This window comes from Felis catus, chromosome A1 (assembly GCF_018350175.1).
Source record: "Felis catus isolate Fca126 chromosome A1, F.catus_Fca126_mat1.0, whole genome shotgun sequence".
Lineage (NCBI taxonomy): Eukaryota > Metazoa > Chordata > Mammalia > Carnivora > Felidae > Felis > Felis catus.
This window is the reverse complement of record NC_058368.1, coordinates 159,058,894-160,116,581: the sequence shown is the minus strand read 5'-3', so window position 1 is coordinate 160,116,581 and position 1,057,688 is coordinate 159,058,894. Positions and strand designations below refer to the sequence as shown.

General features: G+C 36.0%; 2 protein-coding genes, 4 long non-coding RNA genes and 1 pseudogene across 31 annotated transcripts; 3 read left to right on the top strand and 4 right to left on the bottom strand.

Moving 5' to 3' along the window:
- Positions 1–8,370: 8,370 nt before the first annotated feature.
- Positions 8,371–107,691, bottom strand: LOC109502465. Of its 6 annotated transcripts, none has more exons than XR_006583392.1 (7): positions 104,193–107,691; positions 101,535–101,692; positions 95,555–98,767; positions 36,039–36,141; positions 31,125–31,167; positions 30,666–30,729; positions 8,371–8,935 (listed from the first exon to the last, which is right to left on the bottom strand). It is a non-coding gene; the product is annotated as an uncharacterized LOC109502465 (long non-coding RNA). The 6 variants fall into 6 exon arrangements; XR_006583390.1 differs by lacking the exon at positions 104,193–107,691 and adding an exon at positions 72,926–73,021 and having other exon boundaries at positions 101,535–103,043; XR_006583391.1 differs by lacking the exon at positions 104,193–107,691 and having other exon boundaries at positions 95,555–96,219; positions 98,644–98,767; positions 101,535–103,043.
- Positions 107,692–117,547: 9,856 nt separating this feature from the next.
- Positions 117,548–194,207, top strand: CHD1 (chromodomain helicase DNA binding protein 1). Of its 4 annotated transcripts, none has more exons than XM_045034085.1 (38): positions 117,548–118,043; positions 120,141–120,336; positions 126,602–126,659; positions 142,500–142,701; positions 143,661–143,774; positions 144,820–144,884; positions 147,556–147,705; positions 147,835–148,106; positions 149,806–150,031; positions 150,484–150,584; positions 150,810–150,988; positions 151,960–152,087; positions 152,844–153,060; positions 153,752–153,841; positions 154,898–155,088; positions 155,807–155,995; positions 157,762–157,924; positions 158,997–159,149; positions 162,484–162,555; positions 163,007–163,156; positions 169,173–169,321; positions 169,707–169,803; positions 169,915–170,010; positions 171,937–172,113; positions 174,584–174,744; positions 176,041–176,082; positions 177,407–177,537; positions 178,245–178,383; positions 178,606–178,756; positions 179,743–179,865; positions 180,702–180,830; positions 181,283–181,546; positions 181,900–182,040; positions 187,175–187,353; positions 189,050–189,146; positions 190,135–190,186; positions 190,691–190,901; positions 192,668–194,207. In XM_045034085.1, the coding sequence occupies exons 2-38, from the start codon at positions 120,288–120,290 to the stop codon at positions 193,011–193,013; spliced, it is 5,454 nt and encodes a 1,817-aa protein (XP_044890020.1). In that variant the 5' UTR covers positions 117,548–118,043; positions 120,141–120,287; the 3' UTR covers positions 193,014–194,207. The 4 variants fall into 4 exon arrangements, with proteins under 4 accessions (XP_044890020.1, XP_044890025.1, XP_023114500.1 ...); XM_045034086.1 differs by lacking the exon at positions 117,548–118,043 and adding an exon at positions 118,514–118,789; XM_045034090.1 differs by lacking the exon at positions 126,602–126,659.
- A 32,039-nt stretch (positions 194,208–226,246) lies between these two features.
- On the top strand, positions 226,247–227,150 carry LOC101083826 (annotated as a pseudogene).
- A 19,558-nt stretch (positions 227,151–246,708) lies between these two features.
- RGMB (repulsive guidance molecule BMP co-receptor b) lies at positions 246,709–277,963 on the bottom strand. 5 transcript variants are annotated; one of them, XM_045033998.1, is made up of 6 exons: positions 277,927–277,941; positions 274,731–274,806; positions 272,485–274,154; positions 271,254–271,519; positions 265,453–265,961; positions 246,709–250,091 (listed from the first exon to the last, which is right to left on the bottom strand). In XM_045033998.1, exons 4-6 carry the CDS (start codon positions 271,399–271,401, stop codon positions 249,423–249,425), a joined length of 1,326 nt encoding a protein of 441 aa, XP_044889933.1. In that variant the 5' UTR covers positions 271,402–271,519; positions 272,485–274,154; positions 274,731–274,806; positions 277,927–277,941; the 3' UTR covers positions 246,709–249,422. The 5 variants fall into 5 exon arrangements, with proteins under 5 accessions (XP_044889933.1, XP_044889928.1, XP_003981232.4 ...); XM_045033993.1 differs by lacking the exon at positions 272,485–274,154 and having other exon boundaries at positions 277,927–277,963; XM_003981183.4 differs by lacking the exons at positions 272,485–274,154; positions 277,927–277,941 and adding an exon at positions 275,771–276,043.
- A 32,825-nt stretch (positions 277,964–310,788) lies between these two features.
- LOC109502461 lies at positions 310,789–617,644 on the bottom strand. 10 transcript variants are annotated; one of them, XR_006583358.1, is made up of 17 exons: positions 617,483–617,644; positions 523,237–523,306; positions 521,787–521,847; positions 505,256–505,464; positions 458,639–458,748; positions 454,348–454,511; positions 411,500–411,738; positions 409,760–409,881; positions 382,777–382,814; positions 379,552–379,661; positions 373,037–373,131; positions 344,803–344,977; positions 342,648–342,807; positions 340,751–340,814; positions 313,160–313,277; positions 312,843–312,972; positions 310,789–310,866 (listed from the first exon to the last, which is right to left on the bottom strand). It is a non-coding gene; the product is annotated as an uncharacterized LOC109502461 (long non-coding RNA). The 10 variants fall into 10 exon arrangements; XR_006583356.1 differs by lacking the exon at positions 312,843–312,972 and adding an exon at positions 600,825–600,931 and having other exon boundaries at positions 310,791–310,866; XR_006583355.1 differs by lacking the exon at positions 312,843–312,972 and adding an exon at positions 399,787–399,898 and having other exon boundaries at positions 310,791–310,866.
- Positions 460,501–487,951, top strand: LOC123379190. Its single transcript, XR_006583367.1, has 3 exons — positions 460,501–460,669; positions 461,057–461,164; positions 484,357–487,951. It is a non-coding gene; the product is annotated as an uncharacterized LOC123379190 (long non-coding RNA).
- A 13,148-nt stretch (positions 617,645–630,792) lies between the features above and the next one.
- On the bottom strand, positions 630,793–947,308 carry LOC123379189. Of its 5 annotated transcripts, XR_006583365.1 has the most exons (8): positions 944,661–947,308; positions 918,453–918,587; positions 895,637–895,708; positions 894,760–894,825; positions 857,157–857,272; positions 710,186–710,221; positions 702,322–702,479; positions 630,793–630,923 (listed from the first exon to the last, which is right to left on the bottom strand). It is a non-coding gene; the product is annotated as an uncharacterized LOC123379189 (long non-coding RNA). The 5 variants fall into 5 exon arrangements; XR_006583363.1 differs by lacking the exon at positions 710,186–710,221 and having other exon boundaries at positions 944,661–947,307; XR_006583362.1 differs by lacking the exons at positions 702,322–702,479; positions 710,186–710,221 and having other exon boundaries at positions 944,661–947,306.
- Between the last annotated feature and the right edge of the window lie 110,380 nt (positions 947,309–1,057,688).

Sequence of the window (1,057,688 nt, the reverse complement as noted above, 5' to 3'; positions counted from 1 at the left end):
AGACATAAATGTGCCTGGATCATAGCACTGTCCTATAGCAATCTAAATGAAGCTAAATCTAGAATCGTAAAGTTTCTAGCAGTCACATTTTGAAAAGTAAAAAGAAACAGGTGAAATAAACTTTCATATTTCCTTTAAGAAACATCAAAAATATTGTTTTGACATGTAATCAATATTTTTTTAATATCAAATAAACTAAACTCTTTTTATACTAAATCTTCAAAATCTTGGGACACCTGGGTGTTTCGGTGGGCTAAGCGTCCAATTCTTGATTTCAGCGCAGGTCCCTCTCTCTCTCTCTCTCCACCCCTCCCTTGCTCATGATCACGCATTCTCTCTCTGTCTCTCAAAATAAATAAATAAACATTAAAAAAATGTGGTGTGTATTTTTTTAATTGAGGTATAATTGACATGGAACATTAGTTTCAAGTGTACAACATGATTTGATCCATCACCACGCAGGGTTACAAAATTTTTTTCTTATAATGAGTACTGTTAGATCTACTCTCTTAGCAACTTTCAAATATTCAATACAGCATTATTAACTAGAGTCTCTGGTGCATATTTTATACTGACACCACATCTTAATTCAGATTAGCCACATTCCAAGTGATTAACAGCCACATGTGGCTACTGGCTACTTTTCCCATTGTGCTGGCCTAGATAAAACAGAGCAAAGTAGGTGGTGATGCAAATTCATACCCAGGACACTTTATGACCTTATTTCATGCTGTCCCCAGACACTCCTTTTCATAAAGTTCTTCAGGAAGCACAGCCCATCTGTCTTTCCCAGAATTTTATCTTCCTTTGAAAAAAAAATCTGATTTTTCAGGAGTCAAGCTTGGCATTTTATTTTAGTGAGACAATTTTCATTTAAATTTTTGTTCCCTCACTTTTACTAACAGCTTTGCTGAGGAATCATTGGCATTCGAAACTTCAGTAAGAAAATGTATGTTTTCTTTCAGTAAGAACAAAAGCTAATTACAGTTTTACTGCATAGCCTACACTGTCCTAGCTTTTATGAATCGTCTCAGCAAAGTCTTGCAGCCTATGAGGTAGGTACTAGCATTCCCTATGTCAGGAAATAGAGGCTTAGAGGAAATGCAGGCTTAAGTGGAAGCAAAGATTACTGCAAAGGCGAGTTGGCTAGAAAGCGAGGGCACCTACATTCAAAAGTAGGCAGGCTGCCTCCCCTCAACAACACTGCCTTCAAGTCTACCTAAGTGTAAATATCAGGGGGAGCTGGGTTTGTACTATTGTACCACAAAATGCTACTGGCAGAGATTAGGTGGTACTAGAACCAGTTTGATTTAATTACCTGGAAGAATAGAAGAAACAAAAAGTCTTTATGCAGATTTCTGGCTAGTCAGGCCAATCTCCCTTTAAAAATGCCTACTTAAAGAGGTTAGAGAGGGAGGGAGCCAAAACATAAGAGACTCTTAAATACTGAGAACAAACTGAGGGTTGATGAGGGGTGGGGGGGAGGGGAAAGTGGGTGATGGGTATTGAGGAGGGCACCTGTTGGGATGCACACTGGATGTTGTATGGAAACCAATTGGACAATAAATTTCATATTTAAAAAAAAATAAAAATAAATAAAAATGCCTACTTACATATCAAGGCATTTGACTACTGGGTTTCTTGTAACCTCAGTAACTGTAAACAAGAAGCTTTACAATAATCTGTATAATGTTTGCTGAATGCACTACAAGGTGGAAGTACTTTATAAAATAGAATAATATGAGAACGTCTCATTTTTAGTATCATGCTGTAATGATATGTTCGAGAACTTTTGAAACTATACGCAGTTTCTGAGATGTAGTCTCCCCTCAAGCACAACTGCTAGAATATTTTAGAAGCATGAACACTGCCAGTGCTTTCCATCTAAAGATGTTCCTTTTCTACAGCCTGGCACCACCATCCACTATCACTTTTGTCACCATTAATGAATATGCAGAGAACCCCACTGGAGCCTAAATTACATTCTTCCTAGACTCAGACATGTCTGAGCATTTCTGGCAAACAAATGAATCAGAGCCACAAAGAACCTGGGAATGGGGGAGCTTTTAGGCAAAGAAAGAAAGAGAAGTGAAACTCACTGTTTCTTCTAATAAAAATGTCCCGAGTAAAGAGTGGCAGGAGGACTAATAGGCAAATGTGCCTCACCTTGTCCCATGACTCCGCCCCCTCTTCCTCCCGAGGCCTCTGCCTTCACTTCCTCCAGGGCCAGGCATGAAGGGCGGGGCCTGTAACATAGATACAGGATAGCTGCCTGGCTCAGAGGTATGAGAAATACTGGGCACCCAAATCAGCACTGCTTTCGAACTTTGTGGAAGATGATAAAACAAAGGTAGGAATTTTACCTATTTGGAGATGAAGCCAGTACAAAGTACAGAGTGAAGCCTTGACATAAATAGATCTCTAGCACACCAGCAGTGTGCATGACATTTCCATCCACAGAGCAAAGCCCTAGTGACCTCAACTGGTCTCAACATAACAGAGGCGGAATCCTTATAGCCACACATCCTCCAGCATCTTACACCCACACTAATAGGCAACATCAGGCAGCTTGAACATCCCCAGGGTCTGGTGTGAAGAAAGAAAAATGCTTCACTGTATGGTGGCTAAGAAATTGAGTATGAGCACTTACGGAAACTTCCAGAAATAATTGGGATGGGGGTACCTGGATGCAGCTGGAGTTTCCACAGAGGCAGGTATAAACAGAATGAGAGAAATCATCCACATGCTTTGGACCTAATTTTATTCCTAGTTAGTGTGGTCTAGGTATGGGTTACCCAAGCACTGTGTTAGCTCACTACCACTACTCAGACTCCAGCTCCTGATAAGTGCTCAGTGCTCTGCCCTCAGGAAAGAACATTAACATGTTAGCAGAGGACAGACTGAAGGAGGCACACATGTGGAAGAGGCCAGGGAAGGAATGGGCACCAGGGATGAATTATGGGGTTGTGTCTGGTGAGCCATCCTGCAAGGACACAATTGCTGACAATACTGGTAGATCCTGGCCCCAGACTTGAGAGGATAAATGCTGAATGGCAGGCTCCCCATTAGCTAACTTAATCCATTGTATTTCAGAAATTAATTATTATCAATACAAGAGAGAATAAAAAGATCCCATCTAACAAATCAAAATGCAATTTAATGGCTTTATCAAGAATTTTTTTAATGTCTCATGTTTGCTTTAATAGAAATTTATCTCAGTTCCTCAATCCTATAACTGAGCAAGAAATGACTCACATTGTTTCAGTCATTAAAATCATGTTGCATAAATAAATGGAGAAATGATTCATCCTTTCAGATTCCCCTGAACAAACTACAACTGATGTGCCAATAAGACACACACCAGGAGCATTTCTCCACAAGAGGGCGCCAAAAGCTGGCATTCCTTAATAATCTAATCTCTGTAGAACTAGTGAAGATTTCTGAGTTTGATGACCAAGTTAAAAGAGGAAAAGAGTCAAATTTTTAAAAGCAATAGGCAGATGTATCTGGTTCACATGCTTGCTTTATGCAAATGTTTAAATAATATTGAAATCTCCATAGTGGTTCAGGATGTTAAATATGTAAATAGCAACATCTGACCAAGGGAGATAGTGTTATCATTCAACTTGAAATTGCTTTGCTGAATACAGTTGGATTTTTGTTCATGAATTAATTTTAATAGGCTTTTCTCTACTTAAAAAGGAACTCAGGATGGTGTTCATCTATTATAATCATTGGTACATATCCTTTTATGCAATGGCCAAATTGTTACATTAAACAATAAAAAGCGTAACAAGGTATCTACTACGGTGTAAGTCATTGTTAATTTGCTAAACAATGCCAATTTTAAGGATTTGGGCTTTGAAATAAAGCTGTAATGTAGAATACAAAGAGAGGGTTTTAGAATATTCTATTATCAAAAGAGGGCAACAGGGCTGTTTTTTAAAAGGGGGAGAGAGGCAGAAATATGATCCAATTTATAGTAGAAACTGATTTAAATAAATGTGTTTAAAAAGAGAAAAGAAAAGATCAATGGTACTAAGGCACTAATTGACCAGATACTTTCAGTGGGAAAATGTCGAGCAGATGATCTTATACCAGGTGTACACAGTATGGTTTTATTCAGATTATTCAGTCTCTCATGCCTGTATTACTCTTATACATAAACAGTAACAGTACAAACAAATTATATTGTTTCATTTTACCCTGTATTTCTCCCTTCAGCACTTAAAATTGTAACTTGAATACTGCACCCTGAATTATGGAAAGGTAGGACAGTCTAGTCTGTTGTCCTAAAGTCTTGATTTGAGCTAATCAAGCAGATGCTGAATTCAAAAGAACAAATAGCCCAGGTTAGAGCACAATGTTCAATTCCTATGGAATCCACAGGGCAGTGGAAATTTGGAGTGGATTCTATTTACATTTCTCTCAGTAGGTTAATTACCTACTTCCACATAATTAATTACCCAAGTACATAGCAGGCTAAGACAGCAGATTTATTACTCAGAGTTTCTTTAGGTCAAGAATTCAGAAGGTCAGCTGGTAGCTCTGTCTCCAGGTCTCATGAGAAGTTAAGATATCAGTCCAGGGGAGGGGCCAAGATGGCGGAATAGCATGGAAGATTTTTACGTCTCGCGTCCATGAAACACAGCCAGATCAACATTAAACCATCCTGCACACCTAGAAAACTGATATGAGGATTAACACAACAATATGAAAAACCTGAACCACAGAACTCAGCAGGTACATGGCACGGAGAGGTGAACTAGGGGAGAGAGAAGCCATGGAGGGCAGGGATTGGTTTTGCTTGTGGAGAGAGGACGGAGATCACAATACTATGAAACTTGAAATCAACCACAAGAAAAAATGTGGAAAGATAACAAATACTTGGAGACTAAAGAACATCCTACTAAAGAATTAATGGGCTAACCAAGAAGATAAAGAGGAAATTAAAAAGTACATGGAAACCAATGAAAATTATAACACCACAACCAAAAACTTCTGGGATGCAACAAAGGTGGTCATAAGAGGAAAGTATGTAGTAATCCAGGCCTTCCTAGAGAAAGAAGAAAGATCTCTGAAAAACAACCTAACCTTATACCTCAAAGAGCTGGAAAAAGAACAGCAAATAAAACCCCAAACCAGCAGAAGACAGGAAATAATAAAGATTAGAGCAGAAATCAATGCTATCAAAACCAAAAAAAACACTAGAACAGATCAATGAAACCAGAAGCTGGTTCTTTGAAAGAATTAACAAAATTGATAAACCACTAGCCAGTTTAATCACAAAGAAAAAGGAAAGGACCCAAATAAATAAAATAAGAATGAACAAGGAGAGATCACAACCAACACAGAAATACAAACAATAATAAGAGAATATTATGAGCAATTATACTAATAAAATGGGCGATCTGGAAGAAATATACAAATTCCTAGAAACATATAAACTACCAAAACTGAAACGGGAAGAAATAGAAAATTTCATCAGACCCACAAACAGTAAAGAAATTGAATTAGTAATCAAAAATTTGCCAAAAAAACAAGAGTCCAGGGCCAGATGGCTTTCCAGGGGAATTCTACCAAACATTTAAGGAAGAGTTAACACCTATTCTCTTGAAGCTGTTCCAAACAAAATAGAAATGAAAGGAAAACTTCCAAACCCTTTCTATGAAGCCAGCATTACTTTGATTACAAAACCAGACATAGACCCCACTAAAAAGAAGAACTACAGACCAATTTCCCTGATGAACATGGATGCAAAAATCCTCAACAAGAAATTAGCCAACCAGATCCAACAATACATTAAAAGAATTATTTACCATGACCAAGTGAGATTTATACCTGGGATGCAGGGATAGTTCAATACCTGCAACACAATTAATGTGATTCATCACATCAGTAAAAGAAAGAACAAGAACCACATGATCCTCTTAATATATGCAGAGAAAGCATTTGACAAACTACATCACCCTTTCCTGATTAAAAAAAAAAAAAAAGCCCTCAAGAAAGCAGGGATAGAAGGATCATACCTCAACATCATAAAAGCCATATATGAACTACCCAATGCTAATATCATCCTCAATGCGGAAAAACTGAGAGCTTTCTGCCTAAGGTCAGGAACGAGACAGTATGTCTACTCTTGCCACTGTTATTCAACATAGTATTGGAAGTCTTAACCTCAGCAATCAGACAACACAAAGAAATAAAAGGCACCCAAATCAGCCAGGAGGAAGTCAAACTTTCACTCTTTGCAGATGACATGATACTCTATATGGAAAACCCAAAAGATTCTACCAAAAAAACTGCTAGAACTGATCCATGAATTCAGGAAAGTTGAAGGATGTAAAAATCAATGCACAGAAATCGGTTGCATTCCCATACACCAATAATGAAGCACCAGAAAGAGAAATCAAGAAATTTATCCCATGTATAATTGCAACACAAACCATAAAATACCTAGGAATAAATCCGACCAAACAGGTGAAAAATCTATGCCCTGAAAACTATAGAAAGTTTATGAAAGAAATTGAAGAAGACACAAAAAATTGGAAAACATTTCCATGCTCCTGGATAGGAAAAACAATAATTGTTAAATTGTCAAAGCAATCTACATATTCAATGCAATCCCTGTCAAAATAACACCAGCATTCTTCACAGAGCTAGAATAAACAATCCTAAAATTTGTATGCAACCAGAAAAGACCCCAAATAGCCAAAGCAATCTTGAAAAAGAAAATCAAAGCTGGAGGCATCACAATCCCGGACTTCAAGTTGTATTACAAAGCTATAATCATCAAAACAGTATGGTGCTGGCACAAAAACAGATCAATGGAACAGAATAGAGAACCAGAAATGGACCCACAAATGAATGGCCAACTAATCTTTGATAAAGCAGGAAAGAATATCCAATGGAATAAAGACAGTCTTTTCAGCATGTGGTGTTGGGAAAACTGGAGAGCGATATGCAGAAAAATGAACCTGGACCACTTTCTTACACCATACACAAAAATAAACTCAAAACGGATGAAAAACCTAAATGTAAGACAAGAATTCATCCAAATCCTCGAAGAGAAATCAGGCAAAAACCTCTTTGACCTTGGCCGCAGCAACTTCTTACTCAACATGTCTCTGGAAGCAAGGGAAACAAAAGCAAAAATAGTTGCTTGGGACCTCATCAAAATAAGAAGCTTCTGCACAGTGAAGGAAACAATCAGCAAAACTAAAAGGAAACCAATGGAATGGGAAAAGATATTTGCAAATGATATACCAGATAGAGGGTTAGTATCCAAAATCTATAAAGAACTTATCAGACTCAACACCCAAAAAACAAATAATCCAGTGAAGAAATGGGCAAAAGACATGAACAGACACTTCTTCAAAGAAGACATCCAGATGGCCAAACGACACATGAAAAAATGCTCCACATCACTCATCATCAGGGAAATACAAATCAAAACCACAATGAGATAACATCTCACACCTGTCAGAATGGCTAATATCACCAACTCAGGCCAACAACAGATGCTGGCGAGGATGTGGAGAAAGAGGATCTCTTTTGCACTGCTGGTGGGAATACAAACTGGTGCAGTCACTCTGGGAAACAGTATGGAGATTCCTCAAAAAATTAAAATTAGAACTACCCCACGACTCAGCAATTGCACTACTAGGTATTTATCCAAGGGATACATGTATCCTGTTTCAAAGGGACACATGCACCCCAATGTTTATAGAAGCACTATCAATAATAGCCAAAATATGGAAAGAGCCCAAACATCCATTGATGGATGAATGGATAAAGAAGATGTGGTATATATATATATATATATATATATATATATATATATATGTATATGTATATATATATATGTATATGTATATATATATATATATATATATATATATATATATATATATATACACATACATACACAACGGAGTATTACTCAGCAATCAAAAAGAATGAAATCTTGCCATTTGCAACTATGTGGATGGAACTGGAGGGCATTTTGATCAGCGAAATTAGTCAGCCAGAGAAAGACAAATATCATATGACTTCACTCATATGAGAACTTTAAGATACAAAACAGATGAACATAAGGGATGGGAAACAAAAATAATATAATAACAGGGAGGGGGACAAAACATAAGAGACTCTTAAATATGGAGAACAAACAGAGGGTTACTGGAAGGGTTGTGGGAGGGCGGATAGACTAAATGGGTAAGGGGCATTAAGGAATTTACTCCTGAAATCATTGTTGCCCTATATGATAACTACCTTGAATGTAAATTTAAAAATAAATAAAAATAAATAAATAAATAAGTAAATAAATAAATAAATAATTTTTTAAAAAGGTAAAAAAAAAAAAAAAAGATATCAGTCCAGGTTGCTTCATCTAAAGGCTTGTCTGAGGCTAGAAAATCTACCTCCAGAATTGCTTACTCATGTCTACTGGATGGAGACCTCGGCTCCTCACCTATGGACCTCACCTATTATTGTGAATCCTCACAACACACCAGCTGGCTTTCCCAGATTGAGTGGTCCAAAAGAGCAGGCAGAAGCCACATATCCTTTCTAACTCAGTCTCAAAAGACATACTCAATCATTTCTACAGTATCCTGTTGGTTACCTAGGCCAGACTTTTCCAGTGTGGGGGGAGAACACATAAGGACATGAATGCCAGGGGGCTAAAAATCACTGAGAACACCCAGCTCCTCCAGTGTCCTAGATAGTCCTGGTATTCCCAGATAGCCTAGATGTAGGCAGAAAAATATCTCTGCCAAAGGCCTGTTCTATCTCCTTCCTCCCACAGCTTCTATGATCCTCTGTGTGATCTTTGCTCCTCACTCTCAGCTCCTTCAACTGTACTCACATAGTCTGCTGCTTCTTGTTTAGTTCCTTTATGCTCCATTGTTAAATTGTTCCAGAGATTTCATTGCTGAGGGCAAAAGAGAAGGGGGGAAAAATTCTTCACTGAGGTCAGTCTTAGATTCTCACTATAAAGTTTATTTATTTATTCTGAGGGAGAGGGAGAAAGTGAGTCAGGGAGCAGCAGAGGGAGAGGGAGAGAGAATCCCAAGCAGACTCTGCACCATCAGCATGGAGCCCAATGTGGGGCTCGAACTCATGAACCATGAGATCATGACCTGAGCTGAAGTTGGACACTTAGAACCAACTGAGCCACCCAGGCACCCCTAAATTCTCAGTATAAAGTCATTAGCTTCTTCATAGTATTAAGATTAACACCTTTAGGTATAGTTCTTTCCCTTTATTATGCTAAAGATATCTGGCTCTTTCTTGAGTCAAAAACCCTGTTTTCTTGTACTCCGTATGAAAGTATGAGTCAGGTTCCAGGTAGGACAGGGGAGAGAATGTAGGATGAGGAAAGGGATAGAAAACAAAAACCACATTACCATGCAATAATTGCAATCCATAAATTATTTTTAAATTATTCCTTTGGCATACATCTCATCTAATAAAGTATAAGTTTCCCAAATGCAGACAGTATGTACCTGTTCACTACTTTAATCCCAGTACCTGCCTCAGTGTGTGGCACATACAAGATACTCTAATAATCACTTAGTATAAAATAGGCAGCCACCTCAATATATTATTTAAGAGACTAAAATGTGTCTTCTCATGATAATCTAAGTAAAGATTCATAAATCTCTCTTAAAATAGAATTGCATGATCTGAGACAAAATATATTAAATAATGGTAATATACTGACCTCTTAATTAACCAGTGTATCTATGCATTTCTTGGTACGTATTTATAGTGCATCATAACTCAAGAGTAAATCCCAACCTTGTCATCCACAAAATCATTTATTGAGTGCCTATTCTATAAATGAAATCCTTCCATGGTTGGTCAATAAATAAATTTATACCTGTTGGCAGAATTTATTGCCAGATCACTGATGAATTTAAATATTTCTTATGTTAGGTATACCACAATGGAATGATTTGCCAAAGATGCTGCTTTGATTTAAACCTACGGCTCAATACAGAGACATCATCTGTGATGGATTCAAGGCCCCCAGTGTGCCAGGCATTTGGAACCCTGGAATCTACAGTGTCACATTCCAGTGTTATACAGTATCGGCCAGTGTTCAAGAATAGAGGCCTCTGTGCTGCTATTCTCAGGACACCTTTTGTGATGCTCCATCCAACCAGAAAGAGAGGAGATACACCACCAGAAATAGAACAGTTTGAGAGAGGGAGGGGATAGATCAGACTGGGCCCTAACCACAAATACCTGACACTCACCAGATAATTCAAAAAGGTTTTATTTTATTTCTTTAAGTTTATTTACTTATTTTGAGATAGAGAGAGAGAAAGAGCGAGAACAAGTGGGGGAGGGGCAGAGAGAGAGGGAGAGAGAATCCCAAGCAGGCTCCGAGCCTCAATGTGGGAATCAAACCCATGAACCATGAGATCCTGACTTGAGTCAAAATCAAGAGTCTGATGCTTAACTGACTGAGCCACCCAGGCAAGCAAGGAGGATTTACTTTAAAAGGAATGAGCTTTGAAGATATGGTGGGATGCAGACAAGCCTTACGAGAAAGCACAAGTCCCTAGGACTTGGACTGGCAGAGTGGCCTGCCAGCCTTAGAAGAGGGACAGCTTTCTGACATCCCACCGGAGAAACCTGATGACAGCCCCCTGGAAGGACCTACAACCTTTCACAACCAGTCTCATCCTTCCTGCTTCTACCAATCTCCTACCAGGAGACAGAGGGGAAGGTACCCCAAATACCCAAGACAGGATTTTATTCCTTTATGAATCCTTAATGTGGAACAGTACCTGCCAGAGATGAGTCCTTACGAAATGTTTTGTGTGACATGAGCCCATCGTCCCCTGGCCCCACTCCTCATGCTATGATGTCTGGCAGGTCACTTCAGCTCCTGGATGCTCAACCTCCCACCCCTAACATGAGAAGCATAATTATATGAGGGATTCTTTCCAGAGAAAAAAAAGGAGATAATATGCTGTGAACTATGCATCTCTACACAAATACAAGTCACAGGAGAGCTCTGAAGGAATGCTGTCTCCAAGTCAATAATACAAAAATGTTATCACCTTAGGATCATTTTAACAGTGAAGAGACAGTGCTGACCTCCTCCTCTAAATTATTCTATTCAATAAAATAGGTCATCTAAGGCAGATAAATCTATATTTATTTCTACATTACTCAGCAATTCTAATTTTATCTTTAAATTTATTTTTTAATGTTTATTTTTGAGAAAGAGACAGAATCTGAGCAGCGGAGGGGTAGAGACAGAGAGGGAGACACAGAATCCAAGGGAGACTCCAGGCTCTGAGCTGTTAGCACAGAGCCCAACATGGGGCTCAAACTCGGGAATGGTGAGATCATAACCTGAGCCGAAGTTGGATGCTTAACCGACCGAACCACCCAGGCGCCCCTAATTTTTTTCTTTAAAAGAAAAATATCAGTCTTACAAAAGGAAAATACAAGTTTTTTTTTAATTATTAGTTTGGGGGCACCTGGGGGGCTCAGTCGGTTAAGCATCCAACTCTTGATTTCAGCTCAGGTCATGATCTCACAGTTTGTGGGATTGAGTCCTGTGTGGAGCTCTGCACTGATAGTGCAAAACCTACTTGGGATTCTTTCTCTCTGCCCCTCGCGCATGTATCCTCCCTTTCTCAAAAAAAATAAATAAACTTTAAAAATAATTATTATTTTAGACTTTACCAAGTCTGTGTAAAGAGAGAAGTGACTTTTCCAGTACAGTAGCCAATAGTCACATGTGGCTATTTAAAGTTAAATTTTAATGAGCTAAAATGAAATATAATTAAAAATGCAGTTCCTCAGCCACACTCATCACGTTTCAAGTGCTCAACAGCGACAGGGCATCTTCACAAAAAGCTCTACTTGACACTGCTAAGCATAGATGGTTGACCTTTTGAGGTTCTTCCATAATTCTGAAACTCACATGACTGAAACTAAACATGACCATGCTTTGATTAGGTCCTTCTGACTGTGTTTGAGGTATGATCACAACATTAGACTCAAACTATTAATAATGGCTATCAACATGAAATATTCGGTTTTTTAGAAAGGAGGCTAGCATTGCTATAGAAGCTGCCATTTGGTGATATTCAACAAGAATGATGTAAAGTTTAACTACATGGAATTACAGAAAGCTACTCTGAGTTTGTGGTTTCTCTCTGCTCATACAGCAGAGGTTCTGTAATGAAAATAATGATATTTTTCAAAGTGAAATCACTTATCTGCATCTGTGTTAAAATAAACAATACAAGCAAACACAGTTCCAGGCATTCAGGGCACAAATATGTTGGAATTTAATTTGCTGCCTCATTCAGCCTTTGTTATAGCACAAGGTATGACCAAGATACTTACAGCGGCATGTGAAATACGATGTTCTTTGTTGACTAAATTTTGGCTACAGCCAAGAAAAACTGATAAATATCCTACAATCTAAAGAGGTCCTCAGGGCAGAGCCAAAGGGATCGCATAACCATCACACTCAGTGCCCAACTTAGGGAGAAAGTTGTAGACTCATTGGAGAGGAGTCTTTGAAATGAATTCAAGGAAGAGAGTGCTATGGTGTCCCCCTTAACCCTGCAGTGTGGGAGGAGGGAGTGGTGTGCTAGCCAGGAAAACAACTCACATAAAAGCAGCCCTGAGAGAATCATTCAAAGAGATTAAGTTTCTCTCCAGGAGATAGTTCACTGCTCAGGTAGAAGCTTGGTCAGTGGCAAAAATGTTGGGGAACTTTCATGAGAGTATTTGAGAAAGCACTAACATCTATCTCTAGGTGTTTGGAGGCATACATAAAGTTACAGACTGGGACCAGACCCTGGACCCTAAAGGAACCTATAGGCAGAAAGGGGCTAGGACAGCCCATGATGGCCAGGCAAAGAGGGAAACCAGCAGAAGGAATGGCCTGCACTTCCGACAATCAGCTGGGCCCGGATGCACAACTTTTCCCATGTTCAATCTTCCCAATGGTCACTCTTAGCTGCCTGCCCAGGCACAACACCCTCAGGAGTCTAGTGCTAGGGCAGGAGTCAGGCCAGGGATTGCAAAGTGTCAGCCAGCAAGTAGATTGAAAGCATCAGAAAAGTGCAGTGCAGAGATCTCTGTGGAGGGCAGGGAGGACAGAGAGCCTACCCAATCATCCGGAGGAGAACCTGCCTGCCAAGATAGAGAGTCCCAGAACACAGTCCCAGAAGGAAGACAGATACAAAGCACCAATAAACCCAGCAGGAATACCCGGGACAACTAACAATTACTGAGTAAATACTTTATATAAATTAACATATATAATCCTTACAACCACAAATCATTATTAAAATCAAGTTATTAAAGTAAAATCATTCATAGGTAAAGAAACTATAGAGTCATAACCAAGGTCACAAAACCAGTGGGTAGTAGAGGATCTAACCCCAGTATCGAACTCCACAGTCCATGTTCCTAACCACGGTACTTTATTGCCTCCTTTTTTTTACCCCTTAACTGCTCATCACATTCCCCCACATGGATGCTGGAAGAGCCAGGTGCAGAATAGTGAGGGGAGAAGAAGTGGAAGAGGATTTGAAGTAATTTGATTTAAAGAACAGCTAACAAGTCCCCCTCCCTACCCACATAACTGGTTCCTAAAACAGGGTCAGGGCTGAAACTAAAAGGGAAAAAACTTTACGCTGGAAGCAAGATTAAAATGTTGCTTTAGAACAGACTTTCTAATACCTGTTAGTGACTGAGAATCTACAAGATCTGTTTAAAATGCTATCAAATACTACAATAGGGAAAGCCTAAAAGTCAGGTGTGACACATGGCGATAGAAGAACAAAGCTATTACCTGATCATATACAACTAAATCCAGAGCAGTCAATAAATGTTTCATTTTTATAGCTATTTTTAATAGTGTGAAACTGACAACATCGTGCTGAGAGCCTTGCCATGCAGATCAATAGATAAACTCATTGGTGAGGCCAAGATTAATTTTAGTCATAAGTTTATCAAAATATAACTCTGAAAGGACATTGATAAGTCATCTATCTATTAGCCATTCAACAGACTGTGTTAAATCTAAACCAATAAATGAGAAACCATTGGGTGCACAGCATAAAAGAAATAGAAAGCAAAATTGACTAACTGCCATAGAAATGTTCAAAGAGTAATTGAAGATTAATGATGACTGAATAACACAAAAGAATAAACTAATAGAATATTTATTTGTGTGTTTTCTAAAAAATCCACAAGTTCAAAATTTGCAACTTCAAAAATTGTTTTTCCTCATCAATTAAGTCATCCTTTCACTTCAAAACTGGCAGTAAGATAAGAGACTTTAAAAAAGTCAAAGTAGGAGCGCCTCGGTGGCTCAGTCAGTTAAGCAGCTGATTCTTGATTTTGGCTCAGGTCATGATCCCAGGGTGATGAGCCTGAGCCCTAGCACAGAGCCTGCTTGGGATCCTCTCTCTCCTTCTCTCTCTCTGTCCCTCCCCTGCTCACACACAAGCTCGCTCTCTCTCTCAAAATAAATAAACTTAAAAAAAAAAAGTCAAACTAAATAAAGTTGTGAGATAAATGGGAACACATTCTAACTTCCAGAAAACCATACCAACTTAGAAGAGACTGAAATAAGTTGGACAAAGAACCTTTCCTTTTCTTTCACCTCCAGATATAGATCATTCTTGAAAATTAAACAGATTTCCCAAACAAGACTTCCATTCCAGCAAGTTATACATTTTAACTCTTTTAGCAGTTATTGAGGGGGAAAAAAAAGCCTGTGAAAAACATATGGATATTTTGGACCAAACTATTTTTACATGAAAACCTACTCATTATGGTGAGTCATGGGGAAAAAAAAAATCTTTTATCAGTGTTTTTGGTTGAGAAAATGACTTTCATAAAATATTTCACATATAAAAGTGGTCTTGAGGGGTGCCTGGGTAGCTGAGTCAGTTGAGCATCTAACTTCAGCTCAGGTCATGATCTCATGGTTCGTGAGTTCGAGCCCTGTGTTGGGCTCTGTGCTGACATCTCAGAGCCTGGAGCCTGCTTTGGATTCTGTGTCTCCTTCTCTCTCTGCCCCACTCCTGTTTGCACTCTCTCTCTCTGTCTCTGAAAAATGAATAAACGTTAAAAAATTTTTTTTAATAAAAAAATTTTAAAACAGTGGTCTTGAGAAAGAAACCTTGTTAGAAAACCTAAATTATCGAAAGAGTGTTTAAAGTTGACAAATTTTAGAGGAGGTAATCTCTAAATGAGGAAAAGAAGCATAAGTACCAGAAATACTTTCAAGGAGCTGAAACCCTAAACAGTGGCTTGCTCTGGGGTTTGTAATTGTGCTCACAGAAGGCACAATGTAATAGCTACCTCATTTGCTTCCTTCCTGGCCTATTGTAATTTTCAAATGTTATGCACTTTCCCAAAATTAATTTTATCACAAGCATCCCATTTTTAACTAAGGACAAAATTTAAAAGCAGCTAATTCTAGCTTTTTGACCTTACAGCCTTAAATGCATAAGCTATTCCTTTAGAAATTCTGATTTGTAATTGATCTTGGGTGAACCTTTGATACTACTATTTTTAAATACTCTCCCTTGGACGAGAACCACTGCTCTGGCCTATTTGTATATGCAGATGGGGCGCATCATTCCTTTACTAAAAACACTTTCAATCCAAACCAAAGAAATAGATAGATGTAATCCTCCAGTTAAATCTACAAGCAGAGTCAGCCTCATATGTTCAACATTCCTATAATTTGCAACTATCTGTGTCCTGCATTCACTGTAGTTCTCCCACCACAATCCATATCTTAATTGTGAATCGAAATTTTCATAGATAAATCTTAAATGGAACTTAAAAACTGTTTTGTAAATGATAAAATATATTTGGTGCCCAAACACTAGGCACTTACTGAGCCTTTGTTAAAACTAAAATTAGGACACTCTTTTTACTTCAAATGACAGTCATTACAAATGTATCCAGTATTCACTGGAGTGATGCTTTTTGTAACAACATTTGTATTCACATGAATTCATATCTATTTCCTTGGATATTCCATGTTACTTTGCCATTGGTTAAAAATTAGTTGATGACTCTTCAGTTGCCCTTTGAGACAGGAGACTTGTCCTCACCACTTTCAGAGGAACTCTGGTTGTATAAACCAGTGTCTCGTCTCATTGGCCAACTAAGCCAATCATTATTTCAATTGGGTTTTCACTTGATGAGAGAATCAGGAGAAAGCTCATTCTCCAATTATAATATGACATGTAAAACTGCATGATAATGGCTAAGAGAGAAATGGAAACTAAGTAGGAAAAATCATTTTCCATTTTTTAAATATAAGGGTGGCTTTCCAATCAGTAAGTCCATTCAGCCTTTTATTCAAGTGCTGATGTTAAAATTAAATATCAGTGTTGACCCTTTTTATTCAAAAAGAATAACACTTATTGTTTAACCAGCATTCACTTTACCACTGATGCATTTTTTTATTCCCATGGTAAATGTGTAAGGCAGAGCATCCCTCTTTTAGAGACCTTCACCTTTAAGGCTCAGAAATATTTAATTACTTTTTTCAGTGTCAAACAGCAAAATTATGGCAAGGCAAGTCTTTATTCTTAAATTCCCAACTCATGCTTCATCCCTAACATAAATGTCAATATAAATGAGTCAAATGCAGGATATTACTCTCAGTAATTGATCAAGCAACAAGTATTTGTTTGCCTAGTACTATATCACCAGGCCCCATAAGGATGCAAAAGAGTAATAAAGCATGACCTCATGGAATTTACAATTTGGTCAAGTCTAGCTAGATTAACTATCTAAGTTCCGTTAGTGTTAAATTTTAAAGTCTGAGTTTTTTCAAGTTAGCATTTTCAATAACACAACGTCAATGTAACCAGACAAACAAGACAATGTAACCAGACAAACAAGAATATGAGTATTATTACAGAACTAATGATCTTATTGCTTCAACAAATAAAAAGCATGAGAAAGAAAGAAAGAAAGAAAGAAAGAAAGAAAGAAAGAAAGAAAGAAAGAAAGAGAGAAAGAGAGAGAAAGAAAGAAAGAAAGGGAGAGAAGCCAATAGATTAAAGACTTAGGAAAAATGGCTACCCAATTTAACATATGGGTGTTGTTTAGATACTAATTTGAATAAACTTGCTGGAGGAATGTGAACACTGACTAGTTAATGACAGTGAGGAATCCTGCACTACTTTGTGGAGTTATAATGATATTCTAACTGCATGTTTAAAATGCTCTTCAACTTTTAGAAATAAAATTAAAAGGTTAGCAACCAGTTAACAATAGCTAGTATTTACTGGACATCTTGTATGTTCCAAGGACTATGCTCAGTATATTATATATATTATCTTGTTTAAAACTTATAACACTCAACATCGGGTCCCATTTTAAAGATGAAAACTGAGATTCAGATTCCTTAAGGGAAATATGCAAAATCATAGAACTAGCAAATGTCTGAGCTAATGTTTGAAGCCGGTATGATTATAAAACTCATGCTGTATATACTCTACCTGTAGTTAATTGTGGAGGTTTTGTTTGTTTGTTTCTCTGGTTTTTGTTGTTTTTTATCTACTGCAGCACTCTAAACTATGCTTTTAAAGGTAGACGAAATAAAGAAATTTCGTGACTTTTTTTCTGAAACCTGAACAATCAAGACTTTTACTGCTGCTGAGTACGTAAGAAATGTCTCACAAAGAGCAACCCAGATTTTCTTTTGATTGTCATGGTAAGGAATTTGAGGAATTTCTTAGGGGAGGCAGAAACATTGTTCCTCTCCCAAATTGGTTCTATAAATTCAGCAAGTGAGTGAACACATTCAAAAACAAGGGATATAGCAGAACCAGCATTTAAATCACTCCAGCTTCAAAATGCTTTGTGCTCTCTAAATCCTTTTGATCATTAAGCCAGCAATAAGTAGATGTCTGAGTTAGAACATTTTGAGGAATATTTTCCAGAAAGTTTGTAAGGAATACTGGAATAAATTTTCTCCAGTGATTTATTTTAAGGCAGAGGAGTCACTGTCCCAAGGAGATAGCCTATTGTCATTAGTATATTGACTCCTTTACAAGGTCTTAGAAAATAATTGGATGTGGTAAAACTTGAGGGGTAGAGAGATAGGATTGCAGAGATAATTCTTACAGATACAGAACCTGTAATGTCTCTCAAATGAACATATTTGCCCTAATATCACTACTATACTGGAGAGTGGTATGAATAGCACTAATGTATTTTTAAAATTTGGAAGGAAAAAAAGGATTAATGCCCGATCTCCCATCTGTCCTCTTCCAGACATTTGTAACAGAGCATATTACAAATTCAGCATATGCAATACTCTGTGTTTGCAAAATATGAGTAAGAAAAGGCTAAGTAATGAAAGAGCTAGCAGAAGTGCACTATAGTCACATGGTGGTCCCAGGTGCTAGCTCTTATGTCTCTAGCAAAAGGGAATCTGCAGATAAAAGAAAGTATTTCTCTTTGAATTTTCTCCAGTCATTTAAATTTTAGATCTGTTACCAAAGATTCACAGAAATTTAGAATGGGAGATGATTTTAGAAATCATATAGTTGAACTCTTATGTTCCATATAGAGAAAGTAAACCCAGAGATGGTCAAATAATTTGCCTAAGGTAACACAATAAAGTTGGTAAAGAAAAGAACTGGGACTAGAGATAACACTTCTTTAGCAATTTGGGAGCAAGTGACTGCCTGGGTATGCTGAGAAATTATACTTTAATCTTCAGAGTCACAGTGTACGTTTTAGCTAAATCTTGCTTTATGAAATAAACTATGTTCTATGGGATAAAGGAATTAAAAAATTTCTCTATGTCATGACAACAACCCACTTTTGGAAAATATTTTTCTTCATTTCAAAGTGAAAACATTAGTGACACTTATAGAAAATATTTAGAAACAACTATAAAGAAGTGATAGTTTCCTTAAAAAGTGACACACGTTAAACCATAGCCATCTTATAAAGAATGGCAAGCATTGGACAGTGTATGCGCTTTAAAGTATTGTTTCACCAGGAAAAATCTTTAAGGAAATCCTATAATTTAACATTTCTGAATAATACTGGATTGTTCCTCCGAATGTCTCTATGGTGTTTTGAATATTTTAATCTCTAGCTGGATTCAGAATTCCGAAGGTATGTTAAATTTCATATGATCTAATATAAAAATTCATAAATCATATCATGAGACAGTCAACACCAAAAGAGGGGTTGAGTATAATGTTGTAAGTAAAGTTACACCAAGAAGCAAAGGTCAATTAAGGTATATTTTTCCCATCTCCAACTTTAGTCTTTGAACTTAATAGAGAAAATTTTTATTAAAAAGATATAATTTATCAAGGCTTATAAAAATATCAAGCTATGTGTGTGTGTGTGTGTGTGTATACATATATACATATGTGTGTGTATATACATATATACGTGTGTGTGTATATATATATATATACATATATACATATATATTTGTATTAAAGACATTGAATAGATCAAGTAATATTTCACATTACTAAGGCATTCATATCAGTAGGAGATGCATGTGGCAGATAGCAAAACAGCAGCAAACCTGAAGGGGTTAAATATTCTGAAATCAAGAGGAATGAAAGTATAATAGATATGAATAAGGTCACTTCAAAAACATAAAGGAATAGTCAGGAGGGCCTCCTTCTGGCAAAATTTAAGACAATTTAAGATCAAAAAAATAATAGTGCTGATAGATTTTATGCACTGAAAAAAAAATTCATGATCCATAATATTAAAGAGAAGAAGAGAGAGAGAAATTGAGAAAAAGAGGAAATAAAGCTAGTTTCACAAACTATTAACAACTGATAAATCTAAGTATGAGATACGCAAGAATTTACTGTACTATTAACTTTACTATAATTTTGAAAATTTTCAAAACAAAATGCTGTGGAAAATACCATTTCCCCCTCTTCCTCCCTCCCCAATATACATAACAGGAGGAAATAAGTAAAGAATAAGATCAGACATCTTTGGGTAGAGAATGAAAATTCAAATAAAGTGGACTCATATAAAAACTCAGAGGTGATAGGATTAAATGATTAGGTTATGGTCGTAATTGGGAAGCTTAAACCCAATCAATTTTGGAGCATTCACCTTAAAAAAAGAAAAGAAAAGAAAAAGAAAAGAAAAGAAAAGAAAAGAAAAGAAAAGAAAAGAAAAGAAAAGAAGAAAAGAAAAGAAAAGAAAAGAAAAGAAAAGAAAAGAAAAGAAAAGAAAAGAAAAGAAAAGAAAAGAAAAGAAAAGAAAAGAAAAGAAAAGAAAAGAAAAGAAAAGAAAAGAAAAGAAAACTGGGCGCCTGGGTGGCTCAGTCGGTTAAGCAGCCAACTTCGGCTCAGGTCATGATCTCACATCTCGTGAGTTCGAGCCCCGCGTCCGGCTCTGTGGTGACAGCTCAGAGCCTGGAGCCTGCTTCAGATTCGTGTCTCCCTCTCTCTGTGCCTCCCCCACTCACACTGTGTGTCTTTCTATCTCAAAAATAAATAAACATTTAAAAAATTTTTTTAAAAAAGAACTTATCAATAAGAATGAAACAGTGTGCTTGTTAAATATAAAAGGGAAATTTGAAAGACATTTTAATTGGTTCTGGGTTTCTAGCACTCTGCAGGACAGAGAGGTCCGACAACCATAGAACTTAGTGTTAATTTGACAGTTAAACCACCATCATGTATCAAGTACCAGCCATAGCAACATAAGCTATTTAAATAATCTCATTTCCTGCTCATGAACACTTTGCTGTAGATTTTGGTTGGGGAAAAGGAAAGAAAGATCCACGTTGAGTAGTCAATAATGTCTGTTCTTTAGCAGATATATTTCTCCTTACATTCTGATTGACACATTAGTCTGATCCAGTTTTAGTGAGTGTACGTGATTAAATATATCTAAGTGATTAGGAGAAATTGTGTTTCTGAGTATTTAGATATGTGAACACGAAAAAGAGAACCTGAGGTAGATAAGGGAATATTTTCTTCAAGTAGTGCTTTTATTTTACTTGTGAAGTGAAGTTGAGTAATAATATCTGTAATGTTGGAGGGTGAGATACAGATCTTCTTTTAATGTTATAAACTCCTTTAGGAAAGGCAAAAGGACTTTGATATCCTTTCCTATAGAAGAAAATCTAGAATCTCAGTCAAGAGAAGAAATCTCAACAAGATGATTTTTGCAACCCTCATCTGTATCACTTCAGATTTTTATTTCCCACAGAAATGAATGAGTTGAAATTAATTCATTCAACAAATATTTGTTCAGTTTCTATTACATGAGAGGCTTCACTCTGGGGATTCAGCACTGAGACCTGCTCTCATAGAGGTTTTGTCATATTTTCTGTAATTTATTTTTTTTATTTTTTTAATGTTTTATTTATTTTTAAGACAGAGAGAGACAGAGCATGAGTGGGAATGGTGCAGAAAGAGAGGGAGACACAGAATCCAAAGCAGGCTCCAGGCTTTGAGCTATCCGCACAGAGCCCGACGTGGGGCTCGAACCCATGAACCATGAGATCATGACCTGAGCCAAAGTCAGACGCTTAACTGACTGAGCCACCTGGGTGCCCCATATTTTCTGTAATTAAAAAAAAAAAAAATCTTAAACATGGAAAGCAAGGTAATTTTCTTCCACAGAGGCCCTTATCTCTGAAACCACACAAAATTTCACATGTTACATTGGCCTAACTAGTGTAACATATTATTTCAGTGTTCGGTGCAACACCAGAAGACAAACTATTGGAATCTTATAATGAGAAATCTAGGTACTGTCAAATCTAAGTCAGTCTTACAATTAACTAAAATTTTCAAATGGTGATTTCCTGCCTGATGTGCTATCTTTGGTATTTATCCTTTAACAAATACTGGACGTATAAATTGTTTCTGACACTGCCTGCAAGAGAGTTCCATGATCTGCTCAGATACCCAAGAAGAGTATCAGTGATGGCAGAATGGAAGTAACAGGACATCAGCATTGGAACATGAGCAATTTGTGGAATCCACTCAGCACCAAATAAATGTTACAAATGAAATAACCAAAACACAAAATAAATCATGAAACACCATGGGAATACCTGGCAGGAAAAGATTACAGTAAACAAACCAATTAGATCCTTAAAAGGAAATATAATGAAGAGAATAAGAGCAGTGAATTACTATATTTTCAGATACTAAAGGAATTTTACATAAAAACAACAAATAAATAGAAAATGCAATATACCATAATAATTGTTCCCAGGTGGCCATTTTGGCACAAACCCAATGGGAATTATATATAATATATAAATTTAGCAGAATATGCATACATATATTAGCAGAATCTGCATTAGAAAGTGGCCATGTTGTACAGGGCTGATTAGAGTTCTGGAGCCAGATATCTGCTTAGTAAATTACCTCCAAATTTTAGAGGCAAAGGAAAAAAATCAACATTTATTCCACCTTTCCAGAAAGAATTGCCATCTACAATAATTAAGTAGCCCTACTTGAAGAGAGAAGGCCTACTTGTCAGAAGAAAGGTAGCAAATAACTGTGAAATAAATGATAGAATTATAAATGTAACTACTTAGCAAGCCCTAATGAGATCATTGATGCAGCCAAGACTTATCATTTGGTGTTAAAAGGATTAGGCAAATGGCTGTTGGTAACCTGGAACTTTACCTAGTTCCAGCCAAAAAAATTTGGTCACAAGCTGGGAAACAAAACAATAGAAGAATCAGACTTTTGGGGTGCCTCGATGGCTCAGTGGGTTCAGCGTCCAACTCTTGGTTTCGACCTAGGTCATGATCTCATGGTTCGTGGGTTTGAGCCCTGCTACTGGATTCTGCTAACAGCACAGAGCCTGCTTGGGACTCTCTCTCCGTCTGTCTGTCTGTCTGTCTGTCTCTCTCTCTCTCTCTCTCTCTCTCTGCCCCTCCCTGGCTCCTTTCTCTGTCTCTCTCAAAATAAATAAACTCAAAAAAAAAAGAAGAAAAAGAAGAAGGAGGAGGAGGAGGAGGAGGAGAATCAGACTTTCAAAACCCTTCATTTTAGTGCCAAATTTAGTATCACCTTTGGTGGAAGTACCAGACATTTGCAATTACCAGTGTGATACGATGGAAAATATTGATTTTATGATTTTAACTTTGACAAGAGTGTTTAACTTGAATTTTATAAAGCCTTTAGATTTAACTCCTAGATTACAGAGAGAACTGGTAAGGAGCAAGATACCACCACAAAAAAAAATGCATCAAACAATGTCAGACATTCTAAAGAACAACTAGTAAGACTTCAGCAAGTCAGAATGTCATCACAAAAGGTACTGTGGAAGAATGAAAGAGACTCAAGGGATTTAACAAGGTGGGTTTAGATCAGATCTTGATTCAGACAGACTACCTGCAAAAGGACAATAGATTTAAATATGGATTATTAGGTGATATTAATGAATTATTAATTGTATTAGTTGCCATAATGTCATTTTGGCTATGGAAGACTTTCACTTTTAAAGAAACATACTGAAATATTAGGATGGAATGTCATATCTATTTAACTTAAAATACAACATCACAGAATGTGTATGTACATACACATTCACTTTAATGTGGAAACTAAAAGCAGAATACGTACACCAAGGATACTGAGTTAGCATTTGGAAGACTGTTCATTCAAAAGCTCTTCAAAAGTAGCTGCTTCTGTCTTCAACTGTCTTTATCTCCAGTCACCAAAGTATTTATTAACAAACATAATGGTAGTTAGGACTTATTTTGCATTAGAGAAGTGACTGGTGTTCAGTGTACATGGGTTGTCTAGAAATATTTTATAAGCACACTGGCTGTGGATTCTATTACTATAATACTGTTAGATCTGCCTGGAGTAAACCTATGCACATTGCTTGACAGAGGACCCAAACAGAAAAGGAGATGGACTTCACTGTAAGTACAGACAGGTGGTGTGACCGAGTTGGTGTTAATCAATGCTAATCAGTGCTTGCTGAGTTCCAAAAGTCAGTCTGTGGCTTGCCTTAATTCTCACATTGTCATGTATCACTTCACACCTAGGGTGAAGGAAAAGAGACCTATACTCTTCACCTGGGGTCTAACTATTACCTAACTATTACAAGTCGTTAACCACCTACCAAAAGAACTGAATTCTGAAAGAGCAATGAATGTAGTGCTTATGTCAGTCTGAAATAGGTCTGATAGACTGCTGTCGAGAATAACTTCAGCTACCCAAGCGGGTTAACATTGTGTGGAGTGCAAAAACAATGATTGACTGGATGGAGAATTATTCTTAAAGATCTTAAGGTATGTAAAGACAAACCTCAAGACCGTGAAACTTCTGTTTTTGTCTAATTTAAATTAAGGGAAATTTCAAAAAATGATTGATTATTCTTTTATTTAGTTTTTCATATAAAATAACAACTGGATATCTATTTTCAATCCAAAGCTAAGGCTCCATTTAATCTCAACAGTCTCAAGGGATAGTTAAATTACAAATCCCTTGCCTTTTTCTTTTTACTACAAAGCACATCATACTCCCTAAGAGATTCCGATTACCTTTTTAACAGCACAAATGTATTTATGCTAGTTCTTTGAAGCTAATCATAAAACCATTTAAACCTATAATTCCCACCAAAGTGAAAAAAAAAAGGGATGTTTTATAGAATTTCTGGTCCCATTTAATTAATTGATCATAAATCATTGCTTGCCATTTGTATGCTAACTCTAAATAAGGCCAAGAAAAAAAAATCTCAGGTCTTTTGTTCAAAAAAGCATTCCTGGTACTGAATCTTGTCAAAATAATTCCCAGCTTTGTGGAAGCAGAGGAGAAAGAAGTTGCTTATCATTGGATCATTCAGGACTTGACACTCTTGCAGAGTAAGCAACATATTTTTAAAAATCAAAGGTCAAATGTCAAACCTTCCTGGTGACTTGTTTAAGATCCACTAGTCATTATTAGTTAGAGCGCTGTGGCTTTCAGTGTTTTCTATTATTAACCCTTTGTGCATGAAAGAATTTTTACTTCATATATTGTAATTTGAATTCAGTTACATGGTGTTTAAACATTTTTTTTTTTTTTTTGCCCCTTTTTATGTAATAGGCCTACTCCTGGCAAGTTGTCTGAACATCAAACACTTGTGGAGTATATATTTTAAACTTCACCAGGAGCCCTTACTTAAAATAATGGCATCTAAAACACACATTGAGGGGCGCCTGGGTGGCTCAGTCGGTCGAGCGTCCGACTTCGGCTCAGGTCAGAACCTCGCAGTTCGTGAGTTCGAGCCCCATGTCGGGCTCTGTGCTGACAGCTTAGAGCCTGGAGCCTGTTTCGGATTCTGTGTCTCTCTCTCTCTCTGCCCCTTCCCCGCTCATGCTCTGTCTCTCTCTGTCTCTCAAAAATGAATAAACATTAAACAAAATTTAAAAAAAATAAAAAAATAAATAAAACACAAATTGAAAAAAATAAAAAAAGATCTTATGTAGTAAGAAAAATCATTTACACTAAATTTATATTTGCTTTTAGGTATTAACTTTGTGTTTGAGTATATTTCAAGTGCACCTAGAATTCTAAATCAAGTAACACATAGCTTTTAATGAAACAAATGGAAATTTAAATTTATTAGTATTTCTTATATATGGACTTAAGAGTCAAATTTACAAGTGAACAATCGGTTGTTTCCTCTTATAACATCTGCAGAGTGAGGGTTGATTAGACCAACTGCAGAGAGGTTGATATACTTCCTTCAGGAAGGAGGTTGGCCGGGAGGTTGATATACTTCCTCCAGGCCAATACCACTACCATTCATGCTGCTTGTACCAGTGAAGGATGGTGCTTTGAGATATGACCATGTCCTTGACAGAGATAAGAAAAAGCAAAAGTGGCTCACAGCCCATCCTATTATTCTTATTTTTTTAAGTTTCTTTTCCCCACAGAGCAGACGCTAACATTTTCAGAAATATTTAAAGAAAATTAATAAACATGAAACACTACTTCAAGAAACACAAAAAAGTAGGTAAGAGTCTTCCGAGATCATCCACTTAAAGGTTGATAATAGACTTTGTTCAAGTCTATTGTTGAATCTTTTTTTAGACTATTCTTCCTTCCTATTTTAATCTACTTCCAGAAAACTGCTTCCTTTTGGCAGCTGATGATGTTAATTGTACTGTTGACTAAATTGCCCTAAGGATGAATATCATGTGTTTAACTGGCTTATAAACCTCCAGAACCTCGTCTCCACCCAGTATTTGCCATAAGAAAACAACTCCCCTTGGAGAGAGTTTCAGTCTTTCCTGAATCCTACCCAGTTATGAATCACAAAGAATTGTGTATTATGAATAAGCTTCCAAACATACCTGTCCCTTTTCTCTATTTAACAGACAATTATCTCTGATAGTTACATATTCATTGTATCCCTAAGCCTTCCTGATCAGTACAGGACTATATTTTTACCAAATAGTTTCTGGTTTTCTATAGAAAAGTCGAGTCTTAAAGGACCCAAACATTTCTTTTGTTTATTGTGTGTTTGTGTGTGTGTGTGTGTGTGCATGTGTGTGTGCACATGCACACTGTCTTCAAAGTTGATTGAAGAAGACAGTGCTTATTGGCTTTTTTAAATAATGTTTTTAATTATAAAATCACATGTTTCTGGTAGAAAGCATATAAAAATCACCTATTATTCCATGATCCAAAGATAACAGTAGTGAAATTGCCCTGTATATCTTTACAATATGTTATATATATATATTTATATATGTGTGTGTGTGTGTGTATGTATACATGTTTTACTCGATTTGCTTTTTTTAACAAAAAAGATTATATGACGCACGTATTTTCTTAGCCTATTTTTCCTCGAGCAATATATTATTGTATTTTCACATAGCAAAAAAATTTTCCTATAAATTGTTCTAATGTAATCACAGTAATAGGGTATTTTAAAGCAGCTAGACAGTGTTCATCTTATGCCTATTTTTAGAGGCGAAGCAACAGAAAAAAACCTATAACAACAAAAAATACATTGAGCTTTTTTATACATTTTTACATATCAAAGAAATTTTTGCCAAATGTCTACTATTTGCCTCTTATGTGCTAGGAAAACAAAGGTAAACAATGTATTCTTAGACCAGTTGTAATATGGCAAAGTCAGTCAAATATTGTTTTCTGTGTGGTAGGTACTATGACAGAGATAGGCCTAGAAGGTATATGAGCACAGAAAACGGACATCTAAATCACAATGAAGGTCTCTGGTTAAGTGACACTAACTAAATTCTGAAGGACAAGAGGGAAGGGTATTGGGGAGTGAAGAAACAACATAAGTAAATGGACTGTCTAGAAATATTCAGGTAATATTTCATAAACTTGCTCCATCAAAAAGAATCAGGATTCCTAAGCTCCATCCATGGAGATTCCAATTCACCAAATTTAGGGTCAGGCAAAGAATATTTAACAACACCTTCAAGAAACTCTTACTTTAAAGCAAAGTTTCAAAACAATTCTGGTCCCTCCAACTGGAAGCCTGGCTGTTTTAAGTAAAAAGGTAAGGAACCGGCAGCCATCAACAAGCCTTAGAAAGTGGCCAGAGATAGAATGTGTAGGGTAAGATTTGAGTTTATCCTGAGAGATAAAGGACAGAATCCAATCTTGCAGATCAGATTAGCATTTCAGAAAGATCATCCTGGAAAATGGAGTGTGGTGTGCAAGAAAAGCCGGTCTTGAGGCAGCTAATGTGGTAATCTAAGTAAGAAATTATGAAGACTTTAATCAAAAGAGTGGTTATAAGTAACAGAAAGAGAAGAACAAGAAATATTTAGGAAGTAAATGCCACAGGGTTTAGTGACTGATTGGTGACTGATTAGGGATTGTTGGGTGTGAGTGATCTAGGAAGACTCCCAGGGAAGTGAATTGGGAGACTGATAAGATATGGGCCATTCACCAAAACATAAGAAGAAAAAGGATGTTCTCATTTAGATAAACTGAGTTTTAGTAGATATTCAGGTATATAATTCAGTCTAAAACTCAAGTGAAAGTTTTGACATGAGGTATAGTTTGTGCTATAACTGTAGTGGAAGATGAAGCCATGCATCTGAGAAGAAAATAACCATAAAGCCATGGAGAAGCCAGTACATAATGTTTAAGCAGAAAAAAAGAAACCTACAATGGAGACTAAAAAGATCATCAACTTTTTTTTTTTTTCTTAATAAAAGGATGGTGTCACAGAAACTAAAGAGAAAGAAGAACTCGGGAAGGAGACAATATCTTTCCATGACATGTGCTACAAGGAAATCAGGAAGATAAGGGCAAGTGATGTCCACTGAACTGTGTCGTATGGAGGTCAGTGGTGAATGTATCAAGAATGTCTCCTTTAGACATGTTTCTCATGGGCGAGGCCAATCAAATGATTTCTTCCTAGGAGCTGAATCTTGAGTTTGACACACAGGAAGGGAAGGCAATTGAACCTGAGTTTGTAAGTGTATGTGACCATGATGGTCCACAGTTCCATTTTTTATGATCCTTAAACGTTCTGCCCTTGGGAGACTTGGTTATTTTGCATTTTCTTTTATGTTACACCAGTATCTTTCCAATGAATTCCACTTTTTTCCTGTAAGTTATTCTGAGTTGGTTTCTTTTGCTTATAGTTAAAACCCCAAACTCATAAAGTAGTCTTGTTTTTTGTTTTCATTTTTGATGAGATAAATAAAACATTGTTCTCTTTGTTTTCTGAGGTGAAGATGGTGGGGATGGGGGTGGAGGTGACTGATATAATGAACTCATTGAGTAGGCAAGATGGAATGGAGTCCAAGCCCCAGGTTGAAAAATGAGCCTTTAGTTGGGCACCTCTTCCATCACAAAGGGGAGGTAGAAATGTCAATTTGCTTATACATAAGAGGAAGAGGAAGATGCATTTCTCACTTCATACCTTTGGCATTTCTCAGATAAATGGCAGAACCATCATCTGCTGAGTCTGAGATAGGTTGATGGCAGAAAGGGGATCTGAGAGGAAAAGGAAGATTTAGAATAACCACTGTCAGTTTATCAGACACATGTTGACCATAACTGAGGCCCCAACCTTAGTTAGAAAGCAACAATATGTAGTTACCACAACTGTCACTATATATTTTTCTCCAGAAACTCTCAGCTGCTCAGTTCCAGTGCCAAAGAAACACAACGACTATATTAGAGTTGAAAGTAATATTGAAAGCATGATTTAAGTGGTGGACACCAGTGTCTGGGGTTGGACAGGAGAAAATGGGAAGACAGAGGAGGGTTGATTGATTAGGGGAAAATGAAGGATTCAAAGCTCATGGGGTCATGAGGTCAAAGAGCAAGCATAGTTCAAGTAAGGACAAGAAAGTTACCAGAAACAAATGGTGGAGAGAAGCAGATGCCTTGCTTACACATGAAGCCTAAATCTGGATCTCTCTACAGATGGAGGATTTGTGTCCATCCATCTTCTGTTCTATTTTTTTTTTCCTTAGAAGGATTCCTAATGTTTTTCTGTGACTTTCACCCACTGGGTGGATGACCACTTGGTGGGGCTCTTGCAGAGAAAATGTCAGCCTATCGGTTAAATTATGTAGTTTAGTTTGGCCTAGTACATTAAACAGGATTTATTGGGAAGCACTTTTTTGTTTTCATTTTTATGAGCTACCTATTCTCTATTGCTTCCAATGGAAAAATATCTGATCACTGGTACTCCCATCAACTAAGATTTGGAAAGGTTCTTTGATTTAACTCAACAATTACTGTTCTCTGTATTACCAGCCTAACCATAATCCTTTCTTTCTCTTTCTTCCCTGGCAGTAGAAATCACCTTTAAGAGAGAATCAAAAAAATGGACCATAATTAAGACATTACTCTTTTAGTCTTCCTCTATTAATAATATCTTTACTATCTTACCTCATAGGTTTAAAAAAATTCTCTTACTTAGTGCCACCCTTCTTTACCACTGACTATGAAACAATGATCTGTTGCATAAATTGCCACCTAGCTTTTAGTCCATAGCAGCCATGTATTAAAATTGTAAGGCCAGTAATTACCAGTAAGGAGAGTGGCGTTATCTGCTGTGACTTCCTGTTGAATTGTACTTTGAAAGTGTCTTAGCTGGTTAGCTTACTTGGATACTATGTGCCATAGACTACTTATTCTCCTTTCCCTGGCACAGTCCCTCCAAATGTGCCTTTATCTCTGCAAGGAGTGAATGTTGCTGAATTGCTGCATTTTCACCTCTATGACTGGCAGAAAAAAATCAACCACAAGGTTTTATTACTTGATGTTTATAGTTTCACCTTGGTTTATGACTGACAGCACATACTTTCTAATGTAGAGGGAGAAAAGCAAGTAAGTGCAATTAGACTGATAACTTTGCAACAAAATACTTATGTACTCCTCACAACTGACACCAGCAGTTGAAATTACTACACTGAGAAAAAGCCGTTTGTTAGGTATGCTGGGGAAAGACTTCCTACTGGCCAGAAGGTTGGATAAAGGATACTCTGTGGTGTCTTCCAGCTCAGAGAGATTATGTTCAAAATATCAACTTAATTGCAGGGCCTGTCAACAATTGGAGCGCAAAGGTTTGCTCCAGACCTACAACCCAGCCTTATTGGACTTAAGGGAGATATGACAGAATAGAACACAACCAGTGCGAAAAGAAATTAAGCCACATACCTGCATGATGATAGGGGCAGAGAAGAAATTGTTTACATGATATTGAGAGTGATTCTTGTATCATCTGAAAACATGTTGAAATCATATTATCTCATTATTTCTGATTTCTATTCAACTCTATGATGACTAAAGAAGATAGCTGCTATATTCTTTAATTGAAAAAGAAGGGAATTGATTGTGGAAGTTTTAAATTTTGACCTATGTAGTTGAATTGAATTGGAATTGAAACAATTGTCAGTCTTCCTAATGTCCAAGACAGGGAATTTACCAATTCTCAAAACTTTTCATTCCACAGACCTGTCAAGGGGACCTCCTTAATTTAATTAGCATCCCAAATTATTTTCTGGGTGCTTCATCATGGTGCTGCTTTCTTCTAGAAGACACACACATGCACGCCCAAACACATACACACAGAGTGGGATTTTTTTTGCTCCTATAGGAAATAGAAAATAGTCTCACCTTTTCTCAGTTTTATTTTCTTTCCACAAGAATGAGGAGTTGCCTATCAGAAAGAAATGAGCAAGAGCAAAATGAAAATAATTAGTGGAAAGAGAAAGCAAATTTGCAGGACAGGACCTTGAGAAGGAGGAGGAAAAGGTATGTGCAGTTGAGCTGAGCCATCATGTTCAATTTTCATTCTCTTGCAATGGCCTCAGGGATTAGCACTGGGAAGGCATTGCCCTAGTAGGGCAAGTGGGCAGGGGAGAAACATTGGACTGGATAAGAGGGTCAATGGCATAATCAGAACCTAAATAAAGAGGCATTAGTGTAGAAGAGAGTGTGTTTTGTTTTGGGGAAAAGAAGGGACAAGGATAGCATGTAAGAAAGATGTATAACTCTATTTGTATCATTCTTCAGTCCACTGACTCTAGTAACCTATAGGCATTATAATTTTAATCTCAGTCCCTTCAGAAAGAGAAGAGAGTATGAGACAATGACTTATATGCAAGAGATTATTTAAGAAATGATCTTAAGGATCAGCGATGGAGAGATTGAAGAGAATGAAACAGAATACAGGAAAATAGTACAGGGGATGTTCTGGAGTTGGACATGACCACAGGCAACCAGGGCATGATCCACTGGGACTTGCTACAGAGCCGTGTAGAATGAGCCTCAGAAGTGTGCATCCAAGGGATAGAAGAGAGTATCATTTACCCACTGGGGTCCTCCTTCATTGGTCAAGAGTTGCCCCAAACACATTAATTCTCTTGTATAACATGTGAGGCATCTCAGCTGCTGGGTAGAGAAGCTAGGACACAAGTGGAGGGTGAGAAGAATGATGTCAGTTTCCCCCTAGCTGAGGATGGTGCCTCGGTGATGGCTGGAGTGAGGCTATGAGTTGGTTGCCTATCCTACAATTAACCCTACCAGAGATTAAAAAATAAAAAGGTTCTGGGAATAAGAAGAAATGGAAAAATTGTAAGTTTATAAGGAAAAATTTATAGAGAAGGAAAACTGGCAGATATCACCAGTGATGGGACCAGATGATATCATATGCCTCCTGGTGTGATACACTGAGAAGGAAACATTGTTATTCTTATGTAGGATTCTGCCGAAGTGTGTAACCTGGATCTAATCATCAGGAAATATCAGACAAACTGAAATTACCGTGCATTTTACAAAATAAATGCTTTAAACTCTTAAAAAATATCAATATCATGAAATAGAGTGAGGAAGACAAAAATGATTTAAAAATTGCATGCAGTGTGTGATCCTGTTTAATCCTAAATGAGAAAAACAAGTTACAAAAGACATGATTAGAAAAATTTATAAAGTTTTAATAAGTCTGTTGATTAAAGTATTATGTCAATGTTAATTTCTTGATTTGGATTATTTTACTATAGTATGTAAGTGAATATCCTCATTCTTAAAAAAATATACACTGACATATTTGGGGGTAAAGGATAATGATGTTTGCAACTTTCAAATGGTTTAGAAAATTAGATAGATGATAGATGAAAGAGAGAGAGAAGTCAAATGTGGCTAAACAACAACAATGGGTGAATATAAGTGAAGTATACAATGTTCTTTGCACTATTCTTGCAACTTTTCCATATGTTTGAAACTATTATAGAAAATTTAAATGATTAAGCTCTAAATCAAATGGAATATACTGAGAGTTCAAAAGACCCTAGTTCTAGTCCAAGTCATTGATGCTTGTTAAGTTTGTTGAATTGTTGTAAGGACTAAATAAGGTAACATGCAAAAGAGGCTTGAAAAGTTTAAAATAACACAATTGTGTAGCCTTGTTAGAAATGGAAGCCTGACATTTGAAAGATGCCTTAATAGTTAGGGTGTCTGATCATGCATCATCTAAGTGGTGACAGATATATCCAGAGAAATGGAAGAATGTGTGGGATCAAATGAAAGAAGAAAGATTTCAGGTCATTTTCAGCTACTACTTCCCTTCCCCAAATTGGTTCCCTTCAACAGACATTTATTATCTAGGTACTAACTACCATGCATATTGCAAGAATGGCAAAGTTAAATGTCTTCTATCCTCAAGGAACTCAGAGTCTATCACAGGAGGATAAAACTACTGAAATAAAAATCTGTAATATGATGTGTTAAGAAATGTCTACAAAAACTCAAATAAGAAAAGCAATAAATCTGAGGTTTGGGGGCAGGTATAAGAGAGTTTCAGGCAGGAAGTAATTAATAGTTGAAGTGAGACTTGATGAATGAGGAGATTGCTTAGAGATAAGAAAAAACCCATTTCAGGCAAAGAGAAGGCTGAGGAAGGCACAAAAATACTTTACATGTTAGTCTCTTGGCATTCTTTGCCTCCTGTGTAACACCTCCCCACATAACCTCCTAACACACATGATGCCCTGATAATTCCCTCTGTTTTTATTTCTTTTCTATCAGTATCTTTGAAGTTGAAAGTATATTAAAATACTGAGTGGCCTACCACAGCCGTGAAGAATGAATGAAAGCTCCCAACAAAAGTTTGTTTGGGGGCTAATTCCCTTACATCTGGTCCTGGATGCCAAGGTTTTGGAATTGTGGAGGAAGAGGAGGAGGGGAAGGGGAGGGGGAGGGCAGGGGAGGGGGAGGAGAAGAAAACATCTGCATACCATGAAGTTTTCTTCTTTGCGTTGGGGTCTGGGTTATTTTACAGAGCATTTTGATCAATGGTGCAAATTATTTGAATTACCAATTCTGACCAAAGCTCTCAGAAATGATGTCAATGAATACACATGCTGTAGAAAGGAAAAGAAGCAAGACTTTTCATAAAGCCACAAAAAACTATTTTGGGATACCCAGAAGATGTCTGGGTTACTACGGAAAACGGTCAGCTATGTCCTGATTTAGGACTTAAGTGAAAGACACCTCTGTGGTTAATAATTTCACTTGTGACAAGGGAGCAGCAGCCCCTGGCGGGTATAGAGCACAGCGCTACACAGAGGTGCAAGTAGAGTTTCGGTTTCAATTTTGCTCTCCCTTTCTTTGAAATGATTGTAGCTTCTGCTTTTGAACAAACAGTAGCAGTTTCTGATCCCTGTTTTACTATACTGAAGACCAAAGTGAGAACTTGTTTTTGAGACAGGAAACGCTGGTGAAACTCCTAGCTCTATCAGCACTTTCTAAGCAAATTTAGGCACATTTCTTCCATTCTGGAGCTTTTAAGGTCTTCCTCTCCACAAGACATTCAGTGGAAGCTGGGAGCTAGAATAATTCTGACCCTGGGCATCAGAAGCCTAATCCTCTCATTTCATACCTGGAAAACTGAAATCGTAGCACTACTGACTTTTTTTTTAAGTGGTACAAAGACATACTAGGCAATGTCTTCAAAGTGTTCTAGTCATCTTGGAAAAAAATTATGTACTCTAAAATAGCAACTTGGAAGGCATTGTAAGAACCCTGCTCCAACTTTGCAATATATGGATCAAGTGTCATTTGCAGGACACAGTGATTTAAGATGGGTATTCTGGGCCTCTCATTTTGAAAAGTCACCGAAATGCAACCTGTTAGAACGGTTTTAGCTCTGTGGCCTTTAACTGCCAATTTATGCTAAAATAAGTCTTTTTTTTTTTTTATTCACATAAATTCTTCCCTCTCTTCTATTCTGTCCACCAACTCAATATATATAAGATCTCCTACTCAGTTTAGGCCATCTCTGGCTCTTCTGGAATATTCTATCCCTCTCAGGGCTGCCCTACACTTGCATTTTAAATGTAATTTACCTATAATGAAAATGATAGCAGTTTAAATATTCTCTACCTGTAATGAAAATGGTAGCAACTGGCAGGTAGGGGACATTTCTCAAACTCTGGGATTCTCAGATTCCATCCTCAGGATGGATTCTGAAATCCTCAGTGTGTTTCAGAAATTCTCTAGAGGTAGCTTTGTTAACATACAGCCACTTGTAGCCCATGTTGCTTTTTTCCTCCCTTGGGATGCATGGCCTTAATTAACAATATTTACCTTACAGAGTCCCACAGTGCCACAGCCTTATATGCCTTTTCCAGGTAAACCAGATGGAGCGAACTACTACTTCTGTTTCCAAACCCCTAGCCGAGCCTCTCTCCCACACAACAAACAAACTCTCTCTTTCAGTTAATACTTAAAAGCTACTCATCTGAGCTTTATTCTTTTGGCTTCATGGTTTAATTGCCGCTAAAATTAAAATGCTTTTTGCACTATTATTAATTATTTACACCTACTGCAGTGGAAGAATCTGAACAACAATTTTGATAGATGACTGCTTAAGACTTTGAGTGAATTAACTGTTATTGATCACTCTGGGAATGAATTAAGGGTCATTGTTCACTTGCTATGTTCTGAGCCCTTGACTGGACACTTTTTTAAAGGCACTTTTGGTATATTACTTTTTTAAAGTCTCACAATAATTCTGCCACGTTGGCATTCTTATTCCTAGTTTTCAGAAGGGAAAACAGGTTCAGAAAGTAGGAACGGTTTACTATAAGTGGTAGCCAGCATCTAAATTCATGCCTACGGGTCAGACACCTAAGCTGACAGACACTACAGTTTGGCACATGCACGTTCTTATCCTGGATGGTGGTAGGAAGAGCATGGATAAATAAGAACCAGAGATCTGAGGGGAGACTGGTTTGGGGTGCAGCAGAAGGAAACAAGAAAAACAGATAATGGTGAGGCACGTGGGTGGCTCAGTCAGTTAAGTGTCTGACTTTGGCTCAGGTCATGATCTCATGGCCCATGGGTTCAAGTCCTACATCAGGTTCTGTGCTGACAGCTCAGAACCTGGATCCTGCTTCAGATTCTGTGTCTTCCTCTCTCTCTGCCCCTCCCCTGTTAGTGCTGTCTCTGTTTCTCAAAAATAAATAAACTTTAGAAAAACAGATAAGGGAGCAAGAGAAGTGAAACATAAAGTGAAGAAGATCTACTCACCTTAGAATGTTTATTGAGTGATTACTTTAAATCTTGGTACAGGAAGGAAGAGACAAATGCCTCAAAGAGCTCAGGCAATAGCAGAAATGGCAAGCTTGGGGACCTGCGGGCCAAGGACAGGCTGCAAATGAGTGGTTCATTCAATGCTGGTCTACTCAAGAGTTTTTAAATTTTTTAATTAGCTGTCCATATTTTTCTGGGTTTTTTTCTTTTCTTTTTTTTCATATGAAATTTATTGTCAAATTGGTTTCCATAAAACATCCAGTGCTCATCCCAAAAGGTGCCCTCCTCAATACCCATCACCCACCCTCCCCTCCCTCCCACCCCCCATCAACCCTCAGTTTGTTCTCAGTTTCCAAGAGTCTCTTATGCTTTGGCTCTCTCCTACTCTAACCTCTTTTTTTTTTCCCTTCCCCTCCCCCATGGGTTTCTGTTAAGTTTCTCAGGATCCACCTAAGAGTGAAAACATATGGTATCTGTCTTTCTCTGTATGGCTTATTTCACTTAGCATAACACTCTCCATTTCCATCCACGTTGCTACAAAGGGCCATATTTCATTCTTTCTCATTGCCACGTAGTACTCCATTGTGTATATAAACCACAATTTCTTTATCCATTCATCAGTTGATGGACATTTACGCTCTTTGCATCATTTGGCTATTGTTGAGAGTGCTGCTATAAACATTGGGGTACAAGTGCCCCTATGCATCAACACTTCTGTACCCCTTGGGTAAATTACTACCAGTGCTATTGCTGGGTCATTGGGTAAATCTATATTTAATTTTTTGAGGAACCTCCATGCTGTTTTCCAGAGTGACTACACCAATTTGCATTCCCACCAACAGTGCAAGAGGGTTCCCGTTTCTCCACATCCTCGTCAGCATCTATAGACTCCTGATTTGTTCATTTTAGCCACTCTGACTGGCATGAGGTGGTAAGCATTTTTGTTTTTGTTTTTGTTTTCAAATAATTGGTACATGCACATGAAACAAACTTCAAAAAGTAATGAAGGATGTACAGTGAGAAGGAATTAATTTTTCCATCTTGGCTCCCAACCGCCCCCCATCCATCACAGAGACAAGCCTGTTTTCAATTTGTTTCATATCCTCCCACAGTTAATCTTTAAATATGTATAATATGTATGTATATATTATATATAATGTAAGCATATGTAGTATTTATTATATATATTCTTCAAGTTAAAGCATATACATGTTATTTTAAAAAACAAAAATGAAAATGGTAGCATTCAACATAAACTGTTTATTTTACATATTGCCTTTTTTTTAACAATATGTATTACGTCAGTATATATGGGCTGCCTTATGCACCCTAATGGCTACATAGCATTCCATGGCATTTAGGTACCATAAGTCATTTAACCAGATTCCTTTTGATGGGCATTTAAGACATTTCCAATATTTTACTATTAGAAAAGTGGTGCAGTGAGTGTCCTTACGCACATGTCATTTTGCATGTATGCAAGTATGTTCGTAGGGCAAATTTCTAAAAGTAGAATTGCTAAGTCAAAGATATGTACATTTATATATACTCAATTTTGACTGTCACTGCCAAAATGCTCCACATGGAGGTATTCTCAGCTCATGTTCCCACCAGCAATATATGAGAGCATCTATTTCCCTATACTACACTATTTGACTTTAGCCAATCTGTAGATGGAGTATTAAGTCTCTATGGTTTGTATTTGGATAGCCAACATTTTTATTTTTTTAATAATTCTTTAAAGTTTATTTTTATTTGAGAAAGGGATAGAGAGCAAGCAGAGGAGGGACAGAGAGAGGGAGACAGAACCCCAACCAGGCTCTGCACTACCAACACAGAGCCCGATATGGGGCTCGAACTCATGAACTGCAAAATCATGACCTGAGCTGAAGTCAAGAGTAGGACACTTAACTGACTGAGCCACCCAGGCGCTCTTGGATAGCCAACATTTTTAAATGCAGGGTATTTCATGAAAGAAAAAAAGATAGGGTTCCAATTCCCCTTTTTAAAAGTCTGAAATCTAGTAATTCTACACTCACATTCCCAGATGGTTAACAGCTGACTAATGACTAGTATCCAGAGATAAGGCATGTGTACTCAATATTGTGCCCTGCCCCCACACAAACATGCAACTCCATATTCTTCCCTAACCCCAAAGCCAGAAGCCACTTACCATTTATCATTTTTCAGTACAGCCTCATTTACCAATTTCTAGTACTTTTCTGGCTTTAGATACTTGACTTTTCAACTTGTCTAGAGAAAAACTAATAATAAAAGAGGGGCGCCTGGGTGGCGCAGTCGGTTAAGCGTCCAACTTCAGCCAGGTCACGATCTCGCGGTCTGTGAGTTCGAGCCCCGCGTCAGGCTCTGGGCTGATGGCTCAGAGCCTGGAGCCTGTTTCCGATTCTGTGTCTCCCTTTCTCTGCCCCTCCCCCGTTCATGCTCTGTCTCTCTCTGTCCCAAAAATAAGTAAACGTTGAAAAAAAAAAAAATTTAAAAAAAAAAAAAAAAAAAAAAAGTCTGAAATCTAGTAATTCTACACTCACATTCCCAGATGGTTAACAGCTGACTAATGACTAGTATCCAGAGATAAGGCATGTGTACTCAATATTGTGCCCTGCCCCCACACAAACATGCAACTCCATATTCTTCCCTAACCCCAAAGCCAGAAGCCACTTACCATTTATCATTTTTCAGTACAGCCTCATTTACCAATTTCTAGTACTTTTCTGGCTTTAGATACTTGACTTTTCAACTTGTCTAGAGAAAAACTAATAATAAAAGAGGGGTGCCTGGGTGGCTCAGTCGGTTAAGCGTCCCACTTCGGCTCAGGTCACGATCTCGCGCTCCATGAGTTCGAGCCCCCGTCAGGCTCTGGGCTGATGGCTCAGAGCCTGGAGCCTGCTTCCGATTCTGTGTCTCCCTCTCTCGTTGCCCCTCCCCCATTTATGCTCTGTCTCTCTCTGTCTCAAAAATAAATAAACGTTAAAAAAAATTTAAAAAAAATAATAAAAGAGAAAACGAATAAAGCAAAAAAATAAATACAGTAGATAAAAGAGACTGAATGGTAGGTGAATATAGAAGAAAGGTATGTTAACACAGTTCATGAACAACAAATTTCAGGCTCTTATGAATGATCAATCAGTCATCCCTCTAGAATTTTATTATCAGATTATTCACGCAAATTTAATCCAGCATTGAATTAATTTTGTGCCTCTGGCACAAACATCTCAGAGTAACTGAAAATTGGGGGGACAGCTCTGAATGTGAATCTAATCTTATAACAAACTTCTCTGGCTTTCTAGAAGGCAACTATCTTCTAAATACCCAGGTGCAGGAAGCATCACATTGCTTTATTTTCCTAAATCAGATTAAATTTGGAGTCACACCCATCCTCACACAGGAAAGAAAATCAGCAGGTGTTAGTTGTCATGGGGAGACAACTGAGGAAGTCCTCCCTGAGGTGGGTTGATGCTGCCCTGATAACTTGGAGAAGGACTCCAGTCTGCATTCTGTCATTGTCTAAAACCTGTGATGTCCCCTGAAGACCAGCAATCCACTCCCTTCATGGTAATTATGGACACAGGGAATTTTTGCCATGATTCACTTTACTTTCCCCCCCTGACAAAACAGAGGCAGGAGGAGACGTTCTAACTGAGGCCTTTAGAAATAAATTGCTGGCTACTCCTCTCTTGTTCGGGGAAAGGAAATGCCTTATTCTTCCTTTTTTAATTCACAGTGGGGAAAAAAACCACATCTCTTTGGCTTTGATTTTCTCAATAACTCAGGCTGCTGCCAAAGGAAGAAAGTTCTCTGTAAATTCTGCAATTTAAAAGAAGATTACGTCTTTTTTAGATTGGATCCATAAAATAGATCAGGTCCTAGATTAACCAGGCCAATCTAGAGAATATTTAAATTGCTCTATATGAACCTCACTGTCAAGAATCCTTGGCTGTGCATTGAGCCCTTTTTCTGTAGAACTATTTTTGGAAATACATCTAGCCTGGATCTGAGGGTCACTATCTTGAAATTTTTGCCACGTATTAATCTCTTCAATGCTTATCTGTCATTTAATCCATTCTCTTCATGACTGTAAAATGATCTGTTTGAAATAAAAGATAGTTACATTTACTATCCTCAAGCTTTCAGTTGAAGGGAGGAATGTGGAGGGGAGGGGAGGACAGTTAAATTCAGGTTCAATTAAAACTGGGAACCAGATATGAGTCAGAAAAATCATTACTCATACGGATTTTCCTTCTTTTCACTACAGACAGACTGCCAAATACATATGTATCCAAATAAGTCTTCCTTTCCTGAAATAAAGTTACTACAGAAAAATAAATCCCAGGGCAAAGAATAAGGATATACATGACAGTTTACCTATTTTTATAAGATCTCAGCAATTGACTACAATCGAATACTTTGTTCAATGCCCATTTACCCCAATATTTTGTGATATTTCTAATAAACAATCTGAAATTCTTGAGACCAATAGGAAAGAAGGTATTTTTTTCCAATAACTAAAATTTATCCAATATTACATTTAAACTAGTTTTAGTTATAAGATTAGTTGGTTCTCAAAAGTCCATTTTATTGTTTCTGCTTTAGAGATAAGTGTACAAAGTTGGAATCCTGTTTACATCTCATGTAGGAGAACAGTTAAGGCTATAAAAACTCAACCCTGTACCTTGCCCCCTCAAGTGTAAGCCTGCATCCAGAATTCCAGCTTTGAGAATGTTAAGTTGGATTTGCAGTGATTGGGTCTCCAACAAGGCATTTAATATTTTGATGAGAGACTTTTGCACTAATTTAATGCAAAATGGTTATAGATAAATAATTTTTACAGAAGAAGGTTTTCCAGAAATAAAGTTGTTTTTAAATCAGAATGATGTCATAGTAAAGCCGTATATCAAGAACAATTACTTAACATGTGGTCTGTGAAAATTAAACCCATTATAGATTTTCTGCGATGAGTCACCACAGTTATAGTCACTGAATAGTGTCAACAGTGCAAATTTCGAATAGAATTTCCAGTTCATAGAAATTTTGGCACCTTTTATACATAAAACATTTCAGATTTCTCCACGTCCCACATGTTTTGTTTTGTTTTGGTTTGCATGGATTCAACTTAGAGCTTCTCCAGAACTCTCTTAGGGAGAACAGCTTCCCTCCACCATCCCAGGCTGCTATTCCCTCTTTTTTCTTTATCCATCTGACATCATTTGCTTTCTACCTTCCACACATTCCACATATCTTACCTATTTAAGAGTGATGTTATGATTTCATTACCAAAACAAATAAAACCAAAAAAATAAATAAAACTTTCCTGTCATTTCAGTGGGAACTTGACAGGGAAGCATGGTCTTTCTTTTTGAACACTTTCAGTGCCTCTTTATCACCTATTTACAAAAATAATAATAATTTCCTCAGCCTAGTATTCCTGCCCTAGAAGATCTCTCCAAACTTCCTGTGTTACTTCCAAATCATTGTTCAATAAAACTGCTACCATGAGTTCAGTTGTGTCCCCTGAAAAGATATGTCAAAGTCTTAACCTACCGCAAAATGTGACCTTATTTGGAAACATGGTTTTTACAGAGGCAATCAACTTAAAATGAAGTCCTTATGATGGGCCTTAATCCAGTATGACTGGTGTCCTTTAAAAGGGTGAACTTTAGACAGAGACAGACATGAACAGAAGGAAGATGATGTGAAGACCCAGGGAGAACTCCATGTAATGATGGAAGACTGGCGTGATGCATCTGTAAGCAAAAGAACGCTGAAGATTTCTGGCAAACCACCAGAAGCGAGGAAGAGGCAAGGAAGAATTCCCCTAGAGGTTTCGCAGGGAGTATGGCCCTGCCAACAACTTGATTTCAGATTTCTAGCTTCCAAAATTGTGAGATAATAAATGTCTATTGTTTTAAGCCCCAGTTTTTAGTAGTTTGTTACAACAGCCCTGGGAAACTACTATAATGGTCAAGCAAATTTCAAGCTTCTCTTAATATTATTTATTTTGCTTCTATTTTTTTCTTCTTTAAAAAATGATATCCTTTTATAGAAACCCAACTATATCTTACTTCCTCTGTTGCCACTGTCCCTTGGAAAAAACAATCATTCCTTGGAATTGGAACTCTTATTGCATTTCCTGTGTTCTTAATACTGACAATTCATTATATCCCATAGGTATTTAGCTTGAATGCATATGTTCTTTTCCTTATACTAGACCTTGAACAGTGGCTGTGTTTTATCTTTTGATATTTCTTAGGTTAGCATTGATTTATGTAAAAGTACTGAATGAATATTTTTAGTGACATGATGTTGTCTCACAACTATATTTTAAATAATTCAGTGAAACATGGTAAACACAAATGACCATATCATTCAAATAATGTTTTTAAGTTTTTTTCATGTTTATTTATTTATTTTCAGAGAGAAGGGTTCGGGGGTGGGCATGCACAGGGGAGGGGCAGAGAGAGGAAGAATCCCAAGCAGGATCTGCACTGTCAGGGCAGAGACTGACATGGGGCTTGATACCAGGAACTGTGAGATCATGATTTGAACCAAAGTCAAGAATCGGACACTCAACCAACTGAACCAGCCAGGTGCCCCAAGAATTATTTTAATGTACTCTAATTCCACAAGTAATACACCCAACAGTACAAGCTTTTTCTTCCAATTAGTTTTATATGTTTGTGTAAAGATCAAACTTAGACTCATAGTATATATATATATATATATATATATATATATATATATATATATATATATATTCAGTTCTATATTCCACTTTAATCATTTACTATTCCTTTAATAATGATCATAAAATCTTTTTCTTCCATTTTTATATGCTTATGTGGTATTTAAAGACTAAACTTAGAATCATAATATGCACTCCGTTTTTTAATTCAACTTCATTTATTTAGCAATGTACTCTGAGAAATTCCCATAAATTTAAAAAATATTTAAAAGCATTATTTTTATTATCTGTTGTGGTGGTTAATTTTATGTGTCAACTTGACCAGACTAAGGTTATGTCCAGATAGCTGGTAAAATATTACTTCTCAGTGTGTCTGTAAGAGAGTTCCTGGAAGGGATTAACATTTGATTCAATAGAATGAGTAAAGAACATCAGCTCTCATCAATGTAGATGGGCATTATCCAATCTCTGGAGGGGGGCTACATTGAACAAAAAGGCTCAGGAAGAGCTAATTCTCTCTTCTTGAGTTGGGAATCCATCTTTTGGAAATCAGATATCAGAGCTCTAGGTCTTTGTCCTTCGGACTCTGGGACTCACACCAGGGGCTTCCTGGTTCTCACGCCATTGGTTTCACACTGAATTATAGCACCAGCTTTCTTTGTTCTCTAGCTTGCAGATAGCAGATTGTGGGACTTCTCCACCTCTATAACTGCATAAGCCAATGTCTATAATAAATTTGCATATTAATTTATTCATAATTTATAGTGAATTTATTATAATCATATATGTGAATTTATTATACAAATAGATGTATTTATATAGAAAGAAAGAGTATCGGGTATAAAGACTATGTGTGTATGTATACATATGGTATCATAGAATATATAATTTTCTCTGTTTCTCTGGAGAACACTGACTAATATAGCTATTTACTATTGCAATCATATGTTTATACCATGTTTTAACAATTCTCCTCTTTAAAACCAATATAACCCCAAGAGTAATTTTACTCTTATAATTTCATGAAGATTATTTTTGTTCTTTGGTAACATCTAAGATCACTTTCTTGAGTAGATTACTGGAAAAAGAATTCCTAGATCATTGGTATGGATATATCTGTGATTCTCAACACAAGTCATCAATTGCTCTTCATATCTGCTATTCTGGTGTAAAGTACCATGGGGGTGCCGGGGTGGCTGAATCTGTTGAGCATCTAACTCTTGATTCTGGCTCAAGTCATGATCTCAGGTTCGTGGGATCGAGCTCTTTGTCGGGCTACATGCTGAATGTGGAGCCTGCTTGAGATTTCTCTTTCCCTCCCTCTGCCCCTCTCCCCAACTTGCGCTTTCTCTCTCTCCCTCTTTAAATTAAAATAAAAATGTTTTAAATAATAATAAATAAATAAATAAAGTCCCACCAGGAGTGTATAAAAAGCACTATCACACCTTAACCTTGAAACATTTTGGTATTATAACTTTTAATGGTAATACAATGAGTAAAATTGTTATACTGGCCTAATTTTTTGATTACCTGGAATGGTAAATGTTTGTTAGTCATTTATATTGCTATGAATTTTCTTTTTAAGCTCTTTAGTTAGTTATTTTTCTATTGTGGTATTTGTATTTTTCTATAAGAATAGGATGTCTTCTATCTGTAGTCTAGGCTCAAGTTTAAAGCTGAGGCCCAGAGGCACAATGTATCCTCCATGATAAATAGCAACATCAAAATGCCACCAAAAATTGAGACCAGACAGTTCCTCTCTTGCCAAGGTTTATGAAGAGGCAGTAAAAACAACCCTATTTCTCCCAGCCTCTTCCCACTCACTGGTTGCCACTCCAGATAAAGCACAGGACTAGAGAGCACAGAATAAGTTTCAGAATTACTGTTTTTGAGTATTTGAATACTGGACAGTTTTTTTAGTGTTTCCTCAACCCCTACACCCATTCCCTGAAGTCGTTCCCACTGGCCAGAGACACAGCTTTTGGTGGTACTAAAGATGGGGATATGAGGTTATGGTTTTAAACTATTTAGCATCTGCTTAATAACAAAGCGACTAGAAGGTTTTGGAACCTGTCCAAGAAAGTGTTAAGGGATGAAAAAGAAAATTTGACACAGCACACTTTTAAACAACAATGTAACAAAAAAAGGAAGTCTTCATTTTTATACCTGAGCAAGTAGAAACAGCTCAATGATCTGTTATACTCATTAATGTAATGTACTTTTTACTTTGACAGTGTTAATATGTATTGAAAATAGTTTTCTCAATTTGTCCTTTGCCTTTTATTTAAATTTGTTATTTAATGTCCTCTGTTACATGAAAACTATTGGTCCTCCTTGCACTTTAAATGAATTTTTTACCATGCATGATTTGTAACTCCATGCTTTGATCATTTGAGAACTGTTGGTTCACTGAGTTACTCAGACCTTCCAAATAGTGACACATTTCATTACCCAATATCAAAAATAACATCACATTTATTAGTATCACCATAAAAAGCATTTTTAAAATCTTTATTTCAAAGCTTTTAAGCTCACAAGGGTGGATGTTTCCCAAAATTCTAACTTTTAATTGAAAGTTACAACTTCTTCATTGAAAACAAAATACTGTCATTTATTGTCCTTGAAGTAACAGGCTCACTTCATTCATTATTGAGAAAATATCTGCCAAATATGCAAATCTGAATAATCCTAATGTGTCTGTCAATAGCCCTTTCATGTAAAAATGGTACCCTTCCATGAGAAAAAGTATGTAGTTCAGCTTACAACTTACACAGTCACACAAAACAAACGTATTTTGGTATGTAACAAAAGTGCTATATGCAAGACTTCTCATTTGGCACATAGAATATTAAGACGACATGTGCTAAAGACTCAAGTTTTAATAAATTTAATCATTTTACTACCTCATCAGCATCTTCTGTGAACAATTTTTTTTTTTCTGTGAGTGCCTAGTAGTGAATTATTATTTGACTCTTAGTCCAATTTGGTGCCATTTCCTTGATGCACGCGAAAGGACTAAAGATATTACCCACTATTGGTTTTGCGCCATCAGTATAAGTGAACACTACGAAAATGACAAATGATATCTTAGTTCTATATGAATACAGTTTGATCTCACAGCCTTCCTTAAGGAGTCTTTGAGATTCCTAAGTTTCCATGGGCCACACATAGAGAAATACTATTGTACGGGATACTACAATAGTGAATATAATATTACTAGGTTCATTGATGGTAGTACTGATAGAGGTATTTCAGGAAGGGAAGGTACATTTTGAAAACTTATCCAAATGTATCCCAAATAAGAATGTATTTAAAGTAATCAACCTGCTACCAAATTACTGGCTGCTCTTTCAAGGGAATATCGCCATTTCAGAGATTTGGTGATGAACTATGCTATTGACCAGTCAAGCACTCAGCAACGGTGGTAGCCAGATGAGCTTTGATGAGAGTAAGTTTATGGTGTGGGGTCCCTGTATAATCCCCACTCCTGCTATCAAGCCACTTTGTAAGCTCTTAAGTAAGCCACTGAAAATAGTGGCTAAGTGTTATCCACATAATCAGTCATTATGTCTGGCTAACAATTGCCAGATTCCAGTTTGTGACTTTTGGTAGGAATTCACATGAAACAAATCTTCATATACTGTCCTCATTTCTAAGGGGTACATCTACATACGTCTTCCCCAGATGTCCTTGTCTCCAATCTTCCAGTATTATAATTTACAAGTCTCTGAATATCCAGCATCAACCACTAGCCCCTACTCATGTAATCCATACCTCTGGCCCTCTCTCCCTTCAGGCACAGTGGGCAAGCAGACATACTGCTTGAAGTTCTTCTCAGTGAAAGTATTTCATTTCCTTACTATCTGTCCAGACCACCCCTGAATTGGGCCATAATTATGCTGCAATTCACGTCTATCTGTGGCAGTATACCATGAAAAAGCATCTGTAAACTGGGCCTGAAGTTCCTCTTCCTCAGTCATCTGGTTAGAGGGAACTCCTCATGAGATCACTGATGTCAGGAAAAGTAGGAGAAGGTGTCATGAGAGTCTGAACCTCAAATGATACAAATTATATATTTAAAAACTCTTTGAGTTTGGTCTCACACCACTATTTCTTTATGATGGAGTACTGTTCATGTCCAACTTTAAAACTTTTTAATGTTTATTTATTTTTTAGAGAGAGACAGAGACAGAGCAAGCAGCGGAGGAGCAGAGAGAGAGGGAGGCACAAAATCTGAAGCAGACTCCAGGCTCTGAGCTGTCAGCACAGAGCCCGACATGGGGCTCGAACTCACAAACTGTGAGATCATGACCTGAACCGGTCAGGTGCTTAACCAACTGAACCACCCAGGCGCCCCTCCTGTCCAACTTTAGAGCTTTGTGGATCACATAATACCCAGCTCATGACAGTCATCTCCTATTGCCTGGTCACTTGGTGTTCCATGACTAGGTATTTAGTCCCAACCAGAACTAAATGATACTAGTAGCAAGAAAGGTGCCATTTCTCACAAGGAGAATGGATACTTGCGTGGTTTTGCTTTAAATTCTAGGTGCATGGATTTTCATTCTCTATAGGGATTTGCCAGAAACTTCATTGGACAGGCCAAAAAAGCCACAGACCTGCTGATTCTAACTGGTAGACAAGCTTGTATTGAATCCTGGACCAGCTTCAGAGCTTTCTTTTCCTCTGAGTGCCATTTGAAACTTACTAAACGTGCAAAGAAAATCACTCAAATGAGGCACATATTGGTTCCAGAACCCAAGGAGGCCTGCAAAGTATTATATCTCTTTCTTAATGCTAGTAGGTAGAAGATATATTAACTTAACTTTTACTGGGAAAGAAAGATCTCAATGTATTTCAACCCTCTAGAGCCCTAGAACCCCATCAAGTTTCCATGGGCTTATCTCCTACCTTCTGGCACAAATATTTGCTACTTCCTGCCCAATAGGTCTCTTAGCAAGATTTCATAGATTTTGTAGTCTGGATTATGCCAGAGAGCCTTAGAGCTAAAGGCAATAGTGAATATGTTTTGTTGATCTGACCATGTAGAAGCAAATTGCTTCTTGATTGATAAAGAGAGAATAAAGTATTTGCCAGTGCACTAGCTGCATATCACTTGTCAGAGATCATGTCGTTTTGTTCCAGTAAGGAGACCATGTCTATAAAAGCAGCAGCATTTAGGGTCATCACCTGATTAAGTTTATGAAAATCCTCTACCACTCAGGCCAAGTCAACACGTGAATCTCTCCAGACTTTCATGGTGACATTAATCTCCATAGACCCCCTCAGGGAAGTGGTATTGCCTTTGATTCACTATTTTGGCTGAGCAGGGCAATTCCAGTGGTTTCCATTCAGTCCATCCTATCATATAAGCCATTACTTCACAGGCCAAGGAGCCAATGTGCAGTCTGTTGGCTTGTAAATGTGTTCTATACCTTGGTAAATAATCTATGTCACTTTCAGGAAGGTAAAGAGGATATTATGAAGTATACACTAATGAAAGAAGGGAAGCATTCTTCCTCAAAGGAACCCTATTCACATCTCGATTTTGGATATCTATTTCTACACCGGTACCAAACTGTTTCTATTAATACAGCTTTATAATGTGTCTTGACAACTTGTAAGGCAATTCCCAATTTCTTCAGAGATTTTTTGGTGGTCTTACGCATTTGCTTGTCCTAATGAATTTTGGAATCCATTTGGCAAAATTCACACACAAAAAAATTCAATTAACATTTTTATCAAGACTGTTTGGATCTGTAAAATAATTCAGGAAACACTGTCTTTTTAAAATTTTTTTTTCAACGTTTATTTATTTTTGGGACAGAGAGAGACAGAGCATGAACGGGCGAGGGGCAGAGAGAGAGGGAGACACAGAATCGGAAACAGGCTCCAGGCTCTGAGCCATCAGCCCAGAGCCCGACGCGGGGCTCGAACTCCCGGACCGCGAGATCGTGACCTGGCTGAAGTCGGACGCTTAACCGACTGCGCCACCCAGGCGCCCCAACACTGTCTTTTTAAAAATAACATTAGGTTATCTCATCACTGAACATGATATAGCTACTTATTTGGATATTTTATATCTTTTATTAAATTATATAATTCTCTTATTAGTTTTACTGCTAATTGGTCTCACATAAAAAATGTAAAACTTTTATGAACACATATTCTCATCTAGCCACTCCCCTTCTCCCCTTTACAGGCAAACTTCTTGAATTACCCACACTACCTTTCATATTTACTCTCCTTACTTCTTCTTAAACTAATGTAATTTGGATTCAATGAGCCCCACTTTATCAAAACTGCTCAGTCACCAAAGACATATATAAGCTAAAAAAATCCAAAAGCCTTGTCTTGATGCTTATCTTTCTCGACTTTTAAAAATTTTACATGTTTTCACTTCCAATTTCCAGTTCTGCATGTAAGGAACTTGGAAGTTGCCACTCCATTTTAATGACAAGTAAAAAGCCAAACAAACTAAAAAATCAACAATTCTACAACTCTCCTTGGATCCACAGAAAAGAGAGGACATGGGGAAAATTGCTCCCCCAAGATTAGAGAGACAGATAAGTGAATATAGGGAGCAGCAGCTTACTAGGCCAGAGACTCAGGAGCAAAAATTGCCTGGGAACCACTGCCAGGATAGGAAAGCCCTAACTGTAATTGGCTGATGCTGGAGGCCAACAATGGACAAGACTGAGAGCTAAAAACTCCAAGGTGACCCAGTCATAGAAAGGTCCCCCAAATATTGTGAGATTTATCTCCAATAGCTGGACCAGTTTCCCACACTAAATATGTGATTAAAATTCCCTTGTGCTTCTGGCAGAAAGAGGGGGGAAGAACCATTTTTTAAAATGTTTATGAATTTATTTTGAGATAAAGAGAGAGAGAGAGAGAGAGAGAGAGAGAGAGAGAGAGAAAGAGAAAACATGAGCTGGGGAGGGGCAGAGAGAGAGGGAGAGAGAGAATCCCAAGCAGCTCCATGCTCTCAGAATGGGGCTCGATTCCATGGAGTATGAGATCATGACCTGACCTAAAATCAAGAGTTGTACTTTTGAATGACTGAGCCACCCAGGTACCGCAAAAAAGAACCATTTTTAAATACACCAGAGCATTCTGTTCTGTTCTGTTGCCTGTTGAAGGCAACAAAGCTTGCCTTCAGGGGAAATTATTTAACTAGAGCTTAATCTGTTGGAATATTACCAGAACCTAACTGACATAAGGGAAAGGAAATATCCAACTCTAGCCAACTCTTGCTGTCTTGTCCCACCTAAGGGTTCTGAAAAAAACTAAAATTCTAGTGAAGTTCATAGCCCAGACAGATAGGCTCACTAAAAGACTGAGTCCTAATCACTGGACTATAGGATGCTTCCCTTCTGCCCACATCTCAACACCACATCACTAAAGGCCTATTTATAGCAGTTCCTTTTATTCAGTAAATTATGTCCAAATATCAAGAAAAATTACCAGACATCCCAAAAGGCAAAAAACATAATTTGAAGGGACAGAGCAAGTATCAAAAACAGATATGGTAGAATGTTAGAATTATCAGATTGGGAATTTAAAACAATTATAATTTACATGCTAAGGGATCTAATGGATAAAGTAGATAGCATGCAAGAACAGATGGGTAATATAAGCAGATAGATGGAAAACATAAGAAAGAATCAAGAAGAAATTCTAGAGATAAAAATCACTGTAACAGAAATGAAGAATGTCTTTGATGGGCTTATTTGATGGGCATGGCTGAGGAAAGAATTTCTGACTCAGAGGATGTATCAATAGAATCCTTGAAGTGCAAAAAGAGCAAAGACTGAGGGAAAAAAAGGAACAGAGTATCCAAGGACTATGAGATGACTACAGAAGGTGTAACATACACGTAATAGGAATACCAGAAAGAGAAGAAAGAGAAGGAACAGAAGAAATATTAGAAAGCATAATGACTGAGAATTTCCCCAAATTGGTGTCAGACCCCAAGCCACAGGTCCAGAAAGCTCACAGAATGTCAAGCAAGATAAATACACACACACACACACACACACACACACACACACACACACACACATACACAGACACACACACACACACACAAACATAAAATCACTATACCTAGGTGTATCATAGTCAAATGATAGAAAATCAAAGATAAGTGAAAAATCCTGAAAAAAGCCAGAACATAAAAACACCTTACCTATAAGGAACAAAGATAAGAATTGCACCTTACTTCTTAGAAACCATGCAAACAAGAAGAGAATGGAATAAAATATTTATTAAGTGTTTAAAGGAAAAAAACCACCAACCTAGAATTCTATCCCCTATTAAATTATCCTTCAAAAATTAAATTATCCTTCAAATGTCAAAAATAGACTTTCTCGGGATAACAAAAAGTGAGAGAAAATGTTGCCAGTAGATCTGCTTTGCAAGAAATGTTAAAAGTTCTTTGGAGAGACGGAAAATAATATAGGTCAGAAACTCAGGTCCACATAAAGAAAGGAAAACTGCTGAAGAAGGAATAAGTGAAGGGAAAATAAAAACTGATTTTTCTTATTCTCAATTGATTGAACAGATAAGTTTGTTCAAAAGAATAATGGTAACAATGTATCTGATTATGTATGCATACCTGTGAATAATGTACATGCTTATATATGTGACATGAATGGCAGCAATGATAGGAGACTGGGAGGAAGAAACTAGGATTATTTTGTTATTATAAGATATTCACACTACCTATAAAGTAGTAAAATGTTATTTAAAAATGGCCTTGGATTAGTTGTAAATGTATATTGCAAACCCTAGGGCAACCACTAAAACAAGTTTTAAAAAGAAGTATAACTAATATGCTAAGAAATGAGAGAAAATGGAATCATATAAAAAGCTCCATTAAAACCACAAAAGGGAGAAAAAGAATGCAAGACAAAAATGGGAACAAAAAAGACAGCAGTAACAGGTATGGTAAATATTAATACAGCTATATAAAAATCACTTTGAATGTCAACGATCTAAATGCACCAATGGGTGGCTCAGTTGTTTGAACTTCCGACTTGGTCTCAGGTCATGATTTCACAGCTTGTGAGTTCAAGCCCCACATCGAGCTCGCTGCTGTCAGTGCAGAGCCTGCTTCAATCTTCTGTCCCCTTCCCTCTCTGCCACTTCCCCACTAGTGCTCTCTCTCTCAAAAATAAATTAATTAAAAAAAAAAAAAAAACAGAGACTGAGAGGGGATCAAAAACCATAACCCAACTATATGTTGTCTATGGAAACTTACTTTAAATACAAAGACACAGATAGATTAAAAGTAAATGGATAGAGAAAAACAGATGATACTAACACTAATCAAAAGAAAGCAAGAGTAGCTATATGAATCGCAGACAGAGCAGGCTTCAAAACAAGGGAAGTTATCAGGGATAAATAAGGGCATTACATAATGATAAAGGGGGTCAGTTCTCCAAGAAGACATAATTCTGCATGTGTATGTGCCTAACAACAGAGCATCACACTATATAAAGCAGAAACTGATGGAACTGGAAAGAGAAGTAAACAAATCGACTCTCATAGTTAGAGTCTTCCAGAATCCTTCCCAGAAATGGACAAATCCAGCAGGCAGAAAATCAGAATGAATGTGCTCGAACTCAACATCACCGTTAACCAACTGGATATAATTGACATCTATAGACTACTTCATTCAATGATAGCAGAATACATATGCTTCTCAAGCTCACATGGAACATTCACTAAGATGAACCACATTCTGGGCCATAAAATACAACTTAATAAATTTAAAAAAAATAGAAATCATGCAATGCCTGATTTCCAACCACAAGAAAATTAAACTAGAAATCAATAATAAAACTACATGTTTTAAAATCATATAATTTGCTCTTTGCAATGGGTTTTGACAAATGCGTAGAGCTGTATACACCATCACAGTCATAATCCAAAATGTTTCACCACTCACATTCCTGCTTGCTGTGTCTTTGTAATCAACTACCATCCCCACCCCCACACTCTTCTCCTGAAGACCACTGATTTGTCTTCCATCTCAATAATTTTGTCTTCTCCAGAATGTCATATAAGTGGAATTATACAATCTGATGTCATTTGGTTCTAGCTTCTTTCACTTTACAAAATTCATTCATGTTGCATGAATCCTTCATGGTTTCTTTCTCCTTTTTATTGTTAAGTAGTATCCAAATGCATAGACAAGCCACAGATTGTTCATTCATTCATTCTTTCACATTTGAGTTGTTTCCTATTCACATCCACAATCCATCCAATTCACAATTCCAATTGTCATCCAACTCACATTTGAGTTGTTGAAAATTACAAATAAAGCTGAAAGAAATATTTATACACAGATTTTTTGTGTGCATGTAAGTTTTTCATTTTCTTGGGTAAACATGTAAGTATATATTTAAATTTGTTTAAGTTAACAAAACTATCCAACTGTTTTTCAAAGTGGCCATACCATGCCACATTCTTACCAGCGAAGTATGACGATTCCAGTTGTTCCACATCTTTATCAACACCTGGTAGTGTCAGGATTTTTTTCTGTTCTAATAGATGTACAGTGGTATTTCATTGTGATTTTATTTGCATTTCCATTAGGAGCACTACTGTCTTCTCTATGCCTATTTACCATCAATATGCTCCCCCTTTTTTTTGAGAAAGAGAGAGAGGGCACAAGTGAGTGAGGGGCAGAGAGAGAGAGAATCCAAGGAGAGGTAGAGAGAGAGGGAGAGGGAGAGAGAGGGGGAGAGAGAGACAGATGGAGAGAGAGAGAGAAAGGAAGAAGTGGGGGCTCACCCAAAGCAGGGCTTATGTGCACCCAAAGTAGGGCTTGAGCTCACCTGATATGAGACTTGAACTCAGGAACCATGAGATCATGACCTGAACTGGACTCAGATGCTTAATGACTGAGCCACCCAGGCACCCCCATCAATACGCCTTTTTGAATAATGTATCTGTTCAAAACTTATGTTTATGTTTTTTGAGTTTCTAATTGTTGAATTTTGTGAATTCTTAATATGTGAATACTGAGGTATAATTGATATATAACATTATATCAGTTTCAGGTATACAATGTAATGATTCAATATTTGTATATATGGGAAACGATTACTTAAGTCTAGTAAATATCCATCATCATACAGTTAAAAAATTTTTCTTGTGACAAGAACTTCTTAGCAACTTTCAAATATGCAATACAGTATTATTAATCTAGTAACAATGCTGTACATTACATCCTCATGACTTATTTATTTTATAAGTGGAAATTTGTACCTTTTGATCCCTTCCACAAACTCTCACACCCGCCTCTGGCAACCATCAATCTATTCATTGTATCTATATGCTCTTTTTTTTTTTTAAGATTCCACATATAAATGAGATCATGTGGTATTTGTCTTTATCTGTCTGACTTATTTCACTTAGCCTGTAATGCCCGCAACGTCTATCCATGTTGTCACATAATAGCAAGATTTCATTATCTGTTATGGCTGAGTAATAATATATATGTATTCCATATACATATACCACATTTTCTTCATCAGTTCCTCCGTCAATGGACACTTAGGTTGTTTCCGTGTCTTGACTATTGTAAATAATGCTGCAATGAACATACAACAAATACAAGTCTTTTATTAGAAATGAGAGTTGTAAATCTTTCTCCCAGTCCATGAATTTGCCTTTTCAGCTCTTAAAAGTGACTGTTGTAGAACAAAAGATTTCAACGTTCATAATTGCTCACCTTTTAGCAGAATTTGATATTGACTTTCTCACCCTTGGGTCTCAGTTTTAGGAAGCCTAGCTGAATTGGGCTCCTCCAATCCCTCTCTCTCAATAAATTTCTATCATATTACCCTGTAATTATTTTATCCATTTTTATGTTTTTTAATGTTTTTATTTATTTTTAAGAGAAAGAGAGAGTAAACAGGGAGGGTCAGAGAGAGAGGGAGACACAGAATCTGAAGCAGGCTCCAGGCTCTGAGCTGTCAGCACAGAGCCTGACACGGGGCTCGAACCTACAAACCGTGAGATCATGACTTGAGTCGAAGTCAGACACTTAATGACTGAGCCACACAGGTGCCCCTCATTTTTATGTTTATTATCTGTATTCCTCACTATATTGTAAGCTCCATGAGAAATGGGAGCATGTCTGCTTTTTCACTAGCACTGTCAATGACTAATACAACGCCTGGCAAATAATTATGAAAGAGAAGGAAGGAAGGAAGAAAGGAAAGGAGGAAGGAAGGGAAAATCTTGAAGAATAGGTCAAAGATTATTCTGAGAATTCAAGTTCAAGAAACTGGCTAATTGTTATTTAAACGGAAATAGAAAATACAGGATTGAACAGCAATGCCCCACTTCCCCCTTTCCCACTATTCCCTGGAAAACAGCATTCTATTTTCTGTTTCTTTGAGTTTGATTACTTTACATACCTTATATGAGCAGAATCATGCAGTATTTGTCCTTCTATGACTGGGTTATTTCAGTTAGCATAACTTCTTCAAGGTTCACCCATATTGTGGCATATGATAGTATTTCCTTCTCTTTTAAAGCTGAAAAATATTTCTCTCTCTCTCTCTCTCTCTCTCTCTCTCTCTCCCCCCCCCACCGTGTGTGTGTGTGTGTGTGTGTGTGTGTGTGTGTGTGTGTATCACATTTTCTTTATCCATTCATTATTCAATGGACATTTAGGTTGTTTTCACCTCCTGGCTATTGTAAATAACTACAATGAACATGGGAATGAAAATATCACTTTGAGATCCTGTTTTCAATTCTTTTGAATAAATAAACCTAAGTGAGATTGCTGAACCATAATAGGCCATATTTTTAATTTTTTGAGGAACTCCATACTGTTTTCTATAGTGGCTGCACCATTTCACATTCCCAACAATAGTGCACAAATGTTCTAATTTTTCCACATCCTCATCAACACATGCTATCTTCTGGCTGTTTGTTTATTTGCTTGCTTGTTTTCATAATGGCCATCCTAGCAGATGTGAGGTGATATCTCATGGTTTTCATTTGCTTCTCTCTGATGATTAGTGACATTCAGCATTTTTTCATGTAACTATTGGCCATCTGTATATCTTCCGTGAAGAAATGTCTATTCAAGTTCTTAGCCAATTAAAAAAAATTCGAGTTTTATGAGTTTCCTATATATCTTAGATATTAATTCCTTATTAAATAAATGGTTTGCAAATATTTTCTCCCATTCTGTAGGTTGCCTTTTCATTCTGTTGATGGTTGTCTTTAAAACAGGAACTTTAAATCGATGCAGCCCCACTCACCTATTTTTGCTTTTGTTGCCTGTGCTTTTGGCATAAGAAAAAATCCTTTAGCAAGGTATTTCAGGTTTTCAAAATCTAACACCAATCTGCCTTTCTTCTTTCATCTTTTACCATCACACTCTTGCACACCACAGTCCAGGCCCTGGACCACTCTCAATCCCTGAAAATGTCATGTACATCATTGTGTCTTTGCACAATGTTCTTTCTCCTTGGGATACCTGTCCTCTCCTTTCTAGCCACAAGGTGATGGATTACAAAAGCCTCTAGAGGCTTTCTTGATACTATTCCTCTCAACGAAGAATTCATTGCATTTAGCTTTGTTTAGTCCCCCACTAAAGTATGCATTATATTTGTTTATTTAATTGTGTCCTATTCTATACTTTATCCCCAAATTAATATTTGCCAAAGATAGGGTACACAACTTTTTTAGCAAATTTTGGTCATTTTCTCTCAACTTACCTATAAAATAAGGGTACTTCTAAATTTGCCTGCCAATAATAAGCAGTTCAAAGGCATATTTGAAATATAGATTCTAGAGTCCCTCTCATAGATTATGATTTCAAAGGTCCAGGAAGTCATGTTTGAAATGACCTCATTAGGGGATTTTTATAATCAGGCACACTTAAAAGATACTAAGATTACTTCTAGGGCTCTATTCTGCTCTATATTTCCTGTTCTTTGTCTATAATTTCGTATGTCTAGAAGAGGATGAAAGTGTGGGACAAAGGTGAAGAACATGGTTTAAGATGACTAGCTGGAGTTTGGTAACTAATACTCATACTCTCTCCTTTAGCCTTCCTTTTCAAGAGCAATTTTGAGTTTATAAGCCTGGTAGGTAAGTAGGAATATCATTAGAGTATAGGGAAAGTAAGAGGAGAAACCGACTCAATGTATATACAAATTATAAAAATACTTTAGCCAACTTTCCATGAATAATCAAAACAACACCTTACACCTCTACAATGTTTACAACTTTCAAAATACTTTCCACTTCCTTTATCTGTTTTTATACTTTATGACAACCCTGTAAGTTCAGCAGGGAAAAACAGATGGGCAGACAACAATCATTATTCCCATTTTATACAAGTATTTTCTGAGTGACATTTGAGAAAAAAATAGAGCATTTAATATAGAAAAAAGCTATAATCTCCAATGCACTTGAAAGAAGTAAAGCTATCAAACTGTGTATGCACAGGCAAGGAATTATTGGACTAAGATGGAAAGATATCAAGATATTCCAAGGCCATCAAAATCTTCTTTTTTTCCCATCACCAATGGAGAGTTATTTAGAAAATTTCCACAAAAGACTTCTTGATTTTTAATTTACCCTTTAAAATAATTTCAGAATGACAGGAAAATTACAAATATAGTAGAGTTGCTTTATACCCTTCATCCAGCTTCCCCAGTGTTAACATTTTACATACCAGAGTATGGTCATCAAAACCAGGAAGTTAATATTGGTACACTACTAGGACTAAACTACAGACTTTAAACTGGTGACCATTTTTCTACTAAGGCCCATTTTCTGTTCCATATCTAATCCAGGATCCCACATTGCATTTAGTTGTCCTGTCTCCTTAATGTCCTTAAATCTGTGACAGTCCCTTGGTCTCTCCTTGTCTTCCATGACTTTGACACTCTGGAAGAGAGTCCTGGTGGACTTATTTTGCCACATATCCCTCAATTTGGGTTTGTCTGCTTTCTCCTGTTTAGATCAAAGTTTTGCATTTTTGGCAGGAACAGTCCAGAAATGGCATTGTGCCCTTGTCAGTGAGTGTCAGGAGACATAGTAGTATCTGCCAAGTTTCTCTACATAATCATTCTTTTTCCCTGGTCATTAATAAATGTCTTAGGGGAGATAATTTGAGGCCATGCTAATATCATGTTTCTCCAAACTTTGCCCACTAATTTTAGCATCTTTCAATATATTTGGCCTGTGATAATTATCACTATGGTGTTTGTCTAATAAAGATTTAGATTTACCTTATTCCCTCTACATATATTAATGGGGATTTTTCTCTAAGAGGAAGCCATCCCGGGGTGCCTAGGTAACTCAGTCGGTTGAGCATCCGACGACGTCAGCTCAGGTCATGATCTCACACTCCGTGAGTTCGAGCCCCGCGTCAGGATCTGTGCTGACAGCTCAGAGCCTGGAGCCCGCTTCAGATTCTGTGTCTACCCCTCTCTCTGCCCCTCCCTGCTCACGCTCTGTCTCTCTCTGCCTCAAAAATAAATAAAAACATTTTTTTTAATTAAAAAAAAAAGGAGAAGCCATCCCTTCTCTCTCAGTTATTTATTTATTTACCTGTGCCCTTAATTTTTGCTTGTGTGTCCTTCTGCTTCCCTTCCTTCCCAGGCCAGTAGGAATTTAGCAAAGCAAACGATAAAAGTGAATATCATTTGAAATGTTAATTCACAAAGAATTTTCAAATTTTTTACACTATGCTGTCAAACCAGAGGGCCTAGTCAAACAACAAAAATGTTAGATTAATGTCAGACACAAACACCATTGATCAAAGCAACAGGAATTCCTAAGAAATGAATTGACCACAAAAGACAAAAGATGTCCTTACAACTGCCAATGGTCTTTTGTGGCAATTTTCTAAACACTTTAACTCTTGAGAGCAAAAGTTAAGTCAATGCATTTTTTGATTTACGTCCATTTTGTTCCTTTCTCTTATACTGGGTAAACTTGTAAACAGAAGAAAAAACGAATTGTTTTATTTCAAAATGGATAGTAGCTTCTATTTTTTTTTTTAATTTTTTAATGTTTATTTACTTTTCAGGGACAGAGAGAGATGGAACACGAGTGGGGGAGGAGCAGAGAGCAAGGGAGACACAGGATCCAAAGCAGGCTCCAGGCTCCTAGCTGTCAGAACAGAGCCTGATGTGGAGCTTGAACTTAGGAGCCATGAGATCATGACCTGAGCCAAAGTCAGATGCTTAACCTACTGAGCCCCTTCAATGGTTTATTTTGGGTTGGAGCTTTTTCTCTCCAACCAAGACATCTATTATTTTTCAGAGAACAACCAGCAAATAAATTCTTGGTACTGGATTAGTATGCCTATTGATACCATCAAATGTTTTTACCTTAAAAAATATTATTTCTATACCTATATCAATGAAATGTTTTGCAAAATATATTGTTTTTGCAACAGACTGGCATATGATAAATTAAAAAAAATTGTTTGCATATGAGAAGAATAATTGTTGATTCTGGAAATTAGCTGCAATTTCTTGGATGGCCTAAGAACAAGTCACCAAACTTGCCTAGACCTGATTCTCCCATCTATGAAATGATCATAGTTTTAACTACCTAATTAAGAGATGTCAGGCATTAAGTAATGTTCATAATGGGTTTGAGATCTGTGATTAAAATCTGTTATCCTTGATGGAAAACAGAGCCATTCAATCATTAAGGATTAGTAAACAAATCAAAGATGTGTAGACAACTAGAAGAAATACTAGAGCGAAAATGTACTCTGGAATGATGAGTTGTGGCTGGGACAAGAATCTCTTTTGATGAATAAAGTACCTGTGCATTTTTTTTCTTCAAAGACTTAAGCAATACATATTTCCAATGTCTCAATAAAGAGACTTCTTCCTTATACTAAGGTCCTTAACTTTTTTGTGCCATTGACCTTTTTCACATTTTAGTATAACCATAGATTTCTTCTCATAATAGTTTTTAAATGAATTAAAAATATGTAAAATTAACAAAAATAAAATGGATGAAAGACCTAAATGTGAGACAGGAAACCATCAAAACCCTAGAGGAGAAAACAGGCAACAACTTCTTTGACCTCAGCGGCAGCAATTTCTTACTGCACACATCTCCAACAGCAAGGGAATTAAAAGCTAAAATGAACTATTAGGACCTCATCAAGATAAAAAGCTTCTGCATTGCAAAGGAAACAATCAAAAAAAACTAAAAGACAACCAATGGAATGGGAAAAGATATTTGCAAATGACCTATCAGACAAAGGGCTTGTATCCAAAATCTATAAAGAGCTCACCAAACTCCACACCCAAAAAACAAATAATCCAGTGAAGAAATGGGCAGAAAACATGAATAGACCCTTCTCTAAAGAAGACATCCAGATGGCCAACAGGCATATGAAAAGATGCTCAATGTCACTTATCATTAGGGAAATACAAATCAAAGCCACACTCAGATACCACCTCAGACCAGTCAGAGTGGCTAAAATGAACAAACCAGGAGACTATAGATGCTGGTGAGGATGTGAAGAAACGGGAACCCTCTTGAACTGTTGGTGGGAATGCAAACTGGTGCAGCCACTCTGGGAAACAGTGTGGATGTTCCTCAAAAAACTAAAAATAGAATTACCCTATGATCCAGCAATAGCACTACTAAGAATTTACCCAAGGGATACAGGAGTGATGAGGCATAAGGGCACATGTACCCCAATGTTTATAGCAGCGTTTTCAACAATAGCCAAATGATGCAAAGAGCCTAAATGTCCATCAACTGATGAATGGATAAAGAAGATGTGGTTAATATATACAATGGAATGCTACTTGGCAATGAGAAAGGGAAGGAAGAGGAAAAAAAAATTTACAAACAGAGAGAGAAGGAGGCACACCATAAGAGACTCTTAAATACAGAGAACAAATTGAGGGTTGATGGGGGGTGGGGGAGAGGGGAAAATGGGTGATGGGAATTGAAGAGGGCACTTGTTGGCATGAGCACTGGGTGTTGTATTTAAGCCAATTTGACAATAAATTATTTTTTTAAAAATATGTAAAATTATGAAAGAATCCAATTTTATTGAGGCATAGTTATCAAATATTTTTTTTAATTTTATTTTAGAGTAATGTATTCTTCTTTAACAAATGAGATCTAATGGCAGTCAACAACCACCATAATTTCATAGTAGTGATATTTGGAGACAACATTTCAAGATATTTGCAACAACTCTAATGTGATATGAAAATATCTTTTTTCTACTAATTATAAGGTTAGAGGAACTGCTCTTATTTCCATGGCTCATTTCCTACATTTATAATTTTTTAATGCTAAGGTTTAGTTGGAGGTTACTAAAATAAAGATGTATTTTTTTTTTTGCCCATCCAAGTTTGTGGACACTCTAAATTTTAACCAGGAGTTTCTTGGGGGTATTTGGATCTCAGATTAAGAAACTCTGTTTTATAACAATATCAAAACAGACAAGAAATAAAATGTTGGTGATAATGTAGAAGAAAACCCTTGTCCACTGTTGGTGGAGACGTAAATTGGTGCAGCCACTGTGGAAAACAATATGAAGATTCCTTTAAAAAATTATAAACAGAAATACCATATGACCCAGTAATTCCATTTCTGGGTATTTACCAAAAACAAACAAACAAACAAACAAACTAAAACCCCTCCAAAACCACTAGCTCAAAAAGATACATGCATTACTATGTTTATTGCATCATTATTTATTCACAATAGCCAAGATTAACAGCTGAATGAATAAAGAAAATGTGGTGTATATATACAATGGAATATTACACAGCCACAAAAAGGATGAGATCTTGCTATTTGCACCAACATGGATGCACTAAGGGGGTATTACACAAAGTGAAATAAATCAGGCAGAGAAAGACAAATACCATATGACTTCACTTATCTGTTGGATATATATATAAAAAAGACAACAATAACAAATGAACAAAGAAAAACATACCCTTAAATACAGGGAACAAACTGATGGTTTCCAGCAAGGTAGTGGGTGGGGGGATGGGCAAAATAGATAAAGATTAAGAGGTACAAACTTCCAGTTATAAAATAAATAAGTCACAGAGATAAAAAGTACAGCATAAGGAATGTAGTCAATAATACTATAACAATGCTGCATGGTATAGATGGTGACTATACTTAACTATGGTAAGTACTGAGTAATGTATAAAATTGTCAAAACAGTATGTTGAACACCAGAAAGTAATGTAACATTATATGTTAATTATACTTAAAAAAGAAAACAAAACAAAACAAAAGAAAAAATAAAGAAACTCTGTTCTATACCTATCTTGGGATCACTCAGATAGTTAAATACTTAATGTTATTTCTCCAAGTGGAGTCAGGTGATAACAGTTATGGAGTGTTTATTAAAAATTCAAATCTCAGGGCACCTGAGTGGCTCAGTCAGTTAAGCATCTGACTCTTAATTTCTGCTCAGGTCATGATCTCATCATTCATGGAATAGAGCCTCGTGTCAGGCTCCACACTGATAGCACAGATCCTGCTTGGGATTGTCTCTCTCCCTCTGCCCCTCCCCCCACCTCTCTCTCTCAAAATAAATAAATAAACTTTAAAAATGCAAATCTCTTGTCCTTTTCCTAGATGTGTTGAATCTGTATTCTTAACACTCATCCAGACAACTGATATATACACTAAACTTTGAGAATTGCTTCAAAGGTGGTTACATCAACAGTTACCTTTGGTGGAACCATAGTTATCAAGCCAGAGAGTCTTAAATATTAGTTTGAGGTATTATAATATGATAGATATGGAAGGCACCTAGAAATTTTAATTTTTTAACAAGCATTTCAAATATTGTGATGAATATGCTCTCAACTCCATTATGAGAAATATTCCTAAAGACACTAAAAGCCAAGTCAAATATCTGCATGGGAACAAGAGGAGCTAATGACTTTTGTATCAGAATCATCATAACAATATCCACCCCCTTTACCTTTTCTGTACTAGTTACACACCCTTCAACTTTCAACTACCGTCCTTTTTCTTCTGCCTTGCACATCTTTAGCCCTATCTTAGAACTCTGTAATTTGAGCTTTAGACCAGTATATCCAACTGCCTACTAGACTTTTGTCCCTGGATATCACAAAGAATTCAAACACTACAAGCCAAAACTGAACTCATCACATTCTTCCACATAATGGCTGTCTCTTTTATATTGTTTATCTTGGATATTGGTACCACCATCTAGAAAGATATTCAGAAATTGTCCTGAATGTCCCCCTACTTTTCATTAAGTTTTTCTTTCTTAGGGGACATTTTTGGAGTGATGACCAGTTTTAAATCTCCAGCAGTGGTCTGGTGCCCTTCGAGTCTGCACTTTTGGAGTGCCAACCTCTAATGTGGCCAATGTTCTAAGAGAGACATAGTGATTGGAAGAATCCTCATATGGCTCTCATTCCCCAGACAATTACAATATAACTTCAACCCTAAGAAAGTTTAGGAGAGTAGGTTTACCAACTCAAGTTTAGGCCTCTGAAAGAAATGTCTTTTGTTTCTATCATTCATTTTTTCTTGTATTCTTGTTTTGTTGCCCTTCAGTCCATTCAAGCAGTATAATTTGAGGATTCAGGTTTAGGGTGTAGGTCTTAGAAAATGGTCTCTCAGTCTGCCTCTAACCTACACAGGGAAATCTTTGGGAGTCACATGGTCCTGACTGAATCATGAGTAGACTACATTGGGGTAGGAGACCAAAGCCCAACCTAATAACCTGTACTTAGAGTTTGGAATTCTGATCACCAACATCTGGTGTAGTTAAGTCGACCAAAGTGATACATAGCTAAAGTTTGGGAGGTAAGATCACTCAAGAACCTCAAACTTCAAGGGCTGTTGCACTATTGACTGGTAAATTCCCACCAGAAGAGCACAGGTATTGCACCAGCACAGGACCAAATAAGTGGACCGTGGAGTTGATGAAGGCAAAGATTCAGTGCTAGAGTATCAAGGTAGCCTCAAGGCAAAGCCTCAGTATATAAACTTCTGACTGGACTGCCAATTACATTGCCGAACTGTACTGTGCTCTCCACTCCAAGATCTATTTTCCTTTTTATCCTATTATTCAGCCAGGGCAGAAGGAGTAATATGTAACTCCAGAGAAAATTGAGCAATTCCTTCTGGACCAGGAAAATGGGAAGCAGAAAAGAATGATTATATCACTACAAGGAGACTAATCGCATGGCTGTGTGATTTCAACGCTGATGAAAGAGATGTAGGGAATGAGACTTGGGCAATGAGACATGGCAGAAGGGCTTCTGGATGAGCTCCTGTGTATACAGTGCTAGGCAGAACTTAGAACGGTGGTACGAGCAAATGAAGCTGGGGTTCTGCTGGGACTAAGGCAGTTTATAGAGTGGGCTCTGTTATTGAGCACAAGCCACGCTCAATTCAGGATTCTGGGGCCATAACAGTAAGAACCTTTAGGGATAACAAAATATTTCAGAAAAAGGAAGAAGAGGAGGATCTCAGGAAAGCCCGTGTCATGGAGGTGCAAACCTTGCAGTCAGTAGACGTGGATTCCTGACTGACAGGAAATGATTGGTCTGTTTTGTTTTGCTTTTTAATTTATGCATTATTTTACTTATTTATTTTTAAATTTTATTTTAACATTTTATTTTTCTTCTGTCGATTCCCTTACTCCAGAAAATACCAAAGCTCTTTTGGCCTATGGCTGGTAACAGCAATGCGACTCTAGACCTGCTGTTTCCAATCTAGTGGGCAGTAACCACTTATGGCTACCAACCACTTGAAATGTGGCTGGTCTAAATTAAGAGTTTCCTTAGATATAAAAAGTCTACTGAATTTCAAAACTTAGAACAAGAAAAGAATTTGAAATGTCTCATTAATTTTATTTTAATCACATGTTGAACAATAGTATTTTGATAAAGTGGTTTAAATAAATACATTACTACAGTTACTTTCAGCTGTTTCTTTACACTTTTTAATGTAACTACCAGAAAATTCAAAATTACATGTGTGGCCTACATTACCTTTTTACTGGATAGTGCTCATCTAGACAGTGACATATATTGGTTCTGGGGCTATGGGTCTGTTGGTGCATATGTGCTAAACAGAAGGAAATTAGTACTTAACCAATGGTTCTAAGTTTAGTTTGTTTAAAAATCAGCTGGGAAACATAACAAAATGCCATTCTTGTTCCCACCCTCCCAGCAAGATTCCAACTATTATAAGGAGGCAAACAATGAATTTGTATTTTCATTCAGTCCCCTAGAAGATTCTGATGCAGGAAGTTCTCCGACCATACTTTGAGAAATACTGGCTTAAGTTGTGCCTGCTGCACTGATCACATTTAATTCTAGAATGCTGTTTTTCAAAATTTTGTAGGTGGGAGCAGCTGCTGTAATAATCTCATGTTCCTGTTGACCCTCTGGAATGAGGAGAGAGGGAAATAAAATAGGGAATAATGGAATCTGGAAGGAGTTGCCTTTTGCAAATTATACTGAGCAAGTCTAGCTGAATAATATTCAAATTCAGTATTTATCAAAATTGCTAGCCAAATATAAAAAAAATGTCTTTGAGTCAGATTACCCTAAACTCACAGTCAGCCACACATAGAGTTTACAGAATAGCCATGTGTCACCTCAGTTAAAGTAATGTCCCTTCCTATTTCAGATGTTTCTGAGGGAAACTCCAGGCACTGGAGAGGCTGAATGGCCCATGTCTGGGTGATGCAAAGGAACTGTGGTGAAGGATTATGTGCCCTTAAGGCATTTCCAGTACACTGCAATCTCCCTTGAAAGGAATAGCAACACCTCAATGCTTGAGTGTTAAGACCATTTGGGTCAACAGGAGGAGGATAAAACATGGGTTACTATTGGCCATATTCCTGATGGAACTCAAGGTGTTTCTTGCTTCACTTCACACCCAAAAGAGGACAAGATAAAAACAAAAGTAGGTAACAATGCTGGTGGCTGGAGTTTTTAATGTGACAAATGAAAAAACTAAAGCAGTACTTTCTCAACTGGTTTCAGTTTGTGTTACAGCCTGAGGCAACTGGCATGGGTTCCTGATTGTCCACCTTCCATCCCTCTAATCTGCCCCAAAGACATACTTCTGACCCTTTCCTTTGAGAAGCACTATTTATAATCCCATGGGGGCACCTGTGCCACTCAGTCAGTCAAGCGTCTGACTTCAGCTCAGGTCATGATCTCATGGTTCATGAGTTCAAGCCCCACTTCAGGCTCTCTGCTGTCAGCACAGAGCTGCTTAGGATCCTCGGTCCCCCTCTCTCTCTGCTCCTCCCCTGCTTCTGAGCACTCATGTGCACACACACTGTCTTTCTCTTTCTCAAAATTAAACATTTAAAAATAAAAAAAAATCCCATATACACAATGGTATTGTATATGGCTTTTCCTCACTTGGTTTTTCTCTAAGAAACTTGCCTCTGTTCTGGGTAAGTGACAGATGGCCCCAGGGCTCTTCCTAATTGGGAAGAGGGTTTCTCCTTTTATTTCTCTTCCTTTGCCTTTTTAAAGACTGTATGGGGAAAGAGGTCAAAGAGGTTATTTGAGTTGGCTATTCTTGGTCTTCAGGAAGAACATTGTTTTACTTGCAATATACTTTTGCTTGGGAGAGTTCTTCCTAACCTCTTCTTACCATCTGTGTGCCATCAAGAGGCCAGATTAGTAGGTGAGCATATGAGAAAGTGGTCAGGAGTGACAGATGGGCATTAGAAGAATGTGTAAAGATGTAGACACAGAGCAAAAGGAAAGCAAAGTTGCCTAAGCATAGTACAAAATTGAGAATCATAGTATTGATCTTTATCTACCAAGAGTTAGAATAACCTTGTTTAAGGTTAACCTTAGATTAAGATTAGTTGCTATCCATGTAAGATACTCAGAAGTATTAAGTATGGGAATGGAGGTGGTATATAAAACCTCAATAGTATTTCATAAAATCAGTCACAGCGGTACCTCTCTTGGTTGACACTCAATTATGTCCTCACCCCGTCTGGCTGAAGTCCATGGTTTGATGAATCTTGCACTGAGGCTCCCTTCTAGTGCCTCCTACTCTCCAATATGAGTTGTAAACTTTCTTTTTTTTTTTTAAATGTTTATTTATTTTTCAGAGACAGGCAGACAGACAGACAGAGTGTGAGTGGGGAGGGGAAGAGAGAGAGAGGGACACAGTCTAAAACAGGCTCCAAGCTCTGAGCTGTCAGCACAGAGCCCAATGTGGGGTTCCAATACCCGAACTGTGAGAGCATGATCTGAGCCAAAATGGGACACTTGACTGACTGAGCCACCCATCACCCTGAGTTGTAAGCTTTCTAAGAGCTATATATATGTCCCCCAACTGATTTAAGTGAGTTGTGCTTATCAATAATATTAATAAAATGTTTATTTTTATTAAATTATAAGTAACTACTAATACTTTAATAAAATATTCTTAAATTTAATACAATATTTTTATTATATTATAAATAAGTGCCAAAATATAACAGTAAAATTCAAAACAAAAGAAATATGAATGTACAAGACAGTTTTTATCTATAAAAACTAAATTTAATGCCTTATAAAGACTCAATAAAGGTGAGTCATTTTTAAAAGGTTGCTGGCAAATTAGAGTGTTCATGGCAACAGTAAAAATTGGGAGAAAGTCTTAAAAGTCAAAAGAGGCTGCACTCAAATTGCTTTATAAGTATCATTAATTCTTATTTCACTTTAAAGAAACAGAAACTACGAATCAGAAATGATGCAATTTGTGTATTCCATTATGACATCTTGAGTACTTTTTCATACCAGAAAGAAGACATAAGTAGACTTGCATTCAAAGAAAATTCATGAATTAATGGATATGCATATATTAAGTTAAGATAAAATATTTAAGGTAGGTTTGTGCCTTTTTTTTTATTTCCTAATCTTTATTGACTTTTGGTGTGAACCAAACAATTCTGGGTCATCGTTGGGTCCTACTATTAATGTTTTTGAAATTTGAAACTGAATGCATTTATGTAGTGCTTCATGGGACTATATTATTTTATTTCAAGGGGAAAAGAAATGGCATCATATTACCAGAGGATGTTCTGTTGTACCAGGGAATAATATATAGGGAGAGTGTGACAAATAGGTAAGTGATAACATAGTCTTCTCAGAATACAAATAAGCCATAACTTTAGAAACAGCCTTAAATAGCTAAATAGGATTTTTGGAGACTTTTTTGTTTTTTCACTTAACTTTTGTAATTTAATAATATTTTCATTCAATAAAATATCTCAACAATACTACACAACAATTTTATGTTGAACCCAAATTTTAGTGATAGTCTATAGGAATTAGTGAAAATAAAGTCATGTAATATAAACTGAAGTTTAAACATGATTTCTAGCACAAAATCACACTACTATTGAAGTTCATCAAGTTTTTATCAAGGATATAGTACTCAGTTCCATCCTTTCTTTCTATCCAAAATTATATCATTTAATTTTAAGCTTTTATTTTTCTAAATATTTTAATGTTTATTTATTTTTGAAAGAAAGAGAGAGAGAGAGAGAAGAGAGAGAGGGGAAGAGGCAGAGAGGCTCCTAAGCAGGCTCCAGGCCCTGAACTGTCAGCACAGAGCCCGACACAGGGCTCGAACCCACAGAATGGGAGATCATGACCTGAGCCAAAGTTGGATGCTTAACCAACTGTGCCACCCAGGCATCCCTAATTTAAGCTTTTATAAAATGCATAATGAATGTGCTAATCTGCAGGTGACTTTCAACAGACTAATTTTGCTGGGAAAACTGGGTACCTAAGAAGTAGTTACCCATTCATCTCTTTTTAGTGTGCTAACACACTTTAGAAAGCAAGAGATGAGGAGCAATATTAAATCCAGTGTTCAAAATTAAGAATTTTTACATAATGCTGTCAAATCACTTTTATTTATCCAATATTTATAAGCTTTATGCTTTTCATTGATTGGCTTTCTCATAGCAGGAGAACTTTTTAGTCACAATAACAAGTGACTAAAAGAAAAATTTTATGCCTAAGAGAAAATCTGAATTATTCTTACATTTAATTAAACATAAACAAACTTCTTAAAGTCCACATAAACTCCTCTCATAACTTGCCTGTGTCCCGTTAAAAAACATCTTCATTATCTCATTTAATTTATATTACTAGGAACAGTGATATGTTTAACATTACAGAACGACTGATTAAAGCTTTAAATAAAATTCCTTAACTCTTCTCATTAGAGCAGTTTTATGTGACACATTATGCCTCAAAAACTTATAATAAAACTCTTCTCTCTACTTAGGGATCCCAAAAGGATATAAAACACATTATGAAGTTCTACAATGATAATTAATTATGAAAATCTGCACTCTTAATGGCACATGTTTTTAAGTTGCCACCCCCTTTTTTTAAACAACCAAGGACATACACTTTTTAAATAATTGCATATCCCTCTTCACTTATAATGAATATGGAAATGAAATTATTTTGCTCTAACTAGATAGAAATCTTTATTTCTTCATTTAAAAATTATTTATCGAATGCTAAATATGCCTGGCACTATTCTAGATGCTGGAAATCTAGCAATAAACAAAATAACCCTTTTGGAGTTTATATTACAGTAGAAGGAGGTAGACAATAATAAAATAAATAAGTAATTGATGACTAAGTTTTTCAGCCAGTGACAAGGGCTCAAAATAAAGCAGGGAAGGCAGATAGAAAGCATAGGGGATATGGGGGAATACAGAAGGCAGTTTGAAATTTTAAATAGGATGATCAAAATAGGCCTCACAAAAAAAGCTATTGGTAGGGCTTGCAGACATTTGTAAAGACTTTAACTACTATATTAAGTGAAATGGAAAGCTTTTGGAAGTTTGGAAATAAGTGACACAATCTGACTCATCTTTTAAAAGGATCCCTAGCTGCTGAGTTTAGCATAGAATGGGAGGCAGTGCTAAGAGACTGCAGGAGTAAGGGAGAATGCAGAAGATAAATTAAGAGGCTACTGTAGTAATAGCCAAATTATGGCAACAGCCCAAGTGTTCATTGATAGATGAACGGGTAAAGAAGATGTGGTATATATTTACAATGGAATATTATTCAGCGACAAAAAGGAATGAAATCTTGCCAATTGCAACAATACAGATCGAGCTAGAGAGTATAATGCTAAACAAAATAAGTTAGTTGGAGAACAACTAGTACCATATGATTTCACTCATATGTGAAACTTAATAAAGCAAGTGAACAAAGGGGGGAGAAAAAGAGACAACACCCCCCCCCCAAACTTTTAACTATAGAGAAAAAACTGATGGTTACCAGAGGGAAGGTTGGTGTGGGGATAGATAAAATAGGTGGAGGAGATTAAGCATACACTTATCATGATTAATGCTAAGTAATGTATAGAATTGTAAAATCACCATAGTGTACACCCGAAACTAATATAACACTGTATTTTAACTACACTGTAATTTAAAAACTTAATAAATTTCCTTTATCTGGTAAAAAAAAAGGCTAAAAGACTAAGATGGTTTAAAAATCATGAAAAAACTTTGGAATTGGGATATCTTTTGAGGGAGAATTCTAACAGACTTGGTAATTGGATGTGAGCATATTAAAAAAAATCAAAGACTACTCCAAATTGTAAATTCCTTACTGTAAAACAGCACTCCAAAAAAATTAAATTAAGCCCTTGTTAAATAAGAGCATCTTTAAAAATAATAATAACAATAGCTGTATTACCAGAAAAGCCTAGATTAAGCAGCTATAAGGAAAGGAAAGGAAAGGAAAGGAAAGGAAAGGAAAGGAAAGGAAAGGAAAGGAAAGGAAAGGAAAGGAAAGGAAAAGAAAAGAAAAGAAAAGAAAAGAAAAGAAAAGAAAAGAAAAGAAAAGAAAAGAAAAGAAAAGAAAAGAAAAGAAAAAAGAAAGAGGGGAAAAAGGAAAAGTCTCAAAAGTTAATTTCTTCTTTTAATACAAAGTTCATTGCCGGTTCAGGAGTTGTTCTGGGGCAGCTGTGTTCCACAGACTTTCCAGTAATCCAGATTGCTTTCATGTGTTGCCTCTTTCATCTCACCCTGAGCCCTCCTTCATGATCAGCAGGGAAAGAAAGATGAAGAATTGCAAATGACCTTTTCACTACTCTGCCTTAAAGTGATATGCATCACTCTGTTCACATTTCATTAATCAAATTTAGAAGCACAACTTTATTAAATAGAGAGGGAGATGAGGACTAGCCTTCCATGTGTCAGGAAGGGGAGAAGAATGTATATTACTAAAAGCTAGCATTGTCTACTATATTGGCTGACATTATACAGCATTTTCTATGTGATAGGCTATGTGTGCTGTGACCCACAAATAAAGACTTCCGGTGATATGTTCTCAATGGTTACCACCTTGATTAGAGCAGCACTTAGTCATGTTGAGTCTGGGCTTATTGTCCTAGACCACAACAGATGAGACTTCAAATGCTTGGGAAACTACCATTGACTTGGATTTGCAAATGCTCTGAGAAAATTCAACTATTCCCAGATATGTACATGCAATAACAGGACAAGAATTATGTCTATCAGTTTCTACCTTAATTTGTGGGTCATAACATACCCCAGGGATGGTATTATGGTACCAACTAGAGGCATACCCACACAAATAAGCCACATGCTTAGCAGAATCCATGCTTGGGTATAAATGTTCATAAACTCTGTTCTTCCAGTGTTTGGATATCAGATTTTATGTTTTAGGAAGTTGATGCTGGGTCTGAAAAGATTAATGGAAGAAAGCCCTTCCCTGGGGCATCCTCCAACTTCATAAATGTTACTCCCTGACAACAAACAGTTAACTTTCACACCTCACAACATTGAAAGAAATCCAGGACATCAACATGGCACCATATAGGATGAAAATTCCTGAGCCAAGGACTGAATTTAGGCTCAGTGTTTCTGCTATGTTGTCATTTCCCTCAGGTCACTCATTGACCTAGAAGTCCAAGGGACTGTTAAAACCACTTTGACTCCCTCACATCTTTAAAAGGCATCCCACTACATTAATTGTCTCAGAGCCATTCTGCAATACCAAGTGGTGGTGGACAGGTTAATTATAATCAACAACTTATCTTTTATTCAAGGCCATACTCAGCCCCAGACATTACAATCTTTTGGTCCTCAATGGTACACCAAAACATATTCAGTTCAAGTTCAGTTTTTAGAAAATACAGACTCATTATAAAGGTGGAAAGATTTTTATTATCTTAAAAGCAAATGTAAAAATCCCTTTTATTGAAGAAGAGCTACTTTTACTTGGAAAATACTTAAAGTCAAGGGAAGGAGCTGGGGTCCTGAAAGTCTGGGTATTAGCTGGTATAAACACTTAAAAGGAAGGGAAAAGTAACTCTTCATAATAGAAACATAATAGAAGTTTGAGCTTCTGGGGAGTATTTGACAGGGGAAGAGAAGTGAGTTAAGTTAATGGATATATGAGCGAAGGGTCAGAGAGAATAAACCCCCACAGGCATGATTTCTAAGAAAGAACTTAAGAAATCAGTGATGTCCTACAAGAAAATGAACTGTGACATGAAACCATTCCTCCTTGTCCTCTACAGTAGCTCAAATGAAGCCCAGATTTATCACTAATATTTTAGTATGAGTCCATTTTTATACAGAATATCTGAGTTCTGCAACTTAGATGATATAAAGTAAAACAAATTGAGCATAAGGGGATGCAGTAGGCAAGGAAGAGGCAGTTCTTATTATTACCTTTGTTATATCTTAAGACCACCATACCCAGGTTCTCTCATGACTGTCTACCAGATGGATTGTGCGACACGTGTTCTAAAATAAATACTCTAATCTTATTACCAGCCAGTGGTTATGTAGAAATCAAAAGTACATTTAAGAGTCAACAGTAGAGACAAAGGGAAATTCTCTAGATCTTTTTTTGTGAAATTGTCTTACTTGATTAAGCCCATAACTCCATATTCTCTAAAATTGTTGCCTAACTCAAAAAGTATGGCAGATACTGTTCTAGATACCCCAAAATTCTTATCTTTGCCTAAGCACACAGATAGATGATATTTCCCAACCTCCGTTGCAATTAAATGTGTGATAAGATTGAGTTCGAGCCAATGAAATATGAGCATCAATGACATAAGCCACTTTCAGCTTGACGCATAAAAATAGATCTCCTACCTGATTGAAGAGATCTTAGAGGAACTAGAATAGGGCAGAGTCTGGGCCCCTGAAAAATACTTGGAAGCCCTCCCAATCAGGGCCACAAAAATCAGACTGCAAAAGAATAAGAAATAAATCACTACGTTAAGCCACTAAAATTTGGCATTTAACTATTACAGTAGCTAATATTACAACTTAATTAATACAAAGAATAAGTTTTCACTACAAGAAAAGACTCATGTTTTCCAATGCTTAAAAATCACAGAATTCTGGAGTTAAGCGTGAAATAAGAAATCATCCAGTCCAACATGTTCTGCATTTACCAAACCCCAAGATTGTCAATAATTCTTCATGAGCGCTCTTCTAAATGACATAATTAACTTCTGGTTCCATTTCTCACGGGCTCTCACTGTTTCCAGACTGGGTTTGCATATAGCTTCCCCAAGTATGATATATGATATCTTAATTATTCAGGAATGGTGCTTGCTTTTAGGTTACTCCCAAGTGGCAATGTAAAGTCATAAGCAAATTACACAATATTATAAATAACAAGTTTTCAAGGTGCTAATGTTGTTTTGGAAGAAATTATACTCCAAACATTTCTGTAAGCATATAAATAAGGTTCAATATTTTCCTTTCAGATTAGTAATATCTAGGAATTTAACACTTAGACTATCGTTCCTGTTAAATAGTTATTGTGATTTTCCATGATTTTACCTTAGGAATATGTTTATTTCTCCTGAATCTATCTTTCTCATTATGGTTACTCTGTTATTTCAAAACAAGCTCCCATATATCTGTCACTGATGAAAACTCTAGAATTACTTTTGATCTTTGGCAAGCCATGATTCTTCCAGAAGCATCTTTTCAATATGGATTTTTTATATATCCACACTTGTAAATATGTAATATATTTTTTGTATCACAAACATTTAGTCTCTATTTAAGAATCTTATTTCAGTGCTTAATAACATTAGCAACATCACTATATGATCTGCTTGATGAAATATTGTTTTGTGGTAAATCTTTCCAGACCACCTTAGGGCTTTCTGCTAACATGTTCTATTCCTTTTTTTACAAGCAGTTCACATTTAACCTTAAAGGAAGGACTCGGTTCACTTCTGTTGTACAAAAATGTCTTTATACCTCATATTCCTTTGCTACTATAAAAGTTTATATTATAGCAGGTAATATGCAACAAAATATACCTTAAGCAAATTGCATGTTAGATGGTTTATTTAAATGTCAAAGTAAAACTTTGTCTTTTGAACCAGCTCATAATAAGAGCAACAAATTTCAAGTTCTGTATATTTTCAAGATTTGTGTTCCATTACAGAGTCAGTAATCTCTTGAAAAGCCATGGAGCATCAAAATAGTTCTCTAATATTTGAAACATGTGTAGTCTTCCTGCTTTGTAGTAACAATTTCCATTGCATGTTTTCCAGCATATCTTATTTGCTTCCTTGCAAGATAGATCTCCTTTTTCTGACAAAACAGTAACAGAATTCCCATCATGTCTTAATAATTACAATCAAGATGTTTCATAAAACTTATGTTTAATGTTACTAACTAGAAAACCATTTGATGAATTTTAGTATTATTTTAGTGGGGGGTTGTTTGTTTGGTTTTGAATATTTGTGATTCTTTTCATCTAACCCAATGGAAACATATACAGTTATACTGATCAAATAGTGATGTTTTGTTTTCAGAATAAACAAATACCATTCCTAACTGTAAGGCTTCAAAATAGCTTCCCATTATATTATTTTTATGGACAATATCTATTAGAAAAAATAATATTTCTACTGTTACCTATCTTTTTTTTTAATATATGAAATTTATTGTCAAATTGGTTTCCATACAACACCCAGTGCTCATCCCAAAAGGTGCCCTCCTCAATACCCATCACACACCCTCCCCTCCCTCCCACCCCCCATCAACCCTCAGTTTGTTCTCAGTTTTTAACAGTCTCTTATGCTTTGGCTCTCTCCCACCCTAACCTCTTTTTTTTTTTTTCCCCCTTCCCCTCCCCCATGGGTTTCTGTTAAGTTTCTCAGGATCCACATAAGAGTGAAACCATATGGTATCTGTCTTTCTCTGTATGGCTTATTTCACTTAGCATCACACTCTCCAGTTCCATCCACGTTGCTACAAAAGGCCACATTTCATTTTTTCTCATTGCCATGTAGTATTCCATTGTATATATAAACCACAATTTCTTTATCCATTCATCAGTTGATGGACATTTAGGCTCTTTCCATAATTTGGCTATTGTTGAGAGTGCTGCTATAAACACTGGGGTACAAGTGCCCCTATGCATCAGTACTCCTGTATCCCTTGGATAAATTCCTAGCAGTGCTATTGCTGGGTCATAGGGTAGGTCTATTTTTAATTTTCTGAGGAACCTCCACACTGCTTTCCAGAGTGGCTGCACCAATTTGCATTCCCACCAACAGTGCAAGAGGGTTCCCCTTTCTTCACATCCTCTCCAGCATCTATAGTCTCCTGAATTCTTCATTTTGGCCACTCTGACTGGTGTGAGGTGATATCTGAGTGTGGTTTTGATTTGTATTTCCCTGATAAGGAGCGACGCTGAACATCTTTTCATGTGCCTGTTGGCCATCCGGATGTCTTCTTTAGAGAAGTGTCTTTTCATGTTTTCTGCCCATTTCTTCACTGGGTTATTTGTTTTTCGGGTGTGGAGTTTGGTGAGCTCTTTATAGATTTTGGATACTAGCCCTTTGTCCGATATGTCATTTGCAAATATCTTTTCCCATTCCGTTGGTTGCCTTTTAGTTTTGTTGGTTGTTTCCTTTGCTGTGCAGAAGCTTTTTATCTTCATAAGGTCCCAGTAATTCACTTTTGCTTTTAATTCCCTTGCCTTTGGGTATGTGTCGAGTAAGAGATTGCTACGGCTGAGGCCAGAGAGGTCTTTTCCTGCTATCTCCTCTAGGGTTTTGATGGTTTACTGTCTCACATTCAGGTCCTTTATCCATTTTGAGTTTATTTTTGTGAATGGTGTGAGAAAGTGGTCTAGTTTCAACCTTCTGCATGTTGCTGTCCAGTTCTCCCAATACCATTTGTTAAAGAGACTGTCTTTTTTCCATTGGATGTTCTTTCCTGCTTTGTCAAAGATGAGTTGGCCATACGTTTGTGGGTCTAGTTCTGGGGTTTCTATTCTATTCCATTGGTCTATGTGTCTGTTTTTGTGCCAATACCATGCTGTCTTGATGATGACAGCTTTGTAGTAGAGGCTAAAGTCTGGGATTGTGATGCCTCCTGCTTTGGGCTTCTTCAAAATTACTTTGGCTATTCGGGGCCTTTTGTGGTTCCATATGAATTTTAGGATTGCTTGTTCTAGTTTTGAGAAGAATGCTGGTGCAATTTTGATTGGGATTGCATTGAATGTGTAAACAGCTTTCGGTAGTATTGACATTTTGACAATATTTATTCTTCCAATCCATGAGCAGGGAATGTCTTTCCATTTCTTTAAATCTTCTTCAATTACCTTCATAAGGTTTCTATAGTTTTCAGCATACAGATCTTTTACATCTTTGGTTAGATTTATTCCTAGGTATTTTATGCTTCTTGGTGCAATTGTGAATGGGATCAGTTTCTTTATTTGTCTTTCTGTTGCTTCATTGTTAGTGTATAAGAATGCAACTGATTTCTGTACATTGATTTTATATCCTGCAACTTTGCTGAATTCATGTATCAGTTCTAGCAGACTTTTGGTGGAGTCTATCGGATTTTCCATGTATAATATCATGTCATCTGCAAAAAGCGAAAGCTTGACTTCATCTTTGCCAATTTGGATGCCTTTGATTTCCTTTTGTTGTCTGATTGCTGATGCTAGAACTTCCAGCACTATGTTAAACAACAGCGGTGAGAGTGGGCATCCCTATCGTGTTCCTGATCTCAGGGAAAAAGCTCTCAGTTTTTCCCCGTTGAGGATGATGTTAGCTGTGGGCTTTTCATAAATGGCTTTTATGATCTTTAAGTATGTTCCTTCTATCCTGACTTTCTCAAGGGTTTTTATTAAGAAAGGGTGCTGGATTCTGTCAAAGGCCTTTTCTGCATCGATTGACAGGATCATATGGTTCTTCTCTTTTTTTTTTGTTAATGTGATGTGTCACGTTGATTGATTTGCGAATGTTGAACCAGCCCTGCATCCCAGGAATGAATCCCACTTGGTCATGGTGAATAATGCTTTTTGTATGCCGTTGAATTCGATTTGCTAGTATCTTACTGAGAATTTTTGCATCCATATTCATCAGGGATATTGGCCTGTAGTTCTCTTTTTTTACTGGGTCTCTGTCTGGTTTAGGAATCAAAGTAATACTGGCTTCATAGAATGAGTCTGGAAGTTTTCCTTCCCCTTCTATTTCTTGGAATAGCTTGAGAAGGATAGGTATTATCTCTGCTTTAAACGTCTGGTAGAACTCCCCTGGGAAGCCATCTGGTCCTGGACTCTTATTTGTTGGGAGATTTTTGATAACCGATTCAATTTCTTCACTGGTTATGGGTCTGTTCAAGCTTTCTATTTCCTCCTGATTGAGTTTTGGAAGAGTGTAGGTGTTTAGGAATTTGTCCATTTCTTCCAGGTTGTCCAATTTGTTGGCATATAATTTTTCATAGTATTCCCTGATAATTGTTTGTATCTCTGAGGGATTGGTTGTAATAATTCCATTTTCATTCATGATTTTATCTATTTGGGTCATCTCCCTTTTCTTTTTGAGAAGCCTGGCTAGAGGTTTGTCAATTTTGTTTATTTTTTCAAAAAACCAACTCTTGGTTTCGTTGATCTGCTCTACAGTTGTTTTAGATTCTATATTGTTTATTTCTGCTCTGATCTTTATTATTTCTCTTCTTCTGCTGGGTTTAGGCTGCCTTTGCTGTTCCGCTTTTAGTTCCTTTAGGTGTGCTGTTAGATTTTGTATTTGGGATTTTTCTTGTTTCTTGAGATAGGCCTGGATTGCAATGTATTTTCCTCTCAGGACTGCCTTCGCTGCGTCCCAAAGCATTTGGATTGTTGTGTTTTCATTTTCGTTTGTTTCCATATATTTTTTAATTTCTTCTCGAATTGCCTGGTTGACACGTTCATTCTTTAGTAGGGTGTTCTTTAACCTCCATGCTTTTGGAAGTTTTCCAGACTTTTTCCTGTGGTTGATTTCAAGCTTCATAGTATTGTGGTCTGAAAGTATGCATGGTATGATTTCAATTCTTGTAAACTTATGAAGGGCTGTTTTGTGGCCCAGTATATGATCTATCTTGGAGAATGTTCCATGTGCACTCGAGAAGAAAGTATATTCTGTTGCTTTGGGATGTAGAGTTCTAAATATATCTGTCAAGTCCATCTGATCCAATGTATCATTCAGGGCCCTTGTTTCTTTATTGACCGTGTGTCTAGATGATCTATCCATTTCTGTAAGTGGGGTGTCAAAGTCCCCTGCAATTACCACATTCTTATCAATAAGGTTGCTTATGTTTATGAGTAATTGTTGTATATATCTGGGGGCTCCGGTATTCGGCGCATAGACATTTATAATTGTTAGCTCTTCCTGATGGATAGACCCTGTAACTATTATAAAATGTCCTTCTTCATCTCTTGTTACAGCCTTTAATTTAAAGTCTAGTTTGGCTGATATAAGTATGGCTACTCCAGCTTTCTTTTGGCTTCCAGTAGCATGATAAGTAGTTCTCCATCCCCTCACTCTCAATCTAAAGGTGCCCTCAGGTCTAAAATGAGTCCCTTGTAGACAGCAAATAGATGGTTGTTTTTTTTTTATCCATCCTGATACCCTATGTCTTTTGGTTGATGCATTTAATCCATTTACATTCAGTGTTATTATAGAAAGATACGGGTTTAGAGTCCTTGTGATGTCTGTATGTTTTATGCTTGTAGTGATGTCTCTGGGACTTTGTCTCACAGGATCCCCCTTAGGATCTCTTGTAGGGCTGGTTTAGTGGTGACAAATTCCTTCAGTTTTTGTTTGTTTGGGAAGACCTTTATCTCTCCTTCTATTCTAAACGACAGACTTGCTGGATAAAGGATTCTAGGCTGCATATTTTTTCTGTTTAGCACACTGAAGATCTCGTGCCAATTCTTTCTGGCCTGCCAAGTTTCAAAAGAGAGATCAGTCACGAGTCTTATAGGTCTCCCTTTATATGTGAGGGCACGTTTATCCCTTGCTGCTTTCAGAATTTTCTCTTTATCCTTGTATTTTGCCAGTTTCACTATGATATGTCGTGCAGAAGATCGATTCAAGTTACGTCTGAAGGGAGTTCTCTGTGCCTCTTGGATTTCAATGCCTTTTTCCTTCCCCAGTTCAGGGAAGTTCTCAGCTATAATTTCTTCAAGTACCCCTTCAGCACCTTTCCCTCTCTCTTCCTCCTCTGGGATACCAATTATGCGTATATTATTTCTTTTTAGTGTATCACTTAGTTCTCTAATTTTCCCCTCATACTCCTGGATTTTTTTTATCTCTCTTTCTCTCAGCTTCCTCTTTTTCCATAACTTTATCTTCTAGTTCACCTATTCTCTCCTCTGCCTCTTCAATCCGAGCTGTCATCGTTTCCATTTTGTTTTGCATTTCGTTTAAAGCACTTTTCAGCTCCTCGTGACTGTTCCTTAGTCCCTTGATCTCTGTAGCAAGAGATTCTCTGCTGTCCTCTATACTGTTTTCAAGCCCAGCGATTAATTTTATGACTATTATTCTAAATTCACTTTCTGTGATATTATTTAAATCCTTTTTGATCAGTTCATTAGCTGTTGTTATTTCCTGGAGATTCTTCTGAGGGGAATTCTTCCGCTTGGTCATTTTGGATAGTCCCTGGAGTGGTGAGGACCTGCAGGGCACTTCCCCTGTGCTGTGGTGTATAACTGGAGTTGGTGGGCGGGGCCGCAGTCCGACCTGATGTCTGCCCCCAGCCCACCGCTGGGGCCACAGTCAGACTGGTGTGTGCCTTCTCTTCCCCTCTCCTAGGGGCGGGATTCACTGTGGGGTGGCACGGCCCGTCTGGGCTACTTGCACACTGCCAGGCTTGTGATGCTGGGGATCTGGCGTATTAGCTGGGGTGGGTAGGCAAGGTGCACGGGGGCAGGAGGGGCAGGCTTAGCTCGCTTCTCCTTAGGTGATCCACTTCAGGAGGGGCCCTGTGGCAGCGGGAGGGAGTCAGATCTGCTGCCGGAGGTTTGGCTCCACAGAAGGGCAGAGTTGGGTGTATGCGCAGAGCGAGCAAGTTCCCTGGCAGGAACTGGTTCTCTTTGGGATTTTGGCTGGGGGATGGGTGGGGGAGATGGCGCTGGCGAACACCTTTGTTCCCCACCAAACTGAGCTCTGTCGTCCGGGGGCTCAGCAGCTCTCCCTCCCTTTGTCCTCCAGCCTTCCCGCTTTCTGAGCAGAGCTGTTAACTTATGACCTCCCAGACGCTAAGTCGCGCTTGCTGTCGGAACACAGTCAGTCAGGCCCCTCTGCTTTTGCAAGCCAGACTCGGGGGCTCTGCTTGGCCGGCGAGCCGCCCCTCTGCCCCGGCTCCCTCCTGGTAGTCTGTGGAGCACGCACCGTCTCGCCGCCCTTCCTACCCTGGTCCTCTCGTCTGCGCTTGGCTCCAGAGACTCCGTTCTGCTAATCCTCTGGCGGTTTTCTGGGTTATTTAGGCAGGTGTAGGTGGAATCTAGTGATCAGCAGGACGCGCGGAGAGCCCAGCGTCCTCCTACGCCGCCATCTTCCCTCTCTCCACAATCCTGTTACCTATCTTTCTTATTAATATGAAGGGTTTATTTGTTATATGCATAGCAAATGTCTTTTCCTATCTTAGCTTGCTTTATCACTCTCTTGATGGTAGCTCTTGATGAAAAAAAGTTCCTAATTTTAATATTATCCACTACTTCAATATTTGCCGATCTTTTCCTTTATGGTTAATGTACTTTATAATGATGGTCAAGAAATCTTTGCCTATAGAAATGGAATGATAAATAAGAAGTGTTTCTACGAGTCAGGAGTCAGTTAAGAACAAGATCAAAACAGATACAGAAAAAGAGCAAATGAACAAGGTCAAGTCTTGTATCTTTAGGTTCATGGTATGTGGATGTGTTTGGATTACTTAAGACTACAGAGTTGAAATGGACACTACATCCGACTGAGATCCCCTCTGCTAAACAGGGCTCAGTCTAAGTTTCTTTGGAATGACATAAGAAAAAGGTGGTATATATTCAAAGCTAATCTTGGTAGGAGGTTAATTGCAGCATACTAGGTTACCAGTGTACTACTGTTACTATGTACTCAGATTCTGAAGCTATCTGAAGCTATCCCATCTGAAGCTATAGGTCCTAGATGTAGAGCAGTTTGTCTGTCAGCCAGGTTTGGCATGAAGAAATAAAAGATAGCATAAATGAGCAGGGGTAAATATAGGGGGGGATACTAAAGGGTTGGTTCACTCAGCAAATTATTTTAAAGAACCTTATGAATTATCCTTATAGAAATGCAAGTGTAAATGCCTATAAGGTAGAGAAAGCCATCCAGTGTTTCCCATTGGTCTGTCTGCTTTGATGTTTGGTATAGGTTCTATACACTTTATATTGTTCCTTCCATATTGGACAGTATATTATTCAGGTTTTCCAGTTTTGAGATTCAAACTGACTTCTGGAGAAAAGATAGGAAGGGGAGATAAATCTCTGCTTTTTTAATTGAAAAAAATCAAGATGTTTATAATTTCAGGCATAACTAAATATTCAGGGACTCAAAGACAACTTGGTCTCTGTCACTCTCTCTCTCTCGCTCTCTTTTTTTCTGAAGTCTATGTTTTTGTAAGAGCTAATTACCAGTGCAACATACTGGTAATGAACACAAGTTCTAGATCCAGAATCTAGGTTCAAGTCTCAGCTTTACCACTAGCTGTGAAACTTTGGGCAAAACATTTAGCCTCATTTACCACATCTCTAGATTGGGGATGATAAATCTTTACCCTGCCTCTAAGGATTATTATAAGACTACAACAACTTGTAAGACTACAAGTTGTGTGGTTGACTGTCACATAGTAATTGCTCAATTAATATTATCTAGCCATATCTTGATTCTGTTTTCACCTGCATTAACTTCAATGTCAGATAGGTTCTCCTTAAGCAGGCTTTTCATACATGGTGGCAAAATTGTCACCAACAGCTCAAGTTGTTTATTTTCGGTTTAAATCTGTTATGAAGAGAGATATTTAGCTCCCCAGCAATTCCAAATATAGCTCAGAAATTATTTTCCTGTCTTCTGTTGCATAGTTATCCATGACCCAAGTACTATGGCTCGATTAACGTGATTCTCCAACTGGATCACATAATCAATCCTGGATCAAAGCCAGGAGAGGATCAGTCCCAACCTAATAAAGTGAATTAACAATGGAAGAGAGGTGATGCCCTAAAAAAAGCTGATGGCTTTGTCATAAGAAAAAATCACATGCTGGCCAAGTTAAAACATTAAATGTCTAAGAGAAGCAGGGACCGTACAGGTTTTCTTGAGCAGCTCATCCACATAACAGTCAGAGCCTTGTATTTGGAAGGACAGGAAATAGGGAAGTAAGGATGGAAGCTTTGATTGCATGAATGTTGTGATTAGCTGAATGGGTAGAGCAATACACTCTGAAAATTACACTGTAGTGGATTATGCCTTGGGCTTGTATAGTAAGTAGCAGTGGAAATAATCTTCTAAAACATGGTTGGTGTAGTAACTGGTCTAAGACGGTCAGTGATGGACAAATGGATCTGAAGATACAGAACCTTGAGCAGAGAGTGTTGGAAGTATTTAGAATATCAGGATTAGGTAGTTTTTCTTAATAAATCATATGACAACAATGACTAGGGGAACTGAAGTTTCAGTAAAGAGAATGAGGCCTGCCATTTTGGTGAATGCATCTACCAAGTTTCTGATGTGGTCTTTGAAAGATGTAAGTATTTTATCAATCTAGGGTGATGGTTTTGCAGACGGGCTAGGGGGATTGGAGTGAATAACGAAAGTCCTCCGGAATGTCCTAATCCCAAAGAAAGAGATAGCTGGGTTGTGCTATAGTATGGGGCATTATGTTTAAAGAGGGAGAACTGAAATTTCTAAGAGCAACATCAGCATAAGAGTACAATTAAGACTTATGTCTGTATTTCCTCATTTAAATGGTGGAGCATGGTGTTTTTGTCTAGTTTAGGACCTGATGGGAGCTGTGTCTGGCTTACTACCAGACACTAAAAGGCATAATCTCTACTTGTTGTTTCTGCCTAATTGTCTCAATTATTGTCAACTGTGGCCAACTAGTGGACTCACAGTCTGGGCCAGCTTCCCAGTCAGCTCTCTCTTGAGGTCCTCCTGATCTAAGTCATAAAGTGTGGGCCAATTTCAGGCCAGTTGCTGCTAGAAGAACTTAAATTCTACACTTACACTTTCCAATACAGATGTGCTAAATATTCTGTTAGGGTAGGCTGGACATTTCAAACATAGTCTAGAAGATGGCCAGAAACCCACACACAATTCACCAATGGGAAACTGCTAGGTTACCTAAATAAAATTATGCATTTTCCTATGGCTACTTAGCAAAAGACTAAAAATATTACTTTTTAGATTCCATTTCCATTCATTAGAAAGTATTTATTGAGCACTTATTATGTGCCAGGAAACTGTGTGTCTGTGTGTGTGTGTGTGTGTTTTAAGTTCTGGGAATGTTTCTGTGATTACAGCAAATAAAAATCGCTGCCTTCATCTAGCACATATTCTAGTAAGGTAGGACAGACATTTTAAACATAGTAAGTAAAATGTACAGTATGGAAGGAAATGCCAGAATGTCTGAGATTTGCTTTAAAATATATCAAAAGTAGTGGGGGTATAGGTTAAATAACATTAGTAAAATATTGATAATTATTGAAGCTTGGTGATGAGACATGGCAATTCATTATACTATTCATACACACACACAATTGTTCATTTGTGATAAATGCTATATAGAAAAGTAAAGCAGAATAGGAGAATAAATGGTAGCTGGGGAACTATTATAAACAGAATGGTCAGAGAAGGCCTGTAGGAAGGTAACATCTGAGCAAAGATCATAGGGATAGGGTCACACATTTACTTCCTACACTCAGATATACAATAACTGGGGTATTTTCATTTTCTGTAACCTATTTGATCTTCCTTATAAGCCCCCACTAGCTTTTGGGAAGCACATAAGAAAAAATAAATAAATAAATCTAAACTTAATCCTGTCCAGGAAAACCGCAGCCTAATCTACTTGTTGCTTCAAAGGTGCAGGATGGGACACACTAATGAGGCAATGCAGACACACAAACTTTTATTATCTCTATACTGAACACGACCTTCTCAGTTAAATATAACAGGGCTAAGGCATCCAAGTACTTTCTATGTATGCAGGTCTATACATATTTATGCCTCACCCGAGTTTATTACCATTTTTATGTTCTCATCTTTCTTCCACAATTTCTCTCCCTTACCCTCCAATTGCTACCTTGTTTTTCCACAAGGTAACAATAACTAGACCACAGGTTGCTCTACCGCTGTTTAACCATGACTTCGTTTTCTTATTTTCTCTTCTTATTAAAATATCATTATCATGAAGAGGGATTACATTGCTCAGGACATCAGGAGTGTGGCCTTCTACAGCGTAAGTCAGTTAGAGCCTCTCCTTTGGTCAAACTACAATTGTGGTCTTTAGCTCCTCCTATGCTTATCATCATAAGAATGTAAACATTCTGCAGTTGCCTCATCCTTATCTATTTTTCACAATGTTTTCCTGACCTTACACTTTCCCCTGAATTCAGTGACCTCATACATTTTGCTCTGGATAACCCACATTAATATAATTTCATCCTCTAATAGAAGATATTATATTTTCCTTCTGATCAATTCTACTCCACATCAAGGATTTGAATAGTCTAATCCTTCTGATTCTCTCCCTTAAGCTTTGCCTCAGCCCCTGCTCTCCCATCCAGAAACTGACTGAACCTCCTTCCTTTTTCTGTCTAATTGAATTCTCCCTTTTAAAAAACCACTAGGCTAGTTTTTTTTGTTTGTTTTTTACTCTGATCACAGTTCAGTGTGTTGTGAATAGTGTATTAAAAAGAAATGAAATTATAATGAATAAAGTATATCAAAATACATTGCAAACAATAAGAGTTTTTTATGTAACAGCTTCGTTTCAGCTATAACAGAGATAGATGATAGATAGAAAGATGGCAGATAGATAGATAGATAGATACTGAATATAATACATACAAGTGAACTCGGTCATAACACATTGTTTTCTATTGTGATTAGTGGTGCTTTGAAAGCCCAATAGCTATCAGGCCTAGCTTTTGATATGTTAAATGCAAGTAAGAGGAGTTTGGGAAAACCTTTTCACTCTCCAGGTTTGCAAGACAATTCTCTTCCTAGAGAGGTCAAGAAAGTCAGCTTTTGAGTCTAAAGCTCACCAATGCCCTTTTTGGTGCAGCTTCTTTTGTATAATAGTCTCTAGCTCTTTTATGTGTAAGAAGTCTCAAACCCTGGGGGAGAAAAGATGCAAAAAAAAAAGCACTAAATTGTATCAGTGTTATATTGTAAACTGTTACCCTATTAAACATGCCAATTATAAGTCTTGGGCTTCCATGTAGATTTGCAGTTGCTTAAGCAAGAAAGGCATTTTTTCTCATTGACCTCGAGACATGTTTGAGGAGATGAAGCAATGTCGACTTGCAGATCCCTGGGACAGCTGTGGGAGAAGATGCTGGTACCTGCAGGACAAGCAGTTTCTCTTCTTAACTAACTAGTTCAGCCAGGTGGGTAGGTATAAATATTATGGTCAGCATTCCCCTCCCTCATCTCTGGGCTTCAACAGATGTGCTTATCCCACTAGACTACAAGCATTTTCGTTGACTGCTGTATCATTAGCAATCAGAACTGCATCTAGCGTTAGTGTATACTCAAAAATTTTTTTTTGTTGAAAAAAACTGCTGATTTAAAGTGTATTTTCGCACCTATCTTTAGGAAATGTATGTTCCTAGAATCAACAGCCGCAAAACGCCCATTGTCCCCACACAGGGATTAAGTATTAGGCTGCCCTGGGCTACAGACCTTCAAGCATGGGAATGACCACGGTAACTACATTGACTGCAGAGGCCCAGAATAAAAAAAGGTAAGTCAGAATCTCAAAATTCAAGATTTAAGAGCCAGAACATACACACAAATGCCAAGTTTAGGAAGTAGAAGAGATGGAGTGAAGACTCAGTGTGTGTATAAGAAATGGACCAGAACCAGGGAAGTGGGGCCCAGAATGGGTTTTGCAACCACCACTGAGTAGTGTCTTTTATAGGCCTACAGTTAAGTGACCTATAGTGAATTAGACTAAGAGGTACAGGACTGAGAGAGAAAGCGGGGGGATGGTTAAAGGAGCAAAACTTGATATATAGATGGGCTTTTGGGCAAAAAAAGTAACAAAAGAGAGAGGGCCTGAAGAAAGTCAAGGAAAAAATAGATTTGGGACACATTTGTTTTATTGTAATCTTCAAGATTTGGTGACCAAGTGTTTGCAAACTCTTAAGAATAACCATGATTAAGGTAATCTACTTTGAGGAACTGAGAATATAGTGATTGTATTAAAAAGGAATGGAGACTATGGGGGAGCAGTTTTGTTCGTTTTATGAGTTTACTTCTGAACATGATGAAGTGTCTGTAAAACATTCAACTTGAGAAATCAAAAAGGCCTTTGGAAAATTTTATGTACATCTTAGAAAAGACATTAGAGCTGGAACTAAAGATTTAGGAATCCAGAGCACCTGGGTGGCTCAGTCAGTTGAGCATCTGACTCTTGATGCTGGCTCAGGTCATGATCTTGTGATTTATGGGTTCAAGCCCCCACATCAAGCTCCTCACTGACAGCTCAGATCCTGCTTGGGATTCTGTCTCTCCCTCTTCCTGCCCCCTCCCTGCTCGCTCTCTCTCGCTCTCTCTCTCTCTCTCTCTCTCTCCCTCTCAAAATAAAGAAATAAACTTTAAAAAAAGAAAGATTTAGGAATCCATTTGTAAGTGTTAAGGAATTTCATAGGAGTAATTTGAATGTAAAGATTGCTCATGGAATCGTATAGAGAAAAAAGAATGAAGCATGGAAGGATGAGGTAGTTTAACATTTAGGGATATATGGAAGAAGATCATCCAGTAAAAGGAATATAGATAAAATAGGGCCAGTGGTATTTAAGAAAATTAATTTGTTATTCAAGTCTTATTTTCTTATCCTTCCCCCATGATTATGCTACATGTGATAGCGAAAATTAATCACCTCATTCAGATTCTTCCTTTCTCTCCTCCATTTTCACATATATAAATATGTATATTATTGCAGATTGGGATCTCAGGAAACAGACTCTAAGATTCTAAGATCTGCATGTAGGGGTCCCATGGAGGAGGGAGATTCTCTTGTTAAAAAGATCTGTGAGAGGTAAGAGAAATAGGATGGGAAAGAGGGAGAATTTGCTTATTTTTAAAAATATTTATTTATTTATTTATTTATTTATTTATTTATTTACTTACTTATTTATTTATTTAGGCCAGAGCAGGGAGGGGGCAGAGAGAGAGAAAGGGCAAGAGAGAATCCTAAGCAGGCTTTGCATTGATGCGGGGGTGGGGGGGTGGTGAGAGGAGAGGGGGTCAATCTTGAGACTATGAGATCATGACTTGAGCAGAAATCAAGAATCAGACACTTAACCAACTGAGCCACCCAGGCACCTCGGAAAGAGGGAGAATTTGAACTGTGATGCAGTTATAACACAGGCCTCAGTTAACCCACTTGGAGCTCAGAAGCCCCTTGAGAGAAATTCCCGACATCAACAGAGGGGGTGTAAATTTGATGCAGGAGTTTTTTTTAGGTCAAGATGAATTTCCAGAGAATACAACTATGAACAGTCAGCAGCCAATACTCTAGGCAGATGCAAGCATGGGTGTCTCAGTCCTTAAAGGGTTGAAATCTGGGTGTAAAAGCACAGCATCCACTACAGACTCTCGCTTATATCTTCATAGGCGTGAGCTCGCTCGCATGCGTGTGTGTATTTAGTTATTCTCTGGTTTATCAGTCAGTATATAGTAAAAAAATGATTACTGATGACAAAAGCATTTTGGCGATTTAACAAATATGTTGGTACACTGACTGAACCTGCTGTTGTTGTGAAGCTACTAGTAAGAACAATTTTCCAACTCATATCCCAGAGGTGGAAACAGCATAAACCTGGGTGGGAAAACCAAGGTCGAGAAAGCTTATCTCTTCCCTAAAAGAAACAGTCAATTAAACTGTCTATTTTAGGGTGCCTGGGTGGCTCAGCTGTTTAAGTATCCAACTCTTTATTTCAGCTCAGGTCATATCTCATGGTTTGTGAGGCTGAGCATTGAGGCAGGCTCCACAGTGTGGAGCCTGCCTGGGATTCTCTCCCTCTCTCCCTGCCCCTCCCCCATTCTCTCTCTCTTACTCTCTCTCTCTCTTAAAATAAATAAATACATATTTTTTAATGTCTCTCTTATGCCCTGATCTTTACAGTTTGCTTATATTGTAGCATTAGAATGGGAACTGTATTATATTATTCAGAGCTACCTACATAATAACAAATGAGATGTTTGCCAGAAATTTTCACAGCCTATCATAGTGCTTACTAAGGATAATTTTTAACAGACATATAATGTATTGTAATGATTTTTTTTTTTTTTTTTGGAAGGGACTTACACTATTTCTGCTTGGGCTCATTTGGAGCTCTCAGAGGCACTTATATGACAGTGAGGGCCAGGCTCTTGCCAGGACTCTGGTGTCTGGAGGTTATGTGCACACAACATAACCAAAGTTTTAGCTTTTTGGTGGTAAGGAGGGGGAACCATAGTTCAGAGCAGGGAAAGCCCCCAGATGCACCATAAGCAGGGCAATGCAGAGTTCTTACTGACTGAATAATAAAAGAAGCATCTAGTCAAGCAAAGTAATACAGACCTGGGATTTCATATGCAATTATTTTTATAGATCATCCAAACTTAATACTGTAGTACAAAGCAAATCTAAGACTTCCACGCTTTATAAAAATATGTTTCTGGGTTGTCTCAAATCCTCTTTGTAAAGAATTCAGATGTATGTAAATACTAACATAGTAATAGAAATAGTAGTAGTCAGTGAAAACCAGGAATAGGATCGGGAAGAGGCATCAGATTTATTTGTGAATTCGGGTAATACAAATTAATAATTTTTGACTCATTTTTTTGAATTATTAAATAATTCTGAGGGGATAAACTTGACATTATTCAAGCCTAAATTTCTTTAGATCTCTTCTAAATCTACTGCAAAGTTCATAAGTAGTTTCCATTTCATGGACACATACTAAAAAAAAATGGTTTGTTGTGTGGGTGATATTAAGGGCAAAATCAAATTCTGCCATCAAGTGGTTACATAATTTTGCATATATCACATAAACTCTTTAGGCTTTCATTTTCTTACCTATAAAATGAGGGGTTACACAATTACTAAGGATCCTTCATGCTATAAGGGATACATTTGAGGTATAAATGATTCATTAGTAATGAATTTTAAGAGCTTAAAGAACATAAAACTGAAGGAAGCATCTTAAAAGCAAAATTATAGAATTTTGCCTCTGACATATATGCTAAGCTATAGAATTCTTGAAAGTAGTCTGTTACTGCCCTCTCCTGTTAATTATATGGTGAAGATAAGAAATAAACCATAAGAAATGTGAAAGGTACTAATAGGTACATGAAAATATACACAATATCACTAATCATTTGGGAAATGAAAATTACAATCACAATGAGATATCACCTCACATCTGGCCATCATCAAAAAAAAAACAAGAGACAAGAAATGCTGATGAGGATGTGTAAAAAAGGGAACCCTCGTGCAATGATGTTGGGAATGTAAACTGGGGCAGTCATGACAGAAAATAATATGGAGGATCCTCAACAAATTAAAAACAGAACTACGGCATGGTCCGGCAATTCCACTTCTGGGTATGCATCCAAAGGTAATGAAAACCAACTCGAAAACACATGTGCACCTCCATGTTCACAACAACATTATTTACAATAGCCAAGATATGGGACAATCTAAGTATCCATCAATGCATGAGTGGCAAAGCAGTCATTTACCCTCCTACCTATACACACAGTGGAATATTACTCAGCCATAAAAATCCTACCATTTGTTTTGTGACAACGTGGAGAAACTTTGAAGGCATTATGCTAAGCGAAATAAGACAGAGAAAGACACTCTATGACCTCACTTGTATGTGGAGTTTAAAATAAACCAAAACCAAAAACCAAAAACCAAAAAATCGAAACTCATAGAAAAAGAGATCAGACTTGTGGTTAACAGAGGCAGGAGGGTTGGGGGAGAGGGAATTGGAGGAAGGTGGTCAAAAGGTACAAACTTATAGCTATAAGATAAATATGTATTAGGGATGTAATGTATAACATGATGACTACAGCTAATACTGCTATATGATATATAGAAAAAAAGTTACAATAATTCCTAAGAGTTCATCGCAAGAAGAAAATTTTTTCATTTTTCTTTTCTTTTTATTGTATCTATAATGAGAAAATGGATGTTAGCTGAAGCTATTGTTGTAATCATTTCACAATATATATAAATCAAACCATCATTCTGTATGCCTTAGTGATGTATGTCAATTATTTTTCAATAAAACTGGAAAAAAGTAAACCAAATATGAAAGATTTTATTTTAAACTAACTTATTAGATTCCTAATACCTCTCCCAACAAATATTCATTTACTCAGAAAGGAGGAAAGATATTAAAATACTGCATTCATGTTGAGATTGATCAAACATTGTAAATTTTTATAGTTAATAAAAAAGCCCATGACTATCACTGCATTAAGAAATTGATCCAAGGAAATAATATGCAACATATGAGGCATCATGAATTCATGTTATTAAATTTAAGTGTAACACTTCCAAAGCAAAAAAAAAAAAAAAAAAAATTAAGTGTCATAAAGGATCACAGCTGATCTAATCACTATTTTGCCTTTGAAAAAAACAGCAAGGAAATTTCTTTTATATGCAGGCTTGCCAAAATCTCAAAGTTCAAGGATATATCTCAAATATCTTTAATGTCTCCTGACAACTAATGCTGCTATTAGGTATTTTATGTATATTTCCTGTTTTTATTTTGTTTTCTCTTGTCTTTCGTTATTGTTGTTTTATTCTGAGCATCAGAAATAAACATTTTACCTTACAACCCAGCAACTGCATTACTAGGCATTTATCCAAGGGATACAGGTGTGCTGTTTTGAAGGAACAGATGCACCCCCATGTTTATAGCAGCACTATCAACAATAGCCAAAGTATGGAAAGAGCCCAAATGTCCATCAATGGATGAATGGATAAAGAAAATGTGATACACACACACACACACACACACACACACACACACACAATGGAGTAGTACTCAGCAATCAAAAAGAATGAAATCTTGCCATTTGCAACTACATGGATGGAACTGGAGGATATTATGCTAAGTGAAATTAGTCAGTCAGAGAAAGACAAAAGTCATATGAGTTCACTCATATGAGGACTTTAAGAGAGAAAAATGATGAACATAAGGGGAAGGAAACAAAAATAATATAAAAACAGGGAGGGGACAAAACAAAAGAGACTCATAAATATGGAGAACAAACTGAGGGTTGCTGGAGGGGTTGTGGGAGGGGGGATGGGCTAAATTGGTAAGGGGCATTAAGGAATCTACTGAACTCATTGCTTCACTATATACTAACTAATTTGGATGTAAATTTTTAAAAAAATAAAAAATAAAGTTAAATCAAATAAAAAAACTGTACAGCATAGCACATTAACATTGAAATGTAAATTTTGAAATATAATTACTAATAACTGTATTACCAGGTCATTATTTATTAAATATTGATATGTACAATCTGTGCATTAATTTTAGAAATGCTAGCATCTTGTAATGGATACATACATTACCTATAAAAATAAAATTCAGAGGGAATAAGACAAAAAAAAGAAATAAACATTTTAAAATTGCTACATGAATTAACATCTACATTCAAAATGCAACATTTTATTCACTCAACAACTTTTTAAAATGTTTATTTAGGTTTTGAGAGAGAGACGGGGCGGGGGCGGGGGGAAGAGATTGTGAGTGGGAGAGGGGCAGAGAGAGAGGGAGACACAGAATCTGAAGCAGCCTCCAGTCTCCAAGCTGTCAGCACAGAGCCCGACGCTAGGCTCTAACTCACAAAACAGGAGATCATGACCTGAACTGAAGTCAGAAGCTTAGCCAACTAAGCCACCCAGGCATTCCAGCAACTTTTTAAAATTGACATGTAACTCACATACCATAAAATTCACAACTCTAATGTATACAGGGCAGTGATTTTTAGCTAAGTCACAAGGGACAACAACTATCGAATGCCTACCATGTTCCAGGTTTCTGGTCAATTTGATCTTCATGTACTAGCAGAGTTTTCAAATTACAACATGAAAATTCCTTATCTATACCACATAAATCAGGCAGTGTTGGAATAATTCTTAGTTCCTGACCAGAGATGAATTTAGCCAATACAAAAAATGAAATATCCTTCCAGAGTTAAAGACAATTCAGAGTACAATCAAGTTTTGTTTCCCCTTTGGCATAGTCTGCCTTGTTCATGAACCTAGATTAAATCTCTGTTATCACCTGGATAGATGTGGAATGGTTTATAAACAGGTAGAAGGAGATCATAGAATTTTAGGGCTGAGAAGTGCCTTAGAGATCACCTATATCCTATATCTCCACTGAGAAAATCAGGGAACCTAAGACCAGAGAAGGTTAATGACCAGCTCAAAATCACAAACTCAGAGCATAGCTTTCAAATTCTTACCTAGGGCTTATTTCTCTGTAACAGTTTCCCAGCTGCATTTCTTAGGGGCCCAGGATTCTTGAAGGAGCCAACAGGACTTCCAGGACGACAGACAGGTAGCTGAGTGGAAGAACCTCTGCAGCCCTCCCTTACCTTCAATTCTACCATCTTTACTTTTACTTCCTTGATTGCCTATGATTCTAAACAAGTTTTTGTTTAAAGATAGCTTGCCTGCTAAAAAATAAATACATTTAAAATTTTGGAAATGCTTAACCCAAAAAATAAATAATCTAATTTAAAAATGGGCACAAGACATTAATAACATTTTTCTTTTTTTAAAAAAATGTTTATTTGTTTATTGAGAAAGAGAGACAAAGAAAGAATGAGAGGGGGAGGGGGAGGGGCAGATATGGAGGGAGAGAGAATCCCAAGCAGGCTCCATGCTGTCAGTGCAGAGCCTGACATGGGGCTCAATCTCATAAACTGTGAGATCATGACCTGAGCCAAAATTAAGAATCAGAGGCTTAACCAACTGAGCCACCCAGGCGCCGCATGAATAACATTTTTCTAAGGAAGATGCACAGATGACCAACAGACACATGAAAAGAAGCTCAACATCACTCACCATCAGAGAAATGCAAATCAAAACTATCGTGAGATATTACCTCATACCTGTCAGAATCACTAAAATCAACAACATAAGAAACAACAGGCTTTTATGGCAAGGATGTGGAGAAAGGGGAACCTTCTTACACTGTTGGTGGGAATGCAAACTGGTGCAGCCACTGTGGAAAATAGAATGGAGGTTCCTGAAAAAGTTAAAAATAGAACTACCCTACGATCTAGGAATTGCACTAGTAGGTATTTACCCAAATAACACAAAAATACTAATTCAAAGGGATACATGCACCCCAATGTTTACAGCAGCATTATCTACAACAGGCAAACTATGGAAATAGCCCAGGTGTCCATCGACTGATGAATGTATACAGAAGATGCGGTATATATACACAATGGAAAATTACTCAACCATGAAAAAGAATAAAATCTTGCTATTTCCAACAACATGGTTGGAGCTGGGGAGTATTATACTAAGCCAAATGAGAAAGTCAAATACCATATGATTTCACTCATATGTGGAGTTGGAGAAACAAAACAAATCAGCAAAGGGAAAGAGAGAGGGAGAGAGAATGAAGGCAAACCAAGAAACAGATTCTTAACTATAGAGAACCGATGGTTACCAGAGGGGAGATGGATGGGGGGGATGGGTTAAATAGGTACAGGGATTAGGAATGCAATTGTGATAAGCACAAGGTGACGTATGGAAGTATTAAATTATTATATTGTATACCTGAAACTGATATAACACTATATGTTAATTAAGTGGAATTAAAATAAAAATTTTTAAAAATAAAATAAATTTTGGAAATGACTGAAGTACTCCATATTGTCCAGAGGAGGTATGCACCTTATTACTGCACACAGGGTAAATATTCTGCCTAGAAAACTGCTCAACACCACCTAAACACTTAAGAGGTTTCTTACTAAATGATATGTTTTACAAATTGCTCCTTTTTCATGCTAGCAGGGTTTTAAAAATATATTGTGCATATTTGAAAGTCTAAAAAGGAAAGCATTTTTTCATTTACTGACCTCATATTCAGGTACTGAAACTACAGAAAACAAATACACATGGGGAGATGATTGTATTTATTAACGGAATGTGAATATACATGAAAAAAAACCCAGATTCCTGACTATAGTTTCCATAGTATTAATTAATCCGAATTGAAAATAGATTAGCATCTTCCCAAGAACACTTGATTTTTAAAAGAATTTATAAAGGCTTTAAAGTCTAATTATGCCTAAAGGAGCAATATAGACACTTTGCCAATTAGTTTACTCAAATATATACTCAGTACTAGTATCGTACTTCTACTAATATAGTATTTATTTCCTAGGGGAACCAGTCTTCAAGGAGTACAAAAGGCTGATCTGACACTTAGCGTGACCAACTGAACTAGGGAGTAAAAAGAGTGGGGTGAACACAATAGATTACCAAAACTCTGAAAATCATGTCAATAAATTGTCTTCTGTACACTTTGATACTTTCTAGGTCACTTAGTATATTAGTTTTCCCCAAGAAAGTACCACAGATTGGGTTTCTCAGAAAACAGAAATTTATTTTCTGAGTTCTGTGATGCCAGAAGCTCAAGATCAAGGTGTCGGCAGGGTTGATTTCTTCTGGAGCCTCTCTCCTTGGCTTGTTGGCCATTTTCCCCCGAGTCCTCACACGGTCTTCCCTTCGTACCCATTTTCAAATTTCCTTTTTATGAAGACACCAGTCATATTGGATTAGCTTAATTCCCTCTTTTAAAACTTTATCCCCAAATGCAGTCGCATTCTGAGGTACGGGGAGTTGGGACTTCAACGTATGTATTTTGGGAAGGCACAATTTAGTTCACAATGCTTACCATGAAGCAATAAATGCTGCTTGTAAATGTTTAACAAGCAGCTCTCCAAAAAGGAAAGGTCCTGCATGGTAGCATTTGCTAGTTTCTATGATAAAAATTCTCCCACCACAGCCTGTTTCAAGCTACCAATGTGATTTCTCTGAATACAGATTTGGGAAGGGATATGCCACAACACACCATTTTTAAAATTATTTCTGCCATAGAAATATATAGACATAACTAACCTTAAGAGAGAAGGAGTCAACAAACGTTTCCGTATAGTGCTAGGTAGTAAATATTTTCGATTTGCTCACCTCTTGTGTTGTAGGAAGAAAGCAGCCATAGGCAATATATAAACAGAAGGTCATAGCTGTGTTCCAGTAGAACTCCACTTTCCCGTTGGCCTTTGCCTGGTGATACGGACTTGGAGAGATCTAGTGTTGTAATTGCTTCTTCAGTAGCTTTCAATCAGCCCTCCGTATTTCAGCGTTCCTTCCCATCCCCTGGATCAAGTTCTTTGGCTACTCGTTGCTGGCACACCTGAGCCTTCTCAGGCTAGATCAGTAGGGCAGACATGGAAGTGCACTACTTCGATCTCCCTTCAAGATAGAACTTGCAGTTCAGCTGCAATTAATGCCATTAAAGTAATTGCCTCTACCTGCAGCATTTTTGAGTTTTGATACAGCATTCCAGTGGAGACAACCTCTTCTCTGGTAGCCCTCAGCCACTGACTGAGCGTGGCAATCACACTAGGGCACAGCCATTTCTCCCGTTGTAGGATTTCCCCAACAGGCAATATTTGTTCCAGAGCTCCATGTCGTGTTGTGTGAGCTTTTGTCAGATTTGTACCATAATCTGAAAGCTTTGTTTCCCGATGCTGCTGTCTTTACCTTTCTTCCAATAGACTTCCTGTACAACTAACTTCATGTCATCTTTTTCTTGGAACACTCAAGGCGGCACAGTTGATAAAAGGTGTCGTCTGAGAAAGCAGTAGATGGGGTTTGGGAAACTAAATCAGAACTGTCCCACTGTCAATGAACCTCACCACACATGGTATCTGGGGCACGGAGAGGCCCTAGGAGAAATGTGGTGGCCCAGTTATGCTAGTTGGTGCTAAGGCAATTATTCTGAAGCAGAGGAATGCCATGGCTGGGGCAAAAATTTCAGGCAATTCAAAAGTGTGTGTACATGTAGGAACAATACATACAAGGTCTTATTAAGTTGCACAAAGGCCTACAAAAGGTTAATGAAAACCAGAGAGCAGTTAACCAAGTGAAAACTCATTACTTCACTAGTAGCTTCCAAAGTCACTCTTAAACCCTACCCTGGGAAAACAGAAAAAGCTTGAACAGCAAACTCAAAACTTAATTAATCAAGAAAGTTTTAAAACAATTGAAGCCAAGGATAGGTAACTTGTTGGACAACTTGGGACCCTGACACATGGGATATAGACAGCTGTGCGGATGCCCCCAAAGATTCTGGCTGCTGAGACTCATCTGAACACTCAGAGCCTACGTATGTTCCCCACTTTTCTGATTAAAAGTTAGCACTCCCTTCAGGCAGAAAGTTACTATAGTGAGTGGTTCTGAACAAAGCAAAAGGAGGCTCTCTCAGAAACTTACCTCACCTTCTCTCATGGCTGCCATACCAATAACTAGGGTTAAGTCATAGCATAATCCACATGGGAATAAGCTACCCCTGATTTATATCCCAAAGAAGAGCAAGAACTAGTCAGCATATACTGATAGCAAACAGAGGAGTATTTGGGACTGGATTTTCAGAGTGCTTCATCAAGAGAGCTAGAACATAAACTAGACAAGGCTGAGCTTATTGACTTGGAAGCGTTCTTGGAATATGGGATTTAACACCCTGGCAGGGTCCCAGGGGGTGGTGCAAACCTCCTGTTAGGATGGTTCCTAGAAGTCTGGACAAAGTACTGGTATGCTGAGAGATGTTGAAATACCTGAATTGCCATGGCAAGCAATGGAGGGCGAGATTTAAAAGATCAGAAAAGTAGATATATTATTGAGGCCAGGAGCCCACAGGGAAGATTATGTTCCATGAGAGAGGTCAGAGGATACACCATTCACCAAAACATTGGGCATGCCCTGGTAAGAGAGGCATTACCCTTACAAAGAAGTTCAGTGACAGCTTGCCTTTAAAGGCCAGAGTTCATAATAGGTGATATTATCATAGAACTTGGCTTATTAACAGCAACAGGAATGTTGGGACCCAAATGCACAATAGATCCAGAAGACAAAACTTAATGCTAGAAGTCAGGGTATTCACAATTATCCTAATAACTGTCAAAACCAGCATGATAGCCAAAGGAGTTAACCTGGAAAGAGTTGTAGAAATGTTTTCTAGAACTCAGTGTTCCTAGGGGGAGAAATTGATGGGCAGTCAACAAGGATACTGCCTAATATATGTAATCAAAGAAAGCAAGAGTGGATGAAGATACTTGGTCATAATAGAAAAAAAAAGTCATGATCCCTTGCCCAGTTCCCAGATCTGAGCTCATTTTCAGGCCCAGAACCTGTTGATTATAGAGGCAGCCAGGTCCTGGAGGAAAGGACTCCACAATACTATGGAAAATAGATATTATACTGATTCTTCTAGTTAGTCCTTCTCCCAAGGGAACCTCGGCTATTTTCTCAGGTGACTGAACATTAAGGAAAAGGAAATATCCAGACATTTCAGGGAAAATTGGACATAGGGTATGAGTTGACATTGATACTTGGAGACCAAGAGTATTATCCTGGTCTCCCCATTAAAAATAGGAACATATAAAGGCCAGGTAATAAATGTAGTCCGGGACAGATCTGGGCTCGCAATGACTACAGTGGGTCTGTGGAAACAGCTAGCGCTCTCATTTCTTCAGTCCCTAAAGGTTACGAGTATGATTGACATATTCAGCAGTTGGAGTAATCCCCACATTGGGTTTTAGCTCCTAAAGCAAGAGCTGTTACAGTGGGGAAGGCTAAATAGGAGTCTTGGAAACTAATACCCCGTTCACCTCTGACTAAACTACAACAAAACCAAAGCAATATATCATATTTTGGGTACAGATGGTAAAGATGAGTGCCACTCCTAAGGATCACAAGGATGCCTGGGTGGTAGTCTGTAACGGTTAATTTTATGTGTCAACTTGACTGGGCCACAAGGTGCCCAGATATTTGGTTAAACATTCTGGGTGTGTCTGTAAGAGTGCATCTGGATCCAAATTTACATTTGAATAGGTGGACTGACTAGATTGTCCTCCCCAATGTGAGTGGCTCTCATCTGGATTTATTGAAGACCGGAATAAAACAAAAAAGGCTGAATAATGGAGAATTTTCTCTGTCTGTCTTAGAGATGGGAATCAGTCTTCTGCCTTTGGACTCAGACTCAGACTTGAACTTACAACATCAACTCTCCTGGGTCTCAGGGCTTTGGACTAGGACCAGAACAATACCATCAGCTCTCCTGGGTCTCCAGCTTGCCAAATGCAGATCTTGGGAATTAGTCTCTAAAGCATGAGCCAATTCCTTAAAAAAAAAAAAAAAAAAAAAAAAAAAAAAAAATTTAAAGACATATATATTTATCTATCTCCTATTATTCCATTCCTCTGGAGAACCCTAATACATGGTCCCTATCATATCTCCATTTAATTCACTTGTCTGCCCCCTGCAAAAACTGGGTGAATCCTGGAGAATTATTATATACTACCATAAGCCCAAACAAGTAGTAGCCTTGACTGCAGCCCAGGCTTGGCCTGTCCCTTTAATAGAGCATATTAATATGGCTTCAGTTACAAAGTATATGGTAAAGCAAACTGAGCACAGAATCTTCTGGAAGTTTATGCTATTTTACTTTTTTTTTTTTTTTTTAATAGTTGCCTCACACACACACCTCATTTATCTGAATATTCTTGGCCAGTTGTCTTTCAGGTTTTCAAAATCATTCCTAAAATTTTTGTAGAAACTAGTTTCCCTTCTTAGTTCACCAGTTTATGTAATTTTTTTCAATGACTTAACTACAATAACAACTAGCATTAACAGGCTTCAAAGAACAAACACATAATTTAAAATATGCAATTCAACTTATAGGAGCAGAAATGTATATTGCACTCGAGTAGCTTACCACCTATAAGCACACCTTTAGAAGTTCGGTGTGCTGATGACAGCAGTCAGTGTGTTTTACAGAGGGAATGGAAAGGGTGGGTTCTTCATTCCAAGGAGGTGTAGTGGATTTAAGATTAAGTGGCCCTCAGTTGTGATTATGTTTATACTCAGAAAGGACATGATTCTCCTCTCCTTCCTAGAGCCATGTATGTGTATATGGTGGGGGCGCAGATGAAATGAAAGGCAGTGGTACAGAAATGTACTTTTGATCTTTCCAACCCTAAACAGATCTGATCTTATCCTTTGCCTGCCCCAGACCATTGCTAGTTCTCATTGCTCTCAAGACAAATAAAAACTCCTTCAAAGTGCTGTGTAAATCCGTTCACCAGCTTGGAGTCCCTGTGTTTTCAATCATATTTGTACCTTTTTCCACTTCCCCCACTGACCCTCCTGCCCTGCCAAAGCAGAAGGGATCATGCTTTTCCACTTGCTTATGACTTTGCCACTCAGTCTAGAATGAAATTTTCTTTCTTCTTCAGGGTGACTATATAATTTACTGTCCAAACTGGTCCATACTTGAGAGCAAAAGGGGACACGAACCAGGTGGGACAATGGGAGAAAATACAAAAACTGGGGTAGTCAATATTCATTATGGGCCCACTGATTTCCTCACTTCTGTGATCTCAGTGCCTAACACTCAGAGGATGCTCCAAAAATTTTGGTTGAAAATTGATTATATATTTTATGATCTTCTCCTACTGCTGTTTTTTATTTCCCTCTAACACATATAGAAACTGTGTGAATTATCGAATGTGCCCTTTCTTCATGGCAGCAAATTCCAGACTACATAGCAAGAGGACACAGGCTGGATTTCAGCCACTACTTTCCTCTCACGCGGGCATTTTTCTGTAGTGAAAAAAAAATTAAATGTGTCTCCAATTATTTATCCTATAAAAAATTAAGTGGTTGTGGGAGATACAGAAACACTCCACTAAAATATACGTTAGACAACATTTGAAATCTGGATGAGAAAAGATGCAAAGTGAATTTGTAGTAAGAGGAGGAAAGTATCAAATTATCCAACTAGAATTTTATGCAGAGTGAACAAGAGAGCACTGTGAAAATCTATAGGGGAACGATAAATTTGCTTCACATTGAAACAGGAAAATATTTTACAAGAGGAGCATGGGGCCATAATATTACTTAGAGAAAGCATACTGTCAGTATCAAACTAAAAAAAAAAAAAAGAAAAACATACTCTTATTGCTCAGAAACAGGTTATGACAACTGTATACATAAAATGCTCATTTTGTTCTAAGAAATCTTAACAAACAAGAAATATGGGTTGTTCAATACTTCTGCAGCATAGTACATACATTTAGAGATATTATCCACTGGGCACTTTAAAAACAGACAAATCTGCTAACTTTTTATCTTTTAAGAGCCTGCCTTTCTTTCTATGTGCACTCTCTATACCCCACTCTTCTATTACCATTCTCTACATCTAGGATGTCAGATACTTTGGTCAAAAAGTAATTAAAAAATCATTTTTTTAATGGACTCAGTTTAAAATTCTACACTTTAGGGTGCCTGGGTGGCTCAGTTGGTTGAATGTCCGACTCTTCAGCTCAGGTCATGATCCCAGGGTTGTGGGATCCAACCCCGAGTCAGGCTCTCTGCTGAGTATGGAGTCTGCTTGGGATTCTCTCACTCTCTTTCTCTCCCCCTACCCTCTACCCCTCTTCCCTGCTCATGTTGTCTAAAATAAAATAAAAAATTCTAAACTCCTTTGGTTCTTTTTGAAAAAGTCTAAAAAATTAAAGTACATGGTTAAAAAAATGAAGTAGTTTTGATGGACTAACAACTAAAAGAATAACCGATGCCTCCTTTCTCTTCTCTTCATCTCTGGGCCCTGAGGCAAACACTTTTCAGGTATTTAAAGCTGTTTCTTCTGTTAACAAGCCCCATTTCCTAAATAATATATATTAAAAGCTATTTTATTTCTTTATTTACATATTTTAGACAATGTCTCTTCACTTGTTAAGAGACTTATTAAGACAAACCTGATAGGGCAGAGGACACCTGCGTGGCTCAGTTGGTTAAGTGCCCAACTTTGGGTCAGGTCATGATCTCCAGTCCTGACAGGGTTTTGTCAGGTAGGATGCCTCAACTTCTAGTAATATCAACCCACCTCATTTAAGAAATAAGAACTGCACTGATTTCCACAATTGGAAGCCCAGAGTTTATTGTGAACCCGAGTCCACTTCCAGTGGCACTGGCTCCATTTCTCTGTGGTTCCCTCAGTTCTATTATCCTCGGTATGATGTCCCCATCCTTAGACTGCCTCTCCTGTGGAGGTAAATGGGTTGTAGGAATTCCTGGTTTCACATTAACACAGCTGACATCCAAAATAAGAAAGAGGTCATTCTCTGATTTTTAACATTAAAACAAAGAAATCTCTTTTTCTGAATACCTAGACAAACCCCCGATAGACCTCTACTACAAATTGGGTTATATGTTCATTCCTGAACCATTCCCTGTAATCTAGGGGATGCCATGAATTTATTGGCTTCAAACTGCCCATCCACAGATTTATTAGAGTAGCAAGGGGAATTGGATTACAATAATTGATTTCATCAGGATGAGCTCTAAAGGGACTACATGGCCACTATGCAATGGGGAAAGGGTGGAATGGATGTTGGATCAGCAATGCCAACTTCCACCATAGGCAGTTAGCACTCACTTACTACATTCACCCCCTACCACTCCAGGAGGATTACATTGCCGTATGTATTAAAATCCCTAATAGTGTCAACTTCATGATAGCCATGAAAAAGATGGCAAGAGGGTACTACAATTTTATTTCCTTTCTGTAGAATGTTTGTTTTACCTGTAATTTTTAATTGCTTTTAAAAATCCTACCAAAAAAAGTTACTTTTAACATATCCTCAAACTTTTCCAAATGTTTCATCGTATCAACTGATCAGGAAGATTATCTTGTAGTAGGGGAGAAAACAATAGGCCAGTAAGACAAGTAAAATGAGATAACTGTAAATCCTAATCACTATTTGTATGAGGAAAATAAAGAAGGGAACTAGCAAAAGTAACTGAGGAAAGCCTCTTTAGAGAATGCTGTTTAGAGGGCCTCTCTGAGGAAGTGACATCTGACCGGAGACCTACAGGATGACGGATAGCCTGCAGGAGAAGAGCTGAGAGAAGCATTCCAGGCCTAGAAAGGACAAGAGCAAAAGCCTGCAAGTGGAGAAGAATTTGGCAGGCTTGCGGATAGAAAGGAGGCCAAGTGGCTGGGACATAATGAGTAGGGGGGAGAATGATGGGGTAAGACTCTGCAGAGCTAGACTGAAGTGAGGTCATGCAGGCTCTTGGAAGACCATGGAAAAAGGTTGGATTTTTCTGAAAGGGTGTCAAACAGTGGAGCAATAGGATTTACTTTACGTTTTTAAAGACACTCTACGGATTCTTTGTTAAGAGTAGATTCAGAGGGGGGGTGGGATAAGAGCTGAAATGGGAAGTATGAGAATAGGCACGATACTGGCTGCCACTCCCTTCCTCATAGCAATTCTACAGACTGTACTCTTTATACTATGTTATTTATTTATTTATTTTTTGTTTATTTATTTTTGAGAGAGACAGAGCATGAGCAGGGGAGGCGCAGAGACAGAGGGAGACATAAAACTCAAAGCAGGCTCCAGGCTCTAAGCTGTCAGCACACAGCCCAACGTGGGGCTTGAACTCACGAACCGCAAAACCATGACCTGAGCCAAAGCTGACTGAGCCACCCAGGTGCCCCATCCTATGTTTTTTTTTTTAAAAAGTTTGAATAGTGTTGAAAATGTTTAATCAGCTTTATTTATTAGTGACTAGATGTTAATTTAACTATGAAGACAGAAAGAACATCAAATTTAAAGTACTGGTACTTGTTTGTCTTATTTATTTCAGATGAATCAGGTAGGCTCACCTACCATCTTCTCTGGAAGTTTTGCTAGTGACATAAATAAAAGGATAGTGTCATGTAATTTTTACTTACATTTCTCTAATGAAAGTGATCTTAACTAGTCAGAGTAAACAATAGGTGATCCACCATATTAAATAATATTAAGAAAGCATAAAATCAAATTGATTTTTAGTTTTTTTTTTTAAATAAAGCATTTATGCCTTAATATGCTATACCAAATCTCTAAATATTTCACATTTCAGGGTGAAAAATTAACAACTATGGAGAATTTAAAATGTGAAATGTGTGCCGGGATGGCTCAGTTGGTTGTGTCCAACTTTGGCCCAGGTCATGATCTCATGGTTTGTGGGTTCAAGCCCCACGTTGGGCTCTGGGCTGACAGCTCAGAGCCTGGAGCCTGTTTCAGAATCTCTCCCTCTCTCTCTTCCCCTCCTCTGCTCATACTCTGTCTCTCTCTCTCTCTCTCAAAAATAAATAAACTTAAACAAAAATTTTTTTTTAAATAAAATGTGAAAAGAGATAGAGAAGCTTCTGGCTAAATGAGCACGTCTCCTTCCTCAATGTTAATACAAAAATTAGTATAAACAAACAAATAATTTGAATGTGAGTGCTCACTCTACTGAACTCAAATTAGATTCCTTGTTTATTATTATGTACCCTCTGGCCTTATGGCTTTGTCCTCTCTCTTCCTTCTGCATGGAATGCCCCTGCCCCTGCCAAATATCTGCACGACTCTCTGCTTTACTTTATTCAGTTTTTGGCTCACATATCTATGACCTTATCAGAAAAGCTCTCTGTGACCTTGTTTAAAATACCATCTCCATCACCCTCCATCCCTCTGAAAATACGTATTTTTTTCTTCGCAGCGCTTACCACTACCAGATATAAGGTATGTTTAATTTCTGGCTCCCCACACATGAACACAAGTTCCAAAAAAATGCAGAGACTTGGATTTTTTGTTGATTGCTGTATGTCAAACACCTAAAACAAAAAGCACAATATGTATCTGTTTCACATATAGCTGTTGAATAGAATGTGTCCCTATCAAAATAGGACCTACATTCTTAGCATTAAATGAGTCTCTGCTGTATTAAATTAATAATGACTCAACTATATTCTTTTCAATGGAAGACTTTCTTTGCCCCTATATAGTGAATTCCAGGGACAGGCTCTGGGGCATGTCCTCCTTGTCTCCAAAAATACAAGGTCCTCTGAAGCTAATGTCACAGGTCTATCACTGGTCAGCCCTCCACAGCTGTCCACTTCTAGTCATTCTGTTATTTATTGACCGCTTTATTTCCTGGTTTATTATCCTATTTCCCCTTTCCAACACTATACGTAGTCATTCTCAGTGACTTTCAAGTATATTTAGATGATCCATCCAATGGCATAGTCTCTTAGTTCTTTTGTTACGTTTTTGTTTTTTAACCTCTATCATTCCTTTTTGTTTCTTTCTTAGGATTTCCAACTCTCTCCGTACATTGCCCATCTGCTCTTTTATGCTGCCTACTTTGTTCATTATTGTTCATTGTATATTAATCATAGTTGTTCTAAATTCCTCATCTGATAATTCCCAACAACTCTGCCATGTCTGGTTCTGATGCTTACACTGTCCAAGTTGTGTTTTTTTTTGCCTTTTGGTATACGTGGAAATTTTTTCTTCATAGTTGGACATAATGTACTGAATAAAAGGAATTGCAGTAAATAGACTTAGTGATACAGTGTTGAGGTGTTGGTGGAGGAGAAACATTCTACAATCAGGTGATTAGATCTTAGTCTTTTAGTGTCCCTAGGTCTCTGAACTGTGAACTGGGTTTCTCGGTTTTTTTCTGTCCTCCTGAGGTGAGACAGGATGACTAGAGTGGGTAGGAATTGGGTGTTTCCCTTCCCCTAGGTCAGTTAGGCTTTGATAATAGCCTAGCAAGTTAGGTAGGTGCTGGCTAACTAGTTTCTCCTGAGGGCAAGCCTGTTTTAAAAGAAGAGAATGATCTGAAGTATGTTCAAATGGTTCTTTCCCCCTCCCCCTGTAGAAAGCACAAGGGAATTCTTGTCAGATATTTGCTGTGGGAACCTAGTCAAGCTCTTGGAGGTAAATCTCACAATATTTGGGTAGGCCCCTCTATGACTGGGTCCCCTGATTTTGTAACTCTCAGAGTTGTCTACACAAAGCCTCCAGCAATTCATCAATTACAGTTCAGACTTTTCTAATCTGTGTATTTGTTTGTCTTGCCAATCTTGGTGGCAGAGGTTTGTCCTGTGTTGTCCCTTCTCTTCCTGATCCAAGAAGAGTTGCTGATTGTATAGTTTGCTAGCATAGAGTGGAGACTTCCAAGCTCCTTACACATGGAACCTTCGTCACTTCCAAAGACCATTGCCAACCTCAGTTTATATCCTGGACTAATCCTGGACTGTGTAAATACTGATAACTGTACTCTGTGAAATATCAATTTTGAACATCCTTTTTGGTCCACTACTTCCTATATGTCCAGCTCACTTTAGTTTGCTGTAAGTCTTTAGCTTCTTACAGACCTCCAGTTCATTGACATCCTCCTCCACTCCCACTGCTTTTTAATTATCTATATTCACTCTTACATTTACCCAGCTTGGATTTCATGTTTTCATCATACGACCATTCCTTTTGAAGTGAAATCAACTGCCTTGACTCCCATCTCTCTGTTGAGCTCATTTCACAAAATCTGAAATCTGCTTGATTTCAATTATTTGTTTCTTTGTACAGAGACCCAAGCAATTTCATAAAGAAATAATACAATCAGCTAACTCATTTCTCTTTAAACTCATAACCACAGACTGCAAACAAACATCCAAGATAATCTGGTAGTCCTACTATGCTTCCCTAGGAAATTCGTCTTTACATCCTATAAGGGGAAAATGCCATATATATATATTTTTTTCCTATCATGTCAGACTCCTTCACTTTTACTCATTTTCAGCTGATGATCTATTTCCATAAGTCATGGTGAATACAGAAACCATCAGACAGGATTTACTTCATTTTCATTATAACAAATATTCAAACCTCTCTGCATCTGCACTCACCTTCTCAGCCTTCTTTTCTGTTAAAATGGAAATAGTGTCATTTTCTCAATCATGGGTGACTGTAACTCTTGACACCTATATTTTCTCTTCTTCTCAGTGTTGCTTCTTCAGTTATTCTGTCTACAGCACATCATCAAACTTTCATTCTCTGCTTATTATTCATGCCAGTGTACCAACATATATCAGTATTTTCAACTAAAAAAATGCTTTGTTGACTTATACCATCCATTACCACACACCTTTTCACAACAAAGGTTTTATGTACACACACATACACACATACTTTTTTTAGTAAACAGTGATATTGAATGTTTATGGGAAAAAAATAGCATCTCCCTCTCCCAGTCGTCTCCACTCTGAAATACCTTCAACATTTCTAGTGCTTTGATATTCATCTCCACATTCCCCTCCAAAAATACTTGTTTGCTATTTACTGATATATTTAGATTCTACTGTATAGCAAATAAGGTCCTCAACTCAAATGTTACTCTTCTATCCCAAATTAATCTTGATTCCACCTTTTCTACATTTCAAAGATACTCTTCTAATCCTCACAGCTATTGTATACTAGAATAGCTTTATAAGTGAAGAGTTAGAGCCATTTTCACTTTTGCTACTATTATCCATTTTCTACATAGCAGCTACAATTTTGTAGAAAGTAAATCAGATTATGCTATTCTTTGGTGTAAAGCCTTTCAATAGCATCTTCTTGTGTTTGGAATTAAACCCAAATGCTTTCCAGAGACGACAAGGCTCTGGATCAAAGGAGGTTCCTTGAATGTCTTTTGAGTCCATTAGCAACTTAACTTCTCACACACTATGCTACAGCTATACTTGCCTCCTTTGGTTCTTCACATAGAAGAAACCCCTTCTTACCTTACGGTCTTTGCACCTGTTCTTCTTCCTGCTTTTCCCATGGTTCTTCATACAATAGGCACTACCTCATCCTCCCAGTAACAGCTCAAAGAAGCCTTCCCTGACCACTCTACTTCTCTTTCCATTTAAGTGTTTTTACTTTCTCTGGCGTTACCTCACCTTTCCCCTACAAAGCCCATCCCAGTTTGTAACTTCTTTCCTTAATGATCTCTCTTCTTTCCCTCCCCCAAAGTAGAATATAAACTCCAAGTGAGAAAAAAACCCATGTCCATCTTAACACTGCTTTCCATGTACCTACCACAAGGATAGGCATAGAAAGCGAACTTAAGAGGGGTGCCTGGGCGGTTCAGTCATTTAAGCCTCCGAGTTTGGCTCGGTCATGATCTCACGGTTCCTGAGTTTGAGCCCTGCGTCGGGCTCTGTGCTGACAGCTCAGAGCCTGGAGCCTGCTTCGGATTCTGTGTCTCCTTCTCTCTCTGCCCCTCTCTTGCTCACACTCTGTTTCTCTCTCTAATAAACATTAAAAAAATCAAAAAAAAAAAAAAAAGAGCACCTAAGAAATACTTGAATAGGGGCACCTGGAAGGCTGTTGGTTGGGCGTTCAACTTCGGCTTAGGTCATGATCTCATGGTTTGTGAGTTCCAGCCCCGTGTGGGGCTCTGGACTGACAGAGCCTGGAGCCTGCTTCGGATTCTGTGTCCCCTTCTCTCTCTGCCCCTTCCCCTGCTCACACTGTCTCAAAATAAAGTTAAAAAAATACTTGAATTCTGCAATATGGGGACTAAATGTAAATTCAACTAGTTCAACTAAATGATATATTATATCCAGCAGGAATGGGATAGTAAATAGGCCCTTGAAATCTTATCAGGCATGAGCTAATAGACCCACTTCCTAGTAAGTTATTAGGAAATCTGGCTGCACCCCATTTGTATTCTCATTTACAGAGTCTTCCAGGGCCACCCCTGACAAGGGACACTAAGGTTCTTCATTTGGGTCAAGGGTGCCCACTTCTGGCTGGTGCATTCTTTTGTGCTGGAGAATGAGAGGTGTTTGAGGTAGTCTGTGGTCTGAGTCTACTCTGGGGCTTATGGCATGCAACCGTTCCACTGTGAAGGACTGCCTGCCAATTTTCTTTCAGGGAGATTTGTTTTGTATTTAGCTAATGCTGAAGACCTTAGTGGGTCAGGTTTCTCCTAAAGTTGTCAATTCTTCTGGACTTCTGTTTCTTAGCAACAGCTGTGATTCTGCCCATCCTCATTGTTCTGAGTTAGCCTCAAAGCAAACAAGAGGAAACGTGTGCATGACAGCTTGCAGTTTGCCATTTAGTAACATTCCCAGACACATAGTGCATTCCAATCTTGGCAGCTACTGATAGACAATCTAAAGGATCATCACACTTTTGTGAGGCATGGAAGGGGATGGGCAGTGAAAAATGTTTTGAAGGAAACTGAAAAACTGGAGTTCCTTAACATCATTTGCTTCTTCTTGAGTGTTCCATTGCTATTAATAAAACTTCACTTTCTGGAATTCAATGTATAAACTTCAGTGTTAAGAACAAGGTGGCAAAAAAAAATGTTGCAATTCAATAAACCCCTTAATTTCTGGAGCTGTTTATACGCTTTCAGACCAAAGGCAAATTGGCTTCCAATAATTGTCCAACGTGCTAAATTTGGCATAAATAGCCAAATTTGGTGCAACTGACTTTCTTCAGAGAACTTTTAGAATTTCTTTTCTAATCAACTTTTAAAAACTCAAGTGCATATAGTAACCAATGCACTTGACTTTTTTTTTTTTAATGTAGCTACAAAATTCTCTAATGCCTTGCCTCAGTGTATATATACTTTGAGTTCTAAGAGACTATTGGAGAAAGCCTAGGTAAAAGATTCAGAATTGTGTAATACAAGCTAACAAGTCCGCATGTTAGGGAAGTATTGTCTACGATTCCACCTTGATTCAGTCAGTTTCAGTTTCTCTGAGCTTTGTTATTTTCAATCCCATTCACAGTCAAACTGGAGACTCTTCTAGTTGCAACTGGCAGAAATTCACTCAAGCTAGTTTAAGCAACGGCAAGAAATTTTATTATAAGGATAAATTATGATGAAAAATTCAGAGATAGGAAGCAAACTCAATCTTTTCAAGGCAATGAGATCAAGAAATGGAAACCTATCTGGAGCCAAGGCAACTCTTACAGCTGTGTCTGATCTGTCAGCATGGCTTCATGGAAAGCACAGATTCTGGAGTCAAACTGCCTGAGTTTTATTTTAGCTTCCTCTCATGTTTACTTTGGTCAAGATTCTGAATTTCCTCACCTGTAAGGTAGGGATAATAGTACCAACCTCACATAGTTAGAACACTGAATGACATTATAATCTGAGATCATTCTTAGTCTGCAACACAACTCAGATTGAGTTTGTACTGGAGAAAGAGAGGTGCTTGAGAGGTTGAGGTATCTGTGGTCTGATTTGCTGCTCCCAAGTAAGGTAGCCTTGACCTAACTTCCTTTCTCAGAACAGATCAACTGATAAACTTTCTCGACCCCAATTTTATTGTTTTTAATTTCTTGAGAAAGAGAGAGAGAGAGAGAGAGAGAGAGAGAGAGAGAGAGAGAGAATGAACAGGTGAGAAGGGCAGAAGGAGAGGGAGAGAGACTCCTAAGCAGGCTCCATGCTCAGCACAGAGTCCAACGCAGGGCTCCATCCCATGACCTGAACCAAAATTAAGAGACAGACACACTCAACTGACTGAGCCACCAGGTGCCCCTCTCAATCCCAATTTCAAATGCTCAAGAGAATCTGACTGGTCCAGATGGGATTCAGTTGTTCATCCTAGCTAAAGACGGAGGCATTAAGTTACTTAATACATATATATTTGCTGAAGCTCACCCCTGTATGTCTGTAAATATTTCTCAGTGGTGGAGGATAATGAAATAAGACTAAAATTAAAACAAAACAAATGGTGGATTTTTCTATACTTTTAACTCACGGTCTTCTGTTCTTCCATAGTCACAAAAAAGTCCCAATATCAGTGACTTGCCCAATGTCACATAGCTAATAATGAAGCTGTGGTTCAAAACTAGATATAACTCCAAATCTGAAATTTATTTTCACTAAAGCAATGCATTAGAGTTGCTTGCATTGTGAACCTATTAGATAATAACACTGTATTTAATCAAGCACTTGAGATACAAGACTTCAAATAGTTCAAAATTAGGTTTCCTAGTTTCCTTCCTCAATTTTTTTTTTTAAAAAAATAGTATTTATTTTGGGGGGAGGGCAGAGAGAGAGGGAGACAAAGGATCTGAAGCAGGTTTCAGGCTCTGAGCTGTTAGCACAGGGCCCAACAGCGGCAGGGCTCGAACCCGTGTACCATGAGATCATGACCTGAGCCAAAGGTAGATGCTTAACTGAGCCACCCAGGCACCCCTCTTTCCCAAATTTTTAAGAAATGGGGATATATTATATACACAGTAACAAAACTAAAATGTTCAGCTCAAACTTTTTCATGTTTACACTCATAGAATCAGCCAGATCAAGATATAGAAAGAACATTTCCATTATTTCATTTATACCTCTTCTAATATCCATGCCCTGAGAGGTTACTATCCTTTTATCATCATAGTTTTAATTTTGTATAAATAAAATTATATAGTATGAGTTCTTTTATATCTATTTCACTGAACACAATTCCTGTGAGATCCATCCTTGTTATTGTAGGTCTTCTTTTTGACTGCTGGGTAGTATTTCATTGCATAGATATACTTCACTTTGTTCCAGTTTGATGCCATAATCAATCAAACTGCCACGAACATTTGTATACAAAACTTTTAGCAGGCACCTACATTAATTTCTCTCGGCTATACACGGGATAGAAACTGCTGATATAGGGCAGGCGTAAGTTCAGCTATAATGGATACTGCCATCAATTTTCCAAAGTGGCTGTGACCAATTTACACTCCCACCAGCAATAAGAGTTTCAGGTATGCTGTATTTTCTTTTAAACAAGGAAAATAACAGTCTATTAATGCTAGTTACATTTCTTTGTTCCGCAAATGTATTTGCGGGTTGTTTTGTTGTTTACAAGCAAGGCTGAGTTTAGGCTGTCAGAGTAAATCCTCCTTCATTAGCACCCTTACCAAACCACAACTCCACTCGTTAACATTTCACTAAAAATACTACCTTGCTTGTCATCCTTTATAGGAGGGTTGCTCAACAATGGTACTATTGTCTTTTGGGGCGAGATGACTCCTTGTTATTGGGGCTGTCCAGTGAATTGTAGGATCTGTAGCAGTATATCTGGCCTCTACCCACTATATGTCAGCAGCACCTGCCATTCATCTTGACAACCAAAAATGTTTCCAGATATTGCTAAATGTCACCTGTGGGCCAAAATTTCTCCTTGCCCCATTAATAACCACTATTGTCAAAATAAGTATCCTGGCCTCTCCACAGTTTATCTAAACTATCATGAGTCAATGCAGTGTTAATACAATGATGTCCACAGTTTTCCAGTACTAACAGCACATTAGAATCATCTTTAAAAAAAGGTGAGCTTTTGGGGTGCCTGGGTGACTCAGTCAGTTAAGCGTCTGACTCTTGATTTCAGTTCAGGTCATGGTCTCACGGTTATGAGATGGATCCCTGCACTGGGCTCTATGCTGATAGCACGGATCCTGCTTGGGATTCTCTCTCTCTCTCCTCCTCTCTCTGCCCCTCCCCTGCTGGTGCTCCATCGCACAGATGCACTCTTAAATAAACGTTAAAAAAAAAAAAAAAAAGAGGTGAGCTTTTAAAGAATGCATACGCCAAGGCTTCACCTCAAAACAATGGGATGTAATCTCTTGAGGTAGGGCTTGAGCATTTTTCTTGCAAAGCCACCCAAAATTTCTTTTTGCACAGTTCAGAACTTACTTTATAGCATAGTACTCTTCCCAGCAATATATGCTTTAAAATAGATTTCTACCAACAATTTTTCAAACATTAGTAGAGTATGAGGCATACATATATTTGGGGACTAGAAGGCTGCCAGAAATTCTCAAATCACATTAACCACCTATAGCCCCTAAGTATAAACAGTGGTATCTTGTGTTTAGTTCCTGATTGAAAAAAAATATTTTTCTCAGATCAGACTTTTAATGTATTTCCTTTTTTGAATGATGAATATGTTAATCCTTCCAGCTAATTCTTACCCCTCTTTTCTAATCAGCCTCTCTCAAAAGGGCATTTCTCACTGTCTTTGAAACATGTTAAGTCTTTCACCTAAACTAATAAAAATCCACAGCCCTTCCCCTGTCATAAGCAAACAGAGCAGTTCATATTTCCTCCCAAGTCAAAGTCAAACCATCTGAAAGAGAATTTTAGACTCAATGATCCAATTTCTTCATTTATCACATTCCACTCCAGTCTGGCTTCTAGCTCTATTATTCCAACAAAATAGTTCTAAGGCAACAGATGCTTATCGTGTTAGTGAATTCAATGGATATTTTGACTTTATTTCATGATTCTCAATAGTACTATACACTATTTACCTACCACTCTTTCCTTGAAGTACTTGTCTTTGTTCTCCATTGCACAACACCCTTAACATCTGCAACTCCTTATCCAGCTCATCTTCCTCTACTGGCCAAAAATTAATTTAAGTTCTTGACTGCATACTCCTAGGCTGTCTTCCAAGTTAATTTCATGTATACTTAAGACTTTAACTTCTCTGCACACACTTAACAGCTTTTATTCAGTCCAGATCTCTCTTCTAAGTTCTGGACTTCTATCTCAAAGACTTAGATGGCTCAGAGGCATCAGAAAGTCAGTTAAATCCCAAATTTATGATCCCCACACCTACCCATCTCCAAACATTTTACAAGTGAAGTGAATGCCATTACCATTTTTTCCATTCCATTATGTGTACAGCTTCCCTCCTCCTCCTAACCCTGAATCTAGTTGCATCGGCAAATCCTGTGGACACTTACAAATCTGCTCTCTTCTACCATTAACACTATCAAGTTATTTTTTAGCCTAATTCACTTAAGAATGTTGTGTCTTCCTTGACATGCCACTAATCTTTTTTTAAGGCTAAACTTTCCAATTTGCAAAATAAACTCCACAGTTTAAACTCCTCCAAAAGTTTCCTTTTGTTCCAAGAACCCACTTCTTTACCTAGCTTTGGGCCCTGAATAGCCTGGCTCCTACACAGCTTCATCTCCCTCAGTACTGTCTGTTCTAGCAGTACCAGGTTCCAGACCAGTCCAAACCCAGAGCATTTCTAAAAGTGAAAAATGCCCATCCTCGGCAAACTGGGAGAGAAGTTGACCTCATTTATCTGGCCCCAGAATTTTTGCCCATGTTATTTCTTTTACCTGTAAAGCTCTTTACATTTCTTTTGCTTACCTACTTCATATTAATTCTTCAGTTCTCAGAATGTCACTCCTTTAGGGAGACTTTTCTGACCAGGATTCTCCATTATGAATTCTCTTATGATTGATTCTTCATACCATTTTTCTGTTATGATTTCACACTAGGATTGTTTCCTGTACTAGACTTTAACTCTTTAAAGTATCTGTTTTTACTCTATTATGATCCCCTCACAACTCTCCCCCTCCCCCCGCAGAATGGCTGGTATGCAATTTATTGAATAAATATCAACATAATGCACTGGGGACAGACAGCCTGTACTCAAGGAGCTCACGATGTAGTATGAAAACAAATGCTTTATTACAAAGACACGGCTGCACTTAGAATACACAATTTGATGACCTAAAAGGGAGGTGTCGCCTAAGGCGTCAGTACAACTGCATGAGGACACTCAACAATCCTTCATGACTTACTTAAACTTGTAAGAGGCTAATTCATAAGATAAACTATATCCATTTACAATGAAAGGTACCTTTAGGATGACCTGAAGAAATGTATGGCTAGTGTCATGTGCCTCTTAGGAATGACGGGAGGCAATGCTGGGGTCAGACTGTGAAAGACTACATAAAATATGTAGGCAGATTTGTGGTATATTTAAATATGTGGACTTAAATCAGGGGAGCAATTTCATTGGATTTCAAGTCTGAAAGGAAGCCTACAGGGTGAGCTAGAGGAAAAGAAGTAGAGAAATTGAGGCCTAAATAAACATAGTGAGGATTAAGAGAAAGGCTGAAGACAACATACATGAGGTAAAATGGACAATAAAGAATCTGCAGGTGAGGAATGATACAGCATCAATGTACCAATTTGATATTAGTAGCTAAACTTTTTGCCATGTGTACACTTAACTTTGAAATTAGAGGAGGTAGAATCTTCATATATACTCCAATGGTTAGACTTTATATATTGTTGCCCCTTAGTATCGCCTCTTAAAACTTTCATTTGAAATTTAACTTGTGATTCAAGAATTTATCAGTAAAAATAACCCAAATGCAATGGCCATAAACATGGCAAATGAGATGTTGGTGGATGTCAGAAAAAATTTCTAAACACTATCCAGAACCTAGAAATTTCTGTGCATCAGAGAAGGGAAGGGAGTGCCCAATATGTATCTTTAGGAAAAAAAACTTCCTGGGTACAGACTCCTGCCCCTTGTCCAACGCTGGGAACCACAGCTCCTGTTCTAGAATTTTAATGATTAAGAAAATAGAAAATGTAAATATTCACTATAAGGTGACTTAGAATTTCCTGGGTTCTATTTATAGAGGGCTCTGTAAATTTAAGTATCATATTTGGAAAGCTATTCCTCTGTTTGGCAAGGATCTGGGGGATGATGACATAGGTTTAGATTCTAAGCTATTTTAATACTATTCTGATTGTTTTAGCAGCTTCTCAAACACAAATTCTCTAGGCAACAAGAACATAATTATGGAATTAAAATTCTATCTTGGCATCCAAAACATTTATGAGAAAAACAAGAGTTACCATTGTCTTTATGTTGAACATCTTGCAATTCTGTATGTTTCTCAATCTACCTTCACCTACGGATACCCATCAGTAACTAGTCCCAGTAAAGCATATCAGAATCAAGGACCCACAAAGGGCTATCCTAGATTTTGTAAAAGTAATATGCTTTCCAAAGAATATGGAATTTCTCAAACAGGAAATAATAAAGACTTCCTGGTTGACATTAATTTTCAGGATTTTGCTAGTCATGTGCTGAGATTATCAACTGTCTTTTTAGTACCAATAAAGACAAAGTTTGTTCAAACAAAGTGAACCTAAAAATTTAACTGTACAGATAACAAATATCAAATATCAAAAAAATACACTTGCTTTATTTATCAAATAACTTAAAAAACTTAACTGGCAAGAGTGTTCCCATTTTCCACTTACCTTGTTATTTCTTCACATTCTCAACAGTCATTCTAAAATTCTGTGGAGTCATAAAGTATATTATGATTTTACCAGAAATATAAATCTCCAAGGTTCAATACTTTCTTATAAATTTATTTTTTTTGCAAAAAAATCCGAAGTGTCTAGTGTTTATATGTAGTCTATCACATCCGAATAGCAATCAATAGTTTAAAAACATTTGCTATATGCTTTCAAAAAAAAAAAAAGAGTAAGTTCATACAATTGTTTTTGTAAGATAATGACAAATTACAGTACAGTTATAACTGAAGACTTTATTATCTGAATCATACTTCTGATGATTCAGAATGGTTACTGCAATGGTTACTGTTTTTCTGGGCCTTTTTCTTTTTACTTACCACTCTAGTAATCCAAGAGAGATTAGAGGCACAAGAAGCCCCTATCAATAAGGCATCTTTATATTTTCAAAGCATAATATTAAAAACTAGCAGTTCCTACTTTTAGGGACTTCAGAAATGGATATTTGTTATGATTCTATCATTCTTCACAATCCAGCATTAGAACTATTTAACAACTAGGAAAAAAGAAAAATAGACTGAGGCATACATCATTTTGCAAATTATGGTAGTGTTACATTTTACCAGTCATTAATATTTTTGTGAGTAGACCATGTGCACCTGTTTGTCCTTCCCTACTCCCAAAGGGTGAATGAATACTCTTCCATATAACGAACAGGTATTTGGAGATACGTTTTGAGATCTTTTTGAAGGCTTTAAACCAAACTATTTCAACAGCTGGTAGACTAAAACATGAATATTTCCCACAGGAGAAAATCATTATTTTGGGGATGGAGCTACCACATTCAAACTCATTTGGCTTGGATGGGAGGCCTTTGCACCAAATCCAATCACTGGAGAATAGGATTAGAGAGTTTTATCATTAACCTCGATTGATTCAAGACTGATCAATGGACTGGAAATAAAGCATAAAACAATTTTGATTTTAAAAATGCTTTCAAACAGAGTGAAATGGGACACCACCAGGCTTGAAAAGTGTTTCCGTCGACATTTCTAAAGGTTTGTAACAGGCCCGCAGTTACAGTTATGAAAGAAACCGTCAACTAAATTGCGGCAGGTTAAACTGACACAGTTACCAACGTCCCTTGAGTTGTTTTTCTGTTGCGAGTTGGCACCGCAACCTCCACCCCGCCCTCCAGGGACTTAGAAAGGTAGTAAAAGCTTTTTCCTGAACCAGGCAAGGGATACCCACAAATGAAGAAGAGTTATAGGAGGTCAATAACCCCGTCTCTATTTTTCTCCGTCTCCTCAGGTGCCCCGCCCGTTCGGATCAACAGCCACCCCCCACCCCCCCACCCCGAGGGAGCCTGTGTCGCAGGTCGCCTAAGCGTAGTAGGCGGCGGGAGGTGACCACAGTTGCCCAACAGTTGGGTTCCCAGGCTGCCTGGTGTGACGCACAGCCCCTCCACACCCCTCCGGACAGGCGCTCTGTCTGGTCCGGGAGCCCGAGGGAGATGCGATTCGAGGCCTAGGCAACCGGACCCCACGCAAGACCCTGCTCCCTCCGCGTATCCACCTCGGCCCTCCCGCTGCACCCCCAGGCCCAATGTGGTTTTTAGCACTTCCCTAGCCCCCCTTCCCCCCGCCCGCTTCCCAGATAGCTTCTCAGTCTCTTCGCCGCGAGGTCCTTGCGCAACGTTCCAAGTGACAGCAGCGTCCATACCCGCACGGAGCGGGCCTGCAGCTCCCACTTCCCGGAATTCAATTCCGGGCCTCTAAGGGAGGGCGCCGGAGCAAGGATCAGCAGCCCACGGCCGTGTCCAGAGTCCTGCGGCCTCCGCGCGGCCGGCGTGCGCGCCCCCAACCGTGAGCGTGCGCGCCTCACTCTCCGCCCGCACAGCACCAATAGCTTTCCTTCTACACCCCACGGCTCCACAACGTAGCCCCTCCCACCGTCCGCGCGCCAGCCGGAGGTGTTCGGCGTGCGCGCGCCCGTTCGCCCGCCGGCCCGCCTCGCGCCGAGTGGGGAAGGGGAGTGAGCAGAGGCGCTTACGTCGCGCGGGAGGCGGAGGCGACGACGACCTCGGTGGTGGTGGCGGCGGAGGCGGCTACGACGGAGACGGTTGCGCTCGCTCTCTCGGCGTCATGGCGGCTGCCGGGAGCCGATAAGCGGCGGGAGCGGGAGCGCGCGCGTGGCCGCGGCGACGACGACGGCTCGTTACTTCTCGGTTTTGCTGCCTTCGCCGTTGGTGCTTCAATAATGAATTGATTGTTGGATCCGCTCCGCAGGGGATCGCGCGTTGGTGCCGCGGCCCGGGGCTTCCCCTTCCCCTCCGCGTCCTTCCCCTTCCCCCTCCCCCTCGCGGACTCCGGCTTACCCCGAGACGCCCGGAGCCCGAGGACTCACTCAGCGGCGGAGACCGCGGGCCCGGGCGCGGGGGAGGCCGCTGATCCGAGTGGGCTCTCTCCGCCCCGCGAAGCCTGCACGCCCGCCGGTAAGAAAGGGGGTGGCGGGCGGGTCAGGATGTGGCGGGGAGGACGGGAGCCGGCCAGGCGGAGGGCGGGGGCGGCGCGGTGCCCGGGCGGCGGCCCAGCGGCCGGGCGCCGGGCGAAGGCCGGGCCGCTCTGCGAGGGCCGGCGGTGGCTGACGGGTTCGGAGCACAGGGGGCGTGTGAGTGCTGAGCGCAGGCCGGCGCCGAGGAGCGCATCCTCGCGCAGGACGGGCGGGCAGCTGGGCAGTCGAGCCCGGGCCTCCTCGGCTTGGGGCTGGCCGGGCCGCGAGGGGAGAGCTGCAAGGCTCGAGCGGCAAGCACTTGCCCGGTGCGTTGGTCCCGCCGCGACCCGGGCTTCCAGCACGTGGGGAGCGGCGGGGAGGGGGAGGGGGCGGCGGCCCGGGCGAGCCCGGGAGGGCGCGGGGCGGGTCTGCGGGAAGTTTGAGGCGGGAAGAGAGACTCTGGGACCGGGATGAAGGCCGAGAGAAGGACGGGGCTGGAGTGGGGTCGTGTGCGTCTGGTTGGGAGGCTGCTTGAAGCGAAGCTGCGAAGTATAGATGAGGGAGGGGGGAGGTTTCCAACCTCCTTTCGAGTACCGCTTTGAAAACTTAGCAGGAGTGAAGCAACTGTGAAAAGACGGGGCGCAGAGAAGGAAGATTGAAGAGGTTTAGCCACTTAGGGAAGAGTCATTGTTAAGACGCGTGAAAGGCACCAGGGAGCTGCGTGCGCTTGGAGCTTCGAAACTTAAGGTTGTGAGAAGGGTCTCAGAAAGAGGACTTACTCCGACAGGGAAGATGGGGGGGGGGGGGGGGGGAAGGAAGTTACAATGTACGGAGAAAGCCATTTTGAGGGGCGAAAGGAAGGTGAAAAGGAAATAACGAAAAGATGAGTGAACTTTCTCGATGAAGAGAGACTTTCGAGAAAGAGAGGCGGTTTATTAAGTAGCTAGATTTTTAAGACCTAATTGTTTTATGGTGTAAAGCTCTTTGACTAGTTGGAATTAATATTTAGCGTTAAGAATAAATGTTGCGTGGAATGGTTACTTTTTGGATGACCAGTTCTTGCAAAGAGTCTACTGGACTGTAGTCTCTGGAGAATTACAATCCCAATGAAGATGCAGAGTTTGCTCTGATTGAGTTGGCAACAGCATATTTTCCCCCTCTTTTTTGTGGAGTGGAAATAATCGTAGGAGTAAATTCTCTTTGCTGAGGTCGGCGGACAGCTCTGCTTTCAGTCGCCTGTCTCGGTACTTTCTGGCTGGGGAAGGATCTGACGTCTCCTTCCCCCGCTTCTTCCTCTCCCTCCCCTGCCAGAGATCTCCTTTGTTTATTCGTGGATGGCTTGTAGGTGACTCTCCACTGTTGTGCTGAAATCTTGAAAGGTGGAAATGCTGTGTCTTGGCTCATGATTTCTACCCCAAGCCCCTTTTCTTAAATAATCCTAGTGTATATTACCTTTTTTGTTGTTGTTTTTGAATGGAACTCTGCAAGCCCAAACTGGATAAATATTATTTAAATTTTATCACTCCACTCTCGGTTTACCTGTGAAAGAACACAATTGTTTTGACCTATACATTTTTCGCTAAGATTAGGTGATATCCTTTTATTCTGTTCTTAACGTGAGCATTTTCAAAACTTTTTCTCACTCAAGTACAAGAAGTTCTTGGTAATAGGAATTAGTGCTTGATTAAGTTTTTCCCCCTTCATTTGTTTGACCAAGTATCCATTAAGACTTCATTTTCGGTTCTTGGGAAACATATACATGTATGTATAGGTTATGTACTACCACTTTGCTTTAGTTATCTGTTTATCTATAATGTGTATATATGTGTATTGGCACACAGTTTTAGTCTAAAAGTTTTGTCATTCCACAAATATTTTAATTTCGTCTGTCAAAAATAAGCAATAGTGTGCTAAATTCTAGTAAGTAGGCAGGAGTGTAGTTAGTAGAAGCCTAAGCATTTTGAGTGAAAGACTCCTACTCCTTCCTTATCATCTCTAATTTAATTGGCCTAGGTAGGTTTGTATAAGTTCTAAATAGATGGATTTATCTTTTTTTCTACAGGATATTTTCTTAACTTTCTTAATATTTTTTTTTTAGGTGAATCAAAAGGGCCCCAGGAAGCCTGTGAATGTTGGAAAGAATTCATCTGTGAATTTTTGATGTTTAAGGAGTTCATATTTGTATTCATCTTTTTAACTGGGAAGATTTGTGTTTTATTTTAAAACTTCTTGATATTTACAATGAATGGACACAGCGATGAAGAAAGTGTTAGAAACAGTAGTGGAGAATCAAGGTAAGCACTTTATTATCAAGTATGTATTATGAAGAGAATGTAAAACTTGTGTGACTCTTTAGTTTTCCTAATAGGTGGCAGAGTTTTCAGATCAAATTCTTCCTCTTAGTTATCCAAACAGTTAAAAGTGTCTCATACGCTTTGTCGATAATACAGGTTTTCATTTTTTTTTTTTCATTGAGATGTACAAAGAAGAATTTAAATACAGAAAGTTTAGGTGACTTAAATCTCTTTGGTGGTTTATATTGTTTGGGTCAATTAATGAACTAGAGCAAGTAAAAAGAAACATTTAAATTGATTTGCCTATTAGTGCACTCTCCAAATAAAGGCAGCAAGAAGTTCTTTACTTACTTTTTCCCAGGATTTTGTTTTCTATACCTGTCCTGTGCAGTATAGGAGCCACTAGCCACATATTGCTATTTAAATTTAAACTATTTAAAATTACAGAATATTCAAAATTCATTTACACAGTCATGCTCAACACAGTTCAAGTGCTTAAAGCCATATGTGGTTAATGGCTACCATGGTGTATTGTGCACATAGAAAACCTTTCCCTCACTGCAAAAGTTCTTTTGGGCAACACCGTTCTGGACATCTGTTAAAGTATTGTTGCAACCCTTTTTCTCCTCTATTTTCTTTTTAAATTTGAGTTTTAATTATATACGAATGAGTAACTTGGGCCATGTCTTTGCAAAGAAGATATAGTTAATGGGAATAAGCCATATTAAGCTGTTTGAATGTGTAAGAAACCTCTTAAATACAAAGACTCTTTAAATTCTTCCGTAGCCCCCTAATTTTGAGTTATCTGCACATTGATACAGCCCACATAGTTATGTGTACTTATCAGTAGAGATCAGGAATGTGAGCATTAGAGTCAGACTACCTGATTACTTTTCCCAGTTCTCCTTATTAGCAGTATCAGGGAAAATTATGTTACCTCTGAGGTTTTGGTTTTTCACTTACAGATGGGTATTACAATATTGTTTATTTTATTTAAAATTGAGAATAAGTGAGGTGTTCTATGTACAGGTCTTAAAATAGTTCCCGATATAATGAGCACTCAATATTTGCTTATTATAATTAGCATCATGTTTTATGTACCATAGGATACCACATAACTGGAACGTTAAATTACAGTAGTGGAGAAATGTGATGGACAAGAAACAGGAAAGTTTTGGCAGTTGGGAGGGTTTCAGAAAAAATGTTGGATAGAAAATGAGAAAATGAAGCAGTGGTATAAGTATTTGACTTGAAACTTGGTATTTTCTGGTCATGTTAGGTAGGGTTTATCAGCTTTCACAGGCAGACTATTTAGATAACAAGAACATCATAGAGAAAAAAGAGCAGTTATGGAAAGCAGCATTATTTAGTTGAATAGGTATGGTATCAACATTACAAAACCTGAGTTGACAACTCTGTGTTAACTTCTTTCTCAACTGTAAAAAAAAAAGACTTAAATGATTTTGAAGTTTCATCCTACCACTTAATTTACAAAGTATAATAACGTATCAGACAATGGAGTTCCAGAATCACCAGAGTTGAGAGGTTAAATTATAAGAGTTGTGAATCTCATCTTTGATTCATATCTCTATAGCTGTATTGACTGTATTAAGTGATTAGAAGAGTCACCTTGTCCACATTCTTCTATTCATCAGTGAGCAATGAAATGGTTAACAGAAATATCTAGAGAATACCCAGGAATTTAATAAACTACTCACAAAATAGGAAATAAGACTCGTGAGAGTAAATCTTATAGTTGAGTATTCAGATAGATCTTGTGCTTTTACGCTGTGAGCCCTTATTGCTCCAATCATGTTTTATGTATTTTGCTGCCATATCCAAAGCAAAAAAGGAGTAGTGGTAAGTCAGATTTGGTAGTATAAAGTGAAAAAAAAAAAAAAAAACCCTGTGAAATCAAATTCACTTAAAGCAATCTTTTATATGTATACTTATTTAAAATAATTGCAAATCATATTCTCTAATTATTCTGAGTCATTATTTCTAGTGTATAAGTTTTATGTGCTTCTGGGAAGCAAGTTATCTTGTTCTTGCAACTGCCTTGGTGTTTATCAGAAGGAGGGAGACCTGCTTCTAATTTGCTTTCATTTTCTTCCTTATTGGTGTTATGCTATCCTTTTCCTTTGCTCTAGTGTCATTGTTACCAACCCTCAGTCACCATCACCCCTCACCCCAGAAAAAAAGTTTTTATATTAAGGCAGTACAGAGAAGGGAGATTGTGCCTAGTTAAGAGTGAGGATATGAATTTATATGTAGGGGGATTTCTTGCAGAAACAAAATGTAACTATGAATATTAATATAGGGTTGAAAGAGGAGAAATATGCTGTGCTTTTAAAGTTGATATACATTGTAAATAGTTTTTAAGGTAAAATTTGATTTTTATTAGCTAGAAGTTTTAAATGTACTTGTGCTTTAGATTTTTTTTTTTTCTTTGTGGAGGTTCCATTTGTTTCATGAAATAAAATTAAGCAAGTAGCCATTTGACAATTTTGGTTGGTATAATTAGCTTTCTACTGAAAGTTTTTTTTATTCTTGTCATGTGGAAAGGTATCTATGACCATTGACTGAAAGGAGGAAGAATACACAGGAAGATGTCTCTTTGGCTATGCTATAACTGACAATTTTGAAACTATTTACTAAGAAATGTGGGTCAGGATGCACCTGCACATCAGTTTAAACTCAGCATAAAGTTTATTATATAACTGAAGTTAAGCTTTCTAAAGATGATATTGGAAGATTTCAAAGCATCAATTCCCAGCTGTGTGGATTTGAGAAAAAAACAAAAACAGTCCCTCCCCCCCCCCCCATGTTTTCCAAATCCTAGTTAGACTTTTTATTTTAAAGTTCTCTTGAATGATGATTTAATACAGAAATAGATTTGTGGATGAAGACCAGAAATATATAGTCACATTTTGCTAATTTTTAGATGATTACTACATGCTTAATCCTCAGAAGAATTTCTCTCCTTGGCCTGCAGATTAAATTTTTAATAATCTAGAATTGTTCATGTAAATTTGATTATGTATTTGAGTCACTTTGATTAGCAAACTATGCTCTTGAAAAATTTTTAGAGTGAGGGAAATTGTTGGTGATGTGCTACAGTGGTCTTAAGCATTTACACTTAATGTATGTCTGGCAGTTGAGCTTTATCAACCTTACTCTTAAAATTCTTTGGATTTCAACTTTTAAAGTGTTTTGTATAACTATTAAGTAGGAAATACTATCAATGAAAAGTTTGCAACTGAAAGTCTCCTTTTGTAGAAACTCACAGTTCTTAAAAGGCTTTTTAAAAGACTTTCAGAAGCCCTGTAGTCTAAAGGACCTGTTAATTTTTTTTTTGATGTTTATTTATTTTTGAAGAAGAGGGAGACAGAGCATGACAGGGGAGGGGCAGAGAAAGAGGGAGACGCAGAATCCTAAGCAGGCTCCAGGCTCTGAGCTATCAGCATGGAGCCTGCCCGGTGCGGGGCCAAACTCCAGAACCTGGAGATCATGACCTGAGCCAAAGTCAGAGGCTTAACCTACTGAGCCACCTAGGCACCCCTAGGACCTGTTAAATTTAAGGAACACCCAAGTTAAAGTTAACTTAGACACAGGCCATGTTGGTTTTTTTACCATATATTTATTTGTTAGTGTCGTGTTGAAAACTATTGTGGTATACCATTTTTGGAAACATTGCATTTATGTACACACATTCCAGAAAGTTTTCTTGCATCAAAACAGTTTTTTTCACTAAGTAAATTTGAATAATTTTTAAAGACAATACTAGTTAAAATGGTATTTTCTAAGTTTCTTTGCATTTATCTCCGTTTTAAAAAAAGAATTCATTCTTAATTTTTTTTTTAATGTTTATTTATTTTGGGACAGAAAGAGCAAGTGGAAGAGGGGCAGAGAGAGAGGGGGAGAGAGAGAGAGAGAAAGAGAAAGAATCCCAAGCAGGGTCTGTAGTGTCACTGCAGAGCCCCACATGGGGCTGGATCCCACTGACCTTGAGATCTTGACTTGAGCCGACATCACGAGGTGTGCACTTAACTGACTGAGCCACCTAGGAGCCCCTCAGTTCATTCATAAATTTCAAAAGGTTGTGCTAAGAAACATTTTCCCATGATGTCATTATTTGCAGGAAAGTATAGCTCTTTTATGCCATATTCTGTTAATCCCTGTTTTTCAGCTCTGTATATACTGTCTTCATCTTTTCCTGTTAGTTTTTTCTTTCCTCAAATATTCTGTATGTGCTACTTAATCTAAGATCATTTCTCACATTTTGAAAATTCAGTAAACCATTTTCCAGGAGCTTTAGCAATAGGTTACTCTCTTTCTAAGTAGAATGTATTGAATTAAAATTTTCATAGTGTTTCCTAGGATGGTTGTTAATCTAGATTACTATAAAGTGTTTACTTATAACTGGTAAGGATAAGACAACTGTATATGATTTGACTTTCAAATACATTACTTTTATCTGCATAGGCATGAGATAGTGTGGAGACAGACATTAATTTGTAATTGCCCCTTTTTATACTGTTTACATAGTTGTTTAAGGACTTGGTGACTGGTAGGTTATATCTGGTACAGTTCTGTATTTAAAAATAAAGAGTATTTCTTTGTGGTGAAGAGATAAAGAATAGATGGAAAAATTTTTCTTACCTTTTTTTACAGAAAATTAAAAAAAATACATAAATAGAAAAGTTAAAGCTCCAGTTGTGGTCCTTGGACCAGTAGCATCACCTGGGAGCTTGTTTGAAATGTACAACCTTGGACTTCCCCCATCTTCATTTTAACAAGATTCGCAAGTGATAACGTGTTCGTATTAAATTCATATGTATGTAGATGAAGCTTTTTGCCTGGAGTCATTCAGTGCCTTGCTATTTTTTTTTTGTTACTGAACTTGTTGTTATTACACATGCATTCTGCCCCCCCCCTCCCCCGGAACCCCCAAAAGATGGTGTCATGGCCCATGCCAGCAAGAGGTTGAATACATTTCATATCTCTTGAAACAATATTAATGGCATGCAGTAATTATTGAGCTCTTATTCTTACTGAGGCAGGCATGGTGCACATAGTGCACAGTGTATTACATGAATTTATCATAGTTCATTCTCATAAAATTCCTGTGATGTATGCAGTATTATGATTCCTACTCTCCAGAAGGGGAAACCAGATTTTTAGCCATTTTTAAAAATCTTTTTTAAAAAACTACTAACTAAATTCCACACTTTACTTGGATTTCATTGGTTTTTCCATCAATGCCACTTCTGTTCCAGGATTCAATCCAGGGTACCATGTTGCATTTAGTTGTCAACTGTCCCCAGTATCCTCTGGTCTGTGAGAGTTTGTGTCTTTCCTTGATATCCTTAACAGTCTTGATAAGTGCTGGCCAGGTATCCTGTAGAATATCCCCCAATTTAAATTTTTCTGATGTTTTATTAGGGTAAACTGGGGTTATCAGTTTTTAGAAAGAATATCACAGAGATGAAGTGCTCTTCTAGTCACATAGTATGGGAAGCATTAATAGCCACATGATATTACTGATGATGTTAACCTTCATCATTTAGCCAATGTAATATTTGCCATACTTCTCCAGTTAAAGTTACTGTTTTTTTCCTTCCATACTGTATTCTTTGGAAGCAAGGTACTATATGTCCAACCGTCTCTCACATGGCTGGGGGGAAGGTTGGAATTAAGTTCCATCTCCTGCAGGGAGGGACTATCTACATATATTAAATAGAATTCTTCTGTAAAGAACTCTTCTCTTCGATTTATTCAGTCATTCATTTATATGAGCCTGGACTTTCATTTTATACTTCGGATTATAATCCAGTAAATTACTTATTCTATTGCTCAGGTTATCCTAGCCTTGCCCATTGGGAACTGACTTTCAAGTTGGCCACTGTATCCTTGTTACATACTTCTATCCTTTTGCTCTAGAACCAGCCAGTTTTCCAAAGAGCTCTGGATCCTTTTGTTGGAGACAAGGGTATTAGAAACCAAGGTTTGGGTGCTAGGTATGCTCGTTACTGTGCAGTTATCACTGCTTCCAGGTCCTCTTAGTGGAAAAAGCAGACAGAGCTATGTAGTATATGTATGTATACTAAACTACCTATATCTGCCTATCTGTAGTTTCAGTGTCTATCAGTATGCATGTTAAGGTAAACATGAGTTCGTACTGATGTCTCCAACTCTAATTCTGTACTACAGGATTCATCCTAACCTTCCTTTCTTGCTCCTTTATAACTTCAATCTCCTTCAGAGAGAAAGCTGGCTCCTACCATCCACCATCCCATCATGCACTTCAAGCTCATATACAGGTAAAGCAGTTTCAGAATTTTTAGGCCATACTCCCAGAGGAAAAAAATTATCAGCTAGAATACAGTGTTTATGTATCGTATTTACACAGTTGGTAATATATTTAGCTTTACAGTTTCTAGTCAAAACACTGTTTTCTAAAGTTACTAAAGTTAGCTTCTTCCTCCCACCCCCTTCAGTGTGGTTGTCATAAATTTGTAATAAAGTTAGATTCATTTGGCACAGTTTACATTCCATTCTGTGTTCGTCAGTCACATGGGTTGATTTTTTTTTAATTTGCATATATTACATTTTCTCTGTGATGTACAGTTTTATGAGTTTTGACAAATGCACAGAATCATTTATCCTCCACCCCATTACTATACAGAATGATTTTTTCACCCTAAAAGTTCTCCTGTGTCCCAGATATACTGAATCAGAATTTTCATTTTAACAAGATTCCCAGAAGATTTGTATGCATATTAAGTTCATGTGCATATAGGAGAAGCTATTTATCTGGAATCATTCAGTATCTTGCCATATTTAAAAATTATAAATCAACTTGAAGAAAGATTATTATGATTTAGAGGTGATAATGGAATAGCTAGGTATTAACGCACAGTGAAGTGAATATACTCAAATTCATGGAACATATAGGTATACAAGTGAGGTGAAAGAAAATGGAATTACTGGAGTAAATAATAGGCTATAGGGAAAGTTTTCATGGAGCTCTTCAACTTTTGTAATCTTGATGATAAGAAATGATGTAGTTTGGAAAGAAAGGGAGAACAAATGGTATATATTCAGTAGTGGGATGGAGAGGAAAGTTTTTGCAGAGGTCATAGTCCCCCAATAAAGAAGTATAAGTTCCTAATAAAGAGGATGTGTTGGACCTGCTACCTTTGCAGTTCTTTACTCTGACGTTTGGTCCCAAATGAAGGAAGGAGAGAAAAGAAGTATAGCTGAATAAATGCAACGTGTATTTTTTTAAATGTTTATTTGAAGAGAGAGAGAGCACATGTGTGCATGCAAATAAGTGCCAGCGGGGGAGGGAGGGAGAGAAGGAGAGAGAGAGAGAGAGAGAGAGAGAGAGAGAGAGAGAGAGAGAGAGAGAATCCCAATCAGGCTCCACGCTCAACTGGAAGGCAGACATGGGCTTGGTCTCACAACTTTGAGATCATAACCTGAGCCGAAATCAAGAGTCAGATGCTTAACCAGCTGAGCCACACAAGAGCCCCAAATGCATCATGTACTGAGAGAAAATCGCTCATGTGAATAGACTGGTCAGAACCACTGGTTTAAGGAGATGGTCTAGAAATTTATTGTACCAGAATCAAGTTCTTAATGTATGAATGACTGAGAAAATTGCTGTTTATAATTAAGGATATATTATCTGTCACTGTGATAGGAGGTGATTACTTAGTCAACTTTAAGTAAATTGTAAACTGTATTTGAAAGTTCTTTGGTGTGGATGTATTGAGATCTAAGTTATCATTGAGATTAAAGTACAAAGACATGGAAAGTTTTGTCTAAACAGTACTGGTTTCTGGCATCCAATGTCTACAGTAACTCTCGGAGATGAGCCATAAGGCACAAAAATAGTGGGGAGCTCCTTCCCTCCCTCCCTCCCCCTCCCCCCTTCTTTCCCTCCCTCCATCCCTCCTTCCTTTCTCTCCCTCCCTCCTTCCTTTCTTTTTCTTTTTTCTTTTTTTCTTTCAAGAGGGAGAGAAAGAGAATTCCAAGCAGGCTCTGTGCTGCCAGTGTAGAGCCCACCACAAGGCTTGAACTCATGAACCGTGAGATCATGACCTAAGATGAAACCAAGAGTCGGATGCCTAACCGACTGAGCCACCCAGCCCCCTAAGTCAAGTATTGGCAGTGTCAGGTGGTTATAGTCAATACAAACAGAATGACAGCGTGCATCAATTTGAAGGTAGAAGACAGAGAAGTTTAATTGTAAGACAAATGGTTAGGTTCTACATCAAGCCCAATGTCAGAATGAAATTTTTTATTGTTGTTTTTTAAAGAGATCATGTAAAACCCTGGGGATCTTAGATTTTATGTGTTAAAAGTCTTGATAAAGGGGCTTTTATGATGGTGAGGTATATTGACAGGCTTAGGCAAAAAGCAAAGAGAAATTTTTATACCCAGGAAAATGATTGGTTAGATGGCAGTAAATACTGTGCTGGAGAGCTATTATGTAAAGAAATGGGGCCATTGGAGAAGAGTGGAGTTGCAGTCTAAATTCCTTCAAAGGAGACCATTATTTTTGTGCTTGAAGTAGATTATAATATGATTATTGCCATTTGATGCAAACTACTACAATATTCCCATTTATAAATGAGTAAATCCTGAAGTAATAAGTATATGAAAGGAAATTTTATAAGAATTACAATTAGTTGTACATGAGCACAAAAAATGTAAATTTCTTTATTACCGTTTTTGTATGTATTTTATAGCAAAGGATTGACTTAGGGTTTGGTAGTTTGTCTTAGTCATGTTATACTACTTTGGTGATTTTACTTAAAACATTTTTTTTAATTGAATGGTTCACAGTAAGTGGAGGTTTCTGTTGTGTGCAGTACACTCCCATGGGTATCTGCAGAGTGATGAAATACTATAAATAACTTTGTTAGTAAAGCATATAGTGCTGGGAACTTAGTTTTTGTAGTAGTATTCATTAAAGTAATAAAAAGTATATACAATACATGTTTCAAAAATCTTTGTTTTTTAATTTTTTTAATGGTTATTTTTGAGAGAGAGAGAGTGTGAGTGAGTGGGGGAGGGGAAGAGAGAGAGGGAGACAGAATCTGAAGTAAGCTCCAGGCTCTGAGGTGTCTGCTCAGAGCCAAGCTTGGGGCTTGAACTCATGACCATGAGATCATGACCTGAGCTGCAATCGGAGGCTCAACCGGCTGAGCCACCCAGGAGCCCCTCGAAAATCTTTTTTAAAACAAATTAATCAAATGGATAATCTCTTGAATGTTTATTTCTTTAATATTTGAGAGAGAGAGAGAGAGAGAGAGAGAGAGAGGGAGAGGGAGAGAGAGGGAGCAAGCAAGCGAGCTCACGCCAGTGAGGGAAAGGGGCAGAGGGAGAGAGAGAATCTGAAGCAGGCTTCATACATGTGGAGCCTGATGTGGGGCTGATCTCATGACCTGAGCTGAAATCAAGAGTCAGACGCTTAACTGACTGAGTCACCAAGGTGTTCCTAGATAATCTCTTTAAAATTAAACTTTTAAATATAGTCATTTTATTTTATTATTACTGTTAACTTAAAAGTTGAGGATAATCTTAAGCATATGCAAAAGTAGTGACCAGTAGTAAAATGAACCCTCATGTACACATCATCTAGCTTCAACACATTTCATCTCATGGGCAATCTAGTTTAATTTCTAAATTCTCCCACTCATTTATTTTGAAATGTCGTAATTTCTACATAGATTAGACTTATGGTAGGAAATACTTATGGGGAAAACATAAATGTCATCAGTTAAGCTTTATCTACTTGTTATAAATTACAGAATTAGATTTGTGTCATGTCATTAACAACAGATTTTATGTGTTTTATGAAACTACTGTTTAGTAACTTTCAAATATATATAGTAGCCTTTATTTCTCATCTGTCTCCCTGAATATTTATTAGAGAAACTCTTGAGTTTACTGTCTTTACCTGATATTCAACATGACTAAACCTAGTCATCTTTGCAATTAGTGATGCTAAATGTGACCCTTCCTAGCATCTGTTTCTAGCAGTTTTATTCTTATTTATGCAACTGGAAACTTTAAGGTGGTAGAAGCATACTGTATTGTGAGTTTATAGTAAAATTTTGACTTGATTTTGTAATTTAGAATGCTAAAAGGAACTGTTGGGTTGATGTTCAGTGTCTAACAAACAGTGACATTAGTTGGTTTTCAGAACCATACAGATGGATAGATACATTCCATATTTTCTCAAACCTTTAATATTTATCTGATGGCTTATAGTGAAAGATAAGCTGGATAACAGTTTCTAATACAATGTAATTTTAAAGAACTTAAAGGTAGTCTGATCTTAGTTATCTAGATGAACTCTTATCATTTAAAAATTTTTTTAAATATTTTTATTTATTTTTGAGACAGAAACAGAACATGAGCAGGGGAAGGGCAGAGAGAGAGGGAGACAGAGAATCCAGAGCAGGCTCCAGGCTCTGAGCTGTCAGCACAGAGCCTGACGCCAAACTCTTCTCATTTTTTAAATGATTGTTCTAGGGTAATATATTTTAAATAGTAAGTTGCAGCATGTTAGAGGATTATGAACAGTTCTTTTTTTAGTGAGAGAGGATAGTGTAAACTAGAATAGAAAATACAGTGTGCCTCTTGTACAGTAGTAGTTCGTCACACTTTTATGCCTATGTGTGCATGCGTGTGCATGTGTGCACTGCATCATGATATAAAATGTATAAGTCATAGTCCAGAAAGTTTGAGAGCCATTGCCTTTGGCCACCAATTCATTTTCTTAGTTTTAAGTATTTCCTCAATACCTACTAGTTTCCATATTGTTTGTCTAGTCCTGTTGAAGTAGATAACAGTCTATAAAAATAACAGAAATGAAGTCCCTGACTTAATGAATCCTAGGATGTAGAGATACATGCATAAAAATAATTGTAATATTGTGAAAGAATAATAACATGAGCAAAATATCATGAACACATATGTTGGTACAGTGATGTGCCTGAAGAAATTGGAGAAGGTTACATAAAGAATATATTTTTGAGTAACTTTAGAGTGGATTATCAGTTACTTCAGAGATGACTCATTCTCTAGAGGGAAAATTATGGGGAATACTACCAGTGAGTTCTAAGATGACTCTTTCCATAAAGCCGTGCCCTTGATTCCATTTCCCTTACCTCTAGTTCCTTAATCAGGAATCAATGCATCTTTATATCTTTGATTCTCATAAGTTTTACTTTTTACCATGGTATTTTGTCTCTTCTAAAAACTCCTGTTAATTGAAGAGATGAGCCAGTGAATTCACATTGTATATGTATAGAATTTATTCTTTCAAAAGCGTTTATTGCATAAACGTTATTATAGTATGTTAAGTAGAGAACCTGTTAAAGTGCTGTATATACTAGATACCTCAAAACACAGGGGCTCACATAGTCACTTCTTTTCCACTCTCAGGTAAGTGAGCTCTATTCCTTGAGGTTATTCAGTTACCGTGACTAGTGGGACAGTTTTGCTATCCTTAGTACATAGCTTCTTTTTGCTCTACTAGTTGCCGTTTTCAGACCACAGGAACAAAATAGGGTAGGGGCAGATTTAAGGCAAGCCACTTTATTAAGGCTATGACATAATAATCCCACATCACTTCTAGCCATATCCCGTTGGCTGGAACCTGTTCACATGGCCACATGTAGCTGAAAGATAGACTAGGAAATCTAATCTTTAGCTGGGTGGGTGTATAGCAATGAAAACTGGACAACAGTTATGCAATACTAAAGGGCAAACAAAATGGATACTGGGTGAGTATGGAGGAGCAAGTAGACAACGTACATAAGGCATAAATATAAAAAGTTACTTTAAAATAATCACTTATACTAAGAAATTAGTGGATTTTATTTTTCTGAATTTTCTTTCATTTCTTCACATGTGTTCATAATTTGTACACTTGTTACAGTACTGGTATTTGGTTTCTTCACTTATCTTTCTCTGAGCCTCAGTTTATTTATTATAAAAAAATGAAAGGATTAAATGAGAATCCAGGTTCTGGCACATGGCACCAATTAGTAATCACCCTGTTTATCCTTGTTAGTAATTTGTATTGAAAACTTGAGTACATCATAGGTGTTATTCATAGACACTTTATGTATTTATAATTATGACAGTCTGAAGAACAGCTTAAAGCAGAACTTGAAGTAATGATTCTGGTCTTGAACTCAGGAAAAAGACCAATTTTTTTTTTTTTTAATTTCTGATATCTACTAGTATTGAATTCTCACAATACATCAGACTATATGCTTTACATCTCTTAATCTTCATAGTAATCCTTAAGTATATTTATTATTTCCATGTGCAGAAACCTGAGGCTTGTCAAATGGGTGTACATATATAAATATAATTAACAATGAGAAGAAAGAGCTAGAAAGCTAGGAAAAAATAGGTTAGGGTTAAACTTCAGAGCATTCAATCAGGTTAGCCCTGAATTTCCCCCATAATTATTTGTCAAAAACTTTTTTCAAAACTTCCTCCAAAGAACTCCTTTTGAATGGTATTGATCTTAAAACAGTAATTAGGAGAGGGAACAAGCCTTGAAATGAGAATTTAGTGCAGTATGTTTGTTCTTTAGCATAGTAAATATAGTTGTTTGTTTATGTATTACTATGTCAGGCATTTAATCTTTTATTAATATTTCTGTGGAAAAGCAGTTTACCTTTTATCAGTGTATCCTATAGCATTCCTTCCCTATCTTTCCAGAGTCTAACCTACAGTTTCTTGACTTTGTCAGTCCATTCCTAGTCCTTTATCAGGGCCAGTTTCTTCTGTTGCCGATCTGATGGTAAGGGAAGCAGCTGCTCCTTGTTGCCATTTTCTTAGAAGATTATTTTATTCATTCTTCCTTTGTGTGCCATTGCAGACTTAGTTTCCAATTCCTGTGATAAAAAAGCAAAAAATACTTGACTTTTTTTTCTTGTAATACAGAAGAATCTTTGTTTATTCACTTGAGAATATATTCTTTTCATGTACCCATTATAGGTCTTGGTGGTTTTTTTTTTAGTTTAAAGGACTGATTTGAGTGGAGAGTTGAGTGCAGATAAAGGAGGTGTTGCTATGCTGTCATATGCTAGGTTAAGCTAAAAGATTCTCCTAAAGTATTTCCTACCCACAAACATGTGAAAATCTAAATAAAATAGTGCAAGTGGGCAAAAAATAGGCACACTGCTAAACTTCAAAGAAGACTTCATTGTGCCAGCAATAAAAAAGACCTCAAAGCCAGCATTAGGAGCAGTAAGCTCTGAGCAAACATGGCAGCCCAGGGGTATTTGTAGGGGCTATGGCGTCTCTGGACAGCAGGGTGAGATTGGAATTGAAAATAAGTGTTTGACAATGGAATTAAGTCTCCTTAAAGTTGGGACCCTGTGTTGTATGGATAAATTAGAGTATAGTGATGAAGATATTTTGAAATCTGTGAAGAGCTACTTTAAGTTTTGTCTAAACTAGAGTATAAATGAGAGAAAGGACCATAGGGTCCAAGCCGATAACATAAATGAATGAAGTTGTCTGAATATAAGACACTTGTTTGTGGGAGGTGACCAGTGAAGGTCATGCAGAAATTTGGTGATTATGTGCATCATTGGAAGGAACCAGTGCTACTTGGATATAGACAATTGTGACCATGTGGGAAATAGATTCAGTGTTCTAGATTTTCTGTTTCCTCAAAATTATTTCCCCCAAACAATTTTATTTTTATTTTTTTACATTTATTTACTTACTTATTTATTTATTTCTATTTGAGAAAGAGAGAGAGAGAGCATGTGAGAAGGGGAGAGGGGCAGAGAGTGAGAGAATCTAAGCAGGCATGGGGAACCTAACGCAGGGCTTGATCCCACGATCCTGGGATCATGACCTGAGCTTAAAATCAAGAGTTGGACGCTCAACTAACTTTACCACCCAGGCACCCCTCCTCCAAACAATTTTAAATTAGATCACTTAGAGAAAAAAAAATCTGGAAGAAGAAAAGTAGAGGCAGAGAAACCAGGAGGAAGGAACAAGACAACTTTGAAAGACTTAGGCTTATGATATTTTGAATAAAAAGCCAAGAGGTGGTAGTACTGTTTACTTACATATTTTTAGAGCCTGTTAGAGTCCTAGAAAGTAGGGGTAGAATTAAGTAAAATACCCAGGCAATACAACTATCTTAATCATGTACCACTGCCAGAAATCTTGCTAGGTGTCTTATGTAATCTGGGGGTGAAGATTTAGAATAACTTGATTGGAGAAGTGAGGGATGAGTAGAGTAGGAGCACTAAGGAATAGTGCAGAAAAGTTGCAAAAATAGTACCAAGAAATTCTTTATATACCCTTTGCTCAGATTTGCTACTTTAACTTTTTGCCTTTATATTTATACATGTGATGTATATGTAATACGTATTTATTTTTCCTGAATTGTTTAAGAGCACATTGGAAAAACCATGCCACGTTACACCTTAGAATATATGTATTCCAAGAATATAGGCATTCCCTTACATAAGGCATGTATAGTTATTAAGTTTACATTGATAGAATAATCTTCAGTCAGTAGTGAGTTTGGTCAATCCTAGTCATCTTTCCATGTAGAGTCCAGTCTGAGATCACATATTGTATTTGGCTGCCATGTCTCTTTAATCTCCTTTAATCTGGAACACTTCCTTTTTGTTTTTCATGGCATTAGTATTTTGAAGATGATAGGCTAGTTATTTTATAAAATATATTTCTTAATTTGGGCTTGTCTTTTATTCACTTCGGATTAGATCCAAGTAATGCATCCCATACCACATGCATCCCTGGCTGGAGTACTGTGTAAGTGGTGATATATCTTTCTCAGATATATCTCGAGGCTCATGTTGCCTGTTGGTCCCTATTCACTATGTTTGTTTCGATTACCAGGACAGGGTGGTTTCTGGTTTTTCATCTGGTTTCTCATTTATCAGTTACACCAGAAAACAATTTCTAAGAAGACACCTTGAGACTGTGCAGGTATCTTACTCATCAAACTCTATCCCTAGATTTAGTGTCTCTTGATGATTCTCGCCCAAACTAGTATTTCTATGGTGATTGAAAATGGTAATTTTCTAACACTGCTCTCCTGGCCATATTGACCAATTGGTGGTCAGAGCCCTATCAGAGCCCTCCACTGTCTTTCCTTCTGCCTGTCTGCCTACCTCCCTACTTATTATCAGCATGGACTTGAGGATTCCTGTTTTATTTACTGGGTAGTAACCTTTGATGGACTGTTTCTATGCTTAGGTGAGATTTGCCAATGAAAGCTTCTTCAAGTTGGCTCCTATGTCCTGTTTTGTTTGTTTGTTTGTTTGTTTGTTTGTTTGTTTTTTCCTGTTCTTTTGAAATGCCTCCATTTCTTTCTTTTTTCTTCTTTCTTCTCTTCTCTTCTCTTCTCTTCTCTTCTCTTCTCTTCTCTTCTCTTCTCTTCTCTTCTCTTTTCTTTTCTTTTCTTTTGCTTTTGGGTATAGCAGGATAGTTTAGGTTCATCTTGTACTTTCCCTGTCTCTAGAATCTGCCATTTTTCAAAGGACTCCCAGTTTATTTAAGTGTGGAATAGTACTTAGCTATCAGGATCTGGGTGCTAGGCGATTATAAAATTTGAAACTTTAAAGGGATATGTTTACATTGGTTGATAAGTAGCAAATCAAAACATATGCTGTCATAAATACAAAAAGATGTATGCAGTGGGCCATGTTTTTAGGCTTGGAAGCAAAGCATATTCATCTTTGAGGGACAAAGTGAAACTGTGATACATCTACAAAATGGAGTATGTGTAGTTGCATAAAGGGAGAGGAAACAAATCTGCTGTGGAATGATCTCCAGAATACAATGTATATATATCATTTAAGAGTGTAAATATGTTAATGATTTTTTATGAAAGAGGAGATATATACAAATATATCCTTATTCATAATTTGCTTATATTGAAGAAAAGGGAAAGTACATTTAGAACTTTAAGAAAGAACTATAGGGGGAGACGACATAGTGTAGAGGAGACAAAGATGGAAAGTAGATTTTGACTTTAACTTCTGTAGCCCTCACATTGGATCCAAGTAAATAACAAAGCAAAATTAAGTCAAAATGAGTAAAAAGCAGTATCTAAAATGAAGAAAGGCAAATGAGCCTAAGTAACCAAATTGGTGGCTCTACAGCAATAAATTATTTCAGTTGTTTTAAAGCAATAATTTGATTCTAGGATTATTCTTGGGACAAAAGAATTTTAAAGAGATTTTAACATTTAGTAATCATATTATTAATAAGGTATCATTTTGGAGCTATTATGTACATTCTAAGATAAGGAAATAAATAATTTTAATGTCATTTGGAACAAAGAAACTCAACCCAAGTGATACTATAAATATATAACCGAAAAAATAAAAACCTACAAATTTAAATTGGAAATGTTAGTATAAATTCTTAATGCATTGTTTTTAAAAATGTATGTTATTAGTTCATTCCATAAAAACAATCTTAAAAACAGTGACCAATCCCATAGTAATAGACTCACCTAGTACTCAGATTGCAATTTAAGTTCTAATCTAAACAAAAGCATTTTGATGAAATGGCTGAATTATATTCTGAAGCAGGAAATACACAAGATGAGCATGGTTCGTCTTGTCAGACAAGAAAGTAAGGAAGCTATCAAAGACTACTTGAGGTCTTGTCAAAAGGACTCTGGAACTAATAAAGTATTTCCTGTGGGCTAAAGATGGGACAATTTGGACGTCAAGAATGATATAGTGGATTAAAACTTATCAAAGAATTCAAAACCATGAGTTCATGAGACATAAAAACTATTGGTCAACTTTGAAAGGATGCTAGCAACTTAATTCACTTTCAAAACTAACAAATATAAGGAAAACAAATAAAAATGGCTTTCAGGTATGAACTGTACCTCAAGGTTAACAAACATGAGGGAAAGTTAATTAATGAATAAATGGTATAACAGGTAAGTGAAGAATGGTGTATTACCATTTTACTGCCTCTAAATAAATAGATGATAAAGCCATATGATCAGTGGCTGCTAAAAAATTAGGTGTAGAGGTTATAGGGAACTATGTAATGGATGGATAAGGCTGAAAACGTCACAGCTAAAATTTATCTTTACTTAAAAAGAGACAACCAAACTTCAGTTTCTTCTGAGTCCACAACAACTCTTTAAAAATATTTTGGCTAAAAGAAAAGCTGAAGTTGAATCTGAACCTCTTGTTCTAACAGTTTACAAGAAATACAGGGGCCAGAAAAACATGTTAATACCACAGAGTTACAGTAAGCAAAATCTGAAAAAGCAGAAAAAACGACCTAATTTTTTCCACAAAATAAATTGCAAGGGAATGCAAAAAGGAAGAGGGAACTGTCACATTAAGAAGACTTAAAGAGTTAGAGAAAAAAAAAAAAACAAAAAAAACCATGATTTTACTCATCTATGGAATTTAAGAAACAAAACAAATGAGCAAAGGGGGAAAAAAAGGCAAACCAAAAAACAGACTTTTAACATAGAAAACAAACTGATGGTTACCAGAAGAGGTCAGGTGGGAGGATGCGTGAAATAGGTGATGGAGATTAAGGAGTACCCTTGTGATGAGCACAGGTGATGTATGGAAGTGTTAAAGCACTCTGTTGTACACCTGAAACTAATACTACACTGTATGTTAACTAGAATTTAAATAAAAACTAAAAAAAAAAAAAGATGCAAGTGCAATGTGTGAACCTTTAATGTTCAGGAGTAACTCATGCTTTAAAGGTATAGTACTGTTTTTTTGGATATTTAAAAATAATGTTCATTTATAATACTTTAATACTTAAATATTTATGGATAAAATTTTAGAGTGCCTGAGATGTGTGTCTTTGGGAAGCTAGATTGTTTGAAACAAGATTGGTAAGAGTTGGTAATTGTGAAGCTGGTTTTTAGATATATGGTAATTCATTCTATTGCTCTCTTGTTTATATTTGAAGTTGAGTATGAAAATAAGCCCAAAAAAAGACTTTAATTTGAATTGCTCTTTTATTTTTTAAATGCTGTGTTTCTATTTAATTTACTTTAAGAAACAATATAATTTTATCAAAGTGCCTATAAACTTAACGGTGGATTTTCTTGTGTACATTGAGAAAGGTGAGGAAAAGAATTCAGTGTTTCTAGTAACTACTGCTTTATTGTTATTGTGCTAGTGAGATTTAATATAAATAATAAGGATAATTCTTAAGTGGCTTATGTTGTTTAAAAAGTTACTGGTATTGGTTATTACCTAAATAAATAAAATGTTAGAGCTCAGCAGTATTTCTTGTAGGCAGATATAATTGTGACTTTTATACAGGAATTCTAACCCATGTATCTTGGATTTATGTGTAAATCCATCTACCCATCATTTTTTAAAAAATGTTTATTTATTTATTTTGAGAGAAAAAGAACACATGTATGTGTGTGTTTGAGTGAGGGAGGGGCAGAGAAAGAGGAGAAAGAGAATCCCAAGCAGATACCACACTGTCCATGTGTGCAGAGCCCATTGCAGGGCTCCATCCCATGAAGTGTGAAATCAGGACCTGAGCCAAAATAAAGAGTTGGACACCTAACTGACTGAGCCCCCCAGGTGTCTCCCCCCTCCCTATTTTTTTTATTTTAGAGCATGAGTAGGGGAGATGGACAGAAGGAGAGAGAATCTTAAGCACACTCCACACTTAGTTTGGAGCCTGACGCAGGGCTGGATCCCATGACCCTGGGATCATGACCTCAGCTGAAATCAAGAGTTGGTTGCTTAATCAACTGAGCCACCCAGGCACTCCACCCATCAAACATATTGAGTTCTTTGTTTGGTGTAAAGGGCAACAAGTAAAAATCTCAACACTCTAGGAACATATGATATGATAGAATATTAAAGATGAGATACCAAAAATAAAAAAAGCCATGAAAGAAAGCAGAACTACAGTGATCATTGCATAGTGTACTCACAGCCAAGATAGTAGTATGTATACAATGTTTTGGGAGTGCTGAGGGAAGATACCTAATTTACAGTTGGTTTGGGAATACTCTGGAGTCAGGAGAGATTTGTTGGAGAAGTGCCTCGGAGATGAGGCTCAAGTAGGAATTATATAGTGAGGGAAAAAAGAGAAGTACTTGTACAAAAGCAGGAAGTGGAAAGAGAAACCGGCTCTCAGAATTACAAATAGTTTACCATTTGTAGAACTAAAGGTGTAAGTGGCTGGAAATAGGTTGGCAAAGACAGATTCCTGAAAGGCCTCATAGGTACTTGCACTTTATTATAGAAACACTGAAAACTTTAAAAAAAAAAAAAAGAAAAAAAAAAAGGAGGGCCATGCCCAGACTTTTATTCTGGAAAGAGCATCTTATAGCAGTGAGCTGAAACAGAATTACTTTATTAGGGAAACATTAGTCACCGATTTTAGCTCATAATTTTATGTCTCAATATAGATATTTTTTCCTAAACCTGTGTCAATTTTTCTTGAAATTTTTAGGATTTTCTTTTTAAAAAACTTAGTAAAACATATACATGGTTTGAATCTGATGATTCATTTCAGACCTTGTTCCCTCTACTCTTCTCTCTGTCCCGCCCTCTGTAGTTAACCATTTTTAACTTAATTGTTGGTTTATCTTGCCATTATTCCCTTTTTTAAAAATATAGGCAAATATGTATGTTTTTCCATTATACAAAGGAAGCATAGTATAAAACACTGTTTTGAATTTTGGATTTTTTTTTAATTAAAAAAAATTTTATTTTTAATCTTTACTTATTTTTGAGAGACAGAGTGTGAGTAGGGGAGGAGCAGAGAGAGAGGGAGACACAGAATCCGAAGCAGCTCCAGGCTCTGAGCTGTCAGCACAGAGCCCGACGTGGGGCCGGAACCCACGAACCGGGAGATCATGACCTGAGCCAAAGTCGGACGCTCAACCGACTGAGCCACCCAGGCTCATGTATTTTTTTTTTTTTTAATTTAACTATATCCTGGAGATTGTTCTGTGACAGTATGTAAGATATTTCTTACTTAATCTTTGTATGTATTCTTAATCCTACAAAAAGCAACTAAATAAAATAAATTCTTTGTGCTTCTAATGTGTAAGGTGAAGACATTCTATAATAAATCTGTGTCATTAGAGTAACCTAGATTCAGGCTGTTTGCTTTTATCTCCAGCCAGAACTACTTCTACCTGAAGAGTATGAAAGGAAATATTCCTACTTTCACTTAGAGTTTAGTTATATTAACAAGGAATTTTGACCAGCCATTCATCTGGAATGGCTAATCAAGACATAATGAAGAATATAGGCCCATGATAGTCCCCCAAATTCAGTCATTCTCATGTGTCTGCTTTTCAAGTATCTATTGAGCACCCTCATTGTGTAAGGTGCTATTGTTAGGTACTCTGGAAAAAATAAATGGTATCCTCAAGAAGCTTACAAGAAATCACAGAGATACCCCTCTGCTTAATACTCCTTTTCTATCAACTGCACTTTTTTCTCAGTGTTCCCCAATTACTTTTGTTAGACTTGGTTGTATCTTCAGTGCTCCCCATACGCCTGGATCTGTTATCTTAAAAATAGCACAGAACAGCATTTATTGGTGTATGTGACTGTCGTCCCTCCATACCAAGTTAGAGGTTCTTTTAATGGTAAAACTTAGTCTTTCCCAGTCTAATAACATACCTCTTAGTAAAATTTATTGAGTAAATGAGTTATCTCTTAGTGGGTTAATGAAGAAACAAAATTCTGTGTCAGGAAAAATATCTTCTTACTATTCTTGCTGAAATTTCTCAGAAGGGACCTGAGTAAAATATGAGTAAGTGGGGTTTGTTGTTTGCTTATTTATTAATTAAAATGCATTGTGTTGTTTTTGATCTCTGAGCCATGTGACCATTGGTTAGAAATTGTGGCAAAAGTGATCTTAGTATCATAGCCTTTAAAAGGCAAATTTTGCTTACTGTTTTCTGTGAAGAAAAACATTTATTCCTCTAGATTCCCAGATTTTAAAAATATGCATATGTTCACACTGAGCATTTTGATTTATATCTAACTTTTGGAATCAAAAGTCTTCTTTCATATTTTTATGTCTGTGTTTCCATGTGAATGCTAAACTCCTTGCTCTAGAAAAGGAGATATTACTTTTATAAATGAATTACTTTTAATATTGCACTCTATTTCCCTAGAGTAATACCTCCATCTGGTGGTATTTCTGAAAATTACAGCAGAGGACATGAAGTTGAATTTAGCTGTGTTGTGTATACACAAGCTATATTACCTGTCGTTTGTCATAAAGTCTGGTGAAATTATATCAAAAGCTGAGTCTACTGTGTGTGTAAAAAATTTAATGCCCTAGTTTTCAACAATTCATATGTAAATACTTTGTGAATAAACGGCCTTGGAAATAATAGTAATTTACACAATCACCTGTTTAGGCCAGACCATTTCTAGGTTACTTTGGACTGAAAATTAGTATTAGGAAAAAAGGTTTCTCAGTGAACTGTTAATTCTTTTCATAAGTGTATATACAGAGTTTAAGAAAGATTGTGAGAATTTACTATTATTTCATATTTACTGCTGTGGAACCATGACAGATTCAATGATTTCTTCAGAGAAGCAATTACTGATTCTATCTTTCAGTAAATTGTATTTGATCATAGCTTAATATCAATAAATTATTTTCCCCTGGAATGAAAGAACATAGATATAAATTTGAAAATAAGTAGAAGCTACAAATTTTTTTCTACCTGTGACTGTAAGAATTTTCAGGATCTGTATCCTTTTTTTTCACACAATTTCTACATTATATTTACTATGGTTAAATATTAAATAGCCTTTTAAGGATAAGGATTATGCCTTCAATTTCTTGTTTTCCCAAGTTCGTAGCCCAGAATTCTGTAATTTGATAGATTTTGCTCATTATCTTTGAGAAAGATTGTGGTCTGATTGCTTGTGTTTTTGCCAAAATTGTACTAAATTTATCAAGTATGTCAGTTACTATAGATTAACATTAATTCTTTTTTCTGTTTGTTTGGCTGTAGAAAGTTGAAATGTGAAATACAATTTAATGCTTTGGGGCTTTCTGCTGACTTAAGGAAAATTAAATTCCTAATAAATTTTGGTTGAAATCTGTTTATTTTCAAATTGTAGCCAGTCGGATGATGATTCTGGGTCAGCTTCAGGCTCTGGATCTGGTTCAAGTTCTGGAAGCAGTAGTGATGGAAGCAGTAGCCAAACAGGTAGCAGTGACTCTGAATCTGGATCTGAATCGGGCAGTCAGTCAGAGTCTGAGTCAGACACTTCCCGAGAAAACAAAGTCCAAGCAAAACCACCGAAAGTTGATGGAGCTGAGGTAATAAATACAATATCCTGAAAGGTAGATTTCTTGTACTACTTTGGGAAAATTTATAACATTGGTTTATAGCATTCTTAATCTAGCTTTTAGAAAACATTAATTTTCAACATTGAAATTACTTTCAGTGATTCTTAAACTTGTGGTTAAATATCTCAAAAATGGTTAATTGGCTTGGAAGAGAAGCTGTCAAGCAAGTACAAAATAAACACACAAATACAACTTTCTAAGGCATAAACTGAATTTCATAAATATTTATTGTTTCATGGATAAAAATTAAAGGCTTTGTGAGGTCTTTCTGTTAATCTCAGTGTGTCTGATCTCTACTTTCAAGATCTTCAAAGGAGATACTTTGTTGCTAATAGCAGGCGAATCTAATCGATTTGCTTCCTTGAAGATACTTGGTAGAGTAGGCTAAGGGTCCCTCTGAACAAAGCTTCTGTAAGATTTACTAAAACCTGTCTATACCTCATAATAGAATACAGAAGTGTTACTTAGAGTACCAGTCATGATAAGATGGTTGGGCCAGGATATACATTAACGCACTTCTTTTATGGAGGCAATCTTGCTATCTAATAAATAAAAAGTTCGTTGAACTGAAACTGCTTAGTGACATAGTTGATTTGCATTCTGACACAAGCTCTTCATCTTCACATCAATTAAAAAAACTAGGCACTTTTTGAGTAGCACTGGTGTCACATTGTCACATTGTTTTTTGAAAATAGTATTCCACACCAAAGAATATGTTGATTAATATTGTTTGTCTCAGCACACCATAAGTTTTTTTATATGCAACTAAGGTCAGAAGTTTAATTGCTATAATACCATATTACATATAATGTAAGGAAAATAGTCTGAATTTATTATTTGGAGGCAGTGAAAATTTTCAGTAATTTAACCTTGTTAAAATTTTTTTCAAAACTTCATCCTTCACTAGTTCATATTTCTTTTTATGATAGTTTTGGAAATCTAGCCCTAGTATTCTGGCTGTTCAGAGATCTGCAATGCTCAAGAAGCAGCAGCAGCAGCAGCAGCAGCAGCATCAAGCTTCATCTAATAGTGGATCAGAAGAGGTGAGTTTTCATTATGAAAGCTCTTATTTTAAAAGTAGATATAATGTGCCATCATTTAATTAGGTGTAGATATTTATGAAATTATTAGAAATAGTAAATGTTTTGAAAGGATAAGGAAATAACTATGTTTAAGTATATGTATCAAGAGCCTCGAAATATCAATATACTGTTATCCAATAATTCCAATTTTAGGAATTAATTCAAAATAACCAGTGAAAGTGTATGTGCATTTGTGCATCACAGCAAAACTGGAAATAAACTAAATGTGAATACTATGTGCACAGATATACACATTTGTTAAACCATATTTGTTACTCATATTGAATAACAGAATTCTCAATATGTTTTTAAAAATACAGGCTACAGCTTTAAACAGTATAGTTCCTATGCACACAAAAGCACACCTGCATATTTGCATGGAAACATTTAGGAAGAACTATATCAAAAGCTGTCTAGGGGCACCTAGGTGCCTCAGTCGGTTAAGCATCCGATTTTGGCTCAGGTCATGATCTTGTGCCTGGTGGGTTTGAGCCCTGCATCATGCTCTGTGCAGACAGCTCAGTGCCTGGAGCCTGCTTCAGATTCTGTCTGTCTTTCTGTCTGTCTCTCTCTCTCTCTCTCTCTCTCTCTCTCTCTCTCTGCCCCTCCTCGGCTCATGTTCCGTGTCTCTCTCTTTCTCTCAAAAATAAATAAATGTTAAAAAAAAAAATTAAAAGAAAAAAAAGCTAATGGGGAAGAAAAATACTGAATCAAAATTTGACATACCAACAATTAGAATTCCTTTTGAAGGCCATACTAAGCAACAATAATGGTCTCTAAAGATAGTAGATTATAATGTTTCTTAATTTCAGTGGCTGTTATAAATTTGTAATAAAGATGTTATTAATTACTTTATGTGCTAATGATATAAATATAACATGGGAAAAAAGCTTTACAGTTAGTGTTATTAGCAAAGTGAATGTTAAATAGTATGACAAGCAAAAATTTGATATGGTCAAATTCTAATCATTAATAACATTAACCCTGGTTTTTTTTTTCTCTGTAGGATTCTTCGAGCAGTGAAGATTCTGATGACTCATCAAATGAAGTCAAAAGGAAAAAACATAAAGAGTATGTTATTTTGTTCAACTGATCATTTTCATATCAGGAAGACCCTATTGATTTTGTGTTTCTTTTATGAAAAATTATTGCCAAAAGTAGACTTTTGTAAATTCTTGGCTCATGACATTTTATTAGGTTAATTTAAACCATTAATCCATAACATTTATCTTTCTGTGAGGACCTGAGATTTTTTTTGTGCCACTTGTTTATTGTCTGTGATCCCTCTCTCCAGAGGGGTGTTTTTAAACTCGAGAGATCCGGGGGCGCCTGGGTGGCTCAGTCGGTAAAGCGTCCGACTTCGGCTCAGGTCATGATCTCATGGTCCATGAGTTCGACCGCCATGTCGGGCTCTGTGCTGACCGCTCAGAGCCTGGAGCCTGCTTCAGATTCTGTGTCTCCCTCTCTGTCTGCCCCTCCCCTGTTCATGCCCCGTCTCTGTCTCAAAAATAAATAAACATTAAAAAAAAACAAAACTCGAGAGATCCACCTAGTCATAGTATCAGAAAATATTAATAACTTGGGAAACCTACATAGAAATGTAGGATCAGTGGATGATGAATAGTGGGTATTTCTGTTAAATTTATGTTAATAGCTATCTTACTTTTAATCTGCACATGAAATTTACTTTCCTGTAGAACTCATTTAGAGACTCACTATAATTTCCTCAAGATCTTGACCTGGAACGTGTTTGAGTACTTCAGATTTTCACTTATTTAGATGGTCTGGGTTTTTTTTGTTTTTTGTTTTTAAGTTTATTTATTTATTTTGAGAGAGTGTGTATGTACATGCATGAGAAGGTAAGGGGCAGAGAGGGAGAGAGAAGGAGAGAGAGAATCCAAGCAGGCTCCATTCTGTGAATGCAGAGCCTGATGTGGGGCTCAATCCCATGAACCATGAGATCATGACCTGAGCCAAAATCAAGAGTCAGACACTCAACTGACTAAACAATCCATGTGCTCTTGGTCTGAGTTGTTTTCTCCCTTGTTTTGTCAAAAATACTGTTCCATTGTCTGTGTCTTATTTTTCTACTTTCCTTGGCTGTCCTGCAGTTTTACTTTGGTATATCTACCTTTGGATTTGTTATTTATTTGTTCCACTTTATTCACTCCTGTTATACATCTTTAACATGAGGATTCCTATCTTTTATTAGTTTCTGAAAATCCAGTCATTGTATCCCTGGACATTTTCTCATTTTGTAAATATCCCTGGTACTACTTTAATATATATCTTTTTTACTGGATTGTGTCTGTGGTAGATATCTATTGGATCATCCATCTTCTGTGTAAATCTTACTGTATCATGTTTTTTATCCCTTTATTGCTGTGTTACATCCTGGCTAATTTCCTCAGATCTGTCTACTGGTTTACTAGAAGTTTACTAGTTTACCTTTTCAACTACTGTGTCTCATCAGCTCTATAACTCTTCCACTGAGTTAGTAATTTCTAAACTTGGCATAGGTGCAGGCAAGGACTATTTTTAAAACTAGTGATTTGGGATGATGGGTAGGTTTGGTTAGGTATAAAGGTCATAATGTGTATTATAAAAAATATGGAGACATTTTCATATATTTTACCTATCTGTTGCTATTTCTAGTGTGCATACTCTCAAAAGATCTCAAGATAAAAAAGGGATTACTTCCCTGTTATGGTTTTACCATGAACCAGATTTTATCATATGTGCTTGCTTATGGAACCCTTAGCATAGTCATAATTGATGCTTGAGGTACAGAGCAGTGGAGTAGAAGAGTAGCTGTGAGACTAGTTAGGGCATATATATAAGAATTTAATGTGTATCTTCCACTTGAAGTTGATATTATAGCAGAATATTAATGTGTACATCCATTAATTTTTCTCTACATGTTTACTAGAATTAAATAGACTGAGTATAGACTCAAATTAGCAATAAGGCTAAGATAATAATTGAATGTTGGTTAAAATGCACTAGTTTTTTTTCTTTATTAAGGAACCTGAGGAAGAGGAATTTGAAACAATAGAACGTTTTTCTGTACTGAGTGTATTTTAGGTTTCTTTATGAACATATATTTAAAAATAAGTTTCTGAGTGTATTTTTTTTTTAAGTTATTTATTTTGAGAGAGGGAAAGCGAGCATACGTGAGGAAGGGGCAGAGAGAGGGAATCCCAAGATTTCTCACTGTCAGCACAGAGCCCAATGTGGGGCTCAGACCCATGGACAATGAGATCGTGACCTGAGCTGAAGTCCGATGCTTAACCAACTAAGCCACCCAGGCGCCAAGAGTGTATATTTTTAAAAATCAGTCTCCAGAAAATTAAAATGAAAGAGATTAGAATCTTTTTTTTTTTTGAGAGAGCAAGTATAATTATACAGGATTTTCAAAATTAAACCCTGTGACTCTTTAAATTATCTTTCCATGTTTTCATTCGTAGTGGTAATCAGAATAACATTTACTTATTTGCCACTCATTGAGGTATAACTAAATGATTAACAAAACCCTGGAGTTATAGGAGAACTGTATGGAGAATATTTTCCAGCATTTTTTTTATTCTACACACATTTTAATATGTTAGTGTAAATGAAAGCAGCAATTTGTTTTATATTAACTAAAACATAATTTATTTGATTTTTTTGTACTTTTATAAGAGGTAAAATGTGCTATACAATATAAGGATAAATAAACATACTTTGTATATTCTGTATACAGTGAAGATTGGCAAATGTCTGGGTCAGGATCTCCATCTCAATCTGGCTCAGATTCAGAATCTGAAGAAGAAAGAGATAAAAGCAGTTGTGATGAAACAGAATCTGATTATGAGCCAAAAAACAAAGTTAAAAGCAGGAAACTTCAAAATAGGTAAGTATAGTTCTCAATTTCATGCTGGAAATTGTTGGTTACAGAGATACTCTTTTTGTATATAGTGTCGCATGTCTTGTTTTATGCCATTGTTTCTGTAAAACACCTCTATCTCTTGGTCTTCCTTAGATCTAAGGCAAAAAATGGAAAGAAAATTCTTGGACAAAAAAAGAGACAGCTTGATTCATCTGAGGAGGAGGATGATGAAGAAGATTATGATAATGATAAAAGAAGTTCTCGTCGCCAAGCAACTGTCAATGTTAGCTATAAAGAAGATGAAGAAATGAAAACAGATTCTGATGACCTACTGGAAGTCTGTGGAGAGGATGTTCCTCAACCTGAGGAAGAGGAATTTGAAACAATAGAACGTTTTATGGATTGTCGGATTGGGAGAAAAGGAGGTATTTTCTTAAAAAACCTATTTATTTGATTATTTCAGTGATATTTACTAGAGTAAATAAAGTATTTCTTGAAGTTATTTCAGTTTTGAAAGTCAAGAGGGTGGCTTTTCTTCTGTTTTACTTGTTATAAACTATACTTTTCTTAGCCTGAGTATTTTCTCCCCACAAAATGATCCATTTAACCTCACTTGACCTTACTTGATTTACTGCAGATAATTAGAAAAAATTTTAACCTGTGTATCAGAGTTTTTCTGTTATACCTAAATAATAGGTGTTATTTAGGTACTTTCAACTTTACAAATGGTTTGGTTATTTCAAAATGTTTTTATGTAGGTTATTTTTAGTTATCTTGACATGCATTCTTTTTTCTTTTCGGTTTTATTGAGATATGACGTAGAACATTGTATAAGTTTAAGGTGGACAGTATAATGACTTACATATGTTGCAAAATGATTACCGCATTAAGTTTAGTTTCTATTTATCCATCATTTCATATAGGTAGAATAAGAAAAAGAATTTTGTTATGATAATTTAGAATCTGTTCTCTGAGCAGCTTTTAAATATACCATACAGCAGTGTTAACTATGGTCATTATGTTGTATTTTATATCCCCAGTACTTACTTATTTGTCTTATAACTGGAAGTTTGTATGCATCTACATCATTATCCCCCCCCCCCCCCCGTTGCCCTCCCAGCCTACATCCACTCGCTGCCTCTATTAACTACAGTTCTGATCTCTTTTTCTATTAAATTAAATAGAAAATTTAAATTACATGTATAAGTGAGATTATACAGTGTTTGTCTTTGACATTTCACTTGGAGTAATGCCCTCAGTGGTGTTCTACATTGTTGCAAATGTCAGGATTTCCTTTTTTGTAGCTGAATAGTATTCTATCATATATATATATAGATAGATATATATCTATATCTATATATATATTTACGTATATCACATTTTCTTTATCTTTTTGCCTGTTGATGGATACTTAGGTTGTTTCTATGTCTTGGCTATTATAAATAAAGCTGCATTGAACATGAGGGCTGTAGATATCTCCAACATAATGACTTTGGACATGGCAGTTTTTAAAGATGATTTTTCATTATTTTATTTGTAGTTATCAGGCTTCCAGTCATAAGTTGTTATAAATTGCTGTATGATCTTAGGTGTGTCACTGACTTTTAACCGTTTTTTTTCTAATTTTAAAACTGAGATTAAAATATATATTTCTGTTCTAAAATGCAGAGTTTCTTTTATGTATGTATAATGCAATTTTACTTAAATTCTTGTACCCTGATATTTTGCCTATTTAAAAGAGAACTGGAGTGCCTGGGTGGTTCAGTCGGTTGGGCTACAGACCTCGGCACCAGATAATGGTGAGGCATGTGGGTGGCTCAGTCGGTTAAGTGTCCGACTTTGGCTCAGGTCATGATCTCACGGTTCATGGGTTTGAGCCCCACGTCGGGCTCTGTGCTGACAGCTCAGAGCCTGGAGCCTGCTTCATATTCTGTGTTTCTACCTCTCTGCCCCTCCCTTGCTTGTGCTGTGTCTCTCTCAAAAATTAACAAACATTAAAAGAAAAACGTTAACAAAATAAAATAAAAAAAAAGAATATATTTTTCTATTTATATTGAATTTTTGAGTTGAAGGAAATAAGCTTATAACTGAATTATATGGAATGTATTGTGCTTTCTTTTTCAGCTACTGGTGCTACTACAACCATCTATGCAGTTGAAGCAGATGGTGACCCAAATGCAGGATTTGAAAAAAACAAGGAACCAGGAGAGATCCAGTATTTAATTAAATGGAAAGGATGGTCCCATATCCACAATACTTGGGAGACAGAAGAAACCCTTAAGCAGCAGAATGTTAGAGGAATGAAAAAATTGGATAATTATAAGAAAAAAGATCAGGAGACAAAAAGATGGTAAGTGTTTTATATTACACTTAATTTTTTAGCAGTTCAAAGGTTATTACTAAAGTTTTGTTAATAAGGAATACATAGTCAAGAATCCAGTAATAACCTAAAATAATTATTTATAGACTTATTTTATTGCATCTCAAGGTAAAACGTTTTAGAAACAGCCATATCTAAATTTCTCCTTGGTGACGGTCATGTAGAATGTGTGTCATATATAATGTACATATATATGCATGTAATGTAAATATAATATATAATGTAAATATAGCTTACACATTTTTAAAATTAAAAATTAATGATGCTTCACTTTATTTCTATTTCAATTACTTCCTTATTCAACTGAGTCATATTTAGATGAGTGGCAAAATGGGAGATTTTGTGCTATAGAGAGTGTGGGGGGGAATGGGTTATTTAGAGGAGATTTTTAAGTCTAATTCTGGATTAAAATAATTTTTCAGGTTGAAAAATGCTTCTCCAGAAGATGTGGAATATTATAATTGCCAGCAAGAACTTACAGATGATCTACACAAACAGTATCAAATAGTGGAACGAATAATTGGTTAGTAATAAATGATTCTAATTAAACTTTTATCTTTCCATGCTTGAAATCAGAAAAAATAAATAAATTTACTATTTATACAGCAAATACAGTAGCTTAGTCTTACTGTAATAGGGTAGTATAAACCAGATGGCTAATTTTTGCTTGTGGTGGTGTTTTACCAAAAATTAGTCCTTGGATAAAATTCATTGTAAAAATAAATAAATAACCTGATTTTTCTCACAGCTCATTCCAATCAGAAGTCAGCAGCTGGTTATCCCGATTATTATTGCAAATGGCAGGGCCTTCCATACTCAGAGTGCAGCTGGGAGGATGGAGCCCTAATTTCCAAAAAGTTTCAAGCATGCATAGATGAGTATTTTAGCAGGAATCAATCAAAAACCACTCCTTTTAAAGATTGCAAAGTGAGTATTGTTTGAAATTTGTAATTGTTGAGAATAGTATTTATGCATCATAAAAATATTACAAGCTCAAATAAAGAATGGATCCTGCCTGATTTCAGATAGGCTAAGAGAGAGAGAACTGCTTGGTTGGTAGGTCTTATAGGAAATGGTGTTCCTGTAATTGATATGTGGTCTTAGATGTGGCACTGTCTTTTGGCCCTGGTGAGTGAAACTACGTCAGTAAGATGATAAATTGGTGGTGGTGTTGTGAGGAGTGGCTTGGGGAGACCAAATAGGAAAATTTCCTGAAAAATAGGTGTGGGTGTGTGTGTGTGTGTGTGTGTGTGTGTGTGTGTGTGTGTATGTATATATATATATATATATATATATATATATATATATACATACATACATACATACATACTTGGTTTAAAAGATCGGGAGTATTTTCTTTGAAGGTAGGAAAGAAAAAGAAGGATGTACCCATAGGAAAAAAGTTAGTACCTAAGATTACCTTGCTTTAATATAGGATGTTTATACTTAAAGTGATTATTAGCAATAGTTTTGAGGATCTATATGCTAGTAAAACTTGTTTTCTTATTACAAGATTGAATTAAGTTGATAATGGTAATTAAGAAATCAGAAATTTAAGCCAGTTGTATGGTTTATTTCTGGGTCAGGGCTGCAGCAGCAGTTAATTGAATGAATTTAACATAGGTTTTGTTTGTGAACTATGTGAGGCCCCAGGTATTTCAGCCAGAACTTACTTCTATCATTTTTTGTCCAAAAAGGGCAAAATATTTCACTATACTTTATTATAGTAATAGAAAACAGTCTTTCGATGAATCCTGAGATACATCTTGAGTCATGGAATTTCTGATTTTGATGATTTGAGATGAAATGTCAAAATTTATGGTAAAAGCTGAGATTTTCATGTTTTAAAATAATTTCCCACATTTAATGGTTCTTATTAACATTTATTTCTACTAAAGGTATTAAAACAAAGGCCAAGATTTGTAGCCCTAAAGAAGCAGCCATCCTACATTGGAGGACATGAGAGTTTAGAATTAAGAGATTATCAACTGAATGGTTTAAATTGGCTTGCTCATTCTTGGTGCAAGTAAGTATATTTTGAATTATCTGTTTAATTTGAGAGCATACGAATTTTACAAGTAGAGGATTTGGAAAAGATTTCCACCAACATGAAGGATAAAGACTGGTTTTTATATGCAGGTTTTCAAATTTCCTTAGTATATAAATAATACTTATTATATACTAAGAAGAAGATCCAGTGGAGTTTGAGGTTTAACCTGTTTGCTGCAGCACTCCATATTGAACTTAAAATCAGCATACATATATATATTTCTATCCTACAGTCCTGGACTCTTTCTCTTCTAGTTATTTCTAATATTTAGGCCTCTTCCCCTGCCCCCCCCCCCACCCCGGCCCCGCCCTGTGTTTCTTGTTCTATTCTTGGCAATATAGGTAACCCTAGGGTGCAGATTTTTTGTATTTAAATTTTACTGTAGCTATAGTTTATCCTGCTGTATATTTTCTTTCTGCTAATTTTTTTACTTATTTATATGTCTGGACTCTATCACTTGTAGATTGTGTTCTTGGCTGCATAACTGATTAAAAATAATACGTTAATCTTTAAGCTTCTTTTGTACTAAAATGGTAAACTTTGTCCACTTAAACTATTACAAAGGCCTTTATTTACATTTATTATTTATAGGTAATAAAAGTGGTGTATTGTTTGTATACCTGTCAGATTTATTTTAACTATTCATATAAATTTGTACATAGGTTATGTAAAAAAGTTTCTTTACAAATTTGAATCTTTATTGCATACGTAATTTTTGTTTTTCCTTTGTAGAGGAAATAGTTGCATACTTGCTGATGAAATGGGCCTTGGAAAAACAATACAGACGATCTCATTTCTGAACTATTTGTTTCATGAGCATCAATTATATGGACCTTTTCTGTTAGTAGTACCACTCTCCACTCTTACTTCCTGGCAAAGGGAAATTCAGACATGGGCTTCTCAGATGAATGCTGTGGTCTATTTAGGTGACATTAACAGCAGAAATATGGTAAGTTGTTTCTCCACAAATTTAGAAATCTAGATATACTTGTCTTTCAGGATAGGTATTGTATGTGTCTTTGTAGTCTTAATTTTTAGAGTAAAACTTGCCACAAGTAAGTGCTCAATACGTGTTTAATTGGCTGAATACTAAAAGTCAGTTTTCAGTTGAGTGTTACTTTATGAAATAATTTTTTCTCCTAATTTGTTGTGGAAAATTTCAGATACACATGAAAGCAGACAGAAGAGTATAATAAACCTCCATGTTACTCATCTCCAGCTTCACAGTTTTAATGCATTGCCAGTTTTGTTTCCTCCCAGATATTGTGAAGCAAACCTGAATATCATTTCATCCATAAATGCCATGTTATTAAATGAATTAATCACTTATGTTTTGTTAAATGAGAACTTCCTTTAGTGGAAAATGTGTAAGAAAAATATATCTGCTATTTTTTTGTACGTTTTGATATGCTGTGGCATTTACATTTTATTTATAAGTAAGATTAGTGCAGCTTGTTAGGCATTGTTAAGAATAAAATGATTTTTAATGAAAATTTAAATAAAATAATTAAAATGATTTTATTACATAAACATACACATTGTTTTTTGTGTATTTTGAGCAGATTTTATTTTAGATATTCAAGTACAAGTATACTTTTCATAATGATTATCTTAAAATTATCTTTAAAATTTCTTGATAGATAAGAACTCATGAATGGATGCATCCCCAGACCAAACGGTTAAAATTTAATATACTTTTAACAACTTATGAAATTTTATTGAAGGATAAGGTATGTATTACCTATGGTTTTCTGTTTGGTGTATATCCATTTTTCCTTTACCATGTGTTGTGGATAGGATGAGAAGATAATTTAAATCAGGGGTCAGCAGACTACATCCTGTGGGTCAGATCTGGTTTATTTTTTATGACCTTTGAATTAAGAATATTGTTTACATTTTTAGTGAGTGTAAAAACCAAAGAATATGCAGCACAGGTCACCACACATTTGTCTGCACAAGCTAAAATACTTCATGTGAGTCTTTACAGGAAAAGTTTGCCAACTGCTGACTTACATGCAACGAGTTTGGCATAGTGCTTTGATTTGTAAGGTCTTTGAAAGCGGAGGAGAATACCTAAAAGGATTAAGCTACCCATGGATGAAGCATTGTACTGAATGCTTGATAGATGTTGTCTTATTTAATTCTTTATAGTTAATATGTCAAGTAATTCTAATCTATTATGTAAGATCCTGCTGTCATCTCTACTTTATTGGAAAGAAAAATCATGTCTCAAAGTGGTTATTGAGCTTGTCTCTTGGATCATACAACCACTAAATAGTAGAATCTGGCCTGTCTCTGTTTTAAGTCAGAGACCGATATTTATATACACAGATCCACAGTGTTTAAAGGTCATACAGTGAATTATTCCTACACTTCGAGTAAAGACACTTCCAAATTTATATCTTACTTTCTCCAAATTGACACTAATAGAAGCTTCTGCTGCCCTTCGGCTAAAAATCTTTTGTAAAAATTTTTAAATGATAACTATTTTAAATGATAGTTATCATTTAAATTTTTTTATTTTTTTTCTCTCTCTTTTTTTTTTTTTTTTAGAATGTGTATGCTATTATGCTCTGTTTTCCATTGGGTGAATTAGTCATGGTGGGAACTTTATTTTGCATGTTGAGTTACTTGATTTGAAGATTCCAATAAATCTTGAAATAATACGTAGTTTTTATCTGAAAACAAGACAAAAGCATGTTCTCAATTTTAATTTGCCTCAGTTTAATAATTTGAATTTCACTTTTCTCTTAAAACATTAACTGTGTTCTTCTGTTCATTTTAAGGCATTCCTTGGAGGTCTGAATTGGGCGTTTATAGGTGTAGATGAAGCACATCGATTAAAGAATGATGACTCTCTTCTGTATAAAACTTTAATAGACTTTAAATCCAATCACCGTCTCCTTATTACTGGAACTCCTCTACAGAACTCCCTTAAAGAGCTGTGGTCTTTGCTACATTTCATTATGCCAGAAAAGTAAGATAAGTTAGGATATGCAATTTTAATGTTAGTTTTGAATGTTAAGCTTAGCAAGAAAATATTAGTATAGGTAGTAATAAGGTCTGTAAGAAGTATTAATTATCCTTGAACATTAGAGTACAGATTTTTAAGAAGGAAAAAAAAGGGGGGCGATGCAGCATTTCACATTTCTAATAATATTTTAACTTTTCAAATTTGTAAATAAATAAGCTTGAGTCATGTGTAATAAATTACACCAGTTGATTCTGCCCATGTTCAAAATATACTTTGCTTGAAAAACAAACAGTATCATTTTTAGTACTTAATATTAGCAATAACAACAGTAATAAGGTACTGGTAATCCCTTTTTCTAAATGGGGAAAACTAGACTAGATAAGGATAAATAACTTGTCCAAGATCACAAAATTGCTCTCTTTCGGTAGATTCAGAACTTTAATATATTCTTTGAGAAATATTTTAGTGACAATTCTGTACTTGAAAATATTTTATTTAATATCTTTAACTCCAGGAGAATCCTAATTTTCATAAAATAACCTATTTTTCACCTTTATGTAGATATAAGATGGGTTTCTTGGGAAGGATAGTCCTTAGAAGTGACTAATGTTAGCTAGTCTTTTCCTGAAAGTCTATATTTTGCTTATATGTGACTACCCTGAAAATTTTCATATGCAGTATGACTTTTTCAGTGATTTTTCCATTTTCTTAAATTTTTAAGGTTTTCTTCCTGGGAAGATTTTGAAGAAGAACATGGAAAAGGCAGAGAATATGGTTATGCAAGCCTCCACAAGGAGCTTGAACCATTTCTGTTACGCAGAGTTAAAAAAGATGTGGAAAAATCTCTTCCTGCCAAGGTTGAGCAGATTTTAAGAATGGAAATGAGTGCTTTACAGAAGCAGTATTACAAGTAAGCTGTAAACAGAGCACATGTTCTGGACCTTTAATTCTAAATAATCCCCCTATCCTTGTCTCATGGAGGTGCTGTCTCTCCTCCCAGTAGGGTCTTAGAGCAATAACAATTCTTGAATATTAAAATAGGTTTATATTATGACATATTGAAGCAAAGAGAGATCAACTTGTCCAAGATAACGGGTAACCTAAGATTAATTAAATCATCATTAATTGCATTTGTCTACTTTATGCTCTTTTAACATACATAGGGTTTCTGTTAAATATTAGTTAATACTGACTACTTAAGTGTTAGTGATACTAAGGCATTATTATATAATTATGATAGTTACATAATTGACAGAGGTAGAGGCCAGAAAAAGAAAGTTTTAGGACACACCCTCTCTTTTCCCCCATGTGGAAGAATATTAATTGCCCTTTAGATAAATTATATATGTCGGAGCACCTGGATGGCTCAGTTAAGCATCCGACTCTGGCTCAGGTCATGAACTCTCAGTTTGTGAGTTTGAGCCCCACGTCAGGCTTTGTGCTGACAGCTGGGAGCCTGGAGCCAGCTTTGGATTCTCTGCCCCTCCCCTTGCTCATGCTCTGTCTCTCGTTCTCAAAAATAAACATTAGAAAAAAATTATGTATGTCAGAATTATACATAATGTTTCAAAGAATCAGAAAGAGAATATCTATCCTAATATCTGTTTAAACATTTAATTGCATAAAATCCATGGCTACCTGCATTTGGATTTTCAGAAATTTATGGTAAAACTGTAAGTGCCATACATTAAAAAAAAAAAACATTCATTGCATGAATTTTAGGTTTGTATTATGGAAAATCTCAAGCATATACAAAAAGAGGATGACATAATAAACCCCCAACACTCAGCTTTGTTTTCAATTCAGATAGCCAGTCTTATTTTATCTCTAGACATTCCCATTTCCTATCGTTTTGAGGCGAATCAGAGATAAAGTATTCCAAGTTCCTTCAAAGACTAATCTTATAAAAATGAAGAAAATAAAAGGTGGTAGAAGACAAAGTACATCATAATGAGAGGAAATGTTCACATAGTTATATAAATAGTTTGGACTAATAAAATCTACCTATAATTTTTCTACAAGTTGTAATTGTATTGTGTTAACTGTAATTTAGAGAAGGCATTGTGGTTAAACCAGGTATGCTCATGAGGTTTTTTTATAAGTCTACATATTGATTGCCTAATATACTAAGATTTGTTGGAAGGTTAATATAGATAATAGTTAACCATTAAAAAAATTTTTCTTTAATGTTTATTTTTGAGAGAGAGAGAGAGAGGGGGACAGAGCGTGAGTGGGGGAAGGGCAAAGAGAGAAGGAGACAGTGTCAAACAGGCTCCAGACTCTGAGCTGTCAGTACAGAGCCCGATGCGGGGCTTGAACTCACAAACCATGAGGTCATGACCTGAGCTGAAGTCAGACGCTTCACTGAGCCACCCGGGTGCCCTGATAGTTAACCATTTTGAAGTAACTTTGGGGGGAAAAGGATTAATACACTATACTCACTGTGTTACATTAAGCCTTTACTGTATATTGATCAGATTCTTAGTCTTATGAACAAAGTTCACGAGTCTTCTGAACGATGTTTGGACCATAGTATATCCAGTTGTGAACTTCATAATGGTACAGTTTTGCTTTGGTGCTTGATTTTTTTTTTTTTTTTTTTATGGTTTTAGAATTCATCCTGGTAATTGTTCTGCTAACCATCATTTTCATGGTATTTTTTTTTTCTTTAAACAGATGGATATTAACTAGGAATTACAAAGCCCTCAGCAAAGGTTCCAAGGGCAGTACCTCAGGCTTTTTGAACATTATGATGGAGCTAAAGAAATGTTGTAACCATTGCTACCTCATTAAACCACCAGATAATAATGAATTCTATAATAAACAGGAGGCCTTACAAGTAAGGATTTTTACTTTGTAGTAAAGCAAAATTCTAGAAATGTTTATTTCAGTTATAACTGAAAATGGCATGATGCTTTAATATATTGGTTAGAAGTTTTCTTTGGTTATGGTATATTAAATAATGGTGTTAATTATTTTCTTTGTCTTTATTAAAAAAGCCTTCAGAATTATAATTCATACAATTATTTTGATCATTTTTCTAAAAATGGATTTGTATGGACTACCAAGAGTTATCCAGGAAAAATCCCTTAGTATATTCTTAAATGACAAAAATTCACATTATGATACTGAATTTGTGATATGGCAAATGATAGTTTTTTAATAAATATATATATATTTTAATGTTTATTTTTGAGTGAGAAAGACACCGCACGAGTGTAGGAGGGGCAGGGAAAGAGGGAGACATAGAATCTCAAGCAGGTTCCAGGCTCTGAGCTCTCGGCACAGAGCCTGACCTGGGGCTTGAACCCACGGACCACAAGATCATGACCCCAGCTGAAGTCGGATGCTTAACCTGTTGAACCACCCAGGCACCCCAAATGATAGTCTTAAGAAAGGCATCTTGAGCTTAGAGTTTACACTTCCTATTGCTTCTGGTAGACAGATGAGGTGTGAAGACGGCCACAATTGCCATTCAACCACAGTAGTGCTTTAAAAGAGCTAGGTTCAGTGGCTGATACATATAAATTAAAATCTGTTTTCTTTTAACCTTTAGCTGCTTAGTTGCTACTGCTTTCAATGTATTGTTTTTCAGCTGAGATTTTTGGAGAAGTAGTGTAATAACTAGCAAATATAGTGAAACACGCCCCCCCTTTCCCCAAAACACAATGAAAATCTAGGTGCTAAATGGCAAGGAAAATTTTAGCTTAAATCGTAGATAAAAATGATCCTAGAAAAGGTTCTAGAAAATTTTGGAAACTGAGATAAACTTTTTCAACATTATAAAAATACAAAATCTCAATTTTCAATAATTAAAGAAGCTAAAGTTTTAAGTGGGGCATTTTGTTTCATTTGGTTGATTCTTTGCACATGCTCACATGCTCTAACCATTGTAATTTATTGTTTCCTAGCACTTAATCCGTAGTAGCGGAAAATTGATTCTTCTTGACAAACTGTTAATTCGCCTAAGAGAACGAGGCAATAGAGTTCTTATTTTTTCTCAAATGGTGCGGATGTTAGACATACTTGCAGAATATTTGAAATACCGTCAATTCCCCTTTCAAGTAAGCATTTCATTTTTTCCTTTTTGTTGACAAATTTCATCGGATCTTTACAAAATTACCTGTGAAATTCTTGTGTAAATGAAGTATAGATTTTTTAATAAACTGTATTTTCAAGATAATATATCTGTTTTAAACATTTCTATTTGTCATTATTCCCTTTTTTCTTCTTGACCTTATATTTAGCAGCAAAGTAATTTTTCTATTCTCTAGTCTTTATTTTAATTTTGTATTTCTCTTTTTTTTTTTTTAATTTTTTTTTTTTTCCAACGTTTATTTATTTTTGGGACAGAGAGAGACAGAGCATGAATGGGGGAGGGGCAGAGAGAGAGGGAGACACAGACTCGGAAACAGGCTCCAGGCTCTGAGCCATCAGCCCAGAGCCTGACGCGGGGCACTAACCCATGGACCGCGAGATCGTGACCTGGCTGAAGTCGGACGCTTAACCGACTGCGCCACCCAGGCGCCCCTTGTATTTCTCTTCTATGCTCAAATGTAAATGGGCAGCCTTATGAGTTAGGCTTTATTTTGAGGAAGGGAGAGAGAGCAGCCTTTGTGAATGTTACCAGGACTGCTGCAGATTCTTTTGCGGTGAAGGGGAGGGTGTGCTTTTCCTGTGCTCACCCCCCCCCCCCGACCCCTGTCTCCCTCCTTTCTCTGCAAGCAAAAACAGCTCCCTGCCCTCTGCAGCTTCTCTCCCCCCCAGTTCACCTCTCCCTGCCGTGTACCTGCTGAGTTCTGTAGTTCAGGTTGTGCAGATTGTTGTGTTAATCCTTAAATCAGTTTTCTAGGTGTGCAGGATGGTTTAGTGTTGATCTGGGTGTATTTCATGGATGCGAGACGCAAAAAAAAAACCTATGCTGTTCCCTCAACGACTTTTTCTTCAGTGCCTGCTGTGTGTCAGCCAATATCAGGACTGTTACAGATTCTGAAGAATAATGTTCTATAATTATTCTAATGTATAGTTTACTGAATAAAACTTTTAGATGACTTTAGGGAAGGTATTAAAGACCAAAATGAGCTTATATTCCATCTATTCAGTGTTTATGTTGAAATCAATTCAGTGTAATTAAAGCTAGTATGAATGAGTGTTTAATGTTAGAGTCAGGTGCTAGTTTCAGTACTTTTCTAATAATTTATTTAATCCTTATTTAATCCTTTCTTGAACAGTGCCTAGAACATAGTGAACATTCACATAGCTAGTAAATGATGAATGTTAGTGCAGGCAATAAAATAGAAGTAAAATTATAATGATGAATCTCAACAGACATCATTTGAGGGACGGGTCTTTGGTGATATGAACGTGATTGAGAAATATATGGTCATTTAGGCTAGGGAAAAATATAGAAAAAGTACTATTGTTTGATTTTAACATCTTTATTGAGATGTGGTTTCCATTCCATGCAATTAATTCATCCATTTAAAGTGTACAATTCAGTGATTTTTAATATATTCACAGAGTTGGGCAGCCATCAACACAATAAATTTTAGAATGTTTTTATGACCTCAAAAAGAAACAGTACCCTATAACTATCACCCTGTTTCCATTCCACCCCTCTACCTTACCCCAATCCTGTGTTGGTTTGTTTTTAGACAAATTATTGTGTCTACATGGTCAAACAAAACAAATAGTAAACAAGTGCTGGTAATTAGTTCTCTGCCCCTACTCCCTTCTCATTCCAGTATTATTTCCCAGAGAAAATTATTTTTAACATTCTTTTAGTTTAGATCATGCCTTAATAAATGATATACACTGGGTTTTCTTTTTTTGTTCTGTTTGTTTTTTTAAATTTATTTATTTTGAAAGAGAGAGAGTGAGCAGCAGAGGGGCAGAGAGAGGGAGAGAATCCGAGGCAGGCTCCATGCTGTCAGCACAGAGCCTCATGTGGGACTCAAAGTCATTAATCATGAGATCATGACTTGAGCCTAAATGAAGGGTTGGATGCGTAACCGACCGAGCCACCCTCCCTGGTGCCCTGATATGCCACTGTTTTTAAGAAGTTTTTACTAATAGTAATTTTTAGTGAAAATGAAACCAGTAACACATTTAAATTTTTATTTATTTATTTATTTATTTATTTATTTATTTATTTATTTATTTATGAAACGTTTTTATTTATTTTTGAGACAGAAAGAGCATGAACGGGGGAGGGTCACAGAGAGAGGGAGACACAGAATCTGAAACAGGCTCCAGGCTCTGAGCTGTCAGCACAGAGCCCGACACGGGGCTCGAACTCACGGAGTGTGAGATCATGACCTGAGCTGAAGTCGGACACTCAACTGACCAAGCCACCCAGGCGCCCCATACATTTAAATTTTTAAAAAATGTTTATTTATTTATTTTGAGAGAGAGAGAGTGAGAACTGGGGAGGGACAAAGAGAAGGAGAGAGAATCCTAAGCAGACTCCACTCTACGTGGAGCCCATTCAGGGGATAGGGGCGGCTGGATCTCAGAACTGCAGGATTACTATCTGAGCCCAACTGAGCCCCCAGGCACCCTAAAAGTTTTTTTTTAATTTTGGACATCAGCTAATGTTTAGTAAGCACTCAATGTATATATGCCAGACACTGTGGTAAGTGTTTTACTTTGTTCTCTCACTGAATCCTCTGAATTTTATGAAGAAAGTACTATTATGTTCACTACCTAAGAAAGAAACTGACAAGATGAGAAGTCAGATCGCTTGCCCAAGGCACCCATGGATATTGAAGATACTCAGATGCGGGCTTTTTGACTCAAATCATTGACTTTGAAACTTTAATCAGGGGCTTTGCTGTACCTCTTTTCTCAGAGTTTCTGATTTCAGTAGATTCAGTAGATCTGGGATGGGGCTCAAAAATTTGCATTTCTGAGTTCTCAGGTGACAACGATGTTGTTGGTCCACTAACAACACTGGACTTCACCACTGTTTTTAAAACTGTGGACTGTAACCTGTTAATGGATCTGGGAATCAATTTAATGGGTTGTACCAACATTTTGAAAAAATGAAATTTTAATATATGAGGCCATATCATGATACATGTGTCATGTAACTTGTTTTGGATGTACAGTTGTGTACTCATTCACATGTAAAATATATTTCTTACAGTGAGACTCAGACACAATGATAGCCAATGCTATTTACTGTTATTATCTGGGAGAATAGTCCTAACGGTTAAGAGCACAGACTCTATAGACAGAATGCTTGGGCATTGTTTTCTTGACTAATAAGTACCTTCTACTCTTATAGTCTTAACGAAAGTAATGCCGCATTTTCATACTTAACTTCATAATTGATTTTAATACCTTTTTAAATATTTGATTCTGTTATGTGAAGTATTTTAATGTGTTTTATTTTAGAGATTAGATGGATCAATAAAAGGGGAGCTGAGAAAACAAGCACTAGATCATTTTAATGCTGAAGGATCAGAGGTATGAATGCTTTTAAAACTAAATAATTTTAGTCATAATTTTAGTAAATTATTTTTGTCATTATTGTTTTTTTAAAAAAAGTCTTATTAGCTAGTTTTACTTTCTAAATGAGGTTTTAAAATCAGTATTTTATGTTAATCTGGAGAATTTTGCCCTTATCAATACTGTTTCAGCATAGAACAGTTAATTTGCTTCTAAATAAATTATCCCATTTTCATTTAAAATTCATTGTAGATTTGGTGTTCATTATTTCCATGTATATTTGTATTTTGGAATCCTGTTGATTGATTTTGCTAGAGGTTTTTGTATTTTATTAGTATTTTTAAAACTTTCGGTTTTATTGGTAAAATACTTTTAAATTCAAAAAACCAGTTGTAAAATTCTCTTGCTGATTATTCATATTCACGGTTCAGAAGAATTTAAAGTTGAGCCTATTTATAATTTCTTACAGGATTTCTGCTTTTTGCTTTCCACAAGAGCTGGAGGTCTAGGAATTAATTTAGCCTCTGCTGATACTGTTGTTATATTTGATTCCGATTGGAATCCACAAAATGATCTTCAGGCACAGGCTAGAGCTCATCGAATTGGGCAGAAGAAACAGGTATTTTTTATTTTGTTTATTTTGCTTTTAGAATCTTTTTTTATGATTAGTGTTTGGAAGTGATTTTGGTTTATTCTCCTGGAAACCTCATTGGAACACAGTCATGTTGCTCTTTAACATGTAAAATACTAAGGAACTCAGATTTACCAAAATCACCTGTAAGGTTTGACAGAATTGAGGTAACTATGCCAAAATAGGATCATGCCCTCTCTTTTAGTCAGTGTTTACAACTGTAGAGTACAGTGTTTTTCGTTCAATACATAAACCTTAAAATGTATTTACTTAATTTTAACTATTGAAAGAGATTTTGCTTAGTATATTACTACCTTTTTGTTAGCCTGTATTTTATCCATTTGCCTATAAAATTCTTTATGCAAACAAGCCATTCTAAATTTGTAGTTTTTGTATTGCTCTCAGTAATAGGCCTTGAGAAAAACCATCTGTCATCATTCTGATGTGTTTGTTGTATTTTAATTGATTTACCACCATCTAGGGCAGTGCTTCTCAAACTTTTTTAATGCAGAAGATATGAACGAGTAGCACAGAAGGACTTTACACATTTATATTACCCTTTAAAAATTTCATATTTTCTATTTAAAAATGTATCCATCATTTTAAACTAAAATATTTTACCCAAATAATTCTCATAAAACTATTTCATTGGGAATATAGTACACTTCTTTCTGTAATGTTTTAATACTCTGGAACAATGTTGTGCACCCTTAAGTGAAATCTTGTATTTAGAGTAGTAGTCCTTAACATCATCGGATCCAGTGACCCCTCTTTACAACAACTCTTTTTAGCAGCCCCTCTTCCTTGAATTGGACACATTAATTTGGAAGGTAATTTTAATGCCCTAACACCAATTTAGGTTTAAAAAAAAAACAGAGTTCTTTTTAAATATATATATCTATATATTTTTTACACTTTTATTAATTTATTTTTTATTTATTTAATTTATTTTTAAAATTTATATCCAAGTTAGTTAGCTTACAGTGCAACAATGATTTCAGGAGCAGATTCCTTACTACCTGTTACCCTTTTAGCCTACCCCCCCCCCACACCCCTGCAGTAACCCTCTGTTTGTTCTCCGTATTTAAGAGTCTCTTATGTTTTGTACCCCTCCCTATTCTTATATATTTTTGCTTCCCTTCCCTTATGTTCATCTGTTTTGTATCTTAAAGTCCTCAGATGAAGTCATATATTTGTCTTTGACTCATTTTGCTTAGCATAATACCCTCTGGTTCCATCCATGTAGTTACAAATGGCAAGATTTCATTCTTTTTGATTGCCGAGTAACACCGCATTGTGTATATATACCACATCTTCTTTATCCATTCATCCATCAGTGGACATTTGGGCTCTTTCCCTACTTTGGCTATTGTTGATAGTGCTGCTATAAACATTGGGGTGCATGTGCCTCTTCAAAACAGCATACCTGTATCCCTTGGATAAATACCTAGTAGTGCAATTGGTGGGTCATGGTAGTTCTATTTTTAATTTTTTGAGGAACCTCCATATTGTTGTCCAGAGTGGCTGCACCAGTTTACATTCCCGCCAGCAGTGCAAAAGAGATCCTCTCTCCGCATCCTCGCCAGCATCTATTGTTGCCTGAGTTGTTAATGTTAGCCATTCTGACAGGTGTGAGATAGTATCTCATTGTGGTTTTGATTTGTATTTCCCTGATGATGAGTGATGTGGAGCATTTTTTCATGTGTCATTTGGCCATCTGGATGTTTTCTTTGAAGAAGTGTCTGTTCATGTCTTTTGCCCATTTCGTCACTGGATTATTTGTTTTTTGGGTGTTGAGTTTGATAAGTTCTTTATATAGATTTTGGATACCAACCCTTTATCTGGTATGTCGTTTGCAAATATCTTTTCCCTATTCCATTGGTTGCCTTTTAGTTTTGCTGATTGTTTCCTTTGCTGTGCAGAGCTTCTTATTTTGATGAGGTTCCAGTAGTTCATTTTTACTTTTGTTTCCCTTGCCCCTGGAGACGTGTTGAGTAAGAAGTTGCTGCGGCCAAGGTCAAAGGTTTTTGCCTGCTTTCTCCTCGAGGATATTCATGACTCCCTGTCTTACATTTAGGTCTTTCATCCATTTTGAGTTTATTTTTGTGTGTGGTGTAGGAAAGTGGTCCAGGTTCATTTTTCTGCATTTCGCTGTCCAGTTTTCCCAGTGCCACTTGTGAAGAGACCGTCTTTATTCCATTGGTTATTCTTTCTGCTTTGTCAAAGATTAGTTGGCCATACGTTTGTAGATCCATTTCTGGGTTCTCTATTCTGTCCTTTGATTGGAGTGTCTGTTTTTGTTATAGTACTGTACTGTCTTGATGATAACAGCTTTGTAATACAGCTTGAAGTCCAGGATTGTGATGCCTCCTGCTTTGGTTTTCTTTTTCAAGATTGCTTTGGCCATTCAGGGTCTTTTCTGGTTGCATACAAATTTTAGGATTGTTTTCTACCTCTGTGAAGAATGCTGGTGTTATTTTGATAGGGGTTGCATTGAATATGTAGATTGCCTTGGGTAGTATTGACATTTTAACAATATTTGTTCTTCCTACCCAGGAGCATGGAATATTTCTCCAGGTTTTTGTGTCTTCTTCAATTTCTTTCATAGGCTTTCTATAGTTTTCAGTATATAGATTTTTCACCTCTTTGGTTCGGTTTATTCCTAGGTATTTTATGGGTTTTGTTGGAATTGTAAATGGGATTAATTCCTTGATTTCTCTTTCTGGTGTTTCATTATTGGTGTATGGGAATGCAACCGATTTCTGTGCATTGATTTTTACATCCTTCAGCTCTCCTGAATTCATGGATCAGTTCTAGCAGTTTTTTTGGTGGAATCTTTTGAGGTTTCCATATAGAGTGTCATGTCATCTGCCAAGAGTGAAAGTTTGACCTCCTCCTGGACGATTCGGATGCCTTTTATTTCTTTGTGTTGTCTGATTGCTGAGGCTAAGACTTCCAGTACTATGCTGAATAACAGTGGTGAGAGTGGACATCCCTGTCTTGTTCTTGACCTTAGGGGGAAAGCTCTCAGTTTTTCCCTCTTGAGGATGATATTAGTGTTGGGTCTTTCATATATGCCTTTTATGATTTTGAGATAGGATCCTTCTATTGCTACTCTCTTGAGGGTTTTTATCAAGAAAGAGTGTTGTATTTTGTCAAATGCTTTCTCTCCATCTGTTGAGAGGATCATGTGGTTCTTGTTCTTTCTTCTATTGATGTGATGAATCACATTGATTGTTTTGTGGATATTGAACCAGCCCTGCATCCCAGGTATAAATCCCACTTGATTGTGGTGAATAATTTTTTTAATGTACTGTTAGATCCAGTTGGCCAATTTCTTGTTGAGGATTTTTGCATCCATGTTCATCAGGGAAATTGGTCTATATTTCTCCTTCTTAGTGGGGTCTTTGTGTGGTTTTAGAATCAGGGTAATGCTGGCTTCATAGAAAGATCTTGGAAGTTTTCCTTCCATTTCTATTTTTTGGAACAGCTTCAAGAGAGTAGGTGTTAACTCTTCCTTAAATGTTTGGTAGAATTCCCCTGGGAAGCCATCTGGCCCTGTACTCTTGTTTTTTGGGGGGAGTTTTTTGATTACTAATTGGATTTCTTTACTGGTTATGGGTCTGTTCAAATTTTCTATTTCTTCCCTTTTCAGTTTTGGTAGTTTTTATGTTTCTAGGAATTTGTCCATTTCATCCAGATTGTCCATTTTATTGGCGTATAATTGCTCATAATACTCTCTTATTGTTTGTATTTCTGCTGTGTTGGTTGTGATCTCTCTTTCCATTCTTGATTTTATTTATTTGGGTCCTTTCCTTTTTCTTTGTGATCATACTGGCTAGGGGTTTATCAATTTCGTTAATTCTTTCAAAGAACCAGCTTCTGGTTTCATTGGATCTGTTCTAATGTGTTTGTTTGTTTTTTGGTTTCGATAGCATTGATTTCTGCTCTAATCTTCATTATTTCCCATCTTCTGCTGGTTTTGGGTTTTATTGGCTGTTCTTTTTCCAGCTCTTTGAGGTGTAAGATTAGGTTGTGTATCTGAGACCTTTCTTCCTTCTTTAGGAAGGCCTGGATTCTACATACTAATAATTTATCTGCACGTTATAAAGAGAGGGAAACTTGAAGTAGGAATAACATGACAATATAAATTACAGATTGTCATAGAGGAGATGGTGAGAAAATAAGATAATTTCACAAGTGAGCTGGGCCTAATGTAGATGTGAATACTCAAAATAGACCTCTTTTATGAATGAGATGGGGAATAGTGATTAATTGCACTAAATAGCAGATACCTCCTATATCAAAATCCTCGACCATGGCTGAACTCGCATTCTGTTTATACTTCTCAAACAACCACTTAAAGACTATTTAAAGGCCACCATATTTTCTGATAGGTGATAGAAAATAGAGGGTATTAGAAGAACCAGTTAGGCAAGATACTGTAGAAAGTTGTGTGGTAGACCTCTGGGAAGAATATCTGAATAAGATGGCAAAATAATGGTGACATGTATTTCTAACCATTACGTTACAAAACTGCATAAAAACAAATGTGATATAAATATGAATGTTTTAAAATATGATTTAATACATTAATTATTGTACATTTGTTTAATACATTATTTAATAACATTTAAAATATAAATGAATATATAAATACATTTTTATTAATGATTTTGAGATGTTTTTAATTCTTTCTTTATTGATGCACTATGGTAAGATTCCTGTGCTTTTGTACCTGCTCTTTTTTGTTTTTATGTAAATTCCAATTAACATACATTGTATTATTAGTTTCAGGTGTATAATATAGTGTGCTTCACCACTTCCATACAGCACCCAGTGCTGATCACAAGTGCACTGCTTAGTACCCATCACCTATTTAACCCATCTCCCCACCCCTTTCCCCTCTGGTAATCATGACTTTATGCTCTGTAGTTAAGAGTCTGTTTGTTTGTTTCTCTCTTTTTTTCCTCAATGATCATTGTTTTGGTTTTTAAATTCCACATATGAGTGAAATCATATGCATGTACCTGCTCTTTTTTTTTTTTACTAGTATTTGGTTCTAAATCTGACACAGGTGTTTCATATTTCTTGTTAAGTATTTCCATGCAAGAACTACAAAATGAGTATAGATGAGCAATACAGGTGAGCTTTATTTGTGACACCAATACTATACACATTTGGAGATGATAACTTTGGCAGAGATCCAAATAAAACAGTATCTAGTTATCTGCTGATTCATGCAATAGTTGCAGTGCTGAAAAAAACTATAATGTTCATTTAAACTCTTATTTACATTAAAATAGAGGGTGAATTGAGACTCAAGATAATTTTAAAAGTTTCGAAAAATCATTTGAAAGAAAAGACTCAAGATAGTTTTTCTTTGTGTCTGAAGGTACAGTTTAGTGCAGAGGGTCTGGTGTCCCAGGTCACTGTGCTCTTAAGTACTCGTAAGCCCACCTAATCATTGCAAAAGCTACAATGTTCCTATAAATTTTGAAAATATCCCTTTGGGTGCTATTTGATATAGAACTGCTAACCTTGAGAAATAGGGCAAATTACTGCACATCAATTTTTGTGTATTTTGGAAGTCTTCGTTTTATGGCAGGATTTCATCATTAACCTGGGGTATGGTTCATAGAATTTTGAACTATGTGGAATATTGAAACATTAATTAGAATTAAGGAAACAGGTAGAAATTGTTATAAATTTACCACTTTTTTTCCTTCTCAGCTAAAAGATAAAAATTACTGTTATCCCTTTAAAAAAATGAAAAGCAAATAAAATCTGTTCAAAATGCAAGAAGTACACAACCATAAAATACTTTTTAAATTGAAGAAATTTAGCTTTTATATATATTGTTATATATTTTTTAATTTTTATTTTGACTAGTGAAAATTTCACATAGTATGAGCTTCACTTTATGTACAGTATTTGGGTATTTCGCATTAGCAAAACAAATACTTTTTGCTACATTGTATCTTCATTGTGTGTATCTTTACAGGTGAATATTTATCGTCTAGTTACTAAGGGATCAGTTGAAGAGGATATTCTTGAAAGGGCCAAAAAGAAGATGGTTTTAGATCATCTTGTGATTCAGAGAATGGACACAACTGGGAAGACAGTACTACATACAGGTTCTGCCCCGTCAAGGTAGTTACCTTAATATATTTTTAAAAAGTCATTTTATAATCGTACTGTACTCATTTTCCTGAAATATTACATGCTATAAGCAGATCTTTGAAGTACTATGTTTAGTATTGTGATTTTTTAAAGCATTGGAGTAATTTCTAGTCAAAGGCACACATTCATTACTGGTTTTTATCACTCAAATTTTGTTAAGTCTTGGGAGAAATTCCTTTAATTTCCAGGTTGCAAGTACTTTACTTTTAAAATAAGTAAACTAAAAATATTTCACCTAACTCTGTCGTATAACTTCCATAGAATTGACTGTGTCAATAATTAATAAAAGTGCAACATAAATGTTAAATTGTTAACTGTTAGTAGTATTAAGCTTTTTTGTTTTTCTTGGTTTTAGTTCTACTCCTTTCAATAAAGAAGAATTATCAGCTATCTTAAAGTTTGGTGCTGAGGAACTTTTTAAGGAACCTGAAGGAGAAGAACAAGAACCCCAGGTTAAAAAAACATATATATATATATGACATTTCTTTAAATTATAAGCATAAGGTGTATTTACTTTAAAATATATTAAAGTATACTTAATAAAGATTTCTTTCTAATTACAGGAAATGGATATAGATGAAATCTTGAAGAGGGCTGAAACTCATGAAAATGAACCAGGCCCTTTAACTGTAGGAGATGAATTGCTTTCTCAGTTCAAGGTAGATTTTCTTTCTTTTTTATTTTTCTTTGTAATTATTTCAGTTGATAGTGATTATTTTTTTGTCATTATGTGTTTTCTTAAAACCTCTTTAAGCACAATCAGCAAGATCATTTCTTAGCATTTTTGTTTTAAAATTTGGTATGGTGTATGAAAACTTTTCTCCCTTACACTGACAAAGCAGTAGCAGCTTGATGTGGAAAGGACCAAATTGTATATGAATAGATACATTTAGTGGAATGAGGAGGGCAGTTATTTCCTAATTAGCATGTAAAAAAATGCTTGGCAAATAGCATGTCTTCAAATATTTGGGCAAATGAGGGAACGGGGTATCTCTAAATTTAGATTTCTGTGACCAAAGGCTTTTAGCTACTGTTTGTTGGAGTAGTTCTGCAGTTTTTGACATTAGATTAAATTAAGGATTATCACAACTAAGAAAATCCAAGTTAATCAGTCCAAGTCAGCAATGAGCTCCTGTTAGTACTTATAAATACTCCTGGTAGTTCCTCCATAGCCATTTTCAACAAATTGAAGTTTTTCAAATGGGGAGGGTTTTTTTTGTTTTTTTGTTTGTTTGTTTGTTTTAATTTCTTTTGTGTGTGTGTGTGTTTATTTTTGAGAGAGAGAGCAGCAAGCAGGGCAGGGTCAGAGAGAGAGAGAGACAGAATCCGTAGCAGGCTCCAGGCTCTGAGCTGTCAGCACAGACCCTGATGTGAGGCTTGATCCCATGGACCATGAGATCATGACCTGAGCCAAAGTCAGACGCTCAACTGACTGAACCACACAGGCACCCCCACAAACTGGAGGTTTTAAGGAGCAGTCCAGTTTGTGTCATTTGTTCATTCACCAGTTATTTATTGAGCACCTGTAGTGTGCCATGCACCAGGGACGTAGCAATGCATAAAAACTTCTTTAATTTTAGTGAATCACTCTGGCTGCAGTGTGGAGGATATACTATAATGGAACAAGAATTAAAAGCAAGGTGATAAGTTAGAAGACTATTCTTTAATCTTGAGAAATAAACGTTTCTGGAACCAGTACTCATTCTGGTGTGATGAACTCTACATTAAGTTATACTATTTGGTTTTAATTTGACTAACTGGCAGTCTGAAAAAAATGTCACTGATAAGCTAACCAAAGTAAATACAGATTATTTTTACACCAGTGAGTTGATATACTGCTCGCTTTAGGATTTTCATCACACTTAAATAATAGACATGAGAAATGAACGCTATTTGTGCAGTGTTATTCCTTACACAGGGTGAGCATAGGTTCTTTCATCTAGCTTCTGTAAGTTTTAATGTTCCACTGTTGGCAGTTAGCTTTAATGAGTGCTTTCTGTGTACCAGTCTTCATAGTTCCTTAAATGTATTCTCTCATTTAATCTTCACAAAGTTTGTGAGCTCTTTTTATCCTTTTTTTTAAGAGATGAAGAAACTAGGAACCTAAGTAAGTTTATGGACTCAGAGCTCTTTTGTGTTTTGTTAGCTCTTTGTACTATTTATTATGATCCTAAAAATAAGAATATTGTATTGTCTACAGCACTTTGTAATTAATGCATTGGTGTGGTATTTTCTGCAGAAGATGATTAGCATGTTACTATACATTATTTTGTTATTGTTCTGTTAACTAATTTTGTTGAGCAGCAGGACAAAAGAGAATCATTCATGGAAGACATTTCTTACAAGTCTTTTGGTTTGATCTACTTCGACCTAATAAAGAAATCATAAGTAATAAAGAACTAATAAAGAACTTAGTTTAGCAGGCAATTTTGGTTCAGTCCATAGTCATATTCATTATCCTGAGGATATTTAAGTTTTATTGTCTTGTTTTGGCATGTCACTTCCTCTTCTCTGAAATGTAAAATGTAATTTAAGGATGAGTTCTTCTTTAATGCTTACTATTTCTTAAAATTCTGGAATTTAAGGTTGCCAACTTTTCAAATATGGATGAGGATGACATTGAGTTGGAACCAGAAAGAAATTCAAAGAATTGGGAGGAAATAATTCCTGAAGATCAACGAAGACGATTAGAAGAGGAAGAAAGACAAAAGGAACTTGAAGAAATTTATATGCTCCCAAGAATGAGAAACTGTGCAAAACAGGTGACATTTTAATCTAAAATATATGTCTGTTGATGTAAGAGTAGTCATACCTGGGCTGATCTGGTTTTGTTAATAAGGCATACTGGTCCATCCTTTTCTTCTTTTGTAAGTGTTTTCATCTGATTTGATAATTTTTGCCTTATAAAATGAGTTGGAAGGTATTCTCTCCTCTTCTGGTTTTGAGAAGAGTTTGTATAGCATTGGTATTCTTCACTAAATGTTTGGCACTATTTGTCAGGGAAACCATCTAGGCTTGGAGTTTTCTTTGTTAAAATTTTTAACTCTTAATTCCTTTTATAAACAACTATGCAGAATATTTCTTGAGTGAGTGAGTTTGGTAGTTTCTTTCAAAGAAATTGTCCATTTTATCTAAGTTGTTGAATTTCTAGGCATAAAATTACTCATAATATCTTCCAAAAAATCATCCCAGGTTTCATTGATCTTTCTGTTTTAAATTCATTTATTTCTGCTCTTTCATATTTCTTCCACTTTGCTTTAATTTGTTTTTTAGTGTCTTAAGATACACGCAACAATTGAATCAAGACCTCCCTTTTCTAGTATTACTAGCATTTAATGCTATAATTTTCCCACTCTTAACTACCTCTTCTGAATCTTGTAAATTTTTGATACCTGTTATGTTTTCATTTTCATTCATTTCAGAATATTTTCTAATTTGCTGTATAACTTCCTCTTTGGTGTTGTTTTTGTTGGTTTGTTTTGTGCTTTTTTGTTGTTATGAAGGGTGTTGTTTAATTTCCAAGTACTTGGGAGGTATTCTCAGTATCTTTGTTAATGAATTCTGTCATTGTCATAGAACATACCTTGATTTGATTTGTGTGTTTTGAATTTTTAAATATTTACTGTTTATGACCCAAGTGAAGACTGTAGATTTTTGAATAATGGTAAAAGTGATTCGCTAGGCTGTATCAGATCCTACAGGAAAAGGAAAAAGGTTTAATACTAAATTTTTTTCTTTGCATTAACTTTTGTTTTTTTGGATATCGTGTAACAAGATTATTATTGTTGATTACGGAATCTTTTGGTGCCTCCTTAAATTTTGAGTCTTAGGCATTGAGGGAATTGCCTAGTCATTATTCTGCTGTCTTTCCCCCGGGGATAGAGTTTTTTTTTTTTTCTTTTTTTCTTTTCCTTTTCCTTTTCCTTTTCCTTTTCCTTTTCCTTTTCCTTTTCCTTTTCCTTTTCCTTTTTCTTTTCCTGCAACTGTATTAGTTCTTCTGTGCCCTCAGTGCAGTAGATGACTAGCTCCCTTTCTCCAGGCCATCTTCAGGAAGGAAAGTTCTTTTCTGATCTCCTGTGCTCTGATTCCAGTCTTTCTTCTGAGCACCTGTTGGAAGTTTTGTGGAGGAGTGCCTGAGAGGGAGTACAGGTTCTGTTCTGTACAAAGCTTGAACAGCCGTCCAGTTTGGGTGGGTGGGAATCTTTTCTGTCATTCTTTTCAAATGGATGATACAGATGGAGATAAAAGGTGGAAAATTAAAAAAAACAAACAAGCAAACAAACAAAACCATGTCTTCGGTTTCCAGGAATCCTGTGCTGTCATGGTCACCCAAATGCGGCCTTTAGCCAATTTTAGCTAACTTCCCTTTACCTGCTTATATATTATTTGGTGTCTACGACTCGTGCTTTTCACAGGAAAGCCAGTGTTCAAGTATCATCTACTGTATTTCTGTATGTTTTAGACTACTAGATTCTCTTGTGGTTTTGATGCGTATAAAAGAAGTTAGGCTTTGGAGATGAGGTTTATTGTTAGGATGGGAGCATCCTATCAACTCTCTACATCCCAGGCAGAAATGGAGCCAAATAATGTGTGTTTGGTTTGAAAGTGCCCCTATACAGTTTGTTATTAGTGATTATTTCTGCCAACCCCAAAACGATCTCCTTTTATAGTACATGGGAAGCATAGCATTATATTACATCTTGTCAAAGTATGAAAGGAGGGTAGAATGAGTGAGAACTGTATACCAAGCTTGACTTTGAATTAGCTTCAACATATTAGGGGTTCAGAATATGCACTGTGACTGTGGAAAGACTCCAAAGACTTATAGAAAGTATGTTTTGATGTTTCTGTTAAATAATAGATGTTATAAATAAATAGTTACTTTAATTCTCATTTGAAAAAATTAGCAGTGAGGTTCTATAATTCTGTATTTATGTTATTTGATTAATTGCTTGTTGATAATTTTTCTCATATTTTTTCCAAAGGACAATCTTGTATTTTCCTGCTGATTTATGAGAATGTTTTAAAAAAATATTAGGGCTGTTACTAACCCTTTGCCATTAACCTGCCATGTTTTTCTCTGTTTTGTTTGCTTTTTAATATTATTTATAGGAAATTTTTGATATACAGACCACATTTGAATTTGTTCTGTTGATCTTTTGTAGTGTTTTCTTTGCTCTTACCATAGAAGCCGCCTTTAAGCTTCGGTAAATTTTTGTTTTCCAATTCCAGATTAGTTTTAATGGAAGTGAAGGGAGGCGCAGTAGAAGTAGGAGATATTCTGGATCTGATAGTGACTCGATCTCAGAAAGGAAAAGGCCAAAGAAACGTGGAAGACCACGGACTATCCCCCGGGAGACTATCAAAGGATTTAGTGATGCAGAAATTCGGCGGTAAGATGACATAAGACTATTTTACTTCAGCTTGATTTTTTTAGAAGGTGAAATAAAATATACAAATTCCATATTTTCAAAGATTAAGATGAAAGTTCTAGAGGAGGCAAATATATGATTGTGCAGGGATTAGATGGTTCTGGTTTTGGGTGTTCATTATAGCTATGAAAAATAAAGTTTGATTATCTAGTCTCTGCATGTTATTTATTGTTAGTCTATTTAGACTGCAACATTTTTTTGCTTTTACTAATCTGGTTCAGAATAGTGGCCCTATTGAATAATATATATTTTAGTACATTCAATTTGTTTATTAAAATTTCTCACTGCATTTATGATTCCCAGCGTTACTATTTTTATGTGAGAATACTTTAGTTCCATTTTTTTCTAGGTTTTTTAACACTGAGATTTGCTTTTTGAAAGTAACAATGTTAAAAGTATTTCTGATATGTCCAGGTAGGAATTGAGGTAAGATAGTCATCTAGGATAAATTGTAGTTCTCTTTCAAAATATGCGTTTCTTTATACACGTTTATTTAAGGGGAACGGGATAACAGCCAACTTTTGTTTATGTCAATTTTTGCTTATGAAATTTGTGAAAAGGTTGCTCATTGCTGTATTTTGGGAGTTTGTTGTTTCTTTCAAGTCATTGTAACTCTTTTCTTTTAAACCATAGACCTGACTGATAAAGTTCTTCCTCCTTCTTTCTGCCAGAAAACTAAATATATTGTTAGATTTTATTAAGAGTACTTTTATGACCACCTGATTTGCTGGACTTTCTGTCTTTAGTTGAAGAACATTTCAGCTTCTACTTTTCCTGGATATTTTCCCTCATCCATCAACCACTTGGGTAGCTTTGTTCCTAAGTAAAATTTTTATTTTCCATTGTTGGTATAATAACCATACATCTGAGTTAAAGGTATTATTCGGAAAACAGTACTTGGAATTTGAGGAGGTGTACTATGATTGATTGATAATTTGGGAGACACTTCCTGTGGTAGCCTTGAACTTGTGAAAATAATAAAGTAATTTCTAAAATAAAATTTAGCTTCTATTGTTTTATTTATATTGGTTTCTGAACATCATCCTGGGTGTTAAAATATGTCTTGTCTTACTTGGTATATCTTAATGTTTTAACATTTTTGTCTTTAGCATAGTTTATTCATTTCTGTTGGTAGTAAACAGTACCTTGAATTAATTTTTGAACTAACAAGTATTTTCTTATTTCTGTATATTTACAAATCTGTTTTTTAATGGATAGTGAAGCCCACATTTAAACCAAACAATTATTTTCTGTTAGGTTTATCAAGAGTTACAAGAAGTTCGGTGGCCCTCTGGAAAGGTAAACATGTTTGTCATTCTCATAGAATTACATGTGGGTTACATGCCGTCAACTTTATTTACTTATGCTAATACTCACTTTAGCTACTTTGTTAAATTTGCTTTAAAAGTCATTTACAAAGTCTGTAGAAAGCAAATTTCAAGTAGACTTTTAAAAAGATTTTTTATATTCTCAATTCCTTCTAGTCTCTAAAATTTTATCTACAAATGAAGTTTTTTTTAAAATACATAGATCTATAAAATACTTAGCATTTTTTTTAATACTCAGCGTTTTCATAATTGTACTTTGCATATGCTTTTATCCCTTTTTTTCCATCACAAACATGAAAAGCAGATTTATCCTTCCAGAAGGTGAGCTGCTAATTTCAGTCTTTTGACTTAAAGCCCAGTTCTGTTTCCCTACTAGGGAAATTTTCTTAAGTTTCCCTAATTAGAGTTCCTTCTTATACAAGCTATTAAAATTCAGATTATCAGGACAGGTTTTTTGTTTTGTTTTGTTTTGTTTTGTTTTTTAATTTTTTTTTTTAACGTTTATTTATTTTTGAGAAAGAGAGAGACAGAGCATAAACAGGGGAGGGTCAGAGAGAGAGGGAGACACAGAATCTGAAACAGGCTCCAGGCTCTGAGCTGTCAGCACAGAGCCCGATGCGGGGCTCGAACTCACGGACCGTGAGATCATGACCTGAGCCGAATTTGGCTGCTTAACCAACTGAGCCACCCAGGCGCCCCTGTTTTGTTTTTTTTAAGTTAATGGTTAATCTCAGTAATTGTTGGTGATTTGAATATTCTTTGACCTTTGGTTGTGGCTAACCCACTGTCTGAATATACAGTGGCAAAGACTCAAATTGGCTTAGTTCTATTTTTTCTCTCTTAACCTCCATTTTAAAAGTATTTGTTTTATTTTGAATATTTAGAGTACTGTATTTATCGAAAAAAATCCAGATAACTGGACCTGCCCAGTTCAAGCCTGTGTTGTTTAAAGTTCATCTGTATTACAGTGCTTAACTGCTTTTGAATTTAATATTTGGTTATTAAAAGCTTTTACAGAATTGTTACATAATCTTCAATTTGAAGCATACCATTCTGTAATGAATTGGTTAACTTTATTATTCTTGAATATATAAATGAATTGTTTCCCTGCCAAATATTTTCACATATAAATTTTTTTTTTTTTTTTATGTATCTTGTGCCAGTTATCTGAACCAGAATTTGTAGGGCATGGAAAGTGACTTGTAGAGCTTGAGATAAAGTGAAACTTAGTCTCCCTTAAATGGTGCCACTTTATTCTGCATATTTACCTGAGAATTATATTATTTCATTAACAGATTAGATGCAATTGCTCGGGATGCTGAATTAGTTGATAAGTCAGAGACCGACCTCAGACGACTAGGAGAATTGGTACATAACGGTTGCATTAAAGCTCTAAAGGATAATTCTTCAGGAACAGAACGAACAGGTAATATTAAAGTGAGAATGATTTAAAGGGAGGTAAATAGAAGTTTCAAATTATGCTTTTATTGAGTTTGGTATGTATTATATCTTAGCTACCTACTCATCACTCTTGAAAGATGCTTTAAAAAACAAAGCAGGACCATTCCTGGGTAATAGGAAATGGGTAATAGAATTGTATTACTGAAACCAATAGAGTTTGTCTTTCTGTCTGGTATATTCTAGCTGGTAGGTAGCATTAGGTGTTACTGTATTTTTTGTATATAAATGGCTAGGAAAAGATAGTGTACATGTATAATATGGTTTTTGGACATAATTACTTCATTATGCTTATTTTGTAATTTATCTACCTAAATGAAAATATTTAGATAAGATTTAGTAATAAAATGTACTGGAAAAAATCATGCTAGAACTCTTATTTAGAAGGTGACAGCATTAATAGACTGAGGTATCTTGTGCAATTGGTAAAACAATTAAGAAATGCTTTCTGTGAAATGCTTTCTGTGAATTCACATCTGCTATAATGTAAGTACTAGTATGTACTGAAAAATCTTGTAGTGAATTTAAAGTTTGCCAACAAGTGCCCCCTCCCAAATATATAAACAGGTAAAATGAATTGATTAGCTAAATAAGTAATGCTTATTAATATACATCATAGTGTATCTTGCTTAGAATTGTATACTTCATACTTTTTTATGTCTTATAAAAATTAAGGTGGTAGACTTGGAAAAGTGAAGGGTCCAACATTCCGAATATCAGGAGTACAGGTGAATGCCAAGCTCGTCATCTCCCATGAAGAAGAATTGATACCATTGCATAAATCCATTCCTTCAGATCCAGAAGAAAGAAAACAGTGAGTTATTTACTATACCCATTATAAAATATTTATTGTTACTCAATAATTCGCCTGTGTATGGATGTTCGAAATGTTTTTTTTATGTCACTGGCTAGCTTGAATGAAATGTTTTTAAAGATAAAATAAAGCATAGTATTTTGAAGTTCTAATCACATATGTTTTTCAAAATTTTAATATGGCAGTTATAAACTTGACAGTGGTTATTAACTTTGTTATTAGGTATACTATCCCATGCCATACAAAGGCAGCTCATTTTGATATAGACTGGGGCAAAGAAGATGATTCCAATTTGTTAATTGGTATCTACGAATATGGATATGGAAGCTGGGAAATGATTAAAATGGATCCTGACCTCAGTCTAACACACAAGGTACTTAAAATTTGTTTCTGTTGACCACTGATGTTAGATTTTTTCTTTTAAATTATGTTAGAAATTAATTAGACTGATGGGAAACCAAGGCCCTAACGAGCTGTATGACCTTGGCTTCTTGGTTTTCATGAAGGGATTGAATTTAAATGATGTGAGATTTTGCTTTACCTCTAAAATTATATACTTGTTACTAAGGCATAGGTATATTTTTCTTCATAGCATTAAGTTTAAAGTAAACCTCTAATTCCATCATTATCTTATTTTTAGCAAAAAAAATTCTGAAATATTTTATAATTTTTTGCTAAAATCAAACAATGCTTAGGGATTTTGGTGATTTGATACTACCCTGGTAGCTAAAATCATTTCTTTGCCTAAACTGGAAAACACTGGAAGCATTGCCTTACCTTTTTATCTTATTTAAATTATATTTTTATATTTTACTTTTTCATAGACAGAGGGGAACCTTTTGATATTGGTGCTGTGTCATTTGTTGCCTGTGAGGCCAAACTTAAAATAGTTTAAAATCCCGCTGTGGATATTTTCTCAAGGTGCATGCTTTGGGTCACCTTAAATAGATGATAACATTGTTCTAGGACTCTTTGTATACTGTACAGTTAAATGTACTGTTACTGAGAAAGGAAGGATATCTAAGAATACTGTAATGTTTAATAACACTGGATGCTAAATACACTTGTATATTGGAAAAGAAATTTTTAACCTCACACTTTGTATTATTATTTTGAATGTAGGCATTTTTTTTTTCATGTATTTATTTAGAACTTATTCGCAGGCAAATTAAATCTTTGCTGTGGGGTAGGTATATAAAAATGTATTTTGCACTCTTAGTTGTTTAATGCCCATAAATTTTAACAGTTGTAACCTGTCAGTAAATTGTATGTATTTCTTTCAATGAGTGAGAATTTTTTAGGCAGTAACATTTTCATGTAATTTATTAAGAACAACCTGAAAAAGTTAATTTCTTTCAGATTCTTCCAGATGATCCTGATAAAAAACCACAAGCAAAGCAGTTGCAGACACGTGCAGACTACCTCATCAAATTACTTAGTAAAGATCTTGCAAGAAAAGAAGCTCAGAGACTTTCTGGTGCAGTAAGTTAAAATTTAGTGCTTGAGAGCAATTTACTTTTCAGTAAATGTAGTTTAGTGATAGCCCTAGACATCTGAGTCTAATATGACCTTATAAATGTATTTTTCTATATTTTAGTAGCTTTAATTGTATATGGTGATATTTGCCTTCAGTTGTCTCTGTATTTCTTTTAAAACTGGTAAGTCTTTCAGAAGTAGGATCCTGGGTTGTGTGTATGTGTGTGTGTGTGTGTGTATGTGTGTGTTTCCTGGTGTTTGGATAGGTGGTGGGGGCAACTTGTTTAGAGAGGAGTAATTTTTGAGAGGTCGGGCCTCTATGACTATTTTATTTGGTGTTATTAGAGAGCTAAAGGTACAGCATTAAAGGTCACAGAGCTTATTTATGAGAGGGGTTCAGAAGAGTAGGAAAAATACACTGAAAGAGAGGTCATTAGAAACAGTCTTTACAATTTACATTATAATCACAATGTGATTATATAATTACATTGTGTAAAATAATTTTTATGTAAAATAATTTTAATGCTATCTCTGTTAGGATCAAATTTAGTTGAAGATAATTGTAAATTAGGAAGGTGAAAAACCTCCCATTTTTTTCAACTTCCACTTTGCTTTAATTCTTTTTTAAAGGAATAATTATAGTTAGTATCAGTTACTCATGATAATATATTCTTGACTCATTAAATTATGTCAGTTTTGTTGACTTTCTGAGATTGGTGTAACTTATTACCAATAGACCAAGGATTGGGTAGGAATATGTGTTAACTTTTAAGATTTACTACTTAAGGAATTTTTTAAAATTGAATCTCTGGAGTTGGTTAGAATAAAATAATTATTTTTAGGGAGGTTCAAAGAGGAGAAAAGCAAGAGCTAAGAAGAATAAAGCATTGAAGTCTATAAAAGTGAAAGAAGAAATAAAGAGTGATTCTTCACCCTTGCCCTCAGAGAAGTCTGATGAAGATGATGATAAGGTAAGAATGTGTTTTGGAAGAACAGCCTTTTTATATTAGAAAGGGAACATAACGTGTTTTAGTATACTTGCCATTTAAAAATTGAACTAAGACCTAAAATTTTACATTTAGGTACTGAAGTTCCTTTTGTGTAGTTTATTACATAGTCTCACATGCAGAACAGAATTCTACTTGTCCCATAGAATGTCACTAAGAGGGATAGAGCAAAGGTTCTTCCTTTTCAGAGGTTTGCTATTTAAATGAGGTTCTGTCTCCTTTGATTTTATTTTGAATGGGACTGGCTTGCTTTAGTTTTTATAGGAAGGTTGAACATTGCATGTATCATTATTAATGGGATTCTGGGTTATTTCTTTCCGAATCCACATACATGCAATCCATACTCATACAAAGAAAGAAATTAGTCTTTGTCAAGATTTGGTTAGTAATACATTGGCCATACTTGCACTTTTCAGGATGAGATCACTTCTGTGAAACATCCAAATAAAAAAATTAAAACAGAAAGAGACAGTGAAGAAAGACCTGAGCCAGATGTTTTTATAAAGAAGGAATCAGAAGAAAAGAGGGAAGCAAAAGAAAAAGAGAATAAAAGAGAACTTAAAAGGGAGATAAAAGAAAAAGAGGATAAGAAAGATTTAAAGGAAAAAGATTTTAAAGAGAAAAGAGAAAACAAAGTAAAAGAAGCTATACAGAAAGAAAAAGACATAAAGGAAGAAAAGGTATGCAAATCATAATGTAAAACTTAGAAAGTGACAAAATCAACATATTTACATTTTAGGAAAATAAACTGCCTATCAGTCCAAATTAGCCTGAATAAGTTCTTTAAAAATACATGTGGGTATCTAGAAGAGGAGAAAAATAGGTTTGGATCTGTTTTTTTAAATGCCTTACCTGTAGGGTAATGTTACATAGTAATTTATTTTTGGTTTCCCCAAATAAAATTGGGGAAAGATAAAGAGTATGGAATGTGAACAAGCAATTATAGAATAAAAAGAGACATTAATTGTTTTCTGAAAGTGTTAATCATTTCACCTTTGTTGTTGCTGGATTTTTTCCCCCTCTTTTTCTTTAGTTGAGTGAATCCAAGTCTGATAGCAAGGAAAGATCCAAGAAATCTTCAGTGTCAGATGCTCCAGTTCATATCACAGCAAGTGGTGAACCAGTTCCCATATCTGAAGAATCTGAAGAGCTAGATCAGAAGACATTCAGCATTGTAAGTAGTAGACTTACTGGTTATTAGTAAGAATTCATATAATATTTTATTTTAATTGGCAGTTTTATCTTTTGGAGCTTTTAATTTAGAAATGTATTTGAATTGGGTAGTATTGCAATTCAGATTGATAAAGGCAATAGATTTAAATTTTGGAAGTTATCATAAATGTACAATTAACTTGGAAAAACTTCTTATTAAAGACTTTAGGGAAAGTCATTTAAGGAACACTTAGAGTGAACTTTTTTCCCTTCAGCTTCAGAATTTTAAAGTTTTCAGTTCCTGAACCTTTTATCTATATAAAACAGTGCTTCTTATCTACAGTAAATGACTAGCTATTTTCCCCCCAGTATTTTATAGGCCAGTATTCTTAGAAAGTATAGTAAAAAAAAAAAAAAAAAAAAAAAAAAGTAAAAATAATTTCGTTAGAGAAGTGAAAGTAAGGGAAAAATACACAAAATGTAATAAGCCCACTGGGGCTTATGACAGACATAAAATTGCACTGTCAAACTGATATGAAGGTTTCTAAAATTTCTGTACCTGTCCCCCATTGTGGACTAGTACAAGTTCATAGACCTTGAGTAACACTGGTCTAAAAAATACTGGTTTTACATGGTACCATGCTTTTATGTTCATCAGAGTCAGAGAGGAACTATCTTGGCCTTTTTCCAGATGATTTATTTACTGAATATAATCAGGAAACCAAAATAGTCTCAACTGTGAAATTAACTGTGATACAAATTTTGAGGAAAACTTTATAGTGAGGTTGCAGTGTGGAAAAACAGTTCGGTATAGTAATTGAATATACTGGCTCTGGAGCCAGTTTGAAAAGTAAGTATAATGATTAACTGAGTTAATACATGGAAAGTTTTTCAGCTAGTGCCTTTATTTTAAGAAATTGTTGTAGTGGATATTGTTATTGAATATAGATATGCCATCAGATTGATAAAGGACTAAAAGAATCCAGATACAGAGCAAAATCAAGAAGGAGTAATACTGTTAGAAAAAAAAAGACTGCGTGATATGAGACCGGTACAAATTATCCTTGAATAAGAGACATGCTGTTATTGGTAGCACCCAAAGTGAAAATTTATAGTCTGATATATAAATGTATATCTCATTGGGGCGCCTGGGTGACTTGGTAAAGCGTCTGACTCTTGATCTCGAGGTTGTGAGTTCAAGCCCTACACTGGGTACATCCCCTAGGCATGGAGCCTCCTCAGAAAGAAAGAATCATATTTATATATAGTTACAGTATGCACAAATGCGTGTAAATATATATTCTTATAAGAAAGAGTATTTCCTCTTTAGGATCCCTAGAATCTGAATCTTTGGCACGACTAAGGTGTAATCTTAAGTTTATTGCTGGTATAAATTAAATGCTAGACTTGAAAGGTGGAAATTTTCACTTCTAAAATCACATTTTTGTTTTACCTACTGTACCATTCTAGATTCCCCGGGTTAACTTCTTGTCCTGTTTGCTTCTACTTTGTATCCTAACTAGAGAAGGTTGATCAGTGAACCCATTTATTCATTCCTGCTAATTCCATGGCATGCCCTAATAGGGCTTCAGATATTATTCATGCACTTTAAGTATAATAGTTCCTACCGTAGGTTTTTCTCCTCCTTATTTTTGGGTGTTCACATCCCTCCAATCCCTAATAATATTGGAGACATTCAGATAAGCTACTCTTGTTCCTATCTTCCATCTCACTTATTTGTACATATCTCTAGACTTTTCATTTCTGTGTCTTCAGGTTTACAGGCTGGCATTACTTAGCATCTTTTTAAGATTAATCTTTCTGTTTGTGACTTGGTTCTTCTTAACCTAGCCTATCCATTTTCTATTAATTTTTTATTTTAAACCCCTCTCTGTTGGGTAGAAATGGGAAGGTAGATGGCGATATGCTTTTGCTTTTCTGAGGTGAAAATGAACTCTTTGAACTGCTTCCTTTACCTGCTCATTACTGAGTTTGGTGAAATTGCACCTCTTGCCTCTTTTCTTTGCCCACATTTCCTCCTTGGCTTTCTGACTTGTTCATATAATTGCCTTAAAGGAAAATTTCCTGTTGTGCCCAATACATGAATTTCTTCTTCACTAACCTTCATAATTGATCTTAAAATCTCTTGTATTATGGAGATGAAGAATGGAATAATTTTAAACATAGACTCTGGAGCCAGAGCTTACATGATTAGGATTTTACTACTGTATAAATTTTATTTGGGAATAGCTGTAATTATAAATTTAATGGCCTTTTCTCAGTCTTCATTTTCCTTCACATCCTTGCCTAATTTAACACCTTATTTTGTGCCTTATTGATCTGTCTCCTAAATGTGAGTATAATTTAATAGTAAAGAATGAATACAGAGTTCCAGGTCAGACCTGGGTTTGCCAGATGTTATTTCAGTCTGAACTTCAGTTTTCTTCAATACAATAAATAGTATTTATTGCAAAGGCCTACTACTGGAATCAAAAGAGGTGCCTTTTACACAACACACAGCTTCTGATACATAGTAAGTACTTTATAAATATTTATTACCATTGCTCCATTTCCCATCTTCAGGCCCTGGCCTTAGCGCATGGATTTTTGTCATGAATTCCTCCTTTTTTCTTATCCCCTTTCCCCGCCCCCCAATCGGTCAATGAACAAATGATACTGGACTAAGCAAATGATATTGGCTCTGCCATACTGCTTCAAGCTACAGCCATCTCATCCCTGGATTCTTTCAATAGCTTCATAGCTGTTTTCACCATTCCCACTCTATCCCCTGCTATACCCTTTTTGTTCCTCAGTGCATACTCCCCACAGCAACCAGAGTGATAGTGACTGTCAGGGAGAATAAAGTCACCTCTCTTATTTTTTACCTAAAATCCTTGAGTGGCTTTCCCTCTCACTCAGGATTAAAAGATTCATAATTATAGGCCAAAAGATGCTGCATCTGATTTATTACTCCCATCATCTCTGCTACTTCCCTCACTTAGTAGGTCCCAGCCACACTGTCATTTATACTGTTCCTTTGAACATAAAAATTTTAGAACTTCCTCTGCTCACAATGGCTTACTCCTTCATTTTCTTTAGATGTCTGCTCAAACATCACTCTTCTCTGATACTGTATATGAAGTAGAAACCTCTCTACTTTTTCTTGCTTTCTTTTTCTTTATCACAGTTGTCACCATCCAACACATAGTCTATTTATTTATTGGCTGTTTTCTCCTACTAGAGTACAGGTTCCACAAAGGCAAGGTGTCTTTTTATTTACTGCTCTATTTCCTGAGTCTAGGACAATGCTGAGAACAGGGTATGCAGTCAAATGACATACACTGAATGAATCATTTTCTAGCAGAATATAAACTACCAAAATTGAACAAGAAGCAGGAAATGTAGAGAACAGATACAGGAGTAATGCTAAAATTAGAAAGAAAAAGATTTCTTTAAAAAAAAAAAAAATCAGGCCTGGCTGAGTTCTAATTTTAAGTAAAAAATATTTGATTCTAATGTTATTTAAGTTATTCCTGACAAAAGTTGGATAACTTCCAAATGATTTGGACAAATAGGTCAGTAAAACAGAATAAAATCCACAGAAACAATTCCACACATAATATAGACAGTTAATTTATAATAAGAGTGGCCCTTCCACAGCAACAATACAAGGATTTTTTTTTTTTAATGTTTATTTATTTCTGAGAAACAGCACGAGTGGGACAGGGGCAGAGAGAGGGGGAGACACAGAATCTGACGCTGGCTTTAGGCTCTGAGCTGTCAGCACCGAGCCCGACACGGGCTTGAACTCACTAAATATATTGTCTGTAATTGATCCATCCTTAACATTCCTGAACTAACCCAACTTTACTACTTGTAAATTATTATTACTAATCATTGTTCATTTTAAATTTGTTTTACATGTTAATATATATTAATATATGTTAATTATATAATTAGTTTGCTTTTTTAGTGATATTTTCATTCTACTTTTGGTGTAAGGTTATAGTTTGTTTTGTTTTGTTTTTTAAATCTTTTATTTATTTTTGAGAGAGAGAGAGCAAGAGCGAGCAGGGGAGGAACAGAGAGAGAGAGAGGGAGACACAGAATATGAAACACGTTCCAGGCTCTGAGCTGTCGGCACAGAGCCCAAAGTGGGGCTTGAACTCACAAACCTTGAGATTGTGACCTGAGCCAAAGTTGGATGCCCAACCAAATGAGTCACCCAGGCGCCCCTAAGGTTATAGTTTTTATTGCACAAATTGTATTTTAACTGAATCATCAATTTTTGTTATGTCTTCTTTTTATTAGCATGCTAGTGATACGTAGGGTAAGGAAAAAGGTTGGTTTCTATCAAGTATCCCCAACTCTTTGAGTAGCCAAAATATGGTAAGAGCAAAATTCATTAGTTACTTTGTTTTGTCCCAAAGGTTTAGAAGAATAGACAATTTATACTTATAGGTCAATTGATTTTAATAGTTTGACAGCATATTTTATTTTATAAAAGATCCTCATATTTTTACATTTTGTTCTACATTAGAGTGAGTCTAAGGTATTAAGTTATAGTCTGAAATATTTTATTTTTTAACATTCTGTGTTTTAAGACTGCTTGATGATGATTGGGGCGCCTGGGTGGCTCAGTCAGATAAGCACCCAAGTCTTGGATTCAGCTCAGGTCATGATCTCAACCTTGTACTGTCAGCATGGAACCTGCTTGGGATTCTCAGTCGGTCGGTCGGTCTGTCTGTCTGTCTGTCTCTCTCTCTCTCTCTCTCTCTCTCTCTCTCTCTCTCTCTCGGCCCCTCCCCCACACAAGTGCACATTCTCTGTCTCTTTCTCTCTCGAAATAAACTTAAAAAAAAAAAGACTGCTTCATGATGTGTTGCAGTGCAGAAAGTAACCATTTTTACAGAAGGTAAATTAATCCAAAGCTTTTACATGCACAAAGGTTGAATTTAAATGATAATGAAAAACCTTACTTTCTGAAGAAAATCTGAGGGAAAAAAAACCCTGATATTTAAGAGCTGTGAGGCGAGCTTTAATGCTTATTTTAACGTCAAACAGTGCTATATTTACTCATATAGATATCATTGAAAGAAGTAGATCTTTGTTGAATTCTTATTTTTAATACATGTTCTTATTTTCCCATTTTAAAGTGTAAAGAAAGAATGAGGCCTGTCAAAGCAGCTTTGAAACAACTTGATAGGCCTGAAAAAGGCCTTTCAGAAAGAGAACAACTGGAGCATACTAGACAGTGTTTAATAAAAATTGGAGACCATATCACAGAATGTCTGAAAGAGTATACAAATCCTGAACAAATCAAGCAGTGGAGAAAGTAAGTGATGTACTTTTCAGGAAATGTTAATTTCCTAAATTGTAATTATGTAACCATCTAATTGTCTCATATTTCAGTTTATTTTTCCTATTCTGAAGTTTAGATAACAAAATACTATTTAAAGAAGTAATCTGAAGGCGATTGTTTTCATTTTTTCCCTTTAAAGCTTTTTATTTATGAATGATTGCTTAATATTAATTCACATCATGATAAGGCACAGGTGGCACCTCTGTCATTAAGAAATAGTCAACATTGTTTCATTAAAATTCAGATTGCATTTTATTTTTAAAAATCTCTGCACTTCACCAAATTATTGTTAGTAATATCTTTAGTTTGCAGTTCCAAATAAACAAATTTGTTACATAAATTTAGCAACTCATCTTCCAGGTGTGAGTATATAGCCTTGTAAGAATTAATATTCTCAAACAGTGTAAAATGCACACTTTTATTTTCCCTTTTATTTTAGAAGCAGCAGCACGGTTGATCTTAAAATTTTAAGTCTGAGCTGCTGTATTATACAAATCACTTAATGATTACCAGATCAGATCAGTGTTAAGCCAAACTGCAAGACAAGTTAGGAATACTATAAAATGGCCATAAACCAGTCCTGTCAGTTTATTAGTCTGCTGATTTCTTGCTTTATGCAGTGCAGCTACATACCAAAGCAAAAAACTGTAATGACATATTTCTGAAGGAGTGATGATTAAAGTTAAAAAAGAAATTCTATCCTTGTCCCCTTTCTCCTTAATGCACATTATCTGATGGGTATCTTTACTCAGACTACTAACATAGCTTGTTTCTTTCATACCTAATGTAAATCATAATACGAGTCCCTTTTTGACTTGTAAATTTACATATTTTTGGTTTCAATAAGATGGATTACTGCTTTTTTGCTCTAAAAGGCTATAAAATTAAGGGATTTGGAAGAGAACTAAAACAATGTTTGGTTTTATTTGGAGTCTTACCCAAATGGGGACACCAGTTTGGCCCAGTGGGTGGAGCATGCGATTCTTGATCTCAGGGTCATGAGTTCAAGCCCCACGTTGGGTGTAGAGATTACTTAAAAAAAAAAAAAAAAAAAAAGGTTGGAGTCTTAGCCATATAAAGTTTTTATTTTATTTTTATGTATTTATTTTTGAGAGAGAAAGCACAAACAGGAAGGGGCAGAGAGAGGGAGACACAGAATCTGAAATAGGCTCCAGGTTCTGAGCTGTCAGCACAGAGCCCGATGAGGGGCCCGAATGCCCACACTGGAGATATGACCTGAGCCGAAGTCAAAGGTGTAAACAGCTGAGCCACCCAGGCACCTCCATATAAAGTTATTTGTTTATTTTTTTATTTTTTTTTTAATTATTGTCAAGTTAGCTAAACATACAGTGTATACAGTGTGCTCTTGGTTTCGGGGATATATTCCCATGATTCATCACTTCACATACAAAACGCATTGCTCATCCCAGTAAGTGCCCTCCTCAATGCCCATCACCCGTTTTCCCCTCTCCTCCGTACACCACCGCCCCCATCAACCCTCAGTTTGTTTTCTGTATTTAAGAGTCTCTTACAGTTTGTAGAAATAATCTCTTTAGACTTTGTTCTATGGAAGGCTAAGTATATGTGTATGTGTTTCTACCTAGGGGATAAGGATTCCATGAAAAAGCTAAATATTTTCTACCAAACTGATTACCTGTTCTTTTTCTAGAAACCTGTGGATTTTTGTATCTAAGTTTACGGAGTTCGATGCAAGAAAATTACATAAGTTATATAAGCATGCTATTAAAAAACGGCAGGAATCTCAGGTAAATTGATGCATCATATTTTTCCTTTAATTTATGTTATTAAAACTGAGACATTCTTTCTTGTAGAATAATTCAATTAATAAATGTAGGAGGAATAAAGGAAATACAGAATCACTGTCAGACCACAATAAAAGTTGCTGCAGGTAGAGGTTCTGAGGAAACTAAAATTAGTGGGTGAGAAAATAAGATATTGGCATTGTCTAAAAGTATCTCATCTAAGATGTTTATTAATTACAAAGAGAAAAATAATGACTTTATAGAAGAGAAATCTGCGTACACCATCTTAAATGGTGAAGGGTAACATCAGCTAAAATAAGACCTATCAACATCATGAACCATCAGTATAGTGCACTAATAAGAAAGGTATATCACTTCTGTGGAATTCTTGGCAAAAATGTATTACCTTAATTTGATCATGTGAAAATACCAGACAAACCCCAATTGAGAGAGGTATTCTACAAAATAACTGTCTTACATTTCCAAAGTGTCAAGGTCATTGAAGACAAAAAAATGTAAAAAGCTATTCATTAGATTAGAGGAAACTAAGAAGATAAGAAAACTAAATGTAATACGGAGTTCCAGATTGGATCCTGGAACAGGAAAGGGATCTTAGTGGAAAAATGTTAAAAATTTGAACACAGTTTCTAGTTCATTTCATAGTATTGTACCAGTGTTAACACTTAGTTTTGATTATCATACTGTGGTGTTATGTGAGATGTTAACATTAGGAAAAGCTGGGTAAACGGCATATGGGAACTTTACTGTTTTTGCAGCTTTTCTGTAACTCTAAAATTATTTCAAAGTCGAATTTTTTAAGAAAGACAGTCTATGTTTTAAAAAAAAAATCTGCAAGTGATGCATTTATACATGTGTATGAGAACTTCTTTCAGCATCAGGATTTCCGTTTTGGGGTCTTTTTTCTTTTTCCTATTTTGTAAAGGTATTTTAAGCCACTTAAAAGATTCTTACATATGTGCATTTATTTTAGCAAAATAATGACCAGAACAGCAGCCTGAATGCTCAAGTAATTAGAAATCCAGGTACGTGTTACTAATTGTTTTAGAAAGTAAATTTAAAAACTGTTTTCCTCTTTCAGGTTTGTTTTAGATAACACATACTCAGGTTTTAATATTGAGCCTTTTATCTTAAACAATAACTTTAGCTTATTAACCTTTCCATAAATCAACCTTTTTTGCCAGTTTCAAGAAATGATAGAATAATTGTTAAAATGAATGTATTTTTAAACAATATTTAGAATATAATGTATTCTGTCTGTGCAAGAATCACAAAAGTATAGTCTGAGAAGGAAATGGTCTCCAAATTGTTTCAGTTGTGGTTTTTCACACTTCAGAATACAGTAACCCTTTATAAGACTTAGCTCTGCCTTTATAGACCAGTTCTGAAGTCTTTAACAGTATTTGGCAACTGATTTTGTTTATCCGGATTTGAAATAAGAGTTCTTATAATCTAGCAGCAAAGTTACTTGCGTTTACCATGTGTTTTTTTTAAGTCATTAACAAAAGCTGTACTCCTTTATCTAACAGATGTGGAAAGATTAAAAGAGAATACAAATCACGATGATAGCAGCAGGGACAGTTATTCATCTGATAGACACTTATCTCAGTATCATGATCATCATAAAGACCGACATCAGGGAGATTCTTACAAAAAGAGTGACTCTAGGAAAAGACCCTATTCTTCCTTTAGTAATGGCAAAGATCATCGTGACTGGGATCATTACAAGCAAGAAAGCAGGTAAACTGGATGGTTTTGCGGTTTTGCTTATTTGTGTCCTTCTCTTTTTGACCTTTATGTACTCTATTTGACCTTACCAGCCAATTCATTATTCAGGTAATCAGAACAGATCTTATGTGAAATTAATTTGTTTACAAATTAAAAAAAAAAAAAAAAACTGATATAGAGTACTTTTTGTTAGTATTAAGAACCGAATTTCTCCAAAAATTTTTTTAGTTACAAAGTGTGCAGTAAGAGATGAAAGTATAGGGAGTTCTGTATAAGTCATAGGATTCATTTTTGTTGGTTTTAGAGGACATTGGCTCAAATACTCTTCAAAATACAATAACAGAGTAAAATTAAAGCTTGATGGAATATGACTGAAATTTGATGAGCAGAATTCTGTGTTCCATTCCACTAAAAAACTCCTAGGGGAAAAATTAATTTATGTGAAAACACCCTACTGAGGATAAACTTAATCATGGCAGTCCGGGGTAGTCCTGAAATCAGGAAGTTTTCTCTGTTTAGTATTGTTTTATTGTTTTTTGAAGCCTTTAAGTAGTTAAACAATCTGAATATAACAACAGAATACATTTTATTTCATAAAGGAGTATTTTCATCAGTTAGTTATAATTAAGAAAAGCAAAAGAAAAAACTGAGAAGAAAAAAAGATCAGAAATAGAGGAATTAGTAGATTTTCTTTGCATTTTAGTTGTGCTTACTTTAATCATTTCTTCTCTATGATAGAAGTGCTGTCACATAATAAGTATCAATTGTAGAATGGCTCTTATAATTAGAAAAGGGCACAAAATGCAAAGTCCTGTTTGTAGCAGTAAATATTTATAATTTCACAGACTTATAGAACATAATTCATATTTTTTTTGTAACAAGGACTTTTCCCCAACCAGTGAAAGTTCTCTTCTACAAATTAATTCATAGACTGAATTTTAGAGGTTTTTATTTTTTCTGCTTAGAGTTTCATAAAAGGCTCTGATTTCAAGGGTATTCTATATCGTTATCCTAACCCCCACTTGCAGGTAATTAAGATGCATTAATACAAATGTCCCATAGGATAAAAAGTAACAATCAGTTGAAAAATGGGCATGCGAGCTAATTGAAATAAGTTAGAGAAAGACAAATAGCATAAAATTTCACTTGTATCTGGAATAAAAAACAAAAACAGTGGACAAACAGAAAAGCAAAAAAGACTCATAAAGACAAGAGAACAAACTGGTGTTGCCAGGAGGGAGGGGATTGGAGTCAGGGAGATGGGTGAAATAGGTACAGGAGATTAAGAGGTACAGATTTTCAGTTATAAAATAAGTCATGGGGATATAAAGTACAGCTTAGTAATATTGTAATAACTTTGTATGGTGACAGATGGTAACTATACACTTACCATGGTGAGCATTTCATGATGTATATAATTTCATATCACTATGTTGTACACCTGAAACTAATATACTGCATGTCCATTATAGTTTAATTAAAAATAAAATTATATTAAGTAAATAATTAAAAATGGGCATGTAAAATTAGATGGTATCTGAGGTTCTCTGTATGGTTCACTTTAGTTTTGTGAATTGAATGATTTTTCCACAGAGGCATGCAGAGACAGGTCCAGTGACTTAAGCTCACTGAGGAGGTCTTGTTGTGAAACACAGAGCTTCTATACAGTTTAAAAGGATGCCTTAAAGTATTTTTCTGTTTTATTTTTTTAATACTTTTTCTATTTGGAAACATTTAATTTCCATCATTAATTTAATCCCTAATTTCTCTTCCATTAGGTATTATAGTGATAGAGAGAAACACAGAAAACTGGATGATCACAGGAGTAGAGATCACAGGTCAAATTTGGAAGGAAGTTTAAAGGACAGATCTCATTCTGATCATCGTTCTCATTCAGACCATCGGTTGCATTCAGACCATCGGGCAAGTTCTGAATATACACACCATAAATCTTCCAGGGATTATAGGTATCACTCAGATTGGCAGATGGACCACAGAGCTTCCAGTAGTGGCCCCAGATCACCACTAGATCAGAGGTCTCCTTATGGCTCCAGATCTCCATTTGAACACTCAGTTGAACACAAAAGTACACCTGAGCATACCTGGAGTAGTCGGAAAACATAACAAAAACTGATACTTTTTGTCTTTCTGGACTTTTCTTTTAGCCATATATCATAAACCAACACAGTAATTGCCTTACATGACTTGAAAGATATAAACAGATCTTCTATCAGTAGCAGTATTGTTACTTCTTTCCAGGATGCAAGGTCTATTATCCCAACAGAAGAGAAAATATTTTTATATTTAAGGATTATGCTGCACTGTACTACAAATACTGTAGTACTTTTTTTTTTTCTTTTTTAAAGAAATGGAAAATGTTTACTATTACAGGGACCTCAACACTGCCCTTCCATATAGGCTGGATAAAACTGTTTTTAAGTCAGTGATTTTAGACTGACCTCCATTTAAATTATGTTTGTATATGAACTTTACTCTGACCTGTGATCATGTTTCAGGAAGGAATGAAAGAGAGTTCTTTTCTTAATAAAGAAAAAACACTCAAGGACTTTGTTCACTTTCCAAAGCTACTTGTTTACATTGTACACTGCGACCACCTTGCCGCTTTTCATCACAAGCTTGAATATTTAAATTCTGTACTTATATCTGTAAAATAGCCAGGAATTTCCTGTTTGTGATCTGTTATTATGCCTTTTTACACATACACACACATGGCTGTAAATTATTGTAAATGGATTAAATGAGCTTTCCTTACTTCCTTTCCCTGCTCAGGCTTTTTTTGACTGTTCCTTTCCCTACCAACTCAGGCCTTCTTATCATTTAAAAAAAATTATCAGTGTAATAACACTTTTTAATGATTTGTCTTGATGGAATCATTGTTTAGAATGTAAAAAATGGGGAAAGGGGCCACTTAATTCCATTAGTCTCTTTTTATATTGACTATTTTATTAGATAAATGTTATTTCTTTCATTTTTTCTTTTTTAGTAAATATTGTGTTTGTAGTAACAAAATGGTGAGATAATATGTAAAATCTAAACTGCATGCTCTGGAAACATTTTTTTCAGATGCATTTGGTTTAAAAGGGTAGGTGTATGAACACTTTTCAGAATCCAAAATGGCCAAAAGTTATTGTAAAATCCATTTGTTTTCCCTTTTCATGTGGGCAATAATGTCAAATGTGCTATGCAGCCAGGTAACATTTTAGATAAACTTGATTGACTTTTAATATAAACTGTTACAATGCACACTGATTGTATATAAAAACCTTATATATGACAAATTAAATTTAAGAAAAAGGATATGTGGGCTCCTGTAATTTTCTGCTGCATTCTTACTCGCTCAAGCACTTAATTTTTTTTTTTTTTTTTTTTTTTTAAGTAGTAACGTTTAGCTACCAGGCAAAAGGTATTTTGGTAAGCAGTTGAATATTAAGTGTGTGGCACTACAAAACTAAGTCTATTTTAAAGACTATATGAATCTATGAAGTAAAATTAGATCATAGAAATCTTTGTTGGTTTCCTGCAGATTTTATTTCAGAATGCCTTATATTTATTCACAGATTTTTATTTTGTTATATTCAGTGGGGATTTTTGAACATGTGACACATTCTTGGATGTGCGCTATGATGTAACAAATTTGAATCTTAACTTTGACAAATATAAGTATATTGGTATATGCCTATAATAGTCTTTAAGTGTCCCATGTTGATTAACTGTGGGAATAATCTACAGAAATTTGTCCATAGATGGATGTATTTTTTTTAAACATTTTAATTTTCTCCATTAAAGTCTAAAATTTTATGTGAACAAAGCTTTCCTTTTTTTTTTTTTTTTTTTTGGTGATCCCTCTTTTAGTTACCTGAAGGACGATAATCTGTTTTTTCCTGGCATATCAGATAACATAGGAACACTAACTCAATTTTTAAATGTCAATTTATAATTAAATTTAAAAGTGATAAAACATAGTGCCGGTACACATTTTTAAGCTTTTCCACTTTTTCCACATTTAATGTAAATGATTATTCCACAAGATAGCATTTAACACAACAAGATAATGCTTAACGAAGTTATAATATTGACATAGTAAAAAGATCAGGGTTGCATTTTTAATTCATCACTTTGTAGCTGGGATATTTGCATTATATCCTATTATACAAAATATCATAGAAGAACAATATTACATTTTTTGAGGCAATGGAATGGGCTCTTTCTTAACAATGCCATATTTAGCTGAATAGATCAATCACCTAATTAGCTGAGTTGAATGGAAAACCTAAAACTGTATGTAACATTAATTGATGGAAAATATGTTCATTATTTGTAAAAAGTCAGCAATCATGTAGAAGAGGAACAAGCCATAAACTTACTAAGACACAATGGAGAAGAACATTGGTACATAGATATAACAGGGAACATTCTCTATAAAATATGCTTAAATTTTGTCTATTACATGCTCATTCTGCTTTGCTATTTATATCCATTTGTGTTTAAATTTTTAAGGGTGAGAGATTATGCATAGTACTGTACCAATTAACCCTCCACTTTAATAATATACAATAAATGATTTCTTATTAAAAGCAATGGCCTGTTTGCTTATAAAGAAAGTATTCTTTGTTCAGGGTATGTTAGAAAATAATTTTAGACTGGAAAGCTGTGGAAAACTGGAGTGTGAATGATTTGTTCACTAATTTCAGAGTGAGTGGCTTAATAAAACTGAAATTTTTATAGAAGTTGCATAAGACATGGTAGATTACAAATAACGATAATTTCTGTAATTCATTTTTGTAGTTAAATTGTGAAAGGGTTGTATAGATACACTGATTTCACTTTCTTGAGATTTATGAAGACTATACAGTGGTATAAATGGCATAATTCCTATCTTCGTTACTCTGTTTCTGACTAGACAATGATCTTTAAGCCATAAATAATAATGTAGGTTTATAGTTGTGATATTTATTGTCAAGGGCTGTGGTGATTTGAAAGGGAGGGGGTTGGAAAAGCAACTAGTTTTTAAATACGGGCTTCATTTAGACTTACCCTGCTTCGTCTGAAATTTTAATGTGAACTCGTAAATGTGGCTTAATTATTAAAACTTTGAGTAGTTCATTACTTAGCAAATAATGGAATAATATTTTTAAGTGTTTCTAAATTGATGTCTAACATATTAATATAAACAACTATCAAACCCATTGCTTAAGTTTAAGATTCGATTTAAAAGTACAGATAAAACTATTACATATGTTGCAGCACCTTATGCAAGATTTATGAGCATGTTTAAGGGGAGGCAACTAGGTAATAGTACAACAAAAATATCTTGACAATGTCAGAATTTCTGTGTTAAAATTCTCATCTTCTCATTTTAGACATTTAAAACAAACAATTCAATTGAAATTATATTTTCTCCTGACAATGACTGTAGTGAGTAATTTTATAGATTCTTTATGCTAATATTTTTCTTTTTTTTTTTTTTTTTTCTCCAAGAACCTAATAGACTGATTTTATTAGGAAATCTTGGGATTCTTTTATAAAGAAAGACCTAAGGATAGGAATATTAGCTATGTTAAAGAATGAAAGATAAGATTACTTGGTAAAGTAGGATTAAAAAATACTTTCCAGACTGTTTCCAAGTATCTATACAAATTCTTCAATGGATCTTTATGTGCCACATTTTCTATCTTAAAAGGCTATTGCCATCTTGGCCTTCAGTTAAAAAACAAAAACAAAACTGGGGGTGCCTGAGTGGCTCAGTCAGTCAAGCATCAGACTTTGGCTCAGGTCATGGTCTCATAGTTCTTGTGTTTGAGCCCCACATCAGCTTCTATGCTGTCAGCATGGAGCCTGCTTAGGATCCTCTGTCTGCCCTGTCTCTGCCCTTCCCCTGCTCCTGCATGTACTCTCGCTCCCCAAAACAAATAAACATTACAAAAACATAACCAACCTTTATTTGAGACAAGATTGGTAGTTCAAACTGAAAAATGAGTAAGATGCTTTTAATTCTATGTCCCAGTCTACATTTGAGTCTGGATCTAAATATTAAGTTGAAAAGGTATAAATAGCCTCAAAACAAAACCTGAGCTCATAATGCTTCTGTTAAATGAGCTAGGATGATTGCATTGATGCGTTGATTTACATTATCTGGCAGAAGTGGGAATTGCATTTTAATTTTATTACTGTAGGCTACTATTAGGTTTCCAGTCTGTAGATGAGCTGTGGAATTAACCTGGCACTCATTGTTTTTTCCTGTTACTACCTTTCAAAACTTTGCTTTGTCTCTGTTCTTCAATTTCACTCTGCTGAGTCTGGGTGTGGTTTTGTTTATTTATTTATTTTTGTTCAAGTCTTGTCCCTTGACCAGTTCTTTCTATTTTCTGGAAACCTGGTATCACTATCACAATATTTTTGATTTCTGTCCTCTGTCTTAACAACTTTACTATTTTTCCTTCTCTTTCCATTTCTCTGCTTGGTCTCTTCAGCTTCAGCCATTCTCCTGAACTCGTCTCCACTTAGATATCTAATAGGTATCTACTCTTTTTCTTTATTTTTACTCATTTTAGAGAGCAGGAGCAAGGGAGTGGGTCAGAGGGAAATAGAATCTTAAGCAGACTCCAGGCTAAGCCCTACTGGGGCTTGATCCCACACACCTGGGATCATGACCTGAGCCTAAATCAAGAGTCGGATGCTCAACCAACTGAGCCACGCAGATGCCCCTAATAGATATCTACCATTAAAATACAGAAAACCAGACTCTTCTCCACCAATGACATTAAAAAAAAAAAACTGGCAGGGTGCTTGGGTGGCTCAGTTGGTTGGGCGTCTGACTTTGATTAGGTCATGATCTCATGTCTTGTGAGTTTGAGCGCTGTGTCAGGCTTGGTGCTGACAGCTCAGAGCCTGGAGCCTGAGCCTGCTTCCAATTCTGTGTCTCCCTCTCTCTGCTCCTCTTATGCTTGTGCTCTCTCTAAAATAAACATTAAAAAAATTTTTTTTAAGAACTGCCAGTGTTCCATAATTTTTGATAAGGGAGTAAACTCAGCATTCACAACTTTTGTAATCTATGGCGCTTTATCCCTGTTTTTTTTTTTTCTATTTTTTCTGCCTCACTCACACTACCCTCTTAAAATGCACCAAAGAATACATATGGATCTTTGTTTCGCTGTTTCCTCTGTCAAGAAAGCCTTTATCCCTGATTTGTACAAAGCTTGTTCCCTCACTTGAATGAGTCCCATCAAGTCTCTAAACTGGTAAACATGCCCCTACCATTTTTGTATCCCTTCTCTTGCTTTTTCTTCTAGCACTCACTATTACTTGACTTCATTTTTTTTTTTTTTTTTTTTTGATTTGTCATTCCCTCCTTACTAACATGTAAGTTTCATTAGGGGAGGGACCTTATCTTGTTCACCACTGTATCCTCTAGCACTTTAAACAGTGTCTCAACATATCAATTGTATTTTTTTCCATTATTTTGGTTCTTTCCCAGAAATGCTATGTCCCATAAGTGGCCAGCATTATTAAACTTTTTGTCTTTCCATTGTTACCTGATCTGTTAATGTTTTTGGAGACATTTGTATCACTTATCATTATATAACTAGAGTCTTTTGCTATCTTGTTTTTTAACTCAACTAATAAAAATCACCTGAAACATAGAGAAACACCCAAGTCTCATGTCTAGAAATTAAAATAGGCAGAGAAAGGCCTCAAGTAATAGGATTGTAAGAATTTTAATATTTATTCTGTTGACTTGAATAATACAGAGGTTAATTCTCCTGTTATAATTAAAACACTTATGTGATGAAAAACTAGTTTTTGTAACTTATCGCTATTTAAGAAATATGATACTTTGTGGAGAGAGATTCAGAGATGTATGTTAGGAAAATATAAAACATTTTGATTTGTCTTTATCTTTTGATAGGACATGTTTCTAGGTGGCATGATAGATTGTCTTTTTCTACTCATAAGGAAAGAACACAACTTGTAAAGGCACCATAATACAAGAGAAATATGTTGCATTTCCAATGTTTTTAAAGTGAAATAGAAAAAACATCTCTCTGGTTTTTTATGTTTTTTTTTCCCATTAAAAAACTTTAGATCATGTTTATATAAGGTAAATTCATCCTTTTTAGGTGTGCATTGTAATAAGCTTTGACATATTGTTCAACCACCAACATATTTAAGATCTAAAACCTTTCCATCACCCCCAAAAAGTAATCACATGCTGATTTCCCCACATCTAGTCCCTGGCAACCACTGATTTGTCCCTATAGTGTTTACTTTTTCATGTTATTTAAAGGAATCATACAAAATATTGGCTTTGAGCCAGCCTTTCATTTAGTATAATGTTTTTGAGATTCATCTGTGTTTTTGCATTTATCAGTGGCTCGTTACTTTTCATTATGGAGTGATATTCTTTGTATTGAGTGTTTACAATTTGTTTATCCATTCACCAACTGGGTTTCCAGTTATTTGGCCATTTTGTTTAAAGATGTTGTAAACTTTCACATACAAGTCTCTGGGTACATATTCTAAATTTGGGGGGAAGTGCTTTGGAGTGGGATTTCTAGATTGTATGTTAAAGTATATGTTTTACTTTGTAAAAAACTGCCAAACTATTTTCCAAAGTGGATATACCATTTTATGTTCCCACCAGCTATAGATGAGAATTCTTGTTACTCTTCAACCATGTGAGAGCATTTTGTATTGTAGGGTTTAATTTTTCATGTAACCATTCTGATAGGTGGGTAGTGATAACACTTAATTTGTATTTCCCTAGTGACTACTGGTATTCAACATCTTTTAATGTGTTTACTTGCCATTCTTATTTCTAGTATTCAATTTTTTTTTTAATTTTACAGAGTAGATTTGTTGATAAAATTCATGTATCAGATAAACTATGATATGAGTTTAGATAAACTAGTCTATGGCTTATCTTTTTCTTAACAGTATCTTTTGAAATGGAGAATTTAAAAAATTTTGATAAAATCCCAGTGTTTCCATTTTATTTCTACTATGGATGGTTCCTTCTTTGTGTGTAGAAATCTTTGCCTAACTCAAGATCACAAAGATTTTTCTCCTATGTTTTATTAAAAATTTTTTTTTTAATATTTTGGAGAGAGAGAGAGAGAGAGCATGAGCAGGGGAAGGGCAGAGAGAGAGGAAGACAGAATCCGAAGCAGGCTCCAGGCTCTGAGCTGTCAGCACAGAGCCTAATATGGGGCTCGAGTTCACAACAAGAGATCATGAGCTGAGCTGAAGTCGGATGCTTAACTGACTGAACCACCCAGATGTCCCTCCTATGTTTTCCTTTAAAAGGATTATTATACCTTTAGGAATTGCATTAAGTCTATGAACCATTTCAAGTTGATTTTTGTATGTAGTGTGGGGTATGAACCAAGCGTTGGGGTGGGGGGGGGGTTGGTTTTTAGTTTTTGACTTTGTTTTTTGGATATGCATATCTAATTTTTCCAACACCATTTGTTGAAAAGACTATCACTTTCCACTGAATTTCTATGTTACCTTATTGAAAATCAATTGTTCGTATATGGCTGGGCCTCTTTCTGGGCTGCCTATTCTGTCTTAATTTATATTTGTTTATGCCAATAACACATCTTGATTACTGCACTTGAATTCGTAAATTATGAAATCAGGTAGTCTAAGTTCTAAATTTTATTATTTTTCACAATTGTATGGCCTTCCAAATTCCTTGGCTTTTCCACATACATTTTAGAATCAAATTGTAAATTTCTACCAAAAGCCTGCTGGATTTTGATTGAAATTATATTGAACCTATAATCAATTTGGGGAATATTGTCACTTTAACAAGATTGAGACAGCTGACTTTGGAACACAGTGTTTATCTCCATTATTTAGGTCTTTAATTTTGCTCAACATTGTGATTTTTCAGTGTATAAATCTTGCACATATGTTGTTATATTTACCCCCTTAAAATGCTTTTTTATTTCCATTTTTTAGTCTGTATTGATTTTTGGACTCAACCTTTTTCCTGTGGACTTTGCTACACTCAACAATTAGTTAAAATAGCTACTTCCAAGTGCTTTAAGATTTTCTACATCAGTCTTCTCTGAAAAGTTTTATTTGTATCTTCACAATCTTTTATACCTTTTGTTTTTGCCTTAATGTACTTCCTAGGACCTCTGTTATACTGTCTGTAAGAATAGGTATCTTATTATAAGAATTGCCTTATTCCCATCTGGGGTGAATTCATTTCTTTTCGCCAATGAGTATGGTATTAGCCATAGTTTTTTTGTATGTGACCTTTATCTTGTCAAGGAGATTCCCTTCTAATCTTAATTTTCTGAGTGTTAAAAGAAAAAAAAATGATATCTTTTGCATTGTTAATATAACCACAAGTACTTATTCTTGAAATATGTGCACCTGTTGTACAACTTCCTAAATCATGGAATCAGATTGGAATCTGCCACCTTCATTACCTATTCTACATTGATTTTCTCATAATACTTGATTCTTATGAAAGAAACCATCAAAAAACAACTTTGTAATGTAGTGGGATCTAATGATGAAACTGAACTATCTCAAGTGGATAGTTAATGTTGTTTTGGACAAATGGACATTATCAATATGTTTCCTTCAAAAATTTAAAATTTCCTGTAGTACCTCTGTTTTTTCTGTTTTTGCAAACCACAGCACTAGCCCACAATCAGCCTTTAAGAATCCATTAAAAATTAATGGATTGGGGGTGCTTGGGTGGCTCAGTTAATTAAGTATCTGACTCTTGATTTTGGCTCAGATCATGATCTCACAGTCATGAGACCAAGCCCCGTGTCGGGCTCTGCACTGTATTCTCTCCCTCTTTCTCTTTCTCTCTCTGTCCCTCCCTCATGTGTGTGCTCTCACACACACACTCTCTCTCTGTCAATAATAAACATTTAAAACATGAAGAAAAAAATAACTGATTTATTCTTTTAAGTTTATTTTTAAGTAGTCTCTACACCCAACATGGGACTCGAGCTCATGACCCAAAATCAAGAGTCACATGCTCTTCTGACTGAGCCAGTGAAATGCCTCTAACTTATCCTTAATTGCTTTATGCACGTCAATATACAGTTCATTTATATCAGCTCCCTTTGGAGAATCTTGTCACTTTTTAGAATTCAGCTCACTCTGTTGCCTGGTGACCTCTACTCTCTAATGGATTCAAGTAAAAACTGTGATTTTTAGATTAACTGTATTGTTTTCTTGTTAGGATAGGAGGAATGTTCTCTTATGACTATATCCTAAGAAGAAGCACTCCAAAATGTGTGTGTGTGTGTGTGTGTGTGTGTGTGTGTGTGTGTGTGTGTGTTTCTTTTTTTAGTCACCTTTATTGAGGCATAATATACCTACAACAAATTGCATAAATTGCATGTGCTGTACTTGTGCAGTTTGGTGAGGTTTGAGAAATGTATATATATATTTTTTTATTAAAAAAATTTTTTTTCAACTTTTTATTTATTTTTGGGACAGAGAGAGAGAGAGAGAGAGAGAGCATGAACGGGGGAGGGGCAGAGAGAGAGGGAGACACAGAATCGGAAACAGGCTCCAGGGTCTGAGCCATCAGCCCAGAGCCTGACGCGGGACTCGAACTCACAGACCGCGAGATCGTGACCTGGCTGAAGTCGGTCGCTTAACCGACTGCGCCACCCAGGCGCCCCGAGAAATGTATATATATTAACATAATCATGATACAGAATATTTCCATCACCCTAGAAGTGCTCATTGTCCCCTTCACTGTCAATCCCTACACTTAAAAGATAGCTCAGGAAAGCACTTACTGATTGGCCTTATATTACTTTATATTACTACAGATTACATTTGTCCAACTAGAGTTTAGTAAGTAAATTAATGAAATCACACACTCTTTTTTTGTCCGGATTCTTTTGCTCAATATAGTGTTTAAAAAAAATTTTTTTTTAACACATTTATTTTTGAGACAGAGAGAGATAGAGCATGAACAACGGAGGGGCAGACAGAGGGAGACACAGAATCTGAAGCAGGCTCCAGGCTCTGAGCTGTCAGCACACAGCCCCACGTGGGGCTTGAACTCAAGGACAGCGAGATCGTGACCTGAGTTGAAGTTGGACGCTTAACCGACTGAGCCACCCAGATGCCCCTCAATATAGTGTTTGTAAGATTAGTTAATGTTGCATGTATCTGTAGTTCCTTTTTATTGCTTTATAATACTCCACTGTGTAGCTATACTGTTCACCTAACGAATGGGTTTACAGCTTTTAACTAATATAAATAAAACTTCTATGAAAATTTCTTTACACATTGTTTTGTGCATATGTTTTCATTTCTTGGGTAAATATCTTAGAAAATAATTGGCAAATCATATGGTAAACACTTAATGAACTTTTAATGAGGCTGGCAAACTTGTACAATGTAGCTGTAGCATTTTATATGAAAGTTCCAGTTGTTTTGCATCCTTGCCAGCACTAGCTATAGTCTTCTTTTTTAAGCTATTATAATAGTTATGTAATGCAATGACATGGTTTTATTTTGCATGTTACTGGTGACTGATATTAATCTCTTTGTGTGCCTTTGGCTATTTATATGTCTTATGTGAAGTACCTATCAAAACTTCTGCCCATTTTGTAGTTGGATTGTTTGCTTTCTTGTTACAAGTTGTAAGCATTTTTTTCTGTCCCAGTTTTTTAATAGATTTTTAAAATTTTATTACAGAGAATGCACATGTGAGCGATGGAGAAGGGCTTAGGGAGACAGAGAGAGAGAATCTTAAGCAGGCTCCATGTTGAGTGTGGATCCCAACGCAGGGCTCAATCCCACGATCCTGGGATCATGACCTGAGTGGAAATCAAGAGTTGGATGCTCAGCTGACTGAACCACCCACGCATCACTAGATTTTATTTTTTAAAGCAGTTTTACATTCATAACAAAATGGAGCAGAAGGTAGAGATTTTGCATCGATCCCCTTCCCTCACACATGCACAGCCTCCTGCATTATCAACATCCTCTCTAAGCATTTTAAATAAATATTTTATGTAAATGTAAATAACATATTTTTAATACTAATCTTTTATCAAATATATGTATTGTAAATATTTTCTCCAAACCTAAAAGGTTTTTTTCTTAACAGTAATTTTTAAAGAGCAAAAGTTTTAAATTTTTATGATGTCCATTTTCTAACTTTTTCCTTAATATTTCATACATTTTGTATCACACCTATATAAGGAGATTTTGTCTACCCTAAAATCAAAAAATTTCTTGTGTTTTTCTTAGAAGAGTTATTTAGGTCATTGTTCCATTTTGACTTAATTTTTCTGTATGATGAGAGGAATAGTTGGGGTTCATTTTCCTCCATGTGGATATCCAGTTTCTCCAGTATCATTTACTGAAAAGAGTAATTTTCCTTATTGAGTTATTTGACTAGTTTATAAAAAAAAAAATCAGTTGACCACAAATGTGTGTCTATTTCTGAACATTCTATTCTATTGACTAAATATCCATGCCTATGCTAAAATAAAATAGTCTTGATTATGATAGCTTTATATTAAATTCTTGAAGTCATACAGTAAGAGTGTTTCAACTTTGTACATTTTTCATATTGTTTTGGCTACTAGAAGTCGTTTATGTTTGTTGGCCATCAAAAAGCCAGCTATTGAGTTTGTTGGGGAATAGCAGAGGAATTGGATTTCAGGACAAATAAACTATGGTGAACCAGAAGCAAGTCTGGAGAACAGAGATGGGCTTACTTTTACAGAAGAAAGGAGGAAGCTGAGAGGAGTGTTTCACTGAGTTCTCATTAGCTGGGCTGTTGCTGGACAAGGAGAAACTCTTCCTTCCCACTGCTGGAGTATGTAAAGTAAGTTTCCTCTTGGGAAATATCAGGTAGACTTCTTGCAGTGACTGACAGTACATGAAAGATCACCCTTTGGGGCTTCCTGATTCCATTTTAAATGAGGTTTTCTTTTATTTATTTTCACATTTCCCCCTTTTGATTAAGATCTTTCCTCAAAACACTACTGCTCAAGATCAGGATGTTTGTTTGTTTTTTTAATGTTTATTTATTTTTTGAAGAGAGAGCAAGAGAGAGAGAGAGAGAGGGAGACAGGGGATTCAAAGTGGGTTCTGCACTGACAGAGCTCAGTGTGGGGCTCAAACTCACGAACCATGACCTGAGCTGAAGTCAGATGCTTAACTGACTGAGCCACCCAGGTGCCCCAAGATCAGGTTTTTGATATTCAGTGGTTTTGTCCCTTGGTGCCAGAAAGGACATTTACAGGTTGTCCTGTTTCACGTCAGAGGGAAAGTGCACAGATTGCAAACCATTGAGGCCATATTTGACTAAAAGGAAGGGAATGAGGGCAAAAAAAAAATCTCAGGTATTTTCCAGCTGAGGTCTATATCTTATCAAGGTTGTAAGCATTGGATATCATCTCTAAGTGCTGAGCTAACACCACCCACCTGGGTGCATCACTTCTGTAGAGATTTGACCACACGCACAATGTTTAAAAATGATTATATAACAGGACAATGACTCCAGTTTGTATGTAGTTCTAAACCAGGAGCAACCAGGTTACTTCAACCTGGTTGAAGGCAACCAGCTAAAGAAGTATGGCTATGGTTAGAGAAAGGTTAAAACAGGCATGAGAACATCTGGCTCTAACAGCATAACTGAATAGGTCTTGCAGATATAATTTTGGGATACTTGCTTGCTGATAAGACCAAGGGATCCCTGGCATCATGAATAGACTGGAGTTTCTGATAATAGATCCAATAGTCAGAGAGTTTTCCTCTTTTTTGCAACAAATTGGGTCAAGAAAATAAAGAAGGAAACAAGGTAAGCAGCAACAGCAAGAAAAAGGCATACAAGCCTGGTTCTGTCATCCCTGGAAAACTATCTCCTTGAGCTGCTTCAGTTCCTGGAAATCTTTATTTTCAGGCCACCCGTTGGTGTCAGGTCCAGTCAGGGTTTGGTGCCTTCTTTAGATGCAACACATGGATCCAAGAGTCTACTCCTTGGAGTTTGGCTGCATAAGGGTTGGTCAGCAGTACCTGAGAGGGGCTTTTCCAACAGAGGTGCAGTCTTTCTGGAGATATCGCTTCCGATAGACAAAATCTCCAGGCTGCAAGGTGCGATGTTTAAGGTCTTCGCCCCCTGGGGTGTGCTGTGTAAAGATTGTTCTACTAAAGCGTGGTTAAACAGGACTTTACAATAACGTCAAAAGGGGTAGACCAGAGATTTAGAAGGATTAATGGCAGTGCCTTTGGCCAAGGTATCTGAAGGGTCTCTGCAAAGTTTGCTAATTGGGTCTTAATTATGCAGTTTTTGTGTTTGAGGACTGAGGGTGGTAAGCACAGTGGAAGTGTAAAACTGGCCAACCAAACAGCACAGACCTTTACGAGCATTTGCCCAGTGAAGTGAGTTCCCCCATCACTATGAAGTTCCAGGGCGGTTCCTCAGGTGGGGATAATCTTTTCTAGTAGATCAAGATCTTTTCTTGTTCTGAAATGAGGGGCCCCGAATATCAAACCTCCTTTAGGGAATGTAAAGTACCTGGGAGCAGTGTGGACAGGTTTTCTTGAATTGCATTTTGGCAGGTGGGGTAGGCAAGCAAAGTAGGCACTTTTTGCAGCCATATTAATATTTCGCCACCAGTGTTGGTCCATGAAGATTATCATTTTTTTCCCAGTATGCCAATGATTCAATGCATGGGTAGCAGTCAGTAATGGAAATTCAGAGTCTCTGGCAAGACTGGATTCTTATTTGGCCTAAGCCGGAGTTTTCTTTTTTTAACCAAAAAACAATTAGTAGATTTCCAATATTGGTTTTCCTTTTCTAGATCCAATTGTTGGGCATCTCTGCTCAACATTTCTAGATTATCATTTGGAGGAACATCTCTTGGGCCACGACAGGAGTTTGGTTATTGGCTCCTTTGAGAGCAGTGCTCTTTGTGGCGTTCTAAAGTCATGAGCTACTGCAAAGCATACCTATTGTCCTATAGGAATATGCAGTTTTGTTTTTGGCTAAAATACAGGCTGAAGTAAGACAGTTCAGACTGTTGGGCCGAGGTAACCAAGGGCAGATGACTTCAAAAGGAGTTGATATAGCATATCCAGGAGTTTCTGGTAAGACATCAGGCAGGGTCAGGGGGGTGATCTATTAAATAGTCCTGAGAGCACCATCCACAGAAGAGGGAGGGAGGGTAGCAGGGTGAAGATTAGTTATGTGGGGAGTGGGTAAGTGTGATGAGAGTTTAGGAGGGAGAGGAAAATAGGAAGTTGGCCATTGGGATGATCAAGAGCAGGGGATTTCTTTAAGCTTTCCTTTAGGGTTTTAAAGGATAAATCATCCTGATCTCCCCAAATGATAGGGTCATATGTGTTGTTTTTTTCATACAGTAGCCTGATTGTCTGAGAAAACCTTGTAAATGGCACTTAATTTTCGGTTTGGGCAAGTTGAAGATGCCATGGAAACTATTTGGATCTAAATGTAGCCCTTGTTCTGAAATTGGGTGCCCCAAATAGCAAAGTTTAGTGTAAGCAAATTGCAATTTCTCCATGAAGACTTTGTGTCCCCTTAAGGCTAAAAGTTGTAACAGGTGGATGCTATCTTCCTGTGAAGAGCCCTGAGAAGGAGAGCACAGAAAGCAAGTCGTCTGCAAATGGTCAGAAAACAGAGCCTTCAGGTAACTCTGTATCATCTAAAACTGCTTTTAAATTTGGGGAGAAGTAGAAAGGACTTTTGGTAAATCCTTGGGCATTACTGTGAAGTTGTAATGTTTTCTGTCCTAAATAAAGGCAAAGAGATATTGGCAGGTCTTATCCCCAGGGCAGAAGTAACGAGGCCCTGAACCTTCTTATAATATTTTGTTATAATCTTTTATTATTGGGGTGTGATGCTCTACAGAAGATACAGTAGGGAACAATTGTTAATATCTTTAAAATTAGGTCTAGTGTTTTCAGAGATGGAACAAAGATGATGAAGCGTTATTAGATTCATCTGATTGCCAATTTTGGTTGCTATCATATTCTAGAATTATCTCCCCCTTTCAGGAGAAAGAAATTCTAGCATGATATTTCTCTTAAGAAATCTCAGCCCAAAAAGAATAGAGGTGAAATAAGTAAGGAGAAAAGGATGAGTATCTCTTAGAGGGCTTAAATAAAAGGGCACTGGTTGAGAGACAGGAATACATTGAGTTTTATTAGAAATGGCTGGTATTTGAACCATTTGAATACTCTGAGGCAGGGGTTATTTAATAACAGTGGGACTGAGCTCCAGTGGTATAGCCTTGCTGTCAATAAACACAGAAAGAGCATCATTTCCAAACTTAAGCATGTACAATGAACTGTAAATATAAATAAGTTAGAGATTCTCTGATACTCATATATATAACACAGCTGGGGCCACTCTGTTCGTATCCTGTCTCCTACACCTGCTCTCCAGTAACAGAAGAGACTGCTGTGGTCAGGTTTGCTCTTTGTGACTGTATTAGTCAGGGTTTTCCAGAGAAACAATTTCTATCTCTATATCTACCTATCTACCTATCTGTATTTATAGACAGAGAAGGGAAGGGGTCAGAAGGGGAAGGGAGAGAGGGAAAGATTTAACTTTAAGGCCCTGGGCCATATGATTTTGGGGGCTACTGAGTCCCAAATCCTTATAACAAGTCCGAAGGCTGGAAGCTGAGAATTTCTATTCTGCAGACTTGAAACAAAAGTTCTTCTTTGAGAAAACTGTCTTTGCTCTCAAGGCTTATAACTGATTGGATGAGGCTCCCTCAAATTTAGGGGAGGGAGGAGGGAGTTAATCTGCATTACTCAAAGTCTACTGATTTAAATGTTCATCACATCTAAAAAAGCCTTTACAAAGCAGCATATCTACTGGTGTTTGACCAAACAACTGGGCAACATCGCATAGGCAAATTGATGTAAAAATTAACCATCACAGTGACCCTGCCACTCCTTGGCCATAGCTGATTGAGAAAAGATGCACAATTTAAGCTTAGACTAATCCGGTCTCTCTCATGGAAATTTATTGAGGGAGCCTAAGAGACTCTTGTGGGTCTTTATTGATCCCTTGACCTAAAAAGTTATATACTGGAAGTATTCAAAGGAGCAGAAGAACGAAGCAGACACGCAGAGACAAGGAGGAGCAAGAGACTAAGTGTACTCAGAGAGGCCCAGTGAATTCTCTTCTAGGGCTTGGCTGTATTTCCTGCCCTTAGATTTTGTGAGACAGTAGAGATTTTTGTTTTTCAGATGAATCTTTGTCTACTTAAGTTACTTTGGGTGAGTTTATATTCTTTACCATCAAATCATCCCTAAGATACCATTTGCATCCGCCATATTTTTTTGCTCATTTGAGCAGTCAACTGTCAGAAGTTGCCAAGGAATCTATTAAGATCAGAGAAGGGTTTATTGGATTTGGTGTCAGAATTAAATTTCTCACCCTGACAGGCCTCAGTCAAGGGGAAGGACATTATTCCATATGGAGTAGATTGAAGAAAGCATGTGATAGAAACTGTGAATATAGACAACACTTTCAAGATGTTTAATGATGAAGGGGAGCAGAGAAATCAATCATTATCTTCAGGGTTATGTGGAATACAAAGATTTTTTTTTTTTAGTGGGTACAAGTTGTTTGTTTTAAAGAGAAGCAGATATATGAGGATATTTTTCGTTAGAAAGGAAACAAGATGATGCAGAGGAGAATGGGTAATTGTGGTGGTCAAGCCTTCATGAAGGTGAGAGTGGTGGAGTGTCGGAACATGTGAGGAGAGCAGGTCCTCCCCATAGTGAAAGAAGTGAGCATGGCATAGCTGTCAGCGTGTGACTAAGGGCAGGCTGGTAATTGTGGAGGCTGCATCTAGTTTCCTGTTACAAACCAAGTTCAATCACCTGAGGAAGGGAGGAGAGTGAGCAAGTTTAATACAGATAGAAAAAAGGTGAAATATTTCTCTCAGAGGGTAGGAAGAAAAACACTAAGGAAGATATATGTGATGGCACTACTGTGACTGAATAACTCAAAATGACCAAGATACCTGGAGTGATTCCTTGTGACTATATTCTGTGTCCTCCAAATGGAAAGACCTGCTTATCTGTCATGAGTGTAAAATAGCAATAATTACATTTGGTTGCTATTTTTGAGCACCTTATCTATGTGTTTTTACAGTTGTACATGGCATCCGTGAGGTCGGTTATTTACTGCTGTAGAAACTGTCCAAGAGAATTCTATTAATTCTACCAAGATCACAGTTAGTGATGGGTTGGGTAAAAATTCAGACATTATTCTTTCCGATTTCATTATCCCCTGGTCTGTCTACTATGCCACACTCTTTTCATAATGGATATTGTAGTTGTTGACAGCACCAGAGCATGGGGGGCCCCCGGGGGTAGAGATAGGAGGGAAAGGGCAAGGAAGGAGGAAGTTGTTGCAGAAACTGGAAAGGAGGTAAACTCCACATTTGCACAGGGAACAACCCGAGAGTATGGGCTGATTTTGCATTCAGCTGATGGGGTGTCCACATCATGGGTCTAGACTCTTATGTACAGTCTAGATATCTCTGGAAAGCAAAAATCTTGTTACTTGGTCAATACCAAATCACAATTATTGAATGCAGACAAGCTGGGTTTTTTTGACCCATTTGGTTGTTATATACTAACTTTCAAATCCTTTTACTATATCTTCATTTCATAAAACTAGTACGAGTATGTGAGATGTAGTCATCTCTATGACCAGTTGCTATTTATTCAATGCAACAAGAAGGAAGTGCAATTCCTGTGTTTCCAAAATGCCACATGTCCAGGTTTGTACTTCATGTGTTCCACCAGTGAAACCACAAGAGGGCAGTGGAAATCCACCCATTAAAGTGGGCAGGGGTTCTGCAAAATTTTTGCTCTCAGACTTTTAAAAATAATTTTAAAAATTGTGAATCCCCTCAGAGAATTGATAACTAAATTTAAGATATTTAAAATTCAGCATCTTTATTTATGTTGGTATCTAAAAATTTTCAAGATGAAGGCATAATTTTTATGTTACAACATGTCATTTCTCATACATTTTTAAATACTGACATTTTGAAATAAAATGTATATAATATTTTCTATACATCCAAAGGAATATAAACACATGACAATTTGATAGATATCACCATCCATATAAAAGTTAAGATGGTGGGGTACAGAGGAGGGAGGTCCCAAGGAACTGTGCTTTCTATGGGTGGTGGTCCTCTACTCCTGCCCTGCCTGGACTCACCCTTGTATTTAACTAATTTAAAAACAAAAATAAACAAACTTTGTAATCCCTAAAAAATCATAAATTGAAAACAAACAACCTTTGCAATTCCTTAAAAAAATTATAAGGAAAATCTTCCTTTAAAAATTGGAAAATTTGTACTTTTCTACTTCTTATATATAAATTCCACTTCCATCACAACATATATACTTGTAGGGTTTTCTAGATTGCCCTTTCAACTTTTTCCTGCAACAAATAGAAAACTGAAAGAGTTTATATTAAAAAAAATCAAGTGACCATAATTATTAGTTATTACTAATATATAATTAATCATGACAGCATAAATATATTATGAAGGTTGATAATTATTGAACTTAAAAAGTAAAACTGTATTTGAAATGTAGATGTTGATGAGATGGATGAGGAGATGTTTATTTTAGAATGATACAGGATTCAGCATCAATTTTATTTCTTCTATTCTGACAAACTTGATCACATAAATATGTAGATAAAAATGGAAAGTGTTTTGTTGAGGTAATAACATGATTCCTTAAACTCTTCCCATGTCATATGCTGATAATCACAGTACTGAGCATCAGAAATGTTTTAATGGTCTAGTAGTTTAATGACTGGATTAGATACTCCTACTTGGTGGTAAGAAGAATTGAAAACTACTTGATTTGGAAAATGCTTGTTCCCCATTCATGAGAGTCATTCACTTGTGTAAGTAGTATTTTGACTTGTCCCAGGGCTTGATGCTCCAGAGGTTTTTCAAATCATGGCACTGTCTCATGGTAAAACGAGGGATGAGTGAAGGACATGCATTTCATTTTGTATATTGGGAGAAAGGCAGTTATGTAGATGGAATGGGCAAGAAAAACCAGCATTGTCTTCAACCCCAAGGATGTCTTCAGGCAGAACAATTTTAGGACATACTACAAAGGAAACAAGCAAATCTGGAAATCATGGGCACAGTGAAAAGTATTAATGTAAGCTAGTTGGAAGTTTGTTGTCTAACTAAAAACAAAATAGAAAGCTTTTATCACATCTAGACCTTTGAGATCAATTGAGTTGAGAACATGTGATGAACACTGAGAAGGATGCAAGCCCCATATTTCATTTGTATCTAAATAAACATCCTGTTTATTTCTTCAAGGAAGAAATTTCTTTCTCCAAATCAATATATTTATTAATTCGTACCTTCTTTTTTTTTAAGTTTATTTATTTATTTTGAGAGAGAGAGAGAGAGAGAGAGAGCGAGCGAGCATGCCCTCTGGACAGAGAGAGGGAAAGCATCTCAAGAAGGTTCTGCCCAACGTGGGGTTCAAACTATGAGATCATGACCTGAGCCAAAATGAAGAGTCAGAGGCTTAACCAACTGAGCCACCCAGGTGTCCCTATTAGTTCATACCTTCTTTTAATTCTTGTTCATATTACAATAGATATGATTTTGTATTCTGCATTTTAACTGTTTGAAATGTACTTTTTAATTTTTATGGAAATTAAAAATACACATATTATAAAGACATAGATACCTCCAGAAACGTATTATGAAAAAGAATAGTCCTCTGTCTGCCCCACTTAGCCCTCACATTATTTGCCTGCCTTTTTAGACTCTCCTGCCTGATCCAATGGCTGTAACTAACATATACCTAAATACAATGTGTGTAAGGCTACTTCTCAGTCTTACCATTTTAGGCATTCACTATTAACTTTTCATTTAGAAAGAAGAGGATTTAGTTCAATTTTATTCCATCTTAGTCCCACACAGAGTTGCCATGGTGATCTTTCCTGTATAGATAGAACCTTAATAGAAATAATATTCAGTTTTCATATTATGATGACCTAGTAAACACTGTCTGCTGCTGAGTCAAACAAACAGTACATTATGATTACTCTGTCTCATCTACACAATATTTTGTTTTCCTTGGAATTATGTCTTATTTATCATTTACATAGCTTTATGTACTCAACTCACTTCCAAATTCTCCCTCAATTGTACAAATCTTCAATTAATGTGTTCCAACACATTGAGTACTCTTCCAATTCCATCTTTAAGAAGCCTTTTCCAAGTCTACTGATTTTTCTCATTTGGGATGGGTGGGCCTCTAGCTTCTTGCACAGAGATAGTCTTAGGATCTTCCTTTACCTCGTTTTGGGATCCTGTTTGATTCCCTCCTGTGTTGGATGGTTCATGGATCACATACGTCCTTTCTTGGTTTATCCCCTTATTTTTGTGGAGCATATCCTCCAACAGCATTCTGAAAAAGGGTAAATAGGAATTAAGTTTCTGATAGCATATTTCTAAAAATGTGTTTTTTCAAGGGGCGCATGGGTGGCGCAGTCGGTTAAGCGTCCGACTTCAGCCAGGTCACGATCTCGCGGTCCGTGAGTTCGAGCCCCGCGTCAGGCTTTGGGCTGATGGCTCAGAGCCTGGAGCCTGTTTCCGATTCTGTGTCTCCCTCTCTCTCTGCCCCTCCCCCGTTCACGCTCTGTCTCTCTCTGTACCAAAAATAAATAAACGTTGAAAAAAAAAAATTAAAAAAAATGTGTTTTTTCAAACCTCCAACTTAATGGATAATAGGGAAGACATCAGAATTCTAGGTTGAAAATCCTTTTTGCTTTTTTTGTAATCAATGTGTTTAGTAGAACATGATACATTCCAATCTTTGTCCTTATTTATGGCACATTTCTCCTACTTCTTTTATCCATTATGCCAGAAACACAATCTTCCATATATTAACTTTTGCACTCCAGGGAACTGGTCTACTCACCACTCACAAATGTACGTAATGTTTCATACTTCTGTGCCTTTTGATTGTATAATTTTCTGGGCCTTGAAACATATCTATTAGCAAAGACTTTGAGTTCCTACTTGAGTTCCTATTTGCTTCATGCTATTATTACCATATACTTCTTAAAAAAACTTTATTTTTGAACATTTAATGCAAACTTCCAGTAGCTTTGGGCCACTTTATATGTAAAGCATAGCAACCAATATTTAGGGAGATAACAAAAAACAAGACTTCATCACAACTTTAAAAGGGGAACACTGCTTAAACCATGTATGATCTTTGTTTGAAATCGTAGAGAGGAATGACAGTGTATGGTCTTCATGAAATTAGCATAGTGAAATTCCATATCTGGGGGATTTGTTATCTTCAGCTCAATTTTATTTTAATTAAAAAATCACATTTGTGTATAACTGAGAATGGGAGCGACTGATAACAATTGGGTTTTCATGTTTGAATTGAACAGGAATCTCAAAGTTAAAAGAGATTGCTTACTTTCAGTCGCTTCGTTGCACACTATAAGTGGGCCGTCAAACTAAAAACAGCAATAGCAACAATTAACTTTTAAGGTTGGTTGCTTTGACATATACAGTTGAATTTGTAAGTTTCATTTAGATCTGGAGACATTTGGCCCCAAAATAAATTATTTATTACATTTTCCAAAGAATGAAAAAAAAAAAAAACCAAAACCAAGTGTTTGCAGAGTCAAACTCCACAATGCAATAATTCGAATTACAGTTTTGTCTTCCTGTAAACAGTTTTATGCTACTCGCAATACAAAATTGTGGGGATATGGGTTTTGAGCTGTTAGAAACCCATTCGCTGGCTATTCGCTGGAGTGATACAACATTAAAGTAAAAATGTTTTGCCTGCTGGTATTTCAAGTGTGTTCACGTCATCCCTCCTTTCAAAAACTCATGTAAGCAACTCTCCCTTCAAAGCCAGTTTACTGTCGAATGTAAAAGCAGAGAAACTTACTAACTCATATTTCTTCACATAGCTTATGGGAAGGAGTTACAGTCACAACCACAGTTTATAGTAATATTTTTCACAATTTCAATTAGTGCTGAATCATGACTGTCATATTCTCTACGTAACTAACTCTTCTCTGTGAATTAAGCAGTGTATAAATTGGTATTAATCTATAGATGATTTCCAATTATGTCTCTTCCTTCTGCATATCAGCTGGAGTGTTTTGAGATACACGTTTAGAGTCTACGGCAGGAGGGTTAGTAAACTTTTTCTCTAAAATGCTGCAGAGTTAATATTTCAGGTTTTACAGGCCCTACATTCTCTGTTGCAACTACTGTTTGTAGCATCAAAGTAGCAAGAAACACTGTATAAAGGAAAGTGCCTGTGTTAAAAACCGTTATGAATGTTGAAATTTTAATTTCACATAATTTTCACACATCAGGAAATTTAGTGTTAATTATTATGAGTATTGTTATTTTTTTTACCATTTGAAAGTATAAAAGCTGTTGTTAGCTAGGGGGCTCACAGGTGGTTGGTCAGATTTGGCCTGTGGGCCATAGTTTAATACCACCCCACCCCCATCTATATTATGGCTCAAAAACAAAAACAGAAAAACAAACAAAAACCAGTTACTGGGGGCACCTGGGTGGCTCAGTCGGTTGAGCATCCAACTTCAGCTCAGCTCATGTTCTAGTGGTTCGTGAGTTCAAGCCCACATCTGGCTCTCTGCTGTCAGCCGGAGCCTGCTTGGGATCCTCTGTCCCCCTCTCTCCCTGCCTCTCTCTCTCTCTCTCTCTCTCTCTCTCTCTCTCTCTCTCTCTCCCAGAAATAAACAAACATTTATAAACAAACAAACAAAAAACCAGTTACCAAATGAAAAGTCTATTCTCATATAGTCTGGGCTTTCAGTGATAAACAAAACAAGAATCTATCACCAAATATTTCTACCGTATATGTATTACATACATAATCTAAATCATCACCTTGATCACCAATGATAAACAATGAAGTAAATTATCTGCTAGCACACAGAAAAAAATGATTGCTCCTCCACACTGTATGTCCTTTCTATTGCATAACATCTAACCATGTCGTCTAAAAAGGGAATTTTACCAATGGTTTAATTTCTATTCATTGGCAGGCAGATAAGAATACTTAATGTTTGGTATTCCAGTTTGATAACAAATTTGTTCCATCCCAGCCCACATGCTTTGATTCTTCTGGTACAAATTATAGCCAAACACATCTTAGTTCAAGCTTAATATTTCCTTAAGAAAGGTGTGTGTTCACGAGAATTCACAAAGGGTGTGTTTAAATCTTGATTCACGTCTTTCATCCATTTTAAAAAGTATTTTGCCATTATCTCTTTGAGAATATCACTCTCCCACTCACTCTCACATTTCCTTCTGCAGCTCATACTTCACAAATGATGGAAATCACGTTCTACTTGCCACATTTCTGAAACATTCTTTAATGTTTTTTCTATCAACTATTTTAAGCATAGAGAAATTTTAGAAAACATTATAGCCCACACCAGTAAGTTAACTTTATCACACAATAGCATTTTGCTATACATGTGTAAGCACACATATTTGGGAGAAAGTCTATAGACATAATGGAATCTCCTGGGTATCTTCTCTGAATCTGTTTCCCTTTTGGCCTCTCCCAAGTCAATGATTCATTTTAAAAATATTTTCTGTATGTAAATGTGTTCTAAAATTTCATATCAAAGTTAAAGATTTCAAATTTATCAACCTTTTTCTTTACGTAGTTTGCTTTTTAAAAAATTTTGTTTACTAATTTTTATTGGAGTATAGTTGACATACAATATTATGAGTTTCAGATGCACAACATAGTGATACAACATTTATATACATTACATAGTGATCACCAGGAAAACTAGCTACCCTCTGTGCTATACAAAGTTGTTACATATTATTAACTATATTCCCTATGCTGTACATGTACCCTGTGTCTTATTTATTTTATAATTGGAGGTTTGTACCTTTCATTTTTATTTTTAAAATTTTTAACGTTTATTTTTTATTTTATTATTATTATTATTATTATTTTAATATGAAATTTATTGTCAAATTGGTTTCCATACAACACCCAGTGCTCATCCCAACAGACAGAGAGACAGAGCGTGAGCGGGGTAGGGGCAGAGAGAGAGGGAGACACAGATTCTGAAGCAGACTCCAGGCTCTAAGCTGTCAGCACAGTTTGTACCTTTTAATCTGCTTCACCTATTTTGCCTGTCTCCTCACCCTCTTCTCTGGCAATCACCAGATTGTTGTCTAAATCTAAGAATTTGTTTCTATTTTGTTTTAGTTTTTCTCTGCTCATTTGTTTTATTTTTTTAGATTGCACATATAAATGAAATCATACATACTTGTCTTTGTCTAATTTATTTCACTTAGCATGCTACCAACTCCTTCACGTCCTCACAAATAACAAGATTTGATTCTTTCTTTTATGGCTAAGTAATATTCCATTATGTATCTATACCACAGCATCTTGGGTCGCTTCCATATCTTGGCTATTGTAAATAACGCTGCATTAAGCATTGAGATGCATATATTTAAAAAAATGTTTATTTAACCTGAAGAGAGAGAGAGAGAGAGAGAGAGAGAGAGAGAGAGAGAGAGAGAGCGCGCACCAGCGGGGGAGAGGCACAGAAAGAAAGGGAGACCCAGGATCCAAAGCAGGCTCTAGGCTCTGAGTTGTCAGCACAGAGCCCAAAGCGGGCTCTAACTCATGAACTGGGAGATCATAATCTGAGCCCAAGTCAGACGCCCAGCTGACTGAGCTACCCAAGTGCCCTGGGATGCATATATATATTTTTAATTGGTGTGTTCATTGTCTTTGGGTAAATGCCCACATGTGAAATTGCTAGATCATGTGGTGGTTCTATTTTTAATTTTTTGAACACATTCCATACTGTTTTCCATAGTGGCTCTACCATTTTGCATTTTTACCAATAGTGCATGAGGTTCCCTTTCTCCATATCCTTATTAATGCTTGTTATTTCTTGTCTTATTGATCATAGCCATTCTAACAGATGTGAAATGATATCTCATTGTGGTTTTGATTTGCATTTTCCCAGTGATTAGTGATATGGAACACTTTTTTTTTTTTTTTTTGTCTGTTGGCCATCTGTATGTATTTTTTGGAGAAATGTCTATTCAGGTCTTCTGCACCCCCCCCCCCCCACCCTTTTATTTTAAATTGGATTGTTGGCATTTTTTTGATACTGAGTTGTGTGGATATTAACTCTTTCTTTATTGGTTATATCATTTACAAATAACTTGGTTACCTTTTCATTTTGTTAATGATTTTTATCAGTGTTGAAAAGTATTTTGTTTGATGTGGTGTCATTTATTTATTCTTGCTTTTGTTGTCCTTGCCTGAGGAGGCAGATCCACACACACGCACACACAAAACCATTCATCAGACTGATTATGTCAAGAGCTTAGTGCTTATGCTTTCTTCTAAGGGTTTAATGGTTTCTGATCTTACATGTAAGTCTTTAATCCATTCTGGGTTTGTTTTCATACACAGTGTAAGAAAGAGGTCCAGTTTCATTCTTCTCTATGTACCTGTCCAGTTTTCCCAGCACCATTTATTGAAGAGACTGACTTTTCCCCATTATATGTTATTGCATCCTATGTTGAAGATTAATTGAGTGTATAAGCATGGGTTTGTTTCTGGACTCTTTGTCCTGTTTCATTGATTGATATGTATGTGCCAGTACCACACTGTTTTGACTATTAAAGCTTTGTAGTACAGTTTGATATCAGGAAGTGGATTCCTCCAGCTTTGTTCTTTCTCAAGATTACTTTGGCTATTTTTGGATTATTTGTTCTAATTCTGTGAAAAATGTCATTAGTATTTTGATAGGAATGGTATTGAATCTGTAGAATGTTTTGGGTAGTATGGACATCTTAACAATATTAATTCTTCTAATCCATGAGCATTGTATATCTTTTCATTTGTATTGTTCTTCCAATTTCTTTCATCAGTGTCTTATAGATTTTAGAGTATTGGTCTTTCACCCCTTTGGTTAAATTTATTCCTTAGGTATTTTATTGTTTTGATGAAATTATGAATGATATTGTTTACTTAGTTTTTCTGATGGTTTATTATTAGTGTATAGAAATGAAACAGACTTATGCCTATTAATTTTGTATCCTGAAACTTTACTGAATTTATTTATTAGTTTTAGTAATTTTTTGGTGCTCTTCAGGGTTTTCTATGTACATAGTATCATATTATCTGCAAATAGTTTTATTCTTTTCAAATTTGGATGCCTTTTGTCTTATTTTATTTTTTAATTTATAAATTTTTTATTTTTTAAAATTGAATTCATTTTGTTTTGTTTTACTTTTCTTTATTTTCTTTATTTTATTTTTTGCCTAATTGATATGGCTAAAACTTCCAATACTATGTTGAATAAAAGTGGCAAGAAAGAGTAGGCATTCTTGTCTTGTTCTTTATCAGAGGAAAAGCTTTCAGGTTTTCACCATTGAGTATAATGTTAGCTGTGGGTTTTTTGTAAATGGTCTTTGTTATGTTGAGGATACGTTCACTCTATGTCTACTTTTTTGAGAGGTTTTTTTTTTTTTTTAATTGTAAATGGATGTCGAATGTTACCAAATTTTTTGTATGTATTGAGATGATCATAGAATTTTTATACTTCTTTTTGTTAATGTGGTGTATCATGTTGATTGATTTGTGGATATTGAACTATTCTTGCATTCTTAGAATACATACCACTTAATCATGGTGCGTGATCCTTTTAACGTATTGTTAAGTTCAGTTTGCTAATATTTCGTTAAGAATATTTACATCATGTTCATCAGGGATATTGGCTTGTAATTTTCTATTTTGTGGTATCTTTTTCTGGTTTGGGTATCAAGGTAATGCTGGTTTCAGAGAATGTGTTTGGAAACTTTCCTTCTCCCCCCCCCTTCCTTCTCCTCCTCCTCCCCCTCCCCCTCCCCCTCCCCCTCCTCCTCCTCCTCCCCCTCCTCCTCCTCCTCCTCCCCCTCCTCCTCCTCCTCCTCTTCTTCTTCTTCTTCTTCTTCTTCTTCTTCTTCTTCTTCTTCTTCTTCTCCTCCTCCTCCTCCTCCTCCTCCTCCTCCTCCTCCTCCTCCTCCTTCTCCTTCTCCTTCTCCTTCTCCTTCTCCTTCTCCTTCTCCTTCTCCTTCTCCTTCTCTTCTCCTTCTTTTGTTCCTTTGGAACAAAAGAGTTTGAGAAAATGTTTGGTAGAATTCATCTTTGAATCCGTTTGGTCTTGACTTTTGTTTGTTGGGAGTTTTTTGATTACTGATTCAATTTATTACTAGTAATCAGTCTGTTTAGATTTTGTATTTCTTCTTAATTCAGTGTTTAAATGTTGTATGTTTCTAGGAATTTATCCATTTCTTCTAGGCTGTCCCATTTGTTGGCAAAGGACTGTTTATAGAAGTCTTGTATGATCTTTTGTATGTCTATAGTATGGTCGAAATTTCTCTTTCACTTCTGATTTAATTATTAGAATCATTTCTCTTTTTTTCATGATTAGTCTGCCTGAAGGTTTATCAGTTGTATTTATCTTTTCAAAGGACCATTTTAGTTTCATTGATCTTTTCTATTGTTTTTAGTCTCTATTTCATTTATTTTTTCTGATCTTTATTATTTCATTCCTTCTACTATGTTCTTTTTCTAGTTCCTTTAGGTGCAAGTTTAAGATTGTTTGAGATTTTTCTTGTTTGTTTACTTGGGCCTATAGTGCTATAAACTTGCCCCTTACAACTAATTTGCTGAGTCCCACAGATTTTGGAAAGCTGTGTTTCCATTTTCATTTGTAAATAGGTATTTCTTCTTATTTCCTCTTCGATTTCTTCATTGACACATTCGTTGTTTAGTAGAATGCTTTTTAGCCTCACATGTTTGTGTTTTTCCAGTTTTCTTCTTGTAACTGATTTCTGGTTTCATACCCTTGTGGTTGAAAATTTCTTCTTTTTAAATTTATTGAGGGTTGTTTTGTGGCCTGACATGTGATCTGTCCTGGAGAATGCCCTGTGTGTACTGGAGAGAATGTGAATTCTGCTGGGTTTGGATGAATGTTCTGTATACATCTATTAAGTCCATCTTGTCTAATGTTGTCATTTAAGACCAATGTTTTCTTATTGACATTCTGTCTGGATAATCTATCCATTAATGTAAGTGGGATATTAAAATCTTCTACTCTTGTTTTACAGTCAGTTTTTCTGTTTATGTCTGTCAATACTTGCTATATGCATTTAGTTGCCCCTATGTTGGGTGCATAGATATTCATAAGTTGTATATCCCCTACTTAGATTATTACATATGCCCTTTTCTGTCTTTTGTTGCAGTCTTTATTTTAAAGTCTATTTTGGGGCCACTTGGGTGGTTCAGTCAGTTGGGGGTCTGACTTCGGTTCAGGTCATGATCTCACTACTCAAGAGTTCAAGCCCCGCATCAGGCTCTGTGCTAATAGCTCAGAGCCTGGAGCCTGCTTTGGATTCTGTCTCCATCTCTCTGGCCCTCCCCTGCTTGCTCTCTCTCTCTCTCTCAAATATAAAAAATAAAACATAAGAAATAATTTTAAAAAAAGAGTCTGTTTTGTCCTATGTAAGTATTGGTATCCTGCCTTATGTTTTTGTTTATATTTGAATGAGATAACTTTTCCATCCTTTCACTTTCACTTCACTTTGTGTGTGTTGTTAACTCTGAAATGAATCTCTTGTAGGCAACAGGTATGCGGGTCTGCTTTTTTAGCCATTCAGCCACCCTGTGTATTTTGATTGGAACATTTAGTCCATTTACATTTAAAGTAATTATTGAGGGGCGCCTGGGTGGCTCAGTCGGTTAAGTGTCCGACTTCAGCTCAGGTCATGATCTCACGGTCCGTGAGTTCGAGCCCCGCATCGGGCTCTGTGCTGACAGCTCAGAGCCTGGAGCCTGTTTCAGATTCTGTGTCTCCCTCTGTCTCTAACCATTCCCTGTTCATGCTCTCTCTCTCTGTCTCAAAAATAAATAAATGTCAAAAAAATAAAAATAAATTAAAAAATAATTATTGATAGATACATACTTATTGCCATTTTGTTGATTGCTTTCTTGTGGTTTGGTAGTTCTTCTCTGTTCTTTTATCCTTCTTTTGTTCTCTTTCCTTGTGATTTGGTGAGTTTCTTTAGTGTTATTCTTGGACTCCTTCCTCTTTATTTTTTGTGTATCAAAGGTATTTGGTTTGTGGTTAGCATGAGGTTCATATATAACATCTTATGTATATAGCAATCTAATTTGATGGTCACTTAAGTTCATGCATTGTAAAAGCACTACATTTCTGGGGGGCACCTGGGTAGCTCAGTCAGTTGAACATCTGACTTTGGCTCAGGTCATGATCTCACTGATTGTGAGTTCACGCCCCATGTCAGGCTCTGTGCTGACACCTCAGAGACTGGAGCCTGCTTTGGATTCTGTGTCTCTCTCTTTCTCTGCCCCTTCCCTGCTCTCTCTCTCTCTCAAATATAAAAATACATACATACATACAGTACATTTTTACTCTCCCTCACCATATTTTATGTTTTTGATGTATAATTTGCATCTTATTATTTTGCGTAGGCCTAATTACTTTAGGCCTAGATGATTTTACTATTTTATTCTTTTAATCTCCATACTAGTTATATAGGTGGTTGATCTATTACTTTTACTATATGTTTATCTTTGCCAGTGAGATATTTTTTCCTTCATAATTTTCTTCTTTCTAGTTAGGACCTTTTCTTTTTCATTTTAAGAAGTCCCTTGAACATTTCTTGTAAGGCCGGTTTGGTGTTGACAAACTTTAGCTTTTGTTTGTTGGAGAATCTCCTTATCCCTTCTTCAATTTTGTGTGATGACTTTGTCCCGTAGAATATTCTTGGTGGTATTTTTTTCCTTTCAGTACTTCTTTTTTGATGTTTATTTGAAGGAGAGAGAAACAGAGTGCCAGCGGGGGAGGGGCAGAGAGGAAGGGGGACACAGAATCCAAAGCAGGCTGCAGGCTCTGAGCTGTCAGCACGGAGCTTATGCGGGTCTCAAACTCACAAACCATGAGATCATGACCTGAGCCGAAGTTGGACATTTATCCGACTGAGCCACCCAGGTGTCCCCCTTTCAGTACTTTTTAAACTTTTTATTTTTTGAGAGAGAGAGGGCACACACAAGCAGGGGATGGGCAGAGGGAGAGGGACAGAGAGAATCCCAAGACTGATGTGAGGTTCAGTCTCATGACCATGAAATCATGACCTGATCCAAAATCAAGAGTTGGATGCTTAATTGAGCAACACATGTGCCCTCTTTTCAGCATTTTTAATATATTATGCCACTCCTTCTGGTCTATGAATTTTCTGCTGAAAAATCAGCTAATATTCTTCTGGAAGTTTCCTTATTAATAACTACTTGTTTTTCTCTTGGTACTTCTAAGATTCTCTCTTTATCTTTAACTGTTGATTCTTTGATTATAATGTGTCTTAGTGTGGGTCTCTTTGGGTTCATTTTATTTGGGACTGTTAGTGCTTTCTGGATTTGGATGTCTCTTTCTTTTTTCTTTTCCTTAAGATTTTATTTTTAAGTAATCTCTATACCCAACATAGGGTTCGAACTTACAACCCTAAGATTAAGAGTTGCTTCTTCCATGGACTGAGCCAGCCAGGTGCCCCTGGATATCTGTTTCTTTCACCAAATTAGGGAAGTTTTCATCCAATATTGCCTCATCTAGTTTTCCTCAGCCTTTTTCTCTCCCGTTTTCTGGGACCACTACTATGTGAATGTTATTATGCTAGATGTTCTCCCAGAGTTTCCTTAAGCTATCTTTTTTCCCCCTCTTCTTTTTCTTTTTGTTGTTTTGGCTGGGTGATTTTCATCATCCCATCTTTCAGATCACTGATTCATTCTTCTGTGTCATCGGATCTGCTATTGATTGCCTCTAGTGTATTTTTCATTTCAGTTTTTGTATTCTTCACCTCTGATTGGTTCTTTTTTGTAGTTCCTATCACTGTTATCACTGTGTTCATTAATTCTTTTGCTGAGTTCAGTGAATATCTTTATGATTATTACTTTGAATTCTTAGTGTGACAGATAGCTTTGTTTTAATTCTTTTTCTAAGGTGTTTTTCTTGCTCTTTTCTTGAGAACATATCCCTCTGTCTCCTCATTTCGCCTAACTTCCTGTTTCTTTGTGTTAGGTAGATCATTTATGTCTCCCCATCATAAAGGAGTGGCTTTGTGCAGAAGGAGTCCTATGGGTAACCTTGGTAACCTGAGCCAGCTGCCCTAGAAGTACCCCCTGTGTGGGCTGCATGTACCTTCCTTTTGTGGCTAGGTTGTGACTGGTGCAGACTCACTGTTTTGCAGGACTGTCCCCTGGTGCATCTGTCTGTGAGGTCTTGTTGTGACTGCTGTTGGCATACCAGTAATCAGGGCTGGCCCCTGGCATCTCTCACTGAGAGGCCTGGATATGACTGTTATGGGCCCACTGGGTGTGCTGTCAGTTCTTGGTATAGCTGGCTACAAGCTTGGCTGTGACAGTGATAGCATACCGATGGGCAAGATAGGCCTCCAGTGAGACTTGCTTTGAGGTCTGGCTGCAACTTTTGTAGATGTTTTAGTGTACTGGGCTGATCCCCTCAGACAGAGGTGCCCAGGAAGAATTCTGGTGCTGGCTGAGGCCACCTGTTGGGAGTGGTGGGGGTGGTGAGCCCCTTGAAAAGGGCTCTGGTGATGGCCATGGGGGCCTGTCAGGTGTGGCAGGGTGGTGAGCTGTTTGGAAGGGGTTCTGGGCCACGTGGGTGGCATGGGCCAGTGAGTCTGCAGGAAATGCTGGAGTGAGTAAGTAGACGGAGAGAGTATCAGAGCTCCATGAGAGCCAGGCCAGCTAGGTAGAAGGGAAGGGCCAAAAAAACGGTGCCTGCTAGTGCTTTCATCCTTGGAAAACTTTTCAACAGATCCTCATAATATATCAAGTTCCTATATACATAGGAAGTTGACTTAGGTCAACTTCTTACCTCTTTTCTGTTCACTGGCTTATTTTTCTCATTCTGAGGCAGTATCACATTGTTTTATTGTTATGATGTTATATAAATTATTGATACATGGTAAGACATGTTGTTTGAAGATGTTTTTCTTGAAACATATAACAAGAAAACAAGACGTTGTTTTTGATATAACAAGACGTTGACCTTTTTTGGTTTTTAAATCTTCACAGCTATAAAGGGTAGCAGGTGTATAAATACTAGTATGTAGTTTGGTCATTCATCTGCTCTCAGAAAAAAAAATTAAGCAACTGTATATTAAATAACATTATTTTGCATAGTTTTACAAAAATGTGATTAAGTTTACAAGAATAGTCACTATGCATAAGACCCTCTAGGGCTATATGCTACTGTAGACAAGTATTTTAACAGATAATGCACTAGGGCTGGAGGCAGTGGATCAATTTTCCAATAAAGTTCATTTATCTTATATTTTTCACTGTATATAATTTTCTTTATTGGTTGCTTGTGGAATATCATTACATGTTTAGATTTTCTTGCTTTCACTTACTCAGATTCACTTTCTATATTTATACTGATGTTTTGCACCCTATTTATTTTTCTGCTTTTATTATGAGTCACAGTATGTACATTACCATTTTCGTCACTCCTTTTAATCTTTAGTGAACCACTTTATACTATGGATATATTTTCTTTAAATTTGGATGATGAAAAATGCATATTTAACAAATTGAAATGACAGTATTCAGTTGACTTGAAAACACTGTGAACAGACAGTATTTTCATATAGTTGAATGTTATACAAGATTTTGTGATGAGTACAGTCCAAAAAGCACATGTACAACTCTAAAAGCTCAGACATTGTTAAGATCTAATGAGATCTTAGCAAAAATTAAAATTCACCTTAAATGTCAAATTTATGAAATAAATGGAAAAAAAAATGTAACATTAAAAAAAAAGGTTACAATTGCCAGACTGAGGATCCTTCGTAGACTATGAGGAACCATCCAGGGACTGAGGAAAACACTTTGAAACACACTGTCCTAAAGCATTTACTTCACAGTTTAAAAGCTCTATACTGTGTTCAGAAAAGCGAAACTCAAACAACCTAAAGACCTGTGAGTTGATAAGAGACTTGTACTAACAGCTTCAAATGCAGCCAGACCTATATTCTAGCAAGTATTACCTTAAATTTCATCTTGTTACCCAGGAAATCCTCTATGATAGATCATCATACTGTCCATACGCTTCCAGTGAACATAGTTATTTATCAAAGGATAGTCATTTTTGTGATCTGGAAAGTTTATGTAGATGTTGTCATTGTATTTTTAATTCTTTAGGGTAATCATGCCCCAGATTAAAAAATTTTTAACTATGAGGCCATCTGGGTGGCTCAGTCAGTTGAGTGTCCAACTCTTGACTTCGGCTTAGGTCTTGATATCACGGTTTTTCACGGGATCGAGCCGCATGTTGGGCTCTGCACTGACAGCGTGGAACCTGCTTGGGATTCTGTCTCTTCCCCTCTCTCTGCCCCTCCCATGCTTACATGCATTCTCTCTCTCTCTCAGAATAAAATTTAAAAAACTTAAGTATGAAAAGGCTTTAAAAAACCCCACACAGTATCCATGTCCCTCACCCCCAAATCCCACTCTTTAAAAGCAAGCACTTTAGACAGACGCTGATGCCCTGGAATCGCCCGCGCCGCTCAGCCATGGTCAACCCCACCGTGTTCTTTGACATAGCTGTGGACGGCGAGCCTTTGGGCCACGTCTCCTTCGACCTGTTTGAAGACAAAGTCCCCCAAACAGCAGAGAACTTTCGTGCTCTGAGCACTGGGGAGAAAGGATTTGGTTACAGAGTTCCTGCTTTCACAGGATCATCTCGGGATTTATGTGCCAAGGTGGTGACTTCACACGCCATAATGGTACCGGAGGCAAGTCCATCTACGGGGAGAAGTTTGATGATGAGAATCTCATCCTGAACCACACAGGTCCTGGCATCCTGTCCATGGCAAATGCTGGACCCAACACGAACGGTTCCTAGTTTTTCATCTGCACCACCAAGACCGAGTGTTTAGACGGCAAGCACGTGGTGTTTGGCAAGGTGAAGGAGGGCACAAACATTGTGGAAGTCGTGGAGCCCTTTGGGTCCTGGAATGGCAAGACCAGCAGGAAGATCACCAATGCTGACTGTGGACAAATCCAATAAATTTGACTCGTGTTTTATCTTAACTACCAGACCATTCCTTCTGTAGCTCGGGAGTGCGCCCCTCCGCCCCCATCTGCTCGAAATCTAGAGTCGCTATGCTCCCGCCGCAGTTCTATGGGTCCCGTGTCCTCCTTACTCTCCTCTAAGTTTAGCTGGATTGCAGAGTGAAGTTTATGATCATGAAATAAAGGCTAAACAACAACAACAACAACAAAGCAACCACTTTAAATTGTTAGATTTTGTCCTCTGTATTTACCTTTGTATCTCTATATATTTATTGCTTTCTCTTAATTCATCAATTCTAAGCATTTTCTGTGTTTATAGCAAATAATAATTTTTGCCCTCTTACATAGTTTGTCCACCTCTTTTTTTCAATATGGTACAACCACAACATAATTTTTTAGTTAAATTCATGTAGTATTTCCGTTAGTATATTCAAGTATTTTTCTTCAGTGGACCAAGTAGTGCCCCACTCCCCCACCAGGAGTTGTTTCATGGTTTCATTTGCTTGTCATTCTTCAATCCTCTTTGTCTTTTCCAAATGATTTTTTAGTTCAATCTTTCTGCAACTCCCAAGAGTCAATGTTCACATCCAGGTTTGATACTCAAAATAAAACCAAACCAAACAAACCTTTTCTCTCCTCTTGTTCATTACTTAGTTTTTCTGTCCTACCTTCTTAGAGATTTCCTAGACTTATTTTCCATGTCTCCTAGGGGTATCTTTAATTCTGCTGTAATATTTTTTGTCTTCCAGAATTCCTCACTTGTTCTCAAGATTAAAAAAAAATAGGATCCAATTCTTTGGTTGTGGTTGTGAAATCTTGTACATCTGAAAATCTCTTCTCTGCTGTTTGTTTTTTCCCTGCTTCTCCCCCTTCCCTGACACCTTTTAAGCTCACGGCAGGGCTGGGTGGGTTAGAGGTGAGGGTTTTTTCTCATTCAGGAAGGGGTGTCCCTTGACCTCTTGGTGACCCTAGGTTTCCCATTCATGTGTAGGCATGACAGAGGTTCACTGAAAACTCCCTGTGAGTAGTGGGTCTTACTGACCCACTTACTGACAAGCTTCACTGTAGGTCAGTAGTGTGTTCATTTGTCACTCTTTATTGGTCTCCTCCAGGAGTAGTTATCTACAGGTTGTTTCTCTGGACCAGTTTTTCAGGGGAGACCTGGATTCTTATTGCGTTCACTTGCTGGAATCACCCATACCTTTCTTGGTACCTGGTATCTCCTTTTCCTGAGGTTTTCAGAAATGATTCAGTGCAAATTGACTTGTTTTCCACTGGTATCTACCTTTACCTGCATTGGATGTTTCTTTGTCTGGTAAATGCATTCCCATTCCCCTATTCACTTCTGATTTAAACATGGTTTAGGGAATGTGGATTTATTTTAGGATCATCTAAAAGTGACTTTCTTTTATTCTCATTTTTGGGCTGATTTTAAAGTGAATAAGGGATCAAAAGGTATTTTCTTTGCCATTTTGTTCTTGGTAGTGGGATTAGTCTTGTCTGAACTGTTAATTCCTCCTTCAGCTGCTGAATTGTCCACAGGCAAAGTCAAGGGCATAATATCAACCCAGGAGGAGAAGAGCACTGTACTTTGGGAGTAAAAGACTCATTCAGATTTGCCCTGCTAATTAATCCAGATGTCCCATGATTCTTAATAATTCAAGAAAGTATTCACAGCATGTTGCGCTAAAATCCTCAAAAAGAATCCTTAAAATACTCACGGAAATCCTGTTCCCGAGTTCTCAGGAATTTTGAAGACGTGGAATACTTAGTTTCAGGCAGCTAACAGGACTTAATTGCTTAATTGCTTAATAAAGCAATAAGATGAATGACGGAGGCCATTCACTAGAGCACTTATAGATGCTATAGATTTCTAAATAAGGAAGTGGGAAACATATCTCTCAGAAGTCCAGGAAGAAGTATACTCTGAAACATCAAATCACTGATGTTACACTAATCTTTCAGAACCTCAGTTTTTAATCACCTCTAAGTGGATATAATAGTAGGTACTACTACATGGCATAATTATGAGAAATCATTGAGTTAATATTTGTAAAGTGCTTAGAACAGTGTCCAGCACATGGCAAATCCCATACAAGTTTTTAAAAATAAAACAACATAACAAAAAAAGACATAAAGTCAAAATAAGTGAGGAGGATGAGACATATGGAAAACAAAGGTTTGAAGACAAAATGCAGTACACAAAAACATGCCCATGAAATCCTTTACGTTAATAGGAAGGAGAATCACAGTCTTAGCTTTGAGCTTTCTGCTTCCAAGACAAAATAGAAAGGCAATCAGTTATATGATTCATAGAGCCCATAACTTACAAGCAAGAGCTAGTATTGTTCCTTATATGAAGAGCAGAGATAAATACATCCCTGGGTCCTAATATCTATTGTTTCCCCAAAGTTTCTCGCAGTTATTGAAGCAACAGGTTTTATTGGCCTATGTGTCATTATCCTTTTCAGTCACATCATAAATATACCATTGAGAGCAATCTGGGTCTGCAGCAAACTACAGAAGGTGGACCGCTGGGTTGGTTACAGACTATCTTTATGGCCTGGCTTAGTCTAGGACTGACTTGGAGAATGTCCTTAGGAAGGCAGCTTATCTTCCAGGACTCAGTTACCTAAAATTAAAAACAAAAGACAGGGTTGGGAGCGGAGCCTGGCACATGATAAACACTCAAAATCCACTTAATGAGTGATTTCAGCCATTTTATTGAAAAACATTATATAATAGGTGATACACATTTTGCCTTCTTATTTGGGTAAATTCAAAATATAACTTAACCTCTTTTGGATGACTCAGTTCCACCACAGTGAACATCACCAATGGCCTCAGGGGATGGTGAGATGCATAAGCTTGTCTGCTCCTGCACTCTGCTTCACAATGATGTGTCTTTTATTCTGATGTATGTTTTGAAGTTCTCACTTCTGCATCCAAGCAGTTGTCCGGTTTCTTTTTTATTACTGTGTGTGTGCCGCTTCTCTTAGCCTTCTCTTTTCCCTCTGTATATATGTTGTTTTCCTTCCGATGGTGAATAAGAAGTTGGCTGATTGGGATGTAAGAATTGTACCTAACATAGAAGTAAATAAGCCCCGAGCGATGACCAGAGGGTGGGTAAAATGCACAATTTTGTGTACATGCTCTGTAAGATTCCTTTTTTGGCTCACCTGACCTCTTGTCTTACTCTTTAATCATGGTTGTGTTCTGGATAGCAGAGTTTTGCAGATAACTGATCCTCAGACAAATGCAATATTAATCTACACAGGATACAGTATTATGCTGAGTAAGGGGTCGAAGGGAGAGCTTTCATGTAAAATATTGCATGAGGAGGAGGTTGTAGAAGTGTTTCTGGGAAAGTCCTCTTATTGTACATAATAGATTAGTTAAGCAAGAGCTCCAGGTGAGTGGGGACTAGATAAACCAGACTGTAGCATTGAGTCATCCAACGTAGGAGACAGAGGTGTTGAAGGCTCAGGGCTTGGAAAATGAATGTCCTAGATATCCATCTGTACCCATTTGAAACATCGCTTGCCTGTCCTTGGAGCAAGAGTTTGGGGTTAGTTATTGCCTCTCTTCATTGTTTTCATATTCTGTGGGTAGAGTAAAAAGAATGTTCCTTTATTCTCTGAATATTTTGCATATTATATCCAATTTTCATTAAGTGATTTAATTGTTTTACCAAAATTATTTTTAGTAACCCAGATATTTTTGAGAATGGCACAACAAAATGCATGGACAATATAACACAATATGACCTTAAGGAATTCATTTTTAGCATCATGAACAAGGATAACTGAGATCAGTTTAGTTTTATAAGTGGATCAGTGTAGTTCAGTACACTTGAGAAGTGAAGTAAGATTCTCCAGATAATAAGGGATATATAGTCTGTAATGAAGAAATAAATCCTTGAGATTTTTTTTTTTGGCCAAAAAAAGTGTTACCCAACATATTACTTGCACAGTCAGTGAAGAATTTATTAAGAGTATTTTAAAATGTTACAAAATTTAGACCACTCTTCCCACCTCTTTGGGCGTATTATTTTCCCATTTTAATAATTTACAATTGAGCTTGTTGATGCTCCTGCCAAGTTGATTAATGAAATGGAGTGTTTGGAACCCTGACCTATTTATTCCTCAGAAAACAAACCGTTTATGTTTGTTTCTGAAATTTTTCCCCACACTTCTACCATCTTGGTCCCTATCAAGTTCTATCCAAGAGATAAATGCATCGTTCTTGTAAAAAATGGGCTTCATAATGGGTGATTATTGCATTGTTAATGGGCTTGTTCAATTTACTTTGAGGTCATATAATCACTACATTATCCCAACTATAAATAAATTGCTTAAATTGAGGTCAAAGGTAGCCCAAGGAAGAAACCTTCTTCAGTGAGCCACCTGAGCCCTCTCCCAGAATTCATTGACTTGCATACCCAACACATGCTGGGTATCGATTCAACATGCCCTCCAGTGAATCAGCCACCTTCTACTTTTTTCTAACCTCATCATTCAGAGAGCTTGGAAGCTATCAGGACTGTCTTTACTGATAAATGACAGCAAGGCTTACACTGGGGATGAGAGCTAGGAAAGAGGACTGAATTTTTGCTCATGGAGAACATGAGGTGAAAGAAAGACTTCTCTCCTCTGTACCAAAAGGTGAGGGAGGAGGTGGTTCTTCTCAGAAAAACTGCAATATTTTAATAGACTTTTCTTTCTTCTGGCCATGGAAGAACCTATATATTTACCATCTGGGATTTTCTAAGTCTCCACTTAAGTAAGTTGTCTTTATAAGAAGACTAAAATATGTAGAGACCTAGGAAGACATTTTTAAGCAGGGGGATATTTTTGGGTTTTCCATGCCTATCTAATGACCCTATTCAAAAATGAAGACTTGATGGAAGTTTCACCAAATTTATGATTCACATTTCTATTTTATACAGAGCATTATAGGAAAAATTTTGAGACTTTTACAGTGATCTCATGTCTATTGATGAGCAAGAAGAGATGCTTGAAACTGTTTCAAAATTAATGCAGGTTAAGAGGCAGTTCACTCAATTCTGTATTTTGTGTAATTTTTTTTTGGTAGCCATTGGGGGTGGGGGGAAAGAGCCAAAAACCAAACACTCAGTAATAGACACATTAACCATTGTTAAGACTCTTCATGAAGGAGAGAGAGCATTTTTCTCCTCTTGGACATAGGTTGTAAATGCCAAGAAGACATGATTATATAGTCTAAAACATGTAACAGTATCATATACATGATTTCAATAGATTAATTTCAGTTTGAATTGATGAAGAGCTGAAAGGATACAACACTCTAAGATAAGCACTTAGATTCATTATCAGTGAAGGTTGTGTTTGGATTTATTATCTTGCCCTGCGTATTAAAGACTTGTTTTTGTTCTATGTGGGGGGTGTGTGTGTGATACACATGTTAGACACAAACTAGTATTATCTTACTATTTTTAGGGGGTTCTTTCCCTAAATGAGGCATTTCTTTCTTTCCCTCAGGAAAGTATAGATAGGATAATTTCATTTGCTAGATAGATAGTAATTTACTGCATACAAAGTTTTAATAGTAAGTTAAAATGATTTGAAATAAATCATTTGACAAAACAATGCTTTTGTATCTGTGTCAGATGGTATTTTCCAAAGATGTCTGAAGATAACTCTAATCCTACATTATCTTCTATACTATGATTTTTATACTTTCTTACCAAGAGATGGTTTATTTCTCTATTTTCTTATACAGTGTTTGAATAAGCCCTGTGATTGCTCTGACATATGGTATATAGTGGAAGTGACACTGTGCTAGTTCCTGGTATAGCCATTAACTCCATTTTATTTATCTTCTCTGCTTTTATACTGTCTCCCTCTTAGAGCTGCCATGCTATGTATGTAAGCCCAAGGCAAAGTCAACATAGAAAAGTCATGTGCAGGTACTCTAGTTAGCAGCCCCAGCTGATCCCCCAGTGAAGTCGCTATCAGCCATTTGAGTGTGCCATCTTGGATGTCCAGCCCAAGTGAGCATTTAGATCACAGTATCCTCAGTTGATCTCTAACTACCACTGAATGAGAGATCCCAAGGAAGAACCACCCCACTGAGCCCAGCTAATCCATAGAACCATGAGACAAGTTACTTTACTTAATTGAAACCGTGGATACACATTATAGAAATGTGTATCCTAGATTGTAAGTTTCTTTAGGTAAGGAAATAAGACTATTTAGCTTAAAAAAAAAAAAGACTATTTAGCTTTGAATCTCTAGCATTCAACAGTGTTTTGTATTTAGTAGGTATTCAACAAACATTTGTTAACTGAATAACTCTTCCCTTTAATATTACCCTCAATCCAATTCTTCTACGCATTAATATATGTCCTCAATTGCAGTGAGTTATTTTATATAGTGAATTTACAGTCCTATCCCATGATTGCCAAAGAATGTGATTCTGATGAGTTGACAAGTTCCAGCACATTTTTGTGAGGTGATTAGTATTGTTGATATTTATATAAGATTTTATTGATGTTATATACATGCACATGAGTTTATATCAGTATTTATATATAAAACAGTCTAAATATTTAAAATTTTTTGACCCTATTGATTCAAACAGGATGGTGAGGTTCATTTTTATAGTAACTAAATAAAGTATTTAACTAAGATTATGGGTGTGTGATTTATCTTCTTATGATAATATTCTCAAATATTTTAGATGCATTGTTAACTAACAAAATGATAATTTGTAGTATTTACTAATTCATAAAAAATGATTTTTAATAGACTGTCTTAGCATTTTCTTTCAGGTAGGTAACTATACTTTAAATCATATACAACAATAAAACATTATTGGACTGAGCATGGTTTCACATGGCAAGCATTGACTTGATAATCTCAGTGAGCCTGGATGCTAATGTAAACAAGCTCCACCCCTTACTGCTTGGTGATCACACCCTAATTAGTCAACCTCTCTGCTCATTTTCTTCAAATCTCATTGAGTTTGCAAAGTGCCTGCATTGACATGATAGATGATCAAAAAAATCCCTTTGCTTCCCTCTGTTGGTGTAGGATCAGTCCAGTTCTAGTATTTTTCCCTTTCACATAGCCTCCGTGTTGGTATTCTTAATAGGTTAGGGTCAAAAAAAAAGTGGCTACCACGAGCTTGGAGTCTTTACAATGATCTCAGTTACATCTGTCAACTTATTCTTGACTCTTTCCTTCTTTGTTTCTTCTAATTTCAGTCCTAGTTCTACTCTTGTGGCATTACTAAGTTGAATTATTCCTTCCTCCCTTCCTTCCTCTCAGAAACTGAATAAAGTGGGCAACACCAAAGTTGTAGAGCACCAAAGTGCCAAAATTTCATGAAGGTCTGTGGTGAGGTGAGGGAGAGGCTCACTGCCCATTTTGTGTTATGTTCACCTAACAAAGAGATTGCTCCGAAGAATGTAAACTCTCTGCAGGTAGTTGGAACCACAGTTGGCCACGTTCCAATAAGAGTTCCTGTGAAGTAGAGAAACCGGCTTGCAGAGTGAGAGAATAAAAAGTGCTTGTAGAATCAAAAGCAGAAATGAGACCCTAACAGCTTTCCAGGCAGTTTCCAGCCTTGTGGGTCTGGCTCCATTCCTGCCCTTGGGGTTGCATAAGATACTTCTGAAACCTTACAATAAATCCCTCGTGCTTTTGTGCTTGAGGTAGTTCAAATTGGATTGTGTTGAGGACATCATAGAGTCTTGATCAGTTATTACCCCTTCCAATGCCTAAGAGATGTATAATAAATTTTAAAAGCAAATATATGAAAGGAGGATGTGATTTTTAATTTCATATGTCAACTTTAGTGGACTAAAGATGTCCAGACTGTACAACATTACTTCTGGATATGTCTGTGTGAGTGTATCTGGAAGAAATTAGCATTGGATTCAGTAGAATGAGTAGAGATCTGTCTTCACCGATGTGTGTAGGCTTTATCTAATCTACTGGGGGGACCTGAATAGAATGAAAAGGTGGAGGAAGGGTGAATTCTCTCTCTCTTCAAGAGCTGAGACATCCATCTTCTCCTGCCCTTGCATATTGGGGCTGCTGCTTCTTAGGCCTTCAGAGTCTTGGACTTATACCAGCTGTTCCCCATTTCTCAGACCTTTGGACTCAGACTAAATTCCACCACTGGCTCTCCTAGTTTTCTAGCTTGCAGATGGCAGAATGTGGGCCTTTCAAACTCCATAACTGCATGAGTAAATTTCTATTACAAATTCCCTTCCCTCACCCCACATCCCTGACATTTGAACAACATGGGGCCTGGAGGTCCCAACTGCCAACACAGTAAAAAATCCACATATAACTTTGCCCCAAAACTTAACTACTAATAGCTTACTATTGACTGAAAGCTTTGCTAATAACATAGGCAGTTGTGAACACATATTTTGTATATGCATTATATTCCACTTTCTTAAAGTAAGCTAGAGAAAATATTAGGAAAATCCTAAGTAGACCCATATACTACTGTGTTCAAACCTGTGTTGTTTAAAGGTCAACTGTTGTGTTTTTACATATACATCTACATATATATGTGTGTATACACAGACACATGTATATACATACACATTTGGTTATATACACAGTTTATCTGTACCTATCTATATTTATATATGTACATGTTGTTATATATTATATATTCCATTGGTTCTATTTCAGGGAGAACCTTGACTGATACAGAGGATATGGGATTACTCTACGCCACTACTTTTCTTCGTAAATATCTCCAGCATTGCCCTGCATTTTTATAACTCCATTCTGTGTTTTTATTAGCTATGTACAATTTTTTTCACTTGTACCTCCTTCACTGTTTACTTCTTTGTCACTTTCTTCTTCCCAGTTCTGTTATTTTTATAGTCCTTTTCAACATCTTTTCATTAACTTTTGTCCATGTTGCTTTTTTATTGAGCGTCTGTGTGCAATTTCTCACATTTGTCTCCTCTCACTTATTACCTTTGAAAAAATTGTAAGATCAGAGAGTGGAAAGACTTGTTCAACCACCAGGCTAGGCTGCCTTCCTTTTGCCATTTTCTACTGCAAGCAGTTCTGAAGAGTTCAGAATGCTATCCCTGGCCTAGTCTGAACAATTGGAAGGGATCTGCAGACAAGAGCTAAGGTTACGTTATAAGCACTGCAGGGACCTGTCTCCAAACACTCTATGTGCAACCCAGTCAATGAAAACATTTTAGAGTGTCCTTTCCCAAAGCTGGATACTCTACTGGGACTCTTATTTGCTGAAGGGCATAATACATGACCAGAAATCTGCAATAATTTCTCTGGTAGCAGCTTTTCTTCAGAGTTCTTCCTGTCCCCAGGCCACTCTTCATCCCTAAGGTTCTGTCCAGGGCAAATAGTTGTTTGCAGGTCAGCATTACTCTGAGTTAGGGCCTTACAGAATTTATGCTGAGATTTCTGGGGCATTACCATGAGGAGACAAGCAGGAGTCATGTGGTATGCGCAACTTTTGCATTTGGTCTCACTCATTTTTCTAGAAGCCCTGGTACCAAGTTCATCCCCCTTATGGATAAGTCTAACTTAGGTGTCTTTGGAACTTTGACCCAGACCTAGATTCTGGAACATTCATAGGGGCATAAATGCAAATTTAGTTCTAGGAATAGCTCAAGGGTTTGCCACTTCCCCAAAATGAACATATCTTCCTTTCCTCCCAGCTCCCCAAATAAACTTTCACCTATTTCCCAACCTCCAAATGTCAACCAAATTTCCAATTTGACAGAAAACTCAGAATCTTATATTTTGTGCCATCCCAGTTATTTGACTACTCTTTCCTTTTTATTCCCAAGATGGAAGATGAACATTCATGGCTCAGAATCTATCCCTTGTACTTAGAATGAACAAATGAATAGATCTCTCCATAGTCCTTACTGCACAAATCACCAACAATGTATTAATGGCATTGTTATTGACAGCTCAGAAGAAGATCTTGCTAGAAAATAAATTTATTGTCCTCGGCAGTGGTTACTACCTTGCTGCTTCCTGTGTAAAGGCTTTGAAAGCCTTTTGTGCCATCAAGTAGCACTATTTCCCTTGGCATTGCCAAATTATTTTATTTTTTATTGATGTATAATTGACATATAATATTCTATTTGAGGTGTGCATGATAGCGATTCAATATTTTTACGTTATGAAATGATCCCCATAAGTCTAGTTACCATCTCTCACCGTATAAAGTTATTACAGTATTATTGACTGTATTCCCTATGCTGTATATTTCATCCCTATGACTCTTTTACTTTGTGACTCTCAATCTCCCTCACCTATTTTGCCTGCCCTCCCAGCCCCTTCCCCTTTCTGGTAACCAACAGTTAGTTTCCTGTATCTGTAAATCTGATTTTATTTTGTATTTTAGTTTCCATGTAAGAAATCATATGGTATTTGTCTTTCTCTACGTGACTTATTTCATTTAGCATAATAACCACTAGGTTCATACATGCTGTCACAAATCACAAGATTTCATTCTTTGTATGACTAAGTAATGCTCCCTTGTATGTATGTATATACCACATTCTACTTGATCTGCTCATTTATTGATGAGCACTTGGGTTGCTTCCACATCATTGCTATTGTAAATAATGGTGCACTGAACATAGGGGTGCATATATTTCTTTGAATTGGTGTTTTTGTTTTTGTTCAGATAAATAGAAGTGGAATTTCTGGATCTTGTGGTGGTTCTATTTTCAATTATTTTTTTTCATTTTATTTATTTTAGAGAAAGATAGATTTGGAGGAGAAGGGCAGAGAGAGAGAGAGAGAGAGAGAGAGAGAGAGAGAGAGAGAGGATCTTAAACAGGATCCATGCTCAATATGGCACCTGACGTGGGGCTCATCCTACTACTATGGGATTATGACCTGAGCCAAAACTAAGTGTCAGACACTTAACTGACTGAGCCACTCAGAAACCACTTTAATTTTTTGAGGAACTTCTATATTGTTTTCCATAGTGGCTGCACCAATTTATATTCCCACCACTAGTGTATAAAGGTTCCCTTTTCTGTACATCTTGGCCAACACTTTTTTTTTTTTTTTTTTTTTTTTTTTTGCAACAGCCAGTTTGATAGGTGCAATGCTGTATCTCGTGGTGGTTTTTATTTACATTTTTATGATGGTCAGTGATGTTGAGCACTTTTCATGTACCTCTTGGTCATCCATATGTCTTCTTTGAAAAAGTTTTCTGTTCATTTTTATTTTTTTTTAGGGGGTCCTGGGTGACTCGGTTGGGCATCAGACTCTTGGTTTCAGCTCAGGTCATGATTCCAAGGTTTGTGAGTTTAAGCCCCCGTATCTGGCTCTGCGCTGACAGTGTGGGGCTTTCTTGGGATTCTGTCTCTCTCTCCCTCTCTCTCTGCTCCTCTTCCACTCACTCTTTATCTCTCTCAAAAAAATAAACTTAAAACAATTAAAAAAATTAAATATTAAGATGAGTGAGTTATTTCTGTATTTTGGATATTAACTCTTTATCAGGTGTATTATTTGCAAAAGTCTTCTCTTATTTAGTGGGTTGCCTTTTTGTTTTATTCATGGTGTCTTTTGCTATGCAAAAATTTTTTAATTTGATGTACTTCCATTTCTTCATTTTAGCGTTGGTTGCCTTTGACTGAGGATACTTGTCCAAAAAAATACTGCTAAGACCGATGTCAAAGAGAAAGGGGGAACCTCTTACACTGTTAGTGGAATGCAAACTGGTGCAGCCACTCTGGAAAACATTATGGACATTCCTCAAAAAGTTAAAAATAGAGATACTCTAAGATCCAGCAATTGCACTATTAGGTATTTACCCAAAGGATACAAAAATACAGATTTGAAGGGGTACATGCACCTGATGTTTATAGCAGCATTATCAACAATAGCCAAACTATGGAAAGAGCCCAAATGTACATGAACTGATGAATGGATAGAGAAGATGTGGTGTGTATGTGTAATATACACACACATATGTACATATATATATATATATACACACATACACAATGGAATATTACTCAGTTATCAAAAAGAATGAAATCTTGCCATTTGCAATCATGTGGATGGAGCTAGAGGTGCTAAACCAAATAAGTCAGAGGACAAATACCATATGATTTCACTCATATGTAGAATTTAAAAAACAAAACAGATGAATATAAGGGAAGGGGGACAAAGAGAGAGGGAAGCAAACCATGAGACTCAACTGTAGAGAACAAACTGAGGGTTGATGGAAGGAGGTGGGTGGGAGATAGGCTAAATGGCTGAAGAGTATTAAGGAGGGCACTTACTATGATGAGCACTGGGTGTATATATAAGTGACGAATCACTAAATTCTACTCCTGAAACTAAAATAATATTATATGTTAACTAAATAGAATTTAAATAAAAATTTGGGAGAAAAAAAAAGGCTCTCCTCACAGAACTTACTGCCTAGGTTTTCTTCTAGGAGTGTTATGGCTTCAGTTGTTAAATTCGTAGTCTTTAATCTATTTTGGTATTATTTTTCTCTATGCTTTAAGATAGTGTCCTAATTCTTTTTTTTTTTTTTTTTTTTTTGCATGTAGGTGTTCAGTTTTCTCAACATCATTTATTGGAGAGACTCTTTCTCTCTCATTGTATATTTTTGCTTCACTTCTCATAGATTAATTGACCATACATGCATGGGTTTGTTTTGGGGCTCTCTAATTTGTTCCATTGATCCGTGGGTCTACTTTTATGCCAATAGCACACTGTTTTGATCACTATAGCTTTGTATTATAGTTTGAAATCAGGGATTGTGATACCTCCAGGTTTGTTCTTCTTCTCCAAGATTGCTTTGAATATTTGGGGTGTTGTGTGGTTCCGTACACGTTTTAAGATTATTTGTTCTAGTTTTGTGAAAATTGCCACTGATAAATTGCTTTAAAATGCATTGAATCTGTAGATTGCTTTGGTTAGGATGAATGTTTAACAATATTCTTTCCGTCCATGAACACAGAATATCTTTCCATTTATCTGTGTTGTCCTTCAACTGCTCTCATCAATGTCTTACAGTTTTTAGCATATAAGACTTTCAAGTTTGTGGTTTAATTTGTTACGAGGTTCATCTTTATTTTTTGGTAGCTCATGTTTTATTTTGTTTAAGTACAATTAACAGTTTTATATCAGTTTCATGTGTACAGCATAATGAATCAATAATTCTATACATTAGTTCTCACCACAATAAGGGTGTTGACATCTGTCACCATACAAAGTTATTACAATATTATTGACTATATTCTTGATGCTGTACTTTTCATCTCTGTGATTTCCTTATTTGATAACTGGAAGTTTGCATCTCTGAAACCTCTTTATTTCACCCATCCTGCCACCTATCTCCCCTCCTGTGACAACCATTTTTTTTCTTTTATTTAAGAGTCTGGTGTTTTTTATTTTGTTTTGTTTGCCTCTTTCTTCTTTGTTTTGTTTCATATATTCCATGTGTGAGTGAAGCCATATGGTATTTGTCTTTCTATGACTTATTTCATTTAGAATAATAGCTGCTAGGTTCATCCATGTTGTTGTGAAATGTGACGATCTCGTTCTTTTTTATAGCTGAGTAGTACTCTATTGTGTATATATACCACATATTCTTTATTCATCTATGGATGAACACTTGGGTCACTTCCATATTGTGGCTATTGTAAATAAATAATGCTGCAATAAACCTAGCAGTGCATCTATCTTTTTGAATTAGTGTTGTTTCTATCTTTAGGTAAATAGTAGTGGAATTATTGGATCATGTGGTATTTCCATTTTTAATTTTTTTTCCCATTTAAAATTTTTTGAGAAACCTCCATACTGTTTTCCATAGAGGCTGAATCAACTTTCATTCTTACCAGTGGTGCATGAGAGTTCCTTTTTCTTTACTACCTTACCAAAACTTACAATTTCTTGTCTTTTGAGTTTAGTCATTAAGATAGGTGTAACGTGATATCTCTGTGATTTTGATTTGCTTTTCTTTCATGGTTAGTGATGTTAAGCATCTTCTCATGCATCTGTTGGCCATCTGGGTGCCTTCTTTAGAAAAACATCTATTCAGGTCCTCTGCCTGTTTTCTTTTGCCCTAGAGCCTACTGTGGCTTAATCCTGTGGCAGCCACCAATATTATAAGATAAGTTGGTCCCCAGGTTTATTACTGAAACACCATGGCAATATCAGTAAATTGCCAGAGTGGATTTCCCTGCGGTCACACATTTATTTAGTCAAACAAATCGCGTTGGTTCCAGTAGGTAGCAGATGTTATCAGTTGTGGGATTTTTAATTGGATTATTTGTTTTTTTGTGTGTGTGTTGAGCTGTATTAGTTCTTTACATATTTTGGATATTAATCTCTAATTGAATATATCATCTGCACCTATCTTCTCCCATTTGGTAGGTTGCCTTTACATTTTTTTAATTGTTCACATTGTTATGCAAAACCTTTTTATTATGGTATAGTCCCAGTAGTTTATTTTTGCTTTTGTTTCCTTTGCCTGAGGAGGCATATCTAGAAAAATATTGTTATGGCCAATGTCAAAGAAGTGTTTTCTTCTAGGAGTTTTATAGTTCCCAGTTTCACATTTAGCTCTTTAGTCCATTTTGAATTTATTTTTGTGCATGGTGTAAGAAAGCGATCCAGTTTCATTCTTTTGCATGCAGCTCTACAGTTTTTCTGGCACCATTTGTTGAAGAGCCTTTGTCCTATTGTATATTGCTGCCTCCTTTGTTGTAGATTAATTGACCACATAAGTGTGGATTTCTTATTAAGGCTTTGTATTCTGTTCTTTGGTTCTGTGTGTCCATTAAAAAAATTTTTTTTAATGTTTATTTATATGAGAGAGAAAGAGAGAGAATGAGAGAGAGAGAGAGAGAGAGAGAGAGAGAGAGAGAGAAAGGCAGTGCGTGAGCAGGGGAGGGGGCAGAGAGACAGAGACAGAATCTGAAGCAGGCTCCAGGCTCTGAGCCATCAGCCCAGAGCCCCACACGGGGCTCATACTCAGGAGCCTTGAGATCATGATCTAAGCGGAAGCCAGACACTTAACAGCTGAGCCACCCAGGCGCCCCCTATGTGTCTCTTTTTGTGACAGTGCCATACAGTTTTGATTACTAGCTTTGCAGTATATCTTGAAATCAGGGATGGTGAGACCTCTAGATTTGTTTTTCTTCCTCAAGATTGCTTTGGCTATTCAGGATCTTTTGTGGTTTCATACACATTTCAGAATCATGTGTTCTAGTTCTGTGAAACGTGCTGTTGGTATTTTGATAGTGAGTGCATTGACTCCATAGATTGCTTTAGATAGCATGCACATTTTAACAATAGTCTTCCTATCCAGGAGCATGGAATATCTTTCCATTATTTTGTGTGTCATCTTCAATATCTTTCATTGTTGTTTTATAGTTTTCATATTACAGGTCTTTCACTTCCTTGGTTAACTTTATTCCTAGATTTTTTATTCTTTTTGGTGGAATTGTAAATGGGATTTTCTTAATTTTTTTTTCTGATAGCTCATTATTAGTGTATAGAAATGCAGCCAATTTCTGTTTGTCCATTTTTGTCCTGTGACTTTACTGAATTTTTTTTTCTAATAGTTTTTTTTTTTTGGTGGGGTCTTTAGTGTTTCCATATATATATATTATCATGTCATCTGTAAATAGAGTTACTTTTTCTTTTTCCTTGCCAATTTTCCTTTTATTTCTTTTTCTTGATTAATTGCTATGGCTAGAATGAAAGTTCCTGATCTTAGAGGAAAAGCTTTCAGCTTTTCATTATTTAGTATGATGTTAGCTATGGGTTTCTCATAAATGGCCTTCATTTTGTTGAGGTACATTACTTTTATAACAACTTTGTTGAGAGTATTTATCACAAATGAATGTTGAATTTTGAAACATTTTTTTCTGCATCTATTGAGATGGTCATAGAATTTTTATTCTTTTTGTTATTGTGGAGTATCATGTTGATTTGCAGATGTTGAACCATCCTTGCATCCCTGAGATAAATCCCACTTGATCATGGTATATGACTCTTTTAATGTATCGTTGAATTTGGTTTAGTAATATTTTGTTGGGGATTTTTACATCTATGTTCATCAGGAATATTGTCCTACAGTTTTCTACTTTGTGGTGTCTTTGCCTGGTTTTGGTATCAGGATAATGCTAGTCTTGCAAAATGAGTTTGGAAGCATTTTTCCCTATTCACTTTTTTTTGGGAATAATTTGAGAATGATAGGTACTAACACTTATTTAAATATTTGGTAGAATTCACCTGTGAAGCTGTCTTGTCCTAAAATGTTATTTTTTAGGAGTTTTATTTCTATTTTTTTTTTTTTAGAAGGAGAGAAAGCATGAGTGGAGGAGAGGGGCATGAGGTGGGAGGAAGAGAGAGAGATAGAGAGAGAGAGAGAGAGAGAGAGAGAGAGAGAATCCTAAGCAGGGTCATCCTGACATGCGGTTTGACCTCATGACCATGAGATTATGACCTAAGCTGAAATTAAGAGTCAGATTTCTCAACTGACTGAGCCATCCAGGTGCCCCAGAAGTTTTAAAAGTAGTGATTTAATTTCATTTCTTGCATGGGTTTATTCCTTTTTTTTTGTGATTCATTCTTGGAAGTTTTGTAGAAATGAACCATTTGTTTCTAGATTTTCCAGTTTGCTGGTATGTAATTAATAATTGTAGTAATCTTTCATGATCCTCTGTATCAGTTGTAACTTCTTTCATTTTTATTTTATTTATTTGGGCCCTCTCTTTTTCTCTTGATGAGTCTGGCTAGAGGTTTATCAATTTTGTTTATCTTTTCAATGAACGAGCTTTTAGTTTCATTGATATTTCTATTTTTTAAATCTATATTTTATTTATTTCCACTCTGATCTTTATGACTTCCTTCCTTTTTTTAAAGTTTTTTTTTAAAAAATTAATGTTTATTTATTTTGAGAGAGAGACAGCGAGCGAGTAGTGGAGGGACAGAGAGAGAGGGAGACACAGAATCCAAAGCAGGCTGTAGGCTCCACACTCTGACCTGTTAGCACAGAGCTCAACGTGGGGCTCAAACCCACAAACTGTGAGATCATGGCCTGAGCAGAAGTCGAACGCTTAACCGACTGAGCCACCCAGGCGCCCCTATGATTTCCTTCCTTTTACTAACTTTGAGCTTTACTCTTTTCCTAGTTCCTTTAGGTATAAAGTTAGATAATTTGAGATTTTTCTTGATTGTTGGGTGGGCCTGTATTACTATGAACTTAGAATTGCTTTTACTACATTCCATAGATTTTGGTAAGTTGTTTCCATTTTCATTTATCTCAAGGTATCGATTTCCTCTTTGATTTCTTCACTGACACTTTGGTTGTTCAGTTACACGTTGTTTAGTATCCATGTATTTGTGTTTTTTGCCAGTTTCTATCTTGTAATTGATTTCTGGTTTCATACTGTTACGGTCAGAAAAGATTCTTGACACGATTTCAATCTTCTTGAATGCATTGAGACTTGTTTTGTGGCCTAACGTAATCTGTTCTGGAGCGTGTTCCATATGCACTTGAAAAGTACTGTCTATTCTGCAGTTTGGGATGCAATGTTCTATATGTATCAGTTAAATTCATCTGGTCAAATGTGTCATTTAAGTCCAGTATTTCCTTACTAATTTCCTGTCTGGGTGATTTATCCATTGATGTAAGTGGGGTATTAAAGTCCCCTAATATTACTATACTGTCAAGTTTCCATTGACATCTGTTAATATTTACTTTATATATTTAGGTGCAAGGGCTACATTAGTGATTGAGATAATCATGTTTTAAAAATTATGTCATTGATGGCAAGTGCAATTTCTACTTGGTTAATTTGTGTATGGTTTGGTCCTGTGTATTCCATTTGGTAGCAGTACTTACTTTTTTTTCTTTTTCTGTAGTTGGACTTTTCATTACTGTAATAATAATAATAATAAGTGTCATATAACTGTCATCCATGATGAGCTGTCAGTTAGAAAACTTGGCCCTGTTGCTTTCTTCTTGCTGGAGTTTGGTATACCGACTGTAATATATTTTAGCTGACCAGCCTGGTGGGTTCACTTGGTTTGAACATCATTGTAACCAGGCAGGGTGCACATTCCATCTGTGTTGGATCTGTTAGTATATTTCCTAGGCTGTGGCTGCCCCACTCTGTTTATAAATATACACACTGCTCACAAGAGAGAGGAAACACAAACTTCTGCACTCCCAGCACATACTTCATATTTTGGGTACAAAGGACTAAATATTTATTTAGTTGATACTATTTAGTTGATGTTATTTAGTTGATAGTCTCAAACATTTGTTTATTTGGTGAAGGTAGAGTAATAAGTTCAGAGACAAATATTCTTGAAATAATAATATCATGATATGGCTTATCCATTTGGAAGACAGAAAGGGAATGGAAGGAGAAAAATATGGTGAGCTTAGGCAGTCAAATAATAAGGAACTGTGAACTGCTTCCTCTTTTTTTTTAATGTCTTAGATTCTCTGAGGCAGGGAGATAGTCCTTAGGACACATACAAAGAAACTGCTAAATTTTTTCTTGCTGTTCCCCTAAAGTATATTTACTCAGAAAGGACCGCAGCAATCCAAGACTCTGGTATTCCAGCTGATCTCAGGCAATAGAATACTAAATGTGGCTACAAAAACAAACAAACCCCCAAAAGACAACAAAATTCCAGTAACTAACAGGATGCTTAATGTTTGTTAAAGTCACGGTTTCCTGTGTAAAACAATAAAGACCTCCTTGTTAGGTTTTTGGACAGTTCCTTAAATTTCAATTCCTGAAAAGCTGGGGGTCTGGATTTAAAGTATACAGAAAGAGAAATTTTGACTTGTAAGTATAGACGTCATTGTGATGTGGTTTATTTCTTAGTGTTCATTTAGTGTAGGCTTATGTATTAGGTTCTCAGTGGCTGTATCACGGTCATCTTATTTTGTGTTTCAGAGGATTTTTGTTGTTCTGAACTACACTTAAACACTACGTATAAAGATTGAGTCTTCTATTTAAGAAATGATTATGTAGGTTTCCCTGAGTTGGAATTTGTCCCATTTAGTATTTGACTTAGTAATTGATTTCCTTTGCTTTCAGTTTGGGTTTAATTTCTTTTTCAAGTTTTTCTACCCTTCGGCATGTTTCTTGAACAAAGAACAAGTTGAGATCTTGTGATCTCTTTTTAGAACATCCAAGAAATAGGGATTTACAAGTTCCCAAAGCCAAAAAATCCTGCCCCCAAGTCCTTCCCACCAGAAGTTCCCATCCATGCTATCTTAAAAGCACCACAGGGCAGGTCCCATGTCTGCCAAGGGACCAAAACTATTACTAAAGACAGACCTTTAGGATCATACCAGTGGACTAGTTTTACAGATTCTTACTTGAAATTGCTTAAAATTGAAAAATGAAAAGCTACAGTAAAGATGTAGTTTAGAAAACACGCAAGTTTGTGGACAGTTTTGGATTGTCAGTAATCAGAGGATTTTGCACAAACACCCCCTCACTCCCTTTCTTCCCCTCCTGTGTCCTGCAGCTCTTCCAGCAGGTGTCACTATAATCACAGAACAAACATTCCACAGCATGGTATGTAACTTTATTTTTCTAGCATAATAATTTAAAGTATTTACACACTGCACACTCACTGTTTTACACAGATACTTATCCATATACCTATGAACCACATCTAAAGGTTTCTTTGCAAAGACTCGACACACTGTGGGAATTTCCAAGCATTAACAATGGGAAGAAAAGGACAAAAAAAATGTTTTGAGTCTTTTAAAGACAGCCATGTGGAGCATCTGTGAAAACCAGTGTTTTCCCTCAAGTTTTAACCTCCCCCAGGAGACCTTTGAATAGCTACATCTTATCCATGTGGTGGGATCACCTGAAACTCTTGGTTAAGGAAGATTGCAAGAACCAAAATGTACAAGTACTATTTTCTCTAAAAGTCCTAGAAAAGAAATGGAAAATAAGCTGGCCCTTCTCTAGAGAAGCATCTGTATTTCTTAGTCATCTGTGGGGACTGTAAATGTTGTAGGAGGACACTGATTATAAAGGGAGAATAGCCAAACACACTGGCACAAATGCTAGTGGAACAGAATGCTTAGAGGCATCCTTCCCAGCTAGGATATGGCAGAGCAACCTGTTTCTTTCCCCAACTATTAGTAGAGGTGGTGATTTTGCTTTCCCTAAAGAGGACAAAGGTAATATGAACCATATACACTCTAAAGCCAGACACTGTAGAAACTCCTATTGCTTTTACTTCACTTTTATACTGTTCACACAAGAATAGTGGTTATACTCTAAATATTTTTCCTCCTTTGTTCTACTCAATTACCTAACAAAATTACTAGCTAACTATAGCTTCTGAACTGGCACATGTTCTGTAGGTGAACAGAAATAGCCACAGTTCAGAGCTCATGGTAGGTAGGCCCCTGCGTCTTTATAGAAGGGTAACAAGTTCAGTTTCACTTCTCTGGTATTGTGTCTTTTTATCAAGTAAGAAGTAGGGTGCCTTTGTGATTTTCCCAGACTTCCCAAGACTATCCTCTCCTAGATCAGAAAAAGGGCAGTTTCCCACCTCTAGATGAACCCACAGCTCCATGCTGTAATTGGATCATCAGTTCACTAAGAAACAGAATTTCACGAACCAAAATCCTCTTCTCCTGCCAGTTTGGGCCTCTGGCCGTGACCCTAATCAATGGGGCATGGCAAAAGGCAGGCCCCAGGTTTAGATACCTGGCTATCTAAAATTCAGCACAAGTTGGATCCTAATTGCTGTGGTATATAAAATTAACTTTCTTCTTGCACTTATGTAAATCTGAGTAAGGTAAGGTACAAATTCTTTCGTTTCTCCTTGGAACCAAACATTTACATAGATACAATAGAAATCCACCTGCCCTAGGTAGAACTCACTTCCTCATTGTTCTTGCATTTTGTGGGTGGTGCTTTCCTTTTGCAAGGGCGTGCCAACAGGTGAAATGGAAGGAGGTATTTTACTTTATAGGAATTTTACCAAGTTACATGAGCACTCACTAGTATATTATCACTATAGATGTTACAAAGGAGCATATCTAATTAAAGAAAGAGAGACCACCTGGGAAGCAACGTTGCTCAGTGAGAAGGTCTGGGTTCACCAGAGCCCATTTTGCCACTTACTGGCTCAGGCCCTCAAAGTTTTCCTGTCATTTAACACCCTATCCTTTCCCTCATGCACGCAGACACGTCAGCGCCAGCGACTGTGAAGGCCACGGTGTGTTCGGCAAGGAAGAGTGGCACACCTTGTGATGGGATCTGGGCCTCGACACGAAGAGAGAATCTAACAAGGCCTAGTCTCTGGGTTCATCAGGTGAGGTTGAGGAGGGTTTACGGGGGGTGGAGACAGGGAGCAGTGTGTCTCTGGGCATAAACAGCCAAGGAAAGAAAGCTTAGAACTTGGGCTTGCACAAATGATACAGAGAAGAGCAAGGCGTGATATGGTTTAAACAGGAACACGGGAGGAGGACATGTCTGAGAGCTCCTGGCGTCTAGTAAAATGCCTGGTATTTATCTATGAAATTGCCATCACCAGCCCCTTCTGACCTAATAGAAACAGCAGTTTCATATGGCTCAACCTCACATTCCCTAAGTGCTCAGAACAATCCTAATTAATGAAAACTGTAGTAATACACTCCCTGCCCTTTGAAAAAGTGACAGTTGTGAAGGAGGGCGAGGGTTGCTTAGAGATGCGTGTTTCACAAGAGCCAAAGTGCCTGTCGTGGAGTTAGCTGTCCTTCCACACAGAGTGAGAGTAAGGACCTCCTCGCTCAAGGGATGCAGCTCCGCCAGCAGGAGGCCAGTGAAAGCTGCGCACCCAATGTGGCAGATCAGTAGCAAAGGGAGAAGGCAGGGACGGACAGCCAGGGACAGCCACGAGCACCGTCACTGGTCCTCTTCAGCGGGAACGCTGCGATGGCGTCTGTGTATATGTACTATACGTACTAAACAGGTACACACATAAATATTTAATATATAAAAAATAAAGTGCTTTCTAACAGGTCCCCCGGCAGGGACATTATAAAATATTTCACAAAACTGCAAAACAAAATCAATACAGTCGAAGAACACTACATCCAACATACTTGGAACAGTCACGCACATTATGTACAGTCTGGTGGGTGCCCCAGGACAAACATCCTGTCATATACATGGTATATACATATATACTCTGTTACTCAATATATTATGACAATATATATTTTAAAATTCTGTTATAGACAAAAAATAAAAAAAACAAAAGACAATCCCTACAAAAACACAATAAAGATCAAGCATGTGAGTCCCAGACTGACAGACAAATGGCCGCCTCCACGGGGTGTCCCGTGGCTACTGCTCGGGAAGATGTGCCAGCGTTCCTTCCTCGGGTGCAGCGCCTCCACGTCCTCCAAGGCACTGTGAGCAGCGGCAGTGAAGTTGGCATCCCCAGTGGTGAGCAGGTCGAAGACACAGGACTGGAAGTAGATGTCCTTCACTGGCATCTTCTCGTGGCACTGAGCATTGGCAGCCTCCAGTGTGTAGCCAGGCCAGGCCTGCGCCAATGAGGTGCGAGGCACGCTGTGCCCCAGGATGGCAGACACCTGGCCCTGCCCGTCATCAATGCGCTCGCTCAGGGGGCAGCCATTCACACACAGCTGCAGGTCCTGGCTTTCCTCATAGGACATGGCCAGGTCTTCAGGCATGCGGATGGCGAGGGTCAGGTAGCGACCCAGCTGCCGCACAAATACCGTGGTCCCTATGTAGCGGGCGTGCATTTCCACGTAGCGGCCGCTCTCCCTCTCCACGATAAGCAGGCTCTTGGTGTCGCCATCCCCACCGCTGGTGCTGCCATCCACAAAGGCGGCCGGCAGGTCATCTGTCACAGCTTGGTACACTTTCTGATCTGTGCACTCACGGTGAGCTTTGAAGATGATGGTTATCTGTGGGGAGGAACGCATACAAATTTAAACAGGGTGGAAGGGAAACAGAAGTGTTCTCTTCTAGGCTGGAGGTGAATGGCTGGAGACAGGATCTCCAGACTCAGGCCCAAGTGCTCCTGCCTCACAAATGAAAGGTGCCACTATTAAGGGGGAGAAAAAGTCCTCTAGGCTTAAGTATAAAAATTTAACGCAAATCCAGGAAATGTGCATCAAGAAAAACTTTACTTTCCTCAGACAGAACCATGTTGCTGTTCGGATACAGGTAATTTTTTCTGATAACTTGGTATCTTCTTCCCCAAACAGCTGACTGGTGGTATAGCTCTGAGAAAAAAAAGACTCCTTTCTAAGTTATGTAGAAACTTATGGGGCTTAATTAATAATATACCCACCAGAACTTTGATTTCTAAAAAGATTCCTCACTGGATCATAAATCCAGCCCCCATGGCTCATCATTACAAACATTCTTACAAACACTCAAGAGACAAAGCAGAGTTGAGGATGGGGCTATCCTGCCAATAGCCACCAATCGTGCCTCAGCTAAGATTTCTTTAAGTCTCTTAATCAAATGTTTCACATGACTGGCTAATCCCTGGGACTGGGAAATCACTTGGCAAACACAGGTCCCGGGCACTGGCAGAGAATAAATACCCTCAACCTAGTTACAGCAAATGTTTTCCCCAAACAGCACAATGGCCCTTGAACTTCTCAGAAATTTTTTCTGGAGCCAAGTCTAAATTCTCCAAATTAAGCAGACAAAATGGATAATACAAAAGCTTTCCTTTAGTAAACCCATTTTCCTTCCTTATTTAGAACAATTACAAGAACCTTCACCTCCAACACACTCAGCATGTCTGGTACATGTGGTGTAAGAAGAGGACTATCAAGAGAGACAGGGCCTTCTGGGTCACACAAGGTAGGAAAAGCGTCCTGAAGAAAAGGAAAGACAAGAGCCTGCCATTTCTGTTGTTGTCAGGACCTGAAGTAATGGCATATTTTTCTTTCTTCTTCTTGAAGAAAACACAAACAAAAACAGGTGACCTCAGTCCCGGAGGAAGGTAGACCAGCCACACTACAAACTTCTCTGGAGAGAGGAAAACTCCCCTCTCCTGCAAGGGAGCTAATGCAAACAACAGACCCTTGTTACAAGGGCCAGAAAATGCCCTGCTTGCCCCCTCCCCACCTCTCTTCTACACATCCTCACCACCACCCTCTAGTTTGTCTGAAGTTTTTTTCCTCAACCTGGCCAGCATTTACTCACACTATTTAATTCCACATGTTCCCACTGGTGTTACTTGACTGGAATTTTCCAGCCATTTCATTTTACTTCAGCCAGTTAGTTATAAAGCCAGATCTGAACCAGCTGCACTGTAGCAACTGGTTAAACTCATATCCGTTGTTTGCAGCTGCAACTAAAAGCCAGACAATGTACTATGAAAATGCTTGGTGTTCTCCCTTCCTAATTACCCTGACCCACAATTTAATTTCACTACCGGCCTTCTCACATTTCAACACCTTCTTAACAACCCAAAGGAGGTGTACCAGAGATGACTGCAGGAAATTTGTTGTGCATCCAACCATAGGACCTTCCAGAGTGAATGGGATTCTGAGCTAGATATCTAATGGGACTATAAAATAGATTTATTTGGTGGCTCTAAAGACAGTTTGACAAGTGCCTTTTTTAACACAAGCCAGGATCCTTTGGAGGTGAAAAGATTAATTCAAGTAAATTCTGCACCTCACAGAGTTGAAAGCTAATACAGATGGCTCCAATAAGGGTGAGTAAAACTTTTCATATAATCACTGTCCTCATTTTTACCCGGAGCATTCACACACTCAAGGACTAAACCAATGATTCTACAACAGCTAAGTAATTTGTCTTTCTAGACTAACCAACCTCAAATTTAAGTGAACATTATTTGCAAGAATCAAGTACCATTTTGTTCATCTTAGGAAAAACAAAGAGGAATTAGTTTTGTTGAGACAATCAGAGACCCAATTCCAGTCAAGTTCCTAAACGGGCAAGCAAGGGTCAACATTAAGAGGAGTGGAATAGTTCCACATGTCTTACCAAGCCTAGTGTTTTCTTTAAGCACACCAATTCCAACTCAGGAGTCATTTCAAACACCTCATGCAGTATTGTCCTCTGCTATGCCTGCTCCACTAACAGTAACTCCCATAACCCTAGATCAAATAACACTCAAGCTTGACTTCTGCACTAAGATCTACATTTACCAAATATCCCAGTCTTTCTAACAGATTTTTGTCCAATTTTCTAGGAGTCATTTTCTCTATGAGACAGCAAAGCTGATATTTCTTTTTTGGGCAAAATAATTCTCACAGCGCAAATGTACAGAATTAGCCCTTGAATCAAAATCTTGGGACTCCTGGGTGGCTCGGTCAGTTGAACATCTGACTTTTGATTTCGGCTCAGGTCATGATCCTAGGGTTGTGGGATTGAAACCCATAATCAGTGTGGGCCCTGCTGAAGATTCATTCTCTTTCTCCTTCTGCCCCTCTCCCCACCTCACATTCTCTCGCTCTCTAGAGGGGTTTCCTGAGTGGTTCCCTGTAGTTTGAGTATGTACTGAAGAGGTACCTAGAGATATAATCAACATGAGTGAAGAAAACACCAGGCAACAGTTGTACGTGACTTATATTTTGTAATGTAACTTCATTCCTTATACAATTACAACTCAAGCTCTTAAAAAAGGCACTCAGCTGTGAGGAGCCAGAAATTAATTTTCAGATTCTATCTTGTTTTTAGAAAAACAAAATTTGTTTATTCTTATTTTTTAAAAATATTTGTAATGTTTATTTTTGAGAGAGACAGAGTGTGGGCAGGGAAGTGTCAGAGAGAGAGACAGGGAGACACAGGATTTGGAGCAGGCTCCAGGCTCTGAGCTATGAGCACAGAGCCCGACATGGGGCTCGAACTCATGGACTGCAAGATCATGACTTGAGCCCAAGTCGGACACTAAACTGACTGAGCCACCCAGGCGCCCCAATTCTTATTCTAAAAAAAAAAAAAAAAAAAAAAAAAAAAACCTCAATTTTTGGACATTCCAAACATTTTCAACTGCCAACTAGCAGCTATTAGAGGGTGAAAACAGGATATTCCAAACTGTATTCTAAAGCTCTCAAACAGATAATTTAAAAACACCAGCTATAGTGCTTACTTTTCCCCATCCATGAACTGATCCATATGCTGTAATAACTCAATTTGGCACATCTATTCTACGCCACACCATTTATTATTGATGGATGGCATTTCTGTGCATTTAAAACATCAATGCCTTTTGTTAAACCTTTCCCACCAAGTCCCTCTCAACCCCTACCTCAGACAAACTACTCCGGTACTCCTCATTCATTTTTAATGTTGCACTCCCTAAGATCTTTACCACCCACAAGGTCTATTAGGAAGACAGAGATAGCAGCTACAAATCAACCTTTCTACATGTGATATACGGATTTAAGGTTTGCTGTGAAAAATCGAACTTTAAGGGCACCTGCCTCTCTTTTCCACCACGAAAAGAAAATGCATTAAAAGAAAATGAGGTAACCAACAAAGGAAAACCCAGGCCCAGCTTTGCCAAGATCGAGAAAGAGCTCCACCAGGCTCAACAGCTTTGCAAAGTGCTGTGCATAGGTTTTCAAACAGCAGAATTCCCTTAAGGCTGTACACTTAACTAGTGCTTATTGTATTTTGGAAGAAATAACCATCAGCGTTTAGTCAGGCTATTCAGCACTGTAAGTGCAGAACCTTACCAGAATCCTCAAATTCCAGAACTGGACTCTCAGATCAAGGGACTCCTATCTCTTGGATTAAGATGGGCCAACCAACGAAACTGAAATAGTCCCAGAAATTAGGAAAGAACACAGAGAAACACAATTTTGATAAGTACCTGGTTAAAATTCTGTTTGTGTTAAAGGAAGCTAAGATTAATTCTATTTCGCATCATCAGCTGATATGTCTGCTTCATTAGATCCTCTGGGTGCAATTATAGGTTGGAAAAAAAAGGCACCTATAAAGGAGGATAAGAGAACCACTGCTCACATCCCCTTTTACCCTTACTTAGATAAATTGGCACACAGCCTCTACATTAAGTCCTCTGGTGTGAGCAAAAATAAACCACTCCAATAAGGGTACATGCTTCAAAGGAAAACATTCACAAGCTCTATCTCTAGGGCCAAAATATCTACTCTTTATTTCTCAGGGTCAATTTCCTCTCAGATCAGGAATAAAATAAGGATGTCCACTCTTGCCACAGCAATCAGACAAGAAAGATAAGTCATTCTTAATTCGTAAGGAGGAAGTAAAACTGTCACTATTTGCAGATGACAATGATACTATGCATAGAAAACCCTAAGGATTTAACAAAAAACCTATTAGAAAAATTAAATCCAATAAAGTTGCAGGATACAAAATTAATATACAGAGATCGTTGCCTTTGTATATACTACTAAGAAGCTCTCAAAATGAGAAATTAAGAAAACTATCCCATTTGTAATTGCATCAAAATTAATACCTAGGAATAAATTTTTTTTTTCAACGTTTATTTATTTTTTTTGGGACAGAGAGAGACAGAGCATGAACGTGGGAGGAGCAGAGAGAGAGGACGACACAGAATCAGAAACAGGCTCCAGGCTCTGAGCCATCAGCCCAGAGCCTGACGCGGGGCTCGAACTCACGGACCGCGAGATCGTGACCTGGCTGAAGTCGGAGGCTTAACCGACTGCGCCACCCAGGCGCCCCAACCTAGGAATAAATTTAACCGAGTGACACACCTCTACTCTGAAAACTATGAAACAATGATGAAAGAAATTGAAGACAAAAAGTAAATACACTGTAAGATATACTATGCTCATGGAGAAGAATACTGTTAACATGTCTATACTACCCAAAGCAATCTACAGATTAAATGGAATCTCTACCAAAATACCAACAGCATTTTACACGGAATTAGGATTAAAATCTGTATGAAATCACAAAAGACCCTGGGTAGCTAAAGCAGTCTTGAAAAAGAACAAAGTTGGAGGCATCACAATCCCTGATTTCAAACTGTAATACAGAGCTGTAGTAATCAAAACAGTATGGCACTGGCACAAAAACAGACACGCAAATAAACGGAACAGAAAAAAAGTTCAGAAAGAAACCCATGCTTATATGGATAATTAATGTATAACAAAGTGGCACGAGAACATACAATGGAAAAACCAGTCTCTCAATAAATGGTGTTGGGAAGAGCGGACCACTTTTTACACCATAAAAATAAAATCAAAATAGATTGAAGACTTACATGTGAGCCTGGAAACCATTAAAGCTCCTAGAAGAAAACATAGACCACAGTCTCTTGAATGTTGGCCTTAGCAACATTTTTCTCCGTAGGTCTTCTTGGGCAAGGGAAACAAAACCAAAATAAACTATTGGGACTCCATCAAACTAAAAAGGTTTTCCACAGTGAAGGAAACCAACAAAATGAAAAGGCAATCTACTGTAAGGGAAAAGATATTTGCAAACGGTGTATCTAGTAAGAAAATAATTTTCAAAAACATATAAAGAACTTATAGCTATGAGTCAATACCAAAAACAAAATCCTATTAAAAAATGGGCAGATGACCTGAATATGCATTTTTCCAAAGACGACGTACAGATGGCCAACTGACACATAACAAGATGCTCAACATCACTAATCATCAGGCAAATGCAAATGAAAACCACAATCAGAGATTACCTTACACCAGGTAGAATGGCTAGTATCACCAAGACAGAGCTAACAAGTATTAGTGAGTAGGAGAGAAAAGGGTGGGAATGTAAACTGGTGGAGCCAGGTGCCACAGCCACTGTGGAAAAACGGTATAAACGTTCCTCAAAAAATTAAAAATAAAAGATTATACCATCTGGTAATTCCACTGCTGGGTATTTACTCCAGAAAAATGGAAACTAATTTAAAGAGATACATGCACCCCTATGTTTACTGCAGCATTATTTACAATAAACAAGATTTGGAAGTGACCTAAGTGTCTACTGAAAGTAGAATGGATAAAGAGGGTGTTATCCTAAGTAAGATAAGTCAGAGAAAGAAACACGGTATAACTTCACTTATACCTGTAATACAAGAAACAAACAGACTCAAAATACAAAGAACAAACTGGTGGTTGCTGGGGGCGGGGTGGTGGTAGCAGTGGAAGGATGGGTGAAATATAAAGGAGATTAAGAGGTATATACTTCCAGTTATAAAATAAGTAACTCATGGAGATGAAAAGTACAACAGAGATTACAGTCAATAAGGATGTAATAACGTCGTACAGTTACAGATAGTGACTATACTTATCGTGGTGAGCACTGTATAACGTATAGAGTTGTCAAATCACTACGTTGTATACCTGAAAGCAATATGACATTGTGTGTGAAGTATACTTGAATTAAAAAAGACACAGGAGAATATTATATACAGTATTTAGGGGAAAATGTTGAGATGGTCAGTAACTGATATGTAATTCTAAAATGACGACTTAACCTATACATCAGGTATCTACATACAAGAAAGCTGAACCTAAGACCTACAAAAGTGTATTTTTTTAGGTACTAGCAGAAAGACAGTATACATGTGTAAGAGGAGGGTGGCGGACTCCTCTTTTAGGGCTGGAATGAGGCCTCTTACCTTCAAAAGAGGTATCAAAATAGGTTTCTCTACCCTCGGAATCTCTTTCCACAGAGCTCTGTTCTAGGCGCACTTCCAGGATTCCAGAGAAATGGAATGGATCAGACTTATTTATTCTTCAGTGTTGCCCCAGGTAATACATGCAGGAACAAGGGCTGCCTTGGCTGCTGGAGGGGTTCTTGGCAGCGGATGGAGAAAGAAGAAACCAAACCAGAGGCGAAGGACACCCACAGCTGAGGCTGCTAGGGTGGTCCAGGGGAGAAGCATTAATCTCAGTGGCTGGAAAGAATATGCAAGAGTGAAAGGGAAGCAGGCCCAGGGATGACACATAAAAGAGACAGGCACAAAAATATAGACTTCCAAAGAGTAACTTCTGTGTACTTAAAACAAGGAAGGCTCTAAGTATAAATAGGCTCCGAGACAGTGAAATAGGCCAGCTTCCTTGTACAGAGCAGAGCAAGGCTAGGCTGGGCATGAGGAGGGAGGGCATCTAGTCCTCAAGTCTTAGCCACTCAGAGGACTCAACATGGCACTTGTTGGTTGCTGTATTCAGATTTTGCATTATGATGAGGCCACCAAGTGTAAGAAGTCAAGTCATGTTTCTAGATGTGAAGTTAAGCATGTGTGGACAGTGTTACAGGCCTCCACTGCCACTGTGCTTCAGACCAGAGGCCAGAAGTATTCTGAAAGGTGAGAGCCAGGGCTGGAGGCATAACTCTAGGGGCAGGAATCTGCCCTAGCAGGTCTTGCCTTTGCAGATTGCCCTCCAAAGAGGGGGAGGGGGCAGTGCCATAGATCCTGAGACCCTAGAGCAGAACCTCTGGCCAATGCCCTAGGCCTTGGTTCAGCAGAGTTATTGCCCAAACCTATGGGGATTAGGAAATCACAGCTTCCGATCATTTTTCAGTTTTGAGAAATGATTTGAAAACTAAAAGGGTCTGAAGGTCTTTACAATACACTCACTCTCTACCACTTCTAGGTTCAATTTCAAGTTCCCAGGGCTATTAAAAAAAAAAAAAAAAGCCCATTCACGAAAGAGGTGGCTGGAGGTGATGACCATGTATTTCAAGAAGTCAGTTAACTGAAATGCTACAAGCAATAGCCTTGGTCTTCATGTGCGTGAGGCTAGAGAGAGGAAGTCAGCAACACCACCGAGTGCAAACTTGGACACGCGGGCACACTTGAACATACCTTTAGGTATAAAGATTAAACCCTGACCCCTCATTTCAGGAGAAAATGCAGAGCTGAGGGGCATTTAGTGTTTTGTTTTGTTTTTTTTAATTTATTTTTTTTTTCAACGTTTATTTATTTTTGGGACAGAGAGAGACAGAGCATGAACGGGGGAGGGGCAGAGAGAGAGGGAGACACAGAATCGGAAGCAGGCTCCAGGCTCCGAGCCATCAGCCCAGAGCCTGACGCGGGGCTCGAACTCCCGGACCGCGAGATCGTGACCTGGCTGAAGTCAGACGCTTAACCGACTGCGCCACCCAGGCGCCCCGCATTTAGTGTTTAAATGCCATCATTATCAATCTACCGTAGCACACATGCAATGTTCTGACACTCACAGAACCCCACCAGAATTAGCCAAACATTCTTTTAGCTTCAACTCTTAAAATAACCGGCTCACTAGGACACAAAGAATTCGTCTTGCCAGAGACCCAGTTTCACCAAAAGCTCTTTCTACAATTAACAGCACTGTGTTTTCACCGGAAGCCTGTCCAGTTCAGTTCTGTACCTCAGATGTGTGCTGCTATGCTTGTTAGTTATCGCTTAAGTTGAGCATTTTACAGAGTCCTGAAGTTACCCCACCCACGAGAACACAAAATTCAAAACAGTGGAAGAGCAAGTTCTACTGCAGTCAAAACAAATAAAGACAAGATGGGTAAGGTAGATTTTTCATTGTTCGGCACTGTAGGGTAACTCTTTTTATGTGCCACATTCCACATAGGCAGAAACTGTTTGGGTAGCATTAATTGAAGCCAACATAAAAAAGTACCAACCATCCGGTGTTTCCTTCTCACCCCTTCCTCTCAAAATGTTGACCCAAAGAAAATTTAACAGGGCAGCTAGAAATGTGACAGTGAAAGAAGTTCTGTCAGTTGTGTATCAGACTTGGCCTCTGGTTTAAGCTGTGGAGGATCGTGGATCTGTTTGAAAGGAGCAGAGGCCCATAAGCAGTGCAGGGAGTCCTGCCCAGCTAGCACAGGACTTGTGTTCATTTCATTTACAAATGGAGGATATTTTGAAGGTCTCCTCCTCCTAAACCACAGCTGGGACAGAGGGAGGGGCATAGAGAAGGAGGACTCAAAATACAGGGCTTAAAAGATATGCAGGTACAAACTTTATACAATTTTAGATGGTTTCTACTAACTCTTCTAAGTCTCTTCATTCTACAGAACAGAGATGGTAAAAGACTAGGACCCAGAGGATTTTAATGCACATAACAATAGGATGATGTAGCTTGTATGGCAAGAATGGCATAAAGAACCACCAAGGCAGGCCCATTCATCTTACAGAATGATCTTTTACACTAAAAGATAAACCACACAGCTAATAATTTCTTCTCCTTCTTTTCCCCCTTACATATATTTAGAACTCCGTTTCCCTCCAAGAAATTTGCTGAACCCGTATGAAGCAAAGTTGAGTAGCTCCTGGGCCTAAGACCTTATAATCCAGTACAAACAGGAACTAGGCAGGAAACAGAAAAGGACAAAGGAAGAACACAACCACCTGGAATTATAGCTGACTTCTCTTCTAAAAACTATTTACTGTTTTCATCTTCTTAAAAAAAAAGTTTATTTTGGGATGGAGAGCAAGACAGGGGCAGAGAGAAAGACAGAGAGAAAGAGAGAGAGGGAGAGAGGGAGGGACGGAGGGAGGGGATCCCAAGCAGGCTCCACACTGTCAGCGCAGAGCCCGATGCAGGGCTTGAATTCATGAACTGTGAGATCATGACCTGAGCCCAAATCAAGAATCAGACACCTAACTGACAGCCAGGCACCCTGTTTACTGTTTCAATCTTGTTTCTACAAGTAGTAAATAAAGTCAGGGAGGAGAAGGTTATCTAAGATATGCTTTCATGGGTTTCATGAGATGGGACCCAGAAAAATAAATTTAAGAATTGGTGACTCTGATGTCAAATTCTGGAAAGTTATTAAAAAAACTCTGGAACGTTATTTTGGTTTTTAAAGACCAACAACCTTCAAAAGTGGCAGCCAGGGTTCTAGATCCTTCTAGGGTATAAGGGAATAAGGAAATGCAGGTTCGAGAGAGGGGCCACGTTGTCAATAGTGGGTGGAAAGGGAGACTGTGCCAAATACCAGGAGTAGAACCGGTGACCTGTGACAGTGACCAGGGGAAGGGGTATGCCCTGGGTACAGCGAGCAGCCCACCTCTCTGGCCCTTGTTGACACCTGTGACAACTTGCTAAGTAGGAACATCTGCAACCAGCTTATGAATGTGGGCCACTGATGTTCTAGAAAGAAACCCTGAGTGGCTAGTTCTACACACAAGCCCCACAATTCTCCACCAACGGCTGATGTGCTATGTGCTTACACCCAGACAGAGACTGATACCACTTCTGCATCTCCCTCACCACCCCATGGTAGGCCCTGTAAAGCTCGGTGGTTCAAATGCAGCGCTAAGTTAATCATACACTTTAGGAGAGAAATGATTACACTGAGCAGGGAGCTACAACTGCACACTTCTTTCCCATCTGTTCCCCAATATGCTTCAATCACTCTTACTTTCCCCCCCCCACAGCATTTCTGCAAATGCTAGGACAAGGAGCAATCTTAAAGAGATGGCAAGAATTACCTGCATAAAAGATAATCACAACAAAATAAAGAGAAATTTCAGCCTTTAAAAGTTAGTCACCTGCAAGGAAGTTTCTGATCTCTGGAAGCAAAGGCTTCTATATTCACAAAGCAAATGCCACTGTCCCCTCTAATAATGCAGCCAGCATGCAAGAACAGTGTCCATATATTCAAAATACAATCCTGCCTATGGGAGTATGAGGCATCTTCCTTAGTCAATAAAAATAAGAATGATCATTATTGTTTAGCTCAGACTATCTCTGTAAAGATACTAAAAACATAATGGGGTGGGGTCGGGGGCAAAAACTTGGCTACAAAGATGTACTAGGCCTGGGTTCAAAAGAGGACAGTCTTCCTGACCTTGATCCGGAGATATGTTTAACATGACAGTTGAGAGCCTTTGAAATGCAGGCACATCTTGCTTTGATTTTGTAACCAACAGAAAATGATCCAAAACACTGGTTTACGTGCCCACGTACTGCTGTGAAACAACAGCTACATGTGAATGGGCGTCAGAGAGGAGGAGAGGACCCAAACCATGCTCTAGGGCCCCACAAGCAAGTATGTTTTACCTCAGTGATGCACTTCGGATTATAGTTTGAAGGAGACAGAAAGCAAGAATGAACCCAACAATCTAAGTCTTCCTATATCTCTAGTATCATCAACCAGTGGAAGTTTTTAGGAATTTCCCAGAAAGTAGCTGGAATTTGAGAATTAGGGATAATTATGGACTTTAATAAATAAGTAACTAGCTGCTGGGCATGGCCTCTTCCTCCCATGCTTTGGATAGGCGCTAAGTACTACTGCCAACAGGATTACCAGGAGCTGGAAGCCCACGGAACATACAAGGCACCTCAGGGTGCTCAGCCACCTGGCCAACAGTCACCTGGCTTGGCCAAGACGAAGAACATACCTCTTTCCCAAATGCAAACACCTTAAGGTAAACCGCCTTCTCTCACTAAAGGAGGAAGCATGGAAAATTCTGTAGCAATCTATAAAGGCACTTGCCGTCATCTCCAATCTCCCCTCCTACTTACAATTTTGTTTTATTGAGACTGAAGGACAGGATGACAAAGCCAGAGTGATGCACAAAGACAAGATTACATTAAAATAAATTGAAAAATAGAGCTAAGGTATCCAAAGTACTTGTAAGAAATCATTTTAAAAAGTATTCCCATTGTTTAGGCTACTAGGAATACATTTGTGAAGTAAAGAATCTTTTCATCAAATTTACTCCAAAATTGCCTTCTGCAACCATGGCACAAAGCCTAAGTCCACTTAAACAGAGATACACAGATATACAGAGTGAAGTGAACAGGAGATGAAGGAGCTGGCAAAGAGAATGGGCAAGAGATGGTACTGAACAGAATTCTCTCCAGATGATCTGGCGTATTTGTCTGAGGCCCAGGAGAGCTATGCACATGTGTCCTTTTTGGAGCCTAAATAGTGCGGCCGCCTCTTCCCCCAAAACAAAAACTGCTTTTTTTTTTTTTTTTTTCCCCTCCCTATTTAGCCAATTCTGCCAGTTCTAAGCCTGTCCCTCTCATTCCTCTTCTCCAGGGCCTGCAGGCCTGAAGCCGCTGCTCACAGCCAAAGGTGGGGAAGACAGCTCTGAGCTGGTGTGGATCTCAGCCAAGGCATGCAGCTGTGCCAGAAACCCCTCAAGCCCCTGGGTGGGGATAAAAAGCTAGCCCTGGCCTCCGCATTAGCGACACACACACCTTCCTGGCAAGGTAGCGACCGCACAAGACTCCTCTGAAGAGAGGGAGACGGGCTGGTGGAGGGCCTAACAAGAGTAGCCTAGAGGAGGCATATCTGTGCCCATCATGATCAACTGGAAAACCACCCTAAGTTTCCCAGGGAAGGAGGACAGAAAGTAGATGACAGTGGATGAGGCCACATTGTTGAGTACTGCAAGTCTAGCTGCCCTAAACTCAATGCTTGCTATGTGGACAAAGAAAAAGCCTTAGCTAATAAATGATCCCTTGAATAGAGATGACTTCACTTTCATTGCGTTTAGATTTTTTCCCCCTACATTTTTTCTTTCTGTGAGGATGGAAAGGTACTAAGGGGCAGGTAGAGATCACAAAGATGACTACAAGATGGCTTGCTCAAGAAGCCAGGTTCTCAGGACTGAGGAAATTATCTCTAGGCTCTCACTGAGCTTAACACTGGGGTCAGTGCTTCAGTTCATAGCTGAAGACAGTGAAATGAATAAGTGCTTACATACAACAATTTCAGCAGCACAGTTGGCTAGCCTCTACCATAGCATTGGTCAGCTGTTAAATCTAGTGACACTGAGCACATACGTCATTAAAAATGGTTGACCCCAAGGATGATACAGTAACTCCAATGTGCAGTGCTAAGTTATTAAGGAGCTGGTCTATGTACCTCTTTGAGGTCTCAGTAAAGCTGAGACTCATGCAAAAAAATCTTCTGAAAGATTTTTTAAGAAAGTATTACAGTAGACATCAGGAAAAAAAAACCAATCAGATCTTTTTTGGAACTTATTTCCTACGTTCTTTTTGCTTCAGAGCATTTTTATTTTTATTACCATCATTTTTTCATTGCTTAAAAATTTTTAAAGGTTTTATTTTGGCCCTGGGTAGGTAAAAGGAAATTGTGCTGCAAAATTTCAGGCCCTTAGTTGTGTTTCACCAGCACAGATCATATCAGCATTGAGACAGATCTTTGGCAGTAACCTTCCAGATATTTTGGGGGGCTTTGCAGAGAGTTGAAAAAAGTAGAAGGGAAACAAAACAAAACAACACAACTACCAGAGGTCGCAAAGCCATGGAGTCAACTGCTGCTGAAAAGCATGGTCACCAGATGTGGAGAACTACTTTCCAGCAGTGCACTTAAAGACCATGCGTTCTCATTGTCTGCTTGAATTTAAGTCAGAGGACGGTTTTTCTCCCACATCCTTTTTGGAATGGGTGAAACTTCTGATCATTACAAAACTGAGGGAGAAAGCAAAGTTGTACTTTTTATTTATTTGCTAAAAACTATGACAAATTCAATCACAACTGAAATGGAATGACCTAAAATACTTCAGTGTCAATTGTTCCATTTATGTAATATTAATACTCATAACAAAATTCATTGTCCCCAAATATTTCACCACAATCAGTAAAAAGTATAGAATTTTGAAAGGCTAAGTAACAAGTAGACGTGACACGTGATTGGATGGAAGGCATGGAAAATTAAATTTAGGGCTTGTGAAAAGAACCAATATTTTCTTGTGCACAAAGCACTTACTAATCTCAAAGGTATTGTGAAGGCCCTCTAAACCCTCAATTATCTACACGATCAATGATGACTCTCTCCATTCCCAGTGGAACTGCCTTCTTGAATCTTTAGTCTCATATTTTCCCAAAGACTATCCCCAGGTTTTATGCACTATGACTCTGCAGCAATGATGGATTTTTGGCCATGATTTGTGTTATAAGTTCATAATTGTGTACCTGTCTACCATAACTTACAGCTGATACTTATTTTAATATATAGACAAGAAAAATTATTTGCATGCTTATAAAAACCAGAGGAGGAGGTAAAGTTTACTTGAGATGCAGGATTTGGAAAGGCAAGCCTGGGCTTTTATTGGGAGTTAAAGCATAAACATTTTTGAGTCCACCTAAAATGTCTGGACTAATGTAACAGACTTCTTTGTTCAGAGCAGTGACTTCTAATCTTAGATTTGTGACACCCCTGGGTGTCTCCAGCTATCTCTGGAGGGGTTGTAAAATTACCTCCACAAAATGCCAAGTAAAATCATTTAAATTCACTTAAAAATATGCCACACGTGTTTAGAGGCAAGGGAGGGTGTCCTGGAATCAAAAGAGCCGTCATAACTATTACAAAAGCTTGATCCTTGTCAATTATCTTTCAGACCAAACCAACTGATGAACAGATAAAGGAAAATGAACAAGATGAGATAGCCTGTATGTGTGATTTTGTAGTTGGGAGAGACAGGGAAGGAGCTGGTTATTTGGGACAGTCTTTTTTTCTGGAAAACCTTTTTTGACCTCTGTATTTACTTACTAATGCCTGAATTAGCACTGACTGCCAACTGGGAATCCAGTTCATAGCCCTTCACCTAGTTGCACTGTGGTGCCTTAAAGTTGGTTCAAATGATCTCTATTTGGCATTAGCTTCTTTAACGCAAGTACACACACACACACACACACACACACACACACACACACACAAATGCAGACAAGGGCAGCTACGCAGGGTAAGCTTAACTTAATTTTGTCAGTTTTCCCCCCAGCTTAATTAAAATGTTATCCTGAGATTACAACAGGGATTATACATCACTGCTCCACAATAGCCAATTCTAAAATTCCTTGGTCACGGCAACATTAATAACTAAAACACAATTGTGGCTTTGCCACTGGGAAGCTGGCTTATAGCCATTACATTTTACTATAGCTTCCAAATTTCCAATAAAATATGTTTCCCGATGGGTTATTGCCCCAGGTTTGATAGCTTTCTTTACTTGGAACACCCACTTTGGTCATCTGATAAATAGGAACATGGATTTCTTCAGCAAGAGACACAGTCAAAAGACTTCACAGAAAAAAAAAAAAAAGTATACATTTTCCCATCAAACAGGCCTGCCTTTTCCATAGAGAACTCAACTTCGGTGTTTTTTGTTTTTTGCATATCACTGCTTAGTTGTACTAAGACCCACATTTTACATAAGCCTAGAATTCCAGAGAAATTCTTTACTAAATGATTTTCATTTAATCTTTCATTCACCCTGTTAATTGCATGCCAAGAACAAGAAAAAGTTCCTTTTAAACTGTCTTTTGTATCATACTTCAAAAATTGTCTGAAGAATCAAACATCTGCAAGTTATAAGAAAGAAAAAAGTATACTTGCCTTATTTGTAGCAGTAGCACTGGATCCAGGGACCACGGGCACATTCGTCACTTGAACTGAAAGATAATTATTATCTATGAGTGGCCAGGCTCCTTCCACTTTGCATGTCTGAAAGTGATCCTTGAAAGTTCTAAGGTGAGGATCTCCGAACAAGCCACAAAAAAGGTAACTGGGAGGGCTCAGGTCCCCTCCCCTGTGTTCTCTGGCTCCTGCATGGCTGTGATAGTTACAAGGGTCATGGGTCACTTCGGGGTTGGTAGAGGATGTGGGTCCATCCTTAGAACAGTTCCTCTGGCTCATGAGGTCACTGATACCCAACACAGCAGAATGGTACACCAGGTTACCACGGCAGGCTTTTGAAGTTCGCTGGGTGCAGCCAGCATAGGCACGCAGGGCCTTGCAAAACTCAGAGTCAAAGCCATCAATGGCAGAGTTCAGGTGTGAAGTGAGGGACACAAAGTCCGTGGTACATTTCTGGATTCGACATTGGGCCGGCTGTTGGCAGTCACCTATGAGAAAAAAGATAACACCAAACGTTTTTTAAACGCTTCATAACTTCCTGAGCTACATGAGAAAATGACACTGTCCTTTGGGAACAGTTTGTTCTATTCCATACACTCCTATTTTAAGAAAGCCTTCAGAACTAGGGTTGCATTGTGCTTCTTTTTCCCTCACAAATTAAGCCACTGGGAGAAAAACTGCACGCAATCAGTTACCTTAAAACTTTAAATCGTGAACCTCTATGAGGGAACATGAGTCTGAGCCCAGTATTCTCATGTTAAAATTAAACGGAGTATTTGATCACTTTGCTATTGTTTATAGATTTTGAGCAAGATTCCTCTGCTCTAAGGCCAAGTTAAAGATGTGAACTTTGTTTTGATTTTGCTAAGTGTATAACTCATTCGCTTTGGAAAGCACAAAACCATGATTAAGGTTCCACACCTTACGTAGGGATCCCTAAATTTATAGCATTAGTTAAAACACCTTTACTTGATTCTAGTACAGCTATAGGATAAGAATATCAAGAGAAAATCCAGGTACTAAGTTATTCTGCATTTCCTTAAGGATGTTTATTGACAAACTGTATATAAACCTACAATCTCCTGGATGCTACAAAGTGTAAATGTTCTCTTAAAAAAATAAAGTCAAGGGGCACCAGAGTGACTCAGTCAGTTGAGCATTCGACTTTGGCTCAGGTCATGATCTCACGGTCAGGGAGTTCTAGCCCCTGAGTTTGAGCCCTGCATCGGGCTCTGTGCTGACAGCTCAGAGCCTGGAGCCTGCTTTGGATTCTGTGTCTCCCTTTCTTCTCTGCTCCTCCCCCACTCGTGCTGTCTCTCTCTCTCAAAAATGAATAAATGTTAAAATAAATAAACAAATAAAGTTGATCGTTTAACCAAGCTGCAGATTTACTTCTCCCTTAACACCCGTCACCATTGGATCCCAGATCCCAAGCAGCTCATCAGGAAGGGTACACTGAATCAAAAAGGACACCACACTGAAATCATGCTGCACAGGCAGATGACTGCACCAACTGTGTTTTATCAGAACCAAGGAAACATAGCACACAGAATTCTTAGAACATATATAAATGACTTTTTTCCTTAGGTCGACAGTTCCAATATACCTAATGATTTAAGCAAAGTTAAAATGAAGTAATGAAAAACCACCTACTACTGCCCTACTATTTCACAGTTTTCAAATGATGTTTTGCCACTAGCTTCTCATATAAAAAAATAAAAACCTCTCAAAGCATAAAAATATGTAAGAATTGCCAATACTAGGTCAGTTGTATGTGCCAAACAGTTTAATATTCTGGTCCTTAAAGTGGGAACTCTACAATTACTGAAAAGGAAAGTACTTTTCTTAATCATCCACCTCAAGTTTTATAGAAACTAACTAAGACATATTTTGTGTTACTTCCACATTCTTTTTAGGTCGTTGCACTGGAGGAAGTTTCAATCCTTTCAAGTCTTAGGTACCTCAGCTGAGAAATGAGGAGACTGTTCTAAAAAGAACTTCGTGATCTTTTACAGGCATAAAATATTTTACAATTCCTATTCTAGATGTGGGGGGGGGGGGGAAAGAGTATCATTAAGTATATAATTATTTTAAGACGTGGACACAAACTTCAGGATACTATCAAGATTTAGGACTTCATCTGATGAAGACTTAAAACTAACCCTAGTAACATTCCAGAAAGATACTTTAATCTTTTCAGTATTAAAGTACTTTTAAGCCTGAATGAAACAGCCTGTAATCTGTTTCTAGCTTGAATTCAGCAGAAAATACTGCAAGATGACAACCTCTCAAGCCACCTCCCCACCGTTTTTAAATTTCAAAGACCAAGAAGAGAAAAATGTAGTCTAGATAGGGCATTTACTTTAACCTGAATTAAAAAAAAAAAAAACAAAAAAAACCCAGTATTTTAATACTTTGGAGCTATGGACTTACAGCTATCACTAAATCACACTCAAAAAAAAAAAAAAAATCACAAGCACACCTTCATGTGTTTGGCATATTTCATGTTTACTCATTCCAGAGTTGATAAAAAGCTCCTGTATTTATACATTTCCTCTCTCCAAAATAGATGAAGTCAAGTCATTTTCAACTGTTTTTACTCAAAAAAACCCAATCAACCCCAAAAGCATTAAAGCCATTTTACAGTTAGGAAATTCAGGACAAAGGGAAACTACAGGCCTTGTCCTGGCTGGATCACAAATGGGTAGAGCAAAGCCCAGGGCGCAATGCCTTTCCTCAAATCCCGTTTTCCTTCCTCATATCACATCTCCTCCACATTCCTGAGTCTCACACAACAGTAGCTGATGGCTTAAAGACTTAAGCAACTACTGTATCAATTATGTTTTTCTTTTTAAATCAGAGTCATAGCAAGCAGAAAGCAAGGCAATGAAAGCTGGACCAAGATCACTCAATAATGAAGAGCTCCTGGACTACAATGTAAATGACAGCACAAGAACTTTCCGCTAAACTTCCAGTGCCTATTTGTTCTTTTTATGGCCTATAAAATCTATCCGAGCATACATTTACTTATAATTATTTCAAATAGTCATAAAATATTCCAAAGTAAGAGCATGAAATGCAAATGCAACTGTTCAGAAAAGAATTTAGATTCCCACCTCCTTCTTCCTTCCTCCCGCAGGCCGCCCTCCCCCCCTTCCCTTTTTTATAGCAGGCAGGTGCTGATTCTTTTGAGAAATGACACATAAAACAGAACTCCTTGGGTTCTTTTGTTTGGGATGAGGTTTCTAACAGCCTTTCAAATAGAGATGATGGGAAAGAGGAGGGCTAACTAGAGAGTGCATCTGGGTCAGCAGTTTCAGCCCCACTGCAGGCTCCCATATAATGACTAATTTGCAGCATACACCCAGAAATATCCAGGCTTCATGAATTTATAATGACAGTGCACACTTTGCCTGTTATAGGAGGTAAAGTAAGCTTCCTGTCAAAATGCCAAGAAAATGCAGAGCAGAAACAATCTCAAGGATGTAGCCAACAAGGCCATGAAGTGTATGAGTAAGCAAGTAACTCCCATATTGGATCTCCATTCAGGAATTGTAGAGATTTGCTAAAAGTGGGGGATGGGGGGGGAGGTAGGGAGCAAAGTATAAAAGTTCTTTTTTCATTTCCTAAGGGCAGAAATCAAAACCTGCAGTTACAGATCTCTTCATTTTTGGAGTCAGGTCATCTATGATTGGTGTGGTACTATTTTCATTCCAGTTAATGAAAGTGCTAAAGGATTTGTGGGTCTACAGCTCTGGTTAATGATTCAAAGACTTCACCATTCAAGACCCATTTCCTTGATGCCAGGACTGCACGTGTGAACTTGCCACACAATCACCAGTTTATAATAAAAGAAATAAGATATGTTGAAGCTGAATTGAGTAAAATGCAGGGACATATGGGGTGCTGTGGCAAATTATATGGATCCAGGCATAAAACATATGGTAGCCCATCTGCAAAGAGCACTCGGCTAGGCTCCCTTCTCTGAGAAACAATCCTTGTATGATCAAGAGAAAAATGCTTCAAAGCTATGTCTCAAAAGGAGCCCTTTCTTCGATAACCAAATTAATCACCCAACCCCAACAAGTTGTCCAGAGATATCACTCACCACAGAAACTCTAGGTAGAATATAACAGTGACTTCAAGTGAGGGCACATTAAGATACTGAGAGGAGTTTCACATTCCAAGTTTTTGAAATAAGGCACCTTAATTTTCAAAAACATTAAAACAACTTCTTAGGGCTTTCATTATTGGCCAGAAAAATCTTCAAGGACCACATTCCAGTTCTGTAATAGAACTCTCTGGCAACTAAGGGAAACAATATTCCAAGCAGTCAAGAGGGACACACAGTCCTACCCAGTACTTCAATTTCCATTTCAAGAAACCTACACTTTGACATTATGAACATATATTCTTCACACAAAACACTTATGAATGTAACTTTTGACACATCATGAAAATTTTCTTGGAACCATAAGCAGATTGACATTATTTTCTAAGGTTCTAAAGTCAGTCATTTAAAGCCTTAATCATTGTAAAACTTACTATTACACTCTATGTTTCCCCAAGTGAGTGTTAAAATGCAGCTGTTCCATCACAATGCAAAGTTACCAAAAGTAAATTAAGTCTCCTCAAATGCCACATTTTTTTTTTCCATTACTTAAAAGACCTCCCAGATTTTTAGAAAGGCTGGTATGACTTAATAAATAAATACTACTCCACACAGTTGGGTGGCATTACAGTTCACGATTCTCCAGATCACAGCGTTGAGACTGCTGTCATAAAATACAGGACAAAAAGATCTCAAAGGAAAACTCATCTAATGCTCTAGTTCTCCAATTAAGAGAATTTAGCATCAATTTGGCACTAAAGAAATTTTTTAGATAAACTCCTAGACGTAGCACTTATTTATAAAGAGCATCCTAGATACCCCCTCCCTTGAGATACAAACGACATAACACTGTATTAGTGAAACTTATTTCACAACAAAAATAACTATCACCTGCTAGAAGGCTCATCTGTAGGTCTACCTGGCTAAGGACAGAGAACTCACTCCGCTTCCACAGGGGAAGCGCCGACCTCCAGAAAGCAGGGAGATGTGTCAACCCCTCCGGGAACCCGAAAACACGCGGCTTAACCACAAAGCACCAGTTTTTCCACAGAGGTTGAAAGCTGAACTAAAAGCAGTTTTGGCAAATACGAAGAAATCCCTGTTTAAAGACGTTTAAGTTACTTCGAGATTAACCCCCCAGGTTTTCAAATTCCGGTGAAAATCTTTACATCTGGTGCGATTTCTTCCCCTCGTCGCCACCCCCAACTCCAGAGAAGCAGCACAAGGCTCCTTGTCTCGCTTCGAAGGGGGCGGCGGCGGTGGAAACCTGATCCCAGCCTGACTTTCAGTAAACACCAATGCAGCGAGCAATAAAGCATCCGGAACGTTTGTCTCGGGGGCGCAGCCCCCACCGCCCCCGCCCGCTAAATCTTCGATAAACGACTGTTGGGAAGATTTATCAACGGTCCGAGCCGAAGGCGGGGAAACGCGAGAGGGAGGGGGAGGAGGCCTCTCCTCTGCGCCCTGGGCGCGCCGCACGACCTGCGGGTGCGTTCCTGCCGCTGCGCCGTGAGCCCGGCAGAGGTGCAGGGCTGGAGCCCATGAGGCCTCTACCGTCTCACCACGCCACGCCGCCCTTCTGCCCCAACGTGTGCCTTCGGGAGCCGGAGTGTTTGGGAACAAAGCACTTGGACCTGCAGCTGGTTACCCTCGCGCGCGCGCCTCATACCTGCGTGGAGCAGCCCGAGGCTGAGCAGCAGCAGCAGCAGCAACGCCAGGGGCGGCGGGCAGAGCTGGGGGCGGTGGCGCTGCTCAGCCCCGGCGGCAGCGGCGGAGGCGGCGGCGGCGGCGCAGGAAGGTGCTGCTCTCAAGCCCATGCCCGTCCATGCAGGTCTCGTGGGCTCCGGCGAGGGCGGCGGCACGGGCGCCGTGGCGGGTTCGGGGCCGTGGCTGCGGCATGGACCGGGGGACGTGCCTCGCTTTCTCTTCTTCCTCCTTCAGGCCCGCGTCGGATACGGGCCGCCGCCACCGCCGCAGCGAAAAGCGCGCCGCGGGCGGAGCGAGGCGGCGGCGGCGGCGGCAACGGGGCGCAGCGGCATCGCGGCGGCAGGCGGGGCAGAGGGGGCGGGAGAAAAGACACAAAGACGGTGAGCTTAGTGCCGAGCCCGGCCCCCAAAGCGCGGGCGCCCTGGTCCCGGCCAGCGTGGGTTCAGCGGGCGTGGACCCACTGGAGGCGCGCCCAGCCCTAGCGAGCAGCCGCCTGCAGCCCGGATATCTCTGTGCCGCGACCCCGCGGTCAATCAATCTCAGCCTTGCACTGCCGCCCCGCCCTCCTCACGCACGCCAATCCGCGTCGTCTCCACCCCCGACCTAGCCCCTCCCTCTCGCCCCATTGGCTGCAAGCGCTGGTCCACTGGGCTCAGCTGGCCACTCGCAGGGGACAAAGCGCCCGCCCCTGCTCCTGCTCCCACCCTCAGATTGCTCATTGTAATTTGAGTTCCGCGTCCGCCTGTTGAGAGTCCTGTCCGTCGCGCCCGGGCCCAACCTCCTTCGCGCTCCCTCCTCTTCTATTCCCTTCACCCCTTTCCGCGATTTACTGTTTCCTCCTGTCCTACAGAAATTGGCAACGGCTACTCCCTCTTGCCGGCGTTACAAAGGAAGCGGCCTTTGACTTCCCTTTTAATTAATGTGATTGGGTTCGGCTTCCCTTTAAGGTGTTGTGTGCGTATGTGTTTTAAGTCACCCCCACTCTGTCACTCCCGCTCCAGCTCCTGCTCCTGAGAGGAAGTGGGCGCTTTTACCAGGCGCCTGGCGGCAGGTCTCTTCGCAGCCAATCACCTCTGCGGAACCGTGTTCCGAGCCCTTTCCGGACGTTTGGTAAAACTAGCACCCCACCGCGTTGGAAATCCGATTGTAACTTGCGGTCCGGAACAGATCGGATGGGCTGGGAAGGTACCCACCAGCTCCCGGTGGAATTCGCTAGCAGCTGTTCGAGGCTCTGGCGTTATTGTTCCTCTGACATTTCCCTTCCTGAAAGCAGCGGGGAGGAGTCTGAGAGTGGGCGAACTTCAACGTGTTCTGTTACAGTGTAATTAGATTAATGAGGATAGTGAGTTTTTAATGCAGTGTAGAGTAATTATGCCATCATTTCTTGTTGCTCGGTGGCTTTTCCACAAATTTTCGTGGTCTTAGTATATTAATTTAATGGCAGATCGGTTTCTACTTTTGCCACTTGGATGGATCCAAAAATGAGGAAGAAACCCCAACTGTGTGCCACAAAAGAGGTTGGCAAGTGGAGACACAGGAAAGCATGTTGTGAGGTTGATGATAGGTTCCAATCTGTTATCAGTAGGTGTGAAGTGGTATCTAATCTAAAAGATGGCTTCAAAGGCTCGGAGTTACTTCGACTGCCCTTGCCTTTGCCTTTCCTCCAAAGGGCTCAGGGCTGCCATTTTAAATTCACTTATAGTCAAATTGTAGCTTGCAATTCTACCCGCTCGCTACTCATAATCTCTAATTGGTAATTTCGTATCAACCACGGACACGTTAATATTCCACATGTTACAATGTGCTAATCAATGGACTAGGATAATTGAGGGCAAACCTTATATCACTCCGGCTTACTCATTAGACACATTATGAACTGTACAAACCACTAGGTCCCTAAAGAAGAATGCCTATCTATTTTTACTGTAACTTTTCATTACTTACTTATTACATACTATGATGACTCAAGTGGTAAACACACCTTTCACTGCCCAAGATATAATCCAAGCCTTGTGTATATCCATAATATGCTTAATAATAGCTTCAGAGTGGCCTGGAGAAATGACTTTTTTTGCAGGAGGAGTTATCTGATACGATTTTTAGATAATATTATGGAGTAAATACTATGGGACTAAAAATTTACTCCCTTGCAATTACTACATAAATCAAAGAACTAAAGTTAATGAAATACTGGTCAACATCTTTTTTTTTTTTAAAGTAATCAAATGTGAACAGCTTTGCAAAGTATGTTGCCAACAAAGACTACTAACAGTAAGATGGTTCTTTTCCCTTAACCCAAGATTTAATTTGACCTTTATGAAAAAAGCATGGCAATTTATTCACCATACTTCAGAACACATAACCAAAATTTAGGGATCAAATTAAGTTTAGTTGGGGTCTTTTCGCTGTCATTACTTGCTATGATTCCACCCTGCCCCCAGCCTCCCCTTTCCCCACCTCCATATCCTGTTCCTTAGACACACACTGCTCTAAACTATCTTATCAACAGAGGGCGTCCTCGAGTCACCACAAATTCGGCATCGGAATGGAACTGTTCTTTAGAGGGAAAACTTCATTTTTTCTAAGGTGCTTTATTGCTCATCTGTTGTAAAATTTGACAAGCTCAAGATTTATACGCCTAACAATTCATTTTTTATTACCACATAAGTGTTCAGCCGGCTAGAGTAAAATGTTAATTTTCACAATTAAACCGCAAGATGGTTCCTGTTTTCAAGACTTAAGGTCAGTTGACACACTCGCAGGGTTAATTAGGACTCTGGTTAGCAAGATCCCCCGAATTGCTTGGAAAGTAAGAGCGTGGTGAATGGTCGCTTATAGCGCATCCACTCCTCCAGCTCGAATGCTGCAAGTTAGGAGAATTTTAAGATTACACAAAGAAAAATCTGGTTATCCCCCCCCCCCCGTAAAATCAATGACTTATAAAAGTTTTACATTTTAATCAGGAAAAAAAAATCGTGAAGTGACAGCTCGCACAACTCACAAACGCACCCTATTCCTTGCCATCTCTAGTCTTTCTCCCTTCATCTTTTTCAGGAAGAAAAGATGAGACCAGAACAGCACAATTAGGGGTCACAGCAAAACATCCCATGGTATGAACGTGCGAATGGACAGAATTAAAACACATGCCAGCAACATTAATGGGTTCTAAATAAGCATTACAGGTTTATTTTCCTGAACCCATACATGATGTCTTAACTATTCCCATTAATATATCTCCATTTCCATAAATCTAACATGAGGGTCTCTCTGCTTAACAGATCACCTAGGACAGAGGAGCTACCAGGGTAGCGATTTGTTCAACCCATTCTAGAGTAAAGGCCCCCTCGCTGCTCCCCAGTCCGGGGTGGACGCAAAGCCGGGGCTAAAATAGCCCTGAGTCCCACAGCCCAGCAGAAAGCAGCTAGTGGATTGTACTTACATCATTCTTAACCCTTCCGCTCCTGGAGGGGGCTTGGCGGGATCAGGGGGCCCCTGAGCTCCTGAGCACGCAGGACCTGGGTGTGAGAGAAGACCCCAGAGCCTGGCGTGAGCGCTGCGCCCCCGGAAGGAGAGGGCCCGGGGCCTGAGTGGGGCTCATCACCCGAGCGTACACAACCGGCCCCCACGATCCCTGCGGGCTCTGCAGCGGATCGCACCGCTCAAAGCGGCAGGTGCAAAAAGCATTTGGTAGCCGCTTGCCAGCGCGCGGAGGTAATGCGCTTCCTGTCCATTTATCTCAGGAAACCAGCGCAGCCTTCCCTTCCAAACAAAATTAACCTCTCATTAGCCAGCCACTCACTCCGGAGAAGGCCTTAAAAGCTTTACCAGCTCGCTAATGTATTTAGGCTTTTCTTCCAGGCAAACGCAGCCGCGGTGGTGACTGTCATCATCAGCCCTGGGGGATTCCTCTGGGCTCCCCTGGGAGCCAAGCGCTTACCGACCCCCAGCCTCAAGTCTGGGAAACTCTGGCCAACCTGGATCTGTTTGCGGTACTAGTAGACCCGACACGCCTGAACGGACTTCGTGCCATAAGTAGCCCAAACAAGTTCCCACTAGTTTGAAGAGCGCCCCTCCTATCAAACAGCTCTCCTATCCTCAAGAAATGGGGAAGGGTACCCGGGAAGAACTTCTACGGCCAGCTGTCCCTGGGCCATGGGCGCTGACCGTCCTTTACAGCGCAAGCCCTGTCCGCAGCGGGTACGTGAAGCAGTGATTAGAGGTATGGGGCGTAGTGTAAGCTAGGATCTAGCCGATTCCAGGAGTGGAAAATCAAATGTAGTTCTGGGTCTGCAAGTGGCAAAAAGAGGCCTTTTGGAGCCCTGGGGTTTTCTCACCCTGGCCCCCTGCCGCCCTGAGGCTGGCAGATTTATACCACACAGGTGGAGCAAGACCTAAACAAAATAGTCCCGGCTGCTGCCTGCCGCTCGCCCCCCACGTCCCCCTGGCCCACCGCAAACTTCGACAAAATAAACAACTCACCACAGGCATTCCCTTGTCTGCAGCGCGACGCTTGCCAGCTGGGAAAATAAGCCGCAAGCCACGCGGCGGGGGCGCAGAGGGAGGGCAGCGCGGCGCTCGCCTCTCCCCCCCCAGGTGGGGGCAGCGATACCCGGGGGCAGGAGGGAGGCTCCGCCTCGGGGGCCGCTCTCTCGCCTCCTAGACTGCGGAGTGAGCGCCCGGAGAGGGGCAGCGCCCGGAGAGGGGCTGCACCCTCCCAGCCAGCGCGATCTCTCCGCCACCTAGGGGAGGGGGCGGGGAGACAAATCTCTCAATTCCGTCCCGCTTTCTCCAAGCGTCTCTCTCTCCCCTCAGGTCTCAAAGAAGACCAAACCCGGGGGCCCTCACCTCACCCCCTCCGGCGTCACATCGCCCCCTGCCGGCACTACCCGGATCTTTCCAGCGCGGCTGAGGAGTGGCGGGTGGCGGCGTCCCCGAGCCCCAGCCTCCAGGTCCGGGCTCAGCTCTCGCCATTCTCACCGCCTCCTCACCCCAAGTCCCGCACAAAGACGCCTTTCATGCCGCCAGCGCCACCCTCCGCGCCGCCCTCCACCGGGTCGTGTTGCCTTTGCCCACCCTCGGCACCAACCGATTCCCGGTTGGCGATCGTGCCAGCCGTCTCGGGGCCGGGCGGCAGCGGACACGTGCAGGCTGTTCCCGCTCCGCGCCTCGGCACAGGCACGGATGCGGTCCCGCGCCCGCCTTTCCAGGATTTTCGGTAACTGTGCACCAGCAGCCACAAAAATGCACCCCTTCTTCTCCATAAATGATCTCTGAGGGTCTTCCTAGCGTGTATAAATAGTGGGTATGTGTGGGGGCGGGGGCGGGGGCGGGGGTTGGTGTAAGGCGTTGGGGTAGTGGCAGGAACGGCCCTCTGGACTTTCGCTGAAATAAGGAATCTAGAGATCTTTCCTGTCCACCTGAGGTGCCAAAGTGGCAAAGTTTACAGCTTACGAATGCCCAGGATAATGATTTGCGAATTGTGAGGGGACGGAGAATTTAAAGAGGCACCTAAGACACAGGTGAGGACGTGTGTTATAGAGAACAAGCCCACAAAGATGTTTGAGGAAGGACAGTTACTTGAATCCCAGTAGAAGGTGTGGAGGGCAAGAGGGAAGCGATTAGCTTTCTTTCCCTAGGCTGATCTTCCAATGTTGAAAATGAGCATCAGAGGTATTCAGCGCTAGCTATTGCTCTGTGCGTTCACTGCCTGGCACGAGCAGGCTGCCTCTTCTTGTCCAGGCAAAAGTTCAAGCATCTTGACTTAGGTAAATCACTTAAGTACCTTTGACCCTCTCCAGCTTTCTTCTATTCTCCTGTCCTCAATATCCCTTAAAGTTTCCTGATCTAACGCTAGAGGCAGCATAGGGCAGTATAAAGAGGACAGAGTGAAAATCCAAGGAGGAGGGTCCTGTCATGACTTTCTGAGTGGGAGTCTTGGGCGACTGATCTAATGTCTTTGAACCTTGGGGTCACTATCAAGAAACTGTGTTAGGGGCAATGGTCCCTCTGGTTCTTAAATCACGTGACAAGGGAAGCCTCCTCACACTCTGTTTAGGTTCCCTTTTAAAGAGTTTTCTCACCTTGCTTTTTCCTGTCAAAGTGCCAATCAAATTGAAAAACAAATATTAGGGATATTTTAAGGTAAATGTAAGATACATTGAAAAATCCTCGCTACTTAGAATAATAATAATAATAATAATAATAATAATAAAACCCAAACCAAAAAACTAAAAAGCATCTCAGCTCCTGGTCCATAGAAACAAGGAATTTTAATGTCCCCCACTCGCTTTGCCTTTGAAAAGCCACACCAACAATCAGCAGCATAGAGCTTTGATTTAGAACCTAAAGGCCAGTCTTATGTTTTTCTTTTTCCTTTTCCTTCCACCAACACAAAGACAAGCTGACACATAGTGGTGAAAAAGAGTTCAAAGCAAGCCTCACGAACCCAGAGAATGTTTCCTAATGCAGACCCAGTCCTTGCTCACTCCCTTGCTAAGGTTGTTTTGGACATTACAGAAATAGTAGGCACAAGCTGCCAGAATCCCCTTCTCCCCACTCCTTCCCATAAATATTGGGCAGTGAACCTGGATGCTAACTTGTCAATCATCATGTACATGCGTTCATTAAATCAATACCTTTTCTCTAGCTTCATGATACTTTCCAGGATTTTCGATTCACTACCCACTTTGGAACACGGAGCCTTAGTTCTCCCTCTGGGCAACCTTAGCTGTTTGTTTTCTGTGGAATCTTTTCTGAAACCAAAACAAAAGAGGGTGAAATTTCATAATGAAGTATTAATTCTTGACCTAAAAATCTCTTGCTTCTTCAATTTCATAAAAATTTCAGAATTACTTAGCTTTCATAGCAATGCACACTTTAAAAAATCATCCACTAAAGAAAACTCTTTAGTATACCTTCACTGGGGGAAAAAAGTTCTTTAAACAATAGTGGTGGAAAAATATTTTGAACTTATCTAATTTGGTTGCTTTCATTTGTATTAGTCACCCCTGCCCATGGTCCCATTCATACAAGCTAAAACTGATTATATTTCTGATTGGACCTTGGATGTTCCATTAGTAAAAGGACATGGCTTTTTTTCTCCCAAAATTCTATCTTGTTCAATGCTCCACGACTTTTTTTTCTCTTACCTCACTTTAATCTTCCTTTTTTTTTCTCATACCAACCAAAATAAACCAAAGATGGGAATAGAAAAGGCACAAGAAATCACTTTTTAGTAAAATCGACTTACCATTTCTGTGCTGTTAAAAGACCTTCTGATGATGCAATGTGTATTTGCACCACCTTCTGATTTTCCACTTAAATGTGATGGAACTTCAGCTTTTAAAATGTTCAGCTAATGTATACATCCAACTCTCCAGTTGTTAAGGTCATAGCTTGTTTACTTTTGATATTTCTCATTTTTTCCTTTTGCAAATTGGGGGAGTCATCTCAAATATCAAGTAGCATATGAATCTGTTTCCTAGTATTTCTTGTTTTGGTTTTCTTGCATATTTAGTTGAAATTCTTCTCTAGTTTTGGACTGATTCTCAATTTGATAATTCCTTTATGTACTCATCATGTTTGAGAATTATTATTATTGCTAATAAATTACACTATTTTAAATATTAATAGTAATTATAATAATATTGGTAAGAAACGGAATATTTATAAAATAATGCTAGGAGAAATGCTACTTTCTACATGTGGTTAATAAAAATAGCTTCTGTAGTTAAATATTATTGAAGTCCCTCAAGATCTCTTTTTTATTTTGGAGGATCATTGTTTAAATTGAGTAATAACATAAAGGATCCAAGACCTACTTTTACTTTTAAAAGGGTGAGAATTTGCTATGCCTTTTTTCCCTCTATATAAAGATGTAAGACAGCTGTCTTGAACCATCAGCACATATGATGGTTAAGGTAAAGAATTCAGGTAAATTGTAAATTTTAAAAATGGAACCTCTGGACACATAGCTGTTGAATAAATAAAAGAATATCAGAATGTGAAAAGTATTTTGTTCTTTCAGCAATGTAAGCCTAACTTTCTAGAAAAATCCTGCAGTTCTAAAATACTCCTACATATGTGCATAATAAAACAGGTAAATGAATGCATATTAAATTCATAAAGTCAATATTCATGAAAAAAATATGTGATAAATAGACCATAATCTCCTTGAAGTGCCAGGAGAAAAGCCATATTTTTTGGTCGGCTTGGCATTAGAAAATCTTTTGTCATGAACCATTTAGCCATTCAACACAGTGTAAAACAGTAGACATGAAGCTACAGGGACTGGCCTTTTTCCTATTGTATTTGTTGATGATTTCAATTGCAGTCATTATACACACATGCTATCTTTTCTGGATCTTGTAATATGAGTTTTAAGAGGCTAAATATATATACCCCCCAAATATTCACTCTTTTTCATTACATTTGCTCTATAAAAAAATAAACTTCCAGCAGTTGGAAAATAATCTTTTTAGAAAGGTAAACAAATGCAAAGTTATTCTTCTGTGAACTGGTTTAGATCTATGGTGGCAATTCATAGTTTCTTTCATTGGCAAAATCTCTGTTCAGACACTCACCTGTATACACAGTGGCAAGAAGGTTATGAAAACATTACAGAGTGGAATATACTACAATCCTTCAAATTCCATGAAATCTAAGATATATGGGAAATTGGATACCATGTATTCTAATAGTCAATACTACCAATTAAGAATTTTAAGTGCTGTGTTCTAATATAATAGATGATATATGCTTATACTTTACCAATATTAGAGAAAATTCCCCAAGCATACATTTTAATTCAATTTAGTAGATTGGAACAATAATGGGACCAAAGGAATCTGTTCAAATAATCACAAGTACAAAAATAGTAAGTATTCTTTTCCTTCTTCTCATATTTCATCATCCCATCATTTCAAATTGTCCAAGCCACATAAAGAGGCTCAGGTCGTGTTTGCGCCAGAAACAAGGCTAGACTCAAGCCTGAGAATGAACCCAGGGATGAAAACTGCATGTTTGTCAGAAGCTTGAGTGAAATAAATCTGGCTGAATTCAGGAGTGGGGTTTGTTTCAAAAGAAGAGGATCCTTTAGGAGTAGGAAAGGATTCTCAGAGGTCAGTCTCTTGCTGCTGAGTTGTTAATATGCTCTTCAGATGTCCCAGTTGGGACTGTCCATCAACAAAGAATGTGAGGAATGTATGAGTGATACAGGCATCTATGCGAAATAGATGAAGTTCCCTTTCCCCTGCCTCTCGGGGAGGGTTCCATGGGGGAGATGGGAATGCAAGCCCCAGCCCCCTGGTAAGCAATCAGCACCCAGGATACTTGCTCCTCCTTAAAGAAAGGATACTAACTAAATACAAATCCTTTTAATTCTTCCGTTAAGCAGCTGATTTTTGAGCACTCACTAATGAGCTTGGCAATCTTCTAAGTCCTCTGGATACTGCTATAAACAATTCAGACAAGGCTCTTTAGAAAGTACATTCTGGTGGTGGAGGGAGAATAAAGGGTTAAATAAGTTAATAAACAAAATAGCTTTAATAATGCTATAGAGTTTGAGGAACAGGATGCTATGATAGAGAGTAATAAATGTGGGAAGGAGCCACCATTGAGGGAAGGGACTTTCTAAGATATCACACCTGTAATGAAGGCCTGTAATGAAATGGGGCAAAGGATTCCAGGCAGAGGTCAAAGTTTCAAAGTATGATCAATGTTGGAGTGTTCAAGGAACAGGAAAACCTATGGCAGAAAGTACCTTAACCTGGGAGAATTTTAGAAATTTAAACAGAGTTCTTTAATTCCCAATTGGCATTTGAATGAGGGGAGATTTCTTGGTTCTAAACCTCGGGAAGAGAAAAAAACAAAAACAAAAACAAAAAAAACAACAACAAAAAAGCCCCGGAGATAGTGTTTATTTAATTACTAGTATGAGCGACATCTAGTATTTGGAGCTCTAACTGCACTGTCACAACCTCTGTCTGAAGCACAGATCATTGTTCTCATTTTCTAGATGAGGAACTATGTTAAAAGATTTAAAAGCGTGGCCAAAGATACATAATGAGTGATTGGTACATGATTTGAACTGAATCTTTCTGATTCTAAAAGCCAGTTGTTTCCATTGGACTTCATTGTTCTATATTATTTACTGGACAGTCTTCAGAGATTGATCCTAAAGTTTTGGAGCCACTGACAAAATGAGTATAGTTAATAGGCGAATTGAAAATGAACTGGCTGGGAAAAAAAACCTTAAGAATTATTTTTAAAAAATTTTAAATAAAACCTGTGGTCCTCTTCCAGCCCAATCAAGAATCTCTCCTTCTCTCCTCAAATAGAGAAGAGAGCTGGAGTCTCTTTTTCCCCACCTCACATCCTGCCACTCTGTACAGCTCTTATCAAGACTTGAATGAACATTCTTGGCTTGATTAAATGCCCAGTAGCCTATGGTTTTATCTTGGAAGTACAGGTTTTGATACACATTGCATTAATGGGAGGTCTGTATGTTTCTTTCTATGTTTTTAATGTTTATTTATTTATTTTTGATGGGGGGAGGGGGAGTGTCAGAGAGAGAGAGGGAGAGAGAGAATCCCAAGCAGACTCCAGGCTCCGCCCAGAGCCCCACTCAGGGCTTGATCTCACAAACTATGAGATCATGACCTGAGCCCAAATCAAGAGTCAGACCCTTAACTGACTGAGCCACCCAGGTGCCCCAAGGTCTCTAAGTTTCTAGTGAATTCACAAACAGAATTATCTTATGAGCATACTCTTGCCTGATTCACAACTTAGCTTACGCCATTTCCTTATTATTTAGGACTGTGTGGCTATGGTAATGCATAAGTAGTGTCCATGTTGCCTGATACACAGTAATACTAGTGTTTCTTACCACATTCAGAACCTGGAAAGAGAACTAGGGGTAATGATGTGGAAAACTTAAAACAGAATCATAATGAAAATAATCCAGGTCATCAGTGCACAGCTTCATCACTGCACTCATTATTACTCTAGACAGATAGCCAGTATTGTTATGTCCACTTATTCATTCAATCAGTCAAGTTAATTACCTGGCCAATCAATCTTTCAACAAATACTTATTGAACTGCCTACTATGTGCCAATGCTTTTCTAGGTATTAGGAATATATCAATGAAAAAGAAAATAGGTAGGGACTAAGAAGTACATCAATGAATAAAACAAAAATGTTTCTCCTTCCGAGAGAGAGAGAGAGAGAGAGAATAAACATAGGTGTGAAGATATTCTAGAGTGTATTAAGAGAAGTAAAGTGCTCTGGGAAAAACAGAACATGGTAGTGAGATGTGGAAAGCTGGTTTGCATGCAAAACTTAAAAAAAAAATGTTTATTTTTGAGACAGAGTGAGTAGGGGAGGAGCAGAGAGAGAGGGAGGCAGAGAATCCCAAGCAGGCTCCACACCATCAGCACAGAGCCCTACACAAGGCTCAAACCCACAAACCATGGGATCACAACCTGAGGCAAAATCAAGAGTCGGAAGCTTAACCAACTAAGCCGACCAGGCGCCCCTGTTTGCACAATTTTTAAAGGGTGGTTAAGGTGGGCTTCACTGAGAAAGTGACATTTGCACAAACATTTGGAGGAGCCTACTGAATGGCTTATGTAGCTACCTGAAGGAAGGGAGCTCAAGGCAGATGCAATGGCCAATGCAAAGATTCTGAGGCAGGAGCATGCTTGGCTTATTCAAGAAAGAGAAAAGAGGCCGGTTTTGTCAGAATAGAGTGAGCAGGGGAGATTGGTCAGAGATATTACGGGGGCCTGGTTCGCAGAGAACTTGTAGGCCACTGTAAGGATTCTGACTGAATATAAGAAACTTTGGAGAACGTTTGAGCATGACTTGATCTAAATTTCAGGAATTCACTCATGTTGTTTGGTTGAGAATATACAATAGCCAGGCAAAGGTGGAAGCTGAAAGTCCAGTGGGATGGTTATTTTAATAATCTATGTAAGAGATGCTGGTGGCTCAGATCAATGATAGTGAAGAAATTACTCAGAAGTGACTAGATTCTGGATATGTTTTGATGTTTAAATCAAAAGGATTTCTTGATAAATCAGACAGGGATCTTTGAGAGAAAGAGAGGAGTCAGGGATGACTCTAAGACTTGTAGCCTGAGCCACCATCAGGATGGATTACTATCAACTGAGCCAAGATTTGGAACTGGTTTTTGGTGTGTGAAAGAGAAAATGCACCAGACGATTACGGAGAGATTTTATTCAGTCTGTTGCAATATGGAGAAAGATTATTAATGAGGACCATCTCAAAGAAAAGAGAGGGGCTTTGAAGGAGAGGCAGGTAAGGCAAGGGAATCATCAGGTTGTCTTATGGGAGTCATGAGCAAAGATGGAGAAGACTGCTACCTGAGTCCTTGAGGAAGGGTGGAGGTGATTATCTTGGAATATTTTTTATTTTATTTTATTAAAAACATTTTTTAATGTTTTCATTTATTTTTGACAGAGAGAGAGAGAGAGAGAGAGAGAGAGAGAGAGAGAACGAGTGGGGGAGGGGCTGAGAGAGAGGGAGACAGAATCTGAAGCAGGATCCAGGCTCTGAGCTGTCAGCACAAAGCCCGATGCAGGGCTAGAACTCATGAACCATGAGATCATGACCTGAGCTGAAGTCTGACACTTTACCGACTGGGCCACTCAGGCACCCCTAATTATCTTGGAATATTTGAGTGCAGGGTGGTTACCCATTTTTTTTTGAATGCAAAAGGGTGGAAGCAGAGGGCTCAGGTAAAGTTAAATTTTGTCTGGGGGATTTAGTTTTGGATTTATTAGCTTCGAGATTTTTGTTAGACTTCCTAGTGAAAATCTCTTCAATATTTTCATGCCTGACATCAAGATATTTGCTGTATATAACCCTGAATTCTCAAGTCACATGTAAAAATATGTGTTTGAATAATCAATTTTATTTCAGAATGCAGGTGAGGTCTCTGAACTGTTTTTTCTTATGTAAGCATTTTCATAACAGCTTCCATATTACTAAATGATCTATTTTAATGAAATTGGAGCCAGGTTTTTCTTCATCTGACACCTTAGATATTCTAGGTCTCAGTGACAGGATTCGTGAATCATGAAAGACTTCTGAGTGCTCATCAGAATTGATTTCATATTCACTGCCCCCCGCCAAATGTATCATATGTTCTCTCCCCTGTGGGCACTTAGGTGTCCAGTGAATTAGAAAAACCATGCCTTTCTTTAGTAAAATCTCCTAAAGATACGTGAAAACCTTTCTGATAACTATATACAATAAAATACATGAAATGGTTAATTTTTTTTATAGTGTTAGAAATTATTCATTTAGATTTTCACCAAATGTCCTACCCCTCATAGAGTGCCTCACATTTCCTATGAAATTCAACATTTGATCGATGTGGTTAGGGAAGTGACAAGAAATGTAGGCCTTTTGGGAAAGACACTGGAAATAGTAGACTTCAAATTATATGTATGAAGAATGAGAAAAGAGTGAGGATATAAAGGTTTTAGGTAGGAAATAACACATTAAGTTTAGAAAGCTTAGAAGTTAAGTTTAAGGCACAAAAGATAAAAAGAAAGCAAACTATAGCCCCAAGGACAAAAGGTGCTTGTGAAATACAATAAAATATTTTAAACAAGCTTTGTTTGCAAGTTTGGGAATCTGATTTAGATCATTCCCTTTATTTTTGGGAAAAAATGACTTGGTTTTAAAATAACCCACAGTTGGGATGTAGTCTAGTATTTCCTGTTTTTCACTTTAGAAAAGCATTACTGTAGGGGCACCTGGATGGCTCAGTCAGTTAAATGTCTGACTCTTGATTTCAGCTCAGGTCATAATCTCACGGTTCATAGCAATAGAACCCCACACTGGGCTCTGCACTGACAGTGCAGAGCCTGCTTGGGATGCTCTCTCTCTTCATACTCTCTGCCCCTCCCCTGCTCATGTGGGCTCTCTCTCAAAATAAATAAATAAACTTAAAAAAATAGAAAAACATTACTGTAACTAAATTATCTTAATTAACAACAAAAAAATGAGACTCAGAAACCAATGTAAACTCTCCAGTAATATATTATTTCACTTATTCTTATAAGAACCCTACAAACCTAGATATTATTATTTTCTACATTCTACAGATCGGGAAATTTAGAGGGTGAGGTAACTTACTAAGTCATGTTCTCTTTTCTGCGGATAGTAGGGTTGAAGAGGTAGGATTCAAGTCCATGTCTCTGCCTATAAAGTCTCTTAACCATCACAACTAGTACAATTTTCCATTTATATATTATTCAATACTTTTTTTCATTTTCACTTTGTCTTCTTTTTCTGGACTAACAAATTCCTGTAATCTTCGTATTGAAGGTACTTCTTTCTTAACCTACGAATTCTTCTATTCTCTTCGAAATGATATAATCTGTGTCTCTTTTATTACATGATATTTCTAGAATGAATTTCACTTGGTACCAAACCAGAGCAATGCAAATAGAATTCGCTCAATTGTGTTAAATACTGTATTTAATGAAGGGTAAAATGTATCATAGAATTTTTGTGTTAGTGACACATTATTGACATTTTTCATTTTTCTCATGCTCTTTGGTGTTCTGTTCTCATTAATGTTTTGTAGGACTCTGTTGTCTGTGTGAACCACTTCATTTTTCTCTTTTATCAAATGAACTATTGTTATTTTTAACCTGTTTCTCCAACTTCTCAGGTTCATATTCTATTTTAATCCTAATTTTCAAAACAAAAGTAATTCTTCTAATCATTTGTAAGTTTGATTATTATTAACATTTTCATCTGAGCTTTTAATGAAAGCATTAAATAATACTAGCGTCTAAAAGACTTGTGTGAAACTCTAGGTAGTGTTTTCTCCCAATCAGGATATCTTATATTTATAATTACTTTCTGGGCTTTTTTCTGAAATGGCTCCTTTTTTTTTTTTTTAAAGCAATGTTATCTCCCCAGTAGTTTAATTTTAGTTTCTCCCATCTCCTGTCACAGAAGAAATTACACATATTGGCTTGAATAATAATTCATAGGTAGAGCTATTTTAGCTATAGGGGCTTTCGGTCATTTCGCCTTCCCCACTGCCAAAATGCTAATTGCATTCAGAGGTTTCCACACAGGGCTAACTCACTTAAGAAACATATCAGGCTGTGTATACCTGCAATACTCATAACGTGGTGACTTCAACAATGCAGTTCCAGCCATGCAACTAGAGCTAGTCAACACTGGGTAATCCACTAAGTGACTCAATAATGAAATCATGAAGCTGGTTGCATGCTATAGCTCAAATTTATGAGAAAGAGATAATTCAAAATTTAGCATGTCATTGAATTCACGCCTGAAATTTACCTTTTTTTTTTTTTTTTTTTTTGGGACAGAGAGAGACAGAGCATGAACGGGGGAGGGGCAGAGAGAGAGGGAGACACAGAATCGGAAACAGGCTCCAGGCTCCGAGCCATCAGCCCAGAGCCTGATGTGGGGCTCGAACTCACGGACCGCGAGATCGTGACCTGGCTGAAGTCGGACGCTTAACCGTGACCTGGCTGAAGTCGGACGCTTAACCGACTGCGCCACCCAGGCGCCCCTGAAATTTACCTTTCTAACATGTCTTACAAGGAATCTGAGTCTTGGTATATTCTTTGGTTTTTCTATACTTCTTTGCAAGGCACTCCATGTTAACTCACTGATTTTCTTTAACTGTTAAGACTGAGGGCAAGCAAAATGTCAATCAAATGCCATATTCTAACTTGAAACTTCTAGTTTCTGTTTGGGTTTCTGCCAGAATAGATTTATTATGAGTAAGTTCTCAAGTCAATCTTTCTCTTCTCTTTTCTTAAAAATAAAACACAATTTGAAGAGAGTGTTCTTTCTTTTTCTTTCTTCTTTCTTTCTTTCTTTCTTTCTTTCTTTCTTTCTTTCTTTTCTTTTCTTCAGAGATTGTTTCTAATCAGAAGGGTTGAAAATAATTGGACATTTTAAATCCAGTGGGAGAAGGATCTCCAATAGGTACCTTTTATTACTGTGTTTTAAGAATGTCAGGTAATTGGTAGAACACTTAGAGATATCTAATTATCCACCTCCCATATCTGCCTGGTTTGACAATATGCACTTTGAATCTTCATACTATAATTTACAGCTATAAGAATCCATGCTCTTTTGAGGTGAATTGTACCATAATTGTTTTAGGGTTTTTTAAAGACTTTGATATCATAACATACATTTATTTATTTATTTATTTATTTATTTATTTATTTATTTTTAGAGACAGCAGGGAAAAAGGATGGGGGGTGGAGAGAGAGAAAGGGAGAGCGAGAGAGGGACAGAGAGAGAATCTTTTTTTTTTTTAAATATGAAATTTATTGTCAAATTGGTTTCCATACAACACCCAGTGCTCATCCCAAAAGGTGCCCTCCTCAATACCCATCACCCACCCTCCCCTCCCTCCCACCCCCCATCAACCCTCAGTTTGTTCTCAGTTTTTAACAGTCTCTTATGTTTTGGCTTTCTCCCACTCTAACCTCTTTTTTTTTTTTTCCTTACCTTCCCCCATGGGTTTCTGTTAAGTTTCTTAGGATCCACATAAGAGTGAAACCATATGGTATCTGTCTTTCTCTGTATGGCTTATTTCACTTAGCATCACACTCTCCAGTTCCATCCACGTTGCTACAAAGGGCCATATTTCATTCTTTCTCATTGCCACGTAGTATTCCATTGTGTATATAAACCACAATTTCTTCATTCGTCAGTTGATGGACATTTAGGCTCTTTCCATAATTTGGCTATTGTTGAGAGTGCTGCTATAAACATTGGGGTACAAGTGCCCCTATGCATCAGTACTCCGTATCCCTTGGATAAATTCCTAGCAGTGCTATTGCTGGGTCATAGGGTAGGTCTATTTTTAATTTTCTGAGGAACCTCCACACTGCTTTCCAGAGCGGCTGCACCAATTTGCATTCCCACCAACAGTGCAAGAGGGTTCCCATTTCTCCACATCCTCTCCAGCATCTCTAGTCTCCTGATTTCTTCATTTTGGCCACTCTGACTGTCGTGAGATGATATCTGAGTGTGGTTTTGATTTGTATTTCCCTGATAAGGAGCGACGTTGAACATCTTTTCATGTGCCTATTGGCCATCCGGATGTCTTCTTTAGAGAAGTGTCTTTTCATGTTTTCTGACCATTTCTTCACTGGGTTATTTGTTTTTCGGGTGTGGAGTTTGGTGAGCTCTTTATAGATTTTGGATACTAGCCCTTTTTCTGATATGTCATTTGCAAATATCTTTTCCTATTCCGTTGGTTGCCTTTTAGTTTTGTTGGTTGTTTCCTTTGCTGTGCAGAAGCTTTTGATCTTCATAAGGTCCCAGTAATTCACTTTTGCTTTTAATTCCCTTGCCTTTGGGGATGTGTCGAGTAAGAGATTGCTACGGCTGAGGTCAGAGAGGTCTTTTCCTGCTTTCTCCTCTAAGGTTTTGATGGTTTCCTGTCTCACATTCAGGTCCTTTATCCATTTTGAGGTTTTTTTTGTGAATGGTGTGAGAAAGTGGTCTAGTTTCAACCTTCTGCATGTTGCTGTCCAGTTCTCCCAGCACCATTTGTTAAAGAGACTGTCTTTTTTCCATTGGATGTTCTTTCCTGCTTTGTCAAAGATGAGTTGGCCATATGTTTGGGGGTCTAGTTCTGGGGTTTCTATTCTATTCCATTGGTCTATGTGTCTGTTTTTGTGCCAATACCATGCTGTCTTGATGATGACAGCTTTGTAGTAGAGGCTAAAGTCTGGGATTGTGATGCCTCCTGCTTTGGTCTTCTTCTTCAAAATTACTTTGGCTATTCGGGGCCTTTGGTGGTTCCATAGGAATTTTAGGATTGCTTGTTCTAGTTTCAAGAAGAATGCTGGTGAAATTTTGATTGGGAATGCATTGAATGTGTTGATAGCTTTGGGTAGTATTGACATTTTGACAATATTTATTCTTCCAATCCATGAGCAGGGAATGTCTTTCCATTTCTTTATACCTTCTTCAATTACCTTCATAAGCTTTCTATAGTTTTCAGCATACAGATCTTTTACATCTTTGGTTAGATTTATTCCTAGGTATTTTATGCTTCTTGGTGCAATTGTGAACGGGATCAGTTTCTTAATTGTCTTTCTGTTGCTTCATTGTTAGTGTATAAGAATGCAACTGATTTCTGTACATTGATTTTGTATCCTGCAACTTTGCTGAATTCATGTATCAGTTCTAGCAGACTTTTGGTGGAGTCTATCAGATTTTCCATGTATAATATCATGTCATCTGCAAAAAGCAAAAGCTTGACTTCATCTTTGCCAATTTGGATGCCTTTGATTTCCTTTTGTTGTCTGATTGCTGATGCTAGAACTTCCAACACTATGTTAAACAACAGCGGTGAGAGTGGGCATCCCTGTCGTGTTCCTGATCTCAGGGAAAAAGCTCTCAGTTTTTCCCCATTGAGGATGATGTTAGCTGTGGGCTTTTCATAAATGGCCTTCATGATCTTTAAGTATGTTCCTTCTATCCTGACTTTCTCAAGGGCTTTTATTAAGAAAGGGTGCTGGATTTTGTCAAAGGCCTTTTCTGCATCGATTGACAGGATCATATGGTTCTTCTCTTTTTTTTTGTTAATGTGATGTATCACGTTGATTGATTTGCGAATGTTGAACCAGCCCTGCATCCCAGGAATGAATCCCACTTGATCATGGTGAATAATTCTTTTTGTATGCCGTTGAATTCGATTTGCTAGTATCTTATTGAGAATTTTTGCATCCATATTCATCAGGGATATTGGCCTGTAGTTCTCGTTTTTTACTGGGTCTCTGTCTGGTTTAGGAATCAAAGTAATACTGGCTTCATAGAATGAGTCTGGAAGTTTTCCTTCCCCTTCTATTTCTTGGAATAGCTTGAGAAGGATAGGTATTATCTCTGCTTTAAACGTCTGGTAGAACTCCCCTGGGAAGCCATCTGGTCCTGGACTCTTATTTGTTGGGAGATTTTTGATAACCGATTCAATTTCTTCACTGGTTATGGGTCTGTTCAAGCTTTCTATTTCCTCCTGATTGAGTTTTGGAAGAGTGTGGGTGTTTAGGAATTTGTCCATTTCTTCCAGGTTGTCCAATTTGTTGGCATATAATTTTTCATAGTATTCCCTGATAATTGTTTGTATCTCTGAGGGATTGGTTGTAATCATTCCATTTTCATTCATGATTTTATCTATTTGGGTCATCTCCCTTTTCTTTTTGAGAAGCCTGGCTAGAGGTTTGTCAATTTTGTTTATTTTTTCAAAAAACCAACTCTTGGTTTTGTTGATCTGCTCTACAGTTGTTTTAGATTCTATATTGTTTATTTCTGCTCTGATCTTTATTATTTCTCTTCTTCTGCTGGGTTTAGGCTGCCTTTGCTGTTCTGCTTCTAGTTCCTTTAGGTGTGCTGTTAGATTTTGTATTTGGGATTTTTCTTGTTTCTTGAGATAGGCCTGGATTGCAATGTATTTTCCTCTCAGGACTGCCTTCGCTGCGTCCCAAAGCATTTGGATTGTTGTGTTTTCATTTTCGTTTGTTTCCATATATTTTTTAATTTCTTCTCGAATTGCCTGGTTGACACGTTCATTCATTAGTAGGGTGTTCTTTAACCTCCATGCTTTTGGAGGTTTTCCAGACTTTTTCCTGTGGTTGATTTCAAGCTTCATAGCATTGTGGTCTGAAAGTATGCATGGTATAATTTCAATTCTCGTAAACTTATGAAGGGCTGTTTTGTGACCCAGTATATGATCTATCTTGGAGAATGTTCCATGTGCACTTGAGAAGAAAGTATATTCTGTTGCCTTGGGATGCAGAGTTCTAAATATATCTGTCAAGTCCATCTGATCCAATGTATCATTCAGGGCCCTTGTTTCTTTATTGACCGTGTGTCTAGATGATCTGTCCATTTCTGTAAGTGGGGTGTCAAAGTCCCCTGCAATTACCACATTCTTATCAATAAGGTTGCTTATGTTTATGAGTAATTGTTTTATATATTTGGGGGCTCTGGTATTCGGCGCATAGACATTTATAATTGTTAGCTCTTCCTGATGGATAGACCCTGTAATTATTATATAATGCCTTTCTTCATCTCTTGTTATAGTCTTTAAAGTCTAGTTTGTCTGATATAAGTATGGCTACTCCAGCTTTCTTTTGGCTTCCAGTAGCATGATAAATAGTTCTCCATCCCCTCACTCAATCTAAAGGTGTCCTCAGATCTAAAATGAGTCTCTTGTAGACAGCAAATAGGTGGGTCTTGTTTTTTTATCCATTCTGATACCCTATGTCTTTTGGTTGGTGCATTTAATCCATTTACATTCAGTGTTATTATAGAAAGATACGGGTTTAGAGTCATTGTGATGTCTGTATGTTTTATGCTTGTAGTGATGTCTCTGGTACTTTGTCTCACAGGATCCCCCTTAGGATCTCTTGTAGGGCTGGTTTAGTGGTGACAAATTCCTTCAGTTTTTGTTTGTTTGGGAAGACCTTTATCTCTCCTTCTATTCTAAATGACAGACTTGCTGGATAAAGGATTCTCGGCTGCATATTTTTCCTGTTTAGCACACTGAAAATATCGTGCCAATCCTTTCTGGCCTGCCAAGTTTCAAAAGAGAGATCAGTCACGAGTCTTATAGGTCTCCCTTTATATGTGAGGGCACGTTTACCCCTTGCTGCTTTCAGAATTTTCTCTTTATCCTTGTATTTTGCCAGTTTCACTATGATATGTCGTGCAGAAGATCGATTCAAGTTATGTCTGAAGGGAGTTCTCTGTGCCTCTTGGATTTCAATGCCTTTTTCCTTCCCCAGTTCAGGGAAGTTCTCAGCCATAATTTCTTCAAGTACTCCTTCAGCACCTTTCCCTCTCTCTTCCTCCTCTGGGATACCAATTATGCGTATATTATTTCTTTTTAGTGTATCACTTAGTTCTCTAATTTTCCCCTCATACTCCTGGATTTTTTTTATCTTTCTCTCAGCTTCCTCTTTTTCCATAACTTTATCTTCTAGTTCACCTATTCTCTCCTCTGCTTCTTCAATCCGAGCTGTCGTCATTTCCATTTTGTTTTGCATTTCGTTTAAAGCGCTTTTCAGCTCCTGGTGACTGTTCCTTAGTCCCTTGATCTCTGTAGCAAGAGATTCTCTGCTGTCCTCTATACTGTTTTCAAGCCCAGCGATTAATTTTATGACTATTATTCTAAATTCACTTTCTGTTATATTATTTAAATCCTTTTTGTTCAGTTCATTAGCTGTTGTTATTTCCTGGAGATTCTTCTGAGGGGAATTCTTCTGCTTGGTCATTTTGGATAGTCCCTGGAGGGGTGAGGACCTGCAGGGCACTTCCCCTGTGCTGTGGTGTATAACTGGAGTTGGTGGGCGGGGCCGCAGTCAGTCCTGATGTCTGCCCCCAGCCCACCGCTGGGGCCACAGTCAGACTGGTGTGTGCCTTCTCTTCCCCTCTCCTAGGGGTGGGATTCACTGTGGGGTGGCATGGCCCGTCTGGGCTACTTGCACACTGCCAGGCTTGTGGTGCTGGGGATCTGGCGTATTAGCTGGGGTGGGTAGGCAAGGTGCATGGGGCAGGAGGGGCAGGCTTAGCTCGCTTCTCCTTAGGTGATCCACTTCAGGAGCGGCCCTGTGGCAGCAGGAGGGAGTCAGATCTGGTGCCGGAGGTTTGGCTCCGCAGAAGCACAGAGTTGGGTGTTTGCGCGGAGCGAGCAAGTTCCCTGGCAGGAACTGGTTCCCTTTGGGATTTTGGCTGGGGGATGGGCGGGGGAGATGGCGCTGGCGAGCGCCTTTGTTCCCCACCAAACTGAGCTCTGTCATCCTGGGGGCTCAGCAGCTCTCCCTCCCTTTGTCCTCCAGCCTTCCCGCTTTCTGAGCAGAGCTGTTAACTTATGACCTCCCAGACACTAAGTCGTGCTTGCTCTCGGAACACACTCCGACCGTCAGGCCCCTCCGCTTTTGCAAGCCAGACTCGGGGTCTCTGCTTGGCCGGCAAGCCGCCCCTCCACCCCGGCTCCCTCCCGCCAGTCCGTGGAGCGTGCCCCACCTCGCCGCCCTTCCTACCCTCTTCCATGGGCCTCTCGTCTGCGTTTGGCTCCGGCGACTCCGTTCTGCTAATCCTCTGGCGTTTTTCTGGGTTATTTAGGCAGGTGTAGGTGGAATCTGAGTGATCAGCAGGATGCGCGGTGAGCCCAGCATCCTCCTACGCCGCCATCTTCTTCTAGCCCCCGAGAGAGAATCTTAAGTAGGCTCCACACTCAGGGCAGAGCCTGATGCAGGGCTCGATCCCATGATCCTGGGATCAGGACCTAAGCCAAAATCAAGAGTCAGATGCTCAACCCACTATACCACTCAGGTGCCCTTGAATTTTTAACTGATTCAAGAAGAGTGCTAAGCTTGGTAGTTTTTATATCTACATTATAGACAGTTAATCATTATTTTGTAGTTCCTGGACATCAATGAACATTTTATTTATTGACTAAATAATTATTTATATCAGGAAAATACAAACTTTCTGGTTTGTTAAACACAGTTTATTAATAAAATTCTTTAAATAATAACTCCTAGGATGATAAACAGCAAAAGGAAATGAATGGTGTCATATCAGAAATATATAAGTATATATATACATATATATATGACAGATGAAGTGTGATATATCTATCAATGTTTTGATTTGCAGATGAGCCTGAAGGAAATATATTACTCAGAAACATGTTTACTGAGAAACACTTGGTGCTGGGAGAACAATTCACTTTATTTTCTATTTATGATACTGAATTCCCTACTCTTTGGCATATATTTTTATTAGTTTGTATTATGCAGCATGTTCACAGGAAAGAGACACGAAGACTCACTGAAACAAAGGAAACAAGAAAGTGAATAGGCAGATACACAGTGAAAACAAAAGAATTCAGAATATTCAAGATCTTATTAAGTAGAGAAACTGGTTACATGCTATAGCTAAAATCTATGAGAAGGAGACAATTCAAAATTTAACATAAGCTTTTCTTATGAAACATATCAGGCTGGCTTCAATGTTCCTGATTAATTTCCCTCTTACCAAAGCACATTTGCTGGCTTGTCATTGTTAAAATTTTTCTTCCTGAAATAAATTGACTTTTAGCTAGCATTTTCCTGTTGAGACTATACATAACTATGTGCCCAAATGGAATTCAGGGGAGAATGAAAAAAGATGAAAAGTTTTCTGTGTAATGAAAATCAAAATTATCAATTCTGTGCTCTGAATATCAGAGCCTACAGTTTATGTGTTTCCTTCTCACTGGAGAGCCCAGTAGATCTCAAAATGTTGTCCCTGAACCAGCAGCATCAACATCAATAGGGAACTTGTTAAAAATATGGATTCTCAGGCCTTACCCTACCAACTCAGAATCCCTGAGGATTAGGGTCCAGGAACCTGTGTCTTAACAAACTCTCCAAATGATTCTTGCGCATGGTATGAGAATTTTGGGATTAAACTCTTGCTACTCACAGTGTGGTTCTTAAGCCAGCAGCAAAAGTATATTGGCAGCTATTAAAAAATACAGACCTCAGACCCATGAAATCAGAACATACATTTTAACTAGATCTTCAGATGATTCCTCTGTTCCTTAAAGTTTAGGAAGCACAAGGCTAGCCATTCTGTCCTGATGTTCAGCCTTGGATGTACAATGAAACCACCTGGGGATATTTAAAAGACTACCTTCAGACATTCTGATTTAATTGATCTGGGATAGTGTCTGGACACCAGGGATTTTTTTTCAAAGCTTCCCAGGTAATTCTAGTGGGCAGGCAAGGTTAAGAACCACTGCTCTGAGCCCTCAAGCAGAGTTTACTTTTTTTTTTTTTTCCTAATAAGCTTCCTTATACGATTTCCAATCTTGTAGGAAAACAATCTTCGGCTAAATTAATAGAAGATCCCAGAATATTTCACCTTATTCTGAATGATAGATCACTCTCAAAGCACTGCCTTCCCCTCTGGGTTCCCTTCTAGAGAAGAATGTAGAAAAACTAGAGCTTGTTTAGAGGGGTGGGACCAAGAGAAGCAATGCAAATCATTCCTGTGAGAAATGGTTACAGGAATTTGTGAAGTTTAGGCAGCCAGAATGTTCTTTTAATCACAAATCAGATGTTATCACTTCCATGCCTGTCACGTGCCACTGCATTTGGAAAGAAATCTAAACCTCTTACCAAGTCCCTACTTGATCTGTGCTTCTTACCTCTTCCACCTATCTCATATTCCCTGCTCCACCCATTTCTCACTCTCTCCAGTCACGGTTGCCTCCACTGTGTTCCTTATGATTTTGAAAGTTTTCTTACTTAAGAGTGAATTCACATTCTGTTCCTTTTGCCTAAAATGCTTTTCCCTTGACTTTTGCAATGGGTAGAGCTTCAACTTCCATATCTACTCAGATTCATTGCCTTCTCTATGTACTCAGACCCTCTCAGTACCTTTTCTTAAACAGAAAAGGTAAATAATGGTGGTAAATAATGGTATATTGACTGAATGAAAAATGAAGGAAAAGAGAAGACTGTGGGTACTATGATAGTCATTTTTAAAGATTTCAAGAATTGTGACTGGAAAGGTGTTTATATTTGAATGACTTTAAGGACTATCCCTAAAACCAAAATGTTAACATTGTAAGGGAACTAACAGAAACTCGCATAATTGAAAGGAATAGACAGACGAGGCAGAAGTTGTCATAAGTGTATGGGTACAAGTTTCAGCTGAATGGCATTTGACAGAGGTGTCAATGGGGTGACTTGAGCATTGAGAAGGTGATTGGTTTCAATGATCACTGACATCTTACTCTCATGACTCTAAGAGAATGAAAACGGAATGGGGTTGCTATGGAAAGATGTACTGTCAATATTGAGAAGACAGAGCACATAGCTGTACTGCCATGGAGAAAGGCAAAACATTTCAAAACTCAAGGACAAGACCTGAAAAGGATTATAATAGAGCCTGATTTTGTGTGTGTTAGAGCAAACAGCTCTATGCTCATCTGTGGGGTTTTAAGGTCACCACTGTGTCATTGCACAATATTGTGATTCATATTTTCATAGTAACCTTTATATTTTCCTTTTTTAAAATAGCATGACATGTTTCTTATAATTTTTATTTTGTAAAAATTATGTAAATGTTGCATATTTTATCATTTACCTATACTATTTTGACGGTGTTTGAGAATACATCCTGTAAATAATTATGTGTGAAACCAACCTTATATCAATATCCTTGTAGTAAAATGTTGGGCACCTTTAAGACTGACTATGCTACAAAGTCCTAGTAATGAAAATATTAATTTAAAGGGTATTTAAATACCTAAGACTTTAGGGGCACCTGGGTGGTTCAGTTGGTTAAGTGCCTGACTCTTGATTTCTGCTCAGTTCATGATCTTAAGGTTGCGAGATCCAGCCCCACGATGGGCTCCAGCTCTGCATAGGGCTCTGGGCTCCCATTGGGCGTGGAGCCTGCTTAAGATTCTCTCTCCTGTACTATTGCCCCTCTTCTGCTTGTGCTCTCTCTTACTCTCTCTCTCTCAAAAAAAAAAAAGAGACTTTAATAATTGTTGGGGCTCCTGGATGGTTCAGTCAGTTAAACATTCGACTTGGTTTTGGCTCAGGTTATAATCTCACAGTTCATGAGTTCAGGCCCTGCGTTGGGTGCTGTGCTGACAGTGCAGAGCCTGCTTGGAATTCCCTCTCTCTTCCTCTCTCTCCACCCTTTATCCACTCTCTGTCTCAAAATATATACAAATAAACTAAAAAAAAAAACAAAAAAACACTTTAGTGATTGTTATTTATAATGATAAACTTGAGTCATTAATATTCTTTGTATAAGGAGTCAGGCAAATAAGCAATTTATTTTGTAAAGAATCCCACCCAAATAGTTAAATAAAAGAGTTTGGATATATAAAATTAAGAAATCAACTTTCAAAAAAAAGAATTCACTAAGGGTCCCATAGCCAAGATACTATGGGACACTCTTTGTCCTATATGGGACACTCTTTGTCTAAATTTGTGTACATAGATTTGTGTTACTTGAATAGACATGGTTAATACTAGAGATAATCCACATATAATGTCATTGGCCTTATTGGCACTGTCCAGTCTGTCAGCAAAAATGCATTATCATACTTAAGCTTTGCTCTTTTCTAGTAATGAAAAAGAGATTCGTGGGCTGATATTTCACTATTGATGTGTATAGTATCTATGTGTCAAATATATGTTTCAACCTCCACTTCATTCTGATAGTTAGATCTGCCATTTCCAGTCAGCAAATTTCATCAGAAAGGTTCAGTGGAAATTCCATAGAAAGGCCTGAAACTTTAATTAGTGAGAGAAGGGTACTAAGTATTAAGGAAATTTCTATAAGGTAGCTCTACCCCATTTTGGATATTCAGCTGTTTCTTTTTTGCTGTTGCCATATGCTTTGTTATCATTAAATTGTTTATCAATGAGCTCAATGCTTACAACTAATTTGGGCAATTAATTACTGGAATGGCTGATGGAGGCCCTAACAGAGAACTGGAGTCTGACTAATTAACGTGTTCACAGCACTTGAGTTATAGTTTACCATTGCTACTGCCAGTTACATTACTAGAGCTCTGGAGGAGGATTTCTTTCTTAACCAGCTGATAACATGCTCTGTGCTTTTTTTCTGCACCATAATGAATCATCAGTGGTCCCTCTGAGCCCCCAAATCTTCTAGGTTACATTTAATTATCTGTGTTCTTCATTCTATTTAGTCCTTTGCCCAAATTTGTTGATTTTACTTTAGCTCCTAAGTTTGGTCTTCTTTTTCCCTGTAACTATAGTCCTCGGTTACATTCTCATTATTGCTTGCTTGAATTATCAAGTTTATTGGAAGTGGAATTAAAAAACCAGCAATTATTGAGGACTTTCTGTAAGCTAGGCATCATAGAAACATGTTTCAAACATTGTTTACTTTTCATAACAATCATGAACGTTATATTATTATTCCTATTTTATATACAGGGGAAACTGAGATGCCACGATATTCTGTACTGTAGTTAAGTAGCCAGTTGGGAGCTAGTTGGGCTTGCTTTACAGCTCTCTCTGCAGCACCACACATACTATGTCTACAATTACTCTGAGTACCTACCATGTTCCAGAAATTAAATTATGTAGGCACTACGAATATGAAATGAATAAGACATAACCCCTTACCTGGGAGAGCTCATACTTCAGAAAGGAAACAGGCCTACACACAAATAAGTCAATTCTGGAACACAAGCACAAGTATTTGGAAAAAGGTAGAATGAGGAAACTCACAGAAAATAAAGAGGATGGTTGTGAGGACCAGGAATCATGTACGGACAAGGGAAGAAAAGACGAAGAGGTATATCAATAAGAACTGACAAGAGCATAGAAAATTAAAGATTGTGTGATATGGGGGGCAATACTATGGCTCCCTTTGCTGAAAGCTGTGTTTCAAAATAACCCTGTGAGGCAGACACACATGGTGCAGCTGGATTCAGGGGCTCAATCTGGAGCTGGGATTTCTCTCATCTCCGCATTGTTTTGGTTGACTTTGACCCTGCGAGGGCTCTCCCCTCATGATCAGCAGCAGCTGTTAATCCGTAGTGGTGTGGTCTTCAAATCTCAAATGCAAAATTGTGATTCTGTCCCCTGATTCTTTTTTTTTTTTTCATTTTTAAAAATATTTATTTATTTTTGAGAGAGAGAGACAAAGAGACAGAGACACAGAGACAGAGTGTGAGCAGGGGAGGGGAAGACAGAGAGGGAGACACAGAATCCAAAGCAGGCTCCAGGCTCTGAGTGTCAGCATGGAGCCTGATGCGGGGCCATGGTCAAGAACTTTGAGATCATGACCTGAGCCGAAGTCCGATGCTTAATCGACTGAGCCACCCAGGCACCCCTACCCTGATTCTTAGAAGTATCTTTGTCTCTAATTGTGTCAGGCGCCCATCACTGAACTAACTGATGCTGCCCAGGGTAATGTGCTATGCTTACTGGCTTCGGTTTTTATCACATGCTATCCCTAAGCTATCTTTGGGGGCTCACTTGGAACCTATGTGCTAAGAGGGAGAGGAACTACCTCAGGGCACTGTTACCAACAGAAACACAAATGGGCACTGGGTGGTAAAAACAGCCATTTACTGACGTCATTGTTCTCCACACATATTCGCTTTTCTTGGGTTCCCTTTTCATTTCAGATCCAGGTAAATGCACCAATGCCTTCTTAATTTAAGTCCATTCAACAATTAATCACTGAATGCCTGTTTGATGCCTGGCCTTCTGTTGGTCCCTGGAGAAACAGTTGAAAAAGACATGGATCCTACTTTCAAGAAGCCCATAGGCAAGAAATAATCTGTCTTATCTTTAAATAACTAAACTTTTTTTTTTGCATTTTGTTGACATAATTTAATCTTCTGACCTTATCAGTATTGTCTTCCTTAGATACTAGGCTTTTTGGAACCTGCTCTTTTTAGCTTGTTTTGTACTAGTTCTCAGTTTTTCAGACAACTGCTTTTCTTTGAAGAGTATGTCAATAGAAATTACTTTCCCAAGGGAGAAGAGAACATTGGGAATTTAGTAAGTTTATCCATTTAGCGTTAAGTACTGTCACACACATTGGTGAGAGATCAAAGTAATGAGAAGGATTCAACAACCTTCATTATGAACTGCATTACTATTTAACTACTTTGTTCTTAAAGCACAAAAGTACCTAATTTTTAAAGAAAATCTGTCATATTAATTGTCAGATTTTACATATTTTTGTATTGCAGCTCATTTTATCTTAAAAATTAAAAAAATCTTCCATCAGAGCAAATACCTCCTGATGCAATCCAACTACCTTTATTTATTTTTTTTTTTAAAGATGCTTCAGGAGACACTTTAGAGCCAATGGTTTTGTCTGTTTTAATGTTGATAACCTATTCACTTATGAAATAGTCAAGAATTTAACTTATTTTCTATTTGACTTAAATAATGCAAGGTCCCAAAGGAAATGTATTTTTTATTTATTTTAATTATTATGTGTAACTCCCTGGTTCTAGATCTTTGTAATTAGTTCTTTCTTTCTTTTTAATGTCCATCATGACTTTCACGGTTTATCCTCTGTCGTCATTTATCCATTTCCTTTTGTAGAGGCATTTGTACCTGATGATACCTGAATTTTTGCGGTGGATCTTTTGTTTTTCTTCTTTTTCTCATCTTGTGTCTGTTAATACTCATATGTATACATATACACATGCATACTTACATACACATATATATGTATATGTATACATATGTACATATATATGTACACATGTACATCAGTATATATTTGTTTAGTTAAAAACACTGAGTTTAGTAAGATGAGCATGAACACCACCATTTTACAAAAAGGGAGCAGAGTATAACTGATTGATTTGAAGTCTTTTACTTAGTTCCCTGGGAAGTAGTAGAAAAAAGTTCTTATTGTATGTTCCTAATAAAGGTAATTAAAAGTTTTTGCTCTTTATGTTTATACCTATACTATTAGATGCATACAAATTCATGAATATATTTCCTCTTGGTGGATTGTTTATTATTATATAGATTTCTTCATCTTGGCTAATGACTTTTGACCTTATTTTGCCTGATGTTAATGTTGTTACTCAAGCTTTTTACAAGAATAGTATTTTTGACAATATCTCTGCTTCTTTCCCTTTATTTTCAATTTTAAGTTTGGCTTTTTCTTTTAGTTAGGTTTTTTGAAAGCAGTGTTTAAGTTGGAATTAAAGAAAAAATCAACTGATAATTGCTGTAATTAGAACTATTGTAGTTTTTATTTGTGGCAATTCATGTATTGGGTTTATTTCTTCTATTTTAACTTTGTGTTTTGTGGTTATTGTTCTCTTTTTTACCTTCCTTGATTTCTTTACATTGATGAAATTTCTTTTGTTTCTCTTATTCAAAAGCTATAACTTCTGTTTTTATTATTTTAGTGTTACTCTTAAAATATAAAGATACATTTTTGATTATAACTTTTCCTTAACAGTGCTCCCATTATTCAGTATTTCCATCTTTTTCCTAAACATAAAAAGGTATTAATATGTTTTAAGTGTGCATTGGGAATCTTTCTGTAATATTATTATTATTTAGATTTTTATTTTTACCAGTCTAACTCTACAGATTTGGCATTTTTATTTTATTATTACTATTAAAATAGCTGACGTATTATCAACTTCTGTGGTTTGTATTTCTTTAACAGTTCTTTTATTGCACGTGCATGGATGGTAAGCTCTCATAGTCTTTGAATGTCTGAAAAGTTTTTTTTTTTTTACTTTCACTGCTAAATATTCATTTCAACTATTTAAAAAATTCTAAATTGATACTTAGTTTTTTTGTCTAATTGGTATATCAATTACTAAGAGAGGTATTAAAATCTCCAACTAAGACGGTGCACTTTTCTATTTCTCTTTTCCATTCTGTCAATTTTTGCTTTATATATTTTGAAGGACTGTTATTGTGTCTTTATGATGAATTCAACCTTTTATCATCATGAAATTTACTTTCCTCTTTAGCTCTTGTAGGAGTCTTTTTCTTGTTTTTTCTTTTATCTGATAATATAAACCCTTCAGCTTTCTTGGGTGTACTGTTTGCATGGTACATCCTTTTCCATTCATTTACTTTCATTTTACGTGTTTACATCTTACTTTTCATCTTCATTTTTTTTTTTAATTTTTTTTTCAACGTTTATTTATTTTTGGGACAGAGAGAGACAGAGCATGAACGGGGGAAGGGCAGAGAGAGAGGGAGACACAGAATCAGAAACAGGCTCCAGGCTCTGAGCCATCAGCCCAGAGCCCGACCCAGGGCTGAACTCACAGACCGCAAGATCGTGACCTGGCTGAAGTCGGACGCTTAACCGACTGTGCCACCCAGGCGCCCCTCATCTTCATTTTTTAGCATAACATACATCTCTTTAGATTGCATATTGTTTTTTAATCCATTCTAAAAATCTCTGCCTTTTAATTGGAGGGTTTAATATATTAATAATTAATGAAAGTATTGTTATGGTAGATGTAGGTGTACCATTTTATTATTTTTTTGTTGGTTCCTTCTGCTTTTTTGTTTGTTTCTGTCCCTCCTTTATCACCTTATATGGGATCATTTGAATATTTTAGAATTCCATCTTAATTGATCTATTTTTTACATTTATAACTTTGCATTGCTTCTTTTTTTTTTGAGAGAGAGAGAGAGAAAGAGATTAAGTATGTGAGTGAAGGACAAAGAGAGAGAAAGAGAATCTCATGAGGGGCAGAGAGAGAGGGAGAGAAGGAGAGAGAGAGAGAGAAGCAGGGCTCACTCCGGGGTCATGTTTTACCCGAAGCAGGGCTCATGCTCACTGGATGAGGGACTTGGACTCAGGAACTGTGAGATCATGACCTGAGCTGAACTCAGATGCTTAAATGACTGAGCCACCCACACATCTGCACTGCTTCTTTTAATAGGTGCTCTATTATTACATTCTTAATTTTTCAGTTTCCTCAGAGTTAATATTATACCACTTCGCATGAAATAAAGAAAGCTTTCAATGCTATAGGCCTATTTACCCCTGTTGTTTATGCTACAGTTGTCATATATATTTCATTATACTTTTCAAACCCACAAGACTATGCTGTAATTTTGGCTTTACATAACCCTGTGTTTTAAAGAAATTAAAAAGAAATACTTATCTTATATTTACCCAGATATTTACCATTTCTTGTATTCTTCATTCTTACCTGAAGATTTACGTTTCTATCTGCTATCATTTCTCTTCGGTCTGAGGAACTTCTTTTAGTACTTCTTGTAGTACAGGCCTGCTGGCAATATATATTTTTTGTTTTCGTTTCTTTTATGTAAAAATGTCCTTATTTTGCTTCATATATGGGGATATTTTCACTGGATGTGGTATACTGAGTTGAGAGTTATGTTTTCTCCCCAGCTTTTTAAAGATGTTCCACTCTTTCCGGCTGCCAGAAGCCTTAATAAGGTAACGGTAGCTCTAAATGTTGTTGCCCTATGCATATGTATCATTTTTCTCTAGCTGCTTTCAAGATTTACCTGTCGTCTTTGGTTTTCTGTGGTTTGACTATCATGTACTCATATATACTTTTCTTCATAGTAGCCCTGCTTGGGGATCTTTGAGATTTCTGAATCTTTAATGTGAAATTTTTATCAAACTTGGGAAATTTTCAGTAATTTTTATTCAAATATTTTTTTCTGTTTCCTTTTGTTGTGTGTTTCTGTGACTCCCCTTCTGTGTATGTCTGTTAGGCCTTTTCGTATTGTCTAAAAGGTCCCTCAAGTTCTTTTTTTTTTTTTTTCGATTTTGTATTTTCTGTTCTTCAGGTTGAATTATTTCTGTTGACCTAACTTAAAGTTCATTAACTTGCTTCTGCCATCTTCCTTCTGCTATTAAATCCATCCAAATATATTTTTAATAATTTTAGATATTATATTTTTCAGTTCTAGAATTTCCATCATCTTTTAATACATTTCTCTTCCGAAATTTATTTATTTATTTTTATTTATTTTTGTTTTGAGAGATAGAGAGAGGACACAAGTGAGCAAGGGGCAGAGAGAGAGAGAGAATCCCTGGAGGGGCAGAGAGAGAGAGAGAGAGGGGGAGAGAGAGAGAGAGAGAGAGAGAGAAGCAGGGCTTACCCAAAGCGGGGCTCGTATTTCCCAGAAGCAGGGCTCAAACTCACCCAATATGGGTCTCAAACTCGGGAACCATGAGATCTCGACCTGAGCTGAAGTCAGATGCTTAATGATGGAGCCACCCAGATGCTCTCTGCTGAAATTTATTTATTGTGTACATATTTTCCTTTATGTACTTGAGCATAGTTATAATAGGTGCTTTAAAGTCCTGCCTGCTACTTCCAATTTATGATCGCCAAGGATTGGTCACTGCTTATTATAGTTTTCTCTTGAAAATGGATCATATTTCCTGGTAATTTTGGATTTTATCCTAGATATTGTGAAATGTTACGTTGTGGAAACTCTGTTATATTCCTCCAAAGAGTGTTGTCTTTTGTATTTTAGCAGACATTACTTTGGTTGGATTCAAAATACAAACTGAGCATTGGCAAACAGCTCAAATCTTATTTGGGTTCTTTAATCTTTAGTGGAGTCTGTGCATTGCATGCATGTTTAGGGAATTAGAAATTTGTACAGAGTCTATATCAAAATTTGGGGATTTCCTTGTCTGTGGTTTTGTTTTATTTTGTTTTGTTTTGTTTTTCCCAAAGAATTATCCTTCTCCCGACTTTCCATTGTTTGTGATTCATTTGAACTCTGTACTCTGGTTCTTCAGGTGAAAAAGATTGTGGTTTTTCCTACTGGAATCTTAACCACATTGTATAGCATCAACTTTTACTTGCTTTCAGGCTAAAAGCTGTAAAAAATGGGATCTCAAACCTTGCTTTGGTTCTCTCTTTGGTGCCTTCAGGTTGTTGCTTTTTGTATTTTGTTCAGAGTTTATAGTTGTTATCTGCAAGAGAGTAAGGTGTGGTAGGAGCTTACACACCTACATTATCATTTTAATATCAACTTGTTCTTATATCCTTTCTGCCTATATTGGTTTCACGATGTCATATTATTTCTCAATGGATATTGTACCTACATTTCTTTTTGAAATCTTCCATACATTATTTCAAGCTAATTTTTATGCTCTATAAAATAAATTCCACCTCCAGGTTAATCTTTTCCTCAAAAGGTTTTTTTTTTTTTCAGCTTCTCTCTCTCTCTCTCTCTTTAGAATTTGCAGGCTTATTTTGAATGCTTTTGTTTGTTTTTTGTTTTCTCTATCTCCCTGTACTATTGACCATGTGAGAGAACTCACGTAAGGCCCAGATTTTCAGCAGTGACGCTACTGTTCCTGTCTTGCATGAAACACTTGCAGCATCCCTTCCTCCCCAGGAGTCAAAATCCCACTGGTCAATGGCTCCCTACTGACCTAGGTGGCGGCACACTTGACACTTTGGCCCCTACCTACTCTTTGGACAGTATGGATATTATCTTTTATACGAATCTGAGTGCATCTTATTTGGTTTCTCTTAGTATTCCACCCACTTGCTTGTTTTGAGTAGATGGTGTGCATAAAGCATGCTCCCACTATGCAAGTTGTCCATGAAGACAAGTTTTTCTATCCTGTCTACTACATACAGCAATGCCTCTCTATATTCTTTTGCTCGCTCCTTTCTGTGTCTATCAGAAAATACATTAAATTTTCCTTTCCATTGTTTTGTGTAATCTAGATGATGCAGTCTTACTTGTATGTAGCCAGGCCTCCTGATTTTAGAATTAAGGCGAAGAAGATGGAATTAGTGAGTATTTATATGTAAGGTAGGATACTAAGGGGAGGAAGGGATAGTATTTGTGAAGAGAACACATTATAATTTGGGGGTTAAGATAACAGACCGTGAAGTCTAAGTGTGTGGCCTACAATCCTGGCTCCACTGTGTACTAGCTCTGTGGTATTGAAAAGTCTCATATTCAACAAGCTGGCAATAGACTTCCTATTAGGGAGAAACCTTTTAATTTTGATTCAGAAAAAAGACTTTGATAGGCAATTGGTACAGATGATGAAACTCTTAAGGTATAACTAATCATATTGCTCCAGGACAAAATAATAGGGCAGTAAACTTCTCTTTAGGAAAAAATAAAATTCATTTTTTTGCTCCTGAAAGGAAATGGGTATGGAATATGGTGTTGTGACACTGAGGCCTGATGGAGGAGGACTAAGCACTGAAAGTCCTTCAATGGTGGTGTGGCTAAAGGACATCTCAAGAAAAGAATGCATATTGCTTACTGTAAAGTTGCTTGTTTTCCTGAACTATGATCCTGTCCTATTTCACAGCCCCCAAATTTCAGGTGGTATCACTAACCTCATCAATGGCTTATATGAGATATTTTTTTCAATTTTTATTTTTAGAAAGAGAGAGAGCACATGAGTGAGGGAGAGGGGCAGAAGGAAAGAGAGAGAAGGAGAATATATATATACATACACATATATGTGTGTGTGTGTGTGTGTGTGTGTGTGTGTGTATATTCCCCCCCCCCCCCCCCCCCCCCCCGCCGAGAGTGTAGGTAAGGTACAGGAGAGAAGGAAAGAGAATCCTAAGCAGGCACCACAGTATCAGCATGGAGCCGTATGTGGGGCTCCATGCCATGACCCTGGGTTCATGACCTAAGCTGAAATCAAGAGTCAGATGCTTAGTGGACTGAGCCACCCAGGTGCCCAAGATTTTTATGTGTTTATAATTTTTAATGGAAATCTGCTGAGGCAGTCCATAGACTGAATGAAATCTTCAGAACCAGTGGAATGAGCCCCAGAAGTGAACAAGAATTTATATTTATTTAAATCTATGTTTCGGTATTTATAGAATCCCAAGAAGGGTTTCAGATTTTAATTAGGAGATCCCAAGTTAACAAGTGATCACAAAAATGAGGAATGGTTGGAAGGCAAAGCGAGCAGAAGAACTCTTGGTTGAGTGGGGGAGGTTAAAGATCAACTGAAGGCATCTCATACCCATCATCTGATCATTCCTACACTAATTCTGACCATAAGTACGTATAGAAGATTCTCATTTATGATAGAGGTGTTCTCTAAAGTTGCCACAAACACTGAATTAATGAATACTGAACTTAGGGAAAACAGAGTTGATCAATGTTATGACTGATCAATACATAACCTTCGTTTAGGTGTGTTTCCATTTACAGACACCTTATTTAACATAGACTTGACACATTAACATTGAATTCATGGCCACCAGCTCCCTAAGGGACTCCTGAAAGAAGTTTCTCTCACACATAGACTTTTTGTGTGAAGCACATCAAGCTTTCCTGTGCTTAGGAACACTAGACAGAACTGTATTACTTTGCTTGGGGGCTATTTTAAACAGCGGAATGACCAACAGAAAGCACAGCAATGTGAGAAACACGTGACACTAAAACAGACCACAGAAAGAACACTTGTTTATAGGACAGAACCTGAAACAAGAAGGCAGAGGGTCATCTTGTTCAACTTCAGCTAGGAATGTGGCCATTGGATGACTCTTTTTTTTTTTTCTGCTCTGTACATGTCTGTGAGTGACCTCAACAGCACAGCAAGTATTGATTTTGGGGTTACAAATAACTTTTGGTGAGTACTCAAATTACCAAGTACAGAGTCCCTAAATAATGAAGATTGCCTGCATTTTTATTTTGACAGGTGTCAATATGTGCTTAGGACTTGGCAGCCACAGGAAAATCTTCAGTTCTGTTTCTCATATTCCAAATGAACAGAAAAAAATAGAACATGATCTTTAATTATGTACTCCTATTTAAAACCCGGTTAGAGAAAATAGGACGAGTTCAGCAACTCTGCTTCTTTTAGAGGTTCTGCTTTCATATAACATGTGCATTTCCTCCAGAAAATTAATGAAATAAATTCCTAAAAATTTAAAACCCAAAAGTTTACAGACTTAGGAGTTCTTTCTAACTGAGTAAAAACTGTAGAAAAATTTGAAGGTAATTTGATACATTAAAATTAGTTTTATTCTATATTTCCAAAGTCCTAATGGCTTTTTAAATTTGAACACTTAGAAACATTTATGAAACCACAGCCATTACTAACAGAATGTATAAAAATTTGCAATTATTAAAGATTCCTCTCTGACATCCTCAATGTCAAAGTAAGTCAAACAGGTATTTAACTCCACAATTCAAACCACATTGACTAAATCAAAAATATAACATTCAGATAAAAACAAAAAACAAAAACAACTTACTGAGCCTCCTGGGTGGCTCAGTCCGTTAAGACTCCAACTCTTGATTTAGGATCAGGTCACGAGTTCGAGCCTAGCATAAGGCTCTGCACTAAGAGCTTACAGCATGGAGGAGACTTGCTTGGGATTCTCTGTCTCTGTCTCTCTGTCTCTGTCTCTGTCTCTGTCTCTGTCTCTGTCTCTCTCTCTCTCTGACCCTTCTCTGTGCACGTGCACTCTCTCACTCAAAAATAAATAAACATTAAAAAAAACATTTTAAAGACATTAGTGATAAAAAATATAGTATTGGGTATCTGACCTCAGAGAAAGAATCCTATTTTTAAACTTTGGCAACCAGGGTCTATCAACCATTCTGGTACTTCTTTCTCTTCTTCCCGTTTGTTACTCTTGGGCAGCCAAGATTCATCCAATATGAAAATTATTTACAGCAACAGGAAATACTTTATTAAAACTATTTATATGTGGTGTTCATGAGGGTAAGCTGTAAGGAAGGATATAATAAAGCCTCTGTTTAAATGGTGTCATCATAAGAGTAAGACAAGTGAATAGGGTTAGAAATGAAACTCCTAGATCCTGCTACATGTACCACTATCAGAATGTGGCAGTTAGTCAAAAAAATTTTAATCTGAATAAAAGCTTTACAAAGCTCAGACTTATAGGTACCTAATTAGTGATCAGAATTTCTCTATCAGATGTGTGCAGGGGGAAAACTTGATGGTATGGTAGTCAGTAGATGATTTGTGTCTTTCCCTAAAGGGGTACTAGCTCACCTTTTGTAGGTTCATGCCTTCATTCTTTCGTCTAATGGAGCCATAATATCTTCCTTGGTTTTCCTGTTCTGCAAGAAAAGGATAACTTTAATTTTGTAGTGCCAGGGTTCGGTAAATACTCTGTGCCCAGATAATAGATTTATATTAAATGGATCATTTGAAGCTTGATTTTACAAATGCGGTCCCACCAGCACCATGCTTAACCTGAATAAACTAAATGTGGCACCTAATATTTTTGTCTGCACATGGTAAGAAATGTAAGCAATAAGTGTTTGTTGATATTGCCTGAACTAAAATGGACACAATATATAGATTTAAAAAAAACCCAAACCTTATTTGTCTTTTTATTTATTTACCACTATTTGGATTACTAGATACCAGAATAGGTGACCAATGAACGGCATTAGCTATGTGAAGAGGTTAGATACTAATTGCTTTAGGATTTTTCTGCCTGTTGGGAGACAGGATCCCACAGTAATATGGCGGTATGATCCCATTTTACAGATGGAGGTAAATATATATATATATATATATATATATATGTATTTATATATTTATATATATATATATATTTATAAATATTTATATATATATATTTGGAGACTCTAGGTGACATATCTATGAGAAATGAGCTTAGTCAGAAATAGAAATTGATATAAAATATACACAGCAACAATGATTAATTCCTTTACTTTATTATTTGCCTAACTCCTTTGTTTCTAGTTCAGGAAGTGAGGTTTTGTTTATTTTTAAGGATTCCGGTTGGAGCCTATCAAAACTAACTGGACCAAGGGCTCTAGGGTCTGTTAACAAATAGTAAAAATACACGCTCTGACTTGGTTAGAAATTGCTTAAAACATTAATCACACTCATATCATTTAACTAAGTTGTCTACCTCCCTGTTTTATTTAAATCTCCATTCAGTCGTCAATGAACAGAAAGCATCCTGTGGTACAGTTTCTTTTCTACTTGCCTGACTTCTTTTAATGCTTTGTTTTGTCTTTGAAAGATAAATGCAGAAATTTGCAATGATTTAAAGGAATAGAGAAACTTTCAGGCCAGATTCTATACTTTCCTGTGTGACCTAGAAAGAAGGCAAACCCATTAATGCAGGATTTGATTTTCTAGGAGAAGCACTGGCCTTATCAAAGCAGATGTTTGTAAGCAGTCTATTTACTCATATAATAGGTAACTCTCCTCCCTCTGGACCCTCACACACAAATGGCAAGAATAGTTTAACTTTCTTACTTACAGTCAGATATGATCTATATTTCCTGATCATGCTCAGCATGGACTCATGGTTTCATCTGTCTACAGAGATGAAGATCATAGAAAGGGACAGACCCAACATACTATATTGAGTATTTACCATGTGACAGGTCGTATATTAGAACATTCTAAGCACATTATCATATCTTATCCTCCCAACAACCTATAGAAGTAAATACTATTCACATATTATGGTGAGAGCTTGAAACATAAACAAGTTAATGATATGGTTAGTAAGTGGAGATGGTTGCTAAATTTGGGCACAAAACAAAATTAGAAGCTTGGTGTAAGGAGGGCCCAGGAAGAAAGCAAAGGATACACATAACACCTGTGAGGAATAAAATCTGCTTCGAGTACTTTTGGGGAGTTCAGGCACTCCTTTTGCTACTCAGATGAGTACTCAGATGAGTAGCACAGTTATCTATGTCCTTGTTCTTTTTACTAAATTCATCCCCCTCTCACAACAGGGGAAGTTTTTGTTCATTTAGAGTGCATGTTTTTAAAGCTATTGACCTAGAGTTGTCATCACACTCTTCCTACTTCAAATAGTCTGAGTATTAAGATAAATATATTCTCCATCACTTTACTGCTAACCAAACAGACCCTTCAAGCATAGGGGAAGAGCTAACTCATGAAAAATAATGTATAATACTTGCCTCCTCTCTAAAATATACATGGATTGGAATATCACCACTCTGGAATAGAAGTAGACCATATAAGAAGGCAGGCATCTAGAAACATATATAAAAAAAGTAAAGAAGTACATTAAACACAATGGATAAGTAGAAAAAAGGCATAATAAGGCAGCTGGGTTCGGGAGAGGGAGAACAGTGGAAAATCCCCCTTAGACATTTTTTTCAACACATGCTAGAAGAAAAGAAACTCAGCAGAAAGGGCTTCTCTAAATGTGGAGCTATTTCTCCATCCCAAGGCTGGTCTTCCTATTTCATGTTTCTCAGTGGTCAAGTTTCATGCTCTAATTCCTTAGCACTTCTAGGTTGTGTGGTCTGGCCTGCAGTGACTGTTTAGCAAGCCAGCCTCTGCAGATTCAGTGTGGTGTTTCATGCAGAAGTGGAGAGGGTGACAGCAATAAGGGGCATGACTGGGCCACAGGGCCCTGCAGGCACGAAGATTCACCCAGAGCTCCAGCTAGCTTGAAGAACTTATCCATGGCACCAGTATAAGGCAGCTGCAGAGTGGTCCAGCCAGTGACTGTTATCTTTGGAAAGAATGAGATAATCAGACATTCTGAGAAGGCACAAAGGTTTGTGTCCAATAAGCAGGGCTGTCATAGTCTCCCTGAGGGTCATCTCCTTTCTAGCCAGCCAGAAGAGAGAACATAGAGGTGTGTATCTGGGACCTTTTCATGGGATAAAACCTTCAAGGCACACATCACTTCTGTTCACATTTTATTGATTACAACTCAGCCACATGGCCACATTTAATTGTAAGGGAAGCTAGGAAATGTAGTTCAGTTGTGCACCTAGAAAGAAGAGGGAAACATGGGTTTTGAGGGGCATCAACTGTATATTTTAAAAAGTGTAGCCTAGTGAAATTGAGTGCCTTGCCAAAAGTCACACAACTTAGAATCCAAGTTCTCCCTACAATGATACGCTTCTTACTTTTTGCCTCCAAAGCTATCTGCAAGTCTGTGGATATGAGCATCCATACTGTGTTCCAGACAGAAGGGTAGACACTTTGGTTTTGAAAGAAAACCACAGCATTTAGAAGATACATTTAATAGGCCTAACCATATCTCACCTCTTTTGATATTTTAAAAGAAAATCTGAAATTATGGGGAAATATCTAATTTCATGACATTAAAATTAAAGTTTAGCAAAAATTGGTTGTTTTAACTAATAAAAAAATTTCTTGTTTGACATTTCTGTGAATCATTGAACCAAAAGAATCAAATCATGGCCCCTCTGTGAGACTAAAATGTAGGTAGATCATTTTTTTCCAATCTTTGAAGAACAACAAGGCATTCTGGTTTAGTAAATGTTAGACTAAGCCAAAATATGGGGCCACAAACAAATGTTATAAACAAAATATTTCAAGTACCATGTAACATAAAGTAAATAGGATAGTAAAGTAAATAGTTCAGAACATTGGCTAAATCTCAAAGTTGAGGCCATTGGATGATAAGTACTTCATCTGAATCGATGGACTAGATATATCTTTGCAGCACACACTTAATATGCGATCATATAGATCTGTGAACATCACTCAACTCTAGTCTATATTAAAAAGGGCTAGGGGAGAAGTTGGGTGGTTCAGTCGGTTAAGCATCTGACTATTGATTTTGGCTCAGGTCCTGATCTCATGGTTCATGAGTTTGGTCTGTGAGATTAAGCCCTGTGGCAGGCTCTGCACTATCAGTGGGATTCTCTTCTCTCCCTCTCTCTCTGCCCCTCCCCCACTCTCATGAGTGTGAGTTCTCTTTCTTCTCTCTCTCTCTTCTCTCTCTCTCAAAATAAATAGAAGTAAACTTAAAAAAAAGGCTAGAAATGTATCAGCTGAGTTCTTTAAAGAGAATTTTTAGGAGTGGGGAGTACTGTGGCATTTTTTTCCCTCTCACTCATGGGAAGGAAAAGGATAGGAGAGGGTAGTTCATTCCCACTTCCTCAAGGCAAGTGGGGGGAGGCGGACACAAAAGAACCATCCATTAAATCAAAGCTGTTTGCAACATGAGGAGACTTGTGCTCACCTCCTGTTCAGAAAATACTGAAGGCAGGAGTCAGGCTGGTGTGTTTCCTCCGCTGGTGAGGCAAGGATTGAGGGGCCAGCAGTTAGCTGTGCTCCGTAATTTGGTGAGAGTCAAACATCAAAGAGCCTTCCTAAAGGGCAAATGGGCACATGAAGAAGATAGCCAGGCTTAAGTTTTCTCAGGACCCAGTCCAATGGGGCTGAATGTTGGGGCAAGAGAAACACAGCAGAGGGTCCTGAGTCAGGGGAGTGTACTGGGCTATGGGAACTTCCCAGTGTACCTCATAGAGGTCATTGTTATCAGATCTTTATCCCTACCTCTTGGAAAACGTCCTTGGATTTCACATTCTGTTCTGCTAAGCTCTCATTTCCGGCAGCTCTCATCCATCTCTCTCTTTCCAGTTGCCTCTCTGCCTTGCTTCCACTGTCTGTGGAGCTGAAAGTAAAGGTAAAAATGTAAGAAGTCTTCCAGGTAATTCTGGTGCTATTTAATTGCAAAAAGCAGGTGATCTTCACACAGGCTTTCTAATTTTCTTTTACCAAGTTGATCAACCTTTTAGTGTGTTCTTGATTTTCCCCTTTTAAGATTCAGTTTTGCTAAGCATTTGCAGTGGGTTCAATTATTTTTGGTAAGTCACTACATGAGTCTTTCCTGCTTAATTTTAAGTGAGAGAAAACCAAATTGTAATTTAGGGAGTACTTTTGGCTTCTGGTGTGTTATGATCTATTGTGGGGAAAAGGGTTTCAAATCTAGAAGGACATTGTATATCCTCTGTGTTGTCACACTTTCTCCTCGCTAGACCACATCCTTCAGATTGGGGGGGAGGGTATTGGTGAGATTTTTAAAAATATATTTGGGACTTTTTTCTTCTCAGTGTTGCTTGGGGGAATAGGAGAAGGACATACATCATTCCCAAGGGCCTTCACTTTTTAAATATAATAGGGGACAATCATAAAGATTGACATTTTAATTAATTAATTTATTTTTATTTTTTTATTAAAATTTTTTTTAATGTTTATTTATTTCTGAGACAGAGAGAGACAGAGCATGAGTGGGGGAGGGGCAGAGAGAGAGGGAGACACAGAATCTGAAGCAGGCTCCAGGCTCTGAGATGTCAGCACAGAGCCCGACGCGGGGCTCGAACTCACGGACCATGAGATCATGACCTGAGCCGAAGTCGGACGCTTAACCGACTGAGCCACCCAGGCGCCCCAAGATTGACATTTTTAGATTTACAACAGCACTTGTAAACAATTGTTCCACATTTAATGATTGGGAAAAAGGCAAACTAAATCCAATAAAAATTCAATCATTTTCTTGTCTTTTTAAGAGTAGTAGATGTAAATAGAACAATTTAAGTCTAAAATTATTTAACTTGATGAATTAATAACATAGTGAAGACTATGTGCAGATTTAAAATGTTCTTTTCAGAAAATACAATTTAAACAATTACAACATTAAAATAAAGAATATTCTTGTGGCACCTGAGTGGCTCAGTCGGTTAAGTATCCGATTTCGGCTCAGGTCATGATCTCACAATTTGTGAGTTCGAGCCCTGCCTCAGGCTCTGTGCTGACAGCTCAGAGCCTGGAGCCTGCTTCAGATTCTCTGTCTCCCTCTGTCTGTCTTTCCATCACTTGCACTCTGTCTCTTGCATTGTCTCAAAAATAAATAAACATTAAAAAAATTAAAAAAAAAGAATATTCTTGTTGAATTCTGGTGAATATACCAGCTGAAAAACAAAACTAAACACCTTTCTTTCTTTTTGAAATGTTCTCTTTGGTAAAGAAAATCAGATATTTAAGATTTTCTCCCTCTTTAGTTCTTTTAATAATGTATCATGAAAGAATATGGAAATCATATTGTACAGATATTCTCTGTATACCTTGAAAATAAAAGAGAGATTTACATAAGTTTTTAGGAAGAATGCTAGGAAGATGTCTGAGAAGAACGAACAGGTTTTATCTGATTGTTAAACTCTCTATACTGTAATAGGCCACAGGATAGAGCCACTGAATTTTACAACTTTTGGAGGCACCAGTGACATCATAGTCCATATCAATGTCATCCCATGGAGTTGCATGGTATTGTGTGGTATGCAGTCTAAGCCACATGGCTGTAGGTGGAGGCCCTGCCTCTTTTTTATATTACCTTTAGAATAATAACAACAACAATAAAAACTTCTTCTAATGTCTAGTAAATTTTAGCTTATTCCCACTGAAGTATACTGAAGTCAAGTTAGGTAGGAAATCTCAAAAGACTGCATCTCAGATACAGCAGGGAGAGCTGTCCGGAGGGCTGGTTGGCTTGGAAAAATAACTGGGGGAAGCAAATGAGATGTGTGTGCCTGGCAGGAGAAGAAACAATACTGCCTGCGCCAACACAATGACAGCTGGCATTCCATGGGCTTTTGCTATGGATGAGGGTGCTCAAAATTGGGCAACTTCAATATTTTCAATTACGGGTGGCAGCTTTAATGGTCAGCTGCTGGTCATCTTGACCAGATCCTCAACAGGTATACATTGTTCACTATTATGTTTTAGATGCACTCTTTCCCCTCTCCCCTCTCTCTCCACAGTCCTGACAGTTCATTTTGAAATATGGACAAGAATACATTAAGTTACCTACAGTTGGCCAGATCGGTTTTTCCTATTCAGCTTTCATGTTGGTATGAGGATGAGGGAAGAAAAGTTTAAACAGACTTGCTTTGATGTTATGAAATGGTGGTGGTGTAAATTCAAATGTAAAGTATCAACCTTAGATAAATAACTTAAGATTTAATATAATGTTTTCCATTTGCAAAATGTCCAAGACAAGCAGAATTTGGTTTATAAAAATTTTATTTGTCTTATTTTTCTTCTGTGGCTCAGATTGAGTCTCCCTGCTTATGGTTTAGTTTTTAACAGTTTTTGCTACTGGAGTCTCTTCAGCAATGTCAATCCTCATGGTGTCTCTCTCCTCATACAGTGTTCTCTCAAAGATCTCTGAGGAAGGTGAGTTGGGAATATAGGAATAATCTTCCGCTTCATGGGTTCATATTATTGCCAGTCTTAGCCATATTTCTTCACAGGAAGTTTGTATCCTAGAAAAGCCTGTTTATTTTGCTTGATGATATATGCAAGATGGGGTTTTGGTTGTGATAGATTTAAACAATATAAACAAGTATGTCTTTTGAGCTACTTTCCCAGGGGAGATGATGCATTTTTTTTTTAAACAGATTACATTTATTCTCAGTTGCATTTCTCTGTTACCAGTAGAATGTGTCTGTTAGATAGCTGGGTCCATGAGAGTCTACTAGAATTCTTGGCATTATTCTCAGTGTCACTGCTTTTGATAGGTGACCTTGATTCTCTTTGGTTTTACTACTTTCAGGATTTTGGATTTCATCTGACTGCCATTGTAGCTCAATGGTTCCTCCACTTAGAACTTAAGAACTCTGTAATACTTGGCTATTTGGATTCTTAGTGGAAATATCTATCACAGTCTGTCTCACGGTTATAGAGTGTTCTGTGTCATTTTTTTTCCTGTTCTTAGTCCCAATCCTAGCCTGTGCCTAGATCTCTCTTACGGAGTATAAGATTTCCTATAAAGGGAAGTAACTGTACCCTCCTTAATTGGGACTTCCCTGCTGCTTGACATAAATGTTATAATGATGCAGACCACACCCCTTGCCCCCACTCCTCATCCCCCTACTTCTTTTTTGTGTTTTCTAGATAGGGAATGATATACAATATCCTATAAGAGATGACCAAAAAATCATTAGAAGTGGTCATTTAGAAAACAAATCAGCAGGAACAGCTGGGCAACAGGGACTCAAAATGTAGGAGAAACATTTTAGTCCACAAGAAAATGAAATAATGGTAACTATAGATAATTTGGAATATTTTCTTTTTCTTTGATGTTTTTGCTAAGAGAAGTTCAAAATAATTTACAGGCATATATTAATAAGTAGTTCTCTACGCACCCCCATTTTTCAATGCCTATATCAAGGCAGATGGCTAATGATTGATTTATTCAAAGCACTCAGCATGTCAGTGGTTGAATTTTGTTGAGATCCCTTTCACTGTAGACCACACCACTTCTAATGACCTATGTATAATTCATCTCAGCTCCATCCGAATTAGGAGCTGACATTTTTTGGTAACACAAATCATAGCTTCTTGTCAGTAAAAGAACCCCAGTGTGGGAAACTCAGACAGCTAGGGAGCTCAGTATGCTGCTAACTTTGTTGTTTTTGTACAGATTTGAGAGAATCTAATAGTTTGCCACCTTTATGTTGGCACATGCATACATATGTTTATTGATGAAGTTGACTTTTCTTCAACCCAAGTATTTCCTGGGCAAGCAGAAATGGAGATCATTCTGAGGATTTTCTACCAGGTGGTTCAACATGAATTAACAATAAAAATACATTAAATATGCTTTTGGTGCAATAATTTTTCAGTAATGATTTTAGAATGATAATTAGTAGCCTCAAAAACAGAATCACGTGGTTTTATTTCATGTTTTCAACATATATTTGGAATTTTCAAAAAGCTTTTCCTTCTGCAGCTGTATGACCTTCTTCTCTTTTAGTTTCTCCCTGTTGTGAGTGTGAATACTTGTGATCAAAGGCCCAAATTTGCTTCCTTAGTGTTAAGAAGTCCTTGATTTCAAGACCATTTGAGATCAGCTGATCCATGCACATATAAGGGGAAGAGAGCAAGATCCAGAAAAGACCAAGTGATCCTGGAAGATGTATTTGAATTTTGATTCTAAATGTTAACCAGAGATTTTCCCTTATCTTTCTATGGCATATGAAATAAATTTACTTATTACATCTTGACATGGATAAAATAGAAATACTCTATTTGAAGGCTTTGGCTGATTTGTTAACATTTTTTTAATAGAATAATTTTTTATTTAATAGCATGAGAAATAGCCTTGGTTAAATTCCATTTAAGTTTAGGAGTCTTTATAGATACTGTCTAATTAATTATAGTTGTTTTACTTATTACAAAACTAGAAGTAAATGAAACTAACACAGTGCAGGTTTATTCATATGCAGTTTCTTTTAAGAAGACATTGGTTTTATCTAGCCAGAATTCTTAATGAATGGGAGTTTAAAAGTATAACTGTCTTTTCTGGCAAAGAATCAAGTCAACAAAGCTGATGTCAGAAAGCTAAATTAAAAAGTCACCCTAGAATGTCTGCCTTACTCAGGACGTGTCCAGTACTTCTATAAGATCAGCACATGTCTACATCTTATATATCTGTCATCCTCTATAAAATCATTGATGTTGACAGAGATAACCTAGATGGCCTAAAACATGCAAAATCAAAAGAAAGATCATATGATATTTATTACATTCTATTGACTATTACATTCTATTAACATTAATGTTAACACATTTTCTAAAGATTTTAAACAATAATGGTTGAAATAAGAAAAAGGGGAAGGGGGCCTAGGTTAAGACTAAAATAATTAGAAAATCATCTATTACCTTAAGAGTAAGAAAAAATGAATATTGGTGCTTGCCAGAAATTTTTATTATCTTTTAGGTCTCTAACTTAATATACATGAAGTTATGACAAATCAATAAGACAGGCTTATCTATTTCTCCTGGAGTCATATAAATGGCCTCCAAAATGGTCCCAGCCAACAGTAAGAAAAAGAAATTAATGAATTCAGTCAGGATCATCTGGTATATTACTTACAGAATGGGAATTAGCATTCAAAATCTATGTTCCTTAATAGAACTTTTTCTTTTTTTTTTTTAAATTTTTTTTCAACGTTTTTTATTTATTTTTGGGACAGAGAGAAACAGAGCATGAACGGGGGAGGGGCAGAGAGAGAGAGGGAGACACAGAATCGGAATTTAGAACTTTTTCCAAGAGATGTTGGGAATGCTACCATTTTGATATCTAAATATACATTAGAAGTTATAAACCAATATTTAGGAATCAAAATCAAATGCCAGCACCTTCTATGAAACTGTACAAATTATTTATTGCACTGGAATTTTACTATTGCTTGAAATAAGATGGCTGGAGCTTAAAATATTTGTCAATAGTGCAGAGGTTATTGTTGAACTCACTAAGGGATCTAATAATTATAAATAGATATTTAATGCCTCAGATATTTTCAAAGATGAATGATATATACATATACATATCTAGATATATAAATATACATATATATCTATATGTATATACATATGTATATACATATATACATATATACATATATATGTATATATGCATATATATACACATATATATATATCTAGATATGTATATGTATACATATATCTAGATATATATGTAATCTATCCAACCATGCACATTTTATCTATCTGCCCAGTACTTTAATATCAATACACATATTTTAATACCAAAAGGATTATAAATGCTGAGGTAAGCATTCAACATAATTCTACCAATTATATTTTATGTTTACTCTGTGCTACGCACTGGGCTTAGTTAGAATTAGGTATATCATAATAAGCACAAAAAACCCAGACAATTTCAAGGCAAAAAACTTCAAATTCATTTCATGTAGAAACAGGGAACTGATGCAAGAGATTCGTTACTGATGTCCATGACATGAATAATTAATCCAAAGATCTGTATGATTTTTCTATTGGTTAAATAAAAAGATAAATTGTTCCATTTTATGCAGCTGAAGAGAAGTCCTCAAAACAACCTCATGATTTATGTATTGGGTTTGTGGCCCTAATTTAGCCAAGTAATTTTTGTAGTTGAATAGATACATAGGAAATTCTGCATAAATTGGCTGTCTCCATAATTTTATTAAACCTTCTATGGAGAAACAGGGATGAGCGTAGTTGACAGAGAGGACAGTATAAATTACATCTCAAAATGCTTAACAAAGCAGCATTTTTGCAAGATAATATTTGATGACTGTCTTTTCCCAGATGTTTTACATTTCTAAAATATAACTTAATTATTAACATTGATTTAAAATTTTTTAATGTTTATTTAGTTTTAACATTGATTTTAAATTACACAAGACAATCAAAAGGAAAGTGCTGGCAATTATTTTTGTAGGTCTTCTTTATACTCATAATTAAAGATTTGTGAGTGATAATTAAAGTAAAATATAAAATGGTTTACTGGTAGGTCTGGTTGTCATTGCCTTTTGTATTTCACCACAAAAAGTATATTGATCATTTCATAAAATATTTAGAAGTGGAAAGCTTCAAATAATTTTTCTTTTGCAGCATGAACAAACATGATATCAACCATGAAGATATAACGATTGCTGCAAGTTAAACAGGCAAATCAAATTAATATATATTTATCACAGACCTTCTACATATGAAAGAATCTATATATACTGGGTACAAGTCAGTCCTGATTTTTTTATGTTGGCAAAGGGTTTTCAAGTGACCATGGATCTAAGGTAAATAGCACATGCAAAACCAGTATTAAACCAATGTATAATGTAGTGGAAAGAATAATAGGCTCACTTGAACTTTGTACCAAATTATTTTTGGGATGATGAAACTTGCCATTTCTCAGTTTCTCCAATTATAAAAGAAGGAGTTTATAACACCCAATGTCTCTTTGATCAACATTTTACAAGTATGGCCTAAAGTCAGAAATAAGCTATAATATCATAAGGTCTATCAAATTTTCCTTCATTTGGCCTTAACCCATAAAAGATGGATATTATACTTCTTGTCCAATATTCTCTGCATACACTTAAAAAATTTTTTTTATTAAAATTTTTTTTTAATGTTTATTTATTTTTGAGAGTCAGAGAGAGACAGAGCTTAAGCAGGGGAGGAGCAGAGAGAGAGGGAGACACAGAATGTAAAGCAGGCCCCAGGCTCTGAGCTGTCAGCACAGAGCCCGGTGCCAGGCTTGAACCCACAAACCATAAGATCATGATCTGAGCTGAAGTCGGATGCTTAACCGGCTGAACCACCCAGGTGCCCCTCTGCATAGACTTTTATAGAAACTCGGGAAAAATGGATCATCTTATATTTCACTAGGAAATACAAACATTGCTTAAAAGTGACTGGATGTGCATAGAGCATCTGTAGTCAATCTTAGTATTTCACAGATAAAAATTATACCTGATATTCCACAATTTCATTTAAATACTTGGTGATCATTGTAGTGAATACAATTATGATTAAGTGGTAGCAGCATAAAATAGCAAGTAGAAAGGAAAATTGTGCCATTTATGATTAGCCCTGGTGCTACTTTATCTTTTTTTTATGGATTTTTTTTGACAGAGAGAGAGAGAATGAGAGAACAAGTGGGGGAGGGGCAGAGAGAGAGAGAGGGAGAGAGAATCTTATGTAGGCTCTATGCCCATCATGGAGCTGATGTAGGGCTCCATCTCATGACCTGAGCCAAAATCAAGAGTCAGATGCTTAACTGACCAGGCGCCCCATGGTGCTACTTATCTTAATTGTTTTTCATCAAAATGAGTAATGCATGGGATGGGTGTATCTAAAACCTAATCTATACGAAGTTATCAAAGATTTTGAGGAGTGTTTGTTTTTATTTCCATGAAGATTTGAAATCTTCTCTCAAGGGAATAAGAAGAGAGGTGCTAAATAGTTGGGCAGTTGGGAAAGTAGGTAGTGAAATTCTTAAGTAGAATGGTATAAAAGGTGCCTGAGTGGGTTCTTTCTCTGTCTACTGTCAAATGACACCAAGAATGGTACCTGGCTGGAGATCAACAAGGTAAGTCTTCAAGATTTATCTTCAGAATCTGATTTACTTGTTGGACATTTTTGTCCCATGCTATGGTATATCGTCTTTTTAGCAATATTTTATTTCTAACACAATATCTATGCATGAGAAGTATGTTGAGCACATTTTATTAAATTCATATTAAAGTCACCTTTCCTTCCTTTCCTTCCTTCCTTCCTTCTTCCTTCCTTCCTTCCTTCCTTCCTTCCTTCCTTCCTTCCTTCCTTCCTTCCTCCTTTTCTTCCTTCCTTCCTTCCACTGTCATTTATTGGGAATCTATTTTGTTCAGGAAGCACTGAACTCCAAGGCATTCAGAAGATCTAAAGGACATTGTTCATGTCCTATGGGGAAATGCCTATGCAAATAACTGTGGCACAGTGTGCTGGCATTATTTTCACTTCATTAGCATAAAACTCCACAAGGATTCAGAGGTTAGAGGGATCCTTTCTAGCTGTAGTGATCAGGAATCAGGCATTTCTCCAAGGAATCTGTATTTGTTTTAGTGCATCATGGTATTATGTATAAACTCATCTAATGTGGATGTTGCTACTTGTTGTTAGTACCTCTCAGTGGATGGAGTTAGGGAATCTATGTATAAATATAAATATAAAATGTGCACTAAGCACATTTTTTATCTCTTCTTTAGTATCTATATGCATATGTTTAAAATCATAAGTTTATATTGATATCTCCAATTCCAGTTCAAACTCAAGGCTTCTTTCTAGATTTCTCACTTTTCTTATTATAACTTCCTTCCCTAACACTGAGAAACTTGGCTCTCATTGTCATTAATATTATTAGATCGGTGTCCTCTGTATATATAATCAGTCTTGCTTTGTATAATGTGTCTCAATAGCACATGTGTATAGTTATCATACAGCAGCATATTGTCACCAGAAAGCAGCTTCCTGTACTGCTAACAATTCTAGGCTTTGTTTCTCCATTAAAATCACTTTCTGTTAGTGTCAAACTCCAGTTTAGTTACTTCATTCCAGACAACAGAGAATGAAGTATGCAAATACATTTTGGATGATGAGGTTTGAAAAGGCCCAGGATCAATCAAGAGGAAGAAACAGAATTTTCTGTTGACATTTTAAACTGACTCGTTTAATAATTTAATTCTCCCTGGCTTGTAGAAAAACAAACAAAAAGCCCTCCCAAACCCACACCAAACATATGAGGTGTTTGAAGACACAATGTAAAAGAATGCAAAGGGTATGGAGAGGAGAGTAAAGAGATTTTTTAAAAAAGCTTTGGTTAGTTCATGGTATTTCCTAGCCATACCTTCATATCGATATGGAAAGAGAAAAAAGTGAGAAAGAATTTATTCTTAATTAATTTTGTAGAGTTTAAATTAGGCAAAAGTGCTGTGCTATGGAAAAAATAGTAGGAAATTAAAATGTATTTAAACATTTTTATATTGTATTTTTTTAAACTAAATTATGATATAGGAAAGATAGCCTAACATAGGTTGCAATCATATACTAATAACAATTAATCACCATCTGTAAACCACAGCAATATGGATCAGCGTATGTTACTAGTGAAATGTCAATGACTTGGTAATGTCCAGTAGACTGATGTCAATTCATTGTGAGCAAAGGAGTCTATGATTGTTGATCTTTCATGGGTTTCCCCATAAGCCTGTTCCTTGCGCTGGAAGACTCAGTTTGCTTGAAGTATCATTATTAGTAGCACCTTTTTTTAATTCTGGAAAATATTCAGCTTGGGTGATAAATTATATGGTCATCATAACTTTAGATAGAACTTAGAGAAAGCTGAGGGATCTCTCAGCTCTTCTTGTCATTTGACCCACAGGAAACAGGCCTAAGTAAAGCCACGTAGGCCTAGTTGCACTCTGGACTAAATATGAATGCAAATTGGACCAATCAGCTGCATTTTACACCAGCTGTAGCTTCTGGGTGGTCTTCAAAGAAAACCCCATTTAGAGCGTATTTCAGTGATGCAAAGGAAATTTCACAGACTGCTAAAATGAGGGTGGGAGGTATGTAGTTGAAAGAGAGGTTTTCAATCACTATATTATGGAGAGCGGAGAAAAGCTTTTTAGCTACAGATGTCCCCTGAAACTTCAGCCACGAGTTACTCACTAATATATATTGTTCATAGCATTCTACTATTTCCCCATAATATTGAGATGAATTCTGAGCACCATGTTATTCAAGGTGATGTCATGGATTAAAAATGTAATTTAGCACTTTTTGTCCACAGTATTCAATGTTGACAAAATACGCTGTCAATGCTGTCTTTTGTGTAATGAAGGGAAAACAAGTTTTAATAGGATTTCATACTTCAGTTGTGTGATTCGATACTAATATAGTATGTTCAGGTGCAAAACTATTAGTAATATAATACTTTCACCTTGACTATTAAGATAGGAATGAGATTTTTGTCTGTCAAGATTAACTGAAAAATTCAAGACTTGATTGTGAAATATAGTATAAAGTCTTAAAGCCCACCTTGTTTGATCAAGTCTACTGAAAGACAATTCTATGTACACAAATAAGAAATATTTGATGCAAAAATCCTTGATTATTAATATGCTATGAAAGCTTTAATCCATTTTGGGTGAAGTGAGGAAAACATGTGATGATGAGGTGGTGTCAAAATGTGAAGAATGAAAAAATAAGTTCAAAAGAGGAGAGGAAGAAAAAGCAAGGAAGAAAGAAAATAGGAGTCTCCAAGGATGAAATAAAAAAGGAAACCAGCAAAAAATTTGAATCAACACCACCCTTACATTTAAAAAATACAGATTCTCAATGGTCACGGACTTCTCTTATCCTAGGCATCCAACCTGTAACTTGCTTGATAAAAAGCAAATGATCAATGAGCTGTGGAAGATTCTATACAGTCATTCCCCACTTCCAAAACAATAATTCGAAAGGAATGTCCAGTCTTGGGCCAGTGGTATTATCCTCACAAACAAAAGGACAGCTCATTAATCATTAATTATGCTGCTGTGAAAGCTGCAGAGTGGTTTTCAAAGAATACACTATTCTTCCTCCTTGATCCTTGATCATATTATTCTCGCATTAGAAGTTGCTCTGACCTCATTTCTGGGCATCAGTTAGCTCAGATATAGTAGCCAGGACAGGAAGGGTAGAGTGAAAGATAAGGATATAAGAGGTGTTGAGTTTTAAGAAATAGGATACTGCATTGTCTTTCCTTTTGAACCTTCCCTCAGTAACATTAACTCGTCTACAAAGAAGGAATCATGAGCAAAGAAGTCTTAGCTCCAAGTGTTGTACTTCTGAGTCTACCTATCCCAAGGAAGAATTTTTCCATTTTGAATCCATTTTAAAATGTTGACGGTACGGATTGGAACAGAAGGTCTGAAGAACAGGTCAAGGACCCTGGAATTTCTAAAAGCCCTTGTGTGATGGAGTAGGATCAATGGATTATCATGGTGAAGCGGGGGAGAGTGGGGAGGAAGGACAAGAAAAGGGTAGGAAGTAGCAGAAGACAGGGGGAGTCCTGATGGTAGAATTCAGGAACGTTATGCTTGGAATGAAAGTAAAGATTTTAGTGTTCATACCAGGTGTTACACAAATAGGATAAGAAATTTAAAAATCAGAATTTAAATGCAGGCAGGGCTGTATGGTTGAGATTGGATTATGATTCTCAAGAGTTAGTTTGAACATAACCAGGCAAGACCACTATCTTCCCTTCTATAGAAGATATGATATGTTTTCTGATTTCTTTTTGTTTCTCAAAATTTGTTTGGATGTTGGTTAATTCAATTCTTTTTCCTGAACTTAATTTTAATCAATATTATATTTTTAAAATGACAACAAAGATCATCTCTTATCTCATAAATGATGGACAAATTTGCATAAAATTGTTTTTCACAAGTCCTTTAAAATTTGTAGTAGGTCTTGCCTTTCAACTTCTGTGGATTAAAATATGTCATGAATGCATAAGGTCCCCCAACACAACAACTTATAATCAAAGCCTGTCATCACATCTTTTGCCTATTCTAGGATCTTAATTCTATTTACCACATACACTTTAAGCACTAATAAAATAATTTCATTTCATTTTAGAATAAAATCTAAATCATTAAATAAAATAGAGATTAGGTAATATACAGGCTAAAGTGTATAATACATATAATATATAATCAAGAAATTAAAAACTGCAATGTTAAATAAGCAATAGTATCTTTTAGGAAAGTGTCATCTCTATTGATTTTACTCTCTACAAGACAGGAAAAGACCCATGTTCTCTTTGTCCCATTCATTCATTCATTCATTCAGTTTTGGTTGAGGGTCTGCATTGTGCAAACTATGTGCCAAGTGCTTAAAAAAGGTGCCAGGAGAAATTGCAAATGTTTTGGCAAAACCACTATTAAATCACGCTTTGGCACATTATTAAAGTTTGGTAAATATTATTTGAATGAATAATGAATTTTCAAGATTTTCTTCATATAAACTTCCTCTTACAACTTAATTTATCCTCCCACTTATTTTTCCTCCCAAGTATCTGAGAAAGAACCAGATAGAAACAAAATACAATGATTAGTCTAACATATTATATTTTACTTGTATTGGTCTATGCTCTGGATAAATCATAAAAGATACTGATTTTTTTTTTCTAAACATAAAGGATTTTGCATTCTTCTAAGACCAGTTTTGCTTTAACACTAATCAGACTTACCAGCCAACACAGTAACACGAAAATATGTTTAAAACTCAGTTGCCCTAAATTTTCACTTTGTTCTGTTTCTTTAAACAGACAATAAACTGTAGAATCAACACTCTTCCCCTTTTTTGCTGGGCATAAATTGGCCCTTAGTCTGCTTATTGGTAAGTTGTTTTAGGTGCAGAGATAAATAATTGTAATTACACAACAACCTGCTATAATAATAATAATAATAATAATAATAATAATAATAATAGATTTCCCAATAATATATTACATATAAACTGGTTTAAGTTTGGCTTTCATATATTCTCGAGACTTTTTTGGGGAAAGAAAATATCGGGAAATTAAATCTTGTAACAGTGTTTCAACAATTCATTAAACAGATTTTAACACTAAGATGCAAAGGCCTTTGTTCAAGTATCCTCTAGATTTCATAGCAATTTGAAAAATCTATTGTCTTAAGTCATCTTACAAGGCAACCTTTCCATTAAGTATATGAGAATTCTCTTAAAGATCACAATAGTGATGACTTTTCTTCCCAAATAATGACTGATTTAAGAATAGATTGTAAAAATCGGCATTGCTGTTAGTAATGGATTTCAGTTGGTATTTCTCATTGCTAATGAGTCAGATTGGGCCATTACTGATTCTGGAGTTCTGACCTCTCTGCTGTTGTCTTTTTAATTGCCGACTCCTCATAGAATCCAGAGGGATTACACACATTTCTCCAACCATAGTTGTGCTTGGAAAGAGTAAAGCCTCCCTAATTTCAAGGTATGGAGACTTTTTAGTTGAGAAAACTTCAATTGTAAGTTGTTTTGAATTTACTTGGCACCTTGTAGGTCTTATTGCAGTTTACTCTTTTGTTTTTCCATTTTCAAAATAACTGAACTAAAGGAGTACAATTTAGGGAGAGTTCAAGCCATGAAAGTAAAAGGAAAATTTGTCTTAAGTTCTCCAAAGACATCTTGTTCAGGAAAATGGGAAATCTTGTACCTTGGGGTGCAACTAATTGATGCCTCCTAGGGGACTACAAAACAAGAGAAGGGAAAGTGTACTTAATGGGAATTGACTCAAGGGTCTTGCATTTTCATCCACTATGTGCAATCCACAGTTCTTTTCTTCAGGGGTTCCTTTTGGCATGCTCTCAGGAAGTGCTTTGAGACTTCTCTCAGGAGATCTTTTCACATTCTTTCATTTCCATGCTGAGTCTGCAGTGTTCCCACACAGAAACCTATACAAACCCTTCAATGAATGATTGCTCAGCTTTATCAGCCTTGTGGGTCTCTCCAGGATGTGAGCAAACAACATTGAGGAAAGACATTTCACACCTTCCAGTTCCTAAGCCTCTATCTTTATACAAAGCCAACTTATTGTGTATGCTTCAAGCTTTTGCATGAACAATGCAAGTAGCCTGGCACCACCATATCAGCATTTTCTTAAATCCTTGTCTAGGGAAACAGTTATCCGTTATCACAGGAACAAGAGTAAATTTATTTTTGCTGCTGAAAAGAAAAAAAATGTTCAACTTAAAGGATTAACAGATATTAAAATAATATTTGTGTAAGGTTAAGCCCACAGACTGGCAAACAGTGAGCTCTCTTGAACATTAATAATCTGGAGATAATACCTGTTATACTTCAAAGACTTTAAAGGGAGCCTCTCAGTAGCATGGGAATTAATATGGATGATCAAGAATTCATGGTACAGTCCCATTTTTTAGCTGAATGATCAGAGGCCAATGTTCAATCATTATGTTTCATAGCTATTTGAAAATCTGTAATCAAGAAACATCCTTTAAAGGAAAACTCCTATTTAAGTTGCTCAGCTTGAATGGAGAACATCTCATATTAAATTTCACAAAATTTGTCATCCAAAATAAAGAACTCTTTGGGTCATGTTTGATGTGTTACTGGAAGGTATGAGGCTCAAGTTTATTATATAACCATTACAAATCACACACTGCATTATACTACATTTCAAAGTATCTACAAGCAATATTTCAGATAGTAATGCACAGAATTGGCAAAAATAATAAATAAAGGGTAGGAAAGGGATTAGAGGAAACGTAGGGTCTGAGCCTGAGTCATTAGAAAGCAGAGCTGGAGATAAGAGCTTGTTTATTTGGGGAGGTGATCTAGGGAGATAGGAGGGTAGGACAGGGGGAATAAAACAGGGGAAAGAGAGAGAGTCAAAGCCAATTCCAAATGGTGTGTTCTCTAGTTGATCAATACTATGGTCAACTCTGCTTGATCCTCTAGGGATGTTCTGAGGAGCTATATGGATTACATCACAGAACTTATCCCTTGCTCTACCAGGGACAGAAAATAGCAGATGTCACTGACAATCTCTCTCCCCTCATTGGAAAAGAGTTGTCCTATGGAGTATCAATTTCTTTGCATACATATTGTACATATATGATTACTAGTGGTCCTGTATCATAGATCTACATTATAGAGTTAGAGAATCAGTTGGTGATTCAGTGGATAAACTGTATTTTGAAGAATATGCCCCAATTCTGAAGGGTGTTGGTCCCAATCCAATCTCTTACCTGAGCTTGTACCAGCCCATTCCATTGCTGTTTCAAGAGTGGCATGGTATATGCTGGGGCAGGTGGATCCTGTGGTTACTTTCCCATTCTTGCACTTTTTTTTTGGTCCCAAAACGTTCTAAATTGCTTTGAGGCAATATTGTGTGAGATTCCACACAAACCAGTCAGGTATTCTCTAAGTCTCTGGAGGATGGTGTTGGTGGGAGTTTCTGGGAAGGTAAAGCCATGTGTGGAGTAGGTATCATTTCTGTTAAAGGTAAATTTCTCTCTTCTCCAGGATGGAAAAGTCTAAAGTAATCACCTGTCAGTTAGTAGGGCTTACTGCAGTTTCCCTTTATCACATCATCCTGTTTATTTCCTTCAAAATACTTTTTCCATTCTGAAATTATGTTGTTTTGTAATCCCAATAAGAATGAAAACTCCTTGAGGTTAGAAGTGCTGCCTCTTTTATATAGTATCATATACTCAGGAGTCCTGGAACATAGTATGGACTGGATAAATACTCCTCTTTTCACTTTGAATTAGTACTCAGTCTTTGGTAATTTATTTCCTTTGGGTGCTGGTCAGAAGGGAACATGCAATTTATTGAATTCTTTTTATATGCCGGACAACTTATGTACATTACATATGATGGGGGTGTTGCCATTTTCCCCATTTTATATTTGAAGAACCAGTTGATAGTCAACTTGATTAGAGTCATACAACTATCCAGATAGGCCTTGGGATCCTAATTCAGGTTTGTTTTGCTCTGAAACTACTGTATCAGGATACCCCATGGGATGACAATTTGGCACCAATTCCTTGTTATCTCTTTTTGTGGTGATGTGTCAGACTTCTAATGTTCCAGACACCACCAAAAACAATAGACCATCTTTCCCAATAGTTTATTTCCCACTGAGGTTAATGGCACCATTCATTAGGTCTAAGCAGATAAATAGAGGTGATTTCTAACTTCTCCCTCTTTCTCACCTCTCCCCAAATCTCTCTTTTAGTAGCTATATCTGTTAAACACAATGCCAGATGCAGCTACATTTTTGGGATTCGGCTTTTCCTATTTACACAATTTCTATTCCTGACAGAAAATTCAAATGCCATACCATCTTGTTCAAAACTGGTTACCCACAATCCTATGGGGCACTTGTCAAGTCCTATCAATTTGCTTGCTAAATATCTCCTAGATCTGTTCTTTTCTTTAACCAATAATTTCCCAAATGAATTCATGTCCTTGTCAGTATCCACCTAGCTGCTAAACCATAGTGGACATTTGTTATTTCTGTCTATACAAAATCTCTTCCCATTTTCTGCATATAGTACCCATCTTTCCTTTAGGTAACAGATCCTTACATATTACCTTTCTAGGTGTTTTTGGTTTGCCTATCATAGTCTTCTGCCCCCATGGCCATGGAGATGAGCACCCACACGTGGTCAATTAGAATGCTCCATCCTTGTAACCACAATGCTTCATGAAAAAGCACAAGACCCAGCCAGGCCATCTGCCTCCAGAATTTTCTGAATTGAAGGTAGAGTGGGACCTTCTTTTACTTATGTTTTCTGAGCTCAAAAGAAATGATCCTGAGAATGCCAAGTTCCTCAACACACAGAGAAGCCTGACAAGGTGAGTTCAACACATGGGCAGATGTAGAGGGGAAGGATTGAGTTCTGATGACATGCTTTGATGCTATTTGTTCAATCTTGAGTAAATCCAGTTTCATCCTTGCCTTTCCAGTATAACTGTCAATAAATTAGGTGTTTTTCTTCCAAGTTTAAAATGGGCTGATTTGAGTTAATCTAATTGCAAATTAAAACATCCAGTAATGAACTTGTTTTCTTGCCTAACCCTTGGCAAGGCCCACACACCCTGCTTTGGCATAGCTCTTCTCATGGTTTTACCCACTAATTCATTTTCCATCTTGCTTACAGAGTGGGCAGTCTAAAATGAAAACCTGTTGAAGTTACTCCTTGTTTAATCCTCCAGAAGTTTCCTTTAACTTTATGAGAGTAGACTTCAGTTCAAACTCCTCAATTTATCACATAAGACTAATCTTTCTACTTTCAAATCTCATCTCCTCCACTCTCTACTCTCCTTTTCTCTATCCACAGGCAATTTCTCAAATCCACCAAAGTACTCATACCTCTACAGCACTGTATATGTCGATACCACTGCCTGGAACACCAATTTCTCCTTTTCATCCAGTTGCTTGATACTTCAAGCACCATGGCACCCAGGATATCTTTCTTGAATCTCAGCAAAGACATATTGTTTTGTAATTATTGTTTTGTTTGTTTTTTCCAAGAGACTCAACTTTAGGAAGGCAGATGGGATGGGTTCTCTTTATATTTTCTGTGCCTGTAACAATACCTGGAATAAAACATGTGCCTAGTAAATGTTGGTAAATGAAGGAATGGAGTTACTCAGGTACAGGACCGTTGATGGTATGCCTTAATTATAGAGCAATTAAAACATATAGAACTTAATAACACTGGGACAAATTCTCAGACAATTTAGTTAAAGTAAGATATTAGCTTCCAAAAATAGAATTCAAAATGAAAATCATCATCAAACAAAGAATACTTTCCTTCTTTTCTCTTTCAAAAAATTGCTCCTTACTTTTTGAAAGACTAAGACATAACAGGGTCAAAGTCTGTCTATGTCATGAAATATTCATTCCTGAAATGAACTATTTGATTTTGAAGTATAAAAATTATTGTAATGATGATGACTCTATCTGTATATAATTAGGTCAGATGTTATACCAGACCTTTATTGACAAGAGGCATAGTTGCTAGAAAAGTTCTCATTCAGTTTTTCCACAAAGCTGACATGGTTTAGGAGAATGGAAAATTTGATGGGGAATGCAGAGGCAAAAGAAATGATGAAGAAACAATTTCTCTTTAGTTTTTTAGTTTCAAGTGATTAACTGTATTGAAGAGATGAATTTCTTCAAGAATACCTGATTCAAACAATATTAGTTTTTTTTCCCCACAAATGTTATTAACATTCTGCCCATGACACATTTGTTCTCTTTGATAAAAGTTGCATCTCAAAGTCTTTCACTAAAGAGAAGTGTCCAAAAATTATTTTGGTCACCATTTCCTGTGTTAAATTTTAGTGAAATTTCAATGTGTATTTGTGAGTGAGTCTGTGTGTGTGTGTGTGTGTGTGTGTGTGTAAGTGTGCATACATGCATGAGTACATGTGTGCTGAAGGAGAAGGACTTTCCAAAGAGAGAGAAATCTTCATGTTACATCTCTTTAAACTGACTAGCTTCCTCAGGACATATCTATTTCTTCCTAGGTCTCTAACTTGACCATCTTTCATTCCAGGTCACTATGGAACTTTCTTATATTATATCCTTCAGTAGTAAGAATCTTCTTTTTTCAAGGTATATTCAGCTTTATTTGCAATTTCTTTCCTAGGTATTAACTGAGTTCTGATCGGCCAAAGTTTCTGACATATATTACTCACATTGCCTCTTCTTTGTTTTTGAAATGCAGCATCTTACTATACTATCCCAGGTTGACTGCTCTCTTACTTCAATTCTTATTGTATTTTCCTTCAAATAGCTTTAAAATTGGATTAAACTATCCCCTAAAAGCTCCAAATTTTTTTCTGAACTTTGTTCTCCAGAACCCCTACCTTAATCTAGAATCATCTCTGCAAACTCTGTCCCCAACTCCACTTATCTTGCCAATCCTTCAACTCCTTATACACTCATTTCCCCATACCTTCATGTAACAGTCCTTTGTCATCCTTTAAGATAGCCATCTATGATTAACATCTCTACAACTTACGGTTCAATTTCTCTGTTCTAATGCAGACTGGGGAAGGCTTCCATATTTCTGGCTCTATTTATCTCAAAAGAATAAAACCTACTAACATTGTTTGACATTGAAAATATGGAGTCACTAACAGCTCTGTAAAAGAAGTTTTGAATGCATGTTTCTTTTATATTATGAAAGATAGTAGTCCATTATCCATGCCCTGTAACAATAATCTGTGTCTGGTATGTGGAAAGCAAAGAATGAGAGACACTTTCTTTTATCCCTGTGAATGTGTTCCCAGTGCTAATAAAGAAGTCTAGACTGATGTGCAGAATGAAGCCTTTACTCTGAGGCTTTGTTGGTTTCCAGAAGCAGGGCTTCTTCATCCGGCAGACAGTATCTATATTTCATTACGCAGAATCCTCTACTTAATTAGACTGGCTCTTTAAGCAAATTTCTTCTTAAATAGCATTCTCTCTTTGTATTTTCACATCATAGATCAGAACAACTCTGCTCTTAGTTCTTGTTGTTCAAAAGGGCGTTAGCAAGTTGTCGCTGGGGACTAGTTAGGATGGACAAAAACATCAACTTGAATCTATCAGAGCCCACACAAGATACTGAAAATTGTATGGCAAACTAACTTTTCTCATTGATGATAAAAATAAAAAAAATCAATAAAAATGAATTAAAGTTATTAAATAATAGATTCTTAGAAATTTCACAAGATGTTATTTGTTGGTGGGGGTTTTATGAAAGTATAGCATTCAAGAATTTTTTAGGGGGGAGGGAGAATGTTTAGGTTTGAGTTAAATTTAATTAGGAACATTTTCATAAAAACATTGTATTCCCCTGTTTTTATATGCTTAGAATAAAAAGTTAGCCATTAAAATTGGAAGAATGTCTGCAGTAATTTGTGAATATAAACATTATGTATATAAGGCCTATTTCCCTTCTTGTATTTACTAACAGATACTATTAATTTTTTTAATGTTTATTTATTTTTGAGAGAGAGAGAGGGAGAGAGAGAAAGAAAGAGAGAGAGAGAGAGAGAGAGAGAGACAGAATGTGAGCGGGAAAGGGGCAAAGAGAGAGGGAGACAGAATCTAAAGCAGGTTCCAGGCTCTGAGCTGTCAGCACAGAGCCTAATGTGGGGCTTGAACTCACAAACAATGAGATCATGGCCTGAGCTGAAGTTGAAAGCTAAACTGACTGAGCCACCCAGGCACCCCTACCAATAGACACTATTAAGAAAACTGCTTGGGGTGCGTGGGTGACTCAGTTGGTTAAGTGTCTGACTCTTGATTTTGGTTCAGGTCATGATCGTGGTTCATAAGTTTGAGCTCCGCGTCAGGCTCTGCACTGACAGTGCAGAGTCTGCTTGAGATTCTCTCTCTCCTTCTTTCTCTGCCCCTCTGCCTCCCACCCGCCCCCCCCCCCCCAATAAATAAATAAACTCAAGAAAAAAAAGAAAACTACTCATTAAGATAGCTACATATAAGATAATGATACAAAAATGGTTATCCTTATTATTTTAACCAATAGGTAGTTTGTCTGTCTATAGTAATTTGGTTTCCAAATTCAAAGATCATATCACTAATGGGGGAAAATAATTAAAGTAAAGGATATTTTTTCCAGTGTGAGTTCTCTTTATAATTTACAGTACTTGTTGGCACATAAATTTCAAGTAAATTTGCTCTGCCCAGATTTTCTTAGTAAATTTAGGCAACCGATCAATATTGCAGGCTTCTGTGCTGCTTGTCACAGGAAGCACCTGGATCTTTTATCTGTCCATACTATGGAGATTTCACAGGTAATTTCCAGCTTAAGTCTCTTTGGTTGCCTAGAGCCAGGTAAAACACATTGGATAGCTGGAGCAATAATTTTGACAATAAAAGTTACTACATAAGGAAAATGAAGTTTCTAATCGGGCCCAGGTGTTCCTGTTTGACGTTCCTTGTTTGGAGGCCATGAAGAGTGATGAGTTCACCTCAGCTTCATTCTGCCAGGTAAAACTGGGGACCTTAGGCTACAACTGCTTTAAAAAGAATTTCATCCATGGAGTTCTGTCTACAACCACCTTATTAATTTGCGTGGACTGTAATATTTAGGTGGGTTGCTTGAAAATGTTTACTTCATAATTGAAAATAAAACTATTTGATTTCATGGCCTGAAGGGTTAGCTCCTCTCAGAGGGACACCATATTTTGATGGTGTCCTACAGTGACTTCTCTACAATAATGGCAGCAGCTAGCAATCTTTCTGAAGATAGTGTCCAGGTATGAGGATGTGCTAATCATAGCAGACAAAGCTTGCAGGCCCAGGCTGAACTGGCAAGTCAGTTTCTGTTTCTAATTCTGTAAGAGCATCTTCAAAGCCACCTGCAGAAGGCAGGCTTTTCAGCTGTCTCTCAAATCAATCCATATTTCCTGAGCTTCTGTGTTCTGGAAACCATATCGCTCTCAGAGAAGGAGGAGACTTAGAGATCATTACTCAGAGCCCCTCCCCTCTCACCTCCTATTTTATAAATTGAATTGAGGTCTTGAAAGGGTAAATGAATCGTCCAGACTACACAGTTACCTGATGGCTTTGCTGAGACTAGAGCCCCATATTCTGCGTCCCAGTCACAGTTCAGTGCTATGCTGGTAAATTCTGTCTCTCTGCTCTGTTGTAATCACTATTTTCCATAGACTCTCTAGATCTGAAATGTTCTTTTCTATATGAATTTCATTTTGGCTCCCAATTCTGGTTCATTATCTTGATTCGTCAAACCATTGCTATACAAGGCCCATGCTAAAAGTTCGCATCCTGGTCCTCCCTTCACCAGAAACTTTTCTTCTCATTAGAAATCGCAAAGAGAGAAATATGCAGTTTTTCTTTCAAGACTGTGCTTTCTAGTTCCACTTCAAACATCAACTTTACCTTTTCTGACCCTCTGCTACAACTAAATGATAACTACCCTTCCACTAAAATGCTATGGAGATTTGTACCTTACTTGTGGAATAATTGCTCCTGTGTACTTATCTTAGGCTATTTATGAGTTATATGAGGACAGTGAGCATGTATATCGTCTTCAGATTTAAAGTGAAAGCTTATTGTAAGTCATCACAGTTGACATAGTATTAAAAATGCTATTTTAGGGGCGCCTGAGGGGCTCAGTCAGTTAAGCATCTGATTTTGGTTCAGGTCATGATCTCATGGTTCATGGGTTCAAGCCCCACCTCTGGCTCTCTGCTGTCAGTGTGGAGCCTACTTCGGATCCTCTGTCTCCCTTGCTTTCTGCCCCTCTCCCACTCTCTCAAAAAAATAAACATTAAAAAATAAAATAAAATAGTTTATAAAAATGCTATTTTGGGGATGTTATTATGAATGTAGTAATTTTTCAAGGAGTATATACTCTCTAGGAATATTTAATCCAGTATTAGCCCATTACCTTCTTTCTGCCCACTGTCAAAGTCAAGGTTCTTGTGTTTTTAGCTCTCCCGAGTAGTGAGATTTCTACCTTCACATGGGCCAGGTCATCCCCAACATAAAGATTCAGATAAAGAGAGCCCAGGATTTTGGATTGCTTGTGTACCCACTACCTCAGATGGATTCCTGTCTTGGATTCCTATCTCTCTCCTGTGCCTGAGGTGTCTCCCCACTAACCAAGAGGCATATCTGCATATGGGTCCTTCCCTTTATTGTCCGTATCATTTGGCTTCTCAGTCTGGCAAAGTTTCTCTTGCAGTGAATAACAGATTCTTCATTAAATATGACACTTGCATTCCTAACACGTTTTTATGTGATGATGCTGGTCCAGACACCACCACTCTTTGGGAATTGCTGGTCTAGAAAAACATTTTCTTTTGTTTTAAAAACTACTTCTATTTTTAAAAAGTGTTAGTCTTGAAATGATTTCAAATTTACTAAAGTTGTAGTAAAATGCACAGAGTTCCACTATACCGTTTACTCAGATTCCCAATTGTTTATATTTCTGAACCATTTGAGAATAACACTTCTATATCTAACCAATTCCTAGTTGTATCTGCCTAATATCAGAATGCTAACCTGTTACCAGCTCAGCTATTAACCTCTTTGTTTTCTTTTTTTAATCTACTATTTTATCTTTTGCTTTTAAAATTTGAGAAGTTATGAAAAAGGAATTTTCAGGGGCGCCTGGGTGGCGCAGTCGGTTAAGCGTCAGACTTCAGCCAGGTCACGATCTTGCGGTCCGTGAGTTCGAGCCCCGCGTCGGGCTCTGGGCAGATGGCTCAGAGCCTGGAGCCTGTTTCCGATTCTGTGTCTCCCTCTCTCTCTGCCCCTCGCCCGTTCATGCTCTGTCTCTCTCTGTCCCAAAAATAAATAAACGTTGAAAAAAAAAGTTTAAAAAAAAAAAGGAATTTTCAATTTTGAAAATCCCCTTAAAACCTCATTTTGAGGGAGAAGTTTACTACTTGTATCCAATTTTTGAATAACAGAGGGTCAAAGGTATACAGAATCTCTGGAAACCAGAACTGGTGAGTTGGAAACCACTGGTGGAGCACTCCTGCAATGTTGAGATGAACACTTGCATTTACGTGGTACTTCCTACAAGCAAATTGCTTGAGCTTTAGTTTTCTTAGTTATTTATTTCAACAACTGCATGAAATATATAGGAAGCTTGATCTGTTAATTGGATTTCCTTTATAGAAAATCTTTAGAAACAGTCTTTCTCCCATGTTGAGATGGATTTGACTTTCCAATCTTGAATTCAAGAACTATCTCTAAATATTGTTTTACAGGCAGATAGATTAAAGAAAAAAATTATTTGTCAAGAAACTTCATTGGGGCGCCTGGGTGGCTCAGTCGGTTAAGTGTCTGACTTTGGCTCAGGTCATGATTTCACAGTTCGTGAGTTCAAGCCCCATGTCGGGCTCTGTGCTGATAGCTCAGAGCCTGGGGCCTACTTTGGATTCTGTATCTCCCTCTCTCTCTGCCTGTCCCTGTTCATGTTCTGTCTCTCTCAAAAACAAATAAAACATTAAAAAAAAAGGAAATTTTATTAATCTACAAAATCGTCCACAGTCTTTTCTCTCAGTAGTGTCAGGGTCTGATTCCAGTGAATATCACAGGCTTTGAGAAGTCTACTACGGGGACCGAGGATAATAGTTTTAATTTTTATGAAACAATTTATCTTCCTGGGATGTGATTTATTTTAGGCATGCCCCAATTTCTTCCAAGCCTTAGGCCCAAGTGTCTGTGATAATTTGCAACACTTGGTGCAATAACCTGGTGTTCTCCACATTCAGTGTAGGATTACTGCTTCTAATTTTGCAGACAGAAAACCAAGGGACATAATAAAGTGAAAAATGGCACCAGAAGTCAGCAGAATAGCTAGATTAGACTTCAATTATTTAATTCACTATCAAGTTAGAAACTCTCTCACTTGTTAACTTCTTATTCAGTCTCATTTCCATCCCAATGCATGGGTCTCTTCATCTATTCCATGCATGAAGCTTCATTTACTTCAAAGGCTCTCCTATATAGAGGAGAAAGAATGAGTACCTGGCCTGATTGGTATTCTGCCTTGAGCTTTGTAAGGATGTTTGTTGAAGACTAATAGTTGATGTGGACTCCGTGAAGAAGACTCAAACCTTGACCTGTTGTTTAAAATGATATGTTACACAATACAAACCTGATGGTTAAAACTATTAGCCATCAGAATCCATCTATTGGCCTTTAAAGCCATGGGGGAGGGGAAGGAAAAAAAAAAAACAGGTTAGAGTGGGAGAGAGCCAAAGCATAAGAGACTGTTAAAAACTGAGAACAAACTGAGGGTTGATGGGGGGTGGGAGGGAGGAGAGGGTGGGTGATGGGTATTGAGGAGGGCACCTTTTGGGATGAGCACTGGGTGTTGTATGGAAACCAATTTGTCAATAAATTTCATATAAAAAAAAATAAAGCCAAATAATTTTGCATGATAATTTGCCCAATACCGACATGAGACTTTATGTTGAGGGGTATCTGCCATATGATTTTAATAACTCCTCTTATCCCTTAGTAGTCTTCTACTCCTCCTGATATGCTGATCAATTTGTCAGTATTCAGAGGCAAAAATCCATTTTAATGTTGATTCTGGTGACCTATCATCCAAAACATAAAACTACCACTCCTCCCTAATGCCTCCTCACACTATTTCAAATGATTTAAGTGAAATAAAAATGACATCTGTTTTTACTTTCAGAAACTTACTTCTATCCCTGCTGCCCTGTCATTGATGATCACCCCTAACTGGAAGCTGACTTTGGATTTCTCTGTATTCATGTTTTCCTTTTCCCTCTAGTGTGCTCTAAGTGAACTGTGCCCATTCAGTACCACTCCTGCGGCCCCTCCCCCCCATTATTATATTCATATAATAAGCATGAACGGATAAAGGAACAGCTGCTATAAAATTTTGCGCACATATTTATAAAGACAAAGATCAAAGATGCTGACTTTGAAGCAGATAAGGAAACAAAGGATAATATTCCCTTTCTTTATGTCCAGGGCCTCACGCTCACCACTCTGCTGGTGGGGAAGCCACTTAAACACCACTTAAGAAATAGAGCTTTAGGCAGGAAGAATTCTCATGGAAAACAGACACATTCAACTTCTACACAGTAAGAAGATCTCCATTTGGAATGACCTGTTATTCTCCCTTATTATCGCTCAGCATTCCAAAGCAATGTGGATGAACAATAATGCTGTGGTTGTTGGGACTCATAAAAGCATTGAGCGGTTGGGGCTTGCCCAATAAAATCCAATTTAGTGCTTAGTTGAAGGGAGACTTTTAGAGTAAAATGGCATATTGCACTTTAGGATCACCCTGTTAATTCTATCCGCTCTTCTACCGATTTGACTGCTGCTGCCCTGTTGTGTTGTTGCTCTAGGCTGTGTGAATAAAGAGCTTTAGAGGAAATCATAAATAGTTGATTTAATTAATACCATTACCAACACCACGTCTAGCCTCCTTTCTCCAAGTGCCAAGGTATGGATTACTTTTGAACAAAAGTGATGCCATAAATACGTAGGGACGAAATGCAGTTCCTGTTTTGTGGTTTGTAAAAAAGAGTGCATCACAACAAGATGCCCTGTAGCAATGAAAGATTTTCTGGTCAGCAGTTTCCTTTGGAGTAGAGGTTTCCAGGGCTAGAGGCTAGGGGGATACACAGTCAAACCTTTTCACATCAGTCAAAAAAGAAAAGGAAAAAAAAAAGCAGCTCTAGTTCAGCCATTTGATCCTATGCTGAGATATCCAGTGCTGTTATTTTAAAGCCACAAGCCACAGGGATTGTGCTATTTTCTGCTCCAGCTGGACAATTTTGACTTTCATGCAAATCTCTGCATTAATGTGAGGAACAATGTCAATCCTGTTCATCCACTGACCCTTGTATTTTGTTTGAAGAATTCATTATATTTATCCAGATGCTATTACTAATATTGATAATCATTGAATAGCGTGAATCAATTTTATCCACTCTGGATCTTTCCTGGGGTTAAATATATTCCTTCTTTTTAATTTTTTTTTTTTTATGGATAACTAGCTCATCCTGGTTTGCCTGGGGTTTTCCTGGTTTTAAAACTGAAATTTCTGCTCACTGAGACACTGCTTAGTCCAGTTGGTAACTGTTTCTTTTCTCTGTTTTCAGTTCTGCACTGTGCCTTGTAAATCACCATCAGAATGTTTTTTATATACTTTAAAGTCTTATGCCACAAGTTCTATGGCCTCAGCTAGCTCTAAAACAAAACAAATTTTGACTGGGATTGCATTGAATGTGTAGATGGTTTATATGCACAATGGAATACTATGTGGCAATGAGAAAGAATGAAATATGGCCTTTTGTAGCAACGTGGATAGAACTGGAGAGTGTGATGCTAAGTGAAATAAGTCATACAGAGAAAGACAGCTACAATATGTTTTCACTCTTATGTGGATCCTGAGAAACTTAACAGAAGACCATGGGGGAGGGGAAGGAAAAAAAAAGTTAGAGAGGGAGGGAGGCAAACCAAAAAAGACTCTTAAAAACTGAGAACAATCTGAGGGTTGATGGGGGGTGGGAGGGAAGTGGTGGGTGGGTGATGGGTATTGAGGAGGACACCTTTTGATGAGCACTGGGTGTTGTATGAAAACCAATTTGACAATAAATTTCATATTAAAAAATAAAACAAAACAAAAAACAAAACAAAAACAAAAAACAACCCATTGAAAATTAACAGTAGCATACCTTATCCTTGAGCACAAACGATTTCAAGAACTAAAGCTACTTCATTTTAGTTCTGCTCCTCACACTTCCATAGGAGAGAAAAGAAAAAAAAAAGCACAAGAAACACATTACCACATCTATTGGTAATCCTAATTATGGGTGACATTCAAATTCTACTATTTGATTCTTCCCTTTTGGAAATTTCCTTTTGTGAAAGAGGCTAAATGTAGCTAACTTTTACTGAGTGCCTTAATATATACCAAGTACTGTCTAAGTCCTTTAAATGAATTTGCTTTTTTTACTCCCCTCAAATTCCAGTGAAGAGAGTCTAATTATGGAGTTGCATAAGATGTGTGCTACACAACTCCAGGGGGCACCAATTACATAGATGAGGTAGTTGTGCTGAAAAAGTAGATATTATTATTACTCCATTTGTTAGATGAAAAAACAGCAGCACAGAGAGATCAAATAACGTGCCTATGACCAAACAGCTAATAAGTGGTAAATAGGTTTACATTGGCAGTCTTGTTTCAGTGCTCCCAATGGGGCCTATTTCTAGTAACACTTGCAATAGCAAATCCTTACTCATATTTGAAATGCGTACTTACATATCTGTTGTTTCTCTGCCTTTATTTACCCAAAGCTGTCCTGAAATTGTTCCATTCGTAGAGCCTAATCCAACTACATTGCTTAACTATGTCTTTTAAAATTTATTTATTGTTTTTCTATTTCCTCATAATTATTGTTGGGCAAAATGGAACCTAAAAATATGGGTACCTTTCCTGGTTCATTATGAAAATATAACTTAAAGAACAATACTGCCCAACAGAATTTTCTGTGATGATGGAAGTGTCATATATCTATGCTGTCCAATTTTAGGAAACACTAGCCATGTGTTGCTACTGAGTACTTGAAAAGTAGCTAGTGCTGCTGAAGAACTAAATTTTAAGTTTTATTTAATTTTAATTAATTTTATATTAAATTTAAATAGCTGCATGTGGCTGGGGGCTACCATATTGGGCAACATAGGTCTTAAGCCATTCACTTATTAAGGTCATCTTAATATTTATTATGAATATTATACTCATTGCTTCATTAGTTAGAAATATACCTGTCCACTGGCTCCTACATGACTATATTTAAAGGACAGGTAAGAATGGGGCAGGAAGGAGAGAGAAATCACACCAGGGGGATCCATACTTTCAATCTCCTGTGCTTGTTTTATTCAGCAATGTTTGTAAGGGTGCAAAGATAATCACAGAGTAGATAACTTGGGGGGCCATAAAACCCATATTTAGGCATTTTTACAGGCACTGGACACAGTAGGGTTTCGAGTCATCAAGATGAAGATAAACATAAGAATCATGGCTTTATAGGAAAATTATAAAAATTACCTCTGAACTATCAATTAGCCTTCGTTATCGCCTGTCTCCTTCCCCCATCTCTCTATATTCATCCACAATTTTATGTATCGCACGTGTGATAGGAATGCAGTTTGTTTTCTGCTATTTTAATACACTTTTAACACAAGATGTATCTGAGATTTGTGATAAAAGACTCTTGGGAAATTTCTTCAAAATAAAGTCAGCTTCAAGTCATAAACTTTGACTTTTTTGACTTTGTTCCTTTGAATGATTGGGTAGAACAGAGACCCCTAAAAAAAGAAGGGGTGATTATGAAAACAAGCTGGATGACTAGTTTCTCCATTTAAGGTCTTTTCCTGGCTTTGCTTGACTACTATAGTCGCACATCATTAGTCTTGAAAAGAATGTTCACAGGGAAACCACCTTACGGTGCAAACGCATTTGGAGCAGGTGCGCGTGCTTTATTACATGCCCATGAGCACCAGTGAGGCCTTTGTTGTTGGCCACCCCTCTCCCCAGGGCTTGGCCTCTCTCCAGAGTCTCCTTTCACTTACTTTGCCAGCCAAATCTCCCTTTGCTTGCAGGAAGAAAGTATCTGTAGCGGCACTATGTGCTACTTGACTTTTAGCTTGTAGTATCAGCTGCTGCTGTCAGTTCCTTCATCTGCAGTCTCACTTGTCCACTTAAAGTGACGTCGTCCAGTAGTAATGCCCGCTACAACACACAACGCTCAGTTACATTTGGATGTCAGATAAATAATGAGTACATTTTTAGTAGAAGTATGTTTCAAAATTTGTATGGAACATAATTTTTAAGTCTATCTCAAATTTTGCATGAGACATACTAAGAAATTATTTGTTGTTTATCTGAAATTCAAATTTAACTAAGCATCCTTTATTTTTATTTGCTAAACCTAGCAATCCTACATCAGGAGCATTCTCTTCATCATAACAGCAAGGAAAGAGCTGATGCAACTCAAACTTTGTGGGAAGGCATCGCAAGTCATTTGAACAGTGTGTTCGCCTTTCAGAAATACCAGATATGCTCTTCTTGGAGTGACTAACACTTTAATAATGGCAATAGTCACTGAATCTGAATCTTAGCTATGACAAAAGAGTGTTGAGAGGACTAATGACTTATTGACTGGCTCTGGCTGAGCACCTCATGGAGCTTCATTTGATCACCAGAATAGAACAGCAGTTTAAAGTACAGACGGTCAATGACTAATTCAGAGCTGGGAAATTTATATTTTATTTTATTTTATTTTATTTTATTTTATTTTATTTTATTTTATTTTATTTTATTTTATTTTATTTTATTTTATTTTATTTTATTTTATTTTATTTTATTTTATTTTATTTTTTGTGCTTTTTTGCTTTTCTCTCCTATGGAAGTGTGAAGAGCAGAACCAAATGAAATAGCTTTAGTTCTGGAAATCGTTTGTGCTCAAGGATAAGTCATGCTACTGTTAATTTTCAGTAGGTTGTTTTTGTTTGTTTTGTTTTGTTTTGTTTTACAGCTAGCTGAGGTGATAGAACTTGTGGCATTAGCCTTCAAAGTATAAAAACATTTTGATGGTGATTTACAATGCACAGTGAAACACTGAAAAAAAGAGCAGAGAATGTGCCATAATAAAATTTGTATTACATAAAATCAATGATACAGACATCAATGCCATTGTTCATCATCTTGCTAATGACGGGGGGACAGGGCCAAGAAGACAGCATGACTTTGCAGCCCACCTAGCAACTTCTGGCTCTATCAGAGGTAATCCTAAACTAGAGGCGAAGCCACCACGCTCAGTCCCAAACATAGCTCTTTTATAGCTGTCTGAATTTGTTTCATCTCCCCTTTATTCTTGGATTAGTGGCTTTAAAATGGAAATGCTGGATTCATTTCAGTTATTAGACTGATGTAAGCATTGTAATTCTCTCTCTTGAATTCTTAAATGTGTTGATTGTACTCTGGGAATTTTATGGTTCTTTTAAAAATACTGAAAGTGCTTTGCTCCATTTTTCTGATGTAATTGCTTGTACTATTTAATTCCCAACTCTATTATATTTGAACTTTTGCAGAGGAATCAAAGAAACACAAAAGACATTCTAAATGATAAATTTCCATTTCTTCTTTCAAAATACAAATAAAACTAGTTTGTCATAAATTGGAGGAAAAGAAAATTGCGTTAAGGTGGAACTTATTCAGAGTCAGAAGTCTTGTTTTTTTAAAGGAAATACTCTGGTGACCAAAACAAATGGTGGCGAGTTGGTGACACAATAATAATTGGCAGTCTCTGGTGTCCAAAGCCATTTGCTTGAATTATTTATGTCTCAAAACTGACAGGAATTTCATAAAAGCAAATAAGGCAAGTCCAGCGGGTGTCGTTTACATGATGCAATCACACATCTGATTGACTGCAGGTCTCATCTGCCAGAGCTGATGCCTTAAAAACCCAGGGGAGGAGTTTATTTCAAGACAGTCCCATACCCATCAAGGTTTGATTAGTTCTTCACCAGCTTGATTCCATTGATTGTCAAAAGCAGGTTGACAGAGAAGAACAATGCAGCTACTGTTTGCTTTAAAGCACCTCAGCCCACAGGAATTGCCACTGAATTGTACCCTTAGACTTTGAAATGATTGTTCAGTCCCCTAAAAAATACTTTCAAAAATTATCAGTAACCAACTGAATTATGATTTGTTGCTTTATAGTACCTGAGATGTGGCTGTTGCAGTCTGGCAACCTCCTTGGATGGTTTTTCAGCGTTGTCTCTGGGACTCAGCTGGTCCTTAATGTCTTCTCTCACTCCTCATTAACTTGGTTTTCTTCCACTGCAGTTTCCTTCTGGCAAGGTGGATTGAGATAGGGCCATGGTTCCATTGTACTGGCCTTTGGAGTTGGAATAGTAAGTGAGAAAAATGAAATTGCCCCAAGACAATTTACATAGTCTTCATTACAAACAGATGAGTGGCTCTTCCTACCCATTTTATTTTTATTTTTTTTTTTTTCTTCCTACCCATTTTAATGTGAACTTTGGAGTAATGCTCATGGAGTTTATGATCCTTAAAATTTAAGTTTATCTTATACATTTTAAGAAAGAGATTTTAATGTGCAAAGAGAGCAACGTATTTATGAAATTTTCACTTAAGTCTGTATTTACTTTTGCCTTGGACATTACAACAGACTTTGAGAATTAAATGAATGACTTATAATACTCTTCAGATTTTTTGTATCTATGGAATATTTTATATTCCATATTTTTAGATATTTTGAATATTTATTTCATCAAAACTGTGGAAATAAATTGTTCAGAATATTATGGTCATTGTTCATAATTGCTAAAGTCATTGCCATGTCAGTTGATGTCAGTGACAAGTCATTTCCTTTGAATACTGCCATTTGTGACAACATGGATGAAACTTGAGGGCATTGTACTAGGATAAGTCAGAGAAAGACAAATACTGTATGTTTTCACTTATACCTGGAATCTACAAAAACAAACTCAGAGAATCAAGGAGTAGAATGCTGGTTGCCAGCAGCGGGAGGGGTGGGGGAAATGAGGAGGTGTTGGTCACAGGCTACAAGCTTCCAGCTATAAGATGAATAAATTCTGAGGATCTAATGTACAATATGGTAACCATAGTTAACAATACCGTATTGTGTACTTGAAAGTTGTTAAGAGAGTAGATCTTAAGTGTTCTAACCACACACAAAAATGTTAATTATGTGACAGGATGGAGGATGTTAGGTAACACAATACATAAGTGTTGCATAGTATGTGTATGAAGTCAACACATTGGATGATTTGAACTTATACGATGTTAAATGGCAATTGTATCTCAATAAAGCTGGAAAAAAAAAGTTCTGGAGATGGATGGTAGTGATGGCTGCACAACAGTGTCAGTACACTTAATGCATTCAAACTGCCCACTTAAAAATGGTTAAAATGGGAAATTTTATGTTATGTATATTTCACCACAATAAAAAAAGAAATATAAAAAATTATTTTCTTTGGACATCCATGATGTAAAATGAATTAATGGTTGACAATTAATGGTTGAAAATGAGGATCTGCTGATAAAGGTCTCTGAAAAACAAACACTGCCCTATTCATAAGTAAAAGTTCTGGGGCAAGGCATTCAACATTTGCTCTTTGGTAGGGTTGGGGACAGTGGAGAACTCTGAAAGATGAAGGGGAGAGTTAACTCATCCAAGGGCCAGTTTTAAGAGGAAAGAATGGCTGACTTGTCCCTAGAAGAGAACGCATTTGTTTCAAAAATATTCCACTGGGGGGCCTCTGGGTGGTTCAGTCGGTTAAGCTTCTGACTTCGCTCAGGTCATGATCTCACGGTTCGGGATGTTGAGCCCCACATTGGGCTCTCTGCTGTCAGCATGGAGCCTGCTTCGGATCATCTGACCCCTCTCTCTCTGCCCCTCCCCAACTCGCGCGCCTGTGCGCTCTCTGTCTCTGTCTCTCTCTCTCTCTCTCAAAAATAAATAAACATTAAAAAAAAAATTCCACTAGAGGCAAAAAGGCCTATTTCATATCCTAACCCATTTCTCTGTTCCTTCTAATTACCTTTTCCCAAGTCAGTGGTATAGTGTTTCTTCTCTTTTATGCTGAATACAAATATAAAAGTTCTCATTGTTATACACCCAGGTGTCCAGGTGTTTAATTGCATCAGCAGGAAAAGAAAAGATTTCTTTTTCCAACGGGACCCTTAGAATAAAAGCTAGAGCTAGAAAAGCTTTTATTAAGCAGATTATCTTTTCAGTGGTACCTAGCTTTCCTGACCTTCCTAGAATGTCCCACACTCAAGTTCCAACTGGGTAGAGGAAACTGCTTCTCCTGCCACTTCATCTACTTTAAATGTTTGTGGTCCTGGTGTGAGAGGGGAACGTCTCCAGAAATCACGCTGGGATTTGTTCAGACTTTTCAGAGCTCCCCTGTTCCAGGCACATGTGAAAAGGTTTAAGTCATGCAAATATCACGAATAAATGAGTCGTATTCATCTCCAACTCGTGTTTACAAAGATGTGCTGGACACCTGGGAAAGCAGTCAAACCTCAGTCAACACTTGACATGAAGTTTAACCTCCTCCTAAGGAAATAAGCACTTAAAATTTGCTGAGTCATCCGACTCTCACACTTTTCATGGGAACCGTGGACTAGGAGGTTTCAGATATATCCTTCCACTGGGTGTGCTCACAGTTGGAAAATATCTATTATTTTTTTTACTGCTCAGCCTGGTGTTTTTGGAACATGGCTCCTTCTTGTAAACATATTAAGATACTTTAAATTCTAAGCTTTCCTTCTGTTAGCCAGTCTGCCCTTCTCATCCTCCTCCCAAGGTCTCTCAACTCCTCTGTCTTGTTCAGAGAACAGCAAGAGATGACACACTGGTCACATTCACATCAGCAAAGGCAGGCAGATGACAATTCTTAAAAAATAGGCAAGTATTATTTCTCCTTAAAGTGGCAGGATATTTTACATCATTAGGATACTTATTAAGGAGTACCTTTAATTGCTTTGTTTTTAGGCAATTAATGAGCATTGTCTCAGCACCCACAGATAATGAATGGGTTAGTGAATGAGGATCTAGGAGACTGGACATGGTCTCTGCTATCAACGAACATATAATAGATGATCATCATAATAAATACCAATAGAAATACGCGCAAGTGAAAAACCCTAACTACGAAGCAGGAAGAACACTTACTTTTGAAACAGAGTGTTGATGTTAGTAAGGAAAAGTTTCCAAACAGCTTTATTGCTACAGAGTGAATATGAATTCATTAAATGTGATGGGAGAAGGTTATGAATATTCAGAATTTATCCATTTCTGAGCTATATCCATCAAAGAACTGACAACTGTATAACTATCTCACATTTTGGTATGTGAGATACATTGGAGAAATTAATAATTTTTACTATGAGAAAATACCCATCTCCTCCAGACACGTTGTACTCTACCCTTCCCTAATTTGTTCTGTTTGCTTTGGCAGACTTAATAGTATCTTTGCATATTTTGCACGGGAGAGTGCCTGGGGAGAGGACAACCCCCCCCCCCTTTCCCTTCTTACTACTAGATAGCAGTTCATTCAAGAAATGTGAAAAAATGGTATAGCTGAATTGTAGACCGAGGTACCACTATACAGAGTCTAGCATAAATATATGTTAGCAGAGAGTAAAGAAAGTTGGTTGACAGAGAATGTTCCAATTGCTTTGGTGGAGGTATGAGGATTTTGCTAAGTAAAGACAATATTCTATTCCTCATTTTTTTTTTCTTTAGAGGATAAAGTGTAGTTAAATCAATATCAGAAGAATATAGTTGGAGATTACAGAGAGGAAAAAATCTGGATGCCCTAAAGATGTTACATTTCTTTAAGCTACTATGGGTTTGTGAACTGTAGTCACTTCTTGTGCCATATTTTATTGTGAAATGTTACAGGAGATATGATTGATTTAAACTTTGGTTGTATATTATTTCAAAATGTTAGATTAAATCACAAGCAACAAGTGACTAATAAGGATAATAATTTGCTTTCATTTGACCTGTGTTAAATTCCTGAGATTTAATTTGAATTTTTAAAAACAAGTAGTTATTTCTAAAACCAGCTTCTATGAACAAGTCATGGATAATGCTAAAACATAGTGGTGAAGCTGAGGGCTTGCTTCAACTGGTAAGTAAGATGGCATATTCAGTGCCCAATACTTAATGTAGTCCTACCTTAAGATCTGCTATAGATGGGATGCTTACATTCCCCCCAAATTCATATGTTGAAGTCCTAACCTTCATTGTGGTAGTTATGGGAGGTGAAGGTTTGGGGAGGTAAGTAGGTCCTAAGATAAGAGCCCTCATGAATGGTATTGGTACCTTTATCAAAGAGACCCCACAGAGTTCCCCGGTCCTCCTAACATGTGAGGTTATAGAGAGAAGATGGTTGTCTCAGAACCAGGAAGCAAGTTCTCAAACACTGAATGTGCCAGTGCTTTGATCTTGGACTATCCAGAATCCAGAGCTATGAGAAAAAATTCCGTTTTTTAGTTCTAAACTACCCAGTCTTTTCTCTCTCTCTGTCTCTCTCTGCCCATCTCCTGCATTTGCTCACACACATTCTGTCTCTCTCTCAAAATAAATGAACTTAAAAAACAAACTACCCAGTCTATGGTATTTTGTTATAGCAGCACAAACAGACTTAGTTTCTTTTTCTAGTTGGATTTCACATGGAGTAGCTACAAGTTGATATAAATGCTTTTGTGTCAATAAGCAGAAGGATTCTGAGGTTGAGGCAAGCAAACCTATTTTTCTGAGTAGCACATAGCCAATTCAGGTAGCATTGGTTTTGCTAATATTAGCCATGTAAATAAAAATAGGTAATAATATTTTCTTATAAGTATATAGACATTTCCAAAGTACCTCCTATCCAATTTTCACATAAGTTATTTCATCATGTACAGTATTCTTGGGAAGAAGGGATATCAATGTCACTATTTACTAAGTAGGAAAAGTTATGGGCTCTAAGAGTTCAATTCACTAAGAAAACAATTTTCCTAAAACCAATTTGCTGAGAGCTAATTTCCCAATAAGCCGAATCACTAAATGATAATTCAGTAACAAAAATTTGAATTTAATAATAAGAATAATATGTTCATGGCCATTAAATGAATTTTAAAAATGTTCCTTAAGACATATTTGGTAAACTAGTGAATTTTATGAATTTTTCATTTGGCAAATTGATTGTTTAGTACTTTGGCTTGCTTTCAAACTGACAAATTCATTCATTTAATACTAAAATAATGCATTTAATGAGCACATACTGTATGTCAGGGATTGGATGTTTCCTACTGAATGAGGTAGTAGTACATACATTATAGTTAGTGGAACAGAGAGTCGAGAACATTGTCACAGAACAGTGTGCTATAATAGTCATGTTATGGGAATACAGAGGAAGACCATAGGGGAGAAACAGCCATTCCATCTGGTCACAGGAGGGTTCTAAGAGGAGGTGATACTTGAGCTGAGATTTAGAGGCTGAAAGTGATTTACCTAGGGGATGAGCAAGTGATCAGAATGTAGGTCAAGGGATCAGAATATGCTTAAGGCAGTGTTTTTCAAACACTGGTGACAGTGTTCATGAAATAAATGTCAAATAAAAATAAAGTCAAGATTGACATTTTAGAAAGTAAAACAGAATGGAACGAGAAAATACCAGCAGGCACTGGATGGGATCAGGTAAGTATTATTTTGTGTAAATCTGTTTTAAATAGGTATATGTCATATGTATGTCATATTATCACAGTCAATAGATAAATAAGGCACATAAGATAGGGAGAATATGTTTATAAGGGTGCTATATGTAGACTGTTAAAGTGGGGAGAAAAAATTCAATGTGAGAGACTGTAGGCAGAAATGCCTGTACAAATAGACAGAGACCAGATTATGGAGAGTCTATAGGCATTCTATGAGGTTTGAACTTTATCCTGAAGATAAAAGGAGTCACTGAAATGATTCATGGCTTCAGTAAACCAATTTTCTTTTAGTCGAGGAGTTTGAAAATTCCAAATGGGATAGAAGAATGACTATAAGAAAGAAAATTTTGTTTTCTAATTCTACTACTTACCCCTCAACCCAAGCTTTTATTTCTTAGAAGCTACAGCTACTATTAGTTTCTGTTTTTGTAAAAGTGTACACAATAAATATTTCCTGATTTTTCTGCTTCAGATGAGATCATTTAATTTCTTACTGAAAAAGATGAAGAACCTACCGTAACCACACAGCCTACTACCTTCCCTTTCCCTTCTACCTTATGAATTGTGTTAGATGTTTTCTCTTTTTTTGGGTGGTTGCATTATAATTTGAACTACTATACTTAACTCTTGATATTTCAGATATATAGCATATTTATTGACTCTTTATTATGGAAATATGGAATTAATATTGTAAATGTTTGATAGAAAACTGTAGATTGAAACAATCTGTTAGTCCTAGAAATTTCCAATTTACTGGGTAGAGAAGATATTTCTCTCAATCTCTCTCTTGTCTGTCTACCAAGTATATCTTTATCTACGTATCTTTATATAATAACCCTACAATATCCCTTAGAAATCAAGAAGATGCCAAACATAAAACTGTGGGAAGAGAGAAAGCAAATGTAATCATTTTATAAAGCCCTCAAAATAGAGAATGAGTACTGGGCATTCTATAAATCATGACCTAATTCCTTCTTTAAATAGATGACTTTATTACACACGTTCCCTGTTGGTTTCTTTGGGACAAGAGATCTTTATCTTTTCCTTCTTTTCTTTACCTTCATTTTGAGTACTGAATGATTTTCACCTGAAAACATTAATAATTGCTTCTACAGCCATTAAAGTTGGCAACTACATGTTCTTGAATTGACAAAGCACTTCCACACGTTTCTAATTAAATCATGACAGCCTAGGGGCGCCTGGGTGGTTCAGTTGGTTAAGCGTCCGACTTCAGTCTGGGTCATGATCTCGCAGTCCGTGAGTTCGAGCCCCGCGTGGGGCTCTGGGCTAATGGCTCAGAGCCTGGAGCCTGCTTCTGATTCTGTGTCTCCCTCTTTCTCTGCCCTTCCCCCGTTCATGCTCTGTCTCTCTCTGTCTCAAAAATAAATAAACGTTAAAAAAAATCATGACAGCCTGAAAGATAGGTGTGCCAGACATTATTATTGTTCAAATTTCATATAGATAAGAACCAGAAATATTATGTTACTTGTCCAGAGTAATGTGGATGGCATGTGGTGGCCCAATAGTACTAATAATTGTAATGGTAATGAACATTATTTGGAAGCTTACTAAATTGCGAAGTTCCATTCTATTATTACAATGTTTGCAATTGCTAATATAATGCCTTGGGAAAATTCAACTTCTCCACGTTTCTTACCTATGAAATGGGAAGATCAGTAATGATCTACTTCATAGGCTATTCTGAAGGATAAGGTTGTCATGTAGGTAAAGTGCTTAGCACAATGCTTGGAATATGGATAGTTCTTAATAAATGTTAGCAATTATTATTGGCTGCATTTTACTACATCCACCACTTCCTAACTATGTAACCTCGAATATGTTACTTAACCTCTGTGGGCTTCAAAGCCTCCTTGTTAATCAAATGGAATAACTGGTGCTTAGGGAGTCTAAAGATTTCACTGAATATCACACAGCTAGGAGATGATATATTTAGGACTTGAACTCATCTCCTAGTACATGTATTTAACCATTAGATACCATCTAAAAGATGTCCCATGAAATTTGTTTATAGGATTCCTGTGTGGCCGTTAATGACAGTTAACTTAGAATGTAATTGATATTGCCATTTATTAGAAATTATGTTTCACAGTTATGACAAATCTGTGACAAATCTATACATATGACATAATTGAGAAGATTAATTTCAGTGAAGAGTAGAAGGTAAGTTCCAGTATAGATTCTTGGTGTTTCTCAATTTTCTTTGAGTGCTTTGTTTAAATAATCAAGCCAACGATCATCTCTTAGTTGCTCCCACAGTGGGTTATCTTTGAGTTCAAAATTCTGTTTGAGTTTTTGGAGGAACTATCTTTGTGTAAGATAGGTGATAGAAAAGTAGATTTGTTGTTGTTGTTTTTTAATGTTCATTTTTGAGAGAGAAAGACACAGACAGAGCACGAGCAGGGAAGGGGCAGAGAGAGGCGAAGACACAGAATCTGAAGCAGGCTCCAGGCTCCGAGCTGTCAGCCCAGAGCCGGATGCAGGGCTCGAACCCACAAGCTGTGAGATCCTGACCTGAGCTGAAGTCGGGCAGTTAACCAACTGAGCCCCTCAGGTGCCCCATGGTTTTGTTTTTGCTTTTAGAGTTCAGAAAATAAAACAATGTCATCCAGAATAAGGTATAAAGTATATGTGTCCTATATGAGCCACCCCTTTTATCTGGTATCATTAGGTGATAAAATCTACATATACGACTTTTTTCAGATATGTCCATCTTATTCCTGTAAATAACAGTAACAAAAAATCTCTTAGTTAGATTACTTTTAAAATGGATTAAGAACCATCTAACTTCACCATTCTAAAATCACACCACATTACTTTGTTTTCATGACTTAGAGAAGATGCTAATTAAGGTATGAACTTTGCTTTCTTTAATCTGTAAAATGAGGGGGAGTTTGTAACAATGATGTCTGTCCTACTTACTTCTCAGGGATCTTCTGAAGTGCTCTGCGATATTATAGTATAAGTATTATTATGATCCAGTCTCTTCAGTTTAAATATACAAACATAATCATCATAGCTAACCTTTTCATATTGCCTATAATGTGCTAGGCACTGTTCAAAGCATGTTACGTCTATTAAATCATAGACCTATTACAATAATCTTATGAAGTAGATATGGCACTTATGCCCCATTTTACATTTGAGAAAACTGAGACCTGAGGCACCAGAAGTCAAACCCAGGCCATGTATCTCAGAGTTTGTGCAATTAATGACAATGCTATACTGCATTCTAGGAGACCCCAGGATTTTTGTGTCTAGTATTCCCCCACCCCCAACCTCTAACTACATTAGACATCATTTAAATGCAATGAAAAGACCATAAGCTTTTGGAGTTTTTGAGAATTCTCATACCCTTCCCATATCAATCTGTGATGAGTCACTTTTCTCTGTTGTCCATGTGCCTGCTTCTGTGAATCTTTCTTCCTGTCCCCATTTTTGTTGCTTCTAATAATTACTGAGGGGTCCAAGGCTCAGTTTAGGTGGATACTAGTCTCTATTTCTTACACAAAACACTTCTGACACCAAATGTGTGGTTTTATTTTTTCCCCCACACTGGCCAGTTCTCCAACTCTTTAGGTACTAACTTGGTGTCTTACAAAAGCAGTTCTGACACTATTCAGGAGTCAGTGCAAACCCCACAGGTTACGGGCTCAGTCATGTAAGATTGCCTACTCTTCAGATACCAGTTGCAAGTCTGGGTCACTAGGATTTCTGAGCAACTAGCTATAAATGAATTATAACAAAAGGTGATCCTATTATTCCTACCATTCAGGAAATTAACAAGGGTTTTAGGAGACATAAGCCAGGAATAGGGGATAAGACCAAATATTTATTTCTTATTATATATCACTATATCACATTAGACTGTTGGGTCTAAAATAATTGAAGTGATCATGGAAGAAGCCTGAGGAATAATAATGAGTGAGTACTGGACTATTCTTACACAGACTTGGTGATATCCAGATTTATTTTGCTGTTTTTCTTTGACTTTGTTCTGTGTAGCCAGATTTAGTAGCTATGATGACCATAATGCCTGGATTTCAAGCAGTTGGTCTCATAGTTAGAAATAATGTCAGCCCACATTTTTCAATTTTGGCTAAAAGCTTTTGTCCCTATACAAATGAGGGACTTCCAGAGTAGAGAAACATTTACATCAACAAGAAAATAAGGGCTCTAGATATCAAATCATATAGGTTTTTCTGTAGTTACTAGTAGTTTTCAGCTTAATAATAATAAGAACACAGTTCCAGAAAGAATACAGGAATTGGAGAAGAAGAGGCCCATTTGGTTGGGTTTGGCCAGCCCCTTTCTGACTGTGCCAATGGCCCCCAGAGCCAGTTGCAGTCTGGTTTTAAATGAGTCAATCGGCAAAATTTCTTAGGCTTTCCTTTCGGGAGAGTCTACAGCCTAATGACTATCACATCCAGGAATGTTTTCCTGACTTTTAGCACAGACATCATTCTGGAAGACATTCATGGCTCTGGTAATGCTAACCCAGGATAGCAATAGTTCTTGGTTTTTATGGGTCCTCATACATCAGATGAAGTACTTGTTAATTATGTAAATACCTTGAATGGATTCCAGACTGAAAGTCTACAAAAAGCAAACAGATTAATCATACCCTAAAAGAAGGCACAGGACCCACTGTACTCTTTATTAGACAAACAGGCCATCCCTGAGCAATATCTTATTCTGAAAGAAATGCCCGAGCAGGAGAAAAATCAGTGAAGCTTGCAGGGAAGTCCAAAAGTTTCTGTTTTCTCCAGATTCTAGATGTTCCTCTTTCACCCTCTCCAAACTTCCTTCCCAAATTCAGTCAACCACAGATATCCGAGTAACAAATGTTCACCTACACACAAGTATACTTTAAGCATATGTTCACTCATACACACTGTACCTTTGCACTCGGTTCTTAAATATTCCCATGAGTCCCGTGCTCAAGGCTTTTGTCTATGTTCAAAGCATTTGTTGCTCTATAATTTATTTATGATATTTTGCAAACTGGGCTAAGAAAACTGTCCAGAAAGTGTCTTGAGTATTCTTGTGGATTTTTAGGTCCAGTAGGAGAGCCACTGGCTACAGCTCCTTTTGGATCTTTATTAAATATTTTTCTCCAGGAATACTCAAGGAGCCATAAGTCCTAAAGCCTGTTAAATTTGAATTATTCAAACACATAAGCAAATAAATAGACTTAAAATCTATGTAACACCAAGAAGAAGAAGAAACAAACAACAAATAACTGTTTCATCTTGAATAAAGATCTACGAAATGTATTGTTCTTAATTAGGTTATTAACTACTTCCTAAGATTTTTAATCTTTAGCTTTTCAGGGCCTGGTTGTAATGTTCAAGAGCTTTAAAATCCAGGTATATTTGTATGGTTCTGTGAGCATCTCTATCATATCTCCTGATTACTTAAGCTTGGAATCAAAGAAGTGTATCAAGATTATTCTCACATGCAGCATCTGTGTTCATGCTCTATTAGCGGGTTATCAAGAAGGTTTAGAGATGATACAATGTAAAATATAGAGCACTTTTTCTCCTGTTCTTAGTTAAATTCTGGTGGGAGAATCCCTGGCATTATTTTGCCTTTCTTAGCAAGTGACAAGAATCTAAAAATGCCAGAATAAGATCCACACATACTTTTCTTTGAAGGTAAAGACACTAGCACCCATAGGTTACCTGCCTCTGAAATGGAAAAAAAACCTCACAACTAAACAAAAGAATAATGTGGGTGGGGTTGGCAAAATGGACTGCAACTAACCAGGACACAGACTCCACGAATGCAGCTGAAACAGAAGAACCAACTTTCTGATGCCATTTTAGCTCAAGACCTCATTTTTGAAACTAAATAGAAAATTGTAAGGAGGCTCAATTAATATGCAAATCAGTACCATCATCAAAGAGAGATGGGAACCTATTCAGTTTCTCATTACATACAACAGACCTATTGATTAATCTTAGTCTTATCAATAATAATGATAAAAATAGCAAACATTAAATATTTATTATGTGCTAGTCATTATAATAAATGCATTAAGTGCATTATCTCACATATTACTCACAAAAACTCTGTGAAGTAGGTACTATTTATCCCAACTTTATGTTATTTATTTATTTCTAAAAATAAATTTTCATGAGGTATAATTTAGGTGCAATAAATTTAGTGAGTTTTGAGAGCTCTATATTCTTGTGAAACCACACCATAATCCTGATACTGAACAATTCTGTCACTTGTAAAAATGTCTGTGTCCCTTTGCTGTTCATTCTTCCTTCTTCCCTTAGTCCAAGACAACCACTGCTTTGCTTTCTGTTACTAGAGATTGGTTTCCATTTTCTAGAATTTTATATAAATTTTATATAAAAGGAATCATACTGTATGGGTCTGGCTTCTTTCAGTCAACATAATGATTTTGCGATTTATACATACAGTTGTGTGTAACAGGAGTTAATTAGTCAATCAATTAGTTATTGATGTGTACAAATGTTGTGTTTTGTTTATCCATTCACTTGTCGATGGCCATTTTCCCCCCCCACTGTTTGACTTTTGATCAGTTTTTATTGGGCCATCTGTCTTCTTACATAGAGTTATAGGTGTTCCTTATATGTTCTGGATATAAATCCTTTATCATGCAAATGTATTGTAAATATTTTCTTTCAGTCTCTGCCTTGAATTTTGGTTTAACAGTGATTTTCAGAGAGCAAAAATGTTTAATTTTGATGAAGTATAATTTATCAATTTTTTATCAATTATTTGTGTGGGGTATTTAGCACATCTTTGCATATTTTCAAGTTACAAAGACTTTTCTCTTTGGTTTCTTCTAGAAGTTTGATACTTTTTAGTTTGACATTGAAGTCCATGATTCTTTTATGGTTAATTTTTGGTAGGGTGTGATGTCTATTTTTTCCCACATAGATACCCAGTTGTTCCAGTACCAGTTTGTTGAAAGAGTTTCTTTGTTGTTGAATTACCCTGGTACCCTTGTCAAAATATTGATCATGAGTCTATTTCTGAGTCCTCTTCTGTTCCACTGATTTATAGGTCTACTCATTCACCAATACCACTGTGTCTTGATTATTGTAGTTTTATAGAAAGCACTGAAATCTGGTAAAATGAGTCTTCCAATGGAGTTGGAGTTATCCTTTGAGTTATCCTTTTTAAAAAAAATGACCAGCTGTTTTAGATTCTTTGTATTTCCGTATAAATTTTAAAAACAACTTGACCATTTCTACAAAGAGCCTCCTGGGATTTCTGATCGGGATGGCATAGAATCTATAGATCGGTTTAAGGGACAACTGATATCTTAACAATATCGAGTCTTTTAATCCATGAATTCATGTAATTTTAAATTTATTTAGGTTTTAATTTCTCCCAGAAATATTTTATACTTTTTAGTGTAGAGGTCTTGGGTTAGATTTATTAAACCACCATTTGTTAATTTTTTTACAATTTTTTATAATATTTATTCTTAACTATTTTTTTGATGTTGTAAATAGAAATATTTTAATCTTATATCTTAATTGTCTGCTGATATAATTGATTTTTGTATATTAACCTTATATCTTATGGCTTTGAAAAATTCACTTGCTAGTTCTATTAGTTGTTTTGCTGATTCCTTTGGATTTTTTATGGATAGCAATAAAAATCAGAAACTTACTACATGCTGGTTATTTACTTAAAATTTCAACTTTTCTCCAAAATCCCTAAAGCCTTCAAGTAGTTGTCTTCTGTATTTTTTTTCCAGTACCTATAGGTATTATCTGTATAGAAAGTATAATTCTTTATTATTATTATTGTTATTTTATAATGAGGAAATTGAGACCATGAGAAATTAATTGACTTGCCCAGTGTCACACCACAGCAAGTGGGAGCCATATTTTAATTCTAGGTCTTTCTTAATTTAAAGCTTTTACTATACATGCATCTATAAAATTTACCACAGTGCCAAATGAGTGCCCACTAAATATTAACTGATAAATTCAAAATGATGTTTTCCTATATACTGTTGAATTACTTGAATTTTGATATTTCAGTGAGAATGAGAAAGTACTATTTGATTGAATGTCATTTGTTTTTGTTCTGTTTGTTTTGTTTGTTGTTCATTTTGTCCTTCACCTGGTAGGAACATGGTCAAGAGATAGTAATTGGGTCTTTGCCCCACTTGTCAATATTCAGTGCCATTTGCTGAAATAGAGAAAAACATTTCACTTTACTAAGGGAAGAGAGAAAAATAATTTATCACTTAACCTTAAAACTCAAAAAATGGATTTTTTCCAGGAAACAATTTTCACAGATGTATTTAACATGAAGATGAAAGATAGGATTCCAAATAAGTGTTCAGGTATTTTTACTTTTTCAGGCTTAGGATATGACAAAAGCATAAGTAACATACACGTCTTTTCAATACCAGTATTCTTTTGAGCCTAGGTGGGTAATGGGGACAGGTATACCTTTGCTTCTTTTTCTAGGAGAGTGAATGTATTAAAAACATTGGAAATCCATTTAGTTCTTAGCTTTAATCATTAAATGAGCTTGATTAGACTTAATTACACTTGTCAGAAGTTTCTTTAGGTTATTGGTCTTTTCAAAGGGCTAGCTTTAGATTCCTGATTTTTGCTACTAATTTAAGACTATTTTGGTTATGTCTACACTTACGTTTTCTTTTTCATTAATTTTTGATTTGATCTTTATTAAATCTCTTTTTTGGCACTTTCTTTGGGTTTACTTGGTTGTTCCTTCTGTAGCTTTAAAAAAATTTTTTTTACATTTATTTACTTATTTTTGAGAGACAGAGAGAGACAGAGCACAGCAGGGGATGGACAGAGAGAGAAGGAGACACAGAATCTGAAGCAGGTTCCAGGCTCTGAGCTGCCAGCACAGAGCCCGACTTGGGGCTCAAACCCACAAACCGCGAGATCATGACCCCAGACGAAATCAGACGCTCAACTGACGGAGCCACCCAGGCGTCCCCCTTCTCTAGCTTTTTGAAATAAAAGCTTAATTTATTTTCATTCTCTATTGTTACCTCACATATGTACTTAAGGCTACAGATTTTCTTCTGAGTTCTTTTTTGTCCATCTCCTACCATTTTTGATATATAGTGTTCTTATTTATATTCATTTCTAAATAGATGCTAATTGCAGTTTTGATTTACATTTCAGTCTGGATTTCCTTGAAAGTGGTGCCTGAGACAAAATAGTTCGGGAATGTGACTGTAGGTATCAGGTGTGTGGGGCAGTGGGAATGAATAGGGAAGAAAGAAATGTCAAGATCAGGTTGCATCATCAAGACAGGCAAAAGGCTCAATCTCATGGGAACTTTGGAGGGGTATTTTGAAATACGTTTTAGAATTGCCCACCTGGAGATAAAATGGGGATATGCTCACCTATTAGCTCCCAATCTTCAATAGTCCAAGGGTAGTTCTATGGGTCTTAAGTCCCTTGCACTTCAAGAACGAACATACCCAAGTATAGAAGAGGTCCCCATGTGTGTCCTGTGCCAAAATATAGAGAAGTCCCAGGGCAGGAAGAGAAATGAATAGTTCATGACCCAAGGTCAGGGTGCTCCCAAGTGCTTATACATAACTATACTCAAAGCTTCTGTGACACAGATTATCACAGGTACAGCTGCAGTAAGAGAGGGTGCAGAGAGACTATGAAAGTACATAAGCTAATACAATTTCCTTTTTAACTAAAGAGCTTATTAGGGGCGTATTCTTTAAAAAATGTTCATAGATTTAGGTTGTACTCTACTTTGCTGTTAGTTTTACATTCTGCCCATCTGTTTTTTAGGGCAAATTCCATACATTCTGTGGATTGCATCTCTTCTAAAAACCTAACCACTCTTGACATGGAAGAGACGATTTTTTGAGGAGAAAGTCTTATTTACCAGAAGGAAATATAGAGTCAAGTTTACTTACTCTAAGACCTAATAGCTAATAATATCCATAAAATTTCTCAAAATCCTCCCTATCTTACCTAAACGAGTATTAATAGTACATTGTGACCACAGACCATTTCTCTGTGTACTACAGAGAAATGTACAAAGGACAATGGGAGGAGAGGAGAGTAAAAAAAAAGGAAACTAGATTGGGTTGTTTAGGAAGGAGTGAAAGATGATATGACTTTTGAATGTGGCCTTTATGAGTAGGTAAAATTTTCCTGGCATAAGGTATAGTATGTGCAGAGGCACAGATATTTGAATGAATTCTTCACAGAGAGTGTGTGGTGCCTACTTCAGTAAGAAACCAGCTTATCTTGTCTGTTCACTCTGGGCCCCAGAATTTTTCCCATAATTTCCATGTGAGGTCTACTTGTTCTAATCATCTACCTAAAACAATTACTAAAATGACTTTATTATACGTAATTTATGAATGCAACAGATTAATTAAAAGTAATTAAAAATATTGTGGAATGAGAAATATATGAAGTTTATTGTATAATCCAACTATATACAGTACATGTATGTATATAATACATGTGACATATATACACATATAGTACATATGAAGCTAGTATTAATTTTTAGTTTATTTTGCTAGAGAATTGGCAAAAGCTTAACCTAGGTATGATCAAGGAAAATGTCTCTCCTCTGCTCTAATTTTTTATACAGTTGGTTTTAAACACTGTGTTTTTTAGCTATTGTGAAGGTTCCAGGTTGGTGCTCTCTGAAATAACTGCTTATTTATATTGATGTCTTTTATAGAAGTTCTAGAACTTGAGATCACATAAATTTGATTTTGCTAAGAACAGTTTTATCAGCTATATTTCCAGGGTGTTACTAGCCCCCAACGTAATTTATAAATATCTGCCTCAAGTTTCTTATTACCCAGAAAAGAGCTTCCCTCTTTATGTCATAGTTCTATAGCTCTGTATGTCTGTCCATTCAATTAGAGCTCTCTACTGTTTCCATTCTTACTGTAGCAAGTCAGAGGAAAGGGGATTGATAACTATTTTTGCTTTTTCGAAAGTCAGAAAACTTCCAAACACAGCCCAAGTTAAGCCAGGATAGATAGGATGGGACATATTCAAGAGATATTTAAAACACACGTTGACCTGGACCTAAGGAACAGATTAGATTTGGAAGATGAGAGACACAGAGGAGACATATATTCTGGGGAAAATAACTCCAAGATTAAAAACATGAAGTTATTTTCTATTATTTGACAAAAGTTAATTTACCTGCAGAGGCTGTTTAATCATTTAAGTTACCAAATAAATTACTTCAGTTTTACACTTTAAAATGGCGAAAAAATCTCAGTGGTATGCATGACAAAGTACTAAATTTCAGAAACAGGATTCAGCAAATCAAAGGGTTTTGTATGCGCCTTATTACTGTATTTCTTTATTTTACAGGGGCTGAGGAGAGGTTATATGGAGAAAAATAGACTCAGAGCTAGCTCAAAGGTAGGAAACATTACAAGGAGACCACATCTCTGGCAGGACTGTAGTATGTGCTGAGAGAGATTATCCAGAACAATCAACTCTGTTTAGTGAAAAAACAAAAACAGAAACAAAAACACAACCAATTCCTGCTCATGCTTTAAAAATACTTAAAAGTGATTAACGAAAACTAGGTTTTCCAAAATCAGAAAAGATTTTTCTATTTGTCATGAATAAAAAAGAGTTGAGAAAACATCATTTGTTCCTTGGATCTTTTAGTGAAGGGCCACTGGGAAGTTATGAATTAATATAGCTTTCACTATTAAAGTTTAATTTGACTTCATGACAACGTTAGTGTCCACCATTGTTTTCATCCCCTATCCTTCTTTTTGCTCTCTTTCCCTGCATCATTTTCTCTTCGCCACAAATGTCCATAGGGACAAATTGGTCTAGGTTTGCTAATAAATGCTTCACAGACAAAAAAAATTGGGGTAAATTGTCCACAAAATATCTCCCGATCATCATGAAGATTCTTTTACTTATCCTAATATGGTGATGATATTTCCTTGGAAAAAGGCTTCATATACCATGAAATATTTTGTGTGTATGGGATCAGAGCCTGAGCCTGGTGGGAAGGACATGTATGCACGGGTGAGCTTCACACCGTGGTTGAGGCTGACCACAAGTAGGAGGATGTCTATATGAGGTGGCAGCTCAGAGTAGGTCGTGAAGCCCAAAAGGGGTGAGGAGAACTCCCATGCAAGGGAGGAGACCACAGTGGTGATGAGCAACTGGTTAATTGTGGGGCAATTGATCAAACGAATATGTATGTTAAGGTTAACACAAACCAAGTTTCTTGCTGCGAGAGGAGGGAGTTACAAATACAAAATGGGAAGAAACTAGAATGAACCTTATGGCGTTCGATTGGAATAGGTGTGAAAAAAAACATTTAATGCATGGCATTCAGTATGTAGACAGATATGGAAATAAACATCACTGTAAGTGAATGCACATTCATGCACGCATGCACGTATTCCCTAGATTTGTCCACAAAGTGGATTTGGGAGCAGCAAGTCCCTAATGGACAGTGGGCACATCTAATGTCCAGACCTTGATTTCTAAATACCAATTATTTCAAGGAATGACATGAAAGGTAGAAATCATTAATTTCAGGTCTTGAATGGGGTGGGGGGGAATAACAGATGATGTTGGGCATGGATGTTATGCCATAAACTAAGGACATGCTCAAAGAATGACGGGCATATCAGAGGATGGAGAATGCAGCTGAAAGAGGTTGACACTCACTAAATTTGGGATAAATTGAACATCAACACAGATAATAATTAGAATGCATAAATAAATAAATGAATACATTGAAAATATGATGAGAAATGTGATTTTCACATAGCTTAAAAGAAGTTTCTCACAAAATTAATTACTAATTTCAAAGGAAAAAGGAGTTACAGCCTCATTTTTGTGATATCCTGCCAAAGATGCATAATCTAATGTAATCATGAGGAGAAATCTTCAAAAATTTCCAGTTAAGGGACTTTTGGTAAAATAACTGGCCCATAATCTTCAAAGCCGTCAAGATCATGAAGCCCAAAGTGAGACTGAGGAATGGTTCCAGACTGAAAGACATTGAAATAACGTAAGTAAATATGATGTGTGATTTTTTTAATATATAAGATATTGAGACAATTGGAAAAACATGAATAGGTTATGAGGATGAGATGGCAGTGGTATATCCATGTAATTTCCCAAGTTTGGTGGTTATATTGTGATTATCTAGTGGAAAAATGTCTTTCCTAGTGGGCACTACCCACTGGAGTATCTTACTCTTCGATGGCTCTGGAAAAGTTCTTAGTGATTATTTGCAGCTTTTATGTAAGCTTGAGAATATTTCAAGATAAACATCTTGAAAAAAAAAGTAACTTGAATGACAATGTAGTTCATGGTTCATGACTGGGTATGCCCACCTATTTTAGGAGAAAATACAACAGCATTCTGAAGTTTACTTTTCTTTTCCCTTGAGCTTTGACTCAGCTTTTCAAATGTCATTTTATCCGATAAAACAAAGTCCTTAGGAAGCTTTTTTCCTCATAAACTTATTAGCAGTTAATATTGCCCAGATCAAAGTATTATCAACTAGCTAAAATACTTCCAAAAGCCTTGCAAAGGGTATATAGATATCTTACTCTCAGGTTTTTCCTGTTAAATTACAAAGGAAAGCTTTCTCGCAGGCCCTCTGTTCCATGTAATTTTAAGAAGTCCTTCCATGTCAAGCTTCACCTAATCCTTTGAGGCAATTTTTATATCTTAGAATTGTGAACTGCAGCTAATTACTGCCAGTCATCTATCTGGTGCTGAGCCTGAGCAACAACTTGTTAACACCTGTGCACTTTGGCCTGTTTGTTTTTCCCTGATATTTTAATTCACAGCAGTGATAAATTCTGAAACAAAACATAATTTTGAAAATCTCCCATGAGTGAAAGTCCCAAGAAAGGAGAGCACTGAAAACTGCAAAGACAAGTGTACTTAAATCAGTTTAGTTCCCTGGAAAGATGGTAACTTGAAGGGATTTTGGTAAGTTTTTCTCATTATACTTTCTGCACAGATCTATCGAAGTATGAAATGGCTCACCTTTTTTAGAGCGTACTATAGAAAATGCTGCTTCACTATATGTAGATAGACTTAGTTTATTTTATTTGTGTGTGTAAACTGTTTTTGTAACTTTGGTCAACATGGTACAGAATTATTGTTCTGAAAATTAACAAAGAATTTCAAAAAATATTTGCTGGAGTAAGCATGCCCATATACTCCAATTTGTGATGAATCACGTGTGGAACAAGTCCTACTGATTAGCAGAATAATTAGGAACATACATGTATATCTGGCTTACCTGAAAATATTTAGACTCTTAGTTTTATCTTGTAAAATGTTAAACCATTTCCTTATTTATTACATCATATTTACTGAATACTGATTATGTGCAAGAACTGTCTTGTATGACCAGACAGTATGTACTTCTAATACTTATTGGGGATATTTTATCTGGCTTATAGGCAAAAAAAATGCATGTTCATTTCACTTGTTCATTAAAAAGATAATTAAAATATAAATTAGTTGGGTGAAAAAACAAAATCTATGAAATTTTCATTATTCTCATAGACAAAGATCAATAATAATTAATGATTGAAAATTGTGAAGTGATAGTTGGGCATTAACTGTGTCTGATTTTCTTATTATATCCTAAAAGCTAGAGAAGTTAGAGGCTTTAGAAAGCAGTGGGGTCTTACTCATCCTCCTTAGTTGTTTTAGTGATGAGGGTGATAAGAGAATATTGATCCAGAAGAGGAGGGCTGTTTTTTTGACTAGAATGGGAATTTATATTTGTATATATTTTGTTATATCTTCCCCACTGTCTTCCATGTTTTGATAAGAACATTTATATTTCTTTTTTCTAATTCCTTTCCCACATCCCACATCATTAGTTTTAAAATACTAATCATGGTTGCATTAGCACAGGGTTCTTGGAGATTTTGAGACTGTTGATTTAGTACAGTCTATTCTCTCCACATCAGGGAAGACAAAAGGTCTAGAAATGTAGATAAAGGAAAGAAAGACTAGGCTACTGTGGAAATCGTAGGTACCATTTCTATGCCTCTATTGGACTTTGGTAGTCTAATAGCAAATGAAAAATCTGTCCTTATATCAAAACTGAGTACTGACAGTTGCCCAAGTTTTCAATATAATCCAAATTGCTGTTAACATTCTCATAGATGAAGTGAAGATTCATAAACTCTTTCATTTACTCCACACTGCCAGGCACTTTGCAGGGGAATGAGGATATAATTTGGCCCCAAATTAGCCAGGATTCCTGCCCTCATGGAGTTTATAGTCTCATAGTGGACACAAAGAGTAAATAAGTGAAAGCCAAGCAATCATTACATTGTGATCATGTTTTGAAAAATGACAGAAATAAAGGGGAAATATAGAGGTGGCTATTACCCAGAAGAAATAAGCAGAGAAAATAACTTTTCTAGATGGGCTGTGAGGGAATGGTATTGGGTGTAGTGAATGTTTCTTCAAGCATATGAATATATAGGGCCTCCAGACAGATAGGACCAGGTTCACTCTAAGGGAACAGGGGTTATAAATAAGAGAGCGAGAATGTGGCAGTGAGGATAGGCTTTGTCCTCCTTGTTTTTTGAAGGAAGAGATTAAGAGTTTTTTTTTTAACATTTATTTACTTGAGAGAGAGAGTGTGCAAACAGGGAACAGGTGGGTACAGAAGATCTGAAGCGGGCCTTGTACTGACGGTAGAGAGCCTGATGTAAGGCTCAAACTCACAAACCATGAGATCTTGACCTGAGCGCAAGTCAGACGCTTAACTAACTGAGCCACTCACGTGGCCTGGAGTACAAGAGTTTCTGAAGTTCATACTCTATCCCAACATTTAAAAATGGACAAATAGCTTCTGTTAAAAAAACTGTCCTATAATTCCCTACGACATTTGAATATGTTCCAACTTCCTTACCATGGCTTTCCAGGCTCTGAATCAGGCCCCCAACTATTTCTTCGATCTAGCTCCTCTCATGTCTGTCTCTTCCTCACTATACTTTGGAAACATTAGGCACTGTATACTTCTCTAAAGATGCCAAGCTCTTTCCTGCTGCAGGCTCTTTGCACACACTGTCTCCAGTCTGAAACCTCTGCCCCCTTTTCTGCACATGGCTGTCTTCTTATCATCTTTACATTTATTTTAAATAAAATATTTACATATTTATTTTAAATAAAATATTTTAAATATTTACATATTTATTTTAAATAAAATATTACATATTTATTTTAAATATCATGTGTTCTGGGAAGCCTTTCCAAATTGTATTTTGCAAAGCAGGACCTTCCTGCCTCTCACAGCTTCATTTCTATTGTAGCTTTTGTGTTTTTATTCCATAATACTTTATAATTTGAAATTATTTTCTTTATTTTTTTCTGTTTCCTATTTGTTTTTTCTTCATTCGTCTACTCCAGTAGAGGTTGGGAAGTCAGGGTCCTTCCAGTTCACCAGGCAGTGTTTGCCACATACACCACAATTAAACAACAGGATTAAGTGGTAAATGAATGAAAGGAGCCAAAGAACTCTTTGATCAGGGTTGCTGTTCCCATAACTAAAGCACACTGTGCTATCGTGCTGGTAAACTCTTTGACATAAAGTAAATCTCATGTACATAAACGCCTAGATGACCCAAGTGAAATGCATCGATTATTTTCTAGTAGAAAGAACTTCACAAGTCACATTTTGACAAGTTTCAGATAACTCATCAATATTTTCACCTGAGTGAGTTTATCAATATGATGCATTTGTTAGATTTGGTTTAAAAAAAAATCCCAAAGATTTGTTCATCGCTCTGGGGTCTTTCTATTTGCTTGGAAGAAGTGAATTTGATATTAGGAAAATCAATTATTGCAATTATTGGTGAGAGAAAGACGTATTCGGAGGGGCAGAAGTAGGCATGCTACCTGCAGGGGATTTTGGATACCTGAAATCCACAGGATGGGAGGGTGATCATAGTCAAACATCATTTATCCTCAACATCTCAGTATTTCCACAGTGAAATCCACCTAATACAGATTGTTTATGCCATTAGCTTTTTGCTCTCTGTGCATTGTCACTGAAAATGTTTCAGGTTACATTTTTCCCTTACGAATACATGGCATCCTTTATTAGATTCTCGCATAAGGTTAGCTCCCATAAAGGATTCTGCTGTTAATTTTGCCTTCTCTTTGAACTGCATCTGAAATAAAGCTCTTTGAAATATATTGATATTCTTGCTGGTTGGATTCTGAAGGAAAAATAGAAAATGTCTCTGTGTTGGGAGGGAATGTTTTTTTTTTTTAATTTTATTTTCAGTACAAAGAGAGCCAGATATTCAAAAATTATATTTTTGCTTCCAGACTTGGACTTGATAGTTAATTACTAAAAATAATTACCTTTTATTATACGTTAGTCACTCTATACAAGAATTCTATTCTATTTCCTTGTAATATAATCATCATTCTGTTTTCTATGTTCTTCTATTAACAATTTTTTAAATGCCATGCAATTCATGACTAATATATTTTAAATGTGGCCTCTTAAGACAACAATGCCAACATCATGTAAGACTTATTTATTTATGCCAATAGAAACTAAAAAGTAGGGTTATTTGGATGGGTGGAAGGAAAATTGTTGATAGGTTTATAACCTTCCTGAGGTTAATTGTCATGATTTCTGCTTTGAGTTTTCTCCAAATAAGAGATGTCTCTGGCAGAATTAAACAGTTGTATCACAGACTTCTTTGAATTCATGCCTTTAATATTTTCCTTATACTTAAATTATTACACCAAGCATGTATATATATGAATGAATGTGCATTCCCACATGGTGGTTTTTAAATTTTAGTATGGTGTGGTAGCTCTTTGTAAAATTGCAGACATTCAGTCCCCAACTTCAGAGTCAGATGGAGTAGTTGGAGGGTCAGGCTTCTAAAAATATGTACCCTGGGTGATGCTGAGGCCAGTGACTCATAGTCCATTTTGAGAAACCCTGCCGTAGGTGTTACTTTTGGAAGCAATAAAAAAAAAAAAAAAAAAAAAAAAAAAAGGAATCCTGACCTTTTGATGCTACTACATGGGGTCCCTGGGAATTGGACCCAGGAAGTTAGAAAACTGCTTTCAGAGAACTCTGTGCTCCCAAGTTTGACTTTGTTCCAGATACTCTCCCTCCCTAGAACTTGTCTCTGGGATTAATGCAAGACTGCAGCTTTCTATATACTGTCAAGACAATAGCTGCTAACTGGCTTTTGGGGAACTAATTGAAGAGCCTGACTTAGGGGCTTCAAAAAGATAGTTATATCCTTCCATATCTAATATAAAAGAGTTTATTTGTCCAGATGTCATGAAAAACTATGCATGCCGAAATTAAAATAGCCTCCAGAGATACTCTGATTGTGAGAATTAGAATTGTGAGTAGATTCATCAAGGCAGAAATGTTTGCTTTCTTTGTCTCTGTGTCCGGTGCCCCAGTGTTGCAGGAGCACTTAACGCCTGCTGACTCTGCCTAGAGATTTATCTAGCCCTTTCCTAACTGGACATCCCATTTGTTCTAAAGTTCTACCTATTCATTCAACAAGTGTAAAAGTTGTGGTGTAGGCATCAGTGTCACAGACCGCAACAGAGCAGGGGAAAGCCAGAATGTGTGGCCTGGAGAAGTGCTGGTCAATTCAGCGGGGGTGAAGTTTGGGATGGGAGCTGGATGAAGCCAGTTGGGGCCTCAAGCTCCTATTGAACACTTTTATCTGAGAGTAAAACAATGAAAGTGAAGAATAGGAATGCCTATTTTCTCTAATTCCTTTTTCTTTTCGTTTGAGAAACTTGAGTTTAATTTTTCAATATTAGAAAGCAATTGGGGGGGGGGTGCCTGGCCTGCTCAGTCAATACAGCATGGGACTCTTTTTTTTTTTTTTTAAGTTTATTTATTTATTTTCAGAGAGAGAGAAAGCAAGTGCATGAGCAGGGTAGGGGCAAAGAGGGAGAGGGAGAGAGAGAATCCTAAGCAGACTGTGCACTGCCAGCACAGAGCCTGACATGGGGCTCGAACTCACAAACCATGAGATCATGACCTGAGCCAAAACCACGAGTCTGACATTTAACCAATGGAGCCACCCAGGCACCCCAAGTGGGGGACTCTTGATCTTGGGGTTGTGAGTTCAAGCTTCACATTGGGTGTGGAGACTGCTTAAAAATAAAGTACTAAAAAAAAAAAAAGAAGAAAGCAAGCAACTGGGAGGCAAAAAGTAAAGATTAGAAGAATAAAAGGACCCCACAAAGTAATGTTTTCCTGACCTGTTGCAACCGTATCTGACAGCCTTCTGGAAAAAAGAGAAACCATAGCTCACTTCTCTTTTTGGATTCGGTTCACCATTTGTCTTATGTTTAAACTCTAAGAGGTACATTTTTGCTCTTTAAGTGCAAAAGTATATGTATTCACTATTCCTACAGGATTTTTGAAGGTAAGCAAAGTGTTAAATGAGGTGTTGAAACTATAAAGGAACATAGGCTTTTCAGTTGTCATTTAAAACCTACTCCATTGAAGTACAGACTCTTCTTTTCTACATTCACTACAACATAAAGGGCAGAGATGAACTATTTCAGTTGTCTGGCAATATTGGCAGGGAAGTTGGAGTTTTAAAGAAAAGGAAGTAATAGACTTTCAGCTGAATTTTTACTGCTAGAGGATGGCCCAGAAGAGTGTTTCCTCTCTTTTGAGCACAGAGAGCTAGGATTTAATTGCATTATAAACCATTTCATCAACATATCCTTGAAATAACAGGCATCCACACCCTTTGTTCTCTTCTTACCATAATATGTCAGAGAGTCAGTTAAAATTAAAGGGGAAAAAAAGGATTTTGAGACAAAGAGGCAACCAGCAAGTTAATTAATATTCCTAGAGAAATAGAAAGAGACAATCATAAATAGGATCAGAGCTTTCTCTCTTTTGTCCTTTTCTCATAGGGAGGAACTTGTTACAGAAATGAGATTGGGTCTTTTGTGGGATCTTCAACAGGCTCTAAAAGGATAAATAGAGTGAAGGGTACTAATGCCTCACTACCTCAAACTAAATCCAGTGTATTAGAGGAAAAATGGAAGAAAATCTTTTGGATGGACAGGAATTTGGAGTTGGGCTCTGGACTAAACACTTGGCTTAGAAGGGAGAAATTGAGGCCTGTGCTTTCTCATTCAACTCAAGAGCAATCTGCAACAAATGTACAACTCCCATTCCCCTCCTTCCTGACCCCTAAAAGGAAGTCTCTTTGGAGGAGTGTGTTCACTTATGTTGTTATCACAGCAGAAATAGATCTAGTTCTTCCTGCAGGCCTTTTACCCCTATCATGAAGGATGCTCCACGAGTACTGTCTTTTTAATATACAAAGTCTCATCTCCGTTCTTTGTGGATCTTCATTGTTTAGGTGGAAAAATATAGTGGTCAAAGCTCAGGTTGTTCAGCAAGAAAATTCAGTGGTCAGAGATCTTTGCAGATCATGCCACCTAGCAGCTGTGCACCCTACTTCTGTTAATGGCATCCTGGATTACTGTACCCTTGGCTCCAAGGCTTTAACCTTGCTTAGATGCCCGTGATTCCTTCAGGGGCAGGCTTTGACTGAATCACAATGAAAAGATTTCATGAGACTTTTCCTAGGACTGCTAGGCCAGAGACAGTAGTGATTTCCTGCCGGTCTTGGGTAAGCCTGGCTATGAGGCCAGATCTGTTGGAGGCATTCTGACAAAACAACAGGAGAGCATGTTTGAGGATGGAGCCAACACAGAGGCATCAGAATAAGGATGAAGACAGGGAAACTGAAGGCTGATGACATGGTGTGAGTTGCTCGTTACATTCCTTCTGGGCAGTTAGCCCCTGTCCAGCTATTGGACGTTTTAGTTATAGAAACTCATACATTCCCTTTTTCCTTAAACTATTTGTGTCTGGGTTTTCTGTCATTTGCCAAAGAATAAAGCCTAGCCAATACAAATGAGTTCTAATCCCAGCTCAGTCACTTTCTACTAGGTCACTTTGGACAAGTAACCCTTCTTCTCTCAGTATTACTCCTACTACTTGAAAAAAAAAAGCTGCACTAAAATCACCCACCTGATACTTTTTTTCTGAAGATTAAGTGAGGATATGCTTGTCAAGTGCCTGATTATAGTAAATGCTCAATAAATATTAAATATCGCTACCATGCAGAAAATAAAGTGTACCACAACCCTAATATCCAGGATAAAAAAATATCTCCAAAGACCTTTAAAATTCAAGTGTCCTCCTTTTGCCATTGTTACACAATTTCTTATAATGTTGAAGTGTCATTCTAGTTCGAATTTCATTCTTTCTCCCTCCTTATGTTTGATGGAAAGAGTTAAATTCCTTAGGCCCAATAACTGCTATTTCCTAACTTCCTAGCACACCCAATATGTGATGCTGACTTACCTGAAGTTTGTGATAACAGAGAAATGTGCTAATAGAGAGGATCTGGGGAAACAAGAGATTTTTCAAAATGATAGTATTAGAGGTTGACCAGTAAGAAAATGATGATAGCAAATATCCAAGGTCACTGATCAGAGTACATCCAGAAAAGGTAAATTTCAACCTTGGTTGTTCTCAACGGATGACCTAAACTAATGAAAGAAAATCAAGTGGTAGAGGTGTTCTCTACTCAGAGTTCTCTCTTCCACCATCTTGTATTTAACTATTCTTTCTCAGCTCTTACTTTTAGGCAGATGTACTTCTCTAGGCTTGACCCAGGTGTATTTCTACTTTAGGCAGATGTACTTCTCTAGGCTTGACCAATTTCTCAGCCCAGCATGTCACACCTTCAGTCTCTTCCAAGTCTCTGCTGGCTCTTTTCCACCTCTCTGTTGGAATCCCAGTGGCTCAGCCTCTTGACCCAAAATATAATCTTAGCTTGTACTTTTAAACAATTGCCAGTCTTGTAGAGTCTATCCCTTGTATCTGTTGCTTTCTTTCAATTCTCTATGTCAATGTCCTGGATTAGGTCCTCATTGCTTCTTGCCATAGATTTCTAACTACTTTCCTTATATCCTACCATGAGCTGTAGAATTTATTGCCTTCTGTCCTTCCTTTTTCTCTTTTCCCTTTCTTTTCTCTTTTAATGTTACTACTTCCACAATTATTGTTCTTAAAGAACAATTCTGATGACATTATCTCCCTTCCCAGGAGCCACATTACCTTTGGAAGTAGCCCCAAAATCTTGGATCACATGGACCAAGTAAAATAAAAATATATTAGGGATCCCAAAATAGTGTTGTCAGTTCTCATCTTGCCAAGTAAGACCATTAGAACCTCCTACCAAACTGCCATCTAGTCTTTTTTTTTTTTTTTTAATTTTTTTTTCAACATTTTTATTTATTTTTGGGACAGAGAGAGACAGAACATGAACGGGGGAGGGGCAGAGAGAGAGGGAGACAGAATCGGAAACAGGCTCCAGGCTCCGAGCCATCAGCCCAGAGCCTGATGCGGGGCTCGAACTCACAGACCGCGAGATCGTGACCTGGCTGCAGTTGGACGCCCAACCGACTGCGCCACCCAGGCGCCCCTGCCATCTAGTCTTATCATCATTTCATAAAGGCAATTGCATTTGATTCCAAATGTAGGAAAGATACAATCCAACAATAAAGGAAAGAGCTTTGAACAGAATGTATTTTGTTTCATTAAAAAAAAAAAAAAAACAACTTACACATTGTCTTTATTTTCTTCATTTCTCCCCAGTCTGGTGAAAACATAGACTTAAACCACCACTGGCCCATGACCGGTTTTTAGGAATCACTGGCCCTACAGGGTAAAGTAAGAATTCTGAGCATAGCATTTAAGACCCAATCCATCTGGCCTATAGGAGGCTTTAGCTTGTGTAGGCAAAATGTAATTCTTTATTATTTCACAATGCATTTTGAAAATTCCCTCTTCCCTGCCTTGCCCATTCTCTTTTGTCTAAATTGAAAGCTTCTTAATTTACTCCCCACTCCTTCCCCCTCAGTTCTCCAGGCATCCTTTTAAAGAACTAGCTCACATGCTGTTTTTCTCCCCATAGTGGTAATTCTCCTATTCATAATTAATCTCCCCTTTTGTTCTGTGCTCCATCACACTTGGACCTTTTTTACCTTTCAGAATCGACTTGCCATGTGTCACAGTGTTACTACTTATGCACAATTTCTCTATTAGTAGGAACTATGTCTTATATCCATTAATATGCTGCATAGTAAGAATCTGTGGAATCTGGGTAGAGTTTGGGAATCTTATTTTTATAGGAAATGTAGTTTTTAGGAGATAGAAAAATAGTATTATTCATAGTTTCAATGGTCTAGTGATGGAAAACATTCCTCTGCCAAAGGAGCAAGATACTATAGGACTGAGGAATCCCAAAGAGCCAACAGAAAGGGGTGGGGAGAGGGAGAGTGACCCATCCAAAGGAAGGGCAAGTTTAGAATCCTGTGGTTATTTCTGTCTGGTTGGCAGTGGATAATATGAGCTGATGGTTGGTGAGAAAGTCCTAGCAGGAAGGCAGGTGGCCAGGTTTACCTAAACTGACTTGCAGGCTGACATTCCTATGCAGTCCTGCTCACTGATTAGGAGAAATGCCAAGGTAAGTGTAGGAGGCCGACAGGAAGACAAACAAGAGTCAAGCCATGTGCAATGGAATTAAAACAGAACAAAGCACAACACCCTTTTCTGGCAATGCATTTGATTCCAACATATTTATTCCAAAGAGAAAAGTGCTTTGTCAGTCTGACTAGGAAAGAATTATCAGGGTGGAAGTGTGTGAATGATATTTCTCTAAATATGATATTTCTTGACTTTGATCTGGTTCACAGGTAACACTGTAGTGACGTACAGAAGTAGGGTGAAAGAAAAAAAAATGTGTGTATCCAAAAGGAAATAAATTCAGAGTCAAGCCAATTTTCCCTGTGACACATACACACGAAACACTAGGTTTCCAAGTGCCATTGAATTGGAAGTCTGGTAGATTAATAAGAAGGTCTATCTATCTATCTATCTATCACCTACCTTTCATCTATCTATTTAATCACATGCTTGGTAAATGATTTGCACTTTCAGCCAACTTGCTATCCCTCACCCTGAAATTCTATGAGATCAGGAAGCTGCCACTATATTCATCTGGACAAAATGTTTCTTGTGGAATACTCTTAATTTGGCACCTGCTAATAGATATTGTGGCTGCTAATAGACATTCTAGATTTGTTGCATAGATGCTTACAGGTGTATCTGCCTGACTGGCCTGCTACTGCATGAAGTAGAAAGAATACATTTAAGAAAATCCATAGCATTTATCTTGATTCACCATTGTGGGAACAGAAGGCTGTGTAACAGTAACGTTTACAGGCTATGGTTTCAAATACTGTGGTATGCTTCATTGTGCTGGTGAAAAATATCGACCGTGAACATAATGAGTTGAGTAGGATCTGAACCATGTCAGACAATTGAGATTCTAACAGAGCACATGTTTTTTACAGAGGCTGCAAAGCTTTGTGTCTAGATATCTTCCTTTTTATGAATCAACAAACTGTACATAATGCACATGTTTACTCTTAGACTTGTTTTTCCACATAAATCATGCAATGATTAGGCATAATTAAAAAAGAAATACAAACTACATTTCTAGAAAATGCCACTACTGATGATTTTTTACTCTGTTATTTGGAATTTGTATGCTAATCTCTAAGTGTATAAATATACGTGTGCCTAGATTACAGCATATGATTAGATTATGCATTTTTTTTTTCTATCATACTAAGTGAACGTAGGACATAGCCCAGGCAGAGTGAAGGTATCCACTAGGGGCTGATGAATTTATCCAGTCTGATCAAAGTTGTCTTCCCAAAGACACAGGCAGGGCTTCATTGTTTTGCTTAAATTTTTGCTTTAGTTCTTTGATACAATCCCCTCTCAGGGACCACCTATCATTCAACCAGTTAGCTAAGTCTGATGTGAACAATGAAGAATTTCACTTCTTTAATCTTCTGTCCGTATGAAGTCTACAGTGCGTGTGATATTGCAGGTTTTTTAAAGGGGAAATTTTAGAGTTGAGAGGTTCCTATTTGTTAGCATTTTAATGAACTTGGAATAATTTTCTTTTGGAAATACACTAAGTTACCTTTTATTAATGACTGAATGTGTCCTCCCCTGCCAAGTCATATGTTGAAGCTTTAACCTCCATTGTGACTGTATTTGGAGATGGGACCTCTAAGAAAGTAATTACAGTTAAATGAGGTCATCAGGGTGGGGTTCTTATCTGAGAGGTTTAGATAAAATCAGTGTCTTTATAAGAAGAGACATTGGAGCTCTCTTTCTTTCTTTTCTCTCTCTCTCTCTCTCTCCTCTCTCTCTCTCTCTCTCTCTGTAAATGTAGAATGAAGAGGTCATATGAGCACAGAGCAAAATGGCAACCACCTATAGACCAAGAGAAAAGGCTTCAGAAGAAAACCTACCTTGCTGGCACTTTGATCTTGGATTTCACAGCCTCCAAGACTGTGAGAAATAAATTTATGTTGTTTAAGCTACTCAGTCTATGATATTTTGTTATGGTACCCCAGGCAGACTAACATCCCTGTAAACTTGTACAAAATGTGAGAAAACACGAACATGAGGGACAAGGGTGGCTGTGCCACATTATCAGTGTGGCAATTAAGATCTCAGAAACTAGAGTCAGTCAGAACAGCTTTCCTGTTATCCTTGTTTGGTCACCTCACAAGACTTTAGTTTCCTCATTTGTATAATTGGAACAGTAATGGATTCTACTTAATGAGATAAATACAAAGATCATAGGAGTAAAAGAATCACAGCAGGCCTTAAGTGCTCAGTTAATATTAGTTATTATTACTATTATTATGACATGAAAATAGGCAAAACATTGTGTCAACTTCATGTACTGAAAATGAACAAATGTGTTTATTATCTTTTATAAACTAAAATCACAAACAGTATACTCATAAAAGATTTGGTACAATTCTGATTTAATAGTGCAAATGAAACCGAGTTTTTCTTTTTATTTTGGAAGTGTATTGGTGGTAGAACTATTTTATTTTTCTGAAAATTTTTAATGGTATACTAAAATGATTTTTTTTCAGGGTAGGTCAGATAGTGTGTTAAATACCTAATAACCTATTCCTTATTCTGAAGAATAATTACCTGTTTTATAGCCAGATATTCACAATCTCATTGAAAACAGCTTCTCAAAAGTGACACTGAAGTCACACAGCAAGTCTGTAAACACTGAGGCCTGTGGTGAATACCTGTGTTACAGTCAAAGCCATTGGAACACTGATGTCACATTAAAGAGAAATGGGACAGAACAGAAGAAAGGGCTCCTCCAGTCAGTCCAGCCCTGCTGGAAAAGAGAAGCCTGCAAAGGTTCAGAGTGTGGTACATAAACTAAATAGTGGCCAATCTCGAATTTTGAAGGAATGAGCCTAACAAAACTCCGGATGTCTGTCTACTTGGAAATTCAGTTTTTTACTTCACAACTTGGCAAAATTCTATTTACTGTTAATAGAATTAAGAAGTGCAAAGGCAGTAAAAGAGAAAGAACAGAAAGTGCATCTTTTCCAGGTTTGTGGAAGATTTGTGGTTAATGGTTAATCGAACCCCACAAAAAAGGTTTCTGATGTGGGGCAGTGGCAGGAGTTTTGCTTGAAATTGTGGCAATATTTCCACAAAAGTTTGTTACAGAATACCCTTTCCTAAGAAACAAATGAATTAAGGAAGAGCCAGGCAAATGATCCGCTAGCCTTTAGAATATTTAGAAGGGGAAATACTGCGGTGAATGGGGTTCCTTAAGTGAGGGTCTGGGCACAGCCCGAAGACTAATGAATTACTTAGTCTCTTTCACTCTGGAGACACTACTTTGATTAGTGTCTGGGGCTGTTGTGAAGGGACTCACAGTTTATGGCTTTGTCTCTTCCAGAGCTTTATAAGAGGTAAGACACATTGGTCAGTATTTCTCACCAACTGAGTATATCTCCTCCAATGATCACAACTACAATCGACACCAAGCAATTTAGAGGAGGAACTAATTTAACCTTCAAGCATTTCAAGGTGCTTTTTAAACTGCTTAATGTAGATCTCGATATCACAATGATTGACAAAGTATTATCAGTGTCACCATAGGAACCAGAAGTGTTTTACATAGTCCCAAAAGGACCTGACACATTTTTCAAAAGACAGACCCCACTGATACCACCTGCTGTTAAGAGGTTTCAGTTCTTTGGTGTCTCTTATCTCCAGCAGTCCTTGATCTTCATATTTTAAGATTTGTTTCACCAGTGAGAGGAAGAAAGACACTTTTCTATTATTCAATAGTTTCATTGTTTATCTCAGCCTTACAAATGACAGTTGAGGTGACTGCCGATTCCATTTGGTTTCTGGTATGGCTGTAGTTCATGACCCTTCTAACAGGCTAGCTAGAATGCTGCCTGTGAGCCCAGGATGCTTCGTGTAGATCAGGCACTGAAGGGCAGATTAGAATTGAAAGCCAGAGTCCTATTGTAAACACAGATGCTCCCTTTATGATGAACTCTGGGCAGTTGGGACCTGCACAACATTTTTCTTAAACCTTGAGAGCAGAATCTCCAGGATAGAAAGCAAAGGGCCTATGTTTCCTGGAGGCCATGATTTAGGATTCCAAAATGTATATTTGTTTTCCCCTGATATTCCCAACAATGAAATTTGCAGGATCAGCCATGCCCTCCTCTGAATCCTGGAGGCAGATATTTTTCTTAGGGTGAGTAAATAAACATAAAAAATCTGAGCAAGTATCGCTTCATAATTCCTTTGGTGCTAAATTCCATGTGCTTTGAAGCTCTTTCTTGGGTTTGGATAGAAAAGTTTACATTTTTGCCAGGCACTTTTTTTTAAGTGAATTAAGGCAAGAAAATGAGCTAGACTGAAGTTGGACGAAGCTATTGAGTCTACAGCCCTTCTACAGTGTGACTTAGGCATTCTTGCCTAATCAATGCTGTTAATTAGTCTCATTTGGTGACCAGTGTGGGCAAACATTCCCCTGATGTGGGAAGTGACTTTGAGGTCAGAATTATTCAGACTATGTTGTTCCCAACCTTTTGTTTTGAAAAATTGCAAGCCTGAAGAAATGTTGAAAGAATAACACAATGAACACCCACATACACATACACTCATATGTAAATACACATAAATAAATACATTCACTGATATTCACAAATGGTTAAATTTTATAACATTTGTGTGCTCTTTATTATCTATCTACCTTCTATCTATGTATCTATGTATCTATGTAAATATATATCCTTTCCAGTTTCTTTTTTTCCTTTTAGCCACTTGATTTAAAATTTTTTTTAATGTTTATTTATTTTTGAGAGAGAATGTGAGTGGGGGAGACACAGAATCTAAAGCAGGATCCAGGCTCTGAGCTTTCAGCACAGAGCCTGACACAGGACTCGAACTCACAAACCGTGATATCATCACCTGACCCAAAGTTGGACACTTAACCGACTCAGCCACCCAGAGCCACTTGAAAATAAAGTATAACATCATGTTACTTCTCCTCTAAATACCTCAGTATTTACCACCCAAGAATAAAGACATTTTCCTACGTTATCACAATGCCATTTTCACTCTCAAGAATTTAAAAAGTGGTATAATATACAATAATATCTAATAGCACATATTAAAAATTTTAATTGTTCTTTAAATATCCTTCATAGTTTTTTAAAAAATCCAATCAAGGTTCATGTTTTACATTTAGTTGTGATATATTTTCAGTCTTCCTTAATTTGGAAACAATTTTTGTCTTTTATGACAGAAACATGTTGAAGAGTGTAGTCCAGTTGTCTTTGAATGTCTCACAGTTTGGATTTTACTGGCTGTTTCCTCATGATTAGATTCTAGAAATGTTGACAATACTACATAGGTGGCATTGTATACTTCCCATTTCATCAGCTCTGGAGCCACAAACACTAATCACTTGGCTAAAGTAGTTTATGAAAGCTCTCTTTCACAAAGGCACTCTTTATCCTTTTAGAAATTAACTAACTTATGAGGTAATTCTTTGGTATCATATAAATAATAAGAATATTCTGTTTTCCAGCAAACTTTCACCAAATGATTTAGCATGAATGGCTTCATCAAGGATGGAGACACACACACACACACACACACACACACACACACACACGTAAATGCAAAACTCATTTTTCTACTTACAATGGGGGGGTGGTGAATAATGAAGACTTAAGAGAATACACTCTCTTACTTGCTTGCACTTGCAATTTCTACAGAATCACCTTCCATCCATTTCTCACTAGGCACCAACTCTGTAAAAATTACATAGATTAACCAAAGGGGCAATTTTATTAACATAAATTTATTTTGTAATTTCAAATGTATAGCATTTGCTTATTATTAATTCAGTTTGTGAGATGTATGAGCCTGTTTTAATGAATGTAATGACTTGATATTGGGGTCTCTGGATGGTATTTGCAGTCATGTAAGTTTCAACACCCAACTTCCAGTTGGATTCTGTTTGATTGTTCAGTAGAAAAAAATACCAATTTTGTAAAACATAGCAGCTTATTGTGAAGTCTCAAGATTTTTTTAATGTTTATTTATTTTTGAAAAAGAGAGAGAGAGAGAGAGAGAGAGAGAGGGAGGGAGAGAGAGAGAGAGAGAGAGAGAATGAGTAGGGGGAGGGGCAGAGAGAGAGGGGGACAGAATCTGAAGCAGGCTCCAGGCTCTGAGCTGTCGGCACAGAGCCCGACCCAGGACTTGAACTCAGGGACAGTGAGATCATGATCTGAGCTGAAGTAGGATGCTTAACTGACTGAGCCACCCAGGTGCCCCTCAAGATGTTTTTAATAACCTTCTCTGGAAGCCTGAGAGAATGTAAATGGAATTTTTTAAATTTTGAGTTGCATGGAACAACAATATTTAAAAATTGCTTGTATTCTTAATCAATAAGTAGAAGTCTGATTAGAAGTCATTTAAACCTAAAGTGATGGTTAGAGCTAATCACAATTTAACATTACCAATATGTTATGGATTTGCTTGTTGTTGGAAAAGTGACATAAACAGATGTACCTAAGTCTTGCCTGGCATGTAACTTAAATTTAACCACATTTGTTGTCATAAAAATGTATATAGTTTTTGTTCGAGTGGACTGGTACAGGCCTGATTTTGAACAAGATTAGGTTAGAAATAAAATATTCTTGTTCAGTACCATATTCCAATGTGCATGAAGAGAATACAAATGAGCTTCACATAAAAGTACTGGACCACATAGCACTGATCAAGGGTGTAAAGTTTTTCATTGTGTTAAAAGCCAGAGATCTGTGATGGCCTACAGGCCTCTGTTCCTCTGGCTTCTTCTCTTTCGATTTCCCTCCAATCTTAGGGCCTTCGCATCTGCTATCGTCTGGCTGCCTCTCCGCTCCCTTGAAGTCTTTATTAAACCACGTCTTCTCAGACAGATGTATTCTAATCTCCTGACTGATTCTGTAGCTCCTGCTTAATTTCCCTTTGTTACCCTTATACAATTTTAGTATGTTATATAATTTACCTTTTTTGTTTCTTTTTTATTTTTTTTTCTACCATGACTGGAATATAAATTTAATGGAGGGCAAGGATTTTTGACTGTTTCTGTTCATTCCTGAATTCTGAGACTTGAGGATTCTTCTGGACATATAATATGCACTCCATGAATATTTGTTAAATAAACAAACTGTAAAATAAAGATATACATGTTTGTATATAAAATATATAATGTTTACTTTGAAAAGTGAAATTCAGATCAAATGTTTGCAAGTTCTCTGAAGGGCTACATAGAATTCTAGGGTTTTCCAGGCCCAGTCTGAAATCAATTGCTAAATACTGTGTTCCTCCCCTTATTTCTAGAAACTGAAAGTTGTGTAGGAAGCCCAGGAGTGAGGAGGGAAAGCACACTCAAATGGTTTCTTTCAACAAAAGGTATCACAATGCATCACTGCTACTTTCCAACGTTCTCGCCTGTTTGATTCAGTTCTGAATATAAATAAAAATTTTATAACCACCTATTTCTCCCTCTAATACAACTTAAAGCTGCATCATTAAGAAATTACTAGACTAGTTTTCTCTTCCTAAGCTTACATAGACTGTTAGACCTGGAATGGCTTTTAGTCATCATCAAATACAAATGCCTCATTTCCAGGTGAGACATCAGGCCTCAAGAAGTTGCATCTTGCCCCAAATCATCTAGCTGATTCGTACAAACCAACAGAGATTAAAACCAGGTCTTCTGCTGCCCAGTTGAGTTCTCTCTTCAATGTGTGCATGAAATGACATGCTCTGTTTTTATACAATGTGGAGTCATTTAGAAATCGAACAATAACTCAATAGCTCATCCTTCATAAAAAGGGATGGCTTAGAGAGAGGACCACATTTAAAGGACATGCTCACTGTCCTCTTGCACTGAAAGGCCAGTCTTCTATCCAGTTGTTCAGATGAGGAGTCTAAGAACCCACTCAAATGCTATTTTCATCACCATTGCATTTAGGTTCACATAAGAACTTGGCATTCTTTAAAAGAAATTTTTTTTTTGCCAAGGAAGAGAGAAGTACACAAAACTTGTAATAAGAATTGAACTTAAAAAGGGGAATATCATGCAATTTTCTTTCTGTTGCACTAATGAAAGCAATACTGACAAAATAGAATTAACAGCATGTCAGCCGATAAGCTCTCCAATATCCTCCAATAAATTGTTTGTGCTGTGGTAGAGAGCTTCAAAGCAGGTAAAAATGTGGAGGAGATCTGAATATAATTATGTTTAAGTGTAGTTTTCAAGATTAAATACTCTCTGGTTTCCAGAGTCTCACTAGTTTCATTTTTCAAAATATGTAGGAAAAGAAATATAAATGTGGTTTTTTTAGGAGTGAAAAATCACTATGAAGTTTTAGTTGGGAAGAAAATCAGTTTTTTATTTTTTATATTTTTTATTTTTTAAGTTTATTTATTTAAGAGAAAGAGCATGCACACGTGCGTGCATGAGTGAGGGAGGGGCAGAGAGAAAGGGAGAGAGAGAATCCCAAGCAGGCTCTGTGCTGTCAGCCCAGAGCCTGATGTGGGGCTCAAACACATGAAACATGAGGTCATGACCTGAGCCAAAACCAAAAGTCATGTACTTAACCAACTGAGCCACCCAAGCACCCTGAAAATCAGTTAAAAAAAACCCAAATATTCAGATCCATATACTTACTTAATGTTCTAAAACCTGTATCTAAATATCCAAATAATTTGTAGAAAAGCTAAAATAAAAAACTTCAAATGAAGTGTAAGTTTGTGAAGATGTGTCCTCGTATCTTATCCTGACCCAAGTCTCTCTCTGGGGTGTGAAGGAAAGCCTCAGACTGGGAGGGCTGTGGGAGGATGCAATTATACCCGGATTTGTGGAGTACATACCTGCATTTGGTTTTCTTTTTGTGTCATCAGCCAAGATCCTGTCAAGTAAAGATAAAAATGCATTTTTGCTCATGTACACTTAAGTAATTTTAATGTTTTCAAGTTTGTTCATTTAAAGTCCTATTTTTTATTTTACCTTTCTATCTTTTTTCCCAATTTCTTTTCCTTGGAAATAAAAACAACACACAAGAATATATTAGAGATATAAAGAATGTAACAATATTGGAGAATATGGAGTGAACCAGATACCTCCTTCTGGATCCTGCTTTCTGTCCAACCCCACCCCTCTCCTCAAACCTCTCCATTCTCACTTTATGCTCAGAAGCAAATCTCTGTAATGGTTTTGTTTTTCTTCCAGGGGCTTAATTTTAAAATGGAAGGGAGAATGGAGAAATATTAAAACAGACTATTAAAAGTCTAAATACACATAGATGCTTAGTATCCCCACTGGAAATATTGCACTGCCATTAGAAGTACAAAATCATAAAACTACTTTGGAAAGCCATATAATATAATTTACTGAAGTTGACTTAGCCATACCCTATAAAACTTTTGGGATTAGAAATGAGACAAGAATTCTTGCACTCACCACTTCTATTCAACTTCATACTATAGTTCTTGCCAGAGCCATAAGGTTTAAAAAAGAAAGTATGATTGGAAAATAATAAATAAAATTGTCATTATTAGTAGGTGATACATTTCTTCATGTAGAAATCCCAGGAGTCTACAGATATGGTCAGTATAAAAACAACCAATTTTATTTCTAACTAACAAAGACTATAAAATTAAAAAAAAATTAAAAAACAATTTAAACGCCCTTTATAAATAGCATCAAAAGTTTCAAGTACTTAGGCAAATCCTCAAAAAAGAGAACTGGAAACATTATTGAGACAATCATAGACTTAAATAAATGGAGGGATGTTCACTGATGAAAAGTTTCAACATTTTAAAGATATCAGTTTTCCCTAAATGGATCTATAGATTCATTGCCTTTCCACTCGAAAGCTCAGTGTTTTATCTTTGTGGAAATTAAACAGCTGATTCTAAAATTTATATGGAGAATCAGAGGGCCCAAAAGAGCCAAGACAATTTTTAAGAATGACAAAGTTGAGAGATACAAACTACTGAATATCAAGCTTTAATATGAAGTTAGAACAATTAAGACACCGATATTGTACAAAGTATAAATGAAAACCCAGGAGGAAACTCCTACGTGGATGATCTGTGATACAGCCAGCACTGCAGAGCAGTGGGGAAAGAACAGTTCTTTCAATTAATGGTGCGGGTGTATTCAGTGTCTGCACTCAGTGGGGGCAGGAACTTGACAACCTCCCCTTTTCTCACCCTACTCAGCACACAAAGCAATTCCAGATGGATTGTCATTATAAATGTGAAAGGCAAGAAACAGGGCATTTACAAGATAACATATGGGAGTACCTTTTTGACCTCAGGATAATCAAAGATACCTTTTTTTTTTAATATTTATTTTACTTTATTTTAGACAGAGAGAGAGTGAACAGGAGAGAGGGGCAAAGGGAGAGAGGAGATAATCTCAAGCAGGCTCCAAGCTCAGCGTGGAGCCCCACATGGGGCTGGTTCTATCCCACGACCCTGAGATCATGACCTGAGCTGAAATCAAGAGTCTGACGTTCAACCCACTGACCTAACCAGGTGCCCCATAGATGAATCAAAGATTTCTTAAACACAACTGCAAAAATCACTAACTATAAAGGATAAGATTGAGAAATTAAAATATATTAAAAGTAGAAGCATCCATCAAAACATCTTTTTATCTTTTTTTTTTTTTTTTAGAGATAGAGACATGAGTGGGGGAGAGAGGCAGAGGATGAGAGAGACAGAGAGAGAAAGAGAGAGAATCTCAAGCAGATTCCATGGAGTCTGATGCGGGGCTCAATCCCAAGATCCTGAGATCATGACCTGAGTGGAAACCAGAGTCTGATGCTCAACTGACTGAGTCACCCAGGCACCCACAAAACATCCCTTGAATAGACTGAGCAGGTAAGCCATTGTCTATGGTTTTAAAAAACAAGAACTACGAATGTTTTTATTCCATCAACACCTATTTTGCTTATATTTTTAGCTAGGATCATCCCTGACATTTATTTTCAAAGGTTTATTAAGCTGATTTTTATTTTTTTTTAATTAAAAAAATTTTTTTAACGTTTATTTATTTTTGAGACAGAGAGAGACAGAACATGAACGGGGGAGGGTCAGAGAGAGAGGGAGACACAGAATCTGAAACAGGCTCCAGGCTCTGAGCTGTCAGCACAGAGTCTGACGCAGGGCTCGAACTCACGGACCGTGAAATCATGACCTGAGCTGAAGTCGGATGCTTAACCGACCAAGCCACTCAGGTGCCCCAAATTAAGCTGATTTTTAAATGTTTTCTATTTTTTTTCACAGATTATCATTTTTCGGTTTTCAGAGTTTCTTCCTTTCACTGTTTGGTTTTTGGAAATGTTATGATTATTGCTTGTTCATTTCACACTGGTATTTAAACTTCCTATTTTCCCATTTGTGTACGAAGTTTCTGATTAGAGCAACTTCCCTCCAGTTATCGTATAAGAGGGTTAGTTTGTGCCTCTAGGGTGCAAAGTGCAGGGAATATGTCTTCAGTTTGTGAGTTCCTCTTGCTCTTGGTAAATACCATGAACCTGGGGCTTTCCTCTGCCTCTGCAAACCATTTCCTGCATTCAATGCTTTAGTCCAGAAATAAATGTTTCTCTTATTTCTCAACTATTGCTCAGCATAAGCAGAAGTGGAAGAGGGTGCTGACCTACCATGTTGCTACATGTGTCTTCTCCAGCTCTCCTGGTGATCACCACCAAGTCCTATCCACTTTTTGGATCTATTTACTCTTCATTTGGAGCACCATTCCAACTCCATAGAATTCTTCTCCTTTCCATGTTTCAGCCTGTTTTCTCCAGTCTTCACAGCTGTTTTCAGGGGCATGTTATCTATGCAGTCCCCTAGGGCCTAGCACTTAGAAGAGCCCAATACTTGGTTTAATGTCGCCGTCTTGAAATTCTTAGTAATTTTTAAACAATGGTGCTGGATTTTTATTTTGCACTGGGCCTTCCCAATCATGAAGCTGAGCCTGTCTAATATGGCTTTCAATACAATCTGGATTCCTTAATTGCTTTTAGGGTTCCTTAAACATTTTATTATGCTATAATATTTTTTCCTATATCTAATGCAATTATACATTTTTATTTTTTATTTTGTAAGCTTTATTGAGGTATAAAAATCACTTATTGTAAGTGTACAGTACAAATGATTATTACTCAGTTTATAGAGTTATGTGACCATCACAACAATCAAGTTCTAAAATATTTCCATCACTCCAAACAGGTTTCATGTGCCCATTTCTAGTCATTCCCTGTTCTCATCACCAGCTCCAGCACTTTTTATATTTTAAAGGAAGTTTTAAAAAATATATAAATTCTTAGTGTGTGTGTGTGTGTGTGTGTGTGTGTGTGTATGCTAAATTTCTCCTCAAGGAAGATGAAGAACTTTGAAGGGAATGGTAATCTTCAAAAAGGGACCTGAGTAGCCAGTCAACTTTCTCCTCTTTTCCTCTCTAATAGGTAGTTAGTAAGAGACCATTTTGTGTGAATTCAAGTCTGATGACAAGATAGTGAATAGAATGTGTTTACAGTTAGGAACTTCTACTTAAAGAAAACCTATTTGTTCTTGTTTTCTTTTGGATTAAAAAAAATATTTGAAATAATATAAACATACTACTTAAAATCATAAACTGTTTCATTGGTAAACTCAATAAAACAATAATTAGAGAGAGATATATTATACCAAGCAGACATTTATATCATTCTTCTTTTGGTTTTAATATGTATAAAAATGTTTACTTTTTCTGATTATAAAACTCCTAAATGGTTATATTTATTGATATGCATAATATAGAGAAAAACAAAATATCCAATTATCCTATACTGTATCACATTTTTCCTAATATTTTTATTTGCATATATGTGTTTATCTAGTGGGTTTTTATTTTTGTTTCAATATGGGATCATAACTCATATACAATTTTCTCCTTGTTGTTTCCTATGTACATGATCATATATATATATCCATAACTATTTGTCAAAAACATAATTTATCTGTGAGTGACAGTTAACGTTGGCCAAAGAAAGAGCTGAGAGGCAGGGTGTTAAATACTGGACTGAATGTGAGAGTAATTTGGCACATATTTGTGATTCAGATCTTTCTAGACGGCTCTGTTGCAAGATGACTGACTCAAGGTGATAAAAATTCTTTTGTAGGCCACCCCATTATAGAACTCTAATAAAGGAGCAAGCTAAAAAAGGTAGAAGATGCTTTTAGCTAATTTACTCAGGCAATCCCCATTTCATAAATATGATTTCTTTCTACATATTTCTTTCCTTTCCGATCTCTCCTTTTTTAAATATGATTCCATTTATTTGAAATGTCCATAATAAGCAAATCCATAGAGACAGAAAGTAGATTAGTAGTTTCCAGAGGCAAGGGGATGGAGAATGATTGCTAATAGATAACAGTTTAATTTGGGGATGATGAAAATGTTCTAGAATTAGATGGTTGCACATTGTGAATATACTCAAAAATCACTGAGTTGTACATTTTTAAAAGATGAATTTTTGGAATATGAATTATATATATATTTTTAATATATTTACATTATAGTATTTATTTGTATGTTTCTGCTTCATTGTCATTCCTAAAGATTAGATCTATACTTAATGCAGTTCTTAACACATAGCAGGTGTTCAGTTAAAAGTTTACTGGTGAAACAATGAGGAAGAGATGAAAACAAAGTCCTGTTTTTGTTCTTAATCATGATTTAGGCCACTGAATAAGCTAATCTCCCTGGATGCAGAAAGCAGAAAGATATATAGTATAATTAGATAAGTCCTATAAAGACATATAACAGCACTTGGCAAGGTGCCTGGCACATAATGAGAATATCATTACTAATAAAAATAATCTGCTTCCCTAATAGTGGGAAGCCTGAGCACCCAACACTGGAGTCCAGGAACAAGTCATGGATGCAAATGGCTAGCAATTGTGACTCACACACCCAGGGGTGGGGACAGGCATAGGCCTTCTCTGCTTTGGTTTGTCCAATTGGAAACTTCCTTGGAGAACCCCTCGGGCCACCCTTCTTTTCATCTGCAGATATATTATTGAACATTGTAGCTCAGTCCTGTCAGTTGAAATTACATTAGAAGGATTAGGAGATGCTCTGTAAGGAGAAAACAGGATTTGACAATTTGATTTCAGGAAGACTTGAAAGGTCAGAGATGGAAGGCCAAGGTGGAAGAAAAAGGGCTTTGAGCTTTGGCAGTGAGAACCAACAATCAGCAAGAATATAGCAGTGACGGAAGTATAGGAGTAATGTCTTCTCTAAGAATCATCAACATGATAGAATTTTGTTTTTTTGAAAAGGTGGGAGATACACTGAATCATCTAAAAGAAATGGTTTTGGGTGATTTTGCTGTTGTCATATGATTTCTAATTAAAATAGTCTTTTTAGCTCATCAAAACAATTTTCCTTACTTAGTAAAACTAAAAAGTTATTTTATTGTCCCCTTAGTGTTTTTCATTACAGTTTTGTCAAATTGTATCCAAAGCTGCTTTTAAAAACAGTGCTAAAATTTTTATGCTTTAAATAAAATCTGTTGCCTTTTTATAAGCAATTGGCAATTATGTAAGAATTGAACCAAATAAATATACATACGTGGGGTTTTCTAGAATACAATTTTTACACCCAGTCACTTGTTTGTTTTACAACTAGTTATCATGTCATATTTTGTTGGTTGTTTGCAGAGGAAAAGTTTTTTTTTTAAAACCAAATATGGTTCTAAATAAACAGACACATAAGCCTGCAATAAAACCCTGTAATCTTGTTCATTAAGTGTTTATTATTATGTGTTTTGTGTCTGACCCTGGACGGGTTACCCAACATTCTGAGCTGTAATTTCCTATAAAATGTATAAAGTGAAAATAAGAGTATCCTGTTTTCAGAGGTCTTATGAGGATTAAATGAGAAAATGAACTTCAGTGTTAAGCATAGGACTTGGCGCATAGTAAATGCTCAATAAATAGTTTTTAGAAAATTACTTGAGTGTGTGAATGTGAGAAACAGTCCAGCAGGCATTGTTTTCCTGACAGATTGTGTTTATAGGACTGCACAGGAAGATTATAAACATCTGTGCCTTGGTTACCATTTTCCTGATTTATTTAACCATGTGGATTTTGTCATTTGCAACTAATCAGACACAGGCAGTGCCATCTACACTGTACAGATGGTTTCTTCAATCCATCAGCAATGCCTGGGTGTGGCAATGCCTGGGACAGGGCACATTAAAAGTTAGCAGCAAGAAAATTTGACCTTTTGAATTTTGAGACTCCTGGAATATTTTTAAACTCCTACATGCTTCACCTCTGATACTGGAAGAGTTGATCTTTCTATATATATATTACATATATATATATTATATATATATATACACACACACACATACATATATTTATTATATATACATATATGTAATATATATGCACACATATATTTATTATTTGTTATTATATATTTATTATTTATTATTATTATTATTTTTTACAGAGTTAGCATAATCAGGGCTGCCTGACTCATTAGGGAATGTTCTGAGTCTGTGATAGGAAGGAAGCAAGTAGGAAAGGTTGAGACAGTTAAAAAACACAATTTAATGTCTGCTTTACTGCTCATTTTAATTACTATAATATTAAGAAAATGTAGAAGTAAGAGCAGAATTTTTTTGAAATAGTCTACCTGCAAAAGTGTTATATTCTCGTTGTAGACAAATCAGAAAACACAGAGAACAGGAAAAAAAATTCTTATAATCCTTCCATCTAAAGATGACTACCCTTGACATTTTGATAATATCCTTCATTATGATTATTTATGTACATATATACACACATGAGCATGTATATGCATGCATACACATACATGTATATTTTGCAAAAAATGAAATCACGTCGGAAAGGATTTTGTCACTTGATTTTCCCACTTAATGAAATATTCCTAAAATTCTTTCACATGATTTTAATGTTCTTCTTCATGATTCTTTGAAATAGATGTTAATAATTCACTGCAGAAACAAAATGTTATTTCCTGAATGTCCTAATTTTTGAGAGTTAGTTTCCAATTTTATTGCTATTGTTAAACAATCACTATTAAACAGTTTTTAGCTAACAGAGAAAATTTTGAAAGGAATTGAGTGAGTAGCATATACAAGCTCTATATTCTAGCAAGATTATCCCCATAAAATTATTATATTTGAAATCACTTACCAGCATTAGAGAACAACACAGGGGAATAAAAACAAGCTTCTAAGACAAAATACATTTAAACAGAAGCTACAACCTCCATAGAATAGAGAGAGAAGGAAATATGGATTCATGCTGAGTTTCTCAGTACAGGTAATTCTCGCTTTGAACAGGAGTGCAGGACTGTGAAAACAGCCATGCTGATTGCAACCATACAAAGTAATACTCATAATGAATGAGAAAATGTAAGATTGTTCCATGACCTTTAAAAATTTCTACCAAAAATTGAAAATTCTCTATCTGTTATAAAGGTACTATTGGGGCACCTGAGTGGCTTAATCAGTTAAGCATCCACTTCAGCTCAGGTCATGATCTCACGGTTGGTGAGTTAGAGCCCCGCATTGGGCTCTGCGCTGACAATGAGGACCCTGCGTGGGATTCTCTCTCTCTCCTTCTTTCTTTATGCCCCTTCCCCACTTGCACTCTCTCAAAATAAATAAATAAACTTAAAACATATAAAAGTACTGTATAATGAAATGAAAAGAATAACAAAAGTAATGCTTATTCAGTACATTGTAATGTAACATATTACAGATATTGAGAATTCCATGTTTTATTTCCTTATAAAAAAGTCATCAGAAGTTGTTTGAACAATGCTTGCCTTCTTCTTGTAAATAACTTACGATGTATTCAAGGCATCTTTTCGTTGCCTTGGCAAATTTTGATCAGCTTCTAACATTTAATCATTGGCTCTTTCAATGTGCGGTATTATCGCTGAGAGTGCCTTTCACATGAAGGGTTTTGCCAACATCGGGCATTTCCTCTGGGACACCTGCATCCTGTTTGTCACCATTTTCCTCATTTATGTCCAGATGTTTGCCTTCCCTAAACTCCTCTGACTGCACACCTAGAGCATGTCCACCAGTGGTAGTATCAAGATTACCACCACTACCTATTTCTCCTATAACTCCATAATGTTAGATTTCACTTTCAGCAGTATTACTTTTCATTTCTTTGCTGTACTTTCGTCTTCATTGGTCAAGTCCTTCTCTTAATTATCCATTATTGTAAAATTTCACATGGATATATCACTGGGAGGCAAAGAGGCAAAACTATATGCTTTGCTGCCTGTGCATGAATTGAATAACATAGACAGTAACCAACCAATCACTGACAAATTTTGAAAGAAATGACATGATTGACCATTGATCAGGATATGCCTCTGTTATTCATGCAGTGATTTGTGGACTAAAAAATTAGCTGCAAAATTTGCACTTTATACAAATTACTCACAGTTAATGTACTGTGGTAATAGAAATGTGAGCCAGGTTGTCAGGGATCAGAGCAATTTAGCTATGCCATGGTAACTGAAAGGTGTATATTGGAAATGTGCAAAGAAAGGACTGCCTGTATGTATTTACAAATGATGAATGAAGGGGATGGCTTTCCAAATGGATTTTGATAGGCTGTGAAAGGCAGCCCCCTCTATCCCGAGCTATTTAGGGGGCAACAGTGGTTTTATGGGGCCTGAAGTATATGATGCACCTAGGTTTCTAACTATTGCAGCAGCTATAAAGGGGAGAATTGTGCTGATCAGGTGACTTGTTGCAATTTGTAGAAAGTGTACCTCTTCCTCCTCTGATGCCACAGCACAGCAGAGCTCAGTAAGGATTTCAGCTCAACATGGGGATCTGATTGTTTCCTATAATTCTCACACTCCCACACTGCCCACACACCCTTCATGGATGGTGACAAACAAACAAACAAACAAACAAACACACACCTCAAGTTCTAAAGGGCCAAGTCTCTGACAGTCCCAAGAGGATACATCTTTGAAGTCAAGGTCAGGTCAGTGGTGTTAAACATGGGGGAAAGGGCATGTGGGTGGAGGGACAAGGAACCAAGAAAGTTGAGGAATTTACAGGGAAGTCTGTAAACAAAGAAGATTGATGGTAGCTGAAGACAAAGGAAGGACTCACTGGAAAGAAGGTGAGATTCCCCACAGGGTCTTGATATGTCATCCCAATTATCTTTGCATCACAGTGTCTGTCATGTAAAAAGCCCTTAAATTGTTTGTTAAATGAAGCAAGAAGTATTGCTGGGACTTTGGAGAAATAATATTTTAATAAAACCTAAATTAAATTTGACTGCATAGGGAACACAAATAAAGTGGACTAAAGACTAAAGTTAAGATGGTTTGTGCTCCTGGGGGCGCCTGGATGGCTCAGTCAGTTGAGAGTCCGACTTTGGCTCATGTCATGATCTCACAGTTCATGGGTTCGAGCCAGGCGTCGGGCTCTGTGCTGACAACTCAGAGCCTGGAGCCTGCTCAGATTCTGTGTCTCCCTCTCTCTCTGCCTCTCCCTGGCTCATGTTCTGTCTCTCTGTCTCTCAAAAATAAATAAAACATTAAAAATAATAATAATAAAAAAAAGGTTTGTTCTCCTCTGCACTGTCCTCCAGGTATTCAGAGTGATCTGTTGGAAATGTAATTCATACTGTATAGTTTCTTGCTTAAAATTTTTCAGTGGCATCCAATGTACAAAGAATAAAATCTAAAGTGTTTATCAGGGCTCACAAAGCCTACATAATCTGATCTCTAACAAATTCTCAGATGTTACCTCTTACCACTCTCCTCCACCACTTTCCACTACCCTCCCATATTCTTTAGTTACATTGGCCTTTTTTTTCTCTTCTACAAATGTGGCAAGTTCATTGTGGTATTAGGATCTTTGCTCTTGCTGTTACCTCTGTATGACAAGCTCTATCTGTAGATTTTCACATGGAAAAATTTTAACACAGTTTTTTTTTTTTAGTAAAAGATGTGTGATAACGACACTCCCTATAGGAAAAATTATGGAAGATGTATCATTTGCATCAGTCAGGATAAATTGGTTATGGTGCAGTAGCAAACAACCCCTCAGATCTCAGTGGCTTAAAACAACGGGTATGTATTTTTTGCTCATGCTACATGGCCAGTGTGGATTGGCAAGAAGGTTCTACTCATTGTAGAGATGCTAATATTTTATGATAAAACCAACTCAACATGAGGTTTTGGGGTTTGCCATGTCAGAAGAAAAGATAGATAGTAGAGCATTGCCAATTAAATGATTTATCCCAGAAAGGACACAAATCATTGCTCAGATTTTATTGACTGTAAGTCTGGATCTGGATCTGCTGTACCATGTTTTTATTAGGCCTTGTTGACAGGCACAAAATGTTTTTATTGGGATTTTCAAAATAATTTGAAGTACTTTTTAACAATTTATATATTTGAGGTAGATAGAGATACAGATGCAAATTGATGTTAAGGACAAGGTAGATACTTTGAGAGCTGGTTAAATTATTTTTGGAAAAAAAAACGCAGAAAATATTGTTAACAGATATTACAAAACAAATTATTTTGGTCATTTTAGCATTATGCATTTTTTTTCAATATGTTTCTTTTTTTTCTTCAAATTTTTATTTAAATTCTAGTTTGTTAACCTATTGTGTAACATTGGTTTCAGGAGTAGAATTTAGTGATTCATCACTTATGTATAACAGCCAGGGCTCATCACAATAAATGCCCTCCTTAATATTCCTTACCCATTTAGCTCATCTCCTGCCTACCTGAAGTACTGTCAACATTTTAGATTCTTGGGTCCCACCCTTCAAGATCTGATTTAGTTAGTCTGGGCTGGGGAGTGGTCATCAGCTTGTCTGCATTACTTCCAGTAACTCAGTTGCAGGTGGTTTAGAGACACACCTCCAGAGTCTAGAACAATGGTTGGTCTATTGTGAGTGCTTAATAAATATTGTTTTGATTGTACAATTAGGGTTCCTTTATGAATAAGGGTTTAAAGGAATGGATCAGTGGTTTAAGTGAAAAGAATCTGTATAGGCCAAGTTACATTAGGAGGGAGAGAAAAGCCCAGTAGTCTATTCAAAATAACTTCCAACTTCTGAAGGAGGTAATGCTGGAACTTTCTTTCATTTTGTGCATGTCACTAGATTGACCCATACATTCCAGCTATGTAATATATCTTGTTCAGAAAGGCACAAGTCTAATTATATTTAAAAAAAAGAATGGATGAATTCTTTGACTCATTCGATTTGTAATGAACTATGGAGAAAGCAAATCCAATCTCATGTAATTAGAAGTTACTTTAATTGTGTGAAGTGCAGCCTACATTTCTTTGACAATGACAGATAATAATTTCCTTTTTATGTTGTATTCAAAATCTAATAGCCAATAACTTTACAACTCTAAGTCACTGGCAACTGAACTCTCTTGTCACTTATTCTGTATTATTTTCATACTCTGGTTGCAGAATAACAATGCTAGGAGTAAAGATCATAATGATGTTATATAAAGAGAACCATAAATGTATACTTTTCAAGTGAAGCTAATGTTCCATTATGATAGAGTACCCATCCCCTTGACAATCTCAACTGTTTAAAAGCTGGATCGCTAAATTTTCAATATTCAGACTATTTTCTGAAAGGAAGCTCCAGGCTAGAGGTCTCTATTGGTAAGTATTCATAAGGATTATGTTTTGGTAAAATAAAATCTGAAGGCTTCTAAAATATTAAACTTTCACGTAAAACATGTAGGAAAAAAAGACCAAAAAAAAGCTGATGCTTAAAATATCCATTAGTTGTTTTAAAAATTAATTTGCAGTAGGATTTTATTTTTACAATTGCTGTGAAGTCTTGCTTTAATAATATCACTATTTCCTCCTCCTCTGGACAAATTATTCATAATGTTAGACTATCTTAAAGGCCTTGGATGAATATGGGCACTCACACCTTGGACTGTGGGCTAAATTTTAAGATAACAAGAGAATATTTGTCTCGCTGCAAAAAACAGTATATTTCTTTAATATATATATTCTGACTAGTGAATCTAAATTTCTCGGCTGGGAAATAAATGCACTGTAATAGGTAATTTTGCTTTTGCCTGAATGTTGCTCAAGTTTAGCTGATACTTCTCTAATAGATGCTAGCAAACTAAAAGAGCTCAAAGAAATGCAAGAAAATCACATGGATTCAAAGACTTGCTTCTTTCTGTTTCTGCATGAAAGTGGCGCTTTTCCTGTATCACATCTGAGAATTCAGTGTGTATAGCAGAGGCATAGTCTCCTCTCCTACAAGTGACTCTGTAGTATTGTGATAAAGTGGCTTTGTGTATTTAAAACATACCATGAACAATGATAGTTATGAACATGCATAACAAGGAGATTGTTTGTGATGTGCTGGTTCACAGTCCTTATATCTTAATAAAGCACAGAATGGGATTAAAACTGGAAGCCAAAAGTTCCAAGCTGTCTATATTGCTTGGGACATTAGTGGGACACACACACACACACACACACACACACACACACACACACACACACACAGCTAATTGCATCCCTCATCTTACAGCTCATTATAATTAATATTCCTGGGGAAGCCTCTCCATCTCCTTATCTTGTTCCCATTTTCCATGCCTATTTCTTTCTTTCCTCCAAAAAATAACCTAATGTGTTTGTTATGTATCTTTGTATGTGCTCTTGTCAAATGTGTATTGTTTTGTGTCCTTGCATTTTTAATTTTCATAAGTGGGGCTATGTTATAAATCTCAATCAGTTTTTCTGTTTCACTCAGGTTCTATTTATGTTGCTGGGTGTTTTTCTACTTCTCTAGGCTGTTCACTGTTATATCACTTATTAGGATCAGTGTAGTATTCACACTTGCTTTTCAAAAGCATAATTTTGGTTGTCTTCCCTGATATTTGCCATTTAGTAACGTGTTCATTCTCTGTCTCCATATTTTTAATAATCAAAAAATGGTTTGTAAATGAAAATCTTAACATAGTAGCATGAGGGAAAACAGCAGCCTTTAATAACATTTTCCAGTGAAGCTCTGTAATGGCATAGGAACCTCACAGCTCTCTGACCAAAGAGAGGGCCTCCTTTATTAGATGAAGACATAATATACATGAAATACCCCATAGTACTCTTCCAGTCTCCCCATGCTTTAATCTAAATATAGACCAACTGATGTTATAGAGCTATCCTTTAGAACGCTTATTTACATTGAAACATAGAAGCTGCTTGTGCAGATGTGGGATCAGGGATACATGAAGAAATATATAAATTTAAAATAACATAAAGCCAGAAGGTGCTGGAATCAGACCTGCTTATGACATTGGCTTGCTCAGACACCATGCATGGTAATTAAGTGACTCTACCTTTTTTCTCTTCATAGATCTTAGTCAATAACTCAGAGTCTTGAGTTTCTTAAGGAAAAGAGATTATTACTATTAAGTAGAAACATTTCCTGTACTCTTTTTAAGATCTTTGGGTCCTAATGAGGAATGTGGGCCAGCCTGATGAGGACCTGGTCCTGAGAGCAGCAGGCTGTACCTCTATCCCCTGGAACTGTGCCAGGAGGCTGTGTGCCTAATCTGCTCAGAAATCGTTCCTTTCTGTCTGTCACTGAAGCCTGAACACACTCCAGGAATTAGGCACTAATTAATGTCAACACATTATAAATGAAGAAAGAAGGGAAATTGCTTGGACTCATTTCTGAGGAAATTTTCAGCAATTCGCTTCAGTTAAAGTTAATGTGTACCTCAGGGCAGCACTGAACCAAATCATAAAATGCTGCTCATGTGGATGAGTGACCTGGAGGTGACCCGTGTGAGCCTCTTGACCGATATTTGTTTCCATATCGTGTCTCTTTTGTTAGGATGCTGCTTATAGCATTTGATGACCTGGTTGGTAGCATCAGACAGGCTAGGAATCTTAACTATGGCCTCACGAGCAATAAATTCTAGGTTACGGACACAAAATTCTAGGAAATGACTTTCAAAATGGCACTTTCCTGATATTAATATATCGCTGCTTTATGGGCTTCAATGAAGAGTTTTTTGAAGAGTGGAACAAATGGATCATTACATGGATCTTAGGAAGTCTTCCTCATAACTGGAAGCCGATTCTAATGTGTTTTTATGTCTATAAAATTAGGAAATGGATACTAAAATCCAAATCATTGTTTTGGGTAATCAGGATAAAAAAATGTGTACCAGTATGTCACGTTTGATCTAAAGTTATGAGATTGAGTCCAGTATGTCTGTAGTCAGGAATGGGAGACTCATTTTGCAGAAAAAGCAGTTGATACTGCAGTACACCAAAAGGGGGTTCAATTTTGTGTTCATTGTTCTTCAGGCTTCCTGATTACATGTTTTTCCCCTTTAGGATGCCCTTGATGTGCACTTTACTGAATTTTGCCTGAGTAAGAATGCCTGAGCTTAGACAGGTAAGCACCTTGCTGGCTTTGCTTAGACCTCGAGCTCACTAGAGAAGACTCTAGGCCAGCCACTCCCTCCACCTCCAGTGCTCAGCACAACACATGGCACATAGGATGGGACAAGATAACTGAATAGGGGTGCCTGGGCAAAGGACTCCGTTGGCCAAGCATGCAGCTCTGGCTCATGCCATGATCTCATGGTTTGTGGGTTCAGGCCCTGCATTGGGCTCTATGCTGACAGTTTGGAGCCTGTAAGCCTGCTTCGGATTCTGTGTCTCTCTCTTTCTGTCCTTCCCTTGCTCTTGTCTCTCTCTTTCTCAAAAACAAATAAATAAACTTAAAAAAAGAGTAACTGACTGAAGAGTAATATAGGCATACCTATAATGTCAAACCAAGTTTTTGACCATAGTAATAAACCATTGGATAATCCATTTTAGTGCATAGATCTTAAGGTTAAAAAAAAAATAGATCCAGTCCTGAAAACTTGTATGGCCATGGGTAAGTACCCTTTAAGTCTCAATTTCCTCATCTGTTTATTAGGGTTAAATCTGTAAATAATGGATCTGTGGCAAAAAGGAAAGAGGTCTAGAGTGAAGATTTGTTTGACCACCACATCAACCCCAATGCTTTTACTAAAGATCTGGAAAATTTGATTCTTAATCAAAAATTGCTTTGATTGTATTCTAATATGTGTTTTCCTAAATCTTAACATGATAACATGAAGGGATTCAAGAGGAAGCATTTTTCTTTGTTTTCCCAAGCACTTAGCACAGATTACACATAAGTTTTAGTCTGTGTTCTTTCTACAAACCACAGGGTGTAGGGGATGGATATGGAAAAACATACAAATAAAAGTCAAGACAAATGTGGCTTATTAAGAAAAATCTGTTGGAAACTTCCTGATTCTATCCATGAGTTAGTATTCCTGAAAATAATGTGTGTGATTTTCATTGCGTTTTGGTAAATTGCTGGAAGAGAAACAGGAGGATAGGAGCAATGACCTGTGGGACTTGTTCTAGGAGAGTAACAGGCAGACCAGGACCAGACAGAAAAGTCACCCAGGGGGATTCATTCATTTCTAACAGTGCTGGTATTGGAGCAAGCGGCTTTTGTACAAAGGTGAGAACCCAAGATGTGCTTTGAAACATTTAAAAGCTGAAAGAAATAGATGTTTTGTCTCTTTTAAAATTTAATAGAATGATAGCACACACTTTCCAAATGTCTTGCAGAGCACCCATTCAAATGAAAGATATATATTAAGCACACTATTTGAGGGGCTTCATCCAGACCACTGGTGATCAAATCAAGTCTCTGCACCTGGGGTCCAACAGAAACCAACAACCATCACCCAAACAACAATGAACCTGAAACACGCAGTGTGAGTGTATAGGGTTCTTAGGGGAGCCCTTTTCAATTCATACACTGGGGAATGATGCTTCAGGCTATGAAGTGCCTAGGATTCCCAGGTACAGGTATGACTGAGTGAGTGAGTGAGTGAGTGAGTGAGTGAGTGAGTGTAGGTGTGTCTGTGTGTGCTTTCTTGAGACTGAATTTTCACAAAGACAAATAAAGCCTGAGAAAACTGCTGGCTTTTGAACACTTTGGCTTTCTTGAGTCAGGATATTCCCTGCCCAAACAAAACCTTTCCTTTCAATAGGAGCTCTCTTAACTTTCCCATGGTGTTGTATGTGGGGTGTGTGTGTGTGTGTGTACAGGCCTTTGGAGTTTGTAAATAACAACAGCACACCAATTCAAGATGCACTCACTGTAATGGTTAAAAGGGTTAAAATTGTGTCCCAGCCCAAATACCCAACAATAATGTGCGGCCCATTAAAAGGCAATTAGATAAACAGTTGCTACAAGCTTGAAAAATCTCCCTTCACTACCAGGGTGAATGGGTTGGAATCTATCCACAGTTAATAAAAAGGAAAGGATGCAGGAACTTGGCTGAAATGTAAGACAAAGGGAAATAAAATACTATTTTTCAAAAAGAAATGTGGAGGTGTGTCGATGCAGGTACTCAACTGGAAATATGGATCCTTAGCTTAAAAATCAGAAGACTTCATTTTTATAAATCTGTGTGTCTGTTACCTTCTGTCAAAGGGACAATAAGATCATGGTCATAAAATATCTCAGTTACTGCACTATATTTTCTGTGTTCTCTATTCTTGACCATTTAGTGACCTATCAGTTAATTTCATGTCTGATCAGGTTAAGGTAACTCCACAAACACTCATAGAGGCATGCCTATGTTGGTGAGCTCATACCCTCAGTCTTTCTGCATCACCTTATGACCAAGTTTCCCTTCTACTGTTCACTTACTGAGAGATTCAAAAGTTTAAAAAAAGAAGCATTATCCCCAAATGATTGTGCTAAAGACTGTGATCCATCCGAACTCACATGCAAAACAAAGCTGGGCCTCATCTGTGCATTTCTGGGCATCAGGCAACAGCTGCTTGTCATCTACCTTCACTGGAGTGTTTTCTCATTGATTGCATTCTTTCTTGTGACTCTTTCATCATAAAAGAGAGAGCAAGAAGAAGAAAGAAAGAGGGAGAGAGAAAGAGGGAAAGGGAGGGGGAGAGGGAGAAGGAGGGGAAGGGGGAAAGAGGGAGAAGGAGGGGAAGGGGGGGAGAGAGAGAGAGAGAGAGAGAGAGAGAGAGAGAGAGAGAGAGAGAGAGAGAGAGAAGGGGGTCATCATTAAAACCACAGCCACCTGGGGCGCCTGGGTGGCGCAGTCGGTTAAGCGTCTGACTTCAGCCAGGTCACGATCTCGCGGTCCATGGGTTCGAGCCCCGCGTCAGGCTCTGGGCTGATGGCTCAGAGCCTGGAGCCTGTTTCCGATTCTGTGTCTCCCTCTCTCTCTGCCCCTCGCCCGTTCATGCTCTGTCTCTCTCTGTCCCAAAAATAAATAAACGTTGAAAAAAAAATTTAAAAATAAAAAAGACCACAGCCACCTCACACCACTTATAGACTTGCATACATTCATGGCAGAGAAGGCACACCCCTGACCAAAGCCAAAACTCACCTGCCTGTTCACTTCTGTGTGTATATAACCAATGCCAACTGAGCATTGGTAGTTTTGTCAAAGTGTGTATTTTTGGCTCCATTCTACTGGCTCAGGTAGCTTAAAGAAGAGAGACATCTTTAGATGCAGCCTTTAGTGTAGGAAATGAGAAGTGACACAGCAGCAGTGAAAGCTTTACAAATCCAAGGGGACTTTGTGAGTGTGGAAAAGTCAGGATATTAAGGCAAAGAGTAAAATCATATCAACAAGGCTGAAATAGGTACATTCTTAAACTGTAACTTCCAGTTTGCCTTCATTCAGTATAAGAATAAAAGGCTAGGTCTAGATGTTGTTTTCATCATTCTGCTTATAATGCAGAACTAGACATAAGTGGTCAATTTCTTGAAAAAAGTGTTTTAGTAAAATATGAGCATAAAAGGTTTCATAAATAGTTATACTTAAATATTGAGCTAGAAATACAAATTGGTACAGGATAGACTTTCTGAAAGACCATATGACAACAGCTTTCAAAAACCTTTGAAATTGTCTTATCTCAAAGCAATCACTTGAACATCAGCCTTACCAACATTTTTCTGGATCTGTCTCTTTAGGCAAGAGAAACAAAAGCAAAATTAAACTATAGAGACTACAACAAACTAAGAAGCTTTTGCACAGTGATAGAAGCCATCAGCAAAACATACAGGTCACCTACCAAATTGGAGAAGATATTTGCAAATGATATATTTGATAAGGGGTTAATATCCAAAATATATAAAGAACGCTTACAACTCAACACCAGAAGAACCCCAAGTAATTTGATTAAAAATGAACAGAGGCTCTGCATAGACATTTTTTTCCAAAAAAAGACAATATAGATGGCCAAAAGACACATAAAAAGATGCTCAACATCACTCATCACCAGGGAAATGCAAATCAAAATCACAGTGACATACCACCTCAAATCAGTCAGGTAGCTAGTATCCAAACCACAAGAAGCAACAGGTGTTGGTGAGGATACGGAGAAAAAGGAACTGTTGGTGCACTTTTGGTGGGAATTTAAACTGGAGCAGCTACTATGGTAAACAGCATGGAGGCTCCTCAAAAAATTAAAAATAGAATTGTCATATGATTATCCAAAGAAAAGGAAAACACTAATTCAAAAAGACATTTGCACCACCCCTCCCCCCACCATGTTTATCACAGCATTATTTACAATAGCCAAGGTATGGAAGCAATCTAAGCATCCATTGATACATAAATGGATAAAGAAGATATGGTATATATATGTATATGTGCACATGTATATATATGTGTGTGTATATACATATATATATATACATATGTATATATACACAATGTTATGTTATATATACACACACACACACACACACACACACACATACATACATACATGGACACACACACACACACACACCAGAATATTACTCTACTATAAAAAAGAATGAAATCTTGCCATTTGTGACAACATGGATGGACTTGGAGGATACTATGCCAAGTGAAATAAGTCAGGCAGAGAAAAACAAATACCATATGATTTCATTTATATGTTAAATCTGAAAAATGAAAACAAATAAAAACAAAAACATATTCCCACTTACAGAGAACAGACTAGTGGTTGCCCAAGGGGAGGGAGGTCGGGGGGATGGGAAAAATAGATGACAGGGATTAAGAAGTATAAACTTCTAGTTTTAAAATAAATAAGTCACAGGGATGAAAAGTGCAGCACAGGGAATACAGTCAATAATATTGTAATAACTTCGTATGGTGACAGATGGTAACTGTACTCATTGTGGTAAGCATTGTGTATAGAATTATTGTACACCTGAAACTAATATAATATTGTATGTCAATTATACTTCAATAAAAAAGTTGCTTGCCAAAGAACCAGAAGTTTATTTCTAAAAAAAGTTATTCTAAAAAAATGAAAGTTTGTACAATGTAGACTTATTTATAATAGGACTTTTTTTTTAAGTCCAAAAATGGGAGAGTAAACAAATAATTTTGTATTCATATGATGAAATATGTACCTTTAAAGAACCATGTCATAAAAACATATTTATTCTTGGGAAAAAATGGTCATAAACTATTAACAACTGGAAGATGTAGCCTATAAGCTGTTTCCATAGTATGTCTATCATGTAAAATAGAAATGTGGAAGCATCCAGAAGGGTAGGAAGGACATTTAGCAAAATGTAAACATTATTTTTCTTTCCATGTTTTTTTTATATTTTCCAAGTTTTTTTTGAGTGTTTTCTCATGTGATTAGATATAATCCCATAATGATTACTAATAAAGACTCATTAATATTTAAAGGCCTTCTCAGAGTCCAGTAATTTACTTGAACTCAGAGGTTGTGTCACATGCGATAGATACACGGTGGGCACTAGGATAGGTGCATTCAACAGAAAGACCCTCACAACTGTCTCAGGCTTGCACCATTTGGCGATTGTCCGTGTAAAATGATAAATTAGAACATACTGCAATTCTAGGGAAGAATGGTTCTCCCCAGGTTTTCCATCTTGCTGTCACCCATAACCAGATGCTCATACTATAATAGAAACAGTAAGAAATTATGAGTTCATGAAATGAAAGGCACTATTATATCACTGATAGTGAGGAGAGGGGGTCCAAGTTTAAATTGCTTTGGCAATCCCAACCCTGTATTTCCTGATTCTGATGCAACTGAAACCTCAACTTTCTCATATTTCAATGGTTTATATAATATATTTATAGATACGCATAGAATTTTATGATAAAACAGTGTTTTATGGTTGGAGTAAGTAAGCAGCTGGATACCACTTTGTTTGATTTGTATAGAAGAGTGGAAGTTCAAACATAAAATGAAATGACTACCCCTTTGTTTAGCTATCATAGACTGTTTCTTTATCACAGTCACATGCAATCTATTGGAAAATGTAGAGGCAATAACAAACACAGTACCCAACACCCAGCTCCATTATAACAAGTACTGCTCCAGTGTATAATCCCTATATTGGTATCTCTGCACTCAAGGTAAGGGGAAAAGCTTCCTATGGTCCACTTTCTGTCTTCCTGCATAGGGATTGCGTAAGGCACATTTAAAATAAACACTCATAGAAACACTCACATACCAAAGCTTTCTACTTACCACCGTTCTGGCTATGATGATGAATAATCTCTGACAAATCTCTACTCCCCACACTTTACTAAGCAGCCCTGAAAACCAGGGTTTACTAACAGCATGCATCCTCTGTGTGTTGCCTTACATTTGACAAGAACAAATGACCAAAATTATAAAACAAATTTAAGTCTTGGATCCACATCACATTTCCTTTTGTAAAATGAAGTAAAAATGTGTTTTTACAAAACAATTTCTATCCTATTGATACTTGAGAGGAAACCTTTGCTACTGTTGATAAAACCTTTTCTACCTTTGTGAACATGGTCAGTCATGACAGAGTGCTTCCAATAAAGAGATTAAGAGAATCAAACAAGAACCTCAGTGAAACACCAGGAACTGTTGAGATTTCAGACTTTTTTCATCACATCTCTGATTTCACACAATAAAAAGCATGACTCTGCTCAAGTTAAATATCCTAGCATTGATTGCTAGATATCAGAGAATGGCTGTTAAGTGTTATCAGATTACCAAACACTTGCAATGTTTGCTTGATTGACAATTTTACAGCTGGCATACTGAAATACATTCTGCTTAGCAACTAATGTTAAGCAGAAGAAAACTTTCCGGCTATGTCATGGTTGTGAAAACAGGTGCAGGGTATCTGGAAAAAATTTTACTCTGAAAGGAAGACAAAAGTGGTCTTCAAATGAACAGCTTGAACCTGAAGTATGTTATTTCATCTAATAATAAAGGCAAAAGAATCTTTACATTTCTAAAAGTTACATGTATTCCAACAAAAATAAACAGCTTTTAGCTACCAGGGCAAACTCAATCAAACTAAGTGAATTAGAATAATTTTTTCTTCCAAGATTGTTTTTTAAGCCTAAGGACACTTTTTTTTTTATCATTACAGTAATCTGTGTTTTATTTTGATTCCTCCATACTAGTGGTGATAAACTGGTTTGTACAATCTTTTGAAATGTTACCCAAACATAAACTATAGGACAGAGTTAAGATAAATTGGAAGACATTTTTACCTTTCTTTTATTTTTCAGATTTTGATTTTTTTTTTGCATGTTAGACTCTTTAATTTTAGACCATTTAATGAACAACGTCAATAATGGTCATATCCTCAAAATAACTAGAAACAGGAGATTCTGGGATTTTTCATGATGATCTCTAATAGTTACTGGAAGCCTGAGTTAGGATAAGTGGCTGTGTAAGCTCCAGGCTTCAGATGGTATGGACCTTGTTAGTGGTGGTTCCTGTGATTAGGATTTTAGCTTATTCTTCTACTTTTAACCCAATGAAAATTATCATTTCTCACATCACATCTACTCTTTTATTGCTTCTGATTGATTCTGGAAGCAATGGACTTTAGTATAAAATAGGGTATTTTTGTTTTTTGTTTTTTAGCTAAAAAGAAAACACACTCTGGGGTAGCAATACAAAAACCTATCTTTTGTTAGTCTGGAAATATTGGAAAAATGTCTTTTTACCATTTACACAACCATAGAAGTCATCAAATGACTCTACTCTAAGCTAATCACCAATAAATAAAAATAAAATGCTATTTTTAAATTTGTTCTAAAAATTTTTTTTATTAGTTTTTTTTTTTTTTTTTTTTTTTTTTTTACTTTTTGAGAGGCAGAGAGAGACAGAGTGCATGTGGGGGAGGGGCAGAGAGAGAAGAAGACACAGAATCCAAAGCAGGCTCCAGGCTCTGAGTTGTCAGCACAGAGCCCGATGCGGGGCTCAAACTCACGAACCATGAGATCATGATCTGAGCCGAAGTCAGACGCTCAACCCACTGAGCCACCCAGGCCCCCAAAATAAAATGCTAGTTTGTTTTTTTCCCCTAGTATCTTCTAGCGAACATTTTTCAGATTCTTTTCCTCCTAAAGTTATTTAGTTTTGACTCAAATAGAGTTATCAGCCTGGTACAGCCACTCCCCAAGAATGATTCATTCATTTAGTGGCTTCTTGTCTTCTTCCAGGCAATCTGTGAGGAACAATCGTTTGGCCTCTTTTCTATGCTCTTCCTAACCTTCTCAGTTTAGTGTGAGAACACAAGGAGGAAGATGCGTCTGGGGTACATCTTCGCCCACTCAGAGGAGCACAGCTGGGAAGGAAGGCAGAAAAGTTGTGCTCACAGACCACACAAAGTACTCCCCACCAGGCTGCAGCTGTGACAACCCAGCAATTCTTCCCTCGACACCTACGGCACATATTTCATAGTCTAAGAATAGATGTGCTTACATTGATCAAGTGGGGGAGGCTGACAGAGTTAGCCTCATATGGCTAGGTCTCAGATGCATAAAGATGTCAAGAGATCTGGTTTTAATTGAAATGCAAGCATTTGCCACGTGGTATTCTACACACGGGTGATTTTGCCTTATATGGTCAGTAACACGTTTTGGCAATACAAAAATGAAAAGCAAAATAAAAACAAGTGAAGCATGAGTTGTAACAATAACTTATTACGGACCAGAGAAAAGAATTATATCCAGTGAACATTATGTAAAAACATGATATTTATATTTTTGATTGTTATACAGATTTAACATGCTAACTAAAAAAAAAAAATAATCCAGTTGATTGCTGTTTTATTCACTTGTAGAAGGTGATTTTCCTGCAGACAGATTTTCTGGTGGTTGATATGTTAACAACAGATAGAACACTTTGGTGTTTTTGATTACTCATTTGGCGTTAGGATCACTTCTTTGAGAAAGTCTGAATAGTAAAACAGAACTGCTGCAATATTTTTGTTATCATGATACTATAATGTAAACACTGAGAATTGACTCACCGTTCAACTGATGTAGAGAGATCAAAGGAGAGCCATATCATAATTTAACCTTAAGTGAAGGTTTGTGTGGAGATAAAAATTAGGGTGGCGGGTCAATCCTAAAATAAAATTTATTTAGTCTATTTCTCCCTTTCAAGATTTAAAACGTAAAGCCTATATTGGCCAATTGGTCCAGATGTCAACTTAGAATAAAAGCCAAGTTCCATTAGGAAATGATACTTGCTTTTCATTTCTAAGAGGTGTCTACCCTTTTCTCGTCAAAACGTGAGACCACCATACTTGTATATTCACTGTGGCATTCGGAACTGACTGAAACTTGGTAGTTGCCTAGAGCAAGGTAGAATGTAAATACATTTTTTGTAGAGTGAAAAACTTCTGGCTTCATTATTATTGGTAAAGAAATAGTTAGACCCTTAAATAAAGCACATTATGGCAATGCCCCAACAAGAGGTAGAATTTATAATTGAGGCAATGTCCTTTCTTACCTTGTACTGCTTAAATCTCACTGAACCTGTGGCCACCCACTTTGCTTAGACATAAAACAGCGTATATAAAGAGAGAAGGTGATAGATGCGCCAAATAACTATCCTAACTATCTGCATATTGTTGACTAATTTGTTGATTAATTAAAAGCTATGTACAGGGATCATTGTGATCCAAGTCTGGATGAACTTGATATTCAGCTTCTGGGAGGTTGTGAGAACATGTTCTAGATTGTTCTCACACCAGATGTCAGGTGCTTCCTGAGAAACTTTATTGTTGGCCCCGCAGAATTCAGGGCAGCTTCAGGAAGTGACGTCTCACCTGACACTTGTCAGATTGCCTCCTAGGACAGCAGAGAGTAGTATAGATCTATAGTTACTGCCCCCAAAGAATTATAAAATCTGAGTCTTTCTTAAGCTTTGTCACTGTGTGACTTAGTTATAGTCACCTTTGCCTCCTTTGTCCCAGGAAGAAGTGAAGACCCTAAGTGTCAGAACTTGCCATGGAGTAAAGCAAAAGGATCACCTGATAGAGGCCAGTAAAACCCAGCTCCAACCAAACCACCTTCCGTCATGGCTAATGCAGAGCTTTGGGACAGCACTTCTCACTCCAGTTATTCTCTGATGCCACAAAGGCCTCAATACTACCTAATTCTCTCCATCACCTTACTTTTAGGTACCTGGATTTTGTTTCTGGAATCTGGTCCCCTTCAATCACTGGATTCTTATCTTTAAAATTCACTCTTGAAGTCATTGACTCCCTGTCACCAACTCCCTTTTGACCAGACCACTTCACCTGAGAATCCTATCCCTGGATCCTTTTCTGGCTGCTTTCTTTCGAAAATTCCATTTCTCACTGACTATCACCTAATCTGGCACTACCAAACAAGAGTTAGAGCCTCCACAGGGAACTCTCATGCAGGCCAAGTCCTTGTTTGCACCTTTGGCTGGGTGTTGATAGGATGTCTCAAACCATGCACGGATCACTTTTATTGAAAAAAAGGAATGTGCGTGGACGAGTTGAGCCTCCAACAGCAGGCCACATCGGCCACATCGGGAAGGGGATGTTCTGAGGGTGTGTGACAGGGAAGACTATGTGTGTTGACTATGAATGTGTTTGCGTGTGAGAGTGAAAAAGTACGTGAATGGCTCTGAGCACATGTGAGTGCGTGTGAGCGTGTGTGTGTGCAAGTGGGAAATAAATACAAGAGGAAAGCCTTCACTGGTAGCAAGGTCTGAGAGATGTGGTATGCCAGAGGATCTCTTGGCTCAAATTGACCCAGGCTCTAGTTTGGCTTCTGTTACCAGCTCAGCTTGTGTGATCCTGAGAAGCCACTTTCTTGTCTCTTGGATCACAGTTTTTAAACTTGAAAGATGAGTATATGAAAAGTACTATAAATTCTGTGTACCACAAAAAGTACCACAAAATTGCTGTTATGATTCTCTTTCATCTGCCCTACTATACATCAGAAGGTGAATATACAGCCGGAAAAAGGAGGCTATGGTTAAGAAATGCAAAGGTAGGCTCAAGCCCCATCATCACACACTTTTTAGGTTATGGTTAAAATAGTACAGGGACAGAGACTGAAAGATGACTGGCCCCACCCTGGGGGAGAAGAGGACATCTCCAGTGTGATGCTAAGAGGAACACAAGCCCCTTATGTTCCTCTGCTGGTCTCTTAGACTGGAACATCTCCCTCTTAAATCCTTCTGAGACCCAGACATGGAAATAAACCCATCTGCCTTGCCTATTGATTTTAAAAGTGCCTCAATTCTTTAGTGCAAAGAAGTGGGTGAGCTGGAGATGTTGCATGCTATCTTAATTTGAGAGTAAATGTTACATGCCCCTGAGTGGCCTCCATTAATTATAACCAAGAAAACAACCTTGGCGTGCCTCACTTCTCTCATTGACTGTATTGATGGCTTTCCCAGACTTCTACATTGAAGGCAGGCCCAAAAAGCAACAAACATTAGGCAGTCCTCTCTTTTCCAGCTGCTAAAAATAAATAAGTTTATCTGCAGCACTGCCTAAGGAATGACTCAAGCCAAAACTAGAGATAAATGTAAGTGTCACTTCTTTTAATAAGAAAACATTGATAAATTCATACATACGTCTCCATTCTAACTCAGGCTGGATAATGGTATGATCAATTCATAAGCAACACACATGAAAGAGAGAAGCAGATTTATAAAGCAAATGTACTGGAAAGCCATAACCCAATATCCCTGTCAATTGAAACTGAGACCAGAAAAACAAGGAAGGATTCTAAACATGAACCAGAATAACTAACATGAAGATCTACAAGACTGAGGCCCAGAGAGGTAATGTGGCTGCCACAGGATTGCCAGCAGTTTAGGACTGAGTATCATTTTCTGTTTCCCAGATTGACACCTTTGCCACTACTAGCTGCTATTTGCTATGTCCTCATGCTTTAGAAAAGTCAAATACTTTTCCAAGGTTGAGTTTTGAAGTAGAAATTACTGTGGCACTTTCAGTGTTCCTTTTCAAAGTTCCCTCCTTGGGTTCGACATCTATTTTCCACCTGCCCTCTCCTCCTGACCACAGACTTGCACACTGACACAGCCCCCTACATCCTACCTTTCTCTTCCTCAGCCTTCTTCTTCCTGAACATCTTGCTTTGTTCTCTACCTTAGTGTCTGCTCGCTCCCTTTTCTCTCTCTTGTCACATGGTAGCATCTCTACTTCCTGAAATCTCCACAGCACATCTCAAACATTCTAACTTCCAGAGTAATCTACATCTGTGGTTTTCAAAGTGTGGTCCGCAAAACAGCAGCATCACATCACCTGGAAACTTGATAGAAATGCAGATTCTCAGGTCTCGGACTGGACTTCCTGTCCCAGAAATTCTGGTAGTCAGACCCAGCAATCTGTGTTTTAATGAGCCCTCCACATGACTTTGAGCTCTCCCCAAGTCTGAGAATCACCAACCTACCTTATCTTTTGGTAGCTTGAGTTCCAAAGCAAGAGTTCTGTGGAGTACTGTTTGTGTTCAGATTCAGCTTTCCGGCTGTATACTCAGGATAAATTACACCCTCTCTGCCTCATACTCCTCATCTGTGAAATGGAGATAGTAATAGATTTTGCCTTAGATATTTGCTGTTGGTCGATGAAATGATACAAGGTATGTACACCAAATGTACTTAGCACAGAGCAAAACCTAGGAAATGCTAAAAAAAAGTTAGCGTTATTCTGTCATAAGATAGTTCTATTCTACTTCACTTTTCTTTCCATATCATACTCTTACGAAACTTGTAAACAAATGTTAATCAATAGCGAAACCATGTTACTTAAGAATGTAAATTACATTCTGAATCAGGTCTTGATATTATCAATCTTTATGAAACCATTTTCATGTTTGTATTTAAAGTAGTTATATGAATATTTAGTTTCTGTATTTCAACAGTTAATAAAAATGATGACACAGTACCACTCAAAAGAATCAGTTTAGAGAAAGCTATTTCAAGCTATTTCACTGCCACATAGGAGTACACCCAGAAAAAGCTTTGCAAGTTTGTTCTTGCAGCAGCTGATATCCTTAAAGGAAAACACACATACGTTTGTTGCTAATAATAAGGCACCCTGGTCTTTCGGTCTAGGACAACTGTAAACTTGTCTGTGCAGAATGTCCCTCAGGCATAAAAGCAAGCTCAACAGATGGGACAGGACCCCACAAGCAACTCTTCAAATCTGAATCATGCATTTTTCTTGCATGTAAGTATCATTTCATATTAATTGGTATTACTAAACAGCACTTATAATTGCAGCAATTCTTGCAATTATCATAGAGAAATGAATTCATACTATTTCACATATAAAATGGCTCATATGTATGTATTTCAAACAATATAGCAAAAGTTGTGAAATCTCTTCACCCGGTGTGCTAAAGTGTAATTCATGTCTCTCCCATGCAAATCTCAAACCCTTTTTAAATATTGTATACTTGTAATTAAAAAAATCAAACTAATAGAAACATCATTGCTCTTACTCCAGTGAGTAGTGCCACCAATTAGCAAAGAGCTTTATAGGTGATGTCTACTTTTTAAATTAGCTATTACTTTCCGGTATAGCTACTTAGTTAATGGATATTACGATTGTAAAACTCGTGTTACTTGGAACATACGTACAGTGTATGATCCCAGTGAAATGGCTCACGCCAACAGCAAAAACAAAAAGCCTGCCCAGAAGGGACCTTTTGTAAGGCAGGCCAAAACTGTATGTGCATAGCATTTTCTGGCAAGTCACTGGCAAAGTCCTCAGCTGTGAATATCCTGGACGTAAGGTTGTGCAATTGTGGTTAGGGAAATATGGTGGTTGTTAGTTTAATTCCTAGCTGACCCAATTTCTATTCATATAAAATATGCTTTGGGGCAGTCATCAGGAGACCACTTGGACTTTGGTTTACATGGAATTTCCTTGCCTTTTATGACATTTCACATTTTCACTAAGAGATAGAAGAATTCTATAAAACGAATCGCTTAAGCCGGTAGAAAAATATGTACGTAGAAAAATGTGTAGGTAAAGCTTTTCAGCGTATCAACAAAGGTTCATACGCAGCAGTTAAGTACAAGGAATTCTAGGACAAGGAAATGAACTCAATGGAGTGGAGCCATAGAAAACTGGGTCTAAAAATCAGACATGAATGGGAGGTGCTCCATTTGGAGGCCACACTTACAAGCATAGTTTTCTGAGTTCTTTTTTGAGCATCACAATTTTGGCCCTGAAGCCATGTTGTTTAGTGCTAGGGAGGAGATCTGGAAATCAGAAATCCTCATTCCAGTCCCGAGGCGCTTATAAGATGTCCACAATTCTCTTTGGCCCAGTGTTCTTTCATGGGATTATTGATGGTTCATCTTCTTTATAACCATCTTGGAATAAGGAATCTGTATTTGAGTCGCCATTATGAAAGCAATCCTTTAAAAAAAAATAACAGAACCACTGTTAAGATTGAAACACTGAGGGGAGAATGGAATCAAAAAGCTAAAAGAGCTCTCCTATAGAAGAATAGGTTTACAAACACAAATAGTGCCAGAGAGTCTCGATAGCATTCTCAATAGAATTAAAAACAGTGAGCACAGTGAATGTACCTTAACACACATGTATTTATATTTTTGTAATGCATTGATACAGTATCTCAATAAATCTTATTTGCCAACCTAATTAGCATTGGCTTTGCTGTGTGCTCTGTCACATGGACTGAGAACTGGCTGGAGGACAAGTCCTAATGACTCAGGGCAACGTGTTGACTATAGGGTCACCGTGAGGTCTGGTTTTGTTTAATGTCTTTATTAACGATCTGGAAGAAAGAGCAAATAATTCTTGAATGAAATAATATCTGAGTGACAGGCACATGGGCTAACTGGAAAACATAATTAAGTAGAAGCGTGTAAGCGCCAGTCCTAGGCTTGCTACTGATTTGAAGGAGGCAGTCACTCGATCTTTCTGGGCCTGTTTCCCCTTGTGGAAAATGGAGATAATGGGTACTCCTGTGAGAAAACAGAGATAAGATTTTATGATTTCAAATACAAAGTATGATAATACTCCCTCTGATAATATTTAGTGCTTATCTACTGCTTAGAAGTCACTTTAACATGGCAGAACCGAGGGTAGGGCCTGTGTCAGGGAGGAACAAAATGACACTGTCAAAGGACAGGATGTTGGGAGGACTCATGGCTAAAACACCCTGCAAAAGGGGTTTGTTAATAGGTGGAGGAAGCTTAGAGAGAATAGGAAGTTGAAGAATACCAACAGACTCTTTAGTGGAAAACTGCATAGGAGGGTAAAGATAAAAGAAGGTAAATCTGTCTTGCTGTGTTTGAAGATGGGGCAGAGGGATGAGATGGAACCACAGGAAGACCTCCCACACGTCGTGCTTTTTTTTTTTTTTTTTTTTTTTTCTGGTCCATGGAGACTATGCACGGAGAAGATCTATTCACATCCAAGTACTCATTAATTGCTGTTCACTTTTTATATCAAAATTGAGCTGTTTAAATTCACAGGCAGAAGTCGGTAGATGATTTCAGGTAAAGCCTTCAATGTGATTATCTTGGCAGAGTCACTTCTATCTAGTCTGACATGGTGGAGTCCTAGGCACCGCTTTCTCAGTTTTCAAAGTGGGAAATTAGCTGTGGGGAGCAGGGGTAAGTGGGTGGATGGTGCTCATTTATACAAACAAAGCTAAAAATGACTTACCACGTTTTGGTTTTTTTCCCCATTGAGAAATACGATTTTCAAACTGATCAGAATTTTTGTGACAGCTGAGACGTGTCTAATTCTTTTTAGTAGTAAAGAGACTCAGGAACCGAATTAACATTAGTAAGGTTACTGGATCTTGTAATATAAAGCAGCGTTGCTCAAACTAACTTAATCCTAAGTATTTTCTAGGAATGCTTTTCAAAAATACAGATCTGGGGGCACCTGGGTGGCTCAGTCAGTTAAGCGTCTGACTCTTGATTTTGGCTTGGGTCATGATCTCACAGTTCATGAGATCAAGCCCCGCATCAGGCTCTGCACTGACAGTTGGAGTCTATTTGCTTTCTCTCTCTCAAAATAAATACACTTAAAAAAAATTTACAGATCTCAACGTTTCAGCCCAGACCCACCAAAGCAGAATCTCCAAAGAAGTCAAAGTAATTGTTATCATCAGGCGAGTGTGAACAATCCCAGGTTGAGTTAAAGGATTTATATTGTTCTAAAGAGTTGTCTAATCAACATACAATGGTCTGATGTACTCCTATCTACTAAAGCTGGAGTTCATTCCAAGCCAAGTCAGAATATTTGTGTTCTTTTATTTGGGCTTTTATTTTTTTCCTATATAAAATCAAAGATTACATAGAAGATAGACGAGCTCATTGCTTTTTCAGTTTTTCTTACCAATTAGCAAAGGGTATGTTAATACTTTAGAATGTCATTTTACAATTTCTAAGAGTGTGGCTTATTTCTCATGAGTTATTTGCTTTGAGTTCATTTATAATTTATAATCTACCCATTTCTAAAAAACAGTGAGGATTTTATTTCAAATTGTGTGTCTAGTGAAAGTTGAGAAAAAAACTTCAGAGTCCCTGATGTGACTGGAGGGGTCTCATTAGCAACATTCTTACAGAAATCAGACTAAAATTCACCCTATCCTCTTCCTTAAAGCAGTGTTCTTTATGCTAAGCCACAGATTTTTTATTTGGGAGACAGGTGAAGCAATGCAAAATAGGGTAAAAATTTGATAGAACATTTCCTATGTGCTCTGATTCAATTGTAAAATCAGTAGAATTTTAGAGGAAGACCAAACAGGCTCCCCAGCAAGAACATTAGGATCCTCGTTACATAGGAATCCCTTTCTGGTGGTATTGGGCTCATGGAAAGCAGAACTATCACTAATACAGTGCTCTTAGCCATTATCCATGCCATTTCTAGAATTAGATTTCAATATTATTTTGATGTTTATTAAGAAAACATAAGACACAACTTAAATTAATGTATGTGGGATGATAGGTTGGAGGAGAAGATCCCAGAAAAATATTCAGGAAAAAAAAACCCCAAAAACTCACTGAGGGAAAAAAAACCCCTGCGCTTTGGAATAACATGGAAAAGAACCAAGATTAAAAACAAACAAACAAACACACACTTTAGAGCCCACTAATAAATAAGTTACAAAATCATGAAAACATTCTTTGAAAAAGTAAATCTACCATAAGCGATCACTTGTGGCCTAATTTTACTTTGACTAAATATCATGGTTGTTTTAAAATATTTTTTTTAAGTTTACTTATTTAGTTTGAGAGAGATAGGGAACACGAACGAGTTGGGGAGGGGCAGACAGAGAGAAAGGAGAAAGAATCCCAAGCAGGCTCCTGTTGTCAGTGCAGAGCCTGATGGATGAGGTGCTGGATCTCACCAATGGTGAGGTTAAAATCTCACCAACCTGAGCTGAAATCTAGAGTCAGATGGTTAACTGGCTCATGACTGAGCCACCCAGGTGCCCCTGTTTTAAAATATTTTATGGGGCGCCTGGGTGGCTCAGGCAGTTGAGTAACCAACTTCGGCTTAGGTCATGATCTTGTCATTGCTGAGTTGGAGCCCTGCATTGGGCTCAGTCTCGCTGCTGTCAGCACAGAGCCAACTTCGGATCGTCTGTTGCCCTCTCTCTCTGCCCCTCCATGGCTTGTGCACTGTCTCTCAAAAATAAATAAACCTTTCAAAATATAAAATAAAATCTTTTTTGATGTGTATTTTTTGTCTGAGGTGATTTTGTCATTTCAATCTATTTTCTCTAAGGCTAGCTAACATTTTATTTTGCTCTCTTCCTTTCCTAATGGGCTATGGCTTGTGTGTCCTGATTAATCTGTCTTCCTCTTCATTTTTTAGATAATTTTTAAATTTTAAATAGCAAAAAAAAAATCCATCAAAGAGAGTTCAGTTGTGTTGCATATTGGTACTGGGTAAATTCTATCCCAGTGGCATGGGCAGGAACACAGTTTTCCCTTTCAGTCGGATTCAGGTTACATGTATTTGAGGCCACTAATCTGGTGTGATTCTGTAGCTCCCTCTCCACCTCTTCTTTCCTCCATGAATAATCTCACATTAATTGTGCACTCACACATCTTTACATCTGAGGGGAGCCTCAGAGGAGAGTAAGAATCTCTTTCTGACCAGGGCTTACCTCTTCACTAGGGAAGCTAAGAGCTTCTTTTTCTTCATTTCCTCTTCTACTGATGTATACATGTATGTGTGTATGAATTTATTGATTTATTTTATGATTTGGTTTTTACAGCAGAGGCGCACGTGAATGCAAGGCTGCATGAGTGGTAATAGCTTCCTCTTATCACAAGCGTTTGGAGGTAGCCTTTCTCCAGCCGCTGCTCTGCCTGTGTTTAACAGAGCTCTCAGCACGTTTAAGGAAGGAATCAGAATCTTGACACACTTAGGACAGCCCTGAATTAACTCTCCCTGTGACTAAATTTGCCTAAGGCATATGAAACACTTGTTTTTACAACAGCATACTCTCACGACGTTCATTAATTACGCTAGTATTTTTATTTTCTAGTGCTGTTTTTGCTATTGTTGATGACATTTCCCAGCAAAACCAGTAATTAAACACATATTTGGAGAAACAGTGCAACTGATTAATTTCTGTGTTACCATTTGTTTATTAAAAATTAAACAGCATATTATTCATTAATTTACCTGTCCAGCAAATGAAGTACTTGCCAAAGAGACAGTTCCTGCACCAGTGCACCTACCATAGCTGTGTAGCAGTACGCTGACCTCTTTGTAGCCACTAGCCATATTTGGTTAACTGAGCATTTGAAACATGGCTAGTGTGTTTGAGGAACTGAATATTCAATTTTATTTAATTTGAATTACTTTAAATTTTAATACGCAAGCAGTATAAAATAATTTATCGTTAAACACAACTTTTTTTATATGTATAATATCTCAGGAATAATTTTTATATTGTTGCATGTTAAAATAATATTTTAGATATATTAGGATAAATTAAATTAAAATATATTATTAAAATTTGGGGCACCTGGGCGGCTCAGTCAGTTAAGCCTCCGACTCATGATTTCAACACAGGTCACGATCGCATCGGTTTGTGAGTTTGAGCCCCACTTCGGGCTCTGTGCTGTCAGTGCGGAGCCTGCTTAAGATTCTCCCTCCCTGCCCCTCTCCCATGCTCCCTCTAGCTCAAAATAAATAAATAAACTTTAAACATATATACATTTTTAAAATTAAATTCACTTATTTCTTTTTACCTTGTTTTAGTGGGGCTACTGAGAAATGACATATGTGGTATGCATTTTATTTCAATTAGCTAACACTGGCACAGGCAACCCAACATCTATCAACTAGAAGAAAGTACAAAATAATATTGAAAAAACATGTGAAGAGTATGACTGGTTAGTCGAGATTTTAGGAATTTATTTTTAAAAGGTTAATCATGATTTAGAAAGAGTTAGAAGTGAATCACCTAAACACATGCATTCATGTAAGCTGACAGTTGAAGACAGTGTCTGTTGAGCAAGAGAAAAACAATGACCCAAAACCCAGGTGTGACAAAATGATTAATCCAGCTGAAAGGAATTAGCATGGAAAATTGATCTTATAAGATATTAGAGTTGGAAGGAGTTAAATATTCTTGTCTAAACTCTTGCCCTGTGCAGAAAACTCTTTATTCAGTAAATCTTCAAGAATTATTTATTGCATGCTGGTGATGTGTTAGGTATTGTTCTAATCTGGAGACACAACGGCAAGTAAGCCAGACAAATCCTTACTCTTGTCACATTCTAGTTGAGAAAGACAGATGATAGACAATTTATAAATCCATGGGCAAGAGAAAGGACAATTTCAGATTTTGATAGTGCTAGGAAGCAAATAAAATGATGATAGTTATGGAGAGATGGAGGGTAAAGGAAGGTACCTTCGGCTAATTTAGCTGGAGTGCTCAAGGATGGCCTCATGGAGGAAGTGACATGGGAGCTAGAAGGTGGAAAATAGGACAGTGTCCACCAAACCAAAGTCTGGGAGCAGAGCATTCAGCAGATGAACTGACAAATGGAAAAGCTTGAGGATGAGTGAGCTTGGTATGTTCGAGAAACAGAAACACTGCTCTGGCTAGGGCACATGAGGGAGAGAATAGAGGCAGAAGCCAGATCACATCTGACCTTAGAAGCTAACATGATAGCTCTGGGTTTATAATATGTGCAATGAAAACCTGTTGAAGAGTTTTGATCATAAATGTAATATGAACTGATTTTCTGCTGCTCTGTGGAGAATGGATTGTAGAGGAGAATACTCGTCCAATATCCACGAACTGAAAGTCATGCCTCCTTCCTTTGCATTCCTATACAAAATTATCTGTATGTCTCCTAGGGCACTTTTCCTTTCTTACCTTGTATTCTAATTATTCAGTTCAAGTCGTAGCTCCACTACTGGGGAAGAATTCAGTCTGATTCATCTTTGCCTTTCCTGTAGTCTCAGCACAGTGCCCTCAGCACAGCATAATAAGCCCTCCATGAATATTTATTAAATGAATGAATCATGGAATGGATGATAATTCAGACTCTGCTTGAATACTTTCAATGACAAGAAGGGCATTGCTTTATAAAGCAACCCTTTCCCTTGTTAGAAGGTTCTATATGGTTTTAAAATGCTTTAAAATTGTTAGAAAATGAATATTTTTTATTTTCATTTATTCAACTTTATTCTTTCATTTGTCTGTAGAAGAGCAGAGAGAAATAAATTTCTTCTGCCAAAAGATTATCTTTAACTATTGGTGATAGTGATTATTTTCACAAATGTTTCATTTTTTGCCATCTTCAATCTTTTCAATATTTTTAGTCACATTTTTACTTATTCTCCTTACCACTTTCCTCAGTTTATACTTTAGTTTTTCATAGTCTCCTTAAAATATAACGCCCCAAATTGAATATAATATACCACATCAATCTGAAGAGTCAGAAAATATTGAGTCTATTACTAACCTTTGTAGAGATTCATACAGGGATAAATGCTAAACATTTTTTTTTTTTGAGAGAGAGAGAGAGAGGGAGTGTGCAAGTGGGGAGAGGGGCAGAAAGAGAGAAGGACAGAAGATCAAAGCAGGCTCTGCATGGACAGCAAAGAGCCCAATGTGGGGATCGAACTCAGAAACTGTGAGATCATGACCTGAGCTGATGGCAGATGTTTAACCAACTGAGCCACCCAGGTGCCCCTATGACTAAACATTTTTAATACCTTCGTCAAAATAATGGATCATAGTGAAATATTTAATCGCATTTTTAAGATGTTTCAACTGGTTGGAAGTGATGAGTAGGTACTTATATAATCCATTGCACTGGGCTTGTCAGTAGCTCACTGAAGTAATTGAAATTGGTAGCGTAGAGTCAGGAAGCATCTCATTTGAATTAAAGTTAATAAATAACAGTGCTAAATTGGTAATGAGCTTTATCTTTCTAAATCAAAGGTATGCATTTAGCAGGGATCTTAATTCTCTTAATCTCCTGCTTCTCAATTTAGGTTTTATGAATCACTAAATAGTAGATGGCTTGCACAGTGTAGACCACGTCTGGGGAAAAGGAAATTTTGGAGTAGAAGAAAGCTATTTGGAACAGAAAGTCTTTCTTCGTACCACATTTCATAGATAGGTGATAATTGCACTTGCCTTCCGAGTTGCCTGCTTCACAGAATTGTAATGTTGGAAGTAATCATAAAGAGCACCTGCCAATCTATTGAGGAATCTCTTTTTTCAAACTGTAGGAAATTAACCATGAGCATTAGGTCTACTTCCATTCATTAATTCAATAATACCGTAAAGGATGAAGAGAAGAATAAATAAAACCTGTGTGTTTTTTGTCTGAATAAAGCATGATCCTTAGAGCCTGCATCACTTCCTCCTAGTTTTATCTAATTATCTGCCTTTTCTTCTTTGCCTTAATAGATTTTACTCTTTCAAAATGCACTTTTAGTCTCTATTAATGTAAGTTATCCAGAATCTTTTTTGGAATGAAGCATGATTATTTATAATAGGTCATGAGACTGAAGGATAACTTAAGATTTTACCTTTCTCTTGATAGAAAAAAAAATTCATGCAGTAGTGATCTGTCAACCTAGAAAATTCTAGCTGGCCTAGAATCATTCTATTTCTTTTGATTGTTCTGAAAGGAATATTTCATACTGCCGATTTAGAAATAATAATTATTAGCAGTTTGCCATTTTGTCTCAATTCTTGAGACAATGTTTACTAATGTTTCTGCTGATTTTTTTGATTTGCATGTTTTCATTATAAATTAATTATATCTCATTATGGTCTAATTGACTAGATTCTTGAATATAATGCTGTCAAAAATGCAACTACAAGTTGATCTTCAGCCACATTAAAAAATGTAGAACACGTAAAATTTTGACAGTAAAGTCAATACAATAAAACCTTGGATTGTGAGTAACTTGTTCTGCGAGTGTTCTGCAAGATGAAAAAACATTTCTAATAAATTTCAACTTAATAAATGAGTGATGTCTTGAAATATGAGTAGTACATGACACCAACTATCACATGATCACATCTGAGCCAACGGTTCTTCTCTCTCTCTCTCTCTCTTGCTACAAAGAAGGAGGAGAAAAAGGCGGAGGAATTCCTCACTTTAAATGAGATTACGAAGATTTGTAAAATGTGGGAAACAGCACAAATTTTGTAGAAAAGCACCACTCAAATAAGGCTGTAGCAGTGCAAGCAATGAATCTGTTTAACAACAATGCAATGTCATATTTCCACAAAAATCCTCAAAAGGAGGCAAAAGCAACTGTCAGTGGATGGGTTCCCTGTTTAAGTTGCATGAAAAGAAAAAGATTCTGTTGAGCCAATAGATAGCAGTGATTCTGTTAGTGATAGTGAAAGTTGTCCTACACAATAACCCTCCTCTCTCTTGTCTCCCTCACACCAGCCACAAAAGTTTTCAAAGGTAAGTGCAGGTTAATCTGTTTATTTTTCTTTATTATTTTGTATTGCATTACAGTATGGTAATCTTTTTATGTGAATATTTTTGGGTTGTGGAATGAATCATCTGAGTTTCTATAATTTCTTAAGGGGAAATTTGCTTTATATACAAGTGATTTGGATTACAAGCATGTTTCCAGAATGAATTATGCTTGCAAACCAAGGTTTTACTGTATTCTCAAATGTTTCTAACTCATTTGATATGTTCACAATTAAAAATAGACCTGTTAATTAAGAAAATATGTGAATGAAAAGGAAAACATTTTAAATAGAAACAGATCCTCTTGTGCCTACAAATAAACTGAATATTTACCTTTTTTTGTTTACAAAAATGTTAGGCAATGTTCTTTCAGTGAAAGTGGGGATGAAAAACTACTTAAATAACCAAACGTAAAATTAAAAGCTATTGGGTAGAATGGAATGGCTGTGGCCAACCAAGGCTAGGGTGAATGGATAAAATATAAAACAAAAACTAACTAAGTGAACAAATCAAATATAAATCAATCTATTAAAGGTGGCATCTAGGTCACTCAGTAAGTTGAGCATCCCACTTTGGCTCAGGTCATGATCTTGAGGTTCGTGGGTTTGAGCCCTGCATCAGCTCTGTGCTGACAGCTCGAGTTAGAACCTGTTTCAGATTCTGTCTCTCTCTCTCTGTCTCTCTCAAAAATAAAATAAAAACTTAAACAAATTCAAAAAATTAATCTATTAAAGGCATCTGAGGGGTGCTTGGGTGGCTCAGTCAGTTAAGTCTGACTTTGGCTCAGGTCATGATCTCACAGTTTGTGAGTTCAAGCCCCATGTTGGCCTCTGTGCTGACACCTTGGAGCCTGGAGCTTGCTTTCCTCTCTCTCTGTTCCTCCCCTGCTCACATTCTGTTTTTCTATCCCTCTCAAAAATAAATAAAGATTAAAAAATATTTTTTTAAAGGCATATGAGAACTGCTGAAGGAACAGGAACTAGAAGAGTTAATACTCAAAAAAAGGGAAAATAATGGAGAGAAAAGTCCGATATTCTGTATTCTATAGCTGTGTGCATATGATAATTCTTAGTGTAGGCACAAAGATGAATACACTGGTTATGCACAGACAGAAAATTGATGTCAGAAAAACCAGCAGAGCTTCTGGTAGACTGAAATATAGAGTGATAAAATTGGAGATTAGAGGAGCTTCAAATACAGAGCTGTTTCGATCTCAAGTTATTTACCAAATTCTGAAACTATGTAATTATTGAGGCTAAAAACACAAGCAAAGAACTCTAAAAAGTAGAGCAAAACTTGTGTTAGTCTCTACTGTCAAGCAGACAATGATTAATTAGAATTTTAGACTTTCCAGGGAGAGAGGTCACAGCAAATGCACCACACTATCAGATGATAGCCCTGCAGGACTATATCCTAAGAACAGAATTATATTAAATCTTTCCAAAGCTGAAAACCCAGCTCAACTCTCTCTGTTCAGTCAATGAGGACTTGAATGTTATGAATTAAAATCAAGAGAAAAAATGGAAAATAAAACAGACTCAAAATAACCCAGATATTGTAATTAGTAGATAAGGACTTTAGAGTAATGATGACTCATAGGTTCAAGAAACAGAAAGAGATAAAAAAGAAGAAAAGGTAAAAAACAAAACAAAACAATTTTATTAGAGAATTTGAATCTGCAAAATGAATCAACTGGAAATAGTCAAACTGAGAGGCACAATATGCAAACAAGAACTCAGTAGTGGGACTGGACATCTGGGGAAGATGGTGGAGTAGGAGGACCTTGTCCCATGGCTGCAACTAGGTAACACTCATATCAGTATAAATGCCCCAAGAAATGCTCAGAAAACTGGCAGAACAGACTCTCCACAGCCAAATGTACAGAAGAGACCATATTTAAGAGGGTAGGAAGGGCAGAGATGTAGTTGGTAGCTAAACAGACCCGTGGGACTATCCCCAAGAGGGAAATATGCCTCAGGTGTAAGAATACCTATAAAAATCAGTCAAAGGATTAAAAAAATAAAAGAATGTAAAGTATTACACCACATACCTAAAACTTGGGGGGACAGAGAGAGGAGTAAAGAATGGGTTCAAACTTAAGTGACCATAAATTTTAATATAGGCTGCTATAAGCATAAGATATTATATATACACCTAATGATAACCACAGATCAAAAATCAGTAATAGATAGGCAAAAAATAAAGAGAAAGGAATCCAAGTATCTCACTAAAGAAAGCCAGCAAACTATGAGAGAAGAGAGAAAAAGAACAAAGGAACAGAGAACTGCAAAAACAACCATAAAACAAGTAACAAAGGGACAATCAATACATCCCTATCAATTATTACTTGCAATGTAAATTGACTAAATTCTCCAAACAAAAGACATAGGGTGACTCAATGGATAAAAAAGCAAGAGTCATCTATATGCTGCTTACAAAAGACTCACTTCAGACCCAAAGACACACACAGATTGAAAGGGATGCAAAGCATTTACCATGCAAATGGAAGTAAAAAGAAAGCTGGGGTGGCAATACTTATATTGGACAAAGTAGATTTTAAAACAAAGATTGTAACCAGAGACACAGAAGAACACTATAATCATAATGGGAACAATCCAACAAGAAGATAAAACAATTGTACATATTTATGAACCCAACATGAAGGCACCCAAATACATAAAGCAGTTAACAACAAACATAAAGGAAGTAATTGATAGTGATACAATAATAGTAGGGAACATGGACACCCCATTTACATCAATGGATAGACCATCCAAATAGAACATCAACAAGGAAACAGTGACTTTGAATGACAAACTGGAGCATATGGACCTAAGATATATAGTACAAACATTCTATCCTAAAACAGCATAATACACATTCTTTTAAAGTGCACATCGGACATTCTCCAGAATAGATCACATATTAGACCACAAAATAAGCTCTCAACAAATTAAAAAAGATAGAAGTTATATCATGTATCTTTTCTAACTACAACACAATGAAACTTGAAGTCAACCACAAAAGCCTAGAAAGAACCCAAATAAATAGAGGTTAAATAACATGCCACAAAACAATGAATAGGTAAACCAAGAAATCAAACAAGAAATTAAAAAAATACATACAGACAAATGAAAATGAAAACACAACAGTCCAAAATGTTTGGGATACAGCAGAAGCTGTTCTAAGAGGCAAGTTTATAGCAATACCGGTCTACCTCACGAAGCAAGAAAAATCTCAAATAAATCAACTTACACTTACACCTAAAGGAGTTAGAAAAAGAACAAACAAAACCCCAAACCAGTAGAAAGAGGAAATAATAAATATTAGAGTGGAAATAAAACATAAACTAAAAAAAACAGTAGAACAGATCAATGAAACCAGGAGCTCGTTCTTTGAAAAGATAAAAAAAAATGATAATCTTTAGTCAGACTCATCAAAAAGAGTGGGGGACTCAAATAAATAAAATTATAAGTGAAAGCAGAAAAATAACAATTGACACCACAGAAATATAAAGGATTATAAGAAAATTTTATATGAATAAATTATGTGCCAACAAATTGGAGAACCCAGAAGATAGATAAATTCCTAGAAACACATAACTTTACAAAACTGACTCTGGAAGAAATAGAAAGTTTGAACAGACCAATTACCAGCAATGAAATTGAATCAGTAATCAAAAAACAAAAAACAAAAGTCCAGGACCAGATGGCTTCATGGGTGAATTCTACCAAACATTTAAAGAAGAGTTAATACCTATTCTTCTCAAACTATTCCAAAAAATAGAAGAGGAGAGAAAACTTCCAAATTCATTCTATGAGGCCAGCATTACCTTGATACCAAAACCAGATAAAGACACCACAAAAAAAGAGAACTACAGGTCAGTATCTCTGATAAACATAGATGCAAAAATCCTCAACAAAATATTAGAAAATTGAATCCAACAACACAATAAAAAAATCATTCACCACAATCAAATGGGGTTTATTCCCAGGATGCAAAGGTGGTTCAATATTTGCAAATCAATCAATATGATATAACATGTCAATAAGAAAAATGATAAAAACCATATGATCATTTCAATAATGCAGAAAAAATACTTGAGAAAGTACAACATCCATTCATGATAAAAAGCCTCAACAAAGTAGGTTTAGAGGGACATACCTCAACATAATAAGGAAAAACATATATGAAAATCTCACAGCAAACATGCTGAATGGGGAAAAACTGAGAGACAAGGATGCCTACTGTTATCACTTTTATTCCACATAATACTGGAAGTCCTAGCCATCTAGTCCTGGTCCAGCTATCAGAAAAGAAAAAGAAATAAAAGGCATCCAAATTGGTGAGGAAGAAGTAAAACTTTCACTACTTGCAGATGACATGATACTATATAGAAAACCCTAAAGACTCCATGAAAAAAATACTAACAATGATAAATGAATTCAGTAAGGATGCAGGATACAAAATCAGCATACAGAAATCTGTTGCATTTCTATACACAAATAATAAAATAGCAGAAAAAGAAATTAAAGAAAGAATTCCGGTTACAATTACACCAAAAAAATAAAATACCTAGAAATAACCTTAATCAAGGAGGTGGAAAAAGCTGCACTCTGAGAATTATAAAACACTGATGAAAGAAATTGAAAATGACAAACAAATGGAAAGATATTCCATGTTCATGGATTAGAAGAACAAATATTGTTAAAATGTTTATACTATCCAAAGCAGTCTACAGGTTTAATGCAATTCCTATCAAAATGCCATTAGCATTTTTCACAGAACTGGAACAAATAATCCTATAATTTACATGGAACTGCAAAAGACCCCAAATAGCCAAAGCAATCCTGAAAAAGAAGAACAACACTGGAAATACCATAACCCCAGATTTCAAGATATAGTACAATATTTACTTGCTGTAGTAATCAAAACATAATGGTACTGGCACAAATATAGACACATGAATCAATGGAATAGAATACAGAGCCCAAAAATAAACCCATGCTTGTATGGTCAATTAATCTTTGACAAAGGAAGAAAGAATATCCAGTGAGAAAAAGACAGTCTCTTAAACAAATAGTTCTAGGAAAGAAGGATAGAAACACAAAAAAACAAAACAAAACAAAACAAACCCCAAAAACTGGACCACTTTCTCACACCATGCACAAAAACAAGCTCAAAATGGAATAAGGACCTAAATGTGAGACATAAAACCATAAAAATCCTTGAAGAGAACATAGGAAGTAACTTCTTTGACATCTGCCATAGCAACTTCTTTATAGATGTGTCTCCTGAGGCAAGGGAAACAAAAACAAAAATAAACTAATTGGACTTCATCAAAATAAAAATTTTCTGCACAGCAAAGGAAACAATCAATAAAACTAAAAGGCAACCTATGGAATGGGAGATTATATTTGCAAATGACATATTTGATAAAGGGGTTAGTATTAAAAATGTATAAAGAACCTATCAAACTCAATACCCACAAAATAAATAATTAAATTAAAAAATGGACAGAAGACATGAACAGACCATCGGTGAAATGCAAATCAAAACTACAATGAGATATCATCTCACACATGTCAGAATGGCTAAAATCAACAAATAAGAAACAACAGGTATTGGGGAGGATATAGAGAAAAAGGAACCCTCTTGCATTGTTGGTGGGAATGCAAACTGATGTAGCCACTGTGGAAAACAGTATGGGGGGGTTCTCAAAAAGTTAAAAATAGAACTACCCTATGATCCAGTAATCACACTACTCTGTATTTACCCAAAGAATACAAAAACACTAATTTAAAGGGATACATGCACCCCTATGTTTATAGCAGCTTTACAATAGCCAAGATATGGAAGCAGCCCAAGTGTCTATTGATTAATGAATGGATAAAGAAGAGTGATATATATATATATATATATATATATATATATATATATATGACTAAGATTATCTATCTATCTATCTATCTATCTATCTATCTATCTATCTATCTATCTATTATTCAGCCATAACAAAGAATGAAAATCTTGCTTAGTTGGTTGAGTGTCTGACTTCGGCTCGGGTCATGTTCTCCCAGTTTGTGAGTTCAAGCCCTGTGTCGGGCTCTGTGCTGACAGCTCAGGGCCTGGAGCCTGCTTCTGATTCTGTGTCTCCTTCCCCCTCTTACCCTCCCATGCTCATGCTCTGTCTCTCTCTGTCTCTCAATAATACATAAACGTTAAGAAAAAAAAGATCAGATCTTCAAAAGAGCAAAAATAACAAGAGAAACAGGAGATACAGGAGTGACAGCTCTAAAGTGCTTAAAGAATAAATCAAACAAGCAAAATTTCCAACCCAGAATTCTATCCTAGGGAAAATATCTTCAAAAATAAAAATATTTTTTAGAAGTTAAGCTTGAGAAAATTAGTCATTAGCAGGCATGTCTTAAAAGAAATATCTGGGGTGCCTGGGTGGCTCAGCTGGCTGAGTGTCCATCTTCAGCTCAGGTCATTATCTCACGGTCCGTGAGTTCAAGCCCTGTGTCAGGCTCTGTGCTGTCAGCTCAGAGCCTGCAGACTGCTTCAGGTTCTGTGTCTCCCTCTGTCTCTGCCCCTCCCCCACTTATGCGCTCTCTCTCTCTCTCTCTCTCTCTCTCTCTCTCAAAAATAAATGAACATTAAAAAAAATTAAAAAAAAAGAAGTATAAACAGAAGTTCTTTATGCAGAAAGGAAATTATTTTAGACAGAAACATGGGAATGGAAGGTATAGGAGCCCAGGAAATAATGAATAGATGGATAAATATAATTGAATATTGATTGTTCAAAATGATAAGAATGTCTTTGGTATTTAAAAAATATGTACAATTAAAATGCATGAGAGTAACAACAAAATATGGGAGGAATAAATATAATTAAACTGTTGAAGATATTAGGATTATCAGGAAAGCCAAAAAAATTGTAATAACTTGAAAATCAGTCAATGGTACTGATGTATTTTGGCCTGTAATCACCCAAAGAATTTATAAATAATGCAAAATTGACTTAATATGGATAAAATGTATAATTTTTGATTAATCCAAATAGAGGCAATAACAGAGAGGAAGGTGATATATAAAAACACTCGAATTAAATGGAAAATGAGCAAGATATAAAGATAATCATGTGGCAATGTCATTACAGGTAAATGGACTCAATTCTCCAAGTAGAAGACTAAGTAAGATTATCAGACTAGTTAAACAAACAGAGGAACTTATCTATATGCTTTTTATAATAGATAAACCATAAATATAAGGACAGAATTGCTTAAAAATAAAACAAAGGAACTAGATGTACTTTGCAATCAATAACAAAAAAAATTGTGTACTAATATAAGACAAAGTAAGCATTAATAAAAATGCATTTGTAGAGATAAAGTGGGACATTTACAAGTGACAAAAGGGTAAAAGGAACGTACAAGATATACAGAAAGGTATAAGGCCCTAAATCTTTACTCATCCAATTTTATAGCTTCAACATACATAAAACACACATTTACAGAGCTAAAGAGAGACATAGAGAAATCCACAACCATCCTTGGGGACTAAAGCAACTCTCTAGATATGTAATAAAATAAATGAAAATAAAATCCATAAAGATTTAGATCTGAAAGCCGATGAACACAATGGATCTTTTTGACGTAGCGTAGAAGACTACCTAATAAGAACAGAATAAAAATACCTTCCAAGTGAAAATATAATATTTACAAAAATTGACCATGTGATAAGTCATGAAGCAAATTTCAAAAGATTGAAATAATTAGGAGTATGTATTTTTACCTCAGTGGAATTAACCTAGATATCAGTAATAAGAAATAAACTAGAAAATCACGAACTGCTTGAAATATAAGCCATATACTCATATACTTATAAATATAGCACAATGATAAAAAATAGGAAATATTTCAAAGTAAATCATCATGAAGATGCAACATTTCATAACAAATGATGATTCCATGAAAGAACACTGATGATTCTCATAAGCATTATGCTGAGCAAAAGAAGACAGACAGACACAAAAGAACACTGTGTGATTTCATTCACATAAACATAAAAGTTCATAAACAGGCTAAACTCATCACTAATGTTAGAATTTAGAATGGCTCTCTCCTGGGGTGGGGAGTGGGTGTTTACAGGGCATTACTAGGAAAGCTGTTGGGAAGCTGGTAATGTTCTATTTCTTGATTTAGATGCTGGATGTTTTCACTTTGTGAAAATTCAAGTTATACATTTAGAATGTGTGCACTTAAATTTTTTTTAATGTTTCTTTATCTTTGAGAGAAAGAGACAGAGCACAAATGGGGGAGGAGCAGAGAGAGAGGGAGACACAGAATCTGAAGCAAGCTGCAGGCTCTGAGCTGACAGCACAGAGCCTGACACAGGGCTCGAAGACACAGGGCTCAAAGACACAGGGCTCAAAGACACAGGGCTCGAACTCACCAACCGAGAGATCATGAACTGAGCGGATGTGGGACGCTTAACCGACTGAGCCACCCAGGCGCCCCTAGAACGCGTGCATTTTTAAAATGCATATTTTACTTCATTTAGAACCTTGTTTTTTTTTTTTTTTTAAAGCACAGTCAACTTCAAGGTGAATGTAGTCTCATTGAGTGCATTCTTGTATTTAAGAGTCATCAACACTTTCAGTTAAGTTGAAGGGAAGGAGCTACAAAATGCCACAGCCAGTAGAAACTGTGGCCCTGAAGTAAACGGGTAATTGTTTCAATTCTGTGCCTAAATGGAGACATGTAACTGTAAGACATCCCCCAGAAAGCAGTTATTCTGTCTTAGTAACTATCTATGTTTTATACAATCTCTAAAATAGTCCTTCATTGTCAAATGGGAGAACAGATGCATGTATACATATTGGATTACCATGGTTTTAACTGAGACACAAAGGTTGAGGAACGTTTTTCCTTCTCTTGCAAATATCTAAAATGTTTTGCTTTGAACTTAACCAAAGGAGGTTTAACAAATGATGGAAAAAGAAGTGTTATTATATCTGATCTAAGAATTACTGATAACATAATATTGACCATAAAGTAGAATATGTTGTTATACTTCCACTAAAATTTTAAAATTAACTCTTACTTAAGAATAACAGTATGTTTTTAAACAGGGCTGCTTAGGCTGAATAATCATGCCCATATCCATTTGGTGATACCAAATATTGACCTGGTCACTAATATAGATGGAATCAAGCTATCATTCTTTCTCTAGTGAAGATGGCTATTTTATTTGCCATATTTATCCTCTACCTGTGTTAAACAAATACATGTTTATTAATTAATTCCAATGCCTATTATGTACCTTGCCATGTTTGGTGCTGGAAATATAATAAAGAATAGGATAGGGGCACCTGGGTGGTTCAGTTGGTTGGGCATACAACTCTTTCTCAGTTTTGGCTCAGGTCATGAACTCACAGTTTGTGGGTTTGGCCCGGTGTCCAGCTGAACACTAATAGTACACAGCCTGCTTGGGATTCTCTCTCTCCCTGTCTCTGCCTTCCCCTGTTCTCTCGCTCTGTCTCTCTCTCAAAGTAAATAAATAAACTTAAATTGCAAAAAAATAGGATAGATACCGCTTTAATCCTCACAAAAGTTATAATCCAGTCTGACAGAGACACAAGAAATTTATCATATACATTGAAAAATAGGAAATTTTGTTTATCAAACAGATGTTATACTCAAACCCTCAGCTCTGTGTCCTCTCTTACAGGTGAGAGATGTTGTGTACTCTGCTGTTAAATATAAGATTTGTGAGTTCACAGTCAAAACTATGAAGTTCTTGGGCATCTGGGTGGCTCAGTTGGCTGAGCATCTGACTCTCGATTTCAGCTCAGGTCATGATCTCAGGATCATGGGATCAAGACCCGCATTGAGCTCTGTGCTGAGGGTAGAGCCTGCTTAAGATTCTCTCTCTGTCCCTCTGCCCTTCTCCCCTGTTCATGCACGTACTCTCTCTTTCTCTCTGAAAGAAAAAAAAAACTCTCCCCCACCAAAAAAAAAAACAAAACAAAACAAAAAAAAAAAACACCAACCCTAACCTATGAGGTCCTTTACTATGAAAAGAGTAGAAAGGGAGTACCTAGGTGGCTCAGTCAGTTAAGTGGCCGACTTTGACTCAGGTCATGATCTCACGGCTTCTGAGTTCGAGTGCTGCATCAGTTCTGTGCTGACAGTTCAGAGCCTGAAGCCTGGTTTGGATTCTGTGACTCTGTCTCTCTCTTCCCCTACCCCACTTGTGCTTTGTCTCTGTCTCTCTCTCTCAAAACTAAACATAAAATTTTTTTTAATTAAAAAAAAAAAAAGAAAAGAGTCGTAAGATATCTGGAGACTCCTAGTACATAGTGGACATGGGCCATTGACCATTAAGTATGTCTTAAAGAGTTAATTGCTTTTTTAAAAAATGTATTTTTATTTTATCATAGTTTTATATAAGCATAGTTTCAAGGTGAATAGTTCCATACAGTTTATTATAAAAAATATTCTCTCACCAGCTTTCTTCTCTCTCACTACATCTTTCCTGCTGCTTTTGGGCAATGATTTTAAATTCTTAAGCTCTTTATTGCTTTTTTCTTATTTAGTTATTATTTATTATTATTATTATTATTATTATTATTATTATATCTTTTTTTTTTAAATTTTTTTTTCAACGTTTATTTATTTTTGGGACAGAGAGAGACAGAGCATGAACGGGGGAGGGGCAGAGAGAGAGGGAGACACAGAATCGGAAAACAGGCTCCAGGCTCTGAGCCATCAGCCCAGAGCCCGACGCGGGGCTCGAACTCGCGGACCGCGAGATCGTGACCTGGCTGAAGTCGGACGCTTAACCGACTGCGCCACCCAGGCGCCCCATATATCTTGTATCTTTGTTTATAGGGTTAAAAATTGCAGATACATTTGAGGCTCTAGAATATTCCTTTCCAAACCCATTCTTCTCCCTATCTCCCCAGATTTAATTGCCACCATGTATTTTATGCTTACTGTTTTCTTGCAAATTTGTATGATTTTGCTCTATAACTATATATGCCATAAAGAATATATATTATAGTTTTATAAGAGTTTCATGTTATTTGCTGTAACACTACAATACTGTAATTTTTCCAGCTTTATCTAAGTACAGTTGACATGTAACGTTGTGTAAGTTTAAGGTATATATTGTGTTGATTTGATTTACTCATATATTGCAGAATGAATTACCACCATAGCCTTACCTAAAACTTCTATCATGTCACATAATTACCACTTCCTTTTTGTGCTGGAAACATTGAACATGACTCACTTGGCAACTTTCAAGTATATAGTATGGTATTTTAGCTATGATCATCATGTTGTACAATAGATCCCCAGAATATATTTCTCTTATACCTGAAAGTTTGTACCCTTTGACTAACATCTTTTACATTTCTTCACCCCCACCCCCCAACCCCAGCCCCTGGTAACCACCATTCTGCTCTCTGTTGCTAAGAGTTTGCCTTTTTTAGATTTCACTTATCATTGATTTCATACAGTATCTGTCTTTCTCTGTATGACTTATTTCACTTAGCATGACGCCTTCAAGTTTCATCCAAGTTGTTGCAAATGGTAGGATTTCCTTCTTTCTCATGTTTGGATAATATATATATATAGTATATATTATATATATATACTATATAGTATATACTATATATATACTATAAATACTATATATACTATATATATATATATACTATATATATATAGCATATATATAGCTGTATATGTATACACACACACACACACACACATGCCATATCTTCTTTATTGGTTCATCCACTGGTGGACACAGTTTATTTACATATCTTAGTTTTTGTGAATAATGCTGCAAAATGTGGCAGTACAGATGACTTTTTCAGATCTTGTTTTCATTTCTTTTGGATATATAATCAGAATTGAGATTGCTGGACATATGGTAGTTCTATTCTTAAATTTTTGAGGAAACTCCATACTCTTCTCTATAGTGGCCACATCAATCTACATCCCCACCAACAGTGCACAAGAGTTCCTTTTTTTCCACAACCTTGCCAACATGTATTACCTCTGACTTTTTGATATTAGCCATTCTAGCAGGTGGGAGGTGATATCTCATTGTGGTTTCAGTTTGCATTTCACTGATGATTAGTGACGTTGAACAGCCTTTCCTGTACCTGTTGGGCACTTGTATGTCTTCTTTGGAAACATGTTTATTGAGTTCCTCTGCCATTTTGAAATTAAATTGTTTGGTGTTTCGCTATTGAGTTGTAGGAGTTCTTTATATATATTGGATATTAAGCTCTTATCAGATACATGATTTGCAAATATTTTCTCCCATTCTGTAGTTTGCCTTTTTCTTTGTTGATAGTTTCTTTGCTGTGTAGAAACTTTTTGGTTTGATGTAGTCCCACTTGTTTGTTTTTGCTTTTGTTGCCTTTGCATTTGGTGTCATTAACTGTGTGAAAATAAATAAAAACCTGAATTTCAAATGCTTCTTTCATTACATTGCCTTTCTGGAAGAAAATTTCATTCTTTAAAAATGTTTATTTATTTATTTATTTATTTATTTAGAGAGAGTGAGCGGGGGAGGTGCAGAGAGAGGGAAAGAGAGAGAAAATCCCAAGCAGGCTCCGCGCCATCAGCACAGGCTCAATCCCATGAACCCTGAGATCATGACCTGAGCTGAAACCAAGAGCTGGACACCTAACTGACTGAGCCACCCAGGCGCTTCTCCTTTTTTTCCAAGTCAATTATTTGGATAAACTTAAATAAATCAATTTTTCCAATACAGTATCATAAATATTTGACTACTAATATTGCAACACCAATCATTGCTCAAAATGGTTATAATAATTTATGATTGCTTATGCTGCCAGACATGTTCCACTAAGATTCTAAAAAAGAAGAAGCCTGGAAACAATTTCAGAATAGATTATATATTGTGAATATCATTAACAATGGTAAGAATGCAAAACAAATTGTGTTGTGAAGACATGGTTCTTTCCTTTCATGGTCAACATGTAAAACTTTCTGGTGCTGCACCAGGTTAACATTAAGCCCACTATTGCACAATTAAAAATAAGAAATTTCTCCCTGCTAGCACATAAGCACCTGCAAGGGCACAGCCAAGGCTTTGTGTTGTTTATCAGCAGGAGACTCTCTCTTCACAGAACAGCTGCCTGACGTGCAATACAAACTGTGCCTCCCTTGTGCTTTGAAAAAGATGATGTCTGTGCTGCAAGGACAGCCACACAATGACGGGAGTTTGGGCTTGCGGTTGCTTTGGCCAATGACAGATCTTCACTGGTGAAAAATGGATATACCCAACCTGCTCTGTATCATAAATAAACTCAGAAAACTGTGTTTGAGATGCATAGGTTGACATTCTGCTTAGTTTTTATTTGCTTCAATGAAAATATGACACTCAATGCTGTTCTGTTTTTATTGACCAAATTGAGATTTTCCATCCTGCTATCCGTTTTCTCCTCCCTCTTCCCTCCCAAGGACAAATTTAGGCAAATTTCTCAGTGATTTATATTACTGCATGGTCTACAGTACTGCTCCATGGAAATATTTTTATATATGTGAAGGTTTTATTTGTTGTTGTTTACTTGTTTTCACTATCTCCAGAATGAGAAATTGACTGTCATGGAACTGAGAAGGTTTAATTTAATGTCCAGAAAGGTCTAGTCAAGTTGAGACAACTTCATGGGTAGGAGTTTGAAAATCTATCTTTTACTCTAGCACATTGAACTCATTTTTGAAGAAGCATTAAAGAAGTATAAAGCTTTACTGATCATACTAATTCTCTTCTTAGTTTCTGATTTCTATTTTTAAAATAGGGAGAAAGTGTCTTTTATTAAAATACATATGATGTAAGGTTTTGTTTGTTTCTGTTTTGTTTTAGGACAGACTCATAGACTTTTTTCCCAAATTTCTAATAACTGGTAGAATTCATAAACACCAGAAATACCAGTCTCCAAAGCTTAAATTACAAGCATTCTGACTCTAGGGTTGTTAGATAAAATACAGAGAATCCAGTAAAATTTGAATTTCAGATAAGTAATGAACATTTTTTAGTATAAGTACATTGCAAACATTACATTTTTTATCTGCGAAATCTGTCAACCCTACTCTGTGACGCTGTTTTTAACAAAAGATATCTTGGGTGTCAATGGCTCAAATACTATTAACTACAACTTTCAGAAGCACAAAAAATGCAGTTATTTATGTGTCTCAAAAGAAACTTTAAAACTTTGGTAAGGTCTTTCATTTTGTTTGTCTTGCACTTTACTGCTTCAAATCTACATTTTATTCAGCACGCCACACTAGTAGTTTATGGGGCCATCATAAAGAAAAATAGGCGGGTGTGCTGATAGGCAGTCTGGTGCAAGATTCAGTATGATTATAGCTGCATGGTTTATGAAATCAGCTCCTATTTAACATATGCCTTTTCTTTCACATGTTAATGATGAAGATTAACAATGATTAAGGAAAAACTGTTATTGTTAAGAAGATAATCTACTACACTGATATTGGAACCAATGGATCTGGGTTTTAATCCCAGCTCTAACGTATTTTAACTATATCGCTTTGGAGGAGTTACTTAACCTCCCCATGCCTCTGTTCCCACCTGTTAAATGAAGGCGAATGAAAATGGTGCCTGTCTCATATGTAACTACCTCATAGGATTTGATATGCTAATGTATACAAATGCTCATAGAACTATATGCAACATAGAGTTGATGCTATGCAAGTGTTTGTTGTTGATATTTTTTTTTGCTTTCTATGTGCAATTAATGTATCAAGGTTTTTATACAAATATTACCAAATTTAATCTTTAGAACAATCATCCAAAGTTAATTTTATTAACACATTTAATAACGTTGTATAATTTGCCTAGTTAATAAAGACAGGACTCAATCAGAATGTTATCCTATAATCTGTTGATCACACACACACACACACACACACACACACACACACACACTTCTCCCAGGATATGAGGGTCTCTTTGCAGGCCATGTTCTACTAGTGACTTAACTAAGTCTGTATAATGAATGCTATTTACTAAGTCATAGTATTGACTGATTCTACTGCCTTTTTCTTCCCTTTGTCAAAGCAAAATTTATGAAATCCCAAGATCCTGCAACCCACCTTTTCCTGGGCTACTGCTTTTGCTTGGTATATTTACCAAGTAATCACATTTGCAATTCTGTTACTTAGAAAGTGCTGAGACTTCTCTTAATAATGAATAATCCTTAATTAATACTTCCTGACATTTGACCGGGGCTACTTTTGGCTATATGCCAATTTACTTTATCATTCATGGATGCACATTCAGAAGCATGAATGCAAATGTGCACATGCATGTATATGTTAAATTTATTGTTCAATTTAGCAAGAAATTGCTTACAAGTTATCTGATGATATAGATTTCAAGAAAACAGCAAAAGAGAAATGTACACTCACATGTTGGATGGTGAAGTGATGACGAATATGGAGAAAACATTTGGGAGAATTCAGCGAGCAGAGATAGATAGGGGAGTTGCATATTAGTCAAATGAAAATAAAGGAAGTTATTGAAACTGCGCAAACACACTGAAGCACATTGAAGCCTAGTTTTAGAAGGATGAGAAACTCAATTTTTTTTAAAGATAGGTTTATTTTCAAATTGCCTGCTTTTGCAGTGTGCTTTGAGTTTCTCAAAACACTGTGAGGAAGACATGTGATCCTTAGTGATATTTCATGAAGATTCATTTCTTCTTATCTCCACTTACTTAATCTCTTATAGATGTTTCCATTGCTTCTCTCTACTTCAAAACAATAGCATTTACCACCTCCTTGCTCTGGATAAAAATACCCCTCCCAACCTTCTCCCTGTCCCTTTAAATCTCCTCTCTCTTTACTGCAGCCAGTATTCCTTTGTTAACACCCTCCCCACCCCCGACCCCGTCCCAGCCTCTAGTTTATGCATAACACTCAGTAATGTCCTATCATATCCAGTCCTCAGTGGACACAAGATGGGGGGAGAAACTGTACAGGCAAAATGAGGACCCTCTTGAAGAAAGGGAGGGAAGAAAGGCCAGGAACATTCAGATGCTAATTCTTCCTTTGCTTTGCTTTTCTGCTGCTACACTTGAAACACTTTGAAGACACGTTTAAGGCAAAATTATTTCAAGTATTATTGCAGAAATGAAGTAAATACAATTTATATTTTTATCCACTCTACTAATTGGCTGTATTTGTTATACTGAATCCACCCAAGTATCAGCTATTTATGACACTGATCCTTTTTCTTAGTCTCTCTTTCTCTGTCTCCTTTTCCCTCTTATTTCTCTCTTGCTCTCTCTCCTCCCACTCTCTCTCACAGACACACAGACACATAGACACACAAACAGATCACACACACACACACACACACACACACACACACACACACACACAGTTCTCTTCTGGTTTACATTTGAAGCTAACCAATGCACCCAATTTATTTTTCATTGTTCACAGACAAATGATCTCTCAACCAGTTTTAATCTTTCATTTGTAGGAAGGTTGCTGTCTGAAGAATAGTATCAAATCACCAACTATAATAGAGATATTGCAAGAGGGTCAAATATGGGATTTATAATGATGTATTTCTTATAGTTTAATATTTAGTGATGGCTTGAAATAAAAGATGTGCAATATAATAAAGAATTTATTTTTTATACTTTTATGGTAAACAACAGCTTGGCACTAGTAAATTAAAGATTTAATGTTTGTAATGTGGGATACAAGAAAAGTAAGTGGAGAAATTTTGATGGACAGAGAGGGTTATAAAATATAAATATTAATAATAACAATAATGGCCACTGTTTATTGAGTACTGGCTTTCTGCTGGAAACTGGGAAAAGCTTTAAGCATACATTATCTAATTTAACCTTAAATCAATACTGATAGAGGAATTTTTATCCCATTTATAGAGGGAGGATCTGAGGTTTATATGGATTAGCTGCCCATCATCTATCAAACAGTAAAATTGCAGAACTAGAATTCAAATTCATTTCTACCTAATCTATTATTGTGCTTTAAACTTTATGGTAAGTGTGCATGTGAGTGTGTGTGGGTGATAGATGTATACATACTTATGTATATGCAAAGACACATAGTAATTTCTCCCATAGGCAGTTTGTGATTTCAGATAAGATGTTTAGGAGGTGAGGACAGCTTTCTGCAAGGGTATGGGATAGATGGTCATAGCATAACTAGTCACAGAAATGTGTTTGGAGGCTGGAGGATTAAAGAGTAAAGGAAGGGCAACTTCACAGTGGATTCTCTCATGTGTAGCAGTTCATCGTTATCTTTGCTATCCTTTCCCTGATGCCTTCTCTTACGGTTTCATCTACTTATTTCCTGTGAGTATATTATTTTCATTTTCATTGATTCATACTTGAGTTCTCCTTTTTCCCTCTCTTCACATCTGCCTTCAATGTTGAGTGTCTTCATTAACTGCTATGTCTGCCCATCAATGGATTGTGGTAAAACAGAAGGATATGTGCAGGAAAGTAAACATCATTTCACAAGTGGTCTCACATTTGAAGGTCTGTGCAGAGTATCACAAAATTCCCAGACACTGAGGACTGGTGCCTGTGGTTTATGCACAGCCTAAGAGACCCTCGTTCCTGAAAGAATGAAATAGGGGAGCAGGCTGGTCATGCTTTAACACAAACCTTGTCTAACACTATTTAGTACTATGAATAGTGCCTGATTTTCATTAGTCTCGGACGCCTCTTATATGAACATCAAATAGCTGAATGTGTCCCTAAACTTCTGACATGAGGATGGGCCTATAATTCTATATTATACATTCTCTTGGAGGTATGTCCAGGGGCCAAAGCACTGCATGGAAAGTTAGGCACATTGGTTTAGGTTTCCAGCTTGGTGCACAAATGATGGGATTATAGAATCAGCATCAGCATGACATCCCACATATGCTGAGTACCCAGAAGTCATTACAGGATGCAGTGGGTTTTACAGCATTTAGACATGGTCACTAGTCTTCCAAATGTACTATTTAGTGGGGAGACAGGCCGACCACTGGAGAGGTGGAACACTATAAATGGGTATGCTAGGGGTTCCCATCAGTTGCAATCCTGAGAAGGGCTTGATGGCAGGGATAATTTACATTGTTGTCACAAACTTCATTCCATACAATGGGGCCTATTTTATCTTGCATAGAGAGCTTTCCTGCAGTCTGGAAAGCATCCTAATGATTACACAGAACATGTTTGTTATTTTCAATAATGTTCCAATATGTAGTGTTGTAAACATAATAGAATATCCAATATAACAAGTATTGTTTTCTCATTTTCTTATTTCATGGCCGAAGGTATCAATAGAGAAGAATCAAAACTATACATCAATTCTACAACTCTGGCTCTTCCTTTGTTTTATCTCCAGTGTGTAGGCCAACTTAGCCCTGACGAAGTGAATTACACAGGGAGAAACAGAAACTCTAGAATAAGGGCTGTTGAACCTCAGGGGGCATTACCATCGCTTGGAGGGCTTTATACACACAGTTCTCTATGCTCCACCCCAAGGATTTCTGTTCCCATAGACACAGAGTCAAAGCCCACAGTCTGTAATTCTAACAACTTCTTGGGAGATAGTGGTGTTGCTTTTCTGGGAACTATCCTTGAAGAACTATTGCCTTTAAATATATGAATAAAATGGAAAAGATGCTTTCGTGCTGGAATGTTCTGCCTTCTTTCCAAAAAAGTGAATAAAGAGGAAGGACCAAATGCCCAATTTAGAAAAGAATTCTTTGTTCTTTTAGGGCAATATTAACTATGATGGGAAATCAGAGTTCGGAATTATTTCCTTTGAAGATATCCTCTAGTGCTTATGTTTACTTATTCAGAAAGAAGTGTTTCATTTTTTCCTTTTCAACTAACTCATTTTTACTATACTGATGTATTTTAAGGAAAGTGATAGATATCATCACACATGTCACACATACTAAAGTAAATTACATATCTATAAATGTATAAGAACACTAAAATTATTATACCTGAGAAAGTTAACAATAATTACTTCTTATAATCTAATCTTTGTCCCAAATTCAAAATTTTTAATATTATCCCTAAAATGTCCTTTTCAGCTGGTTTGTCAATAGTAGGATCTAATCCAGGAAAACATACTTCATTTCAGAGTTGTGTCATTTAAATTTTTTTTAGTTTAAAAGAGTTTTCTTTTTCATGACGCTGACTTGCCAAAAATAAAGAATCATTTATCCTGTAGAATATGCTATTTTTCTGAATTTGTCTTGCATGTTTTTGGAAAGGCTTGGTTAAATCACAGTAAATAATTTGGTAGGAGTAAATACTAGCTTTTGTCATGTATCCCATACTGTATTACATCATGGGATACACATTTGGGTTTCTGGCCAATTACATTGCTTTGACTGTATATATTAGTGACTTCCTAGTCATTCATTATAATATTGCATTTCTCTTTGCTTCCAGAAAGTAATCTGTATGCTGGTAGTTTGGTGCTACAAGGATGTCTGATCCCTCCATACATTTTTGCCTTATGGTTTTAATACCACTTTGATAATTCTTGACAAAATCAACAATTTCATTAAAGCTTACAAAGTGATAATTTGTTAATTCTATCACTTCTTCTACATATATTAGCTGGAATTCTTTTTACAACTAGAGCTTTTGCTTACAACTGAGGCTTCTTGACCACCTTAAGATGTATGCTCCACTGGAAAGCTTAATATTTCTCATAATACACCAATTTTCAAAGCAAGTAACTGGTTTAATTAAATATCTTAAATATTGACAAGTCAGACATTCAAGCTTTCTCTGGAAAGCATCACTAAAAATGCATTGATTTTCACAGATTAAATGTGATTCAGTTGCCTACCATTATTTTGAAAATGTATTCACCTGACAGGAGTAAGCTGTCAAGAAGTAGTGAGCTGAAGACCAAAAGGACAATTTATTATGACAGGAAACAGGTGACCACTCTGCCAAGAAAACTCAAGGCCTCAGATTTTCTTGTTAGTGATTTCTGAGTAAAGCATTCAAGGAAGATGCACCCAACCAGTAAAGTGCTGACAAGCAAGAAGCCTTTGCTTTGAAAGGCATTCATTTCTACATGAATTAATAAAGCCAATCCAGATTGGGGAAGAGTAGTCAATAATTCTTATTAATAGAAATAGTAAAAAATAAAAAGTGTCAGGGAAATAAGAAAGTTTTAAAGAGGATATAATCTTTGCACTGTTTGAGCCTATTTTGGGATGGTGATGGTGGAAGAAATGCTGTTCTTTATTGTACTTATAACCATGCTGAGTTTGCGAAAGGAAAACAGACTAAAGTCGTTAGATGAATGTAGCAAGGCACTTAAATGTAAACACAAGGGGGAATGATTTATAGGGAAGTCTTCAGCATTTTATTCTATCCCACGGAATTTATTTTTAAAACACCCCAACAAACAAACAAACAAACAAACAAACAAAAAACTCAAAAACTGAAAAAACCCAGCACTGCAGAATTAGAAACCATTTCCTGTTACTTCACGTTAAAATAAAATTAAGTGTCACGTTATTTTGGTAAGGCCGCTGGTGATAGTCATAGTCATAGTTTTTAACTATGTAGGCCCAAGTAGTTGAACTTCTAGTAGATGTTTTAGAGTTGTCTCTCTTGGATGATGTCACCTCTTCTTTTTGTACAAGTCTTGGTCAAAGACATTTACATCTTTGTAAAGAGATTTCTGTGCCCTGATAGTCTGAAAATAGTTACCATGGGATGTGTCGATGTAAACATAGAGTCCTCCCTCTCCCTTTCTCCCTCTGCTGAAGAGCCACGTATTCCCTGGGAAGTCACACAGAACTCTGGACTGGATGAGGTTTTAATACAAAATGCCATTAGCTTGGATCATATGCATTCCTAGACCATTGGCCTTGAACTCCTCCTGCTATATTGCCCTTAAACCCAAGCCATGCTGATATCTTTCATTTCTTCTAATGTTCTCATGTCTGTTCTCTAGTTCTGAAGTGAGTACCATTTTTCCAGAAACATGTGCAAAATTAATACCCTCAGAATTTTCTAGGTTGAACTTCCTGAACACACAAGTTTTGTCAGTGTAGAGAGTTGACAGACAATGGTATCTTGCAGAAGAATAGTAAAGATAACATTATTTCCACAAATATTTACTCAATACTTACTATGCAGCATGAAACAATAATGCTTAAACAGTCAAATACGTTGTCTGTTCTCTACTACCTGTCTTATTCACAGATCATGACCATCTAAAGCAATTAAGTTGATAAAGATAGAAGAATGTTTTTGCTCTTGTAGGTGGGGTTTTCCATTTAACCTTTGTCACATTCAAAGAGTAAGATCTAAAATGTTTCCAAGTCTCAGCTTATTGTCAGTTATATAGGCCTTTTGAATCTTTGTATCGTTCACATTTTTATACTTATTTATAGCAAAGAACTTATGATATGGCATAATTTCATTATAAAAAGTCTAGTGATTCATGTTGTTCCTTGTTAAATTCACTTCCTTGGGTATGCTTTATCTTTCATTCAAGGTTCACATTTGCCTTTGAGACTATTATCTTTGGTTTGAAGACAAGAGAAAAAGAAAATAGGAGACACTTTGTGCCTTTGTGCAAAGGATTCTTTGAGTACAATAATAAATTGATAATTTCGAACCCTGCAGTTGTTTTAAGAACAATTTTTTTTCTCAGGTCTATAAAAATAAGAAAAAGAAGTGTTACCCCTGGTAAGATTTTGAAATCAATTAGTTGTATCTTACAGCCAATGATGTTTTTTGTTGGAGGTTTTGATGTGTGAGTTATGTCAACTTCAAAAGGAAACTTCTGTAGTGTGGGATGAAATATCATTTTAAGAATTTTAATTCTCTTTCAGTTCAGAACCAGAGGCAATTGTACTTAATATTCTCTGCATTGGCAAAGTCTTTGGTTTTAGACAGCCATGACTGTTAAAATTAAGAAAGTTTAAATGAGAGTTGGAATTGTATGGGGTTTTTTACACAGATTGTGATCTTCCTAAATTCTTGTTCCTTCATTAAAAAGGGGGAAAGTTTCAACATTTTCTAAACCTTAGGTAAAAAGCAATATACAGTTAAAAAGGAGTTAAGATGGCAGAGTAGTAGGAAAACCTTATTCCTCCTTCATCCCTCGAACACAGCTAGGTAATTATTAAATGATTCTGAACACCCAGGAAATCGATCTAAGGACTGAGAGAACACACTACACAACTAGAGGGAGAAAAGAGGCCATCTCACGGGAGTTATAGGGTACAAAGACATGATTTGGGGAAGAAAAGAATCATGGGTACTGTGGAAAGGAGAAAGCCTTGATCACAAAGACAGTAGAGAGATAGAGAAAGAAAGAGAGAGAAGGAAGGAGAGGAAGCAGTACACAGGGGATTGCACAAGAAAAACACTTTCCAAAACCATTGGCTGGGAAAATAAGAGGGGATGATTATTGCAAGTTTTTACAAGTAGTGGAGCTGAAAGTCTGAATATGTAGAACTCCGTGTCATTGCCTGGGTTGAGCCTGGCAGGCATAGTGGTACTCCTGTGTAGAAGGAGGGCAGAGGCTAAGGAGTGGACAGCATGCTCTGAGGATCCCCTGGTCTGTGCGGGGAGAGACAGTTCACCTTTTTGGAGTGCATTTGGTAGAGGTGGCACTGTCTCTCAGGGGACAAAAGAGCCAGCAGGCTACATTGGGCTGCCCTGTTCTTTAGCATATGAGCAGAGACACCTGCTGAGGGCAGGTAACCTGGATGCCACCTTTTTGTTAAACTTTACCATAAAATCCAAGCTCCTGTGCTGTCGTGAGATTTTTTTTCTGGTACAAATTAGTACTAGCCACAGCTAGTGAGACCCTCTCCCAGGGGTTCAGTGCATGTTTGTGCCACATCTCATCTCTAAAATTCGGAGTTTTGAAATCCAGCCATGTGTCTGATATAACACACAGGAGCACTGTGCTGCTAGGCCTGCAGACCACTCAGACACAGATAGGGTGAAGGCAGGGATCAACAGAAGCCTGGTCACAAGAGGGAAGATTGTTCCTTCTTCTGTGAGAGCTTCCTGAACAGTGCAGAGGTCCCCTTTCCAGGGAAGAGAGTAGGTTGATGCCATTTTTCACCCCTCCCATCAGCGTGGACAGACTTCAGCAAGCAGCATAGCACACACAGTGAAGGCTTGAGCACACACATGAAGCTCTGTCCCTCGGTGCTGTGCAAGTGCCTTTTTTACTAGGGCAAGTGAGATTGAGAGCCAGAGAAGCAGCAGACCCCTCCCCCAGAAGACCAGTGCAAACCCCCTGAATGCACCAGATCTACTCATCACAGAGTGCTTCAAGTCTTCAGCTTTACTGGAAATAGGGCCAGGCACATGGTTTCCTAACACACAAAAGACAAAGTTCCAGATAAAATGCCAACATGGAGGAATTCATCCCAAAAGAAAGAATAAGAAGAGATCATGGCCAGGGAGCATGCCAGAACCAGAAATTAAAACAACAATCATAAGGATATTAGCAGGCTTGAGAAAAGCTTAGAAGAAACCAGAGAGAATCCTACCGTAGAGATAAAAGTCCTATAAAACAGTCAGGCCAAAATAAAAAGGGCTATAATGAAGATGCAAACCTGACTGAATGTCATGACCACAAGGATGGACGAAACAGGAACAAATCAGTGGTTAAGAAGATAAAATTATGGAAAATAATGAAGATGAAAAGAACAGGGAATGAAAACTATTAGATCATGAATGTAGACTTAAAGAATTCAGTGATTCCATAAAGCATAACACTATATGTAACATAGGAGTCCAAGAAAAAGAGAGAGATAAAGGGGCAGAAGCCTTATTTGAGAAAATTATAGCTGAAAACTTCCCTAATCTGGAGAAAGAAATAGGCATTCAAATTCAGGAGGCACAGAGAACTCCTTTCAAAATCAATAAAAGTTGCCAATACCAAGACATAGCATAGTAAAATTTGCAAAATACAGAGATAAGTAAAGAATCTGAAAGCAACAAGGAAAAAGAAATCCCTAACACACAAAGGAAGACAAATCAGGTTAGCAGCAGATGTCTCCACAGACACCTGGCAGGCCAGAAGGAAATGGCATGATATATTAAACCCGTTGAATGGGAAAAATATGTAGCCAAGAATGCTTTATCCAGCAAGGCTGTTATCCAGAATAGAAGAAGAAATAAAGAGTTTCCTAGACAAACAAAAATGAAAGGAGTTCATAATCACTAAACACCCCTGCAAGAAATATTAAAGGGGACTCTCTGAGTGCGAAAGAAAGACCAAAAGCAACAAAAACTAGAAAGGAACTAGAAAGGATAAGAGAAAATCTTCAGAAACACTGACTTTAGAGGTAATACAATTCATACCTATCAATAATTACTCTAAATGTAGATGGACTAAATGTTCCAATCAAAAGACATAGGGTATCAGAATCGATTAAAAAAAAACAATACCCATCAATATGCTGTCTATAAAAGACTCATTTTAGACTTAAAGACACCTGCATATGGAAAGTGAGGGGATGGAGAACCATCTATAATGCTAATGGATGTCCAAAGAAAGCCAGAGGAGCCATACTTAATCAGACAAACTAGAGAGATAGAGACAGAGCACAAGTAGAGGAGGGGCAGAGAGAGAAAGAGACACAGAATCCAAAGCAGGCTCCAGGCTCAGAGTTGTCAGCACAGAGCCCAACATGGGGCTTGAACCCACAGTGAGATCATGATCTGAGCCAAAGTCAGATGCTCAACTGACTGAGCCACCCAGGTGACTCTCTTCCACACACTTAAATAAGAGTTAATACCTACTTTTCTCAAACTGTGCCAAAAAATAGAAATGGAAGGAAAACTTGCAAACTCATTCTATGAGGCCAGCATTACCTTGATTCCAAAACCAGACAAAGACCCCAATTGAGAAGAATTATAAGCCAATATCCTTGATGAATATGGAGGCAAAAATTCTCAACAAGATACTAGCAAATCTAATCCAACAGTACATTAAAAGAATTATTCACCACACTCAAGTGGGATTTATTCCTGCAGGGATGGTTCAATATTTGCAAATAAAGCAAGATGATACCTCACATTAATAAAAGAAAGGATAAGAACTATATGATCCTGTCAATAGGTGCAGAAGATTCCACCAAGAAAATTGCTAGAACTGGTACTCAAATTCCACAAAGTCACAGGATATAAAATTAACATATAGAAGTCAATTGCATTTCTATACATCAATAATGAAAAAGCAGAAAGAGAAATAAAAGGAATCAATTCCACTTACAGCTGCACCAAAAACCATAAGATACTTAGAGGAATAAACCTAACCAAAGAGGTAACAGATCTGTACTCTAAAAACTATAGAACTTGAAAGAAAGAAATTGAAAGATGAAAGAAATTGAAGATGACATAGAAATGGAAAAACATTCCATGCCCATGGGTTGGAAAAACAAATATTTGTTAAAATGCCCACATTACCCAAAGCAATCTGCATATTCAGTACAATCCTATCAAAATCCACCAGCATTTTTCACAGAGCTAGAATCAACAATCCTAAAATTTGTATGGAGTCACAAAATACCCCAAATAACTAAAGCAATTGTGGAAAAGAAAAACAAAGCTGGAGGCATCACAGTCCTGGATTTCAAGCTATATTACAAAGCTGTAGTCATCAGAACAGTATGGTACTGGCAAAAATGAAAAAAACAAAGACACATAGACCAACGGAACAACACAGAAAATGCAGAAATGGACCCACAACTATATGGTCAACTAATCTCTAACAAAGCAGGAAATAATATCCAATGGAAAAAAGTCTTTTCAACAAATGGCATTGGGAAAACTAGACAGCAACATGCAGATGAATGTAACTGAACCACTTCTAACATAATGCACAAAAATAAATTCAAAATGGACAAAAGGCCTAAATGTGAGATAGGAAATCATTAAATTTCTTTGATCTCAGCTGTAGCAACTTCTTACTAGACATGCCAGAGGCGGTAATAGCAAAATGAACAGCAAAAATGAACTATTGGGCCTTAATCAAGATAAAAATCTTCTACACAGCAAAGGAAACAATCAAGAAAACTAAAAGGCAACCTACAGAATGGGAGAAAATATTTGTAAATTAAATGACTGATAGAGGGTTAGTATCCAAAATCTATAAAGAACTTATTGAACTCAACACCCAAAAACAAATAATCCAGTGATGAAATGGGAAGACATGAATAGATATTTCCAATAGATATTTCCAAAGAAGACATCCAGATGGCTAACAGACTTATGAAAAGATGCTCAGCATCACTCATTGTCAGGGAAATATAAATCAAAATCATGAGCTACCACCTCACACCTGTCAGAATGGCTAAAATTAACAACATAGGAAATAACAGATGGTGGTGAGGAAGCAGAGAAAGGGAATCCCTCTTACACTATTGGTAGGAATGCAAACTGGTGTAGCCACTCTGGGAAACAGTATGGAAGTTGCTCAAAAAGTGAAAAATAGAACTACCCCATGACCCAGCAATTGTGCTACTAGGTATTTACCCAAATAATACAAAAATACTTATTTGAAGGGGTACATGTATCCTGATGTTTATGACAGCATTATGAATAACATCCAATTATAGAAAGAGCCCAAATGTCCATCGACTGATGAATGGAAAAAGAAGATGTGGTATGTATGTACAATGGATTATTACTCAGCCAGTAAAAAGGAATGAAATCTTGCCATTTGCAGCAACGTGGATGGAGCTAGAGGGTATTATGCTAAGCGAGATAAGTCAGTCAGAAAAAGACAAATACCATATGATTTTACTCATTTGTGGAATTTAAGAAACAAAATGTATGAACATGGAGGAAGGGGGAAAAAGAGAGAAAAGCAAACCATAAGAGACTCTTTAATTATTAAGAACAAACTGAAGGTTGCTGGAGGGGAGGTGGGAGTGGGGATGGGCTAAATGGGTGATGGGTAATAAGGAGGGCACCTGTGTTGAGCACTGTTGTGTTGTGTGTAAGTGATGGATCACTAAATTCTATTCCTGAAATCAATATTACACTACATGTTAACTACCTAAAATTTAAAAGAAGTTGAAAAAAAAAAGTAGACATTAGAATAGGAAAGGTTTGAACTGCGCTGGCCCACTTATAACACGGATTTTTTTTCTCAATAAATATAGTACAGAAATGTATATGTATTTTCTCTTCCTTGCAATTTTCTTGCATTTTCTTTTTTCCTGGTTTCCATTATTGTAAGAATATAGTATATATGGGGTGCCTGGGTGGCTCAGTTGGTTGTGTCCAACTTCGGCTGAGGTCATGATCTCACGGTTTGTGAGTTCCAGCCCCGCATTGGGCTTTCTGCTGTCAGCACAGATCCACTTTGGATCCTCTATCTCTCTGCCCCTCTTCTGCTCTCTCTCTCTCTCTCTCTCTCTCTCTAACTCTCAGAAATACACATTAAAAAAAGAATATAGCATATATAACATATAATGTGCAAAACTTATGTTAATCAACTATTTAGTGGTAAGGCTTCCAATCAACAGTATGTTATTGGTAGTTAAGTTTTTGGGGAGTCATAAATTATACACAGATTTTCACCTGTGTGGGGAATTGATGCTCCTAACCCCTACAATGTTCAATTGTCTACCGTATTGTAAATGAAAGAATCATTTTGCCTAATTTTATTGTATCTGTTCAGAAAATTTGAGATTGTTTGCAAGGTACTAAATATGGGGAGGAATGATCAGTCAAAAAGTCTTCCAGATACTTCCAGAGATTACATAGGCCCTTTAATGTCTCCTAGGAAGGAATTCTCACCATACTGCAGAGACAATAAAATGCAGTGATGTGAGCCACAAAAGGCAATCTCACTTTCCTGGCTGCCTTGCTTATGAACTTTCCCTAAAGACTCACTCTGGCTCCTGACTTACCTTGTTCCCTAGGATCTGGGGCACAATGGGGTATTTATTCATTCATTCTCTAACCTTTAGTCTGATGCTAGGGGAAAATGCACAGTGCCCCTCATAAACAGATACTATTGTGCCCTGTATCTGCTGGAGGGTAGCTCAGAGTGTCCAGGTGGAGAAGATATTATGGCTTCAGAACATGAGCCCAGACTAAGGTTGAACAAAGTTGAGAATCACAGAATTCCAGGCTTGGGAAGGTCTTTTAAGTTTAATAATTTATCCCTCCCCTTACCCACACTAATTTCTAATGTGTGGTTTATGTTCCAACCTGACTTCATATAGCTCTGCTACATTTTTGAATCCACTCTGAGAAAAATTTCTGCGTTTCCTTTAGTTTCCCCCCATTGGTCCTACTTGGAAAAATCAGATAATTATTTCAGCCTTGATAGTTTGTATTTCCATAATGCTGAGGGCCTTGACTTAGTGATGTCTGTCTTCAAGTGAGAGTGGTTCAGGGGGACCCCATGGTCATGGGACATAGTAACTTATTCAACATTTATGGAATGCCTAGTAGGTGCCAGAAAATTTTTTAGGTGCTAGACAGACAGAAGTAAACAGAAAAAAACCCTGCTCTCATAGAACTCACATTGTAGTAGGAGAAGAGAAGACAGATTAAAGGAAAAATTTAAAAAGTATGGCCTGTTAGGTGGCGATATGTACTACAGGAAAAGAAATAAAGCTCGGTAGGCAGATTGTAATTTAAAATTGAGTGGTCAGGAAAGCCTCACTGAAGATGGTGATTTTGAATATAACCTGAAGGAGGTAGAAGTGAGAAAAGCTCATCAGATATTTCAGAGAAGAGCATTTCAGGCAGATGATACAGCAAGTTCAAAGGCCCCAAGCCAGGGTTACTGAGGAGTGGCAAGGAGGCTGGACGTAAGAGCAGCCAGATTGGGTAGGGTCTTATATAGCCAACTGTAGTAATAAGGCTTTTATCCATATTGAGCTAGGATTTCACTGGATATCTTTCAAAAGAGGACTGATACACTTGAACTTACCTTTTCTGTATTAAAGGCAGACCAGCCAGGGCCATGAGCAGAAGCTGGGAAGGCAGTTTGGAGGAAAGTATCTAATAACACGGATAGGATGTGCAGGGCACTTAGAGAAAGCTGGCAATAGATAGAGGAGGTGGTGAGAATGACTCAGACTTCAAATATATTTTGAAAGAAGAGCAGATAGAGTCTGCTGAAAGCTTAGATACTGAGTGTGAGACAAAAAGAGGACTCAGAGGTGAATTCAAGTTTTTTGGCCTGAGCAAATGGAAAGGTGAAATTGTGGCCTATTGATGTGGAGAGAGACCTCTATTAATTAGAATTCCTATCAATTACTCAGAATGTGACTTTGAGAACACAGCTTAACCACTCTGTGCCCTCACCCCTTGTTTTCATGTATAAAATGGGCTAGCCTTATCTACTTTGAGGTGGATACAAGAATTGCAGATAATGTATTAAAAGCCCTTGCAGTGCCTGATACTGGTGGGTACTCAACAATAACTGGACCTCTTATTGATACTATTCCTTAGCAACAAAAGAACAAATCTTGGTTTCCCTGCATGATAGGCCTTCAGATATTTGGAGATAACATGTTCCTCTGAATCTTCTCAGAATGAATTCCATAGTCTTTGTGGGGGCTGGCTGGTTTCTAGGACTCTCTTTGGAACATGTGGGTTCAAACTACTCTCCTTGTTTAAAAAAGGAATGGAAAACAGAAAAGAACTTTACACATTTTTCAATGGTGGGCTAAATGATCAGAAATCCATGTGTTAGCAGACGTCGTTTTCCATCTTCCACCCTCCAATAATAATTGTGAATGGAGAAGCTCTATTTTGATGCAGTTGACACAAATATAAGTCAAGATAATTGGAGTCATTATTGACATGTATTTTCTTTTGTCCTTAATTCTTCATCATATCCCAATGCCACAATGCATAAATTTTAGTCCAAATAAACTTTAATACCTCCAAGTTACAAAATCCATTCCAGCCAGCCACAATTAGAAATAGCTGTGGTTCTAAGATATGCCAGTATGATCCTCCATGGCTGCCAGTTCTAAAAAGACTGGTGGCTTTTTTAGCCTCTCAGTCCTGTGAGCTGGCTACATAGCCCACAAATTCTAGAAAGGACAAGAACAGTACATGAGTTCTATTTGGCTGGGAACCATGCTGAAAGCAAAAAATGAATACATAAGGAAATATGGAAGACCATACAAAATCAATATGTCTTTGGTCCTCATTCTTTTTTTTTCAATTAAAAATTAGGGGGATGGATTAAACAGGTCTTAAAGTTGTGTCTAACACTAATACCTAATGTTCTATTTTCTTCCTTCTGGTGCCCTCTCAATTACAGTAAATCAATGTTAACATTCTGAAATCTTTTCATGGATCAGCCTCATTGGTTACACTGTACTCAGCAGATAGCATGGTCCAAATTTTAAGCTCTGTTGGCAAAGCAAAGCAAGGAATTAAGACTTCCTATGTAGAGAAGACAAATTAGAGATTTTCTTAGATATAGGCTGGATCCTCATAGTCAGCTACAAATGTCAATGTTCTTTATCCAGAAAAAAATACTTACTGATTTATTTAAATAATTTAACAAACTTTATGATGCTTCTAAATCACTTAGCACAATGTCTGGAATATAGTAGACATCTAACCAGTCACTCTGTAATAGTAATAATGTGGTATTTTAATTTCTTTTGTGTCTGTCCAGTGCAACACTACTCTATATTCATTGAGATTGGCCAGTCTATTAGACCCCTCAAAATGCACAGCAATACTGACTTAACTTGTTAATAAACTGGAACTTCACACCTGCTCCCACCAGTCCCCAAGAGGCCTTGTGAAGTAGAAACACAGCTGAAATGGCCCAGGGATTGCTGGCTGATTTTTAGATCCTCAGCATTTGTATTGGTCACACATATATTCTCACTGCCAAATGAAATATATCTTTGTGCAAGAGCAAAGAAGTTGAGTTAAGCTGGTAGCTTGGCTCAGAGATACTTTTATGCCTTTATGCTTTTCACCTTTGTCTCCCTTAATTGCTACTTAAATCCAGAGAGGTATTTGTGACTCTCCATATCCATATGGACATGGACTCTCCATATCAATATATCTATATCTATATCTATATCTATATCTATATCTATATCAGACCCAACAATTTCAAATGAGTCTGGTGTGGATTTGTAGCAAATGGTTGTCTTGGAGGCTGGGGAGCAGGCATGTGCACACATCCAGCGGTGTATACCCTGGGTACATGCTCTGTGCCTGTTTGCTGAATCACATGCTTTCTCTTGGTGCTGCTTTTCTGATGGGTGGATTGAGATTTATGTTCATCACTAGGAATTTCTCTCTTACTGATTGGTATTTAATTTTTTTTTAAGTAATGTCTACACCCAACATGGGGCTAGAACTCAAGACCCCAAGATCAAGAGTCACACACTTTTCTGACTTAGCCAGCCAGGTGCCCCTAAAAATTTTAATCTCAGTAAGAATGGATAAATTTTTAGTCCATATGAAAGTCTCTAAAGTAATACTCTAAAAACATTCTAGAAAAATCTAAAGCAAGTCCTCCGAATTAAAATAACAAAAAACAATTGTTCTAGCTATTGTAAATTTTTCATTTTATGTTTCCTGATTTTATGTGACTATAGAAATACATTAAAAAATTATATATATATATATATATATATATATATATATATATATATATATATATATATATAAATGCCCTTGTGTGTATTTGTACATAATCTTTATTCCCCAGGAAGTGGCTGAGACTCTTCATCAATTTTCATTTTGCTCTCTTAATATGATGACCAAGGGTCTCTTTTTTCCACCAAAATGTAAGATTCATGAGGAAGGAACTTGTCCATTTATTCTCTACTATATCTCCAATATCTATAAACGCATATATTAAATACCGTATCGAGTATAGAAGAAACTTAAAGAGTAGAAGTGGAGCAAACATGAGGTAAAGAATAACTGCTTTTAAAGGACAATAGAGACAATGTACATTGTTCTTAAATTTGAATGTGCATTAGAAGAAGAAGAACTAGGAGTGTGTCAAGAACTCAGATTCTTAGTAGGTCCTCAGAGATTTTGGTTGTCTATCTGGGGTACAGCCCAAGATTATGTCAAGCAGCACCCTGCCCCACTCTCTTTCCCACAAATGATTCTGAGAAAGGTGGTCTGTTGAACCATACTTTGAGAAACACTGCCTTAATATCTGCTTGTTATTTATATGTACTGAATAACTAATATTCTAAGCTTAATGACTTTGTTTCTTTACCCATTCTATGCTAACTTTCCTCACCAAAAGTACATTAATGGAAGGACTTTTAGTTTTTTTTTTTTTCACCTCTTTATTCCTTATATTAGAAACACAAGGGTTTGGCAAACAATCATAAAAAAGAGCTTGCCATGTATCAACAGAAGATTAAGAGGAGTTGGGGCTGACTGACATCAGGAAATGATACCAGGACACAATGTGACTGGCCAGGTTTGGGAGAGAAAGAGAACTAGAGAATCTGCTTAGAAACAGTAAAGAGAGAGGAAATGAGATTTGAATTAAGAGCAGAAGGGGACAGGAATTGGTGGAAATAGACCTGGGCTGTGTGCTAAGAGGCATTCAGGAGAGGGTCTGATGACAAAACAACAAAAGGAGAAGCCATCAGCTTAGGGGCTTCAGGTTGAGGCAAAGAAGTAAAGCTGTGCCTTGAGTTTAGGGCGTTGCACTTGGGATTTAGCCAGAAAGGATCTGGCATCCCCAAGGAATTGGAAATAAGGGAAATAGCTGGGCTAGCCTGAGTATGAAACAGGTTGGAACTAAAAAACAGGCTTGCACATTACCATTTGCCAAGTTGGACTCTGTGACTAAGCTGCATAGTTATAAGTGATCTGCCTGTGGGCTCATTGGGCTCTGAAATCTCTCACCCTCTAGAAGAGAACTGTTTGCATTTTATTTTGATTTATTTATTTTTACTTTAAAATGGCTGGCTGACAAGGAATAAAGTATACAGACCAAGAGTGTGGAGGCAAGATTGTTGGAAACAAGATTGTGATTGAAAGGCTGCCTTATAAAAAGAAGAAAAAAATTAATCTCCTTTGACCTTGGGAGTGAAACTGATAAGTACCGAACACACGGAAATTTTGTGTGTGTGCCTCAGGTACTTTAGCACACAGCTCTCAAGAGGTGCTAATTGAATGGCTGAATGGATAACTGGTAGTTTCAGGACACTCTTGCCTAGAACAGTGGGGGTGGGGGTACACAAGGTCACTTTTCAAAATGATAGACTTATATTTTCTGCCCATTCCAGTCACAACTGAAATAGTCTAGGTGATTCTGGTAACTAAGTGTGTGAAGTTGCATAAGAAACCTAACTTCTTAGCGTATCTTTTTCTTTTTTTCATTTTATAGAAAAGCATATAGCCTTTACACGGGGAGAAACTAATATTAATACCAAAATCACAAGAATACATTCTAGCTCAAAAGAATTCAATGTCTAAATAGATCGTAAATTTAAATGAAAGGCACTTGTAACAGAAACATTTATTTAGTCATACAAGACATGATGGCTAAGAGTTTGTGCCCTTGAGGGCTTAGAGTCAAGGAAAACAAGATAAATCCCAAACTTTGTTATAGCTCAAGAGTCTAGAACCAAGACTTAAAGTTATTCTGTGTAACATTTTAAAGAGAGGAAAGAGAAAATCTCTTGGACTAGATTCCTAAGTAAGGGACTGAAAAAACACATGAAATGGATGAACATGTTTCCACTGGACACACGTGTAGGATGGGAAAAGTAGGGAATAATAATTCAATTATAAAACAATCCTAAACAAGTGCACCTCTGTGTGGATTGAGCATTGAAAACAACTAGAGATAACTTACAGGAAGTTAATACATTTAGCATCTTCCTATTCCCCTTACAACGAGTTGTAAAATCTCTCTTCATTTATTGTGCAAATGATCACTGTTTTCTGCTATATGCTGTGCAAGTGAGAAAAGGAGGATAAATTAGATGGGATTCCTACCTTCAGAGAGTTGAAATGTAGAAAGTATGTTGTGAGGTAGAAAGCTTGAAGGTCCTTACAGAGATTCTGGTATGGTGGTGTGAGAGTTCACAGGGAGGCTATACCACATCCAGCTAGGCAGTCAGGAATGGCTTCCTGGAAGAGGTGGGGGATTTGAATTGGACCTGAGGATAGACAGAATTAGACAGAGTTTAGGGACCTGGCCTGAGTTCTAGATACAGAAATTCCAGTAGGATTGAAGACAGTGAAAATAGCAGGTCATATTTGGGACTGACCAATAAGTAATCTGGTTTGCTTGGGACAAATGGATCTAAGGAAAGGCACAGCTGGAGAGAGAAGTTGATGGAATATTTGAATAAGTAAACTCATGAACAATCTTTGTTTATTTACTTAGTCTAGAATCTTGACAAGCAGTACAATGAGGTGAGAGAGCATGCCGGAGAGGATTTTGTAAAAAGATTGCTGAGTTTTTCTCTGTGGAGTGGGAGTTGCAAACTAAACTGTCTCAGAGAGGCTAGCAAGTACTGTAGATGAGTGAACTGAGCCAGGGGTAGGAAAAATAGCAACTGAAGGGAGATGATCAATGTCAATAGATCCTTGGCCCACATGTCAGGAGGTGATTTGGACCGGGCTTAAATGTGGCTAAGTAGGTGGAACACATTATTTCTGAAGAAGACAGCTGCTATGCAACTCTGGGCACTTGCTCCCTTATGGTAATTGAGGGTCAGTATGACCAATTATTCAAGAGAAACCAGACGCTCATATTTTATGTTGGCAAGGAATTCAATTTTTTTTTTTTTTAAGAAAGTGGACCTTACCATTGTGTGGGCCAAATAAAATAGATCTGTAGGCAGCAAGTTTGAGACCTCTGATGATTAAAGGTGCCCTTAAAGAAAGGTGGAATAGGGAAAGGACTCACACGTTAAAAGCAATGAAAGCACAGCATTGCTAGGAATAGCAGGAATAGCAAAGAGCCATTTTGGAAAACCCACAGCTTGTTTGATTATTTGTTCAGTGTCTGTCTCAGCAGACTATAAACACCTTGAGAGTGGAGGCCCTCCCTGTTTAGCTCCCCAACACCTAGCAGAGTGCCTAACATAACATGGGCATGAAAATAAATGTTTATTGAATGGACATTATTCTTAGAAATGTATTCTTAAAGCTAATGAGAAGAGCTAGATTCTGATTTTGGTTTTTTGTTTGTTTTACTTTAAATGAGGGAGGAGTGTATTGATATGTGAATAATTATATTAATGACTTGTAATTTAATCACATCAATATGTTATTAAACACATCAATTTTGTTTTCAGCACAATTCTTTCATATACACTAATATAAAACCCTCAGAGTTTATAACCTATGTGGAATCTTTAAAATAACTGTGATCATTACCTTTCTCTAATCAAAATGCTTCTATGATTTCCTATCACCTACTGAATAAAGTCTAAACTCAACGTGATTGAAAAATTACTTCCATGATCTGGTTCTTGAATGTTTCCTCAGTTGTATCTTTTCCTTCTATTTCCCAATCTTGGGATAAGTGAGTAGGTAAGTGGCTCTTGGTTGCTGAGAACTACTTCAAAGAATTATTAGGGATACGTGTTCATATTTTATAGCTCTCACAGAGACGCACTGAACACCAGGGCATAGGATATAGTTACCAGTTGCCAAATATTCATGTGAAACGGGGAAGGACTTGTGAATGGGTTCAAGGCTACCATCTTCGCTACCTCTGTATCATTTGCATTCTAAAACTGAGTTTTGCTTAGTTGCCCTTTGTGCATATAAAACCTAAGTGATAGAGACAAAAAAATGTTACATGATTTGTTAATACCCAGAGTTTGCTTTATCAAACACTTCCCCCCGCCCCCCCCGGTTTTCCGGTTAAATATTCTGTTTGTCAAAGTTACGAGGAGTACTCACACAATGAGGAGGAAGGCTGCAAACTTTATAAAACTGCTTTCCTTCCCCTAGATGTTCCTTTACCCATTTTATTCTATGTGTTAGAGTAATGTTTCTCAAACTGCAGACTAAGGAACACTTAGGTTAGAACAACCTAGAATGTTTGTTGAAAAGAGAATTCTGGAACATACATCGGTATATGCTGAATATAAGTCTCTTGGGCAGGGGCGCAAGGTTCTGCATTTTTATAAAGCTGCTCAAGTGATCTTGGTGCATATGAAATTTAAGAACCACTCTTTGAGGGTATGTGGTCAACCAAGAAGTGGCACCATTTATTTAGTATCAGTGGGTGGTCTCCTTTTTTTTCTTCCCCTCTACTAGCGTGGAGCCAGCTCCACAAAAATGCTACCCCCTGGAAGTTTGGCTGGGGAGACTCAGTGCAAACACCTGCATACCAGATGGGCACATCTGTACAGCTTGTACTCATGATCCAACTTTGGCATGTGTCATGCACCACTTGCTGAATTCAGAATGAATCGAAAGGGAGATGCGGATTTCACACCGATGTCTTGAGCACATCAGTCATTTTCCTTTCTTTTTTGTCTTTTCTTTTTCCCTCCCTACTTCTCTTCATTTGCAGTCAATTTCTTTTTCATGAACAAGAATTGCAGGGATATTGAGTACCAAAAAGAAAATAACTCCTCTAGCTGAAGGCACTGCTTTTGTGAATGTAAGTCACTTTATACAGAAAGCCTCAAGAAAGTGGTGCTACTATCTGCAGAGATAGACTTGTTTGGGTTTTTTTTAATGGGTCCAGGTTTCTATTAAAACCACCTAACAATTTAAGGTTTATCAATTACTGAGTGTAAAAGTATGCACAGCTACACTAAAATAAGATCTGAAGACAAAAGGGTTGTAATTTTTTTCTTTTTTTCCCTAATGCAAGTGACCTATGCATCATAAATACATGGCTAATCTCAACTATCAAAATGAGAAACCAGGAGAAGTTCATAGCATGAGATACATGTAGCTTTCTTTTCAGTGTCTTTTTTTTTCCACCTGTGCTTTCCCCTCTTATATTCTTTTTTCCTGCTAGATATAGAGGAAAGAATACTGCATTGCAAGATACAAAGAAATAACAGTCTGTTGTTAGAGTCACAGGGAGCCAGGAAACACTCCATTAGAAATGGGTCAGAAGTCATAGTTCATGGGTAGAGGGAAGGGAACTTGTGGCATGTTGCTTAGCACTAAAGAAAAAGCTGACTACTGTTTCAATACAGGGGGAGACGAAGTTTCCACAAGGTTTTTAAAAAAGACCATCATAAAACTTCCTGATGAGAACAAATGATTACAATAACAGCATACACACACACACACACACACACACACACACACACACACACACACATATATATATATGTAGAGAGAGAGAGAGAGAGAGAGTGTTTAGAGCTTTTCCTATACTATTCAAGGCATTCTGTTAAGTGATATGACTGCATCAGGACATTGAACTGCATAAAAACCCTACAAGGCAGTTGGAGTTCCTGGGTGGCTCAGTCGGTTGAGTGTCCTACTTTGGCTCAGGTCATGATCTCACGGTCCTTGAGTTCGAGCCCCACATCAAGCTCTGTGCTGACAGCTCGGAGCCTGGAGCCTGCTTCGGATTCTGTGTCTCCCTTTCTCTCTGCCCCTCCCCTGCTCATGCTCTGTCTGTCTCTGTCTCAAAAATAAAAATAAATTAAAAAAAAAAAAGCCCTACAAGGCAGAATGCTTCCTAGTTTATAGATGAGTAAACTGATAGGTTAACTATCTCGCCCAAGATTACACAGTGGCAGAGCCATAATGTGAATTCAAGTAGTCTTGCTTCAGACTTCACAGACTTTATACACTCATCACCACTCACCACTCCCCTGTAACTTCTGGAAGATGCAGCATGGAGAAGCACTAGTTGTTAGGGGTTAGTGAATTCTGCTAAAGAAGAAAGACTTGGAAACATCCCAAAGAAAAAGCAGTTTAACTGCTAATCCAGATTGGCCAAATCTGGATTGGCATAAAAAAAAGAAAAAGAAAATCTCTGCATTATACTATCATTTGGTTAAATCTACCCTTTGCTAGAGGGTGTGGGGGGTGGGAAAAAGCAGAAACAGTCAAATGACTTGCATGATATCTATGCTGGTTTTGTCAAACAGTGTTACTTTACAGCTCAGTTGGCAGAAGAATGTGCTGAATAAAGCTGGATAAACCTGAAAGGTATCCACCAAGTCTGTCTGCCATTAAAACTCAGCAGAATATGGTTGCAGTTCATTCTCCCTTCCTTGGTAAACTGGGATGAATACGCTAAGCATTTATTTGCCAGTCACTTGGAAAATGCCTCTTAAAGCTGACTGACCTCTTGTCCCTTCCAGTGCACTGCTGTCCAAGTGCAGAACTCCGCCTATTTATTCTTCCACTCCCAGCATTATCACCCTCTACCGCGGCGAGGTCGTTGTGGCTTTGGAACTGTGGCAAAGGAGCAGAGGTATTAAGTGAGCAGTTAGCCATTCTTCAATGCTGTGTTGCTTAAGCTGATTTTGAAGTCTTTACAATAGACCCAGCTACAGAGCATCAGCAGGAATTTCCTGTTTGGAATCCTTTTATTCTTGTCACAGCAAAACCTCTCAGAAATCTGTCCCTGTGGCTGCCAGGTATGGTGAGATTAAATAATGCCAGGCTGACACTGTATTCCTTGAAGTTCCCATCAAAGCATTTTATTATCTCTCACCATTGATTGTGGAAACACATCTGCTCCTATCAGGCACACACGTAGTTTCGTCTGGTTCCTTCGCTAGGGACAGGAATGTCTTTTGGGAATATGCTTTAACAGTAGTTTTGAGGATGAGAAATAGCATCCTTCATTTTTCTTTCCCAGATTTTTCTGTTGACTCCTTTCCCAACAGTTTCTTGACCTCTTCCCCTTTCCTTTTCCACCCCGGCCCCCATTTCCTTCTCTTTGGATATCAGAGGTTTGGAACAACGGGAAAAAAAAAATCTATGGCATTGCACAGAAACCCAGGACTCATTCTCTGTGGAAAACATTTTTTAAGAATGAGAGTTGAGTTTTCGTTATTCAGTCATCAGAGTTGTATGTTGAGTTCATCCGTGTCAGGAAACCTTTAATAAAATAAATGGAATTGTTTCTGTGTCACCGGATGTTACAAGGAATAAATGGAATTGTGCATGGGAAAGCATAAACCTCAGTATTTAGCACAGAGGAGGTGTTCAAGAAATGTTACTTCCCTTTCTCTTTTTTGTGTCTTACAACTCCTGAAGGAATTATTCTGTTTTGATCCTTTATAAACAGTAAATTGAGAACAGAATGCTATGAAAAGAATTACACAGAGTTTATCAGAGTTGACATAAACATGAATATATAGAGCAGCTTACAAATAGAAATCTATAATTGCAGCTTGGTGCTGTGTTAACAGGCATACCTCCTTATCAGAGCCTTCGTGACCCTTAGGGCTAGGCGGTTGCTAAGGTTTTACATGTTGTTTGACCATAGAGCTAACCAGGGATTCATTTTCCGTCTTAGAAAAAGTCTCATGGATTCTGTAAAAGCCAAACCTGAATCCCTATGCTGGAGAAAGAGGTGATGGGAAGGCAAGGGAAACAGGAAGGGAAAAGAACCCTGGTTTTGCATCATCTTCCATATCTGCTTCTGGTGGTAGGAGCATGCTTTCATGGTTTTCAACACAAATGCCATTAGGACCTATAAGTCAATCATAGCTTCTTGGTTTGTCTTTTCTGCTATTATAGAAAGTTCTCATATTAACTCCTTGGAGGAGGTAAAGATCTTCATGGAGTCCAAACCAGAATCTAGAGGTCTGAACTATGTGTCATTCTTGAATGAAAATGAAAACTTAAACTGAAACTAGTTTGTTGAATTATTGGCTCATGTAACTTAAAGTAGGTAAAGCAGTCATACACAGTATATAAACAATTGGCTGTGGCTGTTGTTCTAATAAGCCTTTATTTACAAAGTCATTTGGCAAGTCAGCTTTGGCCCAGAGGCTGTGGTTTGGGACTCCTGCTCCAGCTCCAGTCACACGGCATGGAGAACAGTTACATTGGACTGTTGTCCTCTATCCAGTGTAGCACAAGTAGTTCTGTTGCATTTGCGATAGCCCAGTGACTCTATAAATGATCTAGCACAGAAATAGCAAATGAGCTTTATCTCATCTGTCACTTTTAAACACTGGTAGAGAATGCTTGTACAATTGTGCTCAGAAGGATTCTGAGACTATGCCTCTGCTACACAGAAAAATATGTCGTAATCAATTAGCAACGTTTAAAACAGTCACTGAGGAAGACGGAGTAGCATACCTCATGTTTTCATCATTTGTCTTATAACATACAGGACCAACATGGCCTGATCCTTCAGGTAGTGAAACTTTTTCACTCTAGTGCCTCCAAAGGTTTTTCTAGCTTGATTTTTTCAAGAGCCTAACAAAGATCCAAGTTTGGCTCAGGAGTCACCCAATGCAATTGCCCATTTTTTCAAAAATTTTGTTTAAGTTTAGTATAGAAATGATAAGATCATTTAACATATTTTATCAGATGGAATTAAGCAGGATTTCAGAGCCAACTCATTTTATGAAATACTCAGATGAGATACCTATTACTCTTTGGCGTTCTGGGAGAGGATGGCAATGTAGGATTACAGTTTTTAAAAGTCTTCCTTTAGCTCCCAGTTCTTCTGCACATATATTTACCTAGTTAGTGGTGTACTCTCATGAACCTTTCTAATTATTAGTTTCTCCCTTCCTAGAGAAGGCCAGAGCCATTTTGAAAGCCACCAGGAGAAGTGACGATACCAATAGCCGTTTGAGACACCTGCCCACGGATGATCAAGTACTACCCACAGCTGTGCAATAAAGTAAGTCATTGGGGGGCAGTAAGCAAATGTTAAAACTGGATCACCATTGCTCACAAGTCAGAGGGAAGGGGATTTTAGCCATTGGTTTCTCCAACTTAATACTTAATTACCCTCAGAAGCAAAGTAAGAAATTTCTTTTCAGAATTCCTTGCAAGTAAAGTTTCACAAAACAAGTTTATTACGGTTGTCTTATTTGCCTGAGCAGAGGGTGCAGAAGAAATAAATCCATAGTTCCTTTTGGTTGGAGTTTGGTTTTAACCAGCTCTAGAATCAGTTATTTCATTGACCCTTTTATTAAAAAGTAAATACATTTTAAAAAGGTATATATTTAAAAATATTTGTGAACACTTTCTTCTAAATTAGATTAGAATGTTCTTTCTTATCAAAGAATGAGGTGTGAAAGAACGAGAATCAGGATGGAGATGGAAAAAAGACAAAGAGAAAATGTTAAGACAGGGGTTCTTATCCTAGGCTGGCCTTACAGAGAATTTTGTAAATTACCTGACACTGTATGCAAAATTTTACATTTGTGTGTGTGTTTGTGTGTGCGTGCATACATACGTGCGAAGTTTATTTTGGGGGAAAATATTAGCACTTCAGTTGAAAATCACTGTTATATAGATTGAATCCTTATCCAAAGAGGGTATCCTGAGTAAGTTCAGGAATTGCTGAGTCTGGCCTGAGGTCTGAGAAAGGTAGGGGCCAAGGAAAAATGGATATTAATTAAGAAATATATTATGTACTTCCCTAGCTTGCCCAGGGGCGGCCCTGAACCTAGCTACACAATTATCCATCCCGGAAGCAAGGTGGAATTATGGCAGCAGCCAAGGCAGGCTTTTCTTGGGAATCAGTGACATATGACTGCTTCCCTCCTTCTCCGTTGTTAAGATAACAGCTGGTGCGCCCTGGAGAGGCCCTGACAGTGAACGATAGCCCAAGGACAAGGCACCAGCTGAAAGCCAGCTTGGCTGCAAATTAGACTATAATGGCAGAGTGGCTTCTGCTGAGAAGCGATTTGCATCAGAACCCACCAACAATGCACATTCTGTTGGGCGGGCATTTGTAAGAGAAGGAAACCAGAAATACTTTGTTTCTAAATAACTTGGGAGAAGATTCACCAAAGGAAGAGGGGCAGATAAGGAAACTGTAATATCTGTTTTTAGGTTATACTACATAGAACCTGTTTTTAGGTTATACTACATATACTACATAGATACTGTAATATCTGTTTTTATGTATACTACATATACTACATACTCATTTTGCTACTCAAAGGGGTAGATCTGTATCAAATTCATCCCCTATAGTTGCAGGTTGGCCTTCCTTCTGTTCTCCCATAGTACTTTGCTTATAACTCTATTATAAAACCATATAAAAACGGTGTTTAAACATGTATTTTACTAAATTGTGTGTTTATAACGCTTAGGTATATTTTCCCAAAGGTCAGCTTACTGTGGTTTTCATATCAATACTCCAGCTTTCTAAGACCCCTTTACATATATAAATACACATAATATACATATATATATGCACACACATACATATTTTTAATTATGTACATATATATACTTAGTTGTTTTAAGAAACAATGACTGAAACTTGGGGAAGAACCTTAATAATGTGAAACATCAGAGGAGAGATCCAATAAGAGCTAAATGAAATTGTCTGATAATGAAGACAAAATGCTGAAAAAAGGAAAGAGTTGGAGAGGGAAGAAAACAGGAACAGAATAGGATTCATGAAATACTAATCAACTAATAATCAGCAGGGAGGAACATGACATAGGAACATATGTTATAGCTATCAGCAAGATAATACGTTATATTGGGTATAAGATAAACATATCAAATGAACAGTCCTATTTTGTTAATGTAACTATGAAGATCTCCTAGAATGGCATACAAATACTTGCACATTTTGATGGTTGGTATACTCAGTTTGTCTCTTCCATCTGATGAGGAGTCTCATGGGAATAGAGTCTGTATCTTATGTGTTTTATAGTCTCCAGGGCTTAGTTCAACACTTAGCAGAGTGTGCTGGATAAATATTTGTTAAAAGAAAAAGGAAAAAGAAGTTGGTCTGGTACATAAGTCTGATCTTTTTGTAATCAGTCTGATCTTGTCCATAGTTCCTAACTTTACGTTTCTCCCTATTCATACTCTTGCCTTACTCCTCACTGCCTCATGAAGCCATGTTAGAATGCTTTCTCCTCTTTTCTTTGCCTTTCCCAATCTGCTTTATAGTCCCTTATGCTTCAGCACAGTTTACATCCCACACGGGGTCTCATCTGTCTGCTCTTTTTATATTGATTTCCTTCTCCTCTAAGTTAGAACTCATATGTTCATTTTCCATTGACTATTTCATGTGTTCAAAGCTCATTTCCTTGCCTAGACTACACACTCTTTGTCAGAAGGAACCATAATTCAAAGAAGGTAAATGTTGGTCTTTCCCATGTCACCAAGGACACATCAGACACTTTGAGATAGATACATGCTTGCCAAGTAGAGAGCATTTCTGGGAAGGAGAAGGAATCTAATGTCATGGGAGAAGTGATGCATAAAGGATCTGAGCATGGCAGGTGGGTGGGGATCTAGACTCCCAGGTTTTCCCAGACTTTGGGGTAGGTTCACCATTTGCAGTAGCTCACATCTCTGGAGATTTGGTAAAGCAGGAGGCTGGGCCCTTGGATCTAGTGTGCTTACTGGGGATCACACACTTGGCTAAGCTTTCCATTCATTTCCTATTTCAGCAACTGTAGTCTCAGAGTCTACATACTGAAATTAGATGGTTTTCTTTTATGTGGTTACAACCATTAGCTGTTCTTTCTCTCTAGGGTAGAAGTTAGTAGCAGGTAAGTAAATAGCGGCATAGAGATTTGGTCAGCTTTCTATCATTAGCAAACTCATCTTTTATTGTGTCTGTTTTTAGGTAGAGCTTAAAATAATAAAATTGTTCCTATATTTTCATCTGGCATTTGCTGATTTGACAGCATTTTTCAGTACATGAAATACAAAAATAACAACTCTGATCTATGTATTGTGCTAACTAACTTTTTAGGTTTTTTCTATGGTTTTTGAAAGTAATTCAGTTATACCAGTCAATAGATTAGTGTTCAGCAAAAAGAGAGAAAAATGCATTCTTATCTTTGCCAATTAAGAAAAAAAAAACAACTAAAACTGTGCTCTATAAATTCTAACCTTTCTGTCTTTGTGAACTCTCCTTGAGGAATAAGGAAGACTTTACTCTCCTGAAATTGTAGTGTATTTTTGTATAGCTAAGCAATGGTGTTGTGTTCTTTAACCTTGTTTTCCATAAAAACATCTAATAGCCTATTGGAAGAATAAAGAAAGGCAAGATTCAAGATCTATCTCAGTCTGATAGGATTGTTCTATGTGGTGGTGGCTTACTAATAGCTTTATTATTCAACCATGTAAGCAGAAGAAAGCACTGCAGCTTAGAGAGAACTCAGACAGATCTGCTTTCAGCATGTAACTAAACCAGTGTGTAGAAACAAGTAATTAAAAGGACACAAAGCCCGTAATCAATTGCGTACCGGTTATCTTTGATTGCTCTTGCAAAGGACAAATTACACACAAGGCTCTTGCAAGCCTGAAGAAAAAGAGGTTCTATTATCTTCTTTTTGAAATCATTTCTCTGGGAAGACAAGGGCGTCCCTATTCCAGATCTCTTGGTTTAATTAAAAGGACACAAACATCAGATGATGTTGCAGCATATCGAATGTTTCCCTGTCAGGGCAATGGAGTGAAAGGAGAGCAGGGGGTGGGGTGGGGGAGAAAAGGGAAGTGGGGAATGGGTGGGGGTGGGTTGGAAGAATTTCTTTTCCATAAAGACTGGCCTTTTTCCCTCTGACCATCTGTTTTCTCATGGTGAAAAGCCCCATTGCTGGTATCCTGGCATAGCTTTGCATGTCTTTGTGCTTGAGGGACATTCAATCTTGCATCTGATACACGATGATCTGTGACACTTCCTAACAAATGAGGCTTTGTTCAAACAAAGAGACTCCCTGATAGGAACTGTAAACTTGGAGCTTGATATCCTGTAGGAAAGGCAGGCTATGGCTGAGCTGGCACAGGAAATTCCCTCTGCAATGCAACAGAGCCGAGGGAGGTCACACCCCCGTGCACGCATATGCCCTTTCAGTTCTTCCCAGAAGTCCTCTCATCTCTGTCTTCTCTTCAGAGATGGCAGCTCTTGGAGCACAGCTGCATTTGGACCCGAGAATGGGCCCCCTCTCCATTATGGGCTGAAGCTCACCCTCAGTGATAATGGTACTTGTTTGGACAGCTTCTGCATTTTACAAAGCACTTTCATCATCATTAATGCATTTGATACAATAACCTCATAAGGCCCGGTCTTATGAGGCCCAGTCTTGGGTGATCACACCCAAGAGAACAATTTTGTAAATGTTAATGCCAGCTCTTCTTTGTTTCCCTTTTCTTCCTTCTCTAGCCTCTCTCGCTTTTCTTGTCTCCCTTCTTATTTCCCCAAATCATGACCTTGAATTTGAGGTTCCTAACTTTAAAACCACCTGTCTTTTCAGCCTCTGATGTTTCTGTGGTCCCTTACTACTTAGACTTAGGCTGTGCAAATTTGAAAATGTATAATGAGCTGCTGAATATGACTTTGATCTGGAGCACGTGGAGAAGGCCTCAGCTCAGGAAAACACTAGTTACTCTTTCCAGCCAAGACTTAGAATCTTGTTAGAATGTAATTAAATATGCTTAGAAAGCGCATCACCTTTTTTTTTTTTCCCCTTCCATGTGTTGTTTCCTCTCCTTGGCAAACTCCTACACACTCACTTAAGACCTAGGGAAGAGGGGGCTTCTACCACAGCCAGTGCTTCCTTTCTCTGGACCGTTAATTAGCATTTCCTTTGTGTTCTCTCACCCTCCTTTACTTCCAACCCAGCGGCAGTGTGTGACACATTGTAGCCTTAGCTGTTTGTTTATGTATCTATCTCCCCTCCTAAGCTGTGAACCACAGGACTGGGATAGTGTATTTATTATTCATCTTTGTATATTTCCAGTATTTTATGAAGTGCCCGACCCATAATAGACTCCCAGTAACAGTATGTTGAATAAATAAATTTGGTTGGTTAAACACTGATATAGCTGGGAGGAAAGAAACAGGAAAATAAGGCAAAACAGGGAAAACTGACTTCATTACACACATCCATAAATTTTTCTTTGGCCTGGACCCTGCATTTGGTGTTCTACTTCTTACCACTCCAACAATGTGAAGCAGTGTGTGATTTCAGGAATTATCTTAGACCTAGTTTCTCACTCTTCTGAATCAGTACTTTTTTTTTTTTTTTTTTTTTACAAAGATGCTTGGATTGCAGAGAACTTAAGTAACCTTTCAAAAATTCTGTCTTTGATTACTTAGTGGACCTATTACCAAATATAAAGATTTTGGCCCAGTAAATCCATGGAGTTAAAGGAAAGAAAACTCGTCCAGTGGAATATATTAACATGAAAATTTCTTAGGGAGGGCGGAGAGCATCAGAAGGGTGAGTGGCTACATGTTCCTTCAATCTCACTTTTCAACTGGCTTGTTCAGTCTCTTAGAAGTTCTTTAATGTTTCTGAACCATGATTTCTCTAGCTATGAAATGAGAATATTAACTCTAGCATGCCTCAATGGGATTTTATGAGGATTAGCTAAATGTGATTGTAAAACATTTTGGGGGTATAAAGTACTGGGTAAAATAATTGATATTCATAATTTTGAGACTGGATAGGGTTTCCAAAGGTAATGGTGGGAGGCAAGTCGCATTTGTATTACATTTTTAAAGGGGGTGGCTCAAATTCATTTTGTTCCTTTTCTAACCTCCTTTCCTTATATGCTGGTAAAAATATAACAGAAACCTGATTGGGGTATCTGTGTGGCTCAGTTGGTTGAGTGCTAGACTTCAGCTCAGGTCATGATCTCCTGGTTCATGGGTTCGAGCCGCACATTGGGCTCGCTGTTGTCTACATGGAGCCTGCATCAGATCTTCTGTTCCCTTCTCTCTCTGCCTATCCCCTGTTCACGTGCTGTCTCTCAAAAAATAAAATCAAATAAAAACTTAAAAAAAAATAACATAAACCTGCTTAGTTAAAGTTTGGTAGCATATTGGAATTCATTTGAAAATAACTTCTAAGAGTAATAGCAGTCAGTAGTCAAAGGGTAGAGTAAAGGTACTTGATTTGTCTTGCAACCAGTTTGAATGTTCCCCTGGAAAACACAGGAAAGGTTCACAAAGACAGTAGGGACAACTCCCTTGGCTGTTGGCATCTAGTTACTTATTCAGTCAAAGGTAACCAAGAGCTGAATCCATAAGTGATTATCAAAAATTTAGGTAGCTTTTGTTGCTGTTGTTATTTAAAATGAGATAGCAAATGGTAGTAACACTTGGCGTGAGTATAGCATTATATAGAGAGATGCTGAATCACTGTGTTGTATACCTGAAACTAATGAAATACAGTGGGTCAACTATACTCAATTTTTTTTTTTAATTTAAAAAAGGAAAAGAAAGTGAGGTAGCAAAGGAATCAACTCTGTTGGCAGAGCAATGGGTACAACATATGAACTTAGAATTTGGGGTTCAACTTATTGAAGTTCCAGAAACAACTTCCAAAGGTGTTTTTAAGGATTACACCGTGGATCACAAAATTATCCCAGGGGAGAGGGAATCTAAGTTTAACACAAAGCTAGTAAGCGGGATTCTTAAAGTAATGGCTCACATGAATAGAGTGCTGCCTTTTCATTTGAGTTCTTTATCCTGTATTACTGCATTTGATGCTCCTACACCCTCTATGAAGGAGATAGGAGAAGTTTTCCTCACTCTGGGGTTATTACTAAGCATCCTACCCTGGACGACTCTTTGCCTTGGTATCAATGCAGCTCTATGTTCTGATGAAGCTTGTCAAATTCTCCGCATGTGTTTATCCCGTGGAAGTTTTGGGCGTTTTTTTTTTGGGTTTTGTTGTTGTTGTTTTTTAATTTAATGAATGGGCTATGGAAGCAATTTTCCTAGTGTTTTCAAAAAGAAATGTTGATTTTCCTTTCAAACTATTTTTCAGATTCCTTTCCTCTTTTCCATTTTCACTGTCAGCCCTGAAGATCAAATCCTCATGACTTACTAGAGCAATAGTTCTCAGTCTTAGTGACACAATACAATCTCTCTGGAAATTTTAAAAATACTGACATCTGAATTGAAATCTCAGAGAATCCTGATGTGATTTATTTGGGATGTGCCCTCGGTGTCGTGATACTGAGAGTGCCCCAGGTGATTGATTCTACAGTGTGGCCAGGGAGTGGTACCAGTGACCAACGGCCATGAGCTCTCCTCTGTCCCGTCCATCCTGCAAACCACTCACTCAGATTTAACGTGATAACCACTACAATGACTGGTTCCTCCTGGGTCTTACTAAAAGTGCATCTCATCTCCGCTTCTCCTTTCCTTATTCCCTAATCCTCGTATAGATATTTCATCTTACATAGTTTAAAACTAGAAGTGGAATCAATGATAAATATAATAAAATCCCAGGGCTAGGTAATATTTCCCCAACAGTGCTTTAATCATTTTTCTTATTAAAGAATTCTAAAACTTCAACGTTGCTAAGTTCTAAAACTCTTTGACCTACCATTTAATATTCTTCCACATTTTTAAAGTTTTTATTTGAATTCCAGTTAGTTAATATACAGTGTTATATTAGTTTCAGGTGTATGATATAGTGATTCAACACTTCCATACATTGTCTGGTTATTCTTCATGTTACCTCTCCAGTTTCACCAGCTACTACTACTGTTCCTTAGCCCATACCTTACCAAACTGACTACTTGCTCATCCTACAACGTGCCTCATACCCTGCCATACACCTCTGCTCTTACTTTTCTTTCTACTCATAATGCCTTGAATCAGCTCCAATTCTTCCAATATAAACTATCCTCAATATGCCAGTCAATAGGCCACTTTAATAATAAGACTTTTCAGTTTTGATGAAAATGGATGTAATTCCTCCTTTTTTCAACTTCATAACACTTTTACTTTTCCATCTCATAGTTTGCTCTATGACTATTTATATATTTAATTTTATTTCCTTCCTTTCTTCCAGTATGTTGAAAGGCCCTCAAGGACCAAAGTAAAATATAAATAGAGCTGCTTTAGGACAGGACAGCCTATTCTAAATCCAGGTTCTACTTCTTACTAGACGTGTGACTTTTAAGCAAATTATTTTCCTCTGGGAGATACGATACCACCTTCTTAGAGGGTTGTGGGAAAAATTCAATGAATGAATCCCCATTAGAACAGTGCTCTGGACAAGGCGAGCACCCAGGAAATGTTAGCTATTGTCAATCACTTGCTTTATCTTGATAGAGACTGGGTCACCTTATTGCACATTTTAGACACTTAAAATATTTGTCAAATGTACTAAAATCTTTGGAGCTTGAAAAGATACCAAATACCCAAACTATGAATATTTGATAACTTATCATCTTTAAGTCATTTTTATAGCTACTTGAAGGAGCATGTGGGCCCAAGTAACCTGATATTTTGTTTGAAAAAAATGGAAAACATAATTTCTGACAGGTTTGGTACCTTGTGTTGAAACCCTCAGTCCCATAGTTAGTGCTAGAGAATCACCTCTGTGAAATGCCAAAACTGTCAATCATAGTGATTTATTGCATACCCAATTCCACAGACATTTAAAAAGAATAGTTGAATATCCAGAGCCATTGAAATTCTTTAGCTTAAAACAAGTATGTGCAAAGAAACTAAATAGGTAAATTATGTATTCTGAGAGCAAAACTTCTGAGTATAGATTCCATTTAATAATATACACTTCACAGGTCTTTGGAGATAAGACTATAAATATGAGTGTCAGACTTAACCAATAAATATTTTAACACCAGCCCACCCTAACCTCATATGCATTTATACCTCAGATGCCATAAAACAGAAATGACCTTTTGTTTTTCAAGACAGAAAAAAAAGAATAAATAAAATGATGAAGTCAATGTCAAGTGTGACTATACAACCAGTTATTGGGGCTTTCCCTCTCCTGTGCTGACTTTTGAAGTGTTTGAAGTAACTTTTTTTTTAAATTAATAATTAATCTTTCCGAGGTGTTTTTTTTTTTTTTTTTTCAGGCAGTGAGGGCAGTCAATGTTAAAGGAAAAAAAGATAAGAATAGAGGCCAAATCCTGCCTGACTGAGGCAAGGTGTTTCCAAGGGAGTAAGACACAGCCTGGAATGGACTGCTTAGGACTCACAGTACTCTTATATGTTAATGTGGCCTTCATCTTCAGCCACTTTCCAGGAAAATTTGTCAAAGAACTAACTCTGGGCATGATATCTATGCATGGGAAGCAGTGGTAAAGGTTTGAAGTAACAGTCTTTAGCTCCAAAGAGAGGGAGGGAAAGAGGAAGGGAAGGACTGGAGAAAGGGAGAGAGAAAGTGAGGTAATAGAGTCAAGAGAGTCATTTCAGAGCAGTGCTGAAGACAGTTTATCTTCCAGGAGCCACTTACTGAGGATGGTACTTGGGATTCTTTTGTTTTTGTTTTTGTCTTTGTTTTTTGTAACTAGAATTTCTGCCTATTGTCAAATGTTCAAGTTCTATTTGTTCAAAAACTTACGCGTGATACTACATTTAGATCGATGGAAGACCCGGCATTCATACTCCTAGATGGGACTGCATTTCTTTGTTAGCTCCTTATACAGAGCTCATTATCTACTAGGCACTGTGTTCTAAGTTTTGCATGTAATTACTAATTAATCCTCAGAAGGATCCTATAAGGTAGATACTCTTATTATCCCCATTATACACATGATGTGATTGAGGCCCAGAAAGATTTAAACACCTTGCCCAAAGGTCACAGAATAGGGCCAGGGACTGAACTCAGGCTGTCGGAGGGAGTGCAGGCTTGTAACTACTGATTCATGTTGCTTCAGAAGGAAACAGACATCACAACAGCAATCGGAGCATGTTGCCCCCACTGTGTCAGCATTTTGCTGTTGTTATGTAACGCAAAGCAGTACTCCCTTCTGAGGAGTACCGAGAGATAATGGTGGTGACCTGACAAAGGAAAGGAATTAATCCAAAAATGGACAAAAGAACACCAGGAATTTGAATGGACTGTAAAGTTAGTGCAGAAACCTCCAAGTGTTTTGGCCTGGAGCCTGCATTGATCTACTGGCCGAGCGAGATGCTGGTGGCTCAGGGAAAGGCAGACAGTGAGTGTTGAGGGGTAGTTTTATAAGAAAGTGGCAAAAGTACAGGCAGAAGAGACAGCACTAAAGGCCAGAAGGGTATGAATTCAGGAAGGCCACTCTGTCACATCAGACAACGGTTTCACAAATTCTAAATAGCATGCCTCCACTCTAGCCTTTTCCGAAGCAGGAAAATATTGTAAGGATATTTTGCAGAAGCCAGTGGTCTGGAAGTCTCAGGTTAAACCACCATTCCACAACTAACTGCCTTTAAGACTTTGGTCCACTGTTTATATTTTTCTTAATCACAGTTTCCCATTGGTGAGACAGGGTTAATACTAGTACCTGCCTCAGGGTTACTGTGAACCTTACATGAAATCATTTTTACGAAGTACTTAGTAATAGTTCCCAACACAGTGAGTACTTCATAATACTTTTTGTCTTTTTCTCTCCTCCATGACACTTGATGGGTAACAATTTTGAATTCCACAAATATTTATTCCGCTTCTATTGGCAGGGTGCTGGGATATACAAAAGTGAACAATATATAGTCCCTGTCCTGGGGAGCTTAAAAGATATTCATGAACCAGACCCAAAAGCCAATAAATGCACATATTTGTAATAATATATATTATATAAGCTTGTACCAATAAATAAGTGAATTACAAATATTGAAATAGTTTTGAATCAATTTTCCAGAGGAAAAAGAATAAAGTTTTGAAGATACATAAGAACATGATAAAATGCACTAACTGCTGTCTGCCAGTGTCTCTGGGACATTTCTGGCGGCTTGGTGGATATTGCCAGATGGAGGGTTCTGTGCCCATAGTGTGTGCGCTGAATGTCTTACAGGGTGGGCACTGGTGGAGTTTGTCCTTGAGACCAGCAAAGGTCTTTGTGCTTGGTTATGCCCAAAGGGATCAAAATCCATTTTTAAAGAGGAGGCATGCTGGTGAGAAAGGGTTTACACCTTTTCCTTAATTACAATAACATACGGTATCTAAAGTTTATAAGGCCTACATCATAATTTCTGGGTAACACATCACAAAGTTTCTTTGAACTGTACATTTTTCAAAAAACTCTCAGGTTGTGAGGCCAATATGCTATATGCTGCATAATAAGATATGAAAAATTAATTTTAGATATTTAATATGTACAGTAAAACCTTGGATCATGAGTCACTTGTTCTGCTAGTGTTCTGCAATACGAGCAAACATTTCTAATAATTTTTAACTTGATAAATGAACAATGTCTTGCATTACAGCAAGAACACGATGCTGAATGTCACATGATCACAACTGAGCCAATGGTTCTTTCTCTCTCTCTCTCTTTTGCTGTGGGATTGTGGATGATTTTCTCCCATGCCTGGATGCTTGGTCTCAGGCTGTGGTGTTTGGCAGAAATCAGTGATTTTTCAGAACCCACAACTGGCACTAGCATATTTATTGTCACTTCAAAGCACCTTTGCTTTTCCATACAAGAGTGAGCTTAGGAATGCTTTGCTTCTTCTAGGTCAGGCTGCCTGCAGATATACACCCTCTCCTCTGCTGCCTTATTGCCAGTTACATTAAATACAGTATTATGACACTAGTTCATTAATACTCTACTATAGTCAAAATCTGTATGAGCGTATACTATGGCCCCCATGCAGAAAAAGGTTGAAAAGAAAGCCGGTAAGAAGAAGGAGATGATTACGGTGGAAGTTAAGAAGGAAATCATGGAGAAGTATGAACGAGGTATGAGAGTAGCCGAAATTGCAAGATTTTATAAGAAGTCTATGTCTATATCTCATATGCAGAGGAGGAGGAGAAAAAGGCAGAGGAATCCCTCACTTCAAATGAGATTAGGAAGATGTATAAAATGTGGGAAACAACACAAAATTTTGTAGAAAAGCACCACCGGAATAAGGCTGTAGCAATGCGAGCGATGAATCTGTTTAATGACAATGCAACGTCACATTTCCTCAAAATCTTCAAAAGGAGGGAAAAGCAAGTACCATTGGATAGGTTCCTTGTTAAAGTTGCATGAAAAGAAAAAAAAATCCATTGAGCAAATAGATAGCAGTGATTCTATTAGTGATAGTGAAAGTCGTTCTACACAATAACCCTCCTCTGTCCTGTCTCCCTCACACTAGCCATGGTTTTCAAACCTAAGTTCAGGTTCATTTGTTTATTTTTCTTTATGTTTTGTACTTTCTTTATTATTTTGTATTGTCTTACAGTATTGAAGTAATTTTTATATGAATATTTTTGGGTTGTGGAACAAATCATCAGAGTTTCCATTATTTCTTATGGGTAAATTTGCTTGGATATACAGTTGCTTTGGATGACAAACACGTTTCCAAAACGAATTATACTTGCTAACCAAGGTGTTAGCGTATTACCAAATTTATCGTGTAGCATATACTTCTGTTGCCTCACGTCCCATCCTTCAGACCATCTCTGACTTTAGCCACAGCTGTAGGGCATACTGTTATGGGATCTTAGCTTCATGCTGACAACATCCTGCATCAAAGCTTTCCCATGTTTCTCCTCATTTTCTGTTGGGGACCCTCTCCAAAGCCACAGCTCATGCTCAGCCCATGGACAAAACCAGTTCAAGAATATACTGAGTGTTAATGCTCCAGGTGAGCTACTGGGTGTCCTCAGCCTCCTGTCCTTCTAAAGGAACAACAGCGGCACACATTCTGCATGCCTCTCAGACATCTGGCTAAATTGTACCCAATACATTTTTATGTTAATTCTTTTTCATCCTTCCCTGTTTTCATCCACCTCGCTCTCTCACTCCTGTTTTTGAAGTTACCCCTAAGTAAATAGCCTGCATCCAAGTCCTTGTCTTAAGTTTTGCATGGAGAGAATTCATACTGAGACACACAATCCCAACACCTACGTGAATTAATAGTCTCAGACCTGTTAAATAAACTGAGTAAAGGGAAATGGGTAGATTAGGAAATCTGAGTTTTTCACTTAGTAAGTGAGGCCACGAGATTGAGGCAATCAGTGGAACCTTCAGTCAGATCAGTTAACATCATAGCTCTGTGCACGGTAGCTCTCATAAGAAGACTGAATTCAGAGCATTACAACTAGGGAAAAAAAACCCTCTAAAAGAACTCATCATTCTGAGAGTTGTTCAGTGGCTGCATATTTCTGTAATAAGAACAGGAACACTACATTTTAAACACATGAAAGGAAAAATTAACACTCATATCTTTCTTCCAAAGAAACAGTTTTAAGTCATAACTGAAGTTGTGCTAAAAGGACTCAAAGACATATGGGCCACTTTCACTTAGTTTAAATCAATAAGAACAACATAATGGCCTCATTCTTCTTTGGCTGGTTTATGACAGCTGCTTGTGTTAGTATGTCAATGAAAGCCTGCGACAGCAATATAAAAGCTATCCTATTGATTGTGTCATAAGCTTTGAGCTGATTAGAAGAAAAGTACATGGTGCAAAGTATCGTTCTTATCATTTTATTATCATTATAAAAAGACCACAGTGATTATCACCAGCAAAGGTGTTTACATCATGGTGTGTGAAACTGACAAGTATATACCCCAAACTGATGCAAATAACAGAAATTAAACAAAGAGCAAATACACCTGCTCTGAATGAAGAGAGCAATAAAATGACAGGATCTTTTGGAAAAATGGCCTACATACTTTTCCATCCCAAAATTTGTGATTCTTAATGAACATGATTATAACTTCAGGTTTAAGTTACTATAGGTGAGCTGAAGAATTTCATTTTAGATCCATTTACTGGTTTTCTCTCTTTCAGCTGTAGTAATATATCAGTCCTGATACACATAAAACATTTAAAATTACCTATGACTCTAAGTAAGCCCCATGCCAACTTTTAGAAAAACAATCACCCTAGAAATGATAACCAGTCCTTTTGATATTCCAGGTTAATAGGAACATTATCAGAGCAAAGTTAAGGAGAGTCCAAATAATTTGACATCATGAAATTTCTCCTGGAATATAGTCAGAAACTGGGTTTGCCCCCCAAAAGCCACTGAAGCCTCTTGAAATAAATTAGCAGAAGAGATGTTCCTGGGCTCTTCTGGGGAAATCTGGTCAGTGTCATGAAGCTGTCATTCCCCTGAAAAGTTGCTGGAGAACTATGTTCTCCATATTTGGTAGCTATTCGAGAATTTATGTCAGTGTTGTTTATGAAATGGCAAGGTTTGAGGTAGTGAAGTTGACAGAAAATTGCTATGTGACAAATGATCTGAGAATTGTTAACTGTTGCAGTTCAGTTCACTTCAGATGTCTGCTGCAAACAAATGGTATTCTGTGGGGCATTGCTCTCAAATGAGCAAGTCAATTTGTCTTGTAGGGTATGATGGATATTACTCACTAATACTGCTTCAATCCTTCTGGAAGCATGGGGGGGAGTTGCATGTCTTTGCCCCATTAAAGTTAGACAAAAGTTAGACAGAAAAGCTTCCACATGATTCTCTTTGTTCTCTTCACCCTAATAAAACCTTAAGGCTCTTATGAAATAGCAGCTCACAGGAAGGCAGAAACTTTGTCCACCTGGGTCTCTGAGTGACCATCGTAAACCAAGATTGACCATATGGGTTATGTGCTATGTATGAGGGACAGACATTTGCTGTGTTAAGTCACAGAAAGGATGGTGTTTTTTGTTATAGTACATGAATTAGCCTGTCCTAACTAATACATAACATTTGCTGTAAAAGGTACTATTTATATGAATTGGCCATCTGGGATTGGAAATACCTGTAATATATAAAATACATATTTGCAATATTTGACCAACTGTAACTCTACCTTTATTAAGACTGCATGTGATCTCCATGCTTATGGTAAAATAATATTCCAGGAAAGAATAAAATGTACATTAGTGGCTCTTTCGGTGATAAGAACATAGGAGGTACTCAGAAAATATTCTTTCAATTGGATTAGGTTACATGAGAAAGTAAGTGTGCAAGGAAGGAGGTTTTTGTCCACATACCATCTTATAACACAGAAAAAGGAATGTGGGGGGACAGGGAAACAAAATCATGAGGAGATAAGGAAAGGCATCATAGACTGCAGAAGTTACACATACTAGTGATAATATGAGTAGGGTTAGACCAGAAAAATGGGAACACAATGATTTGGACCTAGCTCAAAGTTTGAGGGAAGATAAAGCTAGTTGTGCAGGTTTCAAAGGACTTTTAAGAACTGAAGCTGTGTCTACCTGATATCAAAAGTTTGATCAAGTTCCATATTGGTTTTACAGGCTTGATTTTTCTTGTATCAGCCTGACTAATTTGTGTTATGTAGATAGAGTGATACTACATTATATCTAACCACATGCCTTAACTCATGCAGGTTAGTGGTAATTCCTTTTATGCTTAAAAGACTTTCGTTTTCAATATCAACTCTTATAAAATCCAGAATAATATAAAACCTTTTAAACTTTTATATTTCCCTTTCCCCCTTGTAATTTTTTAATATTTGTATTCCCTAAAGGACTGACACTCCACGAGGGCAGGAAGGATACTAGCCTCTTCACTACAGAATCTCCCCCTAGCACAATGTTACTGCTATGTACTAAGATAGTAGATGCTAATTATCTTTGAATGAACGTATTAATACATATATCAAGCTTTTAAGCTCCCTTTGACATAGTGTGGCCTTATCTATTAGGTTTCATTCCCCTTAGACTCCTCCACATACTCCGTGCTTCACTCTGGCCAAACAGATCTGTGTGTAAGCTCCATCCCATCTTTGTTCTCTGACTTACTGTATTGTTTTCCTTAAAATGTCCCCATCTCTCTGCCTAATACTAACAGATAACGTTTATGGCTAAGCACTTTGCATATATCTTGCCATTATCCCAAACAAAATAAAACAAAACTGTGAGACAGGTGCTATTATTGTTAACACCATGATACAGATGAGGTATATAAGACTTGGAAAGTTAAGCTATCTTACTTCTCAGAGATCCATACCTCCCCACCACAGGGCTGCTAAGGTCAGCCTCCTTAGAGAAACATTAGTCCTAACCACCTTGCTGACTGCTAGCCCTTGTTCACCCCTCAAGCCTCAGTTCAAACACTGCTTCCTCCATAAAGCTTTCTTTTATTGCATTGATCTTTACCAATCTCTCTTTTTGTTCCAAACACCTGTTACTCTTAAACTCAGCGACCTGTGGTTCACCCTTACTCATTCAGTGTATATTTCATGCATATTCATTTTATCTCTCCCATGATACCTTGAAGTCTCAGATAGGAATTGATCACTACATACTTTGTATATTCCAGTATCTAGCATATTAGAAATGACCAAGAAAAGCTTGTCAATAGATTGATAAAGAATAAAATAGTGTTACATTTGCAATGTTTTTCCTAGAATTCCCATTCAGAAATTCCCCTCAAGGCTGAAGACTGACAAAGAACTAGCTTTTGCTTTTGACAACTTTTATTAAAAAAAAAAAAAAAAAGAAAGCTTAGTTCACTTCCTGCCACTCAGAAACTTAAAATTATATGTTCAGATTTGGAATTGTTAGAAAGTTTGGATGAAATAGGATGCTTTTTAAAGATGAGGCTAAAATTGTTATTTCCAGTCATTAAAAATGTTTAGGAACAAAGGAATCATCTGACAACTTGTGACTGGTGCAATCAGAGAAGCCGGAGATTGGGATGTTTATTTTTACACATTGGGAAGGAAGAAGCAAGGATCAGCCTCCAAGTTTGACACCTTGGATGAGCTCAGTGGCTTTGCATCATATCACATGAACATAATGCCTCTCTTCACACCCCCACAGAATTAGGCAGAGGCACACATGAAAGCCCCATGCCAGAGCAATGAACATAAACTAGATCTAAGCCTTGGTAACTGAATCTGACCATATAAACAACCCAGAACAAGTGAAGAAGTGTCCTTTGAGTTTCCTTGTAAGTTAAAAATAAACTGAAACAATTATGTATTCAGATTATGGAAAGGTAATGGAATTGAAGCTGATTTAGGTAAATGATTCATGTTTCCCTAACACCTACAACTACTACAAAATTACATTTAGCTGTGGAAAAGTAAAAAAAAAAAATAAATGGAGCCCTTGGTTAGAACTGATATCCTTTAAATTTATTTCCAAATATTTCACAATAAATCACCTTAAATCATAGATTCATCATCATATGATTTAAGTCACCTTAAATCATAGATTAAAATTTCAGGAGCAAACAACATTTATTACCTGAAGGCTCTTATATAAACCCAACTCACAATTTAAGTTCATTCCCAATGCAAAAATGTCCATTGCAACTGCTGGTGCTTTAAGCTGAGGACACAAATAATTTACAAATTGAGGGAGAGTATAAACCTCTTATGTATGGGCACCTTTTTAATGGGAAACAAAAAAATGTTTTCTTATTATAAATTGACTTCAAAATAGAGACTGACAAAGGACCATAGAGTTTGTGTTGTGCATATATAGCAAATGAAAATTGCTAAACCGAGCCAGAAGCCAGAAGATAGTTGGACAGAACTACCTAACAACACTTCTAAGATCATGCAATGGGAGAATTAGCATGGCTTTACTGTTAACAATTTTTTGCCATTCATTATCTTGCCAAAACATTTTGGGGATTGTTATACTTTTGTCACTACTATCTGCAATTTTTAAAATTTATGTTAAGTGCAACACCTGCCATTCTTACCACTTTTTTTGACTCCCTAGATACCAAGATAGGGATGCTTACTTGTGTTGAGGGTCTTCTCTATGAGATCCGTTCTAGTCTTATACCTCCCTCCTTCCTTCTGTCTTTTTCTTTATTCTTTCTTTCTGACCCACTGTTGAGATTCAGATAAACTAACAGCCAAGGCAGCTTGTATTAGAGAATTTATCACAGCAACTCTTGGGCTATACGGTCTTAATATCTTCCATTTTACTAATTTTGTAGTCTCTAAGACTCTTGTTCCTTCTAGCTCTTTCTTAGAGTAGACCTTCTCAAGTTATCTCTCTGTACAATTATTGAAATGGAATACTAGAGTGTAGCTGAGGTCCCCTGGAAAGCAGAGGCTCAGATAAAATTATATTTTTAAGAGAATGATTAGGGGAAATGCCAGTGAAGGACAAGAGGGGAGAGGAGCAGAATGAGTCAAAGAGTCCCTAAGACCTGATGGAGGTCTGACATCTGTGAAAGAAGATGCAGTGAGAGCAGCTTCTGAGATGCACTTGTTACCAAGCTGGGGAGAGGCCCCTCAGCATCTCCTGCAGGGGAGGAGGGCCATTTCTTAATGGCCAGGTGGTTGCATCTGCAACTACATAGTCGCAGAGCCTTGATATTTAGGGCCATCTACCCAGTTCTTCCCATCCCTTATCTCAGTGGCCTAAATCTTTTCAACCTGGCCCTGACCTTAGCATAACAGACTTTCCAGAGCTCATCTTTTAAATGATTCTGGGGCTTGGCAATCCTAAATCCTAGGGCCTGTGGCCCCTGGGCAGCTGTGTCTGCCTTTCCACCACGTACACGTGCACACACACGTGCGCACGCACGCGCACGCGCGTGCGCGCGCACACACACACACACACACACACATACATGATGAAGACCTCTTCAAAAAAAAAAGTGCCCTCTGGTTCTCATAGTTAGCATTTAATTATTTGTTAACTGACTTGATTTTCAAATTGTCCTTCTGCAGGGTATCAATACAATTTAGTATAACCAGCCAATTTCACTGTCTTTATTTGCATTTTTCTCACTATACATTTCAAATGCTTGAATCATTGCACCAGCAAAACTTTTCCCTTCTGCTGGGCCATTTTTCGGAGGACGAGTGGTGAAATTTTCAGCAGTTGGGCTCTCTGTTTGTACCAGAGACTATGTGTACCTCCTTCTAGGTGGGCAGTAATGGATATAATCCCCAGACCTCATCTTACCATGTTTTTTTGGATCACTTCTGGTACCAACTGTGTCAGCCTGGGAAGCAGATGCCAATATGGAAATAGATGTGTGAGAGTTTTATTTGGAGAATGGTCCACAGAAAATAAAGGGGAGAGGGACCAGATGAGGCTAGAGAACCATGACCAGGATTATGCAGGAGTGTGATGCACATTTGACATCTGTAAATGGATATAAGGAAACAGTAGGGTGGGATGGACAAAGCCTTACAATGTGATACACTTCTGAGAAGGCATTGGGAGGGTTGATAGGTAGCCCCAGAGAAAAGATAGCCTGTTAGAGGAGCCCCACTTGGGGCAGGAGTGGCATAGATCTAGAACAACCTCTGCGATCTGTCACTGGCCATGAACAATCTAGGAATAGCATGGCTATTATATGGATTATATGGTGCAACACCACAGGCTGTCCATAGAGTATACTCCTCCCAGGAGATTCTCGTTTGAAAGGAGATCTGCCAGCACACTTCAATGACTGCCACAGTTGAATTTCAGGTGTGGACACACCATAGTTTTAAATGAGGAAAATAATGATTTCTTGACTAAAATTGCTTAATTGCCCTTATCAATGTTTGGTTTATTTTTAAAAACCATGGCAACCTAATGCAAACAATTTCCACACATCCTAAGTCTTTTTTCTTGGTCATAACTATTAGGTCAGAAGTCTTTGTTTTGTACTTAAAGCTCGCATTATTTATGGCTAAATACATTACCTTACTTTTTCTCATATTGAGATTTATCTAACCACTTTTCTACCTACTGTTCTAACTTAAATCATCTTTTCACAGTGCCCCTACTGCTAGAATTTCTGTAATGGGGACTTCCCACCAATAATGGATATTTGCAAGTTTTGACAAATATTTCTTCAATTTCATGCCTAAGTATCTCTGGGGATTTATCTATTGATTCACTTCAGTTGCTTTTGAGATCCGTGAGCAGAATCTTCTGAGGACACTCCTTTTACACGGCAACAGGGGACCCATTCTCTGTGTCAGCCTTGCATCCCTGTACTGAGACTAATTGAGTACCCACAAGACTGAAGAGCCTACAAAGTACATGCCAACTCTCAAGGGTGGAATTTCCTGTATACAGGGTCATGGCTTAAGCAGCAAATTTTGCAGGTGAAAGCTGTCTTGCTACCCCAGGCACACTTAACTGTACCACAGATAAAAAGGCAACAATGCCAGGTTATCCATGTGGTTGATCAACTGCCTTTGGTGACTCTGCTAATATTCTAGATGAACATGGAGAGAGTTGGTCCCTTAAGTCCAGGCTTCTATTAAACAACTGCATTCTTTCTATATAATCTTTTATGAGTAGCATTACTACCCACCTCATGAGGTAGTTTCTCAACTTATTCCAGATTGTGTGGGTGCTAGCAGTATGATCTATAGCACTAACCTGTGTAGGTCTCTCTTTAATGCTAAGAAGTTTGACCAGCTTGATTAGTTTTGCTTGGCTTTATAATTTCTATTTGTATCTAGGCCACTATGCCTTTCCCATTCTCTCTCTGGACTGTGTTTACATATTTTTGAAAATTCCTCTTCTCTAACTCTTCTTTTCTACTTAGGGAGGAAACTTGTTCTGGTGCGTGCTTTTTCATCCTTCGGCCACATTTAGTTTCTGATTTTCTGATTCATTCAATAATTCGGATGCCCACCAATCCCTGCTTTTCCTCCAGGGTAGAATTACCACTGGAAGTAGCTGCTTCGTCAGAGACTATATTTCCCAGCTACCTTTGTGGCTAATTCTTGATAATGGAATGGAGCGGAAATGACATGTGCCACCCTCCTTTCTGCTGGCTGGATGCAAATCATGATAAAGCCCCCAGAGATAACATCCCAACATGGATGGTACACAGGTCTCTGACTTCCACACAAAGAAAAGCTGCTCATCAGGAGAAACTGGGTAGACCTAGGGAGAGATTCATTTCTATTGTATTACATAACTGAAATTTCAGGGTTTGTCATAGTTACTGGCATTAACCTAATGAATGCAAGACTTTTCGGGCAAGGAGAGATCCTTGGTGTATTTGTAGAAAATATCACCACATTTACCTTGAGCTTAGGAACATCTCTGAGCAGGTGTAGGCAGAGTTTGTAATGTTCTATGCAAGAGATAAAAAGAGATGAAAATTTTATATAAAAACAATGAAATAGGATTGGAATCTCTTTGTATAGAAATATCACTTTTATAAATAAAAATGGGTAAGAATATATTATAGGCCAACAAACCAAAATAGTGTGACTGAGGTTCCAATAACAACAATAAGGTATTTCGGTAAGTAGGAAAATCAGGTCAATTTATAAATTGGAAAGATTCATTTAACAGGAGATGGACTTGTAGAATGTTATATCAGCCCCAGGGTAAGGGAAGGATTTTGGAGAAGATGGAGGAATTGTGTCAAGAAAAGATGTTTAAGCAGGAACAAGTCCAGAAGGGGACAGTGGTCAACCAGCAAGAAATGGCAACCATAAATCAATAAATCAACGTCTTAAATATAGAAAGTAAGCACCACAGATAATGTCCATTTTTATCTACTACATGTCAGTGGAATATAGCTGCTAGAATCCAAGTCCATGACTCAAATAAAACTTTTTTTTTTTTTGGCTAACTTTTGTAGCTGCCTGTTGTAGGGAAAGGTGTGATGGACATGTAGGTCTCATACAAATGTGAAGAACCACCTACAAAACTCATGGGATGACTCAGGGCCATCCTAACATTTGCCTTGATGATGCCAAGATATTAGTGGACTCAATTTTTTATTTATGGAGCTCAGGACTACATTAGCATGGCATAAAAAAATAAGCATTGAGAGCTCTTTCTAACTGGATTTGCTGCATGTGCCAAAAGTCTTTGGTAACTGGCTTCCCAGCTTTTTGAATTAAAATAATTTGAAATAATGTCATTTGAAGGACAGTATAATAAGCCTTACTTTAAAAAACTAATGCTTTACAGTTTTAAAACATTTGTTCTATTTTTCCCCATTTATCCTACAAATTCATTATCTGTTTTGAAAGTATAGGGAGTGTAGAGGATGTGAATGTAGAATTTAGTCACTTTCCTCAAGGAGCTTTGAATTCACTGGAGGATCTAGACAAATGAATGGATATGACATTACCATGGAATCAAGTTCTGTGATGCATTTATTTCAGGGAAATATATGTGTTGACTCTAAAACCGTAATAAAAATAGTCAAACTCATGGGGAGTCATCCAAAGTTTTATGAGTAAGTCATTGCTGAATCATTCAGTTTTGGTGACAGGAAGCTAGACAAAAGCAGTTCGAATTCTGATTTTTCCCTCCAGTTTTCTGATAGCCACCTCTTTTGCCTTTGATTCTCTTTCCTCTCTTCTCCCCATGCAATCCATTCTTATTCTCCTTCCTCTATTTTTTAAGCTAATCTTGCACATCTGGTTGAACTGAACCTCACTTCCATGAGGCACAATGATAGTTTTAATATTACAGCCTTTGGAGTCAGGCTGTTGGGGCTCACATCTAGCCTTGACACTTAACTGCTTGTGTCCCTGTTTACTTACAATTTCTGTGTCTTACTCTTTTTGCCTAAACATTGGTGTTCATCCTATAAGGCTTTTTTTGTGAAGACTTAATGAGTTTATATACATAAAGTGCTTAGTGCCTGACACATGGTAAGTGCTCTATGGTTGAGTATTATTTTCCTATTGTGGCTGTAACAAATTACTACATATTTCATGATCTCAAAGAACACTCATTTATTATCTCTCAGTTCTATAGCTCAGAGTCTGGATAAATTCTACTGGGTTCTCTGCTGGGGGACTTACAAAGCTGAAAAAAAGGTGTTGGCTGGCCTAGGCTCTTAGCGGAGGCTATGAAGGAGAATCTAATTCCAGGTTTATTCAGCTGAGTGGCAAAATCAATTGTTTATTATTGCGGGACTGAGGTCCCTGTTTCTTTGACATTTGGGCCTCTCCACAGTAAGCCAGCAATGGTACATTGACTCTGTCTTGTGCTTTGAATCTCTTGTGCTTTGGAATCTTCTTCTAACACATCTCTCTATTTTGCCTTCCTCTTCTGCCTTTTAGGGACCGTGTGAGTACACTGTGTGTACCCAGATACTCCTGGATAATCTCCCTATTTTAAGGTCAGATGATTAGTAACTTTAATTACATCTGTAAAGTCTCTTTTGCCATGAAACACAATGTATTTACAGTCATACGTGAGGAGGTGTAGGTTATAGGAACCTAAATTGTGTCTACCACAGGTTATTACTATTATTATTGTTATTATTTAAATGAGTGAAGGACTAGCATGGGTAGGGAACAGAATGTTCTGGACAATAAAGTTTTCTAGTGCATTGGAAGTTATTTCATTTAGAGTTAAATTTTGGGGGATAAATAATTACAGCACTGATTAACCAACTGAAATTCAGAATTCTTATCTGTGTGCACATATATAATACCAATCTCCATATATTTTAAATGTAACACTCTGTTATCTCTAAACCTTAACACAAATCTGCCAATACACTTTCAAAAATATTTATGAAATTGCCATGTTAAAGCCACCTCTGATTTAAAAAAAAAAACTGAATAGTGAGAAAACTTTTTACAAAATTTAACTTGAGGGAAGTTTCAGAAATCTGAAAAACTATAGATCTTTCACATATATGTCTTGTTCTGAAAAATGATTAGGATTAATTCCTGATAATACAATAAAAATGAGACATTTATGAAATAATTAGGCTTCAACAAAAAATGAAAACATTTAAATTATAATTATCTCTAAATATTTCACTGCCAGAATAAACCTAAACTAGATCTGGCTAGAAATGAAAAACAGAAAGCTTCAAAAAGTCATGAAAAAGAAAATAAAAATAAAACAAAATATGGTGTTTAACATCTTTTGCATGCCCGTAATATAAAGCTGGATAACTGCCATTCACATGGGTAAACTGTAAAGCTTGTCTTTTCTTTTGGTTTATGGACTTGTGATAGGCAGCTGGTGAGTATAGATATTTGAATCTTCTGGGCATGCTAAGTTCTCTCTCGCATCTGTTCAAAACTAAGAATCTCACTGTGAGGCTAATTATTTGTATTTGGGGCTGCAAGTGGCCTAGTACAGAAGCCACTTCACATTTTGCTCTGGACAGTAGATCTAGGTACACATGCATGTGCATATACACATGGGCACGTGTTCTCACACTTATACACACACACATATTGATGTACGTGACCAATTAACGACTTGGGTTATTTTTCAAACATACTTTTTTTTTTTTTTTTACTTTAGTGTGTAATCTATATACTAGAGTCAGCGCAACATCAGCGATCTTTAAACAGAGACATGTCACTGGGAAAGAAGTGGACAGAGATAGGCAATGAGTATTTCTAGACCTTCTGAGTTATACCATAACTTGCAATGTTCTTTCTATTTTCCTCTCATTTCCTGTTCCTATTTTTTTCTCATCCATTTTTAGATCTAACTTGCCAAAGTCTCCTTCTAAGCCTGTTTACTCATGCAGTTACTGTTTTCTCTCACTTGCCTCACACTAACCAGATTTTGGCCCAGTACAGACTTAGAATAGGGTGATTTAGATCAAAATTCAACCTCCTGTTTCACATGAACAAGATGACATTTAAGTCTCTAAGGGTTTATTTATGCAAATATCAAATATAAGGAGGACTATGAGTCACTATGAAATTTCCTAAATCTCCTTTTAGCTATAGTTAATAATTTACAGGTTGAAGGATGCATGCTGGATTATAATCAAATCCTTCAGAAGAGAGGATGCTGGGACGATAGCCTTTCACTATTTAGCATCTATTTATATGATATCACTGAGACTTTTGGCATAGTTTTCATGCCCAAAATGTTTTTAACATCTGTGTGGCTGTTCTTTTTTTAAGACTGAGGATTCAGTATTCATTAATCTCTCAAACCCCAACTGGCCTTCAGAAGCAACTCAATGCTTTCTTTGAGGACTGCACAAAATATAATCTCAAAATAAATCACAAGAAGTGTAAGGTAATGGTTTTTAGTTCTAGGAAATTCAAGAGTTCCTGGTATGCTTAGGGAGTTAAGTTTAATGTGGTGAAATATTTTATGTGGCTTTGCATTATCTTTCACTTAAATCTGCCATGCGAAAAGCAAAGAAAGTTGAAAATCTCAGCAACAATAGAGGATTAGATTTAGGAGGGAATGAATTGATGCCCATTTTTATGATATATCAACCTAAAGCAGGTTTCCAGATTCTGTGCTATTCAGAAACCCATAATATTCACGATGGTGAATGTATTAAAATTGCTTTTGGAAAATGAGGATGACATTCGTTTGACACAGAGGGTGTTTAATCTCTGTAGGCAAATCAGATGGGGAAAAACAGTTTTTTTCATTTGAGTTGCATTCATTATCATTTCTGCACCTTTGATAAGATGGTCAAAATGAACAGATCAGTCAGGCTGTAGGCAGTCGGAAGGCTATGCTCATAGGCATGAAATGAACAGTTACTGACAGGGTTTTTGAGAGAAATGGAATATACGGAGGTGAACCTAACCAGAATGCTAATATGGAAACTGCCTACAGATGGTTTAGTAGGAGAAATTTTATTTTGGGTGAAACAGAAATGCAAAATATACAACTCCAGAATTTAACATTTAGATTATTGTTATTTGGGAAAACAATTATTTCTAAAATTTGATGGACACTGAATATCCTTAACATTTTTACAAACAAAATTATTCCAAACAGAATTTTTATGGCCTTTCAGAAAAGTGCATTTGAAATTAGTCTTATAGTGATGGGGAGACTGAAGGAAACATTTGGCCTCAAAGAAATGGCCAAGAAGTGTTATTTTCAAGTGCATTATTATCATCCCTATAGGATAATTTGGAAACTTTGTGAATAACTGCATGATTAGATAGGAAGATCCATCCTTGTTAGAAGACATGTGCTTGTATAATCAATTGTACATGATTACTTTTAAGTTCATGGTTTCCTTGGATGCAGCTTGCCAATAAATGTCTCTTTGATATAATATGAGAAAGAATTAATAAGAAGCAATAATGAAACTAACTTGAAAACAGTTGAAAATATAAATAGTGCCTTTGATTTTTAAAGAGAAGATTCTTGCCAGAGTAACACAGATCCAGATAATAGAGAACTCAGGAAGCAAAGTTCTGATAGTTTATAGTTCCTTGCTGGCATAGCTAAACCACTTTGAAAATATGCTTTAACTCTTAAATTTCTGAATAAGCTGGTGTGCTCCTTCCTGGCTGAATGTTGCTTTCTCTCATTTTAGCCCCATATTCTTTTTTATTTTTTTCAAAGTTATACACGTACATATACTAAAAAGTCAAAAAGTTGTATAAGGGTTGCAAGAAAAACAGCACTCCTTACCACGCTCCCTGAGGAAACCACTTTTAGCTGATGTTTTGGGACTTCTCTCCCTGTTGCTAGTAATGTACTTATAATGCTACATCTTGATTTTTCAGTGTCAGGTTAGAATCTATTGACTTCCCACTACTAAAATGTTTTTGTTCACATCACTGCTCCCTATACCTCTAGAAAAGTTATATAGATCAATAATCATTATTTATGTTATTTTGATTATGTAAACACTTATCACAGCTGCTCCATTTAGTAAACTGTATTACTTTTCCTTTCAGGCACAAGTTTAAATTTTTCTTCCCTGTGCTCTTTCCTATTTTTTATGCCTTTCTTTCTTTCCTGCTCCCCTCCCCTCCCTTCCCTTCAGTTCTCTCCTCTCCTTTTGTAAAGCATAGCCACCTAGGAGCTCCAAGAAAGGATGTGTGTGGTGGGGAAACTTATGAGGCTTTGTGTTGTGTGAAAGTGTCATTACTTTCATTCTATTTCACTGATAGTTGATCTTGATATAGAATTCTCTACCAACTTTCCATCAGAAATCGGAAGGTACTTCTCTTTGGCTTTCAATGTTCCCAGTTTCCAAAGTTGCTGCTGACAAAAATTTGGAGCCACTTTAATTCTTAATCCTTTTTTTTAGGTGAAGTCTTTTCTCTCTCTCTCACTCTCACCCCTCTAGAAGCTTCTTGTATTTTCTTTTTGTCCTCAGTATTCTGAAGTATGACAAAGATACGGTATGACACAGGTCTGTTTGCATCTGTTACATTAGGCATGCAATGGGCGTTTCAACCTGGAGACTTAATGTTCTTTGGGTTTTCGAATTTTTTGAAAATTTATTTTACTTTTCTTCTTTTTTTCCAGTTTCCCAATTCTGGAACACATTTTCTTTCTCTTTCTACTTCTTCTTCTTTTCCTTCTCCTTCTCCTCCTCTCCCCTCCGACTCTTCCTCCTCCCTTGTTTTTCTTCTCCTCTTTTTTCTCCTTCTCCTTCCCCTTCTCCTTTCCCTTCTGCTTCTTCCCATTCTTCTCCTTCTTCCTCCCCTTCTCCTTCTTCTTTTTTCTTTCTTCTTCTCCTCCTCCTCCCCTTCTTCCTCCTTCATCTCCCGCTTCTTTTTTTTTTCTCTTTCTTCTTTCTTCTCCTCCTTCTCTTCCTCCTTTCCCCCTCCTTTTTCTTTTGGGAATATACCTTCTGGACTGATTTTCTTTTTTTGTTGTTGTTATTTTTGTTTTCTTGAAATAAATTTATTTCTTGCTATTCTTGTTTCTGTTCTGCCATATGAAGTCAATGTTTTCTTTGTATTCTTGCCTTTGATAATTTCTTTTTATTTCTATTACTTGTTAGGTTTTAATTTGATATAACATTATTAGACCTATGTTTTTCAATTTACCACTTCAAATGCATCACCTCCTTCCAAGTCAAATGATCTGGAAATTCTTACCATCTACTTAGCACTTTGTTCTACTTTTTTTTGGTCATAGAGATTGTTTAACCTATGTTCTATCATACTTTGAATATGCTAGAGCTCTTTTAGTTCTCAGGATGTTTCTTTTATTATAACATCCTGTTGTTTTTTTCCCACAGTTGCAATATCTCCTTTTACATCTCTCTGGACATTAATAATACATTTGTCTTTAAAGCTCTCACCTCTTTGCACAGTCTGTTTCTTTCAAGTTGCTTCTTCTATTTTTTCTTACTTTTCATGTTGTAGGCTTTCCTCAAATATATGGTAATTCCAGGAGACCAAAAGAGTTTATTGGAAGTCCTGAGACATGAGTGGATCTTGTCATCGGTGAACATCGCAGTAGGGTGATGTAGCTGAGCGTTTTGTTTCATGCCCTTTAGACATGTTATTCTGAAGGAATCAGAATCCTAGAGAAAGTGTTTCCAGTACTCTGACTAGTGGGTGAGGGCCTAACTGCTAGTTACCAGGAAACCCACTAGGAAAGGAGAGCTGGAGGTCTCAGTCATCAGTGCTTGTACTTGACGCCCCTCTTTTTGTCATGTTACCTTTGTCTTCAACACTGAGAAGTATTTAACGTCCTCCCTGTTTCCTTCCTAGAAGAAAACATGCCTCCACTGTTGGGCAGAGCATTTGGAAGGTGCTGTCATTTGGCTCCCCAAACCTGGGAAGGGGAATCTAGAGATTTGACTCCTATTTAAAATCCTCCTTATTTTAGCTCTTTCCTCCTACTCACTTATAATGGTATCTGACGCTACAATATCCTTAGCCCTTGGGGAATTCTGGGTTAGAAATGTGATGAGTTTTAAGCTTTTCCCCTTCGCTAATTTAAGATTCAGTGTTCTGGGTTCTCTTAAGTCTTTTGCCAGTTGAACATCTGCTTTCCAGCTTCTAAAATTTTGTTGCTGTTGCTTCTTTTTTTTTTTTTTTTTCATTCTCCCTGTGCTGGTGGGTTTATGCCTTGGGTGGGAGTCAATTTATTATTGTTTGAGTGAAATTTTTGGAGGGAACAAAATTAGATGTATGTGTTCAATCTGTGGCAGATTGTGTTTTCTGAAGATGATCACAATATCTCCTATCCCTTATCTTCTTTCTTCAATGTGACTATGACATTTCTTTTAGGAGATTGGCCCTGTTTTCTCTTCTCTTGAATCTTGATGATTATGGTGGAAGTGGTGCTTTATGGCTTCTGAAACTAGGTCATAAAGGGATATAGAGCCTCTGCTGGTTCTCTAGGGAATCTAGCCACTATACTGTGTTCAGAACATAGTGAGAAATGTGGAAAGTAGTAAAAGCCATGGTGGAGGAGAGAGGGAGAGGCTTTGTTTTTACTGGACATGAGTCACAAAATCTGTTCTTCAATTCCAGCTCTTTCAGGTAACTATGTGACTTTAGAAGTGTCAATTTCTTCATCAACAAAAGGGATCTGACATAAGATGGATTTTAAGCTTCTAGTTCTAATGTCCTACAGTTTTATGGCATTCTAAATAACCTGGGACCAGAGTGCTGTTTAGCTCCAGAGGGTTTATTCAAACAGACTGCGGTAAGAATGATGTCCTCAAGTTGTTGAAGATGGCAGTTACAGCATTTTAGCTCTGGAACAGTATAATTAGATTTGCAAAGGATTCACTTGACTATAACCTTCCTCTGGGTGTCTTGTGATGGAAAGTTAAGACCATTTCTATGACACGGTCGTCTCTGCCTATTAGTTTATTAGGAAAAAAAAGCAGAAGCACACACTGATATTGAACAATAATATAGTCAAAAACAAATTTAAACCTATGAAAATGTCTCAGATTAATACATAATTAATTGTCAAATCACTTATTTACATTCTGCCCACTATTCTCTACTTCCTTCTTGCTACCTCACAGATAGTTACAAATCCCATGTTCTTTCCCATATCTTTGCTTTAGAACTTCTGAGCTCTTTGGAAATTCTGAGAACTTCTTAAAATAGTTTTACAAGTTTTCCAAGAGTCCTTGTTTATAGACGCATTAAAATCAACTTTTCTTTGCAAGAATTTTTATCCACATTCTCCCTCTATTGTAAACTGTTTGTATCCTTTCCCCATGGAATTCCTAAGTTTCTATATACATTATTATGCAAAACCAGGGCTCCTGAGGAAAAGGGAGATATCTTTTACACGTGGAAAAAACCCAAATGTCTGTTTTTGCTTTGGACAATCTTTAATGCTTGTGAGAGGAAGATGCACCATGTTGTGCTGGAGCTTGTCTTCATTCCTAAACTACTCCAGTCCTCTCATGGATCGTCTACCCTGAACATGGACAATTAAAAGAAAATTCCACACTCTCATTAACCTTTGGGAGGAAACATAGCAACAAGATCTTTTCCCCTCTACCCAGGAGATCTCTGAGAGTTTGGGGCAAGTCATGCAAACACTTGATTGACTGTTCAATTTGTTTCAAAATTCTACTTTACCCTTCCCTGCAGAATACTCCTCAGCCGTCCCTGAGAAGCTCACATATGTTTGGTTAGCAAAATAGGTAAGGAGAGGTAAAACTCTGAGTCATTGTTGTGATCAAAACCACCCTGAACAAACTCTTTATTAAGTAAGTTCAGGTTTTTAAAAAGGACAAAAACATACATGAACCACTGAAGTGCCCCAGCTAAAAATAATCTTTTAACCAATAAAATGTTCTTTAGGTGAGGATTTCTCTATTATTCTGGGGCAGTGGAACTCAAACCTTATGAGAGTGAGAATTATCTGAAGGGCTTGATAAAACACAGCTTGGTGGGCTCTACCTTCATATTTTCTGATTCAGTAGGTGTGGAGTGAAGCCTAAGAATTTACATTTCTGAAAATTTCCTAGGTAACACTGATGCTACTGGTCTAGGGAAACACCTTTTAAAAACCACTACAGTAGGGAGGCTGGATACTGAGGGTCCCTATTTAATGGATAATAAACATTTCTTTTTAAGATTCCACAATAAGTAAGATCATATTTATCTTTCTCTGACTGACTTACTTCACTTAGTCTAATACCCTCAATATCTATTCATGTTGAAAGTCATTAAGAAAGTAGATCTTAAAAGTTCTTTTCAAAGGAAAAAAACTGTAAATAAATGTGGTCAGGAATGTTAACTAGATTTACTGTGGAGATTATTTTGCAATATATATGTAAATTGAAACATGTTCTACACCGGAAACTAATATAATGTTATATGTCAATTATATCTTAATTTAAAAAAAAGACATTTTTGGAAGTTTTGATGCTTTCAATAGCAACAAACACTTCCTTACTTTGTGATTTAGTTCTGTTGTGGTTTTTGGTCCTTTGAATAAACAGCTGGAGTCTTGGCATCACCCAGCATTTTGTGGCTGAACGCATTACCATCTTACAAGAAGGAGGTTCCATGAGCCAAACAGTAATTTATATTATTGTAATGCATCATGATGATGCAGAAGGTGACATCCAGAAAGCACTCCAATGTTAGGATTCTGTTGTCAAATACAATACCTTATATCACTGGGTATTAGATTTGCTCTACAGTAGTTGACTATTTTCAAAAGTAAAACTGTGTTAAGTATGAATATTGGCCAATGTGTGTGAAATATCACTTTTCTTAATTTTATTTAAATATTCCAGGTCTGTGTCTGAGTCCTCCATTTTGAGGGGATGGCAGAAAATTTAGTGTCTCAGTATTAGGTCCTACCACCCTTCAGGCTCTGCAAGGGCTTCTGTTATCTTAACAACTCTCTGGACATTGGCCATTGGTAACCACCTAAAAGTCTTAGTGGGCTGCTCTGTAGGTTTGGTACACCAATTATCTTAGTAATTTTGTTCACTAGGCAAATATTTATTGAGTGCTTATTATGTGTTTTTTAAAATTAAATTTTAGCATATAATATTTGAGAACTGCAAAAGAAAACCACAACACATATGTGTATTATGAAAAATAAAAACAAAATGAATACCCATGAATAATTCCCCAGCAATAACTAGGACTTATCATTACTGTTTTATCTGTCTGTGTGTTCCCTTTTTTTTAATGCTTATTTATTTTGAGAGAGAGGGAGAGAGAGGGAGAAAGAGAGAAAGAGAGAGAGAGAGAGAGAGAGAGAGAGAGAGTCCACACAATCAGGGGAGGGGCTGAGAGAAAGAATCCCAAGCAGGCTGTGCTGTCAATGCAAAGTCTGAAGCAGTGCTTGATCTAACAATCCTAAGACCATGACCTGAGCTGAAGTCCAGAGTGAGACACTTAACTGACTGAGCCACCCAGGTGCCTCTGTGGGTTCCTTTTTTCTTTCAGTGTCCTTGCCTTCCCTGGCCACCCTAAATTTTGTGTTTACCATCCCCTTATTTCTTAAAAATAGTTTCATCATGTAATTATGTATCCTAACCTAGAATATTTAATTTTGCCAATATTCAAATCTTATAAAAATGGTTTTATACTATATGTAGTTTTCTGAAATGTGACTTTTTGGACTAAATGTTGTGTTTCTAAGATTCACCTGTGTTGCTGTGTGAGGTATTATTTATTTTGGTTTCATTGTTGAAGAGTTTCTCTGTGTGTGACTATGTTAAGACTATCATTCTCTTGTTGATGGACTTTTAGGTAGGGTTGTTATGAGTAAGGCTTTTATGTGCACAATTTTTTCTAGGATTTTTTTTTGTCTTGAGTGAGCAATACACTGATGCTATAGAAAAGAAGGTGATATTATAATACATGTTGAATATCTTCTATTTCCCTTAAACGTTAATGATTTTATCAAGTATGTTCTATGGAAAATTAAATATATTAACCACACTATTAAATTGTATCCCATGGTCAAATAATAGTGATTAAGTACTGTATTCTGTGCCCCTCCTTTGAATAGCCATGGTAACATTAGCATATCAATGGCTCTGAAAATTTCTGCAATAAAGGAAGTGTTTAATTTTATTGAACCCAGTGGTTCCCATGGGTTTTGATCACAGAATCCTTTTTGTTCATTATATCCATTAATATTTTATGGTACCAATATTCTAATGAACACATTTTGGAAATATTTATTGCACCAACACTATAGCACTACATAGAGTTTTTTATTGTGTCCTTTTGACACATAAAAAAATTATATATCATCTATATTCTAGAATAGGCAGGAAATCGATCATTAATTCTGTGGGTACCTGGGCGGCTAAGTCAATTAAGCATCCAACTCTAGATTTTGGATTAAGTCATCATCTTATGGTCCTGAGATCAAGCCCCACATCAACTTCCAAGCTAGGTGTGGAGCCTGCTTAAGACTCTCCCTCTCTCTCTCTCTCTCACTCTCCCTCTCTTCCTCTCCCCACTCATGTTCATGTTCTCTCTCTCTCTCTAAAACAAAACAAAACAAAAAAGAAGGCTCTGACTCTTATTTAAAAAAAAGATCAGGGGTGCCTGGGTGGCTTTGTCGGTTAAGCATCTGACTTCAGGTCATGATATCATAGCCTGTGGGTTTGAGTCTCTCATCGGGCTCTGGGCTGACAGCTTGGAGGCTGGAGCCTGCTTGGGATTCTGTGTCTCCCTGTATCTCTGCCCCTCTCCCTCTCACACCTCTCTCTCTCTCTCTCTCTCTCTCAAAAGTAAATAAACATTAAAAAAAAATAAAAAAAAAGAGATCATTAATTCTGTCTGAATATGTGATCATTGTGATTGATTGCCATTCACTGCCTTGTCCTGGTCTCAATTCCATTTTTCATAGCAGGATCATCAGCCCTAATCCTACACACAGTAGGAACTGTGAAAACAGTTTTGGGACAGCTCTTGTTCAATGTGGCATTTGGGTTTAAAAATAAATTCTGGCTTCTCTATGGTCAGGAGTGGAAATATTCCTTGAGCATGACCCTAGCATGTTTGAAGGGTTGGGATGCCTCCTGGATCCACTCATGGACAGTCAGGGCTATCTTCCTGGTTACATCAAGACTTCAGACATTCCAGAAAAATCCACAGTTGCTCTACTCTCACTGGAACAGAAAGTAACTTTTGCATTTTACCAGCCTCCACTCAAAACCTTTGCTTTGTATCTTTTTTATCTTTGGCTCAGTGTTTGAATTCTCCTTCTCTCCTTTAACTGATGAAATTGTTGGCTTATTTTGATGGTATGCCCAAAGTTTTGTTTTAACATTTCCTCAGAATTCAACTCTAGTATTTTCTTTTCAACTCTTTGCAAGCTAACACTTGGAAAGTAAAATCTTATCCCTGAGTCTCTTGGAACTAAAAATTCTAGAATGTTACAACTCAGGGTCAACTCTCAAGGTCCAATTAGCTAAAAAATTAGGTTCCAGGTATCAGAGTTTCTATGTCTTCTTTCTACCCAAATAGTCCCTAGAGTTTCAAGTATGAAACCCTGCTTTCAATCACATTGGCTAAAGCCTGCTTTCCTGCTTTATCCTATTTGCCAGATTCTGTATGTATTCTGATTTTCCTCTTTCTTAGATTTTGTGAGTTTTTTAGGATGCCCTTTTTATGACACATGTTATCTCTCTGCCCTGTGGCACACAGGCTGTAGTGAACCACAGCAGCTTTTAGTGTTTTTTTTTTAAGTTTATTTATTTTGAGGGGGAGAGAGAGAGAGAGAGCGAGCAAGCATGGGAGGGGCAGAGAGAGAGGGAAAGGTAGAGAATCCCAAGCAAGCTCTGCACTGTCAGCAGAGAGCCTGGTGTGGGGCTCAAATTCACAAACTGTGATCATGATCTGAGCCTAAACCAAGAGTCGACTGAGACACCCAGGCACCTCGAGTTTGTTTTTTTTTTTTTTTTCATATTCTACAAGGCCTCAATTTCATTGTCCTTTAATAATTATGAATGACTAAGCTAGGTGATGTAAATTACTTCCACAATTCTTAGTCTTTGAATGTATTTCTTGAAAGATACTTTCTTGAGTGAGCTCACCTCTCTGGGAAATCTGTAGGCTATACTACCAACTCTTCAAATACAACATGGATGTAGTTCTTTGGGCAGGACTAAGTGTGTCTGAAGTATACCACATGCTCTACAGAACATACCATAAATCTCTCTTCCTGAAAGTGTTGGCAGCATTACCACAGGCAGACATTTTGCATAGATGCAGCCAATATGGATGGGCTTTCACTGCCACAATCCATTCTTTATTTGACTCCAGTGAATTTCCTTTTCCTTACCACCTAATTATTCACTAATCAACTCGAATCTTTTATTTGACTCCATCCTAACCACTCTAGTTGGATAACTTTGTCTCTTCATTCATCATAAAATCTCATGATGAACCTTCAACCTCTTGCTGTTTCTATCTTCGACCTTATTCTTAGTCTGATAGGATGAGAAGGTCTTCTCCATTGAAACCCTGTTCATCCCTTCGGTCCCTATTCTTCTGCCTTGTTAGATATTTGCTTTGCTAATTACTACCCCTCTCTACTTCATTCTCTAGCCATTCATGTCACGGCTTAAATATAAATGCCTCAGAGGAGATTTTCCTTTTGTAAACCTAGAATAACCCAACTGGCAATCTCCATCTATTTTATTGTTTTTCATAGCAATTATTATCACCTAGTATTCCTTATTATGTGTTATTTGTAGACTTCTTTTTTTTTTACTTCCTTAAGAAAAAAGATTCACTCTTATTCATTCTCAGTGCCTAGAATAATGCTTGGAACATAGGAGGAGTTCAGTAAATATAGTTAAATAAAAGAGTAAATGTATCCTCCAATATCTTCATTTCTATATATTCTTTCCTTTCAGCCTATAAATATGTGCATTACTTTCCTATCTTAAAAATAACAAATGTAGGGTGCCTGGGTAGCTCAGTCAGTTAAGGGTCTGACTCTTGATTTCAGCTCAGGTCATGATCTCAATCTCACAGTTTGTGAGTTCGAACCCCACATTGGGCTTTCTGCTGTCAGTGTGGAGCCTGCTTCTAATCCTCTGTCTCCCTCTCTCTGCACCTCTGCACCTCCTCAGCTCATGTGTGGGCTCTCTCAATCTCTCTCTCTCTCTCTCTCTCTCTCAAAAATAAACATTAAAAAATAACAAACACAAATAAAAGAAAAAAAATTCAGAAATTGTCTAACCCAGGAATTGGCAAATTATAGTTCACCAGCAGACTGCCTGTTTTCATAAAGTTTTGTTGGGAAGAGCCATTGACATGCATTTATATACTGCCTATGGGTACTTTTTGCCCTACAATGGTATAGTTACATATCGGCCATAGAGACTGTGTGCCCATAAGATGAAAATATTACTATGTGGTCTTTTCAGAAAATGTTTACCAACCTCAGGATCCAACTGCTGTTTTTTACATCCAGCATTCTCCAAAGTAGTACTATTCCACAAATTTCTTGCGTTCTTTCAAATCTCATTTCCTCTTTATCTTCCTTAAGTCTGATTCCATCTTTAGGACTACACTATACTGCTTTCTCTATGGTTAAAAACGGTGCCCTAATTGTAAAACCCAGTACGTGTTTTTGAGTCTTTATATTTTGGGGATACTATTATCCATCTGACTCTCTTAAAGCTCTCTACTCCTTTGGTTTCCATGGCACTTTCCCTCCTCTTCCTTTTCATACCTTCCTGACTATCTTTTCTTAAAGGGCACTTCTTCAGCCTGCCCCTTTAGAATTTGTATATCCCAGGATTCTGTCCTCAGTCAAAATTTCTCAGTCTGTGTACTTTTTCCTACATAAAATAATTTAAACCTGACTGGTTTCAATCTCACGGATAAGTTCAGGACATATCATTTTTCTGGTTGACCTTTGCAGCAGCTTCCTGAGTGGCCTTCCTGCATCCAACCTTACTCCACCAAAACCACCTTCTGCCCAGTTGCCAGAATGTCAGTTTAAGGTAGTGGTTCCCACCTCTTGCACTGTTGGTGGGAATGCAAATTGGTGCAGCCGCTCTGGAAAGCAGTGTGGAGGTTCCTCAGAAAATTAAAAATAGACCTACCCTATGACCCAGCAATAGCACTGCTAGGAATTTATCCAAGGGATACAGAGTACTGATGCATAGGGGCACTTGTACCCCAATGTTTATAGCAGCACTCTCAACAATAGCCAAATTATGGAAAGAGCCTAAATGTCCATCAAGTGATGAATGGATAAAGAAATTGTGGTTTATATACACAATGGAATACTACGTGGCAATGAGAAAGAATGAAATATGGCCTTTTGTAGCAATGTGGATGGAACTGGAGAGTGCGATGCTAAGTGAAATAAGCCATACAGAGAAAGACAGATACCATATGGTTTCACTCTTATGTGGATCCTGAGAAACTTAACAGAAACCCATGGGGGAGGGGAAGGAAAAAAAATAAGAGGTTAGAGTGGGAGACAGCCAAAGCATAAGAGACTGTTAAAAACTGATAACAAACTGAGGGTTGATAGGGGGTGGGAGGGAGGGGGGGGTGGGTGATGGGTATTGAGGAGGGCACCTTTTGGGATGAGCACTGGGTGTTGTATGGAAACCAATTTGACAATAAATTTCATATATTAAAAAAAAAAAGGTAGTGGTTCCCAAACTTTATTGTTTATTGGGCATCAGACTCACTTGGAGTGCTGATTAAAATATAGATTGCTAGGTCTCATTCATGGAGTTGTTACCAAGTAAGTGTCCTGTGGGACCTGAGAACTTGCATTTCTGTGTTCCCAGGTGATGCTGATGCCACTGTTCTAGACTGCACATTGAAAAACACTGGTTTTAAAAAAGTTTGTATTGCATCTACCCCTTCCTTAAAACCACACAGTGGTTTCCCATAACCTGTAGGATTAGACCTAAGTTTCTTATTATGTCATATAACGTTGTCCAAATCTTATGATTCTTACTTCACCAGGATTCTCTCTTCCATTCTCTGACTCCCACTTGATTCTCCTATAAATGCAAACTGCATTATCTCACCACATGCCCTGCCATTTCAACCCTCTGTATTCTTGATCATGCCCATAATTTCCATTCCCTCTTCACACATCTTTCTTCTCCTCACTCTTTAAAGAGGTATTTCAAATGCTGTTCCCCTTCCTAAGCTTCCATAATGATCAGGACACGTTTCCTTCACCACCTAGTTCCTCTATGCACAACTGTTTTATTTATATTTGTGTTTATTTTGTCTTCCCTGAGATGCTAGCAGAGTGCTATGTTTTGTTTTTTTTCTCCCATTGCAAAATGAAGGTTCATTTTAATGTATCAACTTAATATATTTCCCACTAAGGGTGAAAGCAGAGGAAAATTAGTGCTCCCATACATTACTAATCACACTGTAAACTGACCCATCCTTTCCAAAAGTAAGTTGGCAGAATCCATGAAGACCCTGAAACAAAAACAAATAACAGAACAAAACAAAACAAAACAAAACAAAAAAACCAATAAACCTTCATATTCTTGGTCTTAAGTCATTCTACTCCAGGGAATCTGATCTAAGAAAATAATTCAAAATATGCCCAGAGATGGCTATCACCCATTGCCTATAAATAGCAAAACAAAGGAAAACACCGAGTATTCAACACTAGGGAGTAATTAAGTGCAATGCATCTAATTGATGAAATATCACATATTTAAATGATGATTTTGAAGTGCACGTGGCAAGCATATTTCTGTTGTAATGTTAAGTAAAGAATAAGAATACCAAATATTAATATAAATTGTGATTCCAATTATGCAACAATATTTTTGAAAAAAAAAGTCTGGAAGGAAAAGCACTTAAATTCTAAGTTAGGATGATAAGCTTATGACATGACTTTTTAATGTGATTGCATTTTAAGAAAATAAAAATACTTATTTCAACCACCTATGCCATTTCATATTTATGCAATTTTTCCTTTTAAAATTATAAGGATGGGTGGGCTTGGGTGGCTCAGTCAGTTAAGCATCTGATTTTGGCTCAGGTCATAATCTTGTGGTCCATGAGTTCGATCCCCATGTAGGGCTCTGTGCTGACAGCTGAGAGCCTGGAACCTGCTTCGGATTCTGTGTCTCCCTTTCTCTCCACCCCTCTTCTGCTCTCTCTCTCTCTCTCTCTCTCTCTCACTCTCTCTTAAAAATAAACATTAAAAAACAAAACAAAAAACCACCCCAAGTAACTTTGTGCAAGTTTTTAACTTCTTTAAGTATGCTTTCTCACCTATAAAATAAGGGTAGTGATATTTTCTTATGGTACTACTTGCTGCTGATTGCCTATCCATAGCTACCCTATTGTCCTCTCCAGCTTGCTTCCCTCCACACAGCACATGCCGCCTTTCTTTTTTATACACATGGAGTGTGAGGCAGGGCTCTATCTCATGACCCTGAGAAGAAATCAGGAGTTGGTCACTCAACCAATTGAACTACCAAGGCACCCCTACACACACATTTTCTATCAGAGTCTGTCTTTCCCTCTACAGTCTCCAAATATCAGATCATGTTCTAGGCCTCCTTTAGTCAGACTAGTCCTGGTCACTTGGACTTAGGGAAATACAAGAATATCTTCTGGGAAAGGTCATCTCCCCTCCAAAATATACTCATGGACAAAAATACTGGTCTTGTTTGCTTGGTATGGTCATTCCCAAGCGTGATGTCTGCAATTGCTTAGGTCATCTGACCATGAGGGGAGGGATCACTGACCCACAGAGTATGACAGAGCAGAAAGATGGACAGTCTGAACCTTTGATGACATCACCAACCTGGAAAATTTCTTTTATATGAGATCATATATATATATATATATATATATATATATATATATATATTGTTTAAATCAGTTTTAGTTGTCTAGTTGAGTACTTGCAGTTGAAACCACCACAATGTTTTATATTAAAAGAGATAATATGGCCTAGGTCAAGAGTACAGAAATTGGAGTCAGATGGAGTTTAAACTAGTGGTAGCCATGTAACCTTGAATAAACTGCTTAAACTCTCTCTGTCTCAATTTCCTCATTTGTGAAATGGAGATAATAGTACCTACCTCAAAGGGTTTGTGTAAGGAATAAATGAAATATGTAAGGAACCTATGAAAACAGCTGGTACCTATACAAATTCTTATATTAAAAACTAGATGTTAATAGTAGTATAATAAAAGTTCAATAAATGATAGTTACTGCTGTTACAGATTGGTCGTTAGTAAGTGACCTTAAATACCACCTAGTTATTTTATAAACAAGCTACTGTGACTGAGTTTAGAGTAAACAACCAAGTCACCTACTTTTTAATTCAGGGCACTTTTCCCTATACTATATTGTCATTATCTTTTTAGCAAAATTGAAACACTGTTTATCACTTTTAAAAACTTTTTACATGTTATTTATTTTTGAGAGACAGAGAGAGACAGAGTGTGAGCAGAGGAGGGGCAGAGAGAGAGGGAGACACAGAATCTGAAACAGGCTCCAGGCTCTGAGCTGTCTGCATAGAGCTTGATGTGGGGCTGGAACCCATGACCTGCGAGATGGTGACCTGAGCTGAAGTCGGATGCTTAACTGACTGAGCCACCCAGGCGACCCTTTCACTTTTTAATAAGCATTTTGATATTTTAATATGTGTTACAAAGGTAGATTTAATGGATAGACATAAAAATACCTCGGCATTTAATTTGGGTAAGTTGGACTCTTTACTTGGACACACTGTATTCCTGACATGTTTATGTAATTACTATTTTAAAAAATAAGGTTAAACTTCTCAAGCAAGCTGGACATGTAGTAGATTTTGGGTGACTTCTCTGAAGCTTTCTTTCTTTCGGAGTTAGTTCATATCCTGACCCTCTCATGCGTTATACATTCTGCAGAACCTACATTTTTAGAAAGTAAAAACACATATTTCATGTGGCAACTTCTGCTATTGTTAAACATGTGTTTAATGCTCAAAATGGAATGGAAGGTAATATTCATGGTTAACCCCTTTGATAGGAAAGGGAGAATCTATTGTGTGAATATTTGAGGACGTAAGAACAGAATTTTTGTTTCTTCTCCTCAGAGATAAGCACAACCTTATTTCCCTTGTGATTTATTTCAGTTCTGTCTTACAATAACTGATGTCATACTCAAAGCATGGTATTGGCTGAAGTTCTGGGGTATAGAAATGAAGGTTTTCCCTTAAGGAATTCACAGTCTAGCAAAAGAAGACAAGTAAATACATAAATATCTATAAAGTGAGTAAGTCTCTCTGGTACTTAAAATGAGTGCTCACTAATATCCAGTCATCTTCTCTCCTTTAGACCTATTTGCACTAGGTGGGATCACATGCATTGAGCACTTTTGGGTAGAGGCATGCAAAGTTCCTGCATAGTGTTCCAGTTTCTTCTTCCCTCTTGAAATGATTGAGGAAGCCTCATGTTGCCATGGCAGACACACAAGAAGCATGGTGACTGATGAAGTCATTTGATGTAGAACAGCTACTCTGCGAAGTTACCAGACTTACATTAGGTTTTTTAAAGAAAGAAACAAACTTTGCCGGGATAACTGCTAAGATTTCAGGCCCTATTGTTACCACATCATGACAAAGACTATCCTGTATTATCTGCTTTAAATGAAGTATATGAGAAGTATTCTGAGACACAGGAGAAAACAATAGCAACAACAACAACAAATTCTAACTGGTAAATTAAAGATGTTTCCACAGAAGAAGTAATATTTTAATTTTGTGTAAAAGATGAAGAATACTTCAATAGAAAGATTAGGGGATGAAGTTGAATAAGAATCAGTAGGGTGTCATAGGAAATATATCAACTTGATATAGCATTTTGTGCTATATGATTATAGCATGTATCGACTTGAATGATAGCATTTTGTGAAAGTAAAAAGAAAATACATTTGAAATACAGAAAATAAAGTCATGTGACTAAAATGTCTTGTTATTACTGGAAAAGTGGTAGGCAGGTATAAGGCCAATGTAGAGGTAAGTATGAAAAAATAGATTGGGGCCACTTACTTATTAAGGATTTTGATAAACCTATGTTCCTGGAACTTGATTTTGTATAATCTGAGAGAGTTATTAAAAGCTAGGAGACATTTTCTGGCAATCACTGAAGGACATGTATTGAACAGACTGTAACAACTATTATACAGTGTCTGCCCTGTGTTGCTTGCAAACTACCATCAGAGAGATTACACGGTTTTGACATCATTTGTGTAGGTCACTTGAAGTGTAGATTCCATGAGTGCAAATACTCAGTTTTAGCGATACTGAGGCAACCTCACAGTGGACGTCACATTTGCTCTGAGTCTTCAATGATCAACCAGGTAGTGAAGACATGCTGCAGGAGGTAAGAAGGGAGGAGGGGAAGGACTTACTATATGAAATGCGATCTGTGACTGCATGCAGGCTACACCTAGGAAGACAATTCAATAATTGTTCAGGAGAGATAATACAGGCTCAACTGAAAAGTAGTAGTAGGCATAACTTGGAGATGGATTGAATGGGTTGAGAGACCTTGCATGTGTCCAGGAAATTAGTGATGTGTATCATTAGTTGCGATTAGTGAGATAAGAGAAGTAGCATGTTTGAAACACCATAAAGGATTATCTGACCTGTTTCAGCCTGGGTCTGTAATATAGCCTTGGTCTGGTGGAGCCAGTGAACTTGAGTGAGAAAACAGCCTTACTTCTGATGATAATGCTTATGTTTATATTGAATTTTCTTCAGAAACATGAAAGATCTTAAGACAGGGGTGCCTGGGTGACTCAGTTGGTTAATGGCTGGCTCTTGGTTTTGGCTCTGGTTGTGATCACGTGGTGATCTTGCAGTTTGTGAGTTTGAGCTCCATATAGGGCTCCCCACTAGCAGTGTGGAGCCTGCTTGGAATTCTCTCTCTCTCCCTCTGTCTGCCCCTCCTCCACTTGCACTCTCTCTCTCAAAAAATAAACTCTTAAAAATATTAAAAGAGACAAAAATGAATTCTCTGAAAATAGTATTAGTGCTCTTGAGAATTGAAGGGGAAAAGTAAAATTAGGAGGTGGATATTTTATAATACTTGCAAATTCTTATGGGTATAAATCTTATTATTATGAAATAAATATTATCTTTTCAAGTGTATATAGATGTTGATGTTATACACAAAATATATATCATTACAAAATGATACTGGACCCTTGTAATGTTTCGCCATCATGGTAAGCCTTTAATAACCTGATAATAAAAATATAAGTATTATCATAAGCAGTTTGCAGTTTTTTTTTTATATTAAAAAGAAAATCCTATGGAAAGGTGAGAACCTCTGTTCTATTTCCTGGAGAACTACTTATATCACTGGTATATAGGAGCTATATGTCTGGGAGAATCTGAAAACAACAAAATAGAAATTCATTATTTGACTCTGAATGTAGAGTAAAAGGATTAGAGGTATAAATGATCTTGCTTTGAAATAATCGATAATATAAAATCCACACACCTAGAAAGGAAAACTGTTCCCAGGAGTCTTGAGGAAGCTCCCAGAACATCAGGTCTTGGGCAGAGATTTTAGTAATTTTTAAAGATTCCAATGCTTCATTTGCGTGTGTGTGTTAGGAGCGTGGGGTTAGTGGTAGGAGGCTTAGGAAGGCAGAAACACTGCAATGGCCTCCTCGGCATGTGCCTCTTGAGGAATCAGAAAGTTTGCCAGCTATTCACACTATTTTCAGTTACATTCTTCATCTGAAACCTGTGGACTCTATGCTTCATTTTGCTTATGGAAGCATCTGTTACAAAGCATATTGAAAATGGTTGGTTACTTTTTCCATATGTGAGGACTTTGATCCTTTGTGAGAAATTAGTTTATTGCAAATATAGAGTGACTTTGCTGAAAGCATTTTGTTCAACTTAAATACCAGAAGGTGATGCCTTTTATTGTTATTGCACTGAAAAGTCAAGGAGGGTTTAAGTAAATGTTTTCCTAGTAAATTGTAGAGGGAATCTGTAATTCTGCTCAGTGGAAAAATCTAAAATAAGCAATTAGCAAAGGCACTGTTTCAGAAAGACATTTCCCTGGAAGTCAGTTGTTAACTATCAGCGTGGAAGTGTGCCCACTGCTTGTGACCCTCTCTCTTGACTTGGAAATCCGTTAACACCAAGTAGCTGCTGATTTCATTTTGCAAAGTTTTCTTTGTTAATATCTCCAGATACTGTATAAGGCTTTCCATTGGCATCAACATTTAATTAAGTATAGTCAGCTTGTCTTTGCTTTGACTTTGATGATTTGAATTTCAACTGCCTTTAGGGAGAAAAATACGGAAGTATATTACTCACCATTTCACATCTGTTGCAGTTTAAAAGACTCAGTTGCCAAGAATTTTATGAAGCATCACTTAGTAATGATTCAGGAAATGATTAGTCAATGCATCTTATGCACAAAGTGGAGGGCACCCTCTGTTGTCCATCTTGCTATGATGCTTCTCTTCTGTGTCCTCTAAACATAGAAGCAGGCTATGAATTTGCAATTTCTTCTTCAGCGGACACTGATAATTGATAAATACATATAAGAAGATTGTTTAAGGTTTTAATCAGAGTGTGAAATCACAGAAATGGGGTGGTCTAAAAAGACCCTCATGCTAATAATTAAAAAAAAAAACTGGCTTCATTCTCAACTTGGATTTCCAACATCACTTGATACCTCTATATGTCAGCTTTCTCCTTTGGAAAATGAGAACATTAATAATTGCACAATGTACATTTGTAAAGGTTTTATTGTTGTGGTCATTTAAATTTAAAGTGCATATGAAGTTTCTGGCACTTTTTGTTTGGTTTTTGCAATTTTAAGATATAAGCCCATGGAACTGATGACTACATCTTGAATATTTAGGTCTTTGGCTGAAAACTGATACATCATGAAGTTTGCTTCTTTAAACTTTCTTCGTAAATGACCCCTGTGATCTTATTACTTCTCTTACTCCTCTGAAATTGCAATGGATCTTCTTTATTAGCATTTATCCATGTTTTGATTCTCCCCTTTAACATTCTGTTATGCTTATTTATTTATTTATATTGAAATAGTTAACATACAGCATTATATTAGTTTCTGGTGTACAATATAATGATTCCACATTTCTATATATTACTCAGTGCTCATCGCAATAACTGTACTCTTAATCCCCTTTATCTATTTCACATATCTCCCAACCACCTCCATGTTTGATTCTTGATTTCTAATGGTTCGTACCTTAGACCTGTGCTATTTCTCTTAACATACGTCTCATTAATTTCTGTTGTCTCAAGTACCACACCATAAAAATGACCCTCAAATATTTATTCTAGTTTTATAAAGCCTTCAGTATCATATTTTCATACAGTTACTATGCTCTTCTTCTTATGTAGCACACAGCATGTCAAAGACGAACTCAAAACATTTATTCCAAATCTACTCCAGGTTTGATTCTTTGGCGAGACTATAGATGGGTATTCTGTTTTTCCATCGGGGGGCATACAATATTTGGTTTGCTCACTGCAGGTGGGTAGATTATCGTTTCTAGAGCTTTTCAGTGGATGGAATTAATATAATCATTTTAGTGGACACAGCTAATACATTTTGTATATATTATATACATGTATGTATATGTATATTGCATATGTCATGTAAGTGCGTATTAAAGATAAAATATCTCATGAACTCATAGTAATGTTTGCTATAAAATTTTAGAATACAGCTTTTACTTATTTTGTTTTACATTTCATCTGTTTCTTCTTTCACATTCTTCTTGGAAACACTAGTTCTCAAGGATGCAGGGGATCTTAGAATTAGAGTATCCCATAATTTCTCATTTCTTTTATTCCATATCATCTGCATTATTGTCTTAAGATGACAATTCTAATTATGTTACTACCAACATTATTTATAAAAGCAATTATTGCTTTTTTTTCATTTGTTCTCCCCATTCTTTTATCCTTTTAAAATATAATTGTCCTGTATCTACATTTTCAAACATATACTATTATATACTATAATGTCTCCTTTTGGACCCTCATTTAGTATTCTATAAGTAATTATGCATTTAATGCTCACCACCAGGCCTGGCAAAAGAATATATACTATACTATATATATATATACACACACACACACACACACACATACACACATATATATCTATCTATATACTATATATATTATATATATACACACATTTATATATATTTAAATTTTTAGCTATATGATGTAACCTCCTCTACTTGTCAGTATACACATAAAACAAAGAGCTTCACTGATCAGGTATGTTCTTTATCTTCCTAAGGTAAGAACTGGTGACAGATTGTGTCAAATGGGCAGATCCAAGAAATTTTTTCCCTAATTTCTACAAATATGTCTCATCCCCTAGGGAAAATATTGAGTTATATATTGATCATAAATACAGAATGGATGAATCCATTCATAGAGATGAATCCTTAATCTATTTCCTATTCAAGTACTCCTGTTTTACTTTTATGAAGCAGTAAGACATTTAAAAAGCTACTTTAAGTATTTGTGAAGACAACAGATAATCAGGAGATTAAAGTGTTAGTATAAGTACAACGTATTAATTTGTTAAATCACTGATCCATATTAGTTAATTCTTATATATTATCCAAAGTAGACACCCATATAAATGTTTGTGAGAATTCAGGTTTATGAAGAATTATACATTTACCTTTCTTTACATAAGAATATTTTCAATTACTGGCATCAACTCCTATGTGTTCGACTGTTATTGAAAAGATCATTGGTGAATAATAAGGCACACCATATCAACTACTGTCCAAAAGTAGATATTGTATTAACATATCAATTTATTTGTACCACAGAAATGCTCAGACAAGTTTAGAGAGGTCAAACATTTCTGCATAAAGCTTATTAAGAATAGACTTTGCTAACTCATTTCTACCTGCAAAAACTGATACTAAAATCTTATTTTGAAAATACAACGTATTTTCCTCCAGCAATTCATTCTTCAGATTTAGTTCTAAAAAATATGTTTATAGAGCATCATTATGTAGAAAGTTATATAGTTTTACTACATAGATGTTAAAATAGGAATAGTCTTCTGTTACTCAGCATGTAAATATAAAAGAGAATTGAATTAGAGACCATTCAGCTGTTAAAAGATAAGTTGAGGAATATAAAATTTTTAAGAGTTTATTTGAGCAAAAATTGACTGGAATGAGGCATCACCAAACTGGAAGTGGTCCGGATCCCTCCACCTTCGGGAGTGAGGGATAAGATTTTCTACTGAAGAGGTGGAACAAAGCTTATTTGATATGGTTTAAAGTGACATTATTTGGAAAAGCTAAGTTGGCTGTTTGTGACTGGTTGTCCTTAGGTTTTGATTTTTTAAACTTGAGGCACTTATAGGCTTAGGTTTTAGGTTGTTTTCATAGGCTACTAAGGTATTAAAACCATCTTAGTCTACTGGCCACATTGTTTAATTAATTTATCAGAACTTATGTGGATGTTCCAATAAGTTAAATGAGTTGAATGTATATATTTGGTGCCAAAACACTTTTTTCTTTGTCACAGAAGTTCTATAGCCAATAGATAGGAAAATGAAAGAAATATTTCTGTTTCTTTTTGTTAGTTTACCTAACACACTATGATTTACCCATTCTTTCTAATTATTTTAATTGAAAAAAAAAGGGATTTAAAAAAAGAAAAAAAACCATCAATATCACTCAATAAAGACTGATTATTTTACATTATATAAGTCACATATATAGTATATTATATATATACAAATATATAAGTCATATATATTATATATATTATATAATACAAATATATAAGTCATATATAATACATTAATATGTATTAATCTTCACCACTTCCAGCCACTGTTTTTTGTGTCTCCTAATGTGCATTATGAACAACTGCATCTTTGGAGCAATGGTGACTACCTCAGTATTTTCATTCAGGTAACTTGAGTTACCATTGCAGGCAGCTGTGCTGGACTTTTTAAATGTGTTTCTAAACCATTATGATACATGAAAATAAGTACAACAAAATTAAAATAATTAAGAAAATAAAAATTTAGGATATAAGCTTTGCTATCAGATTTGAGTTCCAATAATGCAAAAAACAGATGCTGAATAATACTTGGTGAATGAATGAAATAATCATTCAGATATTCAATAAATCCTAGTTCTAATCCTTATAGAGTAACATTGGGCAGGTTATTTGGAAAACTGAAACACAGAAATGTTATTTATAAGACAGGGAATAGCTCACAGACTTGGAGTGAGGACAAATGACATATTGTATGCAAACATCTGAAAAAGTGTCTCGAGAATAATAATTGGTCAATAAATGTTCCTTTGTCTTTTATCTTTCCTGAAGACTTTTATGCTGTTTTTAGCAATATGCTGTCAAGAAGGCTGTCAACCTCTGTGTGACTTTAAATAAGGGTTTTTATTTATGCAGTACCATAGAACTGGGCTTCTAACCAGACAAAGGCGCTCACTCTATCCAAGGCTTAATCTGGAAAATAGCTTGAAGTTTATCAGACCATAAAGTTGCTTGGAGAATTTTAGCACTCTAAATGGATATCTAGGAAAGCATTTCTTGAACATCTTGAATGAAACATAACTTGGAATCTTTCAAGAGGACTGTTACCAGAAAATTCACAGGAATGAAGAAAACTCTTTTCATTAGATAGGTTTTCTCATATGAAAGGAACATATTGCTGAGCCAATTTAATTAATCTTCTTTTCTAGGTTTTAGCATTTTTACTTCTTGTGTTGGATGAAATCAGATCAGAGTAGGAGATTAGTAATGGCAGGTGAATTTTTTTAATAGAACGAGAACATGTTCTTTTGCAGCCTATTATTTTGTTTCTTAGCATATTGACTTCCCCTTTTGTTTCTCTGATTTCAACAATGATCACTTTTGGCTAAATGCAATTCTCAATTTCATTCTGTTTTCTCTCCTAGTAAACAGTAACATTAAAAAAGTAATCATATTTATGCCAAATCCAATGTCCTTTTCTTATTCTTTAAAGTTAAATTTTCTGCAGATATTACATCTGCTGTGTTTCTCTTCTTTCTTGAATCTTGGCTTTCAAAGAGTACCTGTATTCCAGTGATCTTACACTTCCAGAAACCCTTGCTCTATTTTCACCCTTCACGATCCAGTTCTATCAATACAGGCTTTCCTACAATATTTCATGTTCACCCATCCTGATAGATATGTGATGTGCCACCATGAACACCTTTAGAGTAAGAAGTAATTATAACTCCTGCTGGGTGTGCACTGCCAGAAGACAGACCCCCACTACTAGCACCTTTAAGGAGTTACCTCAGTTGAAGAGGGACACCTAGCCAAGGGTCATGCCTAGTTCCCTGGGCAGTCATTTCCAATGGCTGATTGGTACAGAGGTGTAAGGCCCAGCCTCTGCTCCATCTTGGGATGGAGAATAAAGGGTCATACCATCTTTGGAAAACCCTGGAGGATTAGCTGACGTTTCTGTTGTAACTTGATCCTACCTTGAATGCAAATTGTGTAGCCACTCTGGAGAACAGTATGGAGGGTCCTCAAAAAGTTAAAAATAGACCTACCTTATAATCCAGCAATGGCACTACTAGGTAGTACTTTTGTACTACTTTTGGATTTTTGCTACTCAAAGGATACAAAAATACATATTCGAAGGGGTACATACACCCAAATGTTTATAGCAGCATCATCAACAGCCAAGCTACAGAGAGAGAGCCCAAATGTCCATCCATTGACCGAAAAGATGTGAGATACACACACACACACACACACACACACACACACAATGGAATGTTGTTCAGTCATCAAAAAAGAATGAAATCTTGCCATTTGCAATGACATGGATAGAGCTAGAGTGTATCATGCTAAGCAAAATCAGTCAGGTAGAGAAAGACAAATACCATATGATTTCACTCATTTGTGGAATTTAAGACACAAAACAGATGGACATATGGGAGGGGGAAAAAGAGGGAAACAAATCACAGACTTTTAGAGAGAGAACTGAGGGTTGATGGAGGGAGGTTGGTGGGGGATAGTCTAGATGGGTGATGGGCATTAAGGAGGGCACTTGTTATTTTTTTTTAATGTTTTATTTATTTTTGACAGAGAGACACAGACAGCATGAGCGGGGGAGGGGTAGAGAAAGAGGGAGATACAGAATCTGAAGCAGGCTACAGGCTCTGAGCTGTCAGCACAGAGCCCGATGTGGGGCTTGAACTCACAGACTGAGAGATCATGACCTGAGCCAGAGTCAGACGCTCAACTGACTGAGCCACCCAGGTGCCCCAAGGAGGGCACTTGTTATGATGAGCATTTGTTTTATGTGTATTGTATGTAAGTGATGAATCACTGAATTCTACTCTTGAAACCAATGTTACACTGTATATTAACTAACTAGAATTTAAATAAAAATTTGAAAAGAAAAAAAAAAAAGGAAAGCATATCCCATCTTGACCTCTCCTTTTCCCCAATGTATTGATCCCAAACATACTCCCTAATAAACATCACACTGACTAATCTCCATCTCAGAGCCTGCTTCCTTGGGAACCCAACTTGTGAAAGTCATCTTTTTATTCTCATGCCATATACCCCTTTCTGATGTAATCTCAAGCTCTCTGTAACTCAACTAACGTCAGATGATATCCAACTCTTTCTCTTGCTCTGCGTTCTTTTCCAGACTTCAAATACTGATTTCATACCTAGTGTAGTACATCTTTATTAAGGTATCAGCTCAAACTCAATATGCTGTCAGATGTTGTCAATCTTTCACTCTCTCACCATCCACCATAACCACCTTCTCATCTTAGTTCCACATCTCAGTTAATGGCAACAAAAGTTACCCTCATAGTTCACCTTGAAACCTTGGAATCATTACTTTTTCCTATTTTTCCTTCACTTTCCCAATCAATTTCTTCTCAAATCACGTATGTGTTATTTAGGTAATGACTCTTAACTCTATCTCCATTGTCACTTAGTTACATTTTTTTTCATTCATTCACAAGGGTTTACTATGTCTCAGACCCAGGATGAAGCATTTATTGCCCCTAACATGTAAAATTGTCTTTATTGTAGTTGATTTTCCCTTTCTTCTCTTCCCAGCCCAACTTATCACAGCTAAAACCTAAACACAGCTAAACATACCTAAACATACCTAAAACACAGCTATGATCATGGAATAGTTATGTTCAAAACCCTTAAATGTTTCCTCCTTTTTCATTGAGTATAACCCATATTCTTCAGCTTGCCATTCTAGCTATTTTAAATCTATCCCTGAAACCATTTCTGAAACACTTCTCTCTCCCTATACTCTTCTCTTCAATCAGTCTTCACTCAGTCTTTTCCCAGTCATGACACCCATATGTTTTCAGATCTCCATGATAAGTATGTGTGCTCTGCTTAGAACACTGTTTTATTTTTTATGCAGGGTATTCTAAACTCATCTTTTAAATCTCAGCCCCAATTTTGTCTTTGGGTGGACTTCCCTGAACTTTAGGTAAAATTTATCCCTCTTTCCATGTTCTGTTACTGGTTTCTCTTATAGGAGTCTGACTTCCTCTATGCCAGGAGCCACATCTTCCTCATGATATATATTAATATCAAATATTTTAAAAGCTACCTTTTGTGGAAGCAAATGAGGTTCCTACTTATATTAATGAGTAACCAACCAAACAATATATATTTTTTCAGTTTATTGATTTGAGTACATGTTCTTTTACATTTTAGCAGTGTCATCTACATAATATTTGGCTTCAAAAAGTTGAATTGACTTTCTAATTAAAAAAACAAAAAAAAACATGAGTAACTGCACATTCTCTACTCCAACTTACCCAATAAAATATAGCTTCACAGTTGAGGCATTGATTAAGGTTTGCACACACACACACATACAGGAGGAAAGACTATAGACACATATATACATAAGAGTGTGTGTGTGTGTGTGTGTGTGTGTGTGTGTGTGTGTGTAGTGCTACTAAAGACTAATATGAGACTTTTGGTTCCATGAAGGCAGAAACATGTTTGTGCATCGCAGTATCACAGCTGCAGCTCTAGCATCAAGTAAAATGTTTGAAATTACTAGGACATGAGTATTTACTAATGAAAACATAATTTAAATCCCATCCTGAGTACTAAATTCTTGCTTTTTTCAATCCAAATCAGGAGCAGGCATTATTTTATCCTAAATCCTTAATTGATATTCCTTTTGGCAACAACTAGGTAAATTAGTCCTTGTGCTTTTTAGACTGTGGTTGAAATTTAAATGGCACATGGGGTTAATCTCATTTGTGTGTAATCTTGTAACCCAAAGGGTGTCTTGACGCTGAAACAATACATAAGCATCAGGTGCTTCTGGCATTGGTTGCCTCTTTGGTACTCCTCTAATGTAGCAGTTTTCAAGTCATTTCGACTCACCTGTGTCCCCAAAAGTCCCAGTTATACTCTAATTATTCTGACTTGATTGAAACCAACACTGCCTTTAAATTATGAGAGTATTTTAAGGGTACTTTTGTTAAGTCTATGGCATAAAATGGGTTATTTTCCTCCTCTAAATATTGCACAAAGGTGGAAAAATATATTGATATCAAGTAAGCTTTTATTTTTAAATAGAGCTTTGTGACAATAAAATTAAATTCTTCTGGCTTTGACATATTCCACTGCCTCATTCTACTAATGAATATTTTTCAAAACTTACTCCTGTTATATTTTAAGTCATTGCACTGCATATTTTGTCCCTCATTTAAAAGAGCTTCTTAACTGAGGCCTTAATAAAGAATAACTGCTTACTTAATTTTTTCTACTTTCTCATACCCAGTTTAGGCCTTTCACCAAACGTATGTGTGTGTGATTATCTGTATAAATTTTCCTTGTAACTTGACTATTACCTTATTCCAGAGAAGATTTAAGAAGATTGTTTATGGAGATTATACTTTGGGTATATACATGTGTTTAGATATACATCAATTTCATAACCATTTCACCTTTATTTCAATACTTATCATTGGTTAAATGTCCAAAATTGAGATTAAAATATCTGTCACATGTACCAAATTACATAAATGTGTATAATTTGTCTTCCTGTCATAACAGATAAAGGGCAACTAGTCAATGAGCCAAGACCCATTCCCATTGATTGGGATCAAAAAGTTAACAGGAGAGCATGTGGGTGGCTCAGTTGGTTGAGCATCTGACTTTGGCTCAGGTTATGATGTCAGGGTTCGTGAGTTCGAGCCCCTCATTGGGCTCTATGCTGACAGCTCAGAGCCTGGAGCCTGCTTCGGATTCTGTGTCTTCCTCTCTCTCTCTGCTCCTACCCTGCTCTCTGTCTGTCTCTTTCTCAAAAATAAATAAACATTAAAAAGTTTTCAAAAAAATTTAAACAGGAACCAAGGTGGGAGGGTGAACTGTTCTCTAATTAATGAAAGAATCATAAGAATATTATTAGTAAGTCTCCTGTTGTGTGAATAGCTTCTTGACACATCTATAAAATACTTCAGGGTTAAGACCAGCAGCATAATTAAGATTTATTTTTCCTTCTGCATCTTTTTTTTTTTTTAAGTAAACTCTAAGCCACAGATAAGGCCCGAACTCACAACCCCAAAATCAAGAGTTGCATGCTCTAGGGGTGGCTGGGTGGCTCAGTGAGTTAAGTTATGGACTCTTGGTTTTGGCTCAGATCATTATCTCACAGTTTCTGGGATTGAGCCCTGTGAAGGGCTCCACACTGACAGTGTAGAGCCTGCTTGGAATTCTCTCTTTCTGCCCCTCCCGTGTTCATGTGCTCTCTGTCTCTCTCAAAATAAATAAATTTTAAATCCAAAAAAAAAAAAAAAAGAGTTGCATGTTCTACTGACTAGGCTAACTAAGCACCCCACCCCTTCCATCTTATAAGTACTTTTTAAAAAATAATTGGCAAAGATGGACTTAGATAGTTACAGATAACTCGGAGGTAAGAAACAAACTTGGATCAAATAAATGGTGTCACAACTTGCACATGTAGTACCAAGTTAATGCTGAATATGATTTGACATATTTTCTTTAAAAATCTATTGTTAGAGTTGGTGAATATTTAGCTAGTCAAGAGTTCTCCATTTCCCCTGGTGGTAAAGATTTGATTTCATGTTTGGGATTTAACTAATCTCTGCAAGCAAAATTATAACCAAAAGATTTTGGGGGCTGAGCCTCTGGGTTATAATAATTATTTTTCTTATTTCAATAGAAGAGTCTCAACATCATGGCTGTGTTCAATTGCACAGAAAGAATTTAAAGAAGATAACTGGTAGGAAAGTGAAGGTACTAGGGAGCTCAGCCTAAAGCCACATTTGCTTAAAAAGACTGCGATTTCTGTTTGGATTGTTTGTTTACTTGATTTGGCTAGGGAGGAGACCCCCTAGAAATCATAGGGGATATTTTTCTATATCACTTTCCTACTGTCAAGCCACTCCTTGCCACTAATACTAGTTCTCAATTAATGTTGATTAATTGAGATTAACTGGTTGATTAAAGCCCAACCATTATTCAACATTTTTCTAGAAATCAAATGCAAATGTATTCTTATATTATCTTACATTTCCTCCATTATAGAACTATCATATACACTATGATAGTAGTGTACTATATCATATAGTAATGCCTGTTAATTTCTAGCTGTTCCCCCATCCCTAATTCTGACTGTAAGCTCAATGAGTCAGGAGTGACATTTCAATCCTTACTGCAGCCCCAGAGCTATCCAAGGGTCAGACACATAAAATAGATGTGCCCAATTGATGTTGAATGAAACAACCATGAGAAGATCATCTTATAAGTATTTTCTAAGGCTGTTAGACCCAGAATGAACTTCAAAAACTTACTTAACATTTCCCTAAGTAAAAGACAAATGTATCAACAGTGCATAGCATTTTCAGAACTGGAATTTCTCCTGGCAATAGTCATTTTTTTTTTTTAAATACTGAGATTTGAAAGAAAGCCTTGAAGCTACTCAGTCACTAATGGACTGCTTTCCCTACCATGTTTGGTGTTAAGCAAGGCAACTGGCAAATGAGCTTTTTTCTGTTTCATTTTTTGAAATGTGCATACAGGATTGTGAGGGGGCAATTTTTGAGTGTGGGCTTAGGGTGACCAACTTTCAGCTCGTAAACAGGTTAGGTATATCCAAAAAGCCATCGATGGAGTAAAATGTTGTATTTCATTCTTTGAGCTAGTTGTGATATTGTCCACATATTTGGATTGACATTTATTTGCAGTGGAATAAAGTACAGAAATACCTAGAAAACTTTTGTGTGTGAACAAAAAGGTGACCCTGGCCAAGGAAACTTCTAAATCTTCAGAATATTCATTTAACAATAACAAGAGCTTCTATTTACTAAAAGCTCATTATGTATCAGCCCTTTCATATGCATCAGTTTTTTTTTTTAATTTTTTTAAAGATTTATTTATTTTTTAGAGAGAGACAGACTGAGTATGAGAAGAGGAGGGGCAGAGAGAGAGAGGGAGACACAGAATCCGAAGCAGGCTCTGAGCTCTGAGCTGTCAGCACAGAACCTGCCTGGGGCTCAAACTCATGAATTGTGAGATCATGATCTGAGCTGAATTTGGACACTCGACCGACTGAGCCACCCAGTTACCCCCATCAGCTCTTTTTATATTACTTAATCCTCAGAAAAGCAAAATGAATTTAGAATTATTAATATGATCCCTTTAAAGATGATACAACTAAAACTGAGAGAGGTTAAGTAACATTCCCAAAGTGACACAATTTATAAAACATGAGTGAGATTTATTATTAATTTTTAAAACAGTTTTTCTTTTAATTTATTTTGAGAGGGAGGGAGAGAGAGAATATTATGCGGGCTCCTCACTGTCAACACAGAGCCTCATGCAGGGCTTGAACTCAGGAACAATGACACCATGACCTGAGCTGAAACCAAGATTTGGACACTTAACCAACTGAGCCACCCAGGAGCCCCTTGAGTGAGATTGAAACTCAAATCAGATCTCAGACTTGGGTTTTTAATCACTATGTTTATTATATTGTATTTAATTTCAGATGATGCTGAAGTGGGGCGTCTGGGTGGCTCAGCCGGTTAAATGCCTGACTCTTTGCACTCATAGCAGAGATTCTGTCTCTCCCTCTCTCTCTGCCCTTCCTCGGCTCATGCTTTCTGTCTCTCAAAATAAATAAATAAACATTTTTAAAAAATTAATAAAATAAGATGCTGAAGTAGAATATAATAAATGTGAATTTTTATACTATAATACCAAGAGCTAACTAACTTCAGTAGAATTACTGACATGCTATCGTGCTATGAAAGATTTCAAGAATTGTATGAGGTAAATAGATAATAAACATACTCATCTTTAGCACCAGTTTCACAGTTTCTTGTGGAAAATTAATTGCATGCCTTTTTTCTTCCCTACGGCATTTAACTTTTTTTTTTTTTTTTAAATCCATTTGCCAAGCTCTGGTTTGGAGCCTGGAATATTAAACTGTCATCTCCCAACCAAAAAAGGACAAGAGTGAAATGAAAATGGATCGCATCCCAAATAACTAAAAGTTTTTTTGGCATTGTTTAATATTTGGAGGGAAATAAGTGAACTGTAATATAACAGAGCAGAAAGCTCCTCGCTGTCATGGTTTGACTACTGCTTTTAACCTCAGAATTAAACAGAACAGAACAAAACACATTTCCTCAGCCCACAATATTCAGTCTCACAGCACCATTTTTGGAGTCAAGTACCCTATCTTTAAATCTACTCTTTTTCTTTTCTAAGCCTCTGAACAGGACACCTCGTATGGTTTTTTCACAGAGCTGTCGTTCTGTTATTTAAAGATTATTTCCTTTGTATTGGAGGGCTCTACGTCCCTGTTCCGTTACAATTATAAAGTGAAGATGTTCATAAGGTCTATTCCGTTTGGAGGAGTAATGTTTTAAAAGACAGAATCTAGAGTAACGTTTCAAAAGATGGAATTTAAACAGTTGTAGATGAACATTATCTACAGGGAACATACTGTGCAACCTACTGTATAGAGATGTTTTTGCCACCTGTTTTGCAGGGGTTGTTTTTTTGTTTTGTTGAGTTTAAAGATATTGCTTCCGAAGTCTCCTACCCTTCACGCTATGTTTCCTTCCCCGCCCCCCTCTTTAGTTTGCATTTCAAGACACATTTGCATGAAAAAAGTCCTGTCCTTTAGAAAGCTTTATCTGTTCTGACTTTGGGTGGATTGACCTCTTGGCCATAATTAGTGATGAGAGAGCTTCAAAAGGCTGCAATCCCCCATTCTTTATCTCAGGTTCCTTTCCCTTTATTTAATAAATTCCCTGCCCCCAATCTCAATGGCAGTCTTTCCTTTCACAAACCCTCTACCTTTCCTTTGACCTTTGGTCAGGAAACTCATTTTCCCACTGTATTTGTGAGATTTTTACTTAAAGTGCTAGCATCAGCATCACTGCCTGATGTTCCCACTTGTCACTGCCTCCATTTTACACCTCACTGCAAAAACATGCTTCCTGAGTAGTGGCAGTTCCAAGCTTCTGCTGCACGATGGCACCTACTAACTCCTAATCATCCTTGATCACTCACTTTGGACTCTCTTGACCCTCCTAATCTGGGGAGGTGTCCCTGCCTTGTACTACCATACCATTCTGTGCTTCCACTGGCATAACATCTATCATATTGTTGCAATTGTTTATTTATGTATCTATAAAGTCCATGGAAATGAGGACCACATTTATTTTGTCTATATCCTCTATCTCCTAACATAGCCTCTCACACTTAAAAGGTGCTCAGTAAACATATACGAATGAAAGAGTAAATGAATATTGTCCAGCTGCTCTTTGTGCAGTGCTTTGTTAAGCTTTGTTGGGAGGGGGTCCACTAAAGGCAGAGATGGGGGTATAACCTTTGGCAAGTGGTTATTGGCATTTCTGGAGTGTTCAGCCCTTGATACCCATCCACCAGGCTGCTCCACAAATAATTGAGCAGGTGAGGAGCTGGAGAGGTGGGGGCAGGTAACTCTGAAGAATAAACATCATGAACAAAGGCACAGAGGTGGGAAAATGACAAAGAACATATGAGAGGGTCTGAGGTGGCTTCCAGGCCACATCAGCCCTAAACCATTTCCATCTTCCCTGCCAGTCCCAGGCTTTGGAAGCTTCCAAGTTTTATTTCACATGCCACTTATTTCATAATGCTTTTCATGTTCCCAAGAAAGCTAGATCTTTTAAGTTCCTTTAGAGTCTTATAATTTTTTTAGTGGAAGGGACCTATTTTGAACTATAGTCATTTGTGTGCATGCCATCATATCTCACCTGCTCAAAGGCAAACTCTCTGAGGGGAAGGTCTGTTCCTTACTCATCTCCTCGTCTTCTGCCCAGCATAGAAATTGAGCAGATCATAGGCATTTCTATTATTATTATTATTATTATTATTATTATTACTATTATTATTTCACCCTTAGACTTTAGGGTGAATGTCTTTATCGGTGGTACATGATATGTAATAAATGAAGAAACCTATGTTCTTTGGGCTTTGTCTACCTAACAACCTGTTGTGAACCCATGTGGCTTTATGGACTACTAACATATCTGGCCACTGGTAAACTTACCCCTGGGCCATAAGTCTTGTGTATGAAGTTTATATATTGCAGAAGCAAGGTAATGTTTTCCATTACTTTTGAATTAACAACAAACTAGTTAAATTTTAACCTCTAAGCTAGTTGGGAAAACCATCATTTGAATCAGAAAAACTTTGACCATAGAAATAGATTTGTGTTCCTTCCTGTTTTGCTATTTCCGCCAACTGGAAAAGCAGAGGTAGTCATGAAGGAGACGTGACATATCTGGCAGCACAGTTTCTCATTAAAACAGTACATTTAGGCTATCTATGTGGCTATCTATGTCTATGGGTCCATGCTGGTAAGTGTCCTGCTCTGCTCTGTTTGATGAAACAGTTGAGAAGCTAAGTTTCTGTTTCTCAGAGCATAGATATATGACCTTGGATAAGCCTGTTAGTTTGCAGATCATAGTTCCATAATTTTTAAAACAATGCAGGTCAATCAGGTGATCTTGAAGGTCCCTTCTGGCTTCACATTTGTAGGATTTTCTGACATTTTAGGAAAAGCAAGGAGAGAAATGATTGACTTACAACTTTTCTTTCCATCTTACGCTTGAGGCTGTTCTTACTGCAGAGGGACCTATTATGGCTGAGCCTTCCATAATGTAAAATGCTAGAAAATGCATAGGCATTACTTCTCTTTCAGCTTCTACTTTATTCTACTGGGTAAAATTTTGCTAGGTTCTGTAGGTTGCATGCATTGCCCAGCAATGATATATATGCTAATAGAGGTAAGAGTCAATAGGCCCAGACAAGCTCTTCCTTCTTTCAAATGGCAATAGATTCTATTACAATTTTCAGCATATTTTAAAACAACTCAAACTCAATTCCTTAAGTTATTTAACTAAAAGTTATATCCTTTTTTTAATTGGAGGAGAATGTAATGGGTTTATAATTTGTTTGGATATATAACACCACTATTTAACTCTTCATTTCTTTTTTCTTTTTTTTTTTTAATGTTTTATTTATTTTTGAGACAGAGAGAGACAGAGCATGAACAGGGGAGGGTCAGAGAGAGAGGGAGACACAGAATCCAAAGCAGGCTCCAGGCTCTGAGCTGTCAGCACGGAGCCCAATGCGGGGCTCGAACTCACGGACCGTGAGATCATGACCTGAGCCAAAGTCGGCCGCTTAACCGACTGAGCCACCCAGGCGTCCCTTACCTCTTCATTTCTAAAGGTACTGAATGATATTAATTTATTTTAGGGAGTGGGGAGGTAATACAAAGTGTTTGGCCTCTGAAATTGTTAAGGTATCCTTTTTAGGGGAATTTTAAGACACCTGAGAAGCCTATGAAAAAAGAAATGAAAATCCACTATAAATCTTGTACATAGAAGAAAACATTTAAGCACTGAAAGGGGTGAACCAGCAGAGGCAGGCATATAAAGAAAAAGGGATGGTAGAAGGGAAAAATATGTTAGCTTTTTCATTTAAAAAAATTTGAAAATCAATGGATTGAATTTTCATTTTGCAAAGTAGTTGATTCCGTTTAGTTTTCAAAATATTGTTATCACATTTTGAATGATTTTAAACTTTACAGATCTTGGAAAATTTCAAATTTGAGTTCTGTTGAGTGGAATTGGATTTAAAATATGTACTTAATGCCATCTGCAATTGCTAAAACTGAAATAATGTTAACATTTTTATAACACCATACAATAAATAATTAATTCTCACTAATTTAAATTTATATTTATATCATTTTTCATAGAACTCTTAACAAATTCACTCCTCCATTTCTACCGTTAAAGAAAAAACACCACTTCTATCCAGTAACTTTTATCTATTGTTAATTTTTCTCTATTTGAGGTTATTTATATAACACCAATGGAAAAACAGTTCAGTCACCAATAAGGTTCTAGTAGCTAATTCTCCAAAGTTTAGTTCCATTTGTTTTTACATAACTACCTTGCTTTGTAAATATTTAATGTGAAATTAGTCACAGTGGTTATATAATTTGTTTGAAAAAATTACCGCTGTCAAGAGTGGCTTTTCCCTATAGCCCCTTGTTTTGTGACAATAAAATAAAATAGGTAAAAGAGATAAAAGAATGACTTTGGGCACTGATGAAGATTTTTGACTTTAACCTGCCAAGCAGCCAAAAGAATTTTAGGCTTCCACAATGATCTGTCTACATTTTATACTACATGAAGAGCACGCTGTGCTGAGCCTAGCCCCATAGACACTTTGATTTAAAGACTTAGTTAATCTTAACTCTTACCTGTGCATCCTGAAATGGCCCCAAGTCCCATCCTCAGATAGTACATTTCCTCTTGGGAAGCCTTGGGATAAAAGAGAACTTATGATACTCTAGTAAGAAGTTACATATGCAAGAAAGCAAGGTAAGATCAAGCAGAAAATGTAGACCAGGACTTGAGATGCTTTAAACTTGCTGAGAATGTCCTCTTGAGCAGAAATAGTTTTGGGGCAGAAGACTTCAAGGCCTGAAAGACACAGGCTTCAAGTCATTTCTGCCAGGTCAGAAGAGCTGATCACAGATGGGAAAAGACATTTTCATTTTCAACCACAAAATTGCTCTTTATTCCTCCAAAACAATGAGGAAAGTGAAACTGGAAGCAAAACAGCACTTTGCTAGTTTTCTTTTGGGTGAGAATTTGTTCACATAGCTCTAAGTTCAGAACATAATGTTATATTTTGGAAACATCATGGTATATTGTTAGGGGATGTAGTGTCACACTGAGGAATGTTTATTTCACAAAAGGGATTTTAGTGCTAAAATGCAACCAAATACTATGTGTGTGTACTACATACATACATACTGTATATGTAGTATAAAGTAGTATATGTAGTATATGTAATATATATGGCCTGAGTTTTGGATCTATTTTAAAGAGGGGAAGAGAAAAAAAAATATTGTTTTAAAAAAACCCCACCAAAATTAGAATGCTAAATACCTTCGTTTTTCTTTAGAGGCAGAATTTCTCTGATACTTGATTCACCTCTAGTGCAGAAGAGAAAGATTTAAATTATTCCCTGTGAATTTTTCCCCCTTCTATGACTATTCAGATTAATCATTAGGGTGGAATGTCTCTATATTTGCAACAAGGACTGCATTTCTGAGCTTAGAGTATGGCATAAATGGTTTTGTCAAAAGTGATTGAAACATGAGGCAGTCCCTGTTGCATGCTGGTTGCATCTATTCATGTTTCATTAATGCCTCCAAGTCCTACAGATAACAGTCTCCATAGCATACTCTCTTCTTTCAGAGAGTTGTAGGGTAGAGAAAGTGGGGACTGGGTGCAAAGAAGTGGTGCTTAACACCCTGACTTGAAATGAGTGCACTCCTTTGTAGCACCCTGATGCCACTTCATTCCTACTGGTTTGTTCTTTCCAGCTGAGTTGAAAATTATTCCTGAAATGAACAGGAATGTTTTTATGTTTTTTTATATTTTCTTGCTTTTTCAGAACATTGAGGTTCTCTCTGCCAGTAGCAGGCATTGAAGTATATTATTAATAATTAAGGGTATCATTTCACTGTTGAAACACTGTATATTGTGTGCTGATCATTGTGGAAGCCTGAAATTCTTTTGGCTGCTTGGCTGGCTCCTGCTAAGAAAGGCTCAGGGATTCTTGGGCCTGTGACCTGTATGTGGTTCTGGAAGAAACAGCTTGAGCCTATCGGTCTGAGCCCAGAGAGGGGGTGAACTTACCTTTGGACCACCAACTCCAGAACTCAGCTAGCCCTGGGCAATACCAAGTTACAATTTGGTCTTCTCAACCCTTAAAGAATAAGAAATACAGAATGAAATGGCATTTTCAGTTTGAAAGACATTGCTACAATACTTGATGGTGATGTTTCTTGGAGAAAGAATAAATCTTATTCCCATTTTGAAAGCAAAGGGGCTGCTGATTCATTTTTGACAACCGAGCACTTCTCCAGCTCTTGGCCTTTCCTTAGGCCAGTCTTTCCTCTGTGAAGCAATCTTTCTCTGACCTGGGTTAACAGAGGTTACAGATGTAGTATGGAGAGGGCACTTACCTGGTTTACAGGCTGAATGGAGAAGGGGAAAAAAAAGGAATCTAATTTCTACGTGGGAATGTGCAGGGGTCTTTGAAGATTATGTGTAGGTGACACTGAGGAAATACTCCCAACAGATCTTAGCAACAATACCTTTGACAGGCACAACACAAAGCAGTCATCTATTTTCTTTTTTTTTTTTTTTATCATTTATTAATTTATTTCGAGAGAGGGGTTGGGGGAGAGAAACACAGAACACGAACTGGTGGAGGGGCAGACAGAGGAGACAGACAATCCCAAGCAAGATACATACTGTCAGCGCAGAGCCCGACACAGGGCTGCATCTCATGAAGGTGAGATCATGACCTGAGCCGAAATCAAGAGTCAGATGCTTAATCGATTGAACCACCCAGGTCAGGTGCCCCTCATCTATTTTCTTTTCTTTTTTGTTTAAAAAAATTTTTTTAATGTTTATTTATTTTTGAGAGGGACAGAGACAAAATGCGAATGGGTTAGGGGCAGAGAGAGAGGGAGACACAGAATCCGAAGCAGGCTCCAGGCTCCGAGCTGTCAGCACAGAGCCCAAGGCGGAGCTGGAACTCACAAGCCATGAGATGGTGACCTGAGCTGAAGTCAGATGTTTAACTGACTGAGCAACCCAGGATCCCCTTTATAAGATTTTTTTTATGTTTATTTATTTTTGAGAGAGACAGAGACAGAATGCGAGTGGGTTAGGGGCAGAGAGAGAGGGAGACACAGAATCCAAAGCAGGCTCCAGGTTCTGAGCTGTCAGCACAGAGCCTGATGCAGGGCTCGAACTGACAAGCTGTGAGATCATGACCTGACCTGAAGTCGGACACTCAACTGCCTGAGCCACTCAGGCGCCCCTCCTCATCTATTTTCTTAATGTAAGTTCAGTACTTTTGTTCTGAGGTGATTAATAAATTCTGTCACTTCACAAACCCCTTTTGATATTTTCTTTATGTTTGTAATGTCACCAGTTTTCATTTTATTTTTATTTTATTATTTTTTTTAAATTTTTATTTATTTAAGTATACTCTGCACCCAGTGTGGGGCTCGAAACTACAACCCTGAGATCAAGAGTCACATGCTCTACCAACTGAACCAGCCAGGTGCCCCTGAATGTCACCAGTTTTTAGATTAAAATGTCATAAAACACTGACTTTGTAGTTCCTCACTTGCATATTTTGACCATCCATTCTTCTGGAATGTAACCTAAAAAATCCTGCAAAGCCTCATTCAGTTGAGTAGTATATTCAAAAGCTAATTAAAGAAGATAATGAATCAGCTGTTTTTATAAGGACACTTCATTGGTAGGTATAATCCATCGACCAACTAGGGGGAGTGCCTGTCTTCTACACAGCTGGCAGTGCTATTCTGCAAGACTTTAAAATCTCCCTTTTGGTATACATTAGTAGAGGCGAAAATCAAAGGAGTGTCATCTTTAGAAGGCATTGGGACTATAGTTTAGCTGATCAGTTTTGCTGATCTAGGATAAATTCTTAATGCAAATTAATCCACCATTACCTATTCCAGAAATTGACACCGGCCTTAATTTAAATGGGATTTCTTTTATACCTTGAGGCCAACGTAGTTTTGATGCAAAAGAGGCATCTGACAATGTTCAGGCCCTCACGCTGGGGGAATTCACTGGGGTTATTTGATGAAGAGTTATTTGATGGAGAGTGATGAAGGTGAAGGTTTGCAGAGTTCCTAGGGGAAATTCTGCATTGTGGCCTATACCATTGTTTCTCAAAATTTGATGTGCATCAGAATGACCTGGAGGGCTTATTAAAACACAGATTATTGGACCTCAATTCCAGAGTTTCGGTTTCAATAGGTGAGATATAAAGAATGTGTATTTCTAACAGTTCCTGGGTGATATTGCTGTCTTGGGACCGCAGCATGAGAACCACTGGCCTAGAATGTATCCTAACTCCACTAGCGATCCCGCTAGCCCCTTGACAGAGCGGGAAAAATTAAAGGAAAAGAGTAATGGAGTTAAACAGGATGGAGAGGAACAGAGAGGCTTGGGTTTGAGTGGTCAGGCCACACACAGAAATGAAGGAAACTATGAAATCTATAGACTTCTTTCAGTGCTACTGGGATTTATCTCTGCTTAGCTCCATAAGTGAAAGCAAAATTGACATTTATATGACGGCAAACTGTAAGGCACCCGCTGCCAGCACGAGCAGCTCTGACTACCCACTGTTATTTTTAAATGTTTCAGACACCCTGGGAGCAAGTGCAAAAAAACAGACTCATGATCTCAACAATCTGAGGAAAAGGATTCCAGATAGTACACTTCACACAAAGACATTCCTTTCTTCTAAAACAGGTTTGAAGACATGGTGTAATGCAGCAGCAATTATTTTAGGGAGAAAAAAATACATAAAGGGCCTTTTCATGACTATTTCCAGACCTAAATATCCTTACCACTATTTACCAATGCAGCTGAAAGGTGGGTTATTTCGTTTGGGAACATTTCTTACTCGCCAAGGAAAGGGAAAAAATGGCATGTACAATATGTGGATTTCATAATGAGTTATCTTTGTTCAAAACATGTAAACTATTTGTCCCCACTTTCACAGACCTTCAGCAACGACAGATGATCATCTTTGTGCCCCAGGTAAGATGCACATAAGAACATTTGGGTTGTGTTTTTTGGGCACCCTAAGTCCAAAAAGAGAACGCTGATTTACAGTCAACAGTTTCAGCAAGTGACCCTTGGCAGAAAGGGTCTGCTTTTTCAGCTGGCGCTGTTGTTGAAGTTCAGAGAAATAGCTCATCTGTCTCTATTTCAGGCGTCTGGCAAATGGAGAACTGTTTCAGTATTCTCCATCCCACTAAACGCTTACAGATGACTTCCATATTCTGGAGCATCTGCTGGTTATCTCATTTCTCTCATTTCGGGTTATTTTCCCTGTTGTGTTTTGGAAAGACTCTCGCTCTCTGGCCTTTATTTTGTAAGTGCACTCACTATTGTTGCTATCATCATTTTGGGAGAAATCACAGATGTGTCTGGTGTTACCCATGAGATAGGCCAAACCTGGGAATAATCTGAAAACAGAAATGGTGATTTTTTTAAAAAAGGAAACCAAAAAAATTAATAAATAAATCAGTTAAAAGCCCAGCTGAATCTCAATTGTAAAATATCTTCAGGAAATGATTCATGGACTGAAAGTAAACAGTCATCAATAATTTGGGGATCCTTTTTGGAAGGTTTTTATAAACAACACAGTACTCAGAGAAATTCTATACACATGCAGTTGTTATGTGTGATACCTATATGTAATATAAATGTTATTCATAACTTATTATAAATGAATGTAGTCATTCTTATCCTTACTGATGCTAAAACAGCCAAATATCTGGAATCTTCCTGAGGGGATTTTTGTTCATTTCCATAAAAGACAGACACATATAACTCATAATATATTTATTCCAGCTTCTTCATTTGCTTTTTAGAGCACATGAATGGTGTTCTGCATATATTAAGGCTTGTCTAACTTCCAGTTAATCAGATATATGGGGCACTTTCACATGAATTTGAATATTAATGTATTTATTTAAAAGCAGGGTGACTGGTGACATTAAAATTGTGATCTTGAATTGATTAATACCCAATGAAAATTTCTTTGATGCAAACTGCTAATTGGACAGCAAGGATGGGTGTTTTAATTGCAATCATCTCCTTCAAAAAGAGACAGCACAATGGGCATGTGATTAGCTAATAGTCCTGTTTTCTTAATTTTTTGAGATCTTAAGATACAGAAAAAGATGAAAGAACAACATTAAAAACATCCATCATGACATACAATATTAAAAACATACCACTAGTTATAGTTGCCCCATCATTTTTTAAAGAAACAAAACATTACAAATTTAGTTGGTCTCCTATGAAAACTCCCTGCTATTCCATTAGTTTCTCTCCTTTCCCAAAGACAACTTCTGTCATGAAGTGGATGAACACCCCAATCCATTTCTTATATCTTACATACATTTACTACAAATTAATCCAAGGCACTATTTTTCACCAGCATTACAAAAACAAAACAAAACACTTAAAAAAACACTAAACCCTGTATCTGCTATTTTACAAGGGATTAAACACACATTTTCTATTACTAGAGCCATGGAAAACCCAAACATTTCAGAAGACATAGTGCTCTATGGTCTGAAGGCTCATGTCTCTCCAAAATTCATATGTTGAAACCCTAACCCTCAAGGAGGGTGGGTGGAACCTTTGGGAGGGCATGAGGGTAGGGCCCTCATGAATGGAATCTCTTTTATAGAAATGACCAGAGAGAGATCCCTCATTCCTTCCACCATGAGAAGACACAAAGAAAAGTCTGGGACCTGAAAAAGATTCCTCACACTTTCATGCTGGCACCCTGATCTTTTGAATTCCCGCCTCCAAAACTGAGAAATGAATTTATGTTGTTTATAAGCCACCCGGTCTGTGATATTTTGTTATAGCAGCCCAAATAGACAAGGACATATAGCTTTTCTTATCTTTGCAATTTTTAATACAACACATGACAGTAATGACCTCAGGAACACCTGTGTCCACTTGCCTTGTGATTGCCCACTGGATGCAAAGATTAATTTGAGAGGTTGGTCTATTGCTTGGGCACAGATCAGAAGACAAAGGGTGAAAGCCTGTCACACGTGAGAGTGTTGTCAGGGAAACGAAACCATCATGTTCTTTGTTTGTGAAAATTAGGCAAAATGGATTTCAGCAGCTGCTTGAGGAAACACTTTTTGCCATCTTCAGAAGGAGGATTCAGATATTATATTGATATTGCTTCCTGCTCAGAAGATATTGATTTCTGTCCTTTGTTTCAGAAGATGCCACCATTATGGCAATCTCTATCTTTGTTTAATAATGAAATCGAAAGCACTAAAGTGAGGCCAACTGTCCTTGCCATATTTTGTCTTTTATGTTGTTGCCACATAGTGTCTACAGCTTCTATTTAGCCTAAATAAGAAAGATCTCTTACATATCTAATTGCACTGTGTATTATTCACTACTGTTGGTCCCTGAATATTTTCAAGGAATTGACACTTCTGGTAAATTAGATACATTATTTCATGTCACCTAATGGAACTCCTTATACAGAGGCTTACCTGGAGATTTCTGTGATAGAAACTGCTCGGCCAATGGACTTCCAGCCTCCCAATATCTCCTCTGGTAGTGATTAGGCCTACTATTAAGTATGCGTTGTGTGAGTGATGAAAAAAAATTGAGGGGTTTATAGCAATAGATGAGGAATAAAAACCAAATGCCTCAGTGGGGCCAACACCACAAACAATGATATGACCCAATAACAAACATACTTGTACAGTGACCTACCTTGTCATGTTTAGAAAACCGAAAAGGATGAAAAGTGCACATGTTTATTATCTCTTCTGTAAATAAAGCTTATAGTTAAAGGATTTCTTTTGACTACTCATGCATGGTAGCTGTAAAGAATATTCTTTAAATATTACCCATGCATGTTTATATAGCCCCATATTTTACTCTAACATCCCAAACTGCAAGAAAATAACTTGCCAACAAGCTATAGGTGCATCGCAAATTTAAGTTAGAAAAATGGCATTATGGGTGTTTGATGACAGTTCTAGGTTTATAAAAATGTTGTATATTCTGAAGATATATTTAGGTTTATTAATTAAACAGAACCATGTTTTTAATCCAAGGCAAGAAGCTTCAAAAACAGTAGTGAAGGGTGGTGGGGAGGTGAATGTAGGTATATTTAAAATCCCCCAGTGAAGAAACTTACCTATTCATTTATATGATTCTTTTTCTCCAACTGTGCTGAATCCAACTTACTTAGCATGCTTAAAAATATTACATGGAGGTGTGATGCTACTGAGAAAATATTTTTATAAGTCTGTAAAACTTTGGTCTCAGATTTTTTGGGTAATTCATGATTGAGGACTTCAATATAGTACATTTTGGTACTGAGGTTTTATTCATGTTAAGCCTCTCTTGGCTTGGCTCAATAAAAGATCACCTTGTGGCTGATTTGTATTCTTATCATAGCTGTGGAAATGGTAAATCTAATGTTCACAAATACCTGGAAGTTGAACTTCTTGCAAAACTCTTAAATAGAGATGCCCTTGTATTTTTATTTTATGTGTTTTGTTTATTAGTAAGGAAAACTGAGAACTCCAAATTGTAGAACTATAGCTCCTGATGGAATAGGCTGTCAATGTAGACTACTACCTTCTGGTATGATCTCTGTGAGATCGAGCCCTGTGTTGGGCTTTGTGCTGTCAGCAACGGAGCCTGCTTGGGACTCTCTCTCTCTCCTTCTCCCTCTACCCCTCCCATGCTCTCTCTCTCTCAAAATAAATAAATAAACTTTAATTAAAAAAAAAACCCTCTAGTGTTCCATTCTAGCCCAATTAAACCAGAATTGGCAGAAGGAGGGGGCTGTACACTTTACTTAAAGAAAAAAATTAAGTGATTCCAAAACGTCACTAAGTTTCAGAACTTCAGACTTAGTATTTTAGACTTCATTATATTATTTATACATCTTAATTACTATTCTACCTTACATATAAAATGAATTGAGAATATGTCTCTACTGCTATCGAAAAACGACCTTAGGGAGATTGACTACAGCTTATTTTATTTTGTATTTGCCCTTGTGATTGGGTCTTAGTACATGTTTGAATGAACAAAGGAATTATAATTCAGGCCATATTAGCCCATTTACAAAAGGATTTATATCAGATGATAATCTATAAATGCCGTTTGGATGAATTAATAGAAGCACAGATCTTCACTTTTAATAGCTTTTGGCACAGATCTCATAGACAGTATTATGAGCAAATATCAGGCAATATTTCCATTGTTTGTGAATGTACCTATTTATCTTTATAACATCTTCACCATTAAAATTTAAGTCTCTTTAAAAAAGCAAATGATTTTGATTATTTTGTTGAGTTTACTGCTTTTTATAATTTCTCAGAGTACTCAGCATATTATTAATACATATTATTGGTTGCTTGAATTGGTTAAAATAAGTAAACTTGAACTGCCTATACTTTAAAAACTTATTTTTTTGCTGTACCTTTCTTTTTACCTGCAATAATAGTCTTTCCTTCCCTCCACCAAAATAATCAATGAGGAAATCCCTCCGTTCTCATCACATGAGTAAAAAACGTTTTCTGTACTATTAAGGGCCTATCAAGACACCTATAAGTAATGTGGATGCAGTTATTTAGCACAATTCTTGTTCAGTAATTCAAACATTAATAATTATAATTCTCTAATGAATTTTATTTATCTATTTCATGTAGGTAGTAAGATCTTTGAAAGGAAGTTGAGTCTGCTTCACTCTGATATCACATGTAACTGGGATTCAAGTGACTATGCATTGAAAAATGAATGTTACACCTGAACTGAACAGAGCTTTACTCTTTGAGGAACTCAAAGAGCTTTAAAACATGATCTTGTTAATCTTCACAATATCCCTTCTAGGAAGTAACATGACATTTTAATGTACACAGGTACAGTGTAGAAAATGTCAACCTGTCTTACTGGAGGGAATTTGTAAAGATCTGAAATCTCTTTTAAGATTTTGTTTTATTTTGTTTTGTTTATATATTTCAGACTTTAGGCTTTTCAGTGCTGCATTTGGTGCCTGGTAAGCTTTAAGTGATCCAGATGGTGTTTCCAATCCAAAGGATACTTGTTTTTCTTTTAACAGAGACTTGGCTACACATGAAATTTTTAAAATTTTCGTATACAGATGGTTTGACTGTAGATGAAATGTAACCAACCTTTGGGGTTTTGACTAATTTCAGCTGCTTTAACAAAGAAGTGTCGTTCCAATGTGCGAAAATGAGTGTAAGTTGTGATGACAATGGAAATAAACATAACGGATAATTTTTCTGCACCCCAAACCATTTTCTTGGTTCAATAATTTCATTTTTCTCCTTGCCTTTACTTTAATCATACTACAGTACAATGACAACACTACTACTTACAAGCTTTTTTCAAAATGCTTGAATTCTTTCAAGGTGGCCTTATATGGCAGTCTGTCATGATAGAGATCCTCACCATTATCTGGCTTTACCTATCTCTTGCCACTTACACACCTACACCCAAATGCAACATTTACCTCAGATAGAGTCACTGTTACCTGAATGCATCATCATAATGGATTCTTCTATGCATTCTCATAAACTCTTCTCTCTCCCTATAATGTACTATATATTTTTCTTCATGTAGCTAGATTATACTCAGCTTTCAAGATTCAGATTAGAAATTACCTATACTATAATCAATTAATATACTGCAGTTGTTGGTTTAATTTTTTCTCACTCCAGTAGCCACTGGCTTCTTAAGGAAAGAAACAATACACTATTCATTTTGGAATCTCAATATCCAACATAGTAATGGATATAAAGTAGAGATGCTAAAAGATGCATCTATTTAATGAATAATTGTCTTCTTTCATATATATACATATATATGTATATATATATATATTAATTAGCCATCTAATTTTTATATTAACAAATTAATACTTGAATAAAATAACTGGTGGAAGATATTTAGACTTAGCCATTCTCTTCATGAGAATGAATTTTCATGATAGTAAAATGATAAAAGTTGATACTAAGAAATATAGAAGTGCTGAGCCTTTACCACATTATAGACCTTTCCCATTAAATTCAGCTGATACTCATTAAGATAAACCACATTTTAGATTCCTTATAATTAAAAGATATTGCCTCAGGCATCTATGACTCATTTAATTCTATGTAGATTTCATATTAAAATCTTGGTCCTTTTCACATATTTTCCTTTAGCCCAACTGTGTATGAAAGTGGGAGGTCTACCCTTCAAGTAGGGATCTTCTGTAATACCCTTCCTCACCATTTGGTGTAATATCAAACCAGGTTCATCTGTTCATCTCCCCTTACTTGGAAACATGAAACATCTTATGAGACATTTAAACATAAGAAATAATGCTTATTGAGTTCTGCTTAAAAGATCTGAAGCTGTCCAACCTTCATCTAGTTGCTATCTGGGAATCTAGCCATGCCACAGGGATGTGATGTGCACAATGTTGGCCCCTCATGAATTTGTTATCTGTCTTCTGGTATGATAACTTCAGTTTGCAATAAGAGGCATTATAGGAACTATTGTGTAGAACTTGGCTGTTGTCTTCATTGCCAAAGGATCTTTTGAGGACATCATGTATTTTATGAGGGAATTTCAAATGCAACAGCTCATGAGAATCACTTGGTGAGCTTGCTAAAATAAAAAGTCCTGTTCCTCTCTTCAGTCTACTGAACTGGAATCTCTGGGAATACTGTTTGAGAGGAGTATTTTTATTTTTAACTTTTTATTTTGAAATAATTTTAGACTCACATACAAGTTTCAGAAATAGTGTAGAGAGTTCCTGCATTCTAGTCTTTCAGCTTCACCCAATGAGAACATCTTAATTAATCCTAACATCTAAACAAGGATAAAAACCAGGAAATTAACAATAGTATAAAACTATTATTAACTACAGACCTTAGCTGTGATTTCAGCAGCTTTATCATGCATTTTTTTGTGTATTATTTTATGAAATTTTATCACCTTTTATAGATTTGTGTAACTTCCACCACAATCAAAATACAGAACTGTTCCATCAACCCCTGATACTCTCTCATGTTAGCCCTTATACCTACATTCTATCCTCTAATTCGTGGTGACCACTAATCTGTTCTTTATTTCTATAGTTTTGTCATTTCAAAAAAGTATTATAATTCAGTAAAGCCACAGTATACAAAATCAATGTACAGAAATCTGTTGCACTTCTATATACCAGTAATGAAGCAGCAGAAAGAGAAAGGAAGAAAACAATCTCATTTACAATTGCACCCAAAATAATAAGATACCTAGAAATAAACCTAACTAAAGAGGTGAAAGACCTATGTACTCTGAAAAATGTAAAACACTGATGAAAGAAATTGAAGACAACACAAAGAAATGGAAAGACACTCCATGCTTATGGACTGGAAGAACAAATATTGTTAAAACGTCTATACTACCCAAAGCAATCTACACTTTTAACGCAGTCCATATCAAAATACCAACAATATTTTTTACAGAAGTAGAAAAAATATCCTAAATTTTATATGGAACCACAAAAGACACCAAATAGCCAAAGCAATCTTGAAAAAGAAGAGTGAAGTCTGGAATTCGAAAGTTCGGAGTCTAGAATCTCCAGTTGGAGACATCACATTTCCAGACTTCAAGTTATGTTATAAAGGTGTAGGAATCAAAACAGTATGGTCGGGCACATAAATAGACACATAGATCAATGGAACAGAATAGAAAACCCAGACATGGACCAACAGCTATATGGTCAACTAATCTTCAACAAAGCAAGAAAGAATATCCAATGGGAAAAAAACAATCTCTTCAACAAATGGTGTTTGGAAAGCTGGACAACAACATGCAAAAGAATGAAACTAGACCACTTTCTTACAGCACACACAAAAATAAATTCAAAATGGATTAAAGACCTAAATGTGAGACCTGAAATGATTAAAATCCTAGAAGAGAACACAGGAAATAACTACTTTGACATTTGCCATAGCAAGTTCTTTATAGATGTGTCTCCTGAGGGAAGGGAAACAAAAGCAAAAATAAACTATTGGAACTTCATCAAAATAAAAAGCTTTTGCACTGCAAAGGAAATGATCAATAAAACTAAAAGCCAACCTATGGAACAGGAGAAGATATTTGCAAAGGATATATCTGATAAAGAGTTAGTATCCAAAATAAAGAACTTATAAAACTCAACACCCAAAACACAAATAATCTAATTAAAAATGGACAGAAGACATGAATAGACATTTCTCCAAAGACATCCAGATGGCCAACAGATACAGGGAAAGTGCTCATCATTACTTACCATCAGAGAAATACAAATTGAAACCACAATGAACTATCACCTCATACCTGTCAGAATGGCTAAAATCAACAATACAAAAAAACAACAGGTATTGACAAGGATGTGGAGAAAAAAAGGAACCTTCTTGCACTGTTGGTGGGAATGCAAACTGGTATAGTCACTCTGGAAAACAGTATAAAAATAGAACCCTAAAATCCAGCAGTCACACTACTGAGTATATACCAAAAGAATACAAAAATGCTAATTCAAAGAGATACATGCACCTCTATGTTTATAGCAGCATTATCAACAATAGCCAAATTATGGAAGCACTCCAAGTATCCATTGATTTCTGAATGGATAAAGAAGAGTGGTATATATATATACAATGGACTATTATTCAACCATAAAAAATAATGAAATCTTTCCATTTACAACAGCATGGCTAAAGCTAGAGAATAAATCCTAAGCAAAATAAGTCAGTCAAAGAAAGATAAATCCTATATGATTTCACTTTTATGTGGAATTTTAGGAAAAAACAAACAAGCAAACAAACAAGCCAAGGGAAAAAAAAATAAGAGAGAGAGAAATCAAGAAAAAGACTCTAAATTATAGAGAACAAACTGATGGTTACCAGAGGGGAAGCCAGTGGGGGGATGGGTTAAAAAAGTGATGGGGATTAAGGAGTACTCTGTGGTTATAAGCACTGGGTGATATATAGAACTGTTGAATCACTATACTGTACACTTGAAATTAACGTAACTCTGTATGTTAACTATCTGGAATTGAAATGAAAACTTAAAACTATAAAACAACATGGATTATTAGCTCTTCTTCCAATATTTTATTAATGTAATAGCCATTAGAGCTAATTTGAAAAGTGCAAAAAAAACCGTTTTATGAATGTAATTATAAATGATACAATCTTTTGGGATTGGCTTTTTCCCTCAGCATAAAGCCCTTGAGATCTATCCCAGTAGCTGTGTTTGTCAATACTTCGCTCTTTTTGTTGTTGAATAATATGCTATTTTATGGGTATACTACAGTTCATCTATTTACTTTTTATATCAGTGTGCTTTATTTATTTAAAAAAAAATTTTTTTTAAAGTATGCTCCATGCCCAACATGGGGCTCAAACTCATGACCCTGAGATCAAGAGTTGCGTGCTCTACTGACTGAGCCAGCCTGGTGCCCCTTATCTATTTACTTTTTAAAGCACATCTGGATTATTTTGAGTTTGGGGCTATCACAAATAAAGCATCTAGGAACATTAGTATACAAGTTTTCGCATGAACATAAATTTTCATTTGTCTTAGGTAAATACAGTTCATATTGCATTGTCAATGGACCCTATACTATTCTTTATAGCATTTTCCCCCTCACATTTTCCTTTTTGAACAATAATTTCTTTGGTCAGGAATTAATCACTGCCTCCTACCCCAAAGCGCTCTCTTTAGAGCCCTCTCTCCTTCTGTTTAAATCTGAAGTTTTGTTTTCAATATTCATTGTTTTCCTCATGATTGTGTGTTGGATATTCTTTTTTGTAATTGCATAGCTTTCCTTTTGGATTGTACCCTTTCTACAGTGTACTTCCTAGAAGGATTTTTAATTGTTAACAGTGTGAATATTTTACATGTCAGAAAATACCTTCATTCTATACTCTCCTGGATCTTTTGGTTAAATTCTAAGTTGAAAATAATTTTCCTTTTAATTTTAGAATACATTACTCCATTATCTTTTAACTTCAAGCTTTGTAGTTCAAATTCAGTGCCATTCTGATTTCTAAATCCTTTGTATGAGACTGCTGTGTGTGTATATGCTCTTAAATTCTTTTCCCAATTTTGGTGTCAAAATTTCATAGTGATATCTTTTAATTAGGAGGCTTTCTTAATTCACTGTGATAACACTCAGGGAGCCCTTTCAATCTGAAGTCTAATGTCTTTATGTTTTAGAAAATTTTCTTATCTGTGCTTATATTATGTTAGGGAAAATAAATTCTCCCATTTTCGTTTGTTTTCTATTTCAGCAATCTCATTGTTTGGATATTGAACCTCTTAAACTGGACCTCTTATTTGCTTATCCTTTCTTTCATTATTTTCACATATTTGAGTTCTTGTTTGACTTTTTCCAAAATGTCCTTGATTTCAGAAATCAATTTTTAAATTTTAGATACACTATAAAAAACTTTTAAAGCTCTTTCTTGTTCTCTGATGTTTTCATATTTTTAATAATTCCTGTTCTTTTTTTAACGGGCAGGATATCGTATATTATCTCAGGATATTGATTGTAAAGTTCTGACATTTTCCTTTGTTTCTTACATTGTCTTGGTCTTTTCTTGATTTTATTTTTACTTTTGTGTCGTCTCTTATTCTGTCTTATATGTGGAGGTTTTGGTCACATCTCTGGTAATTCATATCTCCCTATTCATATTTAAATGTGAGGAAATATATAGTTAGCTTTGAATGTGTGGATGGTGTTTATCAAAAGTGGGCAGCTTTTCTTTACTGAGGTATCCCCCAAATGAATGTATCTATGGTTTTCGTTTTTTTTTTTAATCTGGACCTGCTCAGTTTTTCCAGTAGTAATGCCACTAGTCTCTTGCATCAGAGCTGTGTCTAGCTGTGAGGATTCTGGTTCTGGTGCACAGGTAGGAAGGTGAGAGATTCCCACTGCTCAGTTACACCTTAATTATTCCCTCTTCTTGAAATCTCATTCCTGCCTCCCACCCTCTGCTGAAACTCTACACTTTGGGGAGAAAGATGGTAGTGCCGAGCATAAATAGTCCACTAGGGGTGGAGGAAAAAGTAGAAGTCCAAACATGTTTTATTCAGGTTTTTGATGGCTGTCTTCAGCCCCAACTCTTATCCATTCTCAGTGTATTTGAGACAATGGTTTAAACCAGTTTATTCTCAATGGTACTTCTGAAGATTTCTCACATTGGTGTCAGTTTCCTGACCTTCTCCTGTCCTTCAAAACTTTGTTGCAATTTCTTGTCCAGTATGTTTTCCATTGGTTTGTCCACTTTCTTTCTAAAATTTATTTACTGTCATTTTACAGTTGTTGGTGTGGGTGGTGGTGAAGATAAATATCTGTAGTCAATCTGCCATGTTAAACTTGATATATATCTATGTCACTGAGATTGTGATGCTTTACACTATGGTAATTATATCTACCTCTTGGTTCTATATCCAGGATAGTCAGAGGAACATTTTCCATTCATCTCTAAGTGCTTTGTTTGCATAATCCCAAAGATTCTTCAAAAATAATTAGCCAGCAAATAAGATAAAACTCGGCCCCTTTTACAATTTGCTGCCTTTTCCTATCTTTAGATAATTTTCTATCCTTCTTTGCACATTTCCTTTTTTTCCTTCTCTATTTTCTCCTATAATATTATATAATGTTTCTGTTAAAACATCTTATATCAAATTTGGAAAAAGATAAATGGAGAAACAATGGAAAATAAAGAAATGAAGATAGCTAGATAAATTTTTGGTAGTGTTTTAAAGTGACTTCAATTAAGACAAAGACAAATGTAGTTTTAACTTCCATCTTCGTTAAATTAATGAACATTTTTTCTCCTGCTCCTCCTTCTTTTAACAATTGACATTCTTAATTCTTAGGAAGCACGGTGGGGTTTACTTTTGAGGTTAGACCAAAAAGAGGGGTGAAACACATGGGTTTTTGTCCTCTGTACTTGTCCTATGATCTTGAGTAAGTTCTTTTATCGAAAGTAGTCTGAATCTCTTACATGGAAAATGGGAGCTCATTATACATTGGTTATAGTTTCGATATTGTCAAAATTTATAGACTATTATTACTTCTTCTAGTCATGTCTGAATGAATAAGTACTGTGTTAGGTCAAAAGTTATACCCTTATCTTCTAAAGATTTTGTTAGTATATTGTTTTTGGTAGTGCCAGTGAGTATCCAAAAATCTTCCCATGTTTAAGAACCCTCACAAAATATTCCTTTGCATTGGAAATATAATTTGTTTTATATTACTTTTCTGCTTAAAAACTCTTTAATGGCTTCTTGGGTTATCTAGAATAAAATTCAAACTATATAAAAGTCTCAAACCTATCTAAAAATATAAACACAATATAAAAGTCCTTCTTCTATGTCATTAGCTCCCATTTCCTTTGTATATATGCTCTCCAGCCATGCTAGCCTTTCCTTTCGTACTCAAACTGTCCAAGTTTGTTTCTGCTCTAGAGACCTTGCACCAGCTGCCCCTCGTCTTCTCCAGGGGATGCAGTCTCCTTGATGTCAGGTGGTTGCCTCAGTCTGTAACTTAAATGCTTCCTTCAGAGAGTCTGTCCATGGAACACATATTTAAAATTGCCTCTCTGTCCAGTGTCACTGTCTTACTTTGGGATTTTCCAGTGTTTGCAAAGCATCTGATATTTCTTAGGTGCCTATAAATATAAACACTACATTAAAGAAATAAGGAAAACTTAACACAGAGTAATTAGTCAATCTAGGTATAATTACTGGAGGAAATTACTAAAAGTGGAACCACTGAAACATTACTAGAATTAACAGATATTTTATGTCTTTAGGATGATAGGTAAGAGGAATCTAGGATTTTTAAAACATGGAATTAAATAACAGATCTTGTGCCTTTTATAACATGCTGAACACAATCATTCTGACAACTTATAGAGTGTTATGATCCTGGTTTCATGAGTAGGTGAAGTACAATAGATTTCGGATGATTACAACTCATTTCACGTCTTCACATGTGATTTGGCCCTTGCTTCTAGATTCAACACCATATAAAATAACTTAACCATTGCACACCTTGGAGATGAAGTTGATTGTATCTGTTTTACTGAGCTCAGAAAGATTCCGAGAACTATTCTCACAGTCCTGCAACATTGCACACAATTTTTACCAGTCATTGTGGAGGGACCATGTAAAGACTTATTTCACTAAAACATCATTACAGAAAACAAGAAATGCTATTTTGGAGGGAAAACAATGCTATTTTGGTTCAGAGACAATTTGAATGATGATAACCTGCAAGTCATTTAGAAACTGTAGTCATCATTTGGGAAAACATGTCTAGAGAACAGGAGTGAGCAATACTTTGGCAAGTTAATACAAAATAATTTGTATAAGAAATTTAAAAGTGTGTATTATATTAGTTATTTAGAGCTCTACATGTTTACTTAGTAGAGTTCAGCTATGCCTTACAGAATATTATTATTTAAAAGATAAGGTGGATAAGAATAAGACGTCACTCAGTTTCTGTATTCCATTGCCTCTTCATTCAGTCATTCCAACACACACTCTTGCATGATGATTCTAGCTGTGTAATCAAAACAGAACTTTAAAATATTGCTTATTTTTAAATGTTTCTATGAAGAAAGTAAACTGACTCTGGCAACAAAAAATATAGGCTAATTATTGAAATAAGAAACTCAAATGTCAGAATCTTAATTCAGTTGAGATTTGTTGCTTGCTCACATCACATAGTCCATTGCAGTCTGGCCTCTCTCTTCAAAGTGGTTATTCAGAGGCCCAGACTCTCCCTCCATCTTGTGGCTCTTCTTCAACACATAACTTCAAGTTTGCCTCAGAAATAGAGAGTGGAGAACTGCTTGGAAACTTAATGGCTTAGGCATAGAGAAAGTACACATTCTATCACGAGAGCTGAGTCACATACTCCACTCACTTCAGCGAGGTAGGATAATGTAGTGCCAGGGATAAGGAGGTAAAGTGGATTTGGTAGGAAAATAGCAGTATCCTATCCTCACTCTTTAATCAAGTCAAAGTATTAATATTCACCCTATGGCAGTCATGGAAGCAGGCTATTCACATCTCTTAAAGAACCCAATAAAGGGAGCAAGTTGGTTGACAGTCTCAGCTGTTATATCTTTGACTTAACCATCATAGGTAATGCTTTCCCCAAACTGCTATGAACCAATGACTGAGCTTGGTGGGGACATAGGAACCAGACTATCTATACACGATGTTAGGTTTCTTCAAGAAGAGTTTGTACTTTGGGTCTGCCCATTGGCCTGCCCAGGATTCTCTTAGAACTACACTGCATTCAGAGACTTGTCCATTCCTTTTCTCTTTTCACAAGTGTCAAACCTATACACTGGTCTGAATCTTCTTATTGTCCACTCCTATGCTCACTTTTATCCTTCAGAGACACCACAGTGAATCTCTTGAATGTCTAATCCTCTCTTGATGCTTGACTGGAAGGACATGAACTGATGAAAATAGTACATATTCAGGAGATCATGTGGCAAGATGACTTTCCTGAATTTCTCTGGTAGTTGGTAGAGAAAGGAATAAGATCCCAGGGAGACAGATATTGTAGAATGGATATTTTGTGTAAAGCCAGAAGACCACTCTGATGACTAAGTCCCATCACTAATGCCATGAGGAATGTGCTGGTGAGAAGGGTACCAGCATCACTGAAAAATCCAGGGGTGAATCTTCTCTTTAGGCCAGAACTTGTACTAGGAGAAGGGCTCACAGACCTGGGCATTTTAACATCCAAGTGGATTATAAGGCACCAAAGTAAAAGACACCAGGGGGCACTGCTTAAATCCAGAAACCAGGAGGTCACAATTACTGTAACAACCAGAAAGACTAGGGGGGCAGTCAAGAAGATTTGTAGACATGGTTGATAGAGGATGGTATCAATATAAGCAAAATATATGGGCAGCCAGCAAGAGTGCTGCTCAATATCTCTAACCAGAAGATGGTCAGAATGGAAAAACAGGGAGTTGAGGACAGTCTCTTCAATAAACAGTCATAATTCTTTGTTGGGTTTCTGGACCTGAGCTGATTTTCACATACAGAATCTATTAACAGAAGAAGAGGGACCTGCTACACCACAGCAAGTATATACTATAATGACACCCCCCGTTCATCTCCAAAAGGGCTCAAAGTCACTTACTTTATTGGAGAAAGGGGAATACCCAGACATTATAAGAACTCGTGCACACAGAATTTGAATTAATATCTATACTAGGAGACTCAAGGCTTTTTACATTTCCTTTGTGAAAGAAGGAAGTAGAAGAAGGCCAAGTAGTAGATGGAGTCCTGACTAAAGTCAAGCTTACAGTGGCTGTTGGGTCTATGGGTGGAACCATCTGGTTATTATTTTCCCAGTCTCTGAGAGTATAATAAGAATTGATATTCTTGGCAGTTAACACATACACTGAATTATTGATCAATAAGAGTTACCATAGCAAAGAAGGACAATGCTAAGTGGAAACCTCTGAAACTGTTCTGTCCTGCCCCCTGGGCAAGATATTAAATTTAAAAAGATTGCCACATACTGGTGGAGATTAGTGCTTCAGTTACGTATTTAAAGACTATAGGGATGGTGGTCTCTATTATATCACCATATAATTTTTCAGGACTCATCCATTTTCTGACAGCCAAATTAAATGGTGTTACTTAGTTCAGTTTTATAGACTACCACAAGCTCAACCAAGTATTTTTCACGTAAGTGGAATTATACAATATATTCATTGTGTACCTGGCTTCTTTGACTTAACAAAATATTTTCAAGGTTAATCCACGTTGTATAATGTGTAGGTACTTTATTTCTCTTCATTGCCAAATAACGTTCCACTCTATGGATATACCACAATTTTATCCATTGTTTTTGGTTATCCATTCATCAAATGATGGGCATTTGGGTTGTTTCCACATACTGGAATTTCTGGGTCACATGATAACTCTATGTTTAACTTTTTGAGGAATGTCAAATTGTTTTCCAAAGCAGGTGAACTATTTCACATTCCCATAAACAGTGTATAAGGGCCCTAATTTTGCCATTTCTTGTCAACACTAGCTATTATCTGCCTACATTATTATAGCCATCCTAGTATGTGTGAAGTAATATGTCATTGTGGTTTTGATTTGCATTTCTTTAATAGCTAATGATGTTGAGCATCTTTTCATGGCTTTATTGGTCATATGTATATCTTCCAAAAAAATGTCTATTTAAATTCTTTGCTCATTTAAAAAGTGGATTATTTGTTTTTTTATTGTTGAGTTTTAAGAGTTCTTTATATATCCTGTGTCCTAGACAATTATCAGATATATTATTTGCAAATATTTTCTCTCATTCTGTGGGTTGTCTTTCCATTTTCTTGATAAGTCCTTGAAACGCAAAAGATTTTTCTTTTTTAATTTTGATGAAGGCTAATTTATCTATTTTTTCTTTGCTTGTGCTATTCGTGTTTTATCTATTAAGTTATTGCCTAAGCCAAGGTCATAAAGATTTAGATATCTCTATTTTCTTCTAGTAGTTCTATAGCTTAAGCTCTTATAGTAAAAAGGTCTTTGTACTTTCATCTGGTAAACGGATAAACAAAAACAATGGATAAAATTATGGTATAGCCATAGAATGGAATATTATTTGGCAATGAAAAGAAATATACCTATACATTATGCAATATGGATGAACCTTGAAAACATTTTGTTAAGTCAAAGAAGCCAAATACACAATGCATATAGTGTATGATTCCAGTTACATGAAAATGTTGAATTATTTTTATGTATCTTGTGAGGAAGGGCTCCAACTTTATTCTTTTGCATGTGAATATTCAGTTACACAGCACCATTTGTTGAATAGGACTACCTTTTTTCCATTGAAAAATGGAACCCTTGTCAACTTGCTGTGATGATTACCGAGGAGAGTACTATGTTTAGATTTAATCCTGTTTTCTTCCTTGGTTATTGTTGGTCATGCTAGTAAGGTTTGTTTCACTTACTAAATTTTGCATTCTGTCAATAAAAATTGCTATGGTTTTTAGTCTTATAGTCTAATATTTAAGTAGATTCAAATCACCCACAAAAACTTTTGCTTTAGCTTCTCCAGTTCTGGAATCTTCTATTTTGCATCATACTTTGCTTAGCTGAATTTTTTCTCAAGTAGTGTCCCAGCATCTCCAGAAAGGGCACATGGCTTTAGTTTCCTTGGTAGATGTCCATTTCTTTTTATTTGAATGGCAACTTGACCTGGTATATATTATTGCAGGGGTCAGAAAACCTTCTGGAAAGAGCCAGATTAAAAATATTTTCAGTTTTTCAAGATTTTTGGTCTTAGTTGCGTCTGCTCAGCTCTGTGGTTGTAGTGCAAAAGCCACCATAGACAATTTGTAAACAAGTGAATATGGTTGTTTCAATGACATTTTATCTATCAAAATAGGCAGTGGCCAGATTTGTCCCATGGGTTTGTGTAAAACGACGCACATATTATTGTATTACAGTATCCCTCATAACTTTATGGACTTGTTTGTTCAGAAAACATTTATTGAGTATATACTATGTGCTAATTCTTCTAAATGCTCACATTGCTGGGCAAGGTAAAAAAATGCCTCTGCCCTAATAAAAAAATAAAACATATATACAAAAAAAGAGAAATAAACAAAGAAAAAAAGAAAGGAAAAAACAGGAAAGAGGAAAAAAGGAAATAAGAGGTGGGGGAAGTGATACAGAGAAATGAGAAAGTAGGACAGGCAACATTTGAAAGGGTGGACAGAAAATACTTTTCAGAGGTGATAATGAGAAGATGTCAACTATGTGAAGTTCAAGGGAGAATATTTCAGTAATGAGGCAAAGCAAGTTCAAAGTCCCTGTGGTGTGACTGAGAAGAGAGCTATGTAGCATTATTGAGCGAATTGCTTGAAGGGGAAAGTATTACGACTTAAGGTAGGAGAGGAAAGTGTAACAATTGTAAAGCATTTGGATTTCATTCTAAATGCAGTCAGAGGCCACTAGAAAGTTCTAAGTAGAGCAATTACATTATCTAATTTACTTTTTAAAAGATTATCCTGGTCTTATTTGAAGAGATTTTAGTGGGAAAAAGTATCAGAAGGTATTTCAAAGGTGATTGCTATGGTTCAGAAAAGAATTGATGGGGCTCAAATAAGGCAGATAATGACAGAGGCTTTGGTGAGAACTGTATTGATAAAAGATATACTAGGAAGTACAACCAGTAGGCCTTACAGACTGGATTCAATAGATAAAGGAGACAAGAATACATGACAAATGCTTTGTTTCTGGCTTGAAAAATTTGATGGTGCCCCTTGTTGAGACTTATTGAGATTGGAGGAATAACAGTCTTTTTTAGAGTCAGGGAATATATTTATATGTGCCAAGGGATAGGAAAAACATGAATACATGAAGAAGGCAGTGAAATATATAAATCTGGAATATGGGATGAAGTCAGAGATGAAGATAAAAATTTGGAGGTCATTAATTAATAAAGGTATGTAATCAGAAGACATAGAAAAGAGCTGAGGAATGACCATTGGACCATTCCAATATTTATGGCAAAGTAAGGTAAGGAGATGATAGTTGTGCTGGTAGAGATGCAAAGCCAATTAGTAGAAGGACTAACTGAAAAGAAAAAAAGAGAAGGTACTTTAGTGAGGTAGAAGGAAGACAAGAAGAGTATAGTGTCATAGAAGGTAAAAAAAAAAGAATTTCAAGGGGCGCTTAGATGGATCAGTCAGTTGAGTGCTGGACTATTGATTTTGGCTTGGGTCATGATTCCAGGGTTGTGGGACTGAGCCCCGTATTGGGCTCCATGCTGAGCATGGAGTCGGCTTAAGATTCCCTCTCTCTCTGCCCCTCTCCCTGCCTTGTGCACACTCTCTAAAATGAAAATACATACACACATATACAAATACATAAATAAATAAAGAATGCCAAGAAGGAGGTAAAAAGAAAGAACATGGTAATGGTTTCTTATCAACTCTTGAATGAAATTAACTACCAGGTCAAGGCTACATATGGAACCTTCTGCATATATATTTTTTCCCTAGCTAATAGAGGAAAAGGACTGGTCTGGCCAGTGAGATTACATAGAACTAGGGGAGGGAACAGACAATCTCTTATGTGAAATACAGGATATTAAAATCTGAGGAGCCAGCAGAGCTGAAACCAGTGCCAGAAGCTAGAGTCTAAGAAGTCAGAAAGTGGCATCTGGATGGTTACCAAAGAGAGGATGCCAGATTCAGATATCAAAGGTGGGTTATGGAGCCAGAAAGGCAAAAACTACAAAGACTAGAACAAGCATAAGCAAGCTGAGAATAGATGGGAGGTGTCTGGAACTTCCATATATATATATATATATATATATATATATATATATATATATATGATATATATATATGATATATATATAAGATATATAAGATATATATATAAGATATATATGAGATATATAAGATATATATAAGATATATATATATATATATATATATATATATATATATATATATATATATATATATATATATAAGATCTGCAGCCCAGGTGTAGTAGTGCTGGGTCAGGCTCAGATTCCAGTCTCATAATCTATAATCTCTCTTCTCCAGTTGAGGTAAGCTAAGGCTTCTCATGGATTGTTGAGTAGAAAGCCCTGACATATTCTGGTGACTCCTTAGTGAAAAGCAGTAATTTGGGAAGTAGAAAATGATTCCTCATAGTCAGAGCTGGCTTCATGTGTATGTGCAACCTACACAGCTGCACATAGGACTCCATGCTTAGAAGGCTCCATGTTTGCTTAATGCTGTGCTGCTACTCTTTTGAAATTATTAATATTTTATTCACAAGTGGCCCCACATTTTAATTTGCATTGGACTTTGCAATAATGTAGATAGCCCTGCTCATATATTTTCCCCCTGATTGTGGGGTCAGTTTGATTGGGTGTGCTTTCTATAACATGGTTGGGTTAATAAACACTATGTGTCTATATGTTTGTATTTAAAGGTTGGCAAACAGGAGAATATAAAAGCTGAAGAATCTGAACAATACTTTTCAGAATAAGTCTTAAACTAAGAGCCATAGTGTTAGCTCAGTTGTCTGTATGGCACATGGAAGGAGATTTCCTTGGTGAACAGTGTAGTGGTGGCTAGAACAGAAGACAACGTATAGGATGAAGGCAACATGTCAACAAGTGGTCCACCACCACCCAGATAATAGCAAGTCATGGAGGAAAGGGAAATCTCTGCCAGAGTTGGTTATGTTTATGTCCTGGGAACAAGCGGTAACAGCAAGAAGCTTTATTATCCCTTTTGCCTTCATGTCAGTCCTTGGCCAGGCTGGCAGGCAGCCATAGTATTTAGTAAATATTATATTGAGAAGATAGGGAATGTAGCACAATCTCTACTACTCTTTGTTTTTTTGCCTTTTGCAAAACTAAGCTTTTCCTAGGTGGTTATGCAGTCTGACCCATAAATTATTTAATTGTTGAAGCATTAAAAAAATATTTCCACCTTACCCAACAGAGACTCACTGTGTTTTCTTTTGCCTCAACAGTCAAAGCTGCAGTGATAAGATTGTTTATCATGTAATATCACCTGACCTCCATGTCTCCTATCTTTTTTAAAATTTCTTAAATATTTATTTATTTTTGAGAGAGAGAGAGAGAGAGAGAGAGAGAGAGAGAGAAAGAGAGAGAGAGAAGGGGAGGGGCACAGAGAGAGGGAGACACAGAGAGAGAGGCTTCAGGCTCTGAGCTGTCAGCATAAAACCCCAGGCAGGACTCAAACCCACGAACCACCAGATCATGACCTGAGCCAAACCCCCTGAGCTTCCCAGGTGCCCCCTGACTGCAATGTCTTTAATGACCAGAAACTCTTGCTTCCTCATGAGGCAGGTGTCCATGGCTGAGACCAAGATACTGAAGATGCAGGTGCGAAGTAGTGGTAGGATGGCCTCCACTCTGATGTTGGGGCAATTAGTTTTATCTTTGATGTTCTGGGTTGGATCAGAGCAGACTACAAATAAGGTGAAACAGACAGAGGTGACAAATGCTGGAATATTTTGCTTGGTTGTAAATATCTAATAAATCTTTTTTCCTTTTTAAAGACTCCTAGTGATATGGGAAATTGAGCACCTAAAGTGCTCACTTAAGAAAAACCCAGGAGCCACTGGACATCCTTGAGTATTTGGAGCTTTTAAATTCAGAATTACTTGTTTCTTTTCTGGGGATGGCATCCTTTAGGGTCTGTAGGCAGTGCTGCTGGCAATGCTCAGAGAAGAAGTACAGCTTGTGGGTCCCTCAGGTGATGACAATATCATGGATCTTTAGTAAAGGGACAATGAGGATCAGGGAAAATGTGCAAAACTCTGATGGATAGGCATCATATCCTGTGAGTCCAGTTTTGAGGGCAGTTGAAGGGGGACACAAGTCCTTCTGAAGCTAGGTGCTATCAGCAGTGGCCTGAATTTATCATGGTTTATCAAGAAGGTATTCTGTGGAGTTGCTGAGGGCTTCTTCTTACCCCCAAGGACTAAGGGATGGTGTGCTGTGAGACTCAGAACAAGGCTCTGTCAGATTCTGTTGAGCACTTAAATCACAGTAATTTTCTTCAGCTTACATAGTGGTGTTTATGCTGGGCACATACACTTGAAGTGCCTGCCCTGACCCAGAATAGGCACAACAATCCCTCCCCCCACCACCTCTGAGGTGTTGGCTAGAAGAAGGGGCAGATACATAAATCTCCATGTTAGGCTTCTAGGCTCTTTTTCACCCACTGAGCCCTCACTCTTTTCCTAAGTTTGGCCTGTCAGAACCAAGCCACTGAAACCCAGTTATAAACTGAAATGCCCTCTGTCTGCTAACCTCACTCCTTAACAGTTATCTTCACCCCCAAGGCTGCAACATACTTTAATTCTGGAAATTTTAGGAAGTGCCCTTGCAGACCTCTCTTTGTTTTGTAAGAAGGGGATCTATCCACCATTCATCTTCCATGATGAAGTTGATTCTTAAATGTCATACTAAAATGTATTTATCTCTAAATAAAACAATTTAGCCCACAGTAGCTAGGAATGTGTTTAAATTTCGTCTTACATATAGTTCTAATTCTTTGAGGTTGTATGAATTTTTGGGGGGAAGTACACATATTTTGTAAAATAAACACTTTCACATTTCAAGTTACTCTCTTTAATATAAATTCCAAGAACCTTGCTTGAAATTTCATTTCATGGTCAATTCAGTATATAATGAATAGCTTAGGGAGGTAATGGCGTGAATAACCTGGGCCATGAAAGACATGGATATGTTTTTTACTCCTTAATTTATACCTATTGTGGAGATGGCATGGGTGAATATAACCCTAATTATCTCCAGGGATAGAGTTCCTGTGTAATCTGCCAAAATCCATGGATTGCTATATATACAACAGTGACTATGCTCTTCAGTTTCTCACCCACTGGGGAGCCCAGAACGGGTTGCTGCAAGGGTCTCTCACATTTTGTCCCTTGATAAAGGATCTGTGTTATGGCTGACGCTTGGGCTTTCTGCAGGGTGCACCTCCATCTGAAAGAGGGACAAGTTGCTTTACAAGGAAGCTCTTCCCAGCCTAGGCCTTTAATCATTTAGAAGCAGTGTCCTTCTATGTATTTGGAGAACTGGGGTGCACATTTATTGACAAACCTTCCAGATGTTCAATCCATCATGAAACACTTGTTTCTTTCAGAACTCTATTTCTTCCAGAAATATATGTGTTTCCTATCACAGCTGTAATGAATTACTATAAATGTTGGAGGCCAGAAGTTCAAAATCAACTTCACTATACTAAGTCAAAGTATCAGCAGGACTGATTCCTTCTAGAAGTTCTATGGGAGAAGCCATTTTCTTGACTTTTCAAGCTTCTAGAAACTGCCTGAATTCTTTGGCTTGTGGCCACTTTTCTCTGTCCTCTAAGCCAGTGATATAGCATCTTCAAATCTCTTTCTAGAAGTTCCTTGTTTCTGTTTTGACATTACTGTCTGACTTACTCTGACAACTCCCAGGTCCCTCTTAAGCAAACCCTTATTATTATTACATTGGCCCCATTCAGATAATCCAGAATAATCTCCCCATCTCAAGACCCTTAATTTGGTCATATGTGCAAAATCCTTCATGCCATGTAACGTAACATTCACAGATTTCAGGGATTAGGAAGTGACATCTGTGGTGGTGGGTATTATTTAGGTTACCACAAGAAAGCATAAATGTTGAAGTATGAAGTTGATGACTTTCTTTGTGGCATGGCTTTATGCAAGGTCTTTCACAAATAATTTCAGTAAAAGTCCTTTTTTTGGTAGAAATATTTTTTAAAACCTTTTCAGTATAAAACTATCCTATTTTTCTATTGTTAAACCAACAAGCAGTTTATAGTTTAATCACAGACTGTTTTATAAATGTGATTTTAAACAGCCAATTATTTTGGATATATTTGATATTTTGCTCTTCAGTGTTATGGCAATAAATTAATTTAATATTCACCCAGTTGTCATGTGCCATTTCTTAAGAGTTCTACTTTAGCTCAGCACTCATTAGAATTTCCTAATAAACACTGCAAAATGACTCCATCCTGAAATATTGTCAAATTACTATGGAGAAGTTACTTACACACAAAGCTCATGTAATCAGGAATAGGAATTCTGAGCACTGATTTTTCTCTTTCTCTTTTTTTTTACCTGTCTGTCTCTGTCTGTCTGTCTCTCTGTTTCTTGGAAACTTCACTCTGTGGAAGGCCAGATGCAATGCTGTTACAAAACCTTATGGGGAGACCGTTTGGTAAGGAATGAATTCCTTCAGCTAAGAGTTAGCAAGGCCTGCCAACAATACCATGTGAGTGAGCTTGCAAGCGTGTTGTCCCCCATTTGACCCCCAAGATAAACGAAGCCCTAGAAACACCACAATTACAGCCTAAGGACTTACACAGCCTCACTACTCCTGGATTCCTGAGTCACAGAAACTGTGAGATAATAAACGTTTGTTGTTTTCAGTCATTAGTTTTGGGGGTAATTTATTTATTTATTATCTAATTAGTTTAGATAACTAATACACCAGCCTTGAGCATCTTATGCTTATATATATATACACACACACATAAGTATACATATAGAAACAGTATATATTATATATATAAACAGTATATATTTATATACATTATATACAATATATATAATATATATTATATATATAAACTGTTATATATATGTGTGTGTGTATATATATATATATATATATATATATATGCACTTTTGACTGTTGGATTTTGAGTACTCCATAGAAGTCAGTAAAGGCATAGCTGGGAAAAGGGGGTGATTTGAGCTTTCTTAAGATATAGCATAATGCAGGAAAGTTCTACTTATATGTTGTAGGAATAAAACATTTAACAGGCACAGGAGGTGAGATGGGAATCACTGAAAGCAAATGGTTGCCATAGTGAAATGTTCATGGTGGCTTAGATTGTAAGGGAAAAAACTTACAGCATCCTAGATTCCCATAATTACCACATACTAGATGAGAATAGGAAGCCAGTTTTAGCATTAAGATAAGCAAAATCCAAGGTGGAGGGGGGTAGAGCACAAATCATAAAATAGCTACCAAATAAGCCAGGATTTCAAGGTATCATATTAGAAATAACTTTGAGGGGGCACCTGGGTGGCTCATTTCGTTAAGTGTCCAACTTCAGCTCAGGTCATGATCTCTCGGTCTGTGAGTTCAAGCCCCATGTCAGGCTCTGTGCTGACAGCTCAGGGCCTGGAGCCTGCTTCAGATTCTGTATCTCCCTCTCTCTCTGACTCTCCCCCACTATGAGTGTGCTCTCTCTCTCTCTCTCTCAAGAATAAACATTAAAAAAATAAAAAAAAAATAAAAAGAAATACCTTTGAGGTCCATCCAAACTAGTGGCTGATCATCAACCCCTTCTCTAATGTCATGTGTAATAAATATATAGAACTGAGAATTGGAGCTACAAACCATTTTGTAACTGATTCATCCATACCATTTTCCCCTGTGGCACGTGAAAAAGGAAAAGCCAAATCATCTACCTGGTGAGCCATGTTAAATTGTTAAATTCAGCTTTTCTGGCCCTTTAAGGATAAGGCTTAGTTCATGATGTTTTGATTTCTTGGTTTTCCAGCTTTTTGTGTTGTGAGCTGGTACTACTCAAAGTTTATACACAAGCTCCCTGCATTTCAATCATGTTAAGAGAAAGTTGGAAAAAAATATATATTTACTCTTGTGTCCTACCACCTTGTATTCGGATTCAATAAGTTTGGAATGGGGCCAAGGAATCTAAATTTTAGCTAATATAGCTTCCTTCTCAAAGTAATGTAGGGATCATAGTTTGAGAAACACAATTCTACAGTCTTCTTGGCAAATGAATACTGACAAATGAATTCTGGGATGAAGGCAACCACCAGAAAAGGAAAATGCAGAGCAGAATGTTGCCAGGAACCGTAATATCCTGCTTTTGAAATTGATTCATAGGCAGAACTCTGTTGTTAATGTCCTAGAACCAATAATAAAGACAAAAGGTAAGTTGGGATTCACCCCTCCAATTATTTGCACCCTGAGGATCCTAAAGTGGAATTTGACTTTTGGGGACAAAAAGGTGGTAGCTGATGATGTGGCCTCAAGAATCAATTCAGAGCTAGATGTTGGTTTACTATGAGTCACCGGCTATGAAGGGGAATTTTCCAGAATGCCAAGAAGTTTTATTAAGGACCAGCATCTATAACTATTTTGAAGATAATGATAATGGCTAATGTTCTTAAGCACTTATTTGTAAAGCACAGACCTAAATATTCTTATGTAATTCTCACAATAACCATATAATATCAGATGAAGAAAATCAGATTTAGTAAATTAGTAAAGTCACCAATTTTATTTAACTACTATGTGGACAAATGGGCTTTAAATCTGTCTGACTTCAAAGCCTGTGGGCTATCTCATTAGTTACTCTGCCTCCCTAAATGGTACTGTGAGGGAATGGAGAAGGCTCTTCTAAAAGGAATTAACTTTCACAGGAGAGGTTGCTAAAGACAGACTGAATCAAAGTTGATTATGCTACTCCTGTGATCAGAACTTCTGGAAAGTTTTACACAGTTAGTTTCTGGCCATTTACGGTATGAGTTTCAGCATCTCTCAGAATCAAACATAGAAAGAGGCTCCATTTATTCCAATAAAATAATTGTCCATCTATGTGGATAGAGACCTTTAAGAAATGCTACTTGGAGGAGTATAACGGGAGTCCCAATTGGACCTAAATTGAATGCGCTTTAAAACTCTTGTTGTAGAGGTCTACCAAAGGCAGATTTTTATGAGAAAGAAAGCCTCCTGGGAAATAAATATTACAAGGAAGAAGGGAATCTGGCACATATTTGTGCCCAAAAATATCATCAGTACTGGAAAGAAAGAGTCATTATTAATATAGAATGGTGTCTGTTGCCCAGCCCTTCAACCCCAAATGACTCAGGTCAAGTGCTAGAAGGACCCAGGTAATATTTGACAGACAGAGCTCTTTTATCAAAAAGCCTGAAATCACTGGGAGCTCTGTCACCATGCAATGGAGTAAAATGCAGGGGCTGACTGAGGATTCTCTCCTATTTATGTAGAGAACGTATTGCACAGCATTGCTGTCACTCTGAAGGCATCCAGTGAAGAGGTGGCTTCCATGATGTCAGCAACATCAGGCACTACACCATGTTTGGCACAACAGAGAGGTTTTAGCCCAGGAGGGCCTTGCATAGTGCATATTAATTATCAGGATCTGTGCCAGAAAAAGGTCTTCATGATATTTTATAAGCCTTAAGCCTGAGGAGCAGACCTTAGCACTGAGAGCCAGGAATGGAACAAAAGAGGGGGGGAGAAAGGCAGTGATTGCATGGTATTTAAGAGAACTCTGTTTCAATCCATATGCGATTCTTTTAGAAATAATTAGGGGAGATTTTAAGAGATTCTAGAGATCCCAAATACTAGATAAAGGCAGAGCGCTAAAGAGGTTGTTTATTACAATTAATGTTGTTACCAAGTCTCCTAGATGCCTCCTAATACTCCTTGGTTCCTCATATTTATGTCCTTGTGTTGAAGCAAATACACAGTAAATCAGTGCTAACCCATGTCACCAATGGAATATTGTGGAAGTGATAGAGTGTGATTCTAAGGTAGCTTATAAAAGGCAATAAAGATTCCACCTTGGTTTTTTAGATTGTTCACTCTGGGAAAAGCCAGCCTCCATATCTTAAGGACATTCAAGTAGCCCTGTGGAGAGGCCCACAGAGAGGGTAACTGAGGCTTCCCATAAAAAATCTGCATTTGCCAGCCATGTGAGTAAAATACTTTGGAAGCAGATCTTCCAGCCTCACTGAAACCTTCAGATGATGATGGCCTGGCCAACATCTGACTGCAACCTCATGAGAGACTGAGACAGAACTGCTCACACAACCCTCTTCAAATACTTAATTCACAGAAACAGAGAGAAATAGTAATAATTGCTGTTAAATCACTGAACTATAGAGTAATATGCCATGCAAAAAAGATAGCTGGTGCAAATATTGTCTCCGTTTTTACTTTTAGGCTAAAAAGAGCATAAAGAGAAGCTTTGAATAAGGTGTGAATTGCTCCACAAGGGTAGGATGTGATCGGTGCTGAGACACTGGGAAACTTTTCTCAAAAGAAAGATGAAAAGGTAGGTCCATTTGTGTTCAAAGGACAGATTTGTCTACAACATCGAGTACACAAAGAGAACTAAGGAATTAGGTGGGATAGAATGGGTAGGTCTGAGTTAGGGGAGTCAATTTTAGAAACTCAGATATGAACCTTAGGACACTACAAATATGAGGCCAAAGAGTAATGGAATAAATAATTGGTCTTCCAGAAAAATATTTTATCTGATTGGGAGTGATTGAGAGTTGAATGAAAGGCACTGGAATGAAATAGTATGCCATGGAAAATGGAAATAGAGGCTATATAAGTAGCTACAAGAGATTGTTTCATATTACTGTAAGTTGTCCTATGATCTGTAGTTATATATAAAACAAAGGTTTATAATTCTACCTTTAGCTTCAAAATGATGTAATTATTAACCTTGGGCTAGCAATATCAAAACTCCCCATATAAGCCTCCTCATCTAAAAAAAATACAAGTAAAAGCAGTAAGTGTCTTTTCAAAATATTGTTGCATGATGTGACAGAAAAGGACTAGAATATTTGTGAATGTAAAATATTTAATATTGCTAAGTAGCATGCTTGCATTAAATTCCTGAGAAAGTTACTTTTATTTCTTAAGTATTTTTCTCTGCCAAGAAATTAATTGTATAGTTTTCCAATGCAGTCCAAAGCAAATTATATTTTATATGACACTAAGTCATTGAAAGCTGTGATCCAGGACAGTATCTGTGAAATGACAGTAATAATGAGGGAAAGAGCATCAAAAAGGCTTGTTAGAGTATTATTTTTGATCCTAGTATAATAAATTCCCCTTATGACTTGTTATTAACTTATATAAATAACTGCCTTCATAACCTTGCATATCCATATCTGGCTACATAGAAATTATTTGCTTTGAGGTCTGCACTCCATTTCATACTTGGAAAACCTCAGTTTCCTAGTTAGCCCACCCTTAGATGAATAGAAATTAGTAATAATATTGTTAAACTGTCAAATTATTGTAGAATACAAATTTAGAAATAGCAAATTGGCTTAGATTTAGAGCCACATAGATGTCATGGTGACTAACAAAAACCTGGAGTTTGAACGGTGGTTTACTAATTAACTCTTCAGTAACTTGGGTTTTCTTACATACTTACAAGCTATTTTTAAATTAAAAGTAATTCAATCCAATCCTGCAAATATTTGTGGATACCCACTTAAATGAAAAGTAATGTTACTTTGCTCTCATGGTTCCTGCCCTCAAGGTTTATAATCTAGAAAAAGAAATAAGCAGGCACATAATTCAGAAATCAAGATAGACTATGCCAAATGACTTAGAAGAGATCACCAACAAAGTACATTAGAAATGTGTATTCAAATGAAGGGGGAAGCTTGGGGTTTGATGGTAAGTAATAATGTATATCTTAGAGGGGTTACTGTCAGGATTAAATAAAATAATTTACATACAGCAATTGAAGCATACTAAGTCTCGATAAATATTGGCATCATTGTTTTCATTTCTATAGCTGCTATTTTATTTTTTCCAATAGAGTTTATTTATATAAGGATAATCACATTTGCTCACTTAGTCTGCATTTGTTATTTTGGTTGTCTTGACTTTATTGGATCAGAAAGTTGATCAAATCAAATATACTGACTGCCAGTCAATACATAAGAATGGCGTGGTAGAATTTGAATACCTCCAGTAGATTAATGGTAGCTGGTTATTGCTGTCACTACCCCTCCCTGCAGTCCACAATACTCTCTTTAGATAGGCTGGGATTTCCAAGAAGCAACTCATCTGGAAGTAAAAAGTAACTTCCTTGGTTCCCCTAGACATTTGGCTGTCCCCATCACCTTTCCTTTATTTCCAAGATTAGGAACTTCATTGTAAACTTCCCTAGCATGTAAATCCAGTGATCCCACAGTCTCTGTAAACAGCCATTGCTCAGGCACACAAAGGTTACACCATAGGTCATTAGAAGACTGCCTGCTTTGTCTATAATACTCAGCCTAAGTGACTCTGAAGATCACTCTTTGATTTTTTAAAAATTATTCCAACTATAGCTGAAATGTGCTTTTTCTCTTCAGTTTAAACGCTTTTTTTTTTTGCTGTTGTTCAGGGAAGGGGAACTTATCAGTTATTTACACATTTATATTTTTAAAGCTCAGTTGCCATTCTGCATGCAAGTTGTGGCTATGTAAAAGTCACAAAAGCTTCCTTTTGTGGGCTGTGGAATGTCAGTATGTGATTCATAGAAAAAAAAGCACTACTAGATTTCATCTTATGAAACTGTTAGACCTTTGAAGATGTCCACCTATTTCTCTCCCTATATACTATATATTGTCTAGCAAAGGTGATTCTCAATCAAGGTTTCTGAATGACTAGATGAAGTCAATGTGTATTCTTTTTCCTTTACTCTCCTGTTGTTGCACTCCCTTCAAATTCTACACAAGATAATAATTTTGCCTAATGAATCCTGGGTTGGATCAACTCAGGAAAAATCTCAAGAACTTTTTCTGTCTCTGTTATTTATTGTGATAATGCCAAAGGTTGTTGGTGTCTTTCAATGACTTTCTTTGTGCATATTCAACTTATACAATATCTTAGACAAATATTCATATTTTTTCATTTGAAGGCAAAAAGGACATGCTCTGCAGAGAAATAAGCAGATATAATACTAAGGTTTATGTGATTGTGTTTTCACCATGTAGTTAGATTGCTTGGATGGGAGGCAGTTTAGTATGGTGCAGAGAGAATTCTAGAACTCATATTGAGGCTGGTTCTGGAACTGCCACTCTTTAGTTGCATGACTTTAGAAAATTGTCTTAATCTCTTATAACTCCAGTATTCTCATCTGGGAAATAAAGAGCTGCATTCTATGAATCCCAAAGCTGCCTGTGAACTCTGCAATTCCACAAATCTAACATGCTGTGATCAGAAAAATAAACTGAAGAGTTGAATTTGATAATTCAGGTAAAAATATCTAGCATATATTAAATAAAAGACAAGATGGAGTACTTGATTTACTCACTTATCAAATGTATCTTGCACATTTACTATGTCTATGGCACTGGACTAAGTGGTATGTGTATGTGTATGTATTGAGTGTGATAGGAATCCTAAAATGAGGCTTAGAGTCTAGTTAAAGGAGATTGGGTGTGTACATGAGTAACACTCACTGACAAGGGCTCTCCATTTTAGGAAATTAACTAGACAATTGAGCTACAATTCATTTTATCTTTTAAGACAGCACTTGATGTTCTGAGATAAATGGCTCAATCTGAAGTTACTTCAGAGTGAAATAATTTTACCGCATATCAGAACATCACAATTTGTAGGCACAAAGCTTGCCAAGTCCATAAGGATATGTGGGTGTACTTGTTTAAAAAAAACGTGATTAGGTCAGAAAACTCTTCCCCAGGGTCTGCCTTAACTGAAGACAAATAAACCAATCCTAATCCTGACTGATAGTAATAATAATTTATAAAACAGGTGGTAGAGCTGAACAGAAAGATTAGAGAAAGGTGTTAATCAAATTCACAGTGGCATGCTTATACAAGAAAGCAGCAAGAAAATAGATGGTTGGTGTCTGGGACTGCTGGGTTCTGTTAGGTAATTTTTTAGCTTTGATTAATGATGCCACCAGACTACAGTGCCTAATCCTATATAGCATATTACAAATCCATATCTTTCTTCACACAGGCTCCTCCCATCCACATTGTAAACTGTCTGCAGCATCCTCATTTCTGACGCATAAACACATTTTCTTAGTTTAGGTTTAATTTTTCTTAAATGCTCAGTCATAGAGCAAAAGATGATTGCAAATATAGGTGGATATTTATAATTTATATACTAAGGTGGAGGGATATAGAAGGAGGTACATGAATACAGACTTCGTTATTTTAGGCATATGTAGGAACATTGAAGACTTTTTTTTTTTTTCCCCAGGAAGACAGGGAAGGTTTTAGAGTGGTAATCTGGGATGAAAAAGAATGGGAAAGTAACATTCAAATATGTTAATTTCAATATCCCAAGTGAATGACCATTAAGATTTGTGAAAGAGGGAATCAAGAAACTTAAAATTATTGTATTATTATCTAACCTACAATCTATACACATTTTTCCAATATTTCCAATAATGTCTTTTATAGCTTTTGTTTTGTTGGAAGGACATCCATATTGGGATTCTGGTATAGAGCTAGAGCATTAATTCATTGTTATAAATGTAGATTTGAGAGTCACTCGCTAGGATGGAAGTGAAGTTACTAAGGCAATAGTTAAGGTGAAATCACTATAGAAAGAGAGAATAAGAAATAAGGTTAATTAAGGACAGAATCATGAGGTAGTTTTATATTAACTTTTAAATTTTCAAAATTATTGTATAGTCAGTATTTTCCATATTTACTCAATCAAAATTATTTAATTAATATTCTTGTTTGTGACAAGTTATGAAGTTACTAAAGGGTGGAACTAACACTTGGTTTTCTGACTCCTAAGCATGTGGTCCTTCTACTATAACACAATTACAGCCCATGAATACATCGTTTGGGTTCTGGAAGACATTTCAGTGTGGCTTATTCAATTTTCCAAAGATAGTTGTAATAAGATTTCCTAAGACACATGTTCTTTTGCAATGTGACTTGGCATTCCCCCATCAAGGGGTAGGATCAGCAATCGGGTCATGCCATGGAGATATAAAAAGTATGCTTCCCTTTTTACTGGTGACATATAATGTAATCAGTATGAGTTAATAAATACATACTTGTTTATATCTTCATATTATTCTAAGAAAGATTTAAGGCAGCTCGAGATATTTTGTGGCATTACTGCTTGAAGTCCTCAGAATGTATAATTAGATCACTGAACCTATGTTTCTAACCAAGTGTATGGTTTTCTTTCCACATAATCTTTTCATATTGCTCCAGCTGTTCCCTTTCAGAAATGTCTTCTTTCAAAAGTTATGCTTTATTTTTATTTTTTCTATTTATTTACTTTTTTGTGTGTATGTGTATTAATTCCAGGATAATTAACACAGTGCTATATTAGATTCAAGTGTACAATATAGTGATTCAACAATTCTAAATATTACTCAGTGCTCATCAAGATAAGTGTTCTCTTAATCCCCTTCACCTATTTTATCCATCTCCCATTCACCTGGCCTCTGGCAACTACCAGCTTGTTTTCTATATTTATTACTGTTTTTTGTTTGTCTCTTAATTTTGTTTGTTTTGTTTCCTAACTTCCACACATGAGTGAAATTATATGGTATTTGTCTTTCTTTGACTGACTCATTTCACTTAGTATTATACCCTCGAGATCTATTCATATTGTTACAAATGGCAAGATTTCATTCTTTTTTATGGCTGAGTGATATTCCTTTCAAGAGTTATTATACCTACCCTTTTAGAGACAAATTATCTAGTACAATTAGTCTCATGAGTTGATGGAAATGCTCACATCAAACCATATGTCTAATAATGTCCCTACGTCCACTAGTCAGAGGCTTAGGCAAGGAGTGATAGGACATAAGCAGAAAATAATTACTTTTTGACTTGGAGCCTCTGAGAAAAAGTAAGTAGACCTCAGTGAGTGATGTAGGTAGAAAAGAAGAGGGTGAAAGAAACCACTATCTGTAACTCATTGACTAGCATCAGGTTTTGTGACTTACTGCTTACTTGATGTCAAACACTGTGCTCTGAACTAGAAGGCATAGTTACATTCAATTTCTAATGTAATTTCCTTTCATTTTATTTTGTTAGTTTGTGACTACTTACTGGTGTTCAAAAATCCTGGAAAAACTTGAAGAATTTTTTTTAAAAAGTGTCAGCAATGGGATTCTACTACCTTATGAGCCACACCAGCTCTTTATTTCCATTTTTTTATTTTTAGAAGATTATCTAGTGAGAAATTTAAATATTGCCATGGGAGCACATCAACACAATGCCCACTTCTCATCTCTAGTCCTTTAGTTTCCTCTCCAAAGTCAACCTGTTTTCTAATTTTTGTGTATATACAATCTGGGATACTCTAGATTTGTCAAGTATGTACATACATATCTATGCTGCTTTTTTTTCGTCCATTTAGTAGCATATGATTTTTGCTTCTTGTTTTTGTTTTTTACAGTTAGTTTTTAAAACAAAGTTTGGTCCACATCAGTATAAGTACATAATAGAAGTCACATTTGTATAGTATTCCATCATATACCTGCACTGTGATCCACTTAATTGTTTTTTTATTGATAGATACCTTACAGTGCATATCAACTGATAAAAAGTGCTTTAAAGTTTGAAGTTGTAAAAATGCAACATAACTTTAAAGTCTTTAGGTGAATTATACAAAACGCCACAAGGTGGGGATACCAGGTCATAGAAGTGTATCTCTGAGTTTGATTCTTTATATTCTCTGGGGTTGTTAGTTTGTTACTGTGTTTCTATGCCTCTCCTTGTGTCTTTTCCCATTTGTCTTGGTTTCTTTCTGTCTACCTATGCACATTTTTACTCATTAAGCCTTTCTTTCTATTTCACTGTTACATGGATGTACTTTAGAGTTTAAGTGTAAAACAATAAAAAGCATGGTGAGTGAAATAGGACTGAGTTCTGATTCTGACTCTAATCAGATCTCAGACTTTTTCTATTTACATCTTTAATTTTTACATTTAAAGGTACTGATTTTCCCATTTGTTGAGCAAAATAATCTCTAAAGCTCTCTTTTCTACAATTCTACACATTATTTTATTTATATATCTGCTTATTCGCCCATCATCTAATACATTTTGAGTATCTACTATTTACCAGATAATGCAGGAAACACTAGTAGGAGGGGGGGAGATTACAAAGATGTATAAAATGCCTCCTAGTTTTGACTCAATCTAGTGAAGAACACAAACAGAAACAAATGACTACATTATGAAGAGTAGCAGAATGTGCCAACCCAAAATTTGCCTCTTTGGCATATAGATTATTTTAAACTGATTATTTTGAGAAACAGTGGACACAGGACAAGCTCTGAAACAGAGTATAAGTTATCCTTTTGCAAGGGAAATTTACATTTATAAAATAAATCTCCATTTGTAAGGATGTCTCTCTCTGTGTACCAAGAACAGAAGGATGACACTAAATCACAAGAGAATCTTATTAATGGAGAAGGCACAGATGCATAGCAAACCTCGGCCTTGTTTACCCTTGCTTTTCCTGGTAATCTCACATAATTGGCCTCATCCCCACCCCCCCCAGCACACACTCCTTTCTTTCTTTTGTCTTTAGCTGAGATAGTTTTAAACTGGTGGCTTAGGCCACCTCAGGGAGTTACTCATTTTTCCCTGTGTATCTCCCCTGTACATATGAGGTATATATGTTAATAAACTTCTCTAATTCTTCTCTTATTCCATCTTTTATTATAGCAGAGAGCCAAGAATCAGAAGGATAGAGGGAAAAGTGTTGTTCTTTCCCTACACTTGCTTATAATTACACTTATTAAATGGAATTTTAAGCTCATTTACTAATTTAAAAAGTGGAGAATAGAATAGTTATGTGCCTTAATTTTTTTTTTGCTTATTGTAATTGAACTATTATTTTCTGAGGACCATTTGCCCTCAAGAGAAACAAACAAGCAAAAAAATAAAATAAATTTCTGAGTATATTATTTTAAAACAAAAAGTGCTCAGGACTTTGCATACCTGACAGCTTAATATTTTTGAACATTCTTTTTAGTTTGTATTCAACTATTATAACTCATATGCTTGGTAATTCAGGGCAGCAGATGCATGTCTCATCCTGATTAATAAGGGATAGTGCACTAGGCACAGGTCGAACCATAGACTGGTTGTGAGGGAGAGATTTCATTTGTCATTGACAAAAAGCAGAGTGAGGGACGGAGATCTGGAGCCCCCTTAGGCTCCTAACTATATAGGAGCACAGGGGCAAGAAGCCAGAATTGTAAAGAGAAAAACACCATCTTTTTGGAAACAATAAAATGTAATGTCTCCTTAGAGCTTTGCTTCATTTAAAAAAAAAAATACAGAGAATCTGCTCAGAGCTATTTGCAGGCTTCTCTTCCATCCATCATGCCTGTGCTTACTAACCTATATCAGATTCTTTTAAAAATATTTTTTAACTGGTAGATATTTAATTGGAAATTTAACATTTGCAGACAGGAAACCATGTCACCCAACTTATAAAGAGGTGTTGATAATGAAAATGTGAGTGGGATGACATTTAACAGCCCATTGGCTGAAATGCCATTACTATTTTAATTCATACAGTTTTTTTTTATTGTTGTTGTTTAGTTTTGTTTTTCTGTGAAAAAGGAAGCACTATGAAAATGACCTGTCAACTTTCAAGGCTGTATTTATATCTGTAGGCAAGATGACTAATCAAATTAAAAATAAAATTACATTAAACCATGTATCCAGTTGCAAGAACAAAAGTAAAGTGCACATTTTATAATCTTTCATATTAATGATAACATTTAATATAGAGAGCTGAGCTTTTTATAAATATATCGCCTTTCTGAGCCTCGGTTTTTCCATTTGTAAGGGAAAAATAATAAGAGTAATATAAATATATGTCTGACTGGATTCTTATGAGAAATAAATAAAATAATGGATTTTAAAAACTTATAACTGTGCTTGGCTCAATTCTTCTTTATATTATTAGGTGATCTTTTAAGTCTATGGAATCTGAAGAATATCATTCTAGGGCAGAGAAACAAAGGTGAATGTGACTAATAAATAGGTATAACTTTCAAGATTTGCATAAATTAAAAGTTAGATGCATTATTCTGTTGAGAAGAGCTGAAGGGATTCCTTCTGTAATTTATTTCTGAGGAATTAATAATCTGCTGTTTGTTTTAAAAGGGACACTGTTGGGGGTGGGTTCTGAGCATACTGAAAAATGCCTATACTTTCTTTTTAAAAGAAATTACAAATGTTTGGTCAAATAAAAATATTTTTGTATGCATTATATTGTATAGATACCTTTAAATATCATTTTTAAACATGATTCCATTAAAATCAAACATGAAGTGCAAAGATCCATTTTGCCAAATAGCTCCAGCTCTTTCTCCTTAGCAAATGATAGGACTGACAGATTCTTAGTAGAAACTGACATTTTTGGAGAGAAAGCTTGTTTGGGAGCTTCTTCAAGCTTAGCAACAAAAACCTAAACACAAAAAATCTTCTAGAAGTGGCTCCCATCTGTTTTTAATGGTTATTAATGCGACTCACCTTTGCCTGAATTCTGAACTTAGCCCAGTTGTATTCCTTCCTTCCGTCTCTCACTAGTCCGGCCTTCTCCCTTCTTTCTTGTTTTTCCTACTTTTCTCCCTCCCACAGTGAAAAGAGCAGTATGGAACTTCCCTCTAGAGACCCTCCACCTCAAACAGCCATATGCGTTTAATGTATAATGCATGAGAAGCAGCATGAGCTGCGATGATTCCAAAGAGAAGCCTTCAAGGCTGGGCTCAGGAGGCATTCCTCAATAGTAATTAGAAAATCAAACAGCATCTTACTGTTGTTCTTGTCATTTCATGGCAGTGTAATTACCCTGGCTCAAATAGTGCTGGGAGAGTGATATATTGCTATAATACAACCTTCTCAACACAATTATTGTGCAAATTCACTTATTCATTAGTATGGGTTCATTGTCCTCAGAGTTTCCTACTTAGATTTGAATGGAAATGTCACTTTTTTATGGACACTTTCTAACTTGAATTGCACCACTAAGGTCTCTGGCAGAGACAAAAAATGTGAAGCTTGATTTGGATATTAATTTTCAGTGTCTTATAATAAGCAACTATTTTGGGAGAGGAAGCACAGGTCAAGACTCCGGCACGGTCTTGAGGCTAGTAACATTAACTTTTGAGAGATGTCCTTTTTCTTTCCTTCTGAACTAAGAATAGTGTTTGAAATCAAGACTTGAGTTTTTACTCCATCATTATATACGAGATTTTTGCATGTAGTCAGGATTAAAAAGAACAATAACAAAACAAAAACCTGAAAAGTAGTAGAATGTAGAAATATTTTTTGGGTATGACAGATTCCAGAATATACCGCCTCAAAATATGCCATTTTGACATATGGATTATTTTGAGGTAAAGGCCTTTGAGAATAAGATGAAGGAAAAGCTCTAAAAACCGAGCAGAGGTCTTGCTTTTGTAAAAGAGATTTCCATTTGTAGATGTCTCCCTCTCTCCAGCATGAGGAAGAGGAAGAGGGGCACTCTTAACTAGTAGCCAGTGCTTAAATCTGCATAAAAAGCTTAATTAAACAACCTTTGTTCACCAAACTTTTCCTAGTTACCTTCCCATAACTTGCTTTCTTCTCTCAGAAGTCCCAGATTCCTTTTCCTTTGCTTAGCCTAAGATGGTATATAAGCCCCAATTCTAAACACTCCTTTGGGTTACTCATCATGGGGTGCTCACATGTGTACATGTAGCATGCACATATTGATACAGTTCTGTTTGTTTTTCCCTTGTTAATCTGTCTATAACTAGTCTAATTTATAGGGCTCCAGCTGGAGAACCTAAAATGGGTAGAAGAAAAGATTTTTTTCCTCCCCTACATGTGTAAAGAACTCTTAGTAAGTTCAAAAGAGGGAAGGAAGAAGGAAGGAAGGAAGGAAGGAAGGAAGGAAGGAAGGAAGGAAGGAAGGAAGGAAGGAAGCTGTTTCCTCAATGAATCGGTATGCCTGACTTCACTTTTTACCTCTGCAAAGACAGCTCTACAATTCTTAGGAAAACCTTGCAGGAGATACAATATTTATTTGAAGAAATCAGTCAAGGAGTTGGCAAAGGTGAACAAAGGCAAGCCTGATGCATAATGATATAGGGTATAATTCATCTCATTTACATAGAACCTGCAGTCAAAGCTCTGTGAGTATTTTATATAAGAAGATATATGCATAATTACTTCATAAGTTTCCAGGGCAAAGACATTTGATACAATTATAGGAATATTTTATAAAGGAGAGAAGACAACATTAAAAAAAATCAGTTTCAATAAGTTGGAAGGAAATTTAGATGGCATAGACTTATAGAATCATTGAACTTAAGCTCACATAGGACCCTAGATAATAGATAGCCTGATCCTCTTATTTTGCACAATGAGGTTATACACCATTCAGCCTGTACTTAAACAACTCCAGGGACAGGGAGCTCACTTTTCTTGTGGCTACTACCCCTACACTTGAGTGTCTTAAATTATTATACAAATTTCCCTTTAGCAAAGTTCAAAGTCCTTCTTTATTAGAAACAAATAATAAAACAATGTATTATTTTATCTGAAATAGATCATTTTAACATTTTTTGTACATTTTAGTATTTAATTAGCACAATGATATTTTGATATTGTGGCACAAATCAATGGTAAAAAATAGATTGTTTATTGGTAGCATTATGGAAAACTGGTTCTCTATATAGACTGAGGACCCAACAACACATGCCTAGTTAAATGTCTACATGTGAAAAATAAATATAAAAGGTAGTAGAAGACAATGCAGAAAAATATTTTGGTGAGTTGGGGCCTAGGAAAGTTTTTTAAAACAAAACTTTAAAATTTTAAAACATAAGAGGAAAACATATTTTTATCAGAATAAAGGATCTGTTCAGTGAAGGACATCATAGACTAAGATAATACACAGACAACAGAATGGTAAAGAGGAAAAGGTGTGTAATATCTACAACTGAGAGAGGACTAATATCTAAAATATAAAAGAAATTTTGCAAATTAACAAAAAGAAGACAGAAAACCCAATAAAATAGGCATAAGATCTGAAATTTACAAAAAGGCAACCTAATGAGTTATCAAAGAGATGCTCAAATTCATTTGTAATGCTGAAAACACAAATAAAAGGATGATGAGCTATCATTTTATACCTATACTCCTAGCAATAATTAGAAAGCTAGGTAGCACCAAATATTGACAGGGTGGTAGTGATAGAATAGTCCACATTTATTGCTAGTGGGAGATAAAAATAATGGAGCCATTAAGAAGAGTGATATAAGTTGACTTACTCACAATAACTTTTCTTATACCTTATATCTAAACTATTCCTTTTCCCAATGTATATCCCCAGGAAAGTCTCACACTGATCTATTAAGGGACATGTACAAGAATATTCATTGGTCCATTATTTGTGGTGGTGGGAGTTGAACCAATCTGGATGTCCATCACTGGGAGAACAGATAATAGAAAGTGGTGGGTGTATGCCATGGAATATCATGTAGTGGTTAGAAACAATGAATTCTGTTCACGTAGCAAATGTGAATGAATCTTAAAAACACAGTGCTTAGAAAAGTAAGAACATGAGTAACACACAAAATTACGTACCTAAATGAATCCATAAATTTGAATTCATGATTTGAATGCACTCATCCAAAACAAACAAAATCACATTTTTGTAAGACATATAAGCAAAAAGAAATACATTGAACAGAATTGAATGACTGCCTGGAGAGGAAGTAGTAATGGGAGGCAGGTAAGGGTATAAAAGGCACTAAATGAATAAAAAAAAGAGAGATGTTTTTTAATGGCCAATGTTAAAAACATGTCGTGAGCTATGGGCCCTGATTAACTCAGTCCTTTGCGCTTGAGGGTCAAGGAAAAATGCTATCTTTTAACAATGACCTTGAGAGAGCCTGAAGTGCCTTTTGAATCATGCAAGAAATCAATAATTTGTTTAGTATTAGTGAAATTGTATTGTACTCCAAATATTTGGTGTTACAATACTGCACATGAACATGGGGAGCTTATTTTAAATTATTTGAAAATGTTAATCTAATCAAATATATGGTGAATTGTGAAGTTATTCTTAAGTAGGTAGTTTAGAAAGAAAAAAGCTACAAATATTGATAGTAAAATGTTGAACATTTATTCCTTCTACTTCACTACAATTTTCTGTTTTGTATTTCAAACCTTATTTGGAAACTCTCTTTGGTCTTTGTTATGTTGTAAGTAACAGCCCCAAAGCTATTGTCTTTTGCCTTTATTTGGTATCCTTGTCAATATATTTTTTACAGCCATTATGAAATAAAATCTTTTCTAAATTACTTCCTGCTCAGGAACAAAAGTAAAAGTCTGTGGGTAATTGACAGCATGAAGGTAGGGCAGGCTTAGTGGGTAAGTGACCTATCGCACTTGCACAAGCTCAACAGTAACCATCTTGAAAATCTTAAGGACTTTCTTTAATAAGAAGCTCCATATTACACACTAGACTCTCAAATTATGTAGCCATTTCTGCATAAATAGACATAGAATTCACTTACTTGACAATAACTTACTGAACATCTAATATATATACAAGGCACTGGGCTAGGGGCTGGCAACTCAAAGGTAAATAAGGACCACTCTTCTCTTTAAGAGCTCATCATAACAAGGGAGGTGCATATATGAACAATTAATTTACAGAGCAATATATATTCATAATTGTGAAACCCTGCTTTAGACGAACACATTTTTGAGACATATGGGAATTACAAATGAATAAAGGGACTAGAAATATTTGGCCACACTAATACATAGAATCAAACAGGTATCAGAATTACTTCATTTAAAACACAAGGGAAATAAATCATTCCTATCCAGAAATGCTCTGCAATTTCATTTGGAAATAACAACTAATGTTATTTAGAAAATCAGAATCTCTGAAAGGTCAAGCTGCTTAGTTTTGATTTTTAAATAAATAGTGATTTGAGTAGTAAAGAAAAATTGGGTTCAATTTCACTGGCTTCATAGTGCTTTTTGACTAGTGTTCTTCATTCCATTTTCTTTCTTTCTTTTTTATCTTTTGTTTTTTTTGACCCCTTCACCCATTTCTCCCAACCCAGAGCCCTACCTGTGGCAACCACAATCTGTTCTATGAGATTTTTTTTTTTGATTCCACATAATTATATGCTACGTATCTTTCTCTGATTTATTTCACTTAGCATAATACTGTCAAGGTCCATCTATGCCATTGCAAGTGGCAAGATTTTATTCCTTTTTTTTGTGGTTGAGTAACATTACACTGTATACATATACACAATAATTTCTTTTTCCATTCATGCATTGATACTTAGGTTATTTCCATATCTTGGCTACTGTAAATAATACTGCAATGAACACAGGGATACATATATCTTTTCGAGTTAACGGTTCATTTTCTTTGGATAAAAACCGATATAGGTAGAAATACTGGATCATATGGTAGTTCTATCTCAATTTTTTGAGAATATTCAAAAAATTTATTACTGTTTTTCATAGTGTCTATACCAATTTACATTCCCACTAACAGTGTGCAAGCGTCCCTTTTCTCCACATCCTTGCCATCACTTGTTATCTCTTGTCTTTTTGATAATAGCCATTTTAACAGGTATGAGGTGATATTTTATTATGGTTTTGATTTGCATTTCCCCAATGATTAATAATTTTGAACATCTTTGCATTTACATGTTTTGGCCATCTGTCCATCTTTTTGGAACAATGTCTATTTCTGCCCATTTTTTAATCTGATGTTTTTTGTTTTGTTTGTTTTTTGTTTGTTTTTTGTTTTGCTATTGAGTTGTATGAGTTCTTTATATATTTTGAATATTAACACCTGATTAGATATATGATTTGCAAGTATTTTCTCCCATTCACTAGGTTGCCTTTCCAATTTGTTAAGGGTTTCCTTTGCTGTGCAGAAGTTTTCAGTATGATGTAGCCCCACTTATTATTTTTCTTCTTTTGTTGCTTTTGATTTTGGTGTCAGATTTGAAAAATCATAACCATAATGTCCAGGTGCTTACTATGTTTTTTTTTTTGTAGGAATTTTATGGTTTCAGGTCTTACATTTAAGTCTTTAGTTTATTAATTTATTTTTTAAATACTTATTTATTTATTATGAGAGAGCAGGTACAAGCATGGGGCTAGGGGTGGAGTAGAGAGAGAGGGAGAGAGAGAATCCCAAGCAGGCTCCAAGCTGTCAGCACAGAGCCCAATGAGGGGCTCGATCTCCCAAATGAGCAGTGAGAACATGCCCTGAGTCAAAATCAAGAGTAAGTTGTTCAAATGACCAAGTCACCTAGGTGCCCTTAAGTCTTTACTTTATTTATTTATTTATTTATTTATTTATTTATTTACTTACTTACTTACTTATTTATTTATTGGTTTGCTTTGTTTTCTTTTTAAAGGTTTTTTTTTTTAAGTTTATTTATTTATTTTGAGAGAGAAAGAGAAAAAGCACAAGGTGGGGAGGGGCAGAGAGAGCAGGAGAGAAAGAATACCATGTGGGCTCTGTGCTTTAAGCACAGTTGGAGTCCCACATGTGATTTAAGCACAGAGCCTGGTGTGGGGCTCAAACTCAGAAATCATGAGATCATGACCTGAGTCGAAACCAAGAGTTAGACACTTAACTGACTGAGCCACCCAGGTGCCCCAAGTCTTTAATTTATTTTAAGTTAATTTTTGTGTATGGTGTAAGATGGTAAAATTTCATTCTTTTGCATATGGCTGTTCAGTTTTCCTAATGCCATTTATTGAAGAAACTGTTTTTTCCCCATTATGTATTCTTGACTCATTTTTTTATAAATTCATTATATAGGGGTGGGTTTTTTTTTTCTTGTCTCTCTATTCTGTTCCACTGATCTAGGTCCTTTTTATGTCAATACTACACTGTTTTGATTACTGTAGCTTTGTAATATAGTGTTAAACCAGGTGCTGTGATGCCTCTAGGTTTGTTCTTTTTTCTCAGGATTGCTTTGTCTACTCAAGGTTTTTTTTGTGGTTCTATAGACATTTGAGGATTATTTGTTCTATTTCTTTGAAAAATGCCATTGATATTTTGATAGGGAATTAACTGAACCTATATAGATTGCCTTGCCTATGTATATTTTAACAATATTGATTCTTTCCATTTATGAGTATGGAATAATTTTCTATTTGTATCTTCTTCAATGTTTTTCTTTAATATCTTACAGTTTTCATTACACAAGTCTTTCATTTCCTTGGTTAAATTCATTCCTAGATATTTTATTTTTTTTGATGCAATTGTAAATAGGGTGTTTTTTAAGTTCTTATTCTGATAGTTTGTTATTAGTATATAGAAATACAACAGATTTTTGTGTATTGATGGTGTACCTTGTAACTTTACTGAATTTGTTTATTCTAATGTTTTTTTAATGGAGTCTTCAGGGTTTTCTATATATAGTATCATGGGATCGGCCAATAGTGACTGTTTTACTTCTTCCTTTCTAATTTGGATGCTTTTTATTTCTTTTTCCTATCTAATTGCACTGGCTATAACTTCTAATACTATGTTGAATAGAAGTGGCAAGAGTGGGCATCCTTATCTTATTCCTAATCTCAGAGGAAAGTCTTCTAGCTTTTCACCATAAAGTGCAATATTAGCTATAGGCTTTTCATATATGGCCTTTATTATGTTGAGATATATTTCTTCCATACTCACTTTGTTGAGAGTTTTTATCATAAATGGATGTTGAATTTTGTCAAATGGCTTTTCTGCATCTATTGAGATGATAAAATGATTTTTGTATTTCATTTTGTTAATGTGGTGTTTCTTTCACATTGACTAATTTGTGGATGTTGAACCATTCTGGCATCCCTAGAATACCACTTGATCATGGTGTGTGATCATTTTAATGTATTGCTGAATTCAGTTTGCTAATATTTTGCTGAGGATTTTGCATCTATGTTTATCAAGAATATTGGCTTTAATTTTATTTTCTTATGGTATCCTTGTCTGGTTTTGGTATTAAGGTAATGCTGGCCTCAAAATCTACTGGGAAGAGTTCCCTCCTCTTCTGTTTTTTTTTTTTTTTTTTTTTTTTTTTTTGGTGGCATTTGAGGATTGGTATTAATTCTTTGAGTGTCTGGTAGAATTCACCAGTGAAGCTGTCTGGTCCTGGACTTCTGTTTGTTGGGATTATTATTATTATTATTACTGATTCAATCTCTTAATTAATGATTGGCCTGTTCAGATTTTTCTATTTCATTATGATTCAGTCATGGTAAGTTGTATATTTCTAGGAATTTACCCATTTCTTATTGGTTGTCTAATATGTTGGCATATAATAATTCATAGTAGTCTCTTATAATTGTTTGTATTTCTGTGGTATCAGTTGTAATCTCCATTTTCATTTATGATTTTTTTAAGTCCTCTTTTGTTTTTTCTTAGTGAGACTAGCTAAAGGCTTGTCATTTTTTTTTTTACCTTTCCAAAGCAGCAGCTCTTAGTTTTATTGATTTATCTATTGTCTTTTTTTGTATTTCTCTTCTAATCTTTCTTATTTCCTTTCTTCTACCACCTTTGGATTTATTTGTTATTCTTTTTCTAGTTTCTTGAGGTATAAAATTAGGTTGTTCATTTGAGACTTTTCTTATTTCTTGAGGCAGGCATTTATTGCTATAGACTTTCCTCTTAGAACTGCTTTTGCTGCACCTCACAAATTTTGGTATGTTTCCATTTTCATTTGTCTCAAGGTATTTTTTTTTTTGATTTCTCTTTTTATTTATTCTTTGACCCAATGGTTGTTCAGTAGCATTTCAATATCCACATATTTGTGAATTTTCCCACTTGTCATGTAATTAGTTTCTACTTTCTACCTAGTTTCTATTTCTAGTTTAATACCACTGTGGTCAAAAAAGACTTTTGATATTATTTCAATCCTCTTAAGTTTACTAAGACTTGTTTTGTGGCCAAAAGGATAATCTCTCATGAAAATATTTCATGTGAACTTGAAAAGAATGTGTATTCTGTTGCTTTTGGGTGGGATGTTCTGTATGTATCTGTTAAGTCCTTTAGTTTAACATGTTGTTTAAGGCTGATGTTTCTTTATTGATTTTCTACCTGAATGATCTATACATTGATATAGTAGGATATTAATATACACTACTATACTTGCATTGCTGTCTATTTTATTTCCCCCTTTATATCTGTTAATGTTTGCTTTATATATTTAGGTTCCATGTTGGGGGCATAAATATTTATAAAAAGTTATATCCTCTTGTTGGATTGATCTTTTTATCATTATAATATTCATCTTTGTCTCTTGTTACAGTCTTTGTTTTAAAGTTTATTTTTTCTGATGTAAGTATAGCTATTATAGCTTTCTTTTAGTTTCCATTGGCATTGTTTCTTTTTCCATTCCTTCACTTACAGTTTGTGTGTGCCCTCATATCTGAAGTGAATATCTTGTATGCAGTATATAGATGGATCTTTTTTCATCCATTTAGCCATTCTACATCTTTTGTCTGGAGACTTTATTCCATTTAAATTTAAACTAATTATTGATAATTATGTACTTTTTCTCCTATTGCCATATTGTTAATTATTTATAGGCTGTTTTGTAGTTCCCTTGTGTTCCTTTTTCTTCTATTGCTCTCTTCCTTTGTGGTTTGATCACTTTCTTTAGTGGTATATATATATTTTTTCATTTTATCTTTTGTATATTTACTATAGGTTTTTGCTTTTTGGTTACTATAGGCTTACATTAATAGCTTGTTATCTATAAGAGTCTGTTTTAAGTTGATAACAACATAAGTTTGATCCCATTCTAAAACTCAACAGTTTTACTATACCACCCTGTGTTTATGTTTTTGATTTCATATTTTACATCTTTTTATCTTGTGTATCTCTTCAGTAATTATTGTAATCAATTATTTTTACTCATTTATCATTTAACCTTCTCCACAAGTGATTAATCCATTCCTTTACTATATATTTACCTTTCCAGTGAGATTTATTCTTTCATATGTTTTCTTGTTACTAATTAGTGCCTCCCCACCCCCACCCCCCCAGCCTGGCCCCCATCAGCTGAAAGGAATCTCTTTAACATTTCCTGTAAGGCCAATTTAGTGGTGATAAACCTCTTCATATTTTGCTTTTCTGGAAAACTGCTTATTGCTCCTTTAATTCTAAATGATAACTTTGCCGAGTAAAGTATTTTTGATTGGAAGTGTTTATTATGTCAGCACTTTGAACATATCTTGCTACTCCCTTTTGGTCCTGCAAAGGTTCTGCTGAAAAATGTGCTGATAGCCCTATGCGGCTTCCATTGTACAAAACAAGTTGATTTTTTTTTCTTGCTTCTTTAAATATTCTTTGTCTTTAACTTTTGACATTTTAGTTATAATGTATCTTAATGTGGGTCTCTTTGGGTTCATTTTATTTACAACTCTCTGGGTCTCCAGGATCTGGATGTCTTTTTCCTTTACCAGGCTATGTAAGTTTTCCGCCATTGTTTGTTCACAAAACTTTCTGCTCCCTTCTCTCCTCTTCTGCTTCTGGGACCCCTGTAATGTTATGCAGATGTTAGTCTGTTTGATGTTGTCTTATAAGCCCCTTCAAATATCTTCACTTTTTTTCATTTTTTTTTTCTCCTTTTGCTACTTTGATTGGGTGAGTTTCACTGATTTGTCTTTTAGTTGATTTATCATTTCTTCTGCTTCATCTAGTCTACTGCTGAAACTCCATTAGTGTATTTTGTAGTTTAATTATTGTATTCCTCACCTCTGTGACTTTTATTTGGTACTTGTTTATATTGCTCATCCTTTGTTGAAGTTGTCACTGTGTTTATGCATTCTTCTTCCCAGTTTGGTGAGCATCTTTATGACCATTACCTTTATCAGGTAAATCACTTATCTCCATTTTATTAAGATTTATTTCTAAAGTTTTATCTTCTTCTTTTATCTGGAACATATTTCTCTGTTTCTTCATTTTTCTTCACTCTGGGTTGGTTTCTATACAGTAGTTAAAACAACCACTTCTCCCAGTCCTGAATGGGTGACCTTATGTAGGAAATGAACTTTGTCATTTAATCTTGCCCTCGCTCTTTGTTTTCTCTCAAACTTTTGGGCTGTCCAAATAGCCTATTATATTTTTAATAGCTCCCAGTAGTTTAGGATGGGCTAACACCAGCCAGTGTCCCTAAGGGGAGGATCTCAGCACCTAGATTCAAGCTATTTGGAAGCCAGACCCTTAGGCAGTAGCTTTTAAAAGTATGCAAAAATATATGTACTGTGGAACTGTTAGTGTAAGCCCCACTGCCATGGCAATATGGTGATGTTCCCTGAGTTGCAATCACCAAAACTCGGGCTTAAGATGAGTATATAAGCTCTTCTCTGGAAGATATTGGCAAGCTGGAGCAAGGCAGAGTTTTCAGTTCAAGGTGGAAACATAGGAAGATCCTGAACTCAACTCCTCCCCTAGACATACTTAGTCTCTAGGTACATATAAAACAATTTCCTCTTTAGAAAAACAAAACAACCCCCCCCCCCAAATAAAAAGAAAGAAAAAAAAACCCTAAAAGCTGGTTGAGTGACAACTACATACCAGAGAAACAAGAAGAAAACTACATCGAAATGGTTGGAGTGTCTGGTACACATTTCTCACCCTAAACCACACCCCCAGTCTGGCAACCCACAGCTTTGAAAAATCTCAAAACCCATAACTTCTTTCTGAGAAGCAAAGAAAGGGTTTGAATCCCACATTGAACATTTCAGCTTTTAGGGCCTGCACCAGAGAAACAAGTCCCCAAAATATCTAACTTTGAAAACCAAAAAGGCTGACATCCTAAGACCCACAAGCTTGTAGCAATCTGGGACACAGCTCTTAAAGGGCCCCCTTGGTCAGACTTATGCACTCCAGGGCCCAGCTCGAGGTAGTTGATTATATCCAAACTTAAAGTGAAGAAGGCTCACCTGCTTTTATTAAGCATGGGCCTTAGGGGCAGGCATTGAATTTAGTACACACATCTAGCAGCCTGCTGGAACACTGTGGGGATAGAGACTGTTGGATGCCATCTTCATGCATTCCCTTTCTCATGCTCCAGAACATCAGTACCTCCTGGGAGGAGCTTTTACATGTATGTTCCTGGTGCCCTAATCTTTGTGGCTTCTACTCAGAGGACACATCTTGACTGCCTGGCTCTAGAAACCAGAGGAGCTTGTGTTCCTAGTCCTGTGGAACTGTAATAATAGGTGCCACTCAGAAAGGAGCTCATACCCTTGTCTGGCACACCCATTTTTTGCAGCTGCTCCTGGAGATAACTTTGTATCACTTAACTCTGGTAGCCAAATGGGGTTTATGCTTATGGGTCCCATTGGGCTGTTACCACTAGGCCTCTTTCTCTAGTTCTTAAATAGCTACCACCCCAGGGGAGAGCAAGAGGCAACAGACCTAAGAATCCTGTCTTTTGTGAAGAAGGCTAATCATCATGGCTGTGGCCTGAGGGGCAGCCTTCTAATTAAATACTCATCTAGGGACTGACCTTAATCCTTTCTAGAGACTTCAGATGTAGGTGCTATCTTCACATTCTCCCTTTGCTGCACTCCAGAGTACTAGTGTCTCCTGGAGGGGAGATTTACACATGGTTAGTGCCCTGGTTTTTATATCTGGTGCCCCAGTTTTTGCAGTTGCTCTCCAGAGGATGCCTCTTGATCACCTGGCTCTGGTAGCCAGGGGAGCTTGCAAACTTGGGTTCCACAGGACTATTCCAACTGGAGAGATGGTTCTTGGCAGGCTGTTACCCTGGACAGACAGCAGACTGGGGCACACCTCTGTCTTTCTGTGACAGAGGCCTCTTTGCCTGTCACTGACTTCATAGTACTTTGTTGATTCCTGTCCTTAGTCAAGTCATTTCATTTTTATGTTTCTAATTTTGGATTTTCTTTTTCTTTCATGATATCATCCCGTTAATTTTCTAGGCTTGTTTTGTTTGCAAAATCTAATTTTTAAAGTTCTGATTGTCAACAGCTTAAAGACTTTTTGCTTAAACTCTTCCAATGAATTTGCAACATTTTTAATCTCTTAGTTCCACAATTAACCCTTACTTTCACTTCTTAAGCAATCTAAAGAGCTAGAATTTGTGCAGGGTCTATAGAATGCCACAGCTGTTCTCTAATTCTTTTCCAATAGTTAAGTTCTACCAGAGTTTGAAAACCTCTCCAAGATGGAATGCACTTTGCTTCAGTCCAGTTAGATTATAACAATCATTTCAAACCACATATTTCTTCTTGACTTAGAATAATTTTGCTTTGAGAAACAATGAATCAAAGAAAGCTTAAAATCTGTTCTTAGGTTCAACTTCACTGGGTTATTTTGGTACAAAACAATTGACATACTTCTAATTCATTCGTTTCATTTTGTTGTTCTAATTGGTACCATAATATTAGATTAATTTCCTTTAAAATTTTTACCTTATTGAGGTATAATTTACCAACAATAAAAATGTCCAGTGATCTTTACTTGCTGCTTAAGGTCAGATGTCCCACTAGCCTAATTTTTGTTAACTTTTTTTAACATTTCTACTAGTGCAAGCCTGGTAAAGACACATGTTCTTAGTTTTCTTTCTCTGAAAATGATTCTAGTTCACCTTCATTCTTGAAGAATATTTTCAATTGATGGAGAGTTCTCGGTTGTAGTTTTATTCTTTAGGTACATTAAAGATGCTATTTCCTGTCTTTCAGGCTCCAAACTCTCTGATGCGAAGCTTGTGGCCATTCAAGTCTTTGTTCTGCTGTATATAATCTTGGTTCTCATCCTCTGCTGCTTTAAAAAATGTTCCTTCATCTTTAGCTTTCCACAAATTCACTTTAATGGATCTAGGTATGATTTTCTTCATATTTTTACTGTCTAGTGATTTGAACTTCTTACATTTATAAATTCATATCTTTAACTAATTTGAAACCATTAGACATTTTTTTTCTTTAAAAATTCTTCTAACTTACCTCTCTCTGCTCTTGAGATTCTAGTTACCTTAATGTACTGTCCCACAGAATTCTGAGGCTTTTCTATTTTTACAGTTTTTCTCTCCATTTATTAGAATGGATTTCTTTTGATTATCATGTCCATAGATTTTTCTTCTGTCATTTTTGTTCTGTTATAAAGCCTTTTCAGTGATTTTTTTTTATTTCATACATAGCACTTCATCAGTGCAAAATTTCCATTTGCTTTTTTATGTTTCCCATTTCTTTGCTATTTTCCATCCTTTATTTAATTTGTGAATATTTTCCATTATCTCACTTAATGTAATTAGAATATTGCTTTAACTTTCTGTGTAATAATTCCAACATCTGGGTTATCACAAGGTTGGGCCCTATTGATTGGCTTTCTTTAAGACTTGGTCACACTTTTCTGGTTCTCTGTATGTTAACAAATTTTGGATTATATTTGGGCATTGTGAATAATACACTGTGAAGACTCTGCAACCTGTTATATTTTCTTTCTCCAGTGTCCAAAAATTTAAGTAGGAATCTGGACCAATTATAAAGAATGCCTCATTTGTTTCCCATCTCTCAGAGATCAATGTCTTCCATTGCCTGATGTCCAATGTCTTGAAAAACATTGTTTTGAGTAATTTATCCAGTTTTCTGGTTGTTTCAGGTAATAGGGTAAATCCAGTCCCTGTGATCACACCTTGGCCAGAATTGGAAGCAAATTCCATGGCATTTTAAATTTCTTTTTGCTACTGAGATATCTGTAATTGTGAGTTTATGAGTCACTTATTTTTTAAGTACCATAATAGTGGCAATAATTCCTTTTTACATAGACTTCTAGAATTCTTGGATTGGAGAATTTTGGTTAGGCAGTACCTGGTTAGACAAGAAGAACCAGACCCTTTTCTCTTTAGATGGAAACAACAAATTTCCCTGGAATTCTTTTTTTTTTTTTTTTAAGAATCATTCGAGTAGTCTCTTCTAATTTCAGCTAGGTAAAGACAAATAAATGAGGAACTTTCTGTTGACTTAACCTCCTGGTTCAACTGATGTCTTTCCTAAACAGTTGTTGGATTGTGTATGTAAACCAAAGAGGTGTAATCCTGGGATTCCCAAGGACATCACTGTGGCCTCTGTAGATATCTACATATTCAAGGGCATCCTTGAAGCAGTAAGCAAGGCCATGTATGTCAGGTGGGTGGGTCCAGTATTAAAAGGCCAAAATCATGTTTCAGTGACAGAAGAAATGGCAGCAAGTATTAGGACCCATCTGTGACTGGATCTTATTATTTAGTTCATTCTCTCCAGAATTTATAAACAGGGGTGGGAATTGGATTAGCATTCTCTTAAATGAGGAAGAATTTATTTTCTATTATTTTTGAGAATGTCTTAATTTCTTATAAAAAATGAAAGATGGTTAGTACCCTAGGGAAGAATGTAATATTGTGTATGCGTAATATATTTTGTGCAGTTTTGTAGATTTACTGAAAAATGAATTTTAGCCTAAAAGAAATGGTATTTTCTCGAGAAAAATTTGGTATATTTTATTGGAATAATTTTCTTCAGGTTACAAGAACAAAAACACATTTATGCTCTCCAAAGTTATAGGATGTATTTTAAGAACATACGGGGAAGTAAAGAAGCAAAGGGGGGTCTTCAAAAGATTGTCTCCAGGAAAAGAAAAGCTTTCACTTCTTCAGTAAGTTGGTCCATGCCCTTGTGTTCTACTAACCATTCCTTGTAATGTTTCTAATTCATCCAGTATGGGGTAAATTTCCTATTTGGGATTTTCTTTTGCCATTGGCTCACTAACAGACAGCTACCATTGACACAGACACCAATTGTGGTCCATTTTTTTGAAATCATATGTCAGGATATTGGCTCCCAAATTATAAAGCATGTTACTTAAAGAAAGGGAAATATGTATGACTGATTTTTTCAGATGAAGTTTGGAGCCTGGTAGACATTAAATCTTTTTTTTTTTTTTTTTTTTTTTTTTTTTTTAATACAAGGGTTACAGCTATCCACCTTTGTTGCTGATTTAGTAAGAGAAGGGAAAGTAATAAAATTTTGGAGTAGCCTGGGTATATTTTGGGGCTTAATATTTTATACTTTATAAGGTAAGTTCATCCATGAGACCATCTTTCTGTCTGAGTTTGAATCTTGACTCTGCAACTTATTAGTTGTATTATTTTACCTCCTTACATATCAAATAGGGTCTATTGCTCTCTGCCTTATGGAGTTATGAGGATGAAATGAGTTAACGGTTAGCACTTAATTTTTTGTTGTTATTATCATGAGGTAAGTTTGGGAAATGTATTTTAAGTTTCCTTGCAACAAACTGAGAATTGGCAGTTTTCCACAAATTTATGAGGTTTATAGAAATAAATCTCTATATTTACTATATAGGTATATATTTCACACATGCATTTTGGTATTTTATCTACATCTATACTTCTATTTATTTATCTGTATCTTCCTCTTGGAATTATTTTGAAGGTCTTTGAAAGGGAGAAGCTGTGTTTTATTAATATATTCCTAGTGCATAACATAGTGTTTAAAGTAATACATAGTAGTTGAGTTGTATGGAATTTGAATGAAAAGAAGAAATAATGTTTTGAGTCTTTGTGTGTTTGTTTGTTTTCTCCTGCTTGTAGAGGCAGCTATGCTATGGTGCACTGAATATGAACTTAGAAACAGAAATTCTTCTTTTGAGCCTTTTGTTTACCAGCTGTATATCATGGAGCACTTTAGTCTCTCTGAGTTCATTTCCTCATCTTTACAGTGGGGAGCTAATACCCTATATAATCACAGTAAGGATTAAAATGAGATTAAATGTGTATGGAGCAACTCACATGTTAGGTATGGTTATTGTTATTTTGTTACCAATTATTGCCCTTTCTTTTGAATTCCAACTTTTTGGAAGATATGAGGAAATGTTGCAAGCTTCTAAATATTTCTCAAATTTCCAGGGCCAACTAACCTCTCAGTCAGGGTATTTTCTTACATTCTGTTATTTGCCTGACCTGTGGCCTATCACTTCTGGATTTAACCCTTCAAACATGACTTAATGCAGCTGAGATTAGCCATTTCTAGATCTTTCATCTCTCTATACCACCCTGTTCTGCCACCCAATTTTATATCTCTCTCTTTGAAAACAACATGGACCCAAAGAGATGTGACCAGTAAATCTGTGGTCATTATTTTATGTAGATCCCGTCTTGTCTCTTACATAGTCATTCTTTGTCTAGCCTGGGACAGACGAACCTCATTTCATTTCAATCTGGTTCTGCAAATGGAATGAAAGCTACATTCTGAGGGGCATCTGGTCCCATTACAATGAGAACAAATAAACTATATCTAGCCAGTTACAAATGCCATAAAAAAGAACAGGATATTTCTCAGGCAATGCTCTTTTTGTCACTCCCTAATGTGGTTTTTATTGCACATTACTTTTCTCAGTTGTAATTCATTTGAGCCTTTGCCACTAAGAAAAGATCAACTGTCATGGCATACATTTTTTTTAATACTGGAGTGTAAGGGGAAATCTCAGCAATGCTAGACTTCTACATTGAAACTTGGAACAAAGAAAACAGTAAATGCCCTCTGTTGGTGAATTTAAAAATATTGTCACTTGCCTGCAAATTTGTAGAACAGACAGAAGAGTTGGCCAAAAATGGTCACTTAAGCAGTAGATATAATGGGTTTCTAATGACAGTAGTTTTGACAAAGAAAGAATAGGTATTCTTTCTTGAGTAACTTGAAAGACTGCTTATAACTCCAAGACCTAAGCGCATATTGAGTTTATGACTACCACAGGTCCATCCTGAAGGGGAAATTACCTCCCTAGAAGCCTAGGGGAAATGATTTTCTAGCCTTTTGTTTTAGAAAATAACTCAATTTAGAGCTTTCCAGTAAGGTTCACACTGATTAGGGTAGAGGAATGGCATCTTACCCTAGATACAGGAAAAGCAAGTCAATGAATGTTATCCTCTGATTATTCCTTAGGAATTAAATTAATAATTTATTTGGTATTATATAAACATAGTAATAAATTATATATTTCTATATATCAGAGCTGGCCTCAAGCAAAACTTTGTATTATCAAGTTTTTAGTAAATAAATTAAAAAAAAAAGATGGCAAAATCTTGATGGCTTCATGCACTTCATTTTAAGACAGTAAATCTGCTATGAGGTTATGTAAAATTCTATTAATTTTTCCTCAGATTTCATCAAAATTTATCTTAAGGGCATAAGATTTACTCTATGACTCTGAATATTGAAATTGGAGTTTTAAGTTGAAATATGGCCTATGAGGAAATGGTTAATCACTTTTATTAGGTCTTTTCAAGTGATAATTAGTGAAAATGTTTTTAAAAAATTATATATATAGATGTCCCAGGATGTTCTTATATTTTTATAAACATCCCAGAAATATGACTCTATCTCATGATAAGGATGTCATAGAAAAAATATTTTATTTTTTTCATAAGGCTTATCAGAAATTATAATACACATTTTTGCATCACAGCACTTGTTTTGAGAATTTTAATATAGAACCAAATAAACTCAGCTTTTCAATGGACTGAACTGTCATAAAGAGACTTAACTGGATCTTTCAGCGAGGAATTAAGTGCCATTTGGAAGAGGGCATTTAACTTTTGTTGCCTTTGGATTCAATCTAAATACCAATTCCTTCTATGTGACTTTGTGTCTTTCAGACCTCCTTATATGCTGTCACTATTATCAGAAATCTAATTCAGACTGCCATCCTATCTCATAATGGCAAAGTAAGGCATCATCAAGGTTATTATCTTGTGAACTGTATATGGTTCTTTTGCAAATGAAACATTGAACTGCATAGACTGGCTTGAAAAAAGCATTTAGTGATTGTTACTGGTTTTTAAGACACTCTTAGAAATTCTAGAAGTTGGTAGAATTTAGATTCAGATATGTGGGGATTTGTAGGTAAGTTTATAATGATTTATTCTTTCAATGATTTCTGAGATATGAGCTGGGTATAGGCCAGATTCTACAATTGAAACTGTGAAGTAAATCAACATCTAGTGCCTGGGGGATTTTCAATTACCTTTTAGCCATGCACTCTTGGATAATTGCAAAGTAAATAAATCACCTGGTACCCCCATATGCTCAGGGTCCCCAAGCTCAGAGCTAATGCCGTTCTTTCTAATGAAGCTTGGGCTTTTTACCAATTAATTGTCTAGCAATCCTTTTAGGTTTCTGCATGACCATCTTTTTAAAACCTTTTCTGAGGGACGTAGTTATTTTATAAAGAGACCATGGTACTCATACTATACATGATTCTTGAGAAACACTGGGGAAATGCATATAATAGCCTTTACTAAATATAACATAGTATAAGGATGTAAGGATCTATTGTTATAATTTGACGTTGCTGTGGTTAATATTTAATTTCAATCACTTATGAAAACATGAAAGCCACCTGCCTGGTTTGGAATCTATAGGCTTTTATCGACCTGGATCTGTCCCAGCATAGTCTTTATTAAAGACCGGGCCTGCCAGACAAGAAGAGAGGAGGGAATAGAAGCTACTTTGGCTGACAAACAGCAGTGCAACTTCTCTCTGCTGCCCACTCTTGCATGTGCCAAACAGGGCTACTCTCACGCATTGTGCTCTATATTTATTTACTAGTTGATTGACTGGTAAGTTAATCCATTTTCCAAATAAATTTTTAATTTTTTTAATACTTTCCAGTTTTCTGCCAAGATTTTTCATTCTGTCATCTTTTCCTACAAAGTCTTTAACATGCTTGTAACAGATGTTTTAAAATTCTTGCCTGCTACATCAAACAGCTGGGCCATTTATGGAATGGCTTCTATTGACGTTCTTTTTCTTTTGATTATGGATCAGATTTTCCTGCTTCTTTGCATGTCTAGTATTATTTGACTATATACTGGATATTATGATTGTTATGTTGTAGAACTCTGGATTTCATTATCTTTCTCTAAAGGTGTTGAGTTTTGTTTTGCAGGGCAGTTAAATTGTTGATGAATCATCTCGACCTATGGATAATTAGTTTTAGGTCATGTTAGTGTGAGTTTTTGTTATTTTTGTCCTTAGTTACAGGGCATAGTCTTTAATCTTACTCTTATTTCTAAGGTATGGCCCTTCTGAGGAGAAAAGTATGAGGTCTTTACCAAGCTTGATCAACAACCTTAAAAATTAAACTAGGCATCCCCAGAATTATGTGGCTAATGAAATACTGCCTTCTACCTACTGCTGTCTTTTGGGTTGTGACATATATCTTATATATAAGCAGCTCCACAGTCAGCCAATAATAATTTGAAAGAATTTTTATGCAAATTTTATACTTCCTCTCTGTGGTTGCCTCCCTTCCAGAATTTTCATGACAGCCTGATCTATTTCTCCTCAGCCTTTTAGAGCTGTTGTTTTTTGTTTGAGCTTTACCATACTGGACTCCATGGCAAATTGGGAAGGGCCCTCAGGGGAGCAGTGTTTAAATTGGGTGCTCATTTAATTTGCTTCCCAACTTTCAAGGATTGTACTCCCTCCAATACTGTGTGTGTACATATATGTATGTACGTATGTATACATATACATACATATACACACAATGCAACTTGCCTTGAAAGTTGTACATACATACATACACACACATATAAATATATATACACATATACACACATATATATGTACATATACACATATTTAATATATATATTTTTATATGTAAATAACATATATAAAGCATATATATTATATATAAACAATATATATAAAGCATATGTATAAATATACCATATGTATTATTGTTTTATACATTGTTTATATATATATAATATATATGGTTTATATTTTTCACACATATATGGTGTGTATATATATATTATTTACATACATGTTACATATATATGCTTTGTATATTTATGTATTATATATGTATATAGATATGTATATATAATTATATTTTTTTCTCATAGTTTATATTAATTATTGGTGGGAGAGTTAGTCTGATGCAAGTTATTCTTCCATTACTGGAAGAGAAATATAAACTTAAAAAAATTAATGTACATTATATATACCCATGCACAGAGTGAACAGATACATGTAAATGCCATTCATACAGTGCTTTCTGTGGGAGGGGCATTTTATTAGCTAAACATTTATTAAATACTCCATGCTAGATAGAGTACCTGGACTTTTATATTTATTGAAAGATGTTTAAAAATTACCAAACATTTAGGGGTGTCTGGGTGGCTCTGTTGGCTAAGTATCCAACGTCAGGTGAGGTCATGATCTCATGGTTTGTGAGTTTGAGCCCCACATCGGGGTCTGTGCTGATAGCTCGGAGCCTGGAGCCTGCTTCAGATTCTATGTTTCCCTCTCTCTCTGCCCCTACCTCACTCTTTCTCTCTCTCCCTCAAAAATAAACATTAAAAAAATTTTAAAAATTATCAAACATTTAGAATAGAAAGAAAATTATAAAGCATCACTAAATAACTATCAAACAACTTCAATAATTAGTGACACATAACTGATCTTGTTTCTCTTATATCTCTGCTTACTTTTTTTGTGTCATTGCATTATTTTAAAGTCAATTCAAAAAATATTATTGTATCTTCAAATTCTTCAATATGAGTCTCTAAAATATGAGGGATTCTGTTTCACTTATTTTTAACATAAGCAAAATATCATCAGAGTTAAAAAACTACATTAATTCCTTAATGTTATCCAGTGTTCAATTATCCCCAATTTTCAGGGAATTTTTTTTTCTTTTGCAGTTTTCCTCCTACCTTCCATATTTTAATCCATGTGTTATCATTCCCTTGTATTTTCCTTGAAAGTTTTTTATGAAGAAACTGTCCAGCTGCCACTTAACATATTCCTCTGTCATATATTTTACAAACTTAGAGGAAGATTTAGAGGGGTGAGCAGATTATGATGAATTTTTGGCTGAATATTTCATGAGAATCATGTGTTTTCTTTTTTGTATCATATCAGGAGGTCTATACTTTGTAGGTGACTCTATGATGTAATATTAATATTGGTAAGTAGTATCAGGTATTGTCAGCCTGATTCAAATCCTGTAGATGTATCAACAGTTTTTGATCCAATTATTTGGTTACCATTAACAATCACTACCTAGGAGTTCCTTACTTTATTCTGTCCTAATTTACTCTTCATTTATGTACCAAGGGCCCACAAAAGTCATTATGCTACCCTGTTTTAGGTACTAAACCAGACTCTGTGATCCTTCCTTCACAACCACCTTTTCCCCGATTTCTTCTACTAGAAAGATTGACAGACTAGAAGATTGCCTTTCCCAGATTCTCTTGCAGTTAGGAGTAGCATATGTTCAGTTACAGCTAATAGGATATAAAAATAGCTCACTAACCATGTGGTTCTCGTGAAAGTACCCTGAATACACCAGGCTATGGCATGGTGTTTGAAATTCCTCTCCCAATATTTAATTCCTATTTATATCTTATTGAGTATTCTGGTCCCAACTTAAGTTTCCTCCACATTATTAAAATCTTCTCAGGCTACAGTGATATTTTTTCCCCTTTGAACTATGTGGGTTTACCCCTAAGATTATGGCATATAATCTCACTTAAGGATATAATGTGTATAAAGTTGTTAGCATTGTACAGGATAGGAAAGAAGAAAATGAACTGTCTTAAAATGTTACTTGCTTTTGAATATGTATGTTTTAAATCTCCTTATCAAGGGTATAAGTATTTTGAGGAGCATCTTATTTTTCTTGTATACTCCATAGTGTACATCACTGCATAACAAATACTTGGTAGATAACAAATGAATTCTCAAGGATGGTGGTTTTTACAGCAGAGTTTGGGAAACTTTTTTTTTAAATTTATCTTTTTATTATATTTTTAATGTTCATTTTTATTTTATTTTGTAGAGAGATAGAGTGCAAGCAGGAGAGGGGCAGAGAGAGAGGGAGACACAGAATCTGAAGCAGGCTCCAGTTCTGAGTTGTCAGCCCAGTGCCCAATGTGGGAGTTGAACTCATAAACCACAAGATCGTGACCTGAGCCAAAGTTGGATGCTTAACCAACTGAGTCACCCCCAGGGTTCAGGAAATCTTGCAGATCCCTAAAACACTTCTAGGGGATCTAAAGGTTGAAAATAATTTTAATAATAACATTAAGATATTATTTGCCTTGGTTTGAATATAATGTTATTTTTCAGAAAATATGCCATTTATAGTAATGTAATGGGTTTATTATGGTTATCTTTAAATATATAAACAAATATGTAATTTTAGTTTCTCAGTTCTCATTTAGATTATAATAAATATTGATAGACATAATCCTTACCAAAAATGCTTTTTGAGGGGTGCCTGGGTGGCTTTAGTCACTTATGCCTCTGACTTGATTTTGGTTCAGGTCATGATCTCATGGTTTGTGAGTGTGAGCCCCCCATCAGGCTCTGGGCTGACAGCATGGAGCCTGCTTAGGATTCTCTCTCTCCCTCTCTCTCTGCCCCTCCCCCGATTGCATGTGCATGTGTGCGCATGTGTGCACATGCACTGTCTCTGGAAATAGTCTTGTTAATTTCTAAGAATATAAAACGATCTTGAGTTCAAAATGTTAGAGACTTGTTGCTCAAGCAGAATTTATACTTTTTTTTTAAAGTTTATTTTCTTTATTTTGAGAGAGAGAAAGAGTGAGCAAGGTAGGGGCAGATTGAGCTCCCATGTGGGGCTCGATCTCAGGAACCATGAGATCATGACCTGAGCCAAAATCACAGTTGGTGGCTTAACTGACTGAGCCACCCAGGTGACCCAAGCAGAATTTACACTTTGCTGTGGATGTTCAATTTAGGAAGGAGAGAAGACACAAGACAGGGTGAAAAGGGAATGATGGAGATACCATTAGATGCTATTTATTGTGTAAAATAAATATTGTTTAATGCATTGGACAGAAAACTCAGCAGCTTTCCCTTGAATGAGGAGACAATATGGAAGTCAAAAGTCTTACATGTAGGGAAATGAAGTTTAGAGATTTGCAAAATGCTTCCATTCTAACCAAGAACATGCTACTATCTGTCAAGTCGTATGCTGTATATTTTTAGCTATTTCTATGGATTAGGAATTTGCATGAATGATTTTCTGAACCCTCCAGATCATGATTTCCATCTTTAACTTGTTCTTACTGATAAGTTACACAATTCCCTTCATTTATCAGCTTCTTACACTATTTTGCCATTTCAAGAGCTGAAATATACTAGTGTGTGTTTTAAACACTGACACTGATAATATCTAACATTTGTTTAGTGTATGGTATTAGCCAATTGGTATTAGCCAATATAAGTTCTCTATACATATTAATTCATTCAACCCCCAAGCAAATCTGCATCATACTATATTCTTAGGATTCCCACTTTACAGATGAGGAATCCAAAGAATGTAGAGATTCAATAATTAACTAAGGTTACTCAGCTAGTAATTGACAGAGCCAGAATTCACACATGGCAATCTGGCTCTGGGGCAACTCATCATAGAAAGCTATCCTGGAGATTTCACAGATACTTAATTTTTCCCTTAAAAAAAGGAGAGAGAGCAAGCAAGAGAAGTGTGGCAAGAGATCATCTAATTGATTAAATTAACTGATTTTTATTCTAATTCCTTGAAATTTATAACATTGGAAGTCATCTTAACTGTAATATTATAAATTATTACAGGTCTAGGATTAAGATACCTTTATTAACAGGCATACATTCTGCTGATTCAACCACAGAACAGGCACTCTCAAATTTTGTAGACTTGTTACAAACTAGTTAAAGTAAGTACAAATTCTACAACCTTGCCTCTAGAGTTGTAATAATTATTTATAACTTCACAGATTATATGTTAGGCTGTTAAATGTAGGAAGCTTGACTCAGTACTTGCATGAGGATGGAATAATTGATAAATAAAGGTGATGCGGAGGAAGATGAACAGGCTGAGAAGTGCTGGGGTCAGAGATGATTGCTTTCAGGTAAGAAAGTCTGGTTGTAAAACTGTGACCAGAATTCAGAGTCCAGAAAGGTTAAATGTAAATATAGCTCCTCACAGCTACCGTAAGGCAAATTTAGGCTCTCGTACTGTCAGGACTTTGTTCTGGGGCAGGTCAGTGGTGAAGTCTTTTTACCATTCTTGAAATATTCAATGGGTAGAACCCGCAGTTTGTGGCTTGCTGTTCTGACCAAATGTTTATTTGTATAAAATGTTCCATGCATTTAATTAATTGATTTGAGAGGTTATACATCAGAATCTTCATTAATCAATAGTATTCATCTTTTTGCAAAGTTCATTCAATGAAGAAATGACTTTTAATTTGTGGGTTATTAGTTAGTACTTCAGACATCTAGTGACTGATGCCATGAGGCCAACAAATGTGCTGTATGTGTTACCAATGTTGTAGTTACCCATGGTCTTCCCCTGCAAAGTTCTCAAGGTGTAAAGCTCCTGAACAAGTACAGTTAATTGGCTCCAGAAGTGTGTGGGGAGCCAGAAAAAGGCTCATGGCTTTGCATGGGCCAGGAGGAGTGTGATTTGCATTTTGTTCACCTCCTTCTTGTTACCACATGAAAATCTTGTTTGTATGAAATCAGAGTTCCTGGAGCACCTGGATGGCTCAGCAGGTTAAGCATCCAACTCTTGGTTTTGACTCAGGTCATGATCTCATGGTTCATGGGATTGAGCCCTGTGTCAGGCTTTGTGCTGATAGCACAGAACCTGCTTGGGATTCTCTCCCCTCTCTTTCTGCCCCTCCCCCACCTATGTGCACACATGTGCTCTCTCTCTCTTTCTCTCAAAATGAATAAACTTTAAAATCAGAGTTTCTAATGAGTTTCCAAGAGTTATATATTTCCATTTTCTGTCTAGGTCTTTGGAATTTAAGGGGAATTTAAAAGGATTGTTTATAACATGAGGGGGAAAAAATCAAAACAAAACCCCCAAACAGATGGGGACCAGAAGAGAAAGAAGCCCAAGATGGTGATAGAACTCAAATGTAAATGCAGAGATAGGATCCACCTCCACTGTAAGTTGGGTTAACACCAGCCCTTGAGAAAGACAGTTGAGTTCATCAATTCCAGAACAAACTTGCCAAGTTCAAGATGGATTTCCAGGGCAACAGAAAGGAGAAAAACATATAGTCTTATGCATCTTAAATGCATGTAAGAGGTGGCTACCTAGACTGACATATAAAAAATTTTCTGGTTACAATTTCAACAGGGATATCTATGCTCTACCAACCAGTGCTGTGGCTGTTACTTTATTCCTCATATATTACTTTTATTAATATAATTAACCAATTTAAAAAAGATCCTTACAGTCTTGATGACACACAGCTTTTTCTTTTAAAATCCTACTTAGGAGTAAAAGACCTATTCATTTAAAAAAATTTTAATGTTTATTTATTTTTAAGAGACAGAGTGAGACAGAGTGTAAGTGTGAGAGGGGCAGCAAAAGAGGGAGACACAGAATCCCAAGCAGGCTCCAAGCTCTGAGCTGTCAGTACAGAGCCCAACCTGGGGCTTAAACTCAAAAACCATGAGATCATGACCTGAGCTGAAATCAGACACTTAACTGACAGAGTAACACAGGTGCCCCTGCAAAGACCTATTATCAGTTCAATTTTATAGGAAGTAAATATTTCAGGAATGAAATATTCTTTTTAAAACAAACACGTAGGGGCGCCTGGGTGGCGCAGTCGGTTAAGCGTCTGACTTCAGCCAGGTCACGATCTCGCGGTCCGTGAGTTCGAGCCCCGCGTCAGGCTCTGGGCTGATGGCTCAGAGCCTGGACCCTGTTTCCGATTCTGTGTCTCCCTCTCTCTCTGCCCCTCCCCCGTTCATGCTCTGTCTCTCTCTGTCCCAAAAATAAATAAACGTTGAAAAAAAAAATTAAACAAACATGTATACAAAGGTAGATTTTATAAATTATATTACTTCAATTTCAGATATTTAATAAACATATTTAATCTAATTCTCCTTTGGAAAAAAATTAATGTCTTCAAATAAAGTGGAAAAGCCAATAAATCAATAATTTCTTTAGGTTTTTACTCTGTTTTCACAGCATCAGTATATTCATCAGAGTTTAGGCATGAGGAAATAGCACAATCAATATTCATAAACATGAAATGCAAAAAATATGCTTCTATATTGAGAAGTATCATTTCTAATTGCAAATATGCCAGCTTTATTGACATTGTTATTGAGAGGATATTTAAATAAATTTTTTAATTTTTTTAATTTTTTTTTTAATTTTTGAGACACAGAGAGACAGAGCATGAGTGGGAAGGGGCAGAAAGAGAAGGAGACAGAGTCTGAAGCAGGCTCCAGGCATATTTGACATATTCTTTAAAGTTTTCAAAAAATGTCCCATTGTGCCTATCCATTGCTTAAACATTTTACTATCCACTTTCAGATTTCATTAACAACTCTAACTGCTGTTACCACCCATTCTACCTTTTTTCTTAGCTTATATGTCATTTTGTAATTCTATTTTATGACACTCAAATTTTTATTATGTCTTACTTGCATATGCTAAAGGAAGGTGATTATATTTGCATATATTTAAAACTGAGCCCTTAAACTACTGCCCATGAGATATGGTTGCTGTGCTTTTAAATCTCTTACTATGTTAAAAGTATATAGTAGTAAAAAAAGACCATCTGCAGAAAGGAATAAAAATTAGTTTTAAGTTAAAATGCAAATTTCTTTCTCAACAAAAATTGTGCCTTTTAAAGTATTGCTCATACTTTCTGATATTTGGCTGAAACTGTGGGCAGACCTTGGACTTTAGCCTTCTGGAAGGGCATGGGAGAAGGGTCAGAACTGTCAACGTGATCAAGAAGAGCTTGAGAACTACCAGAGGTATAAACTTTAAAACAGAGAGCAACAGAAGGCTGCTACTGGTCTTTTCAAAGTAGTACAGTATTCTGATCCAACGGATGAGGGCATGAGGTGTCAAGTCCATATATGAGATAGTTCCAAACCCCAATTCAGAGTAGAAGTTAAGGCCTCCTATAAGACAAGATCTACTCATGGAATAAGCTATGTCCCCAACAACTTGTGCCACTACATAAACTGAGCAACTGTATGAAGACACCCTGGTGCACTTTAGGACTATCTCAGATGCTCACTGTGCCTCTAATGCTTATACTTCCCACTCATTTCCAGAGTTGCTTTTTCTGCTCCTTAATGTTTCAGTTAAAAACCTTATTTTTTTCGGGTCACTTCCCTTAGACACCCAATGTAAAGCAGATCCCTGTTGTTCTTCCTCATATGATCCTTTTCTTTTCTCCCAGTATATTTAATCTGTAATATCTATATTTACATATCTCTACCTCTAATATCTTTATCTATATTTATATAAATACAGATAGATATTTTTATTAGGCTCCATTAATTCAGGCACTATTTCTTTTTGTTCACTATAGTGTGCTCCAAGCCTAAGTAGAGTGCCTGGCACATAAACAGCTATCAATAAGGACTACATTTGTTAAATAAACAAATGTTAAATGAAAAAAATATGTGCCATCTAAATAACTGGCTAGTGAAACAAATAGACTGGGTGGAATAGAGTACACAGCACAATTAATTGGGAAAGGTAGAATTTTCAGAAGTCCATTGATCCCCATAAAGACCAAGGAGGTGACTTCTAAATCAAGGCAGGAAGCAATAAACAAGTGGAATATGAAATTAGAAATACAATACCATTTACACTAGCACTCTCAAATATAAAATACTAAATATTTTATATTTAAATACTGTGATCACAGTATTTAAATACTGTGATCGATGAAATCAAAGAACTAAATAGATAGAGAGATATTCTGTTTTTTAAAAATCTGTATTTATTTTTAGGAGACAGAGAGACAGTACAAGCAGGGGAGGGGAGACACAGAATCCAAAGCACGCTCCAGGCTCTGAGCTGTCAGCACACAGCCTGATGCGGGGCTTGAACCCTTGAAGCATGGGATTATGATCTGGGCCAAAGCTGGATGCTTAACCTACTGAGCCACCCAACACCCCTGAGAAATATTCCATTTTAGTGGGCAGGAAGACTCAATATTGTCAAGATGTCAATTCTTCCCAATTTGATCTATGGATTCAATACATTTCAATCAAAATCTCAGCAAATTGTCTTGTAAATATTGAATAAGTGAAACTAAAGTGTACATAGTCAAAAAACTCACAGTAGCCAACACTATATTGAAGAAAAAAAAAGTTAGGGGACTGATACTATATGTCTTCAAGACTTACAATAAAGCCACGTAACAACACAGTGTGGTATTGGCAAAGGAACAAACAGATTGAAGGAACGAATAGAGAGTACAGAAATAGACCCACACACGTAGTCAACTTATATTTGATAAGGGAGTTAAGGCAATACAATGGAGCAAAGAGAGTCTTTTCAAACAATGTTCTCATGCTAGAACAACTGGACACCTTCATGAAGAAAGAAAAAAAAATAAGAATGATGACACAGACTTTACAACCTTCAGAAAAATTAACCCAAAATGGATCACAGACCTAAGTGTAATATTCAAAACATAAAACTCCTAGAAGGTAATATAGGAGAAAACCTAGATAACCATGGTGATGACTTTTTAGATATAACAACAAAGGTATCTCATGAAAGAAAGAGTTGATAAACTGGACTTTATTAAAATTAAAAACTTCTGCTTTGCAAAAGACAATGCCAAATGAGAAGAGAAGCCATAGATTTGGAGAAAGTATTTGCAAACCACACATTTGATAAAAGGCTGTTACCCAAATTTATACAAAGAACTTTTATAACTCAACAATAAGAAAACACACACACACACACACACACACACACACACACACACACTCACACTTAAAAAATGGGCCAAAAAACTAAGCAGCTACCTTCACCAAAAAATATGTGCAGATGACAAATATGCATATGAAAAGATGCTCCACATTATCTGTCAGATCAAAACAATGAGATATTACTACATATCTATCAGAATGCCCAAAATATGGACACTGTCGACACTGAATGCTGGTAATAATATAGAACAGCAGGAACTCATTCATTGTTGATGGGAATGCAGAATGGTATATCTACTTTGGAAAACAGTTTGGTGGTTTTCTACAAAACTAAACATACTCTTGCCATATGTTCCAGAAATCACGCTACTTGATATTTACCTAAAAGAGTTGAAAAAGTATATCCATACAAAAACCTGTACATAGGTTTATTACAAATCTATTCATTATTGCCAAAACTTGGAAGCAATCAAGATGTCTTCTGGGTGAATGGATAAATAAATTCTGGTATATCTAGACAATGGAATATTATTCAAATAACAAAAAGAAATGAGCTATCAAGCCATGAAAATACAGGGAGGAAACTCAAATGCATATTACTAAGTGAAATAAGCCAATCTGAAAAGGCTACATATTTTATGATACTAATTATGTGATATTCCAGAGAAGGCAAAACTATGAAGATAGTAAAAAGATCAGTACTTGCCAGAGGCTTCAGGGGAGAGGGGAGGGATGAGTAGGCAGAGCACAGAGGATTTTTAAGGCAGTGAAAATACTCTGTATAATACTGCGATGAATATATGTCATTATACATTTGTCGAAATCCATAGAATATACAATATCAAGAGTGAACCAAAATGAAAACTATGGAAATTGGGTGATTATGATGTGTCAACACAGTATCATCAATTATTACAAACGTACCACTCTGGTGGGGAATATTGACAATGCATATGTGAAGGCGGGGAATATATGGGAAATCTCTGTACCTTCCCCTCAATTTTGCTATGAACCTAAAATTTCTTTAGAAAGTAAAGTCAGAGTAGAACGAAGGATTAAGGCAGGAACCTTACTTAGCTGGTCAACAGAGAATTGCCTTCCTGCCCTTAAGAACTCAAGCTATAAGACAGGAACTAAGAGCATCAAAGAGTTGGCATAATAGACATGCAGCATAGCTCAGATCAGAAATTTCCTTGGACTGAAACACAAATAGAAGAGTAGGAGGAAGAGACTGGTATCCCTTAATTTGACTCAGTGCCTTGAGCCAGTGCCAATTTCAATGTGGATTGGGTTTACATTCGATATAGGAAGGAAGGACGGAAATTGTAAGGAATTCAGTAAAAGCAGTTTCAAATGAACCCACCTTGTCCCATTCCCATTGACAGGGAGGCCAGGGACCATTAATACTAGGATTTTAAAGGTGTGTTATAGCTCCTACTCTACTTATTGTTTGCTTGCTTCCGTATTTATTTATTTATTTAAACTTTGAAACTTTAAATATGTCCTTCCAAAATGTAAAGGGATCTATTGTGCTTTGCTTTAGACACAGAGGTGAGGAAAGTGGGACATAAGAGCCTCTCGCTCTTAAATGAGAGAACTCTGATGGCAGAATGAGATAAGCACTGGTGTTAAGCAGGCCACACTGGTAGGCTCTACGTGAAATAAGCATGGTGATGGGGACCTTACTCATGCCCAGGAGATTTGAACTTGGAAGGGATCTACTCACTGCAATGAATTATTTCTTTAAAAATAATTCTAGTTGATTAAATGTAGGTTGGGAAAGGTAAGTGCCAACAATAATATTCTGTGAAGCTATAGCATTTTTATTTGATTGCACATTTGATATATTTTCATTCAGTCTAGGTTTGTGTCACTCAGAATTTAGTTTTGAGATAATAAAAAAACAATTTCCTGATAGCTATATTAAACTCAGTAATCCTATTTCCGTTGCCTAAATGATTTATTTCCAGCTCATTTTTGATAGTTCAAAATAGTCATGTGCTTTTAGAGTTTGGTTGTAGAAGGCAAGTTTTACATTTTTCTTAACACTATTTTGGCTTTCTAAAACATTTTTTAAAAATGTTTATTTACTTTTGAGAGAGACAGTGAGAGCAAACAGAGGAGAGGCAGAGAGAGAGGGAGACACAGAATCTGAAGCAGGCTCCAGATTCTGAGCTGTCAACATAGAGCCTGACCATCCATGAGATCATGACCTGAACTGAAGTCAGAAGCTCAACTGACCAAGCCACCCAAGTGTCCCAACATGATTTTGGCTTTTTAAAAAATACATGTAATTAAAATTTTTTCAAATCCATGCAGTATTCCTCTTTCTATCTTAAATAGTTTATGGAAGGCTATCACCTCCCATAGCTTTCTGTGTCAGGTCTTACCCACTCATTTGCTGATGAACAGCCAAGGGGCACCTATTCAATACTCCAGATGCACAACTTATCAGCCCACTGTCTTCTCTTCTGGAAGATATGGAGGTTATGCTTTGAACACTGCTACTACTAAGTTCCACAATGTCCCTACCTTTTCTAGTTGCAGTTCGTCAGACTACTTGATCCTCAACTGTTTTTTATTCTTTTGATCCTCTTGGAAAAGATCAGGAGTGGTTGTAAATACTATATGGGTTACCTGCACATGCTGTCACTTGGGGAAGAAAGGGTCCCTACTACACTGATATTACACTGAAAAAGACATATGTGAGATGAGGCAGGTAATCCCATCAAGGCTATGGCTCTCAGCAATTTAGGATATGTGGCGAATTGTTGTAGTATCGTTTAGACTCAATATTTAGAGCCAGGACATGACATGTTTCCAAGTCACAAACAGTAATTGTTCCCTGGGATTTTCAGGCAATTCCCCCCAGCCTGACACCCCAAAAAAATAACCTGCTATTTTAAATTTTCAAGTAAAGCGTTTACACCATTTTTGAATATTGAACCTTATTGACAATGCTATTTCAAAAGAAATAAATTCTATGTCTCCTGCCTTTTTATGGGAATCATTTATACTTATAGAAAACTTGTATCTCTAAAATGTAAGAATTCAAAGTACAAAAGAGGTTGTAAAGCAAAAGAAAATGAGTGTCTTGACCAAATGGGCTCCACTTCATTACTGATTGCTGAGTGATGATGTCCTTTAGGGCCATGTTGTAATAGAGATAGTGGAGAAGTAGGAACAGAGGCAAGATAAGTGTCTCCCCTTTCATGAATAATGTGTGTTACATTACATTAACGTAACATATTTAAGCATTATTTTAGCAAAACACATTTTGAGAAAATCTTTTTTACTTATGGAATCCCTATACTTTGATAAAACATTAAAATTTAGAAAGTTGGAATTAAAAAGAAATTCAAAATCATTTAGTTCAAATTTCATATTTTTAAGATAAAAAGTAAACATTCAGGTTGTGTGATTAGCCTCAAGTTCTTTGGCTAGTTTGGAGCAGATCAAGCTCTTAAAACAAACTTTTCTAGCGCTCAGCCTAGTGGGCTTTTGTTTTTAAACTAATAGATTTTTCAGCTCTTCCTTTGGCAGAAGGGAAATAGTTATTCTGCAAAATATTCCCAAGGAATCAGCATATTTCCTGTCATGAAAAGTTTGAGGGTATTGGGGAAACATGGAAATGCCGTGAATTTTACATGAAGAAAAAAATGCAAGAAATTAAAGGGACCAGTAGCAAGAGCCACTCTGATCCCTGGCATGGGAACATAGATTTTAAAGAAAGAATCTATGTTTAGTAACACAGGTTCATTGAATGCTTTTTCACGTAGTACATGGAATTATCTAAGGTAGCTGCCCAAGTGACAGGAGAACGTGCATAATTCATAGTCATTCCATTGAGTAAAACTAAGTTTTAAAACTAATTGGCAAGGCTATGTGTATAGCATTTACATATGGAATTGCCTGACATATTCATTGTAAACAACCATCCGTGTCATTTGAATTTTATTGCTGGTGATGGGTTGATAAGATATTTTTAGGCCCATTGAGTTGTAAAAGTAAAAATCACACAACTAAGGACTAGCACAAACTGTACCATTTTGTAGTTCTAATTTTCTTTTGTCCAAAGACAGTTTCCCCATAAGTTTACAGTATATATTTTTTATCTTGTCTCTGTCATTTAGAAGTTTCCAACAGAATAATCGTTGAGCTCTTCAAATTGTTAGTCCAACTGCATTAGAGTATACATGAGAAACTGATAACCCACAATGATTGGCTTGATCAGTATGCACAAAACACCTACTCTTGTGCCTCAGATGCCTTCTGTATTCTAGTAAGAAAAAGATATAAGTTATATAAACTGCAATCTTGAGGTTAGAAATTAATTTCTAAAAGAGACAAATCCTTTCAGACCCTGAAGTGACAGCTTGTACAAAATTTTATTTGTTGAAAGTACAGTCTGTCTAGGGCTGGCACTAAGTAAGAGAAACAATGCATCTAACATGGAAAAAGATGCATTATTCTGGCTGCCATCTAATGCTTTCTTTAGATCAACCATAAGAAAGGTTTCCTGTGTGAATGACAACCCATAAAAGCATTGTATATAAGAAAAGGACACACTGGACTTTATCCAGCTGAAATGTCTCAGTTGGTAAAATGATTTAATGGAAAAAAACTGAAGCAATGTGGTAGTAAGATCATGGATTTCAATGACTAACTTACTTAAAGTCCTGCCCTCCTTTCCTTCCTTCTGTCCCTCTCTCCTTTTTCTTTCTCTTCTCCCTTTACCTCATTTTTTGTTTCTTTCCTTTTTTAGGGTAGGGGTACCAATTTGTATGGTAATGTTGTGGTGCCCATACGCCCCTAGATGTTCACCACAACCCTTAGGACTTTACAGCACCAAAGAGTGTACCCTAATAGTATATAGATTTAAAAAAAAAATCAGGAGATTCAGAGGTCTCAAGATAGAATGTGGAATGTGACAGAAAACTAACTGTATTACACATGTATGACAGAAGTCTCACTGAAGGTGAGGAAAAAGACTCTGATCTGACTTTGAAAATATACAAACACTGTATTCTAGGTACTACAGGTTTTTTTTTTTTCCTCAAGTGGGTACATGTTAATAACTCTGAAACTATTACACACATATGATGAGGTTGAACAAATAAGTAAAAGGATCATGCTGGTAGGAGTTTCTTACTGTTGGAGTAGGAGTTACAGATAAGTAAGGGAGTAAGGCTAGTATGAGTTCTGTGGTACTGGATTAAAATTCGTACTGAATTCAGTAGGAGCTCGTATTTAGCTTAGTATAGATACAAACTGATAAAAAATATACTTATAGAGAGACATATATCTTAGCATATATCCATGTATTTCTTAGCCCTGCATGCTGAGCAGGCCTTGAAGCAGTGACACTCTGGGAATATTGAGCTTAAGTAGGGCAAAAGTCATAGTTACTAATACCATTCTTAAGTAAAAGAAACCATGGCTCCTTGGGGAATTGGCTGATCCTAAAGCTATAAAAGGGATGGGCCCTTCTATATACAAGATGGGCCTGAAGCATATTACAATGTCAAGAAGTAAGGCAGTGCTCAAAACAAAATGATGTGGGTATGCGAAAGGGACGTAGGAGGCAACCGATAGAGCTTACAATGGTGAAAGATAAAACAATTTGAGGCAATATAAATAACATTTTACTGGATTGTAACCCAAATTATAAAATAAATATCCATGATTCCTTCATGATATAAATACATGATTGAAGGAATAAATAAATGAAAGCAAAGAGCTACATCTCCTACAAAGAACACCAAATAATTCAACTACCCCCAAGAAGGTGGAGTTTAACTCCCTGTTTCTTTAGCACAATCTATACTTAGTGACTTGTTTCTAAAGAATAGAGTATGAAAAAGGAGGAGTGTTAACTACAGTGCAGAGATCTTACAAATGCTATCTCAGCCTGATAATCAAGGTTAACATTGCCAGTGATAACTCATGTTGTTGGTATTTACCCTTGAGGTGATGTAATGAGAATGGCATCTTACTTCTGGGGTCTTCCTTTCAAACACTCAAAACTCCAGTCAAGAAAAATATCAAACTCCAAATTGAGGAACATTCAGTCCTCAACACCATTAAGGTAATCAAAAACAAAGAAAATCAGAGAAACTGTCACAGAGCAGAGGAGGTTAAAAAGACAAGAAGACTAAAACAGCATGTGATTTTCTAGATGGGACTCTGGGACAGAAAAAAAGGGTATTAGAAACTAATAAAAGCAAAAAAGGGGCACTTGGGTGGCTTAATTGGTTAAGCATCCGGCTCTTGATTTTGGCTCAGGTCATGGTCTCATGGTTTGTGACTTTGTGCTTGGGATTCTCTCCCTCTTTCTCCCTATCCCTATGGCCCTCCCTCCCTCTCTGTCTCTCTCTGTTTCTCTCTCTCAGAATAAATAAATAAACAACAAAAAATCTAGGAAAGTATGGAGTTTAGTTCACTGTAATGTACCAATATATTTAACATGTGGGAAACTATATATTCTCTGTCCTACATTTACAATATTTATAGACTTATAAAACTATTCTAAAACTTAAATAAAGTTTACATAAAATTTAAGTTGCCAGAAGTTTCACTTTTATGCTTATAATTATTCCTTAAAATCAGATAAAATATGAAATGGTGTCAATAAAGAGAAGAAATAAAATGATAATCTTGTTGCAGGGGAAAATATGGAGAGAACTGAGCCAGGACAAATTTTATATACCTTATTTTTAATTTTGCTACTCTTCTCCATCAGATAAGGTTTTGATGCTAGATAAGTCAAATGATGTTGCTTATAATTTATCTAGAAAATAAATTTTCATAGGGGATGGGGAAATAATTTTAAAGACAGATTTGTTTCATCCCACAGCATATCAGTTCTTCAGAATCCAAACAATCTGCCTTTACACATTGGTATTACAGCTTTAATTCAATGTAAAAACAATATTTCTATCCAAACTATTTCTTCCTCATCCAAAGGATGGAGGAAATCATTAGATTACCAACCTTTATGTAGGCTTACAACTCTTATTTTTATGAAATAAGGTAAATTTTCTCAACGACATGAAAATATAAAGTCTTTTTTTTTTCTTTTTAAAAGATACCAACCTTTTCTTAGAAGAGAGAATTGGAACGTCATTGATAGCAGAAAATAACTTTTATGAGTTTCAGATACCCTAGAAATTTTCTAAGTAAATTGAGTCTCCTGAGAGGGAAAGGAAAATGAAATAATATGCCATTGCCCTAGAATCCTCATTGCTTTTGCTTTCCTGACATAAAAGGGGAACTCTTGTCAGTCTTGTGCTACAAAACATTAATTGTTTGGTGGAAATACCCTGGAGTTGAATTTCTAATACATCTTTTAGGACTTTTAAGACCTCAAGTAATATTGAAGTCCACTTTATCAAAATGCAACTCTTCAGGGGAGCAAGGATTCATGACATTGTCTCTTTGGGAATGATGGGAATAATGGGAACTGATATTCTCAAAATCACACTTGATAGTTACGTTAACTTCAAGATGGAGTGGGGAACTGAGACAGCTTTCCAGATAATGATGATCACAAAGCAATTTGGGCCTCAGTTATAGGTATCCCCCACTATTCAAAAGTTTGTATTACACTACTCTGCTTTTATGAAAGACTTACATTAGTGTCTGTCTTCACTAATGAAAGAAATCTGACAGAATTTTCACTTTTACCACAAAAATAGGCGAGAAGCAAAAATAGTGCTGAATGTTTCTAGTGCAGTGAGTTGTTATTGAGGCCACCTTCTCCCGGGCAACAAGAATATCACTGTCAAACTTCTTTCCTGGGAACTATACTCAGCAACAAGCCTCCAAAACTTTGAGCTGTGTCTGTGAGCATCTGTGCTTTATCTCAATTTATTTTATGTATCCATTAGCAAGATGTGTCTAAAGGTATCAAAAAAGCCTAAAAGGGGTTATTTTTTGAGTCTGAATGCTCACATTGAATAAATGGTAAATGTTTCTGTACTTTACTCCATTTGAGCTTATGAAAGATTTCATAGGAACACTCTACTTTCAGATGGGGAGAGAGCTGTATATTGATATTGCATGGGAACTCCTGCCTTTAAAATGCTCCTCTTAGCAAGTAAAGTATTCACTAGGGAATTAGGGAATTTTCATAGAGAAAAGTGAGGGACAGAAACAAATGCATGGACATAGATGTGGTGTAGATATTTTAATCTATGTAAAACGGCATTGAGTTAATAAAACTAACAGAGCTAACAGAGCTTCTCATTTAAGGTATCCTGCTGCATTAGAAATTCCTTCAGAGGAGAGAAAAAATATAAGGCAAAAAGGACAAATACATTGAATTTTGGTTTGGAGAGTCCCATATAAGCAGGGTCCAATAGGTCCTATTTCCTGGAATATCCCTGGTGTATGGCATTTGTTATAGTGGCATTGTTAACTCACCTCCTACCCCCATAACTCTTCAATGTTTTCTGGTTTGAATTAAACAGCCATCCTATTTAGAGGTCAGTGAGTCCAGCACCAATTCATGTTGTTCTCTGTTTGATGGTCTGAAGGGCAGCAAAGCAAAGCAAATTTAAAGAACTAATGCATGTGACCACATATACTGGGATATCATTCATCAAAGTCACAAATTTTGTATCTGACATTTTAATACAGTTTTAGCCAGATAAGAAATCTAAATATTACCTATGTTACTGATCAAGGTAAGTTGCAAGATGTGGCTTAGTGTGAAAAGCAAATTAATTTTCTAATATTGGACCCTAGGATTACCCACCCTTAATATCATAGGAGTGCTGGACATGACATTTGATACACTTGATCCTGAAGGCATTGCAGAGAATTCCTTCTGCCTGTGGGAAAGCCAGTGAGATGGGGGATGAAAAAACACAATACACACACACACACACACACACACACACACACACACACACACACACAGGGGAAAGAGAAAGAATGGGAGAGAGTGTAGAGAGGAGTTGTTTTCACAGCCATGGAATCTTTTTCGTTCAGGTTAGTCTTCTGCATGTAGACAGACTGGCCCAGATTAGAGTAAGAACAGAGCATCAGAAGAATGCATCGGCCCTCTGCAGGCTACTCAGTTCCATGATGAGGAGATGCTGAGCCCACTGGGCCTAGTTCATTCTATTCAACTGTACCAGTATCTATCACGTCTCAAGTAAGTGGATAGGATTCAAGCTTGTCACACCAAGGTAACTTCATGATAGGAAGCCACAGAATGGGGGAAAGACTTCCTTCAGGGAAAACTTCTTTTATTAAGGAGAAGAGAGAGAGAATATAAAAAGTTTTAGTGACTTAGTTCTTGTGACAGGGTAAAGCAACATTTTAGATAAAAAAAAGTTGTATTTGCAGAAAAAGTAGATGAATTTCCTAACATTGTTGTGAAGTTGAGCAGAGAAGCTGCCCCCTCAATTGCAGATGTACTTTCCCTTTCTAATACATACTAATATCCCAAAACTTCTTCACACAGAAAACGTAGACTCCTTGTCGGCCCACTTCTCTGTTTTGAGGCAACTATCATATGATGCATCAACAAATGAACATCATAGTTGGAGCTGGTTATCTGTGGTCAGAGTTGTTTTATGCATAAGCTGTTTTCTGTATGCAGTGACAGACAGCACTGGACCTGAAGACATACTGTTTTGCAGACTGATTGTTCACATTGCTTCTGATCTCACATCACACTGTTGGAACCAATTGCATTATCTGACACAAATCATCATGTCTGCAAGGTGCTCGTTCTCAGTCAAAATTACAGATTTCTTATCTATTGTGGGGAAAGTGAAAACAGGGGTGTGCTGATGAGTTTCAAAGCTGAACACACAGATTCATTTCCAGGGAAGGAAAAGGTAAGAAGATGACATGTTTCTCCTCAGTGGACTGAAGCCGGGACGGTCAGCAGTACGTTCCATTTTACATTTAGATTAAATGTCTTTTTTCCCAGCAGCTTCCCAGTGATTACCACAGAGGGGATTTTGATGGCTTGGTGAGAGGGATGATTGCATTTCCCCCTCATCCACTTAGTCTTCCCTTTGGCTTCTAGGCTGTGCAGGAGACTGAAAGACAAGTGTTGATAGCTTCTCTGACTCAGCACTTTTGTGGCTTGCCTTATTTTTGATGGAACTGGAGCTTTAGGAGTGAGATGCCTCTCGCTAAGAATTTCTGGATAGGCCATCTTGTCAAGGGCAAGGTCAAATACAGTGGTGTTTACCAAAGGATCTCTATAAAGAACAAAATCAGTGCTTGGGATCATTTATTACTTTAGCTCAAAATTCAAATTCGTCTGCAGTTTTGTTTTTAATGCCTTGTCTTTCTCTTCTCTCCAACACATACGGAGTTTCTAAAATTTTACATTTTTGGTGTCACTTGGGTCATTTCTCCTCTTAAATTATTGTTTGTTGTTGATTGCCCATGTTATATGTTTATTTATTTATTTATTTATTTACTTACTCACTTACTTACTTACCTACTTACTTATTTAACTGATAAACAGATTATTGGAATGTCCCGCTGGGGTCCCAGACTGTTTATATGGTCACCTAGCAACTCAAATATAATACTTTCTGAATTATTTGGAGCAGCTTTGCTTATGTACTTGATTAAGCTATACTGTCTATTCCAGCAAACATGAGAGAGGGTGAAAGTCAATAGTAAAAGCAGAGCAACATTCCATTGCTTTTTCCCCAGGACTCCTAAGAACATCTGGTCTCATTAATCTCTAGTGCCTTGCTGTATGTGATAGACATATCCTGAGTTCCATTCATCTCAAGCATGGTCCATTGAAAACTGCTGTTGCATAGTAATGTGGGCAGATGCTTTGAAAGCATGTGGTTTTCAAAGTGTTCAAAAGGACCTGCATTATCCAGTAGGGTGAGAATAGAACACAGCATGGTCAATCTTATGGTCATTGCCATGAGTATGGCTCAGGTCAGAAACAGCTGAAGGAATAAGCCCACAGATTGGGTGGTTTTAGCTTAATTTCTTACAGATTATTAATATGGAGTAAATGTTGACAACCACAGAGTGAATTATGTCTGAGCTTCCATAATGTGGTTTCCGAGAGTCCATGGCCTAGGATTGACATATGGTGCAAACACTTAGAGAACTTTAGCAATTGAATTACTTTAAAATTCAAAACAGGGTTCACCTCATGCAAAATTCTGCAATAATTCTGGGGTCCTGTGTAGGCTAAATTTGATAGAATTACTGACTTTACTTGGGATTTCATGGTGAAAAGAGGAGGAATCTCAGACATAGATTTGAATTACATTTGGGCAAGCAATGTAACTAACTCTAGCCTTAGGGAAAGCGATGTAAACTCTCTAAACCTCAATATCATCACATATAAAATTGGCATTTGGGATAAACTTGTTCAACTTCAGGGACTGTGAGGATTAAGTGAGAGAACATGTGACATAATTGAAACACAGCAGGTGCATGTTTCAGCTCTCTTTCCTCAACAAAAATGAGTGTATGAAGTTTTACTACATATTCTGAGATAAGTCTTTTAAAAAGCCATCAAAAAGATTAGACTGCTTCATTTTGGGGGGGATCCTTTAGGGAGTAGCATTAGATCATGCCATGAATTACTCAAGGGGTGAAGTCAGATGGTGTTCGGGGATGAGCACTACAGGCACCAATGACTTTAGCAGCTTAATTTGGGTCTTGAAATAGTAAGAATTCAACAGACAATTTTAGCAAAGTGCTTTCTGTTATGTGCACATTTGCACCTCACTGATTTTTGTTGTTCAACAACTTGTTTCTTGGTTTGTGAGAGGTTGTTTTGTCATTTATCAGCTCTCCCTCATGTTAAGGAATGATTTTGCACTAATTAGGGCAGAATATCCTTGAAAACATGAGACTTTCAGAACAAAGAACCATCTAAAAATTCTTAGATTGATCATGATGCAGACCTTATTCTCACTGTGGAGGCAAACTGCTCTTCTCTCTATAAGGTTTCTAGTTTTCAGGCCTAACTCAATTTTTGTTTTTTTTGTGAAGTCTTTCCTTACTTCTCTTTGATGTATGTCTTCTACATTCTTACAGTATTTAGGCTAACAATGTAACTCTCAATTACGTCTGCCTTGATTACTTTCTTTTATTTTGCCAATGGGATCATCTTTTCTCCCATCTAAATTAAAAAAAAATGTTTATTTATTTTTGAGAGGGAGAGAGAGAGAAAAAAAGTGCAAGCAGGGGAGTGGCAGAGAAAGAGGAAGACACAGAATCTGAAGCAGACTCTAGGCTCTGAGCTGTCAGCACAGCTGACACAGTTGGGTTCGAACTCGTGAACCATGAGTTCATGACCTGAGCTGAAGTCGGGCCCTTAACTGACTGAGCCAGCCAGGTGCCCCAGCTCCCATCTAAATTTTTAATGCTTTGTTGTCCTGCTATACTACTTGTCAAAACTTATAATGCATCACTGTTACCATGATCAGGAAGTACTTACTAATTAATTACCTGATGTTTTAATGTTTTAGTGTAATTTATTCTGGTATCCAAAAAGAGTGTACGGAGAGACTTCTAACATTGATCCTCATTTGGTTCTCTCCTTTCTAGGAACAAAAAAGCACACATTTCCCAGTCCTCTTTCAGGGATCTGTAACCAATTCTAGTCTACAAGCCATGTGTAGAAGTGACATGTCACTTTCATAATGAGGCAGTAAAAAGCCCTGCATAATTGTGGAGACCATGTGTGGAAATGGTAAGAAACAAAAAGAGATCACTGAGCCACTGCCCTGAGGACAGCTGCCCAAGAAAGCTAATGCCTAATGTTCATTGGATATGTCCTGTGAGCAAGAAACAAACCTGTATTGTGTTGTCACTGGCATCTTGAGCTTAATTGGTTTTCATAGCATTAACCTAGCCTCTCTTGACTAGCTGTAGCAGAGATTGTGAGGCACCAGCTAGACCTTGACTTCTAAAAAGTTTGCTCACTTCTCTAGTAACTGGCTGCAGGCTACTCACAGCTGAATACCTTTCTGGGAATCGCAGTAGCTATAAAAAGTTTCCTGACCAAGGCTCAGTCTCTACAGAGCATCTTGCGTTCGATGACTGGTAGATGAGGCGGCATAAAGACTCAACACCGCTGCCTCAACAGGGAACAGCTTTGAAGAAGGAGCATCAGAACTGCCTGTAGCAACTGCATTTAAATTCAACTCCTCTTTCTGCCAGCTCCTGTTTCTCTCATTGCCTTACAGATGTTGATCCCAAGGGTATGCCCCATCAAACCTTTGCATGTATTTATCTGTCTCACAGCCTGTTTCCCAGGGAAAAAGAACTAAGATATTAATACAGAGTTGTTTCAAATTCCAATAATAATGAAAAACTTATAGAATGAAGGTGACAGGGCTGTAGTTTGAGGTCCAGGAGAATCTTTTATCTATCTACTTTAAACAGCATACACAAAAGATTCAGGAGAACTTGTTTCTGCTAGTAGTTACTCTGCAAGTAAGGCGCTGTGACTTGGTTTTTTTGTTTGCCAAACAGGGATAGTAGCACATGCTCTAATGACAGCAAAGAGCTATCATGCAGATCAAATGTGAAAGTGTATAAAATATTATAATGTGCTTTAAATAAGCTATGATCTCTACGGATTTAATCTCACTTCACCAGCACCCAGAATGCCCTTGTAATGCCATTGTTGACTTATTTTTCTCAGACTTTCCAATACATTGGAGGTCTCTCAGGACAGGAGGCATTCTGATACCTTTCAGTATTTACCTTAGCACCTACCATAATGTCTCATATAAAGTAGGAGTCCAGTGCATATTTATTGAATACTCCCTTTGGCATCTGTATACCCGGGAACATATACAGGAACTGTTATTTCAGAGAAGCTTTTCAATTCATGTTTGCAAAGAAGAGTGAGATAGAAGGGACGTTAAGAAGACTCAGTAGGCCAGCAGCAGTCCCATCTCGCATTTTCACTTTAATTTGTAGAGGACAGATTTAATTCCCTCATGGAGGTATATCAACATTGTGTTTTAATGAAACATGCTTGGAAAGGGAGAAAAAGTGAATCGATTCTAGCCCCAAAAGACAAAAATGTAATTTTGGCCCTAGGAGTGAAATTCAAGAAATGAAATAAATGGAGAGCAAATGTGAAACCAACAGGAAGCTTTGGGCCCGAGGCAGTTGGTGGAGAAAGTTGTGGAGGAAGGTTGCAGTCCAGAATCCATCTCATTTAGAGCAGCTCGGCCACTTCACCAATCATAACACACGGAGGCATTTCCTTCAGAGAGAGGTTTCTCTTGAAGTGGCGAACACTTGGAATCTTTTGAAGCAGTTAATACCCAGCTGTTCTGTATGCAAAATAGAATTATACTCCTGTGTTTGAGATTTTGTTTTTGTCATAGCCTGGCTGCATCTGCTGGAAGAGTTGTAGAGAGGTCACCATGATCCCAAGTGTGACATTAATAACGAGCGATGTTTTAAGCAAGCAAAAGCAATAAAAAGAAGACAGAATATCTCCTCCAGTGGAGAAGAGGCCTACATCTTATTGTTTCCAGTGTTGTATTCCAGTGGAGCATGACACCACGGAACACTGTTAATAATTTTTCCCCTAATCAGAACAGATTGTGCTGAGGGAAGGAAGGAGAAATGTGTTATTGTCGTTCAGTCAATTAAAGACTCATGTATTTGTTGGCAACAAATAGAAATAAGTGGTCACCGTTCTGTAACACATTTCAATGAAACTGCTTCATAATGACTATTACTATTCCAGGGATTATCTCACCAGATTCATTGTGATAAATCTTTACCAGTGACAGGAAATAGAATAGCATTACAAGATGTTGGAGAGCTTAACTCAGGCAGTTAAAATAAAAGGAGCATCATTTGCCCTCCTGAGATGCCCTTCAACCTAAGTGTTCTGAATACTTCACAGCCACCAAATTAGTCTAAACCACTTTGTAAGTGCTTTTATTTTACTTTACACGTACCAGTTAAATGGCTTGGTAGTAATCAGAAAAGTGTTTTAGACTTTTCACAGTGATCACTTCAGAGTGTACACAAATGGCAAATCACTATGCTGTACTCTGGGAATTGATACTGTATGTCAACTATACTTAAAAAAAAAAAGACATAGAAAGAGAGCCAGGGGGAAAAAAGTGACCATATTAGTTATAACTTCCCCAGAGTGAACCCTTAGTCTAAGCCAAGAATTACATAGTGGAATGTTTTTTATACACATGGTCTAGAATGCATGCAAAGATTTAGTGAAGCATGTTTGTTAATGCTGGGAAATGGACAGTCGAAAAAGTCTAACTGATGGGGAACTAATTGGAAATAAAATAGCTAATTTTAATCAAACGTTTTAGTCTGCCTAAGTGGCAATGTTCATAATTACATGTTGAGGTAAAGATCACTAGTCGTTTTGCTTCATTACAAATTCTCCCCCATAGCCATTATTTTCTGTTTCATCCTGTTGACTGTGTAGTACCCATTGGTTTACATGAGTCTACTTTGCCACTTTTTTTTAAAATAAATTAAAACATATAACATGCTGACGTATATTTTGGATTATCCTCAGTTTGATGGGATCTTGATGCCTGACACTGATGATTCAATGTCAACCAAATTAAGTTTCAGGTCCTGATGTAGTCTCAGTTAATGAAGAAGTCTCATTCTTACTTGCTCAGGCCAAAAAAGCCTGGTATCATCTTTGAACTCATGCTGATGCTCATTCTTCACATTGGATCTGTCAGCAGTGCTTTCAAAAATGCGTGGAATAATTCAACCACTTCTCACCACTTCCACTACTATTCCCCTGGTCCAAGTACCATTATCCTGCCCATGCATCAATATTATACCTACTAGCTAGCATTCCTTCATTCCACCTCATCTCCCTTTAGTCTATTCTCAATCGAGCAGCCAGAGTGACACTGTGTAAACATAGCCAGATCATGTTTTTCCTTCATTCAGAGGTCCCCAGTGACATCTTATCTCACTCTGTGTAGAAGCAAATGTTCGTACTCTGACCATGAAACCTTACATGATTCAACCATGTGACCTACCATGCTGCCTTACTTTATGTGCTCCAGCCATACTGGCCTCTTTGCTATGCCTCAAATATGCTGTTAGGAAGGTCTGTTTCAGGTCCTTCATACTTCATCTTCTTTATGTCTCAGATGCTTTTCCCCCCAGATAACCATGGGGCTAATCTTTCATTTAATCAGTCTCGACTCAAAAGTCACTCTTTTGGTGACATATATACTAGGCAGCATAACTAAAATTTTGGCATTCCCCTGAGCATGTAACATACAGAGACACACATTTATCCTCTTTCTCTGCTTTTGGTTTTTATTTCTAGCACTTTATTTCTAGCACTAGTATTACTAAATAATACATACTAAATTTTAAAAAATTACCTCGTTTATTTTCTTGCTTATTTTCTACTCTGTTGCCTAAAACCCAAACTCTTTGAGGGCAGAGATTTTTGCCTGTTTTTTTCAATGATGAATTGTCTATGCTGGAAGAGTGCCTGGCCGAGATGGGTACCCCATAGTCACTGTGGAGTGAATGATCCTGAATGATCCCATTTGGAGTCCAATACATGGTTTTCTAGCTTCTTACACCAAGGTAAGTCCTATTTTACATGATGCCTTCTCACTCTTAGGGCTCATCACATATCCATAATTCTGACAAGCAACTGAATAAGAAAATTTTGTGGGAAAAGAAGTCATATCTTTTCACAAGCACAGAAAATGGAGGTCGACAACCTTTTCCTCGATAGTCAGTCATACATTTATGGAAGTGTTGAATTGTGATTTGACTAACTGGGGGCTTCTCTTTAGAATTTAATTTAGGTTTTGAATCAAACAAAACACTATTGTGATCAAGAGCAAACACCTGATCATCAAAACACTATTGCTCTTGAGTATTTTTTCTGGGATCGAATAGTGAGTAAAATAAGATTTATTAGCAGAGTAAAAAATATGAAATATTTCTTGAATAACATATAGTATCACTTAACTTCTGAACAGATAGCTTGTAATAGCTGAAAGCTACTCAACTTGTAATAGCTGAAAACCATCTTAAACAATCTCATACTTGTATTTCAGGCATTGCTAAATTGCAATGTAAAAGCTAGGAAAGTAGACTAAGTCTATGGCAGTAAGATAGGGTAGATCTTGTGATAATTATAGCTAGAATTATAGCATCTCATGTTTGGAAAAATAGCACAAATTTGCCTTTCTGACAACATGCCTTTGTCATACTAAAATCTCTTTTTTGACATTGCTGCTGATGGCTTGGTGTATCCAAATACCCGGTGATGGGAAATTTATATACTTTGAGGCAGTTTATTTTATCTTTGGACAATTTTGTTGGAAAATGGCTTATATTGATTCAATGTGTTTCCTCGAAGTTTCCTTAGAATATATTCAATAAATACTGTTGACTGAATAAATGCATAATTAAATTGGTGGTATTAGTTTGTGAAGAAGGTGATGCAAGAATCAGGTAGCCTGACAATAAAATGTGATATTTCGTGACGTAGAAATGCGTCAGAAGGCCAAATATCTATACAGGGTAGATATAAAAACTCAAAAAACCCACAATAACTTGGAATTATTTCATGTAGAGACAAATAGCTCTTCTCCTTCTACTTAAAGGGGAATTTGATCACAGTTTAATAATTTATATTTATAGTAACAACTGTGTGTTGCCAAGTAAAGGTAATAACATTTCAAGTGTTCTTTTTTTTTTAGGTTTTAACATAGTTCATAAATGTCCCCACCTCACACATTTAAACTTATAAAACATGGTGATTAGTTTTGAAGTTTTCTGAAAAATGTAATAACATGTTAATAACTATTTTCCAAGAGTAGCAAATAAATAAGATGCTTTTTGAGTTATGCAAATAATTCAGACTTCTAAAGACTAGAAGCAATTATATTCAAGTCAAAATTTTTTGATGGGATAGAAATAAGGATGTGATAATAATATTGTTTTAAATGTTATAAAGGAGAGAAAATTACTAGAAACGTGGACTGAATTTGAAGTATAAAGATATTCAACTGAAAAAGAAGAATATCCCCATGCCCTGAATTCATATAGTATGTTTGTGGTGATTAAATGGAACTCTGCTAAACTTTTGAAATTCTGCCTGTGCATTTTGGTGGCACCTACTGAAAGGTCATCCGTGCTTTCTGACACTCCAGCTTTGATAAATATCTATATTGATATCGACTCATTTATCTCTATCTACTGACTGAGAGAGACCTACACATATGCACACACACATATGTGCACACGCACACACACACACCCCACATACTGCAACATGGACTAACATCCATTTGCCATTTTAGATTTCTTTTTGCTTCTAAAATGAGAATATTTTACATTGATTGTAGGTTGGGAGGTCTGGTTTCCTGTCTTAGAAATGGCACTATAGGATGGGCAAACATCAATTTCTTCATGTGCTTAGAGGTTTTTTTTGCTTGTTTGTTTTGTTTTTTTTTTAGTGATTAAATGATTGATTACTTGGATTCCAGTTAGCTTTCATAGTTTATAACATCACTTTTCTGAGTATTTTGATTTGGGACAATCCACCTGTGAGGTGTGAGTGCTGACCGAAGGGGTGGGGTGCTGTAACTGTATGTGCTGGATGTCCTCCATCTGCTGCTCACACTGCAGCCCTCTCTGTACTGCTGTGCCCCAGTCTCTGCAGTCACATGGATAGACTTCCTTGCTCTCTGACAGGTGGGAGGTATGAATCCATTCTGCTTCCTCCCTGCATGTCATTGCCACAGCCCGCATGTGTGACCAAAGACTACAGCCCCTGTCAGTCAGCCTTCTCCAAATCACAGTAACTGCTCTCTCCTCTTGCTCCTGCAGGCCCACCCGGCCCACATTATTAGCCCTTTAGTACTACACTCCACTTGGGGATTCCCTTACTTTCTGACCATATATTTGCAAATATTTCCTTTATTAGAGTCATTACAAATTACTCCAGGCTGTGTGGCATCAGTTTCCTGCTGGGATCTTAATTGGTTGGGAATCCAAACCCTTGGAGCGTTGCAGCACAGAAGGACAGATATTGTGTTGCGTGGGATGGATACTGGAATTACTGCCTCTCTGTCATCAGCCCGGAACTTCCTCTTCCAGCCCAGAAGGCACAGTGCACGACACACCTCACATTTCTGTGGGGCAGGCGAATGGACAACAGTGGCACACGAGACACAGACTGAAAGCAGAGGGAGAGAGAGAGTCTCTAACAAAATCACAAAGGGAGAAAGGAAAGCAGGTCTCGGGGAGCAAACAGGATTTTGTGGTGAGCACGTAGTGAATTACTGCAGAAAGACTGTTACTCTCTAGAGTGAACCAGTCATAGATGGAGAGGCTGAAGATTTTTCACAAATAATTGTAAGTCCCTCGATACAAGAAGAAATAGGCAACATCAGGCCAACCTCTGCTTTAAGAAGCAAGATGCAAAGTTTCAGCAGAACGCAACACCCTAAGAGCAAGAGAAACCCAGGCCAGAAGAAAGACCACATGTGGTAACACCTGACTGAGAGTCCTTAACAGTTGTTGGTGGAACAATAAAAAAAAAACAAACAAGCAAAATAATGAAAGACTTCAACCTTAATATTAGACTCCTAACGTAAGCCATTTTGGTTTGTTACAATTACATTTGCTTTTGTTAAGTAGATATAGAGACAGATGCTGTTAGGTAGGTATATAGAAAGATAGATGCATAGGTAGATAGTAAAGAATTCCATAAGAATTCTAAAGCATATGTATGTTAAGACATTTTCATACAGCTCCAAATTAAAGAAATCTGAAGTTAGTAAAACTTTCTGACTCTGGCAGTTAGGAGACCTGTGTTTGGAAAAGGTAAATAAAAATGTTTGTGTTCATTAAAAATAATATCTTGAGCACTGTTTATATTTCAAGAAGTGTGTGGATAACCAAAACTCATCTCTGTGTCTTCTCCTTATGTGTATTAAGAATGAAACACAGCGCAACCGTCCAGTTACACCTGCTGTCCCTTCGGGCTGCCATGCTTTTTGATCACACTGAGCTGTAATTCACCCCACACCTCTGTCCTCTCTTTTCTCAAAACACCATCTTGATGATTTGTGAGACAATGATGATTCTCTATAAAATTTCAATTCTTTCACTTTCTATTTTATTTTTTCTTAGAATTTATCACTATCTTAATAACTGTCATTCTCCCTCCAAGTTCACTATAGAAAATAAACTCTATGAGGGATGTTGGTTCGTCTACTTCGCTTAGTATTTTAACTCCAGAATTTAGAAAAGTGCTTGGCACATAGTAGGAGTTTATGTATGTACTTTATTATTAATTATTATTATTATTATTATTATTATTTTGATAAAAGAGAGGAAAGAAGGAGGGCGAGGGAGAAAGAAGGAAGATAGGAAGAAAAGAAAGGGATTTGGGAGAGACACTTGGGAGAGAAGAATCACTTGTAAATTTGAAGAGAGATCAGGAAGGGCTTCGTGAAGATTGTACCTTCATTCTGAATCTCAAAAGGTGAGTGGTTTGTTTTCAGGGGGAGTAGAAGGTGTTGGATAGAGAAGGGCAGTGACCCAAATAACATTTCAGTCACCTTGATTTCAATGTAGCTCAAAGTTACAAATGTTGAATTGAAAGCCTCACTTTATAGCAATTTCCTTATCTCTACATGTGTTCAAGCACATTCTGGATGAAAAGCACTGGGGGAGATTTAGAACAATAATTCTCAATTCAGATGAATTTTACCTCCTCCCCCTGCCCCACCCCGGGGGGAGATACTGCAATGTCTGGAGACATTTTTCAATGTTACTCTGGTGGAGGATGATACTGGCATCAGTGGGTAGAGGCCTGGGTACTGCTAAACATCCTGTAATGCAGAGGACAGTCCCCTCACAACATGGCTATCCAACACATGTCCACAGGGCCATGGGTGAGAAACTCTGATTTAGAAGGAATTGGCGAGATTTAGACTAATTCCTAAAGTCTGCACCAACATATAGGATCTGAGATTTATTTTTAAGACTGACTTTTTAAAAACTAGTTTCATTTAGGATGTATAGAACAATTAAGTGCACCCTGGATTTGACTAAAAAAAACTCTGAGCATCCCTTAAAGTTATGTGTTAATCTTTTTGTACATTATTGTTACAGAGTACTTTGGGCATAATATTCTTCTGGGCTACTTCTGGCCTGATTCTGGAATTTTTTGAAAAAAAAATAGCTACCCTGAAATTGCAATCCAATGGAGGTTCCTCAAGTTAATGGACAGAAACTTAAGTGACATTGCTATTATAATGAAGACAATATCTGGTCATCTTAATTTTCATTCCTCAGAAGCCTATATCCCAAGTGCTAAGACAGCACAATTTAACAAAGCCATCTCATATTTTAAAATAAACTTAGATAAGAGAGCAAAATACTATGAGAGTTAAATTAAAAATTGATTTGCAACAAAAGAAATAGTTTTTCTTTGTTAATTTTTAAAAAAAATATTTTGTCTGTTTTGTTACCCCTGCTATGAAATTGAACACAGGGTGATGTTATAAAGATAAAACTTCTGGAATATACCATATTAACATTTAGAAGCTTTGTGAAGGAGAAAAAATGTCTCTTTAAAATCAGCCATTCCTTTTTGAGCTCTGCCACTTGCTGGGATGTATGGGGAAAAGATTCTCCTCATTATTTTTGAGTGGTATAGAGCTAGGAACATTGTTGGGAACATACATCTCAGTACTACACAGACCCAATCCCCGGTATGACAGCTCTCTTAAATGAAATACAACCTGCACTGCACTTCATCTCCCAGTCTCGTATTCCTCGTTCACATCTACTGTGATGTTTATTTATATAAAGATGAATTCTGGGATCCTGATCCATTTTCCTGACACCAGTTCAGACATGCCTGAGACCAGTCATTACCATCCAGATTTCAGCACTAACTGCTGAGAGGCAGATTCCCAATATGCAGTCTGCCTGAAGTGTTTTGGCTGCGACCAGTGGACTTTAAAATGGACAATTTGGTTTAATATCTATAATATAAATGGAACAAAGCTAATGGCAGCAAGTCTGGAGACTCTGAAATGAGAAACATCCTAAACACAACCCAAAGCATCTCTTCTCAGGCATGATCTCTTCTCTGTTCCTGTTTGTACCTTCCCGAACTGACCAATTTCGTGAATTGATTCATACACCATTTTCTTCTGTTTTTCCTTTTTTGAAAAAGATAACCCAGAAGGAAATTTTTGGATAAATTATTGTAAAAAACTTGGTAGGAAACAGATCATCAGTGCATTTAGTTGTAGAATTCTAAATATGGTTATGAAATTATCTCACTATCTCAAATTGTAGTGAACAATGTGCTTGAGGGAACGCTGCACTTTACCTTAAGCTTTTTATTTTTGTTTTTTGCATTTCTGACATTAACAGATGTTATTTTCTAGAGCAGTTTCAGGTTTACCGATCAACTGGACAATAAGCATAGAGATGTCCCATACTACTCCCACTCTCCTGGTTCATACATACCTAGTTTCCCTTATTTCCAACATCTTGCGGTAGTGTAGTACATTTGTAATAATTGAAAAGTCAATATTTACAGATTGTTATTAACTGAAGTTTAGTTTGCCAGGAGTTCACTCTTTGTGCTATATATCCTCTGAGTCTGACAAATGTATAATATCCTGTATCTACCATTACAGTATCATGCAGAATAGTTTCACTGTCCTAAAAATACCATGTGTCCTACCTATTCATTCTTCCTTCCGCCCCTGTGCTCCTGGCAACTGTTGATCTTTTTGTTATCTCTATAGTTTTGCCTTTTTCAGAATAGCATATAGCTGGGCTCATGCAGTATGTACCCTTTTCAGATTTACGTCTTTCACATGGTAATATGTGTTTTCATGGCTTGACAATCTTTTTTTTAATCATCAAATAATTCCATTGTGTGCATGTACCACAGTTTATCTTTTTTTAATGTTTATTTTTAAGAGAGAGACAGAGAGAGTGTGAGTGGGGAGGGACAGAGAGAGAGGGAGACACAGAGAGAGGGAGCCTCAGGCTGCAGGCTCTGAGCTGTCAGCACAGAGCCCAACGTGGGGCTGGAACCCAGGAGTGGTGAGATCATGACATGAACGCTTAATCAACTGAGCCACCCAGGCACCCTTACAAGGAAGTCCAATACAAGTTTTTTATTTTTGCAAAATTTTTAGAAACCTAAAAAAACCATGGATGGCACAAAATAAAACAATCTGGAATGGTGCCTTCAATAGTCTATGTCTGAAAAGGTTCAGTGGGGAAGAAAATACTGGATAATTTAAAGCACATTTGCTGACTTATACTGGCATTTAAATAAAATCTCTTGTGCAAACCTTTGTGAAAATCACAAAAATAGTTAATGTTGTTCTGTATGGGAATCAGTTTTTATAAACAGGATTTTTTAGGGACCCAAGAGGTATCACCACTCAGCCAACCCGTTGGCTTCTAAAACATAACTGAGTTCTGCTTCCTTCTCTAATGTTTGATGCTTCTTCCTGTGGTCAAACCTTTCTTCACTTTTTCAAATCCTTCAAACAGAAAACTAAGGGCCTAAACACTGTAGTAAGTAATTAGGAGTTAAGATCTGTACCAGGTGCTTGAAAGATTAGTTTAATATTGATGTTCTGTGTTGGAACTGGGGCTAGGAAGCAGCAGAATGAACTGAATGGAAATGTTTGCCGTTGGTGCTGAGTCAGTGGCCCGAGACTTTACAAGCCAGGTGGTTGTTTCCATGTGGACTGCCACTGGATACATGAGAGGGAGGGCACAACATCAGGGGGGTTGTGACTTAAAAATTGAAAGCAACTATCGGTAACAACTGGCTGAAAGTTTTAACTCACCACAGCTGTAATTTAGTCCCTGTAATCCCCCCTCTTTTTTTTTTAGCTCCAAATAGTTGCAGTTTTTTTGGCCTAATTATTACAAGAAACCCTTTAGTGATCATGCTTTTAAAAATTCCTGGGGTTAACAGTCAATGCCATAGATATTACCTAATCTTTTCTGCACAGTTTCCATTTGCATGGCTCTGAGCTGCCTTCTCCCATTTCTGATATCATGAGATAGCCGCTGCCTACATGAATACCTCTTACTAACACATCTGACCTACATAAAGAAAATCGTAATAATTGACAGTCATAACATAAAAATTGAGTTAATAGCAAAACATACCACGGTGCTGAATAGGAGGACTTAACATTATAAATAGATTAATTCATCATCATTTGATATAAGTGATTTTTTTATTGTATTTAGAATTTAATCTATAGAGTGAGGGTATGTGTGTGTGGGGGGGTGGGTTATGTGCATATCTGTTTGGAGGGTACGACCTTGAGAGGTGGATTAAAAGTTTATTTTAAAAATGGAAAATGGGGGAGCCTGGGTGGCTCACTCAATTAAGCATCTGACTTTTGACTGGCTCAGGTCATGATCTCACAGTTTGTGAGTTTGAGCCCTACATCAGCTCTGCACTGCTTAGGATTCTCTTTCTACCTCTCTCTCTCTCTGCTCCTTCTCTGCTTGTGTGTGCTCTCTCTCATAAAATAAATAAATAAACACGAAAAAAAAGAAAAATAATGGAAGAGGACTTGTCCTATAAAATGTTTCTCATTCTCTAAAATCTATCTTAATTGGTAATTTGTTTGAAATTAAGTAAATAAATCATTTAGATGCCTGTATAATTCATTACACACACACACACACACACACACCACACACACACACACACACACACACGCACACACACACAAGCCAAATGAATGAAAGATCTAAACTTAAAATAATGGAGACTCTTTTATAGTAGTCCTCCTTATCCATGAAGGACGCATTCTAAAACCCCCAGTGGATGTCTGAAACTGCAGACATTACTGAGCCTTATATATACACTATGTTTTTTCCTCTACATGCATACCCAGGACAAGGTAAATTTATAAATTGGGAATAGTAAGAGATTAACAATAATAACTAATAATAACATAGAAATATTATAATGATATACTAAAATAAAAGTTATACAAATGTGGTTTTTCTTTCTCTTTCAAAATATTTTATTGTACTGTACTCACCCTTCTTATTGTGATGATGTGAGATGATAGAATTCCCATGTGATGAGATGAAGAAAGGTGAACGACCTAGCATTAGGTTAATAATAACCTTTTGATGATAGGTCAGAAGGAGGATTATCTGCTTCCAGACTGTGGTTGACTGGTTGCCTATGGGTGCCTGAAACTGAGGAAAGCAAAACCATGGATAAGGGTGGTGCTTGGGGGTGCTGCATACCTTTTATTAAGAAAGAACTTCCTAAGCAAGATATAAAACCACAAAGCTCAGAAAATCTATATGCTTAGGGACACTGAATTTTTTTTTTCTGAATGATAAATATACCTCACATCAATTTAAATGACAAAGAACAGACTCAGAAAATATTCAAACATCTTTAGCAAGTCATCTTTTAGCCCATAATATATAAACAGTGCCTATAAAACAATAATAGCCCATTAGAAAGAAGATGTAAAATATGAACAGGCAATTCATAGAAAACATAAAAAGCTGTTCAACATATAATATTAAATTGCATTGTGAGAAGAGAACCAACCAAACAAATCAACTTACACTCAAAACAAAGCAAAACTCTTTCCTATCAGTTTTAGTATAAATTGTAAAGATTGATAATATCTAGTTATAAGTATGGAGGAAGTAGAGGTACTTTCACATACTCCTGCTGGCTGAGGACAATAAGGAAAAACCCATGAAAATTTTAAAATGCACAAACCCTTTGACACAGCAATTTTTTTTTTTTGTTTTTGGACTTGATCTTTGTGTAATATGTAACTATGCACAAAGATTATCAGTCTATAAAAACACAAAATTTTAACAGCAAAATTTAGAACCAAGAAAAAATAGAGTATTTACACATAATATATAATATAATATATCTGTTAAATGAGACACATTTTTCCATGAAAATGTGTTTAGGATATTTTTGTTAAAGAATTTAAAACACAAATATCGGATAAAATATGATCAGTTTTTGTAAAGTATACATGAATATATTATTTATTAATGTATATGTATACATACATACACATGCACACACATATCTTTTATTAAAAAACAACATTCAGCTAAGCAAATTTGAAGATCAAATTGGCTTTATTCAATGATTCATGAATCAGGAAGCATCCCATCTAGCAAAGAAAAAGGAGTTCCAAGGAACGGTGCAAAATGGAATGTTTCTATAGACAGAAGAGAGGAGGGGCAAGGAAAAAGTAGATTACCTCATCTTTCTTTGGGTGATGGAAAGAGTCTATCAGATGGATTACTTCATTACCACAACTAAGAAATTCCAGACTGGTTACGATTACATCCCTGGGAGATGTTGAAACTGCTATCACGTTAGGTATTAAGTCTTGGTTTGCTGAAGGGGGCTTAGCATAAGTGACTCCATTTTGAGCCTGTTGTTTCTTTTTTAATACTTTACAAGCAAGAAATATAAAGTCCAGAAAGCTAAGAAACAAATGTTAATAATCATAACTTCGGGGGATGGGATTGGGGTAGGAGTGGGACTTTCACTTCCACTTCCACTTCCATTGTTTTCCTTAAAAAACAATATGGGTTAAGTGTGAATTTTATTTCCATTTTGTTTTCTGTTTTGTTTTCATTCCATTTTTCTGTCTTTTAAAAAGCTAAAAGTATATATTTGAAACACTAATAACGAAAATAACACATAAATCAATAGCATAATTTGGAAAATATCCTAAATTTTACATTTAAAGATGGAAGAAAATGAAGGTGTACACCACAGCTTAATCTTAATGTTTAAATTACATGTCTAGATCTTCAAATAGTTCCTTTAAAAGTTGCCCAATGTTAATTCTAGGGAAATTACTGAGGAAATTGTATAGGAGGACCACAGTAATGGACACTGTATTCAAAGAAATCGTCCAAAAGGGGCCCACATTCACATCTCAGCAGTGATTCCCTCACCCTTTCTCAATATTCTAAAACTTGTCCTGCTTACCCAGGAAATGAAATTTGTAATGATCAAGTATAAAATGATGTTAATATTTTGGTAATTTAAAGAGAGCAGGGTGAACACAGAATTGCTGAGAATTTGCAGCACTAATCTTGGCCTGAACACTTGTGAGAGTCTGCTCTCCATTCGGTCTGATACAAAGAAGGTCTGTAGAAGTGCTCAGTTGGAGCAAACAGGAATGTGGTGTCTCTGTGATTTCCTGTCCCTCCCCCCACTTTTTTTTTCCACAGAGATAGGTCCTTTGGTGAAAAGACATCTGTGCTTTCTTCTTTCTCTTCAAGACTGAATGTCATGATTTAGGACACACAAATGTAATTTCAACTTTGACTGCCTGCTGGTTTATTTCATGCACCTGCTTTTGGAGGAAGGAGAGACAGGATTTTAAGAGGATATTTTGAGGCCAGAGCTGACATTTGACCTAATATATCCTACAGGGACATGGAAAACAAAAGCACTTATTCATAATGTGTGATTTAAACAACCAAGAAACACATTTGCAATTATATTTACATATCAACACAGTCTTATTTCTTTCCTTGTTATTTTTATTTTTTACTTAAGTCATAAAATGACAGGATAGAGATCTCTCTTTTTGTATTTATAAACCTGTATCAGATCCTATATTTGTTCATAAGTTAAACTGTATTTATTGGTTTCAGATTTTTTGATGCTCCTATGTGATATGCATTTTTAAGTTTTTTGATTTATAAACTGTCTATATATATTTGCATAGATAATTTCCAATATCTGTAAATTTAATTGTTTCTAACTAAAATATCTATTATTAAAAATGTTCTTTCATATCTGAGTATTAAGAAATTATAAAGATAGAATTGTTATAAAGAGTCATCTTTAGCAGTTTTGCTAAAAGTCTGGCAGCTAATAAATTGAGGACAAACAATTCATGGTCCTTAAATTGTTTTCTGTAATGAATGGTTATTCAGTTCAAGTTAATTTGCCAAGTGCTTAATTTAAGGAAATAAAGATCAGAATAAAAAAAATGAACAAAAAAGCAAACAAAGTAGATGTTTAAAAAAACGGATTAACCACTGCTTCCTTTATGCTCATCAAAAGGCAAGGATTTCTCCACCTTCAAGATGCATTGAATGAAGGGAATCTGACTTTACTACCATGAACAAAAGCTGCCTAGAATAACTAATTTCTTGAACACTATAAATTATAGAAGCAAAGCATGAAAGAAAAAGTGGGAAATACCCAGACTGTAAATACAAGAGCAATGCTGTGCTTTATGGCAACACCATGTATTTGCTGCAATTGATGAACAGCAGATGTCCTGAGACCTATGAGAACATCTGCAATAACCACTGGAGGCTGAGAAAATAATCTGATTAATTTCCTTTTTTTTTTTTTTGGTGTGTTCTATACTTTCCTTATGTATTACTTTTCAACCAAGCTGTCTTTATTTCCATCATTCCTGTATGGAATGTGGTAAAATAAGAAGTGTTGCAGTCCTAGAATACTGTTTCAGATGGATAGGTCAGGTGATTTGTATTTTTCCTTTAGTTATGCTACCACCATAGATACTGAACCTGTCTTCTAATCTGACTGTTTTCTACACTTGTTTACTAAGATGGTAAGATTCCTGACAGGAAATCAAACATGAGTCATTGAGAGAATACTTCTGACAAAATGTTTTCTTCCTGGGATGGGGTCATATTTGGTGGCAATTTAACAATGTAGAAAGCAGAAGCCCATGTCCAGTGTGCTTCTCCTGTGGCCTTCAATTGCTTGAGCAATCAACTTGAGTTAGCTGTGTGAGCACACACCAAGCCTCTCAGGAAGGTCCTTTCCACTTTTTCGTTTTGTAAAGCTCAGTGTACTTCTGCTTCTCAGAAAAGTTAATGTGTCAGATTAAGTGGTAGATTTTCTGGGAATCTGTATAATGAAGGCATTTACCCTGAGAGGAACTGACCATATTATGGTATACATAGCTGCAACTAGGGGGAGAAAAAAAAAGACAAAAAAAAAACCTCTTCAAAGAAGAATGCTTTTGTCTCATGCTGAGATGGAAGAGTAAAGTAAAAATCCATAGAAGTACACAGAATTAAGTCCTGTCCTATTTTGTTCTACTTTTTTTTGGCCAAGGGTTCTCTACTTGTGTGTGGTTACAGTAAAAACTGACCTTACCTCTGGGAACGTCCATTTTCTTTGATTTAGAACTACTCTTATGCCTTTATTTAGTCTATACTATTCATCTTCAGTCTAAAAAGGGATTTGCCAGCACTGCACTTAAGCTTTTTCTCTTCAGGTTCAGTCTCTCCTATTTCTCTCCTCTGATTCATCCTCTTAACTTTTCAAGGACAATGACTAAATTTAGCTTAAAAGAACAAAGGAGTCAACCCTATAAGGTATAAAAACAACAAACAGACAAACAGACAAAAATAGCCATCTGCTCAATGGCTGCTGCTGTCTTTGAGGGACTTTCTCTGATACCTAAAGGGGTTTAGTTGGCTGGAACCGTCAGGTCTCCACAGCCTTGAAACAGCTGGAGTTGTGCTACATATCTCCTGAAGGTTTGCCTGAATTACAGCTGGTTTAGCTATAGAAGTGAAATCTGATCACCTAACCCCTTCCAACAGAATGAAAAAAAGAGAAATACTCCCACAGATATTCAAATCAAAAGAAGCAACCCAGGGTGAGTGTACTGAAGAGGAAAGAGTTTGCTAAGGTTTTTCTGTTGAAGTTCACAGTAGAGAGTGGACAGAGACAAGTACAAAACCATTTTATTTATGGACAAAACCCCACCTGTAGCCAAAGAAAAAGATTTACTCAGAAGAGAAGGAGAGGCTGTGGCTTCTCCTGTGAAAAGCTGAGGAGGAGAAGTTGAGCCACAGTTGACAAAATGAAAGTTTCTATCAGGACAAAATGAGATTAAGGCTCTGATTTGTTCTGCATCAAAGTATTTCATCCATCTAACCTTGTGTTGGAAGGATTCTGCACTTACAATGTCCCAAGTTAGTTAACCTGCAACTGTCACCAAAACATCAAAGTGTTGAACAAGAATACTTAGAAGAAGCTAAGGGAGAGAAGAAGCTCTTAGAGATTACCTAAATTTGTAAAGAGGTCAAGCCTGTAAGCAAAAATCTGAACCAATAGCAGAAGCTAATCCAAAATAATATTTACTTACTGTATTTGCAAATCACTGGGCTAGGGCTCTATTGGAACTAGTGTGAACAAGATGTAATTTCTCATCAGAGAACACAGGGTCCAGTGAAGGAAACAGACATAAACACAAAGAGATAGAAAGGAGCCACTAAAAACTTTGAAGGATAGAGCTCAGAAGCAGGGTACAAATAAGGTCTACAACTCCCACTTAACAGAAAACCTTTTCCTTCTTTCTCTCCCCACAGAACCAACTTTTGTGATGTTTACACTAGGGCTTCAGTGCCTCTTCACTACCACTGGACAGCAGATCTGGGTATTACTTTCCTTGCCCTGTAAGATACCATATAACATAACCGATTCTCTGATTAAATCATATAATGCATATTGAAGGACCACTGTGTGAAGACTATACTAATTTCAAGGCCTCAGTCTAAAGAAACTGCATACATAGTCTTTAAACTGAAGATTATTTCGATCTTCTTTGAGAAATACAACATAGAAAATGAAGAAAGTGCTTGAAAATATTACAGAGCATGAATAAGATTTCGATATTCGAGTGTGATGTTGCAACCAATTTACCTGAGATTCATTTTTTTAAATTTTTTTTAAAAATTGGTTCATTTTTGAGAGACAGAGAGAGACAGAGCATGAGTGGATAAGGGGCAGAAGAGGGGGGTACACAGAATCCAAAGCAGGCTCCAGGCTCCGAGCTGTCAGCACAGAGCCTGATGCGGGGCTCGAAGTCACGAACTGTGAGATCATGACCTGAGCCGAAGCCAGTTGCTCAACCGACTAAGCCACCCACTAAGCGCCCCGAGATTCATTTTAAAATATACATTATTGATATGGGGTTATCAGTAAATTCACACTTACTCTATACATACACACACAGATATGATTTTGCTGTACAAATTGCTATGGTAAAAAAACCTTTGCTTGTTTGTTTCCAAGTTTTTATTTAAATTCCAGTTAGCATAGAGTGTAATATTAATTTCAGGTATAGAATTAGTGATTCGTCACTTACATATAACACCTGGTACTCACCACAAGTACCTTCCTTAATATCCATCTCCTATTTAGCCCATTAAAAATGTGTAAAAACAGAAATTGCTACAGCCTTTCTTCCCTAGTCATTTAATTTTTGGTTGCATTAATCAATCAAATATGTAAATTTTTGATCATTTAAAACACTCCTGAATTGACACCTCACAGATGGACACAAAGATAAGAACTAAATGAAGTTGCTGAAATGTTTTGACATATCCTTGAAAAAGAGTATAAATATTATGATTTTTTTAAATTACACATGGAACATTTTGGTCATATAACTAGAGTAGATTCCTTTTAACTTTCTTAAATGTGCAAAGCTCCAAGCATGCCACATATAATCTTTTTTCCATTATATAATCTCCCTAGAAATACTTCTGAATGTATGTGAGTTTCACCTTGAGGAGTAGGGTTGCAATGACACTACTGATTTTTGCGTATGAATTAAATAGAATTGTTTTATGAAAAGGCAATGTTGAAGCAACACAGATCCAGGTCAGCATTTTCTGACTCTAAGTTTGGGTTCTGACCATAGCCTAGTTTAAGTAGAGAGATCTGTCTTTCCAACTGTGTCCTGTCACATATGTGAAATGTCTATTTGTCTTTAAATATGGGCATGAGTGGTAGAGAAAGAAACAATTAATTCATGGAATCCTAGAATTAGAAACACTGAGTCTCCATCACTGTGGCCCCCAGGAAGGGATCTGGACACAGTGACAAAGCCAGGGAAATGAAGTTACTAAATGGGACTTAGAGTGAGGAAATTCTTTAGACATGTCAGACACCAGCCTACACTTAGATAATATTAATTGAAACGGCACGATGAACCCTTTCACCTGGGTTCATGTTTGTACATCCCTACCATTCCAATGATGAGAAGAGGCAGAAAAAAAGGGGTGGCAAACCCCAAGAAAGGCTGTTGAGTATTTGAAAGAGCAGCCATCCTCCTAGGCTTACAGATCACAGAGACCGAGCCATGGAATCCTAGCAGCTTTTCCTAGATTCTATTTTTATGTTTATTCTTTTCACAGTGTTTGTATTCAGTTATTTTCACCTGCAGTCTTATATTATCTAGTCAACACAATATTTTTCAAAGTTACCTAAGTCAGCTCTTTTCTTTACCACTTGTGTTACTGTGGATTTATAATGCACTTAATTGTCAGAGTCTACATTTTCTCCTGGGTTCCCCTGACATTGTAGCTCTTTTTTTTTTTTTTTTTTTAAAGCCTAAAAACAGTACAATTTCCTAACTATGGCATACAATTCTCTGGGCATTGATGAAAGCACCAAGTCATAAATTCATGTCCACAGTACTGTATCAAATAGTTCCATCACTTCCAAAATTGCCTTGTACTACTCTTTGTGGTCATCCCCTCCTCCTGGACTTGACCTTGGCATCAATGATCTGCTTTCTGGCCCTATTATTTTGCATTTTCCCAGAATGCCATATTTTGGAATCATACAGTATGAAACTCTTAGTCTGGTTTCTTTCACTTAAAAACATTTTTAAGTTTCATGCATAATGCTGCGAGAATCCATCATTTTGTTTTTGTTTTTTTTTCCTTCTTATTACTGAGTAGTATTCTATTGCATGGATGTAACAACAGTTGTTCATCCATTCCTGTGCTGAAGGATATTTGTGTTGTTTCCAATTTTTGGAGCTTATGAATGAAGCTGCTATGAACATAAAGTGTTCAAAAATATAATATCACAATTCATAAATTGTGAATTGTGTTCATAAATATAATATCACAATTCCTCAGGGTAAATGTTTAGGAGTAGGAAAGCTAGGTTATATGCTAAGTAGATGGTCTGTTTATATTTATATGTAATTGCTAAAACAGCTTCCAAGGTTGCCATAGTGTTTTGCATTCCCACCAAGTTGCTCTTTTTCATCACACTTGATGCTGCATTTTTCTTTTTAATTTTAGCCATTTTAATGTATAGTGATGTCTCATTATTGTGTATGTTCCTAGTGACTAATGATTTTGATCATCTGTTCATATGATTATTTCTCATGTGTATAACTTCTTTGATGAAGTATTAGATTAAATGCCCCTTCCTTTTTAATTTAAAAAATTTTCAATTTTTTATATAACTTGTATACAAGCCTATTTTCAGGTAAGTAATTTGCATATATTTCCTTCTAGGATATGACTTTTCTTTTTGTTGCTGAAACAGTATTTTTTATAAAGCAAAATATTTTAATTTTGATAATTTATCCAAGTCATAATGTTTTTTTTTTTATTTTGAATCTTGCTTTTGAAGTCATGTCTAAAACTACCGGCAAAACACAAATCACACAGATTTTCCAAATCTAGGATTTCCATTAATTCTATGATCCATTTTGTGTAAAGTGTGAGTTATGTGTCAAAATCCACTCTTTTGCATAGAGAAATTAAGTTGTATGAGCATTATTTGTTGGAAGACTATACTTTCTCTCTTGATCTGCCTTTGCATTTTTGTCAAAGTCATTTTACTATATTAAATGTATTTCTGGGCTTCATATTTTGTTTCACTGATCTTTTTATCCTTTCATTGATACTACATCTTGAATACTGTAGCTTTGAGTAAGTCTTGAAAACAGACAGTATGAGTCCTCCAAATTTGTTCATTTACTTTATAATCATGTAAGTTACCTTAGTTCCTTTGCCTTTCTGTACAAATTTTAGAATAAGCTTATGATTAAGAAAAAATAATATTAGGATTTTAGTTTGTTAATTTGGTGAGTTACACTTTTCAATTTTCAAATGTTGAATAAGTTTGAATTACTAAGATGAATCTCATTTGGTCAAGATAGATTATCATTTGCATATACTACTATATTCCATTTGTTAATATTTTGTTGAGGATTCTCATGTCTATGTTCATTAGAGATATTTTTTTGGTAGTTTTCTTATCAAACCCTTGTCTGGTTTTAACACTAGAATTAGCCCAATAAAATCAGCTGGGCAATGTATTCTCTGCTATTTTCTGAATGGGATGGCATGAACCTGGTATTATTTCTTCCTTGACTATTTGGCAGAATTTACCAATAAAATCACTTGGGCATGGAATTCCTTTTTGGAGAAGAATCAATTTCTTTACTCATTAAAGGACTATTCCAGCTATCTATTTCTCCTGAGTAAGTTTTGGTAGTCTGTGTTTTCTGAGGAATCAGTTAGTTTTATCTAAATTTTAGAATTTATGGGCATAGAATTGTTCATGGTATTTCTGTATTACCTTGATGATACCTTTGATGTTAACAGTCACATCCACTTAGCATTCCTGATATTGGCAGTTGCATTTTTCTGTTTTTTTTTTTTAATTGTTGTCATTTCCCAGAGACTTACCAATTTTACCTTTTCAAATAACCAGTTTTTGGCTTCACAGTTTTTCACTTCTCACTCTTCTATTTTCAAATTCAATGATTTCGACTCACTATTATTTCCTTTCTTCTGTTTGCTTTAAGTTTACTTTTCTTCTAGTTTCTTAAGGTAGGAAGTAGATCACTGCTTTGAGTCCTTTCCTATTTTTTAATATGAATATTTAATGCTATAAATTTTCCTGTAAGCACTGCTTTTGTGGCAAATCTCATTTTGATATGTTGAATTTTCATACTCATTCATTTCAAATTATTTCTCAATTTTTCTTGAGATTTCTTTTTTGGCTCATGGATTATTTGAACTTGTGTTGTTCAATTATCAAAATTTTAGAGATATTCTAAAATTTTTGTTATTGATTTCTATATTAATTCCATTATGATCTGAAAACATACCACATATGGCTTCTGTTTGAGTTAACAGTTGAACTGTGTTTGTCGCTGCTGTGGTTACCCTCAATATGTGCCATGGGCTTCAAATTCTTGCAGTCATACTTTGTGTTTGGTGTAGGAGTTTGTATGCCAGAACAGAATCTCATCTGTATGCTACACTTCAGGTTGCCTCTTAAAGATTCTCCTCAAAAAATATCCCTTTGCAATGCTTGTGGTCCACATCTGTCCACTCCCTGAAATATTCTGCTCTTACTTTTAATTTGTAATTCAATGTGTGTTAGTTGGCTGGTGGAAATTCTCTGCTGTTTTGATGAAGTCTCTGTCTTAGGCAGATTCTAAATTCTGAGTCTCAGGGGTAGAATCTTCTAGTTCCTTCTCACTCTCTCTTCTCAGTTCTGAGTCTAGTGCCTAGTTCTGTTCCTTGCCCAGGAGTAGGTGTTTTCCCCCCTCAATTCCCTTCTTCAGGCTGCCCTCATCTTTCCCCAGTGTTCTAATGGCAAGAATTACTTTCCAATCTTTTAAGGCTGTTCTTCGCCTCCTCTGAGTCCACAGGTTCCACAATAACACATTCTTAAGTCTCTTTTGGATCTTTTCTATGAGCATCTTTTGTGTTCATGAAAGAACGTCTACAAGCATGTGCTACCTCCTCCACTTTTTATCTCTGCTGGACTTCACAGCATCCCACCAACTTACACTCTGCTTTCATCAGTTATCACCAGTGTCTGTCTAAGGGGGGAGGGGGTGGTGTTTCATCTAGGGAAGTGAGTGCTTTCTTTTCCTCTATCTTTGCAGGCACCAATCTCTTCTCAGATTTGAGGCCATTGGTTTGTTCTGTGAACTCAGGTTTCTGATGGGTGCAAAAATCATGAATTTGAAGTTAATCTGGCTCTTTTTCATCGTAAAGATGGGTATAACACTTCTTGTAGCCACTATATCCTGGAAATCACCACTTAGATTTTTGTTAAAGTATCTAAGATGAGGGAGTGAGAAAGAGAGACTTCCCTGAAAATGTGAAATAATTATAGGCTTCTCTTACTATATAAAATATACTAGTTAAGAAAAGGAACAATTGAAAGAAACAAGGCAATGAGTGTAGATTTCAAGAAAAGATAAGTAATAGAGTTTTGATGGCCTTTCACCTCCTTCCTTCATCTACCAGAAAACTCCACATCTAGCACCAAGGCTCAAAATTGCCCTTTCTTGCATCTCTATATGAGTCTTGCTCTTGGGGATATAACAAGAGACAAAGTAGAAGTAGTTGCCCTAGAGGCCAATACTGTATGAAGTTAGATTGGCCATTATTTAAAGATACCTTTCATCTGTTGTTAAAATTTAAAGTAGATATACACTTTTCTTCAATACAAGATTCTCTTAAATTTATTCTAGCAGCTACAGATTACAGCACTGATTTAGAAGACAAAAACACTAGTGTTCTTATTTTGTCCTTATAACTCCTGGTCGGGATCTGAATAAGTTATTTAACTACTTTGAATCTCTACAATGAAATTCTGCAATGGAAGTAAAATCTCAGCTATGCATTGGAGTGGTGAGAATCTCATGAGGCAATGTTTTTGAAAGCCATTTGACAAGTATGGAGGTCTATTCAAAGAAGTAATACCATTTCATCCTTACTCTATTGTCATTGATTCCTAAAGCTAAAAGTGAGGAGAACATTTAACGCCAAGCCTTGTGTGAGATCAGAGTACTTTCTTCTCTGGATATTTTTGGATAAGCACAGAAAATTTTTATACTCTTTCCCATTTTCCTCAAATCTTTGTTTGTTACTAGCAAACTGTTATGACTATAACTACTGAGTTATGCAAATAGTTATGCAAAGAGTTACCACTTTAATTAGTGCAAATGTTTTCTGCTTTGTCTTCTGGCTACATACATTTTACTTGATTTGATATTTGTGTTGCCAAGTCTTTATCATCCACAAGTTTTTCAGCTATCTGTTTGGATGGGGCATGTCTTCAGCTCATGGACTTATCCATTTTGTACAACTGTACATTTCAGAAGTGATATTTTGTGTTCTTCAAATTGTTAACGATCTAAGGTCCTTGGCAATAGCAAATGAAAACTATGCCAGCTAAAGCTCAGGAAAACCTTATGAGTAATCAGGATGAGAAAAGGGTTCACAGGTGGACTCCCCAATGGAGTCAGAAGGAAATTCATGAACTTAGGCTGTTCTTAATCTTCTACCTACTAGTGCTTTGATTTCTCTAAGTCTCTACTGTCTTTTAGTCTCTTGTCTGCTCCTCTCCATTCTTCTTTCAACAAGCCTCTGCAGCAAGGCTCTTATTTCCCTCACATTTGGGGGCTATACTCAGCTCTAACTTGCATAATACTAATTGTGACATAATTTCAGAATGTGAAGATAGAATAAAGTGTCTTATTTAAAAGGATGAATGAATGGTCTGGATGCTCACAAAATATTACAGAAACCTGAATAACCTTGTGTTCTGACTGTAAAGGAGAGCCCACCTGCTTCAACTTGCTTTTATTCATCACTACTTCAAACATTTCATTCCATTCCCTTGATGTATAGGAGAAAGCTAAAAATTCAACTCACCCTTGAAAATGACAATTACATTTTCTATTGTTCTGGTTTTATGTAAGGAAAACTTTATTAAAAATAATATTTCATCTACAAAAATATGTTAAAGGGATATAAGAACTATAAAAATAGAATGCTGCACTAGCTTTCTCCAGGCTGTTTATTAAATACAGATGATACATATAGTGAAAATGAATTAAAAAACTTGATATTGATGACTGTGTTATCACCCCATTAACTAACTTCCATTTATTATTTTTCCTTTGGTAAGTCAGCATTATTTAATTTTTAATTGATTATTCATTCTTTTTCTTTATCCTTTTTTTTTTTTTTGTAAAGTAACTAAGCTTGTAGATACTATTATGATTACCTTACACTTTCTACATAGGTTCCAATTGTTTGGGAAGAGAAACAGAATCCCATACCATCCCATGTTTTTAGAAGCTAAATAACTAATTATATATAACTAATCTTAACAGTGACCACTTCTATTTTTACTTATAAATAAAATTTCCAATATCTTTTAGGTATTTCATTTAATCCTCATTACTAATTTGTGAAATATGCTAACATTATAATTTTTGCTACTCAAGAAGAGTGACCAGGTTAGGACAATGGAAAGCCTTGCCCATGTTTCCACGTCCTCTGGTTGGGATTCACAGTCCTTTTATGTGTTTTCCATATAACAATGCTTCCTCCCTGGGATATCAGTTTAGATAAGTCAGTGTGTATTATAAGATTTATTGATACACAAAGATTTCTATATAGCACTATTTATGTTTGTTTTCATGTGCAAAATATATATGTATTAATTAATGAAAATAAATATAATAAAGTGAAAAATGTGACTTGCCGTCTTTTTTTCTTGATTCCCTCCTTTAGATAGCCTCCTGATTTTGCAGATTATCATTTTGTCAAAGAATCTTCTTTGCTTAAAGCCATTGGTGGTTCTTGTGTGCCAAACTCCTTTCCCAAAGTCAGATTGACCTACAGTATTAATAAAAAATGTCAGCTCCACCAGGAAACATAAAACTTTAAATATATGCTTTGTACTTCCAATCTTGCACAATAGTGAGTTGGGGTTACAGTGTGTTGAAAGAGGAGGCATCAGTGAAGGATAATTTCTGGATACTTATTTTGAATTCTCTTTCCCAGAACTCATGATCAGGATCAAAGAAGCAGTATACATTCTACTCTTTGTCAAATGCTATTAACATTGGTGAGCCCTAGGAATCACTTCTGGAAGACTGTGAAGATAAGAACAATATGGATGCACAACAAATCAAAGATCCTAGAGTCCTATCCTTAATAACAAGACTATCAGCCTCTTAAGTCCCATAAGACCGTAAGAACTGAAGCCATCTATAGTCATCAGCTTACTGTCTATAATAACATGACTTTATTGTTCCAGGAAATTTTTGCTCAGAAAGATAACATTGTAAATACCATATTGTTTATTTCACATAATTCCTGAAAATCCATCTATCTGAACAATAAATTATTCTTCAATAGTTTGTTAAACTGGAATCATCAAACTGCTTTTAACTCTTAAAGTTTCTTTTCAAACTCTCATATTTCTGTGTTTACTAATCTTAAACTACCATATCACAACCTTAACTTAGCTCCTATCAGGCCCTCAACATTGAAAAACCTTTAAATAGCTTCTCTAAATCTACTGATTTCCCGATTTTGTCCTTTTCTCCAAAGATTCACCTAAGACTATCAAGACAGTGGTCTCTCTGACTGCAGTAAATAAACCTGGCATTGTTCCATGAACAAGGTATTTTTGTGGTCTCTTTAGGAAGTCATCAGCATATGTGACCACCAGCCAAGGGGCAGGTAAATGAAACTGATGAGCTCTTAATAGTTGATAGAGTGACTGTGTGCTTTTCTCAGAGATAGTCCCTGTGAAGATGCCTCTAGTGGAAATGAAATTAAAATGGACATTAAGATGCATTTTGAGGGTCTTTTCACCCCACTGTGTATGTTTTCAATCTTTTTCTATGTAAAAGCTTTGTCTTCACAGATTTCCAGAACCTGAAATACAAGTCTTTCACAGGCATGTATTATGCTTTTAATTTCTCCTCGGAACTCAAGTGATTGTTTTTTTTCCCATTCTCTAAGAAATAGAAAAGTGTTCAGATATGCAGTTGCCATGTTTACTGAATTTTTAAAAAGAAAATGATCACTGAAACATCTTGTGAATGGGAAAAATATAATCACCAAAGCAAGGATTATGTACACCCAACAGTCTTAGTACTAATCTGTCACTTAAAAATTTAAATATATGCATTTATTACACACATCTATATTGCAAATAGCAAATATTGAAATGAACATCAAATTTGTGTTACATAGCTGTCAATAGCAAACCAAATACCAAGCTGTTACTATTCAAAGAAGAGATTTATATATTTCCCTTTTTTGTCATTACTTACCCTTTCTCATTATTATACCCAAAGTGTAGTTTTAATTATGCAACAGCTGTTAGGAACATGTTACTCCTTTTGATAAGGTTTACTCTATCTGAAATATGAAGACTGCGTTTATCAACCTCCTTTAAACGGAAGTACAGGCCTAAGACATATCTGTGGAACATAAGGTTCTATGCCAACAAAATGTATGTTTCTTGATTTTATTTTAATGAAAATCACTGCTGCCTCCATAGTACACTCCTGTTCATTATGAAATAATTTTGAGATCCTGTCTATTCTCAGAGAATTCTATCTCAGGAGTTCTTTTTAGCACTCCAGAGCCATTTTAAATAACAATGTGAAAATCCCATTTTCAAATACAAGCTAAATGGGAACCTTAGAAATCAACCTATTGAACTAAAAAAAAAAGATGTGCTTTGGAACACATTTTGCTATTTTACTAGCAAAGGGGTATTTTTATCCATAAAAGGATGTTTCCTAAGTGATATTAAGATTTATAGTTTTTGATAAGAAATTTACAGTACTCTGACTTGTGGTAATAGCCATTGCCCTAGAGACGCTGTCATTGGAGGTTCAAGTACCCGTAAAAACAGTAACAAAATTAAGCTTAATATCACATTAACTCATTTCTTTCATATTAGGTGAAATGTATTTCAATAGGACAGCAAATCAGGGAGTTTTTTTGTCGTCTCAATTTTTTTTAATTTGGTAACCCTGAAGGAGTTAACTAGCAAAAATATATTGTCCTAATTTTAAATTTTGGAAGAACTCTTCAATCTCTCTGACTCTCACACACACTCACACATACCAGTACTGCTCCTCCCAACATGACCAGCCTCTAGGTCATAATGATGTTTTGTTTATTTTGTTCTGTTTTATTGTGCTTAATAACATCAGTAACAAGTCGTTCTCTTCATCTTGAAACTATTCTGCGTGTTGTTTGCCTCACTCTCTCAGCTTCCTCAACAAAAGGAAAGTCTTAAAGGCTTTTCTTCTTATTCACTTATATTTACAGCAAAGATGTCCCTAGAAAACAGAGTTTGCCTGATGGAAGGGCAGATTAGGGAGCTGAATTTCCATACAGGCTGTGTGTGTGTGTGTGTGTGTGTGTGTGTGTGTGTGTGTGTATGTGTGTGTGTGTGTGTGCAAGCACGTGTATATTTGTGTGTGTGTCTGTCTGTGTGTGTGAACACTTTGGACCCTGACCCCTGACAAAATCTTTCTCCTTTACTAAACTTTAGTCAGCCTCCTCTGAGTCTTCTTTTTGACTAGACCTTATCTTTGGGTCTTGATTTCAACAAAAATTTATTAACACATGTGTTGCAAATACACATGGGAGTACTCAATGATGAGTAGCTCAAAGGGATGCTTTGAACTTGAGTTGATATAGCATCTTAGCAGAGAATAATAATTTTTTAGAGAAATGGCAAGAGGAAGGAAAAGAACTTTGAGCTCCTAAGGTGGCAAATTGTGGGAAGATAAATATACGGAGGAACTAATAAAAGATAAGGGCTGGTTAGTGAATTCTGCTATGTGCATTCCTCTGGTGCCACACCTGGGCTGATAACGTTCTAGAGTTGTGTCTAGGAATTAACTTCTGTCCTTTGTGGTGGAGAGGGGAAGGAGGAAACCTTTATAAATGTATGTCCTGCTTTCAGCCAAACAGTGGAAGAACAGAGAGCTTTTCTTGGATCTACTTCTTTTCAATTGCCTTCAGTTCAAAATGATTTTATGAGACACAGGCATACTTTGGTGTGGCATATTCTGCTGGCCTTCACCTCCACGGATCAATTTTAGCAAGAATCCCCCTTAGTCAGTTTTAAGAGAATCCCTCACTCTTATTATCTGGTCAAATTTCTCATTCCCCATGTGTGATATCTGACCACTCTGGCCTGCATTCAACAAGAATCTTATTAAATCTCTTTAGCAAGAACCCTCCTCACCTCGATGCCTCTTCTTAGGAATTTTTCACCCACTGACTGCCCCCACCCCCCCATTCTGCTCAGTGACTATAATTCCCCAGCTATCTTTGCTATATTTGAAGTTAGGCCAGTCTCTCTCTATTGCAATAGTCTTGACACCTATCACAATAGTTCTAAGTAAATTTTTCCTTTCCTCTTTAACAAATGTCAGAAAATTTTTTCTTAGTATCCCGATCATCAACAATTCAGTCTAATTCTGGTCCCAGCAAAAGAAGTCAAATGGAACTGGAAATTTCACCTTATAGAATTTCCAGGGAGCAAACATCTTCTCACCACTGTTGTGCACCTTCCCTTTGGAGTTTGGAGAGTGATGTAGAAACACCAATACTGCATGTGTTTTCAATGTATTCAGAGCTATGGTTAATAAGAATATGGAGGAGGGCAATAGATGCAGTGATTTCCCAACTTTCTCACTCCAGTGGTTTGAGCAGGCCTCCTACCACTCCTTTGTGGGAAGTCTCAGAGGTGTGAGACATTGGGAAAGTGTTTGAATCACAGAATAAGAGCAAAAGAATATTTATGTCAAGGAAAGAGCCTGAAAGGGTTGATGATGAAGCAAAACTTCACCGGGAGTTGTGGAGACTGATATTCATGAGACAAAGATGGAAGAGTCCTCTCACTGCTCTTCAGAATATAATTTTTTACTGTTTCTTCATTCTTCCCTTTACTTTCTTCTTCCTTTTTCTTTCCTCCAGCTTTCCATTTATCCTCCATTAGAGATAGCAACCCATTGTGCCATTTATGTATGCTTCCATTTTTATGTCCCTCACAACTCCAATAAATGTTTAAGATGTGTAATTTCAATAATCTTCAACAGTCTGAGGTGTTATTACTATTACCTATTGTACATGTGAGGAATCTCAAGCATGCAGAGATTAAATGATTTGTTCGTGGTCACATAGCTAGTAAGTGGCAAATCAAATTTGAAACTCAGCCCTCACTAAAACTTGTTCTTTGGTATTAACCAGTGCTTTTCAAGTCTTAATGTGCATCCTTAGATAACCTGGAGATCTTGCTAAAATGCACATCCAGGCTCAGGAGCTCTGGGTGGGGACCTGGAATTCTACATTTGTAGGGGATGATGATGCTGCTTTTCCCTGGGCGACACTTTGAAGGGCTTTGGTGGTCATCAATTTGAAGTTGTAAAGTTTTCACTGATAATATGCTTCATCATAATTTTGCCTCATTACTTTAGAATGTGTCTAAAATACCATAGATTGATTTATCCCCCAGATCCTTATTCTTCACTCAACCCAAAGGTTAGAGCCTTCTGCTATCAGTAGAACTGCTCCAATCAAATTCTCCCTCAAGGTTTTTCCTTAGAAATCTCAAATGTAGTACTTTTTGTTTTTAGTCCATCCATCAAATCTTTCATTCCACTTATCATTTTTTCTCCGTCTCCTCTGAATTCCTTTCAATTTATCTACATTTTTTGGGCACCTACCAGCACAAAGCTGAATGCTTTATTCCAGGTGTGGACCCATCATTCATATGGAAAATACTATCACATCACGTCTCTCAGTTTTATGACACAAGTGATACAATCTCTTTCAGTGTTGAGTACAAAAGAGTCCTGCATCGTTTTGTGACTGAGCTATATTGAAGATTTCTATCTAATTTGACATGGTAATTTACAGCCTCAAATATCTGTCCTTCTTCAAAAGAACTAATTTACATCTTTGAAGCTGGATGACACATTTTTTCCTATACCATGCACGTTTCATCATTTTTTTGTTACTGATGTTAGCACACCACCCTCCTGATTTTCTAATTTGGTTTGCTTATTGGTGGGGAGCTTCTTTCATGCCTTTTATAGTGTATGGACTGGTACCAAGGCAGAAACATACTTTTTATATTCCAAATACCTCTGGATTGAAATTATGAAGTTCTAGAGCTGGAATTTTCAATTAGTTAAGAGTAAGACAAGGTGTCATAGATTTTATTTTGGGAGGCACTGTAAGGCAAAACCAACAGGGGCTAAGGGCAGATTAGTTGGTTAATACATTTGAACTTCTGCATATTATAAAACTTCCATTTTTAAATTTTCTTTTGTGTTTGCTCCTGCTACCACTGTGCTTGTGGTACCATTGTGGTAGGGAGCCCTCCCTAAGGAAGGAAAAAAAAAAACCTCAAGGCAACCTGGCTATATGATTACGTGACAACATCCCTCAAGGCTGTGTAACACAAGACCACTTAATCAGACTACATGTTTGTGTGTTACCACATATGGGAGATGAGAGAAAAGAAAGAGAGAAAGAAAGAAAGAAAGAAAGAAAGAAAGAAAGAAAGAAAGAAAGAAAGAAAGGAAGGAAGGAAGGAAGGGAAAAAGAAAAAAAAGAAAAAGTAAAAGAAAAAGAAAAAGTAAAAGAAAAAGAAAAAAAAAAGAAAAAGTAAAAGAAAACAAAACTACACCACGTGGTGTTCAGGGTTCAGTTCGTCCCAACGAACCCAAGTGAGAAGCGCCAGAACAAATGAAGTTGTTTCCTGGAAGAAAAAAAAAAAAGCCTCGGTGTCACGACTCTCTGTGTGAGAATCTTGCTACACCCTTAGCTACCTAGAAATGTTTCTTTTGAAAAATTCCAATTCAGTCTTAGGTGAACCAGGAGGAAAAGGACTGATTCATGTGTAGGCCAGAAAACCTTAAGTGGAAAGTCTGTTCTGAGCATAAAATCTTCTTTTACTTGCATTTACACATATTTGAAAAAGAGTAGTACCTTTATATAAGAGGCTGTGCTTATGCATTTTAGAGTAAAGCTTGGTGCATTGTTTTTTCAATGACAACCCCACTAAAGGGATAGTAAAGTCACTTACTAAGATAGCTGGAAAAGCCTGGAAAAATCTAGTTAAGTGTATGGGTGTACATGTGCACAAGCATGTGGGAGAGCATGTGTGAGCAGGCTAACATGGGAGGGAAGGGAGAGCAAAGGATGGAGAGATACCAGGGGAGGGGGAGGTAACTAAAGTCAAATTTTAAATCTTTTCTTTCCCTGAGTTCTTCCTAATGAGAATTTTCTCTCACAAATGCTCCTTTGATTCTAAAGTTGTGAACATTTGTTACTTGAGCAAATATATAGAGAGGACCTCCTATGAGTCAGTGACTAGCTAGGTATCAAGTGGGGAAAGACTGAAAAACATGCTGTTCATGCCATGAGGAGCTCACAATTATTAGGTGAGGTAAATTTCTGAAGATCAATTAGTTCTTTTTTTCTGTTGTAGTCCTAGTTTCCTTTTGTTACTTTGTACCAGGAAAACTCCATAGGAGGAAACAACTTCTTATTCTGGGAATAATGGGAAAGTCCAAGAAAAATTTATTGTACAGAGGTATTTGGGCAGGACCCTGCACACTAGGCTGGGATTTCTGTTGGATAATAGTTGGTGAACAAAACGTCATGGACTTTTGTTTTGAGAGACCTTGCAAGGCAAATTGCAAAACAGGGCTTAGCTCCTTGTAAGCTCAGGATAATAAATTTAAACTTGCATATATTGTAAAATTTTATCAAGCATTTACATAACGAAGCAATATTTCCCTGGAGAATGTAGGAGAGAGCTGTATACATGAATACTGGTCCTCCCAAATAAATTAGTTCTTGAGCTCTGAAACTGAATTCTACTGCTTGGTTGCCTGAGTTATATTTATTTAAATACAGTTGCACAAAGGGGAACACAAGGAATGCTTGCCAATGAACATAGGGCTGGAGTAGGGGGACATGGACTCTATGTCAATTATTTATTCCTACTTTATTGTAGGACATTCTTTGGTTGCCACATAGAGCTTCCATCAGCATAAATTTAGTGCCTAAAATTCTGTGTTTCATGACATAGATTTGGGTGTCTATGCACCTTTAAGTGTCTTCAAGCTCAAATAGTTGAGATATTTATATTTGATTTGATATCTGATACTGATTCTTTGTTTTACAGTGATTTATTTCAAATACCAATCACGTGAAAGTATTAAAATGATAATCACAATAATAGCTAATATTTATTGAGTACTTACTATGTCAGGCACTATTCACTACATGACATTATACCATTTAATCCTCACAAAAACCTTGAATTACAACTCTAAATTCATCTTATTGATGAGGAAACTAATACAAAGACAGGTTAAATTGTCTAAGGCTAGTTATGTTGCAGCTAAACAAAGGTTCTCATCTGCATATTTCTGACCCCAGAAACTGTATGTATAACTCAAACACTGTATTTTTATGTGTGTCCACTTACATGAACAGTTAGTTAACTCACTGCAGCAATAAGATGATGCTCAGCAAACTTACCCAATGAAAGTTCTACAGAAGAAACAAAAGATGGCTACTATGGAACACTTACAACTCAAGAGCATAAAAGTTAGTAGTAAACACTTTTATGTCTATCATTTAAATGCAATGCTATGCTAAGTGCTATAATAGAAGATATTAACATTAGCAAAGGTTACAGAGGAGAGATTAATTTTAACTAGAGGAGTCTGCAATGATTTTCAGATAAGATTTGAGCTGAAATGAGATTTAGGGAATATTTAAAGCCCCAGCAGGTGATTATAGAGTTGGTGGGGCTGCTGGGGAGAGGCAACTGGCAAACATTCAAGCAAAGACAAACACTCCAGAGAATGAAAGATGTGTTTAGGAAATAGCAGGTGGACTGCTATCAACAAACTATAGGGAACTTAGAAGGGAGACGGGACACTGATGTGTGGGAAATGAAACCGGAAAGTTAGGCAGAAAACCAATTCTAGGCTGAATTATTTCAATTTTATCCAGTAGTAAACTGGAGGCATCAGAAGTTTTTGAACTGTCTTGTGACAAGATCAGATCTAAGATTTAGAGAGACACGTAAGCACTAAATATGAATAGTGGGTGGGCAGAAGCAAGCAATCCAGTTAAATCATAGCAAAAATGAGTTACTGAACTATGACTACTTTTGACTATGACCTGGACTGACAGCATTTATACTCACTTGTGGTTGCTCTGACGTTAAGCTATAATGTATACTGTAAATTTCAAATATGTCTTTATGCTTAGGCAGAATTTGACTTATTACCTAAAACAGTATCTATTTAGAACATTTGTTATTTTATTTAGGACTTAGGATGTTTCATAATATTAGCTGACACAAAATTTCTAATTTTCATATAATAACATTTACTCTTGATTTATCAGTCATTCCAAACATTAAAAAAAATTTTTTTAATGTTTATTTATTTTTGAGACAAGAGAGAGACAGAGTATGAACGGGGGAGGGTCAGAGACAGGGAGACACAGAATCTGAAGCAGGCTCCAGGCTCTGTGCTGACCTGATGCAGGGCTCAAACTCACAGAGTGTGAGATCATTACCTGAGCCGAAGTTGGATGCTTAACCGACTGAGCCACCCAGGCGCCCCTGTCATTCCAAACATTTTTTCAGAATATTACCGTTCTAACTATGGCATTTTTAAAACAATGTTATACCAAGCAAATCTTAATATAACCAGGATAGTTTAAAAGGAAAAAAAAAGACAGGTCTGAAAGGAGGTTTAAAAAAATGAATGGAACAAAACTATATATTTTAAAATGTTGAGGAAGTAATTCTTTTTTGACAAAGAGATGGAATAGATGACTTATTGCATCATTTTCAAACTTTAGTTTCCATGAGTCTGTGATTCATACATAAGAGAAATTGTTTTAGCTCCTGACTGATGGCCCTTCCAATCCCTGTTTCCCTCTTGCCACCAAAAATAAGATTCCTCTAAGTATAAAAATGTTTCAAGCAGACTTTTTGACTCTGTAAGGTTCCAAGTGATAAATATTACACTCAACATTGCTGTTTGAGATGGTAAATCACCGAAAGTTGAATTTATAGAATTCTAGAGATATGTTTTGTTCAGCCACCCCCTATTTTATATCCAAGGCCAGAATTCTCTGATATGCTATTAGAAACAAAGTTCAAAGCATTATACAAAAATAATTTAGTGTATTGAAAGCACTCTTTTAAGCAAATTCTGTAGGTTTCAAATAAAATAATATTTTATTTCTACAACTACCCAGTTATCTGTTAATCACCTGTAGAATTAGTTAAGAAAATCCTGAGGACTGGCAATATGCTGTGGGCAATGTCAGACCAAATATTAAGAAAGGATGTTCCTGGCACAAAATGATTAGATATTACATAAAGTGTGTATTCATGTATCTATGTTCATGAACACTCAACAGGGAGTAAGATACTTCTTATACAGCCAACAATTAAAAAAACCCACAAAAAATATGGTTATCTGAGATCAGGTGTCAATATCAGCTGAATGGTCCCAAAATTTGGTTTGAGACCAATAACATAAAATAGGTAGAGCTGATATGAGACTCTAAGGGAACTTGAAAACATAAAAGGGGCAGAAGTGACCCAGTGTGGTAACACTGCCTGGCTCCCAGCAGAAGCAAATGAAAATCCTGTCAAGAAGGAAACAATCTCAATTTTTGTCAGTGTATTATTCATATAATAAAACTCATCACATATGAGCTTACAACTAAGGATCACCAGATACACACAGAACCAAATCACTATGAAATAGCCATCAAAACAATAAGCAATAAATTTAGATTCCCTAAGGGTTAAAAAACTGTAAAAATCAGACATAAACTTTTAAATCCCTAAGGTGGAAATGTTTACCAAAATAAAAATGAGATAATAAAAATATAAATTAATAATAAACTACAGAAAAGTTAAGAAATCATTTGGTATCACTGTATCATTTAGGGTTCTTAGAGAAACAGAACTAATAGGATCTATCTATCTATCCATCTATCTCCCCCCACACACATATCTTATATAACTATCTATCTAGATATATATATAAATCTATATATGTCTTATATATATCTATATACAAATCTATACATACTACATATCTTATATTTAATAATGGATATTATGATAGATATTATTCTGTCACCTATTTTTAAAAAATTTTTTTTAATGTTTATTTTATTTTTGGGAGAGAGAGAGAGAGAGAGTGAGTATGAGCAGGGGAAGGGCAGAGAGAGAGGGAGACACAGGATCTGAGGCAGGCTCCAGGCTCCAGGTTCCAAGCTGTCAGCACAGAGTCCAACATGGGGCTCAAACTCAGGAAACATGAGATCATGACCTGAGCTGAAGTCGGACACTCAACCTACTGAGCCACCCAGGCGCCCCTATCATTTATCTATTAGTTGAATGCTCTAGCTATCTAAATTTATTTTAAAGAATTGGCTTATGTGCTTGTGGAGGACTACAAGTTTATAAATTATAGGGCAAGGTGGCAGACCATAAGTTAGGCAGGATTTCTATGATACATTCTTAATACAGAATCCCTTCTTCAAAAAATCTGGTTTTACTCCTAAAACCTTCAATTGATTAGGGGCAGCTAGGTGGCTTAGTCGGTTGAGCGTCCAACTTCAGCTCAAGTCATGATCTCATGGTCTGTGAGCTCGAGCCCTGCATCAGGCTCTGTGCTGACAGCTCGAGCCTGGAGCCTGCTTTGGATTCTCTGTCTCCCTCTCTGCTCCTCCCCTGCCTGCACTCTGTCTCTCACTTTCTCTCAAAAAATAAATAAACATTAAAAAATAATTTAAAAAAATTAAAAAGGACCTTCAATTGATAAAGTGAGGCCTAGCCACATTGTCAAGAATAATCTGTTTTACATATAGTTAACTGATTGCAAATGTTAATTACATGTGCAAAATATTTTCATAGCAACACCTAGACTTAATTTTGATGAAACAACTGGTTGCTATAGCCTAGCCAAGTTTGACATGTAAAATTAAATATCACAACAAATAAAATAAACTTTTAAAAGGAAAAAAGTACAAATTATTGAAATTTTAAAAACTGGTGAAGAAGTGAGCAGCAAAATGGGCAGAATTAAATGGAAAATTATTATAGTGGAAAATATGTCTGAAGAAATTATGCAGATATACAAGGAAATGGAAATTGAAAGAATAGTTAAGAGACAAAGAGCAAAAAAGTTCTAATATACGTCTAAATGGAAACCCAGTAAGGGATGATAAAATGAAAGGAGGAGGGTAATATTTGAAGAAAAAAATGACTGAAAATTTTCCATAAATAATAGAAGATACAAATGCCCAGATATTAGAAGCACAATGCATCAAACAGAAACCAAACCAAATACTACACACACCTTCTACTGTCAGAAAATATTGAGTGAGACCACTATGGGAAAGTTACATTAGTTACACTAGTCACAACTAAAATCAACAGAGACAATGCAAAAAGCAACTATCTGAGGACTCGGGAGGGTCTAGGGGAAAATTTCTACCAATTCTATAGAATTTTTTACATTTCTTATTCCATCTCATTCTCCTGATATCAAAATAAAATCCCTTACAAGGAAAGAAACTACATACGAATAGCTCCCATAAACATAGATACAAATGTCTTACAACAAAATATTAGTAAATCAAATACAGCAGTATATAAAAGGAATAATACATTATGACCAAGTGTCATTTATAGCAGGAATGCAAGGTTAGTTCAATATTAAAAACTCAACCAGTATAATTCACCATATAAAGGTTAAAAACATAACCATATTAGTAGATACAGAAATGCATTTTACATAGTTCAACATTCTTTCATGATTAAAATTTCTTAGAAAGCTAGGAATCAACCACACTTCCTTAAGTTGATAAAGGGCATTATAGTATTCTGTGATTGTTGTCAGAAAATATTACAAAGTTAGTGGCTTGAAACAATGTATTTATATTAGTTTACTGTTCTGGTAATTTAGAAGTCCAAAATGTTTATCACCAGGCTAAAATCAAGGCTAAGCCCTGGAGGAGAATACAATTTTTGTACCTAGCTTCCACAGGCTGCCTACAGTCCTTTGCTGATAGCCCCCTTCCATCTTCAAAGCTATCAATAGCCAATTATGTCTCATGTTGCTTCATTTTGATATGACTTTTGCCTTCCTTTTCCATATTTAAAGGACTTTTGTGATCACACTTGGCTGACCTGGTTAATTTAGAATAATCTCATTATTATTAAGATAAGTTGATTATCAACGCTAATTAAATCTGCAACGTTAATTTTCCCTTGCCATGTAACATAACTTATTCATAGGGACCTGGAAATAGGGCATGGGCAGATTTGGGGGACATTCTGCTGACTACAGCACATACAAAATCCCTACAGTAAACATTTTAAAACAATTTTTTTAATGTTTATTTATTTTTGAGAGAGAGAGAGAGAGAAAGACAGAGTGTGAGTGGGGGAGGGGCAGAGAGAGAGAGAGGGAGACACAGAATTTGAAGCAGGCTCCAGGCTCTGAGCTGTCAGCACAGAGCCCGACACAGGGCTCGAACTCACGAATGGTCAGATCATGACCTGAGCCAAAGTTGGATGCCCAACCGACTGAGCCACCCAGGTGCCCATACAGTACACATTTTAGTAGTATTCTAAATTCTTTTCCTCTAACACTCTCAAGAAAGGTGCCTCTTCTTTGTGCTCCCTTAGCATCTCTACCCCAGCATTTAGTCTAATGTGTAATTTCTGGTTTTTTTGCTTGTCCTTCTAGACATGATACATTATTTAGTAGTGTATACCAGATCAGTGCCTGGAAAACAGAGTTCTTAATAAGCACAAGTTCTAAAAAGCAGCATCTACAAATGATGTATGACTTAAGAAAACTATCAGGATGGGTTACTTGCATCCCTTTCCTTCCTCTGTAGAACTGGTGACTGTTTCTTCTTAAATAATAAAGGAAGGCTTAGTTTCCATGGTTCCTGTATCATTCAAGCACACAGAACATACTTATTTGGGTAGAAAAAACATAGAAAACATTGTTGCTATGGTGCTTTCTTTCTAACGGCGTCTTACATGGTGCTAATAGGTAACCCGTTTAGAAATTCTAGATCAACATGAAAAGACGGGAAAAATAGGTTGGGAGAGACAATATGATTCATTTAAAAAAGTGTAGGAGTACAGACATTGCATTATGTATAAAATGTACAAAATATTGTTTATATAAATAAGTTATTCCAGTAGCTTATATTTACTCAGCAATTGCGTGATTGTTTTCAAGAGAACTAAGTTTGGGAAAAAATATCACTGAATTTAATAAAAGTGGCTTGCATGTGTAAGCCCAAACCATGGATATTGCATGGAGGTCACTTTGGAGAAACTTTTATACACTAGTTTGTTATTAGAATGAAAGCTCATATTTTGCAGATTTTACAATTACCATTTTATACTATTTAATATATAAAATGAATTCAGTGTATATGTAGGCTATGACGCAAATGTACAAAACAAAATCCCAAACCTCATCAGTCAACCTACAAAGAAAATCCCAACAGCTGTATCTATCTCTGGGCTCCTTCTCTATTCCATATCTCTATTCTCCTCTAGGAACATGTATTATGATTTTTTTTAACAATAACCATATCACTCATACCTTTTTTCCTGAAATTTGTCTATTTCTTGTTCTTGACTCACTTCTATGGCCAGTATGTGCACTAAAAAGTTAAAAAAAAAACAACAAAAAACTATGTTTTTTCTAGATTTATTTTCTTTTAAATTTTCTTTCTAGATTTTAAAGAGACTTCTTCCTAAGTTTCATTATTCAGACTAATGCTAGCTATAGATTTTTCATATATTTCTTTTATTAGATTAAGAAATTTTCTGTTTTTACTAAGAATGTTTTTCTTAATAAAAATGTTGAATAATTAAATAATTTTGTGTGTATCTATTTATAGTGATCATGTGATTTTCTCTTTTAACATATTATGAAATGGGTTATATTTATAGATTTTTTTTCATGTTAAAAACTGTTATAATACTTTGATAGACTCATTTTGCATTTTTTAAAATATTCTTTTCTTTTAAAATCTTCCTTTGTCAACTCATCATCTCAGGGAAAGTAGAGTAAGACAGATCCTGACATTTTATTTGAAAGCTGCTGGATGTTATAACTTACCAAAATCATCTAAATATTGATGTTCCTCTTTAAAAATGAGAACTATCGACCTAAAGAGTGTGTTGAAGATTAAAACCTCAGAAGGCATTTAATTAATGTCTGATCTTTATTTTCTATCCAAAGGATTCCTCAAGTCTTATGTTCAAATGTCACTTGCTCCCTGAACTCTTCCCTGATCCTTCCAAATTAGTATAATCAGTTCCTTTTCAAACTTAACATTTTGCAGGCTTAATTTTGTTGTACTTACATCATACCTACTATTATTATTTGTTTATCGGTTTATCTCCCTAATAGAGTATATGTTCCACTTATTAAAACCAGGGACTGTGCCACTTTTATATCCATTGAATAGCTGCTAATAAGGTGTTATGGACTGAATTGTGACCTCCAAAATTCATATGTTGAAACATCTACTCCCCAGTACCTCAGAATGTGATTATATTTGGAAGCAGATCTTTTAAAAAGGTAATTAAGTTAAAATGAGTTTCTTAGGGTGGGCTCTGATTCTACATGACTGCTGTTCTTATAAGAAAAGGATATCAGGGGACACACAGAAACACCAGGAATGTGTGCGTACAGAAGGAATGTCATGAGGCAGCCAGAGGGTGGTCGTCTGCAAGCCAAGGAGAGAGACCTCAGAGGAAACCAACCCTTCCAGCACCTTAATCTTAAGACTTCTAGATTCCAGATGATGAGAAAGTAAATTTCTCTTGTGTAAGCCATTCAGTCTGTGGTATTTTGTAATGGCAGCTCTAGAAAACTAATACCTAAGGTATAAAATAAATATTTCTATATTTAATAGTATCAACTACTTGTATGATGAAGACTGCATAAGTGTAGAACACAGTCCTTACGCCATCCTAACCATATGCATATAATTACTGGCCATTTTCCATTGCTGGCTGGGGTTAGGGGATGTAGTATGAAGGATGAGGAGAGCACAAAGGAAGATCCTTCCCTTTATAAAGGTAAGAGTTGTTATAAGTGTTAGAGCTTCTCTTCAAGGAGGAAGAGAAGCTGCTTTATCTCTTGCAGTAATTACTAATCAAGAATGTTTATATTTGTTAAACCGATATTTTAGAGGGAAAATTGGTAAACTGAAAAAAATGATATCTGATCTGACTTCTCAAATAAAGGAAATCAGCAATCAAAAAACAGTATACTCTTGAAGGCTAAGTTAATGAAAAATCATTTTACCTTTGTAGTGAGCAATTCATCTGAAGCGGAGCTTTTGAGGAATATGTGTGTGTGCATGTATATGTGCTGTGAGTAGGACATAGCAGTGGGATGGAAAAGAATTATATGATACTGGATAATTCTTATTTTTGAGGAACTTACAATGTAATTTGAAGAGGAAAACAATAAAATTACAAACTTACCCATATAAATTATTTTTAGCAGAAAGTCTCAAATATTTTGTACTTCATCTTAGAACTTAGGTACTTCAAATACCTAGAGCAGTTCAGGGTTAGGGAGTGATCTAGAAAGACTTCCCTATATGTCCTTTGAGAGTGAGAACTTTGTCACATATTTCCTTTTGCTGGATACAACATGGTTAATAGTAAATGCTCAACATAACCATATTGAAATGAATTATACCAAATTAGGGTGGAGAAATCCAGTGCCCACTCTGGTAATTTTTCTGTATTGTTCCTTCTCATAGTGGAAGAGAATTTTCTCAGGCCTCTGAATCAAAGAACAGACTTAGCTTGAAATGAATGGCAATACTATTTTTCAAAGAGGCAAAATAAGCCATTGTCAAGAGTGTATACTAAAGCGAAAACTTGAATATTAGGCTATGATCAATCTAGAGTCAGCGTAAATAAAGCTCAAGTGGCCCTTAGGGCTTTGGCATGCCCTACTGAGACCAACATTCCTCAGGCTCTAATTCAAATTCCCAAAGGCACTCAAGTGAGTAGAAGCTCCAAACTGGTGTTTGGTAGAGAAATGTAAAAAGGAGGGGATGAAATGTCTTATTAACTTAAGTATTTAGAAAGTGATTTTTAAATTTGTTTAGATCAAATTTTTGTGAATTATTTTCTGACCCTAGAGTGCTGATTCTGTTCTCTCCAACCTTGGAGAGAACCCTTATCATCTGCATTTCAATGACACCAACGTCAACAAACTAAATTTTGAAAACAACAAATATTTAACCTGGAGCTTTCTTAAAGAATAGCAGCTCATTATAAAAAAGGTAATTGTAACTCTTTCAAGGACAATAAACTTTTTTTTTGTTTGTTTTTTGGTATTTCTGCTTCATCTTTCTACTTAGAATTATACTTAGAATTAACTTCAGTTCATCATTCCCATTTGTCTTGTGGAGATCATAACTTTAATAAAATAAGTAAAAGCCTAGGATCAACAGTGTTAGGACATTGGTTCCTGATTTTATGGGAATGTATGGATCTGAAGAACGGGAACACATCGTTATGTTGTGGTGGCCTGAAAATTTTCAATGTAAGAAGGAAAATTACATTATGTTGAATGGGTTTAGTGTGTTACTACCAAAAAAAAAAAGGAAAAAAAAAGCCTTCAAATGATTTATTGGAATGAAAAACATGAGTCTTCTCTTGGTGAGTTTTTGTGTCTAGGTGCATAGGTTGTTAGCATTTTTCTGTTCACCTGCATAGTCACCCTACAGGCCAACCAAGAAAACCAATAGGACCACAATGACACTCAGCAGAGGCCTTTCCTCACATTGGTCCTCTGTAAGTCCATGCATGGTCAGATGTGCAAATTAAGCACAAAGCTTTATTAATTCATTCATATGGCTACAAAGTTTTACATATCGTGGGTATATGATAATTTAATTAATAGAAGGATAAATAGATTTTTTTCTAATTTCCATTAGAAATAATCTTGTCCTTTCTGCTTTTATATTTTTACAGAATAGATTTCTAAAAGTTTGTTTTCTGTGTTAAGGAGTATTGAGTATAAAACAATTTGAAACTTAGAGAAAATTTGCAACTACAAAACAAAGAATGTAGGGTAAGTTGCTGAAATGATGTTCCTCTATCCCCAAATCCTTTAGCTTGCATTTCCTACAAAGGAGATCATTTTCCAACATCACCAAATTACAACTATCCATATCAAGAAATCAATGCTGATTCATAATACTATTTAATCTTGTATCAAGTTCTGCTAGATGTCACATTAATGTCCTTTATAGAAAAAAAGATTCAGTGTAGGATCATGTTTTGAATTTAGTTATGTTCCTCTTCAATTTTTAACAATTCCTATAATATTTCTTGTTATTTATGAAGATTTCAATTTCATAAACCAGTCAACATTACTGTACAAGTTCAAAAATACTGGATATTAGCTTTAAAAAAAACTATTTTTTCCAACAAAGGAATATAAAGTGGTGTCCCTTTGTTATTTTATTTGCATTTTATTGACTACTAATGAGATTGAGTATGCTTTCTTAAGTTTTTGGTAATTTTCATTTCCTCTTATCTATTTTTCTGTCAAACACTATTACTTTTATATTTTGTAGGTACTTAGAAAATTAATCCTATATTTTTCTTTTTTTTTTTTCTTTTTTTTTTTAACATTTATTTATTTTTGAGACAGAGAGAGACAGAGCATGAACAGGGGAGGGCAGAGAGAGAGGGAGACACAGAATCAGAAGCAGGATCCAAGCTCTGAGCCATCAGCCCAGAGCCCGACGCGGGGCTCGAACTCACGGACCGCAAGATCGTGACCTGAGCCGAAGTCGGACGCTCAACCGACTGAGCCACCCAGGCGCCCCAATCCTATATTTTTCAAAAATTATTTTTCTCTTTTTTCCTCTCAACTTTGTTTATGGTGCTATAATTACAAATATTTTAGTATTCAAATCTATTTCTCTTTCTTCCCAGATCTCAGATTTAGTGTCTTGCGGAAGGATCTTTCCATCTAAAGGTTTACAAATATTCTCTTTATGTTTATTTTAACATGTTTATTATTATTTTATATTTAGATATCTATCTCTATATGAATTATTTTTATATAGTATGAAAAAAGAGTGTATAAATTTTTGTATTTTCAGATGATTAACTAATTATGCCTGTACTATTTATTAAGGGAAAGATCCATTTCCCTCTGAATTAAGTTGACACTTCTCTCATATGCTTTCCATATCTAGGACATCTATTTCTGAACCCTGTTTTTATTTTATTGATCTCATTAGTAAAACACAACATTGTGTTTGTATATTTATTATGATAACATTAAAATGGTTTCAGTTATCTTGTATTGTCAGTTACCTTATATTATTATTTTTTTTCACCAAAAAATATATCTGGTAATTATTACTCAGTCATCCATATTAATTTAAAAATATTTTAATAGAGATACACCTGGGTGGCTCAGTTAAGTGCTAGTTATTTTAAAATACAGTTATTCAGGGGTGCCTGGGTAGCTTAGTCAGTTAGGCATCTGACTTCAGCTCAGGTCATGATCTCCTGGTTTGTGAGTTCCAGCCCCACGTCGGGCTCTGTGCTGACAGCTTGGAGCCTGGAGCCTGCTTTGGATTCTATGTCTCTGTCTCTCTCTGCTCCTCCCCACTTGTGCTCTGTCTATCAAAAATAAATAACATGTAAAAAATTTTAAAAAACATTTTAATAGAGGTAACAGAAACTATAGCCATATTTGGTTTGTAATGAGAATTACATTAAATCTGTATATTGATTTTGGAGAGATTCCAATTTATTTATTTATTTATTTATTTATTTATTTATTTATTTATTTATTTAGGTTTATTTTTGAGAGAGAGAGAGACAGAGCATGAGTGGGGGGGGGCAGAGAGAGAGGGAGACAAAAGCAGGCTCTAGGCTCCAACTTATCAGCACTGAGCCCAATGCCGGGCTGGAACCCAGGAACTGTGAGATAATGACCTGAACCCAAGTTGGCTTGCTTAACTGACTGAGCCACTCAGGTGCAGCAGAACGATTCTATTTTATTTTTTATTTTTTAATTTTTTTTTCAACGTTTATTTATTTTTGGGACAGAGAGAGACAGAGCATGAACGGGGGAGGGGCAGAGAGAGAGGGAGACACAGAATCGGAAACAGGCTCCAGGCTCTGAGCCATCAGCCCAGAGCCTGACGCGGGGCTCAAACTCACAGACCGTGAGATCGTGACCTGGCTGAAGTCGGACGCTTAACCGACTGCACCACCCAGGCGCCCCAGAACGATTCTATTTTAAAGATGTTTTGTCTTGGGGCACCTTGATGGCTCAGTCAGTTAAGTGTCCAACTCTTGATCTTGGCTCAGGTCATGATCTCATGGTTTAGGAGTTTGAGCCCCACATCAGATTCTGTGCTGATGATGTGGAGCCAGCTTGGATTCTCTCTCTCCTTCTCTCTGCCCCTCTCCCATTTGTGTTCTCGTTCTCGTTTTCAAAATAAATAAACTTAAAAAAATGATAATATTTTGTCTTCATTTTTACTCTTGGCTTTGAATACCATTTTATCTGGTATTAACATGATTAATCTATTTTTTTTTCCTGTATGTATTTACACAGAATTTTATTTCCCACTTTTCTTTTAACTTTAAATGTACCTTTTGTACATATACAGCTAGGTTGAGTTTGTTTTATAAGCCAACCTACAATAAGGGAGTTGTTATTAGTCATGTTAAATGGTATTTTTGGTTTAATTAAAACCACCCCAATAATTCCAAATTTTACATCCAGATGGCAGAAAAATTAAATTATTATAATTATGTAGGATTAAATTTATTTCTCTTCCTGTTAATGCTGAAATTAGAAATCAAGTCATCTTCAATAAGTTCAATGGGAGTACCATGAGGAGGCAGCTGACTTTTCTGTCTGATTTTTGTCCACTTTTTGGGATTTTACATGTAAAACCCTTTCAATTTGCATCTTTTAAGTTTGCAACTATCAAGGCATTTTTTAATGGTGTTAGCCTCTGAGAATCCCTTCTTCCTTTGCTGTTGGCTCTTTTCATAATCCTCTCTACCCCAATGCTCATTCCACATTCAAAAATAGAGCTAATGTTCGAGCATATTAAAGAGTAATAAGGATTGAATTATTTCTGCTAAAGGTTACTAAGTAGACTTGATAATGGCATAATGACAAATAATATTGTGAGATTAATATTCTGATGATTAGGTTTCATTGATGACAGAACTCATTCAGGAAAAGAAAATGTTCATTCCAGAGTGCCCAGTTCAGATTAAATACACATTTAAGAATAAAAATATTGTCATCCTCTATGATTGCCTACACAGTTATTTCTGGCTTCCATATAGCATATTCCTACAAAGAAATAGTAGGGCTTATGAACTATGTGAAGTTTTAAGCCTGCACTAGATAAATATATAAAGAACTTAAAAAACTCAAGACTCCAAACATGAATAATCTGATTAAAAAATGGGCAGAAACCACAAACAGATATTTTTCCAAAGAAGACATACATATGGCCAACAGACACATAAAAAGATGCTCAACATCACTTACCATCAGGGAAATGCAAATCAAAACTGCAATGAGAGATCACCTCACACCTGTCAGAATGTCTAAAATCAACAGCAGAGGAAACATCAGATGTTGGCAAGGATGTGGAGGAAAGGGAACCATCTTACACTGTTGGTAGGAATAGAAACTGGTACAGCTATGGAAAACAGTATGGAGGTTCTTCAAAAAGTTAAAAATAAAACTGCCTTATGATCCAGCAATTGCACTACTAGGTATTTACTCAAAGAATACAAAATACTAATTCAAAGGGATACATGCACCCCAATATTTACGGCACCATTATCTACAATAGCCAAAATATGGAAATAGCCCAAGTGTCCATCAACTGATGAATGGATAAAGAACATGTGGGGCTGCGGAGCAGCAGCGTGGCTGTCTAGGAAACAGCAGTCTCTGCGGGTCCAGCTGGTGGCTGCAGGCACCAGGGCCTGAACGCAGCTCCAGGGCAGCCACCAGGCTGGGCAGCCACCAGGGCCCGAACACAGCACGCCGGCGTCGTGGCGTGGATATACCCGGTTTTAATGTGGTTATAAATGGCATAATATCCCATACCAAAATATCTTTTGAGAAGAAATAGAGGTGAACTATAAAGTGAGAGCCAGTTTCCTCTCTACTCTGCAATCTAGGAGGAAAACAGTTTCACCCAAGGACAAATCAGATGGCGACGTAGGAGGACACTGAGCTCACCGTGTCCTGCGGTTCACTTAGATTCCACCCACACCTGCCTAAATAACCCAGAAAATTGCCAGAAGATTAGCAGAACGGATTCTCCGGAGCCAAGCATAGACGAGAGACCTACGGAAGAGGGTAGGAAGGGCAGAGAGGCTGTGTGCACTACACGGACTGGCGGGAGGGAGCCTGGTCAGAGGGGCAGCCCGCCGGCAAAGCAGAGCCCCGAGTCTGGCTTGCAAAAGCAGAGGGGCCGGACGGAGTGTGTTCCCACAGCAAGCAGGACTTAACATCTGGAGGGTTATAAGTTAACAGCTATACTCAGAGCGGGAGGGCTGGAGGACAACAAGAGGGAGAGTTGTTGAGCCCCAGACGAAAAAGCGCAGCTTGGCTGGGAACAAAGGCGCTTGCCAGCGCCATCTCCCCCGCCCATCCCCCAGCCAAAATCCCAAAGGGAACCAATTCCTGCCAGGGAACTGGCTTGCACCCTGCAAACACCCAACGCTGTGCTTCTGCGGATCCATCCCTCCAGCGGTCTGACTCCCTCCAGGTGCCGCAGGGCCCCTCCCAAAGCAGATCTCCTAAGGAAAAGTGAGCTGAGCCTGCCTCTCCTGCCCCTGTGCACCTTGCTGATCCACCCCAGCTAATAAGCCAGATCCCCAGCACCACAAGCCTTGCAGTGTGCAAGTAGCCCAGACGGGCCATGCCACCCCACAGTGAATCCCGCCCCTAGGAGAGGGGAAGAGAAAGTACACACCAGTCTGACTGTGGCCCCAGCAGTGGGCTGGGGGCAGACATCAGGTCTGACTGCAGCCCCCCCCACCAATGCAAATTATTCAAGACAGCACAGGGGAAGTGCCCAGTAGTTCCGCACCACTCAAGGGACTATCCAAAATGACTAAGCGGAAGAATTCCCCTCAAAAAAACGTCCAGGAAATAACGACAGCTAACGAACTGATCAAAAACGATTTAAACAATATAACAGAGAGTGAATTTAGAGTAATAGTCATAAAATTAATCTCTGGGCTTGAAAACAGAATAAAGGACAGCAGAGAATCTATTGCTACAGAGATCAAGGGACTAAGGAACAGCCAGGAGGAGCTAAAAAATGCTATTAATGAGCTGCAAAATAAAATGGAGACAACCACGGCTCAGAATGAAGAGGCAGAGGAGAGAATAGGTAAACTAGAAGATAAAATTATGGAAAAAGAAGAAGCTGACAAAAAGAGAGATAAAAAAATCCAGGAGTATGAGGGGAAAATTAGAGAACTAAGTCATGCACTAAAGAGAAATAATCTATGCATAATTGGTATTCCAGAGGAGGAAGAGAGAGGGAAAGGTGCTGAAGGTGTACTTGAAGAAATAATAGCTGAGAACATCACGGATCTGGGGAAGGAAAAAGGCATTGAAATCCAAGAGGCACAGAGAACTCCCTTCAGACGTAACTTGAATCGATCTTCTGCATGACATATCATAGTGAAACTGGCAAAATACAAGGATAAAGAGAAAATTCTGAAAGCAGTTAGTGATAAACGTGCTCTAACATATAAAGGGAGACCTATAAGACTCCTGACCAATCTCTCTACTGAAACTTGGCAGGCCAGAAAGGAATGGCAGGAGATCTTCAATGTGATGAACAGAAAAAATATGCAGGTGAGAATCCTTTATCCCGCAAGTCTGTCATTTAGAATAGAAGGAGACATAAAGGTCTTCCCAAACAAACAAAAACTGAAGGAATTTGTCACCACTAAACCAGCCCTACAAGAGATCCTAAGGGGGATACTGTGAGACAAAGTACCAGAGACATCACTACAAGCATGAAACCTACGGACATCACAATGACTCTAAACCCATATTTTTCTATAATAACACTGAATGTAAATGGACTAAATGCGCCAACCAAAAGACATAGGGTATCAGAATGGGTAAAAAAACAAGACGCATCTATTTGCTGTCTACAAGAGACTCATTTTAGACCTGAGGACACCTTTAGATTGAGAGTGAGGGGATGGAGAACTATTTATCATGCGACTGGAAGTCAAAAGAAAGCTGGAGTAGCCATACTTATATCAGACAAACTAGACTTTAAATTAAAGGCTGTAACAAGAGATGAAGAAGGGCATTATATAATAATCACAGGGTCTATCCATCAGGAAGAGCTAACAATTATAAATGTCTATGCGCCGAATACAGGAGCCCCCATATATATAAAACAATTACTCACAACATAAGCAACCTTATTGATAAGAATGTGGTAATTGCAGGGGACTTTAACACCCCACTTACAGAAATGGATAGATCATCTAGACACAAGGTCAATAAAGAAACAAAGGCCCTGAATGATATACTGGATCAGATGGACTTGACAGATATATTTAGAACTCTGCATCCCAAAGCAACAGAATATACTTTCTTCTTGAGTGCACATGGAACATTCTCCAAGATAGATCACATACTGGGTCACAAAACAGCCCTTCATAAGTATACAAGAATTGAGATCATACCATGCATACTTTCAGACCACAATGCTATGAAGCTTGAAATCAACCATAGGAAAAAGTCTGGAAAACCTCCAAAAGCATGGAGGTTAAAGAACACCCTACTAAAGAATGAGGGGGTCAGCCAGGCAATTAGAGAAGAAATTAAAACATATATGGAAACAAACGAAAATGAAAATACAACAATCCAAATGCTTTGGGATGCAGCGAAGGCAGTCCTGAGAGGAAAATACATTGCAATCCAGGCCTATCTCAAGAAGCAAGAAAAATCCCAAATACAAAATCTAACAGCATACCTAAAGGAAATAGAAGCAGAACAGCAAAGACAGCTTAAACCCAGTAGAAGAAGAGAAATAATAAAAATCAGAGCAGAAATAAACAATATAGAATCTAAAAAAAACTGTAGAGCAGATCAACGAAACCAAGAGTTGGTTTTTTGAAAAAATAAACAAAATTGATAAACCTCTAGCCAAGCTGCTCAAAAGGAAAAGGGGAATGACCCAAATATATAAAATCATGAATGAAAATGGAATTATTACAAGCAATCCTCAGAGATACAAACAATTATCAGGGAATACTATGAAAAATTATATGCCAACAAACTGGACAACCTGGAAGAAAGGGACAAATTCCTGAACACCCACCAGCTTCCAAAACTCAATCAGGAGGAAATAGAAAGCTTGAACAGACTCATAACCAGCGAAGAAATTGAATCAGTCATCAAAAATCTCCCAACAAATAAGAGTCCAGGACCAGATGGCTTCCCAGGGGAGTTCTACCAGACGTTTAAAGCAGAGATAATACCTATCCTTCTCAAGCTATTCCAAAAAATAGAAAGGGAAGGAAAACTTCCAGACTCATTCTATGAAGCCAGCATTACTTTGATTCCTAAACCAGACAGAGACCCATTAAAAAAAGAGAACTACAGGCCAATATCCCTGATGAATATGGATGCAAAAATTCTCAATAAGATACTAGCAAATCGAATTCAACAGCATAGAAAAAGAATTATTCACCATGATCCAGTGGGATTCATTCCTGGGATGCAGAGTTGGTTCCACATTCACAAATCAATCAATGTGATACATCACATTAATAAAAGAAAAGATAAGAACCATATGATCCTGTCAATCGATGCAGAAAAGGCATTTGACAAAATTCAGCATCTTTCTTAATAAAAACCCTCGAGAAAGTCGGGATAGAAGGAACATACTTAAAGATCATAAAAGCCATTTATGAAAAGCCCACAGCTAACATCATCCTCAACGGGGAAAAACTGAGAGCTTTTTCCCTGAGATCAGGAACACGACAAGGATGCCCACTCTCACCGCTGTTGGTTAACATGGTGTTGGAAGTTCTAGCATCAGCAATCAGACAACAAAAGGAAATCAAAGGCATCAAAATTGGCAAAGATGAAGTCAAGCTTTCACTTTTTGCAGATGACATGATATTATACATGGAAAATCCGATAGACTCCACCAGAAGTTTGCTAGAACTGATACATGAATTCAGCAAAGTTGCAGGATACAAAATCAATGTACAGAAATCAGTTGCATTCTTATACACTAACAATGAAGCAACAGAAAGACAAATAAAGAAACTGATCCCATTCACAACTGCACCAAGAAGCATAAAATACCTAGGAATAAATCTAACCAAAGATGTAAAAGATCTGTATGCTGAAAACTATAGAAAGCTTATGAAGGAAATTGAAGAAGGTATAAAGAAATAGAAAGACATTCCCCGCTCATGGATTGGAAGAATAAATATTGTCAAAATGTCAACACTACTCAAAGCTATCTACACATTCAATGCAGTCCCAATCAAAATTGCACCAGCATTCTTCTCGAAACTAGAACAAGCAACCCTAAAATTCATATGGAACCACAAAAGGCCCCGAATAGCCAAAGTAATTTTGAAGAAGAAGACCAAAGCAGGAGGCATCACAATCCCAGACTTCAGCCTCTACTACAATGCTGTCATCATCAAGACAGCATGGTATTGGCACAAAAACAGACACAGAGACCAATGGAATAGAATAGAAACCCCAGAACTAGACCCACAAACATATGGCCAACTAATCTTTGACAAAGCAGGAAAAAACATCCAATGGAAAAAAGACAGTCTCTTTAACAAATGGTGCTGGGAGAACTGGACAGCAACATGCAGAAGGTTGAAACTAGACCACTTTCTCACACCATTCACAAAAAAAAAACTCAAAATGGATAAAGGACCTGAATGTGAGACAGGAAACCATCAAAACCCTAGAGGAGAAAGTAGGAAAAGACCTCTCTGACCTCAGCTGCAGCAATTTCTTACTTGACACATCCCCAAAGGCAAGGAAATTAAAAGCAAAAATGAACTACTGGGACCTCATGAAGATAAAAAGCTTCTGCACAGCAAAAGAAACAACCAAGAAAACTAAAGGGCAAACAACAGAATGGGAAAAGATATTTTCAGATGACATATTGGACAAAGGGCTAGTATCCAAAATCTATAAAGAGGTCACCAAACTCCACACCCGAAAAACAAATAACCCAGTGAAGAAATGGGCAGAAAACATGAATAGACACTTCTCTAAAGAAGACATCCGGATGGCCAACAGGCACATGAAAAGATGCTCAACGTCACTCCTCACCAGGGAAATACAAATCAAAACCACACTCAGATACCACCTCATGCCAGTCAGAGTGGCCAAAATGAACAAATCAGGAGACTATAGATGCTGGAGAGGATGTGGAGAAACGGGAACCCTCTTGCACTGTTGGTGGGAATGGAAACTGGTACAGCCACTCTGGAAAACAGTGTGGAGGTTCCTCAAAAAATCAAAAATAGATCTACCCTATGACCCAGCAATAGCACTGCTAGGAATTTACCCAAGGGATATAGGAGTACTGATGCATAGGGGCACTTGTACCCCAATGTTTATAGCATCACTCTCAACAATAGCCAAATGATGCAAAGAGCCTAAATGTCCATCAGCTGATGAATGGATAAAGAAATGGTGGTTTATATACACAATGGAGTACTACATGACAATGAGAAAGAATGAAATATGGCCCTTTGTAGCAACGTGGATGGAACTGGAGAGTGTGATGCTAAGTGAAATAAGCCATACAGAGAAAGACAGATACCATATGGTTTCACTCTTATGTGGATCCTGAGAAACTTAACAGAAACCCATGGGGGAGGGGAAGGAAAAAAAAAAGAGGTTAGAGTGGGAGAGAGCCAAAGCATAAGAGACTGTTAAAAACTGAGAACAAACTGAGGGTTGATGGGGGGTTGGAGGGAGGGGAGGGTGGGTGATGGGTATTCAGGAGGGCACCTTTTGGGATGAGCACTGGGTGTTGTATGGAAACCAATTTGACAATAAATTTCATATATTGAAAAAAACGATGTGGTATAAATATACAATGGAGTATTACTCAGTTATAAAAAAGATGAAATCCTGCCATTTGCAATGACATGGATAGAGCTAGAGAGTATAATGCTAACGAAATAAGTCAGTCAGAGAAAGACAAATACCATTTAATTTCACTCATATGTTTAAGAAACAAAACAAATCAGCAAAAAGAAAAGAGAGGCAAAACAAAAAAGAGACTCTAATTATAGAAAACAAACTGATGGTTAGGAGAAGAAAGGGGCATATGGGAATGGGTTAAACAGGAGTGAATTTGTTGTGATGAGCACTGGGTGTTGTACAGAAGTGTTGAATCAGTATATTGCACACCTGAAACTAATATTATACTGTATGCTAATTAACTGGAATTTAAATAAAAACTTTTACAAGAACAGAAAAAAAAACAATGATTGCTCAGAGTAATAATTTTTTTTCATTCTAAATGAAAATTATTATCTCATTGTTCTTGGATTCACAAGCATTATGTAATATGGAATAAAGATAGTTAATATGAAAGATTTCAGATTCTAATTGGCACATATCTTGTGTTTGGAAATTATGTGAAAGGATCGAGAAATATGTCTTACTCATTTGTTTCCTACAGCAGCTCTTTCTTAAATATCCTATATAAGCAAAAAAATTCTCCCCATTAAATCTAAATGTATCATTACATATTTGCTTTATAGCCTGGAAAAGATCAGGACTCCATAGAGCTTTCCCAGCAAGACTGGGAAACTGTTAGGACATTTGCCAGACCATTAGCTCTTTGGAAGCGTTGGTCCCTGGCAGAGAGGTCTAATTTGTTCAGATTGTCAGGGTATAGCTCTGGATTGCATTGATCTATTGGTCCTTTTTATGGTTAAGATAAGTAAGGCTGGTAAGCTTCATGGTACTGCTTAACTTCATCCCACAAGCTTTGCTTTTTCATTCAGTTAAAAATACTTTTAAACTTAGTACAAATACATAAAAATAAAATATTTAAACATATATGGAGCTTACTGAATTACTGAAATTTGACCATGATTTAACCAACTCCCCAAGTAGGAATAATTTTTTGTGACCACCATGTGCTCCCTTCAAAACACAATCCCTCTTTCCCTCCAAAAGTAGCCACTATGATAAATTCTATGGTAAACACTTATCTGCTTTTCTTTATGATTTTATCATCAGGTGTGCATCCCTAAATATCATAATTGAGTTTGCCCTCTTTATCATTTTCTTTTATCCCTTGTAATTTACTTGCTGGAGAAACTGGAGAATTGGTCTTGTGAGTTTCCCAGTCTGAACTTGGTTACTTGTGTTCACATGGTATAGTTTAAAATGTCCTACATTTTCTGTAAATTGACTTGGATTTAGAGGCTTGTGTTTTTAATGAGAATATTGCACATTCTGGTTTGCTGTCTTTTTTGTAATGTTAGCAGACACTGATGTGCATTGCTTCAATCATTAATCCATTAGGAGTTGCACAACTGTGATGTTTAATTTGACCATTTCTTCTTGACTTCTTTATTGGAATGCCTATATGAAGAAAAATGTCACTTTATCTATTATTTTGTTACCTAGAGATGTAGTTTGTACAGGAGAGATATGATAAATTCTTGATTCCTTACTTTTAGTTTTCAGAATTAAATTTCTTTATCTCATTCAAAAGTAACTGATTAGGTTTTTCATTTTTCTTTCTTAGCATCATTATGTACTCGTGAGTTTAAACACATTAATTGTTCTTTGATACATTGCAGTTATTGCCACTATTGATGTTCACATTATCTCATCTTGGCCGTTAGGAGTATCTTCAACTTGCCTCCTGACTCCTCCAAATATCCTACTAGTATTTAATAACTTCCTTGACAGCTGATATATTAAAATCATTAAAATACTCATAATGCACATTTATTGCTTCAATCTTAGAAACAGCCACAGAAATATCTATGAATATAGCCAAGACCAGAAGCACTGCGTAGCTGACACACAGACTTGTGAGTAATACTAAATAATTACTGTTGTAAGCCACTGATTTTGGGGTGGTTTGTTATAGCAATAGCTACTCACATAGAAGACAGACAAAAAGACAGAGAACAAGAACTAAAAAAAATAAAGTCATCTGGAGAATGAATCCAGAAATGTAAAATTTTATCCAATGTGAACTTCGAGAAAATAGCGATACTAAAATGGTGGAGACCATTAAAGATCTAACACCACACATCTGCCTGGGCTAAAAACAAGTTTTCAAATGGAAAGGCTAATACAAGCTTTATCTAATGTAATGACAGAACCATAAATACAAAGAGAAAATTCTGTAAGATTTCAAGGAGAAAGAAAGATGTTAACGGCCTGGGAATAAGCATGAGCATGGCATCAGATATCTCATCAGCAGCATGGGCTATTAGATACAATGCAGCAAGCAAATGTTTCAAGTTGGGGGGAGAGGGAGAGAAGGGTGAGGAACATAAAGGGGTGAGAAGGGGAGAGTGCAAAAGATAATTAAGAGCTTCAAAAAGTTTAGGTTTCCAGTCCCTTGCTGAGGCATGAGGGAAAAGTTGCCCATTATCTCCAAGCTTTAGAAGCTAGGATGATTCTATCTATTTGGCTTCTTCTCAGTCTCCTGGGGCCCAGGAAGAATGAGCACACTCATGGGAAGCTAATGATCTCCCAGAAAAAACAGGGTTCTCTGAAGTCTATGCTTTTCCTAGAATTTGACACTAACTGGAAACTCTAGGGTTCTTCTGCTTATGTGAGAGAAATCCTCATACCAAATCTCTCACCAAGGCACTAACCAAAAGGCCCCTAATCTCACTGGCACCCACCTGACTATATACCTAAGAAACTGTTTAACTCAGGAAAGGGAGAATACTGAAGTTAACATTGGAAGACAAGAGGAAGGTAATAAGAGCCACATTCCAGAATTTTTCACAGAAATCTGTTAATGAGGGATAATCTTTACATAATGGTTCTTGCATTTTGTTTATTTTGTTTTTAAATTTGTTGTTTTTTAATTTAGTAAGTTGTATTAATTATAGTACTTTCTTTCTAGAGATAGACACTACAGATGGGATGTGTGACTCCCTGTCAGGACTTGGTAATCCTAACATGCCTTTATATTAACAAAGGAATCAATAGCATAAGACACAAAGGTAGTTAATGTTAATCTACTGTGCCCTGTCTTTTGGCCTAGAGCTCAGAGGTGTGCACTGGCCCAGGGTACTGTCTAGCCCAACAAAAACAAATGTTTCTGCCCTCCTTCCTGAAACATTCTCTCTTAGTTTCCATTTATTTCTGTTATTCCTTTTATTCTTTAATCTGCTGTTTCTCATCTCCTTTTCTGGTTTGTGTAGTCTAATCAAATGCTACCCTCCTGAGCTTCTCAAAGAAAGGACCCAGGACTATGCTCTTTTTCACTTAGATTCACAGGTAAGCTCAACCTTAACATTTCAAAAAAAAAAAAAGTTTTAATTGTTTGCTCAGAAAATCTTCCTTTTGTGCCTTAACCCATATCAACAAAGTACATTACCACCCTTCCAATTAGTTATTCAGGCCAGAAACCTAGCATTATTCCCTTTCTTTCACTTTCCAAATATAATCCTACTACAAATAATTTCATATGTCTAGCCCTTTGCCCTGATTTCTGCTACACCTGCAGTAGAGCCTATCATAAGATTTTGCTGGAATTATTATAACACTTCACCAAGGCATGGTAGGCTAGTGACCACTAGGCATCTATATGCAGGTATTTATATGCTTGTGCATATATTTGTGTGTATTACTGGAGAGAAATAAATTCCTATAAAGAAATAGTGTGACACAGGGGAAGGGAAGGAAAAATAAGATAGAAAAAGAGAGGAAGGCAAACCATAAGAGACTCTTAAATACAGAACAAACTGAGGGTTGCTGGAGGGGTGATGGGCTAAATGGGTGATGGGCACTTGTTGGGGTGAGCACGGGGTGTCATATGTAAGTGATGAATCACTAAATTCTACTCCTGAAACCATTATTACACTGTATATTAACTAACTTGGAATTCAATCTTTTAAAACAAAGGAAAAAAAAAGAAATAGTGTGTGATCAACCATGATTGAACAAAGTACTGGAGAAGACAGATTTCTTCTCCCCTCTCTCTAACACTTACCTTTACCTCCCCTGGGTAACTACTACAGACCAGTGATGGTAGTGCTTGCTTTAGACAGGGCAGAGGACCAGGACTACCCATCCATCAAGAGTGCCTGAGGGAGCAATGGCAGTAACACTGGAAGAGCACAAGGCTTCTATGCATCTGAATAGATTTTACAGATATTTTTATTCCTGAAAGAAATAGTAAATAGGACTGAAACTTTAGGTACAGAACATTCTCACAGAATTGAGAATTCCCAGTAGAAAATACAAAGCTTCTCTCAAGATGGGCAGGATGAGGATTCTGCACAATTGATTTGAATTATTAAATGGAAAGTGACCTCATTCTGTTCTCAAGCTGGTAAAGTAAGACAGAGTGGGTATAAAAATAAATAAAGGTGATAAAAGAATGGACAGAAAGGAATTTTTACATAAAGACAGAGAAACAAATAATGAATTAGATGACAAACACACAAATAGAAACTCTCACTGAGTGGTGTGCAGGTGCTGTTTTGTTTTGTTTTTGTGAGAAGGGGCAATCAAATAAATGAAGCACTAGCTGAACTGAACAACAACAAAAATACATACATGCACAAAATTTGCCATTAGAAAGGGAAAATATACACTAAAAATTAATTAAAATTAATTAAAGAGAATTCTTTACTTAGAAAGCCAGCTAAAATGGACATTTTAATATAAATTATTAAATACCCAAATTAGCTACAAAAATAGATAGGAAACCCAACTAAATCAATATTAAAGGAAGAAATTAAAAAGCTGTTTTTAAAGCGTTATAGGATTTTATGGATGGGCAGTTATATTTCCTAAGATTTTGTACATAAGCAGCATAACACTTTCCTAAATCTGACAGAGACAGCATCTGAAATCAACCCCATTAGTAACTGCTTACGTTTCTTGAGCATAAGCTTTTTTCAAGAATTTGTTCTTAGTGGTTTAAATACATTAATTCAACTTACTGTTTATAAAACATAAGTTCAGTTCTATCATTATCTCCATTTATAGATACAGGAAAATGAAAACCAGAGAGTATAAAGTAACATAGCTAGAATTTGAGTCTGATGCTAATATCTGGGTGAAAACTTAATACAATATTTCCAGAAGATTTAATAATAGTACATCTATAACAAAAATTATGTAAGAGTCTAAAACAGAAAAATCATTTAGTATTTCAGCTGATGTCAAAGTACATTTGATAAAATTTAACACTTATTCTTAATAAAATCTATATTAAAAACTCTAACCCAAAATAGATCTTGGGTTTCTGACACTAGTGTTTTTATTTATTTTATTTTATTTTTTTAATGTTTTGTTTATTTTTGAGACAGAGAGAGACAGAGCATGAACAGGGGAGGGGCAGAGAGAGAGGGAGACACAGAACTGGAAGCAGGCTCCAGGCTCTGAGCTGTCAGCACAGAGCCCAACGTGGGGCTTGAACTCACTAACCACCAGATCATGACCTGAGCTGAAGTCGGAGGCTTAACCGACTGAGCCACCCAGATGCCCCTCTAACACTAGTGTTTTTTAACTTTATTGTTTTTTTCTAGAAATGCAACTGACTGACACTAGATAGGGCCATTAAATAAGAAGTATAAACATCGGGGGGATGCCTGGGTGGTTCAATTAGTTAAGCATCCAACTCTTGATTTCGGCTCAGGTCATAATCCCAGGGTTGTGGGATTAAGCCCTGTGTTGGGCTCTGTGCTGAGTGTGGAGGCTACTTCAGATTCTCTCTCTCACTCTCCCTCTGACCCTCCCCTGTTCACATGTGCTCTCTCTCTCTTTCAAAAAAAAAAGTATAAACATTGGAAAGGAGGATTCAGTTGTACTCAGTCATAAAAACTAGAAGACAGCTCAGTATAGTAGCTTTTTATAAAATTAATATATAAAAGTCAATGAATTTTTAATTTGCCCACTTATTTTAATTACAAAGTATGATATAAATGGTAGAAAGTGCAATAAACACAATACCAGCAAAACATATGTAACAAAATCTTCAAAAGATATCTAAAAAAATTTTTAAAGTTAACTGAAGAATATAAAGGAAGGCTTGAATAAATGGATCGATACTCCATTTGTATACAGAAAGGCTATATGAATTCAAGGTAATGCTCAGGTCATCTAGGGATGGAGAGGACTATACAGGTGTAGAAGTTGAGGTGGTGGTGGTGGTATCAGACCAATGTTTTTAAGCAACACTTAGATTTATAGTCATGAGAGGGCATAGCCAGAAGAATACTTTTATTTTTTTTTAAATTTTTTTTCAACGTTTTTTATTTATTTTTGGGACAGAGAGAGACAGAGCATGAACAGGGGAGGGGCAGAGAGAGAGGGAGACACAGAATCGGAAACAGGCTCCAGGCTCTGAGCCATCAGCCCAGAGCCTGACGTGGGGCTCGAACTCACGGACCGCGAGATCGTGACCTGGCTGAAGTCGGACGCTTAACCGACTGCGCCACCCAGGCGCCCCAGAAGAATACTTTTAAAAGAAGCTTAATGAGGTAAAATTGGGTATAGAAGATATAAATTGAAAATAATTAACCACAGATATTAAAATACTGATGTATAAGACTTGGCACCAAATCAATGGATCAGGATAAGTATTAGCAACAAAATACATATCAAGTTTTGTGTAAGATAAAAAGAGAGGGCAATTTAAATCACTTAGGGAGAACTGGATTATTTAATAACATGGATAAAATCTGTCAGATACTTTTAATAAAATTGAATTTTCAAATTTTTTTAGGAAAATTAATTTCATATGAACTAAAGATTCACATACACAAAATTAATCAAGAAAAACTATGGGTGAATTTTTAAATATTTTGGATGGGGGTGCCTGGGTGGCTCAGTCAGGTAAACCTCTGACTTCAGCTTAGGTCATGATCTCACAGTTCATGAGTTCAAGCCCTGGGTCAGGCTCTGTGCTGACAGCTCAGAGTGTGGAGACTGCCTTAGATTCTGTGTCTCCCTCTCTTTCTGACCCTCTCCTGATCATGATCTGTCTCTCTCTCAAAAATAAATAAACATTAAAAAATATATATATAGATAGAGAGAGAGAGAGAGGCTGGAAGAGGCTTTTCCAGACAAGACCTGAAAACTAGTAACAAAGAAAAATTCATAATTTGACTATATCATAAAAATTATGGTCAATTATACAGATAAAATAGAAAGATTGGAAATTAAATCATTTAGGTGGAAAAAATTTAATATGTATGGCTGAATGTCCCTAATATACCAAAAGTTCCTTGACACGTATAAACAAAAGTACGGTATACTGCAGATAGAGCAGGTTTTAGCAATGTCATGGGCTAAGGTAGGGCCATGTTGATAAATGACTACAGTTCCTTGAAGGAAGAATGCCAAGCAAATTTGCACAAATATCCTTCTTTATTTCCTTGTAATATATCTTTAATGGCTTTATTATTTGATTTAAATATTTAATTCATCTGAAACTTAAATTTGTAAACTGCATGAACTAGCAATTGGAACTTCACTCTTCTGGATCAAGAGACAATTATATACCATTTAATAAACAAATCAGCTGATTCCTACTGAAATGCCATTTAAATTTCCACACATGCTTATATATTTTCAGATTTCATATTGCCACATTTTGCTGTATTAAAGAAATACTCATATTTGCTTAGCATTTATTGGCAGATGCTGTTCTATATGTTTTACCTATATTAATTTATTTAATCTCAACAACACAAGGAAGGTACCATTACTATTTGCATTTTACAAATGAGGAAAAATCTGTGCAAAATGACTTGTACAGGGTTATCAGCTAGTGATAGGGAGAGTTGAGATTCAGATCTAGATTCTACATTGAGCGTCTGGGTTGAGTCACTCTGCTATATTGAACCATCTTTTATAAACAACACTGCAATGATGTTTCTTGGTACATGTGAGCATCTTTTTTTAAAGGGAGACAAATATAAGTAGAATTGATGGTCATAGCATCCTAGGACATAAGTGTCACACATTTCCATTTTTAATATGTACCGTCATATTGCCCTTCATGGTGGCTATATCAATTTAATATACCTCATGTGAGGTGGAGGAGGGAGAGAGACGGTCAATGACACTATATGCTTACCACGTGCTTATTATTAAGACCACCATGCTGCCTTATTAATCTTCATATGAACACTGAGAGATAGGCATTTAAAAAAATTTTTTTAAATCTTTATTTTTGAGAGAGAGACAGCATGTGATCAGGAGAAGAACAGAGAGAGAGGAAGACACAGAATCTGTGTCTCCCTGTTCTGAGCTGTCAGGCTCCATGCTCTAAGCTGTCAGCAGAGAGCCCGATGTGGGGCTCAAACTCACAAATTGTGAGATCATGACCTGAGCCAAAGTCGGACGCTCAACCGACTGAGCCACCCACTTGCCCTGAGGGATAGGTATTTTTATTTTTATTTTTATTTATTTTTTTTTCAATATATGAAATTTATTGTCAAATTGGTTTCCATACAACACCCAGTGCTCATCCCAAAAGGTGCCCTCCTCAATACCCATCACCCACCCTCCCCTCCCTCCCACCCCCCATCAACCCTCAGTTTGTTCTCAGTTTTTAAGAATCTCTTATGCTTTGGCTCTCTCCCACTCTAATCTCTTTTTTTTTAGGGATAGGTATTTTTAAATGTAGATACAGGCTGTGCAAGGTTCATCAGTATACTGAGATTTGCATAGTTAATAAATGCAAAAAATGATTTGAACTCAAGTTATGTGGCTTGAAATCTATAGTATTTCCATTTTACTTTGCATTTGGGGGTATATATTGACTGAAGCAAAACTAGACAGGCTAATAATCAAGAAATTATAAATAATTACTAATTTTACTCAAGTATATCCCAGAATAACAAATATTAAACCAAGAGATTTTGACCCTAGTTATAGAAATGTTTTTCAAAAAGGCTCAGATCAGAAGAATTGCTACTGACTAAAGATGATTGTTGTGAAAAAACAGCCATTCAGAGAAAAAACATATGAACAAACACAATAATTTGTCAGCATTTGAACTACAATTATTCTACATTTTTCAGGTCAAGGGTGACTCTAGGAAAATATATGACTCACCAAGTATCTCACTCACTCCAACTGAGAGCACAACTCAAACATCAACATTAGCAATATTATTGGTATTTTACTATGGTAATGTGATGTTTATTTTTAAATAAATGTCACAGTTGTTAGTTCATAACAGAGTAGGGCATTTAGACATTGTCATATAATAAAACTAAGCCCTCAAGAGACCAACCTGTGGATCACCTGGGGAAAACTTTGTGGACTAATAGTAGTCCTCCTACAACTACATTTTTAAGACCCACTGATGCACAAGTAATCATTTTCACTAGGATTTCCATAGGCAAGTATAATAGACTATAGTTGTAGAGAATGTACTCTGAATGTTACAAGGTAAACATGTAATATGTTTATTCTGTGACATCATTATTTAGGGATTGATTAACTTGAAAACTGGTTCAGAGTGATCTTTTTGTGAAACATATAAACACTGTATGAAAAGCAACAACTAGTATGAAATCATATGGATCTTATAAAAAATAAAATCTTAGGTAAAAGTAAATAAGCAGCATTTGGCAGAAACTTGTCTGCTTTCTTATTTGGTATCCTAAAACATCAAAAGAGAGAGTAGAAAAGATATCATCATAGCAGACATAAATTACACTGAAAAGGTTCTTTTCTCTATTCAAGATTTTTAAAACTTTATAGATTTGGTACATAAATATGTGAAATATGAACAGCTTTTCCTTGGGAGGTCAAAACAATTGATACTGAACCCTATTAGTGTAATTATAGCCAAGATCTTATAACTGACTAGAATGTCAATGTTCATTGCCTCTTATGTTGTGTCTCCTACCACAAGATTAAAACCAGGCTGACTTTGGGTAGAGTGCATTTCAATATCTTGTGGTTACAGTCCATGTGATGATGCAAAAATGAATATACATAATATAGGTGTTTCAGCAGGGTGCCTATTTGTTGAAGGGGACAAATGGGGGATGGAGAATCAGGGCTAAAATTATCTCGTATTCAAGGGCATACAAATTTACCTGTAGACTTAGTAAAGTGTATGGCTTAGTTCTTGCCCTGTATGGTTTGTTTCCCAACAAGTCAGTAGACATTTAGGTAAGCCACCATGAAAAAGTTTCAGATATTTATCCTGTGGGGCAAAGAAATCCAGGGCCAAGATCTTATTCCCATAATGTACTCTTCTTGTTTAATGTGGTTTTTGAGATGCCTAGATGTCATAATTTCTATACCACAAGAATATTTCTATTTTCATGGAATGAACAGTCAGACAGACACATAATTTTTGGTTTCAATTTGGTTCTATTTTTGGATTACTCACATGGCATTTATAGGGGTCATATTGTAAATATTTTAATCAGATAGTTTTCCCTGAAGAATGACTTATTTATTTGGAAGTCTTTATAGCTTCCTCAAGACTTGATTAAGACCAGCTAAATAGCCATCCAAAATATAAATTTATCAAGAAATTTGTATTTTAATAGGAAATGAAACACTCCAACACAAAGAAAGAACAGGAGTGAAAATAAAATGGATTAAAGTCATAAGCTATTACTAGATTTTTGCAAGTACATTTCAACCTTTGCAACCTCCCCATCAAAAATATTACTTTACTGTATAATTCTCCTTTAAATGAAAATCAGGTGTTAACAATCTTTTAAAGACACATTGCTGTATCTTACTTAAATGCCTATTTTAAAGATAACTGTTTTGGACCTTTTCATATTTTGTTCTCTTTGATAAACAATATCACTTGGATATATGTGGGGAGTTATTTTTAACCAATGATAGAAGTTTGAACAAAATAACAGTTAAGACTGTTGATCTTAGCCAAGTAGGTTCACTACAGGCTCAGTGATTTGTTCCACCTAAATAGCCTACAACTGTCTGAGATTCAAGTCTGTGCTTTAGCAAAATTACAATGTAAGACACAACATTGATCTTTAAGTTTAATTCAAATTATCAAAAAAGCAAATGTTAACTTTTTAAATACAAAGATTTTATTGTAAATGTAGCTAGTATTTTCCTATATCAAAGAAGATTCACTTTCCACACTTAAAAAACTACGAAATACTATGATGTGTAATTCATGAAAATGTTTTCTATTTACCTTCTTTCATATTAAAATCCATTTTCTCCATATGTGAATTGTCTGTTATATTAATTGACTTGAAGGCATTTACACATTAAAAAATAACACTTAAAAATTTGTAGTTTTAGAAATATTCATTATCAAAAAATACAGGTCAAAAATTTTTGTGTATATATATATATATATAAAATAATAGTTGGATTCTGTTCTGCACATTAGTCAGTATACTCCAGTGATGCGTTTGGAAAAAGTAATTTGTCATCGTACCTAAAATATAAAAACTTTCAAGATATTTATGAATATGTTAGTAGGTTTTGCTGTAATATCCATGAAGACAGAAAAGTTAAATATAAAGGTTAGAATCTGCTTCAATGACTTCAATTTTATTTAATATAAATGTTGTTAAATGATTAATGGTGTTAAACATCAAAATACCTCAGGGGTGTCTGAGTGGCTCAGTTGATGAAGCATCTGACTCAGGCTCCTTGCTAACAGCATGGAGCCTACTTAGGATTCTCTCTCTTCTCTCTCTGCCCTTCTCCTCCTTTGTTCCCTCCCTTCCTCGCTCTCTTTCTCTCTCTCAATAAGTAAATCAATAATTTTTAAAATACCTCAAATGCTTTGAATGCATAAGAAGCCTAATTTAGAAAACATGTAATTTTTTCCATGACATTGTGCTAATTAATCTGGCCCACCAGTAAGAGCCTGCCAATATGTTTAATGATAACATGTTTATGTAAAGGAGAAAAATAACAGTTAAAGAAAAAAAAATCCCAGGCCACTGCAAGGCAGACTTTTGATAGACACAGATGCAAGTTTATTACATAGGCACTTCCTCTTGATGGTATTTGCATACACTTTGATTGCCAAGATCAAAGCTATTTAATATCTCAGGCTTGGCAAGAGACTAGAATCAAACTAGTTGCTGGGTTTTGCTAGAAACACATAATTACATTTGATTTTAATAAAAAAGGGCAGAAACATTCCTGCAGCATTTTCTGAAGTAAAATTTTGACATTACTTTAAGTATAACACTTCAATTCTGACTCATCACTTTATGTTATCATTAATTATGAGTGGAAAGGATACAATGTAATCTAAAATGAGAAGGAATAAAAAAGGACAAAAAATGAATACATATTTAATTTGAAATAATTTTCAATTTATAAACAAAGCCTTAAAAAAAAGCACTCAGTACTCACGTAGTCTGCACTCAACTTCTCCAAAGGAGTGAATCAAAAAGTTCTGCCCTCAAGGAGATTTTAATTATCAATCTTCTCTACATAGTTTTCTTCCTTCCTTTAATTTCATTTTTAAGTTTTTTGTTTTTGTTTTTTATTTTTGTTTTTTGGGTTATTTTTGTTGTTGTTGTTGTCTTGTTTTGTTTTTACCTTAACCCATGATGCCAGTGCTTTGGATTAAAATTCCAGTGAGAATCAGATTAAACATAACTGTTTTCATGATATCAGGATCAAATTTCATGCCCAAATTGTGTAAAATAAAACTGTGTAGGGTCCTCTAGTTTTTACTTAATTTTTTGACTTGTATTTAAGTAATTTAATGCCACATTTTCATGAACTTAATGTATACCCTTCTGCCAGAACCAATAGGAAACAACTATCCTTTTCAATGACATAATTTTACCACTGGCAGTCAGAAATAGCTTCACAAAGCAAAACATACTGTTGTTCAAATATATACGTAAAGAATAGTTTAATATTACTTATGCTAACACCAATATCAGTTTGTGGCAGATGTTCTCAAAATTCCAAACCAATGACACTAAATAAACCAACTTGGAAAACCAATTCATTCAATTACCTGAGAAAACTCATTTCAGTTAACTCTTCTTGGTGGGGACTTCTGGAGCCAGTGCTACCCTAAAGTGTACTTTCCCAAGCAGGTGAGGCTTGAACTCATGAAACATGAGATGGGGACCTGAACTGAGAACAAGAGTCAGACACTTAACTGACTCAGCCACTTAGGTGTCCCTAGTTATCTCTATGTTCTTAATCCTTAACAAATTTTCACGTTAAATCTCTTACTTCAGGCTTGGTTAACTTACATTTCTGTGTATTAAATAAAAGTGATATTGAAGACTATTCAATGTTCATACCTTACTTAAATCCTCACCTATGCATTACTTCAAGAAAGTTCATATTTATTCTTCAGTCTAGGCTATGCCATTAGTCTAGTTTTTGATATAGTTATTATCTCTATTTTTTTTTCTGAATTTACTTTGTATGTATGTTCATGCGTGTATGTGTGTCTTTGAATGTAGCAACACTAAAACAGTTTTGGGAATCATAAGGGGTATACAGTATAAATATATAGAAGAAAAAATGAAGTTTACTTGTTGCTTTATTTTGTATAAGATCTATATAGTAGGATTTCAACAATACCTAGTTTAAAAAATTAAAATAGGAGTTATATCTGATTAGAATTCTTTGTTCAAATTTCTTTCATTAATGATTTTTGTTTAATTTCTTTTTTTTTATTTTTGTTGCTGTTTGACTAATGTGGAAAGTTGTAACATGTTTAAAAGTAATTATACTGAATAATCAAATTCTTTCAAATAGAAATGTCTGTTTCTGCCATACATGCCAGAATATTGTATTATTCTTCCCGAATAAGAAGATAACTCCATTTTCAAATCAATCACAAAAAAATAAACTCTTAAAAACTTTTAATACAGTGTGACATAATTTTTAGAAGAAAGAAAATAGTATAATATTTTATTATTTCACATTCTAAAAATTCTCCAGTCTATTCGGTTTTATTTTATTTTTTTCAATATATGAAATTTATTGTCAAGTTGGTTTCCATACAACACCCAGTGCTCATCCCAAAAGGTGCCCTCCTCAATACCCATCACCCACCCTCCCCTCCCTCCCACCCCCATCAACCCTTAGTTTGTTCTCAGTTTTTAAAAGTCTATTCTGTTTTAAATATTAGTTCATAAAAACCAGGATAGAAATTTGAGTTTATGAGAAATAAAATAATATCTAATACTTTGAAAATCATGAATGATTTATGATGATATGTTTTCATATTTGACCAAACAATATTTAATCAGTGAGTTTTTTTTCTTGAAATTATATTTCACTGAATTTTTAAAGTTCTTTTTTCTACTGAAGATTAGCAAATGGGTAAGCTGGGAATGTTTCTTAAGTTTTGCAAGATAGTTCATTGAATCTTTATTACTATGCCTTGAAAAAATGTTTTGAACAAAATATAAATTTTGGGTTTAAACTGGGTAATACATTTTTTTTTATCACATTAGGTCCCCTCAAGTTGGGTAGTCTACAAATTGCCTTTCGAGATTTTGGATTATTTTATTATTCTCATTTCTAAGAGGAGCGAGATTCTATCTGGTGAAGAGTTGGTTGAGCAAAGTCAGAATTTTAGTTAAGTTGTCTCACTTCAAGCGTGTTGGCCCTTTCATGCTATCCTGAAGACTTACATACACACACACACACACACACACACACACATATATATATATATATATATATATATATATATATATATCACAACTTCTTTATCCATTTAATAATTAACAGACACTTAGAAGGGTGCCTGGGTGGCTTATCGGTTAAGCATCTGACTTCTGTTTAGGTCATGATCTCACTGGTCCAAGTTTGAGCCCCACGTTGGGCTCTGTGCTGACAGCTCAGAATATGAAGGCTGCTTCACATTCTGGGTCTCTCTTTCTTTCTCTGCCCCTCTGCAATTCACGCTCTCTCTCTCTCAACAATAAATAAACACTTAAAAATAAGCCAGACACTTAGGTTGTTTCCATATCTTGGCTATTGTGAATAACTGAATAATGCTGCAATGAACACAAGAATGCAGATATCCCTTCAAGATACTGATTTCATTTCCTCTGGATCTATACCCAGAATTGGGGTTGCTGGATCACATGGTAGTTCTAATGTTAACTTTTTTAGGAACCACCATACTGTTTCCCATAGTGGCTATACTGATTAACATTTTCAACCAAGATACACAGGGCTCCCTTTTTTCCCACATCCTTGCCAACTATCTCTTTTTTATAATATCTATCCTAACAGGTGTGAGGTGATATCTCATTGTGGTTTTTCACATGCACATTTCCTAATGGTTAGTAATGTTGAACATCTTTTCATGTGCCTGTTGGCAATTTGTACATCTTCTTTGGAAAAATGTCTAATCAGGTCCTTCAAGCAATACACACACACACACATACACATATGTATATATATGCATGTATGTATATGTATACTATATGTATATATGTATGTATGTGTGTGTGTGTGTGTGTATATATATATATATATATATATATATATATATATACATATATATTACTATTGAGCTACATGAACTCCTTATATATTTTAGATATTAACCCCTAGCAAATATGTGGTTTGCAAATATTTTCTCCCATCTCATAGGCTGAATTTCACTTTTGATTGTTTCTATTGCTATATACAGCCTTTTTTGTTGTCTGATGCAGTCCCACTTATTTATTTCTGCTTGTAATTTTGACATATCTAAGAAAAGCATTGCCAAGATCAATGTCAAGAAGTTTTTTTTTCCTATGTTTTCTTCTAGAGTTTTTATTGTTTCAGGTCTTATGTTTAAGTCTTTAATCTACTTGAGTTAATTTTCATGAGTGGTGTTAGAGAGGGGTCCAATTACCTTATGCATGTGATCATCAAATTTCCCCAACAGCATTTATGGAGACTATCTTTTCCCCGCTGAATACTCTGGGCTCCCTTGTCAAATGTTAGTTTACTGTAAATGTGAGGGTTTATCTCTGCACTTCTGATTCTGTTCCATTGGGCTATGTGTCTATTTTTATGCCAGTAACATAATATGTTGATTATGATAGCTTTGTAATGTAGTTTGAAATCAGGAAGTGTGTTGCCTCTAGGTTTATTCTTCCTTCTCAGGATTACTTTGGCTATTGGCTGTTTTTTTGTGGTTCCATACACATTTTTGGAATTTTTTTCTATTGCTATAAAAATGCCATTGGTATTCTGTTGGGGATTGGACTGAAAAAAAATATATATATGTGACTTTAAGTAATATGAACATTTAAAAAATATCATTTCTCCTGATTCCTTAACACAGAATATGTCTCATCTTCTTTAATAAAAGTTGTAGTTTTCAGTATAGAGATCTTTCACCTCATTGGTTAAATTTATCCCTAAGCATTTTATTGTTTCTGATACTATTATAAATAGGATTATTTTTATTTCTTTTTCACAAGACAGTCCATTTCTTTGTAATTATCAAGTATATGGTAGGCATTGCTTTTCAAAGTGTGGTGCTTGGGCCAGTAACATTAGCATCACCTGGGATCAGAATGAGACTCTGTATTTTACTAAAGTAATCAAATGATACTTATGCATAAATTTGAGAAAAACTGCTGTAGGGCATAATAGTAAAAATAACTATTTTTTTTTATTTTTTAAAATGTTTTATTGATATTTGAGAGAGAGACAGAGCATGAGTGGGGAAGGGACAGAGAGAGATGGAAACAGAATCGGAAGCAGGTTCCAGGCTCTGAGCAGTCAGCACAGAGCCCATCGCGGGGCTGGAACTCACAAACCATGAGATCATGACCTGAGCTGAAGTCAGACACCTAACCGACTCAGCCACCCAGGCACCCCTAAATAAATGTATTTTAAAATAACTAGCGCTTTAGGAAATAATTTATGCCTTAGGACTTTGAATTTCTCTCTTTCTCTGTATCACACCCATTTTGTGATTTGGCTTAATTTTTTTTTTCTTTCAATTTTGTATTTAAATTCCAGTTAGTTAACATACAGTGTAATATCGTTTTCAGGTGTAGGATTTAGTGATTCATCACTTACATACAACACCCGGTGCTCATCACAACAAGCCATAGATTTTTTGGGAAAGCTGGTCAATCTTTTGGGGAGGGGGAAAAAGGGTTCACCTCTTCCAATATATCTTGTATTCGAGACAGCCACATCATTACTGCCTCAGACTCTAAGCTATGAGATTCCCTGTCTTCCAGGGAGAACAGATTAATTTTTCTTTTTTTGCTAAGGAGTTTGGACTCTCACAATAATTAACGCCCTTGATGTCAAGAACATACAGTCTCATTTTGTTTAATTTATTTTTAATAGAGATTTTTTCTTCATTGCTGACTTTACTGGGAGTCCTTGAGGACTATAGTGCTGACAATTTTCCTTTTTTAAACTATGAGTTATATAGTTTCCTTCTCTCTTTCTTCCTCTTTTTTTCCCCTTCATGTGTGGGCTCCGGGAAAATGAGATAAAACTTTAATCAGAAATTGGACTGCTTGTTTTAAGCTTAGGAAAAAATTTAGAGGCTCCAAACTATTGTTTAAAATGAGGCTTCTCTTTCTGAATTTCAAATTTCATGCTATGTGGATAATTGAGAGTAGCCCATTTGTGAATTGTGAATTTTAATAAGCAGCCCTATTCCCACCCATGTCACTATGGTACAATTCTTGGATAGTCATTAAATTGAATATGGTTATAGAAAATGATTTTAGAAATGACTGCCAAATGTAACAGAGCTGTACAAGGAAAAAAAGGTTGCTTCCTTGGTAATTTTTTCAAAATATTTAGTTAATATTTCCAGAATAAACATCAATTTTCAAAATATAGTATCTTGGCCTCTTTAAAATCACATCATATTAAATTTGATTTGATCCATTTGGTCATTTGAGATTTTACCTCCAAAAGCTACAATTCTGACATAATTTCAGAGGTTTTTGGCCAAGTGCAATAGAAAAAGAAAATCTAAAAGAAAATTGAAAGGTAAAAAAAGCTACATAATTTTAGAGGCTAATATTTTTAAGTGAACAATAGTTCTATAGTCATTTAAGAAGACATATACATTGGCTGAAACATTATACACCAAATTATTTAATATAAATTTTAATGAATGATTTTCAGCAGGTTTCTTATATTATGTTTATAGAGACTTTACTGTAACACATTTTCTAAATCATAGCTCCCACCTAATGATTGATAGATTTATTTCAATATGTTGTTAGGAGTATTCAGGCTGAATAATTCATATAGGTTGCTATGTTGCTGCTTATAATCTGTGCTTTGGTTCATTAAATCAAGGAGGACAAGGATATGTATAACAGAAATTCAGGTCCTACAAGTGGACAAAATGGTGAGAGGAAGTTTGATTTTCACTCTAGACTTAATTGGTCATATGTTCTCTATTCCAATAAATTCTTCAATAATGGGGTTTGAGGACATTAAAGTTTTTTAAAGAACATAAGCTTATCTTTTCCCCTGACTATAATATAAATATATTACAAGTTAATTAGGAAACTTTACAAAAGTATAATGTAAGAGGAAATAAAAGTCACCTGTTATCCCACTATCTAGGGTGGATAAATACCACCATTTGTTGTGTTTTTTACTAATCTTATTTTCTCTTTGGAATGTTACTACATATAGCCTTTTATACCTCGCTATTGATTGATTAGCAATAGAAAATAATTCATTTTTGCTTTGGAATATGCCTTTTTATTTATTTATTTTTTAATGTTTATTTATTTTTGATAGAGAGAGCATGAGCGGGGGAGGGGCAGAGAGAGAGGGAGACATAGAATCCAAAGCAGGCTCCAGGCTCTGAGCTGTCAGCACAGAGCCCAATGCAGGGCTCGAACTCACAGACCACGAGATCATGACCTGAGCCAAAGTCAGACGCTCAACCGACTAAGCCACCCAGACGCCCCTAGAATATGCCTTTTTAAAATTAAAATATATCCGGTATAAAATTAGAGTATAAAATACAAAATGTGTCAAAGTCTTCCAAATATTTCCTTTCCCTAGAGGTAACCAGGGTAACCAGAGTTAATAGTCTGATACACAGTGGTGAATTTTCTCTTATGCATTTAAGGGTTGTAATGGGTGATATAAAAAATAGCTGCTTAATACTCCATAGGGTAACTGGAGTATAATTTATTAACTTCAACTGATAACCAAATGTCTGTTTATTTTTAGATGTTACCTATTAAAAGCATGTTTCAATATGCATAGGCATATGTTTTACAAACTTAAATGGTCCTTTAAGGATTTCTACAGGAATTTTAGGATGGGATTTCTTGTTTAATAGGTAAGGATATTTTATGTTTTGATGAATACTTTTGTGTTTTAATGATTTTTTTCTAAACTTTCCTGGGAATTTTGGGGTACCCTGGGTGGCTCAGTCAGTTAAGTATCTGACTCTTGGTTTTGGCTCAAGTCATGATCTCACAGTTGTGAGATGGAGGCTCCCATAGTTCTCTGCTCTGAGAACACAGCGCCTGCTTGGGGTTTTCTCTTTCTCCCTCTCTCTCTGCCCCTTTTCTGCTCATGCTTTCATGCATGTTCCCTGTCTCTCTCTCTCTCTCTCTCTCTCTCTCTCTCTCTCTCTCTCTCTTTCTCTCTCTCAAAATAAATAATTAACTTAAAAAAATTAAAAAATATTCCTGGTGATTCCATTTATACTCATTATTTGAGAACGGATTTTTTGCTAATGTTGGATATCATTAATCTTTTTTGTTTATGCCAATATCATCGTAAAACTGAATTTCATTTTTGTTTTAATTTGTAAAGCTATTATTGTTATTTCTTATATAATTGTTATGTATTAGTATGCTATATATTATGTATAATTTATTATGACATCTGTTACCTATGTTACAAATATTTTCTCTGTTCTAAGCTTACTTATGTCATCTTTAACAAATATACATTTAATTTTTGTGTTGCAGTATGTTTTTTTAGCAACTATTTTTATAAAAGTAATAGCTTATACCTATATAACACCATGTACCAGGCAATATTCTGAATGCTTTAAAAATATTGAAACTTTTAATACTCATTTAAGCCAAATGAGGTTCAACTTCTAGGATGTTATCAATGTCATGCGAAATGAGAGAAGTGAGGCACAGTGTAGTTAATGCCTTCCTTGAATGCCTGAACATACATGATTAGAAAGTAGCAAAACTAGGGCATGAACCTTGCTTGCAGGCTCCAGGGCCTTTGCTCTTAGACTCTTTGTTGCATAAGCTCTCACAAAAGAAGTCTAAGTCCTTAATTATTCTTAGAGTGGCAGGATTTTATAAAATACATCATCAAAGCTATGGGTGTGCTAAGACTGACTTTATGCAGAGATGGACCATTAATTGTACATGTAGAGACATCTATAAGGGGCCTTCTCCCCAGCAAGTTTTCCCAGAGTCCCATTCCCTCAATTATTGAATGAAATTTTGTAATCAATGCTTTTATTCAGAATTTCATGATTAAGATTATCAAAGGTTATTTAAACACATTTAATAATGATAACGTTCTAAATATTCATTCATTTGGGAGCAGTGACATCAGCCAGATGGCAGAATAGGAAGTCCCAGTATTTTCCTCCAATATAAGTGCTGGTTTAACAATGTCATATGGACCAAAATATCTTTATAAGGATTAGAGTATCTGGTTAAGAAGTCACGGTACTGTAGGTGAGCAGAGAGCTAGGAATAGCCGCCACATTGAAATGGATAACAAAAGCAATTTCATTTAACCTACATCAGTTCCTTTTCTAAGCCTACAGTTTGGTACCAAAAAGAATACCCAGCCCACAACATATCCTTAGGATGAAAGCAAAGAATGGATCTACTTCCAAAATTCTAGCTATTCAGAGGACTGTCCAAGGACATAGTTTCTGTCTGGACTTACTTAATGTGCTCACAGAACCATAATAGTTTGGATACCTGGGGACCACTGAAAATAAAGCAAAGTAGGGGGTGGCTACTTCAGCAGGTAAATGGATAAAGAAATCATCTTTCAACAGAAGAATGGATAAAGAAAATGTGGTATATACAGTGTATGTATATACTTACAATGGAATATTATTCAGCCATAAAAAGGAAGGAAATTCTGTCATATTGTACCATGTGAATGGAACTTGAGGACATTATGCTAAGTGTAACAAGCCAGGAACATAAGGATAAACATTGCATGATTTCACTTATACGAGGTACCTAAATTAGTCAAACTTCTAAAAACAGAAAGTAGAAGAGTGGTTGCCAAAGGTTTGGAAGAGGAAAAAGGGAGAATTACTGTTCCCTGGGTTTAGATTTTCAGTCATGCAAGATGGAAAATTCTAGAGATCTGCTGTACAAGTTGTGCTTATAGTTCAATAATCTGTACTATACACAAAAAATTGTTAGGAGAGACCTCATATGTCATATATTTTTTATCAAAATAAAAATATATTAATTTATGTTCACATTTTGGTGGCTACATTTTAGGTAATTTCTTCAGAACAAGAAAACATTTATGGAGTAGAAAGGGAGAGCATAAAAGAACAAAGAACCTTTAGGGACTTAGGAAGCTTGCCCTAAACAGAATAAAAGGTAAGAACTAGGACATCAAGAGGAGGCCCTGCAAATCACTGCTGCTTTTGCCACATTTTGCCTAGCAAGAGTTCTGTCCTAATTCCCACAAAATGGAATGAAGTTCATGGGCTTGCCGCTTAAGTGGATCAGTGTAGACCCCATGGGCAGTTCAGGATTACACATCAATTTATTCCTATCACTTTGCATATCTTACTGATCAAATTAAATAACCAACCATCAAATTTCCTCTTCATTTTATAACTTCTGTTTACAGGCCATCTGTGTATGCCTCTTTCAGCTATGCTAACTTGTTTATAGACATTTGAAGGAAGGTATTTGGTTAAAATAATGACATTCATTAGCAGTTTGAATAATTGTATAATTTATATACATATATAAATGTATATGTTAAACCTCATTTCCTTTTGACAGTAAATAATGTAAAGTACAGTTTTTCCTCTTCCAGATAAAGCTTTGATCACTCTACTGCAACATGGAGACTATTGTTCCAAATACTTTTGTTCACATAGGCTAGTGTAGAGATTTCATATTTTCCTCCAAAAGAATAATTAAGTATTTCAATATTACATGTACTCCTAGAAATTATTGTTTAACAAAGTTATTGTTTCTTGAAAGATTTGTGATAATATTTTTAAATGCCATCTAGCATAAGAAGTTTAAAAGGAAAAATAACCAAGTACTTTACAAGATAAAGTTTTTCAACCTATTCAATCATGTCTTCAACATGTAGGTGAAGCAGATTAAAACTGTATTGACTCAGAGTATTAAAAACTGTATACTTTACTCAGAAACCTTAATCTCTGATTCATTATATAAAGTCATCAGACAGTCATCAATTGAAATGGTGGTAAATCTACTCAACAAAAGTATCTGACAGTATCAAATTATGGAGTTTCTCATGTTTATTACTATAACAAGAAGATAAGAGCTATGAAAATAATTCAAATGTAAAGAATATATAAATACAATGTACTCAAAATATAACTTTTAAGTTTAAACTCAATTTTATGGTAATTTTACAAATTTAATATACTATTATATTGTTGTAATATATATCATTTTGTAACATATGTTTAAAAGGAATAAATGTGAGAATAGTAATTTAAAGCCATAATATTACCTTACACTCTTGAAAAAAAGATGCATTTTCTTTATCCCTTTACATTTTCATGAATTTTTATGTCTTTTGCACATGGACAGTGTATTGTCTCAAAATTTCCTTTTCTCTGAGATTGCTTAGTTACAGTTATTTTACTCTGGTAGTATTTTGGTGGCATTTAAGCTTTACTTTTTTAGTGTTATTCTTAAAACAGACTTAATTTTGAAAATTGAAGAGGGCTGAGAAAGAGTAGAGACCATTGGACCATGCCCATCTTCATCTGCAATTAAAAATCACGTATGAGAACATTTTGCATGATAATTATACATAAATACACACACACAAACACACATAGAATTTAAGGCTGAAAGGGACGTTAAGTGATCATCCAATTCAATATGTGAATACATATTTATAAACATAAAACACACATGTGCTCTCTGTAGGCTCTGGCCCGGGTATTTCAGCCTTGGAATGCACACTCACTAGAATTAGAATTGAGCCAGACCACCCACAAAAGGAAGGCCACCCAAGGGAAAATTCAAGACCTGGGCAAGCCAAGCTGCCAGGCTTGCCTTGTGAGAACAGCTGGCCATCTCAACACCTGCTGCCTAGTTCCAGACAGCTGGGGCTAAGGCCACAAGACCCAGCTGCTTTTAGGATGGGCACACACAAAGACCACTGCTGCTTGGGCATCTGTCAACTCTTGCTATATTTGGTGGAGGAAGTTTGGCAGGGAGTTGTGTGGTCTACCGACTAAAATTTAGGCTGATTAGTCACAAACCAGAATCATAAAATCATAGGGCTGGAAGGAATCTCCAGTGAAGGAGGTCTCAAACTTTCGTGTGAATTAGAATAACATTGGGAGTGTCCTAAAAATGCTGATTCCAGACCTCATACCTTAGAGTCTTATTCAGGGGATCTCTGAAGCTATTTGCAATTTGCATTTTTCAGTAAGCCCCTGAGGTAAAGGGAGATACTGTATTTAACCAATATAGATGAACCAAGGGTTTCATTCTAATTCAATTAGAATTCTAATTATAATTCATTCTAATTCATTGAAGAAATATATGGTTTGTGACTAATCAACCCATCACCTAGGATGTTTGTTAAAGATAAATATCACCAGTCCTTATTTACTTAAAAGTTACAGTGTGAATCTACCTTAAATTGGGAATTCACCACCTGCTAAATAGATGAATATATGAGGATCATTAAAAGTGACTCTTTTTATATTTCTTACTGGTTAAATGGAAGGCATGAGTCTTATCATAAAGGAAACAATTATTTATACATATAGAATCTTCTGTTTTTTCTTTGGAATGGAAATTAAGAGCCTGATGAAATTAGGGATAAAGGTGTTAACTTGATGTACATACCTTTTTATATTCCTTTTTCTCTTGGTATTACTAAACCAAAAGCTTTAAGGATTTGAAGTGGAAATATAATCTCATAATATAACCTAAAATGTGATAAAGTGAACTCTCCTATTGATAAATCAGATATTTCTGTATGGCTCAAAGGGAAACAGACATTTTACACTGGTTTTTCTAGTGCGAAAAGGAGAGTAAGTATGCTGCCCCCATCATATTTTCAGAAAGTGGTCTGCCCAAGGATGAGTACTTTTGAGAATCTGTATTCTTTTCCCTTCTGTCTGAGGATTTTACCCAGGCCTCTGGGTTGTCTGTGAGCCACCTAAAATTATACTTACACGAAACATATTTTTCTAGAGAAGTTCATAACTTTCATCAGAATCTTAAAAAGTAAAGAGATAAGACTTACTTTAAAAGTAAGCAAAATAATTCAGTGAAGAAATGGGCAAGAGACAAGAATAGACACTTTTCCAAAGAAGACATCCAGATGGCCAAAAGACACATGAAAAGATGCTCAACATCACTCATCATCAGGGAAATACAAATCAATGACACACTGAGATAGCTCCTCACAGTGGTCAGAATGGCTAAAATGAACAAATCAGGAAACTATAGATGCTGGTGAGGATGTAGAGAAATGGGAACCCTCTTGCACTGTTGCTGGGAATGTAAACTGGTACAGCCACTCTGGAAAACAGTGTGGAGGTTCCTCAAAAAATTAAAAATAGAACTACCCTACGATCCAGCAATAGTACTACTAGGAATTTACCCAAGGGATACAGGAGTCCTGATGCATAGGGACACATGTACCCCAATATTTATAGCAGCACTTTCAACAATAGCCAAATTATGGAAAGAGCCTAAATGTCCATCAACTGATGAATGGATAAAGAAGATGTGGTTTATATATACAATGGAATACTACTTGGCAATGAGAAAGAATAAAATCATGCCATTTGCAGCAATGTGGGTGGAACTGGAGAATATTATGCTAAGTGAAATAAATCAGTCAGAGAAAGACAGGTATCATATATTTTCACTCATATGTGGATCTTGAGAAACTTAACAGAAGACCATGGGGGAAGGGAAGTAGGAAAAAATAGTTTCAAACAGAGAGGTAGGGAGGCAAACCATAAGAGACTCTTAAATACAAAGAATAAAGTGAGGATTGATGGTGGTGGGGGTGAGGGGAAAGTGGATGATGGGCATTGAGGAGGGCACTTGCTGGGATGAGCACTGGGTGTTGTATGTAAGCCAATTTGACAATAAATTATATTTTTAAAAAAGACTCACTTCATCTAATTGGATGGCAACCGAGCTTTGTAGTCACCTAATACCATATTTTTTTCAGAGAGAAATGAGGAAAAGCTATATATAACTTTCATCTTAGTACATATAAGCTCATCCAGAAAAGAGCAGTGTTGTGTGTGTGTGTGTGTGTGTGTGTGTGTGTGTGTGTGTCAAATAAAACAGTCAATTCAAATATATTGTTTAGTTTATTCAATATTTTAAGTGCGACATGATGGCTTTGTATATATGCTTTGCAAGACTTGAAATCTTTGTGTAGCTAATTGGTAGCTTTCTTGTCATACAACAATGTCATATATGTTTCCCTCTCCTACGTTGATGCAGTTGGACCTTAACTACTCTTTCATTTAATAGTATGTGTCCTCCTCCCACCCTCACACAGAGCCATGGTTGTGCATATACATTTTGAGGATCCTATTTTCTCTCTCCCGCCTATTCTTGTTATTATTCTAGAATATTTTCTAGAATATAGAATATTATAGAATATTATTATAGAATATTATTATAGAATATATTATAGAATATTATAGAATAATATATTATATAGAATATAGATTATAGATTATAGAATATTTTCTATTAATATAGATTAATATAGAATGTTATTATAGATTATAGAATATATAGAATATAATAATATTCTGTTATAGAATAGAATATTATCGAATAATTAATATTATATGTTATAGAATATTATAGAATATATTCTAGAATATTATTATATAATATTATTATAGAATATATATAATGAATATATATTCTATATATATAGAATATATATAGTGAATATATATTCTATATATATATAGAATATATATAATGAATATATATTCTATATATATATAGAATATATATATAGAATATATTATTATAGAATAATATAGAAATAATATTATAGAATATTATAGGATAATATTATAGAATATTATAATAATATAATATTATTATGGAATAATTCCAAAAAATATAGAATTAGAAATTCTGCTATAGAAAATAGCAGAATGGAAGTGCCAGAATCAGTCAAGTCTGAACTGGATTTTAAAATGTTCCTGCCACATGGAGATATGGAACAATTGACCTTTGTATTTCTGTAGCCCTTAGTTGATGGTTGTGTTTTTTGAGGAAAGAAGGAGAATTTCTTCAGAATTAAAGCTCATTTATAAATGCTATACCTTTTCTATATCTCCCAAAATATATATGATTTATTAGTGAGAATTATTTTGAAATTGTTGACATGTTATTTTTGATCCTAAAATCAGTACTTGAATATTTTTATGTTGTTTTTAAGACATTTTACAGTTTACTAAAAATAATTTGAAATAAAGATTATTTTATTGAACTCACATTCTTAAATTTGGAGGACAATCTATTTCATTTTTGCCAGAGTTCCTCAACATGTGATATGAGCAGCAAGGGTGGGAGCAGGACTTTGGCTTCTAACCAACTTTCTCTCCCAATTCCTGCATGTGGCATATGCCTTTGGTCTTTGTCTCTGATCTTGTCACAGAGGTCCTAAACACCTCAGAATTTCCTGGGTGATAGGAGTGCCTTTTATAACTCATAACAAGTCAACCACATGATTAAGAAGTTGGTACTTTTAGTCTCAACTCATGATGGACCTTTGGGGAGGAGAGAGGGATTGGAGACCGAGTTCAGTCACGTGGTCAATAATTTATTCAATCATTACAGGAGTTTAATTTATAAAACTCCTGAAACAATGAGGCTCCAGGAGTTTTGGAATGGAGAATATATAGATGTGTTGGGAAAGTGAATGCCTGGAGAGGGTATGGAAGCTCTAACCCCTACAACTCTGCCCTAAACATCTCTTCCATTTGGTTGTTCCCGACTAGTATCCTTTGTAAGAAACTGTAATCATAAATAGAGGATTTTCAGAGTTCTGTTTGTTGACTTAGTAACTTATCAGATCTGAGGGCAGTCATGGGAACCCCAAATTTATAGCCATCAGTTAGAAGTAGATGTGATCCCTGTCATCTGAAGTGAGGGCAGGCTTGTGGTATTAAGTTCTTTTTTTTTTTTTTAATGTTAAAGTTTATTCAGTTTTGAGAGACAGACAGAGACAGAGTGTGAGCAGGGAAAGGGCTGAGAGAGAGGGAGACACAGAATTTGAAGCAGGCTCCAGGCTCTGAGCTGGGAGCACAGAGCCTGATGCAGGGTTTGAACCCATTAACTTGTGAGATCATGACCTGAGCTGAAGTTGGACGCTTAATCCATTGAGCCACCCAGATGCTCCTTAAGTTCTTAAACCTGTGGAGTCTGATGCTAACCCTGGTTGTAAGTATTAGAGTTGAATTGAACTGTTGGACATCAAGTTGGTGTTGGAGAATTGAGGTTGGAATGCACGCATCAAAAAATACGAAATTCTATTGGTAAATAGAAATAAATAACGACAATCCTCACCACGATGACTCTGTAATCATTAGCTTTCTGTTAATCTGAATTTCTTGAGTCCTGACTATGTGGATGTCACTCTTCTAGAACTATGGCAGTCAGAAAGGTGAATTCGACATGGGTTCTGCAATGGAGAATCTAAATTTACTAGCTAAAGAGATTCATGTTTAAGAGTGATATTTTAAAACAGAAATATTTTAGCAAAACCAAGTTATCATAGAAATATGTACAATTGAATAATTCCTTTGAGTTGGGTGAAAGCAATGAATGATCATCATCATCATCTCTGTAAATAATGCTTATTTTGATTGATATTTGAAGGATGAAGGAAATTAAAGACATACAAGAAGACTTAGAAAAACTCTTTTCTACTAATATGTTGAAAAATTCCTCACCTACATAAGACAAGGTAGAATAACTAAGAAGATATACATCAAGAATGACAGTTACTTTATCAAAGAGCAGATTCATCCAAAATAATGTTTGTTTTATACTGGTACATTCTATCATTTTATTATGGTACATTAAATTGTACTATTCTACAAATGTATGTTGAATAAAATAAATAATCTTTATTTTAAAAAGACTTTTGTGGCCAGCACTTTACTGGGAACTAGGGATAAAATGATAAGAAAAAAAGAGTCCTAGTCCTCATCCAATTCATAGTTGGGGGTGAAAAGAAACAATACTCCAATAATTTTACACATAAATATAAAATCATAACTATTATAAGTGCTATAAAAGAGATTATATGAGAGAAACAATGAGAGAAAGTGATAGTAGCGACTGGCTTAGTCAAGAAGGCTTCTCTGAGGAAATGAATTAATTGAATGAAGGAGGCTGGAGTTATGTGCAAAGAGAGGGGGCAGGAATGATAGCAAGAAGGATCATGTGTTAATATGAAGTTGGAGAAGGAAGAAGGTCAAGATTGTACATAGGAAATCATTATCTTAATATCATTAGAGATCCATTGGAGAGTTTAACAGAGGTGTCAGGTGATATGATAAATGTGTGTTTTGGAAAGATACTTTGATGGATTAATGATCATGGACTAGTCACCTAATATTTCTTGAGAATCACTTTTCTGACCTTTATAACAGAAATACCAATATTACCTTGCAGTGCTATTGTAAACACTTCGGGATAATAGATGTATATGATGCATAATAGAATAATAGGCTCATAATAAATGGTAGTTTTTATTATTGATTAATGTTGGGTTGTTAATGAGGAATAAACTGAATCACAAATGTAACATTCTTAAAAATTGTCTATTTACAACATGCATATTTATATACCCTTCCCCCCACTTCTTTTCGTGTATAGCACATTGGAAAGAGTGTAAGACTTTTAGTTAAAACAATAACAAAAACTTGAGTTAGAGTTCTAATTATGACTGTTAGCTTAGGAAAATCCTTCTCTGAGGTTCAATTCATTCTCTGTAAAGGTGAAATAATAATGCCTGTCACACCTGCTTTAGAATCCTTTAGAGTCTCAAATAGAGTATCAGAAAATTCTCATAACCTGGGAAACTTTAAAGAAATATGTAGTGTTTTCATTATATTGACCTCCTGTTGATATTAGCAACTCTTTCAGCCTAACTTTGACAGTAAAGCCATCAATCATTGTGAATTTCCTCCCATTTTCATTAATTATAAATTCATCAATTAAGAAGTCTCAAATTCTTAGTCCAAGTTTCCCACACCTACGTAAGCCTGTCAAACTGTCAACTTTGCATATTACCTCTCAACTTTTCTGGCCTGCAGTGCAAATAAATGATTTATTTTTTTGATACCTGAATGTCCATCAGGAAAGACTATAGTTTTTTTTTTTTTTTTTTTTTCTCTCAGTTTAGGTGCTAAACTGAATCACACTGAAATCCTTATTTTCATCTTTCTTGGATTTCTTGGATTTCTGACCTCTTTTCGGAACTACTATAATCTCCTCCTTTATTGACTTATGGAGGAGGATTATTACTTTCACTTTGGGGCCTAACTAACTCCTCTCTAGTTTGATTTTCTGCACTATTTCTCAGATGTTCTTTTAATTCTTATTTTAGGTAAATCCTTAATATTGGTGTATCATATCTCATTTACCTGAGGAATTATTTAGTTTTCAGCCTTATTAATTCTCTGGTTTTGACTTTGTCTTCTTACCTGAGGCTTTTTTATTTATGAAGAGTATGAGAAAACTTATAAACATAACAAGTTTTTGTATTGTCTATTTAAATTATCCTTTAAAAGAAAAGATGTAGATATATTTGTATTAGAATTGAAATCATGATGAAGATACCTGCAATTTCAATACCCTCTAAAAAGGGATGTGTCACGTTGTATAGTTACACAAATGTGCAAAACAAAGGGTAGTACAGTGGACTTGTGATTTACTTCACATTGTCTTTCATAGACAATATAAATTTTTGGTAAAACATTATATAACCTTAAAAATATGAAAAGTATATGGAAGTCTATTATACTTGAGGTTATAATATGGAAGAAACAAAGCCATTGGTATACTATTTGATTTTTTTTTTTTGCTAGAAAAGGATAACCTAGATTTTTTTTTGGTTTTGGTATTTATACTATTATAACACAGCAGGCTCTGTATATATCAATTAAACATTTTGAACAGAAAAGAGAACACACCCTAAAAACATCAGACAGCTAGGAAATGTTCTTCAGCAAAAACAACTGAAAACTATGAATGAAATACATGAGTTTCCTAAACAAAACAAAACAAAGCAAAGCAAAACAAAACACAAACTGAGAGCTACTGAGAGCATATTACCCTTTGCTGCTTTTTTGTGCTAACTTCTCATTGCTTTAACAACATGTAGCTAGTACAGTAGTGTGGAGTCCATGAACATTAAACCCAGAGTAGCACTGACCTTTTTGATTACAATGACTACTTTTTTTTTCTTGTTATAGTGACAGGAGACAACTAAAAACTTAGAATCCTTCTTTCCCCTGGAACAGGACATAAGGTTTTCACTGGTCATAGAAGTCAAAATTGGAGTTTGACCTTACAATTATCTCCAAATGTACAAACAATAAAAATAACTAACATTTAAAAATTCTACTTTGCACCAGACATCATGCTGTGGGCTTTACATTTAACCCTAACAATAATTTATTGGGACTAGTACTATTATTAGTTTCATTTGTATTAAGAGGAACCCTGAAATTATGAGTTTAAATAAATATATTTCTGAGAATCACAGCTAGGAAATGGCGTGCTGAAATTCAAACTCAGGTCTTGGGTGCCAGGAAAATTAAATTGAGGCAAGAATGACATAATGGGTCAAACAAGCCACCAATAACTAAAACAGCAAATAAGAAAAAGACTTAGAGGCTGACTGTTCCGGAAAACAAAATAAAATAAACAAAACCTTGAGTCTTCAATGTTATATAGGAATTTCATTTTTATAATTGGTCTTATTTTCTAAAATACTTGAAAAAAATCAATGAACAGCAAGGACAGGATATTAGAGAAATATGGAGTCATATATTTAGAAATAGCACAACAGATAGCAATGCCTGATTATGGGAGACCATACAATTTACTACATTAAAATGTATAGAGGAATCCCCTATTCTGGTTTTGAGATTTTGGAGGTTCACATAGAAATAGGGTCCTTTGCTGTTCCATAATTCTACCAGTGAAAGATAGTCACAGGAAAGGTCAAATAAAGACTTGTAAAGGCAGCTGCATTGACTAGAATTTTGTTTCAATATGAAGCTGTGAATATAGTAATATTTGTCAAGAAGCATTAACTAAGGCCAAAAATAATGGTACATGGGGGCAAAAGGGAGACACTAGTAACTAAAATAGAAGTTTAGAGGCTAACCACACTGGCCTGAGTATTAGTGAGACCTTGAGAACACTCCAAACTACAATAAAGAACAGCCCTACAATAGTGCTGTGTAAGCTGTTCCATGGATGAAAGCCATGCTTCATGAACCCTGTTCCATAAATGGAAATTGGGGCTTGGACTGGCTCCCCTGTCTCCCATTAGATAGATGGAATATTGGAACTCTTGATCCAAAGTGGAGGTATACTTAAAAAATATCTTCCTTAAGAAATGGAAATTAATATGCCAGTCAACAATTTTAAAGGAATGCATTCAATTAATGGAACTATATCTGGGGAAATTTGATGCAAGCTTTCGAGAAATTCAAATGTTAGTCACTTAATTTTAGTAGTTAACTTGGATTGATCTAAAGTTCAGCTATGAGAAAACTAAGAGCTCTAAGAAATTAACTTATGTTTTCATTAAGGCTGTTAAACGATCTTTAGGTTTATAGAAATGTTTGATTCCAGCAACTAATGACTTTTTACTTGTAGTATTTGAAAATCTCCAAGAGTAGGTGTTCTATTACAGAAAGAATAGAGAGATGTTCATATCAGGTGAGACTTTTTCTCCTCATTTGGGTATGTGCCAATACGGAAATTTTGTCATCTCTTGGGACTCTTCATCAGTGAAAGAGTTATAGTGTATTATATGATCTTTGAGGCATATCTTGCAGATTTTATAAAATTCTCAACTACTATTCATTAGTTTAAAGTTAATGTTTGCCTAAATATGTTTTCTGTTTGATGAAAAGAGTATTGTTATCACTAGGAATATCAAAATCGTTTTGAAAATCTTAATGTAGCAAATTTGAGTAGCAGATTTTCATTATTAATTGTTTTTGGTGGCTGACAGTCAGTCCCGAAGGAGAGACCTGGCAACCATCGTCAGTAAGTAGCATTGGCATATTTAATCAGCAGCTCTGTTGATATTTGTCACTGCAAATTCACATTAATTCAGGCACCTGTTCAGAATATCAGACACTACTGTGTAACCCTATAGAAAGAAAATCATTGCTAATGTTTAATTGGAATGACTGTTACTAGTTGCATAAACACTCTCTGGCCAATAATTTCAGTCCCAGCTGGAAAATAAATTGAGAGTGCATTGAGAAAGTGATTGTACTAAGCTAGCTTATTGTAGTCATGTAAACAAGTATCAACTGATATTCCTATTCTTTCTGCATCACTAGTTCTCAAATGTGATTGTACATTGTTATCACTGAGGGAATTTCAAAAAATCCTTATCTTCATACAAGTTAAATCTGAGTTTCTAGATGTGTGTTCTAGGCATTAGTGTCTTCAAAAATTCCACATATGATTCCAATGTGTAGAGATGTTTGAAAAATACTATTCTTTATACCTTGATTACATCTATATGTGAAGCTATTATTAGTTTCCAAAAGCACCTAATTTTAAGAAAACAAAATGTCTCTGGAGGGATGTTGGATGGAGGGATGGGCTAAATGCATAATGGGCATTAAAGAGGGACCTTGTTGGGATGACTCAACATATATGGATGTTATATATAAGTGATTCATCACTAAACTCTACTCCTGAAACCATGATTATGCTATACGTTAACTAACTTGGATTTGAAAGAAAGAAAGAAAGAAAGAAAGAAAGAAAGAAAGAAAGAAAGAAAGAAAGAAAGAGACATTGTCTTGGTTTTAAGACCATGGAATTCCAAAACACTCATTTTCAAAATGCTGCATTAGTTAGATGCTGCAATTTTACATAATTATCCATTCACATTAATGTTGTTTCTCTATGTTCAGGTATTGAAATGAATGTACACATGAAGATGCTAGCTTCATATATATATGAAAAGTTTTGTACCTTATTTAATATATCTTTAAACAAATTTGAGTCTTCATCATACCTACTAAATTAACTCTGAAATGCACTGAACTCTTTAGACTGTCATTAAAATTCTTACTTTTTGCTAATCCCATTTGAATATGTTTATAATTTATCTGATCCTTTTGGTTTCATTTATCTCAGCTATGCATCTCACTTTTTTCAACTTTACTGAAGTTATACTGATAAAATCATAATATATTTAACATGCATATTGTGATGATTTGATGTACATTGTGAAAAGATTCCTCTCATCCAATTACTTAACATATTCATCACTTCAAATATTTATGTATGTGTATATATTATATGAGAAATTTTAATTTCTCTTTTCTTAGTGATTTCAATTATATAATACAGCATTATCAACTATAGTCACCATGATATTCATTAGATTCCCAGAATTAATTCATATTATAGCTGAAAGTTTAAACCCTTTTCTCAAACTTTCCTCATTTCCTGATGTCCTTGTCCTAGCAATCACTTTCCTAGTCTGTTTCACACACACACACACACACACACACACACACACACCATCTTTTTTATCCATTTATCCAAGATGGACACAGGTTGTTTCCATATGTTGGCTATTGTGAATAATACTGCAATGAATACAACAGTGCAGCTATCTGTCCAAGATGCTGATTTCATTTTCTTGGGATATATGCCCAGAGCTGAGATTACTTGATCATATGATACTTTTACTTTAAACATTTTTTTTAAGGAAACTCTATATGGTTTTCGATAGTGGCTGCACCAATTTGTATTTCCTTTTCTCCATATCATTGACAATAGTTGTTATCTCTTGTCTTTTTGAGGATAGCCATTCTAATAGGTGTGAGGTAACATTTCATTGTGGTTTTGATTTGCATTTCCCTGATGATTAGTGATGTTGAGCACCTCTTCATGTATCTACTGGCCACTTGTATGTCTTCTTTGGAAAAATGTCTATTGAGTTCTTCTGCCCATTTTTAATCAGATTGATTTTTTTCTAAATGTCTATTTATTTATTTTGGGTGGGGTGCAGAGAGAGAAGGAGAGAGAATTCCAAATGGAATCCCTATGCAGGCCTCGAACCTGTGAGCCAAACTCAAGAGCCAGACATTTAATGGACTCCATCACCCAGGCATCTTGTTTCTTTTTTTTTTTCTCTCTATTGAACTGTATGGGTTCTTTATGTATTTAAGATATGTGGTTTGCAAATATTTTCTCGCATTCCACAAGGTTGCCTCATTTTGTTGATGGTTTTCTTTGCTGTATAGAAGATTTTTATTTTGATATAGTCCAACTTGTTTATTTTTGCTTTTGTTGCCTCTATTTCATTCTTTTTTTTCTTTTTGCTCCTCTGATTGGGTGAATTCCATTTCCCTGTATTTGAGTTAACTGATCCATTTTTCCACTTGATCTGGTCTGTTTTTGAACCCCTCTATTGACCAGTTCAGTGCAGTTATTGTATTCTTCAGCCATGTAATTTGTTTTGGCATTTTTGTTTATTTTCTCTTTGTTGAAATTCTCACTCTGTTCATGCGTTGCTCTCCAGACCTTAGTGAGCATCTTTATGACCATTATTTCAAACTCTTTATGAGATAAATCACTTCTGTCCTTTTCAATAAGGTCTGCTTCTGGAGTTTTATTTTGTTCTTTTTTTGGATATTCTTCTTTTTCTTTTCTCTTTTCTTCTTCTTCTTCTTCTTCTTCTTCTTCTTCTTCTTCTTCTTCTTCTTCTTCTCTTTCTTCTCCTTCTTTCTCTCCTTCTCCTTCTCCTTCTCCTTCTCCTTCTCCTTCTCCTTCTCCTCCTTCTCCTTCTCCTTCTCCTTCTCCTTGTTGTTCTTCTTTTTTAATCTGTGTGGTTTCTGGTCCTAAGATTAAAAGTCACCTTTCTTAGTCTTGATAGAGTGGTCTCATGCAGGAGATTAACTTTATCACTCAGCCCAGGCCGAGGTCTTGGTTGTTTCTCAAACCTTTTGATGATCCATGTTCATCAAAGCCACTCTTTGTTCTTAGTGGCTCCCGGTAGTTGAGGCTGTGCCAAGATCTGTTAGTGTCCCAATGGGGAGGATTATAATCAGCACCTTGATATAGGATGATTGGAAGCTGGACATTCAGAGAGCAGCTGGAAGATCATGGAGTTAGAATCCTTCCAGGGAGAAACTCGGTGATTGGTGTTTTTTGCTTGCTCCTTTTGTGCTAAATCCTGGAAAGACAGTCAGGTCAAGTACTGGAAAGTCCATAAAGTCGAAGTCTGACACCTAGCCAACTAAGCCACCGAGGTGCCCCTTACCTTTAGTTACTTTTTAAAAAGTTTCTTTTTCTCCATTATTAATGGATTGAATTTAGATTTATGTTCATTTTTGAAAAATTTCTGTTTTTTGCAAGCTTCAGTTTTTGTATTATTTTCAGGGAATATTTTACTTTGTAAATAATATTTATTCCTCTGGATGCTTTTTTTTTTTAAATTAAGAATTCACAATGTTCTTTCTTTGGGTCTATAAGTGTTTGAAACAGAAAAAGAATAAATACTCTATCTTCACAGTAAGTTGTAGTTACAACTGAGTACTCTTGAAAGACTAAAAAATGCAGAAATAGCCAAAAAATAAAAAAAAAGTAACCTTGAGTAGCAAAAAGGAAATAGCTATGAGCTAGGAGAGATTACTCTTACGTTGGAGGCCTACCTGGGAAAAGGAAGTATCTTAGATTCTTCAAATAATTTTAGTAAAGAAACTGACATTTTGGGACTCAAATAAAAGGCAAGAAATATAATAGAAATAATTTCCAATTATGATTAAATTATTTAGATCATTCAAATGAAGAGGAAAACTGTATAAGATAACTTTAGGGTGATACAAAAATGAAAGCAGAAAATCAGTAGTATTTTAAAACCACATTGGTCAACTCAGCAGTCATATACTTTTCATTTTCATCCATAATTAACTCATAAGTAATATGCAGTAATAACATAAAACATAGCTAATATTCATTTGCTTTATTAGCAATCATTTCATTGGCCAATTTGTGGTTAAGTTAGATCAAAGGTATCCGGTACACTGAATTGTACACCCCTTGAGGGCAAGAATCATGTTTTCTATGACTTATGTATGTTCACGGAATGTAGAACATCAGAGGCTTTGAAAACATCTCTCTAACTACCTCTATGGCCTTACCCCACTAGAAGTTATTCCATTTCGATTTTATTTAATGGATCCTTTTAAGTAATGGATTTTTTCTTCAAGATAACATGTTTCCCATAGTGTAATAACTTTTTTTTTCAGAATAGAGGCTCAAAATCATGAAACATTTTTTTTTGCAATTTTTACTATATGTTTCTTATCTGGCCTGTCACCTGGGCAGTGCACTCCCCAGGGGAGCAAGAATTAGGGAGGCAAATATTTTCATTTTGCTATTTCCCTATGTCAAGTGCCTTCCTTCCTACGTATATAACAATCATCTAGAGAAGAAAATTATATAATCATGTAGATACAAGAGGCCCAAGAGATAAGATCTTTAATGGGAGACTCCTAAATTTGAAACAGCCCCAGAATTATCAGTACCTTCAAAAAATGTTCACTTTTGTAATATGTTGCCTCTAACAAAGTACTTTTAAATAACTTGTTCTTCGATTCATATGCCAGCTTCTGGAGATATAGGGCATACTTTATCATGTCCATTTTTTACATGTAAAATGGGAGCTTAGAGAGGTTAAGAAAATTCCTACAGTAGTAATTGTGGAGTGCAGTCTCACATTCCAGTTTCTGATTCTTGTACTCAATTTCTTCACTTGTCATACTGGGCAACCATCTAGGCACACCACTAGAATAGTCAGTAGGCAGTAAGGTGAACCTATTAGACTACATATCTATTACTCCATAGGTGTGACTATGAGCTGGATTATGGCTAGATCCCAAACAAATTTTAAAAACAAGAATAACTAAAGGTACATAGTTTTCAGAGATTGTGGAACTCTATGAAGCAAGAATTAGAAAAGAGATTCAAAATACATTCTGGGGAATAGATCTTCCTGAGGTAACACTGCATTCCAAATGTGCAAAAAAGACAGGGAAAAACATGAACTGCAATAAATTATACCTGAAGTGAGTTAGCTTATTAACTTCCTTTCTCAGTTTCCTGGCAACTGGCAGGTAGCAGTTCTTAGAAGCTTTCAAAACCTGGGAATGATAGGCATCCTCAAGTTCAAAGACTCCCTTGAACCTTTTGGACCTACAACTGCAGCTAGAAGTCCTGTTGAAACAGGCTTCCCTGGGTAATTTCCAACACAGTTGGATACACAACACTGTTAGAACTAGCTCCCTCAAGGTTGTACATCACTGACATTCTGTTCTCAGCTTTATTTGGGAGAACAGAGCCTGCCTGTGAGACTGGCCTGGGGCATGTACACCTGGTATTTCTTACGTGGTCAATTGACCCTGGTCACCACTACAACACTAATGGGCCCTCCCCACTGACACAGGTGTCAGGCACTGCTGGGTACATCTCCCACACAATTAGAAAACACAACTTCTATGTAGGCCATTTAAAGGGGATTTTTCCCTATAGAAGGATGTCTTTGCTACCTTTCTTAAAAATCTAAATCTAAAAGAATTTCTTTTACATGAGTCAGCTTCTCAGGGATAGGTTGTCATTGTTGATAGTAAATCATATCCAGTAAAGATCTGTATGTTCACAATAATTGGCTAAGTAGACCCATGTTCAAGAAGAGAGAAGTCTGCTCAAAAGAAAAGATGCCATAATCTTTTTTTGATTGGCTCTAATGAAAAATGAAATTGGCAGAGGCACACTACACCCACGGGTAATATTTCCTTTGATTTTAGAGAGGGAAGTGGGTACGCTGAGCAGGAATCATCATGTCTGAAAGATAAAACACTTCTGAAGCATTCAACTTTTGGTCCTGACTCTTTGAAAAACAGCAAGTAATTCTGTAAACAACTTACAGTGATGCTCTTAAAATTGCAAAATCAGTGACTTAATGTCTTGCTAAAAAAACTCAACTGCACCCAGCAGGACCGGGGTTTTAGAAGCCAGTTGTTCAGAGGACTTCATTATATCTCACATACAGATCACTCCTTGCCAGGGGTGGTTTAGCTAAGACCAGAATCTGAAAGATAGCATGTCAGGGGAATGGTGGCTTGTGCTGAAAACATGTCCAAGTACTGCATACAAGAAAGCAGTTTTTGACCCCATGAGGACTTTCATCCCAAAGGATCTCGAGACAGGGACCATTCAGGAAGGGGACTGTTGGCAAGGGGCTGGTTGCTCCAATCTCTGACTCCTCCATAAATGCATTCAGTACCCATGTCAAAATGTTTTCTTTTAGTTCTTCATATAATCCCCAGTGATGAGAGTCCTGATTTATGCTCACAAGGGGTCCTTCTCTTCATTTGTTACTAGAGGTAAGCAGATGTCTTAAAGACTGTATGGGGTAAAGTGGTTTGAACATGGATTAAAGAGATTTATAAATTCTTCTATTGTGGAAATAGTAGAGGAATATGAGATATCTTACAGGAACTATAAGCTGTCTTATCTCTTCCTAAAACCTAGATGACTTCACCATGACATACAGACATCTCTTCAAAGGCAGGAACAAGTACTTCCAGTGTCTCTCTGTGGAAAATATTCCCCCTTTCTTTAGTAGGCTTTGAGGCATTGATGTAATCATTTTCCTTCAGTCAAAATTTTATTTAAAATAATGCAAGGTACTTGTTGGAGCAACAAAAATGTGCAATATTATTTTACAGTTCCTATATTAAGATGCTTACATTTAGTTTGCCAAGCAGTATGAAAGATCACTTGTTCTTGTGTGTTTTATAATCCACTCTTAACACACGTGGACTTAAGTTTGAAGCCAAAATATTTTTTATCCCTTACTGTTAATTCATATGCAATTCTAGACCTCCAACTTAGGTGAAACAACTTACTTGTTGTTTCTCAGAACCTTCCAGTTTTGTAAAAGATCATGGGGAAGACAGATCAAACTAACCTATATTTATCAATACATATTATAATAAAAAACATATTCTGCATTATACTATGTTCAATGTACTTCTTAAATAGAATGCTTCTTGTAACAGTTTCATGAGGATTCATTGAAAGAAAGGCCATCCATTTTGATTTTTCAATAAAATGGTTTATTTCTCTCAGGGCATATACTGAAATTAGCTCAATGCATTTCTTGAATTATTTGGAGTCAGTTTTCCTTTGCCAGTGTGTGTAAAATCACACACACACACACACACACACACACACACACACACACAACATATATTTTCCTTTTCTATTCTTATGCTTTTCTTCCTTCTTAAAAATTTTACATCTAATGTACTAAATATTTGTTTTTTCTTGATTTATTATCTGTCTCTAATAGTGGAATGCAAACTCCATGAAGGCAGGCAGCGGTTTTTGTCTATTTTGTTTATTGTTGTGTTACAGTACCTAGAATGTGTCTGGTCCATTGCAGATACCCAATAAACAGCTATTGAATGAATATGTCAACTGTTTCTAGAACCTGAATCCACGAGTCAATGGTACAAACTCTTTCAGTGGGTTTATGTATCTAGATCAAGTTAACGTAGCTCTGAAAAACGGGGCAGAGAAAAACTGATGGACTCCATCAAGGAATCTGTAAAATGTACTGATCAGTGTTTCTCACGGTAAACATAGACTGCAAATGGAGACTTCCTTTAAAGGAAAAGAATAAAGCATGTATCCAGATTTAAAACGAGGTGCATCTTATAGCAACTTTGTTCTTTCTAATTTGAGCCTTTACACATATACAGACTTCACAGTTAAAAGTCACAGTAAAAAGTATCTTTCTACCATATCTGACATCTGACTTTTTCCCATTAAGACATATCCAAACAATGTTCAGGGAAATTATTTTAAAAATATATAGTGTTTAAATATTTCAAGGAATATGATGACACTGTTTCTAATTACCTAAGGTAAACAGTTTAAATATCAAATCATGAAATCTTTGGGTATGTGTTTATTCAAATTTAACTGCACAGTGCAAATCTGTGAGCCTCTTTATTTAAAACAAAGGAAGGACTATGAGTGAACAATGATTATGGCATTGAATGCTGCAGAATTGGTTCTGATCCCTTATGAAACAAAATGTTGGTTACTGAAACATCACATCACAGACAGCAAAGCTCAAATGTGGGCTGAAGTCACATTTAGAATCAAATCATTTCTCTGTTGCTGTTTTAGAGTTAAGAATTAATAAATGTAATTCAGAAAACTAAGAAAACAATATCACTATTTACAATGAACTTGTCTGATATTCCTATGGTTTTCACATACATCTGCAGTAATTTCAACATAATTTAGGGTTTCTCAAATAAGCACAGAGCCACTCTTTGGAGAGACCTGCTCTCGTAAGGGCAATTTTTCACTGAATGGTGGTACTGAGTTGGCAGCTGCTTTTTTTTTTTTTTTTTTTATAAATACTCTGTGATTATTGAATTTGGGGGAAAACTATCATTAAAATAAGGTAATAATTCAGGAATGCATTCACCAATAAGCTGACAGCATTTTTTTTTAATTTCCTTCATGGATCTACTTAATGTAATTTTGAGAATTATGGAATAATTCAGGAACAAGGTTGAGTGTATACTAGATTCAAGTAAGGACTGGGTAAGGAAGTTCTACCAGAGGTGATAAGTTCACACTTTTTTCAACAACCTGAATATCTCTCCCGTTACATGGCAGTAAAAAACAAAACAAAAACAACAACAAACAAACATCTGAACAAAAAGTATGACTAAGTGATTTACAGATAGATATTGAAATTAGGGTATTCTCTCAATTCTAAAACAAAGTTTTCTTGATTCAAAAAAAAAAAGACAAGAAGCAAAAGTATGTGTCAAATGTGTTTTTTACATATTAAGATGGTACTTCTTAAAGTGTGATACCACTATAATTATACAGAATGAATCACAAAGTGACAAAATATTTACTTTTATCTTTTCAGTCCCAATTTTTTTAATGTTTACTTACTTTTAAGAGAGAGGGCGAGAGAGCACGAGTCGGGGAGGGACAGAGAGAGAGGGAGCCACAGAATCTGAAGCAGGCTCCAGTCTCTGGGTTGTCAGTACAGAGCCTGATGCTGGGCTCGAACTCACAAACCAGGAGACCATGACCTGAGCCAAAGTCAGATGCTTAACTGACTGAGCCATCCAGATGCCCCATCAGGACCAATTTAAACTATGTTTTACTTTGATATGATTTAAAACAATATTACCAATAAAGGAACTTGAATACAAAATATGACTGATTATAATTAATAGTACAATAGATATTGTATATGAATGTGTTTTAACTTTTTTGTCTTTGTATGGTACATCACAGGACTCCTGTTTTAAGATTAAATACTTAATGTTCTTAGAGTAGATTTTTTTTCCTGCCTCTATTTTGCATTATACAAAACAAACTCATCGTTTGTCCTGGGAGGCCTCCCTGCTTTTATCTCTGTCTTTTCTTCTAGTTATATTTCTCAGTCTTCCAAAGTTCAGAATGGAAAAATTGCCTTGAATATGCTCTGAGAAGATTTCCATGCTTTGTTAAGTGTTTAATTCCCAAAATTCTTGGCTAGAACATTACAATAATCATTATGTGACTTATACTTTGGGGATAACATGAATTTCCATAGCTGGCCTGGTAGGTTTTACATAATTCTTTATGGCACATAATTACTATTCTCATCAGTAGGACAATATTTTACTAAGCCTTTTCTGCTTCTGTGATTGTGGATCTTTCATCATACTGATTATATAGCTTTGTTTTATGTGCAAATAACCACATGCTATATGCAGATTTTGTAAGATAATGGACAGGTTTTCAAATTCATTACCTTGCTTCTATTAGCATTAAACATTTTCTAATTATATTCTCCTCTGACTGAAGCAGCCTGTGTTTTAATCCAAAGAAATTATTTCTAAATTGATAGCTCAGAAAATTATATGAGAAACATGGTTATTTTCATCCACTAATTCTAGATAAAGTCTCACCCAAAACTTTGGTGCTGCCTACATTTTCTCCATATGCCAAGGTGTCCCAGATAGTTATAATACTATCTACCTATCTATCTATCTACCTACCTACCTACCTACCTACCTACCTACCTACCAATTATTAGCAAGAAATAAGAAGATTTAGGAAGGTATTTCCTACAACAAAAACAGTGTTTATAAGCAATGCCCTTCCCACTTCTCCTTTCAGAACTCTAGTATCTAACAAAAAAAAAAATTAGGTACAATCTAAGTTCTCCCAAATAATATCGCAATTAGTAAATGAATTAAAAACTGACACTTTCTGACCTCAATTACTCAACATTTTTCAGGCACATGGTAAAAAAGTAAACAACAAAAGTATTTATACTGTTAAGTTGCCATGCTATATGGAGTCCTGATAAAATATCAACACAGAAGAATGAACAAACTGACATTTGAGGATAGGAAATCTATACATCACTAATTTTCTAAATATTTTTCTTTAATTAAAAGTTTTGATATGGTGAGGACAATTTTTTTTCCTTCAAGTGCTCTTTTGTAAGTCCATGTTTTCTTTGTTTTGAGAAACTATTTTGTGGTCATTATTTTGCAGCTGCAGAGGAAAGTGATTTTGGTGGTATTCACTCCTGTATGCTGTCCAGGGACTTAGTCAATGGGGAATTCCACATGCTCTAATATCAAGGATCTGATTTTGAGGAGAGTCCTGGGAGAGGAAAAGGTCCAGTACTTGCTCATATATTATTTAAAAACCTGTGTTAGTGCTTTAGATGTCAGAGCACTGAGGGAGGGGGTAAATACCCTCATCTCTAGTACATAATGAATCTACCTCTTAATCCACTGGCCATGCACAATAAAATACAATCACAGTTTACTTACATAATCCAGCTGACTTCTTCCCAGGCAGCTTTGTGTGCAGGAATGAGATGGGCTCTTGGGAATTAGAAACACACTCATAAGTAAGAGTGTTTGCAAACTGTCCCAGCAGCAGTAGGACTTTATTTCAGTGCATGTTGGGCCTAATAAAAGTATTCACACCGGGCCCAATTCTAAACTGTTTCCTGCCATAAATCTCCTACATGTGTCACGGGAAGCTTCAACGGAAGAAACCCCTAGAGAAGGAATTGATTTAACAACATATCTACTTCTCACTATCAAGAAGACATACACCTGCACTTCCACAGCTGCTGGAACCAGAGATATAACAGAATATCACAGCCCTATATCCTAGATTCATAGAAAGCAAAGCTTGTATTCATGGATGATTTCCACCACCCTACTCTTTTACCATTTTTGTCTTAATACTCTAGACAAGACCAGCATTAGAGAAGTAAAGCCAGCAAACAGTTATGTGATATGATTAGATGGAGATTAAGAGATGGATCCTTACCTTCAATTGTCTCTTAAAGTTGTCTGAATTTCCCAGTATTAAATTCTTCCTTAACTACTTTATAAAAGTCTGATTTGAGGAGCATGGCTTCCCCTTCACCAGAGAGATGGCACAGTGGGCTGTTCCTGCCAGGGAGGCCATCCTTGACAAGTAGGCTCCTGGGTTTTAGAGCAAGAATGAAATAGAAGAGTGACTGGACCAAACCTCACCATTATTCCATCCTGACTAGAAGCATTCACCAAGGGTGGTAACAGTCATTTTACTGATTTGGAGGAGAAAAATATCCAAAATATATGGCAGCAGTATTTGAAATTACTATGTGGAGTTCATACTTAGCCCAGCCAATGATATTAATCATTTATACAAATTTTAACCACTAAAACCTTAAGGATTTAATTCTAATATCACCCTACTAAAACTATTTTTATGTTATTAATAGTCTGTTAATCGAAATATTTAATCTTTTTTAACAATTCTTTATTGTCTTTGACCTGCTATTTTTGATACTTGGGCTCAGGAGGAATTAAGGCTACAAGTTACTGCTCTCCTAAGAGTCAGAGGTGATTGCTTGCCTTAGGGCTTACTGCTAAGAAAGCAATTAATTAGGTAATTGATTAACATAATAAAGAGAAATAAAGAGGACTTCCTGCAACACTTTAAAACCATATATCGGCTTACTATTTGATGGACCCAAGAAAAGGTTCCTTCCTTTATGCACAACCCAGTATTAAAATCCTGTGGAGTTCCTTAAGATTCAACTTCTTAACCTGGTGAGTATATATTCTTCCTATGAAGAACCATAGGAAATGCCAGGGAAATTATTTAGAATCCTTATTTCCTGACATTTATAAACAATGTTTCTGATGCTTTCAACAAGGATTAGTCTTCTTTTTCAAGAGAGTTGGTTTTGAATTCAAAATAGAGGGATTTATATGATTCTGGAATACCTCCAAATTCACAAATTCTTCATTGCAGAGTTAAGGGTGTGAAAGGATGTGTAAATATTTGGTGAGTAGCCTGAGTCATTCCAATGGAAATATTCCCCTTCTGGTATTTTGGCATGAGCTGAACATGCCCCAGGCCTGGGCCTTGACTTTTGATTCAAATGTAAAAGATTGAAAATAAATGTATCATATAGGAACATCTTAATCATCCCCCTGAGCCCTATATTTTCCATAAATGCCCATTATTAAATGGAAATTTCCTGATATATATTAAATGAGGAGAACATAGTGTGGGCATGATGTCTGAGAGAAGGGTGGGATGGGGCAGAACAGGAGGAAGAAACCATCACACTGCCACTACTTTTTAAGTTAAACAAATAGGGAGCAAGCTGTGTTTATCAGGTTAAGTGGGAATTTCCCCATTACTTGTTATAGCCGAGTCATGGAGCCATTTAGCATAAAATCCTAAAACTAGAGGCTAAGACCAGATTCTGTCTTTACTACAAGTTTTTGCTTTTTAAATTCTGTATTAATGGTTTTATGGGAATAGTATTTTACAAGTTACTTGATCTCTTCTTTAGTTTTTATTGTATTTTTGTGTGATTTCAACTTTTTTTGAGGTATAACACATATACAAAAATATGGTATACACCTACCATACTACTGCCCAGATCAAATATAGAACAGTAAATATACCACAAGATTTTTTTCTCATGTGCTTACTGCTCCACAGTCAATACCACTCCACCAGAGGTAATCTTTATCCTGATTTTTATCACTGTTTCTGAACTTCATATGAGTAGGACTTTATAGCATGTATTTATTTGTTATAGGATGTTTTGCTTAACATTGTGTCTATAAGATTAGCTTTGATGTTGCATGTAGCAGATTGTTCTTTTTAATCACTGTGTTATAGTCCACTGACCATATCAAAATTCACTTATCCATTCTACTATTGTAGGATATGTTGGTTGTTTGCAATTTTTTTGGTTTTATTAATAAAGCTGCTGTAAACATTCTTGTATATGACTTTTGCTGAACATATGCCCTCATTTTTCTTTGGTACCTGTCTATGATTGAAATTTTGCAGTTATAGGATAAGTGATTTTAGTAGATAGCACGAAGCATTTTCTCAACGTGGTTGGACCATTTTATAAACTGGTTGCTCCAAAGCCTTACTGCAATGAATATTTCACAATTCATGTATCTATTCTAGTACTGAAAGACATGTGGGTCCTTAGCCATTATGATGGGATATAATGTATTTCTCTGTGGCTTCAATTTTCCTTTCCAAGGTTATATGATGTTGAATATCCCTTTCATATTCTTTTGGAAGCAGGAGGAATGTCCCTAAAATATATAAGTATTATGGGTTGAATTAGTCTGGCAAAATTCATATGTTGATATCCTAGCCCCCAGGATCTCAGATTGAGACCTTATTTGAACATAGAGTTGTTAGAGATATATTTAGCTAAGATGAGGTCAGATTGGAATACAGTGAGCCCCTAATGCCGTAGTACTGGTATCCGTATTAAAGGGGACATTTGGACATAGAACATACACAGGGAAAATTCCAGGTGAACAGATACAGAAAGAAAATGGGCATCCGCTAGCCAAAGACAGAGTCCTAGAACAGTTCCTTCCCTCACAGTCCTCAAAAAGGGCCTACCCTGCTAAGATTTTGATTTCAGATCTCTAGCATTTAGAACTATGAGGCAATAAATTTATGCTTTGGTAAGGCATTCAGTCTGTAGTACTTTGTTATAGTAGCTTTAGCAAACTAATACAATCAGCAACTGGCTGCTAACTGCTCTGTGTCCAATAATCTCCTTGATGTGATGTTACCTGTTTCTTCCAGGGAAAATATCCCTGATGTTTCAGCCTGAACGGCAGCATTCCTACCTGAGAGAACATTTTGGAATCTGCCATTAAAGAAGGGAGTTGGCAGGGGGATAAAATAGGATGAGGCTGAACATCAGAGATTTTCATATTAAAGCATTAATGGAGCAGGAAACAGTGTTAGAATGCATGAGACACTTTGCTTAAACAAGCCTTGAGGTGATGTTCCAGTCTTGTTTTCTGCTTTGCCAATTCTGAAAAAGGAAAATTAATTTTCCATTTGGCTCTCATGGAGGAATACTTGCACTTCATAATATCTTAAGACCAAGACTCTTTATTTGTGTGCCTCATTAATCTCACTAATTCATTAGAAAGATGATGTAAGCAAAAGAGAATTTATAATCTGATGCCAAAATAACATTTATAAGGGTTTATGGGTAAAAAGATATAATTCACCTAAAAGATATAAGTCTGTAGTGGGACAGAAACAATGTTTGGCTGTTTCAGATCTGTACCATATTTGCCTGAATGCTCTATCTGCATTAAAATTGTCACTCTAATATTATCTGCCTGCCTCAGTGAATTAGAGATGGTAACAGAGTGAATGAAATACAGAAAAGTACTCTATTTCCCCCAGAGGATTGTAAAATTTACAAGAGGAATGCTTAGTAAACAGCACACTTAATAGCAAGATATAAATACATCTTTATGTACTACAGATGGGAAGACATGTCTTGATAGTACTTGTTTCTGAGAGACTTTCTGCCCTCCTAGAAAATAACAGCTGGAACAAGGAGAACAGAGAAATTAACACCCAAGTGTGACAATGTGACCATCTGTAGGGGTGAATAGGTTTCCAGGTAGGCGGTGTGCAAACACACAACTGGTAGAAACAGAAGACTTCCTTCCTTCCTCCCTTCCTCCCTCCCTCCCTCCCTTTCTTCTTCTTTTTAAAATGTATATGACTATGTTAGGGGATCTCAAAGAACGTCAATGAATACTTTGGTATGAACTAATCATCACAAAGAATTAAAAACTCTGAACTGAAATTAAAACTGATAAATAATCTTTTTTTTTCTAACTCAGAGCGTGTCATAGAAGGGCAGCAGCAGGTTGGTATATCTGTATTTATGAAGCATTGACAAGGGAATGGTGCTGTAGAAAAGGTCAACTTCCATTCCTATCAACCCCTTCTGACTTTTCTCTAGAAAATTGCCCTTGGTGCATCCTGACATTCCTTTCTGTCCATAATGGGCACAGTGAAAGGTCACAAGTGGGAAAGCTCTCAAGATGTCCTAGCTTCCAGCCTTCAAACATTTCTGTGAATACTCCCTTAACACCATTTTTCAGAGCAACAATACAATACGACATTGCTCTTTTCCAGCTGCCTGATAGCCAATTCTTCAATCACAGTTATTTTAAAGGTTAGGGAAATGACCCATCTTAATCTTCAGTGCTTTAAGTCATCTCCCCTTTGACTAGGAGCCCCACAAATTGCAATATCAATGGAGAGATGCAATTTTGCTTTGATATGTCCTTTTGGCCTGTATTTTACGTCAGTCACCTTTGAATTGAGGCAAACAATGAAATGAGCAGCTCATTAGATAGGACTAGTCATTTATTACTTGAATCTATTTTGCATGTTAGACTTAATTACCAGAGAGCAGAGACAAGATAGGGTCCACTTGTGTTTGGGAACTATTTCTCAGACTTCAGATTCATTTTATTCATTTTATTTTATTCATTTTATTCATTTATTCATTTTATTCAGGTTTATTTTACACATGCAAAGAGATGCATACTTTTTGCCCCAACCACTAAAATATAAAGTATTACTTTATCCTTGAGTTCTAGTAATATTGGGATATCTCTTTCAAATAATAAAATAAACGTTACCTCTGAGACATCACGTCATCTTTGTATACACTCCATGCACAATCTTATATATACAAACTGAAATGATTTCATATATTACATGTAAACCAAACCTGAATTTCAAAACACGTGCTCTTACAAATCTCCCTTATATACCAGCTGTGTTTTTAATAGGCAAAATTATGAGGCAAAGCATTCAAAATATTGCACCAATACCACCTTCAACTTGTCAATTTGTTAGTCTATTCTATTGTTGCCATTCCCTTAAGAGAAGGGGAGCAGGTGCACCCACTAGAAACTCGCTCAGCTTAATTGTATCCTCATAATACAATTTCAGGACTGCAAAAGGGCCTCAGAGGTCATTTTTGTGCAGACTTAAATTGACTGACTATATATTGTCTGCCCAGGAAAGCAATGGACATTTACTAATCATGTTCAGAATGTCTTCTTGTGCCTTGAGGTGTCTTTATTAATCTAAATCTCAACCACACCTGGGACCCACAGACAGCAGATCCAGAGAGATGGGAGGTCCTTTCGAAGTAAGAAAACCTGATGTGGCAAGAGTATTTGAGATCCAATTATTCTCCACTTGCCTTTCTCCACCTTTGGTAATATATGATGGGGCTAGATAAAGATTATAATTGCTTTCTGTTTTCTTGTGTTGTTGTTATTGTTGTTTTAATTTTCACTCAGTAATTTACTTCAGAGGAAAGATGCTAGAAGAGGAAAGTTCCTATCTTGAACATCTTTGCATTAATACATGAATCATGTGTGATTGTCTGAAACACAAATGTTGCTACATCTTCACCTTGTCCACATGCTATTCTGAATGGGGAAAAACAATATAAAAGAGATGTTTTGTAATTCAAAGAACTGGCAGCACACAGGAACATGAGTAGATATATGATGTGTCCTTTTGGGCACACACATATGCTGTGAGGTCCTGTACCAATGGGGGGTTTACCAGGAATTGACAGATTTGCCTGGTGGGTTTAATTATATGTGAGGTATAAAAAAAATATAGTGCCTACTTCTTTTAGAGTTACATTTTTGAAACAGTAATGTTATTTGAACATATTTCCCATGCTGAGGCTAAAGAGAAAAGATGAAAAAGAACAAACTTGAGCCTGAAAATGAATGTGGAAAAACTTGACTATCCAGTGAAATTGGAAAAAGGAAACAGTAAGGTATTGTTTATATTATTTATACTATGATACACTGAAGGAAACAATTTTAAGAATAGAAGTTATTTTCCAGATACCTGACAAAACAGGAGCTTGCATTATTGAGGCAAACTCAAAGCACATATTTCCTAATTTTTCCAGACAAATAAGTAAATGTATCTGCATGTATATGTATTTTTAAAATATATAAAGAGACATACATGTGGATATACAAATATGTAATATATGAATGTGTATTTTAAAAATATATAGATAGATATACATGCGGATATATCCACAAATACCTACAGTTTGAATTTGACATATCTGAATACTAGTGGGTAAATAGCTACACTCCTAGCCATAAATATACTCAGGAACTATATGTTAATATATTTTTCTTTCTCAAAATAAGTTTCAAAAGAGAGAAAGTTTATTATAAACTAAGAAAAGGAAAGGGAGTTACATTATGGTGGATGCAAAGATAAGAGCCTTTAGTATGTAACCCTTATAAAAGAGAGCAGTTTGCAATCATATGGTAGTAAATGAGATACTGACATCCAATACCTGTGCAGAAAAGAGGAGGGGAAGTTGGTGCCGTGTGGAGATATAACTATGAATGTAGGGTATATATTAAGGCGTTTGGCTGCAGGTGGGCAATTCTCAACAGAATCAGGGCCTGAAAGACAAGTAAATTGTTTGCCTTCTCCAGAAATGCGTGAGGGAGAGAATTATCAGCATGATGTATAGAGAACCACATTTTAACATACAAATTAATTAACCAAAAAATAGGTATAGTTTCATAAATATGTAACCTAAAAACAGAAGAGACTCAATTTTCAAGGTATTTAGGGATAACAGATGAAAAATGAAAACTGAGAGCCATTGAAAAGATATAACAGGTATATATGTATACACACATATAAACACACATATACAGATATGCATTACATATGCCAGAGATTTTACTGGAAAAACCCAGACTATTAAATATCAGATACTTTTTCATTGATTTTGATTCATAAATGTGGAAAAAAGAAAGAAGGCTATTGGAAGAATATTCTTATCTTAAAAAGAACTTGAAAGCCAGGAGCAAAGTGGACTGTATGGAGATACAATGTAGAAGTGGTAGTTTGAAAAATACCTGGGTCATACAGGAGAAAGGGCTATTTACTCATCTCAGGGCCTGTCTCAGAGGGGTAAGGATCACAAGAAAAACTCTCCAGGAACAAAGGAGCAGGCATGTGCCATTTCCCTCTCCTGCCCCTCAGGATAAACACAAAGCCACCTGTGGAACTAGGGAAATACTGATATTCACTACTTAATATACCTATACCAAGCCCCACACTCCCATGGTTCAGTGGATCTACCCTTTCCAGCCACCTCTGCCTCAGTCCCAGTGCTTTGGGTCTCCTCCTCTATAAGACCTCTGGAAACCTTGCCAACATCATGTCTCCTGACTCATGCACTTTGTGGGGCCTTAGTCCTGGTGGTGGCAGTGGCAACAGATGCAACAGCGGGGCTTGTGGAAGTCTGAGGTGCACCTTGTTAAAAATGTGCTTACACTGCCTACATAGCCCCAGTCCCTGCAGTGGTGACTGCTGGTCTCCTTTCTCAAGCAGACCCACACATACCTTGTTAAAATTGTGTGCACCATGCTAGCCAGGGAACAAAACTACCTACACAGGCAAAGAGAGCCTCTGCAGAACACTGGACTGAAGGAAAAAGCAGCCAGGACACAACAGCAGAGCAAATGCAACACACATAGGAGACGACGCTCCCTGAAACACCAAGTTTTAGTGAATAGCAAACACTGCACTTCAGGGACTACAGGACCTCTTCTTTATAAGGTCATTACTTTCAAGAGAGAAGACATAGTTGACTTTTGTAACACAGAAAAATAGAGTTAGAAAAAATGTGGAAATAGAAGAAAACGCCCCAAATGAAATAATAGGACAAAACCACAGAGAGAGAACTAAATGAAATGGATAAAAGTAATATACATGATAGGGAATTTAAATTAATGATCATAAAAATACTTACTGGACTTGAGAAAACAGTGGAGAGCATCAGTGAGACCTTAACAAAGAGATAGAAAAGAACCAATCAGAAATGAAGAACACAATAAATGAAATTAAAAATACACTAAATGGAATAAATAGCAGGCTAGAGGAAGCAAAGGAACAAATTAGCAGCATGGAGAACAGAGTAATGGAAAATAATCAAGCTGGGCAGGTGAGAGAAAGAATTATGAAAAATAAGAATAGATTTAGGGAACTCAGTGACTCCATCAAGCATAATAATGCTCACAGGATAGGGATCTCAGGAGGAGAAGAGAGAGAAAAGGGGACAGAAAATATATTTGAAGAAATAATAGCTGAAAACTTCCCTAGTCTGGGGAAGGAAATAGACATCCAGATTGAGGAGGTCCATAAATCCCCTAATAAAATCAATACAAGAAGGTCCACACCAAGACACATAGTAATTAAAATGGCAAAAAGTAATAATAAAGAGAGAATTTTAAAAGCAATAAAAGAAGACAGTTACATACAAGGAAAACCCCATAAGGCTATCAGGTAACTTTTCAGCAGAAACTTTGCAGAAACAGAAATCCTAGAGTGGTAGGATATATTCAAAGTGTTTAAAGAAAAAACATCTTCAGCCAAGAGTATTTCATGCATCAAGACTATCAATTGGATTAGAAGAAGAGATAAAAAGTTTCTCAAACAAACAAAAGCTAAAGGAGTTCATGATCACTAAACCAGACTTACAAGAAATGTTAAAGGGGATTCTTTAACTGGAAAGGAAAGACCATAAATAAGGAAGAGCTTGAAAAGTAGAAAACACATAAGCAATAAAAATAAATATATCTGTAAAAATAAGTCAGAATATACCCTGCCACTCCTTTCTGATCTATAAAAAAGATGTAAAATATGACATCATACACCTAAAACTTACAAGATCATCAATTTAATATAGACTGCTATACACAGAAGATATTTAAATACAAATCTAATGGTAACCACAAATCAAAATGCAGCAATAGACATAGAGAAAAAAGAGGAATCCAAGAGTATCACTAAAGAAAGTCAGCACACCATGAAAGAGAGCAAGAGAAGAATCAGAGAAAAACTATAAAACAACCACAAAAACAAGTAACAAAATATAAATAAATACATAATTAACAAAAATTACTTTGAATGTAAATGGACTAAACATTCTGATCAAAAGACATAGAGTGACAGAATGGATTAAAAAAAAACAAGACCCATCTATATGCTGCCTAAAACAGGCTCCTTTCAGCGCTAAAGATACATGCAGATTGAAAGTGAGGGGATGGAGAAACATTTGTCATGCAAATTAATGTTAAAAGAAAGCTGGAGTGACAATACTTACATTGGACAAGACAGACTTGAAAACAAAGACTAAAACAAGAGACAAAGGAAGACACTATATAATAATAAAAGGGACAATCCAAAAAGACTATATAACAATTGTAAATATTTATGCATTGAACATGGAAGCACCCAAATACATAACACAGTTAATAACAAACATAAAGAAATTAATCAGTAGTAATAGGATACAGTAAGGGACTTTAACACCTCACTTACAATGGACAATTGGACAAATCATCCAAATAGAAAATAAACAAGAAAACAGTGACTTTTCAAGAACACACTAGACCAGATGGATTTAACAGATATATTAAGAACACTGCATCCTAAACAGCAGAATACACATTCATGTCAAGTGTACATGGAATATTCTCCAGAGAAGATTACATATTAGTCCAAAAAAAGTCTCAACAATTGAAAAAAAATTGAAGTAATTCCATGCATTTCTTCTGACCACAATGCTATGAAACTAGAAATCAATTACAAGGGAAAAATATGGAAAGATCACAAATACATGAAGGATAAATAACATGCTACTAAACAACGAATGGGTTGACAAAGGAAGCAAAGAAGAAATAAAAAAAAATACATGGAGACAAATGAAAATGCGAACACAACAGTCCGAAATCTTTGGGATGCAACAAAACCTTTTTAAGAGGGAAGTTTATAGTAATACAGGCCCATATTAAGAAACAAGAAAAATATCAAATAAATAAGGTAACCTTGCACCTAAAGGAGCTAGAAAAAAAAAAGAAAAAACAAAACTCAAAACCAGCAGGAGGAAGGAAATAATAAAGATTAGGGCTGAAATAAATAATATAGAAACTAAAATAAACAATAGAACAGATCAATTAAACCAAGAGCTAATTCTGTGAAAAGATCAACAAAATTGATAAGCCTCTAGACAGACTCATAAAAAAAGAGAACACGGACAAAATCACAAATAAAAGAGGAGAAATAAGTGACACCACAGAAATGCAAACAATTACAAGACAATATTATGAAAAGTTATATGCCAACAAATTGGACAACCTAGGATAAATGGATAAATTCCTATAAACATATAAACTATTAAAACTGAAGAAGGAAGAAACAGAAAATTTGAACAGATCTATTACCAGCAATGAAATTGAATCAGTTAAAAAAAAAAAAAAAAAAAAAAAAAAACTCCCTACAAACAAAAGTCCAGGACCAGATGGCTTCACAGGCAAATTCTACCAAACATTAAAGAAGAGTTAATACCTATTCTTCTCAAACTATTCCAAAATATAGAAAAAGAGGAAAAATTTCCAAATTCTTTCTATGAGGCCAGCATTACCCTGATACCAAAACTGGAAAAAGATACCATACAAAGAAGAGAACTACATGCCAAGATCTCTGATGAACATAGATGCAAAAATCCTCAAAATGTTAGGAAACCAAATTCCACAATACTTCAAAAACTTATTCATCATTATCAGTGGGATTTATTCCTGGGATGCAAGCATGGTTCAGTATTTGCAAATTAATCATTGTGATACATTACATCAATAAGAGAAAGTATAAAAGCCCATATGATCATTTCAAAAGATGCAGAAAAAGTATTTGACAAAATATAACATCCATTCTTGATAAAAACCCAAAAGAAAGTAGGATTAGAGGAAGTATACCTCAACATAATAAAAGTCTTATATGAAAAAGTCACAGTAAACATCATAGTCAATGTGGAAAAACAGAGAGCTTTTTCCCTCAGGTCAAGAACAAAATAAGCATGTCCACTCCCATCACTTTTACTCAACATAGAATTAGAAGTCTTAGACACAGCAATCAGACATAAAAAAGAAATAAAAGGCATCAAAATTGGCAAGAAAGAAGTAAAACTTTCACTATTTGCAGATGACATGCTACTATATACAGAAAACCCACAAGACTTGACCAGAACACTACTAGAACTGATAGATGAATTCCATAAAGTTTCAGGGTACAAAATCAATATACAGAAATCCACCGCACTTCCGCACACTAATAATGAAACAGCAGAAAATAAATTAAGAAAACAGTCCCATTTATAACTGCACCAAAAAAAAAAAAAAAAACCTAGGAATAACCTTAACCAGTGTACAGGTGAAAGACCTGTACACTAATAAACTAAAATAAAACTATAAACTAAAATAAAACTATAAAATAAAATAAAACTATAAAACTCTAATGAAAGAAATTGAAGACAACACAAAGAAATGTAAAGGCATTCATATGCTCATGGGTTGTAAAAACAAATATTGTTAAAATGTCTATACTACCCAGAAAAATCTATACATTTAATGTAGTCCCCATGAAAATACCAACAGCATTTTTCATGGAACTGGAACAAATAATGTTAAAGTGTGTATGGAACCACAAAAGATCCCAAATAGCCAAAGGAATCTTGAAAAAGAAAAACAAAATGAGGGGATCGCAATTCCAGGTTTCAAGTTATACTATAAAGCTGTAGCAATCAAAACAGTATGCTACTGACACAAAAATAAACCCATAGACCAATAGAACAGAATAGAGAGCCCAGAAATAAATCCATGATTCTATGGTCAATTAATCTTCAAAAAAGCAGGAAAGAATATGCAATGGGAAAATAAAAACACCAGTCTCTTCAACAAATGGTGTTGGGGAAGCTGGAGAGCAACATGCAAAAAAATGGAACTGGACCACTTTTTATATCATACACAAAAATAAACTCAAAATGGATTAAGGACCTGAATGTAAGACCTGGAACCATAAAAACCCAAGAAGAGAGAACAGGAAACAATTTCTCTGACACAGGCTGTAGAAACTTTTTCCTAGATATGTCTCCTGATGCAAGGGAAACAAAAGCAAAAATAAACTGTTGGGACAGTGCGGTTGGGTGGCTCAGTCGGTTAAGCGTCTGACTTTGGCTCAGGTCATGATCTCACGGTTTGCGGGTTCCAGCCCCGCGTTGGGCTCTGTGCTGACAGCTCAGAGTCTGGAGCCTGTTTCGGATTCTGTGTCTCCCTCTCTCTCTGCCCCTCTCTTGCTTGCACTCTGTCTCTCTCTCTCAAAAATCAATAAACATTAAAGAAATTGAAAAAAAAAAGATGTATTCTTTAAAAAAATTTAAAAAAATAAACTATTGGGACTAAATCAAAATAAAAACTTCCTGCACAGCAAAGAAAATAACGAACAAAAGTTAACTGGCAACCTCCTGAATAGAAGACATTTGTAAATGACATATCTAATAAATGGTTAGTATCTTCAATATATAAAACACTTATACAACTCAATACCCCCAAAACAAGTAACCCAATTAAAAATGAGCAGAAGACTTGAACAGACATTTCTCCAAAGAAGAGTAAAGATGGCCAACAGACACATGAAAAGATGCTTGACATCACTCATCATCATCAGGGGAATGCAAAGCAGAACAACAATAAGATATCACCTCACACCTATCAGAATGGCTAAAATAAAAAAAAAAAAACTTAAGAAACAACAAGTGTTGGTGAGGATGTGGAGAATAGGAACCCTCATATATTGTTGGTGTGAATGCAAACTGGTGCAGCCAATGAGGAAGGCAGTATGGTGGTTCCTCAAAAATTCAAAATAGAACTACCCTATGATCCAGGAATCACACTACTGAGTATTTACCCAAAGAATTTTTAAAAAAAAATTAATGTTTATTTATTTTTGAGAGAGAGAGAGAGAGAGAGAGAGAGAGAGAGAGAGAATGAGAGCATGAGTGGGGGAGGGGCATTAGGGAGAGACCCTGATCTGAAGCAGACTCCAGGCTCCAAGCTGTTACCACAGAGCCCAAGGCAAGGCTCGAACCCACAAAACATGAGATCATGACCTGAGTCAAAGTCAGACACTCAATTGACTGAGTCATGCAAGCACCCCTACCCAAAGAATATCAAAACACTAATTTGAAAAGATATATGTATCCCTATGTTTATTGCAGCATTATTTACATTAGCCAAACTACGGAAGCAGTCCAAGTGTCTGGACTGGATGAATGGATAATATACACACATATATACATACATATATGATTATTATCACTCAGCCATAAAAAAGAATAAAATCTTGTCATTTGCAACAACATGGATGGATTTAGAGAGTATAATGCTAAGGAAGATAAGCCAGTCAGAGAAAGACAAATGCCATATGATTTCACTCATACGTGGAGTTTAAGAAACAAAACAAACAAATGAAAAAGAGAGACAAACCAAAAAACAAACTCTGAACTATAGAGAACAAATAGATCATTACCAGAGGGGAGGTAGGTGAGGGGAATGAGTGAAATAGGTGATAGGAAATAAAGAGCACATGTATCTGGATGAACACTGAGTAATATATGCAACTTGAATCACTATATTGTACACTTGAAACTAATATAACACTGTATGTTAACTACATAGGAATTAAAATAAAAAAAAAAGAACTTGAAAGCCACAGAGAATGGTACCTCAATTCCCTCTTATAAAACATAGTATTCTGGGAACACCTGGGCGGCTCAGTTGGTTAAGCATCCAACTCTTGATCTCAGCTGATATCTTTATCTCAGGATTGTGAATTCAAGCCCCTCACTGGGCTCTACACTGGGTGTGAAGCCTACTTAAAAAAATAAAACAAAACCAAAAAACAACATACTATTTTTATCATGAGGCTGAATGGAAGAAAGGATGTTTGGAAATAGTATTTGGCAACTGATGAGGGATAAAATGGTTGTCATTAGTTGAGTGTTCACTCTGTGTCAAATACTACTTGTTGTAGGTAGAATTTGTGTGGACAAACTCCTTTAATCTCACAATAATCTCTATTTTAAAGATAAGAAAATATTATACTAGACAGAAAGTCCAAGTGACTCACACAAATATGGAAAAAATGGCAATGTGAACACAGAATACCTCATTTTAAATAATTCTACCGTAGCTATAAAGCCACTTATGAATTACTTAATTATTATAAAGGTCTATAAAGGGTATTAGGTTGAAGCTGAATCACTGTATTGAAGAAATGGTTGGGATATTTGAGCTTCCCCTTCAAAAGAATAATCACAGAACATTAGAATCTCAGAACTTTAAGATGTTTAAGATTTAACACAATTAAATTATTTGCTGGTGAAGAAATTGAGCCATAGAGAAATTGAGACAAATAAAAAAGATATTACAGCATCAGGGCTATAGAATAGAGTTCTGCTTATCACTCTATTGCTCTTTTCTCCATATCACATTATCTCATTTGAGAGAGATTATTGGAGGAATATTTGTTTGGTGCTCAGTTTTGTTGGAAGCTCTGAGCATTCTTTTTTTTTTTTTTCAAAGTAAAAATCAGCTTTATACATAAATTCAGAAGTTTGAAAACACTAGGATGCTTTTTTTGGGTTTTAATGCTGAACTGATGTGTATGTATAATAGAAATGCAAGCCCTACACAAATGAAGAATTTGCCTACACTTAATTATTTTCGTGGTCATTAATAGTAATTGCCCTTGTTGGATTAACGTACAGCTCAAGAAATTTGCCAAATTGTTTAGGAATATATATTGTCATTACTATTTTAGAGATGATGAAATTGAAGAAATGGTAAATCAAGTTTTTAGGCTTGTAACTGTCATATCCATTTCATTTTGATAAATTTTGGACATTTGGAGAAATTCCTATTCTACAGTCAAATTCAAAATTCTATAGGCAAAAGTAGTATTTATTTTGATAAATTTTTAAAATTATAATTAAAAAGTAAAAAGCAGAGCTTATGAAGAGTAAATGAAATAAAATCAAATGAAAATGTTGCACAGATAAGTTATCTTCTCAAAAATTCATTTGCAAGTTTTAAATATTAATTTTGTTTGGGATACTTATTTCATTTACTGCATGCCTGCTTTCACTCTGGTGGGAGTGGTACAAAACTATACCACATGACTTAGTCATTCTCAAGGTTAGTTGAAATACACAGGAAACCTATTAAATGGAGATGTGTCAAAATGTTACATAAATACAAATGAGAGTTAAATTCACTCAGGAAGCTTGAGAAAAAAATTGTGAGTAATATTTGTTAGCAGACAGCACCACCTGATTAGAGGTTTGTGGGAATGGTTTAGGGAATCAAGGAAGATAGATGAAATGGAGGAATTTAGAGTCCTTTAAAGCAGAGCTTGAATCCTGGTTATGGGACTATGGTCAAGTTATTCATATGTCTAGGCTTCATGGTCCTCACTTGTGCAATGAAGATAATAATGCCTACCCAACAGGGGTGCCTGGGTGGCTCAGTCGTTAAGCGTCCGACTTCGGCTCAGGTCATGATCTCACGGTCCATGAGTTAGAGCCCCGCGTCGAGCTCTGGGCTGAAGGCTCAGAGCCTGGAGCCTGCTTCCAATTCTGTGTCTCCCTCTCTCTCTGCCCCTCCCCCATTTATGCTCTGTCTCTCTCTGTCTCAAAAATAAATAAACGTTAAAAAAAAATTAAATAAATAAATAAATAAATAATGCCTACCCAACAAAGTTGTGATTACAGCTAATGTATATAAAGTGCCTGGCACATGGGTAGTACTCAGTAAAGGATAAGAATATCTTTAACGGAAGCCAAAGTAGAAAGCAGATTTAAGTTCTATGGAAGAAAGAGTTTATGTAAAATCATAAAGTTATAAAATGAAAGCCCTAGTGTTCTCACCCTTGGAAACCTCATTCATCCTACAGTCTGAATTTTCTTATAAAAAAAGAAATGTCTTGCCTAATTTCAGGTGTTTAGCCAGACCTGTATTATGGTCTGAATAGTGTCCCCCTCCCTACCCAAATTCATATGTGGAAGGTATAATCCCCAATATGATGGTATTTGCAGTTGAAACCTTTGGAGGTAATTAGGGGTAGATGAGGTCATGAAGGTGTGGCCCTGGTCCCATGGAATTAGTGCCCCTATAAGAAGAGACACCAGAGAGTTTACTCTTTCTCTTTGTACACACAAGGTTATGTGAGCATACAGCCAGATGGCACCCACCTAAAGAGCAAGAGAAGAGGCCTTAGAAACAAATCTGCCTACTGGCACCATAATCTCAGACTTCCCAACCCCTAGAACTATAATCAGTTAGACTTCTATTGTGGAATCCACCTCATCTATGGCATTTTATTAGGGCAGCTCAAGCAGACTAATATATCCTATAATACCAGACATGAATATCCAGCAGTCCATTTGACACCCCCACTTGTAAATAATCTTATAGACATCTTATAGTGGTCTCTCTGCTTTCACCCTTGTCTCTTTACAATCTGTTTTCACGCAGAATTTAGAATCATATTGTTTAAATATTTGACTTAAATAATTCCCTTTCAGGAATCCTTCTGGAGGCTTCCCACAGTACCAAGAATAAAATGCAGACTCCTTAACAAGGCTCTCTAGGTTTTTTTCTTATCCAGTGTCCATCTTTGTTTCCAAATTCATTTCAATACACTGTGCCCCAGCTATAGAAACTTTCTTAGAGTCTTGAGTATAAAAACTCGTTCCAACAAAGTACTGTTCCCTGTGTCCTGAATGCTTACCTATTCATTCTTCACATGGCTCCTTCTCCATGGCTCCTTCTCAGGTCTGAACTCAAACTCTTCCTCAGAGAGGGCTTCTCTGACCACCCCATTTAACTAGGACTCTACCTATTTTTTTCCTAGTTATTCTGTGCAGTTAAACATGTATTTGTTTGCTTGTTGTTTCTATCATTTCAGCTAAACAAAAAGTTGTATAAGAATATGTATCTGTCTTTTTCACAACTGCTTACTTGTTCTGAGAAGTCCTTCATAAAATTCCTCTTTATAATGCTGAAACATGCCTCCTACCCTCACATACGAAAACTTAAAATTACTACTTTTCTTTTCATAGGAAATAGGATTCAAAGATTATTACTTTTTATCATTATTAGATAATCAAATTAAGATCTATATGATTTCATAAAAATAAAATACACACATTTCAACAAACTGAGTAATGCTTAGGTTGTTATGTTGATATTATCAGAGTATGGAGTGGGATATAATAATCAAATACATTTCAAATGAGCTAGGTGTTACGATCAAGTTTCACCACGACCAAATATTTCTGCACCTGGAAGGTAATAATGGGGCGAGGAAGGTGTGATTTTTTTCAATCACATCAACATAGTTAAAATATGATGTTATTCATTATTATGAATAGTAGAAAACCTTTTGATTTGTTATATATATGACTATAATAGTTTTATATATATATACATTAGTAATTAATATATATTAATATTATATATATAATATATAATAATTATATTTATTAATATAATATATTAAGAATTGATATATTTTAATAATATATTAAGAATTTACTTTAGGCCTATGTCAGAAAAGAAAGATACTCTTAAGTAATAGTTAGTACTTAGCATAGGGTATGGCATAGAGTAGCCCCTCTAGCATACATTAAATAAATTGATAAGTGAATTAAACTGAAGAGTGCCTGAAAAGGAAAGGCTGTGGTCAGAAAGGAAAGGTCTTCTATGCCACAATAATGAATTGAAAATATATTCTTTAAAAGACCAAGAGTCATCAAAAACTTTTAAACAAAAAATGAAATGATACAGTTAGATTGGTGCTTTAAAAATCATCATTCTGGGAATATAGTAATAGAGTTGAAAGATTAAAATTGACAAGCAATGTTTTTCCAAGGTATTTCAGAGATTACTGTAATTTTCCATGAAAGAAATTACCAAAGTCTTATCTGAAATACTTGCCATTAAGATGCAAAAAGAATGCAGACACAAGAAGCTCAGTGGTAAATTTGTAAATTGTGCATAACAGGGAAGAAGCTGAGCTGACACAATGACTTCTGTCCTTAGGAGTAGGGTGACACTGTGACAGAGTAACCAAACCTGAGGCTGATGTTGGTAGTATGGAGTTAAGTGTGTTTTATAGCATTCATTATTTAAGTAGGACCTGCACATGGACATATCTAGGAACCTTTTAGAAATACTGATGTGGACATCAGAGGAGAGTTGGAGAAATAGACTAGGAAGTCATCACATAGCAGGCAGAAGATGTAGGGCTGTAGGCCACCTTAGGAACCTTGACTTGTTCAGATAGAAGCAGTGAAATATTAAAGGAATTTGAGCAGAATTCTGTCATGGCCTGAGTCACATTTTAGAACTTTCCTGTTTACTGGTTGATTGAGAATAGATGTAGGAAGCAAGTGTTAAAGAGACAATTAGAAATTGCCATTGTAATCCAAGCAAGAGTACAAAATAACTTCCACCACCATGGTAGCAGTGGGTAGCAGAGTGATACGTTCTGAATGTTTCAAAGTCTGAGCTACCAGGCTTTGTTAGGATATGGGAGATTGAAAGGAGTCATGGATGTCTATAATGATTTTGACCTGAGCAATTGGAAAATAGAGTTGCCATCAAATGAGGTTGAGATGTCCAGCCTAAGAGTTCAGTTTGGGCTATTTCAGGTTTCAGTGTCAATTAGACACTCATGTGGAGATGTCCAGCAGGCTGCAGTTGGATATATAAGCCTGGAATATGGGATGTCATATATATACATATATACATATACATAGTTTTGTGTATATATATATATATATATATATATATATATATATTTTTTTTTTTTTTTTTTTCCATCTCTCCTCTTCACTCTTCACATTCAGGGTTTATAAAAGATTAAGCAAGATGTCAAGCGGCACATGTTACCTCCTTACAAGTTATCCAGGAAGGCTAGGCTTCCTTTAAAGGGCTATTTAGAGACTATGATCCTTTAGTATAGATGCCACGACCTTTTTGTCACTCTACAGAGAAAAGTTCTAGTTTTGCTCCAAAGAGCTGCTTCAGAATGCTTTATATTCTTCTCAATGCTCAGCCTAAACCAGAGGCAAAACAGAGGTATTCTCTCTTCTGACCAGAGCAGAAAGGCCAAGGAAATACAATGTTTAGTTCCTTGATATTTCCAAAGAGTTCTTGTGGATCACGGGTGAACTCAACCCTACTCCCACCCTGCAATTTATTCATGGCCTAAGAAATAAGTAGTGATGTTGTGCACAAACGGTAATAATTAATTGGATTTATATTCTTGGACAGAGTCCAGAGATATAAGCTTCAGATAAAATTTGCTTACTGTCTAATATTTTCACTGTTTTGGCAAGCTGATAAATTTAAGTTAATGAAAAGATGTCCTTATTTTTAAAATCTTGATTTTCATATAGGTATTTTTTGAGTTTTCAGTTAATTTAAAAGTGAGATAATTTAACAAATTTATTTAAATGTAATCAGCTTGGGTTTGATTATTGTGTATTTATTCAGTCCTTTTGTGGTTATGCTTTTCTCAAATAACAATGTTCCTGAGGAAATTACTGCTACTCATATATTTTGTTCAGTGAAATTTATTCTAGCAAATAAAAATCAAAGAGATGACACAATGTTTCTGACAGAGATCAAATCAGAGCTGGTTTGTGTAAATGTTTTGCCTTAAATGCTATATTTTGAAGAACACCTTTCTGCACATTTTCCAGAAAGTAACCAAACTCTTCTGTGCTTTTTATGATCTTTATTAACTAACACTTTCTATTTTTGTGTGGCTTAAAACCATGCACAATACACTAGAGTTGCAAAAATGTCTGTAGTTTGTTGCAGTTTAGAGTGAGGAGGAACCAGGATAAAAACAGAGTGATTCTTGATCGTTTTCAGCTTCTGTTGAAGTTAGAACTGGTTAAGAAAACAGCAAAAATTATCTTGAAATTTTAGATAATGCTGTCTATAAAATCAAGGTGACTCCTAAAACCATCTTCATATTGAGACTAATTCATTTTAAACCTTAATGTCCATAGGATTTAAACTTATTAAAATGTATATTTAGTGGAAAAACAACAAGAACAAGAACACTAGCTTTTAAATCTCATCAGAAATGGGACTTCATGCACTTGTTTCCAGAATTTTGTTCTTAACTAAACTGAAATGGCATCTGTAATGTATTATCTCATTTATGTGCCGATGAAAAACGTTTGCACTTCTTCAACTCCATGTTGCTAAAGGGCAGAGTTCTTTGAAGAGTGACTTGCAGTATCAAACACTACCTCGTGAAGTCCTCCATCTTAGGGCTGAGGCAACAATGATACCTGATTTTTATTGAGAAAAGTGTCTGACTTGATTCTACTCAGCAGTCTCTTAGACATTGGCTTGTTTTCTCTCCCCAGATTCTCTGACTCCAAAGATTTAAATAAGACCTGCTGCGTAGGCCCTGCTTTTCTCTCAACTGAGACAGACTCCACAAAGGACGAAGCAAGGTGATTTGGGATGACTTGCTTTTAGTAAACTCACATTTGCTCCTAGTGATCAGTGAGTGGGTTTTTAGCTAAGTCTTTAGATCATCTGTCAGTCTATTTTACTATTTAGGTGGACAGTCACTGTCAAGTACCCACTTTTTATATCACTTACAAAATTGTGGTCTTCCATGTTTGAATACCTTTACCATCCAATATGACGTCCTTGGAAGTTGATTTAGTAAGACACCACTGTACATTTTTCATACAACCTAGGACATAACTTATCCAGATATAGAAGCTTCCTTTGCTGGATCAATCACTTCCTTTAACCCCATTTCCCCAACTCTATCAATGCTGTCTGCATACAAGACTTGTGACTGCATGATCCACATCTTTTATACACAGTAACTCACCATTATGTTGCCTTTAAAATGCTATCATTTGTGGACCTGATCCTTCAAACAATTTGCTATCAGAAATAAACTACTGATTTATAGTTACAGACACTTTAAGAATTGATTGATGAAAATTCACTGAGTATATATTAAGGTTCATTTTATTGTCCTCATTATTCATTTAGACAGTTTGAAGTAAAATCTGTGTTATTTTTTAATTTTTTTTCTTTTCTTTCAGGTTTGCTGAAATGTATCCCTCTTAACAGGATTAATTTGGCTACTACCATTTGTGTAGTTTGTACATTTCATGTGGTATTTTAATGTCCCAGTCTATTGGTATATGTAATGAAAATATCATAATATTTGAAATAAAAAATAATTTGCCTTTTATTAATACTTATGTATAAATAATAGCATGGGAGAATGATAATTTATAAATGTTTATACTAGAGTATTATGAGCATTATGAGTACAGAGCCATTAAAACCACAAAACAAGAAACAGAACAATCTTCCTGATACATTGGGATAAATAACCACTTGTCTCTTAATCACTGAGTTTGGAGAAGAACTATGGACAATTGTGTCACTGAATTCATATGGTTTTCCACAATGCTTTTGAGCTGGCATAAATAAAATAACAGATTTGGGCTATAAAATACAGAGTGATTCAAAGCTTTAGGGGTGTGTATATATATATATATATATATATATATATATATACACACACACACACACACACACACACACACACATACATATAACTTAAGTGTAGAATTTATGTGAGAAGTCCAAAAGAGAAATAAAACCTCTGAATTCTTAATTCATACATCTATTTATTCATCTCAATTATTAAAACATAACCAACTCCTTGGTTTAATGATCCCAGCTTTAGAATGTAGTAATTTGTCTTTGAATTAAGAGCTCAGCACTTTGTCTTGACATTCAAGATATCCGTGAAACTTATTAAGTGCACACTGTGCAGTATAGATAATATTCATAAGATGGAATTAAGATGGGATTATTACAAAAACACTTATAGTATTTTTAAAACAAATAACTTGTATAATAATTCCACAAGCATAAATACTGAATATTCAGGTGATGTTTTAAATGAAATGTTTGTTCTGGTTACGTTAATTTATGAGAATATAGCACTTAGTTTTATGCGCTATTATTTAACATTTTGTTTCTTATACTTAAGAAAAGTCAGATTTGGAGTAAACCGAGGTTTGGAGATTCCTAATTTCTCCTCTCTGTCACTGTCTGTCACTGCAAAATTTTGCCATTTGCATGCAGTTGGAGTCTGGAGGCAGAACGACCCTCTCTTTCTTTTCTCTTTTTTTTATTTTTTATTTTTGTCAAATAATGCCAGAGCATGTCTCTAAATTCTGTACTTTCACCTGATTTAAACTTTTTCAGAAATATAGCTATTTTCACATGAAACTTTTCAGCATATAGTTAGCTATTTATTATAATCATACACATCTATAATACCATATTATAGATATTAATAGAAAATATTAATATCTGACTAATTTAAGTTGCACCTTGCTTTATGAAAATAAAAATAACTTAAGAAACCTAATAGACTTTTATTAGAGTTTTCATTTTTCTTTCTTTTTTTTTTTTATTTTTTTTTCAACGTTTTTATTTATTTTGGGACAGAGAGAGACAGAGCATGAACAGGGGAGGGGCAGAGAGAGAGGGAGACACAGAATCGGAAATAGGCTTCAGGCTCCGAGCCATCAGCCCAGAGCCTGACGCGGGGCTCGAACTCACGGACCGCGAGATCGTGACCTGGCTGAAGTCGGACGCTTAACCGACTGTGCCACCCAGGCGCCCCTTTTTTTTTTAAGTTTTATTTATTTAAGTAATCTCTACACCCAATGTGGGACTCGAACTTACAACCCCAAGATCAAGAGTCACATGCTCCTTTGACTGAGCTGGCCAGGCATCCCTAGAGTTTTCATTTTTCAATAGGAAATGTTGAAAATGCCAGGACAGGTTATGGCAGTTAGAGAAAGATATAGGGAATTTGTGGAAAACATACAGAGGAAACATGAGTGTCCTTTACCCTTGAGATGAAAATAAGGAGAAAAAAAAAATCCCTGAGAGCATAGTTCTGTGGTACTTAAAGAGTAGAATGGCTAAATTGTATTTAAAAACACCAGCTATGCTAAAGGGAGAAAAGAGACAATGTTTCTGTTGTGTAAAATACTAAGCTTCAGCAAAATTTTACTAGTACCAAATAGACATTTTCCTATTCTTAGAAAAATATGGATAGCTAAAAATGAATCATGAAAGTTTAATAGAACATGATATTGCACAGAGAAAGCATAGCTAAATGTTAGAAATATTTTAATTAAAAAAAAATTATATGTGACCTGGGGAGCCTGGGCGGCTCAGTCATTTAAGCACCTGACACTTGATTTCAGCTCAGGTCATGATCTCATGTGTTCATGCGTTCCCTGCTGTCATCACGGAGCTCACTTGGGATTCTCTCTCTTCCTCTCTCTGCCCCTCCCCTGCTTGTGCACTCTCTTTCCCTCTTTCTCTTTCTTTCTCAAAATAAATAAATACACATTAAAAAATTATAGGACAAATGATCCTCATTTGCTAATACTCTTTACTTCCAAATAAGTAACTTAACTAATATTTTAAAAATAATGTGGCTTTGATAACAGAAAAAATAAATATTAAAAAAGCAAGTATTTTTAAGTGTTAATGAAAGCATATTATGTTTGAGGTATCATACTAGATACTGCACTGTGGAATTAAAAAAAAATAGACAATATCCTTGTACTCAAGAATCTTTGAACTCATGAAAATTTTTATGGGGAAAAAATTCTGGAAACTTAAATATTTTGTCCTTAATATTCTAGACTACAGACTTTATTCTATAGCCAGCAGTCACATATATAGGGGACAAAGGGTGTAGATGGAGTACATTACTGAATACAGTTGAATAAGGGATGTAAGAACAAAAAAAAAAAGCTTTAGAGATTAATATGGAGGATGGTATAGTGGGATTAAATTCTTGAAACACTGGGTGCATGTAATCGTATTTGGGGGTATCATATTATTTTATGTATGACACTGAAAAATAAGGACTACAAATTTAAGCTTGTTTACAAGCTTTTTGTCTAAGAACCAAAAAGGCTTTTGATTAAGGCAGAGATGAATAGTTTATCTTGGGGGTTTAGACATCCAGTTTTTTCCTTAAGTGAACAGTTCTCCTGTTTACCTTACAAGAGCCTGTAGGGGTAAGGGGATATGAATGGCCTGTCCTGCGGGATGGATGTTCACAGCCAAGCAAGTGGGTGAGTGAGCTGTTTCTAAAGCCAGAGTCCACAGTGCATGTAGAGGAACAGGCCTAGCTAGGGAAGCTCTGAGAATTTAAATACACAGGAGTGGCCTAAACTCATTACAGCAGCCAATGCCACATTTAGTCAGACCCTGTGGTCCTCATAGGTGTCAAGTAACAGCTCAACCCTATTAAAGGCTATGTTTCCTGAAGTAGCACCTAATCTATCTTTCCACTCACTTTCTCCCTCAGAAGCACTACATAAGAGCCAATGGCTTATGTAGATAATTTCCAATTTTGTTCCCTCAAACATCACTGACAGAGCTCTAAGTCATTACACTTCACAGTTGCATGACTACGTTGAAAATTTGGCTTAAAGAGAGCTAATGTATAATATCATGTGACCTCTATATTAAGTGGGATAATGGAAAACATAATCCTTCCATCCTGCTTCACTGTCTCAAAAAAGGTTAAGGAAACGACAGATACTTCAGATCTTCAACTAACTTCAAATTTCCTCCCTCCACCCTCCTGGATGTATATGCCAAGTTGACAGAGGTGACTGTGGATATTCCCCTGGTACATGCCACTACTTGCCCAAAGTCCTACTTTCTCTGAGTTATACTTTTAAAACCATTGTTTTTGATGCAGCAAATTAGCAGGTCCCAGTAATTTTCCATTAAGCCCAGAGCTAAGATTTTAAAGATAAAAATATTTTTACTAAAGTTTTTCTATCGTGTTCATACATATACATGTAATTGTACATATACACACTGTTTTATACTATTATTTAATAAAAGGCATTAAAATATATTATTAGTGTTATTTAATTGATTTTGGGACATTGTTAATGAATTTAAGTGACAAGGGTTTGGATAAATATTTTCATTTTTTGGAAATAATTTCTCTTTATTCAGTTTTGGCTAAAAGTTATGTTTTCCTTGAAAAACACTTCACAATATAACACAGATCTCCTGTATAATTATATAGTGGATAAGAATATACACTATGAAATCACGTAGATCTTTGCTCAAAAGCCAACATTTCCACCAATTTGCACAAATTATTTAATCTTTCTGAGTCCCAATTTCTTTATCAATAAAATAAAAATAATAATAGTACCATTTTTAAAATTGCTTGAGTTAATGCTTATAAAATAATTTTCATTGTGTCTGCTACATAATAAGCAGAAATTGATCTTATCAAACTGCACTTGGCACATAGTCTCTGATGAGTATTATCAACCTAATAATTAGTTTGATAATTAAATAGAAGGAAGGAAAAAAGGAAGAGAAGGGAAAGGAAAGGAAAGGAAAAGAAGGGAAGCGAATGTGACAGAATCACAGCTTCATAAAATATATTACAAAATATTGTATGATCTCTTTACATGTCTTTCTTTCCTAAAAGACTATAATCATTATGCAGGTCAAGAAGGTGATGAGTGTTTGTTGGTTGGTTTAGGAGAGTGGTGGTGTTTTTACCATATGTATTAGTCAGAATTCCCAAAACAGTATCTTGAAAAGAAAAAGTAATAATTCAGAAATACTTTGAAATGAACAGAATACATGGTATAGATTTGTGTGTAAGATGATTTAAGGTCAATTACCATAATAGATTATAAGCTTTTTTTTAAAACCACTATTTCTCGGGGCACCTGGGTGGCGCAGTCGGTTAAGCGTCTGACTTCAGCTCAGGTCACGATCTCGCGGTCCGTGAGTTCGAGCCCCGCATCGGGCTCTGGGCTGATGGCTCAGAGCCTGGAGCCTGTTTCTGATTCTGTGTCTCCCTCTCTCTCTGCCCCTCCCCCGCTCATGCTCTGTCTCTCTCTGTCTCAAAAATAAATAAACGTTAAAAAAAATTTTAAAACAACAACAACAACAACAAAAAAACACTATTTCTCTATCATCTAGTAGACTACTTGGTGCAATAAATGATTATACTGGATTTCAGGAAAGAAATCCCCAAAGGTATCTACATCCTTGGGTCATCTGAACCATAAGTATTACCTCCTACATGAACGTAAAAGAAATAAACTCAGAAAGCATTACCATGAATACAATCATCAATTTTTCAGTATCATTGTAGATATCAGTTGCTTTACCTTGTACTATATGGTGTTTGTGAACACAGTGGCTAATTAATAATTAAAACCGTAAAGGTAATTTTACATTAGGCTATTAGGGATTTAAAATATTCTTGAAAATATCTTGAATATTTCCAATCACAGTGTGTTACCGAATATATGCCATGATAGTCTTTGTTCTTAGGCTCAGAAGACTTCAGGCAACCTTGTTCTGCCTCCAGGAGACCAAAGAGCCATGCAAAGTCTGTTCCCTATAAGAATCAGGGCTGATCATGCAGGATATAGCCAGGCCACAGAATTCCCAGAGTTGCCTGTGAGGTTACCCAAATAAGCACTTTTCACCCACAGTGAGAAATTACAAGATGTGGCCATCCCACGTAAAGAGAGCTTCTTGCTGTTTCTGCTGTCATCTTGATTATTCTTTTCTGGGTGTGTAACAAAGAAAATGGATCCCATGGGACAACTCTCACACTTGTTACCCTCCATTTCCTCAATCTAACTGAGTGTAAGTAATGGAACTGCATTTTAATGGCTCACTATCCCAAACGCCCTCCTAACCCTTCAGCAGAGCTGCTTTGTAGCTGACAAATATGACAGGCAGGACTAACGAACCCTTAGGCCAGCAATATTCTCATCTTTAATCCATCATAGACATCAAAAAATAATGAGATTTCTTGAAATGGTGCCAGCAGTGAGCTCATATGACACTGAGATGATAAATTTACTCAACCACTTACAAAGAAGTAGCCAGCATGCTGAAAGACCCAGGTAATTTCACAGTGCAGAGTGGTGCTGTGTGAAAAACATGGATGATTTACCACCTTTTTTAGATGGTATCTAGCCCCAGAATCTAGCCCATTTCCAATTTTAATCTTCTTCTAGGTCATTCTTTTATTTCTTAGAGCCTTGCATGAAAATGTAATTCTGCCGTTCTTCTCCTAGAGATGCTAATAAGAGAGATACTCAAGCCTGTGTGCATCATGTTATCACTACTGTAAATTTATGATAAAATGACATGTTAAACAAAGATAATTTTTATTTTAGAAAAGAAAAAGATACGAGCAGAATTTAAGTTCTATTAATAATTCAGTTAGACTGGTCTAACCCAAAGAATCTGAATAGATTTGAAATGGTCCCAGGCACTGATTCTTTGGCAGCAGCATTTTAGTTCAGACATTGCTCACAGAGACACTCTGCTCACCCTAGGCCCTTGTGGGAAAATGTATTTTTTATAAAAAGTTTACAATTTTGATTTGAGAAAACAATCGCCTATGAAAGTGTATACTTTGTGTGCTTCTCAAAAGGCTCAACAGCTATTGCTTTTGTACCATGTGTCAATTTGCAAAGGATGTAAGTTTCCAATATCATGGAAACGTCAAAGCCACTTAGTAACCTTCTCCTAATAAACAAGTGAAAGTAAGCTGTCCCCACAACAGTTCAAACTCTGCAGTGGGTACTATGACTAGAATATCTTAATTCTATCTGTTTTCAAATCTACTCTCTGGCTTACAAAAGCATCTTCATCTTCATGCTACCAGAACACCACCACAAAACCAGCTCATCAGAGTATCTGCCGCTTTGGCTACAACCGTCAAGAGGAAGTTCAGGGGGCTGCCCAGAACGGCTACTGCGACTGCCTCTAGATCCCATAAGGCCAGAGCTGCTGTCTGAAATTCCACAAGACAGGACCTCTTACTTGGCTTCTGCTTTATTGCCTGAAAAGCTGCCAACATCTGAGAGAAAAGAAATACTTTTCATGCCTTATTAGGTGATATGGAGAAGTTGATTAAATACCTGCTACTCAAAGTGTGGTCTGCAATAAAGAGTATCAGCATCATCTCTACTATAAATACAGAATCTCAAGCCCTATCCTTGGCCTCATAATTCAGAATCTGTAGTTTAACAAGGTATCCAGGTGACTTATACTCACATTAGAATTTTATAAACACTGGATTAGATAGTTGTGATTGAAGGAGAGAGGTGCAAAAAATATAAAGGTAGTGATGTTTAAGAAAAAGATACAGGGAACACAAGTCTGCAATGAAACTTGGTACATCTCACACCATTTATTTGGGTTTTAGTTTACTATATTGTGGATGATGAAGTATATTTATGGTGGCTCAACTCTAATTATATTAAGGAAATGTTTAATTCATAAGAAGATGTTTTCTTTTGGATTTTAAACTAATGTTCACGGATGGAATTTATAGAAATATTTACCCAGTTGGTGAGGAAAAAGAAAATTGTTCATATTTAAGGAGGAGGATTAATTGTTTAAAGCTACTATGTGACTCCAGAGACAATTAAAACTCTACTTGAGGGCTTTCTTAGTGCTCTTTAAGGAAGATCAAGTTCAATTTTTTTTTAATTAACATCCCAGGATGATTAGTAGAGGGAAAGTATTAGAGAAACACCAAGTTTGTACGTGTCTGTGTGTGTTAACATTTAGAATCTGAACACTTAGAAAGTAAAGATTAGAAAATAATGTATGTCTTTATCTCTGATCAATGTATGTCTTTATCTTTGACTCAATAGCTAGCAATATTCGGCATAAACCATGTTGTTCATATAAGCCAAATGTAGCCATACTTACTTGGGATGAACTCCTACATAAGCAGGGCCTAGAGGCTTGACCTTCACCACAGTGTTTCTCAGAGTCTGGGCTGTGCACAGGAGTGGGTCACAGCTGGCCTAAGAGTTTCACAGAGGCCAGAATAAAATCTGCAAGCCAGATGTCCAATGACACACACACACACACACACACACACACACACACACCAAAAAACAAAACAAAAACAAAACAGAAAAAACACAAATCACAGTGAATGAGCAGGGAATGGAGCATAACATACAAAGAGGGTAGAAATGAGAGGCATCTGAACAGAGCAAGGACATTCAGAATGAGGGTAGGGACAGAATTTAAGTTGAGTCCTTGAAGTGCTGAGGTGCAGGAATGAGATTTTCCTGCCTGCTTTCTTGGTTGGGGAAGGGTGGTATGTTTTTATTTTATTTTATTTTATTTTATTTTATTTTATTTTATTTTATTTTATTTTATTTTATTTTATTTTTTATTTTTAAAAATTTATATCCAAATTAGTTAGCATATAGTGCGACAATGATTTCAGGAGTAGATTCCTTAGTGCCCCTTACCCATTTATCCCATCCCCTCTCCCACAACCCCTCCAGCAACCCTCAGTTTGTTCTCCATATTTATGAGTCTTTTCTGTTTTGTCGCCTTCCCTGTTTTTATATTATTTTTGTTTCCCTTCCATTATGTTCATCTATTTTGTTTCTTAAAGTCCTCACATGAGTAAAGTCATATGATTTTTGTCTTTCTCTGACTGACTAATTGAACTTAGCATAATACCCTCCAATTCCATCCACGTAGTTGCAAATGGCAAGATTCATTCTTTTTGATTGCTGAGTAATACTCCATTGTATATATATACCACATCTTCTTTATCCATTCAGGGGAAGGGTGGTATGTTAAAGAAATAGATTATTCAGACAGTTTTGGAGCAAATGGTAGAAGATTGTGGGGTGAATGAATCAGTAAACTTTGTAACCCAAATGGAAGCCAGATGCTGCCCTTCAACTCCAACAGAGGCACTAGTAGTACATCTTTACAAGAAGCCTGATAGAAATGGTCTCCTGCTAGGAATTCTTCCTTAGGTCCTTGTTTGTGACACTGTACTAGCTTTTGGTCCACCAGAGAATGCCCTAATGATCTTCCTAGGCAGATAGTAGTTTGCTTAGATAGTTGTTATTTGAAGAGAAATGTAGATAAGAACCAAGGAGAAAGCAGAGCTATTCTCTATGAGGGTGCCTTTAATCGAGTCGGCAAAGGATTGTGTATTATTTCTGTGATGGAGAGTTAAATGGATTAATGTTTTCATGAGTGGACAGTATGTAAACACAAGTCTCTCTGTGTTGCTGAATAATATGATCTTATTTACCTACCTTACTTACCTAGCAGTGAGGTAAGAAAATAAGTGGGCAAATATCACAAACTTTAAAGACCCAGAAAACTCAAAAACTAGTTCCACAGAGGAAATCAGTTGGGTTGATTACTTTGGAAGGTGAAAATCGTATCTGTGTGAGGAATATAATACTAAAGGGAATAATGTCATAGAGCACAGTTAGGATTAGAAAGAGGATACAGAATGCAGTTCTGTGCCATTTCTTTTTTTAATTTTTTAACGTTTATTTATTTTTGAGAGAGAGAGAGACAGACAGAGACAGAATGAGCAGGGGATGGGCAGACATGCAGACACACACACACACACACACACACATACACACACACACACACACACACACAGAACTGAAACAGGCTTCTGGCTCTGAGCTGTCAGCACAGAGCCCGACATGGGGCTCGAACTCACAAAGTGTGAGATCATGACCTGAGCCAAAGTTGGACACCTAACTGACTGGGGTGCCACCAGGCACCCCTGTACTGTTTTTATCTTACAGTTTAGACGATGTTTTTTTTTTCATGGCTTAAAATCTAGCATAGTGTAGGATTCAGCAGTTTCTCAGTTGGATGTGTGTCACTACCATGGATTCAACACACACAGGGAAACTCACCATCTACACAATTGAGTCATTTCTTCTTTGTATCCTGAAATTAAGGCCAAAACTCCACACAGTAACAGGTCATTGATTCTGCCCCTGCCAGAATCCTCCCATCTCACTGTTAGGCACCCTCCAGTACTGAAGCTGAAATATGTTGTTTGGTACTGCTTGGAGATAATGTACCTTCAACAAGCAGACTAACTGGCAAAAGCAGTATACGGCCCAGTTTTCTGGCTTCTGTGCAAATCATGAAACCAGGTAGATGCCATGTACATTTACCTGGAAGTTGTCCTTTTGGGGGGAGCAGCAGTAATGGTGCTCTTTGTGATAGACCCAAGTTCAGAGAACCATTTGTAGTTTCAGCATTGATACACAGACTGTCTATAGCTGTAGGTGATAAAAGCATAGCATTCAAGACTCCTATATTTGAAATTTTGGTTACATCCTCATCTGGAACAGAATGCTTATAACCATGACAATAATGAGCAGATAGTGACTGTAATAGCAATAGACCTGCTCTGCTCTGAATTGCAGGGGATTGATTCTGCAAATTACATTTCTTAGCTTCTTTGTCCATTGGCTTCTCACTATACTTGGTCAATGGGATGCACTGGTGGGATACTGGAAAATGGAAGAGCGAAACCAGAATACTTCTATTTTTTCTGCTTCCTGCAACTGATAATGGGGACAAATCTGAAATCAAAATCACAATCAGTCTGATTAGAATGATGATATGCAAGGGGTGCCTGGGTGGCTCAGTCAGTTAAGCATCCAACTTTGTCTCAGGTCATGATCTCATGGGTTGTGGGTTCAAGCCCTGCATTGGGCTTTTGCTGAAAGCTCAGAGCTTGGAGCCTGCTTTGGGTTCTGTGTCTCCCTCTCTCTCTGCATCTCCCCAGCTCGCACTCTATCTCTCTCTCTCTCTCTCTCAAAAATAAATATTTAAAAAATTGAAAAAAAAGAATGTTTATATACAAGATGTTAGGCAGAAAGAAGGAAAGTAATGTAACTAAATAACCTACCTGAGTGGAATAATAACAATAAAAGAATATTTCAATGTTGAGGAAAAAGAATCTTTAAATGTAAATGTTTATTAAACATTCTAAAATTGGCACAATGGAAGGGTTATATTGCCTAATACATAGCAAAATCCCCCTTCGCTCTTCTCTCTACTCAGTCTCACTCATCATGGCTATTCTACAATTTTTTTGCTTTCTCTCTTCCCCGTCCCCCCCTCCCCACACCCCTATCTCTCTCTCATCCCCTTCTTTCATCCCCAAACTCTGCTATCTTTGTTCTTGCATTCTCCATCTCTCCTTATCACTTCTCTTCTTCCAGGAAAACTTTTCTTATGTAAATCAATCCAGGAGGATGCATAATGACTTATAAATTTATTACATTTTCTTGTATCTCTCTCACACCAGCTAACAACCAAAATGAAAACTGAAGATATTGGTCAGAATAACTTGACAGGACAGTGAAAAGATAAGCCCAGAGATATTAGTCTCATCAGGGCTGAAAATGACCTTTTATATAATGATTTTGCTTTGTCCCTGCAAAGGGAGAACTCTGCTAATTATTCTGAGCTGATTCAGACAGTCAGAATCCAAAACCAGATGTGGAAAGCATCTACTGAGAATTCATAGCATGCCCATGCAAAGGGATAATATGTATACTGGATAAGTTTCCAATGTTTCTCACAAAGAACATGCTCATTGATGTTTCTTGAATGAATGTGTAATAACTGAAATAGATAGAACAGTATCCTAACAAGAGTTTTAGTGAAAATAACTACTAAATATAGATAGTTACTATGGTGGGATTCATTCAGAATTCCAGTTTGGAATTTGAGAAACACACCTTCCAGGTAATGACAGTTAAAACTCCCTTTTCCTAGTTTCTCATTGCCTGTGTAATGGGCAAACTCCCTCAACCACTAATGACTGACCTACTAAATACTAACAACGTTTCCTAGGTACAGAATTACAAAAAGGTACTCTAAAGAATGGCCTATAGTTCCAAAGGAATGAGGTGAACAGCTATTGCCAGGCAGATGCTCCCAAACAAGAAACAAACTTAAATCCTCCTTTTTCTTCTTAATTTGGCCCCAGAGAGTGTCTTACCAGCTTGAGCTTAGTGATTCTGATCAGATGTTATTTATTGTTAGTGTTATGTAGAAAATCTTTATATTCTTTCCTATCCTATCCTATCCTATCCTATCCTATCCTATCCTATCCTATCCTATCCTATCCTATCCTATCCTATCTTTAAAACAAACTTATAGTTCTTGGAGGGTACTAATTAAGTGGTTTATTGGTAGGAACAAGATGTGGAAGATATAAAAAATAAAATAATATCACAACAATCTTAGATATTCTCAAACATTTTTAAAGTATCAGTTAAAAATAATGTGGGATCTACAGACAATATTATACTTAATGGTAAAAAAAAAAAAAAACCTAGATGCTTTCCACTTAAGATTGGAACAGGGCAAAGATGTCTTCTCTCATTACTTCTATTCAACATTATATTGGAAGTTCTACTTACAATACTAAGGCAGGAAAGGGAAAGGAAGAAATATAACTCTCTCTTTTTAAGTTCTATTAATGTTTACTTATTTTTGACAGAGAGAGAGAGACAGAGCATGAGTGGAGGAGGGGCAGAGAGAGAAGGACATACAGAATCCAAAGCAGGCTCCAGGCTCTGAGCTGTCAGCACAGAGCTGACTCGGGGCTCAAACTTGCAGACCGTGAGATCATGACCTGAGCCAAAGTCGGACCTCAACTGACTGAGCCACCCAGGCTCCCTGAAATATAACTTTATTCAAAAGGGGCATGACTATCTCTGTAGAAAATTCCAAAATATCAACAAAAAGTTCTTGGAATAATAAGTATAATAAAGTCACTATATACAAAGTTACTATACAAATGTTTTTTTTTTTTTCTATATACTAGCAAAGAACGTAATGTCATTTACAAAACAACAAAAAAATATGTAGGCACAAATATAACAAAATATGTATAGGATCTATATGCTAAAAATCAAGAATACTGTGAAAATCAAAGAAAATCTAAAGAAATGACATGCTATTCCATATCATGGACTGAAAGACAGTATTGTAAAGTTGTTTAGTCTTTCCAATTTGATTAGATTGAACACAATCATGATTAAAATCCTAACAAGCTATTTTGGAGATACTGACAAACTGCTTCTAAAATTCATATGGAAAAGTAAAAGACCTAGAGTAATCAGCACAGTATTGAGGGGAAAAAAATGGAGAATTTATACCACCTGATTTCAAAAATGGCTACACACCTGTAGTAGTCAAGACAGTATAGTATTGGTGAAACACTGGACACAAAGATAAATGGACATTTTTTTAAAAAAACTAGAAATAAACCCACACAAATAGAGCAAACTGATCCTTCATAAAAGAGCAAAGGCAATTCAATGGAGAAAAGATTATCTTTTTAATAAAGGATGATGGAACAATTAGGCATCCACATGTTAAAAAAAATAACCTAAACTTAAACCTTATACCTTCCACAAAAAATTAATTCAAAATACATCATATACCTAAATGTAAGCACAAAATTATTAAACTTCTAGAAGAAAATATAGAAAAGAATCTAAGTGACCTTGGCTGGATGCTGAGTTTTTAGATAGAACATCAAAAGCAAAATACACAGAAGAAAAATTGATGTTAGACTTAAGTAAAATTTTTGGAGGTCTGTTTTGTGAAAGACACTATTAAGAGAACAAAAAGACAAGATACATGCAAAAAAATTTTGGCATAAAATATTTGGAAAACATATCTAATAAAGGATATATTTCCAAAATATATAAAGAACTCTTGAAATTCAACAATAAGGAAACAAATCTCAATAAAAATAGGTAAAATATACAGGGAGACAATTCACCCAAGAAGATAATATATAGAATTGATGAATATGCATATGAACAGATGCTCAACATCATGTGGCATTAAAGAATTGCAAATTAAAGCAATGATATACCACTACATACCTCTTAGAATGTCTGAAATAAAATTAAAAAGATAAAATCCATTGCTGATAAGAATGAAGAGCAATAGGACTCTCACTTATGGCTGTTTAAAGTGTGAAACAGTACAGCCACTTTGGAAGTTTGCCAGTTTTTTACAAAGATAAACATAGCCTTACTATACAGTATTGTGCTCTTAGGTATTATCCCAACTAATCTGAAAACTTACGTCCATGCCAAAAACTGCATGTGAGTTTATAGAAGCTTTACTGATGATTGCCCAAACTTCAAAGCAACTAAGATGGACTTTAATAGGTAAATGTATACTTAAACTATGATACATTCATATAATGGAATACTATTCAGTGATTTGAAAAAGTGATTAAAAAAAGCGAGCAACGAAGTTATAAAAAATATAGATGGAAATTTAAGTGCATATTTATAAGTGAAAGAAGACATTCTCAGAAGGATACATACATATTGTATAATTCAAGTTGTATGACATTCTGGGAAAGGCAAAATTATAGAAAATAAAATAATCATTAGTAACGAGGGTTTTAAGGGGTTCAGATGGTGAGGGTTGAATAGATGAGGCACAGGGGATTTTTTAGGATGATGAAACTATTCTGTCTGATATTTTAATGCACATGTTATGACTTTTATGCACACATGAAACCTGCAGAACTTTATAGCACAAGCAAGGAAACGTACTGTTTGACAATTTAAAAAAATGTTCCAGAAGTCAGTGGATTCCAGGATGGGATATAGAGTGATGAAATAATCTAACTGTATTATAAATGTCTGAAACAACTTCATTTAACGGAATTGGGAAGAAAGGTGCTGAACAAACTAATTTTGTAAATGAGTGGAGTCTGTAAGAATAAAAGCAAAAGAAACTGCTTGTACATTACATAATATACATAATTACATAATATACATAATTACATAATATACATAATGTACATAATAAAGTTGATTCCCATGCAGGCATAAGTTAACAATTCTAATACTGTCCTATATGTATTTGAATTAAACAATTAAGTAAAAGGATGGAAGATATGGGAGTTAGACTTCTTATTGTTAAAGTAAGAATTTTCAGATAAGAAAGGGAAGGAGGCTAGAATAATCTATGTTGTAGTGGATTAGAGTTGAAGTTATCCATATGAATTCATATAGTTTAACATAGATACATATTATTACCTATGGAAATATTTGTAGATATGTATATATACACAGTTTAGTCCTTGCTCTGCCATCTGAGAGGTCCTAGAACCAATGACACTCCAACAGCAATGAGCACACCTAATGTCATATCTTGGTTTCTATTTCTATTCTCCAATGAAAGGGACTACAGCCATTTTGAGAAAAACCTAATTCTAGGATCTGGGTAGGAAATACACAAGGTAAGTTGAAAGCATCCTGTAGTCTGAGAAAGTAAAGAAGCGATGGACATATGTTAAAGACATGGGAGTCAATCGAAAGTGTTCCCAATAGCCAAACCAATAACAATGTGAGCAACAAAATTAAGTTGTATTGGATTGTCACCTAAAGTATAAAATAAATACCCATGGGTTTATATTGATATAAATTAAATAAATGATGAAGATAAGACACATTTCTCATACAGAAGAACGCCAAATCACTTATGTAGACCCGTTGCCTTCAAGGATGTTACGTTATGCCATGCTATGTTATGTCACATATGTTATGCTTTCGAGAGCATAACTTCTCACTGCTTAAATGTGGGCTGTGTATAATGGCTTCATTTCAAAGAGAATATGTAAAGAGGAAAAACAAATGAGTAGCCTCATAGCAATGAAACCTGAAAAACACTATCCTACCTAGGTAATGAAGGTAACACCACAATGATAAGTCATGTTCAATAGCATGCTCCCTTAACATGGTGTAATGAAAATGACATTTTACGCTGTGGTGTTCCTCCCCAAAACTTATAACCTTAGTATAATAATGAGAAACACATCATAAAAATCCAATAGACAATCTACAAAATACCTGACCAGTACTCCAAACGCTCAATTTCATCAAAAACAAATAAACTGTAAAAACTGTCACAAACAAGAGCAGCCCAGAGAGATATGATTATTAAATGTAATGTGGTATCCTGGATGGAGTCTTGGAAAGAAAAACAATAGGTAAAAACTAAGAAAATGTGAATAAAGTATAGACTTCAGTTAGTAAAAAGGTTAATAGTATTGGTTTGTTAATAACATTTGGCTATTATAAAATTTTAAAAATTGGAGAAATTGTGTGTGGGGTCTATGGGGGCTGTCTGTACTATCTTAGTAATTTTTTCATACATCTAAACCTGTTTTAAAGAATGAAGTTTATAGAAAAAAATCACATGGAAGAATGGATCGATTATAGAATATATATGATTTAGCTGTAAATTAATGATTATTGAAGTTTCATAGGAGTACATGGGTTTATTATAGTGTTCTATTTATTTACATATATTTGAAACTTTCCATAAAAACCTTTTTTTAAAAGTAGATTGGCAATAAAATATCAAAAGGAAAAAAGTTGTTCCTACTATTTATTAACGTCAATTATTAATAGATTCTACTATTTTGTCACTATATTCTTGAGTGTCTCATTTAATCTCTTGATAATTATTTGGCTCTTGGAACAGAACTTTAATTAATGTTACCATATAATTTGTTGTCCAAAGTGGGAAACACTGGAGAATGAAAGCAGATGTTACTATGTAATTATGCTGGAATAATAGGGCTGAAATAGGAGTAATTCAGGAAAAAACAAGATACCCTGTCTTTTATTCCCCCTTTTTTCTTTAACATGGCTTCTACCACTTTCTTCTTCTACCTTTATCTGTAGGAAAAGACAAAAAAAGTTTACTTAGGTGACAATAGTGAATTTAGAGGTGTGAGAGCCCCAAAGTAAGATTTCCTACCATTATAGAAAAACTGGTCTGTTCTCAGCTGTCTCCTTTTATCATCAACAAAGACTTGGAAGTTTAAGGTAGAAATGGAGGTGAGAGCCTCAGGATGTAGGAGCAAAAAAGAGAAATTGTCAAGACATGCTTCTACTATCACACTCAAATACAACTCAATGCCAGAAACCAACAAGTAGCCAGAGGTAGGTGGACTTTATGGATCTGAGCCTGCATCAAGTGGGCAAGGGAGAATGTGGATTGAGGATATTCCAGTGTGATGATGTAATGGCAAAAGAGATTTCACAGCTCTTATGACAGCAATTCCATAAAAGACATCTACAATGACTTAATATAAGCTATCATTTTAACATAAGTTTAACACTGGAACTATTTTCCCTGGAAACTGAGATTAGTGTAAAAACATCTCAGTATCTATAAACTTTTCCAGGACAGCACATGTCTTGTAGATTTTTGGTTTTTAACCATCTTTCACAATGGCCCCAACATTATGAAGTTCATTAGTGTTCATGGAGATGAATAGTTACATGTAAATTTAAACACTTGGGTAAATTCACTCTGTAAGATTTTGTCAGTGATTTGCCAAGAATGTTTTCATTAAAATTCATAGATTGTAGAACCCAGTGAGACTCCTTATATGTATCCATATTGCCTGTACAGTGGAAAGTTGGCTTTACCCAAACTGCTATATTGCATTGTGTTCCCACTAATCTAGCTTTTTTCCTTTATTGATGCAGCTGTCAGAGAAGAGAAAAAGCCAAGGGTGAGAAGATAAAGAAAAAGAGAAAATATGAATAGAAAATAGATTACAGAAGACGAGGAATCGCCTGAAATTTTTGCTGGCAAGTTCTATCTGTATCTGATGACACATATCCACTCTCCTACTACAGCTTCATCAATACACATCATAATCTGTCTCTTCTTATCCTTCCTCTCCCCCTACTATTTTGTAATCCATAAAATATAGTAAGAACTATTGGAATAAAAATTAAAATACAAACAAAACAAGTTTTCTTCTCTTGCAGATATATACGTAAATTTTTTCCCTCTTACACATCCTTGTGCCTCTAGTTCATCCATATTAGAACATAAGCTCTGAGAGAATTGAGTGATTTTTTTTAATTTCAATATCACAGACATTAATTAAACATCAGCACTGCATTAACTGCAGTAATGCATTAATGCATTAACTGCATTCAATTACCTTAAGATATGTTTTGAGAAAACTTCATTTACCAGGGTTTTCAATGATCTCCCATATGTCTATCTCTAGGAACATGTCCATCATTGTTACTTGCCTTTCCTAAAACATTCAATTTCATTAAACATTCTTTCCTTCTGGTAACAGGTTGTTCCTAATCCTGTTCTTTTTGGTTTTATGTTTTACCTATTTATTTTTGGTCTTTAAGAAGGAGGGGAAAAACCCAAAATATGTTCTTTCCCTTTTTTTATTCTAAATGTAGGTGGTTTTGTCCTCTTGGGTGAGGTCAACCACAGCCTTATGAACATGGATCTCAAGTCTGTATCTCCACCCTTGGTCTCTGTCCTATATTTCAGACTTACCTATCCAATGGCCATTAGATATTTTTAACTGGATGCAGCAGAGACACAACAAACTCAGCAGATCCTCAATGAAGACCTCAGCTACAACAATGGAATCATCTTCTTCCTATTTCTCACTTAATTCACTCTCTCCAGGTCCTGTTGTTTTGATCTTCTGCAAATCTCAACAATATCTTCCTTTCTACTTTTATCATTTTATAAAATGAGCTCATAGTCAAAATAATTGCAAAACGGATTACTCTGCTTTTTATCTTCCTGATTATTTTTTCACTTCCATCCAACTCATTTTCCACATCGGTGCCAAAGTAAACTTTTTCTAAAATGGAAATATGAACATATCTTTCTCCTGCCTTAAAATATGTAATGGCTTCCTGTAGTTTCTAGAATAAAGTTTGAAATTAAAATAAATTCCAGACATAATGAATTATTCACAGTCCTTTTTACCCAGTATCCTACCTCATGTCTCTGTGACTCTTGCTTTTTCTGCTACCTGAAATTCCCTGCCTACCCTCCTCTTGCAGGTAAGGCATTCCTCAGATTAAATCAGACATTCTAGATGTATTTCCTGATCCTTCCAGGGTCAAGGTAAGGAAGGTGCTTCTCTCTTCTATTTCCAGAATACTCTACATCACTTATTTCAGTGTATTAAAAGGATAATTTTCTTGACTCTCTCATTAGATTTGAGCAGTTTGAGTTCAGGAATTGTGTCTTACTCATCTGACAATAACTTGTATCCAATATACAGAAAGCACATAATTAATACTACCTCTATAAATGCATGATCATTATCATCTAATCATGAAAAAAAATCAGAATTCATTTTTCCCTACCATAAAAATTCTGTTCACCTTATTGAGCATCATGTTATGTGAACGAAGTGAACTTTATTTTATATTCACTGTTATATTTAGGCTTTTGCTAAAACATACTCGCAGCTCTAAGAAGCCATTCCTCTACCACTTCAGAGGGAACAGCAGCTGTTATATGTTTTCAGCCTTGAAAAAAAAAACTCAGCCCTATATTTGGATTTGTTTGAAGGAATAAAAGTCTGTGCCTTTGGACAAAATGAGCATGCCATTCATTACCCACCATTTCAGAAGTATCTCCTGGGAGCTTTCACTTCTGTCAGCCTGGTCAGGCTGACATCTGTTGCTTTCTCTCTCAAGACTTCTCCTGAAATTGTGTTAAGTTTGATTAAAATATTCCAATTATTTTTCTGTATATAAATTGATTCCACTGTGATGAATTAATTTTGAAATCAATGAAATTATACTATCTTGACCTGAGTTTCTTGCTAATTATTCTGTACCCTAATGATCTTTATTATAGCTCTAATTTTTCAAGAGTTTAAAATAACATGTATAGGTGAAGCAGTCACGGAGTCTATACTCAGAGAATTCTTTTTTATCATTAAGTTACTTGCTTTCTCTGAGACTTTCTGTATGATTAAACACTTATCCCCTCTGGTAGCATGCTATTCCATATTAGGGATATAAACTCTGTTAAGGGTTGAATTGTATCCTCCCAAAATTCATATGTTGAAGTCCTAACTCCCAGTATCTCAGAATGTGACCTTATTTGGAGATAAGGTCTTTACTGAGGTAATCAAGTTAAAATGATGTCATTAGGATGGGCCCTAAAACAATATAACTGATGCCTTTATAAAAAGGAAAGTGTGGAGAGAGATATGCACACAGGAAGTATGTCACATGAAGACAAAGGCAGTCATTAGTGTGATGCTTCTACATACCACAGAATGTCACAGGGTCTCAGCAAACCAGTGCAAGCTAGAGGAAACACAACAAATTCTTGCTCACATCCCTCAGAAGGAATGAATCCTGCTGTTACCTTCATCTTGGATTTCTAGCCTTCAGAATTGACAGGCAGTAAATTTCTGTTGTTTAAGCCATTCAGTTTGTTGTATCTGGTATGCCAGCCCCAGGAAACTAATAACTAATAATTCAATCATTTTCTCCATAGAGCTCTGTGTGGTAAGCCATGTCCTGGCCTGCTCAGGGAAAGACATTAGGTGAGCATACATGAGTTCTATGCTGTCATGCAGGGATTTAACCAAGTGACTGTGCAGGAAGAATGTGATGTCTCAAAACCCATACATCAAAACCCATACATCAAACCTAGGTGATGTCATTTTACAAGTAACAGGACTGTTTATTCATTCAGCATATATCTGGGTGACTAATATGTGGCAGGCATAATTACAAATGCTGAGTATTTAGCAATGAGCCAAATATACAAAAATACTTGTCCTTTAGGAGCTGAAATTCTGAGAGAGAATTAGATAATAAACAAATACACAAAATGTATAGTATATAATGTGGAGAAAGGTGATGCAGGGAGGAGTTTAGGTAGTAAGGTGGAGGGGTGATTAATTTGAGTCAGTCATACAAAAACACCAACAGAAGGTATCATTTTAGTAAGATCTGAGGTAAGGAACACTTGTGAATACCTGGGGAAAGTATTCCAGGCAGGAACAACATTAAGGGCAGGGGTCAACTAGAAACATGTCTGACATGTTCAAACACCAGAATGAATGCCAGCACAGCCCAAACAGAGTGAACAAGGTAAAGTGTCCTAAGAGACCAGGGTGTTAGAAGAACCATCTGAGAAGCTCACCAAGAATTATGACAGAGTAGTCTTGGAGAGAGTGACAATGAATCTTCAAGAGACAAGGGGAAATGACTGAAGGGATGATAAGTGAAAGAAACAAGGAGGATTAGTAGAGTGTGTTGCAAAAAAAAAAAATATATATGATTCAAAGCTGGGTAGAGAGAGGTTGAAAAGAGGAAGAACTGTCTGGAAGCAGGAATGAGAGGCAAAGAAGACCACTGACCCACGTAGACACCCAGCAGTAAAGGGCTTGAGAGGAGAAAAATCTATTACTTGTGACAACTACAGGGAAGTACCCTCTTCAAGGGAGACTGAATTTTCACTCACAGCCAGATAGTAAGGGAACAGTCAAAGAAGAATTTGAGGATCTATGGAATTTTGTTAATAATGGACTTGAAATTCCAGAGAGTACAGTGGATGGGTTTCAGGAACTGGGAAGGGAATATACAGAAATTATGGTAATTAGTATCTAAAAGATGAAGGATAAAAAAAAAAACAAAAGAAAAATAAATAAAAGATGAAGGATGACCAGAGACATTTGGGCTTTTGATGACTCACAAAAACATAAATAAAGACAATGATGAAAAAAGTCCTGATGGTTCTAAGGCACACAGAAGTGGAAAGTCTATGAGTACTGTGAGCAGAAAGATTGGTGATCTTACCAGGGGTTCTGGGGCTCTTACTTAACTCTTGCTGATGAATACCTAAAGGAGGGAAGAAGTACCATCTCACACTGAACATACAAGTTCCTGATATTTCTCTGGTATGTCACTACAGTCTACTTTAACCCAGGTCAATAGATAGAGGCTGAGAGATCAGTAGGACCTACAAATTTACAAGGCTCCTATTTGACATTTGTAGATGGAGGCCGGCATACCATCACAAGACGTTTCTAGGAAATGCCCGGCCTTTCTAAGGAGAAGGAAGAAAATCTAGGAACCATCATCTCTGGAAGATTTCTTACCTCACTTGGTTTCCTAAACAAACCATTATGAACATGTCCCTGAGACACAAAAGAGAGATGTTGAGCTTGTGTTTACTCAGGAGTGTCCTTTTCTTGTTTTTTCTTTGTGTTAAATAAAGTTTGTGAGAGGCAGCCAGTGTATTCTGTGAGCTCTATTTTTTTCCCTTCTAATTTATTCCCATATCTTGAATCAAGGCCCAGGATACTTTGGCCTTGACTTTGTCTTTAATTTGTAATGTTCACAGCTCTACTATGATAAGGACACAGAAGTACCACCACCCCCCCCCCAATTCCCTCAAGCACTTGCCCTTAATACATATTTTTAAGCCATGGTTGAGAGATGATACAGAAAATCAAAGAGTAGACAGGGTGATGTCCCAAAGTAGGGCATTTTCCCAGTGGCTACCTTAATCAAGTCCCTATAAGAACCATGCAAATGATAAAGAGAGCTATGATCCTTCTACAGAAAGGGGTTCTCAGAGAACATAAAATCACAACTAATAACATCACACTGCATATTTTGTTCTTTTTCTTTTGGGAACTGGCATAATTTCAAGGCAATACAAAAGAAAAATGTACCAGTTACTGTATAAATCCTCTTAAGCACCTCAGGCTTTGCAATATTCTCATATTATTATTATTTGGGGGTAAGTTTATACAATTTCTGACCACTCTTTAATGAAGACAAGCCACTGTACTGCACCAAAGCATTATTTACCAATTCACAAGCTGCCCAGTTAAACAGTGTGCCTTCAGCCGACACTGTGATTCTAGATTAATGTCAAATCATCGCAATTTTCAGAGTGCCTTCATACACCCCAGTTTAGACAGGACAGGATTTTCAAAGTCTAGAAAAAAACATCATCTCCACATTAGCTTGAAAAAAAAAACTAGATTAAGATTTTTCTGCAATGCCAATTTAAGAGTTTGGGAATTCTCAAACTCCTCCCACCATAGAATAGCTTAAACATCTCTTTGGAGGACTTTCTTCTGGTTCCCTAGGTGAGCTTTCTTCCTATGCTTGTTCATGATCTCTGTCACTTATAACTACACCTTTCCTTCAACAGAGAAGTCTAAGTAATCTGGCTCTGAAAACTGAGCCCCCATATGTTTCCCTAAACGTCTTTCAGGAGCAAACAGCTCTGAGACTTGGCATAGTAGAGATGAATTCTGTAGAGATGAAGGCCCTTACAGCCCTTAAGTAATGGTATTCCTAACTGCCATGCTGAACCAGCTTTGTGTCCAGCACACCCCATTTACTAATTGCCTAACTTTATTCAAATTACCTAATTTCTGAAAAGTTAGTTTTCACATCTGTAATAGGGAGATAAAAATACTTACTTCATAGGGTTACTGGAACGCTAAAAATAAGTTCATATGTAGAGAATCTGTATAGGGCCTGGCATACTATAAATGAGCAATTATTACCTGTTGCTTTATATAACTTTTGTATTGGACTGTCACTAGATCCCATTCCTAATGTTCCCATGCATCTTAATTAGAATTAGGTATCTGTAGTTAGGAGTTCAGGTCACTGGATACACTTAATGGAATTTAGGAAGGCATGTAATTTTCATTTATAGTAAACACACATTTCCAAGAACTATAAGCTATTTATCACTTATGGGATTTCAAAGGGGTTTGATTTATCTGTACTTGATTATATTAATCAGGATAGTCTAAATGCTAATAAAGAAACTTCAAAGTATCATTAGATTAGAAAAAATACAGTTCACACAGAAGTCTAAGGTGATGTTGCTAATGTTGCCAGTTATTCTCTAGGTAGTAACTCAGATATTCCAGATCCTGTGGCTCTGCCTTCCTTTGCATCATTTGAAATCTCTGTTGGGGTAGATGGGTAAAGAGCAGGGAGGATCTCACACAGGAAGTTTTCAGGGAGAACTCTATGTCATTCATCATTTCCACTCCCAATCCAATGGCTAAAACTCATTTCCATGGATGCATTTAACTGCAAGAGAACTTGAAAAATAAAATGTAATCTACCTAGAATCCCTAAAAGAGAGGAAAAAGGGAAACAGATTTTCTTCAAACAAGATAGAACACAAATATAAAAGTTCAGTTAACATTTGTGAAACAGATCTTGCCATCACTTTGTCCTCTTAACCCTTCTGTCCCTTTTAAAATTACTCATCAATATACCTCAGAGGAGGTACTACCACTCCCAAGTCATTAATAAGGGGAGAGAGAAATACGCAGAGTAGGAAATAATCACACCTCTTGCCACATATGCTTTAACTATCTTGTTTCTGAAACTACAGAGTTCAGTAAAACCACACTATCCCTTCACTCTTTAGCAGAATTCCTTATATCCTATCCCTTGCCAGGGTCTGTTATACCCTTATATTACTTCATTTCATTCTCATCGTTTCATGCTAGGAGTGGGAACACTAAACCAAACCTCAAGAAAGCAGCAAAATAGTACAGTATTAACCATGATTCAGGTGTTCTTGAAGAATAGTACGTACTAAAATGAGCTTTTTAATTTTCTATACATGTATCTACTTTTGAACTCCTTCTTAATGGACTATTTTGTGGGAAATATTTTTTTTTCCTGTTAATATATACTGTCCATTGTCTTGCAGCTTTTCAAATTCTTTCAGTCTTTCTTACACCAGGAAGAAACCTTAGAAGCATATATGCCTTTAGCACATCTTTTCAATAACTACTAACCATTTAAGAGGCAGGAGGTACTAAATCATGAACTGTCTATAGATAGTAACAACAGGAATATTCACTAGAGAGAAAAAACAGGCCAAACCACAAATGGTTTCAGAGAACTAGAGGCAAATTAACTATTCAGCATAGACCTCCTGAATAATGACCTAAACTGTTGCCACAAATCCTTAAATCTAGAATGTATGCTCTTTGTATAAGGGCCAATTATACACCCCATATCTTTTAGTGATCATTACATCTTGTTTCAAGTTTACTAGAGTTTTCTGAGGTAGTTCCTATGAATCAGGTAGTCTTCAGGATTTGCTAAAAGCCCCACCAATCATCCTAGAAAGTGGTACCACTTTAGAATATAGGCCATATGAGGTGGTTTTACTCCAGACTCTGAATAAGGCAGCCAATATATATAAAAATTTGGTCAACACTCTGTCAGCAATAAATGGCTGCATCTATATGGGGCTTTATAACCAGTTCACATTGTACTTAAGTCAGGCTCTGAATTTCATCCAAATCCAACCACATGAGAGAAAATACACTAACACAAACATGAAAGTGATCTGCTTTTACTTTGACCGCTCTTATTAAGGTTGGAAAACATATAATATTTCCATCTGAGAAGTTATTTGGTAAATTAATAATGACTAAGGACTATGTTGGTTGAAGGTGTGTTTAATTTCTCCCCTTCACTCTCTAGAGTCTGCACACTCAATCCTCTACTATTTTTTGAAATAAAATGAGAATATTAGTAGTAGTTAGTAGTAGTAGTAGTAGTAGTAGTAGTAGTAGTAGTAGTAGTAATTTTTTGAGACTACTATGAATATCTAGGGAATGGGTGTTCTATGGTGGTTAAGAGTCCAGACTTGAGATTGAACAAATCTGGGTTCTAAGTCAAGTTCTGCCATTTAGGTTCTTTGTGATTTAATCTTTTGTGAATCAAGGGGGAAAGAGAATAAGACTTACTTGGGGTACGAGCAAAGGATTAAGTATGATAATGCATGTAAAGCACTCAGCTCAATGGATGGCATCTGGCAGGTGTCATCACCAGTATCAATAACATAACTATGTGCCAAAAGTGAACAAGAGGCTTTACACACACTCTATATTATAAGTCATCATAGAAAGTGAGGTTTTTAACATCACTTGTTAAAACAAGTGATGTAGGGGAAGAAATTGAGCCTCTGGGAATTGAGCAACAAAAGCATAGTGCTCAGTTTTGTGGAAAAGCCACTTATCCAAAAAAGAGTCATTCCATTTCCATGCTACTGTCCCTAATCTAAGTGTACTGAATGGTAGTCCTAAGTATATGAAATGTAATTTTCTACAATCACTACTTACTTTATATATGAGTTGAAATTAACAGAGAAAAAATACACTGATACTCTTTTTGGTTTGTTTGTTTGTTTTTGGCTGTTATATGAGGATGGCTTTCTCTTATTGCTGCAGCACGTATATAGCCCAATCTGTTCTGCTAGGGATAAAGAGGTACTCATCAGGTTTCTCTACTAGGCCTTTGTCCAGTTCATGACATAATTATCACTTATTCATCTAAGTTTTTTTTCTAACATAAACATTTCTTAATCCAATATTTAAAACTAAAAAACTTAATCTCTTCAGTAACTTTCTCTCTGACATTCACTATGATAAGCAAGGATAATGTTACATACTTGGCTTATCATTTTGAAAAGAAAGGCCATTGTTAAACATTCAATCCTTAAAAAATGTAATTTTGCCTTATGGTGTATTTAGAAAGGAGAAGTTATATGTAATTATCCATAGATATCTGTATCCACAGATATCTGTATTCATATATATATGTGTGTGTATATACACACACACACACACACACACACACACACACACACACATAAATATAAATAGATCTCAGGTATTTGAAGAAAGAAAAATTAGGCCAAAATGTGCTCTTATATCCCTTTTACCTACTTCAGGTATTTTATTTTACTACAAACTCAGAGAGCTAGAATTTATCACCCAGAGAATTTGTCAGGACTTCATGGTTTACAAATTAAGCAAAGAATAATGAAAATATGAGAAAATTTGATAAAGATGCTAATCATCTCTTTACTTCCAAAACCATTTGAGAATTTTCTTTTTTGAGATCAATGAGCCAATAATACTTGTGGAGTTCAGGGAGTTATTAAAAAAAACACACATATCAGTATTTTTGTTTGATTTTACCTATAAAATATCCCCACATCAGCTGAATTCTAACAGAGAAAAATTTGGTTATACCATGTAATTATATTAAAATCTGTATTTATGAACCCAGATTTCTTAATTTTAATGTAGATAACAGGTGATTATAACTTTGGTATTTAATGTTCATGTTCCATGTTCAAACATGTTTGTCAAGCAAGTATAATATATAGCATATCTTCCTAATGACTCCTGTTTCTTGTGAGAGACTCTGCTCAAAACTTAAGAATAACCGGAGAATGAGACAGAACAGCAATCTTATCAGCTTTAATTTGTCACTCTGCAGTTTGCCTCCATATTAAGCCCTCACATCCAGAGATGGTCCATAACTCTCAGATTAGCTAAGCCTATGAGATAACTCATCTTATTTCTTTAACCAACTTTGGTATGCTGCCAGGGATTTATAAGTGCTGGTCAATGTTTATGCTTGCTTCAGGATACTTTTACCATCAGTCTGCAGAGATTTGAATGGAAACCACCCAGACTTGAGAAAGGAGAGCATTCTGACTTAGATAAATAAAGATATAGGGAAAACATGGTAACTAAATGAAACATGAGGAAGCTAAGTCAAAATAGAACAGATAGAGTTTTGATAAGGAAATATAAAATAATTTTATAAAATTACAAGTATTAAATACAGTAGTATAATAAACACAAAATAATAATTTTAAAGACTATCTGATTTCACTTTCTCATCTTAATGATAAAAAATAAGTGTCAGAAAGATTTTTATCAAGTCTCTGAGGTATGTAAGTTGAACTCAACTGTGAATCATAGTGGTCATTTCCCTTCATCTAGAAGCCTTCCTCTGTAGCACCTCATGTAGAGGTTGCAGGAAGAAAATTACACTCCAAAAGTCTGGGAGACAATATTTGTTCCTTTAAAACATTTCAACAAAGGATTCAGACATGCAAACACACAAAAGGATTTCTACTACTGAATAGACGACTGAAACATTGGGTCTTTTCTACTTTTAATTTGAGAGGTTTATGATCCATACAGGCTGATATGAGAGGCCAACCTCAGCACAAAACAAGTCTGAAAAACTAGGGAAAAAGTGGAAAAGGATAAAAAGCTGATGGTCAAACCCACAGTACCATAAGTGATAGTTAGCCAGAGCATCTTCAGCCAAGACCCACAGAGCTTACCACATATAGGCTAGGCAGAAGCTGAGGCTCTGGTCCTCTTTGCCACCTTGATACACTCTGCTTTGTAGGGAAGGAAAGTTGGGAGTTGGGAGCAGGAGGGCAAAAGTGGCTCAGGCAATATACCTGTAGTATCTTTGAAAATCCCAAGGCTTCTATGGACCAAAGATGAGCTTTCTGAGGACACATGATTATAAATTTGAGAAATCCCAGAAGGAGGTACAAATTTACATTTAATCTGCCTGTATCCTTTTGCGGGCTTTAGCATTTCATTGGGGTGGGTAGAAAAATTTGTTTATAATCTAAGATTTTCTAGCTGTATGTGGATACATTCCTGGGATACTTTGATTAAACACACATTGCATGCATTTACATAACATATGCTCAGATTGATTTTGTAAAATTTTATAATCAGATTATATATGTTTATTCACTAGAAAATCTAGTCTGTCTTTATGCACCTTTATGCATCTCCCAGAAATTCCTATAGCAATATATTAAAATAAGAAATCCATGCACTATATTATGCATGATGGGAATTTGTGACCTTGCATAGGACCAAAAGAGCAAAACTGATGTGATGTGTTCACATTTGGACAATAATTCCCCATTTCAGGCTGTTAATATCTTTTACACATAATTCTTAAAAATGTTAAAATATAGATTCAGTAGGACTCACCCAGTCTTTACCTGATTCCAAGCTGACTGATGAAAATCTCATCTATGGTACAGATTCTCATCTGTATCAGAATCTCCTAAACCCCACATATGGAGAATCTAATTCAGTAGGTAACCAAACCAAGGATAGGGATTTGTGTTTTTAAAAAGCCTTAGAAAGCCAGATAATTTGTCATATATTTAACTTTCAGAACTTTTGACTCACAGTATCATCACTGGCCCCTAACACAAACGCATACATAAAACCCTCTCAAATATAAATATGAGAAATGTTCTCAAGAAGAAAAGATCTAATGTCATGTGACAGGTCCTTCAGACAATCTGAAAGACCAGTATCAGCCCAAACATTTAGGTGAGGCAAATTGAGAGTTCCTCCAGCTCCCTCTACTCCTCAAAGGAAGCAGTGATATCTTATTAGGATCTCCAGTTTCTCCCACAAAGCTTGATCCTGAAAAACGGTTTGACGAATGAAAGTTGCTTACTTGTGAAAAAAAGTGGACCACGGACACTTTGTAATGTCTATTTAACTAAGAGGAGAAGACCAGAAAGTAAAAAGAAGTAGGGAAAATATGTTAGATCTAGATGTTTATTATTCACTTTCATATTAAATGGGATTTAAATCAAAATTTAGATGGCTGAAGACATGGAAGTTGGTGTTGTACTTAAAAACAAGCAAGTGATTCTAGTGTTTATTCCCCATCTTCTTTCACATTGTCAGGTTCTGTTTCAAGGCTAAGAAGTCATATATATATATATATGTTTATGGATATATGTATATGGAGATATATATATATATATATATATATATATATATATATATAAACATCCTTTCTCTTGCCATTAACAAGAATGAATGTAGCTATTTTCAAAGGAGTCAGTGATGAGGAGAGCTGAAGAAAGTTAGAACAGAGTGAATAGTAGGACCACTGTGCCAGGTGATTATTCTGGTGAGGAGTGAGAAGGTAGATCTCTGCTGTAGCAAAGTCTCGGGAAAAAAATTATGAAGATTCATATGTAGAAATTACCAGTCTTTTATGCCTTTTATGTCTAAGTCTTTAAAGAAGGGATAAGAGAAGTACAAGAAGGATACCACCTGAGACAACATAAGTTAAGTCTTTATTAAGCATAACATGACATTAACTGGCACCTCATTTCCTCTCAAATGCCAGATTACAAAGGTTTTACTATGTGTATACTCCATGTCTATAGGGTAATGAAATGGGGTTTTCATGTGGTTTATGGAAAGCAGTTCTCACTATTTTACAGCCACTTCCCACCATTTTCCCTATTCTCAGCATTAAAATTTTCTTTCTTTTAATGTTCTATAGCCTTACTTCAGTTTCTAATCTCTCTCTGGTCAACAATATTTTCAATGCCCAATAAGTTCAACTTCAAGTTTTCACTCACTGTTCTTTATCTCTGATCCATCTCAACTTACCACTCATTACAACTGAGAAAGAGAGAAAAATAAATTACTTTTGTTGAAATTTATATTCAGCTGTTTACAATTTCTACTGCAGAGAGAGGACAATTAAATCATAAAAAATAAGATGATTATTCTAGATCACTAAGTATTTCATCAATAGGGAAAGCAGAGAAAAGAAACCAATTTATGTGTGAAAAAATTTAAGAAATTAAAGGTTTTTTAAACCTAATTTTTACCAAAAAGTTATTCATTTCAATGGACATGGGGAGAAACTGTAGGGTTCTCAGGCCATCTAGAATAATATATATACAGTAGATTTAGGAATAAGATTTGTTTGTGGGAAAAAAAATGCAAGTATGTTATCAATTAGAACCATAGCATACCCTTATTCTGTTGGAAAGGGAGATTACTTTTGGATTGTAACATGCAGTTTTATGCTGCTTCTCCCTTTAGATTTGGAGTTTGAGTAATATCAAAAGAAAAGCTTTTGGGTTTCCCACAATTCACAGGAGGCTTGTGTTTCTGCACTCATGCTCATACCCTGAAATTCTGCTATATTAGTCTCCATTCCTCCCCGGGGAGAAGATGATGCCTCTTTATCCCATGCAGAGCTGGCCTCAAAATGGTAATGAAACCCACTGAGGAATGCAGGAAAAATCATGAAAAAGAAAGAGCCAGGTTAAATGATACTCCAACTGCTAAGTCTCAATGATGTCAGCTCCTTGAGAAACATGTGCATATGTGTTTTCCCCAAAAAATCCTACTTAAAGTTCCTATCCTCCTACACTTTTTTTTTAACATTCTCTCAAACAAAAGCATACCACCAAGGCACACTCTATTACACACCTAAATCATCCTTTATGTACCATATGGCATTCAGAGACAGAGGTTTAAAGACACTAAACCTCTGGACATGAAGAGGAAATAACCACTGTGAAATTTCTCAGCAAAATCAGTGTACTGGGAGTAACTTGGAAGGTTAGAAAAAAATATTTTTTTTTCTGTTGCAGCTGCTTAAATACTGGCTAGAAATTAAGACTTTGGAACAGTTTCTTTGCTCTATGGCTATGATGCAACATAGTGGTTTCAATCTCTTTAGCAAGGACAAGCCAATCCTGAAAATAGGTCTGTTTTCCACCAGTTCTTTAGAAAAGAAAATGTTTAGCTTTCCCCAGTCTGTCAATCTTGTGGTAAGGAAATGCCACCAGGGCACCTTTTATAAGAATTTGGGCTTAGAAACAGCTGTACAAATCATAAAATGAGTTTTTTTCCCCTTCTAATCCAGGTAGTATTCAAATCAATGGGCATTTTTAGAGACAAACTATAAAGCAGACTCACTTTGAAACCTAATCTGGAGAAGAGGCATACACAACCATGACAATGTGTTTAGAAGCAGATATTGTTATCATCAACACTGGAAAAAAAATGAGAGAAAATAATTTATGATATTATAAGCAAAGCTTTCTAGAGCTGTCTACTTGCCTACAGATAGAAAAGCAAATTGATGTAAAAGCCCAGCATCTCTGGAAAGAGATAAAAATATCCTTGAGAGATGATATGGAGGTTATTACTCTCTCATGAACTAATACTCTCTCCTCATCAATTTAAATGAAAAAAAAAAAGGTAGGGGTGCCTGAGTGGCTCAGTCGGTTAAGTGTCCGACTTCGGCTCAGGTCATGATCTCATGGTTTGTGGATTCAAGCTCTGCATCGAGCTCTGTGCTGACAGCTCAGAGCCTGGATCTTGCTTTGGATTCTGTGTCTCACTCTCTCTCTCTCTGCCCCTCTCCCACTCATGCTCTGTCTCTCAAAAATAAAAATTAAAAAAATTTTTTTTCAATAAAAAAGGCTAAAATACCCACATGGTAAGCTAAAGAAAGGCTTCATTGTGCACAGCAGTAACAAGTGAATTGATTAAACCAATTTCAACTCCAGAGTGACAGCAAACAGTAAATCATTTTCTTCCCCCATATACCTACTCCTTGCCTCACCAAAAAAAACAAAAAACAAAAAACAATTGCTATTAAACTTCACACCATTAAAATGTAATTTTATCTTATTCCACGCCTGTCTTTGTTGCTGCTAAGCGTCTAGCCTCTTTTCTTCCCCCACCAACTGGAGTAAAGACACTACTGACAGAAAGCAAAACCACAGATACCCTGCTAACAACACTGAATGGGAACCACCATTTAATTATGCAGTGCAATGTGTCCTCCAAACACGTTCCAAAGCCTCTATTTTAATGGAATCTGATATGGTAAAGTGTGGTTTGGGCAGATCTCCTTTCCTGGTTCTCTTCCTTCCCCTGTGAGAAAAAATAGAATTCAGGAGGGAAGATAAAGACTCACGTGTAGGATAGGCTTTTCTGTTTAAATTGGTCATATGTTCTGAGCATCTCATCTTATTCCTCATACAAAGATTTTCCAAAGAAAATTGAACTCTGCTTCCTTAGTGAACTGATTTCAGAGAAGCAATTAGTGGAATTCTATTACAAATGAATTACTATAAAACCATTTCCTCTAAGGCTTCAGTTTCTTTTTTTTTTTTTTTTTTAATTTCTTTTAATGTTTTATTTATTTTTGAGACAGAGAGAGACAGAGTATGAGCAGGGGTGGGGCAGAGAGAGAGGGAGACACAGAATTGTAAGCAGGCCCAAAGCAGGGCTCAAACTCACAAACCACGAGATCTTGACCTGAGCCGACGTCGGACACTTAACTGACTGAGCCACGCAGGCAGGCGCCCCACTAAGGCTTCAATTTCTAAAGATCTCTGTATAGCTTTGTAAAACAAGAAATCTGGAGAAAAAAGGTACTGTGGTAATCCCCCGAGTATGACCCCAGGTGTTGGAGAAATAACTGGGAATTTGGCCAGTAAAAGACTAGGAACAAAAGTTCCAATTGCTAAATTCATAACTGTTGGGAAACCAAGTGTTGGTGGGAGAACACTCAAGCCATCAGGATAGAAAGAGTCAACAAACTCTGATAGGTAAATAAATGGGCATGATCCACCTTCTTCTTTTTTTCCCTATACTTTTCCTCCATATTTACTCTGGGCAGCTAAGTATCATTAAATAGCAATCAGCATTTAATGAGCACCAATTATGAGAAAGGCAGAGAGCAAGATCTTAATTACAGCAAGTCAATCAAGACATGATTCCCAACTATAGCACATATAAAAATCCTTCAATATAGTGCTTCTCATTTGGCTTTGAATCTATCATCAGTTGCATAATGGATGATGTGATCTTTCAAAGCCAAAATTTTGAGTGCTCTGTATGTGTCAACGACTCTGCTAGGCACTTTAAATCTATTTCCTAATTATAACTCTCCCAATTAGCACTGTGAGTTAAATCTTATCTACTTATGGTGAACTCAACTCAATGAAATAACATGTCCAAAGTCACTTATAAATGGCAGAACTAAGGTTTAGATATACTAATAACTCAAAGCCTATGGGCTATTAACATGCAGGTGTTGGTATTTTTCTTTTAGGTGATTTATACAACTAATATGTGTGAACCTATGATTAACAATCTCCTCCCACCTTCATTGCTTCAGACTGTTTTATGCAGATATGGAAGCACAAGAAAGAATGATCATGAAGTATGAGTCTTTCTCATTGATGAACCTTTTCAGAATATATAAGGGTGCTCTCTTTCATCCCACAGGAAATGTTCTGCATATGTGGTTGCCAGAGAGTGAACGTAGCTGGCTGGAAACATTACACAGCATTCTGGAAGCCTGCAATGCTGTGTCTGTGTTATACTTTCTGGTCACAGAAAAGATTAAGCTCACAGTTTTTTCATGTGTTAGAGATAAAATTAGCAAAGTTCAGCATGAAAAAAAGAATAAATCAAAATGAATTTAATGTGCTCCTTAGGGGTCTTCTAGTTTTCTATAATTATTTTAGAAAGCCATATTTATACCACAGATTTAAACTTTGTTATAAATTACTGCATATGTTATCTACTCTCTATACAGATTAATTTATATTTTAGAAATTAATAAACACAGAGGTTAATAAACTTTCACAAACTAATCACGAATAAATTTTTCAGTTTCTTAATATATTATTAACTCAAAAGATTCTTTATGTTATTTGTATAACTGGAAAGGAGATTAGGTTTAAAATAGAATGACTATTTTGAGTTCTTACACTGTATATTAAAATATTATAAATATATTATTCTTATTTTTATAAATATATTATTATAAACTAATCTCATCTTAGGTTTATGCAAATATTCATTTTGATGTATGGTTATGCACTTATTATTGGACAGAAGCCCAATAGACAACCATCACTGAGTAACTTGGAATAGACACAGCAGGTGGGATGGCACTGTAAGTCACATAATGGATAACTGTCTCTCATTCTTAGTTCTCAAATATAGCTATAGAGGTAAGAAATGAGGTGGAGAAATCCATGTTTGCTCATTTAACCCATATTTATTTAGCATTCACCATGGAAGAGGCATATCTCAAATAGCAAGAAAGGTGACTTGGCAAGGTCTATTTGGCTTATTCAAGAATGAGTAACAAGATCAGTGTGGTTAGAGGGAAATTTGTTGGGGTTGATTGCAGGAGAAGAGGTCAGATGGCATAAACATGTCAAATCATGTAAGGCACTGGATGTTATTGCAATAACACTGGGCTTTATTATGAGCGAAATGAGAAGTAAATGGGAGATATTAATTAGAGACATTGCATAATTTGAGAATATAATACTATATGGATTTGCTTCTTTTTTAATGAATATTATTCATCTATAGAGCTGCATCTTTACAGGTAATATATATTCTTGAGTCCCTTATACATGACTATGAGTCTAGAGGTTTTGATTAGGTCCATTAATGGAATACTTTCAGAGAAAGATGTGTTTATCCGAAGAGGGTGGGGGGCGGGCACTTTGAAGGGATGCTGGACCAAAACTCAGAAAGGTTGACTAAAGGTAGATAGTTAAGATAGGGAGGAAAACCAATGACATACTGGAATCAGGGAGTCACTGTACTGTAACGGGAGCGCAGGGGTGGGACCAGGCCAAATGCCATCAATATGCCTTGAAGGATGAGTCCAAAATCAATAACATCACATACTACCAGTAGCTCCATGGAACCCAAATAAAATTATGCCTGCCCCTACAAATAATGTCTTCTACATAAGAAGAATCAAAATTTTGCTAAAGTCCTGGAAAATAATAAAATAATCCCTTCTTTTTGATGATGCCTTTTGATAAAGTTGCATTAATTTTAATTTAATTTCATCTTTAAAAAATTCTGTCATTTCTCACTGAGGAAATTCAATGTAGAGAATGTAAGCCAAAAGACATGCAATGCATAATGGGCAAACCCATTACTACACTCAAATATTCTGACTCTCAATTTAGTAAACTTTTCACTCATTTAACCTTTTAAAAATATTTCACCTGTATGATTTCAGACCATTTGAATTGGAGGTTTTACCATAATAGTTCATATTTTCTAGGAGTCACTGAGAGAAAACATTAATTCATAACCTTAATATATATTTTCTTTGTTCATATTTGATTATAATTAAAGAAAAGATCTATGGATGGTTGGATTCTCTTGGTAATGAATCTGCCACTTAAGTGAGGACCTTTTGGTCAGGTTTTACTTTTAACATAGACAGGCACAGCTTAAAGTCAAATCTGTGAAATAATTGTACAACTCAGATTATAATTTAAAAACACCTATTTTTTTGTGCTATTTACAAATTTGAAATGACATAATTAAAGATAAGTACTAAAATTTCTTTTTAACTTCAGGCTTGACCTATGTATATTAAAACACAAAGAGCATTATTACATATAAAGAACATGTAATAAGCCAGTCACTGAAAAGTTTATTAGAAAAGCCAAGATTCTCTTCCTGATGGCTACATAAAAATTATATAAATCAAACAGGAGTGGACTGATGGTCAATGTAATTGACATTTCGAAACACCAATGACCAAGTGGGGGAAAAAAGTCAGGATGCAGTGCCACTGAGTCACAAGCTATAATGGATAACTAAGAATATGCATGATTTAACAAAAGTAGCATCTGAATATTTAGAAATTGTATATAAGTTGTTCTCAAGAGGGTGATTCTGTTCCCTCTCCTTCCCCAGGAGACTTTTGGCAACATCCGAAGATTTTTTCATTGACACAATTGGGAGTGCTACTGGTATCAGTTGGATAGAGCCAAGGATAGAGCTAAATATCTTTCAATGCACAAAACTTCCCCCAACCAATATTTATCCAGTTGAAAGTGTTAATAGTGCTGAAGTTGGGAAATATTAATGTAAAAGAATATTTTACTGTAAAACCCCTTGGCGGGGAATTATTCTTTTCTGAATCAGTTTCAATCAAGAAATCAATGGTGGATGATCCATAAATCAGGTTTAAATGATTGTGAATTGGAGGCTATTTAATTCACCAATCACAAGGAGAGAAGACAATAAGAGATTGATGGATGTCCATCCACCATGTAATACTGTACATGAGTTAAAAGCAACAGGTTAGATATACACATAGCACTATCCAAAAATACTGCTGATTAATAGGGAATGAGATATCTGTCAAAATATTCTTTACAAATATAACAAGTATAATAAAAAAGCACACATGAAATAATGCATTTTGCAAAAACATCAAAGAAAAGATATTTGTTAAACTTCTCAGCATCATTGTCTGTAAAGAGAAAATAGATAGTATAGATAGACATGATCAGCTAATCAGTTAATGAAGAGAGATACTAAGAAGATAATATGCCATCAACTGAGATTTATGATTACTTCAATTCTCTTCATCTGATGTTCAAATACATGTATGGTACTAAAAATATTAACCCGAAGTGTGCATACTCTAAATCAGGACAGATGGTAATCAAATAGAATTTTAATTATTCACATCTGGATTCATGGATTTTTCTCATCGAGGAGAGATATGAAAGAAACATTTTGGAGGGGAATAAATAACTGTTTCTTAGATCAAGTAATTTTAGAATCCATATGGAAAGGAAATACACTGACTGAGCTCTGCATAAAAGACAGGAAGTGAATCAGAAATTACATAAACCACTATATATTAGTGATCAGTATATTATTAAGTTTCACATTCTACTGAGAGTAGGAAAGCCAAGAAACATCGAACACATGCTAACTCAATTTTATAAAAGGGACCTACATCAAAATGGGGATATTAGAAAAAAATGCAAAGGAGTTGAAAAAAAAAAAACAAATAATCTACCAGAAACCTGGAGACTGTTTAATACACCTTAATAGAAGCTCAGGCAAAATGTGTGCCAAGGATCAAGAAACCCAGGTGCTCAAACAAAATCCATGTATGGATAACTGGCAAAGCAAAAGAGGTCATTGTGGGTAAGAGGGGAGGATGGCATTTTTAATGGTACAATTGGCTAAAGGAGCAAAACAAGAAAATCCACAAAGTAAGGCAAATCAAGTGCAAAAAACACAAGACCAAACAAAACTACTTTAAGGAACACCAGGCTCGGTATTCCAAAGAAAATAATAAAATATTTTAAAAAAAAAAGTCAACAGCAAGATGCCAGCTCAACAATCATAAGCACTATACAATGATGGTGGTGGAAAATGATCTAAGAAAATGAATCAACGGATTCTTTATTCCATTTTTCATTATATAAAAAAAAGTTAGCTGAATGTCTACTTCCAAATAGTTCTGAAAATAAAAAAATATCATGGGATTTTTAAAATTTTGTAATTCTACATATCTCCATATCAATTGTTTACCATCATAATTAGGAGAGTAACATTTGTAAAGTATGGATCTGGAGGGCTCAATCCTAGAGATTCTATTATAGACATCCGAATGGTAGAGCCTGTGACTGTGTTTTTAACAATTCTCACATGATTTCAATGATCAGCTTATTTAGAAACCATTGTTCTGATATAATTAAAAACTAATTTAAATATATGCAATTATCATGGTTAAAGTAACTAATTATTTAAATCAAAGGTCACAGCAAGTTGCCCAAACCCATATTCTGCCAGAGCGCTGGTACAAGCTAATAGCTACTGTAATTCTCACCCAGAGACGACCCTGAGAAGTACAAATTGTGGATAACTTGTGCTAATTTCATCTGCTTATCTGACCATCTGGAATTATAAGAGTTAAGATGATTCTACCCTGAAATATGCATAGCACCTAGGTGGAAAGGTAATATGGCACTATTTAAGCAAAAAACTCTTCCTATTAATTGTTAGAATTATTTGAGAAAACTTTATAAGAAGCAGGTGATATACTAAGAATTTAAATAATACAAAGTTATATAGTTAATTATTGATGAACATGGAATGGAAAGATCACATTTTTTAGAAGAGTACATTGTAGGCAAAAGAACCAAAGGCTGGGGAGAGATAAGCTCTTTCAATGTTGAGGAAAAGGAACGAAGATACAATGGTTAATTTTATATATTAACTTGACTCGGTGACAGAGTATGCAGATAGTTGCTCAAACATTATTTTGAATGTTTCTGTGACAGTTTTTTTGTTCTGTTTTTTTAATTTTATTTTGTTTCAATTCCAGTGTAGTTAATGTGCAGTGTATTAGTTTCAGGTGTACCAGATAGCAATTCAACAATTCCATATATTACTTAGTGTTCATCAAGGTAACTGTACTCTTAATTCCTTTCACCTATTTCACCATGCCCCATCCACCCACCCCTGGGTAACCCTCTGTTCTCTACAGTTAAGAGTCTGTTTTGTGGTTTGACTCTCCTTATTTTTTGCCTTTGTTTTGTTTCTTAAACTCCACATATGAGTGAAACCATATGGTATTTGTCTTTCTCTTATTTTGCTTAGCATTATACTTTATAGATCCATCCATGTTGTTGCAAATGGCAAGATTTAATTTTTTATGACTAATATTCCATTATACACACACACACACACACACACACACACACACACACACTATTCCATTATGTATATGCATACATTCATCAGTTGATGGACACTTTAAACAATTTTTTTTAATATTTATTCAATTTTGAGAGACAGAGAGAGACAGAGCATGAGCGTGAGAAGGTCAGAGAGAGAGGGAGACACAGAATCTGAAGGAGGCTCCAGGCTCTGAGCGGTCAGCACAGGGCCCGAAGCAGGGCTCAAAGTCATGGACCACAAGATCATGACCTGAGCTTAAGTTGGACGCTTAACCGACTGAGCCACAGGTGCCCCATAGTGAACACTTCTTTATCCATTCATCCAATGATGAACACGAGGGATGTTTCCACAATTTGGCTATTGAAGATAATACTGATAGTTCTACGAAATTATCCTTTAAAGGAATCCCTTAAAGTGTAGAATAGACAATCTCAGAACCAAAAGAGAAGTAGGTTGTGGAACTTAAGGAATAGAAATTTAATAGCTTGGTTTCAAATATTTGGCCACAGTGACCATCATTTATGGATTTTATCAAGTAGAAAAATGCTATGATATATCTATAAATTATGTATATTGATAAATTATCTGTATCTATAAATCATCCAGAGACTAAATGCTATTTATATCATGTAGTTATAGGCTTGGACAAATTTCAAGATATTGCCTCTCCAAGATTTGTGCTACAAGGCAGGCAATGTATTATTATTTCCACTGTAATATTAGGGCAATAGAGAAAAGAGTAGTTGACTAATTTTTCCAAAATTTTTTTCCAAATGATTAAGCAAGATTAAACCGCAGATATTTTGTGTTCTAGCAAATGAGTGTTCTTTCCATTGAAAAACATGTATATGTACACATATGTGCAAAGTGGTCAGCTGATAAACAGTTTTAAATAAAATTTTTGAACAAAAATTGCATATTTTAAATAAGTGGTATAGAACTTCATTTTGAAAAGGGAGAGGAATTAAGATGGCAGAAGTATAGGGTGATCCTAGGCTTTTCTTGACTTTTGAATGCAGCTAGATCATTATCAAATCATTCTGAACACCTAAGTAATCAATTGCAGTTCTGAAAGAACAAAAACTGTGAGTGTGCAAGTAGAAAAGCATCCATGTTTTGGAAGGTAGAAAGTGCAGAGAATTGACTTGGGGGAAATGTAACTGTGAGTGCGGTGGGAGGGAGGGAGACTGCTTATAGAGGCTACTGCTATGTATTATCTGCAGTAGAGAACAAAATCTGAACTTTTAGAAGTCCACTACCATGGGGATGTGCCTGGCTTAAAGGTACTCAGGTGGTGAAGCAGGGTAAAGTTCCAGGAGTGATGTGTGGACTGAAGATCCCCTGGGTCACAAGAAGAAATGGTGGTACCAATGTGCTGAACCAATGTGCTGTTCCCAGGCATAGGAGGAGAGACTCTGGCTGAGGGTAATGAGCCAGGATGCCAGCTTTTTGCTCTCTTTTGCCATAAACTCCGAACCACTGCATAGTCATGCAACTGCTTTCCTTGCACAGCCAGCAAACAGCAAATGCATCTGAAGCTCTCCCCCAGAGGAAAAGCATAGGTCCAAACTATGGGAGTCCCTAAAATTTGGAGTTCTGAAACATAGCTAAGTGCCTGAGATATAAAAGCTCAGACACGGGCAGGGTGAACACAGGTTCTGGGGAACTGGGGACAAAAAGAGGGGTGATTGATTGTTCTTCTGTGAGGATTCCCTCAAGAGCGGTGGTCTTAAACATTCAACTCCAGGGCTAGAGAGCAGGGTGTTGCAATATTCATCCCACCCATCCGCATTGAAAGCCTTCATGGAGCAAAATAGGGCCATCTTGTGGAGGCCGGAAATTGTGGAGAATTGCAGGTCAATGTCCCTGATGAACATGGAGGCAGAAATTCTCAACAAGATACTAGCGAATCGAATTCAATAGTACATTGAAAGAATTATTCACCATGATCAAAATGGGATTTATTCTGGGCTGCAGAGTTGGTTCAATATTTGCAAATCAATCAATGTGATACACCATGTTAATAAAAGAAAGAATAAGAACCCTATGATCATGTCAGTAGATGCCAAAAAAGCATTTCACAAAATGCAATATCTATCCTTGATAAAAACCCTCAACAAAGTAGAGATAAATGGAAATTACCTCAACATCATAAAGGCCAAATACTAAAGACCCACAGCTAACATTATCCTCAATGGAGAAAAACTGAGAACCTTTCCCTGATAGGAACAAGACAAAAATGTCCACTGTCACCATTACTATTTAACATAGTACTCAGCAATCAGACAATAAAAAGAAATAGAAGCTATCCAAATCAGTAAGGAAGAAGTCAAAGCAGATGACATGATACTCTATGTAGAAAACCTGAAAGACTATACCAAAAAATTTCTAGGACTAATACATGAATTCAGCAAAGCCAAAGGATATAAAATCAACATGCATAAATCTGTCACATTTCTATATATTAATAACAAATCAATAGAAAGAGAAATCAAGGAATCGATTCCATTTGCAACTACACCATAAACAATTAGATACCTACGAATAAACCTAACTAAAGAAATAAAAGATCTATACTCTGAAAACTATAGAACACTTATGGAAGAAATTGAAGAGAACACAAAAGAAAATGGAAAAGCATTCTGTGCTCAAGGATTAGAAAAGCAAACATTGTTAAAATGTCTATACTACTCAAAGCAGTTACACATTTAATGCAATCCCTATCAAAATACCTCAAGCAAGTTTTACAGAGCTAGAACAAATAATCCTAATTTTTTTATGTAACAACAAAAGACCCCAAATAGTCAAAGTAATCTAGAAAAAGAAAAAAACAACACTGGAGGCATCACGATTCCAGATTTCAAGCTATATTACAAAGCTATAGTCATCATGACCACAGGAACAGACACATAGATCAACAGAATGGAATAGAAAACCCAGAAATGTAACCACAACTATATAGTCAAGTAATTTTGACAAGGCAGGAAAGAATATCCAATGGAAAAAGGTTTGGTATTGGGAAAACTGGACAGCAACATTCAGAAGAGTGAAACTGGGCCACTTTCTTACACCATACACAAAAATAAATTCAAAATGGATGAAATATCTAAATGTGAGACAGGAAATCATCAAACTCCTAGAGGAGAATATAGGCAGCAACATTTTTGACCTCAGCCACAGTAGCTTCTTACTAGACACATTGCTGGACACCAGGGAAACAAAAACAAAAATGAACTATTGGGACTTCATCAAGATAAAAATCTTCTGCATAGCAAAGGAATCAATCAACCAAGCTAAAAGGCAGTATACAGAATGGGAGAAGATATTTTCAAATGACATATCTGATAAAGGGTTAGTATTCAAAATCTATAAAGAACTTCTCAAACTCAACACACAAAAAACAAATAATCGAGTAAGAAATGGGAAGAAGGCATGAATATACACTTTTCTTAAGAAGTCATCCAAATGGCCAGCCAACACATGAAAGGATATTTAATATCACTCATCATCAGAGAAATATGATTCAAAACCATGATGAGATATCACCTAACACCTGTTAGAATGGCTAAAATTAACAACACAAGAAACAACAGGTGTTGGTGAAGATGCAGAGAAAGGGGAACCCTCTTGCACTGTTGGTGGGAATGCAAACTGGTACAGCCACCTATGAAACAGTATGGTGGTTCTTCAAAAAACTAAAAATAGAACTTCCCTACAACCCAGCAATTGCACTACTGGATATTTACCCAAAGGATACAAAAGGGCACAGGCACCCTGATGTTTATAGCAGCATTATCAACAATGGTGAAACTACAGAGAGAGCCCACATTTCCACTGACTGATTAATGGATAAAGAAGATGTGGTGTGAATGTGTGTGTGTGTGTGTGTGTGTGTGTACATATACACAATGGAATATTATGGTGTGTGTGTGTGTGTGTGTGTGTGTGTGTATACACACACATACATATACCCAATGGAATATTATTCAGACATCAAAAAGAATGAAATCTTCAGGCACCTGGGTGACTCAGCCGATTAAGCAATCTACTCTTGATTTTGTCTCAGATCATGATCTTCTGGTTTGTGAGATTGAGCCCCATGTTGGAGCCCCATGCTTGGGATGCTCTGTCTCCCTCTCTTTCTGCTCCTCTCCCATTCATGCTGTCCCTCCCTCTCACTCAAAATAAATAAACATTTAAAAAAGAACAAGATAATTAAAAAATAAGAATGAAATACTGCCATTTGCAACAACATGAATGGAGGTACAGTATATTATGCAAGCAAAGTAAGTCAATCAGAGAAAGACAAATACCATATGATTTCACTGATATGTGGAATTTAAGAAACAAAACAGATCAACACATGGAAAGTAGAGAGGGTGGGTAGAGTGGGGGGGAGAATGGGGGAGAGGAATAAGGGAAACAAACCACAAAAGATTCTTGAAGATAGAAAAAAAAAACTGTTGATGGAGGGAAGTGGGTGGGGGATGGCCTAGATGGGTGATGGCATTAAAGAGAACATTTGCTATGATGAGCACTGGGTATTTTATGTAAGTGATGAATCACTGAAGTCTACTCCTGAAACCAATACTGCACTGTATGCTAATTAAAATTTAAATTAAAAAAGAACAATTAAAAAAACCCATTTTGTAATATGGGGTACTTGACAGGTATTAGTTCTTGTCTTTTTGCTGTCTCAAATTAATTAGGACTGGAAGAATTTCAAATAAAAATTACTCCATAAAATAAAAACAAGTAAGTTTGCCCAGTGAGATTCTATAGGGAAAGAAACTGCTAACATCAAAATCCTGGGAGATGTTACAAATACAGGAAATGAACCAATGAAAGAAGAATGATAATGATAATAAAAAGAAAACCAGACAAAAATTGTATACAGATGCTAAGAAAGCAGTTAATTTCAATAAGATGAGTGTATTCTATAATGACATATGCTTCAGTATAAACAGTGAAGTCAATGGGCATGAGAATTATCAAGGCATTGGTGATACTGGTGAGTACAAATTAGAGTCAAGGTTAGATTTCAATGAATTGAGATGTTTGGAGGGGAGGAGAAGAAGAAAGATGATGGTAGTTCAAGAGGAAATGATGGCAACAAAAAGCATTATATGTATGTTTGATTTGGCATGAGGAAGTATAGAGTATGTTCAACAGCTTATCACCTTTGCATATTCAGATCAGTTGTGTTTGTTCCTGGTTACAGAAGCTTACACCTGGTGCTTTAGATCATATAACTATGCTTGATCTATAGCTCCTTTCCTACTTTTTCATTCTGGTGACTTTCCCCATACCTATGATACCTAAGACCATGGGTAGATCTGAGGTAAACTTTCTAGTAAATCGGATCATGGTCCAGTTATTAGGATTTTGTTCCTAACATGACTGCTTAAGTATCAACTAAGTCACTATTGTCCTCACTATTCTCTGCTACCTTTACGACACTCTCCTACTTTATCATGGGACTCCACCTATTTAGTGACTCTTTGCCTGGACAACACTATAGACAATCATATATGCTGACAATGGGGTTTGGTTGGTAGAATAGGTCAATTCTCCCATTCTATCCTACTTCTATCTCAGTCTGCTCCTGTCTTTCATACCCTAATAAAGTAGAGGCTGGATATAAAGACCGTGGACCATGCCATACTAAGCAGATATTTCTAGGTCATAACAAAATTAATACTTAAGAATTCATTCCTAGAGTGCTCACTTCGGCAGCACATATACTGAAGAATTCATTCCTAGATATCTGTTACCCTTCAGGAACTAACCCAGAAAATGTTTCTGGCTTCCATCCTCTTCTTTTTTTATATTCTAGTGAGCTAGGGATAAAGTTATATTTTTAAATCCTCATTTAACTAAGCTCTAATAGAGATAGTAATTAAATTTTCTTATATTTTTCAAACATAACTGCCTTTGGGCAAAATCAAGACATTTTGTTATCATTAACTACTGCACAACATGAAAAGACATAAGTAAAAATTCAACACTACTGCTTTGTGCCTTAATTAGTTGTTTTAAAATGACTAATTGATAAGAAAATAGATCTCTGGGTAGAGTAAGATAACAACTTTTTTCTCCTTTGGCAAATATTAATGGAAAGGAAATGGATCATAATTCTGTTGTTTACTAAATACCAGCCACCTAATGAAATTTAGAATCATTTATAATTCTGTCATCTGTGAGTGCTGGGCAGGCCTACTGCTCCTTGTAGATCTCTTTCAGCTTTATGATTATGCCAGAGACATGTTGTATTGAAAATTAAAGAGTTTTCTTATCAATTTTGGAATAATTAGAGGCAATAGTGAGATGTGAGGCAGACTGAGGTACAGATTTCTAGATAGTTATTTTAATTCCGTTGGCATTTTCTTTTGTTTTTCTATCTTTGCAGATACCAGGTTCCTAGGTAAATGGTTCATATATATAAAATTTGAAACATATAGACCCATCTATGTATACTGTACAATATACCCCAAATTTGCTTTTCTGGACAGTAGATTTGTACATATATTTTTATTCTGAAATACTGTTGGTCCTCACTCTCAGTCTTCTTAGTCTTGCTCGTTCTTTAGTTTGCACAATGAAATACTTTAGCTATTCGTCCTTTCTATTGCCTATAGTAGATTACTTACTTAGCATTATATAAAAACAGTGACATATGAAATTCAAGGCTAACATTTAGGAATGGTTTGGCTGAATATTGTAATAGTTCTATTAAGCTAAATAATACACATCAAGAAAGGTAGAATAAATCAATAAAAACTTATCCACACCAGCACAGAGTTTTAGTTTGTTCTCTGTTTTTTTTTATTGTCTACTACTTAACAAAGTTAGCTTTGTAAGTATGTCACAGAAAAAATATAAAATTATTAGAATTTACATTAAAAAATTTACAAACATTTCCTGAACCCTTACTATGTTCTAAGCATTATTCTAGGCATTAAGTCATGGTGAACATAATGTGTAGCACACTCAGTATTTTTCTCAACATCCATTTCCTTCTTTTTTGCCAAGAGAATCCGAACTTGGTTGGAACAACTAAATACTAATTTTCTCTTGCAAATACTCTGGCCATGTGACATAAATCTAAAGAGAGAGAGAGAGAAAATGAGAAGAAGCAGGAAGAGGAAAAAAATAACTACATTTGGTGATGTACGCTAACTAGATTTTGGGGGCGATCTTTTCACAATATATACAATGTAAAATTCTTATGTATACTATATCCTTGAAATGAATATAATGTTATATGTCAATTATACCTCAGTTGAAACCAAAAGGAGGAGGAAAAGGAGGAGAAGGTGAAGAGGAAGAAAATGAAGAAGGAATGAAAAAAGAGAGAAAGTAAGTATGCTCAGCCAGGAAAAATGGGAATTATCAGATCAGAATGGTGGGGTCTATGTTTAGAGAATTGTTTGGAATTTTATTATTTCTATTGAGAAATAAGTAATTCAAGGGGCAGCTGGTGGCTCAGTCAGTTAAACATCTGACTCTTGATTTCAGCTCAGGTCATAATCTCATTGTTCATGAGATTTAGCTCCATGTCAGGCTTTGCACTCAACACAGAGCCTACTTGGGATTCTCTCTATCTTCCTTTCTACCTGCCCCTCCGCAGTTCCTTCTCTCTCTCCCCCTCCTCTCTCTCTCTCTCCTCTCTCTCTCTCTCTCTCTCTCTCTCTCTCTCTCTCTCTCTCTCTCTCTCAAAATAAAGAAATAAACTGTAAAACTAAGTGATTCAAGCAATAGGAACATTTATTGCATAGATTCTGCCATCCCATCAAAATTTTGGAAAACCAGAAAATCCAGAACAAAATATCAGACTCTCAAATGCACAAGTGACAGCTATATTTGTGATCAGAAATTATACCAGCCCTCTCCAAACTATTTGGAGAGGGTATGAAAGCATGAAAGAACTACACTGAAATCCAGAAGAAGATAGATACCAGGAGAACTGTAATAATACTGTGACCATATTCCAATACCATGCCATAATCTAATTGCAATTTATCAGGCTTCTTTACCCTCAAATGTTTGATTCAAACAACAACAAGAGAACAAAGAATCTTGAAAAACCATGGGTGTCCTGAGAAGTCATATTGACCAGGGAAATGGAAAAAAGATGTTGCCAATCAATATGAACTGTGGGTGCAAAGGAAAGTTACCATTTAAACAAACATATTAGTATTTCTTTGTCAAAATGGATATCATCTCCCTCAAAGTTGTCATTTTGTAAGGATTCATCCCAATGGCATTTCCACTGATCAAAATATTGTTGAATTCATCTTTAGAAAGATTTTTTAGAACATGTCATACACTTCTAAATAGTCTCACGATTGGTACCTACTTCTCTTTTGAGTAGATTTTATTAATGAAGATAGGCAAATGTGTGGCCAAACCTTATGATTAGGTTCGTTATCAAGCTTATAGAATATGTTTGTTGATTGGTTTGTTCAAATGAAGATATCAGCATTAAGAAATACAACTGAAATTTTTGAGTGTTTTGGCTCTGAAGGAAAATCTTATATATAAAGCAATAATTTATGTGTGTACAGAAGCTGCTTATTAGGAAATCTTAAAAGTACAACATTTTGAATAATACCTCCCTGAATAATTAGCAAGTTGAATCAACTGATGAAGATAACATATTCCATAGATGTTGCTTATTTCTATTCTACATATTTAAAATATGACAGCTGAAAATACTTTTAAAATTTTATATTCTTTAATGAATTCATTCTAAGCTCTTCAAGAAGAAACCAATTACTTAAGTGCTGAGTTAAATAATTTTTGCCTCTACAGAAATTATGTGACATTCAGGAGGTTAAAAGTTAATTTTATTTCCCTGGATTTTTTTTAAAGTTTCTTTCTTTATTTTGAGAAAGAAAGAGTGAGTGAGAGCACATGAGCAGGGGAGGGGCAGATAGAAATGGAAAGAGAGAGTCCTAACCAGGCTTGATGTAGGGCTTGATCTCATAAATAATGAGATCATGACCTGAGCTGAGATCAAGAGTTGGATGTTTAACCCACTGAGCCACCCAGGTGCCCCTCTTTAGAAATTTTTTAAAACTTCAACTCTTGAGTAAACCACGTGTTAGGAAAAACTTTGTTGGATTGTCTAGAGTCTGAAATATAGGCAATTCCACACTAAAACATGATAAATGCTTTATTCTCAGAGTATGAATATTAAGAATTCCTCTTTACAAACTAAAAAAAAATCTTCTCTAGTTTTCCTGAGATATAGTGAAAGTTTTTCTCCCCAGTACTAATTTCATTTGATTTCCCTGCAGAATGAGAATCTGTCACCCACCATTCTTCATCTCTTTCCTTCTTTAGAACGTTGGAGACCTGACAGGAATTAAATTCTTTCTAGTTACTAATAATACCTACAATGCATTGAATATCTAGCAAGTGCCACGTTGCAGCTATTGACCCTCAAAAACAAAATGAAAGATACAAGATATTAACTATACCCATTTTTCAGATGGGGAGGTAGCCATAAATCAAAGAGTTTTAAGACACAGACCTCAAATTTGAACTCAGATTCTCTTGTGTTCAAATTTGAGTGACAGAAAAATAAGTCTAGAGTTCTATTCTGGCAGTGATAATATGAGCAGCTCATCCTTGATCTCATGTCAAAATAATAGAAGTATGGCATTGGTCCAAGTTGCATATGAACGTGCAATTAAAAATGCAGAAAATGGGGGCCTTAACAACATTTTTCTAGACATGTCTTCTCAGACAAGGGAAACAAAAGCAAAAGTAAACTATTGACACAACACCAAAACAAAAATCTTTTGCACATCAAAGGAAACCATCAACAAAACTAAAAGGTAACCTACTGAATAGGAGGGTTTTTTTCTTTTTTGCAGTTCAACTTTTTCTAAATAAAATCAGAACATGGACAGCACATGCGGTGCTAGCATCTAACCTAATACAACAAGCAATTAATAAAGCTACAGTGACTTGAAGTTCAATGTTTATATTCAGCAAGTTTAAATCAACTCTTATGTGATTTTTGAAACCTTATTTATTAACTGAAACTGTTGCTTGCTGATAAAATGTGCTCAAATGCTATCGCTAAATATAGAAAATCTCAGAAGGAAACAGAAGATATAAAAAGAGAACCAAATTCAAATCTCAGAAGTGAAAAAATATCAATAACCAAAATTAAAAACTTACAGATGAGCTCAATAGTAAATAAGAGATGACAAAAAATGAAGTTAATGAATACAGACGAACAGAAATTACCCACTGTGAACAGAAAAAATATTTGCAAGTGATATATCTGATAAGGGGTAATATCCAAAATATATAAAGAACTTATATAATTCAACACTAAAAAAATAATCCAATTTAAAAAAATGAACAGAGGACTCGAATGCACATTTTTCCAAAGAAGATATACAGATGGCCAATCAAGCTTAGGGAATATGTTTGTCGATTGGTTTGTTCAAATTAGAATGGCTATAATTAAAAAGACAAACAATAGCAAGGCTTGGTGAGAATGTGGAGAAAAAGTATCTCTCATGTACCATTGGTGGGAATGTAAATTGATGCAGCCACTATGGAAAAGAGTATGGAGATGCCAAAAAAAAAACCAAAAAAACTAAAAACAGAAATACTCTATGATCTAGTAATTCCACTACTGGGTATTTACTCAAATAAAATGAAAACACCAGTTTGAAAAGCTATATGCACCCCTGTGTTTACTGCAACACTATTTATAATAGCCAAGATATGGAAGCAACCCAAGTGTTCATTAACAAATAATTGAGTAATGAAATGTGATACATATTATGTATGTGTGTATATGTATATATACATATATATACATAATATATGTATATTCCACACAATGGAATATTAGTCACAAAAATGAGATCTTGACATTTGTGACATAAGTGAAATAAATCAGATAGAGAAAAATACCATAATATTTCACTTATATGTGCAATCCAAAAAATAAAACAAATAAACAAACAAAAAGAAGATAAACACTCATAAATATAGAGAAGTGACAGTTGCCAGATTGGAGGAAGTAGGGAGATGGGGAAAATAGGTGAAAGGGAGTGGGAGATATGGAATGAATAAGTCATGGGAATAAAAATTACAGAATAGAAAATATAATCAATAGAATTGTGATAGTGTTATATGGTGACAGATGGTAGCTACACTTGTGGTGAGCATAGCATAACATATAGACTTGTTAAATCACCATATTGTACACCTGTGACTAATGTAACAGTGTATGTCAACTACACTTCAATGAAAAATTAAGTTTAAAGAATGCAGAAGGTGAAAACATAAAACTGACAGTGTGGAATAGAAAAAATGAAGCAATATCTCACCACCCCTAATTTTGTCTACTGACATCATAGTATCAATGGAAGATTCTAACCACTCCATTTCTTAAATATTTCTTCTGACAGACTCATATTCAAAGAACCAAAATTACCTCAAATTATGTAGGACATATTATATTCTCATTCCTAGCAAACAAAGGGCATGGAAATCACAAATTTCCAAGACTAACACAACAGGAAATAGCATGTAGCCAGGTTTCATAATATGCACTATGTACCTAAGAGCTCCATCACCTTCACTTTCAGTGCCATTAGCCCTATTCAGCTATTCTCTGTAACTTTGCAGAGTTTCCTTCTTTACCTGTTTAATTTTTTTCCTTTTACATTACACGTACTATCTCTAACTAAAAGTTTAGTTTAAAAGTAGGTTCTCCTTCTGAATATTAGTTACCTTGTGTCCATCCTACCCCTAAATCCTCTTCTTACTTCTTGACTTCGATTCCCTTAAATCTCTCTATTCTTTTAAACTCAAATTTTCTAGTTCAGTAATTTCTATGTCATGCCAAGAGCTGTGTGAATTAGCTCTCTTTGGGTGAGGTGGACATGCCTGATCAGACAGTTGTGCATTGGTGGGTACAGGATCGCTTAGTATCCTGGCCCCCTAGCCTGCCTCTGATAGACAATTCTCTCCTGTAAAGAAATGTTGGCGCAGGGGTGCCTGGGTGGCTCAGTGGGTTTAGTACCGACTACGGCTCAGGTCATGATCTTGTGCTTTGTGGGTCCAAGCCCCGCGTCAGGTTCTGTGCTGACAGCTCAGAGCCTGGAGCCTGCTTTGGATTCTGTACCTCTCTCTCTGTCCCTCCCTTGCTCGCACTCTGTCTCTCAGAAATAAATAAACATTAGAAAAAAAATAAAAAAAAAAAACGTTGGCTCAGATGTTTTGATTGTTATATCTAGTATATGCATATCCCGTCTTTCCTCCTTTGTACTCTTGTTCTCATCATCACTCCCCATACTCCCTGAAGTTTTTTTCCTGAGCTTTCCACTGACTATGTCTTGTTTGTTCCACATATTCTAGTCAAGCTCCTGGAGTAAATCTCATAATTTTGTGGGACCTCCCTATGACAGGGTTCCCTTGGAGTTTTTAATTCTCAGACTTGTCCACACTAAGTGTCTAGCAATTCATCAATTACAGTTCAGGTTTTCCTACTGGGCACTGGTTCCCCCTGTGGTTTTCTCTCTGAACTTCTACTCTGGTAAGCCATGCCTCCCTGATTTTTCCTGTCTCTCCAATTCTATAAGCAGTAGTTTATACTGCGTCTTCCCCTCTCTTAGGAACCCAAGAAGAGTTGCTGATTTTTTTGTCTGTTAAGCTTTTTAGTTGTTAGGATGGCAACTTATAAGCTCCTTACATGTGGAAACAGAAATTGAAAGTCAGCTTCCTATATTGTTTAAAAAAAAGTTGATGCTTCATAGATAAAATAGATGTCTTATTCTTTAAATACTTTTTATACCTTTTTTCTCCTATTTAGCCACTTCTACTCAATATCATTTGCCAGATCATCTTTTCTTTACCTCAAAAGTTTGAAGTAACTGTGAAGTTCATTAGGATTGTTCACAAACATTTTAACTTTTTTTTCTTTAGTATATAGGGTAATACTGCACTTCCCAATCCACTTGTAATTAGATACAAGATGACTTGTTTTGGGTCACTGTAATCTGAGTGCAAGCAGCATGTGTCACAGGCAGAAGCTTTAGAAGCCTGTATATACTTTGTCACATTCTCTTTCTTTCTGTCATGATGACCTCCAAAGTTTCACATAAGTGGCAACTCTTTAACTGGAATCCTAAAGTAAAGAAAAAGTAGAAATAAACCTCAGCTAATCTACTTTAAACATTTAGAATGGGTGAGACATAAGGGGGCTATTTGTTACCACATTATAACCAAGCCAACCCTGACTAAGATTGAGTTACAGAGAACTCAATCACCATATCCTTTCTATCATAAACATTCATTCTTTTGGTGTTATCATCTTGTCCTGTCCAATGACTTTAAATGTCATCTATGTGTTTAGCTGTGACTACACCCTTGAAATTTTATTTGAATATTCACTGGCTAGTTTAATATCTCCATTCAAATTTACTATGCTTACTTAATGAGATTTCAAATTCCCAGTTAGAGATCTGAAAATGCTCATTACCCACATTCTTCATCTTCAAATAAAGCACCACTCTTCACCTAGGTTTCCTGGCCAAAAACCAGGGGGTCAACTTTGGTGACACTCTCTCTCACACACATACTTCCACATCCATTTTATAAGCAAATTCTGTTGGCTTGAACTCCAAAGTATAATTGAATCTGACCAATTCTCATTACTTCAATAGCTTCCATCCTAGTCTAAGTCCTCAATTTCTTGGTGGATTATTGCAATAGCTTTCAATCCTATCTCCCAGATTTCTGACTTCTCTGCAGTTAATTCTCTATGAGGCAGCTTCAGAAATTATTTTAAAATGTGAGCCAGACCATTCCAAGTCTAAAATCCTCCCATCACACTTAATATCCGTAATCCTCAGTTCTGCCCACACTGAAGTCATTTTTGTGTTATTCTTCTATCTTATTTTGTTCAAGCCACACTGGCTACTCTTCTTGTTGTTCCTTAAATATCAAACATGTTCTTCACTCAGAATCTTTGTAATTGCTGTACCCTCTGCCTTTGAGATATATATATATATATATATATATATATATATATATATATATATATATATATATGGAAAGTTCTATCACTTTGCTTATATGTATAAGTTATATTGCTTTGCTTATATATATATGTTATATTGCTTTGCATATATATATATGTATATGTATATATATGTATATATATAAAAGCAAAGTTCATTTTTGTATTTCTTTCAGTTTTCTGTTCCAAAAAAAACTTTCCTCCTTATCCTACTGTGTTAGATATGAAAATGTGTCCCCTAGATCCCATTTCAAGGAAGAACACACTTTCAGCGGTGGGGAGTACAATCAGCAGACAGCCTCTAACTGTCAGCTCCATCGGTGTACCTCCTTTGCAGAAAATGGCCCACTCCAAGAATGCCTTTCCTATAACAGTCTACACTGACTGGTTGAGAAAGGCATGTATAAAACACACTGTGGGAACATTTTAATGGACAATACTCACTTAACAGTTCCCAAATGGGTTGACTAAGGCTTTGTCTGGCTTGCGTCATAACTGGACTCCTTGCTCTGCCCATTTCTACTTTTTTCTTCCTCATTTCACAGGTGTTAATAACTAATAAACATCTTGAACCTCTGTCTCAGTATCTGCTTAATATCTCACAGAACCTATCTTAAACCTATCTAAATCACATGTCCTATCACTTTGAATCCTCCTTGTCTATTTCTTTATAGCACTTAAGACAATTTTATGAGATTGTTTATTCCTCTATGTGGGCAATGACTCATCTCTGTTGTTCACTGCTGTATTTCAAGTACCTGGAAGATTGCCTGGCACATAAAGGGTGTCCATAATATGTGAGGTCAAAAAAAAATGAAGGCTTATGTGAGCTAGCCTAGGAACTAGATCTCTGGTTTAACATTCTCCTGTAGGAAAACATGTTCTGCACTGAGATAACATTGCTGAAATTCAATCTACTTATAGGTTAGAGATGGCCAATTGTATCCTGATCAAAACTGAACTATTTCAAGAATTCAAAACATTTCTACCTATTAGAGACTTATTATATATGTAAAAAGTGAGATGTTCTTTTCCTTCATTCTGTAAAGGATAAATGTATCAGACCTTTGGCCATCCGGTTCATCTTTGCATCATTAGCCATGATGGATAGTCTACTTACAAAGGCAATTATATTATGTGTGATTTGGATTCTCAATGGAAAAAGATAAATTAACTGGAGGTTTATGCAACATAACAGATAGAATTACATTTGGAAAAGAGCTCCACCTTGAACAGCATCCAGACCAGTCAAATCCCTATCAGCCTGGCCTCTTTTATAAACACTCTCAGTAGTTAATGCTGCTTTTATGTTTCCTAACTGCCTGCCCTAGGTGGATATGATAGCATTGAGTCATCCAGAGTCTCCTGCCTTGAAGTAGCAATGGATTCATTTACATCATATTTACATAACAAATCATCTTGTATACATTTAAATGAATACTAAGGCATGGCAACAACAGCACTCTAATCAATTATTCTTGCATAGATGGCACAGTATGGGGTGTTTAAGTGATGTTATTAAAATCCTTCTTAACGTGGAAACCTGGCACATAAAATAGCCACATAAGCACCTGCTTTAAAAAACAAAAACAAAACAAAACCAAAAACCTTTAACACTGTGTGTATTTTCTTACTTCAAGTTATGTAAGATTAATTGTGGGCAGACAGTTTCTCATAGTTCAGTATTCTTCTTGTCAGTCCATTCATGTCCATTTTTTATTGCTCATTTTTTTCTTTTCTATTTTGTCTGTTTCTCTTTCCTTTTTCCATTTGCCTTCTTTTCTTGGCTTTTCCTCTTATAGCTAACTTCACTTTTCTCTACTGTCCCTTCCTCTATCTTATACTTCATTTCTCTTCCCCAAATATGAATTATACAGAGTAAAGAGATCTCAATGAAAAGTAAGAGACTGGTAGTATAGGAACCATGAAAGTCTTTATTCCATGATTCATATTTAAAGGGGTACTTGTCTCTTTATTTTAATATGCTTTATCAACAAGTTTCTTCATACTTAAAGTAACAACTCAGTTTTTCTGTGTTTATTTGTGGGGAGAAAAAACAAACAAAACCTATGGAAACAGCCCAAGCGTCCACTGAATGGAAAAAGAAGACATGGTATATATACACAATGAAATACTACTAAGCCATAAAAAAGAAAAAATTTGCCATTTGCAACAATGTGGATAGAGCTAGAAAGTATAATGCTAAGCAAAATAAGTCAGAGAAAGACAAGTACCATCTGATTCCACTCATATGTGGAATTTAAGAAACGAAGCAAACGAGCAAAGGGGGGAAAAAGAGAGAGTGGCAAACCATAAAACAGACTCTTAACTACAGAGAACAAACTGATGATTACTATAAGGGAGGTGAGTGTGGTTATGAGTTAAATAGGTGATGGAGATTAAGGAGTGCACTTGTGAGCACCAAATATATGGAAGTTTTGAATCACTACATTGTACCACTGAAACTAATATTACATTGTATGTTAACTGGAATTTAAAAACTTTAAAAATAAACAAATGAATAAATAAATAAAATAAAAAAAATATTTGAACAACATGCCAATATTTATAAAACCATGGAAAATATTTTAGAGAGATCATAAACTGTCATAACCTTCTGACATGAAAATTGTTTCAAGGGGTGGCAGAATATTATGAGATAAAACTCCAAGGAAGGAGAAGAACAGAGATGAAAAGAAGGACAAGTTCACCGCCACCTTTGGCTATATATGTACTCTCATATTTACGTCAACAAAATAAAACTAAAGCAACAACTTAAATCCCAGCATACCTCATTCCTAATATGACAATAATCTTTGGATTATAACCTTATCTTCCCAATCATACTTTGCTGCTAACTATTTGCATATAATTGAATTTTCACCATTTTTAAATTAAAGTTAAAAGAATCTTATAAATGAAAGGTAATCATACATTATCTAATCCTATAATTGCAATTCTTCACATGAGAATACAGAGACCAATATTTTAAATGTTTTGGTACAAAACATTTATTTTAGGACTGTTTCTTGTATTTTTATGAAAAATCCTGCTGACATTTTGATAAGAATTGCACTAAGTATGTAAATTGCTCTGGGTAATATAGACATTTTAACAATGCTTGTTATTTCAACCCATGAACATGGAATTTCTTTCCATTACTTTGTGTCATTTTCAATTTCTCTTATTGTATTTTATAGTTTTCAGAGGACAAGTCTTTCATCTCTTTGGTTAGGTTTATTTCTAGGTATCTTACTGCTTTTGGTGCAATTTAAATGGGATTGATTCCTTAATTTCAATTTCTGCTGTTTAATTATCAATGTATAGAAATGCAACAGATTTCTGTATGTTGATTTTGTATCCTGTGACTTTGTTGGATTCACATATCAGTTCTAGCAATTTTTTGGTGGAGACTTTTGATTTATCTATGTAAAGTATCATGACATCTGCAAATAGTTTAAGTTTGACCTCTTCCTTGTTGATTTGGAAAAATTTATTTCTTTTAATTGTCTGACTGCTGTTGTTAGGACTTCCAGTAGTATGTTAAGTTACAGTGCTGAGAATGTACATCCTTGTCTAGATTTTGACCACAGAAGAAAATCTCAGTTTTTCCACTGTGAATGATATCAGCTGTTGTTTTTTTTTTTTGTGTGTATGACCTTTATTATATTGAGGTAGGTTCCCTCTAACCCTACTTTGTTGAAGGTTTTTATCAAGAATGGATGCTGTATTTTTTCAAATGCTTTTTCTGCATCTATTGAAATGATTGTATGATTCTTATTCCTTCTTTTATTAGTGTGGTGTATCACATTGATTGATTTGAGAATACTGAACCACACTTTCTGCCCAGGAGTAAATCCCACTTGATCGTGGTGAATATTTTTAATGTACTGTTGGATTCAATTTGCTAGTATTTTACTGAGAATTTGTGCATCCAAATTTATCAAAGATACTGGCCTGTAGTTATCTTTTTAGTAGAGTCTTTGGTTTTGGTATTTGGATAATGCTGGCTGCAGAGAATGAATTTGGAAGATTTCCTTCCATTTCCATTTCTTGGAACAGTTTGAGAAGAATAGGTATTAACTCTTTAAATGTTTGGTAGAATTCACCTGTGAAGTCATCTGGTCCTGAACTTTTGTTTGTTGGGACTTCTTTGATTACTGATTCAATTCTTTGCAGGTTATCAGCCTGTTCAAGTTTTCTATTTCTTCTTGTTTCACTTTTGGTAGTTTATATATTTCTAGGAATTTTCCATCTCTTCTAGATTGTCAAATTTGTTGGCATATAATTTTTCAAAATATTCTTTTATAACTGTTTGTACTTCTGTGTTATTGGTTGTGATTTCTCCTCTCTCATTTGTGATTCTATTTAATTGAATCCTTCCTGGCTAGGGGTTTTATAATTTTATTAATTTTTTCAAAGAATCAGCTCCTGGTTTCATTGATCTGTTCTATTTTTTTTTTTTTTTAGTTTCTTTGTTATTTATTTCTGCTCTAATCTTTATTGTTTCCCTCCTTCTGCTGGCTTTAGACTTTGTTTGTTGTTCTTTTCCTAGCTTCTTTACATGTAAGGTTAGGTTGTTTATTTGAGATATTTCTTGCTTCTCAAGGTAGACCTGTACTGCTATATACTTCTTAGAACTACTTTTGCTGCATCCCTAAGGTTTTGGGCCACTCTGTTTTCATTTTCATTTCTCTCCATGTATTTTTTTTATTTCTTCTTTTATTTCCTGGCTGACCCATTCATTGTTTGTAGCATGTTGCTTAACTTCCATGTATTTGTGGTCTTTCCAGATTTTTTCTTGTGGTTGACTTCTAGTTTCATAGCATTGTTGTCAGAAAAGATGCATGGTATGACTTCAGTTTTTTACATTAGTTGAGGCCTGACTTATGACCTAATATGTGATCTGTTCTGGAGAATGCCCCATGTGCACTTGAAAAGAATGTGTATCCTATTGTTTTAGGATGGAGTATTCTGAATATATCTGTTAAGTCCATGTGGTCCAGTGTGTCACTCAAGGCCATTGTGTCCTTGTTGATTTTCTGCTTAGATACATGTCCATTGATGTGAGTGGGGTGTTAAAATCCCTTACTATTATTGTATTATTACCCATGAGTTCCTTTATGTTTATTATTAATTTTTTTATATATTTGGGTTCCTCTATGTTGGAGGCATAAATACTTTTAGTTGTTAGATCTTCCTGCTGTATATTGTCTCCTTTATGATTATATAGTGTCCATCCTTTGTCTCTTGTTATAGTCTTTGTTTCAAAGCCCAAGTTGTCTTTTATAAGTAGTGCCACTCTGGCTTTCTTTGACATTCATCTGCATAGTAAATGTTTCTCCACCTGCTCACTTTCAATCTGCAGGTGTCTTTTGGTCTATAATGAGTCCCTCAGAGGCAGCATACCAATGGGTCTTCTTTTTTTAGCAATTCCAACACCCTAAGTCTTTTGAGTGTAACAATTTACATTCAGAGTAATTATTGATAGATATGTATTTTTAGTGCCATTTTATTACTTGTTTTTTCATTGTTTCTGGAGATTGTCTTTGAGTTTTTCTTGTCTTTGTCACTATTGGTCTCTCCTTTCCACTCAAGCAGTCCACTTTGGAGGTCTGGTTTCGTGGTCACAAACTACTTTAATTTTTGTTTGTCTGGGAAAGTCTTTATCTCTCTTTCTATTCTGAAAGATAGCTGTTCTAGATAGAGCATTCTTGGCTGCGATTTTTCCCATTCGGCATGTTGAATATATCATGCCACTCCTTTCTGGCTTGCCAAGTTTCTGTTGAGAAATCTCCAGCTAGACTTACCAGTTTTCCCTTGTATTTCAGAGACTTTGTTGTCTTGCTGCTTTTAGGACTTTTTCTTTATCACTATAGTTAGCTAATTTTATTACAATGTGTCTTGGTATTGCTTTTGTTGATTTTGTTAGTTCTCTGTGTCTCCTGGATCTGGATATCTGTTTTCTTCCCCAGATTAGGGAATTTTCAGCTATTATTTCTTCAAATAAATTTTCTGCCCCCTTTTCTCTCTCTTCTTTGAGATTCCTATAGCATTACATGTGATTACATGTGATTGAATCACTGAGTTCCCTAAATCTATTCTTGTGTTGTATACTTCTTCATTCTCTATTTTGTTCAGCTTCATTATTTTCCATTATTTTATCCTCTATATCACTTATTTGTACCTCTGTGTCTTCTATTCTTGTGTTCTTTACAACTAGTCTGTTTCCAATCTCAGTTATTGCATTTTTCATTTCTGTTTTTTAACTCTTTTATCTCTGTGGAAACAGCCTCCCTGAAGTCTTGCATTTTTTTCTTTAGTCCAGCAAGTATCCTTATGGTTGTTGCTTTAAATTTTCCATCAGACATATTACTCAAATCTGTTTTGATTACATATCTGGCTATTACCTTATCTTGTTCTTTCTTTTGAGATGAATTCCTCTGTCTTGGCATTTTGTCTAAGTTTGGGTCTTCTTCTCTGTGTTAGAAAAGCCTGTTTTGTTTCCTGCTCCTGAAAGTAATGGCTTTATAAAGAAAAGGTCACATACACTCCGGGCTGATGCTTCAGGAAGTTTCTCTCATGTTGCTGTTTGCTCTCTGCTGCCATGTTTGAGCTGCTCTATCCTTCAGGCCAGTGGTCTGCAGAGGCTCTCCTTGCCTGCACTGGGCTATGTTTGGACTTTGGCCAGAGTGTGGTAAGTTTTAACTACTTACCACTGGTCTGCTTGTTAAATGAGATCTGATGCTACTTCTACTAGAACTGAAGTCCTGAAGAACTCTCTGGCCAGGAGGCATGGTTTGGGCTGGGTTTTCTGCTGGTCTGGGGAAGGGGCCTGCTGTGCTGGGACTAAGGCATGCTTGTCAGAAAAGGGCAGTATTGGCAGAGAGCAGGAGTGGCAGGACTTGGTGTAAGCAGGTTAAATGGCCAGTGTTGGCACTATGCTGTTTACAAAAGGTGGTTCTGAATTTATGCTGGGGGGTGGGGTGGGGGAGGAGGATACTACCAGCCAATTCCTTTGTCCCTGGAGGTGTCTCTCTGAACCCTAAACCAAACACTCCAAGAAGAGCAAATAATCTCCCTACTTTGTGCCCCTGGTACTCCTCAGATCAAGCAGTCTGTCCTAGGGTTGTTTGCCTGCCTTCTGTCCAGGAATAGGAAATTGCCCTCAGGCTCTATTCTAGCCAAGTCCACAGATCTTTAAAACTCCAGTCTTCAAGGCACACTGGTTGCAAATACTCATGAAAACTAGCCCCACTCATTTTCCCATCCAATGGCTTTGGCAAAGTGATTTCCTTGTGATCCCCTGTGTGCTTCTCTCTCACACCTTTCTCTGCAACCAGGGCTTTCTTCCCCCCACATCACCCATGACCCATCTCTCCCCTAAACCACATATCTGTACTTCCTACTTTCCTCGATGTGACTTCTCTATCTCTAGTTGTGGAGTTTGTTCATTCAGTCCTCAAGTTGATTTCTTGGGCATTCAAAGTCATTTGATAGTTATCCAGTTGTGTTCAATGTATGAGAGGAGCCTAGAGTCCTACTATGCCATTGTCTTAAATTTTTTTCTATTATTTCTTTGTATTTGTTGGATTAATTTTTTGCAGTCCCTTAATTTTTTACCATTGCTTGTTACATTACTGACATTTTATAGATCAATCTAGATGCTTTTGGAGGAAATTAGCTCAATATATGCATTATGAAAAATTCAAAAATAGGATTTCATTTAATTTTGATTTTACCACTTATATATTTTATTTTTGTTTCCTCTGTTATTTTATTTTGTGAAATTATTCCTTTTTCAAAATTCCATTACACAAACCCTGTTAATTTTATTTTCCATTTTATATATCACATATATTTCATTATGTGTGTGTGTGTGTGTGTGTGTGTGTGTGTATATCACATTTTCTTTTTAAAATAAAATTTATTGTCACACACACAATGTGTACAGTCTGCTCCTGGTTTTGGGGGTAAATTCCCATGGTTCATCGCTTACATACAACACATACAACACCTGGTGCTCATCCCAACAAGTGTCCTCTTCAATGCCCATCACCCATCTTACCCTCTCCCACACCCCCCATCCACCCTCAGTTTGTTCTCTGTACTTAAGAGTCCCTTATGGTTTGCCTCCCTCCTTCTCTGTTTGTAACTATTTTTTTCCCCTTCCCTTCCTCCATGGTCTTCTGTTAAGTTTTTCAAGATTCACAAATGAGTGAAAACATATTATATCTGTCTTTCTCTGACTGACTTATTTTACTTAGCTTAACACCTTCCAGTTCCATCTATGTTGCTACAAATGGCATGATTTCATTCTTTCTCATTGCCAAGTAGTATTCCATTGTATATATAAACCACATCTTCTTTATCCATTCATCAGTTGATGGACACTTAGGCTCTTTCCATAATTTAGTTATTATTAAAGCACTGCTATAAACATTTGGGGGTACATGTGCCCCTATGCATCAGCACTCCTGTATCCCCTGGGTAAATTCCTAGCAGTGTTATTGCTGGATCATAGGATAGTTTTATTTTTAATTTTTTTGAGCAACCTCCATATTGTTTTCCAGAGTGGCTGAACCAGGTTGCATCTCACAAACCCTGTTAATTTTAAAGTACTGCATACTTTAAATTTTCTCAAAATTAGACTTTAATCATAAGGTTATATTTTAACCAATATTTCCAATGAATATTTAAAAATTTAATAACTACCAAATCTCAACTACTCACTTTATTCATCTACTCCAACTTAAAATTAAATACTTAATATCTCTTAGAAATTTTTCCTAATGTTGAATGTTTTTTTTCCTTTAGATAAAGAAATTGAGAAATTTACCTCCACCGATATTATGAAACATAAAAAAAAAAAAGGTAGATAAGAATTATGTTCTTAGCCAAGATGGAATTACAGGAAGTTGAGTTAGCCTATCATCTGAAACCATGAAAAAAAATCAGAAATATATTTTAAAACATTGTTCTGAAACAATGTTTTAAAACATTGGGCTTCTGGGTATGAAGTATCGTGATCTCTGAAAGACAGTAAAAAATTCCCCAAATGCCCCAATTTACTGTCTGGAAATAATTTTCAGGCCATAATGAAAAAACAACAAGGAACTCAGTCAAGACTAGACAGTCTCCCTCAAGTGAATAGACAGAATTGGTAGTTTGAGGAGGCCACGGTAGTTGAGTTTACTTAGCAGAATACTGGGAAAAAAAGAAATGCAGAGAATGAATTCCACAGATCTGCAGGAGGTCTCCCTCAAGTCTATCAGCTGATTACTGATAACCTCATTAGTGTGAAAAAATTAATCAAGGCTGGGAAAATAATCATTGAAAAAAAAATAAATGCAACAACCCCTGGAACAGAAAGAAGTGTGCAAATCTTTCTTCCCCCCTTCCCCCTTCCCTGGCAGTAAGAGTGAAAATGTCATAATGCATGGAGCACTACGTAGCCTTTATAAAAAGTTCTGCCTCAGTAATAGGGCAAAATTAGCTCCTCTTGGTCTGCCATGTTTACCAAAAGTTAAAAGCAAGGCACAAAGGATAAATCTTTTTCCAAGTTACCTAACTGGATCTAAGTACAAAGCCTAAGAATACTTGTAGGAATACAAATACATACAAATCCAGCAAAGTGAAATTTATAATGTCTGGTAACCAATGAACAATTACCAGCCATGAAAAGAAACAAGAAAATGCGACCTAACAGGAATAGAAAAATCAATGAAAATAACCTGTAAATTATCCGGACGGTAAAACAAGGACGTTAAAACAGTTATGACTGTATTCTACATAAGAAGCTAAAGGAATGCTTGAACTTTAAGTAGAGATATAAAATATATAAGAAAGACTCAAATAGAACTTCTAGAAATAAAAACTATAAAGTCTGAAATAAAAATAAAAAGGGATTAGGGGGATATTAGAGATTAGAGAAGAAAAGATTAATGAACCTATAGATATAGCAATAGAAACTATGCAGGATGAAACAGAAAATAAAAGCATCAGAGACTGTTGAATAAGTTCATGTGGTCTAATGTATGTGTAATTGGAATAACATAAGAAGAGAGAGGAGGAAAAAAGAGGGAGAGGAAAGTACATAAAAATAATTTAAAAATAGAAAATTTTACAAATGGACACCAAACAGAATAAACCTAAAGAAAAAACAATGACTCACATTACAATTATAGTGAATTCACTGATAAATAGAAAAAAAAAAGTCGCTAGAGATACTTTACACACACACACACACACACACACACGCACACACACACACGCACACACACAAATAAAACCAACAAAATCACAGATTTGTTGTCAGAAACAATGCAACCTGAAAGACAGTGAAATGGTAGCTTCAAAACACACACAAAAAAGCCATCTTAGATTTCTTAAGCCAGTGAAACCATGTTTCAAAACTGAAGAAAAAATAAAATTTTATCCATTTAAACAAAACTTGTACAAATTTATAACCAGGAATCCTGTATTGCAAGAAAGGTTAAAGGAAGTTCTCAAGACAAAAGGAAAATGATACCTACTAGAAATTTGAAACTATAAAAAGGAATAAGTATCACCAGAAATTAAAAGCAATGAGTAAATCTATTTTTTTCATTGTGTAATAACTCTAAAAGCTAAATGTTTGTTTGGAGCTAAAACAGTAAAAATGGGGGCATCTGGGTGGCTCAGTCGGTTAAGTGTCCGACGTCGGCTCAGGTCATGATCTTGCGGTTCGTGAGTTCAAGCCCCGTGTCGGGCTCTGTGCTGACAGCTCAGAGCCTGGAGCCTGTTTCAGATTCTGTGTCTCCCTCTCTTTCTCTGACCCTCCCCCGTTCATGTTCTGTCTCTCTGTGTCTCAAAAATAAATAAACGTTAAAAAATTTTTTAAAAAGAGCAAAATGTTTAAAAAAAACAGTAAAAATGTATCAGAAGTTTGCATCATATTTAGGGGTTAAATATATGAAACTTGGTAAAGTCCAAGAGGAGTAAAATGGTTGTATGTTGATGTGAAGTTTGTTTTGTTTTGTTTTGTTTTGTGTTTTTGTTTATTTTGGGGGGGGGCAGAAAGAGAGGCAGGAAGATAGATGACCTGCAGCAGGCTCTGTGCTGAGAGCAGAGAGCCGGATGTGGGGTTCAGTCTCAAGAACTGTGAGGTCATGACCTGAGCTGGGTTGGGCACTTAACCAACTGAGCCACCCAGGCGCCACTTGATGTAAAGTTTTTATAGCATACATGGTATGTATAATATTTGAAGCTAGACTGTGATAGTTAAATATGTACACTGTAAATTTTATTCTTTTAATGTTTATTTATTTTTGAAAGAGAGAGCACAAGCGGGGGAGGGGCAGAAAGAAAGGGAAACACAGAATCCTAAGGAGGCTCCTGACTGAGCTGTCAGGACAGAGCCCACCAGGGGGCTCGAACTCACCAAACATGAGATCCTGACCTGAGCTGAAGTCCCACATGTAACCGACTGAGCCACCCAGGTGCCCCTGTATACTGTAAACTTGAAAACAGCCATTAAGGATAAAAACAAAGAAATGTAGCTAATAAGCTAAGGCTGGATATAAAATGCAATCTTAAAATTAAATACTCAGTTAATATAAAAGAAGTCATGAAAAAAAGAAATAAGGATCAGACAGGACAAATGGAAAGCAAATAACAAAATAGTGGAGTTAAAGTCAACCATATCAATAATTACCTAACTGTTAATGGTCCACCATCCCACTTAAAAGTAGAGACTATCAGTGTGTAGTAAATAATTTGCCTTGCTCAAGGAGAGGTCTTGGCTTTGCTCTTAGCTCTGGCAGGTAGTGTATGTCAAACCTGATAGCAATGTTTTTGCTTAAGGTAGGGCTGGCCAGCCCCAGTGGTCTCAGCATGGGGGGTGGCCAAGCCAGAAAATCCAACAAAATGATTTAGAGTGGGGGCTTTTGGTCACCTGGGATCAATCAGCTCGGAGATTCAGTTCAACCACATGGCAATCAATTAATCAGCCATGCCTAAATAATGAAGTTCCAGTAAAATCTCTGGACACTGAAATTCTAATCACCTTTGGTGATTGGTTGCTGTGATGAATATATCGTTCTACTAATTAAACTGAACACATCCTTGAACTCTATATTGCTTCAGTGTTTGAAGTATTACATCTAACTCTTGATATCACATATTCATAGAAACCATTTCAAACTTATGTACAGTATTGTGAACTGAAGGAAATAGAAGTAGGTAACCTGGTGGTCTCAAAAATCATAGGTGGAGCTACATAGTTTGAAAGGCACATTCAATACAATATAATTTGTTATTTGAAAATCAAAAACAACATTATTAGCACTTTTATAATAACCAAGTTCTGAAAATAATAAAGGGACAATTTTTTAACTGGTGGTAGACAAAAATTACTGCACTTCTCATTACTATCAATCAAGGTCACAGCTTACTAAAAGAGTATGAGGGCTATATGTTCATAAAAGAAAAACTGGAATTTGAAAAAGCAGAGAAATAATGTTATAATGTGTCTAGATGAAATGATCAGAATAAGGTAAGAGATCCCAAATTCACCTCACAGAAGATAAATTAGAAGGAATGTTAATATTGATTTTCTATAGAGAAATAATGGTGATTAAAGTGATTTCTAAATATTTGAGCAAATACTATGTGAAAGCTAGAAAATATTTGTTTGGAATCTTCAGAGCCATAGGTCCCCAGGAGTAGAATTTATAGAAACAGCTGTTTTTTCTTGACTCTTAAAGTAGTAAGACTTCTACCTTTCAACACTTTGTACTTAAAGTGTCAATTAAAGAGCAACTGTAGAGTGGGGTTGGAATGGGGGTGAGCAGTGGCATAGCCAATATTTAAAAGCCCTGAACTGTGAATCAATAAATATGAAGGATTCTAGCACATGAAATTCGTTTCTAAGTCTCTTAAAGGATCTTCACAGAGCTTAGCAACCAACTGTCTTCCATCTGTTCAACACAGAATACAAACAATTGGGCTTGAAGTGAAACTAAAGAGATTTATGTCAGATATGAGAATTTTTTGACAGTTATGTTTATTAAGGCATGGAATGTGTAACCAATGAAACTATAACCTCTTCTTTGGAGGTCTTTACATACAGGTCATCTTCTCCTTTTTCTGGGATGGTTTAAATTTTCTTGCAAGCATGCGATGGAAATAATGACTTATTCCAAAACAGAACTCTTTTAAAATGTACCAACACTCCATTTATCTAGTTTCATTCAGGAATGACTTTCTGTATAAGGCTAATGTTCCAAGTAAACAGTTTCAATGTCATTGTAAACACTTTTGTTATTAATCTTTCCAAAGTTTATTTAATTTACAAACTATTTAAATTATATTTTACAAACTATTTAAGCTATATTTTAAATTATATTTTGAACTTCTATTAATTAGACAAGATTATAGTTAAGATCTTAACTATTTTAATGTGTTAAATATATAAGTTCTCTCAAAGAATTGTAAGCTTTGTTTTCCCATGCATGAGATCAACTACATTAAGATTTATCCCTGCGGTGCCTGAATGGTTTAGTAGGTTAAGTGTCCCACTCTTGACTTAGGCTCATCAAGATCTCTCAGTTTGTCAGATTGAGCCCTGTGTCATGCTTTGGGCTGACTTCATGGGTCCTGCTTGGAATTCTCTCTCTTTCTCCCTCTCTCTCTGCCCCTCCCCTAATCTCTGTCTCTCAAAATAAATAAATGCACTTTAAAAAAATAAAATAAAACTTAGCCTCCAAGTCTTTTCTTTTCCTTCTGTCTTATTGGACTTCTCAGAGTCACATTTAAGTGCTAATGATTTGTCTGAACTTTCAAGTTTCAACCTCCATTTTTTTTTTAATTTGTATGTGTTGTTTGTTGGGAAATCTGAAAATTTGGATATGTGAATTGTCTCTGAAGTAAAAGGAAATATGAATTGATGAGGACCTGCAATTATTGTTAAAGAATAAAGTAGAATCATTTTCTGGTTAAGATTTTTTTTTTTTTTTTGCTTACTTATGTGTGTGTGTGTGTGTGTTTAATTAGGTATTTAGATATTCCTGCAAAACTGCCATTTGGATAAATGTTGATTTGCTGGTTATCTATTGCTGTTTGATATACAATCCTCAAACTTAGCACCTACCCCACGTTTATTATCTCATTTTTTGTGAGCCAAGAATTTGAGCAAAGCCTAACTAATCTTTATGCTTCACAAGTCTTTTAAAAGGCTGTAGTTAAGATCTGAGGTCTCATCTAAAGGCTCTCCTGAGGAAGAAACTACTTCCAAGCTCACATTTTAGGTTGTTACCAGAGCTCAGTTCCTCATGGATACTTGAAAGAGGGCCTCAGTTCCTTACTATTGGCCAGAAGTCACCGTTAGTTCCTTGCCACATGAACTTCTCTGATATAGCATCTGTTTCATCAGACAGAAAGAGAAAGGCTGTTAAGAAAACAGAGGTTATGGTCTTCTACAACCCAATCACAAAAGTGATATCTATCACATTTGCCATATTCTGTTCATGAGAAGAAAATCACTAGTTCCATCCCATACCTAAGGGAAGGAGATTACACAAAGGCACGAATAATAGGAGGAGATCACTGGGAACCATGTCAGAAGCTGTGTACCATAGTTGCTATACCTAGTAGTTAAGGCAGGCAGGCATAAAAATACATTTGGATGAATCTAAAGCATTTTTTTTTGCATTGGATTAGTACATTATCAGGCTTGTTTATGTGATGTAATAAAATATGTGAGATCCAACTTATCATATATTACTATATCAAATAAAACATTTAAACCGAAAAAGTCTAAACATCTGTTGTAAATTTACTATTCAGTGAAAACAGCAATATTTTGGAGTATGATGGTACTAGAGTATGTATGGCTTATATTGGAACACAAGACCAAAGATTACATTTTTGCAAAAGCAATGCTACCAGCAGGCTTGTCCTAGGGGCTGAGCTACTCAGGGAAGATGAATAAAAGAAGTTTTGAGAACAGAATAGCAAGATTGTGAACTATTATGGGCATTATCTTTGATTAACAGGCAGCAGATTTCATCTTAACTTTGGTCCCACTTATTAGTTAGAATATACTCTTACACATACCACTTAAAGTATACAGCCTCAGAAATAAAAGAAAATAAAAATGAATTCATTCATGGAAGTTTGGGTCAGATGATAGGATTAGATCTACTTCAGCTCTCAGAAGCATGATTATAACTATTAGTGTAAGGTCTGGTAAAAATGTCTTGCCTTGACTAGACTTAAGGTTTCTCCACGCATTAGGCCCATGTTGACTCACACAGGAAACTACTTTTAAAAATAGGCTAAACCTAGGCCAATTTCCTCCGTGTGACCAGGTATCTACATTCATAAGCACATAGGTAGCATAAACTTTGACCACACAAGTCCAATTGCGATTCAGAAAATTTAAAAGATGCAACTAACAAGTTCAAGTAGAAACTTTTATTTTAAAGGTGATGAATGTACCCAGAATAGACACACCAGGAGGCTTTGATCTTCTATATGAGCCATCTCTCTCATACTGCAGTTTCAGTTTTAATTTCAGGGATGAACATAACTGATTCTCAAAGGATTTGGGAGGCAATTGTGGCATAGCTCACAAACATTACTTTTCTTGTATCCTCAGTAATTAAATGATGTAGCCAGCCAGTGGAAGAAAGGAAGGCAATATGAGGTCTCTTCAGAATAAAACTATATCCCATTTATTTCATGTTATGACTGTGACAGTGACACTAATGATCATGGATAAGTATTGTTGATGGCCTACTTCCCAATACCACTGTCTCAAATACATAATTAAACGTTGTTATCAATAGCGCATATTCAAGAGAGTATAATGTTAAAATATTAAATTCCAGCTTAGTTGCAAGTATTTATCCACTTGATGTATATATGTATGTATGTATATATATATATATATGTATATATATATGTATATGTACATATATATTATGAGTAAAGGAAGTATACCTATAATACTGAAATGCCAAACTTGAGCCGCAATATCACTTTCAGTGTTGTCATATGTTTCTAATTTCACCAGTTGTGTTAGCGTCTCCTTCACATGTCATAATTGGATGACATAATTGGATGACATGTGAAGGAGACGCTAACACAACTGGTGAAATTAGAAACATATGACAACACTGAAAGTGATATTGCGGCTCAAGTTTGGCATTTCAGTATTATAGGTATACCCACCCTTGGCCCCTCCCTTTACCTGTCAGTCTTCTTAGAATACTGACCAACACTCGAACTCACAGCATTCTAGTTTCTGTCTCCACCACTTTAAAAGTATTACTCAAGTCACTAGAGGCCTCTGTTATATTCAGCAGCTTTGGCTTTTTGTTTTTCCTATTTAATCACATTTATTTTCTTGGTAACATCTGGCCCTGCAGATTTCTCTCCACTTAGTTTGAAAACAAACAAATTCAATCCAAGTCCTCTCAGGGACTCTACAGCCACAGTTTGTTATTTAATTACTTTGTTAATTGCCTAAACTCCTAAGTGTGTTTGCACTCAAGATATTTCCTTCTTATTTTACACTCTCTAGAAAATCTCGTGCACTGTGAGAGAATAAGCTCTCATCTTTATAGTTATCACTGCAGTTTCTATATATCTGGTTCTAACTTTTTTCCTGAGCTCTAGATCAGTATTTTCTTCAGCCCACTGAGCAAGCAACTCTACCTAAAAGTCCCACAGATATAGCAGACTCGGCAAGTTTAAAATTAAACTCCATATTTCTTTAACTATACTTTTCTTTCTGTATTTCCTATCTAGCCTAAAATCTTACCACTCAACTAGTTGCCTTAAACATCCTTGACTTCTTTCAAATGATTGCCACTCCATACAATCAACAAAGACTCTTCCCCCAAGCCCTCTGTGTCTGTATCCCCTGCTTAATCCCCTCTGGTGTACCTTCCTCCCAAAGCTTATCATTTCCCATTATAGTATCAAAGTAACTTCTATAATGCCCATCTTTTTTTTTTCTCATCTTTTCCTGCCTTATTTCTTTCTTTTCATTTATGCAAAAAAAATCTTTTAACATGTACACCTATTGTGTCATATGCTACATATATGCCTTATTAGCTATAGAATAAGTTCAAAGTCCATAGATTATATGAAGTTCTTCACATTCTGGTCCCAGTATCTTTTTAGAGTTATCTGGCAATTTTCTTCAAGTACATCTTTTTCTATCTGCATAAATCTCCTTTATTTACTAAATATGCTCATGTCTTGTGTGCCTTCATATTCTTACAAATTTCTTTCCTCAAAAATCTTCTCTCCCTCACTTACCTCTGCCAAACTCATACAACTCTCAAGTCCTATACAGAAATACCCCTTCTTCCCCAGGCTGAGAGTTAAGATTAGTCATTATAATTAATTCCTGATGTGTGAGCTTTGTACACACTTCTATCAAATAATATGGGTTACATTATATAATGAGTATTTGCTAACGGCTGTTCTCTCTACCAGACCATGACCTGCTTGTGGACAGAGATCATTACATCTATGGAACATTATAGTTGGGTAATAAATATTTGTTGAATGAATGCATAAATGAGTGCTTCTATAAATAAAGAGGTACTAGATTTTGCAAGTGATGACTACATTTTTCTGTGTTTTCCCTTTCTGCTATTAAAGATGAAGCTATTTTATATAGAATTATTCAAACAAATGTTGGTACCTTTTTATAAAGTACCTTTTCTTCTGGTCCTCAATAATCTATATTTTAATTATTACATCTCTGAAGCTGAATTTGGCAAGATAAGGAAATTTTTTTCTCACTGTTTTTACATACTTTACATCAGGACATGTGCGTGCCCCCATAAATCAAGAATAGATGTCTAAAAATTTGTAGTGTAGCTCCTGTATGGGCTTCCATGGGACAGCCGGGTGAGGGGAGATTAAACTTGTTACATCAGCACTTTTTCTGAACTGTATAGCTAAATATAAGCCTTCTTGGTTATGTATCTAGATGCTCAGCTGTTGTTCTCAATATGCCTCCAATATATTTTCTATGGGACTAAAGGGTTAAAATAGTCTTTACAATTGCAGTTATATATACAAAAGAAGTTGGAGAATACCTCTTTTGTATTTAAGAAGTCAATTTTTCTCTCCAAAAAAGAAGAGCTTTAAGAGTTGTAATTTTCTTCTGCTGGGAATACTGGACCTCAAATATCCCATCTGACCTGCATGATATATAACAATAAGGCAAAGCTTATTTTACTATATTATGTCTTAAGTCCTTAAAGCTTTTAATTAGTGATGTACATAGACAGACTGAAGATTGGGGTTTTGTAGTCAGTACAAAACAAACCATGATGAAAAAAGCATGCTTACATTGAATTAAAAAAAAAAAAGTAAGAGCCAAAGTTGAACTTTTATATCTGGTCAATCAAGGTCTGCTTCAATGGTTCGACTACTTCTCAAATGAGTTCCAGCCTTTTGCATGAGATAAGCTATCTGGAAAGGAATACTTTACTGTACTGCATACAGATGCTGAAAATGAAATTCTTTACATTCCTAAAGTATCAAAGTCCCATAAAACTTTTGAACCAAAGGAGTCTTGTCAATGTTGGTAAGCCAAAAACTAAGAAGTAAGCAAGCAAGGCATCTTTAATTTAGAAAATAATATATTTTCAGAATATGGTGACTATTAAAATATATGTAATTGAAGTTTACTCTGTAAATGTATATGTGCATACATATAAATTTTTAGGATTAAAAAGATGTGTCTTATATGTTATAATATGATAGGTATAGGACTACCCAGTCTGTTCATTTATTAACCAATTCATTTATTTAGCATGTATCATTTGTTAATTGAAAATAGTTGTTGATTGCCTGCTACATGCCTATGATATTATGGAAAGACATTAAGGATATTCAATTAAATAAGACAAACATTCTGACCTGGTAGACAACAAAAGATAAAGACAAGTATATAGAAAAAAATACATAGAGTATGAAAATGACTAATATTTGAGAAGAATGGAATGCTATCAAAGCACATAACAGGGTGCCCAACCCAGACATGGATGTATCAAGGGAGACTTCTTGGAAGAAGGGATGACTAAGTTGGGAAGGAGTAGTATGCATAGAGAATCTCATGAATCTGAAATATTTGAGCAGATAGAGAAGATGGTGAACAATCACAGGAAGCTAAGTATAGCTGTACCAAAACCTGAAAGCACTTTGACACTGTGATAAGGGTTCAGTGATTTTTGTTAATTCAGTGCCAGGTATTTTCTTTTGACTACTAGAGCACAAAATTGGATGACAGAAATTTTGGAGGAGGGGCAACTTAAGGTAACTATTAGCAATCCTAGCAAATATGGAGGCAGAATTTTAAGGATGCTTTTTCTCCAGTAACTTTTAGCAGATGGTAGAAGGACAAGATTAGGGATGATACAGCAACAGAAACTCAAAACACAGACTCTTATCTCATTTTGACCAGTTGGTACAAACTGCTTGCTGTTTAAAGAGTGAGGAGGGTATAGTTAGTTGTCTTCCCAGCAACCAATTTCTTTTTCCTTCCAGTATGTAAATACTAATAGTCATTAGGTGTCATCCCCTCTGCCCCCCAGCCTATGGATCCCAGAGGAAGCCAACCCTGTAACAAGAATGAACTCAAGAAGACTAATAATTACATCATGTTTCTACCAGAGACCAGTTCACAAATGGACTTGGTATCTAATTTTAGTGAATATAACACAAAAGGAAGCTATTTGCTCTTCTGGGTGAAACTCTCCTAACCCTGCTTTGATCTGAATGACTTCATGTGCAATTAGTTGCAACTGATACATTACAAGTCTGTGTATGATGTCACATAGTGTATAAGATGGCATAGTACAGAATTGCATTTTACAATATGATGTCCTAGCTCTATCTGGTTATTTATATTTAAATTACTAAAAATTAAATACATTTAATAAGTCATTTCCTAAATGACAGTAGCATTTTTTTAAGTGCTGATTAGCCACATGTGGCTAGTGGCTACTATTGGATTGTACTGACATAGAACATTTCCGTAATTGCGGAAAGTTCCATTGGATAGTATAAGTCCAGAGAATCACAAAGAAACAGCACTGGAAACATTAGATTACAACAACCCTGAAGCTTGCCCTATGTCTGGACTTCCATATGTGTGAACCAATAAATGCCATTGTTGTTTAAGCCAGTTTGAGCTCAGCTTTCAATTCCTTCCAGCTGGAAGCACCTAGCTGATTAGAAAGTTAAGCTGTTCGCATATTAAAAATTAAGATAGTTTGTTTACCAAGTAAAACTGTGATTCTCTTAAATGACAGCTTCTATCATTTTGTCTGGCCCTTCAGTAAGCATTCAAATCTTTTGTCAATAAAGGAATGATTAAATAAATTGCAAAGCTCCTTCTGTATAATGTTGCATGTTTCTCTCACAAAAACAGCTTTTTGGCTCATCATTTTTCTGAGATTAACTTAAATTATTTTGGTCAGTTGAAATAAAATACATTCTTCAAGATCTACATTAATCAAAAGTCCTACCAAGACAACCAAGAAAGGATTTGTAGATTCTACAAGACAAAGGACAGCTTCTCTTAAAATTTGTGTAGCCTCATAGGGTTTAACATCAGATGTAACTATCAATTCTCTTGCACACCATCCCTTCCTATTTGTCATATTTAGGTGCAGGATGGGATTCATTAAAGGCCAATGTAACAATAGGGGGCAATTATATTTTATCATGAAGCAATCAGTATTCTCAGAACTGCTCAGACACCCATCTGGGGCTTTGGCCCTACGGGGGCAGTTTTCTTTTGATAATCTCACCTATTGAACTGTCATGCTCCATTGCTCAATTAATTTAGCCCTGTAGATGGTTCAATAAAAATGTTCCCTCTATTCAGGCAATTTGATGATTCTCTCTGCTCTTTCAGACCAAACACAACGAAGTCATGGCTATGAGTTCCTGCTGCCACAAACAAAAGCTCTTGGACCCCTGGCTGCCCTGTGGTGTCCTTCCTGTGGCTCTGTGCTCTAATGCAGATGGAGAGGGAGTGTCACTGATGTTCCTTCATTCCTCTGAGAAACAACCCGGCAGCCTTCCCCTACTCCCCACAGTCAGGACGTTCAAGTTAAACCAATAACTAAAATGCCACATTGAGATCTGCACCACATATCCAATCCTGACAACTCAAAAATTTGTATTTTAGACAGAGAGTGATCTTCTCTGCTTTATACAATGTCTAAAACATTCTTGTTTATTCTTCTAATAAAAGATGTCTTTGAATCTCAACAATGGTAAACAGCTACTACATTAAACTATCACTTTTTAAATTCTCCCTGAATAATTGCATTAAATGTGATAAATGCTTGAAGTTTAGAAAAAATTCAAAAGGATACATAGAATATAAAGTAAAAGTACCCCCCTACCCCCACCATGCCCTGCAACCACACCCCCCACACCCCTCACCACTATTTTAATCTGTCTTTCCCTTTAAATAACCTTTATCAATAAGGTGCATTCACTTCTGGAAATGTTTCTGTACGTTGAAACACGCATGCACATGCACATAGAGACGCAGCATATTTTGTGTCCATTTTACATAAATGGAATTCTACTATATACATTATTTCTGGGACTTGCTTTATTATGCTTTCCAAAATGTCTTAAGATAGTTCAATACTACACATAAAATATTTCACTGAAGGAAGAAAGGTTTCATAGTATTCCATACTAAAGAATTACATTTCTCAACTTGTGTATTACTTAAGGCAATATAGACTGTTTCCATTTTTTCACATGTGTGATTATTTCTAGCTCCTAGAAATCAGTGGCATTTCTGCAGTCACAAGAGATTACACATAATACATTTTGATAAAGACAGCAAAACAGATCTTTTGTAATTTTCAAATTATTCTTTTAGGTTCGCGTATTTATATAATTTGCCGATTTTTTCTATTAGATTTTTTTTCTTACGGATTTATCATATCTATGATGGACTTCTGTGATTAAAAATGAGTACCAAGCCTTTATGTTATCTGTGACAGACATTTATCCCTGTTTGTCTCTCAATCTCTCTCTCTCTCTTCTACATATACAATCTTTTGTCTTTACAATTATTTTAAATGTTTGGGTTCTTTTTTAATGTTTGTTTATTGAGAGAGAGCATGAGAGAATCCAAAGACAGCTCTGTGCTGACAGCAGCAAGTCTGATGTGGGGCTTGAAGGCGTGAACCCTGAGATCATGACCTAAGCTTAAGTCAGATGCTCAATGTATTGAGCCACCCAGTCACCCCTATTTTAAATGTTTTTATAGGCATCTATTTCTAACTTTTATATTATGGTTTCTGGATTCTTCACTTTTATTAGGTCAACCCTCACCATCCCAAGGTAATTAGCTACTAATCTGCGTTTTTTTTTCATAAATTCATACTTCATATATATGAGAGATAGAGATATAGATATATTTAACTTAACTTTATAGGTTTATATATAAATGCATATTTTCAAATTATCTGGAATTATTTTTGCATAAATAAGACAGAGATGAAATAAGATATTTTATGAAGTTTTGTCTAAATGGATATTAAAATTTTCTAGGTTTCTTTATCATTGATTTTAAATACTATCTACATCTATATTATACTTAGTTCCTATACATACATTAGTGTGTTTACCGAATCTCTTTTAATTTTTTAATGTTTATGTATTATTTTGAGAGACACAGAGACCGAGACAGAGCATGAGCAGGGGAGGGGCAAACACAGAATCCAAAGCAGGCTCCAGGCTCTGAGCTGTTAACACAAATCCCAATGCAGGGCGTGAACTCATGAATCACAAGATCATGACATGAGCCGAAGTTGGATGCTTATCCAACTAAGCCACCCAGGTGCCCCTACACAATCTCTATTTTGAAACAGAAACTTGTGTATTTCCTCACAATTGTATTGTCATTTTAATTACTTTACCCTTATTTAAAACTGTAGCTATTATATTTGAATTCTCATAGCATAAGACATCCTTTATTACTTTTCTTTTTCTATAAGTTCTTAACTATTATTAGATATTTCTCCTTCAAGGTAAACTTTAGAATTCACAAGTTCCAAGAAATATTTTGTTGATATTTGGTATTTGTTTATGTGCACTTATAGAATAATTTGGGGGAAGTTGATGTCATCAAAACACTGACTCTTCTCATCCAGAATTATGTTATGACTCTCCATTTATTCTGATTATCTTTTATGTTCTTTAATAAATTTTTATAGGTTCCCATATATTGGTCTTGCATTTTTTTCTTAGAATTTATTGCTGGATATTTATTGCAAAGGACTCTTGGGGATTCCTCTTTACGGGTTCCGATACCAACAGAAATCATCAGATATATTCCCCTCACATTGGAAGCAGACCGAATTAACACCAATACTCATTTATATTGCTTTAAGTGTGTATTCTAGAATGTTAGTGGGTCTTTTTCTGACATAGACCCTGTACTTTAAAAATGATTTCCTCTTTATTTAGAATGTTTTAATACTTTGTGCATCTCAGTAATTTGATGACAGGTCCATAAGAGACCAAGAACAAGAACGTTCCATACGTTTTACAGTCGTGTGTGTGTGCGTGTGTGTGTGTGTGTGTGTGTATGTGTGTGTGTGTGTCTATGTATGAGAGAGAGAGAAAGAGAGAGAGAGATTGTGTACAATTAGACACAGTGTAAACGTTTGTTTCTGAGAAGATGGATAAGTATCTAACAGGATGCACATGCAGCAATACAGAGATCTTATAATCTCAGTGGTGAATGAAGAAAGAATAAGCAAGAGCAACATCAATAAGATGATAGAATAGGTATAAATGTATACACATGGTAGGTATCACAATAATACAATGGGGTATTACACTTTTAAAAAAGAAGGAAATCCCACAATTTGCAAACACAGATAAACCTAGAGGACATTATGCACAATGAAATAAGCCATATGGAGAAAGATAGATACTATATGATCTTATATGTGAGATATAAAAAAGTCAAACTCATAAAACCAGAGAGTAGAATGGTATTGCTAGAGCTAGGGAGGTGGCAGGAAAGGAAGATATTGGGCAAAGGGTGCAAACTTTTCATTAAGATAAGTAAGCTCCGGGATCTAAGGTACAGAATGGCGACTGCAGTTAATTCTGTGTCGTATATTTGGAAATTGCAAAGACAGTTGAGGTTAAACACGCACACACACACACCCACACCCACACACACCGGTGATGATGTGTTAATTAATTAGGTTGTGGTAATAATTTCAATATACATGCATATATTAAATCATCATATTGTATACCTTAAAAAACATCATGTACAATATTTTAAAAAGTAAGTAAAAATAAAGCTAAGGGATAAGATGCTAAATAAATAAATAGAATAAGCAATAACATTTATTTATGCAAATTTAAGATACTTCTATACACACACACACTAAATATTTAATGAAGACATTAAAAAAGTGTATGCACAAATACATTAAAATGGTAGTCTCTGGAGAGCAGATGAGAGGATAAAAGGAGTAGAGGAAATAGTCTAATCAATACAGAAGCTTTTCTTAGAACAATGATGGTAGTGAGCCAACAACATAGAATTATGTGAATTCAGAACTCTCTGCATCTAAAAGTAATGACGGAGAAAAGAAAAATGAAATTTGCATTTTATGGAGAACATTTTGAAAATAGCTTCAGGATACTTTACATTTCAAATTATCTTTTTTTTGTATTTTGTATAGTGGTATATGTAATAACATGTAGTTATAACTTATTTTAATTAGCTCAGAATCAAGAAAGCTTTTTGTGCTTTTCATATATTTTGTGATTAAAGAGCATAATATTGGTTACCGTGAGGTGAATTTACTATACATATCTATGTAGTAAAGTACAAAAATATTTTGGTTATAATCAATTTCTACCATGCACAATTGAGTTATACCTCTTCTTAAATCAGAGAAATTCTTATGTGCATTAATATATACACAAGACATTCAAAACCTAATACTTAAAAAAAACCCACTTCACTTAATCCTTGATTTTGATATGTATAAAATACAATGTTAGTTCATCATACAAGATATCAGATCAAGAAAAAAAAGACTGTGATACCAAATACATTTATGTAACACGGTCACTGGAGAGTAAGGTTAGCATATATATAATGTGTTTGGGCATGATTGATATGTTTTTAATGATAAATTGTAGTTATGTTTGCAGAACAACTTTCTTTTATTTATCCTTCAAGAAGAAATATTTACATTATTTTAGAAGATTGAAATGTTTGATATGTAGACACTTATTTTAGTAAGTAGGGGAAAAGATATAATGATTATAAATGAGAAGATAAGTATAAAAATGTGAACTGAGGGGGTCAGATATAGATGGAGATGACGAGAAATTACCTGGTCATTCAGAAAACAGTGCATTTTCTTACTTACTTACTTACTTAATTTATTTATAGACATAGAGACAGAGCACAAGTTAAGGAGGGGCAGAAAGAGAAGGAGACACAGAATACATAGCAGGCTCCAGGCTCTGAGCTGTCAGCACAGAGCCCAATGTGGGGCTCGAACTCAAAAACTGTAAGATCATGACCTGAGCCGAACTTGGATGCTTAACCGACTGAGCCACCCAGGCGCCCCAGAAAACAGTGCATTTTCAAGTGTTGTGTGTGGGTTACAGTCAAATGGCTTTGTTTCCTAAGGTATAAGCAAGAAATTTTCATAAAATAGAAAAATTCATACCAATAGTAAAACCAAATCTATCTTGTACAGAAAAAAAAATTAAATATATGTAAAAATCCAGGATGGCTTTTAGACTGAAATCTACTTCTGAAATATATCTAGACTATAGGTTCTTAATGGATGAATCACAGGGTTATTACACGTTAGAGCTGAGAGTAAGAGAAGAATTTGTAAGATTGCTTATTTTTGTAAAATGAAACAAAAAAAATGCTGAAGTCAAGTTCTGAGTGTGTGAATATGGTATGATCCTAAAAGTAGAAGAGTTCTGTCACATATGCTTGATGTTAACAGACGTGGAGATGAGAAGTAGTGAAAGATATGCTTAATTACCAAATAACTGAAGTTTGTGAGCTCCAGTTGGGATTACATTTGGCATATCAAAAAAAGGAGAAGAAATATCTTAAAGGAAAAACTGGAGAAGCACTTTGCCTAAAAGCTATAATGGATGCTCTGGGAAGGATTAACATGCTTAACTACCACATAGGGCTTCAATAATTAAAACACACAATAAAAGTGATATCAGCATTAATTGGATATTAAATGTGAATCTAAATCAATTTAAATGGTGATAAATAACTCCTCAGATTCTTGGGAACTTAATCCAAGAATCTCAAACTACACTGTCATTCATATTTCTATTTTACTTGGCAAGTATGTGACTTGACTACGATTGCATGTGCATTCAAATCCAAAAAACATATTTTACTTCATCATTATATTTATGGGCCATTTTCTAAATTTCCCTAGGGAAGATTTCACAGGATCCTTTCAGACCTATGCATATTGTGAATCTGGATTTTACATCCTAACATTCATTACTCTCAGGTGATTGGTATTAAAGCACATCCTGAACCATTAACAGGGCATTTGTTATTCTTAAAATATATATATATATATATATATATATATATATATATATATATATATATATATATGTGTGTGTGTGTGTGTGTGTGTGTGTGTGTGTATGTATTTTTTTTAATTGATTAGGGAGGGAGTACCTGGTGGCTCATTTAGTTAAGTACTGACTTTTCATTTTGGCTCCAGTCATGATCTCATGGTTTGTGAGTTTGAGCTCCACATCAGGCTCTGCACTGACAGCATGGAGCCTGCTTGGGATTCTCTGCCCCTCCCTCTCTGCTCCTCCCTGACTCATTTTCATATTCTCAATCTCTCTCTCAAAAATAAATAAACTTAAAAAAATAAACAAACAAACAAATTGATCAGGGCAGAAAGGAGAGTAATGTAGCAGAAGCATAGTGCATTTAAAATAAAAATAACTGGATTGGCTTATTACATATGTTATTTCACAAAGGCATTAATTTTCAAATATTTATTTCCTCCTATAACAAAATAAAAATGAGAATATTTGCCCAATATGGCATTCAAATTAATTAATACATGTGAAAGAAATATATGAGGTGCTTTAAAATTGGAACTATTGCCTTCCTATATCTAAAGGTAGTTGAAATAAAACATTAAAAATCACAGAGGAAAGTAATTAAACATTAACTTTGTGCTTCCTAGTATAAAGCCAAATGGGGATAAATAAGGAGGGATCCAGGATGGGTTATCAAAGGAAAAAATAATTTGGCAATTCTATTTTCAGTGATAAGCTTATCCTGAGCACAAAACTTTAACCCTTTCTCAAGAAAAAAAATGTTATCAGCTTGTTCAACTACTAAAAACTCCTTGGAATGAGTTTGTATGGCTATACTATGATTCCCAGATTTCACCAAAAAAAAAAAAAAAGAGTTGAATTCGTTTAACTTAACAAAGTTTAAAATTTCCATATGCCAAAACTTAATTAGACAAAGACAACATACCAATGGAAAACAATATTTGCACCAGATATGATCAGGGAAGTCTTAAAAAATCTAAGAAAAAAAACATCCTTTAACCTTAAGACAAGGCACTCAATAGCATTTAAAATTAAATAAATACAAATTAAAAATGAGAGAACATTTTTCATCTGCTGGCTTGGCAAAGATCAAACAGTTTGATAATACTTTGTTTGGTCTCTGACTGGAAAATAAAACACCCATATATTTTAAGCATGCAAATTGTTACAATTTCTCAGGAGAAAAATTTGGCAACACCTATAAAAAATAAAATTATGCATGCACCTGGACTTTACAATTCTTCTTTTAAGGTATGTGAGCAGAAATCGTCATGGAGATCATGCAGCATAAGTTTACGATGTCAGAAAATCAAAACTAAATATGTGATGGCATGACATTGGTTGTATAAATGATGCTATGTTCATGCAATAGAATATTATTCAGACATTTCAGAGAATGATTAAATATATTGGTGGCAACAATCTTTAAAAGGTAACATGCACAATGTTCTGCTATTTTCAACAATTTACATTTTCCATTTTGCATTTTTAGAAAATGAATGAATGTTCATAAATTCTTTATGCACAGAATGCCTGGAATGATAAAGAACAAGTAAAATCATGTTTGCCACTGAGAGACAGATGGCAAAGTTGGCAGATTGACATCATTTTATACCTTTCTGTACTGCTTGAATTTTTTTTTTACTATACTCAATTTTCTTATTATAAAAACACCTGATTTCTATTCATTGTATCTGGACTCAGTTCATAGTGATAACAGTCTTAGGCAAATAACATCCACCAAGGATCCCTCTATACTTTATAGAAGTATCATCTGTCTGTAAGATCTCTAGCATTTCTTGAATTGTTAGTGATATTGGAAATTCTGGAGTCATTTTTTTCTAACTCTTTGAATTTCTTCTAACTCATGATCCGAAAGATCCTATGAAGCTTTAAGTTTACTTGAAGTTATTCAATAACAGCCAGATTTCATCCTTATCTCAAAACAGACACTTCTACTTTTCTGGCCTTATTTCTGGGAATCTCTTGTGTAAAGAAGAAATGTGGACAGTATTCCAAGCCTGTGATATTCTATAATCTTAAACACAATCTTAAACTGAGGAATAATATATATTAATTTAGTCTTATTCCAGAAGAGCTAGGATATAAGATCATTATTTACTATTATAATCTTCAGCAGTCCAAGAAATAAATAGAATCATTTTAAAGTTTGGATGTGGAGCCAATTCATTCATGCGCATGCTTTATGATTTATATATTGTTTCCTTATAGCCAATCGAGTACATAATATTTAACAAAAGGCCAATATTTAACAAAATAATGCAAGTAAAATCCTCGGAACATTATTTAGTACATAATAAGCACTCCATAGCTATTATTACTTTATTAATAGCAGGGTAGTTTACACAGCTTGTAACAGTATCCATCACCACAATCGTATAAAAATAAACAATATTAAGAACTTTCCAATGTTTCAAAATAAAAGGTGAATAGTCACATAAGGAAAGTAACAGATCATTTGAAAAATTAAAAATATTTTTAAACCTTCTAACGTTTCTTTTTCTCCACATTCCAACACAATTTCTTACCGTGTAGGGAAGCTACGAGGATGACGAATCTTTAAGAACCAAGGTGAGTGAGGCAAACTTGTGTTTACAATTTCAGTCTGTGAGCCTCAATAGCTGTAATTTAAAAATTACACCAGTGTTTGCTTCTCTGGGATACAAGGAACGGCAGTTCCTACAGGACTGCTTTTATAAACAGTACTGCTTGTAGGTCGTAGGATAAATTATGGCCTAGAATTCTAAGGAACGTTCTGCGTGTATCTGAATGTGAACTGTTCATGAACGAAGATGGAATTTGGCACAGTTCCCAACACAATTGATGACAGAAGTTCACAGAGTCTAATCCTTTCCTATTTTTAAATATACGTATATATTAGTGTTAATTTTGGCAACCACTTTTCATAGGTGTGTTATTTTGACAACCCTTTTATTCTTAGATTTTTTTTTAGGTACACAATTTTAGATAACACAGTGATGATTACTAACAAAAAAAATGATGGAAATACATATAAAATAGTTTCACAGCTTTTGTAGACCTTAGTTTATTCTATTTAGTCACAAATCAGTACTAGAACTTTCTAGTACTATGAATGAAATATATTCTTGATGTTACTGAAATATACATATAAAATTATCTTTATTTTATAAACTGTATGGTAACTGAACATTTTATATAAAATCTTTCTGTTAAAAACTTAAAAACAACCCCAGCAAGTCAGTTTTATGTGGAGAAACAACACTGATATGAGTAATATTTGCAGGAGTTTTATATTTACTTTAAAAATAAAAGGTCCTTAACTCTAAAAGAAATCTGGCAGTTTCTGAAAAATAGGCTAATGTTATCTAAGCCTGAGTGCTCAGAAAAAAATAACTTGTTTTCTAATGATTTTGATTGCTCTCACAGGATCTTTTATGAGAGGTTGACAACTAACTTCCTGTGAAGGCCTCAATATTAAGGCACACTGAGCAGAATGAAGGAATCACTCTTTCATTGGGACTTTTTGCAAAATGCCAAAGTAAATAGCTGTAGATAATGGATGCAAACACACCCTAAGACTGCATTTAGAAAGAGCTAAAGGAAATTTAGTGACTAAAGCCAAGTTAGCAAAATCTTTTTTGAAATATTCAGCCACTCCCTGGAGATTAAGCTTGGAACAAAACACTCTGGTGTTAGATTCCAGTGCTAAAATGCACAGGTGGGATTCCTTTTTCAGTGTTTCTCTGTTCCTCAATGTACTCTAAGGAGAAAGTCACAAATAATTCACTTGGGTGTTTCCCATCTTCAATGACTTTTCTAAATTTCCTATATAAACACATCCCTAGGATCACTTCAGACTATCTGTTTAGAGTAAAGGTGCTAATTCCATACATTATCACTTCCCAAGAGATTCAATTTATTAGTATGTTTATGGGTCAACTTTTGACACCTACAAAGATATTTCAATATGTCCAGGAATGTGACTATAGCTTCTTTCTTTGAGATAGTGCTTCAAATTTCAAGTTTGATAAGGTTAGGACTATACTAAGCAATTTTTCTTGCAATTGTTTATTGTAGAGATACTGTTTTGTAATGCTAAAAATCATAAAAAAATTTACTACCATGTGTAATCAACTATTTTCATTTCAGCATACTTTTCTAGTGTTTGTATAACAACGATGTTTAAATGCTGCACTCTTCACCCATTCAGCTTCTTCTAGAAACTTCTCAAAAAAAATATTCCTCAACTTGACATTTAAGTGTTCCTTAGACTATCTTCATGACTTTATATTCCTTTCTAGTAATTTTCTTATGAAGTTAGTTGGATAAAGAACTAGTTTCTTTCTGTTCTGAAAAATGAAAATCATTAACACAAGTCTCTTGAGTCCTACTCTTCTTAGATTTAAAATAGAAAATAAAAATATTCCATTGTTTAACAAAAGCCTGAAGATAATTTATAAGCTCCTTTGCTTTTTACAGGCAGTGACTTCAGCAACAATTAATGCATTTGAGTGACAATTAGTGAATTTGAGTATAAGTCCTTGATAAGTTTAATTTTTAATTTTTCACTATGTATGTATTGATCTGTATTTTGAGGATGTTTCCATAGTTCTTAATGAATCGACTTGGGTAGTCCAAGAGAAAATCTGAAATATATCAGATCTGATATCAAATAAACCCATATCATATTGCCTATTTCTCTTTGCAGGATGAATGGCATTCGAAGAAGAAACAACCCAGTAGAATGGGTAAAACCTATAATGTAATCCCATGTGACACAAGTAATACACATTTCAGCTAAACAGAATAAAGTTTATCTAGGGATTTCTACATACTTGGTATTTCTAAATACAGTGTTTTATTCATCTTTCCATTGTCACCAAGATATAGGTTAAAAGCAGTTAGCAAGTATCTTCCTTCTATATTTCTTGCCCTTCCATAGCCTCTTTCTCCTCTCTATTTAAGTGCTACCACAAATCTATAAGAAGACAATGGAGTAAGAGTCTATATCTCTGATTCTCTCAGGTAAGCATTAACATCTGAACATGATTCAGATGAGACTTAGGGATGAAGCTCATACTGGCATACAAGTTCATGCTATCTTTTTTAGTTTTGCTAGACTGAAATAACAGAGATACCTGAAAGGAGCGCCCCCCCCTCCACATCTGAACACTAAGCCTGAGTAGAAAAGAAGACCTATGAAATCTGTAAAAAGTGATCTCCTCAGAAATGGTAACTTGAGCTAAGTTCTGAGAAATATTGTATTTAACTCTGAAGTGTTAAGATATAATCTGACTTCTGTGTAAACAAGAGTAAAATTTTATCTCTGCTTTCTTTTGTATAGAGCCTAGTGGCTATTATCATATTCTTAACTGACCAATGAAAAGTCCCTATGGGACAGTCCTTACAAGAAAGTGCATGACCATCTGCCCTCACCCACAGTAGTTTTGTTAATGATCTATTAACTTACCAAACAGAGAGAAAGCATCTTGTCCATGTAATCTCTCCTACTAGACACACATGCAAGCAAATTAAGGCAGAAATACAGAAAGGAGAATTAGACTAGGAAAAAAAAAATCAATTGACAAAGCATCTCTTTCATAATCTTGAAAAGAGACCAGGACAGGATTTTCAAATGAGCCCAGTGCAGTCTAGCATTCATTATTTTATTTCAGTCTTTAATGGCTAAGTTATATGTTTATTTAGTTAAATAAGATAAAAGAAGGAAGGCCCACCCACACATCATCCTTATGTCACTAATCATAACTCATCACACTTACTTTCAAAAGAAAATGTAGACTATAAATCAATTCAATAGTAATTGAACACTTAATATATGTCTGACATTGAGTGACAAAGGAATAAAAATGGATAAGATAAGCTCTTTGTCCTCAATTTGTCCACAGCATAGATGAGAAGAGAGACATGTGTTCAGCTAACTTAACAGTAGAAGATAGCGGCACTTCTAGTGAGACGTCTGCAGGAGTACAGAGGGGAGGGCTATGAATCCGTACTCTGGCTAGGAGTGTAGATTGGGATTAGCAAAGATTCATACAGGGTTTGGATGATGATTAAAAATTACTAGAAATGGAAGCACCTGGGTGGCTCAGTTGGTTATGCATCAGATTTTGGTTCAGGTCATGATCTCATGATTTGCAAGTTTGAGCCCTGCATCAGGTGGGCTCAACCCCCCTTTGGGCTCTGCACTCTCTCTCCCTCTCTCTCTCTCTTCACCTCATGGTATTCTCTCTCTCTCTCCCTCTTTCTCTGCCCCTTACTCACACACACCCTGTCTCAAAAATAAAAAATAAATTAAAAATAAATTAAAAATAAATAAATAAATAAAGAAGTAAAGAAATAAAATTACTAAAAATGAATGGAATAAAGAGAGAACTATAGCAAAGTTCCTGGAGATGAAAGGAACATGTTGTCTTCTGGGACTCGATTACCAAAACGCATGAGTAGAATCCACTGACACATAAGCAGGTGTGGCAAGAGATGAGGTTGAAAAGTCAGGATGAACTCTGAATGTGGTCTAATTGACTTCATATGGCATGTTTTAGAAAAAGGATCCTGATGGTTATATGAGAAGGGAGAGATAGAAATAAATAAAACTTTAAAAACCTTTCCAACATAGTGAAACACTGCAGAAAACAACTAGGGTAAAAACAGTGGGAGCAGAAAGGAGAGGATACATATCAGAGACATTTTGGAGGTACATGACATTGTAATGGATGAAATAAGAGAGAAGTAAGGGAGTGAAGGAGAGGAGAGAGACAAGATCAACTTGGATTTCTATGTTGAATAACTAAGTAGATGAGTAAGTCATTAACAGGGAATACAGGAGGAGGAAAAGATTTGGGGTCAAGGTGAAGAGTAGAAAAGATGATACACGAGTTTCAAAGAGGTCAAGCTTGAGAGTTCTATGAGTGATAACTGGTGCTGTCAAGAGTTAGCATGGAATTCAGACTGATGAGGCAGATCTGAGACCTGCTGATGGGTAAGTCAGAACCAGAGCTGTGACAGTGGGAGAGGCTGAATAGGAGGAGAGCCTGATTGACCTCCTATGACACATGCAGTAAGGGCTAGAGTTCAAATCAGTGTCCTTTGGATATCAGATATTGCTTCCTTGAGACCACTGTTCTATAATCAGTATTTATATGCTCCTCCACATTTAGCATCGAATAAATCCAATTCTTCAGTTTCACTCACCTTCACCATCTCAACTTTTAATTACTTCAGCAACTCTGTAGACTATCTTCTAAATAGTTTCTACATCTATCCACTTTGTATAACAACTACTCATGCCCAGCCCATATTCATGTCTTAACTATATTTTTTATAAAAACTTTAAAAAATATCACGGATATTTTTGGGGTGCTTGGGTGGCTCAGTTGGTTAGGCATCCGACTTCGGCTCAGGTCATGATCTCGCAGCTTGTGAGTTCAGCCCCGCATCAGACTCTGTGCTGAAAGCTCCGAGCTTGGGGCCTCTTCAGCTTCTGTGTCTCTCTCTCTCTCTCTCTCTCTCTGACACTTCCCAGCTCACACTCTGTCTCTCTCTGTCTCTCAAAAATAAATAAACATCATAAAAAAATACCACGTATATTTTCGGGGTGCCTGGGTGGCTTAGTCGGTTAAGCATCCAACTTTGGCTCAGGTCATGATCTCATGGTTTGTGACTTTGAGCCTCTCACTGGGCTCTGTGCTGACAGCTCAGAGCCTGGAGCCTGCTTTGGATTCTGTGACTCCCTCTCTCTCTGCCACTCCCCCACTCACATTCTGTCTCTCTCTCAAAAATAAATAAACATTAAAAAAATTAAAAAAAAATTTCATGGATATTTTCAAATATACACAAAGGTAATGGGAATAGTACAACATCCCCATATACCAATCACTTCCGTCAAGATTTACTATATCTCTGTCACCTAAGCTTTTTTTTTCTTTGCTAAAAAAATTTAAAATAAATTATAGACAGCATATTACCTTTATCTATCTCAGTGTGCATCTCTTAAAAAGCACATTTTCTTAAACATTATATTATTATACTTTTAAACTTTTTAAAAGTTTATTATTTTGGGGGGGAGGGGAAGAGAGAGAGGGAAACAGAGGAGAAAGAGAATGCCAAGCAGGCTCCGCACTGTCAGCACAGAGCCTAATGTGAGGTTCAAACCCATGACCATGAGACCATGACCTGAGCCGAAATCAAGAGTTGGACCCTTAACTGACTGAGCCACCCAGGAGCCCTATATTATCACACTTTTAAATTAACACTATTATCTATTGTCATTTTACACCCAATCTATAATAAAATTTCTTCAATTTTGCTAACTTTTTTTTATAGTTTGTTCAAGTAAAATTCCAAGTACTTCTATACATTTTATTTATTTAGTTTTATGTTTTCTCTCTAAAGCAGTCTTGCCTCCTTGTGTCCCCCATGCCTGTAGTTTGTCACAGAAACGAGATAGTATCATGAAGAATGAAGATGACTGATCCACATTCTAGATTAGTGTGCTTACTCTGTTTGGGTTTTGTTTAATATTCCTCTATTCCCTTCAGTTCTAGTAGGTAGAGATTAGCTCTAGAGACTTAAATAAATTCAAATAAAATTTGGCAACCAAACTCTACAACTCTTGTGTGTGTGTGTTTTTAAACTAAGATTTCTTTTTTTTTAAATTTCTTTTAATGTTTATTTGCTTTTGAGAGAGCATGAGTGGAGGATGGGCAGAGAGAAAGGGAGACACAAAATCCAAAGCAGTCTCCAGGTGCTGAGATGTCAGCACAGAGCCCAACATTGGGCTTGAACAGCGACCCCGAGATCATGACCTGAGCTGAAGTCAGATGCTCAGCTGACTAAGCCACCCAGGCATCTCTCTTGTGTATTTTTTTATTGCATTACATTAGGAAAAACTGTCCGGTTGCCCTGTTTTTATTTTATTTTATTTTATTTTAATTTTTTTTAATGTTTATTTATTTTTGAGACAGAGAGAGACAGAGCATGAACAGGGGAGGGGCAGAGAGAGAGGGAGACACAGAATCTGAAATGGGCTCCAGGCTCTGAGCTGTCAGCACAGAGCCCGACGCGGGGCTCGAACTCACAGACTGTGAGATCATGACCTGAGCCGAAGTCGGACACTTAACCGACTGAGCCATCCAGGCGCCCCTGGTTGCCCTGTTTTTTAATGATGCTACACTTTACCTACCATATGAACTGTAGGCCTCTGCCTATGTATTACCTTCATTTTCAGTGATGCAAACATTACAGAGGCTCAGTTGGTGACAATCTGCTTATTCCATGTAAAGATCCTAATTGGGGCACATGGGTGGCTCAGTCAGTTAAGCTAAGTGTCTGACTCTGGTTTTGGCTCAGGTCATGATCTCACATTTTTGAGAGTTCAAGCCTCATTGTTGGGCTCTGCCCTGACAACTGGGAGCCTGCTTGGGATTCTCACTGTCTTTCTCTCTCTCTCTTTCTGTCCCTCTCCTACCTGCACTTTGTCTCTCCCAAAATAAATAAATAATCTTAAAAGAGAAAAATAAAGATCCTGATTAACCTTTCACACAGTATTTTAATGAATTAATGATAAATGACTGAATCATTGTTTCATTAGGAGTTACAAAACGGTTGTTTTCTGATTCTATTTCTTCAAAATTTATATTTAATCTCATGAAAAGAAAAAAAAAAACTGTCCCCTCATCAAATAAACTAGCGCTAGTTGCCTATGTGATGGTCTGAATGTTTGTGTCCCATTCCTCTCAAATCATATATTGAAATCTAATTCCAAAGTGGTGATATTGGTGGGTGAGCGTTGGGAGATGATTAAGTCATGACAGAGAACCCTCATGAATAAATTAGTGCCCTTATAAGATGAGGCCAGAGCTCTCTACTCACCACAATATAAGGATACAAGGAGAAGATGGCCATCTGAAAACAAGGAAACTTACCCTCACCAGACCTCACCAGACCTGCCAGCACTTTGATCTCAGACTTCACAACTATGAGAAATAAATGTTTGTTGTTTAAACCACCCAATCTATAGTAATTTGCTATAGCAGCCTGAGTTAAGAAAGGCTACAATAAAAAAGAATTTGTAAAGGATAAATGGAATAAGTGCATATTTTCTTTCAATTGTTAATTGCCAAGAAAGAAATCGGTGCCTACTTATTTCCTTAGCTATAGAATGAGTTGTTATTGTTGCTGTTGGTGTTTTTGAGGGGTAAAGAGAGCCTTCTTTCTTGTTTAGCATTAGGATCAATGACTTCCTGTATATTCAGTTTGTCACAATCAATTGCATTCATTATTGTTTTTGATGTTCAAATAGTTTGGCTCCTTTGTCCTTTTGACAATATTCATTAGCCTTTGAGAGTGTCTTTACTTTCTGGAATAGCCAGAAGTCTCCAGCTGATCTTGTGCCTAAACAGTAATTAGCACAAAGTAGAAACAAATTTATAATTGCTGAACAAATAAATCCAGTTTGGCTACCCTCTTCACATTTATGTTTATCAGGTACCTACTTGCCTTTGAGTTTATTCACTTATATTTTGGGGGATTTTTGACAAGTTTCTTTTCCAGTTTCTTGCTTTATATGTACAATGTTGTAATCCACACTGGTGAGGAAAATTGATCCCAGTAGTCAAGGTTAATGAACAAAGGAAGATATTAAGTTGATTAGAAACTGGGAATAGGTACACAAGACCAGGGAAGTGAGATGGTATTAAATCTGGGTTAAGCATCAGAATGACATCAGTTTGAGTTTTAGTTGTTTTCATTCACATCATTTGTGGAGGTAAAGTTGCATAACCATAAATTTCTCCTTGATGTAAACAGATAAATCTCTCACCATTTTGGATTGATTTGTGTAAATTAGATTTTTCTTTTTTTATTTTCATTTGGATATTTTCTTTCTTTGACTTGTATTTTTGTCACTCCCACTAAATTTATTTTGCATCATTATGGATATTCTCAAATATTTTATGGCTTTATTTTTTCTGTTTGAACCAAGGTCTCCAAGTTTGTTTACTTCTGCCATTCTCTAGTAGCAGTTTATGTTATGAAAATCCCTCCAGATTTTCTGGCCCCCCTGATCCAACTCCAATACTGATTCTCTGTTTTAAGTCTTCCTTCTCTAATTTTTTTTTAATGTTTACTTATTTCTGAGACAGACAGAGCATCAGCAGGGGAGGGGCAGAGAGAGAGAGAGAGAGAGAGAGGGAGACACAGAACCTGAAGCAGGCTCCAGGCTCTGAGCTGTCAGCACAGAGCCTGACGCGGGGCTCAAACCCACAAACCACAAGATCATGAACTGAGCTGAAGTCAGACGCTTAACCAACTGAGCCACCCAGATGCCCCAAGTCTTCCTTCTCTTGATGGAAGAAGAGTGCTGTCTCTTACATTTTCACACCAAGCTGGAAAATTATGCTATTAGAAATTAAATTGGAGCATATACTATGGTACTTTGTGACCCTCTGGATATTCTATAATTTGAGAAGTGAGGCAGTTTGAATTAATTTATGTATATTATCTTTGTTTCCCTATCAGCTAATATATTACTTCATAATATTTGGTAACAGAAAATAACATATAACCAGCACTATGAAATTATTTCACTTTTTAGTCCTCTTAAAAAACTGTGTAATAGCTGCAAAAATTGTTTCTCCCTTGCTATTAAATCTGAGAAGCCACAATATTCATCAGAAGACAATGACACTTGTGTATGTTCATTCTCTGACTCCTACTGAACTTGAGTACAAGTGGTTAATTTTGTAAGATGGGTATTTACATAGTGGCCATCAATGTCGTGAGGTATAAACTCCCTCAACTTCCCTTTACGTGATCAAGGAGATCTCCATTCTCACCATCATTGCTTCCTTCTCTGCAGGCTTGGGAAGCCTCCACTTCATGGCAAACCATTTACATTCTTACTTCTTGATCTTATTCTCTGCATTCTCATTCAGGACAATAATCCACTTAGTATATCAAGACTTTATCTTCAGACTCTCCTTCTGGTTCTTTCCCCTGAGACCACAAACATAACTAATCCCCACAACTGACAAAACTCAAAACTTTATAACCTGCCTTGACTAAAGCTTGTGATCTACAACTCTACTTTCAGAACCAAATCTTTCATAAGAACAACATGTGTTTTTCTAACTTCCTACTTCCCACCTGTGACCTAATAGCTACTCCAATCTTTGATCATCTTGGTTCTTCTTTGGTTCCTTATTTAATTTTCTATCACAACATTTAACAAATCTTTTCCCTCCATCACATTTTTAGTGCTTATTCAGTTCTCTGATGCTCAGTACACAATGTTCATACTGTTAGCCTTCTTGTCTTTGAGGAGAAAGGTCAGGCATGGCCATACCTTGTAGAAAAAGTATTAAAAACTATGAGCAAATTTAAGATGGCAATGAGAAGCAGGGTTTGCCTTCATACCATGCACTGGATTTGTACAAATTTATATAATTTGCCCTAATTAAATCAGTCCATATCTGTTTGTTTTTCTGAAGTAATGTGACTAGTCTCTTCATAAGAGTAGTCATTTGTATGAGCCCATTTATTGAGTTGTACTTGGTTATCTGTGCTATTTTAGGTGGTCATTTCTGTCATGCAGTGGAAGAATAGGTTTGACTGATTTTTTTTTTTTTTGGCACTGAATTGACCAAACCAAACTTAGCATAGACAACAGTGGCATTGACTAAAACTTGATGTTCTTCTTAAGCATCTCCTCACCTTTTTTATCACTACCCTGGTCTATATTACCACTATCGCTTGACTATTTTAATCCAATAATCTGCTAACTGGAGTTAATGCCTTTATTATTGTCTCACCCCACCTCAATGATAACTTCTGTGACAACTAGGAATCTTAATAAACTAATTCTCTCTATGTTTATATACTTGAAAGGCTTCCTGCTATCCTTATGACAAAGTTAAAACCTGTTAAGAGGCTCTATTTATAAGAGTTTTTACGATTAATTTCTATATTCCTCTCCAATATCCTTTTTATCAGTCTCCTTCATATTCTGTACTTTAGTCAGTAAAAATGTATGGCACATTTCTTGTTCTTTTTTGCTCACAGCTACCTTGGATGTTTTATTGAAATTAAGCGGGTAATGACTATGCACCCACTAGGTTCAATTTAGACATTAGTTTCTTTAGAAGCATTTCTGTGTCTCTCTAGGTAGAGTGCTAAAGGACTATTATAATATCACACCATATTTTAATCCCTTATTTCCCTTTCTCTGTGCTCACCCCTTCCCCAAATAAGGTGAAGATTTTGCCCATTTTGCTCAAAATGATGCTGACCCTTAGATCAGTGTTGGTACATAGTATATGCTTAATAAATCATTGATGAATACATAAGTGATATTCCATTCCTGATACAGATTCTAGAATTTATGTTATACACTTTCATCACAAAGGGGAAAGGAAGAAAAAAATTATGGCAGTCATCTCAAGTCCCTTTAGGAATAAGCTAAAGTATATATGCAAATATAACTTTGTAACAGAATATTACTAAATATTGTTCAAAGAATTCATTAATGAGCAAAAAGAAAAAAAAAGTGAACCAAACTAAGAAAAAAAAAGTGAACCAAGCCAAGAAACAAAAATATTTATCCTATTTTATATTTCTGCCCACCTATTGAGAAAATAATTCCAATTTATTCCTTTAAATCAAAGAAAACTGCTTTTACTTTCCAGGGAAAATTTTGCTTTGAAATTTGAAAGTAAGCAACAGTGTTTTGATTTTTGAGGGCTACTTTTATTAATTTAGGAATATAATAGAAATTAATAATGTTTATTAAATTTAAACATCTGGACATATTTTTGTGAGTCGTTCTGTTAAAATCTACCCAAGAAAGAGATACATTGTTTTGACCAACAAAGAGACAGAAGAATGTAGGATAATAACTTAGAAAACATTATAAGGAATTTTACAGAAAATATTTAGATACTACATTAAGTTATAATAGTTAAAATTCTAAGTTATATAATGAAGTTAAACGAAGCTGAATGTAGTCATTAATATATTAAAATGTGAAGAGTAGGGTGATAAAATTTTAAATAGCCAAAATAACCCCAGAAAGGCAGGCTAATGAAAATGTATGTGTGTGTGTCTTTTCATAATATTATTTAGTGGGTGGGGGGCTCAGTCTCCTGAACCATGAGATCATGACCTGAGCCAAAATGGAAGCTTAACCTACTGAGCCACCTAGGTGGTCCCATAATAGTATTTAAATATGTGTAATTTAGGTAAAAGAGACAGAGAATTTAATTATTGCAATAAATACAATTAGATGCAATATATATAGATGATTTACAGAAATAGGAAATATGCAAATAGTTAATGAATAATCCATGTGATTAATGTAAAGTGTTAAATCCATATGTTATATACTTATAATTTTAACCTAATAATCTTTAGGTAATTGATTTTTGTTGATGGTGTACATTTTTGTTGATAAAGTGCATTTCATACTTATTACTAATTTCAGTATCTTTTTATAATCTCATATTGTGTTTCCTCATACTTTGAGGACTGTTAATAATTCCTTCTACTCATATGGCTTTAGAGGACTAAAACTAATTTTACAGTAAGAAATTGAGAATCCACAGCAAGAGACTGAGCATTATCATTTACAACCAGACAGTGTTGTGACCGAGAATCACACTGGAAGTCATCCATGGGTTCCATTCTCAGGCCTGTTGTATGCCCATTATGTGATACTGAGCACGTACTATCTGTAACTGCAGTTTTCTCATTTGAGAATTAAAGGGCAAGTCAGGAAATTTTAAGTTCTCCTTTGACTCCCCCAAGGATCTACTGGAATAGCACCCTCTAATGTGGGCATACCCCACAGTTTTATCCATGGAGACGGACTTGAAAATGATACAGCTGTACAGGGAATGGGAATGGCCATGCTTCATTGTGTCTCCCAGGATAGCAAAATGTCATCATCACACACTTCAAAAACAAAAGTATATATAGAAGTTTTAAAACTAACAGGGACTTTAGGCTCTATCTAGTCCAGGTGTTTTATTTTATTGTTGAGAGAACTGACACAGAGTTGAACTCTGTTACTCCAAAGTTACTCAGCCATGGGAGGTAGCATTAGCACTAGAGCTCAATTCCCTTGACTGGAGTTCAAGGCTTCATCCTCACCTCATTCATTATTCCTTCCTGGCTAATTGTGAGCCAATATTGCTATAAGTATCTCCAGTAGCTTTGCTGATGAACTATTGCCTGGATAGATAATGAAATAATTATTATAATTAACTGATCTATACTGTCAGTATCCAAAACTATATTTCAGAGATTAAGCTTTATTAGAAGATATAATCTTTCCATGCATAAGGTCTTAGAGTCTAAATATTAGGACAATTACAAAAATTAGTTTCAGTTTTAAAGTTAAAACTAATTGTAGAAAAGCAGAGATGGAAGAGCTAACAATAGATCTTGAAACACCAATGATAAAAATGTAGAAATAGCCATATTTCATTTTCAAACAATACAAAAAGGACAAAATATCTCCTTTTTGATTTATTTACATGAATATCACCATTTTGGTAGAACCTTAGGCAAAATCAAAAGCAAAAAATAATATACATGTGTAAATTGACTAGCTAAGAATAACCTTTACATTCATGAATATGTGTTATCCCTTTTCTTGGAGTTACTAAATTTCATCTGAAGTTATAATAATTATTCTATTATGTAAATGACCCATATGTTTCATAAATGTTTTTCCATGTAAAAATCTGTGGTTAAATTAAGGACATTTTTTTTCCTTGCTCAAATGCAAATGTATAGCTTATTTTATAATTTCCTTTATGGTAACATACAGAAAATCCTATCCTCTCTCACTCCCTTCCCTAAATATTCATTGAACATCTTCCAAATGAGAAAAATTATGCCAGACACTGAGGGCATGGTATTAACAAAATAGACATGGTTCCTACTTTTGTGGGTTTTACAGCACAGTATAGATATAAAGGTCATAAAATTAATATATAATTATAATTTGGCAAGTATTTCATAATATATTGTGAAAATATGAAGAGACCAATTTGAGTTGAAGCAATATGAAAGACTAGTCATTTCCTTTTTGAAGGAAATGACATTTAAGTTTAGACTAGCAGAATTAATCTGTGTGAGGTAAGGAGTAAGGAAAACACTCTTATTAGCAGGGTGTACAAAATATGAGAAGACTTAGAATTGGGGAAAAACAAGCCAATTTGAATGACTCCATACACAGAAGGAGCTAAGGAATACTGATGAAAGAATATATTTAAGATGAGGCTGAGAAGACAGGTGCTATACTATTTTTACTTTGAAATTTCATTGTACTGTAAAGCTAGTTCATATATTCTGCTGATTTTCTGGCAGAATTTAATATTTGTTATGCATTGTCTAGGTCTCATAGCCCGTCATTCTCTGCTCCCAAGAAAGGTTTTATCAGCCACAATGATTCAACAAATCTGTTCTTCATTTTCTATCTCTTTGTTGACCCCTTTATAAGGTTCACACCACCTAGAAGAGCAACTTCATTTTTCTAGTAACTTTGGACAGACTTGCAAATCTCTGCCACAATCCAAGCTTTGAGATACAAGGATGTTGAAGAAATAAAAAGAGAGATGAAGGAAGGAAGGAAGGAAGGAAGGAAGGAAGGAAGGAAGGAAGGAAGGAAGGAAGGAAGAAGGAAGGAAGAAAGGAGGAAGGAAGAAAGGAGGGAGGCAGGCAGGATGGATAATATTGTCCTTGGAAATTAGTGATGATTTGTAAGGCTCTGGTATACTCATTAAACTACAGCTAGAGATACTTTCATCACTCACTGTAGAGGAAAAGCTAGTTGTCTCAAAAGACTGAAACTATTGAATACAAGGTGAATTATAGAAAGAAAAGAAAAGAAAAGAAAAGAAAAGAAAAGAAAAGAAAAGAAAGAAAACGTGAATGATCTACAGGATTACTTAACTTTGGTATTTCACTAATAGTCTGCCCTCTCTCACCTTCCGAAGATGCTCCAGTATCTTCAAGTGGTGGCACTAGCATAATACTTTTATAAAACCTGATATATATATTTTTTCCTACAACATAAAGACTAGAGAAATCCATAGCTTGATACATTGCTTCCACTGATTCACTGAATCTTTTTGCATGAGTTGCTTACCTTTTGGGTTTCACTGTATGCACAAGAACATAATATACTTTTGAGGTGCTAATTCTCAGGACACTCCAGAGATCAAGTTTATTATTTTCTTGTTACAGGTTAAGACATCACACATGAGAATATATGCATATAGACAGATGAGATCTCACAATAAATTTACAGAAGAAATAAACTTCTGCAATGTCCTTTTGTAAAATGTTTATTTGTCTATCTATCTATGTATCTATTGAGAGAGAGAGGGAGACAGGAAGGGAGGGAGGGAGAGGGAACACACACTCATGCATAAGCTAGGGAGGGGCAGAGAGAGAGGGTGAGAGATGATCCAAGCAGGCTCTGTGCTGATGTCAACACAGAGCTCAATGCAGGACTTGATTCACTAAGCCACCCAGGTGCTGATGATAGTGATGATTAAAAATATACTGTTTACAGCCTGACATTCACATTATTATAAAACTATCCATCACCTCTAAATTCAAATTAGCCTCTATTTCCATCAGTTACATCCTGCCATTAAGAAATAAAATGAAGAATTATATTATTACAATTAGGGAAAAACAGCAGTTTGTGTTTAAAAATAAAGAAAATAAAGATTCGTAAGCTTCTGTTTTCCATTTCAATTTTCATTGGAATCATTTGGCATAAATGTGAATGATGGCCATAACAAACGCATCACTCACTGGAGTCTTAGCAAGTAATGAGATACTATAGGAAAAATGAATTCATTGCCCAAAGAATACGGTATACATTTTGTCAAACTGTGGGGTGGGAGGGAAATGGGGCTGACTCTTTTAAAATAGAAGATAAAAATTATATGCAGGAAATTTAGTACATGCCTGAAAGGTAAAAAGAAAGATATTCCTTCATTCAAATATCCTTACATGTAATGTAACAAAGTGATCTAAAAATATCACACAAGGAACTATCTGAAAATAATGAGATTGGCCATTCTCTAAAACTGCAAAAGCAACTCTTTTTGCAGTTACTTGGAGTACTGCAAATATAGTTACTTAGGTTGCTACTACAGCCTTCATGTAGGAATTTTTCTTAAGTCTACTATCCCTCCTATATTTTCAAATAGTGATGTCAAAGTGTTAGGGAAGTGGGATGTTACTCTTACCTGTAAGTAATAGTGAAAAAAAAACCCTGCTAATTATTGAGCACATTCTTTATGCTACTTAGAATAAAAATTGTCTTAAGTGAAATGTTATTTTTAAAACCTTACAACCCTATAAAGAAAGTATTACTATTGTCACTAATTTATATACTTGAAAGCTGAGCCTTGTAAATGTTAAATAACTTACTTCAAGTTTCATTGTTTGTAAATGGTAGAGCAGGTATAAATTCATACTTTTTATTTTATTGTTCATTGAGCTCTTATGGTGAGTTAGGCAATGTAGTACATATAGGAAATATGGTGCTTAAACATTTGACAAGGTACCTCCTGTCATGGCACTTCCCTTACAATGGTAGATAATGACAATAAATATGCTAAAAAAATTTCAAGTGAATTAAAGGAACAATGAATAGTGTAGATGGGTATAAAGGAAATAAAACAGGAAATGAGATGAGTGACTGGGTGTGAGTGAGTACAGGTTATTAAGGAAGGCCTATCCGAAGAGCACTTAGGAGCAGAGGTGAAGGGTGAGAAGGCTGTGAGTAGGTAAAAACTGGGGGAAGAATTACACAGGCAGAGAAAAAAGCTTGAAAATTTCCTGCAACAGAAACCAGCTTTATATATCTCTGTGACCAAAGAAGTTACATCTGGAGTTTAGTGAACAAGGGAGGGATATGAAGAGCTGTAAAGTGAGTCAATGTGTTTCTGTACAATCAACGAAAGGCAAAACCTTCTAGGGTTATTGCTTAAACCAACAAACATGCTGTAAATTGTGTGTAAAGGTATATTGCTGCTGAGTTTGATAGATATTCCCAATTACTTCTGAGTAGCTGGGTAATTATAACCAGCTGCCACAACACATATACTTTGGGTGACCATCCTTGACTCCTACACTTTTCTAGTGGAGCAAAGATTTCCTTTGTGTAAAGTTGACTGTACCTGCTACTAAAACAAACTGGTCCAGAGAAATTAAATGTTTCACCTAAAAAACTATATGATAATGGAAGAAAGACCAAATACTTCACTTCTGAGGCTAAAAGAATGGTCTTAACTGTATTGGGACAAGAGGTACACATCTTGAATTATCACAGGCAAATAGGATGTAAAATCATTCTTAAGAAAACACATTTTGAAAGGTGAGGAAATACATCTGTCAGTATGTCAAATATGGCATGTTTAAAAAAATTCTCTCTTATCTCTTAAACTAATTCTATTTATAATAAAAACTCAGATAGAAATCATTAGTTGTGCCTCCAGGACTTGTGCAAGTCCTGAATTATTGTAAATATTTCCTCAATTGCTTTCATCTTCTTTAGTCCTTCCCCAAACCATTCCCACATCATAGCCCAAGTGCTGTTTATAAAACAAAAATTTGCTCATGGCATTCCTTGGCTTGAAATATGTTCCTATTCTCTCATTGTCCTTAAGATTAAGTCCAGATCTACTTCATGGATTCCCTCAATAACTCATCCATGTCAATTTTCCATCTCCCATCTAATACTTTTCATGTCCAATTTTCTGTCTCCTCTCCCTCCACCTACAAATACACATCCAGCTCTGCACTCTAGACTTCCAAGGTAGACCAGTACTTTTTACATCAACTGAAATCTTGTTAGAAATGCAAAATCTAGAGCTCAATCCCAAAATACTATTGGGAATATGACTTTTAGGAAACTGATTCCTTTATGATGTTTAAAATTTTATTTAAGTTCATAGAACATAGCTGTATTTATTTAGGTCACTTTTGTACTTTTCAGATACCTTAATTTTTTTTTTTTTTTTTACTAAAGTTCTTCAACATACATTGTTACATTTATTCCTAGGTATCGTAAAATGTTTATTTTGACAATAGGAGTTTTTATTGCATTTTATAATTAGTTGTTCCTACTGTACAGAAGTATTATTAATATTTTTAATATTGAATTTAAATCAGAATTCAATAGGATTTTCATTTGCCAAATCAAAATCTGCATTTTAAAAAAGATTCTCTGGCAATTTAGAGTCATATACAAATGAAAAAGCCCCGTAGAGTTTTTAAAGCTCCCCAGGTGAATCCAGTGCTCGGGCAAATTTGAGACGCACTACTCTAGCTAAAGCTCTTAGTTAATTGAATTCTTCCTGATATCGCTAATAGTTTCTTCAAATCTGATGTTTCATTTGCCAGAAACCTCTCCCCAATTAGGTCCCTGCTGAAAAAATCACCTGCTGACTCAACACATCTTTCATTTAGGAGCTTTAAAGGAATACTATTTCTGACTGTGTAGATTAGTTCAGGCTTTACTATTTGTTTTCCCCTTAGTCTGTATTCCCCTTAACTGGCATCACAACTTATTGTCAATATTGATTTTTAAATTTTTACTCTTTAGCCTTTATTTTTAATTGTGAATGAATGGAAAAGTAAATAATATTTGAGAAACTGATGATTTAATAAATGTTAACAAGTTGCCATATCCCTTTAATCCTTTTTGTATTTAAAGCTGGATAAGGCAGAAACATCTTCCCACTCAATGTATCTTTTTCCCTCCATCCTTCCACAAAGATAATTGCCGTTCAGATATTGGCTTGTATCTTCCCAATCCATATGCATACATTTCTAATATTTATGTTAAATAATATACAACAATGCTTTACAAGCTTATATGTTTACTACTTGTACCATTTGCTACCTGTTTTTTTTCAGTCAATATATTAATGAAATTTATCCATGTTGATACATGTGCATTTGTTCCATTAAAATTACCTTATAGGAATCCATTTCATGAATATATCACAATATATTTAACCATTTTTCTACTGATGGGCATTTTTAATATTTGCTTTTATATACAATGTTACAAGACTCTTTAGACAGGTTTGTATGTGTGTGCACACATATTAAAAATTTTCTATAGCAAAAACACACAAGGAGAATTTTTTTCTGCGTAGAATTCTCGCATCTTCAACTTTACTAAAATTTGTAAGAAACTGTTTTTCAGAAAGCTTGCAGGCCTCCCAAAATGAAATATTAGACAAAACCTAAAAAAATATGTGTATGATCTATATGAGGAAAACTATAAAACTCTGATGAAAGAAAACAAAGAAAAAGTAAATTATTGGAGAAATATTCTATTTTCATGGATAGGAAGACTCGAACCTGTCAGCATGTGAATTCTTCCCAACTTGACCTATAGATTCAGCATAATCTCAATCAAAATTCCAGCAAGTTATTTCATGGATAGTGATACTTTGGTTCGAAAGTTTATACGGAGAGGCAAAAGCCCTAAAATAGCTAACACAATATTGATGGAGAACAAAGTTGGAGGACTGACACTATCTGACTTCAAGACTTCCTATACAACTATAGTGATTAAGACAGTGGTATTGGTAGAAGAATAGAAAAATAGATCAATGGAACAGAATAGAGACCAGAAAGAAACCCACATGAATATAGTCAACAGATCTTTGGCAAAGAAACAAAGTTAATAGAATGAAGCAAAGATACGCTTTTCAACAAATGCTGCTGGAACAATTGGACATGCAAATAAATTATTGTAGACAGAGACCTTATACCTTTCACAAAAATTAACTCAAATGTATTATAAACCTAAATGTAAAACACAAAACTCTAAAGTTTCTAGGAGATAACACAGAAGAAACCCTAGATAACCTTGGGTATGACCATGACTTTTTAGATAGACACAATCCATGAGAGAAATAACAATAAGCTAGCCTTCATTATTATTAAAAACTTCTGGTCTGTGGGGGAGCCTGGGTGGCTTGGTCGATTAGGCGTCCGACTTCGGCTCAGGTCATGATCTCACGGTCAGTGAGTTCGAGCCCCGCGTCGGACTCTGTGCTGACAGCTCGGAGCCTGGAGCCTGTTTCGGATTCTGTGTCTCCGTCTCTCTCTGCCCCTCCCCTGTTCATGCTCTGTCTCTCTCTGTCTCAAAAATAAATAAACGTTAAAAAATTAAAAAATAAAAATAAAAAAAATAAAACTTCTGGTCTGTGAAAGGTAATGTCAAGAGGATGAGAAAACAAGCCGCACACTGGATGAAAAATACTTGCAAAAGATACATCTGATAAAGGACTATTATCTAAAATATACAAGAAACCCAAAACTCAACAATAAAAAAAAATAAACAACTGTATTATAAATGGGCAAAATCCCTTAGCAGACACCTCTCCAAAGAAGATACACAGATGAAAGATAAGCATATGAAAAGATGTTTAATATCATATGTCCACAGGGAATTGCAAATTGAAAAACAGTAAGATACCACTACATACTTATTAGATTGGCCAAAGTATAAAACTTCAGAACAACAAATGCTGACAAGCATGTGGAACAAGTTCATTTATTTTCCAAAATAAACATTGTTAGGGACTTGACTTTTAGGGAATAGACAACTTTATGACATTTGTAGCTTTCATACAAGACCATAGAAAAACTTTATTATATCATTTTTGTGCTTTTCAAATTTTTTATGATATTGTGATCACACTTCTTTAATATACTTTGTTATTTTTTTCCTTGGTACTATAAAATCACTGTGGGTTTTGAAAGTGGGATCTCTTTATTGCTTTCTTGAATAAGTTGCTGCTGCTATATAGAAATACTGTTGATATTTGTATGCTGATCGTATAATCATCCACCTGACCAGATCTTTTAATTCTAAAAATTGTCACTAGGTTCAACTCTCTGTAAATAATGAAAAATTTGTGTTTTTTTTTCCATTTCTTATAACCTTAATTTATTATTTGTGCTGACAATGACCTTCAACATAATTTGAATGACGGGGATAATATCATATACCTTAGTTTATTACTAACTTCAAAGAGTGATTCAAAATTTTATAATGAAATATGAAGTTTGCTGTACTGGTTTAGTAGATCTGTTTTACACAGTACAGAAAATTCTGCCTACAACTAATTTTCTAGGAAATCATCAGTAGAGCTCTAATCTTATTCAGTGTTTTTACTGCATTGATTCGAGTAATCATAGTATTTTTCTCCCTTAATCAGCTAATGTGATGAGTTTCAGTTACTGATTTTCTCTTAAAATGTTATGTGTAATATTTTAAATGTTTAGAAAACACTAAAATGATACAATAATATTAATAAATGATATTTTGCCATCATTGTATTACATTTACATTTTTTAGTTTTAGAAAAACTATGCCCTATATAAATACATTTTAGGCCCCCCTTTTTATGCAGTTTCTACCCTCCTCCCCCAGACCTGAATTTGTTGTATATCAATCACCAATGGATTATATATTTTTACTTCATATACATGTATCCATAAACATTATATGCATTTACATAAAAGATACACTCTGTGTGTCCTTTTTTGGCTTATCTTTTATCCCTCAATATTTTATTTTTGAGATTTAATCTATTTTGAGATTTATTATCTACTTTTTTTTTATTTTTTTTTTCAACGTTTTATTTTTTTATTTTTGGGACAGAGAGAGACAGAGCATGAACGGGCGAGGGGCAGAGAGAGAGGGAGACACAGAATCGGAAACAGGCTCCAGGCTCCGAGCCATCAGCCCAGAGCCTGACGCGGGGCTTGAACTCACGGACCGCGAGATCGTGACCTGGCTGAAGTCGGACACTCAACCGACTGCGCCACCCAGGCGCCCCTTTATTATCTAGTTTTGAGATTTTACAGTAAATATATATACACACATATATACATAAACACATAAATGTTTTCCATAGTTACTTTTATTATTCTAGATTATTCCTTTATGTGTTTAAGACTGTATTTATTTACACCTTACTGATAGTTGGATTGTTTTGTTTTCTTCCCATTACAAATAGTACTATAATATATATCCTAGTGTAAGTCTCCTTATACACGTGTACAACAGTTTCATTTCATCATGTTGATGTCATGATACTTGTTAACAGATTTAAATTTGTGCCTATGCAATGGGTGTGAAATATTATGCCATTTTCATTTCCATTTCTCTGGTTCCTTTATGTTGAAAACCCATGGAAGGACTAACTTTCAATTTTAAATGCTAGGGAGAGATTTTTGCTTACTGCCCAATTAGGGACAGCCTTAAAAAAAAATTGTCCTCTTCTGAGTGTCTGAATTCTAATTTACCTTTATTCTGTGGGCATAGCCTTTTGGGGATATAGCTTTAAGGTAATTCTCCTATGAAGCTTACTATCTTGCCTTTCTTCAGTCTGGTATCCTATGAATTCATCAAACTATAATCTCAAAGTCACCTGGAGATGTTCTAAAATAGGAGCTAGCTTAAAGGAACAAATTACTTTGTTTCCACTTTCATTGTATTTGGAGCCTCTTAGTATTTCCTAATTGATGGCCATATCTACTTAATATGGAATTTGAAATATTAAAATAAATTATCTAGAACTTTTAGTATTTTCAGTGATATTTCCTACACTGCCAGAAAGAGATTAATTATCCTTTGCTTTCCTTGTTAAGGTGTAATCTCTGCCAAACAAGTCTTCATGTCTGCATGGTTCATCATTCTAAGTAGCACTCAACACTGCTCCTGGCATATAGTCAACTATCAATAAGCATTTGGCAAAATTTTAGCAATGATAATAAGTGAGTAAATGTAGAAAGGAAATAAATGAAATCTCAAATTATTGGACAAGAATTATTACTCAGAGAAGTTTATCTGAAACAAAAGTATGTTCCAATAGGCAACCAACAAACTCTATGTCAATAATTCCTATTACTTCCTGATGAATTAATTTGGCTTTCATGGAAAGCCCCAGAGTGCCTTGAAGCAAGTATACATTTTTTAAGTAGAAGATCAAGGTTTAAGTATTATTTCTGATAGTTTTTCTGTAATCTTGGCAGATTGATTAATACCCCTGAGTTGCATTTGCTTAATTTCTACAAGTTCAACTTCAATGTGTTGAGAGTAGTGAATTAAACAGTAAACGTTAAAATAATAGGTGAATTTTATAAAAAAAAATGCTAATAGCACTGTTGCAGTTTTTCAAAAGAAACAATGTCTGATCAGAATTTAATTTCTTACATTCAACTCATTTTACCATAAATATTAGGAGAAAATGAGATTCCTACATGTTGTTTTCGCCTTAGAAAATCATGAGTGATTACCCTTTTTCTTTTATGAAAACACATTATTTTCAATGATTTTTCATTTAAAGGTATTTTAAAGTAATTTTACAAGTACAGATATGAGAGTTTGCCATTTTGCAACACTGATAGAATTTCTGTATAAGCCAAATTAACTCAGTGTGAAATAATAGGTTCTGAGTATAAGTGATTTATCTTTTTCTCTGAATAAAAGTGATAAGAAACTGATACTTAATCTATGGCAAAAGAAAATTATGGGACATAACTTGGTCAATGTTTCTGTCAAGGTAAACTATAAATTGGTAGGAGTACCTCAACTGAATAAAACAAAAATTTATTAACATCTCATTAGATGTAAAATGATTACATACTATCAACAGATTTCCCTGATAAATTTGTGTCCTTTTTGAGGGAGAGGCAGAAAGCCTGGAAATAAGCACATGCAAAATAAAGTAAAATATAATAGGGAAGGAATAAGGTAACTGCCAAAAAAGACGTGTGTGCCAGAGTTTCCAAGGTCCATAAACAGCTTGACCTGGAATATGAGTGGTATCTGAAAGGCTTTCTAGACTATGTGACATTTTAGGTTTCCCTTAAATTGAAAAATGTTTTGTGGTTTAAGGTTATTGTTGGGAAGGAGAGATACTTAAAAGGAGAAATGGGATTTTAGGTATAAGAGAAGCAAGAATAAAGGCAAAGATTCTGACTATATTTTGAAAATTAGTCACTTAAATGGCTTGAAGTATAGAAAACTAGTAAAACTAGTAATACTGTAGTAAAGATGAGGTAGAAAGGAAGGTTGGGAATTTATTATGAGGACTTAAGGAAGGGACACCATTAAACTTTTTGTGTTGGGAAGTAACAAAACATGAGATGAGTTGTAAGAACTGTAACTTGGGTATCGTCAAGAGGATAAATTAAATGGGCCAGAGTAGTCCAAGCAAAGCATGCTCAGATTCTCCTCTGGTGTACTAGCACTAAAAACCAATGTGCAGACTAGAGAGGAGAGAAATGACAGAAACACTGCAAAAGGTGACCATGGACTGATTTTCAGTTTGAGGGAGAAGGAGGTATCAACAATAATTACAAGTTTTCCCACAAGAAGGGTGATCATAGGTAAATGGAAATGGGACATGTCAAAAAGATTAGTCGCCTTTGGGCAAGAAGCACTGGGTGTTGCTCTGATTGGAGCTTGATAAGTTGAAGTGCCACAAATTATAGAAATCATGGTTTGGACTTATGTTATAAATGTCAAAAGCTACTTGAGTCTTCCCTATATTAGTAGTTCCCTATTTTTTAAGTGAATAGATAAAATTTAACATTCTCAAAAAACAATTCTGAGGACTTTAACAGCCCTGAGCTATATGATTCCCAAATAAGCTTAAACCACCAAGAATCTTACTGATTGATCAAGTTCAGATCAGATTGGTTCAGAGTGAATGCAGGAATACACTACAAGACAGACAGAAATACCCAGTCTGCTCAACCCATCTTAACCCTTTGTTTCTTATATTATCCTGCTGACTTTCAAGTAACTTTCAGAATGTTATCACTGCCTGTGGTGTATTCAGATATAATCAGAAAAAATAATTGTTTAACAGAAGAGATCTAAAACATTTTAAATGAATAGGTTATACACTTGCCCATCTACAACAAAACAACCCATTTTAAATGGAGGTAGCCATGAAGATATTAATGCCTTTTATATCAAAAGGTGAATTATCACAGCTAAATTGCTGCAAAACCAACAGCAAGAAATAATCATAAAAAAGTCAAAACTACATAAAAAAAGTCTTTCTATGTGTGTATATATATACAAAAACACAGACACACATGCACATACACATATATACATACATACATACATGTAGTTTCCTCACAGTAAATCCAAGTTAGTGTGAAAGATTGACTCCACAGAAAGTTGCTCTTATGTAAGCAATGTGAAAAGATTTGGATCCTTCTCATATTAACTGCAGGTGGTAACGACACACACTTCAATGGAGCGCCTGGGTGGCTCGGTCGGTTAAGCATCTAACTTTGGCTCAAGTCACAGTCTTGGGGTTTGTGAGTTCCAGCACTGCATCAGGCTCTGTGCTGACAGCTCAGAGCCTGGAGCCTGATTTGGATTCTGTGTCTCCCTCTCTCTTCCCCTCCCCCACTCATGCTTTCTCTCTCTCTCTCTCTCTCTCTCTCTCTCTCTCTCTCTCTCTCTCTTTCTCGCTCTCTCTCTCTCAAGAGTAAACATTAAAAAAAAAAAGACACACTCTTCATGGATTGCTGCTTTCTCCTAAAATAATTTAAAACCTACAAATGTATCCTAACAGTTTAACTTATTCACTTAAACTATGTCTAGTGTTGGTTTACCAGGGAAACCAGGGAAAACCAGGGTACTAGAGAAATATTCTTCTTCCCAAGTAACGATGCTCTCAACATTCTTTCTATTACATACATTTCTCCCTACGAGCTAAAGCATATTTCATACTGTGGGTTAATTAAAACCTAAAATGTCCCTTTTCTTTGCCCATTTTTTTCTACCACCATTCTTTGCAGATCATCCATATATTTCATTTATCATTTATACCCTCGGTTTCCATCTTCCTAGAATTTTATATTTTTAAAAATCTCATAATACATAGAGTCTACCTTCTCCTTCCTCTTCCCCTTCCCCCTCCTCCTTTTTCTCCTTCTTCTGCTCCATGCATCCCTTCATATGTCATATTGTAGCATTTCCATCAGTCACAGATGATTAAAATTATAGAAGGAATCAATATTTCCAATCACCATGCCTGTAACTTGTGCAGCTGTCATTCAGGTGATTAGTAACACCTGTTAAGGTTGTTGGGCAAGTAAATCCTACACAAGAGAGTGCATGAAATAATTAAATAGTAATGGCCTTTCTGAGATTGTATTCAAAGTTTAAAATAAATCATATCAGGACAACTATGTCCAGTAGCAATTCTGTACTTTTATGAAGGAAACATTTGGGAATTTATTCTGACAACTGTTTAAGATATTAAATAAAAAGTAACTTCTTTTCCACATTTAACATAATAACACAGCAATTCAAGACAAAAGACACCCAGATTAGACACACACACGTATACCCACGCAGATTTTTCTTCAGAATAGCAAGTACATAGCAGTAGACAACCTGTAGAACGCACTAGAGGAAGCAACTCTCATCAGCAATAAAAGTGATAAAGAAAAACAACTATACTTAAAATTAACTTTGAATAAAGTACATAAGAAAAGCATGGAGTAAGAACTTGGTACATAATAGTACACTGTTCCATGTAAACTTTTAGTGGCCATGGACAACACAGGACAAGGACACAATATTGAGAACACAAAATAATCTGAGGAAAGAAATACAGATAAAAATGGAGAAAAAGATGGGGCGCCTGGGTGGCTCAGTTGGTTGAACATCTGACTTTGGCTTGGGTCATGATCTCATGATTTGTGGGTTCAAGCCCTGCGTTGGGCTCTGGGGTGACAGTCAGAGCCTAGAGCCTGCTTTGGATTCTCTGTCTCCCTCTCTCTGTCCCTCACCCACTCTCGCTCTGCCTCTCTCTCTTTCAAAAATAAACATTAATTTTTTTTAACGGAGAAAAAGAATCTTTGTCACAGCTGGGATCTGAGAAGGCTCAGCATTGATATCAGAAACCACTGTATCATGGTTGTTCTGCAAGGATCTGCTCATCACAGGTTGATAACCAAATATGGAAAGACCTCATTTATGACATAAAAAAAAGGAAAATATATGCATTACCATAGATATCTGAAATCGGTTGCCCTGTCAGTTTAATGTAGTCAAGATTTTTGTATTGTGATTAGATAATAGTAGGTAAATTGCATTCAACATAAAATAAATATGGCTATTTTAATAAGGTGCACAGTCTGAAAGCAACAGACTTATTTCAAGTGTAGATTATAGGAAAATACAGGTCACTGACACTCAAAATGTTAATTTTTTTTTAAAAAGGATTCATTTCCCTGGGGAGCATTAAAAATATACAAATCCTACTTATAAACTTAAAATATTTAGATAGTTTATGGATTAAAAGCAAAGGTTAGATATAAATTATTACTTCCTTTAGACAATTAGATTATCTTGTCACTGACTCACTTTAATCATTTTTTCTGCATGTCTTAATTTGTTTGGAATGTTGTAGTATCTACTAAATATTTGTTACTGAGCCTGACTGCTATATCCTTTTGCAAGTTTCTCCCTAGCTAGCTCATCTATCTGGTTGTCTAAGAGATCACAAATATTTTGTTAAACATTTTTGAGAAAAAATAATCACATGTATGTAGATATTTTGGGTTATTGATTCACCATATATACATTCGCTTTGGGGCTAAATAATTACCTTTGAATTAAATTCATGAAAGTTAATGATATTTGCCCCAACTATTCCCAAGTTACTACTTACAGACCGTTAATTCATCCCTTCATTCTTTCAATAAATGTTTATTGACCATTTGCTATATTCTTGAAATTTTCCAAAATACAAGTGTTACAAACATGACTGCAACATAATACCTGCCCTCAAGGAACTTTTAACTGAAAATTAAAAAAAAACAAATTTTGTACAATACAAATACTGAACTGCATCCATTGTGAACCTGGAAGTTAACAAACATGTATACTTAATCCAGATGATGTTAGCAAAACTAAGTAAAATGAGTGGGCAGGTGGACATAGAAATCAGGACTTGGCCAGATCAATGAAGACCTGAATATGTGTTTTGTTAAATGAGAAAATAAACAAAAAATTTAGCTATATTTTGGAGAATGAAGTAATTCAAACTGTAATGAGAGATTTCACAAACTAGCCTAGTAAGGGAGTCAGAGAGAGTATGTTCTGCATTAGGACAGGAGAGGAGCAAAGAAGGTGGTTCTGAAAATAGCAATATTTAATAAGGCCAGTATGGAGCTAGATCTTCAGTAGAGAGCTCTTTGGAGTTGTTTTTACACATAACCCAGAAATTTTATCATGAGAAAAAAAGCTTTTTTAAAATTTTATCATTTCAGGGCACCTGAGTGGCTCAGTCAGTTAAGCGTCTGACTCTTGATTTCATCTGGGGTCATGATCTCACAGTTTGTGGGATAGAGCCCTGCAGCAGGCTCTACTCTGACAATGCAGAGCCTGCTTGGACTCCCTCTCTCTCTCCTCCTCCCCATTCTCTTTCTTAATAAATAAATAAACTTAAAAAAATCTTATCATCTCTGTGAGGTGAGTTAGAGGTTCACATCTCAGTAGTTAAAAGATAGCTAAGCATGTACCATTCAATTTCTTCTCTTAAAGGCATTTAAAAAAATCCCACAAAACAAATTAAATGAGCTTTTTGTCATTTCAGTTTCTTATGTTCAGCTCATTTTAATTCACACATGAGAAGTCTGTGAAACACAGAGTATACAGAGCTCTGTGGAGAAAAAAAAAAAGTCAGAAAAACACTCATTTCCCTAGACAGCTGCCGATCCGAACTTTCTCTCTGGAATCATTGTAGATAATTTTTTGTGGGAAAAAAAAACACAATTTTTATTTGGTCCAATGAAACAAGGAAATAACAATATGGAGTTGTGGAAAATTGACGCATTAATTGCTACTAGAAAAATGAAACTTTGGTGTTACTATTACAGTGATGAAGTGATGAACATACAAATACCACAGGATAATTTCTGAACTTTTCTCCCCTTTGGGCCACTTTGAGTTTACAAAGTAAAAGTCCAAATGAAAATTAAGTTACTTTAACAGAAAGAAAAATTTGTAATTACTACTTTAACTATGATTGATTGATAAAACATAGAAGATATTATAAATGGCCTTATCATTATTAAATATTTAAACTCTCAGCCTATACAGCATTATATTGAATTATGTGCTCATTTTAGATTACATAAACTGCATTTGTCTCTTTATTTTATAAATACAAATACAGTCAAAAACATGGTTTATGGGACATTTTTGACAGTTTATGGGCAAATACTTTGTTTTTGTATTTTTCAGCAAATATGTGAGTGGATTATCTCTGGGTTTAAACTACTTATTTTTTTGAAGATTTTTTTTTCTCTGAAGTGTACTCTCAAAGTTTTCAACTTATTACCAGTTATGATACTGCTATTATGGTAAAATGGTAAGATAAAAACACATGCTAGATATTGGTTTGCAAAGGAGCTCAAGTATGTCTTCAACAACTGTGATTTCTTACATTGGAATCTGATTTAACAAGCTTCATCAGCAATGTGCACAAAACTCAAAAAATGAAATTAAAACCTTAACAAATTCAGTTTCATTTCAGTTGACCTCTTTACATAGGATTGAACAATTATAAAAGATAATGTAAAATAGAGAGTTCCTAACAATTTGGTAGATCCATGAAATAAAAGGAAAAGACCAAGTCAGATAAAGTATAAACAAATGTGTATATGCATATGATTGTATATGTGTGTGTGAGTATAAATTGAAGAATGGACTGTGTGTGTGTGTGTGTGTGTGTGTGAGAGAGAGAGAGAGAGAGAGAGAGAGACAGAGAGAGAGAGAGACAGAGAGAGACAGAGAGACAGAGAGAGAGATTAAGAAAATGTATTCATGTCAACAGCTAGACCCCAAGACCTGACCTTTACTGCACACCTACTTGTACCCACCAACATTTAAAACACATTTTTCCTTAAGGTCTTCTTTCCAGCTTATCTCTTAACTCAGGCACCTGATATGGCCTTTTAACTGAATATAATGAAATAATAATTACCAGTTAAAATTTAAATGGTAAATGTAAATGTCATAGTTGTGTTGGTGAGTTGCATTTTTAAAACCACATTTGATCAGAGAATGAGACCACTGGTTAAGAAAAATAATGATACTTGACAACAGTAAAATTCAGGAAGCTGAATACTGAGTAAAACAGTAAATTGTTGTATAAGTAAATCAACCCGGTACTTCAAACTAGTTAAGACTTGACCTAGCATATGGTTCTTTGGAATTCAGAAAAGCAGTAATGCATGAGCATTTTATGCATTTGTAAAGTTCTTTCTTAGATTTTTTTTCCCTTAGTGCAATATCGTCTTCATAAAAACTTTCTTAAGAGACTACATATTATCAACACCAACTTTTCTCATGTGTCTATAAATCTACTTTTTTAAAGTATACGGTATGGCTTTACCCATATCCCTTGTGTATTCTTTAAAAGGAAAAATCATATTGTTCTCTGAGAAGCACTACAACTGAGGCATTTTACTTTTCATTCCATTCCATTTCTTTCTCTTTGGCACAGTGCTATTCAGTCATTCCCTATTGATTGTATATTTTTGTTTTGTGCAATACTAGAGCACTTGTTTGGAAGAAAGAGAGGCATTTTTACCTGTGGGAGTTGCACTTTACTTTTACCTGTATTTTCTCACTTGCTGTGAGGTAGTGAGAACAACAGAACTATACCTTTGTCACATCTCATAAAACTGCTAGCCTCAAATTTGTAAACTTCCCATCAAAAATTTGTAAAGCAAGAAAAAACACATACATTTTTTTTAACCAGGGAAAGGGGATGTTATCTTGCAAAGAAAATCTGTATCCTATTCAATGTATTCTGTACTTGTAAGAGGAAAAATACTAGTTGGGATCTAAACAGTAAAAAGAGCAATCTACACAGCTCATAGCAATACTATTACTATTATCATTATCATCCTAGTTCTCTTTCTACTTTAGAGGTGATTAATAAGTATCCTTCCAGGCAAGCTGAGGATATTTCCTTATTGACTACAAATATGTTTATAAAGAAGATACACTTTAAGAACCACACTTTTGGGAATGGAAAAAGGAGATGGAGGGAAAGGACAGAAATGGAATGGGAGGTAGTACATGTGGAAGAAGGGGTGAGGGAAGAGTGTGAATGGGTAAGGAGGGGAGGAGAGAGAAGGTGATGGGCTCAGTTGGGGATAAGGATAAACAGGGGAAAGGGAGACCTAGGAGGAAATGCAGAGGTGAGACTATAGGAAGAGAAGATAGTAGAGAGAGGACAAAGGATGAGAAAGACAGGCAAGGCAATAGGAGGAAAATGCAAAGACTTAATTAAGAGACCATATACTGTCAAGTAGTGTTACCAACAAAATTGGCAAGACATGCTGGTGAGAGGGGACCTTGCAAATTCTTTTGCAAAATTCCAAGCCTTTGTCTTCATTAAGATGTTTCCACAGCCTGCAGCTTGTAGTTGCAAGAAAATCAGGAAAAACTTTCAAACTCAAGATACCATAGCCACTAGTATGGATGTTGCTATACATGAGCACAAGTGTAATTTAAATAAATTAGCAAATGAATGACATATAAATCTGGGAGTAATGTGTTCTTTTGAATTTTGAATTTAACATCCAAAGAGACAAAGGTATCAAGGTAAGCTTCCATGCATGACTCTATATTGAATACTTTATGGTGAGAAATTCAATATTTCTTGACTCAATGTGACTTCTTGATTATAAACATACATATATATGTAACATATATTAAAGAGAGATTATGATTTTTTCAAGTGTCATCTAATTCAAAAGGTATCCTTGTTTGGATTTGGAAGTCTCTGAAGAACACTAAATATATTATTTATAACACTGAATATAAAAGCTATAAAATACTGGTAAAGGAGGTCTCTCTTTGGGCCAATTACATTTCTTCCTACTATTATTCACAAATGTTTAAAGGCTTTCAACATTCCTCAGAAGCCTGGCACACCAAATGGAAATTAAAGTTCCATATGTGGGTATGATAGCAGATGTTGAGTTCCTACTGCTTAGGATCAGTTTTATACCTTGGGCCACTTATTCTTTATATTCCCCATATTGAAGCAAATAATGCATTTGGAGAAAAGTACTTTACTTTTATCACAATCTGAAGGGAAAAACGATTTGAGCCAGGTGTGGGTAAGGCAGATTTGTTGACCCAGGAGAGTCTTCTGTGAACAGAACAAAAAGCAGTACTGACAAGGACTTGGGAATGAGAGCCAGTCCCTTAGGAGAACTAGGGAGAATCATGGGCCCAGGGCAGAGCCTTGGAGGGCTAAAGCTGAGGAGCCCCAGAGGGCAAATGTAGGCACTAAGGATTTATCTAAGAGAAACAGCTGGCCACATAAGAAGGGTAAAAATCCATGAACAATAAATTTAGACACAAAGGCTACTTCTTGGAATAATGATTAGGTATCTGAACAGAGGAGGAAAGCCAAAGGAAGTATATTTGTGAGAGAAGAAAGACATGTGCAGTAGAAACAGAGTCCTTATTCTGTTACCTACTGGCTGAATCACCTTAGACAAATCACACACTCTCAATTTTGTCATCTATTTAATGGAGAGAAAAATCAATGTGGTCCTTGGAAGAACTAAATGACATGACATTTGGTAGAAGTCACCTGTGAAGTTACGGGGCCCTGGACTTTTGTTGTGGGAGTTTTTTGATTACTGATTCAATTCCATTTCAAGTAATGTCTATTCAAATTTTCTTTCTTCCTGATTCAGTTTTGGAAAGTTTTCTAAGAATTTATCCATTTCTTCTAGATTGTCCAATTTGTTGGACAGCTGTAGTTTTTCATGATATTCTCTTATAATTCTTTGTATTTCTGTGGTGATGGTTATTTCTCCTTCCTAATTTCTAAGTCTATTTGAGACCTCTCTCTCTCTCTCTCTCTCTCTCTCTCTCTCTCTCTCTCTCTCTCTCTCTCTCTTTCTCCCTCCCTCCCTCTCTCCCTCCCTCCCTCCCTCTCACTGTCTCTAATAAGTCTGGCTAAAGTTTTATCAATTTTGCTTATCTTTTCAAAGAACCAGCTCCTAGTTTCATCCATCTGTTCTATTTGTGGTTGTTGTTGCTGTTCTGTTTTGTTTTTTTAGTCAAATGAGGTAACATTTGTGAACTTGCTTTGCAAAACAATAAGTTCTATACATACGGCGTTTTTAGGTGAATGCAAATTTGTTCACGGAGATGAAAGAGTTTTTGTTTTGAAATAATTGTGGATTCATATGCAGTTATAAAAAATGCAGACAAATCTCACATATGTCTTACACAGTTTCTTTCAATGGTAACATGTTTTAAAACTGTAGTACAACAGAACAAGCAGTATATTGATACAAGCAGTATGATACATTCAAGATACAGAACATACCCATTACTATGAGGATCCTTGGTGTTACCTTTTACAGCCACATCCACCTCCTTCCTACAATACACGCCATTCCATTCTTTATTTAATGTTTATTTATTTAATTTGAGAGAGAGAGAGAGAGAGAGAGAGAGAGAGAGAGAGAGAATCCTAAGAAGGCTCTGTGTTGTCACATGGTAAGCTCGATCCCTCGAATCATGAAATCATGACCTGAGCTAAAACCAAGAGTTGGATGCTTAACCAACTGAGCCACCCAGGTGCACCATCCCACTCCATTCTTGACTTGTAGCAATCATTAATCTGTTATTCATTTTTATAATTAGTCATTTAAAGAATCTAATATAAATAGAATCATAAGATTGCCTTTTTCCACTCAGTATTAAGTGTAAGAAGAACTCCCATTTATTGCTGGTGGGAATACAAAATGGTCCAGCCATTTTAGAATACAGTTTAACAGTTTCTTATAAAACTAAACATACTCTTACTACATTAGCAATAATACCCCTTCAAGTTTATTCAAATGAGTTGAAAATTTCTACCCACGAAATATTTGCTTGTGTATTTGTGTGTGTACACATTTTTATGTTTGTGTGTAGGGCAGGTAATGCAAAAAGTTTTCCTGTTGTTGGGCTATTCTTTTCTCTTTCTTTTGACTAATGAGGACAGGATCTTCTTTGAACTTTTTCTGACTGTGACTATTGGTTGTTTTGGGTGTAGGCTTCCACAGTTCTCTGTTCCAAAAATATGGTAAGCAATAAGGAAATTCAGAGAACACACTCCCTTGTCATTCCTCAAATTCTACAGTAACTAGGCTTTATAATTTTCAGTGATTTGCTACATTTGTTGTATTATGTCATGGGGATTTTGATTGTACAAGTATGTAGAAGAAATGGACTACACTATCTGGTAGAAATAGTTGATTTACTTTTAAGAACCAATTTTCCAACTCCTTTTTCTGTACAGGGCAGTTTATAATCTCTACACAGTATTCTCAATGCCCAAATAACATCTGTATTTAGAGCTTATGGGAGCATTTTTTGATTCTCTAATTCTCTTGTTTCTGATTACCATTGGCTTTAAATGTCAGTCTTTGGCTGTAGCTCATAATTCACTCTGAGAGTTACATTCATTCCCTTTTGATCCTTCAATGTTAAGTAGCTTTTGAGATATCTTCTTTATAAAACACCAAAATTTTCCTAATAGCTGAAACCTGCAATTTTTTTCAAACTCTTTATTTTTCAACTATAGATTTATAATATTGATTTGCTATCATCTTTACTATGCTTAATAGTCTTTTTTAGATTTACCTTAAAATAGTCAATTTGAATGTTAAAATGGGAATATAAAGATAAAATGTGTTAATGTGCTACAGGTTCTTTCTTTAAAAATCCTACCAATATATTTATCATTCTCCTGTTTTTAACAAATAGATTTATTTTAAAAATAGATAGGAAAATGTAACTTCCAGTACAGAAATTTCACAGATTATCTTCCAAATAAATGGGCAGTAGATCCATGAAGTAGATGGCTAGTTTTTGTGCCTATTCTTAATTTTTGCATAGGAAATTATTGATCCCAGAACTCATCACAGATGTCAAAGCCAAAGCTATACATAGTCTTTAAAAATATTTGTTCCATGAACATAATGAAGTCAAATATTTCTCTACTATTATAGAACAGAATGAAAATTATGAACACATTTCATAATGACTGATATTTTATATTGAAACCCACCAAAATAGACTTTTTTTGCCAAAATGTGCAAAACTATTCTCTTTAAGGATGTATATAATATACCAATTGTGTATCCTATCACCTTTTATCTTTTCAGTTCCACAAGAAAAAAAGGTTAGCTTTCAATTTCAGCAACTGCCAAACTTTTTTTTTTTTCTGAACTCTACCTGAGGAAAAGGGAGAAGATTAACTGTATACAAGGAATTTATCTCCTATCCTAGTGATTCTTGAAACTGTCTGCACATTAGAGCCAACTTGGAAGCATTAAGAAATAGTCAAGCATGGCTGCACTTCTGGAGATTCTGCTGTAACAATGGAGGGTTGGTGGGAGTATCTGTAATGGTTTTCCAGAAGATTCTTGGGGCACCAATTCATCTCTTACACCTTGTAGGTGTTACATTTGCAACTGTCTTCATAAAACAGAAGTGAATTAGTTTGAAATATTGGGATTTTAGTGAGTATACATGTGCCTGCTATGAATATGACTGAATTATATTATTGAAAGAACATAATTTCATTTTAAATAAGGAAAAACTAATTTTAAGTTCAATTAAAAATTTTACTTTTAGCATTTATATGTGACTACTGGCCACTCTAATTTGCAATGAAGATAGCTCTTTATTATAAATAAAATAAACAGTTTTTTTTTTACCTCTCAATTACTTTACTTTTCCTCTCTGGAATGTTGACTTAGAGGGTCCCATACTCTTTGTATATTCTCTACACAGCATCATTGAATGTGATATGCTACAGCTTTCTAAGAGTCTATTAAGAATCATAAGCATTTTTTAAAAATCATAGGAACTTACATGTGGATTAAATACATACCACTAGGCTCAGTACAAAGTGGCTCATTTAATATTATAAGCAACTATTTTGGATATCAGGATAGTTCATTAACTTGGAATCATACAAACATGATAACTATAAATTTGGGTTCTTCCTCTGTATAACCTGCTTAATCACATACAAATCCATTTGCCTTAATAGGGCTCAGTTTCCTAATTTAGTAAATTGATGTACTAACCCCTTAGAAATGATGCTTATATTAACCAATTAAGGTGGCAAATTTCCTTCACCATGCAAATTGATACATGACTGTTATGGAGTAGAAGTTCCACTGTATTTTTTTCTGAGAATTGGTCTCTATTATGGACATTTATCAGAAGTATTTAAAAAATGTCAAACTTAATCAAGTTATCAGTAAAGACAACTAAGGACCTGCTATATTCAAGATCAAATGGTGTATATAAGCATTTTCTTAAACGATATATAGTGTATTAGCTCCCTGATCTCACCAGTTTGTAATACAAAGAAGAACATACAAGTAGCAAATAACTAAAGGTGGACTATACTTTATATAATTAATAGGGTGAATTCAATACAAGAGGCATTATTTTCTATTGCTAATGTAACAACTTACCACAAACCTAGTAGCTTAAACAAAAAAAAATTGAGGGGTGCCTTGGGGGCTCAGTAGGTTGAGCATCTGACTTTTGATTTTGGCTCAGGTCATGATCTCACAGTTTGTGGGATCAAGCCTCCCATCGCTATAGGAGCAGAGCTGGCTTGAGATTCTCTCCCTCCCTCTTTCTGCATCTCCCCTGTGTGTTCTCTTTCTCTTTCTCTTAGTCTCTTTCTTTCTTTCTCTTTCTCTTTCTCTTTCTCTTTCTCTTTCTCTTTCTCTTTCTCTTTCTCTCTTTGTCTCCCTCTCTGTCTCTCAAAATGAATAAACAAACTTAAAAACCCCACAGATTTATTATCTTAGAGTTTGGGAAGTGAGAAGTCCAAAATATGTGTCATTGTGCTAAAATCAAGGTGTCAGCAGAGTTATGTCCCTTTCTGGAGGCTCCAGAGGAGAATCTGTTCCCTTCCTTTTCCCACTTCTACAGGCTACCTGCTTTTCTTGGCTTCCATCTTCAGAGTCAACAACAGGCTGTGTCCTCATACTGCTATCTCTCTGTCTTTCTCCTTTGCCTCCCTGTTGCATTTAATAAGGACACTTGTGATTTTATCAATACTACTTGAAAAATGCAAAATAATCTCTCCCTCTCAAAGTCTGCTGAATATAAGCTAAGTTCCATCTGTAACCATGATTCCTGTTTGCCATATAACCTAACATATTGCCAGTTTTCAGGAATTAGGATATGGACACCTTTGGAAGGGGAGGTATATACGGAAAGATGACGTGGGGATATTAATCTGCCTACCACAGAAGATGTGTGAGCAGAAGCACTGGGTTGTAAAAGAAGGTCCCCATAGAGAAGGAGAGGAAGATACACCTGAGAATATATTTTGGGATCGAATTGTAGAGGTTTCTGAAAAACAAGCAGAGAATTTTAGATTTTGTCTAGAAAACCATTAGAAATGTTTGCCTGAAGAAAGAAATGATGAAAGCAATCAAAGCAAGAAGATGAAAGAAAAAGTACTGTGCAAATGAAACAAAGTAGACCAGATGTAGGAGACCAGTCATGGACTCTGGCTATGGTTTAGTTGTCTGATGGTAATGATTTGGGCCAATGTGATAGAATCAAGGATCACTGATAGAGTCTGGCAGATAAGGTGTGGAAAAACACATGGATCTGATGTTGCAAACCTGGGAAAGTGAAGAAATTGTTGGCACCATTTATGAAAGTGAAAGAATTATTTCACAATGGAAAAAATTATTAGAAGCAAGATTTTTTTTTACAGAAAACATGAGGTAATTAAAAATGTCCTAAATCCCATCATAAAGTTTTCCATAATGAGAAAAGTATTTTTTAAATTAAGACATATTTTTTAAGCATCTTGAGGTTCACAACAAAATTGAGGGAAAGGTACAGAGATTTCCCATATGCCCTCTACCCTAACACATGCATAGCTGCTTCCATTATCAGTATCTCCCAACAGAGTGGTACACTGGTTACAACAGATGAACCTACATTGACATGTTATAGTCACACAAGGTCCGCAGTTTATATTAAGGTTCACTTTTGGTGTGGTACATGTCATGAGCTTAGACAAATGTAGGACACGAATGTATCATTATGATATCTTAAAGAGTATTTTCACTGACCTAAAAATCCTCTGTGATCTGCCTATTCATCCCTCCAACTTACCTGCTGGCAAACCCTGTTAATCCCTAATCTTTTTACCCTCTATAGTTTTGCCTTTTCCAGAATGTCATATAGTTGGAATCCTACGGTATGTAGCCTTTCCCGATTATCTTTTTTTCACTTAGTAATATGCATTTAAGTTTTCTCCATATCTTTTCATGGCTTGATAGCTCATTCCATTTTTTAATTTTTATTTATTTTTTTTATTTTAGAGAGAGATAGTTAATGAGTGGGGGAGAGGGGCAGAGGGAGAGAGACAAAGAGAGACAGTGACAGAAATAGAGACAAAGAGAATATCTTAAGCAGGCTCCATGTTCAATGTGGAGCCTGACATGGGGCTAGATTCCACGACCCTGGAATCATAACCTAAGCTGAAATCAGGAGTTGAATGCTCAACTGAGCCATCCAGGGACCTCTAATTTCTTTTTAGTGCTGAATAATATTTATTGTCTGGACGAACCAGTTTATTTATCCATTCATGTACTGAAGGACATCTTGGTTGCTTACAAGTTTTGATAATTAAATAAAGTTGTAATTCAATTTTTCAATTCAATAAAGCTGTTATAAACATCCACATACAGGTTTTTGCATTAACATCAGTTTTCAATTCTTTGGGTAAACACAAGGAGTGCTATTGCTGAATGATATGGTAAAAGTATGTTTAGTGTTGTAAGAAATGTCTCAACTATATCCCAAAGTGGCTGTAGTGTTTTGCATTCCCACCAGCAAGGTATGAGTGCCCGCTGGACCCCATTCTCATCAGCATTTGATGTTCTCAATGTGCAGATTTTGGCCATTGTAATAGGTTTGTAGTGGTATCCTATCATTTTTTAAATTTGCATTTCCCTGAAGACATATGATATAGAATATCTTTTCACATGCTTATTTTACATCTGCGTGTATTTGGTGAGGTTTTTGTAAAGGTCTTTGGCCCACTTTTTAATTGGGTAGCTTGTTTTCTTATTGTTTAGTTTAAAGTTCATTGTATATTTTGGAAAATAGTCCTTTCTCAGATTTGTCTTTGAAAATATTTTCACCTAGTCTGTGGTGTGTCTTCTCATTCTCTTGATTTGTCTTTCACAGAAGTTTTACTTTTTTAATGAAGTCCAGATTATCAATTATTTCTTTCATGGATTGTGCCTTCAGTGTGGTACCTGAAAACTCATCACTATATCCAAGATTATCTGTGGTTTCACCTATGTTACCTTCCAGAAAATTTATACTTCTATGTTTTATATTTAGGTGCAAGGATCCATTTTGAGTCACCTTTTGTGAAGAGTGTAAAGTCTAGGTCTAGATTCGTTAATTTGCATGAGGATCTCTAGTTTTTCTAGCACTGTTTGTTGAAAAGGCTATCTTTGCTCTATTGTAGTGCCTTTGTTTCTTTGTCAAAAATTAGTTGACTATAGTTATTTGAGTTTATTTCTGGACTCTCTATTCTATTCTGTTGATCTATGTATCTACTCTTTCACTATAACACACTGTATTGTTAACTGTAGCTTTATAGAATTTCTGTCATTGGGTAGGGTCAGTCGTTATACTTGTTCTTCAAAATTGAGTTGGCTTTCTGGGCCTTTCATCTCTCCATATAAACTTTAGAATCAGTTCATCAATGAAATAACTTTAAAAATAATGGAATTATACTGAGCAGGAATGGAATTATATAGATCAGGTTGAGAAGAAATGACATCCTGTCAATATTGAGTCCTTCCATCCATAAACTTGGGATATCTATTTATTTACTATGATATTTTTCATCAGATTTTTGTAGTTTTTCATATATATATCTTGTACATATTTTGTTAGATATATACCTAAATACCTAATTTTTGGAGTGTTAATGTAAATAGTATTGGGCTTAAAATGTCAAATTCCACTTGTTTATTGCTGGTATATAGGAAACAATTGACTTATACACTAATCTTGTATTCCGAAACACAGCTATTATCACATGTTAGTTCTAGGAGTTGTTCTGTTGATTCGTTTGGATTTCCTACATAGGTGGTAATGTCCTCTGCAAGCAAAGATAATTTTGCTTCTTCCTTCCCAGTCTGCATAACTTTTATTTCCTTTTCTTGCCTTACTGTATTAACTGGATCTTGCAGTATGATGGTAAAAAGGAATGGTGATCTTACTGAGAAAGCTTCATGTTTCTCATTACTAGTGTGATGTTAGCTGTAGGGGGTGTGTGTGTGTGTGTGTGTGTGTGTGTGTGTGTGTGTGTGTGTAGATTTATTTTATCATGTTGAGAAGGTTCCACTTTATTATTTTACTGGGAATTTTTTTAAATCATAAATAGATGATGTATTTTCTCAAATGCTCTTTCTGCATCTGCTGATTTGATCATGTGATTTTTCTTTTCTGGCCTATTAATGTCATAGATTATATCAACTCATTTTTTAATATTGTACAAGTCCTATATGCCTGGGTATACCTGGGATAAATGCTGCTTTGTTGTTGTGTGTAATTCTTTCCATACCTTGTTGGATTTGATTTGCTAATATTTTGATGAGGATTTTATATTTATGTTCATGAAATATGTTAGTCTAATACTTATAATACCTTTTTCTGGTTTTGCTACTAGGGTAATAGAATGAAGAAATACTCCCTCTGGCTCTATCTTCTCAAAGAGAAAGCAGAGAATTGGTACAATTTCATCCTTATATATTTTGCAGAATTTACCAGTGAGCCTGTCCGGACCTGATGCTTTTTCTTTGGGAAGGTAATTGATTATTGATTTAGTTCTTTAATAGATATAGATATCTATTCAGAGTGTCCACTTCTTCCTGTGTCTTTCAAGAAACTGGTCCATTTCATGTAGGTTACCAATTTTGTGGGATAGAGTTGTTAATACTATTTTATCTTTTAAATGTCCATAGAATCTGCACTGATATCACCTTTCATTTTTTCATTAAAAATTCATGTTTGCTTTTTTTAAAACTCATTAGATGCTTATCAATTTTATTGTTCTTTTCAAAGCACAAACTTTTTTGTTGTTGATTTTCTAATGATTTCTTCTTTTCAGTTTCATTGACTTCTGCTCTAATTCATATTATTTCTTTTCTTCTGCTTACTTTGGATTTAATTAGCTCTACTTTTTCTAGATTCCTTAAGACTATTGATTTTAGATCATTTCTAACATAATATATAAGTTCAATAGTATTAATCTCCTTCTAACCACTGTTTTTGTTGAATCCACAAAATGTGATAAATTTTAATTTTCATGTAGTTAAAAATATTTTTTAAATTTCTCTTGAGAGTTTTTTTGCCCCATGTATTATTTAAAGGTGTCTGGTTTATAATCCACATATTCTGGGACTAAGTATTTCTATAAAAATAGAAAGGATATTTTGGCATGTGTTCCTATGCTGCTTGCACATATTGTTTCTATTTTACCAATAAAACAATTATTTCTAAAGGATTTATAGTTCTCATTCATACTACCCAATCTTTATCCTTAGCAGTCAGTTTCTCTTGTTAACAAAAGGTGAAGCATAGCCATAGGCAGACTACTCAACATGCATTATTCTGGAGGGTTCTCAGAAGGCCTAAATCATCTTTATTTTTAGATAAGTTGACTTGTGAAAGCAGCACTATGTAACGCTCTAAGATAGTGGTAACTATAAAATAATACTGATGTTTTCCAGAGCGGCTGCACCAGTTTGCATTCCCACCAACAGTGCAAGAGGGTTCCCGTTTCTCCACATCCTCGCCAGCATCTATAGTCTCCCGATTTGTTCATTTTAGCCACTGACTGGTATGAGGTGGTATCTGAGTGTGGTTTGGATTTGTATTTCCCTAATAAGGAGCAACGTTGAGTATCTTTTCATATCCTGTTGGCCATCTGGATGTCTTCTTTAGAGAAGTGTCTATTCATACCAAATTATGGAAAGAGCCTAAATGTCCATCAACTGAAAGGATAAAGAAATTGTGGTTTATATACACAATGGAATACTACATGGCAATGAGAAAGAATGAAATATGGCCCTTTGTAGCAACATGGATGGAACTGGAGAGTGTGATGCTAATGAAATAAATCATACAGAGAAAGACAGATACCATATGTCTTCATTCTTATGTGTATCCTGAGAAACTTAACAGAAGACCATAGGAGAGGGGAAAGAAAAAAAAAGGTTAGAGAGGGAGGGAGCCAAAACATAAGAGACTCTTAAAAACTGAGAACAAACTGAGGGTTGATGGGGAGTGGGAAGGAGGGGAGGGTGGGTGATGGGTACTGAGGAGAGCACCTGTTGGGATGAGCACTGGGTATTGTATGGAAAACAATTTGACAATAAATTTCATATAAAAAAATCATACTGATGGCATTTCAAACCTTTGAGAAGAAATTTACTAGGATCTTTTGACTCAAAGAATAGAATATGGGCAGGCTACATCAGCATTACCTTGAATCAGGTTAAAAATGCACAATGTTTAGAATGGCTATAATTAACAACTCAGAAAACAACAGATGTTGGTGAGGATGGGGATAAAGAACACTTTTGCACTATTGGTGGGAATAAAATCTGGTGCAGCTGTTCTGGAAAATAGTATGGAGGTTCCTCAAAAAATTAAAACTAGAATAATCCTACCACCCAGCAATTATGCTACTAGGTATTTATCCCAAGGATACAAAAATGCTGATTCAAAGGGGCACATGCACCTTTAATGTTTATAGCAGCACTATCAGCAATAGCCAAAGTATGGAAAGAGCCCAAATGTCCATTGACTGATGAATAAAGAAGATGTGTATATGTGTGTATACTCTCTCTCTCTCTCTCTCTCTCTCTCTCTCTCTCTCTCTCTCTCACACACACACACACACACACACACACACACACACACACACTGGAATTTTATTCAGTGATCAAAAAGAATGAGATCTTGCCATTTACAACAATGTAGATGGTACCAGAGTGTATCATACTAAGAGAAATAAGTCAGTCAGAGAAAGAAAAATATCATATGATTTCACTCATAATTGGAATTTAAGAAACAAAACAGATGAACATAGGGGAAGGGAAGCAAAGATAAGATAAAAACAGGAGGAGGCAATCCATAAGAGACTCTTTTTTTTTTTAAGGTTTATTTATTTTTGAGAGAGAGAGAATATGAGTGGTAGAGGGGTAGGGAGAGAGGGAGACACAGAATCTGAAGCAGGCTTCAGGCTCTGAAACTGTCAGCACAAAGCCTAATGCAGGGCCTGAACTCAGAAATGGCAAGATCATGACCTGAGCTAAAGTCAGATACTTAACCTACTGAGCCACCGCTGTAAGAGACTCTTAAATACAGAGAACAAACTGAGAGCTGCTAAGTGGGTGTTGTTAGGTGGGGGATGGGATAAATGGATGATAGGCTTTAAGGAGGGCAGTTGTTGGAATGAACATTAAGTGTTATATGTACATGATGAATCACTAAATGCTATTTCTGAAACCAGTATTACACTGTATGTTAACTAACTTGGAATGAAATGAAATGAAATGAAATGAAATGAAATGAAATGAAATGAAATGAAATGAAATGAAATGAAATGAAATGAAATGAAATAAATGAAATGAAAAAGAAATGCACAATGTTGGCTTCATCTTGGGTATTCTTAATCAGCCCACATTTGAGTAAGATCTCCAGGTAATTTATTTGCAGTTTACAGTTTGAGAAGCACTGCTCTAAGGCTAATAACTACAACTGAAAGTCCCTCTAGACCAAAGAACCTTATATCTGAAATCAACTAAGGTCAATATAGTTTTTGAGATTTATAAGAGTGAAGACTGATTAACATTAATCCAGAACAGTTCTTCATTGGCAAGACTCTCTTACTTGCTTGTTCTGAGCATCAGGCACTATTTTTATAAGAAAAATTAGCAATTTTACATATTTACAATGAATAAAAATATTTTTAGATCTTACAAAAATACTAAATGTTAATTAGACCAATGAATTTCACTTTTAGCTCTTGATAATGCTGTTAACACAATAAATATATATTTTTATTCTCACACAAGGTGTTTTAACTATTATAGGATAAACTCCAATCTTAGTGTTTGAGTAAATGATCAGATAAACCAGGATATGATAACATAATAACATAAATTTAGGAAATATACAAGTTAGCCATTAAAAATTTAAAAATGATGATAGTTCATCTTGGGTTCCTCTTTTGCTTCTCCATTAGAGAATTTATTTGTCAGGTTTGAGTTGTAAGTACTCACTTTCACAGAAAATTAAATTTCCATTTAAAAATGTCTTACTGGTAAGGTATCTTTGTCACTCATTTACTAGATATTCTTGGGTAAGATGTGTTTCTATGTATTAACTGCCAAATGTTTTCACATTTAAAATATATAATCATATAATAATTACCAATCAGGTATATATACAAAATTAAAAATTTTAATATACTGTCATTTCCCACTTGCAACCCATTATACTCAAACACAGTTCCACTAGAAATTAAGCACACTTTTTAGGCAGATTTTAATGTGTACTAACATAAAGAATGCTTCGGCTCAGGTCATGATCTCACGGTCCGTGAGTTCGAGCCCTGCGTCGGGCTCTGTGCTGACAGCTCGGAGCCTGGAGCCTGTTTCGGATTCTGTGTCTCCCTCTCTCTGACCCTCCCCCGTTCATGCTCTGTCTCTCTCTGTCTCAAAAATAAATAAACGTTAAAAAAAAAAAGAATGCTAAAACAAAAATTCTCTATGATATGGTAAACATGTATTATTTCAAAAAAATCCTGGGAATTCTTTTATTTTGAAAAGGCTTTAGAGGTACCTTCTTGAATGGAATATTTTGCTGGTGTTTCATTGTCACTCAGTCAAAAAAGACTGAAGTAAAGAAATGCTTTGAATTAAAGAGAAAGTGATGCAACTAAACAACACTGCATGAGGTCTGTGTGCGCATAATTAAAGATGAAAATGATGGTAACAGAGAGCATGCAACTACTATATAAGATAAAGAGGACACTGGAGGTAGTTTAAGAATTTTTCCCTATGATATTGAGTCCCTTGGCTCCCAACCCTACCATATTCCTTGAGAGTCTTACATATATTTAATGTGAACTTAACAACTGACCTTATATAATTCAGTAGTGGGTTTGTGACAGCACATCACAAACTTGTTAACCAACTTGTTGGAGCATCTCAAAGAAATACATTGTTAAGAACTATATCCAGATAGGGCAAATGACATGGAAGTGTCATATGTTCAATACACATAATTTAACTAAGCCACCGAACATTTTAAAGCCACCCTTCAGCATTCAAGAGGTCCTTACACAGGCACATTTTGAGCTGTTTATCCTTTACGAAGTGCTGACTCCAATGCTCTCACTTAGAGAATTTTGTTTTGACATAATCACTTCTGGTTGATGTGTCCTTAGATACCATGCCATGATCCAATTGCACACAATGCTATCCATTCCAGCTGATTGGTTTTTGCTAACCTTTGTCACAACCTTGAATGGTTGATTTTAACCAAGAATGGGCTCACTGCACCGAATGCTATTAGATCTCAGCTTCATAGAGTTACTATTCTCAGCCTTGGGAAAGAAAATTTTTGGCTAAGGCAGCTAAAATCTGGAAACCTGTATTAATGATTCCTTTTCTACAGATGTAACTTGGTTTTTTACAGTGACCATGGAAACATTACTAGTAAAATAATAAAAATATTTTTCATTTACGTTACACTTAGAATTTACAGAGGACTTTACAAATATGCAATATAAATCAAGAGTGAAAGTTAATTAAGTATCCTTACAGTTTATCTTATTGTATAACTTTTATCTTTCCTAATTTTTTTTCCAGTCTCTCTTACTAACTACTTATCTATTGTTTAATTAAAGAAATGTTTTTCTCGAGTTCTAGCTTGGGGCAAGTCTTCCTGCAGTCAGTGTTGAGAAATATAGCAAACCAGTGTTAATTTTAAGTGATGCAAGTTGCACAAGGTAAGAGTTCAAATGATAAAAGTTAAATAACTAAAACAGCATATATTATAAACCTTTATAATCACGAACCTTTTCAGATAGATGAATGTACATAATACGTGCAACAACATGGATGGAATTGGAGGGTATTATGCTAAGTGAAATAAGTCAGTCAGAGAAAGACAGATATATGATTTCACTCATATGTGGAATTTGAGAAACTTAACAGATGACCATAGGGGAAGGGAAGAAAAAATAAGATACAAACAGAGAGGGAGGCAAACCAGAAGAGACTCTTAAATACAGAGAACAAACTTTTTGATGGGGGTGGAGGGTTGGGGGATAAGGAATATGGGTGATGGGCATTGAGGAGGGCACTTGCTGGGATGAGCACTGGGAGTTGTATGTGACAAATCATGGGAATCTACTCCTAAAGTCAAGAGTACACTGTATGTTAGCTAACTTGACAAAAAAAAACCCCACATAAGACAGTATTTTTATATATTCATAACATAAAATATATTTATGAATATATAAATATATAATATATAAAATGTATAGAGAAATATATAAAATATATAATATGTATATAGAATATAAACCTAATAGATTTATTGAATGTTTATGTATAAACACACATGTTACAAAGAACAAGGACGTGAAAATGAGTACAAATGAGACTGCAGGATACTTGCCCCAGACTAGAACCTGAGCACCTCCTCTTGAGGGACATATATGCTACTATGGTTACTGATTTGAGACTGCTAGTCTCAGGAAATCATCTTTTTCTTTTCTTAAAATATCTAATGGCTATAGGAAATAAAACTTTATGGGTGTCATAGATTTACCTGTTGTAAGTCTTCATAGGCTAATTAATATATTAAAAGGAGTAAGCACTTTTATAGTAATACCACGTGCCAGGAACCATTCTAAGTGTTTTACAGATATGAAATCCCCATAATTCCCATAATCCCCATAGTGAGTTTATGTGGGTACCACTGTTTTCCCTTTATCACAGGTGAGGAAGAGAGGCATAGAAAAGTTAAATAAATGGTCCATGGTTACATGGCTAGAGCAGAGCCAGGTTAGAAAAGCAGGTTTTTATACTCTTTATAAGGGTACATAGCATCTCTTGACTTTATTATAATGCCCTTGACACTACTAGAATCTCCAAAGATTTCTTGACTCAGAAAATGGACATTTATTGAGTAAACAAGTGGTAGCCACAGACATGCCTTTCACTCCCAGAGAAGCCCAGGAACTACCACCCAAATGATTCTTATCTGGGGGGAAACATAATGGTATCTGAGCTGCTACTTATTGTGAGTAAATTCTGTATATAGATTTTTTTTCAAATTCCAAAGTTCATGAAGTGAAGAGAAATAATAGAAGAGATTCTTGGTGGTTAAGAAAAAAAATAAAAGTTTGTGAAAACTGGTTAATGTGAAGGTGACTGGCTTACTTATTTTGGAGAAACTATTATATAATTTGACTACTGATATCCATTTTGGATATAAAGACAATGTATGCCAGGGGGGAAAAATGAAGACTGTGTTTCTTTTCACTTAAGAGAAGAGAGATAGAGATGTTATTTCAGAGACCCTCACAAATAAATCACCCTATGAATAGTTCCTCCAACCACCCAGTTTCCAAGTGCTTGAAGATTCTGTAGTGTGGCACTGGGAGATGGAAATTGCAGGCTTATTCTAGGGACAAATTTGACAGGGGATAAAAATGCAACTAGCAGATATGGAAAGTGGTAACAGCAGAATAGATTCTTATCTCATTTTCTCAAGCTCTTCCTTAAATTGTTCCCCCAAAGAACATTTAATTCAAGCTCAGAGACCCAGAAAGCTATCTTAGCTTGTTTGAAAACTGACTTTCACAAGTAAAGTAATCAGTTCTGACCTTAAAACACTAAGCTACTAGTCTAAATTATGAGAAAATCTGACTTCATTTAAGTCTGTTATTTTCTTTGAAATATTTTCTTTGGTAATTTAGCATTCAACTTCCTTGACTCTCCTCTCATGCAGAGTCATGCAGGGATCATTTTATTAGCTATTCCTCATTTCATACCCATAAAACTCCTGCATACTTCACTCGCCTTCTGTTGTCCCCCTTCAAATTTGAACAATGTTCTTTCCTTAGATACACTCATTTCCACATGGAATTTCATTCCAACCTCCTGGAATGAGAAAATATCCTTAACTGATGGATGTGTTCAGACTTTTTATACTGTCAAACATTATCCAGATGGTGTCAGTGATAACAGTTCCACAAACTGTAACTTTTAACAATCTCCAGTTTGAAATATGTAAGCACTGCCTCCCAGCATGCACAAATTACAAAAGATCTTAGCTTAACAGATATATGATTATGTTTAAGACTGATACACTCCTTCACGTATGAAGCAAATGTATTTTCCTTGGAAAATTCAAGAACATATATGAAAGATTATTAAAAAAAGTCACATATACAAAAAAATTGTGTGGCCTATTTCTTTAAACATAAAGAAAGGAGGAAGGAGGGAGAAAGGAATGGAAGAAGAAGAAAGATTATCTGTGCCCCCCCAAAATTATTTGTAATGACTAGCCAAATATGTTCCCACCATATGAGATACATACATACAAAGTGGTTGGAATAAAGTACAGAATAGCAAAGGTAGTTATTTAATTTGCTTATGGATGTTTGATTATGTATTTAATCAATTATACTTTTACTTCTTCTGGCCTAAGATACCATGAAGAAAAATATTTATCTTTTCTGCTTCATCTGAACTTACTGTAGGTTTATCATAAATACTCATGTTCCCTAAGGCAAGATAAGAAACAACGCACTCCTCAGACATACACACAATCAAAATACCATAATCATAATTCAAGTTATTTGAACAAATTTGGTTCATGGCATGTTAGAACTATAGGTGACTCTGTATATATTGCCCTATCTTTATTTCTAATGAACATTTTTTCCCTTAAATCCTTCAATCTATTCAGGTAGTTGCAAAGCATCTGGGAAAATTGATGCAATACATAGAATGTCTTAGTTTGAAAGATTCTTACATAAGATCCAAAATCTTTGAACAGATTGTTCTCTATGATATGAGGCTAGGAACAGATGATTAAAATTTTATACATATGAATATGTTCACACACATAATGATTAATCATATTTATATATGGCATACGCAGACACATACATTCATTTATAATGTTCAAAGTGGTGATTAATGGGTATTAAATGCTTCAAATGAAGTTTCTTAACACCCTATGAAGATATATTAAATTAAATAATATGATTTTAAATCACATATTATGAAAATAAGTGTTGCTTTAATTTTTATTGAAAGCCAACCAGAACTTTAAGTGGACGCTCATACAAAGACACTCTTGTGATAGCATAATGGACCTGAAGGGTACTTTACTTTTGGCAAGCATTTTCCATGCCAGCCGCAGAATACACTATTTCAATTACCTCTTTCCCCTCAGATTTTTCACTGAATTTGATAAAAAGACCTCAAAATCCTAGTCCCAATAGCTTTCCTCTCTTCCACAACCCAGTATGACACTAATTTGGTTGTTTGCCCTGGTAACAGTGTTAACCTTTTGGACATCACTGAATTCTAAACTATGAGAATCTAGTGATTGGTGCTTAGATGGAGAGTTTTATAATGTGGAAACACTTTGAAGAGCAACCAGCTATAGAAGACTGAATTCCATCATATCAATATACAAAGTGGAAACCTCAATTGAGAGACTTTAGGGATATTAATTAAAAATCAGGCTTCTAGGGGCGCCTGGGTGGCGCAGTCGGTTAAGCGTCCGACTTCAGCCAGGTCACGATCTCACGGTCCGTGAGTTCGAGCCCCGCGTCAGGCTCTGGGCTGATGGCTCAGAGCCTGGAGCCTGTTTGGATTCTGTGTCTCCCTCTCTCTCTGCCCCTCCCCCGTTCATGCTCTGTCTCTCTCTGTCCCAAAAATAAATAAAACGTTGAAAAAAAAATTAAAAAATCAGGCTTCTAAAAATACTAATCATTTTATTGTATATATGAGCAGGAAAAATGAAACTTAGGAATAAACCTTATACCACAGGAATACCAATATATTTCTAAGGGAAGCATTAGAGAAAAAAAAAAAAAGTGAGATTTTTTTTTTCTCTATGCTCACATTAACATTTAGAGGCTTAGTGCTTTTTTTTCCCACAGATTTCTTTTTTACTTTTTTTTTTAAGTTTCTTTATTTATTTTGAAAGAGAGAGAAAGAAAGAGCAAGTGAGGGAAGGGCAGAGAGAGGGAGAAAGAATCCTAAGCAGGCTCTGCTCTGTCAGCACAGAGCCCAATGCAGGGCTCAAACCCATAAATTGTGAGACCATAACCTGAACCGATCAAGAGTCAGACGCAAAACTGACTGAGACACCCGGGCCCCTGTTTTTTGTTTTTTGTTTTTTTCCTCTTTTTTTTTTTATAGATTTCTTATCTAAGAATATACAACTTTTATGAACTTCCTTAAAAGATTTAAAAAAATTATACATAGATATTCTAACAATGCAAAGTGAAAACATTCAAGTTGAAATGCCAATTTGTGACAACACAATCTCAAAAAGACAAAATTGGAACAGGAGGAAAACAACATAAATAACACTGCTTTTAAACTCTGTGGTTGGCTTTATATTTCAAACATTAAAAGTATATGCTATCTTGGTTTGAAGACTCCATGATCAATAATGAATAAAGTCTGAACAAGCTGAGGAATCATTAGCTTCATGTTAAACCCTGTTCATCTTCTCTGGACCATTTCACATCTCAAAGTCTTAACTGAATAAATATCTCCTGCACTTAATGACTATGAAATTAAGTTCAAAAATGGTATTCATTAACTTATTTTTATATAGTCATTTGCTCTATGGTAAGTATTATTTGAAAATATAAGGTATCTGGATTTATGTGATTCTCAGTCATTTCTCACTGTCATAATGTCTATATTAAGTAATTCTAATTATGCCCAATTTATCATTTTAAAAGAAACACAAGTTATACACAATTATGTTTAGTGCCTAAAAACAGGAATATTTTAAGGTTTTAATTTTAAAAGTCTATAATAAATTGACTTCAAAAATTCAGAAGTTTAGTATTCCCTTCAATTTCAGTTTATATTATCTTCTATTTTGTGTGTTTCAGCCACTTTATTTTCTAAAATGCCCTAACACTGATCATAGATAGATGTATGATTACCTTTAGTTTCGTGAGGACTTTTTCATTCTAAGCAACCAATTTTATAAATATTTTATCTCTCAATTGATACAGTAGTTACTAGAATTAAATTAACCACATGGATTTTAAGACCAGGCAATCTAGAGGATGGGATACACTTTAATAATAATAAAAAAGACACATCTAGAAGAAAACAGACTTTTTACCATCTGTTTTTGATCTGTTTCAAGGAATATGTAGTTAAGAAATAAAATAAATTAGGATGACAGTAAAAATAAGTATAGACTCTAGAAAGATATAATGACTTATACACTTCAATCCAAGAGATAGAGTGATCTAGTATTGAGGCTAAGAAAATGCTGTTTGGAGTCTAACATCTGAGTTTGATTCTTCATTCTGCAACTTTCTGTTTGTTCAAGTTATTTTACCTTTCTGAGGCTTAATATGACCATGTTTCTCTTTAGATTATTCATAATACCCATGCTTTGGCAGTAGATGCTACTATTGTGTTATTAGGAAAGATTTGCAAGTCCATCCAGTATCAACTGGAACCTATGCTTACACCATTTAATTATATCTGTTTTGACCACAGAAGGAGCTAAGTACCTGCCTTCTCGTGCATGTTCATCACTTCCCCCTTCTAAGGTGTTCTCTACATTTTATTCCTATTGTGGGTTTCCTACCTCAGCAGCATCTTCTGATTGATTGTCCACTTCTGCTTTCTCATTTTTATGATAGAAATCTGAAGCTGAAAATATCTCTGAAAATCAGCAACTTTATCTTGCTGTTCCTTTAAAACCTGAAGAAAACAAAAAAAAAAAAAAAACCCACTATGATATCAAGAGAAAAAAATACTCTTTTTACACTAATACTTAACAGCATTGGACTAGAAGAAAGTATTTGTTTAATCTTCTCATGTATCAAGTCTATGTTATATTTTTAACTACTGGCATTTACCAACTACCGTGGGGAAACATCGGCAGCAGGCCCTGGTACCCACCATTCTATTCTCTGTTTTTATAAGTTCAATTTTTTCAGAAGTCACACATAAGTGATACCACATAGTATAGTATGTGTCTTTCTCTGTCTAGCTTATTTCACTTAGCATAATGCCTGCTAGGTTCATTCATGTTACCATAAATGTTAAGATTTCCTTCTCATTTATGGCTTCATAATATTCCATTGCCCGTATGCATGTCTGTGTGTATCATCTTCTCTTGATTCATTTGTTCATAAATGGACATATAAGTTGTTTCTGTGTCTTGGCTATTGCAAATAACGCAGCAATGAGAATAAGAGGGCATATTTTTTTAAGCTATTGATTTTGTTTCCTTTGGATATACACTCAGAAGAAGAATTGGTGGATCATATGGTAGTTCTACTGTTAATTTTTGGAGGAGCCTCCATACTGTTTTCCATAATGGCTGTACCAATATGCACTGCACACCATACAAGGGTTCCCTTTTCTCAACATCCTCACCAACATTTGTTATCTCTTGTCCATTTGATATTAGCCATCTTCACAGGTGTAAGGTGATACCTCATTATGGTTTTGAATCTATTTCCCTGATGATTGATGATGTTGAGCACCTTCTCATGTATTTGATGGCCACTTTGGAAAAATACATAAGAAACTTATACCTCTCACTAGAGAAAAAAAAAACAAACAACTAAAACATGTGCAAAGGACTTAAATTGACTGATACTATTTTAATCTGAAAATTGTAACCCTCTTGATGGTTAATGCCTAAATACTGACTGTCTCTCGAAAGTTCTTCTAATATCTTCCACTTCGATACTCTTCACAGAGGTGCTATACTGATTCTTAAGTTTCTCTTCAGCTAACCTCTTCTTGCTAATGTCCCACATAGTCTATTCTTCTTTGGGTCATGCCATCCTGGCTCAAGCTTGGCTAAATTACTCAACATCCTCTTAATCTAAGGGAAAACTCATATATTTTCCACCAAACACTGGAAATAAGAACCATCCCCTATGGAGCCCTCTCTCTATGTTCTGCTTCCCAGATAATATCATCCAGACTATTTCTTTTCCAGTGAGAGTCAGGTATGAGTTTCTATACTTTTATGATTTTTAGATGGTTCCTTGAAGCCTATTCACATGGCTTAACTTGAAAAGGAGCACATCCTCCCCATCTCCCCCAAGAAACGAGAGAGGAAAAGCACAGCCCTCCAAAATTTTCCTCAAGGAAATCCTATTCACTGGTCCTGACTCATTAGTTTACCAGGCCTCCTCTTATATATAAGCTGGACTTGGTGATGGGTTAAGTGTTGCAAAACCAATTTGGGCCACTTTCCAACAAATTCTACACAGAAGGTCTAGCACCTCTGTAAAATGTGTGGGCACTTAACACCCATTGTACTTTGCTTTCAGCGCTAGCCAGGAAACAGCAGGAAAAGTCTCTCTTACTGACCTGCTACAGTTATATAAAGGCAGCTGAACTAAGTAGATGTTTCCTATTTGGGCTAAGATCCTACTCCCTTAGAAGAAACATCAAGCTGACCAAATTTGAACTAAGTGTTTATGCACTATATTTATTCTTGATAACTTTTTAAACTCAATCCACAAGTATTTACTATCTACACATATTCAGCAAGCCCCAGGAGTTATTCTTAATAATTTAAGTAGAAGAGACCATCGTTTTCTCTAAAGCAATACTTCTAAAATTTATGTATGTTAATAAGAAGAAAATAAAGATATAGCATTTGTTGTATGAAAATACATGCTGAAATAGCAAACAGTTATAGTCTTCAAAATTGGATGGGATATGTATACATGTGGGTACATGAAGAATTCACAAAGAGTATGCAAAAAGGAATATTTTAAAGGAATATGTTTTTAAAATCTTCGACTCTCTTATGTACACATAGCCAAAACTTATCTGCCCAAGAAGGAAGATGTAGTTTAGTTTTTCTCCATTTCCCAACTTCCATTCATATTTCTTTTCTTTTCTGACTTAGATCATATTTCCTGCCTCTTAGATTTTACTATCTTACATCATTCTGGGTGATAAAAACTCCAGAATAAGAAAAAATAGCAATGATTTTCACAATGTAGCTTTTGATTTTGAAAAAACTAAATGATTCTGATTAATGGATAAGAAATAATAAATATTTTTCAGTTCAGAGGTTTCCAATTATTTGAATTCAACAAAATTTAAAAGAACACATTAGTGAGCTACCGTCTGATAACATATTAAATAGTTTTGACGACAGATCACTAGGTGGTTTAAGCAAATGATTGAAAGGAGGTTGAATAATGCAGACATTGCTATTATTCCTTTAATTCTCACCAATGCATTTCTGTGAACAAAGTTTCTCAGAGCTTACATACATTAAAAGAAAAATAGTGGGGTGTTAGGTGGCTTAGTCAGTAGAGCATCCAGCTCTTGATTTTGGCTCAGGTCTTGATCTCAGGGTTTGTGAGATGGAATACCACAATTAGAAATTGGATATTTAGAAACTGTCTCTCTCCCTCTGTCTCTACCCATCCCTGTTCATGCTCTCTTTGTTAAAGTAAATAAACATTTAATAACAAGAAAAAAAGAAAAATTAGATAAAAGAAAAAATAGAATTGATGCTTAATACTATCTCATTCTAACAAGTAATATAACTTATCACCAGAAATATGAGCTAATTATAAAAAGTCACTGTAACTTATTAGCATGTGTATTTTAGAAAATTTTCCTCTTGATGTTTAATAAGTATTAAAATTAATATTTTATATTTATATACCATTATATGCATTTATATTTATATATATTACATATAATATTATACATGAGCAGGTTTAAAATGTTGATTTATCAAGTTATTAACAGCAAAATTATCTGTAAAACAAAAAAAAATGTCCATCAGTAGGAATTTAAAATAAACTGTGGTACAGCTATACATGGGAATATATGCAGCTACAAAAATAAAGTGAGAAAACCTCTAATGACTGATATGAGTGATTTCCAGGACCTAATGCTTTGTCAGTCTAAATAATGCACTCTCACCAAAGATATCCACATCCCAATCATCAGAACCTTTAAGTATTACCATACACGGAAAAAGATAATTTGCAAATATGACTAAAATAAGGATCTTGATATGGATTATCCAGCTGGACCCTGAATGTAACTTCAGTTATCTTTGGAAAAAGGAGCAAAAGGTGACACCTGGGTGGCTCAGTTGGTTAAGCATCTGACTCTTGGTTTTGGCTCAGGTCATGATCTCACGGTTTCATGAGTCTGAGTCCCACATTGGGCTCTGTGATGACAGCACGGGACCTGCTTGGGATTCTCTGCCTCCCTCTCTCTCTGCTGCTCCCCTACTTGTGCTCTCTCAAATAAATAAACTTAAAAAAAAAGAAAAGAAAAGAGCCAAAGGAAGATGTGATGACAAAAGAGAAGGCAATATTAAGATGGAAGAAGATAATGGAGTGGTTTGCCCACCCACCAGGGAATACCAAAGCAATCTCCAGAAGCTGGAAGAGCAAGAAATAGATTTAGAAGGAATTAGTCCAGCAAACACCTTGAATCTAGACCTGAAAGACTGATTTAGACTTTTAACCTCCAGAATTATATACGGTAATACATTTATGTTTTTCATGCCATAAACAAATTTCTGGTAATTTGTTACAACAATTAGGAAACAAATACCATTGTTAAAAGATAAAAATCAATACATTTTATATAGTATGCTCTATTTTATGAAAGAACAGTTGAGAGCAGAAGAACTTATTTTGATGTTTGCCTGTATATACCTAAAAGACACTAGAATTATACCAAGAAACTAATAAAAGTGGTTATCTGTTGGTCACAGGTATAGAAACCAGACTTATCAATGCTTGCCTTATTATATAGTATTTTGATCTTGAACCAAATGAAAGTATAACCTATTTAAGACAAAACAAATAATAAATCAATACATATAGGGGAGGAGTTAAGATGGGAGAGCAGCATGGAGATCCTGAGCTTGTCTCATCCATGAAATGCAGCTAGATCAGCACCAAACTGCTTGAAACACCTAGGAAATTGATCTGAGGATTAACACCACAATCTGCATCACTTGAGCCACAGAACTCAGCAGGTTTGCAGTGTGGAGAGGTAAAAGGGCGGGGGGGGGGGGGGGGAGAAAAGCCACAGAGGGTAGGGAGCTGTTTTGGCAGAGAGAACAGAGAAAGAGAAAGGGGAAGAGTACAGGCATAAGGATCCTGCAAGAAAAGCACTTTCCTGGAAGTGGCTGGAGAGAAAGAGAGAGAAAAAGTGAAAACACTTGCAGGGGACTGAACAAGTAATTTGTTCCCCAAAATCATTGATGGGAAGAAAGGAGAGGGTTTCAATACTATCAGGATTCTATAAATAGTGGAATGCAGAGTTTGAAGTTTCGGAGTTCAGTGTTTGGCGGTGCTCTGGTGAGGAAGCAGGGTGAATCCCCAGGAGCAGACAGCAGGGTCTGAAGGGTCCATGTGCCACAAGGGGAGAAGCAGTTCCTCTGCTTCAAGTGCATTTGGTAGAGGCCATACAGCCTCCCCACAGGCAAAGGTACCAGTAGACCCCAGAGAGCAGCCACATTTGCTGGTATTGGGAAAAAAAGATGCCAGAGTGTGGTGAAACCTGGCATGGTCTGTGTGTTGTGATTTGCCATAATTTCTGAACCTCTGCTGCCACTGCATGATCACACGAACATTTTCTGGGGCAAGACAGCATCTGGCCATTGCTCAGTGAGACTCTCCCCCAGAGAGTCGGTGGGGGTCCAAGTTGCAGAGGTCTCTGAAGTTTGGGGTTTTGAAACACAACCCCACCTGAGATAAAACTCCCAGGCAGGGAGGTGCTGCCTGGAGGGCATATGGCTTGGACAGAAACAGGGTCAAAGCAGGGAGTGTAGAGAGGCCTGAGAAAAAGGAGGGGTGCTGGATCGTGGGTCAATGACAGCACAAAGTTCCTGTACCAGAAACTAGGGAGCTGGGTGAAGACATTTCCATCTCTCCCAGGGACATGCATGTATGCATGCACATACATGCCACAATGACCCACCCCAGTAAGCTAAGCAGTGCTACCTAGTGAAGAACAGAGCCATTACACCAATTCCCGCCCAACTGCACCCTCCAGGCACATCCCCTAGAAGACCAGCACAAGTCACTTCATCTGCTTAGGTTACCAACTACAGAAGGCTTCATAGCTTCAGTTCTAGGGGAATTGGATGTTCTAGTTACTGGATGTAACTTCATTTGGGTTTCATTCTGTTTGCTGGTTATTTGTTCATTTTCTTTGCTTCTGTTTTCACTTAGATTGTTTTCCTTTTTTCTTTCTTTGTGTTCTTCCTCTTTCTTGGATACAGAAAGAGGAAACTTTTAGTTATTTTTTTACTTTATTTTTATTTAAAAAATTTTTTTGTTCTATATCATTTTCTTTATTTCACTTTATTCCATTACATAGTTTTTAATTTTTAATGTTTTTCTTACCTTTTTTCCTCTTTTCTTTTCCTTTTTCTTATATTCTACCAAGCTTCTTTCAACAAGCAGACCAAAACACACCTAGGATCTAGTTTCCTTTATTTGATATTTTGTATTGTTTTTATGTTTTTTAATTTTAATTTTTTATTTCATTAATTGTTTTCTTCCTCCAAAATGACAAAATGAAGGAATTCACCCCAAAAGAAAGAATAGGAAGAAATGACAGCCAGGGGCTTAATCAACACAGATACAAGCAAGATGTCTGAAGTAGAAATTAGAATTTAGAAATAGATGGGGCGCCTGGGCGGCTCAGTCGATTGAGCATCCGACTTCGGCTCAGGTCATGATCTTGCGGTCTGTGAGTTCGAGCCCCACGTTGGGCTCTGTGTTGACAGTTTGGAGCCTGGAGCCTGCTTCAGATTCTGTGTCTCCCTCTCTCTCTGCACCTCTCCTGCTCACTCTCATGCTCTGTCTCTGTCTCTCTCTCAAAAATAAATAAACATTAAAAAAAATTTTTTTAAAAAGCAAGAGAACACATATTGGATCACAAATCATCCCTCAACAATGGGATGATTGAGATCATACCTTGCATATTTTCAGACCACAATGTTATGAAACTTAAAATTAACCACAGGAAACAATTTAGAAAGACCCTGAATACTTGGAGATTAAAGAACATAGTACTAAAGAATGAATGGGTTAACCAAGAAGTTAAAGAGGAAATTAAAAAGTACATGGAAGCCAATGAAAATGAAAACATGACAGCCCAAAACCTCCGAGATGCAGCAAAGGCAGTCATAAGAGGGAGGTATATAGCAATCCAGGCCTTCCTAAAGAAGGAAGAAAGGTCTCAAAGACACAACCTAGCCTCACATCTAAAAGAGCTTGAAAATAACAGTGAATAAAGCCCCAAGCCAGCAGAAGCAGGAAATAATAAATAATAGAGCAGAAATGAATGATAGAAGAAAAACAAACCAAACAAAAAACACACACACAACAACAACAACAACAAAACCCAGTAGAACAGGTCAATGAGTCTGGGAGCTGGTTCTTTGTAAGAACTAACAAAATTGATAAAACTCTAGATGGATTGATCACAAAGAAAAAGGAAAGGATGGACCAAAATAAATAAAATCAAGAAAGAAAGAGGATCTATCACAATCAACAATGCAGAAATACAATCATAAGAGAGAATTATGAGCAATTATATGCCAATAAATTGGGAAATCTGAAAGTAATGGACCAATTCCCAAAACATATAAACAACCAAAGTTGAAACAGGAAGAAATAGAAAATTTGCACATACCCATAATCCATAAAGAAATTGAGTCAGTAATCAAAAAATATACCAACAAACAAGAATCCAGGGCTGGATGGCTTTCCAGGGGAATTCTACCAAACATTTACAGAAGACTTAACACCTATTCTTTTGAAGCTGCTCCAAAAAATAGAAATGGAAGGAAAACTTCCAAACTCATTCTATGAAACCAGAATTACCTTGATTCCAAAACCAAAGACCCCACCAGAAAGGAGAACTACAGACCAATTTCCCTGATAAACATGGATGCAAAAATACTCAATAAAATACTAGCAAACCATATCCAATACATTAAAAGAATTGTTCACAATCACTCACACACACACACACACACACACACACACACACACACACACACTCTAGAATATTGCTTGGTGATCAAAAAGAATCAAATCTTGCCATTTGCAACAACATGGCTGACACTAGGGTGTATTATGCTAAGCAAAGTAAGTCAGTCAGAAAAAGACAAATATCACATGATTTCACTCATATGTACAATTTTAGATACAAAACAGAAGAACATAAGGGTAGGGAAGGAAAAATAATATAAAAACAGAGAGGGAGATGAACCATAAGAGACTCTTAAATACAGAGAACAAACTGAGGGTTGCTGGAGGGGGTGTTGGGGTGGGGATGGATTAAATGGGCTAGGGGCATTAAGGAGGATACTTCTTGGGATAAGCACTGGGTGTTACATTTACTTGATGCATCACTAAATTCTATTCCTGAAATCATGATTACACTATATATTAACTAACTTGGATTTAAATTAAAACAAACAAGCACTAAAAAATGAAGAAAGAAAGGAACTTGAGTTGGAAAGGAATGACGGATTGGCAATGTAAAGAACATGGAACCTCAAAAGGGTTTCATATTTGGAGAGTGGTAAAGAAATTGGGGAAGATGGATTCAAATGATGTTAGGACATTCTGTAAGAGTATGAGGATAATTTACCTGAACCATGTAATTGAGTACCTTTAATAAAGAGGTGCATTCTTTGAAAAAATACATACATACATACATACATACATACATACATACATACATACATAAAATTTAAAGAGGAAAGAAGGTAGGAAGTTGAAAAATTGCTTTAAAAAAAAACTAATTCTGTTTTATCCTCTCTAAAGTAAGCAAATAAATATTGAAAGAAATCATGGTATTATTTTTGAAAGTCAGCATGTATAATTTACTGGAGATTGATCTAGCAATTTAGACCTATAAGGAACATTTTTAATAATTTAATGAAGTTAAAGATAGTTTTTTTTAAATTATGAGAGTAGCAGGGAAAAGCGATTGAAAATCACTATTACATAGCAAGAACTTCCAATAAGGTTTTACACATTTTTAGTAGTTTATGTAAAATTTTTATTCCAATTATAATTAAGACACTATTTTAAATCATTTCACATATGAGATGAACCACCTCGTTGTCTGGGGATTGAGATGCGACTGCATTGTATCTTCATATTTGGAAACCTGGGTTGAGCTGAGGCTCATCTATAGCTAGGTTCCTCTTGCTTTCCTACCTAACGTGTCACATAAATATATGGGTAGAAATAGCAATAGTGGTTTTGCTAGAATTGTTTGTTTTTCATAATTGCTATCTGTGCTCAGATAGGATCATCATTGAGAGGAAATATCCAGAATCTTGTCAAGGATTTGGTACATACAGTTTAGATTTTTCCAAATACAGTTGGATAAATTTTTCACAAGTTTTTCTCTTTATACCACATGGCAAACTGAAAGGGCCTCTCATCCATTATATGTAGAACATAAGTCAACCCCAATCACTTTCCTCACAATATCTCCATTTCCTGCTTGTTGCTTAAACTTTACTACATTTTGCTTTCCAGACAAGAGCTTGTTTGTGTAGCTTCAAATCTGATGCCCTCTCTACATTGTTTTATAATAAAGTCCTACATTCAGGCTTTTACGCTGCAATTTCTATAAGCACTCAGCTACTACTACAATAACGCCAAATAACAAATAATTCATAAACATAGTGGCAAAAATCATTAACTCATATGTCTGTGGAGTCACTACAAAGTTCTGCTTCTGGCTCTAGATCTGAAGATCAATTAAAGTAACCCTACTTCATGTATCTTATTCTGGACCCCAAGTTACAGGGCTAAGTTTACCTGGAAGCTACCAGGAAAATAGTACCCAGAGAATTTTATTCTCAGGTTGGAGTTGGAAGTTCCTGGGAATTTCAGAATTTAGAAACTTCTAACTCTCAAGAGAGTTGGCATTCACGCCACATATGCAGCAATTGTGATTTGATAGTCAAAACTTAGCAGTGAACAATTTGCCCTCAACCGTGAATGCACTAGTTTCGGTAGATGGGAGTCTCCAGGACAACTTATATATAGAGACTGTCAAGAATGTAATACATTATTTTAACAGGTCATAAAATGTACCTCTTCTATATAGATTAGATAATACTTGCTTCCTGTTCTTGCAGTATACATAGAACTGGTTAATAATTTAAATAAGATAAAATAAATATACTAATTCAAAGAAAATAAGCAGGGGACAGGCATACAGTGAAAAAAGGAAAACATGAGAGAATGGCATCCTGAAACAAGAGAAGGGCCTCTGGTGAAGAAGGGTGTGGCCAAGAATGACAGTGTATCAAAGAAACCAAGAAAAACAAAAAAACAAGATAAGCAGTACCTTAGGTGGCCATGAAGAGCATAATTCCAGAAATAATTATTTGATGAAGAACAGACAACTGGTGATTTGTATACACAATTAATGCAATGAATGAATAAGGATATTTTAATTTTATTTTCCTCATGAAATGAGGATGGCTATTATTTACTTTTTAATATCTATAGGACTAACTACTAGAAAACTTAAGTACACTATGTAAACTGTAGCTTAGACCTTTCCCCCAAATTTAACAAATTCTAGATCCTTTGTAGAAAAGCAATCGGAAATAAGAGTTTTTAAATATCACTAAAAAAATCTCTCTTGGTGTTTTGAGATAAGCATATAGTAAATGATGAGGGAATGGTATGTTCTGGCCAATTGTGTACTCTGTTACATATCATTGCACCACAAATTAAAAAAATGTAAATGCCAATAAAATACAACTAAGGGGTGTTGACACCTAACCTATATATCGGATGATCAACTTTTGATCATGCTAAAGGGGATAAGGATGTAGAAAATGTTCAGGCTTAAGTTCTGTTTGACAATCCAGAAGGCAAGCAGAGCACCAAAGTCTAAGGATGTTCCTGAGAAGCTGTGGTTTTTAGTGTAGCTCCATGGATACAGAAGACAGCTCTGGTGCAATGAAAAGAACAGTATACCTAAAATCAGAAGATCTGGTTCTGCCACTTGCTAAGAATCCATGGTTTAACTAATTTAATTCTCATTTTCCTCTAGAAAGACAGTACAATACACTGTACTGTAGATCCAGTCTATACCAACAGAGTGAGCTTTGAAGTTACACAGATCTGGATTTAATTTCATTCCCATCACTTACTAGTTATATAACCTTGCACAAAGCTGAGTCATAGTGTTACAATCTGTATAAGGGGAATAGCCATAACTCCTTAAGAGAGCTGGTGTGAAACAGTATAGCACTATAATATTATTATAGCACTATAGCATTATACATAGCACTTATACTGTATAGTAATCTTTAATTGTACCACATCTTCATTATTGGATTATTGCACAAATTGAGCTACTACCTAGATTAAAGGTCCTAACACAGTATCTAACATGTTATACTCAAAACATGGGTTCATTCATATAAGATGTTAGAGAGATACTGACTCTCCAGTAAATTCATATATTGTAGGTATCAGAACTTCCTACATAGTAAGGGTACATCTCCTTTCTTCAGTCCAGCCATGCAAATTTTATTGTCCCCATTTTTCAAAGTAATAAAATGTCCTCATTTATTAAACCAAAAAATATAGATCGTGTTATCTAACAAACACAAATGGATTCATGATGACAATGGGATATATTTGAAATTGGGACCATCTCATCAAGGTTTTAGACCTGTCAAATCCATTTACTACATCAACTCTGGAGTCATTTCTATGAAACACAAATATAACCTCATGGTTTCTCTTAAAACATTTCAACAGTTCCCTCATATCACCTGCTAAATGAATTCCAAACTGCTCAACATAGTATGCACACAATTATTTTATTGCTATCACTCTTTAATTTCCTCTCCCTATAATCTCTCACACTTTTTAGCTAGTATTTCCCTAGGTATATGGCACAATAAGTAAATAAAGCAAATGAAGCCCAGAGAGTTTACACAATTTGTCTAAAGACACATAAATAGTTCCCTTGGGAATAAATTCCTTTGCATTATTGTGTCTTTAGAAGGTACAGAAAATAATAAGATTATAAAACAATATAACATGGAAATATAAAATTAGATATAAATAATGTAACCAACAATACCTTTTTTCCCCACTTACATGTTTTCAAATTTGAGGAAAGATAAAAGGTATTTACCTTTTAAAAGGCAGAAGTCTCTTAAAAAAGATTAAACTATGAAGGAACATTCATCTCATCTGGATTATTTACTGATAGGGAAAATTTTTTTGGAATGTAGTAGACATATAACTACCAAAGTAGTGTTTTCCTAATGGAAAATAAAAAAATCATAGCATATGGGTAAAGATAAGTAATTTGACTTTTCTTTCCGTTTATTTTTTAATGTTCTTGTTTGTCACAGAAAAAAATGTACAAAATCCAAGCTGAACAGTACAGGAAAATAACTTAAATGAACATTGGTATATTTAGAAGCCAAATGGAAGGAAAGCATTACTTGCCCGTGCAAAAAAATGAGATTAGCAGGGAAAATTATAGACAAGATTCTCTGAGTGGGAATTAAATCAGCTGCAAAGCCATTAACAGTTCTGATCATTGTCAAGTAGACTATAGAAGACATACAGGGCTGAAGCATGCATTTGATCAGTCAGGCTTAACCTCTCCAACTATGAGGAAAAATGAGCCAGAATGGCAAATAAATAGGTTAAATTAAATAATAATTTATAGTAGTTGAAATTTATCATAGAAACACACTTCTTGTGCAATTTGCACTTATTGCACTCAAATTAGGTCCTAAGAAATCCACAGCTCAATTTTTAGGTATCGAAGTTTGGAATGACACCAAGAAAAATATTATGGAAGAAGTAGCACTAGACTCGGGCTTAAAACAATGATACCCACCTCTACCAATTAACAGAGTTGTGACTTTATCAAGTGAGGGAAACACTCCTTAATTCCCTCATTTCATTAGGATGAAGCAATATGAAGGTCTCAGGGAACTATAATGGTGCTTCTTAGAATTCAGAACTGGTCCATGATCATAAAAGCAAAACAGACTATAAAATTTTGGTGGTGTTGATGGTGACATTTCTGTTTGTTTTAGAATTGTATTTGGCCAAGATTTTTGTTTGTTTATTTTTAATTTTAAATTATATCAGCCCTCAAATAAAATCAAAGAGTATGGGTCTCTGTGGTTGAATATGATACTCTTTGGAGTATGGTTGGGTCAATTATAAAATGTTGATATTTGACAAAAAGAGAATAGAATTCCTGGGCCATATTCTTTGGCTGTCATTTCTGTTAAAAGTAAATTTCAGATGAAAAGAATAAAATGAAAACAAATGAGAGAAAGATGTAGCCCAAGATGGATGACGGAATTCAGAATCAACTCGTTCCTCTCAGGCTATCTCCTGAAGGTGATAAATTATGCCCAGATGGTGATAATGAGGTCAAGGTACAAATGACTGAAGAATAACTCTCTATTATGATTTTGATTTATGGTATGATTATGATTATTATTTGGAATCAAGCAAATAGGGGAGAATCAAGTAAAAAACTGGAGTTGAAAAGAGAAAGTTGTCATTACGATGGAAGCTGAAAACCAGAGGACAATGAAAGGAAGAGACAGCGGTTTGGTTGTCTTCAGATGTCTTATTTAGTCATAAGCAATATTCCGTGCACCTCAAAGGATAAAACTGTTACTAATGTGCTCATGTTTTAAGGAAAAGACAATTTCTGAATAAGGTTTTCAAAACTGAGATGGGTTGATTCAACAAATAATGTTTTCATTGCACTGATGGTTTGCTACTGAAAATTTTGTAATTACCTGAGAATAATGTCATACCAGAATCTGAAATATCATAAATTTGTTGGATTCAATTCTTTGTTACCCCCTAATCTGAGGTTAAATACACTTCTGATTTAGATTAAATTTGTCAGTGGTACCTAAGAAACTTTCATTTGTGTGTATATGTATTAGATACAACAATCAAAGTAAAAGCATTTTGAAAACTATGAGGACACAAAGATATTAAATTCTATTAAATCTTGCCTTATATTATACATATTTTAAAATTGTGATACAACCATAGGTAGTACACATTAATTTAATGTTTAAAGGAAATAAATGATTAGCTTGTATACTACTCTATGAAACCTTACTGATTTGTTCAAATAGCCATAAACTGGGATACATCCTTTCACCTGTTGTTAGCTTATTACTTATATTAGTTTTCTATTTCTTCTGTAGCAAATACACATTAACTGAACGGATCAAAGTGGTAAAAAATTATCTTTCAGTTCTGCAGGTCAGAATTCTAAACATCAATCTTTGATGGTAAAAAATCAAGGTATTAGGAGGGCTATGTTTCTTCTAGAGGCTCTAGGGTATATTTCCTTGCCTTTTCCAGCCTTTGGAGGCTGGTGGCATTCTTGGGCTCATGGCTCCTTTCCATCTACAAAGCTACAGCACTCCAACCTTTGCTTCCATTGTCACATCTTCTTCTTTGATTTTGACTCTCCTGCCACTCTCTTTTACTCAAAAGAACCTAGTAATTACAGTGGGTCCACACAGGTGATCCAGGATAATCTAATTCAAGATTAATTTAATCATACCTGAAAGTCTACTTTGTATATACAGTAAATATCCACAAATTCCAAGGCTTAGGATGTGGACATATTTGGAGGACCATGATTCTGTCCATCACAATAGTTTATAGGCATCATGCGGTATGGGATATATCCTGAGAATAGCATTTACAGACAGTAACTCTGAGGTTCAAAAGAGGTGCTTTCAGTGATGCCAATGGACAAGAAGAGGGAAATCAAAAGGTAGAAGATTTTGCCTCAATGAGGGAAATTCTGCTTTTATCTATTCATCTTCTGCATATGGTTTCCTTTTTAAGGGTTCCACTATGCAACAAATAAATTGTATAAAGAGTTAGCAATTATACAATCTTCTTAAGTTTGGGGTTATTTGAACACCAAAGCAACAGGTATCTTTTTATTATTAAGACTCAAACTTATATCTCACCCAGTATATTAAAATTCCAAAGCATAATCAACTTTCTTATCCTATAACAGTAAAGAAAATAAGTTAACAACAAATAAACAAAAGTAAATTAGAGATTACAACTAAAATCAACTACCCATATAATAAGACAAGAGAACATTTTAAAGTGCTAAGCAAAGTACAGTTTCAAAATATATATTTGCTCAAATGGACTTTTAATCATGATGGCGTACAAATCAGATGCAGACTTTCATTCTCACATCTACACATGCACATTCACACATATTCCCAATATGTGGAAAGTTCGGTTAGATTTAAAAAAAACTTTTTTTTAATGTAAATACACACACATACAGCCAAGCTGTAAAACAAGAATGAAAAAAAAAAAAAAAAACTAATAAAGGAACAAAGAAAAATCTGACAAGGCTGAGTGGGAGGGTAAATAATACGACCTACAGAGGTAAGGTAGGACCTGGGGATAGGTAGTTAATTTGTTATGCATGTATGTATTTCACTTTGATTGATAGTGGATTATGAGAGGTGAACATAACAAGTTTGGAAAGCTAAGTTGACATCACATCTTTTAATTATAGTTTATGTGATATGTTTCCACCCTTAGCACTTAAGGAGCTGTTAGAAGAGGAACACAAATATCTCTCAAATATGCTGCCATTCTTCCCTGCCCCACCTGGGAAAGAGAGGGATATGAATCCAGGACTTTTCCCAGTGCATTACAGCTTAGTCTTGGAATCTAATACAGGGATCCAGGCAGCCTGTAGCCCAGATGATGCTGAGACATGAAGTAACATCCATCCATCATCTATGCATAGATGATTTTGAGTATGAAATGGAAAGGCAAAAGTCCTGCCTTAGAACAGGCAGAAATATATGTTTTAGGGAAAAAACCCACAAAGAATAGATGGAGGAGACAAATTAAAATTATATAGTAAAAACTTAACTAGAATAATGTCTCAGGTGAAAGGTTCTAAGGACCTGAATTTAACTTTAGTAAGGGAAAATGTTCGGATGAATTCCTTCACAGTGAATGGTCCAACGGCAGCTTTAATAAGAAAGTTTCTTTTGATGTACAAACAATAATATGGCTGTTTATAATAATTTCTTTATCCTTACTACTTATCATTGGATGAATTACAGCTCATATTATTGACATGTCCAAAAGTAATTGTTTTCCAGATGATTTTAAGTACTAAACTCAGTTTTTATCTTATCTGCTCTCCTAACTTTTCATAATTTTTAAAAATATTTTAGTTTCATAAGTAGATAATGACTAATTTGCTATATAAAGACAAATTTATAGTATTTAACAAAGAGTAAGAAACTTCTAAATAAAGTATTCATTAAATACTACTTAAAAAGAGATCCATTTACTTTTAAACTCAAATTTCCAAGTAAAGACATTATTATGTTTCTTGTTTCTCTACAGAATCAACACTGGTATCATCTAAAAATGCTGGACTCACCTCTGTACACATTCTATTTTGTCTAGTTTATCTGGACCTACCTACTGGTATACCAATAACCAGTCCACATCTAGATTATCTTGTTTGGGTTTACTCTCCATTCTTTTAGAGAGCACTTTCAAGGACACTCATAAATGAAAATGTATACTGTACCATATTGAACACTGTGAAAAATGTAGAGATTTTTTATAATCACCCTGTAAGGAAAATAAGAGAAATTGGATGGATTATAATCCATTTTGGATGGATTATATGTCTCTATAAACAGGGGAGGAGCAAACTTGTCCTGTTATTCTTGATAGGGTAGAATTAAGACTAATAAAAATGCATAGAGATAAATTTCAGTTCACATGATAAAGATCTTTATAAATATTTTTTTAAGTTTATTTAGAGAGAGAGCACATTCACAAGTGAAGGAGGGGCAGAGAGAGAGAGAGAGAGAGAGAGAGAGAGAGAGGGAATCCCAAGCATGCTCTGTGCTCACAACAGAGCTTTGAACTCATAAACTGTGAGATACTGACCTGAACTGAAACCAAGAGTCAGCCACTAAACTTACTGAGCCACCCAGGCACCACAGATCTTTCTAAATATTAACAACATTAGTTAGTGTAGTTAGGCAGACCCAAGTTTGAATCTTGGCTCTATCCCTGGTTAGTTGTATAATCTTGGATACTTGTCATGTACATTTCAGCCTGTCTTTATAAAATGTAGAGGAAACTACTGAATTCAGGTCATTGTAAAGATTAATTGCTACAGTATATAAAATACATTTAGCATATTGTTTGATTCATGGCATTAAAAAATTCTACTAGGGGCGCCTGGGTGGCGCAGTCGGTTAAGCGTCCGACTTCAGCCAGGTCACGATCTCACGGTCCGTGAGTTCGAGCCCAGCATCAGGCTCTGGGCTGATGGCTCGGAGCCTGGAGCCTGTTTCCGATTCTGTGTCTCCCTGTCTCTCTGCCCCTCCCCTGTTCATGCTCTGTCTCTCTCTGTCCCAAAAATAAATAAAAAACATTGAAAAAAAAATTTAAAAAATAAAAAAAAATTCTACTAAATTTAGAAATCAAAGAATATGACAGAATATAGATTGAATGGTCCTCTGTTGCTAAATCAGAAACAGAGTACATTGTTTCTAAGAAGTTACTACACACATACACATACACACACACACACACACAAGAATTTACTATATACAATCTCTAAATTTCTATTAAACCTTATAATTTCCTATAGCAAAGACTTTTGGCATGAAGGTTAAACTATGAACTCCATAGCTCATGTAGACTTAAAATTGATGACTCTATCAAAAAGCTAATGTTAGAATAAATTTGCAATTCTCACAGTCATGCATCTTAAAATATGAGCACACACACACACAATTAACCAAAGAAAGAATTCAATAAGGTTTCAAGATACAAATTCAACACAATCCCCATAGAAATCCCAACTTGATTTTTTGCAGAAATTAGAAAGCTAATCCTAAAATTTACATGAAATACCAAGAGACCCCCAAAAGCCAAAACAATCTATAAAAAGAAAAATAAAGTATGAGGATACACACTTCCTGACTTCAGAAATTAATACGAAATTACAGTAATGAAAACAGTGTAGTACCGGCATAAAGACAGATAAATCAGAGGACAGAATTGAGAACCTAAAATTAAACCCTTACATTTATGGCCAACTAATTTTTTAACAAAAGTGTCAAGACAATTCAAGAAGAAAGAATAGTCCTTTTAAGAAATAGTCCTGGGACAATTAGATAGCCATATGCAAAAGAATGAAGGTGGACCCATACCACACAAAAATTAACTCAAAATGGATCATAAACCTAAATTTAAGAGCTAAAACTATGAAACTTTAGAAGAAAATATGGGAGTAAATTTTATGACCTTAGATAGGCAATTCTTGTACATGGCACAAAAAGTACAGAGACAAAAATAATAAGTTGGACTTCATGAAAATTAAAAACTCTTGTTCCTCAAAGAACACCATTAAGAAAAACAGAACCCAAACACTGGGATAAATATTTGCATATTACATATCTGGTAAAAGACTTGTATCAAGAATTTATAAAGAACACTTATAAACCCAATAAAAAAGTCAAATATATGAATTTTAAAATGGGCAAAAGGATTTGGGTACATATTTTTCCAAAGAAGATATGCAAGTGGCTATTAAGCACATGAAAAGATGCTCAAAATAATTTCATTAGGTAAATAAAAATCAAAACTGCAATGAGATTCCACTGTAACCCACCGGAATGCCAAAATTAAAACTTTTAAAAATAGTCAATAACAAGTGTTATTAACATGTGGGGAAGTTTGAACATTTATACACTGCTATCTGGATAGTAAAATTGTGTGGTCACTTCAGAAAGCAGTTTGGCAGGTTTTTGAATTGCGATCCATAGTTACCCTACAATCCTGTAATTCCATTCCTAGTTATACACTCAAGAGAAGTGAACGTGTTCACAAAAAACTTAGCAGGAATATCCATAAGAGCATTATTCATAATAGTCAAAGTCAAAACAACCCAAATGACCATCTACTGAAGAATGGGTGAATAAAATGTGTCATATCTTAACAATGGAATATTATTCACTAACAAAAAGGAACACAATGTTGATAGCTCTACAACATTGTCAAACCTCGAAAGAAAATATGATAAATAAAAGAAGTCAGAAACAAGTTACATGATTTCATTATATGAAATACCCAGAAAAGGCGTATAATTAGACATAAAAAAGGAAATTAGTGTTTCTAGGGGCTAGAAGAAATCAAGAGTCATTTCTAATTAATGTAAGATTTCTTTTTGGAGTGATGTAAATGTCCTAAAATTAGACAGTTATAATGTCTGCTCAACTTTGTGGATATGCTGAAAACCATCCAACTGTACATTTTACAAGGGTGAATTTGTGGTGTGTGGATTATTTCAACAAAGCAAATGTGAAGAGAGAGAACAAAAGAGTAAAATATAATTTGTCTAAAATATATGAAGTTATTTATTATTGATAGATATATGTATAGAAAGCTTATATATACATGCCAACTTCAGGGTCTTGGCTACCTAAAAATATGAATGGAAAGGAAGAGATTACAATGGAATACATAAACTGCTGAAGTACTTTGTGCTTAAAACGGTATTGGTGGTGATGGATGGCTCAATTGGTTGAGTGTCTGACTTGATTTTGGCTCACGTCATGATCTCACAGTTTGTGAGTTTGAGCTCTGCTCTCAGCACAGAGGCTGTTTGGGATTCTCTCTCCCTGCTCATGCTCCAAAAACACACAGACAACAACAACAACAACAACAACAACAACAACAACAAGAACAACAGAAACTGTATTTGAAGGAGACACAATCAAATGTTGTGTTTTTAAAATTGGGTGGTAGGTGCATTCATTATAGTATTCATTATAGTATTGTCTGTACTTTTTGTATATCTGAAATAGTTCATAACAAAATATTTAAAACTAGAGGGTAAGTATTCACTATTAGAATTATAGGTCAAAAGAAATTCTTTTAATTCTCATTATTCTTGTCTATCTTCTTACCAACTTAAGTTTGCAGGCTAGCAAAGGCTCACAGAGAAGGCCTTGTGATAGGAATAGCTTGGATTCTGCAACAACAACAAACTAAGCAAACGAGTGCAGAGCAATTATCTATGTGCATGACAGACCACTGATCCAAAAAATATATTAATGACCAAGCATGAAAAGTTCACTAATACAAATGGTAAATTCAGGAAAAATCTTTTGAAGAAAAGTGTGGATCACTGAAAACAAGCATTATTATGAAGAGGGTATGAAATTCATACTCAGAAAATCTAGACCTAGAAATTTGGGTGCCATTTACTTTTTGTGTGTTCCTGAGTCACAATTAGGTTAGTCAGCTAATTTTCAAGGTTATTTAAGTGCTTAAATGACCTGTTGTATAATTTTTATGTAAATTATAATGTGCTATATTAAATTTTACCTATTTTGGGAACATACTTTACATTGTTTGAGTGGACAATGGGGAAAATAAAGATTTCTAGGATTAAAGAATCAAACGGATTCTAAAATAAGATGGTTATTAATAATGTGAGTGGATGACAGCAAAGAGATCTACTGTGTCCATATGTAAAATGCTGTGAATTATTTTTAATCATTATCTTATTCTGAATTGAAGAACCGTCAAGAAAGATTCTCCCTAATTCCTGGAATTTTCCTGTCCTCATAGAATAGTAACAACTAAAAACATGTCCCTTAAGTGTATGCAGTCCTTCCTTTTCAATAAAATGTAAAGTTTTTTTTAAGGCAGAATCATTTGCATTCCACCACATTAGATTGCTGTTCAGGCATAAGAACCAGAATGTAAGTACTTGATTCCCTAATTCCAAACACTAATACTGTCCTTACCAGCTCCCCTTCTTGTACTTGGTTTCCTGATTCAAACTTCACCGCTCACTGAACACAAAGATAAATTTGAGAGGCACAGTATAAGAGTATTGCTAATATTTTGGGGTAAAAGCATCAGATTCCTTAAACACCCTGTGACTTCTGCCAAATCACCAATCTACCCTTATTAGAGGTCTTGCTCTGAACCTTTTCCTGTTCTCTCCCTCTCTCTCTTTTAATGTTTAGTTATTTCTGAGAGAGCAAGAAAGCAGGGAAGGGGCAGAGAGAGGGGGACAGAGGATCCAAAGCTGGCTTTCCACTGACAGCAGTGAACCCAATGTGGGGCTCGAATTCATGACCTGTGAGATCATGACCTGAGCCAAATTTGGATGCTTAACCAACTGTGCCACCCAGTTCCTCCCCTAATGTCTCTATTTTTAAGAAACAGATTCAGATATACTCTGAAAAAAATTTAGAAAGCAAGAGAGAGTGAGGGACTAAAAGAGAGGGAGAGAAAAAAAAGAACAGGGTAGGAAAATAGTGCAGCTGTATACAAGAAATTCAACTAGAAGCTTGGCTTATCTTCTTTAACAAATAGGTCTACATGGATGAAGAACTATGGGTAAATTCCTCTGAACAAGATTCAGTTGCTCAAAGCCACACCACCCAGCAGGGGCAGGGGGGTGGGGGCAAAGTCTATGAAAACACCCCCAATTCTCCATTCCCTGGACTGGGTTAAAAGAGAGGGGGTGGAGTGGTGGAAGCAGAGGGTTAAGGGTCCACTGTATCAACAAGAGCAGTGGCAGTGCCTAGAGTTTATCACTACTGGATCATCCTTGAGTTACATCTAATTAGGTCAATTCTTAGGAAAGTGATATTACCCATCCAGGGCCACTCAGCTGGAAAAGAGACAGCAAGAATGTTAACCCAGATAATATGGTCCAGAGACATGCATGTGTGCAAGTGTGTGTGTGTGTGTGTGTGTGTGTGTGTGTGTGTGTGTGTGACTTCACTTTACCTTTAATTATCCTTATATTTCAAGAATTATTAGAGCTTTTAATAGTTTATCTTTTTATTGTATAAAGGTAGAAATATGCAATCAAATAAAGAGACAAGTGGAGGATTATTGCTCATCTCATTACAATTGCTTAAAAAAAAGGCAAGAGAAGAAAATTTAAAGTCAGTAGGAAACCCAGATAATGCAATGGGCATTGCAGTTAAAACAATGTTAATAAATTCACAGGTTACTGATATTAAGTTCCTACTACGGATATATAAAAAAAACTGAGTTTCATATGTAAACTACAGAAATGGGAAATTATTATTCAAATCCCCATTGTACCAGAAAGTCATTGTTTTTTTTTCCCCCCCTGGGAAATATGAAACAAAGGTGTGGAGTGGTGCAGGAGAAAAGTAGTATGTTCATTCTCTTGCACAGGGTTTGTCAAAGACTAATCATGATACTTTTAAAAAAGTAGGAAATTGCTTCTGAAATTTCCAGGAAAACTGGTAATGTAAAGAATGCCTATTTTCATATCAAGAGATTTAAGACCAGAAATGCATATTTTATAAATGTGAATTTGGATCAGCTGCTTCTGTGAATACAATATCAATATTAAATTTGAAGATAAACATGACATAGTGCATCAGAGTTGGATAAGCCCAATTTCCCCAAAAGCTAACACAAGCAGCCCTTAAGCATCAAGCCTTAGTTTCCTAAATATTCACATAATACCTTCATATTCTAGTGTTTTATAAGCTGACAAGTCCACGTGCCAGTGTTACAGTTCTGACCAATGAAAAATATAGTTCCTGACATAACCACTGCATATTTTAGTTTTTCTTTACTGTTAAGGGCAGTACTGAGAGGTCATAACTAAAACACCCTATTTGAACAATTCTAACGACATTTAGACACATATGAGGTAAGTATTTACTCCTCATTTGAGAAAGAGTGGAAAAGAACTACACAGTAGTCACACAAAATTTCAAACCTTTTCCCTTAACTCACAATATATCTGTTCTTCCACAGAAGCTTCCTTGTGGCCTTACTGCTTTGAGGGCAGTAAAATCACCTCAGATGAGGAAACCTTAACTCATACATAAGACTCAAAGAGTGGTATCAGCTCAGTTCTTGCAAATGGAGTGACAATATACATCATTTTCTTCAATAGAGTTCACATCCTACTAATAATTAAAATATTTTGTTTCCCATTTTAAAACTATATTTACTACCAGGGAAACTTGATCAGTATTATTTTTTGTTTACTTAATTCACTGAATTAATTTGGATAGTCCAGATTATGTTACAGAACAATCCTGAAATCCCAGTGGCTTATTACAACAAATGATTTATTCTTTCCAATCCAGAAGACCTATCCAATGAGAACTGTTAAGGGAATACCTGTTCTCCACAACCATTCAGTGATGCAAGTTGTCATTCCGGTGTCTGGTATTTTTCCATGGCCCAATCGTTTCAGTAATAAGATAAGTTAGGGAATCATATACTGGCTGTTAATCACACCATTATGGAAGTGACAATTATTACTTCCACTCACAGCCATTGCTCAGAATTCGTTTCAAAGTTCCACCTAACTCTAAGAATGTGGGACATATGGATTGCTTATGAATAGTCAATATGCAGCGATTTGTCTCTGCCATTAATAATCACTATTTTTTTTTACTAGATAAAAGCTTTTCACGAGGCTTTCTTCTAGAAAAGAGAAGTACAATTTTGGAAATGAGTGCCATCATAATTCATTTTTAGGAGTCTAGTTCTAGAAGAACTGTAAGAAATCTAGTCATCTTTGAATGGATTTCTATATTAGAAAGAACAAATCTATTCTCAGTTTATTTCTTAGAATGGTTTTATGACATTGAAATATAAAATTCTTACTGATTTACCAAATAAGATTTGATTACCAAATTTAAACTCACCAGTATCCTGATAAGAGTACTCCCCATAACTATATTGGCTTTCAATTGGCTTAAGTTCACTAGCTTTAGATATACCAGCTAAAAAGTCCTACATCCTTCCTATATATAATTATAAAAGTATAAATACATATATATGTAAAAACTATATAATTACATGTATCATACATACATTTTACTAAGACTTGTAGGACTTGTTTTATTTTTTAGAATATAATTGCAGCAGATTTTGTTTTTATTACTGATATAATCAAAACAAAATTATATCCAAATGTAAGAGAATCAAAGTTTTCTAAATTTCCTATTTCTTTAGTAATACACAATAGACGTAAGGAACCAAACATGACTCAGGTTTAGAGTCTGCCATTTGATAGCTGGTATTTTAAAAAAAGAACATTTCATTGCCTTCTGAGCAGTGTCATATCACCTCAGGAAGAAATCAGATTCTATGGGATGATTTTTTTCAGGTGGCAGAAGAGAAGTGATAATGGATTTCTATCTTTAAAAATATTGCAACATTGGCTACAATCATGAGAAATCCCCTAACCTATTTTGACAAGGCTGCCCAACTAGGCTATTTGATGAATTATAGTGCTTCTATCTGTGATCTGTGCTAACTATTCCAGTGCAATTTTATTCTATCCAAAATAACTTTGCCCAAAGGGAGAAATAATAGAATAGTCAATTGGCATTATGTGGCTATTTTGTAGTAAATTAATGCCTCATATAGGCTTTTAATCATTTATCTCTTATTCAGTATAATCAGGTTTATTTAGTATTGCTGATGCCTCTCTTTAATGCAATTATTCAAATATCAGGTCCCAGAATGGATGAAGAATTGCCTGTTCTTATTAACATTTAGCTCAGGGTTTGCAACAGGAAGCTGAAAACATAACAAAATCTCCTTTAGTAAGTAATATAAATAAGAAAAAACCCGACATTTTTCTTTTTTTTTTTTTTTTGTAAGCTCATTAGCTGTTTTAAAATACAGATTAACTAATGTCACAGGTGGATGATAAAGTGTTTGTCATGATAATTTGTTTTAAAAGTTATATTTAGGAGTATTTCAATTTTACATTGAAATAACCTTGATGTTCAAAAATGAACTTAAATACTTGGAATGTACATCATTAAAATTAATGTTTGTTTTCATGGTAAGTTGTTTATAATACATTGTAATATAAAAAGATGTGTCATGTGACAGCTGCTGTCAATCTACTTGCATATGGAAAGTACAGTTGGACCTTTTAACAATGTGGGGGCCAAGGCACTGACCTCTCTGTGCAGTGGAAAATACAATGTAACTTTCAATTGTCCCAAAACTAATAGCCTACTGTTGACTGGAAGCTGTACTGATAAAATAAGCAGCCAATTAACATATATTTTGTATGTTATATGTTATATAATCTATTCTTAAAATAAAGTAACCTAAAAAATCAAATATTAAAAAAATAAGAAGAAAGACAAAATATAATTACAGAATTGTCCAGGAAAAGAACTCCACCCCTGGGCAGTGCCCCCTGTGGTCCCATGGATCTGTTGCTTCATATTTGGACAGAACAGACCCAGCGATGTCCCTTCTTCAAGTCTCCAAACTTCCTGCAACCTCTTTTCTAGACATAACCTTGAAAACCATGTTCTCAGCCATCCTCTGCCTATGGGAACAGCTAACAACATTTTTTGAGTTTAGTTCCTTATTGCTGATCAACCATGAGCTCCCAGATTCATCAGAATTAGTCCATCAAGGTGGAGACCACCACAAACCATCTGGTCAATATGCATCTATTAGCCTCCTACAGCTATCTCTTGGCTTCTATTACAACCACTACAATGTAGCTCCAGAGGGTGTGGGTTGCTTCTTCCACAAGTTGGCTGAGAGAAGCCTGAGGGTGTCAAACGTCTCCTGAAAACCAGCAGAGCAGAAGCGCCCTCTTCCAGGATGTGTATAAGCCACCCAGATGAGTGGGGTAAAACTGTGCATGCCATGGAAGCCCCCATGGTTCTGAAGAAGCACCTGAACCAGGCCCTTTTGGATTTGCATACCCTGGGTTTTGCCTGTGTAGACTCCTATCTCTGTGACTTCTTAGAGGTCTGCTTCCAAGGTTAGGAGGTCAAACTCATCAAGAAGGTGGGTGACCACCTGACTGATAGTGGAAAGCTGGGCCCCAGGCTAGGCTGGCAAGTACTTTTTGGAAAGGCTCATCTTCCAGCACAACTAGGAGCCTGAGGAGCCCAGCGGCTTTTTGAGGGACCCCCTCTGGTAACCCCATGGTGGAAGAGCTTCTCCCTGTAGTCACCAGGCAGCTTTTTAACCACCCTGGAGTTCTCCCAAGCTGTGGACAAAATGAAAACAATAAAACTTTTTGCAGAAAAAAAATGTCTTTAAGTGGATCTGCGTAATTCAAACCTATATGTTGTTGAAGAGTCGATTGTATATAAGGATATACAGTAAAGTAGAAATCATTATGCCCTTTGTTCTAGGCACTGTGATATTCTCTTTATAAAAAAATCTCCTTTGATTTTAGCAACTATTTTATGAATTAGATACTATTATCCAATTTTATGTATAAAATAATCAAATAAGTATCCCAAGGAGACATAGTTAATTTATGAAGCAGAGATTTTAACCCAGGCAGTCTACATACTGAGAACCTAAATGTCTAGGACTACACTACCTAGTGTAGGTTGAAATAAGAAGTTGTTTCTAAAGTAATTAAAATAAAAAGTGGGGTGAAATTTATCATCTCAAAACTCTCAAACAAATGTATTGTCCAAGAGCATATTCAGGGTACCATATAAGGTGAGAAATATTAGGACCAAGAGGTAAAACTTCAAAACATTGTAGAAAATTACTCAAAGTTGATTACTCAAGAAATAAAGAGGTTATATAAATTATTTTTGCTTCTATTGAATGCATTACTAACTTGATAGTTAAGCTAATAGCTCTGTTTCTCTTTCTCTTTTTTTAATGTTTATTTATTTTTGAGAGAGAGAGACAGAGTGCAAGCAGAGAGGTGCAGAGAGGAAGGGAGACACAGAATCTGAAGCAGGCTTCAGGCTCTGAGCTGTTAGCAAAGAGCCTGGTGCAGGGCTCAAACTTACTGACTGCCAGATTATGACCTGAAGTCGGCTGCTTAACCGATTGAGTCACCCAGGTGCCCCTGTTTCTCTTTTAAATAAATAATTGCAGAGAGAAGAAATATGTAATCTTTTAAGCAGATTGAGGAAGTGGACAAATCTGACATTTTTCTTTCTCATTTCTTTACCTGATTATATTAAGAAGATAAAATAACATAATTTAGATACAGGCAGTTTTAAAGTCTTCTTGAAATTAGTAATGCAAAAAAAAAGAGACTTAATAATTACTGAAATCTCAGTATTGGTATGGATGCTTTACCATCGATGCAAATAACCAGGAAAAAACTGCTAAAAGTGACTTGACCATTCAAAGCAAAAGTACCTTGGCTTGCAACTGTCATTAGCCTAATGGACTAGATTTTATAATATTTGAAATAATAAGTGGTCAAGAAAAACAAAGGATTTACTTGATAATAGGAAAATTGTAACTTGAATTTAGAGACAATTACCTACTAAAAAAAGTTATTGGCTTGCTTTTAATTTTGTATATATTAAGAGTATTGGGGTTAAGAGGGCAGAGAACCTAATGCTTGCCTCCTCCCTCAAACACATCTATATAATTATCAAGTCATTCTGAACACCCAGGAAATTTATCTGAGGGCTAAGAAAAGAAACTGCATAAATAGAGGAAGAAAAGAGGTCATATGGTAGAAGGTAGGAAGTGTGGTGATGTGATTTGGCAGAGAAAATAATCATGGGTTCTGTGGAGGGGAGGGATACTTGGTCACCAAGATTAGAAAGAGAGACAGAAAGAGAGAGAGAGACAGAGACAGAGACAGAGATTGACACAAAGAGAGAACAGCATGCAAGGAATTATAAAGAAAAACACTTCCCTAAAATCATTCACTGGGAAAATCAGAGGGGTTGATTATTACAGGGAGTGAAGCTAAAAGGCTAAGGTTTTAGAAGTCCATGCCATTGCTAGGGTTGAGGTGGTGGGAGCGGCTGTATTCCTGTGGAGAAGGTGGGCAGAGGTCCAGAGTGGACAGCGTGCTCTGAGGATCCTCTGGGTCATGCTAGGATAGACAATTCCTCTTATTGTAGTGCATTTGGGAGAGACAGTATTATCTACCAGGGGACAGAAGAGCCAGGCAGGAGCTATTGCACTGTCTTGTTCATTAGCATATGAGCAGAGATACCTGCTCATGGCAGTTAATCTGGCTGCCAGCATTTTCCTATGCTTTACCATAAAATACAAGCCCCTGAGCAGTCATGCAAATGCTTTTCTGGGCCAAATCAGTACCAGCCACAGCATGGCAAGACCTTCCCCAAGAGGATCAGCATGTTTCAGGCCTGCACCAAGTCCCTAAAATCTGGAGTTGTGAAACCCAACTGTGCACCTGAGATGAAACACAGGAGCACTGCACTGGGTGCAGTCCTGGCTGGATGAACTGCAGGGACACAGACAGGTGAAGGCTGGGATCTGATGGAAGCCTGGGACACAAGATGGGAGATTGTTCACTCTTCTGTAGGGCTTCCTGAACAGCCCTAGGTGTAAACTCCCCACTCGGGGGAGAAAAGTGGACCAACACCATTTTTCACCCCTCCCATCAACACAGATAGACTTCTGAAAGTGGCACAGCACATGTAGTGAAGGCTTGAACTGCTTATACCAAGCCCTAACCCACTGTGTGCTGCAGGTGCCTTTTTAAAAGGGCGAGTGTGATGAAGAGCCAGAGCAGCAGCAGGCCTCTCCCTTAGAGGAAGAGCACAAAACCTGCCTCATGCACCAGGTCTACTGATCACATAGTGCTACAAACCTTCAGCTCTAGGGGAAATAGGACTGGGCACAGGCTTTCCTAACACACAAAAGACAAAGTTCTGATAAAATGCCAAGACAGAGGAATTCATCCCAAAAGAAAGGACAAGAAGAGGTCATGGCCAGGAAGCTAATCAAAATAGACATGAGTAACATGTCTAAATTTAAATTAACAGTCATAAAGATAATAGCTGGGCTTGAGAAAAACATGGAAGAAACCAAAAAGATCCCTACTTGCAGAGATAAAAGACCTAAAAATTAGTCAGGGTGAAATAAAAAAATGCTATAACTGAGATGCAAAACTGACTGGATGTACTGACCATAAGGATGAACAAAACAGACCAAAGAATAAGTGATATATAAGATAAAATTAAATGAATTTAAAATGCACAAAGAACAACTCAATTTTAACAAAAAACTATCTCTGGTAAAAATTAGCAAAAATATTTGTATAGACATTTCATAAAATAAACTAAATGAATAATCAAAAGGTATATGAAAAGATGCTCAATATCATTAGTTATCAGGAAATGCAAGTTGAAAATCTTAATGAGATACCAACACACACCCATACCTGGTAGAATGATTAAATTATTTTAAATAGACAAACAATACTAAGTATTGACCTAAATGTGGAACAAGTAGAACTTTCTTATATTGCTTGTGGGAGTATAGATTGGTATAAAATTTTGTAAGGAAAGAAATTTCTTCTGGAAGTAAAGAATTTAAGTTTAATCCAGATGCTCCAAATTCATTTAACGTCCATGTTCAAGATTAGAATTACAACTGGAAGTTTTTTGTACTGTTATTGGTCCACACATATAAAATGTTAGAAAGGCTTTATTTATGTTATTGAAGTTTAATTCCATTCCTTTTGATAGTAAGCTGCATATTAAAGTATCCTTTTGCTGAATATATTTCCTGTCTCCACAGGAAATGATTATCAATTGATTTCAAAGTAATGGTGAGTACCCTGCATAAAGCTACAGACTGGAAATCAAGCCTCCTGGCTCTCAACCCTGGCTGTGCCTGCAAGGCACTTTTCCACTTACTTGGATGGTTAATCTTTTATTTGAAGGGACACTACCTAAGAATTTGGATTTTATTAAAAATTTAAAGTTGCACTGGTTTTGATAGAAGTCTGCTTGGGGCACCCGGGTGGCTCAGGTGGTTAAACTTCTGACTTCAGCTCAGGTCATGATCTCACAGTTCATGAGTTCGAGCCCCTCAGCGGACTCTGTGCTGACAGCTCAGAGCCTGAAGCTTGCTTTGGATTCTGTGTCTCCCTCTCTCTCTGTCCCTCCCCGCTCGTGCTCTCTCTCTCAAAAATAAATAAATATTAAAAAGAATTTAAAGTCTAATTAACAGTAATTCATTATGGGATACTGAAAAATCAGCTGTATAAATGACCCATTCTCTTGTCCAGAGATTTGTTGTCGTGTGCCATGTTCTACACATGCTTCATGAATCTGCTGTATATTATGGATTGCAGATAAGCAGGCATGTAGTGCTGTCAGTCAGTTTGTCATTTTCCATCTATTTCTTCCACAGACTCTGTAGATACAAATTAAATTAATGGCAAACTGACTACAGTTAATGAATGCTTAAATGAAGCATATATTTGATTGATCTTTTTGGAGAAAAATTACCTTCTTAAAAAATAGCTATTTTTGGCTGATAGCTTTTGTAAAAGAAGTTGGGTATCTCCTGGGGTTGCTTATCAATTTAGATCCTCATTTTTCTCTATGCCAATCATTTTTTGTATTTCCTTAACATTTGCCAAAAATAGTACTTTAATAGTAAATAAAACCTTTAATATTGCATGCATAATTATTACTAATGAATTTGCCTTTTTGAGACAAATGTCTATTCTGTCATTGTTAAATACATCATTTCAGGAATGACTTCCTTTTATTCCTAAAGAGGTAGTTGATTTCACTAATGTTAACTGTTTTTTATGCAGTTGTAGGAGTTCAATGCTTCATATATAATGGCATGCTACTATAAAGTAGCAGAAATATTTTTAAAGCTGAATTTCAATTTAGTACAAAATAAAAATAAAATAGTGAAGTCCTATTTTTTCCTGTAGGATAAAATTCAGCATAGTTAGGTACTTTATGACATTAATTTTTCACTTCATCTCAGGAGAAGGAACTGACTTTATGATCTATAAAACACAAAACACAGGCCTGAAAAGATGTGTTTGTTTTTTATAGGCACATTATTAACTGATGTATTTGATGGTCTTATTTTAGGATTTTTGTGATTTATTTATGGAATGCTATTTTATAAATGGACTATAGGGAGAGGCAAGATTCTTGGCTCTGAAAATTCCTAGTGTTACGGGGAATTATTAAATCTAGATATGGGGAACATTTTCTATCTTTTCTAACCATAGCATCAGGTCTCTTCATTTAAAAATAAACTTAAAAAAAGTCTAAAACCAACACCTGTTTGTCAAATGAGAAAGAATGGTGATCTTGGGTGGCCTTTAACCACAACTTAATGAGGACTTTACTCATTACCGGCATTAAGGATCCCTTGCCCTGATCCTCAGCCCCACTGGAGTTTAAACCAATGGTGATACATACATGTGGGATTACCTTCTACCTTTTTTTCCCTTGCTTCTACTGCTTTCCAGGAGATACTGGCTTTTGTGGTTATTCTATGCCATTAGAAATGAGTAAATTCTTATCATCTATCCAACTTCCTAAAGATACAAATTTTTATGGAGCTATTCTTGTTCTCTCATTTAATTCAAAGCTTTCTTTCCTTCTTCATTGAGATATTTAAAAAGTTTTTAATGTATGTCTACTACTAAAATTGGTGCAAAAAATAGAAGAATATTATTTTAGAGTTTTAAGAATTATATTTAGAATGACCCTGCAATGTAAAGGACTGACACTCTGATTGTCTGCACTACTTTTTCAGGGACAGAAAGACATAAAGGTAATATGCTGTCTATAATTTCTTTTAAACTTTTTTAGCAAAGAAAAGAAAAAAAAAGGCTTAAGTGAAGGAAATATAGTAAATCTTGATGGAAGTGATTGCTATATGGGGATGTTGTACTATTCCCATTACCTTTGTGTATATTTGAAAATATCCATGAATTTTTTTTAACGTTTATTTAGTTTTGAGACACAGAGAGAGAGAGAGAGAGAGAAAGAAAGTGAGTGGGAGAGGGGCAGAGAGTGAGGGAGTCACAGAATCCAAAGTAGGCTCCAGGCTCTGAGCTGTCAACACAGAGCCCGACACAGGGCTCGAACTAATGAACTGTGAGATCATGACCTGAGATGAAGTCAGAAGTTCAACCAACTGAGCCACCCAGGTGCCCCAAGTAGACTTTTACCAAAACCAGTGCAACCTTAAATTTCCAATAAAATCCAAATTCATAGGTAGTGTCCCTTCAAATAAAAGACTAAGTGTCCAAGTAAGTGGAAAAGTGCCTTGAAAAAAAAAAAGTGATTTCCATATATTCACGTCTGAGGGAAAAGAATTCTCTATTTTTGGTGGCTGAAACAATAAACTGCAAAAGTGTAACAGTTAACTGGGGCTTACACGACTTTCTTTTATCATGACTAGCATTTTGTGCTCACTTGTCACTCTGACAAACTGAATTCAATTCAAAAACTACAACATAAAACACAAAATCTTTGGGAGTGGGCATATTTCAAAGAACCTAAGATTTATTTTTCTTTACCAAAATTTTAAATTACCTTCCATGTTCTTTGGTATAGCATATCTAGTCTATATCTTTAGCTTTCTATGTCACTTTATCTAACTACTTTGACCATGGAATCTTATGGCTCACTTGTATCTCTTGCTATTTCTTTCCACCGTATTTGCCTATTATATTATCTCTCATGTAGCCTTATGCAAATATAAGAAGGCTTTTTTAACAATTTTTTTAATGTTTATTTTTTTAGAGAGAGTGGGGGAGTATGAGTGGCAGAGGAGCAGAAAGAGAGGGAGACACAGAATCCGAAGCAGGCTCCAGGCTCTGAGCTGTCAGCAGAGAGCACGACGCAGGGCTCTCGAATCCACGAACTGTGAGATCACGACCAGAGCCAAAGTCGGACGCTTAACAGATGAGCCACCCAAGAGCCCTTAAGAAGGCTTTTAAAATGTAAACACTTCTTTGTTAAGAAAGTGTATATAATCCACAAAGGGTAACTTTCAAGCTTAATATAAAAGTAGTTATTCTGTGTTGCGCATTTAAGTCAATAGTAAATACTCTTCAAACCAAAACAATCTGTTAAGGAAGAAAATAGTTGAATGAATTAGTCCATACTAACATAATTAACTGATCTTCAATTAAGTCACCAAAGCAATTCAGTAGGGAAAGAACTGTATTTTCAGTAAGTGGTAATGGAACAATTGGATACCTGCATAGGAAAAATATGAACCTTAATCCATATCTCAATTAAATACAAAAATTAATGGTATGTATTGGATCAGACACCTAGGCAAAAGCTTCTAGAAGAAAATGTTCATTATTGGGAGGTAAAATACAGATATCTTAGATTATAAAAAGCAACAATCATAAAAGAAAAAAATGTAAAAATTTAAAATTCTGCTCATCAAAAGAGGCCACTGAGAAAATTAGCAAGCAAGCTTCAGACAGAGAAAATATTAATAAATATATCTCACCAAGGATTTGTACCCAGAATATATAAAGAAACCCTCACAATTCTGTAATAAAAGGACCAACAGTTCAATAACAAATAGAAAATGGGCACCTGGGTAGCTCAGGCAGTTAACAGACCAACTCTTGATTTTGGCTCAGGTCATGATATCACAGCTGGTAAGTATGAGCCCCATGGGGATCTGTGCTGACAACATGAAGCCTACTTGGAATTCTTTCTCTCCCTCTCTCTCTGCCCCTCCCCCACTTGCATGTGCACTCTCTCTCAAAATACATAAATAAACTTTAAAAATAGGCAAAGACTTGAACATATGACATTAAGATGCCACTGTACACATGCTAGGGTTTCTTAAAATTAAAAGACTAACAACATCAAATGTTGACGAAGAGATGGAAAAATGCAACTCTCATATTGTTTTGTGCAAGTGTAAATGCTACAACAGCTTTGAAAAAAGTTTTCCCAATTACTTATAATGAACCAATAATGATCTAACAATTCTGCTCCCAGATATTCTGAGATAAACAAAACCATATGTCTACAAAAAGATTTGTGTAATAAAATAATCTAAGATATATCTCTGCCTGCAGAGATTTTTAATTCTACAAATGTAGTCCATTAATTCTATAAATATTTACTGAGAGCTTTCTATGACTAGCAAAAAAAAATGAATATAAGTCAGGATCTTATAGATCATGGGACGTATAATCTAATTAGGAACAAGTAGTTTTCATATATGAAAATGTTAACAATATAATGTAGCATTTGATCCAGTATCAAATAAACTTTACAGTAAAAACAAAATGCCAAAAAACAAAAAAAGTTATCTAGGATATTTCTAAGGATATAACTAACCTGCTGGGTTTATTCCTTTTTCCCCCACCAAAACTGAAAGTCTTTAGGTGCACCTCATTTTTATTTGAAAGCACAGACATTTTAAGGTGAAAATGACATCAAAAATCACCTGGACTTTCCCTCTTTCTTGAAGATAGGAAAATGAAGCTTCAGAGAGACCACACAATTTGAATGACATTTTATATCTCTTGTGTAGTTTGATATAACATTGATGGGATAGTATAGACAAGGTGTGACAGGTCATTTCACTAGTTTCTTGGGGGTTTTACTGAATACGCACACAGAAAGGAACTCTGGAAGAGAAATGGGTTGCAGACATGGCAGTTGATAATAGATTTGGTTTAGAATAGGTTAAATATGAGGTACACTGATGCCATCCAAAATAAGTTCTCTCACAGGCAGACAGCTTCAGGGCCGAATGGTAGCATGCTTATCCAGTGCTTTTGTGTTAGACACTGTGCTAAGCACTTTACAAAATATTATCTTATCTCAACAGTTTTGTGTAGTAAATATTATTATTCACATTTTATGTGAGGAATTTGAGGCTCAGGGAGTTGAATTTGGTCACATTAACAGGGATGTTAAGTGTTTGAGTCCAGATTTAAACTCATTTCTTTCTGACTTCAGGCCATCAGTTTTCCTACCTTTTTTCTTTAGAAAGCTAAAGTTTCCAACTTCCAGTTTAAAGTGGTTGGCATCCCCTAATGCAGTATCATGAAATTTCTACTAATTGAAATGTTACAAAGAGATGAAAGAAGACAATATCATAACACAATCAATATTTCAAAAATATACATATAATTTCTATCATAAAGAGTAATACACCTGAAATAAAAATTATAATTGCCCACTCGCCTACCATTTTATTATGCTAATACAAAATAGCTAGTATAAACATTTGACCTCTGAGGAAGAAATTAGAAAAATGAGTAGAAATCCTTTTATGGTATAACTGCCTTTGAGTAGTTGATCTTAGAGCCCATTTGTTCACCTGTACCTACACAGATTCAGGCATTGCAACTTTCATGGGGGAAAAAAAAAGAATGAAAAGGAAAAGAAAAACTACAGAGAAAGAAGGCTGCCTGAAGAGGTACATTTTATACATGTGTGGTATACATGTGTGTTACCAAACTAAAGTGCTATAAACAGGATTGGACACAGAGCGACACCTGCTATATTGGGACTGAGTTATCATAAATATTTTTTTCAAATAAGACAGGAAATACATATGTAATGCATATACATACACATAAGAATTGTGTTCATGTATTCCACATGTTTTGAATATCAGAGAGATAAACAATGGAATCCTGTTAAGTTTTCATCTCAGGCCAGGCAAGCACTAACAGATAAAATCCAGCCTCTAGAAATGAAACTAAGAGCTGGGCCTATCTTTAGACTATTGAAGTGTAGAACTGAAGAGGAATTTCACCAGTATAAAGGCAGAAAGAGAGGGAAAATGGCAATTCACAAATCAGCATGTGACAAACTACATACTCAGGATAGATTTCTCTTGTATTTCCAAAGAAATACTATATGAGATACTGGAAACTGTTACTGTAGACCAAGGGAGTTTCTAACAGAAACCTGAAAATATTTCAAAAGTTTGGAGAAAATAAGTTCACCTTAGTAAGACACTAAATGTCATGATCTCTAGGTAACAAGAGCAGATACGCATCTTGAGTAGTAGAAATAAAGGACTTTGCCTTGTGATAAAAAGAGTGATAATGAAAATAATTGCAGGGTAAGTGAAAACAAAATTCTCTGGAAGTTGTGAAAACAACATAACTTATACTAGGAAATGAAATCAATTACATGAAAGATAAGCAAACTCTCCTTACATGCAGGGAGAAAAATTCCTGAATGTCAGAGATAACTAGACTGAGAATATTAGAACTAGAGGATAATATGTGCCAGAATTATAGATATTTCTGAAAATGAGACCAGAACTAGAACAGAAATAATAATAAATGTTTAATAGAGGAAAACTCTTAGTGATAGCTACAAATCTGAATATACAGATTAAAATTCAAAAACTTCCAGAAAATATAAAAGGAAAAAAGACCCATATCTATAAACATGCTGACAACTTTTGGAATTATGAGGATAAAGGACAAATGATAAGTAGCAATGAATATTGAAGACTCTCTGCAACTCTAGATTCAACAAGAAAATGGACAAGGTTTATAGAGTTTTCAAAGTAAATGAATGGTCTTAAAATTAGATTCTTCTAAATAGCAACTCAGAAAAAAATTGCATAATTTATTAGGAGATGATACCAAGAAATATCGAAAGGGAATACAAAAGTAAGACAGGAAAGAAATTGGGTGCAAGTCTTCTCCAGGGGTAATTGCATCTTATCCTTCTAGGAAACTGAGAAATAATACAAAACATGTAATGAAGAGTCATCCTATTCTCAAGGAAATGAGAATTTCCTCATTGGTGGAGCACTGCCTCTGAGCAGTATTAATTTCATTTCCCACTCACTGCTATACAGGCAAAGTAAGCAAGGTGAGATCTGCCAGCTAAAGAAAGAACTCATGGAAAGAGATGCAAATACTAGCAATGGGAAGCCTAGGTATTGTGCACTGAATGAAATCTAAGTGCTGAAGGGATCTGAGCAGGCTCCAACAGCAGCTGCCACAGTCATCCCCAAGATCTGTATAGTCACTACAATTGTCTTCTATATGGAAATGTAGCAGAAGGACATGGTCAGTCATAAGTTCAGAAAATGCACCTTTAAAATAATCACTTGAGAAAAAAAATAATCACCTGAAGAAAGTTAACAGCTGAGTAAGCAATGAATCAGAAATGAATATTAAAGGCTCAAGGTTTTGTAGTGTAAAGGATCGGATAACTAGCCTGTGCAACTTCCAATAAGAACCACCTCTATCTCTATCCACAGAATCTTGAGGGGAAATATTTGCAAACCATTCCTGATTGCCTAAATAACACAAATGAAGTTTCAGCTTTAAAAAACAGCCAACATTAATTGAATTTTTAGCATGTGCTTTGACTATTCTAAGCACTTGGTATGTATTAACTCATTTCATTTGCTGAACAACCCTTTGAGTCAAGAACTATCATCGTCCACATTTCATAAATGAGGAAAGTGAATCTAAGTATAGCTACGCTCCCATGTGCACTCATTAGTAAGTGGTAGAAAAAGGGTATCCTGTCAGCCTACCTTGAAGTGTGTTCTTTTCAAAGTAATGTCCTGTTAACACCTAAAAGCAACTATATTTCATGGGGATCAAAGTGTCATCATAGCAGGCACCCTGTCCATTGTGCTATTTTTCCCTAGGGACTGGCAGAGATCCTGGCATAGAGTAGAAATTTGATAAATATTTGGCAAATGCTGGCTTCTATTGTAACTTGCATTTCCTTCCAATGCAAGAAATCCTATTGGAAGTAAGAAATTTGCCCCTGAATACACTTTTTTCTTAGGCACACTTTCAATATTGAAAGTTCCCACTAATATTAAAAGGCTACACTAGAAGGAAAACAAAACTATGTGAGGAAACAAGTCCTAAAGGAAACAGCTCAGTCTTATAGGCATTGGTTTCATTGGTGAAATGTAACTTTATAATTTGCATGTATTTTGTTCAATGGGTCACTCAGAAGATTCAACACACCATAGTGTAAATACTTCAGAGATTGTCTCCAGAGCTGTGAGTATATCAGTGGTACAACTATTTTTGACTTGGGCTTTTGATTTATAGGTGGATGCACCTGTTGGAGTTTTGGAATCAAGAAACTTGATTTTCTATTGTTTAGCTCATAACGACAGATCCAAAAGCTGAAACAATGTACAACTAGGTATCTTCATGTGCACCTGCAGTAGCAAACAAAATCCAAATTCTATGGGAATACTATCAGTGATAATTCAGGGTAATTTGCTTTAAATAATCTTGTTTAAGTCTAGCAAAATGGTGCTAGTTCTAAATCAAATTGTAGCAATTAATATAAGACTCTGCAAAGCTATTTCTTTCTCACATACCAATTCTTAGCTGGCTTGGAACCATTCGATGTCTTGTTTCACTGCACTGGACTAAAGTGCTTCCAACTGTAAGAGTCAAACATTCAAATTATGTTCTATACATGATAAAGCAAAAGCAAATCTAGGCCCAGTGATCAAGACACCAGGATAGAGTTGGGTGATGATTCTCCACCTACCTGCTTTGAAATAGTTTTACCCAGGACGCTGTCTACAAAGTGCTACATTTAAAATTGTCAACAATTGTATAAAAATAACTCTAGTAACTACATATAACTCAATAACTCAATATAAAATGACTAAGTGTGGGAGATATTTTTTTCTTTGTTTCATTTGGGTGCTGTCAATCCTAAATGACTTTCAGTTTTGAGCTTCATTCCTGGATTGCGCATGAAATCTACTAGAAAAAAAATTGTACTTACAAAGTGGCAAGATAGAGTCTATGAATACCACCAGTGTTACTGAAGCAACCCATGTGAAAAATAAGAAAGTTACTTCATATTTTGTATTTATATGACTTATATACATATTCTATTTGATTTTTGAAAATAAATAATGGAATATAATAATGAGGAAAAGTGACTATCAACCTAAATTTGACCAATAACAATTACTTGTAATATATTGGACATAATCCTTCCATATCTCTGTTTGCAAATATACTTACATACACACACAAATTAGATATAGATAGTATTCTACATTCCATAAAGTAGCATGATTCATGTATCAAGTATATGTTAGGGTCCTGAGAATTTAATTCTAGATCATCTCTATAATAGCTGGATAATACTTTATTATATGGCTTTAGTTACTTTTTTTTTGGATACTTATTTCCAATTTATAGACTTATAACCAATATTATAAAATATTCACTTACACATATTGTATGCCTTTTTCTTCTGTTCACCAGCCTAATGGCAGGCTTAGTTGGCTTCTTTGCACTTAGAGTCTATGGGAAAAAACTGTTATTAGCTAGATTAAAGGCTTTCTTTGAGGATGGAGAAACAAGGAAGAGTCAAAGAGCAAGAAGGCAGGATTCAAATCAGCCAAACTTGTGAGGGTTAACATTGTGACTTTTACTTTATTGGTATCAGGCATTGGTAGGTAGTACTAAGTTGACTGCTCTCATATTCCTCACTGTTGACTTATTCTGAACAACTGAACACAGAGTCAAGACAGCCCATGATAAGACCAATCTCTAGGGAGTGCTGTGTCTTGTTCAGAGTTTCTTTTTGGTGCCCCTGTAGGTGACCTTGCGGTAGCTCTGTTACTTCACTAAGAACATTATTGATCTCTGGAAATTTGTCCCACCAAGATTTTTTTATATTTCATTAAGATAATCTGTATTCTTGAAATGCCTGATTCAATGCACCACATTTCATTGGATGTGTTAATCAGAATGGGGGAAGGGGACAAGGCTAGGTAATCACTGAAGTATAAAGACTAAGACCTGTGCAACTCAGGGCCTTGATTCTGAAGCAGGAACCCCCTACTCTTTAGTCAGTTATAGTAAAGCTTCCTGATTATGACAAAACCACAACATTCCCCTATATTTAGAAGCATTACTATGTTAATTTTTGGACTTGAGTCTCAGAGTCACTGAGAGATACAAGAACCTATAAATATGTAAGTCCTCCCTGTGAGATGCTCAGGGAATATTGCCAGTGTTCTGCTGGATGACCATTCTTTTTTCCCCCCTAATTCTGTTATCTGCCTATGTAGGCAGCCATTTGGTAAAGTAGGCAATTCAAAAGAAATCCCCGGATCAACCATAAGGGACTGGGATATAATCTTGACTGCCAGTAAATAGTTTTATGAACTTAGAGCAATTATGATCTCCATAAGCCACAGTTTGTTAATCTATGAAGCAAGACCATGAATATTTATTATGAAGATGAAACCTAAAGCCATAATAATTTAAGCATTTATAGAATATCACATATCTATCTCTATATACTTAAGGTGATAGATAAATCACATAGTTCTTACTATGAAAGAAATTATAATCAATTTGTTTTGGTGATATATTTTGCATGGCTATAAAATATTAATATCTTTACTAGTTTGGTTTATAAAGATTGAGAACATATGGTCATACTAGGAAAATAAATGTGTTGACATGTCACAACCCACTTTATCATGCAGTAATATATTCAAGGTCAGCCAAGAGCTATCTTCAGAGGGATCTTGTACTTACACCAATAAATAACTCTTTATATGGCATAGTATTAATAGATGTGAATAATAATGGAAGTAAAACAATCTGCAAAAAAGTTATTTAATGCTGTAAACAAAGATTATGGTGATAGAACAACGTTAAAGATAATTATTTGTGGCTGACACAAAAGGATTAGAGTGGTAAAAGTAATACTATAAAAAAGCCCAAAATATCTACCCAGGTTCTCAAAAGAGCAATGGCAATATTAGAACAGTAAAAGATTTAACTCATTTGTATAATTAAATATGAGAATAATGGCTCAATAACTAAATAAATATGGTGAGACAAATTATGACATTACTTTGAAAAGTGTATTTGAAATATAAGGTTAATCATGGTTACTTCTGCTTCCTTCTAAATTCTCACAAAAATGGCACTAAAATAAGCATTTAAAGAGAAAATTAACAAAGAAAGAGAACAGGATAAGATGTGGCAGTAAAACAATTTTGAAACCTTAGAAAGCAGAGAGACAAGTGGCAACTAAATTGATGAGCTGAAGAAAAAAGAAAGCTAAGCTTATAGTGTTCAGGTAAATAGAAATCAGCATGGAAGTTACCTCTGTGCAGACGCAACCGATGAGCCAGGGACAACAGGGAACTTTCTAGGGTGATGAATAAATTCTGTATTTGAGGGAGAGGTTACAGATATCTTAACTTTTTATGAGAGTCATTGGACTCTACATGTAAAATCTGTGCATTTTCTTATATATAAATTTTATCTCATTAAAAAAAAAGAATTCTATATATTGTACTGGTTTCCTTTCCTCTTCCTTCTCCAAGAAACCTGGCAGCCAGGATAATATTTTCAAGATAGGAGGCTGCAATTACTTCCTGTGACAACTAACCAGTCTATAAAGAAATAATAAAGTTTTAAGGAATTTCCAAATGAAAACACTTTTCCTTTTTTTTTAATTTTTGTTTTACATTTATTTATTTTTAAGAGACAAAGTGTGACAGAGCACAAGCGGGAGAGGGACAGAGAGAGAAGGAGACACAGAATCCAAAGCAGGCTCCAAGCAAGTGTTCAGCACAGAGCCTGATGCGGGGCTGGAACCCATGAGCCATGAGATCATGACCTGAGCCAAAGTCAGTCACTTAACCAACTGAGCTACCCAAGCATCCCAGCTTTTGAAAACACTTTTCAATTAAATCCACTAATCAACAAGCCCTATACATGCACACAGATTGACCAATGTGCTTTCCTATGTCTCATTCTTAAAAATGAGTGGATAGCTCATGATGATCAGACATTTGAACAGGACCTCTAATTGGAAATACAGAGAACAGAAACACAGTACATAAATGGAAAAACAAAGCTATAAGAAAATATATAACACAAAGATTGTAAGGCATTTTTTATTAAAAATCTATAAATAATACTCTTAGAGAAGCTATTATAATTCTGCATCTGTAACACAAACCTAGGATGCTACAATGTTATGAAAAGTAACATGATAAGAATAAAAGGGCTTTGGAAACTAAATATAAGGAATATATATATTAGATATATATTATGTATAATATATCCAAGAAATCTATAGAAATATATATAAATACATATCTACATAAACAATTTTTATCAAAGAAGAAATTAAAGAAAATATCATTTTAAATAAGTATAGAAAATCTAAGTGTACAGAAAAGGGTTAATGGAAAATAAATGGCTTGTACTCCACTTTGAAGTATAAGAAGATGCAACTAAAGATATTGTATAGTTATTATATACCAAAAACACAATGAGATGCTGCCTATATTACTTTAATTATCCCATCCATCATATAGGAGAAATAATATAAGAATACATATGCATAATTCACATCATAATTAAGTGAGGGAAGCAGGGATTTTAGTAGAGCTGATATATACAAACTCAGGCTCTTAATAATGGCTTTTTTAAATTTTTTTCAACGTTTATTTATTTTTGGGACAGAGAGAGACAGAGCATGAACAGGGGATGGGCAGAGAGAGAGGGAGACACAGAATCCGAAACAAGCTCCAGGCTCTGAGCCATCAGCCCAGAGCCTGACGCGGGGCTCCAACTCACGGACCGCGAGATCGTGACCTGGCTGAAGTCGGACGCTTAACCGACTGCGCCACCCAGGCGCCCCAATAATGGCTTTTTATTATATGTGATATCATGCCCTACTCAGAAAAAAACAAAACAAAACAAAACAAAAACCTTGAGGTTTTCTATATGAGGAAGGGAATCTCAGAAGAAGCCTAAGGGCTTATTTTGGGTAGCTGTAGGAAGGAACATTTGACCTGACAAACTTTAGCTCTATCAGTATTACCTCATTTTGGTATCGTAAACTATTGAGACATCATGGATTGTATGACACAGGAAAAAATAGAGTGACCAGATCGTAGAGATTCCTAAATGCCAGACAAAGGGGAATGTTATCCTATAGTTACTTCAAAGACACTTAAAATAGGTTAGTTCTAATGCATACAAAATGTTTTAAAATGATCAATCATATTATAAATCTGAAAGTTCAAGAATGCATATTTTGAAATGGTTGAATTTTTAGGTCACTTGACTGAAATTCATAGTTGTTGAACATGTTCCCAAGTGCCCACAGAAAGTTAAAATCTCAAAGAACCCATATACATTCATTAGGACAGATTTTAAGTTAAAATCTTAAAAACTGCCAAGACGAGTATTGCTAAGAACACTAAGTTACTGGAATTCTCTGGGAATATAAAATGAAAACTGATTTTGAAGATTATTTGGCAATATCTATCTAGACACAGATATAAGCAATGGAGTAGCAATTCTAATAGTAGGAAATATTAAACCAGATAAATATACAGAAATACATGCACAGACAGACACGTACAAAAGTGTTCATAGTGACATTATCAATTATAGTACTCAACTAGAAACAATCCAATGGTGAAACAAACAAAAATAACCTGCATAATGTATTTGTTCAATAGAATCCTATAGAGTGATGGCAAATACCAACTAATGTCATGTACAATATGGATGAATGTAAAAGAAATAATATTGAGTGAATAAGCCACACAATAGATAATATTATTTTATGATCCTGTTTTTACATAAAATTAAATCAACAAAACTAATAAATGGTGATAGAATTAAAAATACTGGTTATAAATAATGTATCTGATAAGGGGTTAATAATCAAAATGTAAAAATATGTAATTATTATTTATTATTTTATAATATATAATACTTATAAATACATATTTATATTTTAGATATGTTATATCTTAGCAGGCTCCAATCTCAGCATGGAGCTTTATGCAGGGTTTCATCCCACAACCTGGAAACATGACTTGACCCGAAATCAAGAGTCAGATGCTTACCCAACTGAGCCGCCCAGGCACCCCAAAACACATTTTAAAATGAGAATATCCCAAAGATATATAACAGGCATTCTATGAAGGGGAAAAGAGGAATAAATAATGAATATATCCCCCAAATATATTTTTTAAATTCTCTGCTTCCATTGTCAATGACTTTGAGTGGTCAATTTCAAATAACATAGACTATAGATCACCCTATTTCCAGCAAGAGTTCTAAGTTCCAGAAGCTTCTCTGAATGAAATGTCCTAATAATTCAATATGAGAGGCCAGCAAAGAAGATAAACCAAGATACAAGATTTTCACACACTGTGGGTAGCTGAAATAACTCCAAAGACAGAGATTTTCTAGGCAAAGAGAGATGTAGTTTCCACATCCAATTTTGTAATTTAATATTACATGCTTCCATGCTTCTGTTTTATTAATTTGTGCTATATAAGACATTTGGGTCATAAGCTTTTCTAGACTTAATATGTCGCTATGGTCACTCAAGTCAGGAGAAGTGGGTATTAACACAGGATATAGTGCAAATGAAATAGTTCTTAAAACTAATGATGTGGGTTACCCATGGAGTGATAAATTAACATTCATGGATGCTATGATCTAAACAAGTACCTCAGTATTTCAGATTTAAAGTAATGCAGACTTACTTTTTTGAAAGGCTCATTAATAGAATAGACTTTATTTCATTATCTAATCAAGACTATTCCCACTTCCCCAAGTAACATCACTTTTCTAACTTTCTAATTCAAGTTTTTCAAAAGATGGTAGCTAGTCATTTCTACAGTCTGGTTTGTAGAATGGTACAAATGAAGAAATTTAACACAGCATAATGATCATTCCTTAAATATTTAAGTTTAGAGGACTGTGCTTTAAATTAAATCATGTACATCTTACTTTTTTGATGTAAAATACCCATTATTACCACACACAAAAATAAACTGAAAATGGATTAAAGACCTAAATGTGATGCCTGAAACCATAAAAACCCTAGAAGAGAACATAGGCAGTAATTTCTTTGACACTGGCTGTAGAAACATTTTTCTAGATATGTTTCCTAATGCAAAGGAAACAAAAGCAAAAATAAACCAGTGTGACTAAATTAAAATAAAAAGTATTTGCACAGTGAAGGAAACAATCAATAAAGCAAAAAGACAACCCACTGAATAGAAGATATTTGTAAATGATGTATGATAAAGGGAGATAATATCCAAAGTATATATTACCCAAAGGATACAAAACTACAGATTCAAATGGGTACATGCACCCTGATTTTTATAGCAGCATTATCAACAATAACCAAATTATGGAGAGAGCCCAAATGTCCATGGACAGATGAATGGATAAAGAAAATATGTCTCACACACACACACACACACACACACACACACACACACACACACACACAATGTAATATTACTCAACCATAAAAAGGAATAAAATCTTGCCATGTGCAATGACATGGATGGAGCTAGAATGTATTAGGTTAAGTGAAATAAGCCAATCAGAGAAAGACAAACACCATACGATTTCACTCATATGTGGAATTTAAGAAACAAAACAGATAAACATATGGGAAAGGGGAGGGAGAGGAGAGAGGGAAACAAGCCACAAGAGACTCTCAATGATAGAACAAACTGAGGATTGATGGAGAATGATGTATAGGAGATGGGCTAGAGGGATGATGGGTATTAGAGAGGGCACTTGTGATGAGCATTAGGTATTGTCAGTGATAAATCATTGAATTCTCCTCTTGAAACCAACATTGCACTGTTTAGTAACTAAAATTTAAATTAAAAAAAGAAAAAATAACTATCACTTTATATTCCCAATAAATCAGAAAAGTTCCTGTTGCTCCAAAAAAAAAAATGGTGTTACATTATTCATATCTGGTTTGTTTGAAAAGCTTTACTTATCAATACTCTTAACGTACCTTTGGTTTGGCTTTCAATTCTATTGATAATTGGGATATTTTAAGGCATTGCAGAATAATAAATATATTTGATACAGTATATAAGAATAATATTCAGAATATCTAAAGAACTTACATAATTCAACAGCAAAAAATTCCAGTTTAAAAAAAAATAGAGGATCTGAACTGACCTTTTTCCAAACAAAACATACAGATGGCCAAAAGACACGTGAAAAGATGCTCAACATCCCTCCTGATCAGGGAAATAAAAATCAAAACCACGATGAGATATTAGCTTCCACTTGTCAGAATGGCCAAAATCAAAAATACAAGAAATAACAAGTATTCATGAAGATGTGGAGAAAAAGTAACTGGTGCTACACTGTTGGTGGGAAAGTAAATTGGATAGCCACTGTGGAAAATAGTATGAAGTTTCCTCAAAAAATTAAAAATAGAAATACCATATAATCCAGTAATTTCACTACTATTTACCCAAAGAAAACAAAAATATGAATTTGAAAATATATATGTACCCCTATGTTTATTGCAGTATTATTTACAATAGTCAATATACAGAAGCAACCTAAGTGTCCATCAACAGATGAATGGATAAAGATGTGGTGTATTTACACACACACACACACACACACACACACACACACACACACACACACACTGGAGGATTAAGCAACTATAAAAGCTATAAAAAATGATGAGATCTTGCCATTTGCACCAACATGAATGGGTTTAGAGGGTAAAGTGCTAAAAGAAATAAGTCAAACTGACAAAGACAAATACCATATGATTTCACTCATATGTGCAATCTAAAAATCAAACAAACAAAAAGTAGAATCAGACGTATAAATACATGGAACAAACTAATTGTTTTCAAAAGGAACAGGGGTGGGGAGATAGACAAAATGGGTAAAATGGAATAGGAGATACAAGCTTTGAGTTATGGAATGGATGAGTCACCAGAATAAAGGTACAGCATAGGGAAGATAGTCAGTGATACTGCAATAGTGTTGTAGGGTGATTGATAGCTACATTTGTGGTGTATAGCATAATGTATAGAAATGTTGAATCACTATGTTGTACACCTGAAACTAATGTAACATTGTGTATCACCTATACTCAATTTCTTTTAAAATTTTTAATAAATTTAAAATTAAAAATACCCCCTTTTATGCAAAGATTGTGAGTTTTGAGTGTACTTTTAGTTTATTAAATTTATCTGAAAAATTAAGTTGGCTGAAATGTTGGTCACCAATAGTTGTTTTAAAATTTCACTGGTTAGCTAAAGCTAAAATTTAGAAGACACTGCATAATAGTTAATAAGCACTTCCTTATCTCTTATTCAAGTTGTTCTGAAAAGACATGAAATGTCTTATTTAATGGAGAAGTTAATTGATTAGTTTAAGTATTTAGTTCCATTCAAAACGTGGTATTAGCTAAGGTCTCTTAAAGAATGTATATGTTAGTACTATTATCTTTCTTTAAGCTGAAAATATTAGGATTGAGGTTAATTATAAAAATCAATATTCTAGGGGCACCTGAGTGATTCAGTCAGTTAAGCATCCGACTTCGGCTCAGGTCATGATTTGGCAGTCAGTGAGTTGGAGCCCTGCACCAGACTCTGTGCTGACAGCTCAGAGCCTAGAGCCTGCTTCGGATTCTGTATCTCCCTCTGTCTCTGCCCTTCTTCCCCTGCTCACACTCTGTCTCTCTCTCTCAAAAATAAATAAACATTAACATTTAAAAAAATCAATATTCTATAAAAGACACAAGATACTTAGGAGGCAGTTCAATTAAAGATAAACCAATATCTTTTAGATATTCTAAATAGGAATAAATGAGGTGATAAGTCCAACACCTTTCAAGTCATATATATTGTGAGCGATTTCCTGTCTGATATGGTCAGGGTGTCTTAAAAAATAAACAAAGAGATTCACCAAAATGCAATGATAGAGCAAACTCTTAAAAGCGAAGTTAGATTTTCTCATAATCTGAAATTTGCTAAAAGACAAGCTTAGGTTACATATTGGAGGAAATAGTTTTTCTATTTAGCCCATAAAGTAAAGCATATACATTCACACATTTTACCTGTACATTGTTTCATCAAATGAACTATACATTCATTCAAAATATCAGCACCAACCAGTATATCACTTTATGTAATACATTTTAGATATATACATACAGTCTATGCCAAAAATTTATGTGTTTTATGTCCATTCTGGAAAGATTACTATTCAAAAAAAAATCATTGCTCTTAAACAATTATGCAATTCACATACCTTTTAGATAAACGATTTCTGGAGTATTCATATCTAATAAATTATAAATAATGTGCTGTTTATTAAGTAAAATATTATAAAGCCCAAAGATAAATACATTTGAAAAGAAGAACACCCTAATATCACCAAATTGCAAGCCAATGAATCTCAGAAAATAAAAATATTGATAGTAAAATAAAACACTCTAAGTTTCCTATTAAAATAGGACTCAAGTTAAAAAAATTAATTTATTTGATAAATGGTTTTCTTTGCCCCAACTTTAGAAAATTATAACATAAATTACTCATTGTAAGTTATTGACACTGAACCTCAAACTTAAACAAGCAAAACATGTAATTTAAGGAGAGATAAAATAGACTGGAAAAAGTATTATTACTTAATGCAGGATTTAATTTAAATAAACAGAAATAGCAAAATGTCAAATGTCTTTTCTTTCATATACAATTGGTCATAACTAAAAAAAAATACAGACACCTAGCCTAGGTCACCAGGCATGGGGATTTTCATATTGTGTTGGTGGACATGTGAGTTGGTATCATCTTTCTGAAAGATATTTTACCAATACGTATTAATTCCTTAAAATAGTATATTCTCAGAATCAGAACACTTGCAAGTTTGGGTTCTGAAAAATTTTCTTAAATTTGTACAATGGACTTAATTGTCAGGATGCTAATCAGGGAATGTAAATAGAACAAAGAGGGGCACCTGAGTGTCTGAGTTGTCATCCGACTTCGGCTTAGGTCATGATCTCACAGTTCGTGAGTTGGAGCCCCATGTCCGGCTCTGTGCTGACAGTTCAGACCCTGTAGCCTGCTTCAGATTCTGTGTTTCCCTCTGTCTCTGCCCCTCCCCTGCTCATGCTTTGTCTCTCTCTCTCTCTCTCAAAAATAAACATTAAAAAAATAGAACAAAGATATAAAAATATTTAAATATTCAATGAGAAATTGGTTATGTTAGCAATAGAACTTAAATTCTTAAGAGAGCACACACCACGAAAATTGATATAGGAGTCTTTTGTATAAAATCTGTTTACACAAGTAATCTGTGCAGAATTCATGATTAGGTGATCAACTTTGTTCAAATCCAAGTTATTTTAAAATATTTTATCCACAGAGAAGAATAAACAAATGGGAATAAAACAAAACCTCCTCAACCTTACAAAGGGCATCTACAAAAAAACCTCACTGTTAATATAATTAGTAGTGAAAAACTGAAACCTTTACCTCTAAGATTAGATAGAAGACAAGCTTTGCTCTTGGCACTTCCATTCAACATTACTGAAGATTATGGACAGGGAAATTAGGCAAGAAAATCAAATAAAAGTCACCCAGATTGGAATGGAACAAGTAAAACTCTCTCTATTTTCAGGTGATGTGATTTTGCATATAGAAAATTCTAAGGAAACCACAGAAGAAAAATTGTTAAAACTGTTAAATGAGTTCCTCAAGGAGGTAGGATACAAGATTAACCTACAAAAGTGATTGCATTTTTACAAACTAGCTAATGAACAATCTAAATATGAAATTAAGGAAACAAATCACTTTATAATCACATCAAAAAATATGATACTTAGGGGCGCCTGGGTGGCGCAGTCGGTTAAGCGTCCGACTTCAGCCAGGTCACGATCTCACGGTCCGTGAGTTCGAGCCCCGCGTCAGGCTCTGTGCTGACAGCTCAGAGCCTGGAGCCTGTTTCAGATTCTGTGTCTCCCTCTCTCTTTCTGTGTCTCCCTCTCTTTCTGTGTCTCCCTCTCTCTTTGACTAGGATGCCAAGACAATTCAAGGGGAAAAGAGGAGTCTTTAAACACATGGTGCTGGAAAACTGGATATCACATGCAACATAATTATTTTGGACCCTATCTCATACCATATACAAAAAAAAAAACTAATTGAAAATGGATTGAAGATCTACCTACAAGAGCTAACAATATCAAACTCTAATAAGAAAACATAAGGATAAATTTTTATGACCTTAGATTTGGCAATGGGATTTTCAGATGATACCAAAAGTACCATAAACAAACAAACAAACATAAAACATAAAATGAATTTGATGAAAAGTTTTTTTTTTCAACGTTTTATTTATTTTTTGGGGGACAGAGAGAGACAGAGCATGAACGGGGGAGGGGCAGAGAGAGAGGGAGACACAGAATCTGAAACAGGCTCCAGGCTCTGAGCCATCAGCCCAGAGCCTGACGCGGGGCTCGAACTCACGGACCGCGAGATAGTGACCTGGCTGAAGTCGGACGCTCAACTGACTGCGCCACCCAGGCGCCCCATCAAAAGTTTTAAAATTGTGGTCAAAGGAAACCATCAAGAGAAAGGCAACCTCAGAGTTAGGAGAAAATATATCAAATTTTTCATCAGATATCATATATCTGAGATATCTGTAAAGGGACTTACCAGAATATATTAAGAACTTTTACAATTTGGTGATAAAAAGATAACCAAATGGGAAAAGGATTTGCCTTTTTTTAAAGTATTTATTCATTTATTTTTAAAGAGAGAAAGAAAGAGGGTAGGGCAGAATGAGAGAGAGAGGGATGGAGGGAGAGAGAGAGAGAAAAAAAACAAAAAAACAAGCAGTCTCCATGCTTAGCATGCAACCCCCTGAGGGGCTTGGTCACAATTGCCAGATCTTGAACTGAGCCAAAATCAAGAGTCAGACGCTTAACCAACTGAGCCACCCAGGCACCCCTGGGAAAAGGATTTGAATAGACATTTCTCCAAAGTAGAAATATAAATGACTAACAAACACATGAAAAGATGTTCAACCAACATCATTGCTCATTAGGGAAATACAAATAAAAAACCCAATGAGCTAAATGACTTCACACTTAATGGCTAAAATAAAAAAGACAGACAATACCACGTGTTATAGGCAATGTGGAAAAATTGGAACCATCATACATTGCTGGTGGAATTGTCAAATAGTGCAGCCAGTTTGGAAGACAGTTTGGCAGTTACTCAAAATGTTAAAAATTGAGTTATCCTATAAACCCACTCTGAGGTATATGCTGAAGACAATTGAAAATATAGGTCTAAGCAAAATTTACACATGACTATTCATAGCACCATTATTTATAATAGCCAAAAAATGAAATAACCCCAAAGTCCATCAACAGATGAATGCATAAACAAGTGTGGTATACCCAAACTATGGATTTTTTTGGTAATAAAACAGAATGATGCACTGTTATATGCCACAACATGGATGAAACTACAAACATAGCAAGTGAAAGTAACCAGTCAGAAAATTGTATATAATTATTTCCAACCATGTGAAAAATCCACAGTAGACATATCCATAGATACAGAAGGCAGATTGGTAGTTTCTACCATTAACTAATATTAGTAGTAGTGATACTGTGTAATGGATGGATGGATGGATGGATGGATGGATGGATGGATGGATGAAGAAGGAGTGACTGTCATTGGGTATGGAGTATCTTGTGAGGATGCTTTTATAAAATTAGACAGCAGTGATGGTTGTGCAGTCTATGAAGAACACCACCACTAAACTGTACACTTCAAAAGTGGATTTTATGGCATGTGATTTATATCTTAATAAAAAATAGAATGAAATGTTTCTAAGTTTTTTCAACTGCTCTTATTTGTGTCTACGTATGGTTAATTTGAAGGCAAATATTAAATAGTGGTGTCTCTACATAGACACTACTGAAAACATCTTTTTTTTAAAGCAAAGATCAGATTGTCCCAATTCTAGGCTCCTAATGTAGGACATAAAGTTCAAATTCTAAGAATGTTAGATAGGTATTTCCAATATGGCTACCCTGTCTCTTTTTCTTATTTGTCTGGTTTCTTTGCTTCCTGTGTGCTCTAGTAAAATCAAAGTACTCAGCTCTCCTCAAATGTAACCACCGTATTTCCTTGTGAATGTGCTGAATCACTTTCATTTTTCATGAGGAAAGCATTCTTCTCCCCCTTATCTCTACTGGGGAAATCCTCTTCATTTTTTCAAGACCCACTTGTTATGTCAACTTCTTTATCTAGCTTAACTTCATCTTGCTAAATGTCAATAATTTTTGCAAATTCATGCTACTGAATCTCATCTAACTCATCATACATAGCATATTTTGAATTAAATGAAAATATTTCTCATAAATACCTTTTAAAAATCTAAGCAGTTTTCAATTTTCTCACTTTAATATTGAAACAATATTTAAAAGAACAGTGCTAACTTCTCACCAATCCTCTCATCCCCACACATTCTCACAGTTCCAAACTGCTTAGGGAAGAAAGGCAGGTCACTTTTATAGCCACATAGATTTAACAATCATAATTTTCTTCTGTGATAGCCAAGGCAGAGTTTGAGTGTAATTGTTCAGGGACTGTGTGTGATTGTTGTATTGGATCAGTCATCTGTCTAAAAAATGAACTGGACAACCTTCAAATGGCAATGACTTCAATTCCTTTGGGATTTGAATTGGCCATAAAACTAACAATAAATTGTCGTGCATGTAGTGATTTCCTGTTGGCAAGTTCCATGTATTTTACAAATATATCTCAACTTAGATGGAAAAGATAATTATTTCCATTCAAATATTGGGAAACTGTAACACAGAGCCATCAAATGTATTGAGCAAGGTCAGAGAGTATATGATCAGAAAAGATGAGAATATCCCAAAGGTTTCAAGTTTTGTTCTATCTTCCAAGAGACATAATTCCTTGGTAAACATTTATTGCTTTGCCCTGGTGTTCTGAGAATCTCAGGCAGGCTCTTTCAAAATGATGTTTATGTCTACCAAGAAAAAAAAAAAACCTTGAAATTACTGTGTAGTATACCAATACCATATATCTATAGAAGGCACTCTCCAACAACCTTCTGGGAACCCATAAAGGAGTTCAAAGACATAAAGATAATACACTAAAGTCCAAGTCCAAACTCTTCTTACAAGAAATCCTTCAAACCATCATTCATTTTCCATTTTATATAATCCTAACTACCTGATAATCTGAATGTAATAATCCAGGGAAAAGTAGTAGCAAAACTTAAAGGGGAAAAATATGCTATTAAAAATAGGTTCTGTCAGTTTTGCCTACAAAATACATGCTTGATTCATCTACTTCTCTTCCCTCCTAGTGTTACGTTTTCGCCCAGACTAGCACAGTGTCTAACTGCCTAAATGCTCTCCTTCCTTCTACTTTTATTTCCATACCTACCATTCTCCACAGAGCAGCCTGAATTGTCTTTTTAAAGTACAAAAGTGATTATGTCATCCCCATGCTTCAATTACTTCAATGCTTTTTCATTGCAACTGGAGTAATACTCATCTCATGACAGCCTACAAGGTCTCTATGGTGTGTGTCATGTCCAACACTCTACCTTCCACTCTTACAACCCCAAACCTATTGATCACAGGGCTTCAACAATCTCTAAGTTCTTCAAATTCAGAAAACCTACTTCCTCCTCTTCATCTTTCCTCTGATTGGCTTCTGTCTCTGAAATGCCATCTCTCAGAGGTTAGCAACATCAGCAACTTGTCATCTTGTTAAGTTTCACCTAAAAAGTTCCTCTTGAAAGGTAATTTCTCTTACTACTTTACTCTCTGTTGGTCCAATCCCTTTCCATTTCCATTTCATTTCCTTTAAAACACTTATTACTGTGTGCAATTATCTTAATATATGTTTTTGGTTGTTTATTGTCTGTCCTTATTCAACACAATATAAAGCCACTGAGAAAAGAGACTGTCTTGCTCAGCATTTTACCCTGCCAGTCTAAAACAATGCCTAACACACCATGGATTAAATATATAATTGAAGGGATGAATCAATTGATAACCCATAGCTTCAAAACAATGAAGGATAAAGAGTAACAATGAAAACCATGTAGCACAATTTAAATAATAACATACCTGTTACAGAAAAGTATCATATCAATTCAGGCCCAGGTTTATAAATACTAACACTCCCCCAATAATTTATATTCACATTACGAGTCATTAAGAAAATTTGAGTTATATTCTGTATGTATTATAGTAGGAACACAGGTGCTCAGCGTTTGAAAAGTAAATTATCACCTCCTAAAATAACAACTAGTTCTTTTTCCTGTATTCTGTATCCACCATCTCCTCAAGCCAGAAACCTGAGAATGATCATAAATATTTTTATTTTCCTTATCTCCACATCCAACAAACATGTACCTCAGTTTACTTCCCAACTATTTCTTGAAAATGTCCCTTCCTTAATATTCTCATTACCAGTTATGATTTATGTCCTTATCATCTCTTGCCTGAACTATTACAGAAATTCCTATGATTCTAGTCTTGTAATATAAATTTAAAGTGTATAATATAAACAGAAGTATCTAACTGTAACTTAATTAAACTCAAAACACTTTGCTTAAAACATTCCAGTAGGTTCGCTTTGCTTACAGAATAAAGTTCAATGACCTTATTAGGGCATATAAAGTTTCCATGACTTGAACCTCCCAACTAGCCTACTTCTATGTTTATAGTAATGTGAAAAAAACTTATGGCTGGCCACCATGATCTTTTTATAGCTTTCTGTCTTTATCATCTATTATTTTTTCCCAGGAGGATATTCTCATATTTCTTGATCCAGTTAACTTCTACACATCTTTTCATCTTTACTGAAACCTTGCCTGATTCTCCAGTTTTGGACAAGAACTCCTTTTTTTATGGTTCTAAAACTCTTGTACATATTTCAATGTATTCAGTAGAATATTTGAGCTGTGATTATCAAAGAATCCAACTAAATATGGTTCATTCAATAGAGTTCATTATCTCTCATAAGATGATTAGCAAGATGCTTCGTCAGATTTGACTGGTGGCTTAGTGTTTCAGGTATCTTGGTCAGTTTTTCTGTAATTCTCTTTAGATGGCTGACATAATGCCAAACTGAATTTGCTTATACAAATATATTCAAAGGCAGAAAGCAAGAGCAAATAGCTGATGGATGGGTAACCAATAGAACCTGCCAATGTGACACTGACATTTTTGTTGATATGTCCATCTCTTCTATGGTTTTTGAAAGCCTTCAATAATGTATTCCTAATGTCTACCATTACGTCCATCATACAAATTAATAAGTGCTATATTGATATAAACAACATTTCTTTATCAATAAGTGCAGGCTATCTATTCATTTACCAGGGCTGTCATAACAAAATACCACAAACTACATGGATTAAAACAACAGAAATTTATTCTTTCACAGCTTGGAGGCTAGAAGTTTGGAATAAAAATGTCAACATAGCCAGCTGTAAGAATCCTTCCTTGTCTTTTATAGTTTCTGATGGTTTCAAGCAATCTTTGGCATTACTTATTTTGTAGGTCCGTCACTTTAGTCTCTGTCTCCATCTTCATATGGCTTTCTTCTCTGTGTGTCTATGTCCCTTTTTCCAAATTGCCCTCATTATAAGGACACTTCCATATTGAGTTTAAGGCCCACCCAAATCCAGTGCAACCTCATCTTAACTTGGTTTTATATACAAAAACCCTATTTATAAATAAGGTTACATTCACAGGTTCCAGGCTGACATGAAGTTGGGAGGGAGTGGGGAGGCATTATTTAACTCAAATATATCATCTATGGACCTATTTAAGGCACTTAAAGGCTGTTTAGCTGGCAGCTTCTCTATGCATCCATATATAGCTTTCCATGCTAAAACAAAACAGGAATTCTTTGATCATATGCAGAGCCATTTTCTTGCTTTGATCTAGAGTTTCTACATGAATTAAAATAATTTTGAATTTGGTAAAAGTCATGATTTGCATATTATATTTAAATAATCATCAGAACAAGACTCTATGGAGAGACAACGTTAAAAGAGCTTCAGAAGTAAGAAGCTATGTGGTTAAGTACATTGATTTATCATAAGGACACTAGTCATTTTCAGTTTAGACATATTAGCATTTATTGAGCACTTATAAATATCTGGTATGCTCCTGATCAATTCATAAATGAAGAGAAGAGAAGAAGAATGAGAGAGAAGATAGGACATATGACTGCAATACTTCCTGATTAACACTACAAAATGTTTATAAGAGTCTCCCAAGCATAAAGGAAACTTGAGGATAAGGTATCAAAAAAAAAAGAATTTTGTCTGAGAAAGAGAAATGAGAAAAGGTATACCAAGGTAAACAAATGGCATACATAAAGTCTCTGTATGCACTAGACAAAAGGAGCAAAGTCTACGCGCAGAAGAGTATGAAGAAAAAAGGGATGCTAGAAGGTGATCTCTAAAAGTTATCAGACCACGTTGAGCCATATTTGTGAACACTAACTACATAGCTATAACCAAAGTTTTTTTTTTATTCAATAAACTGGTAATGCCTGATTTTATTAATTAATTATTACTATTTTTAAAATTTTGGCCCCTGAGTGTAAATAATCTGGGCAATGGAAGCTTTGTAGAAATGGCCTCCAAAGTTCGATGTGAAAATTGTTTTGCTATCACCTGCAACAATAATTATGATCTTTGGTTTCAACTCCTTTCTCAGATTAATTTCATATTAACTTTTGCAAACAGTGCTTTTTCTTCAAAAATAGCCTGATGATAATCTATTTGCAGAAAAAGTGCTGAGCAACATTATAATAAATTTGAATTTATTTGAAATTTATTGAAATTTATTTGAAATAAATATCAAATTCCCAGACATATTTGATTCCCAATTCAAACCACAACTAGAAACATGCATGTGTGTATTTTGATACTAATGTGTGTATTTGATACTAATGCTGTTTAACTAAATCTATCTTTGATACTTAAATGAAAATAAGTAAATCTGAGAACAATGTTGTAACAAATCAAGCAAGCCTTGGATAATCAATATAGAACTGACATACTTTTGGTGAAGCAAATATGAAGAAAAAGATACCCTATCATTTAGGTTTTATTTCAAATTCTGCTACGACACCATAAAGTTTATAACTGTGCTCTATTTATTACAAAGTATGTATCCCACATCTTCTAAATATACCATAAAAGAAGTTCCACAGTGCACCTACTTTAATAAAAAGAATAGAATGTACGTACTCTATAAGCTTTCCTCTAATAATACTGAGTAAAACTGTCATTTGGTAACAAAAATGTTTTGTGCAATCAGAATAAAATAATAAAATATGTCCCATATAGCTGCTGGCAAACTAAAAGGGAAAGAACAGAGAATCAAATAATTGATTTATCTTTTGTTTTGAGTGACAGTATTTTCTCCACCTCAAAGCAACAACAACAAAATATTATTAGCTCTGGTTTAAAAGCTAAAAAGAGATGGGACTTAATTATCAGATTTAAAACTCTCCATGGATGAAGACCAAACATATAAAAAAAATGTATAGCTAGCCAGTTCAAAGGTAGAAATATAAATTACCAATTGTTACTTTCAAATTAAATTATTTTAAAGAAGGGCCTGCAGTGAACAATTTTCCCATATGCAGTCTTTCATTTCCCGCTACTCAAAAGACTTGGTTCTTCCACAATACGCACTCTGGTTTTAATTTACATTGAGTCCCTCGCCTTTGTAGCAATTTAATTGGCTGGTTGACTTGCAAGCATGGGGGGTTTTCTTGGTTTTCTCCTAGTTTACTATAAAAATATGCTTGGAATTATTCTTGAAAAGAGTATGAATGTGAAAAATAAACAGCATAGAAGAAACTGGCAGTGAATAATCAATGAGTTCCTCCCAACACAATACAAAGCAATCATCTTTCTTGTAATAGCTTGAGTTCTTCTAATACACTAAATTATCTAGAAGTTAGGAGGATTAAATTTTTTCATTCACTTTGGATGAATGTGAAACAACTGACTCATTGATGTGTTAATGTAGAAGGAGGTCCTGAGATCACAATATACCCTAGTGAAGAGCAGTCTCTAACCAGATCTGGGATAGCTTATTAAAGATTTTAAAGAGTGTATCTGGAGCCCAAAATATTATTTTGCACCCGTACACCATTTAACTTATAATTAAATTATATTTGGAGAAAATTCCTTTTTTTTTTTTTTTAATTTTGAGAGAAAGAGGCGTAGCGTGAGCACGTGCATGCACAAGAGCAGGACATGGGCAGACAGAGAGGGAAAGAGATAATCCCACGCTGTTTGCGCAAAGCCCAATGGGAGGCTTGAACCCACAACCCCTGAGATCAGGACCTGAGCCAAAACCAAGAGTGCGAGGCTTAACTGAGTCACCCAGGTTGGCTATGGAGACAATTAATTTGCAAAGTTGTGTTCTTTCATTTCAAAACCAGTATTTGATTATTTAAAATTCAGAACTGCTCTTTGGCTATGCAGCTAGTCATAACCCAGTAGAAGGGGATTTATTGCATATTGATCAATTTTACACAATTTTTACATTTTTTAAGGTGGGATAGTTATTATTGCTTCCAGTAAATAAATTTGGAATGAGATAGCAAATGAAAACAAAAGAAAAAAATACATTCAAACAGAGAGGAAAATTTGTAAAACAAAGTCCATGAATACTAATAATTTTGTGAATTTCCAACTTAGTCTAAAAACCTGAAAATGTTTTTTGGTTCAGTATCTTCTTGTAAAACATAACATAACTTTTTTCAGTCAATCAATTATTTTCTGCTAGCTTAAACAAAACAAAATAAAACAAAACTTACTCCTACTCTGGAAATACTAAGAAAATCAAAATTTAAAAATTCATTTTTAAATGTCTTCGTAATAAAAAATTTGCCCTCAAATAGTATATCACACACAACCAAGAATTATAAAAAATTTAAAATACTACGTATGTTTATAGGTTTGTCAGTCTATTAACTATTATAATCAGTTCATCAGTTGACTATAGATCACTTTTAGTAATTCTTGGTTCTAGGAATCACCTTTCATGGTCTATAGTCTGTAAGATCTAGAGTCTTAATCTTCCACCTATCTAAAGAACCTTGTTATTATGTACAATGAGATCAGATTAGGTGAGTTTTTCAGGTGTTTACACTCCTTTTCATTCCATTTCCAGTTTTGGTTCTAATAACAGCAAACTACTCCACTTTTTTTAGGTGTAGTGACCAGATACATCCTGATTCCCTCACTAGGCCCTTGTTTAGACTCTCTTAGAACAAAATTCTGTCCTTCATTTATAGACTAGATAACTTTTGCCAAGCATACAGCCTCTTTGAGCCTCAGTTTCTTTTTCTACAAAATAGGGATAACAATAATGTGTTACTTATGGGCATTATGATAAACAAATGATATAGCAGATATGAAATACATAGAATGGCGCCTGGCACTCAATAATAATAGTTATTTTAATTATTATCATATATCTTATGCTGCACATGCATGAATACTAATACTTGTATATAAAATCCATATTATATATTTATGATACATATATCATATATATATATGTATATATACACACATATACATATAGAGAGAGACTCTTAGCTCTGATTTATAGAATATTATGATTTAAACAAAATGGAAAAGAGGCTTAGGGAAAATATCACATAATCAAATATTTAAAATATCTCTGACCTACAAAAAATGTATTTCTAACAGTGAAAATATTAGAATTTACCATTGAGTTTTTTCTTCATCATCTTGTGATTGTTAAATTCTCAGATTTATACTTTTAATACAAAATCCACTTCAACTTTTTTTTTCTTGAGAGAGAGAGAAAGAGAGGGAGGGAGAGACAGAGCATGAGCTGGGGAAGGGCAGAGAGAGAGGGAGACACAGAATACAAAGCAGGCTCCAGGCTCTGAGCTGTCAGCACAGAGCCTGATGCAGGGCTCAAATCCAGAGACCACAAAATCATGACCTGAGGAGAAGTCAGATGCCCAACTCACTGGGCTACCAAGGCACCCCAAAACTGTCTTTACTTTCAAGTCTCCTCCAGAATTGTGCCTGCCATAAGAAAACTCTTTCCAAATAGTTTACACATATATAATCATATACAAATATCCTTATGATTTAAAAAAGTAGATCTACACATGAAATTAATGAAATAAGTGAATAGTTGGCATTAATGGCTCTGAGTACTCACAAAACATTTTTTATATACTTCAAAGAAGTTTTAGTCATATATTCTTGTAATTAACTCTCCAAGTGGGAATTTGGCATCTGTGAGATTAACAAAATTCATCACATCGACATCCTACTCTTCTTTATACACTGTAGATCTACTCTTGCCCCAAAGTCTTTGAATTTCCTCTTTTGTATACCAGAAACATTTTTCTCAGCTAGATCCTCACCCTCTTTCCTTGTTTAATGAAATATCACTTTTACAGTATGGCCTTCCTTTGTCATTTGATTTGAAATTTTAAGGTAATTTCCATACTCCCTAGTGATCACCCTCACAAAATTTGTATTGTTAGCACTTATCACTGACATACCAACTATTCATTTGTTCATTCATTCATTCAGTTTATGTATCTATCTTAATTTTTCTATCTTCTCTCATTAGTATAGATTATTATCTGTTTTGTTCATCACTGTATTAGTAGTGTCTAAAACAATACCTTGGCACAGTGGACTCAGTGCCTACTTGCCCCTTACACTTCTACCTCAAGCAGATAGTGTAGACCCACATTACCTTTGGGTTCTTTGACAAATCAGTTGCAGCCAAATGCTATGTTATAATACATGGAAGCTTGCTGCAAAAGTCTATAGCCTATTACTTATCACTAGTATTTTCAAACGTTATTGAACTAAGTGAATCCTTAAAGGCATAACAAAGATATATTAAATTTTTCAGAGACTAAATAATTTTCTGAACAAGTGAAACACTGGTTCATATGATAACAGAGCATAAACGAAAATCTATCAAGGTTGGATGATGATTTGTTAATGCTTTTCCAGAATTATGTTTGTCCATGAAGGCATGGTTCTAATAGCCCAGAGACTGCTAATAAAGTCCTTAATGTAAAAATGAAGGCGATCCGGAAGGCCAGATCATGAATCTGAAATATAAGTATGGTAAACTCATTTTCAAATGAATGAGCAATCAATCCTGCTTATCCTGTTGTTGATATTAAATTAAAATTTTATATACTTTCATTTTTATAAAAAATGAATAATTAACTCAGTTTGATACAAATTGTGGCAACAGAGTAGAGAGAAGAACTATATGGTAGAGAGAGTAGTTAAATTGATTCCAACATCATAAAGACAAAAGAAATAATTTCTTAGGTGATTGTCTCCATTTTAAACTAGTTTTATTAATTTTATTTAAAATCAGACCCAGGGAAAGGTATTTTGTAGAAATGTAGGTCTCATAAAGACAGAATCTGAAAAACCCAGACTCTATATTTGTCCAAATATAAAAGATATCTGTATACAATTTTCTTAAAATCTCCTAACTAAGTCCTGTAAGGTAAACAGAAACACAAATATGTTAACTCAATTTTGATTTACAGTTCTTCAAGTAACCTAGGAAAAGTTATTAGAATTAAATTAATTTCTCTGTTGCCATATGTGTTTCCCTTCTTTTAATATGCTAAAACACCATACTTATTTTAATGCGCCAAAATTAAAAGTACATATTCAGTAAAGATTTTAGCCATTTCTCAAGATCAGATGATAAATATTCCTCATACTAGTACTGCAACTATGTGGAATATCATATATCAAAATGGGGGTTTTTGAAAAACAAAAAGTTTTCAGGCAGCAGACAAGAGTTCTAACACATACAGATGAGAGGCCAAAGCAAGCACAGATTGAGAAGCAGTTATGGAATATAGCTGAGAAAACTGGTCAAAATATAGAAGAATTAGTTAAAAAGTTCAGCTCAGTATAGGAAACACCAGTACATAAGAGGAGGTTCCAAAATACAGGACCCAGAAGGAATACCATTATAAAAACTGGGCAAAGTATAAGCTAAGAATATAGAAGGAAGGTGGGAAAGAAGACATGGGTTACCTGGCTGAGAAATAAGAATACAGATAATTTCTATTCAATTAGCTATTATCTTCTTTGGGTTAATACAAACCTGGTTCCAGAATTCCTAGAAATTGGCTGGTGAAGCAGTAAATCCATCAGGACAAGACTGTATCACAATCTTCCATTTAATCCTCAGGGCATACTTAGCACAGTGCCTGCTGTATAGGTAGTGCTCAATAAATGCCTGTCGAATAAGTGACACAAACCATGGACTTGATGTCAGAGTCTATCTTACACAGCACTGCATTATTCACAGCCCCAAGCACTGTGCTTGTCACAGCTCAGTGACTATTTGCTAAAGGAATGATAGTGACAGCAGCCTTCAAATACTGTCACGAAAGATTAATTCTGCAAGATTTTCAGGGTGTCAATCTGTCCCTATCTGCTCTGAAATTATTATTTTAAGGTTTGTAAGCCCAACCTACTCTGATGGGGGGTTTTCAATTCTCAGTCTCCTTCTGTTGAAAACCTGGTTGTCAAAATATATTTATTTCTCCCTGACTTTTTAAAACTTATGCCTTATCAGTCATGCTGTTTATTAATAAAATTAAAATTTAGAGTATTTTCTTCTAGTAAATTTTATTTTCTAATCCTCCTACAATTACCATATACTTAGAGTTTCTGTATTCTAAAATTATATTCATTGCAAATAATTTCTCAAATTGGAAAGCAATACCACTTAGAAAATTAAACCTAGAGCCATATTCAAACACCTCAGCCCTATAGTCATTATTAGGGCAGTGCCACAACCTGAGGTTAAGTCAGGTACTCAATAGTCACTTTAACCAGTGAGCATCACCCTCCACTCCTCATCCTAGCATCTATTTAGCACATGTATTGTTGCTGCAGATAGCTTAAAGGTCTAGAATGTGAGCAAAAGAGAAAAATTCATTCTCAATTAAGAAAAAAATTTAAATGGATGTCCTATTGATATTGGAGCGGTAGCTTCACTTAAGTAGATGCAGCACCCCCATTTAATATGTGTTAAAAGTACATTCATTCAGTTCCCAATGAGTTCAGAATTTATTGGTAGATCTTGGAATCAAGAACTGGAAAGACTAGCAAAAATAGTGTAAATTTTTATTCTTCTAAATAAGTAAATAATGCTATAGGTGTTTGCAGTAAATTGGAAGCATACTCTCTTTCACATTAAGAAACTGATAAACAAGTATTTGCAAATGACATATCTGATAAAGGCTTAGTATCCAAATATATATATCTTACAAAACTTAACACCCCAAAAATAAATAATCCAATTTAAAAAATGTACAGAAGACAACAGACATTTTTCCAAAGAAAACATACTGATAGCCAAAAGACACATGAAAAGATGTTTATCATCACTTACCATCAGTGAAATACAAATCAAAACTATAGTGAGATATCATCTCACAAATGTCTGAGTGGCTAAAATCAACAACAGAGGAAACAACATGTGTTGGCAGGGATGTGGAGAAAAAGGAACCCTCTTGCACTGTTGGTGGGAATGCCAACTGGTCAGCCAGTTTGGAGGTTCCTCAAAAAGTTAAAAAAAAGAACCACCTTATGATTTGGCAATACCACTACCAGGTATTTAGCTAAAGAATACAAAAATACTAATTCAAAGGAACATAGGTAACCCTATGTTTATAGCAGCATTATTTACAATAGCCAAGATACAGAAGCAGCCCAAGTGTCCATCAACTGATGAATAAAGAAGAGGCAGTACATACATACAATGCAATATGATTCAGCCATAAAAAAAAGGAATCAAATTTTGTCATTTGCAACAACATGGATGGAGCTAAAGAGTATAATGCTAAGTAAAGTAAGTCAGTCAGAGAAAATCAAATACCATATGATTCCACTCATATGTAGGATTTAAGAAAGAAAACAAATAAGCCAAGGGGAAAGAAGAGAGAGAGGCAAACCAAGAATGACTCTTAACTAAAGAGAATAAACTGATGGTTACCAGAAGGGAGGGTGTATCTCTGTATCATTCTGATTTTTTCCTGTGTCAAGACCTATGAGAGATCTGACAGTGAGTTCGCAGGGCAAACTTACGGCATGTAAGTCGGCTTATGTGTGCTGTGATCATCCCCTGCAATCCTACACAAGCACTGCTTGGTGACTGTTGGACAATCACTTGTCGGGCAATACTTTCAGTGTGCAATGAAGCACAGCTGAGCCACTCTATAATAGGAAAATAAATGATTCACTAGCAAAAAAAAGCCCAGAAAATTAAAACAAAAACAAAAACAAAACAAAATTGGCAACATACTATAAGTGGTTCACAGAGAAACAATGGTGCAACATGTCACACTGATTTTAATTAGGTTGAATGGACTGAAAAGAAAATAAAAAGAGAATTTCCTTCCAACCTTCATAACAAATAGCAGTGCTTTAGGAAAAAAAAAACAACACATCGCTTAGTGGAGCGATGTGTTAAGATTTACTGCAGTTTTGTGAGGTCTTTCTAGGGCATATAATTTAAATTCTCATTCTCTCTGTCTCTCTCTCTCCCCCTCTCCCTCTGTGTGTGGCTTCCTGTCTGCCTGTTTCTATCCTTCTTTCTCTCTCAAGTAGCCAATTTGAGGTTGAAGTGCTGGGCATAGTCATGGGGGCTTGGAAGAGATAGTGCGATGTATCTGGGTATTATGGGTTGAATTCTGTCCCCCATAAAAATTCTTATATTGAAATCCTAGTCCCCAGTACCTCAAAATTGATTGTATTTAGAGATAAGGTGTTCAAAGAGATAATAAAGTTAAAAAGAGGTCATGGTGGGGGTGCTAATCTAATATGACTGGTATATCCATGCAGGAACAGGACATTTTAAGAGACGGAAGGAAAATAATGTGATGACACAGAAAGAGGATGGCCATCTACAAGCCAAAGATAGAGGTCTGCAACAAATTCTCTCTTCATGTCCCTCAATCCTACCCATACCTTGATTTCAGGTTTTTAGCTTCCAGAATTATGAGAAAATAAATTTCTGATGTTTAAACCACCCAGTTGTCATATCTCTTTATCACATCGCCAGCAAACTAATACTATGGGTTTCTACAAGATTAATTCTTTATCCATCAACAATGAGACTCTATAATTTTTCCAATGAAATGGCCTCTAATTAGAGGTCAAAGTACTAGTTTCTGATGCAGAAAGTCCTTTATATTCAGGTGCCTATACTGAGCTATTGTAGGCAATTTTGTAAGCAAGCAAGACTTGGTGATTGGCCTTCTGAATATTACGTGTACCCTGATTCTGGTTTGACACCCTTTTGGAAAAAAAATCTGGAAATTTAATCTTGCCAATAACAAAAAAGGAGCATATACCCACATCGATGACAACATTCAAACAAATCTTCTGCCTGTAGGGAAATAATCAGTAGTGGTTACTGTGGCAAATTAAAGAAGGCTGCAAATTCTTGACCACCCCTACCATCCAGAATCTGGCTCACTGAATCTGGCTCTACCTGCAGAATATGATAAAGGTGACATTATGCCACTTCCAGCCTAATCTTTAATAGGATTGATGGCTTCTGCCTCTTCCCTCTTGGAAGCCAGTCACCATGTGGGAAACCCAACCACCCTAAGACTGCCACACTGTGAGCAGCCCACCATAGCTACACAGAGTGAGAAAAGGGCCACATGGAAAAGCACGGGGTCACTAGACATGTGACAGAAGCCTTCTTAGCTCTTCCAGCCAGCACAGCCATCATCTAAGGCCAGGAAAGTGAGAAACCTCAGCTAACTACAAGAACTAAGGCCATACTCTTATGACCCCAAGTAAGCAATCCCATCGAGTGCACAGTTCTTTGAGCTATTCCAAGTGAAGTTCCTCAAACTCTGAGGCACAGGTGAGTCACTCTCATATATCTGACACTCAGACTTGGGAGTAAGATAAAACTGTTGTTGTTTCAGGGTAATAAGTTTTGGGGTAATTTATTACGCAGAAATAATGTAACCAAAACAGTCTTAAATAAGCTACAGAGGCTTGAAGATGCGTTTAGAAATATGGATTTTATACTGTGTATCCTAAAGAATGTAAATAGTTTTGTATAGAAGAAGAAAACCTTTGCTAGGTCCAATAAATGTTGACAAATTATAAACCCTAAGTAAGTGGGAATTCTTACTTTACCCAGTTTCACTCTTGAGTCTTACAGTGTTAAATATAGCTTTCAGTAGCACTTCGTTCATCTAGAAGCATTACAATTCTGCCTTCAACTTGGAAACTTCTGTAAGGGAAGTTCATTAATGAATCCCTTTGGTCATGACCACAGCCCTTTGGCCCTGGAGGGCAATTTACAGATTAGCTAATTCAACTTTCTTATTTTCCACAGTAAAAATAAGGCTCAGAGAGTTTACATGACTTATTCAATACCATAGAGCCAACATTTGACATAGGCAAGAGCTCAGATATTCTGACATCCAAAGCAGTGTACTCACACTATAGTACAATTGTTAATGTAATTCCTAAATTACTAATGATCCTTTCAGTAATTTCCATATTTTAAAAAGCCCAAGAAATTAAAAATCTGGATCTGCCAAGATATTCACCTTTGTATCACAGCACTTTATTGATATATATGTATATAAACACATGCATATATTTTTATATGCATATATATATTTCAAAGGCAAGCATACTAATTGTTCTAATAATATGGAAATTAAGTTTGTGCATACTGTATAAGTGTTACAGGATAGAATACAAACCGCAGAATATTTCTGAAAAGATTTTGATTTTATGGAGATTAGTACACCATTAATATAACAAAACCCACTCGAATCAGACATTATTGGATAGGAAAGAAATGCTCTAACGGTTTAAATTCAATCTGTAGAGGCAGTCAGTCACATGCAACCAGAAATGATGTGTTTCACTGTGTGACGCTGCCTGGAGCTTTGCCGATGTGTTCCTTACTGTGATGTGAGCCAGTGGGGACCTCTGTGCAGACATACTGAAATTGCTTCCACATTACAGTGAGCACAAAAGAACAAAAACCTTATTAAACACATATTAAGTTCATTATTGTGTAAATCCCTCCTTGGAAAATGATCATAATCCTCCATCCCCAAATATTAAGCATAACACTGATATTACAGTAAAGATAGAGATGATATCCTCCTCTTTATTTTGGCTCACCTCTGCCATTTTAATGAAGCAAACATGTAATAGCTGTGGCTGGTACTTGTGAATAGGAGAGGCTTCCAGCTAGAGGTGGAGTCAGATTCCTCTATCTGGTTAGCTACACCATCTTTCCCACAAAATCTTTTCAGACAGATCTTCACTCAAAAGGCCTTCAGTGCATGCAAGCTAATCTGGGGTTTCATGTTGCAAAGGTCTTGGATGGCAAACATTATGCTTGCGTTCTTCAGTAATTATATTTGACTGAAAACACATTTGTAACTGGCTTTGCACTCATAGTAGGAACTCCCCAGGGCCAGAGTCAACGCCTCAGTAAGGCCATTCAATTTAAATCAGGTTGGAGAGTAGCTTCCACTTATATACATCTGGGTTTTTTTTTTTTCCAATTAAATTTTTTTTTCATGGATGCAACAAAATCTTTTTTTGTCTATCTTCAGTGAGGTTATGTGGTGAATGTCATTTGATGCTATTTTTTTTTCTATTAGCTTTATTATGAATGTTTTGTATAAAACTCTCTCCAGTAAAACTTAGGACTTACTCAAACCTGGGTCAATTCTCAGAGAAAGTTTAAAATGGGAAAAGTGTAATTTTAATAACAATTACCCATTGCCTCCATGCCTTAGGAAAAAAAAAGTTTTGATCATTATTTTATATAATTGGAAGGGGAGGAAGGAAAATTAAGAACAATCAAGAGACAGAAAAGCAAAGAAAACAGGACAGAGAATTTATGAATAAAGGCTAGAAATCCAAGATGCTCTTAGAATTTCACTATGCTCATTTTCCTTTTGTCAGCTGCTTCATTACCGCCCAATATTTTCTCCATCTGATTTTTCCCCATAAGCTGTAATTTATAAAACAACACAATAGGAGAGCCTGGACAGATGAGGCCAATTTTTTCCCTCATCTAAATTCATACTCAATGTTCTAACAGCTGGGTGCATACAAATTGATCAAACAAACAAGAGCCTTCTAACCTTTTTTTTTTTCAGATGTGAAATACTAGGCAGCTTGCTAGATACCAATTATAGATATTAAAATCAACAAATGTCATAGTAGGAATAAATTCCAAATGGTATTGCGTCTTCACTCAAACTGATACAGGCACTATAGAAGCCACTTTCACAGTGGTATTTTAATTTTATGTTGGATGATGTCCTCTATTCTTTGGTACTTGTTTGGGACAAAGATGACTTAGGTAAAAACTGCAAGCATTTCATCAAAAGAATTAGGTGCCTGGGCGCCTGGGTGGTTCAGTGGGGTAAGCGTCCGACTTTGGCTCAGGTCATGATCTCATGGTTTGTGAGTTCAAGCCCCACGTTGGGCTCTGTGCTGACTTCTCAGAGCCTGGAGCCTACTTCACATTCTATGTCTCATTCTCTCTCTGCCCCTCCCCGACTTGTGCTCTGTCTCTCTCAAAAATAAATAAATCTAAAAAAACAAAACAAAAACAATTAGGTGTCTTTCAGGTTACAAAGAACGTAGGGATTTTTCTAGCCTTCACAGACTCATTCCTGCATTGTATTACTATACATTTCCCAATCTCTCAGCTTCTGTGTTTCTACACACATTAGGTAAAGTAGGCAATAGCAGGGCTTCAGATGTGTATGTCCAGTGATGCCGCACATGAAGAGAGTAGGTGTACTTATTCTGTCAGGGATCCGTTTCTTCCTCCTCATCCAGGCAGTTGGCCTGAGCAGATTGCTCTGCCATGTCTTCATCTTTCCATAGCCTTTCCCTAATATTCGCCTTCCTTTTGGCCATTCTCAATCTATACAAATATTAACAGCCACCAAGTCTGGACCATCTTAAATACAAACTTTCTTTTTAATTATGAAAGCCAGAATCATTTCTCCCCCCACCCCGAATTCTTATAATTCTTATAACAAAAATAATTAAAATAAAACGAAAAGTTTAAGAACATAAAAGCTAAAAGCTAAAACCCAATAAATTTGAATGTATAAAGATATAAAACTTCTCTTAGGAAAGTTTACTGCAACACATATGACAAAGTAGTAGTGTTCATTTTTTTTTAAATTAAGAATTTGTAAAAAACTATTAAGTAACTCGAGTAATGAGTACAAAACCATTCAAAGATATGAAAAAGTAGTCTACAAGAAAAGAAATAGATGGGGTAAGCAAAATATAAAAATATACTTAATTTCACTTATTAAAAAAAGACAACTCAAAATGACTTATTGTTTTCACTTACTGTATCAGTTGAAATTTAATGTTTGATAATATAAACTCTTTCCTGCACCATTAAGAAATACGTAGGATGGTTAAAAGCATAAATTTTGGAGCCGGACTGCCTGAGTTCATTCTGTGGCCCCATTACTTCTTAGTGAAATGATCTCAGCTAAATGATTTAGTCACTTTATCATGCTTCAGTTCCTTATCTATAAAATGTGGGTGGGTGATATAGCATCTTACTCTAGGGTCAATTTTAGCTCTAAATGAGCTAATACATGGTAAATACTGTAAGTAATAAGTGCCTGGCACAGAGCACTGAGGATTTAGCTATTGCTGTTCACTATGGGGGACAAAACTGATACAACATATGTACAGGACAATTAGCAATATTCATCGAAATTTTTAAATGGCAACACTTTTGATCCAGCAACTAAGAAAATCTTACCACGTAGACTTGATAGAAAAAAAGTTTATAAGATATATATGTAAGAACACTGTAGCTTTCATACTGCACAGCCTAAATCTACTATATAGCAAATAAATGGGAATAAATCTTTCATTAATAGCAGGGTATTTAAATAAGAAAATTTTATATAATGGGATATTATTCAGAATGAAGCTTTCAAAAATGTAATAGAACTATTTATAATATATGGAAAAAGAATCCTAAGAAGTGTTATTATTAAGTGAAATAGTCAATGCAGGGGACAGAATATTTGCACACTCTCTCCTGTGCAAATAAAAGGACACAGGTACACATAATGGCGCCTATTTTATCCAGAAGAATAAGCAGCAAATTAATCATGGTGACTTTTGCACACAGGATTAGGAAGGTGAGGGAGATTTTTTTTTTCATAATTTTGTAGTCTTAAGTAAATTTTAAATCAGAAATGCCTGATACTTTAATTTTAAAATCACTACAGAATATTTGGCAGAGGGTATTACAGTCTTTTATTCTTTATAGTTTCCTATATTTTAAAAATATTTTTTAAAGCAGAAAGAAGTCCACCAAAAGAACTTAAATCATAAATTTTAAAAATGTGTTCTATGAGAGTACCTCATTTATCATTCTCTCTTAGAAACACAATCTACTCATTTCGGTTTAAATTTTCATAAGTTACGAATATATAATATGATGTGCAAAAGCAATATACTAAATTATATGTATACTCTGATTACAACTAAAAAGAATATTCATGGTAAGAAATACCAGAACATATGCACAATAAAACTTACTATATCACAGTACTCTTGTTTTAATAATATTACCTTGAAAATATAAGAATGAAAAAAGTGGCTACATGTGTTCATACAATTTTATTGGTATGTCCAAATTTAAACCTATTCCTAATTAGAAAATCAATCAAATGAAAACAATGAGATTGTTCAGATGACCACAAAAAGTTGGAGTTAGAGAATATTTGGTGACAGATGGGTCTCATGTTAACCTCAGCCTTCATGAAATTTAATTCAGATATTTGTGGGCCCTTTGAATTATCTCCATAGAATTCTTATGTTCTACTCTTCAGATGGACTTTAAGTCAACTGGGCTAGATTTTACCTGAAATCATCACACTTATTGCAAGGAGAAAACTCTACAGACATCATTTCTCTCTTTTGGGGCTCCTGGAGGGGTCAGTCGGTTAAGTGGCAGACTTTGGTTCAGGTCATGATCTTGCAGTTCATGAGTTCGAACCCCATGTTGGGCTCTGTGCTGACAGCTCAGAGTCTGGAGCCTGCTTCAGATTCTGTGTCTCCCCCTCTCTCTGCCCATCCCCTGCTCGCACTCTGTGTCTCTCTCTCTTGAAAATAAATAAACATTAAAAAGGGGGGGGGGATTTTTAGTCATTATGGCAGGATTTGTTTTTAGAGAATTAAGAGGTAGAAAGAATCAAATAGAAATGAGTTCTGAGATCTTTGGAAATACCAAATACATTACTATTTCTTACTTCCTGATGTTACTAACTATCCAAGTTGCTGCTATGATGTGGCAATGAGTCAGACACTGGGTTATAAGATAAAATTGCAAAGGTCAAAAGGAATATTCAGAAAAGCACCATCTGGTCAAATTACAACAATGAGAAGTTTGCAGTGTAAGTAATAAACAGAAAAGAACTAAGAAGAAGAGGACATGCAGATATAGAATACCAGCATTTATTGAAGAAAATTTGATTTGGACCTGGTTGTTTTCACACAATATTAATATGTTTGGAAATTTAAGGTTTTTTTTTAATTTTAATCAATTTTTTTTATTATTTTGAGAGAAAGAGAGCATATGACCACAGAAGAGGGGCAGAAGGAATGAGAGAAACTTTTTTTTTGAATTTTTGAATTTTTATTTATTTTTTAAATCTTTATTTATTTTTGAGAGAGAGCAAGCGAGGATGAGCAAGGTAAGGGCAGAGAAAGAGAGAGGGAAGCACAGAATATAAAGCAGGCTCCAGGCTCTGAGCTCTCAGCACTGAGCTCCATGGAGGCTTGAGTCGTGGGATCATGACCTGAGACAAAGTTGGATACTCAAGTGACTGAGCCATCCAGGAGGCCAGAGGGAGGGAATCTTAGCAACCCCACACTCAGCACAAAGCCCAAAACGGGGCTCGATCCCACAACCCTGGGATCATAACCTGAGCTGAAATCAAGAGTCGGACACTCAACCAACTGAGGCATCCAGGCATGCCTGGCATTTACATTTTGAAAAATAAATAAATATTTGACAAATTACAATTTGCATTACTAAACTAGGACATCAATATTCAAAAGTTCTCAAAATTTAGGTAATTGAAGAAAACTTTTAGTGTAACAATAAGTACACCTTTATTAGATTCTTTGACCTAATCCCCTACACCAATAGCTCCTTCTCATACAGTACAAAACACACTTTTTTTTTTTTTTAAAGTCATTAGGTAGCCTGACTTTTTTCAGAGCAACTTAGGGCATCTGAGAATTCACTGTTGATTTTTCCTAGACCTTCTTTCTCTAACCAAGGATAGAAGATAATGGTAAATTAAGAACAAGATACTCACAATTTAAGAATAAGTATTTGGCATTCCCAAAAAGCAAATAGTAGAAATGTCCAAACCTCAGGGCTCTGGCTTTTCAGAGATTACAGTCCAGTGACAAGCATGACATACAAATAATAAATTCAATGAGATGCCATGCTAGAAGTGGTCCAGGGAACATTTATGCTTACAAAGTAAAGACTGTTAAATATAGGTATCCCTTAACTTCTCTCAATTTAAGTATCCTCAACTATAAGTGAGATTAGATTACATAATGCTAAAATCTCTCGACAAATCTAACATCTACTGATTTTATGGCTAAGTAGTTCCAGTTTTATATAAAATCAGTCCAAACCTGAGATAGTTCCTTATGAAATATTAGACACATCCTAATGAGGGCCAATTTTTCATCAGGATACTCATAAGCTTAATATTTCTCCTTTAAGCCTTCTTCTCTGAAGCTCGTTTTTAGGACTCCTTCTGGGTGTGCACTAATAAGGGATGATTAAGGCAGCCACACATTTTTCCATTGGGAATTTACATACATCTTTAGTGGAAGACTTCCAACGGAGTCTATGTTGGAGCAAGTTTCTTGAAGTAGTTCTTAGGATTTAAGTAAGATTATCAGTAAAATAATCAGTAAAATAAAATAATTCATAACCAGAGGAAAAAATGGCAAAACCCTAATGATTATAAATAATCAGAGTGAGTTGTCAACACGGAGCATATAAAATATGTCATGATGAATGTGCATACTGTCATCCCTTACATGACATGCTAGGACTACTGCAGGGAACAATGAGACCCTTGCCAACATCAGGTGTACTTATTATGCTATCAAGAACAACTGTCAGCTGGCTATCGGAAGTGTGAGGAAAAATCTTGGCTTAAGTCAATAAACACTCAAGCTTATGTTAAGTCTGACCCTCTTGTATCCCCTTGGTGTCCATAGCAATTCTATCACCCCTTCAGTCTCTTGAATTGAAACAGCTAACTTCACTCTCTCATCTGGACACTAGGTGAAATCGAAGTTAGAAGATCCTTTCCAAGATGAGTGTTGTAAGTTCTCTCACTTCATCTCAGGCAATGTTGAAATATTAAAAAATAATGAATAGGAAGCACAAAAAAACTAAAACCTAAGAACATAAATGTGACATTACAAACAACTGATTCCTAACTGCACTCATAGAATTTTTATTACACCAAATCCTGATCTCAATTTCTCGTGCAAACTTAATCTGGAATGAATACTGGAGAATATTGGTGTTACCCTCTCATAATCTCTTTGGGTCTGTCTCACAGTTATAGGCCTAATATCCTCTTACATAAAGTTAAAAACCTGTCAAAATGCGCGTTGTTTATCCCTGCACCCAAATTCCATAATCTAGCCCTTCTTACACTACAGGTGTGGAGATAAGAAACTGTTTACTACATAGTACCAGAAATTACTTTTCCTTAAATTGTTTCACTTGCCACAGATCTTGAGCACTCTCTCTTCATCCCTCTTAGTGATACTCTAAGACACCTGTCCTTAGAAGCCCTAACTTACCTCCACTTCAGTCTGTCTTCTTGACTGAGGCACCTTCAAAAGGCAGTTGTTACACTTTTCATCTCTTGTTCCACAATAGTGCATTAGTTTCCTATGACTGCCACAACAAAGTAGTTTTTAAGTAAAACTGGCTGTCTTAAAATAACAGAAATTTATTCTCTCACAATTCTGGATGCTACAAGTCTGAAATCAAGATGACATCAGGGTCATACTCTTTTTGAAGGTTCCAGGGGAAGATCTTTTATTGCCTCTTCTCTATCTTTGGTATTCAATCTTTGGTATTCATTGGCATATAGCTGTATCACTCCAAACTCTGCCTCTACTCAAAAGTGCTTGTCTAACTGCCCATGTATCTTTATGGTCAAATTTCCTTCTTCTGATAAAAACATTAGTTATTGGACCAGGGCCTACTGTAATCCCATATGACCACATCTTAAATTGATTTCATCTGCAAACATCCTATTTTTAAATAAGGCCATATTCTGAGGTTCCAGATGGACATGAATTTTAGGCAAGGGGGGAAGGGACTACAATTGAACCAAGTACAGATAGCACTGGACCTGACATCATTAGTTTGTAACTTTGAGTATGCAAAGCACCTGAATGGTATTACCGCTCCAAAAATGGTTAACAGCAGGGAGATCATTTTTGATAGATTTCTCCAAAAGACAATCTCTTTTAATATTTCAACACTTCAAATTTACACTAGCCTAGATACCATAAACAAACAAGTAATAGCATAAATATTTTATATTCAAAGAAATTTATAATCATTCATTTATATAATTTCATACTTTTAAAGGTAACAAGAACATAAGCAACTATACCTCAGCTTTCAATTATTCCATGGATAGATTGTTAATAAGACTTATGGCATAAAATAGATTTTTTTCCCCAAAGAGACAAAACTCAAAAAAACTGAGGTCAACAAAATCTGCTTTTGTTTCAGATGGTTAGACAATGAAACATTTTAACATCTGGTGTTATAACCATAAGTGAAAACTTTTTTTAAACAAGAGTGATGAGCCTAATGCTCCATGGAAGATAATATTCTTTTTTGTGGCTGAGAAAATTAATCTTTTTCCAAAAGAAAAAAAAACATAGTACTTCCATAAACAAGTAAAAGGGCTACAACTTCAAGTGAGTTTATGTAATAAAACCTTATGGTTTAGGATTTAAATAAACACATGGGAACTGCTGCCAAGAAACAGATGGAATATGATGCTACATTAGAGACCTAGAGAATAAATGGAGAAATTGTCAATACTCTGTCCAATTTCTGCAGTGCTCACAAGGTGTTTTAATCATTTTGGCTTCACCCTTTGACCCCATTAAAATGTGGTAGGTTTTTTTTTGGTTTTGTTTTTTTTTTTGTTTTTTTGTTTTTTGTTTTTTTGGTTTTTTTGTCATTTATTTCTCAACTAATGCTGAACTGGAATAATCTTATTTGCTAACTCTGAGTATACAACAAAAGACATGGCCCCTATCATGAGAGAGAAAGTACTATTATAGATGACAAAGGAAATTGACAGAATGGTAAATGCTATGGTAGGGGAAGATACGGGGTACAAATGGAACATATAACATTGGCACCTACTGAAGGTCAAGATATCAGGGAAAGTTTCTCAAACTGATCATAAATTTTGGACAGAAGATGAGAAGGAATTAGACAAGAAACAAAGTCTTCAAAGGCTGGAAACTGGGGAGCATGGTATTTGCATGTTGGTTGGTATGGAAAGTGAGGAATAAAGGGAAAAGATAAGGCTGGAAAAGACATAAGAGCCATATCTGACAAGGTAAAAAAGCACACACATACCCATTAAATTTTTAATTTACCCTCAAGGCAAATTTCAGTATAATTTGTGAGGATTGCTTAGAGGAAAGAAAGGACATTGGCTTGCATAACTCAGGCAATTTAGTGACATAGATTTACTCTGAAAAAAATAAAATAGCTTTTCCATATGTCCCATATATATCCTATACATAATAGCTTTTCCATATACCTTATATTCTAAATATATCTACCCTATATATGTGTGTACGTGTATCCCTAAACAAAGCCTCTGTAAGAGTCTTAAAGTAATAAGAACAAAAGACAACAGTATGGAGCCTAGATGGCTCAGTTCGTTAAGTTTCTTCCTCTTGGCTTCCAGCTCAGATCATGACATCACATTTTGAGACCGAGCCCCTCTCACCGATGTTGTGCACCGAGAGCTTGAGCCTGCTTGAGATTCTGTATCTCCCTCTCTCTCTGCCCCTCTCCAGGGCATGCATGTGCTCCCTGGCTCTCTAAAGTTAAAAAAAAAACATTAAAAAAGAAAAATAGACAACAAATGTGTTTTTTCTTCACTAACATAGCAGAGCCATCAATCATCAATATTACACAGTCCACTCTTGACTATTTTATCAGATATTAGGTAGGGTCCGATACCATTTAGCATTTGTTGTATGTACAGTATCACATGAAATATATTAAGAGCGACAAATGAGTGGACAAAAAACTAGAAAAGTTATCTCTACAAGCCAACAGGTACATTATGTTTTCTTTTTTTCAGTTGTCCTCATCTCATTCAAATCCTTGCTCACTCTAATCAGAGTTTGCTTCTGCTGATGAGGTACACAATGCACGAGGGTCTGTACTAGGTGCCAGGGACAAAACAATAAATATGACCTATTTCACAGCTCCATATTCTAATGAAGTAACATGTAAATCATCTCATCCTTACTATTAAAAAGATATCTTTAAGGAAAAGGTTAAAACAGAATGTAAATGGTTTGGAATCTCAAGATACTCTGGATTTCAGTTTTCCAAGATACCACTTTATGAGGGATGGCTGCACCTTCATACAATTAAGAATTCATCTATTATCTATATCTATACAGAGCCATTCCCCCTGAGATGGGAGGAATCTCACAGCTACAGTATGAGGTATATAAGGTGAAGAACGATTCTATGTCTTTCCCACGGATCCCAGCCTAGTGACTTATATGTAGGTGGGTCTTCATAAAAGCTTGTTTATCAATATAATGAATTAAATTGTGAATGACTATTTTAGTATTCATGCATTTAGACCCATCTAGTTCTTTTTTTTTTTTTTTAATTTTTTTTCAACGTTTTTATTTATTTTTGGGACAGAGAGAGACAGAGCATGAACGGGGGAGGGGCAGAGAGAGAGGGAGACACAGAATCGGAAACAGGCTCCAGGCTCCGAGCCATCAGCCCAGAGCCTGATGCGGGGCTTGAACTCACGGACCGTGAGATCGTGACCTGGCTGAAGTCGGACGCTTAACCGACTGCGCCACCCAGGCGCCCCTAGACCCATCTAGTTCTTAAATGGATTGTTGAAAGATGATATAGAAAGTAAAACCAATAGTAAAACCAATGTATGAAAAAACATACAGCTTGATATTTTCTTTGAGTCAAGTTCTTATTTTAGTTTGGGGTTACTATAGTAAATAAATATAGAGTTAGAAAACTGTAACATCATAATATTTGCATTAAGGGCATAGCTTGCATCAATTTTATAATCCATCTTCCCAGCCAAGCGCCAATAGCCAAATGAGTTAATCCTGACTGTTCAGCCAAAGCACATCAGTAGCTCTGCCTGATAGAAAGCACCCAGACTTTCCACACATCTATTGTTAGTCTTTTTAGCATTTTAATAATTTCTCCCTGCCAAACCAGCCTAGACAATTACCCATGATTTTGCTGTCACTTTCATTTCTACAAATGTCAGTCACACTTGCCATTTGATTTTTTTTTCTCTGATGGAAAATGTTTTAGTTCCCTTGGGGAGGGTATCACATTGACAGGAAAGATAACACCATCAAAAAATTATTACAAATAAAAATACATTAAAATTGAGAATAGTGTCAAAAATGAATTGAAATCAGATTTTTTTGCTATTGAGTTGTATGAGTTCCTTATATATTTTGAATGATAAAAAATCCCTTACCCAATATGTGGTTTGCAAATATTTTCTCCCATTCCATAGGTTGCCTTTTCATTTTGTTGATTATTTGTTTTGCTGTGCAGAAACTTTTTAGCTTGATGTAGTTCCACGTATTTATTTTTGCTTTTGTTGCTTGTGCTTTGACATTATACCTGAAAACATATCTTGGCAATATACTGCCAAGGCCAATGTCAAGGATCTTTTTCTTTTATTTTTTCCCAGGAGTTTTATTATTCCAGGTCTTACATTTCAGTTTGTAACACATTTCAAATTAACTTTGTAAGTAGTATAAAATAATGGGCAAAGAACCTGAATATACATTTACCCAAAGAAGATATTCAAATGGCCAACAGGTACATGAAAAGTGTTCAACATCACTAAACATCAGAGAAATGGAAGTTTAAACCACAATGAATTATTACTTCACACCCATTAGAATGACTATTATCAAAAAGAGAAGAGATAGCAAGTATTGCTAAGGATGTGGAAGAAAGAGAATCTTTGTTCACTATTGGTGGGAATGCAAATTGGTGCAGCTACTATGCAAAACAGTATTGAGCTTCCTCAAAATAAATTAAAAATAGAACTATTATATGATCCAGCAATTCCACTTCTAGGTGCACATCTGAAGGAAATGAAATCACTATCTTGAAAAGATATCCACACCCTCATGCTCACTGCAGCATTATTTACAATAGCTAAGACATGGAAGCAACCTAAGAGTCTACTGACAGATAGGTAAAAAAAACATTTTTAATGTAAATAATGGACTATTATTTAGCCATAAGAAATAAGAAATTTCTGCCATTTGTGAAAACAGATGAAATGATGATATTATACTATGGAAATAAATCAGATAAAGAAAGAAAACTACTATATGATCTCGCTTATATATGGAATGTTAAAAAAAAATAGTCATGAAAACAGAGATTAGAATGGTGATTTCTGGGACAGTGGGATGGGGGAAATAGGTGAAAGTGGTCAAAGGGTACAAGCTTCCAGTTATAAGATGAGTAAGCTCTGGGGATGTAAGCTACATCACGGTGACTATAATTGACAATATAGTATTGTATACTTAAAAGTTGCTAACGAGGAAGATCTTAGAAGTTGTTACCATACACACACAAATTATAACTATGTGAGATTATGGGTGTGTTAACTAACCATATTGTGGTAATCATTTCACAATATATGCATACATCAAATTGTCACATTATATACTTGAAACTTACACAATTTATATGTCAATTATATCTAATAAAGCAGGGGAAAAAAAGAGAATAAAAATTCTGAGAGTTTTTAGTATAACCTAGCAAACACAGCTCTTTCCATAAAGCTGGGAAAGCAAAGCCTAACTCTGAGACTAAATACACAGCTGGGAGAAAGGAGGAACATAGTGATATATGCTTAGATTGAAACAGATGTCAGACGGCTGTCTACCTAAAAGTGCCCTTGGCGCAACACTCCTCTTGGGATCCACTAAATGCTTCCTCAGTGCTACAAATGAATAATTCATGGCCTCAACTTCCCCTCACAGTCAACATGAAAGTGGAAAGGGCTTTGAAAGTTCATTGGTTAGTGAATAATGTCATTACTCACAAATGCACCAGTGAGCAAATACATGTAAAACACCAGCAGGTGATGGACCAACTCAGTATTACCCAATAGAAATATTAATACAGGCCACATATATAATTTTAAATGATGTGGTATATGCATTTAAAAACAAGTGACATTAATTTTAATAATATTTAATCCAACATATTCAAAAGATTACAATTACAACATGGGATGGATATAAAAGTTATTAATAAGATATTGTACATTCTTTATTCCAAACTGTTTTTAAAATCCTGTGTTTATCTTATACTCACCAAATATCTGTACTCAGACTGGCCACATTTCAAGTGCTCAAAGCCCACATATGTCTGTATTAGAAAGTGCATGTCTAACTTGTACTTACCCTAACTTGTTGGTTTACAGAATTTATATTAATTTTTGAAAGTCATATTTCATTTACATAGCTCTTGTGTTCTTTGTGAAAAAGAAATATGGAAACAATATTTAAACCTGATCATTGGATTTATTTTTAATTAATTAATTAATTAAAAAAATTAAAAAAATTAAAAAAATTAATGTTTATTTATTTTTGAGACAGAGAGAGGGACATAGCATGAGTGGAGGATGGACAGAGAGAAAGAGAGGTAGACACAGAGTCCAAAGCAGGCTCCAGACTCTGAGCTGTCAGCACAGAACCCGACACAGGGCTCAAACTCACAAACTGTAATGTCATGACCTAAGCCGAAGCTGGATGCTTAACTGAACATCCCAGGAGCCCTAATAAAATAAATTTTTAAATAAATTTTCTTTTTTGTCAATGCCTAACCTGAGAAGGTGAGAAGGATAAAGTGAATGCCATAAAATGATAGCTAAAAGAGATACTCATAAAGCCATAAAATTTAAAAAGTATGAAATCATACAAATAGCTTTTTAAAAATACAAATAACACAGATGGACAATTACAGAGTTTTAAAACATGGAAAATAAGTATGGATTATTTAATACAAATAGTAAATTGTGCTATAAATAAATATAAGATAAAATTAAAAAAACTTAAATGATTCTTCACTGATGTTGCTAAAAATGACTGACTATGAGGAGGTATTTCATCATATTTCACTTTTCAAAGTATCAATATAGTATTTACAGGAGAGTACAAACTGCCTTGAATTATGTGTAAACACACACACACACACACACACACACACACACACACACACATTTTACTGAACCTTAAATCTTTTGGTCGAATTATCTCAGAAAAATTTTGTTTAGAGTTTGCCTATAAAAAATACTGGAAGTCTCTAATTGAACTCATATATAACAGGGTGGCTGGATGGCACAAATATAAATATTATTTGGAGAAAAAAATTAACAAACCTTGAAAACCAATTATAAATTCAGAGAAAGTGCAAAACATTATTATAAAACTATGAATTATGAATTAAATGACTGTTTTTATAGGTGAATTTCTTAAATTTCACTAAAATTTATAACAGATTGTATTTTATATATGTTAATAATGGTAGTGGCACCAAGAAATCTCTTAAAATTAATATGTATAGGAAATGATGTTCAATTTTTAGACAACTTCTCTTAAATTGACATTGTGCTCTATTAATATTATTGATATTTAGTTGTGTTACTTATCTAGTAAATATTTAGTTGTATCATTAATTTCATTTATATACACATTGGTCACATTTATAATTTTATTGGTTCCATATCTGCTGTCTCATAGATTAATCTGTGATACCTGAAAAAAAGAGATCCTATTAAGAATATCTTGGTCTATGTATCATTTTCTAGGTAGCACGGACATGACTGAACATCTGTAGTCACAGCGGTATTATTAAATTAGAAACTGAACTCAATCCCCAACTTTATGCATGATACAGGACCAAAGTTACTTTTGACTTTACCTCCAATGTAGCTAAACTAGTATTGTTAATATGTTAACATTTCTTCTAAACCAATTTGTCCTTGGAAGATACAGGAAAGAAAAGAACTCCCTGTTCCAAGAAAGCTCAACAACACTCAGTCTTTATTTTTTTTAAGTTTATTTATTTTTAATTTTTTTAAACGTTTATTTTTGAGAGAAGAGAGAGACAAAGCATGAGGAGGGGGAGGGGCAGAGAGAGAGGGAGACACAGAATCGTAGCTGTCAGCACAGAGCCTGACGCGGGACTTGAACCCACCAACCCTGAGATCATAACCTGAGCCAAAGTCAGTTGCTTAACTGACGGAGCCACCCAGGCACCCCTATTTATTTATTTTGAGAGAAAGACAGAGTGAGCAGGTAAAGGGCAGAGAGTCACCTAAATGCCCCAACAACAGTCTTTAAAAGTAGGTTCTAGAGGGGCGACTGAGTGGCTCAGTCGGTTAAGCATCCGACTTCTGCTTAGGCCATGATCTGGCGATTTGTGAGTTGGTTTGTGAGTCGGTTTGTGAGTTCAAGCCCCAAGTTCAAGTCTTTGCTGACAGCTCAGAGCCTGGAGCCTGCTTCAGATTCTGTGTCTTCCTCTCTCTCTGCCCCTCCCCTGCTCACACTCTGACTCTCTCTGTCTTTCAATAATAAATAAACGTTAAAAACAATTAAGTAGGTTCTAGAGAATATTGTTCTTATGACAGGAAGAACCTGACCTTATATAGTAAATTGGTGAAAGACTATATGATTATAAGATAAAGCATTTTAGTAAATAGAGCCTTGAAAGAAGTATCCTCTTAACTTCTATATCAGCTACCAAAGGAGGACAGGACTATGAGAACCACATATTTTATACTGCTTAAGTAATAGTAGGAGGGCAGTAAGTATTTCAATGTCTAAAATACACTTGATAATTACTCTAATTATAGCCATTCACTCATGTACCTCATCTGTATATATACAAAAATTAAAAAAAAGAAGTTAAATGTTTATAATAGAATCTATTTTAGTGATAATGTCCCCCGTTCTTTCTAGCCAAAACAGAAGTTCCTTGACATACTAAAAAGTCCTAAATATACTTGCTTTGAACATCACATTTTATTTTCCTCAGTTTGCATTCAGGAATTTTAACAAAATTTGCACACGCCAAATTTCCATGTATATCTAGGCACAAAATATAGACTCCAAAAAATGCACTTTTAGGAAAATGCCACAAAATACAGTTAAATTTACTTGCTTGTCTTTGGACTACTACTGAAAAAATATATATTAAGCAGAAAGTTCTGTTTCTTCTAGGCATAAAGAGTTGAAAGGCATTTTACAAAAATGACAATACAATTTATTACAAGCAGATAAAAACATATTTTTCATGTGTATTATACAGCTATGCCAACCTCAATGTACCTACTATGCAAACTGAAGATTTCATAAATGCTTATTGCACTAAACTGGGGGCAAATTCAAGCCTAGGGTGTGTTATTTTCTTCTTAATATTCATTCAACACATTCATTTTTAGTTATGAAACACATTAAGAGTTGTGAATGAGACTATCCGTCCTCAAAGAGATTACAATCTAATTATGCATGAGATAACTGTAAAACCAAAGATGAGAAACCCTAAAACATCATAATGATAAACAGGCAAAGAGTATTTTGGAGCTTACAATCTGTTGATCAACCTTCAGTCTTAACTTGTCTGAGTCTCCAAGAATAGCACTTCTTTAAGAAAAAAATATGTTCATTTTTGAGAGAAAGAGAGAGTGTGTGTGTGGGTGAGGGAGGGGGAGGGGGGGAGAGAGAGAGAGAGAGAGAGAGAGAGAGAGAGAGAAAATCTGAGGCAGGTTCCAGGCTCTGAGCTGTCAGTACAGAGCCAGACCCATAAACTACAAGATCATGACCTGAGCCAAAGTCAGGTGCATAACCAACTGAGCCACTCAGGCAGCCCCAAGAAGAGCACTTCTTAAATACAAAATATACCTCGGATTAATCTGTTCTTCAAAAAAAAAAAAAATCAAGCATAACCAATATTTAATCTTCTGCATCTTCACTTTAGTACATAGGTTAATTTACCAGTTTGTACTCAACAAATCAACTAGGGCTATTTATGGTGTCAGTGGGACAAAACATTTATTTACAATTAGGATATCATACTCACTTTAAAAACTAGGTCCACAAATTGGACAAGGAAATGATCATAGGGACTGAGATTTATAAGATCAATTAAATATATTTATTTCATTTGTTCTGAAGATTGAAGGAAAAGTAGGAAAAGCAGGTTTATGAAGTAGAGTTAATCACTATCTAATAAAGGATGTCTCCAACTTTGAGAGTTCAACTTAAACAGTTTTAAAACATTAGTCATGTTAAAAACTAACCATTCTGAAACTCCATCACTAGTTATAGAAAATGAGTATGACCAACAATTATAAAGTCTAGGTGGTCATATATGGAGACATATACATACACACACACATTACATACCATTTCTGATTATCAAAAAGATATGTACAGGACATTACACTAAGTAATAAGAGAACTAAAAAAATAAAGATAAGATCTGCCCCTGAAAGAATCTGCAATCTAATGAAAGCAGTAATTTGCAAGAGATTTTACTAATGCAAAATAATCAAAGGCAGGTGCTAAATACTTGATACAGACAGAAGCGTCTAAGTCTTAAAGCAAGATACATAAATTAAAATTATCTTCAAGAAAAAGTCTCAGGGAAGTATCTTACACTTGAGTTACACTTTTAGGGACAGCAAATATTACATAAATAGTTAGGAGGAAGCAATAGTGAGTGAGCAAGATTATGAGAAAAGTAACAAAGATAGTGAATACCCAAGTCTGGCTAGAATGGAAGATGCATAAGGATGGAGATAGCCTTGGAATGTCAAAGTTCTTGAAAATTATTCCTAAATTAATATGAAACCACAGAGAAGAGAAGTGATAGAAGAAAATAATTTTTTTCAGGAAAATTTTTTTTTAATTTTTTTACATTTATTTATTTTTGAGAGACAGAGCACAAGCAGGGGAGGGTCAGAGAGGGAGACACAGAACTCGAAGCAGACTCCAGGCTCTGAGCTGTCAGCACAGAGCCCGATGCGGGCTCGAACCCACAACCATGAGATCATGACCTGAGCCGAAGTTGGACACTTAACCTATTGAGCCACCCAGGTGCCCCCAGGGAAATTCTTTTGAGTATATATCATTTGGTCTAGAGATACCACAGATGTCATTGCAGTGATGAGGACAACGCAGAGCTGAGGCACCAGAACATAGTGATAATTAGCACCAGATGGAACAGATCAGCTAGGCAGTAGAAATAGATACCAATTTATAACCATCATATTTTGAATTATAGGCCTATTAAAAGCTAGGCACTGTAGCAAGTTTAATCATTTAATAACCATTTAATTAGATCTGCCTGAAGCCTATGTTGCAAGTTTCTGTGATCTCCACTTTGTGGATAGGGAAAATGAAGTGTTGATAACTTTCTAAAGTCACCAGGCTAGCAAATAATGGAGTTGAGATGAAAAATGGAAAACCATATTCTAAAGTCTGTTCCCTTAACAATTTACAGAATGATAAATTACCTCTGAAAATGAAAGTGATGGAAAAAGTGAAATTGTAATTCATTTGAGGAAGATTGTCTTCAGAAGATAAGAATGATTACCTTGATAAAACACATAGGGTGAAGAGTGTGAGGCTCCTTGAAGCACACCCAGGTAAAAGTCACTAACTGGACTTCCAATTAATGTTTAACTGGTAAAGAATAAGACTTTTGTTGTGATATATTGAGAATGAAAGTTACAATTGTCCTAAGTGCCCCCTTTTCTCCATAATTTCTCCATGTGAAAAGATATTGGACAAATATTTCAAAAATATTTATTGGAAGGGTCCCCAACTTATTGGTGAGCCTGTGGTGTCCACATGTGTCTGATGGGTTCCTTGAGGCATAAGGAGTTATGAACCTTTACATGAAAGTTAGCCATTCTCACTGCAGATAGGTTCAAAACTGTGAACTCACCCCTACCATTTGAAAGACAGAGACAGGAGCTCAAGGGCTGCTGGGAATCAAGTTTACACTCACAGATAATCTTAGGTTTTTCTCACTACTAACAAAGAGTTCAAGCAAGGAAAATGAATAAACTTTTATGTAGACCTTTCCTCTCTCCCACCTATGCTAATGTCAACACATTTCACACCAGCCTTTACTAATTTTATCTATCATATACATGTGATAACTTCCTTTCCTTCTGAATTATAACAAAGATCATTTTAATAACCAAGCAATTTTAGGATTCACAGATACATGCTATTTGGTTTACTACTTCTCTGAGAATGTTCTATGTGCATTAGAAAAGTGTGAGAATTTCTCTTTGAAGTATGTCTCTAGGGTTTCTCGGTCATCATCAGCAGGGACCAGAAAAGTTGTTGCAGACACAACCTAAAAGCGATGGCATACTACTAAAGAACAAGTCTTAGAAATCTCACATGTCTAACTCTTAGGGTCAGTGCTATAATAATAAATGGTTGGCTACGTGGGTATTAAAAGTAAATATGATTTGTAGGTTTTGCCAATTTCAAGCTATCACGATAGCCAATTTCTAGCTAGGAATGGGATATCACTAACTCAGAGTTGGGAAGCAATATTCACAGCTGGCTCTAATGATTGACACCACTGGGGTCTTAATATGTTCATCCTAATGAACCAACGGTCCTATGTCCAGAGGACAACTCTCCCCTGTGGGAAGGCTCAGGTGCAGCTAGCTGCCTTTTCACCCCATAATTTCCAAGTTACTCAGAAATTTCTGAATTTGGGACTAAGTTTCAATGAATACCTCTTAACAATTGGTTATGTTTACCTAAGCATTTGCTAAAATAATCCAAGGAAACTTGGTAAAATATATTAATCATATGCTTCAATTTTTTAAAATAAGTCTATGTGAGTCCTTAAATTATGTCTAATTATTAAATATGGGAAATTGAAAACAATTAGTTTAGAATTATTGGCAAAACTATACCATGTGAGTATAAAGTAAGACAAAGGGTGCTAACAGGACTTGTTCAGAGGCAAATGGAAATAATTATGAACTATTCAATCCTTAGACCTGAGTTAGGCTTAAAATTGGGGGCAACTAAAACAGCACCAGGAATGAAGCACTAAATATTATTATCAGGATTGTCTTATGAGCAGGGCTAATGCCTTAAATATAATACTCATGAATCTTAAGGGTCCATCTAGTGGGATTAATTAATCAGAGTTTACATCTGACAGTAATTAAAAATCACCAAGCCAAAAAGATTTAAGAATCCTACTTTAATAAAGAAAAGAGGAAGAGGAAGGCAATGGAGGTTATTTGTGGACAGGAGAAATTTAAAATGTCTAATTCTTACAGAAAAATCTGAAAGTCTTAGATTTTGAGTGGGTTTTTTTCATCCAAAGACCACAAACTGGCTCTGGTAGTTGAGGAAGTTAAGAACAAAAGCCTACATGAATGATTTCTCAGGTTATGGACTGGGCTGTTAGTCATGTGTTGTATTGTAAATGAGGACACCCTCTGAATTTAGAGAACTAGGTATATAATGTCTAGGAAGGAAAAAAAGGGTTTCTGATTAGTAAAATGACACTTCTGCTAAAGAGAGGGAGAGAAAGTCACATTGCAGAGTTTTTACATTCAGTATTTTTAGTTTCTCAACAATCTTGAAAGTTAATATACTTTACTTGTGCTGAGAAGAAAACAAGCTCAGAGGAATAAATTTCTTAAAGTTACACAGCCTGTCTGTTCGATGCTAAAGTCTATGCAACCCAATCAATGATTACGTAGTGAAAACAAACAAACAAACAAACAAACAAAACACACACAAGGACTTGTTCTGGACAGCAGGAAAAAAAATATCATTTATAGAGATTGAAAAGAGTGATCATTTCTTAATAATTTGATAAATGAAGGAAACAAATACTCAAACGTATTTTAGTTCTTCATTAATACTGAAGGATGAAGACCCAAAATAGTCACTTGTTTAGTACAGCACTTTCATCAATTTGGGGCAATGTAAAAATAGGTTCTGAGGTTAGGATGCGTGAGATGAAGAAGTAGACAACTCTGCTTATGAAAGAAATAGGGTTTATTTTTTCTAAAAGAAAAGATATAAAGAAACTCAAGAAAATTTAAGAGTTAGGAACTAACATCTGGCATTCCTATAGCCAGAAATGTCAGATGGCATTTTAGAGCAATGAGGTTTAATATTCCATTTTATACTGTCCCTGCTATTACTTCCAAGCCAACCTTCAGTAAAAGTTCATTAAAAATAGTTTTTGGGGCACCTGGGTGGCTCAGTTGGTAGAGCATCTGACTTGGGGCCTCAGGTCATGACCTCACAGATCATGAGTTCGAGCTCTGCATCAGGATTGCTTCTGTCAGCACAAAGCCTGCTTCAGATCCTCTGTCCCCCTCTCTGCCCCTCCCCTCCTTGCGTGCTCTCTCAAATATAAATAAACATTTAAAAATATATTAAAAATAGTTTTTGGTTACTGAAACTCTGGGGGAAATGAAGGAATCTAAAAAAGTGTTTGGGCCGGGTTTTTTTGTTGTTGATTTTGTTTGTTTATTTAATACTCAGAACAATTTCTTTAAGGAACAGAGAGAATAACATGTAGGAAGCAGGTGAGATTGGACTAATTATGATAAGATGAGCCCCTGAGAAACCCACCAAAATATTAGAAGAAACTTTCCATAGTATATAGCCAGGGAATTCAAAATATCACCTTAGAACACTAAAGCAAAGAGTGATCTCAGAAAGCTGGAAAGCACAAAGATAGCTGGACTACTGTTGATTCACAAACTAGCCCCACACACTTAGGGCAAGAACAGACTAAAGAAAGAAGTAGATTAGTCTAGATTTCTAGATTGATACGTGGCAGTTTTAATAATTAAGGGAAATTACTTACAAGGCTTGTCTTGAGTGGCCACAAAACAAGATCTCTGCACCCGCCCGCCAAGTCTTAAAACTTATGTAGCAGCCTTCACTCAGTTCAGTCATATGAACCATCCACATAGTCTCAAGGCTATGTCCTTGGAACAGCTCCCATTGTGGGAACAGTGAGGAAAAGGACATTCCAAAGACTGTGGTGGGAGTGAGGAGCTCTGACTGCCCAGGTCCAGCTCATAGATCAACTGACCTTTATGTTCTTTTGGTTACTTTCTCCAACAGCTACACAAGAAAAAAGCTTGACCGAAGATTATTCTCAGTGTGAGAAAGGAATTTCTGAAAGATAGGATTAATTTTACCTAGCTTTCAGGAAACAGCCCAGTTACTGAGGGAGCTGATGCGGTTTCCAATGCTGCTTCATTTGCTAGTCTACAGAAGTGAGATCATAAGAAAATTGCTTTTATCATAAATATCACATCTCATACATTTAATTTTTTCCAGTCAGAAATCCATAGTATTCCATAAAAGTTTAATAATATGTCATTTCAGAAATGGGATAATAAAGATACAAAGTTATATTACTCCTTTTGCCAGAAAAAGCAAATTCTTAAAAATACTGGCAATGGATGTTTCTGAGTATTGCTCATAGAAACTCTGAGGAAAACAAATTTTAAAGTCTGGAAACCAAAAACCATTCTGTAACATGCATTTCTAAAATCTGTAATTAAAAATAAATGGAATTGTTATTTAGTAAAAGGGCAGCTATTTTTTATTGATGAAGTTTCTCTTTTTTGGAACACTCCCAGGGCAAACAAACTTCAGATTGAATTAATGACTAATCCAATGAAATTAATACAATCCTGTAAGTCACATGAAGTACAGGTCCAAAGAACAGATGGTTGAATATATCTGTAAAACCACCCTGACAAACTACAGACAAAGACCTAATGAAAACTATTAAAATAATTCATATATGAGGCAAACATCTGCTCTTTTATTGCTAGAGCAATAAGTAACAGAACAGCGACGGAGTCAATTTTGCCCCCCCAATAATCACTGCATTGTTTAAATTTTGACATTAACCAGATGCTTAAAGAAGAATCCATAATTAAAAAAAAAATAGGGCTTTTCCTTTGTGAAAATTTTAAATAAATTAAAAGAATAAGACAATAAAGTGCCCATTAATTTTCTCATTTGTATACTTTCCAAACATTCACAATGCTATATTTTATACACATTATCCACAAAGCAAAGTAGTTTTACCTTCTTATCACTGTAAAAGTGTTTCATCTTTCACAGAGCCTACTTTACCACTCTTTACGCAGCTGATGTGCAGATACCAGTGTCTATTTATGGATATCATGTTTGGTCTATTTGGTCAAAGAGGATAAGTTGTTTAAAATTTCTAAATGAATTCTAGAGGGATTTATTTTCAAAGGAAAGATTAAAAATTTAAAGTAATTATATGTTAAGTACAATTATTTATACAGTCTTATCCCTTTACACAAGCTCTTTAAAATCCTGATTAATTTATATGAATTTAAAACTATGCAGAAGTAACATCTCATTGCATATATTAAGTACAACTGAAATCAAATACAGAATTTTTATTCAAATGTGTTACCATTTTCTATGATAAATATAAATCTGGGTAAAAAGAAAGAATTTAGAGTATACTGAGACAATTTGACATAAGCTGTTATTTGGTTATTTACATGAGGGGCATTGTCCATGCCCCACAACACCTATTATTTCTATTCTATCAAATGTTGAGGGTCAAATATTAAACTGCATAATTATAGCTTTCAATTAAAATTTCTTTTAGTACAATTCAGACCAATTAGTAGGATTCTAGAAGATTATCAAAACTTGTAAGTTTTATTATAACTAAAATTTAGCTAACTTTTTCCACAGGGCTATAATTCAATATGGCAAAATAACATATGTATTATGTCTATTAGCCCAATGAAACAAAATGTTTATATATAACAACTGCTTTCCAAAGATGTTCAATTGTTTACTTTTTTTATGACCTAAATTCCATTCACTAGAGTTAATTGTATGATATAATATTATAGAAATAGGGTTTTAATAGAAGTCAAAATAACTTAATAATTAAGGATTGATTAATTTAGGATGGATAAGTAGTTGTTTCTTTCACATATTGTTCATAAATACAGTGCTACAGAGAGAAAAAATAACTTTCTAATACTGCTTAAGAATACACTCAATGATACTCAGGATCACAAATTCAGAAAAGATATTTTGATAATAAATCAATATCTCATTCTATTGGTTAGCCATGTTTCATATTTCAAATTTCATAGACTGAGACTATCTTATGATAAATAAGTAAAGAGAATATTGAAATTGATTTTTTAGCTCATTCTACTCAAACATATTTATCCCTCAAATGTGAGACAAAAAAAAATCCAAAATTTTCTACTGTTATTATGAACCTGCATTAAAAAAAATGAATGTTTAAATAGCCTGAAAATTCAACCAGATTTGTTCTAAATTGCTGTATTTTGTCAATTATGATTCAATATGCCATAGATTTTTCTGTATTTAAAAAAAGAATTATATTTAAAATTTTACAGATATAATGTATTACTCTATACATTTTTAACACAGAGATCTTTCTATACTGTCATTAATTTTGATTCATCAGTCTTTTAATTAATAATAATACCACAATCTTTTAAAAACTTGGATAAACATGGGTTTTCTACATAATGAAAACAAAATTCCAAAATGTTTTTTCTTAAATATTTTTGGATCTTATTAAAATGGTTAGTGTTCTGGGGTGCCTGGATGGCTCATTAGGTTAAGCGACCGACCTAGGCTCAGGTCATGATTACAAGGCTCATGAGTTCAAGCCCCGCGTGGGGATCTGTGCTAACAGCTTGGAGCCTGGAGACTGCTTCAGATTCTGTGTGTCCCTCTCTCTCTGACCCTCCCCTGATCACACTCTGTCTCTCTCCCTCAAGAATAAATAAATGTTAGGAGAGAAGCGGCAAGATGGCGGCTTAGGAGGACGCTGGGCTCACTGCGCGTCCTGCTGATCACTTAGATTCCACCTACACCTGCCTAAATAACCCAGAAAACCGCCAGAGGATTAGCAGAACGGAGTCGCCGGAGCCAAACGCAGACCAGAGGCCCACGGAAGAGGGTAGGAAGGGCGGCGAGGCAGTGCGCGCTCCACGGACTGGGGGGAGGGAGCCGGGGCGGAGGGGCGGCTCCCGGCCAAGCAGAGCCCTCGAGTCTGGCTGGCAAAAGCGGAGGGGCCTGACGGACTGTGTTCCCACAACAAGCGCGACTTAGAGTCTGGGAGGTCATAAGTTAACAGCTCTGCTCGGAAAGCGGGAAGGCTGGAGGACAAAGGGAGGGAGAGCTGCTGAGCCCCCTGACAACAGAGCTCAGTTTGGTGGGGAACAAAGGCGCTCGCCAGCGCCATCTCCCCCGCCCATCCCCCAGCCAAAATCCCAAAGAGAACCAGTTCCTGCCAGGGAACTTGCTAGCTCTGCGCAAACACCCAACTCTGTGCTTCTGCGGAGCCAAACCTCCGGCAGCGGATCTGACTCCCTCCCGCTGCCACAGGGCCCCTCCTGAAGAGGATCACCTAAGGAGAAGCGATCTAAGCCTGCCCCTCCTGCCCCCGTGCACCTTGCCTACCCACCCCAGCTAATACGCCAGATCCCCAGCATCACAAGCCTGGCAGTGTGCAAGTAGCCCAGACGGGCCACACCACCCCACAGTGCATCCCGCCCCTAGGAGAGGGGAAGAGAAGGCACACACCAGTCTGACTGTGGCCCCAGCGGTGGGCTGGGGGCAGACATCAGGTCTGACTGTGGCCCCGCCCACCAACTCCAGTTATACACCACAACACAGGGGAAGTGCCCTGCAGGTCCTCACCACGCCAGGGACTATCCAAAATGACCAAGCGGAAGAATTCCCCTCAGAAGAATCTCCAGGAAATAACAACAGCCAATGAGCTGATCAAAAAGGATTTAAATAATATAACAGAAAGTGAATTTAGAATAATAGTCATAAAATTAATCGCTGGGCTTGAAAACAGTATACAGGACAGCAGAGAATCTCTTGCTACAGAGATCAAGGGACTAAGGAACAGTCACGAGGAGCTGAAAAACGCTTTAAACGAAATGCGTAACAAAATGGAAACCACCACAGCTCGGCTTGAAGAGGCAGAGGAGAGAATAGGTGAACTAGAGGATAAAGTTATGGAAAAAGAGGAAGCTGAGAAAAAGAGAGATAAAAAAATCCAGGAGTATGAGGGGAAAATTAGAGAACTAAGTGATACACTAAAAAGAAATAATATACACATAATTGGTATCCCAGAGGAGGAAGAGAGAGGGAAAGGTGCTGAAGGGGTACTTGAAGAAATAATAGCTGAGAACTTCCCTGAACTGGGGAAGGAAAAAGGCATTGAAATCCAAGAGGCACAGAGAACTCCCTTCAGACGTAACTTGAATCGATCTTCTGCACGACATATCATAGTGAAACTGGCAAAATACAAGGATAAAGAGAAAATTCTGAAAGCAGCAAGGGGTAAACGTGCCCTCACATATAAAGGGAGACCTATAAGACTCGTGACTGACCTCTCTTTTGAAACTTGGCAGGCCAGAAAGAATTGGCAGGAGATTTTCAGGGTGCTAGACAGAAAAAATATGCAGCCGAGAATCCTTTACCCAGCAAGTCTGTCATTTAGAATAGAAGGAGAGATAAAGGTCTTCCCAAACAAACAAAAACTGAAGGAATTTGTGACCACTAAACCAGCCCTACAAGAGATCCTAAGGGGGACCCTGTGAGACAAAGTCCCAGAGACATCACTACAAGCATAAAACATACAGACATCACAATGACTCTCAACCCGTATCTTTCTATAATAACACTGAATGTCAATGGATTAAATGCACCAACCAAAAGACATAGGGTATCAGAATGGATAAAAAAACAAGACCCATCTATTTGTTGTCTACAAGAGACTCATTTTAGACCTGAGGACACCTTTAGATTGAGAGTGAGGGGATGGAGAACTATTTATCATGCGACTGGAAGCCAAAAGAAAGCTGGAGTAGCCCTACTTATATCAGACAAACTAGACTTTAAATTAAAGGCTGTAACAAGAGATGAAGAAGGACATTATATAATAGTTACAGGGTCTATCCATCAGGAAGAGCTAACAATTATAAATGTCTATGCGCCGAATACCGGAGCCCCCAAATATATAAAACAATTACTCATAAACATAAGCAACCTTATTGATAAGAATGTGGTAATTGCAGGGGACTTTGACACCCCACTTACAGAAATGGACAGATCATCTAGACACACGGTCAATAAAGAAACAAGGGCCCTGAATGAGACATTGGATCAGATGGACTTGACAGATATATTTAGAACGCTGCATCCCAAAGCAACAGAATATACTTTCTTCTCGAGTGCACATGGAACATTCTCCAAGATAGATCATATACTGGGTCACAAAACAGCCCTTCATAAGTTTACAAGAATTGAAATTATACCATGCATACTTTCAGACCACAATGCTATGAAGCTTGAAATCAACCACAGGAAAAAGTCTGGAAAACCTCCAAAGGCATGGAGGTTAAAGAACACCCTACTAACGAATGAGTGGGTCAACCAGGCAATTAGAGAAGAAATTTAAAAATATATGGAAACAAACGAAAATGAAAACACAACAATCCAAACGCTTTGGGACGCAGCGAAGGCAGTCCTGAGAGGAAAATACATTGCAATCCAGGCCTATCTCAAGAAACAAGAAAAATCCCAAATACAAAATCTAACAGCACACCTAAAGGAACTAGAAGCAGAACAGCAAAGGCAGCCTAAACCCAGCAGAAGAAGAGAAATAATAAAGATCAGAGCAGAAATAAACAATATAGAATCTAAAAAAACTGTAGAGCAGATCAACGAAACCAAGAGTTGGTTTTTTGAAAAAATAAACAAAATTAACAAACCTCTAGCCAGGCTTCTCAAAAAGAAAAGGGAAATGACCCAAATAGATAAAATCATGAATGAAAATGGAATGATTACAACCAATCCCTCAGAGATACAAACAATTATCAGGGAATACTATGAAAAATTATATGCCAACAAATTGGACAACCTGGAAGAAATGGACAAATTCCTGAACACCCACACTCTTCCAAAACTCAATCAGGAGGAAATAGAAAGCTTGAACAGACCCATAACCAGCGAAGAAATTGAATCGGTTATCAAAAATCTCCCAACAAATAAGAGTCCAGGACCAGATGGCTTCCCAGGGGAGTTCTACCAGACGTTTAAAGCAGAGATAATACCTATCCTTCTCAAGCTATTCCAAGAAATAGAAAGGGAAGGAAAACTTCCAGACTCATTCTATGAAGCCAGTATTACTTTGATTCCTAAACCAGACAGAGACCCAGTAAAAAAAGAGAACTACAGGCCAATATCCCTGATGAATATGGATGCAAAAATTCTCAATAAGATACTAGCAAATCGAATTCAATGGCATATAAAAAGAATTATTCACCATGATCAAGTGGGATTCATTCCTGGGATGCAGGGCTGGTTCAACATTCGCAAATCAATCAATGTGATACATCACATTAACAAAAAAAAAAAAGAGAAGAACCATATGATCCTGTCAATCGATGCAGAAAAACCATTTGACAAAATCCAGCACCCTTTCTTAATAAAAACCCTTGAGAAAGTCGGGATAGAAGGAACATACTTAAAGATCATAAAAGCCATTTATGAAAAGCCCACAGCTAACATCATCCTCAATGGGGAAAAACTGAGAGCTTTTTCCCTGAGATCAGGAACACGACAAGGATGCCCACTCTCACCGCTGCTGTTTAACATAGTGCTGGAAGTTCTAGCATCAGCAATCAGACAACAAAAGGAAATCAAAGGCATCAAAATTGGCAAAGACGAAGTCAAGCTTTCACTTTTTGCAGATGACATGATATTATACATGGAAAATCCGATAGACTCCACCAAAAGTCTACTAGAACTGATACATGAATTCAGCAAAGTTGCAGGATACAAAATCAATGTACAGAAATCAGTTGCATTCTTATACACTAACAATGAAGCAACAGAAAGACAAATAAAGAAACTGATCCCATTCACAATTGCACCAAGAAGCATAAAATACCTAGGAATAAATCTAACCAAAGATGTGAAGGATCTGTATGCTGAAAACTATAGAAAGCTTATGAAGGAAATTGAAGAAGATTTAAAGAAATGGAAAGACATTCCCTGCTCATGGATTGGAAAAATAAATATTGTCAAAATGTCAATACTACCCAAAGCTATCTACACATTCAATGCAATCCCAATCAAAATTGCACCAGCATTCTTCTCGAAACTAGAACAAGCAATCCTAAAATTCATATGGAACCACAAAAGGCCCCGAATAGCCAAAGGAATTTTGAAGAAGAAGACCAAAGCAGGAGGCATCACAATCCCAGACTTTAGCCTCTACTACAAAGCTGTCATCATCAAGACAGCATGGTATTGACACAGAAACAGACACATAGACCAATGGAATAGAATAGAAACCCCAGAACTAGACCCACAAACGTATGGCCAACTCATCTTTGACAAAGCAGGAAAGAACATCCAATGGAAAAAAGACAGCCTCTTTAACAAATGGTGCTGGGAGAACTGGACAGCAACATGCAGAAGGTTGAAACTAGACCACTTTCTCACACCATTCACAAAAATAAACTCCAAATGGATAAAGGACCTAAATGTGAGACAGGAAACCATCAAAACCTTAGAGGAGAAAGCAGGAAAAGACCTCTCTGACCTCAGCCGTAGCAATCTCTTACTCGACACATCCCCAAAGGCAAGGGAATTAAAAGCAAAAGTGAATTACTGGGACCTTATGAAGATCAAAAGCTTCTGCACAGCAAAGGAAACAACCAACAAAACTAAAAGGCAACCAACGGAATGGGAAAAGATATTCGCAAAGGACATATCGGACAAAGGGCTAGTATCCAAAATCTATAAAGAGCTCACCAAACTCCACACCTGAAAAACAAATAACCCAGTGAAGAAATGGGAAGAAAACATGAATAGACACTTCTCTAAAGAAGACATCCGGATGGCCAACAGTCACATGAAAAGATGTTCAGCGTCGCTCCTTATCAGGGAAATACAAATCAAAACCACACTCAGGTATCACCTCACGCCAGTCAGAGTGGCCAAAATGAACAAATCAGGAGACTCTAGATGCTGGAGAGGATGTGGAGAAACGGGAACCCTCTTGCACTGTTGGTGGGAATGCAAATTGGTGCAGCCGCTCTGGAAAGCAGTGTGGAGGTTCCTCAGAAAATTAAAAATAGACCTACCCTATGACCCAGCAATAGCACTGCTAGGAATTTATCCAAGGGATACAGGAGTACTGATGCATAGGGCTACTTGTACCCCAATGTTCATAGCAGCACTCTCAACAATAGCCAAATTATGGAAAGAGCCTAAATATCCATCAACTGATGAATGGATAAAGAAATTGTGGTTTATATACACAATGGAATATTACGTGGCAATGAGAAAAAATGAAATATGGCCTTTTGTAGCAACATGGATGGAACTGGAGAGTGTGATGCTAAGTGAAATAAGCCATACAGAGAAAGACAGATACCATATGGTTTCACTCTTATGTGGACCCTGAGAATTTAACAGGAACCCATGGGGGAGGGGAAGGAAAAAAAAAAAAAACAGGTTAGAGTGGGAGAGAGCCAAAGCATAAGAGACTCTTAAAAACTGAGAACAAACTGAGGGTTGATGGGGGGTGGGAGGGAGGAGAGGGTGGGTGATGGGTATTGAGGAGGGCACCTTTTGGGATGAGCACTGGGTGTTGTATGGAAACTAATTTGTCAATAAATTTCATAAAAAAAAAAGAATAAATAAATGTTAAAATAAAAATAAAAATAAATGGTTAGTGTTCCAAATTTACCAATAGTATCTTGAAAATGGTTTTCAATTTTTATTTCTATTTAAATTTTTTTTAACGTTTATTTATTTTTGAGACAGAGAGAGACAGAGCATGAACGGGGGAGGGTCAGAGAGAGGGAGACATAGAATCCGAAACAGGCTCCAGGCTCTGAGCTGTCAGCACAGAGCCCCACGCTGGGCTCAAACTCACGGACCGCGAGATCATGACCTGAGCCGAAGTCGGCTGCTTAACCGACTGAGGCACCCAGGCGCCCCTGATTTTCAATTTTTAAACATTCAGTCTTACCCTGTAAATGGTCTGTAGTGCTCTGACTAGATGTAAGAAAATATATTTAAATAATGCTAATTCCTAAGGAGGCATACAGCATACTTTTTATGATTTAACCAAATCCAGGAATGGGCCCAAGCAATTCAGAATTGTCATTAACACTTTTCACTTCTCTTTGCTCTGTATCATTTGCTTGTCTGATTAGAACTTTCCATAGCTAACTAACCATATAAGTAAGGGAAATAAGTATGACTTACTTATTTATAAGTATTTGATTTATAAGTATTTATATCAATAAACAGTCATGAATAAAATAAAGCGTCAGTAAATATATTCACCAGGCTGTGATGGGGCTCATGTAAGGTAATGTATGTAAAAGTACTTAAGAAACTGTGAACCAATATATAAATGTAACGTATTATTATTATATGCTCCTGACAGTCCACCAGGAGAATGGCAGCAAAATTTATTACAAAATGATATTCTTAGAAGACAATGAATGAATGTGATAACCTAAAGCTGATTCCCAGGTGTCTCTGTATTTGAAACACTAAGCAAAATGAGCAACCTGAAAAAATCATTTCGAGAAAACTCACAGACATTCCAGACTTCTCTCTCATTGTAAAGAACTTGTGCCTTTACTTTGTCACAGTATATGAGAATTTTATGTGTCTTTTAAAAAAGGTTTTATACAGTTAAAAACAAGTCCAATATAGGGAATCAGAAATCTAGAACCTGGCCCTAGTTTTATTTCTAGTTTACTGCATTGCTACAAGGGTTCTTAATCTCTTAAACCTCAGGCTTTACATTATAAATGTATCTAAATGTCTCTGTCAGAAGGCTTGATAAATATCTGAGCATCTACCATTGATCATGGTATGTAATCTATTTAAATATGCATGTTAAAATAATTAAAAAACATTTCTCCTTCCTTATCAGCCTGTTGTTAACCAATGTTGCATTAGCATTTATTCACCAATTTCACTGGTTTATTATGCCCACTTGCTCACACACCGCACAACTGCTTACATTTCTCCTAACCATTTCTGGAAGTCTGTGGTTATCTTGATTGGCTGCACTATAAATGCAAGGACCCGAGCCCTCAATAACCAGGTTCGGTTTTTGTTTGTTTTTTAAAGTTTATTTGTTTATTTTGAGAGAGAGGTGTCAGGAGGGCCAAAGAGAGAGGGAGAGAGAGAATCCCATGCAGGTTCCACACTGTCAGCAAGGAGCCTGATGCAGGGCTCAAAGTTACAAACCATGAGATATGACCTGAGTCAAAACCAGGAGTCAGAGGCTTAACCACCTGAGCCAAACAGGGGCCCCACAGGCATGTTTTTATGTCCCTCTGGTCAGGGAGGGCAACGTCCTGTACCTAACAGCATTTTTTCCAAAGTCCACTCTTCCAAAACCATGGACTCAGCCACTTCCCACTTCACTTTCAGGAGATGACACTCTGAAAGGCTACTTTACAGAGAAAATTTTTCTTGTACTGTCATTTCCTCTTTCTCTTGACTTAGATTTGTCTGATCATTCTACCTGTGTCAACATCACAGTTCCTCAAATGATATTTGAAGAATCAGATTTTTCTTACTGCCAATCCATCATAGGCTATATTTTTTAAAATATTTAAGAAAAATGAGTAACTAGAAAAATAAAGTAAACCACAGGTATAAAATGCAAGACAAAATGTGTATTATCAGAGTCAACTAATATAAATTGACTGTCTAATTGCTATAAACTTTCTCAATCTTTATCCTCAATTTCTTTACATCTGCATCCACAAAAGAGTAAAAATCCATTGAACCAGTACCAGTTCTTAGATCTGAGTTGAGTAACATTTATGAGTGTGTGGTTTCTCCCATCTTTTCAGAGACCTTGATATATTAATTATCTTCTCTCCTTCATCCTTTTTCTCCTCTATTGGCTTCTCATTAGCATTCAGGTATCCTCATACTTCTCCCCTCAAGATATCATTGTCTATAGCTCAGCTCCAATTTTCAGCAAAACACTGTGGCAGAGCACTCTATAGTAACTATCAGACTGCCCTCTCTTTCACCTCCCTCTGCAGTTTCCTGTCATCCAGCTTCCATCTCATTCAATCCACCAAAACTACTCGTGCCAAGCTTACAAATATCCAGAGATGATTTTATCATCCCCATGGGATTTTGGCAACATTTGGAGACATTTTGGTTGTCACAACAAAGGGATGCTACTGGCATCTAGTGGGTAGAGGCCAGGGATGCTGCTAAATGTCCTACAATGCAAAGGATGGCAAGCAACCCCCAAAACAAAGGAATATCCAATTCAAAAATGGGTAGAGATTGGGAAACTGTTCTAAAATCAAGAGCCATGTTCCAATTCTTGTATACTGTCAAATACTCTCAACTTCCACATTCAGGGGCCTGGTTGGCAGCATCCTATTTTCTGAGATCAACTCATACACTGGGCCCTAGATGACAAAGAGCTGGGAGAAAAAATACATGTTTCCCTTTGCTCTTCTATTTCCTTGCCATCTTAGGGTTTTCCTCTAGTGTTCAGATGGTGAGTAAATGAAATTGATGAAGTTCAACTGTACTCTCACAGACCACATACATATTTCCTCAATCCTTCTATACCTAGCACACTGAAATGTTCTAAAATCATGAACCTCTTCTCTATCATACTATTTAATTAATATACATATATATTATCTACATGTTTATTTATATAAATGAATATGTACATTAAATATATATATATACAATTTACATGTTTATTCATGTTATTTGCATCTCCCATTCCCTTGTGAAAAGATAAACTCTTAAAAAGCATAACTGAATATGTCATACTCATTGTTTTTTGTTTTGTCCCCGGTTTACTGTCTGTCACATGGTATGTGCTAAATAACTATTTATACAGTATTAATGCTTACACAGCATTCTTTCCCACTGTTGCTACCTCTTTCCTGACAGGATTCATCATCTCTTTTACCTTATCATGGTCTTCCTGTTCAGAAGGGATTTCCCAAAAAGCACTACCCTTTCCAGTGCACACTTTGCCCATGTTTACCTCCATGCAAAGCATGAGGATTTGGGGTGACAAGATAGTGCTACATTCCTTCCCTCCATTCCTCACTGAACTGAGCCATAATGTGTTTTAGAGAAATAGAGAAAATTCATTGCTCTCTAGCACAGTCAGAACAAGACCCTGAGTCCAAGTTGAAATTATGTAGTCTTCCTTCCTCTTATAGTCTCTTTCTCTACCACCCTCCCTTTTATTTGCCCTAAACAGTATGTTTAGAAAACATTCTCATACACTTCATATAAATTATTCATGCAAATGGTCACTGGCAGCCAGCTCAAGCTGAACCACAACCATCTCCAAGAGAGGATATATTCAATTTTATTCTTGCTTATATTTTCTGATTGTTTTAAATGTCCTCAATCAGAACAATCAGAAATATGTCCTCAGTTGAATAAATATTAAAGTGCATGTGCAACCAACAGAAGCAAAAACATTTTTAGATCTTTTACATATATTAAACTACCATTTCCATTTATTGGAATCACTTACACTGGGAGAATGGATCCTGAACAGAGTATATGGGTCCTTGACTGAAACACAAAGATGTAACATATATATTCCCTCTTACAAATAGTCTGTGAAAAAAACTATTTAATAAAAATAAATGACATTGCTCCCAGGAACTATACCTAGTTAATTTAAAAAGCATATTTTTTTCTGATATTCTGAAGCATTACTCTCATGCCACCCACTCCAGAATGTTCACTAATTATGTATTCTTAAGAAGTTAAAGACCAAACTGAGAACCAAAAATTGTTATCATTATCCACCATGGAACCTCTGTATATCATTTATAATATGAAGAAATCTGATTTTTCTATTATAAAACAACATTTTATAAACTAAGTTGTAGGTTTTCAGGAAAAAATAGCTTTCAACTGCTTATATTTTATTTGTATTGTTATTTGTTAATATTGTGCTCCTTTACAACTAGTAGAGGGATATTATTTCCATGAAAATGTAATTATCTGTATATGTCTTTAACCATAGTGGTGTATCAAAGTACCAGTAAATCATCTGTCAAGGAAAATACAACGACTGAACAGAGGAAAGACTTGGATGTTCATACTGCAAGCAAATTTATCCCCATACTGTAGCAATCTCTTTCACCTGTTCAGTCTGCCTACATGTGTTGCAGGATTGCTATTCATCACCTACTTCTAAGCTTCTGTGTCTAATTTCCACATTTTTCTAATTTTCCTGGAATGTGCTGAATCGTTACGTTCACAATTCTGGAATTCTGGTTCATCTGTATAATTAAGAAATTTTTGAGTCACAAACAGATTTTTAGTGACTATTTCCCCTTTTCACTTTGCGTACCAGTTTTTGTTTCTCTTAAACTTTTCCCAGTTGAACTACATCTTCCTTAACTCCGTGCTCTCCCAACAGCAGAGGGGCATGTCGCAGAAGCTTTTATGTGAAGATAAAGACTAGCATTCTTATCTATTAAAAATCTTTTTTTGTTGTTGTTTATAAATGAAAGCCAGCAGTGTTTCCTTTTCTTCATCTTTTAATTTACTTTTCCCTCTCTCTTCCCTTTCTCCCTCTCCCCACCTCCTTTTTTAGTGTGAGGAATTGTCTTCCAATTACAATGCAAATACATGTTAGCTCACTATATTATTTTGTATACCCGTGGTCAAATCAAATTCTGTTGTTTATGTGTGATATGTTGACCTTTTGTTTTCTTATTATGTAAAATATTACCCATGGCCTTTTGGATCCGACCTCCAAAATGACAGATAGCTGAATGTATTCTGGTTAGCAGATTTCTAAATGCCTTCTACCAGAAACAGAACAAATCATATTTTGTAAACCAGATTATATTTTGTAAACCAGATTATCATTACCAGTTGCTTTCTTTTTATCCAAATTATCTCTACTTGTTTTTTACTAAAATGTTCTTTTATTCATTTTGAAGTTTCAACTTCAGTCTAACAATTCAAGATACAAACCATAAAGTTTTGTATGGCTACAGAGTTTCCATGTTGCATAGTTAGCATCTTCATCCCTTAATCCGTTATTACAAATGATTGCTTGCTGCGGTGTGCTTATGTGTTTGGAAGATTCCAAGTTACTTAGTATGATCCTGCCAAGCATCCCAATATTTGCTTTTTTTTTTCCAACCTCTATCTTCATTTTTCTTGCTTTTCACTGAGGATTTAGTATATGTCTCCCCACCCCCTCCTTTTTTTGTCATGATGGTAAACTTTGCATGCATTTATTTTAGGCTAACACTACCTTCCATGCTGACAACCAAAATACAAGCACCATCTTTGACTCCTCTTTTTCTTTCACTTCCCTCCTCTAACACATCAGAATTAACTGCCTATTGAAACTTCAAAATGCACCCCAAGCCTTACAGCTGTTACCTCCACTGACTCTGATTCACTATCCTATCTCATTTGTTTCCATTCTTGTTCTTGTGCGTCTATCCTCAACCCAGCAGCCAGAGAGGTCTTTACAAAACTACATTCCGGTGCTAAAACCTTCCAGTGGATTCTCACAACACTTAGAATAAAATATACATTCTTTACCATGACGAGGAGGGCCAGTATAAGATGGCTCTTAGCTACCATTCTCCCCTCATCTTCTACCATCTCCCTCTAGTACACTCTGCTCAATCACTCTAATGCCCATTTCTTTATCCACAAACGTGCCAAGCTCCTGCCTACCTCCTGCCTTTCTCTTTCTGTTCCCTCTATCTGGAATATTTCATCTACAAGTTCTCATATGGCCTATTTTTCTTTGCATCATTCAGACTACACTGACCACTTGCAAATTACACTTCGTATTCCACATCATTCTCCCATCTCCTTAGCTTGTTTTATCTCATTTGTAGTCTTTATCATCTGAAACCATGTTGTTGATTTTCGTCTTATTTTTTTGGTCTTTCTTTTACAATGTAAGCTTTTTTAGGGTAAATTTTTTTCTATCTCTGGCACCCAAAACAACACCGGATATGTTAGATAACAAATTTATGCTAAATAATTTGGCATGAATGCCACCTGACATAGATATTATTGTTGTCAAATTATAGGTATGGTATCCAAAGCTCAGAAAAAAATTAAGGAAATTGCCTGGCGATAGATTGCTAGGTAGTGGCAGAGCCAGGATTAGAATGTGGGCACTTTGACCGTGGAGATGGTTGTTACCTTGAGTGGCATACTCCCTTCCAGCTACTTCATACACATTCTTGGAAGTTCTTGTCATTATAAGAAATGTACTCCTGTCAGTAATACTAAAAAGGAAAGGACTTAATCCTAACCCCTATGGCAACCCATTAGATCATGAGTATGAGAAACATAACCTTCCTTTTTAGTCTCAACAATGTACTCAACATTTATCATGTTTTTGTCATTACAGAATTCCAGAATGTATTTGGATTATGATTAACTCACTAATCTTCACAAAACATAGACAAGATAAATACAATAAATTATCTTCATTCTACACCAAAGAACTCAAGCCCAGAAAGATTATTAGGTGTGCTCAAGGTCAGATGTAGTAAATTTGGGATGAGAACTCACTGAGTTCCACTTCTCTTCCCTTCTACAAGTTCCCACATCTTTGTAAGAAAAGCTTTTAGATTCTCTGATAGCATGCAATTTAAACTAATAGTGACTATTTAATTTCTGAAGAAATACTATACATTGTTACTAAAAGCCAAAATGTTAGCCTAATTTATACCATTTATTCATTTGATTAGTCCATAAAAGAGTCTAAAATCTCTTCCCACTGTTTCCCAGATTTACTATGAATAGTTGTCTCCTGAAGCTATTTGAATGCTTTCTTCAATTTTATGCCTATTTAATTTCGATAAAACTATATAAAGATATTGATGTAAGTTGTTATGAAAGCTCAGTGATATTGATGAGGCAGTATAGGATGGGATTTGCAATCACATAGTCCTAGGTCTATATTCGAGCTCTATGGTGCTTTAGCTTTTCATCAGTGGCTTAGTATATTTTTTTAAGTTTATTTATTTTGAGACAGAGAGAGAGTGCAAGATGGGGGTTCAAAGAGAGAGGGAGGGAGAGAATCCCAAGCAGGCTCTGCGCTGTCACTGCAGAACCCACAGAGCTAGATGTGGGTCTCAAACTCACGAACTAGGAGATCATGACTTGAGCAAAAGTCAGACACTTAACTGACAGAGCCACCCAGGCACCCATGGCTTATTATTTTAAATCTCTTAATGTCAGTATCTTCGTTTGGTAAATGTAGACAGAAATAGTACTTTTCAGAGAATTCTTTAGAATAGTAATAACATAGTGCATTTTGAGGACCTAGCACTTAGTAAGCTCTCAAAAATAAATGATCCACGGGCGCCTGGGTGGCGCAGTCGGTTAAGCGTCCGACTTCAGCTCAGGTCACGATCTCGTGGTCCATGAGTTCGAGCCCCGCGTCAGGCTCTGAGCTGACGGCTCAGAGCCTGGAGCCTGTTTCCGATTCTGTGTCTCCCTCTCTCTCTGCCCCTCCCCCGTTCATGCTCTGTCTCTCTCTGTCCCCCAAAAAATAAATAAACGTTGAAAAAAAAATAAAATAAATGATCCTTACTATTAGATGTTTACTATATTACTATTACTATTATTGTGAAAAGAAGCAGTGATTATTTGACATAGACACAATAGAAATTTACATTTTGTTCTAATTGTGAATAAGGTTTTCAAAAAACCATATAGTGTAAAAAGGTGCAGATAAAGACCTCAGCTTCCCAGTGGACAAGCTGTTTTCACTCTCTTTATACTAAATGTGAGCCTCCATTTGTTTAAATTGTATACTTCATATAAAACTTTTATCTCTTAATGCAGCCAAGCAGGACCACACTTTGGTGATGACATTCCCCCATTCACTCCAAGTAATCACAGTCATGTCAAGGTATTAAACTCATTTTTACTTATCTTTTTTCCAGTTTTAAGTGCATCTTTTTTTCTCATTTATTTTGAATTTCTAAGGTTTTGTAATTTGGGTGTCAAACATTACCTTAGGAATAGTTTGCTGCACAAAGACGAACGTGACTCAGATTTGGGAAATCTCAGATCTAGGGAAATCTCAGGGGCCCCAATTTTAGGAGGTCATCTGACATTTCAAAGTAAATTAAGGGCTGTCAAGCAGCTACTCTCACATCACTTGGAATCTCAAGCCTGCTCCCAGCACAGGTTTTTGTGTGTGAATTTCAATCACCATTGTGAGTCCAACTTCTTTAATAAATTGTTCCAGTTTTACTTCCCCATCCCTACACTTTCAAGTGGCTTTGTATTGCCAGGTCTTCTAATCTGGCCTGACCACACCATGATCCTTCAGTCCCAGTATCTAACATCAAGTGAGTGATTCATGCCTGGATATTACTTTCAAATTTCTTGCAGAGATAATTGGTTTAAAACCAGAAATTCTTAGTATTCACCCCTGATACAATTATCTATGTCGAGGATATGGTATCATCTCTAAAATGTGTGATATAGGAAGGGAGGAGATGATGGGCATCTCTACTACTGGTTTACAAAATCATAATTTCATAAATCAGTTTTATTACATCTTACAGGATCATTGTATACTTCTTTCAAAAAAGTTTGGGCTTCCCAGTTTTCTACAGTTTCCAAAAAAGATCACATGATAGTTTAGCATAATAGTAATAGTATCCTGCAAATATGTACTGGTCATATATACCAAATTTCACATGTGACATTCTGAATTGTACTGTGCAAAAGCAAGCATAAAAACGCCTAACTATTCCAGGCTTTTTGATAGTCACTGGATGAGATATAAACAAATGGCTTTTAAATCAGTTATTTAAAAACAATGTTCACTAATTTTGTTTAGTAACTGAAAAAGCAATGGATTGCTCAAATGATTGATGAAAGTCAATTGCTTTAAAAATAATGGGGCTCCTGTGTGGCTGAGGTAGTTAAGCATCCCACTTTGGCTCAAGTCATGATCTCACGGTTAGTGAGTTCGAGCCCTGCGTCTGGCCCTGTGCTGACAGCTCAGAGCCTGAAGCCTGTTTTGGATTCCATGTCTCCCTCTCTCTCTGCCCCTCCCCCACTCCTGCTCTGTCCTCTCAAAAATAAACAATTAAAAAAATTTTTAAAGGAAAATAGCCATAAACATATAAACATCATAGTGGATTGAACTGTACCCTCCCCCTCCCCACTGAAAGATATATCCAAGCCCTAATTCCAGTATCTATAAATGTGACCTTATAGGGAAAGAAGATCTTTGCATATATAATTAAGGATTTCAAGATAAAATGCTGCTAAATTTAGGGCACCCTAAATCCAATGACTAGTATCCTTACAAGAGAAAGGTAAAGAGGATGTGAAGTACTGAGACACACGGGAGAGAAGCCCATGTGAAGACACAAGTGGAGATTGGAGTTATACAACCTCAAGATAAGGAATGTCAGGTCTACCAGAAGTTTATAAAGCAAAGAAGGAAGCCCTGCTAGAGTTTCCAGAGGGAACAAAACTCTGATGAAACCTTGATTTTGGACATTTGGTCTCCAGAAATGTGAAAGACTCAAATTCTGTTGTTTTAGCCACCAAGTGTGTGGTACTCTGGTACAGCAGCCACAGGTACCAATCTGATAGTCCCATAGTGCTCCAAAAATAATAGGTGAGATATATATACCTGAAGTTATATATGTATAACTTTAATTATATATATACATATATATAATTATATATACTAATGTCCATATATATATATACACATATATATATACGTATATATATAATTATATATATTAATATATATATTATATATATAATATATAATATATATATACAATATATATATAACTGACTTAATAAACAGAAGTAACAAATGATCCCCAAATGTTTGGACTAATGTCATTATGTACATCCGCATTACTCGAATCCATCTGTGTAGTTACCCATAGAGTTTCTTAAAAATAACCATTTCTGGGCCCCAGTCTAGAATCATTAAGTAAGATTTCTAGAGGTTTAGTTTAGACACAGATATTTTTAATTTCTTCAGGTAAGTACTAAAACTTATGCCTGGCATATTATGAAAAAATTCTAAAAAAGTTGATAAACATGTTTACATATAAATATTATATACATATATATGATATAATTATATATAACATTTTATATAGCATACATACACTATAAATGTGCATTCTCTCTTTAGATACTTTTATATATATATGTATATATGTATATATATATATATATATGTATATGTATATAAGAGATATATATCATTATCTCTTATAAAATGCACATTTTTAGGACCAAAAAATGAACTTTAATAAATACACCTCATAACATTAAGTTTTCAGAGAGAATATTCAGAGATTAGGATGTATTTTACATTAAGTGTTTATTTATTTTGAAAGAGAGATAGATGGTAGAGGGGCAGAGAGAGCGAGCGAGAGAGAATCCCAAAAAGGCTTCCTGCTGTCAGCACAGAGCCTGACACGGGGCTCAATCTCATGAACTACGAGATCATGACCTGAGATGAAACCAAGAGTCAGATGTCAGATGCTTAACTGACTGAGACACCCAGGCACCCAGGATGTAGTTTAAAGACCTTGTTAATTTATATTAAAAATGTAAGTACTTAGTTCATACATTTCTGAAACAAGTTGACAGAAAACCTCTAACTCTTATTGAATAGCTGACTTGCAGTTGTAGATCAGATTGTACTTTCCAAAGAAAATCATCTTCTGTTTTATGTCTACTGATTAAATAATACCTAGTCCCTAATACTATTCATCTTTCACTAAGTTCCATCCTCCAAATAAACTCTTGCCACCCTTTCAAATATCTTTAGCTGAGTAGAATACAGACAAAAAAAATTCTGAGTAATTAAAGAAGTAAAAGAGGTACATCAAATTCTAAATGTTGCATAGTTAAAAGTAACTCCTCCAGATCTTAAAAAAAAAATCTCCTGAGAGTACAAAAATGGAAAAAATCATTTTTGTCAAAGATGGCCACTACTATAAGAACATAAGGGAGAAACAAACCTAGAATGTAATAAAGACTAATTGCTGAACAAAAAACAAAGTCTGTGGATTTGGTGTCCATAGTTAAACAATTGCATATCAGATATAGAGAGTATGAATATGAACTAAGATAATTCTACCAACATTTATGATGTTTTAAATTTTTAATTCTAGAGCAAAAACCCAGACTCTAACATATGGGCATTAAAGTAGAATTATCAACACTCCTTAGGAACTTAATATGCCTTGACTTACCCTTCTTCTCTCTTATTATACCCATATTTGTTCATGTGATAGATACCCAAGGCAGCCATCAAATTCAACAGTGCCTCCGATCTTTAGTCTACAAAGTAGACGGAATTAATAATGCATAAATAAAATTGAGTGGGCTGAGTTGGATACTACTTAAATAGCCTAAAACATCAGACATTACCAAACTGCTTTGGTTTTTAATAATTGTTCCATACCTCAATTTATGCTAACTTCCACGATCCTCTTAGTTTTTCATGTCTTCTGCTTTATATTTGCACCAGGCTCACATTAACTTGTTTAACATTCACCATCAGATATCCCTATTCTTAAGCTCTAAATCTATATTTCAAGTTTAATGAAACTTAATCATTAAGATATATAAAATTAAGCAGGACAACATCAAGAGCATCTTCTTCTTTCATTGTGAGATAAATTCATAAGGGTACTCTGTGGATGCTTTCAGGTTCGCATTGAATCTAGTCATCTATGGATCTCAGGATTATTAAAGGAGGCAGAAAGCCAAGAGGGGAAAGGTAGTGACACTAGCAAATACAGGAGGAGTTAATGGCAATTGCTCAAGTCGAAAATAATTTTGGATAAGTTAATGATTTTGAATGCATTTGCTAGGTTCCATTAGGACCTAATGTCAATTCTACCTGTTAATATCACTCACAACACGCACTTTTTGCTGATAGTGTAGAGATGTTTTATTTTACATCTGAGTGATGAGAATTCTATGACTAGATAATTGTAAGCATTATTTTATTGGAAATTTAAGGAAAAGAAAAGTAACATTGTTTTTTTTTAAACAAATGCCTCCAGCTCACTGCCCTTCACTGATGTCAAAGGTCAGATTAACTAGCTACTATGAATTGCAGTAAAAATTACACAACCTTATAGTTTGCATAAAGAATATTGATATAATGTCTTAAACTAATGTTTCTTTTCACCTCTGAAGAACCTATCATCCATCTTCTCCTTCAGAGTGATGACCTAAACCAAAATGTGATCCAAAGAAGGAAAAGGTTTAAAAATACCTGACTTTGTGTCCTTCACAAATTCACTAGAGAAAGTAGAGGAAAATGCACCTAAAGATAAATGGTAGATCTTACCAGCACTAAACAAGAGGAGAGTCATTCATTAATCTAATGAAAATGTGTGAATTCCATAGTTTCAAGGTTTAATTTCATGTAATTACTTCAGAATTTTTCAAAGGGATATGTACCAAGTATTGACTTTAGGAAATTCATGAGCAGACAGTAAGTTTTGTAAATGGCCTTTGACAACTCTTCACTTTTAATGGAAGAAATGTGTCAGAAATACAACAGGAAATCTCAAATCCTACCATTTTGATAAGTTAAACAATTTTGTTTCTAGTTTTTTTTCCAACTCCTGTATATTTGCATTCATTCTCATACACAACTGTAACATCATTCTTTATAAAAAATGTTTATTATTATTATATGACCTTTAAAATTCAATTAAGGTGATGTAACATTATTTATATAAGCATTTCTCAACTTTTGGACATTCACTCTTAGAACTTTTTGAACAAGGTTGACTTTTTAGTTTTCTAAAATGCATTATCAAATAATATTATGTCTCAAATAAAACCAGTAATAATTTAATATTTTCTCATGAAAATCACGATTAATAGGAAAAAAATCCATTAGCATGATGATTTACTTGAGTATGTGTAACTACAGACACCTCTTCATGATGTACTTTTGACCAAGTTTTAAATTATCTTCTCTATGAATTACACATGTTTTTCTACAACTGCAAAGATTGCCAACATTTAACTATGGCTAAACAAGCAGTCTTTTATGTGAATCAGACTGTATTTCAAACACTGAAAGACATTTGTGCCTGAATAGTATGTGCAAAATCATATCAGGATTTATGTCTTCAGATGCAATATAAAGGTCATACTATATTATTTCATGAAGTTATTTTTCTCTGCCTAGATTTCTTTCATCTTCTCATTCAGTAAACATGTGCTGAGTTTCTAACATGTGTCAAGCGTTGAGCTAAACCCATCCTCTCTGCATCACTGGATCATTGTCTTCTGTCTCCTTTGCTATATCTGTGGTTAAGCAGCTATGTTTATTTCTAACTTAGAACCACTCAGTCTCTGACTTTTAATATGCCTTTCTACCCACCCATTTGTCTATATTCCTTCCTCTCTTCATTTATCAGCTATTCTCTGTTTTTAAATTCACCTAAGTTTTTAAATTCAAAGATGTGTTTGGTCTTAAGATTTATTGAACAGTTTTGTAGTTTCCTTTCTGTAGATATCCTCCTCCTGTTTTTTGTACATATGCCAATATACAGTATTAGGAAGAAAATGGATACTAGTAATTTTTATAAAAGTAATGATAAACCCAAAATTGATACTATTGCTTTCCAAGTAAACAAGCATAATTTGAAGTGCAAAACACTATTACAAAATTATTTGTATAGCTATTATATTTTATGTTGCTTATAATAAACCAAAATTTTAGATTTCAGTGATAATTACTGAAATTCAATGTTAATTTATTGATAATAAGTGACCTGTTATCACCATATTTTTCAAAATCAATTAAGCAGAATTTTTTTTGCATAAAACAAAATCACCATTATCACTACACCCTGCATACATATGACACTGAACTTAAGCTAATTTAGAACATCACCACTGAGACTGGTCTTTGTGAGTTTCAAAATCCCAACCCTTGAAAATCTCAGGGCACAAATTTAGTGCCATAAACACAGGTTGGGAAAAACAGAAAAAGTCCATGTCATCTCTCTCCTAGAAAAGATATTATTTCACAGGTTACTTTCACAGAAAGGAGGAAAAATAGAGGAAGTGATGAATGACAGGTTGTTAAGGAAAAAAAAAAAAAAAAAAAAGCTCAATAGAAAGGGACACATAACCAGGAGAGAGAGCCTCACTTCCAACCAGTCCTACACCATCGGTTGTCTTTGCCAGAGTCCAAGGAAAGCTAAACAGCATCCACAGCTCCAGGTAACTCTGAGAGTACCTTCTATCGCTAGGGATTCTAGAGCCATTCTGGTTTGTTCGTGGGGCTTTATGATAAGGACTTTCCAGTTTGCTGACAGTGTCTGCTGTATACATCCCAAGACTTTTTTCAGTCTCATTTGAATTATTCTGGACTACATGCCCTTTCAATGGCCCAGGACAGTCATAATCCTTTTAGGTGGAGGGTGAGGCCCTAGACATTGAGGAGAGCAGCAGGCTGTGGGAAGGGGAAGTCTCCCTGAGCCTCACTGTCTGGGACAGAATGAACCGCATTTCCCCTGACCCAGGTTAGAAATGTAACAAGGACACTGCTATATTAGGGCAGAGATGTACATGGCATAAAAAGACAAAAAAGGAACAAAATGCTCTTTTAGGAGCCTTATATCCAGTTCTCTGCATTTTTCCTTTCTCTTACTGCTTTTTATTTTACACTTCTCCATATGCTTAGCTAGCAGCACACTGGTAGTCAAAATTAATGTGTTTTTTCCCTGCCAATGTTTTGAGATCTCAACACAAGAATGAACAATATGAAATACACCCCATATTATACCTTTATATTCCTCAGGGCTATATTTTTGTCATATATGTTAATGAAGTATGAGAATTTGAATTAAGTACAACACTAATTTTCAAGAGTGCTACTCATGACATTTTGTACTAATTAACATCTTTCACTGAAAGAGCTCAAGAACTCACTAAATAATTATTATCTCCCATTAAAATATCTGACAAAAAGATGAAAATGATTTCAAGATCAGGTAATGCATTGTAGTTTTATTTTGTTTGGGGACATGAAGAGCTTTACCTTATGATATCTAACTCAGAACACCTGTTTACCACCAGGCAGCACCTGAGTGAAAACTACTCTGTAAGGAGTGGATACTTTTAAGATCTAAAACTTATATTGGTGAATAAAGGAATTCATATTTTCTATTACCATTGGGTAAATCTTAATGATTTCAGTCTGTATAGAAACAAACATGTAGATAGAAACTGAAATGCGTTTTAGTCTATATTTTTTCTGAATAATGCAACAAAAATGTAATTATAGAGATTAGATTATTTCTCTACCGAAATGCTCAAGCATTTCTCTCTTTCACACACACACACACACACACACACACACACACACACACACACACACACACAGAGTCATTCATCTGTTTAAAAAAGCCTATCATATTACAAGACAAGCACTAGAAGAGGCACTGGAGATACTGAGAACAAACCATACAAAATCCCTACTGCCACAGATCTTACATGTATTTTAAGTAAAAAATTGCTCATGAAGACCTGTGTATGACTATATTACAAACCAACATGTGGTGCCTGGGTGGCTCAGCCTGTTAAGCATCCAACTTCGGCTCTGGTTGTGATCTTGATGCCTGTGGGTTCGAGCCCTGAAATGGGCTCTATGCTGGCAGCTCAGAGCCTGGAGCCTGCTTTGGATTGTGTATCTCCCTCTCTCTCTGCCCCTTCCCCATTCACTCACTCTCTCTTTCAAAAAGAAACTGAATAAACATTAAAAAAATTTATTACACAAACAACAAACTTTGAGTTTGTTGCATAAAGGAAAAAGGTTTTGTGTCAATCAAAAAATATAACAATATACTTGTGCTTGTATTTAATGGTATACATAATCATGGCCCTAAGGGGGTTTAACAGTGCATAGGAAGCAGGTCACTCAAAAGGCAGAGTTGAATACTTACTTTGTAAAATAAAGTAATGCCTGATTTTCTCTTCTCATTTTGATCATTTCATATTTAAACTTTAAATTTAACCTAAAACCATGTATTTTCATACTCTTTAATCGTCACCATAACTCTTTCCCTCCCCTGTCCTGCTACACACACTCATTAGGTCACAGACTCCTGATCTTATTTCTCATCAGCTATAGGTTTTGTTTTGTTTTGTTTTTGTTTAGTTTTCCTTTTGATGCACCCTCACCCAGACTCATTGCAGGGTTTTGCAAGAATCTACATTCTGAGTTCTGGTACCCTAGTTGCCAGCCTGTTTAAAGTCATGGGTCACTGGGCTATGGGTGGCCTTCATGAGCTACCATTAGCACTCTGGGGAGAGAAGTGGCAAACCCTCTGGATTCCCAGCTTTGAGATATTATAGGCAGAGGATGGGAAAGATTAAAACAATAGGATGAGAAAGAAAAAGGAAGAGAATGGGGACAATTCAATGTTCCTAAATGCCCATCTAACACATTTTCTCTAAGAACCCAAATGAACAAATTTATCTTCGGAGCTTTTCAGATAAATAATTTTGGACACTAACTGATGTGGCCTAAGCCTAAGGCTGCTTCCACACCTGTTTGACAAGCTCTGAAATTCCTTCTTTGCTGGGATCATAGGTCCCAAAACCCATGGGGCCAGGAAGGAAATGTAAATTGAAGCACCAGGCTGGGATTAAGGCAAGAGCAAGTGGTGCTTATTGTGGGAAGTAGAGATTATATGAATCAGTAAAGGATGCAGCTGCTTCTCAGGTCTTTCTGATTGTTTCTTTTCAAATAATGGGGGTCCAGTGTCACCAAACCTTATTTTACCACAGGAGTGCTGGAAACAGACCTAGTCCAGTTTGCACACACACAACGCTCAGGTTTTTCTAGACAGCAGTGGCTGCCAAAGAAGTCAGAATGATGACGGTTAGCTTCTCACACACAAGGAAAGTAACTTTCTGACCACAACCTGCCACAGAGAGAATTTTTGTTTTACAGAAAAGCTGATTTGCAAGCAAGCAAAAAAAGAAAAAGTTAATATGACATGTTTTTTATAGAGGTCTCACTCTAGCCTGTTAAGTGCTCCAGTCACAGTCTTGTGAAAGGTTTGCTCAAAGCAGAAACTGCAAGATTCCTGAGGCAGTATTAGGTGCCCTTTTGTTGGCAATGCTACAATTTTGAAAACTCCTAAACAAATGGCTATACCAAGGGCAGATTAAGAAACCTGGGGCGCCACCCCCCAAGGGATGCAGGATAGAGATTTGGGTATGAATCACAGTCAACTTTGCAGAATTCAAAAATGTATGTGTGCAGCCAATGTGTATATTGTGCCAAATACCTTTAATTTCACTTCTGAAACTTAATTCCAACATCCATTCAAACTAAGTAAAAAGACCAAAATTTTACCGATAGATTCATTTTTGAAAAAAAGCCAAAGGAGGCTTAGAACAGCTGTCTCAGATGTGTGGCCCTGACTGCAAATTACTAGCTTTGGCTGACTGCAATGAGAATTAAAATTAAACTAACATGCAGAGCCACAGTTGTGCATTAATTACCCTGAAAGTATTTTATATTACAGACATGTTACCAAGAAGATTCATATATTTTGTGTAAAATATCTTCATTTTAAAGTCACATTATTTCTTCAAATATTGTTACCAAATAAAACATACATTCATTTGGCAAGCTGCTGTTCCGTGGGCTTCGCTTTAATAAAAGTTTGAATCTTTTTTGTTAATAGAGTTAAATACCTCGAAATGCTAATGAGGATATTTAATAAAGTAGAATGAATGAGTTTCAGCATGAATGTAAAGGACTACCAGCCTTTTTCTACATGAGAAATATATATGGCAAAAGTGAGAGGGGAATGGAGAGAAGAATATTCTAATACAAAAAAAAAAAAAAAAAACCAGAAAAGGAAAGAAAAGAAAAAAGAAAAGAAAAGAGAAAAAAGGAGAGCAGAAAGGAAACAAAGACCACAATAATTAATTGGCTGCTTCCCCAATTCTGCAGCCAGTTACCCCACACATCCTCCTGGGTTCAGGGCAGGGAGCAACAGCTGGGCCACAGAAGGGTCTTCTTTGGATAAATGTGTATCTTAGCCTCGTATCAAGGACAGATCTCACTGTGTATCACTTCCTGGAATATTTTGTGTCTTTATTCTTGGTACTAAAATATTTTACTCTATTCTCCAACATCTAATTGCAGTGTGGTTTGTATCAGCCTTTTAAAAGGAGTAAGAATTACTGAATCATGATCTTTGGAAGTTGGGTCTAAGCAGACTATTTTTAAAGGCTCCACACTTTTGGAAACCAATTTGACAATAAATTATATTTTTAAAAAATGTAAAAAACAATAAAGGCTCCACAGATAATTATGATCACACTAAAGTTTGAAACTTACTTCTTCATTTATTAAACAATCAACATAAGCTTAGGCAGGTTAAAGCACTGTCTGACCACGTAGGACTCATTAAGAGAGAAAAATAGACAAGACTGGAAAAAACAAGAGAGGTGGTTTGTGATATATATGGTCTCCTTCATAGAGTCCAAATCCCCAACCCCTACCACTCACATGCCATTCTTAGAACCCACTTCCTTTGTTTGACTGTTTCTTCACCTTTTATTTCTCCTCTCTTAACCATTTCTTCTGTCCTCTCTACCTCAGCCTTATTTTCTCAAGACCTTGCTTACTCTAATTAACTTACTGTATTTTACCACTTCAACCATTTATCAACTTAACACTTCTCTAGCAACTTTTTAAATATAAATATCTCATTTTGGTATACTCAGGCTTGATTGTGGTGGTGGCTACACAACTCTATATGTCTGTCCAAACTCATAGAACTATACAATACATTAAAAAGGTGAATTTTACTCTCTCTCTCTGCCCCTCCCCCACTTGCACGCTCTCTCTCGCTCTCAAAAATAAACATTAAAAAAAAACAATTTTTAAAAAGGTGAATTTTACCATATGTAAATTGTATGTAAATAAACCTGACTTCAAAAATAAATTTTATTTTTAATTTTTTTTAATGTTTATTTATTTTTGACAGAGAGAGATAGAGCATGAGTGGGGGAAGGGCAGAGAGAGGGAGACACAGAATCTGAGGCAGGCTCCAGGCTCTGAGCTATTAGCACAGAGCCCGATGCAGGGTTCAAACTCATGGACCATGAGATCATGACCTGAGCCAAAGTCAGAGGCCCAACTGACTGAGCCACCCAGGTGCCCCAATAAATTTTATTTTTAAAAATCCTGTGTTCAGTTCCATTTGCTTCTGAGTCTACAAATGGGGAGAAGAGAAGCAGAAAAGAGTGGATATAAATTTTGCAAGGCTTATTAAACCAGCATATTTGTGCTTTAATACACCTTTACCAAGTTGAATAGTTAAAAAAAAAAAAATCCAGGCATGTAGCTTCTATTACACACTGAAATTTAGTCCATGGACACAACCAGTAAATTGTGGCCAAAGGGGTACAAACTAGGGAAGAAGTGGTAAAGATATCTTTCTACTATTTTATAATTTGAGGTTCAAGTTTCTCCTGGACTGAAAGGTAAGTACACTATTTTTCTCACTGCCAACTTTAAGAGGAAAAAAATTTCTCCTTTTACATAAAGAAGAATTGGACTCTTTCTTTGATAGTAGGCAGTCTTCCCATAGGATCTCATCAGTAGACCTATTAGATGGTCAAAGGATAATATAATTTAGTAAAATTTTATAAATGTGTTTCCTCCTAAGAAATGTTTCATTAGATGCTTTAATCACTAGAATTATAATGAGAGCCCTGGAACTGTAACAGAAATGATTCATCAGGTTTATGCAGCTCTTACAGAAGTCCAATCCCATAAATTGTCTTTAGTGTTCTATCTTGGCTGAGTTTTAATTACAATAGGCCAATTAATTTGGTCAAGACTTCTATGTCCATGCAGATATACAGCTAAAGTACCTTCTAGAAATATTGTTTTAAATCTCATTTGTTTTTATATATTCTTCTGATAAATTGCTAATGAGATTTCTTAATATTGGAATTATTTGTATTAGGTATTTGGGAGATTTGTTTTAACGTACAGTAATAAAACACTGCCACTTGCCATTTTATTTCCCTCAGTGTAAGTCAATATTTTAAATCCACATTGTGTGTTTATTTTCCTTATGCCCACATCTAATAGCATGCCCTTTATTTCCAGGTTGCATGGTCAACTGCCTCCATTTTCCACTAACATAGCATCCATAAGAGAGAATGAGTCTCCACTGACTCTCAGTAAAGTTTGATTTCCTGTTTGATTTTTGTTCGTAATTGATAATTTCACTAGTCTATGTTTCATAGTTAAATTTCAGATGGTTTGGGCTAACAAAAACACAAGGAAATATCACTAGCTGACCAAATGGTGGTTTTACAAATTGAAAAATTGTGTAGTTTCCACTATAACTAGTGATTTCCAAATCCTCGGAAGATCCTTCTTCCCCCAACTTGTTTCCTATTTATTAGATTCCTTTCCTAATTCACCTGATTTCATGAAATTCCAAGTCTACTATCTTTCATCTCTTCCATACTTCCTACATTTCACGTTTCAAGATCTTCAAAACACTCTTAATGTCAACATTTCAGATATTTATTCAAAAACCTTCTAAAATGCAAATATCCTCAGGGGGAAATATCAGCCACTGACACCTCAATGAATTTAATTTCAATAGAAGGCAGAGTAGAATGAGAAAGAGAGAAATAAAACATTATTTTGCAGTTCAGAAAGAATTGATTTTTATCAGGATTTCAAGGCTCAGGACAACCAGAGGTTCATATAACTCTTATTTATAACATTAAGATTCCCATCTCTGTACTGAAACCAAGTTTTTCTAAGTAGAAAACAGATGAAACCTGTATACTCAATGGAGAAAGGCCTGCTGGTAAGAAGCCTGGGATGACAAAATTGGGAAAGTTAAAGATTCAGAAAGTTTTTAAGTGATGTAGTAATATGTGGCATAAAGACCCAGAAACCAAACAAGTTAAAGCTACTAAGACTGAATCCAATGGGATTCCTTTTCAGATAATTCAGGTATACTGTGGTAAAACATTGTCAAAATTATCCATAAAATTTTATGAATTTTGTTTTGAAATATCACTTAAATATTTTTTTCTTATTTTCTTGAAATTAGAAAAGAATTTTGTTGCTTTTTCACCAGAAATGAGCTCTTTCAAAGTGAGCTCCTTTAAAGGCAATTCAGAACTACCTATAATCTGAATAATCTATTTTTATCAGAAAAAAAATATGAATAAGTTACCAGATGATGGGTTTTTAGTTCTCCATTAACAGCCATTTGCTAAGATTTCATGTTACTACTTTAGTGTCTATTTTTAGGATGTTGTTTAATGAATCACATTAAGTGGCAGCTCAATTTCACAATCTAGCTCATGTGATCACAGCTATTCAGGAAATGACTATCTGATCCACAGAATGATCCTTTGCCACAACTGCCATTTTAATCATATTATATATAAACAGCTTCAACTAGAAATCTCTCAGGCAGAATTTTTATAATACTTAAGAGTGAGTTTCTACCTGCTCTTGTTACTAAATCAGCTAAATATCAGTCCCCAAACTAAAAATCTGGAAATTCTATTTGATTTATCTCTATTCTTAATCTTTTACATTCTAACAATTGCCAAGTTAATATAATCCCATCATTCTCTTCTCATATTTTATCACTACTATGTTTAAGAATGACTATAGTCTTCCCAGTACCAACTAAAAAGAACTATTTCATGTACATATTCCTACAAATTATATATATAAATATATAAATTATATATATACATATGTATACATTTACATATGTATATCTATATACAAATTATATATATATATATATATATATATATATATATATATATGTATATATATATATATTAATTAAGCCAGCACTCCAGACATACTAGAAGACTTCCTTTAATCCTCTTTTTCCTTGGGTATGAAAATCCATTTCATCCTGTCTGCCTATTGAAGGTTGAAGACTCAAGATTTTTCTTTAAACATTTCCATTTAAAAACAGATTTCATATGCTTATTTGAGCACATGAAGCTGAGTGCTAAATGCTAGGTGCTCACATGCTCCTTTCTTTAGGATGTCTTCCCCACACTCTCACATCAGAGATAAGAGCTACCTTCTTAGTGACCAAACCACACATTGTGTGCAACTCCTTTCCACCTCTCATTTCACCTTGACTAACAAAAGTTACCTGTTAAAGTGCTTATCTCCTTCACTGCATTGTAAGATCTTATAGCATATGCTTAAGACTTACTATGATACTTTATGTAAGAAAATCAAATAATGAGGTTGTTGAATGAGGAAATGCATAAATAAATATTGATTACAATGCAGATGAATAGACATCTTGTTCCAGAATATGGATTAGATGCCCAAGATACCAAGTTCTCCCACCTCCCAACAAAGCACTGAATGATTGTAAATTTATTTAATTAAATATAAATCCATTAAAGTTCTGAACATAGAAGGAGGGAAAATATTGAACTAAAATTAACATACATTTTTTTGAATAATGAAGGAAATACAAGCATAGGAGAAAAATGCAGCAAAGGAAGGAGGTTTTGTTTTTGTGTTTTGTTCTGTATTTTGTTTTCCATGAAGAAATGTTCTGGAATCGATAAAATAAGTTAGATTAGGAGGAGGAGCAAAAAGACGATTGATCAAAAGCTCCAATTGCATAGGCCACACAAATCAGTATCCCCAATAAGCATAGTGGCTGTTTGTTCCTAGACTGCAGGCTAAGGAGATTGAGTAATTATTCTACGGGAAGCTTGAGAGTCCTCACACTGTAGGGTTGGGTATATTTCAGTTATTTATTGCTACATGACCAATATCTCCAAAAAGGTTTTTAGACATCAACTGTTTTATTTGCTCTTGAATATATGGGTCAGGAAAGTTCTGCTGCTGCAGAAGGGTTATTGAGTCAGCTGCAGTCAGCTGGTGGCTGGGTTGGGCTCAAAAGGTCCAAAAAGCTTCACTCATATTGCTGAAGTCCCAGGGCTCCTCACAGCTAGTCTGAGTTTGGGTTTTGTCATGGCATGGCAGTCTCAGGAAGTTGAGTCTTCTTATGGCACCAGTGACTTCCAAGTGGTGCAGAGAGAAACTACAGACTTTTTAAGGCTAAGACTGGCAAATTTTATAAAGTCATTTCTGCTATATTCTGCTGGTCAAGCAGGCACCAGCAACAGTCCAGATTCCAGGAGAGAAGAAACAGAGTCCATAATCAATGAGGTAAAAGAAAAGTCACATTGCAAACTAGCATGTGGGATAAGAAGCACTTTCACCAATTTTGAAAACATATTTTACCCTCTCTCCACAATAATTCCTTCCTTCAGGCAAAACCCACTCACATATCTTCCCAAAATTTGATTCTATTACAGCATCAGTCCCAGGCTTGAGGACCAACATTTCTTTCTCTAAATTGTGTCCAGATAACAATAAGATTCTCCAAGTAAGTTCTTTGGGTACAACATCTTAGCTCCAGAGATGTAGAAGTGAAAAACAAAAAGGGTGTGTCCCACTACCTTTACCCAACATATAATGGGGAAACAGAGATGGAATTAACTTCTCATTCAAAAAGGGGGGAGGAGTGATAGGAAGCATACAACAGTAATTACTCCATAGCAATTTTGAAATTCACTGAGTAGATGTCACCAATTACTGCTGCCCTGGATACAAGGACTGTGTATTGATTCCAATTCATCCGTGCTCTCAGGGAGTGGTTCTCCTCAGAGCTTGGCTCTACCCCCTGCTTTACATTCCTTAAAACAGTGCCCATGTTTTCAGTTCAGTATTTTTTTTTGCTTGCTTCCTGTCTAGAAAAGTTTGGGGATCCAGAGACCTATTTTCATTTTGTACTCTCTTATCCCTTTCCATCCAAACTGGTATAATTCCTATAAAAGAAATGTACTTTCTCCATATATCAAATTATAACGCAACCCAAAAGATAATAATACATCCACAAATATTTTCAAGACATGCTCTCCTCTACTGAATCCCATGAACAGGATATCATGGGACAAATAACTTAAGATTCTTAGAAGCCATTTTGTCAAGCTGAGAGATCCATGCACTACCATTTCGAGTTTTCTGATGTCTTGACATAGTGTCTTCCAGAAAAACCCTTGACTTAATATTGATCTCAAGGCCACATTTTATTGGAAGCACTTGGATTTCATCTTAGCTCTGTCTCCATTTCCTACTTGAGGATATTGTACCAGCTGGAGAAGCTGGGAACTACAACTACTTTTATTTTCTAACGTGGCAAGTCCTAGGTTAGAAATAATTCCTTTAAATTCTGATTGAAAATTAAATAGCTTTTTTGTTGATCTCTCTCACCTTACTTTAAAATAGACACTTAAAGTAAGTTAGAATTTCCAGTATTCTTTCTGGAAAACCACATAACCAGATCTACCAGATTATATCCATTCCTGTCTTACAAGATACCATAGATGCAATATTGTTAAACATTCCACCAACAAATCAAAATGGTTGAATTTTCTCCAGTCTCCAATAACAATTTCCTCATTGCCTTTCTGTTCTCCACAGTAGGTTCCTTTGCTCCTTGCAGGCCCTCACTGGTATTTTGTCAATAAGCCAATGACACAGAATTATAGTTTTTGTTAGTGCACAAGATTCTGACTTTCGTTTCAGTTTATTGCCTATATGTGACTGAAATCCCCAGCTACTATTCTATGAGACCACCATGAGAGAAACTCTATGTCTTATGTAGGCTGTCCATAGCTGTTAACTGAGTGTAGCAGGGATGCTGAGACAGGTCTATGTGTACAATAATAAATGCACCCAAAATTTAGTGGTTTAAAGTCAATGCTATTTATTGTTTCATGATTCTTTGGATGAGGATTTTGAGCAGAGCTTGGCCAGGCAATACTTCTGTTCTATGCAGTGTTGGCTGGGGTCAGTCTCTCAGCTGTATTCTCTGGTATCTGAGTTGGGCAAGAAAATCCAGAAAGGCTTTGTTCATGTGTTTTGTACTACCATGCTTTTCCATGTGGACTCTTTTTTTTTTTTTATTTATGTTGCAAAAGTGGGTTTCTTCATGGTCATCTCAGCATATTCAGATTTCTTATATGGCATCTCATTTTCAAAAGACAATGTTACAACAAGTGAAGGAACACATTACAGACCTAAGGCTCAGTTGCAGAAGTTATACAGTCACTTCTGCTGCATTCTATTAACCAAAACAGCTTATGAGCCTGGGAAGACTGCTGCAAAAGAGAAATTCCACATTTGATGGGAGCATATGTAGCTATCATGAAAATACAACACTTGGATCTTCTGCTACAGGGAAAGTCATTGACATGCCCAGCTGTTGTACTCTGAATCCCCCACTATACGCATGCAAAAGCCACAATTCCCAAGGGCTGCTCCCCGCCAATGACTGAGAGTGGTAGGGCCATTGAGGCGAATCCACCCTTCAATATGTGGGAATTCTTTGACAGTGTACTTTGGCCTGAGAGCTCCCCTAGAGCTTGACATAACAGTTGCCCTCCTAGGTCAAGTTCCATCCTCCAGTTCCAGAATCGTTAATATTTTTTTCTGGTTCTCAGTAATACGTTGGTTAGTTAGTAAACATTCTTAATATTGGAAGGGCAACAATATAAACTATTTATTTATTTGGCTATAAAAGAATTTAACTAGAAAAATGGAAAATTCTAAGTCAAAAACAGCGCAGTGCCCAACAGTATTAGGGCAGTTTCAAGTCCTATTACATGAAAGCCTTCTCTAAGGGTGCATTGTAAAATGATGGACGTAACATGAGGAGATTGGAGCATGACCAGCTGTGCAGCTGGAAGGTGTTTGGATTTTGTCACCTTCTCCAAGCTAAAAAAGGAACTCATAATAGGCTACTGGAACAGGCAGAGTGAGAAAGAAATAGCCTGTTGTCTTTAGGGAAATGCACAAATTACTTTAATGACTAAAGTTGAAAATAATGACCATCAAGGATAAATGAAGAAAGATCAGGTGGACTTGGCACAAGTTTGGGAATGTTCCTTCTTTCCATCTGAGGTTCTTTCTTTCCCACACTCCAGCAACAATGGTCACTTTCTTGGCTGTTAGTGTCCTTGCCTGTCCATATGGGGGTAGGGCCAGATGATCTCCCAGGTTCTACCTGCTTCTACAGTTTAAGAACATTCCTACAACTCCAGTTGGACTGGATCATTTCTCTTTTTTCTTTCACGTAGATGCCATTCAAGTGTAAACTATTCAGTCAATAGATATGAAGTCAGGGGCGCCTGGGTGGCGCAGTCGGTTAAGCATCCGACTTCAGCCAGGTCACGATCTCGCAGTCCGTGAGTTCGAGCCCCGCGTCGGGCTCTGGGCTGATGGCTCAGAGCCTGAGGCCTGTTTCCGATTCTGTGTCTCCCTCTCTCTCTGCCCCTCCCCCGTTCATGCTCTGTCTCTCTCTGTCCCAAAAATAAATAAACGTTGAAAAAAAATAAAAAAAAAATAGATATGAAGTCAGAAGAACAGCTCTAGCAATTACACTGCACTAGCTATATTGTCTACAGCCTCCATTCAAATTCCAATGTTTACAAACAGACAGTATTCTTTCTTTTTGCATTTACATCTAAGAGGAAAACAGATGGACTAGGAGAGAGCATCTCAGTAACTGTAAAAAATATTTTATTTCCCTAATTACCATATATACATAAACATGCAAACATCTCAATATAAAACAATTAATTTATGGGTAAATGTGTTATATGTAAGTTCCAAATATTTTTCTTTAAGTGGAATGTTTTAATATTGATAAATCTTATTGTTTTTTAATTACTCATTTGTAATTTTGGATGGAAAATGATTTGGAAAACATCTAAGATCTTCATGGATATAAATACCAGAGTTCTGTCTACAGGGATGATTTCATTTAGAGAGAGAGAGACAGGGAGAGGAAGGGAAGAGAAGAAAAGATTTGGCAATACCTATAGCAGGGCTGCCATTATCTTTATTCCACATGATTTTAAAAAGCACTAAGATTTGTTGTTATTACTATTATTCAATACAATTTCTTTGCAATTAGTAATCTTCTACTTTTACCTTGAGTGTGTACATGAAAGAAACAAGGGTGGTATTGATGGAAATAACTCAAAAACAGACATTTGTTTAGATTAGCTACATTTGAAAGAAAAGAAATTGAAATATTTAGAAAATTGGTTTCTGCACCTTAGGCAATGTACAAAAGAACATATGTGAAAAATAGGGCTGTGATTCCAAGTTGTGGTTTAGCATCCAGGATTTCATAGGATTATTAAGTGTACCACAGTATCTATTAAGTACTGGCCTCTGCCACAGAAACTTGGCACAGACCCTTCTCCTCAGGAAACAGATACAGCCAGAGAACTTCTGGTTTCTGTTAGATTTATGCAGAATATTAACCTGATCAAGCCATGTTTATGGTAGCTATCCAAATATAGACTGTGGAAAAACATGACAAATTATCCTTAAAAGGGAAATGTTGAGTGATATTAAGTGGTCTGAAATTTTAATTTCAATAAAACCATTTTTAATGAATTTCCTGGTGATTAAGCATTTTTTTTACTTAGTTTACACTATTATTCTAAGAAAACCCGGAAAATCCCATAATAATAAAGAAAATACCAAACATATCATAAAGAAAGACATATGCTCTGCATGAGATTTTATATATGGCATCATTTTCCTGCTTTAAATCCTCCAGTAGTTAACTTGGCATTTATCTAGTGGTTTTAAGGGAGATATATATAAAATCATTCTATTCTCACAAGTACCATATGAGGTACATTTTTTTTAATATAAGGATATTGAGGCACAGAGAGGTAAATACCTTGTCACTAGTCATATATTCTCCGGAAGACTTAAATAGGGATGTTTGGCTTAACACACTAGACCTGCCTTGATATGGTCCTTGGTTTCCTTGGGAGCCAGATTCCTTTTCTCCTCAACTTTTGCATGTCACCCATGCTAACGTAGTTTGACTCCTTAAACAAGGAATTCCCTTTTAAGTTCATCACTGTTTTCTTCTCCTACCTGGTTTTAATTAGCCTTGAAAATAGAACGGTAACCTCCTGATGGAAGGTCCGTTTATTGACTCTTCTTTGTCTTGGCTCCTCTTCCTAGGTCCTCCCATAAAAACCCTATGGTTATTTCTGTCACTGAATCCATCAACTGAACTATAGATTGTCTATTTACTTATCTCTTTTGAGGAAAAAAAAAGTGCCATTTCTCTATACCAGCTCCCATAATTCCTCAATTGCACTGTACTACTGATTATTAAATTCACCTTAAACCTAACTCCAGCTTTAAGGATAAAAAAGAAACAAGAAACATTATGTAACATGTGCATGTCAATTGTAATCTGAGGGCCTTCTGAAACAAAAATGTGTATTAAACATATCTATCCCTCAAAAGAGGGGACATATTACAGTGCAACTATATAGTACCTGTTTAATAATGTTTCTGTAATGACTAAATGAAAATGGGGTAAAATAAACCATTTCTGCCTTCACCCTGTAATGATTATAAGAATTTTGGTTGTAATATTTTTAGTTATAATAATATTGAATAATTCTTTATGTAAAATAATACCTGATGAAGTTGTTCATGTTGTAGGAAAATATTTATATATAGAGGTTTTCAATTAATAGACCAGTAATAATTATGTTGTTTCCTCCTTATCACCCTGAAATATAACAGAATGAGATGAATGGTCTAAAATTTAGAAAAAAATGTAGAAAATATTTAGAAAGCAGATGTAGAAGAAAAGAACACTGTAATTTTTTTGACAGATAAATAATTTTGTCAAACCCTCAGTGGAAAAAGCTTTAATTGGTACTTCCAAGCACCTAGACTTCAGAAGAAAGACTAGAGTAAGGAAGAAAAATTAAAAAACTAAGAAGATCTCAGAAAGTCAAGTTTATCTTAGTGATTGATAGGTATCATTTATTATGAAGTCTACATGTGACTTAGGGAAATGTAGAGCAAGTTGGTTCCTGACTGTACCAATAAACTTACTTATGGAATTAGGCATGTTTAAATGTTTCAGTATCTAAGGTCAGTGTGTGTCAACTTCTTAGAAGAAAGAATAGCTTGCACCAAAGACCTCCATATACTAGGGAATATGCTCCAAAAAAGGAGGCGTACCAGGGAAAGAGAATATTCAATAGTTGTCCATAATAATAAATCCTTACCAATAAGCTACATCAATTAGGTTGGCTTAACTGAGTCATTTTCCTCTAACTCCTGAAAATGCAGAGATATTGGCAGTAATTAGGATGATTCATAGCTACAATAACACATTTTACAAATATCTTCAGGAGCTTGAGGCACATTTCATAAGATAACAGCTATTACTGTGCTAACCAAGAGTCTTTCTTAACAGAGCAGACAGACTGTAAAAGGAAGCTAAACTATCCAACACCCTCCTGGGTCAATATACAATTGTTTGTAAATACCACTTTTGGTGTTTTATTATTCATGGCCCTAATTTCAACATTAGTCTTTTACTTTTTCATCTCAAATCAAGAAATCTTTGTCTTTTATTCTTTTCTAAACTACCCCCTTAAAATGTCTTTCCCACTGTTTTAAAATTATGACTTTTTATATATTTATTGAGTTTATATACCTTAAATGTCTGAAAATATGTCTGCACCTCATCTAAGAATTTCCCACATAAATGTGAACACATTTCAATTTTAAATCATGATCTAGAACAAATGACATTATTGCAATCATCTTAGATGAGAGGGACAAAACCTCTGCTCAGTGCGTGAAATATATAGTAATATTTTGTTCAAACTATTTAAATGATTGTGTGTTTTAAAACATGTGAAGTCAGAGAAAATGAATGAGCTGACTTTTTTCCTATTTTTCTTAATCTAGGTAATTTTCATGTAAAAATAAAACTTAAAACTAAAACCAATCAGATCAAATGGGCATTTCTATATATTTTTTTAAATTTTCATAGCTTTTCTTCTATTAAAAAATATATAGTAGAAGAATAACATATATTACTAAAGGAATTAAACTTATGAATGCAAGGACCTACTCAGGTTGTGAAATGGATGGAATAGAACCAAAGACAGCTGAGTAATAGTATTAATTCCTAATTATGACGTATCGGCATATATTCTATTTGCTCTTCCAGATCTATTAAGCACTGTCCCCTGGAGGGTAATCTATGTAGGTTAAGTCAATGGGTTCCTTTACCCTCTGGCTTTCAGTTGGGTTAGACCAATGACAGACAGTAGCAGGAGAACAAAGGTAAAGAGACTATATGGTGGTCTGAATAATGGCCCCTTAAAGACATCCATGCCCTAATCCTCAGAACCTGTAAATATGTTATTTTATATGGAAAAAAAGAAATTTGCAGGTACACTAAGAATTTCTGAGGTGGGGATATTATTCTGAATTATCCCAGGGGGGCCAATATAATCACAAGATTCTTTAAAGAGGGAGGCAGGAGGATACAAGTCAGGGTGAGCAAGATAAAGCAGGTGATCATGAGGGGTGGAAAGCTGTACAAGTGCAATGTGAGGACAAAAACAGAAGTCTGAGAGTTAGAAAGAGATCTGAAGATGCCACTCTACTGGCTTTCAAGATATAAGGAGCCGTGAGCTGAGGAATGTAGGTGTCTGCTAGAAACCGGGAGAAGCAAGTGAACTGACTGACCCCTGAAGTCTCCAGAAGGAGTACAGCTTTGCTAATACCTCAATTTTTTTTAATTTTTTGAAACGTATTCATTTTTGAGACACAGAGCATGAGTAGGGGAGGGGCAGAAAGAGACAGAGACATAGAATCTGAAGCAGGTTCCAGGCTTTAAGCCGTGAGCACAGAACCTGACAGGGGTCTCGAACCTAGAGACCCCAACATCATGAGCTGAGTTGAAGTCGGCTGCTTAACCTACTGAGCCACCCAGGTGCCCCAACTAACACCTCAATTTTAACCTGTGAGACCCATGTAGTATTTCTGACTTACAAAACTATAACATAATACATTTGTGCTATTAGTCTCTATGATTATGAATATTTGCTACACCAACAATAAGAAATGAATACATAAGGCAAGCACAGAGTATTCCTTTCCTCAGCTACCTCCTTTCTAGTTTGTCATTAGCTGAAGGAGTTCCTCTATGCAAAGCCACATCTCCTGTCAGATGGCTTTCTCCATGCAGCTAGTTTTTCTGGGATCAGGATTCACTCTATCCCTTTCACTTCAGGCCTTAGGACCATCTTTGTTGGGTTTCTTTAAATGCTGACCAAACCTAAGAAAGTACATTTTCTAATCACCCAATTGGACAGCATGACATATTTCCTGTAAAGATCCTAAAATCCTGCAGTATGCAACTGGGTCTTGAACAGGGGCTTACCCAAATTTGGTCCCATGAAGCATTATTATGTGTACTTTATTGATGTGTTGATTACCATTTTATTCATGTGGTACCTACCATATTCACCTATTTAAAAGCATTCCTTCAACATACTTGCAATGACTGTCAACTGTGTCAGTCCCTGTGACAGTTATTGTGCATGTACTGTTGAGCCAGAGCAGGCAAAGAATTGCCTTAATACAGCTTTTAATTTTATGAGGGAAGACAGACATTAATGAATCGATTACAAAATAGATGCACTAATATAACAATGGTGAGTGCAATGAAACAGGAATGCTATAATAACTTAATGCTATATAATAATTCCATTATATATAATAATGGTATAATAATAATTTCAGAAGAGAAAAGGTTTCCTAGCCAAGGAGGCCAGGGAAGACTTCTCTGAGTAAGTGGCATGTAAGAACTCAAGAATAAAGAGAAGGAGGATGAAAAGAACAAGTCTGGCAAGAAGAAAGCATGAACCAGATCCATGTAATAGGAATAAACATGGTGGGTATGAGGATATAAAAAAGAAGGAAAAAAAAGATAGCAGTGGTTGGTACAGAGAGTGAAGCAGAACAGAGAAGAGGCTGGAAAGTGAAGACAGGTCAGACATCAGGGGTTACATTAATGTGTTTTATGATTTTCTTACAGAAAAAGGGATACTGATTACATGTACATGTTTGGGGGGTGGGACAGATAGCAGTCTGATGTATTCAATATGATCTGATTTATGTTTTAAAAGCATCATTCTGTAAGTGAAGTAGAAATCTACTAAGATCAAATTTCTTCAGGAAAAGGGAAAATGTGTTGACAGAAGAAGGAAAATCAGGGGAGTGCCGTGTCATGGACTCCAGGGAGAGGCTATAGATCCATCTGTCTTACTAGAATAATGGTTCACTGAAGATAACTTAATGCTATGCATTTTCTTATCCTTACCCAACTACTAACCTATGGCATATGGGTATGAACATAAAAAATATTTAAAAATTATTTCTAACACATATGTCCACTTACTCTAACAGACTGGTATACCCATAGGAATGCTTTTGTCCTGGCAATACTAACCAGACACAAACAAGTAGGCTTTCTCATACTTCCTTTTTGTAGGTGTTTTACTTACAGAATGAAATACAAAATGTAAGAATAGGAAAACTGAAGGAAAAGAAAAAGTTGTAGGAATGACACTACCCAATGTCAAGACTTACTGTAGAGCTACTGTAATCAAAACAGTGTAGTATTTGTGAAAGAACATAGAAGCAGATCAATAGAACAGAGAACAAAGCAGTAGACGCACATAAACATACTCAGTCGATCTTTAAAGAAGGAGCAAAGGCAATGCAATGGAACAGAGGTAGTGTTTTCAAACAAACGGTGCTGGAACAACTGGACATCCACATGCAAATAAATGAATCTAGACACAGACCTTACATGCTTCACAGAAAGTGATTCAAAATGGGTGGCATACCTAAATGTAAAATACAAAACCAGAAAACTCCTAACAGATGCCATAGCAAAGAACTTAGAAGGCCTTCACTATGGGCATGACTTTGTAGATGCAACATCAAAAAGTACAATCCATGAAAGAAATAATCATTAAGCTGGGATTCATTAAACTTAAAAACAATGACAAGACAACTCTCAGACTAGGAGAAAATATTTGCAAAAGACAAATATGATAAATAACTTTTATCTAAAAACATACAAAGAACTCTTAAAATGCAACAATAAGAAAACAATCCAATTTAAAAAAGGGGAAGGGGAAAAGACCTTAACAGACACCTCACCACAGAAGGTAAAAAGATGGCAAATAAGCATATGAAAAGATGCCCTTTATCATATGTCATAAGAGAAATGCAAATTAAAACAGTAATGAGATACCACTACATACCTATTAGAATGGCCAAAATCCAGAACATTGAAAACACAATATGCTGGTGAAGGTGTGAAACAATAGGAAGTCTTATACATTGCTTGTGGGAATGCAAAATGGTAAATTTACTTTGGAAGACAAAACTAAACCTATTCTTACCATGTCATCCAGCAATTGTGCTCCTTGATATTTACAAAAAGAGGTGAAACCTATTGACACACAGAAATCTGAATATGGATGTTTATAGCAGCTTTAGTCATAACTGCCAAAATGTGGAAGCAACAAAAATATTCCTCAACTGGTGAATGGATACACTATCTGTGGTGTATCCAGACAATGGGATATTATTCAGCATTATTAAGAAATAAGCTATTGAACCATGGAAAGACATTAAAGAAACTTAGGTAAAAAGGAAGTGAATGAAGATAATTTGAAATACACATACTATGTGATCTCAACTATGTGACATTCCAAAAAAGGCTAACCTATGGAGATAGCAAAAAGATCAGTGGTTGTCAGGGTTAGAAAGAGTGGTAAAGGGATGAGTAGGCAGAGCATAGGGTTTTTAGAATAGTAAAAATACTCTGAAGGATACCATAATGATGAATACATATCATTATACATTTGTCCAGTCTCAAACGTGAAAATTAAGAGTGAACCCTAATGTAAACCATGAACTTTTATGCCTCAGTGTACGCTCATCAAATGCAAAAAATGTACAGTCTGGGGGTGATGTTGATAATGGAGGAGTCAATGCATATGTGGGGGCAGGGGGTATATAGAAATGCTCTGTACCTTCCTCACAATTTTGCTGTTACCTTAAAGCTTCTCTAAAAAATTAGAGTCTTAAAAAAATAGACTATCCTTCCCCCCGTTAAGGGAATAATGTTAAGACCTAACTGGGAGTTGTTTTGAGGGATATACGTAAGGTATTTACCTCAGTGTTGGATACATATTAAGGGCTTAGCATGTGAAGGCCTAACTATTATTATTTGTGTTTATTTCATGCTCATTTTCAAATCATAGAAAAAGCACAAATAAACATTTCTCCTACATGTATCACAAACCCAGGTAAAGGGTGCTCAAACAATTAAAAATATTTTTGTGAAAAATGCAGTGTATTTAAGCAACATGAAATATGTCCAAAAATGTACATCCAACTAGCCATAACACTATTTTTGTTTTAAATAATTTGATACCTTCTGAGCTAGCAAGACAGAGGCACTTTTAATATGGGTAAAGAGATTTTCCCAATCATTATAACCTAATTTAAAACAAGCTGGGTTGCAATAAGGACAGATTGTATCTATGGTTGTTAAGTGTACATTTTTTGAATTACTCTAAAATGCAATTAGAGGAAGGCCTTTACTACAATTGTAATGTTATAGCTATATCTTTGAATATTCCAAATAAATCACTTTATTAATAAATATTAATTATTAATTTCCCCTAGCTATTTTCATGAGTTATTTTTTAAAAAATTATCTTTATTTACTTTTGAGAGAGAGACAGACAGACAGTGCACAGTGAGGGAGGGGCAGAGAGGAAGACACAGAATCTGAAGTAGGCTGCAGGCTCTGAGCTGTCAGCACAGAGCCCGATGCGGGGCTCAAACTCATGAACCATGAGATCATGACCTGAGCCAAAGTTGGAGGCTAACCAACTGAGCCACCCAGGCGCCCCTTATGAGTTATTGTAATACAAGATCAATATGTAATCCAAGCCTATGAGTAAAACACATTTTGTGCACATATGTAAAAGAATTCGAAAGAAAAAGAGGGCAGAGTTCCTACTTGAAAGAATACAAAAATAGGTGAGAGTAACTCTCCATTGGATTGAATGAACTGTTTAATTTATCCAGGTATAAGTCCATTACCTGACTTTTTCAAAGAGCAGGAAAAAAGTTACATTTAAGATGCCTGTCAAGTACATCTTTGACCAATTTCTTGATGTTTCCACAAGGTATTTTGCAATCTGCTTCTCTTTAATTTTATTCTGTTCCTCAGAGTCCCAGATCAGATTTTACCAAGACTTTCTTTTGTGCTATTTATAGAAAGGAAGGGTGAACTAAACTTTATAAACATTCAGCAAACAGTTAGCCTAAGTTACCCTAAGGGCTGGGAAATATGAGATTCTTTGTGTCCATAAGGAGAAATGAATGGTCCCAATCAGGGATGGTTTTATCAGACCAAAACTCAAATTGGCTAGAAGGAATAGTCCAGGCATGGTAGTAGGCCAATTTTGTGTATATTTGTTCCACATATTTCAAATTTAAGTAGAAGAGTTCTTTAAGTTGGTCCTTGGATCAGGTTAACAGCAAGCTTTTTTTTTTTCAAATGTTTATTTACTTTGAGAGAGAGAGGTGGAGAGCACATGAGCAGGAAAAGGGCAGAGATAGAGGGAAAGGGAGAATTCTGAGCAGGCTCCATGCTGCTAGCTCAGAGACCAATGCAGGGTTTGATCCCATGAACTGTGAGATCATGACCTGAGCCAGAGCCAAGAATCAGATGATTAACTGACTGAGCAACCCAGGCACCCCAAGAGCAAACTTTTTATCTCATTAAAAACAACAATAAAAACTGACTACTTAAAACTCAGAGTGTTGTAAAATCATACTCAGCTCACATGCATGGCCCTAAGGGAGTTTCCCTGTGATGAACTGAGAAGAAGAAAGAACCCAAACTTAGTTAAACGTTGGGTCAGTTAAGTATACATGTGCAAGGTACAAATGAACAACTATTGGACTACCTCATTCAGGAATCCTCCAGACGGACCACAGTAAGGGGAAACCCTCCTGGGCCTGAGTTTTGGACAATCAGATCACACATTTTATCTAGAAAAAGAAGTGGCCAAAGTATACACAGATCATCGAGCAGTGGCAAGTATCTTGGATGGTTGATCAGGAACCTGAAAGGAACATTCTTGAAAGACAGGGGAAGAAGCACATGGATGGAACTATGAGAATAAAATGTGATAATTTTTCCACGAGAGAGTATCTCACACAGAACTGTCACTAACAAGCAAGTTGCAGGATGAATTCACACGCTCTATCCTTTGTACCTGTTTTTCTGAATGAACTTTCCCAGTAAATCATTTCAACTTACATTTTGCACCTAGGCAACCTGACCTATGACAGTGAGAAATAAAACTATCCTGCTATCAAATGAAGAAAACAAACAAATTTAAAACAACAACAACAAAAACTAGTCACTTAGACTGAAATTTAAGTAATGAAACAAATTCTCAGAGACTTTGGAATTATAGGCCTTCCATCATATGGGTTTGAAATGTGAACACATGTTATCTTTGTGGCCCAGAAAATTAATATGGAAAAAACAAAACAAAACAAAATAAATTCCAGAAAGTTAAGGGAGGAGCCTGGGTGGCTCAGTCAGTTGAGCATCTGACTCTTTGGTTTGGCTTGGGACATGATCTCATGGTTTGTGAGTTCAAGCCCCACATTGAGCGCCTGCTTGGAATTCTGTCTCCATCTCTTTTTGCCCCTCCTCTGCACTCTCTCTCAAAATAAATAAATAAATAAACATTAAAAAAATTAACTTCCTGTGACCTAAGTTAGTAATATCTTATGTCCTTTCAAATGCAAAAACAAAAAAATTCTCCCGGATATATTATGCTCAATGAAGATCTGATATTTTTCTACATTTAAAACCTGATGAATATAAGTTCATGATCCACAGTAACAAAACACTTGAAAAAAACAATGCATAAAAGCCAACAGAAACAATAAATAGCATAATTAAGCACCCTAGGGTATTATATATTTTAATTTTCTGATATACAATTTAGAGTAATGATATTTAAAATATTAAAATGAATTAAAGAGGCAATACAAACAGACAAATATAAGATTATAAATAAGGAAGATTTGAAAAAATCCCCCCTACCCACAAAAAAAAATCCCAAATAGAACTTCTAAATATTTCCATCTCTGTCCATTTAGAAAATCATAAGGATTTCAATCTCAATGGATATAGATTTCAAGAAACTAATTCTGAAGTTTATATGGTAAGGAAAAGACTAAGAATAGTCAACACAATATTAAAGAAGTACAAAGTCTAGAGGGCTAACAGCACCCAAATTTAAGACTTACTGTAAAGTTAAAGTAATCAAAACAGTGTGGTTTTGGTAAGAGAACAGATAAATGAAACAGTGCACAGAGCCCAAAAATACACCCACATAAATATAGTCAACAAAGAACAAGGGAAATCCAAAGGAGAAAGATTATCTTTTCACCAAATGGTGCTGGAATAACTATACATGCAAAAAATATATATATTAATAATATATATTAATAATCTAGACACTGACTCAACAACCTTCAGAAAAATTAATCCAAAATGGATCATTGACTAAAATTTAAAATAAAAACTTAAGAAACTTCTGAAAAATAACAAAGAAAAAAATCTAGGTATTCTTCAGCTTGGCAATTAGTTCTTAAATATAACACCAAACGTATAATCCAAGGGGAAAAAAATCAGTAAATTGGACTGTATTCAAACTTAAAACTGCTCTGGGAGATACTGTAAATGAAATGAAAAGACTAGATGGGGAGAACGTATTTTCTAAACACTTATCTGAAAAATAACTTGTATTCAAAATATACAAGGAACTCTTTAAACTCAACAATAACAAACAACCTAATTTAAAAATGGGCAAAAGACATGTGCAAGCATCTCATTAAGAACATACACAGGTGGCAAATAAGCATATGAAAGATGCTCAAAATCATGTAGTCAAAGAATTTCACATTAAAATAACAATGATATACCAGTGCACACCTATTAGAGTGGCTAAAATGTGAAAGACAAACAGCACTAAATGCTGATGAGGACATGCAGTAACAAAACTCTCATTCATTTCTGGTGAAAATGCAAAATGGTACATAAACTGTGGAAGAGTTTAGCTGTTTCGTACAAAGCTAAACAGAGTCTTACTATTCAAGCCAACAATCATGTTCCTTGGTAACTATCCAAATGAGTGGAAAACTTATGTTTACACAAAAACCTGTGCAAAGATGTTTATAGCAGATTTAGTCATAATTGCCAAACTTGGAAATAACCAACATATTCTTCAACTGGCGAAGAGACAAACTATAGGTACATCCATACAATGGAATATTAATGACAAAAAGAGATGAGCTGAAAAGCCATGAAAAGACAAGGAGAAAGCTTAAATGTGTATTCCTAAGTAAAATAAGCCTGTCTGAAAAGACTATACCCTGTGTGATTGCAACTATATGACGTTCTGGAAAAAGCAAAACTAAAGAGACGTTAGAAAGATCGGTATTGGGGCGCCTGGGTGGCGCAGTCGGTTAAGCGTCCGACTTCAGCGAGGTCACGATCTCCAGGTCCGTGAGTTCGAGCCCTGCGTCGGGCTCTGGGCTGATGGCTCAGAGCCTGGAGCCTGTTTCCGATTCTGTGTCTCCCTCTCTCTCTGCCCCTCCCCCGTTCATGTTCTGTCTCTCTCTGTCCCAAAAATAAATAAACGTTGAAAAAATAAAAATTAAAGAAAGATCGGTATTTGCCAAGGGTTTGGCAAGGCTTGGCATATAGACATGCAAGATGTTAATAAGAGAAACTGTGGGCAGGATTAGGGTAAGTATATGGGAATTCTCTTTACTTTCTGCATTTAAAAATAAAAAATTATAAATAAAAACTTCATTTAAAATAAAATATAATAAATAAAAACTATTAAAAATAATCTCAATGGACAATTAAATGTCATTAGATATGACTGAAAAATTAATGAATTGCAAAATGGGATTTAAAATTGCACAGAATGCCATACAAAAACACAAAACTAGGGGCGCCTGGGTGGCGCAGTCGGTTAAGCGTCCGACTTCAGCCAGGTCACGATCTCGCGGTCCGTGAGTTCGAGCCCCGCGTCAGGCTCTTGGCTGATGGCTCGGAGCCTGGAGCCTGTTTCCGATTCTGTGTCTCCCTCTCTCTCTGCCCCTCCCCCGTTCATGCTCTGTCTCTCTCTGTCCCAAAAATAAATAAACGTTGAAAAAAAAATTAAAAAAAAAAAAAACAAAACACAAAACTATAGAAAAAGAGAAGATTTTGGAGTTAAAAAAAAAAAGAATAAGAATAGAATAAGAAAATCTAACAGGTGCACTCAATTTAAGTGTAAACAAAGTTAGAGATAATGGATTAGTTGCAATATTTGTAAATATATCAGCTAAGAAGTTCCTAGACTTGATTAAATATGTAAATCCTATAATTCAGATAGAACAAAAACTTGAAACAGAAATTTAAAAAATCCAAAACTAAATGCTTGCTGGTAACTGTGGAACACAAAATTAAAAAATGGAAATTTAAACATCCAATCATTGAGAAAAGGAATGACAATTAGATTCATAATTACCAACAATGTAAACCAGGAGAAAATTAAATGTCTTCCAAAATTAAAAAGCATTTAAGCATTAGGAAAAATATCAACGAGAGGTGCCTGGCTGGCTCAGTCAATAGAGTGTGTGTCTCATGGTCTCAGGATTATAAATTCAAGCTCCACACTGGGTGTAGAGATTACTTTAAAAAAATGTTTTAAAGAAAATAAATATAAATAAGTATTTACCTGATTCAGATTTTGATATGCAAGAATCTCATGTACTATGTATTTTTAAATATCAGTAACATAAATATTAAATAGTCTAATGAAACCTGCAGCTAGCTAGCAAGTTACCAAAAATGATTTATAATGGCTAAAAAACTGTCTTTGTTAGTAATGAGGAATAAAATTATGTGATTTAGCTAGGCCTATGTCAATAGAAAAGAAAACCATCTCAATAAAGGAGGATGATTATTTAACAAGCCTAAAAAGCTTAATGGAAAAAATTATATATGTCCAGATTCAGTGCATAAAAACAGTTGAAAGATGATATAATCTGTATTTGAACATATATATTCAAATATGATTTACTTTCTAATAATATAGAAAATGGAATGATTACAATCATCTTAAAGAACAATATAATTTAAAAAGAACTTATATGAAGAAATTTAACAATCAAATAAAACTAAAGTTGAAAAATAACTCATGAACTTGATGAAGCTCTCTGTTAAATGCACTTACCTACCTATAATGAAAACAAAAAAATAATGGCTCTGCAGTTTATCCTTTCTTATAAATTCTAATGAAAAACTGAATATATAAACATGACCAAAGGGATCATGAACTTAGCACAGGGAGTGAGATATGAGAAATGGGCAAAGTGTTTTATGGAAGTGAGAGACTCTAAAACAGGTTATAAGATATTAAAAATCTATAGGAAATTTGAAAACTGAGTAAAAGGATTTTATTTAAGGCTTTGATACCAGCAGATCCCCTGAGAAAAATTACAGTAAAGAAAACAAATATAAAAATACAAATCCATATTTTCTATATAAAAAATCATATGTATTATGTTTAGGATTATAGATTTCTTTATATTTTTATATTGGTTTTATAAATTAAAATATAGTAAATGGAGGGAAATGCAGAGAAAATACAGCATTCTCCATGATTTGAAAATGTGAGCTCTGGATAGGCAAGAAACATAAATCCAAAAACTCAGTAATTCATAGTTTGTGGAGATTTAATTGAAGAAACAATAATTTTTATAACTAATGGACAAGAAAAATATGACAGCTTTGTTACCACTCTTGGTGTTCATAAAACATTGTAGCGAAGTCAACAAGTGTAAACAAAAAGGAAGCAAACCACATTTCAAACAGATGTTGAAAGAAAACATCTGACTTGGAGTGAAACGAATGGCTGGCCAAAAGCTCTCTACTTTATCAAATCATTTCTACAATGGCAGTTGGCGGCAGGGGGTCGGGGGGGGACCATACTAAGAAGAAAGTCTGCATCTTAAAAGGGAAATAAGAATTTCTTAACAAATTCATTATTTTATCAAGTACATTGATTAACAGAAATACTGAAGACTTTAACAATTATATATATATGTATATGCATGGACACATATACGGGCTATACTAGACAGGAACATCTAGTAGGAAAATCTGAACATTAACTCATTCTACTTGAGTCAAATTTGTCAATAGTGATGATGTTATAAATTTGCAGCCTGGGAGAACTCAGAAAAACAGAATAAAATATCTGTAAAATATCTACTGTTTAAATTAGAAATGTCATGAGCTCAGGATAAAAATAATACAATTCATTTTAAAAATATACATGTAAAAATATGTGAATAGACAACAAAATATCAATTCAAAATAGTCTCTATCTTCCTCCTTGTAATGATAAAAGCATATAAATCTAAAAAAAAATTACTGAAGTATAAAGGGGATTAAGAGGACATACAAACTTCTAGTTGTAAGATAAATAAATCACAGTGATTACAAGTACAGCATAGGAAGTACAGTAATATTATAATAACATATGGTGACAAAAGCACATCAATTTTTAAAAAAGCACATCACTTTTTTCAGAAGTGGAAATGGTGAGTAGGAGGAGGAGTGTCATGGCGTAGAAAGGAAGCCAAAGAAGTTTGCTTTATGTTTAAAGACATAGAGCATCGTGGGCTGGCTAGTAGTCCTGTCTGTTTCAGAGATTTTAAAAAGGTATAGCAGGATACAACTGTTGAGCAGGGAACATACTTCCTGTGTAAACCATATAAGCAAGAGTCCAGGAACAGTCAAAAAAAGGCTTACTTGGGCCCAGTACATAGCAAAAGGCTACAAAGAGGCATCAATATTGAAAAGGGATGGATTCTTAAAAAAAAAAAAAAAAAAAAAAAAAGTTAAGATATAGAATGCCTGGGAGAAAAAACACACAACTAGATCTGACCTAAAGACTATATAGTACCTCATGGGTCATGGGAATCATGTCCTGTATTAGAATTGCATTTCTTTACTTAACATGAGCATACGCACAGATACATGCACATACACACACAGCTCCAAATTTAAAATGTGTTTCCATCATTTATATACAAAGTTTTATGAATTGGTCTTAATGAAATGAAGTTAACCATCTTTTAAGGTTTTTTTCAAAGTTTTAGCGGTGTTTTAATTTACTTTTACTTTCCCCAACATTGATTCACCATGGATTTCTCAATGCAGCCAAGATTAAATATATCCAGAGTGTACTCCACATTTTAGACACTTAGCATGCATTACATTTTCAAAATTAACTTTAAAATATTTAATCATGTAATTCAAGATATATATGAACTAAAATATGTTTAAGAAAACATCCAGTTGCACGTTTATTAGAAAAGAGAAACTCTGTGATTTAAGGATAAAATTCTTGATATTCAAAATGTGTAGATGCCCAAATTAGAAGTATGTAAGATATATTTATTTTCTAATGTCAAAGGACCCAAGCTTAGAAAACAAAATGAATACATTAAACTTTGGCCAGCCTCAGCAAAACAGCAGTAATACATTACAAATAAAAGTAAAAATAAATGTTAAAAACATCCTCAAAGTTTATGGAAAATATCATGTAATGTAAATTGTTATAAACTCTGCTTGAAATTTTAAAAATGGTGACTTGATTACTGGGTACATAGTGATTTTAAGTAAATTACTTTTTAACACATTGTTATTTGGCAAAGTAACTTTCTGAGGATTAATATCTGTCTTCCTCAGAAAGTTTACTTAAAATCATATTGTCACATCCTCTCACCATACTCTAGTCACACTAAAGCTTATCTCTTCAACATATTAGGCTCCTTTCATAAATGAGTCTTTTGGATATTGTGTCATTTAGCTCAACACCCTTTCACCCCCCCTTCCAATTTGTCTAGTGAAATTCTATTTATTGTCAGCCATATGTCAGCTCCAGAAAACTTCCTCTTAACCTCAGAATAGACAATATGAACAGAGATCTGATCTATAGTTACATATTCATTGGTTTGAATATTTGATTAATGATGGTGATAGATTGGATTATTTTTCAGCAAATATTTATTGCCCTGTCCCTTGATGCAGAGTATATTTCTCTGCTCCTGTGATGTTGGGATTGGTCATTGACTTCTTTAACTTTTTTAACTTGCTTAACTAATGGAATTTGGGCCATATCTGCTCTAAGAAGCATCATGTATTTCTGAATGCTGTCTTGCTCTGATCGTTTTGTCATTTACCAGAAGAATGTACACTGGTTGGCCAGAGAATGAGAAATGCTTGGATCAAAACTGCATCCAGTCTGCATCTTGTGGTAAACTCCAGCAGAGTCAAAGCCAACATGGAGATTAGTAAGTGAAAAACATAATGGCTTGGTTTCAAATCTGTCAGTTTGGGGGAGGATTGTTATACAGTGTTGTAGCAGCAGCTGACTACTACAAATGGCTATTTCTACAATTATCCTAAAATAATTCTTGAATAAACATGAAACATGGAAATAACATAAATTTCCCATAGGTGAATGGGTAAGTAAAACATCTCCAAACATTCTTTTGGCGATGACTATAGCAATTAAAAATACTGCTCCATTATTTTTAACTCACAATAACTTTTTTAAAAACTAATATTTTCGGAAACTAATGCAGCACATTATAAGAACTCAATATAGAGAGAGAATTCCAGGAGACACATTTGTGGGGTACTTGGATTGCTCAGTCGGTTTAGCATCCAACTTTGGCTCAGGTCATGATCTCATAGCTCGTGAGTTGAAGCTATGACAGCTTCTGACAGCTCAGAACCTGGAACCTGCTTCAGATTTTGTGTCCCCATCTCACTCTGTCCCTTCCCTGCTCACGTTCTATGTTTCTCTCTCTCTCAAAAATAAAATAAATGTTTAAAAAAAACACAAAGAGACATTTTTAAATCATGCAAAATAAAACATTTACACACACAACACAAAATTGTTAATATTCTAAAGAGGTATGTATATTTATATAGATATATAGATACAAAGATAGAAATAATTTTATAAATAATGGAATTACATTATATAAGTTTTTAAAATTATTATAACATAATTTTAATTGAATGGAAAGATTTTGAATGAAAGGGTAAATCCCATAAGACATCATATCTTCTAAAAATAAAACTCTTTAGAAGAGATATTATAAAAAACTGGGAGAACAAAAATCATGCTTTCATATTACGTATTTCAAATGTGGATAGTATATATTGACTTTTTATGAATTATTAGATAATTGACACTCTCACACAGTCATAAAATAATTCCCTACCTCAATTTTTATTAGCCTCATGACTGTCAAAGTTTATTGCAATTACATTCTATTTTATGAACATTTTTCCCAGTTTTCAGACCAAGTAAGTTCACTGCTCACCAGCACTCCATTTTCAAAGGTTTCATAACTTAGTTCTATATTTAAATTCATTTCTCATCATAATTTCCTTTGAAAAGGAGTCATGAGGGCAGTATTACATGACTTCTTTCATGACTAAGAATGTGTATGAGTTGTTTCTGAACTTGAATGATGTACTGGCTCAAAATAATTTTATTGTGTTGTAAGTCATCCAAACATAGCCTGTCTATTCCCTGATACTTGTTTGAAAGTTTAAGGACAACTGGGAATTTTTCCTCTTTATAGCATTCTAGATTTTTTTTTTGCTTGAAAAATCCTTTGTTTTCATTTAAATTGCAACAATATACATACAATATGTCAAGTTTTCAAAGTCAACATTTATTAGAATGTCTGGATTTTTTTGTTTTTTGTTTGTTTGTTTGTTTGTTTGTTTTTTACTTTAGAAAGAGACGGACAGCACAAGGAGGAGAGAGGGGCAGAGGGAGAGAGAGAGGATCTTAAGAAGGCTCCACACTCAGCACAGAGGCTGACATAGGGCTTGATCCCTTCACTGTGGGATCATGGCTTGAGCTGAAACCAAGTGAGACACTCAACTGACTTAACCACCCTGGCGCCCCAATATTTATTAGAATTTAGTTTTGCTTTTTGGTACACGTATTTACTTTTTACTTTGTTATAAGAATTTTTCTGTTATTGCCTTAAATGTATATATATGATATGTAACTATGATTATAGTAAATATTATAAATTCATTTATTAAATGCTTTAAATCTTTAATGACATGGAAATCTGCTTATATTTAAATTGTACATGAAACCTGAGTTATAAAACTGATGAGAAAGAAGATATTTACACAAGGAAAGAAACAAAAAATTATATGGAAACACATACTGCAATGACTTAATGCTTATAGTGATTTGTCATGGATGATGGTTGTTTACATCTCCCTCCTCCATGAAACAGGTTTCTTGTTCTGTTTTGTAAAAAATAATGAGCTTGTGATGTTCTAAAACAAACATAAAATAAGACAAAATTTATAGGCAGACTGATTGAAGGTCAAAATTCAGTTCAAACATTTATAAAATGATTTTGGGAAAGTTCCATAGTTTCTGCAAGATTCAGTCTTCTCATTTGAAAATTGGGGATAGTAAGAACACAGGGTTATATGGATTATGAGAGATAAAGTAAAACAGTCAGTATCAGTAAATAATAAGTAACCAATGAAATACCTCATATTCATTGCCTAATTATCTCCATTGCTACATTAATCTAAGCCACCTTTATCTATTTTTGCACAACTCATTTCCAAGTCATTCTTCACATGGCAAACACTAACATTCTTTTAAAAATATAAATCATTGTTGATATTTGAATAAAAAATTAAAATAAAAAAATACAATAAATATATAAAATCATTTTATGTCATTCCCCTGATTTTGTAGCCAGTGCAATCAGTTTGGGGGAATAAATTGCCACATCTCTCATCCCTCATTTTTTTTATTAATGACTCCAACAAGCTCATGTTAACATAAGGACGAGGCCCCAAATCTCCCTCTAAAGCTTCTTCTGGCCCTCAATTTCAAGAGACCTAAAGATTTATTTATAACAAGTAAGTTTTTCCTGGGACTCTAGAACCTTATGATCCAAGTATAAATTGGAATAATTTTTCTGGAAAACAATTTGATAATTATTCCTAAAATGTAAAATGTATATGATTTTTATTGGACAATTATATTTCTCAAAATCTATTTTAATATATTGACAAATATGTGCAAAGCTATATGTGCTATAAAGCTAAATAATATGTTTTCTTCAGTTTTTGCTAATAGGGGTATGAGCATCATTAATTTCATCTATAGGGTGATAAATAAATTACACTATACCCTACACTATAATAATATGATGCTATAAAAAAAAGACTGAAATACCATTGAAATCCCAAAATGTAATTAAAAGAGTAAAAAAAACATAGACATTGGGGCTTCTGAGTGGCTCAGTTGGTAACGCATTTGACTCTTGATTTTGGCTTGGATCATAATCTCATGGTTCGTGAGTTCAAGCCCCGCATTGGGCTCTTCACTGACGGTGTGGAGCCTGCTTAGGATTCTCTCTTCCTTCTCTCTTTTTCTCTCTCCCCCTGTCTCTCAAAATAAATAAATAAACATTTTTTAAGAAATAGACATCATTCCCAACTCTTTTAACTCCAAGAGGCAGCTGAAACACTGAACCATCAACAAGAAGAAAAGCTGACAAACAGTGAAGATAGAAGGGGCATGCCTACTGCTGCAGATTTGTATAAGCTCTGGCAAATTTACTTAGTGGATAATGGTATATAATGAGATACAAAATCACCAATAGTCCATTCATAAGAATAAAAGTAGGGTCAGCTGGAAGGCAGCACAATCTGTGTAACAAACACTGTTCAACTCTGGAAAGATGGCACTCCATAGGGAACCACACAGTTAAGCCTATTTACAGGAAGCACTATGTCAGTGGGACAGAGTATCATGAGTAGACTATCTTTTTTTTCTTTTTTTTTTTTCTGAATGCTAACAGCTTTTAAGCTTACCCCCTCTTTCTTACCCTTGTACTCCACATCTGGACAAGCTAAGAAAAACTGGTTTTCATTCCACTGACACTTGCAGAAGATTCAAACCATGCAAACCTCTATGTGCAGAAACTCTGACTCTTGACCCCTTCTCTGAACCACAGTAAAGCCAAGAGCCATTCTCTCTACTCTCAAGTCATTCTGGACCTGCTTTATCCAGAGAAATGAATTATATAATTAAAGAATCAAACTTTCTACACCCTCTTGTTTGTATAGCATCATTAGCCTCAATACCCAAACCAAATTTTGAGTGGGAATCCATTTACCACTGCAGATGACTATAGCACAGGAAAAAGAGAGAACTGCCACTGTGAATGAACCAGCCTTCAGGATTTTAGCTGACAGTGAAAACATAAAGGCAAAACAGCCTCACTCACACACTCCATTCCATAACAGTGAAAGAATTACCGACAGCCTCGTATATGTATCCCTGGATACCAATCTTCTCTTCCCTTCCTATTGTTATCGTTATTTTTATAATTTCAACAATTCCAAAGTGAATGCAAAAAGGATCTATGCAAAGATACAAGAAGGAGGAGGAAAGAAACAAAAGAAATAGCCAAAGAAGAAAGCACACCAGGAAACAGTCACCGTAGAACAAAGATTTTGATGGCACACATCTTCATAAGTTTTTTCAAAGTCAAGAAATCAATTGTTTCTATAATGAAAAGTGAAAACAAAGATGTAATAGCTCAGGTTTGTATGGGACACAGTAGAAGGAGATGAAATTTAAATTTGTCAGCATTCATTTAAAAAGTAGGATAAGAACCAATGAATTAGCATAAATGAGGCATAGTTGAAGGGGCTCAAAAGAAAATAGACAACACTGAAAGCAGATGAAAGAACATAAAGGACAAGATTTTTAACAATAGAGTAAAATGGAAATGAACCATGACAATGACTATAAAAGAAATGTTAGGAAAGATAAGTAAAAAAGAAATAAACCATAAGCATATTTTTTTCTCCTAGATAAAAACAGAATAGTGGCGCAAACAATAATGCAAACATAGTGGAAGAGTTATTTTAATCTATAGACTGAGAGGGTACTCCATGCCCCCCCCCCACACACACACACACACAATTGATACAAAATGATCAAACACACCCTGGTAAAGTTATCAGATATACAGGTACAAATATCAAGCTACTGAAAGGGAAAAAATGTCAATATAACCTTTTATTCCAGAGTAATGTTCAATGCTGGTAGAGCAATATCTACAAAATCTTAAAAAAAAAAGTATGACCCAATTTTGTCATTCTCATATGTGGGTGACTGACAAATGGAACAAAGTGAAAGGATCCAGTCTATTTCTTATGGCTCCTCTTGAAGAAGAGGTGACAGTTATATCAGCTAACTACATGATGAAGAAACTACTGGTAGTTTCACTGAGTAGTGAATCACTGAGCCTTTTAAAATTTAGGTACATATTAAAGTAAATGAAGAGATTAGGATTATAAAAGAGATTGTGAATGTTATAAACAGGATAATATAGACATTTTATAATTAATACAATTTTAAAATAGAAGACCCAAGTGAAAGTTCAGTAGGCTGATTTTATCATCTCTAGTGGCTGGGTTTCAAATTACTATTTAAAAGTTGATAAAGTGGTAATAAAAGTATCTGCTATTAATTTAATTTCATAAAGTTAAATACTAAGAAAAAATATAATTTACTGAAGTGTAGAAGGGAGGGAGAGAAATCAGAAAGATTAAAATAACCAATTATGCTCTTAATCATGGTAGGCAGCAAATAGATACTGTGTAAAGGAAAGAAACTTAAATGATTAACAAGAAGTAGTGCTTATTAATCTATCTATGTGTGGTAAAGGACCAGGTTTTCTTTCTTCCTTTTCAATTTCTACTTCATCACAGAGTAATAATTCTTTATAAGATATAATAAAGCTTAATTAACAAAGACAAAGCCTCTAGGTATGGTGGTGTTATAAAGGTGGCAGATTCCCCTTCCCACTACCCTCTGCAAAAAAAATTAAAAAAAATAAAAAGAAGAAGAGGAGGAAGAGGAGGAGGAAGAGGAGGAGGAAGAGGAGGAGGAGGAGGAAGAAAATTATAAAACTGGACAACATTGTCAAAATAGCCAATCTGAGCTCTGTAAATCAATGAAAAGATAAGCAAGAAATTGCAAACTGTTCATTCTGAAGAAATTGCAAGAACGTTGGATAAAAGCAGCAGGAATCTCTGGTCTTTTGTCTAGATACACTCATACCTTCACTCCCATATCTGTTGATGAGAATAGTAGTTTTACCAACAGAAGTCCCAAAACAGAGTTTTAATGATAGAGGGGTGAGAATTAGCCAAACTTTGAATGCACTATCCAATCAACACAAAGATTGAGAGACAAAGACGATGGTTTACAGGAAAAGATGCTTAATACCATTAATCTGTTAAAAAAAAATGGAAACCTAAAATTAATCTTCTACAAAGCAGGAAATAATATCTAATGGGAAAAAGATGGTCTTTTTCAACACCTGGTGTTGGGAAAGCTGGACAAAAAAATGCTGCACAAGAATGAAAGTGGACTGCTTTCTTATACCATACACACACACAAAAAATTCAAAATGAGTTAAAGACCTAAATGTAAGACCTGAATCCATAAAAATCCTAGAAGTGAACATAGGCAGCAACTTCTTTGAAGTCAGCCACAGAAACTTCTTTCTAGATATGTCTCCTGAGCCAAAGGGGGAAAAAAAAAAAGCAAAAATAAGCTATTGGGATTACATCAAAATTAAAAGCTTCTGCACAGTGAAGGAAATAATCAACAAAAGTAAAAGGCAACTTCCTGAATGGGAGATGATATTTACAAATGACTATCTGATAAAGGGTTAGTATCCAAAATATACAAATAACATACATTTATAAGTTATATTATATATGTTGTTGTATTATATTATATATAAATTATAAAATTCAACACCCAAAGCACAAATAATCCAATTAAAGGGCAGAAAATGTGAATAGACATTTCTCCAAAGAAAAGATCTAAACAGCCAACAGGCATAAGAAATGATGCTCAACATCACGTATCAGGGCAATGCAAATCACAACTACAATGAGATGTCACCTCACATCTGTCAGAATGGCTAAAATAAAAAACACAAAAATCAGGTGTTGGCAAGGAAGCAAAGAAAGGGAAATTCTCTTGCACTGTAGGTACAATGCAAATTGGTGCAGCCACTGTGGAAAACGGTATGGAGGTTCCTCAAAAAGTTAAAAATGGAACAACCTTATGATCCAGCAATCGCATAATTAGGCATTTACCCAAGGAACACAATATTACTAATACAAAGGGATATATGCACCCTGATGTTGATAGCAACATCATCACAATAGCCAAATTATGGAACCAACCAAAGTGTCCATCGATTGATGAACAAATACAGAAGAGTAGTATATATACACAGTGGAAATTACTCAGCCATAAAAAGGAACGAAATCTTGCCATTTGCAATGGCATGGTGGGGATTAAGGAGTGCACCTGTGATGAGCACTGGGTTTTATATGGAAGTGTTGAATCACTATGTTGTACACCTGAAACTAATATTACACCATATGTTAACTAACTGAAATTTACATAAAAACTTTAAAAAATGCAAATAAATAAATACAAATAAAATCACATTGAGCTCCAAATGTCCATCAGCTGGTGGATGGGAAAATTTAAAAAGTTTATCTATGCAGGGGTGCCTGGGTGGCTCAGTTGGTTGAGCGTTGGCTTCAGCTCAGGTCATGAACTCACGGTTCGTGAGTTTGGGCCCATGTCAAGCTCTGTGCTGACAGCTCAGAGCCTGGAGCTTCTTCAAATTCTGTGTCTGCTTCTCTGTTCCTCCCTTGTTTGCACTCTGTCTGTCTCTCACTCTCAAAAGTAAATAAAAATTAAAAAAAAAAAGATCTATGCAATAGAATATAACTCAGTAACAGAAAGAAACTACTGGTACATGCTACAACATGAATAGAACTCAAAAGCATTAGACTAAGTGAAAAAAGCCAAATACAAAAGACTTTACATTGTATGATTTCATTTACAAGAAGTATCCAATTATGAATGTTAATAGCATTTAACATTTTACTTTATTAGCTTTCATAGTAGAGAAGCTATGGTAGACAAGCCTTAAAAATCATATTGGTTGGAAGGAAAGCCAATTAAGAAATTCAGAATATTTTTACATGGTTTCTAAAGTGAGATAGCTGATATTTTCTAAGTTTAATTTTTTTTTATTTTTAGATTTTTAAAATGAATTTAAAATAATCTTCATGAATTTAATTTTATACATTTAGTTACTTGATATTTTAGAACCTTTTATTCAACTTCAAGAGTTTTCAAACTATTTATAATGTAAAAGTTAAATTTGAATTCATTCCATAATAAAAAAGGCTATATGAATTTCCTATTCATCAAAAAATTCTGGTTGAAAATAAAATTCAAATGTGTAAAGTGTTTTTTTTTCTTCCAAGATTTTATTTAAACTCAAGTTAGTTAACATACAGTTTAGTGCTGGTTTCAGGATAGAATTTAGTGTTTATCACTTATATATCACACCCAGTGCTCATCACAAGTGTTCATCTATTTTGTTCTTAAATTTCACATGAGTGAAATTGTGTGGTATTTGTCTTTCTCTGACTTATTTCACTTGGTATAATACACTCTAGTTCCATCCATGCCATTACCAATGGCAGGATTTCATTCTTTATTTGCTGGCTGAGTAATATTCCATTGTGTGTGATTGTATGTATATATACTGTATTCATCATAATTTGGCTATTGTGGATAGCACTCCTATAAACATTAGGGTGCATGTGGCCCTTTGAATCAGTATTTTTGTATCCTTTGGATAAATACCTAGAGGTGCAATTGCTGGGTCATAGGGTAGTTCTATTTTTAACTTTTTGAGGAACCTCCAAAAATCTCTGTTTTCCAGAGGGGCTGCACCATTCTGCACTCCCAATGACAGTGTAAAGGTGTTCCCCTTTCTTTTATGATAACTTTTTGCAAGTGTGTAATAGTAATATTATCTCTTATTGAATCGTTAATTGTTATTAAATTATGGTATACTTAATAACTATCTGGAGAAACTCTGTTCTAATCTTCTAACTTTTGTTGAAATCTTTACATATTCCTCAGTTTATTTATACACCTGTTACTGTTGACAAATTAACTGTAAGGATATTATATATTCTATCATGGTCTAATGAACTCAACATAGTCCTACTGAGCTTGCTATCTCTGACTAATCACATAGGCACAATAACGTCCAAATTGGTCCATAAAGTCCTGCTTGCCAACTGATCATATACTTGGATGTTGCATCAATGTCGACTTTTTAAAATTATTATTTAATGTATGACTTTTAAATTCAGAGATCTACCCTAATAGAAAAGGGAGGAAGACAAGCAAACAAAATTAAATAGAAAATCTTTTCTTTTTTACTACCTTAATGGATTTATAGGCTTTTCTAAATTTTATCTTTTTCCTTTTTTTTATTTTTTTATTGAAGTGTACTTGACATAAAATATTATATTAGTTTTAGGCGTACAACACAGTGATTTGACAATTTTATACATTAGGCTATGCTCACCATAAGTATAGTTACCATTAATCACCATATGACAGTATTAGAACATTGCTGACTATATTCCTTGTGCTGTGCTTTTCAATTCTTATAAATTTATAAACGTGTAGTCACAATTTCTATAATTATCTCAGTACTTAACCAACAGTTTGCAGACCAGCATTACTTCACAGACTACCCTTTATGCAGCAGTGGAATAAAGGTAAATTATTAGGCCTGTAATTGCAGAGAACAAACTGATGGTTGCCAGAGGAAAGGTAGGTGGAAGATGGACAAAATTGGTGAAGGGGAGTAGGAGATACAGATTACCAGTTATGGAATGATTGTCATGGGAATAAAAGACACAGCTGAGGGAATAAAGTCAGTCATACTGTAATAGCATTGTATTGTGACAGATGAGCATAGTATAATGTACAGAAAAGTTCAATCACTACGTTGTATACCTAAAACTTACACAATTTAACAGTGCGTGTCAATTTTACTCAAAGCAAAAAAATAATCACTAGAACAAAATCTCTGGGGAAATGTAAAAGAATCCACATACAAAAAATGCATTCCTTAGAATGAAATGTTCACAAAGTAGCAATAGACTCAAAGTATATGCAAAATATGACTCTGGGGCTAAAAATACTTATATCAATAAGTGCCAATAGGGAAACACACCCTTAAAATGAAAAAAGGTTCTCAGAGTGTATCAACAAGTACATATAAATTCAAAAGTGATAAAAACAAATGGGCAGAGTCATATAAGATCATTTTACATATAAGCCATGGGTTTAATCTATTTGAAAAATATGAATTGAAAGAAAAGGAGAATAAAAATTAACAAAGAGTCAGTGTCTATTGATAAATAATACTATGAATAGAGAGTTCTAGAATTTAAGAATAAGCACCAAATAGCATAGTATCAATATTCTCACACAAAACATCAGGAAATAAAAGGAGAAATAATGAGATAGTATTTTTTCAGTATGTGGCAAATGATGTGAACAACACTAAGCAAATATTAAAGTCCTAAACAGCATATTCAATAAGTTAAATCTCAAAACAAGGAATATATCTTCTTTTCAGCTTCCCCAAAAACATTTGTAACAGTGGCCATATATGAATATCCATAAAACTTTCCATTAATTTCAAAATAAAAATAATACAAATAATATCCTCTGAGCATAATTCAATTAAAGTATAAATTAATAACACATATAAACAAGCATATAAGAAATGTTTTGGGATCTCTCTTAAATAATTCTTAAGCTAAACAGGATGAATGGATGGATGGATGGATGGATGGGTAGGTGGATGGATGGACATATGGCTAGATGGAGACAGGATAATGAGGATAACAAGAACCAGGAAAGGATAAACATTACCATTATTTGCAACTGTTATTATTGACTTTATTAGATATTATTACCATTATTACACCTAGCACCACTATTACAAATAACAATAATAAAAACCATTATGAATAAATAACATAATAATGTGGGATTAATGATTTCCAAGTACACAAAAATCAATTCAAAAATATGATTGCAAAAACTAAATGACTAAAATGACACCAAAAAGATAAAATATGAGAATAATAATTTTGTTTAAAAGTTTTACAAATATATTTTTTTAATGTTTATTTATAAGAGAAAGAGACAGAGACAGAGCATAAGTGAGGGAGGGGCAGAGGGAGAGGGAGACACAAAATCTGAAGCAGGCTCCAGGCTATGAGCTGTCAGCAGAGAGCACGACATGGGCTCAACCTTAGGTCCCAGATAGAATTCCCTAACCAGAAGATCATGACCTGAGCTGAAGTCGGAAACTGAAAATATTACAAAACTTTAAAACATTTCTTTTGAACATAATGCACATAAAAAAATTAAAGGTACTGTGTATTGTTGGATAGAAACACTCAAAAACAGAAAATTGTCCATGCTTCCTGAGTTTTATCAGTAAATATAAATCAGGGGTGCCTGGATGGCTCAGTCGGTAAAGCGTCCGACTGCGGCTCAGGTCATGATCTCTTAGTTTGTGAGTTCAAGCCCCGAATTGGGCTCTGTGCTGACAGCTCAGAGCCTGAAGCCTGCTTTGGATTCTGTGTCTCACTCTCTCTCTCTGTCCCTCCCCTGCTCATGCTCTCTCTGTGTCTCAATCAATAAAATAAAATAAAATAAAATAAAATAAAATAAAATAAAAGAAAAGTAAAGTAAAGTAAAGTAAAAATAAATAAATAAAATAAATATAAATCAATACCTCAAAATATCAGTATCTTTTATGTCTCTATTAATGTTTATAACTAAGTGTTTTTTTTTAATTAGATGAGTCAATTCAAAAGTACTTCTGGAAAAACATATACAAGACGAGCCAAGAAAATCTGAAAGGCATTAAGGGGTCTAGTTTTACCAGATATTACATAGTATTCAGCCAAAATAAATAAATGTGGTATTGGCTCATGGAAGAACTAAAATTTCAAAGGAATAAAACAGAAATCCAGAGATAGTTCCCAATGCAGCTGAGAATTTAGAATGTGTTAAAGTTGACATTTAAAATTTATATTTAAAATTAATTATTCTACAAGTGATGTTGAGGCAACACTCAGTAAATTATTTCAGTACGTAGTATTTCCACAAATCATTAAAAAAAAAATACCAACAGCCCAATAGAAATGTGGGAGAGGTATAGGAAGAGAGTTCACAGAAATACAAAAGCACATGGCCTAAAAACGTGAAAAGATACTCAACCTCACTCATAAAAAAGAGAAACACAGGATAAAGCTACAATAACATTTTTAAAAAGCCAATTAGGTTAGAAAAAATATATATTATGTTCCAAAGGATAGGGGAAAGGAACATCCTTTACTTGCTGGTAGCAATGCACATTTCTAGAATAATTGTGGACAGCAATTCGATATCATCTATAAAAACTATCTCATTTGCTATCTTCAATCCTTAAAACAGTACCTGGCAAATAAAAGATGATCCAAATATTGTGTCAATTTAATTAGTAGGATACTGAGTATAATTTGTTCAACAAATTATTGGAGAATTGTTGAAGACAAGTGATTTAAAACTCCAAACAATTATACTTTCACTAAGAATTTAAGGTCTTATCCCAGAAGTTTAACTTATAATGGGTTCTAAAAGGCAGGGAGTGTCTTTGATTTTTTATTAAGACAAAATGCCAATTCAGTAAGTAGAATTTTCTCTATTCTGTTTGATGACTGATGACCCAGTCTGACATAAACCATTATAATAAAATGTTCATAAAATTGATGTGATGATTAAATCACTTACTGTATTTAAGGCTTCTCACATTGTTCTACCCAAGTTCCAATACCAGCAGTAGAGATTAAATATGTGCAACGCTTTTGAAAAGATCCTGGGCACCTGCTGACCTTATCAGGGAGGCAGGAGAATCCAGTTTAATACAGTGCTTAAAAGAGGAACCTGGACTGCTCTTTTCAAATTTTAGTTCTGCCACTTAGTAGCTATGGAATCTTAAGACCAAGTTACTTAACTTCTCTAAATTTGTTTCCTCGTCTGTAACAACAGTATTTATTTGATATAGTTATAGAAAGCATTAAACTAAAAAAAAAATCAACATAAAGCACTTAGCACTGCTTAGCACATAGCTAGAGACCAATAAGTTTGAGTTCTCATTAGACTTTTCTTTGTTTCTTAAGATGAGGGACTGTGTCTTTTGTCCAGCAAATAATTACTGAATGACATTCAGGTCTTATTCATTGAATATTTCACAAGTGCCTGCTTATCAGAGAAACTTTTGTACACATTAAAGAAATAACAAAAGCACATAACTTTCCTTATTCTTAGATTGGATCTTTTTATTACTGTATTCTTAGCATCTGACAATGTCTGGCACACAGAAAATACCCAATAAGTACTTGTTGGATCAATGAATGAATGATGAGCACTTCAAGTTAACTAGTAATATTTTCATAATTCAATCTTCTATCAACTATGTTCTCCTTTCTTTATTCCTTTTCTCCTTAAGGTAAGTTTTAAACCACGTAGCTGTGTTTCAGCCAAGATAAGAATATGCTTCTCCCTCAAGAAAACAGCAGCTTGGCTCTTACCTCCTAAAACCCACTAAACACATTGATGGGGTTTCTTCTCCCTCCCAATTACATTTTAGATTATTCTTGCCCTTTAGAACACCCTTCTCAATTCCTTAGCTTCTCCTTGACAACTATGTACCTTCCCAACATTGTAACTCTCCACAAAAATGTGACAAAATGTATTTGTATTTCTTGGGGGGAGGGAGACTTTTTAAAATTTCTCTAATATGGGGTTTCCAGTAAGAAGCACCCATTACTACCAGAAGTGGCACAAGTCAATATTGTTGGATATTTATCGTCATGTGTCATTTAGGAAATGTAACGTCTCCTAAAGAACACCCTCTTATATGGTGCCTAGAACAACATGAAGTTTACTATCACTTGCCCTGAGGATAGAGGTTCTGTCTTGTTTGACTTTATATCTCCAGGTAATGATTCAGTCCCTAACATATGTCTGGAGCTCATTAAGTGATTGTTGATAGCTGAGTCACTACTTCAAATTGCCAAATAAAAAATAAGAGGCAAATTTTCTATACTTTTCATGAATACAGTAAATTTGGACAGAACATACTCTTGAATGACAATGATGGAAATAATACGAAGAATAAAATGTACATAGAGGAAATATCCTTGATTTCTCAATGAAGTAGAGATGAAAACTCTCACAAACAAAATTTTAACTTCTAGAAAGTGGGATTAATAGTATTACAATCTAAACCATCATTTAAAAAGGTATTTTTCAAGGTGTCTGAGTGCTCAGTCAATTGAACATCCAACTTCAGCTCCGGTCATGATATCCCAGTTCGTGAGTTTCAGCCCCATATTGGTCTCCGTGCTGGTATCTCAGATCCTGGAGACGACTTCTGATTCCGTGTCTCCCTCTCTTTCTCTGCCCCTCCCCCACTCATGCTCTCTCTTGGTCTCTAAAAAATGAATACACATTTTTTTAAAAAGTCTATTTTGAGGTACAAGACAAAGTTGACACTCATGACTGAAATTTGTTGCTTAAAATAATTTTAAAATACGTACTCTGTAGTCCATTCACTTGTTACAAGGGCTGAAAAAAACATGTGTTGGATTTTGTTCCTTTCCCTCTCAACCTTCCTCTAATACTCAGGAAAATATACTTTCACCACCAATTTTCCCAAATCTCATGTAGGGACTTGAATGAGTGGGGAAAAAACAAGACTGAAAGGCAGGTATGGAAGCAATCTCAGTGTCCATTGACAGATGAATGGATAAGGAAGATATAGTATATGCATGTATACGTCCATATACATATATACACATACACACATGTATACACATATACACTTACAATGGAATTTTTTTAATTAAAAAAATTTTAATGTTTATTTTTGAGAGAGAGAGAGAGAGAGAGAGAGAGAGACAGAGTGTGAGCAGGGGAGCGGCAGAGAGAGAGGGAGACACAGAATCTGAAGCTGGCTCCAGGCTCTGAGCTGTCAGCACAGAGCCCAACATGGGGCTTGAACTTACGAACTGTGAGATCATGACCTGAGCCAAAGTCGGACGCTCAATCTGCTGAGCCACCCAGGCACCCCTTTAATTTTTTTTAATGTTTATTTTTGAAGGAGAGAGAGACAGAGCATGAGTGGGGGTGGGGGGGAAACAGGGAGAGAAGGAGACGCAGAATCCAAAGTAGGCTCCAGGCTCTGAGATGTCAGCACAGAGCCCAATGCAGAGCTCGAAACCACACACCATGAGATTATGACCTGAGCCAAAGTGGGAGGCTTAAATGACTGAGCCACCCGGGCGACCCTACACCTACAATGGAATGTTATGCAGCCCTAAAAAAAGATGATATCCTGCCATTTGCAAAAACATGGGATGAACTAGAGAGTAATAAGCTAAGTAAAATAAGCTGAGAAAGACAAAAGCCATGTGATTTCATTCATATATGGAATCTAAAAACAAAACAAAACATACGAATAAACACAAAAAGCAGAGTCAGACCTCTAATACAGAGAATAAACTGAAGGTTGCCAGAGGGGAGAGATTGAGGGCTGGGGCAAAATGAGTAAAAAAGGAACGGGAGATACAGGTTTCCAGTTGTGAAATGAGTAAGTCATGGGAATAAAAGGCACAGCATAAGGAATATAGTTAACAATATTATAATAGTATTGTACAGTGCCAGATGGTAGCTACACTTGTGGCAAGCATAGTATAATGCATAAATTTGTTGAATTACTACACTGTATTCCTGAAACTAATGTAATGTGTGTGTCAACTATACTCAAATAAAAAATTAAAATAAAAAAAAAGAGGCAGAAGGAAAATCAAGACACAACAATCTTCATGAATTGAAGTTCAAGCCATTTTTTTTTTTTTGGAGAGAAAGAGTGAAAGATTTTGAAAATAAGAGGCTTATCTGAACCAACACACTGTAACCAAGGAGAGGAAAAAGAATGGTTTTTAGAAGTATTATTGTGAAACAATTTGATTAAAATTCAGATTATTTGAGAGATACAAGTTTAAATTTTTATCACAATGCATTTATTTTTTTTAAATTTTTTAAATATTTATTTATTTTTGAGAAAAAGAGAGAGTGTGAGCAGGAGAGAGGCACACGCAGAATCTGAAGCAGGGTCCGGGCTCTGGGCTGTCAGCACAGACCCCTATGCAAGGCTCAAACTAGGAAATGTGAGTTTACGACCTGAGTCGAAGTCGGATGTTTAACCGACTGAGCCACCCACGCGCCCCTGCATATATATTTTTTTTATGTACTTCTTTTTAAATGATGCTAAAACTGGGCCATGTGGGCCACTGAGGTGACAACTAGGAAGTTATTTAATGAACTGAAAACATGAGCTGCTAAAGAAAAAGAGTTCTAACATTTTTAACATAAATTATTAGATTACTCTTCTATTTATAAACAGATATTTTTGTTTAATGTCATAGCCACACTGTAATTATAAATAAGTAAATTAAAATTCAGAGAGATTTATCAGTCCACACTGAGTAATGCATATGAAATTCACACCTAGTTATCTTATTCTGAATTTTATTAACTACATCCTGCAGCCTTTGTATAAGTCACAGAAATTGGTGTGCCAATGAAACAAACTTAATTGCCAATCCTAATAAAATATAAAAATCAAAAAGATTATTTGGGTTGTATATGTTACAAGCATTTAGATTGAAAATGCCGTATTTTCAATGCAAGACCAAAAATGTTTTGTTTGCTGAGTAGAGGTTAACATATCAGTGTTAAGAAAATTATTTCAGAAAAAGCCTGTTTGAAGATAACTCCTTTCACCAATTAGGTATCTTTCTGATACAACTCCGACTGTGCTAGTCCCTGATGCAATTCATCACATTGTGATGTTACAGAAATACTTTCTTTTTATTTATTTCCAGACAGCTATAATTGATCCAGAAAACAGGTGCATTTGAAATGAAGCTGGCAAGTGGAAAATGAATATGTGAACTCTTTTTTTCATCCAGTTGCCTCTTGCCTAGCCTAATTAAATTTGTGCAGTCTGAAAATCTCCAGTTGTAAATGCTCTTATTATTCTGAAACACTACAGATATTTTCACTGAAATATTTTCAATGCATTGTAATGGAGCCTTGGGAAGGTATTCCCAAATATATAAATAAATTTTAAAATGTATTCGCAGCTCCCAGATCACTGTATACATTATGAGATCATATGATTTGTCTGTCTCTGCTATTTTCCAACATAATTATATCAGTTTAATACCATACAAGCCATTAAATCACAATAAGAAAAGGTCATGAGGTGAATTCTGTTTTGTGAAGCTTTTATATGTAATAAGTCAATACTGTTATCAAATGTGCAAATGATTAAGGAAATAAGGCTATATGAGGAAGAAAATTCAATATAATTATGAAATGCTAATCATGTATGCAGTCAATCAGATCTTGGAAGGGATAATATTTGTAGTTGTAAATTAATATTAAAATGACCTAGCATAGTATAACTATTAATATTGATTTGGGGGCACATAAGAAGAAAATTGGTCAAACCTAAAGAGATTTCTTGACAGTAGAGGTAAACTCCAATGCACTACTGGAAAAATTTTAAATAAAAATAATTTTCCTGTCTGATATTGTTTCAACATGGTCTATCAACCCACAGACATGTGTTCTGCTATAATATAATATAATATAATATAATATAATATAATATAATATAATATAATATATAATTAAAATAATATAGCATAATATAACAATTAATATAAGACTATAAGAAAAGGCAAAAGGTATAGACCATGCCCTCAAAAAACTGTAGTTTAACTGGTATACTGCATAAAATAATTAATAAAACCCAGGTGTCAATACAAGGAAAATAAATAAATACATATAAGAATTAAAAGGCAGGGATAACTACTGATGACAGAGGAGAAGAAAGTCTTACAAACTTTAAAATGGAACTTGTGTGTTAAGTAAACATATAAAAGGAGAGAAGAAGGAATTCTCTGTAAGGTAAAGACCATGTAAAGCAGAATTAAATTAGGAAAACACAGGACATTACAGAGTAACATACCAGATATTGCTTAGAATAGAGCATTTATATATGAGAATAACTGGAGATAAAATTTAGTAAGTAGTTTGGACCAAGCTATAAAGATCTTTGAGTGCTAAGTTAGGAAGCACAATATTTTCCTGTGGTAAATGGGAATTTATATGATCAAAATGATGCCTTATGAATATAAATTTGATAAGATTTGGCATTGTATTGAGAAGTGTAGTCGGGTAGGAAAGAGGACAAAGAATCAGAAAAAAAGTACTATTTAGGAAATTATGGTAGATATTGTAGTGCGAATGTCTTAGCACCCATTCCAATCCCTTTTCCTTAGCTTTCCTTAACTTCAGAGGATGGTGAACTGAAAAAACATAACTCCCAAGGCTCCTTTTTATGTAGGAGAAATCTTGTGGCAATCCTGGCCAATGAGACAAAAGAAGAATTCTCTTAACAAATCTGGAAAATTCTCAGCTCTCCTGATAACAACTGTCACTGTCTTTTCTTTTTGATACTTCTTTCACCTTTTTGCCAGGAATGAGACATAATGGCAGGTATGCTGTGGCCTTATATGAAAAAGGCCAAGAGAAAAATAGAAAGCTTAATTTGGACACCCTTGAAAATTGATCAGACTAGGGTATTTATACAAAGTCACATAAAATTAATAAAATCAGCAATCATGTGACTGCTAGGATTCTTGTTATATAATTAAAAACCGATGAACTTTTATTTGATTAAACCACTCTCATGTTGCAAACAAGCTAATGCAGAAGCTATTGGATGAAGAACATCCAAAACCTTAAAACCAAATTATAGGGGAAGATATGAAAATACCAGTGGGTTTTCCCATGCTGATTAGATTGCAGGACATTTTAATGAGGAGTCCAAAGCTAATACAAAACCCCCTTATCTAGATGACTAGAAGAATAAAAGTACTGTTAGTAGAAACTAGATTTTCCAATCCTAATGAAAGGCAACAAAGTCGAACAACTTTTCAGCATGTTTACATGCCTATGGTTTTATGATCAGAGTCATCTATTGAATTCCTAAATGTAAGTATTCTGAATATTATAAAGTTAGGAAGCCATATTTCCTGTTCCTGAAAGACCTCGAATGGACAGTATAAACACTAACGTATTCAGTGGACATATCATTATCTCCCAGTAATTAATTCTTTGCTTTCTACTTCTTTCCAATTTCTCTGCAAATACCAGAATCCAAACCACCATTAAGCTCACTTGAGTTTCTTCAAGAGGCCGCTAACTGGTCTTCCAACACCTACCTGGACTGCCTTTCTGGTCTTCTGTTTTACACAAGCAACCTATGTCCTTTTTTGAAATGCAAATCTGATTATATTAGTCTTGCTTAAAATACTTCAATGGCTTCCCTTTGCCTTAAGGACTAACTCTTTAACATGAATCTCATGACAACCTGTGGTCTGACCCCCAAATGCTCCTCGCACAGAAAGCTCCCTCTCTGGCCTCTAGCCACAATGACTTTCTCAGGTCCTTAGAATGTTCTCATTTCCTTCCTTTGTACCTTTGCACAAGCAACTCCTTTTTAAGGATCTTTCGACTCACACCCTCCTGCCTCACATGCTTCTCCTTTAGCTCTCAGCCCAAAAGTTACTTCAACAGAGAAGCCATGCCTATCTCCATACTAAATCAAATCAAATCCCCTTATTTTATAGTCTCACAGCCTCAGGGTATGTACCTCTTCTTCTTTCACAGTACTTATCTCAGTCTGAAGTTCACAATTATTTATATGGTTACTGTGATTAATATCTATCTACCAAACTTGCATATCTAGGATCTTATACAGTTTTACAAATAAGCACCTAGGCATTATTTGTGTAATTATTAATTGTTGTGAATCACTTCCAGAAAAATAAATTTCTTCAAGCCCAGGGACTCTAATTTGATTCAATATAGCATCAAGAATGTATGAATGGGGGCACCTGGGTGGCTCAGTCAGTTGAGCGCCCAAATTTGGTCCAGGTCATGATCTCACGGCCCCTGAGTTTGAGCACCGGCTTCAGATTCTGGGTCTCCCTTACTCTCTCTTCCCCCGCCCCACTCACACTCTGTCTCTTTTTCTCTCTCTAAAAAATAAATACATTATTTTTTTAAATGAATGAATGAATGATCAAGGTAAGAAAGACAAGGTAGGAGAGGTATCTCCTATTTTGAAAAGTTCTGGAAAAGAATGGTGGTGATGGTTGGAGAACAATGTAAATATATATAATGCCAAAGAATTGTATTCTTAAAAATGGTTAAAAGAGTAAATTCATGTTATGTATATTTTACCATAATAAAAATGTTCAGATAAATAATGAAAGAATGCAACTGAACTGAGCTGGATAAAAATTCTTAACTGTGGATATAGCCTTAAACCTCTTAACCTGTTTTCAGATTAGTTCCTGACCTCACAGTTATTAAGTATGAAAACCAGAATCTGGCAAGTATTATGTGTTATGTTACTATGGAATTTGTTGGATTTCTCAGAGATACCTAAGTAGGTATATTGTTCTTGCTATTGCCTTAAGGAGAATTGACAAACCAATATTATATGAATGTACTTGCATGAGTGAATGATGTGATGAAAATTAAGTAAAGAATTTAATTTGGCTACTTCCAAAAGCATAGCAGTATCATTTCAACTCAGCTTTGAACTAAGAAGGCCCAAATGTTTGATACAAGTTTCCAGAAATATTTAGGTTTGATAATGGAAATAAAACTTTTCTTTTAATTTTTGGCAATTATGTTGTCTCTCTTAATCCAATTTATCTTCCATATTATATACAGTGGAGTCTTCTCAATAGGAAATTGAACATCTGTATCAAATGGCAACACAATTAAATTTTGTCCTGTCATTTGTGGCTGTTTTATCTTATTGAGAGCACAGCAAAAGTTCTGTTCTTTGAAAAGAAATATATCTGCACACATTTTTATTGTAATTTTCCTTTTTTAAAAATCTTGGTCCAGTTCCTCAAAGTCATGATCTATACTGAACCATTAAATAGAAACAAAATCTGGACCTGGAATGCATGTTAGCTCATATTTCATTGAATAATGTCATTCTCATTGGCTGAAGGGCAGAGGACATAAATTTAAAAGGTACACAATGCACAGCTGGCTGAAGCTGTTTCATGGTTGAAATAAAATGTGAATAAACTCACCCCATATGGTATCACTCACCAGCATCAGTTTAGGTCAACTTTTAAGAAAAGTAAAATGCTGAGAAAAGAGTAATGTGCAACTCTCATTATATCAACTATAGCACTACCAAATCATAAAGAATACAATCTGCATCATTTCTATAATTGTTTTTGTGCATCTGAGTTAACTGCATACCCACAGGGGACATATTAATTTAAGAGTCTATCAACTTCCATTTTCTTCTTAGTTTTTGCCAAATCAAACTCAAAATTAAAAACTAAAAGCAATTTAAAACTTTCACAATGCTTGCATGGCACTTTGAATTAATGGGACACTTAGGAGAGGGAATTAATGTACAATTTTGCAATTCTTAAATAATGGCAGACAATGAACACATCAACTTGAAAGATAAATAAAAAAATGAATAAATAAAATCTTGGTAAAATAACTCTGATCATCATTTGTCTACAATCACTTTTTACATTAAATATGTCATGTCTCTATTGTATTAAGAGCAAAATTGTTAGAAATAATGTAAATGCTAAGGGGTAAAACAGGAACCTAGAGCTCCTCAATCCCTGTCCAAGGCATCTACCATAAGCACTTCATGCTCCAGGACACAGGGGTATGCTTGAAGAACAAGGATGGGCAATGTTCCATATGGTTTAATCCAAGTAAGAACTTGGAAGGCAAAGACCCAATTGGCATCCAAGAATATGCAGAGGCTTGCCTTGTTCTCTGTGTAACTCCTTTGCAAATATATTGTGCCAATAGGCAGATAGCTCAGGATTTGGGGCAAATGAGTTCCAGCAAAATATTATCAAAATGCATCCTATACTGTGCGTGTTCGTGGAAAACTAGTATGTAGAAAGAAAAATTTGATAGGGATGAGTTCATGTAATAAAAGGATGCTATGAATTCAGTTGAGATACTAGTAGTTTAAAATGTCTCCAAACATGTCCAAAAGTCCTCCCAGGGGACATTGTTGAAAACCACTGGGGTAAGGCAAAGACTAGAGTTTGAGGGATTAGCTAAGTGATTAGCATCTATAACAAAGGATTGAACAAAGAGAGTGGTAATACGGTTGGGTAAGAGAAAACAAATTTAAAAACTATTATGAGGGCTGATTAACACCATGTCATAAACAGAATGGACAAGTATGTCTATAGAAAGCTCAGATTATTATTATCCTCCTGGACTACACTGTGGCAGAGCAGGATAGTTAACAGCTCTGGGACAAGATCATGAATGAATGCAGCTATCTATTCTAAATGAATGCAAACTGCTTTTAATTATTTTTCCTGGTAAGATTGGGGGAAAAAAACACTTTTTACAGACCTACAGATTCTACAGGGTAGAATTACTTTCCAGGGCTTCTACTTTTACTTTCCTACCATAACTCCTTTCCACAGTCATAGAACCAATATGAATGTTATGCTGACTGCAAATTTCAACCATTCCAATTTTGCACTCAAAGTTCAAGGAAATGACTTGGAGATTAGTCCATAGACCCATTAGATCTCTCTGAAATAAGCTGGCATCAAGATTTCATTATTACTTGGCCTCCATATGCCCTCATTTTAAAGCAGGGTGGGGGGGGGGGAGTATATTTTGGTTTCTCTTGAATTAAAGTCAGCTTACATTATGCCTGTAACAATCAATAAACTATTTGGGTATTGCCTTATACCCACAGCCAATATATTCCATAAAAAGGGTCCCCTTGCAGAAGGACCAGGATAACTGCTAATATACTCCCAGCGTGGGAAAAGGGAGTTTTTTTTAAAATACCCTCTCCTCCAACTCTTTCCTAAACTCTTCTCAAGTCTGTATACCCACAAAGTATGTAGGAGATTTAAGAATTACCTAACAAATTGCTGGCCACCTACTTTTTTGCAAAACCTTCATGGTAGTCTACCTTATAATTCACCATGGCTTCTGATATCTAGTCATCAAACCTCAGACAAAATTGAGACAAAAAGAACCAATTTTAGGACCTAACTATAAATTTAAAAAATAAAACACAGGGGCGCCTGGGTGGCGCAGTCGGTTAAGCGTCCGACTTCAGCCAGGTCACGATCTCGCGGTCCGTGAGTTCGAGCCCCGCGTCGGGCTCTGGGCTCATGGCTCAGAGCCTGGAGCCTGTTTCCGATTCTGTGTCTCCCTCTCTCTCTGCCCCTCCCCCGTTCATGCTCTGTCTCTCTCTGTCCCAAAAAAATAAACGTTGAAAAAAAAATAAAACACAAACAAACAAACAAAAAAACAAACCCTAGAAATCCAAAATATGGTTGCAGAAATAAATACCATACTCATTATAGAAAAATTAGAAAAAAAAAAAAGTACAGAAAAAATAGAGGAAACATTCCCTGTAATTCTAGCAACCACACATGACCAGAAATATCATTTTGATTTATTTCTATGCATTTATTCCTTATTCTGCGTATATGGTTCTTTACATATCATGGTAACATTCTCTATTGTACTTTATATTGGGATTTCTTTTGACTTAACCCTGTAATTTTCCAAATGACTGTAAACACTTCCCAAACAAGACTAATAGGGTAAGTTAGCCCACTAGGGATATGTACTACAATTTTACTCTTTCTCCCATTGCTAAACACTATGATTGGCTCCCAATTTTAGCAATTATGAATATTAATAGCATAAATACTTTTTCCCCTGGCATTTTTCCCTCCTCGATTCAAGCTTTATAATCTATTCACAGAGGCATAATTACTGGTTTAAAAGGAAAGCCTTCAAGATTTAAAGGCTTCTCATTGGTCTAAAACCAGGAACTCTGTTTTTTTTTTTTGTTTTTTTTTGTTTTTTTTTTTTTATCCTGGCAGGATAATCACTGAAAAGATTGAAAAGACCCTAGAATAGGGTCAGCATAGATAGAGGCTGAGGTCCCAGTCTCGTGGCAAGCCCTAAGACATTTGAAAGGATAGGTAAAAGCCCAAGGCACAGGGATCCTCACATCTGACAGATATTTTTGTGGGATAATTTTGGCTAAAATAATGAGTTTGTAGCCCTGAAGACTGAAATACTATTATAAACTAAGTTCTTTAGTTTAGGTCAGTAATGAAAATCTCAAAGGCTTATCAGTGATATGGGCCAAATGAAGGTAGGAAGAGGGCTTAGTGGGTCTGGAGTGAGTCTATAGCAAAATGTCCCCCTTTAAGGTGAAAAATCATTGCTCACCTTCATATAGGCTTTTCAGATTTAGCAAACAAAAATACAGGATGCCCAGTTAAATTTAAATTTCAGGTATTTATTTAGTATGTCTTCAATATTGCATGAGACACACACATATTAAAACATTATTTATTGTTTACTGAAAATTCTAATTTAATTGGGCAATCCTGCGTTTTATCTGACAACTCTAACCTTAGCCTATTGTTGCTATCCAGGAAGGTGGGCCTAGGATTGCTTCAAATATCTCAAGAGCTACCAGAAATCTGGAGGTTCTTGTGAAATCTCTTTATTTCTAAATTTTAGCAACTAGTTCAAAATGTTTTAAAAACACATCTGGAGGCCAGATGATGGCAGGAGCCATCAGTTAGGGACCTCTGATATTAGATTATGATCCAGAATACAGACTAAAACATATCTACCATTGGAAGGAACAGTTATAATGCATATTAATCATGTCTTCTTGTCAGTGATTTTCTGAGAGCAGGTGTAGACAGGGGGAAGACAGAGAAAAACCATGTGGCCACAATACCTTCAGAGGAAGTTGGAAAAGAGAAGAAAAGATTAAGGTTAGAGAAAAAAGTCTCTGCATAGCACATCTAAACTCCTCCTATTTGACTAGTACACAAAGAACCAGTCCTATGACTTACAAAAGTCAGAGTATGCCCTTGAAATTCAAATAGGTTTCATTAACCATAGTCAGGTCAACCATTTTAAGGTAATATCAAGGAAAACACAGTATTTTTCCTTATTTAAATCCCACAAGGAAGAGCTTCCACAGAAAACCATAAAAAGTTATTCAAGTTAACATTTACTAGAATAGAGAAAACTGTAGTTTCACTTTAAACCTCTATTTGTTAATTAAGCATGGTTATGTTTCTTTGGTACTAAAATTGATATAATTTTAATTGAAAAATCTTCTGTATCTCTACAAGGTAAGAATGATTTCCTCTGATGATGTGCAAGTCCCAAAGTCCTAATTAAAATAAAATAATGGCTTTCCAATCAGTTGTGGGAAGGAGACATTTAGAGAATTACCATGAGGCACTTTGCAAGGAGTACCATTAAAAATGATGAATATATGTAGCTGAACATTTTGTTGCTGCTAAATTGAATTCAGAGGATACGTGAAAGAGCTTTTATTTACTTGGTGCCAAGTCTTGATGCATTCATATAAATTGTCTGGCATGTGCAGTATTATGAGTCAAACAGCTTTGCTCCTGTAAAATAATTCTAGATGCAGAGGTGCCTGGATGTAATTTCCAGAACTCTACATTTCAGCATGTATATTCAATTCTTACTTTTGCTGGAATAGGAGTAAAAATGTATACTCGTTAGCAAAAAGGAGTCTTTTACCTAATTATCTTTAACTTAGAAATGAGCCTTCAGTTTGGAGCTGAATTCCAGATTTCTTAGCAAGATGTTTAATAAATTAATTAATCAAGTATAAACATGCATTCAATCAAGAATGACATTCAAAATCTTTAACCTTCTATCTGACATAGTACTGATCAGAATGGACACCAACCCAATCAGAACAGATGTTTGCTGTAAAAACATTTTTTAAATGTATTCCTGTACCAGTATATTAGCACTGTATATAAGCCAGAAAGAGAGAGAGAGAGATGCCTTAGGAGAATGAAAAAACAATTAGGGCCAAACTCTACCTTAAAATTGTATACTATAAATGGTGTTTATATTAGAAGGTAACCTCTCTTATTATCAGCTAGTTTACTGGCTCATAAGGATAAGTCCTGGGGGACAGAAACAGAAGAAAAATCAGAAAGTGGAGCATACAATTCACTAGTTATCTTCTTGTTTCTAACATACAAAAGTCTGGTTTGGTTTGCAAAACTCATGCACTATTCCCCTCCTGGTAACCAGGCTCCTTTTCAACATAATTTTGAGACTCGACCCATCAAGACAGAAGCTATTTAACTTCCCTTTGTATTTGGCTGGACTTCTGATTTGCTTTGACCAACAATGGGAATTTATCAGTTTTGAGCCTTGGCCCCGAGAGCATGCACACTTCCAAGTTCTTTGTTTGAAATTTGCTGCCACCATGCAAACAAGTCTAGGATATCCTGCTAGATGATGATGGCACATAAGTCACCCCTGTTGCCTTGGTCAAACTGCCAGCCGAGTACAGGTACATAAAGAAGCCCAGGCAAGATTAATCCTGGCCAGACGAGCAGAGGTATCCAGCTGACACACAGACTTGTGAAATATAATAAATAGTTGTTATTTTAAGCCAAGTTGAAAAAAATTGAGGGATGACTTGTTATGCAGCAACAGATGATGAATACAACTGACCTTGCTAGTTTGAGAAAAGGAACAGAAATAAGAGTTGTTATTTGCAGACAAGAATAAAAATATACTAATGTTTCAAGTTTTATAGGAGTGTCAGGAATGCTTCAGAAATAGAAACCAGTCATTCACATTTCTACAGTGCTGAGGTTGGAGGTGGGAAGATAAAGGTTTTTTTGTGTGTGATATAACAGAAAGAAATGGAGAAATAAATTTGCAATAGTCTGTGTATTATTTTTCTCATTGATGTTATACACACAAAAATAGGTGGAAACCATACTTCCAGAAACCTCCTTTTCACTACACATCACAATGTCTATGTGAAAACTTTCTGAAATCAAAATAGACTTAATAAAAGGAAAGTTTTGAAAGCTATTTCTTAAAAAACATGTACCCACAATGTCACTTTAAATGCCAATTTTCTAAGGATCACTAGGGAAAGAACTTGACCTTTCTCTTAATTTAAATGGAAATATTTGGGTCCATAAGGTACTTTTTATTTAAATGTCATTGATTTTCAACAAATGATAACAAGGGTGCTGACATTAAACATTCCTAGTTTCGTGTGTGTGTGTGTGTGTGTGTGTGTGTGTGTGTGTATTTTTTCCTGGATGCCAAGACAGTACAGAATTAAGCTGGAAATCTGTCATTGAGGGGTAAATACTGCACAACTTTAAAGATAATGAGAAACCTGAACTTCTGAAAAAAAACACAGAGACTTATTTCAGAAGAATTACAAAAGAGATGGACATTACTGATTCATAATGCCCTGAAATCCTGACAAGATGGCCAACTAGCATGGGTTTTTGGGCCACTTCTCTAAAATCAGCCTGGGAGAAACTATGCAAGTAAGATACATTGAAAGGATGGAACAGAAACTGTCCTGACCTAGTGTGTATTGGGTATTGGGGAGTATAGCATTTCAGGAGTGGTGTCAACAATGGTAAAGTCTGTGGCAAAGTGGCCCCACACTGTTAAGAAGTGGCTGAGGTGAAGAATGTACATTCTATTCTTGCTCTCCCCTCAAAATACCTTAAGACAATCATGGCCTGTATCACTCATGGATACCATCAGAAATGGTGGAGTGGGCAGAAAAGCATCAAGCAGCCTAAAAGCCTATGGCTGAGGAGCAAATGAAGACAGGTGCAGGCTGCCCTTCCTGGCTTCAGGTAGTCACTCCACCACTGCCTTTCCCAATGGCGAGCCAGTGGATTCGAAGCCATGGAGTTTATTTCTTCATGACAATCCCTGACCAAAGGAGCTGCCCTGTCATGGTAGCAAATAAAAAGTCATTCTAGGGCGCCTGGGTGGCTCAGTCAATTAAGTGTCCGACTTCAGCTCGGGTTATGATCTCACAGTCTGTGAGTTCAAGTCCTGTGTCGGGCTCTGTGCTGACAGCTCAGAGCCTGGAGCCCGCTTCGGATTCTGTGTCGCCCTGTCTCTCTGAGCCTCCCCTGCTCATGCTGTGTCTCTCTTTGTCTCAAAAATAAATCATTTAAAAAAAAAAGTCATTCTAAGGAGTTTCATGGTATGTAGGCAATTGGACTCATAACCCATAACCTACTGGACATTTCCCTTTGAATAGTTTATTAGGCATCTTAGTCTTTATATGTCCTAAATAGAGTTTGTCTTCTCCTACAAATGTACTTTTTTTTTGAAATCAGTGAATGGAATGGAACTATTACTCCTATAGCCATCCAAGCCAGAAACTTGAAAAACATCTCAGCTTGTTATAATGCCATTTGTTACTAAATCATGTCACATTTTCCTACTAATATCCATTTTCTCCATTCCCACTGCTAGTGCCTTAGATATACAATTTTAATTTATATAGTGCCATATATAATTTATATGGTGCCATATATAACTTAAATAGTACCATAAATAATTTTGCTATCAGAATATCATTGTCCCTGACTTCTTTATCATCCTTCCTAAAACAAAAATCTGATCACACAGCAGGATAAAATCTTAAAAGTCCTCTTCCTGATCTTATTTCCAGATTTTATATTCAATCATAAACCATTCCACACAGGTAAGATATATAATATTTTTAAAGACACCCAATGAGAAAAAAAATGTTTATACCAATACTAAACCATCTATTTTTTTTTAATTTTTGTAATTTTTATTTATTGTTGAGAGAGAGAAAGAGACAGAACACAATATGCGGAAGGACAGAGAGAAAGGGAGACACAGAATCCAAAGCAGGCTCTAGATTCTGAGCTGTCAGCACAGAGCCCAACGTGGGGCCCGAACCCACAAACCAAGAGATCATGACCTGAGCTAAAGTCAGTCACTTAACCAACTGAGCCGCCCAGGCGCCCCAATCTATGTTTTAAAGATTATGTTTTCTTATTAAAATTGTGCCCATTGTAATACTTTTTGAAGGTCTCCCTATTATTTCAGTTTATAATGTTAATGATAATAATTTTTAATGAATGATTCTGTATTATCCATTATGTGATTTAATTATTTATTAATTTTTTTAAATTATTGCCTCTATAACTACCCTCTCCCTATTCAAAGACTGGACACATTTCTGTAAAAGTACTAAGGAATTGGTTGATGCAAAAGATCACTCTTTAGCCTCATCCACTCAGTTACCAAAAGAAATCCCAAGTCCTCTAAAAAGGATGAAGCAGTCTCTCTATGGAAGGATATGGGATTGAGTAGGACTCACTTTTGTGTTTCCACCGTGTCTCTTCAGTTTTCCCAAGACAATTAAGTGTGTTGGCACTGGCGTATATGTATATTGAATGTCTAGGATAATATTAATGTCTAGTATAAATAGAAAGGAAATTGTCAAGTTCTTAATTTTGAGTCCTCTTATAGTCTCAAAATGAAACCTTTTAAGGTACTAGAAATGCCATTATAGTCACTCCCTGGATCTTGATCTCTTTACCTTGAAGTCTGAAGATTCCTTATCCATGAGCCTTTTTCTAGGACTCCCTACACTCACATCTCCTGCCTGTGTTGAGAAAACCACTTCTAACCACAATTAGGATCTTGCTCCCTATATTTATTTTATGCCTAGTCCACATGTATGGACATTCTGTCTGGGAATGCAATCTGAGTTTCAGAAGGCCAGCCAGGAATAGAAGTCTCTTAGAAGAACAACAGTTGTGGGGAGGAGGGGAAGGGGAAGAGAGGACTCAAGCACTCTAGCTTCTACAGCCCAGTTTGAAATTATCTCCTCAGGTTGGATTTTACTGTTGATGCCTTCCACTAATATGAAACGAAAGTTCATTTAGTTCTTCAACTTTTGAACCTGTTAGATTAAACACAAGATTCTTCCCTAGGGCAGGCACTAATTTGGGGACTAGCACTAGTGATAGTAAGGCATATACCCTTCTTTTAGCATCAATGAGCCCTCTACTACACACTTTCATATTTCACTCTCTAGGTCTTCTTGAGTTTAAGCAATATAAAAAAAAAAAGAAAATATATTACTTTCAATGGCTTCCCTTCTTAAAGGCGCTCAAGATTGATCACTCTAGGAAGGATTCAATTAAATTCTCCAATTGTCATCTATCTTGTGGAATTTTGCAGATACGTAAAAAGAAAAAAAATCATAACCAGTTCTTCCCAATACATGTATTTTTGCCCCTCTTTCTCTGTGTCTAGGCTGTTGTGCCTACATTATTTGTTTTGACTATCCTTTAATAAGTTAAGTCCAGTATGCTATTGTCTGACTTAGTGCCTGACGTAAACTCCCTAAATATATAACTACATGAATAAATTACTGAATAAAGAAACACAGCTCATGGCAAATTTGCATGGCTCTTGAATTATAGTACCTATTACCTGCCACACTTTTGTTTTCTACCCAAATGGTTTCTTTTCCATTTCATGAGACACAGAGTATCAGAAAGTGACATTTTGAATATTACAAGATAAAATCAGGGAACTAGTGCCCCAAAATGATGTCATAACTAACTGAAACTCAAAAGGACTTTTATTAAGACAATAATGAAAAGACATTTATGCCAGTCAGGTTTATCCTGTGGCTCCTCTAGGTCTGTGTGTAAGGGCCACAGAGTACTGCAGTTGTCCTCTGAGGAGAAGCCAGCCAGCTATTCACCTAAATCTCTAACATTCTTATATTCTCAGCTTCTAAAGCTACGATGGCTAAAATCCCCAGTTATAACTAAATTAAATTGGCAATTAAATCTTATTTAACTAAAATTATGGTATGTCTGTCTTGCCAAATAAGGCTATTTTACTTGCATTCATCATCACCTCTCCATGAGGATTTATATTCACCCACTATTTGCTGGTAGTGTACTGGACATGTTAAGGATTTCAGATAGATTATGATCTAGGTGGCAAGCAAAACAAATGCATAAAAATGATTTGGGGAAAATATAAGAAAACACCATTAAGCACTACAAAAGGCTATATAATATTTAGTTTAAAGAAAGAGAGAAAAAAAGGCAGGGATAAAAGAAATAGAATGCTTGAGTAGCACTTTAAAATATGGGTCGAAAAAAGAGCAGACATCAGGAGAGCAGGCTAGCGAATGGCAATGTCCTCACTGATATCCTCATTTCCATCTCTCAAACCCCAAATTTTATCTTCCACTCTTGATAATACATACAAAAAAAACTGACACTTATAAACTACAAGAAAACATCTTTGAGTTAACAAAGAAACACATCTAAAAGAGTAAATTAAAATAATACTAAAATATTTCTTGAACATTACTGAGAATTGAAATGAGTTGTTTTGGCATTGTGAAAAGCAGAATAAACTCTGAACAAAACCATGTTCTTTACTATTCGCATCATGTGCTGGCTTTAGGATGAATCTAATAGCGTTTATAAACCACTACTAGATTTTGGTACTGATGGTCAAATACACTGACCAAGGAATGCAGGGAGCTCTGGGTAATACCATTCAATGTTGCTGAGGCTAAAGGAATGATGAGAACCAGGAAATTTTAAAGTTTATAAAACAAAAGGAAAAGCAGCTGTAAAAGATGAGCTCCAAATAGAAAAATTGTCTAAGGAGAAAACCAGATGTTGCTCAAATTTATTTCCTATTTCTTCCTGTCAATGATGTAACTCTCTGAACTCAGACATTAGACCCAGATTGTTGTATAGCCAGAGACCTCTTCTCAACCAATTTTGGTAAAAATCTATTAATATTTTATCATTCTATTTGTCTTTATTTGCATGATTCACAATTCCTGAATTTCAAAAAATATTTCTAAATGTTTACTCAAAAAATAGTGGTATCTAGCCAGATTCAAGCAAGAAACTATTTTAAATAATTATCAAAATCAAATCCAAATAGTGAGAACTATCCTTGGCAGCATTTGAAGGGACATAAACTGTCTAATTAGGACTGCATGCATATAGTAAATTACTTAATCTAATATTACAGAGGAATTAAAACTAAGGTGAAATACATTTAGACAAAAGAGAGTTGAAAATAAAAAATAATCATCCAAACCAAGAAATTTGAAAAAATAAATAAATAAAATAGGGTCATAAATAAAAGCAGGTAAGATTATAGAAAAATAAAAAAAGTGAGATCTTTTAAAAGATTAATAAGTCAGATATCAGACAAAACCAAAAAAGTGAAAAAGAAACAAAAATCAGCCTGAGAAATGGATAAATAACCATACATACAACAGAGATGTAAAATGTAGTAAAATTAAATTATGAATATCTATTTACTAATAAATTAGAAAATGTAGATTAAATGGATTCATTTCAACAAAATACAACAATAGAAAACTGGTTCAATAAAAAACAGATATTTTAAACATAATTAAATATTAATCCAAAACTCTCAAAGCCTAGTTCTTAAGCACGTTACTGGTGAATTCTATACCCACTACTATAAGCATAGCTGGTAATTAATTTCATCTAATGCAGATAATTTCAACATGTTTTAAAGGTGAAGTGTATGAACTCCACCTCAAAAGAGAGCTGCTATATGCATAAAATAAATATAAGCATGCATTGGTTTGCAGAATAGTATGGCAAGACAGATTTTATTAGTTGCCATAAAACTGCAAAACTAGGACCCTGTACATACAAAATTATATGAAGAAAAAATTACACTGAAACAGTTATTAAATATTAATAGATACATAGATGCATACCTTGTTTATTTATTAATGTGATAAATCAAGAAATAAGATCTAGAAGTGATTCTGCTATTTATAATTTCAAAAAGGTAATGAGCCTCAATATTATTTTGAGATATCTACAACTTAAAAGTGATATAGAACTATACCCAAAATCTATTGTTAGAGAAGTAACAGATACTGTTAATGTTATTATGTGGTTTTTGTTTGTTTTTTGCCTAGATTTGTAGTTGATGGATGTGCTAAAATTCAGTTAAAGGTTGGTGAAATTAATTGTGTACCTTTTTCCTTAAACAAATATTCGGACATCCTGAATTTTATCCATAAAACTCTTAGTTCATAAACCCCAAGAAACTCAAAAGGCAAATTACTTACTCTTTTGTACCTCAGTTTCCTTATTTATAAAATGGAAATGATAGCAGAACATACTATGCCATATTATTCAAAGAAACAAATTAAAAATATAAACATAAATCAGAAGAATAGATATAAATATTTGCTACTGTTATTGATATTGTAAATTTTCAATGGACAATTCATTCCTATCCAATAAAAGTTGTTCCAGAGTGTAGAAAGATTAACAAGCCAATTTGATTTAATGAGACAGTGCAATTATTCAAAACCAGGTAAGAATAATACAAAAGAAACCAAAGGTCCAATCACTTATGAACATAGAATCAAGAATTAAATGTATAGATAAAGTATCATATTTAGAGTTTAAGTCAACATCAGAAAATTTACCAATGATATTCACCATATTAACAGACTTAAAGACAAAAATCATATTATTCCCCAATACATACACAAAAGCAACTGCCAAAGTTGCTTTAGGTCAAAAACTTTTAGTAAACTAGAAATGGAACAGAATTTCTTTAACTTGGAAAAGGCTGTAATTCAGAGAAGTACAGTAAAAATGGTATTTAATGGAGAAGATATATATGAAAGCCCTTTAAGATCAGAAACCTTCACTGATCTTATTAGTGTCTGACCAACACAATAAGCACAATAAAAGGTATAAGGAGTATTGAGGAGAAGTTCATCTACATAGAAAAATCAAGAGAATGAATTAAAAAATGCACATCAATTTTATTTTTTTCATTTTTAAAAAAAAATTTTAAACTATTTTAATTTTTTAAAAATATAATTTATTGTCAATTTAGTTAACATACAGTGTATACAGTGTGCTGTTGGTTTTGGGGGTAGTTTCCCATGATTCATCACTTAAATACAACACCTAGTGCTCATCCCAACAAGGGCCCTCCTGAATGCCCATCACTCATTTTCTCTTCTCCCCTGCCTTCCCCCATAAACCCTCAGTTTGTTCTCTGTATTTAAGAGTCTTTATGGCTTGTCTCCCTCTTTGTTTGAAACTATTTTTTCCCCTACCCTCCCCACATGGTCTTCTGTTAAGTTTCTCAAGTTCCACATATGAGTGAAAACACATGATATCTGTCTTTCTCTGACATATTTCACTTAGCAGAATACCCTCCAGTTCCGTCCACATTGATGCGAATGGAAAGTTTCATTCTCATTGCCAAGTAGTATTCCATTGTATATATAAACCACATCTTCTTTATCCATTCATCAGTTGATGGACATTTAGGCTCTTTCCATAATTTGGCTCTTGTTGAAAGCACTACTGTAAACAATGGGGTACATGTTCCCCTGTGAATCAGCACTCTTGTATCCTGTGGATAAATTCTAGTAGTGCTATTGCTGGGTCAAAGGGTAATTTTATTATTAGTTTTTTGAGGAACCTCCATACCGTTTTCCAGAGTGGCTACATCACTTTGCATTCCCACCAACAGTGCCAGAGGGTTTCCTTTCTCTACATCCTCGCCAACATCTGTTGTTTCCTGAGTTGTTAATTTTAGCCACTCTGACTGGTGTGAGGTAGTATCTCAGTGTGGTTTTGATTTGATTTCCCTGATGATGAGTGTGTTGAGCACCTTTTCATGTGTCTGTTGGCCATCTGCATGCCTTCTTTGGAAAAGTGTCTATTCATGTCTTCTGCTGATTTCTTCACTGGATTATTTGTTTTTCAGGTGTTGAGTTTGGTAAGTTCTTTATAGATTTTGGATACCAATCCTTTATCTGATATGTCATTTGCAAATATCTCCTCTCATTCTGTTGGTTGCCTTTTAGTTTTATTGATTGTTTCCTTTGCAGTGCACAAACTTTTTATCTTGATGAGGTCCCAATAGTTCATTTTTGTTTTTATTTCTCTTGCCTTTGGGCACATCAATTTTAGCATACTTGTTGAAATCAAGATAAATGTTAAAAAATAACTGAATTTCTATCAAAAATAATCAAATATAAAATACTACAAAAACACAAATAGTGTTTTGTTATTAGTAACAAAAAATAAGTTACAATATTAACAAAAGCTAAAACTATCTAACAATCATCTCATCAAAAATACTAAGACCATTCTAAATGATACCAAGGAAGCTCAGTGGAGACAGTCTGCTGTTGGATAGGAATACCTAATACTGAAAACAGAATTTTCCACTAATTCATAAATAAATTTACTCCAATAATAATCCAAATTGGCTTTGAAAAGAATAGATGTGTTCTAAAATTTCCATGAAAAAATAAAAATATGTGAATATCTAAGTAGACACTCTAGGAAAAAAATTAATAAAATGAACCAGATACTAAACAAACTTTGAAACAACAGCATAAAAAATAATATGGCACAGGTGTAAGAACAGATGGGTAAATCAAGAGAACCTAATATAAAGCTTTAAACAGACCTATGCACACAGAGATAATACTGGATGAAGGTGAGATTGGCTACATCTGTAATACATTTTAAGCAGAAGAGAAAAAAGCACTAGCAGGAAAGATGACAAAATGACAACAGCTATATGGAAAGATGGCAGTGACAGCAACAGCAAGTCTTTCAATCTTTAGAATCCCTACATGAAAACAGACAAAAAACTAAATAACAAACCCAAAAAACAATAGAAACCATTTACAACAAAATTAAGTGACAAGGTATGTCCACAAACCCTCCAAATATGAGAAGGCGTGGCAGAACTGCCAAATACCAAATGATCTCCATGGTAGTATAATTATGTGCGAGACCAAGTGATAGTATCTGGTGGCATATCTGAGTGATAAAACTATAAAAAAGAAAATCACAAGAACGTGATTACTTTAAATGCCAGGATACTGATTACTTAAGGCAAGAGGGAGGGCACTGTGGTCTGTAGGAGTTTCTGGGGTGGCAAACAAGGTTCTACTTCTTGACTTGGGTGGTATTTGACTTCCAAAAACTATTCATTGCTGCTGTGTATGAATAGCTGGAAGGTAGTACTGTCATATTGTTCTTTGCACTTTTCTCCTTTTCTGTTGCATGAAAATTTCTCTAAAGAATACAATAAAAGGTGGTAATCAAGAAACTGGCATATATGTTTTCCTCAAGGACCAAGTTGTAAGCCAGAAAATCCATTTGTCATCTATTTCCCTACGCCTAGCATCTAGAATAGTCTCTGGGTTTCTTTGATAGCCATGTCATATATGATCTTAAATAATAAAATAATATACACAAAATAGTATATATAGAAATATTCCTCTTTCAAAATTCTGGAATTTCTCAATAAAATTGATACTAAAATATTAGGAATGTATTATCACTCAATAATAAAGGATACGTGATAGATAGATAGATGATACCAGGCAGAGATTTTGTGACTAACTGCTTTTATAATAAAAGTGACAGATTTTATGATAATCTATCCAAATCACCCATTTATATCCCAATTATGACAATAAAGTTAATATTAAATGTGTTCACTATGTTTTGTAGTTTTAAAATTAACTTCACAGATATTATTACATTAGATCCTTCCAACATCTCTCAGAAATGATTCAGGTGCATTTAATACTATTTTCTTTTCACTCTTTAACCTAAGAGGATTAATTAACTTGGCTAAGATTTACATATTAAATTAGTGGAAGAATTAAAATTCAGACTTAAGTGTTATCTTTCTGTGTCTAGTGGTTTTGTTAGTCATCTTAAAGCACTGATTTTTCTGGATTTGGAGCATAGTCCAGCCATATTTGGTAATTAAACCCAGGGGTTTAACCTCATTAACTTAATATTCTAACTGTGTTCATTAAACTAGGAACCTGCAAAACATAAGGGAATTTCTGAAATCTTTCCTTCTGCTTTCAAACTCATCAAAGATCACTAAGCAACCAAAGACGATTAAGGTAATAAAAGGGATGGAAAGACTATTTTGTTTGTCATCAACTAACAATCCTTACAAGGTTTAAGTAATTTCAGAAAAGCAGATTTCCTTAGAAACTCTAGGGCTGCAGGTTAGTTGCCATTAGGATATTAACAAAAAAAACATTGACATAGGTAATGAAAATTCTATTTGGCTAGGAATACAATGCTTAAGATTTCTGGATCCCAGTACTTTGCTATCCAAACTCTGGGTGCTTAATATTGACATCATGACTTGAAACATATGTAAGGGAGCTTTTTACAACATTAGTCTATTTCAACTACCCATGTTTTTATTCTATGTTAGGAATAAAAATAAATCTGGTAAGTGAGAACGTGGGAATTCAAGCCCTCCAAATTTGAGCTGCCCTCTTTAAAATATATATATCAATCAGCCATAAACTATTTCTTTAGTGGCTATGAAGGCTATTACTGCATTATTTTTACAAAGATTTATAAAGCAAAATCTCTACATACTATTGATCCCTCACAAGGAATCCTGGGGGAAAAAAATCAATTCAACAAATATTTATTGATCCGTGACTAGTGCCCGACGCTGAAAAAGGTACTACCAATACAAAATTCAGTATGAGATGAAGCTCCTTGCCTTTAACTGGCTAACAATCAAGGAAGGAGAAAACACAGGAAACCAAATAATTATAAGATAATATACATGCATTTTTACCTGTGTTCTTTAAATATAGTATCTATATCTTCATGCAACCCACAGTTCTGCAATGGCTCATGCTTTCAGAGGACACAGATGAGGTAATGATTAATTCTACATTGGAGTGTGGGAAGTCAGGGAAGTTGTTTTAAAGAAATTTTAATTTTTAACTAACTCCTAAATTTCATGTTAGCTCCCACAATCAACTTAAAACCTATATATTTGTGGTTTTTAACAAATTATTTTAGTTCTATTTGCCCATTAAGTAACTTTGGGTTTTAAACTGCAAGTAAAAGAAACTAACTCAGAATAAATTAGGCAAAATAAAATGAATGAATTTGAAAAGATGTAATGATATCAACCCTAAGGAAATCAGAATGACAGATCTTAAAAAGCATGGAAACCAAAAAGGATCTGGAGAGTTACATAGCAGGAACTCGGGAACAGTCTTTCAACATGCTGTTGTCCAGGAAAAAAAAAAATTAATTCCAATCATGTGTTAAAAGCAGAATACACAAAATACATGCCAAATAATACCATAAATGTATCAATCAGCACATTAAAAGCAAATACTCATGTAATAGACACTCAGATATATAGAACATTAACACTACTCTTAGAAGCCTTGAATGTGTCTCTTCATCATTAGATCCAATCATTTCTCCCTAGAAGTAATCAAAATTCTAACTTTGCAAAAATGATTTTCTTGGTGCTGCTAAACTTCTGTAAAGTTCAAAAATAAGCAAAAAAACTCCAACTAATGTCCACTGTCTATTCTTTTTTATTATACTCAAATTCAAATCTTAGAAATAATGAGTGAAAAGAGGGATGAAGGGTGAGACACAGATGAAGGGTGAGTGGAGGAAGAGACAGACAGAGGATCAGGGGTAGGGAAGAGGAAGAGAGGAGAAGGAAGAGATTGCCTTATTCAGGTTGATCTAGTTTTGGGAACATCCCCACCCTTGAATGACATTCCCAGTAGAGATTACATAGAATCAGGAGAGAAACAGTACCTAAACCTGTACAAAGTTGCCAATACCAGCAGCAATGTGAGTCAATACTGGCCAGGAAAATTCATAGATGTCTACTATATCCACACATTTTTTATCAGTGTCATTATAGAAAAACTTTCTATATACTAAAAGGTTTCCAAATTCAGAAAACTGTTTAATTTGGGACTATATATCTCAATTCAATCAAAAATTGAAATTTTGTCCAAACATTTTTCTTATAGTGTCACCTAACTATACCTTCTCCACTTTCCCTATTTTGTAGATTTCATTTAAAGTTATGATCAAATTTTACTTTTACTAAGAAGCCAACTAAAGCCCTTGTAACTATCCTGTAGATTAAGAGAGTTGGTACCCCCAAGTCAGGATGATGGTCTCTTTGTGCTAATCCTTAACATAATTTCTATTTAATGAGCACCTACTCTCAACAATGTGCTGCAAAGCACTCACATGCACTACTTTAATTTTTACAATGATCCCATAAGATAGATACTATTATCATCTCCATTCTATGGGAGAAGAAAAATGAGATTTAAATATGTTAATAAAAATCATAAAAACTGTCATTCCTTTTATTTAATCTGAGGCACAAAGTCAAAGTACACTGGTTGCTTGACTGCTATTAGACATTCTTAATTCAACAGAAATAAGTGCCCATATTAAAAGAGAAAATTTAGGGATGCCTGAGTGGCTCAGTTGGATGAACTTCCAACTTCACTCAGATCACGATCTCATGGTTTGTGAGTTCAAGCCCCATCTAGGGGTTTCTGCTGTCAGTGCAGAGCCAGCTTTGGTTCCTCTGTCTCCATCTCTCTCTCTGCTCCTCTCCAGTTCACACTCTCTCTTCCTCTCACTCAAAAAATTTTAAATCAAAGAGAAAATTTAGAAACAATGATCAAAAAGTGAATTGAGATTTATTTTCCCTTTTAAAATACTCTAGGAAAAGTAATCTGTATTAAACAAGGAGTAGTATCTTTGTGATAGGAAAGATGTTCAGTTTGACAACAGAAGTCATTTCCTTATAGGAATAAGTAATATCAAAATATAGTGCCTGGCTTTTAAGAAATTTGATTTTTTATCATCTATTATAAGATTCTATATAATAACATAGCCCAGCTTTGTTATATTATTAGGAATAAAAGATAGATCACATAGCACACCATTATGCTAATGGAGTCCAATGAATCACATTTCCCAGTATCCAAATGTTGTCTGACATGGACTTGATCATTGGTTTCCTTAGGCCAGTGTGAAAAGCACATACACTCAGGGGCTTGCCTTCATGAAGTACTACTGCCAGCAGGTAAAGACGCCCATTCTACCCTTCTAAAGTATCAAAGACCACATGGAGAGGAAGGCAGCCATCCCAGCCAAGCTGAGCTCCCAACAGACACTCTAACTGAATGAACCTGCATGATTGAAAACAAGGTAAGGCTAAAGAAAAATCACCAAGCCAACACACATAATTGTAAGAAATCATTTTTTTTTTCATTGCTTGAAGAAACAGAGAATTGATTTAGAAATTTGTACCAGAATTAGACAGCTGATGTGACACAAACCTAAAAACTGTGGTACTGGCTTTGGGACTGTGTGGTAGTGGATGCTGGAGGAATGAAGAATCTGCTATTAGAGGTTAGAAAGATGCAGCTCTGAAGCAATAATAAAACTTTTCTGCAATATTTGGAAGACAGAGAATATGCTCAATGATTCAGTAATAGACTTGTCGATCTGGCAAACAATTCTATGCAGAATGTTGAAAGTGTCAATTGTCCTTTTAGCTATATACGATAGAGTAAGAGAGGAGAAAAGGGCACTAAAAAGGAATTTCACTTTGCAAGGTAAATTTAGAAAACGGACAAAGAAGTTGCTTGGCTGGAAAATAAAACTATTTCACATATTCAGTCTATCAGCAAAGGATTCTCAAAGAAATATATGACTTTAAGGTAATTATCAAATCAGCAATGCGGCTGTAAGACCCTTTGTTAAGACCTCAAAAAGCGTTAAGGGGATGCCTAATAGACATTCTCATCTAGACAAAAAAGGCTTCTAAGAATCATATAAGCATTGTCACTGTAGGTCTAAAATAATAAAAGAGGTCTACCTTTAAAGTAATTGTAGATGTGGCTTCAAGAGCATTGAATGAACTTCCATCTAACATATAGAAAGATCACAACATTTTTAAGGAAATGTATCAGTTTGGACTAAAAGTGATAGAGACAGTTTAAAAGGAAAAGGAGCCTGTGGCTCCCCAGTTTAATAAGAGCAACGAGCCGAGAAAGCTGTTAACCTACAAATACAGGTTATTCCCATTAAAAAAAAAAGTCAGATGTCTCATACAGAATCAAGCTCTCAGAGATGAGATCCAAAAGCAACAGAGAAAAATGCTTTAGAGAATGACTCCCAGGGAGAACTGTGCCCTAAGCAAGAAACATTCCTCATCCCTAGCATGGGGATCCATGATAACCAGTGCCTACCCAGCTTTTAGAATTGCAATGCTGAATTAACTGCCATGTTCTCTTTCTTCTTCTTTTTGAATGGGAGTGTCAATTGCTGTTCCCTCTTTCTGATTCATTGTTCTATGTGAAGAATGTGAGGGCTGGGTGCCTGGGTGGCTCAGTCAGCTAAGCATCCGACTTTGGCTCAGGTCATGATCTCCCGGTTTGTGAGTTTAAGTTCCGTTTCGGGTTCTGTGTTCACAGCTCAGAGCCTGGAGCCTGCTTTGTATTCTGTGTCTCCTCCTCTCTCTGCCCCTCCCATGCTCGTGCTCTTTCTCAATAATAAATAAATGTTAAAAAAAAAAAAAAAGAAGAATGTGAGGGCAAATAGCTTGTTCTTTTAGGTCATGAGTATCTGGATCAAAAGGAGTTCCACCCCAAATGCCTCATCCATATCCAGACCTGATTCTGTTTAGCAGATCATGGGTTTCTTCACTGATATTATGACTGGATGAAGCCATGGGTGTTTAGAAACTGATGAGTATATTTTGTGTATGGGAAAGATAAGAATCACTGCAGCTGGAAGTTGGAATATGGCAGATTGTTATTAAAAGGGAACTCAATGAATCATACATTTCTGTAACAATAATCTCATGAGATCCTCTCCCTCATGATATTCACTTTTGCCATTCTGACATCAGCACATATAATGCAAGCAGAGGCTTGATAAGCACTTGCATTTGTGACTTGAGCTCTGTAAACATTGCTCCCACTATGTGAGGAAGCAGAGTCTAGCCTTCAAGAGTATTCAAACACCACATGTGGAAAGAGCAAGCCATCGGAGTTGTCTTAGCTGAAACCAGGCCCCAGACAGTATTCTAGCTGCAAGGGTGCAGCTGCATGAGTGAGCCCAGGTAAAGGCAGCAAAAGAACTACCCAGCCACAGGTTACAATTTGAATTTTTCTGTAGTTCTTATCATCTGTAACTTAAGCTGAGAAATAGTAAACATTCAATGAATACTGGCTAATTGATTGACTGACACTTCCATATCAAATGTTTTTATTCCAGGAATAATTTAGTTTGTAATACTTTACATGTCCACAAATATATAGCATATTAAAAAGGTATTTAAAGAATCAGCATTTTGTTAGTTATCCTCAGCACTCTGGTACCACCAAAACAGACATGTAATTTTGACTTCTGATTTTTACCTTCCATTTTTTTTCAACATTATGATGTAGAAATAAGGGAAATTTGTTAAGAATTCCACAGTTTAAATCAGGTCTAAAATCACTGAAGCATGCATATTCATGTTTGATGCTTGAGACTTAGATTAGAAGACTGGATATGTCCTGAATAATGCCCTACTCAAGCTAGAAGGGCAAGGATAAGAGGATAAACGAAGTCCCAGGTCAAAATATCATAGACTCCTAAGTATTATTACTTCTTCATTAATACCTCCCCAGTGTGCCACCATCATCTCTTAGCTGAGATGATGGATTCCTGAAAAAGTCTCCTACCTGGTCTTCCTGTAGTACCAATGTAGCACTATAGTCTGTTCTCAAAAGAAGTTTAAGTTGCTCTCTTTATAGCATAATTAACAGTATGTCAATCTTGTGGTCAAAACTTAATCATTTTATTTGTTAGAGTAAAAACTATAATTCTAATAATCATCTTTAAGAGTCTACCCAATCTGCTACTTGTATACACACTTCTACCTCTCTGACTTCATGTACTTCTCCATCAGTCACTCTGCTGGAAACACAAGGAACTTATGCTATTCCCTGGTTACATCAGAGATGCTATCACCTTAAGACATTCTGTCAGGCTGCTACTTTCTGGAATAATCCCTCCCAAATAGCCACATGGTTAAGTCCCTCACATGATCCAAGTAACAGTTGCAATGTCATATTTTCAATGAGGCCTCCTTGATTGCACTATTTTAAAAAGTTTATTTTTTTTTTATTTTTGAGAGAGAGACAGAGTGCTAGTCGGGGAGGGGCAAAGAGAGGGAGACACAGAATCTGAAGTAGGCTCCAGGCTCTGAGATGTCAGCACAGAGCCAGATGAAGGGCTTGAACTCAAGAATCATGAGATCATGACCTGAGACAAAGTCGGATGCTTAACCGACTGAGCTACCCAGGAGCCCCAATGACTGCATTATATAAATCTTGCCCTCTCTCTCATGCCAAGTACATGGCTAACCAGATTAAACACTTAATAAACGTAAGCAATTAATGTATTTTAAATGAGAGTGTTTGATAAAATAGATAAACAATGGTGGCATGACACAACATTAAAATGAAAAAGTTTCTTAATTTCAGTCAACTCTGTGTGTTAGTTAGGACATATATAATGCCACATCCTATTGTTTGTAGAAGATCAAGAGACTATAAAAGGATGATAAACTTATTCTGGGTGCAGAAACTTGAGCCAAACTAATTTGGTTTCAGAATGCATGGGGTATAAAGTGGGGTGAGTGTTGTGGAGGACTATGAGCCTGGCCACCCACAGGAGTTAAAATTCAAATGCCAGGAAGAGCTAGACTAACAGCCTAAATACGTGTCCTGGACAGAGTGTAACACGAAAGGAAGTGGTAGGGCCTATGGCAAACAAGAAAGTGCATAACTAGTAAGGAAAAATCAAATACATTATCCCTCAGCTATACTTGCTATGTTTCCTCAAAGCATAGATCTCCCATTTAGTTCCATTAAAAAAAAAAAAAAAGGAGCAAGTCAACTAACTTCCTGTCTCTGCATTTCTGTTGGAGTTTTTATTATTACCTAAGATATTTGGGGGGGGGGGGGTGGGGTGGGGAATACATTTAGATATCATTTAATACATAGTTCCCAAAAGAGTTAACATTCTGCTTCTGTGCCTGATGTTCTGAGTCACTCACGCATACAGAATCTACTCTCATATTCTAAAAATAAATTCAATGATTTAGTTTGGTCAGGCATTTGGGAATCTAAGTCCTCATAGTCTTCAACTGTGACTGTGCTTGTGTGAAATCCAGACCCTTACAGAAAGAGATTCTTAGAAGTGACACATAGATCTCTTGCCATATGGTTTGCACATGCGTTTTCTGCATGCATGGCTAATTCAAGGGCATGAGAAAACATATGCAAACACTATTGGGCATAGAAATTTAGACATTTCTTTGAAATGTTGACCTTTAAATGTTTAACACCTGTAGTATACAGGATATGATAACATCTCACAAAACTACAAATCTTCACTGTAAATATAAGTGGTAATGGTCATCCTTTGAAAAAGGAAAGAAATATTCTCTCCACACAAGGTAATTTCAACTAGCTGAGTTTGGAATGGGAGTATTTGTTCATTCCAAAGTTTTCTCTTTTTTTTTTCCAAGTAGACAAGATAGCTCACTTAAATCACCATCAGAAATATAACGTCCATCATTCTGCAACTTTTACAAGCAAGTTTATAAGTTTATAAAAAACAACAAATAATATCTCAAAATAGAATCTGTACAACAAAAGTAAACTCTATCAATTTCAGTTTTTTTTCACTAAGATTATGATAATCTAAAAGTATATATCATCTTGAATTTATATATAATGCTTTTTTAAACTCATTTAATCTGAAAAAATACTAAGGAAAATATTTCATTGTGGAAACAGGAAATCTGTGACACTACAGCTATATTTTTAATAATTATAATTCAATTTAAATTACCTGAGCCAGCTGGAAAAAACATTTTAATTTTCTGAACCTGTTTATTCATCTATAAAATGAGCTCAATAATACCTACCTCAGATTGTTTGAAGTATCAAATGAGATAATATGTATCAACAGGCTTTGTAAATTGTAAAATGTTGTGTATCAGCTAACTTAAAGTAGATCTAGATCAACCTGCTACTGAATCTTGATTTTGTCACTGGCTTGCTGTATGATTTTAATTAGTTACCCAGTAATTCTGGTTTTGGTAGTGGTGAGGTTTTTCTGTAGCATATTATAATCCCCCTTCAAGGTTTTATATTTTGTGCATAAGGTGATTGCTTAGAAGTAGGTAGGGAATATGAAGTATGATAGCTGAGATACTCAAACTGAGTTGATAAATTTCTATAGACAATAAGATGATCCATATGCAAATAATAATAACTAAAATTGGTTGATTTGTTTTCTGAGGAGCTATTCTGTACAAAACACTTTATAAATATACAACATGAGTCATAGGATTCTCACAACATTCTCATTATGAAATACATGATGTTAGCTCTACGTAATATAAAATAAAATGAATGTTCATGTCTGTTAAGTAACAAACAGAAGTCACAAAGTAGAATACAACTGGCAATATAAATATTTTTCCCCTTCACTTCTGAGTTCATAATGTTTAACTATCAATATATATATTGGCAACTGTCATGACAAAAAAAAAAAGATCTACTTTACTGTGGTCATAATAAATGCTCCCTTTGGCAAATACATGAAGTGTGTGTGCCCTTAATCTTACAATCCATTCTTTTGGAAAACTACTAGCAAAATTTATAGAAAATAAAATTTCTCATATCAATATTATGAAATATACATGGTTTACCCCATAATTGGATAGAGACCAGAGAAATATGAATGAACTAAACACTCATTAGGAAAGAAATTGAAAGGCAGCCATGATAAGAGGTGATAAGAACATAATACATGAGCAACTACTCTCTTCTCTAGAACCCTTGGTGACATCATGACTGCATCACCAGATTCTTACCTTGAGCCTAAACACGACCTTGGAATCATTCTTAACATAGTTCTCTATATATCTATTAACAATTCATTGGCAAAAACTTATTTGTCATCTATAGCCTAAACCAGTGATTTTCAACTGTAGTTGTGTATTACAATCACTTGGACAATTTCTAAAACATATTAATACCCTGCTCTGAGGGATTCTGATTCATTGGATCTGAATAGATTATATATATATATATATATATATATATATATATATATATATATATATATTTATATATATATATTTATATATATTTATATTTTTTTAAGTTACCAGGTATTCAATCAAACTGAATGCAATCAAATTGAGTATGCAATCAAATTGAGAAATACTGGCTAAGCTCATGGGTAAATATGTTTATTAGTATGTTAAAAGGACAACAAAGAATGAATTAGCATGGATCTTTCAGAAACAAGTACAACTAAAGAATAACTCACTATGAAATTCAGACTATAAATGTTTTAAAATCTGAATATAAAGTTTCCCTATTTGTATTCTTCATAAAAGGGTTGACCCATAGTTAAAATATTTAATGTGTTTAATGGAGGATGTAAAGGGGAAACAAAATCAAGTCTTCTTTTCACCAAACATTTAACAGTCTTCCTAAAGGACTAACAGAGCAGTAAGGAAAGAAGGAGTGTGATGAGGTCTGCATATCAGAGGGATACAGAGATGCCAATTTATTTTTCAACAAATTTCAGAGCAATATTTTAACTACACAGGCATCCTTTTTCATTATAGCTCATATTCATTTCATATATTTCACATGAGTGATAACCACTTTTCTAAAAAAAGTATTCCATGTTCTTTAAAATTAGTTTTCAGCATTCACATTCTTATGAATGTAAAACACAGCAAAATTTTGAACTAACCTCTTAACATTTTTTTCCTTGAGTTAAAGAATATCAACAGCAAAGCACAGGATGTAGCATACATTCACCAATTGTGAGCTGAGAGCACTCACTGAACAACACTGAACATTCCATTCTTACTCTTCATCTACTAAAATATATATATGTGTGTGTGTGTGTGTGTGTGTATATATATATCATTAAACTTGACATTTGTGCCAGTAACAAATTACAAGAGTATCTTCAGGACACTCAGTGGTCTTTTGCTGAAATTGTAGTCAAGTTGCCAGTTTCCATTGACATTCTCCAACAATTTGGCAGTTAAAGCCTTTGAGTTACAAATCAGCAGGTTTCATCTCAAACATCTGTGGACATTTAAGTTCACCGGAAAATTGGCAAAATTATCCTAAGGGATAAAAGACACTTGAGAGTGATATCAGTCATCCATCATCTCTCACAATCATTCCAGCAGAGCAACAAATTTAGAAAATTGGCGGGCTCTCTTGTCTCCTCATTCTTGCCAAACCTGCCTTTCCTCTCTCACTCTCAAGTGCCCACAAGGTGTTTTCATGGTGGAAATTGCTCACACGAGCATTCATCATGGCTGATTGATGGTCAATGCAAAGCATAAGAAATGCCTCCAAGTGACCCCTCATCAGACATGTCACACAGCTGCCCTAAACCAAACTGAGAATGTGACAGTAAAACAAGTTACAATGTGCAAATAGGAAGAAAGTAAATGGAAAAAGCGTAAGAGAGAAAATTAGACCAAGTGAAGATGAATTGTCAGATCATAAATTATTTAATTATACTTGCTTTGTCTAACTTTACATTGGCAGTTAGTGTAATATTTTACCACTAACTGTACAGGGTTTATGCCAATTCCTCCTCTATCAATGAAGTAAATTAAAAGTCATCCTGTGAAAATTATCACTGATTAATAAACGGACAGTGAATAAGATTACAAGACTCAATTTGTAGACCCTTATTTTCCTTCTTCTGTATTTAAGACCAACAGCTCTAAACGTGTGAGTACGTGAGACTTTTCAGAGTACACAAGGTCAAAACTCTATTTACAGTAATACTAAGATATTATTTATCTCCTCATTCTCTCATGAAGAGATGGTAGACTTTCCAGAAGTTACATGATATATTCAAAATTATTTGAAAAGGTCATTAAAATAGTTGTTTCTAATTACTTATCTGTGTGAGGCTATATTTTCTTCATAGACTAAACAAAACAACAAACTGCAACAGACTGAATGTAGAAGCATGTTTGATAATCCAGCTTTTTCCTATTAAGACAGACATTAAAAAGACATTCAAAATGTGAAGTAATGACACTATTCTTGATATTGTTTTTGTTTCTACAAGTGTTGGGATTATTTCATTTAAAATGACTATTAAATATTTTAAATGTCTCATTTTTCTTTGTAATTCAGTAAATATGAATACATGTAACCAAGATAAACCAGAGTTTTTGGAGGTCCTTAATAATTTTTAATGTATCATGAGAAAAAAAAGGTTTGAGATTTGCTGTTTTAAACAATTTTTAAATGTTATCAATTAATTTTATTAATCTTCTTCATCATTTAAGATTATTTTTTCTTAAAAAGGTAATTGTGCACTAGCACTGAGATATTGGTTTTTAATACCACCATCCAGTTAAAGGATCCAGAATGTGTTAGAAAAATGGCTAGTTCTAAAACTTGGGTAGGAAATATGCAAGATGAGCCAGGACCATCTTGTGGTGCTAGAAATGAAGGAAATACTAAATAAAATAAACAGCAAGACTAACAAACAAAACAATGATGGGGGTACCTAAAAGGGTCATGGGAACCAACTGAAAGAGTTCCAAAGGGCCAAAGCTGGGACAATTTTACCAACAAAATAAAGTAGTATTGGGTTATAATCCAAAATATAAAATAAATATCTTGTAAGCTCACACTGATAAAAACTTTAAATAAATTGGGCAGAAGGTATAAATACCCTGTCCAGAAGAATTAAAGTAATTTCGGTAGATATTCCTGTCTTAAGGAGGTAGAACAACCCACACCTTCAGTGTGTACTTCCATCCACAGAATATGGAAAGGGGAAAATAAAGAGTAACTGTAAAGTGGAAAACCCTTCCCAACACTACAAAAACAAGAAAACAAAGGAAACTAGGCAAGTCTGAGAAAACTGAGACAGCCAAGAGGAGTCTAGGGAGACAGGATAACTAAATATAATGTGGTACCCTAGATAAGATCCTGAAACAGAAAAAAGGCATTAGGTAAAGAGTAAGAATATCTGAAAAGAAAGTACAGATTTAGTAAATAATGTATCCACTTTGGTTCATTAGTTACGACACCTGTACCACATTAATGTGAAATGTTAATGATGGGAAATTAGGCACAGAGTTGATGGGAAATTTGTACTATTTGCTCAATTTTTATGTCAATTTAAAACTTCTAAAAAATAAAGCTTACTTTAAAGTAACTTAATTGTGAATATACTACATATTTTTTGGTTGAGCTCTAAGATGACAAAGAGAAGAAGACAAATAATTATTGAGGAGACTCTTTATCAATATTTCTCAAAATGTCCTAGTACACCTGCATGAGAATCTAGCAAAGGAACCCAATAAACCAAGTTCCCTGATTGACCCTCCACCATGTTCTACTGAAATAAAAACTGTGGAAAGCAGAACCCAGAAATCATCATCTGAACGTCTGAATAACTTTGTTTAATAAGACACGCTGTATTATTCGCAAAAAGAATTTTTTGTACCTTTACTTACTTCAGTGAAAGTAACAAAAATAATCTGACCAAATAACAAAGAACCAGTAGATCAAGTAAGTCTTTTTGAAAAACTTGAATAAATAATTTAGGGTTTATGTATTTAATTATTTGTAATCAGATTAATCATGCTAATTTTCAACATGGCTCAGAGATTGACACAACATATTTCTCTCAGTACTAACCTATTAGATAACCAAAGTTTTATAACTTAGAACAGCAGAAATTTATTTATTAATTATGTATCAAATTAGGCCATTACCCTTAATTTAGTCAAATTTCATCTTATTTAGCCTAAGAATTTCTAAGGAAGGATAACTAATTTCACCTAATTTTGATTACATTTCAAATTTGTAATGTGAATAAAGAACTGCTTCATCAAATTTTAAGAGTCAAGTTAATTTGTCTCCAGCACAGTAATTGTCTCTTTTGTGAAAAAAAAATATTATTAGTAAACAAATGAAATTTTAAAACATTTCATTATGGTGGGATGACCAAGGGAAAGAAGTCATACCAGAAAGGTTGACAGAGATAATTAACAGAGAGAGCAGGCCCCTTCCCTTCTACAACCTTCATGGTCATTCTTAGAATTTCTACCACCATCAATCCTTCATGGAATATTCCCTAAGAAAGGTGATGTGTTGTAGCAAAGCAGACATTAAATAGGAATGTTAAAATTGTTTTTTTCTGGTATAATTTTATTTGTAGAAATGGGACATAATAAGTGTAGTGTTATGTTTGTTGCTCTCTCTTCATCTCTGAGGATTTTGAAACTATCAACAGAAAAGATAAAATATTCCATTGTGCTTTTCTTGCTTTCTGAAAGTATTTATTTCTCTTTTCACAGGAATGAAAAAAGAATCCTAACTACTTGACAAATTTTGATAAAAGTATAAAATAATTGTGAGAAAATTAGTGGTTGAAAATCTCTCTAGCACTTCAGTTGCAAGCTTACAACATTTGAACTTTTGATAATCTGTGATTCTGAGAAGCATTAAATTCAAACTACTATCGCTACCAGAAATTATGGTGAGAGATGTTTCACTAGATAACTTCCATCACCACTATTCATAATGTACAAGGGCAACATGAGTTGTATATTTCTGAAAGGATAGCTTCAGGACTATTTTGATGTTTAAAATATCTGGAACTATGTATTACCAGAGCTAGAAACACCAACAACATGTTCAAGACAATAAATGTAATAAAAATACACAGAGTGAAGATCTAATTCCACCAAATAACATATTCAAGAAATTTAACTTTCTTTGCTATAACTAAGCTTAATTTGTATTCTAAGCACCTGTATCACTGAATGGCCACAACAGTCATTTCAGTGTCTCTTCTCATCTTTTCCCTGGGTTACCAGATAAATTCTTTAGAACTTTTACAGTGACAGGTTATGAAGAATATGGGTAGAAATCTGGGCATTTTCATTCATTATCTGTGTACGTACCACCTTGCCATTACTACTAGATGTTTGTGTTGCAGGGAGTCTTCGGTCTTTCATTCATGCACATAGCATCCTTGTCTTGAAAACAAGGTATTTGCAGTTGCATTGGCTGTGTCATGGCCATACTAATTTCTCCCATTCAGAAAAATATTTTTGCTGTTCTCTAGGCTCTGCAGGAGCACAGGAATATTCTAGAGGGCTTCTTCAGGCCCATTTGCCCAGACATCCACACAGATATTTCTGAACCATGCTCAGGTAAAGAGAAAACATGGAGCCTTTTATTTCCTAGAATCTGTTTCAACAAAGACTATAGGATTATTCTACGCTCAAAGTTCACCAAGTCCACCTGGGGTGGGGGATATTTTCCTTGTCTAAGACTTGGCAATTAAAGGTGGAAAATGGGAGGGGGGAAAAACTGTATCTGACCCATTTCCAGGAATCTATCAGAGACTGACAGCTCTCTTTCCCCTTTTTCTTCTGTCCACTCCCCAGTCTGGATATTCTTTATGTGGTTAGTGGGACACAGGCAAAACATGGTTCTCATTTATCTTGTGTTTGTATTATATTTGGTGTTTTTACTCAAAAATTTAAAAAGTGACTTATTCTCTAAATTCTACTATAAAAAAACTGCCTTGACACATTGGATGTCTCATGGTCTAGCTGCTGGAATGAGGGCAGGTCACAGAGCAAATTGGAAACAGTGGGGAGGAGGTAGAATACCTAAGTTATTGCAAATATCATTCTGCCAAATGTATGTGTGTATATATCTTAGGAAATAAATCTTCATACTTCTATACTTTAGGCTTTTACTGAAAACATAACTGATATTCCTGGAAAGTGTTATAAAATCAAAAGGAAATATTATCAGAGTAAAAATTTTCACAAATTCCATCTATTTCTGGTACAAATTCTTTTTCCATTCAGGAGAGCTTACTTACTCAACACAGATACACTCATTCTGGTAAGGTTGAATCAACTGCCTCCTGAGCAATAAAAAAAATACATAAAAACTGAAATTAAGGCACAGCTTATTTATATTTTATTTATCAGCCGATATTATCTTGATAAGTATGAGAGAACTACTTACGAACTGATGTATGCTAAAAAGTTTTTAGAATGTGTTGAGAATCACTTATCAGGAATATGTATGTGCACATTTTCATTAATATATACTTCTAATTTAAATCTTAGTCTTTCAAAACCATCTTTCTTTACTAAGAAGTGACAGGAAAGTCCTTCATTATCTCCAATTTCATTTCCAATTCTTGACGGACATACACATTCCTTCCAGGAATAAAGGCAAAAAGTAAGTGATTTTAAGTTACATATGGTCAGTGCTTTGGTTTGTTTTATCCATGCCCACAAAAGGGTATCCACAGGAGTGTTCAGCCTATCTAAAATGGAACAAAGAATATGGGGAAATTATAAAATGAAAAATGAGTATCAGTGTGATGCTTGAAATTAATCAGCAACTTGTAAAAGAAGTTATTAACACTTTTTAGATGAATATAATATCCTACTTTAGTCTTAAGATGAGAATTTTCAAACTTCAACCAACTTCTAAAAATGGTCTATTTCTAATTCTATTCAGCAATAAATTAGGGTCACCTCTCAGTCCAAGGAATCAAATCAGAATAAAGATGTGTAGAGAAGAAAAACTCATGGGAAGTACCTGAACAAATTTCTCTGATGAAAAGCTACCCATTGAAAGGCCAAAACAAGCAAAACCCATATTCTAGAAAATTGTCCTCAAACAAGATGGACCTCTTTTTTGTGAAGTAAATATTTTAAAAATATGATGTGATTTTTCCAACAATAGTGTTCATCCTTTAAAGAAGAGTTTTGCAGAAAAGTATGTATCAGGTTGTTGAGCCTCCAGGAATTCCCCCAAATTACCCCCTACCCAAGTCTGGGCCACCAAGTTATTCAGTGTCTTGTTTTTGTTTTTGTTTTGTTGTTGTTATTTTTGCTTTGTTTCAGTGTGAAATGTTAATCATCTAAAATAATGAAACATTATGATTATGGTTTAGCCACTATAGAAAAAAATTAAGTATCCTGAGTCTTATTTTTCTTTAAGAAAAAAAAACAACCTTTAAATTCTCAAACTGCATATAAGGCAAAAATCACAATTTCCCCCCCTGTCAAAAAGAATGATACATTAGGCTCACTCTGCACATTAGAAACATTTTTATACAAACTCTTTAACACTGCATTATTCTGTGTAAGCATTAAAAGAATTTTCCACTAATCATTACTCATGAATTGATAATTCTATGCGCTATAGGTGTTAAGTTGCATTTTATGTAGTCCGTACCGAAGAGGTTCAATGTGTTCACTCCATACATGCAATCTCCTCATTTAATTGGCCCCATGAGAAAACAATTCTCTTAACCCTATCTTCTTTTCTAATCCCTGCACAATGATAAAGGATAGAAATCTGCCTGGCAGCAACTATGAGTATACAAGTTGGCTGTAAAGAGTATAGCCTTTTATTGGATGTCTCCCTTTGTGCTGGGCTGACACAAATTGCCTTCTAACATGAGCAGGATCAATTAAGCTGGTAACAAAATTGTGGCAGAACAATGAGACCTACCTCCACCATAATGCCAGAGCTTTCAATATACAGATCCTGTGACTCCACAAATGAATAAAGACACGTATGCCTTATTCAAGTTGCTTGCTGCTAGGAGCTGGCTATGTTAGAGAAAGGGCTTAAGGAATGCACCATATCTTCTCTTTGAAAGTAAAAGTGCTGACACCTCACTGAGATGAGGACAATGAAAAGCAGCATGAGCTAGGACGGACGGAAGACAGAATTATAAAGACTCTGAAAGACAGGAAGAACACATCTTTGACATACAAGCCGCTCTGGAATCTGAATAAAATTACCAATCTGATTATAACTTCACAGAAAAATAAAAGTATATAAAATTTTTATTAAGCCTATTTCTTAGTGTATGAAATGTTGAACTTGATCAAAGATCCATTAGTTGTCATTGGTGAGAAGAAGCAAAAGTAAGATTCCTAGCCTTTATCAATAATTAAAGCAAAATGAAAAATCAATTGCAATTTGAACTTGAGATTCAATCTGCCACAATATCTACGCGTTAGTTACTAAGAATGTTTATTTATTTATACTTTTTTTTTCATATTATGCAACTTCAAACATGATGGTGTATAGCTCTAAAGGAAAGGTCTCACAGGGAAATTTACTATGTGGAAAAAATATCCAAAGTGCTATACAAATTACCCTTTAGAAAACAGAGTTGGCATTCCCACTTAACTTTCTCTGCAGACTACCAGAAATGTACATTCCCTAGGGTCCTTTATTTACCAACACGCTTTGAATCCTTTCTAGTGCATGTTGTAAGAACTACTTCTCAAACAAATGTGGAGACTTCTAAGTTCAATTGTCATTGTTTTGCCTTATGTTATGTGATCAATAAAAACAATTCTTACTAAATGGCTTCATATTTTATTGGTTTTATTAGTTTGGGAAAATTTTAATATAATGAACTTGAAATGCTTTGTTATATCCAAGCAATGAAGGATTTTTTTCCTATAGAAAATAGATTTTAAGTGAATACCTAGACAACAGTAAATTCCATATACGATACACAAGCATTCCTCATATAGGATAGCATACATAGATTGTATTTCAACAACAAAAAAAATATATATATATATACACATATATGTGTATATATATATATGTATATATATATATATATATATATATATATATATATATATATAACTTTGATACCTAGTCTCATCAGATCACTAATTTCAAAGAACTAATCAATATCTTAACACATAATTCTCTCGGTCAATACAAGAGGCCTAATCTGAGTCAGCCAAGGAAGTCACCTCAAAGTGTTTTCAAGTATTCAGTGTCCTACCTAGGAAGTTTCTGTTCAGAAAGGCAGTGCTATAAGGTCATAGAACTAACATGCATTTGAATTACCATGTCCTAGACTAGTCCCTAAACTCTTCTTTCCCAAAAGAGGGATAGCCCAATTCTAAGACAAGAGTATATTGGTTTGAACTCCTCACAAATCAGGCACTAAGAAAGGCAGTATATTTGGAGAATGATGTCAGCCAGCACTATGAAGGAGTGGGGAAATGAATAACTAAGGAGGAAACAATAAACATGCATTAATGGGTTTGATCCTGTCCCAGCTAAATCTTAGGAATCCTGAGACTGAGCATATATGCCTCAGAATTCTGCACAAAGAAATATTTCCTTGAGTCTGCTAGTTGTTCTGATGTCTAAATAGAAACTCACAGAATAGACTGACTTCAACCATAGACAAAGACCACTCCCTACTCAAGCCCTACCTTTATGATTTAGCTAGTCCCCATCTTTATGTTATTTCTCCTTTTCTTCCCGTCTAATTACCTGTTTAAAGTCTCTGAGTTTAAATCTGATTCAACTATATGACATAAAGTATAAGACACTTCTGTTCATCCTTAGGTCATTTGCATCAACAATAGGTCATTAACCAGTGAACAAATTATTGGATTTAAGTCGGGTCTACCCTGAGTCTAAGGTGGTGGAGATATGAGGGGCAGATTATGCTAACCCTTTCATTAGGAACGCATCATAAAGCACCTAAGCATAAAGCATGAAAGAGACATTATGAGGCTTCCCAAGGGAAGGCTTCTGAACTGGTAAGTATCTGGATTGAGTATTCTAACCACAGAGGTTGATAATTTTTCTTCCTTATGTAACCCATGATACATGGTATGTGCACAGTCCCCTCATTCTCTGAACAGTTTTACAGCTCCTGATACAGTGCCTCATATTCTGTACCCAGATGCCATTGAATAAATTCAGTATTTATTGACCGACTCACAGACTCAAGAAATTCCAAGAAAAAGATAATAGGGTACATAGCAGGAAAATATTGGCTATAAGTACCACTGAAGTGAATCTACTGATGTGGCAGTTCATAACTAATACTGCTGCCTTACATGACCATCCTAGTATAGAATATTATCAGTTCAAACTGAAATTATACCTTTGTCAGCAGCAACCAGTCTCTTGCCAGATCATGCCCATGAAGTCCTTAGAACAAGCAATGAAAACCTTTAGAAAACAAAAAATGACCAAAGGGACATAGATACCCCAAGCTCAAATATACTTTTAGTTTGCCAAGTCACTTCAACACATCACTACATAGTGAACAAAATATCTAGGAATGCAGGCAAATGTGATTCAGAACCCAATTTAGAGAAAAAGAAATAGTTACAAGTGAAATCCTCCTGGGCTACCAAGAAAATTCTTACCATTTTTCATTGCAAAATTGTCAGAGAGCTTTAGGAAAAAGCAAAAATTTTAGTAGCTCCCAGAAGATCACCTGCTCTTTTTTAGTATTCTGTATAACCCAGGATGCTACCCTGTATGCGCTTCAAATTATTTTAAAGGGTTTTCTTTCTTTTTTATTAAATTAAAAAGAAATCTTTTTTTTGTTTGTTTGTTTGTTTGGGTTTTTTTTTGTTTTGTTCTTTGGTAAAAAAAGACTAGAATATAAATGCACAGATGTAGGATGTGCTTTTATTCTGATTAGATGTGATAGTTTGTCACTTTTATAGGATTTGCTTTGGCTAATCAAGGAAGCAAATATCTCCTGATGTATCATGTGCAGCCCAGTAGGTCAGGAGCTATGAAATAGTTAAGGATAGAATTCACACCCTTAAGGAACATGAAAACTAGCAGGAGAATGAGTATGCGAAAAGATAGACTACAGTAAATCATAAGAGAGATGTGAAGTGATACTTATAGAAGGAGTGGATGGATGCATTATTAAAAACTCATGGAAAAGAATATTTGAGATGGTCTCTAAAAACTAGGGAGTGTTTTAACATGAAATACTACAGGAAAAAAGGGAAAAAAGATTTAAAAAAACAGGGCATGTCTTTTTTGTTTGTTTTTTAATTCAAGTTAGTTAACATACAGTGTAGTTTTGATTTCCGGAATACAACCCAGTGATTCATCACTTACATATAACACCCAGGGTTCATCCCAAAAAGTGTGCTCCTTAATGCCCATCACCCATTTAGCCCATTCCTCTACCCACCTCCCCTCCAGCAACCCTCAGTTTGTTTTCTGTATTTAAGAGTCTCATGGTTTGCCTCCCTCTCAGTTTTCATCTTATTTTGCCTTCCCTTCCCCTAGGTTCATCTGTTGTATTTCTTAAATTCCACATATGAGTAAAATCATAAGATATTTGTCTTTCTCTGACTTTTTTCACTTAACCTAATATACTCTAGTTCCATGACTTCTTTTTTTTTTTATTTATTTTTGGGGAGAGAGAGAGAGAGAGAGAAAGCAGGGAAGGGGCAGAGAAAAAGGGAGACACAGAATCCAAAGCAGGCTCCTGGCTCTGAGCTGTCAGCACAGAGCCCGACACGGGGCTCGAACTCACTAACGCTGAGATCATGACCTGAGCCAAAGTCGGTTGTTTAACCAACTGAACCACCCAGGTGCCCCTCCATGACTTCCTAATAATGATTTCTGTTTAGGAAAAGTATAGTTATAGATAGGCATAGAAACTTATAGGACATATAGAATGTAAAGAGATCATTAAACACCCAGTTGGAGAAATTTTAACAATTTGAAAGGAAGATTCTAAAATTTCACAGGAGTAACATAGTTAGCTCTTTATTGGTTGTATATATGGAAGATGTTTCAGAAAAAAAGGTTCTCTCTCAGTAGCTAGAGACATCTCCAAAATTCATTTTCCATGACCCAAGTTATATGAAAAAGGAACTCCTAGGCTCTCAAGATAAACCTAGGCACCCAGCCTGTGTACATTTCAAAGGTCATCTTCAGGATAGTCTCATTCCCTGCTCTTAGTCCCAAAGATCCCTTGCTCATGGTGAATATTAGAGAGAGGGATATGTGATAAGTGGAAAGAAAGAAGGAAAGAAATAAGGAAATAAGGGAAGAAAGGAAAGAAACTTCCTATATATCGATATAGATAGATATATCTAGGTCGATCCACATCTCTCTATCTATAGAGTGAGAGAAAGAGATACTTCTCTAAATTGTATTTATTTATTTATTTATTTATTTATTTATTTATTTATTTATTTATTTTGAGAGAGAGAGAGAGAGAACATAGGTGCAAGCAGGGGAGGGGCAGAAGGAGACAAAAAGAGAGAATCTCAAGAAGGTTCCATGCTATCAATGGTTGGTTGCAAACAAACATTAAAAACGGCACCTGGTTGGCTCTAACTCTTAAGAGTTAAGTGTCTAACTCTTGATTCAGGCTCAGGTTATAATCTCATGGTTCATGAGATCAAGCTTGTATCGCTTGATCCCTATTTTTAGCAAAGAGCCTGCTTGGGATTCTCTCTCTGCCCCGCCCCTTTCCTCCCCTCATGCACATGCTCATGCACTCTCTCTCAAAATAAATAAACATTAAAAAAGGGGGGAAAAAGGTCCATTGCTTAATGACAGGATCAAGTCTATACTCTACCTTTTGCCCATTTTTCCCCATTATACCAAACTGCATCTCTATGACTTTGTAGGGACACATCCACATATATTCCAATGATTTCCAAACCTCTTAATGAAATCTAGACCTTTTCTCCAATCACCTGTCTTATACATTTAGCTCCTGGGTAAAGACATCCCTATAGATGCCCAACAGACAGTTAAAGCCCACCGAGTGCACCACATAACTCACTGTCTTCTGAATATACTCGACCTTTTCTTATCTGTTTTATAAGGAATCACATAAAACAGAACCATATACATTACTCTTAACTTTCCCTTCTTCTTAATCTATCATATCTAATCAGTCACTGAACTTTCATTCCTTAATATTTTCTCCATTCCTGGTGCTAACATCTTGGTTCTGACCTGCATTTTCTCTTACTATTAACAGATAATAATCTATTATGATAAGCATAAGGGACCCTCAAACCCATCCTATGTCCCTTGACTATGTAAACACTTTGATAATCTCTTCTTTGTTAGAAAACACAAACATAGAAAGTAATTGGCATTCAAATTATCTACTTTGTATTACATTTTAATGTTACATTTGCTAAAAAATCATTTTTGTTATTGTTTCTGAATAGTTTTTAAGAAAATGAATTAATAGAGCATTATTTATTTTCTCATTAACTTTCAGTAAATTAAATTCAGCCTCTAGCAAAGACTGTAGGGTAAAGCTGTTTTCTAAAATATTCTGCTTAAAATACACATTATTGATAAGTCTTCATAAGTTGAGCAAAACCATTTAACTTAAGTGTTACATCTAGAAACAATATATATTTATTTCTGAGGTTGCATACTTATTTTGTTGCTGGTACCTACAGAGAATTCTGTTATGAACTAGTTCATGATATGTGACATTTTTACTTCTCAGAACTACTTGATTGCATTTTGCTACTCTATTACTCATCGACAACAAGCTAGTCAAAATAAAACTACTAAGACATTACCTAGTTGTCTCATCTATAAATAAACATATACATATGTGTATCTATACATATAAAATATTCTATGATTCTTAAAATAATGAAGAAAAAGTACTTGCAGAGAAAAGGTATGAAGGAGGATTTCACTCACATAACAACTTATAGTATTGAAATAAAATATTTTTTAATGTCTCGGGAAAGATTTGGTTACAAACTAGGCATAAATCCTCCCTTTCAGCATAAACGACACACATGCACTGACGTGCACATAGACATGCACTACACAGACATACAAAGCCTGTTCAAATATTTCCCTTTATAACTGTGTATCACAAGCACACTGTGTATCTTAGCAAGCAGTTTAATTCATATGCCACCAAAAACCATGATACCCACTCTTGGTAACTCAGTGCCCATTTGAACTTTCAGTTCCTTCACTAAAAGCTTTTTGTTCCATTTATTCCCTCATTCTTATCATGTTCTGTTTTGCACTCATCTTTCCCACATAATTAAAAAAATGAAAGGACATGTTCAGGTAAATATTTTACTTATGTCAAGCTAAATGGGCATGGGGAAAGGAAGAAAAATAAGAAGAGAGAGCCCTGGACTCTCCCATCTCTCTGTGCCACAATAGCCTTTGAACAATTTCTCATCTGCTATCTCATCTGCTATCTCTGGCTATCTCCAAGTGTTTTTTTGTTTTTTGTTTGTTTGTTTGTTTCTTTTGTTTTTTTCATACTCTTTCCTCTCTTTGGGAAATTGCTATCATTGGGCCTGGATAGCTCCTTCCCTTCCTTTAAGACTCAGCATAGCATCTCTTTGTGAAGGATGCCCTTCCTACCACCATCTGTATGGCAGGTACCCCATTATTCTCCTTTACAGCATCCTCTTTTTTCATTATTTACCAGAGTTATTCAGTACAGAGATGTTTGTGGGTTTACATGTATCATGTCATCTTTACAATAGACGATGTGGTCCATAAGGGAGGGCCGCTCTTTTTTACCACTGTTGTGCATCAGACAACACAATGCTTGGCCCACTACACTGTAGATGCACAATAAATATTTAAGGAAAGGGA

Bases quoted from the DNA above. Each gene is read 5' to 3' on its own strand.
- CHD1 (XM_045034085.1), top strand. From the start codon at position 120,288: ATGGACACAGCGATGAAGAAAGTGTTAGAAACAGTAGTGGAGAATCAA. The intron at 170,011-171,936 runs GTAGATTTTCTT...CTGGAATTTAAG, and splicing joins AATTGCTTTCTCAGTTCAAG to GTTGCCAACTTTTCAAATAT. The intron at 177,538-178,244 runs GTAATATTAAAG...ATAAAAATTAAG, and splicing joins TTCAGGAACAGAACGAACAG to GTGGTAGACTTGGAAAAGTG.
- RGMB (XM_045033992.1), bottom strand. The intron at 265,962-275,770 runs GTGAGTTGTTTA...TTTTTCTCATAG, and splicing joins CAGACAAGGGAATGCCTGTG to GTGACTGCCAACAGCCGGCC. The intron at 250,092-265,452 runs GCAAGTATACTT...TCCTCCCCACAG, and splicing joins GTGCTACTGCTACAAATAAG to ATAACCATCATCTTCAAAGC.